The 830,341-nt window shown below is 48.9% G+C and overlaps 12 protein-coding genes across 54 annotated transcripts; 8 read left to right on the plus strand and 4 right to left on the minus strand.

The window, feature by feature from the left end:
- Positions 1–13,876: 13,876 nt before the first annotated feature.
- On the minus strand, positions 13,877–37,846 carry RILPL1 (Rab interacting lysosomal protein like 1). Its single transcript, XM_060193245.1, has 4 exons — positions 37,533–37,846; positions 24,778–24,928; positions 15,129–15,247; positions 13,877–14,149 (listed from the first exon to the last, which is right to left on the minus strand). The coding sequence occupies exons 1-4, from the start codon at positions 37,839–37,841 to the stop codon at positions 13,892–13,894; spliced, it is 837 nt and encodes a 278-aa protein (XP_060049228.1). The 5' UTR covers positions 37,842–37,846; the 3' UTR covers positions 13,877–13,891.
- Positions 37,847–69,983: 32,137 nt separating this feature from the next.
- TMED2 (transmembrane p24 trafficking protein 2) lies at positions 69,984–83,812 on the plus strand. 3 transcript variants are annotated; one of them, XM_060193223.1, is made up of 5 exons: positions 69,986–70,262; positions 71,849–72,041; positions 78,027–78,134; positions 82,050–82,112; positions 82,363–82,498. In XM_060193223.1, exons 1-4 carry the CDS (start codon positions 70,083–70,085, stop codon positions 82,088–82,090), a joined length of 522 nt encoding a protein of 173 aa, XP_060049206.1. In that variant the 5' UTR covers positions 69,986–70,082; the 3' UTR covers positions 82,091–82,112; positions 82,363–82,498. The 3 variants fall into 3 exon arrangements, with proteins under 3 accessions (XP_060049207.1, XP_060049206.1, XP_007539841.1); XM_007539779.3 differs by lacking the exon at positions 82,050–82,112 and having other exon boundaries at positions 69,987–70,262; positions 82,363–83,812; XM_060193224.1 differs by lacking the exons at positions 78,027–78,134; positions 82,050–82,112; positions 82,363–82,498 and adding an exon at positions 72,646–72,809 and having other exon boundaries at positions 69,984–70,262.
- Positions 83,813–86,330: 2,518 nt separating this feature from the next.
- DDX55 (DEAD-box helicase 55) lies at positions 86,331–104,801 on the plus strand. Of its 3 annotated transcripts, none has more exons than XM_007539828.3 (14): positions 86,331–86,494; positions 88,388–88,438; positions 88,532–88,618; positions 89,683–89,774; positions 89,853–89,915; positions 93,018–93,167; positions 93,882–94,071; positions 94,821–94,903; positions 96,405–96,536; positions 98,550–98,642; positions 100,149–100,263; positions 100,701–100,869; positions 101,765–102,057; positions 103,804–104,801. In XM_007539828.3, the coding sequence occupies exons 1-14, from the start codon at positions 86,387–86,389 to the stop codon at positions 103,975–103,977; spliced, it is 1,800 nt and encodes a 599-aa protein (XP_007539890.1). In that variant the 5' UTR covers positions 86,331–86,386; the 3' UTR covers positions 103,978–104,801. The 3 variants fall into 3 exon arrangements, with proteins under 3 accessions (XP_007539890.1, XP_060049209.1, XP_060049208.1); XM_060193226.1 differs by lacking the exon at positions 86,331–86,494 and adding an exon at positions 86,509–86,751; XM_060193225.1 differs by lacking the exon at positions 86,331–86,494 and adding an exon at positions 86,819–87,270.
- An 84-nt stretch (positions 104,802–104,885) lies between these two features.
- Positions 104,886–120,548, minus strand: EIF2B1 (eukaryotic translation initiation factor 2B subunit alpha). The gene is made up of 9 exons (XM_060193230.1): positions 120,393–120,548; positions 117,446–117,547; positions 115,738–115,874; positions 115,530–115,646; positions 111,654–111,766; positions 110,580–110,648; positions 109,109–109,184; positions 106,516–106,641; positions 104,886–105,824 (listed from the first exon to the last, which is right to left on the minus strand). Exons 1-9 carry the CDS (start codon positions 120,403–120,405, stop codon positions 105,660–105,662), a joined length of 918 nt encoding a protein of 305 aa, XP_060049213.1. The 5' UTR covers positions 120,406–120,548; the 3' UTR covers positions 104,886–105,659.
- A 19-nt stretch (positions 120,549–120,567) lies between these two features.
- On the plus strand, positions 120,568–144,879 carry GTF2H3 (general transcription factor IIH subunit 3). 3 transcript variants are annotated; one of them, XM_007539775.3, is made up of 13 exons: positions 120,568–120,687; positions 122,983–123,062; positions 126,526–126,632; positions 130,098–130,264; positions 133,651–133,713; positions 138,186–138,215; positions 138,956–138,984; positions 140,598–140,672; positions 141,120–141,173; positions 143,502–143,570; positions 143,989–144,124; positions 144,242–144,278; positions 144,741–144,879. In XM_007539775.3, the coding sequence occupies exons 1-13, from the start codon at positions 120,675–120,677 to the stop codon at positions 144,808–144,810; spliced, it is 930 nt and encodes a 309-aa protein (XP_007539837.2). In that variant the 5' UTR covers positions 120,568–120,674; the 3' UTR covers positions 144,811–144,879. The 3 variants fall into 3 exon arrangements, with proteins under 3 accessions (XP_007539837.2, XP_060049210.1, XP_060049212.1); XM_060193227.1 differs by lacking the exon at positions 120,568–120,687 and adding an exon at positions 126,210–126,317 and having other exon boundaries at positions 126,548–126,632; XM_060193229.1 differs by lacking the exon at positions 120,568–120,687 and having other exon boundaries at positions 122,984–123,062; positions 126,548–126,632.
- A 9,205-nt stretch (positions 144,880–154,084) lies between these two features.
- TCTN2 (tectonic family member 2) lies at positions 154,085–187,319 on the plus strand. 7 transcript variants are annotated; one of them, XM_060193250.1, is made up of 20 exons: positions 154,085–154,279; positions 154,427–154,534; positions 154,986–155,071; positions 156,986–157,181; positions 158,125–158,193; positions 161,033–161,133; positions 161,755–161,847; positions 166,785–166,981; positions 167,652–167,778; positions 169,737–169,878; positions 171,860–171,925; positions 175,192–175,326; positions 175,779–175,856; positions 179,515–179,595; positions 180,275–180,386; positions 181,411–181,517; positions 182,628–182,784; positions 184,279–184,404; positions 186,337–186,425; positions 187,057–187,319. In XM_060193250.1, the coding sequence occupies exons 1-20, from the start codon at positions 154,198–154,200 to the stop codon at positions 187,158–187,160; spliced, it is 2,256 nt and encodes a 751-aa protein (XP_060049233.1). In that variant the 5' UTR covers positions 154,085–154,197; the 3' UTR covers positions 187,161–187,319. The 7 variants fall into 7 exon arrangements, with proteins under 7 accessions (XP_060049233.1, XP_060049234.1, XP_060049236.1 ...); XM_060193251.1 differs by lacking the exon at positions 187,057–187,319 and adding an exon at positions 186,684–187,043 and having other exon boundaries at positions 186,337–186,511; XM_060193253.1 differs by lacking the exon at positions 161,755–161,847.
- Positions 187,320–189,876: 2,557 nt separating this feature from the next.
- On the plus strand, positions 189,877–246,713 carry ATP6V0A2 (ATPase H+ transporting V0 subunit a2). Of its 3 annotated transcripts, XM_060193247.1 has the most exons (20): positions 189,877–190,204; positions 197,843–197,921; positions 202,670–202,767; positions 206,781–206,918; positions 209,857–209,945; positions 212,238–212,364; positions 216,575–216,657; positions 220,184–220,277; positions 221,750–221,962; positions 224,896–225,046; positions 225,643–225,779; positions 226,607–226,794; positions 226,889–226,979; positions 231,797–231,915; positions 232,892–233,102; positions 234,450–234,569; positions 237,311–237,430; positions 238,609–238,726; positions 240,941–241,112; positions 243,774–246,713. In XM_060193247.1, exons 1-20 carry the CDS (start codon positions 190,088–190,090, stop codon positions 243,874–243,876), a joined length of 2,568 nt encoding a protein of 855 aa, XP_060049230.1. In that variant the 5' UTR covers positions 189,877–190,087; the 3' UTR covers positions 243,877–246,713. The 3 variants fall into 3 exon arrangements, with proteins under 3 accessions (XP_060049230.1, XP_060049232.1, XP_060049231.1); XM_060193248.1 differs by lacking the exon at positions 197,843–197,921 and having other exon boundaries at positions 190,089–190,204; XM_060193249.1 differs by lacking the exons at positions 224,896–225,046; positions 225,643–225,779 and having other exon boundaries at positions 189,911–190,204.
- Positions 246,714–250,747: 4,034 nt separating this feature from the next.
- DNAH10 (dynein axonemal heavy chain 10) lies at positions 250,748–382,048 on the plus strand. Its single transcript, XM_060193269.1, has 77 exons — positions 250,748–250,818; positions 254,792–254,892; positions 255,842–255,950; positions 258,285–258,400; positions 261,457–261,673; positions 262,451–262,608; positions 262,779–263,009; positions 264,203–264,393; positions 264,660–264,858; positions 268,360–268,554; positions 272,251–272,427; positions 274,363–274,488; positions 275,855–276,027; positions 278,904–279,055; positions 285,082–285,246; positions 285,321–285,528; positions 287,164–287,320; positions 288,740–289,216; positions 289,304–289,462; positions 291,398–291,514; positions 291,599–291,701; positions 294,876–295,054; positions 295,654–295,865; positions 297,527–297,680; positions 300,482–300,715; positions 308,566–308,688; positions 309,243–309,476; positions 312,036–312,259; positions 314,106–314,375; positions 314,474–314,657; positions 316,246–316,380; positions 318,316–318,468; positions 319,748–319,936; positions 321,093–321,239; positions 321,440–321,631; positions 326,928–327,046; positions 328,184–328,342; positions 328,766–328,901; positions 330,214–330,336; positions 332,082–332,216; positions 332,614–332,830; positions 333,943–334,062; positions 336,567–336,712; positions 337,055–337,207; positions 338,103–338,363; positions 339,190–339,362; positions 340,241–340,334; positions 340,997–341,164; positions 342,536–342,724; positions 343,500–343,671; positions 344,363–344,566; positions 345,178–345,258; positions 348,373–348,570; positions 349,546–349,707; positions 351,090–351,264; positions 355,011–355,192; positions 356,445–356,581; positions 358,423–358,640; positions 359,729–359,950; positions 360,091–360,238; positions 360,985–361,264; positions 361,810–362,039; positions 363,177–363,450; positions 367,825–367,929; positions 368,250–368,404; positions 369,320–369,474; positions 371,073–371,256; positions 373,434–373,634; positions 374,691–374,900; positions 375,110–375,205; positions 376,388–376,559; positions 376,968–377,099; positions 377,234–377,445; positions 377,531–377,698; positions 379,474–379,654; positions 381,100–381,245; positions 381,685–382,048. The coding sequence occupies exons 2-77, from the start codon at positions 254,800–254,802 to the stop codon at positions 381,829–381,831; spliced, it is 13,293 nt and encodes a 4,430-aa protein (XP_060049252.1). The 5' UTR covers positions 250,748–250,818; positions 254,792–254,799; the 3' UTR covers positions 381,832–382,048.
- Positions 382,049–382,559: 511 nt separating this feature from the next.
- On the minus strand, positions 382,560–413,197 carry CCDC92 (coiled-coil domain containing 92). 5 transcript variants are annotated; one of them, XM_060193261.1, is made up of 4 exons: positions 413,056–413,197; positions 386,492–386,638; positions 385,905–385,946; positions 382,560–383,786 (listed from the first exon to the last, which is right to left on the minus strand). In XM_060193261.1, the coding sequence occupies exons 2-4, from the start codon at positions 386,619–386,621 to the stop codon at positions 383,038–383,040; spliced, it is 921 nt and encodes a 306-aa protein (XP_060049244.1). In that variant the 5' UTR covers positions 386,622–386,638; positions 413,056–413,197; the 3' UTR covers positions 382,560–383,037. The 5 variants fall into 5 exon arrangements, with proteins under 5 accessions (XP_060049244.1, XP_060049240.1, XP_060049241.1 ...); XM_060193257.1 differs by lacking the exon at positions 413,056–413,197 and adding an exon at positions 412,757–413,026; XM_060193258.1 differs by lacking the exon at positions 413,056–413,197 and adding an exon at positions 412,307–412,444.
- Positions 412,589–597,144, plus strand: ZNF664 (zinc finger protein 664). 9 transcript variants are annotated; one of them, XR_009550408.1, is made up of 6 exons: positions 413,321–413,482; positions 413,956–414,087; positions 429,599–429,700; positions 430,200–430,293; positions 580,517–580,613; positions 597,130–597,144. XR_009550408.1 is itself a non-coding variant. In XM_060193263.1 (6 exons), exon 6 carries the CDS (start codon positions 452,558–452,560, stop codon positions 453,341–453,343), a length of 786 nt encoding a protein of 261 aa, XP_060049246.1. In that variant the 5' UTR covers positions 413,321–413,482; positions 413,956–414,087; positions 418,817–418,997; positions 429,599–429,700; positions 430,200–430,293; positions 451,965–452,557; the 3' UTR covers positions 453,344–455,872. The 9 variants fall into 9 exon arrangements, 6 of the variants coding, with proteins under 6 accessions (XP_060049249.1, XP_060049250.1, XP_060049246.1 ...); XR_009550410.1 differs by having other exon boundaries at positions 580,517–580,608; XR_009550409.1 differs by lacking the exons at positions 580,517–580,613; positions 597,130–597,144 and adding exons at positions 555,723–555,910; positions 560,913–560,927.
- A 19,371-nt stretch (positions 597,145–616,515) lies between these two features.
- Positions 616,516–625,857, plus strand: RFLNA (refilin A). Its single transcript, XM_016184930.2, has 3 exons — positions 616,516–616,848; positions 623,302–623,414; positions 624,944–625,857. Exons 1-3 carry the CDS (start codon positions 616,648–616,650, stop codon positions 625,260–625,262), a joined length of 633 nt encoding a protein of 210 aa, XP_016040416.1. The 5' UTR covers positions 616,516–616,647; the 3' UTR covers positions 625,263–625,857.
- Positions 625,858–627,974: 2,117 nt separating this feature from the next.
- On the minus strand, positions 627,975–746,434 carry NCOR2 (nuclear receptor corepressor 2). Of its 17 annotated transcripts, none has more exons than XM_060193290.1 (49): positions 746,246–746,376; positions 725,813–725,859; positions 706,582–706,772; positions 702,659–702,786; positions 702,161–702,332; positions 697,959–698,138; positions 696,287–696,400; positions 692,893–692,949; positions 689,516–689,568; positions 687,008–687,074; positions 685,642–685,814; positions 684,964–685,054; positions 683,790–683,968; positions 680,491–680,545; positions 677,305–677,403; positions 670,835–670,968; positions 669,865–670,037; positions 668,737–668,799; positions 662,038–662,180; positions 658,015–658,162; positions 656,537–656,587; positions 655,609–656,230; positions 651,846–651,966; positions 651,143–651,305; positions 649,335–649,487; positions 648,095–648,231; positions 647,737–647,839; positions 647,491–647,595; positions 647,287–647,393; positions 645,766–645,916; positions 644,817–644,957; positions 644,611–644,697; positions 643,910–644,199; positions 642,585–642,936; positions 641,283–641,504; positions 640,334–640,588; positions 638,976–639,125; positions 638,754–638,894; positions 638,483–638,654; positions 636,678–637,087; positions 635,202–635,351; positions 634,919–635,061; positions 634,369–634,562; positions 633,819–633,965; positions 633,211–633,356; positions 632,461–632,514; positions 630,328–630,414; positions 629,347–629,526; positions 627,975–629,025 (listed from the first exon to the last, which is right to left on the minus strand). In XM_060193290.1, the coding sequence occupies exons 3-49, from the start codon at positions 706,684–706,686 to the stop codon at positions 628,847–628,849; spliced, it is 7,347 nt and encodes a 2,448-aa protein (XP_060049273.1). In that variant the 5' UTR covers positions 706,687–706,772; positions 725,813–725,859; positions 746,246–746,376; the 3' UTR covers positions 627,975–628,846. The 17 variants fall into 17 exon arrangements, with proteins under 17 accessions (XP_060049273.1, XP_060049272.1, XP_060049260.1 ...); XM_060193289.1 differs by having other exon boundaries at positions 630,193–630,414; XM_060193277.1 differs by having other exon boundaries at positions 630,193–630,414; positions 636,564–637,087; positions 638,474–638,654.
- Positions 746,435–830,341: the final 83,907 nt, after the last annotated feature.

Genomic DNA, 830,341 nt, shown 5'->3' on the forward strand with positions numbered 1-830,341 from the left:
TGTGCTCACAGCAAAGCAGTGCACTATCCAATGGAACTATTTCACCACTATCCCAGGGCCCAGTATTTAACATTTATCCAGCCCCAACTTTGTGTCTGCTAGGCCCTGAGCTCAGGTGAGTCAGTCAGGTGGGGGTGAAGGTCAGAGTCACTTGACAGAAGAGGGGCAGGGACATGAAACTCTTCACTGGGGACAATCAGGGCCAGGAACCTCAGTCCCCTATACACAACTTGCTTGGCCCTCATTGAGTTTAAATTTCTTTTGAATTCTTTGCTACCTTAAAAAATATCAATTTTGGATAAAGAAATTGAGAGGGAAAGGGAGTCTGAGAGAGAGAGAGAGAGAGAGAGAGAACTGTTTGACTGCTAGTGAAGCTTTTCTCCTACAGGATGGGCCCCGGGGGCTTAAACCTGCATCTTTGTGAACTATAATGTGTGTGTTCAACCATGTGCACCACTGTCCAGTTTCTCAATTTTTTTGAACTTTTACTTAAAAAAATTTTTTTAAAAAATATTTATTTATTCCCTTTTGTTGCCCTTGTTATTTTATTGTTGTTATTATTATTGTTATTGATGTCATTGTTGGATAGAACAGAGAGAAATAGAGAGAGGAGGGGAAGACAGAGAGGAGGAGAGAAAGACATACACCTGCAGACCTGCTTCACCGCCTGTGAAGCGACTCCCCTGCAGGTGGGGAGCCGGGATCCTTATGCTGGTCTTTGCGCTTTGTGCCACCTGTGCTTAACCCGCTGCGCTACCGCCCGACTCCCCAGTTTCTCAATTTTTTTTTAAAATTTTTTTTTTTAAATATTTATTTTATTTATTTATTCCCTTTTGTTGCCCTTGTTGTTTTATTGTTGTAGTTGTTATTGTTGTTGTCATTGTTGGATAGGACAGAGAGAAATGGAGAGAGAAGGGGAAGACAGAGAGGAGGAGAGAAAGATAGACACCTGCAGACCTGCTTCACCGCCTGTGAAGCGACTCCCCTGCAGGTGGGGAGCCGGGGGCTCAAACCGGGATCCTTATGCCGGTCCTTGTGCTTTGCGCCACCTGCGCTTAACCCGCTGTGCTACAGCCCGACTCCCAGTTTCTCAATTTTTTAAAGATGTTATTTATTAAGGAGAGAGGGAGGTAGGGAGGAAGAGAGAAAATACTATAGTATCACCCCGGCACATGCTCAGCCCTATCTGACAATCCAGCATTTTATCCACTGAGCCATCTCCCAGGTTGCGCCATTTTAAAATCAGATTTCATCTAGTTTTAGCTTAGAGCTCCCACCATGAAGTCTGGGTTTGTGACTCCTAGAAAACAATGGGAAGCTTGTGTCAAACTGGACTGGTGCGTCATAGCTGCTGCCCACCCCCACCTCCATCATATCCCATAGTCCACTACCCGCTGCCCCTGCTTCCTTCTCGGCCTAGTCACCCACCTCTTCCTGCAGGCCCAGATCTCAGACTCCCACATTCTCTTGCTCGTCAGACAATCCAGGTGCTGCCTCCACTGGGGTGAGTCTACACTTTTCCATGTCTTTTGGAGGGAAACCTGTCCCCCTCTGTCCCCAGGAGGCCTTTGGCTCCTCGCTGAGCCTTCATCTTCCCATCAATAACCCAACAGTAATTCGAAGGGCACTTCAGGTCAGTCCCTGCCATCTAGGCATTCTTCAGGACACATGCTCTCTGCACACTCATGGGGTGTCACGAACACACTGAGGGACTGAATCCCCTTAGTGCTTGGGGGATCCCCAGGCAGGTGTGCAAGCATCCTGACTTTGGGGACCACGGAAGGAGAAGGAAAGTGCGAGGTCCGGTTTTCAAAAGGCCACCAGGCAGCACAAGCAGCCCAGACCCTGCTGGTCCAGCCCAGAGACTGCATAGGGGCTCCCTGAGGGAGCCGGCTGTCTTCTAAGCTTACTCTGCAGGGGACCAGGGAGGCGGCTCAGGTTATCTGGGATTGTCCACTGGTCCCCTAAGGCACTCTGTTCACAGCCTGAGGGAGTTGCCCTGAAGCCCTAGCAGCTCCCCAGGGAGGCCTTGGAGATCAGAGAGGCCTGAGGGAGGGATTATTAGGACCTGTGCCCTGAGCCCGGGGGGCCTCCTGGGCCTATTATTCTCCAATGTCTGGCACAATAAGGTGGCTTCCCACAACCCCTCACCCAGCAAAGGTGAGTGGCTCTGTTCTGCTCACCCAAGTGGCTCCAGGACTACTGTGCATGAGTCCTACCCAAAAGCCCTGCTTCCCAAGCCAGTCATTGGTCTGGCTGCCCTCCCCAGTGCAGGGAGCTCACACTTATAACACTTACTAAGTGGCCAGGGAGGTGGTGCAGTGGCTAGAGCGTTGGACTCTCTCAAGCACAAGGTTCCAGGTTCAATCCCCGGCATTGTACGTGCCACAGTGATGCTCTGGTCTGATCTCTTACAAATAGATAAATAAACAAATGTTTAAAAAGCTACTTCAGGGGGTTAGGTGGTGGCATACCTGGTTAAGTGCATAGATTATAGTGCACAAGGGCCTAGGTTCAAACCCTCAGCCCCCATATATAGGGGAGTGGCTTCACAATTGGGGAAGCAGTGCTGCATCTCTCTCTCTTTCCCTTCCCTTTCAATTTCTGTCTCCATCCAAAGTAAATAAATAATTAAAAAGAAATCATTGCTACTCAATATTTTTTTAAAAAGTCACTTAAATCCCCAGCACCACCATAAGCCAGATCTGAGCTGTGCTCTTGTAAAAAAAAAATCATAATAATAAATAAATAAGTCATTAAGATGGGGGGTGATGGGGGGGGCAATTGTGCACGGGGTTAAGCGCACACAGTAGGAAGTCCAAGGGCACGTGCAAGGATCCTGGGTCGAGGCCCCAACTCCCCACCTGCAGGGGGTTGATTCATAAGTGGTGAAAAGTCCGCAGGTGTCTTTTTCTCACCACCTTTATCTTCCCCTCCTCTTTCAATTTCTCTCTGTCTTATCAAGGAAAAAAAAAGTCATAGGAGCAGTGGATTCGTAGTGCCCAGTGATAACCCTGGAAGCAAAAAAAAAAAAAAAAAAGAAAAAAAAGAAATCACGAGAGTCAGGCAGTAGTGCAGTGGGTTAAGCACAGGTGGCACAAGGATCCTGGTTTGAGCCCCCAGCTCCCCACCTGCAGGGGAGTCGTTTCACAAATGGTGAAGCAGGTCTTCATGTGTCTATCTTTCCCCCTCTCTGTCTTCCCCTCCTCTCTCCATTTCTCTGTCTTATCCAACAATGACATCAATAACAACAATAACTACAACAATAAAAAAGGGCAACAAAAGGGAATAAATAAAAATAAACATTAAAAAAAAATCACAACATCCACATCTCATCCATAGGCAAGCCTCCCACCACACAAAGCCCATCTCAATCCTGGAGGGCCTGTCCACCTGGCCTCTCGACTGGGTGCTCACGGCACCCTGCTTGATTCAGAATCTTCTGTTTCAGCCACAAGAACTCCTGCATGTATTGAACAGAATCAAGTTTATCCACCTGACTCATTATGTGGGAAAAAGATCACCAAAGGGACAGACCCTGGATCACACCATGTCAGGCAGGGAAACCACCCAAACCCATGGGCTCCTCATTTGAGTGACAAGAACCCCGAGCCCCATGCAGCTCTGAGGGACAGCATCAAACCCAGCAATGACAGTGATACCGAGCTTAGCAGCAGATGCGACAGAGCAGCTCAGCGGGTTAGTCAGTGTGCTTGCTGACTCTGCTCCCCCATTTCTGTCCCGCCCCCTCGGTGCCAGAAAAGGAAACTGAAACCCACAGGCAGTGGTGCCAAGGAGGAGTGCAATGTCCCCGTCCCCGTTGCTAAAGAGATCTGGAGTAGGACGCTGGGTTTCGTGGCTGGGGTGATGTCCTCAGGACCCAGGTTGGGACTGGGTCATGTCACTATGCTCCCACTGCCAGGAGGTAGGGCTGAGCTCTCACAGGGTTCCCCGTGGGAAGGGGGTGACGCCCCCCAGCTATGTCTGATGGCTGGCCTTGACATGGGTCTCCTTCCCACAGTCCCATGACACAGTCTAGGCCAGGCTCCCCCTTTCTGCCTCTGATAGGAATTTGGGAAAGTGGCAGTTTGTATTGTTTATGTATTGTTTTTGATTTATTGACAAGAGAGAGAACCAAGTATTATTCTGGCATATGCTACATTGGGGGTCGAACTCGGGACCTCATGCTTTTAAGTCCAATGCTCTAAACACGGTGTCACCTCTTGGGCATCAAGAGGCAGTTTCCTTCAATTGGTGGCTAAGCTGGTTAAGCACCAGGGGTCACTGTGTGGCAAGGGCCTGCCTGGCACCAACACAGAGGACAGCAAAGCCCAGAGAAGAGCTGAACAAACTGGGCACATCTAGTCAGCCATACCTAAAGTCAGAGCTTTGTTCACACTGCCAAGAAAATTTAATAATAAAAAAAAAAACAGAGTCGGGCGGCAGCGCAGCGGGTTAATCACAGGTGGTGCAAAGCACGAGGACCGGCATAAGGATCCCGGTTCAAGCCCCCGGCTCCCCATCAGCAGGGGAGTCACTTCACAAGTGGTGAAGCAGGTCTGCAGGTGTCTATCTTTCTCTCCCCCTCTGTCTTCCCCGGGCTCGAACCCAGGTCTTTGTGCTTTGTAATATGTGCACTCAACCAGGTGCGCCATCACCCAGGCTCCATAAATTTTAATTAAAGAGAGATATAAGAGAGAAAGATACAAAGAGAGATCAGAGCATTATTCAGCTCTAGCTTATGGTGGTGCTGGGGACTGAACCTGCAACTTTAGAGTTTCAACTATTAATGTCTTTTGCATAACCAATATGATCTCCCCAACTCTCTCCTTTAATTTTCTTTTTTTTTAAAAAAAATTTATTTAGAATGACAGGGATAGGAAGAGAGAGAGAAAATGAACCAGACATCACTCTGGTACATGTGCTGCTGGGGATCTAACCCAGGAACTCATACTTGAGAGTTCAACACTTTATCCACCATACCACGCCTTTTTAAAAAATTTTTTTATATTTATTTATCTTCCCTTTTGTTGCCCTTGTTGTTTTTCATTGTTGTTGTAGTTATTATTGTTATTGATGTAGTCGTTGCTGGATAGGACAGAGAGAAATGGAGAGGAGGGAGAAGACAGAGAGGGAGAGAGGAAGACAAACACCTGCAGACCTGCTTCACCACCTGTGAAGTGACTCCTCTGCAGGTGGGGAGCTGGGAACTTGAACCGGGATCCTTATGCGGATCCTTGCACTTTGAGCCACGAGCGCTTAATCCACTGCACTACCACCAGACTCCCTTTAATTTTCTTTTTAAGATTTTATTTACTTATTCATGAGAAAGGAGAGAGAGAACCAGACACCACTCTGGCATGTGCTGCTGTAGACTGAACTTGGGACCTCATGTTTGAGAGTCCAATGCTTTATCCACTGCACCAATACTGTCAATTTTTTTTAAATAATTTATTTCTTTATTGGGGAATTAATGTTTTACATTCAACAGTAAATACAATAGTTTGTACATGCATAACATTCCCCAGATTCCCATTTAACAATACAACCCCCACTATGTCATCCATCATCTTTCATGGACCTGTATTCTCCCCACCCATCCACCCACCCCAGAGTCTTTTACTTTGGTGCAATACTCCAATTTCATTTCAGGTTCTACTTGTGTTTTCTTTTCTGATCTTGTTTTTCAACTTCGGCCTGAGAGTGAGATCATCCCATATTCATCCTTCTGTTTCTGACTTATTTCACTCAACATGATTTTTTTCAAGGTCCATCCAAGATCGGCTGAAAACAGTGAAGTCACCAGAATGGGAGAAGATCTTTACATGCCATACATCAGACAAGAGGCTAATAACCAGAATATATAAAGAACTTGCAAATCTCAACAACAAGACAACAAATAACCCCATCCAAAAAATGGGGGGAGGACATGGACAGAATATTCACCACAGAAGAGATCCCAAAGGCTGAGAAACACATGAAAAAATGCTCCAAGTCTCTGATTGTCAGAGAAATGCAAATCAAGTATTTGATAGTTTGTGGTCTAACTTCCAAGTCCTTGATCCACTTGGAATTTACTTTTGTATTTGGTGAAATACAGTGATTCAGTTTCATTCTTCTACATGTTTCAACCCATTGTTTCCAACACCATTTGTTGAAGAGACTCTGCTTTCCCCATGTAATAGTCTGGGCCCCTTTGTCAAAGATTAGATGTCTATACGTGTGGGGCCTCATTTCTGGGCTCTCAATTCTATTCCACTGGTCAGTGTGTCTGTTCATGTTCCAGTACCAAGTGGTTTTGATGACAATGGCCCTATAATACAGTTTGAGATCTGGGAGTGTGATGCCTCCGGTTCTGTTCTTTTTTCTCAAGATTGTTTTGGCAATTCTAGGTCTTTTCTGGTTCCAGATAAACATTTGTAGCATTTTTCTATTCTCCTAAAAAATGTGCTTGGGATCTTGACGGGGGGATAGCATTAAATTTGTAGATGGCTCTGGGTAATATATTCATTTTGATGATGTTAATTCTTCCAACCCATGAACATGGAATATCTTTCCACTTCTTTGTGTCTTTTTCAATTTCTTTGAGTAGTGACTCATAATTTTCAGTATACAAATCCTTCACTTCTTTGGCTAGGTTTACTCCTAGATATTTTATTGTTTTTGTTGCTATAGTAAAAGGAACTGATTTCTGGATTTCAATTTCTTGTAACTTAGTGTTTGCATAGAGGAATGCCACTGACTTTTGAATGTTAATTTTATAGCCTGACACCTTACTATATTGCCTGATGAACTTCTCTGTTCCAGACTCTTGGAAACAGAGTTGGCAGTCAGCTGAGGTAAAGAACAAACACCTCATCACAGACCCCTGCAAGCGTCAACCCGGCTTTGACCTAGCACGTTATGATTGGGCCCTCCTCAATCGGTATCGAACAGGCCATGGCCAGTGCGTCGCTATGTTCCATCGCTGGGGAGCCAGAGACGACCCGAACTGCTCCTGCGGCTTCAGACAGACTATGACCCACATAGTCAATGACTGCCACCTCTCCAGATTCAAAGGAGGTCTCGAAATTTTACATCAGGCTCAACCTGACGCTGTTGACTGGCTACGGAAGAAGGGCAAACGCTAGAAGAAGAAAATTGCCTGATGATTTCCAAAAACTTATTGCTGGATTCCTTAGGTTTTTCCATGTATACTATCATGTCATCTGCAAATAAGGAGAGTTTGACTTCTTCTCTTCCAATCTGTATGCCTTTAATTCCTTGCTCCTGCCTGATTGCTATGGCAAGAACTTCCAACACTATGTTGAATAGTAATGGTGATAGTGGGCAGCCCTGTCTAGTACCTGATCTGAGTGGAAATGCTTCCAGTTTTTCACCATTGAGTATGATATTGGCTGTAGGTTTGCTATATATAGACTCCACTATCTTGAGGAATTTTCCATCTATTCCCATTTTTTGTAGTGTTTTGATCATAAAGGGATGTTGTATTTTGTCAAAGGCTTTCTCTTCATCTATTGATATGACCATGTGGTTTTTAGTCTTGCTTTTGTTGATGTGGTGGAGCACATTGATTGATTTACGTATATTAAACCAACCTTGCATGCCTAGGATAAACCCCACTTGGTCATAATGAACAATCTTTTTGATATACTGCTGTATCCGGTTGGCTAGAATTTTGTTCAATATTTTAGCATCTATGTTCATCAGAGATATTGGTCTGTAGTTTTCCTTTTTGGTTGTGTCCCTGTCTGCTTTTGGTATCAGGGTGATGTTGGCTTCATAGAAGCTGGCAGGGAGTATTCCAGTGTCTTCAATCTTCTGGAAGACTTTTAAAAGTAGAGGTATTAGTTCTTCTTTGAAGTTTTTGTAGAATTCATTTGTAAAACCATCTGGTCCAGGACTTTTATTTTTGGGGAGATTTTTGATAACTGTTTCAATTTCATTAGCTGTGATGGGCCTGTTCATGTTATCCACTTCCTCTTTACTTAGTTTTGTAAGTTGGTAGGTATCTAGGAAATCATCCATTTCTTCCAGGTTCTCTAGCTTGGTGGCATATAGTTGTTCATAGAAGCCTCGCATGATATGTTGAATTTCTGCAGTGTCTGTTGTGATATCTCCTCTTTCATTTACTATCCGATTTCTTTGGGTCTTCTCTCTTTTTTGTTTTGTGAGTCTGGCTAAAGGTTTGTCGATTTTGTTTACTCTTTCGAAGAACCAACATTTACTTTCATTGATCTTTTGTATGCTTTTCCTATTCTCAATGTTATTTATTTCTGCCCTAACTTTAGTGATTTCTGTCCTTCTGGTTGCTTTAGGATTCCTTTGTTGTTGTTCTTCTAGGTCTTTAAGATGTGCAATCAGGCTGTTTATTTGTGCTTTTTCTTGTTTCCTTATGTGTGCTTGTATAGCTATGAATTTCCCTCTTAGAACTGCTTTAGCTGTGTCCCAAATATTTTGATAGCTTGTGTCTTCATTTTCATTGAACTCTTGAAACATTTTGATTTCTTCCTTGATTTCCTCTTTGACCCAGAAGTTGTTAAGAAGTGTACTGTTGAGCTTCCACATTTTGGCACTGTTACTAATCTTTTGTTGATTGTTAAGTGTTAGTTTAATTCCACTGTGGTCTGAGAAGATGCTTGGGATGATTTCAATGCTCTTGAATTGGCTGATGCTGTCTTTGTGGCCTAACATATGGTCTATCCTTGAGAATGACCCATGTGGATTTGAGTAAAATGTATATTCCAGTTTCTTGGGATGAATTACTCTGAAAATGTCCAATAGTTCTAGTTTTTCTATCTCTTCATTTAGCTCCCTTATGTCTTTACTGATTTTCTTCCTGGATGATCTGTCAAGTTGAGAGAGTGGGGTGTTGAAGTCCCCTACTATGACTGTGTTATTGTTAATATATTGCTGTGGCTCTTTCAGTAGTAGTTTGATGTATTTAGATGGCTTCTCATTAGGTGCATAGATGTTAATAATTGTTAAGTCCTCTTGATTGACTGATCCTCTGAGCATTAAGTAGTGTCCATTCCTATCTTTTTTAATCTTATCTATTTTAAAGTCTATCATGTCAGATATGAGAATAGCTGTTCCTGCCCTTTTTTGTGGGCCATTGGCTTGAATGATAGTTTTCCATCCTTTCACTTTAAGTCTGTGTTTGTCTTGTTGCGTTAGGTGAGTTTCCTGTAGACAACATATTGTTGGGTTGTGTTTTCTGATCCATCTTCCTACTCTGTGTCTTTTAATAGGTGAATTCAGGCCATTGACATTTATTGATATCAAAGATTGAAGATATTTTAACGCCATTCTTGTAGAGTTTTAGAGTGTTTTGATATATGTCCTATTTGTGGTGGTCTGGTTGTTTATAGGAGACCTTTCAGAACTTCTTTCAGGGCGGGCAGGCTTGGTGATGGTTGTTTCCTTCCACTGTTGCTTGTCTGAGAAGGTTTTGATGCTTCCATCTAGTCTGAATGACAGTCTAGCAGGATATAGTATTCTTGGCTGAAAGCCTTTCTCATTGAGCACTCGACAGATATCTTGCCATTCTCTTCTGGCCTGTAGTGTTTGTATGGAGAAGTCTGCTGCTAATCTTATGGATTTTCCTTTGTAGGTGACTCTTTGTTTTTCTCTTGCAGCCTTCAGGATCCTTTCTTTATCCTTATTCCTTTCCATTCTAAGTATGACATGTCTTGGTGTCTTTAGGTCTAGGTTAATTCTGTTTGGGACCCTCTGTGCTTCTTGAATCTTTATGTCTTTGATGTTGTCTAGACTAGAGAAATTTTCAGGTATTATGGCCTGGAATTTTTTTTTTTTTTTTTTTACCAGAGTACTGCTTAGCTGCAGCTTATGGTGGTGCTAAGGACTGAACCTGGGACTCTGGAGCCTCAGGCAGGAGAATCTCTTTGCATCACCATTATGCTATCTACCCCTGCCCTCTTTTAATTTTTGAAAAAAGATTTACTTATTAATGATAGAGAAATTGAGAGGAGGAGGAGTCAGGCGGTATGAGATAGTCCTCCTCCTCTCCTTCCAGCCTGTACCCAGGTTCTCTTCGTTCAAAGACCTAGAAGTGACTGGCCTGAATTCACAAGCTACTTAGCCTCTGTGCCAGGAGCTGAGCCAGCCTGTGGGTGACTCTCGCTCCCTGCCTGTAAGCCTGGTGACCAGCTGCAGCAGTGTCCACAGATACGAGCTGGGAGACAGACCAAGAGCTCTGTTCATCCCCAAAGTGTGCTGTGCTGAAACAGTTCACCTGCCTTCCACATATCTACCCGATCTACCCGAGTGTCAACATTATTCAGCTGACATCCAGATTAAGGACTGGCATACCAGCCACACCAGCCTTCTTTATTTTAAGGGGGGGGGGGAGGGAGAAAGTGAGCATGCATTAGAGAAAGCTGCAACACTTTCATGTGGTGTTGGGTGCTCAAACCTGCCTCCCTGCCCCAGTCACTTTCTCAGACTTTCTAATCACTGTAATTTCTCCTGGCACAGAGTCTTTGCACATGCATGCCATGGAATTCACTCCTTCTTTACCTAGTTTACACCCATCCACTCACCCTTCCTTCCTTCCCCCTTCCCTTCCTTGTTTTTTTTTTTTTTTTTTTTGCTTCCGGGGTTATGATGGCAACGGCAACATGAATCCAGCACTCCTAGCAGCCATTTGTTCCTTTTACCCTCCCTTTATTTAATTTGCTAGGACAGAGATTGAGAGGGGAGCAGGAGGTAGAAAAGGAGAGAGAAAGAGAGATACCTGCATCACTATTTTACCACTGGTGAAGCATCCCCTCTGCAGGTGGGGGGACTGGGACTAGAATGCAGGTCCTTGTGTATGTACCGTAACATGTGCACTCTACTGGGTGCACCACCACCCAGCTCCTCAACTAAATATTTAAAAAAATACAATAAAGCTAGGGTGGGGGAGATAGCATAATGGTTATACAGAGACTCTCTCATGCCTGAGGCTTCGATGTCCCAGGTTCAATCCCTTGCACCAACATAAGCCAGAACTGAGCAGTGTGCTCTGGTAAATAAATAAATACAAGTAAATCTCTCCATGAACTAACTATAATTTTCACATCAGTTTGGAATGAGTACTGGTATTGTTCACCCCGTTTCAGACAGAGCAAAGGAAACTGAGGCTCAGAGAAGCTAAATTAACTGCTGCAAGGTGACTGTTGTAGGAAGTAGCAGGTGCCGGACTTGAACCGAGACCTGTGACAACTCCTCCCTCAACTGAGGTGCTTCTGACACACCTCTCCAGCACTAATTGCCTTAAAAAATAATTGTGGTATGATTTCCATACCATAAAATGCATTCTTTTAAAGCGAGCATGGAAAGCAGAGGTTCTTGGTGCATTCCCAGTTACACAATCATCACCCCTATTTACTTCAGAACATTGTCATCACTCCCAGAGAAACCCCAGTAGCAGTTGTGCCCTCTTCTCCTCTCCTTTCAGTCCCCACAACCACCAGTCTACCTCCTGTCTCCACGGACCTGCCTTGGAAACGCACATAAACAGAATCGCAGTGTCTGCTCTTTCACACTGGCTACTGTCACTGAGCATGACTTTGAGGTCCATGTGGGTTGGAGCAAATCGTGGTACTTGATTTCAGAATAACTTCATGGCTGAGGAACATCTGTTTGGAGGGCATTTAAACCCATTTTATTTATCCACCCATCAGTGAATGGACAGTAGGGCTGTCTTCAACTTTTGCTGTTACAAATAACGAAACCATGTAGTTGTTATCCAAAAGATTTTCATGCCTGAAGCTCTGAGATCCCAGGTGCAATATATTCACCACCAGAAGTCAGAGCTGAGTAGTGCTCTGGTAAACAGAACAGAAAGAAAGAAAGAACAAAAGAAAGAGAGAAAGAAAGAAAGGAAGGAAGGAAGGAAGAAAGAAAGAAAGAAAGAAAGAAAGAAAAAAAAAAAAAAACAACTGCAGCCTGGTCACAGAAAATAAAGTGCTGGAATTTCATCTAGGAAATCCTAAATTCAATTCGAGGTATTGCATGTGCCAGAGTGACACTCTAGACTCTCTTTCTTACTCTTTTTCATCAACAGATAAATCTTTTGGGAAAAAATGATTACTAAAGAAACTAATAATGCTGCTATGAACATTTGTGTACATTATTTATGGACGTTTGAAAAAGCTCTTCAGCAGCTCTTCCATCTGGTTTTAGGTACAGGATCATTCTGTTATTTTTAGACAGAAACAGAGAGGCAGAGGCAGGAAGGGAGAGAGAATGAAAGCGACCACAATACTAAGCTTCTTTCAATGCAGTGGAGACCAGGCTCAAACTGGGGTGTGCACATGGCAAAGCAGCACACTATCCAAGTGAGCTATTTTGCTGACCTGTTATAGCTTTTTTTTTTCTCCCCTTATTTCTATGTATTTATTATTGGATATACACACAGAAAAATTGAGAAGGAAGGGGGCAATACAGAGGGAAAGAGGCAGGGAGACACCTGCAGTTTTTCCCCAGCAGATGGGGACCAGGGGCTTGAACCTGGGTCCTTGAGCACTATAGTGTGTGCAATGAACTAGATGCACCACTGCCTGGCCCCTCCTGTTTCAGCTTTTAATGTAATCTTTTTTTTTTTTTTTTTAAAGATTTATTTATTCATGAGAAGTGATAGCAGAGAAAGCACCAGACATCACTCTGGTACATGTGCTGATTGAACTCAGGACCTCATGCTTGAGAGTCCAATGCCTTATCCACTGTGCCACCTCCCGGACCACTGACCTTACAATCTTAGTTCTCCTGAGTATGTATCTAGCAGAAGGTGTTCCGTAGCTAAGTGAGTAGCATTTACTTTCCTTCTTTCCTTCCTTCCCTCCTTTCTTTTTTATTATTTTTATTTAATTTATTTATTTATTGGATAGAGATATCCAGAATTGAAAGGGGAAGGGTAACTAGAGAGGGGGAAAGACAGAGAGATACCTTCAGCCCTGCTTCACCACTCACAAAGCTTTTCCCCTGCAGGTGGGGTCCAGGGATTTGAATCTGGGTCCTTGCACATTATAACATGTGTGCTCAACCAGGTGCACCACCACCTGGCCCCATTCTTTCTTTCTTTTACCAGAGCATTGCTCAGCTCTGGCTTATGGTGGTGCAGGGGATTGAACCTGGGCCTTCGAAGCCTCAGGCATGAGGGTCTCTTTGCATAAACATTATGCTGTCTATCCCTGCATCTATTTTTCTTTTTCTTTTTTTAATTTTAAAAATTTCCACCAGGATTATCACTGGGGCAAAGGGCTTGCACAACAAATCCACTGCTCCCAATGGCCATGTTTCCTTCCCTTCCCTCCCTCCCTGCTTCCCTTTTTTACTTGATAGGACAGACATAAATTGAGAGGGGAGGAGAGATAGAGAAGGAGAGAGAACGAGAGACACCTGCAGACTTGCCTCACCATTCGTGAAGCTTCTCCCCTGCAGGGGGAGGGCAGAGGCTTGAACCCTGGTCCTTGAGCATTGTGATGTGTGTACTTAACCGGGTGTACCACTGCCCAGTCCCCAGCATCTATATTTATAAAATATTTTATTATTTATTTATCTTGGACAGAGACAGAGAGAAATTGAAAGGGAAGGAAAACACCTGTAGTAAGTACTGTTTCACTACTTATGAAGCTTTCCTCTTGTAGGTGGAGCCCTGGGTCTACACTTCTCTCTCCCATGCCCACTACATCATCTGTAATCATCTGAATAAATGAAGAAATGAATGAGAGGTGTCCTGTGCCCACCACTGTGCTCAATACACTGAGGCCTCCAGGGCCCAGCCCTCTCCGCTGTCACCTGGCTATGTGTTCTATCCTGGCCAGCAGCTTGCTCTCCCTAGGCTCTTTTCCTGAAGTACAGCAGGAAAATCAAGGCAGCCTTGCCCTCAATGGCTCAGCCCTGCCCACGACTCCCCACTCACCTCGGGCTCCTTCTCCCCGTTCTGGCTGAGCTCTCCCTGCAGCCTCTCCCGCAGTTTCCCCAGCTCGGCCCGAAGGCTGCCCATCTCCTGCTCCTTGGTCTGCAGATCGGCCTCCAGTTCCACCTTCTGCTCGATCAGGGCCTTGCCCTGGGCCTCCACTACTGTCACCCGGTGCCGGAGGTCGTGGTTGATCTTCATCAGCCGCGTCTGCTGCTGCTGCAGCTGGAGAGAGAGGGAGGCCACTGCGACAGGCCACCACTGACAGGAGCTTGTGTCGTGCACTGTGGTGAGCGTAAACCGCCCACAGGTACGCACCATTCATACAGCATCCAGCTTCAGTAGTCTGAAATTTGTTCCCGTTCTTAAATTGATTTATTTATGAGGGGGGCAGGCAGTGGCACACCTGGTTAAGCGCACACATTACCATGCACAAGGGCCTGGGTTTGAGAGCTCACTCTCCACCTGCTGTGGGGACGAGTTATGAGCAGTGACACAGGTATTGCAGGTGTCTCTCTCTCCCTATTTCTCTGTCTTACCAAATAAAGAAAAGAAAATGGCCGCCAGGAGCAGTGGATTCATAGTGCAGGCCCAGAGGCCTAGAGATAACCCTGAAGGAAAAACAAAAACAAAAACAAACAAACAAAAAATATGTGAGAGAGAGAGAGGGAGAGAACCAGAGTATCACTCTGGCACATGTGATACTAGGGACCAAATCTGCGACCCTCATGCTTGAGAGTCCAATGCTATCCACTGTGACACCTCCCAGCCCTCCCACCTCCCCCACGTCTCCATTCTCATAGTTCTGTGGACACCAGAGATGGACAAGTTGAATATCTGTAATGATCATTTTGTGACAGATGGGGGATAAGCCTCTTGTTAGTATACCATGACAGTTTTCCAAGAGAAGGGAGAAAGACACTGCCTATGTGGTGGGTTCCTGGAGCAGCCAGAGGGACCAGAAGTGCACTGGTTGGAGGCGACCTCAGGCTCAGCACTAAGACCCAGAGCTGGGGTTTGAGGAAACCCTGTTACTGGGCCTGTCCATGTTCCCTCATGCTGCTCTAGCAACGACGGGGATGAGGGCTCTCCAAGTTGACCGCAAGGTTCCTTCCCCATGGGGCCCAGGGATGAAGGGAAAAGGAGAGAAGGGGAGAAGGGGACCACCCAGAGAGAGGACACAGGGTTGGCACTGGTCACTTACAGCTTCGACATCCTCGTTTTTCAGCCCGAGTTCCCGGTCCTTGGCTCGAATCTCGTCGCGCTGTTTGTCTACCACCTCCTTTAGCTTCTTCATGACCTGCCGCTCCCGCTCTGACATGCCTGAGGGGATGGGGTACAGAGGCCGGGTGAGCCCACCTCCCTTCCTCAGGGACCCAGAGAAGGACAGGGTGAACTAGCGTGGCCCTAGAGAACACAGGTGACCTGACAGTGATAAACTGACTGAGGCAGGAGATAACACTCATATTGTTTACAGAAGGCCTTGGGGAAGTTCAGGGAAACCCATTTTGATCCAGAGACCAGAGACTCAGGGCTGAAACCCACTCAGGCCTTCATCCCTGCTTCTCTTTCACTTCTGGGACAAACACAGCTGAGCTTAAGGCCGAATAGAGAGATCTTGACAGCCTCAAGGCCTGGTCCTGTTTATCCCCAAACTCACAACCTATTTATCAAGAAATAGATAAAGGACTGAGAGGTCGCTTACCAGGTATAACACTTTACCCTGCACTGAGGACCCAGGTTCAAGCCCCGGCACCATGGGAACACCATGCAGAGCACCAACGGAAAGCTCTGTGAATGGTGGGGTGGTGCTGTGGTGACTTTCCTCTCTCTCTCTCTCTCTCTGCTTGAGTTTGGAAGGAGGCGGATGGGGCGGGGGGGGGGGGGGGTAAGTGCACTGGGAGTGGGACCATGTAGACCTTGCTGAAAATGGAAGACGAGGAAGGAAAGAAGATGTTTCCAGTTCCTACTTTTTTTTTTTTTTCTGCACCAGGGTTATCACAGGGGCTTGGTGCCTGCACCACTCCAGGTGGCCATTTTATTCTTTTCTGATAGAGACAGAGAGACAGGGGGCTGGGTGGTAGTGCAGTACGTTAAGCACACATGGCGCAAAGCGCACAGACCTGCATAAGGATCCCGGTTCTAGCCCTCTGGCTCCCCACCTGCAGGTGGTAGCTTCACAAGCGGTGAAGCAGGTCTGCAGGTGTCTTTCTTTCCCCCTCTCTGTCTTCCCCTCCTCTCTCCATTTCTCTCTGTCCTAACCAACAACAGCAGCAATGACAACAAGGGCAACAAAAATGGCCTCCAAGAGCAGTGGATTCATAGTGCAATGACCCAGTCCCAACGATAACCCTGGAGGCAAAAAAAAAAAAAAAAGAGGGGAGTCGGGCGGTGGCGCAGTGGGTTAATCGCAGGGACCGGCGTAAGGATCCCGGTTCGAGCCCCCGGCTCCCCACCTGCAGGGGAGTCGCTTCACGGGCGGTGAAGCAGGTATGCAGGTGTCTGTCTTTCTCTCCCCCTCTCTCTCTGTCTTCCCCTCCTCTCTCCATTTCTCTCTGTCCTATCCAACAACAAAGCAACGTCAACAATGGCAATAATAACCGCAACGAGGCTGCAACAACTAGGGCAACAAAAAGGGGGAAAAATGGCCTCCAGGAGCAGTGGATTCATGGTGCAGGCACCGAGCCCAGCAATAACCCTGGAGGAGAAAAAAAAAAAGAGTGGGGCAGAGAAGAAGAGAGAATAGAGTGGAGGAGATATCATAACAGAGTCTTGAATGCCTGAGGCTCCAAGGTCCCATGTTCAATTCCCCACACCATCATAAGCCAGTGCTTATGATAAAATAAATATAAAAAATACATATGTAAGAGGGGGAGAGACCTGAAGCACTGTTTCACTGCTAGTGAAGCTTCCCCTGCGGGGGGGGAGGGGTCCAGGGTAATGTGTGCGCTCTACCAGGCGTATCTGTTCTAGACTCTTGACTTTCAAGTGCTCTTTCTGGCTACTAAGCACCTTGTGTGTCTCCCATCTGACAAAAGGCAGCATGCAGTGATGGGGTCGCACAGACTCAAGCATGCCACCCTCCCCTACCCCCCTCCATCTTCAACATGACAGCTCCATGGCGCTGGGCTGGCCTCTCTTCCACATGTATAAACTAGGAATGACCACAGACCCTTCCCACAGGCTGCTAGAGACAGAACTGAGTTCCATCCCAGCCCCACCCTTCCCAATGGAGTCCCCCTAACAGGCTCTTCTACTTGGCAGCCTCAGAGAACACCTTCTACTATGTGCCCAACAGCCCAGAAACCAGAGCAACCAAGTGCTTGGAACACTTCCAAACCAGCACTTAACACACACACACACTCTCTCTCTCTGGCAAAGAGGAACACAAGTGTGCTCTATCCATGAAGCGGAGCACTAGTCTGTCTTCAAAAGGAAGGAAAAGGACAGCGTGAGCACTGGATGAAGTTTAAGGACACTGTGCTAAATCAAGACGCCAGAAGCCAGTCTCCAAAGGACAAAGTCTGTCTGAGCCCACTCACACCAGGCGCCTAGAACTGTCAGACTCAGAAAGGGAAACAGAATAGTGGGTGCAGGGGAAAACTGGTGCTTAGTGGGGTTCAGTCTTTTTTTTTTTTTTTTTTAAACAGAACTGTTTGGTTTTACCTTTTACCAGAACATTGCTCAGCTCTGGCTTATGATGGTGCCTCAGGCATGAGTCCTTTTTTAAAATTTTTTTAAAAATATTTTATTTTATTCCCTTTTGTTGCCTTTTTTATTGTTGTAGTTATTATTGTTGTTGTTACTGATGCCATTTGTTGTTGGATAGGGCAGAGAGAAATGGAGACATGAGGGGAAAACAGAGAGGGGGAGAGAAAGACACCTGCAGACTTGTTTCACCACTTGTGAAGCGACTCCCCTGCAGGTGGGGAGCCGGGGCTGAAACCAGTATCCTTATGCCGGTCATTGCACTTTGCGCCACCTGCGCTTAACCTGCTGCGATACCGCCTGACTCCCATGAGAATCCTTTTGAATCCTTATGAATAGTATGTTGCTTCCCCAGCCCAATCAGCTCTGGTTTATGATGGTACTGGTGACTGAACCTAGAAGCTCAGAGCCTCAGGCATGAGACTGTTTGGCAGAACCATTATGCTGTCTCCCCAGCCCCAGAACTTACACTCTGTTTGATGAAAAGAGCTTGAGGATTGGTTGCATAAGAATGTAAACACACTTCATAGCACTAGACTTACACTCACACATAGCTAAGATGGTCAAGTCTATATTCATTTCATAATAAAACATTATTTTTAATTAATTTATTTTTTCCCTTGTTGCCCTGGTTTTTCATAGTTGTTGTAGCTATTATTGTTGTTGTTATTGCTTCACTGTTAGAAAGATAAACACCTGCAGATCTGCTTCACTACCTGTGAAGCAACTCCCCTGCAGGTAGGGAGCCGGGGGCTTGAACCGGAATCCTTACTCTGGTCCTTGTGCTTTGCACCATGTGCGCTTAACCTGCTGCACTACTGCTCGACTCCCAATAAAACATTATTTTAAACCCATCAGACTCTGGGGGCCAGGCAGCAGTACACTGGGTTAAGCTCACCCATTACCATGTGCAAGGACCCAGGTCCTGCAGAGGGGGAAAGTTCTTCAGCAGTGAAGCAGGTCTGTAGGTGTCTCTATCCCTCCATCTTTCCCGACTCTTTCAATTTCTCTCTGACCTAACTAATAACAAAATAAACTACAACAGGAAAAATGGCTGCTACGAGTGCTGGAGCCCTAGCGATAACCCTGGTGGCAAAAGAAAGAAACAAACGACCTCCACCAGATTTCAAAAGACTTAAAATGAAAAAAGAAAAGTACAAATATGACTCCAATATATATACATACATGCATATACATACATATACACAGTGCCACTAGGATTATTGCTGGGGTTTGGTGCCCACATGACCATTCTACTGCTCCTAGTGACCTTTTTTCCTTCCCTTTTTCCTTTATCTCTCTTTCTTTTTTAATTATCTTTATTTATTTATTGGATAGAGATAGCCAGAAATTGAGAGGGAAGGGGTGATAGGGAGAGAGGGAGAGAGACACCTGTAGCACTGCTTCACCACTCACAAAGCTTTCCCCTGCAGATGGGCACTGGGGGCTCAAACCTGGGTCCTTGTGCACTGTAACATGTGCGCTCAACCAGGTGTGCCACCACCTGGCCCCCTCCTTCTCTTTCTTTCCTTTTGTTTTCTCTTCTTTTCCTCTCTCTCTCTCTTTCTGATAGAGACAGAGAGAAATAGAAGAGATGAGGGAAAAGGGAGGAGAGACACCTACAGTACTGCTCCACTGCTGGCGAAGCTTCCCTCAGCTTTCCTCAGGGGTTTGAACCCGGGCCCTCATGCATGCCAAAATGTGTGCCCCTCTGGGTACACTGGCCCCTATGCAATATATTTAGATATATAATATGTAATATATGTGTGTGATTTTTTGTTGTTGCTGGGACTACACAGTTGCTGGTCTTCAGATAGGGAGAGAGAAAGAGAGAGGGAGAGAGAGAAAAAGAGAGGGAGAAAGTTAAGTGTGTGTGTCTCAAATCTGGGTCATGGGTATAACAAAGCAGGAGCCTTCCCCAGTGAGCTATTTCACTGGCCCCTCAATAATTTTTTTATATTTATTTATTTATTTATTTTCCCTTTCATTAGCCTTGTTTTTTCTTATTGTTGTAGTTATTATTGATGTCATTGTTGTTGGATAGGACAGAGAGAAATGGAGAGAGGAGGGGAAGACAGAGAGGAGGAGAGAAAGACACCTGCAGACCTGCTTCACCACCTGTGAAGCGACTCCCCTGCAGGTGGGGAGCCAGGGGCTCGAACCGGGATCCTCTCGCTGGTCTTTGCACTTCGCGCCATGTGCGATTAACCCGCTGCGCTACCGCCGGACACTCCCCCCCACCCCCGCTATAATTTTTATGAAGTACCACACGTTGAAAGGAACTGCTAGGTGAAAAGCAACACAGGAATGAAACTACTTTCACCTGACTATTTGTTGTTGTTGCTGTTGCTTGCCCTTCTTTCTCTCTCATGTGAAACTGACTTCTCATTCTCTATCTCATCTGAAATAAAGTAAGTATTGAAAAACAACAACAGAAGAAGAAAGGAAAGAAGGAACCATCTGGTCATGTTTCCCTCCCCCTCCTGGTGCTGTAATTGTACAGAGTCCAAGAAGAGTTTCCAAACCTCCAAGTGTATCTTGGCACTCTTCTATCCACACCCCCTTCCAGGGCTTTGAGTCCTGTCAATCATTTTTGCAGGTGCCCGCTCTCCCTCCCTTCCATAGAGGCTGACAGAGTGTGTGAAAGAGACCACAGCACTAAAGCTTCTTGCAGTGTAGTGGGGGCCATCGAGCCTGGGTCTCACACATGGCAAAAGAAGCACTCTACCAAGAGAGCTATCTCACTCACACTCAGCACCCCCACATTCTTAGTATGCTCCTAGGCCTTGTGGGACACAGAGCTCTCGAGGAAGGTCCACCTTCCCCCTGCCTTCTCCCCACCCAGCCCCTGTCCCCAACCCCCATGTCCATTCTTCCTGCAGGTGGAGGACAGGCTCCAACCTTGTTCCCATGATTTCCCCTGAAAAATAAAAATAACCCCAGAGACACCCCAGAATCTGCTCAGTCTCTCCACCAGGCGGCAGGGCCCAGGGTCCCCCAGCCAATGCTAAGGTGAGTGGGAGCCACAGTGTGTGTGGATTCTGATGGCACCTGGAACAAGGCTCCTGCACACGAGGGTCATTGCCTGCAGGTCTCAGGCATTGCTGGGAGTCACTGAGGCAGACAGGGCAGCAAATCACTGCCAGAAAATCCTGGGGTGCCCTGAGGAGTTGGCACTCCCCTGTATGTTCAACACAGCCCAGCTATAGAACTGGGAAGGGAGTCGGGTGGTAGCGCAGCGGGTTAAGCGCAGGTGGCACTAAGCGCAAGGACCGGCATGAGGATCCCGGTTCAAGCCCCTGGGTCCCCACCTGCAGGGGAGTCGCTTCACAGGCAGTGAAGCAGATCTGCAGGTGTCTGTCTTTCCTCCTCTCTGTCTTCCCCTCCTCTCTCCATTTCTCTGTCCTATCCAACAATAACGACATCAACTACAACAACAATAAAAAGACAACAAGGGCAACAAAAGGGAAGATAAATAAATAAAATTACAAAAAAAATATTAAAAGAACTGGGAACACCCCAATACACCCATCCAAAGAGATCTGTGTACACATATGTTCTTGGCAGCACAATTTGTAACAGCCAAAACCTGGAAGCAACCCAGGTGTCCAACAACAGATGAGTGGCTGAGCAAGTTGTGGTATATATATATATATATTACTCAGCTATAAAAAATGGTGACTTCACCGTTTTCAGCTGATCTTGGATGGACCTTGAAAAATTCATGTTAAGTGAAATAAGTCAGAAACAGAAGGATGAATATGGGATGAACTCACTCTCAGGCAGAAGTTGAAAATCAAGATCAGAAAAGAAAACACAAGTAGAACCTGAACTGGAATTGGCATATTGCATCAAAGTAAAAGACTCTGGGGTGGGTGGGTGGGGAGAATACAGATCCAAGAAGGATGACAGAGGACCTAGTGGGGGTTGTATTGTTATATGGAAAACTGAGAAATGTTATGCATGTACAAACTATTGTATTTACTGTTGGATGTAAAACATTAATTCCCCAATAAAGAAATTAAAAAAAAAAAAAAGAATAGGAAAGCTATCAGGGGAGGGGATGGGATATGGAGTTCTGGTGGTGAGAATTGTGTGGAGTTGTACTCCTCTTATCCTATGGTTTTTGTCAGTGTTTCCTTTTTATAAATAAAAATTATATATATAAAAAAAAAAGAACTGGGAACACAACACCTGCGTGAGAGCAAGTCACAGCACCTAAAAGGGGGGAAACTCCAGAGTTCACAGCTGGGTAAATGGCCAAACAGAGATATGGTCTGTGGCCAGAGGAAAGCTCCCTAAGTCGGCACCTGCCGTGCCAGATGTGCGACCCAGGTGTATGCCCTAACACCACATGGGAGGTGCTATCACATTGAAAGACGCTCCAGTGCTCTGGTGTCTCTCCCTCTCTCTATGTGTCCCTCGTTATCTGAATGAAAAAGTGTCCCAGAACACTGAAATCGTGCACGCTGGAGGCCCAGGGCTCTATACCAAAGAAACAACAAGATAGGGTCCAACCATGCAGTGGATTATTACTCAGCTATAAAAAGGAATATGGGCACATGCTAAAAAACATCACGCTAAGTCAAAGAAACTACTCGCAAAAGACCATATATTTTGGGCTGTCAGAATATATATATTTTTTTAAGAATTAAGACTTTCTGGGGGGTCGGGCGGTGGCGCAGTGGGTTAAGCGCACGTGGCGCAAAGCTCAGGGACCGGCGTAAGGATCCCGGTTCGAGCCCCCGGCTCCCCACCTGCAGGGGAGTCACTTCACGGGCGGTGAAGCAGGTCTGCAGGTGTCTATCTTTCTCTCCCCCTCTCTCTCTGTCTTCCCCTCCTCTCTCCATTTCTCTCTGTCCTATCCAACAACAAAGCAACATCAACAATGGCAATAATAACTGCAACGAGGCTGCAACAACTAGGGCAACAAAAAGGGGGAAAAATGGCCTCCAGGAGCGGTGGATTCATGGTGCAGGCACCGAGCCCAGCAATAACCCTGGAGGAAAAAAAAAAAAAGAATTAAGACTTTCTAGAAACTCCTGAAGTTTCTAGAACTCTGTAGGGGAAGCTGAAAGAGGTAGGGCTGCATGGAAGAGCAGAAGCCACAGCTCACGGGCCCGAACTCACTGCCTCTCTGTCTGTCCTGGCTTCCCTGCACCTGCACAAGGCTTGGAGGGAGGGCTCTAGATAACCAGAGTGACAGCTGAGAGGCTTTGGCACCATACAGTTCTGCGTGCCCATCTTACTTTGGCAAATGTGAACCATTTCTGCAGCCCCAGATACCTGAGACTGAATTTAAGAGATGAGAAAAATACTGAGAGATGGAGAATCTGCCTCTGAGAGCTGTGGGCATTAATTGGTCACTATTTATGAATGTTAGCACTAATATCAGGTCCTCAGCAAGTGCAAACAATGTATTTGTTCATTTCTTTTTTTTTTTCTTCCTAAAGATTTATTTATTTATTAGAGAAGAGCAGGGAGAAAGAGAAGTCAGAACATCACTCTAGCTCTTGTAGTGCCCGGGTCCTCATGTTTGAAAGTCTAATGCTCTAGCCACCACACCACTGCCCAGGCTGCTGGTCTTTCTCTTCTTTTTTTCTTTAAAAACATTTTTTTTTGGGAGTCGGGCTGTAGCGCAGCGGGTTAAGCACAGGTGGCGCAAAGCACAAGGACCGGCATAAGGATCCCGGTTCGAACCCCGGCTCCCCACCTGCAGGGGAGTCGCTTCACAGGCGGTGAAGCAGGTCTGCAGGTGTCTATCTTTCTCTCCTCTCTGTCTTCCCCTCCTCTCTCCATTTCTCTCTGTCCTATCCAACAACAACGACATCAATAATAACTACAACAATAAAACAACAAGGGCAACAAAAGGGAATAAATAAATAAAATAATTATTTTTTTAAAATTAAAAAAAACATTTTTTATTATCTTTATTTATTGATTGAATAGAGACAGTCAGAAATCGAGGGGGGGGCTGGGCAGTAGCGCAGCGGGTTAAGCGCAGGTGGCGCAAAGCACAAGGACCGGCGTCAGGATCCCGATTCGAGCCCCCGGCTCCCCACCTGCAGGGAAGTCACTTCACAGGTGGTGAAGCAGGTCTGCAGGTGTCTGTCTTTCTCTCCCCTCTCTGTCTTCCCTTCCTCTCTCCATTTCTCTCTGTCCTATCCAACAACAATGACAATAATAATAACTCCAGCAACAACAACAAAAAAGGCAACAAAAGGGAATAAATAAATATTTACAAAAAAAAAAGAAATCGAGAGGGAAGGGAGGGATAAAGAGGGTGAAACAGAGAGACACCTGCAGCCCTGCTTCACTACTTATGAAGCTTTCCCCCTGCAGGTGGGGGCTGGGGGCTTGAACCCAGGTCCTTGCACATTGTAACATGTGCGCTCAACCAGGAGTGCCACCACCCGGCCCTCTCTCTTTTTCTTTTTTATATTTTCTGGTTTGTTTGCTTTTTTCTGCCCTGAGCCAGCCCCTCCCAAGCCAGCTCAGGTGGTCAGACCTTCAGTTCAAGTCACCAGGAGGTGAAGGGCAGAGATGGAGGGTGGGAATCTGTTGTAAGGAGCCTTTTCTTTTTTTTTTTTTTTTTTGCCTCTAGGGTTATTGCTGGGGCTACATGCGAATCCACTGCTCCTGGAGGCCATTTCCCCCCATTTTGTTGTCCTTGTTGTTGTCATTATTATTGCTGCCAAGAGTTGAACTTCTGTTGCTATTGTTGCCACTGATGTTGTTGTTGGATAGGTCAGAGAGAAATTGAGAGAGGAGGGGGGGCGGGGGGGAGAGAAAGATAAGACACCTGCAGACCTGCTTCACCACCTGTGAAGTGATCCCCCTGCAGGTGGGGAGCCGGGGGTTCAAACCAGGGTCCTTGCACCTTGCGCCATGTGCGCTTAACCCATTGCACTACCGCCTGCCCCCATGAGGAGCCTTTTTGCTCTATCCCATCAACTGAACACCTCCCATCAACTAAACACCTCTCTGGCGGAGTAATGACTCACAGTCCCATGACCACATCAGAAAAGGGCTGATAAAGCACTGAGCCCAGACGTGGGGGCTTTAATCACTGCTATCCATGGTGACCTGGGTGGGGACAGCAGGGACAGCTGTGTCCTTCCCTCCCAGCTGACTTCGCCTCTTACCTTCGTGCTTCTGGAACTCTTCCTCGGAAAAGCTGACATCCTTGTGGGAGAGGTTGGTGAGGAGCTGCTTGTTCTCTTCCTGCAGCTGGGCGATCTGGGACAGCAGGTCCTGCGCCTCCCCTCGCCACACGTCCTCCACCAGCTCCAGCTCCTGCAGAGGTGACAGGCACGCAGGGTCACAGCCCACTCGGGCCTGCAGACACAGCCTCCTCTGATGCACCCCCTCAACTCTGGGGTGCTGCCTGGGGTGGCCAGATGAGCAGACACCTCAGCCCATGTGTCAGCTTCCCAAAAAATTCACAGTGCCATCCTCTGGGCAGAGAGTTTAACTGTGCTGTTAGGACCTGGCCAGGCAGGAATGACCCAGGGGACAACCTAGAAGCTGGGTCCACACCTTTTCACTGTCAGTCAGGAAGGAGAGAGCAGCCCCAGATGACAGGGGCCCAAGCACTCCCATCCCTCTGGAAAGGTCACAGCTTGCGTCTTTGTTTGTTTGTAGTATCTTACTGGATAGAGACAGAGAAATCAAGAGGGAAGGGGGAGATAGAGAGCAAGAGAGACACCTGCAGCTGCTTCACCTGTTCTGAAGCTCTCCCTGCAGGTAGGAACCGGAGGTTTGAATCTGGGTCTTTGTACATGGTAATGGGAGCTCGCTCTACTGGATGTGCCACCACATAGTCCTGCGTCTTTGTTTTTGTTTTAAATACTTATTTATTTTTTCCCTTTTGTTGCCCTTGTTGTTTTACTGTTGTAGTTATTATTGTTGTTATTCATGTTGGCATTCTTGTATAGGACAGAGAGAAATGGAGAGAGGAGAGGAAGAGAAAGACGTGTTTCACCACCTGTGAAGCGACTCCCTCTGCAGGTGGGGAGCCGGGGGCTCCAACGGGAATCCTTATGCTGGTCCTTGCGCTTTGCACCATGTGCGCTTAACCGCTGTGCTACCACCCGACTCCTGCATCTTTGTTTTTTAAGATTTATTTATGGGGGGGGATGGGTGGTGGCACGCCTAGTTGAGTGCACATGTTACACTGCACAAGGATCCAGGTTTGAGCCCCTGGTCCCCACCTGCAGGGGGAAGCTTTGCAAGTGGTAAAGCAGTGTTGTAGGTGTCTCTCTTTCTACCTATCACCCCCTTTGCTCTCGGTTTCTGGCTGCCTACCCAATAAATAAATAAATAAGGCTAATTTTTTTTAAAAAATGTATTTATTTTCCCTTGTTTTTTATTGTTATAATTATTGTTGTTGTTATTGATGTCATCATTGTTAGAACAGAGAGAAATGGAGAGAGGAGGGGAAGATAGAGACGGGGAAGAAAGACAGACACCTGCAGACCTGCTTCACTGCCTGTGAAGCGACTCCCCTGCAGGTGGGGAGCCGGGAGCTCGAAACGGGATCCTTATGCCTATGCCGGTCCTTGTGCTTTGCACCACATGCACTTAACTTGCTGCACTACCACCTGACTCCCATAAAGATAATTTAAAAGAGAGAGAGAGAGAAAATAAACCAGAGCACCACTCTGGCTTCTGCAATACTGGAGACTGAACTAGGGAGAAGCTCATCCTCATCTAGCTTTGTGTGTGTGTATGTGTGCGTGCGCGCATGGCTGCACTCAGAAGGACAGACAGTAATAAGAGCCAGTAAGGAGATGGAAAGAACTATAAACGTCTTGACTGCTGCTGAAGATGTAATAGGGGAAATGCTGGGGAAGCATTACATTAAACATGTTTAAACACAGTTGCCACACCACCCAGCAATTCTACTCCTGGGCTCTGACTGAAATGAAAACCTACTTCTGGGCTGGGGAGACAGCATAATGGTTATATAGAAAGGTTTTAGGGGTTCAGGCAGTAGTGCAAGGGGTTAAGCGCACATAGTACAAAGTCCAAGGACCAGTTCAAGGATTCCAGTTGGAGCCCCTGGCTCCCCACCTGCAAAGGGGTCACTTCATGAGCAGTGAAACAGGTCTGCAGGTGTCTATCTTTCCTCTCCCCCTCCTCTCTCAATTTCTCTCTGTCCTATCAAATAAAGGGGGGGGGGAGGCCGGGCAGTAGCGCAGTGGGTAAACTAAGCACACGTCACGAATTGCAAGGACCAGTATAAAGATCCCAGTTAGAGCCCCTGGCTCCACACCTGCAGGGGTGTAGCTTCACAGGCAGTAAAGCAGGTCTGCGGGTGTCTTTCTCTTCTCCTGTCTTCCCCTCCTCTCTCGATTTCTTTCTGTCTTATCCAACAACAGCAGCAGCAATAACAATAATAATAATGATAACAATGACAACAAAAAATGGAAAAAAATGGCCTCCAGGAGCAGTAGATTCAAGGTGTAGGCACCAAGCTCCAAACGATAACTCTGGAGGCAAATGTGAAAGATTCTCATCAATGGGGAGGTGAGATTGTACCCATGTGCCAGCTGTACTGTAAACAATTAACAGCCCAATAAAATAATAAATAAATGAATAAAAAGAAAAAGGAAAAAGGAAAAGATTTTCATGCCTGAGGCTCTGAGGCCCCGAGGTCCCAGATTCAATCCCCTGCACCACTATAAACCAGAGCTAAGCAGTGCTCTGGAGTCTGTCTCTTAAATTAATAAACAAAACAAATATGCATATCTCTACATCCACTCAAAAGTCAGGTACACAGATGGACACAGCAGTATGACTCATAATAGCTCCCCAAAGAACCCAATTCCCCATCAACCAATGAATGCAAGGATGAGTGTGTGAATGAATGGGGTGTATCCATACAACAAAACATGATTCCAACTGTAGCTGAAGCACCAACACAAACTACAACATTGCAGGCACTGTGCCGAGGAAAGAAGCCAGTAACACACCAGGACCACTCCTATAAGGCTCCATCTGTGGAAATGTCCCGCCTAGGCAATCCTAGGATGACAGAAGGCAGACTGACAAGTGTCGGGGCGACAGGGTGGTGAGGACATGAGGAGTGACGGTTACTGAGTATGGGTTTTCTTTTCAGATTAGTGTCAAGGTTCAGTTGTTAGGGCCAAGCAGTGGTACATTGGTAGAGTGTACACGTTACTACGTGCAAGGATCTGGGTTTAAGCCCCTGATCCTCACCTGCTGGGGGGAAGCTTCCTGAGCATTGAAGCAGTGCTGCAGTTGTCTTTATCTCTGTTTTCCCCTTCTCTCTCCAGTTCTCTTTCTCTATCAAAAAGAAAGAAAAAAAAAAAGAAGGAAAGAGAGAAAGAAAGAAAGATTAGAAAAAGGGAGTCAGGTGGTAGCGCAGCAGTTTAGCGCATGTGGCGCAAAGTGCAAGGACTGGTTTAAGGATTCTGGTTTAAGCCCACCTGCAAGGGTAGTCGCTTCACAAGTGGTGAACCAGGTCTGCAGATGTCTATCTTTCCTTCCCCCTATCTGTCTTCCCCTCCTCTCTCCATTTCTCTCTGTCTTATCCATCAACGAAGACAGACAACTATAGTAACTACAACAATAAAACAAGGGCAACAAAAAGGGAATAAATAAATATTAAAAAAAGAAAGAAAAGAATCATGGCCAGGACAGGCACGAAGTCCTAGTGATAATGCTAAGACAGGTGGGGAAGGCAGCATAATAGTTATGCAAAAGACTCTCATGACTGTGTGCCTGTGGCTCCAAAGTCCCAGGTTCAATCCCCCATGTCACCATAAAGTAGAACTGAGCTGAGCAGCTAAAAAAAAAAAAAAAGGCATGAAAAATTGAATTGGCTGTACTGACAGGTGTACAATTCTGTGGCTGGGCTAAAAATGACTGACCTGCGTGCTTAAAGTGGATGAACTGTACTGTACATGAATTACAGTCAATACAGTTATTGAAAGAAAAAGAAAAAGGTATTTTGTGGAACCATAAACCAAAGAAAACATTTGCCGCTGCAGTGTATGTAAGGGTGGTTCACAAAAAAAAAAAAAAAAAAAAAGGGTGGTTCACAGCACAGTGACCTGAGTCTGAGTCCACTTTCTACCACTTACCATGTGGCTCGGGACACATTATTCTACATCTTGATGCTGTAGAAATGAAGACCAGTGGTCCGCTGTTGTTAAAATTCGGAGGCTCTTGCCGGCCGGCTAGCTTCACGGGTGGGTAACAGAGACGCGGAGACAACGGCTGGGCAGGGAAGCTGTATTTCTTTATTCAGGAACAACGATTCATAAACTAAGACAAACTAATCACCAAACAGAACTTGGCTGTCTCTTTGCGGCGGCGCAAACACTCTCTCTTACTCTGGAACTCAGGAACTCTCTTACTCTGGAACTCAGGAACTCTCCAACTCTGGCACTCCCCGAACTCTCTCTCAAACTCTCGAACTCTGGAACTCTGGCGGGGTCCCTAGGGGCGGGGCCTAGTGGGCCCGCGAAATTAACAGGACTGATGCAATTCTCTTGGCAGGGGAGAACTACCCAAAGTAAAGCATACAACAGTCCGGAGGTGGTGCAGTGGCTAAGGCACTAGATTCTCAAGCATGAGGTCCTAAATTCAATCCCCAGCAGCACATGTACCAGAGTGATGTCTGGTTCTTTCACTCTATCTTTCTCACTAATTAATAAAATATTTTTTTTAATGAGGAATATAGTGTGATTAGTGTGATATTTACCTTGGAGGGCCGAGTATGTGAGTGTGCTTGAGGCTCAGAGGTCCCAGGTTCATTCCCCAGCACCACCATAAGCCAGAGCTAAGCAGTGCTTTGTTGAAAAAGAGGAAAAACAAAAACAAAACAAAACAAAAAAAACTAGAGTGGGGCCAGGTGGTGGCAGAGTGTCCATACGACTATGTGCAAGGACCCCTGTGCAAGCCCTCACCTGCTGGGAGGAAGCTTCATGAGTGGTGGAGCAGTGTTGCAAGACTTTCCTTCTTCTCTGCCTCTGTTTCTCAGTCTCTTTTTTTATATTTATTTATTTATTTATTTATTTATTTTCCCTTTTGTTGCCCTTGCTTTTTTATTCTTGTTGTTATTAGTATTGTTGTTGTTATTGATGTCGTTGTTAGGACAGAGAGAAATCGATAGAGGAAGGGAAGACAAGAGTGGTAGAGAAAGACATATACCTGCAGACCTGCTTCACCGCCTGTGAAGCGACTCCCCTGCAGATGGGGAGCCGGGGGCTCAAACAGGGATCCTGAAGCTGGTCCTTGCGCTTTGCGCCACGTGCTTAACCCGCTGCACTACTGCCCGACTCCCTGTTTCTCAGTCTCTTTACCTCTATTAAATATGGAGGGATCACAGAACTTTGGTGATGGGTGGAGTGTGGAATTATACCCCTATAATTTTATCATCTGGTAAACATTTTTTTCCCCAAAGCACTGCTCAGCTCTGGTTTATGGTGAGGTGTGTGTGTGTGGGCTGAACCTGGGACTCTGGAGCCTCAGGCATAAGAGTCTCTTTGTATCACCATTATGCTGTCTACCCTCAAGCATAAATAAATATTTAATCACTAATAAAAAACAAAGACTGTGTGGAGTGGTATTCAATGTCCAGCAATGTCCAACTACGGACAAGTTTGCCTGTTTCTGGGCCGAACCAGCCCCTCCTGAGCTGACCACGTGGCTGCATCCTCAGCATCGCCTCCACTACCGCCCACCTCCTTAGTCAGGAAGCTTGGGCATTAGCTGGGCTAGGGAGAGGTAGTCACCAAGCATCTGCACAGCTGCTTCAAGGTCACCAGCAGGTGGAGGGCAGGGACGGAGGGTGGAAGCAGTGGTAGAACAAACAGGTGGACAGATGCAGGTGTGGTCTGGAGACAAGAGCCAGGCAGCCCTCGCCCCTCTACTCCCCGCTACGTAACGGCCCCTCTCTTAGACACCACTCTGGCCACTCCCTGCATCCCTCTTTTTTATTTTATTTTATTTATTTATTTATTATTGGACAGAGATAGAGACAAATTGAGAGGGGAGAGACAAGAGAAGGAGAGAGACAGAGAGACACCTGCAGCCCTGCTTCACTACTCGTGAAGCTTTTCCCCTGCAGGTGGGGGCTAGGGGCTTGAACCTGGGTTCTTGTGCACTGTGACGTGAGCGCTTAACTAGGTGCATCACTGCCTGGCTCCCCATCCTTCTTTCTTATTTATTGGATAGAGACAGAGAGAAATTGAGAGTGATGGGAGAGGTTGAGAAAGAGTGACGCCTGCAACACTGCTTCACCACTTCTGAAGCTTCCTCTCTGCAGGTTGGGACTGTGGGCTTGAACCCAGTTCCTTGCTTATGGTAACATGTGCATTCAAGCAGGTGCTCCACCACTCAGCCCTTTCTTTCTTTCCTTTATTTAATTTAATTTTTTTGCCTCCAGAGGTATTGCTGGGGTTCAGTATCTACACTATGAATCCACTGCTCCTGGAGGCCAGTTTTCCCATTTTGTTGTCCTTGTTGTTACCCTTGTTTTTGTCGTTATTATTGTCATTGCTATTGTTGTTATTGGGTAGGACAGAGAGAAATGGAGAGAGGGGAGACAGAGAGGGGGAGAGAAAGACAGACACCTGCAGACCTACTTCACCGCCCGTGCTTCACCGCCCGTGAAGTGACCCCCCCGCAGGTAGGGAACCGGGGGCTCGAACTGGGATCCTTATGCCAGGACTTGTGCTTTGTACCATGTGCGTTTAACCCACTGTGCTACTGCCTAAACACCAGCCCTTTCTTTCTTCCTGGATTTATTTTTGAGAGAGAGAACACCAGAGCATCACTCTAGCACACACAGTGCTGGGGGTTGAATTCGGGACCTCATGTCTGAGAGCTCAGTGTCTTATCCACTGAACCACCTCCTGGACTACTAAGCAGTCTTTCTTCATAAGTCAGAAATTAGAGGAAACTTAAAAGCAGATCAGGACTGGGAGGTAGCTCAAAGGGTAGATCACTTTTTTTTTTTTTTGCCTCCAGGGTTACTGCTGGAGCTCGATGCCTGCACTACAAATCCACTACTTGTAGAGGATATTTTTTCCCTTCTTTGTTGCCCTAGTTTTTTGTTGTCGTTGTTGTTGTTATTGTTATGTTGCTGTTGTTGGATAAGACAGAGAAATCGAGAGAGGACAGGAAGACAGAGGGGGAAAGAAAGACACCTGCTGACCTGCTTCACTGCCTGTGAAACGACCCCCCCTGCAGTTGGGGAGCAGGGGCTCGAACCGGTATCCTCAAGCTGGTCCTTGCGCTTTACGCCATGTATGCTTAGCCTGCACTACCGCCCGACACCCATACTTTTTTTTTTTTTGCCTCCATAGTTATCGCTGGGGCTCAGTGCCTGCATTATGAATTCACTGCTCCCGGAAGCCATTTTAAAAAAAAACTTATTGGATAGGGCAGAGAGAAATGGGTGGGGGTGAGGACACAGAGAAGAAGATAGATACAGCTGCAGACCCACTTCACCACTTGTGAAATGTCTCCCTTGCAGGTGGGAAGCAGGGGCTCGAACCTGGATCCTTGCATGGGTCTTTACACTTAGTACTATGTGCCCTTAACTGGGTGCTTTATTGACCAGCTCCCAATCACATACTTTACCATGTTCAAGGACCCGGGTTCAAGCACATGGCACCACACAGGGGTACTATTCATGGCACAGGAGGTGAGGAGGGGGCAAGCAGCTGCTCCATGAGCAGTTGACTGGTGCTTTGGTGTCTCTTTTTATATGAAATAATAATTATTATGACTATTACCATTATTATTATTTTAACCCTGAGCACTGCTCAGCTCTGGTTTATGATGGTGCTGGGATTGAACCCGGAACCTTAGAGCCTCTGGCATGAAAGTACTCTGAATAATCTCTATGATTTTTCCATGGTCCTCTCTCTGAAAATGAAAGGGGAAAAAAAAAAATGAGAGCAGTGGAATCTCAGGCCTGAGCCCTGGGAGGCAAACAGACAAGCCCACACAAATCCATGCACTCACACTGAAATTGCAGTGTCCCAGAGAGAGGCCACAAGCGGCTGGTGTGAACCCAAGTCTTCCAAAGTAAGTTAAATTAACACCAGACAGCCTGGCTGAATCGCTTGCTTGGACAGTGCTCTGCTGTATGTGACCAAGGATCGAGCCTGGATCCTACCACATTGAAGGAAGCTTTGGTGCAGTGGTCTATTTCACTCTCTATTTCTACCAAAAAAGAGGAGGAGGAGGAGGAGGACGGAGAAGAAGAGGGGAGGAGAAGTAGCAAAATATCTCAACTTTTCTTGCACCTGTATGTAGAGATCTGTGTCAACCCACTGTGACTCTCTTACAATCTAAATGCATGCCACATCGTCACACTGCACAGCAAAAGCTAGTACAATGGTATGTCCTTTGGATCTCAGTAAATATTCCCCCCCTCCCATTGGAAACATGTTGAAATAGTATTCTAGACAGACTGGGTTGGGTAAGAGATGTTATTAAAACTAAAATCTTTATATATATATATATGTAATTTATTTTCCCTTTTGTTGACCTTGTTTTTATTGTTGTTGTAGCTATTGTTGTTATTATTGGTGTCGTCATTGTTAGGACAGAGAGAAATGGAGAGAGGAGGGGAAGACAGAGAGGGGGAGAAAAAGATAGACACCTGCAGACCTGCTTCACCGCTTGTGAAGCAACTCCCCTGCAGATGGGGAGCTGGGAGCTTGAACCGGGATCCTTATGCCAGTCCTTGCGCTTCGCACCACTGCACTTAACCCGCGGTGCTACGGCCCAACCCCCGATGCTCAACTTTGTCTCTCTGTCTCTCTTCTATGCCTGTTGTGAAACTTCCTCTCCCATATGTAATAAATAAAAACATGACTGTTTTAAAGACATAAGTAAAGGACTGGGGAGGTAGTATAACGATTATTCAAAAAGGTTCTCATGCCAGAAGCACCAAAGTTCACAAGTTCAATCCTCAGCACCACCATAAGCCAGAGCTGAACAGTACTCTGGTGAAAAAAGTAAATCGAATTAAATTAACCTCCTTTGTACTTTCCTATTAATGTCACAGGTCATTAGACATTGCTGCTGGGCAGTTGTGCAGCGGGGTAAGCGCACATGGTGTGAAGTCAAAGGAAAGGCACAAGGATCCCTGTTCCCTAGCTTCCCACCTGCAGTGGGCTGCTTCACAAGCGGTGAAGCAGGTCTGCAGGTGTCTGTCTTTCTCTCCCCACCTCTGTCTTCCCTCCTCTCTCCGGATTTCTCTCTGTCCTATCCAGCAGCAACACAGCAATGGCAACAATAACAACAACAACAAGGGCAACAAAATGGGGAAAATGGCCTCCAGCAGCAGTGGATTCCTAGTGTAGGCACAGAGCCCCAGCAATAACCCTGGAGGCAAAGAAAAAAAAAAGGACATTGCTGTGAGCTCACCTTGCACTAGAACGACAAATCTAGCAGGACAAAGATCTCCTCTGTTGTGGTCACTGCTGCCTCCAAGGACAATGGCCAGCACACAGTAGATGCTCAACAAACACATTTTTAAATGTTTTTTTTAAATATTTATTTTATTTATTCCCATTTGTTGCCCTTGTTGTTTTATTGCTATAGTTATTGTTGTTATTGATGTCATTGTTGTTGGATACGACAGAGAGGAATGGAGAGAGGAGGGGAAGACAGAGGGAGGAGAGAAAGGCAGACACCTGCAGACCTGCTTCACTGCCTGTGAAGCGACTCCCCTGCAGGTGGGGAGCCGGGGGTTTGAACCGGGATCCTTATGCTGGTCCTTCCGCTTTGCGCCGCCTGCGCTTAACCTGCAGCGCTACCGCCCAACTCCCAACAAACACATTTGTTAAATGAGTATGTCAACAACACGTGCTGCTGATCCCAACACGCAGTTGCATCTGGACCACATCGAAGGTCCACTGGTGTGTTCGTCCTGTCTTCCTCACCAACCACCGGCTGCCTGAATTGAGTCAAAGTCCAGCTTCCCTTTTCTCTGTGCCACCCACATCACCTAGGAGGACACTGTATGCTTTGACCCACCAGCAGGCTGAGCGGCCAAGGCGACCCAGACAAGACCGTGCGTGGCCTGGGCCTAAGTAATAAACAGCTGGTGAAAGGGAGAGTATGTGCTTCACTAGAGAGCACTTCTTGAGAGAAAATGAGAGAGAAGGAGCCCAGGTGGCAGCACACTGGGTTAAGCGCGTATAGTACAAAGCGCAAGGATCCGTCAAAGGATCCAGGTTCGAGCCTCACAGCTTCCCACCTGTAGGGGGAGGGTCGCTTCATAAGTAGTGAAGCAGGTCTGCAGGTGTCTACCTTTCTCTCCCCCTCTCTATCTTCCTTCCCCTCCTCTCTCAATTTCTCTGTGTCCTATCCAAAAAAACAGAAAAAATGACCACAGGAGCAGTGGATTCATAGTGCTGGCACCAAGCCCAAGCAATAATCCTGGAGGCAATAAATAAATAAAGAGAGAGAGAGAGGAAAGAAAGAAGGTAGGAAGGAAGGAAGGAGAATGGGTGGGAGTGGAGGAGGGACATAGGACCAAGGACACACTAGGAGGAATTTTGTGTGTGGAAATAACACCTCAAAGAGCATCTGAGCTTATGGAAGCAAAACAAAAACAAGCCATATGAGCTTCTCTTGATCCCCAAAAATATAATCTCCAAGGGGACAGGAGATGGGGTGGGGTATTCACCTCTGATGTGTGAGCTGAGCCTGTGTACACAAACAAGCACGCCCTGGCTCTGAACACACCGCCGTGTTTACTTCCCCGCACTGGCTGAGGGCGTCCAGAAGCGACAAGTACAGCTGGCCACACATTCCATCCGACGACAATGGCAGGCCTGGTAGCCTCTGATGGTGCCCAGAGCTCCCTCCCAGCCCAGAGGCAGCAGAACGACACACCCTGGGGTGGAGACGACGGGTGCCAGGTGACCTGTATGACCTGGGCTAAGCCCCCACACTTGTCGCTGAACCTCTAGGAGGAACAGGGGGATCTGGAGGGTAGGAGCAGGGGTGCCTGGAGGAGCAGGGAACTAGCCTGCGAGCATCCCATGGAAGCCCCTTCCGGTTAACACTTGGAAGGCCCGGGTACTGGCAGAGGTCACCAGCCTACTGTTAGTGCCCCATTTCGGAGCTGCAGGACTATTTTAGAACCTGTGGGACACGGGGCCAGGCAGTAGCACACCAGGTTAAGCGCACATTGTATGAAGCACAAGGATTGGTGCCAGGATCCCGGTTCGAGCCCCTGGTTCCCCACCTGCAGGGGGTCACGTAACAAGCAGTGAAGCAGGTCTGCAGGGATTTATCTTTCTCTCCCCCCTCTGTCTTCCCTTCCTCTCTCGATTTCTCTGTCATTTCCAACAACAATAGTAGTAACACAACAACAACAAAAATGGCCTCCAGGAGCAGAAGATTCGTAGTGCAGGCACTGAGCACCAGTGATAACCCTGGAGACGAAAAGAAAAGAAAAGAAAAGAGAAGAAAAAAAAAAGAAAAGAAAAGAAAAACTGTGGAACAGAGAAGCTAGGTCACTTGCCCAACATCACACAGCTCTGGGGCTCCAATATGTCCAAGCAGGCTAAATCCTAAGTTCCTACTCCTGGGCTTCATGACGTTGATGACAGGGCCTGGTCATGGTCAAGCTCCCAGCATGAGCACAGAGACATTACCTAACTTGGGAGCTTGAGTTTCCTTCCGGACCCCGTGACAAGAGGACCTGGGAGGACAGGCACTGTCAACCCTCCAAACTCCCGTGCTCGTGAGGCACCCTGGGTCTGCCCTCAGCCAGGTCAGATTCAGCCAAGGCTGCTTTCCTTGCAGACACAGAGTAGTACAATAAACTTGCATGTCTGAGGGCCTGAGGTCCCAGCAGTTCAATCCCCAGCAGAATCAGGGCAGTGCTCTGGTTAAACAAGAAAAGCAAAGAAAATACAGGGTCCTTATATTTACACAATAGGTGGTGGCTTGCCAGAAGGGTTCAGAGAGGCCAAGTGTATTTCCTGAAGCTACACAGCAAGCCAGAGCCTGCTCAGGCACACTGATCCCTCAAGGAAAGGCGTTTCCTTCCATTCTCAAGCTGAAGGGTCTGATAGAAGTTTCCTGGGCTGAGGGCTGAGGTTAGAGCAGGAAGCCACATGTCTCCCACTTCCTTCTCCAAAGACACCTCGTCTAGACTCCAGATTCCAGAGCTTAGAGGGGCAGAGGCAGAGCCTTCCAACTGTCTCCCATCATCTCTGTCCCCCAATTCAAACAGGGACTCCAGACTTACCCCAGGGCTAGCTGCCCAAACCACCCCCCCCACACACACAGAACATGTTTTTCCTCCTGTGAAAAATGAAGATAATTCCTGCCTCCCAGAGTTCTGCAAAGATTTGAGCTAGAAGGAACCCAGGACCCAGTTTGCAAGCAGGGACCAGGAGACTAAAGGGGTCAGTGCTTCTGCTTTGGGGAGGGGCCGAGGAGGGGGGGATCCAGCGTGGGGAGCAGAAAGGGGGGGTGCTGGAGTCACTTCTGGGAATCACACTGAAGGTCAGGGGGACTTATTTCATTCTGACAAAGAGTAACATTATCCAAGTACTTTACCTAGACCATCCCATTGAACTCTGCTAAGAGGGGCTCTCTCCCTTGCGACATACGATCAAGCTCAGCGCAGAGAAGTTAAGTGACTTCTCAAGCTCACACAGCTACTAAACGGGCAGGGTGGACTCGGAGCCCATTCAGCTCTCAGAATCGACCTCCAATCTCCTGGGTGGCATAAGCCAGGTGTCCCCCGGCGAGGTCTCCTTCCCGCTCTCCTGCCCCACCCACCGGGTCCCAGTGTCCACTCGCTGTGCAGACCCGGAGGCGCGCCCACAGCCACCCTGTGCGCGCCCACTGCCTGGATGGGCAGACTGAGGCCGCTGCCCACCTTCTGGTGCTTGCGCTCCTTCTCGATGCGGTCCATCCTCTCCACGCGCAGGCGGTCCAGCTCCAGGCGCAGCTCGTCCAGCTCGGGCGCGACGTGGTGGCGACTGACCAGCACCTCCAGGATCTCCAGGACGCGCACGACCTTGGGCATGAGGCGCGCGATGGCCTCGCAGCCGTGCTGGTCGATGACCCGCTCGAACTCGTGGCCCACGAGCGACGCGATGTCGTACACGTCCATGACGGTCAGCTCCGCCACGTTCTTCTCCAGCGCCGACTCGGCCGCCAGCGCCGACCCCCGCTCCTCCTCCATGGCCCTCCGCCCGGCCCCCGCAACTAGTGCAACTCCCAAACTTGCGGCGGCCCCGGCGGCGGGGCCGGGCCCCCTCGCGCCGCTCCCCGGACCCGGCCGGGCTCAGCCGGCTCTCGGGCGAGGGCGCAGCGGACGGACGGGCGCGGGCATGGACGCCGCGGGCTCGGAGCGAGGGCCGCGCCGGAGCGGGTCTGGGCGCCGGCTCGGCCGGGAGCTGCTCCCGGCGGGGAAGGCGGGGAAGGCGCGCCTGCGCAGGCCCGGGGCGCCTCCCGAGTTGGGATCCGACTTGGGCGCAATGGAGGCACGGGGTCTGCGGCGAGGAGCCCCGCCGCCCGCGGAAACCGCCCCGCCCTAGGGTCGCCCCCGCTCCCGGGCCCAGCAGGGATCGGCGGCCCCGCGCGGCTTCTCCTCCGGGAAACTTTGGCGATGAGGCCGGGGGGGTGCTCCCCCCGCCGGGAGGCCGCGCGCCCCGCCCCGATCCCGGCCTGGCTAGGGGCGCCCCCCGCTCCTGCCGCCCGGGGGCGCCCCCAGCTCCGCCGGCTGCTGGCTCCTCCTCCCCGCTCCGCCGGGAGAAGCAGGGGCGCGCGCGGTGGGGGCGTCTCGGATGGGTCGTTGCGTCGGGGGCGGCCCCTGCGTTGGCGAGAGGTGGAGGGGAGGGGGTCATGAGGGGCACCCCATGCTAGAGAGGCGGTGAGAACCTTCCAGCCCCAACAGCCTCGCTGGCGACTCTGGGAGGTGACGGGGGTCTCTGCCTGCGAAGCGCCTCCGCTGCCCCGCCCGAAGAAACACGTCCTTAGGCGACTCCTTGTGACATAAACACCACTTCACAGAGGACTGGAGGTTGAGGGTGGGATCCCAGCACGAGGAGTGTTCTTGTTCCAAGCATCTGCCCTTGAGGTCTGGCGAACTCTATGCAACAACCCCACCACCACTATCCCCTACTCAATAAAGTTCCTGACCCCCCACCCCCACACACACATCCTCATAGGACAGAGGTCCTCTTCTGCATTCTGCATTGCTGGCTGTCTTGTCCCAGCCAAAAGTGGTTGCACTTTCCCTTCGATTGACCTTGAAGGCTGGAAGAAACCTTGCAGCCCACCCCCACAAGATTCATAGCGAGTTTGTGAACTGCTAAAACAGCCTGAGAAGCTCATGTCCCATATTATAATTTAATTTACAAGAAACTGAGGCACAGAAAGGTCCAAGGCCAAGGCAACAGGTACTTGATAAAATAGGAGTCAGAGGATGGGGAGGGAAGACTGGCAGGTGTCTGGCTTATATGTGTGAGGTCTTGGGTTTGATCCCCGCATCATGTGAAAGACATGTGGAACTTCATGGATAGTGCTTTGCTCTGTTTCTCTCATTAAGAATAAAAGGGAGTTGGGCGGTAGCGCACATGGCGCAAATCGCAAGGACAGGCTTTAAGAATCCCGGTTCGAGCCCCTGGCTCCCCATCTGCAGGGGAGTCGCTTCACAAGCCTTGAAGCAGGTCTCCAGGTGTCTGTCTTTCTCTCCCCCTCTCTGTCTTCCCCTCCTCTCTCCATTCCTCTCTGTCCTATCCAACAACGATGACATCAATAACAATAATAATAACTACAACAAGAGCCACAAAAAGGGAATAAATAAATATTTTTTAAAAAAGAAAAGAAAAACAAAATAGAGGGGTCTGGAGGTAGCGCAGCGGGTTAAGCGCACATGGCGCAAAGCCCAAGGACCGGCAAAAGGATCCCGGTTCTAGCCCCGGCTCCCCACCTGCAGGGGAGTCGCTTCATAGACAGTGAAGTAGGTCTGCAGGTGTCTATCTTTCTCTCCCCCTCTCTGTCTTCCCCTCCTCTCTCCATTTCTATCTGTCCTATCCAACAATGACGACATCAATAACAACAACAATAACAACTATAACAAAAGCAAAACAAGGGCAACAAAAGAAAATAAATAAATAAATATTTTAAAAAGGGGGAAAATTTAAAAATATATAATTAATTTAAAATATAACTTTAAAAAATTATAAAGGAAGAAAGAAAGAAAGAAAAACAAAACAGGCAGCCTGGGAGATGGTGCAGTGGCTAGACTGTTGGACTCTCAAGCATGAGGTCTTGAGTTTAATCCCCAGAATCACATGTGCTAGAAAGATGCTCTGGCTCTCTAACTATCCCTCTAAATAAAATAAATATTTTATATTAAAGAAAAGAATGAATGACCAGAGTCTGAGACATAGCTCATCCGGTAGAGTGCATGCCTTACTACGATGAGGTCCCGGTTCACACCTTGACACATGGGAGGTGCCATCACAGAAGGGGAAATGCCTGTAGTATAGTGTTTCTCTCTCTCTAAGAAATGGCATCCAAAAATGATGAAATTATGCATGTATGACATCCCAGCTTCATACAAAAAAGACAAAAAAATGGGGAGGAGGAGGGACACAGCATAATGGTTCTGCAAATGACTCTCATGCCTGAGGCTTTGAAGTCCCAGATTCAATTCCCAGCACCACTATAAGCCAGAATTGAGCAGTAGCTCTGGTCTTCCTTGGTCTTCCTCTATATTTATCTCTCTCTTACTCTTATACTATTTCTCTCTCATTGACATAAAGAAAGAAGCAGTTTGAAAGATAAAACAAAATAGAATGACTGTCCAAACAGTCATTTTTGCCTTTCAGAGCAGCAAGTCTGCCCTGAGTCTGCTGAGCAGGAACCAGGGTTGAGAAAGTGCAGCAGCTGCAGGAGCAGGAACAAGCCTGCATCCTGAGTCTCCGCAGGTACAGAGCTGGACAGGGCTGGCCAGCTGGAGGACAGAACCAGCTTTATGGATGGAAGGGGAGGCAGGAGTCCTGGCTGCCCTCCCCAAGATGAGACTGCTTGCTTAGGTGAAGGCATCCGGTATTAGAAGAGCAGGGACTGGCCATCACCTCCAGTCGCTTATCATCCAGAGTCAGCTCTGTTTTCTAATCTCCGTTGTGCAGTCACTGACCAGATGTGGGACCTCTCCGTGATTTGGCTTCTCCCACTGCAAAAGGGAGTCACAAAGGATAATTCTGAGTATTGCGTGACTTGATGGATGCTCTGACCACACAAAGTGCTGTGCAAGGGCTAACTACTGTTGTTCTCATAAAAGAAATCTGGAGGACAGGCGGGGGGGGGGGCATAATAGCTATGCAGAGAGACTCTCATGCCTGAGGCTCCAAAATCCCAGGTTCAGTCCTCTGCACCACCATGAGCCAGAGCTGACGGGTACTATGGTAAAAATAAATAAATAAATAAATAAAAGGGGGGGGAGTCGGGCGGTAGAGCATTGGGTTAAGCACACATGGCAGAAGTGGAAGGACTGGCACAAGGATCCCGGTTCAAGCCCCTGGCTCCCCACCTGCAGGGGAGTCGCTTCACATGCAGTAAAGCAGGTCTGCAGGTGTCTTTCTCTCCCCCTCTCTGTCTTCCCCTCCTGCCTCCATTTCTCTCTATCTTATCTAACGACAACAATAGCAGAACAACAACAATAATAACCACAAGAACGGTAAAAAAACAAGAGCTTGGGAGTCAGTCGGGTTAAGCACATGAGGCGCAAAGCGCAAGGACCAGCATAAGGATCCTGGTTAGAGACCGTGGCTCCCCACCTGCAGGGGAGTTGCTTCACAGGTGGTGAAGCAGGTCTGCAGGTGTCTGTCTTTCTCTCCCCTCTGTCTTCCCCTCATCTCTCCATTTCTCTCTGTCCTATCCAACAACAATGACATCATCAACAACAATAAAACAATAAGGGCAACAAAAAGGAAAAAAATAGATAAATATTAAAAAAAAACAACAAGGGCTACAAAAGGGGAAAAATGGCCCTCGGGAGCAGTGGATTCATGGTGCAGGCACCAAGCCCCCGCAATAACCCTGGAGGCAAAAAAAAAAAAGTCTGGAGGACAGATCCTATCACAGTTAATATGTACAACTCAGAAGTCTTTAGCTTATTTATCAGGCTGTGCAACCAATCACATCGCTTTAATTTCAAAACATTTTAAAAATATTTAATTTATTTATTATTGGATAGAGAGAGAGAAATTGAAAAGGGAGGAGGAGATAGAGAGGAAAAGAGACAGAGAGACTCCTACAGCCCTGTTTCACCACTCATGAAGGTAGGGGCCAGGGGCTTGAACCTGGGTTCTTGCCCACTGTAATGTGTATGCTTAACCAGGTACACTGCCTGGCCCCTTCAAAACATTTTCATTCCCCAAGCTCAGAAAGTAAGTTCAGATGCTAAGCAGAACTTAACACATGAAATCAGGGCATGTAAATTTGGACCAATCCGAACTGATGAAAAACAATAAATAAATAAATGTGTGGGAGTAAGTTTGTCTCCTCTAGAAAGTCACATTTTCCATCTATTTCACACTCGGCACAGCCCCTTTTCAGGAACTCAGAACAAATAAAGACTGTGTTTAGGGCCAGGAAGATAGCTCACCAGGTAGAACACACACTTTACCATTCAGGGACCTGGATTCATGCTCCTGGTTACCACACGGAAGAACCATGTAGCGCAGATGGTGCAAAGCAGAAGGACCAGCATAAGGATCCTGGTTTGAGCCCCCAGCTCTCCACCTGTAGGAGAATTGCTTCACAAGCAGTGAGGCAGGTCTGCAGGTGTCTATCTTTCTCCCCTCCTCTCTGTTTTCCCCTCCTCCTCTCTCTATTTCTCTCTGTCCTGTCCAACAACAACGACATCAGTAACAACAACAATAAAAAAACAACAAGGGCAACAAAAAGGAGTAAATAAATAAATATTTTTAAAAATCATTAAAAAAAAAAAAAAAAAAGAAGAACCATGCAACGAAATGAAGGCTGGCCATGTTGTCAATAACTGTTGTAGATGGTGGTGAGTACCTGGCAATTCATTCTATGATTTTCTTTCCTTCTGTAATATTAAATGTTTTATTTTTAATTAAATTTTTTTTTTTCCTCCAGGGTTATTGCTGGGCTCGGTGCCTGCACCATGAATCCACCGCTCCTGGAGGCCATTTTTCCCCCTTTTTGTTGCCCTAGCTGTTGCAGCCTCGTTGCGGTTATTATTGCCATTGTTGACGTTGCTTTGTTGTTGGATAGGACAGAGAGAAAAGGAGAGAGGAGGGGAAGACAGAGAGAAAGGGGAGAGAAAGACAGACACCTGCAGACCTGCTTCACCGCCTGTGAAGCGACTCCCCTGCAGGTGGGGAGCTGGGGGCTCGAACCGGGATTCTTATACCGGTCCCTGCGCTTTGCGCCACGTGCGCTTAACCCACTGCGCCACCGCCCGACCTCCAATTAAATTATTTTTTGATAGAGACAGAGAAATTGAGAGGGAAGGGGCAGGTAGAGAGGAGAGAGAGAAAGAGACCAGTAGTACTGTTTCACCAATTGTGAAGCTTCCCATTTCGCAGGTGGGGGCTAGGGGATTGAACCCAGGACTTTGCATATTATAACATATACTGAGGGTTGCCAAGTCTTGAGACCCCCACTTTTTTTTTTTTTTCTTAGCAGAGCACTGCTCAGCTCTGGTTTATGGTGGTGCGGAGGGTTGAAACTGGGACTTTGGAGCCTCAGGCATGACAGTCTCTTTGCATAGCCATTATGCTATCTACACACACTGGCCCCTCCCCCTTTTTTGTAATATTAACATTTTATTTTGGGCTGGGGAGACAAGATGATGGTTATGCAAAAGATTTTCATTTGGTCCCAGGTTCAATCCCAGCATCACCATAAGCCAAAACTGAACAGTGTTTTGGCATCCGTGCATGTCTCTTGTGTCTCTCACTAAAATAAACATGAGAGACCAAGATATATATATAGAGAGAGAGGGAGAGACCTGATACCACCAGTGGAACTAGAAATTCTGTTGTGGATTCGAGGGATGACCCCCAGTCAGGGCAGGATGACTGAGGGCAGATGACCTTCCTCCCTCTGAACCAGTTGAGTTGGACACATACAGACAGAGAGAAGCTGTGATTATGTAGAAGGAGAAGTCACTGCTTCCTGGAAAAACAAGCCACTGGGGTCTGAAAAACCACATTGAGTCTAAAAGACCACTTTAGGCCCTCCGTGAAGCTTCCTGGTACTATTGCAGAGGCTGATTATGCACTGATCTGAATGTCTGCCCCTAGCCTGGGGCTCCCAGAGGAGATGGAGCCTCAGGAGAGTGATCATGAAGGCAGAATCCTCCTTAATGAGTAAGTGCCCTTTGAAAGACCCTGAGCAGCAGTGGTGCACCTTGCTGAACACAGATAGTGCCATTGGCAAGGACCTGGATTCAAGCCCCCACTCCCCAGCTGCGAGGGGAAAGCTTCTTGAGTGACGAAGCAGTGCTGCAGGCGTCTTTCTGTCTCTCTCCTTCTCTATTTCCTCTTCCCCTCTTGATCTTTGTCTCTGTCAAACAAACAAACAAACACAGAAAGCCTAGGATGTTCTGAGAGAGAGTTAGGCCAATGGAGCACAGGACATGAATGCCTGAGGCTTCTGGTTTGGTCTCCACGGCTGCACATCCTAGAGTGATGCTCTGTTTTTTTTCCTCACTTATGTGAAACTCTTTCTACTTCATATGAAATGTTTTTTCTTTTTCATTTATTTATTTACTGGATAGTGACAGAGAGAAATTGAGAGGGGAGAAGGAGAGAGACAGAGAGACACCTGCAGATCTGTTTCACCACTCGTGAAGCTTTCCCCCTGCACGTAGGCTTGAACCTGGGTCCTTACATGCTGTAATGTGTGTGCTCAACCAGGTGCGCTACCACCTGGTCTCATGAAATAAATATATATATTTTAATTTTTTTGTATTTATTTTCCTTTTTGTTGTCCTTGTTTTTTATTGTTGTTATTGTTATTACTGTTGTTATTGATGTCATTGTTGAATAGAACAGAGAGAAATGGAGAGAGGAGGGGAAGACAGAGAGGGGGAGAGAAAGATAGACACCTGCAGACCAGCTTCACCGCTTGTGAAGAGACTCCCCTGCAGGTGGGAAGCTGGGGGCTCGAACCGGAAATAAATATTTTTTAAAAATCTTTTATTGAGAGTCGGGCAGTGGCGCAGCGGGTTAAGCGCACGTGGCACAAAGTGCAAGGACCGGCATAAGGATCCCGGTTCGAGCCCCCAGCTCTCCACCTGCAGGGGAGTCACTTCACAGGTGGTGAAGCAGGTCTGCAGGCGTCTCTCTTTCTCTCCCCCTCTCTGTCTTCCTCTCCTCTCTCCATTTCTCTCTGTCCTATCCAACAACAATGACATCAATAAGCACAACAATGTTACACTACAAGGGCAACAAAATAGAAAATAAATATTTAAAAAAATCTTTTATTGTGTATTGATATTAATGGGAACAGAAGGAGAGGAAGAGAACCAGAGCATCACTCTGGGCCATAATATGCCAGGGATTGAACTGATGATCTGTGTGTGACAGTCTAACATTTTACCCACTGTGCCACCTCCTGGGACACTGAAATAAATCCATTTATTTATTTATTGCCTCCAGGGTTATCGCTGGGAGTTATTGCTGGGACTCGGTGCCTGTACTATGAATCCACTGCTCCTGGAGGCCATTTTTCCCATTTTGTTGCCCTTGTTGTTATTACTGTTGCCATTGCTGTTGTTGTTGTTGGATAGGACAGAGAGAAATGGAGAGAGGAGGGGAAGACAGAGAGGGGAGAGATAGAGGTCTGCAGACCTGCTACACTGCTTGGAAATGACCCCACACACACAGGTGGGGAGCCAGGGCTCCGCCAGTTCTTGTGCTTTGCGCCATGTGTACTTAACCCACTGCGCTACTGTCCAGCCCCTATTTATTTATTTTAAACTGCCAGCAGGGTTATTGCTGGGGCTCAGTCCCTGAACTACAAATCCATCACTCCCAGCAGCCACTTTTTCCTTTTTTCTTTCTTTCTCTTTGATAAGACAGAGAGAAATATTGAGAGGGAAGGGGGAGATAGAGAGAGACACCTGCAGACCTGCTTCACCACTCATGAAGCATTCCCCCACTGCAGGTGGAGATGAGGGGATTGAACCTGGGTCCTTGTGCATGTTAATATATGTGCTCAACTAGGTGTGCCACTATCTGGTATATATATGTATAGTTTTTTAATTTATTTTTTGCCTCCAGGGTTATTGCTGGGGCTTGGTGCCTGCATTACGAATCCACTGCTCCTGAAGGCCATATTTTTCCTTTTGTTGCCCTTGTTGTTTATCATTGTAGTGCTTATTATTACTGTTGTTATTGATGTCATTATTGTTGGATAAAACAGAGAGAAATCGAGAGAGAAGGGGAAGACAGACAGAGTGGGGGAGAGAAAGACACCTGCAGACCTAGTTCACTGCTTGTGAGGTGACCCCCCTGCAGGTGGGGAGCCAGAGGCTTGAACCGGAATCTTTAAGCTGGTCCTTGTGATTTGTGCCATCTGCGCTTAACAATACTGCCTGACCCCCTCTCTCTCCCTTTCTTTCTCCCTCCTCTCTCTCTATTCCTGTCTTATCCAAAGGGGGGGAGGGTGCCATCACACAGCCCCAGTAATAACCCTGATGGCAAAAGGAAAAAAAAAATGAAAAAGACAGCAGAAGTCTTGCTTCTCCAATCCTGTGAGGACACAGCAGAAAGACAGTCACCTATGAAGCAGGAATACATCTTCACTAGATACCAAACCCATAGACAGGTAGATCTTGGAACTTTCAGTCCCCAGAACTTCAAAAAATACAGTTCTGTGTTTTGGGGTTTTTTTCTTTTTCTTTTTCTTTTTACCAGAGCACTGCTCAGCTCTGGCTTATGGTTGTGCAGAGGGATTGAACCTGGAACTCTGCAGCCTCAGGCATGAGAGTCTCTTTGGATAACCATTATGCTATCTACCCCCACCCAGAGCTCTGTTTTAAACTGATGAAAGTTGGGCACAGCAGTGCAAGCTCAGACAACTTTGTGAGCATCATCACTTTTCAGGCATCACAGAAATCTCCCTCCCCGCTGTGCCTATCCAGCCCAGCAATGCCGGGGACTGACAACCTGGCACAGTCCCAGCCCTGCTCGCTTCAACCTCCTGGCCCCCTCTGGCTACTATTCTAGATCCCCATTCACCCTCCTCCTCTCGCCTCCTCATTTGACCAACGTGGGCTGGTCATGGACAATTTGATGTCATTGTTGCACTTTGAGGCCCCACACATGTCACTGGAGACTCTCCTGGCCTGATTCCTTGATTCTACATGATCGTCTCTCCATCCAAGAGCACTGCAGAGAAAAGTAAGCAGACTCCCCAGCCCTGTCTCAGAAATCAGGATGATTGAGCCATACCAACAGGATTCTTTAGACTGCAGTGGCCATGTTGTCTGCATGCCAATGTCTGTTTCTGCCTGCAGGGAGGTACCATCAGCATGGGGGCTGTGCATATCCCCAGTACCTTACATCAACTTGCTGTGGTTTCTGGGGCCTCATCATTTAGGTGAAATTTTTTTAATTGGGTTCTTCTTTTTTTTTAATATTTATTTATTTCCGTGGTCTGGGAGGTGGTGCAGTGATAAGGCTTTGGACTCTCAAGCATGAGGTCCGGAGTTCGATGTCAGTGGCAGCACATGTGCCAGAGTGATGTCTGTTTTTTTCTCTTTCCTCCTATTTGTCTCATTAATAAATAAAATCTTATAAAAATTTATTTATTTCCTTTTTGTTGCCCTTGTGTTTTTTTTTTATTGTTGTTGTAGTTATTGTTGTTGATGTCATCGTTGTTGACAGGACAGAGAGAAATGGAGAGAGGAGGGGAAGACAGAGCGAGGGAGAGAAAGATAGACACCTGCAGACCTGCTTCACCATCTGTGAAGCGACTCCCCTGCAGGTGGGGAGCTGGGGGCTCGAACCTGGATCCTCACACTGGTCCTCACACTTTGCACCACCTGTGCTTAACCTGCTGCGCTACCGCCCGACTCCCAATTGGGTTCTTTTTTTAAAATTTATTTTTAGTGGTCCGGGAGGTGGCACAGTGGCTAAGGGACTAGACTCTCAAGCGTGAGGTCCTGAGTTCAATCTCCGGCAGCACATGTACCAGAGTGATGTCTGGTTCTTTCTCTCTCTCTCCTATCTTTCTCATTAATAAGTAAATAAAATCTTTAAAAAATGTTTTAAATTTATTTTTAGTGAAAGAGAAATGAAAGGAGACAGACACACCAGAGCACTGCTCAGCTTTGACTTATGCTGGTGCTGGAGATTGAGCCTGACACCTCAAGCCTCAGGCATAAAGACTTGCATAACCATTATAGATAGAGACAGAGAGAAACTGAGAGGGGAGATAGAGACATCACTAACAACAACTACAACAATAAAAAGGGCAACAAAAGGGAAATAAATAATTATTTAAAAAATTTAAAAAGAAATTATTAAAAAAATAAAGATACGGGAAGTCGGGCGGTAGCTCAGCGGGTAAAGCGCAAGTGGCGCAAAGCTCAAGGAGCGGCACAAGGATCCCGGGTTCGAGCCAAATGCAGGGGCGTCGCTTCACAGGTGAAGCAGGTCTGCAGATGTTTATCTTTTTCTCCCCCTCTCTGTCTCCCCCGCTCTCCATTTCTCTCTGTCCTATCCAACAACGACAATAACAACAACAATAATGACTACAATAATAAAACAACAAGGGCAACAAACGAGAATAAATAAACATTTAAAAAAAATAAAATAAAGATATGGAAAGAAAGGGGCCAGGCGGTAGCACATGGCGCAAAACAAGGACTGGAATAAGGATCCCGGATCCCCACCTGTAGGCGGGTCGCTTCGCAAGCGGTGAAGTAGGTCTGCAGGTGTCTGTCTGCCCTTGCTCTCTCTATTTTTCTCTGTCCTATCTGCACGAAGCCCCAGTGATCACACTGGCAGCAACAACAAAAAAAAAATGGTGAGAAAGAATCACTGCTTGTGAAACACTGCCGCCGCCCACCCCCTTCAAGTTGGGGAGCTGGGAGATCCAACCAGCACCCTTGAGCGGGCCCTTGAGCTTAATACTATGTGTGCTTAACTGAGTCTGTCACCGCCTGGCCCACTTATTTTTCTTTTGGCTACCCAATATACTCCTCACCCTAAATGAGTCGCCCCTATCAAGAATGAACGGTACCTTCTACAACCCAGGAGCATTTTCTTGTTAGATTAGTCCCCTCAGCTTTTTTTTTTTTTTTTGCCTCCAGGGTTATCACTGGGGTTCGGTGCTTTAGTCTACTGCTCCTGGAGGCCATTTTTCCCATTTTTGTTGCCCTTGTTGCTCTTCTTCTTGTTATTGTCATTGTTGTTATATAGGACAAAGAGAAATTGAGAGAGGAAGGGAAGACAGAGAGGGAGAGAGAAAGATAAACACCTGCAGATCTGCTTCACCACTTGTGAGATGACCCTCCCTGCAGTGGGGATCTGGGAGCTCCAACAAGGATCCTTATATGGGTCCTTGTGCCTCATACCATGTACGCTTAACCTGCTGTGCTACTGCCTGGCCTGGGTCCCCTTAGCTTCTAAGAGATGACTTCTGGGTATTGTTCCTAGTGCTCACAGGAACCTATCACCAGGGGAGGGGTCCTGTGGTCACCCTTCCCACAAGTGAAAGTCTCACATTTAAAATTTTTAAAAAAGTTTTCTTTCTTTCTTTTTTTTTTTTTTTGGCACAGGGACCTCACACATGAACAATTCACTGCTTGTGGATTATTTAAAAAATTGATGGCTAGGGGCCCTGGCGGTAGCAAATCAGGCTAAGTGCACATAGTGCGACCACCAGTGCAGAGATCTTGGTTTGAGTCCCTGGCTCCTCACCTGAGGGGGCAGGGGTCACTTCACAATTGGTGAAGCAGCTCTGCAGGTATCTGTCTTTCTCTCCCAGTCTGTCTTCCCTTCCCCTCTCAATTGCTCTCTGTCCTTCTGTCCTATCCAACAACAGCAGGAACAACAACTATTGGAAAAAAATGGCCGCCAGGAGTAGTGGATTTCCTACTGCAGGTCCCAAGCCCCAGCAATAACCCTGGAGGCCAAAAAAAAAAAAAAAATGATGGCTTCTCAGTAGGTAGCACAGTGGATAAGTCTTTAGATTCACATTCATCAAGTCCTGAGTTTGATTCCTGGTATCTCATGCACCATAGTGATGCTCTAATTCCCACTCCCATAATTAATAAGATAATTTAATGGAGAGAAATAGAGACAGAGAAAAAAGAGACACAATGGTACTGACTCACCATCTTTGGATGTTCTCTTGATGCCATTCATGGTGCTGCCATGGGATTCTGGGGCTTGAACTCAGGTCGTTGGGCATGGTAATAAGTGTGCTCTATTAGGTGAGTTATCTTCCATTCCCTAAACTTTTTATTTTTTATAGATTCTAACAGACTCCTTTGTTGTCAGTTTTGAAAATATTGAAAGAAGATGCTCATGTCATATTTATAAAGTTGTTCTGCTGCCAGACCACACCACCTGTGCTGCATGGAAACGAATGTTTCTCAGAGATTCCAGTTTTATCTTTGCACAAGCATGTTCATACTGCATTCTTATTTTAATTTGTATATTTTAATTTTTTATATTTATTTATTTTCCCTTTTGTTGCCCTTGTTGCTTTTTTATTGTTGTCGTTATTGTTGTTGTTATTGATGCTGTTGTTGGATAGGACATAGAGAAATGGAGAGAGGAGGGGAAGACAGAGAGGGAGAGAGAAAGACAGACACCTGCAGACCTGCTTCACCGCCTGTCAAGCGACTCCCCTGCAGGTGGGGAGCCAGGGGCTTGAACTGGGATCCTTAGGACAGTCCTTGCGCTTTGTGCCATGTGCTTTATTTTAATATTTAATTTATTTGATAGATACAGAGAGAAATTGAGAGAAGAGGAAGAGATAGGGAGAGGGAGAGATACCTGCATTTACTGCTACATGGCTTATGAAGCTTCTCCCTTGCAGGTGGGGACCTGGGTGCTTGTGCATTACAACGTGTGTTCAACTGGGTGTGCCATCAAATGGCTCTTGTTTTTGTTTTGTTTTTAGCATCAATTTTATTTTTTTGCCTCCAGGGTTTTTTTTTTTAACTTGTTTTTTTACATTTATTTTATTTATTTATTCCCTTTTGTTGCCCTTGTTGTTTTATTGTTGTTGTTGTTGGATAGGACAGAGAGAAATGGAGAGAGGAGGGGAAGACAGAGAGGAGGAGAGAAAGATAGACACCTGCAGACCTGCTTCACCGCCTGTGAAGCGATTCCCCTGCAGGTGGAGAGCCGGGGTTTGAACCGGGATCCTTATGCCGATCCTTGTGCTTTGCGCCACCTGCGCTTAACCTGCTGCGCTACAGCCAGACTCCCCCTTTGCCTCCAGGGTTATTGCTGGGGTTTGGTGCCTGAACTACCAATCAACTGCTGCTGTTAGTCATCTTTTTCCCATTGTTGTTGTTATTAGATAGGACAGAGAGAAACTGAGAGAACAAAAGAAGACAGAGAGGGGGAGAGGAAGATAAAGACAACTGCAGATCTGCTTCACTGCTTGTGAAGCGACCCCGCTATAGGTGGGGAGCCAGAGGCTTGAACCTTTGTCCTTGTGCAGGTCCTTGCACATAGTGCTATGTGCACCTAACTAGGTGAGCCACCACTCAGCAGCTCCTCCCCAGTCCCTTTCTTTCTTTTTTTAAATTTTTATTTATTTCACATTACATAGACAGAGAAAGGGAAAAGCAGAACACTACTGGGCACACGTGGCAACAGGAATTCAATTTGGGATCTCATGCGTCTAAGTCCAAAGCTCTGGCCACTGGGCTATTAACATCAAGAACTTTCCTTCCTTCTTGAACCAGCAATAGCTTTTTTTTTTTTTTTTTTGCCTCCAGGGTTATCGCTGGGGCTCAGTGCCTGCACCATGAATCCACTGCTCCTGGAGGCCATTTTTTTTCCCTTTTGCTGCCCTTGTTGTTTTATCATTGTTGTGGTTATTATTGTTGTTGTTATTGATGTCATAGTTGTTGGATAGGACAGAGAGAAATGGAGAGAGGAAGGGAAGACAGAGAGGGAGAGAGGAAGAGAGACACCTGCAGAACTGCTTCACCGCCTGTGAAGCGACTCCCCTGCAGGTGGGGAGCCAGGGCTTGAACCGGGATTCTTATGCTGGTCCTTGTGCTTTGCATGGCCACATGCACTTAACCCGCTGTGCTACCACCCAGCTCCCCAGCATTAGCTTTTATTGCTAACAAACAGGGATGTCTATGGATGGCGACTTTTTTTCCATTTTATTTTAATTAGTTAATTAGTTAATTAATTTTTACCAGAGCACTATTCAGCTCTGGCTTAGGGTGATGTGGGAGATTGAACCTGGGACTTCAGAGCCTCAGACATGGGAGTCTGTTTGCATCACCATTATGTTATCTACCCTCACCCAGAGAGAAATTGAGAGAGGAGAGGGAGATAGAGAGAGAGAGAGAAAGATAGAGACCTATAGATCTGTTTTGCTGCTTGTGGAGCAGACCACCTGCAGGTGGGGAACTGGGGGCTTGAACCTAGATCCTTGTGCAGGTCTTTGCACTTAGTACTATGTGCACTTAACTGGGTGCACTATGCATCCAGCCCCCTATTTTGTCTTCCTTACTCTTCTGATTTCACACTTAGTTTATAAATTAAGACGTGTTTTTATCAGCCAGGAAATAGAATCCAGATCAATAAAATAGCTCACCTGGGAGTGTACCTCCTTTCCCTTGTGTGGGACCTGGGTTTGATTTTGACATTCACTGCAGTAGATTGGAAACTTTGAGGGACCAGGCAGTAGCGCAGCGGGTTAAGCACACATGGTGCTAAACGCAAGGACCGGTGTAAGGATCCCGGTTTGAGCCCCTTGCTCCCCACCTGTGGGGGGGCGTTTGCTTCACAAGTGGTGAAGCAGATCTTCAGGTGTCTATTTTTCTCTCTCCTTCTCTGTCTTCCCCTCCTCTCTAGATTTTTCTGTCCTATCCAACAACAACAACAATAATAATAACAATGATAAACAACAAAGGCAATAAGAAGGAAAACACAACCTCCAGGAGCAGTGGATTCATAGTGCAGGCACTGAGCTCCAGTGATAACCCTGGGGACAAAAAATAAATAAATAAAAGATTCAAAGTTTTGGTGCTGTGTTAGCTCTTCCTCTTTTTTTTTTTTTTTTTTTTCTTGAAAAATTTGGTATGTAGCAGTGAAGCCCTGGTGACAATTTAAAAAGAGAGAGAGAGAGAATAAATCACACTTTTTCCAATAGAACAGTTTTAGTGTAAGAAACAGGCTGAACAGGATTATTTATTTAATATAAATTACCCCAAAGCTCAGTGGTTTGAAACTATCATAATCATCTCTCAAAGTTTCTGCAGGTCTGGAATTACGGAGCAGGCCTGACACCATAGGGCTGCCTCATCTGAAGGCTTCCTTGGGGCTGGAGAAACCAGCTCCAAGACGGCATGCTCACATGGCTGTCAGCGGAAGGCATCAGTTTCTGGGGTGGGGGGAGGGTTTGACAGGGCTTCTCCCTGAGCTTCTGGAGTGTACTCTTTTTTTTCCTCCAGGGTTATTGCTGGGGCTCAGTGCCTCCACCATGAATCTGCTGCTCCTGGAGGCCATTTCCCCCCCTTTTGTTGCCCTTGTTGTTGTAGCCTTGTGGTTATTATTGTTATTGTTGATGTCGTTCATTGTTGGATAGGACAGAGAGAAATGGAGAGAGGAGAGGAAGACAGAGAGAGAGAGAAAGACAGACACCTGCAGACCTGTTTCACAGCCTGTGAAGCGACTCCCCTGCAGGTGGGGAGCTGGGGCTCGAACCGGGATCCTTAAGGCAGTCCTTGCACTTTGTGCCACATGTGCTTAACCCACTGCGCTACTGCCAGACCCCCTGGAGTGTCCTCTTGCCATACCAGCTGCCTTTTCCCAGAGGAAATGATGCAAGAGAACCAGGAAGAAAGAACAAGGACATTTATGACCTAGTTCCGGAATTCACATCTGCCACATTCTCTGAGACAGAAGTGAGTCACTGAGTCAGCCTGTCTCCCAATCCAGGGGTGGAGGAGGAGGAAGACTTGGCTCCACTGCATCAGAGAAGGATTGTAACTGATGATGGGGCTGAACAGTCGAACTGGAGACACCCATTAGATTAGTGACAGCAGAAAGGTAGTGACAGCAGAAAGGCACAAAGCCACTGGGGACTGGCGGGACCCAGGCAGGAAGTGGGGTGACCACCACAGTTCAGGTGGTAAGGCCACCCAGTGGAAAATGGAGCCTCAGAGGAACTGGAGCTGGAAGACATGGTCCTCAGCAGTGGTGCTTCCCAAAGCCAATAGGGAGACAAATGCTCTGGCTCTTCTCGTCCTCTGGCCTCTGGCAAATCTTCCACCAGTGCCAGGATGTAGCAGTATCTACCAGGAGGCAGAGTGCAAAAGAGGCTGGGAAACAGAGTTGTGACACAGAGGTGAGCAAAGAGGGAAGGTGTGGGTTTAAAATAAGATGGGTATGGCTGGGGAAATGGCTCACCTGGTGGAGAGCTGGCTCACGTGCCTATAGTTCTTGGTTCAATCCCTAGTACCTTATGTACCAGACTAGTGCTTGAGTTTGTCTGTCTCCCTTTCTCTCTGTGTCTCATGTTAAACACTCTCTCATATGAGAGAGAGAAAGGATCAGGTGACCCAGTGGATAAAAAGTTGGTCTTGTGGGGGCTGGATGGCAACACACGCAGTTAAATGCATACTTTACTATGTGCAAAGACCTGGGTTCAAGCCCCCACTCCCTACCTACAGGGGGAACGCTTCACAAGTGGTGAAGCAAGTCTGCAGGTGCCTCTCTTTCTCTACCCCCTCCTCCTCTCTCAATTTTTCTCTGTCTTATTCAGTAAAGTAGAAAGAAAAGGAGAAAAAAAAAGTCACCAGTAGCTGTGGATTCGGAGTGCCTAAACTGAGTCCCAGATAACCCTGGTGGCAACTAAAAAAATAAAAATTAAAAAGTTGGCCTTGGACTTGCAAGCATGAGGTCCAAAGTTTGACCCTTGGCATTGCATGTGGCAGAGATACGCTTTTTCTTCCTCTTTCCTTTTATTAAATATTTATTTATTTTCCCTTTTTGTTGCCCTTTTTTATCGTTGTAGTTATTGTTGTTGCTATTGATGTTGTCATTGTTGGATAAGACAGAGAAAAATGGAGAGTGGAGGGGAAGACAGAGGGGGTGAGAAAGACACCTACAGATTCACCGCCTGTGAACCGACTCCCCTGCAGGTGGGGAGCCAGGAGCTCGAACCGGGTTCCTTATGCTGGTCCTTGTGTTTTGGGCCATGTGCACTTAACCAGCTGCACTACCGTCTGACTCCCCTCTTTCTTTTTTCTTCTCCTCCTCTTCTGTCATCTCCTCTCTCTCTCTCTCTCCTCTCATTAACAAATTAAAAAAATATTTTTAAAAAGTCAGATGGGGGGGAGTTTGGCAGTAAAGCACCCTTTTAAGCGCACATAGTGTGAAGCACTAGGACTGGTGAAATGACCCAGGTTCTAGCCCCCAGCTCCCCACCTTTGTGTGTGTGTGGGTGGGTCTGCTTCACAAGTTGTGAAGCGGGTCTGTAGGTGTCTACATTTCTCTCTCCCTCTCTGTCTTCCCCTCCTCTCTCAATTTCTCTTTATCCTATCCAACAATAACAGAAGCAGCAGCAACAACAATAATAGCAACAACAACAATAACAACAGCAACAGTGGAAAAAATAATTGGCTTCCAGGAGCAGTGGATTCATAGTGCAGTCACTGAGCCCCAGCGAAAACCCTGGAGGGAACAAAAAAAAAAAAAAAGTCAGATGGGTACAGAGATATCTCGATTTTTTTTTTCTTTTATCTGAATGGTTGATCTTTCTAGCTAGATGATAATATTGCACCTAAACTTGTCTTTATTTTTGGTAAGTAAAATAAATTAATACCGTTATCAAACAGAATTTTAAAACTGAAAATGAAAAAGGAAAAGAGAAAATCTTCTAGTCTCCTTTAATCTTCCCTAATTTTTTTCCCCACAAGGCTTTCCACTGGGGCTTTGTGCTTGCACAATTCTACCACTCCTAGTGGACTCTTATCTATAAGAGGGTGAGATGAGAGAGGGAGAGAGAGGTAGAAAGGGAGAGAGAAGGAGAAATACCATAGAATCACTCATGAAGTGTCCCCCACTGCAGGCACCCCAGTGGGGTGGCCTGTGCCCTGAACACGTGCTCTCATACACGGTAAAATGTGTGCTCCACCATGTAAGCTAGCTCCTGCCTCCTTCCCTCATTTGTATAAAGACTTTTGTGGGACCCGCAGGGAAATATAATGCCCAGGCAGCAGAGAGCTGACCCAGCCTTTCTGTGGAAGTAGCCTTTTGTTCATCACTGTTAAAGCTTGCCAGCATTTTTAGAATTAACTGATGCAACTGACACAACTGTTTTTTCAATCCCCCCCCCCCCGCTTTGTAATTTTTTTTTAAACCAGACCGCTGCTGGCAGTGGGGGATTGAACTCGGGACCTGAGTCTCAGGCATCCCTTCTTTTTTTTTTTTTTTTTACATTTTATAAAATATATTTTTATTTATTTATTATTGGGTAGAGACAGAGAGAAATTGAGAGAGGAAGAGGAGTTAAAGAGGGAGAGAGACAGACACCTGCAGCTCTGCTTCACCATTGGTGAAGCTTTCCCCCTGCAGGTGGGGACCAGGGACTTGAACCCAGGCCCTCACACACTGTAGTATGTGCACTTAGCCAGGTGCACCACCACCTGTCCCCCTTCTCAATTTTTAAAAATTTATTTATTTTCTCTTTTGTTGCCCTTGCTTTTTTTTTTTTTTATTGCTGTTGTAGTTATGTTGTTATTGATGTCATCTTTGTTAGCTAGGACAGAGAGAAATGGAGAGAGGAGGGGAAGACAGAGAGGGGGAGAGAAAGACACCTGCAGACCTGCTTCACCACTTGTGAAGCTACTCCCCTACAGGTGGGGAGCCAGGATCCTTACACAGGTTTTAAATTTATTTATTTATTTATTTTCCCTTTTGTTGCCCTTTTTTTTTATTGTTGTATTTATTATTGTTATTGATGTCATTGTTAGATAGGACAGAGAGAAATGGAGAGAGGAGGGGAAGACAGAGAGGGGAGAGAAAGACCGGCCCCCAGGTGAATAATTTTTTAATATTTTATTTATTTGTTATTATTTTTTGTTGCCCTTGTTTTTTTATTATTATAGTTATTATTGTTGTTGTTGTCATTGTTGTTGGATAGGACAGAGAGAAATGGAGAAGAGGGGAAGACAGAGAGGGGGAAAGAAAGATAGACACCTGCAGACCTGCTTCACCGCTTGTGAAGTGACTCCCCTACTTGTGGGGAGCCGGGGCTCGAACCGGGATCCTTATGCCAGTCCTTGCGCTTTGCGCCACGTGCGTTTAACCCTCTGCATTACTGCCCGACTCCCGGGTGAATGATTCTTAAGGACATTAGCAGAGGGAAAGAAGTCAGTCATAAAATATAATCATTTGATGCACTGATTATATTATTCTACTTCAAATCCATGGAGAAAGGAGCTGGTCAGCAGGGCCAGGGAGAAGTGGGGTGTGACTGTTAATGGGTACAGGGCTTCTCTGGGGGAGAAGTAAAATGCTTTCAAACGAGTTAGTGGTGAACAGCTCTGCAATATGCCGGAAACCACTTTGGAAGGGCAAATTTTCTGCTATGTGAGCTACAGCAATAAAGCTGGAAGGAAGAGAAGAGGGACCATTTTTGTTGCAGTTCACTAACCGTTGATCACACCCAGTGGGTTCTGGGTTGGACCCCTGTTGAGAGGTTCAGGTTTGTGCATCACTCCTCCGTAGGCACTGTCTGTCATGCTGGATGTGAGCAAGCCTTGGCACCCAGCCCAGGCCAATCTGTGCTGGGGACAGGGAAAGGACACTTTGACTGTGGGGGACCTGGCAAGTCTTGAGTGCCCAGAGTTCTCTGAATTACTTTGTCTTCAGAACATGCAACACTGTTCTAAGACACCTGATGGGTGACCGTGACCAGGATGCTAAAAAGAAAAGACTATACAAGGTGGTGGAGAGGTCGTTGGGGTCCCAATGCATGATGGTAGAAGACGACTTAAGTTTGGGGGGTGAGAGTGTTTTACAGACACCTCTGATGGGGAGATGAGAAATTACATCAATGTGCCAACAGTTGTATTGTAAACCATTAATCCCTCAATGATAGTTAAAAAAAGAAAAAAAGGAGCTGTGGATGGGGAAGTGGCTCAACAAATAGAGCACTTGACTTTCATGGCTGAGGTTCCTATTTCAACCCCTTGCAAAGTTTGCCTCTCTCCTTCTCACTCTCTCTCTCTCATGTGAAATGCTCATGTAAGCAATAAATTAAAAAATAGAATCTTTATAGGAAAAGACATGCATGGGGGCCAGGTGGCAGTGCACTGGGCGCACACAGTGCAAAGCACAAGGATCCCGGTTTGAGCCAGGGGCTCCCTACCTGCGGGGGTGGGGGATGGAGGTAGGGTGAGGGGTGGGGGGGTCTCTTCACAAGCAGTGAAGCAGGTCTGCGGGTATCTGTCTTTCTCTCCCCCTCTATGTTTTCCCCACCTCTCTCCATTTCTCTCTGTCCTATCTAACAACGACGACATCAATAAAAACAATAATTACAACAATAAAAAAATAATTTAAAAAATGAATAGAGCTGGCCTGGAGCATTAGGCCTTGGAAACACCAATATATATAGATAGATTACTTCTGGTTGCTTTTTTTTTTTTTGCCTCCAGGGTTATTGCTGGGGCTCAGTGCCTACACCATGAATCCACTGCTCCTAGAGGCCATTTTTTTCCCCTTTTGTTGCCCTTGTTGTTGTAGCCTTGTTGTGGTTATGATTGTTGTTGTTGATGTCGTTCATTGTTGGATAGGACAGAGAGAAATGGAGAGAGGAGTAGAAGACAGAGAGGGGGAGAGAAATACAGACACCTGCAGACTTGCTTCACCCCCTGTGAAACGACTCTCCTGAAGGTGGGGATTGGGGGCTCAAACCCTGATCCTTATGCCAGTCCTTGCGCTTTGAGCCAGGTGCACTTAACCCGCTGTGCTACCGCCCGACCTCCCTTTTTTTAAAATTGTATTTATTATTGGATAGAGACAATAGAAATTGAGATTGGGGGAGTCGGGCGGTGGCGCAGTGGGTTAAGCGCACGTGGCGCAAAGCGCAGGGACCGGCGTAAGGACCCCGGTTCGAGCCCCCGGCTCCCCACCTGCAGGGGAGTCGCTTCACGGGCGGTGAAGCAGGTCTGCAGGTGTCTATCTTTCTCTCCCCTCTCTCTCTGTCTTCCCCTCCTCTCTCCATTTCTCTCTGTCCTATCCAACAACAAAGCAACGTCAACAATGGCAATAATAACCGCAACGAGGCTGCAACAACTAGGGCAACAAAAAGGGGGAAAAATGGCCTCCAGGAGCGGTGGATTCATGGTGCAGGCACCGAGCCCAGCAATAACCCTGGAGGAAAAAAAAAAAGAAAGAAATTGAGATTGGAGGTGGAGATAGAACTGTAGCCCAGTTTCACCACTTGTGAAGCTTTCCCCCTGCAGGTGGAGACCAGGGGCTTGAACCCAGTCTCTTGAACACTGTGGTGTGTGCACTTAACCATGTGCACCACTGCCTGACCCCCTTCTGGCTCTTTCTCTTGATTACCACTGTACTTTCAGAAGTTGGGGTTGAACATATCTAGACATAGAATCTATGTTCCAGTTGGGCAGTCTGCCCTAACCTGGCTTGTGTGAAGCCTGCACTGTCTCTCAGATTTGTTTATTTACATGGAAGAGATGGAAAGCACCAGAGTGTCACTCTGGCATACGTGATGCTAGAGATCAAACTTAGGGTCTCATGCTTCAATGGTGTAAGGCGTTATCTATTGTGCCACCTCCAAAGCCATAGGGGGCCCCTGATTTATATAATAACCCATTGCTATGTAGCTCATTAGTTATGAAATGCTACATGGTCACACTTTATTATTTATTTTTTCAGTTACATTTTATTAATAATATTTATTTTTAATTTTTATTTATTTATTTTTGGCTCCAGGATTTTTGCTGGAGCTCAGTGCCAGCACTATGAATCCACTGCTCCTGGAGGTCATTTTTTCCATTTTAATTGGATAGGAGAGAGAGAAATTGAGAGAGGAGGGGAGATAGAGAGGGGGAGAGAAAGACAGACACCTAAAGACCTGTTTCACGTCTTGTGAAGCTTCTCCCCGGCATATGGGAAGCCAGGGGCTCCAACTGGGATCCTTGCACAAGTCTTTGTGCTTTGTACTATGTGTGCACTTAACCCAGTGGACTACTGCCCAGCCCCCAGTCATATTTATCTGTGTAAGAGAGAGAGGCCAAGGCTAGGTGGTGGTACACCTGGTAGAATGTACAAAGACCTGGGGTTTGAGGCCCCTCTGTAGGTCCCACCTGCAGGGGGAAGCTTCACAAGCATTGAAGTAGTGTTTCAGGTGTTTCCTCATCTCTCTGCTTTTTCTCTCCCTTTCAGCTTCTATTTAAAAAATTAGTGGTCTGAAAAAAAAAAATTAGTGGTCTGGGACGTGGCGCAGTCATAAAGCTTTGGACTCTCAAGCATGAGGTCTTGAATTCAATCCCCGGCAGCACAGGTACCAGAATGATGTCTGGTTCTTTCTCTCTCCTCCTATCTTTCTCATAAATAAATAAAATCTTTAAAAAAAATTAAACAAGGGGCCAGGTAGTGGCGCACCTAAGGTTAAGCATACACATTGCAGTGTGCAAGGACCCAGGTTCAAGCCCCTGGTCCCCACCTGCAGGGCTACAGGTGTCTCTCTATCTCTCTCCCTCTCTATTTCCCCCTTCCCTCTCAATCTATGACTGTCTCTATCCTATCAATAAAGATAATAATTTTTTTTTAATTAAACAAAAGTGGGGTGGAGGAGATAGCATAATGGTTATGCAAACACTCTCATGCCTGAGGCTCCCAGGTTCCAGATTTAATCCTCTGGACCACCATAAACCAGACCTGAGCTGTGTGTGCTCTGGTTAAAAAAAAAAAAATTAATGAAAAAAGGAAAAAAAAAAAAGAAAAGAAAAACAGAGTCCGGTGGTAGCCCAGTGAGTTAAGCGCACGTGGCGCAAAGTGCAAGGACCGGCATAAGGATCCCGGTTTGAGCCCCCCGGCTCCACACCTGCAGGGGAGTCGCTTCACAGGTGGTGAAGCAGGTCTGCAGGTGTCTATCTTTCTCTCCCCCTCTCTGTCTTCCCCTCCACTCTCCATTTCTTTCTGTCTTATCTAACAATGACAACACCAATAAAAATAACAATAAAAAACAAGGGCAACAAAAGGGAAAATAAATAAATAAACATAAATAAATGAAAAGAAAAATGGCACTGAAAGAAGCTGTGTGGTGCAGGCACTGAGTCCCAGTGACAAACCTGGTGGGAATGAAAAGAGTGAGAGACCAGACAGAGTTCCACTCAAGGCTGGCATATGCTGCCATCAATCGGACCTAAGGCCTGGGGTACGCAAGTCTTGTGCTCTACTACTGAGGCATCTCCAAAACTCTCTCCCTTTACACTGTCTGAACTGGAAGACGCTTTGAAGAGGGTTAAACCGGGAACAGCTGCTGGCTATGATAACATCACCCCAGAACTCATTCTTAACCTGGGTCCCGCGGCAAAGAAGTGGCTCGCTTCATTCCTGTCCCACATCTTGGAATCTGAGTCTATGCCCAAAGTTTGGCGTCGTGCGAAGATTATAGCGGTTTTGAAACCAAAGAAAGACCCAACACTGGCCGCCAGCTATAGACCAATTTCTCTCCTCTCCGTGTGTTACAAACTCCTTGAGAGGCTGCTTCTGTCACGTATTTCTCCTCTTACAGAGAAATTCCTATCACCCGCCCAAGCTGGTTTCTGCCCAGGAAGATCTACCTGCGAACAAGCCCTGGCCCTCTCAACTTACATTGAAAATGGATTCCAGAAGAATTTAAAGATGGGTGCTGTCTTTGTTGATCTCACAGCAGCCTATGACACGGTCTGGCACCGTGGTCTCCTAGTCAAGATCTCAAGATGCCTGCCTCCATGGGTGGCCAACACTATATCGTTTCTTCTCCAAAACAGAAGATTCCGGGTGCATCTGGGTGACAAGTCTAGCAGATGGAGACTTGTCTCAAGTGGCCTCCCCCAGGGCTCTGTTCTGGCTCCTACGCTATTTAATATTTACATCAATGACCTCCCAGAAACTTCTTCAAGGAAGTTCATCTACGCCGATGACAACTGCTGTGCAACTCAGGCATCCAAGTTCGACATCCTCTAGGAAACACTCACGAAAGACATGTCTCTGATATCTGATTACTGTAAAAAATGGCGACTATTCCCTAGCACTGCAAAAACGGTATCATCTGTTTTCCATCTACACCATGCCTCGGCCTCGCGTGAGCTTAATGTGCAGCTTGGCAATACGAGAATCCGGCATGAAGCCCAGCCAGTCTATCTTGGCGTTACTCTCGATCGCACCCTGTCATTTCACGAACATCTCATAAAAACTGCAGCAAAGGTGGGCGCGAGGAATAACATCATTGCAAGACTGGCCAGCTCCTCATGGGGCGCGAGTGCTTCCACACTACGATCATCATCTCTGGCATTATGCTATTCCACTGCAGAATACTGTGCCCCAGTATGGTTCCGTAGCCCCCATGTCCACTTGGTCGATTCCAAATTATATTCCTCCATGAGGATAATTTCTGGAACCATCCGTTCCACCCCGGTTCCATGGCTGCCAGTTCTTAGCAACATCGCCCCGCCAGATATTCGTCGGGATGCGGCATCATCTAAGTTCATTTCCCACGTCTACGCTCGACCGGACCTGCCAATATACGCGGATATCTTCGGCCACCCTGTCCAACGCTTGACGTCTCGTCACCCAATCTGGTCCCCTACGCCTACACTGAACTTCTCTGTTCCAGTCTTTCGGAAACAGAGCTGGCAGTCAGCTGAGGTAAAGAACAAACACCTCATCACAGACCCCTGCAAGCGTCAACCCGACTTTGACCTAGCACGTTATGATTGGGCCCTCCTCAATCGCTATCGAACAGGCCATGGCCGGTGCGCCGCTATGTTCCATCGCTGGGGAGCCAGAGATGACCCGAACTGCCCCTGCGGCTCCAGACAGACTATGACCCACATAGTCAACGACTGCCACCTCTCCAGATTCAAAGGAGGTCTCGAAACTTTACACCAGGCTCAACCTGACGCTGTTGACTGGCTACCGAAGAAGGGCAAACGCTAGAAGAAGAACTGAGGCATCTCCCCAGCTCTTAAATGTCCACATGTCAAATACTTAATTAGGTAATTTAGAATATTTAACTGGGGAGGGGGGGTGCTGGTTGAGCACACACATTACCATGCACCAGGACACGGGTTCAAGCCTTGGCTTCCCAACTGAATGGGGGAGGTTTCACGAGTGGTGAAGCAAGTACTGTATCTCTCTGTCTCTCTCCCTATCTCCCCTCCTCTCTCAATTTTTATGTCCTATCAAAGAAAGAAAAAAGAGGGGGAAAATGTCCATCAGGAGCAGTGGAGTCATCATGTAGGTACCATGGTAGCAAATATATATATATATATATATATATATATATATATATATATATATGAATCTTAATCAGTTCAAACATGAAAAAACTAACATGTTTAGTTGCTAGATTAAAATAGACTTGTTCTGTGAACTTTTATTTTATATGACTGGGTTCCTTGGGAGGCCAAAAATGCTGTTTCCATCTGCTCACCTTAATGTTTACTGGGAAGCCTCTGCAGGTAGCACAAGTGGAAAGAGACTTCAGATGGGGAGACAGGAATGTACAGGATTGAGGAGTGTGGAGGGGCACGTTGTGGGCTGAGCCTCCTCCTGGTGATGGTGCCCTGAATAACTTGACAGAACTGACCTACCAGGAGCGGCAGGGGCTTTGTCAGCAAAGTGGTGGTTCAGGGGGCAACTACAACAACTCTCATTAGCACATTGTCTTTGGCCTGAGAGCTAGCTGCACCTGTTTCTTGACACCTGAAACAGGAAACTGAATTATAAGCCACTACTGCCCCCTATTGCCAGATGGTCTTGGAGAAATCACCCCCAAATTTGTACAGCACATTCATACACAAACCTACCAGCTAACATAGGCACGTGGTGTCATCCCCTTTCCTTCCTTTCTTTCTTGCTTCCGTTCTTTATTTTATAATATTTAATTCATTTATTAATAAAAGAGATAAATGGAGAAAAAGACAGAGAGAAAGAGACCAGAGGATTGCTCATGTCTGGGTTATGGTGGTGCTGGGGCTTGAACCTGACAACTCAAAGCCTCAGTCATCAAAGTCTTTTGCACAACCATTATGCTGTGTCCCTGGCCTGTCATGCCCTTTCTATAGAAAAACAAACAAACCCTGAGGTCCAGAGAAGGGATGAAACATAATTAAAAGATCAATGTAGAGGGCTGGAGTGATAAAACAGTGGTTTATGCAGCAGACTTACATGTCTGCATACTTGGAGATTGCAGTTTAAAGCCACAGTAAAACCATAGCTGAGGAGTGCTCTGCTAAAAATAGACAGAAAAATAAACCACAGAGTATTGTGCAAAACTAAGCCAGATCTCTTCATTCTCAAACCCGTTCCATGAAATCAAATAATAGGCTATTATTGAGACTTTTTTTTTTTTTTTGTCTTTAGGGTTATTGCTGGGGCTCAGTGCCTGCATGGTGAATCCACTGCTCCTGGAGGCTATATTTTCCCTCCTTTTGTTGCCCTTGTTGTTTTAGCCTTCTTGTAGTTATTATTATTGTTGTTGATGTCGTTGTTAGATAGGATAGAGAGAAATGGAGAGAGGAGGGGAAGGCAGAGAAGGGGAGAGAAAGATAGACACCTGCAGACCTGCTTCACCACTTGTGAAGTGACTCTCCTACAGGTGGGGAGCCGGGGGCTGGAACCCGGATCCTTCTGCCGGTCCTTGTGCTTTGTGCCACGTGCACTTAACCTGCTGCGCTACCGCCAGACTCCATATTGCGACATTTTTTCTGGCTTTGTGGTAGGATCTGAGAGTGTAGTGTACATATACAACAATGGAGAAGGTAGATAATGGAACTCAGTACCACACATCTGTGCTGTAAGCAAAGAGGAAACAACTGACATTTGACAGAAAGATGTCTGGGAACACTTCAGTGAAGAGGTGACATCTGAGCTGGGTTTTGGGGAAATGATACAAGTCAGAAAATATTGTCCTGGTAGCTGACAAGAGTTGAGGGGGTATAATGTGGTAGCATGGGCTTGGGACAACAACAAATTTAAATTTACACATTTTAGGAGATTTGGAAAGATTAAAACAAATGGATCAAGGATTTGGATATTAGACGTGAAACTATCAAATACTTAAGAGGAAAATATTGGCAGAACTCTTTTCTGTATAATTTTATTTTGTCTTCGTGGTTATTGCTGGGGCTCAGTGCCTGCACTATAAATCCACTGCTCGTAGAGGCCATTTTCCCCCATTTTGTTGCCCTTGTTGTTACCCTTGTTGTCATTATTATTGTTGTTGTCATTGCTGTTACTGTTGGATAGGACAGAGAAAAAAACGAGAGAAGAGTAGAGTTAGAAAGGGGGAGAGAAAGACACTGTGAAGCGACCCTCCTGCAGGTGGGGGGCTGGGGGCTTGAACCAGGATCCTTCCACTGGTCCTTGCGCTTTGTGCTATGTGTGCTTTTCTGTATAAATTTTAAAGGCATCTTCAGTGATACAAATCCAATTACAAAGAAGACAAAAAAATTAACAAACCAATAGAACTATATCAAATTAAAAAGCTTCTACACAACAAAAGAAAAAAAAAAAAGAAACCCAAACAAAGAGACCCCTTACAGAATGGGGAAAGATCTTTACATGCCATACATCAGAGAAGAGGTTAATACCAAAATCTATAAAGAGCTCACCAAATTCAGTAACAACAAAAAAAATGACTATGACCCCAGCCAAAAATGGGGAGAGGATATGGACAGAATATTTACCACAGGGAGTCGAGCAGTAATGCGGCGAGTTAAGGCATGTGATGTGAAGCTCAAGCATGGTTCAAGTGTCACCCCCCTCCCAGGCTCCCCACCTTCAGGGGAGTCTCTTCACAGGCGGTGAAGCAGGTCTGCAGGTGTTTATCTTTCTCTCCTCCTCTCTGTCTTCCCCTCCTCTCTCCATTTCTCTCTGTCCTATCCTACAATGACGACATCAATAACAACAACAAAAAAGGGAATAAAAACAACAAAAGGGAATAAATATTTTTTAAAAAGAATATTTACCACAGAAGAGACCCAAAAGGCTAACAAACATATGAAAAAAATGCTCTAAGTCATTGATTGTCAGAGAAATGCAAATAAAGACAACAGTGAGATACTACTTCACTCCTCTGAGAATGTCAGACACCAGAAAAGGTAGCAGCAACAAATGGTGGAGAGGTTGTGGGGACAAAGGAACCCTGTGTTTGGAATGTAAATTAGTCTAACCCCTGAGGAGAGCAGTCTGGAGTACTCTCAGAAGGTTAGATGTGGATCTACCTTATGACCCTGCAATTCCTCTCCTGAGGATATATCCCAATGAACCAAACATAACCATCCAAAAAGATTTGTGTACACCTCTGTTCACAGCAGCACAATTTGTAATAGCCAAAACCTGGAAGCAGCACAGGCATTCAACAACAGATGAGTGGCTGGGAAAGCTGTGGTCTATAAACACAATGGAACACTACTCAGCTATTTAAAATGAATTCACCTTCTTCACCTTATCTTGGATGGAGCTTGAAAGAATCATGTTAAGTGAGATCAGCCAGAAAGAGAAGGAAGAATATGAGATGATCTCACTCACAGACAAAAGTTGAAAAACAAAAACTGAGCTGTCTCCATTACTGTAGCACTTCCCTTGTGGCGCTGGGGCTCATACCTAGATTGTATGGGTAGCAACACAGGCACCCTACCCTTGTTAGCTATCTCTCTAGCCCCCCAGATGCATTTTGTCTTAAGTAAACAGCTTATTTGTTAGGGGGAAAAAAAAACCTTATATAAACACTCATGTACCCATCACTTAAATGAAAACACAAAACATTTCCAACCTGCTAAGCTATTCTCAGGCCCCTTTTCAGTCTACACAAATAGTCTCCCCTTATCTATGGGGACACTTTTCAATATCCCCAGTGCATGCTTGAAACTATGAATAGTACTGAATCCCATACAGATTATTCTATACATACACACCTATGATAAAGTTTAATTAGGCACACTAAAAGATAATAATAATTGGGTCCTGGATTAAACTATGGTCCTATGTTGGTTACTGGCATGCCATGTGCCAGTGATGTTCTGGTTCTCTCTCATAAATATACAAATGAATAGGGTCGGGTGGTAGCACCCACATGGCACTAAGCGTATGGACCAGCATAAGGATCCTGGTTCGAGTTCGAGGCTCCCCACTTGCAGGGGGGTCACTTCAAAAGTAGTGAAGCAGGTCTGCAGGTGTCTATCTTTCTCTCCCCTTCTCTGTCTTCTCCTCTCTCCATTTCTCTCTGATCTGTCCAACAATAACAACAGCAATGGCAACAATAACAACAACAACAAGGGTAACAAAATGGGGAAAATGGCCTCCAGTAGCAGTGGATTCATAATGCAGGCACTGAGCCCCAGCAGTAACCCTGGAGGCAAATATATATATATATATACATCTTTAAACATTAGTGGTAAGATGGACCAACTGTAGCAACACACTGTAACAAGCTATGCAAAATGTGGACTCTTTTTTTTTTTATTTTATTTTTTTAAATATTTGATAGAGACAGAGAAATTGGGAGGGGAGGAAGAGATAGAGAGGGAGAGAGAAAGATAGACACCGCAGCCCTGCTTCACCGCTTGTGTGGCTTTCCTTGTATAGGTGGGGACCAGGGGCTTGAATCTGGGTTCTTGCACATTGTAATGTGTGTGCTTAACCAGGTCACTACCACCTGATCGCCTGACTCTCTTTCTCAAAATACTGTACTATACTTACCCTTGTGATGGAATGAGATGATACAGTGACTACAGTAATGAGATGAAGTAAATGAACGACATTGGCTTTGTGATGCAGCCTTAGGCTACTACTGATCTTTTTGACTTTATATTGTCTCCTGCCAATAGGATCGGCTGCTTCCCATGATCCTGGATCAAGGGCTGGATGTCAGAAGCAGAGTGTGTTTATGGTTAGGACTCCTGATAGGTGATTTTTGACCTGAAACCGTCCAGAAGAACATTGTAACAGGAACTTGTCTCTTTTTAACTCAGCAAAGTGCTGTTGCAAAGTCTAGAATCTATTGTTGATCATAAAGGTAACTTTAATGCTGTGTACCATCCAAGGATTGTACTCCATAGTTTTATCCTCTAATGTCTGTGCAATTTGAAACACTTCAGTGAATTTCAGAAATGTCCAATTTGCTGACTCTGCTTCTGCTTCTTCTTTTCCTTCTTTTGTAGATGACAAAAAAATTCTTGCGATTCCTCACTTTAACACTTTTCTATGTCCTTCCATATGTTCTCCCACTACACTTTACTTTCTCATATGCTCCATGGCATTGCCACATAGTACCAGAGTTAATCTGTCCTCCCATATATCGTGCCCACCTGTCTCTGTCACACTTTTATGACTGTATGTTCTACTGTGCATCTTTTCCCAGAAGAACCCACTCAGTTTTGTTTTTTTTTTCCACTCAGTTTCATCACAATGATGACTTGGCCTGGGTAGTGTCTTTCCTCTTTCATTAGTTTCTTCTAATGAAATTAGTTTCTCCAGGAAATGGGGCAGTAACTTCTCCCTGGGCTGATTCAGCCTGTCTAGTAATTTTTCTATTTCTTAGCACACACCTGTTCCTGAATCTGTGCAACCATCTATTACTTGCAGTAAGTGGTTTGGGGTCTTTGTTTCAGGAGCTCCCTAACTGAAGTCTTCACACATATGCGAAGCTTCTTGCCACAGCAGGCTGCCACCAACCGGGACACTTTCTCTGTTCACGTCATCCACCCACAAGTAGAATGAATGTCTTTTCCATCTTAGGACACTTGTCCTGCACCATGGCTGTAACTTTAGCAGTTTGAGGTGCCAGCAGATTTCTTTTTCCATCACGATTTCATGGATGCAAGATTCATTCTTCCCGTAGATCTTAGTAACCTCGGCACAGGATTTTTTTTTTTTCTTTATCTTACTAAGTCGACGACTTTCACTTTTTCACTTAAAGGAAGCACTTTACTTCTGCGTGCGTCTGAAGGGCCAGCATCCCTGATCTTGCCGATTTAGAGTTCATTATTAAGACAAACGAAGGTTACTGGGGGTGGGCGGTGGGGTGGCACTGGCACTGGATATAGAGCCACAGAAGTGACAGCGGAGACAGCCACTCAGTCTTCAGCCATTGAAGACCCGGCAGCGGACACTCGCCGGACAATGGATGAGGCGCGTGCCGGGCGGACAAACTAGACACGCGAGACTTCATCTTGAGCCTCAGAATAGCGCGCGATTTAAAACTCATCACTTTTTTCCCCTGGAAATTACTGTTTACGCCGTTTGGGTCGCTGTTGAGTCGGCAACCGACACAGAAAACCAAAACCTCGCTAAAGAGATCGGGGTAGAAAGTCAGTCAGTGCACAGCCTGCATCCTTTGCCTCCTAGAAGAGGCCTCCATAAAATGTCATATAACGTCTCGGCCTCAGCCCCCATCGCCTATACCACCTTCTTACTGTTGCCTCCAGGTCTTTCCCCACGTCTATGGACAAGCCTAAGAAATTGCACCGGAATGGAAGGTCTTAGGGCACTGTCGTTTTCATTAATGATCCACGCAAAATTAATGCATTTCAGTGTGTGTGTGTGTGTGTGTGTGTGTGTGGCATTCTGTGTGTGGCATTCTGTGTGTGTGTGTGTGTGGCATTCAGTGTGTGTGTGTGTGTGGCATTCAGAGTGTATGTGTGTGTGTGCGCGCGTGTGTGTGTGTGCGCGCGTGTGTGTGTGTGCGCGTGTGTGTGTGGGGGGGGGTATGAGGACGAGAATATTTTGGTCCTTAAGAGCCACCGTAGGGGCTCGGGCAGGTGGAGCGGCCATGTACCTCTGCGGCCGCCGTGCATCGTTACGTGGCAGCTGCGGGCGCTGGCCAATCCGCGGCCCCCGCATCAGCCCCCGCGGGTGGCGCAGCCGGAAGAGGCGGAGCTGAGCGCGGCGGCAGAGGCGCTAGAGGTGGTGGCAGCGGAGGTGGCGGCACTGGAGGCCGCAGTCCCGGTCCTGTCTTGGGCCCCAGCCCCACCATGGTGACGCTCGCTGAGCTGTTGGTGCTCCTGGCCGCTCTCCTGGCCACGGCTTCGGGCTACTTCGTCAGCATCGACGCGCACGCCGAGGAGTGCTTCTTTGAGCGGGTCACCTCGGGCACCAAGATGGGCCTCATTTTCGAAGTGGCCGAGGGCGGCTTCCTGGACATCGACGTGGAGGTGCGGGCGCGATGCCCGCGACCGAGGCGGGGTCGCCCGGATTCCGGGGTGCCGGCGGTGCCCGGGCCGATGCGGGGGAGCGGGAGAGGGGGGACCGGGGCCTGGAGTCCTGGGAGGGGCCCGTCCGCCCCGGCATCCCCCTAACGGCCAGTTCCCCCCCGCGACCGGCTCGCTTTCCGGGCTCCGGGCCGCCTGGGGGTGCGGAGCGGCCGCTCAGCCCCTTCGGGTTCTCGGCCCGAGCGGCGGGTTCCCCTTGGAGGCTCCCGCCCGGCTTGCCGCCGCCGCCGCGTGTTGACCCCGGGCTGGAGGCGCCGCCGGCTCGCGGTCGGCTGGTGGCAGGACTCGACCCCGACGGCAAGCGCATTGCTCTCGGTGTCCCCGAACGACATCGGGACACGACTGGGAAACTTTTTAGAAAGTACATGGAGAGCTTTTGAGGCTTCGTGTTTGTGTGGCGCCCCCCCCACACCCCGTTTTTCAGAGACACCCAAGTGCTTTACGTATTTCCTAGGCAGATCTCCAGCTGTCTTGTGTCTCTGGCTAGGAGAGGGGTGGATTGGGTCATGCGTTTTAGAAGTGATTGCAGCTCAGTATCTGGAGTAAAGGGGAATTTTTAGAAACCAGCGATCCTTAGTTTTTCGTCTGTGTCAGACTAAAAGAATTGCCCGCTTTTTTTTTTTTTTTTTTTTAACCAGAGCACTGCTCAGCTCTGGCTTATAGCGGTGTGGGGCGATTGAACCTGGGACTTGAGAGCCTCAGGCATGAAAGTCTCTTTGCATAACCATTATGCTATACCCCTACCCCCCCCCCCCCCGCTTTTTTTCCCTTCCACTTTTTTTTTTTTGATTATGGATAGAGACAGTCAGAAATTGAGCGGAAGCGGAAGCGGAAGACAGAGGGAAAGAGACAGACACCTGTAGCGCTGCTTTACCACTTGCAAAGCTTTCCCTCTGCAGGTGGGGACTGGGGGCTCAAAACCTGGGTCCTTGAGCATTGCAACACTTTTAAGGAGCCAGATGTAGTTTTAACATACAAGATCTTTTGTCAGTATGACTGATTGGGATTAAGAAGTTCCCATTTAACGGCGAACTTCAAAAGAGTTGGGCACAGATTATACAAAAACAGTTGAATCCAAAAATGAGATAGTGGAATGGTTGGCTTATTAAAATTAGTTAAAGTCTTAGAGGTTACTATTCCTGTCTCCCAAGTTTTTCAGGTGACTGTGGTTTATAACAACAGACTTGGCCAAGACCTAGCAGTTTATTGATAGCCAAGTAGAATGAAAATATGGGCCTCTTTAATTTCCAGTCTAGTCCTTAGGCTGTCACCTTGGATAACTCGGATAGTCAGGAAAATGAACTGTAGTTTGATTAAAATTCTCGGGTTTTTTTTTTTTCTTTCTTACATTACCAGCTAAGTCTTTACATGTTTGCTGAAGTTCTCATGCCACTTGGAGACGATGTATAAGCTGTAGATTCTGTTTGCTTTAGGAGGTGAAAGTACATTTAGTGACTTGATGTCACTTCTGAATTCTGTGTCATGTTTTAAGTCTCTGCTGATGTCATGTGTTTCTCTCCTGCCTCCAGATTACAGGGCCTGATAATAAAGGAATTTATAAAGGAGACCGGGAGTCCAGTGGGAAATACACATTTGCTGCTCACATGGATGGAACATATAAGTTTTGTTTTAGCAATAGGATGTCCACTATGACCCCCAAAATAGTGATGTTCACCATTGATATTGGGGAGGCTCCGAAAGGACAGGACATGGAAACAGAAGGTGAGATGAGCATTCGGAAGATTTATGTCACATTACAACATGAATATTATATTGCTTATTTTTATCTGTCTGATTACTTTTTATTCATCTAAATCTAATTAGCAAGTTTCTGGAAGTTCTGTTTCAGTTCTTTGTAATCGCCCTCATAGCTGTTTTTTAAGTTTTTTTTTTAAAGTTTATTTATTATTTATTAATGAGAAAGAACCAGACATCACTCTGGCACACGAGCTGTGGGGGATTGAACTCAGGACCTCATGCTTGAGAGTCCAAAGCTTTATCACTGTGCCACCTCCTGGACCACTCTTAGTTTTTTCTTTTACCCTTTCCACCAGAACACTGCTCAGCTCTGGCTTATGCTGGTGTTGGGGATTGAACCTGGGACCTCAGAGCTTCAGGCTTGAAAGTCTTTTTGTATAACCTTCAAGCAGTCTCCATGGTCCTCCTTAGTCACTTAGTGCTCTATTAAATGTGGACTATATTCGACTCAGGTTCTGTTAATTTGTTAATCTTGGCTTATGCATCTTCATTGATCATTTGCATATATGACCAGTTGAGCTAAACTGTTTTGTTGTTTTGTGTGTGTTTATATCTCACACTTCTCTAGGTGTTGGAGATACCTGGGATGGTATGTGGATTGACTTTTGCCTATTTTTGTTTGCTCCTGTCTTAATTTCAGCTTTCTGTCTTTCTAACCTGTTTGCTAGCATGAGTTTTTTTTCCTCCTCTTACTTAAAAAATTGTACAACTAATTAGAATTTGAGAGTGAATTTTTTTTGGTGGTTTTATTTGGTTGGCAGGATATACAGGCTAGGTGATTTAAAATTAATAGCACTGGAGGCACATTCAAATAGTTGTCGTGCTTTGTTTCTTTTACGCTTTGTTTTCTTTTAAGCTTTGTCTCTTTTACGTGAGTAATGAGTAGAAAGAGTCAGAACTAGACAACAACAACAAACAAGAAACCTTAAAGCTGTTGGGTTGTTGGAAAAGTTGTGATGTAATTTCACATAGAAAACCAAATAGTAGTCCGAGAGGTGGCGCAGTGGCTAGGGCACTAGACTCTCAAGCTTGAGGTCCTGAGTTTGGTCCCTGGCAGCACATGTGCCAGGGTGATGTCTGGTTCATTCTCTCTCTCTCTCTCTCTCTCTCCCCCCCTTCTCATTAATTAATAAATAAAATCTTAAAAAAAAAAAACCACTTCCCCCATGCAGGGGGAAAACTTCACGAGTGGTGAAGCAGGGCTGCAGGTGTCTCTGTCTCTCCCACCCCCTCTCCTCTCAACTTCTCTGTCTCTATCAAATAAATAAATAAAAATTAAAAAAAAACCACTTCATGACTTTTCCGACAGTCCAGTAGTAGTAAATGTGCTATTGACTTTGTAGGAAGTGGGTTTGTTATGATGTTACTAAGTCTTCTACCTCGGATATGAAATATAATAATAGTTGTTTGTAGATAATGGTGAGAAAAAACATCAACCATATGTTGCAGTTAGGTTAAACTGTATTCATCTGACCATCAGTGAACCTGATTTTTCCCCCCTGGATAAACTGCTTATCAGGAACTAGTTAACTGGGGTCCCCCCCATCATGATTTTTTGAAAACTGCCAGGTCCAAGGCATTTCACATTGTTGACATAGTAACACGTGTCCTAGATACTGAGTAGTTTGTAGAGGAAAGGAAGAATTTAAGCTGAGAGAGTGAGCAGAGCAGAGCTGTGCTCAGCTCTGGCATAGTGTTTGGGAATGAACATAGACCCCTAACCTCTCCGGCATGCAAGTTCTGAGCTATTTAATGTGAAAGGAATACCAGAATGCCGCTTGAGCATATACAGTGCCAGGGATTGAACCTATAGCCTAACGCATGCAAGCCCTCCCTCCACTCGTAGCTGTTGAGCCGTGTATCCTACCACTGTTAGGTTTTGAATTTTTTTTTTTTGCCACTAGGACTTGGTGCCTGTATGATTCCACTGCTTGCGGTGAACTTTTCCCCCTTTTAATTCCAGTAGGAAAAAGAGGAGAGGCTTCTTAGCACCATTTCACTGTTCATAGGACTTGTAGTTGGTGTCACGCATGGTGCTCCCATGTTTTTCTGTGAACTCTGACCTGGGTCCTTGAACATGACAAAGTGTGCACTCTACTGGGTGAGCTATCTCCTGGCCCATAGGGAAACAAAATTGATTAAATCCAGGACCTCACACATGGGAGGCATGTTCTCTACTCCTAAGCCACTTCTCTAGCCCTGCAACCTATAGAATTAGGGAACTATTACGTAGTAACTCATATGCTTACTTTTCACTTACCAAATTCAGTCTAGGACTAGACTGATTTTCAAGAATTTTTTGAATAGTTTTGAAGGACTTTGTTAATATTTTGGAAATTAGCGCCTCCTGAACAGAATAAGTGTGTTAAGTGTGAATATTGAACCAGTTTATCTTTTTTTTTTTTTTAATTTTTTTTTTAATTTAAGAAAGGATTAATTAACAAAACCATAGGGTAGGAGGGGTACAACTCCACACAATTCCCACCACCCAATCTCCATATCCCACCCCCTCCCCCGATAGCTTTCCCATTGTCTATCCCTCTGGGAGCATGGACCCAGGGTCATTGAGGGTTGCAGAAGGTAGAAGGTCTGGCTTCTGTAATTGCTTCCCTGCTGAACATGGGCGTTGACTGGTCGGTCCATACTCCCAGTCTGCCTCGCTCTTTCCCTAGTAGGGTGTGTCTCTGGGGAAGCTGAGCTCCAGGACATAGTGGTGGGGTCTTCAATCCAGGGAAGTCTGGCCGGCATCCTGATGACACCTGGAACCTTGAACCAGTTTATCTGTCTTGTCTTCTATTCACTCTGTCTCCTTGGCCTGGGTTTTTGCTGGTGTTCATGCTTGCACGATTCCACCACTCCCAGCGGACTTCATTTTTGCGAGGGAGAGGGGGCGAGAGAGATGCGTGCCACAGCACTGCTCCACTGCTGATAAGACATCCCCTGTTGTCACGCGTGATGCTTCCGTGTGACTGGGGGCTTAAACCTGGGTTCTCATGCATGGTGAAGTATGTGTGAGCTATCTGCTGGTTCCCAGTCATAAATACTTTTTAAAACACAGTACTTAAAATTCTGCCTTTTTCCTTGCTAATATCAACAAATAACAGGTGCCAATTCAGGCTTTCCTCTGAAGCAGCGGTTCTCAAGTGTGGGTGACTTCCTCCACATCTCTCACAAGTCACTGGGACTTCTTTAATACTTGACAGGATCCCCCCCCCCCCCAAGGCTGGAGTTTCTCCTACTGTGGGATACCCTTCCTTAACAAAGAGTTACCTGTTCTTTGTTGCGGTGTGTCAGTTGTGCCACTCCTGAGAAACCCTGCCCTAAAGGTTCACCGTGTACATGGTTCTCTAAAGTGAAGCTAGGGAGACTTCACAGTCTGGCCCAACTAACTGCAATGTGAAGGGGCCCTTGGCATTTCTTATGAGACTTGGAATTATTTGTGGCCATTAGGAATTTTTAGTTGCGGCCTGATTTTGGGCATTGATGAAGAGACTCATCATTGCAGTCTTCTCTGTGGCGTAATTTCCTGTGTACTTGTTCACTGTCGTAATGAACTCCTGAGACACTCTTCTGAACTGTTTATTCACGTTGTATTCGTTTTTTTGCTAAAGAATACCTGGTTTTAAAGATTCATTTTTATTTTTGTGTGAGATAAATACCGGGATAGTGCTCAGCTTTGACATGTGTAATTCCAGGTAACAAACCTGGAGCCTCATGTATGTAAGTCCTGTGCACCACTGTTGAACTGTCTTTCTGGAATAGCTGGCCTTACTGTTGAAAGATTTATTGATTTATTTTTACCTCCAGTTGCTGGGGCTCAGTGCTTGCATTACAAATCCATAGCTTCTGGCAGCCTTCCCCCCCCACCACCACCACCATAGGACAGAAAGAAATTGAGATGGGGAAGACAGAGAGGGAGAAATAGAGAGACCTGCAGACCTGCTTTACCACTTATGAAGTGATCCCCTGCAGGTGGGGAGTGAGGACTCAAACCACGATCCTTACGCCTCATACTATGTGTGCTTTACCATGTGCGCCACCACTCGGCCCCCTATTGTGTAAAGATTTATTAATGAGAGAGAGAGGTGGGGGGCAGACAAAAACCACCAGAGCATCATTCTGGTATATCTGATGGTCAGGGATCAAACTCAGGACCTCATGCTTGTGAGTCCAACTTTTATCCACTGTTGCACCTCCCAGGCCTCAGAGAATCCCATCATCCCCCTTTAAAAAACGTGCTTATTTGTTGATAGAGAGCAGGGAGAGAATCAAAGCAGCACTGTGGCACACGATGGATGTCAGAGACTGAACTCCTGGCTCTCATGCTTGAGAGTCTTAAGATTTTATCTACTGTACCACCTTACAGGCCCTGGAATCCCTGGTTTTCTTTTCTTTTTTAACCAGAGCACTGGTCAGCTCTGGCTTATGGTGGTGCGGGGGATTGACCCTGGGATTTTGGCCCCTCGGGCGCTGGAGTCTTTTCACATGATCATTAATGTTAATCTCCCTTGCCCCTGGTTTTCTTTATATGATTTAATGTTTCCTCTTTTTTTTTTTTTTTAAAGATGTTTTTATTCATTAACATGGGAGAGGTGAGAGAGAGAGAGAGAGAACACTAACACATCACTCTGGTACATGCGGTACTGTGGACGGAACTCCAGACCTCATGCTTGAGTGTCCAACACTCTAGCTACTGATCCATCTCCTGAACTGCTTCACTTGACTTTTTAAAAAAATATTTATTTATTTGTTTATTCCCTTTTGTTGCCCTTGTTGTTTTATTGTTGTAGTTATTCTTGTTGTCGTCGTTGTTGGATAGGACAGAGAGAAATGGAGAGAGGAGAGGAAGACAGAGGAGGAGAGAAAGGTAGACACCTGCAGACCTGCTTCACCGCTTGTGAAGGGACTCCCTGAAGGTGGGGAGCCTTGGACTCAAACCAGGATCCTTAAACCGGTCCGTGCGCTTTGTGCCACATGTGCTTAACCCACTGCACTACCACCCAACTTCCGTGTCTTTATTTTTTTGTTGTTGTTGTTACTGATGTCGTTGTTGTTGGATAGGACAGAGAGAAATGGAGAAAGGAGGGGAACACACGGGGAGAGAAAGATAGACACCTGCAGACCTGCTTCACCATTTAAGACGGGACTCCCCTGCAGGGGGGGAGTCGGGGGCTCAAACCGGGATCTTTATGTTGGTCCTTGTGCTTTGTGCCACATGCGCTTAACCCGCTGTGCTACAACCCGACTCCCCACATGACTCTTAAGAGTAGATTTTGGTTTTACTTTAAATATTTTACTTATTATTTTTCCCTTTTTTTGCCATCTGGGTTATTGTTGGGGCTCGGTGCCTGCACTAGGAATCCACTGCTCCTGGAAGCCATTTTTTCCCATTTTGTTGCCCTTGTTGTCATTCTTGTTATTGTTGCATTGCCATTGATGTTGTTGGATAGGACGGAGAGAAATTGAGAGGGGAGGAGAGACGGGGAGAGAAAGACAGACACCTGCAGACCTGCTTCACCACTTGTGAAGCGACCCCCCCCCCAGGCTCGAATGGGGATCCTCACGCTGGTTCTTGAGCTTCACGCCATATGCACTTAACCTGCTGCACTACCTCCCGACCCCTTATTTTATTTATTACTGAGAGAGAGAGAGAGAGAACCAGAACATTACTGTGGCATATGTTGTTCTGGGGATCAAGTCTGGGACCAGGAATGGTGGAGTGACTCCCCTCGGGATACCCCCTGCGCAGTGGTGGTCTGTGTGGTCACATGCCTTGAACTCGGCTTCAAACATGGCAAGGTGTGTGCTGTACTGGGTGAGCAAATTCCCAGCTTTCTGAATCATTTCTAGAAATAGTTGCTTTTGTATGGCTTCTCTGAGGATTGTTTTTACTACTTTACAGAGAGCTTGCCAAATATGTGCTAATCTTGTTTTCAAATTCTTTTGCAGCTCACCAGAACAAGCTAGAAGAAATGATTAACGAGCTAGCAGTGGCAATGACAGCTGTAAAACATGAGCAGGAGTACATGGAAGTTCGCGAGAGGATACACAGAGCCAGTAAGTTGATGCTCTCACTTTGCAGCAGTTTTCTTTTCCCTCCCTCCCTTCATCCCCCCTTTCTATTAATTTCTTTATCTCCCTCCCTTCCTTCCTGCCTGCCTTCCTTTCTCTCTTCCTCCCCTTCTCTACCTTCCTTTCCTTTTCTTCCTTTTCCCCCTCCTTCCCTCCCTCCCCTTCCCTCTTTACTTCCTTTTTCATTCTTTCTTTCTTCCATTTATTTATTTATTTATTAGAAGGATAGGAGGAGAAAGAGAAAGAACCAGACATCACTCTGGTGGTACATGTGTTGCCAAGTATTGAACTTGGGAGGGACTTCATGTTTGAGAGTCCAATGCTTTATCCTCTGTGCCACCTCCCGGACCCCTTCCTTCCTCCTTCCTTCCTTCCTTCCTTCCTTCCTTCCTTCCTTCCTTCCTTCCTTCCTCCTTCCTTCCTCCTTCCCTCCCTCCCTCCCTTCCTTCCTTCCTTCCTTCCTTCCTTCCTTCCTTCCTTCCTTCCTTCCTTTCACCAGAGCATTGTTTAGCTCTTGATTTTTGTAGTGCCAGGAATTGAACCTGGGACCTTTAGTGCTTCAGGAGTGAAAGTCTGTTGTGCTACTAATGATGCTATCTCCTCAGTCCTGCAGCTATATTTTTGATTTCCCCATCTATTCTACCCTCATTCCTCTCCTATTTATGCCTCTCTTGAATCTTCACCTTCTGTTTCTTATCTGGCATGGAAACCTATGAGTTACTTTTCTTCCTGTGGGGATCAGCCCATTGTGGGATGGAAATGGTACTGGAAAAAGTTTGAGAGGTTAGAGCTTTTATGACATGCTGGGCTTTGTATTTTTGGAGATTTATTTATCAGTAATAGAGAACCAGAGCACCACTCTGGCATACGTGGTCCTAGGTATCAAACTCAGGGTCTTGTGCTTGCAATTCCAGCACCCTGGCCACTATATAACTTCCCAAGGCTGCTCTGATTTGCTTATTTTATTTATTTATTTATTTATTTATTTATTTATTTATTTATTTATTTATTTATATTTCCACCAAGATCATCACTGGAACTTGGTGCCTGCACAACAAATCCACCACAGCTAGTGGACTCTTCCCCCCCATCCCTTTCTTTTTCTCCTCCTCCTCCTCCTCCTTCTTCCACTTCTCCCCCCCCCAATCAGGACAGAGAGAAATTGAGAGGTGAGTGGCAGATGGGGAGAGATAAACACCTGCAGACCTGCTTTACCCCCATGCAGGTGGGGAGCAGAGGTTTGAACCCGGGCCTTGCACATAGTGTAAGTGAGTACTCAACCAGGTGCTCCACCCCTGGTTTGCTTTTTTTAGCAACTCAGATTGGATGGCTTAAAAGCACAAGAGATTCTTGGAACACAGCAGTCAGAGAAAACAATCACCCTACAGACTGTAGGGACATTTAATCTTAATCACTCCTCTTTAATTTGAGCAAAGATATTCCTGCATTTATTTCACAAAATAGATCTTTAGACTTGCAATTCAGTTTTGTAAAACAAATATTTCCCACAGTGTTTTTTAAATAGATCTTCCTACAGATCTCAGAAGTGAACATAAGGAGACTTTTCCCCCCTTAGTGCAATTCTGTGATGATACTTTGCTAGATTAGACTGATATTCCAATAGGCATGGAGTGCAATGCTTTATATAAACACGCCTTAGGTGACCACTTCGTGTTTTTATGTTGTTATGTATCCATGTATTCTTTTTTAATATTGCCACAAGGCTGCTGCTGGGGCTTGCTGCTGGCACTATGAATCCGCCGCTCCTTGGGGACATTTCCTTCCTCCCTCCCTCCCTCCCTCCTTTTCTTCCTTTCTTCTTTTTCTAATATCTGTTTATTCCCTTTTGTTGCTCTTGTTGTTCTTATTATTGTTGTAGTTATTATTATTATTGATGTTGTCCTTGTTGGGTAGGACAGAGAGAAATGGAGAGAGGAGGGGAAGACAGAGAGGGGGAGGGAAAGACAGACACCTGCAGACCTGCTTCACCACTTGTGAAGCGACTCCCCTGCGGGTGGGGAGCCGGGGGCTCAAACCGGGATGTTTAAACCGGTCCTTGTGCTTTGCGCCACGTGCGCTTAACCTGTTGCGCTACTGCCCGACTCCTCCTTCCTTTCTTCTTTTCTATTTAATAGGACAGAGAAACAGAGGGGATGGGGAGATAGAGAGGGACAGAGAAAGACACCTGCAGACCAAGTGTGCCACTGCCCAGCTCCATGTTCATTTTAAGCATGAAAATATGTATCTTTCTGTATGTGAAGGGAACAATATCCTTTTCAGTATTATTTATTTTATTTTAATGAGAGAGATACAGGAAGGAAGATGAGGAGAGACAGGGTGGTGCTGGGGTTTGGGCGTGGGACCGAGAAGCTTTAGACATGAGAGTCTTGCATAACCATTATGCTGTGTCCCCAGCTTTAGGAGCAACAATTTCTTAAAAATATTTATTAATGAGAGAGGGAGTGGGAGAGAGGATCAGCATTATTCTAGCACAAACGATGCCAGTCATTGAACTCTTGACCTCATTCTTGAGAGTCCAATACTTTACTATGCCACCAAGTCATGCAGATTTTTTTTTTTTTTAAAGTATCTTGAGAAACTTACTAGCCATATCCCTGTTAGACATAGTAAATTGCGAATCATTTCCTGTTAGGCTAGAAATTGGCTACTAAATTTTCAGCAGAAGTGAGCTTCATGTCTTGGAATCAGCATTAAAAATCTCAGTGTTGGGGGACCTTGTTGTTTTATCAATGAAAAAAATTGAGTGACTGTAAGTTACCCTTTTGGAAATACAATACTTTCATTTCTAAGTAGCTGTTAAAATTCTGGTGAAATATATGTCTATATCTATCTGTCTCTCTCTATATATGTATATATATGTGTGTGTGTGTTTGTACTTGTATCCAAAAACCTGGCAGACACTTACTCAGCCAGTTGTTAACTATATTACTAATCACAATGGTTTTGCAACTAGAGATGAGCTGTGTGGCTAATGCATTGGACTTGGAAGCCTAAGTCCTGAATTTGATCCTTAATATTGAATGTGCTAGAGCGATGCTTTGGTCCTCTCCTATGTCAATAAATAAAGTATATATTTTTAATCAGTAAAAATTTGTAATTTTTTTAAAGGGAGGTTAATGAGAGAGAATCAGAGTATCACTTTGGCATAAGTGATACTGGGAATTGAACTGAGGACTTCATGGATAAGAGTTCAGGCCACTGTAATTATTTTTGATATTGACCATTTGCAGAATCAGAAACTATCAGTTCAAAAAAACTAATTCTGTAAAACCTATTGAGAAACTTGAAATAAGAATATGACATAAACTTAGCAAAATAAGTTAATAGGACCAAGTATCTAGCATGAGAGTGTGATAAATCATGAAACAAGTTCAAGTTTGATATTAACTGTCCCCTGTATTGGTCTGAAGCTGAGAAATTTCTCCTATCTGTTTTAGATGCTAAACGAGTATTGATTAAATAAATGTTAAAATGACACTTTCACACATTTTAACTTGGTATGAGTAGTATATTTTGGTAACTGTAATCAGGAAATAATCATCATGTTTTAAAAATCAGTTTTCTGGTTCACCAAAAAGAATTGCAGAGTCGAGAGAAAAGATTGGATTGGCTTTTCAGCCCTAGAATGTGACCTTGAGTATGAGATTTGGCACAGTAGATAAGGTGTTGGACTCTCAGGCCTGAGGTCCTGGGTTCAATCCCCAGCATTGCATGTGTCAAAGTAATACTCTGTTATTTGTTTTCTCTGTGACTCTTACTCCCAAAAAAAGTGTGACCTTGGGCAGGTCATTCTCTGTTCCCCATACTTAAGCAGAGTGGATATGACTGTACGCCTTTTTAAGTTTTTTTTGACTTGTTTTTGTTTTTTCTTTTTACTAGAGCACTACTCAACTCTGGTTTATGGTGGTGCTGGGGAATGAACATGGGAACACAGAACCTCAGGCATGGAAGTCTTTTTTGCATAACTAATACACTCTTGCTAGTTCTTGCATGAATCTTTAAGGTCCCATTTAAATCTGAATTTCTTTGCTTTTAAGTACATTGAGTGGAATTGTATTGCTATAACACAAAAGAATATTGTGAATGGGGTGCTGTTGTAGACTAGCGAACACTTTGTGGGGCATATGCTTTTGTGAGTTTATTTTTTTCTCTGGTTGTTTATTAAGTTTTTTTTTTTTTTTTCCCCTCACAGTTAATGACAACACAAATAGCAGAGTGGTTCTCTGGTCCTTCTTTGAAGCTCTTGTTCTAGTTGCCATGACATTGGGACAGATCTACTACCTGAAGAGATTTTTTGAAGTCCGGAGGGTTGTTTAAAAAGCCTTTTCTTCAGGATCCTAAATTCATAATTCATTGTTTACCAAACATCTTGGTCATAATAATGTCAATTAGTTCCTATCTTTTAATTTTTTGAAGTGTACATTCATAGCTTATGTTGTTTGTGATTAATAGATAACTGGGGGAAATACATTTATAGGAAAAGGTGAAAAGTTTATAGTGGGTATTGACATAGAATTGGCGTAATTTCTTATTTAAATTTTGCCTCCATTATACAGGTCCTTCCAGAATGTCAGCACTGTAAATGAAATATAAGCATATAGTCCTTGTATTTTCTTTTCCCTTTATTTTCCTAATAAAATATAGTTTGTTCAGGACAGTACTTTACCAAGATGGCTGCATTCTTTAAATTCTTTATCTTGTAGCTCAGATCCTTAAAAGATACATTTTGTTAAGTCCTGAGAAACAACACCTGAATCTCAGCAGTTTCTATCCAGCCTAATGGAGTTTCCTACCGGGGTTGGTACTTTTGTACTTTTATCTCTTTTATTTCTGCTTTCGTTAAGATAACCAATTCATTTCCCTCCTAAATTTTTCTGTTGACCCTTAGGACCCAGTCACGTCCACTTAACTAATAACTTCTTTTTTTTTTTTTCCTATCTAACCTTGTGAGAAGTTTCTATTAACACCAATTTTCTGGGTGTTTTAGCGAATGATAACTCTATGCTGAAACATCATTTTATCACTCTTGTCATGTAGGAAGTATCCATTTATGCAATTGGAAAAATCTGGGTTTTGATGCCAAAGGGTTAAAGCCTCTTGGATGTAATTGCAGTGATGTACAGCCACTATTTTATTTTTGATCAGTGGCATTTTGGCCACTGTTCAGTTAGGGTACTGGTCAATGTTGTCAGTACTAGGGGTTTTTTGTTTTTCTTGTGTCTTTCTTTTTTTTTGGGGGGGCATATATGGATTTTGTTTTATATAAGATGACTTTTCTCGGTCTTTGATGATGGGTTTAAAATTAATGGAGCATCTGGTTTTGATGTGGAACTGATCCAGGATTATGTTGTGACTGATAACACTTTTTTTTTTTTATCTTTGCAAGGGGAAAAATACAAGTAACAGTTTTATATAATTAATTTAAATTTGTTACAGGTTTTCATGTTCAGGACAATTTTTCAACCTTAGGTGAAAATACTTGCAACAGTTGAAGGTGATTGTTTTACCTTAGGATAACTGTTGTATGCCAATTTGTGTGTGTGTGTAACACTTCAAAATTGAATTAAAATATGTAAATTTAAAATTGGCTATATCTAACCTGCCCCAGGTTCAGTAAATAAACAGTTCTTTTTAAAAACAGACTTAGTAGTCTATGTTTCATGTTTCATATATTAATTTACATGAGTTAAAGCCAATATTCAGGGTGGGGGTAGATCTCATGCCTGAGACTCTAAAGCCCCAGGTTCAATCCCCTGCACCACCATAAGCTAGAGCTGATCAATGCTCTGGTAAAACAAACAAAAACAGTATTCACATTTGAAAGTACATATTCAGGGGGTAGATAGCATAATGGTTATGCAAAGAGACTCTCATGCCTGAGGCTCCAAAGTCCCAGGTTCAATCCCCTGCACTACCATTAAACCAGAGCTGAGCAGTGCTGTTAAAATATATATATATATTTTAAAAAAAGAAAGTACATATTCATATTTTCTGAGTATTTGTGCTTGTCATTAATGTTCTTGCATTTTACATCTGTCTACAAATTGGAGTATAGTACATGGGAACCCAGTTTTATGTGTTTTTCTGTGGTTTCTTTGATAGATTATTATTCAACTCTTTCTCATCTGCAGTGGGCATGCTTCACAAGTGGTGAAGCAGGGCTGCAGGTGTATGTCTCTCCCTCTTTGTCTACTACCTCCCAAACTCCCTCAACCCACCCACTTTCTGTCTTATCAAAGAAAGGAGGAAAGAAAGTCACCAGGAGTAGTGATTTGTTATGCAGGCACTGAGCCTCCTTCATAACACTAGTGGTGTTTATAAAATAGTAATAATTTGCTCAGAGACCTCAGATGAATGGTGGTACCAGAAATTAGATCTCTTCCAACTTACCGAGCACAGTGAAAGGTCCCGGCATGCTGCTAAAAATGTCACATTCTCTCACTTAATCTTCACATTCACCATTATCTTGGTTTTAAAAATCTTTACTTTGTTTGAGTCCCCGGCTCGCCACCTGCAGGGGAGTCCCTTCACAGGCTGTGAATCAGGTTTTCCCCATCTCTCTCCATTTCTCTGTGCTATCCAACAATGACCATCGATAACAACAATAAAACAAGAGCAACAAAAAGGAAATAAATACTTAAAAAAATCTTTACTTTGAACACAAGGATCCAAGCATGCAAATGAAAACTGGTAAGTAAAGTCCCAAATACACAAACAGTATATATAGATGGTGTCATTTTTTTCCTTTTTTTTTTTCTTTTTATTGGATAGGTTAGAGAAATTGAGAGGGGAGGGAGACAGGGAAAAAGACACCTGCAGACCTGCATCGCAGCTTGTCAAATGTCAGGTGGGGATAGGGCTAGAACAGGGGTCCTTGCACATAATACTATGTATGCTCCTTAGCTATTATGTTCTTTTTCATTGCTTTCAGAGCTGTCTGGAAGTTTGAGGACATGATTCTGTGATCTTTCATTTAGTTTGAGATGACTGAAGTCTGTATGATTATTTCTGTTCATTGCTCCCATCAATATTTGACTGCTACTTTGTAGCTGTTGTAGTCACTGGGGTAACTGATACAGAGAATAGGTGTCCAGGAGGTAGCAAAGTGGATAAAGAATTAGACTCTCAATCATGAGGTCCTGAATTTGATTCCCAGCAGTACATGTGTCAGAGTGATGTATGGTTCTCTCTTCTACCTTTATAATAAATAATCATTTATATATATATATATATATATATATATAGAGAGAGAGAGAGAGAGAGAGAGAGAGAGAGAGGAGTCGGGCAGTAGCGTGGGTGGCGCAAAGTGCAAGGACCTGCTAAGGATCCCGGTTCGATCCCCAGCTCCCCACCTGTAGGGTAGTCTCTTCATAAGCAGTGAAGCTGGTCTGCAGGTGTTCGTCTTTCTCTCCCCCTCTCTGTCTTCCCCTCCTCACTGCATTTCTCTCTATCCTATCCAACAACAACGACATCAATAATAACTACAACAATAAAACAAGGGAAACAAAAGGGAATAAATTATATATATATATATATAGAGAGAGAGAAAAAACAGCCCCCGCTGGTTTAAGATTTCCCTTAGGGGGGTACTCATTTAATAAAAGTACCATGGAGAGAAGGTAGCGTAGTGGGCTTTGGTGACTTATGACAGGCAGACAGCACTGAGGACGTTTGGAAAGTGATAATTGGAAATGATTGATGCAAGACATCAGTGAGCACAAAATGGGGAAGACTCTTAAGGGCTTGGACTCCAACCATAACCACTTCTGAAGGAGAGTTATATACCATGATCGGACGCGAGCCCTCGGCCCCATTTTGCACATCCACTAACTTGGGGCGCTGAGTCGGGGTACAATGTTGTCCTTTGCCCCAGCCTCACTGTCCTTGGCCAGGAAGCAGGGTTGTGTTGTCACCTGCTTGTGATTTGAGGAGAAAAAAGCGAGTTGGGGCAGAATCTGTTCCGCCCAAAAGCCTGCTGGGTGTGGGCGTGGGCCCGAGCCAACGAGGCTGCCCGAGGGCGCAACTCCGGCAGGACACCCGTGGACCCACTGCCTCTGAATTCCCTCTCCTGGTAGCCCACAAAGTATGTTCTCCGCCCCCGGAACTTGGTTGCTTGAGCTCCGTTTCCGGGAGAGCCTATTGACCACCGGAAGCGGAAGTGCTCCGTGACGGCTCAGCTAAGGAATGCCTGCGTCTGTGGCGGTCCCCAGAGCACCATGGAGCACGTGACGGAGGGTTCATGGGAGTCGCTGCCCGTGCCGCTGCACCCGGGTGTGCTGGGCTCGCTGCGGGAGCTGGGTTTCCCGTACATGACGCCGGTGCAGGTGGGCGCGGGGCCAGCGGGACAGTGAGGCTTCAAGCGGGCCGGGGCCGCGGGGAGTTAGAACTAGCTCGGCGACACCCCGAGTCTTCGCCTCTCGCGGGACCTTCCGGCCTCCGGGACTCGGCGGCGTCGGGCTCGCAGGGGACCCTGCGCTGGGCCCGCTCTCCGCGGCCGAGCTGCCACCGTATGGTCTTGTTGAGTGAGGCGCCCTGTCGCCTCGATCCAGTGGCGGACAACCGAGAGCGGACTCCTTCCCCGGTGCCCACTAGGCGCTGGGACTTTTGCATTGTTTATTATTTATTGTTGGATAGACAGAAGTCGAGAGGAGAGCGGGGCCGGGTGGTGGCGCACCTGGTTGAGCGCACATGTTGCAGTGCGCAAGGACCCGGGTTCGAGTCCCTGGTCCTCACCTGCAGGGGGAAAGCTTCACGAGTGGTGAAGCAGGGCTGCAAGTATTTATCTCTCTCCCTCTCACTCTTCCCCTTCCCTCTCAGCTTCTGGCTTTGTCTATCCAATAAATAAATAAAGATTAAAATAAATTTAAAAATAAAGGAGAGAGACACATGCAGATCTGCTTCACTACTCAGTGAAACTTTCTCCCCGGAGGTGGGGACCAGAGGCTTGAACCGGGTCCTTGCGCATTATAATGCGTGCGCTCCACCCTCCTGGGAGTTTTGCTTTGTCAGACCTTATGTTCTAATGCCCGGGAAAGAGTCATTTCAGCAGGCGATGTGTTTTGTGGGAACTGGAACAGACCGATGTGTTGGTGACAGAAAGGTGCTGGGCTAGAAGGGAAGCTAGGGCATTGGGGGAGGGGGTCTCGGAAGAAACCCATTGAGCTGATACCCGGATGATGGACAGGAGCTGGGACCTGGGGGCAGTGCAGATGCCCAGGGGTTGAGGCTCGGCTTGGGGAAGGGGTGGAAAGAAGACTTTGGGGGTGCAGCCCGAGGGCGGAGCAGACCAGGTACCAGGTTGTGCAGGGACTTGGAGCTTGGCTTTTTTTTTTTTTGCCTCCAGGGTTATCACTGGGGCTTGGCTATGAATCTACTGCTCCTGTTTTTTCCATTTTGTTGCCCTTGTTGTGGTTGTTATTGTTGTTATAGCTGTTGTTGTTGCTGGATAGGACAGAGAGAAATGGAGAGAGGAGGAAAAGACAGAGGGGGAGAGAGATGGACACCTGCAGACCTGCTTCACCGCTTGTGAAGCGACTTCCCTGCACATGGGGAGCCGGGGCTCGAACTGAGATCCTTATGCCGGTCCTTGTGCTTTACGCCACATGCACTTAAATAAATATTTTTTTAAAAATACAGAACAAAGGACTCCAGTGTCTGCTCAGGCAGTTGGACACTTGAGGGGGGCAGCCACTGGACATGTGGTGACTGATTGCTTTCTGAGTGCTCAACCCATAGTGATATCAATGTCGTTGTTATTGGATAGGACAGAGAGAAATGGAAAGAGGAGGGGAAGACAGACACCTGCAGACCTGCTTCCCCACCTGTAAAGCGACTCCCCTGCAGGTGGGGAGCCGGGTGCTCGAACCAGATCCTTACATGGGTCCTTGGGCTTCACGCCACGTGGTCTTAACCCGCTGCTCCCACCCGACTCCTTTTATTTATTTATTTATTTATTTATTTATTTATTTATTTACTTACTTATTAGAAACATTGGAGAGAAAGAAAGAAGCAGACATCACTCTGGTACATGTGCTGCTGGGAATTGAACTCAGGACCACATAGTTAAAGAGTCCAGTACTTCATCCATTTCGCCATCTCCCAAAGCACAGATTTTCTTATTTTTTTCTGACGTGTGGGTGGAGAGAATAGAGCACTGCGCAGCTCTGTCCTTGAGTTATGGCATTGTCTAACTTGTACTCTGTTGTCTCTCTCCCTAGTCTGCGACTATCCCTCTGTTCATGAAGAACAAAGATGTGGCTGCAGAGGCGGTAAGTACCCATTGGCAGTGCTGCTACCACCTCCCCCTTTCCCTCCCAGGAACCTCGAGGAGAAGTAAACCCAAACTCTCTCCCTCTTCGCAGGTCACAGGCAGTGGTAAAACTCTTGCTTTCGTCATCCCCATCGTGGAAATTCTTTTGAGAAGGGAAGAGAAGTTAAAAAAGAATCAGGTGAGGATAGTTGTTCCACGTAGTCTGAAGAGGTCAAGGTTGAGTAAGCTGATCAAAAGAGTAGGCGTGCACTCTGTCCCCGGTCCTGTCTGATTCTGTATTTGTGACCTCGCCTGCTCTCTTTCACTTCTTGTAGTCTCCCCAGGCCATAGTCAGCACCCTGCTATCCTGCTCATCCCCAGGCCAGTGAGAAATCTCAGCTGCCCGATGCTCTGGAGTTCCAGCTGACTTTGAATAAGGCCACCCTCTGCTCTCTCGTTTCACACCAAACCAAATGGGTGTTCTTTTCCCGGTCACCTACTGTGATGGCTTTTGCATTGAAAAAAAAAAATTAAGATTTTATTTATTTATTCATGGAAAAGATAGGAGAGAGAAAAAGAATGAGGCCCAGCTGGTGGTGCACCTGATTGAGCACACACGTTACAGCACGCAAGGTCCTCGCCGCAGTGGTAAATCTTCACGAGGGGTGAAGCAGGGCTGCAGGTGTCTTCTCTGTTTCTCTCCCTCTCTATCTCCCCCTTCAGATTTTTGGCTGTCTCTATGCAATAAATAAATAAAGATAATTAAAAAAAGAGAGGGGGCGCGCCGGTCAGTAGCGCAGATAGGACAGAGAGAAATGGAGAGAGAAGGGAAAGACGGGGGGAGAGAAAGACACCTGCAGACCTGCTTCACCACTTGTGAAGTGACTCCCCTGCAGGTGGGGACTGGGGGTTTGAATTGGGATCCTTACGCCAATCCTTGTGTTTTGCGCCACCTGTGCTTACCCCGTTACGCTACCGCCCAACTCCCTCTATCTTCATTTTTTGACAAAAATGTGACCAGAGGCTTGCAGGAACCTCACCTGGTTTCCCCCAGGGGGCAGTAAGTTACAGTTTTGACTAATTTATGTTCATAGCTACTTTATAGAACAGGATAGCAGCAAATAATGGAACACATTCTGAGTAGTCTGTGCACTGTGGCCAGACTTGCTGAAAGGGCCCAGGAAGTGCTGCTCCTGTGAGGTGGCAGGTCCTGGCCTGTGTGTTGATGTTTGCTCATTGTGTCCCTTCCCTCCCTGTGAGCAGGTGGGAGCCATCATCATCACACCCACTCGAGAGCTGGCTATTCAGATTGATGAAGTTCTGTCTCAGTTCACGAAGCCCTTCCCACAGTTCAGGTAAATCAAGTGAGTTTCCTGTTAGCCTCAACCTTTTATTGTGTCTGGCTTGTTTAAAGACCCCGTTTCTCCCTCTAGCCAGATTCTCTGGATTGGCGGCAGGAATCCTGGAGATGATGTCACGAGGTTTAAGGAGCAGGGGTAAGTCTGCTGCCTCATTTCTTGGCATGATATTGGCACCACACTCAGGAAGAATTGTTATACAGGGACCGGGTAGTGGTGTACCTGCTTGAGCGCACATGTGACAATGTGCAAGGACCCGGGTTCGAGCCCCCAGTCCCCACCTGCAGGAGGAAAGCTTTGCGAGTGGTGAAGCAATGTTTCAGGTGTCTCTCTGTCTCTCCTTCTCTGTCATCCCCCTCACTCCAGATTTCTGGCTGTCTCTATCCAATAAATAAAATAAATATAATAAAAAAATTAATAAAATTGTTATGCCATCTAAGGCTAACTGGGCTTCCATTCTGGCTGTCCCCTTTCTCCCTGAAAAGGCTTTTTTCTCCAGCCTGTCTCCCACTTTGCTTACTCCACCTCCAGTGAGTCTTCCCCTGCAGAGAAGGGAAAGTCAGGTGTGGTTTCCCTGGTCGCCTCAGCCTGACTGTGGGACTTAGAGAGCTTTCCTCACTGTCTGGTGTGCTACTGCCTGGCCTCTGCAATTCGCTTATTCATATTTTTGTTATTATTATCAGTTGGATAGAGACAGGGAAATCAAGAGGCACTTGCAGTGCTACTTCACAGCTGCAGGTGGGAACCAGGGCCTTGAGCCTGGGTCCTTGTGCTTTATGACATGTGCACTCAACCAGGCATGCCACCACCCAGCCCCTACAATTCACTTCCACACTTTGTCAGAATGCCTGTCTGGAAAGTTGAGCTGTAGTGCAGCGGGTTAAGCGAAGGTGGTGCAAAACCCAAGGACTGGCGTAAGAATCCTGGTTCGAGCCCTGGCTCCTCACCTGCAGAGGAGTCGCTTCACAGGCAGTGTGGCAGGTCTGCAGGTGTCTATCTTTCTCTTCTCCTCTCTGTCTTCCTCCTCCTCTCTCCATTTCTCTCTGTCCTATCCAACAACAACGACAACAATAATAACTACAACAATAAAACAGCAAGGGCATCAAAAGGGAATAAATAAATAAACAAGATAAATATTAAAAAAAAAAGTTGGGAGTCGGGCGGTAGCGCAGCGGGTTAAGCGCAGGTGGAGCAAAGCGCAAGGACCAGCATAAGGATCCCGGTTCGAGCCCCTGGCTCCCCACCTGCAGGGGAGTCGCTTCACAGGCGGTGAAGCAGGTCTGCAGGTGTCTGTCTTTCTCTGCCCCTCTCTGTCTTCCCCTCCACTTCTCCATTTCTCTCTGTCCTATCTAACAACTACAAAATCAATAACAACACTAATAACTACAACAACAAAACAACAAGGGCAACAGAAGGGAATAAATAAATATTTTTTAAAAAGATATTGATTTGCTGCAAAGGGGAAATCATAAAAAACAAACAAAAAGAATGCCTGTCTGGTGCTGTGTCATTGAAAACTCATCAGATGCTTATGCTGGCTACTGGGATAGATTCTGATGTCCATATAGGGTCAGTGAGGCCACCTTCTCCACTGCCACCCCAGGTTGCTTTGCTGCAGTACCCTGGTTTCTAGAATATTGCATGTATAGAAAGAACTCTGTTTAGTATTACCAGATCTCAGATTTTTACAATAAGAATATAGAGTCTCAGATTTTTGCATTGTGTCACCAGATTATTGACAGCTTGCATGTAAATTCACATTTGACAGGTCACTAGTCTGTGGCCACATTTGGCTTTCAGTGTGTTTGTCATCTGCTCTGAAATGATCTTTCACTTGTTCTGGTCTGTCATAACTACGTACTTGCTACTGTAGCATGAAATCAACACACAAGTGGACATTGTGCTGAGTGTAGAAGGACATTGTGTGCCCATAAAATGTCACAAAGATTGACAGAGATCTGCTCTGATTGAAGGGCCAGGTGACAGAGACCTGCTCTGATTGAAGGGCCAGGGTCTGCTTGTTTTTTTTTTTTTTTTCCTTTAGTGTGCCTGGCCAGTAGGCCTGGCCTCACAGCCCAAGTTTACTGCCTCTTAGCTTTCTCTGTCTATCTTCTGTCATCTCATCTCACTGGAATTTTGATGACTTTTTTTTTTTTTTCCTTCCACCAAAGTCATCACTGGTGCCAGCACTACAAATCCACCACTCCTGGATTTTTATTTATTTGTTTATTTATTTATTTATTATCTTTTTAAAAAAATAATTTATTCATTTATTCATGAGAAAGATAGAAGGAGAGAAGAACCAGCCATCACTCTGGTGGTACATGTGCTGCCGGGGATCGAACTTGGGATCTCATGGTTGAGAATCCAATGCTTTATCCACTGGGCCACCTCCCGGACCACTATTTTTTTATTATCTTTATTTATTGGCCAGAGACAGTCAGAAATCAAGAGGTTAGGAAGAGATAGGAAAAAAGACAGAGAGACACATGCAACACTGCTTCACCATTCACAAAGCTTTCCCCCTGCAGGTGGGGTCCAGGGCTTGAACCTGGGTCCTTGCACATTGTGACATATGCGCTCAGTCAGGTGTACCACCACCTGCCCCTCCATTTTTTTTTCTTTCTATTTTTATTAGGACAGAGAGGGATTGAGGCAGGCACAGGAGGGGGAAAGACAGGGTGAAAGAAAGAGACCTGCTTTACCACTTGTGAAGTATCCTCCCTGCAGATGTTCAGTAACTTTTCAGCGGATACAAAGCAGGTTATTTTTTTCTCCCTTTTCTTTTGTTGGTCCTAAGGATTGAACCTGAGACTTCAGAGCATAAGACATTGAAAGTATGTCGTATAAACCACTGTACTATCTCCCTGACCCCAGAACTGAGGTTTATTTTATTATTTTTTAAATTTATTTCCCTTTTGTTGCCCCTTTAATTGTTGTTGTAGTTATTATTGTTGTTATTGATGTTGTCATTGTTAGATAGGACAAGGAGAAATGGAGAGAGGAGGGGAAGACAGAGGGAGAGAAGAAGACAGACACCTGCAGACCTGCTGCATTACCTGTGAAGCGACTCCTCTGCATGTGGGGAGTCGGGGGCTCGAACAGGGATCATTACGCTGGTCCTTGCGCTTCATGCCATGTGCACTTAACCCGCTGCGCTACTGCCAGAACTGAGGTTTTTGGAATCAAATAATTTCAAGATCCAGAGAGTAAGCTAAAAGGTTGACACTATTTTCCAAGTGGGAACATCGTGGTGGCAACACCAGGCCGCTTGGAGGACATGTTCCGCCGGAAGGCTGAGGGCTTGGACCTGGCCAGCTACGTGAGATCGCTCGATGTGCTGGTGCTGGACGAAGCAGACAGACTTCTGGACATGGGGTTTGAGGCAAGGTACGTACTGATGGTCAGACTTCACCTGATGTGGGAGAAAAGGGATTGCGTGGGGGCATTATTCCTATAATGTTCCACAGCTCCTGGGTGTACATATTCTTTTGTTTAAAGATTGAATATGAGAGTCAGGGAGAGATAGAAGGAGAGAAAGAGAAATTCCATAGCACTGCTCCACTGTCTGTGAAATTTCTCTTGTGCAAGTATTCCCATGTGGGGACTGCTCAGAGTGAGAGGTGCTCTGCCTAGTGAGCTATTTCCCAGCACCCTCTTTTCCAGTCTTTTTTTTTTTTTTTTTTTTTGCCTCCAGGGTTATCTCTGGGGCTTGGTGCCTTTACTACTAATCCACTGCTCCTGGAGGCTATTTACCCCCCCCCTTTTGTTGCCTTTTTTGTTTATCGTTGTTATTATTGTTATTGCTGTCGTTGGATACGACAGAGAGATTGGGAAGACAGAGATGAGGAGAGAAAGACATTTACAGACCTGCTTCACCACTTGTGAAGCAACTACCCTGCAGATGGGGAGCCAGGGACTCGAACCAGGATCCTTATGCCAGTCCTTGCACTTTGTGCCATGTGCACTTAACCTGCTGTGCTACTGCCTGGCCCCGCTTTTTCCAGTCTTTAAAGTACCTATTGAGCGTGCCGGCAAATAAGTATAATCCTTTTTTAAAAAAAGTTTTTAATCGAAAAAATTTAATTTTTAATTTTTTTTTAGCATAAACACCATCCTGGAATTTCTTCCAAAACAGAGGAGAACAGGCCTTTTCTCTGCCACTCAGACGCAGGAGGTGGAAAACCTAGTCCGTGCAGGCCTCCGGAACCCAGTCCGCATCTCTGTGAAGGAGAAGGGGGTGGCCGCCAGTAACACCCAGAAAACTCCCTCCCGCCTAGAGAACTACTACATGGTGAGTACTGGGCTGAATTCCCTGAGGATTCTTTAAGTTGAGTAAGAATGACACGGATCTAGTGATTGCAGTTAACAGTCTGTGAGGTAATCTGTTATGTTAATTGTGTTTTCAGCAATTTGTTAGTTTTTTTGTGTTTCTGCTTACATTTTCCCCTTTATTATTATCATTAATTTTTTTTTTTCCAGAGCACTACTCAGCTTAGCTCTGGTTTCTGGTGGTGTCGGGGATTAAAGCTGGGACTTCCACGCCTCAGGCACCCCAGAGTATCTGCATAACCATTTTGCTATCTTTCCCCATCCTGTTTATTTCTTAATGATAGAGATACAGAGAGAAAGATACACAGAGACCAGAAGCACTGCTCAGGAATGGTTTATGGTGGTGATGGGAATTGAATGCGAGATCTTTGGTGCCTCAGGCATGAAAGGCTTTGTGCAGAACCATTATGCTGTCTTCCAGCACCTCTGTTTCTTTCTCCTTGTTCTCTCTCATGTTAATCAGAATTTAGGACTGACCTCACGCTTGCCGGTGCAGTGTTCTAACCTCTGTGCCATCTCCCACCCCACCGGAGTGAGCTTTTATTAACATGTTGACGTTAATTCTGAGATAACAGAGACTGAATAACTTTTGAACTAATTTTTATTTTATTGATGGAGAAAATTAGTTTGTTAAAATTGAAATCTGAAGCTGCAAATACCTATGGGATTTATTATAGTCAATAGTTTATTTTTTACTTTCTTATTTTGTAGGTATGTAAGGCAGATCAGAAATTTAACCAGCTGGTACATTTTCTTCGAAATCATAAGCATGAAAAACACCTGGTCTTCTTCAGGTAATTCTGACCCTCAGGCGCACCTCGAATGCCTGCATGCATTCGCAGTCCTTCTTGGTTTTCTCAGGGGAGCTTTTAGCTGCAAATGACTGAAAACCCAACTTAACGTGGCTCAATGAGCAAGTGCCCCTCCATTTTTGTTTATTTTAATTTAACATTGCTTTACAAAAACTCTAAAATGGGGACTTCACACTGTTTTCCATAGGGACTCTACTAGTTTATATTCCAACTAGTCCTAGAGTTGCTTTTCCACATCCTTTCAAAAATTTTTAATTATCTTTATTTATTGGAGAGAGAAAGCCAGAAATCGAGAGGGATGAGGGAGATAGGGAAAGACAGACACTTGCAGTCCTGCTTTACCACTCTCCCCCTTCCTCTTGGTTTCTCTGTCTCTATGCAGTAAATTAAAAAAATATTTTTTGGGAGTCGGGCAGTAGCGCAGTGGGTTAAGTGCACGGGGTGCGAAGCACAAGGACCAGCGTAAGGACCCCGGTTCAAGCCCCTGGCTCCCCACCTACAGGGGAGTCGCTTCACAGGCGGTGAAACAGGTCTGTAGGTATCTATCTTTCTCTCCCCCTCTGTCTTCCCCTCCTCTCTCCATTTCTCTCTGTCCTATCTAACAATGACGACATCAGTAACAACAATAATAACTACAACAATAAAACAAGGGCAACAAAAGGGAAAATAAATAAAATATAAAAAAGGGAAAATAAATATTTAAAAAAAAGAAAAAAAATTTTAAAAATGTCTCAAAAAAAAAAAAGCAGTAGGATGAACATTGGAGGAGTCAGATCTTGGTTCTGGCTGTGCTACAGACCCATAGTGCTGTTTCATCAACTGCAAAAGGATGTGTGACATCACATGGAGATTCCTCCAGTTTGAAAAAAGGGGTGTGTATAAATGGGGGGATGTGGGGATCTGCATAGGACACTCCCAGACTCGGGGAAAGCTGAGCAGCCAGTTGTAGGGAAGGTGGTAACTGGAACAGATACTCATGGACCTTCTCTTCAGGGCACGTCCCCATTGACATGACTCTGCAGTATCACTTTTTTTTTTCTTTCCCGGTGACTCAGATATAAGTCCAAATGTTTAGTAGAGAGAAGATTTGCTTGGTTGAATGAGCTAACTGATGAGCCCTGAAGGCTCAGACTAAGTGGGGGAGAAGCAGTTCACCACATAAAACAGTTAAATTTAAATTGTTATGAACAAACCCTTCAGTATAATTAGTTCATCAGGTGCCAGGGGACATGTGTCTGCCAAAATGTCTTTAGACAGTGGCACTCTGGCCTTGAGCTCATGTTTAGGCTCATATTTAGGATATCTTGTCAAATCATTGACCACTTGGTTTTAGATTGAGAACTTAGCTGGGGGTGGAACTGTTGGCATTCTCTGCATTCCCCCAAAAAATGTCCCCTTCAGTGCGCTGTGCTCACAGCCTTCCTCTGCTGGGAATGGAAGGAGCGAGCTGACCAGTGACACTCAACCCGCTGCCCCTCTGCAGCACCTGTGCCTGCGTGGAGTACTACGGGAAGGCTCTGGAGGGCCTGGTGAAGAACGTGAAGATAATGTGCATTCACGGAAAGATGAAGTTCAAACGCAACAACATCTTCATGGAGTTCCGCAAACTGCAGAGGTTAGTTGGCTTTGTCTGATCTCTATCCACTCGCCACATTTTCAAGCCCCTCAAACTCACCATGTCTGTCTGCTGTTTCTGTTGCTGTTTGTGTAAAACTCTTGGCCCCCTCCTCCCCCCAATTACTTTCTCTTTCATCATCTGTTGTTTTTCTGCTAGGTTTTAAACTCCCTAAGAATAGGAACGAAAGGCCAGGGAGGTGGTGCACCAGTAGAGGATGTGCCTTGCCTGTGTGAAGCCCTCCATTCCTACCACCTCATATAATGGGTGTGGCTCTGGTCTCTGTTTCTCATGAAAAAATAAAAACAGAGTCATAGGGGGCTGGACTGTAGCACAGTGGGTTAAACACACAGTGTAAAGCGCAAGGATCCCAGTTTGAATCCCTGGCTCCCCACCTGCAGAGGGGTCACTTCCCAAGTGGTGAAGCAGGTCTGCAGGTGTCTTTCTTTCTGTCTCCCTCTCTATCTTCCCCTCCTCTCTCAATTACTCTGTGTCCTAACAACAAAAATGGCCACCAGGAGTAATGCATTCTTAGTGTAGGCACCAAGCTCCAGCAATAACCCTGGAGGTAAAAAAACAAACAAATGAATAAAGAACAGATTCATATTAAAACACACACATAGCATAATGGTTTTCAAAAAGACTCTCATGCTCAAGACACCGAAAGTCCCAGGTTTAATCCCCAGCACCACCATATGGCAGAATCTCTAGTTTAAAAAAAGGGGGGGGGGAACGTGGGGGAGCTACCTGGTAACAAGGCTCACCTGGAGTCACGCTTTGCCTCGCAAGACGTAGGTTTGAGCTTGCCCCTCACTGCACTGTGGGAAAGTTTGCTGCTGTAGTATCTTTCCCTCTATCCCTCTGTGTCTTTGTCTCTCTATCTGAAAAGTCATCCTAGAGCACTGAAGCCCTAGTGGCGACAATAGAGAGGTAGCTAACTGGCTAGAGCACATGCCTTGCCATGTGTGAGGCCCTGGGTTTGATCCCTAGCAGCATAACAGCACATGAGAGCAACAGTGATAAACCAAGGGGCAGGGCCTTTGTTATGCTCACTGCCCAAGTTTGAGCCCCTAGACACTACACAGGGGACTGTGGCACTGAGGGGAGTTTTATTGCTGTAGCTTCTCTCTGAAAAAGTTGGCTTGGAAAGCCTGACAACGGCAGCAGGGAAATACACATTAAATGCCTATCCATGGGTGGTGGAGCAAAGGCTTTGTGTGTCACCCCCAACGAAAGACAAGGGGCAGGAGCTGGTTCACCCAGTTAAGCACACATCAGGACCTGGGTTTGAGACCGCAGCCACCATGTAGGGGTGTCATACAACAGGGAAACTTCAGGAACCATGTAGTGTCTCTCCTATCTCTTGTTCTCTTTCTCCTCCCAATGCTTTATTCTCTATCTGAAGCAGGGCGGGGTGGGGGTGGGGAGTCTACTTGGAATCACCTAGGCACGAAGTTCTAGTGAAACCCTATTAGATGCAAAACAAACAGTAAAGAGTGTTTGAGTCGTTCGGGAGGTGGCACAGTAGTGTTGGACTCTCAAGCATGTCTTGAGCTCGATCCCTGCCAGCACAGGTACCAAAGTGACATCTGGTTCTTTTTCTCTCTCCCACTATCCCTTTCATTTAAAAATAAAGTGTGTGTGTGTGTGGGGGGGGGGATTTGGGTGGTAGCACAGCAGGTTAAGCGCAAGTGGTGCAAAGTGCAAGGACCAACATAAGGATCCCGCTTCGAGCCCCCGGCTCCCCACCTGCAGGGGCGGGTTGCTTCACAGGCGGTGAAGCAGGTCTGCAGGTGTCTGTCTTTCCTCCCCCTCTCTGTCTTCCCCTCCTCTCTCCATTTCTCTCTCTGTCCTATCCAACAACAATGACATCAATAACAACTACAATAATAAAACAAGGGCAACAAAGGGTGATAAATACATAAAATATGTATTTTTTTAAATGAGTATTTGATGGTGACAAAAATAGTGGCCTTCTGACTGACTGAAAGTGATATTTTTCTCTTCTTCCAGTGGGATTCTGGTGTGCACAGATGTGATGGCCCGAGGAATAGATATTCCGGAAGTAAACTGGGTTTTGCAGTATGACCCTCCTAGCAGTGCAAGGTACAGTGTTTTAGCATCTTGTGTAGAATTCTAGCCTGATGAGATGCAATCCTGAGAGAAATATTATATTTGTGGAAAATTAAGTAGGAACAATAAGTGAGAAGACAAATAAGTATTTGTATATGTTGTTAGTGATATTACCAAGTAAGTATAGGTCTTCACAAATACTTTCTATTGTTTTCTCACTTTTTCAAATACTTTTAAAATTCTTAAAGAGATATACATGGTATAATCTTTTTTTAAATTCTTTTTTTAATATTTATTCCTTTTTGTTGCCCTTGTTTTTTTATTGCTGTAGTTATTATTATTGTTGTTATTTGATGTCCTTGTTGTTAGATAGGACAGAAAGAAATGGAGAGAGGGGAAGACAGAGAGGCAGAGAGAAAGATAGACACCTGCAGACCTGCTTCACCACCTGTGAAGCGACTCCCCTGCAGGTGGGGAGCCGGGGGCTTGAACCGGGATCCTTATGCTGGTCCTTGTGCTTTGCGCCACGTGCACTTAACCCGCTGTGCTACCGCCCGACTCCAGTTCACAGATTTTCTATCATGACTGTATCCTATCAGTGTCATCAAGTGGACATAAATTTTAAGATTCAGGGAGGACCGGGGGTGGTACACCTGATTAAAGTGCACGTTACCATGCAAAAGCCACAAGTACCATAAGCCAAAGCTGAGCAGTACTCTGGTAAAACAAAAACAGAACAAACAAATGCAGGTTCAAGACCCTGGTCTTCACCTGCACGGGGGAAGCTTCTTGAATGGTGAAGCAGTGTTTAATCGTCTCTTTCCTCTCCCTACCACCCTTCCCCTCTCCATTTCTCTGTTTCTGTTCAATAAATAAATAAAAAATATATATTTTAAAAATTAAAGTCTTCTAGGGGCTATCTCACCTGGTAGAGCACACTCATTGCCATTTGTAGGGACTGAGGTTTGAGTACCTGCAGCAGGAAGCTTTGCTAGTGGTGGAACAGTACTGCAGTGGCTCTCTTGTCTCTGGCTCTGTAACTCTCTTCTCTACTGAAAAGAGAATAAATTTTGGAGGCTGGGCGGTGGCGTACCCAGTTAAGCACTCATAATACTGTATGCAAGGAGCCAGTCTGAGTGCCCCTCACCCCACCTGCAGCGGCAAAGCAAGTCTGCAGGTGTTTCCCTTTCTCCTTCTGTGTCTCCTCTGCCCATCTGACCTGAGTAATAAAACAGAAAAAAAAAATGAAATTGCCATCAGGAGCTGTGGCTTCATAGTGCCACCACCAAGCCCCAGTGATAACCCTGGAGGCAAAAAGTAAATAAATAGATGTAAATTTTCTAGCTTACACTGAATGTCCTATAAGCCCCTGGTTTAGATACAATGTGTATTTAATCCCTAGATCTTCCATTTGTAAGGTGAGTGGCTGAGCTGGCAGTGAGCTTTGGTCTGGAGGCTCCTCCTATCACTTCAGGTGCATCTGCTGTGCCTCGTCTTGCTTAGCTGCCATGTGACCGTGTTCCCATCCTGTGTTCACAGTGCCTTCGTGCATCGCTGCGGCCGCACAGCCCGCATCGGCCACGGCGGCAGTGCACTTGTCTTCCTCCTTCCCATGGAAGAGTCATACGTCAATTTTCTGTCGATTAACCAAAAAGTAAGCTGCCTTCTCTTTTTGTATAGAAATGCAGTGACAGGGTTATTGCCAACGTTCTCTTCCGATAAGCTGTCTAGAAAAAGTATTCCCTGGTTGAGTGCACATGTTACAATGCACAAGGATCCGGGTTCAGGCCTCTGGTTCCCTCCTGCAAGGGGAAAGCTTTGTGAGTGGTGAAGCAGTGCTGCAGTTGTCTCTCTGTCTCTCTGTCACCCCCTTCCCTCTCAATTTCTGGCTATCTCTATCAAATAAATAAAGATAATAAAAAAATTTAAAAAATATCTTAAAAAACAAAAAGTATTCCCCAGGCTAAATAAAGTACTTGGGCTGGATTTTAGCTTCTTTTCAGAAGGAAGTTCTGGTTTTGGTTTCTGGATCAGATGGGGGAGCCTTGGGGATAAGGTGTGATCAGAGGCTGAGATGTGCTTTCTTTGCAGTGCCCCCTGCAGGAGATGAAGCTCCAGAAAAACACTGGAGACCTTCTACCAAAGCTCAAGGCCATGGCCCTGTCTGACAGAGCTGTATTCGAAAAGGGTATGAAAGCTTTCGTGTCATATGTCCAGGCTTATGCCAAGCATGAGTGCAACCTCATCTTCAGACTAAAGGGTAAGCTGGACTGCTCTCTATCTTAAATCTGATAGGTACGACACATGTAAAATCAGTTTATCTTATAAAAGATTAGGTACACGCCAGGGTAATACTGTCCAAACATTTAAAAGAAAGCCTTGCAGGCCAGCAAAATAGCTTGCTTGGTTCCTTTGCCATGTGCACAATTCAGGTTCAAGCCCAACTCCCACTGCACTAAAGGAAATTTCACACACACTTTGCCTCTCTGTCTCTGTCTAAAAGCAAAAGAAAACAGTCTTGTAGCCCAGCAAGTGGTGTAGGCAGTGAATGAAGTGCTAAGATTCTCAAGTGGGAGTCGGGTGGTAGCACAGCGGGTTGGGCGCCTGTGGCAGAGCACAAGGGCCGGCGTAGGGATCACGGTTCGGCGTAGGGATTACGGTTCGAGCCCCTGGCTCCCCACCTACAGGGGAGTCACTTCACAGGTGAAGCAGGTCTGCAGGTGTCTTTCTCTCTGCCTCTCTGTCTTCCCCTCCTCTCTCCATTTCTCTTTCCTATCCAATGACGACGACAAGAATAACTACAACAATAAAAAAAACAAGGGCAACAAAAGGGGATAAATAAATATTAAAAAAAAAAAAAAAAAGATTCTCAAGCATGAGGTCCCAGGTTAGACCTCTGGCATAGTATATGCCTGACTGATGCTTTGGTTCTTTCTTATTAATCTCTAAAAAAATAACATTATACATTCTGAGAAGACAAAATATATTGCTGAGCACTGTTTTTTTTTTTTTTAGTTAAAAAAAAAAGTAATTACTCTAGTTAAAGTGAATCCATTAGATCGTTTGATTAAAAATACACAGTTTGGGATCTTCAATCAGTTGATTCTTAAAAATATTTTTTGGATGTGCTAACTCTGATGTTTTGTTTTAACTAGATCTTGATTTTGCTAGTCTTGCTCGAGGTTTTGCCTTGCTGAAGATGCCCAAGATGCCAGAACTCAGAGGAAAGCAATTTCCAGATTTTGTGCCTGTGGACATGAATACAGACACCATTGCGTTTAAAGATAAAGTCAGAGAGAAGCAGAGGCAGAAGCTACTGGAGCAGCAAAGAAAAAAGAACTCAGAAAATGAAGGGAAAAGAAAATTTATAAAAAATAAAGCGTGGTCCAAGCAGAAGGCCAAAAAGGAAAAGAAGAAAAAATTGAATGAAAAAAGAAAACGGGAAGAGGTAAAGTTTACTTCTAGTTTTTTAATTTAATTTTATTATTATTATTTTAAACCAGAGCACTGCTCAGGTCTGGTTTATGGTGGTGCTGAGGATTGGACTTAGGACATTTGGTGCCTCAGGCATGAAAGTCTTTTCTTTTAATTAGGGTTCTTATTATTATTTAGTATTTATTTATTTATGAGAGAGGAGCAAAAGATAACCAGATCTGGTACATGTGCTTCTAGGGACCAGATGTGGGACCTCATGTCCAAGAACCCAGCACTTTATCCACTGCGCCACTTTCCAGATCACTTTTTAAAATTTTATTTTCCCTTTTGTTGCCCTTGTTGTTTACTGTTGTTGTTGTTGTCATTGCTGCTGTTGTTGATAGGACAGAGAAATGGAGAGAGGAGGGGAAAACAAAGGGGGAGAGAAAGATAGACACCTGCAAACCTGCTTCACCGCCTGTGAAGCGAACCCCTTGTAGGTGGGGAGCCAGGGCTCGAACCAGGAACCTTATGCCGGTCCTTGCACTTCGTACCACGTTTGTTTAACCCGCTGTGCCCCCGCCTGGCTCCCTACTTTTTTTGCCTACAGTGTTATTGTTGGGGCTCAGCATCTGCACTACAAATCCACAGTCCCTGGTAGTGATTTTTTTCCGAATCCCCCACCCTCACATTTTATTCTATAGGACAGAAAAATTGAGAGGGGAGTGGGGGATAGAGAGAAAAGAGACACTTGCAGACCTGCTGCAGATGGGGAGTGGAGGCTCAAACCCAGGTCCTTATGCATGGTACTTACTATGTGCACTTAACCAGATGTGCCATCATCTGCTTCTCCCAACCTTATTTTTCATGTCAACAGATATATATTTATTATGAATATGTAAAGTGGTACTCCAATATTCAGAGAGTTCTGATTTGCTTTGTTTTTGTTGTGCTCTCATGTGTTAAGGATCCTGCCCAGGGCTCATATATGCAAGGCAGGAACCCTAAGGCTGATTCAATTTAGAATTCTGAAAACTTCTATTATAGTAGTTTTTTTTTTTTTAAATTGACTTTTTTTTTTAATGCTCTTTTGTTGCCCTTGTTTTTTTATCGTTGTAGTTATTCCTGTTCTTGCTAGATAGGACAGAGAGAAATGGAGAGAGGAGAGGAAGGGGGGGAGAGGGGGGAGAGAAGGAGACATCTGCAGACCTGCTTCACCGCCTGTGAAGCGGCTCCCCTGCAGGTGGGGAGCCAGGGGCTCGAACCGGGATCCTTAAGCTGGTCCTTGTGCTTTGCGCCATGTGCGTTTAACCTGCTGCGCTACCACCCAACTCCCAGTAGTTTCTTTTTTTTTCTTCTTTTTTATATTTATTCCTTTCTTGCCCATGTTGTTGTAGTTATTGTTGCTATTGATGTTGTTGGACAGGACAGAGAGAAATGGAAAGAGGAGGGGAAGACAGAAAGGAGAGAAAGATAGACACCTGCAGACCTGCTTTACCACTTGTGAAGTGACTCCTCTGTAGGTGGGGAGCCGGGGGCTCGAACCGGTATCCTTATGCCGGTCCTTGTGCTTTGTGCCACATGCGCTTAACCTGCTGCGGTACCGCCCGACTCCCAGTAGTTTCTTTTAATAGGAGTTGTAGGGGACTCTCAAGATTCTCTTCTGTCACTGGCTTTCATGGGGGTTATGCTGTTACTGAAGCTGATCTGAGAGCTTGCTGTTCTTGAGTAAAATGACACTGTTGCCAAGTTAGCAGCTTGTGGTCTCTTCTGTATTTAGGGTTCTGACATTGAAGACGAGGACATGGAGGAACTTCTTAATGATACAAGGCTCTTGAAAAAGTTTAAGAAAGGCAAAATTACTGAAGAAGAATTTGAGAAAGGTTTGTTGACAAGTGGCCGAAGAACAAAGGCCACAGATCTGAGGATCTCAGATCTGGAGGATGATGGTTGACTCTGCTGCCTCCCTCACATGAAGTGCTCTGAGCACAAGGGCACAGGAGCATGGTGAGTGGGCCCACTTGGCACCCAGCTGCCGTTGCTCTTCTGCATGACAGCACATCAGTGGGCATCAAAGAATCACACCTCAGAAAGCTGTCACTTCAGTGTGGGCAGAAATGAGCATGCATTCATGTTTGCCTCAAAGCACATCAGGCGTGAAGCCGAGCAGAACATGTAAACTTGGGGCCAGAAGGTGGTGCACCTGGTTAAGCACCCAGGTTCAACCCCCCTGATCTCCACCTGCAGGGGGAAATTTTATATATATATATTTTAACCAGAGCACTGTTCAGCTCTGGCTTATGGTGGTGCGGGGGATTGAACCTGGGACTTCAGAGCCTCAGGCTCCAAAGAGAGACTCTTTGCATAATCACTATGCTATCTACCCTCCGCCCTGGAAATCTTATATTATTTTTTAAAAAAATATATAAACATGGACTGTAATAGATGTCAATGTTTATTTTGGGCAGGTTACCTGTAATTAATGAGCTTGTTTTTTAGTGGCATTTTTATACTTTTTAAAAAACACAAAGATACTGAAGTGTACTTTGACTTGAGTCCTGTTTGTTTTCAGACACCTGACATCCCTGCGTATCCTCACCCCGTGGGCTTTACTTTCTGATGCACCCCTGCAGAGAATGTCTGGTTTTCTGGGGCTTCTTCTTCTTCTCTAAGAATAGTCCCCAGTACTATTTCATTGGTGAACATCAGAAATCTCGGACAGTAATAATAATCTAGAAAAAGAAAAATCACTCCTGAATAAAGTCTGTCCTAACCAACTGTGTTGTGTGTGGATGTGGCTGCACTGCTTCTTTTCTGAAGTGACCCACGCTCAGTAGAGAGTACTGATGTAACACCATTCCAAAATCTTTCATATAATTTATTTGAAAAGATGCTTAATTTGTTTCCAATTTTTAAAAAGCTGTTCGGAACCCAAACATGTTTAAAGGAAATTCACATCTTTCACGGAGACAGAATTTAAATTTACAGAAATCCTGGAAGGCATCTTCATCAATGGAGAACCACACAGGACACTCCTGTCAGATCCTCCCTGCTTTCTTTCGGTTCTCTCGGTAGTTCCCACGGCTTGATCCCTGGTTTGTGTTCACCACTGGAAGCCCGATGTGAATTCAGCAAGTGTTCCTGCCTTTTTTATAAGGCACCATATGTAACGTGTCCTGTCAGCTGTTGGTTATTGAAGGGGCGCCTGGCTGCAGTTAGGAACATTGGCTTTCCCAGGCTTGCATCTCTACTGATGCTTGTGGCAAATCAGTCTGGAGTGCAGGCGAAGGTAAAAGGAGGGGACTTGGGTGTGTCTTCTATCATCAGTTAAGTAGCCAATGATCTCATCTTCTCTTAGGTAAGTAGTTACTAATCTTGAACTTCTGGAAACTGGAAACCAGTTTCTGGAAACCCTAAGCACAATGTAGGCTATGTTGTAAGAGAATCACAAACAGATTTTAGTTGGGGATGATACAAATAAAATACTCTTTTATGACTTGAAAGTCCTTTGCCCACAAATCTTGATTTTAAAAACAAACAAACAAACCTGTTTTGGCCCGGCTCACCAAGGGGTCAAGAGGCTACTCATCCTGCCCCAGCTTCAGCTGTAGACGCTGGTGGGAAAGAATTCCCTGGTTATAGATAGAGCTTGATGAGCTCATCACTCACGGCTGAGGGTGTCAGCACACCCAGGTCTGTAAACAGCAGTGTTATTAAGGAAGGGGGGGTGTAGTCGACCCAAGGGTGCTCTTCTCTGAGGTCTTGTCCAGTCTGTGCAGACTTCAAAGTATCGGCTTTATACTGTGGAGAGAGGAGACATGTTTATCTGCTGCCTGGATTTAGAGCTCTGCAGTGCTGAAGCCTGAGCAGTTTGTACACTACTCTCTGAAAACCAGAGGCCAGCAGTGTAGCACCCCTGCACAGGGGACAGCTGCTAGGATGAACCAGGTGACAGCGGCATACTGCTTGGACACAGTGAAGGACCTCAGCCATCAGTGCCCTGAATAAGCTCTTTTAGATCTCATGACAATATCTGTAGAGCTGACTGAGCTAGGTGCTCTGCTAGTTTCTTCTCCTGGGTGACTTTATAAAATCGTCATAATCCTACTAAATACTGTGATCCACTTTGGGGTCAGGTAGCTGAAGTTCTTACTAAGTAAAATGAATGGACTGCCCCCAGGTCACATTGTTAGTTAGTGGTAGATACAGGAGCTTGAAGTCCAGGCAGTTTGACCTCAGAATGCTTTGGGCAGTCAACTATCATCTTTCCTTGCCTCCTGTCAGTCTGTATCAACTGCTACTTAAGTGAAGAGCTGAAGTGTGGGAACAAAGTAGGCTTTAGGAGTCTAAATCCTACCACCATCTTAGTATTTCAAGAGTTGGAAAAAATAGCAATGGGATATGAATAACTTAGTGGAATAATCTTAGTACTGTCATTTTTGGGGGTTTCAGTTTAGACTGAAATATGTCTTTAAGTATGTGAAACTCTTACCTTAAACTCATCTGGGACATCCTGCTGGTTTAGTGGGAAGAGCCGTACAAACTTGAAGCTTTCTGCAACCACATAAAAAGGCTTGTTCTGTGCTTTGGCACACACAGCCATCTGGTTGGTTCCAATCTGGAAAATAAAGAGAAGAATGATCAATTTTTGTTTATTTTATTTATTCCCTTTTGTTGCCCTTGTTGTTTTCTTGTTATTGATGTCATTGTTGGACAGGAGAGAAATGGAGAGGAGGGGAAGACAGAGGGGAGAGAAAGATAGACACCTGCAGACCTGCTTCACCGTCTGTGAAGCGACTCCCCTGCAGGTGGGGAGCCAGGGGGCTTGAACCGGGATCCTTATGCCAGTCCTTGTGCTTTGTACCACCTGCGCTTAACCTGCTGCGCTACTGCCCGACTCCCAGAATGGGTCAAATTTTATAGCATATCATAAGTGGAAACAAACAGCATGTGAGCAAACATAACATATGTTATTCTAGCTTTGGAGTTTGATAGGGCCTTTAAAACAGTGTCACATGAAAAGATAATCAAGATCTGAGGCATTAGGTTAAGTTCAAGTTAAAACCACAGTGAGGGTGGTCCGGGAGGTGGTGCAGTGGCTAAGGCACTAGACTCAAGTATAAGGTCCTGAGTTCGATCCCCAGTAGCACATGTACCAGAGTGATGGCTGGTTCTTTCTCTCCTATCTTTCTTCTCATGAATAAATTAAAAAAAAACAACAACAAAACAGTGAAGGGTGCTGGGCGGTAGTGCACAGGGGTAAATGTACACAGTACAAAGCACAATGACCTGTGCAAGGATCCATTCCAGCCCCCAGCTCCCCACCAGCGGGGGTGGGAGTTCTGTGGGTGTCACTTCAAGCAAGTCTGCAGGTGTCTATCTTTCCTTCTCCCTCTTTATTTTCCTCTCTCTCAATTTCTCTCTGTCCTATCCAACAACAATAGAAAAAAAAAAAAGATGGCCCCTGGGAGCAGTGGATTCGTAGTGCAGTGGTACCTAGCTCCAGCGATAACTCTGGGGGGGGGACATAGTGGGGTAACACCTACTATGATGACAGATGAAATGACAAGTGTGGTGAAGAATGAAAATTTTGTTATGGTAGACTATAAGATGATGCAGTTGCATCAGAAAACAGATGGTCGGGGGGCCAGGGGTGGTGCACCTGGTTAAGTGCACACACTGCAGTGCACAAGGACCCAGGTTCAAGCCCCTATTCCCCACCTGCAGGGGAAGGCTTCAATCGGTAAGTCAGGGCTGCAGGTGTCTCTGTCTCTCCCTCTCTTACCTCCTCATCCCTTCTCAAGTTCTCTGTACTCAATAATAATTAAACACAGAAAAAAACAGATGGGAAGCTCCTTCTATTTTAAAGACTGTTCTATGTAGTCACTATAATATATAAACACAGGATTATATGATCCCACAATTCTCCTTGGTATATAACCTAAAGAATGGAAAACAATGGCCAGGGAAATAGCGCGACTAGTAAAGTGGATGACTTTATGCCTGGGGCTCCCAGTTCCATCCACGCATTGCATGCACTGGAGCGCGCTCTGACTTCTCATAAGAGAAAGAAAAATCTCTAAAACAAACAAAAATTAAAAATAGAAACACCAACAGATAATGGTACACCAGTGTTCACGGCATTACTTTTATGAATCTGTTTACATGAGCTAGTACTGACATCTAGGGTAGGCAACGTCATATTAGAGGTGACCAGGGGTGGGGTGAGGAAAGAAGGAAAGATCTGCTTGAAGGTGAAAGTTGGTGTTTAGGGTGAAAAGTTTTGAAAGCAGTGATTGATGATGGTTACACAGCACAATGCCACTGAACTGTATACCTGAAGACAATTGGGGGCTGGGCTGTGGCCGTCCTGGTAAAGTGCACATACTACAATGCACAAGGACTTAGGTTCAGGTCCTTGGTCCCCTCCTGTGGGCCTCACCTGGCTTAGTGCACGTTATCAACTGGGACAATGTCCCACCTGCAGGAGTGAAGCTTCACAAGTGGTGAAGCAGTGCTGCAGGTTCTCTCACTCCCTCTACCTCCCCCAACCCCCTCAATTTCTTTGTCTGTATCCAGAATAATAATTTTAAAAAGTAACATTTTATATATAGCTTCACAAGTGGTGAAGCAGGGCTGCAGGTGTCTCTGCCTCTTTCCCTCTATCTCCCCCTCTCTTTTCAATTTCTGTCTCTGTCCAATAATAAATAACAACAGATCAGTTAAAAAAAAAACACAACATGATATTGATGTCTGATATGCTCAGTGAGAAGAATAACAGTCGCAGAGGTGACTGGACTTGCACATGCAAGAGGTGAGACCGCAGGTTTGATCTCTGGTACTGCATAAGCAAAAAATAACAATGATCCTCTTAAAACATGTTTTGAGAAAAACATATGACTTACACAAATCAGTCTCTAAAGTAGATGAAATGTGAGTGGCCCCACAATGGAGCAGGGGTATGACAGTGAAATCCTGAAGCAGGAATGGAAGAAAGAGCCCTGCTACCTAATAACTGCCTGGTGTCCCAGCTCAGCATTATATCTCCATGCCTTGTGCAAGGAGGTGTGGACAGATGCTTTTACCTTGTTAATAATTCCTCCGTTTTCAACAACTCCTTCTGCACCAACTATGACAAGATCCACTTTCTCCATGATATACCTGAGAAAAATTAAAAACCACTTATTGTTCTTTTCTTGGCAATTTTCAGTAGCATCATCACCTGCAAAGATAAACATTCCATCTTTCACCTTTAGTTTCTCTCATATCTTTCTTCAGAACACTTAACACATGAGGTACCCAACCCTTGGCATTGTTCTGGTTCTGTCTCCAGGGCTTTAAACCCGTTTTGATCATAACTCACTCCTAGCGTGTAAGCGCGCGCACAAACACACACGTAACTGAAGCAAGTATTTCATGGCCTGCTGTTCACTCAAACTGTGGGGTGCATTCTATTGCCTCCCTTTTTAAGGTGGCATTAATTTTTAAGATTTATTTATATGAGAGAGAAGAGTGTCACTCAATTCTGGCATATGGCAGAGCTGGGGATCGAACCTGGGTTCTGTCTACTTTCTATTTTAAGTTTTGTGTTTTGTTTTTTTGGTTTAATTAATTTACCAGAGCACTGCTCAGTTATGGCATATGGTGGTACAGGGGACTGAACCTGGGACCTCGGAGATGCCTGTTCTCTTTTAATGCAAACCAAAAATTTAGAAACTTGATGTGATCTCAAGTTTAGAAAAGTTGTTATGCAATTTAAGAATCTTCCCAACAGGGTGAAGGTGATTTTTACCTTTTAAAATGAGCAGTTAGAGGGGACATGAGATAGCTCCCCCAACAGCACATAAGAAGCCCTGGGTTCAATCTCCATGACCACATGGATGCAGAGTGAACAGCACTGGGGTAGCTCTCTGGGTGATGGGGCGGTGCTGTGAAACCTCTCCTCTCTCGCTCTCTAAAATTGGCTGTGAAGGCTGCTCAAGAGTAGTATCTTGTATGTGTGAGGCCCTGGGCTTATTCTTCAATGCTGTCATAGTGATAATAACAATAATGGTAATAAATAATAATAGTGATAATAATAAAACAACTAGAAATCTTCAAAATGCTTACTCTCGAACACTTTCCTAACTTCTTTATTCACCTAGCTTACATATTTTCTTTCTAGGATATTACTTCTGTTTTCTCTTGTCAGACACATTGATAGTCCAAGGAACATGTGATCTTGGGTTTAGGGGAGGAACTGCATGGGTGAGACAAAGCCTTGTGATTGGGACAACCTCCCATCTTCAGCTGAATAGGGAGCCCTCATTACAGAGTCTTTGTACCTTGCTCTGAAAATACACCAAAGTCTTATGTAAGCAACCTCCTACCATACAAAACTTCCACTACTGAGACCTTCTACTGAGCTTGCTGGTCGAGTGTTGTCATCAATTAAGAGGCAAGATGCTGCCCAGTGCAGTTTTATAAACGGGACTTAAACCTTTCATCTGGGAACCCTGCTCCAAGCTGGCCCTGGAGCGGGTGAGGGACTTGGTGATGCGCTAAGCAGGTGCTTACCCGACGGCTGCATCCAGGACCACAGTGACAGGGACGTTGAGGCTGCAGAGGGCTTTGGCCATTTTCTTACTGAAAGTGACATTTGGAGAACGTGAAAGAAAGTGCTATAATGGGGTATGATGAGCTATTTGAATTCAGTCAATCTCCAGCATCACTATTAGCCAGAGCTGAGCAATACTCTGGTTTAAAAAAAAAAAAAAAAAAGGGAGTCGGGCGGTAGCGCAGCGGGTTAAGCGCTGGTGGCGCAAAACACAAGAACCCGTGTAAGGATCCCAGTTTGAGCCCCCAGCTCCCCACCTGCAGGGGAGTCGCTTCACAAGCAGTGAAGCAAGTCTGCAGGTGTCTTTCTCTCCCCCTCTCTGTCTTCCCCTCCTCTCTCCATTTCTCTCTGTCCTATCCAACAACAACCACATCAGTAACAACAATAAAAACAAGGGCAACAAAAGGGAAAAAATAAATATTAAAAGGGGGGGCTGGGTGGTAGTGCAGTGGGTTAACTGCACGTATGTGCAAAGCACAAGGACCAGCGTGAGGATCCCGGTTTGAGCCCCCGGATCCCCACCTGTAGGGGGGGTTGCTTCACAGGCGGTGAAGCAGGTCTGCAGGTGTCTTTCTCTCCCCCTCTCTGTCTTCCCCTCCTCTCTCCATTTCTCTCTGTCCTATCCAACAACAACAATAATAATAACAAGTGCAACAAAAGGGGAAAATAGCCTCCAGGAGCAGTGGATTCATAGTGCAGCCACTGAGGCCCAGCAATAATCCTGGAGGCAAAAAAAAAAAAAAAAAAAGCTGCCAGGAGTAGGGGATTTGCAGTGCTGGCAGCAAGCCTCAGCGATATCCCTGGAGTAGAAGGAAAAAAAGGGGACGGGGGAGATATGGGCAGGGAAAATAGCTCAGCTGGTAGAATACAGGATTTGCATACCCAAGTTTCCTTGCTTGATCTTTGGTGCTACATGTACCAGAGTGGTGTCCTGGCTTCTCTCTCTAGGGAAGCTGTATCTCATATGAAATAAACTTTGAAAAATAATAAGTAAAGTAACTGCCTGCTAGGTACATAACCAAACAGATACTCACCCAGATAAATCAGGCTGTGATTCTGTAATGTACACACTGAAACGCTTCTTGGCTGTCACAGCTGATTGCAAGACTCTCAGGACCACTCTGGAGTTGGCATGAGTCAGAATTCTCTGTGGACCGAGACACGCCTGTCAAACAGGCAGCTTCCCAGGGCCCACCCAGACTTGCAAGCCTCTTGAGCGTGTTTCTGGAACCCTGATGCTTCTCTGCTTTCTCTCAATAACAAAGGACATCCTTGATGGTATAGCAGGTTTGAAGCTGTTTACAGGTTGAAAAACATTCCTGCCAGAGGAATGAATTCTGGGTCTCCTCATATCAGGTGTAGAAATCACTATACAGTTACAGATACAAAAGTATCTGGAGGGGTCCAGAAGATGTTTACTCAGTGGCGCACACACTTTACCAGGCCCAAGGGCCTGGGTTCCAGTCCCTCAGCACTGCCGAGGAGGGTCAGGTAAAGGGGAGCTACATGAGCAGCAGAGTGATGCTGACGTGTCTCTCCTATTTCCAAATATTTATTTACTTGTTATTTTTAGTGACAGGATGGAGAAAAATTGAGAGAGGAGAGAGAGAGGATGAGAGGGAGACCTGCAGCACTGCCTCATCACTTGTGAAGCTTTCCCCTGCAGGTGGGGAGTGGGGGCTTGAACCCAGATCCCTGCACATGGTAGCATCTGTGCTCAGCTGTATGCACCACTGCTGGCCCCTCTCCACTGTTTCTTTTCCTTATTTTGCCTCCAGGGTTGTCACAGGGGCTTGACGCTGGCACTATGAATTCATTGCTCCTGGCGCCCATTTTTTCCATTTTTACTGGATAGGACAGAGAAATTGAGAGAGAAGGGGAAGATAGAGAGGGGGAGAGAGAAAGATAGACACTTGCAGATATGTTTCACCACTTTTGAAGTGTCCCTCCTGCAGGTGGGGATCCGGGGGCTTGAACCTGTATCCTTGTGCGGGTTCTTGTGCTTAGTACTATGTGCACTTAACTGGGTGTGCCACCGATCGCCCCCCCCCTCCACCGGAAGAAAAAAAGGAAAAAAAAAAAGCCCACGAGAGTAGTAGAATCATGGAGGCACTAAGCCCTAAAAGAATACATGTATTAATAATAAAGAGAAAGAATGAAAGGAAGAGAGAGAGGTAAGTAGGAAAGAAAGGAAAGGAGGAAGGGAGGGAGGGAAGGAGGAAGGGAAGAAGGGAAAGGAGGGAGGGAGGGAGGAGGGAAGGAAGGGAGGGAGGGAGGAGGGGAGGGAGGGAGGAGGGGAGGGAGGGAGGAGGGGAGGGAGGGAGGGAGGAGGGGAGGAAGGGAGGGAGGGAGGAGGGAGGGAAGGGAGGAGGGGAGGAAGGGAGGGAGGGAGGAGGGAGGGAAGGGAGGAGGGAGGGAAGGGAGGGAGGGAAGAGGGGAGGGAGGGAGGGAGGAGGGAAGGGAGGGAGGGAGGATGCTTTTAGAGCTGCAGACTGCCTTAGACTCCTGTGGACTGGTCTCCCCATTTCTGAGACAATCTGCACAGCTGGGCCTGCAGGCCCCCTGCAGGCAACATACATTAAATGCAGTGGGGCTCCCGGTGAGGTGGAGCCAGCAGCGAAGCATAAAGGGACATCAGCGGCCTTGCAGCTCTAACATCCTCCTGGGTATGGACAGCTCACCCAGCCTGCAAGCAGGAGCGGGAGCAGGAGGTCATGGCCAGAGGCAGCCATGACTTTGTCTCCACTTGCCCTGAAATGGCTTCCTTGGCAACTGGCTTTAGTGTAAGTTCTCACGGCTGTCATTTATTTAATAACACACTTCAAAGGAGGAGGGTAATAACACGGAGGACAAGATTTCAGAGTCAAAATGCAAGTATATAAATGTATGCTCAGTGGAAGCTTAATGGGCAAGAGGAGGGAGGCTGGTCGGAGAGGCACTGTAAATGCTTTCCTGCCCCTTTGCTGGGTCAGACTCAACTGGAAGCACCTGTCTTTCCTCATGTACCCTATAAACACTTGGCGTCTTTGTATCTAAAAGTGTTTGAAATAAAGTTCAAAACAAAACAAACACAGTGTTGACTTCTATAGGGCAGCGTCAGTGTTAACCAGTGACAAGAGCTGCTCGTGTTAATTTAATTCAGATTCATTTAGTATATGCCAATAATTTAAAAAGTGTCACTCTGGGTCGACTTTCAGACAGAGACAGACAAAAGTCAGAGAGAGGAAGAGACACCACAGCACCAGAGCTTCCCCTGGAGTCAGGGCACACCTATGTGGTGCCAGGGCTGAAGCTGGGGTGAGTACTTGGCAAGCTGGGCACCCTGACAGGTAAGCCATCTTTCTGCACCTCCCCATTCTTTTTTAAAAATATGGTGGGGAGTCGGGCTGTAGCGCAGCGGGTTAAGCGCAGGTGGCGCAAAGCACAAGGACCGGCATAAGGATCCCGGTTCGAACCCCGGCTCCCCACCTGCAGGCAGGTCCCTTCACAGGCGGTGAAGCAGGTCTGCAGGTGTCTATCTTTCTCTCCTCCTCTCTGTCTTCCCCTCCTCTCTCCATTTCTCTCTGTCCTATCCAACAACGACAACAACAATAATAACTACAACAATAAAAAAACAACAAGGGCAACAAAAGGGAATAAATAAATAAAATAAATAAAAAATTAACAAAAAAAATATGGTGATGGGAAGTAGACCCACATCTTTGTGTATGTGCAATATTGCCAAGCAGCCTTTTGAGCCCCCGTTTTCAATTTTCTACACCTGCAGGAAAAGAGGGGGAGAGACAGAGAGAGGAGTGAGGGAGACAGCCAAACACCTCTCCATCGTCCATGGAGTGGCCCTTGGTGCTGTCCATGCTGCTCCTATGTGACCTGGAGATTTAACCCAGGGCCTTCCATGTAGTGTAATTTACCCACTGAACTATCTCCCACTCCCCCAAAATGTTTTTGATAATACATCTGTTTATTTTTATATCCACCACCAGCACTATTGCTGGGGCTCAGTGCCACCACTACGGGTCCACTGCTACCAGTGGCTCTTTCTTTCTTACTCTCTTCCTTTCTTTGTCTTTCTATTTTATTTGATAGGACAGAGAGAAATTGAGAGAGGCGAGGGAGATAGAGGGAGAAGAAGGTAGGCACCTGAAGACCTGTTTCACCGCTAGTGAAGCTTCCCCCAGCAGGTGGGGAGGCGGGGCTTGAACCTGGGTCTTTCTCATGGTACTGTATGTGCTCAACTGGGTGTGCTTAATGCCTGTCCCTTGACATCTAATTATTAAATCAAGAATCTCACATGCTGGCCCAGTGCTGTCCTCTGCTAAGATGATAACCAGTAATAATAATATCTTCATTCCTGGAGTGTTCCTTATGTGCCAGGCATCATGGTGTAGAGCCCTTACAGACGCCGCCTCATTAGTCTCCACCACTCTCTTGTGAGGAAGGTGCCAGTCTTGCCCTTATTTTTTTTCCCCTTTTTATTTATGTATTCCCTTTTGTTGCCCTTTTTTTCTTTTTAATTACTGTAGTTATTACTGATGTCGTTGTTGTTGGATAGGACAGAGAGAATTGGAGAGGAGGGGAGACAGAGAGGGGGAGAGAAAGACACCTGCAGACCTGCTTCACCACCTGTGAAGTGACTTCCCTGCAGGTGGGGAGTCGGGGGGGGGGGGCTCGAACCAGGATCCTCATGCCGGTCCTTGCGCTTTGCGCCACGTGCACTTAACCTGCTGCGCTACCGCCCAACTCCCTTCTTGCCCTTATTTATAATAGATTTGAATAGGGCAGCACAGAGCACTGAAGTAAATTATGTGAGCTTACACATCAAGTAAGTAGCAGAGGCAGGATTTGCCCTCAGGAGTCTAACTGCGAAGTCCTTGCTCCCAATGCCCACACGTGACGAGTAACTTACTCACCGCCCCGTCTTTGATGAAAGTATGGCACATATCTGCGATTTTAGTTCTCGACTGTGAAATTCTCCTGAGAAAAAGCTCTCCCCGCTCAATCATGATCTTTTTACATTTGGAGTAATCCTAGGAAGAAAAGAGCAAAACAAGGAAAAAGGAAGACCAAGGAAAACCTAGAGGTAATGAGAGCTGCAGGGAGGCAGGGCCGGGGGCTTACAGAGTACTCCAGGGACGTGAGGCTGATGAAGCGCAGGAAGAGCTCCCCGCCGGAGGACACGGCCACCGAGGAGTCCACACCACAGAGGGTTTTTATGGCACTGGTGAGATTTGCTCGCAGGCCCTGGATTGTCTCCCCTGGAGTGATGACATGAGAAACATGTTTATTTTAGCACCACAACCCCTAACTGGGTCTGCAATTCATTACTGATTTACCCAAAATGGACTGTGAGGATCCTAAGTGCAAGGCAATAATCTAGATGTCTAAATGAGATACATCAGTGCCTAGAGAGAGCGAGGGTCCCGGCTCAGATGGAACTTCTTTTGTAGTGAAAATGATGATAAATAAGCATGCAAGAAAATAAGTAAATCAGTCTAATACAGATTGTAGGGAGGAGAAGAAAATCAGAGCAATGAGAATGCTGGAACCCTTCTAGGCAGACTTAACAGGAATGGCCTTTTGGAGAAGGGGAGGGGGGGCATTTAAAATGAGACCTGAGGGGAGTCGGGCTGTAGCCAGCGGGTTAAGACCAATGTAAGGGTCCCGGTTCAAGCCCTGGCTTCCCACCTGCAGGGGAGTCGCTTCACAAGTGGTGAAGCAGGTCTGCAGGTGTCTATCTTTCTCCCCCCCTTTCTGTCTTCCCCCTCCTCTCTCCATTTCCCTCTGTCCTTATCCAACAACGATGACAACAATAATAACTACAACAATAAAACAACAAGGGCAACAAAAGGGAATGAATAAATAGATAGATAAATAAATAATAAATATTTTTTAAAAAAGAGACCTGAGGAAGGATCCAGCTTCATAAGGACCTTGTGAGAAAGGTTCTAGACTCATACTCTAACAATGCAGGAGACTGGAAAGAACTTGGCTATAACAAAGACAGGCCGACACAGATGAGCACATTCCAATGAAGAAGCTCATAGGAGGAAATACAGCAGTAGTAGCAAATGAGGGCTGGAAGGCAGTGTGAGTGAGTGAGGTTAAAGTGCTTGGACGTTATTGTTAAGTACAGTGGGAAGGCCCCACAGGTTGTTTTAGAGACACACGCCTCTAGGTTAGTCCTTCGGAGTAAGGAAGACTATGTTTGCGGCACGTGAATTAGAAAGTGATCACAATGAATGACACTGACACTAGTGTTTACTCTGGAACATACTCGGAAGTATCTGCACAGAATCTGGTACAAGTCAGAAGCTTAAAAAAAGTTACAGGGCCTGGGTACTGCACTTGGTTAAGTGCAATCATTACCACGTGTAAGGACCCGAGTTTGAGCCCCCACTCCCCACCTGCAAGGGGGAAGCTTCATGAGTGGTGAAGCAAGTACGATAAGTGTCTCTCTATCTCCCCCTTCCCTCAATTTCTCTGTCTTATCAAATAAAGAAGAAAAAAAAGGGGGGGGAGGGGAGCTGCTGGGAGCAGTGGATTTGCTGTGTAGTAACCCTGGTGGCAAAATAACAAACAAACAAAACACTTACAAAGCTTTACTCTTTCTATAGATTAAGCTTCATGGCTAACCTAACATAAAATGCCCACTTAACTAAAAGTGTATTTCATTCATGAAGGACCCTTTTGGTGCTAGCTTGAGGTTAAAAGGAGCACTGATATGAAGGTGCTGAGCTTGGGCGGCATCATCTTACACAGGCACATGCACAACCCTCACTGTCTACACTTCCGTATTACTAGAGAACTGGAGGGTGACCCACTTTACCTTTATCTCTATTTAAGAACTCCAGCAACGTCCGGATGGCAGCTACTGCTGAGGCCATGTCAGGATCTTTTTTCATTTGAGACTTAAAGTATTCAATTAACTCTGGGAAAAGAGAAAAAAAGCAATTCATCAAATCTAGTAGTAGGATCTAAGGCCAGAAAGTTTGCCAATGGTTGATGACCTTAAGAAGCAAGCTAAGGGGGGGCCAGGCGGTAGTGCAGCGGGTTAAGCGCTGGTGGTGTAAAGCGCCAGGACAGGCGTAAGGATCCCGGGTTCTAACCCCCGGTTCCCCACCTGCAGGAGGTTGCTTCGCAAGCGGTGAAGCAGGTCTGCAGGTGTCTATCTTTCTCTCCTCTTCTCTGTCTTCCCCTCCTCTCTCCATTTCTCTCTGTCCTATCCAACGACTACATCAGTAACAATAACAATAATAACTACAACAACAATAAAACAACAAGGGCAACAAAGGGGGAAAAAGGCAAATAAAAAAGAAGCAAGCTAGGGGTTGAAGCAGATAGCATAATGGTTATACAAAAAGACTCTCATGCCTGAGGCTTGAAGGTCCTAGATTTACCCCCCTCACCAACACCACCAGTACTGTAAACTGGGGAGAAAGCATAATGGTTATGTGAAAGACTCCCGTGCCTGAGGCCCTAAGGTCCAAGGTTTAATCCCCAGCTCCACCATAAATCAGAGCTGACCAGTGCTCTGGTTTCTTTCTCTGTCATTCAAATAAAATAAAAAATGAGGAGGAAGAAGAAGAGAAGAATGGGCAACAGCAACAAATTAGCAGCTAGGGAGATGGCACAACTAGCAGAGGACTGCTTTAACATGCCTGAGGTTCCCAGTCTGATTCCCTAGCGCTGCCTGTACTGGAGTGAAGCTCTGGTTTTTCAATCTGTCTCGGGTGAAACTCTCTTCTGTGTGTAATAAATCTTTAAAAAAGAAGCAAACTGGGAGCTGGGAGCGGGGTTAAGAGCACATGGTGCGAAGCGCTAGGTAAGGATCCCAGTTCAAGTCCCCGGCTCCCCACCTGCAGAGGAGTCACTTCACAGGTGGCGAAGCAGGTCTGCAGGTGTCTATCTTTTTAAAAAAGATTTTATTTGTTTATGAGAAAGATAGGAAGAGAGAGAGAAAGAACCAGACATCACTCTGACACATGTGCTGCCAGGGACCAAACTCGGGACCTTGTGCTTGAGAGTCCAAAGCTTTTATCGCTGCGCCACCTCCCAGACCTCTCCCTCCTCTGTCTTCCCCTCCTCTCTCAATTTCTCTGTCCTAGCCAACAACAACAGCAGTAACAACAACAACGATGATAAACAACAAAGGCAACAAAAGGGGAAAAAATAAATTAAATCAGAACTGTCTATTTAAAAAAAGAATGAAAAAAATTTAAAAAAGAAGCAAACTAATGTTCTTTTTTTTTTTATTGCCACTAGAATGATCACTGGAGCTCAAAACTAATGTTCTTTTATTACTATTTCTGAAGAGATATTAGGGAATGAACTTAGTGTCTGACTCATGTGGCATATCGCTGGGTGGTCTCCTGAGCCGATTTTTCATCAATTTACTTTGTGGTGCTGAGGTTTGAACCCATAGTCTTCTGTTTGGTAAGGTGTCTGCACGACAGGTAAGCTATCTATCTGTAGAAGTAGACTAATTTTATTTTATCTGATTAAAAAGAAAAGATGACTTTCAGTCTGGAAGATGGCACAGTCAAATAAATTGCTGGATCTTTGGGTTAGGTAGACAGCATAGTGGTTAAGCAAAAGGCTTTCATGGCTGAAGGTCTGAGGTCTCAGGTTCAATCCTCAGCACCATGATAAGCCAGAGCTGAGCAGTATTCTGGTCTCTTTCTCTGTATCTTTCCCTCTGTACCTCTCTCTCACTAAAACTAAAAAAAAAAAAAAAAAAAAAAAAAAAAATCACTGGACCCTCAAGCATGAGGTCCTGGGCTTGACACCCTCCCTCCATCCCCAGTGATACTCTGGTTCTCTTGCTAATAAACATTTACTTGGTGTATTGCAGCAATGCAAAGGACTCTGGGGAAGGAGGGGAAAGGATAGAAGGGTGCTGGGAACCTGATGTATGATGACAGAAAAAGACCTGGGTTAGGGAAGAGATTGTCTTGCAGACATCTGTTTTTGGGAGATGAGAAGTTGTACTTATGTGTCAACAACTGTACTGAAACCAGTAAACCCTCATAGTGAAAAAAGATTTATTTAATGAGAGCTGAATATTCCTATTAAAAATATACACATATAAATCTTTGACAACAAAAATTTTAAATAATTTTCCTTTTGGGGTGTTTGACTTCAAGAGCATAAAAAACGCTGATGGAAACTGATAGCATCACTTTACTATGTGAAAGCTCATTCCCATTTATTAAAAACTATCCACACACAATGGCACAAAACCTAGACTCTTAAATAATGAAAGGTCAGTTTCTCTTCCTTCCTTGACCCCAAACCCCGAGAGAATCCGAGTCAATCATAATCCCAATCTCTCCTGCACCTCTCTAGATAGTGTATGTTAATTCACACGATTAACATATTCACATGTATGTGCATAGAGAGGTCCACTCCCCCAATACTTCACATGGAAGACTTTGAAACATTTTGAAAGCCATAGCAAACAACGCCTTTCCCTTCTTTTAAAAGGAGATTTCTTGCTCATCCTTCACATCGGAGGGAAAACAGAATGCGAAGACCTGCCCGCTTCTCGCTGTTTTTTGGAGGGCTCTGGGAAGCGTATGGAAGTGGGGTGCCGGCGACTACTCTTGGGGCCACCCTGTGGATAATGGAGCAGCGAGAGAGTTAGCAGAAAGGGGAGGAACCAAGCCCTGCAAAGAGACCTGCAAAGTGACTGGGAGCCCGGTCTGGGAATGTGAGATCCGGTCCCCTGCTCGGCTCTGCTAGTAGTCCAGCAGCCCCAGCCCGGCCCGATTTACCCTTGTCGTCCATGTTGCTCTCCGGACCGCAGAGATCTAGGAGTCCGGAGCCCACAATGCTGTTCCGATGGGGGACAAGACGGCGCCAGCGCGGATCCCCAGAGCCTGACAGCGCGCCGCAGGGCTCCGCACTCCACTTCCGGCGCTTTGGGGGCGGGGCCGTGGGCTGGGGGGTGGTGCCAAACGGCCTCTTGCGTCACCCAGTTGCGCCGGAAGTTGAGCTGCTCAGTCTCCTGGAGCCCTGTTGAGCCGAGAGAGTTCCGCAGTGGGACGAGGGCCACCATGGTCTCTGATGGTGAGCGCCGCGCTGGGCGGGACTCTGACCCCGGGCTGGGCAGCCTCAGCACTTTTGGGGGTTGGTGGTCTTTAGAGGAGAATCGAATGCATGCACTCAGTAAATAAGTTAGGATCCTCTCTTGTGTGCCAGACATTATTTTATGCGCTGAGGACAGTATGATAGCCATGGACCCTAGTGGAAGTTACAGGGTGATGGACAGCAAAGACAGCAACAAGTAAAGATAATTCCAAGGAGTGGCAAGAACGACGCAGACCCTGCTGTAATGGGGAGGAAGTTTCACGAGTGGTGGAGCAGTGCTGCAGGGCCCTCTTTCCCCCTCCCCACCCTTTCTCCCTCTCCCTCTGTATTTCTGTCTGTATCAGAAAGAAAAAAAAGGAGGGGGTGGGTAGAAAGAAAAAAAAAAGGGGTGGGTGGGGGATGGCCACCAGGAAAGGCGTAGTTGTTGTGCAGGCACAGAGCCCCAGAAATAGCCCTGGTGGGAAAACAAAACAAACAAACAAACAAACAACACGAGATACATTTTACAATCAGTGAAAAATAAAATGGCAATGGTATGTCCCTTGCGGGTTGCTGTCAACTGACATTCAGACTCTGACGAATCAGGGAGGCAGGGTCTATTGGCAGGGCTTTTGGAGGAAAGGTATAGCTTTGGGAATCTGAAGAGTTAACAGGATTTTGATATGGAAGCAGAAATCAGAGACTGGGTGGGACAATCAAGACATAAACTATGAAGTCAGGAAGGAAGGTATGGAGACAGGAAAGGTGTTAACAGGGTTTTCAGAACAGCATGTGCTTGCAGTTTTGTACCGCTCTATTCTTAGAAGGTACTTTTCTTAAAGACTTGCACCCAGAACCCCCAACACCTGTTACTTAGTGTATAGATGTTGAATGAACGAATGCTTGGCTGTCAATTCCTTTTTACGGTAAAAACAGTACATTATAATTGCTTTTTTATTGGGGGACATTTATTTCTTTTTTAAAAGGAGTTATTTATTTTTTCATAATAAGGAGAAAGGAGCAGGGGAGGAGAGAGAACCAAAGTATCACTCTGCCGCATGCAGTGCTGGGTGCCTCATTCCTATAAGTAAAGTGCTTTTAGCCACTGTTTCACCTCCCGGATCTTAGATCTTCAGTCTTTTCATCTTCTTAAAAATGTATATATTTCACAAATGATAGGAAGAGGTGAGAACAGCACTCTGTCTTATTGGTGTGTGGGCATGTAGTATGAAGCTCAAGGACCTGCTTAAATATCCGGGTTTGAGCCCCTGGCTCCCCACCTGCAGGGCTGAGGGGGTTGCTTCACAAAAGGTGAAGCAGCAGGTCTGCAGATGTCTATCTTCCCCTCCTGCCTCAGTTTCTCTCTGTCCTATCTAGTGTGTGTGTGTGTGTGTGTTAGCCTCCGGTAGCAGTAGATGCCCCAGTGATATCCCTGGAGGCAAAGAAGGGGGGGGGTGGTTCATGGGATTGAATTTAGAGCCTCATTCTTGGAAGCCCAAAACTGTACCACTACCTCTGGGCTGATCTATACATTTAAAAAAAATTATTTATTCCCTTTTGTTGCCCTTGTTGTTTTTCATTGTTGTAGTTATTATTGTTGTTGTTATTGATGTCATTGTTGTTGGATAGGACAGAGAGAAATGGAGAGAGGAGGGGAAGGCAGAGAGAGGGAGAAAAAGATAGACACCTGCAGACCTGCTTCACTCCTGTGAAGCGGCTCCCCTGCAGGTGGGGAGCCTGGAGCTCAAACTGGGATCCTTATGCTGGTCCTTGCACTTTGCACCATGTGCGCTTAACCCACTGCGCTACTGCCTGACTCCCTGATCTTTACATTTTTAAAAACATTTAGCCTTTGGGGCCGGGCAGTGAAATTGGCCAGGTGGTGGTATAGCAGGTTGAGTACACATGTTACAATGTACAATGACCCAAGTTTGAGCCCCTGCGCTCCACCTACACCGGAAAAGCTTCATGAACAATGAAGCAATTCTCCAGGTGTCTTTCTCTCTCCCTTTCTACCTCCCCCTCCCCTCTCAATTTTTCTCCTATTAAATAAAAAGAAGAAAGAAATGACTGCCAGAATCTATGGATTCATACTGCAAGCACCGAGCCCCTTCAGTAACCCTGGTGGCAATTAAAAAAAAAAAAGGCATTTAGCCTCTTGCTAAAGTTCAGTTGTCAGAAGATAAACATGTAACATAGTGTAGTGGTGCTGGTTCTGGCTATAATTTACATGTGGGGAAGATTAACTCTGATTCACTTTCATGAGGCTAATGTTTATTTTTTGTATATATTCAGAAGATGAATTGAATCTTCTAGTTATCATTGTCGATACCAACCCAATTTGGTGGGGGAAGCAAGCGTTAAAGGAATCTCAGGTAAGATTGCTTAAGAAGCCTTCAAATAATTGTGGTTTAACTGAGTACATAGCAACTTTTATAAAACAGTTCTATTATGATATGATTTAGGGGCCGGGCAGTGGAGCATCCAGTTGGGCGCACATATCACCATGCACAAGGACCCAGGACTGAGCACCGGCTCCTCACCTGCAGGGGCTATGCTTCACAAATGGTGAAGCAGGTCTGTAGGTGTCTCTCTGTCTCTCTCCCTCTTTATCCCCCTCTCCCCTCTCAATTTCTCTGTCTTATGAAATAAAATAGAAAAAAAAAAAGCCACTGGGATCTGTGACTTCATAGTGCTATGATAGAGCCCCAGCAATAAGCCTTGTAGCAATAAAAAAAGATATAATTTACACACACACACATATTTTATATACCATAAAATTTACCAATTATGATATGTAATTCAGTTATTTCTTTTAGTAAAATAATCACAATAAAGCGTGTAATTGTCACTAAAGTTCCCATTTTAGGATGTTTGAACTCACAGAAAATTGTCATAAAGGTATGGAGTGGTCCCATGTGCCCTCTTCCCCAGCTTCATCAGTGGTATTTTTTTTTTAATATCTTTATTTATTTATTGGATAGAGATACCCAGAAATCAAGAAGGAAGGGGGTGGTAGAGATGGGGGAAAGAGAGAGAGAGAGAACTGTAACACTGCTTCACCACTTGCAAAGCTTTCCCCCTGAAGGTGGGGACTGGGGGCTTGAACCTGGGTCCTTGCTCACTGTGACATGTGCGCTCAACCAGGTGAGCCACCACCCAGGTCCGTGATTTTTTTTTTTTTTTTTTTTTTTTTTTTTTACCAGAGCATGGATCAGCTCTGGCTTATGGTGGTAATGGGGGGATTGAACCTTGAACCTGGGACTTTGGAGCCTCAGGCATGACAGTCTGTTTGCATAACCATTATGCTATCTACCCCTGCCCAAGTGGTGATTTTTATATTTATTTATTTTCCCTTTTGTTGCCATTGTTTTTTTTTTATTATTGTTATAGTTATTATTACTGATGTCATCATTGTTAGATAGGACAGAGAGAAATGGAGAGAGGAGGGGAAGACGGAGGAGAGAAAGACAGACACCTGCAGACCTGCTTCATTGCCTGTGAAGCGACCCCCTTCAGGTGGGGAGCCGGGGGCTCGAACCAGGATCCTTACGCCAGTCCTTGTGCTTCACGTCGTTAGCACTTAACCCGCTGCGCTACTGCACTGTTCAACTCTGGCTTATAGTGGTGCAGGGGATTGAACCTGGGGCTTTGCAGCCTCAGTCATGAGAGTCTCTTTGCATAACCATTACGCCATCTACCCTCCACCTGTGGTGATTTCTTATATAACTTTGTTTCAATGTTGAAACCTGGAAGCTGACATCTTTACAATCTTATTCATAGCACAAGATTTTTGTTTGTTATTGAGGAACAAGTGCCTCATGCGTGTTTCATTTCACTGCTTCTGGGCCAGCATTTGCAGTCAGATAGATAGTCATATAATAGCACCAGAATCTCCTCGGGCACTGTAGCACTCCCACGTAGTACTGTAGTACCCGTAATAGCGGGACTTGAGTCTTTGTCACACTCAGCGGGGCATATGCTCTCCCTGATGAGTAATCCCTCCAGCTTCACAATGACTTTTGCTTGTTTGTTTGTTCTTGTTTACTTTTTTCCACCAGAGCACTACTTAGCTCTGGCTTATGGTGGTGCTGGGGATTGGATATGGGGTCTTTGAAGCCTCAGACATGGATGTCTTTTTGCGTAACTATTATGCCATCTCCCCAGCCCTCACAGTGTTTTTTCTTTTTTCTTTTTCCTGCCACCAGTGTCATTGCTGGGGCTCAGCACCAGCACTATGAATCTACCACTCCTGGTGGCCTTTTTTTTTTTTTCCTGCCTATTTTATTGGGTAAGAGAGAGAACTGAGAGAAAAAAAGAGACACCTGCAGATCTACTTCATAGCTCGTGAAGCATCGACTTGCAGGTGCAAGAGAGGGGATTTGAACCTAGGTCCTTTCACATGATAACACGTGCACATAACCCGGTTCGCCACCACTCAGCCCTCTTTTTTCCAATTTTTTTCTTCATTTCTTATTTACATGTTTATTTATAGGCTGGAGGCAGAAATCGAGAGGGAAGAGCGGGGGAGAGAGGGAGAGAATGAGAGATACCTGTAGCACTGCGTCATAACTCATGAAGTTTTTCTCTTGCAAGTGGGGACTGAGGTCTTGAACTTGGGTCCTGGCACATTGTAGCATGCGCACTCAACAAGGTGCACCACTACCCAGCCCATTCCTCTAGTGGTTTTCTATGCACTTGTGTGTATGAGTTTCTCTACAATCTTATTTCACATGCAGATTTGTTTAGCCAGCACCACAATCAATACAGAGCTACTGTATCACTCAGGTGTTCCTTGGTGCTGCCTTTTATTTACTTATCAGCCTTTTTTTTTTTCCTTAGTACCTGTATGATTCTACAACTTCTTGTGAATTCACTCCCCCTTTTTAAAAAAAAAAACTCAATAGAGTGAGAAACTAAAAGTGGGTTAGAGAGAGAGAGAGAGAAAAAGAGAGAAACAGAAGGGCAGGAATAGACAGCATAATGGTTATGCAAAGAGATTCTCATGCCTGAGGCTCAGTCTCTTGCACCACCATAAGCCAGAGCAGTGCTTTGGTCATAACAGAGAGGAGAGAGAGGAGAGACACCACAGCATCACTCCACTGCTCATGAAACTGCTGTGCAGATGCACCCCTATGGTGGCCAGGGATTAGAACCCAAGTCCTTGCGTATTGTAAAGTGTGCGCTCTACTCTGAGCTATCTCCTAACCTCCTATTTAGTTCCTTTTTATGAACAACAAACATTTCTCAAGGTTCTGGAGACTGAAGGACTGCCTTTTATGGTTACTGAAAAGTGTTTTTGCATAACCACTATAGTATTTCACAGGCCCTAGGCTGAAAGGTTTTAGGTTGAGGTTAATATTTTTTGTCTATGAGTGTCTAATTGTTCCAGCACCATGTTTGAAAATCTTTACCTTTTCTCCCTTGCGTTGCTTTTGTTGGCAGTCACTTGGGTGGGTGGGTTTGTCCCTGGACCCTCTGACTCACTGCCCTCTGTGCTTGTCCCTCCATGCTTTCTGTAGCTTTCTTGATTCCGATGGCTACATACTTCTGGACTTCTCTATTCTAGTCCACAAATGTCATGCAGAAGACATTTGTGGAATGCTCTCCTGATGCAGTGATGATCTCAAGTCAGTAAAAGTAGAAACTGTCGTTCAACAGGTGTTTTTGCTTAGGGCCTTGGAGAAGGGAACTCCTGAGCCAATGTTAGCTGTGATTAATTGTCTATAGTTTACATGGAATGCACTCATTTCAAAACCTGACCTAGTTATTTAGATAACTAATATGCCATGTTTTAATGCTTTCTCTGCGTGTTTTTTTTTTTTTTTTTTTTGACAGTTCACTTTATCAAAATGTATAGATGCTGTGATGGTGCTGGGAAATTCCCACTTATTCATGAACCGTTCCAACAAGCTGGCTGTGATAGCAAGTCACATTCAGGAAAGGTATGGCCATTGTATCACTGCATATGCTTGGCTCTCACCATCTGTGAGGTTCTTATGCCACTTGGGATGTACTTTTCCTACCCTATGGTACACAATTTTTTCTCTACCATTGAACACTATAGTAGCAAAGGATTAATACACTTATGTCCTGACAGGTATGGATTAAAAACCCATTAGCATGGTCCAGGAGGTGGTGCAGTGGATAAAGCATTAGACTCTCAAGCATGAGGTCCTGAGTTCAATCCCTGGCTGCACATGTATCAGAATGATGTCTGGTGCTTTCTCTCTCTGCCTATCTTCTCCATGAATACATAAATGAAATCAATTAAAAAAATCTTATTAGCTGGTAAATAATAGAGTTATATCATGTTTATATTAAACCTGTACATTTTTATATGTTTCTACCTAAAAGAAAAAGGGTGAGGAAGATAGCATAGTGGTTCTGCTAAAGACTTTCTTGTCTTAGGCTTTGATGTCTCAGGTTCAGCCTCTAATACCACCATAAAACAAAGCAGAGCAGGGGGTAGATAGCATAATGTTTTATGCAAAGAGACTCTCATGCCTGAGACTCCGAAGCCCCAGGTTCAATACCCCCCATCCATCACTACCATCGGCCAGAGATGAGCAGTACCCTGGTAAAAAAACAAAACAAAACAAACAAACTAACAAAAAAAAACAGCTGAGTAGTGCTCTCGTAAAAATAATAGACATAAATGTGGTCCGAGTGGTGGCACAGTGACAAAGCTTTGGACGCTTAAGCATGAGGTCCTGAGTTTGATCCCCAGCAGCACATGTGCCAGAGTGATGTCTGGTTCTTTGTCTCTCCTCCTATCTTTCTCATTAACAAATAAATAAAATCCCACAACGACCCTGGATCCATACTCCCAGAGAGATAAAGAATGGGAAGGCTATCAGGGGAGGGGGTGGGATGTGGAGATCGGGTTATGGGAATTGTGCGGAGTTGTACCCCTCTCATTCTATGGTTTTGTTAATGTCTCCTTTCTTAAATAAATAAAAATAAATAAATAAAAATCTTAAAAAATAATAATAATAGACATAAAATAGAATTGTCAAATTGGATGGGCAGCTCCCATTACTACTAATTATTCCTCTTCTTTTAATATTTTATTTATTTTTAATAGCAGAGAAGGAGGTACAGAAAGATACACACACAGAGCTACCAGAGCACTGCTCAGCTCTGGCTGATTGTGGTGCTGAGGATTTAATCTGGGACTTTGGAGTCTCAGGCATGAGAGTCTCTTTGCATAACCATTATACTACCTACCCCTAGTTATTTCTTTTCTTTTTTCTATCTTCTTTTGTAATTACACTCTGTCTTTTTCGTCTATCATTTTACAGGGGAGGGCTAATGGTTTACAGTGCAGTCATTGTTGCATTGGTACATTTCTCATTGCCCTGTGAAAGTTCTCTGCAGAACACTCATTATCTAGGTCCTTTTCCATCATCATGCACTAGGACCCCAAAGTTCTTTTGAACCTTGCTCTTCTCCTTTCCCAGAGTCCTTTGCTTTGATGCAAGAATATTCCCCCCAACACACACACACACACACACACACACACACACACACACACACACACACACACACACACACACACACACACATTTTTCTTTTTACCAGAGCACTGCTCAGCTCAGGCTTGCGGGGCTGGGGATTGAACCTCAGAGCCTCAGGTATAAAAGTCATTTGCATAACCATTATGCTTTCTACCCAGCTCCATCACTACCCTAGTCTTTACAATTTTGTCCCAGATGGTGAGATGGGATGTATGATTTTCCTGGCAGCCAGGCATAGTTTCTGGTACCACTCATGATAAGAACTTTACATATGTGATTCAGGTGTTTAAAAATAAGGATTTTTCTTAATATAGTAATTCCTAGACTTGAGCCAACTCTTCCATCTGGTGCATGACTGAAGAAAGTGACTTTTTCTTTTGTTTTTTCTTTCTTTTTTTTTTTTTTTTTTAAGAATTTATGTACTCATGAGAAAGATAGGAGGAGAGAGAGAAAGAACCAGACATTACTCTGGTACATGTGCTACCGGGTATTGAACTCAGGACCTCATGCTTGAGAGTCCAAAGCCTTATCCACAATGCCACCTCCCAGACCACAACAGTGACTTTTTCTCTCATTTGCCTGAAAACTGGCTGTGTAAGCATCACTTAGAATTTGATGTGACTGTTTTTTTCATCCTATTTTTAATTTACTGTTTACTGGATAGAGACAGAGAGAAATTGAGAGTGAAAGGCGAGATGGAGAGCCGCCTGCAGCACTACTTTACTCATCATGCAGCTTTCCTCCTGTAAGTGGGGACCAGGGCTTGAACCTGGGTCCTTATGTACAGTTCTTCTTCTTCTAGCGTTTGCCCTTCTTCCGTAGCCAGTCAACAGCGTCAGGTTGAAAGCTGTCAGAAGCTGCTTGTTGCTGGCTTTGAAAGTGACTGGGATCCATGTGGATTCAGTCGGCTAGGAAGGATCGTCAGTTTCCCCAATGAATGGGTACTCACGGGATGCACCATGAGAAGGTCGATCCAATGCATCCCAATGTACAGTAATATGTGCCCTCAGCCGGGTGTGCCACCACTGGGCTACTGGAGTGACTTCTGATTGTGAGGAAAAAATGAGAACCACTCAGCATTTCAGGGGATTATTGAGATGTCCTTATTTCCTCTCATTTTTCCAGAAAATAGTAGAATCATTAAAACATTCTGTTGCAGTAGGCTTGTGTTTCCAGTTTGCCTCTTCAAACATTTTTTAAAAAGTGAAATTAAGGGGGCCAGGTGGTGGCACACCTGGTTAAGCACATACGCTACAGTGAGAAAGGACCCCAGTTGAAGCCCCAGGTCCCCACCTGCAGGGGGAAAGCTTCATGAGTGGTGAAGTAGAGCTGCAGGTGTCTCTCTGTCTCTCTCCTGCTACGCCCTCCCCTCCTCTCTCAATTTCTCTCTGTCTCTATTCAAAAATAAATAAACAAAATTTAAAAAAATGAAATTGTGGTCCAGGAGGTGGCGCAGTGGCTAAGGCACTAGACTCTCAAGCATGAGGTCCGAGTTCGATCCCCTGCAGCACACATACCAGAGTGATGGCTGGTTCTTTCTCTCCTCCTATCTTTCTCATGAATAAATAAATTCTTTTTTAAAAAAAATGAAATTAATTTGGGAAGGAGTAGATAGCATAATGGTTATGCAAAGAGACTCTCGCACCTGAGGCTCCAAAGTCCCAGGTTCAGTCCCTTGCCCCACCATAAGCCAGAGCTGAGCAGTGCCCTGGTAAAAAATAAAATAAGATATTTTAAAAAATTGAAAATGATTCTAGAAATCTGTGGATCCAGAATTGGTGTGGGTTTTCTTTTTCTTTTTTTTTTTTTTTCAGCTAAATGTCACTTTGATGTCTCATGAGGGCACTGAGTCATGGCGTAGTTTCATGTCTTGTTTTATTTTTGTTTCAGTCGATTCTTATACCCTGGCAAGAATGGCCGGCTTGGAGACTTTTTTGGAGACCCCGGAAACCCTCTTTCTGAACTTAACCCCTCAGGGAGTAAAGACGGAAAATACGAGTTACTGACTGCTGCAAATGAAGTTATTGTTGAAGAAATTAAAGATCTGATGACCAAAAGTAACAGCTTTTAAAATTTCATTATTGTTATTTTGCAAATGAGGTTGAGTGTGGAGGTGCTGAGACGTTAGTATTCTGTATACTCTCTGCTGGCATAGTCTCTCTTTTTTAAAAAAATTATCTTTATTTGTGTTTATTGGATAGAGACAGCCAGAAATCAAGAAGGAGGGGGAAGATAAAGAAAGAGAGAAAGAAAGATACCTGCAGCACTGCTTCACACTTGTGAAGCTTTCCCCTGCAGTTGGGAACTGGGGGCTTGAACTTGGGATTTTGTGCATTGTAACTCAACCAGGTGTGCCACCACCCAGCCCCTCTCTTCTTCTTTTTTTTTTTTTTTTAATAATTTTTATTTATAGAATGGAAATATTGACAAGACCATAGGATACGAGGGGTACAATTCCACACAGTTCCCACCTCCAGAACTCCATATCCCATCCCCTCCCTTAAAAGCTTTCCTATTTTTTATCTCTCAGGGAGTATGGACCCAGGATAATTATGGGGTGCAAAAGGTGGAAAGTCTGGCTTCTGTAATTGCTTCCCTGCTGAACATGGGCTATCCATACTCCCAGCCTGTCTCTTTCCCTAGTGGGCCATGGCTCTGGGGAGGTGGGGCTCCAGGACACATGGTGGGGTCCTCTGCCCAAGGAATTCAGGTTGGCGTCATAGTAGCATCTGGAACCTGGTGGCTGAAAAAGAGTTAAAATATAAAGCAGAACAAATTGTTGACTAATCATGAACCTAAAGGCAAGAATATTGCAGATGAAGATTTGGGGTCTCAGTTTTGGGAAAAGCTAGTAGGTCTATTTTAGGAATATTCCTAGGGTCCCATGACTTTACTAGTTTCTGCCTGCGTCTCACAGCTAACATGCAGGTGGACCCAAGGCCCTCTCTTTTTTTTTTTTTATAAGTTTTTTTTTATATTTATTTTTATTTATTTTCCCTTTTGATGCCCTTATTGCTTTTACTGTTGTAGTTATTGATGTCGTTGTTGGATAGGACAGAGAGAAATGGAGAGAAGAGAGGAAGACAGAGAGGGGGAGAGAAAGACAGACACCTGCAGACCTGCTTGTGAAGCGACTCCCCTGCAGGTGGGGAGCTGGGGTCTTGAACCGGGATCCTTACACCAGTCCTTGAGCTTTGCACCACCTGCACTTAACCCGCTGCGCCACCCCCCGACTCCTGCTCTCTTTTCTTTATTAGGGTCATCTGCATCAAAGTTGATGTATCACTGCCTTCTGTAGCATCTGATTATTGACCAGCCTGTACTTCTTGAAACACACTCTTTGCCTTTTAAAGCTTTCCTATTCAAACCTATTTTTCCTTTTTTTTTTTTTTTTTAATGGTTTTTCTTTTCTTTCTTGGTTTCTGTTTGTTTGTTTTCTCTTCATTAGAGTATTGCTAGCTCTGGTTTCTGGTGGTGCTGGGAATTGAAGCTGGGATCTCAGAGCCTCGGGCACTATAATCTTTGTGCACAAACACTATGCTATCTCCTCAGACTCCCCACAACTTTTTTTTTCTTAAACAAAATTCAACTGAGGGAGTTTTAAAGATCTTAGTGAGTTCGCCATGCTGTAGAAAAGATATCTGAGAAGCTACACACAAAAAAACCAGAAGACTTTCATAGTCTGCGGGGAGTGGGAACAGAAAGTTTCTATAGGCAAAGGAAGTGGGGTTTAGTACAGGATTCTTTCCCTTTAGAGTTGACAGGATCTGTCAGGCAGATTACTAGCGAGTACTGCTCAGGCTAAGATACTACTATTATTATTTTAATATTTTAACAGTGCTGAGCACTGTTCAGCTCTGACTTATGATGGTGCTGAGGATTAATTCTGGGCATAGAAGGCTTTGTGCACTACCATTGAGCTATAGCCCTGGTCTGAGATGTTTTTCGGGGGGAAAGGTTGAAATTATTTTCTTTAAATTAATTAATTAATTTTATTTAATGGCACAGAGAAACTGAGAGTGAAGGAGGATAGAGACAGACAGAGAGACACCTGCGGCACTGCTTCACAGCTTATGAAAGTTCCCTCTTGCAGGTGGGGAGTGAGGGCTTGAACCCATGTCCTTGCACATGGTAACATGTCTTTTTAAATTTTTTTTTTAATATTTATTTTCCCTTTTGTTGCCCTTGTTGTTTTTTATTGTTGTTGTAGTTATTATTATTGTTGATGATGTCATTGTTAGATAGGACAGAGAGAAATGGAGAGAGGAGGGGAAGACAGAGGGGGAGAGATAGACACCTGCAGACCTGCTTTACCGCCTGTGAAGTGACTCCCCTGCAGGTGGGGAGCCAGGGGCTTGAACCGAGATCCTTACTCCTGTCCTTTTGCTTTGTGCCACATGCGCTTAACCCGCTGAGCTACCACCCGACTCCCAGTAATGTGTCTTTAACCGGTACACTGCTGCCTAGCAGGGATTGAAATTATGATATATATTAATCTCTCTCTTTTTTCCCCTAAGAAAGAAAATATATTTGTTTATTTTTTGCTGTTGATAGAGCTCTACTACTCTGCTCCTCTCCTCATCTTTCTCTTTCCTGGCATTTCCTGATCTGATCTCATCTCTGGGGTTCTTCTCTCAGGGTGCCAGTCTTCTTGAGCTGCAAGTTGAGCTCTGATTTTCTTTATTCCTTTTCCTCAGAGTCAGAGGAGTTTCTCCACTCCTCTCTTTACTGGCAGGGCAACTCCCCGAGAGGGAGCAGGAGGAGGGAGAGGAGGGCAGGGAAGCACAGAACCCTGGCTCAGCCACTGCCCACTTGTGTTCCGCTTAGATCATTACTGACCCTCAGCCTTTCCAAATAACACTAGCTTGTTTTTTGTTATTTATTTTTATTGTGAAATCTGTATAGTCAAATTTCCTATCATAACTTTTAAAAAATTAATTAATTTTTGAAAAGTGAGATGTAGAGAAAAGAGAGACAGAGACCAAACAGCACTGCTCAGCTTTGGCTTATGGTGGTGCTGGGGATTGAACCTGGAACCTCAGAGCTTTAGTCATGAAAAACATTTTGCATAACTATCTTGCTATCTTCTAAGCCCATAACCATTTCTAAGTGTATAACACTTCTTTTCACATTCTTGTACAAACATCGCTGTCCATTTACTTTTTTTTCAACAACCCAAACTGAAACTTCACATTCATTGAAAACAGCTCCCCATCATTTCCTCCCTCAGCTCCTCACCATCAAGATAGCTTACACTGGTAAATATTTTAAAATAACCTACTTAAGTGTTCCTAAGAACAAATTGCTGTGAATGTGTTTAAACCCAGTTTGAAAATATCAGCTGAGTTTATCCATGGAGAAGAATGCTTTGTCTGAAAATGATTTTAGTTCTAGAAAATACCTAAAATTTTCCTTTTAAAATTTTTTTTTTTCTTATTTGCAGGTGACATAAAGGGTCAACATACAGAAACTCTGCTGGCTGGATCCCTTGCCAAAGCTCTTTGCTGTATCCTTGGTGTTTCACTCACTCAGAAGATGTCTTCTTAATTTGTGATACTTCTTAGAATTTAAGATATATATATATTTCAATTTTATTTATTTATTTTCCCTTTTGTTGCCACTGTTGTCTTTTTATTGTTGCTGTAGTTGTTGTTGTTATTGATGTTGTTGTTGGATAGGACAGAGAGAAATGGAGGGAGGAGGGGAAGACAGAGAGGGGGAGAGAAAGATAGACACCTGCAGACCTGCTTCACCACCTGTGAAGTAACTCCCCTGCAGGTGGGGAGCCGAGGGATTGAACCGGGGTCCTTACGCCGGTCCTTGCACTTTGTGGCACGTGCACTTAACTCGCTGCGCTACCGTTGACTCCCCTATATATCTTTTTTTAATGGTGCTAGTAATGAATCCATGGCTTTACCATCCGACTCCCCTATATATCTTTTTTAATGGTGCTAGTAATGAATCCATGGCTTTGTACGTGTATATTACTATTACTGAGTAGCCTTCCCGTACCATTATTGTTGTTATTGTTATATTTTAATTAACTGGAATGGGGTGGAGGAAAGATACCACAACACTGCTGCACCATCTACAGAGTTTCAACTAAAGGCCTCGAATATTGTCTCCTGTCCTCTGGGCTGTTCATATTGGAGGGCATAGGTGTCTTAAATTGGTGGAAAATTAAAAAAAAAAAAATTCATCTTGGCTTTGAAATGTTTTTTGAGGCAAGCTATAAAACATGAAATAGAGGGGGCCATCGGTAGCACAGCAGGTTAAGCGCAGATGGCGCAAAGCTCAAGGACCAGTGTAAGGATCCTGGCTCTAGCCCCCGGCTCCCCACCTGCAGGGGAGTTGCTTCACAGGCAGTGAAGCAGGTCTGCAGGTGTCTACCTTTCTCTCCCTCTCTCTGTCTTCCCCTCCTGTCTCCATTTCTCTCTATCCTATCTAACAACAATGACAGCAATAACAAGAATAATAACAACAACAATAAACAACAAGAACAACAAAAAGGGAAAGAAAATAGCCTCCAGGAGCAGTGGATTCATAGTGCAGGCACCGAGCCCTAGTGATAACCCTAGAGACCAAAGAAACAGCAAACATGAAATAGAAAGAGGAAGAACTCTAGCTTATCTAATTTGTCCCAGTTCTGCTCAGAGCAAATGCTTTTGCAGGATGCACCCTTGACTCTTATTTTGACAAATTCAGATGTTTGCCTTTTTTTCAGTTTTCATCTTCCATGTAGTGGAAGCGTTCTCCTGTAAAACTCATTGACCCCAAAGCTGATGAAATGAGTGGTTGCTTCTCAGCCTGTGAATGAGTACTTTTGCAATTAAGAGTCAACACCTTTTGAAGCATGTGGCTTATATGTGTTTGTGTGGCATTCTCTCAGCTATGTGTAATCTTTTTAGGATTTTATTTTATTTGTTCATTTATTGGATAGAGACAGAAACTGAGATGGAAGAGGGAGACAGAAAGAGAAACATCTGTAGGACTACTTCACTGCTTGTGAAACTTCCCTTCTGCAGGTGGGGGCCTGGGGCTTGGATCTGAGTTTTTGTACTTTGTAGCATGTGCACTCAACTGGATATACCATATATCTAGTTGAGTGCAAGTAATATGTACATATTACTTGTTTGGACAGGAGAGATTCCCATATCATAGCCTTTACTTTTGTTTCCTAATAATTTAAAATTAAATCTAATTTTTATTCATTTATTTTGCACAGAGATAAAGAAATAGAGTGGGAAGGGAAAAATAAATTTAAAAAAGAGAGACACAGCTGCAGCACTGCTTTACCATCTGTGAGACTTTTACCCTACAGGTGGGGGCTAGGGTCTTGAACCCTGGTCCTTATATGTATGGTAATGTGTGCACTCAACCAGGTGCACCACCACCCAGACCCCATAGCCTCTATTTTTTGTATGCAGTGCCAGGGACGGAATCTAGGGTCTTATGCATGTATGTTACCATTGAACCACTTCCTTTGGCCCGGAGAGCGTGTGTAAAGCACACCCCACCATTTGTAGAGTTCCATCCTTGCCAGAGATGGAACACAGGGCTTCCTCCAGGGGAGGTGGTCACCCTACCCTTGACCCACCTTTCCAGTCCCTCCTAGACTTTGGTGGGGGCTCTCTGATCGTCAAATGTGTTATTTTATTCAGTTGACTTAGTGGTTGATTTGCTTTCTAGTATTCAAATCCAGCACTGGATTCTTTATTTATTTATTTTTTTATTTAAGAAAGGATTAATTAACAAAACCATAGGGTAGGAGGGGTACAACTCCACACAATTCCCACCGCCCAATCTCCATATCCCACCCCTCCCCCGGTAGCTTTCCCATTCTCTAGCCCTCTGGGAGCATGGACCCAGGGTCATTGTGGGTTGCAGAAGGTAGAAGGTCTGGCTTCTGTAATTGCTTCCCCACTGAACATGGGCGTTGACTGGTCGGTCCATACTCCCAGTCTGCCTCTCTCTTTCCCTAGTAGGGTGGGTCTCTGGGGAAGCTGAGCTCCAGGACATATTGGTGGGGTCTTCAATCCAGGGAAGTCTGGCCGGCATCCTGATGACACCTGGAACCTGGTGACTGAAAAGAGAGTTAACATACAAAGCCAAACAAATTGTTGAGCAATCATGGACCCAAAGCTTGGAAAAGTGGAGAGGAAGTATTAGGGAGGTACTCACTGCAAACTCTAGTGTACTTCTGCTTTCTTACTTTGGTGCCATACTCCAAACTCAGTCAATTTCTGCTTTGCGTTTCTACTTCTTCTTTTTTTTTTTTTTTACTTGCATAACATTCCCCAGATTCCCATTTAACAATACAACCCCCTCTATTTCATTCATCATCTTTCATGGACCTGTATTCTCCCCACCCACCCACCCACCCACCCACCCCAGAGTCTTTTACTTTGGTGTAATACTCCAATTCCATTTCAGGTTCGACTTGTGTTTTCTTTTCTAATCTTGTTTTTCAACTTCGGCCTGAGAGTGAGATCATCCCGTATTCACCATTCTGTTTCTGACTTATTTCACTCAACATGATTTTTTCAAGGTCCATCCAAGATCGGCTGAAAACGGTGAAGTCACCATTTTTTACAGCTGAGTAGTACTCCATTGTGTATATAGACCACAACTTGCTCAGCCACTCATCTGTTGTTGGACACCTGGGTTGCTTCCAGGTTTTGGCTATTACAAATTGTGCTGCCAAGAACATATGTGTACACAGATCTTTTTGGATGGATGTGTTGGGTTCCTTAGGATATATCCCCAGGAGGGGAATTGCAGGGTCATAGGGTAGGTCCACTTCTAGCCTTCTGAGAGTTCTCCAGACTGTTCTCCACAGAGGTTGGACCAATTGACATTCCCACCAGCAGTGCAGGAGGGTTCCTTTGACCCCACACCCTCTCCAGCATTTGCTGCTGTTACCTTTTCTGATGCCAGCACTGGATTCTAATCATAGAATAGTATCTTGGTAATTTAATTTTTTGGGACAAAGATCGTTATCATAGTTAGATTGCAAAAGCCATCTGATTGCAGAGTTAGTGACTGGGTATTTCTAGTAAGTATTGCTTTCCTTATCATGATACAAAGAATATGTCTTTTCTTCTTCTTCAGGTTTGTGGATGCTGGGATTTTGTTTCTTTTTTTTTTTTATATATATATTTATTTATTTCCTTTTGTTGCCCTTGTTGTTTTATTGTTGTAGTTATTATTATTGTTATTGATGTCATTGTTGTTGTCGTTGTTGGATAGGACAGAGAGAAATGGAGAGAGGAAGGGGAAGACAGAGAGGGGGAGAGAAAGACCGACACCTGCAGACCTGCTTCACCGCCTGTGAAGAGACTCCCCTGCAGGTGGGGAGCCAGGGGCTCGAACTGGGCTCCTTAGCCATGTGCACTTAGCTCGCTGCGCTACCGCCCGACTCCCGTTTCTGTTTATTTTTATCCACTTTTCTTTCTTGCCATTTTTTTGGGGGAGGGGGGCTTAAGGGTTTATAATACAGTTGTTGACATATAGATCCAAATTCTCCCCTCCCTGTGATAGGAGTCTGCAAAACACTCTCTTCCCCAACCCAGATCCTTTTCCAACATCTTGCACACAGACCCCATACCCCTTTAAACTCATCCCTTCCCCTCTCTTTACGCAGAGTCCTTTGCTTTGGTGCAGTTATCCATTATTTCTTCCAGATTTCGAGGCATCTTTTTTCTGTCTATTGTATTTATAAAATCAAGTAATTTTTTCCTATTTTTTATTGAGGAGAATCAGTGGTTTGCAGTAAGTACGGTTGTTGGCACATATGTAAAATTTCTCAGTTTTTTTGCAAGACATTCAGAACTTGGGTCTTCCCCCACCATCATGCACCAGAACCTGAAAATTCCACCTCCCAGCCCCCAAAGTCTTTTACTTTGGTGCAGTATACCAAACCCAGTCTGCTTTGTGTCTCAAATAATATTTTTTATTCCTTAATGCTAAGAAAATAAGATATTCATAGAATGAACAAGGAGGTTAAAGGTAAGAGTACATTTTAATTTTTTTTTAATTAAAAAAAATTTATTCATTCCCTTTTATTGCCCTTTTTATTGTTTTACTGTTGTAGTTATTGCTATTGATGTTGCCATTGTTGGATAGGACAGAGAAATGGAGAGAGGAGAGGAAGACAGAGAGGGGGAGAGAAAGACAGACACCTGCAGACCTGCTTCACTACCTGTGAAGTGACTCCCCTGCAGGTGGGGAGTGGGGGGCTCGAACCAGGATCCTTACACTGGTCCTTGCGCGTTGCGCCATGTGCGCTTAACCCGTTGCACTACTGCCCAATTTCCCAAGAGTACATTCCCCCCCGCCATAATCTCACTTCTATTACTGTTACATATACTGGTGGGCAATTTAAAAATTATTTAGGGAGTCGGGCAGTAAAGCAGTGGGTTAAGCGCACATGGCGTGAAGCGCAAGGACCCGTGTAAGAATCCTGCTTCGAGACCCCGGCTCCCCACCTGCAAGGGGAGTCGCTTCACAAGCGGTGAAGCAGGGCTGCAGGTGTCTATCTTTTTCTTCCATTCTCTGTCTTCCTCCTCCTCTCTCCATTTCTCTCTGTCCTATCCAACAACGATGGCAACAACAACAGCAATAATAACTACAACAATAAAAAACAACAAGGGCAACAAAAGGGAAAATAAATAAATAAATATAAAAATTATTTAATGTTATGTTTAATAAGATTCAATTAAATCATAATCTGTTCTTATTTTTTATAGATAACCAAGAAATGAAATCAAGGATATTGGTAAGATCTTAAATCAATACTATGTTTAAGTACCAACTATAGCCAGAAAGGTAACAAGGTGGGAAATATGTAAATGGCAATTACAAAAAAAAAATACATTTTGAGAGGCAACAAAAGGGAGAGCCGGCAGTCGGGCGGTAGCACAGCGGGTTAAGCGCAGATGGTACAAAGCGCAAGGACCGGCAGAAGGATCCCGGTTCCAGCCCCCAGCTTCCCACCTGCAGGGGAATGGCTTCACAGGTGGTGAAGCAGGTTTGCAGGTGTCTGTCTGTCTCTCCCCCTCGCTGTCTCCCCCCCCCTCCATTTCTCTTCACACGGGAGCACCTGCACAACATGTTCCTGTGCTGTCTCTCCTCTCTCTGGTCCTTTTAATTAAAAATTAAAAGTCCTCTAGGAGTGGTGGAAACAGGCAAGTATGAAGCTCCAATACATGGAAAAAAAAAAAAAAAAAAACACCTCCGATTAAAATTTAAAAGTCAAAACTTAATGCCCAGTGAAACAGCTCACTTGGATAGTGCAGTGCTTTACCTGGTATAACTCCGCGTTCATGCTTGACCCCTACCACGCAGAAGGAAGCTTCAGTGTTGTGGTCTATTTTATTCTCCCTCTGGCTCTCTGTCTCTATCTAAAAATAATAATAATAGTAGTAAAAGTTGAGATTCACTCTAGAAAAGCAGGTAGAAAACATGAGAAACATGCAAAAGAAGAAATGTAAATGGTCACACAGCTGGAAAGTATGTCCAGCCTTCTAGTAAGTCAGAAATGTAAATGTCGAGTAACAGAATTGTTGTTTTTTGCTTCTTATTCAGCACAAGTTAAAAAAAGCATAGCAGTTCCCACTATTGATGGCATTGATTATTGCCAGCCGGTTATTGATTAGGATTGGTTTTTCTCACACATTGCCTATGGGAATATAAGAATTACACAGAGGGGATGTGAAGGTGCTCTTCAGAGCACTGTTTTAATCTGGGACTGGAAATTGCTGAAATAATCTAAATATCTATGTTGGCCAAGTCATGACATCATTGTAAAGGATAATACACATCCAGATTCATTGCTGTAGTGAGATTCTCTCTCCCCCCCTGTATTTTTAGACTGACAATGTAGATTGCAGAATACTAGGTGAGGCTTCATCCTGGTGTGTGTGCGTGTGTGAGTGTATGTGTGTTCATTTGAGTGTGAATATGTGTGTGTGTGTGTGTGTGTGTGTGTGTGTGTGTATGTGTGTGTGTGTGCTCACATATGTTCTCTAGAATGATGGTTATCAATCTGTTAGCAAGAATTTTCTTTGAGTGGTAGGATTCAGGGAAATGTTTGCAGTCATCTTTAAGCTTTTTGGTATTATTTAATAATGATAAATCAGAAAAAAAATCATTGGGTCATAGTTTTACTAGAGTATAAGTAAAAGATGAGCCTGAAATTTATTAACTAATGGTGGTGGTGGAGGTACATAGCATAATGGTTATGCAAAGAAACTCTCATGCCTGAGGCTTCAAAGTTCCAGGTTCAGTCCCCACCATAAGCCAGAGCTAAGCAGTGCTCTGTTTTAAAAAATTTGATTAATTAATTAATTCAAAAATATTCATTTAACTAATGAAGGTGTAATTTTTTAGGTGATTAAGGCTGCAGAAGACAGTGCTTTGCAGTATATGAACTTCATGAATGTCATTTTTGCAGCACAGAAACAGGTAAATTGAAAACCTTCTTTTTAAAGAAATTTTGTTCCAACAACCTGGGAGGTAGCATAGTGGATAAAGTGTTGAACTCTCAAGATTGAAGCCCAGGGACTGAACAGTGACACTCCTGGTAGAGCACCCATGTTCCCATGAGCAAGGCAAGCCCTCAGCCTCCACTTGCTGGGGGAAAACTTCACAGACTGTGAAGCATGACTACAGTCATCTCTTTCCCTCTCTGTCTGTCAATTATCCCTCTCCTCTCAATTTCTCTGTCTCTGTCAAATACATGAATCTTAAAAATAAATAAATAAATAAGATCCAGAATGTAGTCTCCAACTTCACTTGCCAGGTAATACTTTGGCTCTGTCTTCTTTCATAACTAAATAAATATTTAAAAATTTATTTTAAAGTATTGTTTGTTTCATAATGAAATTAATTTGATTTTTGAATTTATTTCAGAATATTATGATTGATGCCTGTGTTTTAGACACTGACTCAGGGCTCCTCCAACAGGTACGTTGTAAGTAAATACTTAGTGTTGGTGGGTAGGTTAAGAATGCTTAGTGGGTTATTACCTATTGGTAAATATTTTTCACCAATCTCTACACATTCTTAGGGATTAGCCTGCATGATGTTTTAGATCAGAGCACTAACATCTCTCTAGTTCCTTTAAGAAATTATTTACAGGGGGCCGGGTGGTGACACAGCCGGTTAAGCGCACATATTATCAGGCACAAGGATCTGGGTTTGAGCCTTTGCTCCATACCTGCAGGGAGATATTTCACAAGTGCCGAAGCAGGTCTACAGGTGTCTATCTTTCTCTCTCCAATACTATCTTCCACCTCCTCTCCCAAGTTCTATATGTCCTGTTGAGTAAAAATAGAAAGAAAGCCAAAAAAAAAGAGAAAATAAATAATTTACCCTTTACATAGTGACTTGATTAACTTTGCAAAAGTGAGTAGTGGCACACCCAGTTGAGCACCCATGTTATGCACAAAGACCCAGGTTCAAGCCCCCAGTTCTCGCCTGTAGGAAGGAGGCAACAGCAGTAGCGGAGTGGGTTAAGCACAGGTGGCGCAAAGCGCAAGGACCAGCGTACAGAAGGAAGCAACAATAACTGGATAATAAGTGGTCCATCTATGCAATGGAATGTTATTTGATCACCAGAAGGTTTGAGGACTGGAGAGATATTTCACTGGGTGGGGCACCTATGTTGCCACGTGTGTGGTCCAGATTCAAACTTCCAACACCACATGGGTGGTGTTGGAAGAAATTCCAGTGTTGGGAGTCAGGTGGTAGTGCAGTAGGTTAAGCGCACGTGGTGTGAAGCTTAAAGACCGGAGTAAGGATCCTGGTTCAAGCCCCTGGCTCCCACCTGTAGGAGAGTCCCTTTACAGGCGGTGAAGCAGATCTGCAGGTGTCTATCTTTCTCTCCCCCTCTCTGTCTTCCCCTCCTTTCTCCATTTCTCTGTCCTATCTAACAATGACAACATCAGTAGCAACAACAATAATAACTACAACAACAATAAAAAACAGGGGCAACAAAAGGGAAAATAAATAAATATTAAAAAGAAAAGAAATTCCGGTGCTGTGGGTCTTTCTGTCTGAATGAAACACTGGGCCAGAGCAGTGAAATAGCTCATGTACAAAAAATAATGAAATACAGGTAACCCTTACTTTAGTGACTAGGTTCCATTTCTGAAGCCCAGTTGAAGGGGGAAAAATTGTCCATAATACCTCTTTTTTTTCCTTTTTTTTAAACTTTAATTTCCTTAGAATTTTTTTTATTTTCCCTTTTGTTGCCCTTGTTGTTTTATTGTTGTAGTTATTATTGTTGTTGTTATTGATGTCATTGTAAGATAGTATAGAGAGAAATGGAGAGAGAAGGGGAAGACAGAGGGGGGAGAGAAGGACACCTGCAGACCTGCTTCACCGCCTGTGAAGTGACTCCCCCCATAATAACTCTTACTGGGGAGTCGGGTGGTAGTGCAGTGGGTTAAGCACACGTGGCGCAAAACCCAAGGACCAATAAAGGGTCCCTGTTCAAGTTCCCGGCTCCCCATTTGCAGAGGAATCACTTCACAGGCGGTGAAGCAGGTCTGCAGGTGTCTTTCTCTCCCTGTCTCTGTCTTCCCCTCCTCTCTCGATTTCTCTCTGTCCTATCCAACAATGATGACATCAACAACAACAATAATTAGAACAACAATAAAAACAACAAGGGCAACAAAAAGGAAATAAATAAATAGATTTTTTTAAAAAAAAATACCTCTTACTGGTATTGCAGACATAATGTCCTGTAGTGGGTTTGGCAACAGTTTTAGGTAGGTTAGTGCCACCTTTGCATAACTTCTAACATCTTAATATATTTTAAATGGTGAGTTCTACAGCATAAAGTTTATATCTTAATGCACTTATTAAAACTATAATGAAAATGAGTAGACATGGTAAGAACAAACATTTATCAGTAGCAAACAAAGAAAGGGCATTATGTGATGCTACACTGTAGGCTAGAGGTGTGGACCAAGGAGGTGTAGATTAAATATTTCAGCATCTTGAGAGGTAGCTAGAAGTTTCTGGTCTTCACTTAGATTGAGAAAACAGTAGCTTTCAGGTGAGTGAGGGGAGGTGGAGGTGGATGCATAACGATTATGCCAAAAAACTTATGTATCTGAAAATTGCCCAGGCCACCATAACCAGAGCTGAGCAGTGCTCTGGTTTAAAAAAGAAAAGAAACTGGTTGCTTTTAATTCAGTGTGCCATAACCTCCTGTCCTGTTGTAGACTTACTGTAGATCCCTCTGGGAAAGTGCTACTTTGGCAGAGTCCTATGTCTGTCTTACAGGCTTGTGACATCACAGGGGGACTGTACTTAAAGGTGCCTCAGATGCCCTCCCTTCTGCAGTATCTTCTGGTAAGGAAATGACAGTGGTGACCCCCCCCAACTCCTTAGTGGACTTAAACTTAGTAGACTGAACTCCCTGTTTCCTGAGAAAGAAACAAGAGCAAGATGACTGGTGCTTATAACTGGAAAAAGGCAGTGAGCCTGGGTTTGAAGTTAAGAAGGGCAGAGCTCAGGCAGCCAGCCCTGAACCCTGGGAGCTGTCTCCAGAGTGTTGTCTGGCTTTTTCCAAAATAATGCCTGTATGTGGGGGGGCTGATAGTTATTGAATGAGTGAAAATGCTTCTCAATAGATTAAAGGACAATCTATTTGGTATTCTTAGTTTTGACTAGCAAATATTGGTTATCTCTGTCTTGACTTCTGGTTGATTTTTTTCCCCGTGTTATAAATAAAAATTTCTTAATCTTTTTTTTTTTCTTTTGTAAACAGTGGGTTTTTCTTCCTGATCAAGATCAGAGGTCTCAGTTAATCCTCCCACCTCCAATTCATGTGGACTACCGGGCAGCCTGCTTCTGTCACCGAAATCTCATTGAAATCGGCTATGTCTGTTCAGTGTGCTTGTCAAGTAGGTGCAAGTACTGAGCTATTTTTATTGCATTTATGTTTCTGCACTAAGGGTTGGCAGAAAATACTGCAACTGTGATTTTGAAGCCATCCTGCTGTTTTGTCTTTTAATTCACAGTATTCTGCAGTTTCAGCCCCATCTGCACTACTTGCGAGTAAGTATCTGTGAGATTGTTGGCTACTTCATTCTTTAGAGATTAGAGCATTTAGAAATTGTTTGTTTTGGGGGTCGGGCGGTGGCGCAGTGGGTTAAGTGCACGTGGCGCTAAGTGCAGGGACCTGCGTAAGGATCCCAGTTTGAGCCCCCGGCTCCCCACCTGCAGGGGAGTCGCTTCACGGGTGGTGAAGCAGGTCTGCAGGTGTCTTATCTTTCTCTCCCCCTCTCTCTCTGTCTTCCCCTCCTCTCTCCATTTTTCTCTCTGTCCTATCCAACAACAAAGCAACGTCAACAATGGCAATAATAACCGCAACGAGGCTGCAACAACTAGGGCAACAAAAAGGGGGTAAAATGGCCTCCAGGAGCGGTGGATTCATGGTGCAGGCACCGAGCCCAGCCATAACCCTGGAGGGAAAAAAACGAAAAAATTGTTTGTTTTTTTCTCTTTGTCTCATTTTAGGACAGCCTTTAAGATTTCTCTACCTCCAGTGTTGAAGGCCAAGAAAAAGAAACTGAAAGTGTCCGCGTGATAAAGTTCATTCCCTTTCCTTTAGAGCTATCAGTAGGAACTATATGGGAGAATCTTCAGTGGGAAAACTACAGATGCGATAAAAAAAGAAGAAGAAAGAAAGAAAGAAATACATCTAATGACTTCTAGTACAACATCCTCATCCGGTGCTCCTTAGGGACTCGTTTACTCAAGAATCAGTCTATGGAATATACCACAAATCTTTTTGACTGAGTTTTGTCCAGAAAGGGAGAAGAAAGCACAACCTGTGACTTTTTGTTTTTGTTTTTTTATTTGTAGTGGGAAAGCCATTTGTCAGCATCAGTCTCCCTGAATTGATTATAGACTTTAGAATTGATTACCGAAGTCTAGGTTGCTGCTGTGAAATGTGCAACATATGAAACTTGAACACAGTTTTGTTTATTCCTGGAGTAGCAGCATTAATTAAGATAGAACACCCTACCTGAACAACACTTGGACAGCAGTCATTTAAGTAAAGAGCCTCATTATCTTCTAATAGCTTCAGATATTAGAAGATACTCTTTTATCTGACTTGAATGCATTTTTGGATAAAGTCCAAATAATAATAGCTTGCCTTTGAATAACTGCAAAACCTGATTTTAGACAAATGAGAATGAGTGTGGTAGCATTTTTTTTCTCCCTTCAAAAACAGTTATGTGAAGAGCTTATTTGTGAAAAAATAATGTCTAGGTTCAGAGGGGGGAATTTTGGGGGGTGAATGGATTCTGATTCCAGTTAGTTGTTGTCTCTGGGCTCTGGGTAGGTGTTTTTTTTTTTTTTTTTTTCCCAACTGATCAATTCTGGCTTATGGTGGTACTGGGACTTTGGAACCTCAGGAATGAAGTCTCTTTGCATAACCATTATGCTATCTACTCCTGTCCCTCACCCCCCCCTTTTTTTTCTTTAATGTTGTAGTACTGTTGTCTAAAACCTTTGGATTTAATGCTGAAAACCTTCATAAATTCAAAAGAAAAACTTATTAATAATTTCAACAATAAAGGACTTATTTTTCTATATAAGGTTGTCATTTCAGAAGTTCTTTTAAATTCTGGCTTTGTGGAGGCAAAGTTTAAAAAAGAAACTTTTATAATGCAGTGACAGGTCTTGTGCATGTGTGGTTCTTGGGGCCACTTTTTCATTCTCTTAATTTCTTCCCTCTCCCTTTTTAGTTCCACCACCCATAGAACTTCTTCGATGCCATGGTATCCCTATGTGATGCTAAGGCTTGAACCCAGGACCCTGTGCATGGTAGGGTGCACACTTTACTAGGTTAGCTATCTCCCAGTTCCTCAGTATCACATGGTAAGGGTTTTCAGAAATGGTGATTGCTTCGGTTTTTAAATATCAGAATATGCTGGGTTTTTAAAAAATTTTAAAAAATTTATTTATTCCCTTTTGTTGCCCTTGTTGTTTTATTGTTATAGTTTTTATTGTTGTTGTTATTGATGTCATCATTGCTGGATAGAACAGAGAGAAATGGAGAGAGGAGGGGAAGGCAGAGAGAGGGAGAGAAAGATAGACACCTGCAGACCTGTTTCACCGTTTGTGAAGCGACGCCCCTGCAGGTGGTAAGCCAGGGGCTTGAACCAGGATCCTTACACCAGTCCTTGTGCTTTGTGCCACCTGCACTTAACCCACTGCGTTACTGCCCGACTCCCTAAAATATGCTGTTTTTTTTTTCTGAATAGTACTTTTTATTCTGATTTAGTTTTCCTTTCTTTTTAAAATTTTTTTATTTATAAAAAGGAAACATTGACTAAACCATAGGATAAGAGGGGTACAACTCCACACAATTCCCACCACCAGAACTCCGTATCCCATCCCCTCCCTTGATAGCTTTCCTATTCTTTAACGCTCCGGGAGTGTGGACCCAAGGTAATTGTGGGATGCAGAAAGTTGAAGGTCTGGCTTCTGTAATTGCTTCCCCGCTGAACATGGGTGTTGACAGGTTAATCCATACTCCCAGCCTGCCTCTCTTTCCCTAGTGAGGAGGGGCTCTGGGGAACAACAATGACATCAATAATAACTACAACAATAAAAAAACAAGGGCAACAAAAGAGAATAAATATATATTTAAAAAAAAAAAAAAAGAGGGGCCGGGTGGTGGTGCACCTCGTTGAGTGACTTGTTACAGTGCTAAAGGACCTGGGTTCAAGCCCCTGGCCCCTACCTGCAGGGGGAAAGCTTTGCGAGTGATGAAGCAGGGCTGCAGGTGTCTCTCTATCTCCTCCCCTCTCAATTTCTGGCTGTTTCTATCCAATAAATAATGATAATTAAAAATGAAGAAAGAAAGAAAAAAGAGTCGGGCGGTAGTGCAGCGGGTTAAGTGCACGTGGCGCAAAGCGCAAGAACCAGGTTTAGGATCCCGGCTCGAGCCCTGGGCTCCCCACTTGCAGGGGAGCCACTTCACAGGCAGTAAAGCAGGTCTGCAGATGTCTGTCTTTCTCTCCCCTTCTCTGTCTTCCCCTTCTCTCTCCATTTCTCTCTGTCCTATCCAACAATGACGGCATCAATAACAACAACTACAACAATAAACAACAAGGGCAACAAAAGGGAATAAATATAAAAATATATTAAAAAAGAAAACTCAGGCATGAAAGTCTTTTGATAAGCATTATTCTTTCTCCTCTGCCCAATTTCATGCCCCCCAAATCTATTTGTTTTTGAGAGAGAGAGACAGACATCAGATTAATGCTCAGCTCTGACATGTGGGTCTCCGATGTGAAAGTCTGCTATGCTATCACTGCAGTATTGTCCTGGCCCCAACTTCATGTTTATTTAACTCTTCTTTAGGTAGGATGGTGGCTCATCTGAGAGCACATTATCACACAAGAACCCAGGTTCACGCCCCTGGTCCCCATCTGCATGGGGGAGGCTTCACAAGTGGTGAACCAGGTCTGTGGGTAGCTTTCTGTCTCTGAATAGACCAAAAAAACCCTAAAATTAGTTGATAGGAAATTTTTTATTTACATGTTTTTTTTTTCTAGGACTTGACTGCTCTGAGCCAGCTTTTTCAGATGAAGACGGGGTAGAGGAGACAGCATGGTGATTATGCAAAAAGACTTTCATGCTGAGTCTCTGAAGTCCCAGGTTTAGTCCCCAGCACTACCATAAGTCATAGCTGAGCAGTCTTCTGGGAAGGATGGATGGAGGAAGGAAGAAAGGATGGAAGGAAGTAGCCATAACACTGAACCGTCCTCACTGAATTGGGGGCTAGCCTTGAACCTGGGTCTTTGCACATGGCAAAGTAGGGCCCTCCCAGGTGAGAGCTATCTCACTGGTCATCTAGCCAATTTTAAAAACAGATTTATTTATTTGCCAACCAGAAAGAAGAGGGAGTAAGAGAGAGAAGAGGAGGTAGAAAGAATAAGCATCATTCTGTCATATTCAGTGTTAGATATTGAACTCAAGGCCTCATGCTTGAAAGCTGTGTGCTCTACTCTCTGTGCCAACTCCCAGACCACTAGGCTGTTTTTTTTCCCACTCAGCTCCGAAGAACTTTACTCTTAAATATTGCCACAATTATACATGAGCATATTGCTACAGATACTTTATGAATTGCTATGGAATTTTTGAAAGGACTTATTTATTTATTTATAATTTATTTTTAATATTTATTTATTTTCCCTTTTGTTGTCCTTTTTTATTGTTTTATTTTATTTTATATATTTTTTATATTTAAGAAAGGATTAATTAACAAAACCATAGGGTAGGAGAGGTACAACTCCACACAATTCCCACCGCCCAATCTCCATATCCCACCCCCTCCCCCGATAGCTTTCCCATTCTCTATCCCTCTGGGAGCATGGACCCAGGGTCATTGTGGGTTGCAGAAGGTAGAAGGTCTGGCTTCTGTAACTGCTTCCCCGCTGAACATGGGCATTGACTGGTCGGTCCATACCCTTGTTTTATTTTTATTAATTTCTTTCTTGGAGAATTAATGTTTTACATTCAACAGTAAATACAATAGTTTGTACATGCATAATATTCCCCAGTTTCCCATACTTTGTTGCAATACGCCAATTCCATTTCAGGTTCTACTTGTGGGTTTTTTTTTTTTTTTCTGATCTTGTTTTTCAACTTCTGCCTGAGAGTGAGATCATCCCATATTCATCCTTCCGTTTATGACTTGTTTCACTTAACATGAATTCTTCAAGGTCCATCCAAGATCAGCTGAAAATGGTGAAGTCACCATTTTTTACAGCTGAGTAGTATTCCATTGTGTATATATACCACAACTTGCTCAGCCACTCATCTGTTGTTGGACACCTGGGTTGCTTCCAGGTTTTAGCTATTACAAATTGTGCTGCCAAGAACATTTGTGTACACAGATCTTTTTGTATGGATATGTTGGGTTCCTTAGGATATATCCCCAGGAGAGGAATTGTAGGATCATAGGGTAGGTCCATTTCTAGCCTTCTGAGAGTTCTCCAGACTGTTCTCCACAGAGGTTGGACCAATTGACATTCCCACCAGCAGTGTAGGAGGGTTCCTTTGACCCCACACCTTCTCCAGCATTTGCTGCTGTTACCTTTTCTAATGTATGACATTCTCACAGGAGTGAAGTGGTATCTCATTGTTGTCTTGATTTGCATTTCTCTGACAATCAGAGACTTGGAGCATTTTTTCATGTGTTTCTCGGCCTTTTGGATCTCTTCTGTGGTGAATATTCTGTCCATGTCCTCCCTCCATTTTTGGATGGGGTTATTTGTTGTCTTGTTGAGTTTGGTAAGCTCTTTATCTCTTTATATATGTTGGTTATTAAACTCTTGTCTGATATATGGCATGTAAAGATCTTCTCCCATTCTGTGAGGAGTCTCTTGGTTTGGGTAGTGGTTTCTTTTGCTGTGCAGAAGCTTTTTAATTTGATGTAGTCCCATAGGTTTATACTTGCCTTAGTCTTCTTTGTAACTGGATTCATTTCATTGAAGATGTCTTTAAAATTTATGCAGAAAGGGGGTCGGGCGGTGGCGCAGTGGGTTAAGCGCATGTGGCGCAAAGCACAGGGACCGGCGTAAGGATCCCAGTTCGAGCCCCCGGCTCCCCACCTGCAGGGGAGTCGCTTCACAGGTGGTGAAGCAGGTCTGCAGGTGTCTATCCTTCTCTCCCCCTCTCTGTCTTCCCCTCCTCTCTCCATTTCTCTCTGTCCTATCCAACAACGAATTGCGTCAACAAGGGCAATAATAATAACCACAAGGAAGCTACAACTAGGGCAACAAAAGGGGGGAAAAAATAGCCTCCAGGAGCGGTGGATTCATGGTGCAGGCACCGAGCCCAGCAATAACCCTGGAGGAGGGAAAAAAAAAAATTTATGCAGAAAAGAGTTCTGCCAATATTTTCCTCTAAGTATCTGATAGTTTGTGGTCTAACATCCAAGTCCTTGATCCACTTGGAATTTATATTTGTATTTGGTGAAATACAGTGGTTGAGTTTCATTCTTCTGCATGTTTCAACCCACTGTTTCCAACACCATTTGTTGAAGAGACTCTACTTTTCCCATTTGATAGTCTGGGCCCCTTTGTCAAAGATTAGATGTCCATAGGTGTGGGGGCTCACACCCTTGTTTTATTTTTGTAGTTATTATTGTTGTTATTGATGCCATTGTAGTTGGATAGGAGAGAGAGAAATGGAGAGAGGAGGGGAAGACAGAGAGGGGGGAGAGAAAAATAGACACCTGCAGACCTGCTTCACCGCCTGTGAAGCGACTCCCCTGCAGGTGGGGAGCCGGGGGCTGGAACTAGGATCCCTCCACAGGTCCTTGCACTTTGCGCCACATGCCCTTAACCCCCTGCGCTACTGCCCGACTCCCGGACTTCTTTATTTTTACCAGAGTAGTATTCAGCTCTGGCTTATGGTGGTGCTGAGGATTGAACCTGGAACCTCCAGGCCTCATACATGAAAATCTTGTATAGCTGCTGTGCTAACCTCCCAGCCCACTTTACTATGTATTTTTTAGAGTGAAGAGTGTGTTTTCTTTTCTTTTTCTTTTTTTTTAATTTTAATTTTAATTAATTTATTTCCCCTTTTGGTGCCCTTGTTGTCTTTTTGTTGTTGTTGTAGTAATTATTGTTATTGATGTCATTGTTGTTGGGTAGGACAGAGAGAAATGGAGAGAGGAGGGGAAGACAGAGAGGGGGAGAGAAAGACAGACACCTGCAGACCTGCTTCACCGCCTGTGAAGCGACTCCCCTGCAGGTGGGGAGCTGGGGGCTTATGCCGGTCCTTGCGCTTTGTGCCACATGCGCTTAACCCACTGCGCTATCACCCAACTCCCTCTTTTTTTTTAAGACCCAGATTATATGTGTGTGGATATATATATACATATATACACACACACACACACGCACATATAGCAGTGCATATAATTATTGAGTTTCATCTTCTGGACAAGAATGCAAGTCAGTCTTTCTTCATAAAAAGCAATTACAGGGAGCCAGGCAACAAAAGGGAAAAGAAAAAAAAAAGCAGTTACAAATTGAGGACACTTCATGTTTGCCTCCTTTGCCAACATCAAAGCTGCCTCATCTGAATATTTCCATTTCTCAAGAAACATGAACTCTCCATTGCCGGCAGTGGCACCAATTATTTGTTTAGGATCAAGACCTCTGGCCAAGCCTCTTATCAGCTGCATCTCTTTTTGTCTTTGATTTGTACTCACCAGATTTACTGTGAGATAAAGATCTTCTTTTTTTTGTAGCATCTTTTTTCTTTACTGGCCTAATGAGAACTAAGAAATGCTTCCATCAACCAGTGAAGAGTGTGTTTTCTTTTAGGAGGATATACCAAATTCTACTATTTGGTCATACAGACTTAATTTGTAGATTCATTCTCCCAGAGACATATGAAGAATAACAATTTTGGGGGGCAGGGCAGTGGCACACTGGGTTAAGCATACATAGTACAAAGCACAAGGACCTGACAAGGATCCTGGTTCAAACCCCCCTTTCCCCCACTTGCCAGCTGCAGGGGGTTTGCCTCACAAGCAGTGAAGCAGGTCTGCAGGCCTCTGTTTTCTCTCTCCCTCTCTTCCCCTCCCTTTCAACTTTTCTCTGTCCTATCAAAAAAAAAAAAAAAAGCTGAAGGAGCAGTGGATTCATAGTGCTGGTACTGAGCCCCAGTAATAACCCTGGAGGTAGCAGGTTAAGCACAGGTGTCACGAAGCGCAAGGACCGGCGTAAGGATCCCTGGTTCAAGCCCCCAGCTCCTCACCTACGGGGGGGTCACTTCACAGGGGGTGAAGCAGGTCTGCAGGTGTCTATCTCTCCCCCTCTCCTGTCTTCCCCTCCTTTCTCCATTTTTTTAAATAAAGGTTTTTTTAAATATTTATTTATTTTCCCTTTTGTTGCCCTTGTTTTTTTATTGTTGTATAAAAAATTAAAAAATATTTATTCCCTTTTGTTGCCCTTGTTATTTCATTGTTGTAGTTATTATTGTTTTTGATGTCGTTGTTGGATAGGACAAAGAGAAATGGAGAGAGGAGGGGAAGACAGAGCCGGGGAAAGAGAGACAGACACATGTAGACCTGCTTCACCGCTTGTGAAGCGAGCCCCCCTGCAGGTGGGGAGCCGCTGGGGGTTTTCCCTGGCTGGGATCCTTAAGCTGGTCCTTGTGCTTTGTGCCACTTCTTAAGCTTAACCTGCTGCGCTGCCGCCTGACTCCCGAGTTTTACATATTTTGTGGTTTCCCAGTGAGAACTTGATGTTTAGGTGTATGCTAACATAACTGCAGCAATCAAGTTTTGCTTGAGAAAGATAATACAGAGTGCAAGATCCTTGTAGTGTAGGCAATCCCTGCGATTTTTATATCCCCTTTCTTTATAACTAGGATCATTGGGCTTTTATTGGTTAACAGACTAATGACTTACCATTCATCCGTAGTTGCAGTTGACCTGAAGAAGTATGATTAAGGGGGCTGGGTGGTGGGTGGCACACCTGGTTGAGCGCACATGTTACAATGCACAAGGATTGAGGTCGAGCCTCTAGTCCCCACCTGCGTGGGAAAGCTTTGCAAGTGGTGAAGCAGAGCTGTCTCTCTCCTTCTCTATCATCCCCTTCTCTCCCAGTTTCTGGCTCTCTTTCCAATAAATAAATTTTTTAAAAGTATGATTAAGAAGAGTTATATACGGGACTCGGGCGGTAGCACAGCGGGTTTAGCGCGGGTTAAGCGCAGGTGGCGCAAAGCACAAGGATCCCGGTTAGAGGCCCCCGGCTGGCTCCTCACCTGGCTCCCCACCTGCAGGGGAGTCGCTTCACAGGTGGTGAAGCAGGTCTGCAGGTGTCTTTTTCTCCCCCTCTCTGTCTTCCCCTCCTCTCTCCATTTCTCTCTGTCCTATCCAACAACAACGACAACAATAATAACTACAACAATAAAACAATAAGGGCAACAAAAGGGAATAAATAAAATAAATATTAAAAAAAAAGTCATGTAGATTTTGATTCCTTCTGCGTGAAAGTTTTCTCTCCTTTCTTCCTAACCCTACAAAACACCTTGGCTTCGTTCTCCCCAGTGTAACACATCAGAGAGACTTGGCTTTTCCATTCTCAATTTGGTTGATTATATCAATAGATAAATCCTGCCTCTCTCCAAGCAAACGCTGCCCCTGTGCTTTGACTTTTGCTGTGGGCAGGGTGAAGCAGCCTAAGCAGGGCCTTCTGGTAACAGTAGCCCTTCAGTTTTCAGAAGGCAAGGTTTACAGATCAAATAATAGCTGAATATGAAGAGTAATAGTGTTACTCTTTATTTGCCGTTCACTGCTTGTCCGGCATTGCTAAACGCCAGGCATGGGTTCTTTCAGCGAATTGACTCACTACCCCTCTGACAGCAAAATGACTTTTACTGAAGGCTTACTATATACCAGGTGCTGATCTAAGCCCCATTGGGAGAGAGACCGGAGCACTGCTCAGCTCTGACATATGGTGCTCTACCAGGGAATGAACCTAGGACTTCTGGGGCTTCAGACACACAAATCTGGTGTGCCATCCCTTCCGGGACCCAAAATCAAGTTTATTAAGACGCTTGTTTGGACGTCAGTGTCTCTAAGCTTGTTCTTACAGTGCGACCCAAGTAACTCGACGATGAGGTTGGAGAAGTTACAGTTTTGAAAGAGTAAAGTGTACCTTTAAATGCTAGGAACGCGGAACGCGAAGGCTGTGGGCAGCGCGGGGATGCTGCTCCCGGGGAGCAGGGGCGGGCTCTCTTCCCGCTGGTCCAATCAGGGCGCGCCGCTCCGCCTTGCCAGCAGCTGATTGGTGGTTGCCATAACTCCACGCATTCGTTTTGCAAGATGGAGGTGGCGGGGCGCCACGGGCCTGGTTATGGCTGCTAGTAGTCAGTCACCGGACTTCCAAGGCGGCGGCGCTTTGGCTTGCGGGTCCGGGAGGCCCCAGGCATGGACTTTCCACTGCCAGCCCCTCAGCTGTTGGGGCTTCTCCTTTTACTGAGCGTCCCGAGGGTGCTGTGGGGAGACCTGGGTGCGTGAGGGGAGTAATAGGGGCCTGCGGAACGGGCTGAAGGGACTCAAGGAGCCAGAGAGCGTGGAGGGCACAGAGAAAGCTCCCACACAGCGTAGGCGGGGACCCTGCATCTATTCATCGCTCCCTCTCCCCTTCCTTTCCTAGTTTTCGTCCCTTCTTTCATCCACATGTCTGGCCCTGCGGTCACTGCGTTCCTGGTGGGAGACACTGAGGGTGTGACCACGTCCCTGACTTTGCTGCAGGACGAGCAGGGTAAACAGTCCGGCCTTTCCGTGCAGAGGGCGGGGGTGGCCAAGTCCTCCCAGGGAGCCTGTCGTCCTCGGATCCCTGCTGTTGTCTGCTGCAAACTAGGGGTAGGGAGGAAGGGTGGGGGATGGGGACGCTGCTGTGGACCAAAGTGTTTTGATGGATAGATAGGTTTGGTGAAAGAAAACTTGACATACTAATTAATGGCTAAGTTGCTGAGCCTTCCTCTGTGCTCTATATGTGCATCGTTTCATGTTCCTAGGAAGAACAGTATTTTCATCCTGACAGATGAAGATACTGATGATTAGAGAAGTTGGTATTTAGCCAGGGTCACACAGATTGTGAAGGGTTTGATCCTAGGCTAGGAAAAGGTGTCCATTCTTGGGATCCTGAATCTAGAGTGTATCTGTTTAGCAAGTGGGCCATACTGCCCTGTATTCCTGTCTTCCTTCCTTAGAAGTATTGCCAGTCTTGCCAGTCCCAGCTTGTGGAATACCAAACAACGAGACTGAAGATTGGAGTCTGTCTGTGACCCACAGTGTGGTAAGGCTAGAAATTAAGCCTGGCTAATGGGCTGGGAGATAAACTTGCCCAGTAGGATTTGCTTCTGGCTGTTGTGTGGCTCCAGTTCCCACCTCCCTCTACCCCTCACCCCCAGAAAAGTGGGAAACAACAGTAGGGTAGTGTCATTCTCTCACTCTTTTGCCTTGTTTCTCTTCTGAAATAAAAGGTGAGAAAGTCAGCCTGTCATGCATGAGGTACCAGCATTACATAACAATAATAATAATAGTGAATATTATTATTATTATTAAAAAATAAAAATATAGGGCTGGGGTAGATAGCATAATAGTTAGGCAAACAGACTGTCATGCCTGAGGCTTCAAAGTCACAGGTTCAATCCCCTGCACCACCATAAACCAGAGCTGATCAGTGCTCTGGTAAAATAAATAAATAAATAACCTGGGTAGCACTTGTAAAGACCCACAGAGCTGCACTGTTCTGATTTGACAAGAGATGGCTTTCTCAGTGCCCAGAACTACCATGACACTGAGTTATCAGACCCTGAGTTACGAGATCTAATAGATCTCCATGTAGCTGGGAGTTAGATTCTTCTCCTAGCATTGGGTAAATTTCAAAAAGTTGGTGAGCACTCTGAAATTAGGGGTGTGCACATTTTTCTAATGAGAGTGCTGGTAGCTTCCACAGATTATCACGTAGGTCTGCAACTCAAACAAATGTCATAAATTGTTGATCTCATCCATCTCTGAATTTATGTGTAACAACACTCAAGCTTGGAGAGATTAAGTATCTTCCTCTTAATGGTTTGTCTAGTGGCTAGAATGTACAGAGTGCCAACCCAGAGTAAAGGATGAGAAAGATTTTGTTTGCATATCAGAACTGGGGACTATTCTCATTGATTTTTTAAAAAGGAGCAGGGCTGCATTTATTTATTTATTTATTTTTAAAATATTTATTTTATTTATTCCCTTTTGTTGCCCTTGTTGTTTTATTGTTGTAGTTATTATTGTTGTTGTCGTCATTGTTGGATAGGACAGAGAGAAATGGAGAGAGGAGGGGAAGACAGAGAGGAGGAGAGAAAGGAAAGATAGACACCTGCAGACCTGCTTCACCGCCTGTGAAGCGACTCCCCTGCAGGTGGGGAGCCGGGGTTCGATCGGGGATCCTTATGCCGGTCCTTGTGCTTTGCGCCACCTGCGCTTAACCCGCTGCACTACAGCCCGACTCCCGCTATTTATTTATTTTTAAACTTTAAAAAATACTTTGTTTATTTTCCTTTTTTTGTTGCCCTTGTTGTTTTTATCATTGTTGTGGTTATTATTATTGTTGTTATTGATGTTGTTATTGCCAGCTAGGACAGAGAGAAATGGAGAAAGGAGGAGAAGATAGAGATGGGGAGAGAAAGATAGACACCTGCAGACCTACTTCACCACTTGTGAAGTGACTCTCCTGCAGGTGGGGAGTGGGGGGCCTCAAACCAGGATTCTTAAACTGGTCCTTGAGTTTCGTGCCATGTGCACTTAACCCGCGCTACAGCCTGATGCCGGGTATGTATTTGTTTACTAATGAAAGAAATAATCAGAGCCTAAACTGACACATGTGGTGCCAGGGACTGAACTCGGGGTCTCATGTTTACAAATCCTGTGCTCTTCTGCTACTTGTGTGTGTGTAATTGATCTGCTAGAAGGACAATAAACTGCAAAGGTGCTAGAAGTAAGGACTTGAAAAAAAAAAAAAAGGAAAAGTCAGGGCTTGTTTATTACTGTAGGTATCCAGGGTGAACTTGGCATGTCAATGATGTCATCTTTCTGCACAATTTTTCTATAATATGAACTGAGGCTGATGCATGTGTGCTTTCCTGATGGATTTTCATTAGGTGTTATGAGTATAGCTGCTGTTTTCAGGTATTCTAAAAGTAGAGCCATATTTTCATTTCAGAATGCATTGGAAGTGACAGTGAGGTTGAGGAGGAGTCCGCCGTGGTGCTCCGCTAATGAGACAGATCTTTTCCCAGAGCCCCCATGTATTGTCCAGACTCTTCTGGTTTCAGCATCTCGTGATTCATCATGTGTAGGACATCTACTCATTCAAGCAGAAATTTATGCCAATTCTTCCCTGGCCCATAACACATCAGGTGAGTAAACTCTGATTATCAAAACACTCATGTCAAACATTATCTTTTTTAATTTTTTAAGATTTATTTTATCACATAATCAGCACTGGGGATCAGACTGGGAAAATGGGGCATGCAAGTCTGATGCTCCACCAGTTTAATTATTTTCCCAGCTGCAAATATTATCTATTCGATTCTATTTTTTATTTTTTATATTTATTTTCCCTTTTGTTGCCCTTGTTGTTTTATTGTTGTAGTTATTATTGTTGTTATTGTTGTCATCATTGTTAGATATGACAGAGAGAAATGGAGAGAGGGGAAGACAGAGAGGGGAAGAGAAAGAGAGACACCTGCAATGAAGAGACTCCCCTGCAGGTGGGGAGCCAGGGACTCAAACCGGGATCCTTATGCTGGTCCTTGCACTTTGCGCCACGTGAGCTTAACCCACTGCACTACCTCCCGACTCCCATCTATTTGATTATAAATATAAGCCATGTAATTATGCATTTCACTCTTGAGTCTGTCTTACCTTCTTCAATTTATTTTTCTTTAGCTTAGTTTTCTTTGTTAAAATGTTTTCACTTCATATTTATTGCTAAGAGTGAAAACTAATGGGTTTTTCCTTAGTATTAGGTGCGTGGCACTTTTAGGTTTCTCGCTGTCACTACCCTATATTGTTCCGCCTGGACTGGGAAGTTTCAGGGGTTATGTAAAGCATGATAGTACTACTCAGTGGGCTGTTCTGCCCCAAGCATACCTGCAAGGAAAGATCTCCAGTATTTATTGCTAGGTGTGAAAAGTAAATACAGAGGGATTCATATAACGTGGAATAAGAATAAACTATACTTAAATTTGCGTACAGAGGGAGTTGTGCGGTAGTGCAGCGGTTAAGCACAGGTGGCATAAAGCACAAGGACCAGTGTAATTTTGGTAATTATGAGATGTCTGCTCTGACCCCATGAAGGTATGAACATTTTTGCACCCAGTCAGAAAGAAATCAGGACAAGACAAAGGATGGAAGGACAGATAGGAGGTAGGTAGTAGGAGGTAGGAATCTTGCAGACAACACAGGAGATATATAGATAGAGCTACAAGCAACTATCTATATAACACATAGTAAAACCCTATTCTGAAATGCCTCACTTATGTCATGGGCACCTTTCTACTGGGCTCAGTCACTAACTGTTGTAACACAGCTTGCTATTGGACCTTCTACTTGTCCCCAGCACCATTGGCATACTAGGGTTTTACTATACTTTAGCATAGAATATATTTGTTACTTCAGCTATCACACCATTACAGTTAACTATTACTAGACCTTAAACAGATGATTGCTGCATATTTTCCAGCATGTACTGGGTCCTAAGACAGGAATAAAATTCAGCAGATTGAAACTTTTGCCTGAATGGTAAGTTATTCCAAAGAAACCAGAAGCATTCCAGTCTCTGAAGGCTGAGATACTATCTATTCCTGCTCAGCTCTGGCTTATGGTGGTGCAGAGAATTGAACCTGGGGCTTTGGAGCATCAAGCATGAGAATCTCTAGCATAACCATTATGCTATATACCCCCACTTCAGATACATTCTTAAGAGTTATAATTTTTTTTTAAGAAATTGAGATTCATGATTTTTTTTTTTTTTTTTTTTTTTGCCAGAGCACTGCTTAGCTCTGTTGTATGGTAGTTTTGGGAATTGAACCTGGGACACTGGAACCTCAGGCATCAGTCTTTTGCATAAGAACTATGCTGTGGTCCGGGAGGTGGCGCATCCGACTCTCAAACATGAGGGTCCTGAGTTCAATCCCCGGCAGCACATGTACCAGAGTGATGTCTGGTTCTTTCTCCTCCTATGTTTCTCATTAATAAATAAATAAAATCTTTAAAAAAAAAAAAAAGAACTATGTTATCTCCTCTCCCAGTGACCAGGTTTTAATCAAAGCACTTTAATTACCCAGCGTTTACTTTCAGAGCTCAGGGGAGCTTAGTCTCAAGCCAGGGACAGGACTGGTACAGGATAGCTGGTCATTGAGCTGAATAGGATTTAGCCTGTATTTTGACCTTTTTAAGTTTAATCCTTTTAACATTATGTTCTGAAAGTGGAAACTTAAAAAGAATTACTGTCCATGTACAACTCCTGTGTTTTACTGTCAACTGTAAACCATTAATCCCCTCAATAAAGATAAAAAATACTGCCAAGAATAAAAGGACAAAAGAAAACCAAAGCCTCACACTGCTGTGCATATTTCTCAGTGAGATCACTGAACATCAAACAGTGACCATAGAGAATGGGCGGGGAGGCTGGGCCAGGTTGCAGGACATCGAGGGTTGGGTTAGCAGAAGAATAATGTGGTTTAACTTGTGCTGTGATTGGGGCTTCAATCTTTTTTTAAAAATTAATTTATTTATTAATGAGAAACATAGGAGGAGAGAGAAAGAACCAGACATCACTCTGGTACATGTGCTGCCAGGGACTGAACTCAGGACCTCATGCTTGAGGTCCAGTGCTTTATCCATTGCGCCATCTCCCGGACCACGGGGCTTCAATCTTAAGAAAGGGTGTACCAGATTTGGGGTAGATAGGAACTTGGAATTGACTGTGGAGAGATGACTTTTTGTAGGCTAAAGTCTCATTGCCTTTCTTAGACTTCATTCCTTTTATACTTGAACCAGAATCAACACATGAAGATTTGGATTTCTAGTATGAGAGGACTGAGGTGTGGCATATAGCTTAATTAAGTATGATCTTGTGCTTGAATGGGTACCAGATAAACTGAAATGTCACAGAAGTTTCAGTTGTCTCTGCCAAAAGAGATAATGAGTAGATACTAAATTAATAACAAAAAAAGGAATAGATACTTAATGTCTAACCTGTTACGAAAAGGATTGTTCAGTATATTGAAAAATAAGATCAGTGCAATTACATTTACCCTAACCTGTAACTTTTGGTCAGTTTGGTTATTTTCAGGATCAAGATCCACTATGACTTTTAAAAAATTTAATTAACTAATTAATTAATTATTGGATAGCGACAGAGAAATTGTGAGGGGAGGGGGAAGATAGAGAGGGAAAGAGACAGAAAGATACCTGCAGCTCTACTTCACCATTCATGAAGCTTTCCCCTTGCAGGTAGGGACCGGGGCCTTGAACCTGGGTCCTTGTGCACTGCAGTGTGTGTGCTTAACCAGTTGCACCACCACCTGGCCTCTGACTTTTTTTTTTTTTTTTTTAAGGATTTTTATTTATTTATTAGAAAGCTAGGAGGAGAGAAAGAACCAGACATCACTCTGGTACATGTGATCCTGGGGAATGAACTCAGGACCTCATGCTTGAGAGTCCGATGCTTCGACCACTGCACCACCTCCCGGACTACTGACTTTTTGGTTTGGTATAACCAGGATATATGTGTGTGTGTATATTATATTATATTATATTATATTATATTATATTATATTATATTATATTATATTATGTTATATTATATTATATTTTGCCAGAGCTTTGCTCTGCTCAGTGAAGGGGGAGACAGAGGAAGAGAGATAGAGACACCTGATTCACCACTCATGTAACTTTCCTCTTGCAGGTGAGGACCAGGGGCTTGAACCCAGGTCATTGCACATTGTAATGTGTGCTTAACTGACTGCACCACCGCCTGGCCCCCAGAATGCATTCTTGTACTGGGGTTTTTGTTGAAAAGGCAGATACAGGCTTCAGGTATATTTATGTATATAGCTCATTTTAGGGAGGCCTTCATGTTTTTATTTTGATACTGGTGACCTGATAAATAGATGGTTTAGCTTTCTTTTGAATGTTAAAACTGTGACTGTGCTTTGTCAGTGTTTCACAGCTGCAATTTTCTATTGTTTGTACTTTTCAGAGAACGTGACTGTCATTCCTAACCAGGTATACCATCCTCTTGGTCCTTGCCCTTGTGATTTAACAGCTGGGGCCTGTGACATTCGCTGCTGCTGTGACCAGGTATGCTCTTTCTGGTTACTGGGCACAAAAGTTATGGTACCCCCAGCATATGAAGAACACCAGCGGTTCCCTTCTATAGCTTTCTAAAAAAATGGTCTTTCTGGGACCGGGCAGTAGTGCAGCGGGTTAAGCACAGGTGGTGCAAAGCACAGGGATGGGCATAAAGATCCCGGTTTGAGCCCCTGGCTCCCCACCTGAGGGGGGTCGCTTCGTAGGCAGTGAAGCAGGTCTGCAGATGTCTTTCTCTTCCCTCTCTAGTTTCCCCTCCTCTCTTGATTTTTCCATCCAATAACAACGTCAACAATGGCAACAACAATGTCAACAATGACAACAACAACAACAATAACAACAACGATAAATAACAAGGGCAACAAAATGGGAAAAATAGCTTCTAGGAGCAGTGGATTCATAGTGCAGCCACCGAGTCCTAGCAGTAACCCTGGAGGCAAAACAAAAAACCTTTCGAAACTGCTCTATTTTGTTTCCTCATTTTTTTTTCTCTTTCTTTTTTTTTTATACATCCATTGCTCCTAAAGGCTATTTTTTCCCCTTTTGTTGCCTTTGTTGTTTATCATTGTTGTAGTTATTATTGTTGTTGTTATTGGTGTTATTGTTGAATAGGACAAAGAGAAACTGAGAGAGGAGAAGACAGAGAAGGGGAGAGAAAGACATCTCCAGACCTGTTTCACTGCCTGTGAAGTGACACCCCTCCAGGTGGGGAGCTGGGGGCTCCAACCGGGATCCTTACACTGGTCCTTGTGCTTCACACCATGTGCGCTTAACCCACTGCTCTAGCACCCAGCCCCAGCAAGTGGTTTTCCAATTGAATGTCTTTTTTTTTTTTAACACTATTTATTTATTTATTTATTTATTTGCTTCAAGGGTTATTGCTGGGGCTCAGTGCCTGCACCATGAATCCACTGCTCCTGGAGGCCATTTTTTCCCCCTTTTGTTGCCCTGTTGTGGTTATTATTGTTATTGTTGATGTTGTTCGTTGTTAGGTAGGACAGAGAGAAATGGAGAGAGGAGGGGAAGACAGAGAAGGGGAGAGAAAAACAGACACCTGCAAACCTGCTTCACTCCTCTGCAGGTGGGGAGCCGGGGGTTCGAACCGGGATCCTTATGCCAGTCCTTGCACTTTGCGCCAAGTGCACTTAACCCGCTGTGCTACTGCCCGATCCCCTAATTGAATTTTTTTTTAAATTTTTTTATAGCTATTTATTTTCCCTTTTGTTGCCCTTGTTGAATTGAATGTTTTCTTATCTAGCATTGGTCTGGTTTATGGGAGGAAAAAAGTGTCTTTGGATAAAGTCATGGTTGTGATGATAGCAAGATTGGCTCACCCTTCCTTCCTTTGCTTTTATTTTTCTTTCTTTTTCTCATTAGAACACTGCTCAACTCTGGGTTTATGGTGGTGCTGGGAATTAAACCTGGGACTTCCAAGCCTCAGCTATGACATACATAAACAAACTTTGAATCCAGGTCCTTGCACATGGTTAGGCATATGCTGTACTGGGTGAACTATCCCCACCTCCTAGAGTTTTTTAATTTGATGAAGTCTCCCCCCACCTTTTTTATTCCTTGTTCAATTTTATTTATTTTAAATTTTTTAATTATTTATTTTCCTTTTTGTTGCCCTTATTTATTGTTGTTGTTATTGATGTTGTTATTGATGTCATCGTTTTGAGATAGGACAGAGAGAAATGGAGAGAGATGGGGACGACAGAAGGGGAGAGAAAGACAGACACCTGCAGACCTGCTTCACCACCTGTGAAGCGACTCTCCTGCAGGTGGGAAACTGGGGGCTCGATTTATTTTACTTTTTAAACTGCTCTGGTTTATGGTGGTGCTAGGAATTGGATCTGGGACTTTTGATGCCTCAGGCATGAAAGTCTCTTTGCATATCCACTATGCTACTATTTTTCCCTTTTCTCCCCGTCCTAATTCATTGACTTTTTTCTTTCATTCCACATGCTTTTGATGTCATAACTAAGAAACTATGACCTAACCTCAGGTCAGATACATATTTTTATTCCGTACTTTATATTAAAGAGGAAAGAGAACTACAAAGGAGGCACATTTATTGGAACCCAAACTGCCCCCCACCTTTTGATGAGTATAATTATGTCATGGTTAGTTTCACAAAACAGGGAAAGGAAAGTTTAGTGTCTTCACATAATTCTCATGCTCATGCTGGTACTGGTAACAGTACTTACTTTTAAAGGTATGATTATATATTATTATTATTACTATTATATTAATTTTTTTTTACTAGACTACTGCTTAGTTTTGTCTTATGGTGCTGCTGGAGATTGAACCTGGGACTTTGGAGCCTCAGGCATGAAAGCCATTTTTCAGAATCATTATGATTTCATCCTTGCCCAGAACACTTTAATATTAAATTTTAAAAATAAAGTTTATCATGAGTCAACTTATGTACCAATAGACATGTCAAAATGGCATTTTCTTCCTCTTTTTCCCAGACTTCATAACTGTACCCTCTCACTGACTTCTCAACTTGTATCTATGATATTTATCTGAACTCACCAACATGAGTCTCATCTGGTTCAGCAGGTCTTCAGATAATTGCAGCTTACCACTGCAGATGTAATCATGTTTGAATTTTTTTAAATTCTTCTTCTTCTTCCTCCTCCTCTGTCTTTTCCTCTTCTTGAACCCTCCTTTTTTTTTTTTTTTTTTTTCCCCTTTGGGAGACCCAGGATCTTTTTTCTATTTCTATTTCAGATGAGAGAAAGAGACAAGGAGAGAGGGAGAGACCATAGGCCATAGAACCAGAGTTTCTCCCACTTCTATGGCTCTTCTGTGTGCTTGTGGGACTTGAGGCTGGGTCACAAACATGGCAAGGCAGACATCCTGCCTGCTAGCTCTCAGCTCCTTAATGGGTCTTGTTTAAAACAAGTACCCAGGCTCAAGCCCCTGATCCCCACCAGCAGGGGGAGAGGTTTGTGAGTGGTGAAGCAGGGCTGCAGGTGTCGTCTCCCCCTCTCCGTCTCCCCCTCAATTTTTTTTGTCTGTCCATCTGTATATATATGACATCATGTAGTCAGGAGGTGGTGCAGTGGATAAAGTGTCAGGGTGTCGAACATGAGGTCCTGAATTCAATCCCTGGCTTTGCAGGTACCAGAGTGATGCTCTTTTTTTTGTCTCTCTCTCTCTCTCTCTTAGTATGTCTCTCTCTTGTGAAATAAAGTAAAATAAATCTTTAAAGAAAAATAAATTCCTGACAACCACCTCAGGAGCAACCCCTAATCCAAACTACTCATCCAGATGCTCTAAAATTCTTATAATAATAATAATAATAATAATAACAATAATAATACTACAAGACATCAGGTGGCACAGTGAGGTCCAAAGTTTGATCCCCAGTATCACCTCTGCCAGAGTGATTCTCTAATTTTCTGTCTTCTTCTCTCTCTCTCTCTCTCTCTCACAAATAAATAAATTAAAAAAGACATATTTGCTTTTTTTGAATTTCTTAATTGGGGGATTAATGGTTTACAGGAGACATCATTTACTTTTGACCTTCAATAAACAATTAGATCTAAATAGAATTAGATCTATTTATCTTTAACTCTCTCAGTCTTTTGTGAAGCAAGGAAAACTAGAGATGAATCAATGAATGCGTGTATAATGCTGTTTCTTGGTGACATTAATGAGTCATGTTACAATCCAGTCCTTAGGTTAAATTAAGAAATTTTTAAAATATTTATTTATTCCCTTTTTATTAATGTTTTACATTCAACAGTAAATACAATAGTTTGTACATGCATAACATTTCCTAATTTTCCATATAACAATACAACCCCAACTAGGTCCTCTGTCATCCTTCTTGGATCTGTATTCTCCCCCCCCCCCCCCAGTGTCTTTTACTTTGATTCAATATGCCAAAAATTAAGAATTTTTTTAAATTTATTTTTTATTTTTTTAAATTTATTTTTTATTTAAGAAAGGATAAATTAACAAAACCATAGGGTAGGAGGGGTACAACTCCACACAATTCCCACCACCCAATCTCCATATCCCATCCCCTCCCCAATAGCTTTCCCATTCTCTATCCCTCTGGGAGCATGGACCCAGGGTCGTTGTGGGTTGCAGAAGGTGGAAGGTCTAGCTTCTGTAATTGCTTCTCCGCTGAACATGGGCATTGACTGATCAGTCCATACTCCCAGTCTGCCTCTCTCTTTCCCTAGTAGGGTGGGTCTCTGGGGAAGCAGAGCTCCAGGACATATTGGTGGGGTCTTCAGTCCAGGGAAGCCTGGCTGGCATCCTGATGGCTTCTGGAACCTGGTGGCTGAAAAGAGAGTTAACATACAAAGCCAAACAAATTGTTGAGCAATCATGGACCCAAAGGTTGGGATAGTGGAGAGGAAGTGTTGGGGGGGTACTCACTGCAAACTCTAGTGTACTTCTGCTTTCAGGTATATATTTTGCCCTAGTTTATGGATACGTGTGAACATATGCTCTCTCTCACAGAACCTGGTCTATATCTAGGTTTTGGGATTTTGTTAGAAAGTGAACCACCTGGGATGGAATTAGAGAATACTATGAAAGGAAAGGTCTCACCCGAGTAATGAAGCTGAAGGGTTGTCATTCCACACGTGAAGTCTCTGGACACAGTCCGAGCTGAAGCATGTTGAGGGGGCAATCGTTGCGTTGATTAGGTTGGGATCGGCAGATGCAATATTATTTGATATGGATTGGGAGAGGCATGTGGGAAAGTGGGCCCTATCCTAAGGTTCCAGGACTGGGGGAAGTAGAGGCTCTATAGTGGAGATGTGAGGTTCCTGCTGTCTTAGGGTTCAAAAAGACAATCGATAGTTAATGTTATCATCACATTATTTGGTAATTGGGTTAACTTTGAAAAGTCCTTTTGTTAGGGTTTGCTGTACAGTACCCAGTATCTTGTATATAGCTGTGCCACTGGTTGCTTCTGATCTACTTGGTCTAGGCTTTTGAGAGAGTCCGCATATCAAATACACAGCCTATATATTAAAAAGACTCAGTCTGTTTTAAAAACTTTGAGACATACAATTAATTTCCCCCTCTCATATTAATTAACTAGTGATTTATATGACTACACTTTACTAGGAGTGTACATAAACACCATTCCCACCACCAAAAGACTGTGTCCCATCCCACTCACCTACCTCCACCCCCCACCTGCCCAGGAAGCCGCATGTCCACCCTCCCCCTCACCACAGGGTTTTTACTTTGTGCCCTACTTTAAATGAAGAATTCTTGTGGGCTGTGGGCTGTGGGCTGTGCTCAGGTTTTGCTGGGCTGGGGATTTTGAATGGTGATGACAGCTGAAAAGGGAAGTTTGCTCTGCTTTATTCTTCTTTGGAGCTGACTTCACTTTACGTTTCCTTTATAGCTTTTGTGGGTACACCATATGTCCCTAGTAAAGATGTGGCACCCTGAAAGGTGTGAGCCTGACTTGCAGACTGAGAGGGAATTGACTACAATTCTAGGGTAATTTCACTCATGGGCACAGAGCACTGTTAGGCTGCGTGGAGATTGTTCATGTCTTGTTTCCCGGGGGGGCGTCCCGAGGCGTCAAGGCACTAGCACTCTGCTGCCCACACAGCCAGTCTGTGCATTCTCACTGCTTCTTCACATTTTCTTTCAAGGAATGCTCATCAGATTTAAGAGAGCTGTTCAGAGAGTCCTGTTTCACTGGTGTTTTTGGAGGCGACGTCAATCCTCCTTTTGATCAGCTCTGCTCTGAGCAGCCACCTCCCTCAGCCCAGGCCTGGTTTCCCTTCCTGTGTGTGCAGTCCCCACCGGACAACTCACCCTTCCTCGGCTACTTCTACCATGGGGCCCTGTAAGTGTCTGTACTGAGGCCACATGCTGAGCTGACCCTCCAACGTGGGCCATGAGTGTGAGCCATGTTTTTCACAGGACCTCTCTGGAGGCCTGCATGGAAACCAATCCATTCTAAAGCTCACCTAGTTTACTGTGTGCTAAGTATTTGAAAGAACTGGGCATATTGAAAATAAATTGATTGGGGGCCAGGTGGTGGTGCACCTGGTTAAGTGCACACATTACAGTGTGCAAGGATCCAGGTTCAAGCCCCTGGTCCTCACCTGCAGGGGGAATGTTTCATGAGTGGCGAAGTAGGGCTGCAGGTGTCTCTGTCTCTTTTCGTTTCTATCTTCCCATCCCTTCTCATTTCTGTCTGTCTCTTTCAAATAATAAATAAATAAATATAAAAAAGAGTTATAAAAAAGAAAATAAATTGATTACTACTACACATAGTTATAAGATGGGTATCTATGAGACTTTCAGTTTCTGTAATTTATTTTTCTTTATAGTTGAAGATTTACAACATTATTATTAGCATCATTATTTTGAATATTCTTGTAATAGCCTATCACATTCAAGTGTACTATTCAGCGGCACTTAGTATGAGTAATATTTTTGTAATTCAAAAAATATTTTTTGACAGATTATAGCTGAGAATATTAGTGACAAATTTTCTATGTGATTTTCAGTTCTCCTGGGCGACATACGTCCTTTGAAGTGTATGTGCACACTGATTTGAAAGACTTGTCAGACTTTGGATATAAGCAAGGAGACCCAATTATGACTGTAAATAAGACATATTTGACTATTCCACAGGTAATGATTTTAATGTTAATATTCTAGAGCCACTCCTTATTTTTCCTGCCTATTATTAATTCATATTGGTTCTTAAAAAAATAGGGGGTCGGCGGGAACGCAGCAGGTTAAGCGCACATGGCGCAAAGCTCAAGGTTCCCATTTTGAGCCCCCGGCTCCCCACCTGCAGCAGTAAAGCAGGTCTGTAGGTGTCTGTCTTTCTCTCACCCTCTCTGGCTCCCCTCCTCTCTTGATTTCTCTCTGTCCTATCCGGCAACAGCAACAGCAATGACAACAATAATAATAACTACAACAACAAGGGTAACAAGCAAGGGCCACAAAATGGGAAAAATGGCCTCCAGGAGCAGTGGATTCATAATGCAGGCACTGAGCCCCAGCAATAACCCTGGAGGCAAAATAATAATACCCATCAATTACTATAAAAAAAAAGTTAGCCCCCAGTTGCCTGGGATGTGGCCCAGTGGAGAAAGCAGTAGGCTGTCATGCACAGGGCCTATTGGCCCAGGAAATGGTACAGTGGACAATATATTTGATCACCCCCCTTTTTTGTTTCTTTTCCAGAATTTTTTAAGCTTTATTCAAGAAAAGTGAAAACACATATACCAAAATATGTGGGCCATACTATGTTTGGTAAAGTGTTGGGATCTTAAGCAGGAGATCTCAGTTGATCCCTGGCATCATGTGTGCCAGTGTAATGCTGTTGTTCTTCCCCCACCCTGGTGGTGCAAAGGGTTAAGTGCAGGTGACGCAAAGCTCAAGGACAGGCATAAGGATCCCAGTCCGAGCCCCCGGCTCCCCACCTGCAGGGGAGTCGCTTCACAAGCAGTGAAGCAGGTCTGCAGGTGTTTATCTTTCTCTCCCCCTCTGTCTTCCCTTCCTCTCTCCAATTATCTCTGTCCTATCCAACAGACATCAGTAACAACAACAATAATAACTACAACAATAAAACAAGGGCAACAAAAGGGGAAATAAATAAATATCAAAAACAAAACAAATAAACGGAGTCGGGTGGTAGCGCAGCGGGTTAAGCGCATGTGGTGCAAAGTGCAAGGACCGGCTTAAGGATCCCGGTTCAAGCCCCTGCTCTCCACCTGCAGGGGAGTTGCTTCACAGGTGGTGAAGCACATCTGCAGGTGTCTATCTTTCTCTACCCCCTCCTCCCCTCCTCTCCATTTCTCTCTGTCCTATCCAACAATGATGACATCAATAACAACAACAATAATAACTACAACAATAAAACAATAAGGGCAACAAAAGGGAAAATAAATAATAAAAAATTTTAATTTGCAAAGAAAAATATTTGTTAGAAGAAAATATGAGAGGCTAAATGATTTCTCTTAACCATACAAATCCATGTTTATGGCTTTAACAGAAATCTGGTTTTAATAAGGGGGAGAAAAAATATTGATTGTTTCAGCTAAATAAATGGAGGAAGGGGGGATCTTCTTTGCTTCTATTAAAGATGACTTCCCGGGAGTTGGGCTGTAGTGCAGCGGGCTAAGCGCAGGTGGCGCAAAGCACAAGGACCGGCATAAGGATCTGGATTCGAACCCTGGCTCCCCACCTGCAGGGGAGTCGCTTCACAGGCGGTGAAGCAGGTCTGCAGGTGTCTATCTTTCTCTCCTCCTCTCTGCCTTCCCCTCCTCTCTCCATTTCTCTCTGTCCTACCCAACAACGACAACAACAATAATAACTACAACAATAAAACAAGGCAACAAAAGGGAATAAATAAATAAATATAAAAAAAATTAAAAAAAAAAAAGATGACTTCCCATGACTTTTCACCCAGTCATTTCCACGTTGATTAGCAAATTCCCTAGCTATTTCACTGAAGTTGGTCAACCAGCCAGTGAGTTAGTCGGTGTTGAAACTTGCGCACTAACAGGAGTGTTTTTACAAGTGGCTGCTCCATTTTTCCTGGATGAAGAGTTTCTCATTGGGATTTTCTCTTCCTGCAGGTGTCCCTTAATGGGCAGTGCATGCAGAACGCTCCGGTGGCATTCCTGCAGAGTGTTGATGTTCAGTGCATCACTGATTTGGATGCCTACCAAGTACAGGACAGGATCTTCAACATGAAGATAAAGAACGACGCTCTGAGAGGTAGCTTATCCTCTGAACAGAGAACACAGACCTGAGTGTTAAGGTGGTCTATGACTACCTGGGTTTATGAATCGCTCCTGCTAGAGCAGCTGAAAGTACTATATTTTGATTGCCAGTGAAGGAAGGTGTTTTCTTTGGAGAAAGTTCAGTTCTTTAGCAAGATTCACCACTAATGACATTCAAATGTTGTGTACAGTTCAGTGGCATTTAGTACAGCTTTTATTTTTGTAACTCAAAAACTAATAGTGGTAAGCTTTCTATGTAATCTCTGGTTTCCCCAGGCAACAATATTGCAGATTTTTATCTATTAAAAAATTAACAAGATTTTACTTTTTCTTTTTTCCTTTTAGCTACACCAGGGCTCTGTGTATACACAGTACTGCTGCCCACATTATTGTATATTCTTTTGAGAGACTAAGGAGGGAGTGAGAGACTGACAGGCAGAGGCTAGTAGCTCCATGTAGCTCCCTTATGTTTTGTTCATGGTGCTCCCACGTGGTGCTGGGGCCCAAACCCAGGGTCTCATGCACAGCAGTGAGTATGCTGTATTGGGTGAACTGTCTATTATTTTATTTAAAAATTTTTAAAATTTACTTATTTATTCATTTTTGTTGCCCTTGTCGTTTCTTTTTTGTTGTTGTTGTTGTAGTTACCATTGTTGTCATTGTTGTTGGATAGGACAGAGAGAAATGGAGAGAGGAGGGGAAGACAGAGAGGGGGAGAGAAAGATAGACACCTGCAGACCTGCTTCACCACCTGTGAAGCAACTGCCCTGCAGGTGAGGAGCCGGGGGTTTGAACCAGGATCTTTCCGCCGGTCCCTATGCTTCATGCAATGTGCACTTAACCTGCTGGGCCACCAGAAGTCATTATTTTTTACACCTAGGCCATATTACATTGGATGGCTCTGTTACACTGTTATCCACTAATTGATGGCCATCTGGGTTTCTTCCAGCTATTGGCTTTAGTAATTGTGCAGCTGTACTGAGAGTACAAATGTCTGAGTGGACATGGATGTGTTGATATGCTTCTAGTTCTGCTTCTGGGATCCCTTCTGTTACATTGCTTGATGTTGTGGTCTATTTACATGGTCATTCTGTTATGTTGGTTTGTTCTCACTCCCCCTGCCTCCGGGAGATCTTGGTTTAGTCTTTGCCTTTTCGAGCTTCTTGCTTCTCCCCGCCTCCCATCCTACATACTTCCTTGGTTCCGGACACTGCCGCTGGAGGAGAAAGATGCAAGACAGAATGGGGTTGTGATTAGATTAGATTAGTTTTTTGAACCGTTCGCTCGTGAATAAAGAAATACTGCTTCTTCGCTCAGCCGTGTGTCCCTGGTCGTCTGTTACCCGCCTGTGAAGCCAGCCCAGAGAAAACAACATAAATGTTTCATTCTCTTGGGTCTATATACTTTGAGGTAGAATTGCTGAGTTTATAACAGTTTACTTTTTAAAAAAATATTTTATTATCTTTATTTATTGGGTAGAGACAGCCAGAAATTGAGAGGAAGGGGTAGAGAGAGAGAGAGAGAGAGAGAGAGGGAAAGAAAGAGACACCTGCAGCACTGCTTCACTACTCTCAAAGCTTCCCTCCTGCAGATGGGGAATGGGAGCTTGAACTTAGGTCCTTGTGTACTATAACGTGCACTCAGCCAGGTGCACCACTGCCCGGCCCCTGACAATTTACTTTTCTGAAGAACCACTGCACTGTTTTCTAGAGTGACTGTACCATTTTACATTCCCACCAGCCTGCACTGCATCTTCATTCTCACACGAGAATGACTCCAGATTACTATTTATCAACTTGAGAGGTTCTCGATTATAGTTAGGTGCTGAGAACAGTGATGCTTGGGGCTGAGACAGTTCTGTAGTTGAAACATAGGGCAAGCAAGTCACCATGTGTGCTTGATAAGCTTTCACAAGATTAAATGTGGTCATGTTGGGCTATCTGGTCCTACACAAGTTCATCTGTGTCTCTCTTTAGGTACAGTCACACCCAAAGTAATCTATGAAGACACATTCAACCTGGACAAATTCATCACCAACACAGGTATTTTCTTTTTTTGTCTCCAGAGTTATTGCTGGGGCTTGGTGCCTGCACTATATATCCCCTGCTCCTGGAGGCCATTTTCCCAATTTTGTTGCCCTTGTTATTGTTGCCATTGCTGTTATTATTGGATAGGACAGAGAGATTGAGAGAGGAGGAGAAGACAGAGGGAGAAAGATAGACACCTGCAGACCTGCTTCACTGCCTGTGAAGTGGCTCCCCTACAGGTAGGGAGCAGGGATCTTTACGTTGGTCCTTGCACTTGGCACCATGTGCGTTTAACCTGCTGTGCTACTGCCTGGCCCACCAACACAAGTATTTTATTTATTTATTTATTTATTTATTTATTTTTATTTATAAAAAGGAAACACTGACAAAACCGTAGGATAAGAGGGGTACAACTCGACACAATTCCCACCACCAGAACTCGGTATCCCATCCCCTCCCCTGATAGCTTTCCTAGTCTTTTTTTAAAATATTTATTTTATTCCCTTTTGTTGCCTTTGTTGTTTTATTATTGTTATTGATGTCACTGTTGTTGGATAGGACAGAGAAATGGAGAGAGGAGGAGACAGAGAGGGGAAGAGAAAGACAGACACCTGCAGACCTGCTTCACTGCCTGCGAAGCAACTCTCATACAGGTGGGGAGCCGGGGGCTTGAACCAGGATCCTTACTCCAGTCCTTTTTCTTTGCACCATGTGCAGTTAACCCGCTGTGCTACTACCCAACTCTCCAGCTTTCCTATTCTTTAACCCTTTGGGAGTATGGGCCCAAGGTCATTGTGAGATGCAGAAGGTGGAAGGTCTGGCTTCTGTCATTGCTTCTCTGTTGAACATGGACATTGATCCATACTCCCAGCCTGCCTCTCTCTTTCCCTAGTGGGAAGGGCTCTGGGGAAGTGGAGCTCCAGGACACATTGGTGGGGTTGTCTGTCCAGGGAAGCCTGGTTGGCATCATGCTAGCACTGGAACCTGGTGGCTGAAAGGAGAGTTAACGTATAAAGCCAAACAAACTGTTGACTAATCATGAGCCTAAAGGCAGGAGTAGTGCAGATGAAGAGTTGCGGGGGTCTCTGCTTTGTAGATAGCTAGTAGGCATATTTTAGTTATATTCCAAAGGGCCTGTGGCTATACTAGTTTTTTTTTCTTTTTCTTTTTTTCCCTGAGCCTGAAATCTGATATGCAGGTGGATCCAAGTTATTGTCTGGGGAGATGATGTCATGGCTGGAAAAAGGACCAGAAAGCTGGATCAGGGAAAGAGTAGCTCTCAAATATGGGAAAGGTGTATAAGTATTGTTGACTATAAACTCCATCGATTTGATGTGGTCTGGGGCCCATATTTAGAATAGGAGCCTATGTGACCTCTGCATCCCTGTAGATCTGAGCTCACATTCTGTGGTCATGAGTAGGAACGTTCCAAGCTGCCCCAACATCAGGACTCATCTTCCTCAGGTGTAGGATAGAGTATACCATTTCTTGCAAGAAATAAATAATCCCAGAGTAAAGCACATTTTCTTTTTTTCTTTTTTCTTTATTGGGGGATTAATGGTTTACACTCAGTAGTAAAATACAGTAAATTGTACGTGTGTGACATTTCCAAGTTTTCCACATAGCAATTCAACCCCCTGTAGGTCCTTCTCTGCCGTCATGTTGTAGCACCTGAGCCCTCCCTCCACCACAGAGTCTGTTACTTTGCTGCAACACACTGGTAAATGCATTTCCATGAAGAGTTTAAGGAGGTTTAACATAGAAGAAGATTTTCCTGTTCATTTCTTGCTTGGCTTCAGATTCATACCTGTGACCTTGACTGGTTCCTTCACAGTCCTGGGTTAAGTTTTAGGTTTTTTTTTTTTTAATTTTAATGGGGTTTTCAGTTATTTATTTATTTATTTATTTTACCAGAGCATTGATTGGCTCTGGCTTATGGTGATGGGGGGTGGGGGGGTAGGAACTGAACCTGGGACTTCAGAGCCTCAAGCATGAGGGTCTTTTTGCATAACTATTATACTATCTATCCCCATCATCCCCTTTTTATTGTTATCATTGGGGTTCAGTGCTGGTGTTACGAATTTACCATTCCCAGTGGCCATTTTTTAAAAAAAATTTACTATCTTTATTTATTGAATAAAAATAGCCAGAAATCTAGAGGGAAGGGGGAGATAGAGAGGGAGAGAGACAGAGAGACAGCTGCAGCCCTGCTTCACTACTCTCAAAGCTTTCCCCCTGCAGGTGGGGATTTTTTTTTTTTTTTGTAGTTATTGTTGTTATTGATGTCGTTGTGTTGGCTAGAGCAGAGAGAAATGGAGAGATGAGGGGAAGACAGAGAGAGGGAGAGAAAGATAGACACCTGCAGACCTGCTTCACTGCCTGTGAAGGGGATGGGGGGGCTTCAACTGAGATCCTTATTCTGGTCCTTATGCTTTGTGCCACGTGCGCTTAACCCGCTGCGCTACTGCCCAACCCCCAATTTTTTTTTTTTTTTAATATTAGATAGGGCAGAGAAATTGAGAGATAATAGAAGGAGCAAAATATAGACACCTGCAGACCTGCTTCACAACTCACAGGACGTCCCCCTTGTAGTTGGGTAGCTGGGGCTCCAACCCGGGTCCTTGCATAGGCCTTATGCATTGTACTATGGCACTTAACCAGGTGTGCCACCCCCTGGCCCCCCTCACATTCTTTACCACATCTCACACTGGTTGAATACCCACAGTATAAAAGTGAACTAGCAGAAGTGGGGCATTAGCACAGCGGGTCAAGCACACGTGGCATGAAGTGAAAGGACGGCCTAAGCACCCCGGTTTAAGCCCCTGGCTCCCCACCTGCAGGGGAGTCGCTTCACAGGTGGTGAAGCAGGTCTGCAGGTGTCTATCTTTCTCTCCCTCTCTCTCCATTTCTCTCTGTTCTATCCAACAATGACGACGTCAATAACAACAACAATGAAAAACAAGGGCAACAAAAGGGAAAAAAAAAGTGAAGTTAGCAGGGCTTCTGTGCTTATGGAAGGAACCCTTTACGAGCTGTCATTGTACAGACATTTTACCAAGTGTGAGCCCCTTAACAGCTCTGAACCAAGTGCCAGGGATACAGAAGTAGAGGGGAAAGAATAAACCTCACTCAAGATGTCATAGTGGCAGAGGAGGCAGCTGGCGCTTCTCTCAGAAAGTAATGGCCCTACTGTCTGGGAAGCTGGGGAGGCAGAGCAGATGGGGGTCTCAGGGAGGTCCCCCAGGTTGAGATAATTTGTGATAGTATCATTTTACTTGCAGAAACAATTTTAAGTATTGGATCAGCCTCCAGAAATGTGACTGTGGAAGAACATTATATTTTCAGATGGGATAATAATACAATCAGTGAAATAAATGTCCGAATTATCAGGGCAGAAGTTAACACCAATCAGAAAGGTAATTTTGTTAAGGGTATTAAGAATGCTTTCAGTTCACAGTATCTTTTTTCTTTCTTTAAGATTCTCATAGTTGGGGCTGGGTGATAGCATACCTGGTTCAGCAGATATGTTACAGTGCTCGAGGACCAGGGTTCAAGCCCCTGTCCCCACCTGCAGGGAGAAAGCCTTGCGAGTGGTGAAGCAGTGTTGTGTCTATCTCTCTCCCTCTCTGTCAACCCTATCCTCTCAATTTCTAGCTGTCTCTATCCAATAAATAAATAAATAAAGATGATAAAAAATATAATAAAGATTCTCATAACACAATGAAGACAGACTTGTTTCTTATATGTACTTGTGATTTAATTAAAAGGGTAGTATTTCTTCTTGCCAGACAAAATTCAAGGGATAATACTGTGATGATTTGTCTTCCTATTAAAATGGTACACATTATATTCTTACTTCTTCATCTAGGAATCTTGACACAGAGATTTACAGTAAAATTTTTAAGTCATAACAGTGGCAATGAAAAGGAATCATCTGGAAATCCAGGTATGATAGTATATGTTAGTCACTTATCTTGAAAACTTTAGTTCAACATCCCTATAGCCCCAATAGTGACTATAGTAATGCCAACTTTAGGTTGCGATTCTGACTTTCTCTTTTAAACCCTGTATTTTTTTTTCTGACAACGACTTGATTCTTTTTTCCCTTAACATGAAATGTCAGTTGTAGTAGCAAGTTGTTACAAAACAAAGTGTTCTTTTTAAAAAAATTTTTTTTAACATTTATTTATTTATTCCCTTTTGTTGCTCTTGTTGTTTTATTGCTGTAGTTATAATTGTTTCTGTTATTGATGTCATTGTTGGGTAGAACAGAGAGAAATGGAGAGAGGAGGGGAAGACAGAAAGGGGGAGAGAAAGACAGACACCTGCAGACCTGCTTCACTGCTTGTGAAGTGACTCCCCTGCAGAGGGGGAGCCGGGAGCTTGAACTGGGATCCTTATGCTCGTCCTTGTGTTTTGTGCCACCTGCGCTTAACTCACTGCGCTACTGCCCGACTCCCCAAAATGTTCTTTTTTAACTTTTTTTTTAAAGAGGTAGTGTACTTAAAATGATGGTAAAATGGACTATTTTCCCTCAAAAGATCACTTCTCTCCTTTTTTCTTAATTAAAAAAATTATTTATTTATTCCCTTTTGTTGCCCTTGTTGTTGTAGTTATTACTGTTGTTGTTATTGATGTCGTCGTTGTTGGATAGGACAGAGAGAAATGGAGAGAGGAGGGGAAGACAGAAAGGAGGAGAGAAAGACAGACACCTGTAGACCTGCTTCACTGCCTGTGAAGTGACTCCCCTGCAAGTGGGGAGCCGGGGGCTCCAACTACGCCTGTCCTTGTGCTTTGCGCACCTACGCTTAACCCACTGCACTACCACCAAACTCCCTTTTAATTTTTTTATTATCTTTATTTATTGGGTAGAGGCTGCCAGAAATCAAGAGGGAAGGGGAAGATAGAGAGGGAGAGATAAAGAGACATCTGCAGCACTGCTTCCTGCTCATGAAGCTTTCCCTCTGCAGATGGGTTTAACCCAGATCCTTGTGCATGATGATATGTGTTCTCAACTAGATGTGCCACTAGCTGACTCTTTCTTTTAACTTTATCTATTTTTTTAACTTTATCTATTTTTATCTATTTATCTATTTTTAAATATTTATTTATTTATTCCCTTCTATTGCCCTTGTCATTTTATTGTTGTAGTTATTATTGTTGTTGTTATTGATGTTATTGTGTTGGGTAGGACATAGAGAAATGGAGAGAGGAGGGGAAGATGGGGAGAGAAAGATAAACACTTGCAGACCTGCTTCACTGCTTGTGAAGCGACTCCCCTGCATGTGGGGAGCTGGGGGCTCAAACCTGGATCCTTACGCCAGTCCTTGCACTTTGCGCCACCTGCGCTTAACCTGCTGTGCTACTGCCTGACTCCCTGTTTATTTTATTTTAATGATAGAGATACAGAAGAGAATGTGGTCCGGGATGTGGTGCAGTGGATAAAACATTGTACACTCAAGCAAGAGGTCATGAGTTCGATCCCCAGCAGCACATGTACCAGAGTGATGTCTGGTTCTTTCTCTCTTTCCTCCTATTTTTCTCATGAGTAAATAAATAAAAATATATATTTTTAAAAGAAAGATACAGAGAGACCAGAGTTACTACGTAGTTCTGGCTTATGGTGGTACTGGAACCTCAGAACTCAGCTATAAAAGTCATTTGCATAACCATTATATGCTGCCCCCTCAGCCCCCAGATGTGCTCTTCTGTGCTTCATATGAGATAGAGAATTTCACTTGACAGAGAGAGACAGAGAGACCTGCCAGAGCACCATTTCAGTACACTTGTCACTTGTGATCAAACCAGGAGCCTTAGGCATTGAAACCCTGTATTCTACCAATTGAGTTATCTCCTTGTCCATGTGTATTTGTCTCTATTTTATTTTATTTTTAAATTTTATCTTATTTTTGTGTAGAGTGGGAGGGATGAGAGGAGGGAAATAGAAAAAGAAACACCTGTACCACTGCTCCAACACTCATGAAGCTTCCTCCCTTGCAGGTGGGGAGTGGAGGTATGAACCTGTATCCTTATGCATCATAACACATGCACTCTTCTGGGTGTGACACCACCCAGCCCTGTGTATTTGTTTTTTTCCCTTCACTGTTCACTCCTTTCAGTGCCTAGCACATCAGTGTAGCTGTGCTGCCCAAGCTGCTGGCCTCTGGTCCGCTGCTGTTGCTGCTGTTGCACACTTAAAATATAGCCAGTGTCACAGTATTTTGGATCTAGAGATTGAACAAAATAGTCAGTTCTAGATGGGGGAGATTCATAATGGTTATGCAAAAAGACTTTCATGTCTATAGCTCCAAGGTCCCATGTTGAATCCCCTACACCACTGTAAACCACAGATGGGCAGTGGTTGAAAGGAGGTTAAAGTGTGAATGGGGTGGAACAAAATAGCTCACTGGGTTAGTGCACTGCTTTACCATGTGTGCAACTCAGGTTCAGGCCTGGCTCCAAGTGCATTAAAGGAAGCTTCAGTGATGTGATCTTTTTCATTCTTTCTGTATCTCTCTCTGTCTCTCTCTCCCCCCATCCCTTCTCCCCTTCTCTCCCTCTTCATATTATATATATATATATATATATATCTTGCAGGTCAACCAGCAGTCTGATCGGACTTGGTCTCTGGTTGTGGAGCCCTCAAGTAGACCAGTGGTCCTGTTGGATTCGGTCCAATATATATTAAATATAATATTTATTGAAGTAAATATGGTTACATATGAACAGTTGTTGATTTTAACTATTGGCCATATTGGTGTTCATAGTATTGCTTTTAAATTCTAAGTACACATAAGCATTGTCATAATAAAAAGTAGGAAGCATTGAGTTGGAGTAATAAGAGCCAGGTGGAACCAGGCGCGAAACCAGACCCTGAAGCTAAGTTAATTTACTTAAAAATATCTCCACTGAAAGGATTCTTTGGGTCACATTTCCATTACTGGCTCCTCTGATTAGTTTATCCAGTTCTTCTTCTTCTAGCGTTTGCCCTTCTTCCGTAGCCAGTCAACAGCGTCAGGTTGAGCCTGATGTAATGTTTCGAGACCTCCTTTGAATCTGGAGAGGTGGCAGTCGTTGACTATGTGGGTCATAGTTTATCCAGTGATAAGGACTTAGTCTGTCAGGAGACGCTTATTAACTACCTGCTCAGCAGCTCGCTGTTCTTTTTCCCATGTGAGACCCAAGACTGACCTCCCCCTGTTCTGTACTTTTAAGATTTTTATTAAAAATTTTTCTTAAATGTCTTATTTATGTAATGGGGGTGGGAGGAGACTGACTGACCAAAACCACTGCTCAACTCTGATTTGTGGTGGTGCTGGGAAACCGTGAGCCATAGGCATAAAAGTCTTTTGCATAACCATTATGCTGTCTCCCCAGGCCTAACATTTGATTTTAAGCACCATGCAAGGGACTTTTTTTGTGTGCAAACACAATGAATGAAGGTGATACCTTGCTTTGTTCTCAAGGAAATTTTGAAAGAGCTATGTTTATGTATTTCCTTTCATTAGGCATTCCTCCTTCAAGCACTTGCTGAACTCGAGCTCCCCATGTTAGGAGACCTTTAGAAGGAACCATGCCAAGTCTCATTTGTTGCTTTTGTCTAGGTTACCAACTTGGCAAGCCTGTTCGGGCTCTGGATACCAACAGGATGGATAACATTACAACTTTACGCCTTTGGCAACCAGGTAATCTGGCCTGGTAATATGCTTAGCCCTCTGGGAAAGAAGAATTGGAAATAGTACCATATTTTGAATATCACCAAGGAATCAATTACTTTAAGGCCCAGCTGGTTAATAGCAGGGGTGGGGTGGTTTACTTTCAATGCTGCTACACTTTTTTTTTTTTTCCATTTTTTATTTGTGATTAACAATAGGTTACTGGACTGTAAGATTATAGTGTGTAGTTCTCTATCATACCCACCACCAAAGCTCTGTGACTCCACCCTCATACTTTTTTTTTTTATATTAACATTATTTGTGTCTGCAGTGCTGGCTCCTAGTGAGAAGGATTTCATTATGGCCTTGGTTTGAGGGCCCTTGTCATTTTTTTTGCCTGTAGCCCAGGCTGGTGTTGATCAGAGACATAAAAATAGCTTCATTCTAAGCACTGGTAATTACTCATGCCTGCCAGAATGTATGCCACTTCATCCTCAGAATAAACCATTGATCCTAGTCCAGGGATGTCAGTGCAGAAAGGTGTTTGTTCACCTCTGAAAGGATCAGAGTAACAGTGACCTCAGTTCTAGAAAGCTGGAAGCTTCGCCTTGACTTATTAGCTTCTCTTCCTCATTTCAAGAAAAACTGTGAAGTCAGTCTTTACTTTCATGGAGCAAAATTAGTTAAGAGGGCTGTTTTTGTTTTCTAGCTGGCAGAGGTTTGTGTACATCAGCAAGTTTCAGGCCCATTTTGTTTGGAGAGAATGCCCTGTCTGGATGCCTGCTAGAAGTGGGGATTGATGAAAACTGCACTCAGCTCAGGTAAGGTCTTCACTGAGGAACTTAGCTGTGTTTTTGGGTGGTTTACTCAAAATCACCTCACCACATGAAATACCAGATACAAATGAGAAAAGAAAAAAGAACAGGTCAGAATCAAAACACGTGTGTACAAGTGATGGTGAATAATGATTAAGTGCAAAGGTCCAGTGCAAATGTTGAGTCAATTCAAATATCATTTTAAGGGAAGATAAGCTTCTTTCTTGGGACTGAAGGAATTTTGTTCATATTTATGCAATTTCTCTGCTGAGCTTAGATCAGTAGAACCCAATACTCCTAGAACTATTTAAAAAAAAAAAGGTGGGGCTGGGTGGTGGTGCATCTGGTTGATTGCATGTATTACAATGCTCAAGGACCTGAGTTCGAGCCCCCGGTCTCCACCTGCAGGAGCTTTATGAGTGGTGAAGTAGGGCTGCAGGTGTCTTTCTGTCTCTCTCCCTCTCTATCACCCCCCTCTCTCTTGATTTCTGGCTGTCTCTGTCCAATAAATAAAGATAATAAATAAATAAAATTAAAAAAACTGTTAAAAAAGATCCTTTAAAAAAAAAGGCAAAACCAGGCACAGTTGATACGATTATCATTTAAAGGCCTGGAGATACTTAGTGAATTGAGGGAACACTTTATGAACTATGAGGCCCTGGGTTTGAGCGCTAGTAGCATCGCATGGGAGCACTATGGATAGCACCAGAGGGAACTTGTGGATGGTAGGGTGGTTTTTTGGTGTCTTCTCTCTCTGTCTCTCCCTCTCTCTCTCTCTCTTTTGCCTCACTGGGGCTCAGTGCCAGCACTACAAATCCACTGCTTCTGGTGGCAACTTTTTTCATTTTATTGGGTAAGACAGAGAGAAATTGAGAGAGGAGGGGGTGGTAGAGAGGGAGAAAGACAGAAAAAAACTTCCTGCATGCATGTCAAGGCATGTGCCTCACCCACTGAGCTATCTCTATGCCCCTGTCCCCCCCGCCCAGTGTTTTTGATTAGGACATTAGCTGAGTGTCTAACTCTCTTGCAGGGAAAATACTCTTGAACAACTTGACTCTTTAGTGCAAGCAACTCACGTCGCGATGAGAGGCAACTCTGACTACAACGATCTGAGTGATGACTGGTTGGAAATCATACGTAAGTCAAAGCCACATCTGTGTAACTCAAGTGACTTGGCTGTTGTGACTCCATCATGACAGTTGTAGCAGTGGAGTCCTGCCTGGCAGCTTCTCTCTTTGCTGTGGCCCAGCTGACATTTGTTTAGAGGTTAACTCTTCATACATTTTACCTCTTAGGAGGCCTTATTTATTTATTTATTTATTTATTTGTGTGTCTGTTTTTTTTAATTGATTTAATTATGAATGACAAGTCTGTTAGATTTATTATTTTTTAAGAGGAAATAATAGGAAGTTCACATTGCCCATTTGCTTTACCAGCTAACAGTCTTTATAAAAGGAAGTCTAAATGAAGTTTGAAGATTTTCTGTGCATCTCAGACTGCATTGCTATTTTTGAATGTAAGGAATATGGGTAATTGGGAATTGACTTTCTAATTTATAAAAGCAGTTTTGTTAAATGTGACCCAGGAGGCAGTGCAGTGGGTAAAGCATTGGATTCTGTAGATGAGTTTTACCCTTAGCATCACATGTGCTTCTTTCCTCTCTGGTGTATAGAAACATTAAAGAAAGAAAGGAAGGGAGGGAGAGAGGGAGGGAACAAGGGAGGGAGGAAAGAAGGAAGGAAGGAAGGAAGGAAGGAAGGAAGGGTGGAAGGGAGGAAGGGGTAGGAAACATGATGCTAAGTAAAAGAAGCCAGACATGGGGCTGGGTGGTAGTGTAGTGGGTTAAATGCACTTGGTGTGAAGTGCAAGGAATGTCATAAGGACCCCGGTTTGAGCCCCTGGCTCCTTACCTGCAGGGGAGTGACTTCACAAGTGAAAGTCTTGGATGGAGATCAATGAGGGGTCTGGGAACTGAACTATAGGTGTGTGGTGTTATTGCACGGGTCCTGGCTGTTAAAATTCCCCAACATTTCATATACAAGGAAATATTTTGAATACAAGGGGCACCACAGTTATGGAGCAATAAGTAACTGGAGCATGTTAGAGATGAAAACCACAGTAATGTGCTTCCTAAAGGAAATGGTGTCCCTTCCACCGTGTCCCTCCCTCCCTCTCTTTTTTGATCATGCACTGTAGGAAAGCTTGAGTGACTCTTTCCAAATGCACACTCTAACCTCGCCATTCAAGGTGCAGAGGCCCCTGACTCCAGTGCAGACCCAGCTGTCGACACCGCAAATGGCACCTGCCTGGATGTTCCTGCTCAGCTGCTCATCCGCATCCTCATCTCAGATGCTGGCGCAGTGGAAGGGATTACTCAGCAGGAAATCCTTGGTGTGGAGACAAGGTACAGCACGTGGGCAGTAGTTTACAGAGCGTCAGGGAAGGCGAGCGCATGCCAAAGAGCGGGTGCTCTCACTTAGAATCTGATGATTTATTTATTGTTTTCTTTCCTCTTGCGGCTTAGCACAATCCCATTACTCCTGGAAGAGTCTCTTTTTCCTTTTAAAATTTTGAGATAGAGAGGGAGAGATAAACACAAGGGAAGGAGAAATAATACACCATGGGACTTTCCTGGTGCTGTGCATGGTGTTTGTGGAGACTCAAGTCTGGACTGTCTTGCATGGTAAAATGTACACTCTGCCAGGGGAGCTGTCTCCTCGCCTGAACTTTGGTAGTTTATTTATAAATTGCAACTATAAACAATGTGACTATATGTCTAAATGGGATAGTTAGAAACTGTATTCTTAGATGTATGAGGCTGCTGCAAGCTACTGGTGGAAAGATGCAATGATGAATAAGGACCACTTAGTGTTAATTAAACCTTAAACTCTGAATATCATTAGCAGACTGATCAGGAAGTGTGGGGGGCGCGGGGGGAGATGTGACAGGGACTATTATTGTCAACGGTTAGGGTTTTACTGCAGGTAGGTAAGGTCAAACATGGCTTTCCCGGTTCTGAACTACGTGACCTTGGAGCAGAGCTGCAGAGTTGCAGTTTCCTCACTTGTAAAAGAGCTGTGATATCTATATTTCAGGATACTGGTGGTTTTAAGTGACAAAGTCCCAATTTATACACTTTGACTCAAGCCAAAACGTTTACTGACTCAAGTTCCAAATGTTCATCTGGTTTGTGGTTCCCATATGATCTGATCCGGGTTTTTTCTCTCCGTCTCTTTCCTCTTTCCTTTGAGTGGGCTTCAGTCTCAGAAATTGTTCCTGAAGAGACAGCAAAGATGAACACCAGCAACTCCAAAGTCAAACCCAGCAGGAAAGAGGGAGCCTCTTCCCCATCTTTACCTCTCGTTTTAAGTTAAATTAAACTTATTTTTTAAAAAAAATATTATCTTTATTTATTTACTTATTGGATAGACAGTCAGAGACTGAGAGGGAAGGGGAGATATAGAGGACGAGAGACAGAGAGAGACCTGCTGGCTGTTTTTCTCCAATACGCCTAAGCAAACTTTTACTGGTCTACTTCCTGCCAGGTGCTCCTTCCTGACCCATTTTCTGGGGCAGTAGGCAGCTCTGATTGGCTAGGCTCACTACATCAGGTTGCTCTCTTCTCTTTCGACTGGGAGTTGGACAGGCCATTCCCCCAGAAGAAAGGTGACAGCATTAACAGTGTTAACTACCAAACACACCTCTCAATGCTGTTTTGTTGAGCACTGAAATAATACAAACAAAGGTGAAAAGAAGCACATGAAAATTAGGAGCTGCTCCAAGGGGGCTTTTCAGCTTACATTCTTCCATCTGGACACCTGATGCTTGTGAGAGAGCAGAAATGAGTGGTGCATATGCTGCCTGCCTGGCAAACCTCCCCCTGCCCCCCCCCCCCCAGGTTCTCCTCAGTGAACTGGCAGTTCCAGTGTGGCCTTACTTGTGAGGAGAAGGTCAACCTATTCCCTGTCAGTGCAGCAGTGCAGTTCATCAAGATTCCTGTGCAACTGCCTCCTCCGCTTACAAGGTAAGCTGTTAGGACATTATTAGGAAGCAGAAAAACCTGTATTCAAAAGTAAGAGATATTTTCCCTTTTCTTTTTAATTTCACATTGGCTCAAAGAAACAGGCTCAGGGCACCAATACTGTTTAGGAACATGTTAGTACATGTTCCTGTATTAAAAAAAAATCCAATACAAGAAAGGATTGTAAAATTAAATGTAGAGATCATTTCATAGATTCTAGGTTTTCTGGGCCTGTGGTGGCACCCAAATGAGCACACATTACTATTCAAACTCCCCACCTGCAGGGGGCGCTTCATGAGTGGTGAAGCAGGCCTGCAGGTGTGTATCTTCCACCCTCTCTACCTCCCCTCTTCTGTTTCCTTTTTCTTTTCTTTTTAAAAGATCTCTATCTCTCTTTTAATATTTTATCTATTTATTAATGAGAGGGATAGGAGAGAGAAAGAACCAGACATCACTCTGGTACATGTGCTGCTGAGGATCGAACTCAGGACCTATGCTTAAAAGTCCAACACTTTATCCACTGCACCACTTTCCGGACTATGCCTCTCAATTTTTCTCTGTCCTGTCAAATAAAAAAATAGAATGAAAAAGGAAAAGATGACATCTGGGAGGATTCATAGTGCTGGCACCAAGCCTCAGCGACAACGCTGGTAACAATTAGAAACAAACAAAACATAGATTTTAGGGTTTTGTTTTTTTCCAATCTGTCAGAGCACTGCTCAACTCTGACTTGTGGTGGTGCTGGGGATTGAACTTGGGAACTCAGAGCCTCAGGCTTGAAAGTTGTTTCCATAACCATTATGCTGTTTCCCCAGCCCTATTTATTAATCTCTTGGTCTCTTTAGCCTGTTTTAACATAGGCATGTCTTGTACCGACTTGAATTTTTCACTCTTGGACTGAATAAAATTTATTTCTATTTTTTTTCTTTATTGCCACTAGGGTTATTGCTGGGGCTCAGTGCCAGTACTAAGAATCCCCTGTTCCCAGTGGTCTTCCCCCCCCCTTCTATTTTATTGATAGAAAAGAGAGAAATTGAGAAGGGAAAGGGAGGTAAAGAGGGAGAGAGAAAGATAGATACCTGTAGACCTGCTTCACTACTTGTGAAGTGATGCCCTTGTAGGTGGGGAGTGGGTGCTCAAACCTGGGTCCTTCCACATGGTAATATGTGTGCACAGCCAGGTGTGCTATTGCCTGGCCCAGAATTTTGTTTATTTACTTATTTTTATTAGAGATTTAATATTAATTTATAAAATTGTAAGGTAATAGTGGTATAATTCCGTACAATTCCCACCACTAGAGTTCTGTGTCCCGTCCTCTCCACTGGAAACTGCAGTTCTCCCAAGATCACCAGTATGGGTTGATTCTTTACCTATCTACCTATATCTGTATATCTGTCTGTCTGTCTGTCTGTCTATCTATCTATCTATCTATCTATATTTCCCCCCATTTTTAAAATAGTTTTGTCTTTACTTCCTTTCTGGCAGAACTATTTCTGTAATCAGGTTTTGATGCTTCTCATTGAAAGTATGCTTTATTGGGGTCAGGTGGTGGTGCAGTGGATTAAGCACACGTGGTGCAAAGCACAAGGACCAGCGTAAGGATCCCGGTTTGAGCCCCCGGCTCCTCACCTGCAGGGGAGTCTCTTCACAGGCAGTGAAGCAGCCTCTGCAGGTGTCTATCTTTCTCTCTCCCTCTCTGTCTTCCTCTCCTCTCTCCATTTCTCTCTGTCCTATCCAACAACGAACAGCATCAACAATGGTAATAATAATAATAACCACAACGAGGCTACAACAACAAGGGCAACAAAAAAGGGGAAAAAAATGGCCTCCAGGAGCAGTGGATTCATGGTGCAGGCACCGAGCCCAGCAATAAACCTGGAGGAAAAAAAAAGTGTGCTTTACTGCAGGTGTTATAACTGTTTAAATGTTTTGTAGATTCCAGATGAATTTTACAGAGTATGACTGTAACAGAAACGAGGTGTGTTGGCCACGACTTCTATATCCATTGACACGGTATTATCAAGGTAGGGTGAAGAGGGTATCGTTATGTTATGTCAGTTGAAAAACTTTAAAAACTATGCAAATACCATAGAAAACTGAACCCACAGTGGTCCGGGAGGTGGCGCAGTGGCTAAGGCACTAGACTCTCAAGCATGAGGTCCTGAGTTCAATCCCCAGCAGCACATGTACCAGAGTGATGTCTGGTTCTTTCTCTCTCTCCTATCTTTCCCATTAATAAATAAATAAATAAATAAAAAGAAAAGAAAACTGAACCCATATAGAAAAGTTTACTTTTAGCACCAGTGGGGCCTTGTGCATGTACAATTTCACTGCTCTGGGCCGGCTTTTTCATACCCACACAGACACATACAGGCAAGAGAAGACACTATAGTACCGAAGCTTCACTCAGTGCCCCTGTAGCACTTCCCAAGTGGTACGGAGCCTCGAACTTGGGCCTTGCACACAGCAGAGCAGGTGCCCTACCTGTTGAGCTGGCTCTTTGACCCATTAGTAAAGTCTTAGAAAGAAAAATAAAAACACTGATAATGTGCTGTTTAGGAGTGATTGCTGTTCATGTTTTGGCTTGTTCTTCCCTAAGTCAGGTTTTTGAAAGCAGAGAGAAGACTGTTGCTAATTGAAGCCCCTGTCTTGCAGGGGAGCCATATTCTCAGCGTGTCGCCCAGGGCTTGCTGCTGCTTTCCTTCTTCATCCTGGCTGTGCTCCTCAGTAACCCCTGGGCCAGAGTGGGCAAAGCCTGACACTCACCGCCAGTCGGGACTTACTATGGACTAAGAGCTTTAAAAACGCATCTAATATAATTTTATTAGTGCTCAGATTATAGAACTTTTTAAAATTGTACTTTGGCACATACTTTCTATAAAATTTTAATAAAAGCTTTATTTTCATAGAAAATTTCATTGAGTGTTCTGTGAATTTAATTCATGTATGTTGCTGTCCTGATGCTCAAAGCTATATAGACTGGGCATTCTCAATGCTGGGCCAGACTAAGTAAGTTGTGTGTGTGTGTGTGTGTGTGTGTGTGTTATCATCAAAATAGTAAGTGTTATTAGAAACTTTATCACAGCCACCCCCAGGGGTGATGTAGTGGGTAAAGTGTTGGATTTGCAAGCATGGGGTTCTAAGTTTGATGCCTGGCATTGCATGTGCCAGTGTAGTGCTCTATTTTTCTCTCTCTCATATATACATACACATACATATGTGTGTAGGATATATATATATATATATACACATACATATGTATGTATGCATAAATATTCAAAAAAGGAGTTGGGATAGCTTTTGGCAGCAGACTAGGATCTGGGGGGGATACTGTATGGTTTTAACTTTTTAAGTTATACATCCATATATACATTGATATATACAAGTGCTGTATCCTGCAGACAAGTGTCCCTCATCCGATGGAGTTTACATTCTAGCCAGGGAACAGACAATAAACAAGTTAATTTCTTTCTTTTTTTTTTTTTTAAATTTTTTATTTAAGAAAGGATTAGTGAACAAAAGCATAAGGTAGGAGGGGTACAACTCCACACAATTCCCACCACCCAATCCCCATAACCCACTCCCTCCCATGGTAGCTTTCCCATTCTCTATCCCTCTGGGAGCATGGACCCAGGGTCGTTGAGGGTTGCAGAAGGTAGAAGGTCTGGCTTCTGTAGTTGCTTCCCCGCTGAACATGGGCGTTGACTGGTCGGTCCATACCCCCAGTCTGCCTCTCTCTTTCCCTAGTAGGGTGTGTCTCTGGGGAAGCTGAGCTCCAGGACACATTGGTGGGGTCTTCAATCCAGGGAAGCCTAGCCAGCATCCTGGTGGCATCTGGAACCTGGTGATTGAAAACAGAGTTAACATATGAAGCCAAACAATTTGTTGAGCAATCATGGATCCCAAGCTTGTAATAGTGGAGAGGAAGTGTTAGGGAGGTACTCACTGCAAACTCTAGTGTAATCCTGCTTTCAGGTATATATTTTGCAGTAGTTTATGGATACGTGTGCACATAAGCTCTCTCTCACAGAAACTGGTGTATATCTAGGTTATGGGACTTTGTTAGAAAGTGAACTACCTGAGATGAAATTAGAGTGTACTATTAAAGGAAAGGTCTCACCCTAGTAATGAAGCTGAAGGGTTGTCATTCCACACGTGAAGTCTCTGGATACACTCTGAGGTGAAGCATGTTGAGATGGCAATCGTTGCTTTGGTTAGGTTGTGATCGGCGGATGCAATATTATTTGGTTTGGATTGGGAGATGTATACGGGAAAGTGGGCCCTATCCAAGGGTTCCAGGACTGGGGGAAGTAGGGGCTCTATAGTGAAGATGTGAGGTTCCTGCTGTCTTAGGGTTCAAAAAGACACTCAATAGTTAATATTATCATCACATTATTTGTTAATTGGGTTAACTTTGAAAAGTCCCTTTGTTATGGTTTGCTGTATTAAAAAATATTTATTTATTCCTTTTTGTTGCCCTTGTTGTAGTTATTATTGTTATTGATTTTGTCGTTGTTGGATAGGACAGAGAGAAATGGAGAGAGGAGGAAGACAGAGGGGGAGAGAAAGATAGACACCTGCAGACCTGCTTCAACACCTGTGAAGCGACTCCCCTGCATGTGGGCACCCGGGGGCTCAAACCAGGATTCTTATGCCTGTCCTTGCGCTTTGCGCCACGTGCGCTTAACCCACTGTGCTACCGCCCGACTCCCAACAAGTTAATTTCTGATAGTAGAGGCTACTATGAAGAAACTAAAGTAGGCAGGACACGGTGGGGTGGTCTGGGAGGACTGCTTTTTGCTAGAGATGAAGGACAGGCTCTCAGAGGCAAGGACACTGACCCTGAGATCTGAAGGTGTCAGCCTGGGGGAAGTCCGGGAGAAAGAAAAGTGGCTAGGCAGAGAGAGGGAGCCATAGTCGGAGTGGACGGACCTGCAAAGAGAACAGGTGCGGCAGGAGCAGAGGGGCTGCAGGGGTGAGGGCTGTGGGTGGGGTGAAGCCGGATGCCGGTGGTGGTGGTGGTGGTGGGCTGTCTCGCTAGGCCCCACATGAGTGGGGTGAGCTAGAAGCTGGGGTGGGAGAAGCCAGCATCGCAGGTGTGCTCGCATCAGAGATCTCGCAGCTGCTGTGCTGGGAGTCGCAGAAGGGGCGTGTCCCGCGGGTAGGACTGGGATCCCCTCGTGGATGGCAGGTAACAGGGCCTGCGGGGAGGCTCTCAGGATAGGCAGCTCACAGATACATCCTGGTTCTGTGCTGCTGGGGCTGGGAAAACCCTAGACGTGGCCAGAGGACGGCTGCCCAGCCCGGCCACTTCCCTCAGTGGACTGACATCGACGGGCGAAGAAGCGCAGAGCAAAGAGCGCGCTCCCTCGCGGGTCCCGCCGACCTCCGGGCGCCTCCGCCCTTCACCGCGGGTTGGCCCCGCCGCGCCGCCGTCCCGCAACGCCGGGCTCCCATTGGTCAGCCAGCGGGGGCGGAACCGGAATCGGCTGTAGCTGGGGGGCGGGGCTTCGCGGGCGACTGTGGCTGCGGCCCGACTTGCGGCCGCGGTGGCGGGACCCGTGGCGGCTGCTACAGCGCGGAGCCCCATGGTGCGGGGTCGCGGCCAGGCCGCAGGAGGAGCCCGAGCCCCGGGCCGCCCCGGCTGACCGCGCGGAGTCGCCGCGCCCGTCGGGGCCGGCCCGCCATGGGGTCCCTGTTCCGGAGCGAGCCCATGTGCCTGGCGCAGCTCTTCCTGCAGTCGGGCACGGCCTACGAGTGCCTGAGCGCGCTGGGCGAGAAGGGCCTGGTCCAGTTCCGAGACGTGAGTGTCGCCTGGGAGACGTCCCCGGGGTCCCCGCGTCCGGGTTCTGGTGCGGTCGGATGGAGCCCCGGGCTGAGCGGGACAGCACTTGTGGTGAGGCCTCTCGGGGCCCTCCTGGAACTCGCGGGGCCCGCGGGCACATCTCTGAACCCGAACACGTCTGCTGTAAAGCAAACGGGGTGGTGTGACGGTAATTCGGGTGGGTGGCAGTCAGGGAGGCCTCTCTTGAGGAGGTGACACTTGGGCCGAGACCTCGGTGCCAAGGAATCGGTCGTGGGGAGATGGGGGCGGGGGGGGGGTAGGTAGATCGGGAAGAGCCCAGAGGCACCTGCTCCTGAATCAGGGAGTTTCGTGGTGGGAGGAGGTGCACCCCGCCGCCTGGGAAGGGGTTAGAGGGACTGCAGCCAGAACTGCTGGCTCCCCCACAAAGTCACAGTGAACACCAGCTTGTGTCTGTGTTCACTGGCTTAACATCTGTCTCCAGCGTGTGTAGGTCCTCCTGGACAACACCTCATCTCCCGGTCCCCGACTTGTCGCCATTCACTTGTTTAATGAGGGAACAAGAGTTTGCTGAGTGCTGACGCGCTTCTACACAGCCGTCGGGGTGCTGGGGACTCAGTGATGAAGTTGGCAAAGTCCCTGAGTTCTTGCTGCTCAGCCCGCAGGGGATAATCACACTGATTGGGAGCTGATAAGGGCTGTGAGGAAAAAGGACTGGGTGGGGCAGGGAGGTTGGGAAACCAGACCTAACACTTAACTGATTAAACTAGTTTTTATTTCCTGGGCCATATCGCTTCATCTCCTGGTGTGGGATCCCTTCATCTTTCTGAAATGACCTTAATTTCAAAAGGGAGTATGCCCACACAAGGTCTGCTACCAGTGATCCCTTGGCCTGGACCTAGAAGGCAATTAATTCTATGGTCAGGGAGGAAGTGCCTAGTGATAGGTGAGGCTGTAGAGATGACCCAGCTCTCTTCCTGGTTCCTGGGGCCACTTTGGCAGCTCTGGTTTATGGTGGTGTGGCGGATTGAACCTAGGGCTTCAGTACTTGGTACTCACTTGCCTGGCAGGTGCTGTGCTGAGCTGTGAGTGGCACCCTGAAGATTCAGAAACACCTGATGAGGGTAACAGGCTCCTTTCATTAGACCAGGTAGATTGGTTTGATCTCATTAGAATTCCAGCCAAGATACATATCAACCTTAATTAAACCTTAGAGGTTTGAACAAAAGCCCTAGTCACCACAACATTCATAGGATGCTGGTCCACTAGGTCAGAGTGTGTGCTTGGACTCCTTTTTAATCAGTGATCAATGAAAGGAAAATCATACTTCATCTTTTTTTTTTTTTCAAGAAGGAAAAAAACTCACAGTGCTTAGAGGAGTTCTTGTGGGTACTAGGCTTTCAGAGCTCAGCTATGAGTGTGTGTTTCCAGGTTCACGTTCAAGCGCCACAAATGCCTGTGCGCTCACAGTCTATCACATCTGATGCTTCTCCCACTCTTCTGGAGTTTCTTACTTGGTGTTCATTGGATAGGGCCTTTGACCTCTGTCTCTTTTGGCCTGCGCAGGCTGGGTTTTTTGAGAGCTTGTTTGGAGGTTCTAGCAGGGGAGCGCAGCTACTCCTATACCCTCGACTGAAGACCCGGTCCGTCTCTATTCGGGGAAGGCCGTCCTCTTCGACCCAGCGTGCAGCTTCCGGAGGGACGCACATGGAGCAGTGAGGGAGGAGGAAGGGGACACCCGCCTAGCCAGCCAGATCAGCCGAATCAACCCTGGCGATCAGTGGGGTGACAGATGTCACAGCCAGATCGCCCTCACATCCAGGCTGGGTTTTTTGTTTTGCTTTGTTTTGTTTTTAAACCCTTTTAAGAAAAGGAGGCAGGCAGGTTGAGGATTTCTGGAGTGACAGCCAGTTAGAAGACCTAGAAAAAGGCACTTCAGCTAACTGATAGAATTCAGTGAAGGCAAAATTCACCCCTCTTGTAACTGTGCAATTTAAGAGCAGTTTTTACCTGGAGGCCTTTAACTGTGGGAGTGGGAAGATCCCACTGACATGAGTATCAGTGAAGACTGAGCCAGAGAGCTTCTGCTGGTCTTTCTAGTCCTTCAAAGGACTCTGCATTAACATGTACTTCTTAACATTATCCTCAACAACACTGGGGGTTGGGGGGCTGCTACCTCCCTAAAAAAAAGAAACTATATGAGAAGGTGGTGGTAAAGCTAAGTCCAGCCATGTCTGCATCATCACCACAGACATTGGCCTCTCTCTTCATTAAGATTCTATCTGTGGCTGCATAATAATCCAATTAAGAGTTAGCTGGGTCGATATTGATGATAATACCCACAACCAAGAGGCAGTGTCAGAAGTAGACTTCTGATCCATACTGGCTTCCTTTTTTCACTTCCATAGAAGTGGACTGTACCTGAAGTTTTAGGAACTTGAAAGTACTTAGCTATTTCAATTCGACGACTTCCAGAAATGAATGTGACAGAAGTGAAATCTGAGTTCTTCTGTTTCTTTTCTTTTTTTTTTTTATGAGTTATTTATTTAGTGAGCTCTCTCTCCTCCACCTTCCTGTGACAGAGTGAGAGGGAAGGGGGCGGGGCACTCCTGAGCACCATGCTGCCCTAAGCAGTTCTGGAGAGCAGACTCAGGACTTGATGCTTGCAAGTCCTGTCCTCCACCATGGAGCCAGCTGCTTCCTTATCTGCACTTCTTTTTTAGTTCTTAAAAAAGAAGAATAAAATAAAATAAAAAAACTGAATACAACAATAAGAACTGAACCTTTGGGGTGGTCATTTGAATAGTTCCTATTCACTGATTATGACTGGATGAAGAAAGAAATCCTTGTGATAAGTCCCTTTCAATATGAACCACTTTTTTTTTTTTTTTTAAATTTTTTATTTAAGAAAGGATTAGTGAACAAAAGCATAAGGTAGGAGTGGTACAACTCCACACAATTCCCAACACCCAATCCCCATAACCCACCCCCTCCCCTGATAGCTTTCCCATTCTCTATCCCTCTGGGAGCATGGACCCAGGGTCGTTGAGGGATGCAGAAGGTAGAAGGTCTGGCTTCTGTAATTGCTTCCCCGCTGAACATGGGCGTTGACTGGTCGGTCCATACCCCCAGTCTGCCTCTCTCTTTCCCTAGTAGGGTGTGACTCTGGGGAAGCTGAGCTCCAGGACACATTGGTGGGGTCTTCAATCCAGGGAAGCCTAGCCAGCATCCTGGTGGCATCTGGAACCTGGTGATTGAAAACAGAGTTAACATATGAAGCCAAACAATTTGTTGAGCAATCATGGATCCCAAGCTTGGAATAGTGGAGAGGAAGTGTTAGGGAGGTACTCACTGCAAACTCTAGTGTAGTCCTGCTTTCAGGTATATATTTTGCAGTAGTTTATGGATACGTGTGCACATAAGCTCTCTCTCACAGAAACTGGTGTATATCTAGGTTATGGGACTTTGTTAGAAAGTGAACTACCTGAGATGAAATTAGAGTGTACTATTAAAGGAAAGGTCTCACCCGAGTAATGAAGCTGAAGGGTTGTCATTCCACACGTGAAGTCTCTGGATACATTCTGAGGTGAAGCATGTTGAGGTAGCAATCGTTGCTTTGGTTAGGTTGTGATCGGCAGATGCAATGTTATTTGGTTTGGATTGGGAGATGCATACGGGAAAGTGGGCCCTATCCAAGGGTTCCAGGACTGGGGGAAGTAGGGGCTCTATAGTGAAGATGTGAGGTTCCTGCTGTCTTAGGGTTCAAAAAGACACTCAATAGTTAATATTATCATCACATTATTTGTTAATTGGGTTAACTTTGAAAAGTCCCTTTGTTATGGTTTGCTGGACAGTACCCAGTATCTTGTATATAGCTGTGCTATTGGAAGCTTCTAATCTACTTGGTCTAGGCCCTTGAGAGAGTCCGCATAAGTCAGAAAGATAAAGATGAGTATGGGATGATCCCACTCATCAACAGAAGCTGACTAAGAAGATCTGAAAGGGAAACTAAAAGCAGGACCTGATCAAATTGTAAGTAGGGCACCAAAGTAAAAACCCAGTGGTGAGGGGTAGGCATGTAGCTTCCTGGGCCAGTGGGGGGTGGGAGTGGGCGGGAGGGATGGGTCACAGTCCTTTGGTGGTGGGAATGGTGTTTATGTACACTCCTAGCAAAATGTAGACATATAAATCAGTAGCTAATTAATATGAGAGGGGGAAATCAATTGTATGTCTCAAAGTTTCTCAAAAGACAAACTGAATCTTTTTAATATATAGGCTGAACCACTTTTTTTTAAATAATAAAAATAATATATACTGCACAAGGACCCAGGTTCAAGCCTCTGATCCCCATCTGCAGGGGGAAGGCTTCATGAGTGGTGAAGTAGGGCTGCAGATGTCTCTCTGTTTCTCTCCCTCTTAATTTCTGTCTGTCTCTATCCAATAATAAATTAATAAAAAAATTAAAAACATATACTCAGATGTCCTATAAACCATTATTTATTCCAATAAAATGATTTTTAATTTTAATTTATTTTTAAAGATTTTATTTATTCATGAGAAAGATAGGAAGAAAGAGAGAGAAAGAACCAGATATCACTCTGGTACATTTGCTGCCAGGGATTGAACTCAGGACCTCATGCTTGAGAGTCCAGTGCTTTATCCATTGTGTCTCCTTCTGGACCACATAAAATGATTAAATTTTTTTATTATTATCTTTATTTATTTATTGCATAGAATCAGCCAGAAGTTGAGAGGAAGGGGGAGACAGAGAGGGAAAGAGACAGACACTTGCAGCACTGCTTCACCATTTGCAAAGCTTTCCCCCTGCAGGTGGGGACCAGAGGCTTGAACTCTGATCCTTCAGCATTGTAAGATGTGTGCTCAACCAGGTGTGCTACCACCCGCCTCCAAAATGATTTTTTAAAAAGAGATACATATACATATGTGTGCATGTATGTGTTACTATATATATATATATATATATATATATATATATATATATATATGTTAGTGGCCTGGGAGGTGGCACAATTGATAAAGGTGTTATATTGAGTTCCACCCCCAGGATTGCATGTGCCAGAATGATGCTCTGGCCCCTCCACACTGCCCCCAATAAGTAAATAAATACATGAATCTTTTTTCAAGGTTGTTACTATGTTTTTATTTATTTATAACTTTTTAAGTAATATATATCCATTGTGGGAAATCTAGAAACCATAAAACATGGAAATAATAGATACCATAATTCTAGTACTTTTAGAAATGAACTCTTGTAGCTGGGAGGCGGCGCAGTGGAAGGGCACTGGACACTTCGACTTGAGTTTCCTAGTTTGGTCCCCAGCATCACAAGTGCTAGAATGATGATATGTATCATAGGTAAATCTTTTTTTTTTTTTAAAAAAGAAGCACCTTAACTTAAAAAAATATTGGGGGCTGGACGGTGGTGCAGCAGGTTAAACGCACATGGTGCAAAGCAGAAGGACTGGCGTGAGGATTTGGGTTCGAGCCACCGGCTCCCCACCCACAGGGGGGTTGCTTTATAGGTGGTGAAGCAGGTCTGCAAGTGTTTATCTTTCTCTCCCCCTCTCTCTTCCCCATCCTCTCTCCATTTCTCTCTGTCCTATCTAACAACAATGACAACAATAACAATAAACAACAAGGGCAACAAAAATGAAAAGGTAGCTTCCAGGAGCAATGGATTCGTAGAGCAGGCACTAAGTCCCAGCAGTAACTCTGGAGGCCAAAAAAAAAAAAAAAGTTATTTTATCGGAGGTCGGGCTGTAGCGCAGCGGGTTAAGTGCAGGTGTCGCAAAGCACAAGGACCGGCATAAGGATCCCGGTTCGAACCCCGGCTCCCCACCTGCAGGGGAGTTGCTTCACATGCGGTGAAGCAGGTCTGCAGGTGTATATCTTTCTCTCCTCCTCTCTGTCTTCCTCTCCTCTCTCCATTTCTCTCTGTCCTATCCAACAACGACAACAACAATAATAACTACAACAATAAAACAACAAGGGCAACAAAAGGGAATAAATAAATAAAATAAATATTTTTAAAAAAGTTATTTTATCAACATGAAAGAGGGGTGGTCTGGGAAGTGGTACAGTGGAAGAGCTTTGAACTTGGGACATAAGGTTGCAAGTTCAGTCCCCAGGAATGCATATACCAGAGTACTGCTCTGGCTTCTTTCTCTCTACTCTATTTCATGAAATAAATAAAATAAAATCCTTTAAAAGGGTGAGAGAAAGAACATCAGAGTGTCACTCTGGTATATTTGATGCCCAGGATCAAGCGCAGGACCTCATGCTTTTAAGTACAGTGCTGTAGTCATTACACCACCTTCCAGGCCACAATACCTTAACTTTTCTTTTTTTTTTTATTAGTGTTGAATCAAACATTTTCATAATAACACTTTAAAATGAACCTATATACTTGGCCCCATACTGAAAATCTTTAATCTTCATACGCCGATCAGGACTCTTTTTTCCCCTATATATAATTAAGTATTCTTTTGCAATTTTTAAAGTTGTTTTAAGTTTTGTATGAGAAGGTAAGTGTAGGGAAATGCTATGGGGGACTAAGAACTCCCATGTCTGTGTAATAAACCCCCAGGGCAATTCCTTCCACTCTCCCACCCTTCCTCTTCCTAGACAAGATCATTTTGAAGCAAACCCAAGATGTATAATTCCATCCCTAAATATTTCAGTAACTGTGCCTGAAAGTTAACACTTGAAAATCATGACTATAATCAATACCACTATCATATCTAAAAGTTTATTTATTTACCTTTGACTGGAGCACTGTTTAGCTTTGACTGGTGTTGGTGGAGCGAACCTCGGGTCTTTACTACACATGTCCTGTGTGCTCTCTCCCCAACCCTCATACTTAAAACTGTAGTACTAAATCCTCAATATAATACTTAGACACTTAAATATAATGCCTAGTCACTTTTTAAAAAGTTTTTATTTAATTATTTATTTATTTACTCATGAGAAAGATAGGAGGAGAGAGAGGAAGAACCCGACATCACTCTGGTACATGTGCTGCCAGGGAGTTGATGCTTGAGAGTCTAGTGCTTTATCCATTGTGCCACCTCCCGGACCACACTTAAAACATAGTTTTAGCAAGTACTTCATAGTCAGTGAACCATTCTTTTTATACACCTCAGTTGTGTGTGTCTCATAAAATTTATCCAGTTTCATGTGGATTCATCAATTTGTAGGAATTTTACCAAATTTTGCATCCATCCCAACAGTTCAGTTCTTCAAAGTTCCACCATGCCCCTAAGATTGTGTTCATTTTCAGATAGTCCCTCTTCCAGTAAATAAAGAAATTGGAATTTTTTTTATTATCTTTTTTTATTTACTGGATAGAGACAGCCAGAAATTGAGAGAGAAGGAGGTGATAGACAGGGAGAGAGAGAGACACCTGCAGCCCTGCTTCACCACTTGCAAAGCTTTCCCCCTGCAGGTGAGGATGGGGGCTTGATTTTTCTCTGTCTCTGAGATTAGTGCTCTTCTGAATAAAGTTTTGTTCATACCCATAGGTTTATGTGAAGATGTGCTCTCCCCCATACCCTTGCTGAAAATATTTTAAAAATCAAATTTATTTTTAAATTTGCAAATTTTTCATTCTTTTCTCAGCTTAACCAGAATGTAAGTTCTTTCCAAAGAAAATTTGTTGGTGAAGTGAAGAGGTGTGAAGAACTGGAGAGAATACTAGGTAAGGTCACTTAGGTAATTATTATTATTTTTGTAAGCAAAGATTGTTCACTTTAGAAAAATATAGACAGGCAGAAAGGGAAAGGAGATAGACCATCCATATTCTCATTATTCATGTTTTTATTATTATTATTATTATTATTATTATTATTTTCCCTCCAGGGTGATTGCTGCGACTCCGTGCCTGCACCACGAATCCACTGCTTCTGGAGGCCATTTTTTTCCTTTTGTTGCCCTTGTTGTTTATTGTTGTTGTTATTGCTGTCCTCGTTGTTGGATAGGACAAAGAGAAATGGAGAGGAGGGGAAGACGGGGAGAGAGACACCTGCAGACCTGCTTCACCGCCTGTGAAGTGACCCCCCACTCCCCCCCACTCCCCACCTACAGGTGGGAATCTTTACACAAGTCCTTGCACTTTGTGCCATATACACTTAGCTCGCCGTGCCACCGCCCAACTCCCTATATTATTCCTATTTTAAGTATTTATTTTAATGAGAGGGAGAAACACACACATCAGAGTACTGCACAGCTCTGGTTTATGGTGGTGCTGGGGATTAAGCCTGGGACTTCAGGCATGGAAGTCTTTTTGCATAATCATCATGCTGTCTTTCCAGCCCAGGTTTAGATTATTTTTCCTTACTTTTTACTATTGTCTATAAAAGCAATTCACATACAGGATGGTCAGGTTATTTTGTTGATAGCTTTATTTCTCACTTAACTGTAAGTACTTGCTGTAAATTTTTTTTTTAATTTTACAGCAGAGTGACTTTTTTTTAAAAGTTTTTTAAAAAAAATTTTAATATTTATTTATTTATTCCCTTTTATTGCCCTTGTTGTTTTATTGTTGTAGTTATTATTGATGTCACTGTTGTTGGATAGGACAGAGAGAAATGGAGAGAGGAGGGGAAGACAGAGAGAAGGAGATAAAGGAGAGACACCTGCAGACCTACTTCACCGCTTGTGAAGGGACTCCCCTGCAGGAGGGGAGCCGAGGGCTCGAACCTGTATCCTTACGCCGGTCCTTGCGCTTTTGCGCCACCTGCGCTTAACGCGCTGCGCTACCGCCCGATTCCCAAGTGACTTCTTTTTAATGGCGGTATAGGATCTCATTGTACCAAGATGCCATATGTATTTAACCAATTCTTTATTCTTAGTTATTACCCAGACGCAGCACACACATGTCAATACATTGCTTACAATTGTGTCAAAGGGGGGCCAGGTGGTGGCACACCTGGTTGAGAATACACAAGGACCCTGATCGAGCCCCTGGTCCCCACCTGCATGGGGAAAGCCTTGTGAGTGATGAAGCAGGGTTGCAGGTGTCTCTCTGCCTCTGGCCTTCTCTTTTGCCCTCTTCCCTCTCGATTAAAAAAAAAAAAACAAACTGTATCAAAGGGTCAGTGGCAGGGAGATTGCTTGGTCGTAATTTCTTTTATCTCAGGACTTCCTTTGTTGAAGATGTTAGATCAGTGTTCTCTGACTCTTAGCCATCTGAGCCCAGTAGCACAAGGCTACTGCCTTTATCTGTAAAACCATTAACAGTTTAGCCAGAAGTTGTCATTATCTATTCAAGCCATAAAACTGTGACTGATTTTGTGGTGGATGGGCCTGGAGGAGCTGACAGTTGATTGCAGCACAACATTTGCTTTTAGAAGGAGGAAGAGAAAAACTTGGACATGAGAGAGTTGAGGGGAAGTATGATTTTTGGAATGATTTCTAATAGCAGTTACTTTGGATTAGGCATATATTTGTTTACCACTTGAAGATTTGTATTGTCATTGCTGGGGCTTCACCACTCAGCACTGACTTTATTCACATAGAGAGGTGTCCGCAAGGATAAGATAACACAGCAAAGAAGCTTCCTCTGATATGTTGGGGGCTGGGCTTGAGCCTGTGTCATGAATATGAGAGCTGGTTCACTACCCAGGTGTACTATCTTTTCAGCCCAAGGTTTGTTCACTTATTGACAGCAGAGAAACAGAACATACCCTGGCTAATGTAGTGCTGGGAATTGAACTTGGAACCTCCTAGTAGATAATCTATACATATATATATTTATAATTTTTCCTTTTTTAAAAAAATATTTATTCCCTTTTGTTGCCCTTGTTTTATTGTTGTTGTTATTGATGTTGTAATTGTTGGATAGGACAGAGAGAAATGGAGAGAGGAGAGGAAGACGGGGAGAGAAAGATAGACACCTGCAGACCTGCTTCACCGCCTGTGAAGCAACTCCCCTGCAGGTGGGGAGCCGGGGGCTCGAACCTGGGATCCTTGTGCCGGTCCTTACGCTTTGTGCCATGTGCGCTTAACCCACTGTGCTATCACCTGACTCCCTAATCTATATATTTTAATTAGGGTTTTTTTTTTTTTTTGCCAGAGCACTGCTTAGCTCTGGCTAATGGTGGTGTGAGGGTTTGAACCTGGGACTTTGGAGCCTCAGACATTAAAGTCTCTTTGCATAACCTTTATGCTATTTATTCCCACCCTTAATTAGATTTTTTTAATATTTATTTTATTTATTTATTCCCTTTTGTTGCCCTTGTTGTTTTATTGTTATAGTTATTATTGTTGTTGTCGTTGTTGGATAGGACAGAGAGAAATGGAGAGAGGAGGGGAAGACAGAGAGGAGGAGAGAAAGATAGACACCTGTAGACCTGCTTCACCGCTTGTGAAGCGACTCCCCTGCAGGTGGGGAGCCAGGGTTCGAACCGGGATCCTTATGCTGGTCCTTGTGCTTTGCGCCACCTGCGCTTAACCCGCTGCGCTACAGCCCGACTCCCTAATTAGATTTTTTAAAGGAAAAAAATAACCTTCAGTCATCTGAAATCATTTCTTTTTCATACTCATGCTGTTGAGACCCTGGTTACTTGTGTGTATCATGTCCCATAGTGACCTCACATCCTTGCTTTTGTTACACAAGTTGAGTCAGTGGACAGGTTGTATGGATGGAATGAGGATGCGTAGGGACTTGTTAGTTAGGACTTCCTATAGCTTAAACTGTTTCACAAGCAATACAGACTTTAAAAAAGGGAGCTCTCAAATAAATAAAAATAAAGGAACTCTCAAGTAAATTTAGGTGTAGATACAAAAACAAAGAAAAAATATATAGCCTTTTCCAGAAACCTTAAATCTAGGGTTTCCTGTGTTATATAAAACACCCTCATCCCCCGTGTGTGTTTTTTTCTTTACCAGAGTACTGCTCAGCTCTGAACCTGGGGCCTCAGAGCTTTAGGAGTGAGAACCATTATGCTGTTCCCCCCCGCCCCCGTTTTTTCTGTCTTCTTAATAAGCCAAATAGTAACATGTCTCCAGAATATTTGATCTGATAAAGCCTTTACCAGGCATTGTGATTTTATCCCAAGGAAAGGGCACTTCATGGAATTGAAACTAAAAATTAAAGACATTAAGTTTTAATTTGGTTCACTTTTTTTTTTTTTTTTTATGAATCTAGTTTTAAGTTGAATAAGGACTTGAAATCTACTTTAAAAAAATTCTCTGGGGAGTTGGGCGGTGGTGCAGTGGGTTAAGCGCACGTGGCGCAAAGCGCAGGGACTGGCGTAAGGATCCCGGTTCGAGCCTCCGGCTCCCCACCTGCAGGGGAGTCGCTTCACAGGCGGTGAAGCAGGTCTGCAGGTGTCTATCTTTCTCTCCCCTCTCTCTCTGTGTCTTCCCCTCCTCTCTCCATTTCTCTCTGTCCTATCCAACAACAAAGCAACGTCAACAATGGCAATAATAACCGCAATGAGGCTGCAACAACTAGGGCAACAAAAAGGGGGAAAAATGGCCTCCAGGAGCCGTGGATTCATGGTGCAGGCACCCAGCCCAGCAATAACCCTGGAGGGGAAAAAAAAAAAATTCTCTGAACTTCACTTACTACAGAGAGGGATGGGGGAGGGAGAGAACACACACATACGCTCTCTCTCTCTCTCTCTCCTGTCCATGGAGTTCTGACTTGTTTCCCTTGTTGCCTTGCTGTGGGTCAGGATTGAACCCAGAGTCTCACACATGCAAGGCAGGTAGTCTGCTGCTGGGCCTCCTCCTCAGCCTAGGATCTAGTTTTTAGCTTGAATAGCTTTGTCAATGGTTGTAAACTTCACAGCTGACTGGGGACTCTTAGAAGAGCCTGCCTCCTGACTCCAGTCTCTTGGGGCTCCTTTGCTGATTGAGGGGTGACAGGGACAAGCAGGCTGCCCTACACTTCCTAATGTGTCCTTAACCTCTGGTGTGCGTCAGCTACAGGTGAGAGGCAGCTGTCACTCCAGAGTTCTTCAACTTGAGTTTTAGACATGAAGAACCTTTGAAGGAATTTCAGGAAATATTTACCCAGGTTATTGTTTATTTTGTCGCTGCCTTGCTGATCTCTCTAGGCAGTGTTACTCTGCAGTTCCCTGGAAACAGATATTGAAGGTGACCTGTAAGTATACTGGAGCAAGCAGGATTTCTGTGCATATAGGTTTTGGTTTTTATTTTATGTTTGATTTTTAAATTATCTTTATTTATTTGATAAATACAGTCAGCAATTGAGAGGCAAGGGGATATAGAGAGGGAGAGACACCCGCAGCACGACTTCATTCATGAAGCTTTCCCCCTGAGTCCTTGAGCTTTGTAGTGTGTGTGCTTATCCAGCTGTGCCACCGCCCAGCCCTGGTTTTGGTCTTTCTACAGTCCAGGGAGGTTGGGATGTAGTGTGTTCTGATTGAAATGTTTATCAGTGTTTTATTCCAGTCTGTTTAACTTTTGTTCCCACAGCCTACTTGGTTCAGGAAATCAATAGAGCTGATATTCCCCTTCCTGAGGGAGAGACCAGTCCTCCTGCACCACCTCTGAAACAAGTTCTGGAAATGCAGGTAACTTGTCTCAGTGAAGTTGTTTTAGGTCTCATATTTGTTAATTCCAGATACTGCTTCTTTCTTGTCTTTACATTTGGCTTCAGGAACTCAACCAAGGGATTTTATTCCTTTGAGAGAAAAAGGAGTGGAGAGAGAGGAGAGACAGGGGGGTTATGGTGGATGGGCGGTGGTACACCTGGTTAAGTGCACATATTACCAACCACAAGGACTCAGGTTCAAGCCCCCACTGCCCATCTGCAGGGCGTCTGTTTTATGACTGATGAAGCAGCAGGTCTGTAGGTGTCTTTTCTCTTCCTCTGTCTATCTCCCTGTCCTCTCTCAATTTCTCTGCTCTATTTAACAAAAAAGAAAATTAGAAAGAAAGAAAAGTGGGGGGGTGGCCACTGGGAGTGGTGGATTGGTAGTACTGGCACTGAGCCCCAGCAATAACCCTGCTGGCAATAAAAAACAAACAGAGAGCACCACTCCCAACATCAGGTCTATGGTGCTCAGATTATGGCCTTGCTTGGTAAGATATATGCTCTGCCCAGTGAGCTAATCTCCCAGTGCCCCACATGCTGATAATTTTCTTTCTTTCTTTTTTTCTTTTTTTCTTTCTTTCTTTCAAAAAATATTTATTTATTCATTCCCTTTTATTGCCCTTTTGTAGTTATTATTGTTGTTGTTATTGATGTCATTGTTGTTAGATAGGACAGAGAAATGGAGAGAGGAGGGGAAGAAAGGGGGAGAGAACGACAGACACCTGCAGACCTGCCTCACCGTCTGTGAAGTGACTCCCCTGCAGGTGGAAAGCTGGGGACTCAAACCAGGATCCTTATGCCAGTCCTTGCACTTTGTGCCACGTGTGCTTAACCCACTGCGCCACCACCTGACTCCCTACTTTTCTAGTTTATTATGTTTAATTTATTTCATTTCATTCATTTCATTTTATATTTTATTTGTTTTAATGAAAGAGATACAGAAAGGAAAATACACAGAGACCAGAGCTTTGCTCAGATCAGGGTTATGGTAGTACTGGGGATTGAACCTGGGACCTCAGAGCTTCAGGCATGAAAGCCATTTGCATAACCATTATGCTGTCTCCTCGTGTGATACTGACCTTTATTTATATTGTCTAGTGCTTTTCTGCCTTTCTTTCTTGGTCTTGGTTTTTCTACAGTCAGGGGAGGTTGGGATGTACTGTGTTCTGATTGAAATGTTTGATTATCAGTGTTTCATTCCAGTCTATTTAACTTTTGTTCCCAAAATCATAAAGTGAAAATTAAAAAATAAGATGAGGAGTCGGGCTGTAGTGCAGCGGGTTAAGCGCAGGTGACGCAAAGTGCAAGGACTGGCGTAAGGATCCTGGTTCGAGCCCCCGGCTCCCCACCTGCAGGGGAGTCGCTTCACAGGCGGTGAAGCAGATCTGCAGGTATCTTTTTCTCCCCCTCTCTGTCTTCCCCTCCTCTCTCCATTTCTCGCTGTCCTATCCAACAACGACGACAACAATAACTACAACAACAAAAAAAAAACCAGGGTAACAAAAGGGAATAAATAAATAAAATAAATATTTAAAAAATAATAATAATACTATGGTTAACCTTCAGTAATAGATTGTTGGGGTACATTCTTCACCTTATTATTATTAGTAATTATGTTTACAGAGCTAGGGTTCGTGCATGTGTAGTTTCTCTACTCCCGGGGCCACTTTTTTTTCATTCAAAATTACAAAGAGAAAGAGGGGAAGACAAGGGGTCAGGCGTTGGCGCACGTGGCTAAGCACTCACATTACAGTGCACAAGCATTCCGGTTCAAGCCCCTGGCCCCCACCTGCAGAGGGAAAGCTTCATGAGCAGTGAAGCAGAACTGCCGGTCTCTCTCCTTCTCTCTCTCTCCCTCCCCTATCAATGTCTCTCTGTCTGTATCCAATAATAAATAAATAAACAAATAAATAAATAAATAAAATTGAAAAGAGAGAGAGAGACAGCACAGCACTGCTTCATTTGATGGCTTGAACCTGGGCCCTGGGCCTGGCAAGGCACATGGCCGATCTGGTGAGCTATCTCTTGGCCTTAACTGTGGTATCTTTTAGTTGTAGTTCAGTGCTTTATTCTTTATTTTGTTTTATTTTGTTAGTGTATCTCCTTTTCAGAGACGTATGAAAATTAGGCTGTGAAATCTAGTTCTTAGTCATGACCATGAAATGCTTCCGAAAGTTCACTCTGAACTTACCCATGTCTCCTCCTACCTCAGGGAATTGAGGCTTCGGTATATATCATACCCTCCCCGTTCTTTCTAGATTCACTCTGACCTTTGTCCCTCTAACTTTGAGGAGCTGGTGATAGTGACAGAGTAGTTGACCAGTAGGGCAGTAGACACAGTCCCTTCTCTAGGAGTTCAGCATGTTGGGTGTCGGGTCAGTGTCCCCCAGAGAGAACACTAGCTTGTCTTTCCCATCAGCTGCTCTTCCCCCCCCCCCCTCCGGGGTTATTGCTGGGGCTCGGTGCCTGCACTACGAATCCACTGCTCCTGAAGGCTATTTTTTTTCCCTTTTGTTGCCCTTTTTTAAAAATATTTTTTATCGTTGTTGTGGTTGTTATAATTGTTATTGATGTTGTTATTGTTGGATAGGACAGAGAGAAATGGAGAAAGAAGGGGAAGACGGGGAGAGAAAAGTAGACACACCTGTAGACCTGCTTCATCGCTTGTGAAACGACCCCTCTGCAGGTGGGGAGCCAGGGGGCTCGAACCGGGATCCTTATGCTGGTTCTTGCACTTCGCGCCATGTGCACTTAATCCCATCAGTTACTCTTTGAGGCTTCGGTCTAATTATGTGATAGTTTATCACCCTGGGAAATAGACCAGAGTTCCTTCGAATACCTGTGAAGTTATCATTGTGTAAGCAGAACAGTCCACTACTGGCTGCTTAGTTTGTTTATCTTGAAGGAAGTCATTTAACATCTGGTATATGAATGGATTCTAGAGCAAGTTAAAGAGACAATAATACAGTCATCTGGTTTAACCTGTTTGATGGCTTGGTTATACTATAATTACTGTGACTACTGGTGGTTTATGGCTGTTTATAAGGCAGAACACAAATAATAAATATAGTACCTGGAAGATTTGTCTGAGTACAGCTTTCATTGAGCCAGTGATAGGTTTTATAGATTGCTGCTTCTATTGTTTGGATAGTGGGGTATTGTTAAGGATTCTTAATATGTGACTTTTAAAAAAGGAGAGAGAAAGAGGACCAGCACACTGCTCAGTTCTGGCATAAGGTGGCACCAGGGATTGAACCTGTGGCCTCTGGGGCCTTAGCCACGCAAGTTGGTGCTCCAGCAGGCTGAGCCTAATCTGGAACTATTTTATTCAAGAAGATTCACTTTCAGGAGTTTTTATGCCCAATTAACTATGTAAATGGAACTGCATAGAAACTTTTAAGTTAGATACTACAAATTAATGTTTGGGGGAGATTATCTAACATTTTTCCATGTTACAAATAAAAGGAAATGTTGACATGCAAGGGGAAGGCACTGTTGTATGGTGATGGACAGCAGATAAGGATGACAGAGAACAATGACAGTCCTTTTATCAGACAAGAGCTTGTTCCTTAGGAGACTTAGAGCCACCACCGCATCCCATCTCCTGTGTCACATATGGCGTGAGCGTCATCGGAAAAACCTGAATCAACATGAAACAATAATTTATGGACCTTTAAAATCCCTTGCCATGTTCTCATATCCCTACCCAACTGGCATCAATTCAGGCGTTTTAAAACCACTGCTTTTGCAACCACTGGATGATGTCACAGTGGGTAAAACATTGGACTCTTAAGCATGAGGTCCTGAGTTTGATCCCTGGCACTGTATGTGTCAAAGTGATGCTTTGGTTCTCTCTCTACTCTCTACCCCACTCTCCTAAGTAAATATATCTTAAGAAAGAAGGAAAGAAAGAAAGAAAAGGTTTTGCTGTACTATAGAAATACTTCACAACTATCTTTGAGATTGATCCATGCTTGTATTCTGTTTTAGGAGCAGTTGCAGAAGCTTGAGGTTGAACTGAGAGAAGTCACGAAGAACAAAGAGAAACTGAGGAAAAACTTGCTTGAACTGATAGAGTATACTCACATGCTGAGAGTGACAAAAACCTTCGTAAAGCGAAATGTTGAGGTATTGAGCAACATGGGTGAAGGCCTTCATTCATTTATAAAAGTCTCCTTCCCAGAACTTTTTGGAGTTTTTGAACAATTCTTAAAAATATATTGCTTTTTTTACAGTCACATTTAATTTATAAATTCATTTTTCAGTTGGGTTCTATGACATAAAACATGATGTTTTTCAAGCCTTTGCCTGTGGTGATGGGCTTTAGCAATAACATTTTTTTTTCTATTTGTAAACTGCTCTAGTTTTCAGTTGAAAAACATCTGGTGGCCAGGAGGTAGGACAGTGGATAAATGTTGGACTGTCAACATGAGGTTCTGAGTTCTATCCCTGACATCATATATGCCGGTGTGATGCTCTGATTCTCTTTTCTCATAAATAAACAAATAACTATTTTTTAAAAAAATTAATATTTTATATGGATATTTTGCCATAGTATTTTATAGGAATTAAATATGCAGGTGTTTACTTTTCTTTTGGGGGTATAATTGATACATAGTATTACCATTATTTATTTTAAAATATTTATTACTTGTATTATTTTTATTTTATATTTATTTAATTTCCCTGTTGTTGCCCTTGTTTTTTTTTTTATTATTGTTGTTGCTATCGATGTCATTGTTGTTGGATAGGACAGAGAGAAATGGAGAGAGGAGGGGAAGACAGAGAGGGGGAGAGAAAGATAGACACCTGCAGACCTGCTTCACCACCTGTGAAGCGACTCCCCTGCAGGTGGGGAGCCAGGGGCTTGAACCGGGATCCTCACACCGGTCCTTGTGCTTTATGCCACGTGTGCTTAACCTGCTGCGCTATCGCCCGACTCCCTACTTAGTTTATTTTAATGAGAGATACAAAGAGAAAGACACAGAAAGACCATAGTATTGCTCAGTTCTGACTTATGGTGCTTCTGGGGATTGAACCTGGAAGCTTCACACATGAAAGTCTTTTTGCACAACTATTTTGCTGCCTCCCCAGCCTAGTAGATAAATCTTTAAAAAAAAAAAAATGAAGAGAAATGGCTGAATAGTGGAAGATTTTGTTGTTGTTGTTGTTGTTGTTGTTGTTATTGCTGGGGCCTCACTGCTCCAGGCTGACTTTTTCCAATATAGAGAGATAGAGATAGTGGCTGGGTGGTGGTGCACCTGGTTGAGTGCACATGTTATAGTGCTCAAGGACCCAGGTTTGAGCCCCTGTTTTCCACCTGCAGGGGGAAAGGTTTTCGAGTGGTGAACCAGGGCTGCAGATGTCTCTCTCTCTATTTTCCCCTTCCTTCTCCATTTCTGACTGTGTCTATTCAATAAATAAATGAATAAATAATTAAAAAGAGAGGGAAAGAGAGAGAGACACAGAGAGAGGCTGGGTGGTGGCACACCTGGTTGGGCATGCATGTTCTAGTGTAGAATGACCCAGGTTCAAGTCCCAGTTCCCCACCTGCAGGGGAGGGATGCTTCTGAGCAGTAAAAGTGTCTCTCTTCTCTCTCCCTGTCTTCCCCACCACTTTCAATTTCTCTTTGTCTCTATCCAATTAATGGATTACTTAAAACAGAGAAAGAGAACAAGAAAAGAGGATAAAACAGCACAGTACCAAAGCTTCCCCCAATGTAGTGGGGCTCTAAGTCTTGTGTCTGCGAGGTATGCATGGCAAAGCAGGTTCACTTCCCAGGTGAGCTATCTTGCTGGCCCTGGACCATGGATGCTGAACTTAAAAAAAAACAAAACTAAGCTTTCCATCCCCCCCCCACATTCCTAAGTGTAAAGGAAGTAAAGATATCTGTAGTTTGCAAAAATAAGGAACAGCCCGTCCACTGTACAAAACTGGAGGGAGGGGCCAGTTCATCCCTTATCTGCGTAGTTTCACTTCAGGCAGGGGTAGCTTCTGACGGGATCACTCTTCCTTGGATGATGACTTACCTTATAACTATAATTTTATGTAAATGTCTTCCCAGTAGCTTACAGATAAGTGATGGGAAGTTAACCTCTTTTTTTTGGTAATAGTTTATTTATTTTTATTTTTTATTGGATTAATGGTTTACAGTCAACAATAAATACAGTTGTTGGTACTTGTGTAAAATTTCTCAGTTGTCGGCAAAATACTCAAACCCCTTTATTTATTTATTTAGCCACCAGGTTTATCACTGGGGCTTAGTGCTGGCACTATGAATCTATCCCTTCTGGTGGCCATTTTTCTTTTTTTTTTTCTGCTATACTTGATATGATAGGGCAGAGAGACATTGAAGAGGAAGGGGACAGAGAGAGAGAGAGCGAAACACCTGCAGATCTGCTTCACTTTTCGTGTATTTGGGGGTCGGGTGGGGGCTTGAACCCAGGTGCATAAACATGCTAATATATGAACTTAACTGGGTGTGCCACTGCCCAGCCCCTCTACTTATTTTTTATGAGAAAATAGAGCACTGTAGTGGATGGAACATTCTGGATGTGGTACTGAGGATAGATCTCAAGACCCCGTGCATGAAAGGAATATGCTCCCCTAGCCACCTTCACAATGCTTTTTTTGCCTTCAGGTTGGGGTTTGGTACCTGTACCATGAATCCACTGCTCATTGAAGCCATTTTCTCTCATTTTATTGGATAGCACAGAGAGAAATTGAGAGCGATGGGGGAAATGAAGGAGAGAGAAGGAAGTGCTTCACTGCTTGTGCGGCATCCCCCCCCACCCCATAGGTGGGGAGCCAGGGGCTCGAACTTGGATCCTTGTGTGGGTCCTTGAGCTTAGTACTATGTGTGCTTAACTAGGTGCGCCCTCCTCCCCGCTTCCCCCAACCGTTAACCTTCTTTATTTACCGGAGCTGATTTACCTGTCTAAGTTAGCATGGGGCCCCAGTGCCCAGATTGAAGTAACTAGTTAGGATGCCTACACATTTGTTTGGAAACATGATTTATGAAGTAAAGTGCCATTTTTAATGAGACACCTTGTTTCTATCTTGTAGTTTGAACCCACTTATGAAGAATTCCCTCCCTTAGAGAGAGAATCGTTGTTGGACTACAACTCCATGCAGAGATTGGGAGCAAAGCTGGGGTAGGTGACGCTGGGCTGTCGCATTTCATAGTGCCCTTCTTGTCAGAGGGTGAACATCATACAGTGACTGAATGGACATTATGTGAAAGCCTATGACTGAATGAGAGAAAGTGAGGACTTGTTTAAGAAGACAAGTTCTCCTGTTCTAGTTGAGTTGAATTACTCAGCTGTATTGATGCATTTAGCTAAATATGAAGGGGATTTCTTCTCTTGCTATAATGAACTGGAAAGAAGGACCCTTTATGCCATTCAGTGTTACTACAGTGAGCCTAAAATAATTGGTCATTGAGGTGTCCAGTCCTGTTCTGTGTGACTGAAACAACAGGGGCCAAGCTGAGTGGGTTAATTAATTCTTTGTGTTTGAAAAATTGCTACTGTTTATTCTTTCTGTTCACTTGAACTAAGGTCAGCTTTTGTTCCCTCATATAACTTGTAAAATCTTTTTAAACATGAACTTGTATTCCTTTTTTCCTTATCTGTAGGAATTTGGTGATGCTTATTTAGAGAATATTTTTCTCCAGAGAGAATTAATGTTTATATCTGTCAGCAATACCTGAGAACATTGTATAAACCTGGAATCGTTTTATGTTAGTTTCACAGTTTAGGTTTTTTCCCATTATGCAAGCATTGTGAATTTAAGCCACAAACTCGAGTGAATGCTAACTTGTGGTTATAATTTTTTTTTTTTTTTTTTTTTTTGCCTTCAAGGTTATCGCTGGGGCTTGGTGCCTGCACTACAAATCCACTGCTCCTTGAGGCTATTTTTCCCATTTTTTTGCCCTTGTTGTTGTTGCTATTATTATTGTTATTGTTGATGCCATTGTTGTTGTATAGGACATAGAGAAATGGAAAGAGGAGGGGAAGACAGGGGGAGAGAAAGATAGACACCTGCAGACCTATTTCACCACCTGTGAAGCAACTCCCTTGAAGGTGGAGAGCCACCCATGTGACTTAACCCGCTGCACTACTGACTGGCCCCTACAATTATAAATTCTTTCTTTTTTTTCTTTTCTTATTTATTTATTTTTACTGAGAGAGGTAAAAAGATACAGAGAGAGAGGAGAAGATACCAGAGCACTGCTCAACTCTGGGTTATGGTGGTTACAAATTATTAAGGAATACTTCCCCCTTCTACCCAGAACTGAGACTGAAGTCACCAAGTTTACATTTAGTTACATTTACATTAAATTCTTTTGCAAGGTAGGTTTTTTTCTTTTTTCTTTTTTCTTTTTCTTTTTCTTCTTTTGATAGAAAAGAGGGACCCAGGGGGAAGCTTCCTTTTTTTTTTTAAAATTTTTTTTGGTATTTCTCTTTTGTTGCCCTTTTTTTTTTAAATTGTTGTTGTAGTTATCGTTGTTGTTATTGATGTGGTTGTTAGATAGGACAGAGAGAGGAGGGGACGACAAAGAGCGGGAGAGAAAGATAGACACCTTCAGACTTGCTTCACCACCTGTGAAGTGACCCCTGTGCAGGCAGAGAGTCCGGGGCTTGAACCCGGATCCTTAACGCTGGTTGTCATGCTTAGCACCACATGCACTTAACCCGATGCGCTACCACCTGGCTTCTGGGAAGCTTCCTTCTGTGTGATGGGGACTGGGTTCAAACTTGGGTCACACACGTGGCAAAGCAGCGCACTATCCAAATGAGCTATTTTGCTGGTCCCTCAAGGTGAATTTTTTTCTTCCCAGTCCATCCATTCATGAAAGGACGGGAGTTCCAATCCTACTGGAGACTGGGGAGGATTCATTCATGTCTCCTTATCTTACAGAGACCTAGTACCTGCCTCCTTTCTCCCACATAGGCATTTGAGTTCAAGACTTTATGGTACTGGGTCAGAATAATAACATCAGGATGATTCTAGGTCTTTGTTTATTTTTGGTTTCTCAGGTTCCTCATAACTATAGGCTCAGTTAAACATTTCATAATATTTTATAAACACGAGGAAAGAGCAGAGAGAATGAGGTGTGTGTGTGGTGGGGGGGGGGGGACCAAGAGCACTGCTCAGCTCTGACTTAAGGTAGTGCTTGGGATTGAACCTGGGACCTCTGAGGTCTCAGACATATAAATAGCTGTTCTAATAGACTGAGCTATTTCCCCAGCCCTTAAAGCATATTTTAAAAATAGTTTGCCCTGTTTGGATGCTTTGCAGTTAAAGTGTCTTCAGAGTAACTTGAGCCTTTTGTCAGATTTGAAAGCCTTTGTTGTACTTGTAATACCATTTGAAAATAATCTGTAGAGTATTGATCATGCTTTCATTCCAGTTGACTGTAGCTTGTCTCTACTGTCTCATAGATTTGTCTCTGGCCTAATTCAACAAGGAAAAGTTGAAGCATTTGAAAAAATGCTGTGGAGGGTCTGCAAAGGTTACACCATCGTGACCTACGCAGAACTGGATGAGCCCCTCGAAGATCCTGAAACTGTGAGTCTGTCTCTGTCCCCATTAATAATGGCAGACTAACGGCCATGTGGAGGTGCAGAGTGTGCCCCCTGAGAGCGAGTGGTCCACCTGGTGCCTCTGTGTCCGCAGATCATTCAGGTGTGGTCCCTGAGTCAAGGGTTGTACCCACACCATCACATATTTCCCTGAAAAGGGAGGTCCTGTGCTCTGCTCAAAATGCCATTTTATCGAGAGGCAAGGGTTGGTGCAAGGAAAAGGAGTTTCTTTTCTGGTTGCTAATGGGCCTGGAAGATGGCAGATGTGTGTCTTGAAAGTCATCTTACTCGGGGGTCAGGGTTTATCTAAAGCATACTGAAATTGTAATGTGCCACTAGTCCATTAAATATTACAGAAAACTTTAGAAAAAATATTTTAAAATATTTATTTATTCCCTTTTTTTGCCCTTGTTTTATTGTTGTAGTTATTATTGATGTCGTTGTTGTTTAATAAGGGAGAGAAAAATGGAGAGAGGAGGGGAAGACAGAGAGGGGGAGAGAAAGATAGACACCTGCAGACCTGCTTCACCACTTGTGAAGCGACTCCCCTGTAGGTGGGGAGCTGGAGGCTCAAACTGGGATCCTTAGAAAAAATATTTTTTATTGACATAAGAGAGAAAGAGAACCAGAGCATCACTCTGACATGCAATGCCAGGGATTGAATTTGGACCTTATGCTTTCAAGTCCAATGCTCAAGCCACTGTACCTCCTCCCAAGCCACTTTCCTCTCTTCCCTCTCTCTCTTTCTCTCTCTTTCTCTTCCCCTCTCTCTCTCTCCCTCTCTCTGTCTTTCTCTCTCTCTCTCTTCCCACCTCTCTCTCTCTCTCTCCCTTTCTTTCTCTCTCTCTTTGTGTCTCCCTGAAATTAAAAAGAAAGCTGAAGGAGTTCCCTGAGAGTGCTGGAGTATGCAGGTATGAAGTCCTGATTGAAGACAAAAAACAAAAACCCTGTGAAGATACAGCTAAGACAGGTGCACAGGCATACCTTGCTGCGTTGCACTTGATCACGCTCTGTGGCCCTTGCAGTTCTGCAAATTGAATCCCGTGTTGCCACATGCCTGTCAGAGCCATGTTCCCATCAGCATGTGTCTCTGTCACATTTCACTCATTCTCAAATACCACCTTTTCAGGGAGGCCTTTTCTGATCACCCTGTTTCACAGCAGACTCTCAAGGGGGCTGGAAGATGTCTCACACACTAGGGTGCACACTTCCCCAGGCACAAGGACCTGGGTTCAGGACCCTGTTCACCATACAGGAGGGCCATGCAAAGGGGAAGGAAGTTTTTACAAGCAGTGGAGCAGTGCTGTGGTGGCGCTCTGTATTTCTCTGTCTCTCAGAGAAAGGAAAGGAAATCTAGCGCACTTAGTGTCTATTGGGAGAGGTGGGAGAACACAGGCGTGAAGTGCCAGCAAAGCTCTCGTGTCAATAAATAAATAAATAAAATGAAATCTAACTCCCGGACTCCTCTCTCTCCTGGCTGCTTCCAGTGTTGTTTTCTTTGTGGCACTGGCCTTCATTTGGCATATTATGTATTTTCTTTGTGCTTCTCACTGCCAACTTACATATAAGCTCCCCTTCCATTTACAGATTTTTGTCTGTTCGCTGCTGTATCTTTAGCTCCTAGAACAGTGCCTGGCCAGGAAGTAAAAAACTTAGTTGCAGCAGACTTATTCCTGTCCACCCTTCCTTTTGTCCTGAGGGGTATATTGTCCCTTTAAGTTTTCTACAAGCCCTGATTGTGTATCTTAGCTAAATAGATTCCTACCTTTGTGTGGAGCCTGGAGTCAAGGCTGTTTCTCATTTTGCTAGAGCCAGTCCTCAGTCTGCCTTTAGTGGGTGAGGTTTTTTTTTTTTTTTTTTCTTGATGTATGTCAGTCCTCTTTGCCCAATTCTGGGGTATACTGTGAATTCTTTGTTGGGCTGATAGAAGAATTCCCCAAATAGCAGTAGACCAGCTCCATGGGTGGTAGAGTGGTGCTGTGGTGTCTTTCTTCTCTCTCTCTCTTTTTCATACCAGAACACCTAACTATCAGTTCTGCAAATTGAACCCCGTGTCGCCACATGCCTGTTAGAGCCATGTTCCCAATAGCACGTCTCTGTCACATTTCACTCATTCTCAAATACCGTTCTGGCTATGTGTGGTGCTGGGGATTGAACCCAGGACTTCAGAGCCTCAGGCATGAGAATCTCTTTGCATAACCACTATGCTATTTAACTCTACCCTCTTTCTTCTGTGTCTCTCCCTCTTTCTCTTCCCTGCCTCACAAAAGCTCTCCTTCATCTGTAGTAAATAAATCTTGAAAGAAGAAAACTCCTATTTGGTTGTATGTGTAGAATATTTCTAAGTATAGTTAATTCTGTGGCCCAGGAAGTGTGTAATGGCTAGAGCATCAGATTGCAACATTAGACCTTGAGTTCAGCCTCTGGCATTACATGTGTATGACTGTCATATATGTTATTATTATTATTTTCCTAGTGATAGACTGGCTAAGTAGCTTACTTGAATAGTGGGCTGTTTTGCCATGTGCGTGACCCAGGTTCAAGCTGGAACCTCACACATTAGAGGAATGTTCAGTGCTGTTATCTTTGTCACTGTCCACCTGCCTCTTTGTCTCTATCTAAAAACAAACAAAACTGTAGTCACTTCTTTTTATTTGTGGCATTTATGGCCTGTAAAGTTGCTGTAAGCACTGGATTAGTGATGCCAAACCATTGCTTCTAAGGGAGAAACAAGGTTAGGCTCCTGTGAGTCTCTGGTCACAACATTTATGTAACCTTGTTTTATATGCATTTCTATTTAAAGAGACTTTTTATTATTTTTTAAAAGGAGGTTTTATTTTATTATTATGTTTTTAAGATTTATTTATGAGGAAGATAGGAGAAGAGAGAAAGAACCAGACATCACTCTGGCACAGGTGCTGCTGGGGATCGAACTCAGGACTTCATGCTTGAGAACCCAAAGCTCTCAAGCCCACTGCGCCATCTCCCGGACCACTAGGAGATTTTATTTATCTGTGATTGAGAGAGAGAGAGAGAGAGAAAGAGAGAGAGGAGAGAGAAAAAGAGAACCAGACATCACTCTGGTCCATGTGCTGCCAGAGATCTCTTGAGAGTTCACGATCCACCATGCCACCTCCTAGACCACCAGTGGTACCAGTCTAATAGATACTGTGATCACGAACATTGAACTCATGACCGACTGCATTATTACACATGCTTAAACCGAGATGAGATAGACATTGGTTTTCTCCCTAAAGCCCCTCAAAGCCATTCTGTGTTTAGAACACTAGATGGCACCTCTTTTTTTTCTTTTTAAATATTTATTTATGTATTTATTCCATTTTTGTTGCCCTTGTTTTTTTTATTTATTATTGTAGTTATTGTTGTTGTCATTGTGTTGGGTAGGACAGAGAAATGGAGAAAGGAGGGGAAGACAGTGGGGGAGAGAAAGATAGACACCCGCAGACCTGTTTCACTGCCTCTGAAGGGATTCTCCTGCAGGTGGGGAGCTGGGGGCTCGAACCAGGATCCTTACACAGGTCCTTGTGCCTCACACCACCTGCACTTAACCTGCTGCGCTACCGTCTGACTCCTGGCACCTCTTTCTAAATGTGAAACTACTGACACAAAAGTACAAGCGGGACACTAAATAGACCACCAGAAGGACCTTGATGAGTGAGGACACAAAAGCAGAATCACGTTGTCTGACCTCTGCTAGAACGTGGATGCTGGTTACTTAAGTATTTTTTAAAAAATTGTTTTAATGATATTTATTTATTGGATAGAGACAGCCGGAAATTGAGAGGAAGGGGGAGGTAGAAAGCGAGAGAAACAGTGAGACACCGGCAGCCCCGCTTCACCACTCGCAAAGCTTCCCCTGTACAGATGGGGTCTCGGGGCTTGAACCTGGGTCCTTGTGCATTGTAACATGTGCACTCAACCAGGTGCGCCACCACTGGCCCATGACTTAAGTATTTTACTGCTCTGTGTGTAGATGACTGAAAACACACTGACTGTTTTGATTCTGGGCATGTGAAGACATTTCAGCCTGGAGGTGAGTCTGCACTAGGGAATCTGCAAATAATGACGATCAACTGGGTTTGTTGAATGAATGAACTAATGACAGGACTTGAGCTACCGATTTTTTTCCAAGTTTTACTGACACAAAAGTAACAGTTCTTATTTGCTCTTTGTAGGGGGAAGTGATAAAATGGTACGTGTTTTTAATCTCCTTTTGGGGAGAACAGATTGGCCACAAGGTTAAGAAGATATGTGACTGGTAAGAAAAGAAAACAGTTCATTTCACTTCTTTATATTGAGTTACTTCTGGTTTTCCTTAAGGATCATCTTGTGTTTGAAGAGAAAAATAATAGGTTCAAAATGCTGTTGATTCTTATTATATGATTTCTTTGCAATGATACTCCCCCCTCCCCCAATACTGTTCAGCTCTGGCTTATGGTGGTGCTGGGGATTGAACCTGGGACCTCAGAGTCTCAGGCATGAAAGGCTTTTTGCTCAACTATTTTGCTGTCTTACCTCCCAGCACAGTACTATGTTTTTTTGTTTTTTTTTTTAATATGTGGTACTGGGGAATGAACCCTTGTCCTTCTGTGATGCTATACTACTGAGCAGTGTCCAGGGCCTCCTAGTCTTTTTCTTTTTATTTAGAGGGAGCAAGAAAGAGAGAGGGGGAGAGACAGATACAGAGAGGAGAGATACCACAACATTGATCCATCATCCCTAGTGCTCCCTTGAGACTATATTCATATCATACCCTGACTTGGTGGGTTTTTTTTTTCCTGGGAATCAAAACTTATGAGCAGTGGGAGTAAGAGTGACTTGTTTATTGATTGATTTAAAAAAAAATTATTTATTTTCTCTTCCCTTGTTTTTCATTGTTGTAGTTATTATTGATGTTGTCATTGTTAGATAGAGAGAAATGGAGAGTAGAGGGGAAGATGGAGAGGGGGAGAGAAAGATAAACAATTGCAGACCTGCTTCACTGCCTGTGAAGCGACTCCTGCAGGTGGGGAGCTGGGGCTCAAACTGGGATCCTTGTGCTTTGCACCATGTGCGCTTAACCCACTGTGCTACTGCCCGACTCCCTCCCCCCCCTTTTTTTTTCTTTACCCAGAGCACTACTCATTTCTGGTTTATAGTAAGGCATTTGTTTCTGAAACCTTGGGGCCTCAGGCATGAAAGTCTTTTTGTATAACCTAGTCAGTTATTTCCATGGCTAGGAGTGAGCTTTTGCTATTTTGTTCCTTCCTGCTTTTAGCCGCATAGAGGTTTATTTCATCACCAAACACAGTGTTCACCTCTTGCAGAACACTTGGCAGATTTCTCATTGTGCTTTGGTGTGGGGGCATGGGGTGGGGTGTGGCATGGGCTCTCGGCAGGCCTAGCTAGACTCAGAGACTGGCCCTGCTACTCACACTGGACAAACTTAGACTGGTCACAAACTCTAGGCTCGCACTCTGCAGACAGGATAGCAACCCCTTTAGAGCTGCCAGGACTCTGCTGAAGGGTCCAGGGTGGCTTAGGCCCCCACTAAGTGTTGAGTCTGTGTGCAGCAGGGCTCATCTGTGACTTACTCTTGCTGAGAAATGGGAAGGAAAAAAAAAAAAAGCACCAAACTCCAAAGGATACCCTTTGATTTTCACAGTCAGGACACTTTAGAAGATTTTGTTTCTTACAGAGATAAGGCTAGGACTGGGCATTTGCCTTTGGATTAGTGTGCAGCAGTTTTTGTGTTTTTTCTTTCTTTTCTTTTTTTTTTAAGACAGAGGCAGAGAGAGTGAGAAAGGCCACAACAATGAAGGTTCCTCCTATGTGGTGGGGGGCGGGGGCTTGAACTTGTGTTATGTACATAGCAAAATAGCGTACTACCCAAGTGAACTATTTCGTTGGCTCTGGGATCTCACCCTCAAGCCTCAGTGGTATGGAAAGTTATTTGTAGGTGTTATAATGCTGTTATTTTAAGACCTATAAAATTGTTTTAGGTTAGTTTAGAAAAAAACCTAAAATTAGCACATTCAACCCATGATTTCACAAATATTGCTAAGGATAAAGCTAGAGGCAGGTCTTCAGAAAAACATGAAGTATGGTAGTAAAACACTAAATAAGGTGCTGCATTTTGGGGGATTTGGCTCTACAGTCTTACTGTATTCTGGGGCTCCTCTGGCTCTAGCTCTTTGATAGGAAGGAAAAGATGACTACAGCCTGTGTTGAAGGTAATTGGAAGGGCTAGTCTGACGAGAGCTCACGCGGGAGGGTGCCTGCTTGGCCCAGTACGTGAATGGCATTAAATTCAGCTCCACTACACTGGGGGATCTATGATGTCTTTCTGTCTCTCTGTGCCTCTTTCTCTCTTCCTTTCTGAAAAAGATACCCAGAGCAGTGATGTTCCTGTGACAAAAAAAAAAAAAAGGGCAAATGCTAGTAAACCAGAGGTTTTTTTTCTCCTTGATTTCCTTTTATTATTATTATTTTAAAAAATATTTATTTTATTTATTTCCTTTTGTTGCCCTTGTTTTTTATTATTGTAGTTATTATTATTTATTTATTTGGTTATTCTTTTTTTTTTTTTTTTGCCTCCAGGGTTATTGCCAGGGCTCAGTGCCAGCACCACAAATCCACTGTTCTTGGAGGCCATTTTTTCCCTTTTGTTACCCTGGTTGTTTTACCATTGTTGCGGTTATTATCATTGTTATTGATGTCATTGTTGTTGGATAGGACAGAGAGAAATGGGGAGAGGGGGAGGCAGGGAGGGGAAGAGAAAGACAGACACCTGCAGACCTACTTCACTGCCTGTGAAACGACCCCCCCTGTAGGTGGGGAGCTGGGGCCTGGAACTGGGATCCTGACTCTGGTCCTTGCGCTTTGCTCCACGTGCGCTTAACCCACTGCGCTACCGCCCGACCTCTGTTGTAGTTATTGTTGTCGTTGTTGGCTAGGACAGATAGAAATGGAGAGAGGAAGGAAAGACAGAGACGGGGAGAGAAAGATAGACACCTGCAGACCTGCTTCAGTGCTTGTGAAGCAACCGCCCTGCAGGTGGGGAGCTGGGGGCTTGAACTGGGATCCTTATGCTGGACCTTGCGCTTTGCGCCACGTGCGCTTAACCCGCTGCGCTAACGCCTGACTCCCGATTTCCTTTCTTACGTAATTATCATTGTGCATTCTTTTTTTTTTTATATTTATTTATTTTATTCCCTTTTGGTGCCCTTGTTGTAGTTATCATTGTTGTTATTGATGTCATTGTTGTTGGATAGGACAGAGAAATGGAGAGAAAAGGAGAGAGAAGGGGAAGACAGAGGGGGGAGAGAAAGATAGACACCTGCAGACCTGCTTCACCCCCTATGAAGCGACTCCCCTGCAGATGGGGAGCGAGGGGGCTAGAACCGGGATCCTTATGCTGGTCCTCACACTTTGTGCCACGTGCTTAATGCACTGTGCTGCTGCCTGACTCCCAGCATCGTGCATTCGTTTCACTTATCTGCTTTAAACTTGAGGGATTCCCAGCACACAGCTGGAGGTGAGTTTCAGAAAACTGAGATTAGGAATGAGTTTTCAGGAATCATCAAAGGCAGGAATGGAATTTGGAGCCATGAAAGCCTGCAGAATTTGTTTAGTTGATAGGCATTTGCTGTGTGTCTGGGACTAAGACCTCTTCAGGGCGGATACTGGCGCCCACCCCTTTTTCTCCAGGAGGTGATTTCTGTTCAGTGTTGGAAGTGTGCCTGGCTGGTGGGCTGAATATGGTACTGGTAGTAGATAAAGTCTCGTCACGTCTTATCTTCTAGCTACCACTGCCATGTCTACCCTTACCCAAACACTGCAGAGGAACGCCGAGAGATTCAGGAAGGACTGAACACCCGGATTCAGGACCTCTATACCGTGAGTGCAGGAAACGTCTGTGCTTGCCTGAGGCTTGTGTACCCTTTACAAACCCGCTTTCACTTTCTTTGTCAGTACAGGAGACCTTGCTTGTAGACACAGTAAACTGTCCCAGTGAGATAGAAATGCCCCTTCCTTCTTCCTGTTTGGGGACACTTGACTTCAGCAGCTGGTTAGAAGCTAGGGGCTTTATGGACTGATCTTAATGCAGTGTTGAGGAACCGTGCACATGCTTGATGCCACCAAGCTGCCTCTCTGGCTCAGCTTTTATATTTTCAGAGAGGAAGGGAAGAGATACCAAAACACCACTATGCCGTCTACAAAGATCTCTGTGTGGTGTCGGGATCGAACCCAGGGCCTCATGCACAGTAAGACATTTGCTCTACTGGCTGAGTTTTCTCTAGGCACCATGATGGAACTTTAAGTTCCCTGGGGGCTAGGAGTTTGCTCAGTGGTTGCGCATGTGTCTTGGCCCTGGATTCTACCCCTGGCACTGCATAAAATGTGGAATTATGCTCTGGTCTCAGCCTCTGTCTTATGTTAAGAAAAATTCTCTGGTGATCTTTGACTTCTGAAGTTCTAGTTCTTTGTCTTTGAAGACAGGCCCCATCTAAATAGGTGGCTGTTTTACTTGCTCTATTTTTTTTTTTTTTTTCCCTCCTCCAGGGTTATTGCTGGGCTCGGTGCCTGCACCATGAATCCACCGCTCCTGGAGGCCATTTTTTTCCCCCCTTTTGTTGCCCTTGTTGTAGCTTCGTTGTGGTTATTATTATTGCCCTTGTTGACACAATTCGTTGTTGGATAGGACAGAGAGAAATGGAGAGAGGAGGGGAAGACAGAGGGGGAGAGAAAGACAGACACCTGTAGACCTGCTTCACCGCCTGTGAAGCGACTCCCCTGCAGGTGGGGAGCTGGGGTCTCGAACCGGGATCCTTACGCAGGTCCCTGCGCTTTGCGCCACATGCGCTTAACCCACTGCGCCACCGCCCGACCCCCTACTTGCTCTATTTTAATTGATGTTTTCCCTTATATCCTGAGAGCAGAAAGTAGTAGATTAAGTGACCCACTTAAGTGACAGGGGATTTCTTGGCAGAATGAGGAGGGGCGGGAGTTGGTGGCTAACAGGGTTGACAGGGATCTGGACACAGACTGGAGAAGGGTAAGAACCCTGGGACACTTTCTGGATTTTCCCCCCCAGGCCTCAGCCACCTGACTTCTAGCCATTCCCTGTTCCCTGGGGGCTGTGTTCTAGAGAAATGCCTTCTGGGAGGGCACCAGTCTGTTGAGCTCAGCTGTTCCCCCGTCTACTGCCTCCTGCTTGAACTGGGCTGGGAGGAGGGGGATTTGCCCCCTTGGCTGCCCCATGAGAAGCCAGGACCTGGCGTGGCCTTCATCAAGTGGAAGCGACACCCCTGCAGGGCGTCAGGTGCCCATGTGTACTCTACTGAGAGTCCAAGCTTGTCCCTGCCCAGGTGCTCCACAAAACCGAGGATTATCTAAGGCAAGTGCTGTGTAAGGCCGCCGAGTCTGTCTACAGCCGAGTCATCCAGGTGAAGAAGATGAAAGCCATCTACCACATGCTGAACATGTGCAGTTTTGACGTGACCAACAAGTGCCTCATCGCTGAGGTCTGGTGTCCTGAGGCTGATTTGCACAACCTGCGCCGAGCACTGGAGGATGGCTCGGTAAGGCAGCCTCTGCTTCTGCCAGGGTGCAAACTGGAGCTCACGAGCATAGGGCATAGGGGAAAGTGGCAGATTTTTTTTTTTTGAGTCCTGAGGGCACCATGCTCACTCTGGATGAGCCAGTCATTTGAGGTTGTGTGCATGCCATGCATTTGTGATTTGTTCTCTGGAGGCAGTAGTGCAGGGTTTGAGTGAAAGCGGTAACACGAGAGGCACAGTGAAGTGGCTTCCTCCCACCCTGGAGCCTCAAAGATAACCTTTGTTCCCCTGCTCAAAGATAACCTGTTTTAATTTTATTGTCTTTGTGATTCTCAGCCATAAGTAAACATACAGGGATATCCTGTTCTTTCTCTACCAAAGGCCACATGCTGTCCACATTGTTCTCTCTCTTTTTTTATAATTAAAATTAAAAAAAAATTATTCATTTTCCCTTTTTGTTGCCCTTGTTTTATTGTTGTAGTTATTATTGTTGTTGTTATTGATGTCGTTGTTGGATAGGACAGAGAGAAATGGAGAGAGGAAGGGGAGGCAGAGGGGGAGAGAAAGAGACACCTGCAGACCTGCTTCACTACTTGTGAAGTGACTCCCCTGCAGTGGGGAGCCGGGGCCTTGAACCGGGATCCGTACGCCGGTCCTTGTGCTTTGCCCCACCTGCGCTTAACCCATACGCTACCGCCCGGCACCCCACATTGTTCTCTTAATGAAGCCTCCCTATAAAAAAAAATGGTGATGATTGAAAGGAAGAAAGAGAGAGAGAGGAGAAGAAGCAGACCATTATTCTGGCACACATGATGCCATTGGTTGAACTTGGGACCTCATGCCCACAGGTTAGAGGCTCTACCCATGGTGCTACATCTCCAGCTGCCAACAGACAAACTGTTGGTCTGCTTCTAAGACCCCTTCTGTTTTGATCATCACGTTAGGTTCGCTTGCATTGCTTAATGTGGTCTATTTACATAATCACTGTTTTGTTTGAGACCCGCACTGGTTTAATCCCCACTGGTTCGTGCATTTTTTTCCTTCTCCCCACCCCGTATCCTATGTACATCCTCTCCTGACCTGACATTTCCACCTCAGGAGATATAAAGGACAGGATTTTCTAATGAATAGAGATTTGATTGATTGCACTGCATCCCTGCTCATCAATAAAGATTGAACTGCTTTCCCAGCTCAGCCAGGAGTCCCTGGTCGTCTCTCTCCCACCCGCGAAGCTAGCTCGGCATCTGGCGCCTGAACAGGGACCGACAGCAAACAAATAAAACAACTACTTAGTGTTCTGCTGTATAGATGTGTCATGGTCTAGTTAATCTAGCTTGCTTCTAGTTGAGTAATAACTTTTAGTAATGTTTTATGTGACAGTTTATACATACACAAATGTCTTTATAGGATAAAATTCCCTGGAGCAGTTTTGATAGATATACCAGCCTATTACATTTCTTTTATTGTAAAAGAAATTGAATACCTTTCAGTGTGTTTAGGAACCTTTTGAATTTTTTTTTTTAATGGAATCTGTTCATATATTTGGCTTATATTATACTGGATTTTTGGTCTTAGTTTATTTTTATTTTTACTTTATTTTTTTTGCCTCCAGGGTTATCGCTGGGGCTTGGTGCCTGCACTACAAACCCACTGCTTCTGGAGGCCATTTTTCCCTTTTGTTGTCCTAGTTGTTGTTGTTGTTGTTGTTGCTGCTGCTGTTGTTGGATAGGCAGAGAGAAATCGAGAGAGGATGGGAAGACATCGGGAGAGATAGACACCTGCAGACCTTGCAGACCTGCTTCACCGCCTGGAAAGCGACCCCCCGTAGGTGGGGGTCAGGGTCTCAGATTTTTTTTACTATTTTATGTTGCCTCTTTGTAATATGAGAAGAGTATTTTTCCCTGTCACTTGTTTTGACTTCACTTGGGCTATTTCAGTTGGTTTTGGTCATGCAGGTTTTGTTCAGTATGGCTGTACTCATCGATCTTTGAACTTATGTTTTATTTACTTAGTTTATTTTTGGATAGAGACAGAGAAATTGGGGGGGAAGGGGAAGAGAGGGGGAAAAGAGAGAGCGAGCAGGAGAGCAACGCCTGCAGTATTGCTTCAATGCTTATGAAGACAGATTTCCATTCTGTAGGTGGGGACTGGGAGCCTGAGTCCAGATCCTTCTACACTATAACATGTGCATCCTACTGAGTGTGCCAGCTTGTCACCCCCAGTCCCTGAACTTAAGTAATATAGGAGATAAATCTATCTCATAAATATTATGAGAGAGAAAGAATGTACCCAGTGTATCACTCATCTTTGGCATAGGGTGGTGCTGCGGATTGAAGCTGGGCATACCAGTTCTGTGTTCTAACATGCTGAACAACTATCTCCCCAGTTCAATTTAGTTTTATATGTGATACTGCTGAATGGCCTCTAGCCATTAAAAAAATGGTTTCCTAATATATTCAGGGGTGAGGGAGAAAAAAGGAGAGAAGGGGGGACAAGAGGAAGAGACACCAAAGCATCACCCCCACCATGCATGGTGCTGCCCATGGTGTTCATATGTAGTGCTGGGGATCAAACTCAGTGTCTCACATAGGACAGGCCATGCATTCTATGCACTGAGCTATTTCCTGGTCTACCTTCTGAATTTTTTCCTATCCAAAAACTGTGGGTCCATCTCCCATGATGCTCTGGAGATTTCTTACATTGAAACTCTATTTCATTGGAAATAACAGATTTCCCTATTTCAAGTGACAGGCCAGGAAAGAAGTTTTCAGATGTATTTTTTTGGTTACTCACCTTATTACACCATTCCATAATGACACAAGGGTTAGATACCAAGAAATAACAACTCTGGAAGGAATTAGAAGTAACAGAAAGCATTGATTTCAGCTGAGACTAAACTAGAAAGAGCTCTGGGATAGTAATTTTCTTCTTTTTCTTTCCTCTTCATGTGGAAGAGAGAGAGCGGTGCTACAATCCCCTCATTTATGAACAGAATCCCAACAAAAGAAACACCCCCAACTCTAATCCGCACCAACAAATTCACCGAGGGATTTCAGAACATTGTGGATGCCTATGGAGTTGGGAGCTACAGAGAAGTGAACCCAGGTCAGAAGCCAGAATTCACACGACTGTGTATTTTACGTCACTGCTACTATTTCTCCATATAAGAAAGTACCCAATGTTTGGAAAACTAGACTCACCGTTACTACTTTGTCATTTTACTTAATATAAAGTATTAATTTAGTCTATCCAGTCAGGGCTGGGAGATAGCTCACCTGGTAGAGCTCATACTTTACTATCCTCCAGGACCTGGGTTCGAGCTCCCAGCCTTCATGTAGTAGCACCCTACAAGAGGGAAGGTTCACAAGTGGCAGAGTGTTGCTGTGATAACTCTCCTTCTCTCTCACCTTCTTTTTGGGAATAAAGAGGCCCCACCTCCTACGTCCCAAGAAAATACCTCTGGGACCAATGGAATTATGCAGGCATGAGGTGCCAGCATACACACACAAAATCTAAAATAATAATAATAATAACAACCTATCAGTTCCTGCTTTGAAACTGCAGGAAAATGATAGGTATGCCAACTGTCACATTTCTCAGTGTGAGTGAAGTTGAATGTGATCATTGCATGTGACTGTGTTTGAGTTCACTTGAGCTTTCTGCCTCTGTTGTGACTCAGCCATCTCTTGTTCTCCCTGCAGCTCTCTTCACCATCATCACTTTCCCATTTCTCTTTGCTGTGATGTTCGGAGACTTTGGACATGGCTTTGTGATGTTCTTATTTGCCCTCCTGTTGGTGTTAAATGAAAACAAGATCAAGCTAAACCAGTCCCAAGAGGTACAGCAGCTTACCTTCTCTGATTGGGCAGCCTTAGTGGAGGTTCTCACTGTTGGCTTTGGACCCTAATAAGAACCCCCCTGACCGAAGAGTAAGAGGTGCGTGTTTGTCATCTCTGTGTGACAGGCACACCTGCCACATTAGATTGCTTTGGGGAAATCCTGAGAGGAGTGGCTGAGAAGGCACCTTGAAGACTGAAGGAATGATGTTAAGTGAGATAAGCCGGAAAGAGAAGGATGAGTATGGGATGGTCTCACTCCTAGACGAAGTTGAGAAATAAGAACAGAAGGGAAAACACAAAGCAGAATCTGGAGTGGGTTTGGTGTGTTGAACCAAAGTAAAGGATTCTGGGGCCGGGGGTAGGCTTTCAGGTTCTGGTGCATGATAGTGGAGGAGGACCTAGGTGGGGGGTTAGAGTGCTTTGCAAAAAACTGAGAAATGTTATACGTGGACCAACAACTGTATTTACTGTTGACTGTAAATGATTTATGCTCCCAATTAAAACAAAAAGAAAAGAGAAAAAAAAAAAGGGCTCCCTGACTAAGGCTGATCACAGGAATACATTTTTCTTTTTTCTTCTTTTTTAAAAATGATCTTTATTTATTGGTTAGAGATAGCCAGAAATCATGAGGGGAGGGGGAAGTACAGAGGGAGACAGAGAGACACCTGCAACACAGCTTCACCACTCGCAAAGCTTTCCCCCTGCAGGCAGGACTGGGGACTTGGACCCTGTTCCTTGTGCATTGTAATATGTGCGCTTAACCAGGTGTGCCACCACCTGGCCCAACGGGAATACATTTTCAAGGGGGTCTTCTCGATTTTCTTAGATCATGCGCATGTTCTTCAATGGCCGATACATCCTCCTGCTGATGGGCTTGTTCTCCGTGTACACGGGCCTCATCTACAATGACTGTTTCTCCAAGTCTGTCAACCTCTTTGGCTCTGGGTGGAATGTGTCTGCCATGTACAGCTCAAGTCACTCTCTGGGGGAGCAGAAGGAAATGGTGCTGTGGAAGTAAGCATCCTTCTCTCCCTTGGCTTTTAGCTTCTCTGAGATGCCCATCTGCTCCTCACAGTAAGCCTGCTTTCCCCCTCTGCTTTTGTGACAGTGACAGCGTTGTCAGGCACAACAAGGTCCTGCAGTTGGACCCGAGCATTCCTGGAGTGTTCCAAGGCCCATATCCCCTGGGGATCGATCCTGTGAGTATAGTTTTCCCCTTATATCTTGGGCTCCTCTTTGAGGCCACTTTGTTTTAACCGTGACAGCGGCTTTGTAGACCATTTATACTGTTCACATGGTCATACATGGGAAGCAGTGCTCTGGAGCATTCTGCTGGCATGTCAGTGACTCTGTCCTTTAGAATCGAATTGGTCATGGAAGAAGCTGAGTTCTGCATTTGCGCCACCAATGTCTGCCCCAGTGGGTTCAGGCTGGCCCATGAGGTAACGTTTCTCAAGACTGTCTACCTGAAGAACTTCATCCTTGAAGAGAAACCTAGAAACCCTTTCAAAATTGGTCTGGAGGCATGTTATTTTGAACAATTAAAAAAAAAAAAAGAATGAAAAAGACTAGCATTTCTTAAATCTGAGCTCTCCAAATCTGCTTAGTTCTGTTTACTATTGTCTCTCAACATAATCTGTATAATTGAATGTGGTTGAGGTAAGTCTTTTATAATTAGAAACTGGCAAGACCTTTTCCACCTATTTCCATAAAGAATAGCACTCTGGAACCAGATTCTCCAGTCATGTGTAGCCTTGCTTTAAAGAAGAACTACTTTGGGGCTGGGTGGTGGCACACCTGGTTGAGTGCACGTATTACAATGCACAAGGACCCGGGTTCGAGCCCCCAGTCCCCACTTGCAGGGGGAAAGTTTCACGAATGGTGAAGCAGGCCTGCAGGTGTCTCTCTGTCTCTTTATCTCTTTATCACCCCCTTCCCTCTTGATTTCTGGCTTTCTCTATCCAATAAATAAAGATAATAAAAAATAAATAAATGAAAGAACTATTTCTAAATAAAGGCTCTGAAGAAGAAAGATTATTTTTGGGTTTTCTTTTGGAGGGGAGAAGTGGGTGGGCGGGCTAAGTTGGGATGTAGTTTTGCTTTCTCTTTGTTTTCCTTGTAAAAGCCTTGCACCCATATAGTTCAAAAGTAAATTCAGGCGTATACTTTACATGCATAGAAAATTCATGCACAGGCTTCCTCCTGGCTTGACTTACTCAGCTTCCAGTCTTCTCACCTTCTCCTCCGCAGCCCCCAGGAGCCACTGTTACAGTTCCTGTGTCTGCTTCCAAAGCTTCTTAATGAATGTACAGATTTACGTTTCTTTTCTCACCCTGTGTACCTTAAAGCTAGATCTATACCCAGCTTCTCTCTTTCTCTCTCTCTCTTTCTTTTAATATGCATTTATTATTGGATAGAGACAGAAATTGAGAGGTGAGGAGGAGATAGGGAGGGAGAAAGAGAGACACCTGCAGCCCTACTTCACCACTCATGACATTTTTCTCCTACAGGGCCTTGAACCTGGGTCCTTGCACATTGTAGTGTGAGTGCTTAACCAGGTACTCCACCACCTCACCACCCCCCTTTTTTTTTGAGCCAGTGTCTCATGCATGCATGATTTTACCACTCTGGTCTTCCTTTCTTTCCTTCTTTCTTTCTTTCTTTCTTTCTTTCTTTCTTTCTTTCTTTCTTTCTTTCCCCCCCCCCCCCTCTCTCTCTCTCTCTCTCTATTTCTTTTTTTCCCTCCAGGGTTATCGAGGGGGCTCGGTGCCTGCACTATGAATCCACTGCTCCTGGAGGCTATTTTTTTCTTTTGTTGCCCTTGTTTATCGTTGTTGTTATTGTTATTGCTGTTGTTGGATAAGACAGAGAGAAATCGAGAGAGGATGGGAAGACAGAGGGAGGAGAAAGAAAGACACTTGAAGACCTGCTTCACTGTCTGTGAAGCTATCCCACTGTGGGTGGAGAGCTGGCGGCTCGAACCGGGACCCTTATGCCGGCCCTTGGGCTTAGCGCCACATGCACTTAACCCACTGCACTACCGCCCAGCCCCCAATAGTTTTTCGTTCAGATAGAGAGCAAGACAGAGTTAACAGAGAGGATAACCACAGCACTGAAGCTTCCTCTGGTGCCATAGCACCTCCCATGTGGTGTTGGGGCTCAAGTCTGGGCCATGCGTGGCAGGGCATATGCTTTACCCAGTGAGATGCCTCTCTGGCCTCAGCGTTTTGTTTTTTTGTTTTTAACTTAGTGTTCTGAGAGTTACATCTTTGACATTTTGATTTACACCTTTGGTAGGTTTCCATCTTGGCGCATTTTTTCCTTCTCTTCCCATCCTGTTCTTCCCTCCTCACTTCCTCAGGACCATTGGTGCTTGGCCGTGTGTGTGACCCAGGTGTGAGCCTGCCCCTCACCATTTGCATGGAAGGAAATTTCAGTACTGTGGTTTCTTTCACTCTTTCTGTCTCTTTGTCTCTAAAAATATTAAATATAATATATATATATATGTAGGGAGTCGGGCTGTAGCGCAGCGGGTTAAGTGCAGGTGGCGCAAAGCACAAGGACCGGCATAAGGATCCCGGTTCGAACCCCGGCTCCCCACCTGCAGGGGAGTCGCTTCACAGGCGGTGAAGCAGGTCTGCAGGTGTCTATCTTTCTCTCCTCCTCTCTGTCTTCCCTCCCTCTCTCCATTTCTCTCTGTCCTATCCAACAATGACAACAACAATAATAACTACAACAATAAAACAACAAGGGCAACAAAAGGGAATAAATAAATAAAATAAATATTAAAAAAAAAATATATATGTAATATATATATTAAATATAAGGGTCTGCCTCTTGCCTACTTCCCAGCCCTACTATATCATTCTAAACTCTTATTTTCACTTGAAAAGGATGATTCTTTCTGCCCCAGTGTTTGGTTTTGTTTTTTAAACTACCCTGAAGGAAGGACTCCTAAGCTTCCCTTCCTCCACTCCTTCCTTCCTCCCTCCCTCCATTTCTTTCTTTTTTCTTTACTTCCTTTCTCAACTTTTTAAAAAAATATTTATTTATTTATTCCCTTTCGTTGCCCTTGTTGTTTTTTTTATTGTTGTTGTAGTCATTATTATTATTGATGTCATCATTGTTGTTAGATAGGACAGAGGGAAATGGAGAGAGGCAGAGAAGACAGAGAGGGGAGAGAAAGACAGACACCTGCAGACCTGCCTCACCACCTGTGAAGTGACTCCCCTGCAGGTGGGGAACCGGGGGCTTGAACCGGGATCTTTACACTGGTCCTTGGCGCTTTGTGCCACGTACGCTTAACCCACTGCGCTACCACCCGACTCCCCCTTTCTCCTCAACTTTCTCTTTTCTTTATTCCTTTCTTTCTCTCTTTTTTCCTTCCTTCCTTCCTTTCTTTCTTTTTTCCTTTCTTTCTTTTTTCCTTTCTTTCTTTTTTCCTTTCTTCCTTCCTTCTTTCTTTTTTTCTTTTTAAGATTTGTTTATTAGTGAAAGAAGAGACACAGAATCAGATCATCACTCTGGCACATGTTGCTGAGGATCTAACTCAGGACCTCCTAAGAGAGAATCCAACACTCATCCACTGCTCCACTTTGGGTTATTTATTTATTTATTTAGAGGTAATCAACTGTGCAGTGACCCAGGTTCAAGCCCCTGCTCCCCACCTGCAGGGGGAAAACTTCACAAGTGGTGGAGCAGGTCTGCAGGTCTTTCTCTATCTCCCCCTCCCATCTCAATTTCTCTGTGTCCTTTGTATTTAAAAAGGGGGATTCTGCAGGAGCAGTGAATTCATAGTGCTAGCACCAAGCACCAGTGATAACCTTGGAGGCAAAAATAAATAAATAAGCACAAGGACCGGCATAAGGATCCCGGTTCGAACCCCGGCTCCCCACCTGCAGGGGAGTCGCTTCACAGGCGGTGAAGCAGGTCTGCAGGTGTCTATCTTTCTCTCCCCCTCTGTCTTCCCCTCCTCTCTCCATTTCTCTCTGTCCTGTCCAACAAGGACGACATCAATAATAACTACAACAATAAAACAACAAGGGCAACAAAAGGGAATAAATAAATAAAAATAAATATAAAAAAATTAAAAAATAAATAAATAAATAGTAGGTAATCAGTAGTGGGACTTGGCAGGGCATGAGATCAGGGCTGCCCTGGGAGTTCCTGTGTAGCAGCTGTGACAGCACAGTTTATCCACAGACTATATTTCTGCTTTCCATCTATTATTGATGAAGCTAAACTTAATTGTAAAATATTTAGACAAGAGTGTGTATTTGACATGCTTGGATATCCCTTGGCCAGGATTCAAGAGCCCCCTGCATCCAAGAGTGTCCCCCTTCTGGTATCCTTCTGTGTCCCCCAGACGGAGCCTTCTGTTCCCTTGAATTGATTATATTCTTCTCTTGTTTTTCTTTTTCTTTTTTTTAATATTTATTTTATTTTATTTATTCCCTTTTGTTGCCCTTGCTGTTTTTTTTTTTTTATTGTTGTAGTTATTATTGTTGTTGTCGTTGTTGGATAGGACAGAGAGAAATGGAGAGAGGGAGGGGAAGACAGAGAGGAGGAGAGAAAGATAGACACCTGCAGACCTGCTTCACCGCCTGTGAAGCAACTCCCCTGTAGGTGGGGAGTCGGGGCTCGAACCGGGATCCTTATGTCGGTCCTTGTGCTTTGAGCCACCTGCACTTAACCTGCTGCGCTACAGCCTGACTCCCTTGTTTTTCTTATAACTAAGATTGCCCAGGTATATATCTGTAAATGTCATATTGTTTCTTTTAGTGCTCTTCAGACTTCTATTAAAGATGGAGTTGTCTTTTTTTTTTTTTTTTTTTTTTTTTTAATAATTAGCCTGCTTTAAGAAATTGAGTGATTCTCAGGTTGAAGACATTAAGGAAAGTCTGAATGTTGGTTTCTTCTTAAATTTACAGTTGCCTTTGGATTTAAGAGAGTTGTTTTCTCCTGACTCACCTGCAGATGAAGAAAGTTAGAGTTATCTTTTTTGCTTTGTCTTTAGATCTGGAACTTGGCTACAAATCGCCTCACTTTCCTGAACTCTTTCAAAATGAAAATGTCTGTGATTTTAGGAATCATTCATATGACTTTTGGAGTTGTCCTGGGGATCTTTAACCATTTGTAAGTACAATTAAAAAAATTTTGCAAATTGTTTGGTGTTTCTTAAAGTTTGCTTCTTGATGCTGGTCTGCTTTCATAGGTGCAAAGTCAGCCAAGATGGTGGTGTGTTATATGACATGAGTCTGAGTTGATGATACAGTGTTGGGCAATTTCAGTGGTTTCTTTATCATTAATTCCACAAGTATTTACTGTCCTCAGCTCTAGGGATTGAGCATGGAAGACAGAGATACTTTACCCATATGGAACTTAACATTTGAGTGAGGGAGATATGCAGAATATCAAAATTTGTGTTTATGTACAGAAGTGGTTTTTGCCACATTTTCTATTTCATAAGTTTGTTTTTGTTGTTGTTTGCTTGCTTGCTTGCTTGCTTGTTCTGGGGCTTTGTACCTGCACAATATCACTGTTCTTGTGAACTCTTTTTTGTTTTGCTTATTACTCCAGAGAGAGGAAGAAAGAGAGAGAGAGAGACACACACAGGAGAGAGAGACAGGAGAGAAAGCACTGCTCCACTGTCTGAGGCTTCCCCTTTATATGGTGCTCCCATCAGGTAGCCAGGGGCTTGAGCTGTGATCACCACGGCAAAGTGTTTACCAGATGAGCTCTCACCCAGCTCTTTGATTAGCGCTAGTCTACAAAGAGTGAGAGACTGTGTCTTTTTTTCTTGGACTGGCTCGGATAATGAAACACCAGTCACTTTTCCTGTCCTCCTACCTCTTTGTAATAGTTTCTGAATCATCATCTGACTCATCATAAGGTGTCTATCTTTCTCTCCCCCTCTGTCTTCCCCTCCTCTCTCCATTTCTCTCTGTCCTGTCCAACAAGGACGACATCAATAATAACTACAACAATAAAACAACAAGGGCAACAAAAGGGAATAAGACAAATGACCCAAAGAATTTAAGGTGAATTTGCTCCTTTTATCTTAGCCTAATCTTTTTGTGCATTGGTAAAATACGTTCTTTCCCCCCTCTAGACATTTCAGGAAGAAGTTCAATATTTACTTGGTTTCCATCCCAGAACTCCTCTTCATGCTCTGCATCTTTGGATACCTTATATTTATGATTATTTATAAGTGGCTGGTTTTTTCGGCAGAAACATCCAGAGTTGCTCCTAGCATTCTCATTGAGTTTATTAATATGTTTTTATTCCCGGCGAGTGAAACAAAAGGTCTCTACACAGGGCAGGTAAGTAACCTTCTTTTCCACTCTTGTAAGCTTAAGAAGTCCCTTTAAAGCCCTTTTGTTTTGCTCAGTGGCTTGATGAAAGGTACTTTCCAAAGGCCTGCCAGATAAGCAGGTGCCTTTCTGTTTCTGTGTGTTATCACACAAGGGAGCTGGTTCTGTTAGTACCCAGACCTGGGGCTCTGGTCAGGCCATGCCATCCAGACTTGTTACCATACAGTAGCTGTCAAAAGTGGTGGGAATAAAGTATATTCCTAGTTTTGCTTTGAATTGTTTCCCTATTTTTAATGTGTAAAAGTAAGTCCAGGGGCCAGATGGTGGCGCACCTGGTTGAATGCAAATGTTGCAATGCTCAAGGACTCTGATTCAAAGCCTCTGGCCCCCACTTACAGGGGAAGCTTTGCAAGTGGTGAAGCAGTGTCACATCGTCTCTCTGTCTTCCTCCCTCTCTATCTCCCCTTTCCTTCTTGATTTCTGGCTGTCTACCCAATAAATAAATAAAGATAATTAAAAAAAAATAGAAGTCCATTTGCTGCAAGCTCACCTTCCTCAAATAGTAACAATAAAGAAAAAAATGGGGCCAGGTGGTGGCATGCCTGGTTATACAAGGACACACAAAGATCCAGGTTTGAGCTCCAGCTTCCCACCTGCAGGGGGGATGTGAAGCAGGTATTCGGGTGTGTGTCTCTCTCCCTCTCTCTATCTTCCTCCCCTCTCAATTACTCTCTGACCTACCCAATAAAATGGGAAAAAATGGTCTCCAGGAGCAATGGATTCATAGTGCTGGCACTGAGCCCCAGCAATAACCCTGGAGACAAAAACACCAACCAGCCAACCAAAGAAGCAAACAAAAAAACAGAACAACAACAAAAAGCTCATATTTGTGTTCCCCTTTCACACAAAGTATTTTTAGAAAATTACGAACTTGGTGGTCCGGGAGGTATTGCAGTGGATAAAGCATTGGACTCTCAAGCATCAGGTCCTGAGTTCAGTCCCTGGCAGCGCATGTACCAGAGGGATGTCTGGTTCTTTCTCTCTCTCCTATCATTTCTCATGAATCAATAAATAAAATTTTAAAAAATTATGAGCTTGAAATTGAGTCTATTTAGAATTTTTCTAGAAATTCTTTACTGGTCAAAGCAAAATGGTATTTTATTACTCCACTATTACATTAATCATCAATTCCAGAATTCACCAAAGAATTTAGGAGAAGATTCATGGGCACCTACCTCACCTTCCTTGTGGCGAAAGGCCTGTTGCACTTGACTTTCAGTAGTTGACTGAAGCACACCAGTGACACTGCCGGCACCTTTGCGTTTTTCCCTGACTCCTCCCCTTTTGTATCTCTAGGAGCACGTCCAGCGGCTGCTGCTGGTGATCACAGCCTTGTCCGTTCCTGTTCTCTTCCTGGGCAAGCCGCTCTTCCTGTGGTGGCTGCACAACGGACGCAGTTGCTTTGGCGTCAGCAGGGTAAGTAGGCACCTACAGGCAGTAAGCTTAGTCTGTTTCCAGTTCCAAAGGATTAGACAAGTGAAGACTTCAGTTCTTCAGAAACTGATGCTGTCTGTCTCACAGATGCTTCTGCAGAGAGCCTGCTGCATCTGGACATGGAACCAGGGTCCACTGGGAGGGAGGAACACACACAGCCAGGGATTTAAATCAGACCCCTCAGTAAAACTTGTAATCAGAGTCTTTCTCCCTTAAATTTGTCTCTTGGTGACTTGTTTTTCTTTAAAGTGCTTTTAAAATTTCAATGACATAATTTAGACAGTGTGGAAAGTTATAGAAAACCAGTGCCTTGAAGTTCTACCACCCATTATAACCATCATTACCATTTTGTTAACTTTATTTTCTACTATTTTCCTGTGTATCTAACTTACCACTTCTTTTTTAAAAATTGAGGCTAGGGTGGAGGGTAGATAGCATAATGGTTATGCAAAGAGACTTTCAGGCCTCAGGTTCCAAAGTCCTAGGTTCAACCCCCCAACACCACCATAAGCCACTGAACAGTGCTTTGGTAAAAAAAAAAAAAAAAAAAAAAAAGGCTGTGTGTGTATAGTTTTGAATTTTATTTTATTTATTTATATTATTATTATCATCAGTATTATTACTGGGGCTTCACTGCTCAGGCATAATATTTTCAGATAGACAGAGAGTGAAAGAGGCCGCAGCACTGAAGCTTCCTCCCAGTGGGTCACGCACATGCCAAAGCCGCACATTATTCAAGTGAGCTACTTAGAGGGTCCAAATGGATTTATTTTTAAATTTTATTATTATCTTTATTTTATTTATTGGATAGAGACAGCCAGAAATTGAGAGGGAAGGGTAGGATAGAGAGAAAGAGAGACAGAGAGACACCTGCAGCACTGCTTCACCACTCATGAAGCTTTCCCCCTGTAGGTGGGAATTGGGGACTCAAACCTGGGTCCTTGCGCATTGTAACGTGTGCTCAACCAGGTGTGCCACCACTGAGTGCCTGGTTAGTTCAGTGCATTGAGTACATTCACATTATGGTACAACCATCACCACAAACCATCTCTAGAACTTTTCATCATCCCAAACTGAAATTGTCCCACTAGACACTAACTCCCTGTCCCCTTCCTTTGACATCCACTGTTTTACTTCTTGCCTCTGAGTATGACTGCTTAGAGATACCTCATCTGAGTGGGGTCAGATGTTTTTATCTTTTGTAACTGACTTGTCTCAACTAACATTACTGTTCCTGACTGGATTGTACCTCATTCAGATAAACCAAATTTTTTTATTTAATTTTTAATTTTTTAAATTTATTATTTTTCACTGGATAGAGAGAGAAATCTAGAGGGAAGGGGCAGGTAGAGAGGGAGAGAGAAAGAGGGACACCTATAGCATTACTTCTGCACTCATGAGGCTTCCTCGCCTGCAAGGGGGGACCGTGGGCTTGAAGGGGGTCCTTGTACATTCTAACATGTACGCTCAACAAGGTGTGCCATGGCCTGGTCCCTATTAGACCAATTTTGCCTATCACTTTTTCCATCTTTGGGTACTTTGGTGCTGTTCACATTCTGTCTACTGTGAAAACTGCTGCTCTAAACAGGTGTATGCCTTCCCTTCTTCCCTCTTGCCTTCCCTTCTCTCAGTTTTGGTTTATCCCCAGCAGTGAACTTGCTGGGTCACATGACAATTCTGTGTTTAAACTGTGAGGGGCTGCCAGCCGGCCATCCTGTTTTCTTTCTCACTAATAGTGCCCGAGAGCCCCCATTTCTCCACACCCTAATCAACACTTGTGATTTTCTGCTTTTTTTTTTTTTTTGAAAATAACCATCCTTGCGTGTATGAAATGCTCATTTCTTTATAGAGAACTTTTCTTATTCCTAAAGAACTGGGTTGTTAACCAAAACAAGAGGCTCTAACTTTGGTTTTGTCATGGCCTGATGATTTTTTTTTTTCCCAATAAGACTTTATGTACAAAACAGAAACAGGTGGCAGACCAGATTTAATCCTGTGGGATTAAAAATAAAATGTAGTTGTGCTTACATGGAACAACATATAAATATATTTCATCAAAAACAGTAAGCCAAAGGAAACATTCTGAGACTGAGAGACATTTTACCCAATAGAGTGGATGCCTTACTGTACCTGCAGCTATGGTTTTGAACCTCAGCACCACAGGGGAGCACTACGGGTGGCATATGGGAGCTCTATCAATGGTGGAGCAGTGCTGTGGTATCTCTCTTCACGCTCTCAAAAAAAAGGACTAGAAAATAGGGCTAGAAAGACTGCTTGGCTGTGTGGTGCACATATGGGCCCCTCATATCTTAGGAGCTGCATAAGAGAAATAAGACAAAAATTATGTTTAATTACTATATCAAAATATTACTGACTTTAACTTTGTAAAAATTGTATTAAATCTTGCTGTATTTTTTTTATTAGTGATTTAATACTGATTTACAAAATTAGGAGATAATGGGTATAATTCCACACCATTCTTACCATCAGAGTTCTATGTCCCAGCCTGATGATTTTTTTTAACATTTATTTATTTATTAATGAGAAAGATAGGAGGAGAGAGAGAAAGAACCAGACATCTTTCTGACACATGTGCTATCGGGGATTGAACTCAGGACCACGTGCTTGAGAGTCTAATGCTTTATCCACTGCGTCACCTCCTGGGCCACACCTGATGATTTCTTAAAACCACTGACCATATATCTTCTTTTGGTTGCTATTAGAGTGGCTACACACTTATAAGGAAAGATAGTGAAGAAGAAGTCTCCTTGCTGGGAAGCCAAGATATCGAAGAGGGAAATCGACAGATGGACGATGGATGCCGAGAAATGACCTGTGAAGAGGTACTTGCCAGTCTCTGTTGCTGACAAGATGAGTAACCCTGTTTTCGTTTTCTTTTTTTTTAATTTAATTTTTTATTTATAAAAAGGAAACATTGACTAAACCATAGAATAAGAGAGGTACAACTTCACACAGTTCCCACCACCTGTATCCCATCCCCTCCCGACAGCTTTCCTATTCTTTATCCCTCTGGGAGTATGGACCCAAGGTCATTGTGGGATGCAGAAGGTGGAAGGTCTGGCTTCTGTAATTGCTTCCCCGCTGAACATGGGCGTTGACAGGTCAATCCATACTTCCAGCCTGTCTTTTTCTTTCTTTAGTGGAGAAGGGCTCTGGGGAAGCAGAGCTCCAGGACACATTGGTGGGGTTATCTGTCCAGGGAAGTCTGGTTAGCATCATGCTAGCATCTGGAACCTGGTGGCTGAAAAGAGAGTTAACATACAAAGCCAAACAAATTGTTGACCAATCATGAACCTAAAGGCTGGAATAGTGCAGATGAAGAGTTGGGGATCCCTCCATTTTGTAGGTAGCTGGTAGGCATATTTTAGTTATATTCCAAAGGGCTTGTGGCTATACTAGTGGTTTTTTTTTTTGTTTGTTTGTTTGTTTGTTTTTGCCTGAGCCTGAAATCTGATATGCAGGTGGATCCTAATTATTGTCTGGGGAGGTGATGTCATGGCTGGCAGAAGGACCAGAAAGCTGAATGAAGGAAGTGTTGTGATGACCTGCCTAAGATCACTTGCCTGGCCAGTCTGCCTGGGCTGACTATAAGAAACCGTGAAGCTAGTGGTCCGGGAGGTGGCGGCAGTGGCTAAGGCACTAGACTCTCAAGCATGAGGTCCTGAGTTCAATCCCCGGCAGCACCTGTACCAGAGTGATGTCTGGTTCTTTCTCTCTCTCCTGTTTCTCATTAATAAATAAGTAAATTCTTAAAAAAAAAGAAAAAGAAACTGTGAAGCTTAAGATTGAAGGGGGTGGTAATGAGAGTAGGGAGCGGGGTTGCAGCAGTTTGCATAGAACTCACATCTCTGACCTACTCTTTCTCCTCCTCCAGCGTATTCTCATCACATTCCAGAAGCCAGCCTTTTCATTTTAATCCTGAAAGTGGAATCCACTCTTCATGTGTGGGAGACTTCATTGTCGTGTATTGAATCTAACACAGGCTGTATTTCTCTTTCAGTTTAACTTTGGGGAGATACTAATGACGCAAGCCATTCACTCCATCGAGTACTGTCTGGGATGCATCTCCAACACCGCTTCATACCTGAGGCTCTGGGCCCTCAGTTTGGCTCATGCCCGTAAGTTTGTACAGCTCCCACTCTGTGCTGACTCCCTGACACCAGTGCCACCCTGGATGCCTGGGGGCATCTCAGTTTTGGAGGGAAACACAGCACCTCTTTGGGATACTGTGTGATTTAGGACTGATACTGTATGGACTTAACTACTTACACACAGATCTCTGGGGTATTTCTTTTAGCCTAGGGGTATTGTGAAAAAATGATGGAGACATGGGCTTCAAGAAATGGGAAGACCTGGGATCCTCTGCCATAGATACTTCCACTCTCTCTGCCAAGTGCCATTATGGTTTTTGTTATTGTTGTTACTGTACTCAGTCCTGCTTCCTTAAGTGGGAATGTCTGTTGATGCCTAGGAAGTCCTATAGCAGTGTAGATCCGTAGCTTTGATTAGGGACTGTCCTCCCCTTGCAAAGTTCTGATGATGCACAGTGAAGTTCAATAGCACCCGTCCCCCAACGAGATGGTTCACATTTCCCTTTCTATAGTATATGGTTGTGAGTGCTTTCACAAAGTCTGGGCTTCACCGAGAGCTCTTCAGTGGGCAGAGCACTCTGTAAGTAACACCCGCACTTCATGATATGTGGCCAGACATTTGCCCTCTTTGGTGTCTGTGGTGACTGGTTCCAGTATCTGTGCTGTTGCAGTGCCTAGCTCCCCAAGACGTTTTACAGAAATATACTCAAAAGAAGGTATTGATGCACAAAGGTGGAAATGCAACTAGGAAAAACAGAGTGTTCACACTGGCAGTGAATTGTGAGCTGAATGTGGAGCCAGAGAAGAAAGAGCTGGCTCTTTGAGTGTGGGCATGGCTGCTGTTTGAGAGAGGATATCTGAGCCAGAAGCTCTCAGTGAGTCAGGTTGAGCAAATGAGGGAAGCAGATACAACAGAGAAGCAAAGGCACTGGGAGAGGGGATGCTGGCAGGAAGCCTAGGACATAGTTCCGGATGTTAAGGTGCAAAAGACTCAATGCTGAAAGCTGATTCAGCCTTAGAAATGAATGTAGGGGGTCGGGCGATGGCACAGTGGGTTAAGCACATGTGGCGCAAAGTGCAAGGACCAGTGTAAGGATACTGGTTTGAGCCCCCTGCTCCCCACCTGCAGGGGAGTTGCTTCACAGGCAGTGAAGCAGGTCTGCAGGTGTCTGTCTTTCTCTCCCCCTGTCTGTCTTCCCCTCCTCTCTCCATTTCTCTCTGTCCTATCCAACAACGAACAACATCAACAATGGCAATAATAATAACCACAGCGAGGGTACAGCAACAAGGACAACAAAAGGGGGAAAAAAATGGCCTCCAGGAGCGGTGGATTCATGGTGCAGGCACCGAGCCCAAAAATAACCCTGGAGGAAAAAAAAAAAAAAAAGAAAAGAAATGAATGTGACAGTCTGTCAGGTGTTAGAAATGATGCTCTCTCTGTATCCAGGTGCTTCAGCTACAGGAAAAGAGGGCTTACACTGCAAATTACCCTCAATGGGGTTTTTAAATGACAGCAACAGAATCTTTGTATTGGGGCCTGCTTTTTATTAATAAATATACTTGGGGAGGGGGTGGAGTCAGGGCCTCACACATATGCCACTTCACTGCTCCTGGACCTTTTTTTTTTCATTGTTTTATTCAGATATAAATAAGAGATCAAGAGAGAGAGAGAAGCCACAGTACCTCACATTCTATGTGATGCCAAAGTTCAAATATGGATCATGTACATGACAAGTGGGCTCTCTCTCTGGCCTCTTGACAAAAAAGTCAAGGAATTCCAGGATAGTTTCAGAACTTTTCCTGTTCCTGACTAAGAGTGTTGTAGGTTTTTTAAAAAACCAACTTATTGGGGGGGGGGGGTCATTCATTTATTTGATAGTGACAGAAACTGAGAGGGAAGGGAAAGATGGAGGTGGGGGAGGAAGAGGCCAGAGGCTTGAACCTGGGTCCTTGTGCACTGTAATGTGTGCACTTAATCAGGTGCGCCACCACCTGGCCCCTCAATAGTCACTTTTTTGTCTCTGATTTTTCTGGAATGCCAGGTGCTCCTCAGCATATGAGATGATCTAAGTGCTGATAAACTTTCACAGGAAAAGCAGATTGCATTTTTATTTTGTACTTGCCTACGTTGTTAGGAGCTGGCATTCAAAGCTGCCAGAAGGAAGCCCAGTTCTACCAGCTAGTTGGAGTGCCTCACTGACTGGAAGCCAAAGTCCACTGTGCTGGATGATTTCTTTGCAGAATTATCTGATGTCCTGTGGGCCATGCTGATGCGTGTGGGTCTCCGAGTTGACACCACTTACGGGGTCCTGCTGCTGCTGCCCGTTATTGCTCTCTTTGCAGTTCTGACAATTTTCATCCTTCTGATCATGGAAGGGCTGTCTGCATTTCTTCACGCTATACGTCTCCATTGGTGAGTTGAAGTTTAGCTTTGGAACTGGTATATAAAAGGCCTGATCCCAAATATATATGTGTGTATATATAACCTCCACAAAAATACAATGTTTGATTTAGGTTAGTTCTTTCCTTCCTAATACTGGAATCTATAGATTTCTGTGTTAGATTTTTATTTCGTCTTTAAAAAATACATGTATTGTGGTCCAGGAGGTGGCGCAATGGATAAAGTATCAGACTCTCAAGCATGAGGTCCTGAGTTTAATCCCCAACAGCACATGTACCAGAGTGATGTCTGGCTCTTTCTCTCTCCTCCTATATTTCTCATTAATAAATAAATAAAGTCTTAAAAAATATATATATATATATATGTATTTTTGGGGCTGGGCAGTAGCGCTGCGGGTTAAGCACACATGGCACATGGTGCAAAGCACAAGGACCAGTGTGAGGATCCCGGTTCGAGCCCCCGGCCCCCCACCTGCAGGGCGGGCCACTTCATAAGTGGTGAAACAGATCTGCATGTGTCTCTCTGTTTCTCACCCTCTCTGTCTTCCCATCCCCTCTTGATTTCTCTCTGTCCTGTCTAACAACGACAGCAATAACAACAATAACAATAATAACAACAATGGTAAACAACAAGGGCAACCGAAGGGAAAAAATGGCCTCCAGGAGCAGTGGATCTGTAGTGCAGGCACCGAGCCCCAGTGATAACCCTGGCAGCAAAATGAATAAATAAATATAAAGCAGAACAAACTGTTTAAAAATACATATGTACTTTGGATAGAAACAGAAATTGAGAGGGAAGAAGGGAGGGAGGGAGAGAAAGAGAAAGAGAAAGACCTGCTGCACTGTTTAACTATTTGTGAAGCTTTCCCCTTGCAGGTGGGGACCAGGGTCTTAAATTAGCGTCCTTGCACACTGTAGCCAGTGCTCTCAGTCAGGTGTGCCATCACTCGGTCCCTGCATTTCATTTCATTTATTTCATTTTCATTTCATTTCATTCTTTCATTTTTTCATAAAGTTATCTTTAAAATTTTTTTAAAAATTTCTTTATTGGGGGATTTTTTTTTTTTTTTTGCCTCCAGGGTTATCATTGTGGCTCGGTGCCTGCACCATGAATCCACTGCTCCTAGAGACTCCCCCCCCCTTTTTGTTGCCCTTGTTGTTTTTTCGTCGTTGTGGTTGTTGTTGATGTCGTCGTTGTTGGATAGGACAGAGAGAAATGGAGAGAGGAGGGGAAGACAGAGAGGGGGAGAGAAAAGTAGACACCTGCAGACCTGCTTCACCTCTGGTGAAGCAACCCCCCTGCAGGTGGGGAGCCGGGGGCTCGAGCCAGGATCCTTATGCCGGTCCCTGCGCTTTGTGCCATGTGTGTCTGACCCGCTGCACTACCGCCCGCCCCCTGGGGGATTAATGTTGACAGATAGTCATTTTTTGATTCTATTTATTTGCTTTTTTTTTTTTTTTTGCCTCCAGGGTTATTGCCCGGGCTTGGTGCCAGCACTATGAACACTATGAATCCACTGCTCCTGGTGGCCTTTTTTTTTTTTTTTTTTAATATGTTTTGGCTAGGACAGAGAAATTGAGAAGGACACATACAGAGCTGTTTCACTGCTTGTGAAGCAACCCCTCTGCAGGGGGGCTTGAACTGGGGTCCTTGCATGGGTCCGTACAATGTGTGCTTAACCCAGTGCACCACTGCCTGCCTCCTATTTGCTCACTTTTCATGAAAGAGAAAGATAAAAGACCAGCTCTGGCTTGTGGTGGTGCCAGGGATTGAGCCTGGGACTTCAGACAGAGCCTCAGGCATAAGAATCTTTTGTATAACTATTATTTCCCCAGCCCCCATGTTATTATCTTCCCAGCCCTCATTTCTGAACTGTTACTTACCACTGACTAGTAAAAGTAAGTTTATGCTTACTAGCTGAATAATTAACATATATTCATACTTTTAATTCATTCAGGGGCTGACAGGTTGCTTATTGTAAAATACTTTGCATTTATTTCTGAATGTCTTATGGTACCAATCAGATTCCCTGGTTGTATAGCCACTTTAGAGAGGGGGAGAGAGGTTCTTGCTACATGTGTGATTGGGTATGATGTGTGAGCATTTAATGACACACTGAAGAGAGAGGGTCTGACTTAAGGATTTTATCTAAGCAAAAATATTTGTGCAAAGAGTGTTCATGAAATGAAGGCACTTTTTGTACAAAAACTTTTTATTTATTTATTTGTTTGTTTTTGCCTCCAGGGTTATTGCTGGGGCTCAGTGCCTGCACCATGAATCCACTGCTCCTGGAGGCCATTTTTACCCCCCTTTTGTTGCCCTTGTTGTTGTAGCTTTGCTGTGGTCATTATTGTTGTTGTTGGTATCATTTGTTGTTGGATAAGACAGAGAGAAATCGAGAGAGGAGGGGAAGACAGACAGGGTGGACAGAAAGATAGACACCTGCAGACCCACTTCACCGCTTGTGAAGCGACTGCCCTACAGGTGGGGAGCCGGGGGCTCGAACTGGGATCCATCTGCTGGTCCTTGCGCTTTGTGCCATGTACTCTTAACCCACTGTGCTACTGCCTGACCCCCCTTTTTATTTATTTCTAAATTTTATCTTAATTATCAAATACTTGAAGAAATGTTATTTTCACTTTCTCATTAACACATAACTTTTTATTTTTTCAGGGTAGAATTTCAGAACAAATTCTACGTTGGTGCAGGCACCAAATTTGTTCCTTTCTCCTTCAGTCTACTTGCATCAAAGTTCAGTAATGATGACTTGGCATGAACATATTGCTGTAACCAACCAGTTTCAGATTTGTGAAGAATTATCATGTTATACAATTTCACTTGCATCAGATGTATGATAGGAAAAATTCTGTCTTCATTGATTGCCTTATGACATAACCAAATGCTTCTGTAAGATATACCTCTTCCTCATATGTTAAATATTTTGTAAAGTTTACCAATTTCTGATACATAAATTTCAGTTTTTATGATGAGCAAATATAAATCAATGCCAAAAATCATTTAAAGTTATTTTTTAAAAAAAATAGACTTGGGGGAGAGAAATCAAATTTGAATGACTAATTGAAAATGGTCTTAGGTATTTGATTTTTTTCATCTTATTAAAAAGAAAGAAAGAAAGAAAACCACAAGTTATTCTGTTACTGGAAGTTGCCAGAAAATATTTTCTAACGGCTGAAATTTAGTTTAACAAACCTTAATGATGGATCATCAGAATGTAAACTTAAAACAATCATCTGCTATCTAGAATTACAAGTAGGGGGTTGTTTCTACAATCTTGTTTTATTTTATAATTGAGATGGGATAGAATGGCATACAGGAAATGGTTATCCCACTTATGTGTGTGTGTGTATATGTACATATATATATATGTATATATATATATTTTTAAGACTTACCTGGCATAATACCAGTTACAGTAATGGGATGTTTAGAGAACTAAACTGTATACCGAGCCTTAAAACCCAGTGTGACTGTTAATGATATAGGGACAATTTGAACTTAGTGACCAGCTTGGCTGATGTTACTAAACCAAAAGGTGTTTTTGTACTGAGTGAAAGAAGGTAAAAAGTAGTATTTTGTATATTTTTATAACAATATAAATTAAGGTATTTTACCATTCAATTGATTGTACTTATCCTTGAGAACAGTCTAATCATAATTTTTTTTTTAACTTTCAGACTAATTCTAAAGGTCTGATTGACAAAGGCATTTAGAAGTAATTTAAAATTTTAATAACTAGATCATTTGAAAACTATTCTGATAGATCATTCATTAGTTTAGAATCCTTAAACTCGTCCAGTCACTTGGCATTTAGTTTTGAATAAATTTGAGGCAGTCTTAAACAGTATGACCTGTTCTATGTTCTTGTAAATTATGTTCATGTTTCATATTTTAGTTTAAACTTTAAACAGCTGTTTAAAAAAGAAACTCACAGTATTTTTCACTTTCTCATACTTTGAGTAATGCACACGAAAAGGCCTGTCACTATAGTCCTTTTTCCTGGCAGGTGGCAGAGTTTGACACTTACTGCAAGCCAGTATTATCCCAGCACTGAATTGAAATGTATCTTTTCAGGTAATTTCAAGGCCTATTTATGGAGAGGCATGAACTGAACATCATATGACATACTGTGACTCCACTGTTAAATCTTTTTAACTGCAGTAAAGATTCTATGTTGTCTCTATAATAGACGTTACCCAAAGCCAATCTGGATTTACCAATGTCTATCCCCTATATTAAAATACTAAACATAAATGATGCTGATGTAACCTTTGACACTTTCTGCTCTTTGAGTCAAGTTTGTCCATCAGTGGTGATCTAAATCATGCTGTTCGATGTCAGATTTGCTTCTCACCTGTAGCTATTGCTTCCCACAAGTTATCACTATGTAGTAGGAGACCCACATACAGTATCTACTGGAATTCTTTACTGCCCTGCTAGCAACTGTTCTGGGAGCCACTTTTTACTTTTAACAGCTCTCTTATCAGGGCATCGAATAGTAAAGAAGCATTTTTCTCCATTGAAATTCACTATGTGATAATTATATGAATGTAACTAGATATAAAAAAATCTTAACCTTTGTAGAAAAACTCTAGAAGTATAGTTTGGTGTTGTGTTTTAATAAATGAGGGGGAAATTTTATTTCTTCATTAAGCTATTGGTTCTAGTGTTATGTTACCAGAATGCTTGCTTTGTTTTGCTTTAAGTACTTTGGTCGAACTTTCATGAAGACAGTTTTTTGACATCCTTCATTCCCCTGAACAACCAGAGAATGCTTAAATGTCTGCTTGTTTTCCTAAAAATAGATGCCATGATGGACACACTTTGTAGCCATCATTTTCTGTCTTACTGGAGTCCTAAAATAGAAACCCCAGGGATCTCTTTAGTAAAAGGGGGCTTGATTGCATCCTGCAAGGGACAGACAGATCCTTCCCTGCATCCTCAGGGTCAAGATCTGCTAAGGGGCACTTAGGTGTCTGGAGGGACAGTGGTGAGTCCTGTGACTTTCTTGGTTGTAGGACTTTGACAGACATACCCCCCCCCCTCACTTCAAGAATGTGTATTTAATAACATGCTCCATTTTCAGTCTGCAGTCTTTTAACAAGGCACTGAATAGTGCATAGGCAACCTCTGATGCTTATGAAGTCTAGGTTTACATAGTTTAGGGTCTAGTTCACTTTGGGTAACAACCTGTGTGGCTGCTCTGCAGTCTGCTTTTAAAAACACATTTCTTAAGACTGTAAAACCAGGTTTGTTGGTATGCATCAGACATCTCCAGCAAGCATATAAAAGTGTAATTCAAAAGGATGACAAATTAGGCTGTTTGACTAATAGTTTGCCAAGGACCAGACTCTCAGTGCTTTGCATTGGTTTAGAATTCTAAGAATTACTTAGAACATTCCACTCGTTCCTTGATGGGAAAAGCCAACAAGGCTTATTTCTGGGGACCAGCTTAGGCCTCCCTGCGAGGACACGAGGACACGGCAGCGAACAAGGCAGAGCTACCCAAATGCATGAAATGGCAAACCTTGCATCTTCCTATCAGCACTGACCTTTCTTTTACTAATGGGAAATAAATTTATATTTTTAAAATGCGGTGTTCGTGCTCTGCTTTATTATACTCTGGCGGTGTTCAAAAGCCTTCCCAGATCTCCAAGGCCAGAAAGAACATGTCCCTTCTCAAGCTTTCTTCCCAATGGATTTGCAACTGGACTCAGGCGGCAGCCCTCCTGCTTCATCTCCAGCTCCGCCTTTGCCGCCGGCCGCTGTCCCCGGCCTCCTTTGCTGAAAGATCAGCCGGGCGCCCGTGGAGGGTGGGTGCTGGGCAGAGTTCACTTCCCGTCGGAGTTCCTGCGGGGACCCCCTCGTCCGGGCTGGGCTGTCACCCCGCTGCTGGGCCGCAGAGTGGGCCGGCGACTGGGGGCCCGCCCGGCCCCTCCCATGCGACTCAGGGTCCCCCCGCGAGCGCCGGCGCCGCGCCGCCCCGCGCCCTCCGCGGCCGTTGCCCGGGCGCCTGTTGCTAGGGGCGCCGTTGCTACGGACGCCCTCTCCGCAGCTGAGCCCTGAGCAGCGGCGGCGGCGCCGCCATGGACGACCTGCGGGTGCTGTGGATGCGCGACCGCATCTACACTGCCTTCGGCCTCAGCGACCCGCAAGTCTTCGAGGAGCTCCTGAACCGCAACGACTGCGAGGCGGAAGACCTCATTCTGCATTTCCTCAACCAGACCAGCGACGAGGAGGGCGCCTCCACGCTCTTCTTCTACCGCACGATGGTGTCCGAGGAGGTGGAGCTGGAGCTGGGTGAGCCGCCCGCCCCGCGGGCACTGGGCTGGGAGCCGCGCATGCGCAGAGCGGCTGCGGGGGGCTCCTCACACGCCGCGCCGCCACCGCTCCACGGCGCCAGGCGGCGCGCTCCCGGGTAGCTCCCGGCCGCGTGTCGGGTCCCAGGTGAGCGCGCCCGAGGAGGACCGGCGCCTCCACCTGCGAGCGCCGTCCCGCCCCCCAGCCCACCCGGAAGGTCAGGCCTGCGGTGACCGGCCCCGGCCGAGCGCCATCTTGGCACCGGAAGCCGGGCCCCACGCCGCCCGCGGCCCACAGGGACGCGACGCCACACGGGCCGCCCGGGCCGCCGTCGGGACACGGGTCCTCCTCGCAGCATGGCAGACGTCCCAGCAGATTGCACGGGGTGGCAATTGGCACATAAAAGTTTAAGTAAAAATAAGGACAGCGGGGCCTGGCGGTGGCACACCCGGTAGAGTGTACACACGTTACAGTGCGCAGGGACCCGGGTTCAAGCCCCCGGCCCCCACTTGGAGGGGCTGACACTTCAAATGCTGTGAAGCAGTGCTGCAGATACGTCTCTGTCTCTCTCTCTCTGTCTCTCCCTCCCTCTTTCAGTTTTCTGTTAGAAGAAATAAAGGAACAACAGCAACAAAAAGCCACCAGGAGCCCCAGAGCATTGCTACAGGCGCCGAGAGCCAGCGACGACCCTGGTGACAATAAAGAATTAAATATGTTGTGCCCAGAACCCTCTGGCTGACCAGCCTAGCGGGTGTTTAGGGAAGGTGGGCAGCACCAAGCCAGATGAGGGGGCAGGACAGGGCACAGGGGACGGACACACAGGCCCACTGCTCATGGACACCCGGACTCAGCAGCCTGGTGGCCCGCGTCAGACCCCAGGACCTTCACCCGGCGCGGGCCAGTGCCAGGCAGAGCGGCACCCGAGGCGACCGGTCCCCAGCACACGTGTTAGATAGACAATCTTTGTTTAAATAGCACACGAACTCGTCGAAAATCCCCAGTCCCAGACAAATCATGCTAAGGGTCACCAGAGGTGCTGACGGAGAAGGCCACAGGCGCATTCTGGAATCTGACCTTACAGTCTTGTCATTTCTCCCAAGGAGACCTTTGGATCTGGACAGTCACTGTAATAGGACCTTGAGTTTAGAATCTTTCATGGTCACCAAGTGAAATCTTGTGGCTACACAGATACACTAACAAGATCGACTGTTTTAATGCCTACCAACTTTCAGTAATGCTGATTTTTGTATACTTAAATATATACATACATACATACATATATATATACACATATATATATATGTGTGTGTGTATATATATATATATATATATATATATATATATATATATACACCAAGGCATGACTTGGACTTCTTGTGACCTCCAAGGGCTTCCACTAGTGGTTTGGTGACTGTTTTCTGCACTGTGTGTGCTAACACAGTGGCTCCCAGCTCCATGTCCCCATGTCATGTGGAAGCAGATTTCACTTTTCACTAGAATACCCCAGTTAATTCTTGGACCCTCTAAAACTCCTGAGAAATTCCCCCATGGAAAACGGGCTATGATCTGTTTCCACAAAACTTTGAATTTGCTGCCCTTGCAAACTCAGAGCTATTGACCTTGGAGGTGCCCGGACAATTGTCTGATGATGGTTCTGACAGAGGTGGGGAGAGGGGACCCCCCCACCCCCCCATGCCTCATGTGGTCACTCACTCCCTGCCTAGTAAGCCTGGGGCTCCATTGACCTTGAGTCGTTTATTGGCTCTTTTATAGGACCTGTGGTCTCCTTAGAGCAGCAGAGTGGGGTCAGTCATACCCCCACCCCTATTTATTTGTACCCCTCCTCCAGGCAGAACCTCTCTCTGCCCCTAGTTAAAAACTACCAGACTGGGGAAAGTGATACCAGGGAGGGTGCCAGGAAGGAGAAGCATCTACATCAGCAACAGCTACCTAAAGGCTAGGCACATGCTGTTACTTGAAATAAACTGAAATCACAACAGCAGTAACAACAACAGTAACAGTAACAACAAGGGCAACACAAATGGGGAAAAATGACTTCCAGGAGCAATGAATTCATAGTGCAGGCACCAAGCCCCAGCGATATCCTGGAGACAAAAGAAGGAAAGAAAGGAAGGAAGGAAGGAAGGAAGGAAAAGACAAAAGAAATTGAAATCATACTGAACATCATTTAACAACTAAAAAAAAAAAGCTCGAGGTATCACTGGGAGGGGGTGGGGATAGATAGCATAATGGTTATGCAAACAATCTCTCATGCCCGAGGCTCCAAAGTCCCAGATTCAGTCCCCTGCAACAATATAAACCATAGCTGAGTAGTTCTCTGGTTTAAAAAAAAAGGGGGTGGGGTGGGGGGGTGGTAGCACAGCGGGTTAAGCACACGTGGTATGAAGCACCAAGGACCAGTGTAAGGATCCTGGTTGGAGCCCCCGGCTCCCCACCTACAGAGGGTTCACTTCACAGACGGTGAAGCAGCTCTGCAGGTGTCTGTCTCTATCTCCCCCTCTGCCTCCCCATCCTTTCTCGATTTCTCTGTCCTATCCAACAACAATGACAGCAATAACAACAATAATAATAACAACAATAAACAACAAGGGTAACAAAAGGGAAAAAAATAGCCTCTAAGAGCAGTGGATTCATGTACAGGCACTGAGCACCAGCGATAGCCCTGGAGGCAAATATATATCTCACTAGGAGGTATTCTCATACAAATCCACGTTAACAGAGGCTGGGTGGTGGTGCACCCAACAGAGTGCACACATTACCACGTGCAAGGACCTGGGTTCAAGCTCCCTGTCCCCACCTGTAGGGGGGAAGCTTTATGGGTGGTGCTACAAGGATCTATTTTCTCACTCTCAATTTCTCTCTGAACTCTCAAAAAATAAAATAAACCCACCGCCAGTAATGATGGATTCATTGGGCTGGCACCAAGCCCCAGTGAAAACCCTAGTGGTAATAAATTTTTTAATAAGAAAATTAAAAAAAAGAGTCACATAGGATTAGATATAGCAAAGGTGGAAAACAACCTTTTATCATCCCCTCAGTCCCACTTCCATCCCTGTAGGTAGTCCTGACTGTTAGTTTGCTGTGTATCTTGCCAGAAACACTTTCATTAGTCAGCCTGTCGTCCTATGTAATCTTGCTCTAAGGATAGCCCATGGATGTACCACAAGTTTGGGATGCACTCAGCTCTCCCCAGGGCCACGTCCAGGCCCTGCTCTGGGGAGAGCTATGGGTGGGATCAGCCATCCTTGCAGTCAAACAGTGACCTTTCGTTTTGCTTCTTTCCATTCCTGCGGCTATAAAGATGAGGAGGTTGTCTCCACCCTGGAGGGGGAAGAAGAGGAAGACGAGGCTGATTTTCTCAAATCAGAGAGCACATCAGGTATGGTATCTGCAGGAGATGTTTGCTTGGACTAGAATTCAATGTCTACTTTTCAGCTTTGTGACACAGATAAAAGAGAAAATGCTGGGTGTAGAACCACTTCAGGAGAGATAAGACTGGTTTCTTCTACTAAGTGTGACAGTGATTTAAAAAAATTTTTTTTATTACTATCTTTATTTATTGGATAGAGACAGCCAGAAATCAAGAGGGAGGGGGTGATAGAGAGGGAGAGAGACAGAAAGACACCTGCAGCCCTGCTTCACCACTTGTGAAGCTTTCCCCCTGCAGGTGGGGACTGGGGGCTCGAACCTGAGTCCTTGAGCATTGTAATACATGCCAGCACCCGGCCCCGACATAGTGATTTTTTTAGGCACAAGAGCAGAGTAGTTATTGTGTAGTTTTTTATTGACTTATTTCATTTCATTTCATTTCATTTCATTTCATTTCATTTCATTTTATTTCCTCTCCAGGGTTATCACTTGGGCTTGCTGCCAGCACTATGAATCCACTGCTCCTGGAGGCTATTTTTACCATTTTGTTGCCCTTGTGGTTGTTATTGTTGTTATAGCTGTTGTTATTGTTATTGCATGGGACAGAGAGAAATCGAGAGAGGAGGAGAAGACAGAGAGGGGGAGAGAAAGATAGACAGACACCTGCAGACCTGCTTCACCACTTGTGAATCTACCCCCTGCAGGTGGGGAGCCGGGGGCTCAAACCGGGATTCTTATGCCGGTCCTCGTGCTCCAAGTCATGTGCGCTTAACCTGCTGCGCCACCTCCCAGTCCATATTGACTTATTTTAACAGATTGATGTAAGACCTACAGAATCTCGTGTTAGTTTTGTGGTCTAAAGTATTTAGCTTTCAGTGGGGAAGCAATTATAGAAGCCAGACCTTCTACCTTCTGCACCCCGTAATGACCCTGGGTCCATACTCCCAGAGGGCTAAAGAATAGGAAAGCTATCGGGAGGGTATGGGATACAGAGTTCTGGTGGTGAGAATTGTGTGGAGTTGTACCCCTCTTATCCTGTGTTTTTTTTTTTTTTTTCCAGTGTTTCCTTTTTATAAAGAAAAGTAAAAAAAATTAAAAAGAAAAAAATATTTAGCTGTCAGATTTCTTAGCAAGCTGTCTTTTGACACTGAGCTATGTAGGCTGTGATGCCAAAGGGGGTAATATTTGTGAAAACAACTTTTATCTCCTGGATATATATATATATATTATTTATTCCCTTTTGTTGCCCTTGTTTTATTGTTGTAGTTATTGATGTCGTCGTTGTTGGATAGGACAGAGAAATGAGAGAGGAGGGGAAGACAGAGAGAGGGAGAGAAAGACACCTGCAGACCTGCTTCACTGCTTGTGAAGCGACCCCTCTCCATATGGGGAGCCAGGGCTTGAACCGGGATCCTTAACGCTGGTCCTTGTGCTTTGCACCACTTGAGCTTAATCCACTGTGCTACTGCCCGACTTCCTGGATCTATATATTTTTAAAGATTTATTTATTCATAAGAAAGAGGAAAGAGAGAAAGAGAGAGAGAGAGGAGAGAGAGAGACAGAGAGAGAGAGAGAGAGGGAGAGAGGACACAACACTAGATAAAAATAATTAAAAAAATAATAAAATGCAATAACAGCTCTGCTAATCAGAATGCCACTCAAGGCTACAGTAGGATTTATTTGTTTGGGGGCAGGGGAGGAGGGGGAGGAAGGGCTGGAAGAGATAGCATAATGGTGATGCAAAGTAACTCTCATAGCTGAGGCTTTGAAGTCCCTGCTTCAGTCCCGCTATACCTTCATAAGCCAGAGCTGAGCAGTGCTCTGGGGAGAAGAAAAAGAAAAAAGGACTGAGTGGTGGCACACCTCGTTGAACACCCACCCACATTACCATGCAGAAGGACCTAGGTTCAAATCCTCCAGCCCCCACTTGCAGGAGGAAGCTTCACAGGTGGTGAAGCAGGTCTGCAGGAGTCTGTTCCTCTTCTTCCTCTCCTTTTTATTTCTGTTTCTTTTTGTCCTATCAAATACCCCCCCCCCAAAAAAAAAAAAAAAAAAGGTCACCAGGAGCAATGGACTCTTCATGCAGGCATGGAGGCCCAGATATCCCTGGTGGGGAAAAATACTAAGCATTAAAAAAAAAAAAATGACTGTAGATTTTTAAAATTTTGAGTAATTTGTTTTTATTGTCACCAAGGTTATCCCTGGGACTCAATGTCAGTGCGATGAGTCGGTTGTTCCTGGCAGCCAGCCATCTCTTCTCTCTCTCTCTTTCTTTCTTTCTTTCTTTCTTTCTTTCTTTCTTTCTTTCTTTCTCCCTTTCTTCCTTTCTCCCTTCCTTCCTTCCTTACTTTCTTTCTTTTTTTCTTTCTTTTTCTCCCTTTCTTTCTTTCTTTCTTTCTTTCTTTTTCCCTTTCTTTCTTTCTTTTTCCCTTTCTTTCTTTCTCTCTCCCTTTCTTCCTTTCTCTCTCTCTCTCTCTCTTTCTTTCTTTCTTTTCCTTTCTATTATTTGATAGGACAGAGAGAAATTGAAAGGGGAAAATAAAAAGGGAAAGAGAAAGATAACTGCTGGGCCAGGCAGTCGCACCTGGCTGAGCACACGTGTTACAACGCGCAAGCACCCAGGTTCCAGCCCCTGTCCCCCACCTGCAGGGGGAAAGCCTTGCAAGTGGTGAAGCAGTGCTGGCAGTGTCTCTCTTTCTCTCTATCTCTCCTACCCTCAATTTCTGTCTCTATCCAATAAATAAAAAAGATAAAAAAAAATACACAAAAATAAATTTGCATTAAAAAAAGAGAGGTGAGTGATGCAATATGGCGCGGACATCATGCTGATCCCAGGCACTATTGGCAGGTTCACTGGCCTCTTCGCCTCTATCCCTGACCCCCTCCTGGGGGGCATATTCTGCACCCTGTTCGGTGTTCCTGAAATGGATCAGATTCTGATTGTGCTGCCGACCACAGAGATGTTTGTGGGTGGGTACTTCACATTCATGGTGGACAGCACCGTGCCAGGGACCCCAGAGGAACACAGACTCATACAGTGGACAGCAGAAACTCATGTCAGCAGTGCCGGCCGGCCTCCAGTGCTGTGACTTCCCCATTGGGATGAGTGTGGTAAAAGAGACTGCCTTTCTGAAATACATTCCCATATGCCCAGTCTTCAAAGGACTGTCTTCAAAATCAAAAGGCCAGCGTCCAGTTCCAGAAGGTGCCGCAGAAAATACAGAAACTAACTCTGTGTGCACCAAAGTCTGAAATATTAGTTCCAGGAAAGGTTAGTTTATGGATTTTCTGTTGAGGGTGAAAAATCATTAACATTCTTTTTTTTTTTTTTTTACATTTTTTAAATATTTGTTTATTCCTTCTTGTTGCCCTTGTTTTATGGTTGTAGTTATTCTTGTTGTCGTTGTTGTTGGATAGGACAGAAAGAAATGGAGAGAGGAGGGGAAGACAGGGAAGGGGAGGGAAAGAGAGACACCTGCAGACCTGCTTCACTGCTTGTGAAGGGACTCCCTTGCAGGTGGGGAGCCGGGGGCTCGAACTGGGATCCTTACACTGGTCCTTGCGCTTTGCACCATGTGTGCTTAACCTGCTGTACTACTGCCCGACTCCCCATTAACATTCTTATACTTTAAGCTAAAAAACCCAAACTACTCAGTTTCAAAAAAAAAGAAAGAAAGAAAGACACCTGCCCCATTGCTTCACCAGTTATAAAGCTTCTCCTCTGCAGATGACGGTCCCCCCTCCCCACCTGTAAAGCTTATGCTGTTGTACATAATACAGGTCTGGACTCAGTGGCCTTTCTGATGTATGACTTTGTTTTTGTTTACCAGAGCACTGCTTAGCTCTGGCTGTGGTAGTGCTGAGGATTGAACCTGGGACCTCAGAGCCTCAGACATGAGTCTCTGCATAACCATTATACTGTCTCCTCTGCCTGGTGAGAAAGTGGCTTTTCTGACCCTCCATCCTTGCACACCGTCTTGCAGTTAAAAATATGCTGCTCAAGTCCAGCTCCGTGCCTCAGACCCCCATCATCTCTGCGACTGAAGACACCTCCAAAGGAAGCTCAGAAAAGCTCCCCCACAAAGTACGTGCCTCTTCCTATAGGGGGTGGTGGTGGTGGTTGCGGTGGAGGGGGCCTCTGCCCTGGGCCAAATCTGGGTTATTGACATACTCTACAAGCAGGACAGTGCGGCGGACTGGGGAGCAGTGACTTCTGTGCTGGGAGCCCCAAGATCACCATCCTCCCTCATTTACTGGTTCTAGAGGGGAACCCCCAGGCCCCAGACCTGCCTCTATGCTCATGGCTCTAGTTTGTGAAGGTGGGAGACACACCCCCACAGCCATCTGAGCCCCAGACACTCCAGGGGAAAGCAGTGTCAAATTCTCTCTCTCCCCACCCCATTCCCGGGAGCTGATCCACACATGAGACTTTCCCAGAAGTTGCCTGGGACAACGTCATCTCTGGGGAGCTCAGCCCAGCCTCACTGCCTAGTGTTTTTTTTTTTTGGAGTTCGGCCATGCCAACACGGAGCACCTATTTGACTGACCACACTCCCGCGGTCTCCAGTCCCCCACTCCCAGAGATCTGACTGACATGGTGTGTGGCCAGGACCCCAGGCAAACCAAACGGGCATTCACCATAAACACGTTAACACAAACTCCAAGCATGGCTCATGGCCCAGGCTGGCAGAGATACTCACACTAGGTAGAGAGTCCCAGGCTCTCAGTTCTCACCCATGGCTGCTCAAGGGCCAGTTTTGAAATCCTTTGGACAGTCCAAGGCCTGCTGCATTAGGCCTCTGCAGTGGAGGGTAACATTAGAGTGTGAAGTCTGGTCAGGCCAGAGGCCAAGGAAATATGCTACCTGACTGCTCCCTGAGTGTGGAGAAAACTGAGTGGTGAGCAGGAGTGTTGGGGTTCACTGGGGCTGCTGTGTGCTGTGTTGTCCTGGCCGACACGCCAGCCTGGGCACTGGGCAGTGTGGGTGGATGGAGCCAGTTTAGTGTGGCAGGCTCTTTTCTTATCTGTTTCAGAAAATAATCAGGCATATTGTGGAGAAGCCGTGTCTCCATGTGCTTTGTACCCCTGTTTCTGAGGAGTTTCTGGACCAGAATGTGGTGTTTTTTCTCAGAAATACAAAAGGTACCTTTCCCCCCTCTCCCTCTCAATCTCTCTCTGACCCTTCTCTCTCTGTGTATGCACACATGCATGCATGCATGCATGGGGTATGTGAGAATTTCTTTCTTTTCTTTAAATTTTATTATCTTTATTTATTGGATAGAGTTGGCTAGAAATCAAGAGGGGAGGGGGAAGATAGAGAGGGAGAGAGAGAAACACCTGCAGCGAGAATTTCTTTATTAAAAATAATTATTAGAGGATCAAAGAATCAAAGCATTGGGAGTCGGGTGGTAGCGCAGCGGGTTAAGCACAGGTAGCGCAAAGCTCAAGGACCGGCATAAGGATTTTGGTTCGAGCGTCCAGCTCCCCACATGCAGGGGAGTCGCTTCACAGGCAGTGAAGCAGGTCTGCAGGTGTCTGTCTTTCTCTCCCCCTCTCTGTCTTCCCCTCCTCTCTCCATTTCTCTCTGTCCTATCCAACAACGATGACATCAATAACAAGAATAATAACTACAACAACAATGAAAACAAGGAAAATAAATAAATATAATAATAATGATAATAATAATAATAATAAAGAATCAAAGCAGCTCTCAGCTCTCAGCATGTGGTGCCAGGGATTGAACCTGGGCCCTCACACATGTAAGGTCTGCACTCTACCACTTTCGGATTTTTGTTCTTTAATTATTATTATTTTTTTATAGAGCCAAATTAAGAGGGAAGCAGAGATAGGGCGAGAAAAGGGTCTGGTCAGTGGCACACCGTGTTAGATGCACATGGTGCTAAGTACAAAGACCTGCACAAGGACCCTGGTTTGAGCCCCCGGCACCCCATCTGCAGAAGGGAATCTTCATAAGCAGTGAAACAGGTTTACAAACATCTCTCTCCCATTCTGTCTCCCCCTCCTCTCTCAACTTTCTCTGTCCTATCTAATAAAATGAAAAAAAAATAAATTTATTTTTAAAAAAAGAGGTGGGGAGAGAGAAAAAGAGGCCTGCAGCACTGTCTCCCTCACCACCTGTGAAGCTTCCGCCCTTTGCAGATGGGGACCCAGGAGCTAGGGCCTGGGTCCTTGTGCTTGGTAACTTGTGCAGTCTACCGCATGCCTCACCACCTGGCCCCTATAATTTAGATTTTCTTGTGAATATAAGTTTTATTAGGCATCAATCTTTGTTATCCATGGACGCCATGTTTATGTGCTAATCTGTTCACTTAGATTCTTGGGTAACCCCATATTAACTTGGCCGTACTTCTGAGGTCACTGGAGACCAGGCAGAATGGGGAGATGTTTAACACCCTCCTCCCTACCCCCTATGTGCCTGTACCCAGTTGACATAAGCCACTTCAGCCTCCTTTCAGTTTTCATGCTCTAAAACAGTGTCCTTTGTACAGGCTGCTTAGTGTCATGGTTTTCACGTTTTGCCATTGCTGTTTTAAAGTGACTTCAAAGGGGCTGGGAGGTGACTCACCAGGCAGAGCACACACTTTGCCATGTATGGGGACCCAGGTTCAAGCCTGACCACCATGTGGGAGCACCTGCTTGGAGTGGTGCTGTGGTGTCTCTCCTCTCATTACCTCCTTGTCTCTTACCTGCTATTAAAAACAGTGTGTCTGCTGGGAGTGGTGGGAACCATGCCGGTGGGGACCCCTGGCGGTAAAACAAACCAGATATTGTCCCAATAATGTCCCATGACTCAAAAGGGGCTGGTGACGAATTGGGGAGGCCCTGTGGAGAGTGCGGGTGGGGGACAGGTAAAGCAAGGAGCCGGCAGATGTTTCTGGAATGCCCCACTTGGCTCTCTTCTCTCTGGCTTTGGACGTTCCACCCAGATCTTCAAGTGTGTAGCTAGCTCTTGGACGCTGTGTTTGCACCAGCATTTCCTCCAGGCTCCGTTGGCTTTGGTGTCTGATGGAACAGAAATCTGCACTTATGGGCCAAGTGGTGGCACACCTGGTTGAGCACACATGTTACCATACACAAGGGCTGGGTTCAAGCCTCCAGTCCCACCTGCTGGGGGGAAGAAGCTTTATGGATGGTGAAGCAGTGCTGCAGATCTCTCTGTCTCTCTTTCTTCCCCTCCTCTCTCAATTTGTCTCTGTTCTAGCAAATAAAAGAAAAAAACGGGGGGGGGGGGTGGTGGCTCGAGGAAATGGTTCCCAGGAGCAGTGGATCTGTCATGCAGGCACTGAGCCTAGTAATAATGCTGGTGGCGATAAGAAAGAAAAGAAATCGGCTCATATTCTGTGCCTGCAACAAGATAAGAGTGGTCCCTGTAGTCGCTGGGGGAGAAGGAGCTGTCCCCATGTACTTGCTCAGCTCTCTCCATCCCTCTCAAGCTCTGAGTCTGTTTCCACCTAGAGACAGTGCTGGAAGCTACGGACATGAAAGAGGCCATGGAGCTCACGCCCGAGACGCTGGAATATGGGATCATAAACAAGAACGTGCTCGGCTTCCTGAAGGACATCGTGTGCCATGTCAGTACTGACAGAGCCTGAAGCCCCAGAGGTCACATTAGTGGTTATTTATTAAGCTGTCTCTCTTTAGAAAAGTTCATTGATGGGGGTCGGGCGGTAGTGCAGTGGGTTAAGTGCATGTGGCACAAAGCACAAGGACCGGCGTAAGGATCCCGGTTCGAGCCCCTGGCTCTACACCTGCAAGGGGAGTCCCTTCACAAGTGCTGAGGCAGGTCTTTATCTTCTCCTCTCTGTCTTGCCCTCCTCTCTCCATTTCTCTCTATCCTATCCAACAACGACATCAATAACAGCAACAACAATAATAACCGCAACAACAATAATAACCACAACAACAGTGAAACAACCAGGGCAACAAAAAGGGAAAAAAATAGCCTCCAGGAGCAGTGGATTCGTGGTGCAGCCACTGAGCCCCAGAAATAACCCTGGAGGGGAAAAAAAAAAGCAGCTGTCAGCATAAATTTACAGGAAGAGAGATTATAGCAGTCCCAGAACCCATCAAATCCTACTAGAAACATAGCTTCAAATGACAGGCATACTTAGTAAAAGCAAACACTGTAATCCATACAGTCCATACAATAAGCCCTTGCTTAAGGGAGCTTTGCTGGATGGATCTGGGAAGCTGTGGCTCAAAGTGAAATGGTGGCACATAAAAGCCACTGCAGCACAGGCCAGTGGAGAGCTACACGAGTTCAATTCATGGGACCAACCTCTCATCACAGAAATGCCGCTGGGCGACTCCCGTAAGGCCCCACACTGCTGCTGTTCACAATTGTTTGTTTGTCAGCTTGTTTACTCCAGTTCACAAGGGAGGCGCCATGTCTAGACAGGACACCTCTCTCTCTCTCTCATACATACATGTGCACATGAGTGCACACAGATAGCTGAGACGCATAGAGAACCCAACACATGCATCTCAACTGAATCTCATACAGAACCCCCAAGTCCCCCATGCAGACATGGGGAGAATGTGCAGGTCCACACAGATGCCAGCTCTGATCAGGAACAGACTGTTATCTTCTCGCTGATGTTACAGCAGGATGTGGATGTTGTCCTGTGTGGCTCAGGCTGGAAGGAGCCGGGTGCGGCTGCTGCAAAACAAATGCTGATGCTTAGGGTTTTTTTTAGCTTTTTTTTTTTTTTTTTTGGTTAGCAAAATGGACTAGAATAGGTTTTTGGTAAAGCTATGTCACTGAGATTTCTGAAAGAATGGCAGTGGCAAGTCCCACCCTGAAGAGAAGGCAGAGGACAAAGGGACTGGGTGGCAGGTAGACACAGGGCTCCCGTGTGGCTGGAGCAAGGCTAGAGATGCTGGGTGTGTGCTGGGCGGAAGGCAGGGTTTTGTTGTAGGCAGGTTGATGTCTTTGAGAAGGGGCACCAGGTGGGGGTAAGAAGAGGCTTTGTGGGGGCAGGGTGGAGGGTGGGAAGTGGTGGGGGGACAGAGGGAGTGAGTGGTGGAATTTTGCACTAAGTTCCTACATAAAAATTGAACAAGGGGCCGGGAGGTAGCACGCTGGGTTAAATGCACATAGTGTGAAGTGTAAGGACCTGAGCAAGGATCCCAGTTCGAGCCTCCATCTTCCCACCTTCGGGGGGTCACTTCACAAGTGGTGAAGCAGGTCTGCAGGTGTCTATCTTTCTCTCCCCTCATCTGTTTTCCCCTCCTCTATCGATTTCTCTCTGTCTTATCCAACAGCAACAGCAGCAAAAACAATGGAAAAAAATGGCTGCCAGACTCAGTGAATTTGTAGTGCAGGCACTCAGCCCCAGTGATAACCCTGGAGGAAAAAAAAAAATTGAACCAACAACGAAGCCGAAATAAGATTCATGGACTATGTTTATTATTCAGCATTAGGCTAGGAAGTGTTTTATGACTCCCAGAATTCCAGTGAGCAGGGAGAAGCCACCAGAAGGCTGGCACCAAGAGAGTGAGGAAGGAAGTGGGGGAGAACAGACGGGAGCCACAGCCAACAGGAGAGAACCGCAGAAAACACAGGGCAGCCAGAGAGCACTGGGGACTGGGGGTGCCTGCAGTGCATTCCTGGGGGAGGAAGGCAGCAGTGAGGACCAGCCCCTCTCCTGGACAGTCCTGCATCTGCCCGGGGAGGGCTGTCACTCTGCATGCTCACAGAGCACAGAGGGCTATGCTGAACGAACCCCATCTGTGTGCGGTGAGAAGGTTCCAGATCAAATGATCTGGGCCTTCAGAAAATTGGAACTACAGAGAGATGAGTCTCAAAAGTTTCACAATTTTAGAAAAATAAGCGGAACTAAAAATCACAACCTCAACCCAGCTGACCCAGCCACCAGGCATTTTGTACACCTGTTAGCCAAGTTCAATTGTTACTGAGTTCAAGTAGCCTCAAAAATGCTCAAAAAATGCTCTCAGGGCCTGAGCTAGATGACATCTAGGGCACCTGCCTTGCCTTGGGTACAGCTCTGGTTTCAACTCTGGCACCACATGGGGCTGCAATGGCACTGGGGGGAGTTCCAGTGCTGTGGTGTCTCTTCCTCTCTCCCTGTTTCTCTGTGTGTCTCTGGATAAAAAGGTGGCTTGGGAGTGTTGAAATAGTGTGTGCTTGAGACTCCGGTTCCATGAGAAAAAAGAAATAAACTAGGGAGTCGGGCGGTAGCACAGCGGGTTAAACGCAGGTGGCACAAAGCGCAAGGACCGGTGTAAGGATCCCAGTTCGAGCCCCCGGCTCCCCACCTGCAGGGGAGTCGATTTACAAGTGGTGAAGCAGGTCTGCAGGTGTCTGTCTTTCTCTCCCCCTCTCTGTCTTCCCCTCCTCCCTCCATTTCTCTCTGTCCTATCTGACCACCACATTTCCATTCTCAACTCACATTTCCCTGTTCCTTCGTCCTTGTGTCACAGTTTCCAGCTTAGCTGCCTGAGAGTGGTGGTGGCAGCTCAGGGTGGCTTCAGACCTCCCCCATCTGGGGGTTGTTTCTGGCCACATGCAGCTTCCCTGCCTGGCTCTGTGCTGCGACAGGCAGTTTAAGTGCGTGGCATCCCCACCCTGACGTCGGGGGTTTGTTCCTCCAACTTGGTGTCCCAGGTGTTTCTGCCAGCCCTGTCCTTCAACCAGCACAAGGAAGCAAGCATGGGACTGCCTTCCGGGGACATGTTGGACTCTTCAGAGAATGAGCAGGAATTGTATGCCGTGCCTGGGGAGACAGTGGAGTATCACAGCATTCAGCTAATACGGGATGAATTTCTAATGAACCTCCAGAAATTCGCAAACAATATTCAGAGAACAATGCAGCAACTTGAGGGTAAGGCTCCATCTTCCTTGTCTGTGCACCACAGAAACTGATTCAGTACTTCAGCACACAATTACTACCTTTTATCCAGCCTACCCTTCTTCCCTTCTGGCAGCCACAAGTTGGTCCACTTAGAGGCTGGAAGTTTGTTTTGTGTTTTTTCCTTCATGTGTGAGTGAAATCACGCTGTCTGTCTTGGTCTAACTTATTTCACGGGGCATGGGCTCACCCGTGTTGTTATTAATGGCAGAAATTCACTTTTTTATTGTTTGAAGGTCAGAGGTGGAGGTCAAAGATGGAGGTTATTGTTGGGAAACTTTATGTAGGGGGTTGGGGCATGATTTCACCACTCTGCACTGCTTTTTTGTTTCAACACAGACACAGAGAGGGGAGACATCTTTGAGCTGGGGCTATATAGTATGAATAAGGCATGCTCCCTACCTGCCTAGCTATCTCTCTGGAGCTCATCTTAAATGTGTGTGTATGAGTATCCTGGGCCTCACACGTGTGTGATCTCACCACCCTGAACCACTTTCGTATTCAGAAAGAGCCAGAGAGGGAGGCACTACAGCACTGGAGCTTCATATGGTGTCTCGCGTCTCCCATGTGGTGTCAGGGCTCGAGTCTGGCCTACAGGCATGACCACTTCTTGTCCCCAGGGATCCACTGACCCAGGGCCCTGTGGCATCTGGCAGCAGGCCCTTGAGTGAGGTGTCAGGGCCCTCGGGAGCATTCTTCTCCCTACGCCTGTGGCTGTTGGCTGACAGACGATTTACTCCGTCCCCCCAGGCGAGATCAAACTGGAGATGCCGAGCATCAGTGTGGACCAGGAGGTGTCAGCCCTGGCCGCAGACGCAGAGACCGTGGAGACCCTGGAGCAGTGTGTGATCAATTGGCTGAACCAGATCTCCTCGGCGGTGGAGGAGCAGCTGAAGAAGACCCCCCAGGTAGCTGGCACCATTCCTGTTGTCACCTGCACGGCAGCTGTGCTCTGCTGACTCCCGCTCTGTGCAGGGATTCCTCAGGAGCCGCTAGGGAAGGGAGCACTGGATGGGGAGAGACAGGGACCCAGTCTCCAGGCTCAGAGAGTCCCTGCGTGTCCACATCCCCCCCTCAGGGGAACGGCCCTCTAGCTGAAATTGAATTCTGGCGAGAACGCAACGCAACCCTGAGCGCACTGCACGAGCAGACCAAGCTCCCCGTGGTGAGGAAGGTGCTGGAGGTGATCAAGGAAGCGGACTCCATGGTGGTGGCCAACCTGCAGTCAGTCTTAACCAGCCTGTTCAAGTTTCACATGGAGGCCTCAGACAACGTGCGGTTCCTCTCCACTGTGGAGCGCCACTTCAAGGTAGGGGGGTCGCACCCCGCTCAGGATGTCACCTCTGTGTCAGGGCTCTCACACGCATGTTGTTTTCTCTGTGAAAAAGTCCAACCTTGGAATGTTTGGTCAAGGGTTCAAGAGATGGCTCACCAGGTAGAGCACACGCTTGACGCTGCACAAGGACCTGGGTTCAAGTCCCCGGCCACCACAGAGGAGCAGCTAACTGCCTGAGAAAGCTCTGTGGGCAGTGGAGTGGTACAGCAGTCTCTCTCTTTCATTTTTATTATTTAAAATAAAAATTATTGCCACCAGGATTATCACTAGAGCTTGGTTCCTGCATGACAAATTCACTGCTCCTGGTGGCCATTTTTGTTTCATTTCATTTTATTTTGATTTGACAGGACAGATAGAAATTGAGAGGGGAAGGGAGAGACATCTGTAGACCTGCTTTACTGCTCATGAAGCTTCCCCTCACTGCAGGTGGGGACTGGGGTCTTGAACCCAGGTCTTCATGCATGGTAATGTGTGTGCTCAATTGGGTGCACTACCACCTGCCCCACCCCCCTCTGTCTCAACTTGTTTATGTCTCATTCTCTGTCTTAAAAAAAGGGGTGGGTGGCTGAGGAATCATTCAGACATGGAGCACTGGTGATAATTTTGGTGACCAAAACTAAAATAATTTTTTAATTGGTCAGACATAATATCACAATGTTTATGAATTTATCTGCTTGTAAGTGTACAGTCATGGGCAATGAATGATGCACAATACTGTCTGCCCTTTATCACTATCTGTATCCCGAACCTTTCACCATCCCCAGCATCCACTCTGTACCCTTAATTAACAATGTCTGGGCTGGAGGACAGCTTACCTGGTCGAGTGCACATGTCATACGCACAAGGACCTGGGTTCGAGTCCCTGGCGCCACACAGGAACTCTGTGCACGGGGAAGCCTCACAAAGAGCGGGGCGACGCCGTACTGTCTCTCCTCTTTCTCTTTGTCATTTTGTTTATCTTTTGATGGAGAGAAAGACAGGCATCTACAGACCTGCTGCACCACTTGGGAAGCGACCCCCCTGCAGGTGGGGAGCCGGGATCCTTGGGCACATCCTTGTAGTTCGTATTATGTGTGCTTACCCCGGGGCGCCACCACCCGACCCCCCTAAGTTCATTTTTAAAAAGAGGAGTGGACCTCAACTAAGGTTACTTTCCTACCCATTAGAACATTACACATGGCTCGAGCTTTCACGTTGTCTTGGAGACCATCCCGTCGATGATGAGCGCCCTGCGGATGGTGTGGACCATCTCCCGGCACTACAACAAAGACGAGAGGATGATCCCGCTGATGGAGCGTATCGCCTGGGAGATCGCCGAGAGAGTGTGCAAAGTGGTCAACCTGCGCACCTTGTTTAAGTAAGAGGGACTCACCAGGTAGAGTGTACATGCTGCCGTGCCTCGGGACCCAGGTTTAAGCCCCTGGAAGCCACTGTGTACGGGGGGAGCTTCACTCTCACCCTTGCAAATAGGGGCACAGCAGAGCTTCCCAGAAAGGGGCACAGAGATTGGGGTAGCTATGCTCCTGAGTTGGAATTCTTCCCTTAGAAGCTGTTGCCCTTTGGGGGGAGGGAGTCCCCCCCCCATTGCCCCGTCCCTCCCATCACAGCGTTTCTGCTTCACAGAGAAAATCGAGCGAGTGCACAGCACAAAACCTTGGAGGCCAAGAACACGCTCCTCACGTGGAAAAAGGCCTACTTTGACATCAGGTCCAAGATCGAGGCTTCGGGCAGAGAAGCTCGGTGGGAGTTTGATAGGAAACGGCTATTTGAGAGGACAGACTACATGGCCACCATCTGTCAGGATCTCTACGACATCCTACAGGTAGGGAAGCCTGAGCATGTCTTCTGAGAGCGTGTGGCTAGATGTGAAGCCTGCCCCATGGAAAGCAGTTTGGCTTTTTGACAGCAGGCCTATCCAGGTCAGGTGGAAGCTGGGAGACAGGTGTCTAGAAGGGAGAAACACTTGAAAGAGCATGGGAAATATTTCAGAACATTCCAGAATGTTTTGGAATGCACCAGAGCACACCAGACCTTTTGCGACAAGAAAAGTCTTTTGTGATACCCTTCCCTCCCCTTCTGGCTTTCCTTTGACCTTGGGTCACTCCTTCTTAGTCTTTCTCAGTGCCTTCCCTTAAATGTTAAAATCCCTCAATGTCTATCTGAGACCTAATCTCTTCCCTCTTTGTTTGAGGCAGGTCCTGTTGCCTGTTGGTTATATGACCTCTGCCAGTGTCTGCTCTGTTTATCTGATCCTACTGCCCATTTTCTGTGTACACTAAGGGCTTCATCACTCTAGATCGACTTAGAGAGAGAGAGGGTGGTGAAGAGAGAGGCACTGACCGAGACTAGAGCACTGAAGCTCTTGCCAATGTCCTAAGGGCCGAACTCTGACCCAGGTCACGCACAGCACAAAATAAGCACACTGTCCAGGCAAGCTATTTTGCCTCCCCGCCTCCACCACCCCCAGCCTTCTGAATGAACATGCCAAGGCCCGAGTGGCATGTGGCAACAATCAGCCTTGGCCCTGTCTCATGACATTCTAAATATTGATGAGGAACTCAGTGTGCCAGGCACTCTCACTGCTGCCGGAGAAACAACCCAGTGCTCACAGCAGACAGAACCCAGGGACCCTCTGTAAAGAGCAGGAAAGAACTGTGAAGATGGGGCCTGGCAGTGGCACACCTGGTTAAGCACACATAGTACTGTGCACAAGGACCTGCGCAAGGACCCAAGCAAAGACTGGGGTTCGAGCCTCCACTCCTCACCTGTAGGAGGGTAGCTTCACTAGCAGTGAAACAGGTCTACAGTTGTCTTTCTTTCTCTCCCTCTCTATTCCCCCCCCCCCAATTTCTCTCTGTCCTAGCCAATCAAACGGGGAAAAATGGCTGCCTGGAGCAGTGGATCTATAGTGCCGCCACTGAGCCCCCAGCGATAACCCCCATGGCAAACAACAACAACGCCTCTGTGAAGAGCACTAACTTATGAGGCATTTTCATTCTTACCACATGGCTCACCCAGGCATGACTTTGTTGCTATTATTATTTGTTTGTCACAACTAGCAGAGCAAAGCAAATGTAGACACATCACTAGCCTGGATTTTGACCCGTCTGCACCTTTTGCCTTCTCCTGTGGTGGCGGTTGCTAAAAAGACACAGCTCTCACATTGTAAGTGTACTTCATTCTTGCCAGAAAAGCTGCACACAACCCACTCAGCCTCTTCTAGTCTTTCCTCCCCCTCCTCCTTTGGATCACTAAGGAGTAAGCCCAGAGTCTCATGCATATGTAATATTGCTGAGTCTCCTACCAACCAATTAGAAAAATTCAAATACTTGTATCCATTGGTCACTCCTTCATTTATTTTTTTTTATTGCCACCAGGGTTATCACTGGGACTCAGTGTCTACAATATAAATGCATTGCTCCTGGGGGCCATTTTTTCCTTTCTCTTTCCTTCTTTCCCTCTCTCTCTTTTTCTTTCTTCCTTCTTTCTATTTTATTGAATAGGACAGGGAAAAATTGAGAGGAAAGGGGTTAACAGAAAGGGAGAGAGAGAGAGAGTCGGTCGGTAGCACAGCGGCTTAAGCGCACGTGGCGCGAAGCGCAAGGACCGGTGGAAGGATCCCGGTTTGAGCCCCTGGCTCCCCACCTGCAGGGGAGTCGCTTCACAGGCGGTGAAGCAGGTCTGCAGGTGTCTGTCTTTCTCTCCCCCTCTCTGTCTTCCCCTCCTCTCTCCATTTCTCTCTGTCCTATCTAACAATGACGACATCAATAACCATAACAACGTTAAACAACAAGGGCAACAAAAGGGAAAATAAATAAATTAATATAAAACAAATCTTTAAAAAAAGGGAGAGAGAAAGATAGACACCTGCAGACCTGCTTCACTGCTTGTGAAGTTTCCCCTCGCAGATGGGTAGTGGAGGCTTGAACTTGGGTCCTTGTGCATGGTAATGTATACACTTACCTGGGTGCGTCAACTGCCTGGCCCCACAATTTTAATTCTAGATTTGGAGACAGTATGAGAGATAGCACAGCACTGCTCCATTATCCATGGGGCTCTCTTAGTGCTGTCCTTGATACTCACACATGGTCCTGGGGATCAGACCCTGTGATTAGCCATAGCTAATCACATAGCTTGTGATTATGTGATATGGCTAATCACATAGCTTCACATGTGATTAGCCATATGCTCTGCCCACTGAGCCATAGGAGTCATGGAGAGAACAGGCCAACTCCATGCAGGGGTGACCCCAGCCAGGCTTGACCTGCTAGAATGAGGTGACTTGAGCCTTGTGATGACAGTCAGGGACATGCTGTGGTTAGCCAAGGCAGTGAAGTGACTGGAAGAGGACAATAGGCCACCCCAGGCCAGGAGCATCTCTCAGTTCCTCCTGAGTCTGCAGCTAGCTCTGCTCTGAGGGAAGGTGCCCCCTTCACGCAGTCATTGGCAGAATTTCCCTGTTGTCACTTCAGCATACTGGGGCGCACTGACTCTGAGCCTCCCCAGTGCCTCAGGCGTGCCCCAAATTCCCCACGGTGGCCGTCACAAACTAGTGTAAGCTGTGGGGCAGGAACCACAGGCACACAGGCCCTGCTTATTCATTTACTCCCAGGCCCCCTTGTCCCATCAGTTCTCATTCACTGGACACGAGTTCAAAGATACTGTTATTAAGACTTTTGAGAAGGAAAAGAGCAGAATCTTGAACCCAACACAGGCCCTGCTGAGCCTGGGGTCCTGTGCCTGCCTGGTCACATCCCTGTTGAGCAGGCCCTGCAAACACACACACACACACACACACACACACACACACACACACACACACACACACACACGTCTGGCTTCATGAAGGTGACAGCCTACAGCCTAGCTGGGGAGAGATGGGAGATCTAGGAATCACAGAGACCTGCATTCATACCACTGAGCCCAGCATGCAGTGCTTTTGGGTCCAAGGGCATGTTCTGTAGGGCCACTCAGGCTGGAGTGATAGTACATGATGAGAAGCCCTAACTGGGCATTTCAGATTGCAAGTGCAAAGGTCCTGGGGTGGAAAGGGACATGCAACTTCATGAAAAAGGGCTGGGTGGCTGCAAGAAGGTTCTGTCCAGGAGGATTTGTGAGGAGGGAGTTGGAGGACTGAGTGTGCCTCCAGATATGCAAATGTTGTATTCTGTACTGGACTGTCTGGATTTTGTTCTCCATGCAGTGGGCATAATACCAAAGGTCTCAGTCTAGGAGGAGTCTAGGAGGTTATTCAGTGTGAAAGGATTTGCTAACATGATCTTGGAACAGTGAAAGGTGACTCCTTGTTTTGCTTGATGAGCAGGTGGTGGAAGAATTTTACAACATATTTGGTCCAGAACTGAAAGCGGTGACTGGGGACCCCAAGCGTATCGACGACGTCCTCTGCAGGGTGGACAGTCTGGTCAGCCCAATGGAGAGTCTGAACTTTGACCCCTTCAGCATCAAGGCCTCCCAGTACTGGAAATACGTCATCGACGACTTCAGGATCGAAGTTCTGGCAAGCCTTCATCTGACCGTGGGGGGAGGGAGGGGAGATCCCATGCTTCCCCCCCCCCCCATAACTTCGTGGGGTTCTTTAGTTATGCTTAGTGTTCTTGGGTAATCACAAGACATAGCGCCTGCTCATTTGTGAAAGTACAAGAGCCAGTACAGAAAAGCCCAAGGTGCAAGTGGACACTCCTCCACCCTCTTTGCCTCCACACCTGCTCCCCAGGCAGGAGACCTTAAGCAGAGTGAGAGATAGCTGCACCTCTACCAAGATGCAACTATGAGTGTGGGCTTGGAGGGGACACAGGAGGGGCTCAGGGTGGACAGTGGAACTCAGTTTAGTGAGTAATAGGGAGCTACTGATGGTTGTTGGCTGAAGGGATGACCTCTGGCTGCAGCACAGGTTGCTTGGGCTGAGGAGTGGCAGGAGGTGGGGAGATGATGTAGGAAGTGGCGGCCTGATGCGGGGGGGGGGGGGGCTTGCTAGAAACAGAGTATTATTTCAGTCCATACTGTGTGAAGAAGGCAGCCCTGTACATTCTCCTTGGTCTCACCTAAGAAGGACTCTTAGTAGCATCTTAGCTTTGCTAATGGTTTTTATAACCCTAGAACTTTTCATGCCAGCACCCCCAGACAATTTGACATGGCTTCGGAAATATCTCCATTTTATCTATCTATCTATCTATCTATCTATCTATCTATCTATCTATCATCTGTCTATCTGTCAACTATCTATCAGTTTATTTTGGATATATATAGAGAGAAATTGAGAGGGAAGGGAGGGAGGGGGAAAAAGAGAGAGGGAGGGAGAGAGAGAGACAGAGAAAGAAAGAAAGAAAGAAAGAAAGAAAGAAAGAAAGAAAGAAAGAAAGAGAAAACAAAGCACCATGCCACCACCACCTATGGAATCCCACCCATTTTTATTTCTGTTGCTCTCATGCAGTACCAGGGATCAAACCCAAGGCCTGACTTATGCAAGGCGAGTCTTCTCCCTCCCTGACCCCAACCTGCTGTTTTTACCTGAGCCCCATATCTACTAAAGCACAGTGGAGATCCTTCTCAGGACACTGATTTCCTTTTTACCTATTTCCTGCTTGCTTCCTTCCTTCCTTCCTTCCTTCCTTCCTTCCTTCCTTCCTTCCTTCCTTCCTTTCTTTCTCTCTTCCTCTGTCCCCCCCCTTTTGTGCAAGATAATTCCAGGAGCATGAGGTCTGTTTTCTGGGCTCACTCTTTCTCCTTCTCACTCTTTATTTGTCTTTTTTTCTTTTCCTGAGTAGGTTATTGAGAAAGAAGCAAAGAATTTTATTGATGAGTCTTTTAAGACCCTTCGATCAGCCGAAGCAGCATTTGACATGCTTTTAAAGTTCAAGCACATCCGTTCGAGGGAGGCTATTAATCGACAAATGATGATGAAATTTAATGACATCCTCGCACAGTACTGTAAAGAGGTAATTGGGAGGTCTAGTGGGCACAGCCATAAAAATGGATCTGGCAAAATATATGAACAGTTGAATCACACTATTTGCTCTTTCCTCTTTAGAACCAGGGAATATTTTGGAATATTTTCAGATAAACACGTTACACAGTACAGGTCACCAAGACACAACATCAGTGTGTCTTTTATCAGAGACATTCAGTAAGAATTTACTAATTATGTTATCATTTCCCTTTCATTGTGATGGGCCCTGTGTGAGGTGGTTGTGCAGCAATAAGCATAATAATAAGCATAATAATCATAGCTGGGCATGTGCAAAGGTGCATCTAGATGGTAATCCAGGAAAATATAACCAGTGTTTGCATGTTCCAGGTGTGGCATCAGGCCAAGAGATAGAGAGATGAATAGAACACGATTCCACCTTCAAAGAAGTTATAGAAACAAGCCAAAATATGTTTATCATCTTTTTCAGGAATAAAATGAGATAGGGGACATATTTAGATCAAACTTAGGAAGTGTATGATAAGAGCTAGCGTTATCTCCCACTGCACTTGTTTCCAGCTGTCAGAAGTGACCAGCTGTGAGATACACGTGTTATCTCACACAGGGCTCTGAAGGTCAGAAATTGACAGAGATCTTACTGGATCTTCACATCAAGTGTCAGCTTGGCTGCATTCCTTTCCAGAGTCTAAGGAGGGTCTTTTCTAGTTTCTGGAGATTTATAGTCTCTCCCATCTTCAAAGCCAGTTGTGGTCAGTCCCTCATCGATTACTCTGACCCTCTCTTCCACCTCTCTCTCCCTGTTTGAAGGACCTCACTCCCCCCTGTATCTGCTGGTGAGCTCAGGACAATCTCCCAGCCAGTTGGCTGCCTTCTCTCTATCTGCTGCCCAGTCCCCTTTTGATTGTACCAAAAATATATCCACAGGTACTAGGAACCAAGGTCACTACTCGCGGGGGAGGGTGCTATCCTGTCTTCCACTTCTCATTACCCAGGCTAGCGTGTGGAAGGACTTCTTTAAAATTGCACACCCTGCCTGTACATCCCACCCATTCCATTTCTGGGCCTGCACCCCACATAATTGTAAACAGAGTCTCAAAGCTCTGTCTGCAAACTCATGTTCCTAGCAGCATTATTTACAGAAACCAGAAGGTTGCAACAACCCACATGTCCATTGAGAAAGGAATGAATGAACAAAGTTTGTCTACATATGTGGTGGAATATTTTTGAGCCACAAAAGGAGGGAAATCCTGACAGTTGGCACGGCACAGGCGAGTCCCAAAAAGAACAGTACTATGTGATTCTACGTATATGATGTACTGCTGACATCAGTCATAGATAGAGCTAGAGAGTAAAGAACAGTACTGTGTGATTCTACGTATATGATGTACTGCTGACATCAGTCATAGATAGAGCTAGAGAGTAAAGAACAGTACTGTGTGAATCTACGTATATGATGTACTGCTGACATCAGTCATAGATAGAGCTAGAGAGTAAAGGGGTGGGTGCCAGAGGCTGGGAGGTGGGGAGATGGGGGGTAGTGTTTAGTCAGGATAAGGGGTTGCTTTTGCAAGATGAAAAAAGTTTCAGAGATGGATAGTTAGGATGGTTACACAAGAACAAGAACATACTTGATGTCACTAAAGTGTACATTTTAAATGGCTCAAATGGTAAATTATGAGTCCTAGGTATATTTACTAGAGTTTAAAACATTACATAATAAATATAAAATTTCAGTGGTATGTGCACACACAGCCATAATATGGGCCGGGTCACCAGTCTTACTAGAACATATCTTAAAAATTTGAACAAATAGGTGAAATGATTGTATGCAGTTTGCAATTGTAAGGCAGTTGGGAGCACTGCAGTGATTAAGCCAAAGAAAAGAAGACAAAATAGTAAACAATCTGAAGTAAAGATGTTATCCTATAGCCTAGAATTATTCTTCAGTTCCAGTGTTGCTTTATTATTTTTTTATTAATTAAACACAACTCCAGGAGTAGACCCATCTATCCATACCACTGAGGCACTTCCAGCACAGTATTTATTCTGTGTTTTTTGAGAGGAAGAAAGACAAAAAGCATGATTTTGTCATCCCTGGAGTTCCCTTGGTTCTGTCCGTGTTGCTGCCATGTAGTGCTAGGGAGGGAAAGGCACTCCACCTAACAGGCCATTCCTGACCCATGTTCTTTTTTTTAAAGATCCAAATCTCACTTCAAATCTTTCTTAGCTAACAGTAATGTTTGATACAGAATGTTGCTTGCTTTCCAGATCGACATAGTCAACAAAATCTTTGTCCAAAACCTCGAGAACCCTCCACTGTACAAGAACCACCCCCCAGTGGCAGGTGCCATCTACTGGGAGCGCTCCCTGTTCTATCGGATCAAACACACCATCCTCCGGTTCCATGAGGTGGAGGAGATCATGGACACTGACCGAGGACAAGAGGCAGGTGGCTTTGCTGAGCCATCCCCTGGGGCACTTCCTGGCTGCTTGGAGTTGCCCGTGTGAGAAGCAGCTCAGCTTCAAACCCACATGTGCAACGCAGAAGGCCTTTCTTGTGTCCCTAATTTCAGATTCTGATTTTAAAACCACCTTCCAATACTTTCACTCCCTTTATCTTATTTATTTATTTATTTATTTATTTATTTATTTATTTATTTATTTATTTTGCCTTCAGGGTTACTGCTGAGGCTTGATGCCTGCACTACAAATCCACTGTTCCTGGAGGCCATTTTTTCCCTTTTGTTGCTCTTGTTCTTTATTGTTGTTATTGCTGTCATTGTTGCTGGATAGGACAGAGAGAAATGGAGAGAGGAGGGGAAGACTGAGAGGGGGAGAGAAAGACAGACACCTGCAGACCTGCTTCACCTCTTGTGAAGCAACCCCCCCTGCAGGAGGGGAACTGGGGGATCGAACTGGGATCCTTATGCCGGTCTCTTCGCTTCGTGCCATATGCATTTAACCCACTGTGCTACTGCCCGCCCCCACCCCCATCTCTTTTACTGCCATCAGAGTTATTGCTGGGGCTCAGTGCTGATATTTATAAATTTATAAATTCAATGCTCTTAGCAGACACCCTCACCCTTTTTCCTTTTCTTTTTTATTTGATATGACAGAGAAATTCAGAGGGGAGGGGAAGATATAGAGGAAGAAAGGCAGATTCGTGCAGACCAGCTTCACTGCATATGAATCTTCCCCCCCTGCAGATGGGGAGCAGGGGCTCAAACCTGGGTCCTTATGCCTGATAATGTGTACACTCAACCGGGTACACCACTGCCCGATGCTCTCCCCCCTTTTTATCACAGTACAGAGGACACCATCCAGGTAGCATCCGGGCTCTCCCAGAATTTGGTCTCTATTGTCTTTTGAAGGATAACCACTTTCTTTCTGGTAAATGTCTCCTTCCCACACCCATAGATTTCTGTATGCTGTACCACAGGAACTTGCTGCCAAACCTTCCCTTGAAAGGTCCAGAGAACAAATATTTGAGGGTGTGTGTGTGTGTGTGTGTGTGTGTGTGTGTGTGTGTGTGTGGTGGGGGCATCTGATGGTCTTGCTGCTCTCCCATTTTTGCAAGAAAGTTGTTGTAGATAATATGTAAATAAGCAGACATGTCTGTGTCCAGTAAAACTTACCAAGTATTTATCGCGGGCAAAATCTGAATTTTACACAATTTCCACTTGTCTCAAAAGCAGTTAAAACTGGAACTATGGGCAGAAAAACAGCATAATGGTTTTACAAAGGGACTTTCATGCCCGAGGCTCCAATATCTCCCACACTACCATAAGCCATAGCTGCATAGTGCTCTGGTATTTCTTCCTGTAACTCATTCTCTCATTAAAGTAAATAGCATTTACTTTAATAAGTAAATATTAAGAAAAACTGTAAAGGGGCCGGATAGTGGCGGACCCAGTTAAGTACACATAGTACTAAGCACAAGGATCCACACAAGGATCTGGGTTTGAACCCTCAACTCCCCACCTGCAGGGGGGACACTTCCATAAGCAGTGAAGCAGGTCTGTAGACACCTATCTTTCTCTGTCCTTCTCTACCTCTCCCCCCCACCTCAATTTCTCTCTGTCCTATCCAATAAAAAATGAAAAAAGGCCTCTAGGAGCAATGGATTCGTAGTGCAGGTATCAAGCCTCAGTGATAACCCTGGAGGCAAAACGAAAACAAACAAAAGAACTGTAAATACCCCCATGAACTACAGTTTTCTAATTCCCTACTGATAGATTTCAGGTCATTCCATCTCAAACAAACACTCCCAATTACATGTCTCCTTCCTGTTTGCAAAATGTATAACAGATCATTACTTTTTTGAGAGAAGAAAACTTTCCTCCCAAGGACAAAGTAACAGATGCTCAAATTCTTTGACAGGTGAAACAAAAATACCTGGAAGTGGGAAGGACGATGAAGGACTACGAAGACAGGAAGTACGAGCAGTGGAAAGATGCCACGGAGCAGATCCTCCCGGTCCTCATGAAAAAGAGTCTGCTGACCAAGGTGCTTCCTTCCAGGCATCCCCGGTCACTCGAGACACGCTGACACATGCTTGAGGTTTAATCTGTGGACGTGTGAAACTGACAGGCATTTCCAAAATCAATGACAGAGAAGGGCAGAGGAGTGCTGGCCAGGAAGGAGGGAGAGGGAGGTGTCATACTGCTCCGGTTAGGAAATGGGCCCTTAAGCGGGGCAGCCCTTCTGTCTCCTTGAACCACTCTGAGCCTCAGTTTCCCCATTTGTAAAAGGAGTTGGATCAGAATGACATAAATGTGCAGAGTTTTTAAAAAATATTTATTTCCTTTTGTTGCCCTTGTTGTTTTATTGTTGTAGTCATTGTGGTTATTGATGTCATCGTTGTTGGATAGGACAGAGAGAAATGGAGAGAGGAGGGAAAGGCAGAGAGAGGGAGAGAAAGATAGACACCTGCAGACCTGCTTCACCACCTGTGAGGCAACTCCTCTACAGGTAGGGAGCCTGGGGTTCGAACTGGGATCCTTATGCCGGTCCTTGTGCTTTGTGCCACCTGCACTTAACTCACTGTGCTATTGCCCAGTTCCCAGTGTGCAGAGTTTTAATCTATGAGATAGTTTACAGTTGACTATTTACTTGTTTGTTTATTTTTTTTTGAATGCTGGGGCTTTGCATATGTACAACGTCACCACTCAGGACCAACTTTTTCGGGTAGAGACAGACAGACAGATACGGGAAGAGAGATACTGTAACACTGAAACTTCCACCAGCGCCACAATACCCTGTGTGGTTCTGGGTGTGAACCTAGGCCACACATGGTAAGGCATATTCCCTAGCCAGTGAGCTATTTCTTACCAACTCCCCCTGTAGTTGGTCCTTGTAACCTCCCAGAAAGATACCTATTTCCTGGGTTTCATCTTTATCTTTCACACAGTCTGGCCTGGAGCAAAGACTACAAAGTCAGCTGCTGGGGAAGAGAGCCCTAGGCCTGTGGTTTCAGGTTTTTGGTCTCTATAGTTCTCCAGTAGGCACTGGAATGAGTAAAGACCAGTGCCAGGTGGGAACTGGTTCATTCACATCTCCTCACCTCCAGCCTGTCCTTGTCATATTGTCATGTGTGTTTAGCTGTTCTAGTTTTTCTCGGGAAGCCTCAATCCTGGACTTTCATGTGCAACTGTCGCCCCGCCTCCTTTGGAATGTGGGTGATTCCAAATCCTATGAAATCTGTTCACCGGACAAAACATACATGCTGGTCAATTCTAGCCAATGCCTAGATGTCCAGGCCTCAAGGGTCCTGCAACCATCTCCAACAGATTCACATGGATCTAGGTTGTATTAACCTGATTGCTCCTTGGACCACTGCCCTACCCATACTTATTGAACATTTCTCCTGCAGACGTCCACCCTGAACGAGGATACTGGGGTAGTCTCCGACAAGTCTGTCTTTGTAATTAACTTCTCACCGACTCTCAAGGAGATTATTAATGAAGCAAAATACATGGAGCAGCTGGGATTCCCTGTCCCTGAACTAGCTAGGAATGTCGCCCTCCAGGAAGACAAGTTTCTTAGGTAAAGCAATTCTTCTCTTAAATCAGAAGTAGACTGTTTGGTCTTGAGATCCCTTTGTGCTAATAAAAATGCTCCAGAACTCCCCCTTCCCCCAACCAAAAGTTTTCATCTTCATGCATTTTCTAGCTATGGGTATTTACCACCTTAGACACTAAAATTAAAAGATATTTAAAATGTGATTATTTACTCACAACAAACAAGTTTATTGTTGATTTTTATTTATAGTGATTTAGAAGACAGTTACAGGTTCATGCAGGTGCTCTCATATGTTGGCCTGGGACTTGATTCTGTCAAGATTTTGTTTTATTTTTCAGTGATAGGTGTCTATACACTAATCCCACCACTAGCTTAGGTTCCCTCCACCAAGTGCATTGGGTCCCCAGTCCCCTCTCTGTCCCCCCCCCCCCACCCTTTGGCCTTGCTGTAACAGACCACAGCTAGCCCAAGTTCCCCGGGTTTGGCTTTTCCCTCCTTGTTTCTTAAGTTTTGCTAGTAAGTGAAATCACCTGATACTCATCTTCCTTCTGGGTGATTTCACTTAACAAGATTCCTTCAAGTTTCATTCAAGATGACACAAAGGAGATGACTTCATCATTAAAATTTTTTATTCTTTTTTAAAAAATAGACTTTATTTATTAATAAGAAAGACAGGAGGAGAGAGAAAAAAAACAGACATCACTCTGGTACATGTGCTGCTGGGGACTGAACTTGGGACCTCATGCTTGAGAATCCAATGCTTTATCTACTGCACCACCTCCCAGACCACTATCATTAAATTTTTTTTTAATTTATGTTTTTGGTAGAGACAAATTGAGAGGGAAGGGAGACAGAGAGGGAGAGAGGAAAAGAGACATCTGCAGCGTTGCTTAATTTCTGAAGCTTCCTCCTTGCAGGTGGAGATGAGACTTGAACCCAGGTCTTTGTGCATGGTAACATGTGCACCCAACTGATTACGCCACTGCCTTGCCCTGGGTTTCATTATTTTAAATAGTTGAGTTATATTTCTTTTTTCACTTTTTAATTTCTTTATTGGGGGATTAATGGTTTACAGTTGATAGTAAAATACAATAGTCTGTACATGCATAGCATTTTCCAGTTTTCCACATAACAATTTAATCACCACTAGGTCCTCTGAGTTATATTTCAATATGTATATGCACCACAACTTTCTTAACCACTCATCTGTCATTGGGCACCTGGGTTGCTTCCATGCTCGGATTACTATAAAAAGTGATGCTATAGGGCTGGGCAGTAGCACAGAGGGTTAAGTGCAGGTGGTGTAAAGCGCAAGGACCGGCCTAAGGATCCCAGTTCAAGCCCCCCCGGCTCCCCACCTGCAGGGAGGTCACCTCACAAGAGTTGAAGCAGGTCTGCAGGTGTCTTTCTCTCCCCCTCTCTATCTTCCCTCCTCTCTCCATTTCTCTCTGTTCTATCCAGCAACAACGACAGCAATAACAATAATAATAACAACAATGATAAACAACAAGGGCAACAAAAGGGAAAAAATAGCCTCCAGGAGCAGTGGATTTGCAATGCAGGCACCGAGCCCCAGAAATAACCTTGGAGACAACAACAACAACAACAACAAAAGAAGTGATGCTATAAACACTTGTGTATGTCAGTGTATTTGCATAGGTGCACAGGAGGGGGGAAGATATCAGAGTGCCACTCTGTCACTTATGATGTTTGTTATTGTTCTTATTATGCAGGACCTGGGACTAAATTTAAGGTCTCATGCATTCAAGGCATTCATTCCCCACCTTTCCAGCTACGTCCAAGTCCCATCTTATTTATCTGTTTATTTACTTATGCCACCAGGGTTATCACTCCTGTAGACTTTATTAACCTTCAGAAAGAGGGAGAGAGACACACACAGAGAAGAGAGATACCACAGCACTGATCCATCCCTCACGAAGCTTCCCCCGTGCGGGTGCTCTCACATGTTGGCTTGGGACTTTATTCTTCCCATCATTTTTTAAAAAATTATTTATTTATTTATTGAATCAAGACAGCCAAAAATCAAGAGTTAAGGGGTGATAGGGAGGGAGAGAGACAGACACCTGCAACACTGCTTCACCACTTGCAAAACTTTCCCCCTGTAGGTGGGGACCAGGGATTCAAACCCTGGTCTTTGCGCATTTAATATGTGCATCCAACCAGGTGTGTCACCGCCTGGCTCCTGGATTCCCCATCATTTTAAAAATGTTTTTTAATATTTATTTATTTTCCCTTTTGTTGCCCTTGTTTTTTTATCGTTATAGTTATTATTGTTGTTGTTACTGATGTCATTGTTGTTAGATAGGACAGAGATAAATGGAGAGAGGAGGGGAAGACAGGGAGAGAAAGACAGACACCTGAAGACCTGCTTCACTGCCTGTGAAGTGACTCCCTTGCAGGTGGCGATCCGGGGGCTCGAACTGGGATCCTTATGCCAGTCCTTTCACTTTGTACCACGTGCACATACCACTGCGCTACTGCCCGACTCCCCTTCCCCATCATTAAAAAAAAATTTTTTATCAGGGTTTACAGTCGACAATAAAATACAATACAATAAAATACAATAAAATACGTATTTCCCCCTCTGATTTTGTTTTTCAACTTCTGTCTATGAGTGAGATCATCCCATATTTATCTTTTTGTTTCTGACTTGTCTCACTTAACATGATTCCTTTAAGCTCTATCCAAGATGGATTCCCCATAATTTTAAATGAAAAAAAAAAAATCAAGATTTTTCCAAAAGTGAGAAGAGCAGTGTGTTTTTGAATTCCTGCAGTTCCTCAGTCTGAACAGTTGGGCTGGGCCGCTGTCTTTCTGTGTTAGACACACCCAGCTCCGAGGTGTAGTCCTCATGCTGGTCCCTTTCCCGTGATGCACAGGTACACAGAAGGGCTGCAGCGGATGCTGGACCACTACCACATGATCATAGGGACGCTGAATGAGGCGGAGTCTCTTCTCCTTGATGACCACTCCCAGGAATTAGTGAGAGTGTTTAGATCCGGATATAAGAGGTTAAACTGGAACTCACTAGGTAATGTGATCCCTCTGTCAATTGCCTTTCAGATTTAAAGTGCAAAAAAAAAAATCCTTTTGGATGGTTTGGGGCAGATTATAACACACACACACACACGCATATAACTTACACATACACACACATATATATGTGGCTAGCACGTACAATCTGAGCATTAATTGTGAAATGGAGAATGAATCTCATGGCCGTAGTTGGGGGCGGTGAAAAGGTGGGATTCCACTTTGTCCCTGTGCTCAAAACTTTCTCTGCAAAAAATAACCTTTATTGGCTTCACTGCTCTAGGCTGACCTTTTCAGATAGAAAGCCAGAGACGGGGCAGGGCTGTAGCGCACATAGTGCAAAGCCCCAGGACCAGCACAAAGATCCCAGTTCGAGCCCCCAGCTCTTCACCTGCAGGGGGGTCACTTCACAAGCGGTGAAGCAGGTCTGCAGGTGTCTCTTTCTTCTCCCTTTCTGTTTTCCCCTCCTCTCTCAATCTCTTTCTGCCTTACCCAATATCAATAACAGCAGCAGCAGCAGCAATAAAAACAGAAAAAAAGGTGACCTCCAGGAGCAGTGGATTTGTAGTGCAGGTACTGAGCCCCAGCAATAACCCTGGAGGCAAAGGGAAAAAAAAAGCCAGAGACAGAGAGAGAAGCGAAGAGAGGGAAAGATACCACAGCATTCAGGCTCCCTGGGTGCGGTGGGACTATTCTTAGATATAGAAAATGTAATTTTGGTATAATTATAGATCCACATGCAGTTATAATTAATGCAGAAGAACCCTCAGGGTCTTTTCCCTTTCCCTCCTGCAAGGGGAAGTTTATTTATTTGTTTATTTGCCAGAACACTGTTCAGCTCTGGTTTATGGGGGTATTGGGGATTGAACCTGGCACTTCTGGTGCTTCAGGCATGAAAGTCTTTTGCATAACCATTATGCTGCCTCCACAGCCCCAAAGGGGAACTTCTGTGGTGTGATCACAACCCAGATATCAGGACACAGAACTTTCTAGCCCATGCTGAGTCCTCCTGCTGCCCTTTTTAGTCATACCATTTCTCCCAAATTCCTGCCATCACTCATCTGTTTGTTATCCATTCTATATTTTCTATCAATCATGGGCTGCGGAGACAGCATAATGGCTATGCAAAAATGGCTTTCATGCTTGAGACTCCAAGGTCCCAGGTTCAATCCTGAGCACCGTCATAAGCTAGAGCTGAGCAGTGCTCTGATTTTAAAAAAGTATCTGGGGTTGTGTGGTGGTACACCTGGTTGAATGCACATGTTACAGTGTGCAAGAACCTGGGTTCAAGTTCCTGGTCCCCACCTGCAGGGTGGAAGCTTCACAAGTGGTGAAGCAGGACTGCAGGTGTCTCTCTGTCTCTCTCCCTCTCTCTCTCCTCCTCCCCTCTGTTTTTCTGGCTGTCTCTTTCCAAGAAATAAATAAAGATAAAAACAACAACAAAAAACCCTTAAAAGTGCCATATAGCAGCCCTGGAGGTAGTTAAAGCAGTAGACTCACAGGCATGAGGCCCCGAGTTTAATCCCCAGTGTTGCTCTGGTTCTCTCCCTTCTGTTCTCTCATAAATCACATCTTTGAGAAGAGTTTTATGTAGATGACGGAATGTACTTATAACTTTTAAATGGTTTTCCTCACCATAACTCTTTGGATAGCCAAACAAATTGCTATGTTTATCAACAGTGCTCCTTTTCCATGCTGAGTAGTGTTCCAGAGTATCAAGGTGCCATAGTTGGCTTCCTAGTCACCTTTTCCAAGGCATCTTGGTTGCTTCCATGTTCTGGCAGTGATGAATAAAGCCTCTACAAACACAGGAAATTTTTTCTTTTCAGAATTCTTTTTTATTGGATAGAGACAGAGAGAAATTGAGAAGGGAAGGGGAGATAGAAAGGTAGAGAGAGAAAGAGACACCTGTAGCACTGATTTGTCACTTGTGAAGCTTTCCCCCTGTTGGTGGGGTCCAGAGGTTTGAGCCTGGGACCTTGTGCACTGTGGTTTGTATGCCTAACCAAGTTGCCTGGCCCCTGTCATTGTGCACGGGTCTTTTTTTAAAAAATTTTTTTTTAGTGTGGTTATTTCTTCATCCTTCCCTTATCCTTCTTCACCTCCCCCTTATTTTAAAGGGATTCTGTTTTCTTAATAACTGTAGATCTATTCAGACTACCGATTTCTTACTGAGCTATGTGATTTGTAGGCAGTGTTCTGTTTGGGGCAGGCTATCACATGTAGTGTGTAGAGTTGTTCTTAGTTTTTTTTTTTGTTTGTTTGTTTGTTTGTTGGTTGGTTTTATTTTGGTTAGTTTTTTTTTTATTCCCTTTTGTTGCCCTTGTTGTACTTATTATTGTTGTTGTCGTTGTTGGATAGGACAGAGAGAAATGGAGAGAGGAGGGGAAGACAGAGAGGAGGAGAGAAAGATAGACACCTGCAGACCTGCTTCACCGCCTGTGAAGCGACTCCCCTGCAGGTGGGGAGCCGGGGTTTGATCCTTATGCCGGTCCTTGTGCTTTGTGCCACCTGCGCTTAACCCGCTGCGATACAGCCTGACTCCCTTGGTTAGTTTTTTGATGCTTGCTTGTGATTGGTCAGTTTGAACTGTCTGTTCAGAGAACCAGCTCTTTGTCTCGTTGATTTTTCTGTTTTTTTTTTTTTTTTTTACTTGTTCAGTTTTTATTGATCTTTGTTCTAATCTTTATTACTTCTGTTTGCTTTGCATCAATTTCACTTTTTCTTTTTTCCTGGGTTCCTTAGGTGGGAGCTCCAGTGATTGATTTGAGATGACCTCTTTTTTAGCATTGGGTGCCGTGCAAAGATGTCCCTCTCAGTACTGACTTAGCTGTCCTCCACAAATTTTTACATGTGCTTTGACTTTTATCCAGTTCAGTGTGGTTTTTAAAATTACCCTTGAGACTTCCTCTTTGACTTTCTATAGAAGTTTGTTGTATATCTGCCAATTGCTAGGTTTTCCTTTTTTCTTTGTCATTGGCTTGTAGTTTGAGTCAATAGTAGTTGAAGATCATACTCTATGTAATTTCATTTTTAAAAAATTCATTGAGGTTTACACTAGGCCCCAGACTAGAGTCTATTTTGGTGTATATTCTGTGGGTACTTGAATATGTAGCCTACCTAGCTGGGTAGAACACTCTAAAAACCTTTACTAGACTGTGGAGTCTTTCTCCACCCTCATAGATTTTCTTTTAAAAAATTTTTTTAAGATTTATTTATTTATTCCCTTTTGCTGCCCTTGTTGTTTTATTGTTGTAATTATTATTGTTGTTATTGATGTCATCGTTGTTGGATAGGATAGAGAGAAATAGAGAGAGGAGGGGAAGACAGAGAGGGGGAGAGGAAGATAGACACCTGTAGACCTGCTTCACTGCTTGTGAAGTGACTCCCCTGCAGGTGGGGAGCTGGGGCTCAAACCGGGATCCTTACATGGGTCCTTGCGCTTTGCGCCACGTGCGCTTAACCTGCTGCATTACCGCCTGACTCCCCCTCATAAATTTTCTAATTGTCCTGTTAGTGACTGAGAGAGGAATTTTGGCATCTCCAGTCATAATCATGGACTTGGCCTGTTCCTCCTTTCAGTAACACAATAGACCATGTTGTGGCTGTCACCGCATCTAGTATGGACAGCACTAGAAGAGTAGGAAAGCCTATTGAATTTCTCTGTTTCTCTCTTACTGTGCTTCTTCCTGATGTGTCCTTCCTTTACTGTTTCCTTTCTGTTCTCAGAGCTGTCTTTGGCCCTGTCTTCAGCATCGGTCTGCTGAGGACATGCTGCAGTTCCCTGTGAGAATACCTGGGTTTTCCTTTGTTATCATTGGTAGAGGTGGGAATCCAGGTGCCTTTCTCTTCTTTCCTTGTGGAGAGGGAGGTCTCGTTTCCACTGGGAGGGTGGGAGTGCCAGCTCTGCCATGGTGGAAGGGGACAAGGGGTGACATCATAGCAGGCAAGTCCAGGCCTCCTGCTTGGGCCTTACTTCTGGGGTGGGGACAGCTCTCAGTTTTGTCTGTGGTATTTGGCTGGAGTAGGACAGAGATTCTGGACATTTTTCTTTCTTGCTAGGATGTCTCTTACACAGTCCTTTAACTCAGCTCCAGATCTGATATATAGATGAGAAAACAGGTCCCAGGAAGCCCACATACTGACTACAGACCTCATTTCTATAGTCCTGAGGTCTCTAACCAGTAGGAATCACTACCTTTCAGCTCATTTGTGGGGGGGGGGGCAATGAAAAAAATCTCATTTGCTTTATAGATAACATGCAGGGCTTGTCATTGATTTTAGCAAGAAGAGTAAGGAAATGTACAGCCTGGAAATGAAAGTTTCTCTTTACTCTTTCTTTTTGAATTCTGATAGTTTAAAACTTTAATTTAATTTTGATATTATTATTATTTTTATTGCCACCAGGATTATTGCTGGGGTTTGATCCTGCACGACAAACCCAGTGCTCCCAGTGGCTACTTTTTTCCTTTCTATTTTATTTGATAGGTCAGAGAGAAATTGAGAGAGGAGGGGGAGCTAGAGAGGGAGAGAGACAGAGAAACACCTGCAGACTTGCTTCACTGCATGTGAAGCTTCCCCCTGCAGGTGGGGAGTAGGGATTCAAACCCAGGTCCTTGCTCATAGTAACATGTGTGCTCAACTGGGTGTACTACTGCCTAGTCCTTTATTAAAAAAAAGTTTTACTAGTGGTTACAAGATTATATGATGGCAGATTTAGTTTGGTGGAGGTGGCTGCTGCTGCTTCTTCTCCTCTTCCCTCTCCTCCTTCTCTTCCTGCTCCCTGCTTCTTCTTCTGTTCAATTTTCTATATTCCACATATGAGTGAAACTCCAGTAGTTGTCTTTATGTCTTCATGTTACTAAGCGTAATCTCCTTCAGTTCCATCCATTTTGTCCCAAAGGACACAATATCATCTCCTTCAGTTTCAGAGTAGCAGTCCACTGAATATAGTTCCCATAACTCCTTTATTCAGTCATCTGTCTTTTTGTTCTTCTCTCCCCCTTCCCTTTTCTTGCTCCAAATCTCATCTCTTTTAATTACCTTTTCTCTTTCTTTTCTTCTCTCCTCTCCTTTGTATGGGCAATATGCATGTTAAGATCGTGGGTTCCAGCCTGAAAAGTCCAGCTATGCCCATGTGGCTCAGTCTTATGGAAATTCAGTCCCCTCATCTGTAAAATGGGCATAAGCTTAATACCAAATTCAGAGGGCTGTTAGAAAGTTTCAGTGACACAGTAAAATAAAAATAACAATCTGAGAATGTACCTGCCAAGCCCAGGAGCACTTTGAGGGTCTTGCTATTTACTGTTCTAAGCAATAAATAGACTGGAGGAAACTGTGGGCAGGACTGTGGAGTGTTGGGTTCAGGTTTCCTTGATAACAAGAAGAAAGCAGTGTTGGACCTTCTGTCCCTCTCGATTTTTTTTTTTTGCCTCAGGGTTATTGCTGGGGCTTGGTGCCTGAACTATGAAGTCCACTGCTCCTGGAGGCCATGTTTTCCATTTTGTTGCCCTTGTTGTTACCTTTGTTGTTGTCGTTATTATTATTGTTGTTGTCATTGCCTCTGTTGTTGTTGGTTAGGACAGAGGAAAATTGAGAAAGGAAGGGAGACAGAGAGAGGGAGAGAAAGACAGACACCTGCAGACCTGCCTCACCACTTGTGAAGTCACCCCTCCTGCAGGTGGGGAGGTAGGGGCTCAAACCAGGATCCTTGCGCAGGTCCTCAAGCTTCATATTATGTGCACTTAACCCACTGTGCCACTGCCTGAACCCTCTCCTTGATTCTTTATCTGATCATGTCAAGGTGGCATTGTTTATCAGGGGGCTTCCTGTCCCAATCCCCAATGGTGCTGAGTAGATTTTTGCCACCTCAAAGTCCCAGAGAGGTGGAAGGGGTAGAATGCTCCCCCCAACACACACACTGAGAAGGGGTATTAGCATTAGTGTCAGGGAAGGGGTGGGCAGGATATGTAGAGGAAAGAGTTCGAGAGCCAAAGAGCATTCTTTTCCCCCTTTCCTACCAAGGTATTGCCGATTACATAACTCGGTGCAAACAGGCCATCGGGAAATTTGAGTCTCTTGTCCATCAGATTCATAAGAACGCAGATGACATCTCTTCCAGGCTCACCTTAATCGAGTCCGTAAATCTCTTTAAATATCCAGCAGCGAAAAGCGAGGAGGAACTCCCAGGTAGGTTCAGTGTCTTGTTTCTTTCCTTGTGGACACCACCCTCTTTCCAAGCTCACCACATGTTTCCCCCACAGGCGTGAAGGAGTTCTTTGAGCACATCGACCTAGAGCGGGCCAAGGACATGGACCACATGGTCAGGTGGTACCTCGCCATAGGGCCTCTGCTGACCAAAGTCGAGGGCCTGGTGGTCCAGACCAACACGGGCATGGCCCCCAAGCTGGCCTCCTACTATGAGTACTGGGAAAACAGGATCTATGAGGTCCTGACTAAGCTCATTCTCAAGTAAGCTGAGCCTCATGTTGTGTGTTTTTATTTTATTCTATTTTATTTTTATTTATTAGAGACAGAAATCAAGTGGGAAGGGAGAGATAGAAGAACAGAGACAGAGAGATACCTGCAGGCCTGCTTTACCACTCATGAATCTTTCTCCCTGCAGGTGGGGACTGGGGGGTTGAACCCAGATCCTTGTATATGCTAATATGTATGCTCAGCCAGGTGTGCCCCACTCGGCCCCCATGCTGTGTGTTTTGAGGACAGTGTGTGTGTGTGTGTGTGTGTGTGTGTGTGTGTGTGTGTGTGTATGTGTGTAAAAAGAAGAGCATCCCTCACCTGTGGACAGCTATAGGGGACAGCCTGTGGGGTCTAGAGGGCAAAGCAGCTGGACCGGAAGTCTACTCTCAGGTGGAGGGTCCTTGTGGGAGGAGAGATGACTTTCCTAGTGTTAAGGCTCATGCTGCCTCAAGCCTCTGGCATTCAGCAAAGGAAGTCACCCCTCACCCCATGTCAGTGGCCCCGAGGACAGACAGTCGCCGCAGGACAGCATAGCTCTAAATCTATTTTCTTTTTTTTAAATATTTATTTATTTATTTTTCCCCTTGTTGTTTTATTGTTGTAGTCATTATTGTTGTTGTTATTGATGCCTTCGTTGTTGGATAGGACAGAGAGAAATGGAGAGAGGAGGGGGAGACAGGGAAAGAGAAAGATAGACACCTGCAGACCTGCTTCACCGCTTGTGAAGCGACTCCCCTGCAGGTGGGGAGCCAGGGGCTTGAACTGAGACCCTTATGCCAGTCCTTGTGCTTTGCGCCACCTGTGCTTAACCGCTGCGCTACCGCCTGACTCCCTAAATCTATTTTCTACATTTGGATTTCTTATCATTGCTTCTTAGACTTAAAATATTTTATTTAGTTTAGTGAGAGAGACACAGAGAAAGAGAAAGGGAGGCAGAGAGGAAGGGCGGGAGGAAGAGAGAGAGACACACACTATAGCACTGCTCAGCTCTGGCTTATGGTGGTGCTGGAGATTGAACTTGGACTTCAGAACCTCAGTCATATAAGTCTTTTGCAGAACCATTATGTTGCCTCCCCAGCCCAGACTGAGAGCACTGGGCTGTCTGGAGACAGAGTGAGCAAGCCAGGGAAAGTGTGTTAAACATTTCAAACACTTCCTCTGGCTGCCCTAGGGGCTACTGGATTGGGTTGGGGGGAGAGGGGAAGCAGGGGAACAGGTTTGGAGGCTAAGGAAGGCTTCCACCCCAGAATGTCTGGCCAGATTCGACCATCCCAGAAAGAACCAAGCAGGATGGGCCGGGCAGAACAAGTGTGTGAATGCTCATTTTTCCTGGATCATAGTTAAACAGCTTTGGGAAGTCATCATAATAACATAAGGCTCTTCCAACAACAGAAAGCAACTTCCCCAAAGTAGAAACAAACTGCTTGTAAAACACAGGCTCACAAATACATACATAATAAAACCCACCCTGGGCTGTTGCTCACAACCCCAGACTGGGTTCTTCCTTATGGTAGGCATTATACTTGTGACTTTGTGGTGCTCATCCTTGTCATTGTATTTCACTCCGGTGAGGACTGGGTCTTATTATATTAATAATAATTATTATTTTTATTAACCCCTTTTTAGGAATTTGCAGTCTTTCAATTCCTTAGTTCTTGGAAATGTCCCTTTGTTCCAAACGGAAACCATTCTGACTGCACCAGAAATCATCCTGCACCCCAACTCAACGGAGATCGACAAAATGTGTGTCCACTGTGTCAGGAACTGCGTGGAGGTCACCAAGGTAATGGCAGAAACGTCTGTATTGTGTCACTGATGACTTGTTGGGCTGGTGACCAAGGAGGTGACTCGTGCAGGCTCCCCTTCAGTCCAGTCTAGTTTCATCTCTCTCTCTCTCTCTTTTTGTAAATATGGAACCTACTGCTGTATTCATTTCCACCATGGGAAGTGAATGGCTATTGTTATTTAAAAAGTTAGCCTTTTTTGCCCCACCTACAGGGGGAAAGCTTCACGAGTGGTAAAGCAGTGCTGCAGGTGTCTCTCTGTCTCTTCCTCTCTATCCCCCTCCTTCCCTCTTGATTTCTGGCTGTCTCTATCCAAATAAATAAAGATAATAAAAATTAAAAAACAAACAAAAAAGAGTCTTTTTAGCACAGTGTGCAATTTCAGATCTCAGTGGCACGAAATAGTAAACCGTGGTTCTAGAGGCTAGGTTCTGCTGGGTGGTTCTTCTAGTCTTAGCTGTGCCCACTCACTGGTGTAGCAGCCGTAGCCTCTGTGACATAGCGATGATTGACTGGCTGCTGACTGGGGGCTGTGGGTTCTCCTTGGCTCATTCCTCTGGTGGGTGCATGGTGTCAAGAGTATGAGAGCAGAAGTTGGAGGTGTATTTGAGCCCTTGGTTTGGACTTTTCACAATGTCACTTCTGCCACTTTCTATGTTGGTAAAGTCAAATCTCAAAACTAGGCAAGAGTGGGGTTGGGGGAGACTTGTCTCTTGATGGAAAGAACAAAGTATTATTGTCACTTTTGCAAGTACATTGATAGTGTGGTTTCCATTACTAGCAAGATTTTAAAAAATTTCTTTATTGGGGAATTAATGTTTTACAGTTGACAATAAATACAAGTTTGTACATGCATAACATTTCTCGGTTTTCCATATAATAATACAACCCCCACTAGGTCCTCTGTCATTCTTCTTGGACCTGTATCCCCCCCTCCACCCAGAGTCTTTCACTTTGGTGCAATACACCAACTCCAGTTCAGGTTCTACTTGTGTTTTCTCTTCTGATCTTGTTTTTCAACTTCTGCCTGAGAGTGAGATCATCCCATATTCATCCTTCTGTTTCTGACTTATTTCACTTAACATGAATTTTTCAAGGTCCATCCAAGATTGGCTGAAAACGGTGAAGTCACCATTTTTTTTTTTACAGCTGAGTAGTATTCCATTGTGTATATAGACCACAACTTGCTCAGCCACTCATGTGTTGTTGGACACTTGGGTTGCTTCCAGGTTTTGGCTATTCCAAATTGTGCTGCTAAGAACATATGTGTACACAGATCTTTTTGGATGGAAGTGTTGGGTTCCTTAGGATATATCCCCAGGAGAGGAATAACTAGCAAGATTTATAGCACTAATTTACACACAGGAAGTAAATAGATACTAAAGCACCATTTCCCCTCTCTGATTCTGTCTTGGCAGCATTTCGTCCGATGGATGAATGGCAGCTGTATAGAATGCCCTCCTCAGAGGGGGGAGGAAGAAGAGCTTGTCGTCATAAGCTTTTTCAGCGATGTTTCTCAGAATCCTCAGATCATTGAACAAGCTGTGATGATCCCCCAAAATATCCACAGGATTCTGGTCAGTCTGATGAAGTACCTACAGAAGTGGAAGCGGTATCGACCTCTGTGGAAGTTGGACAAAGCCATTGTGATGGAGAAATTTGCCTCCAAGAAACCTCCTTGCGTGGCCTATGATGAAAAGCTGCAGTTCTACTCCAAGATCGCCTATGAGGTCCTGCGACACCCCCTGATTAAGGACGAGCACTGCATCCGCCTGCAGCTGGAGCCTCTGGCAAGCACAGTGCAGGAGAACGCCAAGTCCTGGGTGACCTCGCTGGGCAAGCTTCTCAATGACTCAGCCAAGGAGGAGCTCAACAATCTCTACGAGGAGATGGAGGTGGGGCAGCGCGAGAACCGCTTTCCACGGAAGTCGGGGCTTCCTTTGGCACTATTTTGTCCCCATGTATTTCGTGTCTTTTTCTAGCTGCTGACCAAAAACCTGAAGAAGAGCCCCAACACCCTTGAAGATCTTAAGTTTGTTCTGGCAACAATCGCAGAAATCAGGAGCAAGTCTCTAGTCATGGAGCTGCGGTACCGGGATGTCCAGGAGCGCTACCGTACCATGGCCATCTACAACCTCTTTGTGAGTCAGCTCTGTCCCCTCCAGCATGTTACACCTGGGTTGGCTCACAGAGACCCTGTTCAGAACTCTTTCTCAGACAGACTGGCGTGATTTGCTCATGACTTTGAGCAATTCAGTATGGATGTCTGGCAACGCTCATGGTCGATTAGAATAGTGAACGTGTAGAGTTGATGGTTTGGTTTTTTTTTTTTCCTTTTTCTCCAGAGTCATCGATGGGGCTCAGTGCTTACACTATGAACCCAGTGCTCCTGGAGGCCGTCTTTCCCACTTTGTTGCCTTTGTTGTTACCCTTATTGTTGTTGTTATTATTATTATTTGCCTCCGGGGTTATTGCTGGGGTTCGGTGCCTGTACCATGAATCCACTGCCTCTGGGGGCCATTTCCCCCACCTTTTTGTTGCCCTTGTTGTTGTAGCCTTGTTGTGTTTATTGTTGTTGTTCATTGTTGGATAGGACAGAAAGAAATGGAGAGAGGAGGGGAAGACAGAGAGGGGGAGAGAAAGATAGACACCTGCAGACCTGCTTCACCGCCTGTGAAGTGACTCCCCTGCAGGTGGGGAGCCGAGGGCTTGAAACCGGATCTTTACGCCGGTCCTTCCACTTCATGCCATGTGCGCTTAACCAGCTGTGCTACCGCCCAACCCCCTACCATTATTATTTTTGCTATTGCTGTTGTTGGGTAGGACAGAGAAATGGAGAGAGATGGGGAAGTCAGAGAGGGGAAGAGAAAGATAGACACCTGCAGACCTGCTTCACCACTTGTGAAGTGAGCCCCCTGCAGGTGGGGAGCTAGGGGCTCGAACCAGGATCCTTTTGCCAGTCCTTGCCCTTCACGTCATATTTGCTTAACCCAGTGTGTTACTGCCTATCCTGTCTGTATGACTCTTGGTTTCAGTCCATTGACTTGTAATTGCCTGTGATTGAGATCCAGATGTTGACAGGACCGACTGGAGGAAATTGGAGACATTGGACGCTGTGATATTTCACTGGAGGAGTCTTGTTTTTACTTCTGAAAGGCAGCATTAACAAGTCAAGATTATCTTATTTTAACTAAAAAATTAAGTTGATTTTCAGCTGGATTAAGAAGCAAAACTTAAATTAATTTTTTAAGTCATCTCCAGGGTTCACTGCTCCAGGTTGGCTTCTCCAGGCAGAAAAAGAGACAGAGACAGAAGGAGAGAAACCACAGAACCAAAGCTTCTTTCAGTACATTTGGGAGCTGGGCTCAAACTGGGGTCTGCACATAGCAAAGCAACACATTACCGAAGTGAGCTGTTTTGCTGGCCTGATATGAGTTTTGTTTTATAAGGGTTTGTCTCTCTTAATTCAAATAACTGTCCTGGGGCTGGTGAAATAGATCAGTTGGACAGTGCGCTGCTTTGGACATGCATGATCAAGGTGCAGGCTCAGTCCTCTCACCACATTGAAGTAAGCTTCAGGGCTGTGTCCTCTTTCACTCTCCCCCTCTGCCTTTTACACACACTCTCTCTTTAAATAAATAAATAAATAAATATATGTATATGTATATATAATTTTAATTTAAATATTTAATTTAAAACATTTATTTACTTACTAATAATAAGGAGAGAAGAAGAGAACCAGAGCATCCCTCTGGCACATGTACTACCAGGGATTGAATTAACTCAGGACCTCATGCTTGAGAGCCCAGTCCTTTATCCGCTGCACCACTTCCAGAGCCACTCAGGAAATTGTTAAAAATTGGTTCACCAGATGGGGAGATAGGATTATGATTATACAAGGAGACTCAGGGAGAGAGAGAGAGAGAGAGAGAGAGAGAGAGAGAGAGAGAGAAAGAAAGAAGTTGTCCAAAGCATGTAACCAGCGGTTACCAAAAATACCCTGGGCCAGAAATTTTCATTCTAAATTGATGATCAACTACTGCTTGTCCCCCTCCCCCTTCTTTTCTCTTTATCAGCCTTCTGATACGGAGAAAGAACTGGTGGACAAGATTGAGAGCATGTGGCTAAACCTGTTCAATGACTCGCTGAATGTGGAGCATGCCCTTGGCGGCATAAAGAGAACTTTCACAGAGGTACCCTTAGGCTCGTGTTTCCTGAATATAGACGAAAAACGTAACAGCCATCATGCTCAGTCTATGCAACCCTGTTTTCCACAGATCACCCGAGGTGAGATACTGAACTTCAGACAGCAGATAGAGGACTTTGCAAAGCACTTCTATCTCGAAGGCCCTGGCTCTGTTGGTGAAGATCTTGATAAAGGTAAGGATGTTCACCTTGACTCGGGGCGGCTGAGCAGCCTCACTCATGGGTGTTGTGGCCAGTAGTCACTGTGCTGTGATTTAAAGCTCCGCTGTTTGTTTTGTTTTAATTCAAATGCTCTTCTTGGGTCACTTCAATGGCCTCACATATGAAAAGTGAGGTCAATTCGAGTTTTTCACTGGACACTTCCTGTGTGAAGGCTCTGAGGAACGTGCCATCGAGCAGGGTTCACCATGGTAGAGACAAAGGTTCCTACTGTAGCTCAGAGCTCGTAAACCCCAGCTTCTTCCTTTATCAACTCAGTCTCTCGTCCTTCAGACCCTCCTGTCATTCCTAGAGAGTTCTTCTATGAGTTTAAGTCCTTGACTGCTTCATTTATGCCTTCTGCTCTTCAAAGGACACAGGTCAAAAAATGTCATGCTTCCTGATCTAAAGTTATACCACAGAGCTGATATAATCAAAACAGCCTGGCACTGGAACCAAAATAGACACACAGACAACAGAGTAGAATTGAAACCCCAGAAATAAGTACTCACACCTATGGACAACTTAACATGGAGAAAGGAGAGTCTCTTCAGTGAATGGTGTTGGGAGAATGGGGCTGAAATGTACAGACAAATGAAACAGGACCACCACAGATCACCACGCACACAGTCAGCTCCAAATGGACCCAAAGGCGGAAAAGATGAAATCATTAAAATCCTTCTTTCAAGCAGAATTTGATAATTGTCACGAAGTTTATGCAAAGTAGAGGCTGCTAGAAATTTAGAAGAAACGGGCCACTGATTTTGCTGCTCAGAACTGGCACCTGGAAGAGGGGGCATCCATGAAGACTGTGATGCAGGCAGGCCACCGGAGTTGGCAGGGTTGTGGCAGGGGACGGGGAGTGCAGTTGGGGTGTTGTGATGCCAGCATTATGAAGCCCTCATGGGCTGACTGGGATGGGTGCTGCAGACCCAGTTGAGGTCAATTTAGAGCCATGAAATAGCCTCATTCTCCTGGTGCTGCCAGTTGTCCGAGCCTGACCACATGAGTTTGAATCTTGCTTCTGTCACTTCCTAGTTCCATGAACGTGGGTAAGCCTCCCAGCCAAACTTCCATGCCTGTGGTGGCTGTGCACACCCCCTGCCTCCCACCCCTGGAAATTCTGAACACTCAGCATTTGGTGGGGAGGACACAGTTGCTATCCTGTGATCTGTTTGTGTCATTATCTCAGCAGACTGGGCTGCTTTGTTGCCCTTGGTGACAGGCACACAGGGAGGTGATGGATCCTATCTGCTGGGGACACAGGTGACAATCTCTGTCAGCCTAGTCAACCCCAGCTAGACTTACTCCAGGCCTCCACATTGGGGCTGCTCCTGTTTCCAGAAAGAACAGTCATTTCCCAGCACTTGGCCTGGGGAGCCACATCAGGCCCATGGTCAGCTTCAGACATCCTAACCTGCTCCAGGCCCCCTGCTCCGTCCAACTTGAAGCCACCTCAGTAGAGGAGGGTGCATCTGCAGGAGCTTCAAGGCCAGCTGATTCACCCAGGCTTCTGGGCCCTTCTGTCTCCCCCCTTGCCCATTCTTCCTCTTGTGACTGTCATAGATTCTGGTTGGTATTTAACAAAATAGTATCTGGGAGGGCCAGAAGGTTGGCTCACCTGGTAGAGTGTACACGCTGCCATGCTCAAGGACCCGGCTTTGAGCTCCTGGCTACCACAGGGAACCCCTACAAGGTGTGAGCTTCATGAGTGGTAGAGCCATGCAGTGGTGTTTATCTTCTTTGTTTATTTCTTTTATCTCCCTCTGCCTTTCACCTTCTATCTAGAAGGATGAAAAAAATGGCTGTCAGGAGTGGTGGAATCTTTTTTCACTGAGCCCTGGTGACAAACAAAATAACAAGATCTCACAGGCTTGGGAGATAGAATGCACACTTTACTCTTGTTGAGGACCTGGGTTTGAGCACCATGCAATGGGGAAGGTTCATGAACAGTAGAGCAGTGCTGTAGTATTTCTCCTTCTCTCTTTCTCTCTCTCTCTCCATGTCTCACACCCTCTATCTTAAGAGAGAGACTTCAGGGAGCCATGGAATTTTTGTAGGCACAAATAAACAATAAAAAAATATGCACGTGAACAAAGCCCATGACACTTTAGAAATAGTTGAAGGAGGCTGGGCAGACAGCATGATGGTTATGCAAACACCCTTCATGCCTAAGACTCTGAGGTCCCAGGTTCAGTCCTTAGCACCACCATCAGCCAGAGCTGAGCAGTGTTCTGGCCTCTTTCTGTATGTCTTTCTCTCTGTATCTCTCTCTCTCTTTCTTTCATTAAAATAATACAATAAATAAGACATTATAAAAAGAGATAATTGGAGGATTATGCTGACTTGGTACAAACTGGAGGGAAATCAGGGTTGCTGTTTCAAAATGGGAGGGTTTCTAAGGCCCCAGTGGAGGGACTGAGTCAGTGGCAGGATGAGAGGTCTGGCAGATTGGGAGAAGCTGTGGGGAGAGGCATGTGGTAGGAGGGGGTGGCGTCCATAGCTGCATTCCAGCCCTGGCCTAGATTTCCCTAGATTTCCCCAGGGGGGTCTCAAATCACCCCATGACCTGATGTCCAGGTCTAGCAGGTCTGCACTGCTCCAGAGGGAAGTCTGGACTTTGAGATTAAAACCACCATCCTGGGATGCTATTGTGCCCTCTGGGGCTGTGGGGGGAATCACTTAATAAGAGGTGGCTAAGGAGACAGACTTTCCTAATGGGAGCAGCAGGCAGGTGGGGGTTTGCAGGTATTAACTGGAGCTAGATAAAGTTGGGTCATGGTAGACTGTCTTCTCAGATAGTGACTCTGGGTGAAATGATGATTTATGCATCTTTTGGGGTCTTTATTTATTTAAACAAACCCCCTTCTTTTTCAAATTGTTTTTTAATTTATACATTTATTTATTGGATAGAGACAGAGATAAATTGACAGGGCAGAGGGAGATAGAAAGGGAGAGAAACAGAGAGACATCTTCAACACTGCTTCACCACTTACGAAGCTTCCTCCACTGTATGTGGGGACCAGGGGCTTGAGCCTAGATCCTTGTGCATTATAATATGTGCACTCAACCAGGTGCACCACCATCTAGCCCCTCAGCCATGCTTTCTTATTTGATTTTGTACCATCTGTCTGTCTGTCTGTCTACCAGGTATAGAACATTTAGCCACTTACGAGAAAGACCTGGCAAAGCATGAGAAGAACCGCCAAGAGCTGGCCAATGCCGAGAAGCTCTTTGACCTCCCGATCACAATGTACCCAGAGCTGCTCAAGGTGCAGAAGGAGATGAATGGGCTAAGGCAGATCTACGACCTCTACGCAGGACTCAAGGTGAGCACAGAAGCTCTGGCTCAGTCTCAAAAGGTGGGATGGGCAGGAGGCAAGAATTAGTTGGACCTAGAGGTAGACATCGGCCCACACTGCAGTGTTCCCAAGCTTGGGTGGATGGCAGAGATTCTCATTTCCACTCCTGGGAGGAGGGGAAGGGAAGTCTGCTAATGGGGGCTGGCTTCCCATTTGGGGTGACAAGAACATTCTGGAACTGGAGAGTGATGTGTCTGACATCATGAATATACTTGATGCTGTCACATCCTCCATTTTAAGATGGTTAAAATGCCCAGGGAGAGCTCAGCAGTTGAGTACAGGACTTGCATGCACGAGGTCGCAGGTTTGATCCCTGGCACCACCATCTTCCAGAGGGAGAGAACTGAGAGGTGCTCTGGAGGGTGCACCCTCCCTCCTTCTCTCTTTAAGCCTTTTGGCTGGTGTTTAAGAGCCTTTCTTTGTGAAGCTGAGGTCAGTGTGTGTGTGTGTGTGTGTGTGTGTGTGTGTGTGTGTGTGTGTGTGTGTAACCTTTTAAAAGATGTGAGAATGACCAAGAGTGCAGGACTGACTAATGGTTGACAGATTCATCTCTCACATGCTTCCAGGCTGCCAAAGAAGAATGGTCCCAGACCCTCTGGATCAACCTGAACGTGCAGTTTCTTCAGGAAGGAATTGAAGGTTTCCTCAAGAACCTCCGGAAGCTCCCCCGGCAGGTCCGGAGCCTATCAGTAGCCTACCACCTGGAGATGAAGATGAAGGCATTCAAAGACTCGATCCCTCTACTCCTCGACTTGAAACACGAGGCTCTGAGAGACAGGTGCGTTCTGCTGTCTGCCAGTCGGCGTGGAAGCACAGAGAAGCTTTGACTCAGAAATGTCTGTTAAGTTTTGCTGACAAGAAGCAAGGTTTCAACAGCAACACAGGGGGCTAGAAATGTACACATAATATTTCTGTAATACTGTGTCTCCACCAAGTTTCCACACAGTTAGCAACTGCACAGAGTCTTCTATTTAAAATAAACTAACCCTGGGGCTGGGCAGTGTTGGACCCAGTTAAGCACATACATTACCATATGTGAGAGCCTGGGTTCGAGCTCACCCCCCACTCCCTAAGTGCAGGTGGTAGCTTCACAAGTATTGAAGCAGTTCTGCATGTTTCTCTTTCTCTATGTCTACCTCTCCAATCCCAAATTTCTGCCTGTCTTATCAAATAAGAAAGAAAAAAAGATAAATGAAGAAGAAAGAGAAAGAGAAAAAAAGGAAAAATGGCAGTGGATTCATCATGTAGGTATGAGTCCCAGTGATAACCCTGGTAACAATAACAATAAATAAATAAATAATAAATAACCCTCCAAACTTGTTAGATATAAAGGACTATATATAGTTGTTTGCTTGAGGTTTAAAAAAGTATTGCAGGGGGCCAGGAAGTGGTAGAACTCATTTTTTTTTTAAGTGTTATCACTGGGGCTTGGTGCTGGCACTACAAATCCACTGCTCCTGGAGGACATGTTTATTGGACAGGACAGAGAGAAATTGAGAGGGGTGGGGGAAGTAAAGAGGGAGAGAGAAAGATAGATACCTGCAGACCTGCTTCTCAGCCTGTGAAGTATCCCTCCTACAGGTGGGGAGCTGGGGGGGAGTGTCTTAAACCCAGATCCTTGTGCAGGTTGTTGTGCTTATGTGTGCTTAACCAGGTGTGCCACCGTCTGGCCCCCAGAACTAACACTTTATCATGCCTGAAGACCCATGTTTGAATCCTGTGCCACCATATCAGATCACCATGCAATGGGAGAATTTCATGAGTAGCGGAATGGTGCTATGCTGTCTGTCTGTCTGTTCCTTTATCTTTACCTTCTAGCTGGGAAAAAAAAAAAAAAGTCTGCAGAGAGCAGTGTATGTAGATAAATGAAGCTTCAGAGAAGTCCTGGCAGGGAAGAGAAAAAAAGATATAAATAGTGGGGCCGGGTGGTGGCACACCCAGTTGAGTGCACATGTTACAATGCACAAGGACCTGGGTTCAAGCCCCCAGTCTCCATCTGCAGGGGGAAAGCTTTGTGAGTGGTGAAGCAGGGCTGCAGGTGTCTCTCTGTCTCTCTCCCTATCACCCTCTTCCCTCTCGATTTCTGACTGTCTTGTTCAATAAATAAATAAAGATAATAGAAAAATTTAAAAAGACATAAATAGTGAGAGGTTTCCATCAGCACCACCCCAAAGGCATCCACAGCCCTCTTGTCATTTAATATCTGAAATGTCGGTACTTCCCCTGTTTACCTGATTAGAAGAGTACTTGCATGTGTCCCCAGTTTAGGTTGCAGTTCGTTAGTGCTGGTAAGAGATGCTCAAGTAGGTGGGACTTGGGTCAGGGATGTGGCTTGGTAGTTGAGAACCTGCCTGGAGCATATGAGGCCCTGGGTTCAAACCCCAGCAGGACAGGTAAATAAGTAAACTAACAACTACATTAATGTCAATGCTCTTCCAGGCACTGGAAAGATCTTATGGAAAAAACAGGCATATTTTTTGAAATGACAGAGACATTCACCTTGGAGAACATGTTTGCCATGGAGCTGCACAAGCACGCAGATGTCCTCAATGAGATTGTGACCTCGGCAGTCAAGGAAATCACCATCGAGAAGGTGGGTCCTCTCAGCTGTGACACTGTCCAAAGCAAAGGGAGCTGCCTCTTGTGGTTCACAGAGGAAACCAGGGCTCTGGTGCCACTGGGTTTAAGTGGCCAGGAATTACTTGTTCTGAAAATAGCATTTACACTTTGGTTAAATTCATTCTTGATAATATTCAGTAGTTTTCCTTTTTTTTTTTAATTTCTTTATTGGGGGGATTAATGTTTTACATTTGACAGTAACTACAATAGTTTGTACATGCATAACATTTCTCAGCTTTCTGCATAACAATACAACCCCCACTAGGTCCTCTGTCATCCTTTTTGGACCTGTGTTTTCCCCCCACCCACCCCAGAGTCTTTTACTTTGGTGCAATATACCAACTCCAGTTCAGGTTCTACTTGTGTTTTCTCTTCTGATAATAGTTTTACTTTTGACTATTTTCTATTTAAAGCAATGATTGTTGCTCATGGTAGGACCTGAGGAAATTAACAAATTATTCTTGATTCCAGTCCCTGGAGAGAATTTTTTTTTTCTTTTTTTGTCTCCAGGGTTAATGCTGGGGCTCGGGTGCCTACACTATAAATCCACTGCTCCTGGAGGCCATTTTTTTCCTTTTGTTGCCTTTGTTGTTGGATAGGACAGAGAGAAATGGAGAGAGGAGAGGAAGACAGAGAGGGGGAAAGAAAGATAGACACCTGCAGACCTGCTTCACTGCTTGTGAAGCGACTCCCCTACAGGTGCACTAGTCCTTGCCATGTGTGCTTAACCCACTGTGCTACCACCCAGCCCCCTGTTGTTATTATTATATAGTTGTTATTATTATATATATGACCTAGAGAGGTAGCTCACCACAGAGTGTCTATGTTGCCACACATGCTGCTCAGGTTCAAGTCCCAGACCCACATGGAGGTACCATGGCATTGGAGGAAGCTCTGATGCTGTGATGGCTCTCACTCCCATTGTCTTTCTGTCTGAATGAAAAAGTGGCCTGGAATGGTAAAACTGCACATGCATAATGCCCTTCTCCCTCCCTCTCCCTCTCCCTTTCTCTCTCTTTCTTTCACACACACACACACACACACACACACACACACACACACACACACACACACACACACACACGCTTTTAGCTGGTGAGATAGCTCATTTGGGAATGTGCTTACTTTGTCATGCATAGCCCAGGTTCAAGCCTGCCTCCATCCATCTGTTCCCTGGTCCCCCGTGCTGGGCGCTGGGGGATGCTGCAGTGCTGTGTGGTCTCTTCCTCTTCCCCTCAGCCTCTCTTTTTCTGAAAAAGCTGACCCAGCATGCTGAACCCTGGCAACAGCAGAAATGTCTATATATGTATATTTTAACATATCCACACATGCTGCAAATGCTTGTATGTACGTACATATACCTATACACAGTAGAAACACATATTAATACACAGATATGCAACACACATGTCTGTACATACATATGTTCAACATAGAAACCTCCACCCACCCATGGACATAACCACAGTACACTTATACACATTCATACACACACGCGAACCTGTTACCTGTATGAATGTAAATACATTCACATCAGTAGATCTAGAGTGTTTTTTGAAATGCAGTCACAGATAGACATTTTCTACTCTAGATGTGTTTGCTTATTTCTGTGGGAGAGAGAGCAGAGTCTTGCTCAGCTCTCGCGCACAGTGGTGTCAGCGCTCAAACCTGACAGGCAAGTCCAGTGCATGACTAGCAAGCATGTCCCTGGCCTCAACCTTTCCTTTCCATATTGGCTTTCCTTTCTTTGTTTGTTTCTTAGTTTCCTTCTTTCTTTTTAGATTTTATTTATTTATTTTTTAATGTTTTTTTTTTTTTTTTTAGTATTTATTCCCTTTTGTTGCCCTGGTTGTTTTATTGTTGTAGTTATTATTATTGTTGTTATTGATGTCATCATTGTTAGATAGGATCAAGAAATGGAGAGAGGAGGGGAAGACAGAGAGGGGGAGAGAAAGACAGACACCTGCAGACCTGCTTCACTGCCTGTGAAGCTACTCCCCTGCAGGTGGGGAGCTGGGGGCTCAAACCAGGATCCTTATGTCAGTCCTTAAGCTTTGCACCACCTATGCTTAACCCACTGTTCTACCACACGACTCCGTCTTTTTAGATTGTATTTATTTTTCTTTTTAAATATTTCTTATTTATTTATTATTAGAGACAGAGATAAATTGAGAAAGGAGAGGGAGATAGGGAAAGAGATGGAGACCTGCAGCCCTGCTTCACCACATGTGAAGATTTCCCTCTGCAGATGGGGACAAGGGGCTTGAATCTGCATCCTTGCACACTATTGTGTATGCTTAACCAGGTGTGCCACCAGCTCACCTCCTGCTTTTCTTGGTTATCTGGGTAGTACACTGAGGGACAGATTCTCCCAAGCAGGCAGGGGACAGACTGCAACTGAGACCTTGATTTTGACCCCCTAGTTTCAGCCTCAGTGAAAGATGGGCAACATTCCTTAGCTCCGTCAGGTGCTCTGAGGGCTAAAGGGCATCAGTAGCGGGGAGCTAGCCTGGGCCTAGCAAGCGTGGGGACTCACCCAGAGCTTCAGTGGAGGAGTGGAGGAAGGCAAGCTCAGGGCGCTGTTGCTGGGCTGGGTTTTGTCTCTTTATTTTCCTCTTACCCTTCACCTCCCTTCCTCGATTCCCTCCCCACCTCTTCTTTCTGGCTTTTGGCATTCCTGAGGTTTGAACCTGGGACCTCCTGCATGTAAGTCTGACCAAGGTAGCGTGTTCCCAGTCCACACGCCTGAACCATCATCTCTGCATCCCTGACCAGGCTGTGAAGGAAATCCTGGACACGTGGGAAAATATGAAGTTCACTGTGGTCAAGTATTACAAAGGCACCCAGGAGCGAGGCTACATCTTGGGGTCTGTCGACGAAATCATCCAGTGCCTGGATGACAATACTTTCAACCTGCAGAGCATCGCAGGGAGCAGATTTGTGGGGCCTTTCCTGCAGACCGTTCACAAATGGGAGAAGACCCTGTCTCTGATAGGGGAGGTCATCGAGGTGAGAGAATAGATCGCGCCTAACAGCCCATTCGTAACAAGAAAGAGCCTGAACTGATACAATTAATCCCCTTTCATATATAGAAATGTATAGTCTTGCTTTATCTGGGGAGAAAGAATACATGACTAGAGGGGATAGGCTGAGTTTTGTTTTAGTGAGTGCATGTTTAACTGCCTGGAGATTTTTTTTTTAATCTTTATTGGGGGAATTAATGGTTTACAGTCAACAGTAAAATATAGTAGTTTGTACACGTGTAACATTTCTCAGTTTTCCACATAACAATTGTAACCCCTCTGGGTCCTCCTCTGTAATCCTGTTCCAGGACCTGAACCCCCACCCCCCACTCCCCACCTCCCACCACAGAGTTTTTTTTATTTTGGTGCAATACACCAACAGGAATTTTTTTTTTTTTTTCATTGTGTGTTTCATGGGTGGCGGAGAATGCTAAAGGTGTCTCTCTTCCACTCTCCCTATTTCTGTCTGTCTCTGTCATAAGAAAAAAAATTTTAAAGAAGAAATGTGTGTATGTTGGGCAGGGTACAATGGTGGCATACCTGGTGAAACAGTGCTGCAGATGTCTGTTTTTCTCTCTCCCTGTCTATCTCCCACTTCCCCTCTCTCTGCTTTTACTATTCTTTTTAATTTACTTTAGTGAGTGAGTGTGTGTGTGGGGGGGGTGAGAGAGCGAGGTTGGAGAGAAATATATAGAGAGAAAGATACAGAGAGAGACCACTACCCAGCTCTGGCTTATGGTGGTACTGGGGATAGAACCTGAGGCCTCTGAGTCTCAGGCAAGAAAGTCTTTTGCATGACCTTTATGCTGTCTCCCCAACGCCCTGCCCCACTTCCCTCTCAATGTCTGTTTCTGTCCAAAAAGAGAGAGAAAGGAAGGAAGGAAGGGAGGGAGGGAGGAAGGAAGGAAGGAAGGAAGGAAGGGAGGAAGGAAGGAAGGAAGGGAGGAAGGAAGGAAGGAAAGAAGGAAGGAAGGAAGAAAAAAGGAAAATAAAAATGACTGCTGGGAGCAGTGGATTTGTCATGCAGGCACCAAGCCCAAGTGATTACTGGCAATAAAAATATTTTACAAATATGTCTGTGGGGGGGCAAGAAAGAGAGGGGGGAGAGAGAGCTCAGAGCACTGTTCCACCGTTTCTGTGGTGCAGGGGCTTGTGTGCCCAGAACTCCATTCCTACAAAGCTGCTCTCTGCTGCTGAGCTGCCCACCCGATAGCCCCCAGGATTCCTAAGTCACTCTTTCCCCTGGCCCCTCTTCTCCTTCCAGGACATTTTTATCATCTCAAAAGAACATCCCCATCCCATCCAAAGCCATCACTGCCTGCTTTCCCCTTCCTCTACCTCACTGGCTTGTTTGCTGTTGATTTGCATTCACTTTCCTTGGGGTCTCTCATCTACGTGAGATCATATACCATGTGGCCTTTGTGTCTGATTTCTTTTTTTTTAATTAAAAAATTTTTTATTATCTTTATTTATTTATTGGATAGAGACAGTCAGAAATCGAGAGGGAAGGGAGGGATAGAGAGGGTGAGAGCCAGAATGACACCTGCAGCCCTGCTTCACCACTTGTGAAGCTTTCCCCCTGCAGGTGGGCATGTGTCTGATTTCTTACACTTTGCATTCTGTTCGGAACATGCCTCAGTGCTGTTTTTTTTTTTTTTTTGCCTCCAGGGTTATTGCTAGGGCTCAGTGGCTGCACCATCAATCCACTGCCCCTGGAAGCCATTTTTCCCCCTTTTTGTTGTTGTAGCCTCATTGTAGTTATTATCGTTATTACTAATGTTGTTTGTCGTTGGATAGGACAGAGAGAAATGGAAAGGGGAGGGGAAGACAGAGAGGAGGAGAGAAAGACAGACAGACACCTGTAGACCTGCTTCACCACCTGTGAAGCGACTCCCCTGCAGGTGGGGAGCTGGGGGCTCGAACCGGAATCCTGGCTCGAACCGGAATCCTTACGCCGGTCCGGTCCTTGCGCTTGGCACCACGTGTGCTTAACTCTCTGCGCTACCGCCCGACCCCCACTGTGTTAGTTTCTATAGCTAGGCACCTATCACTGCGTGGATGGAACGCTGCCTCCTGCGGGCCGGGCCTGTCATCTGCCGGCAGGGATGTGGACTGCTTTTTCCTGCTGGATGCTGCAAGTGATGCTGCTGGGAAGCATTTGTGTGTAGCCAACTGGAGCCCCCAACTCCCCCCTTTTTTGGGCACTTGGGTTATTATTTATATTTTTCTTTGTAGGCTACAAGATTGTAAGATCACAGTGTATAGTTCCATAACATACCCACCACCAGAGTTCTGTGTCCCTACCTTCCTACATCCCAGAGATAACCACTACAGTCCACACAAGTCTTAGAAACAGTGCTTACGGGGGCTAGGCGGTAGCGCAGTGGGTTAAGCGCACATGACGCAGAGTGCAAGGACTGGTGTAAGGATCCCACTTTGAGTTCCCAGCTCTCCCCCTGCAGGGGGGTCACTTTGCAAGCGGTGAAGCAGGTCTGCCAGTCTCTATCTTTCCTCCTCTCTGTCTTTCCCTCCTCTTCCGGGAGCCTGAAGGAAAGGGTCCCTGAAGGAAAGGGGGAGTCAGTGAGATGAATGAAGTGAGAGACACATCAGCTGTTTCAGGTGCGGGAGAGAGGCGTCTCTGTCCTCTGTCTGCAGAGGTTTATTATTTAAACACTTTTTGCCCAGATATAGTTGACATTATGTAAGATTATTTCCATTAACATCAAGGATACAGATGACATCATGTATAATTGTTTTCATTAACGTCAGGAATAACCTTAAACATTATTATTATTATTATTATAGGTCTGTTTTCTTTAGAGAGTTTCCTAGGTCTGGGGCATCCTGATCTCCCCTTAAAAGTTTCTTGGGTCTGGGGTAGTCTAAATCTACCCTTGAAAGTTTCCTTAGTCAGGAGTAGTCTAAATTTTTCCTTGAAAGTTCCCTTAAAATGACCAACTGTGTTTTGACCATCTCCCTGTTCTGACCTTCTGTATGAATAAACACCTTTCTCTGGAGCTAAGTCTAATAGCTTTTCTTCCTACATTCTTGGATGGGTCTAACTAGATCATAGTAGGATGTCCACCTAAAGAAACCCTCCACTGCAAAGCAAGCACACGCCATGGGGGCTCCTCCCTGGCCAGCCCCCGCACATATGAAAGTTCACCAACCTCTAGCCAACGAAAGTTCACTACCTCTACCCACACATCCCAACATTAGCTATTTAACTACACAGCCTACTACTCACCATGGATGCCTGCAAGTGAAAGCAGGGTGTTTGTGGGTGAGGGCAAGCAACAGGGCCTCTTATAACTAAATGAAGACCACAGTCTGTCACTCACACTATAAGCCACCCGTAATTCTGGCTTTTGGTCTGAGTCCAGCTGATTGAGAAGCTGTAGTGGTGATAAGTAGCTCTTTTTCTGAAAGCCTTTAAATGGGTACAGCAGCTTCTGCTCTTAGGCCATTTTAGTCTTGTTACACTCACTGCCATTAATTGTTGTCACAATGTATTTCCCCCAGGGATCTCCTTCTATTGTCCCCAGGTATTATTTGTGCATATCCAATATAGCCAATGGGTCTTTAAATGATCAATGTAAGGAAAAATGGCTTCAGTTTAGCCCAGGACTCCCCGCTTTGCAGTTAGCCCTGACCTGCTGGGGCTGTGCCATACAACAGGCCTGACTTTGCTCCCGCCACTCCTCTCTCGATCTCTCTCTGTTCTATTCAACAACAACAGCTATAACAACAATAATAATCACAACAAGGACAACAACAAGGGTAACAAAATGGGAAAAATAGCCTCCAGAAGCAGTGGATTCATAGTGCTGGTACCGAGCCCCAGTGATAACCCTGGAGTAAGAAAACAAGGGGCGGGGGGAAGAGAAAAAAGAAAAGAAACATGCTTGCCCCTTTTTTGTTTTTTTTTCTAAGTTCATGTGAATTAGATATTTAGATTCCATATGAGTGAAACCATTGGTAGTTGTTTCTACTCGTTACTTTGCTAAAAATAATCACATCCAGTTCCATTCACTTTGTCCCAAAGGATACAATATCATTTTTCTTTTTGTATTGCAGAGTAGTATTCCATGGAATACATATCCCAGAACTTATTTATTTTTATTTTTCTATTCATTTAATAGTGATTGACAAGGCCATAGGATAAGAGGGGTACAATTCCACACAATTTCCTACCAGATTTCTGTATCCCATTCCCTCCTTTGGAAGCTTTCCTATTCTTTATGCTTCTGGGACTATGGACCCAGGATCATTATGGAGTGTGGAAGGTGGAAGGTCTGGCTTCTGTAATTGCTTCCCCACTGGATGCGGGCCCAGAACTTCTTTGGCCAGTCATCTGTTGATGGAAGCTTCCACTCCGCACTAGGGTTATTGCTGGGACTTGGTGCCTACACAGTTCCACAGTTCCCAGTGGCTTTTTGTTTTTCTCTTTTTCTTTCTGTTTTTGATGGAGAACGAGAGACCCCCCCCTCCCCAGAGACAGAAGGAGACACATTGGCATCACTATGTCCCCACAGGTGGGGACTGGGAACTTGAATTTGTATCCTTGCACATGGTAACATGTGTGCTCTACTGGCTGTGCCACTGCCCAGCCCTCCCTTTCTGACTGATGTATGTCCTAGTAATGAGCCATGAGTCATAACGTGTGAGGCTTGAATTTAGTATGGGGCTTCCACACAGCCTGTATTTTATTCCCCAGGGTGTCGACCTCTGCTCATACATAAAGGCTTCCTCCTAGCACCCATTATATGGAGAGTTTTCATTTTTCATTTATTTATTTATTTTATTCCATATTATTTATTTTCATTTATTCATTCATTTATTTTCCCTTTTGTTGCCCTTGTTTTTTTTTAATTGTTGTTGTTATTGATGTTATCGTTGTTAGATAGGACAGAGAGAAATGGAGAGAGGAGGGGAAGACAGAGAGGGGGAGAGAAAGACACCTGCAGACCTGCTTCACTGCCTGTGAAGCGACTCCCCTGCAGGTGGGAAGCCAAGGGCTTGAACCCAGATCTTTACGCCGGTCCTTACACTTCATGCCACGTGTGCTTAACCTACTGCGCTACCAACTGACTCCCCACATGTATTTTTTATTGCCACTAGGGTTATCAATGGGGCTCAATACCTGCACTACAAATTCACCACTCCCAACAATCACTTTTTAATTTTTTTATATTTATTTATTTATTTTCCCATTTGTTGCCCTTGTTTTGTTGTTGTTGCAGTTATTGATGTCATCACTGTTAGACAGGACAGAGAGAAATCGAGAGGAGAGGCGAGACAGAGGGGTGAGAGAAAGATAGACACCTGCAGACCTGCTTCACTGCCTGTGAAGCGACTCCCCTGCAGGTGGGGAGCTGGAGGCTCGAACCGGGATCCTTAGGCTGTCCTTGCACTTCATGCCGTGTACACTTAACCCGCTGCGTTACCGCCTGACTACCCTTTATTTATTTATTTTTTTAAACCAGAGCACTGCTCAGCTCTGGCTTATGGTAGTGTGGGGATTGAACCTGGGTCACTTTTTTCATTTTTATTTTTATTTTATTTTATTCATTATTTATTTGTTTATTTATCTAGAGTTACCACTAATGCTTGGTGCCTGCACTAAGAATCCACTGCTCCTGGAGGTTATTTTTCCCATTTTGTTGCCTTAGTTGTAGTTGTTATTGTTATTTTTGTTATAGCTGTCGTTGTTGGATAGGACAGAAAGAAATCAAGAGAGGAGGGGAAGACAGAGAGGAGGAAAGATAGACACCTGCAGACCTGCTTCACTACCTGCAAAGGGACCCCCCCTGCAGGTGGGGAGCTGGGGGCTTGGACCGGGATCCTTACGCCGGTCCTTGCACTTCTTGCCATGTGTGCTTAACCCACTGCGCTACCACCCAGCCCCCTTTATTTTTATTTTTTAATTTTTTCTTTTCTATTTGATAGGACAGGGAGGAATTGGAGAACAGAGGGGGAGATAGAGAGGGAGAGAGAAAGAGAGATACCTGCAGACCTGCTTCACTACTCATGAAGTACCCTCCCTGCAGGTGGGGAGTGGGGGCTTGAACCCAGGTCCTTGTGTATGGTAACATGCATGCTTAACCAGACATACCACCACCTGCCCCCCCACCCCTGAGAGGTTTTTGTGTGTGTGTGCCATTTCTAGGGTATGCATGCTCCAGAATGATTTTTTCCCATATATATATATATATATATATATATAGAGAGAGAGAGAGAGAGAGAGAGAGAGAGAGGGAAGAACACGAACTAGACCACTGCATGGAAGCTTCCGCCAGTGATGTGGTGCTCCCATACAGTGTGCTAGGGGATTGAACCTGAGTTACACATGACCAAGCAGGTGTCCTCCTGGCTGAGCTACATCACTGACCCAGGTGTGCCCAGCTGTGAAGAGTTTTCTTTTTTTTTTTTTAACATTTATTTATTTATTAACTAGAGACAGAGAAATTGAGAGGGGGGGTGAAGATAGAGAGGGATCGAGACAGAGAGACACCTGCAGCATTGCTTCACCACTCGTGAAGCTTTCCCCCTGCAGGCAGGGACGAGGGACTTGAACCTTTGTCTTTGTGCACTGCAACACGAACACTTAACAGGGTGTGCCACCACCTTGCCTCTGAAGCATTTTCTTTTGCTTCCAGTTGTGGCTGTTTGTATATTTATGTTTGCCACCAGGGTTACCACTGGGGCTAAGTGCTTGCATGACAAATCCACTGCTCCTGGTGGCCATTTGTTTTCCTTCTTTTCCTTGATAGAGAAAAATTGAGGGATAAGGAGAGAGAGAAAGGGGTTGGGTGGTAATGCAGCGGGTTAAATGAACATGGTGTGAAGCGCAAAGACCGGTGTAAGAATCCTGGTTCTTGGGGCTGGGCAATATGCAGCGGGTTAAGTGCACAGGGATTAAGCACTCAAGTATCCCGGTTCGAGCCCCCGGTTCCCCACCTGCAGGGGGCGTCGATGCACAGGTGGTGAAGCAGGTCTGCAGGTGTTTATCTTTCTCTCCCTCTCTCTGTCTTCCCCTCCTCTCTCCATTTCTCTCTGTCCTATCCAACAATAATGAAAACAATAACAATAACAACAATGATAAACAACCAGGGCAACAAAAGGGGAAAAAATAGCCTCCAGTAGCAGTGGATTCGTACTGCAGGCACCAAGCTCCAGTAATAACCCTGGAGGCAATAAATACATAAATAAATAATTTAAAATAAAATAAAATAAGAAGAATCCTGGTTCAAGCCCCTGGCTCCCCACCTGCAGGGGAGTCGCTTCACAGGCGGTAAAGTAGGTCTGCAGGTGTCTGTCTTTCTCTCCTCTCCTCTCTGTCTTCCCCTCCTCTATCTTCCCCTCCTCTCTTCATTTCTCTCTGTCCTGTCCAACAATGACATCAATAACAACAATAATAATAACCACAGCAACAACAGAACAACTAGGGCAACAAAATGGAAAAAAAATAGCCTCCAGGAGCAGTGGATTCATGGTGGAGGCACCGAACTCCAGCAATAAACCTGGAGGCAAAAAAAAAAAAAAGAGAAAGAGAGACATCTATAACACTGCTCTACCGTTCATGAAGCTTCCCCCCTGCAGGTGGGAGCTCAGGCTTGAACCTGGGTCCTTGTGCTTGATGATGTGTGCACTCCACCCAATGTGTGTAGCCCTGTGTTTAAGCATTAAGCTGCGCTTTCTCTCTCTTCCCTCATGTCCTGAAAGGCGAGGGCACAGTCGTGTCTGCACTCACTCTGTTGTGGTGCCCACTGACCTGAGCAGGTGAGACTCTAAGGTGCCTAGAAGCCAGCTGACATCAACACTGTGTGTCCACAGATTTGGATGCTGGTCCAGAGAAAATGGATGTACCTGGAAAGCATCTTCATTGGGGGGGACATCAGATCACAGCTTCCAGAAGAGGCGAAGAAGTTTGACAACATTGACAGAGTCTTTAAAAGGGCAAGTGGCTGGCTTTTGTTTCTGTCACATGGGAGGAATAGAATTGATACACTCACTGTCATGGCTGCACACAGCCTTTTGTTGGTTAGTAAGTTTTATCCCGATTACTTACAATGTTAACCTGCTCAGCAAAAAGTTGTATTTGAACTAGCAAGACAGCTCACCTGGGAAGGTGTCTACGTTGTCATGTGCTTCCTTCCTTCTTTCCATCTTGGAGAGGGCTGCAGTGAATGTTCTGGTGTAAACACATCTGGAGGGGCAGCCATTGATTGAGGATGTGGGTTCGGGCACTGCAATAGTCATGGGACACCCTAGTGAGCAAAAGCAATAAGCCCCTTGCCCTGGGCAGCTGGAAACTGGAAATAGAGACAAAAAATCAGAAGGGGCGAAGGACATGCTCACTCAAGCATTTAGTAGCCTTTGCTAAAGGGCTGGACTCGGGGGGCTGGTGGCCACATTCTCTCCACACAGGGCTTTTGAGGCCCTGGCGAATGCCTCCCTGTGACAAGGCAGTGCTTCTCGGCCCTGCTTGATGCTGTCTTCTCCTCCTGCAGATCATGGGTGAGACCCTCAAAGACCCCGTGATCAAGCGCAGCTGTGAGGCCCCCAACCGCCTGACGGACCTGCAGTACATCAGTGAGGGCCTGGAGAAGTGCCAGAAGAGCCTCAATGACTACCTGGACTCCAAGAGAAACGCCTTCCCCAGGTTCTTCTTCATCTCCGACGACGAACTGCTCAGCATCCTGGGCAACAGTGACCCTCTCTGCGTGCAGGAACACATGATCAAGGTGGGCCCTGGGTCCCTGGGGGCACTGAGCATATGATCAAGGTGGGCCCTGGGTCCCTGGGGGCACTGAGCACATGATCAAGGTGGGCCCTGGGTCCCTGGGGGCACTGAGCACATGATCAAGGTGGGCCCTGGGTCCCTGGAGTGCTGGGCACATGACCCTGGTGGACCTTGGTTCTTCCATGGGAACATTTGTCTATAGATGTGGCTTTTTCCTCCCCAGACACTTCCTGTTCCCCCCCCCCCCCGAGGCTGTGAAGTGCTGCTGGGCTCCTACTGCAGCACAAGTCTGTGAAATACACCGTCCTCTGAATCCAGGACACCAGGACGGACTCTGGGTTCTTTGTTTACTCCACCCCACTCTGTCCCAAAACAATTTTTGTTTTGTTTTTCTAAACAAAGGACTATACATAAATGCACAAAAGACTCATAATAAGTGGAGAAACAATACAGGACAGTGATTTAGACTAAGAGAGACCCTGGAGTCAGATTGCCTGAGTTCAAATTCTGATTCTATGTGGATTTGCTGTGTAATCTTTGGCAAGTTACTTATGCTCTCTGGGCATCCGTTCCCTTTTTGTAAATGAGGATAAGCCCAATAGTTGCCTGTTTCAGTGTGATTATAAAGATGGAGTTAATTAATATTGATAAAGTACACAGATGAGCATCTACCTTACAATATTGGCTAAATAACCTCACCTACCACCCAGATTTGACACTTTTTACAGGTTAGTAGTATTTGTTTTGTGTGTTTGGTAAAATAAATTTGTCCACATAGAGCCAACAGTTTACAGTCCTTCCACATCTGAGAAACTGCTACTTAGTCTGTGTTTTCATTCATTTATATTAATGTATGTGTGTTCTGCTACACTATAGGGTGTGTGTGTGTGTGTGTGTGTGTGTGTGTGTGTGTGTGTGTGTAGGCATGTTCTGGGCATTGTAAGGTTTTCAGCGGCTTTCCTGGCCTCTTCCCACTAGATGGCAAGAGCAACCCCCCTCCTGCTGTGACAACCCCAGATGTTTCCAGATAGTGTTCATCTCCCTAGGGGCAAAGACAACACCGGTGTTATAGAGTAAGTCTGTTCATCCAAGACAGCCAAGCCTTTGGAGCTTGAGTTGAGTCTCCACCTTTCTTGTAATTAATGCAGACTCCTCCTCTCTCCGCCAACTAGGTTATCAGTGGGCTTGGTGCCTGAGTAACAACTCCACTGCTCCTTGTGGCATTTCCCCCCCCTTTTTTTTCTTCCCCTTTAGCTTTTCTTCCTTCCTTCCTTCCTAGGTAGGCAAGCATGCTTCCTCTGGGCTGGTTCGCTCACCCACCCTCCCTCCCTTTCTTTTTTTCCCTTTTTATTAGGACAGAGAGAAATTGAGAGAGGAGGGAAAGATAGAGAGGGAGGGAGAAAGAAAGACAATGCAGACCTGCTTCACTACTTGTAAAGCGCCCCCTATAGGTGTGTGTGTGTGTGTGTGTGTGTGTGTGTGTGTGTGTGTGTGTGTGTGTGTGTGTGGTGGCTCAAACCGGGATCCTTGTACAGGTCCTTGTCCTTCATACTATGTGCCAGTGTGCACTATGTACCCAGTGTGCCACCGCCTGACCCCCCCACACACCTTCCTCCCTCTCTCTCTCTCTCTTTATAGAGAGTGAGAGATATAGAGAGGGAGAGAAGAGATACCTGCAGCATTGCTCCACTACTCACAAAGCTTCTCTCCTGCAGGTGGGGAGGACTATAGACTTGAATCCAGGTCCCACTACCTAGCCCCTGCTGGTTGATTTGTTTATTCATTGACACAAGGGTTATTGTTGGGGCTTGGTGCTTACATGATGAATCCAGTGCTCACAGTAGCCATTTATTTTCTTATTTTTCTTTCTTTGATAGGACTGAGAGAGAGGTTAAGAGAGGAAGCTAGAGAGCGATCGAGCAAGTGAGAGATACCCACATCATTGCCTCACTGCTTGTGTAGCTTCTCCCCTGAAGGTGGGGACCAGGGGCTTGAACCTGGGTGCTTGTACATGGAAACATGTGTGGTTTGTAGGATGTGCTATCATATGCCTTCTTAAAACATGAGTCAGACTTTTCATTGCACCACAGAGTCCTAATTCCTCAGCCCTGGGGGTATGGGTGCCCCAGTCCCGCCTCCTGTGTGCAGCTAGCCCTCCTGTCCAGATCCTTCTCCTCCTGCTCTGGAATCGCAGGTGTGTTGTGGGAGTGCTCCTTCTGCTTCCTTCCTGCCTTCCTGCCTGCCTGCCTTCCTGCCTTCCTTCCTTCTTTCCTATCTTCCTACTCCTTTCTCCTTTTCTTTTCCCCTTCCCTTCCTTTTCTCTCCTTTTCCTTTCTTTTTTCCTTCCTCCTTCTTTTCTGTCTCTGTCTCTTTGTTTCTTCCCCCCCCTCTTTTTTCTGTCTTTCCAACCCACCAGAGACCTTTACGTCATGCCCAAAAGCCAAAGTCCCAGATGCCTTCTTGTGTCAACAGTGGAGTGAGCGGTCATCTGCCCATCTGGTCCTGGTGTGAGCTGGAGCAGTGGCGTGTGTGATGGAGCCCGTCCTCCCTCTGCTTGCAGATGTATGACAACATCGCCGCCCTGAGGTTTCATGACGGGGACAGTGGAGAAAAACTCGTGTCCGCCATGATCTCGGCTGAAGGGGAAGTCATGGAGTTCAGGAAGATCATCCGGGCTGAGGGCCGTGTGGAGGACTGGATGACGGCGGTTTTGCATGAAATGCGGAGAACCAACAGGCTGATCACCAAGGAGGCTATTTTCCGATACTGTGAAGACAACAGCAGGTGACGTGGGTGGGCGTGACTCCATCCTCTTAATAGTTCTACACAGTGGACTGGTCTAAAGGAGCTGCAAAGATAAGAGTGACACCCCAAACACGATCTGCTTGTCTTGCAACAGCTAAATGAGCTGCCTAAAAGATGAACTCATGGGCCCTGGATGGTGCACCTGCTTTGTCATGGGTGTGACCCGGGTTCGAGCCTGGCCCCACCACACCACACTGGGGGAAGCTTTAGGACTGCGGTGTCTGTGTTCTAGCTCTCTTCGTGTGCTGGGACCCTTACCATAAACCCTAGTTAGGTTCTAGATGTCTTGTGCAGTTTTTGCATTTTTATTTTATTTTTATATGAGTGCCAGAAAAATAGCTCACACGAGACACAGAGAAAAACCAGAGCTGCATTCTGCTAGATGTGGTGCAAGGGGTTGGACTGGGAACCTCAGGCCTGCAAGTCTGATGCTCTGCCAGCTGTGCACTGCAGAATCTTAATATGAGATGGCAGGTGGCAAAGTCTAAAAGACTGTTCCTGTTATATATACATATATACATATATACATATATACATATATACATATATACATATATACATATATACATATATACATATATACATATATACATATATACATATATACATATATACATATATACATATATACATATATGCATATATACATATATACATATATACATATATACATATATACATATATACATATATATATATATATTTTAAGGTGGAGATGAAGGGGCCAGGTAGTGGTACGTTCGGTAGAGTGCACATGTTACATTCAAACTCCTGGTCCCCACCTGCAGGGGGAAGCTTCATGTACAAGTGCTGCAGGTGTCTCTTTCTCTCCCTATCTCTCCTCTCTCTGTTTCTCTGTCTTTACCAAAACAGGAAAACAAAACAACAACAACAAAAAGATAGGGACAGACAGAGAGGGAAAGAGAGAGTAGAGTGGAGGGAGAGGACTATAGTGTCTGTATTCATAACACCAAAGCTTCCTTCAATGCGGTGGCAGCCAGACTTGAACATGGGTCTCATGCACAGCAAAGCAGCACACTATTCAAGTGAGCAGTTTTACCATCCCACTGTAGAAATTCTTTTAAACCTATTTGGCAATAAATTTGTCATTATTCAGATAATGGTTAATAAATAATTCAGTCACTTTTTCATAGCTCTGGTTCCATTGTGTGTTTTTTTTTTTAAGTATTATTTAGAAAAACAAAAGTTTGGGGGTAGATAGCATAATGGTTATGCAAGGAGTCTGTTGTGCCTGAAGCTCCAGAGTCCCAGGTTCAATCCCTAGCACCAGTATTATTAGCCAGAGCTGAGCAGTGCCCTTAAAAAGAAAAAAAGAAAAAGAAAAAGAAAAGTTTGCATCAAACATATTTCTAGCACTTACCAACTTTGGAAATTAGCATCTCTGTGATGGAAAGCCAAGTGGCTGAGACACACATGAAAAAGGAGAGCTTTTACTTGTCTTCAGGGATCTTTAAGTGAAAGTCAGAGTCACGCTCTCACTTTCTCACCCCTGAGTCTGGGCAACAGTAGAAGCAGAGTGATGGGACGTGGCACTGGAGAAGGTGTGCTGAACAAGGCAGCTCTGGTGGGGGCCAGACTGCTGTCACCTGTGAAAGCCATCGGATCACAAGGTCCAAGAGGTGGCTCAGTGGATAAAGTGTTGGATTTTTAGGCAGTGGTCTCCAGTTCCATCCCTGTCATTCCCTTGTTTCCTAAAGCATTGACTTTGTCTCCTTTAGTCCAGATCAGAGAAATGCATTGTCAAGGGGACCGAGTGGAGGGCCGGTCCCAGGAGAAACATCACAAAGGGGCACTTCTCCTTTAGGGTCGACTGGATGCTCCTGTATCAGGGGATGGTGGTGCTGGCCGCCAGCCAGGTGTGGTGGACCTGGGAGGTGGAAGATGTCTTCCGGAAGGTGCATCATGGTGAGAAGCAGGCCATGAAGGAGTATGGCAAGAAGATGCACCAGCAGATTGACGAGCTGGTCACTCGCATCACCTGGAATCTCAGCAAAAACGACCGGAAGAAGTACAACACAGTTCTCATCATCGACGTGCACGCCAGGGACATTGTCGATTCTTTTATAAGGGGCAGGTAAGGACATTTCAGAATGGAGTCTTTTCTCATTCTGTGCCTCCTTGCCCCGGACCCCTGTCTCTCCTTCACCTCCAACTCCTACCTCTCCTCACCAGCATTCTCGAGGCCCGTGAGTTCGAGTGGGAGAGTCAGCTGCGTTTCTACTGGGACCGGGAGCCAGACGAGCTGAACATCCGGCAGTGCACGGGCACCTTCGGCTATGGCTACGAGTATATGGGCTTGAACGGGAGGCTGGTCATCACGCCGCTCACAGACCGGATCTACCTGACCCTCACTCAGGTGACTACTGGCCTTAGCTCTTGTGCCTGTTGCTTGCCTCTGCTTATGTGACTAGTGTAGTGAGTGGAGCCTCGGAATGTGACCTTCTTTAGATACAGAGCTTTGCAGATTTAGTTAGTAAGGATGAGATCTTTCTGGGTAAGGGCCCTATATCCAAAGTCTGATGTCACTCTAAGAAGAAGAGAGGACCGAGACACACATAGTGAAGGGAGAGATTAGTTTGATGCAGCCACAAGCCAAGGATTGTGGAGTGCCAGCAGAAGCCACAGAGGCAATTTATAATGAGTTCTAATCATGTTCTTTGGGGGTTGGACTACTGCATGTTCAGGAGGCCCCTAAATAGTCCTCAGGGTTAATGATTTGCTGATAGGACTCTTAGAGCTCAGGAGAGTCTCAATGAACATGGCTACAACTTGCTATCACAGCTAGGGGACACAGATCAAAACCAGGAACAGGGAAAGGCACAGGGTGAGCCAGGTGAAGCCAGGCACAAAGCTTCAGCTGTGTACATATCTCTTGTTCCTTCCAGAAGGCTGAGTAGCAGGGTGCATAAAATACTATCTCCTAGGGATCTCATCAAACCTTAGTGTACAGGGCTTTTATGGGACACTGGTCACTTAGATGTGGGTGACCTTGGTCTCTAGCCCCTCTAGGAGTCCAGCTGTGACTAGGTATACCAAAGCTGTTAGACCGTAATTCATGCTGTTAGACCATCTTGCATCCCAAAGTTTCCAAGATCAACAAGGACCATCTTCTAGGGCAGAATATTCCAAGGGTTTAGAGATCTGTTCCTGGCATCTGGAGAGAAAAGACCAACCCTCTCTCTGGGCAGGGTTAACCTTTGACTGCAGAGATGAACATGTGTCCATGCCTATTCTGCTGGGACATTGTCTTCAGAGGGAGGCCCAGATCCCAGCACATTGCTTAGTCTATGCTCTGGGTCCTGTCTAGTAGGGGTACGAGTAAGTAGAAGTCACTGGAGAAATACATCAGTGTAGGACTGGGGAGATAGCATACTGGTTATGCAGAAGGCTCTCATGGCTGAGACACCAAAGATCCAAGGTTCAACCCTAAGCACCACCATAAAGCCAGAGCTGAGCAGTGCTCTGGTCTACTTTTTTCTCTCATTAAAATAAATAAATTAAAAAAATTATTTATTTATTCCCTTTTGTTGCCCTTGTTGTTTTATTGTTGTAGTTATTATTATTGTTGTTACTGATGTAATTGTTAGAGAGGACAGAGAGAAATGGAGAGAGGAGGGGAAGACAGAGGGGGAGAGAAAGATAGATACCTGCAGACCTGCTTCACCGCCTGTGAAGTGACTCCCCTGCAAATGGGGAGTCGAGAGCTCGTACCAGGATCCTTGTGCTTTGTGCCACTTGTGCTTAACCCGCTACACTACCACCCGACTCCCAGATTATTATTATTTTTTTTTACAAAAAAAAAACAGAATGTTGGGAATGGTGCCTGTGGGTTTCATTGATAAATATGCAGCCTGCATCTATTGTCACAATGCTGAACTGGGAAGTGGCACCAGTTTCTTCTGTGACTCAGACATCATCCGACTTGTTTTGGCTGCTTCTAACAGGCTCTGTCCATGTACCTGGGTGGGGCCCCCGCTGGCCCGGCAGGGACTGGCAAAACCGAGACCACCAAGGACCTTGCCAAAGCCTTGGGCCTGCTCTGTGTTGTGACCAATTGTGGAGAAGGCATGGATTACAAGGTAAGGTGTACTTCTGTCCTATCTTGCTAGGCAGGGGACTGGGAGAGGACAGGTGGGGTAGAAAACTATTCACCTGATTCACTTCCACGGGCCAGTGTTGGCTGGAAGAACACATTGGGAGGCCTTGTCCCCCACGATCTCAGAACTTGTGTGTATCTGCTTCCTTGGCAGCACATAGAACAAGACCCTCAAACCTGAAACTCCCAGAGCCAGGAGGATGGTGGGAGGACGGTGTAGATGAGTAAAGCAGTTGACAGGGGCAATAGAAAGTGCTGGGGATGTGGCCAACTGGGGGGTGTTGCTCAGTCTCCAGGGACCCCACTGTGCAGCTGTGGTTACTTGTGGCCACTTGGGAAAGTATGACCAGTACCACTAGGCTTTCTAGTGCTTCAAAGTGGAAGTCTAGCTTTTACATTAAAATGCCTGCTTTGTAAAGCTGCGCAAGTGGGAGCCAGCCTATGAAAGACCTCAGAAGTCTTGCCAGGGTGCCAGAGAGGTGGCTCAGTGGGCATAGTATGTGCAATCAATGCACAGTCCTGGGTTTGAGCCCCAGGATACATGAGAGCACCAGAGAAGACCCTGTGGATGGTAGTGTGCTGCTTGGGTATCTATTTTTCTGTCTGTCTTAAAAAATATGAGAAGAGAAATTGAACTGGGGAAGTGGCTCAGTGGTAGAGTGTATGCTCAAGGCCCTGGAACTGCATAAAATAGAAAAAAAAGTCTTTTTTTATTTAGTTATGTTTATTCTTTTTTTTTTTTTTTTTGCCTGTAGGGTTATTGCTGGGGCTTAGTGCTGTACCACAAATCCACTGCTCCTGGAGGCTTTTTTTCCCCTTTTGTTGCCCTTATTTTTTTTATTGTTGTGGTTACTATTATTGTTGTTATTGATGTCATTGTAGCTGGATAGGACAGAGAGAAATGGAGAGAGGAGGGGAAGACAGAGAGGGGGAGAGAAAGATAGACACCTGCAGACCTGCTTCACTGCTTGTGAAGCGACCTCCTTGCAGGTAGGGAGCTGGGGGCTTAAACCGGGATTCTTATACTGGTCCTTGTGCTTTGCACCATGTGCACTTAACCCACTGCACTACTGCCCAATCCCCGTTATGTTTATTCTTTTTGGGAGATATTTTTATTAATTATTTAATAGTGAGTTACAAAATTATAAGATAATAGGAGTGTAATTCTACACCATTCCCACCACCAAAGTTCTGTCCCCACCTCCCCTCCTCATGATAACCACCATAGTTCTCCCAAGGTCTTAGATATGGTCTGACTATAGAAAAAAATTAATTAAACAAAAAAGTCTTGGTTCTGGGGAGATAGCAAAATGGTTATGCAAAAAAAACCTTTCATGACCGAGGTATCATTGATTCTAAGTTCAGTCCCCAGCACCACATAAACCAGAGCTGAAGCAATGCTCTGAGGAAAAAAAGAAAAAAAAAAGGAAGAAAAGAAGGAAAGAGGAGTCTGGCGGTAGCACAGCGGGTTAGCCCAGGTGGCACAAAGCGCAAGGACAGGCGTAAGGATCCCAGTTCGAGCCCCTGGCTCCCCACCTGCAGGGGAGTCGCTTCACAGGCGGTGAAGCAGGTCTGCAGGTGTCTGTCTTTCTCTCCTCCTCTCTGTCTTCCCCTCCTCTCTCCATTTCTCTCTGTCCTGTCCAACAGTGACGACATCAATAACAACAACAATAATAACTACAAGAAAACAACAAGGGCAACAAAAAGGAATAAAATATTTAAAAAAAGAAAAAGAAAAGAAGGAAGCAAAGAGAAGAGCTCTTTCCAGAAAGATCTATGCATGGGTGGTGTGGCTGGCTGCTGCTTTCCCAGGCTGGTCATCATTGCTGGCACTTATTTAGAATGTGTCTCTATGAACATGTCACCTGCCACATACGAGATGAAAATTGCCCTTGTCCTGACCTCTCTCTCCATGCAGGCGGTGGGGAAGATTTTCTCTGGCCTGGCCCAGTGCGGGGCTTGGGGCTGCTTTGACGAGTTTAATCGGATCGACGCTTCAGTGCTCTCAGTGATCTCCTCTCAGATTCAGACAATCCGAAACGCTTTGATGCATCAGCTGACCACGTTCCAGGTGAGGAGTGGCAGAAGCCTGCCTGGAACATGTCTCCTATGGGAAATTGAGACATGGGTCAGGGGTCTCCAATGGATTTGGGAGACAAGATAGTGGCTTCTGTTTTGGGGGAGCATTAGCTATCTCCTAGGCTATCCTCTTGTTACTCTGACAACCTGTGCCTTGCAAAGATTTTCTGGTAGACCATTGAGATAAAAGCAAAATAGTACAGTCTCAGTGAGGAGCAAAAGTTGAGAGAGCCAAAGGGTAAAGGGACTCAATGTGCTGAGATTCTCAGCTAGAATATAGCTCAACTGGTAAATTGCACACTTCACCGTGTATGAGGCCCTGGGTTTGAGCCCCGGCACCATAGGGAAACACCACACAAAGGGAGGCTCCATAAATGGTGGATCTGTGCTGTGCTGTCTCTCCTCTCTGATTCTGTCCTAATCTGAAGTTAAAAGGAAAAAAAGGGGGGGTGATGGTGGCATGCCTGGTTCCATGCACACATTACAATGCATAGGACTTGGGTTCAACCACCTTTAGGGGAGAAACTTCTTTTTTTAAAAAAAATTATTTATTATTGGATTGAGACAGAGAGAAATTGAGAGGGGAGAGAGAGACAGAGAGACATCTGCAGCTCTACTTCACCACTTGTGAAGCTTTCCCCCTGCAGGTAGGGACCAGGGGCTTGAACCCAGGTCCTTGTTCACTATAGTGCGTGCACTTAACCAGGTGCGCCACCACATGGTCCCAGGGGGTAACTTCTTGATTGGTGAAATAGTGCTTCAGGTCTCTGTCTCTGTCTCTCTCTCCTTCCCTTTCAATTTCTCTCATTCTCTCTCCAAAATAAGTAAATAAATAAAAGAAGAAGAAGAAGAAAATCCACTTGGAGCGGTAGAATTGAGCTGGTGAGAAACCATTAAAAAAAATCATGATTTTCCCTTGGTTAATGCGTGGGGCACCTAGGAGAAATGCTGCCTTGCAGGATGCAGAGGTGGGATTCTGGAGGATGGATGGCCACCTTGCCCCCGGGCACCCTGGTTGTGGTGGAGACGGAGTGGAATGAGGGGCGACTGTGAGCGTGAAGGGAGACGAGCTTTGTGGAAAGTGTTCTGTTGGGCACTCTCTCACATGGGTCTCACCCACATCCAAGTTTGCTCAAGCTGAGAGGCCTTTGGTTCAGAGCAGGGTTTGGGGGAACCTCCCCCTACCCCCCAGAACACTCAGACCAGAAGCACCCAGGAAGGGAGGTGAGCGGCCACGCAGCGTGACCCTCCCCTCTTGTCTTGCTCCCTAGTTCGAAGGACAGGAGATCTCCCTGGACTCGAGAATGGGCATCTTCATCACCATGAACCCCGGCTACGCGGGCCGCACGGAGCTGCCCGAGTCGGTGAAGGCGCTCTTCCGGCCGGTGGTGGTGATCGTGCCCGACCTGCAGCAGATCTGCGAGATCATGCTCTTCTCTGAGGGCTTCCTCTGGGCCAAGGTGAGCCCGCCCGCCCACAGCCTGGCATCCACAGAGGCCTGCTGTCTCTGGTGTTTCATTGCTTTTTTGTTTGTTTGTTTGTTTTGTTTTTTTCTTCTCTTGTTCTTTTCTCTAAATGACACCTCTTGTCTCCAGAGATCAAGATGGAGCCACAGAAGAAGTTAGAAAAAAAAAAATCATTACTTTTATTTTGGGACACTGTGACTCACAAGAAGTGGCAAATGTGTGCAGCCCAGAGTTCCCGAGTGCCCTCACTCAGCCTCCCGCCCTATCACATCTTACACACCTGCCAGGAGAGTGAAGTGGCCACACTGACAGTAGCTCAGCTGCAGGCCTGCTGGGATTGCCAGCAGGTTTTATGTCCTCTCTGGCCTGTGCTTGGTGCTTTGTGTCCCATGTGTTATAAGTGTACAATTGCTCAGGTCAGAATAAACAACAGGTATACTTATAGTATGGTCACTATAATTGAAAAAGTTGAATGAGTTTTATTCTTTTTAAAATTTTAATTCAATTTATTTTTTTATTTTTTATTATCTTTATTTATTTATTGGATAGAGACAGCCAGAAATCAAGAGGGAGCGGGAGATAGAGAGGAAGAGAGAAACCTACAGCCCTGCTTCACCACTCACAAAGTTTTCCCCCTGCAGATGGGGACTAGGGGTTTGAACCTGGGTCCTTGAACATTGTAACATGTGTGCTTATCCAGGTGTGCCACCACCTGGCCCCAGTTTCATTCTTTTTTTAAAAAAAAATTCTTTATTGGGAGATTAATGTTTTACATTTGACAGTAAATACAATAGTTTGTACATGCATAACATTCCCCAGTTTTCCATATAACAATGCAACCCCCACTAGGTCCTCTGTCATCAGTTTTATTCTTTAAATCTAAGAGTTTCCCCATTTTTAAGTCAAGCCATGCAATTTTATGAAGGGCCATGTGCTTTTAAATTGGTTCCTCATTTTTCCCATGGCAAGGCAAAGCAACTGCCCTGTTATTTCTAGTAGGAAAAAGACTGTCATTTTCTTCTCTACTTTTATGCCGTGTGTTTGACTGTGTGTGTGTTTGTATGTATGTACACTCATGTGTGCACGTAAGCATGTATGTAATACTTCTTTCAGATCATTCATTTACTTTCATAATCTTTTTATTGAAAAGACGCTGGCCAAAAAGATGACAGTTCTGTATAAGCTGGCTCGGGAGCAGCTCTCCAAACAGCATCACTATGATTTTGGACTCCGAGCGCTGAAGTCAGTGTTGGTGATGGCTGGGGAGCTGAAGAGGGGCTCCCCTGAACTGAAAGAGGTAGGCATGGGTAGTGGGCGAGAAACCCTCTTAGAAACAGAGCGTGAGGCCGCATGTTTGATAGAAGGCAGAAAGTGCTGCGAGTACAAGCTGCAGAGAGGCAGGAGCCTCAGGCAGGTGGATAGAGCTCTGCTCTAGAGCAAGTCTGTGGGAAAGAAACCTGATGGGTCCTTCCACTCAGAGTGTTCTGTCCTGCCCAGGACGTGGTGCTGATGAGGGCGCTTCGGGACATGAACCTGCCCAAGTTTGTGTTCGAAGACGTCCCTCTTTTCCTCGGTTTGATTTCTGATCTGTTCCCGGGGCTAGACTGCCCGCGCGTTCGCTACCCCGATTTCAATGATGCTGTGGAGCAGGTGCTGGAGGAGAATGGCTACATCGTCCTCCCCATCCAGGTAAAGCCATGCTGGATGGCGTGTGTGTGTGTGTGTGTGTGTGTGTGTGTCTGTGTGTTGGGGGGTGCTCACTGCTTGCCTCTGGGGTCCTTTCCATTCTTTTGTTTCCAGTTCTCTACAGTGCAGACTTGGTTAGGGCCAGCAGGCTGGTTGACCTGGGAGGACACCTGCTCTGCCACGGGCTCACGACCCAGGCTAGAGCCAGCCTCCCTGCCCTGGGGGAGCCTCGGTGCTATGGCGTCCTTCCTCTTTCTCGGTGTCTCCGTCTGTCTTTTTACTTTTTTCTTAAAGATCTATTTACTTATTTATTTATTTGTTTATTTATGAGAGAGAGTAGGACAGAGTAAAGCAGAGCACCATTCTGGTATATTCGACGCCGGGGGTCAAACTCAGGATCTCATGCTTGAGAGTCCAACATTCTCCACTGAACCCCATCCTGAGCCGCTGTCTGTATCTTTCCCCATGAAGAAGTTGACTGGAAGTGGTGAAACAACTCCTGGTGACAACAACAAACTAGGGTGAAAATAAACAGCACATAAAATGTATCATCTTAACAACTTTCCCATTTTTTTTACATTTAAAATCAGCTTTTATTTTTATTTTTTTTAATTTCCTTATTGGGGGATTACTCTTTTACATTTGACAGTAAATACAATAGTTTGTACATGCATAATATTTCTCAGTTTTCCACATAACAATATAATTCTCACTAGGTCCTGTCATTCTTTTTGGACCTGTACTCTCCCCCCCTAGCCCCCCGCCCACCCCAGAGTCTTTTACTTTGGTGCAATAAATCAACTCCAGTTCAGGCTCTACTTGTGTTTTCTCTTTTGATCTTGTTTTTCAACTTCTGCCTGAGAGGGATCATTCCATATTCATCCTTCTGTTTCTGACTTATTTTACTTAACATTATTTCTTCAAGCTCCATTCAAGATGGGCTGAAAATGGTAAAGTCACCATTTTTAATATTTGAGTAGTATCTATCTCTCTCTCTCTCTCTCTCTCTCTCTCTCTCTATATATATATATATATATATATATATATACTACAACTTGCTCAGCTACTCATCTGTTGTTGCTTCCAGGTTTTGGCTATTACAAATTGTGCTGCTAAGAACATATGTCTACACAGATCTTTTTGGATGGGTGTGTTGGGTTCCTTAGGATATATTCCCAGGAAAGGAATTGCAGGATCATAGGGTAGGTCCATTTCTAGCCTTCTGAGAGTTCTCCAGTCTGCTCTCCATAAGGATTGGACCAATTTACATTCCTACCAGCAGTGCAGGAGGGTTCCTTTGACCCCAAAAACCTCTCCAGCATTTGTTGCTGCTACCTTTTCTGATGATGTATGACATTCTCAGAGGAGTGAAGTGGTATTTCATTGTTGTCTTTATTTGCATTTCTCTGACAATCAAAGACTTGGAGCATTTTTTCATGTGTTTCCCAGCCTTCTGGATCTCTTCTGTGGTGAATATGCTGTCCATGTCTTCTTCCCATTTGTGGATGGGTTTACTTGTCTTCTTGTTGTTGAGTTTGGCAAGCACTTTATATATTTTGGTTATTAGCCTCTTGTCTGATGTATTGCATGTAAAGCTCTTCTCCCATTCTGTGAGGGGTCTGTTGGTTTAGGTATTGGCTTCTTTTGCTGTGCAGAAGCTTTTTAAAAAATATTTATTTATTTATTTATTTTGTTGCCCTTGTTGTTTTGTTGTTGTAGTTATTATTGATGTCATTGTTGTTGGATAGGACAGAGAGAAATGGAGAGAGGAGGGGAAGACAGAGAGGGGGAGAGAAAGACAGACACCTGCAGACCTGCTTCACCGCCTGTGAAGTGACTCCCTTGCAGGTGGGGAGCCGGGGGCTCGAACTGGGATCCTTCCGCTGGTCCTTGTGCTTAGCGCCACCTGCGCTTAACCCGCTGTGTTACCGCCCGACTCCTGCAGAAGCTTTTTAATTTGATGTAGTCCCATAGGTTTATACTTGCCATAGTCTTCTTTTTAATTGACTTTGTTTTACTGAAGATGTCTTTAAAATTTATGCAGAAAAGAGTTTTGCCAATATTTTCCTCTAAGTGACTGATAGTTTCTGGTCTGACATCCAGGTCCTTGATACACTTGGAATTTACTTTTGTGTTTGGTGAAATATAATGGTTCAGTTGCATTCTTCTGCATATTTCAACCCATTTTTTCCCAACACCATTTGTTGAAAAGACTCTGCTTTCCCCATTTAATAGCCTGGGCACCTTTGTCAAAGATTAGATGTCCATAGGTGTGGGGGTTTATTTCTGGACTCCCAAATCTATTCCACTGGTCAGTGTATCTGTTCATGTACCAAGCAGTTTTGATTACAATGGCCCTATAATACAATTTGAGATCTGGGAGTGTGATGCCTCCAATTCTGTTCTTTCTTCTCAAGATTGTTTTGGCAATTCTAGGTATTTTCTGGTTCCAGATAAACATTTGTAGCATTTGTTCTGTTCTCTTAAATAATGTGGTTGGGATTTTGATGGGGATAGCATTAAATCTGTATATGGCTCTGGGTAGTATATTCATTCTTATCATGTTAATTCTTCCAATCCAGGAACATGGAATATCTTTCCACTTCTTTGTGTCTTTTTCTTTTTTTTTTTGAGTAGTGACTCATAATTTTCAGTATACAAGTCTTTCACTTCTTTGGTTAGGTTTTTTCCTAGATATTTTATTGTTTTTGTTGCTATAGTAAAAGGAATTGATTTCTGGATTTCAGTTTCTTCTAACTTAGTGTTTGCCACTAGGTTTGCCACTTAGAGGAATGCCACTGACTTTTGAATGTTAATTTTGTAGCCTGACACCTTACTGTATTACCTGATGATTTCCAAAAGCTTCTTGCTGGATTCCTTAGGCTTTTCTATGTATACTATCATGTCATCTACAAATAGGAAGAGTTTGACGTCTTCTCTTCCAATCTGTAACCGTTTAATTCCTTGCTCCTGCCTGATTGCTATGGCAAGAACTTCCAACATTATGTTGAATAGTAATAGTGTTAGTGGGCAGCCCTGTCTAGTACCTGATCTGAGTGGAAATGCTTCCAGTTTTTCACCATTGAGTATGATGTTGGCTGTAGGTTTGCTATATATAGACTCCACTATCTTGAGAAATTTTCCATCTATTCCCATTTTTTGTAGTGTTTTGATTATAAAGGGATGTTGCATTTTGTCAAAGGCTTTCTCTGCATCTATTGATATGACCATGTATTTTTGGTCTTGCTTTTATTGATGTAATGGATCACGTTGATTGGTTTATGTATATTAAACCAACTTGGCATCCTTGGCATCCATTTGGTCATGATGAACAATCTTTTTAATACACTGTGTATCCAGTTGGCTAGAATTTTGTTCAATATGTTAGCATCTTTATGTTCATCAGAGATACTGGTCTGTAGTTTTCTTTTTTTGGTTGTGTCCCTGTCTGCTTTTGGTTATCAGAGTGGTGCTGGCTTCATAGAAGCTGGAAGGGAGTATTCCTGTGTCTTTAATCTTCTGGAAGATTTTTAAAAGTAGCAGTATTATTCTTCCTTGAAGATTTTGTAGAATTCATTTGTAAAACCATCTGGTCCAGGACTTTTATTTTTGGGAAGGTTTTTGATAACTACTTCAATTTAGTTGCCTATGATGGGCCTGCTCATATTGCCTAGTTCCTTTTTATTTAATTTTGGAAGTTCGTACGTACCTAAGAAATCATCCATTTCTTCCAGGTTCTCTAGCTTGGTGGCATATATAGTTGTTTATAGAAGCCTCGCATGATATGTTGAATTTCTGCAGTGTCTGTTGTGATATCTCCTCTTTCACTTATGATCCAATTTATTTGGGTCTTCTTCCTTTTTTGTTTTGTGAGTCTGGCTAAAGGTTTGCCAATTTTGTTCACTCTTTTGAAGAACCAACATTTACTTTTGTTGATCTTTTGTATGGTTTTCTTGTTTTCAGTGTTATTGATTTCTGCCCTAACTTTAGTGATTTCTGTCCTTCTGGTTTAGGTTTCCTTTGTTCTTCTTCTAGGTCTTTAAGGTACACAATCAGGTTGTTTATTTGTGCTTTTTCTTGTTTCCTTATGTGTGCTTGTATAGCTATGAACTTGTAAAATGATATAGTCACTTCCAAAAAGAACCTGACAGTTCCTTAAAGAGTAAACATAAAATTACCCCCTGACTCAGCAATTCCCTCCTAGGTTTATGCCTGTGAGAAATGAGTACATACGCCGTCATACAAGCCTGCACATGAGTGTTCAGCTCAGTGCTATTCACAATACCCAAAGAGTGGAAGCCAAGCATGTGCCCATCAATATATGAGTGAACACACAAAGTATGATTTCTACAGGGGACGTTCTCTCCATATGCTGGAGTACCCCATGCAGCAGAATATTACTTGGCTGGAAAGAGGAATGAAGTACTGATACATACAACAGCAGTGGAAGAACCTGAAAAACATCACGTAAAGTGAAAGAAACTAGACACTAAAGATCGTACACAGGGGATGGGGAGGTGGCTTAGTGGGTGGAGAGCAGGACTTGTATGCCTGAGACACCAGGTTTGATCTCCAGCTCTGAATATGCTGGAGCTGAAGGTGCTTCGGTCTCATTCTTTTTCTCTCTCACTCTAAAAAAATATTTTTAAGGAGGTGCCTGGTGGTAGTGTACCAGATTAAGAGCACATATTACAAAGTGCAAGGACCCACACAAGGATCCCTGTTCAAGCCTCCCCCCACCTGCAGGGGAGTTGCTTCACACTGGTGAAGCAGGTCTGCAGGTGTATGTCTTTCCTCCCCCCCCCCCCGTCTTCCCCTCCTCCTCTCTCAATTTCTCTCTGTCCTATCAAAAAAAAAAAAAAAAGAAAAAGAAAAAGTGGCCTCAAGGAGCAGTGGATTCATAGGCCAGCACCAAGCCCCAGCAATAACCCTGGAAGCAAAAAAATATATATTTTAAGATGACATAGTATATGTTTCCATTTGCATCCTTCCACTTATATGTGGAGAACAGGCCCTTCCAAGACTAAGAGTAAATTGATGATTGCCAAGGGCTGGGGGACATGCACTTGGGTGAGATGACGAGACTGGTCCAGGATTCTTGGGGGGAGGGTGGGGAAGGTGGTGAAAATGATCAAAAAGTAAATGCAGGGATGGTTTTTCATAAGCTCACAAACACACTAAAGCCATTAAATTGTACCGTGAAAGCAGGTGGGTTGTCCGGTACATGAGCTTTAGTTCAGTAAAGGTGTGTATGTGTGTTTAAAAAATATTTCACCCCAGCTTAATGTTTGCCCCACAGGTGGATAAGGTGGTTCAGATGTTCGAGACCATGCTAACCCGCCACACAACGATGGTGGTGGGGCCTACAGGAGGGGGAAAGTCTGTGGTCATTAACACTCTGTGCCAGGCCCAGACCAAGTGAGTGAGACCCCTGGGGGGCTGGCTTGCTGGGTGGCTTCAGCAGAAGTAGTTGATGGTGGTCTTAGTTCTGTTTGCTCTCTAGGATGCTGGAGGGTAAGCTTCTCCCAAACACTGTTTAAACCAAGAGCACTGGGGCCAGGTGGTGGCACACCTGGTTAAGCACATACACTACAGTGTACAGGGACCCAGGTTCGAGCCCCTGCTTCCCACCTGCAGGGGGAAATCTTCACAAGTGGTGAAGCAGGGGTGCAGGTGTCTCTCTGTCTCTCTCTATCATTGTCTCCCCTCCCCTCAGTTTCTCTCTGTCTCTAATAATAAATAAATAAATAAATAAATAAATAAATAAAGCATTTCCCTTAAAAAATAAAAAATAAACCCAGAGCACTTCACTTCTTCCTTGCTGGTTTAACGAGCATTTCAGAAGGCAAGGCTGTGGCACTTCTGTGCTTCAGATCATGAATTTTTCACAAACTATCTCATCTAGCTATCTTGAAAATTAACTTCTTTGAGTCATGTTCTCTTGATGTCCTTTAAAGTTAGCCAGGACACTAGCCTTTGACTAAAAAGAGCTTCTAACTTTTCACTTCTCTCCTTAGCAGTAGATCCTGGTCCTTCAGCAAAAGTCCAAATAAGGCCTTATACCCTTTGTGACTTTAGTATTTTTACACAGTCTATGGAGCCCACAACATTTCCAATTCAAACCTCCTTTGTTTGGGTTGGAATGCTTTCATTTGGTGTAAACCATGAATGGTGAGTGGGAAGCTTGTCTGACTGCTTTTTAAATTTTGGATAGATTCCCAAACATCTAACTCAAGTCAAAGAGTTAAATACAATGAATGGCCTCACAGAGGCTTTCCCCCACCCCCAACACTGCTCAGCTCCACCTTTTGGTGGTGTGGGCAATTGAACCTGGGACTTTGGAGCCTTAGGCATGAGAATCTCTTTGCATAGCTATTATGCTATCTGGACTTATATTTGAGAAGTCCCAGGTTAAGTCCTGGCACCAATAGCCCGAGCTGAGTGGTGCTGTGGTCAAAAGTCCAGACATCGAGTCCTCTGCATCAGTGCCCTAACTTGTCTCCCTAATGGATTTAGCCAGCCTGCACCACATCTAAAGCTTCTGCTTTGATTTAGACTTGGAACGATGACAAAGTTGTATATCCTGAACCCCAAAGCTGTGAGTGTGATAGAACTCTATGGCATCCTGGACCCCACCACCCGAGACTGGACAGATGGGGTGCTGTCAAACATTTTTAGGGAGATCAACAGGCCGACAGATAAGAAGGAGCGGAAGTGAGTATCTTTGGAAGAAAATAAAATGTAGCCTGGTAGTTGGTGAAACATTATGAACAGGCAAGAGGGTATATCGTGTTGTCCATTCAGGTTTGCACAGCAACAGACTTAAGTCCAGGTCCAAGGCTCTGCTCGGATCGGCATTTTCTTGTCATGTCAGTGCTTTTTCTGCACTATCTCAGTCATACTCCTTTCTGTGATTGTTCCAAGTTTGCCACTGAGGAAACTGAGGCTAGGGAGGGTGGGGGACTTGCCCACAGTCCAGGGATCTGAACTTGGACTGTATGACTTTGAGCCCTTAGACTCAGCCACCAGCTCAGGCTGCGTTATCCCTCCACCCCCCAAAGTGGGTCAAGGAAAGGCAGCAGAGTGTCTTGGAGAGTCTTCTAGAACCTGGGACTCACTTTTCTCTGGTGACTGCAGGTATATTTTATTTGATGGTGACGTAGATGCTCTGTGGGTGGAAAACATGAATTCTGTGATGGATGACAACAAGCTGTTGACCCTGGCCAATGGTGAGCGTATTCGACTTCAAGCACACTGTGCTCTTCTCTTTGAGGTAAGTAGTGGTACAAACCACTTTGAATATATATTCTCCTTTCAATTAAATTTTTACAGTGAGCACAACTCTTTGTCTCCACAGTCCTCCCTCTCTACTGTATAGCAGAGGCAACTTCTTCTCACTCTTGAGTTATTTCTTGTTTGGTTACCACAGAATCTACAAGTGGCATGTTTAGTGTGTTATTACTGCTTTTGTAAACTTTATATTTATCTAGTGACTGGTGGCTATTAAGGGGAGGCTTCCTCTTTTGTACCACTGTCCTATTCCCCCTCCTCAAAACATTGTGTTGCTGAATCGGGCCAATAAGTAGCATTTACACTATTATGAATATAGAAACATATACTGCAGGGAGTCTGGCAGTGGTGCACCCGGATAAGCACACATATTATTATGCACAAGGATGCAGGGTTGAGCCCCAGCTCCCCACCTGCAGGAGGGATCATTCACAAGCTGTGAAGCAGGTCTGCAGGTGTCTATCTTTCTCCCTCCCTCGCTATTAGTTGACTGAACTCTGTCTTTTTTTTCATAGAAAAAAGAGATGGAGGCATATATGTTAATGTTACTAGTTTAAACACCCATGTACTGGTTTTATACCATTTGATTTCAACTCTGTTTAAAAAAAAAATAAAGATGAAAGGCTGAAAGGAAAATACTCCCAAACAACGTTTATCTGTTGGGGTAGAATCTTGGATACTTTATTTTATTCTTTATATTTTTCTATTTTGGACAGATATTTTATAAATTATTAACTGTCTAGTATAAGAAAATTTTTAATGTGTTGGTGGGGGGTACTGAACCTGAGACTTTGGAGCCTCAGGCATGAGAGTTTCTTTGCATAACCATTATGCTATCTCCCTCACCAGTATAAGAAAAATTTTAAATGGTGTATCTAGTGTATAAAAATCTTTCTATGGGGAGTCGGGCGGTAGCGCAGCGGGTTAAGCGCACATGGCGTTAAGTGCAGGGACCGGCATAAGGATCCCGGTTCAAGCCCCCAGTTCCCCACCTGCAGGGGAGTCGCTTCACAGGCGGTGAAGCAGGTCTGCAGGTGTCTATCTTTCTCTCCCCCTCTCTGTCTTCCCCTCCTCTCTCCATTTCTCTCTGTCCTATCCAACAATGACAACATCAGTAACAACAATAACTACAACAATAAAACAACAAGGGCAACAAAAGGGAATAAATAAATATTTTTAAAAAATCTTTCTATGATCAGCTTAGGTGTTCAAATTAGAAATCTCAGGAAAGGCCTTTAGTCAGGTATTACCATGGTGAACAGCTGTGGGCATGACTGCCTTTGTTTACTTGCCAGGTTGGAGACTTACAGTATGCCTCCCCTGCAACCGTGTCTCGATGTGGAATGGTTTATGTGGATCCTAAAAACTTGAAATATCAACCATACTGGAAAAAATGGGTTAATGGGATACAGAGTAAGGTAAAGATTATTTTTATAATGAACTTCAGTTATTAGTGTTCATGTTCCCTTGAATAAGTAAAACCCAGAGGGATGTTTATCACTGAAGACCAGCCTTTGACTTTCTCCTCCCTATGATTTTTTTTAAGTTTTATTTATTTTTTAATAAGAAAAATATAGAAAAGGGGGGGGAGAGAGACAGCGAGAGGGAGAGAGACTGAGGCCATAGCACTGTTCAGCTCTGGCTTATGGTGGTGTTGGTGATTGACCCTCGGGCCTCAGATCCTTAGGCACTGAGGTCTTTTGCAGAACCATTGTGCTGTCTCCCCAGGCTTCTCTGATCTTGAGCTTAAATTTAATTGTTAATAAACTGGGTGAAAATGTGAAAGACATTCTTATTAGAGCTCCAGATAATTAACAGCTGGTGTTATCGGCAACAGTTTTGCTAGTCCATACCAGAAACTGACAGTCTGTTTGTTTTCATAAAATTTAGAGAGTAAATATTTTAGGCTTTGTGGGTCATGTGATTTCTTCTGTAACTACTTTGTCGCTGTGGGATGAGAGTCTTGATGGTAGATGAATGGGCCTACCTTTTGTCCCAATACAATTTTAATTTAAAAAAATTAATCAGAAAATCAGATGGCAAGCCAGATTCCTGGTCCGGCTAAGCCTCACTGTTGCACGTCTCGCCTCAAGGAGGTGCCCAGCAGCCCCCTTTTTGCTGATTAGATGAATGTAGTACGTGACTGAGATCTGATGGCTTCAGTTGACCTCAAGCCATGTGATACATCACATGGCTGCTCAGAAGCTTGTCTCATCTTAACAGGTTTCATGGAAAGATACAGATATTGCAGACCTGACCACACCCAGGGCTTCACAGCCACATTCTCAAAGGGATTCAGGAGACCTGGGTGTGCATCTGGAAGGGCTGCCAGATTGGTGGTGAACGGGAAACCAGGAACACCAAGGGGAATTTGGCACTGTGCTATGGGCGAGAGCTTCCTAAGGACCCGTGCAATCACTGGTGGTCCCTGATACCTGCGTAGGGAGGGGGTTCTCTCCACTATGCTGTGCTCTGCACCGAGTGAGTCTGGCCAGGCCACTTCAACTCTGAGACAATCAGCCTTTCTCAGAAATTGAGGGGACCTGTTAGCCCACTTTTCATGGAGACTCTATGGTGGTGAAATAAACTCTTCACAGTGAAATGAAAGTACATTGTAAAGAGCAGCCATCTGCACAAGCACAAGGCCCTAGTAGCAGGGCTTTCCTCTCCTCCTTCTCTTCCTTCTCCTCTTCCTCCTTCTATCATTTTATTGGGAGGTTATGGCTTACAGTAAAGTTGTTGACACATGGGCACAGTTTCTCATCTCACCATTATAGGTGTCTACAAAACACTCTCACCACCAACTTAGGTCCTTTGCTACTATCATGACCAGGACTTCAAAGCCCCCTCCCACACCCCTCTCTGTCCTCCTTCCCCAGAGTCCTTTGCTTGGGTGCAATACACCAAACCAGTCCATGTTTTACTTTGTGTTTCCCCTCTCTGTTCTTGTTTCTTAAGTTCTGCCCAGGATTGAGATCATCCCATCTTCATCCTCTTTTGAGTTTATCTCACTTAACAGGGTTTACTTCTTTGCCACATTTATCATTCACCAGCAGATGTTTCTGCCCCTCTCTTTTGACAAGAACAGCTCCCCATCAGCTTCCTTTGATAGAAAGGAATCCTTGAAAAGACTTTGGAGTTCTGTGTTGTTGTTTTTCCCTAGATGGAGCAAAATTACTTAAATACTCTTTTTGAGAAATATGTGCCCTATCTCATTGACATGATTGTGGAAGGAATAGTGGATGGCAGACAAGGAGAGAAACTGAAGACCATAGTTCCTCAGACAGACCTAAACATGGTGAGCAGCCGTCCTTGTTAGCAGAAAGAAATGCTTCCCTCAAGATGGCGTCACACTGGGCTTCAAGAGTAGTGAGATACTCTGTGTACAAAGGAGACACTGAAACTTTTCTTTTACCAGAGTACTGCTCAGCTGTGGCTTATGGTGGTGTGAGGGATTGAACCTGGGACCTCAGAGCCTCAGGCATGAGAGTTGGTTTGCATAACCATTATGCTATCTCCCTGGCCTTTCCTTTTGTGACTGTGTGCAAGACCGTGGGCTCCATTTCCCTTGATCTAAGATGGCGGGCCACATGTCCCTATCTATCCTGATTCTGGGGCCAGATCTGATCCGGGGTGGGGGGTTTGGGGGGGTGATGACATATGTGGGCTGACCCAGGTACTTTCTTGTGACCCAGGTGACTCAGTTAACCAAGATGTTGGATGCCTTCCTGGAAGGAGAAATGGAGGACATTGATCTCCTGGAGTGCTACTTCCTAGAGGCCCTGTACTGCTCTCTGGGGGCAGCCCTGCTGGAGGATGGGAGGATAAAATTTGATGAATGTATTAAGCGTGTAGCTTCTTTGCCCACTGTTGATACAGAAGATGTCTGGGCCCGGCCTGGGGAGTTGCCAGGTAAGGAACCCCATGCAACCTGTTGTCCTGCTCGGAATACTTTCGTTTAAGGGCTGAGTGGAAATGACCTTGCTTATCCACCTTTCTGCCCACGCAGGTCTCCCCACAGGGACGTATGTCATGTTGGGAGCACCTGTGTTTATCTTTCCTATCCGTGACCTTGGTCGTTCTTCCTGCCGTGACCTATTCCTGCTCTGTCAGCTGTGTCTCTGCAGTACCTCTTGAATCATTTGTTCTCCCATTCTCAGAGCCCTTCTATCTCTGCCCTGGAGTCCTGGGCAGGGCAGGAGCCTCAGTAACAGATCTCCCTGTTTCTGCTCTCACCTCCCTCCCTTCACCTCCCTACCACAGCCACACTACTCTTTGGCCAAGCAAATCTGACCCTGTCTCCTGTCACAGGGTGAACCTGAGAGACTCCCCACTCCCTGGGAGTGGAGAACAAGAACCCTGAAATGGCTCACAGGCTCTCCCTGTGCAGCCCCTATGAACCTTCTGACTTCATCCCACCAGCCCACTCTACATGTCCCCCCACCTCTGCCCAGTTTCTGCATTCCCCCCTTCTGCACTGTCATCTGTTTCTATACCCTTTTCTGCCTGTTAGACTTCCACTCTCCCCTATGTCTCCAGGGTGAGGATTAGCCATTTTTCATGTCTCCATTGGGGTGAAGTTTCTTTGGGAAGTTTTCCTGATGGTGGGGCTGGCTGGGAGGCAGCTATTTGGGGGCCAGGTGGTTGGTACAGAGAGGAGTGAGGTGGAACGAGACTTCTCTACTTCCAGTGCTTGCTTTTTGGATCTCTCCTGGCCCTACCATTCTAGCTAAAAGCCTGTATTTCCCCATCACAGAGCTTAACACCCTGCAGTGACTCTGTCCCCACCCAGCCCACCACCAACTGTGAGCCAGAGCCAGGGCTTCCTGCCTCAGAGAAGGAGTTCAGTTAAGTACCCATCAGCAGTTAGGCAGTATATGTTCAGAATTTTCAGTATGGATCTAACCCAGGTTTGTTGCCATTCAGGGCACAAGGAGCATTAGTTCATTTCAAGCACAAATCCAGACCTGATGGTGGACTTCCATGTCTTCCGACAGAGTGAGACATGCCTTTATCTGCCACAGGTCACCTTCCAACCCTGTACGACTTTCATTTTGATTCCATGCAGAAGAAATGGATACCATGGAATAAGTTAGTCCCAGAGTATGTCCACCTCCCTGAGAGGAAATTTATTGACATCCTGGGTAAGTGAGAACCACCTCCTACCCTGTTCCCTCGCTTGAGAGAATGTGGTTCTTCCCTGCGGAAGTGAAAAAGATCCCACAGTCTTGGTTCTCTGAATCCCAGTGTTGTTGCTTGGGAGCAACGGACAAGAGCAAGTCTTTGATCTTACCACAAGGGTGATACTTCTGATTCCTTGTAAGTACTGCTGTCTCTGAGCATCTTCACATGTTTGTGGTTCTCAGCTCTGTCCCCAGAAAGGAGATTCAGTGGGATCAGGGAGTGACATGGGGCTGCGTCTCTGCGTCTCCTCACAGAGGTTGGAGCAGAGGCACTTTATAAGGTGGTGGCTGTGGACATTTCTGTCTTGAGCCACATTTAAAAAATTTTTTTTATATTTATTTATTTTCCCTTTTGTTGCCCTTGTTTTTTATTGTTGTTGTAGTTACTATTGTTGTTATTGATGTCATTATTAGATAGGACAGAGAGAGATGGGGAAGACAGAAAGGGGGTGAGAAAGATAGACACCTGCAGACTTGCTTCACTGCCTGTGTGGCGACTCCCCTGCAGGTGGGGAACCAGGTGCTCGAACCGGATCCTTATGCCAGTCCTTGTGCTTTGCGCAGCATGCACTTAACCCACTGCGCTACCGCCCGACTCCTTTGAGCCACATTTTTAAATGTCCTCCTCTGGATGTCTGGATGACAAAGGGGCTGAATTATTCTACAGAATGAATCCTCTATTCTGACCCTATACAGATGTAAAGATCCTGGTTCAAGTCTCCTCACAAGCAGTAAAGCAGGTCTGCAGGTGTCTGTCTATCTTTCTCTCTCCCTATCATCCCCTCCCCTCTCAATTTCTCTCTGTCCTATCCAACAACAACAACAACAACAACAACAAAATGGGAATAATGGCCTCCAGGAGCAGTGGATTTGTAGTGCAGGCACTGAGCCTCAGCGATAACCCTGGAGGCAACAAAATAAATCAAAACAAAACAAAACAAAAACTGCATTTACAGTCACATCATGTCTTCTAACAGTAAGAACAAAAGACTTTCCACATCATAACTCCTGAAGTTTCTCATTGGTCCTTCCCATACATAAGTTGTGTGGAGTCCATGTGTTTTACTCACTTCCTATTTCTTTCCATCTGTTCTCTCTTATGCATATGTTGGAAACACAGAAACATCTCTTGACTTTCTTTCATGTAGAGTAAAAAATAGCAGCAACAACAACAAAATTGTACTAGTTTCCTGGGATCTGATGACCACTTATCCTTTTAGGGCTTTGTCTTTTATCATGTGGTGTATGTGTGTGTGTGTGTGTGTGTGTGTGTGTGTGTGTGTGTGTGTGTGTGTTAACATTCTTGAACAAAGACTATTTCTGGTTTATACTAGTTACCCATTACTAGTATAGTAATTGGGGTTTTCTTCCCTCTTGGGTGGGACTTGTTGATTAGGAGACCAACTCCTAGCCATATGAGTGACATAGCTACAGAGAAGTTGAGTTCATATCCCACATCTTAATTGGAATTGGATGCCAGGTGTTCTGGGCCTGATCGTGGTCCTAATTTCATAGCTGTAGAAATGATGCAAGAATGCACATATTACCAAGCACAGGGATCTGGGTTCAAGCCCCAAGTCCTCACCTGTATGGGGAATGCTTCACAAGTGGTAGAGCACTGCTGCGGGTGTCTTTTGGTCTCTCTCTTTTAGCTACCAGGAATGGTGGAGTTGTTGTGTAGGCACTCAGCCCCAGAGATGACTCTAATGGCAAAAAGAAAAAAAAATGAAAGAAAAAAAAACCTGATGTTCTCAAAATGGAGGGGACTGGCCGTGGCACATGTGGTAGAGCACATATGTTAAAATGTGCAAGGACCTGGGTTCAGTCCTCTTGCACCCACCAGCAGGGGAAAAGCTTCATGAATGGTGGAGCAGTGCTATAGGGCTCTCGCTTTCTCTCTCTTTTTTCTCCCTCTTCCTCTTGATTTATCTCTGTCTCTAGCTAAGAAATAATAAATAAAATATAAGGGGAAAAAAAAGATCCTCTCAAAATAGGTGCATTTTATAGTATGTAAAGTTTGCCTCCATACTCTTAAAAACAATAGTGGAAGTGATGAACTCTTCCTAAGAGGATCTTACATGTAGACAAATTTTCCCAGTCACGAGTCGGCTGCTTTGCCCAAGCTTTTCTTTTTTTCTTTTCTTTTTTTTATTTATAAAAAGGAAACATTGACAAAACCATAGGATAAGAGGGGTACAACTCCACACAATTTCCACCATCAGAACTCTGTATTCCATCCCCTCCCCTGATAGCTTTCCCATTCCCTAACCCTCTGGGAGCATGGACCCAGGGCATTGTGGGTGCAGAAGGCGGAAGGTCTGGCTCCTGTAATGGCTTCCCCGCTGAGCATGGCCCATGCTTTTCTGGGATGTGTGAGACTGACGAAAGCTCCAGGCTGCTGCATGCTCACTGGGGGGGGGGGGGGGGGGCATTTGTGTGACACTCCTCCTGTGATGACTCATTAGTTCACACCGTGGACACCACCCGCATCACCTGGATGCTGGAGCAGATGGTGAAGATCAAGCAGCCCGTCATTCTGGTCGGGGAGTCTGGCACCTCCAAGACGGCCACCACCCAGAACTTCCTCAAAGGCCAGAATGAAGAGATTAAAGTAAATGCTCCTGTGTGTTCATGTGTGTTGATCTGAAAGGGTCCATTACTTTGGGGGTCACCAAGCTAGAGTTGAGCCGAGCCAAGACCCCCACCCCCAAGTTCACACTGCTCCCACTTCTGCTTCATGGAACCCCCTTTCTATCCCCAAGTAGAAAAGACCATATTTATATCCCTGGAACCTAAATAATAGTAAAGGATATACAGAATCGCCCTGGGTTGTTAAAAAAACAAAAAAAAAGCAATGGATTTGCAAGACAGATACAGCCTTACAGCCATGCCCTTACTGTTGCTGCCTGGGGGAAAAGAGTGGCTTCCCCACCCATCTCTCTCTCTGCTTCAGCTTGTGCTGATGGTCAACTTCTCCTCCCGCACCACGTCCTTGGATATCCAAAGAAGCCTGGAAGCAAGCGTGGAAAAACGGACCAAAGACACGTACGGCCCCCCCATGGGAAAACGCCTCCTGGTGTTCATGGATGACATGAACATGCCGAAGGTAGTTCATGAGGGTCACTGAGGGGTGGGGTGGCTGTGTGTCTGAGGAGTGAGCATGTGTGAAAATGCCCATCTTTCCCTGGGGCTGCGGCTGCACCCACATGGCAAAAACAGCAAGAGAGATATTTTGCCATCCTGTGTCCATTGTCCACCCACCCACCCACTCACCCATGTGTCTCTTTGTTTTATTTATTTTTAGAACCACCAGGGTTATTGCTGGGGCTCAGTACCAGCAACATGAATTTACTGCTACTGATGGTCATTCCCCCTCACACACACCTTTAAAAATATCTTTTTTTGATAGAACTAAGAGAAATTGAGAGGGGAGAGGAAGATAGAGAGGGACAGAGAAAGGTAAACACCTACAGATCTGCTTCATGGCTCATGAAGTGCCTTCACCTCCTCCCTGCAGGTAGGGAGTCGGGGCTCGAACCTGGGGCTTCACACATGGTAATGCGGGTGCTCAGTCATATGCACTACCACCTAGTCCCCTGCCCATGTATCTCTGTCCTTATCCACATACCTGCCCACCCATCCCCATCCATCCATCCATCCATCCATCTATCATACATACATACATACATACATACATACATACATAATCCTATGAACTTGTATTTATTAAACGTCTGTTGTGGGGTTGGTGCTATGCAGTGATAAAAGATATTTATGTAGTGTCTGCCCTCCATAAGCTCACAGTCCAGTGAAGGAAACAGGTTTCTTCTTTAAAAAAAAAAAAAATTACCAGTGAATGTGTAATCACAAACCCTGAAAAGCTCCGTGAAACTAACGCCAGGGGACTGAAAGAGGAGATGGTTCAGCTGGCCACAGGGCTGCGGTGGGCTTCTGCTCTGTGAGCTTGCTGTCCCCTCTCCTTTCTTTACAACAACCCCCAGGTGGATGAGTACGGCACACAGCAGCCAATTGCCCTGCTGAAGCTGCTTTTGGAAAAAGGCTACCTGTACGACCGGGGGAAGGAGCTGAACTGCAAAAACATTCGGGACCTGGACTTTATTGCTGCCATGGGCAAAGCTGGCGGAGGCCGCAACGAGGTGGACCCGCGGTTCCTCTCCCTGTTCAACGTCTTCAATGTTCTGTTTCCTTCCGAGGAGTCGCTGCAGTTAATTTACTCCTCTATCCTGAAAGGCCATACCTCGGTAACCTGTTTCTTCTTTGTTTTTTTTAAATTTTCTTATAAGGACACTGCTCACTCTGGTTATGGTGGATAAAACTTGGGATTTTTGAGCATCGGGCACAAGCCTGTTGCATAATCCACTGTGCTATCTCACCAGCTTGGTCTTAAATACACAGTAGGCCTTGTGTTGGATAGAAGCGTTGTAGGACCACTGTGTGAGTGGTAATAGCAGGCCCAATGCCTACAGCCCATGTGTTTGGGGGGCCCAGGAAAAGGCTTTCATTTCTCTTCTAAACCAGAAGAAGGAAGAGAATATATAGTCCAGTTGTCTTCACCTTTGATACGAAACAGTCATACAGTCTTTCACTGTTTTTCTGGAGGAAAGGCCTTGGCAGGCATGGCCTACCACATCAAGTTCTGCTGGGGCTCTGCTCCTGGGGCATTTTCTCTGCTGGAACAGAGGGATAGTAAGGGGGAGAGTGAAAGGAGAAAAGTGTGTAGAGAGAGCATGGTACAGCGGCCAGCACATTGCAGACACCATTAGATGTTGGCGGCTGTTGTTACTATGATGACTTTCTTGGTGTCCAATCTCTGTAGGCAAACACCTCTCCTCTTTATGTCACTATGGCTCTGCCAGTCCTAGACATTCAGGGAAATGAAACTGTGCAACATGGGGTCTTCTGTGCCTGGCTCCTTTGCCTTGGCATTGAATTTGCAAGGCTCATCCATGTAGCCTGTGCTAGTGCTTCATTCCTTTTGGTGCCTGAACCACATTCCATCATGTGGGTGGACTCTAATTTACTTCCCCTTCCATCCAGTGACTGATACTTCTCTTTCCCATCTTTTAGGTATTCAACGAGAGCATCCTGGCTGTGAGTGACAAGTTGACTTCCTGCACATTAGAGCTTTACAAAAGCATAGTTCAGGACCTTCCTCCCACACCGTCCAAGTTTCACTACATCTTTAACCTCCGAGACCTCTCCCGGGTTTTTAACGGCCTAGTTCTCACTAACCCAGAGCGGTGAGTTTGTCTTACATCATTCAGTGTAGCTCACGGGTGCCTGCCTTTTCTTGTCCTTTTAAGACAGAGGACCCTGAACTTGATGAGTCAATGTGTCATTCTGTGTTACGTGGAGGAAAGAATTCAGTGTGAGACCTGAGGCATGATGACTTGTAAACTTTTGGGTTGGAATTAGATAGAAGCAAAATAGGTGGACATGTGGGCAAGTGTACTTAGCCCTCAGCTGGGCCTCTTTGCTGACCTCAGTTCTCAGCTTATGCAAAAGAATTGTTTCCAGTCTTATGGTTTTGGGAGACATAAGAACAGAGATCAAAAAGGGTTTAAGCTGAGGTCGAGACAAGTTCTCATGAATACTAGACTTTACATGAGTGTATACTTTATGTAGGTTTGCAATCACAATCCAATTTTGTGGCTTCATGTTAGGACCCTTCAAGTAGCTCTCAGGTACCCTTGACATGTAGAGTGGCAGTTCAGGAGAGAGTGGTGCTGGGTATTTAGGATGCAGTGAAGACTCCTGGTCAGAAACCTGAGAATTTTTCCAGAACTGGGGCCAGGTGGAACTGGTTCTTAGGAAGAGTGGCCAGTTTACTTTAATACTGATTTAAAAAAAAATCATCTCCTCCCTCAGGTAGGTGTCAGACACTCATTTTTGTGTCATTTACAGATGCTGTTTTGTTCTTCTTTATTGGAGGTTAACTGATGAGTGATGGCCTGTGGTCTTTAACTTGCTGGCTTCTGTACCATTTAATTAATGTTGAAACTATAGGAGGAAAGGGCGACAATGGGCCTTGTCTGCCCCCTGTCTCCATCTGAAAGCGGCGTGAGGCCGGCTCTTCTCCAGATGTCTCTTGGCTGATGTGGCTCCTCCCATCATGTAGGTTCCAGCTGGTGACCCAGATGGTGAGGGTCTGGAGGAACGAGTGTCTGAGAGTCTTCCACGACCGGCTAATCAATGAGACAGACAAGCAGTTGGTCAGTATGTCAGAGTGTACCAGTAAGTCCATAGCCCTTTCTACAGAATTCTCCTTTGGGTGAAATATTCAGACATGAAAACCAAAACAAAGACCAAAAAAGAAAAAAACAAACCGTGTGTATATTATCACAGATGCTAACTAGAGAAAAAACTACAGTGACAGCAAAAGGCAGTTGATAGAGGCATGTGGGTTATTGAGTCTCAATAGAAACTGGAAAAAAAAGTGGGGAGGGGGAGCACACCTGGTAGCATGCACACTTGCTCCCATGTTCAAAGTCCTGGGTTCAAGTCCCTGGTCCCTACCTGCAAGGAGGGAAGCTTCATAAGCAGTGAAGCAATGCTGCAGGTATTTCTCTTGATCTCTCCTCCATTTCTCTCTGTCCTTCTTCTTCTAGCGTTTGCCTCTCTCTGTCCTATCAAATAAGAAAGGGGAAAAAAATGGTGGCTGGGAGCAGTAATTTGCTGTCCAGGCACTGAGCCCTAGTGATAATGCTGGCTGATGATAGAAGACTAAATAAGAGGGAAAAAATGGCTGCAAATCACTTGGTATGTTGCCATCCTGTGCTTACTTCTCCCCTCCGCCCACCTCCTTCCCCACCCCAGACAGACTTTAGCACATATTTTGACATTGCTGCATTCGGTGTTCTGCTCTTGTTGTAAGGTACAAGATCATATAGCAGCCCTGGTCATGGATCATTTCACAGACGACCTGGATGCGGTGATGAGGGATCCCATCCTGTTTGGAGACTTCCGCATGGCACTGCACGAAGAGGAGACTCGAGTCTATGAAGACATCCAGGATTACGAAGCAGCCAAGGCTCTGTTCCAGGTGTGGATGAGACTCCCTTCTCCTGGGCACCTGGGCCAAGCCACAGAGCCAGGCATGTGGGGGTGTCCAGGTGGGGGAGCTGGGAATTAGACTCTGGACTCTGGGCTCAGAATGTGAGCTTGTGACCTCACCAGCGGGCCCCCCCCCCCACACACAGAGGTGTGAGGGAATGACCGAGGAATCTGTTAAAACACCCACCAGATGCCTGGGTCCCACTTCCCTCTAGTTTGCTTCAGCGAGCCCACAAAGGATCCTGGGGTTCCCATGGACACTCGGGTTTGTGAGCTACTCAGCCCCTCCCTAATATTCATTCTTCCCTTAGTTCATTAGCTGAGTCTTGAAATCACTGTTGGCTTACTGCCAGCAGATCAAAATCTGTGAAATCTAGAGTCGATGCTGAGTTGGCTCTCAGGGTTATCACTGGGGCTTCATGCTTGCATGATTCCACTGCTCTTGGTGGAACCTGTTTTTCTTCTTGTAGTTAGAGAGTGAGAAGCAGAGAGTGGGAAAAGAGGGAGAGAGAGAAGAGACATCATAGCACTGTTTTACTGCTCATGAAGCTTCCCCTGTACAGGTGCTCCCATGTGGTAGTTCAGGACTTAAACACAGGTGCTCCCACATGGCTGTGTGTGTTCCCTACTGGGTGAGCTGTCTTTGGCCCTATGAGTTAATTCTAAACTTCTGGAGATGTTTAGAAGAATCTTGCCTTTGCTCTTAATCTCTCCTGGACAAAGGGAGAGGGATCAATCTCTTAAGACTCAGTGGTCTGGGACAGGGGTAGATGGTTATGCAGGCTGTCATGCTTGAGGCTCCAAAGTCCCAGGTTCAACACACACACACACACACACACATACACACACACACACACACACACACACACACACACACCACCATAAGCTAGCACTGAGTAGTGCTCTGGTAAAAACAAACAAAAAAACAGTAGTCTTAAAAAAATTTTTTTTTCATTCTTGCCAGGACCTTATGGATAGACAATTCCACTGTTGCCAGGGGATTTTTTTTTTTTTAATAACAAAAGTCTCATTGGCCTGAGAGGTGGTGTCATGACTAAAGTGCTGGACTTACAAGCATGAAGCTCTCCAACACCCTGACATCCCATGTGTTAGAATGATGCTCTGGTTCTCTCTTTCCTCTGTCATTAATAAATAAATAAATATTAGATAAAAATAAAGAAAATTCAGATATATACAGAAAGAGAGAGAAAGACTCTCAGCACTGCTTCACCATTCGTAGAGCTTCCCCTGGTGCTATGCATGGGACTCCCATGTGGCACTGAGGGTGTAGAGCCATTGTAAGGCATGTACTCTACTGGGTGAGCTATCTCCTGGCTGTAACTTAAAATTTCTTTTAAAGGAAATCCTCGAGGAGTATAATGAAAGCAACACCAAAATGAACTTGGTTCTGTTTGACGATGCCCTGGAGCACCTGACCCGCGTGCACCGCATCATTCGCATGAACCGAGGCCACGCGCTGCTGGTGGGCGTCGGCGGCTCAGGGAAGCAGTCACTTGCCCGGCTGGCCGCCTTCACGGCCGGCTGTGAGGTGAGTCGTCCTCCTCCCCCAGAAGCAGGCTCCTCAGACCACATCCTGTGGTTGGTAGCTGACGCAGGTATTGGACCAGTCTGTCATGGATCCTAACGGGATCATGATGGGACCCAGGTCCATACCGTTGTAGCAGGTGTACTGTACTGAGTGCACCACCGCCCAGCACCAATAAAACACTTTTTTCAAATAAAAATAAATAGTTGCATTTCAGCAGCCAGGAAGTAGCCCACCAAGTAAAGTCTACACCTTATCATGTGCACGGACCTGGGTGCGAGCCCCCGGATACCACATGGATGTACCATCCACAAGTGGAAGCTTCCCCTGTGGTGGAGGGGTGCTCTGGTGTCTCCTCTCTCTGTTCCTCTCCCTCACTGTTTGGATCTGTGGTTAATTGGGGGGCAGGAGGGGAGGAAGAGTCCACAGGGGCCTGTGGACTCACACAGGTATGAAGCCCCAGCAGCAAAAAATATGATCAATGCACAAGCCTTCTGGTAGTCGGCGTAAGTCCACAGGCACTCACCGAGGGCTGCCCACACCCTGTGTTCTGGGGCCCTCACACCCTTGTGCAGGCACAGCGTGGTCCTCACGCACCTGCCCCGCTCACCCCATCCTGTCTTGTGACAGTGATCCAGGCCAGCTGCTGTGCTGCCGCCTCTGCCACTTCTTATGATAGTGAGGCCTTTCTCCTTGCGCTGGGTTTCCTCCTCTCCATGGTGGCTACTGAGACCTGGTGGCCAGTTGTTACAGTCACAGTGTTGCCATTTGTCTCCAGGTGTTCGAGATCCTTCTAAGCCGGGGCTACTCAGAGACCAATTTCCGGGATGATCTGAAGAGCCTTTACCAGAAGTTGGGGCTCGAGAACAAAGCCATGATCTTCCTGTTCACGGATGCGCACGTGGCGGAGGAGGGCTTCCTGGAGCTGATCAACAACATGTTGACCTCAGGTGCCCACTGGTGCCCCTGCAGAGGGGTCACATGCTGGGGAGGGAGGGGAGCCTGTGGGTGTGCTGTGTCCCCATAGCCTTGCAGGAGCCAGGCGAGTAGTGGAAGGGATCCACACTGGAGTGCTGGGGCCACTCGGCCTGATGGAGCCCAGGTGCTCAGGTGCGCACCCAGGGCCAACCCTGAGGCAGGCCTTTTAGGGGAGAGCCGGCACGGCCCCATGTGTCACTTGACCAGGACCCTGCAATTCTGTCATTTTAAATTATATTATTATTATTATTATTACTGCCATCAGGGTTATTGCTGGGGCTGATGCTTGTGTGACAGCTCCACTGATCCTCCTGCTGTCCATTATATTTTTCACTAAGGGTGAGAGAGAAAGAAAGAGAGGAGAGAGGAGAAAGATACCTGCAGCACTGTTCCACTGTTTGTGAAGTTTCTCACCTGCAGGTGGAGACCAGGGGCTCGAACCTGGGTCCTTACACATGGTAATGTGTACGCTCTACCTGGTGAGCCACTGCCTGACACCCCCAAAGTCTCTTAGTGCAGTGCCAGGGAAGGGCCCGGAGTCTGTGTGTGTGCAGCACCACCGAGCTGTCTCCCAGGCCCAGTTTCTAGTCCAGGTGCTTTAGAGCTAGAGGGAAGTCCCTGGTGCCTGAGAAATAAGCTGAGGCACATTTTGGGGTTTTCTAGGAATCGTACCCGCGCTTTTCCAGGAAGACGAAAAGGAATCCATCCTTGGTCAGATTGGGCCAGAGGCTGTGAAGCAAGGGGTCGGGCCAGCTAAGGAGTCCGTGTGGCAGTATTTCGTGAACAAGAGCGCCAACAACCTGCACATCGTCCTGGGCATGTCGCCAGTGGGGGACACGCTGAGGACCCGATGCAGGAATTTCCCAGGTGCCCTGGAACTGAGCCCACAGACAGACCTGTTCCCCTCCTTCTGCACAGTGGGTGCACTGAGGAGTCAGCATCCGAGCAAGCTTCTCGCAGCATTAAGACACAATCTTTGTGTTGGAATTGGGCTCCATCCAGTGTGTTGAGTCCCATCCACCCCTCACAAATGTTAGCAGGCCCGTGTTGCTGTTGGGCGGGTGGTGTCCTGACACCAGGAAACACAGTGCAAGACCTCACCTCTTCCATTGGAGGCGGGGGGAGCTCTTCCACTCACAGAATGTGTGATTCCTAACTCTGGAACAGAGATGTGACTTGGCTCCCCAGGGGACATTTGCCAATGTCCAGAAAGGTGTTGACGGTCACGTCAGGTGGCAGGGAGTATACTACTGATGTTTAGTTGACAGAGCCAGGGATGTTCCCAAATATCCTGCAGTGCACAGAGAGGCCCCGGAAGTACTCCACAGTGCTGAGGTTAAGAGCCCCTGCTGTGGACACACCCAGCTCATCCAACAGTGTGCTGGGTGCTGAACATAGTACCAGTGACATGGAGCATTGGGGGGGGGCAGAGTGATCATCATCTCATCTTTCTCTCTCCCTCCCTCTCTCTCTCCAAGGTCTAGTAAATAACACAGGTATTGACTGGTTCATGCCCTGGCCTCCCCAAGCCCTGCATGCTGTCGCAAAGTCATTTTTAGGTAAGTGTCAGCAATTAAGGAACCCACATCAATGGCATAACTCAGCGATTTATCATCACTTTACTGGCCTTGACTTTTGGACCAGTAGGTTTATTCTCGGTTAATCTCAGGACCAGGCATGTGTTTTTGTTGTTGTTTTTGTTTTAAGTGTGTTAGTGTAGGTACCACTGCATTGAAGGAAGCTTCAATGCTGTGGTCTCTCTCACTCTCTCTGCCTCTCTGTCTCCACTTTAAAAACGTTAAGTCTGGGAGTCGGGCGGTAGCACAGCGGGTTAAGCGCACGTGGCACGAAGTGTAAGGACTGGCAGGCGTTGAAGCAGGGCTGAAGGTGTCTTTCTCGCCCCCTCTGTCTCACCTCCTCTCGATTTCTCTCTGTCCTATCCAACGACAGCAACAACAACAATAATAACCACAACAATGATAAAACAACAAGGGCAACAAAAGGGGAAAAATGGCCTCCAGGAGCAGTGGATTTGTGGTGTAGGCACTGAGCCCCGGCAATAACCCTGGAGGCAAAAAAAAAGTTAAGTTTGATATTGTATTTTTTATTTATATTGTATTTTAGTCTAAAATGAGTTTCAGAGAAGTAAAAAGGAAGCTATAGGATAAACATTGATCAGATATCATTAGTGACAAACCTGTGGACCATAGACCAGAGGTGAGCAGTGTTCTGGTCAAATAAATATTTATTTATTGGAACACAGATTCTTGTTAATTAGAAGAATGTTAAGTTTTTTTAAGATTTTATTTACTAATAAAAGAGAGCTGGAGAGAGTGCCAGGGTATCTCTTATGCTCCAAGTCGAATGCTTTACCCACTGTGCCATGCCCTGGACACCTGTGGTTGCTTTAATGCTACAACTGCAAAATTGAATAGTTGCAACAGAAACATAGACCTGCAAAGTCCAGACAGTTACCATTTAGTTCTCTGTAGAACAAATGTGGGCCTGGAGTCAAAGGGTGCCTTGAGAATGTTTCAGTAAGCTGATTATCTGGGCTCTGACTTGGCCCTAAAGTTTCAAACATCAGTGACCTTGATTATTAGTTTTAGCCTCCAAAATAAGAAACAAGGCTGATTCATCTTTAGGAAGAGACTTTATCTTAGCAGGGTCATGACAAATGGCACTGGGAAACCAGTGCCATTTGTACTTGTACTTATACAAGTATACTTGTACAAGTATACTTGTACTTAAATATTGTACTTGTACTTATAAAGCAAACCTTATGCATATGTACTGAAAATAACCAGCCCCCTCAAACAGGCAGAAGCCATGGCTCTAATCATAATTCAGTTTTGGAAGGGCTGGGGTGAAGAGGTCTCTCTCAGGATGGTAGAACTTGGAAGTTGAAGAAGTTTTTCTGGAAAGGACCAAATGGGGTGTGTTTTCAGCTTAAGGGTCACATAGTGTCTATGGCAAGTTCTCAACTCTGCCACTGTGTGGTGAGAAATGTCACGTTCGCAGTATGTGAATTAACTGGCCTGGCTACAGGCCAATAAGGCTTTTTTAATGCTGTGCCAGGGAACGAACCCAGGGCCTTGCAATGCATGCCACCACTAGCCTGTTCTGATCCACTTTTTTCTTTTATTTCTTAATGTTACTTATTAGAGACAGACAGAAATTGAGGGGGAAAGAGATAGGAGAGAGACACCTGCAGCACTGCCACTGCTTGTGAAGCTTTCCCCCTGCAGGTGGGGACTGGAGCTTGAACCTGGGTCCTTGAGCACTATAACATGTGTACTAAACCAGGTGTACCAGGAGAGGGAGGAGGAAGGAAGGGGGAGGGAGAGGGAGACAGAGAGGCCAAAGCACCCTGATCCACCATTGCCAGAATTCCACCTGTCTTCCTTGGTGCTCCCATGTGGTGCTAGGGACAGAGCAATCCAGGCCCTCAACATGGAAGTGTGCTCTACCCATTGAACCACCTTCCTATCCCCCCTTTTTTTTCCTCCAGGGTTATCGATGGGACTTCGTGCCTGCACTATGAATCCACTGCTCCTGGAGGCTATTTTTTTCCCTTTTTGTTGCCCTTGTTGTTTATCATTGTTGTTATTGTTGTCTTTGTTGTTGGATAAAACAGAGAAATCGAGAGAATATGTAAAGACAGGGGGAGACATAGACACCTGCAGATCTGCTTCGCCACTTGTGAAGCGACCCCCTTGCAGTTGGGGAGCCGGGGCTTAAACCGGTATCCTTAACACTGGTCCTTAAACTTTGCGCCATGTGTGCTTAGCCTGCTGCGCTACTGCCCACCCCCCTTTTATTAAACATCTTGATATTATTTATCATGGCAAAATACATATCATGTGACTTTTGCCATTGTAACCATGTCAGGTGTGCACCTGGTTGCACTGATTACATTTACAGTAAGGTGCAGCCGTCACTGCCTCGTCTTACAAAACTGTGACTCTGTGGCCCTTTCACACTAACTCCCTCATCCCTGCCAGCTCCTACTCTCCCTCACCCCTGCTAACTTCTCATAGGCTGTCTGTTTCTAAGAAGGCTCATGGAAGTGGGATCACTTAGTACCTGCTCTTTTGTGCCGGCTTCTCATCCCCCTTATGGCGGGGCTGGAATTTCCTTCCTCCTTCGGGTTGAACCGTCCACGGCATGGCAAATCCCATGCACTTGGCCACTGTAAGTGAGGCGGCTGTGCTTGCTGGTGTCCAGGATCTGCTTCTTAGTTCCCGGGGGTTCACACCTATGTCTGGAACTGTGTCTAACATTTTTTTATATTTATTTATTCACTTTCCCTTTGTTTTTGCCCTTGTTTTATTTATTGTTGTAGTTATTATTGTTGTCGTTATTGATGTCTTCGTTGTAGGATAGGACAGAGAGAAATGGAGAGAGGAGGGGGAGATAGAGAGGGAAGAGAAAGATAGACACCTGCAGACCTGCTTCACCGCTTGTGAAACGACTCCCCTGCAGGTGGGGAGCCGGGGGCTTGAACCAAGATCCTCCCGCCGGTCATGGTGCTTTGCGCCACCTGCGCTTAACCGCTGTGCTACCGCCCAACTCCCGTGTCTAACATTTTTTGTTTGTTTGTTTGTTTGTTTATGAGGGACAGTTCCTTTTCCTTTCTCAGAGAGGAGTCTCTTTCATTCCCCCCACTTCAGGGAATAACTTAATGATCCCAGCAGAGAACATAGAGGATGTGGTAGAGCACGTGGTTTTGGTCCACCAGTCGGTAGATGAATTCAGCAAGCTGTTTCTGCAGAAGTTGAGACGCAGCAACTATGTAACTCCCAAGAATTATCTGGACTTCATCAACACCTACTCAAAGCTACTGGACGAGAAAACGCAGTACAACATAGGTAAGGTGTGGGTGGCAGAAAGGGCCTCACAAACTATTAGCACTTGGGGTAAGGATCCAAGTCCTGATCTTTTCTTCTTTTTCTCAAATCATCTGACTGAGGAAATGCTGATTTACCGGGTTGTTATTGCTGTCACAGGGGCAGTTTCATAGCTTCCCAAGATGGGTGTTAACACACCTTACCCTCCACCCAACCACCATCCTCCACCACAGGGCACTGAGCCTCAGCCCCTTCAAGTCCCCCTTTCTAATTTTCTTTGTCATTGGTTACAGCATTAAAACATTTTAGAAGTGTATGTGTACTTTATTTTTTAAAGATTTTTTTTGGACTTTTTTCCCCCTTTTGTTGCTCTTGTTGTTTTATCATTGCTGTGGTTATTATTATTGTTGTTGTTATTGGTGTCATTGTTGGATAGGACAGAGAGAAATGAAGAGAGGAGGGGAAGACAGAGAGGGAGAGAGAAAGATTGATACCTGCAGACCTGCTTCACTGCCTGTGAAGTGACTCCCCCTGCAGGTGAGGAGCCAGGGGCTCGAACCGGGATCCTTATGCTGGTCCTTGCACTACTTTTTTTAAAAAAAATATTTAGTTTTTTGTAATTATTCTTACATATAAGCTATCAAAGTTTCACACGAGACACAGATAGAGTAAGAGAGAGAAGCCAGAACTCCACTTGGTACATGTAGTGCTGGGAATCAAACCAGGAACCTTAAGCATGTACGTCCAGTGCTCTACCAGCTGGGCCATCTCCCCAGCTGCAGGAGATGGAAAAGTAAGAGCTGACTCTGGCTATCAGCCAAGCCAAGGACCATTTTCAGAAATGTGGCTTTCCCAGTAAGGCCAGGGAGGGTCTGAAAGATGAGTGTGACTTCTCCCAAAGGGGTCTCTTCCCCCATACCCGGGACCCCCAGCTGGGCTGCTGGAACCCAGCCTATGCCCATATGATGCCGACCACCTGCTGGGCCGTCTCCTCAGCACAGTGCAAGCGCCTGGAAGGTGGGCTGGACAAGCTCAAGGAGGCCACCATCCAGCTGGACGAGCTGAACCAGAAGCTGGCCGAGCAGAAGATTGTGCTGGCCGAGAAGTCAGCTGCCTGTGAGGCGCTGCTGCAGGAAATTGCCACCAACACGGCCATAGGCAAGTGGGGGTCCCACCCTCAGGACCCTCTGCACCCCTTGAGGTCCACAAGGTGGCAGAGGTCCCAGCCTCTGCCTCTTGACTTGGGACTTTCTTGGTTCTCCGGGAAATAGTTCTACAGCTTCCTCTCTGGCCTAGTCCCTCATCCCAGTCCTAATCTCCCCCTACTTCCAAGGACACAGGCCTCTCACAGGCCCCTCACTCAGGATACCTTCCGCCCTACCACTTTGCCTCCCACCTCTAGCCCTGCTCGCTGGGTCTCTGGGCACCCGGCTCCACCGTTCCCCAAGTCCTGTGCTTACTTCCTGGTGCTCCCTGGCTCCTTCTCAGCTTCGCTCCTCCATTTACTCTTTTTTTTTCCCCTCCAGGGTTATTGCTGGGCTCGGTGCCTGCACCATAAATCTACTGCTCCTGGAGGCCATTCCCCCCCCCCCTTTTTTGTTGCCATTGTTGTTGTAGCCTCGTTGTGGTCATTATTATTGCCACTGTTGATGTTGTTCATTGTTGGATAGGACAGAGAGAAATGGAGAGAGGAGGGGAAGACAGAGAGGGGGAGAGAAAGACAGACATCTGCAGACCTGCTTCACTGCCTGTGAAGCGACTCCCCTGCAGGTGGGGAGCCGGGGGCTCGAACTGGGATCCTTACGCCGGTCCCTGTGTTTTGCGCCACATGCGCTTAACCCGCTGCACCACCGCCCGACCCCCCCATTTACTCTTAAATCTGGCCACCTGCTCCTTTAAGAATGATTCTAGCCCAACTTCAGGCACCCTGTATCAAAGTTCCAGGCTACTCTGCCTACAGCACCCCACTGGGCTCTGCTCCCCTGCCTTTCCCTCACTCCCATGATTACACCCTGTATTTTCCGGGAACCCAGCTCCTGTTCTAGATGTTAGGGTCATGGCCCTACATAAGATGCTTCAACTCTCATGAGTGGAACAAGATGAGCAACAAGGCAACACTTAGATGGGACGCCAGGCAGTGATCAGTGTCCCCAGATAACTAAGCAGTGAGATCTGGGGACAGAAGGTCCTTGAGCCCCCAACAGATGGCTTTGGGGACTGAATCAGCATAGGAGAAGATGGCAAAGAGACAACCAGCAAGCTCAGAGAGCCAGGGAGGACAGCCCAGGTTCCTCAGCCCACACTGGCCAATCAGGATTGAGCAGGGTCCCTCAGGAGGCTACAGAGGGACATGGTGGACTGGTGTTCTGTGGAGCCTTGTGCACTGAAGACTTCCCTCTTGGGCGCCCCAAGCCTGCCCCATGGTTCCAAGCTCACTGGACCCCTGCGGGACCCAGTACTGACTGAGAGCAGTGGCTCCTCTGGCCCCAGAGCCGTGGACTATCCCCTCCCCCCACCACCTCTGCTTTCACTCCTCACAGCTGAGGAAAAGAAGAAACTTGCGGAAGAAAAAGCCATCGAGATTGAGGAGCAGAACAAGATCATCGCGGTGGAGAAGGCCGAGGCCGAGACAGCCCTGGCCGAGGTCATGCCCATCCTGGAGGCCGCCAAGCTGGAGCTACAGAAGCTAGACAAGTCCGACGTGACAGAGATCAGGTAGCCCTGGCTGTTGGCATGTGTACTCGGTCACCCCACGCTGGCTGGGACACTCAGACATCTGGCACAAAGCACCAGCTCCAGGCCAGCACTGTCCATAGCACGGACTGTGGTCACCTGCATCTGCAGATGAGGTCTGGGGCCCCAGGAGGCAGGGTGGCTTGTCCCGAGGAGTCCCCTGGCCAGTTGGTCACTGAGCCTATGACCTTGTACCTGGGTTGACACATGGAAGACTGGCTTCCAGAAGGGGCCATGCAGAACACACGAGCTCTGCAAGTCACCCCTCTACTCAAGAGACACGACACAAGCATCTGCCCTCCCTAAACAATGGCCTGCAGGGAACAGTGACACGGAGATGTGTCACAAGTGAAATCAGAAGGGAGATAGATGCTCTAGGCCATTGCTAGCCTGATGGGTGGGGAAGTGGGTCTTTACTGTGATCCCCACCCCAACCCCAGTCAATATATCCCCCACCCTCCATGGCTAAGGCTTGATTAGAAAGGGGGAAGGGCAGGTAAGCTTTCTTCTAACTACATTGCACTATACACATGGGCAAGTCCACCAGAAAGATCCATCTCCAGACGTGGAAGAGCTGGGCCCCAGCCCTCCTCGGGTCTTCTGGTGTCTAATGCCCTCCTATCCACTTGACATCGACTGCTGCAACATGAGAGTCTGCTTATTCACAGCCTCATCAGCAGAGGGCGCTATGACATGTTTGGGTTTTGGCCTGGTTGACAATGTGAGGAGTATGTGTGCAGTTTAAGATACATTGAACTGTGAGTGAGCTTGACCTTTTGTGAGCGAGTAATGAGTTTCTCTCTGCGAACTGTTTCTGCAACTTCTTTATTCAGTGACTGACGGGATGGGTGTTGCTAGTTTTTTGTATCTATTTTTTTTAAAGATTTTATTTATTTATTAATGAGAAATATAGGAGAGAGCGAGAGAGAAAGAAAGAACCAGAAATCACTCCGGTACATGTGCTGCCAGGGATCAAACTCAGGACCTCATGCTTGAGAGTCTAGTGCCTTAGCCACTGTGCCACTTTCGTATCTATTTTTAGGCTCTGTTTATATAATAGGGGAACTAGCCTTTCATTTCTGATTCGAGTTGCAAAAATGTCTTCCCAGTGCACCGCCGACCACATGATTTTGTTTGTGAAGTTTGGGTGTGCCTTTGTGTTTGCTGTGGATGCACTCTCTGTTCTTATGGGGCAGGGCGAGCAGCATTTTCTTTCATCGCTTTGGACATTGTGTCAGACTTACTAGACCTCACAGCTGCCAGACTACAAGATGATTTCCCTGTGGTTCCTTCCTGTGTTTGATAGTTTCAGTCTTGGCATTTAAATAATTGATCTCTTTGCAGTTTCGATGATGGGGTTTCAAGTGTAAATGTGGACCCAATTTTACCCTCTCTACCTCACTCTAGATGCTACCTCCTGACTTTTTCTGAGTCAGTAAGATGACATCCTGACAACTGAGTAACCTTTTCTTTTCTTTCTTTTTTCGTCACAAGGGTTATTGCTGGGATTTGGGATTTGGTGCTAGCACTACAAGTCCACTGCTCCTAGCGACTGTTCCCCCCGCCCCTTTCTAATTTAGTTGATAGGATAGAGAGAAACTAAAGATAGGAGAAGATACAGCCATCACAACCCCCCCCCCCCATCTGATTACTCAGGAATCAGCCCTAGCTCCCACCAGCCCCAAAGGAAACTTTTTTTTTTTGCCTCCAGGGTTATAGCCAGGGCTCGGTGCCTGCACCACGAATCTACTGCTCCTGGAGACCATTTTTTCCTCTTTTGTTGCCTTTGTTTTTTTATCATTGCTGTGGTTGTTATTGTTGTTGTTGCTGTCATTGGATAGGGCAGAGAGAAATCGAGAGAGGAAGGGAAACAGAGAGCGGGAGAGAAAGATAGACACCTGCAGACCTGCTTCACCGCCTGTGAAGCAACTCCCCTGCAGGTGGGGAGCCAGGGGCTTGATCCGGGATCCTTACACCAATCCTTGTGCTTTGCGCCACATGCACTTAACCCGATTCGCTACCGCCCGACTCCCAGGAAACCTTTTAAAAACAGATGACTGCATGGCCTGCTTCTGTAGGCACCTGACACTGCCTAGTTGGACCTCGGTTGGGTGACTCAGGCCATTACCCTGATCATCTTTGTGTCTTGGCTGGTTCTGGCCATGCAGGACCCCCCCCCCCCCAATCCATGTGGGGGTAAACAGGAGTCCCAGGCCAGCTGGAGTAGGGGGTTTTCCCAGCACAGTCTTCCCACTGCAGCACTGCTCAGCTTGTGCCTCCCCACCTCTCTCTCTCCCTTATTCTCTTTCTTCCTCCCTCTCTCTCATTATTGTGGCTTCTTCAAGGATGGCAGTCCCCCCCCCCCCCCCGCCACTCCATGCTGCTCTGCCTTCTCCTCTCCCTGTCTCCTGCTCCACCTGACCCCTCTCCTTCACCCTCCCAGTGGTCTTCGTCTCTCCTCATGGCTGTGCTGTCCCCACCCCCCACCCCCAATTTGTGTGACTTTTCTAGGCCCCGCTGGACAGGGCTCAGAGGTGACCTCCTAGGCTCAGCTGTAGCTGCCCTTCTTTTGGCTGCTTCTGAGGTTTCAGCCCCCTAAGTGTTGGGGGTTCTGGACAGCTGAGTGTTGTTGGGGTGGCAGAGTGACCCGCCTAACTCATTGAGGATGATGTGAACAAACGCCGGTGACATAGCTCACCTGGATAGTGTGCCTGCTTTGTCATCTGTAAGACCCACATTTGAACCTGACCCCCACTGCACTGGGGGAAGCTTCTGTGCTGTTCTCTCTCTCTCTATCTCTCTCTGAAAAAGTCAGGCAAAGCCTGGCAGACCAAAATAAAGATCAAGTGAACAATAAAAAGGTGAAAAAGCCAGGATAGAGCCCAGGAGACCAGACCCCAGCCCCACAAGTGGTGTGAACATGGGGGAGAGAGAACCCCCAAACTCCTAGCCCTGCTCACTCATCTCCTAAGTGGGAAACAGTATGATGAGGAGGAGGATAATGACAATAATGATGACAGTGATGACAGTGGCTGTGATTTAGGCTCTGGGCAGTCTCCCAGCACTCTTAGAGGCCAGGTGGTGGTGAACCCGGTTGAGCATATGCATTACACACATAAGGACCCAGGCTCAAGCCCCCACTCCCCATCTGCAGGGGGAAGCCTCATGAGTGGTGAAGCAGGTCTGCAGGTGTCTTTCTCCCTCCCTCTCTATCTTTCCTCCTCTCTCAATTTCTCTGTCGTATTAAAAAAAAAAAAAAAGATCGCTGGGAGCAGTGGATTTGTAGTGCCAGTGCCAATCACAAAACTCCATCAATATTCCTGGTGGTGATAAAAATTAAAAGAAAGGCAGGCAGGCAAGCAGGCACCTTCTCAGACTCCAGCCTGACCTGCTGATCCTCCAGGCAGCCTGGGTAGGTGTTTTTGTTTCTGAATTTATTTGCTTTCTGACGCCTGGGCCTTGTGACTGTGAGAGAAACAGACAGAGATGAGGCACCACAACACCGCTCACTGTTAGTGGAACCTCCCCTGGTGCCATGCACAGTGGTACCAGAGGCTCGAACCCTGGTCCTCGAGCATGATTAAGTGTGAGCTCTCCTGTGTGAGCTGCCTCCTGGCCCTCTGACGTCTGCTCTGGCCTGGAGCCCCAGCCCTGACTGCGGGCTGGGGCTCGCAGGTAGCATCTCGCAGGTGCCCATGTAAGTGCTGAGCTGCTGCCCGTCTCCCCAGGTCCTTCGCCAAGCCTCCTAAGCAGGTGCAGACGGTGTGTGAGTGCATCCTCATCATGAAGGGCTACAAGGAGCTCAACTGGAAAACGGCCAAGGGCATGATGTCCGACCCCAACTTCCTGCGCTCGCTCATGGAGATCGACTTCGACTCCATCTCCCAGAGCCAAGTGAAGAACATCCGAGGCCAGTGTGGATGGCACCTGCTTCCGGGCGGGGGGCTTGTGAGAGAAGGAGGAGCTGGGAGGTGGCATAGTGGAGGGGGGGAGATGGCAGTGCCACTGTGTGGCCAGAGGCTGGGTGGGAAGTGGTACCTGCTGACTGCCTGCTCTGAAACTGCCCTGCACTCCCTTCCAAAGTGCCTCCCACAACCCCCTGCACCACCACATCTTGTCCTCTGCTCTGACCTCAGCCTCTGCCCTGGGCCTCAGGCCAGTACACAGCCTTGCCCAAGCCCTGGGGCAGTGGGCAGCTCTTCTGCCTTCGCTTCTGGAAGCCCTGCCTCTGTGCTGCCTCTCAGCCAGCAGGAAGGCTGCCAGTCTTTTCCTGCCAAAGGCAGTATACACCCACAGGACCACTGTTTATCCTGACAGCTTGCCCAGAACTTTAGCATCAAATGCTTTGTCTTTTTTTCTGATTTATTCATTGGCTCACAGGGGGTTTCACTGGGGCTTCATGCACCACTCCCAGTAGGCTTTTTCTTTTCTTTTTTTCTTTCCCTTCCTTTCCTTTCCTTTCTTTTCCTTTCCTTCCCTTCCTTTCTCTTCCCTTCCCTTTCCCTCTTTTCTTTCCTTCCTTCCTTTCTTTTTCCAATTAAAGGCTGAGAGGCAGAGAGGGAGAGATAGGCAGAGAGGGCGAGCTAGGCGGAGAGGGAGAGATAGGCAGAGAGGGCGAGCTAGGCAGAGAGGGCGAGCTAGGCAGAGAAGGAGAGCTAGGCAGAGAGGGAGAGATAGGCAGAGAGGGAGAGCTAGGCAGAGAGGGAGAGATAGGCAGAGAGGAAGAGCTAGGCAGAGAGGGAGAGATAGGCAGAGAGGGAGAGATAGGCAGAGAGGGAGAGCTAGGCAGAGAGGGAGAGCTAGGCAGAGAGGGAGAGCTAGGCAGAGAGGGAGAGCTAGGCAGAGAGGGAGAGATAGGCAGAGAGGGAGAGATAGGCAGAGAGGGAGAGCTAGGCAGAGAGGGAGAGATAGGCAGAAAGGGCGAGGTACCCCAACACCACTCTACAGCTTGTGAGACTCCCCTTTTGTGTGGTGCTCCCACATGGTAGCCAGGGACTTGAACCCAAGTCCTCACTCATGGTAAAGTGTGAGCCCAACAGACCCAAGAACTCTTAAAGTGAGGGAGGCAGGTATAGCTCAGGACCCATTTTAATCACCCCCTCTGCTTGAATCCCCCTTACGAAACTGACTGCTCACTGAAATCACTGCACTTTGACCTCTAGGCCTCTTGAAGACTCTCAACACTACCACAGAAGAGATGGAAGCTGTGAGCAAGGCGGGCCTGGGGATGCTCAAGTTCGTTGAGGCTGTGATGGGTTACTGTGATGTCTTTAAAGAAATCAAGCCCAAGAGAGAAAAGGTACTGGACATCTGTGAGGTCTCAAACTCTGCCACCGGAAGGCCCGTTGGGAGTCAGATTTCATGTGTCTACAGCTTTGCTGGGCAAAGCCTGGCAAGATTCTGACTTGATTTGATTTATATGTGTTGATGGGGAATGCACTGAGAGCCTTCTGCATACATGATAACGCTGAACATCCTCAACCTTTCAAAAAAAATTCTAGGGCTGGGAGATGGTACACCTGGTTAAGTGCACATGTTACCATGCACAAGGACTCAGGTTCAAGTCTCCACTCCTCACCTGCAAGAGGAGAGACTTCATGAGCAGTGAAGCAGGTCTGCAGGTGTCTCTCTCTCCCTCTTCATCTCCCAATTTTTCTCTGTTCTATCAAATAAAAAAGGAGGGAAAAGTGACCGTCAGGAGTGGTACATTTATTGTGACACACCAAGCCCCAGTGATAACCCTGGTAGCAAACAAATAAATAAATAAATAATCTTTGTCCTTAGTGGTGTAGTTGAGGATAGAGGGAGAGATATACAGAGAGAGGGAGAGACACTAGTGCACCTTTTCTCTGTCCATAGAGCAACTCCAATGCTATCCACAATGTTCCTGTGGTGCTGAGGATCAAACCCAGGGCCTCAGGCATGCTAGGTTGTGTGGTCTACCCACTGTGAGCTCTCCCAGCCCAAAAGTTCTGATTTCTAAGAGTGCACACATTTTCCACCAGTGAACTCTGAATTACAACTCTCACTTAGACACCATTTGAACTCAGAACCAAAGTTTGAGAGATTTGCAGGCTCTGTGTGCAAAGGGTCAGAGAGAAAATGGTGAAAGCTCTGGGGCTAAGGCTGGGCTTCTTAGACCCTGGGCCTTTGATCTTGCAGCCTTGACAGCTCTGTGTTCTGGGAACTGTTTCCTGCATTGTGGGGTGCTGAGCTCCTGGTGGCCATTTTTTTCCCCATTGGATAGAACAAAGAAAAATTGAAAGGGGAAGGGAAGATAGACACCTGCAGACCTGCTTTAACACTTGGAAAGTGTCCCTCCTGCAGGTGGGGAGTTAGGGACTTGTGCGGGTCCTTGTGCTTAGTACTATGTGCACTACTACCCACTAAATATCATCACGGACCCCAAGTTGTGGCACCCCCAGATGTCACCAGGCATTGCCAAATTTTCCCCGGATGGCAGAATTGCCTCGATGGAGAATACGCAGAATGCAGACCACACAAGGAGAATTCGCAGACTGGTCTGGCCATTTGAAGCTCATTTTGGCATTGCTTTATGACCTGGCATGTTGCTACTCTGAGAATTGACAACCTAACAGGAAGACTAGAAGCGTCTTCAGTGGACCCTAGTGAGTTCTATCTTAGAGCCACAGTGTCACTTCATGGAAGTGAAGCCACCTGCCAACTCTGGGGCAGAATGTCTTTCTTGTTTGTTTGTTTATTTATTTTTCTTGTGCCCAGTGTTATCGCTGGAGCTCAGTGCCTGCATGATCTCCCAGCATTCATCTCCCCTCCCCCCATTTTACTTGATTAGAAGAGAGAAATTGAGAGAGGTGGGGGTGGGGGAGAGAGAGAGAGAGAGAGAGACCCACCCGCAGACCTGCTTTACAGCACATGAAGCATCTCCACTGCAGGTGGGGAGTGGGGACTTGAACCCAGGTCGTTGAGCTTGGTAATGTGTGTGCTTAACCAGGTGTGCCACTGGGCAGGGTGTCTTGAGCTTTGGCAGCAACCACGTGAGGGGGGCAACTGAGGGAAAGCGGTGTGTGTTCCCCGCAAACAGGCAGGGATACTGCTAGAAAGGCAGCGTGAGGCTGGCACAGTGCCTTCTCCTACCGCCTGGCCAACTGTACCCGCCAGGTGGCCAGGCTGGAGCGGAACTTCTACCTGACCAAGCGCGAGCTGGAGAGGATCCAGAACGAGCTGGCTGCCATCCAGAGGGAGCTGGAAGCGCTGGGGGCCAAGTACGAGGCGGCCATCCTGGAGAAGCAGAAACTGCAGGAGGAGGCAGAGATCATGGAGCGTAGGCTCATCGCCGCCGACAAGCTCATCTCGGGCTTGGGTTCTGAGAACGTCAGGTCAGCCCCCAGGAGCCGCAGCGGCCCTCCGTGGTTTGGGGGTGGACCCCGCTGGCAGAGACCCTCACCCTCACCTCTCCCCTCATTCCTCCAGGCTCTGCTCCACAACTTGTTTTTGATTTTCAATCTGACCATGTGAAAAGTTGGGGATTTTACTGTTGCCCCCTATGATAGGTGGTTAATGGCCTTCTTATAGGTCTGTTTGCCTTCAGTGCCAGGTGTTGTAAAGTCTTTGTTAAGGGCATAAGAGGCAGGGAAGCAGATGAGGGGATGGAGAGAAGGAAACTGCCTTTTGGAAGTCACCCTAGGTCTGGGGATGGACTCCTTGTCCTCCTCCTCTTCCTCCATCTTCTCTTACTCTTCCTCCCCCTCTTTCTCATTCTCCTTTTCCCTCTTTTATTTATGTATTAACATGAAAGAAAGAGAGCAAGAACCACACAGAGCGTCACTGGCACAGGTGATGCTGGGAATAGAGCTTGGGGCCTCACACTGGGGAGTCTGATGTTCTAGTCACTGTGTCACCTCCTGGGCCACCCTGGGAATATTTTTGATGTCTTCTGACCCCTGGATCCATGCTGGAGGAGTGTGGAAGGGAAACCCACCTCTGGCTAGGCAGGTGCTTTCTAAGGGCCCCTGTGGCTGGTGCAGGCCTGACTTCAGTATTTATTATTTATGTATTTTGCCGCCAGGGTTATTGCTGAGTCTTGGTGGAGGTCTCAGTGTCTGCATGACAAATCCACCACTCCTGGTAACCTTTTTTTTTCCCCTCCTTTCTATTCTGTTTGTTAGTACAGAGAGAAATTGATAGAGATGGGGAGATAGAGAAGGAGAAAGACAGGGAGACACCTGCAGACCTGCTTCACCACTTGTAGAGCTTTCCCCTTACACGTGGGGAGCAAGGTCTCAAACCTGGGTCCTTGTGCATGGTAATGTGTGTGTTCAACTGGGTGTACCACTGTCAGGGCCCTGGCTTCAGTCTTAAGGAGCTGGACTCTTGGGGGGTGATGGTATGGCCATTCAGCCACAGCTGGCCCACTGAACAGTGAGCCGGAAGCTGACAGCTCCCCATGCCCCATCCCCAATGCCAGGTGGCTCAAGGACCTGGGGGAGCTGATGCATAGGCGGGTGAAGCTGCTGGGTGACTGCCTGCTGTGTTCCGCCTTCCTGAGCTACGAGGGCGCCTTCACCTGGGAGTTCCGCAAGGACATGGTCCACCAGGTGTGGCAGAATGACATTCTGGACCGGGGCATCCCGCTCAGTCAGCCCTTTCGGCTGGAAAGCCTGCTCACAGATGATGTGGAGATCAGCAGGTGTGCTGAGGGCTACGGCTGTGGGTGGGTTGTGCACAGATCCAACTCTCCCTTGTGCCAGAAGGTGGATCCTGCCACCCCCAAGCCCTGGCCTCACAGCTCGGCCCAGAGTAGCCATGCCCCACCTCTGTCCCTGGCAGGTGGGGTTCACAGGGCCTGCCCCCCGATGAGCTCTCGGTGCAGAATGGCATCCTCACTACCCGGGCCAGCCGCTTCCCCCTCTGCATCGACCCCCAGCAGCAGGCGCTCAACTGGATCAAGAGGAAGGAGGAGAGGAACAACCTGCGGGTATAGCCGGGCCTCCTCCCATTCCCCATGGCCAAGTCAAACACCGCCGTTCTGACAGCCCATGTTTTGCTCATCATTCACCCGTTGGTCATCATGGGGGTTGCTTCCACTTTTTGTCTCTTATGAGTCACTGTGATGATATATGGGCCTATGTCCCAGGCCTAACTGAGGGATGGATCCATGATGCTCAGCGTTTCCATTTCCTGGTCCTTGTCCCTGTGTCTGTGCCTGTGTCTCAGGGCCAGGGAACCACCTGCCTTCTCTGTAGTTCTTGGCCATCTGTGTAGGGTCAGATGTGAGGGACACAGGAACCCTTCCCTACCTGCCCAGAGCTCTGAACTTGCTAGCTGGGTCCTAGATCCCCTTCTCCTCCCCCAACCTGGAAGGAGGGAGGCCTCTAGCTTAGGGACAGTGGGGCCAGGTACCTAGCCTACATCCCAGTTTATTCCCATGTCACCTCTGAGACATTTCTATGAACAAACAGGAAAATGCATCAAAAATATTTTCATGGACTCTGTCAGAATCCCCTTGAAGTCCCTGAGAGATGTGACAGAGCCCTCAGTGTCACCTGTGGTTGACGGGAGTCCAGCTGCCCAGCTTTCTAGGCTCACCCCAGCTCCAGGCTCCACTGGTCCCTCAGCTCTCCTCCTCAGGGTTCCCTTCTAGGCCTTGTGTCCACTGCCCTCTCTCTCTCATATCCCACAAGGCTCACTCCCACCCAACCTTGCCCTCCCGCTCTCCTGCAGGTGGCCTCTTTCAATGACCCTGACTTCCTGAAGCAGCTGGAGATGGCTATCAAGTACGGGACCCCCTTCCTATTCCACGACGTGGACGAGTACATTGACCCCGTGATTGACAACGTACTAGAAAAGAACATCAAGGTCTCACAGGGCCGCCAGTTCATCATCTTGGGAGACAAAGAGGTAGACTACGACTCCAACTTCCGGCTTTACCTCAACACCAAGCTGGCCAACCCCAGATACTCGCCCTCCGTGTTCGGGAAAGCCATGGTGATCAACTACACCGGTGAGGACAGGCGCGGCTGGGACCCTTGGCCACTCTCTTTCTCCTCCCCTTCCCAGGTGGTCACTTTTCGGGGGGACACCCAGAGGCCCTCCCAGAGGCAGTGATCACGTGTCTCTACTGTGAGCAGCTCTGCGGGCTCACATATTTCCCCAGCAGGCAGCAGGGGAGCTCTCTTCAGGGAAGGAGCTTGTCCACTTAGGTTTATGCCGTGACTTTGCATCCCCCTTCATGGCTGGACTCTGCTAGGAGCCAAATGCCACTTCTCAGTCTTTCTAGGGTTGTCATTTGTGTCCTTCCTGGGGATCCTGGGTTTTATTTCTGTGTAGCTCTGTCCCCTGGTACTATCCATGGGACCATCTCCATGGCGCTGACACTACCTCCCACCCCCCACCCCCCGCACACACACACACACAGAGCTCTAGAGGGGCTTTAGCAGGAGGGACAGGGAGCAGCCTCGTGTCTCCTCCCACAGGGCTGGCAGTCTGCCTTACACAGCCACATGTGGGGGACCCAGCCCTTAGACACCCCCCCATCTGTCCCCACAGTCACACTGAAAGGCCTGGAGGACCAGCTGCTGAGTGTGCTGGTTGCCTATGAGCGGCGGGAGCTGGAGGAGCAGCGGGAGCACCTCATCCAGGAGACGAGCGAGAACAAGAACCTGCTCAAGGACCTGGAGGACTCCCTGCTCCGGGAGCTGGCCACCTCCACGGGCAACATGCTAGACAATGTGGAGCTGGTGCACACGCTGGAGGAGACCAAGTCCAAGGCCACGGAGGTCAGGTGCCCGGATGCACCTCTGGGGAGACACTTGGGCCTCAGAGTCCCAGGGGGGCTCTCTCGTGGTCTTGGGTCTCCAGGCTGAGGTTTGGGGCTTGACACACCCGCCTGTGCTGGCACTGAGGATTTGCTGGTGACAAAAGGCCACCTCTGTTGGGGTGTAATGGGGGACTTCTAAAGTGTCCCCTTGTGTGTCAGATGAGCCTCCATCATTGAGAGGGATAGAAAACCCAAGCCTGGGGGTCGGGCGGTGGTGCAGTGGGTTAAGCGCATGTGGCGCAAAGCGCAGGGACCGGCATAAGGATCCCAGTTCGAGCCCCCGGCTCCCCACCTGCAGGGGAGTCGCTTCACAGGTGGTGAAGCAGGTCTGCAGGTGTCTGTCTTTCTCTCCCCTTCTCTGTCTTCCCCTCCTCTCTCCATTTCTCTCTGTCCTATCCAACAACGAATTGCGTCAACAAGGGCAATAATAATAACCACAACGAAGCTACAACAAGGGCAACAAAACAAAAAGAAAAAAAAAGAAAAAAAGAAAACCCAAGCCTATTGATGCCGTCCCAAAGAGAATTTATTACTGAGAAAGCAGAGATCCAGGGAGGGCCTCAGGCAGGGCTGGATCTAGGACCCCCTGCATATCATCAGGGTTCAGTTTCTTTCTGTTCAGAGAGAGGCTCAGCTTCATTCTCTGCTTCCCCATAGAGTCACACCCTCTGAAAGTAACAAGATGGGTCTGGCCTGATGTCCCCTCAGGCCCAAGTCCAAAGGGAGAAAGCGAGAAGCAAGTCTAGTCCTCATTATGAAGGTCCTGAGAGTCACTTCAGCCCCCTGCCCATCCCGTGTCAGCCATGACTGTGTGTTGATTGGCTGATCCTGGGTCACCTGATCCTGTGGTTGGGGGTGGATGGAGCAAAAGAGGGAAATTGTGAATTTCCTCAAAGTCAGGGCCTGGCAAAATATCTCACCTGGGCAGCCTGGGATAGTGGATAAAACACAGTGGATAAAGCACCGGTCTTGTGGGCTTGGAGTTCTGAGTTAAGTCCCCAGCATCACGTGTCAGAGTGGTTTGCTGGTTCTTTCTCTCTCCCATTAATAAATCAATTAAGGGGCCAAGCCTGTGACCTTTCCCCCTGCCCTGCAGGTCTCAGAGAAGCTCAAGCTGGCGGAGAAGACCGCCCTGGACATCGATCGGCTGCGGGACGGCTACCGGCCAGCAGCGCGCAGGGGCGCCATCCTGTTCTTTGTGCTGTCGGAGATGGCCCTGGTGAACTCCATGTACCAGTACTCCCTCACCGCCTTCCTGGATGTCTTCGGCTTGTCCCTCAAGAAGTCGCTGCCCGACTCCATTCTCGTGAAGCGCCTGCGCAACATCATGGACACGCTGACCTTCAACATCTATAACTACGGCTGCACGGGTGAGGCCCCTGCTGACGGGCGGGTTAGGGAAGCTTGAGTGTGAACCTGGAAACTTCCCAACAATCGCATTCCTGTGTGTGGCTGCTCACCTCTGAGGAGTGAAGCATCGGGCTTTAAACTCTAACACCCTTTTGCTGTTTGTTTGTCTTGTTATTTTTGCTGCCAGAGTTACTATTGAGCTTGGCGCTTGCGCAGTTTCACTGCTCCCAGTAGTCTTGTTTTTCTTTTTATTCTTTTTTTTTTGACAGAAGGTGAGAGACATAGAGAGAGACACAGAGAAAGAGACACCCGCAGCACTGCTCCACTCCTCATGAAGCTCCCCTCCTGCAGGTGGGGACCAGGGGCTTGAACCCTGATTCTTGTGCATGGTAATGTGTGAGCTGTACTGGCTGAGCTGACACCCACCCCCCTCAAACTAATAGCTTCATTGTAATAGAATCCACACACCATGGCATGTTGGTTTCAGCAGCTGGGAGAGAACTCATCTGGTAGAGCACATACTTTACCTCAAGCAAGGATCTGGGTATGATCCCCCAGCACCAGATGGGAGCATGTATACCACAACAGGGGAAACTTCAATGGGTGGTGGAGTGATGCTGAAGTCTCTCTCTTTTCTCTCTGCCTCTGTCTCAGTCTGTCTGAAATCAAAAAGCTAAGAGAGGAGTGATGGGATTCTGTAGGTGTGACACCCTAACACTACAAAATAATGTTCATTTCATTTTATTTCAAAAGCTATCCCAACTGGCGTGCATTTTTAAAAATTTTATTGGGGAATTAATGTCTTACATTCAACAGTAAACACAATAGTTTGTATATACATAACATTTCCCAGTTTTCCATATAACAATACAACTCCTATTAGGTCCTCTGTCATCCTTATTGGACCTGTATTCTCCCACCCACCCACCCCAGAGTCTTTTACTTTGGTGCAATACACCAACTCCAGTTCAGGTTCTACTTGTGTTTTCTCTTCTGATCTTGTTTTTCAACTTCTGCCTGAGAGTGAGATCATCCTTCTGTTTCTGTTTTTTTTTTTAAATCAGTATTTTCATATTTCTCAGATCATACCTGAAAGCAGAATTATTGGATCATGTAGTAATTTTGTTGGTTTGTTTTTGAGGAATAACCACACTAGTTTCCATAATAACTGCACTCATTTCCATGTCTACCAACAGTATGCAAGGGTTCTTTTTCCACCTATCTCTCTTTTGTGACTTACTCTCTATTTTGGTAAAGTCCCTCCTAGAGTAGCTTCCTGTAAAAGGTGGATAGGTGGCAAAATCTTGAGGCAATGCCTATGTAAAAGCAACTTTATTCTACTTTCATAGTTTTGCTTGCTATTTTGGTATTACATAGAATGCTAGTTTTGAAAATTATTTTCAGGTGGCTAGGCGATGGTACACTGGCTTAAAGGCACATAGTACATAGCACAAGGACTCGTTCAAGGATTCTGGTTGGAGCCTCAGCTCTCTACCTGCAAGGGGTCCACTTCACAAGCGGTGAAGCAGGTCTGCAGGTGTCTGTCTTTCTCTCTTCCCTCCCCTGTTGATTTCTCTCTGTCCTATCCTACAACAACAGCAATAACAACAATAACAACAACAAGAGCAACAAAAATGGAAAAAATGGCCTCCAGGAAGAGTGGATTTGTAGTGACGACACCAAACCCCAGAAATAACCATGGTGGAAAAATAAAAGAAGAAAATTATTTTTTCAGGGACTGGGGAAACAGCGAAAGCCATTAGGCAAAAGACTGTTATATCTGAGGCAGCAAAGGTCCCAGTTTCCTTCTCTAACACTACCATAAACCGGATCTGAACAAGGCTCTGACAAAGAAAAATAAATAATTTTCAGTTCGATTTGCCATTACCTATTGGTAAATTTGATGCTTTTCTGATACTTGATCCATTTTGTTCTTGAATCTTTTAGTGTCTTCTCTTTATTTTAAATAGCTTGAAGTCTCATGATGATTTGGATTGGTTCAGACTTATTTTTTTCTTTTTCTTTTTGTTTATTTATAAAAAGGAAACATTGACAAAACCATAGCATAAGAGGGGTACAACTCCACACAATTCCCACCACCAGAACTCCATATCCCATCCCATCCTCTGATAACTTTCCTATTCTTTAACCCTCTGGGAATATGGACCCCAGGTCATTGTGGGATGCAGAAGGTGGAAGGTCTGGCTTCTGTAGTTAGTTCCCTGTTGAACATGGACATTGACAGGTCGATCCATACTCCCAGCCTGTCTCTCTCTTTCCATAGTGGGGAAGGGCTCTGGGGAAGTGGAGCTCCAGGACACATTGGTGGGGTTGTCTGTTCAGGGAAGTCTGGTCGGCATCATGCTAGCATCTGGAACCTGGTGGTTGAAAAGAGAGTTAACATACAAAGCCAAACAAATTGTTGAACAATCATGAACCTAAAGGCTGGAATAGTGAGATGAAGAGTTGGGGGGGATCCTCCATTTTGTAGATAGTTAGTAAGCATATTTTAGTTACATTCTGAAGGGTTTGTGGCTATACTAGTTTTTTTTTTTTTCCTTTTTTCTTTTTTTCCTTGAGTCTGAAATCTGATATGCAGGTGGATCCAAGTTATTGTCTGGGGAGATGATGTAATGGCTGGAAAAGGAAAAGAAAGCTGGATCAGGGAAGACAGTAGCTCCCTAATATGGGAAAGGGGTATAAATATTGTTGACTGTAAACCCCATTGATTTGATGTGGTCTGGGGCCCATATTCAGCTTAGGAGCCTATGTGACCTCTGCATCCCTGTAGATCTGAGCTCACATTCTGTGGTCATGAGTAGGAACATTCCAAGCTGCCCCAATATCCCCAATATCGGTCCATCTTCCTCAGATGTAGCATAGAGTATGTTGTCCATCCTTCCTTCGGAGGATGGAACATTCTGTACTGTTGTTGATCCAGGTTGAGGGCAAAGTCCTATGGGGGGCCCACAAAGGGCTCTATTTTGTTGTTCCTGATAGAGATGACCGGTAACAATGGAAGGAGGGATTTATTTGAGGTTTAGGCCCATCATGTCTCAGGACTCCCTGAATAAGGCCCCAGCTGATGGGATGGCCTGATAGTGACTAAAGAGTCATCATTAAAGTATGCCAGTCTCTTGCCCTTATTCAGCTTTTGCAGTCCTTGCTTTGCTAAGGCTAGCTTTGGAGTGAGTGTGAGAACTGTAATAGGAAGTAGGTGAGGAGGGTATATAAATATAATTAGATACTATTTCATTAGGAACTTTATAATGACTCACTGCAGACTATTATGTACTTTTGCTTTCAGGCATATATTTTGCCCTAATTTATGGATACATGTGAACATATGCTTTATCTCACGGGACCTGGTCTATATCTAGGTTTTGGGACTTTGTTAGAAAGTGAACCTCCTGGAATGGAATTAGAGAATACTGTGAAAGGAAAGGTCTCACCTGAGTAATGAGGGTTAAGGGTTGACATTCCATGCCTGATGTCTCTGGACACAGTCTGAAGTGAAGCATGCTGAGGTGGTACTCATTGCATCGACTAGGTTAGGATCAGCAGATGCAATATCATTTGGTATGAATTGAGAGAAGCATGCAGGAAAGTGAGCCCCACCCCAGAGGTTCCAGGACTGGGGGGAATATAGGCTCTATAGATGAAGTGGGAGGTTCCTGTTGTCTTAGGGTTAAGAAGACTATAGATAGTTACTGCTTATAATCACATTATTTCACAATTGAGTTAACTTTGAAATATTCCTTTGTTAGGATTTGCTGTATCATACCCAACATCACCATATTTTATGTCCTTTGACATTATTTGTATATAGCTGTGCCACTGGTTGCTTCTGTTCTCGTTGGTCTAGGCTTTTAAGAGAGTCAACATATCAAAGACTCAGCCTATGTATTAAAAAGACTCAGTCTGTGATTTAAAAACTTTGAGACATACAATCAATTTTCCCCTCTAATATTAATTAAATAGTGATTTATATGACTACAGATTAATAGGAGTGTACGTAAACACCATTCCCATCACCAAAAGACTGTGTCACATCCCATCCCCCTGCCCTGGGAAGCCGAACATCCACCCTCACCCTCACCCCAGGGTTTTTACTTTGGTACTCTACTCAGAATTATTTTTATCTACTATATTCTGCACCTACTGGGGCATCATTTCAATCTATAGACTCATATCCTCCAGTCCTGGAAGACTTGTGGGCTATGTGATAGTCTTCTGGGAATGACGTGTTTGAGCCTATGCTTTTTGCCCTCAGTCATGAATATTGAATGCCAGGAGGGCTAAATACAGCCATGTGGTTTGGATATTTGGTCTCTTGGTCTCTTGGTCATTTTCAAAATGGATTTTACTGGTATCCTTCTGGTGTTTTCCTGCAGGGTTGTTTGAAAAGCACAAGCTCCTCTTTTCTTTCAACATGACTATCAAGATAGAACAAGCAGAAGGGAGAGTCCCCCAAGAAGAACTAGATTTCTTTTTAAAAGGTAATGAGCTAGCCTCTCCTTATTCTTCCCAATTTAATCGTGTGTGTGTGTGTGTGTGTGTGTGTTCATTGACATAAATAACCAGATTCCTCCTTAACACCTAGCTCCTGAGAGCATTGCTTTATCAAATATTTCAGCTGACAGTCCCAGTCTCAGGAATGACGCTGGTTTCACTCACAGCAGTCAACCTTAGTGTCCTGCTCAGCTGCCCAAGCAGTAACAAAGAGCCTCATGCTGCCATCTCTTTCCAGTCCCCCCTGCTTGCACTTCTGGACTGGAAGTGTGGGGAATAGTGACTTCTCTTTTCCTGCTGCTGTCAGGAAATATCTCCCTGGAGAAAAGCAAACGGAAAAAGCCCTGCGCCTGGTTGTCTGACCAGGGTTGGGAAGATATCATCCTTCTATCAGAATTATTCACAGAGGACTTTGGGAATCTTCCTGATGATGTTGAGAAGAATCTGTCCATGTGGCAGGAGGTGAGCTTCTATTCTCTTTCCCTTCCCTTCCCTTCCCTTCCCTTCCCTTCCCTTCCCTTCCCTTCCCTTCCCTTCCCTCCCCTCCCCTCCCCTCCCCTCCCCTTCCCTCTCCAGATGTAAACTGTAGCTAATGTCTCGTGATGAGAAGAAATGCGTTCCAGTGGCCCATTCAGAATATAAGCAGCAGCCTCCAACTTCCTGAAAAGAACCATTTCTTTTCTTTTTTATTGCCACCATGGTTATCACTGGGGCTCAGTGCCAGTACCATGAATTCATCAATCCCAGCAGCCATTTTTTGCCGTTTCTTTTCCCCCTTTCTATTATACTTGATAGGACAGAGAGAAATTGAGAAGGGGTGGGAAATAGAGAGAGAGAGACCTGTAGACCTACTTCATCACTCATGAAGTGTTCCCCCCTGCAGGTATGAAGGGGGCTAGAACCTGGGTCTTTGTGCATGATAATATGTGTACATGACCAGGTGTACCTCCACCTGGCCCCTAGAATCAATTGTTCTTTATCTAGTTCATCTCTCTTTGTAGGACAGCAATCTGTCTATCTACCTACCCATCATCTATTCATCCATTAATCCACCCAAGCATCTATCCATCTGCATATCTACTCATCCACTGTCTGTTCGTCCATCCATCCATCCATCCATCCATCCACCCACCCACCCACCTACCTACATTCTCAAGAAACATTTCCTGAACATCTATACAGATGATGTCCCCTGCTAAGGGTTGGGGACTCAGCAGTGAATTAGGCTCACTTCTTCTCTTGCTGAAGTTCACGGGGCTGGGGTGGAAAGTAACAGCTCTGACTTAGATGTGGCCCTGAGATCTGTCCCTCTCCAGACTTCCTCCCGCTGCAGTGTCTTTTGAGACACCCACACTGACTGTGCTCTGTTTCTCTCAGTGGTATGACCTGGATTCGCTCGAGCAGTTCCCATTCCCGCTGGGCTATGACAAAAACATCACCCCTTTCCAGAAGTTGCTCATCTTGCGCTGTTTCCGTGTGGACCGTGTGTACCGGGCAGTGACAGACTATGTGACCGTGACAATGGGAGAGAAGTAAGTGTGCTGTGTGCCTCTGCTAGTCCAGTTTTGTGGGGTCACCCCCACCTAGCACCCACTATACTCACAAGTGCCAGCTGCTGGGATGCCAAGAGAACCATCCCTGCCCTGCCTGGAGCACCGTTTCAAGTAACAACATGGTAGTGGGGGTGGGGGCACATGCACCGAAGATGCGGTTTCAAGTTCCTAGTCAGCACATTTCACAAGTAGCAGGTGAAAGGTTATTCCTGGGGCTCGGAGTCTGCACAGCATCACCATTCCCAGTGGCCATTTATTTCTTGTTCTTTTTTCTTTCTTTTAATTAGTGATTTAATAGTGATTTACAAAATTACAAGATAACAGGGGTATAATTCCACACCATTCCCACCACCAGAGTTCTGTGTCCCCATTCCCTGCATTGGAAACTGCAGTGGTTCTCCCTAGGTCACAGATATGGCCTGACTGTTATTTCTACAACTATATATATATATATTTGTGTGGTTTTTTTTCCTATGGTCCTTCTTTTTTCGTCCTTTCTGAGTCACACCTATACCTATTGATAATTTCGAATGTCTTTCCTTTTTTCCTCTGCTCTCTCAGGGTCTTGATGGAATTGGAGTTCTTTTTTTGATAGATGTTGGAGGGGGGTAAAAGGAGATGCGCCTGCAGCACTGATTCACCATTTGTGAAGCTTCCTCCTGAAGGGGGGTGGACCAGGGACTTGAACCCATGTCCTCATGCATAGTACTGTGTACACTGTACCAGGTGCATCACTAGCCAGTCCCGAAATTAATTCTTTAAAAACATGTTTCACTTAACTCAGTCTATTAAAAGACTCATTTCAGTGTGATCTGTGCCACTGAAGGTGTCACACACTCTTGGTTCTGAGCCTGCAGGACCCTGAGTGCATCCACACTGAGTTGGTTCTAGCTACACTTCTGGTGCTTAGTATCCACAAATACCTCAGAGCCACAGTATCGGACACTCATGCTTGAAGCCAGGTGCATAACTGGGAGGTCCAAATCCAAATATGGCTTCCTAGTGGGCAGGAGGTGGAAATGGGTGAAGGAGGCCAGCAGGGGACTATAGCAACTTGGGGAGGTCCACTCTTGTTAGGAGGGGGCGGTCGGGGGCAGCTGGCCCAAGTGCTTGCTAACCGATGCCAGGTGACAATGGGGATCAAGAGATGCTCTGACTCTTCAGAAACCATTAGAAATGTGGGTCTCTGCATGAAATTTCCCAGTCCATATGTGTTGGCAACTAGCATTTTAAAAAAAAGATCTGAAAAAAAAAAAGAAAAGAAAACTTAAGCTGTGGAACATTCTGTGGAGCTGTCAGTGTGAATTCAGACTTTGTGTCATAGAGGTGTCCCTCCAAGGCTAGCGAAGGGACCCCCTGAAAGCAGGCTCCTGGCTCAGTAGAGCCCACTGATGCCAACCCCGTGTGCCCACTTGAGCTAGAGGGACAGAGAGGTCACCCTCCCGCAGGAGGGCTCATAAAAACTGAATCTTCAAGGGTGACCACACAGAGCTATGCCCAAGGCACAGTCAGAAGGTTCCAGACTCTGGAGGGAGACAGCCCCCAGCCTGAGATTCTAGGTGTGTTTCCATCGCCAGGTATGTGCAGCCACCGATGATCAGCTTTGAAGCCATCTTTGAGCAGAGCACACCCAACTCGCCCATCGTGTTCATCCTGAGCCCTGGATCGGACCCGGCCAGTGACCTCATGAAACTGGCCGAGCGGAGTGGCTTTGGAGGAAACCGCCTCAAATTCCTGGCCATGGGTCAAGGCCAAGAAAAGGTAATTTGCGGCTGGGAGTGTGGCTCTAAGTGTGCCCTGCCCTCCTGCATCCAGGATGCCCATGTTAGAGAGCACAATTCTTTTTTTTTTAAGAAAGGATTAATTAACAAAACCATAGGGTAGGAGGGGTACAACTCCACATAATTCCCACCACCCAATCTCCATAACCCACCCCCTCCCCTGATAGCTTTCCCATTCTCTATCTCTCTGGGAGCATGGACCCAGGGTCATTGAGGGTTGCAGAAGGTAGAAGGTCTGGCTTCTGTAATTGCTTCCCCGCTGAACATGGGCGTTGACTGGTCGGTCCATACTCCCAGTCTGCCTCTCTCTCTTTCCCTAGTAGGGTGTGTCTCTGGGGAAGCTGAGCTCCAGGACACATTGGTGGGGTCTTCAATCCAGGGAAGCCTGGCCAGCATCCTGGTGGCATCTGGAACCTGGTGATTGAAAAGAGAGTTGGGGGTCGGGCGGTGGCGCAGTGGGTTAAGCGCATGTGGTGCAAAGCGCAGGAACCGGCGTAAGGATCCCGGTTGGAGCCCCCGGCTCCCCACCTGCAGGGGAGTTGCTTCACAGGCAGTGAAGCAGGTCTGCAGGTGTTTATCTTTCTCTCCCCTTCTCTGTCTTCCCCTCCTCTCTCCATTTCTCTCTGTCCTATCCAACAACGAATTGTATCAACAAGGCAATAATAATAACCACAACGAAGCTACAACAAGGGCAACAAAAGGGGGGGGGAGGAAATGGCCTCCAGGAGCAGTGGATTCATGGTGCAGGCACCGAGCCCAGCAATAACCCTGGAGGAGGAAAAAAAAAAAAGAAAAGAGAGTTAACATACGAAGCCAAACAAATTGTTGAGCAATCATGGACCCAAAGCTTGGAATAGTGGAGAGGAAGTGTTAGGGAGGTACTCACTGCAAACTCTAGTGTACTTCTGCTTTCAGGTATATATTTTGCAGTAGTTTATGGATATGTATGAACATAAGCTCTCTCTCACAGAAACTGGTGTATATCTAGGTTATGGGACTTTGTTAGAAAGTGAACCACCTGAGATGAAATTAGAGTACTATAAAAGGAAAGGTCTCACCCGAGTAATGAAGCTGAAGGGCTGTCATTCCACACGTGAAGTCTCTGGACACAGTCTGAGGTGAAGCATGTTGAGGTGGCAATTGTTGTGTTGGTTAGGTTGTGATTGGCGGATGCAATATTATCTGGTATGGATTGGGAGAGGCATACGGAAAAGTGGGCCCTATCTAAGGGTTCTAGGACTGGGGGAAGTAGGGGCTCTATAGTGGAGATGTGAGGTTCCTGCTGTCTTAGGGTTCCAAAAGACAATCGATAGTTAATGTTATCATCACATTATTTGGTAATTGGGTTAACTTTGAAAAGTCCTTTTGTTATGGTTTGCTGTACAGTATCCAGTATCTTGTATATAGCTATGCTATTGGATGCTTCTAATCTACTTGGTCTAGCACAATTCTTTTCAGAGAACTCTCACAGGGAGTTGGTCTGCTTCACTCCTTGCAGTGACCTCACCGGGACCAGGATTGTCACTGCCCTGGTAACATAGCCAAGGAAGTGGATAGGGAGGAGCTGAGCCCAGAGCCACCAAGCAAATTCAGCGAGGCTGACTGTCTCCTGCAGTCCTGTCCCTCAGGACCAGGAGGGCTCTTGCTGGAGCTCGTGCACAAGTTCAGTGTCACGTGGGACGGCTGGCAGGGACAGCCTGCAGGTCTAGAGCCTGGGCTCTAGACTAGAAGGAGCCAGAACTGGCAATGAGGCTGTGGGCTGTTGTGTCTCGAAGGAGGATGGGAGGCCCCAGGGTAGACCAGCTGGTGGCAAGGCCAAGGGCACAGAGGGGAAAGGAGCCATTTCTGTTTCTGCACTGAGTGCCTCTCACCAACCCGGGTCAGGTTTGGCTGTGCAGCTCTCGGTGACTTTGAATTGCATCTGCAGAGGGAAGGACCTTGCTCCCATGTTCAGGGATCCCCAGGTAGCCAGCCTCAGCCAGAGTGGGGGTTAGCTGGGGTCGCAAATGCTGCCCCCTTTTCCAGCTGTGACCCGAAGGAAGTCAGCATTTCGGCCTGCGGAGGCTGCCTGTCTCTGTGGCTTGGGGAACTGGGTGGGGGCTGTCTCTGGGTGTGGCTTCGGGTCACCCACTTTGCCCTCCTTCTCCCCATCGGTAGCTGGCTCTGCAGCTGCTGGAGACAGCGGTGGCTCGGGGACAGTGGCTGATGCTGCAGAATTGCCACCTCCTGGTCAAGTGGCTGAAGGATCTGGAGAAGTCCCTGGAGAGGATCACCAAACCCCATCCCGACTTCCGCCTGTGGCTCACCACGGACCCCACCAAGGGCTTCCCCATTGGGATCCTGCAGAAATCCCTGAAGGTCTGAGCAGCCAGTTCCTCCACTGTGTGCTGCTGCTGCTCTGTCTCTCTGCGTGTGTGTGTGTGTGTGTGTGTGTGTGTGTGTGTGTGTGTACATGCATATGTGTACATTAATATGTGTGTGCTGCTTTCTTTTTTGCCATTAGTGTTATTGCTAGAGCTTAGTGCCTGCATGACTTCACCATTCCTAGCAACCATTTTTCTCCTCTTTATTTTCCTTTCCTTTTAAGAAAAATAGCTTTATTTGATAGACAGCTAGAAATCAAGAGGAAGAGGGATATAGACAGAGACACTCGCAGCACTACTTCAGCACTCATGAAGCTTTTCCCCTGCACGTGGGAACTGGGGGCTGAACTGGGGGCTTGAGCCTGGGTCCTTGTGAGTTGTAATGTGTGCTCAAACAGGTGCGCCACCACCTGACCCTCTTTCTTCCTTCCTCCCTTCTTATCTTCCTTTCTTCTTTCTCTTCCTTTTTTACTGCCACCAGGGATATCACTGGGACTCGGTTCCTACACGATAAATTCACCCCTCCCAGTGGCCACTTTTTCCTTTTTTATTTAAATTATATTTTGTTTGATAGGACAGGGAGAAATTGAAATGGGTGGGAGATATGGAGGGCTAGAATGGCACTGCTTCTCCTGGGTCCTAAGGAGACTTTTGCAGGGGCTTGGAGATGGGTGACCTGGTACAGTGCACACTTTACTAGGCCAAAGACCAAGTTCGAGCCCCCAGCCGCCACATGAGAGCACCTGTGCAGGGGAAGCTCTAAGAACAGTAGAGCAAGAGCTGTTGTGTCTATTTCTCCCTCCCTGTCTGTGTCTTAAAAATGAAAAGAAAGAATCAGTGTGAGTGGTGGAATCATGTAGATGCAGAGCTCAAGAGAGAACTCTGGTGACAGAAGCAGAGAGTGGGATTGGGGTGGAGAGAGAGGGAAAGAGAAAGAGAGAGAGAGAGATGCTACTCAGGGAATAAGAACGTGCAGGCATCAGCATTTTGCCTTACCCTGCATAGCCACACTTGGGGCCTGCAGTTTCACCCCGAGTGCCTTCTCTGATAGGTGGTCACAGAGCCCCCCAATGGGCTGAAGCTCAACATGAGGGCGACCTACTTCAAGATCTCTCACGAAATGCTGAACCAGTGTCCACACCCGGCCTTCAAGTCGCTGGTGTACGTGCTGGCATTCTTCCACGCTGTGGTGCTGGAGAGGCGCAAGTTTGGCAAGATCGGCTGGAATGTGTACTACGACTTCAATGAGTCTGACTTCCAGGTGGGTGCAGGCCTGCTGCTCCTCCTCCTGGGCTGGGCCTCTCCCTCCTTCCCCTCTGCAGCTCGTCCCAAGAGTTAGGATGTGGGGGCCCGGTGGTGGTGCAGCGGATTAAGTGTAAATGGCACAAAGAGCACGGACTGGCATAAGGATGTGACTGGTCAGGGGCCTGCGAGGCTGGGCATAACTGGTTCTGCCCCTCTTCTTTGGAGGTATGCATGGAGATTCTCAGCACCTACTTGACAAAGGCCTTCCAGCAGCAAGACCCTCGGATCCCGTGGGGCAGCCTCAAGTACCTCATCGGAGAGGTAGAAGAGCCTGGGCAGTGTGTGTGTGTGTGTGTGTGTGTGTGTGTGTGTGTGTGTGTGTGTGTGTGTAGGGGTGTTTCTCTCCTGCTGGGACTTTGACCTAGTGTTGGGCATTGTTCTTCGAGACCTAAGGGACATCCTTCTCATTCTAGCTAAAGATCTCTGGTAATAATTCATACGTATCACTTTGGGCTAAGTAGGCACCACTCATAAGTGGCTCTGGATCCCTGTCCCCAGGGGTGTGTGGGCCTTGGGAGCGGGCCCTACCTGAGAGCCAGGCCTTAGTGGGAGCCTTCCCTACTACTGGGCCTGGTGGCCCACCTGGAGGGTGAGGTTTTATGCAGAGCTGGAGGGAAGGCCTCCCTTGGTGACCTGCACCTGCACCAGGAACATCACCAAATCCGAGGGCTAAGATGCTGCTGGCTTTTGTGGCTGTTTTGTTTGTTTGCTATGTTTGGGAGATTTGGCAGATTGCACCATGGCACCCAACTCTTTATGAAGACTGACTATCACTGTGACTATGTGGTTTTGGTAAACCAGCCCACCCTGGGGCTGGGTGGTGGCACACCTGGCAGAGCACATATGTTACCGTGCACAAAGACCCAGGTTCAAGCCTCCAGTCCACACCTGTAGGGGAAGCTTTACAAACTGAAATAGTCCTGCAGGTATCTCTCTCAGTTCTACCTCTCCTCTCTTAATTTGTCTATATCCAAAAAATTCAATAAATAAAGCTTTTTAAAAACCAGACAAATGGAGCCAGGTAGTGGTGCACCTTGTTAAGTGCACACATTACAAGTGTACAAGGACCTAGTTTAAGCCGCCGCTCCCCTGCAGGGGAGACGCTTCATAGTGGTGAAGCAGGTCTGCAGGTGCCTCTCTTCCTCTCTATCATCCTCTTTCTCCTAAATGTCTCTCTGTCCTATGCGGTTAAAAAAAAAAACATAGAAAGGAAAAAATGGCCACTTATAACAATGAACTCATAGTGCCAGCATTGACCATGGTGACAGAAAACAAACAAGCAAACAAACAAGAAAGCTCTTCTCTCTACCAACAGAGCATGTAGTCAACATGGGCCAAGCAGCAGTGGCTGGGTCAGCAGGAGACTCGCCCAGGTGCCGGGGTTCGCAGGAGGTGGGGCTGCCCTCAGTCTCTCACCTGTGGCCCTGGCTCACTGTAACCCAGGTCATGTATGGAGGACGCGCCATCGACAGCTTTGACCGCCGCATCCTGACCATCTACATGGACGAGTACCTGGGAGACTTCCTTTTTGATACTTTCCAGCCGTTCCACTTCTTCCACAACAAGGAAGTGGACTACAAAATCCCCAGTGGCGACGAAAAGGAGAAATTTGTCGGTGAGATGGCTCGGACCTCTGAGGGCACTGTCAGCACGTAGTCTAAGAGGGTCCCTGTGTTCCCACTCTTCTGGGTGATGGGCTCCAAGGTGCTCCCGGCCCCTTGTGGGTTGGACTTGCTGGTGGGAGGTAGGTCAGATTTCCTGTCCTGGGAAGGTCTGCAAATACATGTGACTCCACCCCGAGGGGCAGAGTCATTCCTGGGCAGCTCAGGAGCCCTCCTCACAGGTCACTGCCTCCCAGCTGGCTGTGGCTGGGGGCTGTGGCATTCCTATTTAAAAACACACCACCAACTGAGCAGTGGGGCTTCAGCTCATCTCCTGTACCTGTGGACTGTTGACGCAATGACGCTCAGAGACAGAGGGGGCTGCCGAGTGACGGTCACCGGTTTGTCATACCCACTCACAGAAGCCATCGAGGCCCTGCCGCTTGCCAACACGCCCGAAGTGTTTGGTCTGCACTCCAATGCGGAGATCGGCTACTACACGCAGGCGGCGCGGGACATGTGGGCTCACCTGCTGGAGCTGCAGCCACAGACAGGTAAGGCCCAAGGACCGGGACTGCGCTCCTTGGCCAGGCCCTGCTTTAGGAGCTCCGTGCCACTGTGCCCTCTCTAGAACCAGGAGGCACCTGGCCGGGTCCCTTGCTTTCTCTGAAAAGCATCCTGGTTGCAGGGGAGTCCAGCAGCGGCATCAGCCGGGACGACTACATTGGCAGTGTGGCCAAGGACATTGAGAACAAGATGCCCAAGGTCTTCGACTTGGACCAGGTCCGGAAGCACCTGGGCTTCAGCATCTCGCCCACGTCGGTGGTGCTGCTGCAGGAGCTCGAGCGATTCAACAAGCTGGTCGTGCGCATGACCAAGTCCCTGGCTGAGCTGCAGAGGGTGAGCGGACGTCCACTGGGCACGGCGGCATGTCCCCCCAACCCGTGTGCAATGGGCTTGCCAGATGGCTCTTGTCTCCAAACAGGCCCTGGCAGGAGAGGTTGGCATGAGCAGTGAACTCGACGACGTGGCCAGGGCCCTTTTCATTGGCCAGATCCCTAACATCTGGAGGAAGCTCGCACCCGACACCCTCAAGTCCCTGGGAAACTGGATGGTCTACTTCCTGCGGCGCTTCAGCCAGTATACGCAGTGGGTGAGTGGCCGTGGCTTCATGCTGGCCTGGACTCCTTCAGCTGTCCCGCTCCCACCCCCAGCGGTAGTCTCAGGGTGCGGGGCAGCCTGGCTCCTCAAGCACCTTGTGTCTTCCTTCCTTTCCCCTTTTATTGTTTTCTTTTTGCTTCCAGGGTTATCACTGGGGCTTGGTGCCTGCACTATGAATCCACTGCTCCTGGAGGCTATTTTTTCCCTTTTGTTGCTCTTGTTGTTTATTGTTGTTTTTATTATTGTTGTTCTTGTTGCCACTGTTGTTGGATAGGACGGAGAGAAATGGAGAGAGGAGGGGAAGACAGGGGGAGAGAAAGACACCTGCAGACCTGCTTCACCACTTGTGAAGTGACCCCCTGCTGGTGAGGAGCCAGGGGCTTGAACCAGGATCCTTAAACTGGTCCTTGCGCTTTGCACCACATGCGCTTAACCCAATGTGCTACCACCTGCCCCCTTCCTTTCCCTTCTGTTCCTAAGACTTTGAAGCCTGTTCTGCGCAGCCAAGTTCATCACCTAGGAGTTGCCACGGCAACTGTCCCATCATGTACCTAGTCCTGCTGTCACTTTTGAGGGGACTCTGCAAATAAGGCTATATCCTCTCTCCTCATGGACATTCAAGGGGGGAAGCAGTGGTTTTCTTTTCTCTATCTGTTGGCAGGAATAACTGCCCTGGAACACAGGAGTCGGCCCCATGGGGAAATGGCTACAGAGGAATAGTGCCTCCGATTCTGACAGCACTGACGGGCGGGGGGGGGGGGGGGGGGCACCACGGACACGGCATTGAACTCTGAAGCATGAGGCCTGAGTTGGATCCAGGGCACTGCATTTCTCTTTCTCCAGTCTCTCCTCATAAATGAGCGTTTTTAGATTCTGACAGCAGTGGTCAGATGGTCCTCCAGAGAAGCTGAAGCCACACTTTATGAGCAAACTCATTCCCTCACCTCTGCGCCACACTGTGCTTTGGATCTTAATATCTAATTGTACATTTATTTGATTTTGGCGAGGCAGGCTGAGTACACTGTACAGGCTTATAGACATTTATGGGAATTTCTTGCATGAATTGTCATTTTTGTGTCAAGCCTCTTCTCTTCCTCCTCCTCCTCTTCCTCCACTTCCTTCTTGTGGTGTGAGGGGAGAGCACTGTCGTGTGTGTGTGTGTGTGTGTGTGTGTGTGTGTGTGTGTGTGTGTGTTGTGTGCCTGAGCCCCACCAGCTCCCTTGCTTCTGTCTTTGGATCAGCCTTTCACTGGAAGACCTGCTCAGACCTGCTCAGAGCGGCCTCCTGTGTCCAGGGATCCCCTCCTCCTGCAGATGCCTTTTAAGAGCTTTGTGTATGGTGGGGAAATGTGCCTGTTGTCTGCCAGTGTTGCGGCGTTCCCCCAGCTTGTCACCAGACTTGACTTTGTGGTGTTTTCCTATAGGAAGGGTTCACATTTTCATGTAGCCAAGCAAGCAAAATAGGCTTGCCTTTTGTGGCTTCTGAGTTTGAAATTCCCCACTGCAAAATTATGAGAGCATTTGTCAGACAGCCAGTCTGCACTATTAGGGCTTTACTTTCATTGTTATATCTACATATTTATTGCATCTGGACTCAGGTGGGCCATTTGTGTTTTTTCCAATGGGCAGTCTCCCTGGTTGTCCCAACACTGCCTTTGTGCCAGTAAGGCAAGCTGTGTCTTTTACCATGAAGCCCACTTCCGGTGAGTGTGCCCCTGGCCTCTGGGGGCAGTCCCGGGCCTCCAACGCTGCCTCCCCTTCTCTCCAGGTCACAGATGGTGAGCCTGGTGTCATGTGGCTCTCAGGGCTGCACATCCCAGAGTCCTACCTCACGGCCCTGGTGCAGGCCACCTGTCGCAGGAATGGCTGGCCGTTGGACCGCTCCACCCTCTTCACACACGTCACTAAGTTCCAAGATGCAGAGGAGGTCAATGAGCGGGCAGGGCAAGGTAGGGAGATGACTCCAGACTCATACTTCCTCCTGGGGCCCCCTGGGTGATCCATCCTGAGTCAAATGGATGAGTGTGGGTGGCCTCATGGGGCCAGGGCCTAGTGGAAAGGCAGTGTGGCCTCCCCCCATGTCCAGCCATCACCTTGGACAGAGAGAACTGCTCCTTTTCCAGATTAGTGTCACCTGGGGTGGGTGGCAGGGACAACACTCACCATACTCACCCCTCCAGGAAACGGGTTCCAGGTCAGAATCAGATCTTCCGGTGACCTGAGCTGCCAGATGAGTGGTCTGGGGTCCCGGCTAGATAGCAGGAGGGCTAGGTGGGCAAAACTCAGCCAGGTAGCATCAAGCCCTGTCGACTTTGGCCCCTGCTTCCCAGGGCCCAAGGAGGCCTGACTACAGGAGACCAGAGCCCTTGGCTAGCTTGGGGAGAAGGGCTCAAGGGGGCCGATCCAGGCCCCAGTGACAGGTGGCCAGTGAGGTTTCGGGCTGCTGGGGCCTCATGCCCATCCTGTCCCCTCAATTCATATTCCTGATTCTGGTTGGTGGGAGTGGCAGGTGGGGGGTTGCCCTGGTGACAGTGGACTCCAGTGGTGTCCTCTTTGCAATCTAGGGGTCTGTTGTGGTCTAGGTCTGTGAGCCTGGACACCAGACTGCTGGGAAGAAGTGCCCAGTCCCTATCCACTTCACCATGGCTGGGGGGTCTCCTCGGGGTTGTCCCCCTGCCAAGGGAAGGTGAGTGGGGCTGGAGTGACAGCCACCTGTCATACAAAAGGTTTGGGCTAAAGCGCAAGGACCGGGGTAAGGATCCCAGTTCGAGCCCCCTCCTCCCCACCTGCCAGGGGTCGCTACACAAGCAGTGAAGCAGGTCTGTAGGTGTCTTTCTCTCCCCGTCTTCCCCTCCTCTCTCCATTTCTCTCTGTCCTATCTAACAATGACGACAACAGTAATAACTACAACAATAGGGAGTTGGGCGGTAGCACAGCGGGTTAAGTGCAGGTGGCACTAAGCACAAGGACCAGTGCAAGGATCCCAGTTCGAGCCCCTGGCTCCCCACCTACAGGGGAGTCGCTTCACAAGCGGTGAAGCAGGTCTGCAGGTGTCTTTCTCTCTCTCCCCCTCTCTGTCTTCCCCTCCTCTCTCCATTTCTGTCTGTCCTATCTAACAATGACGACATCAGTAATAACTACAATAAAAAAACAAGGGCAACAAAAGGAATAAGTGAATAAATAAATAAAATAAAAAATAACTACAAAAATAAAAACAACAAGGGCAACAAAAGGGAATAAATATTTAAAAAAAAAACTTAAAAAGAAAAGGTGTGGGCTGTGTCTGGGGAAGGCCAAGCAGTTGGCGCCCTTGCTGTGTGTCCTCTCCGAGTGTCTGACAGAGCAGATGCCCACGTGACCCTAATCCCTGGTCTCTCCCGGCCGGCATCCCTAGGGTGCTTCGTCTCGGGACTGTACCTCGAGGGTGCCGACTGGGACCTGGAGAGAGGGTGTCTCGTTAAGAGCAAACCTAAGGTGCTGGTTGTGGATCTGCCCATCCTGAAGATCATCCCCATCGAAGCACACCGCCTCAAACTGCAGGTGGGAGTCCCCGGCCCCACGCCTGGGCCCTGCCACCAGTTCCACCTGTGAACATGAGGGCCCTTATCCTTTTCTGGGTGGGTAGGGGAAGCTCCTAGTGGGATGGAAACCGGAAAGCCATGGAACTCCTGCCCAGGGGATTGCGCGCCCACCTGTGCAAACGCAGGACCCCCAGATACATGGGCCAGACTTAACTTCTGCAGGGACGCCTCCCTCCTCACCAGAGCCCTGAGGCTGCTCAAGTTAGAGAGCAGGCACTTCCTGCTTTGTGGGGTCTGGGTCCACTTTGAATTCGAGTGTCCGCCTTTGTATCCAGTTGTGAACCTTGCACACTGCCCCCACCCACCCCAGGCTCTTAGCTCTAAGCATGGGCCACACCCCTCCTCAGAAACCTCCCCCATCCGTCCACAGGGACCCCTCACATGCCCTTCCTTTGCAGAACACCTTCCGGACGCCTGTCTACACCACCTCCACCAGAAGGAACGCCATGGGAGTCGGCTTGGTTTTTGAAGCCGACCTCTTCACCACGAAGCACATTTCTCACTGGGTATTGCAGGGAGTGTGTCTCACCCTGAATTCTGACTAACCCCTTCAGCAGAGCAGGGTGCAGAAGGGTCTCTCAGGGACTGACTGCATCAAGGTCATTCCGTGGACCTCTCAAGGGGAAGGGAAGGGGTGACACGGGTCTGCCTTCCATTTGAAATGGGGCTATTTTTATCTTAAGATAAATTAACCTGAGTGTTTTAAGTATTATTTTAAAAGGATTCTGTATATTCAGAAAGTAAATACCAGAGGCTTTTTAAGTTGTGTGAAGTTTCCTTTTTCTTCTTAGGAAAAGGCCTGTCTGGGTGGATGGGTCTGCCCCTGCATGGCCTGAGCGGGGCATCTAATGTCCTCTACAAGGCGGGGGTTTCAGCTGATGCCTTGTGCTGAGAACTGCCTGCTGGGCGTGCAGCATGGTTCCGACATGCACTCGAGTCTCTGGGCCCCTGGGCAGGGCTGGCTGTGCCTTCTGGGCACCAAGGGGCTACCCTGGGGCCTTGGGGACTAGCCTGGGGCCCTGGGTGGGGGGTAGGGCAAGCACTGTCCAGACACAGGGATGGGCCTGGTCTTGAGCAGTTTTTGCCCAAAGCTCAGAAGCACAGAACATTCTAAGGGACAGCTGGGGACAGTGAGAGGAGGGACACAGGAACTCCTCTTGCTGGGTGTGAAGGCACCTGGGAGACTCCCTACGCCTGTAGGTGGGGGGCTGCGGTGCGCCCCCAACCCCCAAAGTTCCTCCCAGTTTAATAAAAGACACAAAAGAGAAAGGAGGCAGTTTAGAAAATAAAGTTTGTTGGGAGCTTGAACATTTTGGGTAAGACTAATAACGAAAGAAGCTATGAACACACATTCGGGTTGTGGCGACGTGAGGCGAGCCGCCGTCTTATTTAGTGTCTGACATACAGCTGCTGGGCTGGGGGCGCCCGGGCGGGCGGCGCGGGGCGCCGGCAGGGCCCCAGCCCGCGGGCGAGGCGGAGGCCGCCTGTGCGGGAGCAGCGGGGGCGCGGTGCGGGCTTGGCCGGGGCGGGGCAGGCGGGGCCCGCGGGGTTTGGCCACAGCCTCATAAATACGTCTTCTGCAGCGGGGCACGGTCGTGTTTCGGTGTCAGAGGGCGGGAGGAGAGTCGTCTGGTGCGAAAAGAAAGCTCTGGCATGCAGGGGGCTGGAGAACAGGACGGATGGGCGGACGGACGGACGGAGGGGCGGTTGAGTTCTTCCGGGTGCTCACAGTGCGCGGCCGGCGGCCGGGCTCACACAGTTCTGTCGGTCCCTGAGTGCTTCCGCACCACCTTGCCCGCGTTCACCTGGTCCACGGCCAGCGTCTCCACCCCCGCGGGGCCCTGCGCGGCGTGCGGGATGCGGTGCGCCACGCCCACGTGCGGGTGCGGCTGCGGCTCGCTGGCGCCGCGGTCCGAGGCGATGGGCGGGATGACGAGCGGGCGCTCCTTGATGACGTGCACCTCGGCCGCCTCGCGCGCCAGCAGGAACGGCGTGGGGTCGGGCATGGCGTCCACCGGCTCCCGCAGCAGCAGCTTGCGGCTCTCGGCCCCGAACCTGTAGACCTCCTCGAACTCGGGGTGCAGCGGGGCCGAGAGGCTCTTCTTCATGCGGCGGCGGGGCGTCTCGGGCAGCTTGTCCTTGGGGGGCGCCGGCTTGTAGCTGGCGAGCACGGGGCTGCCCGACGGGCTGCCGTCGGAGGTGCCGCTGGAGCTGAGCAGCTTCCTCCGCGCCGCGTGCAGCTGGGCCGTCAGGTAGGCGATGGTGCCGGCGCGCTGCTCCAGCTCGCCGCTCAGCAGGGTCAGCTTGTGGCTCTTCACCTTCAGCTCCTCCAGGTACTTCTTCTCGCGCTCCTTGATGGTGTTCTCCAGCACCAGGATCATGGCGTTCTTCTGCTCCAGCTCCTGCAGCAGCTCGTCGTTCTCCTTCTCCTTGACCTGCAGCTGCGCCTCCAGCTCCTCACATCTCTGCCTGAGCTCACTGCTCCGCGAACGCCCGTCTCCTGGAGGCCAAGGGGCTGGGCTCAGGGCCGGGGCGCCCCCTCTCTCCTGTGACCTGCAGCCCGCGTGGCCAGCATCCTCGCACAGCGCCCTCCAGCCCCCAGCCCAGCCTCTGTCTGCCTGCCTGTGTGTCCGCCTCTCCTGGACCTGACTCCTAGCTGCTCGGCCCCAGGACCACTGCAGGGAGTCAGTGCGGTTTCAAAAATCCATGTGGGGGATTGGGCAGAATAACCCACCTGGATAGTGTGCCACTGTGTCATGTGTGCAACCTGCGTTCGAACCCGGACCCCCCACACTGAAGAAAGCTTCAGCACTGTGGTCTCTCTCTCTCTGCCTCTATGTCTTTATCTAAAAAACAAAACAAATCCCATATGTGTCCATGCATCTGTATGACAAAAGTGACTTCTGACAGTGGATGCCACAATACATCTCCCAAGAAAAGTTTTGTTACATTCAAAAAAGAAAAGACAGCAGACTCGGAGCTGAAGCTTCACAGGTGAAGAGAGTGACAGACCAGGCTCTGATGCCTGCCCACCACCCCCAAATGCCGGCTGTGGCACAGTGCTCAGACCCAAGCCCTTGTTGTCTGTGAGTGTCAAGAGTGTCACCCCTGATCAGAAGCTTCACTTCTCAGCCCACACCCAGCTGAGGGGACCCTGTTCCTCCCCTGGAGCTCTTGTCCCCAAGACCTGCGCCCAGCCAGGTGTGGCTCTCGGGGGCCCTCCCACACTTTCCCAGCTGGAACCACCAGAGGCATAGTCTGTGCTGGGCTGGGAAACACCTGTGACTCCCCCCACTGGGGAGGGGTGCTCCCCCATCAGGACCACCTGGGAGGCTGTCACCCCCCCACCCCACACACAGCACTGAGACGCCCCCTGCCAACTGTTACCAGGAGCCCCGTCTCTGACGAGGGCTGAAGCAGGAGGACAGAGCACCTTGCAGAGAGGGTGCAGGTAAGAAGTGGGGTTCCTCAGCTCCTTTTCAAAGGCTTTAATCACAGCAGGGTATAGGCCAGGCCCTCCCACCGGAAGAGCACCTCCTTTTGTCCTGAATCCCTGGAGGCCCAGTTCCCTGTGGGGTTGGGGAGACACCCCCCCATGTCCTCTTTCCAGGCACCTCCCCCACCCCCCAGACAGAAGTGGTCCTGGCCCAGGTGAGCACTGAGCAGGCGGAGCCTTCAGGCCGTGTCTGGGTAGGACCACACACACACTCAGGAAGGGCAGGCACCACTGGGAAGCCCCGTCGGAGAAGGGCATTTGGCTCACATGTAGCTCTGCAGATCCAGATGCCCAGCCCAGGCAGGAGAGTGTGGAGGAGGCCCCAAGACCCATCTCTCTCCTGCTCCAGCTGCCATCAGCCTGGCACCCTTTGGGGTCCCCAAGGCTCCTGAGGATTCTGGCTGGGGAAGCTTCTGGGATGGTGCTTTAGAGTATCTTGGGGATGGGAGTAGATAGCAAAAGGTTATATGAAGTGACTCTCATGCCTGAGGTTCCAAAGTCCCAGGTTCAATCCCCTGCACCATCATAAGTCAGAGCTGAGCTGTGCTCTGGTTAAAAAATAATAATAATAATAAAATCTTAAAAGAGAGGGTCTTGGGAGGTAGGCACAGCTCCTGCTCCTTTGGCACTGAGGGGCAGTTTACCCAACAGGACACACACTACCAGCATGACCACCTGCCTGGGAGGGGCTTTGGGAGCAGTGCTGTGACATCTCTCCTGTGTGTCTTCACCTGTCTCTCACCCTCTAGCTAAGGGGGAAAAGAGCCCACCAGGAGTAAGTGGAGTCAGGCAGGTGAGTCCAGTGCTAATGCTGGCAGCAAAAACTGAAACCAAGCACATCAACTTCTTGATTACAGAAGAAAAACACTCATCCTAGAAAACCTAGAAAAACAAAAGGAAGAAAGCTAGAGGAGAAATCCAGAAAAACAGATCCCAGATAGGACTCGATGGAGAGAGACAGCCACACCTGGGGCTCCAAAGCAAGCACGTCCCCCACCCCCACCCCGTGTCTTTGGAACAAGTGTGTTTCTTTTACTTGTTCAGGGACATGCCAAGGGCATAGGCACCTGCGGCAGGGCTGTAAGGATCAACAGCACTGACTTTTGGGAGGGGACGTCTTACCTGTGTGTTCCAAACCTTTGAGCGTTAGTTCATATGTTAGATCTAGAAAGAAAATCATAGGCGTTAATCTTGCATTGGCAGTGAATTTCAGCTCAGCTTTGGAAATGCAGAAGCACTTCCTGTGATGGGCCTGGCTTGGGGGCAGTGGGGCAGGTGTGAGAGTGGCTGGGACTGTTGGTGACTGGACTCCTGAGGGCTTGGGGGGACCCTCCTTCCCCCTAGGACGCATCCCAACTGCCTGCAGTTGGCAAGCTGCTTGCTGCGTCTATCACTGCACCGGCCCCCAGAATGCCTTGCAGAATACTACCTGTGGCATTGGGAGCTCTGAAGTCCTGGGCCCACCACTTGGGTGTCACAGCCTTATCTGGGGAGGACGGGGCTCACCATAGGAGCACAGAGGAAAATCCCCTCCTTGCTCCTCTTGGCTCAGCTTGTTGAGAGCGCCCTGGTACCAGCTCTGCCCCCCACCCTCACCCCCGTCCCAGAGACCCCGCGCCCCATACCCCCCACCCTCACCCCCGTCCCAGAGACCCCGTGCCCCATACCCCCCACCCCTACCCCTGTCCCAGAGACCCCGCGCCCCATACCTGTGCAGTGCTGCTGCAGCCGGCGGATCTCGGCATGCAGCCCCTTGAGTGTGCTGGCGTGCTCCCGCTGGAGGAACAGCAGGTTCTTCTGGGCGCTCTGCAGCTGGTTCTCCAAGTTTGTGGCCGCCATGCTGACATGCAGACGACCTGCAGTGACAGACCCTGTGCTGAGCACCTTCCCACTGCTGTGGGCTCGGCACTGGGCAGTGGGCCCAGCAGGCCCCGGCCTCTCCACACACCACCCACTTTTAGCTAACGCCTAACACAGCCCAGGGTTCCATGACCAAGGGGGCACCGAGTTCACCCCCACCAGAGAAGGGGTTCACACTTCCCTGTAATGGCACCTAGAGTCAAAGCCAAGAGTGGGAGGGAGAGGCGGGAGGGGAAGATTCAAGAGAGGAGCCCCTAGACTGCCTGCATGGGCTGACACGAGCCCCACATCCTTCCTGGGGGCATCTCAGCAACTGCCTCAATGGGCATGGCAGGAGTTTGGACTCTGTCCCCAAGCCCTGCCAGTCCCCGGCTTCAGTCATCGTCAGCCACTCACTGGGGGCTGTTTCTCAGCCTTTACGGTAACTCAAGTGATGCAGTGAAGTCAGCCGGCCTTTCTGGAAGAGCTGCCCCAGTAATTTAAGACGCCCTCTGTAGCCCTGGGAGACTCCGGGACCAAGCGTGGGCTGTTTGCTTATAAATTATTCTCGTGGTGCAGAGTGCACTCTCCCAACTGGCCGTGCCAAACAGCCCTCCCCAGGATGTAGACTTCTCCCAGGGCTTCCAGTGTGAGCATGCCTGTGGACGGTGCTATGGATAGGTCTGGAGACGACACGCACACCCAGGGGACTGTCACCAGGCCATGTGAGACCAGCTCTCTAGTCTGTAAGATCGGTGACATAACATTTACACCCCAGAGCAGCTTCATTCACAGGGAAAAGCTGCCCCCACAAGTTCCACTCCAAGGGAAAGTCAGCAAAGTCAGAGAGGGAGGCAGGGTGGGGGGTGGTTATACAGTTGCGGGGCCACCCACAAAGCACAGCTCATCTCCGCACAGTCACTGTCTGCCGTGCTGTCTCCTCTCTGCTCTACAGGCTGCTGACACCTGGCTTCAGGGACTGAGAGCAGGTGTGGCCCAGACATGTGTTGACACGGGTTGCTGTGGCTCCCCGTCCTCCAGCCAGGCCATGTGAAAGAAGTTACAGGAACAGGTACAAGGACCTGGGTTCAAGCCCTCTCTCCCTACTTACAGGGAGAAACTTCATGAACAGTGAAACAGTGCTACAAGACCTCTCTCTCTCTCCCCTTCTCTCTCAATTTCTCTCTGTCCTATCAAATAAAACAGAAAGAAAAGGGATAAAATGGCTGCTGGGAACTGGATTTATAATGCTGGCACCACGTCTCAGCAATAACCCTGGTGGCAGGGAAAAGGGAGGGAGAGAGAGTAAAAGAGGGAGGGAGGAAAAGGGGGAAGGAGGGAGGAAGGAAGAGGGGGAAGGGAAGGGGGAGGAAGGGGGAAAGGAGAAAGAAGCTCTGGGAGACACAGCTGAGAGGTGGCCCTGGGAGAGGCACAAGGAACACCAGTGACGCCCTGAACAGGAGGCTGACAGACAGCGAAAGTCTGGGAGTCTGCATAGGGGACCAGGGCCTCCCACTGGTGTGCACACCCTCACCCCTCTGGCAAAGGAGAGTGATGGGGAAGCACAGCGGGCAGATGCTGCTTGGTGCTGCTGGTGCCACCAGCAATGTCGCAGCAACCGGCCTGCTGCCGCAGGGGATGAATGGGGCTCAAGTGCTCATCACTGGCAGGCCCCATGCTGGTGAGGCACACGGCTCTGGGCAGGAACCAGCAGAAGCCATGTCCCCCAAAGGTAGAAGGCCTTGGCTGCGATTCAGTTTAAACCACATCTGCATACTTCGGGTGATAAATTCACCAGGCACTAGTTGCTGTTAAGCTCTAGTTGATTTTGATGTCCAGACAATGAACCGTAAAGAAAGTATTCTGGGGTTTGGGCTCTAGCACAGCGGGTTAAGCACACATGGCATGAAGCTTCAAGCCGCCAACTCCCCACCTGCAGGGGAGTCGCTTCACAGGTGGTGAAGCAGGTCTGCAGGTGTCTCTCCCCCTGTCTTCCCCATCTCTCTCCATTTCTCTCTGTCCTATCCAGCAACGACATCAATAACAACAACAGTAAAAACCACAACAATGATAAAAACAAGGGTAACAAAAAGGAAAATAAATAAAATATTAAAAAGAAAGTATTCCATTTCAGCTCCTGTGACGATGGGTTCCCTGGGGCAGGGCTGGCATCTAACTATTCCTTGTCATCATTTGGTGACAACAGGCTTCACTGAGGGTCCCAAGAAGGTGGGGGTTCTACTGCGTCTCAGCCCCAGCACAAATGGCCCACAGAGAGCTCCAGTCTGAGTCTCGTCCTGACCCTCAGGTGGCATTCTCCCTCTGGCTCAGGGCACCCATGCATAAATGATGGCGAGACTTAACTGTGGGCATCACCACTTGGCAACAGTGCCTGCCTGTCCCTTAGGTCACCTGTCCTCAAGGTGCTGTCTGAGGAGAAACAAATGCCTGCCGTCTGAGCCTCGCAGCTCCTCCCAGCTGGAGGAAGAGGGGAGAGGGTCTCCCTGGCAGGGGCAGACTCCAATGCCAGAAACTACGATGCTTTTCAAAATGTGCAGCCAAATGTACAGTGCTTGGAAAATGGGTGTGGGGGAGACATAGTGGTGGGCTCTGCACTTGGGAGGGAATGCAGCTTCTTCCTGCTGGGGGCCCAGGCCAGACACCCAGCAACAGAGAAGGCGCCGTAGCCCAGTCAGTGCGACCAGAAAGGGCCAGGTGTCCGTCTAGACCTGTGTGCCCGGGTCTCCGGAATCTGGGGACCCAGTTTGCACGCCAAGGCTTTGCTCACCCTCCTCTCCATTCCAGAGGCCTCTGGAGGCTGAGTCAGCAGCAAGGTTCCTGCCAAACAGCAGTGCCGGCCCCGGGAAGCACTCTGGCCTTAGTGACATGGGGGGGGGGGGGGCGAACTAGACCCCACTGTGCCCGGGAAGCACTCTGGCCTTAGTGACATGGGGGGGCGAGCCAGACCCCACTGCACCCGGGAAGCACTCTGGCCTTAGTGACATGGGGGGGGGGGTGCGAGCCAGACCCCACTGCGCCCCGGGAAGCACTCTGGCCTTAGTGACATGGGGGGGCGAGCCAGACCCCACTGCGCCCTTCACAAAGGCACACCCTGCTTTAGTGTAATGTCTCCAAGTCCACACAAAGACCTTGCCTGCAGGATTCTGATCGCATCATAGCCCCGACACCCTCCCTGCTCGGCCTTGGTCCACGGGTGGCCCCTCTCAGGTCCCTTCTGCGCATGCGTCTCTGCCTGTGCTCCGGGCCTCCAGCTCCCACGCCCTGACCTGACGAACTGCCCCGCTGAGCACAGCCGTCCACCATGCATGGCTCCAGCCAGCCTCACGGTGCTGGGGGGCGCCGGTGTGGCCCACTGGTGTGAACGTGACCTCACTCCAGCATTTCCCGACATGATGGCAGTGATATTTCAACAGCAGCTTCAGGCCAGCTCAGAGAAGTCTTTAACAGGAAAAGGTCTTGCCATCTGAAAGGGTGTGTGTGTGTGTGTGTAGGGAGGTTCCTGGTGCCTGTGCGTTCAAAAGTCGATTTCTCTCTCAGCTCCACACAAAGCTGGTGGAAATAGGATAATTATTTTAGAGCCTGAAAAAGAAAAATAGCACAGCAGCACTCATGTGGTAGCTGCGAAATAGCTAGACCAAGCTATTTCAGATTCCCACCGTGAATAAGTTATGGCCCACTCACATTTGATGCCCTCACGCCGGGAGCCCTGAGCACTGGAGTCCTGCTGCCCTGCCTCCTGGAAGGTCTCGCCCCAACAGGGCTGCCTGCTCCCAGCACACCCACTGGCTGAGTACAAGCCCACAGGCCTCTATGGCTTTTTTTGGGGGGGGAGGGGGAGCTTCCTGTGCTGCTCAGAAGTCCTACAAAATAGCACTGCCATGAATATAGATGATTCTGAGCAGGGAGGTGGTTTTCTAAGTGGTCACAAACTCAAAAAATGTTGAGGGCAGCAGAAACCTCAAAACCAGCTATCTGTTCAGTTTCTTAATCACTGTGTCCAGCCAGATTAAGACACTGAGGCCCAAAGAAGATTTGCTTGCCGGGTGGTGGTGAACCTGGTTGAGACCACATGTTACAATGCACAAGGACCCAAGTTCAAGACCCCAGTCTCCACTTGCAGGGGGAAAGCCTTGCAAATGGTGAATCAGGTCTGCAGGTGTTTCTCTGTCTTTCAGTCTCCCTGTTCTCTCTATTTCTGGCTATCTCTATACAATAAAAAAGATAATTAAAAAATAAAAATAAAGATAATGAGGAAGATTTGCTTAACCAGGTGGGATAAAAGAGGCAAGAATGGCCAAACTCCAGGTTGTGCTGGAGTTAAATTTGAATGCTGTCACCTAGTTCATCATTTATCTAAGAAAAGGGACATTTTAAATGTGCAATGTTATCAGTTACAGTGTCCAGCATGTAGTAGGTGCTCAGAGAGTGCCAGCTGTCTCATCTGGTGTTTCTGTAGTGCCAGGGCTGTACCCAGGACCACGCAAGAATGAGGTATGTGTTCTGCCGCCAAGTCACCTACTTCAAACAACTAACAAAGACTAGTTACTTATGAGAGAGGTGAAGTTCCACAGGATTGAATCCAGGGCTTCCACAACCTTTTCCCTGAAGGGCCTCCCAGCTCCTATGCTTTAATATAAAAGTTGGTCAATAGGGGGCCAGGTGGAGGCACACCTGGTTAAGTGCATGCTCCTAAGGACCCAGGTTCTATCCCCCACTCCACGCCTGCAGGGGGCGATGCTTCACAAGTGGGGAAGCAAGTCTGCAGGTCTCTATCTTTCTCTCTATCGCCCCTCCCTTCTCAAATTCTCTCTGTCCTATAAGTATAATAAAAAGAAAAATAAAGGGGAAATAGACATTGGGAACAGTGGATTCATAGCTTTAGCACCGAGCCCCAGCAGTAACCCTGGAGGCAATAACAATAACAATGACAACAACAACAATAAACAGTGGTCAATAATTATATGAATGTACCTTCAAGTTGTCTCCTTAGCCTGCCCTGGGGTAGTCAGGGCATTTCCTGGACACTGTAAGAGTATGGAAGTGACTTAGCAGAGAAACTGCAGTTATTTCCAAAGAGGGACACATAAAAGCCAACAGAAGCACTTTCTGTTGGCCTTTATCATCCATTTTCACTGCAGAGAAACCATCAGGAAAGCAAACAGAGAAAGGCAGGCAGAGTGAGGTGCCCTAAGGGACAGTCAAGCCTCTGAAACAATCTATAGTACTCTGCAGGAAGCTCAAAAAGGCCCAGGGTTAGCCAGGCCACCAACCAAGGCTACAGACAGATACCTGTCTTGAGGAGACACAGCTGGCTCTGACCAAGAACTCCAATAGACAATATTCTGAATTCACAACAGCCATAAAGAAATGGTCTTCAACTGAAGGACCCACCGGTTTCCTCATCACATAAACTTTCCAACCTTGAGAATCCCCAAGAATTAGGCACCAAGAAGAATGGCATCATTTCAAGGAAACCTACACATTCAACTTCCAGTCCACAAATAATTTAGGAGAACGAACGAACACCATTACGAAGTGATGTCAAAAGTAAAAGGGGCAACCATTTATTAAAGTGACATAAATCTCATTGATCACCTTTAAAAAAGTAGGGTACTGTTTGAATGTGACCGAGTACTTAGCACGGGAGTCAGAATCTTGGGTTTCAGTTCTCACTTGGCCACATTCAAACTGCAAACTCTCCAAACCTTCCTCCTTTTCTTTGTCAAAGATTTAATTAGTAGGTTTTTAATTCTCTACCCAAGCACTGCTCAGTTCTGGCTTATGGTGGTGTTGCGGATTGAACCTGGGATGAAAGTTGTTTTCATAACCACTGGTTGTCTCCTTAATTAACTTTATGAGCAAAAGAATGTGAAGAGCATGGCTGATCCCTGACATATAGTGACATCAGAAATTGAATCTAGGGCCTGTGGGGCCTCAAGCCAGGAGTCCCTGTGTTGTGGCGCTGAGCCATCTCCCTGGCCCCAGCTGGTCTGTTATAACATGAGCAGTAATCACCGTACACCAAAGCATTAAAAGCATTTATCTTGGGGTCAGGTTACTACTTGGTTGAGCATGCGTGTTACCATGCACAAAGACTCAGGTTCAAGACCCTAGTCTCCATCTGCAGGGGGGATGCTTCATGAGTGAAGCAGGGCTGTAAGGTATCTTTCTCTCTTACTTCACTTTCAATTTCTGTTCCTACTCAATAAAAATATATACAAAAAGAAAAAAAGCATTTATCTCTAGAGGGTGAATCACTTTGGTACTATACCAAATGCTCCTTTAATGAGATCATAGATTACAGCTGGACAGAAGGTCATTTCTCTTAAAAAAGATAATCACCGGGGGTTGGGTGGTAGCGCAGCAGGTTAAGTGCACATGGCAGCCAAGCCAAGGACCAGTGTAGGGATCCCGGTTTGAGCCCCCAGCTCCCCACCTGCAGGGGGGTTGCTTCCAAGCGGTGAAGCAAGTCTGCAGGTGTCTGTCTTTCTCTCCCCTCTGTCTTTCCCTCCTCTCTCCATTTCTCTCTGTCCTATCCAACAACAACGAATGCAATAACAACAATAAACAACAAGGGCAACAAAAGGGGAAAAATAGCCTCCAGGAGCAGTGGATTTGTAGTGGAGGCACCGAGTCCCAGTGATAACCCTGGAGGCAAAAAAAAAAAAAAAAATCACCAAGTCTCCACTAGCGATGTGGTGTCACAGGTTTGTTTTCTTAAAAATATTTATTCCCTTTTGTTGCCCTTGTTTTATTGTTGTAGTTATTATTGTTATTGATGTTGTTGTTGTTGGATAGGACAGAGAGAAATGGAGAGAGGAGGGGAAGACAGAGAGGGGGAGAGAAAGATAAGACACCTGCAGACCTGCTTCACCGCCTGTGAAGTGAGCTCCCTGCAGGTGGGGAGCCGGGGGCTCGAACCGGGATCCTTATGCAGGACCTTGTGCTTTGTGCCACGTGCGCTTAACCCACTGCGCTACTGCCCAACTCCCTACAGGTTTTAACTATCATCCCAGGGCTATCTTCAGTGGCTAGGACTGTGATGAGTTTGGCACCATCAAGAATGGACAGGAAGGCAGTTTCTAATTAAATTTTTTTTTATCTTTTAAATTTTAAAAATTTATTGGATAGATAGCCAGAAACCAAGAGGAAGGGGAAGATAGAGGGAGACTGAGACACCTGCAGCACTGTCTCACCACTCGTGAAGTTTCCCCCCTGCAGGGGCTCAAACCCGGGTCCTCGCGCATTGTAACGTGTGCACCCTACCAGTTGCATCACCACCCAGTCCCCCCAGGAAGGCAGTTTCTGTATGTGCAGTGAGGGTGCTGGGCACCTGGGCACTCCCGTCCCCACGCATCCCACACAGCTGAGATCCTCCGACCTTCTCTGTCATAAAATCCAAGGGCCATCAACAACGCTTTAGATGCCGACAGCCATTTCCTTCTGGGAGGACGCAGAGCCCGGCATTACTGTCGTAATAGATGTGATTAGAGAGACGGGCAATTAGCCTGGAATCTGATCTGGGGCTGTCTGGCAAGGCTGCAGTCACTGGAGGCCGCAAGATAGATCTACTACCCGCCTTTCTCTGCAGCCTCATTAGCTCATCCTTGAAGAGTTTCTGTTTGGCTTCTATTTAAAGGCCATGTCTGCTGTCTGCACACAGGCACGGACTCACATAGAAGCGTCTTGTGAGGAAGGTGAGACTGTCTGAAAGAGTCTCAGAGAGAGCAGTGCGCAGGCTTTGAGCTCACCAAGTGCTTCTGGGAGTGCCTGGGCCTCGTGACAAATAGGGGGCCTGGCCACACCCTGGGGTGCAAGAGCCAAAGTACCCCATCTCCTGAGATGGGGCATTGCTGTCAAGGTACAAGGCCGTTACTGAGTCCTCTTGGTATTTCTGATCTCACAGAGCAAGACTCAGAGAGATGAGGCTTCTGAGGAAGGAGGTGGCCCAGGGGTCAGCTCGGCTCTGGTGGTTCTGTGGGCTCTTCCCCCTCTCCGAAGCCTCCTCCTGCATTTCTGAGAGGCCTCCAGGATGACTACCCTCCAGGCTCTTCCCTCCCCCAAGCTCCCGCCGCAAGTTACCTTATATCCTAAGCCAGAGCTGCAAACATTTACAACTACACAGAAATATCATTTGTGATCCTGGGTGTGCTGGGGCTTGGCGCCTGTGCTTCTGGTGGACTCTCCCCCACCCCCACCCCCACCCCCCTTGAATCTACAAGAGAGCAGGAGAAACAGAGGAGACACACCAGAGCATGATGTTCCCAAGTGGTGCTGGGGCTTGAACCCATGACCTTGCACAAAGCAAACTATGTGCTCTAATGAGTGAGTTACTTCACAGCCCCTCATCTGTTTTTATTTTATTTATTTACTTGTTTATTTATTCTTGCCTCCAAGGTTATTGCTGGGGCTTGGTGACAGTACAAAGAATCCACCGCTTCTGGTGTTTTCTTGATAGGACAGAGAGAAGTTGAGAGGGAAGGGTTGATAAAGAGGGGGAAAAAAAGACAGATACCTTCAGACCTACTTCACTGTTTGTAAAGCGACCCCTCTGCAGGTGGGGAGCCAGGGGGCTTGAACCAGGATCCTTGTGCAGTTCCTTCTACTTTGCACTGTGTGCTTAACTTGGTGCACTACTGCCTGGCCCCCTATTTATTTATTATTTATTTTTAGCACTATTTAAAAAAATTTAATATTCATTTTTCCTTGTTTTTTTATTGTTGCTGTAGTTACTGTTGTTATTGACATCATCGTTGTTAGGACAGAGAGAAATGGAGAGAGGAGGGGAAGACACAGAGGGAGAAAGAAAAGATAGACACCTGCAGACCTGTTTCACCGCCTGTGAAGCAACTCCCCTGCAGGTGGGGAGCCGAGGGCTCGAACTGGGATCCTTATGCTGATCCTTGCATTTTGCACCACGTGTGATTAACCCAGTGCTCTACCGACTGACTCCCATCACTGTCTTTTTATTACCTTTATTTGCTTTTTACTGGATAGAGACAGCCAGAAATTGAGAGGGAGGAGGAGATACCTGCAGTTCTGCTTCACCACTTGCAAAGTTTTCCCCCTGTAACCTGCACTCAATCAGGTGAGCCACCATGAGGCCCTCTATTGAATTAATTTTATTTATTTTTTTAATTTTGCTCCCTCCCCTTTGTTACCTAGGTTGTTTTTTATTGTTGTAGTAGTTATTGTTGTTGTTGATGATGTCATCATTGTTAAATAGGACAGAAAATGGAGAGAGGAGGGGAAGACAGAGAGGGGGAGAGAAAGATAGACACCTGCAGACCTGCTTCACCACCTGTGAAGTGACTTCCCTGCAGGTTAGGAGACAGGGGCTCAAATTGGGAACCTTACGCCGGTCCTTATGCTTCGAGCCACGGCTTAACCCAATGTGCTACTCCTTGGCCCCTTTATTTTTTAACAAACAAAATACTGCTCAGCTCTGGCTTATGGTAGTGCTGGGGACTGAACCTGGGACCTAGCAGCCTCAGGCATGAAAGGCTCTTAGCATAACCACTATGCTATCTCCTCACCTCATCCGTGAATTTTGAAGGTCTGTCATTTACCCATATGATCCTCAATCAAAAGTTGAGGGACAGATATATCTCTTGAGTTAGGTTATTTCCACCTGGTGCTATTTCCCCCTAAACAGAAGGGAAAGTAAGCAGGTCACACGTGACCAGTATTTCCATTCTACATCTGCCTGGGAGAACTAGTTTTTAACTATTTACTGGTTGATAAGTAAACACCCAACTGACTTTTCACACTCATGAATGGATGTACTTCTTGAACTTTAGTGCTTGATTAAAATCTAAATTGTACTTTCTTGGCCAAGAAGACAAGTTCACTTGCTTTTAAACTCTCTCTAGGGGTCTGGGTGGTGGTGCACCTGGTTGAACACAGTTAGAATCTCTATGTGGTTTGTTCAACAGATGAACCGTTTCAACTGACTGAACTGATGGGGCTTCTTTTATCCATTTTGCGGGCCTGCGTAGCTGCCGTGTAGGCTTTAAGAAAAGGTATTATTAACGGAAGCTTTCGTTTAGCCATCTGTTCCCTTTCTTACAAAGATAAATAAATAAAGCAGCCAATTGTTTCATTTGCTTTAATGAACATATTTGGCCAAAGTCTCACTGGGTGTGTGAGAATATGAGTATCACCTACAGAGACATGACATTAGCCATTTCTGAAGTCAGAGACAGCTCAGAGGAGTCAGCTCAGTCCCACAGTCTAGAGGCTCGGGTACTTAGTTTTAGTAACTGCATGTACTCTGGTGGGCATCGAAATGATTGCTTTGGGGAGCCGGGCGGTAGCGCAGCGGGTTAAGCGCAGGTGGCGCTAAGCGCAAGGACCGGCATGAGGATCCCGGTTCGAGCCCCCCGGCTCCCCACCTGCAGGGGAGTCGCTTCACAGGCGGTGAAGCAGATCTGCAGGTGTCTGTCTTTCTCTCCTCCTCTCTGTCTTCCCCTCCTCTCTCCATTTCTCTCTGTCCTATCCAACGACGACGACATCAACTACAACAACAATAAAAAGACAACAAGGGCAACAAAAAGGAAGATAAATAAATAAAATTACAAAAAAAAAAAATCTAAAAAAAAAAAAAGAAATGATTGCTTTATTAGACACTGATATCTATGGAATAATGCAGTTTCAGTTCCAAGATTTTTTTTTTTTTTTGTCCTCAGGGTTATCGCTGGTGCTCAATGCCAGCACTACAAATCCACTGCTCCTGGAGGTTATTTTTCCCATTTTGTTGCCCTTGTTATGATTGATGTTGTTATCGTTATAGCTGTTATTGTTGGATAGGACAGAGATAAATCAAGAGAGGAGGGGAAGACAGAGAGGGGGAGAGAAAGATAGACAACTGCAGACCTGCTTCACCACTTGTGAAGCGACTCCCCTGTAGGTTGGGAGCCGGAAGCTCAAACCGGGATCCTTCCACCGGTCCTTGCGGTCCTTGCGCTTCTTTCCATGTGCACTTAACCTGCTGCGCTATCGCCCAGCCCCCTTCCCCCAAGATGTTGTAAACGAAGATAAACATGTTCTTTGAGGAGAGTGTTTACTAGGTGTTTCGCACCTAGTCTCTTCTGCCCCATCTTCAGTGTGTTCTTCTAAGATCGTGTGACCCCTCTGCTTTCCCATCTAGTGAGCAGGCTGCCCGAAACCATCCTCCTCTGTAAAAGCCTCCTTCCCACCAGCGTCCTGTACTGAGTCTGACAAACAAGGTGCATTTACTGATAATATTTCAGACCGATACCCGGAAAGTCCTTCCTGCTCACAGTGACCTTTTATTATGTCAAGAAAGGCATGGACGCCCAGGAGCCAACATTCCAGTTGCACAGGACGTGTGCCAGGGAGGAGAAATGCTGCCCACCAGCCACAGGGCCATAAAGGAGGCCTGCCATTTCCAAAGGGACAGGCTGCTGTGCGGTATAGGGGGAGCTGGTGAGTGGAGCTCTCTGCAGGTGTGCAGGGGTGGGGCAGGGCCTTCGAAGGCGTGTCTTTGCCACCACGTGAATCATGTCAGATAAAGCAGCTGTTAATTAGTAACTCACCCCGGCACAAGTCAATGAAAACAAAGGAAGGTGAAACAACGACTCTTGTAGGAGGTGAGCTGAGGGAGGCTTTCTCTGAGTCGGGTGTGGGCTCAGTGTCTGCTAGTGCCCCCGTCCTCTTTGGCTTCCCAAGGGCACTGCTGTCACTGCCTCTGCGTGTAGACTGTCCTTGCTGTGCTCACCTCCTGAGTTTGGCTTCATGCCCCCACAGTGGGATTAATTAGGATCCCTGGTTCAGGGCCACTTTCTTTAGCTCTTTAAAAATAATAACCGCCCACTGCATCCACATTTGGGGAACTTGGCGGTTTTGGTTTGGGGTGTCCAGGTTTTCCATTTCAAGTCCAAAATTCTAGGTGTTTTCAGCTCCTCCTGGTTGACTCACAACTGGCTCAGTCTGTCTGTCGGTACATCAGGAGTCTGTATTTCTTTCCTCTGTTTTCAAAACAGCCGGGGGTCCCCTTAAATTCCTTGCTGCCCCTGGAGACCCAAGCAGCCTGCACCTCAGTGGAATGGAGCGCGTGCCTGTGATGCTTTCCACTGGCTCCACTCTGCTTTCCTTGGGGGTGGGCAGGTCATAGGTGACCTGCCCATCCTTCCTACTTCTGTAACAACATGGCCTCTGGAGGCAGGCTGAGGCATCAGGGCAAGAACACACTCAGACATGCTTCCAGCATGCAGCCCCGCCTGCCAGTCCTAGAGCAGGGATCAAGTAAGTGCCTGTACCAGAGACCAGAGTGAACCACTGAGCTCCGGAAAGGCCATGTAAGCTACGCACAGCCATACTTGCTTTCTTTGTAAGCAGCCAAGGCTCAGAGGAGTACAACACTCGCTCAGGCTTACAAACACCAAGTGCAGGAACACGACACAGAGCTGTCTAGAGGTTGCCACCTTTTCTGCCTTGGGTGTTCCAGACATTCTCTCCAGTCCCAAATGTGTGCAGCTGGGAACCACAAGTCCTGGAAGCAGCTCACGAGGGCGGGGGTGGGGGTGGATGGATGGACACTTATTCTGCACTGGGAGCCTCAGCTTGCCTGCTCCCAAGACCCTCCAGTCTTGGTCACCTCCTGTGTTCTGCAGCTTCTTCTTCCCCCTTTTCAAGGAGAAACTGTGTTGACACAGGTCTATATTTTTATCTGGGAGAGAGAGTGGGCTGTTGGAAAAGTCTTGACATCTTTTTCTGTTTTTCTTTTCACCTTCTTTTTAAAAAACATTTATTGCGGGGGTCGGGCGGTGGCACAGTGGGTTAAGCGCATGTGGCGCAAAGCGCAGGGACCGGCGTAAGGATCCCGGTTCGAGCCCCCGGCCACCCACCTGCAGGGGAGTCGCTTCACAGGTGGTGAAGCAGGTCTGCAGGTGTCTGTCTTTCTCTCCCCCTCTGTCTTCCCCTCCTCTCTCCATTTCTCTCTGTCCTATCCAACAACGAATTGCGTCAGCAAGGGCAATAATAATAGTCACAATGAAGCTACAGCAAGGGCAACAAAAGGGGGAAAAATGGCCTCCAGGAGCGGTGGATTCATGGTGCAGGCACCGAGCCCAGCAATAACCCTGGAGGAGGAAAAAAAAAAAAAAAACATTTATTGCCTTTTGTTGTCCTTGTTTTTTATTGTTGTAGTTATTATTGCTGTTGGATAGGATAGAGAGAAATGGAGAGAGGAGGGGAAGACAGAGATGGGGAGAGAAAGATAAGACACCTGCATACCTGCTTCACCACCTGTGAAGGGACTCCCCTGCAGGTGGGGAGCCGGGGGCTCGAACCGGGATCCTTATGGCAGTCTTTGTGCTTTGGGCCATGTGCACTTAGCCCACTGTGCTACCGTCCGACTCCCTTCTTTTAACTTTAAATTGCCACTTGGATATTGCTGAAGCTCAATGACAGCTTGATGAATTCACCAATCGTGGCAGCCATTCACCCCCCCTTTTTTCTTTCTATTTTGATATGACAGAGAGAAATTGAGGGGAGGGGAAATAAAGATGGAGAGAGAAGAGAGACACCTGCAGACCTGCTTCGCTGATCATGAAGTGTCCCCCCTGCAGGTGGGGAGCCGAGGCTCAAACCTGGATCTTTCTGCATGGTAACACACGCTCAACTGGCCATGCCACTACTTGCCCCCACCCCGTGCTTTTCTATGCAAAATGCATAATGGCTTTTTCTTTTTAAAAAAATTCTAATATTTATGTATTTATTTATTGTTGAGTAGAGACAGAGAAATTGACAAGGGAGAGGAAGATGAGAGGGAAAGAGACACCTGAAGCTCAACTTCACTTGTGAAGCTTTCTGCCCTGCAGGTGGGGACCAGGAGTTTGAACCTGGGTCCTTATGCACTGTAATGTATGCGCTTAACCAGGTGCACACCACCTGGCCCCCATAATGACTTTTTCTGACAACCAAATACTAGCTGAGGATTTTAGTTGAAATGTGCTTATTTGCTTTTGCATTTAGATGCAGAGAGGCAGAGGCACTGGAGATGATGCTGGGACTCAATATAGCAATACAGGTATTCTATCCTGTGAGCTAGCTCTTAGCTAGCTCTTAGCTGAATTTTAAAGCAGCCAGTGACACAGCTCCACCAAAGCCACTTCTCCGCTCAATACCGGCCTGCTGGAGGTGGACTGGGCACAGCTGCCCTCATCCCGGAGCCAGTGAGAGTCATCTTGCTCCCAGCCCCAATCCAGGCTGCCACTTACTAACTCTGCAGCTTTGAGAAAGTTCCATGTAAAAGCCCCTAGCTTTCTTTACCTGCAACAAGGGAAAACAGCATTGACTATATATATTAAGATTGTTGGGGGAGACTGAGCTTCTCAGGAGGGGCACCAGCCAACAGGGCCCACTGCGGTGTAGAATCCTCTCTCGTCCAGCATGGAGGCCACTAAGCCGCAAAGCCAGGCCCTGAGCTGACAGCACAGCACACATCTGAAAAGCAGCAGGTCGTGCGGTAGCGCAGTGGGCTAAGCAGATATGGTGCAATGCGAAAGGCTCCCGTTTCAAGGCCCTGGCTCCCTACATGCAGGGGGGTTCGCTTCACAAGTGGTGAAGCAGGTCTGCAGGTGTCTTTCTCTCCCTGTCTTCCCCTCCTCTTTCCATTTTTCTGTCCTATCTGGCAACAACAACATCAATAACAACAATAATAACCACAACAACAATAAAAACAAGAGCAACAAAAAGGAAAATAAATTAATAAAATATTAAAAAAAAAAAAGAAGTGAGTCCAAGAAAGGGAGTTTTTTTCTTTCTTTCTTTTTAAAATATTTATTCCCTTTTGTTGCCCTTGTTGTTTTATTGTTGTTGTTATTATTTATTATTGATGTCGTCATTGTTGGATAGGACAGAGAGAAACGGAGAGAGGAGGGGAAGACAGAGAGGTGGAGAGAAAGATAGACACCTGCAGACCTGCTTCACCGCCTGTGAAGCGACTCCCCTACAGATGGGGAGCCGGGGGCTTGAACCAGGATCCTTACGCCGGTCCTTGAGCTTTGCACCACCATGCGCTACCGCCCAACTCGAGAAAGGGAGTTTTTAAGAGGAGTAGGGTGGCAGCACAGTGGGTTAAGCGCATATGGCGCAAAACACAAGGACTGGTGTAAAGATCCCGGCTTGAGCCCCCAGCTCCCCACCTGCAGGGGAGTCGCTTCACAAGTGGGGAAGCAGGTCTGCAGGTGTCTGTCTTTTTCTCTGTTTTCCCCACCTCTCTCCATTTCTCTATGTCCTATCCAACAACAACATCAATAACAACTACAACAATAAAACAAGGGCAACAAAAGGGAATAAATATTTATTTAAACTGAGAAAGTCAACAGAGCCTTTGTTTCCTGCTCTATCCCCAGCACCTGGGACAAGGAATGCTTCCTGAGTAACCTGAGCTGGCCTTTAAGAAAGGCTTCTCCAGGGTTGATCAGTGGCATTCTGATCCCAATGTCTGGCCTGCCACTCTTGCCCTATAGTTAATCTCTTTTGTATTGGTGAGGGAGAGTGAGCGAGTTTGGGAATATTTCTTTGATTGGAAAGAGAATAAGTTCAAAAAAGCTTTGTGTATGTATGTGGGGGTAAGATCTCTCTTAAATAAAAAGGCAAAAAAAAAAGATTAAATTCTCAAAAAATGAAAGTGTCCTCGTTTTCCCCTTCTCCCCATGGAGCAGGAAAGCACTGTCAGAACTCCCGAGTTTCCCACCTTGCTGGGTCCCCGGGCCTCCGCTGCAAGCTCAGGGCCATAGCTCCCCCCGCTGATACAGCCCCATTCCTTGGTGCCCACGGCTGCTGCTCTGCAGCCGCTAGCCGCCATATGCCGCAGGCTGCAGCGTGCCCTGCACATGCCCACTCTTCCCTTCCCTCTCAAAAACGCATCATGATTTTTCAGCAACCCAGCTGAATTGTAGGGCTTGTACTTGAGAGTGCTCCGTGAGACACAATAAGAGAAGGAACTTCTCTGCTCTGCAAGGAGCCACAGAGCAGACGCTGCCCTATTTGGGCTAAGAATTCGGTGCCAGTGAAGATGTACAAACTTACTCTGCTAGTCTGTGTGGAAACGTATGTGAAAGGGCATACTTCTGCTCTCAAAGGGGCATCTCAAGATATCTGCATTTAGAAACTGTCATTAATCCATTGAAAATGTGACTCTGGGAGTCGGGCAGTAGCACAGCGGGTTAAGCGCACATGGCATGAAGTGCAAGGACTAGTGTAAGGACCCCGGTTTGAGCCCCCAGCTCCCCGGCTCCCCACCTCCAGGGGAGTCACTTCACAGGCAGTGAAGCAGGTTTCCAAGTGTCTATCTCTCTCCCCCTCCTCTCTCCATTTCTCTCTGTCCTATCTAATGACGACATCAATGACAACAATAACTACAACATCAATAAAAAACAAGGGCAACGAAAGAGAAAAATAAATTTTAAAAAAATGTGACTCTTACTGTCCAAGTTTGCTTTCCTCACTGGCTGCCTTATTTGCTAGCTTGGCAAACTGTGGTAAGCAATGTCTGTTTGGTCTTGGTGAGAAGCTGGCCTGTGTCTGCTTAGAACCCTATATACAGAAGCTTTTTCTTACTCAGACAGGTGCCATGGTCACTGTTTGTACCTGATGCAAGACATAGCTGGTTGGGGTCTTGTTTGTTGACTTTTCTTTTGGCCCAAAGAACTGACAGAACTGCCGTATAAATTTCATGGCGTCAGCAAGCACTGAGCATTCGTCCCCCGGAGAAGTCCATTTGCGAGCTTGATCCTGGGAGAGTGTTGGCTCTCCTGGAGGGTACTGTGCTCCCTCTGAACTCTGGCTCTGTCTGGAGACGTTCTGGGTTGTCACAGGGAAGGGGCACTTCTCGTGGTCAGAGCTCAGGATGCTGCCAGACAACCTATAATGCTTGGGTCAGGTCCCCAGGATAAAGAATTATCCAGCCAGAAATGTCAGTGGTGCTGGGTTAGAGCAGGTCCTCGGAGCCCTTTCCCTTGAGGTCCACCTGTGCTCCCCTTAGGTTTCCTGGATTTCTGGTAAGTCTTGAGTGATGGCACTCTCAGGAGGGACAGGCCCCTGTGGCTGTCTTCCTCTAATAGAAGCTGCTGATGCAGAGGGAAAGCAGCCCTCAGTGTGAGACTGCCAAGTGGCAGTTTGAGACTCTTCTCTGAACTGACGCTCCTGGTGCGGCAGGCAGGCAGGCAGGCGTGCGCAGAGGCACCTTCGCCTGCTTCACTGTGCTGGTCAGAAAACATACATTTCACTTTGCTTGACTTTGCTGAGAAAAGGGGCTGTATGTAAACTCCAGTTTGCCTAACAGCAGTTATTTTCTTTGCACTATTTGACATGACAAGATTGTGGTTCTCCCCTCTGAGTTCTTAACTCAAGTATGGAACAGAGAGGCTGAATGCAAACAAGTCTGGAACCCCAGACAGGGGACTTTTGGTCCTATAGTTAAAAAGCTACATATTCTGGGAGATGTTAGTTTACTAACATCACTCATCAACATTTACCAAAGACATGCTTCCGATGGGTGTACTTGTTATCTAAAAAGTTAGAGCAGCCTTATGGAATTTTGCTACTTAAGGGCTTTAGATTCTTGGATGCAAAGGAATTCCTGTTTTAAAGGAAGTCACTAAATACTTTAATAAATTTTATGAGGATTTTAAATACTCCTAAGAAACCTATCATGCCAAGCTCTTAGTATTTTACATGTTCTTGCTTTTGAAGAGAAGCCTTCCAGGCTCAGAGAAATCAAACCATAGTCTCCTCAGTCACCAAGAAACCTTGTTATAAAAGGAGCCAAGATTTATACTTCGTAATTTGCACAGGTACATTGGCAAAGTTAAAGACATTGCTGTTGGTCTGGCAAATCTCAAGAGGCTTTTCTCCTTGGAAAAGGTCTCTCCCAGTGAAAAGGCAATTATTCAGGCTGCTGTGTTGGAGCTGGGTGTGGTGAGCCGCACACACGCTCATATTCACATCTTTCATATACTTTATGATGGATACTTAAACAACTCCCAGTTTGGAAATAAGATGTATAGATACAACTTCAAGGACTATCTTTAAAAACCCTACATTAAGAGAAAAGATGGGACTGGCAGAATAGCTCAGTTGGGTAGTGCAGTGCTTTGCCATGTGTGCCACCCAGGTTCAAGCCTGGGCCTCACTGCATTAGAGGAAGCTTTGATGCTGTGGTCTGTGGTCTCTTTCACACATTCTCTCTGTCTCTATCTTAAGAGGAAGGAAGGAAGGAAGGGAGGAAGGAAGGGAGGAAGGAAGGAAAAGAGAAAGGAAGGTTGGAAGGAAGGGAAGAGAAATGAAGAGAAAGAAAAGAGAGTTGAGTGTATTCCACCATAGTATGGAAGACTGCACTATTCAAGTTTTCACGGTACTCTGGAGGCAAATCCTTCCTGAATGGGGGAGTGTTAACAGGAAGTGATGTTTCCTTCTGTGGGGCTAGTATAAAGCATCACAGCTCATGCTTTCAGTAAAGAAAGCATCTTCAGATAGAGGAGGACATTTAGGGTGCCCCAATAACAGAACAGGTAAGAATCTTGCCACAAGGAGCTTATGTTCATCAGGGACAAGCTTACACATATTATTATTTCATACAAAAAAGGAGAAGGGGGCCAGCAAATAGATCACTAGGACAGCGCACTGCACTGCCATGTGTGCGACCCAGGTTCCAGCCCAGCTTCCACTGCCCCCGCCTCTCTACCTCTCTATTTGAAAAAGTCATCCTGGAGCAGTGAATCCTTGGTGATGACCAAAAAGCAAAGCAAAACAAGAGTTGTGACAAGAGCAAAATTAAATTGCATGTTCTAAATTCCTGCCATTGGCCTTCTAGAGCATTGAGTAGATTAACCAAAACAAATAACACAAGCTATAACCTAAGGAACTAGTACTGTCATAGTCTGCTTTTCAAGTTTCAGACAATGTTACATATTCTGTTAGTTTATATAAGAAATCTGTTTCCACTACCTAAAAATTGTTTCATGAATGCCATTTCTCTAATTCTTAGTATCAACAATTACATTGTTCTGTACTATGAAACACACACTTTCTAAAATCCCTAGTTCCTTTTGAGCTAGAGGAGTACTGAGGTAACTTGTTAATACATGTTTACAAATACTTAAATAAAAATTGAAATGTAGATAGAAAGTCATTCCTTATCACCTGAAGATCTCCATAGGTCATCTTCTGGGTATTTCAGGAAACTTGTTTTTACAGTTCAAAGTAAGATGGTAAAATCCATCAATATTATGGATATCTGATAGATCTGATTACATTTAAGAGTCATACTTTTTAATCTCATAGAAAATGTCATTTGAATGTGCCATTTAGGGGGGTTGGATGGTGGCACACCTGGTTGAGTGCACACATTACCATGCACAAGGACACAGGTTCAAGCCTCCAGGCCCCACCTGCAGGGGGAAAAGCTTCTTGAGAGATGAAGTAGTCCTGCAGGTGTCTTTCTCCTTATCTCTCTATTCCCCTCTTGATTTCTTTTGTCTCTATCCAATAAAACTATTTTTTGCAAATGCTATTTGGAACGATTCCATATGTATATGTTTGTGTGTCAGTAAATCAGTAACATTAAATCACTAATTTAAAAAAAGTATATCAGTAAAATCTGCATATTGGGAGGTGGAGGGGGCTACCAGGGGGCTGGGGTCCCCATGTCCTACGGTACAGGAAGATGACAAGCTGGCAGAGGGTGTGGTGGAGAGATGGAACTGTACACCTGTGACAACTGCAGCCTCGTAAATCGACACTTCTCCAACACAGTGATCTTAAAATAATGGGGTCAAGTGAATGAATATGAGATAAAGTAAGTGGCTATCAAGGGGTGGAGAAGGGGGAGAAGCTAAGTAGGGGCACGGGACAGGGCTGATGGTGCGGTGGAGGGGGACTGGGCTCTGTGGGGAAGAGACGCTGACAGTGATGTGCACCTGAAACCAGTGCTGTCGCTCAACAAAAACATTCTATGCAAGTGAATCCAAAAAACTTTAGTGGAGAAGAGACTGACAGAACAGATCGCAGTCTCCGGTATGCAAACTGTTTTTAACAAAGAAGGGTCTTCGTGTGTCTTCGCTGCTGTCTGTCTGGAAGACAGAGACACAGTCACCGCACCAAGGGGTCCTGCTTCTCCCCCTCACTCTTCTTTGCTGACTGTGGACATGTGAAAAAACACTGAGGTGCTGTGTTTGCAGGGGGAACTCACGTGTTTAAGGGTCCTCGAGTTTCCCTGTCAGGAGGCCGGGAAGTGGTTTTCCTTTGGGGAAGCACACTGGAAGTCCATCTCTGGCTGGTGCTCCTTTTCAATCTGAGTACTGGATCTCATGCTGTCCCGGCCCTACGTCAGGCCCCTCATAGGAAAAGGGCCTCTAAGGACAAACAGGGAGTCATTGCAGGGGACCCTTTCTGCTGTCCCCAGACAATCCCAAGGGAGCTCCAGAGGGCTGATTTCCTCACTATGCTCCTGTGCCCCATGGTCTGGTACATACATGTGTACACACACGCCAGAGGTGATCAGACATGGGTGATATGTCCTCCATTTCCCAGTGTACCTCAATAGCACTGTGAGCTACTCACACGGGAGGGGTTGCTATGAAGACAAAGAAGTTAATCTCTCTCTTTAGGAGAAGTGATCGGGCATATACTCAAGTTAGTTTTATTCAAGCCAGGAAAATGGTTTTCACAGAACATTTTTATAATTTTACTGAATATAGAAGACACCCACATACAATGGCTAACACAATGACTGTTCCCATAATCTCTGAAGTAGTTTACTTCTAGATTGGACACATTATGACTACTTTTAAGAGCATTTCAAGTTTACTGTTCCGACTGTAAATAGTTACCAAGAATCAGAACAAGGGTGTGTGTGGGGGAGGGATGAGTGTCAAGTTGGACGTGTGAAAAATGACTTGACAGGGTAGAAAGCACACTGAAGTGGTCAGATGCTGTGCCTCCAGGCTGTTCACATAAGCGTTTTAATACGTGTCTGAGACCTTCCCACAGAAACCTCAGAGTCTGTAGTAAGAGCTAAGGACTCCTGGCAACTTGGGGGAGCTGGTAGGGGTATGGCTGATGTGCTTAACATCTACCTTCACCTGAGCTTCAGTCACAATCATCTTCTGCACAGGATGGCTTCCTGGGCCTCCCTGGCCTGCTGGCAACAAGAATTCAATGCGGCATCCTGGAGTTAAGACTGCTCCGCCTTACAACTGCAGTCTGCACATAAGCATGCCTTCTGGCAGACAGCACAACTGTCTTCAGTAGGGGTGAAGTGGAGCCCCCTTTTGGGGAGCCTCACCTCCGACACCTGCTCACCCTTAGAGAATTCACAAAGAGGTTATGTTTCCAATGGTGGTGCTCTTGGACTCGCAGGCTTCAACAGTCACTCAGGGAGCTGGTTTTACACATAAATAACTCTAAGCACACCAAAGATGGGCCTCTCAGAGAGCAATGGCACTCATGTCTAGGTGAAATATGTAACTTAGGGAGTCGGGCAGTAGCTCAGTGGGTTAAGTGCAGGTGGCGCAAAGTGCAAGAACTGGCTTAAGGATCCCGGTTCGAGCCCCTGGCTCCCTACCTGCAAGGGGGGGGGGGTCACTTCACAGGCGGTGAAGCATATCTGCAGGTGTCTGTCTTTCTCTCCCCCTCTGTCTCCCCCTCCTCTCTCCATTTCTCTCTGTCCTATCCAACAACGACGACATCAGTAACAACAATAACTACAACAACAATAAAAACAAGGGCAACAAAGAGGAAATAAGTAAATATAAAAAAAAAGAAAGAAATATGAAACTTAAAAAAAAAACCAGTGCTGCAGTAATTCGGCATTTTAGAGCATACAAGGAGCGGCGATCCTGGGCGTGTTACAGAAGAAAGTGGGCTCAGCGGGAGGACACACAAACCCTCTCCGCTGCAGGTGGCCGGGAAGGGCACAGGGTGCGCTGGGACATGGGCTGGGGAGGAGCCCCAATGGGCAGGTACTGGCTCCTATGCAGCCCGAAATGTACTGTCTCAAGTGCTGCCAAAGAGGCGACGAAGAGAAAACTGTAACAGCAGGGGATGGCCTGCCTTCAATTCCTTTATTAGGAAGGAGTCTGCCTCTGTCATCCCCTTTACTGAAGCCCTGAGCCCCTCCGGCTCGCTCTTCTGCCCTGTGAACCAAGGGCATGTCCCCACTCAGGCTCCAGAATGGGGCTGGCAGGAAGAGTCCCAGGAGGCAACAAGAAAGCACTCTCTCTTCTCTTACAGCTATAGGAGAGTAGATGCTTCTTGCTTGGGCCAGTCATTTCAGGTCAAATGGTGAACTGGGAGGAATCAGGAAGGTATTGATTGGTCTTAGCCTGCTCCCCGGTGAGAATACTTGCAAACTCCTCTCTCCTCGTCAACAAAGCATCTTTTAGGATAGCTGCGTGACCTAGGCTAGGAGCTACACACTGCTTAAGCTTTAACCTCTAAAAGGGCTGAGGTTTTTTGTTTTTTGCCTCCAGGGTCATCGCTAGGGCTCAGTGCCTGCATGACAAATGCACTGCTCCTAGCGGACATTTTCGTCATTTTTATTGAAGAGGTCAGAGAGAAACTGAGAGAGGAAGAAGAGGTGGGGAGGGGGAGACAGACATCTGCAGACCTGCTTCACTGCCTGTGAAGGGTCCCCCTCCAGGTGGGGAACCAGGAGCTCCAACCAGGATCCTTGCCCAGATCCTTGAGCTTTGTATTACGTGTGCTTAACCCAGTTAGCCACCATCCAGCCCCCAAAGGGCTGCTTTTTAACTGGCTGCCTCATGTGATGATGTGGCCACATAATTAAAAGTAACACCTACTTTTTTTTTTTTTTTTAAGGACTAACACTTGCTAGATTTTCTTATTTGATTTTTCTGGGGCGGGGAATGGTTAGAAAAACTTAGTGATCTCTTTCCCCTTCATATGCATAAAATAAAAAAATGATGCAGCCCTTGTTAAAAAATTGAAAGTTATTGTCTTATTTAAATTGTCACATCCCAACTCAGCTTGTGGATAACAGGCACAAAAGTGTGAGACAAACTCATCTGCTCAAGAACAAAAAAGAGAAGCTATTTCAGAAATGACTCACGTACACATGAATGCACGATTGTTTTTGTTTTTTCTTTTTCCTACATAGGAGAGCTGGAACACTGGCTTAACTCAGCTGGTCTTGTGACCTGAACACACTGCTTAAATCTTCCTGTAGACGGCACTTCCAAGGGCCTGATGTTCACAGGAGAATCTGCTATGCCCTGGGTCACAGACCAGAGTCCTAACCCCACTGACCCGCATACAACAAGAATCAGGGTGGACAGTCAGTCAGTGGTCTTAACTCTGTTAGACTGGTAGATTACTTTCTACTGCTGATAAGCCATCACCATCAAGCGTGGCTCAGAAGAAATAACGCATATTTTCTTCAGACAAAAAAGTCTCAGTTCACCTAGTCTTTTTTATATACTGTTATGCTGCCTCACCTCAGCTTGGTTTTACTTTTCAGCTGCCAACACACATTTAAAAACAATACAAACATACTGGGAAAGGATCTGGTGCAACTTACTATATGTGGGTATGACTGAGCCTTCTGCTCTGAAATTCGAGTCGTGTTTGAGTAGCGAGCAAATAAACTGAAATGCAGAGTCAGCGTAAGAATCAGCCCCTAGTCGGTATCTTTAAAAAAAAATGTCCACTAAAAAAAAAAAAATCTATCCATCTGCACAACCTGCTGACTCCCAAAAGAATGAGTGGTGTCTTTCCATTTTAGGAAGGGCTTGTAAAAGTCTCCTCGGCTTGCCTTCATTGTAGAAGGTACTTTTCCTCGTGACTACATGTTTATTATAAAAAAAGAAAAGCCAAGGGAAGAAAACGTGAAACACAGATAATTAAGGAGTCTTTTACAGGAGAACCTTGAATGTGAGAGTGCTTTGTTACCTGTCAAATCCTGTACATGTGTAAAGTGGGATTGGAATCATCTGGAAACCAGATTGGCCTCTACCCCAACAAAAATCTTCCAAGAGGTTTTGGGGATGTTTTTAATCCCACAAGTTAGATCCAGCCTGAGAAATAAAAGGAACCACAACATCCTCCATTCTGGTTACTCTAGGGATCTAGATGCTTGTTCCCCGCTCCACCCCGCCCCACCCCGCCCCATGCCAGTGTGAGACTTCAGGCCGCTACTGCCCACCAGGGAAACAGCTCAGCTGGAAGCTCTCCAGGGAAAGGGATGCCCTATCTCCCCACTGCCCCAAGTCCTAATCAAGGGCAACTTGTGCTTTACATCCAAGTGAAATCTGTCTCCTCTAAGTACTCTGCCTCTTCTCATCTCAGTTGTTCTAACAACATCCCTTTGTTGCAGGGTCAGCCCTGGAACATGTGAAGACCAATCAGGGTGTTTGCTTTCCTGCCCTTTCTGCAGGGTTAAGTGTCAAACCTGGGAGGGGCAGTGTGGAGTCTGTTGCCCAGCTGCCCAGCCTAACTGGCCCAGAAGGTCAGACTGACTCAGACATCTATTGTACCAGGTGCTTGAGGCGCAGAAAGGAGACTGGGGGCTGGCTGTTACGAATAGTCCACTGAGGAGATAGAATGAATCCTGGTTATAAACTCGAGTGCACACTGTATATCGGGAACTATTCATGACCTTGTTCTAGGCAGAAAAAGATCCATGCCATTTCTTGCCAGAGCTACAAGGAATTATCACAGAACATAAAAATAAGTATTTCTTGAACACATCTACATTGTTACTATTAGCGTTAGTCTGGCTGGAAATGCACTCTGCCAATTAAGGAAGTGATGTTAAAAATGAATTTATGCGATGAGTGAAGGAGGAATGAGTTAAGAACCTAAATACATGACTGAACGGAAGGAGAATATTTAAAAAGACTTAATAAGCATCTCATTCCTAAGAAACCCATTTGTTAGTACTGACATGTGCTACAGTAAACATTTGGTGCACACAAACAACTCTACTAGACTTCAGATAAAAAAATAAAAAAAAAACCCTGAAAGAAATGTAATAAGTCATACACGATGGAGAGGAATAATAGCCATTTTAAGTTTTTTTCAGTGTGTATGTATATATAGACACAAGAATAGGTAAATACACACATCTACATGTCAGAAGCCTTAAGACTTTATATTTGATAGAAGGGCAATGTGTAACAAACGAAAAAAAATGCAAGGAAATTGACTGCAAAAACAATAACAATCCTTTGAAAACATCAAATGTACAAGTTTTTAACACGGCAATTGCAGTTTCCACACTCTCACAAGGAGGCTGCTCTGCTTGAAATGGAGATTCATAGACAGTATGGACAGGCTGGTGGCTTTAGGAATCTCCTGCGAGACCTATCGCGGCAACCTAGATGACAGAGCGCGACTCTTTCCTCCTCGGGCCCCCTCACTGCCATGACTGGCTGGACTCCATGGCTCTGCTAAATATCCGAGCCTGCGATTAAAGGATGCAGGCACGCAAGAAAGCCAACTCAGATATAGCGTAACTCTGGGTGCAGACCGCGGGCAGCTCCGTAGTCCAGCCTGGAGCTCGGCTGCATCTCCGCAACCCGCTCAGCTTCACGAATCACGAAAGCACCGTTATTTAGGGTCAGGGAAAGCCCACACCGAAGCGACAGGTCAGGGTTGCAAGGTCGAGTACTCACGGAACGGGGTAGGGGGCCCGGGGCCGGAGACCGGGCACCTGCTCAGGGAGGGTGCTCTAAGCTCCGCAGGGAGCCGCCACGCATTTCAGAAGGCGCCGAGGATCCCGCCAGCCTCCTCCCTGCGGGCCGGCGGGCGAGCGGGCAGCCGCCCAGACAAAGCGGGGCCGGGCCGGGCCGGGCCGGGCAGGGCGCGCGGCGGCTGCACCTGCAATGCGGATCCCGGGCCGCCGACCCCGCCCGAGGCCGGCCCCGCCCACTGGCTCGGGCGCACGGGGGTGCTGCCCCCTCTGGGCACGGGCCGCGGGACCCCGCCAACAGCCGCCCCCTTCCCATCGCTTCCCCCCGGAGCTGCCGCCGCGGAGCGCGCCGCCCCGCGCCGCCCCGCCAGCGACCCCCGCAGGCCCGGCCAGGTGAGCGGGGGCGGCTCGGGCACCCCGGGCCCCGCCTCACCTGCGGGCGCGGACCTCCGGGCGGCTCCCCCCTGGGCGCGGTGCTCCGGGCGGGCGGCCCATGGGCGGGGCTGCGAGGCTCCGGCCCTGCCCAGGCCGGCCGCCCCGGGAGGTCAGTGGGCGCCGCCCGGCCCGCGCATCCCGCCCGCTCCCACCCGGGCGCCCGGCGCGGTGCACGCTGGGAGCGGCCCGGCGGAGCCGGCCGCGCTGACCGGCGGACGGACGAGCGGGCGGGCAGGCGCCGCGGGTCGGTCTGCGGCGACGGACGGACGAGCGGGCGGGGGGCCGCTCGGTACTCACTTGGCCGGGCGGGGGCGCCGCCCCCCTCCCCCGGCCCTGGCGGGGCGGGGGTAAAGACCCCGGGCAAGGGAGGGTCTGGCCGGTGGGACGCAGGCGCACAGCTCAGGTGCGGCCGCACTGCGGTTGCCCCGGGCAACGCGGTCAGGGACGGGCGGGGGAGGAGGAGGAGGAGCGAGGCCGCGAGCCGGCGCGCGGGGGGGTGGTGGTGGAGGGGGGCGGCGGGGCAGGGACGTGCGCATGCGTGCGGACCCCTTTTCCCCCTGGGCTCGCGGGCCGGGTGCGTGCGCACGCGCGCTGCCCCCCGGAGGCGTCTGGGTGTGCGGAGCGCGCGCGCGTCTCGGAGGCGCACCTGTGAGGTGTCCCCGGAGGCGGAGGGAGGGCGGTGCGCGGGGCCCGCGGCCTGGGGCGCTGCAAGCCCTCACTCGGAGTGAGTTGCCGGGTGGCTCCGCAGAGGTGCCCGCGTCGCGCTTCGAGATCCCGGCGCGGGGCGAGGTGGGGCGGGGGGCCGGGCTGCGGGTCCGGCTGGGAAGGAGGCTGAGGGGGGATGAGAAAATCAAAGGGAAGCGGCCCGCCGGTTAGGCCGAGCCCGTCGCCGGGGCCTAGCGGCCGAAGGTCAGCGCGGCCGCAGTGTCTCTCTGGCCGGGCCCCAGGGAGGGCGAGCGGCGTCGGGCCTGGGCCGGAGGCGGGGGCCCGGGGGTCGGATCCCGGAGGGCGGCGGCGGTGGGCAGGGCCAGGGCCGCGGCCCCGGGGAGCCGGACTCCCGGCCCGGGCTCCATTGTTGTCGGGGCGGAGCGCAGGGGGAGCGGGCGCAGCCCCGGGAGCCTTCGCAGGCGGGTCCCGGGCGGGGGGCGTCGTCGTGGCGTGCGGGGCCCGACTCACGCAGCGTCCGTGTCTCTGCAGGGCGCCCCCGGGACTCGGGGCCGGGCAGGAGCCGACTCAGGTGATGCGGAGCCCCGGGCGCACCCCGCGCAGAAGGCCGCCGCCGCCCGCCGCCTCCATTGTCTGACCACGGCCCGGCCCGACCTGCAGCAGGTAAGGGAGGCGGCGGCCCCTCCCGCGCCCTTCCCGATCGGATCCCCTTGGTGGGGGCCCCATCCGGCCGGACTGACTCGCCTGCGGGTCCCCGGGGCGCCCCCTCCTCGCTCCCCACTGGGGGTTGGTGCCCGACTGCAACAAAGGAGGCCAGGTACCCCCGCAACACCCCCAGCGCTTTGCAGTCTGGGGGGACAGTTTTTATTGTTATCATCGAGATCTGTCCTTTTAAAAAAAAGGTTTTCTCTTTTAGAGGGAGAACCCTCCCTGCTACTTTTGTACCTATAAGAGCTTCTTTTTTTTTAAGATTAGAGAAATGATCTTCTTTAACTCATAGGTTTATTTCGATTTTTTTTTTTTTTCATTTTTACCCCCTTTCAGTTGGTTTTGGATTGGCAGAGTCATGCTTTGCTTTGTAGAAGCGAGAGCATCTCAGGGGTTGTTAAAGTGAGCCGAAACCCACTGCCTCCAGAGGTGGCAACAGCGGGGCCCCGTGTCCCCTACCCCCACACCCCCACACCCCCGCGGTTGGCACAGTTTTCACTCGTGTCTTCCGCTGGACACTCGGGGTCGATCCGCTTCTCGGCTCTTCTCCATAGTTTGAGTCCCTAGTTGATGAGAACTTAAAAAACTTCTGGCTTCATATTTTAAATAGCCATGTGTGTGTGTGTGTGGGGGGTTGTTGGTCTGTAATGAAATACTTTTACTAAAAGTCCAGATCTGTACCCGCTCCGAAGAGTAGGCACTTGCCAATAGAAATTCTTTCTGGTAAAGAAATCCACACGAGAGAGCCACCACCACCTCCACTTACTGTGTAATGAGGACTCTAACTCAAGTCTGATGACCTTGGGAAGGACACCTGCCACTCTCAGCTCCGTTTTCCGCTCACTGCTGGTCATACCCGCTCCCCGTGCACAGCGCAGAGCCCAGCCTCAGCAGCAGTGTGTGCAAGTGCTGGGAGAGCATGTGCTGATGTGCTGACGCCGGTTTCACTGGCCTTTGTCATCTAGAGGAACTTTTTTTTTTTTTACTTGCAGTACAATTTGTTTTTTCTCTTGACCAGATATTTAAACTTCACAAACTGTCAGTGCTTTCTAATTCACGTTTTTGTGGCAATACATTTTTGTTAGGTTCTGTTAACACAATGCGCTTCTTGAATATTTTACAAAGCACATTTTCCTGGTGCTTCATGTGCCTTAAATTAGGCATATAAATTAATTGACTGTAAATACAGTAGGAGCAAACTGGATGCTATAGAAAGCAAAACTCATTATAATATTTAAACAAACTTTATTCCCTAACTTGTATGTGGAATCTCCTGTGGCATTGGCAGATTCAGGCTAGCTGTTGTGTCCTTTCAGAAAAATGGATTCTTACCAGATCTATAGGCAGTTTTCACAGTGTGAGTGATGAGCAATGAAATGGGTATTACTTTAAGATGTGAATTAGGGGCATTTAGTCTCTTCTTTTTCTTCTTTCAAATAAGTATGAATGCTTGCAGTGTGGCAAAGTCACCTTGTCCTTGTATCTTGAAGTTTACAATCTAGGTCTAGAGGGGATCAGAAATCGAACATGGCTACACAACTGCTTGCACAATCACAAACTGAAATCTGCTATGAAGATTAAGGAGTCCTGGCTATCAGAGGGAGGTTTATTTTTTGTGTGTTTTCTGTTTTTAAGATTTGTGGACAGAGGGCCCAGGAAAGACACTTGTACAGAAAAAAAATTTGAGCTGAGTTCTGAAGGTTGAATAGACTTCAATGTAGAGTGAAGTACGAGGAGATTTTCCAGGCAGGGGAAAGGCATGTGGGCAGGCCCTCAAGGGGGGAGAGGCGTTGCCCATTCCAGAAACTGAAAGACTAGACGGTGGTGGGTGAGGGGCAAATGTGGCCAGGTGAGGGGCCAGATCATGTAGGGTCTTGTAGGGCAGGTTAAGGTTGTTTTATTGTATCCTGACTAAAATGGGAAATGAGGGCTAGGTTTTAAGCAGGAGAATGACATAATCAGATTTGCATTTTTAAGCAGTCTCTCCAGCTGCTACATGCAGAATGTGGGGGTGTGCTGGAGGTTGAGTGGAAGTGAAGGGACTAGCTAGGCTGTTCCGGAGGTCTGTCTAAAGGACGTGGTTTCTCCCGCTGCGTTCACAGTGAATTCAAGCTACCAACTAAAATAAGGCCAAAGATTGGTATTTGTTAAAAAAAAAAAAATCCTCATTTCTTATTTTTTAAGACAGTAGGGATAAAAAGGCACTTTTTAATGCAAAGTGTATACACAACTATATTGCCCAAACTATATTCTACAAAAAAGTATCAGGGAGAGTCAAGTGAAAAGTAGGAATATTATTTAACATGATCTTATATGAGTTCTGTCAAAGTAGTATGTGAAGCCATAAATGAAGAAAAAAAGAAATATTTGTAGATGCAATTGACTAGAAAATGAGAGCAGCAAAAAGTATCAGACAGAACATTATGTGTCTGTAAAACTCATAGCTTTATGAATACCGAAATAGCCTAGCAGAAACTAAACGAAAAAAAACACTTCAAATGAAAAACACTCTGCTAGCAATGCAACAAAAACAAAAACCATATAAACACGAACCTGAGACAAGTGCTCTCACATAGAAGAGACCATAAAATATATGAAAACTAGGCTAGAATGCCCTGTGCAGAAAAGTAGGCTAGGTCATATCCCCGAATGTGATCTTGAAATATTTTGAAGTGGCTGGAGAAGCAGCTCATCTGGTAGAGCGTTGGGCTTGCTTGCCTGAGGCTCCTGGTTTGATCCCCATCACTGTTTCTACCAGCGTGTGCTCTGGCTTCTTTCTCTCTCTGTCTCATGTGAAGCCATTTCTGAGATGATTCAATAAAATCTTTGCAAATAAATACTATAAGGATAACCATTTTGGGGTGAACTGAGAGGAATAATTGTGAAAGATGAAATGGGACAAACCCTTTCAGGTTTTAGGTGAAACATAGCCATATTAGCTACCGCAGTGTCATACTGGGTGGCGGAGCTAGCATAGTGGTTATATAAGCAAAAAGATTGGCATGCCTGAGGGTCCTAGGTCTCAAGTTGTCTCCCACACTAGCCACAAGTCAGCTGAGCAATGAATGCTCTGCTTAAAGTTAGGGAGTTGGGCGGTAGTGCAGTGGGTTAAGCGTACATGGCGTGAGTGCAAGGACCAGCATAAGGATCCCAGTTTGAGCTCCTGGCTCCCCACCTGCAGGGGAGTAGCTTCACAGGCGGTGGAAGCAGGTCTGCAGGTGTCTTATCTTTCTCTCCCCCTCTCTGTCTTCCCCTCCTCTCCATTTCTCTCTGTCCTATCCAACAATGACGACAACAATAATAACTACAATAAAACAACAAGGGCAATAAAAGAAAAAATAAATATTGAAAATAATAATAATAAAGAGTAAGTTAATGTGGGCAGGGTGGTAGCGCAGTGGGTTAAGCGTACAAAGCATGAAGTGCAAGTACCAGCATAAGTTCAAGCCCCTGACTTCCCACTGCAGGAGTGTTGCTTCACAAGCAGTGAAGCAGGTCTACAGATATATATCTTTCCCCCTCTCTCTCTGTCTTCCCCCCTCTCAATTTCTCTCTGTCCTGTCCAACAAAAAACCAGCAATAACACGAGGGCAACAAAATGGGGGGAAATGGCCTCCAAGGGGCAGTGTATTTGTAGTGTAGGCACCAAGTCCCAGTGATAACCCTGGAGGCAAAAAAAAAGAGAGTAAATTAATTAACAAAATAAAACAGTGGCATACTGACTTTGAAGGTGTCTGCATAGATCACTGAAACCTACTGAGCACCTGAGAAATAATCATCACACATGCCCTCATAAAGAAAATTGAGATGTAAATATTACACATCTGCAAAAAGCAGTCCTGTAGATTGAGGCCCAGCAGTCACGTGGCTGAAGTGGAAACTTTTAAGTAAGGAAAGTCATAACCCCTCAGATGAGTATAAGGGTAGGAAATATGGTCCTGGCGTGCATATGGCACTCAAATCCTATCACTCCTTACTCTCAACCCACCACTACACCTCTGCATTCTGCTTGTGGTTTAAAAACTGTTAAAACAAACAAACAAAACAACAGATATGTTTGACAGGAAAAACAAGGCCATAGAAATAAAATCCAGACCACAGTTAAGCTAGAATTTTAGTCATTCTTACTGCAGTCCCTGTGGGATTATTTTTAGATACTGATAAAAGATTTCTTTTTTGGTTGTCCCAGAGACTTCATTTCTCTACTGACTTTTTCAGTTGGAGTGGGGGTGGGGGAGAAGACACCATAACTGAAGGTTCCCCCAGTGTGGTGTGAGGGCTGGGATGGCAAAGTAGGTACGGTACCTTCCCAGGTGAGCTATCCTGCCATCCCTGTAAACGGCTTTTAAAATTCACCCAGAGGAATAAAGGAGCAAGAACTTTTTACAGTTGATATTTCTATCAGACAAGAGTAATATTATAAACTGATAGGAAAACGAGTTTTTTGTAACGTATAAATTGATAGAGGACTTACAGAATTGACCCAGTTAAAAAATGACAGTTCTAGATAGTTCACAGGAGAAATGGGAGTGTCACAGGAATGAAGAATGAGTAGAGAAATGGAGATTAAAACAACTTGTGTTTCCAGAGACCTATCAGGGAAAAATGAAAAAGCTATCCAAGGATGTAGAGAAAAGGGCACCTAATTGTTGGGAACATAAAATTGACTTGGCCTTTTCTTTAGATAGCAACTTGGCACAACCTATCAAAATAAGAAACAAAAAAAAAAGACCTCCGGAGGCGGGGCTACAGAGCAGCAGCAGCTGTGTCTTTCTCCTTTCCCGGGTCAACTAGGAATACCAAAGGAGACCACCTGGGACCACAAGACAGGACTAGAACAACTTCAGGAACCCACCAAATCACCGGTGAGTGCCACATGTGGCTGTATCTTTCTAGACTGTCATTCAGACTAGATGGAGGCATAAAAACCTCCTCAGACAAGCAACGGTTGAAGGAATCAACTATCACCAAGCCTGCCCTGAAAGAAGTTCTGAAAGGTCTCATATAAACAAGTCAGACCACCATAAATAGGCCATCTATCAGAATACTCTTAAAACTCTACAAGAATGGCGTTAAAATATCTTCGTTCTGGAATCGGGCGGTGGCACAGCTGGTTAAGCGCACGTGTTGCAAAACACAAGGACCAGCGTAAGGATCCCGGTTCTAGCCCCTGGCTCCCCACCTGCAGGGGAGTCACTTCACAGGTGGTGAAGCAGGTCTGCAGGTGTCTATCTTTCCCATTCTCTGTCTTCCCCATCTCTCTCCATTTCCATCTGTCCTATCCAACAATAACAACATCAATAACCACAACAAGGGCAGCAAAAGGGAAAATAAATAAATATTAAAAATAATAATAAAAAATATCTTCAATCTTTGAAATCAGTAAATTTCAATGGCCTGAATTCACCCATTAAAAGGCACAGAGTAGGAAGATGGATCAGAAAACACAACCCAGCAATATGCTTTCTATTGGAAACCCACCTAACTCAACAAGACAAACACAGACTCAAAGGATGGAAAACTCATACAAGTCAGTGGCCCACAAAAAGGACAGGAACAGCTATTCTCATATCTGACACGATAGACTTTAAAATCAGTGAAATTTAAAAAGATAGAGATGGACACTACTTAATCAGTCAGTCAAGAGGACTTAACAATTATTAGCATCTGTGCACCCAATGAGAAGCCAGATACCTAACTACATCAAACATCTACTGAAAGAGCTACAGCAATATATTAACAGCAACACAGTCAGAATAGGGGACTTCAACACCCCACTCTCAACTTGACAGATCATTCAGGCAGAAAATCAATAAAGAAATGAGGGAGCTAAATGAGGAGATAGGTAAACTAGAACTTTTGGACATTTTACTCAAGTTTACATGGGTCATTCTCAAGGACAGACCATATGTTAGGCCACAAAGACAGCATCAGCAAATTCAAGAGCATTGAAATCATCCCAAGCATCTTCTCAGACCACAGTGGAATTAAACTAACCCTTAACAATCAACAAAAGATTAGTAGGAGTCCCAAAATGTGGAAACTCAACAGTATACTACTTAACAACTACTGGGTCAAAGAGGAAATAAAGGAAGAAATCAAAATGTTTTCGAGAGTTCAATGAAAATGCAGACAAGCTATCAAAATATTTGGGACACAGCTAAGGCAATACTGAGAGGGAAGCTCATAGCCATACAAGCACACATTAGAAACAAGAAAAAGCACAAATAAACAGCCTGATTGCACATCTTAAAGACCTAGAAGAAGAAGAACAAAGGAACCCTAAAGCAACCAGAAGGACAGAAATTACTAAAGTTAGGGTAGAAATCAATAACATTGAAAATAAGAAAGCCATACAAAAGATCAATGAAAGTAAATGTTGGTTCTTTGGAAGAGTGAACAAAATCGACAAAACTTTAGCCAGACTCAAAAAACAAGGGAGAAGACCCAAATAAATCGGATCATAAATAAAAGAGGAGATATCACAACAGACACCGCAGAAATTCAACATACCATGCGAGGCTTCTATGAACAACTACATGCCACCAAGCTAGAGAACCTGGAAGAAATAGACGATTTCCTAGATGCCTATGAACTTCAAAATTAAGTAAAGAGGAACCAGATAACATGTAAAGGCCCATCACAGCTAATGAAATTGAAACAGTTATCAAAAACTTTCCCAAAAGTAAAAGTCCTGGACCAGCTAGTTTTACAAATGAATTCTACAAAATCTTCAAGGAAGAACTGATACCGCTGCTTTAAAAAATCTTGCAGAAGATTGAAGACACTGGAATACTTCCTTCCAGCGTCTATGAAGCCAACATCACTTTGATACCAAAAGCAGACAGGGACACCACCAAAAAAGAAAACTACAGACCAATATCTCTGATGAACATAGATGCTAAAACATTGAACAAAACTCTAGCCAACCGGTTACAACAGTATATTCAAAAGATTGTTCATGACCAAGTGGGGTTTATCCCAGGGATGGAAATTTGGTTTAATAAACGTAAATCAATCAACGTGATCCACCACATCAATAAAAAGAAGACCAAAAACCACAGGGTCATATTAGTAGATGCAAAGAAAGCCTTTGACAAAATACAACATCCCTTTATGATCAAAACACTACAAAAAATGGGAATAGATTAAAAATTCCTGAAGACAGTGGAGTCTGTATAGCACACCTATAGCCAACATCATACCCAATGGTGAAAAACTGCAAGCATTTTCCCTCAGATTAGATACTAGACATGGCTGCCCACAATCACCATTATTATTCATCATAGAATTGGTAGTTTTTACCATAGCAATCAGGCAGGAGCAAGGAATTAAAGGGATACAGATTGGAAGAGAAGAAGTCAAACTCTTCCCTATTTGCAGATGATATGATAGTATACATAGAAAAACCTAAGGAATCCAGCAGGAAGCTTTTGGAAATCATCAGGCAATACAGTTAGGTGTCAGGCTACAAAATTAATATTCAGAAGTCAGTGGCATTCCTCAATGCAAACACTAAGTTAGAAGAAGTTGAAATCCAGAAATCAATTCCTCTTACTATTAGCAACAAAAACAATAAAACATCTAGGAATAAACCTAACGAGAGAAGTGAAAGACTTGTATACTGAAAATTATGAGTCACTCCTCAAGGAAATTCAAAAAGACACAAAGTGGAAAGATACTCCATGTTCATAGGTTGGAAGAATTAACATGATCAAAATGAATGTACTATCCAGAGCCATCTACAAATTTAATGCTATCCCCATCAAGATCCCAAGCACATTTTTTAGGAGAAGAGAACAAATGCTGTAAATGTTTATCTGGAACCAGAAAAGACCTAGAATTGCCAAAACAATCTTGAGAAGAAAGAACAGAACTGGAGGCATCACACTCCCAGATCTCAAATTGTATTGTAGGGCCGTTGTCATCAAAACTTCTTGGTACTGGAACATGAATAGACACACCAGTGGAATAGAATTGAGAGCCCAGAAGTAAGCCCCTACACCTATGGACATCTAATCATTGACAAAGGTGCACAGACTTTAAATGGGGAAACCAGAGTCTCTTCAACAAACGGTGTTGGAAAAAAGGGTTGAAACATGCAGAAGAATGAAACTGAGCCACTATATTTCATCAAATACAAAAGTAAATTCCAAGTGGATCAAGGACTTGGAAGTTAGACCACAAACTATCAGATACTTAGAGGATAATGTTGGCAAAACTCTTCTGCATAAACTTTAAAGACATCTTCAATGAAACGAATCCAGTTACAAAGAAGACTAAGGCTAGTATAAACCTATGCGACTACATCAAATTAAAAAGATTCTGCACAGTAAAAGAAACCGCTACCCAAACCAAGAGACCCCTCACAGAATGAGAGAAAATCTTTACATGCCATACATCAGACAAGAGACTAATAACCAAAATATATAAAGAGCTTGCCAAACTCAACAACAACCAAAAGTCGGGGGAGGATATGGACAGAATAGTCACCACAGAAGAGATCCAAAAGGCCAAGAAACACATGTAAAAGTGCTCCAAGTCTCTGATTGTCAGAGAAATGCAAATAAAGACAACAGTGAGATACCACGTCACTCTGAGAATGTCATACATCAGAAAAGGTAAGAGCAGTAAATGCTGGAGAGGTTGTGGGGTCAACGGAACTCTCCTGCACTGCTGGTGGGAATGTAAATTGGTCCAACCTCTGTGGAGAACAGTCTGAAAAACTCTCAGAAGGTTAGAAATGGACCTACCCTATGATCCTGCATTTCCTCTCCTGGGGATATGTCCTAAGGAACCCAACACACCCATCCAAAAAGATCTGTGTACACATATGTTCTTAGCAGCACAATTTGTAATAGCCAAAACCTGGAAGCAACCCAGGTGTCCAACAACAGAGGAGTGGCTGAGCAAGTTGTGGTCTATATACACAATGGAATACTACTCAGCTATAAAAAATGGTGACTTCACCATTTTCAGCCGATCTTGGATGGACCTTGAAAAAATCATGTTAAGTGAAATAAGTCAGAAACAGAAGGATGAATATGGGATGATCTCACTCTCAGGCAGAAGTTGAAAAACAAGATCAGAAGAGAAAACACAAGTAGAACCTCAACTGGAGTTGGCGTATTGCACCAAAGTAAAAGACTGTGGAGGGGGGGAGAATACACGTCCAAGAAGGATGACAGAGGACCTAGTGGGGGTTGTATTGTATGGAAAACTAAGAGATGTTATGCATATACAAACTATTGTATTGATTGTTGAATGTGAAACATTAATTCCCCAATAAATTTAAAAAAATAAAAAAATTAACAGATGCTTTGATCTTGTAAATGCTCTTTAAGTAGAGTGATAATAGTAAACATAGACACCGGTTAGTATGAATTAAGTCCATTGCAGCATCACTAAAAGTGAAAGAAAAAAAGCATTGTAGAGAACCACAAATAAATTGTGCCTCTGTAGTGTAGCACGATGTGCCTTTTTGAAAGGAAAGGTAGTTTTGTAGGTGTTGACATCACTTGGTATGGGTGTCTGAAGAGTATTTTGAAGTCAAAGCAAGTTTTAACTCCATTGTTTGTAAGCTACCAAGCAGAACAACGATATTCTGAATGAAAACAGCAGAAGCTCTAGAAGTACATGTGAAAGTGGATTACTTCTGAAGGGAAAAACATGGAAACTTTTTTCATGTGCTTTTGCAATATTTTGCTTAATTTTGTGGTAACTATTGTAATATGAATGTTATTGTTTCACACCTGTCAAGTTTAAAAAAGGTCTAACTATGAACCATGAAGCGACCTCCCTGCAGGTGGGAAGCTGGGGGCTCGAACTTGGATCCTTGCACTAGTCGTTGCAAGCCACCTGCGCTTAACCAGCTGTGCTACCACCCTACTCCCCAAAGTGATTTTCATTCAAAGTCCCTATAACAGGCATTTATCCCTCAACAACTACCCCAACTTTAAAAGCCATTCTCTTCTCCCCGCCACTACTTCTACACATCAATTTAGTTCTCTTTGCTTAGTTTTTCCCTGCAGTATTAAAAAAAAAAAATTATCAGATAGACAAAGCACCTCTCCATCATATGTGGTGCCAAGAACTAAACCCAGGGCCTTGCACATGCAAGTCCTATACTCCCATCTGCTGTGGCAGCTCTCCAGTTTCCTCTTTCAACACTTAAATGCAAAGCCAAGTCTCCTATTTTAAGGAAAACCGACGTTTAATCCTGTGTGTTTTCCAGTTGCCAAACATTTCTCTCTCCTCCATTTTTGCCACTCAGGGCTTATTAAGGACACTTTCCTGATTTCCACTTCACTTCTCATTCACTCCTCGACCAACTGAAGACCACATTACTGAAGCTCTCTCGGCTGAATTAAAGAGCTTGTTTCCTGCTTTACCTACTGGGCCCTACTGAGCACACCCCTCAGCTCTATCCAGTGACCCCAATGATTCCATGTTCTACTTTTGCCAAGGAAACCCCATGTCCACTTGGAGAATTCCTCCTCTTTCTCCTCCAAAAGTACTAGATGTCTCTGAGGGCTCATTTGTTCCAAATGTGTAAAAGGGCTGTTTGAGCCAAATGTCTAAGGGCTGTAACTTCAACCATGGTTCTCAAGTTAACTGTTAAAGAAAATCTCTAAAAATCTCCAGAGGGCACTCAAAACACTTGCTCAGAAACCTTCACAGATGTTTACGTGAAGGGATTAGAACTTGAATTTCACAGGCAATACTACCTACATAGTGACAAGCAGCTTAATTTTTTTTTTTTTCTAGCTCTGATTCTAAGAGTCTGTCTGGGGACTGAGCAAAGAAAAGTCCTTATCAATATCATAGAGATTCACTAAACTGTTTAACTGAGAGACCTGACTCCTATTTGGTAGTGATGTCCAGGACTTTGACTGATTAAATATTATTAAATTCTATCAAGCTTAATCCTACAAATTTGCACATCTAAACATAATTTTGAAGGTCAGAGGAATATACTGAGTTTAGACTAAAGAATGGGAAAGGTTCACATTATTTTTATGAATTGCTTTTTCATTTAGCTAAGAGGTAGAATGTATTGTCTCTGCAGGAAGGGTCTGCTCCACCAGAGGGCTTCCTCAGAAGCTGTCACCAGGCCACAGCAGGCACTGGCAAAAGTAAGATACAGAGATCAGCTATGATTATTTTATGAACTTTCAGGGTATGAAAGATAAATGAGCTCTAGAGTCGTTTTACTGCATTTCATCTATCAGGTAACAGAAGGGACACTGCACATTCCAGAGTTAGAATAAAGGGATAAAACCGCTTCCGGGTATAAAGCAACACATAGTTTTTTTAAAAATCAGACTTTAAATGTTTCTGACACACTTCTAAAGTTAAACTTCATTTATAAAAAAAAAAAAAAAAACCTTTCTTCCTCAACGTCTATAAAAGAGTATCACGGTAATTACCATTTTGTGAGGCAGGTCTGCAGGTGTCTTTCTTTCCCCCCCTCTGTCTTCCCCTCTCTTCATTTCTCTCTGTCCTGTCCAACAGTGATGACATAGCAACAATAATAATACCTACAACAATAAAACAACAAGGGCAACAAAAGGGAATAAATAGACATTTTTAAAAATATTTTTTAAAAATCACTTTGATTTTTCAGTTCCTGCGGGAAGAGGTTCCTTATGCAGTTGGAAATGCAGGTGAGACCATAGGGCTGGTATAAGAGGACGTGAAGTCTTCACCTCAGTCAAGCCAAGCAGGTGGTTGAACTAAGAGATGGAGAGACACTTGTGTTTAGGGAGTAGGAATAAAAAATAATCAGTGCGCGTAGCCAGGCGAGCGGGGGTCGGGGGCAGAGGAAGTACAGGGAGTTGGGGTCAAAGCAACTTCATCTGTTAGGAGTCTAAGAGTGAGCCCTGAGGAAAGGTCTTGGGATGTGCCCAGGAGAAGATCCTGACTTGGGAAGCAGAATCGGTACAGTGGGGAACGGAGGTAGATGTAGAAGGCAGAGGTGTCTGCAGGGGCTCAGCAGTAAAGGTTGAAAGAGAGTGAAGGTCAGGAGGCAGCTCCTGAGAACAGATGGAGAGTTTATCTGTGCACAATAGGTTAGAATCACACTCTAGAATGACGGGAGAGAGAATTCTGCCTGCTTTTCCATGTGTGCTTCGTTTTGACATTTGAGGGGGCTCTTGCACAAGGAGAGAGGTTTTTTTGAATTATTGAAAATTCTGAGAAGTGTCAAAAGTTAAATCTTCTAAATGTCCAGGGCCGTTTGCAATTGTGAATAACTTTCATTTTGTAAAATTAACAGGATCACTAGTTGAAGTTATTTAGCTTCATTGTTGTTCAATATTCCACTAGGAAAGGCAGAAGCACTAAAAGGTAGGATGTTACTTTCAGGAGGTGGGAGTTGAGTTCTTACTTGAGAATGTCAGTTTTGAGGGGTAGGTAAAGTGTACATTTAAACAGGGTGTATTGCAAGACTTCCAGTTCTAGTGCAGACATGTCCCCTTCTGTGAGACTGGCTCAGAGGCCTCAGAGAACTTGAGCATTCTTACCTCTGATGCCTTGGCCATGTCATGTCAAGCGTGAAAAAACACACCCACATCCCACATGAAATTAACTTATACAAAACTGAGGTAAGCTGCTTTTTACCTTACTAGTTGTAGATGTTAAATAATTATTAACTTGATTTTACAGTTTTGTGTTTTTGTTTTTGGTGGGGCTGGGGCCTCATGTATGCCCAGTTTCAGCATTCTTCAGAGGGAAACGGGGAGAGACAAGAGACACCACCACACTGGCACGTCCTTTGGTGCCAGGCCACTTCTGTGTGGTGTTGGGGCTCAAAGCTAGACTGGGAGCATGACAAGGCACATGCCCTATGCAGTGGTCTTTCTCACCTGGATTTTGAGATTTAAAATAAATATATTTGAGATTTTAGAATCCAGAGAATGCACCTAGCCCACCATCCTGGCATTCACAGTGCCAGCAATTGGACCTGTGACCTCTTGTATGTGTGCCCTGCACCCTACTGTTGAACCACCTTCCTGGATGTTCTTTTTGCATTTTGTACCCACTGCTTTTTTTTTTTCCCCAGCATCCCAGACATTTAGGTCCTTGAGATGCTTATAAATCCTCAGAACTTCTGAGGTGCCCGAGGAATGAGATGCCCTTGCTATCATTCCTCAGGATGCCTGGGCTTGTCTGACTGGGATTGCATTTCTAGAAACCTGTTTGTTGAAGCCACCACTCTGCCTCTGGGAAAACTCCATCCTCAGAAGAGATGAAGTTAACTGTTTCAGTTAAGGAACAGAATCCCCCCCCCCCCACACACACACACACTAGAGTGGTTTTTGGTGGAACTGGATCTCACAAATGCTCGATTTCACAATTTCTGGCCACTTTTTTCCTCCATTCTTTCTGTCTGTTTATTACATAGCTAGATACATAATAGAGAGATAGACAGACGTGAACACATGTGCATACTGAGACACACACCACCTAAGCTTTTACTGTCACCATAGCACCTCCCATTGGTTCCAGGACTCTGATCTTGGGTCTGTACATGGCAGTAAGGCACTCTGCCAGGTGAGTTGTAGCCCTCCTGCTGAGTATTTACTTATTCATTTATTTATTCATTTGCCTCTAGGATTATTGCTGGGCTTGGTGCCTGCACTATGAATCCACAGCTCCTGGAGGCCAATTTTTCCCATTTTGTTGCCCTTGTTGTCATTATTGTCAATGTTGCCATTGATGTTGTTGTTGGATAGGACAGAGAGAAATTGAGAGGTGGGGGGAGAAAGATACCGGCAGACCTGCTTCACCGCTTGTGAGGTGACCCCACTGCAGGTGGGGAGCCAGTGGCTCAAACCGGGATCCTTATGCCAGTCCTTGCGCTCTGCGCCACTTGCACTTAACCCACTGTGCTACCGCCCAGCCCCCCATCCTGAGTATTTAAGGAAGTGGGATTGGGGAGTCGGGCCGTAGCGCAGCAGGTTAAACGCACATGGAGCAAAGTGCAAGGACTAGAGTAAGGATCCCAGCTCTCCACCTGCAGGGGAGTCGCTTCACAGGCGGTGAAGCAGGTCTGCAGGTGTCTATCTTTCTCTCCCCCCCTTTGTCTTCCCTTGTTCTCTCCATTTCTCTCTGTCCTATCCAACAACGACGACATCAACAACAACAACAATAATAGCTACAATAATAAACAAGGCCAACAAAAGGGAATAAATATTAAAAAAAAAAAGAAACTAAAATCTCTACTTACTTTGAAAGCAAACTACTCTAACTCAGGGTAATCCTGAGGTGCTTTTTCTCATGTTAGTAATTTCTGCTTAAAATGATATGCTACTTTAGATAGATGTCGGATAATTCTAATCTCGTTTTGTTCAAATATTTCTTCACCCAATGTTCTGCGAAGTTACATAGACAAGTATTAATTTAAGAGCAGTCCCAGAGTCACACGTGGAACAACTAAATGTTTCATACAAGCCTAAAGACGGCAGCAGTTTGATTCCTCAGACCCTGCGTGTGCAATCTAACTTCCCAAGGAGAAGCGGTGGGCATCAAACTTAAAAGTAGATCTCGGAATTTTTATCCAGATGACTTTAGAAATTATAGCACATAGCAGGGGAAAGGCAGGGAGTGGGATAAGTCAAATTACAATAGTTTTAGCTAATCTTTGTTAGCCTTTAAGATTTTACAGGCACTACCTTAAGTACTTCTCATGCATTAACTTATTTAGTCTTTAGACTGCCTTTCAAGGTTACCTTCCAAGGTCACATGCCTTTATTAGCTGCACCGACTTCAGTCTTACTCGCTTAGGTGGAGGTGGAAGTCAATGTGGGGGTGCAGTTAGCCCAAGTGTGAGTGCATTTAACCTGACTCCAGATTGTACTCCTTCGGCTGTCCTTTTTTTTTTTTTCTTTAAATAAATGATTCTTTATTTTTTAATTTTTTTAAGATTTTATTTATTTATTAATGAGAAACATAGGAGGAGAGAGAAAGAGCCAGACATAACTCTGGTACATGTGCTGCCGGGGATTGAACTCATGACCTCATGCTTGAGAGTCGGATGCTTTATCCACTGCGCCACCTCCCAGACCACTGGGCTGTCCTTTCTGCTGAAAAATGAATGAAAAAGCCTGCTGATTGAAGATGCTCTAAGATTTCAGCCAGTCTGAATCAGTTACCTAGTACCCAATGCCTTTGAATCAAAAACTCATTTTGGATGCAGTTCCTATCAGAAAGCTAAATATGATATGAGGATTCCTAAACTTTGGAGCAAAGTTGTGTACGCTGTCTCGATTTTCCTAGGTTTCTCTGATTTTTCTCGTTCCCTCTCAGACCTTACATTTCTAGAATCCCATAATCTGTCTGACCCCAAAAGTAAGTGGGTCTCCCCTGAACTGGGGCCCCACATTTACAGTAGCCAGGCAGTTTTTGTAAAAACACCGTGATCCTGAATTCTCCACAGTATAGGCCTTGTGCTTTTCCTCTCCAGCTCAGCAGCATCCTCAGGCTTTGACAACCCTTCAGCCACTGTGGGCCCTGCATCGTCTTCCTCTTCTGGAATGTCTGGGCGCTTTTGACTCCGGACATTGCGGTAAGTTTCTCCTACTATCACCCGTTTTCCTAGACAGAGAATCCTTTACAAGTGTTTGTAAATGGAAGGTATTGCTGGAGTTTCCCGCAATCATTTCTGTTGTCTCTTCATAAGGGGGACTTGAGCTTTCTAGTCTTGGCTCTTTTCCTCCTGTCCCAAGCTTGGATTTTGTCCCTGTAGCTCTTACTTTCCCTGTGGTGGGAGGAAGAAGTGCAGTGAATAGACCAGTCATTCTCTCTGCACAGAGAGCTCATCGGACCTTCACCTACCTGTGAGCTTGCTTTTATGCCTCCACCCCCAGCCCCATTCCTGCTGGCCCTCTCATCAGGAGGGGTCTTCTGCCCAAGGAAGGCAGGTCTAATAGAATCAGCCAGAAGGAAGGGATTCAAAAAGACAGACTGTACAGGCAAGATTGCTCTTCTTTCATCCTGTTGGATTCACAGTGCATTGACTCTCCTGTGTCCTGAAAAGACTTCCTATTTTTTGGTCTCCCCATCAGTGCTCCTCCCACCTGAGAATGGAATGAGTACTGAAGCGCTGGCCCTCCTTCCCTTTGATGTGAGGGTGAGAATGGAGCACCTGCGTGATTAGCAGTAAGTCTTCCTGTCTCCATTTCATGGACGAGTCCACTGGTGGTCACACAGCATTTTACTGTTGAATCTGGAATTTGAACTTCGGGCTTTTGACTGCAAACCCAGTGTGCTACTCACAGATCATTGTGATTCTTAACACATGTATATGTTACACGTTCACCAGCTAGATAAATGTGTGCCTTATATGTTTATGTAGCACGGAGGCAAAGCATACTCCTTCCCATTCCATTATTCAGATGTTTCACTGTGCAGGATAAAAGTGGGGGGGAGGAGTGGCGCTGGATAGGGGAGTCCAGATTGTGAGAAAAAGTGGTCATGAATGTCAGGTGAGGACCGGTGAAGTCACCTGCTTTGCCACGTGCAAAGGTTTGAGCCCCTGCTGTCCCACATGGGGAACACATCAGTGCTCTGCTCTGCTGTCTCGTCCTCTTCTTCTTCATTTTTAAAATATTTATTTATTTCCTTTTTGTTGCCCTTGGTTTTTTTGGTTGTTGTTGTTATTGATGTCGACGTTGTTGGATAGGGCAGAGAAAAATGGAGAGATCAGGGGAAGACAGGGAGAGAGAGAGAAAAATAGACACCTGCAGACCTGTTTCACCTCCTGTGAAGTGACTCCTCTGCAGGTGGGGAGCTGGGGGCTCAGACTGGGATCCTTAACGCCGCCGGTCCCTGCGCTTCACACCACTTGCGCTGAACCCACTGCGCTACCACCCCACTCCCTCTTCCTCTTCTTTCTTCCTTTCTTTCCTTTTTTAAAAAAATATTTATTTATTTTCTTTTTTGTTTCCCTTGTTTTTTTATTGTTCTTGTAGTTATTGTTGTTGTTATTCCTGTCATCATTGTTAGATAGGACAGAGAGAAATGGAGAGAAGAGGGGAAGACGGGGAGAGAAAGACAGACACCTGCAGACCTGCTTCACCACCTGTGAAGTGACCGCCCCTGCAGGTGGGGAGCCGGGGGCTTGAACTGGGATCCTTATACAAGTCCTTGCGATTTGTGCCATGTGTGCTTAACCCGCTGCACTACCGCCCAACTCCCCTTTTCTTTTTTAAAGTCCGTCTAGCATAGTGAGTTCTAACAACAACAAAAGTAAATGAAAAAAAGAAGGAAAGAAAGAAAGAAAGAGAATTTAAAACAGTCCTGAGTGGACGGCCAAGAAGGAAGAAGTGTGGGTAGAAGTGGGGAAGGATAGCAGACAGATGCACAGGAATAAAAGCAGAGTTTGACTTTGAACAGAAGAAGAACCCTAATTACAGAGAGACAGATCATCAGGTCTTAGGAAGCCTCTGAGTGTGAAATGACATTCTTGGCAAACGCATGAATGTGTCATACACTAATTAAAATCAGGGAAATAGGGAAACACATATTTATTTAGCCTCAGCTATGCTGTGGGCACTCTGATAGGTACTTTCACATTCATTATCTTCTTTAATTATCATAGCAAAGCATTGTATATTATTCAGCTCTTTACAGTTCAATCTAAGATCAGTCACATAGCTAGTGGCAGAGCCAGGGCCTCCACCCGCTGTGTCATTGCAGAGGTCATTTTGTGGGAGGACTTGGCTGAAGGGAAACTGAAGAGGCATACCTATGTCATCCCTTTTCATTTTAATGACATGTGCAATTATCCTTCTCGTACTCAGAAGAAAACTTGGCATCACTCCTGAAGTACTTTTGGTTGCTCTTCTCTGGACCTAATTTCATAGTCTTTGCAGGTTTATTTATTCATTTATTTACTTATTTTTGCCAACAAAGTTTTTACTGGGGCTCCATGTACTGCACTGCCTCTGGTGACTGGCCTCCCCTTCCCTATATGAAGGGTGAGAGACAGAGGTAGAGAGGAGAGGGGCTGCTCCACTTTTTATGAAATTTTCTTCTGGCACGTGCTCCCATGTGGTAGCTGGAGCTTTGAACCTGGGTCGTCATGCATGGTTAACATTTGTGCTATTACCTCCCAGTCCCCTGCAGTAATTTTTAAAGAAAAATCAAGCATAGCTTCATTTGTTTTTGATATTTACTCCATTGGGAGCCAGTAGGCCAAGTTACACAAAGAGCAGTTTTACATGGACAAAATGAGAATAGCTTTACTTCCTGTAAGCTTCTTAAGTCCCAGAGTCCAGGGAGCTGGGCGGTGGCACAGCAGGTTAAGCGCACATGGCACAAAGCACGGGCTGGTGTAAGGATCCCAGTTCGAGCCCCCGGCTCCCTACCTGCAGGGGAGTCACTTCACAGGCAGTGAAGTATATCTGCAGGTGTCTTATCTTTCTCTCCCCCTCTATGTCTTCCCCTCCTCTCTCCATTTCTCTCTGTCCTATCCAACATCAATAATTACAACAATAAAACAACAAGGGCAACAAAAGAGAACAAATAAATCTTAAAAAAATTAAAAAAACAAATAAAACCTAGAGTCCAAATCATCAGCCACTGTAGTTGTTAGGGGAGCAACCGGCAAACCTAGGACTGTGACTGTGTTGGGCATAAGGAAGTGTGGGCAGGAAAAAGATTAGGGAGGAGGAAGTGAGGAACCTATGTACCTGCACCTCCAAAAGGAAGAGTGACTAAGGGCAGAGACAGGACTGCTCACCCCAAGAGCTCAGGAGTCACATCTGGTCACAGTTTTTCTTTTTTTAAATTTTTTTTCCCTTTTGTTGCCCTTGTTTTTCATTGTTGTTGTAATTATTGTTGTTGATGTCATCGTTGTTAGATAAGACAGAGAGAAATGGAGAGAGGAGGGGAAGACAGGGAGAGAGAAAGACACCTGCAGACCTGCTTCACCACCTGTGAAGCGACTCCCCTGCAGGTGGGGAGCTGGTGGCTCGACCCGGGATCCTTACGCCAGTCTGTGCGCTTAACCTGCTGCTCTACCGCCTGATTCCCTGATCACAATTTTTCTATCTGACTGAGGAAAGTGGAGAGGAAGGTGTCAAAAGTGACAAAATCCACTATTGTCAATTTAAAAAGTTTGTTTTAAGAAAGTTTGATTTTGGGGAGATAGTATAATGGTTATGCAAAAAGTCTTTAATGCTTGAGGCTCGAAGTCCCAGGTTCAGTCCTCCACACCACCATAAGCCAGAGCTGAGCAGTGCTCTGGTATTGAAAAAACTAAATTTGGTTTCATTCCAGAGGGTAGAAGCTTAGACCCTGCTGGGCATAAGTCTTACTGGAGACTGCTGCTTCAATTCAGAACGTCAGAACCTCCTTTGACCAGCCTGGAAAGCTAACCTCACTATCTTTGGGGAAATGATTTCTGTAAACTCTGGAGGCAAATAGTAAATCTAGTAAATACTGTTTGCTGCCTATATACGCTCTGTAGAAGTGTTTGATTGTTGGCTAAGGTTCGTTACTGAGGTGCTACATGAACAGCAGGCAGATTGTATCAGAGATGGATGAACTGTTTGAGGAGCGTTACTTCAAGCTTATTCTGGTTTTCAGAAGTGACTAGGTAGAATGCAGAAGTACCCAGACTGGGCATTCTATTCTGTTGGAGAAGGATTTGGCCACCAGAGATTTAGACCCAGGACCCAGGACCCAGGATTGAAACCAGTGCATGCTTCGGCTGCCAAAATAAAACTCTCCTTGCAACTTTGACTGCTGCCAACTTCCCGTTACTGAAGCTAGCCTGGCAAAGCCTCTGTTCCCTTCTGTGGGTGAGAGGCACACCTCAGAAAATGGACCTGGCAGTAGTGTCTTGCAGGGTGGTACGAGCTACAACAGATGACGGGCTGTGAGGAGTGGACTAGCTCAAGACCTTAGTAGAGGCCACTGGAAAGTCTTTGCAGAAGCCAGAAGGGTCCTTCTTCAGAAGCTCTCTGGGAGCCAGCTACCAAGATGAGAGGAATAAGACCTTGCAGTAGAGTTTTACTACTCTGCTTTCGCTGGTGTCTGACCCCAGCAAGGAAAGACAGCCCAGGACTCTGGAATGGTGGGGTCCTAGGAAAAGTGGAAATTATGAAGCTCAGGTTTGGGACAGGAGTCTGCCTTGGGCAGCTAGAATGGGTAGCTTATAGGCCAGTGATAGCTTCTTTTCCAGGATTGATGGTGACAGTAGATGCAAAATAGAAGGGGGTTGGCATTCCATAGTGACTGTTTTTAAGTATTTTAATGAGAAGGATACAGAAGAAGAGACCAGAGCATTGCTCAGCTCTGGTTTATGATGGTGCTGGGGATTGAACCTGGGACCTCAGAGCCTCAGGCATGATAGTCCTTTTGCATGATCATTATGCTGTTGCCCTGGTCCCTTACAAGTGAGTTGTTATAATTAAACTATTTTAAGACACAAAGCAGAGCAAGATTAAGGGGCTTGAGCACCTGCATCTTTCTCTACTTTGTTTTTTGTGTTCTAGACTGTGACTTTTCTAAAGGCATAGTGGGGCTTAGCAGGATAGTGCAGCTATCCTGCTAAGTGCAGCTATCCCAGGTCCCTGAGGCACATTGGGAGTGAGTAGCCTTGATGAGAACAAATAACTTGGTTGCTACAAATAGACCTATTTCTTGGTAGCAGGCAGACAGCAGGGACCGACATGACTTTCTATTTATTTCTTGTGTGCTAAGGCCTATAGAGTTAAAAACACACACACACAGGTATTTCCCTTGGAAATAGCATCTGATTTATCTGATTTCAGGAATTTCCTGGTAATTTGTAAGGAGAGTTGGTTTTTTTTTTTTTTTTTTTTTTTTGCCTCCAGGGTTATTACTGGGGCTTGGTGCCTGTACTAGGAATCCACTGTTTCTGGAGGCCATTTTTCCCATTTTGTTACCCTTGTTGCCGTTGTTGTTGTTGGATAGAACAGAAATCAAGAAGAGGGGAAGACAGAGAGGGAGAGAAAGATAGACACCTGCAGACCTGAAGCGACCCCCCCCCCTGCAGGTGGGGAGCTGAGGGCTCAAACCGGGATCCTTACACTGGTCCTTGCACTTTGCGCCATGTACCATATGTTCTTAACCTGCTGCCCAGTCCCCTGGAGGAAGAGTTCTTAACCAAGCTGAGAGCATGCTTGTGTTCTTTGTCCATGAAGAAGGGTGTCCATTATCGTCTAGGGGAGGACAATGTACAGATTGCCTTGGACCTAGAAATGGAAGGCGTGAGAACATGTCTAGTGGGATACTTTCTGAATCCATTATGAAACATCTGTATAGCTAGAGAGCTGTTTCCTGTCGTATTCATCTTTTATGTACAAAACTTGACTTTGGAATTCTTTTGGAGAAATTTGAAGGAAGTAACAGCTGATGTTGGAAAGTCCTAACTACAAGTAAATGTTCATTTTACAGTTGGTTCACACTTTGAAGCTTTGAGGAAGGTGGATTTAAGTGGAATCTTGAGTGCTTTTTGATCTCTGGATTCTTCTACTCTTTGGAAAGAGTTACGAGGGGTGCCTAAGAGCTTTCTTCCACTTTATGTGGGTTATAGACATTGAGACCATAATAGAAAGTTAGAATTTTACAACAGTGTTTATTAGCTACTTTATGTGAAAATAAAGATAAGCCCATTAAACATTAACACAAAAGATTTTTTTTTTAATGAAAACAGCTATTTTCTGGGGAAAAAAAATAGCAGGAAGAGTAAATGGTATTTGCAGTTTTGCAAATGCTTTTGGATGTGTGAGGCTTAAGTAAAAGACATCTGTTTCCGGAATCATTCTCTCGCAGTATGTTGTTTTGGTGGAAATAGATGAAGAAATTCGGGTTCATAGATAATGGAATTAGGAAAAGAATTTTTGGGAGTCGGGCGGTAGTGCAGTGGGTTAAGCGCATGTGGCATGAAGTGCAAGGACTGGTGTAAGGAAAAGAAATTTATTACTGGGAGTTGGGCGGTAGTGTAGCGGGTTAAGCGCATGTGGCGCAAAGTGGAAGGACTGGCAGAAGGATCCCGGTTCGAGCCCCTGGCTCCCCACCTGCAGAGGAGTCGCTTCACAGGCGGTGAAGCAGGTCTGCAGGTGTCTGTCTTTCTCTCCCCTCTCTGTCTTCCCCTCCTCTCTCCATTTCTCTCTGTCCTATCCAGCAACAATGACATCAATAACAACAACTACAACAACAATAAAAAAACAACAACAAGAGCAACAAAAAGGAAAATAAATAAAAAAAGATTTTTAAAAGAATTTTATTACTACCTTTCGAGTAATTTTGAGTTCTTCTATGACATAACACCATAATTAGATAAATGATAGACTCTTAAGAAGTTAGTGGTGGGGTGTGGTGGGGGCAGGGGGGTTGGCACACCTGGTTAAGTAAGTACACATAGTACAAAGCGCAAGGACCTGAGCAAGGATATGGGTTAGAGTCCCTACCTGCAAGGGAGACGCTTCATAAGCAGTGAAGCAGGTCTGCAGGTGTCTGTCCTTCTCTCTCTCTCTCTCTCTCTCTCTCTCTCCCTATTTCCCCTTCCCCTCTCAATTTCTCTCTGTCCTGTCCAATAAAAATGAAAAAACTGGCCACCAGGAGCAGTGGATTCATAGTACAGGCACCAAGCCCCAGTGATAACCTTGGAGGGAAAAAGAATTGCTGGGAATGTGACAGCAAGGTGCTGATGCAAAAGAGTTTGATGCCTGGGGCTTCGATGTCCAAAGTTCAGTCCCCAGCACCCGTAAGTGAAAGCAGAGCAGTGCTCTGGGAAATAAGGTAAAATTCATTAAAAAAAAATTTTTTTTATTATCTTTATTTTACTTATTGGATAGAGACAGCCAGAAATCTAGAGGGAAGGGGAGTGATAGGGAGAGACAGAGAAATACCTGCAACATTGCTTCACCACTTGCAAAGTTTTCCTCCTGCAGGTGGGGACTGGGGGCTCGAACCTGGGTCCTTGTGCATTGTCACATGTGTGCTCAACCAGGTGCGCCACCGCCCAGTCCCAGTAAAATTCATTTTTTAAAAAGTTAGTTGCAGTATGCAATAAGCCATCTGAGGGAGTCTTTTGTACACTGATTCATTAAATCCATTGTCTGTCTTGAATAGATGATGATGATGATTATTTTTTGCCTCCAGGGTTATCATTGGGGCTCTTTGCCAGCACTATGAATCCACTGCTCCTGGTGGCTATTTTTTCCATCTTATTGGATAAGACAGAGAGAAACCGAGAGGGGGATATATATATATATATATATATATATATATATATATATAGAGAGAGAGAGAGAGAGAGAGAGAGAGAGAGAGAGAGAGATAGACAGAGATAGACAGACACTTGCAGACCTGCTTCACCACTGTGAAGCATCCTGAGTTGGGCAGATCTTCCATATGTCCACACATTTCACTATATGTGATAGAAAAATAACTCGCCATATTTGGTATTGCTGCTGACCTATTAGAAAAGCCTGTAGGTAGTCTGAGGGGGCTGTCAAACAGATGGTCCCAAGTTCAGTCCCTGACATCTCATGTACCAGAGTGATGCTCTGGTTTGTTCTCTCTGCAGTAAGTATATGAATAAATCTCATTTTTGAAAGGAAAAAGCTTCCAATATTGAGGGCCTCTAAAGTTCACAATTTCCAAAATCCCATTTCCACTTGAAAGCTAATTTGACCACTGGTGTCAGATCCCATCAGTTGTTTCCTATTGCTCTCTCAAGTGTCTGCCTAACACTCACATCTGCATAGTCAGGCATCCTTTTGAGTATAAATGGTGTTCTGCTCCCTCAAGAGTAATACACAGACTGATGCTAGTTGGTTACAACTCGAACTGTTACAGAGGAACCATTACAATTTGCACTTTGGTTTGTAATTTAGAAAGTGTTCTACTTAGGTATATAAAATATACTAGAATATAAATATATTTACATTTGTTTAATGCAAATATAATAAATAATATAACCAACATAAGCATGATAAACAAAAGGTCTAGACTTAATAAAACTATTACTTTTTATAGCTTTTACAAGAATATTTGTTTTAAGGAGATTTGCTTATTAACGTGAGAGAGAACCAGAATGTCATTCTGGCTTATGTGTGTGATGCCAGGCATTGAACTTGAGACCTAATGCTTGCAAGTCCTGTGCTCTCCCACTGACTCACTCCCCCCCCCACCCCCCAACAGTTGCTACACACATTTTTTTTTTTTTTCCTCCAGGGTTATTGCTGGGCTCGGGGCCTGCACCACGAATCCACCGCTCCTGGAGGCCATTTTTCCCCCTTTTTGTTGCCCTAGTTGTTGCAGCCTCGTTGCGGTCATCATTGCCATTGTTGATGTTGCTTTGTTGTTGGATAGGACAGAGAGAAATGGAGAGAGGGGGAGAGAAAGATAGACACCTGCAGACCTGCTTCACCGCCTGTGAAGCGACTCCCCTGCAGGTGGGGAGCCGGGGGCTCGAACTGGGATCCTTACACCGGTCCCTGTGCTTTGCGCCACGTGCGCTTAACCCACTACACACACATTTTTAAGTGACACTTTTAAACTGGGTCTGAAGGTACAGACTACACTTGTATGCTAGGACCATTCAGCATCTCTGCCATAAGATTTTGTGTGAGAAGCCTGTGGAGTCTGTGGAGCCGTTTTATCAACTAGTGCTTTTATGTCCTTAGTACCAATGTCAGCTCAGTGAAAAGGGGAAAGTACTCTTGCTTTCAAAAATCACTTTGATATTTTTTAAATAATTTTTTAACTTTTAATTTTTATTATTGGGTAGACAGAAGTTGAAAGGGGAGAGGGAGAGACAGAGAGACACCTGCAGCCCTGCTTCACCACTTGTGAAGCTTTCCCCCTGCAAGTGGGGACCAGGGGCTTGAACCTGGGTCCTTGTGCACTGTAATGTGTGCTCTCAACCAGATGCGCCACCACCTGGCCCCTCATTTTGATATTATTTATAAGGGTTTAGGGACCTCCAGGAACCTTTAGATCATATCTTGAGAACTGCTGGTCTAGGGTAAGTGAAAATTTGTACTGAGCTCCCTTGTTCTACCAGGTTGAAAAAGTTGTTCAAGTATCTCATGCTCACAAACTATATGTACGTGCGTGTGAGTGTGCGTAAGAGACTAATCTTGTAACTGCCGTATTGATTTCAGCCTGCTGACATTTTGTTTGTAGGAATTTGAACGTCTAAGGGAATGTAGGATGGGAGGGCCCGGACGTCCCTGTTGTCTTAAATCAGACAACTGTCCACATACTGTTACCTCCCTGAGTCCTGAAGGTGTTTGACTTGATGCCCCTTCCCCAGGGAATAGCACTGTTTCTATTCCCTGTTTGAGCCAGCCAGGCTGAGTGTTAGACTCTTACCTGTGAGGTAATCTGAGGGGCCTTACACTTCAGTGAGTACAGAAAGCAGAATATGAAGGGCATGTTTGGACCAACATTTTAGAGCATACTTTTCCAGTTGCTGTGATAGGAAAAAGGATAGTAGTGATGAGAGATGAAGAAAGAAAAAGGACACCACAGCACCCCAGCTTATTCTGAGCTGGAAGTTTAGGTGTGTGTGTGTGGGGGGGGGCTTTAGAGAAAAGAATTTATACTTAGAATGTTTTCCCCACTCAGGAAAGGATATAAATACATCTGAAATCACTTAATAGACCACCCACCTGGATAATTTGCTCAACAAATGCTTGAGTGCATCTTGTGAGACATTTACAATGTTAGAGACTAGTGTCTCAGGGGAAAGCGAGCCTTCCTTCATGGAACTCACATCTAGGTGGGTACTGAATAGAGATGGTAGTCATAGACTCAGAGAGCTGAGTGCCAGGCTCAAAGGAGGTGTTCAGCTCTTTTGTTCAGAAACTCACCTGAGAGTGCTCCTGGAGAAGGACCGGTCGTGGTGAAATCAGGTGAGGGAAATGTACTGTTGGCATGCCTGGGATCCTGAGGAGGTGGGCTGTGAGGGAGCTGGGGAGAGTCATAAGTCAGGAAGGCTGTTTTGCTTACTTTGTACTTTACACAAAAATGTCTTCACATTAAGTAAGAGACATTGATTAGGCACTTACCAAGAACTTCATCCTCCCACTGGACCAGAACTGGACTGACATTACTGTTAGATTTTGACAGTTTGGATCTCTGGGATCTTGTTAAAATGCATTTTCTGATAAAATAGGTTTCAGGTGGGGCCTGGGGTTTTGCATTTCTGACCAACACCCAGACCTGGTCTGTGAGTAGCTTTTTGAAGTCAAAATTCCAGAGCCCGCCCTTCCTTCCTTCCTTCCTTCCTTCCTTCCTTCCTTCCTTCCTTCCTTCCTTCCTCTCTATTTATTTATATATATATTGCTTTTACCAGAGCACTGCTCAAATCTGGCTGATGGTATGGTTGTATCAGGGATTGAACCTGGGACCTCTGAGCCTCAGGCATAAAAGTCTGTTGCATAAACTGCTATGTTATCTCCCTGGCTTTTAATGCATGATAAAAATATTAGTTCCGGGAGTCAGGTGGTAGCGCAGTGGGTTAAGCGCATGTAGCGCAAAGCCCAAGGACCGGCGGAAGGATCACAGTTCAAGCCTCCGGCTCCCCACCTGCAGGGGGGGTCACTTCACAAGCGGTGAAGCAGGTCTGCAGGTGTCTATCTTTCTCTCCCCCTCTCTGTCTTCCCCTCCTCTCTCCATTTCTCTCTGTCCTATCCAATGATGACGACATCAACAACAACAACAACGGTAGTAACTACAGCAACAAGAAAACAACAAAGGCAACAAAAGGGGGAAAAGCAGCCTCCAGGAGCAGTGGATTCGTGATGCAGGCACTGAGCCCCAGTAATAACCCTGGAGGCAAAAAATATATATATATAAGTTCTGTTCACTTCAAGTCTTGGGCGTGGGGAATTGAAGGGACTATGCCCTTAATCCACTGTCAATCCTTTGTCAATCAGGATTGTTTGGTAGTCAGTCACTAACAGAGAAGGGCTCTAACTTCAGGTCAGATTCTCAAGAAGAAAACCTAGTAGTCCCCACAGAGGATCACAGTAGTAGGAGCTGCTTGAATACATGCATGAGCTGCTCTCTCCTGTCACCTTTTGATCTCTGTCCTAAGAGCACTAGGAGAAGATGTCCAGCTGGCTGAGCTTAGGTCTGTGTCTTGTGTCCTAACTAATGACCAGTAAAAGGTGGTGGTCTGGCTATCTCAGCTTCCACAGTGGGAGGACAGAGCACCCGTACTTACTGGCACGTTAAAGCTACCAACAGATGAAGAGGTGTATCTTGCACAGGAAGTTAAGTGATGGACACAGAAGCTGGCTGCTGCTAGTTGCAAGCTCCAAAAGCCATCTTCCAGCGACAGTCCCTCTGTGTAATGGGCAGGTAAGTCGAGGCAAGAAAGGGATTGAGGCACTAAATGCTTGGAGATCCTCTACTTCATCTTCACGACAGCCCTACAAGATAGATATATCCTGTTTTCCTGTTTGCATTTGAGGACATTGAGTCAAGTGGTAAACAGCTTGCATAAAATCACACTGAGTCATACTGCTAGTGAGCCGAGGAGCTTCAGAGTGTGCGGTGGCGGTGGCGAGTGAGAAGAATGTGTGTGGACTTCAAGAGCCAGAGGTGCATGGAGACTGGGATTGCGGGGATAGTCTGCTCTTCAGAGTCGCTTGTTTTCTCATGATCAGGACTCTGGGTTACACCAGAGGTTTGTTTTTCCATATTGTCCAACTGGAGAGTGTATAGTCTTGAGACTGGTAGCCTGTGGTTCTCCAGGGTTTATGATGGTTTGGGGAGAGGTAGCACTCAGAGCTGCTGTGTGAGAAGAGGCAGACTAGTGAATAGAGTTTGTGTTTGCCCATATGTGGAGCTCCCCAACTGCTGCAGACCGTTTCACAATAGCCGGCTTTGTCTTGGTGGTGTGAGAATGAGCTGTGACTCTTCACTGACCCGGCACTGAGGAGAGACTCGTGCAGCCTACCTGACCACAGCAGAAGTGACTTGCCGTTCAGATGCCCACCTTAAAGCTTCAGCCTGTGTCTCTTCTCACCATACACAGAAAGAAGCTCAGGTAGAGCAGGCTGTGGTTTCTAGTCCTTTTTGAGGGCTCCAGGCTCTGAATAGCTGCACGCTAAGTGTTAACTCGAGTTAATGTGTGTGGAGCCTGTGCTGACCCTCCTCACCAGGCTACCTGCCAGAGAAAGAGAGAGAGAGACTGACTTGTGGGGAAGGGGAAGATTACATAGACCTGTTTTAGATCTTACTTCCTTTTTAAGTAGAAACAAAAAAGTAAAACTATTGGGAGAAGGGAAAAAAGGTAACATTTTTCTGTGAAGTAGACCTCTTGAGTGAAAGTATGGGATGAAATATATAGCTTACTTTCCTTCTCCAAGTATTAAGAGTGAAATGACTACAGGCTTTTATAGAGTGAAAATGGCCTGGGTGGAGTATAAAGGAAATAGCCACATAGTGAGCTGAAGCAGAGATCCCTGTGTAGACGTGGGGCCCTGGCACACGTGAGGAAAGGGGAGATGGCACTGCAAGCACGCCACGTCCTTCCTTTGTTGGTCTTGAGGACAGATGGTTTTCTAGACCTTGTTTTTTTTTTTTTTTCTTTCCTATGAAGATGAAAATATGACTTAAAATGACAGTACTTGGGGATGGGTGGTGGCTGACCTGGTAGAGTGCACATGTCACTGTGCGCCGGAATCCAGGCTCAAGCCTCTCATCCTCACCTGTGGGGGAAGCTTCATGAGCAGTGGAACAGTGCCACAGGGGTCCCCCTCTGTCTCTCCCTCTCTTATCTCTTTCTATCAAAATGGAAATGCCTACTGGGAATGGTGGAGTTGTGCAGGCACTGAGGCCCAGCGACAACCTTGATGGCAAAAATAAATAAACAGTAAGAAGAAGACAAGTTTGATTAATTCACAGCTCTTGAGGTCCAGAGTCTGAAATGAAGGTGTCTGTAGAGCCATGCTCTTTCTGAAGGCACCTGGAGACCTATGTGTTTCCTGGCTTCTGCTTGCCGGCAGTCTTTGACATCCTTGGCTTGTAGTTACACCTCTCTAGTCTCCGTCTCTGTCTCTATTCGGCTTTCTCTCCTGTGTGCTCATGTCTCTGTCTGATTCTCTCTCTCCTTTTCTTTTGTAACGTTAGCCATCATTGAGTTAGGAACTCATCCAGAATGACCTCACCTTAAGTAATTGAATATGCTGAACCTCTTTCCAAATAAGGTCATCTCTTTCCAAATAACCTCATCCAGAGGTTTCAAGTGAACATGAACTTTGAGAAAACATTATTCATCCCAGTACACTGTCTTCTGGAGAACTCCAGCTAATCTCAACCCGGCGTTGACAGATTGTGGCAGGCTGAGAATCAGCACTTGGTGCTAAGGCCAAGTGTGGGCTTAGAGGTTGCAGACTGTCGAGGTGGACCCGCTTACGTTGGTCTCAGGAGGGGTGGCTGTCTGCGAAGGCCACACCTGATGAATGAGATCTGTGTTGGGAGAAGTGTGAGCTGGGGAGTCGCTTGAGGCACAGAGAGAAACAAGCTTGGCAGGTTTGAGGACCAGAAGGGAGCTGAGTGAGGTGGGTGGGGTGTATAGGAGGGGGGCCGCAGAGGGCACATGGCTAGCTTTGTGCCAGTGTCGTGTACAGAGGAGGCAGAATCTGCTGGTGATGAGGGAAAGGGAAAGCGAGGGCACCTCATCTGGGTGGGTGTCAGCACGGAGACAGAATGAGAAAGGGGCTGGGCTGGGGTTTGGGCAAGTATGTGGTACCTGTTGGGTGTCCAGGGCTGGGGATGGAGAAGTTCTTTCAGGCCACGTCACTGCTGAGGTTACTTGGAGAGAGGGTTTAGACTCAGAAAAGTCTGGGGACCCCAGTGGGAGCCCTGGAGCACCCCAGCGCTTAAGGAGTGGAGCATAGGTGGAGGAGGCATGTCCAGCCAAGGAGAGGAGTGAGACTGGCCAGGCCACCATTGAACCAAAGAGAGACAGTGCCCTGTGTTCCAGCAGTTCCCACAGGCACAGTCAGTGCCCATCGGGCCTGCATTGTGCTCACTGCTGCCGGAAGAACAGCTTTCAGATGCAGAGGCAGAAACCTGGCTGGGGAGAAGGAGAGGAGGCATGAAGCTCGTTTGAGAAGGGGAGCAGGCATCTGGACTGACAGCTGTGACGGGACTGTGGGATCCAAGGATCTGCTCTGGGAATGAGAAACTAGAACCTGTTTATATGGAAACACACCTGCAGGTAGGTAATGTGTGTGTTCAGCCAGGTGTGCCGCTGCCCGGCCCCACGCAGATAGGGTGGTGCTGCTGATGTTTAAGACACGGGGAACCGCTGAGGCCGTAGGACACGGAATGTAAATCGGAAGTAAAAGTAGGAGGTGGTGGAGAGCGTAGGTGGAGGAGGGGGGTCATCATCAGATCCGCTTCTGCTTTCCTAATAAATTATCTGGCAAGATTATCAGCCACAGTGAAGGAGGTGGAGGAAGTTTAGGAGATTAAAGAGGAAGAGGGGAAGTGTGAAATAGTAACTGAAAATACTGGGAAAGCGTGTGCCGAAGATTTCCAGAGAGATTTATGGGCCTGCTGCCCATTGGAGTCTTATGATCGTGGACTCTGCAAGTCCCGTTGAGTTGCTGGGATGCCCAGGTGGGTATGTAGAGAATTAGGCTTCAGTAAATTGGGGTGTTACTAAGCTAGTGTGGCTGAGGGAGAAAGGCACAAGGTCTTCAATACTGGAGTGAGAGGGAAGTTCCCATAATGAATGAAAGAGGAACAGGGTGGCGGGAGGCAGTGGTACGGCCAGTGATTGTGAGTCTGTGGTGAGAATTACAGGGGGTGGGGGTGGGGGGCAGCAGGGAGAATGAGTTACTTGAGTAGTAGCTTATGGTGACAGAGCCAGGAAGTGACCTTGCAAGTGGTGACCAAGTGAATGGTTTGAAGGGCAGGCTGTTTGAATAATGTGAACCAGTAACAGAAGTAAAGATAGGCCTGGCCAGAGCAGTGCAGCAGAGAAGACTGATAGAGCGAGAGAGCCTACACACAGCTCTGGCTCTTCCCCCAGTGCTTGGCTCTCCCATGCGGTACTTTCATTTGAATCTGGACTGTGCACCGCAAGGCATGCCCCCTGTCTGGTGAACTCTCTGGCCCTTGAACTATCGCTTTGGTGTTGGCAGTCTCACCAGTAATGTGAGCACTTACGTAGCCGACATTGAAAAAGGAAATAAATGCATAATACAGATGGCGCTTTTTTTAAAAAAAATATTACCACTAGGGTTATCACTGGGGCTCGGCTCCTGCGTGATGAATCCACTGCTCCTGGTGGCCATTTACTTATTTGTCTTTCTTTTATTCATAGAGACAGAAATGGGGTGGGGGGAGGTGGAGAGTCGGAGACAGATATCTACAGCACTGTGTTACAGCTTGTGAAGATTCCCCTTGCAGGGGAGGACCCGGGCTTGAACCCAGACCCTTGCGCATGGTAATGTGTGTGCTCATCCTAATGTGCTAACCCCTTCCCCTCCCCTTCCCCCCTGGCCACCCGGGTGGTTGTTCTGGATTCACCAGAGCATGCTCCTTCGAGCTGATAGCGTGTAAAACATTGTGTGTGTCGGGCTAGGCCGTCTGTGTTATCCCAGCTGTACAGAAAGAAAGCAGATGTGAAAGCGTGTTAAATGCCAAGCTTGCTTGATGCTCTAAGACTAACTGGGATCGTATCTTTAACCCCTTCTATTTCAATTGAGGCTGTGGTTGAACTTCACGCAGCTGCTCGTGTAGCCTCTGCACTGCATGTATCCGTATCCCCCAGTCTTCACTCCAAGCTCTAAGAGCTCTGCCTGCAGCTCCCAGGAGTTCTCATCTCTGTGAGTGTGCCCTTCGGCAAGCCACCTGTTTTTCCACAAGTCTGGTGAGAGATGCAGTTGCTCTGTGGCGGTTTTCTCCTCCTCAGCTGTGGTGACAGCCCCGGGTCTTTGGGCCTTTGTCATTCTTTGTCCCGTTAGTCTCCTGCAGACAGACACAGGCACTTCTCTGCTTAGCAGCGCCGGCTTAGTGCCTGTGCGCAGGGTCTGATGCTGAGGCCCTTTCTGGACTTTTCTCTCCTGCTAAGCCAGAAGATTTGTCTTAATTTCTTATCTAGCCTACATGGATGCATTCCAGATCATTTTGGGAACCTCCGCCTCTGTTGGATAGCTGGCATTCCTTGAGTGGATGGCACCTCGAGTCTTGAGTGCTGCTTCTGCCCGGGTTCCTGTCTCTGCGCTGGCCCCGTGAAGACTGCCCCTTACACTTTGGGTTACTGGTTTATAACTGTATGGTCATTCAAATAAGGAATCTCTGAAAATGAGCAATTCTCCCTCAAGCAAAATGACATTTCTTATCAGAGAGTAACATAAAAGGCATATACAAAAGCAAGATGAACCTGTTTGATTCCACACTCAGCCCTTCCTTCCCAGCATAGCATTGTGAGCTTTGAGGGCAGAGTGACTGTCTCCTTACTTTGTGCAGAAGACAGCTGAAGTTTGGAGAGAAAATCCGGGTTCTCCTTTTGCCCTTTACCACCTTCAGAGCTCATGCCCTGCAGCAGACGAGATTCCGCCTTTGGTAGTCCCAGGCTCAGCCGTCAGGATGGCGCCTCACTTCTCCAGCCCTTCCTCTGCACCCCGCCTCTGCAGAGGGGCCTTGCCAGGCAGCCAGACCTTTATTTCTCCCAGTACATAGCTTCTTTGTAATCAGGGTGGTTTTTTTGTTTTGTTTTGTTTCCTTGAATCTCAGCATAGTTATTTGCTAGTTGATTCCCCGGTTTTAACTGTATGGTGAGGTCAGCACCACAAAGTGTAGGCTCCAGGGGAAACACTGCAGGCTGAGAAGGAAGGCTCTTTTTCAGGCAGGAAGACGAAGTGTCAGCTGAAGCCTAACTTTCCTGTTTAATGTTCCTAGGGACTCCTGTGGACCCTGAGCTAGGCAAGACTCCTTCCTGGGGTCAGAAAGGTCTCCCAGTCATCCGTCCTGCCCCTCAAAAGCCCCTGTGCTGGGAGGCAGGTGCTGCACCCTGTGCTCTGGGGACTGCGGCCTTGGGAGCTGCGTCTACCCCCAGGTGTGCATGAGACAGTGGCTGGGGCTGTTGTGGGAAAGTCTTTCTTCTGTCCTTCTGTTCTGTCTGTGTCACATTTTCTGGTCTCCCTTTTGCTTCATCTTTATTTCTTTTTCCTGGGAAAAGTCATGATGTATTTTTCTGTGACTCTTCCCACAACCCAGTAGGTTCCCTTCCTTACCCCTGCAAGGAAGGTAAGGTAGACGTGTGCAAGCATTTTTCCTGGGGGGGGGGGGGGATGGCAGTGCCTAAACCCTCCTAAGTTGAAAGCAGTCTTTCTGGAGGCCAGTCTGATTTACACCCTGGCCCTCACTCTTTGCTTTCCCATGGGGCAGAGGGGCGGGGGCGGCTGACTTAGAGGCAAGGAGGCAGAGCGTGCCCTGATGGTCGTCACCTCCCCTGCCCCAGTGAGAACTGCAGTGCAGGGCTGACCGGGACATTGCGTTTGCCCACAGGTTCAGCTCAGTACAGAATGCCAGGTTTGGGGTCAGGTGGCATTGTATGAGGAATAAGACAAGATGGTCTTAGCATGAACCACCGTTCTGTCATGAAAAGATGACCCAGCTTCGGGTCAAAAGGTTGGTGCCCTAGTTACTTCCACGTCTGCTCAGTGTCTTGAGTATTTGTCTCTGTCTCTTTCTGCTCTTTTCCCCTGTCCATCCTCCCCTCCCCTCTACCTCCACTCCTCAGTTTTCTGCCCGCGTGTTTTCATTCATTGTGTCCATCCTTCCTTTTGATGCTTAGTTGTCTCATTTTGGACCCCTGGGAGTCTTGGCATACACTGGCATCTCTGCTCTTTGGCCTGACTCTCTTGCTTTCTGGCAGAACAAGATGTTCCCAGGTTTCTTTTGTAATGTGCAGCCTGGGCTGTGAAACAGCCAAATATCCCCATGCCTTTGGTCGGGGAAGGACATCTGTAGAAAGGCATTCTGGATGTTCTGTTTCCATTGCATCCAGGTCTTCCTGGTAGAGCTGAAAAATATGTGAACTCAAACTGAAATTTCTAAATGAAAATTTCTAATATAGGGTGGTATTTTTAAGTTTTTAAAATTACCTTTATTTACTGGATAGAGGCAGCCAGAAATCAAGAGGGTTGGGGGAGAATAGAAAGAGAGACACCTGGGGAGTCGGGTGGTAGCGCAGTGGGTTAAGCACACATGGCGCGAAGTGTAAGGACCCGGGTTCAAGCCCCTCACTCCCTACCTGGAGGGGGGGGTCGCTTCACAAGCAGTGAAGCAGGTCTGCAGGTATCTTTCTCACCCTCTGTCTTCCCCTCCTCTCTCCATTTCTCTCTGTCCTATATAACAATGATGACATCAGTAACAGCAATAATAACTACAACAACAATAAGAAAAACAAGGGCAACAAAAGGGAAAAATAAATAAATTTTTTTTAAAAAAAAAGTAAAAAAAGAGACACCTGCAACACTGCGTCAGCACTTGGAAAGCTTTTCCCCTGTAGGTAGGAGCCAGTAGCTCAAAACGAGGTCCTTGCACATTGCAACTTGCAACATGTGCACTGAACCAGGTACACTACCACCTGGCCCCTGACCCCTAACCCCTGGCCCCTGGCCCCTGACCCCTTCCTTTTTTTTTTTTTTTTTTTTTACCAGCGAGAACACTATTTAGCTCTGGCTTGTGGTAGTGTGGGTACAGGGATTGATAACCAGAGACTTCAGAGCCTCAGGTGTGAGTCATTTTGCGTAACCATTGTCAACAGAATCTCTTTCTCTGGGTGTGTACAGTCAATATACTACAGTCACATCTTTTGTGAACAAGTCATCAATTTCTTAGTTTTGTTTTAGAATTTCAGTGATTTAAATTTAATTTTTTCAGATGTAAACATTTCTATGTTTCCAAAGTCAAAACTGTCTGGGTTTATTCAGAGGAGTTTCGGTTCATCCTTTCTCCTCTCACCCTAAACAGCTAATTCAATTGGTTATTTACATTTTTCTCCCTGCTTATTTTGATATATCATATAAATACTTGTACAGATACACTTATAGCTTATTTTTGGCCAAAAAAATATATTGTATATATCATATTACATGCTTTGCTTTGAAAAATAGTTTAACAGTACTGCCTGGGTTTGTTCTATATTCAGTGCAAGATCTGTTTCATTCTTTCAGGTTTTTATTATTTAATTTTATAGATTATTATAATTTTATATTCTCTATGGTTTATAGTTTCATTATTTTCATATTCTGAAGTGCTGGAGAATGAACCTAGGGCCTTGCATATATATGCAGTAGTACTGATGCTTCCCCAGTCCAGGCTTTATTCTCTTATTTATTTATTTTTTTTTTAAATATTTATTTTATTTATTCCCTTTTGTTGCCCTTGTTGTTTTATTGTTGTAGTTATTATTGTTGTTGTCGTTGTTGGATAGGACAGAGAGAAATGGAGAGAGGAGGGGAAGACAGAGGGGGAGAGAAAGATAGACACCTGCAGACCTGCTTCACCGCCTGTGAAGCGACTCCCCTGCAGGTGGGGAGCCGGGGTTCGAACCGGGATCCTTATGCCGGTCCTTGTGCTTTGCGCCACCTGCGCTTAACCCGCTGCGCTACAGCCCGACTCCCTATTCTCTTATTTTTAGGAGGGGGTTTCCAAGGTTCCAAACCACCGTCTCTGGCCTTGCTGTTGTCCATGGTTCTTCCATATGGTGCTGAGGTCAAAACCAGGACCTCATGCATGATAAGGCATGCACTCTGTGTGCTAAGCCAGCTCAAGGCCTCTTCATTCTTTTTACTTTTACTTATTTGTTTTAAGATTTGGTTATTTTTCTTTCGCTCAGCTCTAGCATATGTGATATCAGGCTTCAAACCTGGGACCACATGTATGCAAAACCTATTCTTGGGGCCCGGCAGTGGTGCACCTGGTTAAGCGCACACATTACAGTGCACAAAGACCCAGGTTCAAGCCCCTGGTCCCCACCTGCAGGTTGAGAGATTCACAAGTGGTGAAGCACAGCTGCAGATGTCTGTGTTTCTCTAACTCCCACACTCCTCTCAATTTCTCTCTGTTTCTGTTCAATAATAAATTTTAAAATATTAAAACCAAAAAGAAACGCGTGCTCTACCACTGAGCTGTCTTCTGCGCTCTCTCTTTTTCTTTCAAGTAACCAAGAATGACCTCATTTTAAGGCACTGCCATGGCTGATTTGTCCTCTCCTTTCGGGATGGGACTCAGGTTGCCTGTAGTTTCGTTGTGACAGATATTTCTTCAGTGAGTAATCTGGGGCATTAGTCGTTTCCTACTTTATGACACATCTTGGAATAGAACTCTGACTTGTGAGTGAGGAGAAAGGGTAAGTGCAGATATAATTCTGTAGCTGGTCAAGCCCTGGCGCGGGAGTGATAGTGGTGGATCTTTTTAGATTTACTGATTTCACTTTGTTTATTCATTGAAGCGTCACTAAGTGTAGACTATGAAGGATGTAAAGGTCTCTCTCTCTGCTGCATAAGTCTCAAGGTTTCCAGTGGGGTATTTGGGAGCTTGTTTTCTTCTGTTGTTCATTCTGCTTCTTGTGTGTTTTGTCCCATGTTGGTTATCAGAAGGTTGGTAATAAGACGGTGGGAAATGTATTTGTATCTGCTGTGCCATAATGAAGTGGAATGCATCTGTGGAGGGAGAGAAGGCATCATCAAAGAATCTGTGTTAACCACACACCCTCTCCCCTTGGCAGAATATAAAAGTGAACATTACACACAAAGTTCCTCCTTTACCATTCATATCCTAGTACAGGAGACAAATCAGAAATCAAGAACAGTTCTTTGTATTTCCAGGAAATGAAATGAGGTATAAAGTAGAATCATAGGCAGGACCTTCCTGTAGGTAAAAGAGACTGACATACAAAGCCATAGTCAAGGTGGGGACAGATTAAGACAGGGAACATGCACTGTCATAGGCTCTGTGGGGACGCAGAGGTGGCAGTGACAAGCAAGATAAGTGGTTTTTTTTCTCTTTGTTTTTTTTTTTTTTTTTTTGCCTCCAGGGTTATTGCTGGGCTCGGTGCCTGCACCATGAATCCACCGCTCCTGGAGGCCATTTCCCCCTTTGCTACCCTTGTAGCTTACCGTTGTTGTTATTATTGTTGCCATTGCCGTCATTGTTGGATAGGACAGAGAGAAATAAAGAGATGGGGAAGACAGAGGGGGAGAAGAAAAATAAGACACCTGCAGGCCTGCTTCACGGCTTGTGAAGCAACCCTCCTGCAAGTGGAGAGCCGGTGGCTTGAACCAGGATCCTTACACGCCCATCCTTGCCCTTTGCACCATGTACACTTAACCCGCTGCGCTACCGCCCAGCCCCCCAAGATAAGTGTTTAAGGAGCTGCTTAGTACAGTAAAACTGGGAAATGACATTGGACACCACCGTGCCATATATCCTCTTTACTGGAAGGAAACCTGGATCTGATATCGCGGTGCCAGAAGTGGGAGTTGTTTTCCTTCTTGCTGCTTTATGCAGGACAGTGGCTTCATAGACTCACATATAGGTCATCTGAGGATTTGGTTTTCAACATTATTCCTTTGACATTGCTCACATTCTTGTAATGAGCGGTTGTTAATTAGATGCTGTACTTGGCTATGAGCAAGGTGTGATAGCTGCAAATTCTCTTCTTCAGACCTGCACATCCAAGAGACACGTCTTTCTGGAAGAGAGCTTCTGTGTAATTGTGATCACATTTATATAAAGTCAGCTGTAAAATATACAGCAGTTTTTGGACAAGATAGGAATTACAGCGTATTTGTTTTCCATTACAGGAAACTTGGAGTGACACCTATGTAGGGACTCCAGAGGAGTGGATTTACCGACTGGAACCAAGGAGCTTGCTTCCTGGGAAGGCTTCCTGTCTGATGTGTAGAAGGCCCGGCATCGTACTCATTCTGCAAGGGGAGGCTCCAGGGGACTGAGACCAGCACGCACTGTCTCACCTTCCACTCCAGGGGACACTGCGCAGTCCTTTATCTAGAAGTGAGAAGTACGAGATTATTCTTCAAGAGGAACATTCCAGGCCTTTAGAAATCCAAAGGTTCACACCTTGGAAGCTCCTAGGAATGTTGACAACTCAGGATCTGAGAGGAAGTTCTGTGCTAATGAGTTACAGAATTCATGTGGGAGTAAATGTCACTTTATAGTCAATAGTAATACTGAGTGAGGAACACTATGCAGGAAGAAACCTTCCATAGAAAGACAGGCAGGGAGAAGCTTAGGCTGACTTTCAACTTGCCGAATAGAGCAAGCCTGAGGTAAGCTGCCAAAATGGCCAAATAAGAGACTTTATGAAGTAGCAAGCCTGTAACTATAGTAGTTGTAAGGAAATTTCTCCTCTAAGTCACGATACCAAATAGGAAAAATGATCTACAAGTGCCCCATGTGCAGGGAGTTTTTCTCTGAGAGAGCAGATCTTTTTATACATCAGAAAATTCACACCGCTGAGAAGCCCCATAAATGTGACAAGTGTGATAAGGGTTTCTTTCACATCTCAGAACTTCATATTCACTGGCGAGATCACACAGGAGAGAAGGTCTATAAATGTGATGATTGTGGTAAGGATTTTAGTACCACAACAAAGCTCAACAGACATAAAAAAATCCACACAGTGGAGAAACCCTATAAATGTTATGAGTGTGGCAAAGCCTTCAATTGGAGCTCCCATCTTCAGATTCACATGAGAGTCCATACAGGTGAGAAGCCCTATGTCTGCAGTGAGTGTGGAAGGGGCTTTAGTAATAGCTCAAACCTCTGCATGCACCAGAGGGTGCACACCGGGGAGAAGCCCTTTAAATGTGAAGAGTGCGGGAAGGCCTTCAGGCACACTTCCAGCCTCTGCATGCATCAGAGGGTGCACACCGGGGAGAAGCCCTATAAATGTTACGAGTGTGGGAAGGCCTTCAGCCAGAGCTCCAGCCTGTGCATTCACCAGCGGGTGCACACTGGGGAAAAGCCCTATAGGTGTTGTGGGTGTGGGAAGGCCTTCAGCCAGAGCTCCAGCCTGTGCATCCACCAGAGGGTGCACACCGGGGAGAAGCCTTTCAAATGCGATGAGTGTGGGAAGGCCTTCAGCCAGAGCACCAGCCTGTGCATCCACCAGAGAGTGCACACAAAGGAGAGAAACCATCTCAAAATATCAGTTATATAAAACATTGTGCTGAGTTAAAAAAAAAAAAAATCTTGAAACCCATAAGTGCCACTAGGAAGGAAACCCTGTAAGTATCTACATTGACCCAAGAAGTTTAACAGCCAGCCCCAGCAGAACACTGTTTTTGTAGAGGCATATGAGAGGTTGTTTCTCTCGATTCATTGCTAGATGTATTCCACAGTTTGACTCTGAATCTGGGATCCCTCTAGTGTCTTCCCGAGATGGGCTGGGGCGCCCCAGGTACGTGTGCGCTTCCTGGGACCCACGCTGTCAGTAGTGGGAATACTATGCAGAACCCATGGTCATTGCCCAGCCTTCAGAGTCACTTTGTCCATGCTTTTCTGGAAATTTGCCCCCCCATACTCATACTCCCCGCTGCGGGAGCGCAAGCCCTTCCTTCCTGTTGATTCAAGCATACTGGTTACTGCACCTGGAAATGGACAGCTCCCGCTGAGAGAGTCTCCTGGTATTTCTGAAGTCCCCATACAACCCAGCTCCTACATATCTTCCCATCGATCCCATTATTTCTGAGCCCACTTGACCTTGATGTCCATGTACCCAGGGATCTCCATCCCTTCCTAGATGGCATTAAATTTCATTTTAGATTTAGCTCATACTTCCCATTCACTTGGTCTATCAGAGGAATCATTGGCAGACACACGTGCCCTCAAACTGTCTTTTAGTTTCATGAATTCTGCTGATCTCTGTTAATCAGACTTAATTTTCTAGTGACTACATCATACTTTTAACTTGAAAGGTGTTTTTTTGTTTGTTTTTGTTTTTATAGTTGAATGTAAATACTAGGGAGGAAGGCCCAGGCAAAGCTAGAGCTGTGTCCATACAGATTTGCCCTGTTGCGCTCCTGTTGTGGCCTGCAGAGCCCTTTACTGGGACAGGGGAGACCGTATGAGAAGTGGACGGTAGAGACGAGTCACCAGGGACAGATTCTATTTCTATAATTTGGGACGGTACCGGGTAGGAGTCCTCAGTGCCTCAGCATTGAAGGTTATGTGTCAGTTCCTCTTTAGGTGTGATTGTTGTCACTCTTGTCGTTCTTTTCTTCACTCTTTCAATCTATTTATTGAACACCTGTGTGCCAGGCACTGTGCTGGTGCTGGGAATACCACTGAAGCCGACAGACAAGGGCCCTACTCGTAGAGTTTACTTTGGGTGGAAGCGACGTGATAAGCAAGTAAACAGATCCATAATGTAGTTTGAGATAGTGATTAAGTGCTACGAAGAAAATAACCTAGGGTGGCGGTTTAGAGTGGGCGGGTGGGGGTGGGGTGGTATTAGATAGTGGTCAGGGAGGCCTTTCTGAAGGCGGCACTGGAGCCCAGAGCACACCAGCTGGCTGTGCAGGAGACCTGGGCAGGCGTGCTCACGGTGCTTAGCAACAGAGAGGTGGCCGGGCGCCCGCACTATTGAGCAGCAGGGACGGGGAGAGCTCCCAAGTTGTTTGGTATCCTGATGTTTATAGGCCGCCTCTTTACTAGAATAACATTAAAAACTCATGTGGAGGAGCTCAAGGAATGTTTAGTGGAAGACCAAAAGTCCCCAATGACAAGGACAAAAAAAAAAAAAAAAGTTCATTTTTAACTTTGTTTCTTTTCTCATTCCTGTCTTCATGGGTTCCCACATGTAGTCCTTTGCTCAGGAAGTCTGTGGGGGGGGGGGGAAATTAAGGATCTCTGAAGTTCTGAAATGGGTGATCAGGTTAGTGATGTCTGTCAAACTGTCTAAGAGGCTGGAAAATGAGGTAGCCAAAATAGTCATCAAAATACTGAAAGCTTGATTCGTCTCTTCATACCTGGATGCATTTCTTCAGTTTGACTGGAAGCGGTTTTGTATAACTTAACACCTCAGGACATAAAGGTGTCAGAGGAGCATATCATCTGTCGCTGAGTGGGTGGGCCATGTTGCTAGAGATGGGGACGGGAGTAAGTTTGTCCACATCTGGACTTCAATCCAGACAAATCTGTGGACAAGCCTGTGGTGAGTCATGTCACATATGTTGCTTCCTTTTCAAGTAGAGAAGGCAGCTTAATGTTAAAAAGCCCCTTCCAGACCTGAATTCAGCTACAATTTACTGTAGTGTCTTATCAGTCTTATCACTCACGTCACAGTAGTATGGAGCATTAGAGAAAAGCCTAGACCTTTTTAGTTGATAGCCAATTGAAGTATCACTGATAAGAGTTTTAGTTTTAGGAGAAATTGGTTTGATTTCTAGCTTTATTACTATTAGGTATGTGAGCTTGGGCAAATCACTTAATCTTTTGAGTCTAGTTTTCTCACTGACGAAATGAGAACATTAGGCTAAATGATTTCCAAGTTTCCAGCTAGTCCTAGAGTTCTATATTTCTACATAGTTGAATTATTTTATCATGCTGTTGCTGGGGAATATGACTAACACTTTTGAAGCTACTAATTTTATGTCAAGCTTTAAAGTCCATAATTGTTATCTTTGGAAAATATCATTTGACCTACAGTATGTCCAAATCAATTTAATAAAATCACTTTATAACAGGGTTCTGTGCTTGACATGTAGTGACGTGAATTGGGTGACCGTGTGGGGAGGAGACATTGGCTTATGCATACCAGGGAGGCCATGTAATTTACTGTCCAATCTTGGCATCTAAGTGTAAAAAGGAGTTCTGGCAACAGGCCCAACTGGGACATATCCAGCAGACCGAGTTGTGAGGACACCTTCAACTAGAGTGTGCACATGAGTAATCCAGGCCAGGCTTGATGGAGAGGCGGCTCAAGGTCAGTGGCAGGCTAGACGCAGCATGTGCTGCTGGGAGGGCTGTTCCTGCTGTCACCATGTGTTTCCACAGTGGGTACAGGCTCAAGCTTCCACAGGGTCTGCTCTTTTTCTTTTTTGAGATGTGTTTTAATTATCTAATGAGAGCAACTGAGACCCCAGAGCCCTGTGCTGACAGCTGTGGTGCCACGGATTGAACCCAGGGCCCCATACATGCAAACCATGTGCTCTCTCTGCTGCACCTCATCCTGGCTGCACAGTGTAGGTCTTCCCATAACATTTGAATGATTTGTAAATGTTGGCAACTCATTTGTTAATCTGCCTGGCACCCACGACTTTTACTTCATTTTGCAAACCCTGATGTGGCCTGGTAATGTTGGCCCACTTGTGAATCTGACAGTTGGAAGCAGTCCAAACTGATCTTCCAGAGGAGAATGGAGTGTGGAAGTCTGGTCACATATGGGCTCAGGTGTCACCCACTGGGTCACCCCTGGCCCGGTGGGACATGAAGGAAGTCAAGGTGACTTCGAGAGCTAAGTGGGAACCCAAATGGCGAATTGGATTAAAGTGGGAAGAGCTCTCAAGTCAGGGCCTAGCAATATTCAGCCGTCTGCCAGGGAGTGTTGTCTGGGTTGTGTGAGCTTGGACACTGCCTTCCAAAGGTCCTTCAGATCTTGGTTATCTATTCTGAAAACTATTCAGCAACTTTTGGTACATATTGCTGTTATTCTCAGGAATTAAAACAAAAAAAGTGCATGCAAAGCAAATACCAGAAGCAGATGGAAGCAACACGAGTGGTAAAAACACAGAAGAGAGTAGAAAGAGGCACCCAGACAGGAGCCATATCTGAATGTAGCATCGCCACTTCAGTGGGGACTCGCATAAAGAGGGCCGGGAAAAGCCAGCAGCATTGTGCTTATGCAGGTTCTTTTTTTTTTTTTTTTTTTTTTTTTGCCGCAGAGGCTGCTTTGGGCCTTGTAGCTGTGGGAGTACAGCACTGCTTCACTGCTCGTGGTGCTTCCCCTGATACCATGCATATTGCTCCTGTATGGTGCCTGGGACTTGAACCCAGGTCTGCATGCCTGGCCAATTATGTGAGCTCTTTCCTGGGCCCCTCATGCAGATTCTTAACTTCTCTGAACCTCAGGTTTTTCAACTGTAAGATGATTTTGAAAATGTCTTTCTTATGGAAGATACTAAATAAAATAAACTTGTATAAAGTGCCTAGTATTTAATGATATAAAACTCCACCACCATCAAAAATTCCAGTTTCCTTTTAAAGATGAGTCATGCTATCTGCAGTTCCTTTTGCTCTACTGAACCTGTGATAGAATGTGCACTGAAGTCTGGGGAAGGGCCTGGGCTGGGTTGGATGGTTGGTTCCACATGCTGAGAGAGAAAACTTGAAGCTCCCAGGACAGTGTGGGAGATATGAATAAAGAGGAGTTAGAGGGAGTTGGGCAGTAGCACAGGTTAAGCGCACGCAGGTGGCGCAAAGCGCAAGGACCAGTGTAAGGATCCCAGTTCGAGCCCCCAGCTCCCCACTTGCAGGGGGGTTGCTTTACAAGTGGTGAAGCAGGTCTGCAGGTGTCTGTCTTTCTCTCCCCCCTCTGCCTTCCCCTCCTCCATTTCTCTCTGTCCTATCTGGCAATGACGACATCAATAACAACAATAACTACAACAATAAAACAAGGGCAACAAAAGGAAATAAATATTTTTAAAAAGTGGAGTTAAAAAGGGGGTTAGTGAGAGGGTGGGCTAGTGGGGGGCCACTTACTCTCCTGCAAGGATCCATGTGACCACAGAGCCCCTCCCTAAAGTCCTGGGGTGCTGTCTTGCCGCACTTCTTACAGAACCTGGTGAAGGCTTGGCTGCTGCATCCAAAACTGGGACGCTACACACACTAGACAGGCGAGAGAAGGGGACCCCAAAATCATATGCTCCAAGAGGTACAGAAAGCTTCCACAGGTTGTGAAAGTGCTGGGACTTTCCAAGGTGCTTTAACTACCCCCGGGAGGCCTCCCCGGCCTTCTTTGTTACGGCTCCTAGGTGTTTCAAGATCATAAAGATGTTTCTCCTCATAAAAAAAAACAAAAAAAAAAGAAAAGACACAGTAGCAAAAGCAAAGACCAGAGGAGCTTGTGCTGGCTGTGAGGACATGGCCCAGATCTCTCTAATCAATTTTCAAGGGAACTTGTATGTTTCATAGATGGCTGTAGTGTGCCCTACCATGGCACTCCTGTGTGCTGCTTCGCTTAGGGGCTCCCCTTTGTGCTGCTAAGGTGGTAAGGGCCCCCTCTTAGATCATGAATTATGGTGAAAGTGCTGTTCCTTTTGAACCAAGGATCTGTGAAGTGGACTCTAGAAATGCCTAGAACCTCCCCCCCCCCCCAGGGTTATTGCTGGGACTCGGAATCCACTGTTCCCGGAGGGTATTTTTCCCCCCTTTTGTTGCCCTTGTTGTTTGACGCTGTTGTGGTTATTATAGTTGTTATTGCGTTGTTATTGGATAGGACAGAGAAATGGAGAGAAAGACACCTGCAGACCTACTTCACCGCCTGTGAAGGGACCCCCCCTGCAGGTGGGGAGCCGGGGGCTCAAACCAGGATCCTTACGCCGGTCCTTGCGCTTGGCGCCATGTGCACTTGACCCATTGTGCTACCTACCGTCTGACCCTCGCCTAGAACCTTCTTAAATTACATGTGTGCCCACATGCTTTTTTTCTAGGAAGGAGGACTTTCTTCGAGTTTGTGGCTAATATGTAATACTGATAGAAGAAAACTACCTGATTTAGCTACATAGATTTTTAGCACCCAAAAGTGCAGGAGATGGTAGAACAGTAGAACAAGCAGAAAATGTATGCAAGTAATTGGAAGAAAAAGGGACACTCTGCTGTCTTGTAAAGAAAGAAAAGCCTTTGGCAAAGAGCAATGCGTGTGCCATTGCTGTAGTCTCAGTGGATACGCGGCGTCCCGGTGTCATGTCATCTGCTCACCAGGAAAGTCTGGGAAAAATGTGTGAAAGGGCAGGTGGGCACAGCTCGGCATTTCAGAGGGCTGCCTGGAAGCGGCAGCATTGGCTTTCTGAAAGGAAGACACTGCTTTCACAGCCGGCTCTGGGCTGCAGAGGTGGCAGCTCCTGCCGCACAATTGGAGTGAGGTTCCCAGTGCTAGCATGGGTTATATTTAGGTTCTCAAACCTACTCCTACTTCTTGATGTTGCCTTCTACTGTGTTTAATTTCCATGTCCCACTTGCCTGGAGCACAAGCTTAAAATAATGTTTCTCCATAATGTATAAATTGATCACCAGGAGGCTTCATCTTGTTGGTCCCCAAAATATCCTTCCCCTGGCACTCTGCCATCCCTTCATGCCCTGCCTTCCTTTCTGAGATAAGCTCAAATTGTCCCCCCCCACACACACACACCCCAGGGACTTCCTCCAAAGGGTAAGTCCTGTCTAATGAGCTGGAGGCCCTGACTTGTGTGCCCACAGCCACAGCTCCTGTTAGTGAGCTGCCACTTGGTGTCACTGTTGAAGACAAGCATCATTTGGAAATCGCTGTGAATTTTATGTATCGATATGATGCCGCAAAACAGCTTACTTGGCCCAGTGAGCATCGTGGCAAGACATGAAGAGACAAAGTATGAAATAAGATGGCAGAGTAAATGTCGACACAGAGCTGTTCCTAGTAAATGTGAACGAGTTCAGTGCTGCTGTTTACGGACTTTCCCAAGTTACGATTGTTAACTTGGCCACAGATACATGTAATGGGTTGCTTACATGAAGCCACCGAAAGCAAAGGTGGAGAGACCCAGCAGGGCATGCTGATAGCAGGTGGCGGCGGCATTACCAGCTGAACCAGTGCAGGGTAGGAAGCAGCGTATAAAAGGGGTCATACGTTAAAAAGTAAACGTGTCGACAACTGTACCATAAACCGTTAACAACCTCCCCCCATAAAATGATTTAAGACAAAGTAAGCAGGTACCTTTATTGGGTGAAACAACTTGGCTTTGAAAGTTTGTTTTTAGAAATAAAATGAGAAGTGTCCCCATCACAGCAGGATACGTTCATCTTTAACTCAGAAATTTGCAAATCAATTAGACAGGAGGGTTTTCTATTAACCAGTTTGGCCTTTCCATTGTCTGTAAATGTCATGCCAACAAACCCGTTGGTACAGTTATGAAAATTCAATGTTTTATACCAGGAACAGAATCTCACCAAGTAAAAATGTAGAAGTCTTCAAGCCACATTCTCAGTAACATAATCAGAGCTAGAAGTATGTCTCTGGGGAGCCGGGTGGTAGCCCAGCAGGTTAAGCGCATGTGGTGTGAAGAGCAAGGACCAGTGTTCAAACCCCAGCTCCCCACCTGCAGGGGAGTCGCTTCACAGGCGGTGAAGCAGGTCTGCAGGTGTCTGTCTTTCTCTCCCCCTCTCTGTCTTCCCCTCCTCTCTCCATTTCTCTCTGTCCTATCCAACAACAATGACATCAATAACAACAATAATAACTACAACAACAGTGAAAAGGGCAACAAAAGGGAAAATAAATAAATATTTTAAAAAGTATGTCTCTGGAAATAAAAATACCCCTGCTGTCCCTTCAGGGTAGCAGCCAAAGAGGAAGTCAAAGAGCACACACTTAAATAGACGTGTGTGCATGGTGTAGCAGAGCACGTGTGTGCATGGTGTAGCAGAGCGCGTGTGTGCATGGTTTAGCAGAGCACGTGTGTGCATGGTGTAGCAGAGCGCGTGTGTGCATGGTTTAGCAGAGCACGTATGTGCATGGTTTAGCAGAGCTTGTTGAATAGGGCCCAAGCAAGTACAGATCTGTATCACCTTAAACCTGCTTACTAGGTAGGAAATAATCAAAAAGAACCAAACATTTGAACAAGCTCCGAGTTCCCGTTCCTCACCCATGACTGCTGAGTCAAAAGATAGGGGTGATTGCCTTATTTAGGAAACTTGACACGGACATGTGTAGTCTTCATAGAGATGGTTCCCTCTGCCTTCTTGGTTAATAAAAGATTTAGGAGTTTTCTGTCTTCTGCGATCTAAGAGCGAGATTATATAGTGCACAAATGAACAGGTGCCCACTTATCTGAAACAAAGGTGACCGAATATTGATGTTCTACACATTTGCACTTTGAAAGTGTACTAGACAGCGTAAAAATCCTGGTTTGAGCCCCTGGCTCCCCACCTGCAGGGAAGTCACTTCACAAGTGGTGAAACAGGTCTCTCCCCCTCTCTGTCTTCCCCTCCTCTCTCTATTTCTCTCTGTCCTAACAATGACTACATCGATAACAACAATAATAACTACAACAACAATTTAAAAAAAGACAAGGGCAACAAAAGGGAAAATAAATAAAATTTAAAAAAAAGAAAGTGTACTAGAGGGAGTCCTGCGGTAGTGCAGCGGGTTAAGTGCACATGGCGCAAAGCGCAAGGACTGGCATAAGGATCCCGGTTCAAGGCCCCCGAGCCCCACCTGCAAGGGAGTCACTTCACAGGCAGTGAAGCAGGTCTGCAGGTGTCTGTCTTTCTGTCCCCCTCTCTGTCTTCCCCTCCTCTCTCCATTTCTCTCTGTCCTATCGAACAACAATGACATCAATAACAACAATAACTACAGCAATGAAAAACAAGGGCAAAAGAAGGGAATAAATAAATATTTAAAAAATAGTGTACTAGGCCTCCTCTGCCTGGGGCCGGGGCTTACTCCGCCTGGAGAACACTTTTCCCCTTGTTGAAGGAGCCCTCCCACCTCCCACTATACTGAGGACTCTGCCACAAGTGTATCTAGTCTGTTAATTTTCTCCCAAAGAACCAGGTATTGCATTCAGTGATCAATTCAGTGGGCCACTTGCCTGCACTCATATTTAAAAATGTATTTTAATAATACACACACGGGGGTCAGGCTGTAGCACAGGGTTTTGTTAAGCACACAGGGTGCGAACAAAGTGCAAAGGACTGGCATAAGGATCCCGATTCGAGCCCATGGCTCCCCACCTGCTGTGGGGGCTCACTTCCCGGCTCTCAGTTCTATTCCACTGGTTAATGTGTCTGTTCATGTTCCAATACCAATCAATTTTGATGATAACGGCCCTATAGTACAATTTGAGATCTGGGAGTGTGATGCCTCCAGTTCTGTTCCTTCTTCTCAAGATTATTCTGGCAATTCTCTTTTCTGGTTCTAGATAGACATTTGTAGCTCTTGTTCTAGTCTCCTAAAATTTTTGGTTGGAATCTTGATGGGGATTGCATTAAACTTGTATATGGCTCTGGGTAGTATATTCATTTTAATGATGTTAATTCTTCCCATCTGTGAACATGGAATATCTTCGCACTTCTTTGTGTCTTTTTCTATTTCTTTGAGTAGTTACTCCTAATTTTCAGTATACAAGTCTTTCACTCCTTTGGTTAGGCTTATTCCTAGATATTTTATTGTTTTTGTTGCTATAGTAAAAGGAACTGATTTCTGAATTTTGTCCTTTTCTAGCTTAGTGTTTGCATAGAGGAATGCTACTGACTTTTGTATGTTAATTTTGTAGCCTGACACCTTACTGTACTGCCTAATAATTTCCAAATTATTGGAAATAATTTGGAATAATAATAAATTATTCCAAATTAATAATTTGCTAGATTCTATAGCTTTTTCTATGTATATTATCATATTATCTGCAAATAGGGAGAGTTTGACTTCTCTTCCAATCTGTATCCCTTTAATTCCTTGTTCCTGCCTGATTGCCATGGTAAGAACTTCCAACACTAAGTTGAATAGTAATGGTGATAGTGGGTAGCCCTGTCTAGTACCTGATCTAAAGGGAAATGTTTCCAGTTTTTCACCATTGAGTATGATGTTGGCTGTAGGTTTCCTATATATGGACTCCACTATCTTGAGGAATTTTCCATCTATTCCCATTTTTTTTGTTTGCCTCCAGGGTTATTGTGGGGGCTCAGTGCCTGTGCTATGAATCCACTGCTCCTGGAGGCTATTTTTTTCCCATATTAAAAAAAATTAACTATTTATTTTCCCTTTTGTTGCCCTTGATGTTTTATATTGTTGTAGTTATCATTGTTGTTGTTATTGATATTGTTGTTGTTAGATAGGACAGAGAGAAATGGAGGGAAAGACAGGGGGAGAGAAAGACACCTGCAGACCTGCTTCACCGGCTGTGAAGCGACTCCCCTGCAGGTGGGGAGCCGGGGACTTGGACTGAGATCCTTACACCGGTCCTTATGCTCCACACCACGTGTGCTTAACCCACTGCACTACCACCCGACTCCCTTTTTTTCCCTTTTTATTGCTCTTGTTGTTTATTGTTGTTATTATTGTTATTGCTTTCATTGTGTTGGATAGGACAGAGAGAAATGGAGAGAGGAGGGGAAGACAGAGAGGGGGAGAGAAAGATAGACACCTGCTGACCTGCTTCCCTGCTTGTGAGGCGACCTCCCTGCAGGTAGGGGTCCGGGGACTTGAACCGGGATCCTTACACCGGTCCTTGAGTTTCACACCATGTGTGCTTAACCTGCTGCTCTACTGCCCGGCCCCCTCTATTCCCATTTTTTGTACCATTTTGATTATAAAGGGATGTTGGATTTTGTCAAGGGCTTTCTCTGCATCTATTGATATGACCATATAGTTTTTGGTCTTGCATTTATTGATGTGGTGGATCACATTGATTTATTTGTTGCTGAGGAGTTATTCTGATGCAGTCTCCGCCCCCAGGTTTTACTATGCCGCGCCAAACCCTAGCATTGCCCCCTTCAACCAATCCTGGCCCTACACGTCACCCCTGGTTGTCGCCCAATGAAAAGCCCCCTCACCCCTCCCCTCTCTCTCTCTGGGCTCTCAGCTCTCCCTCTCTGAGGTCTCGCTCCCTGCTCTCCCCCCCCCCCCCCCCCCCGTGGTCGGCCATTGCTGGCTGGCTCCACGTGGTCTGAACCAACCCCCCCCCCATCCTATAATAAAAATTTGTGTACCCCTTTGCTCTGGACGTCCGCTCTCTTCTCCGCGGTGCAGCCCAACACCAGACCACCACAACAACATTTATTTACATATATTAAGCCAAATTTGCATCCCTGGGATAATAATAATTATTATTTTAATATTTATTCCCTTTTTGTTGCCCTTGTTTTTATTGTTGTAGTTATTATTGTTGTTATTGATGTCGTTGTTGTTGGATATGACAGAGAGAAATGGAGGAGGGGGAGAGAAAGAGAGACACCTGCAGACCTGCTTCTCCACCTGTGAATGAAGCATCTCCCCTGCAGGCGGGGAGCCGGGGGCTCGAACTGGGATCCTCAAGCCGGTCCTTGTGCTTTGTGCCACCTGCGGTTAACCCACTACTCTACCATCCGACTACCAATTTTTATTATTATAATGTGTGGAATGTACTCATTCTTAGAAGTGTGGCTTAAATAATTTCTGTATTTTAGAACATAGCAAAAAAAGAAAAAAAAGAAAACTTTCCCTAGAGAAAATTGGAGAAGGGACCACCCACCAAAGAAGAAATAAAGAAAATATAAACCAACTATCATGGACATCTCAGCGTTTTAATTAGAGAAATCAGGCGTCCTCTCCTGCTCACTTGTGTTTGTATACTGGCCTTCACACCCGCCACACAAGCTCCTGAGTTGATGACGCTCAGTGGGTGTTGCTGCTGGGGACATGAGAAGTTCCAGGGATCAGGTGGTGGTGTGCTTAGTTCAGTGCATGTTACAGTGCACATGGACCCAGGTTCAAGCCCCTGGTCCCCACCTGCAGGGGGAAAGCTTTGCAAGTGGTGAAGCAGTGCTGCAGGTGTCTCTCTGTCTCTCTCCCTCTCTCTGTCACCCCCTTCCCTCTCACTTTCTGGCTGTCTCTATCCAATAAATAAAGATACTTAAAAAAAAATCTTAAAAAGGGAGTTAGGCAGTAGCGCAGCGGATTAAGCGCAGGTGGTGCAAAGTGCAAGGACCGGCATAAGGATCCCGGTTCAAGTCCCTGGCTCCCCACCTGCAGGGGAGTCGCTTCACAGCTGGTGAAGCAGGTCTGCAGGTGTCTATCTTTCTCTCCCCCTCTCTGTCTTCCCCTCCTCTCTCCATTTCTCTCTGTCCTATCCAACAACGACAACAACAATAATAACTACAACAATAAAACAACAAGGGCAACAAAAGGGAATAAATAAATAAATATATTTTTAAAAAATCTTTAAAAAAAAGTTCATTCCAGCCTCCCTTCTTGGACCAAATTTTCCTCCTGAGTCCTGCAGTGTATCTGTTGCCGAGCTTCAGGCTGGGATGTTACCTGCAGCCAGCCTCCTCTTGAGTGTGGGGGTGCTGGCGCACCTCCAGATAAGGCTGAGAAGGAGTGTGGGGGGCCTTCTGGAGGGGGCAGCAACACACTTTGGGGCCCCTGAGATGGAGACCTTTACAAGCTAGGGCCTCTCATCCAGGCCAGGACACTGCAGATGGCATCTTCAAAGACTGGCCCGGCTGAAAATCCCACCCTGGGTGAATAAAAAAATAGCATTTCTTGGGCCATCATTTGAAGGAAAAAGAAACTAAAACCAGTACCCAGAAACCTCAAGCTTAGATCACATACCTGGGGCATTATCTAGTCGACATTCTCTGCTTCCCCCCCCTTTCCCCCCAGTGTTCTGCCTTCACGCTGCCACCTTGTTTGACCTTCCTCAGGCGGGAGGCAGGAAGACGCGTGGGCAATCACTATTCAGCTGGCGTTGAGTGTCTGTCTCAGTGGGAGTGCTCAGCAGAACCCTCAAGAGGTCCTTGGGCTGCCAAGATACCTGGGGGGGGGGGGGATCAATTGTTGTCTATCTCACATACTCGCTGCCACGGAGACTCTTGAAGGTTGAGGGGCCGTTGTCTGGTCCCACAGTCGGGGGTGGGGAGAAACCTGGGCCCCGTGCCAGCACTTCAGGACCTCTTCTCACACCTCCAGGGAAAATGCACAGCATCACTGACAGGGCCCCCAAAGTGCCCTGCTCCCTCTGAGAGCCACCTCGGAACACTGACATGGCCTAACATCTGCTTCAGTATGCAGCTGGAGGGAGCGAAGCAATGACTTGAAACATCCCTCCAAGTGTGGAATAATAAAGTAGATGTGTTGCTGCAGAATTAATTATATTTTATTTGCCTTCATGATTGAGTTTTGAAAATTATAATTAAATCAGCTTACATCCTTGAGCAAACATGCGTTACGGAGGTGGTTTGCAGAGAGCCAGTAATTGGGTGGGAAAAAGCCAAGCTGGAGTTGACGTTTTTTTGCCTTTGTGAAGAACAGTAACCCAGAAGTCACTGATTCGTACAGCAGACTATTCATTGTATTCCAAAGAGTAGGCAGGCTCTGCGTAGATCAGGGTATTTCTGAAGACCTCAAATTAGAGAGATTTGCTTTCCTTTTACAAAACAACACACTCCCCTAAGACTGGAGGACAATATGTTACTTTCCTTTTAAACCTGGAAATAGTATTGCTATTGATGTTAGTTAGAATTGATCATTTAAAATCAGACCCCTTCCTTCCAATTTTATTAGCATGGTAGTTATACTAAAGCTAAAATTATTTTACATAGGGAAATAAGAAAAGTCAAGTATTAAAAAAAATCTAACAGTCCTTGGGCTGGGGAGACAGCATAATGGTCATGCAAAAAGACTCTTATGCCTGAGGCACCAAGCTCCCAGGTTCAATCCTCAGCACTACCCTATACCAGAGCTAAGCAGTACTCTGGTCTTTCTATATTTCTCACTAAAAATAAAATAATAATAATAATTACCAGACAGTTCTCTAACATGGCTTCAAAGGCTGAGATGAATTCTGTGGTTGTGGGAGGGGCCACCAAGCTGAAGCCCCTTTGCTTTCTGTTAGTGAGTGGCTGTAAAGTCATCCAGTAATTACGTGCTTTCTTGCTCCCTGAAATAACAAAATTTTTTTTTGGTCCATAAAACATTTTTTCTTGCTCTCTACAAACGCTGGGCGAGCAACTGTGGCAAGTGTCCCAACACTTCACAAGCCCCAGTTTTAACCCGTCTCTCTGCCTTCTGTCTCCACTCATTTAAGTGGTGGGGCCTGATGCCCCCAAGTCCTTGGGCTTTGTTTCACATATTTAAATCATTTTGCTAATTTTCTCCCCCGAGTTTTATCAATTACACCTAGGCTAGTTCTGGAATGGTCATTCGTTGAAAAGACGAAAGGCCACGGATGATGCTAACATAACCATTCTTCTTGCAGGAGGTGTAATAGTGTGTACAAAATGAAGGCCTTGTGTGGTTTCCGGAGACCGTTTCTTTACGATTATATGAAATGAAAATTGATATCCAGACATCCACATCATTAAATTCCAAACCATTACTTCATTTGCACCATGGCTTGAGAACCCGGGCTTCCTTCCAAGGGCTCAGACCACTGTGTATAAATCACACCACGAATGGCGGTGCTTGAAGAGGAAAATGGACATGCCGGGAGCCATTGCAAATAAGACAGGCTCTTGATAAGGCGGGGCTGTGGCTCGAGAAGACTCAGGTCTGTGTGCCGATGCAGCCAACTGACGCTCTCTCTCCTTGGCTTCCTGTGGAGCTGCAGTGTCCAGAGAAAGTTCTGGGAGCCGGGCAGTGGTGCACCAGGTTGAGCACACAGGTTGCAAAGCAGGAGGACCCAAGTTCAGACCCTGAACCCCCATCAGCAGGGGCGAAGCTTCCTGAGAGTTGAAGCAGGGCTGCAGGCTGCCTCCCTCTTACCTATAAAGCTGAAACACTACTTATACCCAGTGGTGTGGCTGTCGTGACACTGACAGACGATTTGAGCCTCTGACCACAGATAGGAGCACTGTGCACAGGGGAAGCTTCATGAGCGGTGGAGCAGCGCTGTGGTGTCTCTGCTCCTCTGTCTCTCACCCTGTCGGGAAAACCAATCTGCCCTGAGCGGTGGAGTCACACAGGAGTGAAGCTGCAGCCTGTTTCACAACCATCTGGGGGGGTTGTTGCAGACACAGCCCACAGAGCCCTCCTGCTCCGGGTGTTTGGTTCACTGGGTCAGCATGGCCTGAGAACTCCAGCCTGCAGGGTCCCAGGAGGCGCTGCTGTGATGCTGTCACCCCAGGGGACACACGCTGAGAATAGCCTCACATGCAGGGCTGGGCGTTAAGTCAGGCCTGCACCAGGGGAAGTGTAAGTGACTGAGCACTGGAATCTGGGTGGGATGTTTACTGTTTGGAGACTTGGAGAGGGGGGAGGGCAGGGAGGCAGCAGCAGGCACAGGAAGCCACCATGTCTGTTTGCAGGCACTTGTGGAACAAAGGGAGTTGGTTTGTCTCCATCCCCCCATGGGTGAACTTGGTGCTAACAGCTGTGGTGGGGGTTGGGGGTTACCCTTCAGGCTCTAACCAGGATCCTTATGCTGCTCCTTGTGCTTTGCACCACATGTGCTTAACCTGCTGCGCTACCGCCTGACTCCCCATTTTTGTCTTTTTTAAAAAAAATTATCTTTTAAAATTTTTAAAAAAAATCTTACTATATTTATTTATTGGATAGAAACAGCCAGAAATTGAGTGGAGGGGGAGGCAGAGCAGAAGAGAGACACCTGCAGCACTGCTTCAGCAAAGCTTTCCCCCTGCAGGTGGGGACTGGGGGCTCAAACCTGGGTCCTTGTGCCTTGTAACACTCAACCAAGTATGCCACCACCCGGCCCCAAATTTTATTATCCTTATTGGACAGAGACAACCAGAACTTGAGAAGAGGGAGAGAGTGGGGGCGGGGAGTCAGAGGGAGACCTACAGCCCGGCTTCACTGCTTGTGAAGCTTCCCCCTGCAGGTAGGGACCAGGGGCTTGAACTCTGAGAGTACTAACAACTCACTTCTCCCTGGCTACAGGCTTTACCCGTACTACCCACCCTCAGCCACACGGGGGCACTCACTTACTCTGAATGGTTTCAACTTGGCTCTGCCAAGGCTACTCCCAGATAATGTTTTTTTTCTTTTCATTTTTTATTTTTGATTAATAGTAGGTTACAAGATTGTAAGATTAAAGTGTATCATTCCACACCAAACCCACCACCAAAATACTGTGTCCCCACTCTCCTATCGCCCAAAGAGAACCACAAGTTCTCACAAGTCTTAGAGTTTGCTTGCTTCTGCTTTTTTCCAGGTTCTTACATATCAGATCTCTAGACTACACATATGAGTGAAATCATCTGTGGTTGTCTTTTTTAAAAAAATATTTCTTTATTTCCTTTTGTTGCCCTTTTTTTATTGTTGTTGTAGTTATTATTGTTGTTGATGTCGTCGTTGTTGAATAGGATGGAGAGAGGAGGGGAAGACAGAGAGGGGGAGAGAAAGACAGACCCCTGCAGACCTGCTTCACCGCCTGTGAAGCGATTCCCCTGCAGGTGGGGAGCCAGGGGCTCGAACTGGGATCCTTACGCCAGTCTTTGCACCACTGTGCTTAACCTGCTGCGCTACCGCCCGACTCCCTGTAGTTGTCTTTTATGTCTTTACTTATTTCACTAAGCATAATCACCTCCAGTTCCATCCATTTTGTTCCAAAAGACACTGTTTTTTTTAAGTAGCAGAGTAATATCCTATGGAAAATCTACTCCATAACCTCTTTAGCCAGCCATCTGTTGGTGGGCATTTAGGCTGCTTCCGCTCTTTGGCTGTTGTGGATAATGCAGCTGTGAGCATGATGGGCGTGTATGTCCCTTTGGATTAGTGTTTGGGTGTCCTCTGGATAAATGCCTAAGAGTGGTGGCGATGGATCACAAGGTGATCCCGTCTCTGTTTGTTTAAGGACTCTCCAGACAGTCTCCAAAGAGGCTGCCCCAGTCTGCATTCCCACCAGCAGTGGAGCAGCGCTCCCTTTTCTCCCCAGCCTCGCCAACACCTGTCGTTTCCTGTTTTGTTGATGTCAGCCATTCTCTCGGGTGTGAGACAGAATCTCCGTGTAGTTTTAATTGGCGTTTCTCTATTTGTAAATGAGGGGGAGCATGTGTAGGTCCACGTGTGTGGGCCATGTGTATCTCTTCTTTAGAAAACCAGGGAGTCGGGCTGTAGCGCAGCGGGTTAAGCGCAGGTGGCGCAAAGCACAAGGACCGGCATAAGGATCCCGGTTCGAACCCCGGCTCCCCACCTGCAGGGGAGTCGCTTCACAGGCGGTGAAGCAGGTCTGCAGGTGTCTATCTTTCTCTCCTCCTCTCTGTCTTCCCCTCCTCTCTCCATTTCTCTCTGTCCTATCCAACAACAATAATAACTACAACAATAAAACAACAAGGGCAACAAAAGGGAATAAATAAAATAAAATAAAATAAAGAAAAAAAAGAAAAAGAAAACCAGACAATACAGCTTACTGGTCCCTCCTCGGTGTTTTCCGTTCTGTCTTACTCAGTGGTGTTAATTGTTTCATGAACATCTTCCGAATGCCTGCCATACCCTACCCAACGTGCTGGGTGCTGTGCGGGGTGAGAAAAGGAAGCCTTTTCCTGGTGTATGATTCTCAAGTCCTGTCGAGAAAGTGTGGCACCCACAGCCCATGTCAGTGTGGGCCTGAAGTCAGAGGACCCTGTGGAGCTGTGGCTACTCAGTGAGGAGGTCACGAGCACCGGTGAAGAGGCTGGAAGGTCCCACAATGTCAGCTGTGTTCTGGAACATAGGTTCTACTGATGGAATCGGCAAGAAATTAGGGTGGGAAGTTTGGAATGTGTCCTGCAGAACTCTGTGGATGTTTCCAGGGGAAGTGGCTGGTGTTGGGAAACTGGTTTCCGTGGTGGAGGGGGCCTGGGGGAACCTTACGGGAGGCTGTGCTTCTGGTTCAGTTGGGAGGTGATGGGCCTGTATTAGGTGATAGGGCAAAACGGCTGAGAGTCACCTCTGAATATTCCAAGTGTGAGTGTTCTGGAACATTCCTGGAACACTCTCACCTTAGATGCTGGTTTTGAAAGCCAAACACCTCTCTGCTATTTTAAAATTCTCTCACTCAGGCTCACAAGGAAAGGACATCTGTGCTGAGATGTTTTGTTGTTGATGGAAACAATCACTCCACTGCTTGTGAGAAGACTTTATTTCCCCAGGATTGGGGTGATGTGTGGCAGTGAGTTGCTTGTGTAGGGTTATGAGATGGAAAATTACTGGGGGTGGGGGGGCAGGTTAAATGCACATAGTGTGAAGCACAAGGACCCGTGTAAGGATCCCAGTTTGAGCCCCTGGCTCTCCACCTGTAGGGGAGTTGCTTCACAGGCAGTAAAGTGTCTGCAGGTGTCTGTCTTTATCTCCCCCTCTCTGTCTTCCCCTCCTCTTTCCACTTCTCTCTGTCCTATCCAACAACAGCAACAATAACAACAAAATGAAAAAAAAAAAAAAAGAGGCCTCCAGAAGCAGTGGATTTGTAGTGTAGGCACCCAGCCCCAGCAATAGACCTGGAGGCAAAAAAAAAAAAGAGAGAAATGAAGGAAGGAAGGAAGGGAGGGAGGGAGGGAGGGAGGGAGGAAGGAAGGAAGGAAGGAAGGAAGGAAGAAAGGGCTGAGTGGTGGCGAACCTGGTTGAGCGCACATGTCGCAATGCGCAAGGACCTGGGTTCAAGCTCCCAGTCCCCACCTGCAGGGGGAAAGCTTTGCAAGTGGTGAAGCAGTGTTGCAGGTGTCTCTCTGTCTCTCTCTCATCTCTACCACCCCCTTCCCTCTCAATTTCTGGCTGTCTCTATCCAATAAATAAATAAAAACATTTAAAAAAATTTTTAAAAAGAAAGAAATTCAATGAGAGCAGGGGTTTTTGGCTAACTCGGAGACTTGGAGGGTTCTTGCTGTGGGTAGGTTGGGGGAACAAACCTCCTGTGGTGGCGAGTCCCCCCTCAGAGAGCTGACTTAGTAGGTTTCCGGAAGATGCCCCCCCCCCCCAGGATCAACCTTGTGGAGAAGAGCACCCTGGGAAGGACAGAGACACCCTTTGTCTCCCAGAAACACCAATGCCTGCATTTGGAGGTGTGGTGTCTCTTTGTGACCTCGAACTCACAGAAACCCAGGGGACACATGGTGAGCAACGTCTGTGACCCTGTTGGGGGTAAGGGGAGCCCCTTTTGATGAAGCTGGGAAGGCTGTGGAGAATGTGACCTGTCTGTTTTCCTTCATGCCCCCAGGGAGGGAGGGGCTGCACTCCCTCTGGCTTTCCCCTGGGAAGCTGAGAGCCCAGAGGTTTGCCAAGCTGGCGTTGTAGAGCCTGGAGGCAGAGTGCCACCCCACCCCAGCGTGAGAGTCTGCCGACCCTGCAGTAGGCTGGCCCTGCTCCAGCAGGGAAACTCGCATTGTTTATTTTGTAGATGGTGGTTCCCAGAGGGTGCCACTAGTCAAAGGGAGAGACCCCACTTTGTCCCCTGAGCTGTGCAGCCCTAGAAAGCGCGACCCTTGCAGTGACCCTTCTCTCCACACCCCCAAAGAAAAGCTCTGTGACCCAAGTGCCCTTCCTAGCTCAACTTCTGAATGTCTTTTCTTTAGAGAGAGAGAGAGGGAGAGAGAGAGAGAGAGAGAGAGAGAGGAAGGGCCAGGTGGTGGCGCACCTCGTTAAGTGCACACACTACAGTGTGCCAGGACCCAGGTTCAAGCCTCTGCATGAGTGATGAAGTAATGCTGCAGGTGTCTCTCTGTCTCTCTTCCTCTCTATCTCCCCGCCCTCTCAATCTCAAATAAATACTTTAAAAATCCATAGAATGAAAGGAAAGAAGAAAGGCAAGTCTGCACTTCAGTCTTTTTAGTTTAGAACTTTTTTTTTTTTTTTTTTTGCCTCCAGGGCTCGGTGCCTGTACTACAAATCCACTGCTCCTGGAGGCTGTTTTTCCCTTGTTTCTCTTGTTGTTTATCATTGTTGCTATTATTATCATTGGCGTTGTTGGATAGGACAGAGAGAAATGGAGAGAGGAGGGGAAGACAGAGGGGGAGAGAAAGATAGACACCTGCAGACCTGCTTCACCAGCTGTGAAGCGACTCCCCAGCAGGTGGGGAGCCGGGGGCTCGAACGGGGATCCTTACGCCGGTCCTTGTGCTTTGTGCCAGATGCACTTAACCTGCTGTGCTACCGCCTGGCCCCCTAGCTTAGTTCTTGCGAGGACAGTGAAAGAGTCAGGAGACAGAATTCCTTCAGCCACCTTCTTGCTGAGCCTTCTGTGCTTTGTGGAAAAAAAAAGCCTCATTGCTTTTTAAAAATATGCTTCTTTATGGGGTCTGGCGGTGGCACACCTGCTTGAGCACACTTATCACCAGGCGCAAGGGCCCAGGTTCAAGTCCCCACTCACCAACTGCAGAGGGGAAGCTTCACAAATGGTGAAGCAGGTCTCTCTCCCCCCCACCTCTATTTCCCTTTGTCTCTATGATATAAAGGGAAAAAAGGAAAAAAAGGGGAAAAAAGGAGGGGGAAATGGTCATTGGGAGCAGTGGATTTGTCACAAAGGCACCAAACTCCAGTGACAACCCTGGTGGATATATATATATATATATATATGACAGAGAGAGACAGAGACCAGCGCACTGCTCACCCCTGACTAAGGGTGGTGCTGAGGACTGAACCTGGGACCTCGGGGGTAGCATGCACTGGGTCCTGTGCTCTAACAGGCTGAGCTATCTCCCTGACCCAACCTCTTTACTTCCATCTGTTATCAGGACTCGTTTCCACCAAAGGTTGGGCAGGCAATGGAGCATCATTCCGTGACCCCCAGGCCTGTGTCTCCCCAAAACCCTGTCCTCCCTGGTCCATGATGCCAGTCTATAGCCCTGGCCAGGTCCCCACCCTCCCTTCCCCCTCCCCCCAAGGCTCCCTGTCCATCCCAGCTGGATGGTATACTGGGTGACTTGCGTCCAGCTCCAGGGAATCAGAGCCAAGCACCAACATGTCCCCTTGGACCACAAGTGGCCGCCGGGTTGGGGTGTGACCCAGACTGACAGTGACACATGAAGGAGAGACTGATGGCAGCTCTGGGGGAGGTCCCTCTTTCTTTGCAAGTCCAGCTGTGCGCAAGGTTCTAATGAACCCCCAGATGAGGTCAAACCACTTGACATTGTTGACATTGGCTGTGTTGTCCCTGTGTCAGTACATAAAGGAGGCCGGATGTCTTACTTCTTTCTGTTTATTCCAATAGTGCTGGAATATAATTTTGTGAAGAGGTTTTTATTCCATCTCTGAGAAAAACAGGGTGACTTGAGACTCACAATGGAAGGTGCAGGCAGGGCCGAGGGGTGGGGACCGTGACCCCAGGAGCCACTGACTGTTGGTCCCCTGCTGAGCTAAGCCTCTGGGGTGATGTTTGTAAAGCCCAGAGTCCTCACTTTGGTAAGTCAGGAAAGAGACAGTGGAGAAACACAGGAAGCAGGGTCTCCAGACAGGTGTGTGTGTGTGTGTGTGTGTGTGTTTGTGTGTGTGTGTGTGTGTGTGTGTGTGTGTGTTCTTTTTTCTCTTTGGAGTGTGCAAGCGCTTGTCTACATTCCCTGACGATCCAATCAATCGCTGGGAGGCATGCACTTCTCCACGGAGAGCCCCCCCATCACCCTCTCTCCCCCTAATCCCAGCACTCTGATTTGGTCTTCCCAGAGGGCTACAGGCATTAACTTTGAAAAGATCCCTTTCCACTCACAGGTATGTTGAATGTCATCTCTCTCAAGTCACCAAGACAATATTTATCTTTGCCTCTTGTGGAGAATGAAGTTTCCCCAGAGGCAATAGTCTATTTTCCCAAAGTAAAAACCTGCCTTTCAGAATAAAGGTAGGCCTGCTGAGCGAATCAGAAGGAACGACTCCGAGTTTAGGGGCTGGGCTGTGGTGCACCTGATGGGGTGTATATGTTACCATGCACACGGGTCTGGGTTCAAGTCCCTCTCCCCACCTGCAGGGGTGAGAAACTTCATGAGCAGTGAAGCAGATTTGCAGGTGTCTTTCTCTCTCCCTCCCTCTCAATTTCTCTTTGTCTCTATCTAAAAATAAATAAATAGAATTAAAAAAAATCAATTCTAAGTTTGACTTTGAGATTAGAGAAAGTGATCCTTCTCCCTAGTAGAGTCTAGAAGATTCCTCTGACCAAATGGCTTTTCTCATCGTTAGTGTAAATTGACACGTGTACAGACGGCAGGTGGCCCACCAATGTTAAAAGCACTTCTTTTGCTCCTGACTAGGAGGTGGGCTTGAAGTGTCAGCTTCAAGGTGCCTCATCCTGACCTTTCTGTGCTCTGCTTCCTACCTCCTTTCCATGGCAAGAGTATATTCTTGCATTCCTCACATTACTGGAACGATTCATACCCATACACCGGGTCTACGGGATTTGGTGCATGTAGCCCAAGTCTTATCTATTTAGCTCCAGGAGCTGGGCTAATGCAAAGCAATTTAAGAATTAGATCTCTTGGATTCAAACAACAGTCTGTACTATTGATCTGTTCTTTTTTTTTTAATATTTATTTTATTTATTTATTCCCTTTTGTTGCCCTTGTTGTTTTATTGTTGTAGTTATTATTGTTGTTGTCATTGTTGGATAGGACAGAGAGAAATGGAGAGAGGAGGGGAAGACAGAGAGGGGGAGAGAAAGACAGACACCTGCAGACCTGCTTCACCACCTGTGAAGCAACTCCGCTGCAGGTGGGGAGCCGGGGTTCGAACTGGGATCCTTATGCTGGTCTTTGTGCTTTGCGCCACATGCGCTTAACCCGCTGCTCTACAGCCCGACTCCCTATTGATCTGTTCTTTTAGGCACAGTATACTTTCCTGCAAGTGGGATAGTGTGTGTGTGTGTGTGTGTGTGTGTGTGTGTGTGTTTTCAAGGTTCCAGCGTAGCAAGGAGCCTTCAAGGTCAGAAAAAACCCTTCCAGTTCTCTGGTGAGGAACCTTCTTGTGAGTGGGGTTCTACTGTTCTACTTCTTCGGGTTGGAAATTCTTAATGAGGGAGCTGAGTGAGGCCTAAGAGAGGAGAGCGGTGGCTTGAATTGCCTCTAGAGAACAAGAAAGCCTTACAGGCTGTCTCAGAGAGGCCTTCCTGCTTAGTGCTCTAGTATCCAGAGCGAAACTTTTTCATTCAATGAGAAAGTAACCAGGACTCTAACAGGAAGGAGTTTCCCCTCAGAAAAATGAGAGCAGGGGGCTAGAAGATAACTCACGAGGTAGAGCTTACCTGTTCTCATGCACAAGGACCAGGGTTAGAGTCCCTGGACACCGCGTGGGGCTGCCTGAACAGGGAAGATTCATGAGTGGTGGGTGCTGTGGTGTCCCACCTTTCTCTGTGTCTCTCTTGCTGGTCTGAAACAGAAATAAGAATAAAAGTGGGTGACCCAGGAGGAGAAAGCATCACTTTCTATGCTGTGTAGGCAAACACGGCCAACTGTTTCCTGTGGCCCGTCACTTGAGAAGATACCAGGTCTGCTCCACCCTCTCCCTTTGTCTCTGTTCCTGAACAGGCAGCTTCAGACACTTCCTGTGAAGGTTAATTCCTCTGGAGTCTCTCCTCCCCAGATAAGACCCAGCCAGGGTGAAATACTAATTCCCAAAAGTGTCCACTAAGGGGCAGCCAAGCCCACTCATTTGACCCCTAGAGTCCTCTAGTGCCTTTGCTTCAGGTCTGCTGAGAACCAAGCTTTCTCGCTTCCTGTAATGGCATTGGCCACTTCTAATCCGTTTCCCATGATCTGGAAGTGAATGGTGGGGGAGTCAGGCGGTAGCGCAGCGGGTTAAGCGCACGTGGCGCAAAGCGCAAGGACTGGCATAAGGAGGTGAATGGTGGAAAGAAGGGGGTCACAGATACATGTGGCAGCTGTAGGGGTGTGTGTGGGGGAGTATAGCCATGTGGAAATCTTCTTTGAAGCAACTGCAGCTATTTTTTTATTAAAATATGTATTTAATTTCATTTTAATGAGAGAAAGATACAGAGGAAGAGATAGAGATAAGTAGAGAGACCAAAGTGCTACTCAGCTCTGGTTTATGGTAGTGTTGGGGAGTGAACCTGGGATCTAAGAGTCTCAGGCATGAAAACCTTTTCACGTCACCAGTGTGCTACCTCCTTGACCCAGCTGCGACTGTTTTTAGCATGAGATCTGGTCTCAGGGTGTGGTAGAGAAGGGATGGGGGGCGAATGTCTCGGGTCTGACTGCATTCAGGCCAGCTTGCCTCCCTCAGCTCAGCGAGTAAATATGGTGCTGGTCTGCCAGAGGCGGCTGCTGCAGGGGACACTGAGGCCACCCAGACCTCAGCCGGTGTCCTCGGGAGCTTGGGGTCTGAGCAGAGCAGCTGGCAGGCTTGTTAATGGCAGGAACAGGTGCTGGAGATTAAGTGCATCCCTGTCACCAGGAACATACATGCAGCACTCAGGTGGGAATCACATTAGTGTGTCATGTCACAGTGTCAACAGGGTGTGGGTGAAACAGACCACTTCTGGCCCTGGCTGTGACCCCCCCTGCAGCGTGCTGACTCTCTCACCCCTTCTATGGGGAGCTAGACATGGAGGCCAGAGGGTGGAAAGAAGCCTGGCAGCTCAAGTTATTGGTGAAAAGAGTTCTCCCCAGGAGAGCCACCAAGCCCCACTGGACCACAACTCGGGGACTCAGAAGAAAGCTGCTGAGATGGCTTGTGACAGTGCAGAGTGTGTCTTAGCCTGACTAGCACAGGTGAGCCTAGGGAGGTGGCAGTGGGATGGTGTGACCCTCAGCTCTGGAGCCCTTCAGGTGTCTGTGTCAGGACACTTGTCACACTGCCTCTGGCCATTGTGCTGTCTGGTCTCAACACTCCATGCTCAGCACCTCTAGAGAGGCCTGTCTGGGATCCCGTCTCCCAGCCCAGGGTCCTGTCTCCCCGCCGGTCCCTGGAGCAGCACAGTGAAAGTCTTAGCTCATTGGTGCCTCTGAAGTGCTGTGGGGAAGAGCAGGCTTGGTTGGGGAGTGTCAGAGAGGCTGGCATATTTTACAGATTCGTAGAGTATTTCTAGAAAGGAACCAGCCATGCAGGTCTCTACCTTAAACATGAGGTGGGTGGAGTGTTGGTGCTTAACTGGGGGTGGGAGATATGTATCTCTCCAGAGAAGTCTGTGAACACTTGTTCTTTGTGTACCTTAAATGTTTATCAGGAAAGCAGTGGCCAAATCTCACTATGGTGTCTGTCTATCTCTCATAAAAATGCCAACATGGGGGCTGGGTGGTGGTGCACCTGGTTGAGTGCACATGTTACAATGCACAAGGACCTGGGTTCAAACCCCTGCTCCCCACCTGTAGGGGGAAAGCTCTGTGAGTGGTATAGCTGTAATGCAAGTGTCTCTCTGTTTTTCTTCCTTGCTATCTTCCCCATCCCTCTCAATTTCTCTCTGTCATTATCCAATAAATAAATTATATATATATATATATATATATATATATATATATATAGGCTCCAGGGTTATCGCTGGGGCTTGGTGCCAGTACTATGAATCCACTGCTCCTGGAGGCTATTTTTTCCCTTTTGTTGCCCCCCTTGTTGTTTATCATAGTTGTTATTATTTTTGTTGTTATCGCTGTCATCATTGGATAGGACAGAGAAATGGAGAGAGGAGGGAAGACAGAGGGGGGAGAGAAAGGTAGACACCTGCAGAACTGCTTCCCCACTTGTAAAGCAACCCCCTGCAGGTGGGGAGCCAGGGGCTTGAACTGGGATCCTTATGCCGGTCCTTGCACTTCGCACCATGTGAGCTTAACCCACTGCGCTACTGCCCGGCCCCCATAAATAAAATATTTTTTAAAAAGTGCCAGAGTGCCATGGAGTCACAGCACTGACAGGACCTTGGAGGAATCACCTGGTCTGGGCTGCTGTGTCAGGCTGGCGACAGTCTGTGGCTCTTTATCCCACTCACCCTTTTCTGTGTATATCGTCATCTAAGTTAAAAAGCCTGCAACTTGGACTCATTATAGGAGCTCATTTTATTTTGTTGTAGCGGTCTTTGTTTTCAAGCCATTTTTCATTTGTGATTACCAGTGTTTTACAAGATTGTAAAGGGTCCAGTTCCACATCACATCCACCACCAAAATTCTGTATCCACACCCTCCCACCTCCTAATGATAACAGATAACCAACATAATACTGACAAAGTCTTAGAAACTGGGTTTTTCCTTTGTGGCAAGTTCATGTGTATCAGTTTTGTAGGTTCTACCTGTGAGTGGTTGTCTTTTATCTCTTGACTTATTCTGCTGAGCGTGAGCACTTCCAGTCCATCCACTTTGTCCCAAAGGACACAATATTGTCTTTTTTTTTTTTTTTTTTTTTTACTGAAGAGTAGTATTCCATAGTATATCTATCCCATAATTTATTTATTTATTTATTTATTTATTTATTAACTAGAGCACTGCTCAGTTCTGGCTTTTGGTGGTGGGACTTGAGAGCCTCAGGCATGAAAGTCTCTTTGCATAACCATTATGCTATACCCCCTCGCCCATAAATTCTTTTTAAAATATTTATTTATTTCCTTTTGTTGCCCTTGTTGTTTTTTGTTGTTGAAGTTATTGTTGTCGTTATTGTTGGATAGGACAGAGAGAAATGGAGAGAGGAGGGGAAGACAGAGAGGGGGAGAGAAAGAAAGACACCTGCAGACCTGCTTCACCAGCTGTGAAGTGACTCCCCTGCAGGTAGGGAGCCGGGGGCTCAAACTGGGATCCTTACACCATCCTTATACTTTGAGTCACCTGCACTCAACCTGCTGCGCTACTGCCTGACTCCTCCATAACCTCTTTAGCCAGCCATCTGTTGGTGGGCATTTAGGCTGCTTCCGCTCTTTGGCTGTTGTGGATAATGCAGCTGTGAACATAATGGGCGTGTATGTCCCTTTGGATTAGTGTTTGGGTGTCCTCTGGATAAATGCCTAAGAGTGGTGGCGATGGATCACAAGGTGATTCCGTCTCTGTTTGTTTAAGGACTCTCCAGACAGTCTCCAAAGAGGCTGCCCCAGTCTGCATTCCCACCAGCAGTGGAGCAGCGCTCCCTTTTCTCCCCAGCCTCGCCAACACCTGTCGTTTCCTGTTTTGTTGATGTCAGCCATTCTCTCGGGTGTGAGACAGAATCTCCGTGTAGTTTTAATTGGCGTTTCTCTATTCATAAGTGAGGTAGAACATTTCTCCTCTCTCTCTCTCTCTCTCTTTCTTTCTTTCTCTCTCTCTCTCTTTCTTCCTTCCTTCCTTCCCTTTTTCTTTCTCTGTCTCTTTCTTTCTTTCTTTCTTTCTTTCTTTCTTTCTTTCTTTCTTTCTTTCTTTCTTTCTTTCTTTCCCTCCAAGGATATCACTGGGGCTCAGTGCCTCTACCACAGATCCACTGCTCCTGTGGCCATTTTTCTGATTTCTTTTCTTCTTTAATCCTTCCTTCCTTCCTTCCTCCCTTCCTTCCTTCCTTCCTTTCTTTTTTTGATAGGACAGAGAGAAATTGAGAGGGGAGGGGAGGGGAAGATAGAGAAGGAGAGAGACAGAAAGACACCTGCAGACCTGTTTCACCACTTTTGAAGTGACCGCCCTGCAGGTGGGTGTATATCTCTCTTTAGAAAACTATTAGTTCTGTTCTCTGGCCTATTGTAGTTTTTTGTGTTTGTTTTTTCCACTTAGAGCACTGCCCAGCTCTGGCTCATGGTAGTGCTGGGGGTTAAACTTGGGACCTTCTAGCCTCGGGCATGAAGGCCTTTTTTGCATAACCACTATGCTACCTCCCCAGCTCTCAGAACTTTTTTGTTTATAGACTCTGAGGAGATCTCTTGGCTGTGATGGGTGGGTGCCAGGCAGGGGTAAGGGTGAGTGTGATGACGCATGGGAGTTATGGGTCCTCTCAGGTGACAGAGCTTTCCCAGGCTCCCAGAGGAGTTACTCCTGCTTTGCCTTTCTGAGCATCTGCCCCATCCTAACACTCAGCATCGCCATCTGCTCTAGTCAGGCCTGTTTCTCCGAAGCTGAGACTTACTGGCCTGTTCTATGCAGCCTGGGTCTGCCTGAGTGCTGTTCTCTGGATAAAGCAGCTCACATCCCCACACTCCCTCACACTGGGAACTTCAGTGGTAACAGAGATTTTTTTTTTTTTCTCTCACAGATCTGGAAGCTAACATCCAAGGCTGAGGTGTTGGCAGCCTCCTTGCTGTGTTTCTTTTTCTTTTTTTAAATATTTATTTATTCCCTTTTGTTGCCCTTGTTGTTTATTGTTGTAGTTATTATTGTTGTTGTTATTGATGTCATTGTTGTTGGATAAGATAAAGAGAAATGGAGAGAGGAGGGGAAGACAGAGGGGGAGAGAAAGATAGACACCTGCAGACCTGCTTCCCTGTTTGTGAAGTGACCCCCCTGCAGGTGGGGAGCCGGGGCCTTGAACTGGGATCTTTACGCTGGTCCTTGAGCTTTGTGCCACCTGCGCTTAACCCACTGCGCTACTGCCCGACTCCCCTTGCTGTGTTTTCTATACAGCTTTCTCTCTCCCTCTCCCTCCCCCCTCTGTCTTCCTCTCCCTCTTCCTCTTTCTCACTCTCCCTCTGCAGGTCACTGGGGAGGCCACCTGCTTCATTACGTGTGTGGCCCAGATTTGAGCCATGGGAGTGTGGCCCTGGAGGAAGCTTCAGCGCATGGTCTTTACCCTTTCTCTCTGTCATTCGCTTTCTCTCTATCTGAAAAAGGGGGGGGGCAAGCAGTAAAATGATGTGTACTTAAAGGAGGTTCAAGTATTAAAAAGGAAAAAAAATATTAATCATATTGGAATAGGGTACACAGTAAAGACCACATTAAAAAATTTTTTTTGCCTCCGGGGTTATTGCTGGGGCTCGGTGCCTGCACTACGGACACTACAAATCCACTGCCTGGAGGCTATTTTTTCCCTTCTGTTGCCCTTGTTGTTTGTCATTGTTGTTGTTATTATTATTTGTGTTGGATAGGACAGAGAGAAATGGAGAGAGGAGGGAAAGACAGAGAGGGGAGAGAAAGACAGACACCTGCAGACCTGCTTCACCACTTGTGAAGCGACTCCCCTGCAGGTGGGGATCTGGGAGCTTGAACCAGGATCCTTACTCTGGTCCTTGTGCTTCAGGCCATGTACACTTAACCCACTGCACTACAAATCCTAAGACCACATAATTTTAAAAAAATATTTACTTATTCACTTTTGTTGCCCTTGTTGCTTTATTGTTGTAGTTATTATTGCTGTTGTTAATTGATGTTGTTGTTGGATAGGACAGAGAGAAATGGAGAGAGGAGGGGAAGACAGAGAGGGGAAGAGAAAGATAGACACCTGCAGACCTGCTTCACCACTTGTGAAGTGACTCCTCTGCAGGTGGGGAGCCGGGGGCTCAAACCAGGATCCTTATGCCAGTCCTTGCGCTCTGTGCCACCTGTGCTTAACCTACTGCGATACTGCTTGACTCCCCAAGACCACATTTTAACTGATTAATTTCTTCAAAGATTTTGTTGTTATTATTTTCTGGGCTTCACTAACCCAGGCTGACTGTTTCAGACAGAGAGAGAGAGAGAGAGAGAGAGAGAGCACACACCTTGGTATCCTTCAGTATGGTGGGGGCCAGGCTGGAACCTGGGTCATGCCTAATGCAAAGCAGAAAGATTGCTAAGTGAGCTGTTTTGTCAACCTCCTTTCAAAGGTTGTATCTCCAAATATAATCCACTTCTGAGAATCTAAGGTTAGGAATTCCACATATGAATTGGCGAGGGGCACACAATTCAGCTCATAACAACCCCCTAGCTTGGTGGATGGATGGATGGATGGATGGATGGATGGATGGATGGATGGATGGAGTGGATGGATGGATGGATGGATGGATGGGTGGATGGATGGATGGGTGGATGGATGGATGGGTGGATGGATGGATGGGTGGATGGATGGATGGGTGGATGGATGGATGGGTGGATATATGAATGGGGGAATGGATGGGTTGGTGAATGGATGGGTGTATGGGTGGATGCATGGATAGGTAGATGGGTGGATGATTGGATAAGTAGATGAGTAAACATGGTTGGCCTGGAGATTTCTTTCCTAGCAACTTATTTTTAGATAGCAGCAGAGAGGCAGAGTGAAAGAGACCAGCACCAAAGCTTCCTTCAGTGCGGTGAGGGCCAGGCTCAAACCTGGCTGCATACATGGCAAAGCAGCACACTACACAGGTGAGCTATTCTGCCATCTAGGAACAGTTTGATGGTTCCCACCACTGCCTTTGTCTTTGCCTGAGGTCACTGTTGAGATGAAAAGCTCATGCCTGCTGCTTGTCGGAGGGCTTGGAGAGCAGTGACACCCACATTCATCTCCTGGGTGGCAGGTGGCTTCATCTCAGCCATGGTGACAGTGGAGGTAGTAACCCAAAGCAGGAAGAGAGACTAAGTGACACAGTCGGGGAGGACATAAAGAGCACCGTTTTGACAAGACACGAATCATTGGACACATATTTGAGGTTTGCTTGAGGCTCCGTGAGCAAGGCAGGGGTGGGCAGGCCTGGCGGAGCCCAGTGCTGCTCCATTTTTCTAGTTTCTGTAACCAGAACAGGCCCAGGTCTGCTCTGCTGAGACTTTGCTCGTGAAGTTTTTACTTGTCAGTGAGACACCCCTGTGTCTTAATTTCAGGCATGAAGAAATATTTGGATTAGGAAGTTAGACTGAGCCTCGGGCCACGCATGCCTTTGACTGTGTGCATAGATGGAGGCTCATTAACAGGTCTCTGTAACCTGGTTTTTTCATCCATGACATTAAAGAATAAATAAGCAAAATAATTAAGGAGACCTAGGGTGGTGGGTAGACTTTTCTTCCAGAGGAATTTAATTCGTATTTCTTCTCCTTAACTGACCTGAATCTTTAGGGGGCTAGATCATGTACTGTCCTTCTTCCCCCTGTGCATCAGTCAGCACGGCGAGGTTATGCTGCAGTAATGAGCATGGCCACGGTGTCAGGCTCAGAGCAACCGACCGTCTCTTGCATGTGCCCTGTGTCCATCCTGTGTCCATAGAGGCTTCCTCTCTCCTCTGGAACCCAGGATGGCAGAGTGGGCTCTCTGGGGAGGAGCAAGGGAAAGAGAACATGGGAAACCAACTGTTGCCTCTTTGATTGATTATTAATTGATTAATTGATTAATGATAGAGAAAGAGACAAATTGAGAGGGAAGCTAGATAGAGAGAGCGTGTGTCACCATGCACAAGGACCCTGGTTCAAGGCCATGTCTCCACCTGCAGAGGGGAAGCTTCATGAGTGGTGAAGCCGCGTTGCAGGCGGCTCTTTCTCTTTCTCTCCATCTGTTTTCTCTCTAAATTTCTCTCTATCCCACCAAATAGAATAAATCATAAATACAAATGTTAAAAATATGTAGATTTTTATTGTTGGGGTTCAGTGCTGGCACTACATTGGCTTTCTCTTTTTTTCTTTTTTTGGGGGGAAGATAGGACAGAAGGAAATTAAGGGAGAAGGGATATATATATATATATATATATATATATATATATATTTATATATATGGAGAGAGAGATACATCTACAGCACTGCTTCACCGTTCATGAAGCTTCCCTCCCACCTGCAGGTAGGGACCAAGGTCTTGGCCCTAACTCCTCATATGTGGTCACATGTGCACTCAACTTGGTGCACCACCCACCGCTCACCCTCCTACCGGAGTTTTAAGAAGTTGACATGAATGATTCTGAAATTTGTGAAAGAGAATAAATAGGCCAGGGCAATGGGGAATGTTGGAGAAGAAGGGTAATAAAGAGAGATTTTACCCTTCCAGACAATAAACATATTGTAAAACTATAGAAATGAGAGAGAGGGAGAGAGAGAGAGAGAGAGAGAGAGAGGGAGAGAGGGAGAGTGAGGGAGAGGGAGAGAGGCGGGGGGAGGCGATAAATCAAGAATAGACAAGCAGAGTCAGGGGTAGAACAAGGAACTCAAAACCAGGTCACTTGATATGTTTCATTGCATTAAAGTGAATACGTCCAGACAGTGGGAGGGAAAGGCTGGCTAATAAATACTTAATAACTCTTTGGGGGAAAATCAACTAATAGTCTCGCCTCACCCCATAACCCAAATAAAATGTAATTGCATTAAGGAAATGCATGTATAAATCAAATAATGGGTAAATTAGAAGAAAACATGGACACTGTGTCAACAACTGTACTGTAAACCACTGAACTCTCTCTCACTCAAATGGTTTTTGAAAAGAAGAAATGATGGATGATAGTGTTTACATACTTTCTAGTCAAGGAAGGTCTTTTTCTTCTTTTTTTTTAAAACTTTTATTTATAAAAAGGAGACACTGAACAACCCATAGGATAAGAGGGGTGCAACTAACTCCACACAATTCCCACCACCAGATCTCCATATCCCATCCCCTCCCCTGATAGCTTTCCTATTCTTTATCCCTCTGGGAGCATGGACCCACGGTCATTATGGGATGCAGAAGGTGGAAGGTCTGGCTTCTGTAATTGCTTCCCTGCTGAACATGGGTGTTGACAGGTTGATCCATATGTCTCTCTCTTTCCCTTGTGGGGCAGGGCTCTGGGGAAGCAGAGCTCCAGGACACACTGGTGGGGTCAGCTGCCCAGGGAAGTCCAGTGGCATCATGTTAGCATCTGGAACCTGGCAACTGGATAGTGCTTTCATCTGTAGTGTCACTGATTCTTTAGTTCTTTGGATTCTATTGTGAGGCCATGATAATGATAGTCCTGGGAACTTAACTGGAAAATATCTGCTACGTGATCCAAGGCTTGGAACAATTTGTCTTTTTTTTTTTCTTTAGTTATTGTTGTTTTATTTGGGCTTGGTTGTTTTATGCCATTAAAAGTCTGTGAGTAAACGTGTAATCGAGTAAAAAAAAAGTGTATTAATATTCCTGTCAAACTTCTCTTTCTTTTTTTAAAAATTTCTTTATTGGGGAATTACTGTTTTACATTTGACAGTAAATACAAGAGTTTGTACATGCATACCATTTCCCAGTTTTCCATATAACAATTATAACCCCCACTAGGTCCTCTGTCATCCTTCTTGGACCTGTATTCTCCCCACCTATCCACCCCCAGAGTCTTTTACTTTGGTGCAATACTCCAACTCCAGTTCAGGTTCTACTTGTGTTTTCTCTTCTGGTCTTGTTTTTCAACTTCTGCTTGAGAGTGAGATCATTCCATATTCATCCTTCTGTTTCTGACTTATTTCACTTAACATGAATTTTTCAAGGTCCATCCAAGATCGGCTGAAAACGGTGAAGTCACCATTTTTTACAGCTGAGTAGTATTCCATTGTGTATATATACCACAACTTGCTCAGCCACTCATCTGTTGTTGGACACCTGGGTTGCTTCCAGGATTTGGCTATTACAAATTGTGCTGCTATGAACCTATGTGTACACAAATCTTTTTGGATGGGTGTGTTGGGTTCCTTAGGATATATCCCCAGTAGAGGAATTGTAGGATCATAGGGTAGGTCCATTTCTAGCCTTCTGAGAGTTCTCCAGACTGTTCTCCACAGAGGTTGGACCAATTGACATTCCCACCAGCAGTGCAGGAGGGTTCCTTTGACCCCACACCCTCTCCAGCATTTGCTGCTGTTACCTTTTCTGATGTATGACATTCTCACAGGAGTGAAGTGATATCTCATTGTTGTCTTGATTTGCATTTCTCTGACAATCAGAGACTAGGAGCATTTTTTCATGTGTTTCTCAGCCTTTTGGATCTCTTCTGTGGTGAATATTCTGTCCATGTCCTCCCCCCATTTTTGGATGGGGTTATTTGTTGTCTTGTTGTTGAGATTGGCAAGCTCTTTATATATTCTGGTTATTTGCCTCTTGTCTGATGGCATGTATGGCATGTAAGATCTTCTCCCATTCTGTGAGGGGTCTCTTGGTTTGGCTAGTAGTTTCTTTCAAACTCCTCTTTCTAATATTTTATTTTCCAATTGTCTCCATCCAAGTGGATGCTTTCATTTTCCCCAAGTGCTTTTCCTTCCTTCCTTCCTTCCTTCCTTCCTTCCTTCCTTCCTTCCTTCCTTCTTTCCTTCCTCCCTTCCTCTCTTCCTCCCTCCCTCCCTTGTCAAAGAAGGTCTTTCCAAGTGTAAAAAAACAATAGACTAAGAATCTTCAGAAATGAATAGATGATTCATTAGACATTTTAATTTCCAATATTTTTTTTTTCTGATGGGAAAGAATAAATCAATAGATCTGGGAGAAATTTTATACTCCTACAATTTTATAATATGGAAATCCAAAGTTAGATTAATCAATAAAAGTAAAAAAAAGGATATAAAAAAGAAAAATGAAAGAACTAAAGATAAGCTTAAAAATAAATGCTTCCAACTATATTTTACACACACACACACACACACACACACACACACACACACACACACACACATCTATCGTTTTATGTGACGTCAGGGAATGAACGAAGGGACTCAGACAGGCTTGATACCAGTGGTGTGGGTGGCCCCCCAGGCCCAATTTCTTTATTTAGAGAAACAGCGAGAAAGAGTAGAGTATCACACCAAAGTCAAAGACTCTGGGGTGGGGGTGGGGGTGTTCAGGTTTTGGAACATGATGGCAGAGGAGGACCTGGGGGGGGGGGGCTTTAAGTTGTTATGTTGAAAACTTGAGAAGTGTTACACATGTATCAACTACTGTATTTTACTGTCAACTGTAAGCCATTAATCTCCCCAAAAGGAAAGAGAAAGAGGACAGACACTATTGCACTCCTCCACCATCGATAGACCTCGCCTTGGTGCTCCCACATGGTGCTAGGCCTTGAGCCCAGGTCATCACACATGGAAAACACTCAGTGTACCGGGTGAGCCATTCAGCGAAGTAACCTGGGTGGAGACACACAGTCCAGCAGGAAGCCCTTTCCCCATGGACAGCACAACCTGTCTCCTCGCCGCTGTGGCTCCCACCGCCTCAACCCTCTCCCGCAGCCGCCACATGTCCTCATGCCTGTGATTCTCCTACACCAGACTCAGCCTGAGGGGAAAGCTGGGCAGAGAACGGAGAACTGGAGGGTAAAGAAGATTTCGGATGTTCTTGGCCTGCAGGTGGGAGAGGTGGGAAAGCAAAGGGAGGATTTCTGGGAGAGGGGGAAGCGGTGCTGCTATTGTTGCCACTTTTCCACAGGCAGAGAAGAGGGGCAGAGAGCAAGGGAAAACTTGACAGCTGAGTTCCCCCTCTACTAGCTGGGTTCAGCACTTGTTAGCATATTATCATTTACTCTGTCTGTCTTTCTGTCTATCTACTTGCTTGCTTACCCTCTGTCTTTCATGGATGTATATTAACTACCCAACTATTTGTAAACCAGCAGGACCTTTCACCCCAATGCCTTCTTTTAAAAATATTTATTTTATTTTAATGAAACAGAGAGATACAGAGAGAAAGATACAAAGATAAAGACCAGAGTACTGCTTAGCTCTGGATTATGGTGGAACTGGGGATTGAACCTGAGACCTTGTAGCCTCAGGCATGAGAGTGTTTTGCAAAACCACTATGCTGTCTTCTCAGCCCCCTAAAGACTTCTTTGGCACAGCTCACTCTTCCAAGGAGTCACAAATTTTTTCTGCTGAGACACAAACTCTCACCTTCTTATCTGACAGAAGTCACAGTACCCCCCCCCTTTTACTGTCTGACATTCTCCCATCTCCATTCACTCACCAAATCCCTCTTCTCAAGCAGGAGCCCAGGAAGCCATCAACTCAGTGCACCTGGCTGCTGATTTTCTTTTCATCTATTTCCCCCAGCTTGGAGTCCCCGGGACACTGGCATTTGGAGGAAACCGATTGAGAGACACTGTTAAGCTAAGTGGAGTGTGGGCTCTTGGCATGACAGATGGACTCTGTGTGTGTGTGTGTGTGTGTGTGTGTGTGTGTGTGTGTGTGTGTGTGTCTCTCTCTCTCTCTCTGTCTCTCTCTTCAGTGTGCTCCTGAGTTTCTAAGACAGAACCAGTACATGTTCTGAGCTGAAAAGATACTTCAGGACTTACTGACTGGGCACTGGGAAGTGGAGGCATGCTGAGAAAAAGGCGACAGGAAGCTCTCTTCTTTACAGAGTCCTCACTTAGCGGCCTGATTCCTAGTTGATAAATTGATCTGTCAATAAGCAAGGAGTTGGCCCTCACTGCTATTTCAGGCAGAATGTGCTGTACTAGGAGCGGGTTTGTCAACCATCTTTACAGAGTTTCATGTCACCTTTGCATGATATATAACATCCTGAGGTATTTTGATATTTGTCTATTTATGTACTTCCTTAATTTACTAGGACACAGAGAAATCGAAAGGAGAGGTATAAGTAGGGAGGGAAGGTTGGAGGGAGGGAGAAAATGAGAGAGACAGAGAGAGGCAGAGAGACCTGCAGCACTGCTTCACTACTCATGAAGCTGCCCTCCTACAGATGGCAATGGGGGAATTGAACCTGGGTCCTTGTACATGGTAATATGTGTGCTCATCCAAGTGTACCACTGCCCACCTCCTTGTTCTGATACGTTTTAAATATTTATTCAGGGGGTTGGACGGTAGTGCAGAGGGTTAAGCACATATGGCACAAAGCACAAGGATGGGCGTAAGGATCCCAGTTCGAGCCTACGGTTCCCCACTTGTGGGGGGGAGGGAGTTGCTTCACAAGCAGTGAAGCAGGTCTGCAGGTGTCTATCTTTCTCTCCCCCTCTCTGTCTCCTCTCTCCTCTCGATTTCTCTCTGTCCTACCCAACAACAGCAGCAGTGACAACAATAATAATAACAACAACAAGGGAAAAATGGTCTCCAGGAGCAGTGGATTCATAGTGTGGGCACCGAGCCCCAGCAATAATGCTGGAGGCAAAAAAATATATATGTATTTATCCAGTGGTGTAGTGTATGCTGTACTGTAATAAATAGAGCAAATCAACTGTCCCATAGGGTAACAATAAAGCACACCTGTGTGAAATATTTAGATGAAAACGGCTCTATAGATGATGGTGTTTTCTCCAATAGCAGTTAGGCCCTTGGGGTCTTTCTGAAGTTACCCAGAACATCTCAGGAGACTTGGCAGTGGTGTCCGGAGAGAAGCTGTGAACATCCAGTAGCAGCAGGGATGACCAGTGGCCCTTATCTAGAAGCACGTGATGTATGGAATCACTGCTACACCTTCTGAAGGCAAGTTTGGAGCCGACAGTCTCCTGTCAGCCCTACGATTGGGCATCAAGAGAGCAAGGTGTTGGCTGGAAGTGTGAGGCAAGCAAACTGCCCCTTGCAGCCACCAGCTCACCTCCCCAGGGCCATCCAGCCACGGGGGCAAGCTCAGATGATATGAGGTGTTAGCAGGAGCCAGTCGCTGTATTTCAAGGAATTTGGGGAGTCCGAGAGCCAGCAGTGTTGACACAGGCGATTACAGAGACAGAACAGAGCTGGTCTGTTGCTGAGGCCCCCCACTTCCCCTCCCCCACCCCCAGGAGCTGAATTCACCTAGAGAGAAATCAGGAGATTCATGTGACCCAGGGAAAGGAAGAAGTCATTATTATTATTTACTTATTTAGTGGTCCTTGCTGCTGAAGGGTCTGACACATCTGTACATGTTTTGTGGCAAAACCTATTGCCGTGACTGCGGTTAACAGAAGTGTAGTCTACCAAAATTAAACAGGTGTTTGGGTGTGTGTGTGAGGGAGAGGGCAATAGTACTGCTCCCACTTCTTCTGTCTCCTCCCTCCCCAGCTCTCCTCACCTTGTTCCATCCTCACTCCCCTTTCTGGGCACCCACAACTTGGGGATAATTGTTACTGAGTGTCCCAGGACACTGGGACCTTCTCAGGAAGCTCCCATAAAGAGCCGGAAGTGCCCTCAGGTCTCTGTGTACAAGCTCAGGAGCGGCCCAAAAGGGGTGTATCAGTGACAAACCAAGCCAGCCCAAGCTGAGGAAAGTATGGAAAACACTTTTGAAAATTTCAACCTAAGTTGCATTCACAGATACACAAGTGAGAACAACACCCCCACCCTCCTTCCTCCAGCATGGAATCAGCAGAGAAGAAAACGGGACAACAGCTGACACTGTCCCATGGAGGAGGAGAGGATGGTGGGAGGATGGTGCCTGTGGGAACTGGAGCAGTGATGGAGCTGACAGCAGGTGAGCTGAGGAGACCTGAGGCAGTGGGCCAAAGGGGGGTGTGCAGGTGGCTGATCCAGGGGGGCTTCTGGAAGCACAGGCGAGGGGGTATGAGCTATGAAAGGCTCAGACTCCAAAAGGGATGCCTACACGGCTTGCTGGTTGGGGCTAGGGAGATGGCATAATGGTTGTCCAAAAATATTTTTGTGCCTGAGGCTTCAAGGGCCCAGGTTCAATTCCCAGCACCAGCATAAACCAGAGATGAATTGAGGGTGTCCCTCCCTCATGCCTCTCAAATTAAAGTAAAATAAGTATTTTTAAAAATTTATTTTCCTTTTTGTTGCCCTTGTTATTTTTATCATTGTTGTGGTTATTATTATTGTTGTTATTGATGTTGTTGCCAGATAGGACAGAGAGAAATGGATAAAGGAGGGGAAGACAGAGAGGGGGAGAGAAAGACAGACACCTGCAGACCTGCTTCCCCACTCGCAAAGCCACCCCCCTGCAGATGGGGAGATGGGGGCTTGAACCGGGATCCTTACGCCGGTCCTTGCGCTTTGTGCCACCTGTGCTACTGCCTGACCCCCAAAATAAGTATTTTTAAAATTTTGTTTATTATCTTTATTTATTTAGTGGCTAGAAACAGCCATAAGTCCAGGGGGGGGGGTAGAGAGGAAGAGAGACAGAGAGATACCTGCAGCACTGCAGGTGGGCACAGGGGACTCGAACCTGGGTCCTTGCACATTGTAATATGTGCACTCAACCAGGTGCACCACCACCCAGCCCCAAATAAGTATTTTTTTTGAAAGTGACTCGCTGGTTACTACTCTGAGCTGTTAGGTCTCAGCCCCCTTTAGAAAGGTGGGAGCCACTTTCGGGTTTTTCCGTAAGAGAGGCAGCATGCTGGTCTCTCTACTTGCCATCCCTCATTCCTTGTAGGTGGACTGTTTTCCCAGAAGCCTTTGCTCCCCCAACCTTCCAGGATTCCCCAGGGCAGGTTTGGCGGTCTCCAGGGCAGGTCTGCCAGGCAGAGCAGAGGGACAGCTGTCAGTGGGCATGGCCCCCTGGGTCTGCTCGCTGAGACCTGCCTCTGTGGCCAGGCTGGCCTGTGGGGCTCTATATGGTGCTTGGGTCTGGATGCAGGGGTCTTAACTTCCCGGGCTGCACCCTGCATGGCTACGTGGAACAGTGCTGGGGGTTCAGTATGATGAGCGCGGTCGCAGAGTTGCTTTACAAGGGTCAACTTGGCTCTGTCAGTGGATCTCACCTCCCTCCTGAGCAGCAGTACAGAAGCATCACAAAGGCACCTGTCCTTGTCAGGATCCTCAGGTCAAACCCCCACACACACACACACACACTGGCTCCACCACCTGGCTCTTTTTTTATATATATATCTGCCAGCCCAGAGCTATGCTTCCCAGCAAGGATAACTCTTGACACTCTGCTGCCCAGTCCCCAAAAGTGACCTCTGGAGGGTTGGCCAGAGGGGGTGTGGTCCTTCCCTCCCTCCATCCCAGGCTTTTGCTCTCAAAGAGGAAGCAAGGATTTTTAAAAATATATATATTTATTTATTTATTTTGAGGCCAGACAGTGGCACACCTGGTTAAACACACACATTACAGTACACAAGGACGTGGGTTCAAGCCCCTGGTTCCCGCCTGCAGGGGGAAAGCTTCACAAGTGGTAGAGCAGGACTGCAGGTGTTGGTCTCTTTCCCTTGCTCTGAATTTCTCTCTCTCTCTCTCTCTCTCTCTATCAAATAATAAGTAAATCAATATTTAAAAAAGAAAACATTTATTTCTTGAATAGAGACAGAGAAATTGAGAGGGAAGTAGAGAGACACTTGCAGACCTGCTTCACCACTTGTGAATCTTCCCTCCTGCAGGTGGGAACTGAGGGCTTGAACCTGAGTCCTTGTGCACTGTAATGTGAGTGCACAGCCCCAAGCCAGCCATTCTTCTAGGCTCTACAGGCTACATATAGGAGCCCTCATCCAGTGCTCAGTTCCATTCCTGAAACTTGGTCCAAAAGCAGATTTGTCCTAAAATCACCCTCTCAAAGGCATTTCAGGCATGATGTCCTAGGAAGGGGTTTGTCAACCATCTTTACAGAGCTGAATGGCACCATGGCGTCAGTTAGTACCTTCTGAGCTGTGTCTGAAGGTTTATTCGGCAGTGTGCTGTCTGCTGAACTGTGTGTGATAAAGGAGTAGAGGGAACACATCGCCTCATGGAGTGTGCAGTGAACTACAGACCCAAAGATGGAAGAGGCCAGGAAACCGCAGGAGGGAGGGAAGTGAAGTGAGACAGTGGAGGCTTCTTGGCTGCCCTGTCCCCCATGGGCAAAGCTCTTATACAGCCTCAGCACCAGCTTGCCAGAGGGCTGGTGGAAACTGCTAGACTGGAACAGGAGTCTGAACAGGAGTATGGCCATGGGTTCTGTCCTCATGCGGATTATCTGTCCTCATGCTCAGACCGTGTTGCTCACCTCAGCCGTCAGTTTGGCTCATTCCTAGAAAGAAGTCAAACCCAAACCGGCAAGAGTGCTCAGGGAGGGCATGTGGAGGAAGGCGCATGCTGAGAGCCCCTGAACTTGACTCGGGCCTTGCCCTCCCCTCCTCTGTTCCTGGAACCTCCACTCTTCCTGGATCCAGGTACCTACTGGGTGCTCCTTGACTCCACCTTTAGGTACCGACCCGAACTGCCCCTGCGGCTACAGACAGACTATGACCCACATAGTCAACGACTGCCACCTCTCCAGATTTAAAGGAGGTCTCGAAACTTTACATCAGGCTCAACCTGACGCTGTTGACTGGCTACGGAAGAAGGGCAAACCCTAGAAGAAGAAGAACCTTTAGGTACCCATCTCCACTACAAGGCTGGGAAAGCAGTTTAAAGATTATGCAGGGGGTAGATAGCATAATGGTTATGCAAAGAGACTCTCCTGCCTAGGGCTCTGAAGTCCCAGGTTCAATCCCCTGTACCACAATAAGCCAGAGCTGTGCAGTGCTCTGGTGTTTATCTCTGTGTCTTTCTCTCTCTGCATCTCTTTCAACAATAAAATAAATAAAATACTTAAAAAAAAAAAAGATTATGCAAAGAGACTTTAGTGCGAGGCAGACTTCCCAGGTTCAGTCCCCAGCACCAGCATTGGCCAGAGCCAGAAAATGCCAATGACTGCTGGGTGTGTGGTAGTGGGCATAGCTAGGCTCTGTTGGCTGGTCAGTGACTTTTAAAACAGGCTGCTTCCGTGAAGTTCTGTGCAGTGACAGGAAGCGGTCCCTCAGAGCAGGACAGTACAACTCAGTCTCCTTCCTTCACACACCTCGGCCCAGCTTGGGCGGGGGAGGGGGAGCACAGCTGGAAGCATTTTCCTGGGAAATTCAGAGCCGTCAAAGGCATTTATCTGGTATTTTTATTGTAATTGGCTAATTTATGCTTTATTTACCCTGTGGATCGGATCCAAAAGTAAATGCTGGAACTCTGGCTTAGATTGGTGGTTTGTTTTTTTTTTCTCCCTGTTCTCCAGTATCAGGAAAATATATGTCTCTTTGACTCAACATCGAGGGGGGAGAGAGAGAGAGAGAGAGAGAAATGGAGCCTTGGAGTAACTATTCCACTGCTTACAAGGAGGGTCCCCCAATCCCTGCAGGTTGTGGTGTTTTTTTTTGTTTGTTTGTTTGTTTGTTTATTTGCCTCCAGGGTTATCACTGGGGTTTGGTACATGCACTACAAATCCACTGCTTCTGGAGGCTATTTTTTTTTCCATTTGTTACACTTGTTGTTTATTGTTGATGTTGGATAGGACAGAGAGAAATGGAGAGAAGAGGGGAAGACAGAGAGGAGGAGAGAAAGACCTGCTTCACGGCCTGTGAAGGTGACTCGCTGCAGGTGGGGAGCCGGGAGCTTGAACCGGGATCCTTATACCGGTCCCTGCACTTGCCATGTGCGCTTAACCCACTGCGCTGCCTCCCGGGTTTTGTTCTTTTTAAAGTTAAAGAAAACAAGTTTGTGCCCAGAATTTTCACATGTTTCATTTTTAGCTGCCAGAGCTTGGGGAGAAACTTTCAGATTCAGGGATGCTGGAAGGTGGTCCAGGAGTCACTGAAATGGCCACTAGGGGCTGGGGAGGGCAGATGACACACCCAGAAACCCAGCTGTTTCTCGGGCAGGGTGGGGGCAGTGGTGGTGCTCTGAGCAGGCAATCCACATGTGGGCCCACAAGTGGGCCATGTGTCAGCCCCTGCCCTCGGGAAGCTGCCGAGAATTTGCAGTCGCTGCAGCTCACCCCTCTCGATTGTTCTCCAAATAAAACAGGCCAGCGGATGCCATGCTGGCAGATGTCTGTGGGGGCATTTCCCCCTCTGGGTGCACGTCCAGAATAACTAAACAGGAGCACCCTGCCCCTCCAGGCATTTCTAGGAGACGCTGAACAAAGCCCAGCGGGAAGTCACTAGGAGATTCCAGAGAGCGCTGGGCAGGTCAGAGCCAAGGTCAGGTGCCACTCCAGCAAGCCTCCCCAGGACTGTGGTATTTGCCGATGGCAGGCTGCAAAGCTCTTGCCCTCCCCCACACCTGCTTGTGCCTTTGCTTTCAATTCCCCCTTCTTTTCCTTTTTTCTTCCTTCCTTCCCCTTCCCCTGAAGCTCTGTCCCTTTAAAATGCTGCTTGTCCTCTTGCAATTATTACAGATATCATAGAAGGTTAATAACTAGTCTGGGGTCTGATTCCAGGTTAGTAAGCTCCCCACTTTTGTCTGGGGTGTGGGGGAAGGCTTGCATATGTGAGAGTTCCAGATTGTTTTTTCTTCTAGACAGAGACAGAGAGGAAGGAAGAGACACACCAGAGCACTGACACTTTCTTCCCATGTGGTGCTGGGGGCTAGAACCCTGCTTTTGCACATGATGTACAGGAGTGTCTTACAAAGACTGTGAGTCAGGGCTGGGGGTGGGAGGGGAGCTTTGGGCCTTCTCAGGGCCTCTGTCCCTCCTCCACATTACCAGGAAGTCAGAACCTGGCTCTTGACCCTCTGGTCAATATTCTTCAGGGGATGGGGGCTGAGATTTTGGTAAGGAGAGTGCACATGAAGAAAAAAGAGTACTGGGTTGGGCGGTGGCACACCTGGTTGAATGCACATGTTACCATACTCAAGGATCCAGGTTTGAACTCCCCTGTGCCCCACCTGCAGGGGCGAAGCTTCATGAGTGGTGAAGCAGTGCTGCAGGTCTCTTTCTCCCTCTCTCCCCTTCTCTCTCAGTTTCTCTGTCTCTATACAAAATAAACAAATTGATTAACTTAAAAGAAAGAGCAATGCTTACTAGGAAGGTAGCAACATCTGGACAGAGGCAGCTGGGAGGAACCCAGGTGGGGAGCTGCCGGGTGTGTGTTACATTTAACACTCGCACCTACTGTCCGGCCCAGCTGGTGTTCCTGCTGCCTCCTGCCATACATCTGCCTGAGCACGGGCATTTTAAAGAGACAGGGAGAGCTGGGAAGACAGCATAGTAATTCTCCCCAAAAGACTCCCATGCTTGAAGTCTCAGGTTCAATCTCCAGCACCACCAGAAGCCAGAGCTGGCCTTTCGCTGTGTGTCTTTCTTTCTGTGTATCTTTTTCCTTAAAATAAATTAATAAATAAATCTACTCAAAAATGAAATACTAGGTAGTTTATTTCCTTCACGTGATACCAGGGAATGATCCCAAGGCCTTAACTATGTGAGAGCCCCTTTAAGCCCAATTAAAAAATATTACTTGACTTTTTTACTAGAGAGAGAGAGAGAAAGAGAGAGAACCAAACCACTCTGGCATATACTGTGCAGGAAACAGAACTCAGGACTTCACTCCTTTGAGTCTCATATGCTTCCTGCTATTTGACCTCTCAGGCCACCTCAGACCCATTTATTATTATTATTGTTGTTGTTGTTATTTTATTGAGAGAGGGGAAGGAGGGAGAGACTGAGGCAGAGAAGCTAAAGGGTAACTTCTCAAGAGAGAAGCAGTTGGTGGCCATCTTCCTCCTCCTCTCAGCATAAATAGGACCTTGTATGACTGTCATCAAAGTGGCTTGGTCAGTGGGAACTGGAAGGAGATGTATCTTGTGGTGCAGACATGTTACAAATGTGCAAGGACCCAGGTTCAAGCCCCGCTCCCCACATGTTTGCTCTACCAGATACACCTCCTTCCAGTTCCCCGTTAACACTTATTTTTCATATAGAGACAGAGAAGGCAGAAAGGCAAGGAGAGAGCGGCAGAGACCACAGCACCAAAGCTTCTTTCAGTGCAGTGGGGGGCTGCGCTTCAGCTTGGGTCACACACGCAGCAAAACTGCGTGCTGCCAGACAAGCTATTTCACCAACCCAGCTATGACTTTCTTTTTTCCCCAGGCCATTTTCATTTGTGATTAATAGTGGTTTACAAAATTATAAGATTACAGGGTAAAGTTCCGCATTGTCCCAACCACCAAAGTTCCATGTCTCCACCCTCCCAGAGATAACCACCAGAGTTCTCACAGAGTCTTAGAGACAGTTTGTTTACTTCTGTTTTTTTTTTTTTTTTCTTGCAAGCTCATGTATTTCAGTTCTCTAGATTCCACATAGGAGGGAAACCATCCAGTAGTTGCCTTTCACGTCTTTAGTTACTTTGCTAAGCACAATCACCTCTGGTTCCATCCATTTTGTCCCAAAGGACACACTAGCACCTTTTTTTTTTCCCCTTTCCTCCAGGATTATTGCTGGGCTCGGTGCCTGCACCATGAATCCACTGCCTCCTGGAGGCCATCTTTTCCCCCTTTTTGTTGCCCTTGTTGTTGTAGCCTCATTGTGGTTATTATTATTGCCATTGTTGATGTTGTTTGTTGTTGGATAGGACAGAGAGAAATGGAGAGAGGAGGGGAAGACAGAGAGGGGGAGAGAAAGACAGACACCTGCAGACCTGCTTCACCGCTTGTGAAGCGACTTCCCTGCAGGTGGGGAGCTGGGGGCTTGAACCGGAATCCTTATGCCGGTCCCTGTGCTTTGCGCCACATGTGCTTAACCCACTGTGCCACCGCCCGACCCCCCACTAGCACCTTTCTTTGGTTGCAGAGTGACTATATCCCATAACTTCTGTGTCTGGTTATCTCTTACTTCCCACTTCCCGGCTTGTTTTCCTTGTACCTGCTGGAAACATCGCCTGAGCGTCACCTGAGAGGAGGTGGAAGGGGTGGGGTGACTCCCATGTAAGCTGCATGGCCTCAAGTCACCTTCCGTTTTCTGCCCTATGAGAGGAGTCTCCCCATCCTTCCTTCAATGAGGACTTGCCTCCCAGCTGCCCGCATCATGTAACCGATCACTCTCCCTTCCATCTTCCTCCAAGGAAGGCAGTGGGGAGACAAGAGACCCCCCCACACCCCACCTCACTTCTCTCTGTGCCTCAGAACAAACCCCATCTTTCTCCCGTTGCCACCAGAATGAGGACTGAGCTTGTCTCTTGCATTAGCCCCTGGCCTGAGACTGGCAAGCATGAGCTTGGCATTTTGTGAGCCAGGCACAGGACCCCCCCCCCCCCTAAAAATCCAGTCTAGGTATTTTAAGTGTGGATCAGATTGGTCGGGTGACAGGAAACAGCGCAGGCATTGTTCTCTTCCTTCTTCTCCCCAGTGCTCTCCTGTCTGGGGTGGGGGCTCTGGGCTGAGAGGCTGGGACAGTATGGAGCTTAGAGCCGGGTGTGTAAAATGAGGCTGAGGAGCCGGGCGCTGCCCTTCCCAAACATACCTAGTGCCCTGGTGGAAAAACACAGCTCTACACGCCCTTGCAGGGTGGCTGCCTCTGCCCTGGCTTGATTCTGCAGAGACCATAGCTCGGGCTTCAGAATGCTCTGACCATGGGCGGGGGAGTCATGCTTTCTCTCTCTCTCTCTCCCTCAAAGATTTATTTCCCGTTTTACATATGAGAGCTGGGACTTCACAGGAGGTGGAGAAAGGGAGGTGGGGGAAGCCAGAGCATTGCCAGGGATCAAACCAGGAACCTCAGGCATGAGAGACCAGTGCTCCCCACCACTGGAGCTATCTCCCTAGCGGAGGTTTTCGCTGGAGCCTGTAAAGAAAGGTAGAGGACCACCCCGAGGAGTGTGACAGGCTGTGGGATCTGAGTCTCAAAGCTGGGAGGGAGCTGTGCACAAAGGTCAGAGGTCAGGGTCACATGTGGCAGTAATAGCACTGGAATGCAGGGCTCCTGGCACCTGGGCACACGCTGTCTCCTGGCCCACCTGCTAGGGTTCATCTAAAGCAAGATCCTTGTGATAGACCCCCCTCCCCGCACCTGTGAGGCCCCGACTTCCCTGTGAGGGATTGGGTGACCACACACCTGTAGTGGGTGTGACCATGTGGGTTAGTGGGCGTGGCCACGCGGGAGTGGTGGGTGTGGCCGTGCCCGCAATGAAGGGCAGGTGTGACAAGCAACCGCTGTGGTAAGTAGGCATGAACATGTCTAAGGTGGGTGTGGGCGTGGCTATACCTGGGCAGTACTGCTAACAAATCCCCCAGGACTTAATGCCCACCTTGTCCTCACTGGTGAGGACTTGAGAAGCTTCTCTCGTCCCCCCTCTGCCTCTTGCCTCTCTCGTGCCAGTGGCTGAGGGGGGCTCTGGGTCGTGGGCTCCCCATCCCCTCACCTGCCCCAGCCCCAACCCCAGCCCCAGGGGACACACCTGCCACACCTACCCAGGTGACCAGCCCTCCATGTCCCTGATTTAGCCTGCTGGATAAAGGCCTCTATTCTGAGACCTCCTCCACCAAACCTCCGTGGCCACACAATGCCTCCTTTGTGGGAGCTCACAGGCAGCTGAAATGGGGCTCAGCCCCAAACCACAGCCCCCTCTTCACCCCCAGCCTGGGAGTCAGGAATGTGGAACCGCCTGCTCATTACAGCTGAAGACTGCTGGGACCTGGTCCAGATCACGGCCTGGGGAGGGGCTCCCAGGGAACCTGGTCCAGGCAGACCCCCCCCCCCCCCCATTCCTAGGACGAGCCAGGAGGCCTGGGAGCTTCAGGCTGGCAGCCTGGCTGGAACACAGGCTGGTGCCTTCGGTATCCACTGCCAGCTCCTTTCTCCCAGGAACTGTGTGAGCTGTCCACTTCACTTTATAGAGCCTCAGAAAGGTCCCTGATGGCCCTTGGGAGGCGGGAGGACACCAGAGGCAAACGGAGACCCCTTGTCTCAGTGCCAGGGGGCTGCAAGGTACAGGGAACCCCCCTCCAAAGTGTGGGCCTCTCCAGAGCTAGGTCACCAGGTGACCCCACTGCCCACTGTCCACTCATCTCCTAACTGTGAAGCTGATGACTCCCAAGGGCCCAGGGCAAGGAGGGCAACAAAGACCATCTCTCACCCACCCCCCAGAGATCTCTACACTTTGACTTTCATTAAAATGAAACCTACAGGATGTAACACCAACCAGCTCTACGTGAACAGTGCAGTGACATCTTGTACATTCATGGCTTCTTTGATTATGAACATTATGCCACCCCAAATAAAACTTTGGACCATGAACTCTTTAGCATGTGGCTTTCTGGCCCCTTTTTCTGTCTGTTGTATTGTATCTGATCCCATCCTTCCAACATTGCACCCTGGTTTGGTCACTTAGTTTAGTTTAGGTGAATAGTATTGCATTATATTTTAATGATACAATGTGTTTTTTCTTTGTTAGACTTTTTGGCACTTGGAATTCTTTCCTGTGCTATTTCACCACTCCTAGTGGACTCTTTTTTTTTTTTTAATTTAGAGACAGAGAAAGAGAGACAGAGATGGGGAGGGAGAGCAAGAACAGAGCAGTGCCACAGCGCCTCCTACTGTTCTTGAAGTGCTCCCGGGAGCATGATGGTGCCCCCATGTGGGGCAGGGCAGGATCTACAAACCTGTAGCTATCCCCTGCCCCGTAAAATGTAGCCATTCAAAATGTCGAGGGTGATGGGTTTGGACCAATGTATATACCTGTCTTATTTATGCTTAATGTATTTTTATTAGTGATTTAATGTTGATTTATAAAATTGTGGGATAATAGGGTTTGAATTCCATATGCTTTTCACCACCAGCGTTCTGTGTCTCTACCCACTCCACTGGAAACTGCAGTCGTTCCCCCAAGGTCATTGATATGGGCTGATTCTATAATTATCTATTATATATATATATATATATATATATACTTTTTTTTTAATGGTTCAAAACTTTTTTAATGGTCCTGCCTTCACTTTCTTTTTAAAAAAATTATTTATTTATTTTCTCTTTTGTTGCTCTTGTTTTTTATTGTTGTAGTTATTATTGTTGTTGTTATTGATGTCATTGTTGTTAGACAGAGAGAAATGGAGAGAGGAGGGGAAGACAGAGGGGGAGAGAAAGACAGACACCTGCAGACCTGCCTTACCACTTGTGAAGTGACCCCCCTGCAGGTGGGGAGCCGGGGGCTTGAACTGGGGTCCTTCCACCAGTCCTTGTGTGTGCCACTTGCACTTAACCTGCTGTGCTACTGCCCGACTCCCCTTCACTTCCTTTCTAAGTCACCCCTGCACTGATTACTGTTTCCATTTGTCTTTCCATTTTTCCTCTTCTCTCTCAGATAAGAGAAACAGTGCCTATCTTCCTCTGGTGTTTTCCAGATTCGCTTACCATTTCATTGCTGGGACAAATGTATATATACCTTTCTATCCTGGTCAAGATCCAAAGTATTTCCAGAATTCCACAAAGTTCTCTTGGGTAATTTTGGGACAGTCTCCCTTTTCTCCACTTCAGGCAACCACTGTTTGGATTTCTGTTTTTTATTTTACAACTTCTGCTAAGTGGAATCACCTAGTATATATTCCTTCATGTGTGTCTTCTTTTGCTCAGCATTATCTTTTTAAATCTTTTATTTAATATATATTATGGGGGGGAGATACCAGAACACTGTTCAGCTCTGGCTTATGGTGGTGCTGGGGATTGAACCTGGTACCTCAGAGCCTCAGGCATGAAAGTCTCCATAGCCCAGAACTATCTTTTCTAGATTCATTTTTGCTGCATGTTTCTTCTTTATCATTGCTAAGTGCATTAAATCACATGAGTGCATAACCACTATGAAAATAAAGCTTTCTGAGCAAGTAAGCAAGCAAAGCACTTACTCACTGGTCTCCCGTTATACATCTTTTCCAGTTTCTTCCTAACTCCATGAGCCATCTTCATGTTAGGAGTTGGTTTCACAGTTGACTGAGAGGCTTTAATAGTTGGGTATTTAGATTCGTCTGTTGTGATGAACATCCTTACACTCCAAGCACCTTGGAGCAAATGGCCAAATGGAGGTGAAGCACATTCTTGTGGCTCCAGCACACAGGCTGGCCTTCTTCCTTCCTCTGCGACCCACCATGATGTGCACCAACCCTCCCTGGGGGGCCACCCTGTGGCTCCACCCTTAGCAATGAATGGACACCAGCAGATGCTCCTGACATTATTCTGCTCTTTCTTTTTCTTTTCTCTTCTTTTCTTTTCTTCTCTTCTCTTCTTTTCTGTATTTTTAAATTTTATTTGTAATGAAAGAGAGATTCAGAGAGAGAGAGAGACCAGAGCACTGCTCAGCTCTGGTTTATGGTAGAGCTAGGGATTGAACCTGGGGCCTCAGAGCCTCAGGAACATCCTGCATTTTAGGTGAAAATGGCTGCTTGCTCTCTATCATGCATTCTTTCCCTTGCTTCAACTGGGGACATATGGCTAGAGCAGCAGCCACCCCGTGACCTTGAAGGGACATCATACACACCAAAGATGAGATGCCAAAGGACAGTGTACGTGAGAGGCTGGGGATATTCTACCAATTTCAGAGGCCAGATCTGGAACCAGTGGACGGAAACTTCTACAAAGAAGCCCACAGCTCCAAATTATTCCAGGCAGGAAGTCAGAGAATGTCAACAGAACTGTGTGCTCAGGGGGAAGGAGGTGTTCATGTGGGAGTGGAGGGGTAGGGGAAGGAGGACAGGCTCAGAGGAGTGCTACTGCTGGGTTTCCCTCTTGCTCCGAATTCTTTATGGCCCAACACCGATGGGATATATATATCTTCCTGTCTTTTGATTCTGTCAAAGCTAAAAAGGTGACCTTCTGGTACCTAGTGTCTCCTTTCATTCTGTCAAGGAAGTTAGAACTTGTGGTTCAGGTGTTGGACTTCTTTCTTTCTTTCTTTCTTTCTTTCTTTCTTTCTTTCTTTCTTTCTTTTTTCCATTTAAAAAAAATATATTTTTACTTATCTATTATTGGATAGAGACAGAGAGAAATTGAGAGGGGAGGGGGAGATAGAGAGGGAAAGAGACAGAGAGACACCCGCAGTCCTACTTCACAGCTTGTGAAGCTTCCCCTATGCAGGTGGGGACCAGGGGCTTGAACCTGAGTCCTTGCGCACTGCAGTGTGAGCTTAACCAGGTGCGCCACCACCTGGCCCCAAGTGTTGGGCTTTCAAGCATGAGGTCCCAAGTCGAATCCCTAGCAGAATATGTATTAAAGTGATGTCTGGTTCTCTCTTTCTTCACCTATCTCTCTCTCTTGTTACTAAATAAATAAATAAAGTCTGTTTTCAAAAGGCTGTTAGAAATCGTCTTATTCCTCACGACTGAAGAATTGGTGGGTGCAGCCTTGAGTACTGAGCATCAGTGCTCAGCTTCCTCTCTGTGCACACGCAACCTTTTTCTTCTGCGGGTTTATTAAAAGGCCTTTCGTGCGTGTTAAAAATGCAAAATATACACCCCACTGCCAAATTCCAGAAATGCACAAATACGAAAAGACTTGGATTTTTGAAGGTTTCCTGTGACAGCTGCCCCAGAGGTCATTCACGTGTGAATTCCACTGGTTGAGCAGGCTGACTTTGGGTCATAAATCCCCTCTTTCCTCTTGATAATCCTGTCTGCCTATACAGCTGTCTAGACAATGGGAAAATTAACACTATGAAACAGAATAGTTTCAGAGTCTTTGGAGCCAAGTATGTTCTTTAAAAAAAAATTTTTTTTTCAAACCCCCAAATCGAGAAATGTGAGACCAATTAGTTAATTATGCAAGGAATACCTCCAGCCTCCCAACCTTGGGTAATGAGGCCTCCATGCGAATTGCATTGCAAGACGTGGAAAGGGAGCTGCTTTCTCATATGTCGTTCTCTTTGATCCCTTGGAGTGTAACTTTGTTTCTGTGACTTGGCTCCAAGGTTATGCAGACCACCACCAAAATGGGCTATCTTGACTTGCAAACATCATGGTCACATTCTTCTCTCTAGCAAATTAGTTCCTTCTGAGGAAATGCAATGTGGGCTCATTGCAATAGGTCAGTCCATGACCTAGTTGAGAGAAAGGGAAACTAGGCATAAACCCCCCCCCCCCAACTCTTCAAATCTTTCAGTGACTTGTCATTGGTTGGGATTGCTCCCCTCTCTAAATTTCAACAAGGTTATGGGATCACACTCAGCCTTTCTTCGAGCTCATTTCTGGCTGATTTCTCCTCTCCTCAGTCCAAGCTGGCTTTTGTAAAAGTTCTCCAAATGTGGCCCAGGAAGTGCGACAGTGGTTAGAACATTAGACTCTCAAGCATGAGGCTCTGAGTTTGACCCCCAGCAGCAAATGTGCCAGAGTGATGCTCTGATTCTCTTACTTTCTCTTTCTTGTGCTAATAAACGCATCAGTCTTTAAAATGTTCTTCTGGGACTATGGTGGTTCTCTTTGGGAGGGGGGAGGGTAGGAATACAGAACTTCGGTGGTGGGTATGGTGTGGAGCTCTACCCTGTAATCTTACAATCTTGTAACTTACCATTAATCACAAATTTAAAAATTTTTTTAAAAATGTACTCCTGGGTGGGGGAGACAGCACAATGGTTCTGCAAAAAGACTTTCTCATGCCTGACACTCCAGAGTCCCAGGTTCAATCCCCCACAGCACCATAAACCAGAGCTGAGCAGTTCTCTGGTTAAAAATAAATACATAATAGTAATAATAATAATAATTCTAGAGGCTGGGCAGTGACACACCTGGTAGTGTGTATGTGTTATAATGCTCAAAGACCAGGGTTCAAACCTCTGGTCCCCGCCTGCAGAAGAGAAGCTCCATGAGTGGTGAGGCAGGGTTGCAAGTGTTTATCCTGTCTCCCTACCTCTGTCTTCCCTCTCAATTTCTCTCTGTTTTGATCAAATAAGTAAATAAATATTTTAAAAAGTTCTCTTAATACAGGACACCTCTCATCCCCACTATCTTCCCAGACAATCTGATCAGCAGACTTTGCACCTCTAATTCAGTCTTCTTTTAGCTTTTTAATATTTATTTATTTACTTTCCCTTTTCGTTGCCCTTGTTGTTTATCGTTGTTGTTATTGTTGTCGTCCTTGTTGGATAGGACAGAGAGAAATGGAGAGAGGAGGGGAAGACAGAGAGGGGGAGAGAAAGACAGACACCTGCAGACCTGCTTCACCACCTGTGAAGCGACTCCCCTGCAGGCAGGGAGCCAGGGACTCAAATCAGGATCCTTACTGTGTTTTGCGCCACCTGCGCTTAACCCGTTGCGCTACCGCCTGACTCCCAGCACCTCTAATCCAAAAGCCACTTTCTCAGGGAAAGACCATTCTCTTCACTCCCTATATTAAAGTAGGTCAAGTCTTTATTATCTATTTTCATAGAACAAAGTTCTTTTTTTATATTTATCTATTTATTTTCCCTTTTGTTGCCCTTGTTTCTTATTGTTGTTGTAGTTATTATTATAGTTGTTATTGATGTCGTCATTGTTGGATAGGACAGAGAGAAATGGAGAGAGGAGGAGAAAACAGAGAGGGGGAGAGAAAGACACTTGAAGACCTGCTTCACCACTTGTGAAGCGACTCCCCTGCAGGTGGGGAGCCGGGGGCTCGAACCGGGGTTCTTACGCCGGTCCTTATGCTTTGCGCCACCTTGCTTAACCCGCTGCGCTACCGCCCGACTCCCAGAACAAAGTTCTTATCCTCCCAGGTGGAGGTAAATAAACCATGGTCTTCTGGCCGAGTCTGGTCCTCCACCTATCTTTGTAAGCAAAGCTTTATGTGCACACTGGCTGTCTTCATTTGCTTATGCATGCTCTCTGGCTGTAGATGTCTTTGTTTACTTTTGTCAGCTGTATTGAGATACGGTTGACAAGTAAAAATTGCATGCATTACAGTCACACAACGTGCAGCTTTGGTTCATGTGCACGGTTTGGGCTTACCTTGAGCTGGCCACACTAGGGAGGCCCTATGTGCCTCTTCAGTGAATGAATGACTAGAGGCCAGCCTTCCAGACCTCTGACCATAGCATCATGAGTGAAGCCATCTTGGAAGCTCTAGGCTGGCTTGTCACTTGTTGAGCCTGATGGTGTGATCTCTGGACCCCACACAGAGTTGGAGACTCACCAGGCCAAGATAAGTCTGGATTTCTGCCCAGCCTGCATTCCTGCCCTCGGACTCATGACATACAGTAAAATGACTTTTTGACATGGTTGTGACACAGCTAATGCTCACTTCAACAAGCCACTGTGCTGCAGGCAGCAAGGGGGTTTTCCCTGAGGCTGATGGTACTTGGGAAGTCAATGAATCTGCCTCTTCAGCACTCCTGTGCAGGTCTGGGTGAGCTGTCTGGGAGGTGGGGCAGTGGATAAGGTGTTAGGCTCTCAAGCATGAGGTCCTGAGTTTGAGCCCCACTAATACATGTACCAGAGTGGTGCTCTTGTTCTTTTTTCTCTCTCTCATTGGTAAACGAAGACAATTTAAATAGAAACCTTTTTTCCCTGGCCATTTCTTCTGCTGAAGAGAAGAACACAAGTTAAATCACCTTAATAAGTGTACTGTTGGACAGAGAGAGGCTCCGTGTGTCCAGCTGATGGGGAGACACCAGAGGCCTGGAGAAGCAAGAAGACAGAACTCTTTAAAAATAGCTCCCTTCTTCCTGGCCAGGGGACCTGTGACTTTCTAACATTCACGCAGAGCACGAAGAGTGTTTCAGAGGAAGTTTCCAAAGACTGGACGGGGCTGTGTTCCAGAGGCAGCTGCCAGGAACGCGCCTTGTGGATGGGACAAGCCTGACAGACTGACAGGAGCCTGTCACCTGGCCAGGCTTCTGCTCCAGACAGTGCCCAGCCGCTAGGTCTGGCTGGACCCCAGCCTTACACTCCCCACCTCTTCCCTTCCTGTCAAAAAAGAAAAAGAAAAAGAAAAAGAAAAAAATCTCTTTCAATTTTCTGTTCTTTATTTGATAGGACAGTGTAAAAACAAGAGGAAAAGGGGAGATAGAAAGGAAAAGAGAGGGGCCGGGTGATGGTGCACCTGGTTGAACATGACATGCTACAGTGTAAAAGGACCCAGGTTCAAGCCCCCAGTCCCCACTTCCAGGAAGAAAGTTTCACAAGTGGTGAAGCAGTGCTGCAGGTGTCTCTCTGTCTCTCTATATCCCCCTTCTTTTAATTTCTGGCTGCCTCTATCCAACAAATAAAGGTAATAATTGAAGAAGAAGAAGAAGAGAAGGAGGAGGAAGGGGAAGAAAAAGAAGGAGAAGGAGAAGGAGAAGAAGAAGAAGAAAGAGAAGAAGAAGGAGAAGGAGAAGAAGAAGGAGAAGAAGAAGAAAGGACAAGAGAAAGAGAGACAAATACAGACCTTTCTTCATGGCTTGTGAAGCTTTCCCCTGCAGGTGGGGACTGGGGGCTTGAACCTGGGCACTGTGACAAGTGTACTCAATCAGGTGCTCCACCACCTCCCACTCCCACGCCCCACAATCCCCCACTCCTCCTGATTCTTTATTCTTAGGAAGTGTTGGGGATAAAGGGATTAAGTCTTTCTTATCATACACTTGTCATCTTTTCTTTTTTCTTTTTCTTCCTGACAGAAGGCAAGAGGCAGAGAGAAACAGAGGGAGAGAGACACTTGCAGCCCAGCCCTGCTTCATAGTTCGTGAAAGCATTCCCCCTGCAGGTGGGGATCAGGGCCTTGAACACAAGTATTTTTTGCTGTAGTAATGTGTGTACTCAGTCGGGTACTTGTATTCTGAAGAGGGTAACCAGACCTTACTTACATCAAGGAGGGGTTCCTTGGCTGAGACTCCCTGTGTGTGAGTGGCAGGATGGACAGGGGCAGGAGGCCTGGTGTTTGCGTCTGTGGGGATCAGAACAAAGGCTTTTTTTTTTTGCATGGGGTTACCACTTGCTTGCACTATGAATCCACTGCTCCTAGAGGCCATTTTTTCTGTTTTGTTTGCCCTTGTTATTGTTATTGCTGTTGTTGTTGGAAGGACAGAGAGAAATGGAGAGAGGAGGGGAAGACAGAGAGGGGGAAAGACAGACACCTGCAGACCTGCTTCCCTGCTTGTGAAGCGACCCCCTGCAAGTCTGGAGCCGGGGGGCTCGAACTGGAAGTCTTATGCCAGTACTTGTGCTTCGTGCCATGTGCACTTAACCCACTGCGTTACTGCCTGGCCCCTAGACCAAGGTGTTGAGGGTATTTTTGGAGGTTGAGGAAGGGTGGCCTGTAACATCAGGGCAGTCCTGTTTTCTCTCCCTCCCCTGAAACACACACCTCAGATGGAAGTGACACTGGAACCTTGTCCCACCCAGTGACCAATCTAGATCCATCACTGGTACCTTGGTTGTTCCAGTAAGAATGTACACCCATGAAATCTATGAACAATGTGAGTCTAGAAACAGCACTCTTCTTCCAGCCCAAATGTCTGGTGAGAAAGAAAAAAAAAAGGCTATTCCTTGAAGAATGTCATTGGGATCCTGCTAGGAATGAGCTGAAACTGTAGATTGCTTTGGGCAGGGTGGCCATTTTAATAAGATTGGTTTTCTAATCCAGGAACAAGGAATGTTCTTCCATTTGTTTGTGTCATTCTCTAGTTCTTTTGACATTGCCCTATAATTTTCACTGGAAAGAGACTTCAACTCCTTTGTAAGAATCACTCCAAAGTATTTTTGTGTGGGGTTTGGGGTGGGAGTTCAATAGTAAATGGGATTGAGTCCTTCAATTCCCTTTTTTCTCACTCATGCTTTGGATACAGAAATGCCACAGATTTATGTGTATTGATTTTGTAATATGCCGCTTAACTGGGTTTATTAATTATTTCCAGTAGTTTTAAAAAATATTTATTTATCCCCTTTTGTTGCCCTTACTGTTTTCTTGTTGTAGTTACTGTTGTTGTTGATGTCATCATTGTTGGATAGGACAGAGAGAAATGGAGAGAGGAGGGGAAGACAGAGAGGGAGAGAGAAAGATTGACACCTGCAGACCTGCTTCATCACCTGTGAAGTGACTTCCCTGCAGGTGGAGAACCAGGGGCTTGAACTGGGATCTTTACGCCAGTCCTTGCGCTTTGCGCTACGTCACTTAACCGGTGCACTACCACCCGACTCCCTCCAGTAGTTTTTTTGATGGAGTCTTTTGAGTTCTCTCAGCATATTACCATGCCATCAAGAAATAATTATAGTCTGATTTTTTACTTTCCAGTACATATTCCTTTGATATCTCTTTCTTGCCTGCTTGAAGTGGCTAGGGCCTCCAGGACTATGCTGAACAACAGTGGTGATAGTGGACATCCTTATCTGGTTCCCAATTTTAGGAGGGAAATCTTTCAGATTTTCCCCATTGAGAATGATGCTATAGTTTTGTCACATCTGGTCTTTATTACATGTAGGAATTTTTCTTCTGTCCCCAATTTCTGACAAGTCTTAATCATAAATGGATGTTGGATACTGTCAAAAACTTTTTCAGCATTCACTGATATGACCAAGTGATTTCATCTTTCTTTTTGTGGATATGGTAGATTATGTTGGTTGACTTTCGGATGCTGAACCATTACTGGCTCCCAGGGATGAAGTCTTGGTGGATTATTCGCTGAATGTGTTGTTGAATTTGATTTGCCAAGATTTTGCTGAAGATCTTTACATCAGTGTTCATCAAGGATATATAGGTCAACAGTTTTCTCTTTGGTAGAATCTTTTCCTGCTTTGGAGATCAGAGTGATGCTAACCTCATAGAATGTGTTCGAATTTTCTGTAAGAGTTCCAAGAGAATCAAGGTTAGTTCTTTTCTGAAAATCTTACAGAATTTGATAGTAAAGCCACCCGGAGCTGGGTTTTTATTTCTGGGAAGATTTTTGGTTACTGCTTCAGTTTCTGTACTTGTGATTGGCCTGTTCACTATCTACTTCCTCTTGGGGCCAGCTTGGCAGGTGGGATGAAGATGCTTTGCAAGGTGGCACTGTGGTTAGAGGATTGGACTCAAAAGCGTAGTGTCCTGAGTTTGATTCCTGGCACTGACTGTTTTGGATCATTCCTGGTTCTCTCTCCTCTTTCCCTCCTACATAAATAAATGAATATTTAAAAAAAAATTGAAAGCAAGAGACATCTTAAGCTCCAAACAGGAGGATACTTTTGCAACAATTTCAGGAGCTTGAATTAAGGGAGTGTGTGTGTGGGGGGGGGGGGGGCGGGGGAAGTGTTGCCGACTGTGTGGAGAGTTGGCAGGAAGGCAGAGGCTTTCAACCAGCCAAGGCCACTGGAGTTTTCCAGCCCGAGAGCGATTCCCAGCCGAAATGAATGAACCAGAACTGAAAGTCTCAATTTCCTTCCTGCGTGGTAGGAAAATTGAAAAGCTGAATTCTCTCTGGTTTCCAATGGAAAAAATCGTTGTCCCCCTTTAAAATGGTGAAATGGGGGTCTGGAGACACCCCTCAGCTTCCTCCTGTCTGTTCAGCACAGCCTGGATGCTGGAACCCCAGACAGATGGACGTGGTGGCTGCCCTGGGGAGTGCAGAGGCCACTTGGAACAGATCCATTAGGCTAGACAGATATAAAAACTCTAGGGGACTGGGTGGTGGCACACCTGGTTGAGTGCACACATCACAGTACTCAAGGACCTAGGTTTAAGTCCCCAGTCCCTGCCTGCAGGGTGGTGAAGCGGTGCTGCAGGTGTCTCTCTTTCCCCTCTCAATTTCTCTGTGTCTATCCAAAACCAAAAACAAGCAAACAGCCCACAGAAACTCTAGGTGCTCTGTGTATAGCAACAGCTGACATGATGGAACTGGATTTGGAAACAAAAGGACAACCAGAGACACCCCTGTTTCCTGCTCCCTCACCCCTGAAAGATGATAAAGATGCGTTCTGGGTAGCTCTGATGTCCTCAGGCCCATCACCCCCCCAGCCCTCTCCATTCCTCAGCCTCCCCTTTCCCTGTGCACAGGTGTCCTGAGGCCCAGGATAGGGAACCTTGTACCCAGTTCTCCTGGACTCCAAGGACAGTTAAGGAGCATCCTTCCTTGGCACATGAGCTGGCTGGCAGTGCTTGACCTTTTGTGGGTCCAGACAGCCCTACTTCACACTCTCTGCCTCTGGTCCTCACCCCTACCACCCACCACTGTCACGGGGGGCCTTGAAGTCCTCTGGAATTAACCTCCCCAAAGGGACCAGATTGTAATTTCTTTCCTTTTTTAAATATTTATTTTCTTTATTTATTCCCTTTTGTTGCCCTTGTTGTTTTATTGTTGTAGTTACTATTGTAGTTGTTATCGATGTCGTTGTTGTTAGGTAGGACAGAGAGAAATGGAGAGAGGAAGGGAAGACAGACAGGGAGAGAGAAAGATAGACACCTGCAGACCTGCTTCACTGCTTGTGGAGCGACTCCCCTGCAGGTGGGGAGCTGGGGGCTAGAACTGGGATCCTTACGCCGGTCCTTGTGCTTTGTGCCATGTGCGCTTAATCCGCTGCGCTACCGCCCAACTCCCCAGATTATCCTTTCTTAATATGACCCATCAGATATATTCTCATAATGTCACCTCGGGTGGACAGTTAAGTTCAACAGAGACTCTCTGACCTGGGGAAGCCTATTCCCAATGACTCAAAGAATGTGGGTTATGTATTGATTTATTTTTCACCAGAGTACTGATCAGCTCTGACTTATGGTGGTGCTGGGGATTGAACTTGGGACCTCAGAGCCTTGGCCAATGCATTTGTTTGTTTGTTGTTGTTTTTGTTTTCTTAATCAAATAGTTTATTTTTAAAAATATTTTTTAAAATTTTCTTTATTGGGAGATTAATGGTTTACAGTCAGCAGTAAAATACAATAGTTTGTATATGCATAACATTTCCATATAACAATACAACCCTCACTAAGTCCTCTTCTGCCATCATGTTCCAGGACCCGAACCCTCTCCCCAACCCCAGAGTCTTTTAGTTTGGTGCAATACACCAACTCCAGTCCAAGTTCTGTTTAGAGTTTTCCCTTCTGATCTTGTTTTTCAATTTGTCTATGAGTGAGATCATCCCATTTTCACCCTTTTGCTTCTGACTTACCTCACTTAACACGATTTCTTCGAGCTCCATCCAAGATGGGGTAAAGAAGGTGAATTTACTGTGAGCCTGAGACTTTGGAGCCTCAGGAATTAGAGTCTCTTTGCATAGCCATTATGCTGTCTACCCTGTTCACATTTCTCAGTTTCCACATAACAGTTCAATCCCCCTCTAGGTCTTCCTCTGCCATCATGTTCCAGGACCTGACCCTCACACCCCCACCCCAGAGTCCTTCACTTCAGTGCAATACACCAGACCCAGCCCAAGCTCTGCTTTGTGTTTATTGTTCAACTTTTTAAAAATTTATTTATTTAATTTATATTATTATTATTTTTAATTAATTTTTTATTTATAAAATGGAAAAATTGACAAAACTATAGGATAAAAGGGTTGCAACTCCACACAATTCCCACCACCAGAACTCTGTATCCCATCCCCTCCCCTGATAGCTTTCCTATTCTTTAACCCTCTGGGAGTATGGACCCAAGGTCATTGTGGGGTGCAGAAGGTGGAAGGTCTGGCTTCTGTAATTGCTTCTCCACTGAACATGGGAAAATTTTTTTTTTTTTTTGCTAATTGGATTCATTTCACTGAGGACACCTTTAAAATTTAGATGGAAAAAAATTCTGCCAATATTTTCCTCTAAGTATTTGATGGTTTCTGGTCTAACATCTAAGGGGTGTTGAAATACCCTATATTACTGTGTTGCTGTAGCTCTTTCAGTAGAAGTTTGATGTATTTAGGTGGCCTCTCCTTGGCTGTACAGATGTTAATAATTGTTATGTCCCTTTGATTGACTGAGGATTGATCCTCTGAGCACTAAGTAATGTCCATCCCTACCTTTTTTTTTTTTTTTTACCTCCAGGCTTATCGCTGGGGCTTGGTGCCTGCACTATGAATCCACTGCTCCTGGAGGCTATTTTTTTTCCCGTTTTGTTGCCCTTGTTGTTGCTCTTGTTGTAGTTGTGATTGTTATTGTTGTCATTGCTATTGTTGGATAGGACAGAGAGAAATTGAGAGAGGAGGGGAAGACGGGGGTGAAGAGAAAGACACCTGCAGACCTGCTTCACTGCAGGTGGGGAACTGGGGCTGAACCAGGATCCTTATGCTGGTCCTTGCGCTTTGTGCTTTGTGTGCTTAACCTACTGCACTACTGCCCAGCCCTCCATCCCTATCTTTTAAAATTTTATTTATTTTAAGGTCTGTCGTGTCAGATTAGCTGACACGAATAGCTGTTCCTGCCCTTTTTTGTGGTCCATTGGCCTGTATGGTAGTTTTCCATCCTTTCACTTTGAGTCTGTTTGTCTTGTTGAGTTAGGTGGGATTCCTGCAGACAACAAATGGTTGAGTTGTGTTTTCTGATCCATCTTCCTACTCTGTGCCTTTTAATAGGTAAATTCAGGCCATTGACATTTATTGATATTATAGAATGAAGACTCTTAAAAATAATTTATTTATTTATTTATTCATGAGAAAGACAGGCAGAGAGAGAGAAAGAACCAGTTATTGCTCTGATGCATGTGCTGCCAGGGATTGAACTCAGGACCCCATGGTTGAGAATCCAGTGCATTATCCATTGCATCACCTCCTGGACCATGAGAATGAAGATATTTTAATGCCATTATTCTACAATTCTAAAGTGTTCTGATATATGGCATGTTTATGATGATGTGATTGTTTATAAGAGACCTTTCAGAACTTCTTGCAGGGCAGGCTTGGTGATAGTTGATTCTTTCAACTGTTGCTTGTCTGAGAAGGTTTTTATGCCTCCCTCTAGTTTAAATGACAGTCTAGCAGAATACAGTAGTCTTGGCTTTCTCATTGAGAGTTTGATGTAGATAACTTGCCATTCTCTTCTGGCCTGCAGTGTTTGTGTGGAGAAGTCTGCAGCTAATCTGTAGGGTTTTCCTCTGTAGGTGACTCTTTGCTTTTCTTTTACAGTGTTCAAGATCCTTTCCCTATCCTTATTCCTTTTCATTCTAAATATGATGTGTCTTGGTGTCTTTAAGTCTGGGTTAATTCTGTTTGGGACCCTCTGGACTTCTTGAACCTTTATGTCTTTTATGTTGTCGAAACTAGAGAAGTTCTCAGCTATGATGTCCTGCAGAATGCTTTCTCCCCCTCCCTCTCTTTCTTCCTCTGGTAAGCCAATAATGTGTATATTACTTCTTTTGAAGTCATCTTATATGTCTCTGTTGTTGTTTTCAGTATCTCTTAATCTCTTTTTGAGATCTCTTCTTTCTTTTTTGTTCTAATTCATCCTCAATCTTGCTAATTCTGTTTTCTGCCTCACTTATTCTTTTTTTAAAAAAATATTTATTTTATTTATTTATTCCCTTTTGTTGCCCTTGTTGTTTTATTGTTGTAGTCATCGTTATTGGACAGGACAGAGAGAAATGGAGAGAGGAGGGGGAAGACAGAGAGGGGGAGAGAAAGATAGACACCTGCAGACCTGCTTCACTGCTTGTGAAGCGACTCCCCTGCAGGTGGGGAGCCAGGGCTCAAACCGAGATCCTTACACTGGTCCTTGCACTTTGTGCCACCTGCGCTTAACCCACTGTACTACAGCCCGACTCCCCCTGCCTCACTTATTCTATTCTCTTTTCCATCTGTTGTTTTCTGTAGCTCAGCTATTTTGTTATCCTATTCTGATACTGTATTAACTTGTTCAGCGAGCTGTGCTCTTAGCTCAGCTATTTCAGCTTTCAGCTCTCTAATCACCTCAAGATAGTTAGTGCTTTTTTTCAAAGTCTCATTTGCTGTTTCCCCATTTCTGATATTTCTTTCAAATTCTTTCCTCCTTCCTGTGACTAATACCTCAGTTAGTGTTTGGATCATGTCCTCATTCTTATATGAAAAAACCTTTCGGGGGGGGGTTTATCTTGGCTTTTGTCCTAGTTCATTTCTCCAATGTTTCTTCTTGTATATGGTGTGTTCTGAAGTTCCTCTCTCAATACTATTCAATCCACTAGTCACACTTGCCTGGATTGACTTGTGTCTAAGAATGGTGTTTAAAGAGTTCACGGTGATAGAAATTAACAGTTGTTTCAATGTTATCTCAATCCTTGAGGTGAAGCACTGTGGCTGTTAAACCCTATTTTATTCTTTATCTTCCCTATAGGTTATGGGAGCCTGCAGGCTTTTTAACTATAAGTAGATTTTTTTTCTTTTTAGCTTAATCATTCACTCCTAACCCATGACTTGGTGGGTTCCCAAAGTATTCAGAGTCATGTCTTGTTATGTTCTCGGGTGATCTTCTTTGTTATTCTTAGTTGACCAGAGAGAGGAGAGAGACGCAGCTGCATCTACCGAGTTTTTGTTTTTGTTGTTGTTTTTTGCATACCTTCTATACTGCTTCCCTAACCTGGATTACTTTAAGAGCTGTGAGGACTGGAGAGGCTGAGAATGAGCATCTATCCTGTCTCAGTCCTTTGCTTCCCTTTTAGATAACCTAGAAGAATGTAGTTTGGGGGTAGGTCCTTCCACATACAGTTTTATCTGTGAAACTGCCCTGTTTCAGGAACTCATCCTTCTACTCTCACAGTACTGTGAGGTACCTTCACGACACACACACAGTCCTCCCTAGCCCTCCTCCACGTCTAGCCCTCCCCACAGGCCAGATGTCTCTGGTCTGCTCAGCTTCTCTTTGGACAGGACACATAGCTGGTGCATCCCACACACACGGAGGTTAAGGAGGTTAAGTTGAGTCGAGTCGTCCTTTGCTAGCCTGTCTGGTGCTGTTTACATGACTCATCCAGGTGCTGGAGGAATGGGGGAAGCATTGATGGGGAGCTCCCTTGTACCTGGACAGCCCCTTGAAAGTGACTTTGTATTTGGCTTAGAAGGATGGTTTTTTCTAACTTAATCTGTGCTTTCCCCCAAGGGCCCGTGCAAAGTGCAGGAGGCAGGAGGGGGCTGTGTCCTGCATTCCCAACTTAATTTTGGGGGATGCATGATGTGTGCATGGAGGGTGGAGCAGTTCCAGTCTTGTTAATAGCACCTTCCTCATCATCTGGCTGCTGTGTGGGTAAACCCTGGGGTATCATCGGAGCCCCTGAGAGCTGGATAGAGGCAGGAGTGACCCCGGAGCAGGTCACACCCCCAAATTTCCCAACACCCTCCTTCAGAAAACCCCTGGGTGACTGAGAACCTCTTCACAAGCCCTCTGAAATGTCTTGGGGGTGAATGGCCAGAGGCTCTTGGAGAAACAAATCTCCCAAAATAGAACAGGAAGGAAGAGATTAAAGAGCTTTCTCTGGGAAGAATAAAGAAACTCTGGAAAAATCCATCTGTCCCCAGGCCTTTGGAGCCAGGAGTCATAGAGATTCTATTTTCCAAGGAGGAGTCTGAAAGCAGGGAGTCCTGAGGGCTTGTTTCTGAGAAGAACTCTGTTGGGGGTGGTGGCTGCTTCTGCCCAGAGAACCCAAGATCTTAGAGGGTTGGGGGACTGCTGTGGGTGGGGGTGACAAGTCTACTATAGGGCTGTGTTTTCCAGACGGTGTTTTATAATGGCCCTGAGGCAGCGGAGGGAGTTCCTGGAAGCTGCGTTGTCCAAAGGGGTGCAGGACCCTGGGTGGGAGAGCCCCACTATGCCCCCACCCCTAACTCCCCAGGGTCCCAGCAGACTTAGATGGAGACTAGAGTTCAGGGGGCAAAATGTGGATGTGAGGGAGTTCTCTGGGAAAGAGTATGTGGCAACCTGAGGTGACACCTCCCTGCTCCCTCCATCCCAGTCTTGTTACCTAGGACCCTGCCCAAACACCCCAGTCTTGCTGGTTGAGTCCCCTGACCTGAAGGTGACCCAGAAGGGAATTTATCTAGGGTATAGGTGTACCCGGGGTGACCCTCTGACCAAGAAGAAAACACAAAGCAACCCAGGACATAGGACCCATGCCTGACATGCATGCAAGTGTGTGCTCTGTACGGGTGTGTGCACCTGTGTCCGTTCATGCAAGCATATTATGTGTTTATGTAAACATATACACACGTGAAGCACGTGGGAGGTGCATACACGTGTACATTGTGCTGTCAGGTGGCATAACTGATGTGTGTATATGCATGCGTGTTCCCATGGACACACGTGTATTGTGCAGCACATATGTATGGCCCTATGTATATACATGTGTTGTGTGTTTATAGCTGTGCGTTGTTTATGCACGCATGCGTATATGTATGCGGGTTTAGGTGTATACGCGTGCATGCATGCATGCCTGTGTGCACGCAGGCATGGTGGGGTCTGTGACCTCCTTGGCAGCCACTGTCACCACAGAGCGCCCCACTCCGGAGGAGGGAAAGGCCATTGTCTCATTTAGGAACTGCCTGTGCCAGGGGAAGGGGCAGTTGAGAGTCACAGGACCCTTGTTCTCAGGACATACTGTCCCTGGAGGAAGAGGACACCGCTTGCTCCCTGGGTGCGGCTTTTTGAATTCATCTCACCCTAGCTTCTCATTGGGTTACGTTAAGTCACGTGACAATACCTGAGCCAATCACTGGACCCAGGGGCCCTGGATCCCTGCTGCCTGCAGAGAGCAGAGTCTGAAGTTGTCATTGGGAGGGCAAGAGGAAGCTGCTTCCCGCGGAAACTGAAATCACTTGCAGAGAAAGAGCCCATCTGGGCATCGAAAAGCAGCTGTGTCTGCTGGGTCAGCAAGCCCGGTTCTGATAGACTAAGGATATTACAGTCTCGAATTTGCCTCAACCTGGAGGCCACCCCGACCCCTTGTCCTCATCTGCAGGTGGGATGGCCTGGACTTTCTTAGTTGGAGGGGTGACCCCGTGTCTGCATTCTCTGTACCTTATCAAGTGCTTGCACGGTCAGGGTGGGACCCAAGGGTCCCCCCTCCTCAAAGTGGCTTAATGAGATCGATTACTTAATGTTCCAAAGCTTTGTGCTGATGTAAAGAGGGAGTTTTATATACAGGGCACCAGAGGGTTGAATCGACCTGACTTGTGTTCTAAATTAAAACAATCTTAAATGCCTTGGTAACCCTGGGGGGGGGGGGGGGGGAAGGAATGATTAGGAAGAGAGAGAGAAAAAAAAAAAGAAAGAAAAGAAAAGAAACCTTTTTTTGTTGCAAATCACTACCAGAGGAATTTTAAAAATTATTTACACACTTAGCCATGAGTCCCTTTATACTTGACAGGTTTGGCAGGAGGAGCTGAAGCAATAATTGAAAGCAGAGGCCTGGAGTGTGTGTCAGGAACACTCCTTCTTTTCCAAAATCAGTGCACCATAAGCTCCACACAGGAGGCGACTCTGCCTGAGAAAATGTATCGGGGCTGGGGCGGGACCACTGTCTCAGGTCAGCTGACAGCACCAAGTGGCCACTTCCTGCAGATTCCTGAAAGAGAGCCGGGTGCTTGTTGGTTTCCAGCTGGAAAGCAAGCCCGCGTCCTTGTCCTAGGTCACTGCCCCTGAACTGATTGAATAGGTCGGATGGAATCGCTTCAGGGGAGCTGGGAACCTGTGGTGGCACACTGCCTTTTAAGCTTACCAGTCACCACCTAACAAACTGTACTTTGGCTTTAGCCTTGAAATCCTGAAGACTCCATTCTCTGCCTGCTATGTGGACGTTCCAGAAGTGACAAGGCCTGTGTCCCTGGGTGGGTGGTGGTGGTGGTGTGTGTGTGTGTGGGGTCAGTCACCAACCCTCTGGCAATAGTTCACTTGGATAGTGCGCTGCTTTGCCATATGCTTGACCCAGGTTCCAGCCTCGTCTTCCTCCCTTGGAGGAAGCTCTAGTGCTGTGGTCTCTCTCTTTCTTACACTCCCTCTGCCTCTCTCTCTCTTTCTCTCTGTCTCTCCGCCTCTGCCTTTCTGTCTCTGTACCTTTCTGTCTCTGTATCTATCTAAAAAAGAAAAGTGACCCATTTATGATATTTCTGTCTTGGAGTTCCCAAGTGTAGACCAGGTCTCATTGGGGCCTGAGACCAGGTGTGGGCAACACCGTATGCTTCTGTTTCATGTCTTTTCAGTGTCCAGAGAGAGGCCCTTCCTGCTGCAGGGCCCTGGCCCCCATCTTCAAGGTCAGGGACACCCATTAATGGTTTCCCCAGGCTTGTATCACTTCAGTACCTTGTGAGGTGTTTTATGCTTGGTTGCCCTGGGTCTACCTGGAGAAGCCACAAGAATCTTGTGCCAAGCTTAGCAGCCTTAATTCCACATGTTGCTGTGCAGTCACAGGTCTGGTGGTGAGAATCTGAACATTCTGGGGTTATCATTATCTTGCCCCCCCCACTCCAAACCCCAGGATAGAATGAGCGACTTCCTTTTTTTTTTTCTTTTTACCAGAGCACTGTTCAGCTCTGACTTATGGTGGTGCGAGGGATTGAACCTGGGACTTTGGAGCCTCAGGCATAAGTCTGTTTGCTTAACCATTATGCTGTCTATCCTCTGATGAGCGACTTCCATGGGAGGAAGTAGCAGGCAAGGGGTGGGAGAAGAGAGCATGCTGGTATCTAGTTCAGCTCATGTGATAATGGCTGATGTGTATTAAATGCTTCTCCTGGGCCTGGCCTGTCACATGCTCCATCTCCTGTGACTCTGTGAGCTGTCACCACACCTGTGTTACAGAGCAGGTGGAGCTGGAGCTGGAGCTGATGAAATCAGATCGATCAGTTAATCCAGTTTTGATAGTCACAGGCAGCCAGAGGACCGGCGTGAGCAGCGCTATCAATTATAATTTATTAATTAGGGGCTGGTGAGGTCACTTGGGGGAGAGGGTGATAGATGTTCCGCCTCACAGGGTGAGGCCCTGAGTCAGAATCCCAGCAGCGCATGGGAGCACCGAGCACAACTCCAAGGGGCGGTGCTTTGTTTGCTCTTGATTACTCATCATCATCCCTCTCTCTTTCTCTCAGATTAGACAACTGAGCAAGGCAGGTGGCTCAGAGGTGAAATTGCATGCGTTTGATCTTCAGCATGGCACAGAAATTTAACTAACCGGGAGTCGGGCTGTAGCGCAGCAGGTTAAGCACACGTGACGCAAAGAACAACGACCAGAGTAAGGATCCCGGTTAGAACCCCGGCTCCCCACCTGCAGGGGAGTCGCTTCACAGGCGGTGAAGCAGGTCTGCAGGTGTCTGTCTTTCTCTCCCCATCTCTGTCTTCTCCTCCTTTATTTCTCTCTGTTGTATCTAACAAAGCCGACATCAATAACAACAATAATAACTAAAACAACAAGGGCAACATAAAGGAAAATAAATAAATATTTTAAAAAGTTAATTAATCAAACTCAGGCTGGTTATTAATTGATTCACATGCCAGTGGTGTTCTCAACTGCTCCCCACATGTGGCTCGTGGCCACCCTGGGGGACCACACACGCAGGATATGTCTGTCCCTGTGCACCATCAGCAAGTGGGCACGTGGGAGTGTGAGCCCAGGGCCTGACCTGGACCCCCCAGCTCACACACGACCCCACATCTGCTTCTCTCACACATACAGGGACACTGGAGTTGAGTGTTTGCTGGGAAAACTCCTCTACTGAACCAGCACATACCAAGGGGCCTGAAAGTGTGACTTAGTCTCATTGCTGGCACACGGGGGGTGGGGGTCTGTCTGCTGTCCAGAAACGCTCTTCAAGACCTCACTGCTGACTCTCAGCCTTGGACCCCTGGAAGTTTCAAGCAGGAGTTTCCTGCTCTGTACCAGGCCCCCAATTCAGAGAAGAAATAGAGACTTGCAGGCTGGGGAGACAGCATAGTGATTATGCAAAAGACTCTCGTGCTTCAGGCTCTGAGGTCCCAGGTTCAGTCTCATAAGCCAGAGCTGAGCGGTACTCTGGTGAAAGAAGGAAAGAAAGAAAGAGAGAGAGGGAAAGAAAGAGGGAGAGAGAGAGAGAGAGAGAGAGAGAGAGGAAAGAAGGAAGGAAGGAAGAAAAAAGGACAAAGAGAGAGGATGGGGAAGGCAGGGGAAGGAAAGGAAGGGAATGGAGGAAGATATACTTTGCGGTATTTGTTTGCTTTTTTTAAAATTAAATTTATTTTATTTATTCCTTTTTGTTGCCCTTGTTGTTTCATTGTTGTGGTTATTATTGTTGTCTTCATTGTTGGATAGGACAGAGAGAAATGGAGTGAGGAGGGGAAGACAGAGAGGGGGAGCGAAAGATAGACACCTGCAGACCTGCTTCACCACCTATGAAGTGACTCCCCTGCAGGTGGAGAGCTGGGGGCTCGAACCAGGATCCTTAACGCTGGTCCTTGTGCTTCACACCACCTGCGCTTAATCCACTGTGCTACCGCCTGACTCCCCTGTTTGTTTGCTTTTATGGAGCCAAGGCCTCATGCATGTGCAGTGCCACCACTCAGGAGCCACTTATCACATAGCACTGAAGCTTACCCCGGTGTTAGGGTTCCTCCCATGTAGTGCTGGAGCTTGAACCTGAGCCTCGTGCATGACCAGACACGCACCCTACCTAGTGAGCCATCTCCAGTCCCCCTAGACTTGTTTTCTTCTTTAAATATTTATTTCAATGAGAAGGAGAAAGAGAGACAAAAGCACTGCTCAGCTCTGGTTTATGTTGGTGCTGGGGATTGAACTTGGAAGTTCAGAGCCTCAGACAGGAAAGCCTTCTGCATAGCCATTATGTTACTTCCCTGGGCTTAGGAGAAGGAAAACTTGGGGTGGGCGTGGGAGGAGATAGAGTAATAGTTATGCAAAAGATTCTCATGCCTAAGGCTCCAAAGTCTCATGTTCAACCCTCTGCACCACCATAAGCCAGAGCTGAGGAGTGTTCTGGTAATAAATAAATAAAAATAATAAAATAAAAATAATAAACACTGAAGTGGAAAGGATGTGAGAAAAATCACACTGTGATCCACACAGGCCCTTGCCCTCAGGCCATGGACAAGCTGGACCCAGAGAATCACAGGCTTCAGGACAGCAAGATAGCTCACCCAGGAGGGTCCTGCTTGGCCAGGTGTGTGACCAAGCTTCAAGCCTCCACAGCACTGGGGTAAGCCTCAGTGTTGTAACGTCTTCCCTCCTCTCTCTCTTTCTCTCTCTCTCTCTGGAAAAGTTGGCCTGGAGAGGTGGAGCCCTGGTGATAACAGACAAGTGCAGACATCATGAGGATTCTTCCCACCTGGGCTTCCCCCAACTCTGGGCTCTGGGGCACCCAGCCAGCCCTCCGGCACCATGTGCTGCTGTGGTACTGGCTTCATGTCTCCTGTCACCTGGGGCCTTTGGGCCATTTCTCCCCACTCTGAGTGAGTCCCTGTGAACTTCCAGAGGCAAGGACCTGTGTGCAGAGTCAGACAGAACTTTCCAGAATTTCTAGTGAGGCTCACTTTCTCCCCAGAAGTGGGATGTGTGTCCCATCTCACAGTTTATAAGATAATGAGGGATGTGGTGGCGAATGTCATGGGGATATTTTAGCCAAGGAAGGTCTGAGGAAGATAAATGATGCTCCTGGTAAAATTCAATGGAAAATGTTGGCTCCACCTTCCCAACAGCCCTTGACCAAAGAAGGACTAAGGTCCTTGTCCAGAGGGACAGATTTCTCACTTGGATTCCTGAATAGGAATGAACTGTTATTCAGGTGGGGTTAGATGGTGGTGCATCTGGTTGAATGCACATGTTATAGTGCACGAGAACCTAGGTTCAATCCCCAATCCCCACCTGTAGGGGGTAAGCGTCATGAGCAGTTAAACAGTGCTTCAAATATCTATCTATCTCTCCTCATATCAATGTCTCTCTGTCTCTTCTATAAAATAAATAGAAGAAAGAGAGAGAGGGAAGGAAGGAAGGAAGGAAGGAAGGAAGGAAGGAAGGAAGAAAAAGATGTCCACTGGGAATGGTAGATTCATCATGTAGGCATCAAATCCCAGCAATAACTCTGGAAGCAATAAAAACAAATACAAATAGAAAAGAGATATCAGTGAGGACAGATAATTTTAAAAAATTAGAATTAAAAAATTATAAAATGGAAACATTGACAAGACCATAGGATAAGAGGGGTCCATTTCCATACATTGCCCACCCCCAGAGCTCCATATTCCATCCCCTCCCTTGATAGCTTCCCTATTCTTCATCCCTCTGGGAGCATGGACCCAGGGTCATTATGGGATGCAGAAGGTGGAAGGTCTGGCGTCTGCAATTGCTTCCCTGCTGAACACGGGCTTTGGCAGGGAAATCCATACTCCCAGCCCGGAGGTCAGATAATTTGTAAAGATTTATTTATTATTTAAAATGAGAAAGGAGAAGGAAGAAGAGGAGGAGGAGGAGGAGGAGGAGGAGGAGGAGGAGGAGGAGGGACAACCAGAGTATCACTCTGGCATATACCCTGCCAGGGGTCGATCTTTGGACTTTGTGCTTGAGAAGCCAGTGCTTTGTCCACTGTGCCACCTCCTGGGCCTCAGAGGACAGAGAGTTTTCAGCATAGGGAAATATCCTAATTCATGAATTCCAGAGTCACTCAGGCAAAGTGTGCATAGCTGCCTTCTGTGGACAGGTGTACGGTGAGAGCCCTTGAGCCACAGGGCTCTCTTATGTGATTGTTTATCACATAAGAATTATGTTTAAAAAAATGTGGAGCCAGTCGGCGCTGATTGGAAGCGAGTACAAGCCCTCCCGATCCACTCCCCCTTTCCACTCTTGTCTCATTTTGGCTCGGCTTCCACTCCTGGTGTTTTCTTTCCATTCATTTGCTGTTCAAGCAGCCCTGTATTTTCAGGTCATTTTCCATATTTCATGTTAACCCTTTCCTCCCCCCGCCCACCAGTCTGACACACACGACTGATGTTCCTTCTTTTTGACTCACGTTGAATTGACTTTTGTAATCTTGTAAAGGTATATATAGCATTTAAGAGGGTGTTTGTTTGTTTTCTTAATGAGTGACAACAAATTAAGGTGAAAACAATAAAGTGAGAGTAGCACTTCTGCTGTTTTTTACTGCACACACAGAGTCATAACAAAAGGAAGGTGGAAGGGAGCTTTTGGAGGTAAGGGCTTGGTCTAGATGGCAGAGATTTTTATTTATTTAATTAATTAATTAATTAATTAATTAATTAATTTTTGCCTCCAGGGTTATTGCTGGGGCTTGGTGCCTGCACTACGAATCCACTGCTCCTGGAGGCTATTTTTCCCATTTTGTTGCCCTTGTTGCACTTGTTGTAATTATTATTGTTGTCATAGCTGTTGTTGTTGGATAGGACAGAGATAAATTGAGAGAGGAGGGGAAGACAGAGAGGGGGAGAGAAAGACACCTGCAGACCTGCTTCACTGCCTGTGAAGCGACTCCCCTGCAGGTGGGGAGCCAGGGGCTTGAACGGGGATCCTTACGCCGGCCCTCGCGCTTTGCACCAATATGCGCTTAACCTGCTGCACTACAGCCCCCCCCCCCTTTTGTTAATCTCCAAGCTCATCCAGGTGTGTTTTAGGGCCTGGTGAAATAGCTCACTGAGTGCTCTCTTTGACACAGGTGAGACCTAGGTTTGAGCCTGGCTTCCACCACAATGAAGGAAATTTTGGTGCTATGATCCTTTCCTCTCTCTCTGTCTTTCTAAACTCCATCTAAAAAAAAAAAATAGTTGAGTCTTAGATCTGAACAACTTGGAACACAATGCGAGAGGTGAGTCTCGCTCTCCTGCCTAAGCCTGCAGATGGGAGTGGAGACTGAGCTGTGGGCAGGAGAAACAACATAGATAGGGTGTGAATGGACGGATTTTGCCTCCAGCCCAGTGTCTGCATGATGTTAGCCGCTGTGAGCTGACAACACGATGGGCCCTTATTGAATCCAATCTGATTGTTTCTGCACACTGGAAGTGTTGATATGTTTTCACTTTACCTTGGTGCTGAGTATCAGCAGTGCTGGTGTTAGGGATGAAGGCAGAAAAACTATTTATTTATTGGGTAGAGACAAACATAGAGAAGTCAATAGGAAGAGGGGAGATAGTGAGAGAAAGAGAGAGATAGAGAGGTGAAGAATTGCTTTACTACTCATGAAGCTTTGCACCTCTACAGGTGGGGACGGGGGCTTGAACTCAGGTCCTATCTCATTGGAACATGCGTGCTCTGTCAGGCATACCACCACCTGGCCCCTCGTCTTCCTTCTTTCAAGCTCAGCATCATCACTGGATGTGACTTTGGTCTGTCCCATCCCAGGCCTCACCCCTGCTCTTCTGTAGAGGTGCGTTTTGTGCATGTGCGTCCATGCCTCCTGCTGCTTTCACTGGCTCACTTTTCAGTCACATATCTGAGAAGGAAGTAAATGCCACCCTGTGTTGGTGCCACCCTGCATAGCCAGCCCAGGGAATGGGCTCACCCAGCACCCAGATGTACCTGGCACCCCTCACCCTGCCTCTTGTTCTAGCACCTGTTGGAAATCCTGGACCCTAAACCCTTCTTTGCCCCCTTAGTTAGGAGGCTCTGCCCACTGTAACATTCTGGATCACTCTGTCCACACACGTGTGGAGGTGAGAGTCAAAGCATTTCACATCTAGTGAGGTCTGGAGGCCGGGTGGTCAGAATCTGGTCTATAGAGCAGAGCAGGCCTTGGGGGCTTCTGGCACCGCCAGGGTTAACCCTCTCCTGGTGTACTTTGATGGGGTGGGGTGGAGGGTCCTGAGGCAGCAGGAGGGCCAGGGGGTGGGAAGCAGGGAATCATATTTTGATGTTCTAGCACAGGTATCACTGTGGATACACAGGACCCGGATCCCAAATGCTGCAACCTCTCAGCTTCACAGACGAGTCACTGAAGCAAGTTGTTTCTGAAAACTAGGGTGATTATCAGTGGGAGCGGGCAGCAATTTGACAGCAGGTGCAGTGAGCTGGACACCCATGAATACAGGTGTGAAACCACACCCACAAAATCATCTCTTCCTACAGAACACTGTTAAATCACTCATTAAAAATGTGAAAAAGAGCTCCCTGGGAAGTTTGTTGCAAACACAGGCTCCCCATTCTGATGAGGGAAGTGAATGCAGGCAGGTTAAAATCTCTTCTTGCAGGAGCCGGGTGGTGGCACACCAGCTGAGCATACATGTGACCATGTGCAAAGATCCAGATTTGAACCCCTGGTCCCCACTTGCAGGGGGGAAGTTTCAGGAGCTGTGGAGCTGGTCTGCAGATATCTCTCTGTCTCTCTCCCACTTTCTTTCAAAACAAAAGAAATAAAAAGGGGGGGGGGGGAAAGCCACTTCGAGAGGCACTTCTTCTTCTAGCGTTTGCCCTTCTTCCTTGAGCCTGATGTAAAGTTTCGAGACCTCCTTTGAATCTGGAGAGGTGGCAGTCGTTGACTATGTGGGTCATAGTCTGTCTGGAGCCGCAGGGGCAGTTCGGGTCGTCTCTGGCTCCCCAGCGATGGAACATAGCGGCGCACCGGCCATGGCCTGTTCGATAGCGATTGAGGAGGGCCCAATCATAACGTGCTAGGTCAAAGCCGGGTTGACGCTTGCAGGGGTCTGTGATGAGGTGTTTGTTCTTTATCTCAGCTGACTGCACACTTCATCTAGTTATTCATTTAGACTCTGTGGTTATCAGTGGGGCTCAGTGCTTATACAGAATTTATCATTCATTTTTTTCTTTGCCTCCAGGGTTATCACTGGGGCTCGGTGCCTGCACTAAGAATCCACTACTCCTGGAGGCCATTTTCCCCCATTTTGTTGCCCTTGCTGTTACTGCTATTGTTGCTGGATGAGACAGAGAGAAATCAAGAGAGGAAGGGAAGACAGAGAGGGGGAGAGAAAGATAAGACACCTGCAGACCTGCTTCACTACTTGTGAAGCAACCCCCCCTGCAGGGGGGGAGCTGGGGACTCACACCAGTATCCTTATGCCAGTCCTTGTGCTTTGTGCCATGTGTGCTTAACCCACTGCACTACTGCCTGGCACCCATTTATTATTATTTTTGCCTCCAGGATTATTGCTGGAGCTCGATGCCTGCACTACAAATCCACTGTTCCTGGAGGCTATTTTTTCCCATTGTGTTGCCCTTGTTGTTATTGTTATTGTTGCCATTGTCATTGTTTTTGGATAGGATAGAGAAATCAAGAGAGGAGGGGAGACACGGGGGAGAGAAAGATAGACACCTGCAGATTTGCTTCACTGCTTGTGAAGTGACTCCCCTGCAGGTGGGGAGCCAGGGGTTCGAACTAGGATCCTTATGCTGGCCCTTGCACTTTGCACCATATGTGCTTAGCCCACTGTGCTACTGCTCAACCCCTCATTTATCATTCTTAATGGTAATTTTTTCTTCTTTCCCCCCTTTTTTTATATGATGTCAGAAAGAAACTGAAAGGGAAGTGGGAGAGTGGGAGAAAGAGAGAGAGAGAGAGAGAGATCTGCAGCATTGCTTCACTGTCCATGAAGTTTCCCCCACCACAGGTAGGGATCAGGGATTTGAACCCAGGCCCTTGTGCACTGTAATGTGCTCTACTAGTTTGACACCGTCCAGTTAAGATGTAGCTCTTTAAAGTCCTGGCTTTGCCTCTTCCCAGGGAGGTAGCAGAGCTCCTTAGACCCTTAGTGGACACCTGAAAAGCCAATATAAAAACAGCACCCACCTACCTTGTTCTGGGGAAGAAAAGTAAGGTGAAGACTGTCAAATACTGAGCACCCACGCACAGGGGCTGTTGTTCTTTGGGATTTATAGCAAGCTCATGTTTTGGTAATGTAATTGAGCATACCATCTGGGGTGAACTATGTGATTTTGCCTCAGTGGTCTTATAGCCGAGGGTTTAGGCCTGACCATCGGTTGTGCGCCGTATTCAGAGATGCTGTGAGGTATTTTGTGTCTTGAGATTCCTCTGCCCCTTTGGAGAGTGTTTCCATAGCACTGCCTGGGAAGGAGCCAACAGAAGATCAGTATGAGTTCTCACCTGGTCTTTCCATATCTTTCTCTCCTTGCCATCCATCTGTCTGTCTCCATCCCTTTTTGGATCCCTGTGGTTCCCCTTTTCTTTCAGACCCAGTGCTGAATCCAGCTAAACTCTGTCTGACCCCACACTTCTTCTACGTGACACCAGTCTTTTCTAAATACATACTGAACTCAAAAATACTTTCTGGAAACACCCAGCACGTCTGTACGTGGTTATCTCTGTGTTGAGTGGAGCCAAGAATTCAGGCTCACTTTTGTTTTCACCTTATCACTGTTGGCATAGGATCAGACACAGGCTGTCCATACAAAGCTCTATTTGTGTAGGCAAGAGACCCAGAGAATTAGAAAAAGATGGATTTCACATGTACTGAATTTCTAGCAGGTAGTTTCCCCAGCCCACAGAGAAGTGGAATGTGGAGCCCGTTGATGCAAAGACTCTTTGAAAAGGTGAATGGGGGCAGTGGTGGGTGGGAAGGTGTTAGCTTGGGAAATGCTTGAGGCAGAGAAGTTTGGTTTTCAACCCAAGAGCCACACACAGCCCAGTGCCCACACCCTCCTGTGTTTGGTCCCCGCATTCAAATCCAAAATACATTAGTGGGGGTTCCAGTAGGTTCAACTCAGCCCTGACACTGCCTGGCTGGAGTTGGTGCTGGACTCCACTCACAGGCTGAGGGCTCAGTCTCCCAAGTCTGATGATGACCAGCTGAGCATGACACAGGGGTACCCAGGACCTCCTCAGTCCTCAGCTGCCCCGCTGCATGCCAGAGCATGGCTTGTGCTCCCCACCAGCTGGCTATCAGCCAGTTACCAATCCTGGGCCCTCTGCAGGCTCCACCAATTCACTCTAATGATGTACAGGAGACCTCTCTCTTGCCAGGTCATGGATTTATTACAGAAGAAGATGGAAGATAGGAACCAACAGCCCAGTGAAGAGAATCTGAAGTCTTGAGACAGAGTTCTGTTCTTGAGGAATCTGGGGTCCTGAAAGGGAAGGTCTCACTTGGGAGTGCCTGTGCTCCCCACCCTAGGGTCTTTCTCTCTCATTTTCCCTGTCATCAATGGGACTTCCCTGACTGAACTGACAGAGAGAGAGAGAGAGAGCGCAGGGCAAAAAAGGGAGAGGCAGGGGAGAAGGAGATGTAGAGAAAAAGTAGGGAGGAGGAGAAGAGGAAAGGGAGTAGGAGTGGGAGGAGATGGAGAAGAAGATAGGGAGGAGGAGAAAGAAGAAGGAGGAGAAGACAGCTTAGCACTGAAATTTCCTTCTCTGTGGTGGGGTCAGGCTGAGCAGTTAATGGAGATGATCAGAGCCCTCCTACTTGGTGCTCTTTTTGGTTGGACATTCTGGTTGTGGTTACCAAACACCCTCCAATGGATACCAGTAATGGGAGGGTGACTAGTAGGCTGGTTGGGTCCAGGTGGAACCTGTGTTCACTCACCTGTTCTGTCCACTTCACCTGCCTGTGCTTCTGCAAAAAGAATCCCCACATCTTTTCCCTGTGATCCGAGCACTTCTCTGCTTCCTCAAGGAAATAGGCCAGGAAGACTTTCTCGCTCAGTCTCCTCCTCCACCTCTTCATCTAAATGCCACCCTGTCTTCTTTCAGTCTCCTGGACTCAACAGGAATAATGTCAGTAGTGTTACAAGAGGTGATGGTCCAGGGGAAGTGTTCTAGGGGAACCCAAATCTGCTACCCTTCCCCAGATCTGTCTTGGGCACAGGCGAGGGTCATGGCAGGGCTCTGAAGGCAGGATGCAGATGACGTCTGCAGCAAGGGCAGTGCTAGGGGGTGCAGAGAGAGGGATGTGGGTCTGTGTGCACTTTTGGGGTGACCAACCCTTTCTTCTTCCCAAAGTCCTCTGTGTCAAGTAAGCTATTTCAAGAGAGCATCTAAGACTGGGTGGGAAGTTACTCAGAAGTTATTCCTGGGGCTTCTCCCATGTGTACTGTTATTCTTTTATTTAAAACAATCATCATCATCATCATCATCATTATTAGCCACCAGGTTTAATACTTGGGCTTGGTGCCTGTACTGTGTATCCACTGTCCTAGCAATCATTTTTCCTTTTTTTTTTTTTTTTTTGCCTCCAGGATTATTGCTGGGGCTCAGGGCCAGCACTATGAATCCACTGCTCCTGGAGGCTATTTTTTTCCTTTTGTTGCCCTTGTTGTTTTATTATTATTGTGGTTATTATTATTGTTGTTATTGTTATTGCTGTTATTGGGTAGGACAGAGAGAAATGGAGAGAGGAGGGGAAGACCGAGAGGGGAGAGAAAGATAGACACTAGCAGACCTGCTTCACCGCTTGTGAAGCAACCCCCCTGCATGTGGGGAGCTGGGGGCTTGAAACGGAATCCCCACTTCAGTCCTTGCACTTTGCACCATGTGCGCTTAACCCGCCCAGCCCCCTTTTTTCATTTCATTTGATGGGACAGAGAGAACTTGAGGGGGAAGGGAGCTATATAGAGGGATAGAGACAGAGTGACACCTGCAGCCCTGCTTCACTGCTTGTGAAGCTTCCCCTTTGCAGGTGGGGACCAGGGCCTTGAACCAGGGTCCTTCTCTTTGTCTTCTCTCTTGGTCATCTGCCTCTCAGTTGTTTACTTGTCATCCTCTGAAGTGCCCTGAGAGGGACAGGGAAACTAGAGAACTGACATCTCCTCCTCCCTTCTCAATTCTTCTCTATCCTATCTAGTAAAATAGAAAAAGGAAAAAAAAAAAGGAATAAATGACCACCAGGAGCAGTGGATTGGTAGTGCCAGCACCAAGCCCCAGTGCCAGCACCAAGCCCCAGAGGTAATGAAAGTAAAAGAATGAAGGGAGGGAAGAGAGGAGAGGAGAGGAGAGGAGAGGGGAAGGGAGGGGGGAGGGGAGGGGAGAAGATGGTGTCAAGCGGTGGTATACCGGGTTAAGCACACATAGTATGAAGTGCAAGTTCCCACGAAAGAATCTCAGTTCAAACCCCCAGCTCCCTACTTTCAGGGGGGTCACCTCACAAGCAATGAAGCAGGTCTGCAGGCATTTATCTTTCTCTCTTCTTCTCTGTCTTCTCCCTTTTCAATTCTCTCTGTCCTATCCAAAAATAAGTAAGTAAATAAATAAATAAAATAAAAATTTTAAAAATAGCTTCAGGAGCAGTGGATTCGTAGTGTAGGCACAAACCCTGGAGGCAAAAAAAAAAAAAAAAAAAGGAGAGGAGAGAAAAAGAAAAAGAATCCTAGCAGTGGGTGTCCTGTCAGCAGCCATGGGGACATTGGGCCATGCAAGGCAGTCCTAGGACTCCAAGTACCAGCCCCCATTCCCTGCATGGGACAGCGTGTGGGAACAGAAAGCCAGTCACAGCTCAGGGGCCTCAGGAAGGAAAGTGTCCCAGCCAGTACAAGGGTCCCTGCTTCTGTCCTGAGGCCCCAATGGTGTGGTGGGGCAGCCCCAAGAGCCCCGACCATGGATTTGTTTTCCCCAGGGGAAGAACGCAATTGCAGTCGTGGGACTCCTGATTAAGGCACCTGTGAGGAATCTCTCTTCCCCAGGGACCTGGAATCCACTCTAGGGAGACCATCCTTTTTCCTCCAGCAGGCCCTCAGGGCTCCACCACCCGCACCCATGTAGAAGCCAAGAGTTCCAGGAAGTTCCCCCCTCTCTCAGGCCCTGTCTCTCCCTGGCCTCATGTCAGTTTGCCTTTCAGTTGGGCACCCAGGAACTTCCTCAGCTAAGTGACCACATCTTTTGGAATGTTTCACTCCAGTCAAATCCTCATTTTTCACTAGATCACTCCTATTAGTCATAAACGTGTAGTAGCTCCTGAGGAAAGAAACCGCCCTCTATGCCGTGTGTTCATACAGCGAGGGCCTCTCTGCTCCCTCTTAAAACGACAAATTCTGGAATGGTTTTTCCGTTTATCTGGATCTGCCTAGCTGGATGACTCCAGTATCCTTTGCGTCACGGCCTGTGTGGAGAGCACCCTGGCTTGTTCAGTGCACACCCTGTTCATCTGCACATGGGAGGTGTGCTCTGTACCCACTGCAAATCCCCCCCCCCCGCCCAGATCCTGAGGTAAAGTCTTAGTTTCCATCCCACTGGCTTTGATGACCATTGGCAAAAAGGAAGTGCTTGTGATGTGTCATATCTTCCTACCTTATTTTTTAAAATATTTTATTGACTTTATGAGAGAGGGAGAAAATAAAGAGTATCACCCTAGTGTATCTGATGCCCACAAATCAAAGTCCGGACCTCTGGTTGGGAGTCCAGAGCTCACAGTGCTAGCTCCTGGGCTGTACTTCCTACTTTAAGCACTGTGGCAACGCTCACATGACCCGGGTGATGGTGAGAAATGAGCTTGTTACACAGATGTGGAAACTGAGGACTGGGGAGACCAAATGATTTAGATACACAGCTCACACAGGGAAGCTGGCATCCCCCAACTGCTTCCCTTCCTGACGATCTACCACATTGAGAGAGTTTACCCTACCCCCTCCATCCCAAGTGTCAGGATTTGCCCTTTGGTGGGGGAGGGGCTCTGAAGCAGGTGCAGCATGAGGGCGGCCATGTTGGGGGCACCCTTCTGCCATGATGGAGCTGGACACAGAGGGACAGAATGTGACAGGTGCTGGCCAGGTTAAAATAAAATAAATGGCACTTGGGAGGGCTCTCACACTTGCCAAGGAGAGACCAGAAATTCAAGTGTTGTTTCCAATTGTGTCCCACTGGTCTTGTTTCTCTTTTCATTTCTTCTGTTCTTTTCAAGATAGAGATAGGAAGGTAGAGAGTGAGTGAAAGAAATTATAGTACTGAAGCTTCCTTCAATATGGTAGGGGCCAGGCTTCAACCTGGATCACACACATGACAAAACAAGAACACTGTCCAAGAGAGCTATTTCACCATTTCTGGGGTTGTTGTTTAAGGAGGTTTTACGGTAAAGAGATGGGGGAATGAGATAACTGATAAGAACTAGAATGGGTTATAGATCACATTCCTAAGAGCTCATTGACTTCTAGTCAGGCTGGTCTTAGTTATAGGGAGAGAAGGGAGAGGAAGAGGTCCTTGTACAGTTCCTGGGGAAGTCTTTCTCTAGCTGGAAACCGATTCTTATCAGTCAGCAAATGATTCTCTTGTGACTCAAAAGTTTAGTCAGACGGGGGCTCACACAAGATAGTCAGTTCAGTCAGCCTAGGTAGGTCTCTGGACTCCTGCCCCTCTCTGGTTCTCACTAGGGAAGAGGTTTTGAACTAGACCTTGAGCAAAGAGAGTTTGGAGACTGTATATGTGGCTCGACCTTGGCACCACACAAAAATATGTCAGAGTTGTTACTAGGGGGAGAATCTGACTTAACAACAATGAAAGGGTAACATACTTTGAAGGTGATCTTTAAAAAACTAGTTATTAGGGAGCTGGGCGGTAGCGCAGTGGGATAAGCTCAAGTGGTACAAAGTGCAAGGACTGGAGTAAGGAACCTGGCTCAAGCCCCCGGCTCCCCACCTGCAGGGAGTCGCTTCACAGGCGGTGAAGCAGGTCCGCAGGTGTCTGTCTTTCTCTCCCCCTCTCTGTCTTCCCCTCCTCTCTCCACTTCTCTCTGTCCTATCTAACAACAACAACAACAATAACTACAACAATAAACAACAAGGGCAACAAAAGGGAACAAATAAATAAATATTTAAAAACAAACTAGTCATTAATGAGAGTGAGAGAGACCAAAGCATCACTCGGGCACATCAGTGCCAGGGGTTGAATTCAGGACCTCAGGCTCCCAAGCCAGAAGTTCTACCTGCTGCATTGCCTTCTGGACTGTGACAGTGATGCTAAAGGCACCGTCTACTCAGGGACCCTGTTCCAGCTTCAGGGACGCTTCCCCAGGGCTTACTGCTGGAGGCCTGGTTTTGCCGAGGCTGGAGGAAAGTTCCAGCAGAACTTCCATCCCAGGAGAGGTTCTGGGGTGATAATTTTGCCTTCACAAAACCAAGATCTGGTACTGTAACCTAGCTCCTGCCTCAAAAGTGCTTTTGTCAGCGCCCGCTGCCTCTGTGAAACCTCCCACTTTTTCTTCCCTTTGCATGCCGCCTATGAGCACCGTCACCTCCCCTCTTAGCTAGTCCCTGACCTGCTCCAAATCTTCCCCACTCTCCTCCAAGGCAGTTCCTGACCTCCAGCGAGGTCTGACTGGCCCCAGTGTCACTGAGCACCAAGCAGCAACCCAGAAATTCTTTGCCCTTCCCTGCCCGCCCCCCTCCCTCCCCGAAAACACCAGCATTTCCCACGTGCCTTTGCTGACCACTTACTTCTGGTTTCTTCTGGATTTTAGAGAGAACTTCTAGAAAAAAGTCATTGGGATGTCTTGTTCAATCACTCTCTCTCTCTCTCTCTCTCTCTCTCTCTCTCTCCTCCTCCTCCTCCTACTCCTCCTCCTCCTCTTTTCCCGTCTCAGAAAGTATTGTGAAATCCAATCTGAATCGCAAGTATGTTTTGGCTTGTGTTCAACTTTAACATTCTCTGAAAAATTTGGATTTAATTAATTCCTCTTGCACTCTGAAAGAATGTGATACTTTTATTTTTTTATTTCCTGGATCAGAGCCTTGCCACACTGGTGGAAAAAAGTGAGGGGGTGGGGTGGGATATTTTCTCATAATAATGAAGGTAAAACAGATTCAATGATTGCTTGAGAGGAAATGACCAATGTCTGGCCTTAAGGTTGTGTCAGCAAGTGTTAGGTGAGATGTCACTAACAGTGATCCCTGGGTAAATTTGGAGGGATGCATTCCAGCTGCCACATGGGCCTTGTCAGGTCATCAGATCCACCTTGTGTGTCATCTTGTTGCCATTGGGGCATGGAGGAAGGCCAGAGGGCTTGAAAAAGTATGGTTGGTTTCACCTATAATGTAATGTGTGTACGAATTCTGCTATTGCAGAACAACTTGTTACAAACTTAGTGACTTTAAACAATGTGAATTTGTTACCTTATTGTTTGGGAGGCTTGAAATTCAAACTAGGTATTGGGCTAAAAAAAAGTGTTGATGTTTGTGTTTCTTTCAAGACTCCAGGGAGAGATTTTAAAACATTTTTTAAAATTTATTATTGGATAGAGATAAAGAGAAATTGAGAGGGGGTGAAAAGATAGAGAGGCAAAAAGACAGAGAGACACCTGCAGCTTTGCTTCACCACTTGTGAAGCTTCCCCTCTGCAGGTGGGAACCAGGGGCTTGAACCTGGGTCCTTGTGCACTGTAATTAATATGTACACTCAACCAAGTGTGCCATTGCTTGGCCTCCAAATAGAGATTTTTAGATCTAGAATTTTTCAGTCTTGGCAGATGCACACACTCCTGCGCTCATGGGTTCCATCATTCCGACACTGGCTTTGAACCTTCTTGGATTCTGTCCTCCCCTCTCCCATTTTCCTCTTACAAACAACCTTGTGGTCATCTGGTTTACCTCAACAGTCCAGAGTAGCTTTCTGTCTCAAAACCCTTAACTGAATCACTTGCAAAATCCCTCTACAGCAGCAGGTGACATGTCCCTAGGTCCTAGAGATTGAGACATAGACAACTGGGGGCAGGAGTGGGGATTATTCTACCAACCATAGCAGATGTAACGTCCCATCCCCATGGCTGAAACACCTGCTCCTCAATTTCAAGTCGTATACTGGGGGTGGTCTGGGAGGTGGCACAGTGGATAAAGTATTGGATTATCAAGCATGAGGTCCCGGGTTCAGTCCCTGGCAACACATGTACCAGAATGATGTCTGGCTCTTTCTCTCTCTCTTCCTATCTTTTTGATTAATAAATAAAATCTTTTTTAAAAAAGAAATTATAATGGGGGAACTTTCTAAAGCATTTCTGGAGTAAGGACAGGATGCTGTCATACTTGTAGCTTTTCCCCTACACACACACACCATACTCACACACACACACGTCTGTTGACATCAAGGGACTGAGAGCTGAATCCTAACTTGATGGATTTCCCAGAATGCCCCTGAGCAAGTGTTCCTCCAGCCACAAGACACCGATGATAAGCTCTGGAACTCTCTAAATCAATGCAGCTGCCTGAGGACACAAGGAACACCTCATACCTGTCACAGAACCAAGGTGCCATTGCCGCAGCATGTTTGCACTCGAGTTATGAAGATGTGGATCAACATGGCACCCTTTATAATAAAAAGCTGACAAGACCAATCATTTCAGTCCTAGTGAGGAAAACAAAAGCAAATACCTGAAAGAACCAGTCACCCAGAAAGGAAACCCCAAGAATTCTCTGCTCCCGGTAGCCGCTGGTGGTGCTGGCATGGCGTGGCCCTCTGCCTGTGTGGGAAGGATTCTGGGGACATGCGGAGGCAGTTTCAGACCTGGCACGGGAGCCTGGCTGGGGAGCTTCCACTCGTCTCAAGAGCAAGTGTGATGTTTTGACTCCGGGCAAAGACTGAAAATGCTGGGTTGATTTGCCTGCCTACCCTTTCTACTGCTTTCTTTTGCCTCCCGTCTCCAAAATCTAGCTGCCTTAGTGAGTTGCGTGTCTGGGACAGGAAGTTCCAGCCGGGTTCAATTCCAGGCCCTGTTGACTGCTAGCTATGTCCCCTGCACCTGTACATGAACCCTTTCAATCACCTAACTCATAATTTGCAAAAAATGAGGACAGATGGGAAAATGTTTACTGGGACTCTCCGGACAGTGTGGCTCTTTCTTTCCCAATGGGGGGGGGGGGGGTGGTTATTTCCTTGACTCACTGGTGTCTTTTGGGAGCTGAACCTGGCAGCCCAGGAAAAAGATTCCTGTTTGGAAGAGGAGAAATGTAGATTTCTCTTCCACTTTCATGCTAAACAGTTTTTGCTAAGCAAATTCTTGGATGAGTCATTGGCCTCAGATTCACCATCTGTAAAATGAGAACAAAACTTGTCATTCTGACTGGCTTAATCAAATCAGGCAGCTGTAACAAAATACCATCAGATCCAGAGGCCTTTATCTCTCAGTGCCTGGAGGCTGCAAGTTCATTATCAACGTGCTGGCAGGCTCAGTGTCCCAGGTCTAAGAACCTTCTTCCTGGCGTGGAGACAGCCGCTTCCGCTTTGTGTCCTCATATGACCTTTCTCTGGTGCTTGCCCTCAAAGAAAGAGGGAGGGGAAAGAGAGAAATCTCAGGGGCCGGGTGGTAACGCAGCAGGTTAAGTGCACATGACTCAAAGCGCAAGGACCGGCATAAGGATCCCGGTTCGAGCTCCCGGCTCCCCACCTACAGGGGAGTTGCCTCACAGGTGGTGTAGCAGGTCTGCAGATGTCTGTCTTTCTCTCCCCCCTCTGTCTTCCCTTCCTCTCTCCATTTCTCTCTGTCCTATCCAACAACAATGACATCAATAACAATAATAACCACAACAATGATTAAAAAAAAAAAAAAGGGCAATAAAAGGGGAAAAAATAGCCTCCAGGAGCAGTGGATTCGTGGTGCAGGCACCGAGCCCCAGCAGTAACCCTAGAGGAAAAAAAAAAAAAGAGAAATCTCGATTTTATGGGGACACTAGTCCCATAATGGTCCCACCTTGTGACTTCACTTAATTGCAATTCCTTCCCAAAGGCCCAGTCCCAAGTGGGTATTCTGGGGGGTAAACCCAGACTTTTCATACTTCATCTCCCCATGGAAACCCCTCCCTACCCATTTCCTGCCCAGTTTAGTGCTCAGCATATGAGTTCTGGTGGGAAACACACATTCAGACCGTAATGCTGACCCCATAAGGATAGAGAAAGGGAAAGGGCAGATTAGTGATCATGTGTGGTGATGGATTTAACCAGACTTACATCTCAGTAAGAAAATATGCCAGTCATCTTTGGAAAATGATTACTGGCACTAAGTAGGAATGAAATTAGAAAAAATAAATAAATAAATAAAATAAATAAAAATAAATAAATAAATAAATGGCGGTAGCACAAAGCAAGCGCAAGGACCGCCGTAAGGATCCTGGTTCCAGCCCCCGGCTCCCCACCTACAGGGGGGTCGTTTCACAGGCTGTGAAGCAGGTCTGCAGATGTCTCTCTCTCCCCCTCTCTGTCTTCTCCTCCTCTTTCCATTTCTCTCTGTCCTATCCAATGACAGCATCAATAACAACAACAATAAAACAACAAGGACAACAAAAGGGAATAAATAAACAAATAAAAACATGAAAAAAAGAAAAGAAAATGAAACAAAGTAAGTAGAACTAAGTCAATTAGTAATAAATAAATAAGTCAGTAAAACAAAGCAAAAGTAAAGTATGAAGACCTAGCCAGACTGGCTTCCCAAAACTTTCAGGATGCTCCTACCTAGAAATTCTCTCTGAAGGCATTCATTTTAAAACTATATTTATGTATTTTATTTTGATAGGACAGAGAAAAGTTGAGAGGGAGGAGGAGAGACGGAGAGAGAGAGACACTTGCAGCACAGCTTCACTGCCCATAAAGCTTCCCCACTGCAGTCAGGGACCAGGGGCTTAACCTGGGTCATTGTGCATGATAACATGTGTGCTCACCCCAGTGCGCTATGGCCCGGCTCTGAAGGCATTCATTTTTGCTGGCTTGCTAAATGTATTGCTTTTGATTGTCAGCCACAAGGCTGTGCATTTTGTGCTGACCAACACTGACCAGAGAGCCTGGGACCTAAGCCACTCAGAGAGCCCTCAATTCCCATGAGCTATGCAGCCCCAACTCTGCAGCCTCAGTGTCCTGCACCCAACGGGAGGGAGGCGCGTGAGATGATTTCATCATGGAGAGTAACCGTGCACCTACGGACGGTAGAGCCGGCTGTGTACTGGCCCCCACGATACAGCCCATGCTGCATATTACTGTCCTGAGCATGGAGGCAGCTGGAAGGCAGTGGTGTCTGTGGATCTAGACCTAGCTGGACAGAACTGTGAGCCTGTGTTGTGAAAGACTGAAAAACATCAGCAGTGCATCTGGCGCCCCTAGTGGTCATGGTGAGAAAGCAATACGAGATTTAATCAAACACACCAGAGGGAGCTATCTAGAGAGATATGTGAAAGGGCCTGGAAGATGGCCCAGTGGGCAGGGCATGTGACTTGCCATGTGCTGGCCCAGGTTAGAACCCTGGCACCACATGGGAGGTGCATAGCACTAGGGAAAGCTCTGGTGAGCTCTCGAGCTCTCTCTTTCTCTGAATGAAAAAGTTGGCCATGGAACTTGCACATGCAGAGACCCCAGCTCTACGACAAAAGAAATAAGAGAGTGGCATGCCAACTATGAGGTGCACAGGGTGCACGATGCTGCATTATGAAGGCTGTAATGCCACCTTGCAACAGGACTTTGGGGCCACTGCTGTGTACGTGGCCTGTCATGATGGCAACATCACTCTGTAATCCGACTGCCTCTTGACACAAAGCCAGTAGCTCCTTCCAAGGAGGCTCATGCTTGCAGGGTGACTGGGCTGGAGCCCGACTATGGAGTCTCAGAGACACTCACTTGACCCAGAGACACGGGAACCATCATCACCTTTCAAAGGTCAACAGTCCTTCAGGGTAACTGTGGTGACACCACCTCCAGGCAGATGGCCTTGTTTACACTGCCTTGGAAGATCCTAGGCTGAAAACAGAAGAGCAAGAAGGACATACCCAACCAAGACGGCACTGGGAGTGCAGGTGAGAGAGCCAGAAGCTTGCAGCCCATGCTGCTGTGGACAAGCCATTGCTGCTTTTTGTGTGGCTGGTAGGCACCCCAGGGCAAGCCCTGAGGGTATGTGTGCTTGACTGTTTCTGTCCCATGAGGGGACAGCCCAGGGGCTTCAGTTTGAGTTCTTTTTTTAAAAATCATTATTATTGGGGGTTGGGCAGTAGCACAGCAGGTGGCGCAAGGGCAAGGACTGGTGTAAGGATCCCGGTTCCAGCCCCAGCTCCCCACCTGCAGGGGAGTCGATTCACAAGTGGTGAAGCAGGTCTGTAGGTGTCTATCTTTCTTTCCCCCTCTCTGTCTTCCCCTCCTCTCTCCATTTCTCTCTGTCCTATCCAACAACAATGATATCATCAACAACAATAATAACTACAACAATAATAAAACAACAAGGGCAGCAAAAGAGAAAATAAATAATAAAAAGACATTAAAATCATTATTATTAATAGGAAACAAACTACCAGCAGCTTTGCCCATCGGAACCATCAGAAGTTGATTATGTTGACAGGAACAGGATCCCAGAATAGAAACCAGCTGCAGAGTCATATGGAGAAGCACAAAGTTCCTGGTGGTTTCTTTCTCTCTCTCTTCTCTCTCTTTCTTTCTTTCTTACTTTCTCTCTCTCTTCTTTTCTTTCTTTCCTTCCTCCATTCCTCCCTCCCTCCATCCTTCCTTCCTTTCTTTTTCTGCTGTCTTTACTTAGTATGTGAACCAAACAAGGAAACGAAATTGGGGGGGGGGGAAGCTTCCATGAACTATGAGAAGCAAACCAGAGTGCATGTGGACCCAGGGGACCTAGCTTTGCCTTCCCATTTTGAAGACAGAGAAGGACTAGGAACCACGGTGACTACACCATTGGCCCCGTCTACCCCCATACCCAGGGGGAAAGTGGAAGTGATGCCATCTTACAAGATGGCACTCCAGGTCGTCAGAAGTGAGTGAGTCAGCGGTATCACTCAGTCATTATCTCAAACCACAAAGAGAGGGCAGCCGCCCCAAGCCCCCAGCCACATAGAAGCTGTGTTCTGGGGGTGAAGCCAGACATTTCACACCTCGTCTCCCTGTTGGAAACCCCTACTCCCTGCCCAGTCTGGTGCTTAGATTTCCCAGCCATGAAGCTGACCCCGGCAGGATGGGTATATGGATAGGTGGTGGGCAGTGTGTGCTGAGACATCAAATGGGAAGAAAAGGAGCGTGAAGACAGGAATACTGGGGGGAATGCTCCCCTCAGGGGGCTTGTTGATTTCTGTGCACGCTACCTGGCATCGGAAAGACTGTCAGACTGTTTCAAATTATCTCAGAACACATTTCCCTTTGGATCTTCAGGCAGCAGATTTGGAAGATGGAGCCCTCCAGGAAAATAGCTGCCAGACGTGGGGGCCTGGCTCCAGGCAGGGACTTCACAGCCAACCCTGGGCTTAGAGATCTGGACTGGGGGCTCTAATAGCAACCAGGTGGGTCGGGAGGGCGGCCAACAGAGCTAGCACCCCACACTCCAGACCCCATCAAACAGTCCCTCCCTGGAGGAAATCACCCCACAGTGAACCCCAGCACTTGAAGAAACGACCCTGCAATTGGAAAGGCAGGAGCCTTTGCACCCCGACCCCTATCACCTGAGGAAAAGGCCCTTTTGAAAAAAATGATTTACTGTAGGGGAGCGGAAGTGGATTGGCCTGAGCATCTGTCTGGGGTTCCCAAGAGCACTCGAGGGCTTGTGGTCTTTAAATGGAGCAAAAATGAGATGACAAGCTGCTGGACTGCAGGAGGAGCTGGCCGAGAGCAAGAAACAGGGAGCAAGTAGCTGGGGGCCTTTAGAAAGATCGTGAGGGAACTAGAAGTTTACCTGAAGAGTGGACTTTGGCATCTGAAGCAGCAGAAAAGAAAGGCGATAGACCATTGAACTGGGCTGAGTGGTGGCAAACCTGGGTGTGAATGCACTTCTTCACAAGGAACTAGGGTCAAGGCCCCAGTCCCCACTGGCAGGGGGTGGGGAAGCTTCAGAAGAAAGAAAAAAAGAAAGAGAGAGAGAGAGAGAGATAAAGAGAGAGAAAAAGAAAGAAAGAAAGAAAGAAAGAAAGAAAGAAAGAAAGAAAGAAAGAAAGAAAGAAAGAAAGAAAGGAAGGAGGAAGGAAGACAAACCACCAGGAGTGGTGGAAAGAAGAAGAAGGAAAAGGAGAGAGAGACGGAGAAGGAGAAGGAGGAGGTTACAATGATGACGGCGACTACAATGAACTCATTGGTGTCCAGGGATAGAACGGGCTGACGCTCCTAGGAGGGTTTCAGCTGAGGTGACACTCCAGTCCCAGTCTGTGTCTCGAAAGTTAACAAAGCGGCTGTCCCTTCCCCAAAGCTGGCGAGACAGAGTTTGGCTCTGTGATACCAGGCTACAGGCCCCCTCCTGGGTCCCAGGAGATGAATCTTAGAAAGTGAGCCACAGGACGTGGCTGGAAAACCTTTAGACAGAGACATCCCAGGAGTGACTTCTGGATTTGGAAGCCACAAAGAGAGAAGGGATGATCGCAGAAGAGACACCGCTGTGTGGACAAGGGGTGGTGGGGGGTGGGCACAGAGGTGGGAGCACAGGAAGCCCGTCTGCTCAGCTTCTGGGAAAGGATGGTAGCGCTGTCCAGCTGCAATGTGTGCCACCCTTCAGAAAAGGGGACAGTGACCTTGAAGGTGGTCCGGGATTTATCAGGGCTATCTCTGAAACCCATAGTCTCAAGGGTAGAGCTGCAGGACAGGAGTATGGAGGTGGCATGCGTAGTTCAAGAGGAGGAACAGCAAGTTGGGTCCAAGCTGATTCTTCTCTGGCCTTGGGGAATAATGGCATTTGTTGTTGTGGTCCAGTGTCGGGCTGCACTGCGGAGAAGAGAGAGGAAGTCCAGAGCAAGGGGGTACACAAATCTTTATTATAGGATGCGGGGGTGACTCAGGCCACGTGGAGTCAGCCGACAATGGCCGTCCCCACTACCTGACCACGGGGCGAGAGAAGGGAGAGAGATCTGCGAGAGGGGGAGCCGAGAGCTCAGAGAGAGACAGCGAGCGGGTGTGTGTGTGTGTGTGTGTGTGTGTGTGTGTGTGTGTGTGAGGGGGCTTTTTATTGGGCGACAACCAGGGGTGACGTGTGGGGCCAGGATTGGTTGAAGGGGGCACTGCTAGGGTTTCGCGGGGCGTGGTAAAACCTGGGGGCAGAGACTGCATCAGAATAATTCCTCAGCAACAGGCATTTGCCTGGCTAAGTTGTGGCCATGCTTGGGGCCTGTCACCTTGCCCCTTCTGTCCCCATCTCTTTCATGTGCCCTCCCTTTTGGAGTAGGAATCTCCCACTGTTGTATTTGGGGGTCTTCTTTATTTTTTTAAAAGTATTTTCGATAGAGATAGAAATTGAAAGGGGTGGAGGAGATAGAGAGGAAGAGACGCCTGCAGCACTGCTTCACCACTTGTGAAATTTCTTCCTGCAGGTGGGGGCCAGGAGCTTAAACCCGGGTCTTCGTACATGGTAACAAGTGCCCTCAACCAAGTGTGCCACCATCCAGTTCCTAAAATATTTTTCACCACTTATACTTAACGTGCCAAAGCCTATAATTAAGGCTATTTAACTTTTGAATGGGCGTTTAAGTGAAGTGCATGCCTGTGTCCTTTGAGCATCATCATAACAGTTTTCCTAGGAACGTCGCTCATAAAAAGGCTATTTGGTGTATAATAAGTTATACATCCAGTGGCAGGTGATGTTAGAACAAACACATATATTTTGTAAAAATATATGTTGAGACATATTCATACATTAAATTATCCCATCGCAGTGGAAACAAATGACTGCCACACGCAAACAGAAGTAAAAATCCCTTAAGTGCAACACTAAACAAAGACAAATGATTCTAAGTCACCTTTAGAATCTAGTGTTGCCTTGAAGAAGATGGAAAGGGCTACAGTGATGGCCTAGGAAGATAGCGTAGTGGTTATGCAATGAGATGTTCATGCCTTCAAGTGTAAAGTCTCATGTTCAATCCCCAGCACCACCATAAGCCAAGGCTAAGCAGTGAGTGCTTTAGGGGAGAAGGAAGGAAGGAAGGAAGGAAGGAAAGAAGGAAGGAAGGAAGGAAGGAAGGGAGAGAAAGAAAGATGAAAGACATCTGTAGCACTGCTCCACTGTTCATGAACCCCCCTACCCCCACACAGATGGGAACCAGGGGCTTGAACCTGGGTCCTCAAGCATGGTAATGTGTGCCCTCTACTGGGTGCATCCCACCAAAGAGTAGAGTGGGTGGTAGCATAATGGTTATGCAAAGAAACTCTTGTGCCTGAGGCTCCAAAGTCCCAGATTCAGTCCCCTGCACCACCATAAGCCAGAGCTGAGCAGTGCTCTGGTAAAATAATAATAATAATAATAACGACAACAATAACGACAACAATGATGATGATGATGAAATAGTGGATCTCTCTTGCTTTTGTGGGTTGATTGAGGTTCTCTACTGCACTCACTGAAATGTCTTTCTTGAGTTGGAGGGGAGGGGCTTATCCTCTGGTTAGAGAGGGGGGTTGGCCCCAGCCTTGGGTGATTTCTATGAGAACTCCCATCTCTAGTCATGAGGCCAGCTTCCTTGCAGACTGGCCTCAGGGAGCACCCCAAGATGGTGGGAGATGGCAAAGGCTCTTGGGAAGCAGGACTTCCCCTCAGCAAGGGGAATCATCCCTTCAGGGTAGACTGCCCTGATGGGCCCACACAGCACCAGAATCTCCCAGTCAGACTTCTAGAATCCTGTTGATATGTCCCTGCTCTTAACTTATGAGCCTCCCTCACGACAGAGCCTGTGAGCATCCTGCCAACAGAGATTCAAGGTCATGGGGGGAAGTAGCCCTTCAGTCAGCTGGTGCCCAGCCTTTCCTCACCAGAACCCCAAAGGCCACCTAGCCAGCTCCTGTGTGGGAACAGGAGCCCAGCTCTCCTTGCTTCAGAGGGAGCCCGAGTAGAGCTGTCAAGGGCCCAGCAGGTGGCACAGTGGCCCAGGCAGGGAGAGCACAATGGGTGATAAGTACCCACATTTCCCTGACTTAGGACAGCAGTGGCTTTAGGACCTGCTCCAGAACAAACATGGCTGGCTGGGCTTCCTGGGGTGTCAGCTGGGAGTGTCCCGTGTGCTACTGGAGCTGGAGCCGGGGACCCACACAAAGGGCCAATGTGCGCCCCACCTGGCTCCCCATGTCCCATCAACACCCCGCACAGGGCCTGCTTTCTTGTCTCAGGTACCGCCTGGCCCACAGGCCCTCAGAGAAGGAAGCTGGGAATGGGGGGGCGGCTCCCCAGCCACTCACAGTCACGGCTTTCAGGAGCCCTGGTTCACCCCATCCAGTGCCCCAACCTCAGAGTGTCTATAGAGGCCCTTCTCTGTCTCTGATCAAGGGGTCTGGGCAGGATGCTGATTCAGGCTTTCAGGATTTTCAAAGCAAGCTGGCTGGATGGGTGGGGTGGTTCAATGTTGGGGGAGGGGGTGAAGGGGCACCCAGGGCTCCCACAGAGTCCAGAGTCCTGAAGATGCCTGCCTTCCTCACCCAGGCCAGGGCTGGGGTCCCAACTGCCTCTCTGTTGCTCTGTTGGGGAAGTAGTCAGCCCTACCCTTAGCTGAAGTCAACCCATCACACAGCACCCAATGCAGGCACATGAGGAGATGGCACACAGGGCCCCAGTGAGGAGGATGTCACAAGGCCTTTGGGAGACACAGAGAGGGGCTGACACAGCTGAGGGGCTGAGTGGACGGGCAGGCTGACCTCTGGGTCTCACAGGAGGACCCTCACAGTATTGGAGCCAGCAAGCTCTGGCTTGAGAGCGTGGGGCCGTGTTCAGGGAGCACGGTGAGCCGGCTTTCCCTGCAGGTGGGTGAGGAGGGATACAGGCTGAGCACCCAGCCCAGGCTGGCCCTCCCATCACCCTCTCGCTGCTGTGTAACAACGTCAAGTTACCCTGCATTCTTTCAGGGCTTAGGACACTGTCTCCAGGTGTCAACGAGACTTTGTCCTTGGTCTTTGCCCTGATGTCACCCAGTAGATATCTTCAGGCTGCCCTGTGCCTTCAGCCCTGCTGTTTGTTTTTTGCTGCTACTGTATTTGGTCACCTTCTAACATGTGATAAACTTCATTTATTAGTAATTGTATTTATTATTATTATTATTTTACCAGAGCATTTACTGTGCAACTCTGGTTTTTGGTAGTGCTAGGAATTGAACCTGGGACTTTGGAGCTTCAGGCATGAGAGTCTCTTTATATCACCATTATGCTATCTCCCCAGTCCTGTTAGTGATCATTATTTGCTTCTCTCCTTCTCTCCCAACCTACTGGATATGTGAGAACAGGGGTTGTGTCAGTCTCATTCACTAATATATTTATTCTGATGTCTGGGACTTGGCCATTACTCAATGAACAGGCTGAATGAATGAATGAATGATGAATGAATGAATGAATGGATTCTGCTTTCATCTGATTGGAGAGGAAGTCTGTGGCCATCCTACCTAAAATTATTCTTGTCTTCAAACCTTTCTATCATTTTATTTTATTTGAGAGAGACAGAGAAATTGACAGGGAGGGAGAGAGATGTCTGCAGCCCTGCTCCACCACTCATGAAGTCTTCCCCCTAAACACGGGACCCGGGGGCTTGAACCCGGGTCCTTGTGCATTGTAACATGCACACTCAACCAAGTGTTCCACCACCACCCCCAACCCCTGCCTATCTTGTAATCCCTTTTCCTTACCTCCCCAGTGCCTCTGTGTGATCTAAGGGCCATCTTGTTTCCCATGTGTGAGCACTGGCTGGCGTTCTGCCTGTCCCCCTTCCTGGTTTGTATGCACTGTGACACCAGGAAACCTTTCTATCTTGCTCACTGTTGTCGGCTTACACCGGTGTCTGCCACCTAGAAGATGCACAGATGGTCCGGGAGGTGGTGCAGTGGATAAAGCATTAGACTTTCAAGCATGAGGTCCTGAGTTCAATCTCCGGCATCACATGTACCAGAGTAATGTCTGATTTTTTTTTTCTCTCTCTCTCTTTCCTCCTGCCATTCTCATTAGTAAATAAATAAGGTCTTTCAAAAAAGAAGATACACAGTAAATATTTTCTAGAAGTTTCCACACTGTCCTGCACTATCAACCTGTTTCCCCATGGGCCCTGAGACTCAATGCCTGGCCACACCCACACTGGGGCACGGTGCCTGCAAAACTGAGCCCGGGTCAATGTTTGCTCAGTGGCTGGTATTTCCGTCGACCTGCCTGGAGACAGGGCTCAGATCCTCTCGCAGCATGGCTGCAGCTCTTTTGGGCCTGGGGAGCCTGCAGGCGGGAATTCAAGGCGCCTGTTCCATGCCCCGGCCTGCCCAGCTGTCCACAATGTGGCTTTTCACTCTGCTGGGAGGCAGCGGTGTGCCAGCCCTCAGGAGTGGCCGCCAGCTTTCCCACACGGCGGGGCCCACAGAGAGGCCTTGTTCCTCACTCAGTCCCCTTCCTGGACCCCTCAGCTGGGTGCTGCCTGCCCCAGGCCCGGTTCCAGCTCAGTGGCTGGGACTGGATGTCCGTCCATGGCTGTTTTCTGTCTGGGGCAGGAGCAGGGGTGTGTTGCTGGGGGTGACAGTAAAGACACAGCTCCCTGGGAATCAGGGGCGGCCCCTATGATGCCAGCTCCATTCTGCGCCCCTCGCCCCACACAGTGAGACCCAGTTACCTACTGACATGATTGTGTGAAGTATCCCCCTGTGGGTAGAGAGTGGGGACTCAAACCCGGGTCCTTGTGCATGGTAATATGTGTACTTAACAGGGTGCGCCACCACCTAGCCCACCAGTTGCTTGATGTTATATATATATGTTTAAAAAATATTTATTTACTTATTTATTTATTCCCTTTTGTTGCCCTTGTTGTTTTATTGTTGTTGTAGTTATTGTTGTTGTTGTTATTGATGTCGTCGTTGCTGGATAGGACAGAGAGAAATGGAGAGAGGAGGGGAAGACAGAGGGGAGAGAAAGATAGACACCTGTAGACCTGCTTCACCGCCTGTGAAGCGATTCCCCTGCAGGCGGGGAGCCAGAGGCTGGAACTGGGATCCTTACGCCGGTCCTTACTCTTTGTGCCACCTGCGCTTGACCTGCTGTGCTACCACCTGACTCCCTGCTTGATGGTTTTAACCTGCCTTCCCTTGATGGTTACATTTACAATTTAAGAGATTTCTTTTTCTCCCCATGGGCTTTACCAAACCAATGAATAACACAGGCACAAAAATTGAATCCGTTCAATCAAAAAATTTCTGAATTATTTTTAATTGATAAATCAGAGAGAAATGGGGGGCGGGAAGAGACAGAGAGAGAGAGAGAAACTCCTACAGCCCTGCTTCACCCCTCATGAAGCTTCCCCCCCTGTAAGTGGGGACCCAGAGCTTGAACCTAGAGACTTGCACATTGTAATATGTGGGCTCAACCAGGTGAATTCTGGCTCACCAGCCCTGTGAACCCATTGTTTTCCTTTTAGGAAACACAGCGCAGCATACAGATGCAGGAGGAGGAGGACAGAAGCCACTGGCTTTTGGAGGGAGCACCCAGTGATGTTCTGGGTGACATCTGTGGAGCTGGAGTTCTACCCCAAGCCTCTTGTGCATGTGGTCAGCCAGCAAGCCTCCTGCTGAGCCTATACTTGGAGGTCAGACAGGTCACAGAAAGCCCTGTGAGGAAAAAGAGCCCCGAGTCATTACTGGGCCACGACTCAGCAAAAGCACCTGGCAGAGAGAGCAGGCCACGGTGGATAGAAGGGGGGCACTGCGCCACCACAGGAGACAGCCAGCAGAGTAGCAGAGACCAGGGGGACCTCTCATGGGGGGCAGGGACTCTACAACTTGCCCAGTCTTGTCCAGCCCTGCCCTGCCCCCCCCCCCAGGATGCCCGATGGAGGTGTAGGGATATTGGGGGAGGAGGGGGCTGAGGACTTTGTTTATCCAGCTTTCCTCTTGGCCCTTCTCCCCACCCACCATCCACACCCACCCAGCCCAGAAATGTCTTAGACAAACACGGTTCTCCACTGAAATCTGGGGCCTGAGCCACCTCTATGCCGGCTTTGGGTCCCCGACTGATGCATCTGCACAATCCCAGACCCACAGGCCCAAGGCAGAAGATGGGGTTTTGTTCTCTCTCAGCAGTTCTGGGCTGATTTCAGAGAAAGGCAGTGAGGCAGGACCCCATCTCTCCGCTGCCTGGCACTGGGCCTCCCTCCCTGAGGAGGATGCTGTTTGAAGTTGAAAATTTCCAGCCTTGCTCTGTTTGCTTTTTTCTTTCTCTCCCCCTCCCTCTCCCTCTCCCCTTCCCCTCCTCTTTCTCTCTGAGTTTAGACTTCTCCTGAGGTGAGGGGGAGTCTTATTTACAGAGCGCTCCCCACAATAGTGGCTCTGGATGGAATCTTTTGGGATTATTTCAAAGCTGTTGGCAGGAACTAAAAGGTACTTTTTTTTTTTTCATAGTAAAATGACTTGGAAGGGAAAGCAGCAGGGAAGCGCACTCTCCCCTGAGCACGTTCCCAGCTCCTCTTTGTGGTCCCACTGTTAGAATTTGCCTGCAACTGCTCTAAAGCAACAGCCCCCAACCACTGCTAGCTGTGCCATTCAAATCAGATGCAAAGCCCAGTCCACAGGGGCAGGGACAACACAGGACTCTGGGTCAGGGATGTGAGGTCTTGGGTGGCACCTGTGTAGAGAAGGTTCTCCCGGCCAATCCTGGGGCCTGGGTCTCCTCCCAGAACCCAAGTCTCCCCCCCACCTCATCATACCCCCCACTCCCATTGCTATTGATTTGTTGTGTGTTGTGTTTTCCCAGAACCTTCCAAGAGGAGTCAGACTGTAGGCTCTGGGTCTTCAGGAATTTTAGAGTTCCTAAGGTGGCCAGGTGTGTGTGTGTGTGTGTGTGTGTTTGTGTGTGTATGTGTGTATGGGGGGTATGTCACCCTGCCATAGATGGGCAGGGATGAAGGGAGGTGGCCACTCCAGCTGCCCACAGTCCGAAGATCTGGTGGAGGATGTGCCACACTCACCCTCCATCTGGCGGGCAGGAAATCAGTGCCAACCTACACACGGAGGGAGGAAGAGGACCATGAAGGGGCTGTCCTGTGGCAGAAAGCAGGCAATTAGAAAACACTGATGTGGGAGTCGGGCGGTGGCGCAGCGGGTTAAGCGCAGGTGGCGCAAAGCGCAGGGACTGGCGTAAGGATCCCGGTTCTAGCCGCCGGCTCCCCACCTGCAGGGGAATCGCTTCACACGCAGTGAAGCAGGTCTGCAGGTGTCTATCTTTCTCTCCCTCTCTCTGTCTTCCCCTCCTCTCTCCATTTCTCTCTGTCCTATCCAGCAACGACGACATCAATAACAACAACAACAACTACAGCAACAATAAAAAGACAAGGGCAACAAAAGGGAAAATAAGTTAAGAAACAAACAAGAAAACATTGATGTGGGGCCAGGTGCGGTGGCGTCCTGTTAAACACACACACACCCATGTGCAAGGACCCAGGTTTAAGCCTCTGTTTCCCATCTGCGGGGGGCGGGGGGGGGGGCTTCTCAAGCAGTGAAGCAAGTCTGCAGGTGTCTCTCGGTCTCCCTTCCTCTCTGTCTCCCCCTCCACTCTCAATTTCTTTCTGTCCTATCAAAGAAAAAAAAAAAAAAGGAAACAAAACATGTAAAATCTTGTCATTGTACTAATTGTACTAATGACCAAACTCTTTCCTTTCCCTGGTTCTAACTGTATTTCTGCTTTTTTTTTTTTTTTAAAGGATTTATTTACTTATAGAGAGATCAGAGCAACACTCTGGCATAGGTAGTGCAGGATTCAAACTCTGGACCTCATGCTTGCAAGCCCAGAGCTCTGCCACTGTGCCATCTCCCAGGCCACTTTGCTCAGCTGTGTATCTGGGGAAGGAGAGCTCAGGAGATTCTGCCAGTTCCTTCTGTGCATGGATAGCAGGGCCAGCCCCCAGAATCTGGAGTTGGGGGGCTTCTGTCTGCCCACCAGCATAGAGACCCTGGAGGGGGGATTCTTAGCAAAGGGGGTGGGGTGGGTGACTGGGGGAAAGATTACCTTGGAAACAAGACCAAAGATGGCACTTGTGGGGCTGGGGCTGCTTGGGGTGAGGGCCCTGAGTGTTCTTCCTATATAACTTCCATGGTTTCCTTTTCAAGCCAGAGTTGAAACCAACAGCGGTCAGTGTCTGTTTGTGAAAGGTTAAGATAACCTACAAAATAAGAAACCCAAACTTCTCCAATGCGGATGCCTTCTAACCCAAAGCAAGGGCTTTCCTTTAGATTCCTGACCTTGGACTGTTTACACTGATTGCTGCAGTGGGGCTGCAGTGGGGCAGCAGCCAGGAAGCGACTCTGTGTAAATGCCTTGACAAGGCAGCTGCTAAGTGACACATGGGCATCAATCTCACCCAGCCGCACCTGCTGTACTAATGGCAGCATTAACGAGATAAATGGCCGTGCGAATGCTCCATGGAGCTCACAATGACTCTAGGCTGCTTATAAAAGCCCAGCCCCCCTCCCTTCCAGAAGGTTTACCATCTGGGGGTGGGGGGAGAGGGCAGACCATGACACACACATTATCATGCACAAGGACCCAGGTTCAAGCCCCCACTCCCCACCTGCAATGGGGGTGCTTCACAAGCAATAAATCAGGTCTGCAGGTCGGTATCTCTCTCTCTCCCCCTGTCTGTCTCCCCATCCTCTCTCAATTTTTCTCTGTCCTGTCCAATAAAATAGAAAAAGGAAAAAAAAGGGGTAGGGTTGTGGCCATCAGGAGTAATGGATTCATAATGCTGGCAGCAAGCCCTAGTGATAACCCAGGTAGAAAGAAAGAGGGGGAGGAGAGAGAGAGAGAGAGAGAGAGAGAGAGAGAGAGAGAAGAAGGAAGAAAGGAAGGAAGAGAAAAAAAGGAAGAGATCTGTCAGGGACACAGGCATCCTGTGTGTTCCCCAAAGGTGGTAGACACCATGCTTTAGTTTTTCTGCTTTTTTTTCTTTTGCATAAGTATTTGTTCTTTCTGGATTTAGAGATGAGATGGGGAAACACATGGTCTGCTTGGGATGCCAGGGTTTTCCTGCTGCTGTGCTGCTAAATTCTGACTCTTACCAGTCCTGGTTTGTTGTTTTCAATAACTGAGCAGTCTCCCAAGTGAAGGAGAAGGGGCAGGTGTTTGTCCCCCCCCCATTTCTTCTGGCCCCTTGAAAAAGCAGACTACCCTCCCGGTCTTTGGAACCCAGCACCTACCAGAACCACTGTAGGTACTGGGTCCCTTTGTGGGATGAATGAGCAAAAAAAAAAAAAGAAAAGAAATTCAGGAACGTGCTGATAAAAACCAGACAACTAGTCCTCTTGATAAAAGAAAAGGCAGGCCAGTGGAATAGCTCACTTGAATAGTGCATTGCTTTACCATGTGCGAGACTCAGTTTGAGCCTGGCACCCACCACATTGAAGGAAACTTTGGTACTGTGGTCTCTTTCTCTCTCTCTCTCTCTCTCTCAAAAAGAAGAAAAAGGTTGCGTTTGTAGCATTTGCCAAATCTATGGTGTCAAATACTTTCATCATGAAGGACCTTAAGCTGCCTTGGAGGGGTTTTGTGGCTTTTTTTGGGGGGGGGGCACTGTGGGACCATCCCCAGAACTGCAGCTTCAGTACACGACCCCTTTGCTCTCTAGTAAGGAAGAACTCACTTCATCAAGGTGCAGCCCGCTTCCATTTGGAACTGGTCTCGTGCTGATCAAACTCTGCCCAGCGCCATCTTCCCTGGAGACGGTGGGTGTCTCACCGCTGAGCAATAGAGACAAGCATTAAGGTCGCTGGGTAGACTGTGTTGCTCTGCAACTCTAGACAAGTCTTCACCCTCTCTGGGCTCTAAGGCATGAGAATGAAGAGAATATGAAAGTCACTCTGGTTCCAGTCAGCCCAGAGGTGGGACAACCGTGGGCTAGGTGGCTGGCTGGCTGAATGGCTGGGTGGGTGGGAGCTCCGTCCACACACACCTCACTTGGTCTGAGTGGGACCAGCTGGCCCAGGACTCTCTCTCCAGAGCCATCTGTCATCATCACAAACCAGCTCTGACAAACATGCTCAGCAATCCGGCTGCAGAAAATTCCCAAACAGCCCGGCCCTGAGACCGAGCAGCAGGTAACCAAGAAAAGCAAAGGAGGGGAACAATAATTGCCTTATATTCCGGAAAGTTCAAACGCAGGCCAGCGCCCAGTCACCATGGAGTGGAAAGTTTCACTGCTCACGTCTGCTGTTGAGAGCCCTCTTGGCGCCGCCGTCGGCCGGGGAGGGGGCCGGGGGTAGCACAGTGCTGAAGGATGGATGTGGACGCCACACGCAGCCCTGCACGGCCTCTGCTTGGAGGGGACCCATGGTCCACAGGGACTAGATGCTGTAAAATCAGCAGCCTCCTCGGTTTGTGTGTGTGGTGGGGTCGGGTGGGCTCTCCCTGGTGTGGGGGGCTGCACTCCAGGCTCCGGGGGGGCAAACAACTTCTCCTGAGCATCTTTCACTTTCCCCTCCCTCTTTTCTGGCCCTGAGGTCTGGGCTCCCCCCACCACCAGGTACACATACACACTCCTGCTGCTCTTGGGGGTCACTTAGAACCCTTGCCCTCACTGCTAACCTCTGAGGAGGTAGATACTCCAGAAAAGTTCTTTCCCATCGGCCCATTCCTCCCCCTCTCCTGCCCATTGCCAGAGGAACAGGGTTGCACTACACAACTGTGGGGAGGAGCCAGACTTCTCACCCAGCACAGGCAGGGCTATGACTCTTCACTCAAAAGCAGCTTTGGTTGAACCAACAAGTGCTAGATATGGAGTCTGAGCAGCAACCCCAAGCAATTACTATTTCTTTAGTCTGATTTTTACTTTTAAAAATATTTTATTTATGGAACCAGGTGGTGGTGCACCTGGTTGAGCGCACATGTTACAATGCACAAGGACCTGGGTTCGAGTCCCCAGTCCTCACCTTCAGGGGGAAAGCTTTGTGAGTGGTGAAGCAATGCTAAGGTGTCTCTCTGTCTCCTTCTCTCTACCACCCCCTTCCCTCTAAGTTTCTGGCTGTTTCTATCCAATAAATAAGATAAAAGATAATTTAAAAATTTAAAAATATTTTATTTGTGAAAGAGATAGAGAGAAAGACACAGAAAGACTAGAACACTGCTCAGCTCTGCTTTATGGTGGTGCTGGGATTAAACCTGGGAGCTCAGAGCCTCAGGCATGAGAGTCTTTTGCAGAAGCATTATGCCGTCTCCCCAGCCCACTATTTCTTTTCATTTTAGAAGTGTTGTGATTGTGGAATGGTTGCCTCAATTATCTTATTTTGCCCGTGTATCTGGTATGTGAGCCCAGGGGTCTAGAGGGAAATGGCACGGCCTCCCCCCCCCAAGGCCCCAGCAGACGGATGAGCACCTGCTCCTAGCCGTCACCCTAAGCCCACCACCATCGCTTACCTGGGGCCCTGGGTCACAGCCCCTCTTGTGTGCCCCACTCCCCCCTGCCCCCATAGCCCATTCATTCCCCCTCATACTCATAGGGGGACCTTCAAAACACACAGATGGCAGTGCTGACTGGGCACTGACACACATGGAGCACACACCTATGCACACATGAACACACACGTGGAGCATACACACATGAACACACCTCTCCAGACACAGCCCAGTACCTTCCCTGGCCTAGGAGAACACCTGCCCCATGAGTGTGGACCTTCCCCTTTTCCTTCCCACCCCATGAGCCATCCTTTGGCTCCATCTTTCTTGCTGTCTGTTCCCTATTTGTGTGCTGTCTGTCTCTCTCCTCCTGTCCCCTCCTGTTCCTTTAGGCCCCCACACTCCTTTATAAAGTGGGTGAAGGACCACCGAGCAGGCTGAGGACAGCACTAAGGCCCAGTCCTTGCTGCACCTACTCCTGTCCCTTGGCTCCAGCTCAGGCTCAGGGCTTCACAGGGCAGGAAGTCCAAGGCTTCCCGAACACTCCAGGGGCCATGCTCATGGCTCTCCTGGGGCCTGAGTGGCATCAGGAGCCCCATGGATGCTGGAGAACAGGAATTGCCTTCTCACTTCTGAGTTTGGCTTGGTATGGACCGGGCCAGGGAAACTGCATTTTTTTATTAGCTGTACGGAGACAGAAAAAAATTGAGAGGGAAAGAGAAGATAGAAGGTGAGGAAGAGAGACACCTGCAACACTGCTGCCTAGCTCTCAGAGCTTCCTCCCTTGCAGCTGGGAGGGAGGCTTGAACCCAGGTCCTTGAGTATTTTCCCCTCTTTTTATTGCCATTGTTGTTTATCATTGTCGTTGTTATTATTATTGTTGTTATTGGTGTGGCTGTTGTTGGATAGGACAGAGAGGAGGGGAAGACAGAGAGGTGGAGAGAAAGATAGGCACCTGCTGACCTGCTTCACCACCTGTGAAGCAACTCCCCTGCAGGTGGGGAGCTGGGGCTCAAACTGGGATCCTTGAGCCAGTCCTTGCATTTTGTGCCATGTGTGCTTAACCTGCTGCGCTTAACCCAGGTGATTTTTTTTTTTACCGGATTACTGCCCAGTTCTGGCTTCTGGTGGTATAGGGGATTGAACCTGGGATTTTGAAGCCTCGGGTATGAGAATCTCTTTGAGCTCATCCACGTGCACCACTCCAAAGTTGCATTTCTAAGTTCCCTGCAGATGTTGGAGGCTGAGGCCCAGGTTCTCAGAACCGCTGACTTGATCCAGCTCAGAAGCACCCATACTTGACATTGCAGACTGTTCCTCAACCACTCCTCCCTTATCTGTGTGTGTGGGGGGAGGCATTTTCAGGCTAAAAGAACTGCAGTCTCGAGACTAGAGACAGGATCACTGTTCTAATTCTTTCTCCAGCAATGACAGGGGTGTCTGGGGGCTGCTGGAGGACATGCCACCCACAGCCTGGGTTATCGGGCACAGCTGTCTGCCACTGCTGCCCTGGTGGCCTCTGCCTGTGAGGACTCATTAGGAAGCACAGTGCCAGAGACACGTCCCAGGGAAGCCCCAGAGCACGGGACTCATTACGCTGACACTGAAGGCTGGTGAGTGACCTTGTGAGGTGGGGACATGCGGGTCACCGGGCTGTCAGAAGGAGCTATTGTGTGTGCGTGTGTGCGTGTGCGTGTGCGTGACTTTTTAACTGGAAGTGTTAAAAAGTGTGCTCTGACTCGCTGAGCACTCCCTCCAGAAAGGTCACCATCGAGGTTCAGGTGCCACTCAGGTAGGCGGCACTGGGAATAAAGTGGCCCACAAATGGTGGCCAGTGTCAGGGTGCAGGGGAGTCATGGGCTCCCCCAGGAGACAAACTTGTTTCCATTCCTCTCCACACCCCTAGCTAATGGTAAGAAATGAAACTTGTGTTTGTTTTTCTCTGGGTAAGGTTGAGTTTACAGGTCTTTCAGTCTCCGGAAACTAGGTCAGCAAGATTTTGCTTACACCTCGCATGAATAAAGCCTTTATTTTAACCTCTTTTAGCCTCTCTCTGACAAAGAACCAGGCTGCCTGCAGCCAACAGTATCATTTAAAAAAATGAAATGGAGTAAAGGTTAGTGTAACCAAAATAACAGGCAAGGCCCATGAAAGGGGGTAACTGAGAACGAGCAGTTTCTGTGAAGGTGACGCATATGATTCAACAGTGAGCTTCCTGGGAGCCAGGTTGACAAGGGAAACACAGGATGGGTGTCTCATCTCTCCCACTGTAGAAAGAAGGAAGCAGAGATTCTTTCATTTATTTTTGATACCAAGTTCTAAAATAAATTTCTCACACTGAACTTGAGAGGAAGGATATTGGTTTACAGTACTCTCGACAATTATATAGCAAATGCAAATTCTTGAAATAATTTTGAGTGAAAGCCAACCCTGTGAGGACCATTCTTCCAGGAGATGATCTGACATGACTCTCTGTGGCCTTATGTGACCTGAAGATGGAATTTGTTATTTTTTTTTTCCACAGCATTGCTCAGCTCTGGCTTATGGTGGTGCTGGAGATAGAACCTGAAACCTTTGGCACCTCAGGCATAAGAGTCTCTCTGCACAACCAGCATGCTATCTCCCCCATCTTAAACTTGAACCCTTTTTGAGGCAAGGAAGAATAGCATCTATATTCCAGCAAACTCCTTTACCAACTATTTTAGTTGCAAAGACACTCACGCTGGCTTCTCAAGTAACAAAGCAACAGGAAGTCTACAATGAGCACTTAGTGCCCCCCACCCATTCTTGACATCACAGTTGAAATCAACCCTACAAGGTCCTCTGACTGGGGACAGTCCTACCTCAGGACCTTTGCAGTGGTTTTTCTCTTTGTGATGCACTCTTCCCTCCATTCTTCCCCTGCTAGACTCCTACTTGTTCTTTAATGCCCAGACGTTCCCTCCTTCCAAGGCACGTTTCAGCTAGAAACTCTGTGCCTCTTGCCTTCAGGTCTCGCGCTATCATATTACTGTACTGCTTTGTTTTGTCTGGAGCAGCAGTTGTCAGTCTGAAATGACCCTGCTTACTCGCTCTCTTTCTACCTTCCCTCTTCCTGAGGACAAAGACCATGTTTCTTACTTACTCCTGAAGCCTCTAGTGCCTTCAACTAAGCCAGCAGTTGAGAACATGCCTAAAAATAATGTTTGGAATGAATGAATGAGTGAATGAATGAATGAATGAATGAATAAACATGTAGTGGCTGTTTGGCAGCCAGAGAATGCCAGGAGTATGCTCCTTGAGCACGGCTACCGTGTACAGTTGTAGATGTTGTACACTGCACAGCCAGAGGCTTCCATGACAGGGAAAAAAAGCCCTAATTCCCAAGAAGGTAGGGAAGACACCCCATTGCAGAAGGGCTTCCCTCACAAGCACACCACTGGCAGGACTCATTATATTTTTATGTCTTTGTTTTTGGTTAATAGTGGGTTACACAATTGTAAGATTACAGGGTGAGTTCCACACCACACACACCACCACAATTCTGTGCCCCCAACCTCTATGTTGGCTCCACGCCATCAGGCTGGGTCATAAATGCAGATTCACTATTCTCTCTGGGTCTTGGTAAAAAATAGGAACAAAAGCTCTGGAGAAGATATAGACCCTCTGCCATGTTACGATCCTCTAAAGTGTCATCTTAAACTCAAGTCTTAATACAATCAGTACCACCTCAGCATGTTTCACTTTGGACTGCATCCAGAGATGTCAGGCATGGAATGTCAACCCTTCAGCTTCATTACTCAGCCACCAGGTTCCAGACACTATCATGATGCCAACCTAACTTCGCTGCACAGACGACCCCACCAATGTGTCCTGGAGCCTCACCTCCCCAGATCCTTACCCCACAAGTGAGACAGACTGGGAATATGGATCAACCTGGCAAAGCCCACGTTCATCAGGGAAGCAATTACAGAAGCCAGACCTTCCACCTTCTGCACCCCATAATGACCCTGGGTCCATATTCCCAGAGGGATAAAGAATAGGAAAGCTATCAGGGGAGGGGATTGGATCTGAAGTTCTGGTGGTGGGAATTGTGTGGAGTTGTACCCCTCTTATCCTATGGTCTTGTCGATATTTCCATTTTATAAATAAAATTTTTTTTTAATTAAGTCTTATGGAAAATGGCTTTTTGATATGCATATTTAACTTATTTATTTATTTATTTGATAGAACCAGACAGGAGTTGAGAGGAAAAGGAGAAAGAGACACACCTGCAGCCCTGCTTCACTGCTTGTGAAGCTTCCCCACCCCTGTAGGTGGAGACTGGGGGCTTGAACCCAGGTCCTTGCACATGGTAATGTGTGTACTCAACTAACTAGGTATACTTCTGCCCAGCCCCAAATGAGTCTTCAGAGTGGAAGGCCTCTTCTCCAGCCCCTCCCCATTTTAAGTTTAAGAAGGGGGGGGGGTCCAGGAGGTGAAATGATCTGACCAAACCCACTCAGCAAGACTGAAATAACCCCTTCACCCTCCTCACTCATCGGGCTCCATTTCCATGACAACGTTGCCTTTCTCTGTGCTCCTGGGTCTCCCCTCTTGACTTCCCAGTGATGTGGCAGCTGTGACTCATCCTGGCAGCCCTTGCAGGCCTGGAAAGCCTGGTGTCAGCTCCAGATGGTCAGCTCCATCTGGCTGAGAGTGAGTGAAGAAGGTCGACTGAACTGAAGCCTGCCAGGCTCTTCCCTTAAGCAGATGACTAATTCACAGCCCTACCTCAGGGCCTTCGCTCCTGCTGTGCCATCTGCCCAGAAGGCCCCTGCCGCACATGCACAGCCATGTTTTTTGCTCTCTAACTTGATTTTTCTGCTTAGGTGTCTCCTGTTAAAAGGACCTTCCTTTTCTTTTTAAAAGAACCTTTTTAAAAAAAATTTTAAGTATATTTATTTATTTTCCCTTTTGCTGCCTTTGTTTTTTATTGTTGTAGTTATTATCGTTGTTATTATTGATGTCATTGTTGTTGGATAGGACAGAGAGAAATGGAGAGAGGAGAGGAAGGTGGGGGGGGGAAGAAAGACAGACACCCGCAGACCTGCTTCACCGCCTGTGAAGCGACTCCTCTTCAGGTGGGGAGCCGGGGACTCGAACTAGAATCCTTGGTCCTTGTGCTTTGCGCCACGTGCGCTTAACCCGCTGCGCTACCGCCCGACTCCCTAACGGACCTTTCTTTCACCTCCCTCGTTTTAGTCATTACCCTTCCTACTTGCTTCCTTCCCGTGTCCTCCCCTGCCTGACACCAGCCACCATTGTCTGCTGTCACCACATTTATCTGTTGGTTGGTTGGTTCTCCGTCTCTCTTGTCCACTGGGTCGGAAATGCCAACACCAGGGACAGTGCTCTGTTCTCTCCTGAGTCCCCAGGACCTTGTGCAATGCCTGACATGGGGCAGAAGTTCATTAGTATTTACTGATGAACCAGTGGCCTGATCAATCTGTATCTCCTCATTCGCACTTCCGTTGGCATAAGGAGAAGTGCCCCGCCAGCTCGTCCAGTGAGGTAACTGTGGAGGGTATCCCTCTGGTGGCTTCCCAGGGCTCGGCACTGATAGTTAGTGTCCTTGGTCTCCAGCATATGGGGAGGGGCTCTGCTTTCCCATCATTTGTCTGGTAAAAACAGTAGCTGGGCCGGCAGGACGGCTCACCTGGGAGAGTGCCTGCTGTGCCCTGGACACCACCCAGGGTGAGCCTGGCCTCCACACAACAGGAGTATTGGCGCTGTGATGTCTTGCCCCATCTGCCTCTGTCTCTATCTCTAGCTATGTCTCTGTCTATTCATTTATTTATTTTAAAAATATTTTTTATTCCTTTTTCGTGCCCTTGTTGTTTTATTGTTGTTATGGTTATTGATGCCGTCGTCGTTGGACAGGACAGAGAGAAATGGAGAGAGAAGGGGACGACAGAGAGAAAGACAGATACCTGCAGACCTTCTTCACCACCTGCGCAGTGACTCCCCTGCAGGTGGGGAGCCGGGTGCTTGAACCGGGATCCTTGTGCCGGTCCTTGCGCTTTGTGCCACCTGTGCTTAACTCACTGTGCTACCGCCCGACTCACTCTGTCTATTTATTTATTTATTTTCCACCAGGGTTATCATTGGGGCTCATTGCCTGCAAATGAATCCAAACCTCCCAGTAGTCATTTTTTTATTTTCCTTTTTTTTTTTTTTACCCTTTCTATTTTTTTATTTGATAGGACAGAGAGCAATTGAGAAAGGAATGGGGGATTTAGAAAGAGAGAGTAAGAGAGACAATTGCAGACCTGCTTCACTGCTCAGGAAACATCTCTCCTACAGGTGGGGACTGGGGGCTTGGACCTGGGTCCTTATACATGGTAACATATGCACTTAACCAGGTGTGCCACTGCCTGGTCCCCTCTGTCTCTCTTTCAATCCAAGGAAGTCAGCCTAGAGTGATGAAGACCTGGAGATAAAAACATATAAATAGATCAATAAATAAATAAAAACATAATAGCAACTGCCTTTCACAGAGCTCTTACTAAGAGCCAGATGTCACTCTGAGCCCTTTATAGAAATCACTTCCTTTTTAAAAACTTTTTTTTATATTATTGTATTTTATTTCTTTAGGATATAGACAGAAAGTAATTGAGAGGTATTGTGTTTATTTGGACCCGTCAGAGAAGGTGCTGGAACAGGCTGGCCCAGCTAAACAACTATCATTTGTGCCTGCAGAGCCAGGATTGGGTTGGGGGGGAGCTTAGAGGGTTGCCTCCTGAGGCTGGAGGAGAGAGAGGGGGGGAGAGAGGGGGGAGAGGGGGGGGAGAGGAAGACAGAGAGGGAGAGAGGGAGACGGAAAGGAGAGGGGAGAGGGAGAGGGAGAGGGAGAGGGAGAGGGAGAGGGAGAGGGAGAGGGAGAGGGAGAGGGAGGGACCTGTAGCATGGCTTCACCATTCATGAAGTTTTCCCACTGCAGGTGGGGACCAGGGGCTTGAACCCAGGACCATGTGCACTGTAATAAGTGAACACTTTCCAGCCCCGGGCTCCCCACCTGCAGGGGAGTCGCTTCACAGGCGGTGAAGCAGGTCTGCAGGTGTCTGTCTTTCTCTCCTCCTCTCTGTCTTCCCCTCCTCTCTCCATTTGTCTCTGTCCTATCCAACAACGATAACAAATAACATCAATAATAACTACAACAATAAAACAACCAGGGCAGCAAAAGGGAATAAAAAACAAAAAAAAAAAAAAAGGAAAAAAAAAAAATAAGTGAACACTACTGGGTGTAACACCACCCATCCCCTAAATTGCTTCCTTTGGTCCATGCAGTGGTCCTATCTGGCAGATGTGGAAACTGAAGCACAAAGAAGTAACACGAGAGTTTCTGAGTCCATACACTTGACCCCCAAAATTTAAGCTGTTGGATCCTTAGCCAGACCACCACTGAATTTGAAGAAAAAAAAGCCCTTTAGGCATCATTGTCCCAAACCCCAGAGGACCCCCAAGCCAGCTAAGCAAGGCCAGAGTGTCTGCCAGCCCAGAGTCCCCAGGTCCACCTAAGAGACATAGCCGCCAAGATAGCTCATGCCTGCTTCATGGTCGTCAGAATGTGGAGCTTGCAGAGCAGTGGAAAGAGATCCTTTGAAGGATAAAACGCTGACTGTCAATGCCATGGAGGGAGTTTATGAACCATAAAAGAACCTGCCTGGGACAAGTGACACAGCCCCCTCCATATTACCATGTTTGAAAAGCCAGGTCCAAGTCTTCACTCCCTTTTTAAAATATTTATTTATTTCCCTTTTGTTGCCCTTGTTTTTTATTGTTGTAGTTATTATTATTGTTGATGTTGTCATTGTTGGATAGGACAGAGAGAAATGGAGAGAGATGGGAAAGAAAGACAGACACCTGCAGACCTGCTTCACCACTTGTGAAACGAATCCCCTGCAAGTGGAGAGCTGGGGCCTCGAACTGGGATCCTTCTGCCGGTCCTTGCACTTTGCACCGTGTGCACTTAACCCGCTGTGCTACAGCCCAATTCCCCATGAGAGTGTTTTTGCAAAATGGTTGTACTAGCTCCTCAACCCCTCTCACCCTGAATTAAAAATGGCTGCCAGTAGCAGTGGGTGATTGTGCAGGCACCATGTCCCAGAGATAACCCTGGTGGCACAAAATATATATTAATTAATTAATTAATTAATTAAATGTGCACATCCATTTTTCCCAAATTCCCATACTCCAACAATCGAAGCTGGATTCTCTAGAGCCACCCATGGGGGAAGAGGGGGTCTGTGAAGGTTCATCGACAAAAACAGGACACATGTGACCGATCTCTCCCGGCAATTGTTTAGCAGAGCAGATGTGGCCTGAGGATGTTAGCTCAGTGGTGGCAGTCCTCAAAGCTGAGGACTAAGACATTTTCACAAGAGAGACTGCAAGCAGTTTGGCAACTCCTGGAGCTCTGCTCAGGCCTGTCGCTGACCCTGGGGTGTGACTGGGAGGCGTTTCCTGCCCCCAAAGCTGACACAGCTAGCAGACACATGGCACATGGTTCCTAGTGTGACTCCTAGATTGAGTTTCCCTGCAGGGGCTGGAGAGCCAGGCGTCTGTCCCTGCTCCGGTGGGGGCACTGGTGCCCTCTGGTCCCCCCCATCCCCAACACACACACACTGGTGACAGTGGATGCACCACAGCGAGTGTGTGAGGGCCATTCATAGGGGACTCCAGGCCTCTGCTATATGCAGGGGGGATGCTTCACAAGTGGTGAAGTAGGTCTGCAAGTGTCTCTCTGTCTCTCTCCCTCTCTATTTTCCCTTTCTCTCTCAATTTCTCTGTCATTTCCAATAAAAAATGGGGGGGGGGTGGAGAATGTCCACCAGGAGCAGTGGATTCACAGTGTCAGCACCAAGCCCCAGCGATAACCCTGGAGGCAAAAAAAAAAAAAAACATTCCAAGGCTTCTGCTCATTGGACATCAGGTTGATGTCAAGTAAGTAACACCACAAACACAATCTAGAACTTTCTGGTTATCCCCAAAAGTTACTTTCTGTCCCTTTACAGTCAGACCCCACACCCAGCTGCTGGCAACCACTGTATCTCTCCTCTCTCTCTCTCTCTCTCTCTCTCTCTTTCAAGACAGAGACAGAGAATGGGAGAGGGGTGAGGAGAAGCACCACCATGGCCCCAGTGCATCTTTCAATGTGGTGGGGGCTAGACTCAAACCTGGGTCTCGCACATGACAAAGCAATGCACTACCCAAACTGAGCTGTTCCATCGGTCCCAGGTATTTCCCCTTTTTGAGAAATTCACAGCAAAGAATACTTTCAGCCTGTGTAGCCCTTCTGAAGAATTTGAAGAATCTCTTTTTTTCCTGGTTTTATTTAGGGGTGGCTGACAGTTCACCCCTGTTCATGAGGGGATCCTAGTTGGAGGCTTACATTGTGAACTGATGACCACAGCCAAGCTGGTTAGCCCGGCCGGCACCCACACAGTTGCCTTTTGTGTGTGTGTGGATGGAAGGGGGCAAACTGGAGGTACATTCTCTCTTTCTCTAGCAGCTTACAAGCTGACAATGCGTCTTTGTTCAAGGTAATCCTTCCTCTGCGTGGGGGGAGCCCCAGGACTTGCTAGCAGCTGAAAGTTCATGCCCCTTGATGAACACCCCCCCACAAACACACACACTGGCACCCTGGGTCTTGAAGCCACCGCTCATTTACTATACGTCCAACTTTTTGTTTTATTTTCTTTATTTTTATTCCATACATAACGGGACATTCAGTGTTTATCTTTCTGTGTCTGGTTTCTCTCAGTTGGGGGGGGGGGCGATGTCCCTGAGGTCCAGGGCTGAAGAATGTTCCACTGTGTGTGCACACACAGCACCTTTCTGCACATGTGTGTCGGGGGGACCCTGGGGTTGTTGTCACGTTGGCAGCTGTGAATCACACTGCAGTGAGTGTGTCTCTTTGAGTCAGTGAATTTAATTTCCATAATGTTTTCCATTCTGATTCTACCAAATCTGCATCACCCCAACAGTACGTGGGTGGGAGTTCTTTCTCCACACCTATGCCAACAGCCATTATTTGTTTGTTTGTTTCACTTTTCCGTAACAGCTTCCCTGAGCAGATATGAAGTGATATCTTGTCATGGTCTTGACGTGAGTCTGCCCATCACTTCTCAAGTACCTATTGTCCGTGTGTAAATGACTTGGGACAAATGCCTCTTCCAGTTTTGCCCCTATTTTAATCAGCTGGTTTGTCTTTTGCTATTACAGCATATAAGTTCCTAATCTATTTTGAAGATCAGCTTTCCATCAGACATGTGATTTGGAAGAATTTTCTCCCATTCCACGGTTGTCTTTCCCTCTCTTCCTTCCTTTCTTTCTTTCTTTCTTTCTTTCTTTCTTTCTTTCTTTCTTTCTTTCTCTTTCAGGTTTGGAACTTATTTTATTTATTTATTTTGGATAAAGATAGGGAAATTGAGAGGGAAGGAGAAGACAGAGAGGGAGAGAGGTCTATGGCCATACCACCCTAAACGTGCTCAATCTCATCTGATCTCGTAAACTAAACAGAGCTAGAACTGGGATGAGAGAGAGAGAGAGGCAAAGAGAGACTTGAAGCCCTGCTGAACCTGGGTTCTTGTTCATGGTAATGTGTATACTCAAACAGGTACACGGTTGGTCTCCTGTCTTCTCATTTCATCTACAGTTTTCTTTGCTGTACAAACTTTTTGGTTCATGAACTGGAAGAATTCTTTTTGTTTGTTTGTTTGTTTTTCAGATAGAGGTAGAGAGAGAAAGAGTGAAAAGAGAGCATAGCACCGAAGCTTCCTTCAATGCGGTGGGACCTCGGCTCAAAGCTGGGTTGTGCAATGCACAAAGCAGCAGAGCAGCACACTGACCAAGTGAGTGAACCACCCCAGCAGCCCAGAGCTAGTGTCTTGAGGATGGCCATGACGGTGAAAGGGACTGGACACGGCCCCATCAGAATCCCACGGGTACTTTCACAGAAACAGAAGGAAAATATGCCAGAAGCCATATGGGACCACACGTGACCCCGAAGAGCTGGAGTCATCCTGGAAAAGAGCACAGCTGAGGTGCCACACAGTGATTTCAAGTGATATTAGAGAGTCAGGGAGTACAAAGATATTATAGCAGACACATCTACCAAGACAACAAACAAAGGCGTCTAGACACAAAGCCAAATACAGGTGGCCAGTTCTTCTTTCTTTTTAAAGGTTTATTTCTGTGCTTATGAGAGAGAGAGAGAGAGAGAGAGAGAGAGAGAAAGGGGGCCAGGCAGTGGTGGACCTGGTTAAGCGTAGGCATTACAGTGCACAAGGACCTGGGTTCAAGCCCCTGCCCCCACCTACAGGGGAAAAGCTTCACTAGTGGTGAAGCAGTGCTGCAGGTGTCTCTCTGTCTCTTTCCCTCTCTATCTCCCCCTCCCTTCTCAATTTTTCTCTCTGTTTCTATCCAATAATCAAATAAATAAAAACTTGTTATTAAAAAAAGAATATATATATATATATATATATATATATATATAGAGAGAGAGAGAGAGAGAGAGAGAGAGAGAGAGAGAGAGAAGCTAGGCAGTGGTGCAGTGGTGCACTACAGTACACAAAGACCGTAGTTTGAACCGTAGTGGGTTCAAGTCCCTGCTCCCCACTTGCAGAGAGGAAGCTTCACAAATGGTGAACCATTGCTGCAGGTGTCTCTCTTTCTCTCTCCCTCTTCCCTCTCAATTTCTCTGTCTCAATCCAGTTATAAATAAATAATGAATTAAGAGAGAAAGAGAACTAGAGCTTCACTCTGGCACATTTACTGCCAGGGATCAAACCTGGGACCTCATGCTTAAGGGTCCAGTGCTTTATCTACTATGCCACTTCTTGGGCTGCTGTTGACAGTAAGGATCCAGGTGATCCCAGGTGGCAGAAAGCTCCTGTGGTCTCAGCTGTCCTTGCCTTCCCTGCCCCCCTTGTGAGCCCCACTATCTCCAGCACCCACAAGTCCTGGAGGAGTGGGTCCCAGCCTCCAGACCTGGCCCCACCACCCCACCTATTTGTGCAGTGGGCAGGAGCCTGACGACACCCAGATTGGTCTCCCCATCACGGCTGACTCACACCCTGGGCTCTCACGCAGGTACTGGGTGTGGGCTGGGCCCTCAGAGCCTGGTTTATCACTGCTGGAAGCCTAGAGCTTAAGAGGCTTCTGCTGCTGCCTGCACTTCAGGGACCCTGGTCCTCCTGCCCTGGGGTCCTGGGGTCTCCCAGGGCCAGGCTGTTGCCTGGTTACCACCTCACATTCAGAGCCCTGGGGATCTGAGGACCAGTGACAGATGGCTCTGGGACACAGTCCAGGCAGCAGGGGCTGGGGATGCCAGGCTGGCTTCAGGGAGGGGAGAGTAGCAGGACACCTCCAGGTGGAACATTAAAGGGCTTAAGGAGATTAAGTCACATCGTGAACAAGTCATTGCCCTTTCCTCTGGTTCTCTTTCATCCAAAAGCAATTCTGACCAGGAAGAAGACTTCCTCCTGGAGCAGAGTCCTTCATGCCGCCCCAGGACTTACTGATCTGCCCTTTTTAGCAGAGCCCACCGGGCCTCCAGCTTCAAACTGTCCACAGCCCGTCTTCCTGGCCGGACTCCAGAACCCTGTGCTGTGTTCGTCACTCAGGATCTTTGGCCCTGTGTGCACCTCGCTCGGCTTCCTGGCTCCCATCCAGGAGACTAATAGGACATTTTCTTTTAAATTAATCTAATGGACTTTTTCTCTCCCCTTAGAGTGAATCTATACTTTGTAAATAATACGTGGCAGATGTGAGGTGGGGGTGGTGGGCCCAGCAAATTCAGGGGTGCTGGCACAAGCCCACACCCATCGTTGACACATTATTTTACTGGGGCTGCTTTCCTGGTGCAGCAGTGCTTAGCCATTGCCACAGACCCAGTAAAACTAATACAGGGACTACCTGGCCCCTCCAGACGAAGTGTACCTGCTTTGCCATGGCAAGACCCAGGTTCGAGCCCAGCCCCCACCACACTGAAGGAAACTTCTGTACTGTGATATCCTTCTCCCCTTTCTCTCTCTTCTTCAATTTGAAAATCCACCCAGAACACTTCCGGTGATGATGGAGGAAAAGGAGGGAGAGGAGAAGGAAACAAATAAGAGTGCCATTGGAAGGGTCTTACCACTATCACCACCACCACCACCATCACCATCAATCACCACCATTACCACCACCACCATCACCATCAATCACCACCATCACCACCACCACCATCACCATCAATCACCACCATTACCACCACCACCATCACCATCACTATCAATCACCACCATTACCACCACTATCACCATCACTATCAATCACCACCATTACCACCACCACTATCACCATCACTATCAATCACCACCATCACCACCACCACCACCATCACCATCAATCACCACCATTACCACCACCACCATCACCATCACCATCAATCACCACCATCACCACCACCACCATCACTATCAATCACCACCATTACCACCACCACCATCACCATCACTATCAATCACCACCATTACCACCACCACTATCACCATCACTATCAATCACCACCATTACCACCACCACTATCACCATCACCATCAATCACCACCATTACCACCACTATCACCATCACTATCAATCACCACCATTACCACCACCACCATCACCATCACTATCAATCACCACCATTACCACCACTATCACCATCACTATCAATCACCACCATTACCACCACCACCATCACCATCAATCACCACCATTACCACCACTATCACCATCACTATCAATCACCACCATTACCACCACCACCATCACCATCACTATCAATCACCACCATTACCACCACCACTATCACCATCAATCACCACCATTACCACCACTATCACCATCACTATCAATCACCACCATTACCACCACCACCATCACCATCACTATCAATTACCACCATTACCACCACCACCATCACCATCACTATCAATCACCACCATTACCACCACCACCATCACTATCAATCACCACCATTACCACCACCACTATCAATATCAATCACCACCATGCATTGGATCGACCTTCCTGTGGTGCATCTCATGAGTACCTATTCATTGGTGAAACTGACAATCCTTCCTAGCTGACTGAATCCACATGGATCCCAGTCACTTTCAAAGCCAGCAACAAGCAGCTCCTGACAGCTTTCAAGCTGTTGGTCCTTCTCTTCGAGTCCTCCAGCTTAATGTTGAGGGGCTGTCCTTTGCCAAACACGTTCTTATTGGTCAATTGGCGATACAGCATCAGGCAGATGTTATCTGCCTACAAGAAACACATATAGCAGTCGATGAAGCTGCTCGATTCACCATCGGCGTAGATGAACTTCCTTGAAGAAGTTTCTGGGAGGTCATTGATGTAAATATTAAATAGCGTAGGAGCCAGAACAGAGCCCTGGGGGAGACCACTTGAGACAAGTCTCCATCTGCTAGACTTGTCACCCAGATGCACCCGGAATCTTCTGTTTTGGAGAAGAAACGATATAGTGTTGGCCACCCATGGAGGCAGGCATCTTGAGATCTTGACTAGGAGACCACGGTGCCAGACCGTGTCATAGGCTGCTGTGAGATCAACAAAGACAGCACCCGTCTTTAAATTCTTCTGGAATCCATTTTCAATGTAAGTTGAGAGGGCCAGGGCTTGTTCGCAGGTAGATCTTCTTGGGCGGAAACCAGCTTGGGCGGGTGATAGGAATTTCTCTGTAAGATGAGAAATACATGACAGAAGCAGCCTCTCAAGGAGTTTGTAACACACGGAGAGGAGAGAAATTGGTCTATAGCTGGTGGCCAGTGTTGGGTCTTTCTTTGGTTTCAAAACCGCTATAATCTTCGCACGACGCCAAACTTTGGGCATAGACTCAGATTCCAAGATGTGGGACAGGAATGAAGCGAGCCACTTCTTTTCCGCGGGACCCAGGTTAAGAATGAGTTCTGGGGTGATGTTATCATAGCCAGCAGCTGTTCCTGGTTTAACCCTCTTCAAAGCGTCTTCCAATTCAGACAGTGTAAAGGGAGAGAGTTTTGGAGATGGACAAGATAACCGGAAGTGGGATGACCACTCATGGGAAATTTCTCTTTTCCAGACTGGGTCGATCTTAGCACGTCCAACTTGAGTTAGGTGACTGGCCACTGAGTTTGGAGATACGGGAGGATGGGAGACGGGAGGGGGTTGGCTACTGGCACCCCGTCTGTGAAGAAGCTTCCAGGCCTTCCTACTTGAGTGGGTGAAGTTCAGACTTTCCGTGAGTCGTTGCCAGCGGGCTTGGCATGCTGCATCCAGGGAGGCAATGAGATGGTCAGCCACATCTGGGTCGCCCGACTCATCATACTGCTTTAGTAGTTGCTCGCATTCAGCATCAAGACAAGGCGTATAGTTAGCACGTCTCCCATGAGGAATGGCTTGGGAAGCTGCTTTGAAGATGGCTTGGCGGAAGCGCTTGTAGGAATCTTCAGAGGGGATAGAGTTAATTGGAATTGCAGGAATAGATTTGTTGGTAAGATCACTGAACAGACGCCAGTTTGCTTTCCGAAAGTTCCATCTTAGTTTCTCCGAGCACAGAATCAGTGGGAGCTGGAGACCAATGTGGATGGTAGCTGGGCAGTGATGACTGTGCGGGAAGATCTTGAGAACTTGTCTCGTAGCGGGAAAGGCTTGGCCGTTGACTGTGCTAATCCAGCACAGGTCGGGTGACGAGTCTTTATTCCATCTAGCACTGTGAAAAGAGCCTGGCTGTTTGGGATCGTATAATAGGGAGAGGTCATTCGCTGAAGCCCAGTCGGCTAAGATAGAGCCGTCAGCACGAGTGGAGGAATATCCCCAGTCTTGGTGATGACTATTAAAGTCTCCAACGTAAACAGCTGGGTGATTTGGGCTAGGCAGGACCTCATTATCCCATGAGGCACTGGGAGGCTTATATACGTTGACAAGCTGAATAGTTCCAATAGTAATGGAGTCGTAGAAGGTCGAAGAGGCCGTATGGTAAACGTCCGCAAGACACGATTTGGTGTAGATGGCTCGGCCATGTTTAGGATGGAGATTATAGCATATTAAATCGAATCCATATTAAATCTGCTGTGTAACTCAGGCATCCAAGTTCGACATCCTCGAGGAAACACTCACGAAAGACATGTCTCTGATATCTGATTACTGTAAAAAATGGCGACTAATCCCTAGCACTGCAAAAACGGTATCATCTGTTTTCCATCTACACCATGCCTCAGCCTCGCGTAAGCTTAATGTGCAGCTTGGCGATACGAGAATCCGGCATGAAGCCCAGCCAGTCTATCTTGGCGTTACTCTCGATCGCACCGTGTCATTTCACGAACATCTCATAAAAACTGCAGCAAAGGTGGGCGCGAGGAATAACATCATTGCAAGACTGGCCAGCTCCTCATGGGGTGTGAGCGCTTCCACACTATGATCATCATCTCTGGCATTATGCTATTCCACTGCAGAATACTGTGCCCCAGTATGGTTCCGTAGCCCCCATGTCCACTTGGTCGATTCCAAATTATATTCCTCCATGAGGATAATTTCTGGAACCATCCGTTCCACCCCGGTTCCATGGCTGCCAGTTCTTAGCAACATCGCCCCGCCAGATATTCGTCGGGATGCGGCATCATCTAAGTTCATTTCCCACGTCTACGCTCAACCGGACCTCCCAATATATGCGGATATCTTCGCCCACCCTGTCCAACGCTTGACGTCTCGTCACCCAATCTGGTCCCTTACGCCTACACTGAACTTCTCTGTTCCAGTCTCTTGGAAACAGAGTTGGCAGTCAGCTGAGGTAAAGAACAAACACCTCATCACAGACCCCTGCAAGCGTCAACCTGGCTTTGACCTAGCACGTTATGATTGGGCCCTCCTCAATCGGTATCGAACAGGCCACGGCCGGTGCACCGCTATGTTCCATCGCTGGGGAGCCAGAGACGACCCAAACTGCCCCTGCGGCTACAGACAGACTATGACCCACATAGTCAACGACTGCCACCTTTCCAGATTCAAAGGAGGTCTCGAAACTTTACATCAGGCTCAACCTGACGCTGTTGACTGGCTACGGAAGAAGGGCAAACGCTAGAAGAACCACCATTACCACCATCACCATCACTATCAATCACCACCATTACCACCACCACCATCACTATCAACCACTACCATTACCACCATCACCATCACTATCAATCACCACCATTACCACCATCACCATCACTATCAATCACCACCATTACCACCACCACCATCACTATCAATCACCACCATTACCACCATCACCATCACTATCAATCACCACCACCACCATCACTATCAATCACCACCATTACCACCACCACCATCACTATCAATCACCACCATTACCACCACCACTATCACTATCAATCACCACCATTACCACCACCACTATCACTATCAATCACCACCATTACCACCATCACCATCACTATCAATCACCACCATTACCACCACCACCATCACTATCAATCACCACCATTACCACCACCACCATCACTATCAATCACCACCATTACCACCACCACCATCACTATCAACCACCACCATTACCACCATCACCATCACTATCAATCACCACCATTACCACCATCAATCACCACCACCACCATCACTATCAATCACCACCACCACCACCACCATCACTATCAATCACCACCATTACCACCATCACCATCACTATCAACCACCACCATTACCACCACCACCATCACTATCAATCACCACCATTACCACCACCACCACTATCAATCACAACCATTACCACCATCACCATCACTATCAACTACCACCATTACCACCACCACCATCACTATCAGCCACCACCATTACCACCATCACCATCACTATCAATCACCACCATTACCACCATCACTATCACTATCAATCACCATCACCACCATCACTATCAATCACCACCACCACCACCACCATCATCACTATCAATCACCACCACTACCACCACCACTATCACCATCAATCACCACCATTACCACCACCACTATCACCATCAATCACCACCATTACCACCACCACCATCACTATCAATCACCACCATTACCACCATCACCATCACTATCAATCACCACCATTACCACCACCACCATCACTATCAATCACCACCATTACCACCATCACCATCACTATCAATCACCACCATTACCACCATCACCATCACTATCAATCACCACCATTACCACCACCACCATCACTATCAATCACCACCACCACCACCATCACCATCACTATCAATCACCACCATTACCACCACCACCATCACTATCAATCACCACCATCACCACCACCACCACCACCACCACCATAACTATCAATCACCACCATTACCACCACCACCATCACTATCAATCACCACCACCATCACCATCACTATCAATCACCACCACCACCACCATCACCATCACCATCACTATCAATCACCACCATTACCACCACCACCATCACTATCAATCACCACCATTACCACCATCACCATCACTATCAATCACCATTACCACCACCACTATCACCATCATGGCCACCTCACTACCACCACTATCACTACCACCATCATTACCACCACCAACATCATCACAATATTACCAACACCACCATCACTTCCATCACCACAACCACCACCATAACTAACACTTCTGCCAATATCACTCAAATGAGCTAACTTAAAATGGCCAGGATGCTTGTACTACCCCCAAAGGTGTCACAAGAGGCATGAGAGGCAAAGCTTCTGCAGAACATTCTGGAAGCCCTATCCTACCATAGCACCATCCCTCTCGTGCAAGATCCACAGCTAGAAACAGACAGGCCAGTGTTGTCTACTGTCAGGAATATTAATCTCCCTATGGCTTTGCTGAGATTCCCAAGAAGAGCATTTGTGGTTGAGGAAGTTGTATATTACACTTGAGTGGTTCCTAAATACGTTTTCTAGAACTCCCTCTCCCTGTCTTATTTATTTGCTCACTTTAATTTAGGCACTTAGAGAAGACCCAAAATTCAGCAAGTGGGTCCCCATCAGCCACCAGGAAGAGCAAACAGCAAGCTGTGCGGGAGAAGCATCAACAGTCTAAGTGGGCTCTCAATGCCCACCGCCAAGACAAACACTCGCTCTGTTGCCAAGGAACCACTGGCTTGCGGTTTGGATGCCAAAGGTGGGCGGGGGGAATAGGGAGAAGTCAGGAGGATGATACAGAGAACAAGATTCCATATCAATACCTGTGCCAAAACGCTCATGACACTGCCAGCTGCCCTGTCTGTGGGCACAGGACCTACAAGCTACATCACAGTGCTTTGAGTTGTTTCCACAGGAGTCAATTTCAACTGGGATCTGGAACAACAACAGAAAGGCCTCCCCCAGACACGTCTCCATCTCGGAAGTGGAAAGCTTTGACCACAGCCAACCAGCTTGGCACAGTCTCCTCTGGTGAAGAGGCACATCAAGGAGGGAGATGAGAAAAAACAGTCTGAGTGCTGGCGGGGGGAAGAGTAAGAAGCAAGAAAGCAGAAGCTGGAGTGAAATAACAAAAAAAAAATTGCATGGCGGTGGGAGGTGCCATAGTCGCTGATCAATAAAGCGGCCTCCTGCCATAGTCCCTATGCAATATGGCGGCCTCCTGCCACCATGACTTGAGAGTCCTTGAAATGCAGTCAGTTCAACTGAGGAAGAAATTGAGTTTTAGTTTAATCAACATAAATTTAAATTATATATATATATATATATATATTCAGTTTCATTATTAGAAAAACACAAATATGTTTGGAACAACTTTGGCAAGTAGTTCTAGCTTTCACTAGTGTTTCTTTTATTTACATTTTTAAATTATATTTATTTATTCCCTTTTGTTTTATTGTTGTAGTTATTGATGTCATCGTTGTTGGGTAGGACAGAGAGAAATGGAGAGAAGAGGGGAAGACAGAGAGGAGGAGAGAAAGATAGACAGACACCTGCAGACCTGCTTCATCACCTGTGAAGTGACTTTCCTGCAGGTGGAGAGCCGAGGACTCAAACCGGGATCCTAACGCTGATCCTTGCGCTTTGTGCCACGTGTGCTTAACCCACTGCGCTACTGCCCGACTCCCTTTTTTTTAAGGAGACAATGAGAGATCCCATGGTGCTTCTCTACTATCCATGGAGCTTCCCTGATACCATGGTTCTCCTATGTGATGCCAGCGTCTGAACCCAATAAGATGTGCTCTCTACTGAGCTATCACTCAGCCCTGAATTTTTCAGCTTTTTTTGGTAAATGGTAAAATATACAAAATTTGGGCTTTATTTTTTCCCAAACTGCTACATATACAACTTACTTTAAATAAAAACAGATAAGCAGAGAAGGAGAGAGTGAAAGAGACCATAGCACCAAAGCTTCCTCCACTGAAGTAAAGGCCGGGCTTCAGCCTGGGTCTCATACATGGCAAAGCAGTGCACTACCCACGTGAGCTATTCCACTGGCCCTACCAAAAGCTGGTTTTTAAAAAAATTATCAATTAAATTGTGACATTCAGCTGGATGTATATAAATATATAAAATGAACATAGGAATTTGAAAACTTAGCAGAAAATAGGGAGCATAGCATTTCATCACCAGATGCTTTTTATCAAGTGGTTTTGATAATATTCAGATAAGATGCATGAAATAGAACATATTATTCAGATAGATCCACTTCAAGGACTGCGTGGTCACACACCTGGCTGAACAGACATATTGCAATGCACAAAGACCCAGGTTCAAGCCCCGCTCTCCACCTGCAGGGGGGAAGCTTTGTGAGTGGTAAGGCAGTGCTGTAGGTGTCTCTCTCTCCCTTTCTCTCTCTATCTCCTCCTCCCTCCCTCTCTAATTCCCCTTCCCTCTCAATTTCTCTCTGTCTCTACCCATAAATAGTAAATAAGATTTTTAAAAATATTTATTTATTTATTTATTCTCTTTTGCTTCCCTTGTTGTTTTTTTATTGTTGTAGTTATTATTGTTGTCGTCATTGTTGGATAGGACAGGGAGAAATGGAGACAGGAGGGGAAGACAGAGAGGGGGAGAGAAAGACAGACACCTGCAGACCTGCTTCACTGCCTGTGAAGCGACTCCCCTGCAGGTGGGGAGCCGGGGGCTCGAACCAAGATCCTACACCCGTCCTTGTGCTTTGTGCCACCTGCTCTTAACCCGCTGCACTACCACCCAACTCCCAAATAAGATACTTTTAAAAGATTGAAAAATATGTATTTCACTTCTTCTTTTCAGTTGTTTGATGTGGCTAGTAGGAGATTTGAAGTCATACAAGAGCTTCACATGCGAATCCTTCTGGGTAGTGTGGCCACACTGTCAGGGGTTTGGGGAGTGGGGGGAGCAGCAGATGTGCAAGTCAGCCACCAGCTGTCCTGGTGCCCTCTGCCCCTGCCACCTCCCCAGCCACACCTCAGTAGCCACTGTTTGCCAAGAGGCTGGTAGTCACCCAGAGAGGAAGTGTGACATCACTAAAAAAGTGACTCATGCAAGTTAGAAGGTGTCCAACACCCAGTGTTATCACTGACTCTAGGACTTTCTCTGGCATCCCTCCTCTGGGTGACTTAGAGGGGATTTTAACTTAGATCATCACAGTTTTTGGACTGGCCTATGCTTATGCTTCCCAGAGACCCCTGAAGTTGGTGGGCTCCACTGGCTCCAGGAGTTCAAAATTCTGTGGGTTTAAATTTCATTCAGATTAAGAAGTTTACTTGAAATAATGTATGACCAGTTTTTGCCTCTGAAAGCAACCAGATAATTCTTCTTCACTTTATGCTCCAGTGAGTGGTTTCATGCTTTCTAAAGGGTTCATTCCCTTGTTTTGGCTCACCAACATGACCAGCTACCAACCTTGGTTGTTATTTATTTTTAGCAAAGTTGGTCACTTTTTATTATTATTATTTATTTATAAAAAGGAAACACTGACAAAACCATAGGATAAGAGGGGTACAACTCCACACAATTCCCACCACTAGAACTCCGTATCCCATCCCCTCCCCCTGATAGCTTTCCTACTCTTTATCCCTCTGGGGGTACGGACCCAAGGTCATTGTGGGATGCAGAAGGTGGAAGGTCTGGCTTCTGTAATTGCTTCCCCGCTGAACATGGGCGTTGACTGGTTGATCCATACTCCCAGGCTGCCTCTCTCTTTCCCTAGTGGATCGGGGCTCTGAGGAATCAGAGCTCCAGGACATATTGGTGGGATTGTCTGTCCAGGGAAGTCTGGCTGGCATCATGCTAGCATCTGGAACCTGGTGACTGAAAAGAGAGTGAACATATAAAGCCAAACAAGTTGTTGACTAATCATGAACCTAAAGGCTGGAGTAGTGCTTTTTTTTTTTTTTTTTTTTTTTACTTTGGTGGTTATTAAGCACTTGAAATGGGCTAGAGAGCTGAGGAAGACAGAAAAATGGTTAAGCAAAAAGATTCACGGCTGAGGCTCTGAGGTCCCAGATTCAATCCCCAGAACCACCACAAGCTAGAGTTGAGCCATGCTTTGGTCTGCCTGCCTATCTATCTACCTTTCTCTCTTTCTTTCTTTCTTTCTCTCATTAAAATAAAATAATTAAGGGAGTCAGGCAGTAGCACAGCAGGTGCAAAAGTGCAAGGACCAGTGTAAGGATCCTGGTTCAAGTCCCAGCTCCCCACCTACAGGGGGGTTGCTTCATTGGCGGTGAAGCAGGTCTGCAGGAGTCTGTCTTTCTCTCCCCCTCTGTGTCTTCCCCTCCTGTTGTTAAAATTCATCGCCTCTAGCCGGGCGCACTGGCTTCACGGGCGGGTAACAGAGACGCGGAGACAACGGCTGGGCAGGGAAGCTGTATTTCTTTATTCAAGAACAATGATTCATAAACTAAACCAAACTAATCACCAAACAGAACTCTCTGCTGCCTCTTTGCCCCTGAGGCGGCACCAAGTACTCTCTCTTACTCTGCACTCCCCAACCCTGGAACTCTGACACTCTCTCACTTTGGAACCCTCTCTCGGGGTTCCTCGGGGCGGGGCCAAGCGGCCCGCGAAAACTAACTGGACTGATCCAATTCTCTTGGTGGGGGAGAACTAGAACCCAATGTAAAGCATACAACACCACCCTCTCTCCATTTCTCTCTGTCCTATCCAACAACGACAACATCAGTAACAACACCAATGAAACATCAAGGGCAACAAAAGGGAATAAATAAATTAAATAAATATTTTAAAAATAATAAAAAGAAATAAAATAATTAGGAGACAGTTAGTGGCACAAGGCCCAGGCTTCAAGCCTCTCTCTGGTCCCTACCAGCCGGGAGGAAGCTTCACGAGCGGTGAAGCAGTACTACAGATATCTTTCTTTCTCTCCCCCTCCCTATCTCCCTCTTCACTCTTGATTTCTCTCTGCCTCTATCTAATAAATATATTAATTCAATATTAAAAAATTAAAGCACACATGTGACTCCCACCTGTGGCGCCCACCTTGTCTCTCTCAGACAGCAGGGAGAGGTTTCTCCAGGATGGACACAGGAGAGCTGTTCTGAATCCACCCAGTGACCACAGACAGGTGCCTTTGTCCCCGTGCCTCTTTGTCTTTTTAATTGGATTTATTTATGTATTAGATAGAGACAGCCAGAAATCAAGATGGAAGGGGGTGAGAGAGAGAGAGAGAGAGCCCTGTAGCCCTGCTTCACCACTCACAAAGCTTCCCCCCGCAGGTGGGGACCAGGGGCTTGAACATGGGCCCTAGCACATTGTAACATGTGCGCTCAACTAGGTGTGCCAGCACCCAGCCCCCTGAGCCTCTTTTTCCTCATCTGCAAAATGAGTGAGATAAGCACAGCCATGTCCCTGTCAGAGGGATTAGTGAGACTGAAACAAGACATTGAGTGTGAGGTACCAAGTGCCTGGTCCGCCATATTGAAATTACTCAACACGTGGACTATCACTGCTCTTCTCTAAACCCCACCATTTCTCCTACTCTGGTTCCTTTTCCTTTCCTTCTGAGATTTTCACACACACTGTTTCATTCCCCTTCTTTCCCCAGAAGCCTCTTCCCTCTTCAAAGATGCTTGACTCTCCTCAATTTTTAAAGGAAAAAACAATCTGTATCTGCACTTATTTTACTCTGTTAGGCATTTCCTTCTTCTTTTTGAGGCCCAAATGCTTGTCCTTTGCCTCATCCCTCTACTTTTTCTGTATTTTACTTTATTTTATTTTATTTTATTTTCCACCAGGGTTATAGCTGGGACTTGGTGCCTGAAAGATCAATCCACTGCTCCCAGTGACCATTTTTTTCCTTTCATTTTATTTGATGGGGGGGGAGGGGGAGAGAGAGACCTGCAGCCCTGCTTCACTGCTTGTGAAGCTTCCTCTCACCAAGCTGTTTCCCAGTCTCCATTCTTCTCACCCATGGGGGGTGGGGGAGACAAGATTGATGTGAGGAATGATCTTTCTAGAAATGGCCTTAATGAGTGTCGTCTGCTCTCAAATGTGTCCAAGATTCTGCCTCTTCTGGACCCAGGGTTGGGGGAGGTTGCCTCCAATCCTGAACCCTGATCTCCTTCACCTGGGACATGGAGATGGAGGTGAGAGGGGCCCTGTGTGGGCAAAACCCCTTCCCGGTGTGTCCCCCCACACACACACACGTGCACACACTCACTGGATCATGGCACTGACATCTCCACTCAGATCACTTCTTCATGCCACATGTGCCAAGCAGTAAACAGCTCTCCAGGACCCAAATAAAAAGGTCTTTATGGAGAAGATAAACACGAGTCAATGCCAGATTCCAATTTAAATGAATAAATAAACTCCATTCCAGAGGCTGCAGGCCACAAGATTTCAGGAGGAGGGAGGCAAGCCAAACATGTTGGTTTCTGGGGAGCAGGTTTCTAAAAGTGGGGGGAGAGTGAGAGCATACCCAGGCACTGGCAGCAAACCTCAGTATCTCAGTTTGGCGTGGGGGGCATGTACCCCATGCCCAGTCCTCTCAGCCAGCAAGCGGCCTTTCCAGCTCTGCATCTGGCAATAAAGGTGTGTTGACCTCAGTGACTCAGAAGGGGCATCCCAGCCACCCGGACCTGCTTTGGAGTCGGGGGCCAGAAGGCAGTTCAGGACACCTTGTGGGCCCCAGGCAGGCCCACATGTCGATGACCATGACTCCTGTGCCCCTGTTGGCTTGAGGACATTGCTTGGCCTCCATCACTCTGTCCCCAAACAAATCCCTGTCTCCCCCATCCAGATGGGATATTTTCTTTACTCCCTTGTCTCATGTTACTCAGCTTCTAGAAGACTTCTTCCTAGGCCATTTGACAGCTCCTTTCATACAGGGGATTGGGGGTGAGGTGGCTCTCAACCTACCCCTGAAGGGAAGTCCCATTTTCAGGTCAGGACAATTTTATTTCTTCAAGAGAGAAGCCATTTCGTGCCTTCATCCCCTCCATCCATGTCTACTGAGATTTTGATTTTGATTTTGATTTTTTTTTTCTTTTTCCTCCTCCAGGGTTATTGCTGGGCTCGGTGCCTGCACCATGAATCCACCGCTCCTGGAGGCCTTTTTTTTTTTTCTCCCTTTTGTTGCCCTTGTTGTTGATTTTGATTTTTTAATGCCTCTCCCTTCTTCCTCTTCTCTCTCCAAGTCCTGATGGAGTTGGAGTTCAGAGCCCTCTGGTCATCTTCCCCCTCTCACTTCTCCACTGAGAGTATGGACCAAAATTCTTGATGGAATGTTGTCTACTGAGATGATTTATTTATTTTTTCCCTCCAGGGTTATTGCTGGAGCTCGATGCCTGCACTACGAATCCACTGCTCCTGGAGGCTATCTTTCCCATTTTGTTGCCCTTGTTGTTGTGCTTGTTGTAGTTGTTATTGTTGTCATAGCTGTTGTAGTTGTTGAATAGGACAGAGAGAAATGGAGAGAGGAGGGGAAGACAGAGGGGGAAGAGAAAGATAGACACCTGCAGACCTGCTTCACCGCTTGCGAAGCGACTCCCCTGCAGGTGGAGAGCCGGGGGCTCGAACTGGGATCCTTATGCCGGCTTTTGCGCTTTGCGCCATGTGAAGTGCGCTTAACCCACTATGCCACCGCCCAACTCCTGAGATTTTTATTCTATACTGGTTTTTGCAGTGTTGATCCTCCTATGTGCAAATACATCAGCCTTTTCTTTCTCTCTCTCTTTCTTTTTTTCAGACAGAGACATTAAAGGAATGGGAGAGAGACCAAGGCCATGGAGCCCTCTCCTCACCACATCATGGCACTCCCATGTGGTGTTGGGTATTCTGGTAAGGTGTGTGCTCTACCAGCTGAGCTATCTCCAGACCCCTATGGAGTGGTTTTGAAGTCCCCTCCTTGTCTTGAAGGAGCTTAAGTATGGAGGAAGGGAGGCAGAGCCTGCCTCTAGGGCATGGGGAATGAAGAGGGCTGAGAGTACAAGGGGGTTCTCAGACTAGGGGTGAAGGGGTTGTGCAGGGCTGGCTGCCCAGAGCCAGCTGTGCACTGGGGTCCAGGTCACAGGCGGCCAGAACCAGCTGAGAAGAGCCTGAGACACATCCTCAGAGGGCTAGGACATTGCTGTCACATAAAAAGGGGTAGGAAGTGTGTGGGAGCATCTTCCTGTGATCCATTTTAAGAAGCCAAGTCATGTCCACTGGTGACAGAAGGGAGTCCTGTCCCCTTTGGCAGTTCCTAGGTATCATTCTAGAGGGTGACCCCAAGGGACTTGGCGACAGCTCCTGCCAGTACCCCCTGAACTCCCTGAGCACCTCCCCTTCCTGAACTCCCAGCTTAACACAGAGCCCCAGGACCCAGGCCAGGGTGGGATCTTCAGGGGAAGGAGCCCAGGCCCCGGTCAGCTGGTGTCCCTGGGGAGGGGAGGCGCTTAGATGGTGGGGCTGTGGCTAGAATCAGGGCAGCTCCTGTGGCCAGGAGGGTATGGGGCCACGCCAGCAGGAGGGGGGACAATGACAGTACCAGAGCAAAGGGCTAGATAGAAATGTGGGGGCTCTGGTCAGACTTGGTGAGCCCCCGGAGACCCCCCACATGGGGGCAAAGAGGGTGGTATCCTAAGTATTAATATCTGGACACATAAGTCAAGGGAATATTAGAAAAGCAAGAGGCTGGGTGGTGGAAGATTGGTAGAGCTCACATTATCATGTGTAAGGACCTGGGTTCAAGCCCCTGGTCCCTACCTGCATGGAAAAGCAACACAAGTGGTGAAGCAGGGTTGCAGGTCTCTCTATCTATCTCTGTCTCTCTCTCTCTCTATCTATCTATCTCTGCCCCTTCCCTCTCAGTGTCTCTCTGTCTCTTTAAAAAAAAGGGAGGGAAGGCAGGGGAGCTGAGAAGATAGCATAATGGTTATACAAAGAGACTCTCATGCTTGAGTCTCCAAAGTCCCAGCTTCAATCCTGTACACCACCATAAACCAGAGCTGAGCAGTGCTCTGGGGGGAAAAAGAAAGAAGAAATGTAAGACAGATAATACAGTAATGATGGCAATATTAATAATGACTCAATCTGTCACACGGAACTCAGCAAACCATAACTCTCCATCTGGTTGGAAAAAAAAAATGAGAAGGAATACTACAGACAAAATTTACAGTTTCTGCCCTCTGGGAATTCAGACCCTTACAAGTTAGGTGAGAAGATTAGTCTAATTCTCTTGTGCTTTTTTCTAGTATTATTAGTAACTAGAAGGGATGCATTGGATCGATCTTCTCGTGGTGCATCCCGTGAGTCCCCATTCATTGGGGAAACTGACAATCCTTCCTAGCCGACTGAATCCACATGGATCCCAGTCACTTTCAAAGCCAGCAACAAGCAGCTCCTGACAGCTTTCAACCTGACGCTGTTCACTGGCTACGGAAGAAGGGCAAACGCTAGAAGAAGAAGAAGTAACTAGAACAGGTTGGTTTTTTTTTTTGCAATTTTTCAAATTATCTTTATTTTTTGGTTAGAGACAGCCAGTACTCAAGAGGGTAGGGAGAAATAGAGAGGGAAAGAGACAGAGACACCTGCAGCCCTACTTCACCACTTGCAAAGCTTTTCCCCCCTGCAGGTGAGGACTGGGGGGCTCGAACTCACGTCCTTGTGCACTGTAGTATGTGCGCTCAACCACATGTGCCACCACCCAGCCCCTAAGCAAGCCTTGTGCTTTAGAGCAGCTGGAATATCGCTAGTTTAAAAAAGCACCTCCACTACCATTGTCCTGAGCACAATGCGCAAGGAACCAGGTTCAAACACCGCTTTGGAAGGTGGGGGAAGCTTCGTGATTGGTGAAGCAGTGCTGCAGGTATCTCTCTGTCTCTCTCCTTCCACTCCCTTCTTCATGTCTATCTTTGTTACCAAATAAAATAAAAGGAAATTAAAAGGGGTTGGGGGGAATGGTGGGTTTATCATGCAGCCACTGAGCCCTGGCAATAACAACAACAAATCCCCAGTTGGTTTCTTGAATAAGAAACACACAAGAGTTAAAAATGAACTCTCTCAGCAACAGAGAGGAGCTGTAGCAGGTTCAGGCCCATGTCTCTCTGGCCCAGGGGCCTTTCTTAACTGCCTGTCACAGCCCAGTCCCCCTCACCTGCCCTTGCCTGTGAGACCCAAGCTGGTGTCTGCTCTCACTGTGGCAAGAGCTGTGGGGGCATTTTTGGAGGGAAATGGGACAGTTTTGCCACTTCATCAGACTATTGGTTCCTCCTCTGCTTCTGATCTGAAGTCCGCCTTCGGATGTGTATGGAGGGGAGCTGTGGGCGTTGTGGCCTCCAGCCCGAGGAGGAAGCTGGATAATCACCTCTGTGTCTCAGCCTCAGACGTCCCACCCACCACCCACACTGGGCCCTTGTGTGAGAGACATGGAGCAAAACCAGAAAGCAGGGTCCCACCTGTGGGGGGCAGGGGGGCCGGGGAGCAGAGGTTTGGGGCTGCACTCTCTAAAGTCCTCAGGCTGCTTTTCAAATATTGAGGGGGGGGGTACTTAAAACTTTGAGTAGGCTTTGCCATGCCATGCTTTTTGTCTTCCCTTGGTTCAGCTCTGTGTATCATGTAGAAATTTAACTTTCATGTGAGTGTGTGTCATGCAAGAGTGTACACATCTGTGTGCATGAGCTTGTTCTCATAGGAAACAGGACTTCTCTGCTTGCAGGTGAGAGGACAGACTGCTTATCTCTGTGGTTTTTGCTTCCTGAACTTTCAGCTTTAGAATTGCCTTTTAAAAAGATATTGACTGAGAGTCGGGTGGTAGCACAGCAGGTTAAACGCACTTGGTGCAAAGCGCAAGGACCAGCCTAAGGATCCCGGTTCAAGCCCCCAGCTCCCCACCTGCAGGGGAGTCGCTTCACAGGCGGTGAAGCAGGTCTGCAGGTGTCTATCTTTCTCTCCCCCTTTCTGTCTTCCCCTCCTCTCTCCATTTCTCTCTGTCCTATCTAACAACGACGACATCAATAACAACAATAACTACTACAAGGGCAAAAAAATGGGAAAATAAATACATATTTTAAAAAATTTAAAAAAGATATTTACTCATTTGATTTGATAAGATAGAGAAATTGAAAGGGGGGATAGAAAGAGAGACAGAGACACACACACACAGCATTGCTGTACCACTTGCAAAGTTGCCCCCCTGCAGGTGGGGTTCTTGTGTGTGATAATCTGTATTTTCAACTGGGCATGCCACTGCCTGGCCCCACATTTCCCTTCTTCTTTCTTTCTTTCTTTCTTTCTTTCTTTCTTTCTTTCTTTCTTTCCTTGTTTATTTATTTATTTATTTTTACACTTCTTTTTTAGCAGGGCTAGCAAGTCGAGTCAGCGGGTCAGTGCCCCTGTCTGGGCGTGTGCTCCAGCAAGTTTCCAGCCCAGCCTCACCCCCACCACACTGCAGGAAACCCCTCTCTCCCTCTATCTGAAGCAGTTGATTCAGAGCCATGAAACTCCAGTAATGGAAAGACAACTAGTGGACTAGGGAATAGCTCACTTGGGCAATATGCTTCTTTGCTATGTACTCGACCGGTTTTGAATCCAGGCCTCAGGGGCACTGAAGAAAGCTTCAGTTCTCTCTCTCTCTCTCTCTCTCTCTCTCTCTCTCTATCTATCTATCTAAAAGTTAATTAATTTATTAAAGAAAAACACATATCTGCTGGGACTTCCCATTTTTTCCCCTTGCTAAATGGGGTCACTTCCTCTCCATTACTGGGCATGACTGTAACAACAGCAGGAAAAATCCTTTGATTTTCTAGATTCTAGAGTCAGGATCATTTCGGGGTTGTCCTGTACTCGGACTTGTCTTTCCTCCTGAGGGTGAGTCACGTGCCTTTGTCTGAGTGTCAGGTCATTTCAGGATTCCCTCCTGGGCCCTGTGAGAGTTAGGTTGTGTTGACTTTAGAGTCTGTTCTATTTCTCCCAAGAACTCTGTTGTTAGAGAGTTGTTCTCTGTTCTCTCTCTGTGTGTGTGTGTGTGTGTGTGTGTGTGTGTCAGTGTCAGTGGGCCAAGTTTATCACCACCTCCTTTCTTCCCTCCTGCCCACAAAAGGAACACTGTCCTGGGAAGTGGCCCTGACGTGTGGCTGTGTCAAGGGATTGGCTGAGTCTGCAGAGGCTGTGCTCTCAGGAGCTGCCTATGTCCTCACAGTTCCCATCCCACCCTGTTGGTAAGTGTTGTGCCTTAGAGCAGTGAGCAGACTCTGCAAAATGCGGTGAAAGTGATGGAGGTTGCAGGAGCCACTTGGCGAGCATCTAGACAAGTGCAAGCTGTCACTGGCTCACCACTGCAGTCCCTCTCCTGGCTAAATGCCCTAAAGAAGCTCAGTGAACTCAGAGTTGGTAACCCCCCCACCCCCGCCAAATCCACATGTGGAGCCTGACCCCCAGGATGGTGGAGTTAGGAGGTGAGAGCCTCTGGGAGGTGGTGGGGTCAAGAGGGTGGGGCCCTCATGATGGGATTAGTGGCCCTCTGGGAGGGGTCCCAGAAGATAGAAACTGGAATGAACACTAATATGGAGGTACACACTGAAGAAGATGCAATTGCTCCCTGACAGAAGATTCGCATACCCGTGTTCACAGAAGCCAAGACACGGAAACCATCTAAGTCTGTGTTCACAGATGCAAAGACAAAGCAAGCCTGACATATGTAGATAGCTTACAATAATGTTATCCAGATACAAAGGAGCTACTTTACCTTACTACGTGATACACTGTGCTACTCTTTTTCTTATGCCACTGTTAAAAAGGTTTGTTTAGGGGGCCAGGTGGCAGCACAGCGGGTTAAGTGCTCATGGCACCAAGCTCAAGGACCAGCGTAAGGATCCCCACCTGCAGGGGGGTCACTTCACAAGTGGTGAAGCAGGTCTTCAGGTGTCTATCTTTCTCTCCCTCTCTCTGTCTTCCCCTCCTCTCTCCATTTCTCTCTGTCCTATCCAACAAGACGGCAACAATGACAACAACAATAATAGCTACAACAACAATAAAACAACAAGGGCAACAAAAGGGGGGGATGGCCTGTAGGAGCAGTGGATTTATGGTGCAGACACCCAGCCCCAGTGATAACCCTGGAGGCAAAAAAAAAATTGTATTAAATAAATAAGTAAAAATAAAAATAAAGGTTGGGTGGTTGGTTGGTTGGTTGACTGGTTGATGAGAGAGGAGGGTTGAGCCCTTTCTGCCAGGTTCCTGTCCTTCCCAAGAAACAGCTTGAGCCCCTTATAAAATGTCAAGACCCAAAATGCCACAGAGAAGCAAGGGAGGCTGGTGGTGACAAGTGCATTTCATGATGCCGTCTGGAGGCATTAGTTCATGGAGGGAGAGCTGTGACACACTCCTAGAGACTGGGTCTCAGCCGAGAGAGATTGCTCAGAAATACTTGCCTTTAGCATTTCCCCCCCTTCTGCATGTTAACAGCCTGGGGATGTGGGGAGGACTCTGCCCACTCCTTCAGCACATTCCTTCCAGCTCCTGTTAAAAAGACTCTGCAGTGAGACGCCAGGCAGGCTGGTCTCTCCAAACAGCCTTGAGGTCGCGGTGGAATGAATTATTGACTTAGCAGTGAGGGCACCTGGCGGGAAGAAAGAAAGAATGTGTACGCCTGTGTAATTGGGTCTCATTGGGGGAGCAAATTAAGGTAGTACAAGGCTCCTGCTTTAATGACCCAGCTTGGGAAGGTTCTGGAACCCTTCCAAGAAAAGAAAATAAGGCCCCATGGTGAGGGAAGTTGGGGGTTGGGGGTGGGGAGTAGAGAGTGGCTTCAGGGAGGCAGAATCTGGCTCCAGCTTGCTTTTGTGGCTGAAGGAATGATGGGAAGGGAAGGCCTGGGCACTACCAAACACCCTGCTGAATAGAGCTCAACCACCCATACCTGCCCCCACTGCCCCTCCCCCTAAACACTCCCTGCCTCAGGGATAAAGAGAAAGAATGTCCTCAGCCTCTGCACACCTGACTTTGAGACATTAGCCCTGAGCCCTCAAGGCCTCACCATCGCAGCTGGGATCGGAGACACTGTGTTCCCCTCCCAGCTGACGGGTGAACAGCCCAGGATAAGGCTCCATAGTGCTATTCACAGAGCAACCAGCTCAGGGAGGGGAGACAGCATGGCCCTAGGGTGTTTGAGGTCCCATGTCTGAACTCCAGAATCACATGGGAGCACGAGGCACCAGGGAAAACTCCACGGATAGTGTGTCCTTGCCATGGTGTCTGTCTGTCTCCTTGCAAATGTAAATAGTATAAATAGAAATGAATGGAATTTTTTATTTATTTATTTATTTTTAAAGGATTAATTAACAAAACCATAGGGTAGGAGGGGTACAACTCCACACAATTCCCACCACCCAATCTCCATATCCCACCCCCTCCCCCGATAGCTTTCCCATTCTCTATCCCTCTGGGAGCATGGACCCAGGGTCATTGTGGGTTGCAGAAGGTAGAAGGTCTGGCTTCTGTAATTGCTTCCTCGCTGAACATGGGCGTTGACTGGTCGGTCCATACTCCCAGTCTGCCTCTCTCTTTCCCTAGTAGGATGGGTCTCTGGGGAAGCTGAGCTCCAGTACACATTGGTGGTGTCTTCAATCCAGGGAAGTCTGGCCGGCATCCTGATGACACCTGGAACCTGGTGACTGAAAAGAGAGTTAACATACAAAGCCAAACAAATTGTTGAGCAATCATGGACCCAAAGCTTGGAAAAGTGGAGAGGAAGTATTAGGGAGGTACTCACTGCAAACTCTAGTATACTTCTGCTTTCTTACTTTGGTGCCATACTCCAAACTCAGTCATTTTCTGCTTTGCGTTTCTACTTCTTTTTTTTTTTTTTTACATGCATAACGTTCCCCAGATTCCCATTTAGCAATACAACCCCCACTATTTCATTCATCATTTTTCATGGACCTGTATTCTCCCCACCCATCCACCCACCCCAGAGTCTTTTACTTTGGTGTAATACTCCAATTCCATTTCAGGTTCGACTTGTGTTTTCTTTTCTAATCTTGTTTTTCAACTTCGGCCTGAGAGTGAGATCATCCCATATTCATCCTTCTGTTTCTGACTTATTTCACTCAACATGATTTTTTCAAGGTCCATCCAAGATCGGCTGAAAACGGTGAAGTCACCATTTTTTACAGCTGAGTAGTATTCCATTGTGTATATATACCACAACTTGCTCAGCCACTCATCTGTTGTTGGACACCTGGGTTGCTTCCAGGTTTTGGCTATTACAAATTGTGCTGCCAAGAACATATGTGTACACAGATCTTTTTGGATGGATGTGTTGGGTTCCTTAGGATATATCCCCAGGAGGGGAATTGCAGGGTCATAGGGTAGGTCCATTTCTAGCCTTCTGAGAGTTCTCCAGACTGTTCTCCACAGAGGTTGGACCAATTGACATTCCCACCAGCAGTGCAGGAGGGTTCCTTTGACCCCACATCCTCTCCAGCATTTGCTGCTGTTACCTTTTCTGATGTGTGACATTCTCACAGGAGTGAAGTGATATCTCATTGTTGTCTTGATTTGCATTTCTCTGACAATCAGAGACTTGGAGCATTTTTTCATGTGTTTCTCGGCCTTTTGGATCTCTTCTGTGGTGAATATTCTGTCCAATTCCTCCCCCCATTTTTGGATGGGGTTATTTGTTGTCTTGTTGTTGAGTCTGGTAAGCTCTTTATATATGTTGGTTATTAAACTCTTATCTGATGTATGGCATGTAAAGATCTTCTCCCATTCTGTGAGGGGTCTCTTGATTTGGGTAGTGGTTTCTTTTGCTGTGAAGAAGCTTTTTAATTTGATGTAGTCCCATAGGTTTATACTTGCCTTAGTCTTCCTTGTAATTGGATTCGTTTCATTGAAAATGTCTTTAAAATTTATGCGGAAAAAAGTTCTTCCAATATTTTCCTCTAAGTATCTGATAGTTTCTGGTCTAACATCCAAGTCCTTGATCCACTTGGAATTTACTTTTGTATTTGGTGAAATACAGTGATTCAGCTTCATTCTTCTGCATGTTTCAACCCATTGTTTCCGACACCATTTGTTGAAGAGACTATGCTTTCCCCATGTAATAGTCTGGGCCCCTTTGTCAAAGATTAGATGTCCATAGATGTGGGGCCCCATTTCTGGGCTCTCAATTCTATTCCACTGGTCAGTGTGTCTGTTCATGTTCCAGTACCAAGCAGTTTTGATGACAATGGCCCTATAATATAGTTTGAGATCTGGCAGTGTGATGCCTCCAGTTCTGTTCTTTTTTCTCAAGATTGTTTTGGCAATTCTAGGTCTTTTCTGGTTCCAGATAAACATTTGTAGTATTTGTTCTATTCTCCTAAAAAATGTGCTTGGGATCTTGATGGGGATAGCATTAAATTTGTAGATGGCTCTGGGTAATATATTCATTTTGATGATGTTAATTCTTCCAACCCATGAGCATGGAATATCTTTCCACTTCTTTGTGTCTTTTTCAATTTCTTTGAGTAGTGACTCATAATTTTCAGTATACAAGTCTTTCACTTCTTTGGTTAGGTTTATTCCTAGATATTTTATTGTTTTTGTTGCTATAGAAAAAGGAACTGATTTCTGGATTTCAATTTCTTCTAACTTAGTGTTTGCATAGAGGAATGCCACTGACTTTTGAATGTTAATTTTATAGCCTGACACATTACTGTATTGCCTGATGATTTCCAAAAGCTTCTTGCTAGATTCCTTAGGTTTTTCCATGTATACTATCATGTCATCTGCAAATAAGGAGAGTTTGACTTCTTCTCTTCCAATCTGTATGCCTTTAATTCCTTGTTCCTGCCTGATTGCTATGGCAAGAACTTCCAACACTATGTTGAATAGTAATGGTGATAGTGGGCAGCCCTGTCTAGTACCTGATCTGAGGGGAAATGCTTCCAGTTTTTCACCATTGAGTATGATGTTGGCTGTAGGTTCGCTATATATAGACTCCACTATCTTCAGGAATTTTCCATCTATTCCTATTTTTTGTAGTGTTTTGATCATAAAGGGATGTTGTATTTTGTCAAAGGCTTTCTCTGCATCTATTGATATGACCATGTGGTTTTTGGTCTTGCTTTTGTTGATGTGGTGGATCACATTGATTGATTTACGTATATTAAACCAACCTTGCATGCCTGGGATAAACCCCACTTGGTCATGATGAACAATCTTTTTGATATACTGCTGTATCCGGTTGGCTAGAATTTTGTTCAATATTTTCGCATCTATGTTCATCAGAGATATTGGTCTGTAGTTTTCTTTTTTGGTTGTGTCCCTGTCTGCTTTTGGTATCAGGGTGATGTTGGCTTCATAGAAGCTGGCAGGGAGTATTCCAGTGTCTTCAATCTTCTGGAAGACTTTTAAAAGTAGAGGTATTAGTTCTTCTTTGAAAGTTTTGTAGAATTCATTTGTAAAACCATCTGGTCCAGGACTTTTATTTTTGGGAAGATTTTTGATAACTGTTTCAATTTCATTAGCTGTGATGGGCCTGTTCATATTATCCACTTCCTCTTTACTTAGTTTTGGAAGTTGGTAGGTATCTAGGAAATCATTCATTTCTTCCAGGTTCTCTAACTTGGTGGCATATAGTTGTTCATAGAAGCCTCGCATGATATGTTGAATTTCTGCAGTGTCTGTTGTGATATCTCCTCTTTCATTTACTATCCGATTTATTTGGGTCTTCTCCCTTTTTTGTTTTGTGAGTCTGGCTAAAGGTTTGTCGATTTTGTTTACTCTTTCGAAGAACCAACATTTACTTTCATTGATCTTTTGTATGGTTTTCCTATTCTCAATGTTATTTATTTCTGACCTAACTTTAGTAATTTCTGTCCTTCTGGTTGCTTTAGGGTTCCTTTGTTGTTCTTCTTCTAGGTCTTTAAGATGTGCAATCAGGCTGTTTATTTGTGCCTTTTCTTGTTTCCTAATGTGTGCTTGTATAGCTATGAACTTCCCTCTTAGGACTGCTTTAGCTGTGTCCCAAATATTTTGATAGCTTGTGTCTTCATTTTCATTGAACTCTCGAAACATTTTGATTTCTTCTTTGATTTCCTCTTTGACCCAGAAGTTGTTAAGAAGTGTACTGTTGAGCTTCCACATTTTGGCACTGTTACTAATCTTTTGTTGATTGTTAAGTGTTAGTTTAATTCCACTGTGGTCTGAGAAGATGCTTGGGATGATTTCAGTGCTCTTGAATAGGCTGATGCTGTCTTTGTGGCCTAACATATGGTCTATCCTTGAGAATGATCCATGTGGATTTGAGTAAAATGTGTATTCCAGTTTCTTGGGATGAATGACTCTGAAAATGTCCAATAGTTCTAGTTTATCTATCTCTTCATTTAGCTCCCTTATGTCTTTACTGATTTTTCTGCCTGGATGATCTGTCAAGTTGAGATAGTGGGGTGTTGAAGTCCCCTACTATGATTGTGTTACTGTTAATATATTGCTGTAGCTCTTTCAGTAGAAGTTTGATGTATTTAGATGGCTTCTCATTGGGTGCATAGATATTAATAATTGTTAAGTCCTCTTGATTGACTGATCCTCTGAGCATTAAGTAGTGTCCATTCCTATCTTTTTTAATCTTATGTATTTTAAAGTCTATCATGTCAGATATGAGAATAGCTGTTCCTGCCCTTTTTTGTGGGCCATTGGCTTGAATGATAGTTTTCCATCCTTTCACTTTAAGTCTGTGTTTGTCTTGTTGCGTTAGGTGAGTTTCCTGTAGACAACATATTGTTGGGTTGTGTTTTCTGATCCATCTTCCTACTCTGTGTCTTTTAATAGGTGAATTCAGGCCATTCACATTTATTGATATCAAAGATTGAAGATATTTTAACGCCATTCTTGTAGAGTTTTAGAGTGTTTTGATATATGTTCTATTTGTGGTGGTCTGGTTGTTTATAGGAAACCTTTCAGAACTTCTCTCAAGGCAGGCTTGGTGATGGTTGCTTCCTTCAACAGTTGCTTGTCTGAGAAGGTTTTGATGCTTCCATCTAGTCTGAATGACAATCTAGCAGGATATAGTATTCTTGGCTGAAAGCCTTTCTCATTGAGCACTCGATAGATATCTTGCCATTCTCTTCTGGCCTGTAGTGTTTGTATGGAGAAGTCTGCAGCTAATCTTATGGGTTTTCCTTTGTAGGTGACTCTTTGTTTTTCTCTTGCAGCCTTGAGGATCCTTTCTTTATTCTTATTCATTTCCAATCTAAGTATGACATGTCTTGGTGTCTTTAGGTCTGGGTTAATTCTGTTTGGGACCCTCTGGGCTTCTTGAATCTTTATGTCTTTGGTGTTGTCTAGACTAGAGAAATTTTCAGCTATTATGGCCTGGAGAACGCTTTCTTCCTCCCCTTCTCTTTCTTCCTCTGGTAAGCCAATAATGCGTATATTGTTTCTTTTGAAGTCATCCCATAGGACTCTGTTGTTGTTTTCAGCATCTCTTAATCTCTTTTTGAGATCTCTTACTTCTTCTTTAGTTGTCTCTAATTCATCCTCAATCTTGCTAATTCTGTCTTCAGCCTCATTGATTCTATTCTCTCTGCCCTCTACTGCTTTCTGGAGTTCATCTATTTTGTTGCCCTGCTCTGATACTGTTTTAGCTTGTTCAGCTAGTTGCCTTCTTAGCTCAGCAATTTCAGCTTTCAGCTCTCTAATAACCATGAGATTATTAGAATTTTCTTCCATATTCTCATTTGTTGTTCCTGCAGTTCTGATTACAATTTTTTCAAATTCTTTACTCACTCCTGTTATTATTTCCTTAGCTAATGTTTGGATGTTGAACTCGTTGTTTTGTGCTTCGCCCTCTGGAGGACTTTTAGCTGGACTCTTGTCCTGGTTCGAGTCTCCATTATTTTTTCTTGTTGTTTTAACCATTTTATATAAGTTAACAGTTTTTTCAATCCCTGAGTTGGAGTTCAGTGGTGTAAAAGCCTTTTTTTTTTCCCCTGTAGGCTATGGTAGCCTGAGGGCTTTTAAACTATCAATAGGCTTCTTGGCTTAATCAATGACTCCTGACCAAGAGATAAAGCAGGGTGTGGCAGAGATAATCCAGTGGTTATGCAAAGAGACTTTCACAGCCCTTCAGCTATGCCACCGAGTTATAGGTCTTCTCCTGAGTTTCCCGGTTATATCTCTGTGCCCTGGTGTCCCTCCCTGTTGCTGCTCCAGATTCTGAGGGTAGTAGCAATGGAGACTCAGAGTTGTACTTGGTGAGTCTCTGGGGATTCCTTTCCTCCCTTCAGCTGTCCCCTTGTTGGTGGAGCAGACTGGAGGTGGTGTCTCCACTGACAAACTGTTGAACTGTTAGCAGTCACTTAATCTCTCCTTAGGCCCCTCTCTCCTCTCTATCACCAGCCACGCGTGTTTGTACTCACGGGTGATTTACTGGGTTCCTGTGGTCATTATAGTCCTGTCTTGTTTTCGGTCCAGGTGGTCTCCTTTGGTATTCCTAGTTGATCCGGGAGAGGAGAGGAGAGGAGAGGAGAGGAGAGAAAGCGATCTGCTGCTCGTAGCTCCACCTCCGGAAGTCGAATCCTGAATGGAATTTTTAAAAAGGAATTGCAAATGGACCAAAAGCAAGTCCCTAGTCTCTCTCTCTCTCTCTCACACACACACACACACACACACACACACCCACTCACACTAGAACAGTCACCTCTGCATAAGGAACAAAAGCTCTGGGCCCACCACCAGTTGGAACTGAGGCCACACACCACCCCCTGAGTGAGAAGGGAAGTGGAAGCTTGGAGCAAGGAAATGCTCTTGGGTATGAAGTTGTGAGGAACACTGCCTGGGGTAGCCTGGCCTCAGTCAAAGCCTGACCTTGGTGTTACAACCCCACCCCAGCTGCCCTGTGGAAAGCTCCCAGCACCTGCCTTTTGGGGAATGCCTGACCTAGGACTGTCACTCTCATTCCTCTGAACTGCCCCCTCCCCAACTCCCCTTCCCCATGTCAGGAAGCTGACCACCAGTGGCCTCCTGGATGGACTGGTGGCCTGGCCTCAGAGACCTGGGGAAGGTTCCAGAAAGCAGATGCACAGAGGGCAGAATGAGGAAGCTCCTGTGAGAAAGAAACAGACCACACTATGCTGATGCAGATGTCTGCCCAGACTCCACCTTACATGGGGGTGGGGGTGGAGGGAAACTCTGAGAGTGCTCCCAGGGATCACTGGTGGTGCTCAAGATACTTTGGATGCCAGACCTTCAAGAATGAGGGCCATTCAGAGCTATTTCCCTCCTGGAAATGCTCCAGAGTCACCCCCAGACACCCCCAACCCCCATCCATCTGTGTCTGTTTCAGATTGGTTATGAGGGGTGGGGGAAGGGTTTGCTTGATTCTCTGTCCCAACCTGAAAAAGCTCAGCAAGTGTGAAAGCAACCAGTCTCCTGGACTCAGGAGGAAGCACTCAAGGGACACCTGGACAGGCAGCCGGCTCCCCAGGAGGAACTCAGACAGTGAGGATACTGGGAGGGAAGCTTCTGGCTGACTGGAGAAGCAGGGCATGGTGCAAGGTCAGGGCACCATGACGTGGGTCTCTCTTCAGCTCTACTGTCTCCAGCCTTTCTTCTGCTGGGGAATTTCCTTCTGGGGCAAATGGGTGACAGGGACACATTCTGTGGCCTCAGGAGATGTCACCATGGTCTTGGTCTCCCCCCCCAATACATCAGCTAGTCTCAAGGTCTCCCCACCATCTTTCCTTTCTGTCTCCACCACCACACGGGGTCCAGCCTTCACGATTGTAGGCACTATTTATTTAAGCAGCTCCCTCCCCCACTGTCTCTGTTTCTTTCACTGCTAAAAATTACTTATTGGGAGTCAAGTGGTAGCACAGCGGGTTCAGCGCATGTGGCGCAAAGCACAAGGACCGGTATAAGGATCCCGGTTCAAGCCCCCACTCCCCACCTTCAGGGGAGTTGCTTCACAGTGAAGCAGGTCTGCAGGTGTCTGTCTTTCTCTCCCTCTCTCTGTCTTTCTCTCCTCTCTCCATCTCTCTCTATTCTATCCAACAATGACAATGTCAACAATAACTACAACAACAATAAAAACAAGGACAACAATAAATAAATAAATTTTTTTTTTAAATAATTATTTATCGAGGGCACCTCTCAGATACAAGCAGTGCTGAGGACTGAACCAAGGCCTCCCATGGGTGGGTGTTGGCTCCAAGCCCGAGCCCCCTCCCTGGCCGGCAGCCTGGCCTCTCGCTCAGCCTGTGAGCCACCCAGTCTCACCCTCTCTCTGCTGCAAAGGCTGTAATATATTCCAGCCTGGGCATTGCATTAGTTTTTATAACATGGGAAACCACACGAGAGTCAGCAACTTTTACTAGCGTTTTATAATCCAGAATAAAAAAGGTAACGACAAGAAAAGCTGGCCAGTCCCCTACTATCACCACTACTTAATAAAAAGAAATCCATGGGCCAGGTAGAGGTGCAACTTGTAAAGCGCACATGTTACCATGTTCAAGCCCCTACTTCCCACCTGAGTGGTGGAGCAGTGCTGCAGGTGTCTTTCTCTCTCCCTTCCTATCTCACCCTATTTCTCTCTGTCATGATTAAAAAGAAGAAAAAAAAATGGCCACCAGGAGCAGTGGATCCTTCATTCAGGCACATTGTCTCAGCGAAATACTGGTGGTAAAATAATAATGAAATAGTAATATGATAATAATAATGAGGAGAAGAAGGGGGAGAAAAGAAAAAGAAAATGGCTACAAATGAACACAACCCCAAGCAGATAACACCTCCCAAATGAATGACACCCCAAATAAATATTTTTATTTGTTATATATTTATTTATTTTCTCTTTTGTTGCCCTTGCTGTTTTTTATTGTTGTAGTTATTACTGTTGTTGTTGATGATGCTATTGTTGGATAGGACAGAGAGAAATGGAGAGAGGAAGGGAAGACAGAGAGGGGGAGAGAAAGATAGACACCTGCAGACCTGCTTCACCGCCTGTGAAGCAAATCCCCTGCAGGTGGGGAGCTGGGGGCTCAAACCGGAATCCTTAAGCTGGTCCTTTCACTTCGTGCCACATGTGCTTAACCTGCTGCTTTACTGCCCAGCTCCCCCAAATAAATCTTGAAGCAGCAAGCAAGCAAGGGTGTTGGAACCAACTTTAGTTAAAATCTAGTATTTGGTAGTGTAACTGGTTAAGCACAGATGGTGCAAAGCCAAGGACCAGTGTAAGGATCCAGTTCAAGCCTCTGGCTCCCCACCTTCAGGGGAGTCGCTTCACAGGTGGTGAAGCAGGTCTGTAGGTGTCTGTCTTTCTCTCCCCCTCTCTGTCTTCCTCTCCTCTCTCCATTTCTCTCTGTCCTATGCAACAATGACGACATCAAGAACAACAATAATAACTACAACAATAAATCAACAAGGGCAACAAAAGGAAAAATAAATATTGAACATTTAAAAAAAAAATCTAGAGTTTTAAATTCACAAGAAGGGGGGTGGGGTGATGGCTCACTCGCCTAAGTGCGCATACAGTACTAAGTGCAAGGACTGGAGCAAAGCCTCGGCCCTACCTGCAGGGGAGGGGGGTCACTCCCAAGAGGTGAAACCGGTCTGCAGGTGTCTGTCTTTCTCTTTCCCTCTCTGTCTCCTCCTCTGTCAATTTCTCTCTGTCCTATCCATCCCCAAGAACCCGGGTTCAAACCCCCCCAGCCACCACCTGCAGGAAGGAGGCTTCATAAGCAGTGCTGAAGTGTTCTCTCTCTCTCTCTCTCTCTCCCAGTCTCAATTTCTGTCTCCCTCCCTCTCAATCTCTCTGTCTCCAAAATTAATTAATTAATTATAAAAGAAATCAGCCAGAGTAGAATCTCAGGACTTTCTCCTTCATCTCATTTCATTTGAGACTGAAAATGCTTGACAGAGAGGGGAAGAAAAAGAGAGACACCTGCAGACCTGCTTCACCACTTGTGAAGCAACCCCCCTGCAGGTGGGGGCTGGGAGCTTGAACCGGGATCCTTTGCTCCAGTCCTTGCGCTTAATGCCGTGTGCGCTTAACCCATTGTGCTACCACCCAGCCCCCACTTGCCTCATTTTTTTTAAATTTTTTTAAATATTTATTTTATTTATTTATTCCCTTTTGTTGCCCTTGTTGTTTTATTGTTGTAGTTATTATTGTTGTTGTCGTTGTTGGATAGGACAGAGAGAAATGGAGAGAGGAGGGGAAGACAGAGAGGGGGAGAGAAAGACAGACACCTGCAGACCTGCTTCACCGCCTGTGAAGCGACTCCCCTGCAGGTGGGGAGCCGGGGTTCGAACCGGGATCCTTATGCCGGTCCTTGTGCTTTGCGCCACCTGCGCTTAACCCGCTGCACTACAGCCCGACTCCCTGTTTGTTTGTTTTTATAGGTAGTATTTCTTACCTGGCCGGAATAATTAGAGACCTGAATATTTTGTATTTGAAGGCTGGCACTTAAGTGTTACTAAAACCATTTCACATCTTTCATAGTAATGGAGGAAAGGAAAAAAAAAAACAAACTAGTAGTCATACAGCAATAATGGAAGCTGTAGGCATGACCAAAGCAGAACTGGATAAGAGAGGAAAGGAAGGCCAAGTATGTTCCTTGTGAGAATCAGCACACATCAACTAAACGGCAAGCAGACAGATTCAAACACCAATTTGTAAAAGCAAAACCCAGCTCTGTGTCGCATGTAAAGGAACCTCCTGAAACATGGGGGGCATGGTGAAGCTAGAAATAAACAGAAACAAGACCCCACAGGTGGTCCAGGGGTAGAGCACCTGCATTCCATGCCTGAGGCCCTGGGGTGAATCCCCAGGACAGCACCAAGGAAGCTCTGTGGACAGTGGAACAAGACTGCAGTGTCTCTCCCTCTCTGTTAGTGTTATCAGGCATGATTAACATTCCAGTTTGTTTTCTGTCACCTCATTAAGAAATAAGGGGGGAGTCAGGTGGGTTAAGCACACATAGCACAGCGGGTTAAGCACACATGGCACAAAGCACAAGGACCGGCTTAAGGATCCCGGTTCAAGCCCCTGGCTCCCCACCTGTGGGGGGGGGTCAGTTTGCAAGTGGTGAAGCAGGTCTGCAGGTGTCTATCTTTCTCTCCCCCACTCTGTCTTCCCCTTCTCTCTCCATTTCTCTCTGTTCTATCTAACAATGACAACAACAATAACTACGACAAGAATAAAAAGCCACAAGGGCAACAAAAGGGAAAATAAATAAATAAATATTTTTTTTAAAGAAAGAAAGAGAGAAAGAAGGAAAGGGGGAGCTATGGAGACAGTATAATGATTTTGCAAAAGACTTTCATACCTGAGGCTCCAAAGTCCCATGTTCGATCCCTACCGCCACCAATTAGCCAGAACCGAGTGATGCTCTGATCTTTCTCTCATTAAAATAAAATAGTAATAACTTCAAAAAATTAGTGAAATAGTAAAAATAAAAAAAGAAAGGAAATGTGTCAGGCAAATAGAGAAAACAGAACAAGCTTGAGAGAGAGATTGAGAAAGGCAAAAAAAAAAGCAGAGCATGACTTTTTTTTTGTAATTAATAATAAGTTATAAGGTTGTAAGATTACAGCACACTCACCACCAAAGTTCTGTGTCCCGACACTCTGAAAAAGAGAACCACCATAGTTCTCACAAGGTCTCAGAGATAGTTCAAAGCATGGCGTCTTTTTGTTTGTTTGTTGTTGTTGTTGTGTGTGTGTGTATGTGTGTGTTTTAGAGTTTTGTTTCTTTTTTTTTTTTCTCCAGGGTTATTGGTGGAGCTGGTGCCTGCACTACGAATCCACTGCTCCTGGAAGCCATTTTTCCATTGATTTTTGTTGTTGCTGCTGCTGCTGTTGTTGTTGGACAGGACAGAGAGAAACTGGGAAAGAAGGGAAGACAGAGAAGGGAAGAGAAAGATACATACCTGCAGACCTGCTTCACTGCTTATGAAGCGACCCCCTGCAGGTGGAGAACCTGGGGCTCGAACTGGGATCTTTTGCACCAGTCCTTGAGCTTCGTACTATGTGCACGTAACCTGCTGTGCTATCACCTGGCCCCCAACATAGCACCATTTAAATGGTGGCAACTTACAGGGGGGAAATACCAAGTATGTCCTTGTATTTTGATACAACCTCTTGGCGCCTAATAACCCAGTTTTGGGTCACGTTATGGATGTGGACAAAATAAAGCTGAAACCCGCTTAGCATTTCACTTCAGTCCCCCCCTCCCCCACCACCCACTTTTCAGAGTTCTCAGTTCTGACGGTGAGCTCAACTGTTTTTCAAGAGTCTTTAACTCAAAGACCTCCCTCCCTCCCTCCCTCTTTCCCTCCCTCTCCAAGGGAATCATTCCATTCCAGGCATTTGGAATTCAGAGTAGACATGTTTCTGAGGCAGCCGCAGACCCCAAACTCCCCAGCTTGCCTTATGCTTTTCCTTGACACCTGTCTCCCTTATTCATCCCTGCAGCTTCCAAGCGGCTGGTGCCTCCCCACCCCACTGTGTGTCATGATTATTCATGAGGATGCAGCCTCCTCTGCTGAGAAGAGATCCTACCATCCGGAGGTCCAAACAGTCTAGGGGAGGATGCTGATGCGATGAGAGGAGGCACCAAATGGGCTTGCTTTTTCCATGGTGGGGGTGGGTGGGAAATAAGAAGTAGCCAGAGGTGACTAGAGAGAAAGAGTGTGGCTTGTCCCCACAGTGAGGTGTGATTTAGCCATAAGAAAGAAAAAAAAGGGGGGTGTGTTGGGCAGTAGCACAGCAGGCTAAGCACACGTGGCGCAAAGCAAAAGGACCAGCCTAAGGATCCTGGTTCAAGCCCCTGGCTCCTCACCTGCAGGGGAGTCGCTTCACAGGTGAAGCAGGTCTGCAGGTGTCTGTCTTTCTCTCCCCCTCTCTGTCTTCCCCTCCTCTCTCCATTTCTCTCTATCCTATCCAACAACAACGACATCAATAACAACAATAATAATAACCACAACAATGGTAAAACAACCAGCGTAACAAAAAGGAAAAAATGGCACATCTTCACACCACGAAGCCCTCTGATCCTGGGCATCACAAGGGTGCTCCAACCCACAGACCCAGGGTTCCATCTTGGGGAACTCCAACTCAGTCTCTGGAAAGGCCCCCGAGAGGGATTCATGACACCAGGCACATTCAGACTCTGCCCACATCTTCGACTGATGCAGGCTGCCCGCCCCCCACCACACACATACACACAAGCCTGGGGCTCCCCAGCCAAGCCAGGGTTCCTGTCACCAGACAGATTCCCCTCTGCCTGGGGCCCCTGCACCACCTCCCAGCTGCTCCCCGTACTCCATAGGAGAGGGGGGCGACCTCCAGAGTTGTGCAGGGGGTCACAGGCCTGGCTTTCGCGTGCAGATGTACACTCCTGAGGGCTGACTGAGTGCAGGGGAGCCCCCGGGAGCCACTCTGACAGTTGAGTAAACTGAGGCTCAGAGTGGGCAGGTGGATGGAGGGGCTGAGCCTGAGCCTGGTCTCTTGGCTGCTGCATCTCCCAGCACATCTTCTCTGGCCCTTGACCCCTGACCCTTCTGACCCCTGGCCCCTCCCTCTACTCCCAGGTTTGATCCCTGGCAATAAATGTGCCAGAATGAAGCTCGAGTTCTCTTTCTCTCTTAATTCATTATTTATTTATAACTGGATAGAGCCAGAGATAAATTGAGAGGGGAGAGGGAGAGAGAAAGAGAGACACCTGCAGCAATGATTCGCCATTTGTGAAGCTTCCTCTCTGCAAGTGGGGGGTAGGGGCTTGAACTAGGGTCCTGTGCACTGTAGTGTACCACCGTCTGGCTTCTCTCTCTCCATCTTTTTTAACAATATGTTTTTATTTATTTGCTTATCGGATAGAGACAGAGAGAAATTGAGAAGGGAGGGGAAGACAGAAAGGGGGAGAGAAAGACAGACACCTGCAGGCCTCCTTCACCACCTGTGAAGTGACCCCCCTGCAGGTGGGGAGCCAGGAACTTGAACTGGGATCCTTGAGCCGGTCCTTGCACTTCTCACCACATGCACTTAACCCAGTGTGCTACCACCCAGCCCCCTCTGATTTTTTTATTATTATCTTTATTTATTTATTGGATAGAGACAGCCAGAAGTTGAGAGGGAAGGATGAGGGAGAGAGGGAGAGAGACAGAGAGACACCTGCAGCCCTGCTTCACTTCTCATGAAGATTTCCCTCTGCAAGTGGGGACCAGGGGCTTGAACATGGATCCTTGTACATTATCACGTGTGCTCAACCAGGTGTGCTACCACCCAGCCCCTTCCCTATCCTCTCTGGCCCATTCCCTCTGTCCCCTGTCCCTTTCCCCTTCTGTCCCTTGTCCCCTCTGCCCCCAGCCCCTTTTGTCCTTGCCCCTCTGTCCCCTGTACCCTGTGTCCCTGTCCCCTCAGGTCCTGTGTTCTTGTATAGACCTTCCACAGGACTGGCTGGGAGAGTAAGCTCCATGGTCCAGGAGGTAGCACAGTGGATAATGCATTGGAGTCTCAAGCATGAGGTCCTGAGTTCAATCCCCAGCAGCACATGCACCAGAGTGATGTCTGGTTCTTCTCTCTCTCCTCCTAGCTTTCTCATGAATAAATAAATAAAATCTTTTAAAAAATGATAAAAAGTAGAAGAAAGAGAAGGAGACGAAGAAGAAAAAGAAGAGTCAGCTCCTGTTGTGTTCACTCCATGGCTGACTGGGGATCCAGTCGGCCCCCAAGCCATGTCTTCCCAGGAATGTCTGGGCGTGCAGAACCTCTCCCTCCCGTGTAAACATGGCTTACACCACTGCGGAGAGACAGGAAAAGGCACCTCAAAGGCATAGGCCAGAGATGTAGGAATCAAAGGGTCTTTGTGCAGGACCCAGGCTGCCGGGCCCCAGCAGGGAGGCACCAGACAGACACCCCACTTCAGTTCTCAGCTGTGCTGTGCTTGGAGTCTGCCAAGAGGGGCCAGTGTGCCTCTCCAGGGGTGTCCCCAGCACAGAGGTCTCTCGCTGCAGCTCACTCAGGAACCAGTGGTTCAGCTTTAAGGGTCTGAGACCTGGGCGGGGGAATAGGCCCAGCAGTGCAGCACGGACTGGTGTGCCCAGAGGCCCCAGGTTCCACCCCTATACCAGGTCTGCTGTGGGCGGCATGCTCTGGCTTCTTCCTCCCTCACACAGAAATCAGTAAATCTTTGTCAAGTTCAAGACTCACCCCCACCAAGTGGGAAGAAGCTTTGGTATTGTGCAGTCTTTCCCTTTCTCTCTCTCTCTCTCTCTCTCTCTCTCTCTCTCTCTCAAAAGGTCAGCCAGGACCTGTGAAGCCCTGATGATGACAAGACAATAGAATAATGAGTAAATCTTTGAGAAAGAGAAAAGGACAGCCATGGATAATTCAGAGGACGTGGGGGGTGGGGAGCCTTGGTAGCTTCAGAGAGGTGCGGATGCTAACCACTGATCTCTCCGATCCCCTAATCACAGACCTTGCAGAGATGCCCTAACCACACACACAGGAGAGGGGCTTCTGGAGAACTCCATGGACACGTGAGGGTGACTCTGGGAAGTTGAGCCTTCTCATTCCAGATGTTCCCCGAAGGCTTGTGGGGGCACAGGAGATACCCAGTCACTCTCCAACCCAAGGCACTGGCTAGAAGCAAGTGAAGCATTTGAAAAATGACTGATTTAGGTTGGGGGAGGCAGCACAATGGTTCTGCAAAAGACTCTCATGCTTGAAGCTCTGAGGTCCCAGGTTCAGTATCTCGAATCACCATAAGCCAAAACTGAGCAGTGCTTAGGGAGGGGGCGGGAGAGAGAGAGAGAAAGAGACAGAGAGACAGAGAGGGAGAGAAGCCAAAGAAACACCTATGCTATCTATAGTACCAGGAATCCAACCAGTAACCCCAAACATACAAGTTGGGGACTCTACCATGGCCCATTTCCCCAGCCTCTGGCTCAGTTCTCTCTCTCTCTCTCTCTCTCTCTCTCTCTCTGTGTGTGTGTATGATATGAAAAATAAAATAAAAAATTGTAAGACCATTTGGACATGAAGCATAGAATATAGGGAAGGAATATAAGAGAATGAAATGGAAGGAGAGTGTGTGAGGGAAGCAGGGCAACCCAGCACAGATAAATCTTTGGGTTTATCACCCTCAGGGTCCAGGAAGAGAGCTGAAAGGGAGTGATGCACTTGTGCAAATACAGCATCTTCATTCAAGGAATATTAGACAGCAGAGAAAATGAGCAGGCCACTGATCTACCCAGCAGTATGGTGGTACTCTCACCTAGTGAGAGAAGCCAGATTTCAAAGACCAGTGGCCAGCCGACCCATGAAAGAGTCGCCAGACGCCTCTGGAGTTTCCTGAGCTGTGAGCACGGTGGCCTTGGAGCCTCCAGGACACCCCTCCAGCCCTGCTGAGCAGACGAGGCCTCCTCACGGCAGCTGGTTTACAGGACACCTGCTCAGGTCTGGGTGTTGAGGTCAAGTGGACTTAGCTCTAGGTCAGATGGGGGTTGAGAGAGAAGTTGCACAGGGGCACCCCAAACTCCCACTGAACCTCTTTCTGACAGAGCTGGGAAACTCAGGCTTCACCCTAGTGCAGGTTGAAAAGAACCTTCTGGGAGCCAAGTGGTGGTACACCCAGTTGAGTGCATATATTACCATGAGCAAAGACCAGGGTTCAAGCCCCTCCCTGCTCCCCACCTGCAGAGGGGACACTTCAACAAGCAATGAAGCAGGTCTGCATGTGTCTCCCTCTCTATCTCTCCTCCTCTCTCAATTTCTCACTGTCCTAGCAAATAAAATAATTTTTTAAAAAAGGGAAGGAAGGGAGAAGAAAAGGGAAAAAATGGCCACCAGGAGAAATAGAAGGGAAGGGAAGGGAAGGGAAGGGAAGGGGAGGGGAGGGGAGGGGAGGGGAGGGGAGGGAAGGGAAGGGAAGGGAAGGGAAGGGAAGGGAAGGGAAGGGAAGGGAAGGGAAGGGAAGGAAAAGGGAAGGGAAGGGAAGGGAAGGGAAGGGAAGGGAAGGGAAGGGAAGGGAAGGGAAGGGAAGGGAAGGGAAGGGAAGGGAAGGGAAGGAAAAGAGAAGGGAAGGGAAGGGAAGGGAAGGGAAGGGAAGGGAAGGAGAAGGGAAGGGAAGGGAAGGGAAGGGAAGGGAAGGGAAGGGAAGGGAAGGGAAGGGAAGGGAAGGGAAGGGAAGGGAAGGGAAGGAAAAGGGAAGGGAAGGGAAGGGAAGGGAAGGGAAGGGAAGGGAAGGGAAGGGAAGGGAAGGGAAGGAAAAGGGAAGGGAAGGGAAGGAAAAGGGAAGGGAAGGGAAGGGAAGGGAAGGGAAGGGAAGGGAAGGGAAGGGAAGGGAAGGGAAGGAAAAGGGAAGGGAAGGGAAGGGAAGGGAAGGGAAGGGAAGGGAAGGGAAGGGAAGGGAAGGGAAGGGAAGGAAAAGGGAAGGGAAGGGAAGGGAAGGGAAGGGAAGGGAAGGGAAGGGAAGGGAAGGGAAGGGAAGGGAAGGGAAGGGAAGGGAAGGAAAAGGGAAGGGAAGGGAAGGGAAGGGAAGGGAAGGGAAGGGAAGGGAAGGGAAGGGAAGGGAAGGGAAGGAAAAGGGAAGGGAAGGGAAGGGGAAAGAGAAATGGAAAGGTCAAGAAAATGGAAGGGAGGGAGGGAAGTGCCTTCTAGAAGGCTTATTCAGTCAGTCTCCTCTCATCACCCCACCCCCCAGAGCCTGCGGAGCCCTAGTGCTCAGAGCAGGGACCCCCCAGCCCAGAACTCTGCAGCTCCACCAGGACCTGTGTGTCTAGGGTGGGGGTGGCCTGGGGCTCTAGCCCAAGGTGGCTTCCACAGGCCCATGTTGGGTGGGTGGGGTGCACATGTGTGGCTGGGAACAGGGCAAAGGGAGGCACCACACATCTGGAAAGTGTCAGGTTCACTGCCTGACCCAAAGGTCAGCTGGAAGCATCCACTCACCCCAGCTGTGCAAACTCCTTCCATGGGCACCCAGTGTGCCTCCTCCTCCACAGCACCCCTTTGTCAGCCCTGCCAAACCCTGCCCCCATCACCAACCCAGCATCTGTGTGGGGGTGGGGGTGTCAGACTGAGCACAGGGTTGGGACCACAGCTAAGCATGGCTGGCTGCTGTGTGGCCTCCATGCGGGTCCTGAGGGCTGAGAGCAAGAGTCAGTGGGGGAGGGGGGGTGGTCCCTTAGAACTCACCTCTCACCACTCAGCCAAAAGCTTCCCTGAGGGGCTCCAGTTCCCAATGGTGACCGAGAAGAGGGTTCTGGAGCTATGAGAGCAACTGAGTGTCAGCAAAGCATTACCAGGGGAGGCAGAAGGGGGGGCAGCAGGGATGAGGCCGCTGGTATGAGGATCAGGGGCACTGTAGCTGATGAAGATTCAGGGCACCCAGGTTCAATCCCTGGAACTGCTACATGCCAGAGCTCAACAGCGATCTCTCTCTCTCTTTCTCTCTCTCTCTCTCTCTCACACACACACACACACACAGATAAATCTTTTTTAAAAAATTAGGGGAGGCTACGTGGTGGCACACCTGGTTAAGTGCACACATTACAGTGTGCAAGGACTAGGGTTCAACCCCTGGTCCCCACCTGCAGAGGGAGAGCTTCACAAGTGGTGAAGCAGGGCTGCAGGTGTCTCTCTGCCTCTCTCCCTCTCTATCACCTGTTTCCCTCTTGGTTTCTGGCTGTCTCTATTAAATAAATAAAGATAATAAATAAAAAATACATATAAAATAAAAGTGTATTTTTTAAAAATTAGGGCTGGGGAGATAGTTTGGTTATGCAAACAAACTCTCAAGCTTGAAGACCTAAAGGTCCCAGGTTCAATCCCTTGCATCACCATAAGCCAGAGCTGAGTAGTACTCTGGTAAAAATAAATAAATAAATAAATAAATAGATAAATATACCCCTGCTCAAGACCAGCCTGTTCAGTTGTCTCGAATGAGGTACCCTATTTATCTCATCCCAACATTTTCCTTCCTTCCTTCCTCCTTCCTTCTTTCCTTCCTTCCTTCCTTCCTTCCTTCCTTCCTTCCTTTCTTTCTTTTTCCCTGTGTCACTGAGGTTTCATTGCTCCAGGTCAGCTTTTTCAGATAGTAAGACAAAGACAGACACTGTCAGGGCACTGACTAAAACTTCCTTCAGTGCAGGGGTGGGGTGAGGTGGGGTGGGGTGAGCCTGGGTTGCCCCTCTGAAAAAGCAGCACACTGTCCTGGTGAGCTATCTCACTGACCCCCAGACCAACACTTTCATCAGTCACCTCCCAGAGGCTCCCCCAGGACACCCAGCCACACAAAGGAGCAGGGCCCTGGGAAGCATGGCCTCGATGGCAGAAGATGGTGAAATGAGGTGTCACAGAGGTGAAACCCCATCTTCAGAGCCCTATCCCCATTCTCATAGTTACACACACACACACACACACACACACGTGGTGAGCGGGGGCTTGAACCTGGATCCCTGAGCATGGTAACATGTGTGCTCTACTAGGCACACCGCTGGGCCCTGATGGTAGGATATGTAAAGAGCTGGAGGCAGAGTGATATAGGACAGTGGAAAAGGGCTGGAGGGTTGGGAGGCGAGGGATGTGGGAAGGCGGCTGGAGGAGGTGTCCTCAGAGTCCTACACAGTGGGAAAGCCTAGCTGTTGGTGCCAAGGAAAACACTCCCTGGTCCTCACCATCCTCTGTGGTGGGGGAAGAAGCCGGCCCACAAGGGTGCGGAGGAGTCACTTCTGGAGTTATAAGAAGCTTCCGGAGGCCCTGCATTGGGCCTAGCTGCTCACACCCTGCTCTCTAAAGGTGGGGAGGTGGATGGGCAGGCGGGTGGGAGGCTGCCTGCTTTCCGGCCTGCTTGCTTTTGTGGGTCTCTATTTCCTCATGTACTCAGACACCCCAGCACTTGTCTGCCCCACAAGAATGGGGTTTCGAGTCACTGTCCCGCTGCTCTTGTTTTTCCTCACTGTGTTTGCTTTTGCCACAGAAGCTTCCTGCCTGCCATGGCCTTCTCCCCACCAACAGCTAAGTTGGTCGGAGAAACAGTGGCATGGGGTGCATAGCAGCCAGAACCTTCTAGAAGCACCGGGCTGGCTCCTCTAACCTTACAGCAGAAGTGGATCCAAAGTCACAAGTGGGACTTTGTGCTCCATAGGGCTGGAGGGGGGTGGGGTAGGGAGAGTCCCACTCACAAAGTGCCACCCTTGTGAGTCCCTGAAGGTGGACAATGACAGTTTCAGAGGACTTCCGCGTAGCCTGGCCTGAAGAGAACAAAGCCAGAGGTGCCATGTGGGTTTTGTCACTCCTAAGTTGAAAAAGACAGCAACACAGCAAAGAACTTCCCTGGGAGTTGGGCGGGAGCGCAGCAGGTTAAATGCACCTGGCACGAAGCTCCAGTACTAGCTCAAGGATCTCGGTTCGAGCCTCCAGTCCCCCACCTGCAGGGGAGTTGCTTCTTTCTCTCCCCCTCTCTGTCTTCCTCTCCTCTCTCCATTTCTCTCTGTCCTGTCCAACGACATCAATAACAACAACAATAATAACTACAGTAAAAAACAACAAGGGCAGCAAAAGGGAATAAATAAATTAAAAAAAAAAAAAGACAACTGTGGTCCGGGAGGTGGCGAAGTGGATAAAGCATTGGACTCTCAACCATGAGGTCCCAAGTTCAGTCCCCGGCAGCACATGTACCAAAGTGATGTCTGGTTCTTTCTCTCCTCCTATCTTTCTCATGAATAAATAAATAAATTCTTTTAAAAAGAGAGAGAGAGAGAGAGAGAGAGAGAGAGAGAACTTCCCCCTAGTGCTACAGTACTCCCATGTGGTGCTGGGGCTTAATTCCGGGTCTGTGCCTCCTCCTGTGCACATGCAGAGCAGAGGCGCGGGGGGGGGGGGGCAGGGGGGGCGGGGGCTCTATGTCCTCCTGCTCCACAGCTCTTAACAGACTCAGCTTGGCCAGATGTTATCTAATATGCTCATTTCACAGATGCTTCATTGACTCCCTTCCTTCCTTCTATTTTTTCCTCCTTTGTTCCTCCTCCTTCCTTCCCTCCCTTCATTCCTTTATTTCTAGGTGTCAGGGATTGAATTTGGGACCTCTGAGTCTCAAGCATGAAAATCTTTTGTAGAACCATTATGCTGTCTCCCAGGCTTGGCTCCAAGGCCTCTTCAAAAGTGACTTTTGGAAGACCCCTTTTTTTATTGAGTGATTCTATTTTTTCATCTCCCTACAATCCTGTAAATCAAGAACTGGTCCAAATATATATATATATATCCTTTTAAAATTATTTATCAGTAAGAGTGAGAGAGAGAGAGAGAACCATAACATCCTTCTGGCACATGCGATGCCAGAGATCAAACTCAGGACCTCATGCTTTTAAGTCAGTATTTGACCCGCCATGCCACCTCCCTGGCTGCCAAGATCTTTTGTCATCATGGATCCAGGCAGACTTATTCACCATCTTACAGTTTGCTAGCCAAAGAGAAGAATTTCAAATCAACTTAAAAATTTCAAAAATGAGGGGCCAGGTGGTGGTGCACCTAGTTGAGTGCACATTACAGTGCGCAAGGATCTGGGTTGAAGCCCCAGCCCCCACCGACAGGGAGAAAGCTTCACAAGTGGTGAAGCAGGGCTCTAGGTGTCTCTCTGTCTCTTTCCCTCTCTATCACCCCCTCCCCTCTCAGTTTCTGGCTATCTATCCAAATAAATAAATAAATAAAAGTAATTTTTTAAAAAACTTGAAAAATTACTCTGAAAATGGCTGACACCCAAATGTTTTGTTTTGCGTGAGGAATAAGGGGATCTTGGGGTTTGCCCCCCTGCCCTGCTCCTGATGTCTAACAAAACCTCGAGGTGTCTGCGTTGGATTTGAGGTGCAGCTGGAGAGCAAGCCAGCAGCCCCAGTGAGAAGCAGTGAAGACAGGGGGACAGGGAGAGGACATGTGGAACCCTTAGCTGAATGTAGAAGGCTCCCTGCTCTCCCCACTGGGGGGGGGGGTGGCTGAACACACCTTTCTTTCTGGAACCTGCCTGGAATCTTCCCAGACTAAGAAAGAAGACACCATTTGTTCCAGTGTCCCAGTGTGACTTTTGCCCAGCACCTTGCAAGGACAAACTGACCAGGGTGTGTGAAGATCCAGGCTTGTCAGGGACAGGATATAGGTCCCTACACTTTGGGGTGAATTAGAAACAGCATCTAGGTTCAGGCTTTGACAAGTGTATGCAGCCATGAGATCGCCACGGGCCCAGCTGAGGGAATCTCAGTCAATGCAGCTCCTTGGAGCCCACGCACAGCTCACTCAGATTCTGGTGACCCTGTGAAAGCTGTGGGGTTGGAGGGGGGCCCAAATATTGAGAGCAGCTCTTGGTCCGAGGCCAAATGTTCCTTGTTCCGTGTGGATGTTTCCACCTGTGCCCGCCCTGTGATAACTATAAAAAGGTGGGACAAGAAGTGATCGTAGACTCTCCTTTTGCTTGGAAGGGTGTCGGCGGCCCAAGCTTAAGCTTGATAATAAAGGCTCTTGCTATTGCATGTGATTCTGGTCTTCTTTGTGTGAGATTGGGACTTGAACTTCTGGGCATAACATATGGGGGCTTGCCCGGGATCCCCTTCTTACTAAAAGAACGCCAGCTTCACTGAGCCTTCAGGACTGGTCAAACTTCAGGTATCTGTAGCAACAGACCCTTGGAGTCGAAGGTGGACACGCTGGGCAGCTCTGGGTCCAGGGTCCTGGGAGAGATCTCAGGCCCTGCTATAGGGAATTGGATCCCCCTCACAAATTTGGAAGGGGACAGTGGGTCACACCCACGAAGCAGTGAAAGGCTGTTCTCCCATCTGTAGGGAAGCGGCGGTGAGAGGCTGTCCTCCCATCTGTAGGGAAGCAGCGAGAGGCCGTCCTCTCATCTGTTGGTTCAGAGTGTCGGCGGCCTAAGCTTAAGCTTGCTAATAAAGGCTCTTGCTATTGCATGTGATTCTGGTCTTCTTTGCGTGAGATGGGGACTCGAACTTCTGGGCATAACAGAAGCCATACAACAAAGTTCTGCAATGCCATCCATCAAAATGACCAGCATCCAGAGGGACAAACAAAGCAAGAGCCTGGTCTAGAAGGAGTGAGGGGGTGACTGGCAGGGGAACTGCGAGATGAAGTGACTAGGCTGTAAATGCCTCAGAGGCTGGGGATAGTCCTCTTCTGGCTCTGAGGGAGCCAGCCTGTCACAGCTCCCGCAGGAAGTCAGCAAAAGACACAAGGCTCCAGGTGCCCCACTCAGGGGCTCCCACACTGCACCTCAAGGAGACCTGTCTCTGCCTTTCCTGACAGGAGGCTGTAAGAGGCCTTGACACCACAGGCCCAGACCCAGGGCAGCAGGGTCTGGTCCCCAGAGTAGGGGACACAAGGAAGACTCAGGGAACACCCAGTGGCATGGCAAAGTGGGGTGAGCCGAGGCCCTGGCTAGAGGGGGAGGCTGCCCCAGGGCAGTGTGTACACTGTTGTGAACTTTTAGGGAGCACCACAGCCCTCAGTGCTGTCACTGAAGTATTTGGGGTCTTAGGGTTATGCTGTCTGCCGTGACTTTGAGTTTTGCAAACCTGGGGCCTTGGGCATGTGTGATTTCACCACTCCCACTTTTTCACTGAGAGAGAGAGAGAGAGATCATAGCACCAGATCTTCCCTTGGCATCATGATGTCTCCCATGTGGTGCCAGGGATATCTCACCAGACCTGTTCTGTTTGTATGCACACACACACACACACACACACACACACACATACACACGTACACACATGTATACAGGAGACCAGACACATCAACATGCTAACAGTTGATGACTGGAGGTGGAAGATGTCTGAGTTTTCATGATAGTTTTCTTTTGGTTTTATAAAACCAATTCTGGGGCTTGGCAGGGGTGGCTCGCTAGGGCAGCCCTCTCCTTCTCCCCCCACCCCTTCTTTCTCTCTCTCCCCTAAGCTTCCCCCTTTAATGAGGTGCTGGGAAGACATAAATAGGCTTTTTGTTTACTGAGCTTCGGGAGATTGGCAGAAAAGACCTTTTCGGCTAAATAGCACCCCCACACACAAGGTGTGAACCAGCCCTTTGCTTGTGGCTGTGACACCAGGCAGCCCCCTCCCCATATATCAGCAGGATGGTCCCATGACCCATGCCATCCTCCTCCTCTCTCTCTTGGATGGGGCAGGGTCACCCAGGCTGGCTGGCTTCAGCCCAGATGTCTGTTCTTATCCACTGTGGGCACCAGCCCCAGCAGGCACTGCACCGCCCCCCCCATCTGAGACAGCTGCCCGCCGAGACAGAGCTGGGAGAGGACACGCTAAAAATGACACGGTGAGTCACCGCTGGAGCTCATACTGGGGAGAGGACAGCGTGAGGGCACCTGGAAAAGTCCCTCAGTGGGGAAGCACAGGAGGCTGCCTGCCCGGCCAGGCTGGAGGACACCCGGACTGAATGTCCAGGCCCCTGGCACTCGCCTTGGACTTCAAACGTGTGCCCTCGGGCCACGTGCCCCTGCCCCATCCAAGAGCAGTTAGGGGCTGGGGACACAAAAGCAGCTGTCCCCAGGCTCCACCTCCCAGATTCACCTCTGAGCTGCTTCCAGGCCTGGACACTGTCCCCTTAATGCCCTGGTGACTTGGGGCCTGGGACAGAGATTCACCCTCTCTTCTTTCCTAAAATCAGGCTGAGTAGGGCAGGGAAGACAGTGGTTATGCAAATGACTCTCTTGCCTGAGGCTCTGAGGTCCCAGGTTCAGTCTCTAGCACTAAGGTAAGCCAGAGCTGAGTAGTGCTCTGGTCTCTCTGTCTCTTTTGTATCTCTCTTTCATTAAAATAAATAATAGGGGTCAGGTGGTAGTGCAGTGGGTCAAGTGCACATGGTGAGAAGCACAAAGACAAGCGGTGAAGCCGGTCTGTAGGTGTCTCTCTTTCTCTCTCCCTCTCTGTGTCCCCTCTGTCTCTATCAAATAAATTAAGTGTTTTTAAAATAAATAAATGTAAATTTAAATAAAAGGAACTAAGACCTTTATTTTTAAAAAAAAAAGCAGTGGAGAATCAGGTGGTAGCACAGCAGGTTAAGCGCATGTGGCACAAAGCACAAGGACCAGCCTAAGGATCCCGGTTTGAGCCTCCAGCTCCCCACCTACCGGGGGGGTTGCTTCACTGGCGGTGAAGAAGGTCTGCAGGTGTCTGTCTTTCTCTCCCCCTCTCTGTTGTCCCCTCCTCTCTCCATTTCTCTCTGTCCTATCCAACAATAACGACATCAATTAACTACAACAATAATAATAAAAAGCAGTGTGCATGCCTACATGTGTGTGCATTTATGCATTAAATACATGGTTACAGATACTGGCACACCTGGTCTGACACCCAGGCACAATCTTTGCTGTCAGCCACCTCAGCATGTCCCCTAAGAATGCCCCCTAGCACCCCCACACCTGGTTCACAAGACCCTGGGCCCTCACAGCCTTCCCCACCCACCACCAGATGGGCTGTCTACTCCATGCTATGTACCTGCAGGTGAGTGACCCACCCTCTCTGAGCCTTGGCTCACTTCCTGTGGAAATGAGAGTCTGGGTCAGGAGGGCTGAGTGCAGGACCTGTGGACACACAGCCCCTCCATGAGCCGCACTTACAGGCTGCTCAGAGCAAGAGGCCCATGGCTCTCTTTAGAAATAGTGTTCATCCCGTCAGGCCTTTCCTTGTGGCTCTGGCCTTGCTGCCTGGCAGGGAATTCTTCCTTCAGGAACCACCCACCTAGGTAAGGTCCCCTGAAGAGGGGTGCTGAGTGAACCCATGGAGTTCAGTGTCACCTTCTCGTGCTCATCACAGCACCCTCAGAAGTAGGTGACTTAAGGTGGTAACCTGAGCCAGGGCTACCTGGCTCAGTATTGGCTTTGCGCGCGCGCACACACACACACACACAGACACACACACTTGGCATGGGACACACCCTTAGGATCTCCAATTCTCCTTCCTATAGAACATCTCTTTTATTTAAATATTTTATTTTTTTATTGGACAGAGAAAGAAAGAAATTGAGAGGGGAGGGGGAGACAGAGAGGGAAAGAGAAACAGAGAGACACCTGCAGACCTGTTTCACTATTCACAAAGAGTTCCCTCCACTGCCTTCCCTGCCCCCGACAGGTGAGGAATGAAGACTTGAACCCAGATCCTTATGCACAGTAATGTGTGCCCTCTACCAGATGCGCCACTGCCCCAGCTCCAAACATCTCCTTTTTGTGGCTGGTTTCTCCTTGTTTCCTCTTGAATCCAGTTTTGAAAGCACTGGGATCTTCAGACCGTCTGCCTTCCCTCAACACCCAGTGGGTTAGGACAAAGTCCTACCCCTCAAAGACCCTGTCCCCCCACCTCAGACCCCAGGCAGATGCTCATATCTGAAGAGAGCCCTACACACACACACACACACACACACACACACTCACACACACACACACACTCACACACACACACACACACACTCACACACACACACACACACTCACACACACACACACACTCACACACACACACACACTCACACACACACACACACACACATACACACACACAAACACACTCACACACACACACACATACACACACATACACACACATACACACATACACACACATATACACACACATACACACACTCACACACACACATACACACACTCACACACACACATACACACACACACACACACACACACACACTCACACTCTTCGGGCCTCGTGCCACAGGGCTCAGGGTTCAAGCACAGCACTTGCCACTGGCCTGGCTCTGGCTTATGGAAATGGCGGCCTTCTTGCCCACCTCTGGCATTTGCAGACCAACTGGCCAATGAGATGGACACCCTCACAGAGGCTGTTTTCATGGGCCAGACAGAGGTCAGAAGTCACAGCTGTGGTGTCCTCTGCCTTGGCTGCTTGTTGTGACATGGTTGTCACTGGCCTATCCCCCCCCCCCCAGAGCTCAGGCATGTGCACAGGCCCACTGTTTGTCCCTATGGGGACTCCACGTCAGGGGAAGCCACATGGGGGCACACGGAAACTTCCAGAACCCAGGCGGGCATGATCATGATGGAAAGCCTGAGAAGTAGCAATGACATGGGGGGGATGGGCTGGGAAGAGGGGAGCCCTCAAATAAACACCCCCCAAAAGGAACCAACACTGTGTTTTTGAAGACCAGGCTTAATGCAGGGAAAAAACAAAAACAAGAACTCAAGGTGAGCACACTGTCAGCATCTGGGAGTCGGACTGAGTCCCCTAGTCCCCTGTATAGCTCTCCTCCCCCACCAATCCCCACTACCCTGAGTCTCAGCTGGGGTGGGGGTGGTCAGAGCCATTTCCACTTCCTGGCACTGGGGAGATGAGTCCCTTGTGCTCGAGGGAGCCTCCAGGTTGGCCCAGTGGGGTCCTGAGGAGAGTGCAGACCTTCTCCTGTGGGCATCTGGGGAGCAAGTGAATACAGAGGGGCTTAAGTTCTGGGAAGAAGGGAGCCAGGCGGTGTCACACTGGGCTAAACTCACATAGTACTAAGCACAAGGACCCACACAAGGATCCAAGTTTGAGCCCCCAGCTCCCCACCTACAGGAGAGTCAAGCAGGTCTGCAGGTGTCTATCATTCCCTCTCCCTATCTTCCCTTCCTCTCTCAATTTCTCTCTGTCCTATCCAATAAAATGGAAAATTTGGCCATCAGGAGCACTGGATCCGTAGCGCTGGTAATGAGCCCTAGTGATAACCCTGAAGACAAAAAAAAGAAAAGTCCTGGAAAGAGCACCCCCACTTCTGTTTTCTAAGATTGTGGCTGTTCCCCAGTGACCCCATTTCTGTGCCCCTCCTCCCAAGCTGATGAAGGCCTGTCTCACCTGAGAATCCAGGTGAATTGAGTCAGTTCCAGACTGTTCCAGATAGCCAAATCCCTGGTTGTGTCAGTGTGATGTGCTTCCCCAGTTGATCTGGAAAAGGGATGTCTGTGCAGATGACAAGAGGCCCCTGGTTTCCTAGGTCCCAGCAAACAGAGGGAGCTGTGTCACCCTCACCGCTCCCTCCCCACCAGATTCTAGAAAAGATTTCTGCTCTCCAGTCCCTGCACCTACAGCTCACCCACCCCTACCCCACCCCAATCTGAGAGGCTAACTCTATCTTCACACATGCCGGAGTGGTGCTCTGCTTCTCTTTCTCTCTCTATCTCCCGAATAAATTAATTCATGAATTTTGAAATGCCACCTCCTTCAGGCAGCCTTCCTTGCTTGCACACCCCAGCAGTCACTGTTTCCGCTGTCCCTCATCCTTCTGGGCTACAGAGTCGTATGGATTACCTGGCTCAGCTCACAGGTTTGCCTCCATAGTGTGTCACCCCCCCCCCCCGCAGTGTGGCTCCTGGCTGGTTGTGGGGCCTGGGGTTAAGGGCAGAATGTGTGTGGGGACTTGATCAAGCCTGACCCACAAACATGCCTGAGGGTGGTGATCTCGCCTGAGGGTGGTGATCTCGGTGTGGAGGCCAGAGGGAGACAGCAGTGACACCCCCCCAATGACCCTGAGACAGCCTCTTCAGACCCCTGCTGTTTTCTTTAAAAAATTTTTTTTTAATTGGACAGGACAGAGAGAAATTGAGAGGGGAGGGGGAGATAAAGAGGAAGTGAAACACCTGCAGGTGGGGAGCAGGGGCTCGAACTCTGGTTCTTGCACATGGTAACCAGGTGTGTCACCACTTTCCCACCCCCAATTTTTTCAAAGCTATCAGCAGGCAGACTCTGCCTGGGTGGAGGGGGTGGGTTGAGTTTGGGTCCTTAGGGGTGGCCTGGGGAGCCTGAGGTGGCAGCCGCTGTGGACCATGCAGGGACCCACTGTCAGTCACCTGAGGAAAGGACAGCAAGTTCCCTTCACCCCTGGGAGGAGGGAGAGAGGGAGACAGACAGGAGCCTCTTGCCAGAAAGATTGAGAAAGATTGCTTGGAAGAATGTGGGGACCCGTGTGTGGGGGGGGGCAATTCCAGGCACTGTCCATAAGGACACCTCTTCTCCCAGAGCTCCCAGAGCTCGGTGTGCTCTCGGGCCTGAGGGCTTGAGAATAAGAAGCAGAGACTGGGCGGTGACACCCCTGGCTGCATGAAGACTGGGGTTCAAGACCCACGCTTCTCACCTGCAGGGGGAGCTTTGAGAGTGGTGAGGCAGTGTTGTCTGCGTCTGTCTCTCCCCCTTCTCTATCAGTTTCTGAAAGAAAGAGAAAGAAGGAGCGAAGAAAGAGAGGAAGGAAAAAAGGAAGAAGGAGGAGTGAATGGATGGAAGAAATGGAGCACAGAGATTGGGGACCCTGGGGGGGGACTGCTCTCAGAAGAGGCGGGCGGGAAGCAATCTCACTGGAATAGTGCGTTGCTTTGCCACCTGCATGACCCAAGTTTGAGCACGCATTGCACTGAAGAAAACTGTTCTCTTTCTCTCTCTCCTCTGTTTCTGTATCTGTATCTGTCTTTAAAACGGGGGGAGGAGGAGGAAAGGGAGAGGAGGAGAAGGAAGGGGAGAGGAGCGGGAGGAAGAGGAGGAGGAAAGAAATGAAAGGAAGAAAGATGGGTCCTAAGAAGCAGGTCTGGACCACCTCCCCCCAACATTTCAACACCCCCCTCCCCACTTTTTAAGCTAAAGAACTTTCAAACACAACTTTCTAAAGACTTTCATTGGAGGACAAGCCCCCGAGGCCGGGCCTCCGGTGGCCAGGGGGTGCCACCCCAGGGTGTCCGGGGGCGGGGCGCAGCACCCCCTCGGGCGGGCGGGGCGGGGCAGGCGGGGCGGCGCCTGCAGGCGGCGGCGGCGAAGGTGCGGGCGGACGCAGCTCCCGGCTCGACCGCAGGGCTCCGGGCCCAGCGCGCTGGAGGGGCGCCCCGAGCAGCCGGGGGCCCGCTGCCCGTGCCCCCCAACCATGGTGGGCCAGCTGCATCTGCAGGGCATGGAGGAGAGCCTCAAGGAGCGCGGCCGGGAGGGCCTACTGGACAGCCCCGACTCGGGGCTGCCCCCCAGCCCCAGCCCTAGCCCCCCATTCTACTCGCTGGCACCGGGACCCCTGGACGCCCGCGCGGGGGGGACCCCCGGTGATCCTCCCGGACCCGGCGAGGCCCGAGCGGTAAGCCACGGGGTGGAGGGCAAGGGCAGCACCCCCAGGCCAGGAACCTCAGCCAGAGGGGCCCCCCATCTCCACCCTGAGCCTCGAGGGTGCCTGGGCGCTATGACCCCCACCCCCCAGCCCCCAAGAAGGTGCTCTGAGCGTGGCCCTAGGGCGCAGCGCTGGGACTGTCCCAGGTCCTCCCCACCCGGTTGCTGTGCCCTGTTTACTGTCCCCGGGCTGCCACCAGCACGTTGCTTCTTTTTTTTTTTTTTTTTTTTCTCTTTTCCCCCAAACCCAGACAGGAACCAGGCTCCTGCGACATGCGGGCTGTTGACGTGGAGTCCAGGCTGGCGGCCCTGAAGCCGGTTGGCACCCGGGTCGGGCACAGGGGACTGGCGTCTTTTGCCAGACTCAGGGGGCCCTTGGGCGCACCCTGACTTGGCACCTGGACCTGCTCTGGGCACCGTCGGTGGCCCCGCAGGTCACAGGAAGTAGGGACTGGAGCAAGTGACAAGTTGAAAAAGCAACCCCCCCCCTCAGGGTGACAACAGTTACCTGGTCCCTGTCCTGCTGGAGTGGGTACCTCCCCGCGGTGAAGTCTCCCTGTCCCGCCCCCCTTGGGGAAGGAAAGGTCCCCTCCCTTCCAGCCTCAGGTCGTGAGTTTGCTTTCAATCTCCGTTTTGCTCTTGAATCTAGAGGAATCTTTGGGGGGAGGGGATCTCCCTTGTACACATACACCCCCATACACATCTTCCTGGGACCCAGATGGGGAGCCCCAGAGGGCCAGGATTTGCAAAAACCTCCCAGGTGGTGTCAGCAGATTCTAACTCAGAGCTCAGCTCCAGAGCCACAGAGACCAAGTACATGGGGGAGAATCTGAACTTCAGTGTCTTGCAGGGGGCTGGGGGTGGGGCACAGTTAAGGACTCGCAGGGGTGCGTGGAGGGGATGGAGAGGACGGGTAACTGTTGGAAGTGGCTGACTTGCCCACAGACCTGTCTGAGAACCACAGATCTGTCTGAGAACCCGCATGGCCGCTCCCTCTAGGACAAGCCCCGGGGGACAGGAGACCAGCCTCCCTGTTTATTCTGGGGTGACTCGCATCCTCCTAAGAGAGTTTTCTGGGTCCTCTCTGCCAACCAGGCCAACAGGGGTCAGAGCAGTGTGCCGATCCTCCATCTTAGTCAGTCTCCTTTTGCTTTTATTTATTCCTTCTCCTAAATTTGCTAACGAGATACCAGTGAGAGCCATTTCCTCCCACAGGGGGAACCTGGCATTTAGGGAGCCCTGGCTGGTGCTGGAACTGCCCTCAAGGCACCTTTCTCACACCAACATCCTTAATCCTCACAACAGTCCAGGGAAAGACAGATGCTGGTCACTCTGTGGTCCAGAGGGGAAGTGGAGGCATAGGAGAAGGGTGTGTGTGTGTGTGAGAGAGAGAGAGGGGGGACTCTGGGTGCTGGGTCTCTACTCTTAAACCTCTTAGATTTTGTTCCGTTAAATTTTTTTTTTAATTTATTAACAAGAAAGATAGAAGGAGAGAGAGAAAGAGAACCAGATATCACTCTGGTACATGTGCTGCCAGGGACTGAACTCTCCTCTTAAGAGACCATTGCTTTATCCATTGTTCCACCTCCTGGACCACTTTTTTTCCCCCCTTTTCTTCTTCTTCCTCTTTTTTAGAATAGGTCTCCTAGTTTTTCTTTATTATTATCATCATCATTATCATCTTTATGTATTGGATAGAGACATCCAGAAATCAAGAGGAAAGAGGGTGATAGAGAGACAGAGAGACACCCGCAGAACTACCCCCTGCAGGTGGGGAGCAGGGGCTAAAACCCAGGTCCTGGTGCATTGTAATGTGTGCTTTCCACCAGGTGTGCCACCACCCGGCCCCCAATAGGTCTCCTAGTTTTTAACTAATAGTAAGTTATCTAATCCCCCCCTTTATTCAATAGAACAGAGAAAAACTGAGAAAGGAGAGAGGAAGAGACAGAGAGACATTTGCAGACCTGCTTCACCACTAGTGAAGCTTTTCCCCTTGCAGGTGGGGAGTAGAAATTTGAACCCAGGTCCTTACACATGGCAACATGTGTGCTTAACCAGGTGCACCACCACCTAGCACCCTGGACTTTGCTTTTTTTTTTTTTCCCTGTGTAGCCACACATTAAACTACTTAGTTGTGTGTGTGTGTGTGTGTGTGTGTGTGTGTGTGTGTGTGTGTGTGAGAGAGAGAGAGAGAGAGAGAGAGAGAGAGGGAGAGGGAGAGGTGGGAGGGGAGAGGGATAGAAAGAGAAGTGGTGGACACAGGTCACTTTGCCCTGGTGCCACCTCTCTGTGCTCCCCTGACCTACCTCTTTTCTGGGGGTCAGAGGGGAACCTCAGCTCCATTATCAGCTGCTAATTGGTAGTTAGCGACACAGCCCCACCAGGTGACAAGGACAGAGAGGTGGCTTGCCCTTCACAGATGAAGTGGCACATCTGCTCTGGTGGGTCTCAGGGCACAAGAAAGCCCAGGGTTTCAAAGGCCCAGGAAGAGGCTGGTGGTACGCAGGAAGACCTTCCTTTTGAAACCCTATTCCCAGCACTGCCTTTCAGGTTAGTGATGGCTACTGTGTCGCTCCATTCATTGATTGATGACATAGTGGTGGCAGGGATGGAACTCAGGGCCTCCTCACTGACTGCCTCCCCAGCCCTTTTTTTTTTTTTTTTGCCTCCAGGGTTATTGCCGGTGCTACACATCCACTGCTCCTGGTGGCTGTCTTTTCCATTTTATTGGATAAGACAGAGAAATTGAGAAGGGAGTGGAGAGAGACACTTTCAGACCTGATTCTCTACTTGTGAAGCATCCCCCTGCAGGTGGGGAGTAGGGGCTTGAACCCAGATCCTTGCGCAGGTCCTTGAGCTTAGTACTTTGTATGCTTAACCAGATGTGTCACCACCCAGCCCCTACAGCCCAGTTTTTATTTCATTTTCTGAGCAGTGCTGTGCCAGGCTGCCTCAGTGGCAGCACCCCAAGTGTTCTGGCCACAGCTGAGGCTCTGCCTCCCGGCTTCCGTCACCCCACCTGCTCCCATCTCTGCTCAGAGCTGAGCGCTTGTCCTCTGGGTGCATGGGACAGCTTCTCATGGCTCCCCAGAGCCAGCATCCCAAAGGAGCTGGATGTCAGACTGAGTGTTTACACACCTTTTTAAAAGGTTCCCAGGGCTGCTCACCTCTTAGGACTGTGGTAGCACCCTGGAACTTGGCATTCTCCTCACCTCATTGGTGATGGAGAAACGGGGTGGGGGGAGAATAGAAAGAATGGACAGAGAGATGGGTGGGTCAATAGGTGGACCCAGGAGTGAATGAGTGACTGGATGAATGAATAGAAAGATGGACAGATGAATGAATGATGGATGGGGTGGATGGGTAGATGGATGAGAAATGGGTGGGTGGATGGAAAAAAAAATGGATGGACTGATAGATGCATGAACAGATGGATGGATAGATGAAGGGGTGGATGAAGAGATGATGGATGGCCAGATGGACAGATGGGCTGAAGAGACAAGTTATGTCCAGTCCCTGGCAGGTTCCTGAGCAGGGAAGGTGCCCGGGTGATAGAATGCCAGCTGTGTGCCCTACATCGGGGTTCACATGACTTTCACCCCCTTTACAGGAGTCCTGCAGGCATCTGTCCCTGTGCCAGGGTCCCAGCAAAGCACCTCAGCCAGTTCTGGAGGTCAAAAGTCTAAGGCCTCGATGTCCCCAGGGTTTCTTGCTCGGGGGTCTAGGGGGCCCCTCAGCTTCCGTGGCGGCCAGTGGTGCTCAGAACTGTGCAGACACACATTCACAGCTCTGTCCTGTCTCCTTGGGTGGCTTGGAGCCCAGTGCTTCTTCTCACAAAGACCCCAATCTGGGGAGTCAAGGTCCGGCCATCTGGCTCACAGCTGTGCTCCTGAGGTCCATGCTGGTCCCCTGACACTCGAGGTCCCCCCCCCATCATGCCCATTTTGGATAAGGGTGACGAGCCTTGAGAAGCCTCTGACGCTTGGTCCCTCCCAGGGTCCCTTTCCTCGTGGTGAGGGTCCAGGGCTGCGAGCTCCTGTGGGTGTTTGACCTCAAGACAGGGAGGGCCTTGCTCCTTCTGGAGAAACTCCCAGTATCCTTGCTGAGGCTGTCATTCCCTTGATGGGGGTTCCCCGTTCCATAACCTGCACTAAACTTCCTCCCCCCACCCCCAGCTGCCACTGTGCCTCCTCTGGCCCTCCCTCTGCGTACTTGTGGGATGGCCAGGGGCGTCTCCTCACCCTGCGCTGGGCCATGCCCTGTGGCTGCCAGCAAGAACTACCAGCCGGGTATTCCTACTCCAGCCACCGTTGTTGATCCTGGGGTCTACTCTGGGGGGTGGGGATCAGGGTGAGGTGGGCATTACTCCCTGGGTCCTGCCCCCTGCTTGCCCAGGGCACCCTAAACAGGAAGGGGCCCCTCTTCCCCCTAGGAAGAGTGGAGGCAGCACCAGTGGAGTCACCCCCCAAGAGGAGATGGTATCTGGAGGGGACCCCTGTGGCCTGCGGCCCCCCTCCCTACATGCCCCCCAGGGGCACCCATGGCACCCACGAGGGTCACAGCCCTATTCTGCCATTAGTAGAGGGAGACCAGGGCACCTGGGTGGGGATCTTGGGATGGGGCACCCCACTTGGTTGAGGGAAGTGGAGTCTGAAGTCCCCATGGCTCTAGGGGAGCAGGTGCCCTGGGATTGGGACCACCTGCTGCCCACCACCAGTGGGCTCCCTGAGGGACCTGCCCGTTGTTGGGGTGCCTTCTTTCTATAAGTCCTGTGGGTGGTGGCATGGCCTCTGGGGGTGCTGCCCCTGTCCTGTCTGCATCCCACTGGAGGTGAAATGAGCCGCCTGCTTTCACCCCTTGCTCTACCCTGGGCCCACGGGGCTGTCCTGCCCCCCCCCACACACTGGCATCTCCCCCAATGGGCCTGGCGGCTGTCAGGAAGCAGGGGTTAGCCAGCTTGTCCCTTCCATGTCACCCTGAAAGCTTGCTGGGGAGTCATCATGGAGGTGGGGCAATGTCTTCATTCTAGGCCCCTCCAGAGGGGCACCCAGGACCACCCAGCCTGTGCCTCTCAGACTGAGGTGCCCCTTTCTGGCTAGGTGTTTGGGGTGACTGAAGCCAGTTATAGACTATTACCCCCTCTTGAAGAATGGGGCTTCAGGAAATAGCAGGCAGGCAAGGGAGCTAGCCCTGCCACCACCTGGAGGGGTGCTGTGGCAATGGGAGAAACTCTAGGGCTGCAGAGCGAAGTTTCTCTCCAGCTGAGGGAAAAAGTGGCCCAGTGAGACAATGGCCCAGCAGTGAGACAATGTGAACTCCAGGTGCCCATCCTGCAAAAAGGAAGGAAGGAAAGGTGAGGTGTATAGTAGGTGCTCAGCAAACAGCCACCAGCATTTGGGAAGTGCCAGGCCAGGAGAAAGGTCCACCTTCGTGTGGTCACAGGGCTTTGTAGCCAGCATCCAAGAATCTTCTGGAAAAGGAGGCCCTGACATAAGACCACTGCGTGCCTGCTCTGTGGCTGGCACTGTCCAGTGAGCCCCATGCTTAGTGCTCCCCAGCCTAAGGCGGTGAGAGATGGTGCTCCCACTGCCCCATTTCAGACAGGGGTGCCACTGGGATGGTCCCCGAGTATCAGGGCCCTCAGTGACATCCCCTGGGCCTTGTCAGGAACCGAGCTGGCTCACCTGCTAGAGCGTACTTGTTACCATGCATGGAGCCCTGTTTCTGTCCTTTTAAAAAATTATTATTATTATTTTCCAGAGCACTGCTCAGCTCTGGCTTATGGAGGTGCGAGGGGTTGAACCTGGGACTTTGGAGCCTCAGACATGAAGAGTCTCTTTTCAGAACCATGATGCTATCTACCCTACTATTTTTTTTTAATTGCCACCAGCTGGGGCTCAGTGCCGGCACAGCCACCACTGGCAGCAATTTTTAACAATATTTATTCCCTTTTGTTGCCCTTGTTGTTTTATTGTTGTAGTTATTATTGTTGTTGTTATTGATGCCATTGTTGGATAGGACAGAGAGAAATGGAGAGAGGAGGGGAAGACGGGGGCGGGGGGAGAAAGATAGACACCTGCAGACCTGCTTCACCGCCTGTGGAGCGACTCCCCTGCAGGTGGGGAGCTGGGGGCTCGAACTGGGATCCTTACGCCGGTCCGTGCATTTTGTGCCACATGCACTTAACCCGCTGTGCTACTGCCCGACTCCCGGTAGCACCTATTTTTTTCCTTCTTCCTTTCTATCTGACTGAACAGGACAGAGAAATTGAGAGGGGTGGGGGAGACACACACACAGAGACCCACCTGCTGACCCACCGCTCCTCGTGCAGTGTTCCCCCCCCCCATAGGTGGAGAGCCAGGGAACAGTCTGTGAGGGCCAGGGAGCCAAGGCCTCCCATATGACTCCGAGTCCTCTCCTGCAGCCCCCACCACTGCCCCCCACAACCCCAGGGGGGCTGGAGACTCGGCCCCGGATGCTGCCCGTGGCCTTTGGGGAGAGGATAGAGGTGGACCCCACGCCCGCACACAGGATCTGGTGAGGATGGGGCTGCCGGGTCGGGGCAGGGGCCGGCCGCCTGGGGACCAGGCTGCCAGGAGGTGGGGTCTGGGGCCCAGGGTGTCTGGTCCACATCCACGAGGCTTGGGGTAGACTTGTGTCCCCCAGCCAGCCACGGAGCTCCCTGTCCTGGGTTCGGACAAGGTTGCAGAGATGAACTTGTGCACTTGTGAGCTTTTGTCTTCCCAAAGAGCACCGGTTTTCAGCTTTTTTTTTCCCCCACAATGGGGACACCAGTCTGGTCAGCAGAGGCCTGCCCAGTGAGGTTGGACGGGTGCCCTGCCTCTGTAGGGGGCCTCTGCCTCCAGTCAGGCTGGTCCTGGGGAGGCCGGGGGCAGGGGGGAGGGAGGAGCCAGGCAGGTGGGGTCCCATGGGCACGGGGCAAAGGCCTGAGCTTCGGGGGAGGGATGGGGAGATGACACCCTGTGACACCACTGCACACGTGCAGAGGCTGAGGAAGAGCAGGGAGCCTGGGCCAAGGAGGATGAGGATAGGCTGGCAAGCTGGGAGCACGCCTATTTACTTATTTATTATCACTGTGGCTAGTGCTGGGGCGGCCATTTTTTCCTTATTATTTTTTTCCTTTATTTGATGGGAGAAATTGAGAGGGGAGAGAGGGACCAGGTGGTGGCACACCTGATTAAGCCACCTGTTACGATGCAAAAGGACCTGGGTTCAAGGCACTGGTCCCTACCTGCTGGGGGGGGGGTTGGAAGCTTCACGAGCAGTGAAACAGTGCTGCGGGTCTCTCTATTTTTTATTGTTTTATTATTTATTAATGAGAGGAAAAGGAGGAGAAAGAACCAGCTATCACTCTGGTACATGTGCTACCAGAAATTGAACTCAGGACCTCTCCAGCACCTTATCCACTGTGCCACCTCCTGGACCACATCTCTCTCTGTCTCTCTATCCCTCTTTCCCTCTCAATTTCTCTGTCCTATAAAAGAAAATAAATCTTAAAAAAAGAGATAGAGGGAGAGTGGCACCTGAAGGCTTTTTTCACTGCTCATAAAGCTATAAAGCTTCCCTCTGCACTGCAGACCAGAAGCTTGAGTAGTAAGGCAGTTTTGAAACTTGGCTTCATAGATGTATTGGATAGACACTGAGAGAAATCAAGAGGGAGGGGAGACAGAGAGGGAGAAGTGAAAGAGGCCAGCAGATCTGCTTCATCACTCATGAAGCTTCCCCCTGCAGGTGGGGAGCAGGGGTTCAAGGTCCTTCTGCTTGGCAACCTGTGAGCTCAACCAGGGGTGCCATCACTCAGCTCTTCTACAATTTTTTAGGGGGCTAGTGTTTCGTGTTTTCAGTCTGCCTATTTGGCATTCAGATGAGAGGGAGAGAGAGAGGACAGCAAGAGCTTCCTCTGGTGTGGCCGCACCTCCTGTGCGTCACAAGGGTCCAAACTAGGTGCAAGGCCAGGTGGGCACCCCACCCCTTGAACTGACTCTGGCTTAGGACGGCTGAGCGGGGAGCCCCGGTGCCCTCTGAGCCTCCCCTGCCCTCCCCAGCTGCAACTCGGAGGTGAGGTACGCCTCGGAACAGCACTTCCGGGACAAGGTGTTCTACACGCCGGTGCCCACGGTCACGGCCTACAGCGAGACCATCCTGGCAGCCCCCGGAGGCTCATGGCGGCGCTACCGCAGCCAGCTGACCCTGGAGCCTAGGCCCCGCGCCCGCCTCTTCCGCAGCACCACCATCATCTTCCCCAAGCACGCCCGAAGCTCTTTCCGGACCACCCTGCACTGCAGCCTGGGCCGGGCCCCCCGCCGCTATGCTGCCAGCGTGCAGCTGCAGCCCCGTGTGCCCCCTGGCGCTCCCCAGCCCTAGCGGACCACCCCCGCGGCTCGGGGCTGCAGGACAGACCCCGGGGGCTTGGCTTCGCCCGGAACCCAGAAAGCTGGCGCCCCAGAATGTTCCACAGCGGTGGGAGAAGCCCAGGCTGAGGTGGACGAGGACCAGATGCTGCCACCCACCTGAGTCCCGGGCTAGACTCCAGGGTTCCTGCCCAGCTGTGGGGGTGCAGGGCATCTGCTCCTGCTCAGGCTCCCCTTACCCTCATGGAGGCCCCACAGTAACAAGGGCTAGCGGTCACATGTGTGGGTGCCAAAGGGGGAACAGGGCAGCAGGGCTCCTGAGGAGAGGACAGGCCAGGATGCTGGGGGTGGGAGGGTCAGGGTGCCTGCACGCCCCATCTGGACGGGCATCCTGCAACCAGCAAGGCTCCAATAGGTGGGGAGCAGACCGGCACATTCAGGGGAGCACATTCTCTGGGGCCCGAGCTCCCTTATGGGGTGCAGAGGCAGCTCTGAGCCCACGCCCAGGACGCGTCTGTCTGCCTATCAGTCTGCACAGATGAGATTCCATTAGCACAGAAATAACTTAACAAACAGCCCCATTCCCCGAATAAAATGTGCAACCCAGAGATGCTGCTTCCATGTGCTTCTGAGCCCCTCAGACCAGAGGGGTGGGGTCTTGGGAGGGACCTGAGCACCCAACCCAACAGCTGCCTGCTCACTCCCCCCCCCCCCCAAGCTGCCTTTTCATCACTGCCAGGCTTACAGCCCCCACCTTGGTGGGGAGGGAGAGCAGTGGGCTACCACCACCACCTTGTGGCACGGCCACCCCCCAGCCAGCTATATGGGCTTGCACCCGCTCCACTATACCCTTCATGGCCTTCTTACAACCCAGCCTGCCTTCCACTCCATGTGCAGAATTGGGGTGGAGTGGGGCTAACAGCAGTCCCACCAGAGATGTGGAAACTGAGGCATTGAGGAGCAGGTGCCCGGGACAGCAACAGGCAGATGAGGGCGAGCAGGAATGTGGCCCCTCCTCCAGCCCATTCTGGTGAGGGGGATCTCTGCTGGCCACCCCCTCCTGGTCGCTCATTGGCCTCTAGGCCCCTCTTTGCACACTTCAGCTGACCCCTTGCAAACCACAGAAACCCAGCAAAATTACCACCATGAGCCTTGACTGTCCTTCAGAAATTTCCGGGTCCCCTTCTCTGTGTCATCCTGGGCCTTTGCCCAACAAGCTCCTTTCTCTCTGCCAATCTCCTACCCAGCCACCATCTCCAGGCAGCTGCCCTGACTGCTCCACCTGGGTTATGACACCAGTCCCAGGGCCAGTCTAGGACCTGGCATCATCTGAGGGCTTCAAACACAAACAGCCGGGACAGCGGGCTGCTTGCCATAAGATCACGCTCGTATGTCTTCTCTGTGAGGTCTAGGAATCTGCACTGGAACCACTCCCAGTGTGTAACAGTAACGCCCACTAACCTGCTTCCTCTGCAGCACAGAGCCCACCCCTATTCCCCTTGCACCTGCTGCTCCTGGGGCCAGTGAACTCAGCAGCTGCGCTGGGTCTGCTCTGGGCTGTGGGGAGGGATAATAAGCTCCTGCAGGAGGAAACCCACTAGCTGGGTTTTGAAGTATGCGTAGGAGTTCTCCAGCGAGCAAGGCTCACAGGAAGCAGCATGGGCCACTGTCTTAAAGGCAGAGCAGAAGCACCAGGACAGCGAGGCTACTACCCCGTGCCTTGCAGCACCTGGGCTCTGGGGGAGACAGAGCTGCAGAGCTGCCCAGTGGCACCCCTCCACCTGGGAGAAGGGGCTGGTAGGGGAGTCTCCCGCCCACCCCCAGGCCTGGGATCCCGAGCTTCCGGGTGACACTGGCATCTGTGGTCACAGCATCATAGGCTGGTGGAGTCCAGGCCCTGGTCTGGGAACCGGGGGGCCGAGTGGCAGCTGGCACCTTGGGGGGGGGGCAGCAGGGCCAAGACCTCTGCCAGCCTATCACTGCCACCTGCCTGCTGGCTTCTGTACTACAGTCTCACCAGACTGGGCTGGGTGAGACCTGGGTGAGAAATTGGGGTGCTCAGCTAGTCCCAAGGCTGCATAGCCAGGCACCACCAACTTGGAGACAGTAAGGTGGGGGGCAAGCAGGAAGGATTGGGGGGGTGTAGCCAGTGCTGACTGAGAAGCTGGGGCCCACTGTGTGGAGAGGGGTAGGGACCCCACACTGACAAGCCCACCATACCTGGGAAGGCTGGCTGACCCCCCTAGGGTCCCCTGCTCACAAGCCAGGGCATTTGGGGGTGGCCTATCCCTGTGTGAAGGGTCAGTGGCCCCAGCCAGGCGCACATCTGCAGTTGGAGTACACAGCTGGGGGTGGCACAGGAGATCCCCACAACTATGCTCAGAGCAGCCTGTCAGGACACGCTGGGAAGCTGGCAGGTGGCTTGGAGTGTGGGCACCCACATACAGGCTCTCCCAGCCCTACACCCTGCCTCCCGCTCCCCCGGCCTGGCTGGACTGGATGCCACTAGGCCCGATGGGGACCTGGGGTCCTAGCCAGTAAGCCAAGGTGCTCAGGAGTCACTCTACACCTGGGAGTGACACCGAGCACACAGGCCTGAAAGGGGAGGTTTATGGAGGACCCCCAACTCCTGCAGGGGGATGCTGGCAGACAGGGCATCCCCCAGCCCTCAGAACTCCAGCCCACATCCCCAGGCCTGTCCCAGGAGAAAAGACGTCCCAGTAACTCGAGTATAATTCACTTTTTAATGAGAACAACGTGTGTAAATGAAGAGTGCTACCGGCCGCCGGGCACAGAACACCCATCAATTCTTTCTGCCCCAGGGAGGAAGGGGGTGGGCAGGCGGGCTGGGGGGCTGGTGGGTGGGGGCCTCCCCTGCACCCCCCCGGGGGCAACGGGCCCTCAGCTACGGGCTGCCTCGCTCCCCCCGCATAAGCACAGCTGGGAAGCGTGGCGGTAGCGGCGGTAACACTGGGTCCGTCCTTCCTGGCGGAAAACGTCTGAATTCATTCGTCAAAGGTATCAAAAATATACCCTGTAAACCATACATCATTTACAATGCCTCCCTCCCTCCCGCTGCCCCGGCCGGGCACCCAAGGCCCCCTAGCCCCCTGGGCCTGGCCCTCCAGCTGCTTCCTGGACGGCTGGTCAGGGCCCGAGTGGAGTCCGTCTGTCCCGAGCACTAAGCAGGGTAGGGCGTGGGGCGTGGGGGGGGGAGGCTGCTAGCTCAGTTGACTTTGGTTCCAAATGCGTTGAAGGGGGAGGCAGCGTCGTGGGGGGTGGTGGTGGTGCGTGGTCATCCTGCTTGCCCATCCCCGGCCCCCCTGTGCCCCTCACCTGCCCGCCACGCCCCTCCCGGCCCCCCTCTCCCCAGCACCAGGTGAATGTCCTCTGAGTAAGGCGACTGCACAGGCCAGGCGGGGTGGGAGTCGTAGTTAAGGCTTTAGACAGGCAAGGATGCCGGCTCTGGATGGACGGACGGACGGACGGACCAACAGATGGACAGGTGCACAGGCAGGCTGGGGGGGGCTCTTTCCTCGCTGGGGGGGTCAGCAGCCGGCCTTCTGTGCACCCCGCCCTGTCTGTCTCAGGTGACAGTCACTCGCTGTCAGACAGCGTCTCGTACTGCGAACAGAGCAGCGGCTTAGGCTCCTCGTCCCAGGCGTGGTGGGGGCCAGCCAGGGGTCCGCTGCCCGCGGGGAGCCCGGGGGGTGGGGATGCCATGACACCCGCCTGCAGCCGCATGATCAGGGGGTTGTAGGGGAATGGCGTGGAACCTGCCAGGAAGACGACAAGGGGAGGGGGTCTGTGTGAGCTGGCCAGTGGGGGCCCTGCTCCCCATTCACCTATGCCACTGCTTCCCCCTACACACATCCAACACCTGACGTCCCCCCACCTTCAGGACCCATGCTGATGGCTCCCACTCCCTAACCCTCTCGCCTTTTCTAGAACTTTCCGACCCCTCTCTACTCACACCCTGTATCCACCCATCCTTTCTGGAAGCTTCCCGACTTCATGACTGAGCTGGCTGGCCTGGCCCACAGTATCCTCCAGCCACCCTGCCCCCACATACCCCACCCTGGGGTGCCCGCACCCACCTGCGGATGAGGGCCGGTCCTCCCACACACGGTTGGTGAGCGGTGTGCGGCGGTTGCAATCGCCCTCCGAGTGCACCGAGGACACCGACGGTGGCCGCTCCCCCGAGGCCAGGCCAGGGGCCGGGGACTTGGCTTTGCGACTGCTGGGTCTGCCTGACACTTTGGCCTTCCCACCGCCACCTGCAGGCCACACGGGGAGGCTGGGGTTAGGGCCTGAGCCTGGCCATCTGCCTCCTAACCCCCCTGGACAGGCCGCAGCCGAACCCTGAGCCTGGACTTCCTGTCGAGGGTAGGGGCTTGCCTACCTGGTGTACCCCCCTCCTCCCTGCCCAAGGGAGCTGGAGCCCTAAGCCCTGAGTCTGAGTTCACCAGCTGGCCCCCTGCTGAGTCTAGAAACTTCCAGGTGTCCCAGGACACAGCCCTTGTAGCCTGTGCTCTGAGGTAAGCCCACGGACTTGGGGGTGGGGGGCTGGGCTGCAAGGACCTGGCCCCTGTGGTTCTCCCTACAGCTCAAAGAGCAGCTGACCCACAGCGCCTGGGCCCTCCTGCAGCCCCTCTCCCCATGGGGACCCCCAGCAGTGGGAGGCAGGGCAGGGGGGACAGCAGGGTGAGTGGGGTGGAGGGTGGGGGGCTCTCATTTGTCTGTTTTAGAAAAGCAGCAGCTCCTGGGGGGGGAGAGGGCCTAGTGGGCTGGGGGCACTTGGGGTGCCCGCCCGGCTTAGGGGGAGCCAAGGCCAGGACATAAGACAGGCAGGACACTAGAGTCACAAGGAGGCGGGAAGCCAGGGTGGCCAGAGGGGTGGGAGCGAGGAGGATTAATGGCAGCGGGCGGGGCGGCCTGCAGACCTGGCGAGGTGAGGGCGTGTTCGCTCCGTCCGTCAGCAGCGGTTACGGGCAGAGCAGCGGGCAGGCCGGCACTGGCGCTCAGAGGGTTAAAAGCATTGGCGCTGAGTGGGTGTTCCTCCCACTGGTCATATTTACCCATGAGTGCCTTTCTAATTATGGCCTCCAGCCCCATGTTGGTGCTGGCGTGCTCCTGCACCGTCTGGCTCCGACAGGTCATAAGGCCTGGGGACAGAGACATGGGGGGCCAGGGATGCGGAGGGGACAGGACGCAGGGGGGGAGAGAGAGAGAGAGAGACACACACAGTGAGCACATTTCTGCAAAGCAACACGTTTCTTTCATACCTCCCCTCCCTTTTATTTCTCCTGGGAGGGTTTGGTTAGAGCCCACCCCCCCCCAGCTCCCTGCAGGACATGAGGGCCCCGTGAACCCCCACCCCACCCCAGCCAGAGCCTCTTTATGGAAACTCCACATGGCCCTGGATAGGGAGGAGCAGGTATGTGTGTATGTGTGTGGGGGGGATCCAAGGGTCTCTGTCTGTGGGTTTCATGTCAGGGTACATCAAGGTATGGAGCACAGTGGGTGGGGCACTGAGGATGGTGAGCCCACCCTGCGGTCTGGGATGCCCAGCCTCTGCCTGGTCTCTCCCTGCTGGAGCCCCAGGAAAAAGAGATGCAGAGATGCCAGTAAGGGGGATAGAGCCATGCAGTTATGTGCGTGCAGGGGGCAAGGGGGAATGGGCAGCGTGGGGACCTGGCACAACCACCCTGACTACCCCCTTATACTCCCACCCCCCAAGCGGTGCCTCTGCTTCCCATGGACCCTTCTCTGGCTTTTCTCGCCACACTGAGTCCTCTGCTGTCAGCCAGCAGGTGACTCCTCTCTTGAGCCAGAATGTACTTTGACGCCCCCCAGGCCCCAGGTAAGTGAGGCCAAGCTCAACCTGTCTGTCAGGTGACCGAAGTTCTATACCTGCAGGACTCCCCAGAGACCCTCTGCCTCTCAGACCCAAGGCTCCATTCCTGCAAACCCACCTGCTCCCTTCTCCTCAGGCCCTGCCCACATTTCCCCAACCACACGGAGCTGCATCCATACAGCTGCCCAGCCCCTGAATGTTACTGGGCCCGGCCCCCAAGGTCCCGGGTCCAGGAAAGGACAGCCTGTCTCCATGAGTCACAAAGTCTGAAAGGGCTGTGCAGCAGAGCCCTGGCCTTGGGGAATGTGTTTGTTGACTAAAAGTTTGACTGACTTATTGTTATTATTATTATTATTTATTATTATGACTTGGTTTGACAAGCCAAGGCTTCACGCAGTTGCAATTTCTCGGCTCCTGGGCAAGGTGTTCACTCAAGAGACAGCAAGGACCAGACAGAGCACATTAACTTACCAGCTGACTGGCCCCTCCTGGCCTCTGGGAGGACTGAGGTGACCCCAGCAGGAATCCCATTTGGAGCCCTCCCCAGACAATCAAGTGGTTGGTTGTCTTTTCTCTCCCAGCCCCTTAGAGCCTCGGAGTAAGGCCCCAGAAGGTCAATGGACCTCCCCTCCCGCTCCCTTGGCTCAGCTCCCCGGATAGTCGGAGTACCACCAGGGTCCCAGCTCTATGAAGGTGGAGCCCCTCCAGCCCCCAACTCCCAGGAGGGAGATCAGCCCTTCCCACCAGACTAAGCGCCTCCCCACATCCACTCAGTTCTTTCCAAGGGGTGGTGGTGGTGGTGGCGGTAGAAATGCAATGAATATGGTGTCTCTCCCCCATCCATGGGGGGCAGGGCTCCCCGAGTCCAGACACCAGAGAAGCCTCGAGCTCCCAAAACGCTGCTGTCACTTTCTCCACCCCCCCCCACCCCACTGCAGCTCTGCATTTGCTCAGCTAGAAACACCACTAAGCTGCCCCAATGTTCCAGAGAAGTCAGCGCCGTCTACAGAGAGCACCTCCGCGGAGGGAGCCTGAGCACCCCAGACACGAGCCTGCTTCCCACCCACACACACGGACAGTGAGAGAAGCTCCTGGGAGTCAAGTGCACACAGCAACGGATGCTAAGGCGGGGGAACTTGGGGTTCAGCCCACAGAGACAGCGCCTGACCCCACCACTCCGTGCACACCCGAGAAAGCTCCTTTAGACGGGGGTGGGGGGGGTGGGGGTGTGTGCTGGAGCTAAGAAGACCCCTCTGAGTGCCAAGACTGGCCTCCCAGTCTCTGTCCAGATCCATACACCCTAAGAGCCCCCCCCCCCCCGGGTGACAGGGCACTGGGAGAGGGTGGTGCTGACCTGCTCCAGTGATGGCAGGCATGTTGAAGATCTCTGTGCCGGGCTGGCCGATATCTGCAAGGGTGACGTGGGGCGGGGGTGAGACTGAAGGTCCTGGGACATGGGCTGACCCCTGCCTACTCCAGCCCGGGGGCCCGGTGTCCCTGACAGTGTTTCAGTGCAGGCAGAGTTCACAGGGAGCCCACCTGGCAGCTGGCCTTGGGGACATGGCCTGCAGGGGACACCTGCCCGCGAAGACATGGCCACACCTGGCAGGGCTGTGGGGTGACCAGCCTGGGCCAGTGACAGCATGACAGTCTGCCCTAGGCAGCACACAGCCTATTGAGACCCCTGAACCCTAGTGTGTGGGGGGGGTGTCAGAGGTTAATGCCCCCCTTGTCCCCCCGCACAGTGTGGGCACCTGCTCCCTGCCAGGCCCTGTGCTGAGGGCAGGTGACACCCAAGAAATGGAGCAGTGGGGTGGGGGAAGTCACAACAGGGGTGTGGGGGCAGCCAGCCTGCTTCACGGTTAGCACAAACCCCTCTATGCCATCGCCAGCCAGTGCCTGTAACAGGCAGAAAGACTGCCTGGGAGATAGCACAGCAGCAGTGCAGCGGACTCCCACGCCCAAGGCCCCAGGTTCAAAGCCAGCCACCACCAGATGCAGGAGCTGAGTGGGCGGCACTCTGGCATGTGTTTGTCTATCTCAGGAAAAGAAAGCTTTGAGAAAGACAGCCTGGGCGGCCATGCGGGGTGCCCCTGCCCCTTACTGTATTCAGGCTCGTTGCGGTTGTGGGTACTGAGCTTCTTGTTGATCTCCTGCTTCTTGGACTTGACCATAGCAGAGTTGCTCTCTGTCAGCTTGCTGAAGAAGGCAGGTGGCTGGCCGGTGTTTCCTGGGGACTTGGAGCCCACCCTGCAGGGGACAGAGGCTTAGGGGGGGCTGAGAGGGGTAGGGCACTCACCCTGGCTGCCTCAGCAGACCTGCCCTTGCCATCCCCCACCTCAACCAGGCATCGGGTCTCCTGAGTCCTCCTCCCCTGCTCACCTCTCTGTGGGCTCAGAGATCTCGGGGGCTGGGGGGGGGAGGGTCCTCCCATCTGTCCTGGAGGACTCTAGCCCTACCAAGAGGGGTCAGGGAGGGCGCTGGAAATGGGGGAAGACCATGCCTTACACACACACAGGCCAGCCAGTGGCCTGGCTTCTCTGCCCCTCTGCCTCTTGGGCAGCCCCAGGGTGAACCCTACATTCAGCTCCTCATTCTTCACATCAACAAGCAAATGAGCCCAGTGTGAGGTCCAGAGGCTGTCACTGAGGTCCTCCAGTTCGTGAAATAGGGGACCCCATGGCCAGGCCCAGCCTGAGCTTCCCTGAGTACCTGGGCTCCGCCGACTCCCCATCTCGGTATAGCACGGGGTACACAGCACTGCGGGGGTGTCCCGGTTCGGCCATGCCCTCCGGTGGGGACACAGGCTCAATGCCATCCTCACTGCCTAGGGTTGCTGTCTTGCTGGGCTCTGGAGACCTGGGAAGGGCCTGGCAGTCAGTGCCCCTCAGGCTTGCCATGGGGGGCGGCTTATTGACCCCTGCTACATTCCCCAAACAGGGCACCCCACTTCCCCCAGAGCCATTCTCCACTCCTGTGATGCCCCCACCTGCGCTGCTTCCTGTTCCCCAGGTCCAGGGTCACAGGACCCTTCCGTCACTAGTGTCCTTGGAGGCAATGAGCCTCAGTTTCCCCATCTGTGAACTGGGCTCACACCACCTCAACTCCCCAAGTGTGGGACCTGGATTGGGATGTCCAAGGCACAGCTTAGAGGGTCACAACTCTTACTGTCCTGAACTGCACCCCCACCATGCTCCCCCCCCCCAGCCTCAGTTTCTCTTACGTACAATGGTGCCAGGTGGGTCCCCCAACCCCTGCTCACCTCTTGCCCCCCTCACTGTGGGGGGACCCTCGAGCAGGGGGGCCGTGCTCGGGGGGCGGGAGGTAGAGGTCAGCAGGTGGGCGGCGGAGGTCCAGCACAGGGCAGCCGGCTCCGGGGAAGGAGTAGAGGGGGGCGGGCAGGGGAGCGCCCAGCTGCTGCGGGTGGTGGCGTGTGTAGTCCTGTGTTATCACCTCCTGCGGGGGGACAGGGGGACAGATGACAGGGTCAGGAGACCATCAAGAGCCTTCCAAGCTGGGTGGCTGAGCCAAGGATCAGTTCTTAGCTGGGGTGTGGGGTGTGGAGGGGGCTGCAGTTTGGGACCTGCAGATATCAGACTCACTGTCCACACATGCAGGGTTGAGCAGGGCTCTTGGGTGACCCCAGTAGTGAGTCTGAGGCTACTGGAACATCCAATATGGATCCCGGTGGACACCTCCAGGACTCAGTTTACCCTCCAGACCTCGGGGCTGCGGGCAGCCATTCCCTTCCCCTGGCCTGGCCCCCAGCCCACATGCAAAGGTGATGGGGGCGGGGGTGGGTGGATAGTTACACTGATGTGCTGAGCCAGGGTGACCACCCGCTGGTGACCTTTGACCCCTGGGGCAGCCTGCAGCAGCGGGCTGGAGGCGGACTGGCTCTCGGGCAGTGGTCGCAAGTGCGGGAGGTGAGCGTCGGCGCCAAGTTTGCCGGTGCCTGGGGGGGCGGGGGGAGCGAGCGTCAGGGTGCGCGGGGAGGAACTAGGCTCTGTCCCTGAACCCCAGTTCTGCACTGAGTTGGTCCCCCCTCCAAGCACCTTGCCTGTCCCCTCCCCGTATGCTGAGTGGGGGGCCCACCTGGCTGCTTGTGCCTCAGCTCCCCCTCCAGGTGGCTCTTGTCCAGCTCCTCGAGGTGCTTGGGGAGCCCCTTGTCATGGGCCAGGCTGGGTGAGCTGACCGGGCTCACTGGCTCCACCCCATCGGGGCTGTAGCTGCCACCATGGTAACCTGAATGGGTGGCCGGTCAGGGGGCTGTGGGAAGTTGCCCCTCCCCATCCTCCCTCAATGGTTGGGGGTTGGCCTGGGCTGGAGCAGGTGGGGGCCCCAAGGAGAGGAAGAGAGCCTCCGCATCCTCCTTCAATGTTGAGGGGCCCCCAAACTGGAACAGGTGGGAGCCCCGGGGAGAGAAAGAGTCAGGGGATGTGGGGGCTGCTTCTCCTCATTCTCTCTCAATGGTGGGGTCTTCCCAAGTTGAAGTGGGTGGAACCTCAGGGAGAAAGCCGTGGGGTGGGGATGGAGGTGAGAGTGGGCTTGCTGGCTTCCCAGGGGCAGATGGGAAAGGAAAGGGGGAGACGGAACTCTGGGAGGAGATGGAAGAGTTCGGAGAAAAGACGTTCACGGAGATGGACAAACAGCCATCCAGACAGGGAGAGAGGGAAACACAGATTAAGAAGGGGACCATGAGAGCGGATGGCAGGGTGGGGAGAAGGGGTCAGATAGGGATGTGGCCTCTGGGAAAGGGGTATGGGACGGGGCATGACACCAGGGCCCTGGGACCACTTCCTGGGTCCAGCAAAGGAGTGTGATCCAGCGTCGGGGAAGCCTGGGCAAAGGGACCCCCCTTCACTGGGGGCTCTGCATCAATCAGGGGCATAGGACAGCCAGGGCACCCCCAGACATAGGGAACAGTCTCCTCCTGGTAAGCGGGGTACTCCCCTCCCCATATCCTCCAAATCCAACTCAGCCATGCAGAGGGCATGGAGTCTCCACCTACACCCTCCACTCCCTGATTAACCCCCCCCCCCCAAACAAAGCCATGGGGCCAGGGAAGATGAGAGGTGCAATTGAAGTAAAAAATAAATAAGTAAAAACAAAAAATCCATTCTCAAAAGGGAAAATTAAAGTAAAAAAAAAAATCCGAAGAAAAAAAAAAAGCACAATGATGATAAAATGAAGAACAAATGAGGTGCTCCCAAAATGGGGGGGGGGGGGAGGAGGGGAGGTGTATGGCAGACCAGAGCGTGTCACTGACGAAAACGGGCCTCCTAATGAAAACACCAATGATGACAACAACCAAAAGAAAGAACCATGGTAGTCATAAAAATAAAAAATAATAAAAATCGAGAACGGTGGGAGGGAGGGGGCACAAAACTCAGACGCAGAGGTCAGAAAAGCTCTGGAGGCCGAGAGTGGGGTGGGGGCTGGGGCCAGGGGTCTTACCATCGCGAGGGGAGTCGTTGGCCAGCGAACCTCCTTCTCGCGGGCCCTTATCGTGCGCAATTTGACGCATGATAATCGCATCTATGAAGGTGGCCGCTGTCAGAGTGGTCTTACCCAGAGAGCGCAGCTCCAGCTCCTGGATGGAAAAGGGTTTACTTTGAGTCTTTTCCCGGTGCGGGTCCGCGGCGGGCGGTGCCGTCGGCTCAGGGCTGGCGTGGTGGGGTGCGAGGCTCTTGGCAGGGGTGCGGGCGACGGAGCTGAGGGGCGCCGGGCCGCGGGGCTCGGGGCCCTTGCCGGGCGAGGAAGCCGGCTCCAGCCCCGAACGCGCCTGGGGCTTGGCGAGGAAGGCGTGGCCGCTGTCCCCGCGGGGCCTCTCGGGCCGGGCCGCCCGCGGTGACTCCTTGGGCAGCAGCACAGGCTCAGCGAGGGGCGGGTACACCCCATCCAGGCTGGTCCCCAGCGGGCAGTGGGCGGTGGGCGGGAAGGTGGCGGCTGGGCGCACGGGTGAGGAGGTGGAGGTGGACCTGGGGGGCGGGAGACGGGTCAGGTGTCAGGGACCAGGCTCCCTCGTGGACCCCCTGGCGTGTCCCCCCAGTCGCCCCCCACCGTCTGGGCCAGCGAGGGCCGCGCAAAGCCTTACCTACCCCCTTCACGCGAGCCATTCACGCCATCCTCCCCCAACTCTTAAATGAGCACCTACTATGCTCAGGTACTGCTCTAGGCGCTGGGGGCAGCAGCAAGCAAAGCAGACGCTCCCTCCGTTCTAGCTGAGACACGCAGGTAAGAGAGCAGATGCCTGAGACCCCTCAGCATGGGGCCAAGCACTGGAAGGACGGAGTCAGGGAGAAAGGAGGGAGGGAGGCTGGGCCTGGCCCAGGACAGGAGGGAACAAGTGAGTCACGGGAAGAGGAGGACAGAGGGCAGTGTGGCAGCTGAGAGGATCAGGAAGGGCAGGTCCAGCCCGCCCCAGCACTAGAGCGCTCTCCCCACCTCGGTGAGCCTGACTCAGGCTCATCCTGACAGACAGGTGCCCCTTCTCCCAGGAAGCCATCTGGGATTGCTGCCCAGTCTAGGCCATGAGCCCTGAGAGGGCAAGACTGGAATTACCATGTCCCCACACTCAGAGAAGGGGGTGGAGTGGGGTCAGGGATGCCACTGAAGGGCTGGGCTGGCCTCTGGACAAACTGGTGACCACTACCCATGCTCCAGGCAGCCAAGAGTTTCTGCCTCAAGAGCTACTGGGCAGATGAGCATTTCTGGAAGTGGTGTATGTGTGTGTCTTAAAGCAGTCACTCTGGAGAGGAAGCTGCATGCGTGGAAGCGTCCTTGTGGAGCTAGTAGCTCCTTATAAACAGAGGGGGTGGTGGGGAGTCCTGGTACCCACCCCCACAGTCTATGTGTCCTCAGAGTGGCCTTGGGCCAGCTGGGATGTGGACTCTGGGGCTGTCTGGGGCCCAGCTCTGTCCTGGGGAGCCTCAGGGGACCTGAGGGACCTGCTGAGTGCTGGCAGGGCCAGAAGCCCTTCTCCTCACAGCAGAGCCACCCACCGCCTACTCACTCACCCACCCCAGCCACCTCATCACCCACCCATTCAACTCAGCACACACCCACCCATAACCCAGCCTCCCACTCCCACCTAACCCAGGCTCTACATACCCCACCCAGCTCTCTCTGCTCACTCACTCACTCACTCATCCATGCATCCATCTGCCCAACTGCCTCTGGACCCAGCCCCCACCCCGCTACCCAACACCACCCTCCCCAAATCCTGCAGCAAGCCCTTGCTGTCTCCACTAGCCATCAGATTCAGTGGCATGCAGCTGATCCAGGCCCCGCTCTGCCTGCCCACCCACCACCCCGCTGCCTCCTCCCCGCCCTCCCTCTCCCGCCCAGCCCCTCCCCGTGCCAACCTGGCCCACCTCAGGACGGTGGGCGTGCCGGGCTCCAGGGGGGTGATGCCCTTCACGCCGGTATTGTGCAGCACGCTGGGCCTCTGCTGCACAGCCTCCTGCGTCCGCGGGGAGATGGGTGAGTGCTGGTGGGCATGTGGGGCGGACCTGCCTCCGCCACCGGCCCCGCTGGGCTCAGTACCTGGTGGACAGCAGGTGGTCAGGGGGTGGGGCCTGAGTGCATGGGGGGGGTGTCTAGGCGTGTCATGGGCGGGGTCACGCCAGGAGGCGGAGAGCCTACCGGGCCTCCAGATGGGTGCGTGCTCCACGGTGGCAGCGGGAGTGAGGATAGACTTGTCCCGCTCCCGCTCCCGCTCCCGCTCCCTATCCCGTTCTCGCTCAGAGGAGGCAGCAGAGGGCTTTGTCAGGTGGGCGGGGCCGCCTGGAAACATAAGGCCTGGGACTCAGCACCCCAGTGAGGCACCGCCCCAGGGCACCCAGCTCTCCCGCTGCAGACACTCACCTGGGGAGAGAGGGGAGCTGCTGAGGCGACTACTGAAGTGCTGGGGTGCAGTGGGGAGGTAGGCAAGGCGGTCCATGGCGGAGGCCGGTGTGCCCGGTGTGGGCGGCACCAGCACGGGCAGGTGTGGCACTTGGGATAGGTCGATGATGCCTGCAGAAAAGGAGGGTAAGTGGGGGTGTGCCCACCCCCTCAGTTTTCTCATTCCTCTGGAGTTCTCTTAAAGCAGCCTCTGTTAGTTGGCTGGCAAGAGAATTTCTGGTAACTGTAGTTCTTGGTTAGGTCTTAGCACTCAAACTAATGTCTTCCCTGATTCTCGTGTGTGTGTGTGTGTGTGTGTGTGTGTGTGTGTGTGTGTTGGTTTGGGGTGGAGGGGAAGCAGGGCAGGAGGGTGTGGAATTTCTAGGATATGTATGGAGATAAGAGTGCACAGTTTTAAGTAGGCTGATATGTTAAAAACTTCTGGGTGTGTCTGTTTTGGGGGTGAAGACAGGTGTCATCCCCCTCAGCCATCTGGCCCAGAGAATCTGCTTGCCATGTGGCCGTCTGCTCCCGGGAAGGCTTTAGGAAGAGAGTCTCCAACAAGATGGCCCTGCTGCCATCTGCCTTGGAAGCTGTGTCTTGGTAGAGAGGGAAAGTAGCTTTATGTTTCTTATGAAAGGCAGGGATGAAAGTGGTAGACATTATGAGGAAGAATTTTGGAGATAAATCTTTCAGTGACGGAGCTAGGTATCAGGAGATGGAGCTAGGCCACTAGTGGGAGCAGATTCCAAGGAGAATGCGAGTAACCTGGGTCAGGCCCCAGCCCCCAGCCCCCACATTGAGAGTCGCTGCTCTTTCTCACCCAGGGCGCCCTCCTGCTCTTCCTTCTGCTTCCCGCCTCACTGCTCAGAATTCTCAACTTAGCTACATTTTTTCTGCTGGACCCTGACTATTTCTTGGGCGTCCAGAGGCCTCTTCCATTCCCACTGGGAAAGTCTCCTGTTCTTTTTCTCCTATCAGAGCCAGGCCATGATATGTTCGTGACCTCAGTGCCTCCTGTCTGCCTTTTCCTTCACATGGAGAGCTACCATATAGCACCAGAGCTTCCCCTGGAACTTACAGCACTTCCATGCGGTGCCTGCTGGGGCACAAACCTGAGCTGTGTGCAGGGCAAGGCACACAACCTACCCAGTGAGCTATCTCTCCACACCAAGATCTTTAATTCTGATCTCTCTCTCTTTCGTCTTTTCCATTTACCTTTATTTATTTCCAGTGTGAGAGGCCTGAGCCCCTAGCCTCCCTCCTGCCCAGCCACTGCCCCTCTGGCTCACGGATCAATCCTCAGCTTATTCCCCCACCCCCAGGGTCCGGGGTCCTACCTCGGGGGCCAGCGGCAGCATAGTTGAGGGCGAGTGAGGACTCTCGGGGCGACAGGCCCCGGAGCATGTCTGCGCGCTGGGCCATGGCGGTGGCGGCGTTGTGGTGCATCTGCTGCGAGGTGATGTAGTCGTTGATGATTGTCTGCCGGTTCTCCAGTGCCGCAGTGTCCGGGTAGCCGCGGATGAGGTACGGCGGGTACAGGTGCGAGTATGTGGGGCTGGGGGCCAGGTGCCGGGGCAGGTAGTAGGCAGCGGCTGCAGGCCATTGGGTAGGTCAGGCCCGCCAAGTGTCTGCTAGCCCACTCCCCCCGCAACCGCTCCCCAGACCAGAACGGGAGGGTGAGTGCTAGAAATGGGGTGTCTCCTTGTAGAAAACTCCTTTGCATCAAAGCCCCTCCTTCTCCCCAGGTCCAGGCATCAGACCTGCAGCCTGGACACCTAAGGGGTGCAGCCTTGGAGAGGCTACTCAAGAACTCCCCATCTTTCCAGACAATAATCTTAAAGGCACTGGTAAGTCCTGCAAGGGGAATTATGAAAACAAATGAAAAAATCTGGCCCAGACTCTCATGAGAAATCTTGTTCTATTTTAATTTTTTAAAACTTACTTTAAAGGACACAGAGAAACTGAGAGGGGGATAGGGAGACAGAGAGAGAGAGAGACCAAGAGACATCTGCAGCACCACTTCACCACTTGTGAAAAGGTGGGGCCCAGGAGCTTGAACCCAGGTCCTTGCACATGGCAACGTGTACACTTAACCAGGTGTGTCACCAGCTGGCCCCAGAGGAATCCTGATCTGGCTCACATGTCCCCACACCACCCTGTCATGCCCTCCCTCCCTTCCTCACAGGGCCACCGGGCAGAGTATAAGTGTTTCCCCAGGAGTCCCTGGACAGCGGCCTGTGGAACTCTGACCCTGGCACCAACCCCAAGCACATGGCAGGGGCTCACCTGCATCCAGGGGAATGCCGCGGGGGATGGAGGCAGGGTCGAAGGCCAGTGGGATGTGGCCGCGGTACAGGTCCACCCCACCTACGCCACGTAACAGGTGCTCATAGGGGGACAGGGGGTGCGTGTGGTGCTCAGGCACGGTGCTGTGTGGGGACTTGGCAACCTCCCGCGGCGTGGATGTCAGTTTCCGGTCCTGGGATGCCTTGCTGGACGACAGGCTGCCTGAGGGGGTGAGGGGCAGGGGCAGTGTGGGTCCTCTGCGCCACGGCCACACCCATTCCAGCCCCATCCTGGGGGAAAGCCTTTGGGGTGCCGTGACCAGGCCTCTTCTTTCACTCATTCATCTGCCTCCTGGTTCCACCCCCAGCCCCCAGTGCTGCAGGTGTCTCTTTCTCCCTTCCTGTCTCCCTTCTTTCTCCATTTTTCTGTCTCATTCTCTCTGCTTCTTATCCCCTCACAGGAGCAGAATGCAGCCCCAGAGCCAGGCCAGAGCCAGGCGTGGCTGCCTCCTTGAACCAAGCATGAAACCCGGGCCCCCATGGGCCCAATAGTGCATAAGACAGATGAGAGCCAGTCAGCAAATAAGTACCCCTGAGCGGCTTGGGCAAGGTGGAGTTAGTGGCAAGAGTGAAGCCTGAGGCAGCCTGATTGGTGGCAGCTGGCCAGTGTTCTGGCTGTTGTCTGGGGAGTGGTGCTGAGGTAGGAGGTAGGGTTATCAGGTCATCTGGCCAGCAGCGGGGCAGGGTGGAGAGGGCTGAGTGTGGTCTGACATGTGGGGTAGACACAGTGGCCTTGAAGAACATAAGCTAAGCATAGATGAGGAGGGAGTGTGACCCCAGACACGGAAGCCTGCAGCCCCACCTCTTCTAGAGAGACAAACAGGCCCCGCCCTGGCCCTGCCTTTTAAGACACGCCCCCACACGTCATCGGAGCTATACCCTAACCACGCCTAAGTAGGCCCTGCCATACCACACCTCTAGCAAAAACCACACAGGCCCTGCCCCTAGCCACAACCAGTCACTGGCCCTCTCACCAGCAGTTCCCAGGCACCACCTCTCTAGACTGCAGGCCCTTCCTAGCCCCTTCCCTCACCATAAACTCACGCAGGCCCCACCTACCTAGCCCCCCCCAGCAGCCCTAGGTTCCACCACATAACCACGCCCACTCCAAGACCACACCCACCCAGACACGAATCTAGCCACTCCCCTTCAGGCCCCGCCCCAGCTGCTTGGACACGCCCGCTCAGGCTGCAGCACTGCACACGGCCCCGCCCAGAGCCTTGCCCAAGGCCACGCCCCTTACCCTCCTGCAGACGCGGCGTGGGCTCCCTCGTGGTCACCGGGGAGCCCCGCGGCAGGTGGCTGGTGAAGGGCGCCGCGTGATCCTCATAGGTCAGGGGGCTCTGCCGCGGCTTGCCCAGCTCAGGCACGATGACCGGGGCCCCCCGGGTGATGGAGCCCCCGGCATTGCTGGCTCCCGGCCGGGCCTTGAGACTGTCCTCATAGCAGGCGCGCTCCAGCGCCCGGGCGTCGGCCATCACGTCCAGCGGGTGCACGGTCGGGAAGGTTCGGCCGGGGCTGCCAATGATGGAGCGCACGTCGTGCTTCTTGGAGCCTGAGGAGGGTGCTGCGGTGTCGTACTTGAGCGGGGTGCCCTGGAAAGAAGGGGTGTGAGCATCTCAGCCTCGCCTACCACCTCCCCCCCAAGCACCAAAGGGCAGGGGACCAAGGGGAAGGACTCCTGTCACTCCTGTCACTGCCAGCCCAGCTCGCAAGCTAAAGACGCGGAACCTAAAGTGGGGTTCACTAAAAAGAGGCTCGGTACCCACATGTAGCCAGCACCTCCCTGCCATCATTCTGGAGCCCTCCACGCCCACCGGATGGCCAAGCCAGCACATCCAGCTGCAAAGCTCAGTAGCCCTGTCCTGTCCCAATGCTTAAGGCTCTGTGGTCAGAGCGGAGGTTTTATTTTGGTCCTGGCAGGAAAAATGTAAGTAGAAAAAAAAATGGGGCACCACTGAGACAGCCTGACACCCCTCCCAGTTCAGGCAGGTTTTGGGGAGCACTGGATACAGGGAGTCTGGGTCTCTGCAAGTGAAAAATCAAACAAAAAACACCTCTATTCCTTCAGACACCTGTTAACCACACTTAAAACACCCAATTAGAAAAAAAAATGTAGGGGAGGGTAGCTGGGGAGATAGTATAATGGTGATGCAAAAGGCTTTCATGCTTGAGGCTCTGAGGTCTCAGGTTCAATCCCCAGCACCACCATTCGCCAGAGCTTAGCAGTGCTCTGGTAAAAGCAGAATATTCTGGAATCAATAGCCGTGCGAGTGGACTGTGCCCTTAGTCACCTCTAATGACCAGCTCCTCACACAGTGGGGGCTGCTCTCCCTTCATCGTCACAAACACCATGACAGGCTGAGAGCAAAACTGACGACTCAGGGCCATTTCCTTGCTACTCATGCCGACTCTGGGCAAGTCACCTAACCTCCTTGACCCTGGGTGGACACCCCAGACCCTCGGGACACTGGGGGAAGCAGCTGGAACCCAGCTACAGGTTTAAACAAGCCATTGGACAAGCACTCGGGGTGGAACAGAGCAAGCAGCAGGGGAGCAGACAGGCACCTGTGTGATGGAGCCCTCCTTGAGCGGCCGTGGCGCCAGGGGCAGCTCAGGCGTACGCCGAAGCTCCTCCCGGGGGATCTCATGGATGGAGCGGCCGGCCTCCTTTACCGTGGCCACGAGGCCCTCATGTGCTGGCTTCAACCTCAGGGGTCCCAGGCTGTCTAGCACCCGTGCCTTGTAGGCCTCGGCCAGGTCCCGCGGGGGAGGAGGTGGTGAGCCCTCACGCTTCAGGAGCTTGGCCTCCCGCCGCAGGTAGTCTTCCTGGGCCTCCACGTAGGACCTGGGGGTGCCTGCAGGGGGTGGAGCGCTGACCTCCTCACCCACCCCTCTTTCCATTCTCCCTCTCCAGACTTAAAGTGGCTGCAGCCAGCACCTAACTGCCACTCAGTAAGAGGCCCCACGGGGTGGAGGTGTGGGGTGTGGTTTGCTTTCTCATTTTTCTTTCTTTTTTTATCTTACTTTATTTCTGCAGGCCTGGGGCACCACAACTCTGGCTTATCCTATGTTCCCAAACAGAATCAGAGAGATGCCACAACACCTGCCATGTGGGGCCTGGGCTCAAACCTGAGCTGTCTGTCTGTGTTCCGTGCTCTGGCAGCGCGCCCATCATTCCCCATGTGCGGGCCCCATCTCCCCAGCATAAGCCTCCCCCAATCCTGGGTGGGCCCCCCACTGCAGGGCAACGTGGAGGGGTGGGACACCTTGTGTGATGGACCCACGGATGTGGTGCTGCTCCTTGAGGTGGTGTGGGCTATGACGCTCGGGTGGGATGGCACGGCCCATGAGACCTGGAGACGAGGCCAGGGTCAGAGCTGGGCATGGTCACTTCCCTGGGCACTCTGGCCACCAGGCCCAGCCTCAGTTTCCCACCCTCTGGGGCTCGTGTGCACTGGGTGTGGGCACCTACCCTCAATGCTGGCAGAGGAGATGGCGCGGTTCACTCGGCCCTCCATCATGTCATAAGTGCGCTTGGGGGCGGCCGTCTCGTGGGGGGGCACAGAGCCAGTTCTGCTGTCCTCCTTGGAGCATGGTGTCACTGACAAGCCCCCTGGAAGCAGATGTCCAAGACTAAGCATGGCATGGCCTTGGAGGGGCTGGGGAGCACAGGGCAGCCCTTGCCAGGCCAGGACGTGCAAAAGGCAGGCTGAGGAAGGCCTACCACCTGGCACTGCCCGGGCACCTGCCTGCTGACTGCCTGCAGCCAGGAGAATCCAGGGGACAGAAACAAGGAGGCTCTAAGGGGGGCATTCCTGCAGACGGGTGACAGTGAGTGACTAGAGAACAGAGTAGAGCCCCCCGAGACACAGAGCCCACAGTTCCCCACCTACTGTCCCCCTTGGTCACTGCACCCCAGGAATCCCATGGGAAGCCAAGAGCCCTGATCAGAACCCCTCCCGCAGATGGCAAATTGTAAGCCATATGAGAGGATCAAGCGCTAATGCCCCCCCCACACCCCCCCCCAGGGTCCCTGGCAGAGTGCCCGTCTGCCTGTGGCGACAGCAATTCCGGGCGCCAGCAGCTGCAAGGAGAGGCCATTAGCGCTTTTCCCTCGACATCCCGCTGCCAGGAAGGGCCCCCCACCCATCCCCAACCCTTCCAACCCAGGCTTTCTTGCCTCATTGCCTCATTCCTCCTGGCTGGGCTCAGGGGCCTGGAGCCTAGAGTCCAGAAAGGGGGTCTGAGGTTTGCATGTGGCCTCCATTCTCAGCTGGCCAGTGAGCTGGGCTACAGTCGGTGTATGCGGGAAAGCCCCCTACTCCCCCCAACCCTATCTCAGCCATCCCTTGCGGCTGGCTTGCTGATTCCCAGAGTCACCGCGGCCCTGGCACCTCGTTCCTCCTCACCCCCAGGCTCACCCTCGTAGGACAGCACGTGGCCCTTCTTGCCCTCGTAGATGACATGGCCTTTGGGCAGCCCGTCATCACGGCTGCGGTCCAGGCGGCCGGGGCTACCCTCTCCAATGATCCGGGTGATGGTGCCTTTGTACAGCACATCTGCGGGGGTGCCCTGGGGGCGGGGAGGGGCACACATCAGCAGCATCCTGGGAACAGCCCCACACAGACTCCGCGCCACCCTGCCCGTTCACAGGGGACACCCAGAGTCACAGTCCCCCAGCCTGTTCCGGAGACTGGAATGTCCCACAGCCATCACACGCACTGAGTGGCAGCTGCTGCTGGGACACAGGACGTCACCCCCCACCCCCCCCGTCATGCCTGGGACCCTGAGTCACTTGGGCTCCTTCAAGGCAGGACCGGGACTCAAATCTGGATGGGACACCAGGCCCTCATCCAGCTCAGTGGCTCTACTCTGTGGCGCTGTGACTCCACCCCAGGTGTCCCCAACCTGAGCCCCCGACTCCCTGGTAACCCTACCCAGAGCTGTCCCTGAAGTAACTCAAGGCCTAGCAGGGAGTGACCTCCACATTAGGGTGTAGATTCAGACTAAGATGGGCCACCCGGGACATGTCCTGCCCTAAGTGACTCCCAGACCCCTTGATGGGAACGAGAGCCCAAAGTAAGCGCCCAATAAAAGAGCAGATCTGCTCAAGGGCTGGGGGGTGGGGGGGTGCAGAGGTGCACCTGGCAAAGCACACACCTCATCATGTGCAAGGACCAGGGTTCAAGCCCCCGGTCCCGACCTGTGGGGGTGGGGGCAGGTGTCATAAGCAGTAAAGCAGTGCTGCAGGTGTCTATCAAAAAAATAAGTGGGTGTTAAGAATGGTGGAGCTGTGCAGGCACTGAGCCCAGAGATAATCCTGGCTGGGGGGCTGGAGAGGAAAAGAAGAGAGAAGAAAAGAGGTCGAGTAGTGATGTGACAAGTCACAATGCACAAGAACCAGGTCTCCACAGACTTCATGAGCAGTAGGGCTGCCTGCAAGTGTCTGTCTCCACTTTCTTTTGCCCCATTTCTCTTAGCTGCTGGGATGATCACTAGATCCCATTTGCAGGCACTGAGTCCCACAGATAACTCTAGTGGCAAGGAAGGGAGGAAGGGAGGAAGGGAGGAAGGAAGGGGAGAAGGGAAGGGGTGAAGGGAAGGGGAGAAGGGAAGGGGTGAAGGGAAGGGAAAGGAAGGGAAGGGAAGGGAAGGGAAGGGAAGGGAAGGGAAGGGAAGGGAAGGGAAGGGAAGGGAAGGGTCTGTGTTCTCTGTGCAGTCTGAGCTGCCCAGGCTCCTACAAAGTGGACACCATCCATGACTAGGGACTAGGAGGGTGACGGTGGGACCTGTGGCCTCTGGAGAGGACCAGGGACAGGCCCACCTAGGACGCTGTGCGCATGGAGGTGGGGCAGGTGGACTCAGCCCAGTCTAATGGAGGCTTGGTCACCCCTCTGGACGTGCTGTCCTGTGTCCCCCTCCTTCCCAGGCCCAGCACCTACGTGGGTGATGGAGCCACGGTAGTTGACAGGGCTCTCAGGGGGTGGTGCACGTGTGCTGGGGGTGCCCTTGGTGATGCTTCCTCCGGGGACTGCGCCCAATGCTGTCCCTGCAGGACATGACACAGGACCCTGTGAGCTGGTGACAGCACAGGGAGGGTCACCCTGGGGACCTGGCTGCCAGCCCTACCCACCCTGTGCCCTCACCTCTCAACACGGATGTCTCCTGGGCAGTGGGCACCCCCAGGCTCTCAGGGGGCCCCGCTTGGCCCCGTGGCGACAGCTGCTCCTGCTTCACCCCACTGAAGGGCACTGGGGAGAGCCAGGGGTTTGGGGGTGAGCCACACACAGGGACAGGGAAGATGAGAGGCCCGCTTCCCTCCACAGTTCCACAGGCCATGCTGCCCCCTCCCTCAGCCCCCTCAGAGACGGGCAGGGGGCCCCCATCCTCACCCAGCTTCTTGGGGTCCATGGTGAGGGGCAGGCCTAAGGTGGTTGGGCCCACGGGGGCCTTGGCGTGCTCTGAGTAGGGAGCGTGGAGCTGCAAGGCCCCCGACTGCAGGGGTGGGGGCAGAGGGCAAAGGTCACAGGGGCCAGAAATCACATGTTCCACCCTAGGGAGCCCCGACACCCCACTGACTGACTTCCTGAGGTCACACAGCTTTGGGGCACCAGCCACATTTTCCCGGCTGCCCTGGGGTGAGCCTTCCCAGAGTCCCCACAGGTGGGCAGGCTCTGACCACTGGGTTCAGCTTCTGTCATAGAAGCAGGCCCGTCATCTCTGTCCCCTGTCCCTGCCCACCCGACTCACGTGGTGGATGAAGCCCAGGGGCCGCTCAAGGACGCCGGGATGCTTGGTGGAGATGAGGGGCGGCGGGTTGGAGATGGGGGGAGGGCGGGGCAGCACAGGCCGGGTACCATCGTGAAGGCCCAGGGGCAGCGGGTGGCCTGCAGGAAGCCAGCAGCTAGCTATCACAGGGGCTCAGAGACACCCAGGCAACCCACCCCCCAGAGGGGCTCCACCCGGCCAGGCCCTCCCACCTTAACCAGACATCCAGACCAGTCTCGCCACTCTCACCTGACCCCCCCAACAGCCCCTGTGCTGGAAGACCAAAAGCACCTCTATTCCAAAGCCTACTGCTTGGGGCCAGGTGGCAGCATACCCAATAGAGTGCACACATTTCAGTGAGCAAGGACCCTGGTTCAAGCCCCTGGTCCCCACCAGCAGGGGAGAAGCTTCAGGAGCAGTGAAGAAAAAGGTCTGCAGGTCTCTCCTCTTTTTTTATTTTTCCTTTTTTCTTTCTATTTTATTTTTACTTGACAGGACAGAGAGAAATTGAGAGGGAAGAGGAGACAGGAAGAGAGAAAGACAGACACCTGCAGACCTGCTTCGCCACTTGTGTAGCATCCTCACTGCAGGTGGGGAGCCGGGGCATGAACCCGGGTCCTTGCACGTGGTGGTGTGTGTGCTTAACCGGGCGTGCCATGTCCCGGCCCTCTATCTCTCTCCTAGAACTCCTTCTTCCCTCTCGACTTCTGTCTCTATCAGATAGATAGATAGATAGATAGATAGATAGATAGATAGATAGGTAGATAAATAAATTTCACCATGAAAAATAAGAGGAAGTCTGGCCCTGGTTCACCTGCTCCCCTCAGGGCACCTGCTATGGCTCCTGTGTGCCCCAGGGAACAGCAGCTTCTCTCTCTGCACCGCCAGCTTTGTTGTTTCCGTTTATTTATTTATGAGAAACAGTGAGCTGGAGTGCTCCCTTTCATCACGGCTGCTCTCACATGGGGCCAGGGATTGAACACAGGGCCTCTCAGGGCCTTGTGCCCACAAGGCAGGTGCTCTAGCACTGTGCCACCTCACCCCTCAGGGTCCTCACACCCAGCCCTGGGGCCCACAGCCCCCATTCACACTTCCGTCTGCGGGCACACAGTTCCCTGCACTTCTCTAGACTGCCTCTGCCCCTCATAGTCCCTGACGCCCCAGCCAGCTGCCCCTCTACCCACACAGCCCCCCTCCCACTCACTCTGCACTGAGTACTCACCAGGGGGGGCGTAGGAAAAGGCTGAGGCGTCTGGGGCATGAGGGGAGGCCTTGATTACCTCTCGGGGGGCCACAGGGAAGGGCAGGCCAGACGCCCAGCACAGCGAGTCCGAGGGCAGCTTTTGGCCCTCGGCTGCGAAGAACACGGGCTTCTCTGGAGGGTGGGGAGGGGCAGGCAGTCAGGTACCAGGAGCCCCCCCCCCCACCCCTCACACAGGGCCCTCTACCCCGCAGCCGACAGTGGGATTATACCAGGTCCCCTGGTCTGTGAGCCAGACACTGCTAAACCCCAGAACACTCTGCTCAGTGTGGAGTGTATGCTGGGGCCTGGGGCTTCTCAGAGCAGGGAGCTGAGCTTCCCCAATGGTCAGGTAAAGCCATACCAGACCCATGTCACAGGGAGAAACTGAGGCACAGACACATCCTCGGGCTGACATCAGGTCTGTGTCTCAGACATAGGCGGCTTGGATCTGAGAGCCAGCCCAAGGACATCAGAGCACTCTGGCCAGGGGACAACAGCTGAGTGTCGCCTGTGGGCCACCTCCACATGGTGAGGGGGCCCCCGCCAGCCCCCCATCTGTCTCCTAGAGACAGAGTCCCCACCTGGGACCACAGGAAGGGTGACAGACAACACAATGACGGGGGCCAGGCTCCCCAAGCCCCCAGAACCTCCTTTACAGGGCCTGCCCATGACCCTCCCCCACACATCTCTGCCTTGTTCTGGCTGGGGCTCAGGAAGGGGTGTTGGGACAGGAGGATCCCCTAAGCCTGGGGATGTGGGGACTAGCTCCCACCCTGATCTAGCCCAGACCAAAGCTCTGAGTCCGAACATGCTTCTGGTCCCAGACCCTGTCTCTACGCTGTGGACCGCCCACATGTCCCCTCCTATCATTTGTGACCCTGGGTCCTTGTGGCCTGTTTTTGTCACCAGCAGCAAGACACAGACCTCTCTGAAAACAAACCAGAGAACTACCACGTGAATTCCCACAGGTTTCTCCGGCACCCCCAAAACAAACCCCCACCTGCAAAGATGTAGCCAAGTGGCGTCCACATCCCTCCCCAACTGCCTGCCCTCCCCACCTTGCCCAGGCATGGTGACACAGGCCACTCTCCCCAAGATCACATTTCTGCCCCAGGGTTTTTGCACCCCCCCACCTCCCGTCTCCTGAAGCTAACTCCCCTGCCCCCAGCACCTCCCTGAGCAGCTCCTCAGGAGGGCTCTCCAGCTCCCCGCCCAGCACGCACAGCTTGGCACCTGTGTCCTTGCCCAGAGGCCAACCCCCTTTCCCTCCCCCACTCCGGGGACAGGCCCGCTCTCTGTCCTCAGAGGACACAGCAAAGCCCTGGTGGAGGCTGGGTGGCCAAGGGCCAGGCTGGCTTTCGAGAGAAGGAGGGGAGACAGCACTGGCCTCAGAGCCTGGCAAAGGGAACCCCAAGCTTGTGGGCACCCACACCCCTACAGGGTGTGGGCGGCTCAGGCAAGGCCCCCTACAGACACAACCTGGGACTTCCTGGGACCAAGGAGAGCGGGGTGGTCAGACGGGAGGCCAGCCTAGCCTTGCATGACCTTGAGCTTCACGTGGCGACATGCATGTGGGGGGATGGCCATCGGGGAGCCCCCACTGGCCCGCCACACCCAGTGACCTGGGCCAGGGACAAGGGCGTTAAGGACAGGGCTTCCTGGACAGCGAGGCCTGACGAATGCCAACAAGCACAGCTACCTGCCAACAAGCAATGCCACCTGCCAGCTACTTCCTGAGCCACAGGGCCACCTGAGACACGGGTTCCCCTCCACCCCAGGACACTCACCTTCCTTCTCGGGGGGCGCAGGGCTCCGGCTCTTGCCTCGGGGGCTGCTGCTGGGCTGGGCAGGGTCACTGTCAGGCTGCAGGTGCTGGGTGGGCAGTGGGCCGGGGGGCGCCGGCTTTGGGGGAGCCGTGTCCTCCCGTGAGGACTCGTGGACTTTGGCAACCTGTTGAGAAAAGTGGGCACAGGTGACACTCTCCCAGGGGTGCCCCCCAAAGGGAGCAATCCTGGGGCCCTGCATGTGAGCTGCCTGGAGTGTGAGGGGTCCACAGAGCTCAAGCTGCCTGGAGGAGGAACCATGGAGGGGGTGGCTACCCCGTCCCCCCTGCGCCCCCAGTCCCAGGATGTGGGAATGAGAATGAGACTCTGCATGACCTATGCCATCACAAGGGACGCCAGGCCACCTGCCAGTAGAGGACAGCCATGGCTGAAGGCTGCCACTTGTGAGGGGGAGGAGCACACCCCCAAGGGACTGCCTGCCTGGGCTGAGAATTCGGGGGCTCCTGCAAAGATTAGGACCAGTGGCGTCCCCACGTCCCTCTCTAGTGCCACAATAGCTGGAGGAGGCCTTGCTGGTGCCCCTCCGTTGTATGTGGTCTGGGGGTGCTGGAAGCCCTTGGAGGGGACCCAGCTGCCTGCGGGTGCCTCCGGCCTCACTGTGTCCAGGGCCCCCAGAAGGAGGCGGCGATAGGGCCCCGGCACTCACGATTGGGGGGATGGCGGCTGCCCGTTGCTTCAGCTTCTTCAGGTCCATGGGCTTCTGGGGCGAGGCGCTGGCCCTGGCGTCACTGGTCGGGGTGAGGAGGCTGGGCCGCGGGGACAGCAGCCTGGGCACACAGACAGACTCTGCTACGGCCACGGGGTTCCCGGGGTGTGTGTGTGGTGAGAAGGGCGGGGGCCCGAGCTGGGAGTCAATAACCCCTTTTCCCCCAAAAGCCTGGCTCAGCCCCACAGGCCCGGAAGCTTCCAGAAAAGCAAGGAATGTGCCAGAAGCCACAGGAGGTGCCTCACCCTAACCTGGGCCCAGGGGAGGGGCTCCCAGGTGGGGCACTAAGCACAGGGACCCTCAGGCAGGGCACCCCAGGAGTGGGCTCTGAGGTGCAGAGAGCACCAGAGCATGTGGGTGCGGGGTATGGAGGGGCTGGAGGCATGTGCACCACCCACTGGCCTGCCCAGTCAGCAGCCTTCATCAAGAGTGACCGACCCTGCCTCGCCAGCTGGGCACATGCAGGGCACCAAGGGCTGAGGGACACAGGGAAGGACTGTGGCTCAGGGGTGCTCTTGAGTAACCCCAGCTGCCTGTGGGGCCTCCTTCAGGAAGGCCTCGGGGATTTCCAGGATGCCCAGCCCTGGGCCCAATGCCCAGTGCATGTGTGCTCTGGCTTCCAAGCTGACACGAGGTCCCCTGGGGTAGGGACTGGCCACTCCTCATCTCTGAACCCCTGCCTGTTCACCAGGCTGGCACTGCAGTCAGTGGCACTGAGAGGACACAGAAACACCCCTGGGGAGTCAGGGCACCAAGCTCAGCTGCTGGGGCCGGGAACACATTGGCCTGCAAGTGACTGAGTCGTCCTGTGGGGACCAGCCCACCTGCACTGCTGCCCCCCAGTGCCCTCAAGAAATATCTAGGACAGGCAAAGACAGGACTCAGCCCGAGGAATCAGTGCAGGGGGGACACTTTGGAATCACATGGAAGTGGCAGCAACCCTCTGAGAACAATCCAAAAAGCAGGAGCCTTCGTGTCATAAGTACTTTTCAGCCACCAAGCTGCAGACACTACCATGACACCAACCTGACTTTCCTGGGCAGACGACCTCACCAAGGTGCCCAGGAACCCCATCTCCCCGAGCCCTGCCCCACTAGGGAAAGAGAGAAACAGGCTAGGGGTATGGATCGACCTGCCAACGCCCATGTCCAGTGAAGAAGCAATTACAGAAGCCAGGCCTTCCACCTTCTGCACCCCTTAAAGAATTTTGGTCCATACCCCTAGAGGGGGAGAAATGTTAGGAGAAGATGGCCAGAGGGCTCTGAACCCCAATTTCATCAGGACCCGGAGATAAGGAAGGACACTCAGAAGTAGTAAAAGGTGATGGCAAATGGTCACGTGGTCTAAAGACGCTACATTCAGCAGTAGTAATAGGTGTAGGTGAGAGTTAGGATGGAAGGCAGGACCATAAGAAAGAACTGAAAAAAATATAGATAGACAGACAGACAGACAGACATATTGCTATATCTGACTCTGGAAGAACTACTGCAGTTTCCAGTGGAGGGAATAGGCACACAGCAGTTGTCTGGTGGTGGGAATAGTGTGCGATTGTTCCTTATCTTGTAATTTTGTAAATCAATATTAAACCAGAAAGAAAAACAGAGCGAGAGAAGGAAAGAAAGAGAAAGGAAAGAGTGAACAAACAGGGACCGTGCTCTGATGGGACGGGAACGGTACACAAGGAAAAGGGGGACCAGATGGTGGCATGCTCAGCGGAGTGCATGTGTCACTGTGCACAAGAACCCGGGTTCAAGTTCCGACTCCCTACCTGCAGGGGTGAAACTTCATACGTGGCGTGGCAGGGCAGAGCGCTGCTGCAGGTGTCTCTCCTGCTCGCTTTCTCTCTACCCTCCCCCCCATATTCTACCCTGAAACAGACAAAGAAAAGGCCTGGCTGCTGGGAATGGTGGGGTCACACAGGCCACTGAGAGTAAAAAAGAAAAATGAGCCTGCTCTGGGCTGGTCAGACATCCAGTGTCTGCCACACTAACTGCGCCGCTCTTGCCAACAACTTAAAAAAACTCAACTCCATACGTGTGTAAAAGGGGAAACAAACATACAAACGGAGGACCGCGAAGCAGCTCACTCGGGTGCTGGACCTGCTTGACGACTAAGGCTTGAGCTCGGCACCCAGCTCACTGAAAGCAGCTCTGATGTGGTTTCTTTCTCTATGTGTCTCTGCCTCTCTGTCTCTGACAGTAAAAATACTTTTTCAAATAGAAATAGAAGGCAAGTTTGTGAGCAGTAATTACACAATCACAGGCTTCCCTGTGTCCCCACGATTTCACCATCCTTACCCCCCACCCGTGCCATCCTCCCCTCCCCTCCTACTCGCCCCAGTCATACAGGCTCACTCTCTACTGAATTCAAGCTTGTGTGGCCCCAGGACCTTTGCACAGCAGCTCTGGCTGGCTGGGTCCCACCCAGACCCACTTGGTGCCAGCGCCGGCTGCTCGGCGCCCTGCCTGCCTACTCCCCTGCCCCAAGTCTTTCTGTCATAGACTGCCTTCCTTGGTGGCCCTGGGCCCTCGCATGGCTGTTCCTGGACAGTCAGCGGGGATCAGGGCCTCTGCACCCCGCCCCTAGAGCCACCATCTTAGGGAGCCCCAGCTGCAGGGGACGCGCAGGGGCAGCCCGGCCCTGCTACAGGGGTGGCCTCAAGGCTGCTGATGCACCTCACCCGCGCAGGCAGCCAGCCAGGGAGGTCAGCGGGCGGGCGTGTGTCCAAGGCTTGATGGGCCAGGTGTCCCGTCTCCGGGCCTGCTCCCGGGGGAGCAAGCGCTGGATGGCGGTGGGAAGCATGAAGGCTGCCAGCCCAGCGGGGAGGGCGGGGAAGGCAGGCCGAGTGCCCAGTGAGGAGACTGGCCGGGGCCTGGGGTGGGCGTGTGGGTCCAGCCTGAAGCTGGGGAGGCTGGCTGGCTCCTAGGACCCAGGCACAGTACAGAGACAGTGATCCCTGGGAGTAAATGTTCTGGAACTCTCCATGCTGACATGCCCCCAGGTGACTCAGGGGAAGCAGAGGAAGCAGCTCAGGGCGCAGGAACATGTCAGATCTGAAAGTCAGACTTTCCTCCCTTGCTCTGGCCCAGACTCTGGAGAGATGCCAGCAGGCAGAGAGCAGACCGAGCTGCTTTAAGTCAAAACAGGAACAGTGGACAAACAGCCCCTCGGCCTGGCATGAGGGAGTGGGAACCCCTGGCTCTGGCCCTTTGTGGGTCTGCATGGTCACCAGCATGGCAGACCTCTGTCACCTCTCAGAGCCCAGCCTGCGGCACCTGAACACACTAACTCTGGCTCTGCAGCCTCCTCGCCCACCCAAAGCAAAGCACCATGGCCAGCCAGATTCGTCTCACTCCGTCCTGTGCACCTGCCCTTTCCAAACTACATCCAAACCGAGGAAACCCTAAGAAGGAAACCTTGGAAATCGGCTCTTTGCAGAGGGGACTGGGCTCCATGGAAGGCTAAAGGCTCCTTGTAAGAATAAAGAGGCAGACGCACCACACGGATGTTGCTACAAGCCAAGGAGTGCTGGCAGGAGGGAGCCTTTCAGGTAACCTGGCCGTGGGACCCCGAGACATGGGACTCCTGCCCCCGGCTTGTGGCATTTTCTGAGGCCAGCCCTGGGCCGCTGGCACCTGCTGCAGCCGGAGACACTCGCCCCCAGGTGTGCCCAGGGCCCCTCATGTGCGAGTCCCGCGCTCACCTGCTCTTGTCACCACCCTCAGGCTCATCCACCTCATCGGCACTACAGGTGGCACTCGAGTCACTGTCCTGGGGGGCGCCGGAGCCCTTGGCCGGGGGGGCCTTGCTGACACCCTCCTTCTTCTCCACCTTGAGAGTCACCTCGGGGGTGGGCTGGGCTCTGGCCTCCATGGCCCCCAGGCCCGTGTCGGAGCCCCCCTCCGCAGCCTCCTCCTTACACTCGCTCTTCACAGGTGTGCTGGGGGGCGCCTCCCCCGTCTCCTCAGTCTTGCTCATGTCCAGCACTGGCTCTTGGGGGGCAGCAGGGGGCTTCTGTTCCTCACTCTCCCCCACTAGGGGGGCCACCACAGCCTCTTCCTCCTCCTCCTTGGGGACCAGAGGAGGAGGTATGGCGGGTGAGGGGGGGGCCGGTGGGGGCGTAGGGGGGCTGGCAGCTTCGGGGAGAGCTGGAGCTGGCTCGATGGGGGTCGTGGCATCCTCTGGAGGGGGCGTTGGTGGTTCTGGGGGAGGTGGGTCGGTGCTGGGGGTAGGTGTGGGTTTGGGCCCATTCTGTCCCGTGTCCTTAGTGGCCTCCGTGTGGGGGGACGGAACGCTCTCGGTGTCTGAGCTGTTGTTGACGGCGGCTGCAGGGGAGAGGAAAGGTGAGGAGGAGCGTGAGGGGTGAGGGGATAAAAGTCCCCACCCTGAGCTCTGCAAAGGTCCCTGCGCCCCCCTCTCAGCAGCCTCCTGGAGCCAGCACCCCAACAGAGGGTGGTGTTGAGAAGGTTGCAGGCATCCCATCGGGGCTCCAGCCCAACCCTGATCCTGACTCAGGGTGGCCAGGAGTAGGAATAGGATCTGGGGTATTCCACATTCTCACCAGAACTGCCCTCAAGAGGGTGGGGAACTTGGGGACACCCCCCACCCACCCCAGCTGGCCGAGCTCATACCTGGGCCGCTGCTCTCCCCTCTGGGCACCTCGCCCCCTGGGGCGTGCAAGGCTGGAAGAAAGAGGAAGGCAGGCAGGGTGAGGTGCGGTGGGCCATGGGGGCCGTGGCTCTGAACCCCCCCTCCCCCAGGGCCTGGGAGCCAGCAGCCCATCCCTCCCAAGGGAGTTTGGGGGAGACAAGCCTCTGGCCTTCTCCAGCCCCACCCCACCCCCAGGGTGTCGGCCTCAGAGGAGGGTCTGGCTGAGAGAGCCCTTGGGAGCTGCCCACTGCCGTTCACGCAAGCGGTGCCAACCCAGCAGGTTGTGGAGCCCTTGGGAAGGGCCCCGCCTGCTCCCGGCACCACGACCCCAGGAGCAGCAGCACAGGACTTATTCTGGGGTGCAGCATTCCCACTGGCTCTTTTACCCTCAACCAGCTGCAGACAAGGAAACTGAGGCAGGCACAAAGAGGCTGTGTATGGCTCTAGATCACACTGACAGATGCAAGACAGCTGGCCCTGGCACCCCAAGCCACCATGCCTCCTGCCCCTCCCCGTCTCCCCTTCAGACCCCAAAGCTGGAGTAAGCCTGCCACCAACGCTCCTTCCTCCAGCCCTGGACAGGAGCAGCCCCTGAGGTCTGCAGCTTCTAGCTGGCTTTTCTAGAAGGTTCCACGGAAGCAACCCAGGCCTCAAGCTAGTCCTACCCCAGTCCTGGTCCTGTCCACGGACAGTTACACAGTCCGTGTGGTGTGGTCATGGCAGCCCTGCGACAGCCCGAGTGTCCCATCTCAGACCTCAGGCAGGACCCTCCAAAACCGCTGTCCTCTGGGAGGCACAGGCCATAATCATCTCCACCACCACCTCCACCACCATCTCTACCACCACCATCTCCACCTCCACCACCATCACCTCCACTGTCATCTCCACCACCATCTCCACCTTCACCTTCACCACCATCTCCACCATCATCTCCACTACCATCTCCACCTCCACCACCATCTCCACCACTATCTCCATCTCTCTCTTTTGTTTACATTTTTAATTAATTTTTTAAATCTTATTTATTGGATAGAAACCATCAGAAATCATGGTCTGGGTGGTCCAGGAGGTGGCGCAGTGATAAAGCTTTGGACTCTCAAGCATGACGTCTTGAGTTCGATCCCCAGCAGCACATGTACCAGAGTGTGTTCGGTTCTTTCTCTCCTCCTACCTTTCTCATAAATAAATAAGTCAGAAACTGAGAGGGGAGAGGGAGAAAAAGAGAGACACCTGCAGCCCTGCTTCATCATTCACAAAGCTTTTCCCCTGCAGGTGGGGACCAGGGGCTCAAACCTGGATCCCTGTGCATTGTTACATGCGCTCAGCCAGGTGCATCTCCACCTGCCCCTATCCACCATCTCATCAGCGGCACCACCATTAGCACCATGAAGCTCCAGCTTGCAGCCTGGGAGCTGAGCTGGGGACACTCAGGAGAGGCCCCACCGCCCACCATGCTCACCGTCGGCCTCCTCCGCCATCTCCTCCTCATTCCCGCTGGCGCCCGAAGCCTCCATCTCCTCGTCCTCCACCACGGGCGGGAAGGCAGTCTCCTCGCTGGCGGTGGCCGGTGCTTTCTTCTTTTTCCTCCGTGCGTTCCTCTCCTTCTCCTGGGGAATGGGGTGACAGCGGGGCCTCAGGGTCAGGCCGGGGGACTCTCACCATGGTGGTAGGGCCAGCAGTCTGACCTTAGTGGGTAGTGCAAGCTTTCCTTCCCCTCATGTCTGGGATGCCTGCAAGGTGCCACCAGGTGGACCAGGTGAGGAAGGACGCCTCTGCTTGAGAGCTCAGCATGATTGCTCTGGGCTCTCTAACTATCCTGACTGGAGCAAGGACTGGCCCTCCAGTCTGGCAGGAAGGACCTGCCAGACCTCATGAATGAATGAGAGAATGCCCCCCCAACCACCTCCTGTGTGCCCAACAGGCACCCCTGACCAGGAAGGGCCCACAGAGCATGTCCAGAGCAGAGGGGCCTCTTTCACTTCCCCATGGGCTCATCCTGGGGCTCAAGCACAGATGCCGCTGTCCTTGGACTATCGGCCTGCACCCCACCCAGCCAGGACTCTGAGAGCATTCACTGACAGACACACTGAACAACAGAGAGAATCAGGCGTGAGGTGTGTACACAGCCGGCACAGCTGGGAGTGTGGAGCTGGCCGAAACCTCAAGGTGACCAGAGGCAGCTGGCAAGGGCGGATTGATCCTAAGAGGGGCCCTGGAGGTGTGCGGGCCACTGCCAGAAGCTGGGGAGCCATAATTCTGAGAGAAAAACACGCTTCACACAAAAATGCCGGTGTCCCAAACCCTGCAGGAAAGACACCCCAGGGTGGAGGCTGGGAGACCCCGAGCCCCACCCAGCCCAGGCAGGAGAAAGGTTGCTTCCTGTCCCTCCTTCTTCCTGAGCGGAAGGGGGTCCCTTCCAACCGCCACACGCCCCTGAGCTCATCAGTCAGGGCCCTGTCCCAGCCACCAGTCAGAGGGCCATAGCCCCACCCCTGTAGGGGACACCCAGCCCCCCCAGCCCCAAACCCCAAACCCAGCTCCTCCCTTTGCCAGGGCCACGGGCTTCGAGAAGGCTGTGTGGCTTCTGTGGGTGCGGCCAAGGGCTCCCCTTCTTCCCCAATCTATTTCTGGCCAACAGGGACTCTCGGGGCTGGGATGGGGTCCCTGTGGGAGGACTCCCCGGCCAGCTGAGCGAGGATGATGTCAGTGCCGGAACATCCCTCCCTCAGCACCCGGCACTGGGGACAGACAGCCTGTGCCCTAGGAACTGCACAAGGCCTCACACCTGGCCCCTACAGTGCTGAGCACTTGCTGTGTGCCAAGCACCCAGAGACAGCAGGCTGCTCCTGACCACAGTTTCTCCATGGGGTTCCCCCAAGCCCCTGAAACAGAACCCTAGCCCTCCCCCTCCCCTCCAAACACACATGTCTCTCTACTCAAGCACCACATGGATGTGGAAGAGTATGCTGGGCACTGTGCTGAGACAGCACCTCCTCCAGGGAGTTGTCCCTGATTACTCCAGAGACGACCCGAACTGCCCCTGCGGCTACAGACAGACTATGACCCACATAGTCAACGACTGCCACCTCTCCAGATTCAAAGGAGGTCTTGAAACTTTACATCAGGCTCAACCTGATGCTGTTGACTGGCTACGGAAGAAGGGCAAACGCTAGAAGAAGAACTCCACTGATCCATGGGTGGGAGAGCAAGGCCACGTTGGGCCAGGAGGGCAGAACTGAGGCTGGAGCCCATGTTATATAACCACCACCTGCCCACCAAGCTGGGACACAGGCAAGTGGGGGTACCCCCGGGTGCCCTGGCTTCCCTGGCTCTTTCTCACGTGGGTCTAGGGGGACAAGCCTTTGTGACTTGGGGAGAGAGTGAGCATAGGGACATGACTTCCCCCTGCTCCTCCTCCCAGAGCTTGAGGGCTGGGGGAGGCAGAGCAAGTTGGCCAGTTCAGTGGCATCTGGGGGTCAGCTCACAGACACCGGTGAGGGGAAGTCACCTCTCACACTGTGGCGGTCGATGCTGGGGTGGGGGGATGGCGGCTTCTGCATCGGGTCCCCAGATCTGCCTACTGCGGTCTACAGGTGAACTCAGGGAGGAGGGAAGACCAGGCACCCCAAGTCACCCCTCACTCGGCCCCCAGCTAGACTCACCCCAGCTGCCCAAGTGAGAATAGGGGTTCCCTGCTCCCCTACCCCTAGAGGCCTCCCCTCACACCTGAGGAGTGGGGGGTCCTGGTGGCCATCTCAGGGGGCTGCCCACCACCACCACAGTCCCAGCCTAGACCACAGGGACCAGGTACCCTGCCCCAGTGGGGACCCCCTGGCTCCCGGAGGGCTCTCAGCCATCCACTACGCTCACAGGTGCACCCTGGCACGAGGTGGACACTGAGCACTGTGCTAAGGTCTGACATCACCCACAAGTGAGGGTCCGGGAGTGGGGGGCAATTCACAGAGGAGGAAACTGAGGTGCAGAATGTGGGGCCAAGCCCCTGAGGGCATCATCAGTGACAGAGCTGGGAGTGAAGCCACCAGGCCCAGCCCTGCTCCACCTCCCTCAATGAATAAATGAATGAATCAATGAATGAATCCAGACCAGACCTAAGTAACAGAACAAGGGACACAGCTGTTCCGGTCACAGCCTGCCTGCAGGGCCTTGCCGCCACCACCAGTGTCCACAGAGGCCATACCTGCTGTCCCCCAGGAAACCCAGTCCCCGGCCCAAGCTCATGGGGCAGGAGGGCAAGTCTGGAACACCCCTGGACCCACACACAGCCACTCCCCAGGAGGTGGCAGGGGCATCCGAGCAGGACAGGACATGGCATAACAGGCGCGGGGGAAGTGAGGGGCAGCCTCAGGGCTGCAGCTCTCAACGCAGGGCTTCCACTTGACAGGGTGCTGAAGCAGAGGAGCCCATGCCCCCCCCCAAGTTTGCTGGGCCTCTGATCCCCCAACATATGCCCTCAAATGTAGGGGGGCCCAAGAGCTCAGAGGAGCAGGAAAGACCCCTTGATTCTAGCTGGCACTCTGCCTGGGGGGGGGGGGGTCTAATGAGTGTGACACGGGTGTTCCCACTGCCGAGTGGCCGAGCGCCCTCACACAGGGGCAGTGTCCCATCCCCACAGGGTTTTCCAGGAAGGCTGAGTCCTCCCCCCCAACGCCACACACACACCACTAATCCACTTCACTGTGCCCTGGGCGGCCTGCTCACCCTCTCTGGGCTTCAGCACCACGCATGCCAGAACCCAGCAACGGTGGTACCCAGCCTGGGAGACCTGGGGGGCACAGGGCTGCGGGGTGGGTGGGAGGCTATGTGCCCCCTGCTACCCTCTTACATAGCAGGGACCAGGTGACGACGATCGGGGATGAAGATCAGGGAAGGGGAGACTCATCATAGTTAGGGGTTCAGACCTCAATTTAGCAGCTTAGGAACCAAGATGAGCTTCAAGTTCCCAGATCTGAGCTGGGGACTGTGCCCACCTATGTGTCAAAAGGGGGGGGGGAGGGAGGGAGAGGGGTGAGGGAGAGAGTGGGGTTCCCAGGAGGCTGCAGCTCCAGCTCACAGCCATGGAGGAAGCAGCTCTCCTGAGAGCCCACCCTGCTCAGCCAGCCTGCCCTTGGTGTTTGGGTGGGGGGGTAGGCGGGGTGGGCCTGACTTCCCTCTCCCAGCCCCAAGACTATGAAGTCATGTGGGGGTGAGGAACATTTAGGATTCATCTGCCCCTGGTCATTCCAAAGTGCTGGCAGCCAGCCGCAAGTCCTCTGGGAGTCAGTGCATGGCCCCCCAGCCTGCCCCCCTTCCTCCATTCCCCCGGGGCTCCAAAGACCCTGAGGATAGGTGCGTGGAGGAGTGGGCAGTGAGGCACCCTGGAGGGGAGATGGGGCTGTTCTGAAGTGCGGTGGAGGAGGTTCTGTGCTTGGCAGCCTGGAGGGCCCCCAGGAGGCAGTGGGCAGGAGGGCAGGTGGGGACTCACCATCTTGAGTTTGTGCTGCTGCAGGATCTCGTCCAGGTTTTGGCGCTTCTTGTAGTTGAAATAGAAATTCTTACACTGTGACACGGTCTTGGAGCCCACCATGCGGGCGATGGCCGACCAGTTCCGGCCGTGCTCCAGGAGGCCTGCGGGAGAGGGATGTCAGGACAAGTCGGGGGGCGGGGTGTGCCTGACCAGGACCATGGTCAGACAGCAGGTCACTCAGCCTAGGGGCAGCCCACCCACGGCCCTTCAAGGTGGGGGTACAGGCTTCGGCACCCCCTCCCTACCCCACGGCTGTCGTGACCCTGGGCTGACAAGGCTCACAGCTGCGCGTGGCCCCGAGAGACGCATCTTCCGGCCGGTGTGCAGAACAGGGAGGAAGGCGTGGACGCGTGAGCAGGGCTGGGGTGGGGGTGGGCTGGGCCTCTCTGCACTCAAGTTCACTGCTGCACCCCAGGAGTCCGAATCCCCCCCCCCCCACCATGGGCAACTTAGCAGCTGCATTCAAGGACCTGAGTGCTGGCTTAGGAGCTGGGGGGGAGGGCAGCATCTGCCTGCCCCCCAAAAAACACAGCCCCCAATCTCTGCGAGCTCTTCACAGCCTCGTGACATGGAGACAGACCCCAGGAAATGGCAGGATGAAGGCCAACCCCACTTGAACCTAAGCAAGCACCCCTCCTCCCCCCCCCCATCTGCTTTCACCACCAGGAACCCCAGCTCGGAGCCCCAGGCCCCGGTGAGGACCATCTGTCCCCGGGATTCTGGCGTGCCCGGCAGAGGGCCTACAGAACAGGTGTGGGGTGCAGGGTGGATGTCGGGGCTCCGGGTGCCCCATGATCCTTCCCACTGCTGGGAACAGCCTTCCCGGAGCCCCAAAGCTCAGCTGTAACAACCAGCACAGTTTCCCTGAACGGGTTCTGAGGCCATTTCCTTCAAATTCAATCAAGCTGTGAACCTGAGCAACTTGGGGGGGGGGGGGTTTGTAGTCACAGGGAACCTTCTACAGGAGTGTAGGAGCCCCTGAGGATTGCAGTCTGTACTTTATTCACTCACTCATTCATTCATTCAGTTAGTCAGTCATTCAATCATACATATGTCTGTCAAAGGCTCTCCACACAGTCCTCAAGCCAGAATAAAACAGAAGAATACTAACAGCAGCTAGCCCCCTCCATCCACCTCACCCTCCCACCACACCACCAAGTGGCCCAAAGCCTGCAGAACTCTCCAGAACTTGGTGTCCTGCCTCTCATCCTCACTGTCCCTGCAGATGGAAGATGGGGATGGGGAGGGGCCCTCTGCCCCTCACACGGGACCCTGTGGCAGGCAGCACTGGCTGGACAGGCCACCTGCTCCCCTCAGAGGCCACGTGGCTCCCAGCTCCTGGGGTTCCTCAAGGACAGGGGGCGGGCCGGGCGTGGGATCAAGTGTAACCTGGCCCCTGACCTTCCCCTCCGCCTGCGCCAGCAGCAGCTGTCACTTCTACGGAGCTGGCGGAGGACGCTGGGACAGGACACGCGTTTATTTATATTTCCCTAGCCGGGCCAAGCGCCCAGGCAAACATGCCGGCCGGAACCGGCGGGAGGGGGTGGGTCTCCCATCTGGGCCTGCTCCCCTGGGGGGAGGGGGACCCAGCCCCAGGAGTGGGATGTCTCCAAACTCAGTGTGTGGCTAAGGGGGGCTCCCACTGGGGGAGGGTGCCAAGCCTGGCTGGAAGCAATCATGAGCCTCCAGCCCTGCCTGGAGGGGGTGTCTCTGGGTTGAGCTGCCCCTCTATGGGGCCTTAGTTTCCCTGTGTAAAGGGCTGGGGGCCAACTGTGAAGGCAGGGACTATAAGGGGGAAGGGGGTACTGCACCAGCTCCCTGTTTCAGGCACCACAGACTGAGCAGGCTGCACCAAGGAGAAGCATTTAGACACCCCCCCAAACCTTGAGGACCCGGGGCTTGAAACCAGCAGACACCCCTTCACACCAGTCTCTGGAGAGCCCCCTCCCAGCACGTGCTAAGCGCACCCCAAGAAGCATAGACTTCCTTCCCGAAGGGGAGCCAGAAAGGCAGAGGAAGGGGGGCAGGAAAAGGGGTGTCCTCGCAGGGGCAGAACTCCAGAGCCCCCCACCCGTCCCTGACAGCTACTCGGCACCGGCTCCCAGCCCCCTCCTGCCCCCCACCCAGAGCCACTCACATCCTGTCATGTGCGTCTCCCCCTCGGCCAAGTTTTCCGGAAACATAGGGCTGGGAGGATGCTCCCGGGAGCAACGGGCTCTGCTGGCGTCTGCTAGCTCTGCCTCACGGCCTCACCGCCAAGGCGGAGGGAGGAGGGAAAGGGAAGAGGGAGGAGGGAGAGGCGGGGGAAGAGGGAGGGGGAGGAGAGAAAGGAGGGTGGGGAAAGGAGGGAGGAGGGAAGGGAGGGGAAGGGGGAGGTAGAAAGGAGGAGGGGTGGGCAGAGCAGGGGCAGGGAAGCAGCTCCGTGGTGGCCGGTGGCCCGCGTGGCCTGCCCAGGGCTGCTGTCCCCAGGTCCCCTCCTTCAGTCAGGTGTGCCTGCCGCCCGTGCCAGGCGTGTGCAGGGTACCCGGGTGTGGGTCCTCCAGGTGCTGGGGACAGGCGCTCAGCGGGGTGGGGGGGGACCCCCAGTGTCCCAGCCGGGTGCTGGCTCTCCTCTGCCTGCCCCAGGAGCGAGCTGAGGCAGGGCTGAGTGACCTCCAGACGCCGGCGGGGCGGGCGCCCAGGTTGGGAAGGGGCGGGGGCCGGCTCCCTCCTCCTCCCTCCTCCTCCCTCCACCGAGGCGGCAGCGTCAGCAGCACAGACGAGGGCTCAGAAAAACAGCGCCTCCCGCCTCCCCGCCTCCCGCAGAGCACGCAGCTCCTTCCGCTGTCACCCCGCGCCTGCCCGCCCCCCACACCTGCAGTCTGTCCCCCGCCCGCCAGCCTGGCCTGCCTGCCTGGCGCTCACTAGCAGGGCAGCGGACAGATTCTGGGGGGGCAGGGAAGGGGGGCAGGGCAGGCTGAGCACTGGGATGCTGGCACTTAGGAGACCCAGTGTTCAGGCTGGGGGAGGAGGAGAGGCCCCCCCCAGGCCTCTGCCTCCCGAGAGCACAGGGCCTGGTGCCTCATCCCTGCCTCTTCCCGACAACGTCACCGTCTGTCCCCAGAAACACCTGCCACAGACATCCCACCACTCCCACGAGGTTGAAAGTTAACCGGGCTGAACTTTGGAGTAGGAAGCGGGTAGGCCCCAGGTGTCTCTGCAGCTCTAGGGTCACCAACCAGCCGGTTGCCCTAAGAGCCCGGGCCTTGAGGTCCCCAGCCAGAGCCAGATCCCTGCACCTGAGCCCAAGTCTTTCTGGGAGGGAAACCTCCCTGTGACTAACCAGGCACCCCCCACGGCCAGCCTGGGGCACCCCTGCTCACCCTGAGACCCAGTCTGGCTTCAGCCCTGCACTATCTCCTGGGGACCCTGCCAGCTGCAACCCATGGGTCTGTAATCCCCCCACAGCACTAATCACTTTCCCAAAACAGTCACAACCTGAATTCGGGGGTTCAGGGCACCCCATGGCCACCTGGAGAGAGAAACTGACCCAGGGTCTGGCATCAAAGATGTATGTGGTGGGGGTGGGGGTGCACCCCCAACATGCCGGCCCAGACACCCCTGTGGTCGGCAGCCCGGCCCTACTTCTGATTTCTAAGGAAAGAGTTTCGTTCTGAGGAGCCGGGGAGCATAAGTAGGAAGTGAAATTGAGTGAGACAGGAAGCGGGGCCAGCGGGTCTGAGTCACGGCTTGCTGCGGATCGAGGTGAAGGAGCAGGAGGGCCTCAGCCATGGGCCGCAGCATGGTGACCCCCAGGGGTGTTCCCAGCCACTGAGGGAGACCTGGGGGGGGCGTATTTTTGTGGGAGCCCTGACCTGTTGTGCCCCACCACTGTCTCTGTCCTGCCCAACATCCCTCCCCGGGTCCCCCAAGAGTAGCTGCTGTCCCCCCAGCCTGTCCCCAGTTGACACCTGCAGTCAAGTCACCACCCCCATGCATACACGGGGATGTGGCAGCTGCTCTCCCTGGAAACCTGGATCCTATTCCAGGAACCACACCCCAGCCAGGCCCACCACCCAGGAGCCCCCCCCCCCCCTTTCCTCCCTGGACAGATGGAGCCAGGCTTCTTGGAATGGGGTAGTGGGCATTGCAAAACCAAGTGTCCAGCTCCCAACAGCAGCTCGGTCCTCAGTGCAGCCCCCACCACCCAGTTGCAGGGCATTGGGGGGTGTCCCCTGCCCAAGGAGGTTCCCCAGCACCTGGTGGGTCTGGCCAGGCAGCCTCAGGCCTGGACCCATGATGCCTGCTGCATTCAAAGCAGAGATGCCAGAAAGGGCTGTCTCCTCTTCATGAGCTAGAGGGGACGTCCCATGGGGACAGCTCTCAGTCTCCTGTCCTACCGGCCCCCAAGGTCTCTTCCTACTGCCCACGTCTGCTCCCCACCAGAGTGGCCTCTCTGCCTGCACCCACAGGTGGCACATGAGACCCCCTTGGTCCCCAAGCTGTGTTCCAGTCCCTGTGAAGCTCTGACTGGGGATTTGTGAGAGGTGAATGAGGAGTGTCTCCTGAACCTCCTGGCTGGGGAGCCCCTCCCAGCCCAAGACCTTCGCACTCCGAGAAACTAATCAGGCAACACTCCAGTGTGCAGGTGGGCATTGTGGGGTGTGGTGGGTAATGCTCCCACACCTGTAGAGGCAGCTGTGCACAGCCTGGGCAGAGGGGCTGGCTGGGTCCTGGGGTCCAGCTCCCCCCACCCTCCCTGCACAGGCCCCTTGAGGCCTCTCTCCAAGATGGCCTGGAAGGAGAGTGGAGTCCTCCAAGCCAGCACCATCCAGGAAAGGGGTCCCAGGGGGGAGCTGGTAGCAGGGTCCCCACTGAGTGGGGCGTCTGAGCCCCGGGGGATGCAGAGCTGGTGCCCCCGCCAGCCTCTCCCAGTGGTGTGGCTCAGGGTGGGGTCCACGGCCAGCTCCCTGAGGTGACACCTGCTCACGCTCAGTCCACCCTGAACCCCACAGCCGGCAGGTCCACGGCCCCCTCTCAATTCTGCCCCAAAGCTGGTGAAGCCCAGGCCCCGTGCACCCTGGGTCTCCCCAAGTCTCTGGGTCAGCGGCATCATGTATGGTCATGCTGCAAGCCTCAGGGCCTTTGCACGTGCCCTTACTGCTGCTGCTGCTGCTAGAGTACTCAGAAATCACAGCGTCTGCCGGCTAGCTCACCCAGGAACAGTGCCTGGACTCCAGCTCCCCACCAACTGTGTGACCCTGGGCGACACACGTAACCTCTCTAGTCCTTGATTTCTGGCCAGGACTAAAGGGATGAATGGAGTGCCTGCCCCTGGGGTGGCTCAGCCAGGCAGAGCCTGGAGCAGTTGTTTCTGGCTGGAGGGCACCGCAGAGTGTCACTTGTGATGTGGTTCCACCTGCAACCCCCGCTCTGCATCTCAGATGCCCTCAGCCAGTGGCGAGCCCCACACCTTCCTGAGGGTGGCCTGGCTGGGGGGCTGGGGGCTGGGCTTAGGCCTCAGGGAGGGAGAAGCTGGGCCCAGGAAGTAGGGTGGCACCCAGGGACATAGCCTGAGGCCATCGACTCCCTGGCCCTGCTGCCACCTTCCCTAAACTCCGCCATGGCAGCTGCCCAGGCTTATGAAGACACCGCCCCCTTTCCATCTCCCCAGAAGCAGGGATGTGATTGGGGCACCTGGTGGCAGGCTGCCAGTCCCCAGGCTGGGAGAGGATGCAGCCTGCCACTTCAGCCTGTCCAGACGGGAAACTGAGGCACTGAGAAGTGGGGAGGGCTGAGCTCCCTAGGGGCAGGGGTCAGGAAGGACACCCAGGCTCAGTAGCATGCCTGTCCCCCACACGGGCGCAAGGGGGGCACTACACAGAATCTCCCCATGCCTGGAACACATGCCCACAGCCCTGCTGCTGTGAGTGATGGCAGGTGGCACAGGGCCCCTCAGCGGGGCCTGGATGAGGTCACCGCTGCCTGCAGATGGTGGGGGGCAAATGAGGAGGCAGCCAACCCCCACAGTGACTGAGGCCTGGTGCTACTCCTCCTGGGGATAGACAGCGGCCACCAATGCCCACAGAGAGGGCACCAGGGGCCACCGGGGCCACACACAGGGGCTGCGGGCTGTGTTCCCTCAGGGTCACCCCACACATAAGCAAGCGAGGGGGGAGGACACGTGTCATAAGAAGGCGTATCTTAGGTCCACACAGCAAGACATAACACAGCCCTGAGAAGGGGGCAAAAGGCTGACATGCTGTCTCAGGGCCCAAGCGAGGGAATACAGAGAGGATCCAGGCACCTAAAACTACTTCGTCCACAGAGTCCTTGAGGGGTGGGAACAGCAAGCGCATGGGGGCAGGAAGAACGCCCCTGGGGGGACAGAACATTCCAGAACCAGGTGACATGAGCCACAGCACGAATGCTCTTGAGGTCCCTGAGCCCCATTCCCCTGACGCCCATGGGCTAAACTGAGTTTAGCCCAAAGGAATTCTGAGCAGGAACACTTGGGTTCTAACACAGTGAAACCACAGGGCGAATGTGGCAGAAACACTCAGCACCCCAGCCCTGGCCACCCACAGGCCCACCCAGCCCCAGCCCCAGGGGCCAGAGCTGCCCCATGGAGACCTCAGGCACCGGGGGAAGCTTGGGTGTCTGGGCAGCGGGCCTCACCTCTCTTGGCCGTCTCCATCTCCTCCTCCGTCCAGCGTGAGCTCTCATTCATCTCCATGGAGGCTGCGAAGGAGGCGGGTGCATTGGCAGCGGGGAGGGGGCACTGTGCCAGCAGCCCTCAAACCCAGGTCCAGGCTCCTCACATCCCGTGAGCTGGGACTCAGCAGTTATCCCACAGGGCAGATGGGGAGTTGGGGTCACCACAGCCTGACTGGATGGCTGGCCCCACGGGCCCTGGCTGGGAGCGGGGTAGGGGCTCGTCTGAGCCCAGGCTGGGGGCATCACAGGGGCTCAGGGCACCCCCCTTCTGTGTCCAGATGTCAGGCCTCCCTTCCACTGAGCCTGAGGGTGACACACCCTGGAAGGCCTCTGCTCTGTGGGATGGCGGTCACACCCCACCTCCATCACCCCATTCTCGCCATCACCAGAGTGTCACAGGCTCTGAGTTCCCCGGGCTGGGAGCCAGGTCCTTCCCTGCAGCCACCTTGGGGGCCACAGAAGCTTCTAGAAGTCTGATGCCACCAAGGGCAGCCAACAGAGGTTGTGGGAGTGTCCTGGGCTTAACCCCCATAAACTCTGTGTGGGGACAAGTCCCTTCTCAGGGCCTCTGAAACAGGGGCACAAACCCCCCCACTGCCAGCTGGGCCAGGAGACATGGGCACCCTTAAAAACCCCGGAGAGGGGTGGCGGGCCACTGTGAGCAGAAGAGTAACATCCTCACTAGCACCCATCCAGAAGACATCCCGGGGTCAGGGGCCACAAGGTACTGGGATTCCCTCGAGACCAGAGAGCAGTCCCCAAGTTGATAATGGCCAGCCGCCCCCCTGTGGCCGACCTTGAGAACTGCAGCCCTGGAAGTCCACCCTCCCCTCCTGGTAAGTCTGCCAGCTGTGGGGGACACTGAGGCAGGTGGGAGACGGGCTGGCCAGGCATCTTCTAGAAAGGGGCAGGCGCCAATCAGCTCCACCCTGTGACCACGTGTGGCCACATCTTCCAGCTTCAGATCAGACCCCAAACCAGAGACCTGGCTTTCAGAGATCTGCCTGGTGCCGGGTGTCTGGTGCGGTGCCAACCAACCCACGACGCAGGCTCTGAGGGGAGCCGGGGCCCCACCACACGGTGGCTCACCCAGTTCTGCACTCTGCTGTGGGGTGACGGCCTCCTCGCTGTTGGCCTCGTTGGCCATGGAGCGCGTGATGCGGCCTTTGCGGCGGCCCTGGCTGTTGGCAGTCTTGCGACCCTTGGAGGCCACGGCCTCCTTCTCATCGTTGTCCTCCCCGGAGGTGTCGTCCGCCTTCTCCCTACAGGCCAGAGGGGGGACAGACAGGGCGGGCAGCTGCAGAGGACGGCTCTGCTCCAGCCAGGGGATAAAGTGCCAGAAGGCGCTAGAAGATTCTGGAAGATGCTGGAAGGAGCTAGATGGTGCTGGGAGGGAATGGGGGGTGGTGCTAGAAGGTGCTGGGAGTGGGGGTTGAGTGGAGGCGGGGAGGGGCACACCCTGGAGGCCTGACAGCCTGGTGGCCCAGGTGACAGTGCTTCGTGAGGACTCTTCGTGAGCAGGAAGTCTAGTGGAGGTGTAGGGGGTGTGTGACCCCAATACCCTGTTTCGGGGGGGGGTGGCGCCCTGGGATGCATCACCACAGCCTCCCCATTCATCTTCTCGCAGGAAGGCCTGGGGGAGCGGCCGGACGCCAGATGTTCTCTGAAGCCACATTCCTGAGCCGCGGCCAGGTGCCTGGCACCAAGCCGCCCGCCCTCCCCCTCCCCCACCAGGCCCTGGCAGGCAACCTGGCAGGCCTCAGGGTGCGGGGCCTGCTCCCCTGCTCCCCTGCTTCTGCTCTGCCTCCCCACCCCCACCAGCGTCCTGGGAGATAGGGAGGAGGGGGCGGAGGAGCAACTCCAAAGTCCTGGATGCTTCAATGCTGGAGAGCAGAATGGCTCAAATGACCCATCAGACTCCAGTGGGGGTGAGGGAAAGGCAGAAGGGGAAGGGGAGCAGCTGTGGGGGGGGGAGCAGCCTCCAGGCGGCAGCGATGCCTCCACCCTCCATGTCTGCAGGCATCCCTCCACCCCCACCCCGGGACCCCCTGTGCCTCACTTGACCAGCTCTTCCTTGTCATTCTCCATGTCGGGCTTCTCCTCCTTCTCCGCCTCCTTCTCCTTCTCCTTCTCCTCCTTTTCCTCCTGGCTGCTGCGAGGCATCTGCTGCTGCTGCTGCTGCTGCTGTTGCTGCTGCCAGGGGGGAGAGAAGGGGTGAGGCACCTGGCCCCCTCAGGGAGGGTCTTAACTTCTCTGTGCGCTGACCCCCAGCTGAGAGGACAGTACCTAAGTTCTCTCGGAGGGGAGGGGTGGCCTCTGGCGGGGCCCACGCCAAACACAGACGCCAGAAGGAGGTGCCCGGGCCAGCCCAGGGCAGGTGAGGAAGGGGACACACCCCTGGCACCTCAGCCCCGCCCCACACAGAAAGAACTCAGCCCAGCTCCCCCAGAGGGCAGGGCCTGAGGGTCCCCACTTGCTGTCTGGGCATGGACTCCTCATGGGGGGTGAGGGCCAAGAGCAAGTGAGCAGCCCCCCCAGGTTCAAAGGGGCTCAACTCTCTGGCCTCCTCCCAGTGGTCGAGGAGGGCACAGAACAGCAGCCCTTCACCAGGGCCCCTCTCCTGCGGGAACTGAGGCAGGACAGGGGCTTAGTATCCCAGAGAGCCATGGGCCCCGGAGTCTGCAGCTGCACCTGCTCCAAGCTCCAGGCTTCTACCCCCTCCCCCATCTGCGAGAGGGGGACAGCTGGCTGTCTGGCAGCCTCTCCAGCACCCTCAAGTTGCTGCCGGCTCCCTCAATGGGGTGCCAAGGCCCTTAGCCAGCCAGCACCCCAGCCTCTGAGGAGTTGTCCCCACGGCAAGCAGTCCCCCACATGGAGGGGAGGGGTGGGGTCAGCTCCAGGAACAAAGACGTGCTGACAGGCAAAGGGGATGCCCAGGCAGGGTCTGGGGGGTGGGGGGGCTCACCCCCCAGTGATGGGTCCCCAGGAAAGCAGGGTGAGGGTTCACGGCACCCAGGAGCAGGCGGGCGGCACAAGAGCATCATTCACTCAACAAACACACCCCACAGGCCACAGCTCCAGGCCCTGACAGTCAGCCCTCTGGACCCCTCTGCACACTGTGGGGGTGAGGGAAGGACTGGGGTACCTGCTCAGGCAGCCCCGCCCCCATGCAGGTCAGCAGTCCCTCTGGAGAAAGGACTTGGGGGGGTGCACCCGGGTGAAGACCCCCAGCCTAGCCTCGGGACAGAGGTTTGGGGCCTCTGCCATCCCCTTCTGAACACATCAACATGGAAACTGGTAGCTAAAAGAGCCAGACAACAATATATGTGCTCTACTGGGTGCGCCACCACCCAAAGCACCCCCCCCCCCAACTCTGCCTCGTGTGAGACCCAAATCCGAGTCCAGCTCCCACTGCACTGAAGGAAGCTTTAGCTCTGTGGTCTCTCTCCTTTTTTTTTTTTTCAACCCCAGTGTTATTGCTGGGGCTCTATCTGCACTACAAATCCACTGCTGGAGGCTATATTTTTCCCATTTTATTGCCCTTGTTGTTTATCGCTGTCGTTATTGTTGTTATTGCATAGGACAGAGAGAATTGAGAAAGCACAGGAAGACAGAGGGGGGAGAGAAAGACAGACACCTACAGACCTGCTTCACCGCTTGTGAAGCGACCCCTTGCAGGTGGAGAGCTGGGGGCTCGAACCAGGATCCTTGTGCTTTGTGCCACGTGCGCTTAACCCACTGCACTACCACCCACAACCCCCCATCTTTTAAAAATGGCGCACTGAAGGCTGGGTGGTGGTGAACCTGGTAGAGTGTATGTGTTATCACGCTCAAGGAGCCAGGTTCAAGCACCCCTCCCCACTGTTCCCCACCTGCAGGCGGGAAGTTCCATGAGTGCCGAGGCAGGTCTGCAGTATCTCTCTCTCTCCCTATTTCCCCCTCCCCTCTCAATTTCTCTTTTTCCTATTCAAATAAATAAATAATAAATGACTGAAAATAAATAAAATGTACTCATCAACATGAAAGAGAGAACCAGAGTATCGCTCTGGTATATCTGATGCCATGGAATGAACTCGAGGCCTCATGCAAACAAGTCCAAACTCCTACCCCCCAGTCTCTGCCCCACCGCTCCCAACCGTGATGTGTGGCACCCACACCTCTCGCCCAGGTCTGGCCAAGCCACACATCTGGCAGGGACCACAACTTCTGTTTGCCTGGGTCTGGGGCTGGTCCTCACACTTCTTTGCTCCCACTAACTACGGCCCAGCTCCCGAGCCCCTGGCTCAGCCTCCCTGCCCAGAGGTGTGAGGTCACAGGCCTACAAACCCCACACAAACACTTGGCACAAAGCTGGACAGAGAGTCGGGAACACTTGCTCAGTGGAGCCCCCATTCCAGGCTCAATCTGGCCCAGGTCAGCCTAGTGGCAGGCCCTCCCAGAACCCAGCACGGCCCCAGCTCCTCCAGCCATGCTCAGCCCAGCCCAGCCCAGCCAGCTGGCCATGATAGCCACACATCCCGCCAGGCTGCACCCAGTGACCTCACTGCACTGGGAGAGGGAGGGGGAGCCCTGGGAACCAGTAACACCACCCGCAGGCTCTGCCCTGGAACGCCTCCCGGTCACTCTGTCCCCGTGCGGGCGGCCCAGGCTCTGAGCCTCTGGTGCCGCAGCAACCAGGACCAAGGTCACTTGTCCCTCAAAGGGAGCCAGGAGGGAAGGGAGGTGGAAGGTGTGCAGAAGACAGACAAACTGAGGGGAGACGGAGCAGACACAAGGGGTGAACAGCCACGGAACAGGTGGGACAGGAAGCAGGGATACATAAAGCCAGGTCAGCCTGGCAGGAGCTGGGGGACAACCTGGGCTGTCCCCCAAGGGCTTGTGTTCCCTGCGTGTGGCTACCAGGTCCAGGCCCAAGGACGACAGGGACCACAGACATTTGGGGACACACACCCATCTCCTGAAGGGTAGTCACCCCACCACCCCCAGCAGGACTGCCTTGCAGCCTGACTAAGCTTCACATTCTCCTTCCCTGGCTTGAGTGTCACTGAGTTCAGCACCCTGGGCTGGGTGCCTTAACAGCCAGAGACACTTAGGCTTCCTCTCTGTGACTCACAAGGTGCTAACCACTAGGCTTCCCTTGGCTGGTGACTCAGCTCAGAGGCAACACAGGGCTGACGCCTGGTCTTCAAGCTCACCAGCTGTGCGCCAGGCCTTGGGGTCCAGGGCTGGGGGGGTGAGGGGGAGGGGAGAGACACAGCAACCAGGGTGGGGGCTGGGTGGCCATGCAGAGATGGGCACCCCAAAGTCCTGAGTCCCCAGAATCTTCCAGAAGGTGGGTGTAACCAGCCCAGACATGAGGTGGCATGGAGTGAAGGAGAAAGGTTGGGCATGGGTGGGTGCCAAGCAGGAGGGAGGGTGGGTGCCACCTGAGACAGGGCCCAGGGAAGAGCCACTGCCATCACAGCCCCCCTGAGACAGCAGTTCAGCCCCAACCCAGGGCCCCTCGGCCTGTTGGGAATGCAGATGCCATGGTTCATCCCAGACAAGGAGGCACAAGCTGCAGATGCCACCAAGCCTCTGCTCTAAGGCTCCCTCGCCCGGCCAGGCCTCTGACCTGCCACAGAATTCCCTGACCCCACTGCCTTCTGCCAGGAGAGAGGTGGGGGTCACCTACAAGGCCCAAGGGCCGGCTGCTCCAGCTAAGAGAAGTGTTTTCTGTGAGCTAAGATTTCAGACTTGGGCCCAGATTCCCATGGAAGAGGCTCAGCCGGCAGAGGGTCCACCTTCCACTCGTGAGGCCCGGCCTTATCCCCAGTGCCACGTGGAGCTCCGAGGACAGACGCGGGCAGCCATGAATGGTGAGCTGGCGCCCAGTGTCTCTCTGACTCATAGAGATCCACAATGCAGCATGGGGCAGGGTGGCTCAGTGGTGGAGGACTGGACCTGGACCCTGGGTTCACTCCTGAGCATCGGACGTGACCGCACAGGGTCATGGGGGAAGAGCAGGGTGGGGGGTGGGGAGCAACTGCCCCCCGCCCCCAGTCAGCCACAAGCTTCACCTCGAAGTCAGAAACCACCGTCAGCTGTGGCCTGTCACTGCATGGGCGCCTCTATTCCCCAGGGAGTGGAGGGTTCTCTGTCTCCCTCTGTCTCTCCCTCTCCTCCTCCCCCCTCCCTTTCAAATGCCCTCCTGGGGTCACACACAGTCAGGTAAGGCTTGTCAAGACTCACATGAGAACAAGCACCAGTGGAGACACAGAGAACTCTTCACTCCTTGAAATTTTTATGGGGGGAGGGGGAGACAGGTGGTGGCACACCCAGCTGAGTGCTCACTTTACCATGCACATGGACCTGGGTTCAAGACCCCACTCCCCACCTGCAGGGGGAAGCTTCATGACTGGTGAAGCATGGACTTACTATGTGCCTCTGTATCTCTATCTCCCTCTAACGAAAAATAGAAAGGGAAAAATACTGGGGCCGGGCGGTAGCACAGCAGGTTAAGTGCACGTGGCCCAAAGCACAAGGACCAGCATAAGGATCCCAGTTCGAGCCCCCGGCTCCCCAAAGCACAAGGACCAGCATAAGGATCCCAGTTCGAGCCCCCGGCTCCCCACCTGTGTGTGTGGGAGGCGAGTCGCTTCACAAGTGGTAAAGCAGGTCTGCAGGTGTCTATCTTCCCTCCTCTGTCTTCCCCTCCTCTATTTCTCTCTGTCCTATCCAACAACAGCAGCAATGGTAACAATAACAAGGGCAGAGGCAACAGTATGGGGAAAACGGCCTCCAGGAGCAGTGGATTCATAGTGCCGAGCTCTGTCACAGCCCTCGGATGACCCTGTCCGTACCTCAGCTGGGGTCCTGAACAGGGACTGGTGAACTCACGCTGGATGAGGGGCCCCGGGGATAGCTGAGCCTCGCCACACCCATCCCTTGGGCACACCCCACCCCATCTGGTGTAGGTTTGTTTATTGGAGTAAGACAGAAATAGGCAGGGATGGGGGAAAGAGAGAGAGAGAGAGAGATAGAGAGGGACCGAGAGAGAGAATGAGACACCTACAAATCTGCTTCACCACACGTGAAGCTTTCCCTCTGCAGGTGGGGACCAGGGGTTTGAACCTGGGTCCTTACACACTCTAACGTGTGTTCAACCAGGTGAGCCACCACTCCCCCCCCTTTATTTATTTTTATTTTTAATTTTTTTATATTTATTTATCCCTTTTGTTGCCCATGTTGTTGTTTTTTATTGTTGTTGTAGTTATTGTTGTTAGTGATGTCACTGTTGGATAGGACAGAGAGAAATGGAGAGAGGAAGGAAAGACAGAGAGAAGGAGAGAAAGACAGACACCTGCAGACCTGCTTCACCGCCTGTGAAGTGACTCCCCTGCAGGTGGGGAGCCGGGGGCTCGAACAGGATCCTTACACTGGGTCCTTGTGCTTCGCGCCACGTGCGATTAACCCTCTGCACGACTGCCCAACTCCCTTTTTATTTTTATTAAAAAATTGGGACAAATAAAATCCTGAGCAACAGCTGCAGAACTTCTGCCCAAGAGCAGCTGTGGCTGGGCCATCGAGCCCTCATTCACCTCGAGCCTGGCCCCCAACGCACTGGGGGAAGCTCTGTCTCTCTCACTCTTGGTCTCTATCTGGAAGACTCAGCCTGCAGTGACGACAGCGGGAGGAAAGGAAACTTGTTCACACAAACAGGCCACAGGGGGACTTAGCCAGAGAGTCTCTGGGTGCCGGAACCAAGCTGAATCATTCAGTCACCACCATCTCTGTCTCACCCAAGGGAGGAAAGGGAGAAGGCAGAAATTGTGGGGTGAGAGGCAGGCAGTTTCTCTCTTTCTTGCTCTCTCTCTCTCAAATAAGCGTTAAAACAAATACTGAGACCCCACCAATGTGTCCTGGAGCCCCGCTTCCCCAGATCCCCACCCTACTAAGGAAAGAGAAAGGCACGCTGAGATTATGGATCGACCAGTCAACGCCCATGTTCAGCGGGGAAGCAATTACAGAAGCCGGACCTTCCACCTTCTGCAATCCGCAACGACCCTGGGTCCATGCTCCCAGAGGGATAGAGAATGGGAAAGCGATCAGGGGAGGGGGTGGGATATGGAGATTGCGTGGTGGGAATTGTGTGTAGTTGTACCCCTCCTATCCTACGGTTTTGTTTTTGTTAATGTCTCATTTCTTAAATATATATATACAAAAAAAACCAAATACCGAGAACAATCACAGTAAAGAGGGACCATTCAGTGCAGGGGCTGCCTCAAAGAGTCCTGGGAACCCCGGCCCAGTAGCCACGGGTCACCTACCAGTGAGTTCTAGAACCTTCCAGGCTGAGAACAGAGGTGACTGTCACAGAGTCTCTGCTGCTGTGGCAACAGATGCCTCCCAACCCCACCCCCAGGGGCCATGCCGAGCATCACAGGGACCCCACCGCCATACCTAGTCCCATGAATACATGTGGAGCAGGCCAGGGCAGGGGAGGGGGGGACAGCCTGGAGGAGGCAGCACAGGCGGCCTGCCGCTCACCTGGCTTTTGCCACGGCGCCGGTAGCTCCTTCGCACCAGGCTCTTGTAGTTCTCGTTCTTCTTGGTCAAGTAGTAGTACAGCACACACTCAGCCACCGTCTGTGGGGACAGTGCAGGGACGGCGCGGGCTGAGGGACCTCGCCGGGAACACAGCGACGCGGGGTGGCAGGAAGGCCATGGGCACAGGCAGGGAGGGCTACAACTCCAGGTGCAGAGGCCAGGCCTGCCCCACCCCCCTGGCCCCCTCACCCCCATGGGCCGCAGCCCTACCCACACGGCTGGCTCTTAACAGCTCCTAAGCTGCCGGCCGCTCCTGGGAGAGTCATGGGTTTCTGTGAGGCAGGGGCACAGCACAGCAGTCCACTTATTTATTTTTAATATCATGTATTTATTTATTTATTTTGGATAGAGACAAAGAAAGTGAGAGGGAAGGAGGGGTAGAGAGAGGAGGAGACAGACACCCCTGCAGGTGGGGAGCTCAAACCCGGGTCCTTGCACACTGTAATGTGTATGTTCAACCAAGTGTTCTGTTGTTTTGCTTCCTTGTTTTTTTAATGATTTAATTAAAGCAACTTACTTGCTTTAATTTTATCTGTTTATTATTGGATAGACTGAGAAAGTGAGAGGTGAGGCAGAGACAGAGGGACAGAGAGATACCTGCAGCCCTGCTTCACCGCTAGTGAAGCTGTAGGTGGGGACCAGGGGCTTGAACTCGGGTCCTTGTGTACTGTAGTGTGTGTCCCTAGCCAGGTGTGCCACCACCTGACTCGTTTGTTTGTTTTTTAATATTCATTTATTTCATGAGAGAGACCAAAAAACTGCTCAGCTCTGGTTTATGGTGGTGCTGGGGCCTGAACCTGGAACCTCAGAGACTCAGACATGAAGGTCTTACGGAGAACACAATGCTCTCTCCCCAGTGCAAGCACAAGTTTATCGAACAGACTCTCGGGCCTGAGGCTCCCAGGTTCCAAGATCAGTCCACAGCACCACTATGAGCCAGAGCTGAGCAATGCTCTCATTACAAAATTTAAAAGGGGGGTGGGGAGGCAGTGGGACACCTGGTTGAGCACACATTACAGTATGCACAAGGACCCAGGTTCAAGCCCCCAGTCCCCACCTGCAGGGGGAAAGCTTCACAAGAGCTTCCTCTCCCTCTCTCTCTCTATCTCCCTCCATCCCTACCAATTTTTGTCTCAGTCCAATAAACATTTTAAGTGTTAATTATAAAATGAACTTAAAAAATAAAAAAAAATTAAAAATTGTAATAAAAAAAAAAAAACGAGCTGGGATGACAGAATAATGGTTCTGCAAAAAGAGTCTCATGCCTGAGGCTTGAGGTCACAGGTTCAATCCCCAGCACCACCATAAGCGAGAACTGAGCAGGGCTTTGGTAAAACATATAAATAAGTAAATAAAGAAATACAATCAAGTTTTTCTTTAAAAAAGATTTAAAAAATAAGAAAAGATTTCTGAGAGGATGGAAGCCTGTGCCAGACCTGCACTTGCCTCCCAGGGGCTCCCCCCAGGCCGTGAGGAGCAGACCCCCAGGTCCTCCCCCCACCCTTACAGGGAGAGAGCACTTGTCCCAGTGCTCCCAGAAGACCCTGCACTGTCACCCCCACACACACACACTTCACGCCCATCCCCTGGGGTGCCCTCCTTCCTGGGGCCTCACTCAGGACTCACCTGTCCCTTCAGACCCAACCCAGGTGCCTCTAATCACACCTCATGTGGCCTCTCCTGCCCACCAAAGAATGTCAGCATGTCTGCTCTCCCCTGGGAGACCTCGGCCCCTGGTCCCCAGACACAGCGGCTCAACTCTGCTCACCAAAACCTGGTTTCTGGGCTGAAGACAGAGCTCACTGTGGCATAGGGCAGGTGCCTGGTCATGTTTGAGCCCTGGCACCACATAGGAAGTACTAGGGCACTGGAGCAAGCTATGGTGCTAGAGTGTGTCTCCCACCTTCCTCTCTGTTTATTCATTTTACTTTCTACATGCGAATGAAAACAGCAGCCCAGGAGCAATAGAATCAAGTGCAAGGCCCTAGTTTGGCAGAGAAAGAAAGAAAGGGAGGGAGGGAGAAAGGAAGGGAGAGAGAGAAGGAGAAAAAATGTGCTTCCTTCTCCATGGGGGGGAAAAAAAAATCAAGCACTTCCCAGATTATCACCTCCTCCAGGAAGGCTCCCAGGACTAGAGGCAGTTAATCAAGGCCTGAAGGCATGAGGACTGTCTCCTTGCTCTCACATAGCACCTTGCAGACAGGTGCAGGCAGAACCATCTCCTTCAAGCACCCCCCAGACACCCCCACAATGGGAAGCTCTCAGCAGCACTGGGGGGGGGCATTGATATGGTGCACTGCTGTGACTGCCAGCCTGAGCCCCAGGAGGAGGCAGGCCCTGCCTGCTCACAGGGTCCCTCCAGTCTTGTTGGTCCCTGCTGCAGCAGCCCTGGCCACTGCTCAGCCTCAGGAGTACCTGTGGGGGGCTGCCTCACTCTCGGGGGAGGCCTGTGTCCCCTTGACAGGAGAGGGCTGGGGGCAGAACGTGAGGCTACCCCAGACTGGGGCTTGGGGGGCAGGCGGGGCTGGGTACCTGTGCCCTGTGTGGCAGTGTGGACAGACACCAGATACTGTGGCCAGTGGAGTCTTAGCCCTCGGGGCCAGGGTCTGAGGGTGGGGCTCCAGGATGAGGAGGGAGGAGAAGTGGAGGAGGGAAGAGAGAGAACCCAGGAGGGAGGAGGGAACGGGAGGGGAAGGGGGAAGACTCAGGGATGAGGGAGGATCCAGGAGGGAGGAGGGAACGGGAGGGGAAGGGGAAGACTCAGGGATGAGGGAGGATCCAGGAGGGAGGAGGGAACGGGAGGGGAAGGGGAAGACTCAGGGATGAGGGAGGATCCAGGAGGGAGGAGGGAACGGGAGGGGAAGGGGAAAGACTCAGGGATGAGGGAGGATCCAGGAGGGAAGAGGGAGGGGGCAGAGCTAGGAAGGAGGAGGGTGGAGGGAGGGGAGGACCCTAGAGGAAGAAGGGAGAGGGAGGGGGAGGGCCCAGGAGGGAGGAGGAGGAGGGCTGGCAGCCTGGGCAGCGGGCAGAGGCCTCAGGCCAGTAGAGAGGACACCAGAAGCCCCAAAGCAGCTGCTGTATTGGGGGTCCCCCAAGAGGCGCAGGGAGGGGCCAGCAGGCACTCACCTTCCTCTCCAGGAACGAAGCAATCAGGCCAAAGTTTTTGGGGTGCTGCATGAACCTGTGGGCAGAAGAGGGGGACCGTGAGCCGGCAGAGGGGAGCTGCCCAGCCTAGGGGCCCCTGCCATGTCCCAGCCTGGCTGCAGGAGGTGTGTGGAGGGCGGAGCTGTTCCCGGGGTGACTCAGGACTCCTCGCCTGTGAAATCTATTTGTCCTGCTAAAGGCGCCTCCAGGAAAAATGAGGACATCCAGCCTCATTTTCTTGAAAGGGTCCCCCTTTCTCAAAATCTGCTTTTATTTCTAGCCCCCCCCCCACCACCGCCCACTGCAGGGTCTGGGAAGCTGGAGGTGGGAGCACTGATGAGGTCAGAGGCCACAGCCAGGAGGCCATCACCCCAGGGAGAGGCCCTGTGTGGGAGGCTGCCAGGGAGTCTGCAGGGAAGGCAGGAGGGGGGGCCAGAACCTTGGGATCTGGGAACTGGTAACAGGCAGGAGCAGCCAAGGATGGGGGTTAGGGTAGCCTGGGGCCCTGGGTGGAGTCCCTGAAACAGCCCCAGCAGCCCCCCCAGGGAGCCACGCCCCGTGGGGGGGGGGGGCAGGGGCTTGCAAGTGCGCTTGGCCCGGGTCCTGCCCCAGATGGCTGGGCGCCCTGCCAGCCCCACCCACCCGCCAGACTGGGATCCGGAAGGGCCCTGCCCCTTCCCGCAGGAAGCTAGACCCACAGAGGCCTCTCCACCCCGCCCCTTCCAGACAGAGAGACAGACAAACAGATACAGACAGACATATCCTCACTCCCCGGGACACTTCCTTCCCTCCATGCCTAGATACAGGTTCCCCAACACAGTGCCCCCCCCACCAGAAGATGTGGGAGGCTCTTGGTGGCCTCCCCAACATCCAGCACCTCCTCCCCAGGACGCCTGGAGATGGGGAAACCTGGACACCCCGGATGCACCCACTTGCAGGAGGGGAAACTGAGGCTGGGGCTGGAGGGGCTGCCTGCATGCAGCTAGCAGGAAGCTGGGGGTACAAGGGAAAAGATCTGGGGGGCAGAGTGGGTGTCGCACCCCATGTGCGAGGACCCAGGTTCAGGTCGGTCTCCAGGGAAGAGCTGCGTGCCAGTGGTGAGCAGGGCAGGGCTGTGGTGTCGCCTTCTCTGCCCCCCACCCCACCCCACTTCCAAAGGAGCCACTGGGAGTGGTGGAAAAAAGAAAAGAAAAGGCAAGTCCACATCAGACCAGCGAGGACGGCAAACGACAGAACCAGGACTTGTGCCCCCAAATCCCTCTTTCTCCTCCATGAGGAGAGCACACAGCAGAGGGGCTTAGCTTTTCAGTATAACCGTTCACACCCAGGCCTCAGGTTCAATTCCTGGCACCTCCCTCGGCCAGAGCAGAGCAGTGCTTAGTCCTCTCTCTCTCACAACACAGAAACTTCTTTTTTTTTATTAATTAATTTATTTATTTATTTATTTTCCCTTTATGATTGTTGTAGTTATTATTATTGTTACTGATGTCGTCATTGTTGGATAGGACAGAGAGAAATGGAGAGAGGAGGGGAAGACAGAGGGGGAGAGAAAGATAGACACCTGCAGACCTGCTTCACCGCGTGTGAAGCGACTCCCCTGCAGGTGGGAAGGTGGGGAGTCAGGGCTCGAACCGGGATCCTTATGCCGGTCCTTGTGCTTCGCACCACATGTGCTTAACCCGCTGCGCTACCGCCCGACCCCCAGAAATTTTTTTTCTAAAAACATAAAGCAACAAAAAGCCCAGTGGCGGGGGGAGGGGCTGCACCTCTGAAGCAGCCTCAACCCCCTCAACCCCCCCCCCCCCAGCACCGGCTGTGCTCAAGGGAGAGACCATCACAGGCTGGAGGGAGACCCTGAGTGCCTGAAACCCTACACTCCTCAGGAAGTGTGCCCCAAGGACTGTGTTCTGGAGGAGACACTGAGCTGCTCTGTCAGCCCCTCCTCCCATGGTCTTCTGTGTTTTAAGATGTATATCCACGACCAAAAGCCATTCTGGGGGGCCTGGGCAGTGAAACACCCAGTTGAGTGCGTATATCACCATGCTCAAGGACCGGGCTCAGGTCCCTGGTCCACCCCGCTGCAGGGGGGATGCTTCAAAGTGCTGCTTCCTCTCTACCTCCCCCCCCCCTCTTAATTTCCCCGTCCTATAAAATACAAGAACAGGGAGTCGGGCTGTAGCGCAGCGGGTTAAGCGCAGGTGGCGCAAAGCACAAGGACCGGCATAAGGATCCCGGTTCGAGCCCTGACTCCCCACCTGCAGGGGAGTTGCTTCACACGCGATGAAGCAGGTCTGCAGGTGTCTATCTTTCTCTCCCCCTCTGTCTTCCCCTCCTCTCTCCATTTCTCTCTGTCCTATCCAACAACAACAACAACAATAATAACTACAACAATAAAACAACAAGGGCAACAAAAGGGAATAAATAAATAAAATAAATATTTATTAAAAAAATTTTTTTAATATATAAGAATAAAATAATAATAATAAAAAGCAAAAACCATTCTGAAAAGACCCCTCTTCCGCTGAGCCTGCCCCCCCTTCTCCATCATCTCATCAAACCAACTGTGGTGTCCACACCGGCCAGCCAGCTCTCTCAGCCTGAGAGAGACCTGGACAGCAGCTCCTCTCCCCCCTCAGCCTGGCTGAGGCAGGTGGCTGGAGGGGTGGTCTGTGTCTCTGTCTCTGTCTCTTATTTTTTTGCCTCCTTCAGGACTATCACTGGGGCTCGGTACCAGCAGTACAAATACACTGTTCCTGGAGAACATCTTTTCCATTTCTATTGGAGAGAAGAGAGAGAAATTGAGAGGGGAGGGGGAGACAGAAAGAGAGACACCTGCAGACCTGCTTCACCAACTGTGAAGTGTCCTTGCTGCAGGTGGGGAGCAGGGGCTTGAACCTGGATCCTTTCACAGTTCCTTGCACTTTGTATTATGTGTACTTAACCGGGTGCACCACCACCCCGCCCCTAGGGAAAATCAACTCTCCAGACTCTCTGGGTAGTCAAGCTAAGGGCATGTGTGCCTCAGCATCTCCCTCCCTCTCTCTCTGCATGCAGATGTGACCCCTGTACACAGCCCTAAGTCAGGGACGGGGCCTCTGTCCAGCAGCTTTCTCCACGTTCCCCCAAACACCAGCCATTCATTTCAGAGAACCCCCAAAACACCATCGCCTCATGGCTCCCTATCTGACCTCAGTCTTGCTCCGGGCGAGGGCCACCATCCTCAGGGAGAGGAAGAACCCAGCCCAGTAGCCACCCCAGGGTGGGGGTGGGGGGACACTCACTTCTCGCGAAAGGTGTCCTTCTCCTGCTCGCTCCACATGTTCATGACCTGCCGGTCCTTGTACACCTTCATGGGGTCGTCCATGAGCCCGTTCATGTTGATGAACTTGATGCGCTGCTGCTCCGCGTCATACAGCATCGGCGGGATCACCGCCAGCTGCCGCATCTGCTTCTCCAGGTTCTAGGGGGACGGGTGAGGCGGGGTCAGCACCAAGAGGGGTGGGGTGGCCAGGGGGCTTAGCAGGGTAGGAGATGAGAAACAAGAGAGAGGCAAAGGGAGTGGAGAACTGACAGCTCTGCTCCAGGGGGGCTGAAAGGCATCCGGGACAAGTTTGGGGGAACTGGGCCCCATATCTGCAGGGAGGGGCCTGGATCTTCCTAGGACTTGAGCATCAAATGCTGCCGAACAGGTGAGGGGCGCCAGGCAGGGGCAGCGGGAAAGGCTTGGCTCCTGGAGAGCCGGGTGAGGTTCCAGAACCTTCTCCTGCCCAAACCCCCACTTTCATGAGCCCCCAGGGGCGCCGGGCAGGAGTGGGGCTCCCTGTAATGCAGCACCGTGATAGCTATTAAGAAGCAGGGGCCCCACTCAGCCGAGCCATCTCCCCAGCCGACAGCCAGCACTTCAGCGGAGATTAGTTACTGTCTGGGGACACAGTTCTGCTGCCCAGCCCCCTCAGCCACCACCCACTCGGCCCCAGTAAGGGCTGATGGGAGATGGGGGGACCCCAATGCCACAGCAGGGACATGAGGTCAGCACCCTCTGCCACTGGACAGGAGATCAGGGTAGCAGGGGTCTGGAGCCATAGCTTCTAGGGGATACGCATGCTGGCACCCCAAGTCCTGGAGGTGACAGGTCACCCAGGAAGAGGGGGCAGACAAGAGCCTCTCCTCTATGTTCAGGGCCAGCTTGGGGCCCAGACCAGAGGCTCCAGCTAGCAACAGGAGCCCAGAGGGTGGTCACGGCCTACTGTGTGTGTGGGGGGGGCGGCAGGCTGGGGGATAACCCTGGCTGCCCTGCCCCCACCTGGAGGCTCAGCAAGTGGAAATATGGAGGGTGCTGGGACTCAGTCATCACACCCCCTCCAGCCATGGAGCCTCTCCCAGGGCCTCAGTGTCCCCAGCCGCCACCCAACACAGGGGCCCCACCGTGGGGAGAAGGAGGGAGGGGGCATTCACCTCCTGCTCCGACAGCCCGTCGATGATCTCCGACACCTCGTGCTCGCTGCGTGCGGCCGACATGGAGAGCCCGCTGCCGCGCTGGCCCACCCTGCTGAGGGCCGAGGGCTCAGTCAGGACCCGGAGGCCACCTGGGGGCTCACTAGCCAGTCACACACAGGTACTCGAGGCCACAGGGTCCACCTTCACCTCAGAGCCCAGAAAAACCCATCGCCACCTTCTATCTTAAGATGATCTAAAAAACCCAGTCATGGGCCTGGGCCCCAACTCTGCCTCAGTTTCCTCCTGTCACAGGCCACCCCCTCGTGCCCACAACAACAGGAAATGCACACAAGTCGTGGGGGCAGAGGGCAGGGAACAGGGGGCAAAGGGCAGGGAGCAGAGGGCAGGGACAAAGGGCAAGGGTACACAAGTAGTGGACAGAGATAGGAGAACAGTCCAGGAGCAGGGAGAAGGGCAGGGGCAGGTACAGGGGGTAGGGACATGGGGCAGGGAGGCAGGGGTAGGGACGGGCAGGGGGCAGGAGAGCAGGGGGCAGAGGCAGAGGGCAAGGGGAAAGGACGGGAGAAGGGGGGAGAGGGCAAAGGGCAGAAGGCAGGAGAGCAAGGGGCATGAGCAGGGGCAGGGGCAGGGCGCAGGGCACAGGGCACAGGGCACAGGGCACAGGCCTCGGCTCACCTCTGCATGCGCTCCTGCAGCTCGCGCTGTTTGCGGATCTCGGGGAACTGCTTCTCGTAGTACTCGCGCACCTTGCTCTCCTTGGCGCGCCGCCGCGGGTTGTTCTCAATGCGCTCCACCTTCTTCTCCCAGGCCTCCATGAGCTGGTCATAGCGCTGGCAGAACTTCTGCTCCTGGAGGGCATTAGGGAGCACTGTGGAGCAGGCCCCCGCCTCTGCACGCCCAGACCCCCTCCCCTGGCAGTGGACGGTCAGCACAGGAATGGTCACTGGGCCCCCAGTCGGCCCTGGGCAGGACAAAGGCCCCCACCCTGTCTGGGGGTCCCATGGCTCAGCTCCTGTCCACTCACCCCAGGAGTATGGGGGTGGCTCTTCTGAGGTGGATCCTGCCACCCCAAGCTGCAGGCACGCACACGCCCCCACCCCCACCCCCGCCCTACTGGTTCTGCCTCCTGCTCCCCTGACCCCGAGACTGGCCTTCTGCAGGGGCCACACAGCTCAGAGGGCTGCAGCTTTGTATGAAATTGGGATGCATGGGGCCCCCTGGATTCCACTCCAGGACCATCTTGCTACCTACAGTTCTATGTCTCCCTGTGTGCATTTTGGGGTCAGTACCACCCTGGATGGCCTCACAAGGCATGGGGTCCTGGTACCCCACTGAAGGGGACAGGACACTAAGGCCCAGTGGGAAATGACCCAGAACTCTGGTGGCGGGAATGATGCGGGGTTATACCCTTGTCATCTCGTAGTTTGGTTTTTTATTATTATTATTCCCTTTTGTTGCCCTTGTTGTTTTATTGTTGTAGTTATTATTGTCGTCGTTGTTGGATAGGACAGAGAGAAATGGAGAGAGATGGGGAAGACAGAGAGGGAGAAAGACAGACAGTCCCTAACTCCACCCTATAACAGAGCTGAGTGGGGCTCCAGCCTCTCTCCCATGATAAATAAAGAAACAAATCTCTGGGGAGGGAGGGAGCTGGTAGATATGGTAGATGCAAAGAGACTCTCATGCTTGAGGCTCCAAGCTCCCAGGTTCAAGCTCTGCACCACTATAAGCCAGATGGTGCCAGATTAAGCCATCACATCATAGTGTACAAGGACCCAGGTTCAAGCCCCTGGTCCTCACCTACAGGGGGTGGGGGAGCTTCATGAGTGGTGAAGCAGTGCTGCTGGTGTCTGTCTCTCTCTGTCTTCCTCTCCCCTCTCAATTTCTGCCTCTTTACAATAATAAATAAAAGAAAGAAATGGTGGAAGGAAGGAAGGATCTCTAACGAGAAATGAAAGTCAATGCAGAAGAGGAAACAGTGCAGGTGGTCGGTCACAGAGAGGCAGGTGGACCACAGACAGGCCTGGGGGTGGGCACTCACCCACTGCTTCCGGGCGTGGTTCCTCCTCTTGAAGTACAGAATCAGCTTCTTCCGCATGGCCTGGTTTCTGGGCAAGAAACCAGGCAGGGTCAGGGGGTGCCCTCCAGCACCCCACGAGGGATCCCTGGAGCCAGTGGGAGCAGCAGCAGCACCCACACACCTGAGTGTACAAACACTCCAGAGCCAGAGGTCCCACCTAGTCAGGCCAGGGTGGGAGCCTGTGAGCAAGAAGGGGGGCTGGAGGGCCTTGATCACTATCCCTGCCCCCCAAAACCTCATCATCTGAAAACAAGCAGCAAGAGGGCACTGACCTCCATGTCAGCAAGCATTTACTAAGCACATACTATGTGCTGGGACACACAGCCAGCCCAGACGAGGTCTCAGCAAGCCCCCCACACACACTGGGTGGCACCGAGAGAAATCACATCAGTTAACAGTGAGACAACGTGACCGAACCAAGCAGACATGGGGGACAGGAGACCCACAGGTGGCCATGGAAAGATCCAGCAGCCAGGACGAAGGGACAGACATGGGGAGTGAAGCGCAAGTGGGGGCTGGTTGGTGCAATGAGTTCAGATGTTACGGTGCAATGCACCAGGACTCAGGATCAAGTCCCCACTCCCCACCTGAGGAAGGACGCTTCACAAGTAGTGAGGCAGGTCTGCAGGGGTCTCTCTGTCTCTCTGTCTCTGTCTCTCTGTCTCTCTGTCTCCTTCCTTCTCAATGTCTCTCTGTCCTAGCAAAAAGAAATAAGAGAGGAAAAAAAAGGGGGGAATGGTCCCCAGAAGCAGTGGAATTGTCTTGCAGGCACTGAGCCCCAGTGATAACTCTTGTGGCAACAACAACAAAAAACAAAACAAAACAAAAAAACAGGAGGCCAGGCAGCTGAAGAAACAGGGAAGGCGGGAGTCGGGCGGTAGCGTAGCAGGTTAAGTGCAGGTGGCACAAAGCACAAGGACCGGTGGAAGGATCCTGGTTCGAGCCCCGGGCTCCCCACCAGCAGGGGAGTCACTTAACAGGCAGAAACAGGTCTGCAGGTGTCTATCTTTCTCTCCCCTTCTGTCTTCCCCTCCTCTCTCCATTTCTCTCTGTCCTATCCAACAACATTAACTACAACAATAAAACAAGGTCAACAAAAGGGAATAAATAAATATTTTTTAAAAGTTAAAAAAATACACAAATTTGAAAGAAAAAAAAAAGAAATAGGGAAGGGACCAGGTGGGCCAGGAGGCTGGGACCTGGGAACGTGCTGACAGTAGGATAGAGAGCCAGGGCACAGGGTGGCCCAGCTATCCTGACAGGGGCTTCCAGGCATGGCGGCAGGCAGCAGAGCCCATAGCAGAGGGTGTCAGTGAGGGGACCTCAGCCAGAAGACCCTGGTACCCAGGGCCGCAGAGTCGGGGCCCAGAGAAGGACCGGCTCACACTGACCACCAGCCAACCAGCACAGCACACGCCTAGACCTCCACACATACCCAGACCAGCAGCAGAATGAACGAGGGAGTGAATGAATGAATGAGATAGAAGGGAGGGTGAACCACAAGATCTGTCAACAGTGACCTGCGTCCTTGCACCAGGATTCAGTCTCAACTAGAAAACCCCTCATAAGAAAAGGGATCAGGATGCCAGACGAGAAACGAAGTGGGAGCACCCGTGGCCTGCAGGGCTGGAATGGGGCTAAGGCCTGCAGAGCTGGGGGTCCTGGAACTGAAATGCCGCTGCCCCCTCCATAGCCCTGCAACCACCCTGTACCCCAGGGAGCCCCGGGGCAGACAGGAATCACCTGCCAAGAGCTCCAGCACACCTCCCCAGGAGCCTGGCAGGGGCCCCCTCACACTGAGCCCGAGAAGCCAGGCGTGAAGGTGACCCGCCCTGCCATACGCAGCAGGGAGGCTGCAAAGTGACAGCCAGGTCCTCAGTGAGGTGGCCTCCCGCCTGGTGACAGCTGCAACCGTAGAGGTGACAGGCAAGACGGGGCGGGTGGGGAGTGGGTAAGAGGTAGGATGAAGGTCTGCACCCCAAGAAACAGACCACCTCCACCTGCCCTGTGTCTCTGTCCTTATCAAACCACCAGGGACGTGCTCAATCATTTCTGTGTGGACCCCGGCCAGGTCCAGCTGACTGCCACCCTTGGGCCACATCTAAATGGCCGGTGACAGGCCTAGACCACACACAGACTGCCACCGCCATTCTTGTTGCCCAGCAGCCTAGACAAGGTGGCATCACTGGTCCCCACGCACAGCTACTCCAAGGGGGGCGGGGTGTGTGTCACCAAAAGACCCCTTAGACTGCACGGCCCCAGCTTGCTCACATCTGAGAGCAGAGTTCAGGGCCAGCCCCCCTCTGTTACCCTGGGGACACATCCTCTGTCCATCTAAGCCCCATGCCAGGCCAGAGCTGGCTCAGAACTCCTGCCTCAATGGCCCCTCCTGCAACCCCCTCCCAGCTTGGCCTCAGCCAGGAGCCCTACAGCCCACCCACAGGTCCCACAGCAACCCAGCAAACTCACATTTTGATGTTTTCATGGTACTGCCTGGTGTCAGAGGGCTGGTTGTACAGTGGCTGCGCAAAGGAAGAGGGAGGGACGCATGTCACCGAGACCGAACTGTGACACTGACGAGGCCGGGCAGGGCTCCAGGGTCACCTGATAGGGAGCCCACAGGGACCCCCACTCACCACAGGCCTAGGGCAATGACACCAAGGCTCACACACCCAGGGAAGCTGAGGGGCGACAGCACAGCCCAAATTTCCCCACCAGCCTGGCCAGAGCCCCTCCCCAGACAGCAGCAGGGAGAGCCAGGTGTGGAGGGCAGGGCTCAGGTGCCCATGTCCTGGGAGAATGACGGGGCAAAGGAAGAAGCCTGAAGGGTGCACTTTCCAGGAGCGAGAGGACAATAGCCCTGGCTCACATTAAAAAAAAAAAAATTGATTGACTGATTGATGAGAGAGGAGGCGAGAGAGAAACAGGGCATCACTTTGGCACATGAACTGCAGGGACTGAACTCAGGACCTCAAGCTGGAGAGTTCACCACCCCATCCACTGCACCACTTCCTGGGCCACTCCTGATTTCTTTATTTCTATTTATTTTTTCATACAAACAGAAATTGAGAGGAGAGGGGGAGAAAGAGAGACAGAGAGACCTGCGGGGTCCAGGCAGTGGCACACCTCGTTAAGCGCACACATTACAGTGTATAAGGACCCAGGTTCAAGCCCCTGGTCCCCACCTGCAGGGGGAAAGCTTCACAAGTGGTGAAGCAGGGTTGCAGGTGTCTCTGTCTCTCTCCCCCTCTATTTCCCTTTCCCCTCTCAATTTCTCTGTCTCTAATAATAAAACAATATAAAAGAGAGAGAGAGAGAGAGAGAGACACCTGCAGACCTGCTTCACCACTCATAAAGCTTCTTCCCCCCTGCGGGTAGGGAGCAGGGGACTCAAACCTGGGTCCTTGCACATGGTAATGTGTGCTCAACCAGATGCATCACTGCCTGGCCCCCAGCTGACTTATTTTTAGTAAAGATTTATTTACAGGTCAGCGAGTCGGCTCACCTGGAGAGTGTGGGGCTTTGCCTAGTAAGTGACGGAGACTCAAGCCTGCCCCCTGCTGGGGGACGTGTTCAGGGCTGTGGGGCCTCTCTGCCGACCCTTTCCTTTTTCTTTCTTTCCTTTTTTTTTTTTTTTTTTTTTTTTTTTTTGACCTCCAGGGTTATCACTGTGAATCCACTGCTCCTAGAGGCTATTTTCCCCCCCTTTTGTTGACTTGTTGTTTATCACTGTTGTCATTATTATTGTTGTCACTGCTGTTGTTCATTGCTGTTGTTACTGGATAGGACAGAGAGAAATGGAGAGAGGAGGGAAGACAGAGGGGGAGAGAAAGACAGACACCTGCAGACCTGCTTCACCGCCTGTGAAGCGACCCCCAGCAGGTGCGGAGCCGGGGGCTCCAGTCCTTGCACTTTGCGCCATGTGAGTGTAACCCGCTGTGCTACTGCCCGGCCCTTTTTCTTTTTAAGATGAGATAGAAGTGGGGGGAGACCACAACACCGAAGCTTCCTTCACTGAACGGAGGAGACCGGGCTTGAACCTGGGTCTCACATGTGGCAGAGCAGCACACTATCCAGGTAAGCTACTTCACGGCTGGCCCCTGTCTCTCTTTCCCCCATTAAGAAAGTCAATCCGAGGCAGTAGTGCCAGGAACAGAATGAAACTGTAGTTCCTCAGGTTCCAGCCAGGCACCACATGGGAGGTGCTATGGCAACAGAGGAAGCTCCCCAGCATGGTGTGCCACCCACCCCCCACCCCATGTGATTGAAGAAGGCAGCCCGCAGTGCAGGGTCCAAGCATCTGCGTGGCCTCAGTCACACACAGTTGGAGGGGAGTGGTTTGTGTTTGTGTTCTGCTGGGAACAGGGTGTCCCAGCAGAGCCCCCCACCTGGGAAGCAGGGCTCAGCAGGCTGCAAACACCCCCACACACACACACACCTCAGTGACATTCGGGGACCAGGCTAGTGACACCTTAGTGGCTTCAGATCACACCTCAGGGCAGGAAGGAAGCCAGTGACTCAGCCAGCAGCACAGGGGGTGGGGGAAAACCCACAGCTGCCCCCACAAACACACACACACACACACATACACACACGAACCCTAGGCAGAGTGCAGAGGCCTCTAGGAATAGGGCTCCCCTGAGCCCAGCCCACCCTCAGACCGAGAGTCCTCAACTCCCCAGCCAGGGCCCTGGGACACTGAGGCAGGAGGGGCAGGTGAGGGGTGCAGACAACAGCAGGAGCTGGTGGCCAGGGGCGGAGTAGGTCTGTCCTCCAGGTAGGGTGACTGTGACAGGCACGGCTGGGCGCAGGGAGGGAGTAACAGTGAGGGACAGAGAAGGGGGGACTGAGTGAGGGCCTAGGATGACACAGCTGGGTGGGGAGGAGGGTCACGACCTGACCGAATGGGGTCCCTAAAAGGCCAGCTGTGCTCCACAGCTGCTGGCACTTCACTCAGTCACTACTCACTGACTCATTCATTCATTCATTTCCTGGCCACCAGAGTTATCGCTGTGGCACGATTCAACGGCTCCTGGCTGACGTGATTGTTTGGTTTTGGATAGTAGAGGAGACAGGGGGAGAATGAGACAGAGGATAGAGAGAAGGGGAAAGGAGGGGAGGGAGGAGGAGGAGGGAGAGCAGCAGTAACACAGAGTTGCTCCAAGCTCATGATCCCCATGCAGACAGTGCTCCCACTTGGTGGCTGGGGGCTCGAACCTGGGTCCTTATCCATGGAAAAGTGTGTGCTTACCAGGGAAACCACTCCTGGCTCCTAAAACTGCCAAAGATGTCCCCAAAAAGGTCCCCATGGAGGAACCGGGGCCCAGGCTGGGGTCTCTCACCCATGGGGGGGTTGGGCCACTGAGCCTATGCGCCCCCCACTGTCTGCACACCCTGACCCTCTATGGCCTGGGTGGAGGATTCCAGGCTGGGGGGCACCTATCAGTGATCTGCTAACCACCCCCAAACACTGAGGGTGGCCGAGAAGGGACATGGAGGGTCACAAGTCACTGGGAATCTGAAAGGATCCCAGAAGCGGACTGAGAGCCTCCCTCACCCAGTCCTCTGCGGGGACACTGAGCTGAGACCTGGGAGCGACACATGGGTCACCTGGTGGCCCAAGCCCACGTCCCCTGAAGATGAAACCACGCACATGGGTGGCCCCACGTGGGGGACCCTTGTCAGCACCAGGCTTGGGAGGGGAAGGGCGTGCCCAGCCTCTTATAGGAAGGCACACTTCCTGCCCCCCACCCGGCAGTCGGGACAAAAGAGGACTTCCTCCTTCCACCACGACCCCCACACACCCCCATCTCTCCCACCCTCCCATCCCCCAGTCCAGCACTCACCAGCTCCACCTGCGGCCCTAGACCTTCCAGGATGCGGTGGGCAGCCTCGGCCTTCTTCTGCGAAAGGAGAGGGAGGAGTCAGCTGGAGCACTACCCAGGAGCAGGAGGTGGGACGGACGGACACACACACACACACACACACACACACACACACACACACACCACCCCATCCGCAGACTCCAGCACAGGCAGGACCGGGAGGGGTGCAGGGTATCCCCACAAGACAATCCCCCAGGGGCTGGGGACAGCCTCAAGGGCCCCAGGAAGCTGAGGGCATCCCCTGTGACCTCAGAGCCAGCGGGGGGCACCCTTTCTAGGACTCCCGGGGTGCACATCCAGAGACTGTTCTCACCAGTCATCTACCAGTCCCCTGCGCCGATATTCAGGCTCAGGGGGCACGCCAGATGCCTGGCCGTCAGGATGGCCATTGTTCTGGCCAGGACCACCAGGCGCTCTGGGAACAGCCAAGGGGCACGGGGACCCTGAGGGTCCGGGCCTGGCTGTTCTGAGAGGTGCACCAATGGCAGAGGCAGGCGGTGCTGTCGCCCCACTGGGGAGCACCTCTCTGTACTGATGGAGCTGGGCGGGTGGGCCAACAAGTCCACAATGCCACAGACAAACTGTCCCCCACGTCACTCAAGAAAGACTCGGGGCCAGGTAGTGCTGCACCCAGTTGAGCACATATGCTACCCCGCTGCTGGGACCCTAGTTCAAGACCCTGGTCCCCACCTGCAGAAGGAAAGCTTCACAAGTGTTAAAGCAGGGCTGCAGGTGTTTCTCTGTCTCTCTCCTGCTCTATCTCTTCCTCCCCTCTAGATTTTTCTCTCTCTATTCAACATAAAAACAAATTAAAAAGAATAGAGGGGAGTCGGGCGGTAGCGCAGCGGGTTAAGCGCACGCGGCACAAAGCACAAGGACCGGCGTCAGGATCCCGGTTCAGGCCCAAGGCTCCCCACCTGCAGGGGAGTCCCTTTACAGGCGGTGAAGCAGGTCTGCAGGTGTCTATCTTTCTCTCCCCGTTTTCCCCTCCTCTCACCATTTCTCTCTGTCCTATCCAACAATGACGACATCAACAACAACAATAACTACAACAAGAGCAACAAAAAGGGAAAAATAAATATAAATATAAAAAAATTTAAAAATAATAGGATAGAATAGGATAATGACCCAGAGCCCTGCCCGCAGCAAGTCACAGGATTTAAGGCACTGGCATAACAGAGTGGGCCCCAGCCTCTGAGATAAGGGGTGCAGAGCCCAAGGCAAGTGGGGAGGGGAAACAGTTCTGCCTATGGCCCAGCCAGCGTCCCGGGGGGGGGGGGGGGAGTGAAACCCCTAGGAAGACAGGGAGAAGTCCCACTGGCCACCAGCCTCAAAAGGAGAGAAATAGGGGTCAGAGCCCACAGGGAGTTGGCCCAGGCTTGAGACTGCCAGCTCTGGTGTCAATCCACAGTCCCCGCGGTGCCCAGGTTCATCTGGAGTGAGCAAGGTGGAGCCCTGTCAGTCAGGCCAATGAGGTACCCCAAACATTCCCTGAGCCTCCACTCTGGATAAAGCACAGGAACCATGAGGCTGGGCCCGCGGTGCGGCAGGCAGACAGACAGACAGGTGTGCTGGGGTGTGACGGGGATGGGGGCCAAAGGCTAACACTCTTGCAAAGGTGGCAAAAGGGTGAAGGGAATCGAACCCAGGACCTAGAGTCTCAGGCCCAAAAGCCTATGGCATAACCCACTCTGTCAGCTCCTGACCATCTTTTGTTTTTGTTTTGCCTCCAGGGTTGTAGCTGGGGCTCGTGCTGGCACTACAAATCCACCACTTCTGGTGGCCATTTTTCTTCCCTTATTTTTTTTTCTATTTTATGTGATAAGACAGAGAGAAACTGAGAGAGCAGGGGGAGACAGAGAGGGAGAGAGAAAGAGAGACACCTGCAGACCTGCTTCACCGCTCCTGAAGCTTCCCCCCTGCAGGTGGGGAGTGAGGATCTGAACCCAGGTCCTTGCGCCCGGGGACAAGATGCTCAACCAGGGGCACCACTGGTTCTAATCCTCCCAGAGGCCACAGCCCATTGGAAGCTTCCAGGAACCCTGTCCCCACCTGTCCTTGTGGGAGGAGGCTGGGGGGGACTACAGCAGCTCTGTCCCCGTGGGGTGTCCCCAGGCAGATGAGCCCAGAAGTTGGGGGAGAAGAGTAGAGCAGAGTGCTAACGGGGGTCAGAGAGCAGGAGGATTCACCCTAATCCCGCTGATCCCAGGATCCAAAGGCAGGAGCATGTCCACAGGAGGCCCTGATTCAGAGAGCCCGTGGGATGGGTGGGGAGGTGGTCGGACAACTCCCCTTCCCGCTGCCCTCCTGTCACTGGGCCACCTTCTACTTGCAGGTGCAGTCTGGAGTCGAGCGGCCTCACTGGCAGGCCCAAACTCTTCACTCAGGCAGTGGACACAGCCATGCAGAGGCCAGTGGCAGGGTAGCAGGCAGTGTAGACCAAGTCCTCACTATGTCCCCTGTGCTGGGACAGCAGAAACACCTAACAGGTGCTCTGTGCCGCTGAATGAATGAGTGAGTGAATCAGTGAATGAAGGAGTGAGTTAATGAACACGTGAGTGAGACATGCTCACACACTGAGCTGACCACCAGGAGCGTCTGCTTTCGGAACCCCAGGACCCAGACAAGTCCCAGCCACTCACAAGGGTGGGGTCTTGGGAAAGTAACGCCATGTTTCAGAGTCCTCATGAGTGCTTGTCTGTACGTGGGGGGGGACCAGGGTCCCCCCCCACATACACACACACACACACCACCAGGCATGAAGTCAGACGAAGGGGCTGAGCGATGGGGACAGAGCAATGTCACCTGTCACCTCTCCAGGCATAGCCTCCACCCCCTCCCACAGGAGAAGCTCCCCCCACATCTCAACCAGGAATAGTGAGGGGGTCACCGCACTCCCAGACTCTAAAGGGGAGCCCTGCCCAAGAAGGAGACTGGCACTAACCAAGCAGAAATGGTGGGGGGGTGTGGTGTGGTGGGAGAACCTCCCAAAGACAGCTTTGACACCTGGATCCAGCCACACCTGAAGCCAACCAGCAACAACTGTCACTGCAGCCTCGATGAACCTCTCTGGGGACTGGGCCCAGGTCACGGCCTTCCCACCCCCAGCTCAGCCACATCAACTCTGTGACCTTCAGAAAGGGAGGGGGACCGAGGCTGCCGGGAATCTAACACCAGAGCCCCCCAGCTGCCTGGAACAAACGAACAAACGGACACACACACACACACACACACACACACACACACACACACAGAGAGAGAAAGAGAGAAATCTGATGTGAGGCCAAGCCCCAGGCAGCAAGCCCAGTCCTTCTGGGAGACCTGCATGCCAGCCGGGCACCCTGGGCACACATACCCGGTTCTCATCGTAGATTATCTGCACTAGGCTGCGGTGCTTGGACTCGATGGGCGGCGGTGACACCGGCTTCTCAGGCTCCGGCGGCTTGGCGGCCTCCTCCTCCAGCTGTTGCTGTGGGTGGTGGTGGGGAGGGGGGTGCAGGGATGAGCACCATGGGTGGAACTGGGCGGCAGGAAGTCAGGCCACTGCTACTTCCTCTGACTCACGTGGGGACTCCATGCCCGAGGCCCGGCTCCCGGGTTCAAGCTTCGGTATCCCTGTTAGCTAAGTGGTCTCCTGAGAGCTGACAGCCCCCAACACTGACGCTGCCCGTGCCCCCCATGCAGGCTGAGACCCCCCCCATCCCACCCACGCCATACCTGCTGAGAAGCCGACCCCTATCTCCGAGCTTCACTTTCCTACTCTGGAAAATGGGGGCAAGCCAAGCCTGCCCCCTGGAGAACTGCACCCTCACCAGCCCACGGGCCTCGGGCAGGTGGCTGGACCTCTCTGACCCTCAGGATCGCCCTGGAGGAGGCCCCATGGAGACTGCTCTGAGGACCCAAACAGATGACATAGGGACAGTGCTGGCAGGGAACACAACGAAAACCACACTCCCAGGGCTGGGCAGTGGTATACTAGGTAGAGCGCACACGTCACCATGCACAAGGGGGCGGGGGGGAGTTCAAGCCCCCCAGTCTCTACTTGCAGGAGGGAAGCTTTACATGTAGTGAAGCAGGGCTTCCGTTGTCTCTCTCCATCTCTCTCCCTCTCTCTCTTTCTATTATTTTTATTTATCGGATAGGGACAGTCAGAAATAAAGAGGGAAGGGGGAGATAGAAAGGAAGAGAGACAGACAGACACCTGCAGACCTGTTTCACCATTCACAAAGCTTTCCCCTTGCAGGTGAACCTGGGTCCTTGCACACTGAACTTGAACCTGGGTCCTTGCACATTGAACTTGAACCTGGGTCCTTGCACATTGTAACATGTACTCTCAACCAGGTGCGCTGTGACCCAGCCCCTCTAGCTCCCTCTCTATCACCCACTTCCCTCTCGATTTCTGGTTATCTATCAAATAAATAAAGATAATTTTAAAAAATTTTAAAAAGTAAGTAAAGTAATCTTAAAAAGAAAGCCACACTCCGTCACCGCCAGTGGGAGAGCTGAGTGACAAGTGTCGCTGAGCAGGGGTAGGGGGAAATGAGGGCCCTTAGCCGCTGCTGGACAACGTTCCAGAACATTCCAGTGGATCCTCCGAGCGATGAGCACAGAGGGAGAGGGAAGGCCCCGGATGTGCAGCCCCTCCTAGGCTGCAAGCAAGGGCTCGAAGGGAGTATGGCCAGGAAGAGGAGTGGTCACTCCCACCCCTTACTGACCAAGTGTCACAGGCCGTGACCACACGGGCCTGGATATGGCATCCAGCCGCACGACACCACAGGAAGCACAGGGGTGGTTCCAAGACCCCAAGGCCCTGACCCACGTCACAGTCCCCCATGTAGGTCCTTCTCATCCATTTTACAGAAAGGGAAACCGAGGAGGGAGAGCTGCCCAGGTCCCTCCTCCACCCAGCAAAGGGGAAGAGCATAAGGGCCTGACAGTCACAGCCACCCCAAGTGGCTAGGCAGTGGCAGAAATGGTGGGACCCTGCAGGCCGCCCCTCCCTTTTTCCACCCACTTCCGCCCCACACCTGCTTCTTCTTGAGCTTGGAGATCTGCTGCTCCACCATGGTGATCTCGCGGTCCACACGGTCCATATTCTGGATCAATTCCTCCTTGGATAGGCGTGGGGGCACCAGTTCCAGCTCTCCCCCGGTGCGCGGTGGGCTCGGGGGCGACACCGGCTCCAGCTTCCCTGCCAGGCCGCGCTCCTGAGAGGGGGGAGGACACACAGCACTGTCAGCACACCACCGAGGTCACCTCCCAGTGCCTACTGTTTGTTTCCTGTTTAGTGAAGTCCAGGCCTTGTGCAACTGTGATCCCACCGTTCTGGATGGCTTCATCATCCAGACAGACAGAAATCAAGAGGGAGTCAGGGGGCCAGGTGGTGGCACACCTGGTTGAGCGCACATGTTACAGTGCACAAGGACCCAGGTTCGAGCCCCCAGTCCCCACCTGCAGGGGGGAAACTTTGCAAGTGGTGAAGCAGTGCTGCAGTGTCTCTCTCTCTCTTTCTATCACCCTTTCCCTCTTGATTTCTGGCACTGCAAAGCACAAGGACCAGCGTAAGGATCCCCGTTCAAGTCCCAGGCTCCCCACCTGCAGGGTAGTCACTTTGCAAGTGGTGAAGCAGGTCTGCAGGTGTCTATCTTTCTCTCCCCCTCTCTGTCTTCCCCTCCTCTCTGTCCTATCCAACAACGATGACATCAATAACAACAACAATAACTACAATAAAAAACAAGGGCAACGAAAGGGAATAAATAAATAAATAAATATAAAAATAAAATTAAAAAATAACTTGAAAAGAGGAGAGCCGGGAGTCGGGTGGTAGTGCGGCGGGTTAAGCGCAGGTGGCACAAAGCACAAGGACCAGCATAAGGATCCCGGTTCAAGCCCCCGGCTCCCCACCTGCAGGGTAGTCGCTTCACAGGTGGTGAAGCAGGTCTGCAGGTGTCTATCTTTCTCTCCCCCTCTTCTTCCCCTCCTCTCTCCATTTCTCTCTGTCCTATCCAACAACGACGACATCAGTAACAACAATAATAACTTTGACAACAATAAAAACAAGGGCAACAAAAAGGAAAAAATAAATACAAAAAAAAAATTTTTAAAAGAGGAGAGCCACCACGGTGGTGCCGGGGCTCGAGCCTGGCCTGTGCACCCCCCTCTCCCCCAGCCCCACCATCTCTCCTGAAATGCCTGTGTCCCTGCTCTCCCTCCAGAGTCAACTGACCACAGGCGTATGTTTAGCAGGGGAAGGAAGGAGCCCACCCTCCACACCCCCTCCATCAGTTGCTAACCCCCCCCCCGACTCTGCCCCCATGTCTGAGCACCTCACCAGGATGGGCACACGAAGGGGTCAACCAACCCCAGTCCTGATCCAGCCCAGCCCTGTGTACCCAAGTCTCAGTCCCCACTCCAGGGCAGAACCTCAGCTCCAGGGCCTTGAGCCAACCACACACCCCACTTTGCCTCAGTTTCCCTATCTGTAGAACATGGCATCCCACCCCCAGAATGGCAGGGCCTGGAGGAGAGTGTGTGGGCAGGAGGCAGCTGCTGATGGGGCCCGGGGAGTCTACCCCCCACCCCAGCTGCAGCTGGGACAGAGGATGCATTGTTCCCTGGGACACGTGCAGCTGGCTGCCAGCTCCCCCTCCTCGGAACGAGCCGTCACCTCACGGGGCCTGGAACCCAGGCCCGAGCCTCACACATATCACTCCTCCCGCCCTGCCCACCACAGCTGGCTTCTTGAGAGTCTGAGGGGTGATGGAGCCTGGCTACTGTGCAGGCACTAGAAGTACCCTACCCCACCCTCAGGGGTCCTCCATACCTGTCCCGGGGGCCCATCCACCCGCCAGACCAAGAGGGCACCAGCAGAACCAGACTCAGGGCTGCAGAAGGGAATGTGGGGGAGTCACCCAAAACGGATCCCCCCACAGAGGGAGGGATCCTCTAAAGTAGCTTCAGTGGAGTCAGTGTGCCCACCCCCGGTCAGCAGGGCAGAGCCAGGGTTCACTGGGGAACTTTCTCTCCTTTATTTATAACAATGTAAATATTGACAAGATCATAGGGAACAGAGGTGTACTGCTACACAATTCCCACCACCAGAACTCCACATCCTATCTCCCCCTCCCCGAAAGTTTTCCTATTCTTTGTCCCTCTGGGAATATGGTTTTTTTTTTGTTTGTTTTTATCAGAGAATAGCTCTGGCTTATGGTGGTGTACGGGACTGAACCTGATCTTTCTCTCCCCCCCCCAACTTTGTTTTATCAATAGAACAGAGAGGAGCCCTGCTTCACCACCCATAAAGCTTTCCCAATGCAGAAGGTACTGGGGGCTAGAACCGGGGTCCTTGTGCATGGTAATACGTGCACTAACCAGGTGTGCCACCGCCCAGCCTGAACACTTTCTCCAAAGTTCTTACAAGCTGAAAGCAGCCACCACCAACATGTCTCACCGTGGACCCCCAGAGCCAGAGCCAGCAGCCCACACCCCATACCTCACGCCCCCACAACCCCCAGTCACAGCAGGCCGGCCAAAAAGGAGTCACGTTCGAGGCCCAGGAGACAGCACAGCACTCTGCTCTATGCAAGGACGTGGGTTCAAGCCCCAGCACCACATGCATGAAACTGGGGAAGCTCTACAGACGGTGGAGCCAAGCGACCCCCCCCCCCACCATGAATCACAGGCTCATAACCAGAGAGCAAAAAAAAAAAAAAGTTCAGCTATAAAGCTCCAATAAAGAACTGCAGTAACTGGGCCGGCAGCCAGGTCACTGGGCTTCCAGATGGTTCTCCCTGGTCTGCTGGCTGTTTCAGCTCCAGGCCACAGGGCAAATAGCAAAGCAAGTTCACTGTACCAATCAGATGCCCAGAGATAACACTCACAAAATTACATTTGTTTAGGCAGAAAGATGGGGATGGGAGGTGGCAGGGGCAGCCTCCACAGGCCTTGAACATGGAAAGGGAAGAACTATTTCATTACATGACACCCCAGGACCATTGGAAGGTGGCAGAGCCAAGACATGAACCTGAAGAGAATCTAGGAAGAGAAGGATGGGGCCTGGATCAAGCCATTCCTGAAGCTGACCAACTCCTGGATTCAGGTCTGTTGGCAGGATTGATCTTTAAGTCAAGTCCCTGTACTGTGTGTGTGTGAGTCAACTATGCCTCACAGACAAAGGGATATTAGAACCGGGACTGTCGGGGATAATTCTAAAGTGGCTCGCAGTGCCGGGAGTAGGAATCCAGTGCTCCCGGTGGCCATTTTTGTCCCTCTTCTAATTTGTTTTATTTATTTATTTATTTATTTATTTATTTATTTATTGTCTCCAGGGTTATCACTGGGGCTTGGTGCCTACACTACAAATTCACTGCTCCTGGAGGCCATTTTTCCTTTTGTTGTTGTTGTTGTTGTTGTTATTGTTGGATAGGACAGAGAGAAATTGAGAGGAGGGGGAAGACAGAGACGACGGGGGAGAGAAAGATAAGACACCTGCAGACCTGCTTCACCGCTTGTAAAGTGACCCCCTTGCAGGTGGGGAGCCGGGGCTTGAACCAAGATCCTTGCGCTGGTCCTCTGGCTTCGTACTGTGTGTGTTTAACCCAGTGCGCTATCACCCGGGCCCCCAATTTTTTCAATTTTATTGAATAGGACAGAGAAATTGAGATGGAAGGGAAGATGGAGAGGTAAAGAGACAGACACCTGCAGGCCTGCTTCACCGCTCATGAAACCTCCCCCCTGCAGGTGGAAGGCAAGACCCCACACCCAGGTCCTTGAGCACGATAACAAGTGTGCGTCACCACCCAGCCCCTAAAAATGGTTTTTTAAACAAAGAAAAAAAAATGGACTGGAGCCATGAGATCAAACATGAGAGACCCACAGGTGCCATGAAGAGTCAAACATAAACAAGGAAAAGGAGACAGACAGACAGGAGACTGCGAAGTACCCTGGAGTGAGGGGTGGCAGGTGGAGAGGTCTGGGAGACCAGCAGCAGTCAGAGCAGCCACCAGTGAGCTGCCCCGTCCACAAGCCATGGGCTGCTCAGAGAAGGTTCTAGAAGCTCCATCCCACCATGTCTGAACTCTGGTGTGCTTCCCTGGGGCAGGACCGCATCCTAGACAGACATGTGGTGCAGCAGAACACCCCCACAGTGACCCCCTGTGAGGAGCCTGCACCCCCCGGGGTGTGTCCTCCCTCCCATCCCGTCCCGTCCCCACCCTGCCCCCAGGCCCACCTTGGCCAGGTCCTCGGAGGCACCAGGCGGGCCGAGCAGTGGGCTGGGCCGAAGCAGGGGGTCAGGCAGCAGCTCCAGGCGTGGTCGCTTGCTCTCCAGGAAGTCCAGCTCCGTCTTGCCCAGCTCTGGCAGGAAGGTGTGTGCCTCGGGCCGCAGGTGCAGCTCCTGGGCCCTTGGGGGGGGGCGCGCGATGACAGTATGACACACAGCCTGGCAGTGAGCAGACCCCCACCCTCTGAACACACACTTAGAGGAACCCCCTGCTCAAAGCCCAGGCCTCTTGGGGTCCCCTCCATCCACAGCTCGCTGAGGGACAAGCAGAGGAGGGCCAGGAGGGCAAGCGAGAGATGGGGTCTAGCTCGCACCCCACATCTCGGAGGGGCTCCTCTAGCCTGAGTCACACAACCAGAGAGCCTGAAGTCCCTGCCAGCGTGGCCCTGGGAGTCCCCGTCCTCGTCCCCGCCCCCGTCCCCGTCCAGGGTTTCCTATGGTGCCCACCTTTCATTCCCAGGCTGGAACTCCGACAGCAACGAGGGCCTCCGCCGCTGGGGCTGGATGATGGAGCCGGGAGACAGGTGCGCGGTGTATTCCCGGGGGTGGTGCTGGTACTCCAACAGCCCCACATCCTGCGGGGGTCAGGGGGTGAGAGGAGCTGGGGACATGGGGTGTGGACACAGGCAGCCTCTCCAGGGTCAGGTCCTCCTCCTGGGCCAGTCACAGCCACGCTGGCTGGAGAGGAGGGGCTAGGTGGGCTGGTGCGGCGAGGAGGCTCCTCCTTCTTGCTCCACAGCTCTACATCCTGGGTCGGCAGCAAGGACAGAGGGGACCCCTGGCCCGGGCTTTGCCACAGACCACAGAGCTAGGCTAGCACACCTCAACAATCCAAATCTGTCCAATCCAGTGCTGTCTGCCTGGAGCGGAAATGACTTCGTCATGTCTGACACGAGTGAGGTGTGGGAAGGAGAGATCTGTAGGTAGTTTATTTTATTTATTTATTTACTTTTTTTTTTTTTAAAAAAAAAAAAAAAAAAGCTCTGGCTTATGGTGGTGCGGGGGATTGAACCTGGGACTTTGGAGCCTCAGGCATGAGAGTCTGCTTGCATAACCATTAAGCTATCTACCCTCCACTCTAGTCACCTTTTCTTTGTCCTTTACCAGAGCACTGCTCAGCTCTGCTTTACAGTGGTGTTGGAGACTGAACCTGGAATCTCAGGTAGGGAAAGTCTTTTGCAGAACCATTATGTGTGCTTCTCTCTCCTTCTCTCTCTCTCTCTCTCTATTTAACATCTTTATTTATTATTACATAGAGACAGAGAAATTGAGAGGGGTGGGGGAGACAGATATAGAGAGAGACAGAGAGAGAGACCTGCAGCCCTGCTGCACCACTCATGAAGCTCTCCCCCCTGTAGGTAAGGACCAGGGGCTTGAACCTGGGCAGGTCCCCTGTACACTGTAATGTGTGCACTTAACCAAGTGCACCACCACCTGGCCCCACATTATGCTACTCTACATCACCAAAGACTAGACTTTTTTTTTTTTTAACCAGCTCAGCTCCAGCTTATGGTGGTGCAGGGGATCGACCTGGGATCTTGGAACTGAGGCACCGAAGTCTTTTGCAAAACCACTATGCAACCTCCCCAGCCCTTGACACATTTTTTAAATACTCCCGAGTTCCTCTAAAATTCAGCACTCCTTTAGCTGCCCTCCTGACGCCATTACTCCTGCAGAGAAGCTGGGGGTGGGGGTAGGAGCACACAATTAAGTGCACATAGTACTACATGAAAGGATAAGACCAGGTGCAAGCCCCTGATCCCCACTTGTGAGGGGAGGGTGACGCTCTACCTCATGAGCGGTGAAGCAGGTCTGCAGGTGTCTTTCTCCCTCTAGCTCCCCCTCCCTTCTTAATTTCTCTCTATCCTATCAAATGTAAAGGAAAAGAAAGAGAGAAGCTGGGGGCAGGCAGAACAGAAAATGCACACCAGACCCTTCAAGAAAAAAGGGGGTGGAGGTGGGGGGCCCTTGCAGCTTGGCCTGCCCACGGAAAGTAACCAGGCCTGGGCTGCAGGTGCCCATCTGCTCTTCTCCCCGGCACCAGCCCCAGCCCGCTGACCCTCCAAGCTTTCATCTCCTGTCTTAGAAACAGGCACCTGGCCCAGGAGGACCCACTGCCATTCTTTACACAAAAGCAAAATGAGCAAAGCGGTGGAAGCCAGCCCTTCCTCTGCCGGAGTAGCCTTGAAAAGATGGTGCGAGCACTGCCAAACACAAGGAGCATCATGGGGGCCAAAGCGGGGGGCCCTGGGGCCTGGATTCCAGGCATGGATTCCAGCCAGGCCCGCAGGCAGGAGAGTCCAGGGCAGAGCCTGGAGCCCTCAAGGAGGCCTGGGAACTCTAGAGGAAGGTGAGAGTGGAGCCCAAGAGAGAGTGAGGGTGACCGGAAGCAGCCAGGAGAGCGGGACCCTAGCTGAGCCTGAGCGACAGCTGCCACAGAACAGCAGCCTGGCCTGAGACTAAACCCCCTGCCCACTGTGCTTTTGGCTCTCCAGCACCTCGCCAGGCACTCGGGGGTGGCTACAAGGAGAGGCTCCGGGACACTCACACTGGGCACATCACTCCTGCATTCATTCACTCCTGCATTCATTCACCCCATTCGTTCATCTGTGTATTTGCTCATTCATTCATCCATTCAATCATTTGTTTATTCACTTGGTTATTCACTCATTCATTTATTCATTAATCCACTCATTTCATTCACTTATTCATTCATTCACTCACTCATTCATTCACCCAGTCACTGATTCATTCACTCACTTATTCATTTAGCAAATCCTCATCAGGCATCCCAGGTGGCAGACACAAAGGGCAGTGTTCTCTAGGGATGTGAGGGGGCACTGAAGGGGCGTCAAGGAGGAGGAGTGGCCGAGCATAGGGGTCCCGGTTGGACTGCTGGGTGGCCAGGCAGTGGCTGCCCCTGGCCTCTCCCCCTGTCCCCAGATCTGGGCAGAGTCCACTCTGCTCTCTTTCCCATGTGTCTTCTCAAGCATGCGACCACAAGCGAGGCCTACAGTGTGTGCCCAGCCCCCTTGTAACACCCCCCCCCCAACTGCACCCTGACACCTCCACCCTCATGGGTCTGTGAGGAGCCTGGAAGGTCCAGACCCAGGGCTTAGACCCAACAGTGACCACTGACCTCTGCTCTCTGCCCTCAGCAGGGTCAATGACACCTTGCCCCAGGCTATCCAGCTCACTCTGGGGGTGTGACCGTTGGGTCTTGACCAGCAGTCCCTACGTCACCAACACCCGGGGTGGTGAGAGGTGTGTGGGGTCAGCGGGTGACACTGAGTAACCCAGGAAAGGCCCAGCCGGAGCAGAGGGGAGGGGGTAGGGGCCCAGGAGACAGAGGGGGCCCTAAGGCTGGGTCCACACCAGGGGACAGGCAAGGACAGAAGCCAGCAGCACCCCAGAGTCACCAAGGAGACAGCCAGGAAGCTCTGGGACAGTTTGGAGTGACAGTACAGGCACAGGGCCTGGCAGGAGCAGCCCCCTCGCTGTACCCACTGTGACCACCCAGGATGACAGTTAAGACTCAGCTCCAGTCTTGGGGAGGGGCCTGGCCTCAGTCACTCGGCCTGTGACAGCCACTCCGGGCTGCCCTGCCACCTGGCACAGCCCACCTGCCTCGCCCTGGAGACCCAAAGGCAACTGAAGCCCCCCAGAACACCTCCAGGCCAGGTCAGAGAGCTCAGGGCAAAGCCACCTTTGGTTCTGATGGCAACAACCTCTCTGGCCATGTCCTTGTGTCACATGAGGAGGGGCCAGACAGGTCAAAAATACACACTAGCACACACACAGACACACACCCACACAGATAGACATACACCCAGCGCCTGTTTCTGCCCAGCCGCGAATGCCAGGCCTCACACCCCCTCACCAAGCAACCAGGAAGTGGGGCATGGGGTGCCTAGTCCCCGGGGTCTTCTGAGCAAGTGCCCAAGGACATAGGACACAGCAGAGGAATGCCAACAGAGACTCTCAAAGGGCCCCCCTTAGGGCCCCAGTCACTAGAGGTGCAAGCAAGTAATGTGGGCCCCCAGCCTCAGAGGACAAGGGGGCACACCAGCTCCCCCACACAGTTTGCCCCACCCCCACCCCAAAAGCACCAGCCTGGGGACTCAGACAGGGGGAGTGAGCTCCCCCCAGTGCTGAGATAGACGAGGGAGGGGCTGTGGCATCACCCCGAGAAGTCACCCCAATCCTCAATAAAGGGGGAAATGGGTGAGACCAGGCAGTTGGGAGGTCTGGGGGTCCCCCAAGCATTAAAGGACGTGGATGCAGTGGCCCCTGCCTAGTGCCCCCCTCCATCCTGGGGACAACGGGGATACAGCAGTTCCAGCTCCAGGAGCCAGGTCACGGGAGCTTACCGTGTGGGGCCGGGCAATCTGTACAGGGTAGGGGAGGCCATGGGGCGGGTAGCGGGGCTCCGTGGCCCTCCAAGTCTGCGCCACAGGCTGTGTGGACCCAGACATGGCAGCAGGTTCTGGGGCAGCCAGTCAGCGTCCTCTCAGCAGCCAGCGGGGGTCAGAAGCCAGTGCTTGTCATCTGTCACGGGCACCTGGTAAAAACCAGAAACCAGAGAGTCAAGGAGGACAGCAGCCCCACAGGGATCGCGCCCTGGCCCAGCTACTCCGGGGGTCCCAGCACCCCATCTCTGCAGGGGCAGCTCAGCCAGGGATGCTGGTGGCTTGAGGGACACCTGTGTAGATGCCACACCAGGGCGAGGACACCCCAGACCACATCCCTCACCCAGCAGCACCTGGACCCCTTCCGTGGGCGCTGCCTCCCCACTCCCAGGTGCCCCTCAGCACACCTGACCTCAGTAACCATTGTACCCTAGGCCCCTGGGTCACCTTCCCCCCAACAGCCTCATGTGGTGTCTAAGCCAAGGAATAGTGTCCTGTGTGAGACGCATGGCCCAGAGGAGGGAGGTCAGCTCAGGAAACGGAGGCCACTGACCTCCTGGTGACCCACTGTGACATAGGGCTGCCTAAGAAGTCGAGAGCTCAGTGGAGGCACACTGCAGACAGAGGGACGCTGGCTGTGGCTAATGGGTAAGCGTGTCCTCCAGGAGGGAACATCAGAACCCAGCCAGCAGCTCTGCAGACTGGGACAATAGGCCTCAGGAGAGAAAGTTTGTGGTCCAAGGAGTCCTCATGCCATGGTGAGGCCAGGTGGCCTCCCAGGTGACCAGGCGGAGAGACGGTCCCCCTCCCTGCACTGTCCTGTGTGCTCCCATGCCCACACCCTCACGAGGAACCTACACAGGTGATGGCCATGATGAGGTCACTAAGGAAAGACTTATAACACGGTGGGGAGGAAGGGGACTCAGGAGAAACAAGACCCCCAAGCCAGAGCCCCGTACCTCCAACTGTACCCTACTCTCCACCCCAGCTTCCACTGCTACAATCTGGACTTCCTTTCCAGAACCATCCAACCTTCCCCTCCCTTCTAGAAGTGGGCATGTGACCCATGTCTGGCCAATCCAAAGCCTATATCCCTGGGACCATGAGCGGTCTAGTGATGGACATGTGACCCAACAGGAGCCAATGAGAATCAGTCTTGAGACTCTGGTCCTGATAATAGCCAATGAGAGACAACCTTGAGACTCTGGACCCAATGTGAGCCAATCAGTCTTGGGTCGAGCAGCACAGAAAAGACCCCCTCCTGGCCAAATGGGCAGGAGGTGCCAAATAGGCAGGTGGCAGATCTGATGGTGGAAAGAGGCCAAGCCATCAGGTCCCGCAACGAGGCAGATGGCACCACGCCTGCCCTCGTTGTGCTCAGCCTGGGCCAGCCCAGCTCAGCCCAGCCCAGCCCAGATCTCTGCCACTTGTCAGGAATGTTCTGACTCCTCCGGGTAGGGGGCAGCCAGGAGGCAAGCTCTCAGAGGGTGCTGTCCACCCTCCAGCTTCCTTGGGAGACAGAGGACTCCAAAGTGGAGACAGATGGACTCAGAAGTCCAGGTGGGCTTCCTGGCCACCAAAAAAGGGTGTGCCCAGTGATTCACAACCACATAGGTACCCAGCAGCCTTGGCCAGGTCAGTTCCCCTTTGAGACTCCATCCTACCGCCCTCAAGAAACACAAAGATGCCCCACACAAGCATGTCTGCCCACACACCACCTGAGGCCTGGGGGACACGCCCAGCTCAGCCTAGTCCTGTCATTTTCCAAACAAGACTCCGTGTCACTCAGTGAGGAGTGACTTCACAGAGAGAAAGCAACTACTGGCACACACAGAACCCAGGCAGAGAGGGGAGGGCAAGTGATGCAGGGACCGGACCCCAGGCGGCCCCCAGGGACCACAGACCTAAGGCTGGGGGTGCAGGTAGAGCCCCTGCTGTGGAAGTGGCTCTGGCATCTCAAACCTCCCGCCAGGCCCTCTTGGTTTCATATGTCCTCCCCCCACCCCCCAGGCCTGTCTGCTCTCTGGAGGAGCAAGTGGATACCTGGGAAGAGGCCAACCCCAATGGCTTCTAGGCGGCACCAGAACTTGGGGACCTCTCGTGGGGTGGGTGAGGGTCTCCAGAGCTCATATTGGTGCATTGATTTGTTTTTTTAGACTTTATTACTGGAGAAAGACAGGGAGGCAGGGGGGAAGGAGGGACCAAGGGAGGGAGGGGGCAAGAGGGGGGAGGGGGTTAACTGGAGCATCACCCTGGCTCAGGATGATGAGACTGGAACTCAGACCTCGTGTGCTCCCTGGAGGTGGCAAAGGTGGCGAATGTGGGACACAGAAGCACCCATTTATTGTATTTTTTTTTGTTACCTTTATTTATTTATTGGATACAGACAGCCAAAATTGAGAGGAAGGAGGAAAGAGAGAGGGTGACACCTGCAGCCCTGCTTTACCAGTTGTGAACCTCCCCCGCCAGGAGGGGACCAGGGGCCTGAACCCACGTCTTTGCGCACTATAACATGTGCGCTCAACCGGGTGTGCCATCACCCAGCCCCCGTATCACCTATTGATTTATAGACACTTTGGGGTCCAGGCCAAGGAGGGTCACAGGGCCGCAGAGGGTCCAGCCAGAGGCAGCAACCCCAGAGACAAGAACGGGAGCCTCAAGGAGCCTGTGTGTCCCCAGCCCTGGGGGATATGGGGGGACAAGCATCAGGGAGAACTTTCTGGAGCAGGAACTGGGGGAGAGGGATGAGCAGAACCTGTGTGCTCCAGAGTGGTGACTGGAGGGCAGCGCCACCCAAGGACAGAGTGGGTCTCGAGGGCAGTGGAGAACCGCAGGAAGTGTCAGAGGAGGGGAGCACAGGGCCAGGATGCTGCAGAGAGGACGCTGAGGGGAGAGGACAAGGAGCCAGCATCCAGGTAAGTGTGATGGAAGCAGCAGTGACAAAGAAGTGGACGTGGCCCAGAGTCAGGCAGGAGACTCTGGACCCCTCGGAGGACAGACAACAAAGTCTGAGCAAGACAAGATGCCTCCCAGTTCTGAGCTTCAATTTCCCCAGCTGCAGGAGGGCCCCTCAGCACTCCCCATCCAGGTCATCAGCGAGACCCAGACTGTGGGGAGGAGGACGGGGAGAGGGGGTGCTTCTGAGTCCCAGCCGGGAAGACTGGGGGTCCAGCCAGGCCCTACAAGGCCCCCAGAGCCAGCAGAGGGCGGCAACAAGCACCAGCCCCACCCATGCCCACTCCCACCCCCTATAGAGGGGAAGGTTCCCAGTCCACCTCCATGGCCCTGAGAGTCTTTTTCCCCACGGGTACCCAGAGCCCCACACACAGGCGCCCAGCCCACAGCCTGCCCAGTGAGAAGCGGACCCACCCACACACTGGGCAGAAGGCCTCTCTTCTCGGAGTATGGAAGGTTCCATGGCTCCCACGTTCCTCACCAGCAGCATGGCAGAGGCTGCATGAAGACATATTCCAGGGGGTCTGGCAAAGGTGCATCCAGTTAAGCACATACAGGACTGAGTACAAGGGTCCACACAAGGACCTGACTTCCAGCCACCCCACCTGCAGGAGGGACATTTCACAAGCGGCAAAGCAGGTCTGCAAGTGTCTATCTCTCTCTGTCTCCTCTCAATTTCTCTCTGTCTTGTCCAATAAAATGGGAAAAATGGCCTCCAGGAGCAGTGGATTTGTAGTGCTGGCACCGAGCCCCAGCAATAACCCTGGAGGCAAAAACAAAAAGAAAAGAAAAACAGACTTACACACACTCACATGGGCACACACAGTCACACACACAGGCACTCACGCCATGCACTCCCACATGGACTCACACACACAAAGGCGCACACACACGCTCTTCACACTCGCTCTCACATACACACTCATACACACATCAGAATGCCCAATGGGCTCAGAGAAGCCACTACACCCACAAAGGAAACAGTTCTTGCCAGTCTGTCCTGGCTCAGGACACACCACTGGGACCCCCTTCGGTCCCCCCCATCACTGTCTCAGCATGGAGAACACTCCACAGACACGTCAATTCATAAGCCCCCTACCCCCGCACGCGCTCACATAGTAGGTGCACAATTTCCCTGGGGCTATAGAGCACATGCAGCAGAGCTGGGCCCCTGTACTACTCTGAAGGCCAGCAGGATGAAAGCATAGCACCCCAGGGCCAGGCCCTCCAAGAGTGGAATGGGGTGGGGTGGGGTGGGGTGGATGGGAGCCCCCAGCGTCCTTGGTTTGTGGCCTCATCAGTCAGGTCTCTGTGCCAGCTCTCAGTGCAGTCTTTGTCATGTCTGTCCTTTCCTTGGACATCAGTCCTGTGGAATTTGGGGCCATGCTCCAGTGGAAGCTCACTTGAAATGTCACGGTCGGGAGTCAGGAAGTAGCACAGCGAGTTAAGCGCATGTGGCGAAAATCTCAAGGACCGGTGTAAGGATCCCGGTTCGAGCCCCCGGTCCCCACCTACAGGGATGTCGCTTCACAGGCAGTGAAGCAAGTCTGCAGGTTTCTATCTTTCTCTCTCCATTTCTCTCTGTCCTAATAACGACATCAATAACAATAATAACTACAACAATAATGAAAAACAACAAGGGCAACAAAAGGAAAATAAATAAATATAAAAGAAAGAAATGTCACGGTCACAGGTTCCAGGTGGGCACACACAAGGGGCAAGCAGGAGGCTATGCTACCCAATGTGGAGGTGCCAAATAGACACCTGTGCCAGGCACGCTGTCCCCCCAGGCCTGGAACCGAGCCAGGCACACAGTGGGCATCTAAGAAACCGTCACTGAACAGAGAACACACCAGGTAGCCTGGCCCAAGGAAGGTGAGACTAGGGACCACACAGGGTGCTGTGGTCAGAGCAGCTCAGGGACACCATGGGACAATGCTACCAAAGCACCAGCTCAAACAACGACTGTTTACGCCATGCTTCTGGTGAAATCGGGGAGGCAGCCAAGTGACTAATGCCGGGGGACCAGCTCTCTAATGAATCCTGAGCCACAAGGCACCCATGGGACATGGCCCCAGGCCTGCGTGGCCACCGGGGATGAAACAGAGTTCCTGCCCCACCCTGGGCCCCATCAACAGTGACACTCACAGACCCCACACCCTCACTCTGGGAGCTGGCAGTAACAGAGGCTGAGAGATGCAAGGCAGAGGGGGCATCTGGGACAGCCTCACCAGCGCCATTTAAGCAAAGATGGCTGGCTGAATGGATAAGTAGATGGGTGGGTGGATGGATGGATGGATGGATGGATGGATGGATGGGTGGAGAGATGGTGGGTGGGTGGATGGATGGATGATGGGTAAGTGGGTGGGTGGAAAAATGGGTGGATGGATGTATAGATGGGCTGGATGGATGAGTAAATAGACAGATGGGATAGATGGAAAAATGGATGGATGGATGGATGGATGGATGGATGGATGGATGGATGGATGGATGGATGGGATGGATGAGTGGATGGGCACATGGAGGAATGAACAGATGGGTAACGGTTAGTGGGTAAATGAGTGGGTATGTGACTGTATAAGTAGATGGATGGCTTGACAGAAGAAGCAGATGAAGGAAGAGCGGACAGGCAGACACACAGACAGATGGTAATATATTCTGGGGACAGGCCGTGTTTGGATGTGGAAAGAGAGGAGAGAGGTACAGACAGCCCAGCCCATGGGCAGGAAGCATAATGTCCACTCTCCAAGGTGTTCACAGTCACTCTGTCCCCCAAGAAAGTTCACCCAGCAGCTCTGTTCGCCACAGCCCCCAAAATGGAGATGGCCCAAAGGTCCATCGGAGGAGCGATCCAGAACAGAATGCAGTCTGTGAGTGGCGAAAAGGGACTGTGAGCTAGCCGCAGGTCACTGTGACACCCAGGCCCTCGTGGCCCCAGGCCTGGTTTGGGGAAGGGGCAGGGACACTCCATGGGCATGACAACCAGTAACTCAAGTGTCCACTGCTCTGCCAATGCTGAGGACAGGGCAGCCACCAGGAATCCGGAAGTTTCTCTGGTGTAGCAGTGGGAGGAGCTGTGAATTGGAAGCATGTGCCAGAGTGCCTGGGAGGGCACAGGAGCCAATGTCCCCCAGACATGGGCGACCGCCTGTGAGGGGACAAGATAAGACAGGGTCCAGGGGAAGAGGACTGGAGAGACAACTCGTGGGGGAGGACACCTGCCTTGCCAAGTACAGTGTCAGGGTTTGAGTCCCAGCACCACATGGAAGACACTCAAGCACCTGGAGCAGCTCTGGTTTTTACAGTATCTCTCCCTCCTTCCCTCTTTGTCTGTCCCTCTCTGAATGAAAAAGCAGCCCAGGAGCAAGGAAATGGGGGCAAGGCCCACTCCCTCACCCCCTCCCAAAAAAAAAAAAAAAGAATGTAAGAACCACAAATAACTCTGAACAGCTGAGGCCAGGCAAGGACCTCAGTGGGGAGGGAGGGGCAGCATGCAAGAGGGCACAGGAAGGAGTGCTTGTACCCTCACTGTCCCAGCACAGACCCAAGGGGCACCCCAGCTCCCACTGCCACCTGACAAGAGCCTGAAAGTTACACACTCGCACGTGTTCCCCCAATATATCAGCCCCGGATTTCCATGGCCCAGGCATGTGGTCAGCTGGAAGCCACAAGAGAGAGCCCGGTAAAGGCCAGAGAGCCAGGGCAGAATGTTCCGGAAGTGGGCAAAGGCAAGGGGGAAGGGGAGGCTCCATCACAGAGGGGGGATGAACACCCCAGCCAGTGAATCGTCATTCCCCCAGTGGGGCATGGTGGAGTAAAAGGAGGGGCCAGGCAGGACTCTCACCCAGAGCACCCCAACACAGGGACAGACCACCTCTCAGCCCCCACCAGTGCTGGCCCCGCCTCCAGATCTGGCCAATCAGCACCAGCTCTGGTTCGCCGGCTGCTGTGATTGGTCCAGAGAGACTTCTTCAGTCCCTCCCTCACTCCTGGGATTTCTGGGGGACCCCAAGCTAAGGACCCCCTCCTCCAGGCTGTACGGGTCAGCCAGGGGAGCTAAAACTAGATATGGGAGGGGGGAGGTTCTCTGTCCCCTGGATCCAGCTGTGGCTGAAGCTCATTGAGCTGTCCAGGATGAATGCAGAAGTGGGGCATCCACTGATTATGAACAAGAAAACCCAGACAGCACCCCCACCTCCAAAACTCACCCCAGCCACTAAGCCTTCACCTGTGTGGCTAGGGTTGGAGCCAGACCAGCCAGAAGAGGAAAAACAGACTAGACCTTGGGGCCCCTCATCTGGTCCTGAATTAGGGGGCTGGGAGGAACTGGCAGTACCCAAGCTCTCTCTCTCCCGACATCTGCTCCCCACACACAGGCTGGGACAGTGGGGACTGGGGAGCAGGCCAGGCGCCCTGCCAAGCCAGCAGGAGGCACTGCCCTACGCCCTGTGTGCACCTCACTGGCGTCAGGCTGGAAGGCAGCAGCTGGCCCACCTGGAGCCCCGCCAAGGCCAGGCAGCTGCCACTCTGAGCTCCCTGCTTCCACCACCCCTACCCCTTCACCCCCCACCCCGGCTCCAGTCTGACAGCCGGAGAGACTGAGGCCTGGGGGCAAAACCCCAGACTCCCCCCCACAAGTAGGAACAGGGCTGTGGACAGACTGACATGCATACACGTGTCCCACCTCCCATCCCCCAGAGGTCCCTGGTTCCAGGTTGGGGTTCTGGGTAAGAGGGGCAGGTTCATAGAACTCTGACAGGAAAGACACTTGGGTGCATTGGCAGTAGCCATGCCAGCCTCTGTCCCCCATGAGGCTACTGTCACCAGATGCCCAGGTGAGCAGCACTTTCTGTAGACTAGGGGAGCCAGCCCCAGCCCCACCCCCTGGCCAAGGGACTTCAAGGGGCTCTGCCAGGACCCACAAACAAGGAGCAAGGGGCTTCTGCAAGACCACAGTGGGATCACAGAAGCTTCTGGAAGGAGCAGCCATGCACCAGGCACTCACCACCCACACAGCTGCCCGCATAGGCAAAAAGGGCCCATTATGACATCACGGGCCTGGAATCAGGGAACCCTGAGGCCTGGATGGGACAATGGGGCCATTGTCATGCAAATTAAACCACGCCTCCAAGGCACCCGGAAGCCAGCCCCAGGTTTCCCAGAGTGGAGCGTCCAGGCTTCCCCTCCCCATCCAAGAGAGGCCTTCCCAGGTCTGAGCAGATTACCGGAAAGGAGGCAGTGCCAGCACCCCAATGGGGAGTGTGGTGGGGGACCCCACCTCTGGTACCCACCCCACAGCCAGCAGGCCAGGGAAAGCTAGCGCCCCCAAGCTGCACACCAGCCTGGACCCCCAGACCAGAAGCCACCTGCCCACCACTGTGTGTCTGAGCCAGCAGCTTGTCCTTTCTGTACCCCTTCACCCATGGAGGGGGGTCTGAGGTGCCCATCACAGGGCAGAGAGGAGGCCTCCAGAGAGGAAGGGTCCAGAACGTGGCCCTCCCCTTCTCAGGGGCCCCATCTGGTACAGTACCAGCAGGCTCAGACCCCAGCTTCCCAGGAGTGCGTCCCAAAGGCAGCCCTAACCTCGGGTACTGCAGGATTCTGGGGGGCTCTCAGGGGAGGGATCTTGCGAGGCCCTAGGTCCCCCACAGTACATTCAGCTGCACCTGAGAAACAGCAGTACTGGGAACAGACCTGGGGTACAGAGCCAAGAAGGCCCCTTACTGAGCCCACACGGGGATGTGTGGGGGCAGCCTGGATCTCCAGCCCATACCCCCAGTCCAGACCCCAGACCACCAGTCCACACTCACAATCCAGGCTCACAGACCCCTAGTCCAGACCCCTAGTCCAGGCCCACACACTGCTGCCATCTCTCCCCAGCCCATTGCCACTCTCCCCTAGCCAAGTCCCTGGGCCCTTCTCCCCTTAAGCCCAGGGCCCTAGCTCCAGCCACCTCCAAGCCTTCTTGGGGATCCCCCCCACCCCACACTCTGAGCTCATCTTTGGCTGCCCTGGGGTGGCTGTCCTCATGTGGCATGAGCTGGCCATACTGCAGCAAGGGACCTGTGGGGGCAGCAAGTGTGCAGAACAGCAGAAAAAGATGACACGTGGCTGGGGGGGGGGGGCGCTGGTGCCTCACAAGCCTCAGCCCAGCCACACCTACGGGGCCACAGGGACAGGCCATCTTGAGGGGCCACCTGCTCGGGCCACTGCAGGCCATAGCTGAGCAGTGAGGACAGGCCTACCCAGGCCACCAGCTGGCCCAGCCCAGAACTCAGAGTGTGTGTACACACAAGTGTGTGGACAGGGACATGAGTGTGTGTCTTCACGAGTGGACGTGTTCTAAGGACGTAAGTGGTGTGTGGGGTGGGTCCAGGAAGGCGGTGTGACTGGGGCTATACATGTGTGCACACCTGGGAGTTGGGTGTAAGCTCGTAAGTGGGAATCTGTGAGTGAACACGTGTATGGACACACTGCGTGAGTGGACACACAGAGAGCCCATGAGGCTGCGTTATCTGTGCTTGAATGGGGGGGGTGCATGAATGTACTTGTGTGTGTGTGTGGTCTCTGTGAACATGTGAGTGGGTTGAAGTGTCTCTGTGAGGGCTGTGTGAGGGGTCTCTGTGAATGAACAGTCTCAGCGAGTGAGAGGTCTCTGAATGAGTTTGAGTGGTCTCAGAGTGAGGGGTCTCTGTGAATGAGTTTGAGTGGTCTCTGAAAGTGAGGGGTCTTTGCCTCCCACTATCTCTGTGCAGATTCCATGGCCACTGCCACCACAGGCTGGAGCACGTCACCCGAATCATGTGCTGCTGTTCCCCGGGTGAGGGCCCGATCTCAAGACCCCGGCGTGGCCACACACAGATCCCACTGTCAGCAGGGCTGGGGGCCAGGCAGGCATCCGGGCAGCAGGCAACAGTGTGGGTGCCCAAGCTCAGGGATCCCTGCAGCTCCCGCTGGCCCAAAGGGACAGGCCCCGCGCCAGCCGTGGCCTAGCATCCGGTGTCACTTACACTCAGGAGCGCTGCCACCAGGCCTGTCCAGCCAAGGGGGCCCACGGGAGGGGGACTGGGCAGAGCAGGCATGTCTGGGGTAGGGACCCCATGCAGACAGGCCTGGGGCAAGGAGGGGGACCCCCCACACCCTGACACACCCCTAGGTTCCTTCATGAAGCAGGCGGGCTCCCAGTGGGGCAGGAACCAGGATCGGGGAACTTCTGGAAGTCACAGATCAGACTGAAAGCCACCTGGGGGGGGGGCAGTTAGGGGCCAGCATGGGGTCCCAACGGCTTTGCGGGGGCTCCCAGGGCCCACAAGGACAAGAGAACGGCTGGACCGTTGGCCGCAAGATGCCCTGAGCCACATGAGGTATGCGGATGGGTGCATGCTCACCTGGCGGACCGGCTGGCGGAGGCTGGGGCTCTGTTCTGCCCTCCAGAGTGCCCCCTGGCTGCCCACAGGGTACTCTCTCTGCCCGCCGCCAGGAACTGAGGACCCGTGGTACGCCCGCCCGTCCTCGGCGCCTCCAACTTTCCAGTGTTTGTGCGGCCGCGGCTGCCAGCTTGCGGGCAGGCCTGGGCCGGTGGGGCCGCAGACCAGACACGCAAGGAGAGGCTCTGCACCACCCGCACCTGGCTCCCTGCCCGACTCCCAGACCCCAGGGCCCCCACGATGAGCCCCGAGTGCAGGCAGAGGCTGGGGAGAAACAGGATGCGACTTTACCCCGGACCCCACCAACACGGAGTGCCCGGCCCCCATGACCCCCCTCCCAGTCCTCGGAACCCTTTTCCAGGTCTGGGACAGTCAGGGTATCGAGCATTCTCCCCACTGTCACAGGGCTCCCTTGAATCGCCAGCTGGCCCAAGCAGCCTGCAGCAGCTGAGGCTCTAGGCCTGGGCAGAACAAGGGGTGCCCCCTCCACATCAGCCCCCCAAGTGGGTGCCCAGGGCCCGGGGCAGTGCCACCTCCCCGGCCGGCACCCCACCACCCAGCCCGGAAACTTCCTCGGGCCGAGCACATGACCAGCGCCACTCACGTCAGCTGGGCGGCAGGAGGGCAGGAGGTGCCCGCAGAGCAGAGGCCAGGGCGGTGGGCAGGAGCTGCGGGCAGGGTCAGCGTCCACGCCGGGCCAGGGCTCCCCGGTGTGGCTCGGCCATCCCGCCTGCTCCTGGGGCCTGGGGCCAGCCTTCAGGAGAGACTGCGGCCCCCGGAGTCTGGGGGGAAGGGTGGCCGTGGCCCCCAGACCCCAGGCCAGGCCAAGCAGGCACAGCCAGGGCAGCAGCCCACCACGGGCAGGGGCGCAGGGGCGCGGGCCTCCAGCCACGGCGCCCTCCCGCCCTCCCTCCCTCTCTCCGGCGGGGAATTACATAAGTCCACTCCTCTTGTTTGGAGCCAAAAGTGCGCTTTCTCTCCCAGCCTTGGCAGTGAGTAATAATTCCTCATCGCCATGGCAACCCTGGCGCAATGCCAGCCGCAGCAAGCGAGCTGGGAGGCCTTTTTATAGCTCAGCACAGCCACTCCGCCCTTAACCGTTTCCTCCCGGCGGGCGGGCGCAGGGCAGCGGCCTCCCCCTCCACTGCCCCCTCCACTGCCGCCTCCGCCTCCCCCCCCTCCTCCCCTGCTCTCCCAGCTAGCAGGACCCCCAGCACTGCTTCTCGGACTGGCACAGGAGCTGGCCAAGCATTGGGGGTGGCCAGGGGTCCCAGTGGGGTCCAGACCCATAGCACTACCCCTGCCACCAGGACAGGGCCCAAAATGGCAGCAACCTGGGAGGATGTCAAGGAGTCCCCTACAAAGGCAACGGCCAGAGTGTCAGGGTGCCATGGGGGCCAGGTTGGGGGGATCAGGAGGACTCTGGCTGAGCACAGCTGGGGCTCCCCCTGTGACGGTGAGGACAGCAGAGAGGGTCCCACCCTGCCAGCCCACCTGTCCTGCCCTGCCAGCCGCGTCTCCAAAGGCAGGTGCACCACAGAACTCCCACATGGACGAGAGCGGGCCCAGAGCGGTGACAGGGGCACCACACAGCTGGACGGGTCATGTAGTCAGCGGGAGTCACAGGGCTCCCAGAGATCAGATCTACACGTGACAGTGGCCACAGATGGGGAGGACAGTGACCACCAGCAGGCCCGAGTGGGGGCCACCAGCCTCCAACTCCCTGAGCTCACTCTCCCGCCTGGCCCAAAAGCCCCCTATGCCACCCTCAGAGCCAAGGTGGGGACTTCTCAACTCCAACACCTTTTATCTTTGGAGTGAGGCAGTGGCACCGCTCCCAGGCAGGGCACCTTCGCTTTCAAAGAGAGACACCTGCAGACAGGGAGAGATTCCGCAGCACTGGGGCTTCCCATGTGGTGCCAGGGCTCAAATCTGGGACACATGCAAGGCTAGGCACGCACTCTAGCCCATTAGCTCTCTGCCAGGCTCCCTACAGTCTTCTTTGACAGGTGGGGAAACTGAGGCACAGAAAGACATGAGCCACATAAACTCTTGTTTTCAGGCCCCAGGAGGTCTGGCTCTGACCTGAAGCTGAGGAGCCAGGAAGTTGGGTCTGGAGCTTTGAGCCTCAGGGCAGCCTCCCAGTGCCTTTTGTTCTTCTCTGTTTGTTTTGGACATAGACCTGAGGCTCCGGTCACTCATCCCCTCCAGTCAGACTCAGGGTGGCGGCTGAGCAGCTTGGAGAAGCTGAGAAGTTGCCCCAAACCAAAACAGCCTCAGAAGAGGCCCAGGCCACTGCTGAGCCCTGGGGGGGGGGGGGGGGAATGAGGCAGGGCAGCAGAGTGCCCACAGGGAGTCAGGAGGGTTCCAGGGGCCTCACAGGGTCAGTGAGGGGACCCCCAGTCTCAGACTCCCACCCCCTGGCAGGGCAGAGAAGGGGGAGCAGTTCAACTGGTAGAGAGCATCAGAAGTACTGAGGTACTGTGTGTACCCCAGAGCAACACTCTGGAGAGATAGAGAGAGAGAGTGTGTGTGTGTGTCTGTCTGTCTGTCCTGTGTGCAATTCTCTCTCCTATATAATAAATAAAAAACATGAAGGAAAAAAAGATTTAAAGCAGGATAGGAGCAGGAAAGAGAGACAGACAGATAGACATAAAGAAAGATGGGTGGTGAAGGGGAAGCTGCTTTTCTCTGCTCTGGGTCTCCTGCTGGGAACCCCAAAACTCTGGGAACCCCAAAACTCCGGGACCCAGGGAATACAGCACCCGACCACCCCCCACCCCTCCACCCCCTGCCAGCCTCACTCTCCACATTGAAAAGCCACTTACAAACTGGTGTGGACACAAGGTGTTCACATCTCAAAAGGACAAGAGGGCTCACTCAGTCAAGGACCCGGGTTCAAGCCCCAGCAAGCAATGGGATCTGACGAGCAGTGGAGCCATGCCCTCTACCTCACACCTTCAAGCAAAAAAAAATAATAATAATAATAATAAGCCACTGGGAGCAGTGGTGAAGTCTTGCAGGCCCTGACCCTCAGCGATAACCTTGGTAACAAAAAAATGAAGAGTTAAGTGCAGGTGGACAGACACCAAGTATGCAGGGAATGTCAGGTCGGGGGATGGGGTGGGGAGTGACTGTTCAAGGCCACAGGGTCTCCCCTCTGGGTGATGAGAACATTCCAGGTCGCAACAGGACTGTCCAAGGTACAGGTGCATCAAGCACCACAGGAATTCCCCTCTGCAAATAATCAGGGCACACCCAGTGGAGCCCACACATTACCATACCCAAGGACCCAGGTTCAAGCCCCCGCTCCCCACCTGCAGGAGGAAGCTTCAGGAGTGGTGAAGCAGGGGTGCAAGTCTCCCCACACACACATACCACATATCTCCCCTTTCTTCTCAATCTCTCTCTCTGCCCTTTCTAATAAACAAGGAAAAGCAGAAGGGAGGACACTCGGGGAACTCTCTCCTCACACTCCTGCTGTGCGTCCTGCCCTGGGAATCTGTCTACACTGGGCCAGGACAGTCTCCAGATCCTTCAGCGGGTCGCACATGTCTACAGAGACCCTCTTCCACTCAGGCTCATGGGTTCTGAGTGCACGTGGATTTGGAGGGGGAGGGCAACTCAAACCACCACCACCCCCCATCGCCACTGTGGAGACTTGAAAACAGTCGCTAGAAACTCAGCTTCCTCCCCACTTCCAGGAGTGCCAGCCAGAGCTGAGAGAAGGGGGAGCAGGTACTATTGCAAACCAGGAACCCCATGGGGGACCCCAGGAAGATACCTTCAAAACCACTCCCAGGGAGTCAGGCAGCAGCGCAGCGGGTTAAGCACATGTGGTGCAAAGCAAGGACCGGCGTAGGGATCCCAGTTCGAGCCCCTGGCTCCCCACCTGCAGGGGAGTCACTTCACAAGCGGTGAAGCAGGTCTGCAGGTGTCTGTCTTTCCTCCTCTCTGTCTTCCCCTCCTCTCTCCATTTCTCTGTCCTATCCAACAACAACAAGGGCAGCAAAATGATAAAAATGGCCTCCAGGAGCAGTGGATTCGTAGTGTCGCCACCAAGCCCCGGCGACAACCCTGGAGGGGAAAAAAATAACCATGGGAGTTGGGCAGTAATGCAGCGGGTTAAGCGCAAGTGGCGCAAAGCACAAGGACCGGCATAAGGATCCCGGTTCGAGCCCCTGGCTTCCCACCTCAGGGGAGTCACTTCAGAAGTGGTGAAGCAAGTCTGCAGGTGTCTGTCTATCTTTCTCTCCCCCTCTCTGTCTTCCCCTCCTCTCTCCATCTCTCTGTCCTATCCAACAACAACAACAATAATAAAACAAGGGCAACAAAAGAGAGTATTTTACAAAAAAAGAATTTTAAAAAATTCACTTGCTCCTAAGGGCCCCAGTAAGAAAGTTGCCAAGCTTTTGAACCCCTCCTCCCCCAGCTCTAGCTGGCACCCCTGGAGTTGGTCAGAAATGAGGTGGCCGTGGGCATCTCTGGGGCCTGTTTGCAAATCTCCAAGGTGGAGGGTTGAGTCTCACGCCCCCTGACATCCCCCAAAGCCACATGCGCTCAGAACCTGTGAAAGTGTGAGCAGAGAAGGGTCTCTGCAGACAAGTGTGACCCACTGGGTCAGTGTAGACACTGGTTTGAACCTGAGCTGGGAGGCACCCAAGTCCCCCCTTCCCCACCCCCCACTAACCACCAGGCTCCCCGCCCCCACACGTGGGGCTCACAGAAGATTCTCCCTTCTCTCGTGTTCTCAGAGAAGGGACTGCGGCCATTGGGGCCTGGTGTCCAGAAGGGCCTCTGCCGGGACTCCAGAAAGGACTGCCCACGCTCAGGGCCTTCTGGAACATTCCAGGGGCCACTGTGCCCAGATTACACAAGACAAAGGGCTAGAGATGGAAGCCCCCCCACCACCAAGACAGGACATACAGTGATGATGGCCAGGGGGCTTTAGAGCGGCTCTTCCCGGCAAGCAAGATGTTTAAAAAGTAAAAAAAGAAGAAAGAAAGAAAGAAAGAAAGAAAGAAAGAAAGAAAGAAAGAAAGAGAAAAAAAGTGAGACATTGCTTATAAGATGCAGATTTCCAGCTGCTCCTGGGGGAAGAATCCAATCAGAGCAGCCTGTGTGCTGGAGAGCCCCCCAGTTCCCTCCCCTGCCTCCTCAGCACCTGAGTCTGGAGCAGCCCCACCAAACCCAGGGGGTGTCCCCAGCTGCTGAGAATCACAGAGCTGGCGTGGCTATATCCTGCGGCGAGGAAGCAGAGTCACACAGAAGAAGGGCTGCCACATGCTGGGGCCGCGGGTGACTCGTTCCCGCGCCAACAAGGCCCAGGCGTGGGGGGGGGGGGCACTAGGCTGGGCCAGTCAGCTCCCCAAGCAATGCCTTACAGCCCGTGGATACGGCTGTGCTAGAACCTCCCACCCTTCGATCTGGCCTCCTGTCTGAGACACTTGTCCAGCAAAGTCTCAACGGACCACAGATCCAGACCTTGGTCCCCTCCCACGAGACCCTGGACGTGTGCCTGCGAGCCTCCCCACCCTGGCTGTGAACGCCTCAAAAGGCACAGACCGTCCCTGACATGTTCCGTCCAGACCCCAGCTCCTCTGAGGGTCCAGAACATTCCACAAGCCCCAGAAATATCGAAGAATCAGCTGGCCAGACAGACAGAGCAGCAGCAGAAGGCAGTGAGTGAGCCTCACTCCACAGGCCCTGGTTCCCCCACCACCACCCCTTGCAGCCTCAGGGCCTTTGCACAGGCTGTGTGCTCCCCAGAAAGCTCAGACCCTGGAATGAGCCCCCTCCCCAAAGCCAGAGCTGCCCCACCCTCTCCACGTCACCCTTCCGCTCCCCAAAATCTGCTAGGCAAGCCTCCCCCACGGCTGACTGTAGATAGAACCCCATATCGTACCCAGCTCAGGGCAGCTACCAGTAGAGACTCAGCCTGGTAGGGGTCTGGGGGGTGCAGGCTGCACTGGGCCCCCAACAATCAACAGCAGGTATGTGAGGACGGGCAGCCTGGGGTCTACTCCCAGCTCTGCCAAGTGTGTAGCCTCAGGCAAGTCACTTTCCCTCTCAGGGGTCCCTGCAGTCCCCTACTTATAAAATGTGCCCTGGGGTATAGGCGTGGAGGGGCGCGGCGCAGTGGGGGTGGGACCTGGCACACAGCAAAGACTCAGGGCATTGCTGGAAACTGGAATTAAGACACTTCACACAGTAACTCCTACAAGGCTCCTCATCACTCAGAGAGCTTGCTCCTCCTCCTTCAGGCAGCCTCCCTAGATAGCCACCCCCTCCCACCCAGGGACACCAAGGACACACAGAGGAACAAAAGGAGAGTCAGTCCTCACTCCCTCCTCTGTCACAGATTCCAGGGGTAGCCAGAGGGAGTCCCACCCTCCCAAGAGCCTCAAGTCAGCACTTGGGACCGCCTGCCCCACACCAGTTCAGGACATGCCCCACACCAGTTCAGGTCATGCCCCACACCAGTTCAGGTCAAAGCCCACTCTGGAGTCTGCAAGGGGTGGGGGAGGGCAGTTCCTAGTGAGGGCCCAGGAACCCCAAGTGCCCCTTCCTCCTCCAGCTGGGCGTGGGGATGGGGGGTAGGGAGATACAGTCACGGGCAAGATGTACGCCCAGCACTGTTGGGGGGGGGGTTCCACCACTGATTGGGCTCCCATGGGATCAGGCACCTCACTGTTCCAGCTCACACTTCTTTATGGGGTCCCTGATTCAATTTATATGCCTCCAGTCCCAGGAAGCCACCTCAGCTAACACCCCTCAGGCCTCAGACAAAGGAAGGACAGAGGGGGGCCCTACCCCATCTGCTCCTACAGCCTCTCCTCCCGCCTCACCAAATAGAATAAGGCTGATTCCTCTCATGGCCAGACAAGCACCTCGGAGTGCTGGGGTAAGAGCTTCCCACCCAAGGGGACAGATAGGCAGGTGGCTCCAAGCCCGTCAGCCACTGGAAGGTTACCCCCACCAGGGCCACAGGCATCAAGGGGGTCCTCACAACCCATCTGCACAGGCGGGAAGTAAAGCAGGGAGCTCACAAGGCCAAGGGCAGCTGCCTGTCCCTCCACGAGCCCCAGTGGGCAGCAGCACAAGTAAAAGTGAGGGCTTCTGGGACAGCGGCCCAGATGAAACAGCCTAGTGCCCAGCATGGAGGGGAACAAACATTCAGAGAGATAAAAGTACGCAGTGGGTTAAGTGCAGATGGTACAAAGTGCAAGGACTGGCGCAAGGATCCCGGTTTGAGCCTCCGGCTCCCCACCTGCAGAGGAGCCGCTTCACAAATAGTGAAGCAGGTCTGCAGGTGTCTTTCTCTCCCCCTCTATCTTCCTCTCCTCCATTTCTCTCTATTCTGTCTAACAACAACGACATCAATAACAACAACAATAAAACAAAGGCAACAAAAGGGAATAAATAAATTAAATAAATATTTTTTTAAAAAGTACACAACAATGAAAAAAGGAAATGCTTCTGGGAATGGAGTCAGAGGACCAGCCTTTATGTCGGGGGTCAGTGCACCTGGTTAAGAGCACTTATTACCATGCCCAAGGATCTGGGTTCAAGCCCCTGCTCCCCACCTGCAAGGGAGAAGCTTCAGGAGAGGTAAAGAGAGTACCACACCTGTCTCTTTCTCTATCTCCCCCTCCCCTCTCAAGTTCTTTTTTCTGTCCTGTCAAATAAAGAAAGAAAAAAAAAAAAAAGATGCTCAGGATGGTTTTTACGAGAGCCAAGAAAATTCTGGAATTCTGGGACAGTCCATGGTGAGAGAGGGCATCCTTGAGAGGGGAGTGACTTCAGGGGTGATGGAAACTCGACATCTTGGGGGGAGAGGACACTATGGGAACTGGCCCCCCACGGGGGGGGGGAGGGGAGGCACTTGTGCCTTCTGAGCGATGGTGTTGGCGGAGTGCCCAGCCAACTGAAGGGGCTGCAGGCAGTCACACTCCAACACCAGCACCCTCAAGCCAGAGGTGTCAGGCCCACTGACTGCTGTCATTCGGGGGACGCATCGGGGAGCAGAACAGGGAGTTGGGGTAGCTGGCTTAGTATGTGAGCCAGGAGGCACCCCATGTCTCTCCACTCAAGGGAAACAGAGCCAGCGGACACAGGGAAGGAGGACACAGAACCTGAAAAGGGGTTCTTCCAGGCAGGGGCCCAGACCAGTCTTCATGGGCGGGGTCACATTGCCCCTCCCGTGGCTCCAGAGGCCAGGCAGAGGGACCCCACTTCTAGGCTCCTGCAGACTGGGGTAGCTCATTGAACCCCCAGTCCCCCAAGATCCCAGAGCCGGCTTCACAGGTTCAACTCCTCTCTGCCACTTGTACCTGGAGCTGGCACCTCCCTCCCTCGAAAGGAGGAGGCCCAACTGATGGGGTCACCAGGGGCCCCATGGAAACCTCCACCAGCTCCACCCACCTGCAGGCTCAGGGGGCCCCCACCCCTGCCTCCTGAGGGCCCCCAAAGGCTCAGCACACAGGAGAGTGGTGTCCCCCAGAATATAGCACCCCAGCCTCCACTACCCAGACATCCTCCTCCAGGCTCCCTCAGGCTCCCCCTCCCCCACCACACTGCCTGTGCTCAGACGCTGCCCCAGAGTCTCCAGGTTTGAAGCTGAGCCCCTGCCCCAGTGGCACCCACTCAAATCCCAAAACCCTTCTGCTTTTTCTCCCCCCAGGGTCCCCACGCAGCTCTACGTTGGTCTGGCCCCACATTCCCTCCCCTTTCAGCCCCCTTTTGCCCCCTCTTGGGGTAACTGGGGTTTCAGACTCTGGGCACCCCCCCAGCACAGCCACCAGACCTACCAAAAACAGCCACCTCATGGAGGGTCCTTGGCGGCCTAGAGATGAACCTGCGGGAGAGATGGGGCGTCAGTAAACACAGCAGCAGGGTGGGGAGGCATGATGAGGGACCCCATGTGGGATCCCACTCCGACACTCCAGGCCCAGGACTTGGCCCCTGGTGGAAACTGAGGCAGGGAGCCCCACTGTCCAGAGCCAACAAGCAGGAGCCCCCCCTTCCATCAAGGTCACAGGGGCCATGAAGGGCCACCCTCCACATCCTGGGAAGTCCCCGTCCACCGTCTACTGCTGAGTGACACAGGGTGGGAGGGGAGTACAGCATGAACAGACACAACTGTTATTCAAACATCTCTACCTCAGGAGAGGGAGACGCCCAGCAAGATACAACCACTAGAGACCCCCCACCACCAAGGAGCCCCACCACCAGGGAGCCCCACCACAAGAGAGCCCCCACCACCAGGGAGCCCCACCACCAGGGAGCCCCACCACCAGAGAGCCCCACCACCAGGGACCCCCACTACCTCCTCAGGAGCCCCACAGGAACCCCTGGAACCAGGCAGGGCAGTGGGGCTCAGGGCTCAGACCGCAACAGGTACCCCACCCCCACCAGCCACCCCACACTCCTAGATGTGCACCCCAGGCCAGCAGCTGCACCTCCTGGGCTTGGGAGTGACCTTCTGACCTCTGGCCTGTGTCCCCTCCAGGGCTACACACCCAAAGGCTCAAGCTCACACTCCCCCTGCCAGAGTGAAGGCTCCACCCCCCCCAAGGAGTAAGGGCCCTCCGTGAGCACCCCCAGTGCCAACCCTGGAGGGACCCCCAGTACCAGTATCATCTGTCATCCAACTCCAGGTAGCCTGCCCAGATCACCCCAGCCAAAAGCCAAGGTCTCGCAGTCTCAGCTCTGGGGTTCCCACCCCACGGAGCCTCAGGAATCAAGGATGGCTCCCAAGTGAGGGGTCAAGTGGTGTGGGTGGCAGGGGGGACCCCAGCAGGCCCCCCAGAGGCAGGCACTGGGGGTGGGGAGAGGGGCTGACTCAGAGGCCCAGATGTGACAGCCAGCAGACCTGCAAACAGCTGGGGACACCAGGATACAGTAGAGAAGCAGCACCCTGGACCCAACACTCAGCCCAGGAAGCTTGACACCAGGGTGGTGAGGCAACCCCTGAGGGCTGCCTGGAGGGGGTGTGCCTCCCCACCCAACTCCTCTCAGGTCAGAAGGGCAAGTCTGGCTGCTCTCCAGCACCTGCATCCTCCTCCTCTCCCTCCCCCCAGGCCACCCGGGCAGGCCCACCCCCCCCCCCCAGGCCTGAGCCTCCGCCACCTGCTAGGGCAGGCGGATAAGAGCAGGATTGCACAAGCCGGGCTTAGCGCAAATCCTCTCTGGGTTGCCTGTGGCCTCCCGCCCAGGGTGTGTGTGTGTGGGGGGGGGGGGGGAGGCAGCTATGAGCCAGCCTGCAGGGCTCAGATGCCGTGCCTCAGTTTCCCATCTGTCTGTTATCAAGTGGGAAGCTGCCTCCCCCCAAGGGCTCGGCTGCTGACCCCACAGCTCTGCATCTGGTGCCAAGTGAAGAGGGAGGACACAGAGAAAAAGAGGTGCTGCGCCCTTCCTAGGGGCTCCGGCCCCCCCCCACACCCTCCACACGGAGGGCCCTTGTCCTCAGCTTGTCCCAGACAGCAAGGTGTCTCTGCAGACAGAACTCCTATACTGCCCTCAAACCCCAGCCCAGCACACCCACCTCCAGCTGGCACAACAGGGATCTGTGTCCGCCTGCTCCACAGGGCTTGCTAGGCCTCACCCCAAACCAGAAGCGGGGGACAAGGGGGAACAGTGAGGTGAGGCTCAGAGCAGAAGGCAGCTCTGGCAACAGTAGGGCCGATGCTGCACCCAACAGGACCAGCACAGCAGGGGTGAGATGGCGCCTGGCACATAGTAAGCCAGGCCAGCCCGCAACAGGCCCATCACTGCACAAAGTGGGTGCTTCTCAGGGGCCAGCACAGTAGGGCCTGCATTCTGCACAGTGGCATCAAAGAGCCCAGGTGGCACACAGCATATCCAGCATAGTGCACAGTGGGTCCTTCTCCAGGGCTGGGGACAGTAGAGCTGGGACCACTGCCCACTGCCACCCACCTGCTCTTTCACTCAATACCACCCTTCCCGCATCCTGAACACCTCCACACCCACCAGTGACCCCCATCACAGAGGATCCTCCTCCAAGCAGCCTTCACCAGCCACCACAGCTAGTATTCATGTCCATAGCCCCAGTTGGGGGTGAGAGGGGTGTCAGGGGACCATCTGTCTCTCCAAAGTCCCATCTGACACCTCCTTCACACCCCATAAGTGCCCCCCATGTCCCCCAGTCCCAAGTCCTCAGCCCTGTCACTGACTGTCACACAGCTGTGCAGGAGGTGTTGGGACCCACCAGCATGTCTCATATCGCTTCTCACTTGACAGCTGAAGCTTTGCTTCGAATCTGCTGGAGCTCAGCCCCCCCACACACACCCTAGAGTGTGGGGGGCTGGCAGGTTCCCCCTCCCTCACGGGCCTGTGAGCAGACAGACTAAACAGCGGCCCAGGGAGACAGGGAGGGCCCCCCGGGGTGCAGCCGATACCCAGGAGGGGGAACCATGTCACAGGAAGATGGGGGACCCCAACATGGGAGGAGACGGCATGGGAGGGGACAGGGCCCAGGCAGCTCCACCAGTGCCAACCCAGATTTGCCCTCTGCACGGAAGGTGGTAACTGAGGCCTGAGACTGGGCACCCCACCTGAGCCAGCGCAGGAGTGGGGAGTGGGGCCCAGGCATGCACCCCACTGACACCCCAGGGGTGGTCACCTCACTGGAGACTCAGCCAGTGGTACCAGGCAGTTTGCACATCAACTAGTGGGGGGCAAGGGGGTACAAGGAGGTCATCTGTCCACCTGTCTGTCTAGCACCAGAACAGCCCAAGGGGACCACCCCCATGGGAATGCAAGCCCTCCATTTCCTGACAGTGAGTTCCTCCCAAGCCCCCCATGAGTTAGGGGGAGCCCCAGCTTGCAGATGGGGTAATAATGCCTGCACTACCTACAGCCACCCAAAACCCTCCTGGGAGCCCCCAAAAGGCGAGGAGTACGAGTGGGTGGGTAGGAGCATCTAGAAGCCTCTGTATGTGTGCCCCCCTCCCATCCCTGGCTCCCGCAGTAAGCAGAGAATCTAAGGTGAGCGGTGCTCACTACAGAGACAGCTGACAGCATGGCTGAGCCCCAAGTCCCTGCCCCCCCCAACCCTGAGGGCCCACATCCCGGCTGGGCAACCCCAACTTGTGATTTAAACTCTTCCAGGCTGCCCTCCAGAGCTCCACCCCACCAGGGAAAGACAGAAACAGACTAGGTATGGATCGACCTGCCAATGGCCACGTCCAGCAGAGAAGCAATTACAGAAGCTAGAACTCCTACCGTCTGCACCCCAAAAACAACCTTAATCCATACTCTCCGTGGGGAAGAAGTGATAGGAGGAAGAGGATAGGAGGGCTCTGAACTCCAGCTCCATCAGGTCCCAGAGAGAGAGGGAAAAGGGGAGGGATATTTGGATGCAGTAACAGGGTTAATGTGGCCTAGAGGGGAAGAGAGGACTGGACCTGGAAGAAAAAGGGGGCAATTCTGTGCAGATGTAGACAGATTGTTGTAGAGATGATAGTCAACCCATGTCTGCAACCTTGCAAAAACCCAGGGGACTGCAACAGAGGGATCCGGATTCAGAACTCTGGTGGCGGGGTAGAGCCAAGATGGAGGCTTGGAGACAACACCTGGTGTGAGCTCTGAAAGAAAGCTGCTTTCAACCTGGGAGTCTCGGCCAGCAGGTTCCAGATGCTACCATGATGCCAAACCAACTTTCTTGGGCAGAGGACCCCACCATGTGTCCTGGAGCCCCGCCTCACCACGGTCCTACCTCACTAGGGAGAGACAGAGACAGGCTGGGAGTATGGATTGACCTGCCAACAGCCATGTTCAGCGGGGAAGCAATTACAGAAGCCAGACCTTCCACCTTCTGCACCCAATAATGACCCTGGGTCCACACTCCCAGAGGGATAAAGACAGACACCTGCAGACCTGCTTCACCGCTTATGAAGTGACTCCCCTGCAGGTGGGGAGCCAGGGACTCAAACCAGGATCACTACTCTGGTCCTTGCGCTTTATGCCACCTGCGCTTAACCCGATGCACTACAGCCCAACTCCCCAATATTTCCATTTTATAAATAAAAAATAATATAATAAGGGAGTCGGGCTGTAGCACAGCAGGTTAAGCACATGTGGTGCAAAGCACAAAGACAGGCATAAGGATCCCGATTCAAGCCCCCGGCTCCCCACCTGCAGGGGAGTCACTTCACAAGCGGTGAAGCAGGTCTGCAGGTGTCTATCTTTCTGTCCCCCTCTGCCTTCCCCTCCTCTCTCCATTTCTCTCTGTCCTATCCAACAACTTCAATAACAACAACAATAATAACTACAATAAAACAACAAAGGCAACAAAAAGGAATAAATATTTTTGAATAATAATACAAAAAGAACTCTGGTGGTGGAAACTGAAATTATACCCCTATTGACATGTAATTTTGTAAATTAATATCGAATCAATAATAATAATAATAAATGAGTGAAGAATCTGGCTGGGGCAACAAAGAGACTGTGGGGAGCCCAGAGCCCCAGAATCAGTGTCACTCTGGGGCTGAGCGCTGTGTGACCATGGGGCAGCTCCTGCCCTCTCTGTGCTCAGCCTCGCTGCCAGGGGACAAAGCCTTAAGGAGGGACTTCCCTGTGACGCGTGTCTCTGTCACAGGTGAGGGGGCTGCTCACACTCGAGGGGCTGAGGGCTGCCAGCTGGGGGCAACAGGGACAAAAGCCACCCCCTGGGACACGCCCTGGGCCATGGCTGTGGGCTCAGACGGCAGTGGGGCACCATCAAGGGTTCTGCGCCCACTCGTGACTCTGTCAGTGTGACCCCAGCTCCCCTGAAAGCTTCTTGTTATGTTGGGGTTTGCGGGTCAGAGAGGGCCTCAGACAGTCAGAGAGACCACGGTTTGGAGTGTCCTTCAATGTGGAGTAGGCCGCGCTAGAGCCAGGCCGTGCACGTGGCAAAGCAGCACACTCTCCAGGTGAGCTGTGTCACCAGCACTGTCTAACGCCCGGCCACAGGGACAGCTCAAGCAGGAGGGGCGAGGGACCTGCCATGCTTGAGGCCCAGGTTCAAGTCCCAGAAGCACAGAGAAGGGCCAAGGTGCTAGGGGCGGCTGTGGTGCTACAGTCTCCCCACCCCAACCCCAAATGAAAAGCAGCCGGAAGCAGTGAAATATCCCATGCACTTTTCCTCAAAAAAAATAAACAAGGAAGGAAATAACAAGAGCTGGAGAGGCTAGGTGGTGGCGAGCGCATACAGTACCATGTGCGAGGACCCAGGTTCGAGCCCCCACTCCTCACTTGCAGGGGAAAGTTTCACAGCAGTGAAGCAGATCTCCCTCCCTCCCTCTCTCTCTCTCTCTCCCCTCTCAAATTCTCTCCTGTCAAATAAAGTAGAAAGAAAAGAAAAAAAGGGGGGAGGGGGGTAAACTGGCACCAGCACCAAGTCCCAGAGGTAACCCTAGAGGCAAAAAATAAAATACAAAAGGGAGCACTCTAAAGAAATAGCTCACCAGGAGAGCCACCTGACTTATTGTACAAGCAACCCAGGTTTGAGTCCTGAGGACTAGAGGAAGCTTCAGTGCTGAGGGGCCCTGGGGTGCCTCTTGGGGTGAGGTTATGGAGAGGAAGAATGTCTGTCTATCAGAATGAAAAAGTGGCCTGGAGAGGGAGAGAGAGAAAGACACACACACACACACACACACACACACACACACGTGCCCTAGTTCCAAAATAAACAAGTAGATATGCAAATAAAACAAACACCAGCTCACTGTCCCTGGTCCCTGTCACCTTCAGAGAGTCCTCCTCCTCTCCCCCATCCTATGGGCTTCAGAAGCCCCTGCAGGCCCTGGGTGCAGAGGCTGCGCTGGGGGAGGAACTCCAGGGACTGGGAGCAGGGGACTTTGCTAAGCCACTTGTGGGCTGGGCCTCTGGGCTTGGACAAGGCTGCAGGGATGGGGTACAGCTCCCTCCCAGCTGAGGGGCTGGAGACCCCCCCACCCCCAGGAAGGGAGGAGTGAGACCCCGCCCCTCACCCCAGCCCTGCCTTTCATCTCTGTGATAAGCCACCAGCTCAAGTTCAAGGTAGGGATCAAATGAACCTGCCTAATCGCTTTAGGCATCTCCCTGAGCCTTCGTGGCTTCACCCATGGCCACAGACCACCTACGGTGTGCAGACAAGCCTCCCCTCCACCCCCACTCACAGGACCCAGAAACTAGGGGACCAGCCCAGGCGACAGGAGCATTCAGGGGCCACAGCAACCCCCAGGGCAGCCTGGCACCCTCATGTCACAAGGAGAGAAGCTCCTTATCCCAGCCTCAGCCCCAGCACACAGTAGGTGCTTTGCAGAAGAGGCAGCATCTGCAGTCACGTCTGTAAAGCAGGACCCACGCAGGGCAGCAGCAACACTCGCACCACCCAGACCCAGCAGGCCCAAGGCCACAACCCTGAGGTGGGGGCTCCTGGCCCTCAGTGGGGACTGCAGAGCCTGTGTGGTCTGTCCCCCCAATCCCTGCCCCGTCGTGACACGCTCTCTGGGTATTGCATGTGGCCGAGCTGCTCTAAAAGATGAACCAAAGCAGCTGGGAGCCCACACGCCCCAGCCCAGGGCTTGGCCATGGGGAGCCCTGCAGCCTCTCGCAAACAGGGGCCCCACGAGGCATCTGCTGGCACTCCCCACGAGCCCGGGGTTCCACAGGGGACATGGAGGGGGCACAGCAGCACAGCCACTACAAGGGATACGGAGAGCTGGTGGTGGGAATTGTGTGGAGTTGTACCCCTCTTATCCTATGGTTTTGTCAACGTTTCCTTTTAATAAATAAATAATAAAAAGATAATAAACAATAATAAAAAAATAAAAATAAATTATTTTTTAAAAGGGGGGTGAGGCAGGAGGGTAGCTAGCAAAGAGATTCTCATGCCTAAAGCTCCAGAGTTCTAGATTCAATCCCCCACACCACCAAACCAGAGATGAGCAATGCCCTGGTAAAGATGAATAAATAAATAAATAAATAAATAAATAAATAAATAAATAAATAAGAAGGCTTTCTTCTAAAAATAAATAAAAATAAACACAGGACACTCAAGCAGTGAGGTCCCAAGCTCGGTCCTCAACATCACCATGTGCCAGAGCAATGCTCCGCTTCTCTCTCTCCCTCTCTCATTAATCAATCTTCCTGGAAAGTGAGAATGAATTAGCGTCACTCCCGTGACCCAGCTCTAAGGCCCTTGCGTGCACCCTCAGAAGACCTGCAGGCGGTAGGCAGGGACCATGTGGGTCCCTGTTTTACCTCTAGGGAAACTGAGGCACGGAGCAAATGGCACCAGGCAGGCTCCCACTGGGACCCCCAACTCCAGGATAGGATCCTATGAGGAGGCATGGCCGCACACCATAAGCCCCACACAACAATGCCAGTCACGCACCTGGCCAGCCTGGCCACAGGTGGGGACCCAAGACGGGAGCCCCGGGAGCGCCCCCCCTCCCCCCGTCACTCTCCTAACCTCTAGGCTCCACAGCCAATTGGGAGCGGTCTGGTCCGCAGGCCCCAGGAACCTGCTGAAGCCCTGCAGTGCTAAGGGAAGCTCTCCAGCCTGGGATTCGGATCTGGTTTCCCCGAGGCAGGACTCCAGCCCTGGCCCCAGCCCAGCAGGTTCCCCGGGGGGGCTGCTGGCTTCCTCACGGCCAGGAAGGAGGCGGCACCCGCTGTTCAGATTCTGGGTCACCTACCATGGGGGACTGAGCCCAGAGACCCCCACCCAAGCAAGGCACCTGGGCTCAGAGCAGCTGAGGAATGTCTTTCTGTCTGGTTATCCACTAGTACTGTGAAGTAACGCAGGTAAAAAAAAAAAAAAAAAGGTAGCATGATGATAATGCAAAAAGACTAGTCTGAAGCTCCAAGGTCTCAGGTTCAGTCCCCGACACCACTATAAGACTGAGCAGCACTCTGGGTGAAAAAGAAACTACAAAAAATAAATAAATAAAACAATACCACATCTAGACAACCCACCCTCCAAACACCCATCTCTCAGTGCCCTGATGTCCCCAAAAGTCCCCTCTGTGTCTCCTTCTGCCACCAGCACACCATGTAGTTGCCAGGATCCTCTCTGCACCCCACAACTGTCCCCACAGACCAGCCAGCCCGACACACGGCCATCTAAGTGACCACACCCACCACCTAGAGCCCAGCCACTGGACTTCATGGAAGAGGCTTCCACACTGTCATGGGAAATGACACTGGGTGGCTTCACACACTGCCGACATGTTGTCCTCAGCATTCCAAGGGTCAAGAGGCAGAGCCTGCCAGGGCTCAGGCCCAGGAGCCGGAAGGACCACGTCCCTGCGCCCAGAGGCACCCACCCACAGTCCTTGGCTCCTGGCCCCTTCCCTCCACAATGCAGCACCTTCTCAGCTCTGCCTCCACCCAGCCTCTTCCAGTGCCCCACAAGCTTGCAGAGCCCTCCAGGACAGCAGGCAGGCCCATGTCCTACAGGGGGGCAGATCCTCGAACCTTGCACCTGGTCCCCCTCTGCAGTGAAAGGAGAGGCCCACAAGAGGGTGACTGCTCTGCAGTGTGGGCCCCACCTCCACCCCCCACCCCACCCCCCAAGCCTGAGCCACACATGGCAACTGTCAGGACTTGGTCTCAGTGGCCACACCCACCCTGCAGCCAGCAGGATGCACACCTTTCCCCCCACCCTCATTTGTAGGTGCTGGTACTGAGTCTCAGTGCTGAGTCTGACAGCAGGAATAAAGGAGGTTCCCCAACCCGCCCTCCGGGCAGCAGGTGCTCTTAGGGAAGGCCGGCCTTGCAGCCCTGAAAGAAGCTCCAGCTGAGTGTCCATAGGACACACCCTCGGTGACCAGGGGCTGCTGCCCCCCACAGTGTGTACAAGGCCCTGGGTTCGAACACCAGCACCATACAAAAAGAAGAAAAGCAGAACATGAGGAATGTGAGAGGCGCGGAGCTCTGGTCTCTCCTTAAAAAAAAAAACTGTTTTGGGTGGAGGAAATAGCATAATGGTGGTGCAAACAGACTCTCAAGTCTGAGGTTCCCAGGTCCCAGGTTCAATGCTCTGATAAAAGAAAAACAAACAAACAGAAGTAACATTTTCATTGTATTTTATTTATTTGGTAGGGGCAGAGAGAGGTCAAGAGGGAAGAGCAAGACAGACAGAGACACCTGCAGCACTGCTTCACCACTCTTGAAGCTTCCCCCCTGCATGTGGGGACCAGGGACTTGAACCCACATCCTTGTGCAAGGTAACATGTGTGCTCAACCAGATGCACCACCACCTGCCCCCCAGAAATGTAATTTTTTTTAAATCTGTAAAAAAAAGGGGGGGATGGCATGGTCCGGGAGGTGGCGCAATGATAAAGCTTTGGACTCTCAAGCATGAGGTCCCGAGTTCGATCCCCGGCAGCACATGTACCAGAGTGATGTCTGGTTCTTTCTCTCTCCTCTTGTCTTTCTCATAAATAAAATCTTTAAAAAAAAAAAAAAAAAAGGTGAGGGATGGTGACACCCAGTAGAGAGCACAGAGAAGCATTAAGAATGGGGAGATAGAGAGGGTGAGAGACAGAGAGACACCTGCAGCCCTGCTTCACCACTTGTGAAGCTTTCCTCCTGCAAGTGGGGGCTAGGAGCTTGAACCTGCATCCTTGTGCACTGTAACATATGCGCTGAACCAAGGGTGCCACCACCTGGCCCCCCAGGTTATGATTTTTATTTATTTACCAGAGCACTGTTCAGCTTTGATTTATGGCGGTGCAGGAGGACTGAACCTGGGACCTTGGAGTCGCAGACAAGAGAGTCTCTTTGCATAACCATTATGCTATCTACCCCCACCCACGATAATAATTTAAAAAAAAAAGGGGGAACCCAGGAGCAGTAACATTATGCAGTCAATAAGCCTCAGTGATAACCCCGGTGACAAACAATAATAATAACAATTATAATGAACAAATAAATAAATAATGAAGGGGAAGGGAAGCAGCCAGGCCAGGGAGGTAGTTCTGGGGTTTGGTGGTAGAGCACCGGGCCTGTGGGCATGAGGCTCGCAGTGCCACCCCTGGCCCTGATCACCCCGACAGACAGAGTGAGCGCTAAGAACAGAATCTCGGGTGCCCCAGGAGGGGTCACATCGTATGTGCCAGAGTGCTCCTCAGCCCCTCTTCTCTCCCTCCCCATCCATCTTTTTAATAAATATCAAAGTAAAACACCCTCCCCACGGTGTGACCCCACGGTGGCAGTGGGCCAGGTGGGGAGGTCTTCCTATGAGAGCAGCAGGCATTGCTGTGGCCACTGCCCCAGAGGGGGTTGAGGGGAGCAAGCTACCCTCCTCAGAGCCGAGTCCTGTGCAGCTCTGCCTGCTAGAGACGAGGGCCCAGGCCCAGAGAGGCTGTGCAGGATCACACAGCAACCTGTGTGTGTGTGTGTGGGGGGGGGGGGGGTCCTCAGAGTCCCCCCACTGTGCCCTCCACCCTGACAGCTAGAGAGTCTCCTGGAGGATGCGCCCCAGATTCCCTGGACACCCCCCACCAGATTCCTGCTCCTCCTGTCTCTCCTCTAAGGCAGTACCACTAACCAGCCTCGGCGTCAAACTCCCCCACGCCCCCACCCCACCCAGCTGCCATCCAAACACCCTGCAGACACTGGGAGCGTCTCAGGAGACAGATGGGGGGCTGGGGCAGACTGCAGAGGGGGGCGGATGAGGACTTGGCTCCCTGCTGCCCATGGGGGTGGCTCTGAGGATGGGGATCCCTTTGGCTGTCATGTGGGGGACAGATGGCCCAGCTGGCGGAGACAACAGCCCCTGTGGCCGCCTGCACCGCCCGGGGCGGCAGGACAAATGGCCAGAGTGTCCCTGCATGGCTCCACACGTGGGGTCACCCCTTCCAGCCTCCCAGTCTGCCAGTGGGTGTTGTGCCAACACCCACTCCCAGCTCCAACTCTGCAATGGCACCTTGGAGGGGCACCCTAACATCAGGGCTCGGGTACCCGCACCCCGACATCACCCTGATGGGTCACAACTGCTATAATTCTGTTTCTAAACAGCCCCTTGCCCAGCTCCTGGGAGGGGCAGGAGCTGGGGGTGCAGAGCCCAAGTTGGGGTGCTAGGAAAAACAGTTAAAAATACAGGGGGAGGGGCCAGGTGGTGGCGCACCTGGTAAAGCGCACGCATCACAATGCGCAAGGACCCAAGTTCAAGGCCCTAGCCCCCACCTGCAGAGGGAAAGCTTCATGAGTGGTAAAGCAGGGCTGTACAAGTCTCTATCTCTCTCCCTATCTCCCCCAGACCTCTCAATTTCTCTCTGTTTCTATTCAATAATAAATAAATAAAAATAAAAATAAATACAGGGGGAGCTGGGAGCTGGTGCCAGGGCTGGGCACTGGGCTCTAGCACTAGAGTGATGGCCTGGTTCTGTCTCTGTCTCTCTCCTTCTATTCTCTTATGAGTAAGTAAATACATCCTTATAAATTAGGGGCTGGGGCAGTGGTACACTTGGTTGAGAGCACACATTACAATGTGCAAGGACCCAGGTTCAAGCCCCCCCATCCCCCACTCACACACTCCCCACCTACAAGGGGAAAGTTTGAGGAACAGTGAAGCAGGTGTGCAGGTGTCTCTCTCTCCCTGTCTTTTCTTCCCCTCTCAATCTCTCTACTCTGTTGTAGCAGAAAAGTAAATAAATATTTTTTAAAAAAAATAAAGGCAGGGGCGATAGCATGGTGGTTCTGTAAAGACTCTCATGCCTGAGGCTCTGAGGTCCCAGGTTCAATCCCTAGCACCACCATAAGCCAGAGCTGAGCAGGGCTCTGAGGAAAATAAACAAAATGCACCATGGGCAGGGAGGGGGCACAGTGGCTAGAAGACTGAGCCGACAAGCCAGAGGTTCCAGACTGAGGTCCCAGATTCAGGACCTGTCAGTGCCATGTGCCACAATGATGCTCTGGTTCTCTGCTTCCCTCCTCTCCTTTATCTCTTTACCAAATAAATCTTCTAAAAAACAAAACAAAACTACAGGGGAGTCGCTTCACAGGCGGTGAAGCAGGTCTGCAGGTGTCTGTCTTTCTCTCCCCGTCTTCCCCTCCTCTCTCTATTTCTCTCTGTCCTATCCAACAATGACAACATCAATAACAATAATAACTACAACAACAATAAAAGACAGTGGCAACAAAAATGAAAATAAATAAATAAATAAATAAATATTAAAAAATTAATGGGAGTGGTAGCGCAGCGGGTTAAGCACATGTGGCACCAAGCACAAGGACGGGCTTAAGGATCCTGGTTCCAGCCCCCGGGTCCCCACCCGCAGGGGAGTCACTTCACAGGCGGTGAAACAGGTCTGCAGGTGTCTGTCTTTCTCTCCCCCTCTCTGTCTTCCTCTCCTCTCACCATTTCTCTCTGTCCTAGCCAACATTGACAACAGCAATAACACCAACAATAACTACAACAACAATAAAAAAAAGGCAGCAAAAAGGGAAAATAAATAAATGCTAAAAATAAATAAATAAATAACCCTCAAGAGGGACCCAGTGCATGAGGGTGGAGGAGGATTCAAGAGGGTGAGACGCAGTGCAGACACCATCACAGGCAGAGGAAAGCGTATCCCCACCTGTCAACCACTGCCCCATAATCCATCTGCCCTCAACACGCACACACACCCAATAAAGTGATCTGGAAAAGCAAAATCTACATGCTTAGGGGGCTGGGAGATGGCACCCGGTAGAGCACACACTTTACCATGTGCAAGGACCCCGGTTTGAGTACCTGCACCAAGGAAAGGAAGCTTCTTGAATCGTGGAGAAGTGCTGCAGTGCCTGTCTCTCTTCTCTCTCTCTCTCTCTCTCTCTTTTTTCTCCCAGAGCCCTGCTCAGCTCTGGCTTATGGTAGTGTCTGGGGGAATGAATATGGGACTTTGGAGCCTCGGGCATGAGTCTCTTTGTGTCACCATCATGCTGCCTGTCTCCTCAGTCTTTTACCTCTGTCTCTATATGCAAGTAAAAAGGGGGACCCCGGGAGCCAGGCGATAGCGCAGCAGACTAAACGCACCAGACTAAGTGCACGTGGCACAAAGTGCAAGGACCAGCACAAGGATCCGGGTTCGAGCTCCCGGCTACCCACCCGCAAGGAGGTCGCTTCACAAGCGGTGAAGCAGGTCTGCAGGTGTCTGTCCTTCTCCCTCTGTCTTCCCCTCCTCTCTCAATTTCTTTCTGTCCTATCCAACAACAAGGGCAACAAAATTGGGCGGGGGGAATGGCCTCCAGGAGCAGTGGATCCATAGTGCAGGCATCAAACCCCAGTGATAACCCTGGAGGGAAAAAAGAAAGGGGGAGACCCCCCTCCCCTGGCTTGCCTGGTCATAGGAATTACTGGATGTGCCAGTAGGTCACATCCAGGAGCCTGCCAGCAAACCCCTCATGGGCCCCCACCACCCCCAGCGTTGTCTCCAAGCAGACATAACCCAGGCAGCGATCAGAGGGGCCAGAGCCAGAGTTCAGTGTGAGGACAATTTGGGGGGGGGGGGGAGTTCCCAGACACCCTCCCAAGGAGGTGCCCAGGCCTCCTGCCAGAAGGGCAGGTCCCAGACAAGCCCCAGAGTCACAAGACTAGGGCCTGGCCCCAAGCAGCCTGGGTGGCACAGGGGGCTGGCAGACAGAGTGGAAGGGGGGAGGCCACCCCTCACTTACTCCCAGCGGCCCCTGATGTGTGCAGATGTGGGGGCTCCTGCAGGTGCTGGCGGGACCCCGCAATCTGACAGGCACTCCGTGTGCAGGTTGTGGTCTGTGGGCGAAGGGGGCGTGAGCCAGCACAAAACAACACAGGGTCCCTCCACGCTAAGTGGAGTGGCCATGCCCCTGGCTCGGACCCTGGCTGTGACCCTCCTGGCTGGCCCAGCACCCACAGGCACTCACAGGGATGAGCACAGCAGCACCCAGCCATGGATCTCTCCTCCTTCCCTCCACTCCCGCCCCACTTGGGGCAGGACCCCACTCAGAGCTCAGGCTACTAAGCTGCTATGAACAGAAGGGTGTCACAGCCCTGCATTGTTGGGGACGCAGAGGCCAGCTGCCCCTGACAACTGGGATTCAGGCCCCACATGTGCATACCCTGCACCTCCTGTCTCCTCAACAAGAAAAACCTCCTCTTTCTACTTCTTTAAACCATTTAAAAATAAATAAATAAAGGGCCAGGAGATGGCTCACCTGCCAGAGCACACTTTGCCATGTTCAAGGACCAGGGTTCGAGCTCCAGGCCACCACATGGGAGCACCACACGTAAAGGGGAAATTTCATAGTAGTGGCGCACTTGGTAGAGCACATGTTACCGTGGGGATGGTCCCAGGTTCAAACCCCTGGTCCCCACCTGCAGGGGTGAAGCTTCATGAGCTGTGGAACAGGACTGCTGGTGTCTCTTGCTCCCTCTCTTGTTTTAATATTCATTCCATTTTATTTATTTTGAATGGAGACAGAGAGAAATTGAGAGGGGGGGGAGTGACACCTGCAACACTTCACTGCTTATGAAGCTACCTCTCCTCCACCCCAGCCCATCAGGAGGTGGGCAGCGAGGGCTCAAACCCAGGTCCTAGTACCCGGTAATGTGTACACTGAATTGGATGCACCACAACATAGCTCTTCTCTCTCAGTTTTTATCTATATTCAATAAATAAACAAAAATAAAAACAAGAAACAAAAAAGTCCACCAGGAGCAGTGAGAGCATGCAGGCACAAAGCCCCAGCAGCCAAAAACAATGAATGAATAAATGAAGGAAGGAAGGGAGGAAGGAAGGAAGGAAAAGAAGGAAGAGTGAAAGCCTCCAGGAGGGAGTCAGGCGGTAGCGCAGCGGGTTAAGCGCACATGGCGCAAAGCACAAGGACCAGAGTAAGGATTCCAGTTCGAGCCCCCAGTTCCCCACCTGCAGGGGAGTCGTTTCACAGGCCGTGAAGCAGGTCTGCAGGTGTCTGTCTTTCTCTCCCCCTCTCTGTCTTCCCCTCCTCTCTCCATTTCTCTCTGTCCTATCCAACGATGACATCAACTACAACAATAAAACAAGGGCAACAAAAGAGAATAAATTAAAAAAAATAAAATAAAATAAACGCCTCCAGGCTACACAGAGGGAGGCGGGCTGGGTCGGCCTCGGGCTGCAGCCTGCCAAGTCCTACTGGGAATGTCCCAGAATGAAAGCCTCAAGCTGCCCCGTGGTTGAGGGGAGAGAAGCAGTATGGTGGGACCTGATGCTGTCACCCTGCGCTGGCCTGTGCCTGGCTCTGCAGTGACACTGTGACATCCCTCTCCAGAGGGCCTTTTCTTATAAAGCCAAGTCCTTGGGACTTGGGCAGTGGTGCACATGTTACAATGCATAAGGACCCAGGTTCAAACCCCCTGGTCCTCACCTGCGGGGGGTGGGGGGAGCCTTTTGAGTGCAGGTGCCTCTCTGTGTGTGTCTCTCTCTCCTTTTATTTCCTCCTTTCTTCTCAATCTCTGTCTCTATCCAATAAATAAAATTAAAAGCCTAGTCCTGGGAGTCGGGCGGTAGCGCAGCAGGTTAGGCGCACGTGACACAAAACTCAAGGACCGGCGGCAAGGATCCCAGTTGGAGCTCCCGGCTCCCCACCCAGGGGAGTCGCTTCACAGGCAGTAAAGCAGGTCTGCAGATGTCTCTTTCTCTCCTCCTCTCTGTCTTCGTCTCCTCTCTCCATCTCTCTCTGTCCTATCCAACAACGACAACATCAATAACAACAATAGTAACTACAACAACAATAAAAACAAGGGCAACAATAGGGAAAATAAATAAATAAGTAAATAAATAAATATAAAAAGAAGACAAGAAAAAGCCTAGTCCTTAGCATCATGCTTTTGCAGTGGGTCATTCTGGGATATTTGTCAAATGACTAATAAAAAGCATTCTCTGCTGCCCATCCCCCCCCATGCTATGACTCCAATCAGGAACCTGGAAGCCACAGCCAGCAGAGCGGGCAGGGGCAGGGACAGTGGCCTCGGGCCATGTAGGGCTGGCTGCCCCACTTTCTCCAGAACAGGTGAGCTCTGACCTTCCCAAGGGCCAGGAAGAGCTAGAACCTTCCATCAGCAGAAAAGTCTGGACCAGTTCTGGGGGGAAGTGAGGTGGGGCTGGGATGGTGGATGGCCCTTGGCAAATGGTGGGGGGAGAGGGGCACAAGATGGCAGCACAGCACAAAAGCCAGGAAGAGGCACAGTGCAGGCAGCAGACAAAACACAATGCCAACAGCCCAAGGCCTTACTCCCAGCTGAGACCCAGTGTGTCCAGGTCAACCAACCCACCCCCCACCAGTACTGAGTCTTAGGTAACTGCCAACACTCAACAGACCAGCAGCCTGGGAAGGCAGCAGGTGGAGGAAGCACAGGACCCAGGAGCACATGGCCCTGAGTTCAAACCCCAGTAGCGCACTAGCCAGAGGGATGCACTGGTTCTGTGTGTGTCTCTCTCAAAACTAAATAAATCTTAAAAAAAAAAAAAATTGAAAAAATTCAAGGCGGGGAAAACAGCATCATGGTTGTGCAAAAGGCTCTCATGACTGAGGCTCTGAGGTCCCAGGTTCAATCCTCAGGAATGCCATAAACCAGAATTAAAATAAAAATAAATTAAAATATCTTTTTGTAAATGCAACAAGATGACCACCTCAGGAGGGTCCCATGGCTCAGTGCGACAGTGCTAAGGGGATAGTGCAGGCCAGGGCCACATCCCAGCGTCACTGCACAAGGCCCCTCTCTCCCCCCTTCTTCCCCCTGGGGAAGATGCCCCAGGTCACCCACTTCAACCTCAGCCTTTATTATCTGACTGAAGCAGGATTTGAAAGCAGGCCCGAGGGCAACACCAACTTTCTAGAACCTTCTCACCCCTGGCCCGCTTTGCACAAATGGTGGCAGGAGTTGCACAGATGGAGGGGAAACCCCCCACTCCTATTCTCACCCATGTCCCATGACCTTACAGCACCCCAAGTCCCCAAGTGATCAGAGGCTGGGTACAGTCTCACCTATGGGGTGCCAGACACACCTGTCAAAAGCAGTGGGGGCCGGGAGGCAGCGCACCAAGTAAGGCACACCACTTACCATGTGAGAGGACTGGGGTTCAAATCCTGGGCCCCCCCACATAAAGTAGAGAGCACCTGCATGGGGGAGGCTGCACAACTGATGGAACAGTGTTGTGACGTCTCTCCATCTCCCTCCATCTGTCTCTCTCACTCTATCTTTAAAAAGAGACCGACCATCAGCCAAGCTGGGGTAGAGATTAGCACTCACACTTTCTGCCCCCAGCCCTCTCCAGCACCCTGCTTGCAGGGGGCTGAACAGAAACCCCCAAGTAAGCGGACGGGAGACCACCCCCAGGGAGGCTGCAATGGCTGGGCCCACACTACCCTCCACTGCCTGTTTGGGATGGAGTCTGAGCCTGCAGACTCCAGCCCCAGCCTGGCACCAGCCCTCTGAGTCTGCAGACTCCAGCCCCAGCCTGGCACCAGCCCTCTGTTCCCAGCCTGCCCCACTTTGAGTTGACAATGACAGTGGTTGAGATCCCAAAGCAGGAGTAACACCCCTGGGCTGTCCTGTCCCTCTGCCCATGCCAACCCCCTTCCGCCCTCAGGGCTGGAGCCACAGGCACCCCCTCTCCAGACCACCAGCACCTCCGTGGAGCCGGCTCCACGTCAATAATTCAGGACCGTGTTTTCACTGCAAAATAAACAAAGCCGCCAAGCCCAGGCAAAGGCCAGATTTGCATGAACGTGGAAGACAAGATGAGACTTCAAAGAAATGCCAGGACTGCAGCTGGCACTGCTGCCACCCCCCTAATCCCAAGACAGGGGAGCAGGCACTTCAGGAGCTGCCTGAAGGGGAGGTCCTGTTCTGGGCTCTCCACTCGCCTGGGACAAGGCCACACTGAGGACACCGGGTAATTTCATCCTTAGGTCTGCAGACAAGCTGTGTGTCCTTGAACAAGTCACTCAGCCCCTCTGGGCCCTAGACTGGGATGCTGAGGGTACCAGCCTCAGGGCTTCTGCAGCCAGGAGTGGAGTCCTGCTGAGGGCAGGGCCGGGCACACAGTGAGGTCTGTATCCCTCTCCACTGCCATGGCGACCAGTGGCTGTGGGTATGGCAAATGAAGAAGTCCTTTCCCAGTCTCCAGAGGCCTAAGATGCCACTGGCCCACAACCAGCAGCCCCACTCCCCCAACATGCAGCAGCCCACGCTCAGGCCCCTCCTGCACAGGGAAGGAAGCAGAGGAGGAGTGGGCACAGACAATGAAAGCACAGCCCACCCCCCACACAGGTAGCACTGCATGTGAGGGTCCTGTCAGCAGAGGGGGAGCCACAGGCCCCCTGAGCACCCCAACTCCCAGCTTCCCACCAGGCAGGAGCCCCCTCCACCAGGCATCCCACCCTGCAAAACATCAAAATCAAAAAACAATCTCAGTGGGCACCCCCAGCTCTTACACCGCAGGCCTTGCTGGGGGGCTGAGAACAGAGAAGTAGGGGACCCCTCCTCCCAGTGGGGGGCCAGGCCTTGCGGCCTCCACTTCCTTTAAGGGGGGACGACGATGACACTTGAGACGGCCAGAGGGTACCCCCATCCCCACAAGCAGCTCCCAGGAATCTTGGGGGGCTGAGTGTTATTGATGAGGGTTCAGGCCAAAGGAATCCTCCCCGCGGGGCCAAGCTCAGGGGTGGTGTGGGGGTGCGTAGCCTGGGGGGCTCCATCCCTCACCGCAGCCTGACAGGCCTTCAACATCCGCAGGGATCCATCAATAGTATCGATCCCGGTGGGCGGCGGGCTAGCAGCTCCCGCCCCCAAGTCTGGGCCGCAGGTTCCCCGCATCTCCCGGCAGGCCCCGGCACCGGTGGTAAATTTCCAGGCCGAGATGGGGGAGCCACCTGAGTCACCACCGCGCCCCCGGGGCACAGGAGAAACCCCCCCTTTTTAACAGTCCCATCACCACCAACAAAATGCAAGGCGGGCCCTGGGCACACATAGTCTGAGGGTGCAGATTGCCGGGCCAAGTGTGAGGGGCGGGGACGTGCCTATCCCGCAGCACCTGGACGCGGCCACCCTGCCGCGTGCAGAGGGCCCCGGAGTGTCCACAGCGGGCTCGAACCCGGAGCCGCGCGGCACAGCCGAACCCACGCATCCTTCCTGGTTCCCACAGAAATAAAGGGCCACCCACGACGCCCTCCCAGTCCGCAGCCCCGCAAAGCCCCCGTTATCTCAGCCGCTGCGGCCCGGCTCCGGGTGCGAGAAAGGGCAAAGTCAAGGCCACAACTCCCCCTGGCCGGCTCGCCGCGCTCCTCCTCCCCCTCGCGCTGCAAAAGGGGAGAGAGAAAATCATAATCATAATAAAGCCAGTTCTCACCCACAGGGGGGAGGGAGGAGGCGGGGGAGGAAGGGAGGAGGCCGAGCGGCGGAACTGAGCCTCCCCCGCCGCCGGGAGCTCTCCCCGCGGGACCCGGGGCGCGAGGCGGCGAGGTCGGGGGGGGGGTGTGTGGGTGTGTGTGTGTGTGTGTGTGTGTGTGTGTGTGTGTGTGTGTGTGTGTGTGTGTGTGTGTGTGTGTGTGTGTGTGTGTGTGTGTCTGTGTGTGTGTGTGTGTGTGTCTGTGTGTGTGTGTGTGTGTGTGTGTGTGTGTGTGTGTGTGTGTGTGTGTGTGTGTGGAGGGGGCGGCTCGCAGGTACAGCGCGTTCCCGGCGCCCGGGATGCGGGGAGGACGGGCGCCCCGCGGAGTCCTAACCGCACCCGCCCTGAGGGCCGCCCCCGCCGCCGCGGGGTTCTGGGGGACCTGCGTGCAGGCTGAGGGGACGGGTTCCGACCGCAACTTCCCAAAGTGGAGGCACCCCGTGCGCCCGCAGGCCCCGGGGAAGGACCGGGGGTGGGGGGACAGAGAAGAGGGGGCGCCACCCAGAGAGCCGGCGGGGGAGGGGAGCCCGGCGCCGGGGGGTGGGGGGGAACCCCAAGCTGCACTGCGCGTCCCCCAAGCCGGAGCCCCCCATGCGGCCTCTGCAGAGCCAGGTCGAAGGCCCCGAGTGCGCCCTCCCGGGGCCCCCAGCCCGGCCCCGATCGGGCACAGGGGGCCGGCGTGCCCGGCGAGGGTGCGCGGCGCCCCCCCCCCGCCAATTCCCCGCCCCCAGCGGAGTTCCCCTAAGTTCCCGGCGCCCCCACCCACGCGGCCGCCGCGACGCGGGCAGCCCCCCCGGCCCCGCCGCGTGCGCCCCGAGGCCCCGGCCCCCCACCCGGGCTGGCGGCCCGGCCACTCACCTCGCGGGGCCGCGCGGGGCCAGGCGCGGGCCGGGCGCGGGCCGGGCGGGCCGATCGGGGCGGGCGGGCGGCTCGGGGCGATCTTCCCCGCCGCCGGCAGCGCTAGGGCGCCCGGGCCCGCGGGGGGGCGCGCATGGCGGCGGCGGCGGCGCGGGGGGCGCGGGGACGGGGCGGCGCGGCCGGCCTGCCCGGCTCGGCTCCCGGCGGCTCGGCGGCTGCGGGCGGAGCGGGGCGGGGGCGGAGTTAACACAGGCCCCGCCCCCTGTACTTAAAGAGCCCGGCGGCGCGCGTGCGCGCACACGCACATGCGCGCTCACGAAGCTCGCCGCCGGCTGGCTTTCCCCTTTCCCGCAGGGAGGAGGCACTGGGGCAGAAAGGGGGCGCCTTCCCAGCCCCCCACACCGGCATCGCGTTTCCGGGGACGCCCTGTGCGCAGTGGGGGGGGACGCTGGGGGGATATGCGGGGCGCAGGGCCTCATCCGAGCGGAGGTGGACCCCCGGGGGGCGCCCCGGCGATCCACAGCCCCCCCCACGCGCGCCAGCCCGGGAGCCGGGCCCGCAGAGCCCCGGGAGCGCGGCCACAGCGGGTGCCCGCGGGGACACCCGGACGGAGCGCCACACCAGCACGTGTGCGCGCCCGCACGTCCTCCCCCCACACCCCAGTGTCCTCACTTACCCCGGGCTGGGGGGCCCAGGGGAGCACAGGGCCCGGGAGGCCCGGGCTGCAGCCTGCTCCCACCCCCTTTACGATGTGGGAGAGTTTGAATTTTTTTTTTTTTTCAGTTCAACTTTCCTTTTTTGGAGCTGTGTCTCAGCAGATTCGGTTCTGCCACCACCAACATCTGAGCACCCCCGGGGGAGCGAGAAGGCTGCGGCGGAGGCGGGCAGAGGCGACGAGGGCCGCGGCTCCCAGGGCCAGCTCCCCGCAGGCCTAGCGGGGGTGCCGGCCTCCCCCACAGCGACCCGGCCCTCTGGGTCCCCTCCCGCGGCCTCCGCTCTCCTCCTGGGGGGGGGAGGGCGGAATCTGGGGGAAGGGAAGTACATATATGGGGAGCAGAAGTTAGGAACAGGAGGGGGGGTCCTAGGCCAATCCCCCTATCCACACCGCCCCCCCCCCAGGTCCGGTGCTGCGCAGCTAGTTGGGGGTGGAGGGAAGGTCCTCAGACAGACAAAGCTGCAGAAGGAAGGCCATCTCTGGAGGTGTGGGCAAGAGTGGGAATAGGGGAACCCTTACCCGCCAATCCCGCCCCTTCAGGGAACCCTTCTAGGCCACCCCCACTCAAGGACCTCTCAGAAAGGTCCTGGGAGTCTACGGCTATACCGTGAACACGTCTGTCGGAAGCTAAGCAGGGTCGGCCTGGTTAGTACTTGGATGGGAGAAAGGTCTGGGGAATTTGCATTTCAGTGAGGCTCTACTCTGGGATCCAAGCCCCCAGGAGAGAGATTGGGGGACCCTCTGTTTGGCGGGGACTCTCCCTCCGCACCAAGCTGGCTCCGGGTTCCCACCCTTTGCCCCTATATTACAGATGGAGAAACTGAGTCCTGGCAACTCTCTGAAGCAGTGACTCCAGCGGGTGCAGGGAAGGCTTGGCATGAACCCAGGGTCCCCCCCCCCCCAGCCAGTGGGGAGAAGTGCTACCCTTGGGTTGTTTGCAGAGTTATGTTGTCCCCCTACACACAGACACACACACACACACACACACATATTCTCTCACTGTAGTTGCTTCCTCCCTGCCACAGGACCTTTGCACCTGCCATTCCCACTGATGGAGACTGGAGGCTTCTTTTCTTTCTTTTTTTTTTTTTTTGGAGGCTTCTGATTGCAAGTCCCCAGCCACTGTCACCTCCTCAGAGAGGGCCTCCCCACCCCCTGGCTCACACGCTCAGGCAGTCCTTAGCTCCTCACCCTGTCCCACCACGCTCCTGTCCAGATAGTGGCTTTTGTCACTCAGATACAGCAGCGGGGGGGGGGGGGGGGGATGGCTCAGCCCTGAAACCCCCAGGAGAACCATGGGTCAGCCTGAAGCCCTCACTGGGGACTGGGGCCATCCCAGGGACTCACCTTGCAAGCACCTCAGAGCTTATGGTCAGGGAACCCCTTGCCTGGGAGCAAACTGAAAAGCCTTGGGGCCTTGGCTGAGCCTACAGGCAAGAAAGGTGAGTATAAGAGCAGGTGGGGCCTGTGGCACCCCACACAAACACACACACACACCTGCCCCAGCAGTCCTCACTCACCGTCTATTTAAACCCTAAAGGCTGCCTCCAGCACCACCACCACAGATACCAGATGCCTAAGTGTGGAGGTGGAGTCAGCACTCAAGTCTACTCAGGGTGGTAGACTTGTGGGGGCGGTTGTCAGAAGACCCTGGTTCAAGAAAGAGCTAGCCTGGAGAGTACACTGGTTGGGCATGTGCACAACCCGGCTCCCACTGCACTGAAGGATGCTTTGGTGCTGTGGTCTCTTTCACTCTTCCCCTGCCTCTCTATCGTCTCTGTTTCTATCTAAATATTAGTAATACAGGAACTGGGCAGTGGTGCACCTGGCACAACCCACATGCTACAATGTGCAAGGCCCTGGGTTCAAGCCCCTGGTCCCTACCTGCAGAGGGGAAGCTACACAAGCAGTGAAACACGGCTGCAGGTGACTCCCACTCTCCTTCCCCTTCCCTGGCAATCTCCCTATCTCTATACAATAAATGAATTAAACGGTTTTTTTTAAGTAAATAATAGTATATTTTAAAGACCCTGGTGGCCATAGTCAGGTCACAGAGGGTTTGGGGGACAATTACTCCCCAGATGCCTGCACAGAGGGCTCCAGACCTTCCAGTCCCACAGGCCTGCAGGAGCCTGTCCCCAGCCCCCACCCCTCCCCTTGCTGGAAGCAGCTCCAAGGTCCCCACTTCCGGTGATGTCTGTACTTTTACTTATATGACGCCGCTGCATTTCAGAACAGGGTGGGGAGCAGCTGGCCAGGGCTTCCGATTATCTCTGAAGATAAACAGTTCCTCTCTCCCAGCCTGCACTTGGGGGTGGGGGGTTCCCCCGGCTTCCCTGACTTTGGCTCTCAGCTTCTGGAGGGGCAGAACAACAGTGAGCACTACCAGCCCTGCAGGAGGGAGAAGCTTCCGTGAGAGGCTCCCCCCTTGGGCAGGCAACATGGCCTGGGGTCTAGGGGTCTGGGGCTGGCGGTGCTTGGGTGGCTCCCCTGCAGCTCTGCTCCAGGACCCTTGTTCAGCAGAAAACCAGGTGTGCAGCCTGAGCACAGCATGGCACCTTTTGTGCAAAAAGAAAAAAAAAAAAAAACAGAAAAAGCAGGGGGAGCAGATGTGCATACACGCGCCTGTCTGTGCACAGAAACTTCCAGAAAGTATTCACCAGCAGGGTTTGGAAGTGTAAGGAGGATGGTCAGAAGCAAGGGGTCGGAGTTGGGCAGTGGCACACCTCCCTTAGTGCGCAAGGATCCAGGTTTAAGACCCTGGCCCCCATCTGTAAGGAGAAAGCTTTGCCCGTGCTGAAGCAGGGATGCAGTTGTCTCTCTCTCTCTCTCCCTCTCTCCTTCCTTTCAATTTCTCACTGTCTCTATCCAATAAAGATTTAAAAAGAAGCAGCAGGAGGTGAAGCGTAGCTTGGGCAAGTCAGGGGAGACCTGAGAAGTTGACGTGGGTGGGGGAGGCCTTGGGTGGAGAAGGATCTTGGAGGGTGGGCATGCAGAAGGAAGGGGGCTGTAAGGGTACATCATTGAGCTGGCCAAATAGCTCACTTGGGTACTGTGCTGCTTTGCCATATGCTTGACCCATATTCAAGGCCAGCCCCCACTGCCTTAGTGCTGTGGTCTCTCTCTCTCTCTTTTTTTTTTTCCAAATACATTTGCTTGATTGCTTGATTGATTAGCAAGATACAGAGAGAAACCAGAGCCCTGCTCAGTTCTGGCTTATGGTGGTGCCGGGGATTGAACACAGGATTGCAGAGCCTCAGATGTAAGAATCTTTTGCAGAACCTTTATGCTATCTCCTTCTCTAAAGAAGGAAAATTAAAATACTCCCAGAGGGGTAAATATTAGAAGTCCAGAAGGCTCTGGACCTGGAGAGACAAGGTGGGAGAGGGGAGGAGGAGGGTGACAGAGGACACTCAGAATGAATAGGTGTGATTTAGAAAGGAAGAAAAGACAGGACCCTAGAGGGATAAAAGGGCAAATATATAGAAATAATAGTCAACCCATACCTGTGACATTGGGAGAACCACTGCAGTTTTCAAGGGAGGGGGTGGGGACACAGAACTCTGGTGGTGGGAACAGGGTGCAATTATACCCCTGTTAGCTTATAATTTTGTAAATCAACATTCAATCAGTAATGAAAGAATTTTTAAAAAAACAAAAAGAGTGCACAGTGGAAGTTTGTTTCTCCTCTCTCTCTCTCTCTCTCCCCTGGAAGCCTGGCCATCTGGTTTTGGACATTGCTGCTTGCACTTCTGGCTTTTTTTTTTTCTTTTTTTTTTTTCTTTGAGGAGGTCTGCTTTCCGGCATCTTTGCGCCACATTTGCTGTTTCCCCGACTCCCAGGGAATGTCAGGAATTAGCCCTGGGTGGCCTGCCCCCCCACACACACACGTGGGCCTGAGAGGATACAGGAGCTCCAGGCTCCTGGAGGGAGGCACAGCTGGAAGCCCCCCCCCCGCAGCCCCCCACAGCCCCCTCCACCCCACCAGAGGCCTCGCCTCTTGGTCTAGGAGAGCTCTGAGCCCTGGTCTAAGGACCCACCTGCAAGGCATCCAGCACACACTCTGTGCCCCAGGAGGCCTGTTTTCTGTGCAGGGGACCCCCACTACCACCACCAGACAGCCTTAGAAAAACCCATCCAAGGGAGTCGGGTGGTAGCGCAGCGGGTTAAGCGCACTGACACAAAGCGCAAGGACCGGCCTAAGCATCCAGGTTTGAGCCCCCAGCTCCCCACCTGCAGGGGAGTCACTTTGCAGGTGGTGAAGCAGGTCTGCAGGTGTCTTGTCTTTCTCCCCCTCTCTGTCTTCCCCTCCTCTCTCCATTTCTCTCTGTCCTATCCAACAACAAGGACAGCAGCAACAACAATAATAACCACAACAATAAAAAAAAAAAACAAGGGCAACAAAAGGGAATAAATAAATTAATTAATTTAAAAAAATGAATGAAAAGAAAAACCCATCCAGAAAGTGTATCCACTGGTGGTCATTTTATTTTGTTGCTCCAGCTCGTCACCCCCCCCCCCCTTTATTTTTTTCATTAAACTAAGCAGCATTGTGTGCAAGGCAATAACTTTCTTTTTTTTTTATTTTATTTTACTTTTTATAGGACAGAGAGAACTGGGAGGGGAGGGAGGGAGAGAGAATGACATCTGCAAACCTGCTTCAGGACTCATGAAGCTTCCTCACTGCAGGTGGGAAGCAGGGTCTTTAACCCGGGTCCTGGCCCATTCACCTGTCCTCTGTGTTCATCCTGCACACCTGGATCACGTTGCTCAATATTTTTCTTTCTCCTTGGGACTCATTTCACAGAAACCCCTCTAGCTCCGTCCATGCCTTTGTCCTTTGTCCTGGACAGAGTGTCACCATGTTTCTGTTTGTAGCCCTGGTGATGTGGCTTCTGTTCATTGGCCCCACTGTTGTGAGTGGCATGGCAGTAAACACTAGTATGAATATGGCTTTTTATTTACTCATTTTATTGGGGGCTCAGTAGGTATAGTCCCATTACTGATGCAGGAACAGCATGACTCTTGGTGTGGGTGTTTTGACATTCTTCAGAGAGATGCCCAGGGGTTTGCTGGGTCATAAGGTGCCTTGGTCTCCAGCTTCCTGAGGAATTTCCACAGGAGTTTCCCCAGTAAGCAAGTCCAGGGACACAGACTTGCATGAACAGGAGATATATCTGAAGCTTCAAAGTCCCAGATTCCATCTCCAGCACCACCATAAGCCAGAGCTGAGCAGTGCTCTGGTAAAAACAATAAAAATAGGGAGGACCCAAGGACCAGTGGAATGATCCCGGTTCAAGCCCCCAGCTCCCCACCTGCAGGGGAGTCACTTCACAAGCAGTGAAGCAGATCTGCAGGTGTCTGCCTTTCTCTCCCCCTGTCTGTCTTCTCCTCCTCTCTCCATTTCTCTCTGTCCTATCCAACAATGATGACATCAGTAACAACAACAATAACTACAACAATAAAAAAACAAAGGCAACAAAAGAGAATAAATAATTTTTTAATTAATAAGGATAATAATAATAAATGATGAGGGGGCAGTAGCCTGGGAGGTGGCATGAGGCTTGAGTTTGAGTTCCTACATCACCTGTGCCTACTAATAGTCCAGTTCTCTCTCTCTCTTTTCCTTAATCAATAAATCTTGAAAAGGAAAGAGAGCACACCTATGGACATCTAATCTTTAACAAAGGTGCCCAGACTATTAAATGGGGAAAAGAGAGTCTCTTCAACAAATGGTGTTGGAAAAAAATGGGTTGAAACATGCAGAAGAATGAAACTAACCACTGTATTTCACCAAACACAAAAGTAAATTCCAAGTGGATCAAGGACTTGGATGTTAGACCACAAACTATCAGATACTTAGAAGAAAATATTGGCAGAACTTTTTTCTGCATAAATTTTAAAGACATCGTCAATGAAATGAATCTAATTACAAAGAACACTAAGGCAAGTATATGGGACTACATCAAATTAAAAAGCTTCTGCACAGCAAAAGAAACCAATACCCAAACAAAGAGACCTCTTACAGAATGGGAGATCTCTACAAGCCATACATCAGACAAGAGTTTAATAACCAAAATATATAAAGAGCTTGCCAAACTCAACAACAAGAAGACAAATGACCCTATCCAAAAATGGGGAGAGGACATGGACAGAATATTCACCACAGAAGAGATCCAAAAGGCCAAGAAACACATAAAAAAATGCTCCAATTCTTTGATTGTCAGAGAAATGCAAATCAAGACAACAATGAGATACCACTTCACTCCTGTGAGAATGTCATACATCAGAAAAGGTAACAGCAGCAAATGCTGGAAAGGGTGTGGGGTCAAAGGTCCTTCACTGCTAGTGGGAATGTCAATTGGTCCAGCCTCTGTGGACAATAGTCTGGAGAACTCTCAGAAGGCTAGAAATGGACCTACCCCTGCAATTCCTCTCCTGGGGATATATCCTAAGGAAGCCAACACATTCATCCAAAAAGATTTATGTACACATACGTTCTTAGCAGCACAATTTGTAATAGCCAAAACCTGGAAGCAACCCAGGTGTCCAACAACAGATGAGTGGCTGAGCAAGTTGTGGTCTTTATACACCATGGAATACTACTCAGCTATTAAAAACGGTGACTTCACCGTTTTCAGCCCATCTTGGATGGAGCTTGAAGAAATCATGTTAAGTGAAATAAGTCGGAAACAGAAGGATGAATATGGGATGATCTCACTCTCAAGCAGAAGTTGAAAGACAAGATGAGAAGAGAAAACACAATTAGAACCTGAATTGGAATTGGCGTATTGCACCAAAGTAAAAGACTGTGGGGTAGGGAAGAGCACAAGTCCAAAAAGGATGGCAGAGGACCTAGTGGGGGTTGTATTGTTATGTGGAAAACTAAGAAATGTTATGCATGTACAAACTATTGTATTTACTGTTGAATGTAAAACATTAATCTCCCAATTAAAAAAAAAAAAGGAAAGGAAAGGAAAGGAAAGAGGGAAGAACAAGAACAGGAAAAGAGCCAGCCAGCGGTGTGGCCAGCCACAGGGGAAAAGCATTCTAAACTGAGGGTGGAGCAAGTGCAAAGGTCCTGGGGTAGAGTGCATGATCTTGGCAGCCAGCAAGCCCTGTGAGGCACAGCGGGGGGTGGGGGGTGGGGGGGAGTTCAGTTCCATGAGGGGGAGGCCTCTGTCAGGCAGGGTGTGTAGAAGGGAGCCAGAAATAGATGCAGGGAAGCTCAGCGTTCCCCCACCCCAGCCCCACTGGAGCTCAGACCCTGGGGCTGGGAGAAGAGACTAGACAGAGAGACAAGACGAGTCTAGACTGGAGCAAAGAGTGGAGATTGGCTGCAGCTGTGAAACTGTCTGCTAAGGAAACAGCCCCAGAGGGGAGCGTGGACCCCGCCTTCTCTGCCAGTCTTTTGAAGTTATTTATGGAAAGCCCTATGGCAGGGAGATCCAGCCAAGGCCGGGAAGGGCTACCAGAGCAGGTGAGTCAGCTCCTTCCCCGCCCAGCGCAAGGGCTCTCCTTACTGCTCCATGCCTCAGTTTCTTCTGAAGGGGCATGTAAGGAGCCCCTCCCTCCCTTGTGGGCCAGAGCTGGAAACAGAATGAGATAAACTGGAAAGTTCCTTGCAGATGTCAATACCAGCCCCACTCCTGATAGTCCCTGTTAGCTGGTCTGAGGAGGGGGGTGGGAGTGGGCCTGAGTAATCAGGGAAGACTTCCTGGCAGAGGCAGAATCAGCCAAGGGACTGGTTAATAATAATCACTGCTGGCTGTGCCCCTGCTCTTGCGACAGCCAGGTATGTGCCCGATCTTCCCCGGTTGCTGCCAGAATCCTCGGAGCAGGCACAGTCAGCTTCAGGATAGAAGCCAGCTGTCACAGCTGCCATAAGCCACCGGCACCTTCTTCTTGGCTCACAACAACACCAATGTATTTATTCCTGGGGCTAGACACTGGAAGGTTGCCAGGAGTCTTAAAGGGGTTCAAGGTGTATGCCCAGGTGGCAGTGGACCCAGTAGAGCACAGGCATTGCGTTACACAAAGACCTGGGTTCAAGCCCCCAGCCCCCCACATGCAAAGGAGAAGATTCATGAGCAGTGAGGCCTAAATCAATCAATCTCTCTCTCTTTCTCTCTCTCTCTCTCTCTCTCTCCCATTCCTCTCTCAGTTTCTTTCTGTCCTGTCAAATAAAAGAAAGGAGGGGAAAAAATGTCACCAGGAGTGGTGAATTTGACATGCAGATACCAAGCCCCAGTGATAATCCTGGTAACAGTTAAAATAACAAAGAATAATCAGGGGACTGGTGGTGGCACACTTGCTTAAGCAAATACATTACCATGTGCAAGTACCCAGGTTCAAGCCCCCAGTCCCCACCTATAGGGGGGAAGCTTCACGAGCAGTGAAGCAATGATGCAGGAGTCCCTCCCTCCCTCCCTCTCTCTCTCTTTCTTTTTTTTTAATATTTATTTTATTTATTTATTCCCTTTTGTTGCCCTTGTTGTTTTATTGTTGTAGTTATTATTGTTGTCGTCATTGTTGGATAGGACAGAGAGAAATGGAGAGAGGAGGGGAAGACAGAGAGGAGGAGAGAAAGACAGACACCTGCAGACCTGCTTCACCGCCTGCGAAGCGACTCCCCTGCAGGTGGGGAACCGGGGTTCGAACCGGGATCCTTATGTCGGTCCTTGTGCTTTGCGCCACCTGCGCTTAACCCGCTGCACCACCGCCCGACTCCCTCTCTCTCTCTTTCTATCTCACCTTTATTGGATAGAGACAGATAGTAATTGAGAGGAGGGAGAGATAGAGAGGGAGAGAGACAGACACCTGCAGCCTTGCTTTACCACTTGTGAAGCTTTCCCCCTGCAGCTGGGGACCAGGGACTTAAACTCGGGTCCTTGCATACTGTAAAATGTACACTCAACCAGGTATACCACCACCCGCCCCCCTGTAGGTGTCTCTCTATCTCTCTCTCCCTTCCTATCCCCCTTCCCTCTCAATTTCTCTCCATCCTATCAAATAAAGCTTAAAATTTTCTTTAAGAAAGAAAAATAAAAATCAACCCTAGGACCTAAAGGTCTGGGAGAGAGTCCTTCTCCTTGCCTTTCCCGGTTTGGGGAGGCTAGTAGCCCACATGACTTTTTGCTTTGCTGTTGTCACAGCTGCTCCCAGACCCTCCCCTCTCACTCCCCTCGCTCTGAGAAGGGGCTGTGGACACATGAAGTCACAGTCCTGGGCAGCCCAGGACACGCCCGTTTCAGAGTCCTGAGCCGCAGGCATCTGCACAGTCCCACGAGTCATGGGGGCTAAGGTGTGGGTATCCCTGGGAGAGGGATGTCTGTATTCTACTCCCTGATCCATTCCCTCTCCCTTCACACACGCACACACACACCAAGGGCTTGGTGCTTGCTTGCACAACTCCACTGTTCTCTGTAGCTTTTTAATTTTTTTATTATTATTTATTTTCCCTTTTGTTGCCCTTGTTGTTTTATTGTTGCTGCATAGGACAGAGAGAAATGGAGAGAGGAAGGGAAGACAGAGGGGGGAGAGAAAGATAGACACCTGCAGACCTGCTTCACTGCCTGTGAAGTGACTCCCCTGCAGGTGGGGAGTCGGGGGCTGGAACCGGGATCCTTATGCCAGTCCTTGCGCTTTGTGCCACATGTGTGTAACCCGCTGCGCTACCGCCCAACTCCCTTTAATTTTCGATAGAGGATGAGAGTCAAAGAGAGATAGCGAGAGAGAGGGAGAAACACAGAGAGAAGAGAAACACCACAGCATCGCTCTACCTACTCATGAAGCTTTCCCCATACAAGTGCCCCTAAGTGGTGGCTGGGGATTTGAACCCAGGTCCTGGCACATGGTAACATGTGCACCCCACCAGGTGAGTAAACTCTCAGTTCCTTTACCGTAGTTTTTAAAAAGTGAAAGCCAGGCTGGGGAGACAGTTTAATGGTTCTGCAAAAAGACTTTCATGCCTGAGGCACCAAAGGTCCCAGGTTCGATCCCCAGCACCACTGTAAGTCAGAGCTGAGCAGAGCTCTGATGTCTGTTTGCCTTTCTCTCTCTCTCATTAAAAACAAATAAAATGGGAGTCGGGTGGTAGCGCTGCCGGTTAAGTGCACATGGTGTGAAGCACAAGGACCAGCATAAGGATCCCGGTTTGAACCCCGGGCTCCCCACCTGCACAGGGGTTTGCTTCACAAGGTGTGAAGCAGGTCTGCAGGTGTCTATCTTTCTCTCCCCCTCTCTGTCTTCCCCTCCTCTGTCCACTTCTTTTCTTTTTTTGTTTTTGTTTTTAGATTTTTATTTATTTATGAGAAAGATAGGAGGAGAGAGAAAGAACCAGACATCACTAGCACATGTGCTTCTGGGGATCAAACTCAGGACCTCATGCTTGAGAGTCCAAAGCTTTATCACTGCACCACCTCCCAGACCACTCCTCTCTCCATTTCTGTCCTGTCCAACAACAAGAATATCAATGGCAACAATAACAATAATGACAACAACAAGGGCAACAACATGGGAAAAATGGCCTCCAGGAGCAGTGGATTCGTAGTGCAGGCACTGAGCCCCAGCAGTAACTCTGGAGGGGAAAAAAAAAAAAAGGAGAGAAAAAATAGGAAAGAGAGAGACAGAAAAAAAAAACTATGGTTTCTTTAAAAGAAATCAGAGTTCTGGCCACACTGGCCTTTAGGCAGGACTTGTGAACTCTGGTTCATGGCCCCCTAACACACCCCAAGACCCCTCAAACCCCGCAAACATGAGCTTGCTCCCTGCTCTAAGTTCTGACTCCACACAGCACATGAGAGGCAAGGCCCGGCCTGACCTGAAAGGGGTTAGGGGGAAGGGGGCACTGCTGAGTGGCAGGAGGGAGCCCCGCTGTGCCCAGGGCTGAGCCAGGCCTCCCTGCCCCCTCCTTCTATGATGGCCGCAGGCTCTGGGCCTGGCTCCCACTGCCTCTGCCAGGACACGGCTTCCTCCTTCTGTCCTCACAGGAGGCAGAGATGGCTTTGGAAGGTGCCAGAGGCCAGCAGCATAACGGGGCCATCCTGGGGGCCATGAAGGGGTGAGACTGGGGGGAACAGAACTGCCTGGACCAGTCTGGTGGGGCATAAAAGAGATCATGGGTCTCCTGCTCCCCGAAGAAGGGTCTGGACACAAAGGAAGTGGCCAGGGGTGACCTTGTCACGTGGACATGGCAGACCTGTGTCTCAGTGAGTTCCTCCCTCCCAGGCAGGCTTGGTTGGTCCCTATGGGCAAGGCCTGGGTGCCTCCTGCATAACTTTCTGGAATTTCAGAGATCCCCATCTGGTGGTCACCTGCAACGTGAACTGCCATCTCAGCCCCTTGGGCTGCTCCTTGAGCACTTTCTATGGCCTTCCAGAGCCCAACTCCAGGAGACCCTGGGCCCCATCCAGTGTCCATCAGCTGACCGCTGGGCTCTGGTATCCACATTCACCAAACCCTGTCCCGTCATCCGGGGCCCCCGGCTACTGAGACATTCGAGTACGTGAGCAGGTCCTGTGTTATGGGGGACCAGGACGGCAAGGTGGGGACAGTCTCAGATGACCAAATATGGAAGTACCTTGTTATTGCTGAGTTGTGCCCTTTCACTTTCTGGATGTTCTTTGCTACCCTAAAGTTTTCATTTTCATCCAATTTCCTTTCTTTCTGATTAATCACCTCCACAGGAGTGACGCTGGTTCTGGTTTTCAGAAAAGAGTCACCTAGAGCTCGGAGAGGTCAAGGAACCGGCCTGGGGGTTGCACAGCTTGCGGGGGGGGGGGGGGGGGGAAGAGACTGGAGCCCAGGAATGAAGTGTGTTAGTAAAGGTGCCCTGGGCTGTGAATGCGGGGACCCATGACCCCTAGTGTCTTCAGCAGTCAGGCACCGCCTCCACAGTGCACAGCTCTGGGAGGTCATGAAAGCCCAGGTTCTTTCCATCTCTTTGCTCTACAGTCCGGGAGCAGATGCCACCTGCAGGCTGGGGACAAGAGAGGGGGACTTTTTTTCCACATGTGCCCCCCACCAAAGCCTCCCACATCTTCTTGGTCAGAACTGGGTGACACGCCCACTCCTGACCCACTCTCAGGCCAGTCAGGGCTTCCCCTGGAGCAGGGGGCGGGTTCAGCAGCTCCCAAGACTCCCACATGCTGGATCCTGGTAGGAACCTCAAGACAAAATCAGGGTCCTTCTGCCTGGATAAAACCCATCAGTGGGGAGTCGGGTGGTAACATAGCAGGTTAAGTACAGGTGGCGCAAAGCGCAAGGACCTGAGCAAGGACTGGCACAAGGATCCCGGTTCGAGCCCCCAGAGAGCCACCTGCCGGGGAATCGCTTCACAGGCAGTGAAGCAGGTCTGCAGGTGTCTGTCTTTCTCTCCCCCTCTCAGTCTTCCCCTCCTTTCTCCATTTCTCTTTGTCCTATCCAACAACAACGACATCAGCAACAATAATAACTACAACAATAAAACAACAAGGGCAACAAAAGGGAATAAATAAATTAATAAATATTAAAAAAAAAAAACACTAGTGGTTCCCAAGCAGTGACATCCTGAAGGCTGAGGGCACCGCAGGTGATTTTCAGGAGGTGCGATGGAGGTGGATTTTTAAACAGATTTTTAATGAACCTTTTGAGTGTTCTTTTTTTTTTTTTTTTAAATAATAGCTATAACAAGTGGAGAAGCAAACCGTGGTGTGTTCACACCATGGAGGATGATACCACCACGTGACTACCCACAAAACAGGAGGAAGCCAGACACAAGAGTCCAGAACAGAGCCCCACCCCTATGGAGCCCCAGACCAGGCAGAGGGCACCTGTGCTTAGCCAGGAAGCCTGGATTCAGCCGTGCCTGAAAGGGGAAGCCCATGATTCTTCCACTCATGCCTATTTGAATTGAATTTCTTTTCCTTGCAACGACAAGATTCCTGATGAACACAGCTTATTAAAAATAAGCCTGTGGGGCGGGGGTAGATAGCATAATTGTTATGCAGACTCTCATGCCTGAGGCTCCAAAGTCCCAGATTCAATCCCCTGTACCACCACAAACCAGAGATGAGCAGTGCTCTGGTTAAAATAATAATAAATAGGGGGCTGGGCTGTAGTGCAGCTTGCTGCGGGTTAAGCGCACATGGCGCAAAGTGCAAGGACCAGCATAAGGATCCCAGTTTGAGCCCCGGGCTTCCCACCTGCACGGGGTCGTTTCAGTCTGTAGGTGTCTATCTTTCTCCCCCCTCTCTGTCTTCCCCTCCTCACTCCATTTCTCTCTGTCCTATCCAACAACAACAATAATAGTGACCACAGCAATGATAAAACAAAAAGGGCAACAAAAGGGGGAAAAAAAATAGCCTCCAGGAGCAGTGGATTCATGGTGGAGGCACCGAGCCCCAGCAATAACCCTGGAGGCAAAATAAATAATAAATAAATAAATAAGCCTGTGACCGACCAGGGCCTGCAAAATAGCTCACTTGATGCTTTGCCATGCATGTGACCCAGGTCCTAGCCCAACCCCCACTGCACTGAAGGAAGTTTTGGTGCTGTGGTCTCTCTCTTTATCTTTTTATCTCCCTGCCTCTTGGTCTATCTGTCTCTCTGTGACTGAAAAAGCCTTCCTGGAGCAGTGAACAAACGGACAACACAGCCACCAGGAGCTATAGATTCATAGCGCCAGCACCTAACCCCAACAATAACCCCAGAGGTAATAAATAAATAAGTAAATAAAATGAATAAATAAATAAATGGTCTGGGGCCAGCAAAATAGCTTCCCTGGATATTGCACCTGCGTCATCATGCACACACCCCAGGGTGGAGCCTAGGCCCCCACCCCTGCACTGGAGGAAGTTCAGTGCCATGGTGTCTTTCTTTCTCTTTGTCTCTCTCTCTTTCTCTCTCTCTCTCTCTCTCTGACAAAGTCAACATATAGCAGTGGAATTGCAGTAATGAGAAACACATAAATCAATATGAATCAGAGGGAGTAACTTACAGATGGATAACTATTAGAGAGCATTGCCTTAAAGCATGTGGTGGAAGGACAGTACTGCCAGATAAAGCAAACTCGAATGAATGAATGAATGAATGAATGAGTGCAACGTGCACTCTCAAGCATGAGGTCCCAAATTCTATCCCCAGCACTGCATATGCCAGAGGGATGCTATGGTTCTCTCTCTTTTTATAATTTTTATTTATTTATTGAGTAGAGATAGGGAGAAATTGAGAGGGGAGGTGAGATAGAGAGGGAGAGAGACAGAGAGATACGCCAGCCCTGCTTCACCTACTCATGAAGCTTCTCCCAGCAGATGGGGACCAGGGGCTTGAACCTTGGTCCTAACTAACTGTTCTCCTTTGTTTTTTAAATTTTTGTTGCCTCCAGGTTTTATTGCTGGGGCTCTACTGCTCCTGGAAGCTGCTTTTTTCCCTTTTGTTGCCCTTGTTGTGGTTATTATTGTTGTTGTTATTATTATTGACGTTATTGTTGTTGGATAGGACAAAGAGAAATGGAGAGAGGAGGGGAAGACAGAGATGGGAGAGAGAGATAGACACCTGCAGACCTGCTTCACCGCTTGTGAAGTGACCCCCCTGCAGGTGGGGAGCTGGGGGTTCAAACCAGAATCCTTATGCCGGTCCTTGTGCTCTGCACTATGTGCGCTTAACCTGCTGCGCTACTGCCCGACCCCCTAAAAAGTTTTTTATTATCTTTATTTACTGGATAGAGACAGCCAGAAATCGAGAGGGAGGTGGGAGGGAGAGAGGGAGAGAGACAGAGAGACACCTGCAGCCTTGCTTCACCACTCACAAAGCCTTTCCTCTACAGGTGGGGAATCGGGGGCTTGAACCAGGGTCCTGTACACTCAACCAGGTGCACCACCACCCAGCCCTGATCCTTGCTAACTGTAATGTGTACACTTAACCACCGTCTGCCTCCCTCTTTCTCTCTCATTAATTAATAAATAATCTTGAAAAAAGACATTTAACAATCCTGCCATAGAGAAGATGAAATCGTTATTATGCATGTTGGAGGTGGAAGATCCTGGGTGGTCAGCCCCCTACCCCCACCCCGGGACGGTCTCCCCATGATATCAGTTGACACATGAAAGCAGAGAGGTGCTGCACCAGCTCTCCTGACTCTCAACTTTCCTGCCAGGCGGTCCCAGGCCATCTGTGCCAGGCTGTACTCCATGCTCTACCCAGATCTCTGACTAGCAGATGCGGCCCATCTGGGCCTTTCAGGGTCCCTGTGCTTTTTCCCTTTTAGGGGATGAGGGCCTTCACTCACCAGCAGGCTCCTCTGAGCTCCCTGTGGTGGTATCTCTGGGCCCTTTGTGTTTCCCTGCTGACCACAAACCCAGTTCTCTCTTGAAAACACTTCTCTGTTCTGTGGGGGCTGAGAGGACATTTGTCCTTGGTGCTGAAGATTGCTGAAGGTGATTGAGTGCTGTCCCCGCCCCCACCCTACCTCCACCCCGAAGGCTGGGGGAGGGGCAGACTCCACCATCACATGATCCCCTGCACTTGCTGGTGTTATTCTTCTGGCAAATTCCACCTGGAGGCTTTATTCCTTTCCTCAGGGAACGTGTGTATATGCTGACATACGTCCCAGCAGAACTGAAAGAGACATGATCCAAAAAGCCTTCCTCCCCCCACTCCCAGTCCCTTGATTCCCATCCCACAGACATCCGTTTTTCCTTTCAGAATTTTCTTTGTGCATATACAAAAAAATGTGTGTGTGCGCACATATGCGGTGGTGCATATCCCCTCCCCATCTTAGTGTGTGTGTGTGTGTGTGTGTGTGGTGAAAGATACAGAACATTGAGTCACCCTGAATGACTGTATATTCACAACAACACAAGTCGCCAGAGTTCCAGAACTTTCTCATCACTCAGAAAGGAAACTCATTAAGTGCGCATAGTGCAAGGACCCACACAAGGATCCTGGTTCAAGCCCCCTTCTCCCCACCTGCTGGGGGGTCGTTTTATAAGCAGTGAAACAAGTCTGCAGGTGTCTATCTTTCTCCTTCCCTAGGTCCCCTCCCCTCTCAATTTCTCTCTGTCCTATCAGTAGAAGAAGGAGGAGGAGAAGGAGAAGTAGGAGGAGGAGAAGGAGAAGAAAGCTTCTACCTGCTTGTAGTCATTCCATATTTCTCCTCCCCATCCCCTGCCCCTGGCAGGCACTGGTCCTCTTTCCACGTCTGTGGCTTCATCTATTCTAGACATTTTTTTTTTTGGCTTGGTGCCTGCACTATGAATCCACTTCTCCTGGAGGCCACTTTTTCCTTTTTTTTTTTTTGCCCTTGTTGTTATTGTTATCGTTGTTATAGCTGTTGTTGTTGGATAGGACAGAGAGAAATTGAGAGAGGAGGGGAAAACAGAGAGTGGGAGAGACAGATAAACACCTGCAGACCTGCTTCACCCCTTGTGAAGCGACCCACCTGCAGGTGGGAAGCCGAGGGCTGGAACCGTGAACCATATGCCTGTCCTTGCACAGGTCCTTGCACTTGGTGCACTTAACCCACTGCGCTACCGCCCACCCCCCTAGACTTTTCTCATCAGTGCCTCTGACAGTTTCTTTCTATGGGTCACCCCTGCTGTGTCAGTGTGGCAGATTTTCTCAGGCCCCACCTCAGTCTGAGGCCTGGCTGGGTCCGACCTGCGAGTCCTTTTCTGCACAGCCAGATCATGTCTGCCACTCGGCCACCAGGAACCACCCACTGTGGACCCCTTGTGGACTTGTGTCTGTCTGATTCTTTGTGGGCAGGTTCTGGGGATGGGGGTGGTGTGCTGAGTCACAGATGGGCCTGTGCCAGACAATTGTCACTGCTGTCTCTTCCATCCCTGTCAACTCTTGTGACTGCCTTTGAGGGCCTTCCTGGTAGATTGAGTTTGAGACCTTTGGTGCCTCAGGCTGGAACTCAGTTTGCATAACCAGTCTGCTATCTCGTCCACCCTAGTCTGTGTTTTTAGATAGACCTTGAGAGACAGAGAGAAGGAAAAAGCCATAGCATTTCTTTGCTGCTTGTGACATTTCCCTTTTGCATGGTGCTCCCATGTGGCACCCTGGGACTTGAGCCCAGGTCCCTGCACATGATCAAACATGCGCTGTACCAGGTAAGCCATCCCCAGGCCCCTCCTCTGGTTTCCTTACCCCCCCCCCCACTGCAAGTCACAGCAGGCCTCTGTCTCCCTCATGGTCTTCACCTGCAGGAGCCCCATCAGGCCACCCACCCACAGGCACCATCAGCCCCCCCATTTCCTTTCAGACCTATCCTGAGCTCCCAGCTCACTCCATGCACACACTCCTCACAGGCCCTCCCCACTGGGGGTACCTATCCCCAGGCTTCACAGGGCCAGATTGGGGAGCAGAGCTCAGCCCCTGGTGGTCAGTATCCCCCAAAGCCAGGCCCTGCACCCCAGGCGGCTCTCACCTGGGGTGGTGACCGTCAGACTCAAACTAAAACCCAGAGAGTCTCAGGCAGAGCAGGACCGGCTGTGGTATGGTCGAGGAAGCCACGCCATTTAGCTTTGGGTCTGGTGGGGGTGGGGGTGCTCCCACCAGTCCACCTTCCGTTGCGATAGCCAGGAGCCAGTGGCCTTGGTGGCACCCACGCTTGGCCTCTGTCCCCTCCTCCGCATTCTGGTGGGGCAGCTTCTGTCCCCAGTTCCCTTCCTCCAACGGCAACAGCACTGGGACAATACCCAGCTGAGGCCAGCCAAAGCGGACGGAACATTTTCAGACTGTAGTCAAGGCCAGCCACCAGCCTCCCCGGCTCCTGCTCCCTTTGCCCCTTAGCGGAGCCCTTGGAGTAGCCGGGCAGAGCTGCCTGGCCAGGTACGCATGTGAGTCTGTTTCTCAGCTAGGTGACATGTAGACAGCTGTCTCCCATGGCCACTCAGGCCAGGCTTGCTCAGATGCCTCCTGGGGCTGTGCCCTGGCCTCTGCCCACACCCCTGTCCCCCAGACCCCAATCAGCTCCTTAGCGGCTAGCAGCCACTCCACACCCACCTCCAGAACCTTCTCCCCATTGCTGTACGAGGAATTAATGAAGAGTAAACCCATATCTGCTGGTCTAATTGTATTATTTATTATTTGTTTTTTTATTTTGTACCAGAGCACTGGTCAGCTCTGACTTATGGTAGTATGGGAGATTGAACCTGGGACTTTGGAGCCGCAGGCATGAAAGTCTTCTTACATAACCACTATGCTACCTCCCCCACAATTATTATTATTATTATTAACCAGAGCACTGCTCAGCTCTGGCTGATGGTAGTACTAGGGATTGAACCTGAGACCTCAGAGCTTTAGGCATAAATATATTGTATTGTATTGTATTTATTTGTTTATTTTGGATGGAGACAAGGAGAAGTTGAGAAGGGATGGGGGGAATAGAGACAGAGAGATAGACAGCTGCAGCACTACCTCACTGCTTGTGAAGTTTCCCCCCTACAGATGGGGACTGGGGGCTTGAACCCAGGTCCTTCTGCACTGTAATATTTGTTGTCTTCAGACAGGTGTGCCATCACCTGGCCCCCATGAAAGTCTTTTAATGCTGTTTCCCTAGTCCTCCACGTCCGTCTGTTACCTTGTATTTTCCCTGTGTGTCCAGCAAACCCACATTCACCCTGTGACATGCTTTTTCTTCTCTTTCTGGTCAAGAGGTGAGACAGCAGCACTGTCTCAAGTCCTGCTGACCCTCAGGCTGGCAGAAGCAGAGCCTTGGAGTGGGCAAGAAGGGGGTTTGGGGGGGGGGTCCTCCCAAAAGTGAGAAATGTTGGGCAGGGGGCCCTTGGGCATGGCCTCTTGCCTCCACTTGACCTGCCAGCTTAGATAGTGGTTCAGTCCTGTGCCCTCCCCCCACTCAGGTGACACCCGCCGCCCCCCCCCAAAGGCCCGGGACCCTGCCCCTTGTTCTGGGGTGTAGCCTGCTGGTGCCCTCATGACCCTGCGACCCACCCCCAGGTGGCAAGTGCTCAGCCAGTAGAAGCCTTTTGTCTTGCTTAACTGCGTTTTTGTCAGTGTTTGCATAGCCCTTGCCTGTGACTCACACTCCTCTTCACTGTGAATCAATGTCAGGCACCTGCTAGGGGCCAGACCCCATCTAAAGGCAGCACATCTCTGTCCCTGGCACAGGGGAGCAGACAATCAACAGACAATGCCACTGAGCATGGGGCTTCCATGACACCCAAGGTGACAAGGGCACAAGGGAAGAAAGGGAAGAAAGCAGAGAAGAGGGATGGAGAACTCGGGCAGGGCCTGGTGTCAAATATTAGCACGTTTTGCTAACTGTAAAGTATTACATTTCCAGAATGTGTACCTCCACCCCTGGTCCCAGGCCCCGTGTGTTCTGTGACTGTTTTCAGAGAGTGGCATTGTGTTTGAGGAGGTGACAGCAGGGCTGTCTGGCCAAACAGCTGGCACAGGCAACAAAGGAAGTCTAATCTCTGAGTCTCTGAGGCCCAGAGCTCCCCAGGGGGACCCAGCCAAGGCCCAGACTTCACCCCAAACTGCCCCCTTGCCTAGTTTCCTCCTTTCCTGTCCCCTTTCCCCACTCCCTTCCACATTGTCCCCAGGGGCACATCCTAAGCCATAAATCTCCTCAGCTGAAAACTTTCACCTCAGAGGCTGCTTCTGAGGAGACTATTCTGGGCTTCTACTCTTGGCCAGGAGAGGCCCTGTGACCCAGTTTTAGGCTGAGGAACACAAGGGAAGCCTGGGGAAGGTTTTCCCTCCCTGGTGAAGGAGTGAGACAGTGATTCCCCACCTTTCCCCCCACAAACGCAGGAAGCATTGAATGTGGCAGCCATTTTGTGACCCTCAAGGAAGATGGCCGACACACTGGGATAGTCGGCTAGTGTTGGGAAGGGAAACCTCCATCCACACACCATTGTTCTCCCAAGATGAGAAGAAATCCTTTTTGTAGAATCTTCCAGCCAAAAGTATCATTTCTCAGAGCTGAAGTGTCCTTCCTGACAGGACTCCCAGTACCCATTTCACCCCAGGCTCCAGGTCTGACCAAACAGGCAGATCCAGGCCCTTCATAGCAATTATCATAATTCAGGGACATTCTGGCTCATTCCAGACACCTCAAGCCATCTCCTGAGGCTTCCTTTGTTGAGTCTTCACAGAAGATGTGGGCTAAAGCCCAGTGACTCGCCCATGGCCTAGAACCTGTGACTGGCTGGTTGTAAGCTGACTTATTTCTCCTCTTCCTCCTTCTTATTTTAGAGAGACAACACAGCACTGAAGCTTCCTTCAGTTCCACATGCTAGGGGCTTGAACCTGGGTCACACTCATAGCAAAGCAGATGTCCGACCAGCAGAGCTTTCTTGCTGGCTCCCAAATTCTATTTTAAAGATAAATTTATTTATTAAAGAGATTTGTTTATTTATAAGAAAGAGAGAGAGAGAGAAAGAGAGAGAACCCAGAACATCACTCTGACACATGCATTCCAATGGGAATCAAACTCAGGATCTCATGCTCTTAGGCCCAACGCTCTAACCATTGCTCCACTTCCCAGACCACTCCTAATTATAAGAAAGAGAGAGGCAGAAAGAACCAGAAATAACTATGGCAAAGGGGATTCCAGGGAACAAACTTGGTCCAACAATATATCCAATGCACTGCCTTCTGGGTCTCAAAGTTCCTGTTTATTTATTTTCTTTTTTAAAAAAATATTTATTTTATTTATTTATTCCCTTTTGTTGCCCTTGTTGTTTTATTGTTGTAGTTATTATTGTTGTTGTCATTGTTGGATAGGACAGAGAGAAATGGAGAGAGGAGGGGAAGACAGAGAGGAGGAGAGAAAGAAAGACACCTGCAGACCTGCTTCACCACCTGTGAAGCGACTCCCCTGCAGGTGGGGAGCCGGGGTTCGAACCGGGATCCTTATGCCGGTCCTTGTGCTTTGTGCCACCTGCGCTTAACCCGCTGCACTACAGCCCGACTCCCGTTTCTGTTTATTTTTAAGGTTCAATCCATTTATTTCATATGAGAGCAGGAGAGAGAGAGAGAAACCAGAGCACCACCTTGCTGTATGTGACACTGGGGACTCAACCAGAAGCCTCAGGCAGGCAGGTCCAGCCCACTAGCTGAGCTAATCAATCTTTTCCCTGGTCACTGGATGCCAGATTTATCTTATTTATTGTTGCCACCAGGTTTCCACTGGGACTTTGCACCAATGTGATTGTACCACTCCCGGTAGACTCTTTTTTTTTTTTTTCCAGCTGGGAGAGAGACAGAGGGAGGAGAGAAATCACAGTACCACCTTGCTGCTCATGAATCTGAAAGCTCCCCCCTTTTTCTTTTCTTTTTTCTTTTTTTTGCCTCTAGGGTTGTCTCTGGGACTTGGTGCCAGCACCATGAATCCACTGCTCCTGGCAGCCATGTTTTCCATTTTATTGGATAAGACAGAGAAATTGAGAGGGAGGAGGAGGGAGAGAGGAAGAGAGAAGGATAGACATCTGCAGGCCTGCTTCATTGCTTATGAAGTGACTCCCCTGCAGGTGGGGAGCCCGGGGATGGAACCTGGATCTTTGTGTAGGTTCTTGTGCTTCATACTATGTGTACTTAACCAGGAGCTTCACTGCCTGGCTCCCTGGAAGCTCTGTTTTTCATTACACGCCTTACCCTTGGGGCACCGGCAAGCTTGTTAGGCAAGAGCAGGGGCCAGATGGTGGCTCACCTGGTTGAGTGCACTTGTGACCATGCTCAAGGACCTGGGTTCAAGCCCCTAGGCCCCACTTGTACGGGGAAAGTTTCAGGAGCAAGTCTGCAGGTGTCTGTCTTTCTGTCTCTTGATCCGTTTTTATCCTTCCTTCCCTCTCAATTTCTCTCTGTCCTTAAGAATACAATAAATAAAGTTAAAAATAATACAATAGGGGGGTCAGGCAGTAGCACAGTGGGTTAAGCTCAAAGACCAGCATAAGGATCCCAGTTCGAGCCCCCGGCTCCCCACCTGCAGGGGAGTCGCTTCACAGGCGGTGAAGCAGGTCTGCAGGTGTCTTTCTCTCCCCCTCTCTGTCTTCCCCTCCTCTCTCGATTTCTCTGTCCTATCCAACAACAACAATAACCACAACAATGATAAAAAAAAAAAGGCAACAAAAAGGGGAAAAAATAATACAATTGTGCATAAAGCTGAGGGAAGGAGAGGAGAGAGGGAGAGAGAGAGGAGCCCAGAGGACTATTGTGACCCCAACAGGAGTTTGGGACTATTAGCATACAAATGACATCACCCTGAGGAGGTGCTTCAGAGAAGGGGATGTATAAAAGCAAGGGACTTTGAGCACATTGCTTTTTTAAAAAAATATTTATTTATTTCCTTTTGTTGCCCTTGTTGTTTTATTGTTGTAGCTATTATTGTTGTTGCTGATGTCGTCATCGTTGTTGGATAGGACAGAAAGAAATGGAGTGAGGAGGGGAAGACGGGGGGGGGGGGGGCGCGGGGGAAATAGACACCTGCAGACCTGCTTCACAACCTGTGAAGCGACTCCTCTGCAGGTGGGGAGCCAGGGCCTCGAACTGGCATCCTTATGCCGGTTCTTAAGCTTTGCGCCATGTGTGAACACATTGTTTTTTTTGGCTGCTGCTTCTCCTGGTCAGAAGCATCTCGGCGGAGGTGCACGCCATGGCTACTTCTCCTGGGAACTGAACACATGTGACTCTGCTAGCCAGTAAACTTTTAGACCCCTCTAAAAGCCATGAGCAACCGTTACCAGAGCTGATAATTGTTTATCTTATGGGACTAAACTTTTGATAACTATACTCAGACTTTATGGACCTAGCGTACTCTTAACCCTTGATAATAAGTGCTTATTTTGCCTTTTACCTGTTTTACCCTAATAAACCTTGTATTGTTTAAACCAGTTCCCAGCTCCCCCTGTGAATACTTTTATGTGCCTCAGCAGTCCCCAACCAACCTCTTTTTATGTTAAATTACAACAGAGGACCTGAGTGAGAGCGCCACATGGCCCAGTAGGATGCCCATTGCTGAGGCAATGGTGCTGGGTGGGCAGGAAAGCTGTGTGAAGGCGGCTGTCTCGCCCCCCTTTCCCTGAAGCCTGTACATAGAGAGAGCACCCTGACACTCCCTCTGGCCCAGCCACAGTCTAGGAGTCTGACCACGCCTACACTAGTGTTGAATGTCCCCACCAGCAACAGGAGAGGTCCCTGCAGGAGTGACTGGGTCAGCTGTCACTCCCCGAGCTCACCAACAGCAGATGCCAACATGCGTGCTAACGGATACAACAGCGTCTTCGCTGTCTGTCTGGAACCCGCCAGCAGCGCATCAGATGCGGGTGGAAACAACGCTGTGGCTTCCAAGGTCTGGACACCAGGAGCAGACGGGGTCAGCAGAGCCTGTGTGGTGATTCAAGAGCCAGCATCAGGGACACGGGCAGAGGCCTCCAAGAACCTGGTTTCAAGGATGGGAGTACTGGAACAAGATGGACATTTTTCTTTCCTTTTTCTTTTTTATAGAAGTGTAGAGAAATTGAGAGGGGAGGAGGGAGATAGAGAGGGAGAGAGAGACACCTGCCAGCATGCTCCACTACTTGTGAAGCTTCCTCTCTGCAGGTGTGTGTGGGGGGGGCTTGAACCAGGGTCTTTACATGGGATAACTTGTGCACTCTACTGGCTGAGCCCCATGCAGGGTCCCCTAACCAGTACTTTTAATCTGATGCTGAGTGGTAGTATGAACCACAGGGATGGCATATGCTCAGCGACCAGAACAGAGAGAGCAAGCAAGCCTTCTTAGGATCTTGGGAAAGGGCTGGGGAGACAGCATAGTGGTTCTACAAAAAGACTCTCATGCCTGAGGCTCCTAGATCCCAGGTTCAATCTCCCACACCACCATAAACCATAGCTGAGCAGTGCTCGGGTAAAAAAAAAAAAATCTTGGAAAAGAGAAGAGAGACTTGGGACCTGGGAGGCAGAAACTGCTCATGCAAAGGCCCTGGGGTAGAGCCACACGTGCCAAGTCCAGGAGGTACCAGGGCCCAGTGCTTGGAGCTGAGATGGGTTTTTTTTTTTTAGTCCACTGGGCCCGGAGTGGGAAGTCACTTCTCCTGTTTTTGACTGAGGGCCCCATGACCACACCAATGTGCCCCCCACCCAGGCTTAGCTCTCAGAGAGGAAGCCAGTTGGCACTTTCCATGGCCCTGTCTGGTGCACGGCCTCTGCTTCTCCCTGAGGCTGAGACCTTCACCTCATCCTGTGGGGCCTCTTGTTGCCTTTTTCACAGAGATTTCTTTTCTTTCTTTCCTATTTTTGAAATATTTTATTTAGTGGTCCAGAAGGTCGAGTAGTGGATAAAGCATTGGACTTTCAAGCATGAGGTCCTGAGTTCAATCCCTGGCAGCACATGTACCAGAGATCACTGGTTCTTTCTCTCTTATCTTTCTCATGAATAAATAAATTATTTAAATATATTATTTATTGGATAGAGACAGAGAAATTGAGAGAGAAGAGGATGGTAGAAAGGGAGAGAGACAGAGACACCTGCAGACCTCTGCTTCACTGCCCATGAAACATCCCCCCCTTGCAAGTGGGGTGTGGGGGCTTGAACCCAGGTTCTTATTCATGGTAACACATGCATTTAACCAGGTGTATCACCATCCAGATCCCCACAGGAATTCATTCCTTTCTTCCTTCCTTTCTCCCTTTCTCTCTTCTTCTTCTTTTAATATATTTTATTTATTTGTTTCATATTGTTTACCAAAGCACTGCTCAGCTCTGGTTTATGGTGGTGCAGGGGACTGAACCTGGGACTTTGGAGTCTCAGATATAAGAGTCTCTTTGCATAACCATTATGCTATCTATCTCCGCCCCTCTTTCTTTTTTATTGCTACCAGTGTTATCATTAGGCTCAGTGCCAGCACTATGAATCCACGGCTCCCAGTGGCCTTTTTCCTTTTTTTTTTTTTTTTTTTTTCCTATTTTACTTGTCAGGACAGAGAGAAATGGAGAGAGGAGGGGGGAGCTAGAGAAGGAGAGAGAAAGACAGACACCTGCAGACCTGCTTCACCGCTTGTGAGGCGACCCCCTGCAGGTGGGGAGCCAGCCGGGGACTCAAACCTGGGTCCATGGGCATGGTAATGTGTAAGCTCAGCCAGGGGTGCCACCACCTGGCTCCCCCCACACAAGGATTTCTTTATAGGTGGAGTCCTGGCCCAGCCAGCACCACAGGGACTAAGGTCCACCTCCCACACGCCTTCCCCCTTCCTCCCCCGTACTGAGTGCTGAGCGACTCGGGTGCCCGCCTGGCCTCAGCCCCCACCACCTGCCCCTGAGGCCGCTGCCAGCAGCCACACAATGGGCCTTTGTGTTTCTATGGCTCTCAAGGGCTTTGTTCTGCTGCCAGGCTGGCCTGTGTGTCCTGAGTGGGGGCTGGGGCTGGGGCTGGGGCAGGGGCCTCCCTTGGTGCTACCCGCTGGGTGGATTCCAAATCCAGGGAGGGGCGTGTGAGGGCACAGGCCTGGCATGCCCTTGCCCTGGAGTCCTGTCCTTGTACCTCATTTAACCATAGCCAGTGGCACTCTGCTCTCTCTTTCCTAAGATCAGTTCATCAGTGTGTGGGGGGGGCTGGAGGGGCTGGGTGCTGCCGCAGCTGGTTAAGTGTACAAGTTACCATGTGCAAAGACCTGGGTTTGAGCCCCTCTGCTCCCCACCTGCAGAGGGGGAGCTTCTGTCTCTCTCTCTCTGTCTTCCACTATCTCTCAGTTTCTCTCTGACTCTATCCAATAAATAAATATCTCTCCCACCCCTCTTAATTTCTCTCTCCTGTTAAATAAAATAACAGTAATAACAGTAATAGTAATTTTTAAAAAGGCAAAAATGGCTTCCAGGAGCAGTGGATTTATAATGCGGGCATCAAGCCCAGCCAAAAATGGCCAGTAACCAGAGAGCTGGGTGGTGGTGCACACCTTACCACACAAAAGGTTCAATCCCCCACTCCCGCGTGTAGCAGGGAAGCTTCATGAGGGGTGATGCAGGGCTGCAAGTCTCTCTAGCTCTCGATCTCTGCCTTCTCTCTTGATTTTTCTGTCTTTACCCAATAAATAATAAATAAATGAAATGTAAAGATTGGTTAATCATTTAACAAACAGAAAGCAAGAAAGAGCAACTGAGTTGTCAGAACACAGCTCTCTCATCAACTCGGACTTCTGATGTTCTTAAACGTTTATTTATCTGATAGGATAGAAAGAAACAGAGTAGAGAGAGAGAAACAGTGGCAACACTGCTTCACCTCTAATGAAGCTTTCCTCTTACATGTAGGGATCAGGGAGCTCGAGCAGGTGTACCACTGCCCGATGATGAATGGATGGAAGGAAACTATAGCTTACATTTACTGAACCCTTCCTATGTACCATCACTCTTTTCGTCTCTTGCTTGTCATGTGGCACTCACAGCAGCCCTGTGCGTGGAGCCCTACCGGTCTCACCCACGAAAGAGACAGAGGCTCTGTAGAAGCCTTTCCCCAGGGATACCCACCAGCACTCTTCCCCCTGGGCGCACACAGCCTCCTCTGCACACCTGGGCCAACCACTCCAGGAGGACTGTGCTAGGAGCTGGCAGCCAGCTCTCTCTCGAGATGGTGTTTCTTTCCCCTCGGGTTCTGGAGTCCTGATGACTCGATTCCCATGAGCAATCTGTGTGCTCGGCCTCCCAGTTGGAGGAGCTCTGGTGTGTATGTGCCGTGGGCTAGCAGAATACCCTCTTTTTTTTTTTTTAATTCTTTTTTTGTTTCTTTGTTTAATTCTAAACAAAGCAAGACTCCTTGGGTTCCTCCTGCATCCATGTCACAGGTAGGATGAGGTAGGAGGGCTGGATGCCTAAGGGAGTGAGGGCTGCCTGCAAAGATGGCTTCCACCCAGGCCTGTCCTGGCTCCCCCCACAGGAGACAGGCTCTCTTTGGAGTAGGCAGGTTTAGCTTTTCCTTTCAGGGGCCTCACGCACCTGGAAACTCAGGTCGGATTCCAGAAGGAGCTGGAAGCCTGTGCACATGGCGAGGCTGCCAGGCAGGAGACACAAACAGAGCAAGGGTCCCGCCAGCCCACGCCTGCAGCCAACCCAGCTCAATCATCAGACATGGCTGGGAGAGCCCTGTGGCTCACCCAGTGTCACCCACACAGAACGGGACACACGCCAGCGGGTCAGCCCTACACACAGCTCCCCTTTCTCCAGGCCCCCAATCCATTCCCCAGCAGGTGTTTACAATAACGGCCTCTGGGCCAGGCAGGAAGCTGTGTGCTCACGATAGGGGTCTGGCTGCCTGTTCCGGAAAGGGGGAGGCCAGGGATCTGGGAGCAGAGGGTGTGTGTGGGGGTTGGGGAGGGGTGGGCAGAGTTTTGGGGAGGGCTGGGCCTGGCAGGGGTGCTCACAGCTCCTTTTTCCTTCACCATCATCTCAGAATCCGGCCTCTGTTAAGAAAGCCCTTCCCTGGGAGTCGGGCTGTAGCGCAGCGGGTTAAGCGCAGGTGGCGCAAAGCACAAGGACCAGCATAAGGATCCCGGTTCGAACCCCGGCTCCCCACCTGCAGGGGAGTCGCTTCACAAGCGGTGAAGCAGGTCTGCAGGTGTCTATCTTTCTCTCCCCTCTCTGTCTTCCCCTCCTCTCTCCATTTCTCTGTCCTATCCAACAACGACAACAACAATAATAACTACAACAATAAAACAACAAGGGCAACAAAAGGGAATAAATAAATATTAAAAAAAATTTAAAAAAATTAAAAAGAATGCCCTTCCCTGCCTTAGGGCGCCTGCTACAGTGCTGGGGGGCCCTGTGTGGGGGTGCTCTTTCTGCCCCCCCTGTTATGACCCTGACTTTCAGAATGTGACCTATGCCAGAGAGATAGTTCACTTGGTAGGTTGCATGCCTTGCCATATGTGCAACTCAGATTCCAGCCCCAGAACCCTGAAAGCCCACCCCCCCTTATCTGTTCACCATGCCATCCTGATTCCTGTTATTGGATGAAGCAGCTCCCTTCTGTTTCCTTCACATGCTTTGCTCCAACCCACCATCCTCAAACCCAGCGGAGCTGACCCTACCTCAGGATCTTTGTGTCTGCTCTCCATCTGCCTGGAAGCCTCCTCCCTGTGCACTCACATGTCAGGCCTTTGCTCAAATGTCACCTCCTCCAAGAGACCTTCCTGGGAGTTCGGCAGTAGCCCAGTGGATTAAGCATATGTAGCGTGAAGCGCAAGGACCGGTGTAAGGATCCTGGTTCGAGCCCCCACCTCCCCACTTGCAGGGGGGTCGCTTCACAGGCGGTGAAGCAGGTCTGCAGGTGTCCATCTTTTTCTCCCCCTCTCTGTCTTCCCCTCCTCTCTCCATTTCTCTCTGTCGTATCTAACAATGATGACATCAATAACAACAATAATAATAACTACAGCAACAATAAAAAACAAGGGCAACAAAAGGGAAGATAACAAAAAAAAAAAAAGAAGAAGCTTTCCCACCCAGGCTCAATGAAACCACTTGGCCTGTCCCCCAGTCCCTCACTGTCTTTCTGCTTTTGGGAGATCTCTTCCTCTCCATCAAATTTCAGGCTCCTCCCATGTGCACACACTCTCTGATGCAGCCACAGTCAACCCTGTCAGTACCAGCAGGGACCTTGTCTGGTGCCCTTGTCATCAGGCAACACAAGGCCTATGGCCCTCCCTTCCCCCATCTGCTTTCTGTCCCAGCAGACTCCTTACCCGTCATGTTGCGGTCCAACCATGTGTGGCTTTAGCCCTTCCAAAGTCTTCCCTCTCTCTGGAGACAAGCCCTCTACTCCCTCAGCCCCTGGCCTTCTTGTGCCTGTGAACTGACCAGCCTGCTCCTGCCCCAGGGCCTTTGCACAGGTCCTTGCTATCCCCAGAATGCCTGCTTCCTCCAAAGACTTTGCCTGGAGGTCCCAGGTTCTAGTCACTGACACCTCTCCCTGCCTTTGCTTCTTTGATCACCTGGGTGTCCTGGCTGTAGTCCAGGTGACCACCAGGCAGAAGGGGGGCCTTGCCTCTGCCCTCTGCCCATTGCCCTGAACATTTAGCCATGTGAATGCTTGTTGAGTGAATAAGTGACACTCTCACAGAAGGCTTTATGAGCTACTGATCATCATGCATGATTTCCAAATAAAGAAATGGGGCTCATAGCCACAGCTGGTGGACAGTATCGCACTGTCCCCTCTCTCCCCATCCCCCAGAGGACATTGCCAGGCAGCAGGCCTTCCCGAGGGCAGGCGGGCATGAAGCCCGGGGCTGTCCATGAGAGCAGGATCCATCTGCCCTTGGGCGGTGCTGGCTCAGGGCCGAGGTGTGGGCTGTCACTCCAGAGGGGAGGGCGCAGCTGCCATGGCAACAGGGACGTCACTGGCTGTGTGTGCATGATGGGGGGTGGTGGGGGTGGGGGGGCTGGCTGCCAGGAGACACACACAGACTGGCAGCAGGGCCATGGGGCATTGCCTCTTGCTGCCTGGAGACAGCTGGGGTGGGGAACCAAGCCCCCTCCTACTGTCCCTGGGTGACAGTCTCCATCCTGGTGATAGGGATCCTGGTGATAGGGCTCAGCACAGTGAGAGATTGGGGACCTGCCAAGGCCTGGGAAGCCCCTCAGATTAGGAAGGGGCACCTCCTGAGGCCTCAGAGGTAGAATGCACCTGATTCAAATCCCTGCCTCCTCATCTTCCTTAGTCATTGCATTTCCAAGCCCCAGTGTCCCCATCTGCAAAATGGGGACAATCATAATCCACCAGGAGAAGGCTTGTGACCCACCTTTAGCTGGTAAGACATTGGGGGAAGCCAGCAGGTGGCTTCCAGGAAAAAAAGTTCTCACTGTAAAGTGAGAAAGACACAGGCAAAGAATTCCCTCCCTTTGCCTCCTCCCTTCCTGCCACTGGATGCCATGGTATGAGGAAGTAATGTCTGGAGCTCTGGTAATCATTTTGCCACTATGAGTAGAAGGCCAAGAGACGTACAGTGATGCCAATCTTGTCTTGCTATATTAAGAAACCACCATGTCTATCTGGGGTCCTGGCCTACTTTCCATGTCCCCCCAAGACTATGCAGAATTTTAGGCAGTGGAAGGGGGGAGGTATCAGCCAGTGCAGCTCCATGGGAAGTAGCCAACCCCATTGGCCGTGGAGAACCACAGAGAGCAGCCAGCTGCCCACTCTGGGCCTGGGCTACTGTCCCCAGCTGCAATCTGTGCTGCCTTCTGCCCACTGAACCGCAGGCTGGCGGTGGCCTTGGGGGCCTAGTCACAGAGCCGAGTCACGCACGGGCTGGCCTCCTGCCCCCACTGCTCAGAGCAGGCTTGTCAACTCCCAGCCCTGTGGCCTTCCAGCTGGAGCTGCGTCAAGCGTTCCTCTCCGCTGAGTTCAAGGTTGGCGGCTCTGGCGGCTGGCTGTCAGTTTGCCCTTGGATGAACCGCAGCACTGTGCTCCTGGGAGGAGCGGGTGGGGGAGGCGGGGAGACTGAAACTGACAGGGCCAGCAAACACAGAGAGCAGACCTGCAAGTGGCCTTGAGCTGGGGGCTGTGGGGGATGGGCTGGGTGTGTGTGGGGGGGTGGGTATTCAGGCCCTACAGGACGGGTGGGAAGGTGGGATCCCCAGATGGGATTAGTGACCTTACCAGAGCTCCCCTCCTCAGGCTGCCAGAGGGCTGCAGGAAGGCAGTTGTCAAACCAGGAGCTTCAGCAAGCTGAGCACAGCACAAGAGGAAGAGGTATGTGTCCCCAGGCCTCTTGCCTGGTGTCTTTTGTCACAGCTGCTAAGCTGAGACAGAGGGACCCAAAGGGCTTTGGGGTGATCTGGAGGTGGGGGGAAGGGGAACACCCCCAGCTCCATAGATGTCAAGAGTCCAGGCAGCCAGATGCAGCAAAACCTCCACTTGAGAGTCTAACTTCTCTCCACCATGTCATCTCCTGAGCCTCTAGTAATTAAAAAAATTGATTATCTTTATTTATTGATTGGATAGAGACAACCAGAAATTGAGAGGGAGAGAGACAGAGACAGACGCCTGCAGCACTGTTTCACCACTCGCAAAACTTTCCCCAGGGGCTCAAACCCCTGCACATTGTAACATGTAGTGCTCAACCAGATGTGCTACCACCTGGCCCCTACTTTTTTTTTTTTTTAATGAGAGAGAGAGAGAGAGAGAACCAGAGCATCACTCTGGCACACGTGATGGCAAGGAATCATCACTGGGACCTTATGCCTATGAGCCCAATGCTTTAACCTCTTGGGGTACAAAACATCATAGAGTTTTGTTTATTTGTTTATTTGTTTGTTTTTAACCAGAGCACTGCTCAGCTCTGGCTGGTAATGGTGCTAGGGATTGAAACTGGGACCTCCAAGCCTCAGACAAAAGTCTTTTTACAGAACCACTATGCTGTCTCCCTAGCCTCCTCCCTCTATGTGAATTCTTGACCCATGGAGCCTGAGAATCTCTGTGCTCAGAGAGCTGTTGAGGGTCTGTCACCCAACACAAGCACCCCAACACTGAGCCCTGGACTCTGTCAGCCTACTGGACTCCCCACCTTCCACCTGGGTCCTGGGTCACAGCCATCTGGAGTCCCCACCCCTTCGAAACTAGGAAATTCGCTCATGGACAGTTTTAAGAGGCCACTTCCTCTGCCCAAGGCCAAAAAGGCCCAGAGAGAACCTTCCAGAATGAATGTCAGAGGCTTCCCTGTCTTTCAGAGAGTTCTCCCTGGGGGCTGCAGAGTGACGCTGGAAAGCCAGGCCTACACAGTGGGGTGACACTGTTCCCAGCTTCTCACTGAATCCACCCATTGCACTGGCAAGTTGGTGCAGACAAGAAGATATTGGGAGTGGGGGTTGGGGGTGGCAGGATCCAGAGCATCCCCCTGGCATGTGCAATGCTGGGGATCGAACTCAGGACCACATGCTTGAGAGTCGAGTGCTTTATCCACTACACCACACCCCAGAGCAGCAGGAAAGTGGGCACCAACCAACAGAGACTGACCTGTCGCCTGTGCCACCCAGAGTCTGAGAGGTATGGGGACCGGTGCCAGGCTCAGTGTCCCCAAGGGACCCACCTGGCCTTTTGTTCAAGGCCTGCTGCCCCCACCCTCCAGGCCCTGGGTGGGAAGAAGTTGTGCTCTCCCTATTGAACCACCTGTGGCCACCCCCAGAGATGCCCTGCGTCCTCCACCAGCAACTCAACTATATGCTGGCTGGCTGTGACCCCAAGTAGGGCTGAAGTCACAGATTCCAGAGGCCAGAAGTTCAAGGTCAGGCTGTCCTGTGTCCTCTCTCCTTGGCTCAGAGACTGTCGTCTCCTCTCATGGCCCTGAGTCATCTCCTGACTGTGTGTGGGTACCCCTGCCTTCCTGCCCCCAACCTGATTTCCTCTACCCCCACTCTCCGGGTGACTCCACTGGGACTTAACTGCCCCTTGCACTCTCCCACCTAAAAATACAGTCACTTTCTGATGGGGGTGGGGTGGGGAAGAGTGTCAGCTGAAGCTGTCACTTGGGATCATCCAGGTGGCCCCAGGCATCAACAGCCCTCCCTCCCTCCACCCCACCCCAAGTGAAACCAAAGGATGAAAAGGTGTGGTTTCAGGAACTGAGGCCTGAAGGCTGAGGCCACAAGCCAAGCCATGTAGGCAGCCTGGGGGTTGGGGGTGGGAAGGGACATGCAAGATTCTGGCTTCCTGGGGCGCCTTGGTTTCACTCCAGCCCCAAAAGAGGATGCATTCCTGTCACTTTAAGTCACTAAATCTGTGACCTGGTCATTCCAGCAGTGCCAGGAGGAAACTCAGACACCTCCAAAGTAGCTGACTGTGTGGAAACTTCTCCCCAGCCCCACACCCTCCACATACACACACTCACACACACACACACACACACACACACACACACACACACACACACACACACAATATCCACCTTCTTCTCCCCTTCTCCTCCAAGATGAACTGGTTCCTTTTCCTGGGACCCAGATTGTCCCAAAGCCCGTTTTTTAATCTGGAGGTTTATGCCTTCAGACCAAGGTCACAGACCAGGGACCTAGAGCTTGAATCTCACACCTTGAATGGGACAGGGAGGGAGGGGGGAATCTGGCTTCCCAAGACCAGAGCTGAGCACAAAGGAAAAGGCTAGCTCACCCTGGCCTGGCCACTTTCTCTCGCCTGGGGACAGTACCAAAGGGAGAAGCAGACACTGTAGCCACTGACCTCTCGACCTCCTTTGGGGCCACACCCACTGCCCCCGCTTCCTCAAACCCCAGCCCTTCCCACCGGCAGTTTCCTCTTCTGCAGGGCTGGCCTGGCCTGCAGGTCAGGCCAAGAGGACACCAGGCTGCCCCCCACATACACACTGAAGCAATCCCAGTGCCCTCACTGCCTGGGCCCCCTGTCCCCACACCCTGTGCCTGAGCCCAGCAAGGGGGAAGTCTAGAGGTGCTGGGGGGCTTTGGCTAAGCGACACCTTGTTTTGATTTTTGAGAGATTTTACTCATTTATCAATGAGAGCGATCGGAGGAGAGAGAAGCAGGCATCACTCTGGCGCATGTGCTGTCAGGGGTCAAAATCAGCACCTCGTGCTCAAGGTCTAGTGCTCGAGCCACTGAGCCACTTTTTCTTTCTCCAGGGTTATTGCTGGGCTCGGTGCCTGCACTAGGAATCCGCTGCTCCTGGAGGCTTCCCCCCCCCTTTTTGTTGCCCTTGTTATACATCGTTGTTATTAGTATTGTTGTTATTATTGTCGTTGTTGGACAGGACAAAGAGAAATGGAGAGAGGAGGGAAGACAGAGAGGGGGAGAGAAAGATAGACACCTGCAGACCTGCTTCACCGCCTGTGAAGCGACTGCCCTGCAGGTGGGGAGCCGGGGCTCAAACCGGGATCCTTATGCCGGTCCTTGTGCTTTGCGCCACGTGCACTTAACCCTCTGTGCTATTGACCCCCTGACATTCCTTTTTAATGAAGTGTACAGGTCAATGACTTGGTGTCCATGTGTCCCCAGCACGGAGACCCTGTTGTCACTCCTTGAGGCTGTCAGGACCCCAGCCTGCTCTATGCCAGTGTACCCCACACTCAGCTCCTCCTCCTCCTCCCCTTCTTTCTCCTCCTCTTCTCCTCCTTGTCTTTTCTTCTCTTTCTGCTACTCCTCCTCCTCCTCTTCCTCTTCTCCCCTTTCTTCTTTCTCCTCCAGTACTTCTCTCTCTCTCCCTCTCTGTCTCTCTTTTTGCAGTGCCAGAGTCTCACACAAGGCTGATTTCCCTACTCCCAGGCTGACCTTTTCATTCATTTTTTTTTTAATTCAGACAAATAGAGAGGGGTAGGCACTATAGCATTGGAGCTTTCCCCCTAGAGCTATGTCCCTTCCATGTGGATCCCGGGCTCAGCCCCAGGCAGTGTCATGGCAAGGTACGTGCCCTACCCAGTGAGCTCTCTCTTGTCCTCTCCCCCCGACTTGTCTCCTTGAGCACTTGGGGAATGACAGGCCTGCTTTTTTTTTTTTCCTCTAAAGGTCTGTAAGCTAAGCCTGGTTTTCACTTTCAATTCTGCTTTTTAAACTTAATAGATTTTTTTTTAAAGCATGGTTTCGGATTTCCAGAAAGACGGAGTGAACTGCATGGAGGGTTCTGTGTGCCCACATCCTAAGCTTGGGCCATGACAGAGGCATCCGTGCCAGGGGTGACCCTGGGCTTCTTCATGACTGATGGAACCACCTTTGGTGCTGCAGCCCCCGGCTGAACCCAGGAGGGGCTGCCTGAGGGACACAGAGTCCCCCCTGCACCAGCCTGACCTGAGCCGGCCTGTCAGTCCTTTCTATCGGCTCCTGGCCCCAGGAAGCCACCCATCTCTCCTGCCACCACAGCTCTGTCTGTTCCAGACCATTCTGCCATCAGAACAATGCAGTGTGAGAGGCCTTTTCAGACAGGTGTCTTCCACTTAGCATCACACCTGGGAAATGCCACCAAGTTTTTCCTGATGAACAATTTGGCTCTTTTTTGCAGAATGTATCCCACTGACTGGGGGGTGGTGGTGCAGTCCACTTGTTCATCCATCCATCCATCCAGCCATCCAGCCATCCAGCCAGCCATCCATCCAGCCAGCCAGCCAGCCAGCCAACCATTACCTATCATACATCTACCCATCTATCCATCTACTCATTATCTATCCATCATTCATCCATCCACTATTTATCTATTTATCTATCTATCTCTATTCAATCATCCATCCATCCACCCACCCATCTATCTATCCATCATCCATCTATCCATCTGTTCAATCATCCATCCACCCATCACTCATTCATCCATCCATCCATCACTCATTCATCCATCCATCCAGCCATCATCGTCTATCCATCCACACATCCATGCATCCATCCATCATTCATCCATCATTCATCTGTCTATTTATTTAATCATCCATCCACCTATCTCTCATTCATCATCCATCCACCCCCTCACAGAAGGACTTCCTGGTCACTTTCAGGTCATGGTGATGGGGAGTTAAGCTGTCCTGTACCCCCCTCCCCCGTCTCTGTGTGGACACTTGCCTCTTGCCCAGTTGGATAAGCTCTGAGCTCGGCACATGGCTGCACCATTCTGGCTCCCCACCAGTCATGGACACCAGTCTTCAGGTTTCTGCGTGTCTTGATGACTGAATCAAACAATCAAAGCAGCCAGGGAAGTGGGCTGTGGATTAAGCACTGGATTCTCAAGCATGAAGTCCTGGGTTCAAGTGTGCTCAAGTGATACTCTGGTCCCCCCATAAACAAACAAATAAACAATCTTTCTTTAAAATACTGAAGTGGGGGTGGGGGTATAGCATAATGGTTATGCAAAGAGACTTTCATGACTGAGGCTCTCAAGTCCCAGGTTCAACCCCTCATGCTGCCATAAGCCAGAGCTCAGCAGTACTCTCTGGTTAAAAAAAAACAAAACTGAAGTGGCCTGGGAAATGGCACAGTGGTCAAATTCTGGACTCTCAAGCATGAGATCCTCAGTTCAATCCCTGGCATTGCATTGCCAGAGTGATGTTCTGGTTCCTTCTCCCCCCAATAAACAAACAAACCTTTAAGAGAGACAATTAGGGAGTCGGGCGGTAACGCAGCGGGTTAAGCCCACATGGCACAAAGCACAAGAACCGGTGTAAGGATCCCGGTTCAAGCCCCCGGCTCCCCACCTGCAGGGGAGTCACTTCACAGGCGGTGAAGCAGGTCTGCAGGTGTCTGTCTTTCTCTCCTTCTCTCTGTCTTCCCTCCCTCTCTCCATTTCTCTCTGTCCTATCCAACAACGACATCAACAACAATAATAATAACTACAACAGCAAAACAAGGGCAACAAAAATAAATAAATATCAAAATAAATAAATAAATGTAAAAAAAGAGAGACAATTAACAGCAAGAGAATATTGGCATCATGGTGCCAATTCACAGTCTCTCGCAGAGTCATGGACACTTTCCTTTAAAGAAGAAAGGAAAGAAGAAGAAGGTGAAGAGGAAAAGGAAGAAGAAGAATAGGAAAGAGAGGGGGCTGGGCAGTGGTGCATCAGGTTAAGCGCACATAGTACAAAGCACAAGGACCGGCGTAAGGATCCAGGTTTGAACCCCCAGCTCCCCACCTGCAGGGAGGTTGCTTCACAAGCAGTGAAGCAAGTATGCAGGTGTCTATCTTTCTCTTTCCCTTTCTATTACCCCTCTCCTCTCAATTTCTCTCTCTCCTATACAAAGAAAAAATTGAAAAAATGTCTGCAGGAGCAGTGGATTCATAGTGTAGGCACTGAGCCTCAGTGATAACCTTGGTGGGAAAGGGGGGGAGGCATGAGAAAATGGGGGCGGGGGACAAGTGGTGGCACACTCAGTTAAGCACACATATCACCATGTGCAAGGATCTGGGTTCGAGCTCCCGCTCCCCACCTGCAGCTGAAACACTTCATGGGCAGTGGAGCAGGTCTGCAGGTGTTTCTTTGTCTCTCTCCCTCTCTGTCTCCACTCCCTTCTTAATTGCTCTCTGTCCTGTCAAAAGAAAAAGAAAAAGAGAAAAAAATGGAAAAAATGCCCACCAGGAGCCATGGATTCATAGTGCCAGAACTGAGCCCCAGCAATAATGTTGGTGACAATGATAGAGAGAGAGAGAGAGAGAGAGAGAGAGAGATTTGATGATGATCCAGGCAATAGTGCACTTAGTTGAACACATTTTTAAAAATATTTATTTATTCCCTTTTTTTGCCCTTGTTGTTTTATTATTGTAATTATTATTTTTTAAAAGATTTTATTTATTTATGAGAAAAATAGGAGGAGAGAGAGAAAGAACTAGACATCACTCTGGCACATGTGCTGCCAGGGATCAAACTCAGGACCTTATGCTTGAGAGTCCAAAGCTTTAATTATTATTGTTGTTGTTATTGGATAGGACAGAGAGAAATGGAGAGAGGAAGGGAAGACAGAGAGGAGGAGAGAAAGATAGACACCTGCAGCCCTGCTTCACCGCCTGTGAAGCGACTCCCCTGCAGGTGGGGAGCCGTGGGCTCCATCCGGGATCCTTACGCCGGTTCTTGTGCTTTGCGCCACGTGCGCTTAACCCGCTGTGCTACCTCCTGACTCCCAAACACATTTGTTACCTTGCACAAAGACCTAGGTTCAAGCCCCTAGTCCCCAGCTGCAGAGGGAAAACTTCATGAGTGGTGAAGCAGGGCTGCAGGTGTCTCTCTGTGTCCTTCCCCTTCTAAATTTCTCTCTGTCTCTAACCAATAATAAGCAAATAAAATATTTAAAAAGAGAAAAATAGATTGCATCAATTGACTCATACTCGCTGCCCCAGCCCCGTGTGAAGGGCTCTAGAGAAGGAGAGCTTCCTCTCTACCTCAGCTTCTGCCTGAGCCCTGCCCCCCGGCTGCCAGAAGCAGGAGTTCTCTGTTGAGATTTGGGGCAGGGGAACCTGATTAAAGGGGGGTAGGCGCTGGGGTTAGGGGGCAAGGAGGGCAGCCTGAAGGCTCCATGGTTGTGATGAATCAGTGGTGGGGAAGGACAGAAACAAACATCAACTGTAGGTGGGGAGTAACAGGGTCCTCTGGCTGCTGGAACCCCTCCTGTGCCATCACCCAGAGAGGTGTCCTGTGGCCGGGGCAGGGGGCCCCTCCATCCTCACACAGCCTTCGAGCACCAGACACAGCCCCATACCTCCTCCTCACCTGGGGGGCAGGTGGTGGTCTGTACCAGAACTTTTGCAGGCTCCGAAACTTTCCAGAAGCTTCCCTTCCTGTTGCCCCAATCTTTAAACTCCCTACTGTTTGTTAATTGTTACACCCTTGAGCAAAAATGTTCATCTTCAAAACATGGAATTATAACGGCTCACTTGACATAATTGGAACAAACATGCAGGGAAGATGGAAGCTGTCCCATCAGCCCCTGGGCATGGGGGAGGAGGTGCCCACCTGGCTGGGCTGGGGTGGGAGTGCAGGGTGGGATGGGGGCCTCCTGACTGGGGCTGAGCACCCCTACTGAGCCTTGGGCATCCCTCTGCCATGTGTCCAGTGTTGGGGTGAAGGACAGACAGCTCTGCCGTGTGGGCAGAGATGGGAGGCCAGGGTCTCAACCTGGGGTTCACACCAGGTCCCCTGCACACACTAGGAGCATCTGCTATTGTCTGAGGAATATACAGACCCAAGGTGTTGTGTCTGTCATCTTGGGGCCCTACAGGTCACCCCACATTCTGAGTCAATGTGGCAGAAGTCTCTCACAGCTCCCATGAGAGACTCTGCCAGCTGATTTTTGTTCAAGTTTTCCCAGATGGCGGCTGCAGGAGGTGGATGACCTAGTTCTGTGCTCACCTCCTAACCTCCTGTTCACAAAACGGCTGCCAGAGAGCCAACACTTTCAGCAAAACACATCCCTGCTGAGCAGAAAAGAAACTGCCTTGATTCTATATCACTTTTTTGTCCCTGATGTTTTTGTTTGTCTAAGATTTGTTTTCTCTCATGTGAGAAAAAGAGAACAACTCATATAAGAGAGAAAAAGAGCAAGAGAAGCCAAAGGACCACTTTAGTATATGCATCGCCAGAGGTCAAGCCAGGAGGCTCAAGCATGCAAGTCCCTTGCTCTCCCAGCTGAGCTATTTCCCCAGTATAAGAGGGCTTAATCATAAAGCTTATGGCACTACAGACTTCCTGATGTAAGTACTGCTCAGAGACAGCATGACTCAAAGCTCCCAGAAGCCCCTTCACACCCTCAACCACCACCCTCTTGCCCCCCAAAGGTGGGCCCCTTCTGATTCTCCTGCCCTCTGACACCACAGCCAGATCCATACTATTCCACTGGAATTGTAGCTACAGATCCTCATGGCTCTGGCTTTTTCACCTGATTCTGGGGTGCTGTGCTCTCTCTATACCACTGACTACAGTTCCAGGTAACTCTTTTCTGCTGCTGTGTAATAGTCTTCCAGGATCTACCTCTGTTCTCATTTGCATCTCATTTGCTGGGGCTGCTATGAAGAGAGCTCCAGTTTGGAAATCCAGATACAGCAGCATGGTTATACAAAGAGAGACACTCATGTCTGAGACTCTCAAATCCCCAGGTTCAACCCCTTACCTTACACCACCAGTACTTTTGTAAGAAAGCGGTAGCACAGTGGGTTGAGCGCACGTGGTGCAAAGTGTAAGGATCCCAGTTTGAGCCCCCGGCTCCCCACCTGCAGGGGAGTCGCTTCACAAGTGGTGAAGCAGGTCTGCAGGTATCTATCTTTCTCTCCCCCTCTCTGTCTTCCCCTCCTCTCTCCATTTCTCTCTGTCCTATCCAGCAGCAACAACAATAATAACTACAACAATAAAACAACACGGGCAACAAAAGGGAATAAATAAATAAATATTTAAAAAGAAAGAAAGGAAGGAAGGAAGGAAGAGAGAGAGAGAGAAATTTAGGTATAACAGGTGTAAAGCCAAGAAGCCAGCAAGCTCAGCTTCAAAAGAGATTTGCAGATAATTCTCAAAGTGACAGCAATGTCCTTGATGATATCCCCTAGAAAAGTGCCCCTCATCTCCTCACCTCCCAATCCAGACTCAGATCACACCCACTGGAAAAAACCTTGCCTCCTGCATTTCCTGCTCCAGGTTCTTCCTAGATCTGGGCTTCAGCAGCTGCCACCTGGCATCTGTGAGTTACTATCCTGCTGACAGGGAATTCTGAACCTACTAAGCTGATTCCAGGACAGACATCACTAATTGACAACAGAACATGCAAGAAATTTTTAGTTAGTTAAGTGGCAACCAGGGTAGACATTATTAATTGATGACAGAACTGGCAAAAAATTCCGAAGCTACTGAGCAGCTACCATGGGCAGACATCACTAATAGATAGTGATGGTAGATGATAGATGCATGATAGAGCATGCAGGAAATTCCGAACTTACTGAGCACCTACCAAGGCAGACATCATTAGTCAATGCTAGCTCTCTGGGTGTCTCAAAGGAGCCTCAGTCAGGACTTAAGGGTGAGGACTTAAGGGTGGCCTCAGCTGGCTGCAGAGAGACTGATTTCTTGCCATGTCACATCATGCACAAAGTCCTCATTACCTCCTGGGGAAACTGAGGCCCAGCACCAGATTCATTCCCATTCATAGGGTGCTGAATTCAGACCCCATGGCCCTCACTGCCTGCAGTCTCATTCTTCAAATACAGGGGGACTCCTGCCACCTGTCACCTCCCTAGGGAGCCTGGCTGAGACAAAGCAGCTGGCTGATGCGTGTTTGGAGTAACAGGACTGTGGAGCCAAGAGGCGGAGAGAGTCTCACCGCAGGCTGGGTGGCAGGGAGGGCCCTTGGCCTCCAGATTCAGAGAGCAGTCGCGAAGGGGGATTGTCACAGCCTTTTCCTCACAGGGCTGTAAAAATAGTCCAAAAGCAGAAATAACTCAAGCGAAGCCCCCATCTGCGAGGAGTCCTCAAAGCCTGAGGCCCTTCCACATGGGTGGTAGGCACCTCGTATCAGAACCCAGTCCACGGCGGGGTGCGAAGGGACTTGGGGGTACCACAGATCCCCGGAGGACAGGTCAGGGCTCCCTGAGATGGCAAAAGGGCTCCATAGGGCAGATAAAGGCCACCTCCCCTGCAAGACTCATCTGGGATAAATCTCCTCTAATGATTCCCTCTTGCTCCCCAAGATTCAAAGTCTGGGATAAGAACTCCCTCCAGGTCTTGGGGGGGGATCTTCAAAAGGAGAAGCAAGACATCCTGGGCTGCATGCATTCTCCCCCTGCTGAGCTTTCTCTCTGGCCCCTGGAGGGTTTTCTTTTAGGACCCAGCACTTCACATTGGACAGGAAAGTTCTGTCTGGGAGGAGCAGTCAGCCCCAGGCAGGGTGTGTGTGTGTCTGTGTGGGGGTACAGTAGGCTGTCTGTCATATGTGCCTTCTGGGAGGGAGGGAGGAGCCACAGCTGGTGAGAGGGACAAGCCTCCTGCTGCAGCTCCGCCCTGCATGAGTCCCTCTTCAGGGAGCCCACATCTAGGGTCCCTGGGGTGGGGCTATACCCTGGCAGCTGGCCCCTTCCTGCAGCCCAGGCTGCCCACACAAGGCCCCAGTGTCTCTGGGCCAGGCCAGGCTGGGCCAGGAGCCGTCACACAAGGCTCTTTGAGGGCAGAAGAATCATGTTCAGTGTCTCCATCCAGCCCAGGGAGGGGGAGCTTCCAGAAGGGCCCCTTGTCCAGACCACCCATACACACACACACACACACACACACACACACACACACACACACGCAGAGAGTCAGTCCCGGTGCCCAGGGCCATGCAGGGGAGGGAGGAAAGTGGAGACACTGAGCACATGGAGCAGACATCATGCCCACATGCAGGGCAGGCGCTCCAGTGGTCGGCCTGGGAAGCAGGGATGAGGGTATAGCAAGGCCCACTTTTCATTTTAGGACATTTTAACAAGTGACAGAGAGAAAGAGAGAGGATGGGCAGAATCCTACCCCACTGTTTATGATGTTCTGTGTGTCTTTCTCTTTCTTATTTTTTTTTAATTTTTAAAATATTTATTTATGTTCCTTTTTGTTGCCCTTGCTTTTTTTATTGTTGTTGTAGTTATTATTATTGTTGTTGCTGCTGTCATTGTTGGATAGGACAGAGATAAATGGAGAGAGGAGGGGAAGACAGAGGGGGAGAGAAAGACAGACACCTGCAGACCTGCTTCACCGCCTGTGACGCCACTCCCCTGCAGGTGGGGAGCCTTACGCCAGTTCTTGCGCTTTGCGCCACGAGCACTTAACCCGCTGCACTACCGCCCGACTCCCTCTCTTTCTTATTTTTATGTGGTGCCAGGGATCGGACCCAGGGCCTCACACATGCAAGGCTGGTGTTCTACTGCTGAGCCACCTCCCCAGTGCTGGGAATCTGCTCCTCCTCTTCCTCCTCCTTCTAAGTATTTTATGCATGTAAGTACTGGATAGAGACAGAAGTTGAAAGGGAAGGGCAAACAGAGGGAGAGACAGAGAGACACCTGCAACCCTGTTTCACTAATCATGAGGCTTCCCCTCTATAGGTGGAAGCCAGGGACTTGAACCCAGGCTCTTGAGTCCTTATTCTCCCAGGCTCTTTGTTCCTTACTCTTATTTATTTATTTGCCACCAGGGTTATTGCTGGAGCTCTCTGCCTGCACAAAAGACCTTTAGTTTATTATTATTATTATTTGTAGAGGGTGAGAAACAGAGAAGGAGAGAAAGACAGAGAGGAGAGACACCACAGCACCACCCACCCCACCATTTGTGAAACTTTTCCTTGTGGAGGTGTGTCCCTTAGGGCAGATGGAAGCTCAAACTCAGATCCTGGTGCGCAGTGAAGTGTGTGCTATACTGGGTGGGTCATCTCCTGACCTTCAAGAACATGTTCTTTCTAAAAAATATTTATTTATTTTCCCTTTTGTTGCCCTTCTTATTTTATTGTTGTAGTTATTATTATTGTTGTTATCGATGTCATCATTGTTGGATAGGACAGAAAGAAATGGAGAGAGGAGGCTAAGACAGAGAGGGGGAGAGAAAGACAGACACCTGCAGACCTGCTTCACCGCCTGTGAAGCGACTCCCCTGCAGGTGGGGAGCCGGGGGCTCGAACCGGGATCCTTACGCCGGTCCCTGCACTTTGCGCCACATGCGCTTAACCCACTGCGCCACCGCCCGACCCCCTGTAGTTATTATTATTGTTGTTATTGATGTCATTGTTGTTGGACAGGATAGAGAGAAATGGAGAGAGGAAGACAGAGAGGGGGAGAGAAAGATAGACACTTGCAGACCTGCTTCACCGCTTGTGAAGCGACTCCCCTGCAGGTGGGGAGCCGGGGGATCGAACCGGGATCCTTAACACCAGTTCTTGTGCTTTGCGCCAGGTGTGCTTTAACCCGCTGCGCTACAGCCTGACTCCCTGTTTTTTTTTAAACATCTATTTATTTATTTATGAGGAAGATAGGAAGAGAGAAAGAACCAGCCATCACTCTGGTACATGTGCTGCTGGGGAATGAACTCAGGACCTCAAGCTTGAGAGTCCAATGCTTTGTCCATTAGTCACCTCCTGGACCACCAGAAGCATGTTCTTAAGTAAGGGAGGGAGGGAGCATCTGATTCAGGGCCTTTCTCACTTGGTGCTATGCCAGCCCCCCCTCTTGAAACCACTCCCCACACCACAGGAATAACTCACCGTGAGTGCTGCTCTCCAAGTGCCTCTCCTCTGCTCAAGCACCCTCAATGGCTACCCATTACCTAGCAAATAAACAGCTCTCTCCACCTGTCTCGTCATAAGCTCAGGATGATGTGAATGGATTGCTGTCTGCACCAAAAGTGGGAGGGGGGGGAAGAGATTGTCTAATAAAACCTCCTGGAGGGAGCCAGCCAGTGACACATCTCATGTCACCATGCTCAAGGACCCAGGTTCAAGACTCCTCTCCTCACCTACAGGGGAGAAGCTTCATGAATAGTAAAGCAGGGCTGCAGGTTTTTCTCTGTCTCTCCCTCTCTTTCTCCCCTTCCTTTCTCAATTTCTCTCTGTCCTATCAAATGAATAAATAAATGAATATTTAAAAGAATAAAAATAATGGAAAATAAATCTTCCTCCAGGGGGAGCCAGAGCTGGGTGTGGCTAAGGCCCCAGGTGGCATCTATGCAGACAGAATCTAACCATGACCCTGGACCCCATCCCCAACAGGACTCTAACCCCCCTCAGGACACGGGTGCCACATGGCCCTGTCCCCAGTGCCCTGGGGACCCCATCCTGCTCCCCTCACGCCTGCTCAGCTCTTTAAGACAGCCTCTCACTTCTTCTTGGGGCCAGGTGACTCGCCTTAGGACTTACCCCAGCACTTGTCTGGACCTGGTGTCCCCGGCAGGTCCAAGTGACCAGTGAGTCCTGGAGCTGGGACTCCAGCCCTACCTCTGGCTCAGGACTGTGCTCCCAACCCCCCTCCACCCCAAACAACTGGCACAGAGGTCTATAGCTGCCAGGTCCCCAGGAACTAACTACCCTACCCTGGTGTCTACACTGGGTTGACTATGTCCCTCACCTATCTTGTGCTGGGGCATGCTGGGAACTCAGGCTGGGAACTCAGGCTGTGGGACCGGGTGGCAGCTCTGTAGCATGCACGTCCTGTATGAGGCCCAGAGATGGAGCCCCAGCGCCACAGGCAGTACCACAGCACCGGAGGGAGCTCCAAGGATGATAGATGAAGATTTCTCTCTCTCTCTCAAATTGAAAAAAAAAAAAAGGACAGGGGAGACAGCACCTGTCGGTCTAATGGTTAGGCAAATAAATGACTTTTGAGGTCCCAGGTTCAATCCCTAGCACCACCATAAACCAGACCTGAGCAGGGCTCTGGTCTCTCTATCTCCCCATCTACATCTCTCATTAAAATAAATAAATATATATTTAAAAGTAAAACATGCTTTCAAAAGTATAGTGGCCCAGGTTCAATCCCCCACACTACTATAAGCCAGAGCTGACCAGTGCTCTGATAATAAATAGATAAATAAATAAATAGTATAGTGGCTAGAGCATTGGACTTGCAAATGTGGAGACCCAAGTTTGATCCCTGTCATCAAATGCATAATAGTGATGTTCTGGTTTCTCTCTCTCTCTCTCTTTTCAGAGTACTGCTCAGCTCTGGCTGATAGTGGTGCTGGGGATTGAACCTAGGACCTCAGAGCCTTAGGCATGAATGTCATTTGCAGAACCATAATGCCGTCTCCCCAACCCCTCTGGTTCGCTCTCATAAATAAGTGTTAAAAACATATGAAAAGGTCATTCAGGAACAGAGGAATCAAACATCAAGGTGGAGGTGGCAAAGCTGGTCTGTCTTCCTGCCTTTTCTAGCTTTCACAGCACAACCACCCCCCAACCCAGCCCAGCTCAGACCCCCCTCCCAGCTCTCACAGACAGGCTTCCTGCCCTCTGAGGAGCCAGGACCTTGCCCAGTGTGTGTGTGTGTGTGTGTGTGTGTGTGTGTGTGTGTGTGTCCCCTAGGTACTCCCCCACACTGTGTGGGGGTATCCTCATTTCTCACCACCCTCTGCCAGGGGCTCTGATGATCCCCCCCCACACACACACAGACCCTCTGTGCTGCCAGCCTGTCAGCCTTGGCTCCCTGCAGCAGCTGTGTGACATTTATTTATTCCCTTCCAGGGACCCACGGCAGCAATTAATTATTTAGCGCAGCAGAAGCACTTTGAACATGAAAAGTGCTGAGGATGACTGTGACACTCAAAGCCACCCGCCCCCTGGGGCCTGGCTGGCTGGGTCAGGACTGGGGGGGGTGCGGGCTGCAGCCCCACACTGAGGGCTGAGCCCACCCCCATATGTTGCAGCTCCCCCCCATTCCAAAGCCTGCAGGTGGTAGAGCTTAGGGCCATTTCTAGGCCTAGCAGCTCCCTCAGCAGCCTTGCACTTGCGGATCCTCCTGGGCAGGGCCCCAGGCCCCCTGGGAAACAGCCCCTCAGGACCTTCTCCTGACTGTGCTACAGACAGGGGGGAAGCTGGAGAAGGAGCTGACTGGATTGAGCAGACACAACACATACTTGTAGGGGGGTGCCCCCCAGGTCTGGCTCGGACCAGGACACACACACACACACACACACACACACACACACACACACACACACACACACACACTGCTGGCCTGGGAGTCAGGCAGGCTGTGAGCACAGCTGCTCCTGCTGGGAGTCAGGAGGCCCTGAAACCACCTGACTGTCCTCTGCCCAGAGTGGGGGAGACCCTGAGAGTCCTTGGCCAGCTGGGAGCGGCTGCCATGGTGACAGTGCCCTCCTGCCTCCCCCCACCCCACCCCTGCAGCAGAGGGCTGAGCTTCCTTCATGGTCCCCCCTCCTCCCCCCTCTTCCCCTCCTCCTCCCTCTTCTTCCCCTCCTCCCCTGTCTCCCCCTCCTCCTTTCCTCCCTCCTCCTTCTCCCTCTCTTTCCCCCCTCCTCCTCCCTCCTCCCCTCCTCCTCTACCTAGTCCTCTCCTCTCCCTCCTCATTCCCCTCCCCCTCTTCTATTCCCTCCTCCTTCTGTCCTTCCTCCCTTCCTCCTCTTTTTCTGTCCTCCCCTCCTCCTGACCCCCTTCCGCCCCTTCCTCTAGGGGTTCCCAAGAGCCATCCACTCCCCCCCCACACACACACACTCCCAACCTCAGCAGGGCTCAAGAGATGTCATTAATGGCAGCTAGCGAGCTGAGCCCTTTGCAAGTGGAAACTACTGGATTCTCAGGACAGCCACTGGCTAAAGAAGAAAGTCTGAGGCCAGGGAGATGATATATATATTTAGGGACTGGGGACACAGCATAATGGTTCTGCAAAACGACTCTCATACCTGAGACTCTGAGATCCCAGGTTCAATCCCCAGCACCACCATAAGCCAGAGCTGAACAGTGCTCTACTAATATAAAAATCAACTAAAGTTATAATAAATTAATGACAATTTTGATATGTCTGCTTTCCCATAGAGTAACCACTGAACTAGTTTGTTTATTTTGAAGGGCTTACTTATTAATGAGAGAGAGAGGAGAGAGAACCAGAGCATCCCGCAGGCACATGTGGTGCTGAGGCTCAAACTCTGAACTTCACACTTGAGGGTCCAGTGTTTTATCCACTGTGCCACCTCCCAGGTCACATAAAAGGGCCTATGAGGGACTGAAAGGGCCTATGAGGGAGCCAGGCAATGATGCGCCCAGTTGAGCACACACATTGCCAGGCACAAGGACCAGGGTTTGAGCCCCCACTCCCAACATAAGCAGAGCAGTGCTCTAGGAAAAGCGAGGGGGGGGGGGGAGAAACTTTTCAGCCCTAAGTAGCAGGATGGTTTGCAAAGAGTCACTGAGTGGTTCGAGGAAAGGCAGGCCTTGAATCCAGGCTCTGGGGCCCAGCCCCCACCCCACCCCACCCCCATGTCCTAGCAACTGTGATGGGCAAGACAGGTGCTGTGGAGCCCGGTGCTGTGTGACCCTGGACAGGGCGCTCAGCCTCTCTGGTCTCTAGTTTCCCTGCCACAGAGTGGGGTGGGGGCCCCCACTGCAGAGTCCTTGGGGCAAGCGGCTTAGTGACCACTGGTGGCTTCTCCGCTCAGTCCCCAGGGTCCACCCAAGTGCAGCCTGTCACCAGGGTCTCATAAGGATGCAAGTCCCAAGTCCAGGCTCCTTGCTGCCACCCTCAAGGACCAGGAGAAAGTCCCGCCTCTGCCTGACCCTGTCATTCTCCTTAGTCTCCGGTTTGAGCTGCCCCATCCTGCCTGCCACAGGGCCTTTGCATGTCCTCAGCTCTGTTGGATCACCTGCACTTGGCTCTGAGGAGCCAGCCTTCCTCAGAGCAGGCACAGCCAGCCACCTTGGAGACACTCAAATGCCCTCCTGAGCCTCACTCTGAGCCACCACTCTAAGCCCCCATCACCACCACCACCCCTTTCTTTAAGCCTGGCAAGCCCCAGCCCGCAGTGGAATGTCCCAGATGTAACCAGCTCTCCTGTGTGTCATCGGAGCATGTAATCAGGGCTGGGGCGCTGGCAGGCAGGAGGGGACCTGTGTACTGAAGGGCATCTGTCTCTGCCTGCTGAGGTGTGTTTGGGGGACAGGGGGCTCAAGCAGAAGGGAGGCCAGGAATGACCCCCCAGTCCCCAGCCTTGTCCAGAGGTCCTTGGCACTTCATCCTCAGCCCTCCCCTCACTTCTGCTAAGAGGGCTGGAGGCCAGGCTGCAGTGCCATGCTTAAAGGAAGCAGCCAGAGAGCAAGGTGGTGCAAGGGGCATGTGCTGGATTCAGAAGCTTGGGGCCCTGAGTTCGATCTCTATTACCGCAAATACCCGCATGATGCTCCGTGTCTCTCCTCCCACACCTCCCCACCCCCACACACATACCAATAGATGATTTTTACCAATTGCACTATGCTGCACACCATAGGGAGAGCTCACCAGGCAGGGTAACTGTATAAGAGAGACCTGGGTTCCAGCCCAAGTACAACACAGGGGTTGCTATGACAATGAAAGCAGCTTTGGAGGTGCCAGGAGGCTGCGCACCTGGCTAAGCACTCCCATTACAGAGCGCAAGGATGCAGGTTCAAACCCCTTGTCCCCACCTATAGGGGGAAAGCTTCACAAGTGATGAAGCAGGGCTGTAGGTGTCTCTCTGCCTCTCTCCCTCTCCTCTCAGTTTCTCTCTGTCTCTATCCAGTAATAAATAAATAGATTTAAAAGAAAAGTAAAGTAACTCTCCAAAGACAGCTGGTAACAGGACAAGGTGGTGGCGCACCTGGTTAAGCGCAAACATTACAATGTTCAAGGACCAGGTACTAACCTCTGGTCCCCACCTGCAGGGAGAAAGCTTCAAAAATGGTGAAGCAGGGCTGCCGGTGTTTCTCTGTCTCTTTGCCACTCTACCCTTCCCTTCTCAATTTCTGCCTCTATCCAAAGAAAGAAAGAAGCTTTGGTGTGCCTCTCTCTCTCCCTCTCTCTCTCTCCCACCTCTACCTCCTCTGTCTCTTTCTCTCCCCCACCCCCTCTCTCAGTACCAGCAGTCTCTTCAATAGAGCACCAACAACAACACCATAGATGGTGCTGTGTTGTCTCTCTCTCTTTCTTTGGGGCCAGGCAGGCCGCTCAGCACTGTCCCTCCTGCACGAAAGCCTCAGCTCACTCCCAGGCACTGCATTTTGACATTTAAATTAATGGCGGAAGAGACAGCATAATGAATCTGCAAACAGGCTCTCATGTCTAAGGCTCTGAAGTCTCAGGTTCAGCCTCCAGCACCACCATGAGCCAGAGCTGAGTAGCGCTCTGGTATAAACAAACAGACAAAATCTAAACAAAAAAATGTAGCTAATCTGAGCCCAGCTGCTTATCTGTTCCTGTTGAGAAGTGGCATAGGTTACCTGCATGTACTGAAGTGAAAACCTTCCTGAATTTCTACATCACACAAGGCCTTTGCCCTCCAGGTGCCAAGCAAGCACCACTCCTCCCCAAAGCTGGGGTCCCCCCCTCATGAGAGCTGAAGTTTTTTATTTAACGAATTTTAGTGTCAAGCCCCAACCCTCTCAGCTTTTGCTCTGATTCATCCCATTTTGCAAGTGGAGACACTGAGACTCAGAGAGAGACAGACGACTGGAGAGCCAGCTCAGCCTCATCTTGACCTCACCTTTGACCTTCATCTCTGACCCTCACCTTTGACCCTTGCCACCACAGGGTTTAGCAGGCAAGTTATGGGTGGAGCTTCTTCAGCTCTTTCGCCCTGTGTGGGTCAGAATCAGAACTGCTGTGAGTCCTCTTGGGCCTTCCCCACCCCCAGCAGGGAGGGGAGTCAGCCCCCCAAACTCGGGTGGGGGCTCTGTGGGGCCATGGGCACAAAGCCCAGGAGCAGTCACCCGCCAGAGGGAGACGACACCCCCGCCCCACTCAGCCTGCCAGGTGACTCACCTGCTGAGAACTGGGCCTCGGTGCCAAGCGTCCAGATCTGCCCGGCTGCCTTGGGGCTTGGGGCTCATCCAGCTCGGGGAGCCGGAACATTCCGGCAGCTTCCAGAACGGCATGTGGCCTTCTCTCTGCCACCTTTGTTTGGAACTGCAGAACTTGGGTCGCCAGGGTCTTTCTGTCGCTGTGCTCTCCCTGCAGGGGATGGGCTGAGGGCGGCTGACCCCTGCCACCACCACCTCTCTCAAGAGGCCTTCCAGGATCTCCTGTCAGTGACTGCTCTGCATCTGTGCTTGGCAGTCTGTCCTTCCCACCCCCGTCTGCCCTCTGCTTCTGTCTCATTTGGATTATTGACCCCTGGCCACCCCCTTTTTTTCTTTCTGTCTCTTTCTTCTTTGTCCTCTGCTAGAACTCCCCGGGTTGGGCATCAGGCCTGGTATGTAGTAGGTACTCAGTTAAATCTGAGTCTGGGTGGAATGAGTGTATGAACAAATGAGTGGATTTTTCTCAGGGACCCTGAAGAATGAAAAAATGTGGGTCTCTCTTTCTCCTATCTCTGCATGTCTCTCTGATGTGTCTGTGTCTCTGTCTTCCCCCACATAAACCCTGCCTCCACTACCAGGCAGCCCTCATGCTCACCTGAGAAGCCCCTGAGCGAGCCCACCTTCTGGAGGAGAGGGGTGGATTCCCAGACTGGCTCCTCCCTTTGCAGGCCAACCCCTGCTCTCAGATGACCTGAGCCACCAGCAATAAAAGACATCAATCACAGGCTTCATGGAACATGGCGGTGGTGTACCCTGAGCACACATACACAATGATCCGGGTTCAAGTCCCTGCTTCCTACCTGCAGCTTGGTGAATGGTAAAGCAGATCTGCGGATCTCTCCCTCTCTCTCCCTCTCTCTCTTTCTCTCTCTCTCTCTCTTTCTCTATTTTTCTGTGTCCTCAAAAAACAAAACAAAAACACCCACAGGCTTCAAACAGCTGTGTGCAGCTCACATCTGGAACCCCCCAGTTGTCCAGCCACGAGTGGTTCTGCTCCCCTGGCCCCAGTCCCAGTTTCCTCCTCTCTGTTGTGGGGAGGGACATGGTCAGCCTGAGGCAGGGCACCCCAAAGAGGCCACCCACACAAGTCAGCTGAAAAAAGGGTACACAGTCCTGGGGATACGAATGAAAGATGGCCAACACAGACAGAAGACACCTGGGCGGGGGTCAGTGAATGAAAGCACAACTTAGAGCTCAGCCACCCCTCCCATTAATTAACTAATTAGTCAATTAATTAGTTAATTAATGCGGTGCCCACCTACTGTGTTCAGGCCTTGTGCTAGGTAGGCGCCAGGTATTTCTGCCTGAGTCCTTCATCACCTCATCTGGAGAGGGTGCCTTCTGTAGGGGGTCCCTCCACAGACACCCAGCCAGGCCCCTGCTCCTGTCTGCCTGTGCCCCATCGAGACAGCCAGTGTGATTTAAGCTTTCACTAAGGCTTAGCCACAGGGGGCAGGATGGTGGCTCACCTGGTTAAGTACATGTACTATCATGCATAAGGACCCGGGTTCAAGCTCCCAGCTCCCAGCTCCCAGCTCCCACCTACAGGAGAAGAGCTTCACAAGTGGTGAAGCAATGTTTCAGGTGTCTCTGTCACTCTCTGTCTCCCCCTTTCTATCTCCCGTGCCCTCTCAAATTCTCTCTGTTCTGTCAAATAATAAATCAGTAAAGTTTAAAATAAGTTAAAAAAAAAAAGCAGGGAGTTGGGCGGTAGTGCAGCAGGTTAAGTGCACATGCTATGAAGCGCAAGGACCAGTGTAAGGATCCTGGTTCGAGCCCCTGGCTCCCCACCTGCAGGGGAGTCGCTTCACAGGCGGTGCAGCAGGTCTACAGGTGTCTATCTTTCTCTCCCCCTCTCTGTCTTCCCCTCCTCTCTCCATTTCTTTCTGTCCTATCTAACAACAATAACTACAACAACAATAAAACAACAAGGTCAACAAAAGTGAAAATAAATAAATAAAATTTAAAAATTAAAAAAAAAAGCGTAGCCACGGGGAAAGTCTGAAAAATCAAACAAAACCACCTGTTCCTTCACAAACCACAGTCCCATTCTGTGCTGGTCTCAGGGCCCAGGACTGTGCCTGGGATCAGGGCCACACGCACTGGCACCACTGTGTGCCCATCACGCCCCATGGTGCTGCCTTCTTCACCTTGATGCCCACAGATTTCTCCTGCCTACAGACAAACCTGGATTCCACCTCCTTCCCTTTATCCCCCACTGCACTCTCACCAGCTCCCAGTCAGTCTCCTCGCCCAGCCTCCAGGAACAGAGCCAAAGACACGGGTGGAGCCCGGGCTTCCTCCTGTGCATTTAAATTGCTTTCTGGAAGCACCGCTTCAGACACGATCAATACCTGTAAAGCAGTCCTGCGTTAGACACTCAGCAAACACACCAGGCGGGCGCTCCAGGCCGGTGGAAGGGGTGGGGTAGGGGCTGGGGTGGGGGGAGAGGTGCAGGGTGCTGAAGGGGTACTGCACCTGCCAGGGGCCCAGACAGAGAAAGCATTACAGCTGAGCATTACCCAGTGAGCCATCTCTCCAAGTCTGACTTTGAATCTGTGTCTGGACTTCAAGTGTCAGGCTGGGAAGACAGCATAATGGTTCTGCAAACAGACTTTCATGCCTGAGGCTCTGAGGTTCCAGGTTCAATCCCTAGAACCACTAGAAGCCAGAACTGAGCAGTGGTCTGGGTGGGGGTTGAGGGGGTGGAACCCAGGGCAAGTGACATTAGCTGTGGTGAGGGCGCACTCCGGTGGCATTTAGCACTGGGTGTTGAGCAACTGCCACTGCCATTTACTTCCAGAACAGTCTCCTCCCGCAAAGGGGATCCCAGACCCACCCACTATCACTGCCCGCCCATGCTCCCCAGCCCCTGGCCCATGCTCACCTGTGCTGCCTTTACAATTTACTAGAAAAACCTGTAATCCTCCATGCCCAGGCCAGGCCAGGCCCTTGTGTTTGTAGATGGGGGTTCCTGTACCCCAGCACCTGGAAGAGACAGCTGCAGTGAGAGGATTTTAGGGAGGGGGTCTTGGGTTTAGGAATGGGGGGAGGCAGCTAACATCCAGGATAAGATATGGAGAGAAGCTTGCAGAGAAGCTGGAGCTAGGCTGGGATCGCGGCTCCCTGATCCAGCACTGTTGGGGGCGGGGGAATCTGGGGATGATGTGATGGTTGGCCTGGCAAGTCCCCAGAAATGCAGAGAGGAAAGGGCCAGGGTATGGGTCAAGCCCAGGAAGGTCAAAGCTGGCAGCCTGTGGGGACCCAGTGGGGGGTGGGGGGCAGCAGTCCCTCAGAGCTTCAGGGGGCACCTCCTGGAGGCTCTCCACTTTGCCCTGAGGCCTGGGGCCCTGGAGTGGGTGACTCTGCATTAGACCATCTAGCTGGAGGAGGGACTAGGGAGGGCCGCTAGCTGCTACTCTGGGGACCCCAGTGGGATGAGGGCAGAGGGGGACGCTTGGGTGGCAACTGTAAAAATTAAGCTGCCCTCAAGGTGCCCAGGTTTCCCGACTGTGAGACTTCAGGTTGGGGTGGCTTTGGGTTAGGGACAAAGCAGGGGAGGCCTGGGCAGGCAGGGCAGGAGAACTGGGAGGCTGCCACTGGGGAACAGCTTCACAAGGGCTCCAGGCTTCTGCAGGAGGAAGGGGAGCCGCCATGTTCACAGGGTACTAAAGAGCTGCCACCTTCTGCCAGCAGCTTAGAGGAGGCCTCCAGTTCTCTGTGTCCCCCAGACACTCGCAGGCTCCTAGGACCTCTCCCTCCTCCGCCCCAGGGCCTCACACCTCTTGACTCCTGACTCTCCTCACACCAGCTATGGGTGTTGGTAGCCCAGTGGTAGGGAGGCCCCAGGGCACAAGGGATACTGCGGAGCCTGTGTCCAGGCCAGGGTGCCAGCCCCGACCAGGCTGGCTGAGCATCCAGAGCCAAAGCAAACACGGGCTCACAAGAACAACAAACCACACACCCATGTTTTCTCATGACCTCATGCCGGGACCATGAGGCCACAGCCGCAGAGAAGCCGGGGGCTCAGGGTGGAGGCCAGCAAGGAAGTCCTGCTGGCTGAGCTCAGAGTGTGTGAGCTCAGAGTCTGGGGGAGTGTGTGTGTGTGTGTGTGTGTGTGTGTGTGTGTGTGTGTATGTGAGTCAGTGTTTGTAAGAATGTATGTGACTGTGACAGTATGAGTGTGAGTATGTGAGTGTGATTATGTGAGTATGAATGGCAGTGAGAATGTGTCTGTGATCGTGAGTGTATGTGAGTGTGAGTGTGTGATTATTATATGAGAGTGTGTGTGAGAAAATGTGTGTGAGTGTGTGTGTGTATGTGTGTGTGTGTGAGTGTGTGTGTGTGAGTGTGTGTGTGTGTGAGTGTGTGTGAGTGTGTGTGTGAGTGTGTGTGTGTGAGTGTGTGTGAGTGTGTGTGTGTGAGTGTGTGAGTGTGTGTGTGTGAGTGTGTGTGTGTGTGTGTGAGTGTGTGTGTGAGTGTGTGTGTGTGAGTGTGTGTGTGAGTGTGTGTGAGTGTGTGTGAGTGTGTGAGTGTGTGTGAGTGTGTGTGTGTGAGTGTGTCTGAGTGTGAGTGTGTGTGAGTGTGTGAGTGTGTGTGAGTGTGTGTGAGTGTGTGTGAGTATGTGTGAGAGTGTGTGAGTGTGAATGTGTGTGTGTGTGTGTGTACCCATGCTTTCCTTTCCTGCCCTGGGAGCTCTGTACAAAGCTCTTGATGGAGGAAGTCTTCCCGGTGATGGATGTGGGTGCACCCTCCTGGAGCCACTCCTCCTGGCCCACCGCCTGGGAACTCAGGGTGAAGCTCTTGCTGAGAGGCCAGGGGTGGGGGCCCCCAGAGCGCCCCACGTCTGCTGAAGTGGGAGGCAGGCTGCTTAGTCCGTGGATGTCACCACCAGCCCTGAAAATCCTCCCTGGAAACCAGCTGAGCTGCAGGGAGCTAGAGCAGAGAGTGAGGCTTTGTGTCTGAACTGAGTGCTGGGGTTCGAGTGCTGCTGCTGCCTCCACCCCTCAAGCAGGTGAGCATTTCTTTCCACTCAACACAACTGATTTGAGTGTAGTCAGGCTGGGAAGACGGCATGATGGTTCTGCAAAACACTCATGCCTGAGGCTCTAAGATCCCAGGTTCAATCTCCAACATCACCATAAACCAGAGCTCAGTAAGGCTCAAACCCCCCCCCCCCCGTGTGTGTGTGTGTGTGTGTGTGTGTGTGTGTGTGTGTATTGTATTTTACTTTATTTTACTTTAATGACAGAGAGACTGAGGGGGAAGGTAAGAGAACTTACTTTTGCCTTGGCCAGTGCACAGGACTAGATCTGGGGACTTTGGTCAAGGATGTGGTCAATTCTCTTTCTTTCCTTTAAATGAATGGTAACCAGCCAAACACCAGATGGGAAAGGCTCAGAGATGGTGTGTGTGAGGGCAGAGGATCAGCAGCCATTCTGGTCCTAGAGGCCAGGTCCCTTTGTCTCCTGTGGCCCATACAAAATCTTTAGCCCCACACCAACCACCAGAGCATCTGGGATCCCTCAGGAGCAGCCAGGGGCAGAAATCAGTCTGGGAAGCTGAAGGCCCCACCTTCCACCAAGTTGGGGTCCCCGCCCAATGACTGCACCCCACCCGTGGTATTTCCCCAGCGGCAGGCGTGTGCACAGCTCTGGGGTGGGAATATCTTGCACACAGCCCAGGTGTCTGGCTTACCTCCTAGGAACGTCAAAAACCCTATTCCAGGAGCATAACTCCCTCCAGACGCTGGCCAGCGGCAGACATGCCCCAGGCTGGGAGGAAAGCTGGCCCCACCCTGTGAGCCTGGGGCCCCGGGAGCCCAGGGGTGCAGACTCTGCTCCTGCTGAAGCTTCCCCACTAAATGGGGAGACAGACCTGCTCCACCTCTCGTGAAGCTACACCCTCTGCAGGTGGGGATCGAGGGCTCGAACCCTGATCCTTGCACATGGTAATGTGTGTGTCAACCAGGTGCATCCCTTTTAGGTCCTGTTATAAAGCCTGAAGACAATAAATTGTCTTCAAACTGATACAGGAACCAGGGTCTGCATTCAGCCAAGGGGTGTGTGTGTGTGTGTGTGTGTGTGTGTGTGTCTGTGTGTGTGTGTGTGTGTGTCTGTGTGTCTGTGTGTCCGTCCAGAGGGCAGATGCAGGGAGTTGATTGTATCTGGGGGCTCTTTCTATGTGAAAAGCACACATCCCTGTCCTCCCACCTCACTCCAATCCATATTTTTAATATGGAATTCCATAACTCCACATGATGACAATCTATTTTTTTAATTTACTTTATTATTTATTATTGGATAGAGACAGAGAGAAATTGAGAGGGAGGGGAAGATGGAGAGGGAGAGAGACAGAGAGACACCTGCAGCCCTGCTTCACAACTCATCAAGCTTTCCTCCTGTACGTGGGAACCAGGGACTTGAACCTGGGTCCTTGTGCACTATAATGTGTGCGCTTAACCAGGTGCACCACCGCCTGGCCCTACGACAATCTATTTATTAAAACAAACAGAACTGGAGAACACAATGGTTCTGCAAAAAGACTCATGCCTGAGGATCTGAAGTCCCAGGTTCAATCCCCATTAGCACCATAAAGCTAAAACTGAGCAGTGCTCTGTTCTCTGCTCTCTTGTCTCTTTGTACCTTTCTTATAAATAGGCAACAAGAAACAGGATCCTGTTATGTACACAGTGAATAGAGTGCTAGACTCTCAAGCACAATGTCCTCAGTACAATTCCCAGCATTACACCTGCTAGAATGATGTTCTACTCTGGCTTTCTCTGTCCTCCTCCTCCTTTCTCTAGCAAATAAATCTCCAAAATAAATAAAAAGGCAAACAAAACAGCAGACAAAGCTCAGTGCAGGGCAGTTAGATGAGCTTGTGTGTGTGGGTGCGGGAAGAGCTCCTGGGCTTACACAGCAGCTTGGTTGGGAGGTAGGGCTGGATGGAGCCCCAAGGCTTTCCCTTTGTGATGGTGGGGGAGGGGGAAAGGAAGCCATTCCCAGGGAAGTGTCCCCACTGGCCTGGGAGAAGGTCCCCCTTGGGTGGACAGAGGGGGCCACCCAGCTCAGGACCAAAAACCCTGACTAGGCTTTGGGGGTCCCACCAGTGGGTCAGCTAATCAGAGACAACCTGCCTAGATCAGGCTGGAAATTCACACTGGGGGAGCCCCAGCTCTGGTCCCTGCCCCCATCCGCCCCCTCCTTCCTGCAGGGGGGAAGCTGGAGAGCCTGCAGATTCCTCTGTGTTGGAGCTGTCTAGCCCGCCGGCACATTCCAGAACAAGTAGGGGGAGCAGATGGAGGGGCAGATGGGCCCCCTCTGCCCTGGTGCCTCCTCCTGTGGGCTGGGCCTCCCCTCTCCCCCCTCCCCCAAGGCTTGCTCCAGCTGGCGGGGCCTTGGCCAGGTGCCCCGGGCAGCAGGAAATACCTCAGGGTCAAGCCCAAGGTCAAAGGATTCACAGGCTTGACACCTGCTTGCCTCCAGAAGCCACACAGCAAGGGCACAATAGCAACTGGAGGGGTTCAGAGGCGAGGCGGGCAGAGGAGACTCCTGGGTCCCTACCTCTCCCCACACAGCAGCAGCAGCAGCCGTTCATGGAAGTCCAACTGGGCGCTGGGTGGCGGCATATCCGGTTGAGAGCACAGGTTACTATGCACAAGGACCTGGGGTTCGAGCCCCCACCCCCTACCTGCAGGGTAAACACTTCTCAAGAGGTGGAATAGGTCTGCAGGTCTCTACTTCTTTCTGTCTCTCTCTGCCTGTCTCCCTCCCTCTCTCTGTCTCTGAGATACTATAAAAGAGAGAGGGAGGGAGAGAGAGAAAGAAAGCAGGCTGGAGAGACAGCATAATGGCTATGCAAAGAGACTCTCACTCCTGAGAATCCAAAGTCCTAGGTTCAGTCTCCAACACCACCATAAGCCCGAGCTGAGCAGTGCTTTAGTAAAAGAAATGAAGAGAGAAGAAAGAAGAAAGAGGAAAAAGAAAGAAAGAAACAATGGCTATTTTATTGGGAATAGTGGAGTTGTGAAGGCACTGAGCACCAGCGATAGCCCTGGTGGCAAAAAAAAAAAAAAGAAGAGAAAGAGAGGGAGGTAGTCCAGGAGGTGGCACAGTGGCTAAGGCACTAGATTCTCAAGCATGAGGTCCTGAGTTCGATCCCCAGCAGCACATGCACCAGCGTGATGTCTGGTTCTTTCTCTTCTCCTATCTTTCTCACTAATTAATAAATAAAATCTTTTAAAAAAAAAAAGAGGGAGGAGGAAGAGAAAGAGGAGGAGGAGGAGAAAGAAAGCAGCTGCAGCTTTCCATTTCCCACGTCTACGCTCGACCGGACCTGCCAATATACGCGGATATCTTCGCCCACCCTGTCCAGCTTGACGTCTCGTCACCCAATCTGGTCCGCTAAGCCTACACTGAACTTCTCTGTTCCAGACTCTTGGAAACAGAGTTGGCAGTCAGCTGAGGTCAAGAACAAACACCTCATCACAGACCCCTGCAAGCGTCAACCCGGCTTTGACCTAGCACGTTATGATTGGGCCCTCCTCAATCGCTATCGAACAGGCCATGGCCGGTGCACCGCTATGTTCCATCGCTGGGGAGCCAGAGACGACCCGAACTGCCCCTGCGGCTACAGACAGACTATGACCCACATAGTCAACGACTGCCACCTCTCCAGATTCAAAGGAGGTCTCGAAACTTTACATCAGGCTCAACCTGACGCTGTTGACTGGCTACGGAAGAAGGGCAAACGCTAGAAGAAGAAGAAGGGGAGAGGCTTCATGAATGCTGAAACAGATCTTAGCCCCCTCCTGCCAAGAATGGACCCCACAGACTCTTAGCCCCCTCCTGCCAAGAATGGACCCCACAGTCAGTCTTAGCCCCCTCCTGCCAAGAATGGACCCCACAGACTCTTAGCCAACCTCTCCCCCAAAGACAACCAGGGAAGGAAAAAAGAAAACCACATTAATATCTCCAGCCCTAATCAAATCGGGGTAACCCCGCCAGGAACATCCCCATAATCTCAACAGCGACAGCACAGATCACAGCAGCAGCGGGAGGGAGGCGGTGCTGAATTTAGAATCGGATGCTGCCGTTATTAACCCATCTAAATTAATTCGATTTTGAGCCACTGTTAAATATACATTAGGAAGCGTTGCCTGATAGCCGAGCCAGCGGGGGCGGGGAGAGCATGCTGGTGGCCTCATAGACTCAGCTCAAGCTTCCTTAAAGTCAAAAGGAGTGTTGGGGAGGTGGAGGGGTCCTTATTATTTCAGCCTCCTAATGGTTCAAGGCCTGCCCGGCAAGCTTCCCTGCTCTGTTTTCTTCCCTGTAGACTTGCTTTCAGGCAGGGTCTTCTTATCTAGACCCGGGGGAGTAGGGGGCGAACACCTGCACCCCCAGAATTCCTTCCCACCCCATCAGTCAGATCACAGAATGAGCGCCCACAGAAGCTCCTGGAGAGCTCCCATTGGCCTAGCCAAGGTCAGGAACCACTGCAATGGGGCCCCCAGGACAAAGCAGCCCAGCGGACATGTCAATTTTAGACCCATCGGGGCTTCTGACACCCCAGAACTATAAGAAAAGACACTTTGAAACTGGGTGGTGGAGCACCTGGTTGAGCGCACATGTTACAGTGCACAAGGACCCAGGTTTGAGCTCCTGGTCCCCATCTGCAGGGGGAAGGTTTTGCAAGTGGTGAAGCAGGGCTGCAGGTGTCTCTCTGTCTTTCTCCCTCTCTATCTCATCCTTCGCTCTTGATTTATGGCTGTCTCTATCCAATAAATAAAGATAATAAAAATTAAAAAAAAAAAAAAAAAGAAAAGACACTTTGCGAAACACAAGGACCAGAGTAAGGATCCTGGTTTGAGCCCCGGCTCCCCACCTGCAGGGGAGTCCCTTCACAGGCGGTGAAGCAGGTCTGCAGGTGTCTATCTTTCTCTTCCCCTCTCTGTCATCCCCTCCTCTTTCCATTTCTCTCTGTCCTATCCAACAACGATGACAACAACAATAACTACAACAATAAAACAAGGGCAACAAAAGGGAATAAAGAAAGAAAGAAAAGGACAGACTATTTCTTTCCCGCCAGGGTTTTTGCTGCGGCTTGGCTCCTTCGTGATTCTACCATCAAACAAGGCCAACACAGTTTTTCTTTCTTCTCTTTTCTTGTCTCTCTCTCTCTCTTGCCTTTAGGGTTATTGCTGGGGCTTGGTGCCTGGCACTACGAATCCACTGCTCCCACCAGCCATTTTTTCTTTTCTTTTTATATTTATTTGACAGGACAGAGAGAAACTGAGAGGGGGAAGAGGAGGCAGAGAGGGGGAGAGAAAGAGAGACACCTGCAGACCTGCTTCACCGCTCATGAAGCATTTCCCCTACAGGTGGGGAGTGGGGCTGGAACCCAGGTCCTTACACACAGTGATATGTGCACTTAACTGGATGCAACACCACCCGGCCCCCTTCTTTTTCTTTTTTTAGAGAGAGGTAGAGAGAGAAAGAGAAAGAGACCACACTGCATGACTCCCCTGCTCCTGAAACACCCTCCGGAACCCAGGGCTAGCACTGCCTTCCCTCTCCACTTTAACTCTCTTCTCCCACATCAGATCTTGTGCAGACATAGACTATGGCAGAGTCGGGACCCAGGGTTCCAGGCACCAGGCCTCCACTGCTCCCCAGCTCTCCCCACCCCAATCTGGCTAGAAGGGAAGGTCTTTCACCTCCATTGTCCTCCCCGCCTCCCACCCAGAGACCGGAGACCAGCACAGAAGCCTGGTCCACATGTGCTGCTGGCTCAGCACTTTTTGCCGATCTTAAAAAAAAAAAAAAAAATCCCTGAGAAGGCCAGAACCAAGCTGCAGCCTGCTTACGATGAGAAAAAAGAAAAGAAAAAAAAAATTTTTTTTTACATTGTCAGGAATCTTTCTTGCAAGCCAGTGCAGATCAGACTGGCTTCAGCAGGAGACAGGACGTACGGGTTCCTGCAGTGAAACTCCCAGGATCGATACAGCTTCAGGCCTAGCTGGATCCAGGGGCTGAGGGAATGCCATCTCTCAGCCCTGAATCTGTGTCCCCTGACTGGTGGTCTTTAGTTTGACACAGAGGCCAGCAACTGGTTGGCTTACACCACGATGGTGGTGGAATGGCATTGTCCCTGGGGAGGGTAACCCCACCATCAGTCAGAGCCCCTGTCAGGAAAGACAGCAGGTGGACTGCAATCAGGCCCCTTGTCCCCTCCCTGCCCCTGGGGTGGCTGCCTGCTGCCTTTTGATTGGATACAGTCAAGTCAGAGAAGGACCCCCCCTCCCGGGACTCTGGGGAGTGTGAGCTCAGGGTTCCCCAGACTCACTGGCTCCCTCCCTAAGGCCCCACTCTCTCCTGACACACTTCTGGAACTCTCCCTCATGGTCCCAGCACCTCCATTTCTAGCCCAAGACCCCCACACCTGCCCAGGACTGAGGGATGGTCCCCAGGGGACTATTCCCATATTTCTGTGAAGGAGGAACCCCTCTCCCGGCAGGGGCGGGGGTGCACTGCCCTCTCAAGTCTCTTGACACCACCCACCAAACTCTGGAGCTAGTGAGAGAGTGGAACCGTGACAGAGTTCTGGGACCTGAGAGTGATGGAGTGACACAGGCCACGAGGGACGTAGTGCCACCCAAATGTCCACTTATGCACAGGTGGCAAAAGCCACTGATTTCACAAGTGTTTGGACTTTGAATTCCTTTTTTTCCATTTAATTATGTATTGCCACTTGAGTTATCATTGAGGCTCAGTGTCTGCATGATGTATACACTTCTCCTGGAGGCCTTTTCTCCCTTTATTCCTACCTTCCTTTCTTTCTATCTTTCATTGATGGACAGAGAGGGAAAGAGGAGATAGAGAGGGAGAGAAAGCCCTGCAGATCTGTTTCAGCATTCATGAAGCCTCTCCCCTTCTTCTTCTTCTAGCGTTTGCCCTTCTTCCGTAGCCAGTCAACAGCGTCAGGTTGAGCCTGATGTAAAGTTTCGAGACCTCCTTTGAATCTGGAGAGGTGGCAGTCGTTGACTATGTGGGTCATAGTCTGTCTGTAGCCGCAGGGGCAGTTCGGGTCGTCTCTGGCTCCCCAGCGATGGAACATAGCGGTGCACCGGCCATGGCCTGTTCGATAGCGATTGAGGAGGGCCCAATCATAACGTGCTAGGTCAAAGCCGGGTTGACGCTTGCAGGGGTCTGTGATGAGGTGTTTGTTCTTGACCTCAGCTGACTGCCAACTCTGTTTCCAAGAGTCTGGAACAGAGAAGTTCAGTGTAGGCCTCTCCCCTGCAAGTGGGGAATGGGGGGCGGGGCTCGAACCTGGGTCCTCGTGCATGGCAATGTGTATGCTCAACCAGGTGAGCCAGCACCCTGAACTATGAATGTTCTTCCTTTGTCATCACCAGGACTTCAAAGCTCCCAGCAGACTTGTTCAGATAAAATAAAGAACAAGACAAGGACTGGCAAGGACAGGTCTCACCAGCAGATCTGACCTTCACAGGCCCTGGGTCTCTGGCACAGGGTGATTCTCTGTTTCCCAGCCTCCTGAAACTGCGCTGGTCTGTGGGCAAGGAGGAGAGCACCCCGACTAGGAGCTCTGCTGAGCAGCCCAGCTGACCCCCAGTTCCTCTCTCTTAGGGGAAATGAGCCCTTGAGCCTCCAGCACCCATCCCACAGCCTGCGCTACTCACAGAGCAGGGACGACCCTCCAGGCAGGAGGACACCCTCAGCACCTGTGGAAAACTTGCTGGTGGCCCCCAGAAAAGCAAACAGGGTGGGGGGGGGGCAGAAGATAGCTCAGCTGGTGGGACCTCTAACTACTTTCAGGGTAGCTGAGAGTGGGGCTATGTCTCCTCTCTCTGCCTCTCTCTTCCTCTATTAAAAAAGATAAAGAAAGTGTGAGGACCCGTGCAAGGATCCCAGTGCAAGCCCCTACCTGCAGGGGAGTCGCTTCACAGGCAGTGAAGCAGGTCTGCAGGTGTCTATCTCACCCCCCCCACCGTCTTCCCCTTCTCTCTCCATTTCTCTCTGTCCTATCCAACAACAATGACAGCAATAACAACAATAACAATAACAACAAGGGCAACAAAATGGCCTCCAGGAGCAGTGGATTCATAGTGCAGACACTGAGCACCAGTGATAACCCTAGAGGCAAAAGAGGGAGGGAGAGAGAGAGAGAGAGAGAGTAAGAGTAAGAAAAAGAGGTGGGGGAGGGAAAGGAAAATCTTCTGGGACCAAAGATGGCCCACCCAGTTGAGTGTATATGTTGTAGTGCCCAAGGACCTGGGTTCAAGGCCCCTGTCCCCACCTGCGGCAAGGCTGGGGGGGGGGCTTTATGAGCGAGGAAACAGGTCTTCAGGTGTCTCTCTGTCTCTCCTCCCTCTCTTAATTTCTCTCTGCCTCTATCCACAAATAAGTAAATAAATAAATAAATGGTTTGTTATGTAGATGTGGAGCCCTACAGATAAATATAATGGCAAGAAAACGAAAGGGAAAAAAAAAGAACAGAAGCAGAAGGAGGCAGGTGGTGACAAACCTAGCTAAGCACACATGTTACCCTGTGCAAGGACACAGGTTCAAGTCTCAGTCCTCTACCTGCAAAGGGAAGCTTCAGCTCAATGAAGCAGAGCTGCAGATATCTATCTATGTATCTATGTATCTATCTATCTATCTCCACCCCACTCAGATAAAGAATAAAAAGGAGAAAAAAGAAAAAGAAGCAATGGAGGTTAACATTTTACTAGATCTAGTCCGTCCAAACCTGGCTCCTGTCCACAGCTGCCCCACTCAGGAGTGTTCGGGGAGCTGTCTGCACCCCTCTTTGCTATCTCCATGCCTGAAATGGGGTCCCTCCGGGGACAGCCCCCTCGCCAAGCATGGACACTGAGCCTGCAGGAGCCTGTGAACATGTATCCATTTCACATACATAGAGGCTGAAGAGCTGGCCCCATGGCCCCAGCAGCTCCACAGAGACTCAGGTCCCAGATTCAGTTCCTGCACCACCATCAGCCAGAGCTGAGCAGTGCTCTGGTGAAAAAAAATTTTTTTTTTCTTTTCAGAGATGGGGAGACCTCAGGCAGCAAAGTAAATATAGCCCTATGCTCAAGGACCCAGGTTCAAGTCCCTGGAACCACCTAAGAACTCTAGGAAAGGTTGTGTGAATGGTGGAGCACAGTCCCTCTCTCTCTCTCTCTCTCTCTCTCTCTCTCTCTCTCCTCTTTTCCAGTCTCTTCCTCTGTCTTTCCCTATCTGGAAAAAAAAATTTTTCTATTAAGTCTGGGAGAGAGAGACTAAAGCTTCCTTCAGTGTGGAGAGGGCTGGGCTCAATCATACACATGGAAAACAATGCACTATCCAAGTGAGCTATTCTGGTGTCCCCTGTCTAAAATTAAAGGAGAAGGAAAAAAGAGTTTGTGGGGAGCAGAGGAGTCACCTAGGGGCGAAATTGACTTTCTTTTTTTTTTTGTAATTTCTCTATTGGGGGATTAATGTTTTATAGTCGATAGTAAATACAATAGTCTGTACATGTGTAACATTTCCCAGTTTTCCATATAATAATATAACCCCCACTAGGTCCTCTGTCATCCTGTTCCATGACCTGAACCCTCCTCCCTACCCACCCCAGAGTCTTTTACTTTGGTGCAATACACCCAGACTTTCTTTTAATATCTGCAGATGCACAGTCAAAATCGCTTCTGCTTCTAATTTTAAGTCTTGGTCCATTATTAAATTATTGCTTCACTGATTCTGCCGGGCAGTGGTAATTGAATAAAACGTAGACAGTGGCCCCTCCCTTGGCCTGCTGGCCATGGGGCCATCACAGGGGCCAAGATCTCAGCAGGGCAGTGGGACGGCCAGAACTGATGAGAATGGAATCTTCTGGAAAGGGGGTCACGCACAGCTAGCCTTCTTGGATTCTTGTGCACACAAACTAGTCCTGCCTGCTGGACTATGGAGGGTAGGGTCAGACAGGGGAGAAATGGAGTGGGCCTCTCTGTGGAGGCACCATGTGGACCACGATATGAAGGCAGTGGGTTCAGGGGGACTGGGGTTCTGATAAGGGGGACCTTCCAGGACTGGGGCTCTGGGCTGAGGAAGGTGGCAGAGGGGTGGCACCATGATGCAGAGGATCAGCAAGATGGCTGTATGTCTGTGTCCCCACAGCTTACTCCCGGGGGTATGGGGTCCTGTCCTCCATGTAGGCAGAAGGCTGTCACAGTGAGTGCCTGCCAGCCTGCATGTGGGGTGCAGTCATTTCTCTTGGGGAAATATGGGGAGGGGGCACCGGGTCTGAGGGTAGGTATGTGATTAACCTTTTCACCAGCACCCAAATGGCTTCCCAAAACACCGACCCTGTGTCACAACCAGCGAGACTGCATTGCAGGCTCTCTGGTAACAAACATGATGGGGGGGGGGGCATCTGGAGTAGACCTGGGGCCAGGTGGCAGCTCAGCTGCTGGGCACCGTTTCTCTCAATTTCTGTCTGTCTTAGCCAATAAAATGGGGGGGGGGAATGGCCTCCAGGGACAGGGGATTAGTAGTGCAGGCACCAAGCCCCAGTGATAAGCCTGGAGGCAAAAAAAAAGAAAAAAGGTGAAAAGATGGGGGGAGGGGACATTCAATTCCTGTAATTACAGCAGCAAACTACAACCCAGAGCCAAACCCAGCCCAAGGCCTGTTTCTCAACAGCTTGTGCTCCAAGAATGACTTTTCATGCTTACTTTGTTTATTTTTTAACCAGAGCCCTGCTCAGCTCTGGTTTATGGTGGTGCTGGAGATTGAACCTGACAACTCAGTGCCTCAGGCATGAGAGTCTCTTGCAGAACCAGGATGCTGTGTCTCCCTAGTCCAACTTTCCACATTATAAAAGGTTGCACAAAACAAAACAAAACCCTAGAAGAATGTACAAGACACCTCCTGGCCCAGGAAGCCTGGTGTCTCTTGTCCCACCCAGGACAGAAAGTTCCCTCCAGGCCCACCCTGCAGACTGGGCGCTGCCCCTCTAGGCCTTGCCGAGCCAGCCTAGCAGGTTAGGCAGCTTCTGCTCTGGCTCAGACAGGTGGAGAGGGAGCTCTGAGTCCGCCAGCTTGTTTGATAACACAGGGACAGAACCCAGGTCTACAAGACGGAGATGACTTTGTGAAGACAATGGTGTGCAGGACCGACAGGCAGCAAGCCCTGGGTTCAAACCCTAACGCCGCCCACAGCCAGAATGGAGTAGTGCTCTGGTAGAAAAAGAGGAGGGGGAGAAGGGGGAGTGGAGGTGGAAGAGGAGAAGGTGGAGGAGGAGGAAGCAGAAGAAGAAGAAGAAGGAGAAGATGAATAAAAAGAAGAAAGAAAGAAAGAAAGAAAGAAAGAAAGAAAGAAAGGAAGGAAGGAAGGAAGGAAAGAAGAAAGACTTTAATGATGACTCTTTAGTCACTATCAGGTCACCCTATCAGCTGGGGCCCTAGTCAGGGAGTCCTGAGATTTCCAAACAGACATGATGGGCCTAGACCTCAAATCAATCCCTCTCTCCATTGTTACCAGTCATCTATATCAGGAACAACACAATAGACCCCTTTGTGGGCCCCCATGGGACCTTGCCCTCAACTTGGATCAACAATAGTAGAGAATGTTCCATCCTCCGAAGGGAGGCTGGACAACATACTCGATGCTACACCTGAGGAAGATGGGTCCTGATATTGGGGCAGCTTGGAATGTTCCTACTCATGACCACAGAATGTGAGCTCAGATCTACAGGGATGCAGAGGTCACATAGGCTCCTAAGCTGAATATGAAACCTAGATCACATCAAACCGATGAGGTTTACAGTCAACAATATTTATACACTTTTCCCATCTTTGGGAGATACTCTCTTCCCTGATCCAGCTTTCTGGTCCTTTCCCAGCCGTGACATCATCTCCCCAGACAATAATTAGGATCCACCTGCATATCAGATTTCAGGCTCAGCGGGGGAAAAAAAAAAAACACTGTATAGCCACAGGCCCTTTGGAATATAACTAAAATATGCCTACTAGCTATCTACAAAATGGAGGGCCCCCTAACTCTTCATCTGCACTATTCCAGCCTTTAAGTCCCATGATTGGTCAACAATTTGTTTGGCTTTGTATGTTAACTCTATTTTCTTTTTTTAATATTTATTTATTTATTTTCCCTTTTGTTGCCCTTGTTGCTTTTTTATTGTTGTTATAGTTATTATTGTTGGTGTTATTAATGTCATCATTGTCAGATAGGATAGAGAGAAATGGAGAGAGATGGAGAAGACAGAGAAGGTGAGAGAAAGATAGACACCTGCAAACCTGCTTCACCACCTGTGAAGGGACTCCCCTGCATGTGGGGAGCCAGTGGCTAGAACCAGTATCCTTACGCCAGTCCTTGCGTTTTGTGCCACGTGCGCTTAACACCCTGCACTACCGCCCGACTCCCTGTTAACTCTATTTTCAACCACCAGGTTCCAGATGCTAGCATGATGCCAAACAGACTTCCCTGGACAGACAACCCCACCAATGTGTCCTGGAGCTCCGCTTCCCCAAAGCCCTTCTACACTAGGGAAAGAGAGAGACATGCTGAGAGTATGGATCGACTTGCCAACACGCCCATGTTCAGCAGGGAAGCAATTACAGAAGCCAGATCTTCCAGCTTCTGCATCCCACAATGACCTTGGGTCCATACTCCCAGAGAGTTAAAGAATAGGAAAGCTGTCAGGGGAGGGGATGGGATACAGAGTTCTGGTGGTGGAAATTGTGTGAAGTTGTACCCTTCTTATCCTATGGTTTAGTCAATGTTTCCTTTTTATAAATAAAAATTAAATTAAAAATAAAATAAAATAAAAATCATGAAAAAGAGAGAGAGAGAAAGAAAGAGAGAAAGGAAGAAAGAAAGAGAGAAAGAAACAAAGAAAGGGAGAGGAGGATGAGGAGGAAGAGGAAGAGGAGGATGATTAGGGTTAAGAGGCAGCTCCTGCTGGAACTTTTGCTTATCATGCTTGAGACTCTGGGGTTGGGGGTCCAAGCAGTGGAGCACCTGGTTAAGCTCACATATTACCAAGAGCAAGGGCTCGGGTTTGAGCCCCTGCTCCCCACCTTACACCGGTCCTTGCGCTTTGGGCCACCTGTGCTTAACCCCGAATCCCCCCATGTGAAATTTAGAAATGAAGATTTGACCCAGGAGTAGGAGTCCTTGGCATGCACACAACCTCTAGCCATGCTATGACTGATCTTTCTTTCCCATCAGTAGAGTAGACTCAAAACCCCCTCGGGAGGTTAGAAAATGCAGCCTGAAGGGTCAGGGCTCCCCTGTGCAGGGGGGGTCTGAGAGCAGATGTTCCTGGGGTCCCCTGGCTGCTCCCTTGAGTGGCTGAGTGACCCTCAGGCTGACTGTCTGCAGCCTCCGTGGGGAGTGAGGTGGGGGCCACCTGTTGCGTCCTCTTGCTTGGGCCGACACCTCTTAGCATCTATAACCTGTCAGCCTCCCCTGCAGAATCACAGACACTTCTCAGCCCAGGGGACCTAAGCGGACACACACACACACACACACACACACACACACACACACACACACACACACACACGTGGGCAGAAGTGACCCTGTGACAGTCACATCACCTACTTAGTCTGGAGTCACTGGCCTGACACTCTCACTTCCCCGCCAGCCAGGTGTGGATTCTCCACGAAGCACCTGGGGATAGGGAACAACAGGATGGAAGGAGTTCGTCTCCAAACCACCACAGAGCGAGTGCCAGCCTTCCGTGCTCCCCTCACCAACACCCAGCAACCCCAACAAGAGAGAGAAGCCACCCATCTTGTCTGGGGCTCTTCGTCACAGCAGTTGGCCTGCACCCTGCCTAGCCTGGGGGGACTTTCAGGAAAGGTATGTGATGGCCAAAAAAAAAAAATTTTTTTTCTTTGGAAAAAAAATTATTTAGTCTCCACCTGCATAAGGGAGGCTTCATGAGTGCCATGGCAGTGCTGCAGGTCTCTCTTCCTCTCTGTCTCTTCTTCCCCTCAATTTCTCTCTGTTCTACCAAATTAAAGTTTTTTGTAAATTATGCGTTTTATTTATTTATTTATTTAATTTTAATTAAAAAATTTTTTTTTTTTACCAGAGCACTGCTCAGCTCTGGCTTATGGTGGTGCAGGGGGTTGAAACTGGAACTTTGGAGCCTCAAGCATGAAAGTCTCTTTGCATAACCATTATGTTATCTACCCCTGCCCAAAAATTATGTATTGAGGGCCAGGCAGCAGCGCACCTGGTTGAGTGCACATGTTACAGTGCGCAAAGACCCAGATTCGAGCCCCTGGTCCCCACCTGAAGGGGGAAAACTTTACGAGGTGGTAAAGCAGGGCTGCAGGTGTCTCTTCATCATTCTCCCTCTCTTTCTCCCCATTCCTCTTGATTTCTGACTGTCTCTATCCAATAAATAAATAAAGATAATAACAAATTTTTAAAAAGCTCTACACTTAATTTTTTCTTTTAATTTTCCTATTGGGGGATTAATGGTTTACAGTAGATAGTAAAATACGATAGTTTGTACATGCATGACATTTCCACATAACAGTACAACCCCCACTAGGTCCTCCTCAGCAATCATGTTCCAAGACCTGAACTCTCCCCGCCCCCCCACCTCAGAGTCTTTTACTTTGGTGCAGTATACCAAACTTAAAAAAAAAATCATGTGGTCCGGGAGGTGGCACAATGGATAAAGCATTGGATTCTCAACCATGAGATCCCGAGTTCAATCCCCAACAGCACATGTACCATGTCTCCTATCTTTCTCATGAATAAATAAATAAATTCTTTTAACAAATTAGTAATGTGCGAGAGAGGAGAGGAGGAGAGAAAAGAGAGAACCAGAGCATCACTCTGGCACAGCTCAGTGCTGGGGACTGAACCGAGAACTTCATGCTTAAGACTCTGAGCTTTATCCACTGAGCCACCTCCTGGGCTGTGTTCATCTTTTCTTTTCTTTTTCTTTCTTAAATATTTATTTTTTAGAACAAAGAGATAGAGAGAGAAAGAGTGACAGGGAGAGAGAGACAGACAGACAAGATCACTGTTCAGCTCTGGCTTCTGGCAGTGCTGGGGATTGAGCCTGAGACCTCAGACCCTCTGGGATGAGAGTCTTTTGTACCATCATGGTGTCTCCCCAGCCTGTGGTGGTTAATTTTATGTGCCAACTGGCCAGGGTCACGGGCTGCCCAGAGAGTGGGTTAGGTGTCACAAAGGTGCTTTTAGATGAGGTCCAGCCAGTAGACTGAGTGAAAGCAGATTGCCCTGCCCAAAAAAAAGGTGTGAGAACCCAAAGAAGTCTCCACCTAGGGGGTCGGGTGGTAGCGCAGCAGGTTAAGTGCACGTGGCACAAAGCTCAAGAACCAGCATAAGGATCCCGGTTCGAGCCCCGGCTCCCCACCTGCAGGGAAGTCACTTCACAGGCAGTGAAGCAGGTCTGCAGGTGTCTATCTTTCTCTCTCCCTCTCTGTCTTTCCCTCCTCTCTCCATTTCTCTCTGTCCTATCCAACAACAATGACATCAATAACAATAATAATAACCACAACAATGATAAAACAACAAGAAAAACAAAGGGGGAAAATAGCCTCTGGGAGCAGTGGATTTGTGGTGCAGGCACCAAGCCCCAGCAATAACCCTGGAAGATAAATAAATAAATAAATAAATAAATAAACAAACAAACAGAAGTCTCCATCTCTGGCTGAGTGTCCTCAGACTGGGCCATCAGTCTCCTGTCTCTGGACTCAGATCTGCCCTGGCACCTACCCTGTTGTCTCTCCAGCTTGTAGAAGTGCAAGGGACCACACAGAACCCTTGCTATGTGGCCCAATTCGCTCTGAACCCCTCTGTGCGGGGACAGAGGCAGAGATGCAGCCTCCTGTTGGTCTCTGTCTTCTGCCCAGATTAATACAAGGCAGACAAATGGACTTTCTTCCAGAAACTTATGAACTCCGCTTGGCTAAAACAAAAATCAGGAACATATGATGAGGTTGGACACAGTCTTGGAATCCAAGGAGAGGGATTCATCAGGCAAAGGAACATGGAGAAAGGCTCCCCAAAGACACTGCCTGAGGGCGGGGAGACAGCATAGCATTTCTGCAAAAGACTCTCATCCCTGAGGTTCTGTCTGAGGTCCCAGGTTCAGTCCCCAGCACCATCATAAGCCAGAGCTGAGCAGTGCTCTAGTCTTTCTGTCCCTCCTCTCCCTCTCAGTAAAATACAATAAATGAAATATTAAAAGGAAAAGAGGGAGCTGGGTGGCAGGTTAAGTGCACGGGGCGCGAAGCGCAAGGTCCGGCACAAGGATCCCAGTTCGAGCCCCCAACTCCCCACCTGCAAGGGGGTCACTTCGCAAGTGGTGAAGCAGGTCTGCAGATGTCTATCTTTCTTTTCCCCTCTCTGTCTTTCCCTCTTCTCTCAATTTCTTTCCGTCCTATCCAACAACAATAGCAATAACAATAATAACAACAACAAGGGCAACAAAAACAATAACAACAACAACAACAACAACAAAACGGTCTCCAGGAGCAGTGGACTCATGGTGCAGGCACCGAGCCCAGCAATAACCCTGGAGGCAAAAAAAAAAAAAAAATGCAGATCTTAGAAATCCTGGCCCCAAGGACAAAGCAAAGGTGTGATTCCTGGAGTCCCAGGTGTCCACGGCACTGACTGAGGTGGGCACTTGGTTGTAGTGTGTGTGGAGCCAGCACCAGGCTCTGAAGCTGGCAGGACACTGGTGTGCTCCTCCCACAGTGGCTCCCGCTGGGGGATGGTTTGGGGGCTTGGGGGCTCGTGTGTGAGAGAGGTTGGAACACACACTCTGGCTGGCTCCTGGCAAATGCTTGGTGGATACCCCCTGCCTGTACTCGACAGGCTATGCTCGGGACCCCAACTTGATGTGTCACAGCTGAGCTGGGCATGGTGCCTCCTCCTCCCAGCAGGCCTCTCCCGGGCACTGTGCTGGGACCTGGGGACATCCTGTGCCCAGCTGGATGCCTGGCCCAGGGCCCGAGTGCCTGGCTGATCTGCTTCCTGAGAGAACTGCAGAACTGCTGATGGGAATGAATATGGGAGTGGGGTGGGGGAGGGACAACTGGGCCAGAGGATTGGGGGTGGGGCGCATCAGCAGCAGGTGCTCAGTCTAAAGGCAGGAATCCTGACCTGATTTGGGGGCTCACCGGGCAAGGGCAAGGCTGTGCGCAGGATCAGGTGTGGCTGACTGCCCTGGGGGGGACTCCTGAGATATGTGGGGGGAGGGGAGGAACACCAGCCGCCTCCCTAAAGAAGCTTCCAAAACCTGCCGTGAGCCCCCAGCTTGCTCCACACTAAGGATGGGACAGTCATGAGCCTCAGCCTGGGTCCCCCACAGGGACACCCCAGCCCAGTCACAGTACCAAGCAGAAGCACGGAGGAGGCAGGGTCCTAGGGGCTGTCTCTCCCCTGCCCAGCTGACTGGCACAGCTCCCTGCAGATGGGGCCCCCAGCCTGGGGAGGCTCAGGGGGGCCTAGGGTGGTTGAGGCTGTGTGGGGTGGGTTGGGGTACATGGGTAGGTCATGGGGCTGTAGTGGGTCAGGGGGATCTGGGAATACTTGGGGGTCCTGGGGTGGCTCAGAGGGACCTGGGGAGGCTGGGGGAGGGTTGTGATGGGTCAGGAGGGCCTAGAGTGAGTTGGGAGGGGCTGGGAAGTCTGAGAGGGGCCTGGTGTGGATTAGAGGAGCATGGGGTAGGTCAGGGGTTCTGTAGTGGGTCAGAAGGGCCTGGGAAGGGTCAGGGGGTCTTAGGGAGGCTAAGAGGGGGTCCTGGGGTAGCTGTGGGGAGGGGCTGGGATGGCTGAGGGGCCTAGGATTGGTTGGGGGGACTTGGCGTGGGACCTGGGTGGGTCAAGTTACCTGGGGTGGTGGATGCAGCGGGTAAGTCAGGGGCCCTGGGGTGAGTCAAGGGTAGGAGAGGGCAGAGGAGCCCTGGGGTGGGTCAGGTGACCTGGCCAAGGTCACTGCAAACACTCAGCCGCAGGACTCAAGGCCCCAGGGGCTGAGTGCACCATCCCCCCTTCACTCAGAGCTGGCCTCAAGGTCTCCAGGCCAGTGCTGTCAGGGCTGCCCGCTCAGCTGCTGCTTCTACCAGGGGCTGCCAGCAAGATAAACGGCCCCACACTCCCCCTCCCGCCGAGAGGCCTCCCAAGCTGAGGCCAGAAATAAATCACGTCTGGTCTTCCCAGTGGTCCAAAAAGCACCCGCTGGGCATCTGGGGGCGGGGTACTGGAGGTGTTGGGGAGCCCCAAGGCGGACTGAGCAAGGGTCACAGCAGCCGGGAGTCCTTCCTCAGAGTCTTCCTGGTGTCCACTCCCCCTTCCCTCCACATTTCTTTCTTTTTTTTTAAATTTCTTTATTGGGGAATTAATGTTTTACATTCGACAGTAAATTCAATAGTTTGTACATGCATAACATTTCCCAGTTTTCCATATAACAATACAACCCCCACTAGGTCCTCTGAATCCTTCTTGAACCTGTATTCTCCCCCCCATCCCCCGCCCCAGAATCTTTTACTTTGGTGCAATACGCCAATTCCAGTTCAGGCTCTGCTGCCACATTTCTTTTTAAAATTTATTAATTATTATTATTTTAATGTTTTGGTCATCGCCCGGGCTTTGCTTTTTCAGTTAGAGCAAGACAGAGCTAGAGAGACAGCATGATGATTCTGCAAAAAGACTTTTATGTCTGAGACTCCATAGTCCCAGGTTCAATCCCTAGCACTACCAGAAGCCAGAGCTGAGCAGGGCTCTGGCGTGTGTGTCTTTCTTTTACCCCTTTCCTCTGTATCTCTCTCATTAAGGTTATATATAGGGGGTTGGGCGGTAGCGCAGCGGGTTAAGCGCACGTGGCGCAAAGCCCAGGGACTGGCGTAAGGATCCCAGTTGGAGCCCCCGGCTCCCCACCTGCAGGGGAGTTGCTTCACAGGCGGTGAAGCAGGTCTGCAGGTGTCTCCCTTCCTCTCCCCCTCTCTGTCTTCTCTTCCTCCTCTCTCCATTTCTCTCTGTTCTATCTAACAAGGATGACATCGATAACAACAATAATAACTACAGCAACAATAAAAAAAAATAAGGACAACAAAAGAGAAAATAAATAAATAAAATTAAAAAATATTTTAAAAAGGTTATATATATACATATGGAAAGTGTGAGACAGAGAGACGGGGGAGAGGAAGAAACAGCACAGCACTGAGTGTACAGGGCACTATGGGGGCCGGTGCCTGAACCCACAGCTGGTGTACAGCAAGGCAGGTGCCCTGCCCAGAGAGCTGTCCCACCCATGCCAGTGCCCACCTACAGGCCAACATTATTTCCCTTTTCTTTGGGAAACCCAGCTCCCCTCCATTCTCATTCAGCTTCTGTGCGCAGGGGCCTCCGGGGCTGGCCTGCTTGAGGCACGGGTTCAAGCCTCAGCACTGCTCAGTGCCACAGCTCAGTGAGGCTCTGCCTTTGCTCTCATGTAAAAATAAATCTACATTTATTTATTTATTTATTTATTTATTTATTTATTTTCCCTTTTTTGCCCTTGTTATTTTTTATTGTTGTTGTAGTTATTGTTGTTGTTATTGATGTTGTCATAATTGTTGGATAGGATAGAGAAAAATGGAGAGAGGAGGGGAAGACAGAGAGGGGGAGAGAAAGATAGACACCTGCAGACCTGCTTCACTGCCTGTCAAGCGACCCCTCTGCAGGTGGGGAACTGGAGGCTCAAACCAGGATCCTGACACCGGTCCTTGCACTTTGAGCCATGTGCGCTTAATCCACTACGCTACCACCTGACTCCTTACATTTTTATTTTATTTTATTTTTCACATTTTTTATTTTTAAAAAAAATCAGAATTTGTTTGGTGCTGGGAGATAGGCCATCCAGTAGAATGGACACTTCACCATGTGAGAGCCCCTGCACTGCATGGGAGCACCACACACAGCACTAGTGAGACAAGCAAGGGTTAATTAACTTTTTAAGAGAAAACCAAGAGTTAACTTCTTAGTTAGAAAAAAAAAATGCAGCTGGCAGCCATCTTCTCCCACCTCCCAGCATAAACAGGGCTTTTTTTTTTTTTTTAAATCTTTACTTATTTATTATTGGATAGAGATAGAGAGAAATTGAGAGGGGGAAAGGGAGAAAGAGAGGGAGAGAGACATTTGCAGCCATGCTTCACCACTGGTAAAGCTTTCACCCTGCAGGTGGGGACCAGAGGCTTGAACCTGGGACCTTACGCACTGTAATGTGAGCACTTAACCGGGCGCCACCACCTGGCCCCCTATAAACAGGGCTTTCCACTACTGTCATCAAAGTGGCCTTGTAGGAGTCGGGCGGTAGCGCAGCGGGTTAAGCGCACATGGCACAAAGCACCAGGACCGGCATAAGGATCCCAGTTCAAGCCCCCAGCTCCCCACCTGCAGAGGAGTTGCTTCACAGGTGGTGAAGCAGGTCTGTAGGTGTCTATCTTTCTCTCCCCCTCTCTGTCTTCCCCTCCTCTCTCCATTTCTCTCTGTCCTATCCAACAATAATGACATCAATAACAACAACAATAATAACTACAACAATAAAACAACAAGGGCAACAAAAAGGGAATAAATAAAGAAATAAATATTTTAAAAAATTTAAAAAGTGGTCTTGGAGGGGCCAAATGGTGGGGCACCTGGTGAGCACACATGTTACAATGCACAAGGACCAGGGTTCGAGCCCCCAATCACCGCCTGCATGGGGAAAGCTTCACAAGTGGTGAAGCAGTGCTGCAGGTGTCTCTCCGTCTCTCACCCTCTCTATCTCCCCCTTCCCTCTTGATTTCTGGCTATTTCTATCCAATAAATAAATAAAGATAATAAAGTGATCTTAGAACCTGCTCTTCCACCTAGGAGTCAGCTGACAACCCAAATAGGCTGTACTCTGTTTATACAGAAACAAAAAAGTAGTGCATCGGAAGTCAGTCGGTAGCACAGCAGGTTAAGCACAACATGGCGCAAAGCGCAAGGACCGATGTAAGGATCCCGGTTCAAGCCCCCAGCTCCTCACCTGCAGGGGCGTCGCTTCTCAAGCGGTGAAGCAGGTCTGCAGGTGTCTATCTTTCTCTCCCCCTCTCTGTCTTCCCCATCTCTCTCCATTTTTCTCTGTTCTAGCCAACAACGACAACATCAATAACAACAATAATAATAACTACAACAATAAAACAACAAGAGCAACAAAAGGGAATAAAATAAATATTTTTAAAAATGAAGAAAAAAAAGAAAAAGTAGTGCATTAAGCTTATTGCTGTGAGTTACTATGGGAAAGTTGATAACTGTAACTGTAACACAAGTCCGGCTGGGTCTGCCGGCAGAATAAACATGCTTCCTGCTTTAAAGTCTCGGAGTGTCCCCTCTGTGCTTGAGAAGCTGATAATAGTAATTTCAATGGTGGAACAATGCTGTGGTGTCTCTCTTTCTCTCTTCCTCCCTCCCTCCCCTTCCATCTCCTTCTCTATCTCTGGGATAAAAACCAGAGGGGGGGGGAGTCTCCAGGAAGCGACAGGATGGCACAGGCATTACTAAGCCCTGGCATCAAAAAGCAAAATGAGCTGAATGAATGAGCCAGCAAAACTGAAGTCCCAGCCACGTGGTGGCCCTGGCCTCAGCCATCTCAGCTCTGCAGCCGCCCCACGTCCCCTAGCTCCTTGTCTGCAGAGCGGGGTTAGCACCCTGGGGCCAGGCCACAGCTCAGCCGGTAGAGCGCAGATTTTCCCATGCGCCAGGACCTAGGTTCGAGCCCCTGACCACCACATGGGAGCACTTGCTGGGGGGGAAGCCCCACAAGTGATGGAGCCATGCTGCAGTGTCTCTCCTCTCTCTGTCTCTTACTCTCTAGTTAGGTGGGAGAGAGGAAGAGTCCACCAGGAGTGGTGGAATCATGCAGGTGTGAAGCCCAGTGATAACCCTGGTGGAAATATAGTGGCAGTAATGGTAGTGGTCGTGGTAACAGTATGGAATGGGCCAGGCTGTCGCGTACCTGGTTGAGCGTACACATTACCACGTACAAGTAAGGACCTGGGTTCAAGTCCCACTATCCACCTGCATGGTGGTGAAGCTCCCTTTCTATCAACCCCCCCTTTATTTCTCTCTGTCCTATCAAATAAAATAAAAGGAAGAGAAAAAGAAAAGAGAAAAAAAGATGGCCATCAGTGGAGTCACAGTGCAGGCACTGAGCCCCAGTGATAACACAGTGGCAATAAAAATCAATAATTATATAATAATAATAATAGCACCGAGCAGCTACTGGTGACCAGGTTTCTCTCGCCCCCAGTCTGCCGTGTGGCCACTGTCCTCAGAGCTGGTGCCGTCAACACTCAGCAACCACACATGTGCCCCGTCCCGGCTGGGTGTGGGCAGTGGACTCTGTCCCAGCCACCGTCACCTGACGGGGCCCCTAGGAAAGGCTCTAAGGGCCCAGGCAGCACCAACCAAGCACACTCCCTCACTGTGTGTGTGTGTGTGTGTGTGTGTGTGTGTGTGTGTGTGTGTGACAGGAACTTTTGTTCACATGCTTGTACAGGCACGCAGCAAGGTCCCAGGCTCCTGTCTAACATGGCAAGCTGCAGGGCACAGCCAGGTGGATGCCCCATAGTCTGCATGCTTCCCGGGGGCAGCCGCTAGTGGTGGCCAGGGCCTGCGGCCAGCACACCCTCTCATTCTTAAGAGACCCAAGCAAGGGAGGAGGCCACACCCCAAGTCAGGAGGTGAGGGGTTCACACAGGGGCCGCAGGCACACTCTGGACCCTGAGTCTGTCTGTAGGTGGGCACCACTGCATGCTATCCTGAAGATGAACAGGAACAGCAGAGAGTTCCAGAAGGCCCTCCCCGCAGAGTCTCCATTCTGACTCTACCCACCCTGGCCCAGAATCTCCAGGGAGGTGAAGATCCCATCCCCTGCCCCCCCCAATAGCAGAACCAGGGCCTAATAGTGGGGAAGAAGGGTGTCAACACCTGGGGACCTTCCTCCTGCCCAGCTCAGGACACTGCTGGCACAGCCCCCAGCCCTGTGCCTGTGATACCCACCCCCAGTGCACCTCCCCCAGTCCTGGGAAGCTGCAGAGTCACAGAGGGTCCCCCCCCCCACACACACACACACACGGCAGCTGCCTCCCCTGGGGTGGGAGTGCCACTGCTCCCCACATCTGTCCACCTGGCTTAGGCAATGCCAGCGGGCAGGAAGCCTCTCCACAACCCCCCCACCCAACTGGAGCACACGCCTCCCCCATCCCTGACTGGAAAGAACCAAATGTTCCCCTATTATGCAAACTCACCCTCTCTTCCTGACGCTGAACTTGCAGTCATCGAGGGCTCTGACTCAGCCCAGCCGCCAGCTCCCTGGCCGCAGACTGACCCCTGGGGGCCCAGAACGCAGAGACTAATGCCAGGTTATAAACCACACCCAGCACCCAGCAACCTCCCAGGCTACACCCCCAGAGGGCTGAAAGCCAGGTGCCTCTGAAATATCTGCCCACCTACGTTCACCACAGCACCCTACACACTAACTAAGGTGTGGGAGTGCCCATATTCCCACTGACAGATAGACAAAATATGCTCCAGACACACCACTGAATATTATGCAGCCTTGAAAAAGAAAAGCGATTCTGACACAGACTGACCCTGAGGATATTGTGCTGAATCAGGAAGCCGGCCTTGAAAGAACAGATACCATATGACTCTGTCTCCAGGGGCCCCAGAGGAGTCAAAGCCATGGGGGACAGAAAGTAGGTAGTAGGAGCCTGGGGGCTGGGGAGGTAGGGGAAGTTAGTCCTTAGTGGTTTGGTAACAACAGAGGTTCCAATAATGTGGATAGTTTTTTTTTTGTTTTTTTTTAATGAGAGAGACACAGAGAAATAGATACAGAAAGAGACCAGAGCCTGGCTCAGCTCTGGGTTACGGGGTGCTGAGAATTGAACCTGGGACCTGAGAGCCTCAGGCAGGAGAGTCTCTTACGAAACCATTATGCTGGGAGTTGGGTGGTAGCGCAGCAGGTTAAGTACAGATGATGCAAAGCGTTCGATGCAGTTCGAGCCCCTGGTTCCCCACCTGCAGGGGAGTCACTTCACAAGTGGTGAAGCAGGTCTGCTGATGTCTATCTTTCTCTCCCCTTCTCTGTCTTCCTTTCCTCTCTCGATTTCTCTGTCCTATTCAACAACAATGACATCAATAACAACAACAATAATAACTACAACAAAAACAACAAGGGCAACAAAAGGGAATAAAACAAAAAATCATGGGAGTTGGGCAGTAGCACAGCGGGTTAAGCGCACATGGCACAAAGTGCAAGGAATGGCATAAAGATCATGGTTCGAGCCCCTGGCTCCCCACCTGAAGGGGGGGTCACTTCACAGGAAGTGAAGCAGGTCTGCAGGTGTCTATCTTTCTCTCCCCCCTGTATTCCCCTCCTCTCTCCATTTCTCTCCGTCCTATCCAACAACAACGAGATGATGGGGTGAGGAGGCCTTGGGACAACACCCAGCTCCCAGCAACCCCAGACAATGCACCCCAGCCCAGTGAGGGGGCAGCTGAGACAGGAACACACCCCCAGACCAATAAGGCCCTTCCATGTCACTGATAACAGGGGTACTTGTCACTCAGTCCCGTGCTGCTTCCAGGTAACAGATAGAAACTCACATAAAGGCCTCCACTGTCTTAAGTGTCCCACATCCCAGCCAGATGCCAGGGACCTCTCCCGGGCCGAGCCTGCTGGGGGCGCTGGGGGTGACACTGCACAGGGCAAGGGGGAGGGCAGCCCTCAGGTACTGATGACCCACAATTATGTGCAGGGCCTAAAGACTGGACCTGAGGAAGAGATGGGGGTGCGTGGGAGGGGAGATAGCTCAATTGGGAGAGTGCACAGCTTACTGTGCTGGAAGGCCCGGGTCAAGCCCCAGCATCACATGGGAGCACCATCTATGCCCAGGAGCCAGAGGAAGTTCCATGAAGGGCAAAGCACTGTTGTGGTGTCTCTCTTCTCTCTGTATCTCTCTATCTGAAGTTTAAAAAAATTATATTTATTTGTTTTCCCTTTTGTTGCCCTTGTTTTTTTAATTGTTGTAGTTATTATTGTTGATGTCGTTGTTGTTGGATAGGACAGAGAGAAATGGAGAGAGGAAGGGAAGACAGAGAGGGGGAGAGAAAGATAAGACACCTGCAGACCTGCTTCACTGCTTGTGAAGCGACTCCCCTGCAAGTGAGGAGCCGGGGGCTCGAACTGGGATCCTTACGCTGGTCCCTGCACTTCATGCTACGTGCGCTTAACCCACTGTGCTACTGCTGGACTCCCTATCTGAAGTTTTTAAAGGGGGAAGGGAGTCTTCCAGCAGCAGTGGAATCAAACATGCAATACAGCTAAGGAGGAAGAGGAAGATGAGGAGGAGGAGAAGGAAAAAGAAAGAAGAAGAAAGGGGGAAGTGGTGGAGGAGAAGGAAGAGGAGGAAAGGAGGTGAGTGTGATAGCATAGTGCTTATGCAAGAAGACTTTGGTGCCTGAGGCTCCAAAGTCCCAGGTTCAATCACCTGCACCGTAAACCAGAGCTGAGCAGTGATCTGGTTATAAATAAAATGATTTGGAAGAGGAAGTGGATAACATGAACAGGCCCATCACAGCTAATGAAATTGAAACAGTTATCAAAAATCTTCCCAAAAATAAAAGTCCTGGACCAGATGGTTTTACAAATGAATTCTACAAAACTTTCAAAGAAGAACTAATACCTCTACTTTTAAAAGTCTTCCAGAAGATTGAAGACACTGGAATACTCCCTGCCAGCTTCTATGAAGCCAACATCACCCTGATACCAAAAGCAGACAGGGACACAGCCAAAAAAGAAAACTACAGACCAATATCTCTGATGAACATAGATGCGAAAATATTGAACAAAATTCTAGCCAACCGGATACAGCAGTATATCAAAAAAATTGTTCATCATGACCAAGTGGGGTTTATCCCAGGCATGCAAGGTTGGTTTAATATACGTAAATCAATCAATGTGATCCACCACATCAACAAAAGCAAGACCAAAAACCACATGGTCATATCAATAGATGCAGAGAAAGCCTTTGACAAAATACAACATCCCTTTATGATCAAAACACTACAAAAAATAGGAATAGATGGAAAATTCCTGAAGATAGTGGAGTCTATATATAGCAAACCTACAGCCAACATCATACTCAATGGTGAAAAACTGGAAGCATTTCCCCTCAGATCAGGTACTAGACAGGGCTGCCCACTATCACCATTACTATTCAACATAGTGTTGGAAGTTCTTGCCATAGCAATCAGGCAGGAGCAAGGAATTAAAGGAATACAGATTGGAAGAGAAGAAGTCAAACTCTCCTTATTTGCAGATGACATGATAGTATACATGGAAAAACCTAAGGAATCTAGCAAGAAGCTTTTGGAAATCATCAGGCAATACAGTAATGTGTCAGGCTATAAAATTAACATTCAAAAGTCAGTGGCATTCCTCTATGCAAACACTAAGTTAGAAGAAATTGAAATCCAGAAATCAGTTCCTTTTTCTATAGCAACAAAAACAATAAAATATCTAGGAATAAACCTAACCAAAGAAGTGAAAGACTTGTATACTGAAAATTATGAGTCACTACTCAAAGAAATTGAAAAAGACACAAAGAAGTGGAAAGATATTCCATGCTCATGGGTTGGAAGAATTAACATCATCAAAATGAATATATTACCCAGAGCCATCTACAAATTTAATGCTATCCCCATCAAGATCCCAAGCACATTTTTTAGGAGAATAGAACAAATGCTACAAATGTTTATCTGGAACCAGAAAAGACCTAGAATTGCCAAAACAATCTTGAGAAAAAAGAACAGAACCGGAGGCATCACACTGCCAGATCTCAAACTATATTATAGGGCCATTGTCATCAAAACTGCTTGGTACTGGAACAAGAACAGACACACTGACCAGTGGAATAGAATTGAGAGCCCAGAAATGAGGCCCCACACCTATGGACATCTAATCTTTGACAAAGAGGCCCAGACTATTATATGGGGGAAGCAGAGTCTCTTCAACAAATGGTGTTGGAAACAATGGGTTGAAACATGCAGAAGAATGAAGATGAATCACTGTATTTCACCAAATACAAAAGTAAATTCCAAGTGGATCAAGGACTTGGATGTTAGACCAGAAACTATCAGATACTTAGAGGAAAATATTGGAAGAACTTTTTTCCGCATAAATTTTAAAGACATTTTCAATGAAACGAATCCAATTACAAGGAAGACTAAGGCAAGTATAAACCTATGGGACTACATCAAATTAAAAAGCTTCTTCACAGCAAAAGAAATCACTACCCAAATCAAGAGACCCCTCACAGAATGGGAGAAGATCTTTACATGCCATACATCAGATAAGAGTTTAATAACCAACATATATAAAGAGCTTACCAGACTCAACAACAAGACAACAAATAACCCCATCCAAAAGTGGGGGGAGGAATTGGACAGAATATTCACCACAGAAGAGATCCAAAAGGCCGAGAAACACATGAAAAAATGCTCCAAGTCTCTGATTGTCAGAGAAATGCAAATCAAGACAACAATGAGATAATCACTTCACTCCTGTGAGAATGTCACACATCAGAAAAGGTAACAGCAGCAAATGCTGGAGAGGGTGTGGGGTCAAAGGAACCCTCCTGCACTGCTGGTGGGAATGTCAATTGGTCCAACCTCTGTGGAGAACAGTCTGGAGAACTCTCCGAAGGCTAGAAATGGACCTACCCTATGACCCTGCAATTCCCCTCCTGGGGATATATCCTAAGGAACCCAACACATCCATCCAAAAAGATCTGTGTTACACATATGTTCTTGGCAGCACAATTTGTAATAGCCAAAACCTGGAAACAACCCAGGTGTCCAACAACAGATGAGTGGCTGAGCAAGTTGTGGTATATATACACAATGGAATACTACTCAGCTGTAAAAAATGGTGGACTTCACCGTTTTCAGCCGATCTTGGATGGACCTTGAAAAAATCATGTTGAGTGAAATAAGTCAGAAACAGAAGGATGATATGGGATGATCTCACTCTCAGGCCGAAGTTGAAAAACAAGATTAGAAAAGAAAACACAAGTCGAACCTGAAATGGAATTGGAGTATTACACCAAAGTAAAAGACTCTGGGGTGGGTGGGTGGGTGGGTGGGGAGAATACAGGTCCATGAAAAATGATGAATGAAATAGTGGGGGTTGTATTGCTAAATGGGAATCTGGGGAATGTTATGCATGTAAAAAAAAAAAAAAAAAAAAAGAAGTAGAAACGCAAAAGCAGAAATTGACTGAGTTTGGAGTATGGCACCAAAGTAAGAAAGCAGAAGTATACTAGAGTTTGCAGTGAGTACCTCCCTAATACTTCCTCTCCACTTTTCCAAGCTTTGGGTCCATGATTGCTCAACA

Source organism: Erinaceus europaeus, chromosome 6, assembly GCF_950295315.1.
Source record: "Erinaceus europaeus chromosome 6, mEriEur2.1, whole genome shotgun sequence".
Lineage (NCBI taxonomy): Eukaryota > Metazoa > Chordata > Mammalia > Eulipotyphla > Erinaceidae > Erinaceus > Erinaceus europaeus.

Coding starts and splice junctions, on each gene's coding strand:
- RFLNA (XM_016184930.2), top strand. CDS start 616,648: ATGGTGGGCCAGCTGCATCTGCAGGGCATGGAGGAGAGCCTCAAGGAG. Junction 616,849..623,301: donor GACCCGGCGAGGCCCGAGCG/GTAAGCCACGGG, acceptor CCTCTCCTGCAG/CCCCCACCACTGCCCCCCAC. Junction 623,415..624,943: donor ACGCCCGCACACAGGATCTG/GTGAGGATGGGG, acceptor TGCCCTCCCCAG/CTGCAACTCGGAGGTGAGGT.
- TMED2 (XM_007539779.3), top strand. CDS start 70,083: ATGGTGACGCTCGCTGAGCTGTTGGTGCTCCTGGCCGCTCTCCTGGCC. Junction 72,042..78,026: donor ACAGGACATGGAAACAGAAG/GTGAGATGAGCA, acceptor ATTCTTTTGCAG/CTCACCAGAACAAGCTAGAA. Junction 78,135..82,362: donor CGAGAGGATACACAGAGCCA/GTAAGTTGATGC, acceptor TTCCCCTCACAG/TTAATGACAACACAAATAGC.
- EIF2B1 (XM_060193230.1), bottom strand. Junction 115,647..115,737: donor TCACGTCCCTGGAGTACTCT/GTAAGCCCCCGG, acceptor TTTTCTTCCTAG/GATTACTCCAAATGTAAAAA. Junction 105,825..106,515: donor ATGTCCCAGATGAGTTTAAG/GTAAGAGTTTCA, acceptor CTCTCTCCACAG/TATAAAGCCGATACTTTGAA.
- RILPL1 (XM_060193245.1), bottom strand. CDS start 37,841: ATGGAGGAGGAGCGGGGGTCGGCGCTGGCGGCCGAGTCGGCGCTGGAG. Junction 24,929..37,532: donor AGGAGCGCAAGCACCAGAAG/GTGGGCAGCGGC, acceptor TCACCTCTGCAG/GAGCTGGAGCTGGTGGAGGA. Junction 14,150..15,128: donor AAAACGAGGATGTCGAAGCT/GTAAGTGACCAG, acceptor CTCTCTCTCCAG/CTGCAGCAGCAGCAGACGCG.
- ATP6V0A2 (XM_060193247.1), top strand. CDS start 190,088: ATGGGGTCCCTGTTCCGGAGCGAGCCCATGTGCCTGGCGCAGCTCTTC. Junction 216,658..220,183: donor GTTAAGAAGATATGTGACTG/GTAAGAAAAGAA, acceptor CTTATCTTCTAG/CTACCACTGCCATGTCTACC. Junction 226,980..231,796: donor ATCCCCTGGGGATCGATCCT/GTGAGTATAGTT, acceptor CTTTGTCTTTAG/ATCTGGAACTTGGCTACAAA.
- DDX55 (XM_007539828.3), top strand. CDS start 86,387: ATGGAGCACGTGACGGAGGGTTCATGGGAGTCGCTGCCCGTGCCGCTG. Junction 88,619..89,682: donor AGAAGTTAAAAAAGAATCAG/GTGAGGATAGTT, acceptor CCCTGTGAGCAG/GTGGGAGCCATCATCATCAC. Junction 100,264..100,700: donor TTCTGTCGATTAACCAAAAA/GTAAGCTGCCTT, acceptor CTTTCTTTGCAG/TGCCCCCTGCAGGAGATGAA.
- DNAH10 (XM_060193269.1), top strand. CDS start 254,800: ATGCTGCTCAAGTCCAGCTCCGTGCCTCAGACCCCCATCATCTCTGCG. Junction 321,632..326,927: donor ACATCGTCCTCCCCATCCAG/GTAAAGCCATGC, acceptor TTTGCCCCACAG/GTGGATAAGGTGGTTCAGAT. Junction 339,363..340,240: donor GTTCTCACTAACCCAGAGCG/GTGAGTTTGTCT, acceptor CCCATCATGTAG/GTTCCAGCTGGTGACCCAGA.
- GTF2H3 (XM_007539775.3), top strand. Junction 138,985..140,597: donor AAATGAAATCAAGGATATTG/GTAAGATCTTAA, acceptor GTAATTTTTTAG/GTGATTAAGGCTGCAGAAGA. Junction 144,125..144,241: donor CTGTTCAGTGTGCTTGTCAA/GTAGGTGCAAGT, acceptor TTTAATTCACAG/TATTCTGCAGTTTCAGCCCC.
- TCTN2 (XM_060193250.1), top strand. CDS start 154,198: ATGGACTTTCCACTGCCAGCCCCTCAGCTGTTGGGGCTTCTCCTTTTA. Junction 154,535..154,985: donor TTTGCTGCAGGACGAGCAGG/GTAAACAGTCCG, acceptor TTCCTTCCTTAG/AAGTATTGCCAGTCTTGCCA. Junction 158,194..161,032: donor GATGGAAGGACAGATAGGAG/GTAGGTAGTAGG, acceptor TGTACTTTTCAG/AGAACGTGACTGTCATTCCT.
- ZNF664 (XM_060193266.1), top strand. CDS start 452,558: ATGATCTACAAGTGCCCCATGTGCAGGGAGTTTTTCTCTGAGAGAGCA.
- NCOR2 (XM_060193276.1), bottom strand. CDS start 706,686: ATGTCTGGGTCCACACAGCCTGTGGCGCAGACTTGGAGGGCCACGGAG. Junction 651,306..651,845: donor CAGCCGCCATCCCCCCAATC/GTGAGTGCCGGG, acceptor TTTTCTCAACAG/GTTGCCAAAGTCCACGAGTC. Junction 633,357..633,818: donor GGGGAGTCGGCGGAGCCCAG/GTACTCAGGGAA, acceptor TGTCCCCTGCAG/GGTGGGCTCCAAGTCCCCAG.
- CCDC92 (XM_060193261.1), bottom strand. CDS start 386,621: ATGGCGGCCACAAACTTGGAGAACCAGCTGCAGAGCGCCCAGAAGAAC. Junction 385,947..386,491: donor GCTGCAGCAGCACTGCACAG/GTATGGGGCGCG, acceptor TTTTCTTTCTAG/ATCTAACATATGAACTAACG. Junction 383,787..385,904: donor CAAAGGTTTGGAACACACAG/GTAAGACGTCCC, acceptor CTTGGCCTCCAG/GAGACGGGCGTTCGCGGAGC.